Raw genomic sequence first — 1,056,568 nt, forward strand, 5'->3', positions numbered from 1 at the left:
TGCGTACGAGGGGCGACCATTTTGTCCGTCAGTTTCGATCAGATTTTCAGAAAATTCCAACTCAATCATCATTGAGGTCGAATGTTTAAACTTGGTGTAGGCGTTCATTAGGGGAATGCATTGATGGAGTTCTATGATGAACATTGTCTGCTTACTGAAAACAGAAATAAGTAATCTATTCGAAGGAGAGTTATTGTGGTCCAAAGTCTCGACCAATCAAATTGCTTATCGCTCTGCTTACCCTCAGCAGAAAATATTCATAATCGAACTTAGTCAAGGTATTGATGTAATAAAGCTATACATCAAGTGTCCTCACTCTCACTTAATTAGAACTCAAGTTATTGTGTCTCATGTATATCAACCAATCAAATTGCTTATCTCTGCTTACCCTAAGCCGAAAATTCTCATCTTTGAACTCCATCAAGGCATTCACTTAATGAACGCCTATGCCAAGAGTGAGCATTGTAACTCAATTAGAATGAGAGTTATTGTGTTCCAAAGTCTCGACCAATCAAATAGCTTATTTGTCTGCTTACCCTGAGCAGAAAATGCTCATTATCAAACTTAGTCAAGGTACTGATGTAATGAAACTATACACCAAGTTTCATCACTTTCACTTAATTAGAACTAAAGTTATCGTGTCCAAAAGCATCAACCAATCAAATTGCTTATCTCTGCTTACCCTCAGTAGAAAATCCTCATCTTCGAACTCCATCAAGGCATTGACCTAATAAACACTTACACTAAGTTTGAAGATTCTAGCTCAATTAGAAGGAAAGTTATTGTGTTCCAAGGTCTCGACCAATCAAATTGCTTATCGCTCTGCTTACCCTAAGCAGAAAATGCTCATTATCGAACTTAGTCAAGGTATTGACTCTCACTTAATTAGAACTAAAGTTATTGAGTCCCAAAGCATCAACCAATCAAATTGCTTATCTATGCTTACCCTAAGCCGAAAATGCTCATCTTCGAACTCCATAAAGCCATTGACCTAATAAACACCTACACCAAGTTTGAACATTGTAGCTCAATTAGAAAGAGAGTTATTGTGTCCCAAAAAGTGTGACGGACAGACAGACAGACAGACGAACCCATTTTAATAGTCCCCTGCTTTCTTCGAAAGGCGGGGGACAAAAATGCGATTTTTCGGACAACCAGGGGCCATAATTCTGGAAGTTATGTTCCGATGGCCGCAAATCTCGAAAGGATCCAAGATATTTGGGTTATAAACATGCATGTCAAGTTTCATCAAAATCGGTTCAAGATTGTGACCTCTATAGGGTCCACGAGCTAAAAACGTGATTTCGTACAATCTGGGGCCATAATCCATGAAGTTTCGATCCGATACATGCCAATATCGAAAGCAGCCGAGATCCGGATGGACGTGCAGGGGCGACGACAATATACGTCCACATGAAAATGTGGGCGTATAAAAATGGTGTAGATGTGTAAATGACAGCTTAATGTTCAACATTTTCTTATCAAAATCTAGGATTTGTGGTGTTTGTTGCATTTAATTTGTTAATTTTGTTACTTTTCAGGCCTCCTGCATGTTGTCAACTCTGTCATAAGTACCTTTTTGACTTCATTTTTTTCAGGCAATTGATGTAAAGGTCCAGACATCTTGCTTCAGCACAAGAATTGCAATAAAGAATTGTATGGTGCCTCTGAGCCTTCAGATGTTGAAAACATTGAAATATTCCCAAATTTGTGAAAATTGTGTATTCTGTGACCCTTTTGTTAGAGAGGGGTGGTCATAGACCAAATATGGCATGTTTTTCTTCCATCAAGGCCTATTTTTAAGCATAATATTTATTGCACATATTTTAGTTTATATGTACGTATGTTAGCCAGGGATGGTAAAACATAGCTATTAGACAGATTCCTTTGGTGATGTTACTTCTGCAACCAAAGAAATGAAATGAAATGGGGTTTAACGTCCTACTGTTCTGCTCCTAAACTGGGCTAATGAAGACGGGCATACGCCATACAGTGTGCTATGAGGGAAATTTTGCCCGGGCAGCGGCGCTACGGTCTACTCTTATATTGAATTCCAACTGTCAAGTGATCTTTTACGTGCACGCCAATATGTACACGGGACCTCATTCTTTCATCCCATACGAACGACTAGACAGCTGTCCTTGTCAGGCCCTCCGTCCTGCATCACTGACAAGGGGAAACCACGCCGGAACTGCAACCAAAGATTAGATTGATTCAGTCAGTGACATGTTGAGGGGGTAGGGATACATGTTTCAGTATAGATCTCCAATATTACAATCAATGCAGCTGATTTGTGATTTTTCTGTTTGCATATTGTCCAGGGTTTCTAAAAATATATTCCTTGCCCGTCTGGCTATCTAAAAAGTGGAAAATTATTGTTTTTTTTTTTTTGAAAGATGCTACCTGTAAATTTTGTACATTTTTCATGACACGGCAGTAAAAAATTATATTTTTGAAAAAAATCCAGCTTATGAGTGTTTTCTGTGTAATTTGTTTGTAACTTGTCTAATTTTTTTCACGGAACTCAAATACTGCCTTTAATAAGAAAGACTTTTAAATTTTAGCACAAAAGGCCCATGGACCGGAGATGCACCGCTGTACATAAAGCAGCATGTATACTTAAAAGGGCCATCATTTTGCAGTTATTCTTTGATTTTGATTTCCTTTCCCCAGTATGTTTCCAGAGCATATGGGAAGCATATAAAAAAGGCTTTTTGGTGATACCTGACGTTTCACTCCAATATAGGACACAGCTCACCAAATATTTCTACCCCGTCACCCACAAATGTAGGGCGAAAGTTATTTTTAGTCTTTCTCTCCCTTTCCCCCCTTTTTGCATGGCAATTTTGTTGAGGTTTTGGTGTAGATCGAAGAAAAGGGTTTGAAAATATATTTTCTGCCAGGTTTTGGTGAATATTCATAATTTTGATGCTGAAGGATACAAGAGTTGAGAGGTTGTTTAGGTTGAAATGTAGGGCCGAAAATTGCATGTTTACTTGTCTCTACTTCCAGCTTGTTTATTTCAAGTTTTCCATACTGAACTACATACGCACTTTTGGGCAAGAGGTTGCCACATGTTTCTCCATCTGTGGTAGAAAGCGTTCTACCCAACAAAAATTTTGGGAAAAGTTAGAGCCGGTCTAAGAGACTAGAATTAACATTAAAGACTAGTAATTATTTCCCCTTATTTCATGTATGTAGTGCAAGTTATAAATAGACAATATTTCCCTTAATTTTTTTTCTCCCCTCTTCCTGCATTTTTGGGTTGACTTTTAGGCCTAGAATTGGAGAAAAGGGATCAAATTTGCAATTTCATAGCAGTTTTGGGTAATACTGATGATATTACAGCGGAGGGATAGGGGATGTAAAGTCTCTTTCTGCAGAGCAATCATTGTGTCGGAAGTGAGATTTTCACCCCAGTCAGCTTCAAATCCCTGTAGCAAAAAATCTAAACGGTCAACCTCCTACAAAATTATGATGAGGAGACTGCCAAATGTGGTCTCCATTTTGCCTATAAAGATTGGAACCAACGGAATGTTGAGAAAAAAACTACTGCTTATGATGTTATAACTACAGCCATTTAACATTGAAGTCAATGGGCAAATAATTGGTAGTCTGAGACCAAAACAACCAAATTACCACAGATCACTAAAGATTTCCCCATTGACTTTAATTTTAATTCTCGTCTCTTAGACCGGCTCTAAATTTTTCCCAAATTTCCGATGGGTAAAACGCTTTCTGCCACAGGCGGAGCAACATGTGGCAAACTCTTGCCCAAAAGCATGTATGAGTTTCAATATGAAAAACATGAGATACACAAGCTGGAAGTAGAGACAAATAGACATGCAATTTTCGGCCCTACCTTTCAACTTAACCAACCTCTCAACTCTTGTATCCTTCTGCCTCAAAATCATGAATATTCACCAAAATCTGGCAGAAAATGTATTTTCAAACCCTTTTCTTCCATTCTACACCAAAAAGTCAACAAAAATCGCCATGCAAAAGGGGGAAAAAGGGAAAAGGGAGAGAAAGACTAAAAATAACTTTGGCCCTTGCTTCGTGGGTGACGGCGTAGAAATATTTGGTGAGCTGTGTCCTAAATAAATATGTTGGCCGCTGGTACACAAAAGCAGTCTACTCGAATTAACGGACATTTGAATGGATATATCTTAGGAAATATAGCACGCTGGTACAGTTTCTTGACAGTTTATAATAAAGGATCACCTAGGTTTGTTTATATAGATATAGTCAAATATAGTGCCATAACTGTAAATAGTTTTCAAGATTTTTTTTAGCTCGGGTCACCCTATCAGTGGTGCAGGACGGAGGGCCTGACAAGGACAGCTGTCTAGTCGTTCGGATGGGACGACAAACCGAGGTTCCACGTATACAATGGCGTGCAGTTGGAATTTGATATAAGAGTATGCCATAGTGTTGCTGCCCGGGCAAAATTTCCTTCATAACACACTGTATGGCGTATGCCGTCTTTATTAGCCCAGCCAGTATAAGACTCAATAGGAGCAGAACAGTAGGACATTAAACCCCATTTTATTTGTAGTTATGAGACGTGGAGCATAGTTTTGATCTATTTGTAGTCTGTTTAAAGCTGTTTCTGGTGCTCCTAAAAGAAGTGAATTTGCATATTCCATATGCAATGTTACTAATGCTCTAACAACACTCTGGGCATCAGTATTAAGATTAGAGAGTATTCTCAAAATAGCTCTCATTTGAAGATGCATTTTCCGTATTATGCTATTGATTTGGGGAACTGGGGACATAAATTCATTGGTCACATAGCCAAGATATTTAGCCTGCTTCTTGGGAGGAATAGAGCAATCACCGACCTGAATAGAAACCGCTTTAAACAATTTACTGGATTGTGATTTTGATGATATGACAAGATATTCGGATTTGTCATTGTTAAGTTTTAGCCTATTTTTGGTCATCCATCCTCGAATGTCATTAAGGCAAGACTCTAGTCTACCGATAGAATCCCTGGAAGCAGATAGTTGTTGTGCAGAATGTAGTCATACATTTGGGTGTCATCAGCAAAGCCGTAGTTTTGTACCCCATGTCATCTTATGATTTGACCAATTGGAAGAATGTGGAACACCTATTGTAACAGCTCAGGGTTGAGACACAGACCTGTTTATTTGCACCTGTTTTGTTTTATCTTGACGATATGACTTTATCCTTTTACTTTATTACAGGCGAAGCAAAATGTTTATAAATAGTATGCATTGAAATTTATATATACATAGATAACAGTATACAAAATATAATCCCCTCCCCCTTTATAAACTCTATTGTACACCCTTAACACTGAAATCAAGGACCGCAAATAAGTATGATATACTAGAGATAGGCAAGTCCTTGCTTTTTTCCAAATGGACAGTCAGCAAAAGGAGGTGTCAATGAATTTGATTTCGAAATATTAGATGGGGTTTAACGTCCACTCGACACAAACCAGGTCATTTTGGGACTAACATATGGTTCAATTTTATTTAAATAATACGCTTGAGCGTAGGGGTCTTTAGCAGTGGGAGGAAACCAGAGGACCCACAGAAGACCCACGAGGTTGGACAGGCGACCCTACTCCTTGTCATGTACAACCGCGGAATTGAAACCACACCAGTTGACTCAATGACAGATTTTATGATACAGCGCGCACATGCTAACCATTGACCCATTCAACCCCCCCAAAAGTATAATACGAGTTTTACCAAATGGTCAAAGGCAGACTGCATAAGACGCTGATGGGGTTTTAAAGGACACACTTACCGAATTCTAGAATGAATTTGTCATTAAATGTACAGTAGGTCGAGAAATAAATAAAAGTACCTTATTTGAGACATGATTTCAAGGAGATGGAGTGGAAAGGTGTAAGTAGAATAATGTTGTTATCTGGTTGGCAGTAAGTCGAGTATTGGCCTTTAATGCTATCGAGAATTTGTAAATCAGTGCCTGTTCCTGTCATATGTAGCTGCAGAAGAGGAAATGATAGATGAATTTTATGGATTTACAACGCTCCCAGATAAAGAAATCTTTCAAACCGCAACCCAGGACTTTTCAAGTGTCGGCGAGGATGATCTACTCAAAGTCCCTGGAATCTCACCAGTGTCCTAAGAGAGTAACCCAAGAGAATTTCCTATCTGTTGACTGGAAATTGCACATCAGGAGATCGTTGCTGACAAGATGGGCTGAAAAATATTCAAATTACAGTTGAAAGGTTGACTGAAATATATATGCTTCCCCTGTACCTACAAACAAATAAGTTACTTGTTTACTATCTTTCCCAACTCCCTTACAGCCTGAGACAACGGAACATGCAAATTCTTGAAGAGATATGTCAAGGAAATAGATGGGCATAAACTGTGCTTGTATTTAAGATTTTGTTTGGGTTCTGATATGCTCAACATGTCACAGGTATTGGTTGAATTTTTACCCATGAAAGAATTTGAAAGATGACCATCGGTCACACATGTGGTTGCTGGCTACAGTTAGGAAGTAATTACAACAATTACATGAAATTTATATCAGAATTTGATAGTGTTTTAGAAAGTAATGTTTGGGTAATGGACTTCATTTAAAATGGAAAGGAACTCTGCTGTACAAAGACAACTACACTACATGTACACCATGCTTTTTCTTAATTTATTTATTCATGATTTAAATGATCTTGTCGACGAAGCATAATGAAAGGATCAACCTGGTTGTTATGTTTCCCTTAATCATTTAATTTCAGTTCTAGCTATGGGGTTTAATATTCGTGAGTTGCTCTTACACGTCCACAAGTAATAATGTGGGTTGTTTTTTTTGTCATAGACATACCCCTTATTTCGAATTCCAACTGTTAAGGTTTCCTTTACGTTCACGCAAAAGTGTACATGGGACCACGATTTTTTCGTCCCATCAAAATGACTATACGTTGTCCCTTGCCAGCCCCTCCCCCCCTACACTATTGACAAGGGTGAACCAGGCCGGGAAATCCTGATGATTATTCTCGGTCAAGCAGGTATAATACTACTGAAAGCCTAAACTCAATATTTTGTGACAGATATTTTGTGAGAAGAGTATATTGTTTGTGTGTGTGTGTGTGTGTGTGTGGGTGTGTGTGTGTGTGTGTGTGTGTGTGTGTGTGTGTGTGTGTGAGAGAGAGAGAGAGAGAGAGAGAGAGAGAGAGAGAGAGAGAGAGAGAGAGATGGGGTTTAACGTCCACTCGACACAAACTAGGTCATTTCGGGACTAACATATGGTTTATTTTTTTTATTTCAATAATTCGCTTGCGTGTAGGGGTCTTTAGCAGTGGGAGGAAACCGGAGGACCCGGAGAAAACCCCCGAGGTTGGACAGGCGACCCTACTCCTTGTCACGTACAACTGGGGAATCGAAACCCCGTCAGTTGACTCAATGACAGACCATATGATACAGCGCGCGCGTGCTAACCATTCGGCCATCCACCCCCCCAGAGAGAGAGAGAGAGAATATTGTTTGTGAGAAGGTGAGTGAGAGGGGGGAGGAGCAGTTTACAGTGTGTGACATGTGTGAAGTGTGAAAGATGTGCAGTGTATGAGAGGTATTTGCTGTGTAAGACGGATTACGAGGTTTGAGGAATGTTTACAGATTACGATTTTGGGGCTATCTGTAAGACAGATTATGGTGTTTGAGCTGTGTAAAGATAGATTATGATGTTTGAGAGGTGTGCATTGTAAGACAGATTACGGTGTTTGAGCTGTGTAAAGATAGATTATGATGTTTGAGAGGTGTGCATTGTAAAATAGGTTACAATGTTTGACAGTGTAGTCTATATTACGATGTTTGAGGTGTGTTCAGTGTGTGATGTGACAGAGAGGTGCATTTTGTGCGAGATGTGTAGTTTGACTGAGCACTGTGTGGGCGAGGTGGACAGTGTGTGTGTGTGTGTGTGTGTGTGTGTGCAGCGTGTGTGAGAGGTTTGTAGCGTGAGAGAGGCGTGTGTAGTGTGAGAAGGGTGCAATGTGATGTGTGTTGTGGAAGAGATGTGTGCTACATGTATATAAGACAGGTGGGTTACTGGATTTCTTTATTACAAAGTTTAGTTCAGTAAGATGCATAGAAATGATTATTTCATACCTGGATAAGTTCCATAAAACAGAACTGAAGCAAAGGTTTAGCCATAAAATTGCAGGTAAAGATCCCATTATCTTTAATCATCTTGAAAAGGTTTATCCAGTAGTTTATATTTCCTTTCCTCAAAAATCCACACCACTGCTCAATGCTTTCGTTATGAATGCTTGAACCAGTTATATAGCTGTTGTTGGTATCTTGTCCATTCCCCGGATCCATTCACTTTATTTGATATTTGTTTATTTGGTGCAATGTCTATTTTCTGTTTGGTCCGCAGGTTTATCTTGTAGATTTTTGTTTTGCGTGTAGTGCGGTCCTCCTTCATTTACTATTAGAAATAACCGAATTTGCTGAATATGTCCATTTTCAGTTACATTGTCCATTTTTATCCTTACATCCGTCATGTTTTCTGGCAGCTTCCATGAAGTAACTAGCCACAACTTCCGGATTGCTACTAGTAATATAGGCATCTAACCATACAGCATATCGTGACAAACCATCTATACAGCCATTTATGAGATACTAAGTCCTAATTAGGAGCTACTAAGGCCTAAATTGGAGATATTAAGGCCTAATTCAGAGATATTAAGGCCTAATTAGGAGACACTAACTCCTAATTAGGAGATACTAACTCCTAATTAGGAGAAGCCTTGGGGATAATTAGGAGATTCTAACTCCTAATTTATGGCAGGATTTAAGGGCCAAAACCCAATACTTAAGTTGCAAAATACAAATGTCGTTATAAAAATACATAATGCCGTTAATGTAAAAGTCCAATGTCAAATTACTAATGTTTTGGAAAAAAATCCACTAACGTTACATTTGTCTTTTGTCAACGGTCAATGGTCAAGGGTCACCGGGTTACATGTAAAATTGTTAAAATGAATGCTCCAAAGAAGGAAAGATAACTTTCGATGGCATTGAGAAAGTAAAGCAGACAGCAATGGTTGAGGAAATTTTATCAGATTTTCAGAGTAGAAATAAAAATTTATGTCATAAATTCAAATATCTGCGTTCGATTCACGACATTAAAGTTCAGCTGGATGTTCTATCTAGAATATTGTCAGATAAATTTGAGACTTTTGATTGTAATGGCATTGGATAATGTTGTTTTACCGAGCGAAATCTCTCACCCGTATACCAGCACCCGGATTTGAATTTCGAAATGAAACATATTCCTAGCGCCAATAAAAGAACCTATATATAATTATCACGAAATAATTTTTACCTTCATATTAGAAAATAACATTTATGACATATTAAATGTGGGGGGGGGGGGGCCGAATGGTTAGCAAGTGCGCGCTGTATTATACGGTCTGTCATTGAGTTAACTGGCGTGGTTTCGATTCCCCGGTAGGGTCGCCTGTCCCATCTCGTGGGTTTTCTCCAGGTCCTCCAGTTTCCTCCCACTGCTAAAGACCCCTACGTCCAAACGAGTTAATGAAATCAAATTGAACCATGTGTTAGTCCCGAAATGACCTAGTTTGTGTCAAATGGGCGTTAAACTCCATTTCTCTCTCTCTCACACCAGTATTACAGCACACATATTCCTAGTGCCAATAAAACCCTATAATTATCACAAAAATAATTGTTACCTTTATATTAAACATACATTATGCAAGAGCTAAATCTGCCTAACTGCGGGTCTTTCTTTAGGCCTGAAATGTTATCTAAATTATTAACTCGACATCAACCGTACAGCCAAAACCTTTTAATTATGTCACGATTCTACTCACACCACCACCGTTGTTGGTACTGACAGAACCGTGACAGAACTGAATTCCGCGTTACTCGATTGCAATTCTTTCAATTCTGGACGTTCTGGACTGTGAATCGAGCATCCCCTAATTAACTTATCCAGACCATAATCAACTCTCGATGTCATCACTAGCCTGCGATACTTACTGGATTAGTATCTGGTTTGCTGCTCAACTTTAATTCATGATTAAATCATGAAATGGATAATCAAGACTATGTTTTTTATCGTACCGACTTTTGTAATGATGATCGAGGCTAGGCCGAAAATACAATCGCTAAATTCTCGGTTCAGAGTGGATCAGTTAGACTGAAATTTTCAGCAAATTCCCGTTACATTATCTAGGTTTTAACAATTATAGTGAGAACTGTCAGCTCTTTATCTAATCTCCCATAATGTATCTTTAAAAAATAATATTTTAAGACATTTTAATGCAAAGTATATATAATAGACGAAAACCTCAAAAAACTATTACCGCTAACTGAGCACGCAGAAAGGGGTACATCCATCATTGATGCAGAGTGGGCATACCCTTTGTTTATTAAACCCACGAACCTCGCCTCAAATCCAGGTGATATGACCTTTGCGATGATATAACTCGATACGCCAAGATAGAAAGTTAATGAAATTTTGCATGTTCATACCTTATGCATCTTTCTATTTGATGAAATAAAGATCTTGGAGTCACCAAAGCTAGTTTAGAAGTTATTGTGTGCACAGAGAGCCTACCTTAAACCAATTCTCCCATATTTTTAGTATGTTTATGGTAATATATCTCGAAAAGCCAACATAGGGAGACTTTTGAAACTTTGTATTCCAGTTGTTTATTCATCCCTTGATTCTGTGAAATATAAAACAGTTTGCCACCAAAGCTGGTTTCGGGCCTTCTTGGTGCAAAATGGACGTACCCTTTTCTGCGTGCTCAGTACCCATTAACCTAGTGTGCGATATTTTAGTATATTTACAGTAATAGTTTTTTGGGGTTTCTTGTGTATTATATATACTTTGCATTAATATGTCTTAAATGTTATTTTCTAATATGAAGGTAAAAATTACTTTCGTGATAATTATATATAGGTTTTTATTGGCGCTAGGAATATGTTTCATTTCGAAATTAGAATCCGGGTGCTGGTATACTGGTGAGAGAATCGGTAAAACAACATTATCCAATGCCATTACAATCAAAAGTCTCAAATTTATCGGACAATATTCTTGATAGAACATCCAGCTGAACTTTAATATCGTGAATCGAACGCAGATATTTGAATTTATGACATAAATTTTTATTTCTACTCTGAAAATCTGATAAAAATTTCCTCAACCATTACTGTCTGCTTTACTTTCTCAATGTCATCGAAAGTTATCTTTCCTTCTTTGGAGCTTTCATTTTAACAATTTTACATGTAACCCGGTGACCATTGACCCCAAGAACTCATGATTAGATGTGTTAAAAGACAAAAGACAAATGTCAATTGACAAAGTTACTTTGTTGAAGTGTATATGTGAATAAGTTGTGTTGTTTGTAACTTTAGTGGATTTTTTTCAAAAAACATTTGTATTTTGACATTTGACTTTTACATTAACGGCATTATGTATTTTTATAATGACATTTGTATTTTGCAACTTAGGTATTAGGTATTTTCTATGATGTATAATAACACTTTCAACATACATTTAGTTTTGGCCCTTAAATCCTGCCATACTAATTAGGAGATACTAACTGGAGATAGTAATTACTAATTGGAGATAGTAATTACTAATTAAGACATACTAAGTCCTAGACTTAATGATAATTTTTGTTTTGTTTATATGTCATGAGCAGGAGATACTATGTCCTAATTAGGGGATACTAACGTCCTAGGTAATAGCAACTCCTAATTAGGACATATATTTTTTTTTAAAATTATTTGTTTGTCCCTAATATGCTTCCGTAGTTTCTGAATAAATGACCTTACCAAAAACGTATCCAGTTTTGTCAACCTTTTGACATGGGTGAGCAAACACGTAGCATCTTTTGATCAGATAGAAAATGATATCATAGTTAACAGACACATATCCATGTAAAGTGCCAACCTACAAGAAGATATTGGTGCTGCCACGGCATATATGTGTCTGATATATAAAACATCACAGCAAATATTAGATTTCAAGTATTCTACAGGGGCGGATCCAGGAATTTTTGCATGAGACAATGTATCTCCCCCCCCCCCCCCCGCATGGTCTCTATCGTCATTTTGGCGTATTTACATACACATTGAGCTTTTTAAACAGAGAAATCCAACACCTTGTTTGACGTCAATTTTTATTATGAATTAATACAATGACACTGTGATTCAATTTCATGGATGCAAAGCATTAATTGTGATATCACATAATGTCTATATCATTATCTCGTGCTTTGAGTGCCCATCCTGTCCCAAATCTGACGATAAAGGATAAAGCACACGGCCGAGAAACCTTTCTCATAAAAAGTGTTGATTTACAAAAAAATTTATGTAGCTGAGCAGGGGGGGGGGTCGATCCCCCAAACCCCCCCTCTGGATCCGCCCCTGCTCTAGTCCACCAATTCCTTATCACTCTTATTAAGTTCTCAGGCAGGGTATGCTCTTTTTATTACATCTGACACCACATCATATTTGAAGAGATTAAATAGATACACTTTTGTAGAATGTTGTTTTAGACACTAATTATCTAATTAATTGACACTAATTAACTAATTAATTGACACTAATTAACTAATTAATTGACAGAGACTACTAATGATTGATTAATCCCCATGTTTTTTTTATTACCATTTTATACATGGCCAAATCCACAACACTCACTCAAGGTTTTGTTATCAATTTTGAAAAGATGAGTTTTTAAGATACATTATGTAAAATTTAGATAAAGAGCTGAGAGTTATCGCTATAATAGTTCCAAAATAGATAATTCAAAATTGATATATTGAACATTTCATTCAAATTACTTTATTCTGAGCGATGTTATCATTGTTTGAAGTTTTGACAAAATGGGGCAAAGATTTGTTTTTTATTGTAGCATAGCTACTTGTTAATTGAGACTCAGCCTCGCTTCTCCATTTTAAAATTAAATCATTAAATGTCGATCGTATTTCAATCCGTTTACATCTCCACCATCTGATGTTCTAGAGAGTTGATTATAGGCTTGTCATTTGAATTAATGTCTAAATAATAGTTTATATAACATTTGAAGCCAAAATAAAAACTTGCAATAGTCAGATTTAGCTCTTACATAATGCATCTTTAAACAGGTGGGCACAAAAGTTTTTCTTTTCATACATAAATTTATGACCTGAGTTATAGTGCCTTTTCCATGGCGACATTATAAAACTCCAATTATTTACAACTCACTGATTCTGCCTTTATGAATGGGGTTGGGTGGGGCGGGGCAGGGCAATTCCTTTGATATCTAATACTTTTCAAGACCAAAACCTATTAACAACTTTTTCTCCAATGCTTAACATAACTCAGTGTCTAACATTTATGGATGAAAAGCAAACTAGTATGTCTGCAAGAATGTTGTAAAACCAAACCTTCTAACCTCTTTTTACCAATCAGTAATAAATAACCAAGAGGTATATTTATCTTCATAAAAAAACCAAAAAAAACAAATAGACGACAAAAAAAACCCTCCTAGTATCTAACGTGGACAACTAAACGCATATTGTCATTACATAAAAATGTGTCTGTCTGTTTTCTTGATGGAAGTGATAATGCCTTTTGATAACTAATTCTAGCAATTACAAATAATAAATTACACCACACTCTCCTGCTTATTGGTTGTATGGGCTGATTTTTGTTCTGACAGTTGTTTTAGACCTTCCAAGGGATTGTCATGATTTGTCTCTGAACTTGATGACTGCAGAATGTGTACAGGGCTTCCATGATTACCATCAGATATATTTTGAGGACGAAACAATGTAAAGTGTCCACTACTTGTATCAGTGGGTGTAAACCTACCATTGATACTTGGCACAGAATGGGGGCTAGTAGTGTAACCCTGTGGAAATGATTGTTGGTAAGCATCTCCAAAGCCAGAAGAATAGGTTAAATTGTAAACAGCATGATGATCAGGTGTTGGTGGTGAAGCAATCATATTGTTAAACACAGATCCTGTAACTGATGTTGTATCTGACGCCGATGGGACTCTCTGTTTCTCCGCATCTGTTATTGAACAAAGCAGATCCCAATTTGACTTGGATTTACCTGATGTATGTTGAAAAGTTGATGGTGTTTGTGAAACTGTGTTTATATGACTTGGTGATTGAGCAGGAAGAGCACTATGTGATATGCCACCAGGTTGTATAGTTAAATAACCATTTGGTATAGATGACCCTGGAGGATGATAATATGGCTGCATCAAAACAGGCGGTATAAACTGGGGTTGAATCATGCTTGCGCTGGGATTGGATGTTACAGGTTTTTCAACTACATTCTTGTTTTCAGAATTAGTATCATCTCTTTGATTAGCACCTTTAAAGGATTTCCTTGGAACAGGTTTAGGTTTGGATTTTCCTTTAGGAGATGTTGGTGGATCAATGAAAGGCAGATTTGCATCAACACCTCTATCTTGTGTTTCAAAAATTTTAATTGTGATTTCCTTGTCTTTTGTCTTTGTTTCATTTTGTTTTGCCTTTAATGCAACATCTTTTGCGTTGTTGCCAGTTACTCCAGAAGCACTTTTTTTTCGCATAGATTGATTTCTTACATATTTTTTAGGTTGAGCAATAGTTACTTGTCCTTTACCAGTTTGAGTCGCTGTTTCATGTAATGTTTGGGTCTCTTTTTCTCTCATTTCTCTATTAAAAATATCACCCATAGATCTAGATGCACGATTATAGCCTTTCTTTGACATTGTTCTATCTACAAAATCACTGTACATTGAAGTATCCAAATCATCATGTGCATAGGTTGAAACTGATTCCCCAAAAGAATTTCTTCGTACCCTTCGACTTTTGCGTCCATACAAGGAGGATCTGGAAGCATATAGTGATTGCCGCGAATCTGTTCTACGTAAAGCTGAAATGATTAAAAAAGAATTTTATAAAACAATACAAGCTTGCTGGTTATTCATAACAGGTGTAGTAAGTTTCCTTTTAATAATAAACCATGTGGCGAAAGAAACCATCTCGCTCGGCATGGATTGTATGAATCTCGGCATTCGCGCCCCATCTTCGACGCTCGATCCATACAAATTCTAGGTAGATATTAAAATAATAATTGGATTCACTGACTCGTTGTTAGTTAAATTTAAATAGTCATTGAATAATCCCTGATAGAACACCGGATATCCCGAGAAACAGACATTAATAATATATTTTTCCGTCAGGATCGCAAATGCTTTCAGATTCCTGATAACATGTAACATGCATCGATTGGAATTAGGTCAATAAACCAGCATTGCTAGATTTAGTTTTAAATAGTGTTTTAGTTTTATTCATTTTTATTTTTTACACATGCCGACAGGGAGTTATTCTTAAAAATATTGTCCTTATTATTTAAGGCTATGGCATAGTCGTACAGAATTTTATTTTTTATGAAGCAATTTCAATTATGGTTGTCACGTGGTAATTGTGCTGCTTGTCTTTCATCCACGAATGAATAAAAACTTTGTAAGTTACGTGATAGACAAAAACAATAATTTGTGTTTTGAATATGAAGAAATGTCATGGTGTCATATCAGCTTATTTTGGCTACTGCATTTTCTGATACTGGCCATAGTAGAAAAATCCTAATTTCGATCGACTGATGATATCCGTTTATCCATCAAATAAACGAAGACAGTAATTTATTCAGTAATATTACTGACTTGAACTTCAAGTCATATCTTAGCCTATTCAGAATACAACATTCTCCATAACAGATTTGTTGAAGTCTGGTTATATTAAAGTTAATGGGAGCTTCGAATTATCCTGTTTCTTACCGGGATCTCAACTGACCTAATTCTGGCTGGTTGGTTTCAAAATGGATTAAAATAACTGGTCTTTATCACAAATGCTAACAAAGCTCTCCTCAAAAGATTCAGGAGAGCAATTTACCCATTTTCTAATTTCAGGAGAGCTTTTTTTGACTCACCAGGAATTTATTCATGTGAAGGCCTGATGCATGCGTGACAACTCAGACCAAGGACTAGTCGGATTAAGACCACTCAGACCAAGAGAGATGACCACTGTGGTAAAGACTGTGTCACCATTGAGGTGAAATACCATGCACAGTACTTTAAGAAATATACCCAAGTTGTTGTGGAGAAAAAGAGTTGGTACAAGTGCAATTACTTTTTTTGAAAAAAATATGTATGAATTGTTGGTACAAGTGCAATTACTTTTTTTGAAAAAAATATGTATGAATTGTTTCTGCAGCCTCCTGGCTGAAAATGTCGTCGGGGCCCTTAAATCACCAGTGAAAAGGGGGGCGCATATTCTGGCGCATTCCCCCCTGGTTGCCTTACAGTAGCTGCAGAAATTTATGTCCCTCTTCCTTAGGGTGACTACACTACAGATCAAGCACCAAAGGAAATTTTCACTGTGGATGTAAATCAGGCTGCCGAACAAATGGATGTACTTTATACTTTTTTGTATGGACTTGAAAAGTTTCTTGTATGGATTTGTGTAAATGTGTAAATTGTTCGAATGTAAAAGTGACAGCCAACACTATACGACTGGTACCGTGGAATCTCGGGTAAATAGCGTTATTATCTAATCTATGTAGAGTTATTCATAAATACCATTGATTTTGGCCTAATAGCATTCAATTTGTCCTTGTATACAACTTAAATCTCAACGTGCAATTTTGATTACCAAGCGTTAATTAACTAGTGTTTAGTTTGTCGACACGTGTTTAATTATAAGCATCCCACTTAATTTTCACGACTGTTCAATAATTAGTTGGACCGTTCAATTTCCCGAGTTGTGATTAAAATTAGTCAAGGTGTCCAATTACGCCAGGTATTCAATTCTGTTGCCGAACATCCAATTTCACATGCGTTGTTCAGATTTTAACAAAATGTTTATATATTGAAGGAGTTGTAATATAGTAATGCTGCCGTGAAAACGTGTACATGTATAATGTACAGGCCGGTTTGAATAATAACATCTCGGGAAAACATTTACCGGCATTCTGTACATGCATATAACGTCAGCCAAAATGTATGCAACAATGAACAACTTACAATTTTTTTACAACGTATCATTACATCTTCGTCTATGACTTAGATGTAATCCATCAATTATTGGCTGCTATAAAATCCAAACTTTAAATTTTTTACGTCATACAATGAGCTTGAAGCTTCAGTTAATCTAAATCAATCATTCATAGAGCACTCGATCCACTCCACGGGGCGCTTAACGGTAAGTCACGTGGTCAGAAACGCGCCATTTTTGGGACTATATTCTTAGTCTGTCTGTGTTCATCGGCGACAAATCTCCGCTGTGACAATATACATCAACTTTAAATGTCGCCCAATTCATTTCGGTGGAAGCGGATATTGAATAAAGCCATTTCACACACGTGTACATTACATGTGCATGTCATATATTTATACAATGTCCACGATGTGTTACATGTAATTGTCGCCTTCACTCTGTTATTTTGAGTAGCCTACACTTTCTGAATGATTCTATTCTTTTGTACGAATGCATGACCACTTGGACCAACTAATAGACCACTCGGACGAAACAAAAAAGACTACACGGACCATACAAAAGGACCACTCGGACCAATAAAAAAGTATTGTTTTAATACGTTTATATTTGTGTTTGTATTAATATGACTATTTGAATCAATAATAAAGTGTTGTTTTAATAATTGATAATAGTGTTTGTTTTAGTATGCATATGTTTTCTTTGAAATAATAACAGCTATTGATTATACAATAGGTGAATTTATTTAAGCAAAATACATTATTCATCTCTAATAACTACTCCCCTCATTGATTCTAACCCCTATTACAGAAGAAAGGGGACAAAACAAATCATAGATAAAATTGACAGCTGTATATTTACATTAGCAATGTAGCCTAGATTATCAAGGACAAACAGTTATCTCCCCTTTAATGTTCTAGGCTAACAGGTGTCTCTCCTCACATACTTCCTCATTGAAAGAACAATCCTGAGAGAAGGATCAAAAGTAATTTCCATGTTCAATTGTGAGTCAAGAATAAAAAATACAGTGATGTAACTTGACTTATGGAAAAAAATGATGTCTCCTTTAGTGATAGGGTCTATTTTGATTCAATTTTAGAGCACAGTTTTGTAGGATGGCTTGGATTTGAAACATCTAGATCTAGTAGTGTAGAATCCCTAGAAGTCACATGGCATTTTGCTGACCATGTGTGCATATATTTAATAGGCCTAGTAGGGCCTATACAGCTACAGGACTTCTACTTTGTTACTTGTGTCAAGATGACACTACAGAATGACTAAACAGTGAGGCTATTTATAGAATACTAATAGATAATGAGAATATTGAGAAGGGCCATTCTTCACTCTTGTCACTCTTATGTTGTCTTTTCTGTGTGGTGTTACCGGAGACTGCATGAGTTCATTGATATTATGTAAACGCTAGGCCTAGACAACTGTCAGTATTGAGTAAGAAGCCACTGGCTCTGCCTCTCCTGCTCTCCTGAGCGTGCTAATTTGGTTCATTTTAATATGTTTCATGTTCAACTATGGGAAAACAAGGTCCATCGACATCAAAGACTACAACTACAAGAAAATCCACTCGTAAGAGTAAGAGCTCTTACGCTAAACAGAGACCAGTAATCCAAGAAGATGTTGCCAACAACAACACCTTGCCAGACCCAAGGTCAGGAGTCTGTTGTGGGTACCGATTGGTCACCAATACCCTTACCTGTTATTCAACCAAACAATCATATTCCCCAATTGTCACAAGATGACAGTCTTAATTTAAAGTCCCCCCAGCCAGAAGAAATTACACTGCCAGGTAATAATTTGGGGGTCAATCATAGCAGGGATGGGTACCAGGTAGAAAGTATTCCTGAAATGATTGGATCAAATGTTACAGCTGCAAATAAATCTAAAATATTAAATAGCCGGTGAATATATTGATCTAAGTATTTTATTAAAATCAAATCATGATCAAGAACAACATAAATTTCTTTATATTGATGCGGATGGTAAAATAATATCTAAAGAGAAAGAATCAAATAAATATCTTGATATAGAGAAATGGACTGATGCTTTCATTATTTTCATGAGCATTTATACCAGTGCACATCCCACAAAATGTCAAGAATTGTTGAAATATATGATAACAATACGCATGGGGGTTTCTAGAACCAATGGACATGGTTGGTGTCAATATGACGAACAATTTAGACGTAAACGAGCTCAAGCACCACATAGCTCTTGGGAACATATTGACTATGAGCTTTGGCTCTTGTATATGGCCAACGTTACTAACTCTCAGTATGTGCATGCGCCTGCGACATACACTTCAACGAAAACCCCAAATTCTACCTATGGCAAATGTTATGATTTTAATTTTAAAGGTTTTTGTAATAGACATCATTGTCCATATGCGCACACATGCATACAGTGTGGTGCTGAACATGCAAAAGTGACATGCTTCCAAAGTAGACCTTTTTACCCACACAACTCCATTCGGCCTCAATCTACCTTTCGATTCAATAACACTGCCAGTTTTAGACAACCAGACTCTTCAAACTTTAGACAAAGAGGAGCCTCCAATTTTACCCGTGCTAGGAGATTCCCAAGATATATGGGCCCTCGGTAATTCACCCCTCAAAACAGAAATTATAACTAAATACCTTGATACCTACTTTAATAAATCTGCTGCAGACTTTTTAATACACGGCCTACGAAAAGGATTTAGACTCCAATATGAAGGTCCTAGAATGCGTGTACAATCAAATAATTTACTATCTGTTAAACAATATCCAAATGAAGTTCGTGCAAAAATTAATAAGGAAGTACAACTAGGTCGAATCCTGGGCCCATTCGACCAACCCCCAATCTCCAACCTTCATATTTCCCCTAGGCATTGTACCAAAATCTGATGGGGGGTGGAGAATGATAACACATCCGTCTTCGCCATATGGTATGAGTATTAATGATTATATAGACCCCCAGTTATGTACGGTTAACTATACATCCTTCGATAAAGTCATTGATAAAATATCTTCTTTAGGCAAGAATTCGCTGTTAGCTAAGATGGACGTGCAGTCTGCATTCAGATTATTAAAGATAAACCCAGCAGACTTCGATCTTCTTGGTTTCATGTTTGAACATAGGTACAGTACGGCCGTCACGATGGTTTGACGGGACACGATATTACCGTGTTTTTTTATCGTGGAATTCCAAGATTTACCGAGTGAACACCGAGCGAATATCGAGTGACACGATAGCACTGCCTCGGTGTTGGAAACACGGTGTGACTCGGTGTTTTAATTAAACCATGCCTCTGATCGTTTATTTTAGGATGAAGTACATGTAGAGCTATACATTGTTATTATAGATCACTTAATGTGTTGGTAGCTACGTGTGAAGATTGGCGTACGCGTTTCTTTGATCTGTTATATCATGGACCGTATATAGGGTTATATCACAGGGTAATTCTGTTATTTAAACCCGGGTATTGTCATCTTTTAAACAGAAATATGCTTATACCGATACATTATTACTTCATTAATATGTTCGACATTTGTAAGACTTGCATCGATGGACCATCACAAATTCAATCAAATTACTGAAAAATTATAACATGACACCAATATATGCTAGTCTAAACGGGGGCGTAGATTTATCCATCTAAATAGTAATTCACATACTGATAAATAATTCTGGTTTAAATCACAAATAAATTAAAAGCCTTTGTCTCCTGATATGTAATCACACAAAGTCAGAATTCACCGTCAACAAGTTTATGGAACTTTGCTGAACACATGTACATTGACACGTATCAGTCCGATAATACCTTGCTGTCGTTTTCATTTCGGCACCATAGAGTCTGGTGGATGCATACTGTCAATCAAGGTTCCACAATGAGAACTGACACGTGACATGAAAGGAAATCGACTGACAGAACATAGACGCCCCTTTAACAACAAACTATTACCTTGTTGTAGTCTTGTGCTCGTGGACAATATGACTTTTATTGTTAATTGTCAGTAGTAATAATTACATATTTTCAAAAGAGATGTCGATTTCTTTTTGATTATACATGTAGCTTCAGTCCATTCAATTACCTGTATTTATTACTCAAATGGTTTCTTAATTAGCAGAATGTGAAAATAAAGAAAACAAAGTTACACTTAAAATATGACTACGGTAACCAAGAAGTTATTCGTCGCGATTTCACGGGGTTGTTAGGATTCGACCGGACCCCCACCCAATCCGCTACATGTAATACCAATTTGTAACGAGTAATTGTGATTACTCTGTTACGGTAAAACTCGTATTTTTTTTTAAATCGGTACAGGCTTAAGGTTCACGCATGCAGGGCGGCTTATGAACAAAATGATGTTTAGTCATTTGCAGTTGACATATTCTGCCTTACACCGGTGGAAATCATTTCATTATATTGTGCACAAACGTCATTCCTTAAATAGCCCCACGCCCCTTTAACAACTGAATTTTCTGTTAGACCATTTATTCTACACTCTTTGATATGCTTTCTAGATTAATTAATTTCATAACTATTGAAGAGGACCAGTTGGTTGTTTATATTGTTTTATTTACCTAACGATCAACGATAAGTTCACCAATGTTTTTGTAATAAAGTAGACCCGTATTGTTTGCTGATTGACTTTATCCCATGATTTAAAAAATTGGCGATGGTTAATATTGGGTCAACAATAATTCCTTAAATTGCGCCGGAGCCCCTTTTACATAAACGGAATTCGCATTTTATAAGACGGCGATTATTCGTACATGTATGTCGGGCCAAAAGGTCATTTCTTAAATAGTACGAACCTCCCTTTAACACTCCCTTTAACAAGAGAAATTGGAATGATATGTTTCGGCATGATAAATAATGTTAAAACTAATCGTTAATCTATTTTCCGTACACGAAACTAAACAACTCCAAATATAATGAAACATTGTCGTGAATTTATCAGTTAGATTTTCGGCTGATATCTTTTACCGCTTACATACATGTAATGTACATTATTAAAAATTTACGCAATATGTAAAAAGTATTTACCTTACCTTTTATACTCATATTGTAGATGTTAAATATCCTTAATAATTATCACAGGCAAATATAAAAATAATACCAATCCAAATTAATATCCTTTTGCATATAAACTTGCATATATAATCAACTTGGAATACCAAAATTTAAATCGTAAGGCATTGTGGTCTAAACGGTATCATAAATTATAAAATAAACCATAAATCAATGGACCTGTTGTAAGGTGAACACTGCATGGTTTCTGGCAACTTTGGGTCTTTGCGGCATAATGTAGTCTTAACCAATAAAAACAACAAAGTGGCTACGTGCGATTTTATTCTTTCCGTACACGAAACTAAACAACTCCAAATATAATGAAACATTGTCGTGAATTTATCAGTTAGATTTTCGGCTGATATCTTTTACCGCTTACATACATGTAATGTACATTATTAAAAATTTACGCAATATGTAAAAAGTATTTACCTTACCTTTTATACTCATATTGTAGATGTTAAATATCCTTAATAATTATCACAGGCAAATATAAAAATAATACCAATCCAAATTAATATCCTTTTGCATATAAACTTGCATATATAATCAACTTGGAATACCAAAATTTAAATCGTAACGCATTGTGGTCTAAACGGTATCATAAATTATAAAATAAACCATAAATCAATGGACCTGTTGTAAGGTGAACACTGGATGGTTTCTGGCAACTTTGGGTCTTTGCGGCATAATGTAGTCTTAACCAATAAAAACAACAAAGTGGCTACGTGCGATTTTATTCTTTGATCTTGGATCCAAGGGACATTTCTGTTATTCAAACCAATCTGCACGAGACTGACAACATACAAGTTGACAGTTATCATTGATTTGGGGTTCATGTGGAATAGATTCTTCCATCGAAATACAGTTATTCTTTTCTAAAATAAAACGAGTGCCTTGGATTTTTGCGTGGATTTGATAGCGGTTATAATTAACTAATATTCTCTTACATCGGAGACTTGTGTCGCGTTCATTTCATTTTTACGGTAAGTACGAACTTATGTCTGATTTAAAAGCGCTTTCGAACCCCGTTGCAAGTTCTATTTGTCTTATTTCTATTTGTAAGACCGGTAACCCAAATACCGTTATAGTTTGCAATTTAAAAGTCTATCTTTGCCGTGATTCGAGAGTAGTTCTTAACTATAAACTCATAATATAGTAAATATGCAAAACAATTTGAACACGGCATAAATATCTAAACTGTGTAATACATGTATAGTCTTATGCATACGTGTCCTTCAAAGTGTACTAGACATGCAGCTTTACATGACTGGTTGGAAATGTAACTGCATATATCGTGCAGAATATGTGAGCACGCATGTTCTAACTATACAACGTGACCTAATGCGTCCGTATTATTAACGAAAATATTCAACATTCATAACATCGTGGCTGTATATCGTTTTGACATCGATTGTTTATGACAAATAAATACCGTTAATTTTGCATGTAAAATTACACCGAGGCCTATCGTGTCGCACGACTATCGTGGCACATGATAGCGACTGCTACACCGAGTTATTTATCGTGGCAATATCGTGGCGTTATCGTGGCAATTTTCAACAAAAAACGACACGATAATCGTGTTTCATCAAAGCGTCGCGGCGGGCGTACTGTACTACATTGATAAATGCCTACCCATGGGCTGTGCGATATCGTGTAGCATATTTGAAACTTTTTCAACTTTTGTTCAATGGTTAGTTACATACATTTCTGGTATTACATCCTTAGATCATTACCTTGATGACTTTATTTTCATGGGGGGCAGTGAATAGTGATGACTGTACTATACTGATGAAAACATTTACTAATATTTGTCAGGAATTGGGTATTCCCTTATCCAGTGGTTGGCCCAACCACCACTTTAACGTTTTTGGGATTAGAAATAGACACGCAATCATTTACTGTTAGAATTCCTGAACAGAAATCAAAAGATCTTACGGTCCTAATCAAAACATTCCTGAACAGGAAGAAGGTGACCCTTAAAGAAATGCAGTCCTTGGTCGGCACATTGAATTTCTTTTGTCGAGCTATTAGATCTGGTCGGGCATTTAATCGTTGTTTTTATGACTTGATGATAGGCATTAAACAACAACACCATTTCATCCGATTATCACATGAGATTAAAGAAGATCTGAATGTCTGGCTTGAATTCTTGCAGCACTTCAATGGAGTCACCTTTTTCCCAGAAGAATGTTGGTTGTCTAATGACACTCTCCAACTTTTCAGTAATAGTGCAGGGGCACATGGCTTGGGCTGTGGGGTTTATTTTAATTGGGAATGGACTTATTTTCAATGGCCTCAATCGTGGAAAGATCACTCAATCATGCGAGATATTACTTTCTTAGAGCTGGTTCCTGTTGTCTTAGCTATTTCTATTTGGGGTCCTCGACTTTCTAATAGGAAAGTTATATTTAATATTGATAATCAGGCTCTAGTTTCGATTCTTAATTGTCAAACATCAAAATCTAAACGTGTCATGTATATCTTGAGACCATTCATTCTAAAAATTTTGCAATTTAATATTATTTTCAAAGCTTGTCATATATGTGGCTATAAAAATACAATAGCTGATTCTATTTCGAGACAGGACTGGACACGGTTTCGGAAAGAAGCTCTAAAAGCCAAACTGAAACCAGAGCAAATACCCAACACTTTCCTAGAGGCCATATTGAGAATGAAATGAAATAAAATGAGGTTTAACGTCCTACTGTTTTGCTCCGAACTGGGCTAATGAAGACGGGCATACGCCATACAGTGTGCTATGAGGGAAATTTTGCCCGGACAGCGGCACTTGGGCCTACTCTTATATCGAATTCCAACTGCCAAGGGATCTTTTACGTGCACGCCAATGTGTACACGTGACCCCGTTTTTTCGTCCCATCCAAACGACTAGACAGCTTTCCTTGTCAGCCCCTCCGTCCTGCATCACGGACAAGGGAGAACCACGCCGGAAAATCTGGATCGAACACCCGACCTCCAGGCTAGCGAGCCAGCATCTTACCCACTTAGCCACGTGATCCCCTATTGAGAATGAAGTTGACAGACTACTAACAGCTGCCCTTTCAAAAAATACTGCGTTAACATACAAGACTGGCCTTGATGCTTTCCACAGCTTCAGGACAATGTACAAATATGGATACATTTGGCCCCCTCCCTTAGATCATATTGTCACCTTTATTGCCCATATATCTCTGAAAGGCTTAGCATTTTCCACTGCTCGTCTGTATCTGGCTGCGATCAGTTGTAACTAGAATTTTGAACCTGACAGATCCACCAAAAACTTTATAATTAGTAAACTGTTAATTGGTATGAAACGAATCAAGTATAAAACTGATACCCGCCTACCCATAACTCTTGATTTATTAAAACAAATCATATCCGCTTTACCATGGGTATGTAACAATGACTTCAAAGTCAAGTTATTCTGTGCAGCCTATACTTTAGCCTTCTACGGATACCTTTGTGTAGGGGAGCTGACTTTATCCAAGTGTGGTACAGACCAAATTATACATATAAGGGACATAACTCTTTCAGCTACGAATAATAATACTACAACCATTATAGTTCAGTTACGCTATTCCAAGACTGATCAGTTTGGTCAGGGATCCATAATAACAATTCAGTGGACTGGGGGGAGCACATGCCCAGTTGTTCACATGGAACAGTTTCTAAAAGTCAGACCATGCATACCAGGTCCACTATTTTGTCATTACAGTGGAAAGTGTCTGACACGATTTCAGTTTTCGGCAATGTTAATTAAGGTCCTCCGGCACTTAGGTATCGATTCGAGCCATTATAGGTCCCACTCACTTCGAATAGGTGCTGTGTAGCAGAGTGATTTACATCTGCAGCAATGGCAGGTCATTCATTCGAAACAATCCAAACTGCAGAGAGATGGAGATCTTCAGCTTATCAATCATACATACAGGAATAAACTATTTGAACTTTCAGAAACACAGTCTGCTACAGTATGGTGTATAGGGTCATCAATCATTAAGTGGGCAGCATTTCATGCTCGTAGTAGACCAGGGGGTTCCCATCTTGGTTTACAGCACAGAAATATTTCTGTTTGGTGGCAAGGTTACAGAGGACTACAATTCTTGCAACTTAAACGTAAGATTTACTATCTTACCAGCGTTGAAGATCCTCCTGACATGCTTCTGATTCATTGCGGTGGGAATGACATTGGCCATATCAAATTAGACCAGTTTTGGAAATTTATTGAAACTACCCTAGAATATATCGCGTTTAGCCTACCAAATACACGACTAATCTGGTCACAGATCCTACCCAGAAAACATGAAATAAACGCTAGAGCTTTTATCCGACAAACATCACGCCTAAATAGTTGTGCTTCCACGCAAGTTTTATGGTTGGGAGGGGCCTACATTCATTATCCCGATATAAAATTTAAATTTGAAAATTTATATAGAGATGATAAAATTCATCTCTCTGACATTGGCAATGATATATTCCTTAATACAATTCAGGGCGCCTTGGAATTTTTTCACTGGAGTTCAGGATAACTTATATACATGTAAGTTATAGCGAGATATGGTCGCTGATTCCTTGAATTTGAGGAGCTCCCCCATTTTATGGCGGTGATGCAGATTCAAAAAATGTATCTGCATCATTTGGCAATAACGCTCACAAATTCAAGATATGACAGACTTGCGACCTCAGATTGTTCGGGTCAAGTCATATCAAGGTCATAAGTGAATGTGACTTGCCATTGTGGCAGTCATTAGTGAACTTAAGTGAAAATAATTGTTAATGAATTGACTTACGTTTTTAAATTGAATTTGTTGTTTATTGAAATTTGAAATTATGAATTTTATTTAATAGTTTTATACAATGATAAAGTAACGAAGTAAATTGAATTGAAGTGATCTTGACTTAAATGAATTGAACTTGATTGGAATCAAATGAAATGAATTGAACTTGGTTGAAATGAAATGAATTAAACTTGATTGAAATGAATTGAACTTGATTGAAGTGAATTGAAATGAATTGAACTTGATTGAAGTCAATTGAAATGAATTGAACTTGATTGAAGTGAATTGAATTGTATTATTGAATTGTTTGTATTACATTAACCGCGCCATATCTCTGCCAAACCTTAATAAATAGTTTTAATTTTACTTTGTATTTTGTCTATGAATAATAAAGTGTTATGTACTTACCCGTCGCATTGTTTCATCATGAAGCACATCAAAGAAAAACAATTAAATTGTTGATGTAATAAAGATATATATTTGCTAATATGTACTTACCGGCAGCTGATATTCTAAAGTTATGTATATACTCACCTATAAATTGTTTTTATTATGATACAATATGTTATTAATGATTAAAATCATTAATAACATATTGTCTGTATCATATTTTTAAAATGAATAAGTCAAGCCTTATAATGTAATTTAATTGGTCTGTGTGGTCCTTTGGGTTGGTCCGAATAGCAAGGATAAATATGGGTCCGATATTATGCAATATAGATGCAGGTTTGTTTTTTTTTTCTCCTTTTTTTTCTAACAATATTTATTCAATATTTACATATTATAAAGATACAATGTTCAATTATGGGATCTGAAAACAAGCCGTACAGTTATATAAATGCATTGTTTATAATTATAATCACGATTTACATACAGTTATAATTACAAAAGCAAATGCAGGTCCAATCAAGAAACTTGCGTGTTCACCGTCTAGTATAACTTTCAAGCTTCTGATATCTAGATTTTAAATGTAAACATATATGTATAGATTGCAGTTACACAGGGTACATGTATATGCAGTAGGAATTCGTTAGTTGGACGTACAAAAGAATGGAATCATTCAGAAATTGTACTCAAAATAAGAAAATTATAATGGAGTGAAGGCGAGAATTACATGTAGGCCTAACACACTCGTGGACATTGTATAAATATATGACATCTGCATGTAATGTACACGTGTGTGAAATGGCTTTATTCAATATCCGCTTCCACCGAAATGAATTGTGCGACATTTAAAGTAGATGTATATTGTCACAGCGGAGATTTGTCGCCGATTAACACAGACAGACTAAGAATATAGTCCCAAAAATGGCGCATTTCTGACCACGTGACTTACCGTTAAGCGCCCCGTGGAGTGGATCGAGTGCTCTATGAATGATTGATTTAGATTAACTGAAGCTGCAAGCTCATCGTATGACGTATATAATTTAAAGTTTGGATTTTAGAGCAGCCAATAATTGATACGTTGTAAAAAAATTGTAAGTTGTTCGTTGTTGCATACATTTTGGCCGACGTTATATGCATGTACAGTGCGTTAGAAAAAAATCCTAACGGATACAGAATGCCGGTAAATGTTTTCCCGAGATTACCGAACTCATTTTGTTGTTATTCAAACCGGCCTGTACATTATACATGTACACGTTTTCACGGCAGCATTGCTATATTACAACTCCTTCAATATAAACATTTCGTTAAAATCTGAACAACGCATGTGAAATTGGATGTTCGGCAACAGAATTGAATACCTGGCGTAATTGGACACCTTGACTAATTTGAATCACAATTCGGGAAATTGAACGTTCCAACGAATTATTGAACAGTTATGAAAATTAAGCGGGACGCTTATAATTACACACGTGTCGACAAACTAAACACTATTAGGCCAAATTCAATGATATTTATGAATAATTCTACATAGATTAGATAACGCTATTTACCCGAGATTCCACGGTACCAGTCGTATAGTGCAAACATATGCTGACAGTGACATTGATTTCAATAGTGATGATGATTATTGATGAAATTATTTGATTTTTTTATGAGTAGACCTAAACCTGTTTACATGTATTTTTGTAAGCGTTTTTTAAATATTACATAAATTGTAATTTAAACACGTTTTATTTAAATGTACTGTTCATATCATATTTTGTCACTTTATGCTAACTATATGTCTTTATTTTACTTTTTTTTCTAATTCATTTTACTGGAACCATTTTATTTAGATAACTGTTTTTCTCTTGTATATACTTTTAACTGGTATATATATCCTTTAATTTTGTACAGTGTATATGGGCACAAGACATGATCTGTCTGTAAATACATGTGTTCTGTGAATATAACAACCAAGAGCGCATTAGAAACTGTTCCCCAGTATTAACATGATTATAAATGACGATATTATTATTATTATTATATACATTTTTCATCAATACTAGTGGTATTGTTGTGTATGAGGAAATTTATATAATCGTATTTGTTTATTTTTTCTTTATTTCTTTCTTTCTTTGTGCAGTGGACGCTTACGGCTAGCCCCCGGATCCATTAACTTTTTTTTAATTGTCTGTTTGTGTTTTTCTGAGTACGATGTCTTGTCCGTGTATTTGTTTTTGTGTAAATTTTGTGTGGTGCATCATTATTAATTTAGTTTCATCGTTCAGATCAAATGGTATTGCTATTTTGGGGGGGGGGTTTACTCAACATTATATGTAATTATAATACAGAACCAGTATTTCAATCACGCCAAAATCGTTTTCACCTGAATTATGTATGTAGTATATATTTCTCTTGGATATTGTTTCAATGAAATAAATTTGAAAAAATACATTTTTTGAGAAAATATCTCATTCATTGTATTGGTGCAATTTCCTTTTTGACCACATTTATGGCACAAATTTGGGGTTAGCCGTGCTCACGCAACATTTGTTTTATGTTATTGTCCCGTAATCCCTGCAGATTTGCAGGGAAATTCTCTCTGATAAATGTAAACAAACCAACATGTTCCGTCTTGTAAAAGGTATTCATTGCCTATTTATGGCTATTGACCCGTGACCCTATGACATTGTTTGCTTTTATGGTTTCTGATTGGCTTAGAATTTGATTTTTTCACCGCATTATGGCTACACTTGACAAATATAGTTCCAATGCGTAATTTGAATGCTAGACTTATTGTGCAATGCATCAGAAATGCAATGTTTACGACAGTGACAGCCTACTGGTTTACTTATGCAATAAAGCATCAGATTTTCACCTGGAATTCGCTGGGACGAGATGAAACGATTTTCGGGGCTAAATCACAGCCTATATATATATGTCAATGTCAGACACCAACGTATCGGAATATAATAAGATATCTCTTCTATGAGTCTAGAGTAATGCCGTATTCAAATTCGAGCTCAGCCATTCTCAAGAGGAGATGAAGAAAAAAAGGAAAAGTCGTTCATGTCGACATTATGTGCCAAAATGCACTATATTATATGTCTCACATGTCCATAATTTTGGTCTGTTTATGTTGCAAAACACTGTCAGCATGCACAAAAACATTGAAGCAGACGAAATAGATGTCACTTGCAAGCTGTCAAACAAACCACCTGATGTAAACAATTAACCATGTGGCATGGATTGGGTCACAGCCTGCTCTTCAGTATGAGTGAATTTACACGATGGCTTTGTGTTCTAAACATTAAAAAACATAAATTCGTGTTTATAATATCCTAATAAACAGCCCATTTGATCAGATTTTGGGCCAAACGATGATGTGAACAAAATACAGCAGTAAATTGAATGCTTACTATAAAGACCAACTACATCACTTCCAGTTTTAATAAAAAAAAAATAATTTCCCGCTTATAAAAACTTTTTTGCTTGTGTTACAGAGGGGATTATGTCTGAACTTATGGAAACCTTGTTGAAAATTGTTGGTCTTCCCCTTTAAGATAACTCACAGAAAATTCCACACAATTCATTTCTTCCCAAACGAATGCAGGATTCTAAATCGACCACTAGGACAACATACCTGACCAATGTAAAAGATTTAGGGTCACAACTGTTCGAGTTGGAGCGTTTTAATATTAGGATAAAAAAATTGGTCCAAATATGACAAATTTTGTCCCCCAAAAAACAATTTCCAGTTATACCAGTAGTTGACATTTTATAAAATTTCACATCCTGTGACTTCTGTCGCCTACGAAACCTAATTTCTGCATGGCCCTCTCGTGGACTTGTTCTTAATAAGCCAATTGATGACAGACGGACCAAATGACATGGGTGACGACTTACAGAGGAACTTTCAAGGGTCACTTAAAGTGGTTATATAGAATATAATTACGTGAAAATGATTCTGTATCTTCGTCTCTGTAGATTCCACGAGACATGACACTTGTTGGTGTACCAGGGCGGCTAAAAGAATCAAAGTCATCCAAGTCTTGACCATCACTGCCCTTGCTACTGCGACCAATCCGTGGTGACTTGGCTGATAGTTTGCATTGGCTGTTACTTCTTTGAAAAACACTTTGTGGTGGAGCATGAACATATTCACTAACAAATGCATCTTTATTTTTCACTTGTGTTCTTTTATCTTGCAGACTTTTACCACGATTAGGTCTCAGTGTATGTTTTGGTTTTGACACAACAACCCGAGGATCTGTAACTTTAATCGGTATAACTTCACTTGGTGATGGTGGATCAGTATTATCACATATCAATTTAATATTTTTATCATCATATTCATCAGCAGAAATACTTCCAATTTCTTCATTAGATGAAGATTGACGATATGCTCTTCTAATGCTTGCATGATGACGTAAAGGTTTCTGTGATTTGGATACCTTTTTAGCAGGTGGAAGGAGAGGTGGTGGGGGGGACTCAACAGAGGACTGGGAACCAACAGATTCTGATGTGAAACCAGATATTCTGTTAGCTCGTTCATCTGCATCCGTCTCATTTTGTGTAAAATTTTTTCTAAATTTTGCATTATTTTGAAGAGCATCAAGAATTGGAGATTTAGGTAACTTGGGATGTTTATCTGGGTTGTCTTTCACTGATCGTTCATTTGATTTGTGAAGCTCATCAAATTTAAACACTATGTCATCTGCAACATATTTGTTGCTATCTATTAAAGGAGTATTTTTATCATTTCTATTACTCAATAATTTCTTTTGAGAAACTGGGCTTTCAAACTCTTTGTTTGAGGTATTTCCATTTCGAAGCACTTCATTAGAATAACTGTAACTGTTGTTGCCTTGTTCTTCATCCAGGCTGACCTTGTACTCCCCTTGTCCTTGCTTGATATGTTGACGTTTACGATAACAACAGATACAAATAACTGCCAGTATGACAAGAAAGAAAATAACACCAGCCACTATTCCAGCTACTAGTGGAATATTTACTTCAGAAGAGTTAGGCCCATTAAAAACTTGATCAGCTGAAAGCAACAAAAAATAATTGCAAAATTTACAATGAAGCTTTAACTACAAGGACTGTAGGACACAAGGACTGATTATTATACATTCCATGCAACGTTTTCTTATTGTTTTCATTTTTGTAATCAAGAGACATTTAACTCTGAAAGTCATCTCGAAAGGAAAACTTGGATGTTGAGCAAATCAAGGACCCTTGAAGAAATATAATTTCTAGGGTTCCAATTGCTTCCAACCAAATTTGAAAAAAAAAAAAAAAAATCTGCATCTAACGCCTTCACAAGGTATTTGGCAAAGGGGGGGATAAGTCAAGATCCATTAAAACCTATAGCCTTTAACGCATTCACAAGTTTTTTCAGAAAAGGGACAGAAAGTTGCGGATCGCTGAAAATCAATAGGGTTTCATTTTTTGATTGGCTTATACCTTCTCTTATTTTCAGTTTATTTATAATATTATCGTCATCAATTTATTTGCCAATTCTCTATAAGGCCACCTACAAAAAAAAAAGGGGTTGATTGTCCTTTTTTTTTCAAAAAATGTGGGAGGGAGGGAGGGAGGGAGGGAGGTTTTTTTTGTTTTTTTTTTAATGAATACAGAATAAGCAATATACTTCAGGAATATTAACCTTTTATTTCATGTCAAAACACAACTCATCTGCATATAAAGCCGCTGATCGTCATTTGAATTGTTCAGATTAATTTTTTAAACTTTAGATATTCCGGCTTGGATTCAATCAGATAATATAAAGAGATTAATAACTGAACACTTAGTTTAGGCCTATAGGTGGTGCCGACTGGTTTAATGTTGCAGGATATCAAATGTTGCAAAATTTTCAATTCATATCATGTCTTTGGACTGATATCCTCTTTAGACATGCAACTTTCATAATATTGTATTTTGCGAATAGTAAGAAAAGAAGAGCCATAAAAAAACCCCAAAAAAAACAAAAAACATTTTGCATAACGACTTTATACGATCACTATAATAATCGGTCAATTTAGTCATTCATGCCCCCAATGGCCATTCCGAAAATCTGTTGTTACATTTATACGGGAGACTGTTCCACGTAATTCAGAATTGGCGAGACGTATATTCCCAACTTAACATATAGTTCCAGGTTGTATTGTATTCAAAATATTGTATTTGGTGCTGAATGCGTCAAGGCCTAAAATATGGTTAAATTCTTGTAGCACGGATTCTGTGTCCGGTGGATTAAGCTCCGGTTTCCCATCTTTATTTCAATACTTAAGATCACAGATAATACTGAAAATTAGTGAAAATTATGTCAAAAATAAAGTGAAAGTGAAATGACGGTGAAGGACGCAGCGGATCAAATACCAAACCTACTGAAAACCTGACTAGTGAGCGGATGCGGCTGGCGCTCACTCGACTCATCCGAGGGAGTCGATCGGGTGCCAAATGATCTGATCGGACCTTCGCAACTGACCACCACAAGAGGAAACACTCATTAGGGGTCAGGAGGAATCGCTACCTTACACTTTTTCAGAGCCTTACGCCATTTCTTTCAGAGCACGGTTTTCTTATTTTCGAAGCACGGATTTTTCATTTCGAAGCACGTTTGTGGTCCAAGGCACGTTATTTTAGGCCCTGGTATGCGTGCAAACAAAAATGTCGGCCATTGCTGTCGTTAACAGGTCGTAATTTGTATATGTCATTCAGTCCTACGCATTTTAAGAGTATTGGAACACGTGCCAATAATTATATCCGCTTCATTAACTCTTGCGATTAGGAATTTCGTAGCCTGGCTACATTTTGGAACTTTTACCTTTGGTTTTAAACATCATAAGAAGGTTAATTTTGAAAATAAAAAATAAAAAAAAATTCTGGTCGGGTAAAATTTTCTGGGCGGGCGGGGACGATCACCAACTTATTTTTTTTTATGTCGCCTAAACTTACAATGGCATATTCTACATTTTATTTATCCTTATTTAGGGTTCTTGTAATACTACGCTGGACTTTCAAAAGGCATAATCAACATGTCTATAAAAAGCCTTTGCCATGCAAGATACACCAACATTTTGCAAAAGATGGACAGAGAACAAGCTAAAAAAGCTATTTTCGTACAATAAGGAGCCACACATGTAATCCAAGATATAAACATACATTTTAAGTTTCATAAAAATTGTGACCCCTAGAGGGTCCACAACACTATTACACGCTTTAACACTATTTGCGTTAAGGTGTGCTGCTATTTTGAAGGGATATTTTGGTCCGATTTTCATGAAATTGAACGGTTTTTAGAGGGTCCTCAAACTAAAAATTTATTTTATGTACAATCAGGGGCCATAACACTGGAAGTTACGGTCCGGGATCTGTGGAATATAAACATAAATTGTAAGTTTTATCAAAATTGGATAAAAATTGTGATCTCTAGAGGGTCCACAACCTTGGTATTACATACTTTTACACTATTTGCGTTCAAGGAGCTGCCATTTTATCATTTTACGAAATTCGAACTCAACCATCATTGATGTGTAACGGTGATATATTTAAACGTTTTTCACAACTGAATACAAATTGTGACTTCTAGTCTAGCGGGTCCACAAGCTAAAATGCAATTTTTCGAACAGTCAGGGGCCATAATTCAGGAAGTTATGATCCGATATGCGCGAATATCGAAAGGAACCAGGATCGTTGCGTTATAAACATGCACTTCAAGTTTCATCAACTAAAAACATGATTTTTCGTACAATCAGGGGCCATAATCCATGAAGTTTGGATCCGATACATGCCAACATCCAAGAGAAACCAAGATCTTTTGGAGATAAACCTATATTTCAAGTTTCGTCAAAATTGGATAAGAATTTTGACCTGTAGAGTGTCCACAATCAAATTGTGGACGTCCGGACGGACGGGGGCAATGACAATATACGTCAACATTAAAATGTGGGCGTATAAAAAAACAGATGATACATATTAATTAATTTCACATTTATCTTTTTCAAAAGTATTGAGTAATGAAACTGATTATCTATGCTTAGTCTAAGCATAAAACGTTCACTATCAAACTCAGGTTTTGAAGTACCTGGTAGTGAATGAAACTATACACCAAGTTTCATCACTCTCCACCAGTTAGAACCAAAGTTATCTTGTCCCAAAGCATCGATCAAAGAAATTGCCTAGCTCTGCTTAGCTTTAACGGGAAATAATAATCATTGAACACAGTCAAGACATTTGCCTAATGAACATATCTCAATTAAAAGCAGAATTGTTACGTTCCAATGTTATGACCAATCAAATTGCTTATCGCTACTTAGCCTAAGTAGAAAATTCTCATCATCGAACTTAGTCAATGTATTGATATAATGAATCTATACACACAGTTTCATCGCTCTTACCCAAATAGAACCAAAGTTATCTTGTTCCAAAGTCTCAACCAACCAAATTGCTCATCTCTGCTTAGCCTTAGTCAGTGGCGGCGCCAGGGGGGGGGGGGAGGGGCAAGGGGGGGCATTTTTACCCCCCATTAATCTGGTCTGCCCTCTGTTTGCCCCCCCAATAATTTTAGAAAATAAAAAAAGTATTTGTGAAACGTTTCGGTAATCAATACCTTCTACAGTGAATAAATCCCACAAATTTATTTTCCAAACGTCCTAAATTGTCCGACCAGGAATATGCCCAATCGGACATCAAGACATGATAAATAATATTCAAAATTCCAAAATTAATATAGTATACTGAGTGCATAACTACCACTCAACCCGATTATCGTTGATAATAGGCTGGATTGATTAGGTAATTAAGTGATCAACGTATTTATCGTTTTATGCCGTTAATACACCTACCCTTGATTAACTACTTAATCTGCCTTGATTGGCTGACTTAATTCTTTGTCGGACAATTCATCAATTCAATCCTGAACAGATGCCATTGCTTCTCTTTGTCGAACTATATATCAATCCAATAAACTTAATCTATGTGATTAACCCGTGATTTCTCACGTTTTAATCTCCTTGATGTCGGCCTAGACATTAGTCATATATGTCACATATCCTAATAGTATATAACACCCCAAATCAATATACATTGCGTCCGATAACTTGTCTGTGATATTTCTTCAGTGGAAGCCGAAGTTAAATAAAGCTATTTCACACACACGCAAAATGAAAGTACAAATCTCGCGAGACACGTGAAATTAAGAGGTGTAAACTTGCCGAATGTAATACGTCTGATGTCGGCAGAAAAGATTCTATTTTGATGGCATATTGTCGGATTTATGATCATATTTTGAATGGGGTTCATGTTTTTAAATAAATAAATAAACACGCTAAGAAATGTTGACGAATATTTCGATTGGAATACCATAAGTAGTTACAGTAATTGCTTTTAGACAATAGCGCGTGCTTGGAGTCAAATGGGATTATTTAGCAGTTGGTGTCACTCACTCGTTCTGTTAGAGCGACGTTTACTACTGTTTACTGCCAAATAAATTTTGGCATGTCATTTTTTTTACCTTCCGTATATAAATCGAAACGGAGCATAAGACGAATGCCGGACTTTGCTGAAAAATGTATCGACTTATGACCCGAAAAATACGGTAATTTTGGTGGAATTTGAAACCGGTACGGATGGGCAAAAGTCGGCACGCTTTCATTCTATGGTATTACGAGGTCATGTAATTTTTTAGGAATATTATCGACATAAATTTGAATACCGTACGGGAATTAAATATGAAAAATTACGAGGTGCATCTAATTTTTTTTTTATTATGTATGAATTTGAATATTTTGTTGACACGCGATTCTTAATTGTGGTTTGAAAACGCCTGCTTAAATAACGATAAGAGTTATGTCCCTTTATTTTCGGGAAGAAAATGTCCGACAACTAAAATTTTGAAATCCCATCACTGGTACGAACTGTATGTGACTAAAAAAAAAATGAACTTTATGGAAATGTAAGAAAATTGTTTTCAGTGGAAAGAGCCTGAAATATGCATAACTATGATCTTTGAATTTTAGTTTTACTCTAAAAGTCAAAAAAAGTTACATCATTTTGAAAATTAGAAAACAAAGACATGAGTGAGATAACTTTTCTGAGGAAAACAACAAACTACACACTTTAAAACATCACAGTTCCCTCAATGATCAATTATTTATTAATTTGATCAATTGTGACCCCCCACAGCATACTGAGTCACAATGAGGACATTTTGAAAATTGAGTTATTGTTTTTTTCACATTCTCCAACTCAATTTGATGTATAGTTTGTTTGAATTGGGAAAAAATTGACTGTGCTGTGTCCATTAGAAGCTACCTAACTCACAAATGTAAGTTTTGAGAAAAAGCAAGTCAAAGATTTGGTATGTTCCAAAACAAAATCCCATAGCAACAAGGCTATTTATCTGCTGTTTTGTCGTTGAATATATCTTTCCATGGGTTTTCAGGGGTGCTGAAGACGAAAATCGTAGTAAAATTTGACCGACTATTTCCGCAATTTATTTGCTATATTTTGTCGTTTAATATGTTTTTTATTTAGGATTTCAAGGGTGCTGACGACGAAAAGCGTAATAAATGCACTCCTTTCGTAACGAAACATCCACAACACATACGGCAATGTCAATTTCATAGTCAATGCTTATGTTCACTTTTGTGAATTTTGGCTTTGATGTAAATATCAACATTATTCAGAGGATACTCAATGGCAGACTCGAGAATCGTGATGTTTTAAAGTGTGTAGTTTGTTGTTTTCCTCAGAAAAGTTATCTCACTCATGTCTTTGTTTTCTAATTTTCAAAATGATGTAACTTTTTTTGACTTTTAGAGTAAAACTAAAATTCAAAGATCATAGTTATGCATATTTAAGGCTCTTTCCACTGAAAAAAATTTTCTTACATTTCCATAAAGTTCATTTTTTTTTTAGTCACATACAGTTTGGACCAGTGATGGGATTTCAAAATTTTAGTTGTCAGACATTTTCTTCCCGAAAATAAAGGGACATAACTCTTATCGTTATTTAAGCAGGCGTTTTCAAACCACAATTAAGAATCGCGTGTCAACAAAATATTCAAATTCATACATAATAAAAAAAAAATTAGATGCACCTCGTAATTTTTCATATTTAATTCCCGTACGGTATTCAAATTTATGTCGATAATATTCCTAAAAAATTACATGACCTCGTAATATACTATTCAAAAAAAGTAGGGGATATTTGATTTTGGGGGCATAATACTAAAATATGCAAATGACTACGAAAAAAGTCACTATAGAACCTAACAGAAGAAACATTTCCAGTTACATGTGACGCCCAAACGCACCAATAGCTACCGCATGGAATGCATGTGATGCTTGGGATCATCATGGGGGTCCAACCCAAGATTTGCACGACTCTGACTTTGAATGTTACAGCCATTGTGGCATTGAATTCCAGGGTGGAAACATCAGTTTAATTGTTTTAGTGACCAGAAAACAAATTTTGATATGCGTCGGCTTACCCAAAATGAAAGGTTACGTGCCCTTGGCATGCTACAGATCGGCACAACACAGGCGGTTGTGGCGCGGACGATGAATGTTTCTCAGTCTGTCATAAGCAGGCTATGGTCCAGATACCGTGATACACAATCTGTACAGGACAGACCACGCTCAGGTCGACCAAGGGCGACAACTCAAGCCCAGGATCGATTTATCCGTACCTTGGCCTTGAGAAATCGTGTCATCACAGCAAATCAGATCAGCGCTCGTCTTCAAACAGACACTGGTGTGAGAGTGAGTGGCCAGACGATTCGGAATCGACTGCATAGGGGTCACCTTCGCGCCCGACGTCCTCGCGTGATCCCTTGTTTGAGAGATCATCACATTCAGGCAAGACGTCGTTGGTGTAGGGATCGTCAACACTGGGATAATCGACGCTGGAGCAATGTGATGTTTTCAGATGAGTCAAGGTTCACTGTTGATTTTTTGGACAGACGTAGGAGGGTGTGGCGTCGTCGAAACGAGCGCTTCCAAGACGTTAACGTCATCAGACATGATCGATTTGGGGGTGGTTCTGTTATGGTGTGGGGAGGCATCACTGTTGCTGGAAGAACGGCTTTACATGTTGTTGCAGGGCGTGTTACAGGCCAGTACTACCGGGACAACATCTTGGCAGTCCATGTTGTGCCGTTCGCACGACGTCATGGCCGCCGTTTCATCTTCCAGGATGACAACGCAAGATGTCACAGGGCCAGGATCGTTACAGGTTACCTCCAACAACAGAACATCACCACATTACCTTGGCCAGCACTGAGTCCCGACCTCTCCCCCATCGAGCATGTCTGGGACATGCTTTGACAGAGGTTACGTCAACGTCAACAACGTCCTGCCAATGTCCAAGAACTTGCTGCTGCGTTGCAACAGGAATGGGACAATCTGGACCAAAATGACCTTAGACGTCTCATTAGGAGTATGCCACGTCGGATCAATGCTTGTTTGGCAAACAGAGGAGGATTTACCCGTTACTGACTTGGTTGTGATGCTGTGGTAACTTTGCTGTTTGACCCCGGGTATCATTTTACCCTTATAATGGTCAGTCTGTGCCTTACTTAGTCTAACGATCATTTGGAATAAATCGATGAATGTGAACTTCATTTCATTTTGTCATTTGTTTCTTCGTCAGTTTCATTAGGTGACTTTAATAACATTTAAAAATCAAATATCCCCTACTTTTTTTGAATAGTATACCTTAGAATGAAAGCGTGCCGACTACTGCCCATCCTTACCGGTTTCAAATTCCCCCAAAATTACCGTATTTTTCGGGTCATAAGTCGATACATTTTTCAGCAAAGTCCGGCATTCGTCTTATGCTCCGTTTCGATTTATATACGGAAGGTAAAAAAAATGACATCCCGAAATTTATTTGGCAGTAAACCGTAGTAAACGTCGCTCTAACAGATCGAGCGAGTGACACCAACTGCTAAATAATCCCATTCGACTCTAAGCACGCGCTATTGTCTAAAAACAATTACTGTAACTACTTATGGTATTCCAATCGAAATATTCGTCAACATTTCTTAGCGTGTTTATTTATTTATTTAAAAACATGAACCCCATTCAAAATATGATCATAAATCCGACAATATGCCATCAAAATAGAATCTTTTCTGCCGACATCAGACGTATTACATTCGGCAAGTTTACACCTCTTAATTCCACGTGTCTCGCGAGATTTGTACTTTCATTTTGCGTGTGTGTGAAATAGCTTTATTTAACTTCGGCTTCCACTGAAGAAATATCACAGACAAGTTATCGGACGCAATGTATATTGATTTGGGGTGTTATATACTATTAGGATATGTGACATATATGACTAATGTCTACGGCCGACATCAAGGAGATTAAAACGTGAGACAAAGGAGAAATCACGGGTTAATCACATAGATTAAGTTTATTGGATTGATATATAGTTCGACTAAGAGAAGCAATGGCATCTGTTCAGGATTGAATTGATGAATTGTCAGACAAAGAATTAAGTCAGCCAATCAAGGCAGATTAAGTAGTTAATCAAGGTAGGTGTATTGACGGCATAAAACGATAAATACGTTGATCACTTAATTACCTAATCAATCCAGCCTATTATCAACGATAATCGGGTTGAGTGGTAGTTATGCACTCAGTATACTATATTAATTTTGGAATTTTGAATATTATTTATCATGTCTTGATGTCCGATTGGGCATATTCCTGGTCGGACAATTTAGGACGTTTGGAAAATAGCGTCGGACATGTCCGGAATATATGAGCAAAATCCCATCACTGGTTCGGACGTCACGAAGGTTTGACGAAACACGATATTACCATGTTTTTTATTGTGGAATTCCGTGATTTACCGAGTGAACACAGAACGAATATCGAGTGACGCGATAGCACTGCCTTGATGTTGAAAACACGGTGTGACTCGGTGTTTTAATTAAACCATGCCTCTGATTGTTTATTTTTGGTCAAGTACGTGTGCCTACGTGTGAAGATTGGCGTACATGTTTCTTTGATCTGTTATATCATGGACCGTATATACCGTTATTTCACGGGATAATTCTGTTATTTAAACCGGGGCATTGTCATTTTGTCTTCTTTTAAACAGAAATATGCCCATACCGACACATTATTACTTCATTAATATGTTAGACATTTGTAAGACTTGCATCGATGGAATATTACAAATTCAATCAAATTACGGAAAAATTATAAAATGCACACCAATATATGCTAGTCTTACCGGGGGCGTAGTGTAATCCATCTAAATAGTAATTCACATATTGACAAGCAAGTCACACATGGCATTTAAAGATAAATTATGGGAGATTTTAATAGAGAGTTGGCCATTTTTGCTATAACAGTTAAAAAATAGATGATGAAAGGAGAACATATTGAAAATTTCAGTCAAATTACTTTATTCTGAACAAAGTTATCACCATTGTAATGTTTGACTAGAAATAGGAGTCACCTCTATCTTCACCGTCTCCGAGAATGGCCGATCGTTTGACAGGCGTTAACTCCACCTATATAATCTCGATTATCAAGTAACGTTTTCAATGGCTGTAGTACCGTTAGCCTATTCAGTTTGAGACCGGGTTGCAATTCAATTCATATCACATTTATTTTTTCTACAAATTAAAAATAAGACTTTTAATATATAGATAAGAAGCGAAAGTTTGAAAGGAATGGACCAAATCAATGAAGCAGCATTGTATATAATTATAGCCGACTTTTTGTTAACCTGCGTGTACTCTTGTACTATAACTGGTAGGCCTACGTGACTCCCGAAGCAGACAAATAGGAAACAGTGATCCAATGGGGCTGCAATTCAACTGGGTTAACTGCGATGTTTATCAATGTCCATAATTTTTCTGTAAACGCAAGTGACAAAAGAGCGTATAATACCGACATCCAAACTCTCATTTTAACCACAATTACTGTCTGTTCCAGGTGTTACTACGACTCAAAAATTGCTTGCCATTTCTTCAATTTTTAATTAAAATGGCTAAAACTTTGTGAAATACCTGGAATAGTCACCCCATTGCTTTCTGTCTTGTGAGAATTAAGTTCAGACCAAGCTATACAGCTTTTCTCCTTTGAAATATCATGGTTTGTTGACATCTTGGTACTAAAAACAGCCATGTTTGGCCTAGTTATCTGGAAGAACCTAAGTAGACAAGGGGTGCTGAGTTGACTTTAAGTCGTTTCGCTCTAATTGGATATATAGTTGGTTGTTTCGGTCCCGTAGAATATAACTCTTTTGAAAGAGATATTTACTGGATCCCATACCACGGTTGTTTGTCCCACTAACTTGACAATTTAATTGCCCTAGTCGAGGGTTGTAACTTTATGATATCGATATAAGCTACATACAAATTGTAACCCGTTATCGAAATTTTCGAAGGCGGCTGCAGGACATACCCCAAAAAATCTCGGTCCACAATATCCATGGGTTATGGCGATTGATTATCGCGTATTTACTATCTTGAAATTGTACATAACAATATTCCATTATTCAAGGGATTATATTTTCCTAAGATTCGTTAGCTGTTTTTTTCTTTTCTACTATACTATTCAAAAAAAGTAGGGGATATTTGATTTTTAAGTGTTATTAAAGTCACCTAATGAAACTGACGAAGAAACAAATGACAAAATGAAATGAAGTTCACATTCATCGATTTATTCCAAATGATCGTTAGACTAAGTAAGGCACAGACTGACCATTATAAGGGTAAAATGATACCCGGGGTCAAACAGCAAAGTTACCACAGCATCACAACCAAGTCAGTAACGGGTAAATCCTCCTCTGTTTGCCAAACAAGCATTGATCCGACGTGGCATACTCCTAATGAGACGTCTAAGTTCATTTTGGTCCAGATTGTCCCATTCCTGTTGCAACGCAGCAGCAAGTTCTTGGACATTGGCAGGACGTTGTTGACGTTGACGTAACCTCTGTCCAAGCATGTCCCAGACATGCTCGATGGGGGAGAGGTCGGGACTCAGTGCTGGCCAAGGTAATGTGGTGATGTTCTGTTGTTGGAGGTAACCTGTAACGATCCTGGCCCTGTGACATCTTGCGTTGTCATCCTGGAAGATGAAACGGCGGCCATGACGTCGTGCGAACGGCACAACATGGACTGCCAAGATGTTGTCCCGGTAGTACTGGCCTGTAACACGCCCTGCAACAACATGTAAAGCCTTTCTTCCAGCAACAGTGATGCCTCCCCACACCATAACAGAACCACCCCCAAATCGATCATGTCTGATGACGTTAACGTCTTGGAAGCGCTCGTTTCGACGACGCCACACCCTCCTACGTCTGTCAAAAAAATCAACAGTGAACCTTGACTCATCTGAAAACATCACATTGCTCCAGCGTCGATTATCCCAGTGTTGACGATCCCTACACCAACGACGTCTTGCCTGAATGTGATGATCTCTCAAACAAGGGATCACGCGAGGACGTCGGGCGCGAAGGTGACCCCTATGCAGTCGATTCCGAATCGTCTGGCCACTCACTCTCACACCAGTGTCTGTTTGAAGACGAGCGCTGATCTGATTTGCTGTGATGACACGATTTCTCAAGGCCAAGGTACGGATAAATCGATCCTGGGCTTGAGTTGTCGACCTGAGCGTGGTCTGTCCTGTACAGATTGTGTATCACGGTATCTGGACCATAGCCTGCTTATGACAGACTGAGAAACATTCATCGTCCGCGCCACAACCGCCTGTGTTGTGCCGATCTGTAGCATGCCAAGGGCACGTAACCTTTCATTTTGGGTAAGCCGACGCATATCAAAATTTGTTTTCTGGTCACTAAAACAATTAAACTGATGTTTCCACCCTGGAATTCAATGCCACAATGACTGTAACATTCAAAGTCAGAGTCGTGCAAATCTTGGGTTGGACCCCCATGATGATCCCAAGCATCACCTGCATTCCATGCGGTAGCTATTGGTGCGTTTGGGCGTCACATGTAACTGGAAATGTTTCTTCTGTTAGGTTCTATAGTGACTTTTTTCGTAGTCATTTGCATATTTTAGTATTATGCCCCCAAAATCAAATATCCCCTACTTTTTTTGAATAGTATATAACGGTTCATTCTCACCCAGCTCAAAACTTAAATAATCATGTTAGCGTGACTGAGGTGTTAATTGGAATTTCTAAAGAAGGATTAGCTGTAGTCTGTTTCACATTGGGCACTGTTTATTTCATTAGGTTAAACCTAATAGTAAAACAAAATCACTTGATAATGTTTTATTCAACATTTATTATAGTAAAACCTGTTTATTTTAACACTTTTAATGTAAATGGAAAAACTTAATATAAAAAATAAATAACTAAATAGCACTATGAAATGAGCATCAACATTAAAAATATATATTTCATATGGGCAAGTAAACATTTCATACTTTTTACTCTAAATGGACAAGATGAGATACCGCATCTACATAAAGCATGATGTCTCTTTGACCATTTCGGAACTGATCTTTCAATGCTTGAAGTCTCTCTTCTAGTTCACGGTAGGCTTTCTTCTTTGGTCTGGAAATGCCGTTAGCACTGAGCTGTACAATTCTTATTTCAGTCAGCGTCTGCTCTCTTTTCAGCACAGTAACAAGTTTATAGATATTCGGATGGGGATGGCCAACAAGCTTATTTAATTTGCTGTGCCAGCCCTCTACGTGGTTTGTTGTAAAAAATCACTCATTAAACACAGTTCACATGACATTTATTAAACACAGTTCACATGACACTTATTAAACGGTTAATCCATATCTAATTAGGTGAACACATTTCAGCTACAGACCATAATCCCCTAGCCCTAAACTCTTAATCCCCTTAATCAATATTTTGAGCTGGATGAGAACACCCCACTATAACACCAGAAACAAATCTTTTGTGCCTAAATCTTAAGATCTATTTTAAAAGGAATTTACGAGAATGAGAAACTATGGTAAATCCAAAAAATTATAAGATATCTTGCAAAAATGTTTTTACTTTATCCCAAAGGTCATCACTCCATCTGCTGCTGAAAATAAGTGTTCTATGAGGAACATTTTGGTAGCAATACTTGATTATCAATGATGTAATGAACAGTGAAGAATATTAAAACACTGTTAACCAAAAAATAGTGCTGTTGTAAACATACATAATATATTTATTTTGAATTTAGAAACAGCTCTGAAACAAATCGAAAACCAGAAATGTGATGACGAGTTTCACCACGCCTGCATCGTTTAGCAGACGTCACTTACCGCACTAATGATACGGTTAAACAGATTCCTATAAATGTTAAAAATGAACTCGAAATAGCCATTTATCAACACATATTGAAGTGTGACAACCTAACAAAGTGGCGACTGATAAATCAGCCATCTATCAACAATGGATAAAGTTAGAGATTATTTTGTGATATCTGCCTGGTCGTATATTTGCATAAAATTCATCTATTTCTCGGCAAAGGACAAAGTTAAAAATTATTTTATGATATAAACATGGTCGTATATCGCATACTATTAGTTAAAGGAAGTTAGTAAATAGTATTAGTAAAGGGTAGCGAATAACAATCTTTAGAACGAATATTTGTTTAAAAGGATAAAAAATATAGTTTCTTATTTTCAAAATCCCGGTAATACTGGAAATTTTGGATTTAATTGCGGTTTGTATAAGTTATCAAATGGTAGCATGTCTATTAAGCTATCAATAAATGGGTTGTGGGAAAAACAACGTAAAAGGTTACACTTGAACCATTGCCTATTTCTTGGTAACGACTCAAGTTAGAAACTATCTTTTGATGTATATATGTTTGCAAAGATACAATTTTTGCCACAATGACATCATTTATAGAGACCAATTGGTTACATCTAAGGAATATTCACACAATGGTGCAGATTTATATGGAAATCAAACAACCATTTATTCTTTATGGGCATAAAAAGTTGAAAATTGATTCCCACATAATTTCCTATATTCCAGACATGTCAAAAATTTAAAATGAATTATGGATTTCCGTTTGCTCTGATATATGACTTATATATTCCCTTGAAAATAGTTATGTTTCAGCCTTAAGATCAAAATTTCAGGAAAACGAAAATTGCCTTCCGTCTTGCTTTGCTTATTTACAACGGCAGCTAAATTTTAACACCCAAAAGTGTTCTGAATGGTTAAACAGTGCACATTTTCTAAGAATACCGTTAAATCTGGGTCAGTCGGATAATTATTATCCAGTTTTTACGTTAAAAGCTAGATCTAGGACGGAAGATAACTTAAGTAAATTCATGTTTGATGTGTATTTTCAGCTGATCAGAGTACATATATGTTATCACAAAGTTTCATGCAAAAATTTTGAAAACTAGAACGTTTTCTAAAAATGCCACATTCCCAGAATTTGCTCTCAAATAGAGCTATAAATTCTCAGCAAACAAAACTCTGAATCATTTTTACCCGATATTTATTCAAATTTAAATAAGGTCAAATATTTTACACCAAATTACCTATTTCGGAAAGTTTCATTGGTTCTGACATGTGCCGTCTTTTCAAAATAGCTTTTATCCACTCTAAATTATCCAATGAGCATTTTTTTGCGAAATATGCAAGGTCAAACAGAAAAAAAAACATATCAATCCGAACAAATGTAGCACCATAGGTTTTTTGTCTGACATGGAGAGCAGGGTGGGAAAACCGGTCGCCACATCCTACATACGACCCATGAATCTTTTCTTACTACATATTTCTGTTGCCTTGTGATCATCTAGAATTTGTCTTTAGCTGTCTTTACTTCTGCTTCCGTTGTGTATTTACTTCTTACAATTTTCTTAAGACGTTTGTCTTACCAGGAATAACAATGCAACAGTTCGCTTCTACATTTTACATAGCATAGCCGAATACATATGGATACAAGCATAATAGATAACAATACTAGCTAGGAACTCAGATGGAACCTCTCTGGAATCTAATGGAAGTCTGTCTTACAGAGTTCCACAGTTTCTTTTATAGGCATATGAATATCACGCACAATCAAGTGTGACCATGGCCCTGAACTTTTGTAATTAACAAAATGATTGGTTACTTTAAACCCAATGACCATAAGTTGATTTAGTACACACTACATATGTGAATATGTTTGAAATTACTAACTTGCCAAAGATATTAATTAATGAAATATAATGCCATCTTATTCCTCTATTCCTTGCCTATAAATTTATAAACAATGTCGCAACGACGATAGTGCTACACAAAACCTAATAAGTATTATTGTCGCAAAACAAACAGGCGAATTCTCCTTCACTAAACATTTCTAACCAAATGCACCAAATTTGTAAAGTACCTGTCTACCCTAATGTGAAATGCAAGTGTTCCATTTAACGCACGCGTAGTCTTAATGTTTATGTTTTGAGAAAGTGACATGTCTAAATATGTGAAATTTTCAAGAGAATACTGGATTTTGTGGGACATCTAGTCATTTATTCTAAGGGAAGAAATCAAAGGGATGAAAATTCCTGGTATGTCACAAAGTTTTAGCCATTTTAATTAAAAAATGAAGAAATGACAAGCAAATTTAGTCGGAGTATCACCTGGAACAGACAGTAAACATAATATCAAGGCCGTATATCGCTTCATACACTCTATCATTTAGCATAGATCAACACTGCCTTTTATGGACAATTTCCGGGAGTATTACGTCAACATAACGGTTAATCTCTGCTTACGACGCCATTTACAAATTTAATCAATCAATGAAATCCTGTTTAAATCCAAGCCAAATCCAAGCCATTCGTGGGTCTACAGAGTTGATTTTGGGCTTGTTGTGTAAATAAAGATCTAATTTATAATTTCTATGACATCTGAAGCCTAAATAAAGACTTAAAATATGCTTATTTATCTCTTGCATAATGCATGTTTAATATCGGTAAAACACACCTCAATTAATACATCTTTTCTGGTTTAAATCACAAATGAATTAAAAGCCTTTGTCTCCTGATATGTAGTTACATAACGCCAGAATTCACTGTCAACAAGTTTATGGAACTTTGTTGAATACATGTAAATGGACACGTATCAGTCCGATAATACCTTACTGACTTTTTAATTTTGGCACCAAAGACTCTGGTGGATGCATACTGTCAATCAAGGTTCCATAATGAGAATTGACAAGTGACATCAAATGAAACCGATTGACAGAACATAGACGCCCCTTTAACAACAAACTGTTACCTTGTTGTAGTCGTGTGGACAATATGACTTTTATTGTTAATTGTCAGTAGTAATAATTACAAATTTTCAGAAGAGATGTCGATGTATTTTTGATTATACATGTAGCTTCAGTCCATTCAATAGCTGTATTTATTACTCAAATGGTTTCTCAATTAGCAGAATGTCAAAAAAAGGAAAACACAGTTACACTTACAATATGACTAACTAAGAAGTTATTCGTAGCGATTTCACAGAGTTGTTAGGATTTGGCCGGACCCCACCTCACCTGCTACATGTAATACCAATTTGTAACGAGTAATTGTGATTAATGTGTTACAGTAAAACTTGTGTTTTTAGGAATGTGGAATAGTTCAATTTTTTTTTCAACAGAGGTTAATTAGTACTCGTAACACCTAATGCACCAGAGCTCCAAAACTATCGACTAAATTTATCTCAGATAAAGTAGCCTAGCTAAGACTCCAAAAAGACTTCTCAAACCCAGAAAGACCACTAGATACTACAAAGATCATCTAGTCCAAAAATAGATTTAAGTTTGTCTTTGTTTTTATTTCTATACCTTCACAAGGTATAAGGTTTATTTTCTTTATATTTTGCATTCTTAATTTATTTTATTTTATTTTACTTTATTTTCTTTTCCTTACTTCCTTCCTCAGTGCTTTATTATTAGGATATTGTTAGGATATTATTTTTACCTTATTTTTATATATTCGATTTAAGCTAATTTTCTTAAATTTTCCTTCTATTTCATATTTCTCCACTCCTAATCTAATCTATTTTTTTGTTACTTCTTCTTTTTGCCCCTTTTTTCAACTCTATATACCACCTTCCTATCTTTATTTATTTATTTAATTATTTCTATTTTTCTTTATTCTGTATCTATTTAATCATTTCACTTTTCTTTCTATCATCTACTAACAAAGAAGCTCAGTGTACAAGCCAATCAACTGATTGAACTCGTCACAAGCTTCTTAAAACAATAACAAGCTAATTTATTTCTATAGCTAATAAGCCTGATAACTGTTAAGTACACCCATACAAGCAATAGGAACCCATAGCTAATTAGTATTAATTACACTGATTGACTAGCGCTTCTTTGTGTAAAGGGGTAACAACAGTTATATCAGCTTACGTCATTAATTAACGACAGAATACATCTTTAACCAACACTGTTCAGTCACTCCTTTTGTTTTCGATTTTACTTTTCGGCAGCATAACAACGATGGCGACAGAGGCTAGCTCACCCATGTCAATGGCTGACGCTTTTAAAAGCACCCCTGCACCAAAGTTCTTTCCTGCAACAAAAAGGAGAGAAGAACAGACCCACGTCGTACTTGTGAGGTCACTGGAAGGTAAGTCCTTCCAAGGAGCCAAACTTACGGCCGTGGGGAAGGAATTGAAGAGTAAGTGGGGTATTATCAACATACCCGGGACATGTTAGACTTGCCCTAAAAAGTAGCGCTGGCCCAGAACCTACTTCTCGGTATGACCGTGACGGTGTCCGAACCGATCACCTTGTCTATTGATAAGGTGGTTGTTCATGGGATACCGGCCGAATATACCGGGGAGGAAATTCTGGAAGATCTTACAGAGAGGGGGTACCATGCTACCGAGGTATATCAGTTTAATGTGGCACAGGTGAAGGATCAGGGAAGCGTCGCCCTATCCTTCAAGAAAGGTACCGCACCTGAGGCCCTTAAAATCGTGTACCTCAACCGCCGTACCCACCCCTATGTTCAGAGGGTGAGGCAGTGCGCCAACTGCCAGAAACTAGGACATACGGTAAAGTACTGTAAGGGAAAAACCGTATGCGCCCAATGCAAAGGAGAACACGTGGTGGCTGAGTGTAGGGTGGGTAGCAAAATTAACTGCTCAAACTGCAAGGGCAGCCACGCAGCCAACTCCCCGCAATGCCCAAGAATACAAGCGACCAAAGCAGCGCTACTTTAGGGAGGCAACCCAGCAAGTAAAGAACAAGGAGAGAGAAGCAAAAGTAGTCAGAGAACCGGTGGTGGAACCAAAACAAGCTCCAGCACTGACTCTCACGACGTCCGATGCAACCCCCACCCCTAAAGGTAAAGACAAGAAGAAGAAAGAGAAGAAAACATCTACCAAACCTGTACAGGTCAAACAGAAGACAAATCCATCCAAGAAGAAAGAAGAGGAACCGAAAACGAAGATTCATGAAGAACACTTCATTCCTAAATTTAAAACAGAAAGTGGCTTCATGAACTTCATGATTGAGTTCCTCAGGGTGGCCGTGTCCAATGAGGACCAAACTACCAAGATGGCAAGCCTACTGGGCAAAATAAAGACACACATGGTCAATGCCGATGTCCTGTGTGTCATGATTAATTCAATCAACACGGTAAAAAAAAGATCAAGAGAAGAAGACGAAGAAACCACAAAAGGCGATCAAACGGAAAACCTCGCACTCCGTAGAAGGATATCTCATGTTCGTCACTACAGCACTCTGCATCCAATGTGAAACAACCAGGGAAGTCTATAACGGGAAACCCAATTGGAAAATAAAAGAGGCTGATTGAGCTAACTTCCGTGTAGGCTGCCTTTGGGTGGAAAGAAGAAGACATCATCGATGCCAACATCGACGTGTACGCAGCCAACATCACAAGTGCTATTATAGGAACCGCAGACGACTCCATTCCCAAGACTTCTGGAGGGCAATCAAGGATTAGAAAACCTTGGTGGTCACCAGAATGTCAGAAGGCGGTTAACGAAAGAAAGAAGGCACTACGCCTACGGAAACGCCACTACAATGAAGTCAATCACCAAAACTACCTGAAGTTGAAATACGCCGCAAGAGACACCATCCGGAAGGCACAAAGCAAACACTGGATGACATTTTGTAATGCGTTGAATCAAAACACGCAAACAGGTGCCGTCTGGAAGAAGCTGAACGCCATGAACGGGAAGCGCAGATCATTCAACATACCAAACCTAAAGAATGGAGATGAGTACGTTACCAACGGCAATGAAAAGGCAGATCTACTTGCAAAAGCTTTCGCTGACGCAAGCAGGGACAAAAACCAATCACCAGAGTTCCTGAAGAGAAAGGAAATCTTTTACTCACAGCACCCTTCATTAGAAATTGAACCTTATGAAGGGGCTAAACCAATCAATCTACCCTTCTCTGAGGAGGAGTTAAATAAGGCTCTTTCACTCAAGAAGGATAGTGCGGCTGGTGAGGACAAAGTAAAGTACTCGATGCTCAAACATCTGCCTAGAAGTGCCAAAAGAATACTACTAAACTTCTTCAACACATCCTGGCTGGCAGGAAAGGTACCCAAAGAATGGCGGAAAGCCAACGTCACCCCTCTTCCAAAACCAGGTAAAGAGAGAACAAAGGCAGAGTCCTATCGACCAGTAAGCTTGACATCCACACTGTGCAAAACCTTGGAAACAATGGTTAACATACGACTACAGTTCTATCTGGAGAGCAACCGACTGATCGACGAAAATCAAAGCGGGTTCAGGAAAGGGCGTTCAACAACGGACCACTTGGTGAGACTACAGCAAGTCATGTCGCAGGCACTCCTCTCTGGGAACCTGTTATGTGTCGTGTTCGTAGATTTAACTAAGGCTTTCGATTTAGTCTGGCTAGACGGGCTGCTCTTCAAGTTAGGACGTATTGGTATAACGGGCATAATGTTTCGGTGGATCAAAAGCTTTCTGAGCGATAGAAGGATACAGGTGAATGTAGGCAGATTCCTGAGTGCCGTGCAAACATTAGAAAATGGCACGCCTCAGGGGTCGGTTATCAGTCCCACTCTCTTCAATATCATGATCAACGACATACAGAAATCTTCCTACCTCGACGCCAAAACTGAGTTAGCTAAATTTGCTGATGACAGTACCATATGGAGGAAAGGGAGGAACTTCTGTGAACTACAAAAGAACATGCAGAAGGCCTTAGACAAATTCATGGCATGGGCTAACGATTGGGGATTCAAAGTCTCGGAGAAGAAAACAGTCGGCATGCTTGTAAGCAGGGATAGAGGGATAAACAGAATGACTCTGTGTATGAACGGGAAAACCATCGAGTTTAAAGACCAAACCAAGTTCCTTGGTGTAATCTTTGACCGAAGGCTGACCTGGAAACCGCACATCAACGAGACTGTAGATAGATGCACCAAAATCCTAAACTTAATGAGGAAAATAACGGGCAGCACATGGGGTGCCAATAGAGTTACATTAATGATGGTGTATCGTGCTCTAATACGCTCTGTATTAGACTACGGCTCTTTGGCCTTCATGAACTGTGCGCCAAAACTCTTAAGTAAGCTTAACACCATCCAATACAAAGCTCTGTGTATTGCGACCGATGTAGGGCTTGGGACTAGGAGAGAGGCATTACTACAGGAAGCCGGGGAGTTGCCCCTATCCCTAAGAAGAAAAGAACTAGCGACAAGGTATTGGGCCAAGATCTCGCAACTGGGCGAAAGATCCCCTACTTTTGTCAGTCTACAAAAGACAAGATGTGTAAGACATCCTAGAAAGAAAAGCTTCGGCCAGGGTATCAGGGAAACAATCAAGGAACTGCAACTGGGGGAGCTCGTGATAAATGAACACGACCCCCCAGCGATCGCCCCTTGGACGCTCCCTATCCCGCCGGTTAATCTAGATCTACTACAGAAAATTGACAAGAAAAACAACCCCACTGCTGCACGTGCTTTCTCTCTAGAACACCTGGAAGACAACTGGCCGTCTGATGACTGGGACAATGTGTACACAGATGGCTCACGCAATCCTGAAAGGGGCACCAGCTCGTTTGGAATATACCTGCCAAACGGGAAACAGGGAATAAGGAGGAAACTGCCCAATAACTGTTCGGTGTACACTGCAGAGCTTGTGGCCATTCGTGACGCTATATCATGGATTTCCCATCAAAAGACTAGTAAGTTCGTCATTCCAAGCGACTCTCTGAGCAGTCTGATTTCAATCCAAAATGACAACTCGGACTCGAGACCAGAAGTCATTTTGGAAATCAGGCAGCTGTACCAGAGGGTTATAGAGAAGGGAAGCAAAGTAGAACTCGTGTGGATTCCATCACATGTCAACATAAGAGGAAACGAGGAGGCAGATCGACTCGCCAATGAAGGTCTCAAAGACACAGCACCACTCCGCACCATTGACTACAGCACCACGGAAATCTACAGTATGGTCAAAAGACAGGTCAATTCAATCTGGGAATTAAATCTCGTTGAACTGGACACATACAGATTCCGGCTGGATGACAAGATCTACACAAAGACAACACTCAATCACCCTAGAAGAGATATTTGTAGACTTATATCGAAGCTAAGGGTGAAAGAGCGGCTGCGAGACTACAAACACCAAGTCATCATCTGTGAGTGCGGAGAAGAATGTACCACCAACTATGTCCTGGTAGACTGCGAGGTATACAAGGAGGAGAGAAGGGAACTAGGGAGAACAATGGAGACCAACAACATACCATTCAACAGTAAGAACCTACTCTTCCCGAGACCAGATCTGAAACTGCAAATCTTCGAACAAATCCACGCCCTAATGGACACAGTTGGACTAAGTAGAATAGTGAAGTAAGAGGGGGTCACGGTTAGACGGGCCCGGCATCTAAACACTTAACTACATAGGGGATTTATATCAAACTGGCAGGATAGTGGAGTAAGGGGGAGTCACGATCAGACGGACTCGGCATCTAAACACTATTCCACCAAAAACAGACACCAAACCTACAGAATGGGATAGTGGAGTAAGGGGAGGTCATGATAAGACGGGCCTGGCACCTAAACACAAACCCCACAAAGATGACATCTACCAAACTAGCAGGATAGTGGAGTAAGGGGGAGTTACGGTCAGACGAACTCGGCACCTAAACACTATTCCGCAAATAAAACTGATACCAAACCCAGAGAGTGGGATAGTGGAGTAAGGGGAGGCCACGATAAGACGGGCCTCCACCTAAACACTAAAACGATGACATCTACCAATCCAGAAGCAGACGTAATCATCTACCAAACGATATGTTTTATATTAAATAAAGGGAAGAACTTCCCACTAAACCAAATCCATGGCCTAAGGCCAAATGGAAAGATTGCAAAATCATATTCTAAAAAACAGGAATCAGCTTCGGCTCTCCTATGTCTTGTCTGTGATATCACTTATGTTGAAGCAGACGTTAAACACCAAGAACGAACGAACGTTCAATTTTTTTAAATCGACACAGACTTAAAGGTTCACGCAAGCAGAGCGTCTTATGAACAAAATGATGTTTAGTCATCATATTTGCAGTTGACATATTCTGTCAATAAAATCATTCCTTAAATTATTTCATTATATTGTGCACAAACGTCATTCCTTAAATAGCCACATGCCTCTTTAACAACTTATAATAAAGCATGATTTTTTTGTTATGCAATTTATTTTACACTTTGATGTGCTTTAAAACTATTTGCGTCTGTGATAATTATTGGCAACTGAACGGTTTTATTAATTAGCTTATTTATCGTCTATGGCATGAATACGGTAAGCAGTTTGTATCTGGAATTTACAAGCTGAACAGGTGTCAGTTAACCCGTCCACAAGCAAACTTGTACACTAATACGTGACTCGTATATAATTTAATTGATTGGAATAAATCAGTTTTACTCATTGGTTGTTTATATTGTTTTATTTACCTAATAATCAATGACAGAGATTAGTTCACCGATATTTTTGTAATAAAGAATAATAGTATTGTTTGTTGATTAGCGTTATGTTTTTAGACAAAATGATAAGTTCACCAATGTTTTTGTAATAAAGTAGACCCGTATTGTTTGTTGATTGACTTTATCCCATGATTTAAAAAATTGGCGATGGTTAATATTGGGTCAAAAATAATTCCTTAAATTGCGCCGGAGCCCCTTTTAGATAAACAAAGTGGCTAGTGCAATTTTTTTCTTTGATCTTTTATACACAGGACATTTCTGTTATTCAAACCAAACTACATGACAAGTTGACAGTTCATCATTGATTTGGGGTTCATGTGGAATAGGCTCTTCGATCGAAATACAGTTATTCTTTTCTAAAATAAAACGAGTGCCTTGGATTTCTGTGTGGATTTGATAGCGGTTATAATTAACTAATATTCTCTTACATCGGAGACTTGTGTTGTGTTCAGTTCATTTTTACGGTAAGTATGAGCTTACGTCTGACTTAAAAGCGCTTTCGAATCCCGTTGCCAGTTCTATTTATGTATTATTTCTATTTGTAAGACCGATAACCAAAATACCTTCATAGTTTGCAATTTAAAAGTCTATCTTTGCCGTGATTCGAGAGTAATTCGTAACTATACACTCTTAATACAGTAAATATGCAAAACAATTTGAACACAGCATAAATATCTAAACTGTGTAACACATGTATAGTCTTATGCATACGCATCCTTTAAAATGTATTAGACATGGAGCTTTACATGACTGGTTGGAAATATAACCGCTTGTATATCGTGCAGAATATGTGTACACGCGTGTTCTCACTATACAACGTGGCCTAACGCGTCTGTATTAGTAACGAAAATATTCAACATTCATAACATCGTGGCAGTATATTGTTTTGACATCGATTGCTTATGACAAATACCACTAATTTTGCATGTGAAATTACACAGAGGCCTATTGTGTCACACGACTATCGTGGCACACGATAGCGACTGCTACGCGGAGTTATTTATCGTGGCAATTCTCAATAAAAAACGACACGATAATCGTGTTTTGTCAAACCTTCGCAACGTTTGTACTGTACCTATATTACTATATTAGCGGGATAAAAATGAATAAGGTTCTTCCTATTGGCAAAGTTCAAAAAGATCCAATGATTATCCATGAAAAAGAACTCTTACGTTTATAAGTTTGAACCAGAATCAAAAAGTTATAGTCTCTACCATCTATATACTTTCTATCAAGCTTCATAATGACGTCCCCATCTTTAGCTATAATTTCACCAGGCATAGGATCTGAACAGGAATAACTTTTACTCTGAAAAACAGATAACACATATTTATAACCAACAAGCAATTGCCATGCATGATACGCCCACATATTCCAAGAGATGGAAGAATGGGAAAAATGAATAGGGCTAATCATCTCATTGTCTAAATGCTTCACATACAATTTGAAAAATATTGTAAGGGTTCGTAACTTATCATCCAAATTTTGATGTCATCTATGTTAAATCACCAAAGACTCTGTAATTCATAATTTTATTACACCACACTTCAAACATAAACCACATTGTTGAGAAAGTAAAGTATGGAAACTTTTAGAGAAATAGACTATAATGATATTTTTTTTAAGTTCAGTCATATTAATATAATGTACATAAACATCATATACATGTAGACTATAGTTTGGCGGGAAATTGTAGAAGATAAAGTTAGTCTTTGAATAGTTGTTCATGATGCATGTTGGAAATAAAATCATTAAAAGCCATTGGGTCGACTAGAATCTGATACACATGGTCCACCATTAAACGTATACCCTTCCCATCAAACCCCAGTCATTACCTGTTACAGAACATTCTGGAGCAATAAGCCAGACAAAGTATGCCCCATGAATTACTTCACGAAATGAAATGAAATGAAATGAAATGGGGTTTAACGTCCTACTGTTCTGCTAATAACCTGAGCTAATGAAGACAGGCATACGCCATACAGTGTGCTATGAGGGAAATTTTGCCCATACAGCGGTGCTACGGCCTACTCTTATATCAAATTCCAACTGCCTAGGGATCTTTTACGTGCACGCCAATGTGTACACGGGACCTCGGTTTTCCGTCCTATCCGAACGACTAGACAGCTGTCCTTGTCAGGCCCTCCGTCCTGCATCACTGACAAGGGGAAACCATGCCTGAAAATCGCGATGAACTTTCTCAGCCAATGCAGGGATCGAACACCCGACCTCCAGGCTAGCAAGCCAGCGTCTTACCCACTTAGCCACATGATCCCCAAATTACTTCACAGGTACAATGTACATGTATGTAAGTTAACACACTCCCCTTTTCTCTTTAAAGAAAAAGATTAAAGAATGTCATTGCAGAAAGTAATAAAAATAAATGGAAGTGAAACATCTGTTCACCTAGTGGATAGTCAAAATTAAATGTAAACAAAAACGCATTAACATTAATTCATTTTATTTCAAAACACTAGTCATTTTCGTTGAATCCATTCAAAACTGCCATGTTGAAGAATGTTAACCAGGGATTTATTGGATATCTCATGTTTTGTAAGGCAGTCTGATAATTGATGGCAAGCTTCAACCCAAATGACTTTAGAAATGTCTCCATTACTTAACATCTGTTTAATACTCACGATATCTATTCCGAGTCTTTTTTCATTTACACGTTTAGTTAAATGTATATTCTTGAATAAGGATTTTTTTACTGTAAATATTTCAATTCGAGGACTATTCTGTTTCACACTATACAAAATTTCACTGCACGGACATCCTAAGAAATAAGCAGAGTCTATGGCTTCTACCATGGATAGAGTTTCTGCAGCCAGCATACTTTTCACAAGATGTCTTATTTTGTGTGATTTTCATGTAAGAGGGCAACATTTACCACTAGAGTCAATAAGGAATATGGCGTATCCAGAAGCACTTGATACTCTGTGATTTACTTATAAACCTGTCACTAAATTCTCCATATGCCTTTTTACCTATTTTAAAGATAGGTTGCCAGGCAACGAAACATACGCCCACAGCAGCTAAATCGTCCGGGCAGTCAACAAGTGTTGTCGCATATTTTTACTTTTTTTGGTAATGAAACATTTATAATACACTAAAACTTTTTTCAAAGTGATCAAGGGCCATAACTTTGGCAGTAATTAATTGGAAATCTTTGAAATTCAATAGGATTCTTCGTCTCATGACCTCAAACATTGTGTATAAATTTAAAGTCAATTAGATATCAACTTCAGCCTCTAGAGCATCCACAAGATTTTTTAAGTGATCAAGGGCCATAACTCTGGCAGTAATTATCGAAAATCACTGAAAATGAATAGACTTCTTCGTCTCATGACCTTAAACACTGTGTATAAATTTAAAGTCAATCGGATATTAACTTTAGCCTCTAGAGCATCCAGAAGATTTTTCAAAGTGATCAAGGGCCATAACTCTTGACAGTAATTATCGTAAATTGCTGGAAAATCAATGGCTTTTTCGTCTCATGACCTTAAGCACTGTGTATAAATTAAAAGTCAATCGGATATTCACTTTGGCCTCCAGAATGTCTACAAGATTTTTTGAAGTGATCAAGGGCCATAACTCTGGCAGTAATTATCAAAAATCGCTGAAAATGAATAGACTTATTCGTCTCATGACCTTAAACACTGTGTATAAATTTAAAGTCAATCAGATATTAACCTTAGCCTCTAGGGCGTCCACAAGATTTTTCAAAGTGATCAAGGTCCATAACTCTGGCAGTAATTATCGAAAATCGCTGAAAATGAATAGGCTTCTTCGTCTCATGACCTTAAACACTGTGTATAAATTTAAAGTCAATCGGATATTAACTTTAGCCTCTAGAGCGTCCACAAGATTTTTCAAAGTGATCAAGGGCCATAACTCTGGCAGTAATTAACTGAAATCGCTGAAAATCAATAGGCTTTTTCGTCTCGTGGACCTTAAACACTGTGTATAAATTTAAAGTCAATCGGATATTAACTTTAACCTCTAGAGCGTCCACAAGATTTTTTGAAGTGATCAAGGGCCATAACTCTGGCAGTAATTATCGGAAATTGCTTAAAATCAATAGGCTTCTTTGCCTCATGACCTTAAACACTGTGTATAAATTTAAAGTCAATCGGATATTAACTTTAGCCTCTAGAGCGTCCACAAAAAAATTTTTTAAGTGATCAAGGGCCATAACTCTGGCAGTAATTATCGGAAATCGCATGATATCCCTGAGCGAACATCTGGACATATGTGCACACAACTTTAATACAAAATTCCAAATATTCCCGTTTTACCAGCTCCTAAATGATTGCACAAAACAGAGAACAGTTAAAGAGGAATATTTCATTAAAAAATTTAGACCTCTGCTAAACAAATAAATTAGCTTAATTGATCTCCTATTGATAAGTAGCTAACTGAATAGTGTGTTATGTACATATTATATTTGTTTATTCATTCATCACTATTCATTCATTTATTCATTCATTCATGCAATGTAATGTACCTCTATTGTGACGTCACGAGAGTAACCTTGCAACATTATTAGTATCAATGGCTTCCTGATGAAAATATATTGAAACATGTAGAAGCAAATCGGTGTTATTTTTATATTTTATACTATGATAATATGATATATATACACTTTGTAAATATTGTTACTGTGTAGTTGCTAGTTTTACAGAGTGTCGATCAGCTGTCAACTGTCAAAAATTCAAAATGGCCGCCCAGATGGGCCTGCCGTTAGCAACCTTTATTGACAAATTGTTTGATCTCTGCAACTTTTATTGTAAATGCCATAGTGGTTGACTGTACCTTGTTGTGCTCTGTGTTTTTCGTGGTTTATTGTGGATTAATGTGGATTTCGACATACAAATATATATTAATAATGCGCAGGCGTGGTAAAGCCTTTACTTTCAAATAATTGTATAACAGTTTTTGATAAGTTATAATTTGTTGATAAATTTGCGACAGATTTCAGTTCTATTGTCGTGCATGTGGAACATTTTTATGCGAAGTAGTGTTTGCTGTTTAAATGTAACTATTGCGAAGAAACATTTATTTATCGCCTTTTCATTAAAATTTAGGCCTAATTTTAGGAAGCCTAGATTGAAAACATTATGTAAGCGCCTAGGAGGCAGCTGTGTATTTGTCCTGCGTGTGTTTTTGTTTAAAATAGTAACTCTGAATGCAGTATTTTATCAAAATGTTTCATAATAATTTGTATCTGTTGTGGCTAGTGAGCTATCTGAATCAACTCACTTACTATCAATCACAACTGAATATTAACATTAATCTTAGCAATCTCATCAAGCTCACCTCAAACTCTATCAAAGATCACAAACAGATCAAAAACTTTAGAACAAAACAGAAGATAAACAACAATCTTATACAAATTAGAAAGGCAGTCGAAAATGAAGCGTCAGTTTTAACAACTTCGTTTGGATTAATTAATGCCAGATCCGTAAGAAATAAAACAACAATTATATCTGATTATATTTCGAAAATTCTATTGATATTTGTGGAATAACTGAACATGGCTGAATAATGACTGTTCGCAGCTTTAGTACCTGATGGATATTCTATACAACATTGCCCTCGCGGTTCACGTGGAGGAGGTGTAGCACTTATATTTAGGTCATCTATTAAGTGTAAGAAAATCCGTCATGACCGTTTTGATTCTTTTGAAATTTTGGATTGTTCTCTACAGTTTTCTTTCAAGGAAACTAGGATTATTACAATTTACCGCCCGCCCAATAGCAAATTGTGTCAAAAGTTTATGGAAGAATTTGGATTATTTCTGGACCAGTTGATGATGACTAAGTGTTGCACTATTATTTGGGGAGATTTTAATTTTCATGTTGATGATTCCAACAACTCTACCGCGGTGAATATTTGTGATATGCTGAATAATAGATCTCTCACACAACATGTTTCTTCTTCTACTCATAACGGTGGACATATTCTCGATCTGGTGATAACTAATCCACGTGATATTAAACTGGATAATCTCTCTGTCTCGGACAAATTAATATCTGATCATTTCCCGGCAACTTTTAATCTTATGATCCAGAAACCACAACCAACAAGAAAGACTTTAACATATCGAAGGTTTAAATCATTTGACATAAATAAATTTAAAGCGGAAATAGTGAACTCGAATTTCAATGGCATTCAACGTATTCAAGATATACAAGAGAAGGCAACCCAATATCACTCAAAGCTTGCTGAAATTTTGGACTCGCTTGTTCCTCTTCAAACGAAAACATTTACTATTCGTCCCAATACGCAGTGGTTTAATGATTCTATTTTAGAAGCCAAAAGGGACCATAATAAGGCTGAACATCTGTGGCAGAAAACAAATCTGATTATAAAACCGATAAAATGATGATAAAACCGAATATTTGTTATTAGGCTCAAGGCATCAATTAAGTAAATCTGCACAAGATAACCCCCCTGTTGTAATTGGTAATTGTGATATATTTTCATCTTATTCTGCTCGTAATATTGGCGCTATCTTTGATAGTTTTATGCTTATGGGAGCTCAAGTAAATAATATTTGTAAATTGTGCTATTTTAATATTAGAAATATAGGTAAAATACGTAAATGTGTAACTGTAGAGGCCACTAAGTCACTTGTTAATTCTCTGGTCACTTTTCGATTAGATAACTTTAATTCACTTTTAGTTGGTTTACCTTTAAAGCTTATAGATAAATTACAAAAAGTACAGAATACTGCGGCTAGACTTGTTACTTTAACTAAGAAATGTGGTCCTGTTTTATATAATTTACACTGGTTACCTGTTAAATATCGAATTGATTTTAAGATTTTATTACTTACTTTTAAATGTTTAAATAATTTAGCTCCTGTTTACCTCTCAGATCTTTTAGAACTTTATACACCTGGCCAAACATTACGTACATCAGATAAACTACTTTTAAAGCCCAAAACTGTTCAACTAGTCTCTTATGATCAGCGCTCTTTTAGTTATCAAGCACCTGTTTTATGGAATAATCTACCATTTAGTTTAAGATGTTGTACATCTCTATATTCTTTTAAAAAACAACTTAAAACACATTTATTTAATCAGGCTTTTAATTGACTCTGTATACAATCGTTAACATGCCCATAATCTTGTTGTTTATGTGTGATTTACATTGTCACTTTGTAAAGTGCCCCTGAACATGTTATATGAAAGGATGCACTATAAATATGCTGTAATAATAATAATAATAATAAGTTGAAAATTAGAACTCATGTACTAAATATGTTCCCTCACAAAATAAAGTCATTATTATTATTATGGTTATATACCAAATGTTTACACTATTAGCGTACAAGGGGCAGCCATTTTGTCAGACAGTTTTGGTTCGATTTTCACGAAATTCAAACTCAACCAAAATTATGGTGTAACAGTGATATATTCAAAAGACATTTGAAATCCGATAATAAATGTGAACTCTAAGAGGGACCACAAGCTAAAAACGAGATTTTTTGTACAATCAGGGGCCATAATTAAACATACATTATGCAAGAGTTAAATCTGTCTATTGCAGGTCTTTCTTTAGGGTTGAAATGTTATCTAAATTATTAATTAGACATTAATTAACCTATCCAGACCATAATCAACTCGCGATGGCATCGCTAACCTGCAATCTTTAGTCGATTATGAGCCAATTGACTGCATAACTTTCCTTCACGATTTAATGATTAAATGGATAATCGAGACTATGCTGTTTATCGTATTGACTTTAGTAATGATGATCGAGGCTAGGCGGAAATTTCAATCGCTCAATCGTTTGTTTTGCCACAAAAATACAAAAATTGGGTGTGGCTCTGCCCCCGTGGGTTGGATATAAAATATAAATAGATATACCACCCTGTTATGCTGAATTTGAACAAAATCTGTTAATTATTGCAACCTGTAGAGTATTTACCGATAAAAGCTAACAAAAAAGTGGGTGTGGTACCACACCTCTTGGGGTTGGGACATGCACCAAAAGAAATAGTTCCTATCCTTACAGTATAAGGTATAAATATGCCAAGTTTCAAGATGATCCATTTAGAATTCCAGCCTGTAGACAAAAAAACACAAAAATTGGGCGTGGCTCTGCCCCTGGGGGTTGGACATGGACCAATATATATAGGTATAACCCTATGCTGGATCATTCCAAATTGGATCCAAATCTGTTATAATTGCAACCTGTATATCATTTACAGACAAAATATCAACAAAAAGTGGGTGTGGCATTGCCGAAAGCGGAGGGGGCGTGGGGTGGAGGAGGGGGTTGTGCATCAACATCAATAGTTGCCATCCTTCGGGTATAAGGAATAAGTATACCAAGTTCCAAGATAATCCATCTTGTCTCAGGAGGTCGGGCATGCACCAAAAATAATAATAGAGGTCAGCCTTAGGATATAAGGAATAAGTATAAAAAAGTTTTCAAGACGATCGATTAAGAATTGCCGGCTGTAAGTAACACAGACAAACACAAAAAAAATGGGCGTGGCACTGTCCCTGGAGGTTGGGCGTGCACCCCAAACAATAGGGATGTTCCTTAGGGTACTAACCCTCTGGACAAGTAAACTAGGATGTAATGGATAATTTACACAACAGGTAGGACACTAACACATCTAGTACTTCGAATAAGGCTATTTTTTATTTTCTGGAGCTGTCAAGCCAGCAAGAGTGTTATTGTCCCTTTAAGAATTGTGGCCTGTAGGCGACACACAGACACAGACAGGGGCGACGGCAATATACGTCCACATTATAATGTGGACGTATAAAAAAAGATTTTTCGTACATAATCCAGGATGTTATCGTCCAACATTATCAAAAAGAAGCAAGATCTTTAGGATATAAACATACATTTTAAGTTTCGTCAAAACGGGATATAAATTATGTCCATTACAGTGCCCACAAGCCAAAAACATGATTTTTCCGTACAATCAGAGGCCATAATCCTGGAGTTACCGTTTCATTTGCGCCCATATCGAAAGGAACCAAGATCTTTGAGATGTGGGCCAATATTGAAAGGAGTCGATATCCTTGGGTTATAAACATACATTTTAAATGTCATCAAAATCTTATAAGCAGTGGCTGCCAGACAGGATACGCCCACATTTTTTGTACAATCAGGGGCCATACCAGAAAGTTATGGTCTGAAAAGGGCAAATATCAAAAGGGGCTAAGATTATGGAATATTAAGTAAAGATATGTTTTAAGTTTCATCAAAATCAGATAAAAATTGTGACCTCTAGAGGGTCCATAATCTTTGTATTACATACTTATAATTATACACAATTTGCGTACAAAGAGCAGCCATTTTGGTGGGACAGTTTCAATTTGATCTTCCCGAAATTCGCATTCAACATTCATTATGGTGGAATGGTCATATATCTAAACGTTTTTTAAAATTGGAAAAAAAATTGTGACCTCTAGAGAATCCACAAGCAAAAATGCGATTTTTCGAACAATCAGGGACCATAATCCAGGAAGTTACGTTCGGATAAGTGTTATTACCACAAGGAACCAAGATCTTTATGATAAAAACATATATACTCAGCCAAATTATAAACTTGACACTCGGGATTTTTGGGACTAGATTTTTAATATTTGGTTTCAGGCAACTATTTTAGTGTTATGTTGTGCACAGACGACCTTGACATCAACAGAAAGCAAGAATACGTATTGCCGAAAGTCCTTGACATTGATAACATTCGTGATGTCACAGTACCCCCCAAAATGAAATTCACAGACTTGGAGAACAATCGGAATAAAGTGTTTAGTAACGGTTGTGGCCTCCTCTAGCGTCTCGTACTGCCACACAACGTCTTCTCATGGATCTCAGAACATTAGTAAACACTACCAGAGGAAGATGTCGCCACTGCTCAGCAAGAGCATGTTGAAGGCCCTGCAACGTCAGTGGTGGATTCACTTGCTGACGAACACGTCGACCCAGTTCGTCCCAGATGTGTTCAATAGGATTAAGGGAGGGGCTAAGCGACGGCCAATCCAGGACTTGGACACTGGCATTTCTTAAAAAATTCTGGGTAGCAATTGCTGTATGGGGTCGAGCATTGTCTTGTTGAAACGTTAGTCCAGGCCCATGTCTCTGCATAAACGGAAGAAGAACAGGTTGCAAAATCTGATCCCTGTACTGGACAGCATTTAAGTTCCCTTGGACAACAACAAGAGGAGAACGTCCATGTGCACAAAAAAAACCCCAAACCATGATGCTGCCGCCACCAAATCGGTCAACTTGTCTGACGCATACTTGAGCATAACGTTCACCTCGTCTGCGGTACACTCGGGCCCTGCCATCGGCAAATCTCAAAGTGAATCGAGATTCGTCACTAAAGATAACCGAATTCCACTGTCTTTGAGTAAATCTTATGTGTCTTGTGGCCCACACAAGTCGGTTACGGCGATGAAGAGGTGTCAATATTGGTCCATTATAGGGCCTCCGAGCTCGAAGACCAGCAGCCTGCAAGCGATTTCGAACAGTTTGTACAGTTACCCTTTCACCAAACATCTCTCTACTTGTGGAGGTTGCAGTGACAAATCTGTTTCTAAGATGACGTAATCGTATTGCTTGATCTTCCTGGAGTGACGTCACATGTGGCACTCCCGCCCTTGGGCGGTCGGCAATAGTTCCAGTTTGAAGCACTCTCATTCTAAGATTAATTATTGTCTGGCGTGAACAATTAAAGGCTCTTGCAACAGTGACCACAGACTGACCAGCATAGAGCCTACCTATAGCACGTAGACGTTCTACATTTGAAAGGCGCGGCATTTTCTAACAAAGATGAAAATAACAATTTTAATTTGTTTTTCCAGTTCAATTTACGTGTGCGTATTCAGTATAAGCAAACTTGCATCGATTGACCTCACGAGTTTGTGTTTTTCAGGTTTTTCATCTTTATATGCTCAAAAGTCATGTGATCCACGTGACTTTACAATTTTAAGAAATTAAAGGCTTCTTACTACTTACTATCGTTAGAAATACTTTAAAATTTATTTGACTTACAGAAAAAATAATTTGTTGAAATTCATCAGTGTCAAGTTTATAATTTGGCTGAGTATATTTAAAGTTTCATCCAAATCGGATACCAGCGGCTGCCAGGCAGGATACTCCCACATTTTCGAGAGATGGATAGAGAACAAGCTAAAAAAGTGATTTTTCGTACAATCAGGGGCCATAATTCCGGAAGTTACGGTCCGATATGCGCGAATATCGAAAGGAACCGAGATCTTTGGGTTATAAACTTACAGTTCAAGTTTCAACAAAATCGGATAAAAATTGTGACCTCTATAGGGTCCACAACCTTGATATACCATATTTTTACCCTATTTGAGAACGAACGGCGACCATTTTGTCTGTCAATTTTGGGCCGATTTTCACGAAATTCGAACTCGGCCATCCTTAGGGTGTAACATTCCACAAGCTAAAAACACGATTTTTCGTACAATCAGGGGCCATAATTCAGGAAGTTACGGTCCAATATTCGCGAATATCGAAAGGAACTGAGATCTTTGGGTTATAAACTTACATTTCAAGTCTCAACAAAATCGGATAAAAATTGTGACCTCTATAGGTCCACAACCTTGATATACCATATTTTTACCCTATTTGAGAACGAACGGCGACCATTATGTCTGTCAATTTTGGGCCGATTTTCACGAAATTCGAACTCGGCCATCCTTAGGGTGTAACGGTGATATAATAAAACGTTTTTTTAAATCGGATAAAAATTATGACCTCTATAGGGTCCACAAGCTAAAAACGTGATTTTTTGTACAATCAGGGGCCATAATTCAGGAAGTTACAGTCCGATATGCGCGAATATCGAAAGGAACCGAGATCTTTGGGTTATCAACTTACATTTCAAGTTTCAACAAAATCGGATAAAAATTGTGACCTCTATAGTGTCCACAAGCTAACAACGTAATTTTTCGTACAAACAGGGGACATAATCCATGAAGTTTCAATCCGATACATGCCAATATCGAAAGCAGCCGAGATATTTTGGAGATAAACCTATATTTCAAGTTTCGTCAAAATCGGATAAGAATTGTGACCTGTAGAGTGTCCACAAACAATTGTGGACGGACGGACAGGGGCGACGGCATAATACGTCCACATGAAAATGTGGGCGTATAAAAAACTGTGGCCTCTAGGGGGTCCACAACCTTGATATACCATATTTTTACACTATTTGCGTACAATTTTTATCTGATTTTCACGAAATTCAAACTCAACCATCATTAGTGTATAACTGTGATATATTCACACGTTTTTTTTAAAATCAGATAACAATTGTGACCTCTATAGTGACCACAAGCTCAAAACGCAATTTTTAGTACAATCAAGGCCATAATTCAGGAAGTTACGGTCCGATATGTGCGAATATCAAAAGGAACCAAGATCTTTGGGTTATAAACTTATATTTTAAATTTCAACAAAATCAGATAAAAATTGTGACCTCTATAGGGTCCACAAGCTAAAAACGCGATTTTTCGTACAATCAAGGACTATAATGAAGTTATCGTCCGATACATGCCAATATTGAAAGGAACTGTGATCTGTGGGAGATAACCCTATATTTCAAGTTTCGTTGAAATCGGATAATAATTGTGACCTGTAGAGTGTCCACAAATAATTGTGGACGGACGGACAGGGGCAACGGCAAAAACAATTTCATAAAGATCAGATTATAATTTTTGTCGTTTGAGGGTTCACAGGGTTCTACAAACTGAAACAAGGGCCTTAACTCGGTAAGTAATTTATAGAAAATTTTGAAATTTGACAGGCTTTTTCATTTTACTAATTATGGGCAGAAATTGCTGAAATTCAATAGACCTCCATTTCTCAAATTAAATGATGCATATAAATTTCATACATATCAGACGATAACTTTCACCAATCGAGCATTAACAAGGTTGAACAAATGAAACAAAGGCCATAACTCTAGAAGTAATTATTGTGAATTGTTGAAATTCCATAGGCTTCATGGTTTCACTAATCTAAATGATGCATATAAATTTCATACAGATCGGATGATAATTTTTGGTGTTGGAGCGTTCAAAAGGTTCAACAAAGTGAAACAAGGGCAATAACACTAGACATAATAAACGGAAATTGCTGAAATTCATTGTTTCTTCGTTTTACTTATTTAAATAATTTATATTAATTTCACAAAGATCGGATGATAACTTTTGGCGTTAGAGCATTCACAAGGTTGAACAAAATGAAACAAGGGCGATAAAAGGATTTTGCTTAAATTCAATAGGGTTCTTCATTTTACTAATTTAAATGATGCGTATAAATTCTATACAGATCGAGATGTTAGAGCATTCACAAGGTGCAATAAAGTGAAACAAGGGTCATAACTCTAGAAGTAATAAACGGAAATTGCTGAAATTCAATGGTATTCTTCTTTTTACTAATCTAAGTGACGCTTATCAATTTCATACAGATCGGCAGATAACTTTTGATGTTAGAGCGTTCATAAGGTGAAACAAAGTCAAACAAGGGCCATAACTTTAGAATTAACAGAAATTAACAAGGTTTCTTATCTCACTAATATAAACAACATATATCAATTTTTAAACAATCAGATAACTTTTGGCGTTACAGCATTCCAAGAAATTGTGGACGGACAGACAGGGGCGACGGCTATATACGTCCACATTTCCACCTGGGCATATAAAAATGCAATTTTCCGAACAATCAGGGGGCCATAATCCAGGAAGTTATGTGTACATTCGGATATCGAAAGGAACCAAGATCTTTGTGATATAAACATAAATTTTAAGTTTTATCAAAATCGGATCAAAATTGTGGCCTCAAAAGGGTCCAAAACATTGATATAAAAATGTACCATATTTTTACACCATTTGCATACGAGGGGTGACCATTTTGTCTGACAGTTTTGGTCTGATTTCCACAAAATTTGAATTCAACCATCATTGGGGTGTAACGGTAATATATTCAAACATTTTTTTTTTTTAATTCAGATAAAAATTGTGACCTCTAGAGACACCACAAGCTAAAAACATGGTTTTTCGTATAATCAGGGGCCATAATTCAGGAAGTTACGAAACAATATGTGCGAGTATTGAAAGGAACCAAGACCTTTGGGTTATAAACATGTACAGTGCACTCTGTCACATCCGACCTCTGATCACTCCGGCACTCTTGTTACATCCGACACCATTTTCATGTCCCGATTTATTTCCTTATTACTTCAGCCAAAAAATCTCTGGATAATTCGACCTCTGTACGTTCCGGATTACGACATCAATCAGCCGTCCCGTCATACGATTTCCATTGAATCGACACCGTATAATCCGGCCTTCAATCGGTGGGTGTGAAGCAAACACTTACCGATCAATTATCTGTCAGATTAAAACTGGATGGGTGTGAAGCCACAAAAGATTAACAAGCAATCACCAATCAATTATCTGTGAGATTAAAACTCGCTACCGTGGGTCTTTGTTGTTTACTTTGATAATTTTAATCTCTTGTACGACAGTTGTGACAAATACTCAAGAATATCAACGAATTTTCCCCCGAATTCACAATCGTAAAAATATTCCTAGCACCTGTTGGAAACATTCATTGCGCATGCTGATTGAACCTGAATAACCTATAAGTTTGGTCACCCTACAAATCTCTTCAAACCGTGTGACTACGACCTGGGGATGCTCGATTCACAGCCGGAACGTCCCGAATTGACAGAATTGCAATCGAGTGACGCGGAATTCAGTCCTGTCACAGTTCTGTCAGTCCCGACGACGGAGGGGGTGTGAGTAAAATTGTGACGTAATTAAACACGACGAACAGGTTTCGGCTGCATGGTTGGATGATATATTTATTTATCACCCAATAATACATTCTACAGTAGATATTGCTTGTATGATATATTTCATAATCTACTGCGATATCTCCTTAGGAGATATTGCTTTACATGAATTTGATTTGGTCAGTTGAAAAGGAACTACTTTTTTTATTTTCAAAGAACAGTTCATTTCTTATTAAAAGTAACTTTTTTTTAATTAAAAATGAAATATTGTTATTCAATTGACCTTGACGGAGACACTGGGTCAATATAAAGGACTTTGCAATGGTTGAATTGCTGTCAAAAAATGATGTATCACTACGCCGTAATGTTCATTAAAAGTGAAATCTACACTAAAGAATTATATTTATCTATTTGTGCATGTAAGAAGGGATTGGGTGATAAATAAAATCTCCTACTCGTCTTTTTTGATATCCAAAAATATCAACACTCGTTGATAAAGTAAAAAAACCTCGGCAGAGCCTTGTTTTTTGTTACTTTATCAACTTGTGTTGATATTTTTTGATATCAAAAAAGACTGGTAGGAGATTCTCTATATATCCAGTCGACGCATGCGTTTTAGCCCGGAGTACCCATTTTCACTCGATTGTCACAATTTTTGGGATTGAGAGAATTCAATTCCGGAACGTTCAATCGAGTACTCCCATTATCAATGAACATGTGATAGCAAAGACGAGAGTGCGATCAACTGAAGACGGCGAAGAAGATAAATTAACGACAGACTTGACCTATTCAAAATGCCTACGCATGTTAAATGAAATAAAAATTAATTTAATAAAATTTTGAATGTACAGAAAGGTTTATCATTTTTAAAGTGAATAACATTCTGGTGATTCAAGTAATAATACTTCCGGTTTTCGAAGTTACAATATTTCCGGTTTTGAGAAAACTGGGTATTCCGACACTCTGCGTAATCCGACATATTGTAACAATCCCGTACGATGTCGGATGTGACCGAGTACACTGTATATCAAGTTTCATCAAAATCAGAACAAAATTGTGACCTCTGGAGGCTCCACAACCTTGATATACCATATTTTTACACTATTTGCGTAAGAGGATCAGCCATTTAGTCTGGTAGTTTTGGTTATCCGACATTAGTGGAAGGTCGTGTCAGGGGTCATAGAAGCGGCTTTTGACCCTATCACGTCAGACATTGATTAATCAATCAGTGTTGACGTTTCTAGTGGTTTACCCACAGTTGTGGGCAGCACACGCCAAGAACTCGCCATAACATACCGTTTCATTGGCTAATTCCTCACATCAAATAGAACGCCTGTTATATAACAACTGTTCCAGATCCTAGTGCTGTGAAGACAAGTAAAACGAAATTTGAACTATAAAAATCGAAACGAAATAACTTACCTGTTCTTCAGCTCCCTTGGCAACAATCAAAAGAACTACATTACAGTCGTTTATAGCATAAGAAGCAAAATGTATCTTTATATAGGAATCTTGTGATTTGGCTCTAAAGCGCAGTGTACATTGTAAAACACTGGATGTTGGACTGGTAGATCTACCATTTATATATATATCTTGACCATCTGGAATCTCTAGATATCCAGCAAGAGAACAGTCTTCAGATTTATCCATTTCATCTGGAAATATACAATCAATTCAAAAGGTTTTCCAAAATGGGAGAGGCAACGTCATTACGAAAGTGTCAAAGGAAGTAAGTTTTTACACTTTCTAAACACTAAGGTACAATACCTTTGGCTGCCAGGCAGGATACGCCCACATTTTGCAAGAGCTGGATAGAGAACAAGCTAAAAACAAAAACGATTTTTTGAACAGAAAGTTATGGTCTGAAATGCGCAAATATCAAAAGGGAATGATATTTTTGGGGGTCATAACTCCGAAACCGGAAGTGGTAGACTAACGCCACCTGGCCTATGTTACTCCCGGTTCCGAACTACCCCTATACCCCAAATTTCAGACTCAGGGCAGACCTAGTGTAGCCGCCAACCCCGAACAGACCGGCTTCGCTCGGGGGTCATAACTCCGAAAGCGGAAGTGGTAGACTAACGCCACCTGGCCTGTGTTACTCCCCGGTCCGAGCTACCCCTATACCCCAAATTTCAGACTCGGGGCAGACCTAGTGTAGCCGCCAACCCTGGACAGACAGACAGACAGACAGACAAACAGACAGACAAATGACAGTCACAAATATTAGTATAGATGTTTTAAGTTATATCAAAATCTGACAAAAATTTGTGACCTCTAGGGCATGGGTTCCATGTCGGCCGTATATGCTGGTCGGGACCAAGAGCCCTGGAAAATGACCGAACCTGGATCAGACTCGTAGGTCATTTTGCACGCCGGAAAACAGCATATTTTGTGCTAAATCATAAAATCCTGGGATATGAAGAAACTCTGTGTGTGTCGTGATGTAAACTGTCAGGTATAATAAAATTATCAGCGTTCAGTAGTGTATTAATATTGTATTAATTAATATCTCTGGCAAGTTAGTAGATTCACATAATGTACTTAAATCAAGTTAGCGAATGAGTGACAGATGGTTACATAAAAAAGAGTTAAAATGTGGTAAATATTCAATTCTAGGTTGATAACAGATATCTAGACCGGGAGCCCAGGGGGTCAAATTAGCTGAAAAGTGTACCAATTTTCTCCTATATGTGATTGGAGTATTTTCGAGTGAATATAAAATGCTTTATCATGCCGTAGACCAATTTAAGCGTCCTTTGTTTAAAAAGGTCACGTGACAGATGAAGACGACCCAAGCAATTAGCCCATTTACCGGTAATTTGGATAATATTTGATTTCCCAAACTATCTCTATATAAGCACAGAAATACAAATAGTACCAGTAATTTGTCGTTATATTCATTATTGGCTATATATAATTATAATAACCATTTCTATACACAAACAATTTATATCATAACTCCATTTGAAATTCACGGCGAATATTTAATTGTTCAATCACTACGCATAACAATAGATCGCCCTCATTTCTCAGCCAATCAACGCTGGGAATCTTATTACCGTCTACGGTGCAATGCATACTACGGCCGTAGTAACTGAGGTTAAATTTTGGAGCGACAATTGCATGGGATTCATGGACATGAATATCAAATACACGTGATCATCGTGACTGAAGTTCCGGATGCCGTTTGGTGAGCTATTAAAGTGTGAATGTAATTGTTAAATACTTTTTTTTATAAAGAAGTTGAACGATGTTAGACAATAACCTAATTTTATCACAAACGTTTATCTATCGAATAATTTATATTCAGATTTCGTATCAAGTCCATTAAATATTGTCTAAAGAAGTTGAACGATGTTAGACAATAACCTAATTTTATCACAAACGTTTATCTATCGAATAATTTATATTCAGATTTCGTATCAAGTCCAACAAATAATACGAGGCTACTTTATTACAAAAACATCGGTGAACAAATCTAATTGATTATTGGGTAAAATATAATTATAAACAACTGATGAGTAATGTATGATTCAACGATTAGTTGTGGTGTGGAGAAATGTTTGCAGCAAAGTTCCCCCGTAACTTGTGTCGTTCGTTCGTGGAGTTTTAACACGTTCTACCTAGAGTGATGTCTTTGATCAACATTCTTAATCCAACATCTTACTTGTAAATTAATTTATAACCCCATGTGTGTGCAACGCTAATCATTATCTACATCGATATGTAAACTAATTTATGGCCCCATGTCTGCAACTTTAGTCGGGTTGATTAATGATAGATATTAACGACAGTACACTTTATCAATACACAAAGATAGTTAGATGACCGTTCTCAATCTCTTAATTCTAACGTATAATATTGAGATATTTGTTCGTATTTCATTTTTACCGTCGATTTCAGAGTAATGAAGTCAAATCCACATGCAGAAAGAAAGAAGCCGTACGATGACTACAGGAAATCGAGCTACGGATCGTCATTAAAAAATCACATTTCAGTCATGTTTGACTTTAAGATTCATTTTGCATGACCACATCTTTTACTTCTGTCCTCTTTTACTCCAGGAAATTTTCCTTCAATCAAGGGCCATAATTCAGGAAATTATAATTCGATATGCGCAAATATCGACAGGAACCAAGATCTTTGTGTTATAAACTTACATTTCAAGTTTCAACAAAATCGGATAAAAATTGTGACCTCCATAGGATCCACAACCTTTATATACCATATTTGTACGCCATTTGAGAACGAACGACGGCCATTTTGTCTGTCAATTTTGGGCCGATTTTCACGAAATTCGAACTCAGCCGTCCTTAGGGTTTAACGGTGATATAATAATACGTTTTTTTAAATCGGATAAAAATTATGACCTCTATAGGGTCCACAAGCTAAAAACGCAATTTTTCGTACAATCAGGGGCCATAATTCAGGAAGTTACGTACGATATGCGCGAATATCGAAAGGAACCAAGATCTTTGGGTTATAAACTTATATTTCAAGTTTCAACAAAATTCGAAAAAAATTGTGACCTCTTTAGTGTCCACAACCTTGATATATACTATTCAAAAAAAGTAGGGGATATTTGATTTTTAAGTGTTATTAAAGTCACCTAATGAAACTGACGAAGAAACAAATGACAAAATGAAATGAAGTTCACATTCATCGATTTATTCCAAATGATCGTTACACTAAGTAAGGCACAGACTGACCATTATAAGGGTAAAATGATACCCGGGGTCAAACAGCAAAGTTACCACAGCATCACAACCAAGTCAGTAACGGGTAAATCCTCCTCTGTTTGCCAAACAAGCATTGATCCGACGTGGCATACTCCTAATGAGACGTCTAAGGTCATTTTGGTCCAGATTGTCCCATTCCTGTTGCAACGCAGCAGCAAGTTCTTGGACATTGGCAGGACGTTGTTGACGTTGACGTAACCTCTGTCCAAGCATGTCCCAGACATGCTCGATGGGGGAGAGGTCGGGACTCAGTGCTGGCCAAGGTAATGTGGTGATGTTCTGTTGTTGGAGGTAACCTGTAACGATCCTGGCCCTGTGACATCTTGCGTTGTCATCCTGGAAGATAAAACGGCGGCCATGACATCGTGCGAACGGCACAACATGGACTGCCAAGATGTTGTCCCGGTAGTACTGGCCTGTAACACGCCCTGCAACAACATGTAAAGCCGTTCTTCCAGCAACAGTGATGCCTCCCCACACCATAACAGAACCACCCCCAAATCGATCATGTCTGATGACGTTAACGTCTTGGAAGCGCTCGTTTCGACAACGCCACACCCTCCTACGTCTGTCCAAAAAATCAACAGTGAACCTTGACTCATCTGAAAACATCACATTGCTCCAGCGTCGATTATCCCAGTGTTGACGATCCCTACACCAACGACGTCTTGCCTGAATGTGATGATCTCTCAAACAAGGGATCACGCGAGGACGTCGGGCGCGAAGGTGACCCCTATGCAGTCGATTCCGAATCGTCTGGCCACTCACTCTCACACCAGTGTCTGTTTGAAGACGAGCGCTGATCTGATTTGCTGTGATGACACGATTTCTCAAGGCCAAGGTACGGATAAATCGATCCTGGGCTTGAGTTGTCGCCCTTGGTCGACCTGAGCGTGGTCTGTCCTGTACAGATTGTGTATCACGGTATCTGGACCATAGCCTGCTTATGACAGACTGAGAAACATTCATCGTCCGCGCCACAACCGCCTGTGTTGTGCCGATCTGTAGCATGCCAAGGGCACGTAACCTTTCATTTTAGGTAAGCCGACGCATATCAAAATTTGTTTTCTGGTCACTAAAACAATTAAACTGATGTTTCCACCCTGGAATTCAATGCCACAATGACTGTAACATTCAAAGTCAGAGTCGTGCAAATCTTGGGTTGGACCCCCATGATGATCCCAAGCATCACCTGCATTCCATGCGGTAGCTATTGGTGCGTTTGGGCGTCACATGTAACTGGAAATGTTTCTTCTGTTAGGTTCTATAGTGACTTTTTTCGTAGTCATTTGCATATTTTAGTATTATGCCCCCAAAATCAAATATCCCCTACTTTTTTTGCATATTATACCATACTTTTACGCTATTTGAGAACAAACGGCGGCCATTTTGTCTGTCAATTTTGGGACGATTTTCATGAAATTCGAACTCAGCCACCCTTAGGGTGTAACGGTGATATAATAATACGTTTTTTTAAATCGGATAAAAATTATGACCTCTATAGGGTCAACAAGCTAAAAACGCGATTTTTGGTACAATCAGGGACCATAATTCGAGAAGTTACGGTCCGATATGCGCGAATATCGAAAGGAACCGAGATCTTTGGATTATCAACTTAGATTTCAAGTTTCAACAAAATCGGATAACAATTGTGGCCTCTATAGTGTCCACAACATTGATATACCATATTTTTAGGCTATTTGAGAACGAACGGCGGCCATTTTGTCTGTCAATTTCGGGCCGATTTTCACGAAATTCGAACTCAGCCATCCTTAGGGTGTAACGGTGATATATTTGAACGTTTTTTTAAATCGGATAAAAATTATGACCTCTATAGGGTCCACAAGCTAAAAACACGATTTTTGGTACAATCAGGGGCCATAATTCAGGAAGTTACGGTCCGATATGCGCGAATATCGAAAGGAACCGAGATCTTTGGATTATCAACTTAGATTTCAAGTTTCAACAAAATCGGATAAAAATTGTGACATCTATAGTGTCCACAAGCTAAAAACGTGATTTTTCGTACAAACAGGGCCCATAATCCATGAAGTTTCAATCCGATACATGCCAATATCGAAAGGAACCGAGATCTTTTGGAGATAAACCTATATTTCAAGTTTCGTCAAAATCGGATCAGAATTGTGACCTGTAGAGTGTCCACAAACAAATTGTGGACGGACAGACAGGGGCGTATAAAAACTGTGACCTCAATAGGGTCCACAACCTTGATATACCATATTTTTACCCTATTTGAGAATGAACGGCAGCCATTTTGTCTGTCAATTTTGGGATGATTTTCACAAAATTCGAACTCAGCCGTCCTTAGGATGTAACGGTGATATAATAATACGTTTTTTTAATCAGATAAAAATTATGACCTCTATAGGGTCCACAAGCTAAAAACTCGATTTTTCGTACAATCAAGGGCCATAATTCAGGAAGTTACGGTCTGATATGCGCGAATATTGACAGGAACCGAGATCTTTGGGTTATAAACTTCAGGAAGTTACGTACCGATATGTGCGAATATCGAAAGGAACCGAGATCTTTGGGTTATAAACTTACATTTTAAGTTTCAAAAAAATCGTATAAAAATTAGGACCTCTATAGGATCCACAACCTTGATATACCATATTTTTACACTATTTGAGAACGAACGGCGGCCATTTTGTTTGTCAGTTATGGGTCGATTTTCACTAAATTCGAACTCAGCCGTCCTTAGGGTGTATCGGTGATATAATAATATGTTTTTTTTAAATCGGAATAAAATTATGACCTCTATAGGGTCCACAAGCTAAAAACGCAATTTTTCGTACAATCAGGGGCCATAATTCAGGGAGTTACAGTCGAAAGGAACCGAGATCTTTGGGTTATAAACTTACATTTCAAGTTTAAACAAAATCGGATAAAAATTGAGAACTCTATAGGGTCCACAACCTTGATATACCATATTTTTACGCTATTTGAGAAGGAACGGCGGCCATTTTGTCTGTCAATTTTGGGCCAATTTTCACGAAATTTGAACTCAGTCATCCTTAGGGTGTAACGATGATATAATAATACGTTTTTTTAAATCGGATAAAAATTCTGACCTCTATAGGGTCCACAAGCTAAAAACGCGATTTTTCGTACAATCAGGGGCCATAATTCAGGAAGTTACGGTCCTATATGCGCGAATATCGAAAGGAACCAAGATTTTGGGGTTATAAACTTACATTTCAAGTTTCAACAAAATCAGATAAAAATTGTGACCTCTATAGTGTCCACAAGCTTGATATACCATATTTTTACGCTATTTGAGAACGAATAGCGGCCATTTTGTCATTCAATTTTGGGCCGATTATCACGAAATTCAAACACAGCTGTCCTCAGGGTGTAACGGTGATATAATAATACGTTTTTTTAAATCGGATAAAAATTATGACCTCTATAGGGGCCACAAGCTAAAAACGCGATTTTTCGTACAATCAGGGGCCATAATTCACGAGGAAGTTACGGTCCGATATGCGCGAATATTGAAAGGGTTCGAGATCTTTGGGTTATAAACTTACATTTTAAGTTTCAACAAAATCGAATAACCAGCGGCTACCAGGCAGGATACTCCCACATTTTCGAGATATGGATAGAGAACAAGCTAAAAAGAAAGTGATTTTTCCAACAATCAAGGGCCATAATTCATGAAGTTACAATTCGATATGCGCAAATATCGAAAGGAACCGAGATCTTTGGGTTATAAACATGCATTTCAAGTTTCATCAAAATCGGATTAAAATTGTGACCTCTACAGGGTCCACAACCTTGATATACCATATTTTTACACCTTTCGCGTACAAGTGGCGGCCATTTTGTCCGTCAGTTTTAATTTGATTTTCAGGAAATTTGATCTCAACCTTTATTATGGTGATACGGTGATATAACTGTGCCCTTCAGAGGGACCACCAGCTAAAAAAGGCGATTTTTCGAATAATCAGGGGCCATAATTCAGGAAGTTACGATCAGATATGCTATTTGAGAAGGAACGGCGGCCATTTTATCTGTCAATTTTGGGCCAATTTTCACGAAATTTGAACTCAGTCATCCTTAGGGTGTAACGATGATATAATAATACGTTTTTTTAAATCGGATAAAAATTATGACCTCTATAGGGTCCACAAGCTAAAAACGCGATTTTTCGTACAATCAGGGGCCATAATTCATGAAGTTACGGTCCTATATGCGCGAATATCGAAAGGAACCAAGATTTTGGGGTTATAAACTTACATTTCAAGTTTCAACAAAATCAGATAAAAATTGTGACCTCTATAGTGTCCACAACCTTGATATACCATATTTTTACACTATTTGAGAACAAACGGCGGCCATTTTGTCTGTCAATTTTGGGCCGATTTTCACGAAATTCGAACTTAGCCATCCTTAGGGTGTAACGGTGATATAATAATAAGGTTTTTTAAATCGGATAAAAATTATGACCTCTATAGGGTCCACAAGCTAAAAACGTGATTTTTGGTACAATAAGGGGTCATAATTCAGGAAGTTACGGTCCGATATGCTCAAATAGCGGAAGGAACCAAGATCTTTGGATTATCAACTTAGATTTCAAGTTTCAACAAAATCAGATAAAAATTGTGACCTCTATAGTGTCCACAAGCTAAAAACGTGATTTTTCGTACAAACAGGGGCCATAATCCATGAAATTTCGATCCAATACATGGCAATATTGAAAGGAACCGAGATCTTTTGGATAAGAAATGTGACCTGTAGAGTGTCCACAAACAAATTGTGGACAGGGGCGACGACAATATACGTCCACATGAAAATGTGGGCGTATAAAAATTGTGACCTCTATAGGGTCCACAACCTTGATATACCATATTTTTACGCTATTTGAGAACGAATAGCGGCCATTTTGTCATTCAATTTTGGGCCGATTATCACAAAATTCGAACACAGCTGTCCTCAGGGTGTAACGGTGATATAATAATACGTTTTTTTAAATCGGATAAAAATTATGACCTCTATAGGGGCCACAAGCTAAAAACGCGATTTTTCGTACAATCAGGGGTCATAATTCACGAGGAAGTTACGGTCCGATATGCGCGAATATTGAAAAGGTTCGAGATCTTTGGGTTATAAACTTACATTTTAAGTTTCAACAAAATCGAATAACCAGCGGCTACCAGGCAGGATACGCCCACATTTTCGAGAGATGGATAGAGAACAAGCTAACAAGAAAATGATTTTTCCTACAATCAAGGGCCATAATTCAGGAAATTACAATTCGATATGCGCGAATATCGAAGGGAACTGAGATCTTTGTGTTATAAACTTACATTTCAAGTTTCAACAAAATCGGATAAAATTTGCGACCTCTGTAGGGTCCACAACCTTGATATACCATATTTTTACGCTATTTGAGAACGAACAGCGGCCATTTTGTCTGTCAATGTTGGGCCGATTTTCACGAAATTCGAACTCAGTTCTTCTTAGGGTGTAACGTTGATATAATACGGTTTTTGAACTCGGATAAAAATTATGACCTCTATAAGGTCCACAAGCTAAAAACGCGATTTTTCGTAGAATCAGGGGCCATGATTCGGGAAGTTACAGTCCAATATGCGCGAATATCAAAAGGAACCAAGGTTTTTGGGTTATAAACTTACGTTTCAAGTTTCAACAAAATCGGATAAAAATTATGACCTCTATAGGGTCCACAAGCTAAAAATGTGATTTTTCGTACAATCAGGGGCCATAATTCAGAAAGTTATGGTCCGATAAGCGCGAATATCGAAAGGAACCGAGATCTTTGGGTTATAAACTTACATTTCAAGTTTCAAAAAAATCGGATAAAAATTGTGACCTCTACAGGGTCCACAACCTTGATATACCATATTTTTACACCTTTCGCGTACAAGCGGCGGCCATTTTGTCCGTCAGTTTTAATTTGATTTTCAGGAAATTTGATCTCAACCTTTATTATGGTGATACGGTGATATAACTGTGCCCTTCAGAGGGACCACCAGCTAAAAAAGGCGATTTTTCGAATAATCAGGGGCCATAATTCAGGAAGTTACGATCAGATATGCGACAATATCGATAGGAACCAAGATCTTTAGGTTATAAACATGCATTTCAAGTTTCATCAAAATCAAATTATGACCTCTATAGGGTCCATAAGCTAAAAACGCGATTTATCATACAATCAGGGGCTATAATTCAGGAAGTTATGGTCCGATATCTGCGAATATCGAGAGGAACTGAGATCTTAGGGTTATAAACTTACATTTCAAGTTTCAACAAAATCGGATAAAAATTGTGACCTCTATAGAGTCTACAAGCTAAAAACTTGATTTTTCGTACAAACAGGGGCCATAATCCATGAAGTTTCGATCCGATACATGCCAATATCGAAAGCAGCCGAGATCTTTTGGTGATAAATCTATATTTCAAGTTTCGTCAATATCGGACAAGAATTGTGACCTGTAGAGAGTCCACAAACAAATTGTGGACGGACGGACGTCCGGACAGACAGGGGCGAGGACAATATACGTTCACATGAAAATGTGGGCGTATAAAAATTGTGACCTATATAGGGTCCACAACCTTGATATACCATATTTTTACGCTATTTGAGAACGAGGGACGGACATTTTGTCTGTCAGTTTTAGGCTGATTTTCACGAAATTCGAACTCAACCATCCTTAGGGTGTAACGGATGGACCTGTAGAGTGTCCACAAACAAATTGTGGATGGACGGATGGACGAACAGGGGCGACGACAATATACGTCCATATGAAAGTGTGGGCGTATTTAAATATGAATTTGTGATACCCTTGACTTATAATTTGATAGATTCCCAAATAAAGTTTCGCTAATAAATTTTTTCATTAACTCACAGTAGCGTCTGAAATGGATCACATACTCTGATGCGAACCCTGTTATTTTATAAACTGCCACTTAATTTTTATTGACTTTTGGTTTCCTATATCAATTAACTTACAACGTCCCTTGACCATTGCAGCCTCCACTCCATAATTAAAACTCAAAATCAATATTAATACAGGTCCCAACATCTTTCATATATATATATATCAAATATATATGTTCACTAATTCTTCTAAAATATTATAACTGGTACATCTCTAGAAAATAAGAATAATGTAACATTATATACATGTACAAACACATCTAAACTAGCAGTGAAAGTATAAATTTATTATTTGCTAACACATACATTAATTCTTTCGAAATACCATAAAATTGGGAAACTTTTTTTCTTTCAACCCTGATAAATACAAAACTTGATCGCACAAACATTTTCATCCGTGTAAAATAATCAGACCTACATGTACGGAACTTCAGATGAAAACTATGGCTCATCTCTGTGTGAACTTTTGTTTTTTTTTGATAAATGAGCTTCAGGCCCCAATTTGCCAACGACCAACGTGCCCATATCAGTATGGGCACCACATAAAGCAAAGTGTTATTGGTTGGGCGCCCACGACGAGATTGGCGGGGCGTCCAACCAATATCACTTGGTTTTATGGGCGCCTCGCCAATCATGTCGTTATATGAGGCACCCCCAAATGGTGAGGCGCCTCATAATGACTCACACGATTAACACCACAACTTGATTGATGGGGCGCCCAAAACGGCATGATTGATGGAGTGCCTCATACCGGGGGGCGCACCGATAATGCCGATATTAGCGGGTCGCCCCGGCCGAGATCATCGGCGCCCATGATATAATTGGCGGGACACCTACAATGCCAAGTGAGATTGGTTAGGTGCCCAATTTGAACTCAACCAACATTATGGTGTAACAGTGATATATTGAAACGTGTTTTTAAATCGGATAATTATTGTGACCTCCCGAGGGACCACAAGCTAAAAGCATGATTTTTCGAACAATCAGGAGCCATAATTCAGGAAGTTACGATCCGATATGCCTGAATATCGAAAGGAACCAAGATCTTTGGGTTATAAACATGCATGTCACGATTCATCAAAATCGGGTGAAAATTGTGACCTCTAGCATGTCCACAAGCTAAAAATGTGATTCTTCGTACAATCAGGTGCCATAATCCATGAAGTTATGGTCCGATATATGCCAATATCAACAGGAATCAAGATCTTTTGGAGATAGACCGATATTTTAAGTTTCATCAAAATCGGATAAAAATTGTGACCTGTAGAGTGTCCACAAACAAATTGTGGACGGACGGACGGACAGGGGCATAATACATGTACGTCCACATGAAAATGTGGGCATATAAAAACACTAGTTAATGCTTTGGTCACTTCTAGATTGGACAATTTTAATCTGTTATTAGCTGGTCTTCCTGCCAAACTTTTAGGTAAACTTCAACAAGTCCAAAATACAGCTGCATGTCTTATTACACGCATTAAAAAATATGACCATATTATCCCAATTTTAAAAAATATACGTCCACATGAAAATGTGGGAGTATAAAAAGATGATTTATCATATACAACCAGGGGCCATAATCAATGAAGTTACTGTCCGATACATGCCAATATCGAAAGGAACCGCAATCTTTGGGATATAAACCTAAATTTCAAGTTTCGTCAAACCCGAATACACATTGAGACCTGTAGAGCAGGGTTCTTAAACCATATTGAAAGAAGTGGCCAGAATTGGGTCAAATGAGGTCCCGGTATGAAATATAAGCTTCCATTCCCTTAAATATAACCAGACTTCAACAAAGAAAATTATTTGTAATTTGTTACAAGAATGTCATATTCTAAAATATGTGACTACCACAAATATAACAAGCCAACAGTGAGGCTGATGATCCCCCGCTGAAATCCCAAAATAAATAGATGACACATATTAATTAATCGCACATTTATTTTTTTCAAAAGTATCGAGCAATCAAACTATACACTAAGTTTCATCACTCTCTATCAGATAGAATCAAGATTATCTGGCTCCAAAGCATCGACCCATGAAATTGATGAGCTCTGCTTAGCTTCAGCTCCAAATGTTAATCATTGAACTCAGTCAAGACATTCACCTAATGAACATCTATATCAAGTTTAAACATTCTACCTCAATTAAAAGCAGAGTTGTTATGTTCCAAAGTCTTGACCAATCAAATTGCTTATCGCTCCTTAGCCTAAGCAGAAAATTCTCACCATCGAACTTAGTCAAGGTAATGATATAATGAATCTATATTCGGAGTTTCATCGCTCTCACTTCATTATAACCAAAGTTATCGTGCCCCAAGGGGCCCAAAGCATCAACCAATCAGATTGGTTATCTCTGTTTACCATAAGCAGACAATGTTCATCATCGAACTCCATCACAAAGTTTGAACATTCTACCTCAATTAGAAGGAGAGTTATTGTGTTCCAAAATCTCAACCAATCAAATTGCTTATTGCTCTGCTTACCCTCACACGATTAACACCACAACTTGAATGATGGGGCGTCCAAAACGGCATGACTGATGGTGTGCCTCATACCGGAGGGGGGGCACCCATAATGCCGAGATTACGGGCCCCCATGATATAATTGGCGGGACGCCCAAAATGCCGAGTGAAATTGGTCAGACGCCCACATATGAATTGGGTGCCCATAGCGGCGTGATAATCTTCAAAATTCAAACAAGTCTCACTCTGACCAGATTCCGAACTTTTTGTTTTTCTCATAAATTATTATAGGTACAAGTCGTATTCCTGCCTTCAAATTTTTATAATGTTCATATCAAAATATCATAATACTCCAATATTTCAAATTCAGCCTCTAAATTGAAATTTTCCGTCATTTTCAGGAGCAAACCCTATTTTCCAAACTTTTCTGGGGGATCATGTGTAGGTACATCGGCGCCCCCAGAAGCCTTTGCCCCACCCCCACCAACAATTGTGGGCTAGCTACAATAAAGATTTTGCATGGATTTCTCGCGGAGACGTTCTAATTATCAAAAGGAAAAGACCTTTGGAATATAAACACAAATTTAAGTTTCATCAAAATCGGATAAAAATTGTGACCTCAAAGGGGGCCCACAGCCTTGGCATTACATACTTTTACACCATTTGCATACAGGTAGCGGCCATTTGGTCAGGCAGTTTTGGTCAGTTTTTCACGATATTCGAACTTACCTCTTGTTATGGTGTAACGGTGATACATTTAAATGCTTTTTAAAATTGGATAACAATTTTGACCTCTAGAGGGTCCACATGCTAAAAATGCGATTTTTCGGGAATATCGAAAGGAATTGTGATCATTGGGATATAAACATCAAGTTTCATCCTTGGTTTTACAGGCTTTTATACAATTTGCGTAGTTACATGTCATTGTTGGTCGGGAAATGCCTGGTACTCTTTTACCTCGGGAATCAAACAGGAATGTGATGTTTTTTTAAGGAAAAAAAATCGTTCACACCTCCTCTGCAGTCAAAAATACACAATATCTATTGTGAACTAAAATTATTTGCCGTATGATCATCAGTTATTAAATGTTGACTGCGATATAATTGCCAAACTGGGTCGGCACCTGTATTATATCTATGTCAGAATGGTTCATGCATTAATGATACGACATCAAAGCGATGGCTTCCCACCTACAACAGTGGCAATCACTTGGTATTCTCCCCCCATTCCTCGCCCCCCTCCCCTTCAATCTCAATCACGCATATCCCAAAAATGCCGCAAAGTAATAAGATTTGGAACTATTTCACATCAGCGACAGTGATCAAAAGAGGACAATTGTTTATTTCATAGTTTATAAATTTTAAATAAAAATTCAAAAGCCTAAATGGGTACTACTGTTCGAGTTTGTGATCTCTTATTTCTGGTATAAGTCCACTGCATAATTTGTTATGGAGATCGAATTTCATATTCTAATATATGTGATTACCACAAAAATAACGACAAATAGGTACACCATTTGAAAATTTTCCATATTTAATTCACGTACCGGCTTGAAGTCCATTAGTGTATTTATTTAATAATTCAATGAAACGTTCATGTTTCATCAGTCGATCTAAAATATTAGCATTTTTCTTACTATTGCCGGTATCAGAAAGTGCCATAGCCAAAATAAGCTGATACGGCACCATGGCATTTCATCACAACAAAATTTGTAGTTTTTGTCTATCACGTAACTTGGAACAGTTTTTATTCATTCGTCAATTATAGGCCGTGGTGTGAAATTTCTAGCTAGCTTGCTTCTGTTTCTCCGTCCCGACCATTTTCGGGTGAAAAAAAAACTACATCATCTAATTCTTCTAGTATTACTTTTATCAATTCTTTGACGTTTGATAGAAAACGTAAATTAAATATGGGCTTACTTGTCAATGTGCAATGGTATTTGAATTTCGCGGTGACTCGCTTTAAACAGATCTTGTGACATAATTGGCCAATCAAACATACACGACGAAAAGTTCAACAGGTCATGTGGTGAAAGGTCACCTGCTCTTTGTTTACGTTTTGATATTAACGGTACATGGCGGAAGGATAGCTAAAGTAAAACTGCATAGCTCAAGTACATTTTGTTAAAACACTGAGCTAAAACCGTTCACTGTGACAAGCTGGGAAAAATTTAAGGTATGTGCTAACCAGTGGATCAAATTAGATGGAAATGTGCCGGAGACAAATGCCGATTTGCTGGACAAAGCTGAATCAGAACTCCAGTCAGGAATGTGCAGACAAAACTCTCACTGGACTGGGGTATGGAAGAGGCTACTAGGCCTACTTATCACATTCCACGTTACCAAACTGTGTATGAAACATTATCACGATTCCTAAATTGTTGAGAAAGTGATGTTTAGAGAAAAAAAAAAAAAAAAAAAAAACCTGTTGAACTTTTCGTCTGGTTAATTTGTTTAAGGGGATCAGATCATATCTTAACATTTTCCCCATTTTCTTGCAAATGCAAGCTGATGAAGATATTCTCCCAAATGCATGACAACCCAGACCAAGGACTACTCCGCCCAAGACCACTCAGACCAATAGAGAAGTCCACTCAGTCAAAGACAGAAGACCACTATGGTTAAGACTGTATCATCATTATTGAGGTGAAATACAATGTGCAGTACTCATACCCAACTAGTTGTTATGACACAAACTAGGTCATTTTGGGACTAACATATGGTTTAATTTTTTTATTTCAATAATTTGCTTGCGCGTAGGGGTCTTTAACAGTGGGAGGAAAGGGGAGGACCCAGAGAAAACCCATGAGGTTGGACAGGCGACCCTACTCCTTGTCACGTACAACCGGGGATTCGAAACCACGCCTGTTGACTCAATGACAGGCTTTATGATACAGTGCGCAAGTGCTAACAATTCGGACATCCAACCCCAATGTTATGGAGAAAATTAGAACCGAAATAGATGAGTTGGTACAAGTGCACTTACTTTTTTTGAAAAAAGTATGTATGAAGAATTATTTCTGCCAGTCAAAAAGGGGGCATATTCTGGCGCATTCCTCCCAGGTTGCCTGACTGTAGCTGTGGAAATTTAAACCCCTTTTGTTAAACTCTATTGAACAAATAACAGGGTTAGGGTGACTAGAGATCAAGCACCAAACAAAATTTTCAATGTGAATGTAATAAATGTGACAGACAAAATGGCCGCCCTTCGTTCTCAAATAGCGTAAAAATATGGTATATCAAGGTTGTGGATCCTATGGAGGTCACAATTTTTATCCGATTTTGTTGAAACTTGAAATGTAAGTTTATAACACAAAGATCTCGGTTCCTTTCGATATTTGCGCATATCGAATTGTAATTTCCTGAATTATGGCCCTTGATTGTAGGAAAAGTCACTTTCTTTTTAGCTTGTTCTCTATCCATCTCTCGAAAATGTGGGCGTATCCTCTCTGAGAGCCGCTGGTAATTAATATAGAGTGAAGCGTAACTAAAACTGTAACCACAGAGTGTTGATTAAAAAAAAAAATCAGACCGGAACCGGATACACTGGGGAATAATGGCAATGCGCATGCCAACTTGCGAGATTACGCGACTCATAGAAATATTTTTATGATGCGTTTAATCAATGACGTCACACTTTTTTGTTCTTTTTTTTTTCTTTAACAAAATTAATCATATAATTTAGATCTAAATTAAATTCAATTCGGAAAAACAAGATTATTTAACATTAGGCCTACTTGTATCACTTGAGAAACTTTTATCAGCTTCGCTCTACTCCGGCAATGCCTGTTACATATTACAGGTAGTACTAGATGTAGTAGGCTATATTTGCCGGCAATTTGGCAAATATGTTTTACTTTTACCATGGAGCGCCCTATCTGAATCTGTACGTCACAGTGGCCTGTTACAGCATATCCTACCTGTAGTTACCGGTAGCCTACTTTATCAGGCCCGACCGGTATAGCTACCGATAATTCAATGCCATAATTAAGACACTATTAAACTTCGTCTAAAACTTACTTAATTGGTAATAGTAATAGGTGTCCTTCCAAAGCTGACGCCATCTTGAATTTCTGACAGGGACTTCTTACCTGTACAGTCTAAACCACGCGATAAATGTAAATAATATTTACCCATAATAATCATAATAAATGTTTATAAGCTCACTTAATTCTGCTCTCTTTATTTTCAAAAACTTTATAAATAGAAACTACATATTGATCACGATTACTCATCGTGAATTCAATAATGAAACAAACATTTATCGGCTGGTCCCTATTTAATCAATGATGCGTAATTTGACTCGCGTGGGGAAAAAGGTTAGAGGGACCAGATTACAGAGGGTGCGTATCAGTTCATCCCACGACCGGCCCTTATGAAAAAGTCCTATAGAAAAAGTACAGGTTTCTATAGAATTTTGTGGGATTCTATAGAATATTATAGAATGCTGCAGGACAACGAATTCATACTGTAGTTTTTTTCACATGACTATACATTAAAAAACATGTACTATAGTTTTGTGTAGGATTGATAGATGAATATTTTCCAAGTGCAATTTCCTATAGAATTCTGTAAGAAACTATTGGAAAAAAATAAACCTACAGATTTGGTAAAATCTAAAGTTTGCTATAGAACTAACTTGTATTCTCATGTCAGCTGTGGTTCCTATAGATTTGGTGGTAAAAACTATAGTTTTCTATAGAACTAACTTATTGTCTCAAGTCAGTTGTGTAGTCCTATAGTTTTGTATGACACTCTGTAGAAAACTATGGAAAATTTTTTTTTTTTTTATAGATTTTGTGGAGAAAAATATAATGCATGAGCCTTCTATAGTTTTCTGTAGAATTTATATGTATACTGTACTTAAACCATTTTAACAAATAGCCTACTATAGTTTCCTACATAATGATGTAGAAACAATGTTCTATACTAAAGATTTCACAAATTGGCGATGTCTTTTATTCGTACTATATAGTTTACAATAGAATTTAGTGATGCACTTGTGTGAATCGTGTAAATGTTTCCAACATAATTTTCCTGAATGCAGTTTTCCTTAATTTATTGTGATACCAAATGAAAAACTAAAATAAGCTTAAACCCCGAAAAATAAAATATAAAGTATAAAACAGTGTATATAATATGAATCAAATAGTGATACATGTTGACACTCAAAGGAATTCACCACCCCACCCTCCCAAAAATGCCAGTAAATGTAGATCTATACAAAACAAATATCAGATAATACATTATTCTTCAGATAAGTCAATGAAATAAAGTTTATTTGAACACAGTCTGACTGTTAGGTGATCCTGCTAGTTAGATTTTAATGACTATAGCAGATTCTGTACTCAAATTATATAATTTGTTGAAGCCACCAGGTCAACCGTGCATACCTGTCAATAAACTATAATTAACAGCCAATGTACTCCCTTGAAATCAGTTTGGCTATTGGCTGAATTTTAAATTCAAAAATTCAGTGTATAACAACTTAATATGTTAGTATTAACAAGAAACTAAAGAGAATATCGTGCTGTTTTTTCACAGATTCGATTAAAGATAGAAAGATAAGTATACTTTATTACTTCCTTAACAATAATATTAAATTACATTAATTAGATAAGATTTATGTGATTTAACTTTATTACCTATTCTGTTCCCTATATTTCAGTTATACCAAGAAAAAAAACTTTTCATGCATGGTTCCGGCTGGTGAATCATCAACAGAATTCAGATTTAATCCATGAGAGAAAAAATAAGCTTATCAATTTAGAAGAATCCATGAGAGAAAAATAAGCTTATCAATTTAGATGAAATCATGGGCCAACTATATTTATTCCCAAAATAAGAATTAATAAAAAAAAAGTCTATAGACTTCTATAGTACCCATTCCTACAGAAAACTATAGTGGCCCAATTTCCAAACTACAGTATTCATTCCTATACATAACTGTAGAATTTCCTACAGAAAGTGCAATAAAAAAAACCCTATAGAATACTATAGTATTTTCATAATTAAATATTGCCATAAATCTGTAGGAAAAACTATAGGATGTTCGCTACAGAAACTGTAGAATATTTGGGACCATTATTTCCTACAGGCCCCCCAAATTCTGTAGAATACTATAGAATTTTATCCAATAGAAAATTGGACACGCCTGCACAAAACTCTATAGATTTTCTATAGAATACTACACTGGTATTCTGTAGGACTTTTTTGCTAAAGTGGGGGACAGACGAGCGTATTTTTTCGCCCGATCGCGGCGATTTTTAAAATCGCTCGAAAAATACGCCCGTGTGCCCCTTCAGGGCGACGACGATTCTGCTCGGCGAACCATTCGCCCGATCAATCGCTCGTATCTAGCATGTTAGATATTTTCGGCCGAATATTTTTCGCCGGCAATTAAATTCGCTCGTGTGCCCGTGTCCAGCGCATATATTGTCGGGCGATTCATTTTTATAAGCCAATCATCGAGATCGTTGATATCACATGATCTCAAAATGGCTGCCATTTTGTACAAGTCACGTGATCGAATAGTCATGTGATCGACATAATTACTCACAAAGTGGCGTACGCTCACACACAGAGGTTAATTAGTACTCGTACTGATAACACCTAATGCACCAGAGCTCCAAAGCTATCGACTAAATTTATCTCAGATAAAGTAGCCTAGCTAAGACTCCAAAAAGACTTCTCAAACCCAGAAAGACCACTAGATACTACAAAGATCATCTAGTCCAAAATAGATTTAAGGTTGTCTTTGTTTTTATTTTTATACCTTCACAAGGTATAAGGTTTATTTTCTTTATATTTTATCATTCTTAATTTATCTTATTTAATTTTACTTTATTTTCTTTAATTTACTTTATTTTCTTTTCCTGACCTCCTTCCCCAGTGCTTTATTGTTAGGATATTATTTTTACCTTATTTCTATATATTAGATAAGCTAATTTTCTTAAATTCTCCTTCTATTTCATATTTCTCCACTCCTAATCTAATCTATTTTTTGTTACTTCTTCTTTTTACCCCTTTTTTCAACTCTATATACCACCTTCCTATCTTTATTTATTTATTTATTTCTATTTTTCTCTTTTCTGTATCTATTTAATCATTTCACTTTTCTTTCTATCATCTACTAACAAAGAAGCTCAGTGTACAAGCCAATCAACTGATTGAACTCGTCACAAGCTTCTTAAAACAATAACAAGCTAATTTATTTCTATAGCTAATAAGCCTGATAACTGTTAAGTACGCTCATACAAGCAATAGGAACCCATAGTTAATTAGTATTAATTACACTGATTGACTAGCGCTTCTTTGTGGAAAGGGGTAACAACAGGTATATCAGCTTACGTCATTAATTAATGACAGAATACATCCTTAATCAACACTGTTCAGTCCCTCCTTTTGTTTTCGATTATATCTTTCGGCAGCATAAGAACGATGGCGACAGAGGCTACCGCACCCATGTCCATGGCTGACGCTTTTTACAGCAGCTCTGCACCGAAGTTCTTTCCTGCGGCAAAAAGGAGAGAGGAACAGCCTCACGTCGTACTAGTGAGGCCACTGGAAGGCAAGTCCTTTCAAGGAGCCAAACTTACGGCTGTGGGGAAGGAACTAAAGAGTAAGTGGGGTATTACTAACATACCCGACTTAAAGATCACTGTGTCAGGCCAACTTAGACCTACCTTAAAAAGTAGGTCTGAGATGGATCTGGCGCTGGCTCAGAACGTACCTCTCGGTATGACCGTGACGGTGTCCGAACCGATCACCTTGTCTATTGATAAGGTGGTTGTTCATGGGATACCGGCCGAATATAACGGGGAGGAAATTCTGGAAGATCTTACAGAGAGGGGGTACCATGCTACCGAGGTATATCGGTTTAATGTGGCCCAGGGGAAGGATCAGGGAAGCGTCGCCCTATCCTTCAAGAAAGGTACCGCACCTGAGGCCCTTAAAATCGTGTTCCTCAATCGCCGTACCCACCCCTATGTTCAGCGGGTGAGGCAGTGCGCCAACTGTCAGAAACTAGGACATACGGTAAAGTACTGTAAGGGAAAAGCCGTATGCATCCAATGCGGAGGAGAACACGCGTTGGCTGAGTGTAGGGTGGGTAGCAAAATTAACTGCTCAAACTGCAAGGGCAGCCTCGCAGCCAACTCCCCGCAATGCCCAAGAATACAAGCGACCAAAGCAGTGCTACGTCTGCAAAGCAAAGATAAACTTACCTTTAGGGAGGCAACCCAGCAAGTAAAGAACAAGGAGAGAGAAGCAAAAGTAGTCAGAGAACCGGTGGTGGAACCAAAACAAGCTCCAGCACCGACTCCGATGCAACCCCCACCCCTAAAGGTAAAGACAAGGAGAAGAAAACATTTACCAAACCTGTAGAGGTCAAACAGAAGACAAATCCATCAAAGAAGAAAGAAGAGGAACCGAAAACGAAGATTCATGAAGAACACTTCATTCCTAAATTTAAAACGGAAAGTGGCTTCATGAACTTCATGATCGAGTTCCTCAGGGTGGCCGTATCCAATGAGGACCAAACTACTAAGATGGCAAGCCTACTCGACAAAATAAAGACACACATGGTCAACGCCGATGTCCTGTGTGTCATGATTAATTCAATCAACACGGTAAAAAAAAAGATCAAGAGAAGACGACGGCGAAGAAACCACAAAAGGCGATCAAACGGCAAACCTCGCACTCCGTAGAAGGATATCTCATGTTCGTCACTACAGCACTGACGATATGCCCAGTTGCTTGCCGGTTTTAACACCAAAGACGAACACTAATGAGGTACCTCCTATGGAATGTGAAACGCCAATTGACCAATAAATAGACAAGACAATAAATAGACTAAACGTTAATGGACTGGCTCCCAGATGTGCTGAGCTGAGAAAATACATCACCCGCAACCCGAAAGATGTAATATGCCTCCAAGAAACCAAGCTACTACCAACCAAGAACGACATCTACTTGCCCGGATACACTTGTCAATGAAGGGACAGACCGAGCAGCACGACACGTGGCGGCGGTCTTGCCATCTACGTCAGTGATAACTTAAATTATATTTCTGTTTCGCTTGACGTAGAGGATCCTCTAGAAGCAATGGGCATAGCCATCACATTGAGCAATAATACAAAATTCACACTAGTGAATGTCTATGTACCCCCAGATGTCACGAGAAAACCAGTTGACTTCCAGTCACTTCTCGACCAGCTTCCTCAGGGCGAATTTGTGTTTTGCGGGGATTTCAACGCAAAACACGTCCTGTGGGGGTCACCGAGGAATGACTGTCGGGGGATTAGCCTATGCTAATGAGGAAAATAACGGGCAGCACTTGGGGGGCCAACAGAGTCACACTAATGATGGTGTATCGTGCTCTAATACGATCTGTATTAGACTACGGCTCTCTGGCCTTCATGAACTGCGCGCCATTACTCTTAAGGAAGCTTGACACCATCCAATACAAAGCTCTGTGTATTGTGACTGGCGTAGGGCAAGGGACTGGGAGAGAGGCACTACTGCAAGAAGTCGGGGAGTTGCCCCTATCCCTAAGAAGAAAAGAACTAGCGACAAGGTACTGGGCTAAGATCTCGCAACTGGGCGAAAGATCCCCAACCTTTGTCAGTCTACAAAATACAAGATATGTGAGAGATCCTAGAAAGAAAAGCTTCGGCCAGGGTATCAGGGAAACAATCAAGGAACTGCGACTGGGGGAGCTCGTGATAAATGAACACGACCCCCCAGCGATCGTCCCTTGGACGCTCCCTACACCGCCGGTTAATCTAGATCTACTACAGAAAACCGACAAGAAAAACAACCCCACTGCTGCACGTGCTTTCTCTCTAGAACACCTGGAAGACAACTGGCCGTCTGATGACTGGGACCATGTGTACACGGATGGCTCACGCAATCCTGAAAGGGGCACCAGCTCGTTTGGAATATACCTGCCAAACGGGGAACAGGGAATAAGCAGGAAACTGCCCAATAACTGTTCGGTGTACACTGCAGAGCTTGTGGCCATTCGTGACGCTATATCATGGATTTCCCATCAAAAGACTAGTAAGTTCGTTATTCCAAGCGACTCTCTGAGCAGTCTGATTTCAATCCAAAATGACAACTCGGAAATCAGGCAGCTGTACCAGAGGGTTTTAGAGAAGGGAAGCAAAGTAGAACTCGTGTGGATTCCATCACATTACAACATTAGAGGAAACGAGGAGGCAGATCGACTCGCCAATGAAGGACACAGGACACAGCACCACTCCGCACCATAGACTACAGCACCACGGAAATCTACAGTATGGTCAAAAGACAGGTCAATTCAATCTGGGAATTAAATCTCGTTGAACTTGACACATACAGATTCCGGCTGGATGACAAGATCTACACAAAGACAACACTCAATCACCCTAGAAGAGATATTTGTAGGGTGGGTAGCAAAATTAACTGCTCAAACTGCAAGGGCAGCCTCGCAGCCAACTCCCCGCAATGCCCAAGAATACAAGCGACCAAAGCAGTGCTACGTCTGCAAAGCAAAGATAAACTTACCTTTAGGGAGGAATGACTGTCGGGGGATTAGCCTATGCTCAATAATAGAAGAGAACGACCTATGCGTACTGAACGACGAGAGCCCTACTTTTGTTGGAGGAAATGCCCCACCTTCACACCTGGATCTGACGCTCTGTACGCTTGGTATGGCAAACCGCTGCGACTGTCAAGTACACGAAGATGAAACACTTGGCAGCGACCATCTACTGATAGAACTCTGCATCCAATGTGAAACAACCAGGGAAGTCTATAACAGGAAACCCAATTGGAAAATAAAAGAGGCTGATTGGGCTAACTTCCGTGTAGGCTGCCTTGGGTGGAAAGAAGAAGACATCATCGATGCCAACATCGACGTGTACGCAGCCAACATCACAAGTGCTATTATAGGTGCCGCAGACGACTCCATTCCCAAGACTTCTGGAGGGCAATCAAGGATTAGAAAACCTTGGTGGTCACCAGAATGTCAGAAGGCGGTTAACGAAAGAAAGAAGGCACTACGCCTACGGAAACGCCACTACAATGAAGTCAATCACCAAAACTACCTGAAGTTGAAATATGCCGCAAGAGACATCATCCGGAAGGCACAAAGCGGACACTAGATGACATTCTGTAATGCGTTCTGGAAGAAGCTGAACGCCATGAATGGGAAGCGTAGACCATTCAACATACCAAACCTAAAGAATGGAGATGAGTACGTTACCAACGGCAATGAAAAGGCAGATCTACTTGCAAAAGCTTTCGCTGACGCAAGCAGGGACAAAAACCAATCACCAGAGTTCCTGAAGAGAAAGGAAATCTTTTACTCACAGCACCCTTCATTAGAAATTGAACCTAATGAAGGGGCTAAACCAATCAATCTACCCTTCTCTGAGGAGGAGCTAAATGGCAGGAGAGGTACCTAAAGAATGGCGGAAAGCCAACGTCATCCCTCTTCCAAAACCAGGTAAAGAGAGAACAAAGGTGGAGTCCTATCGACCAGTAAGTTTGACATCCACACTGTGCAAAACCTTGGAAACAATGGTTAACATACGACTACAGTTATATCTGGAGAGCAACCGACTGATCGACGAAAATCAAAGCGGGTTCAGGAAAGGGCGTTCAACAACGGACCACTTGGTGAGACTACAGCAAGTCATGTCGCAGGCACTCCTCTCTGGGAACCTGTTATGTGTCGTGTTCGTAGATTTAACTAAGGCTTTCGATTTAGTCTGGCTAGACGGGCTGCTCTTCAAGTTAGGACGTATTGGTATAACGGGCATAATGTTTCGGTGGATCAAAAGCTTTCTGAGCGATAGAAGGATACAGGTGAATGTTGGCAGATTCCTGAGTGCCGGGCAAACATTAGAAAATGGCACGCCTCAGGGGTCGGTTATCAGTCCCACTCTCTTCAATATCATGATCAACGACATACAGAAATCTTCCTACCTCGACACCAAAACTGAGTTAGCTAAATTTGCTGATAACAGTACCATATGGAGGAAAGGGAGGAACTTCTGTGAACTACAAAAGAACATGCAGAAGGCCTTAGACAAATTCATGGCATGGGCAAACGATTGGGGATTCAAAGTCTCGGAGAAGAAAACAGTCGGCATGCTTGTAAGCAGGGATAGAGGGATAAGCAGAATGACTGTGTGTATGAACGGGAAAACCATCGAGTTTAAAGACCAAACCAAGTTCCTTGGCGTAATCTTTGACCGAAGGCTGACCTGGAAACCGCACATCGACGAGACTGTAGATAGATGCACCAAAATCCTAAACTTAATGAGGAAAATAACGGGCAGCACTTGGGGGGCCAACAGAGTCACACTAATGATGGTGTATCGTGCTCTAATACGATCTGTATTAGACTACGGCTCTCTGGCCTTCATGAACTGCGCGCCATTACTCTTAAGGAAGCTTGACACCATCCAATACAAAGCTCTGTGTATTGTGACTGGCGTAGGGCAAGGGACTGGGAGAGAGGCACTACTGCAAGAAGTCGGGGAGTTGCCCCTATCCCTAAGAAGAAAAGAACTAGCGACAAGGTACTGGGCTAAGATCTCGCAACTGGGCGAAAGATCCCCAACCTTTGTCAGTCTACAAAATACAAGATATGTGAGAGATCCTAGAAAGAAAAGCTTCGGCCAGGGTATCAGGGAAACAATCAAGGAACTGCGACTGGGGGAGCTCGTGATAAATGAACACGACCCCCCAGCGATCGTCCCTTGGACGCTCCCTACACCGCCGGTTAATCTAGATCTACTACAGAAAACCGACAAGAAAAACAACCCCACTGCTGCACGTGCTTTCTCTCTAGAACACCTGGAAGACAACTGGCCGTCTGATGACTGGGACCATGTGTACACGGATGGCTCACGCAATCCTGAAAGGGGCACCAGCTCGTTTGGAATATACCTGCCAAACGGGGAACAGGGAATAAGCAGGAAACTGCCCAATAACTGTTCGGTGTACACTGCAGAGCTTGTGGCCATTCGTGACGCTATATCATGGATTTCCCATCAAAAGACTAGTAAGTTCGTTATTCCAAGCGACTCTCTGAGCAGTCTGATTTCAATCCAAAATGACAACTCGGAAATCAGGCAGCTGTACCAGAGGGTTTTAGAGAAGGGAAGCAAAGTAGAACTCGTGTGGATTCCATCACATTACAACATTAGAGGAAACGAGGAGGCAGATCGACTCGCCAATGAAGGACACAGGACACAGCACCACTCCGCACCATAGACTACAGCACCACGGAAATCTACAGTATGGTCAAAAGACAGGTCAATTCAATCTGGGAATTAAATCTCGTTGAACTTGACACATACAGATTCCGGCTGGATGACAAGATCTACACAAAGACAACACTCAATCACCCTAGAAGAGATATTTGTAGGGTGGGTAGCAAAATTAACTGCTCAAACTGCAAGGGCAGCCTCGCAGCCAACTCCCCGCAATGCCCAAGAATACAAGCGACCAAAGCAGTGCTACGTCTGCAAAGCAAAGATAAACTTACCTTTAGGGAGGAATGACTGTCGGGGGATTAGCCTATGCTCAATAATAGAAGAGAACGACCTATGCGTACTGAACGACGAGAGCCCTACTTTTGTTGGAGGAAATGCCCCACCTTCACACCTGGATCTGACGCTCTGTACGCTTGGTATGGCAAACCGCTGCGACTGTCAAGTACACGAAGATGAAACACTTGGCAGCGACCATCTACTGATAGAACTCTGCATCCAATGTGAAACAACCAGGGAAGTCTATAACAGGAAACCCAATTGGAAAATAAAAGAGGCTGATTGGGCTAACTTCCGTGTAGGCTGCCTTGGGTGGAAAGAAGAAGACATCATCGATGCCAACATCGACGTGTACGCAGCCAACATCACAAGTGCTATTATAGGTGCCGCAGACGACCCCATTCCCAAGACTTCTGGAGGGCAATCAAGGATTAGAAAACCTTGGTGGTCACCAGAATGTCAGAAGGCGGTTAACGAAAGAAAGAAGGCACTACGCCTACGGAAACGCCACTACAATGAAGTCAATCACCAAAACTACCTGAAGTTGAAATATGCCGCAAGAGACATCATCCGGAAGGCACAAAGCGGACACTGGATGACATTCTGTAATGCGTTCTGGAAGAAGCTGAACGCCATGAATGGGAAGCGTAGACCATTCAACATACCAAACCTAAAGAATGGAGATGAGTACGTTACCAACGGCAATGAAAAGGCAGATCTACTTGCAACAGCTTTCGCTGACGCAAGCAGGGACAAAAACCAATCACCAGAGTTCCTGAAGAGAAAGGAAATCTTTTACTCACAGCACCCTTCATTAGAAATTGAACCTAATGAAGGGGCTAAACCAATCAATCTACCCTTCTCTGAGGAGGAGCTAAATGGCAGGAGAGGTACCTAAAGAATGGCGGAAAGCCAACGTCATCCCTCTTCCAAAACCAGGTAAAGAGAGAACAAAGGTGGAGTCCTATCGACCAGTAAGTTTGACATCCACACTGTGCAAAACCTTGGAAACAATGGTTAACATACGACTACAGTTATATCTGGAGAGCAACCGACTGATCGACGAAAATCAAAGCGGGTTCAGGAAAGGGCGTTCAACAACGGACCACTTGGTGAGACTACAGCAAGTCATGTCGCAGGCACTCCTCTCTGGGAACCTGTTATGTGTCGTGTTCGTAGATTTAACTAAGGCTTTCGATTTAGTCTGGCTAGACGGGCTGCTCTTCAAGTTAGGACGTATTGGTATAACGGGCATAATGTTTCGGTGGATCAAAAGCTTTCTGAGCGATAGAAGGATACAGGTGAATGTTGGCAGATTCCTGAGTGCCGGGCAAACATTAGAAAATGGCACGCCTCAGGGGTCGGTTATCAGTCCCACTCTCTTCAATATCATGATCAACGACATACAGAAATCTTCCTACCTCGACACCAAAACTGAGTTAGCTAAATTTGCTGATGACAGTACCATATGGAGGAAAGGGAGGAACTTCTGTGAACTACAAAAGAACATGCAGAAGGCCTTAGACAAATTCATGGCATGGGCAAACGATTGGGGATTCAAAGTCTCGGAGAAGAAAACAGTCGGCATGCTTGTAAGCAGGGATAGAGGGATAAGCAGAATGACTGTGTGTATGAACGGGAAAACCATCGAGTTTAAAGACCAAACCAAGTTCCTTGGCGTAATCTTTGACCGAAGGCTGACCTGGAAACCGCACATCGACGAGACTGTAGATAGATGCACCAAAATCCTAAACTTAATGAGGAAAATAACGGGCAGCACTTGGGGGGCCAACAGAGTCACACTAATGATGGTGTATCGTGCTCTAATACGATCTGTATTAGACTACGGCTCTCTGGCCTTCATGAACTGCGCGCCATTACTCTTAAGGAAGCTTGACACCATCCAATACAAAGCTCTGTGTATTGTGACTGGCGTAGGGCAAGGGACTGGGAGAGAGGCACTACTGCAAGAAGTCGGGGAGTTGCCCCTATCCCTAAGAAGAAAAGAACTAGCGACAAGGTACTGGGCTAAGATCTCGCAACTGGGCGAAAGATCCCCAACCTTTGTCAGTCTACAAAATACAAGATATGTGAGAGATCCTAGAAAGAAAAGCTTCGGCCAGGGTATCAGGGAAACAATCAAGGAACTGCGACTGGGGGAGCTCGTGATAAATGAACACGACCCCCAGCGATCGTCCCTTGGACGCTCCCTACACCGCCGGTTAATCTAGATCTACTACAGAAAACCGACAAGAAAAACAACCCCACTGCTGCACGTGCTTTCTCTCTAGAACACCTGGAAGACAACTGGCCGTCTGATGACTGGGACCATGTGTACACGGATGGCTCACGCAATCCTGAAAGGGGCACCAGCTCGTTTGGAATATACCTGCCAAACGGGGAACAGGGAATAAGCAGGAAACTGCCCAATAACTGTTCGGTGTACACTGCAGAGCTTGTGGCCATTCGTGACGCTATATCATGGATTTCCCATCAAAAGACTAGTAAGTTCGTTATTCCAAGCGACTCTCTGAGCAGTCTGATTTCAATCCAAAATGACAACTCGGAAATCAGGCAGCTGTACCAGAGGGTTTTAGAGAAGGGAAGCAAAGTAGAACTCGTGTGGATTCCATCACATTACAACATTAGAGGAAACGAGGAGGCAGATCGACTCGCCAATGAAGGACACAGGACACAGCACCCTTCCGCACCATAGACTACAGCACCACGGAAATCTACAGTATGGTCAAAAGACAGGTCAATTCAATCTGGGAATTAAATCTCGTTGAACTTGACACATACAGATTCCGGCTGGATGACAAGATCTACACAAAGACAACACTCAATCACCCTAGAAGAGATATTTGTAGACTTATATCGAAGCTAAGGGTGAAAGAGCGGCTGCGAGACTACAAACACCAAGTCATCATCTGTTTCTATAGAATTTTGTGGGATTCTATAGAATATTATAGAATGCTGCAGGACAACAAATTCATACTGTAGTTTTTTTCACATGACTATACATTAAAAAACATGTACTATAGTTTTGTGTAGGATTGATAGATGAATATTTTCCAAGTGCAATTTCCTATAGAATTCTGTAAGAAACTATTGGAAAAAAATAAACCTACAGATTTGGTAAAATCTAAAGTTTGCTATAGAACTAACTTGTATTCTCATGTCAGCTGTGGTTCCTATAGATTTGGTGGTAAAAACTATAGTTTTCTATAGAACTAACTTATTGTCTCAAGTCAGTTGTGTAGTCCTATAGTTTTGTATGACACTCTGTAGAAAACTATGGAAAATTTTTTTTTTTTTTTATAGATTTTGTGGAGAAAAATATAATGCATGAGCCTTCTATAGTTTTCTGTAGAATTTATATGTATACTGTACTTAAACCATTTTAACAAATAGCCTACTATAGTTTCCTACATAATGATGTAGAAACAATGTTCTATACTAAAGATTTCACAAATTGGCGATGTCTTTTATTCGTACTATATAGTTTACAATAGAATTTAGTGATGCACTTGTGTGAATCGTGTAAATGTTTCCAACATAATTTTCCTGAATGCAGTTTTCCTTAATTTATTGTGATACCAAATGAAAAACTAAAATAAGCTTAAACCCCGAAAAATAAAATATAAAGTATAAAACAGTGTATATAATATGAATGAAATAGTGATACATGTTGACACTCAAAGGAATTCACCACCCCACCCTCCCAAAAATGCCAGTAAATGTAGATCTACACAAAACAAATATCAGATAATACATTATTCTTCAGATAAGTCAATGAAATAAAGTTTATTTGAACACAGTCTGACTGTTAGGTGATCCTGCTAGTTAGATTTTAATGACTATAGCAGATTCTGTACTCAAATTATATAATTTGTTGAAGCCACCAGGTCAACCGTGCATACCTGTCAATAAACTATAATTAACAGCCAATGTACTCCCTTGAAATCAGTTTGGCTATTGGCTGAATTTTAAATTCAAAAATTCAGTGTATAACAACTTAATATGTTAGTATTAACAAGAAACTAAAGAGAATATCGTGCTGTTTTTTCACAGATTCGATTAAAGATAGAAAGATAAGTATACTTTATTACTTCCTTAACAATAATATTAAATTACATTAATTAGATAAGATTTATGTGATTTAACTTTATTACCTATTCTGTTCCCTATATTTCAGTTATACCAAGAAAAAAACTTTTCATGCATGGTTCCGGCTGGTGAATCATCAACAGAATTCAGATTTAATCCATGAGAGAAAAAATAAGCTTATCAATTTAGAAGAATCCATGAGAGAAAAATAAGCTTATCAATTTAGATGAAATCATGGGCCAACTATATTTATTCCCAAAATAAGAATTAATAAAAAAAAAAGTCTATAGACTTCTATAGTACCCATTCCTACAGAAAACTATAGTGGCCCAATTTCCAAACTACAGTATTCATTCCTATACATAACTGTAGAATTTCCTACAGAAAGTGCAATAAAAAAAAACCTATAGAATACTATAGTATTTTCATAATTAAATATTGCCATAAATCTGTAGGAAAAACTATAGGATGTTCGCTACAGAAACTGTAGAATATTTGGGACCATTATTTCCTACAGGCCCCCCAAATTCTGTAGAATACTATAGAATTTTATCCAATAGAAAATTGGACACGCCTGCACAAAACTCTATAGATTTTCTATAGAATACTACACTGGTATTCTGTAGGACTTTTTTGCTAAAGTGGGGGACAGACGAGGTAAAGGTAAAGACAAGGAGAAGAAAACATTTACCAAACCTGTAGAGGTCAAACAGAAGACAAATCCATCAAAGAAGAAAGAAGAGGAACCGAAAACGAAGATTCATGAAGAACACTTCATTCCTAAATTTAAAACGGAAAGTGGCTTCATGAACTTCATGATCGAGTTCCTCAGGGTGGCCGTATCCAATGAGGACCAAACTACTAAGATGGCAAGCCTACTCGACAAAATAAAGACACACATGGTCAACGCCGATGTCCTGTGTGTCATGATTAATTCAATCAACACGGTAAAAAAAAAGATCAAGAGAAGACGACGGCGAAGAAACCACAAAAGGCGATCAAACGGCAAACCTCGCACTCCGTAGAAGGATATCTCATGTTCGTCACTACAGCACTGACGATATGCCCAGTTGCTTGCCGGTTTTAACACCAAAGACGAACACTAATGAGGTACCTCCTATGGAATGTGAAACGCCAATTGACCAATAAATAGACAAGACAATAAATAGACTAAACGTTAATGGACTGGCTCCCAGATGTGCTGAGCTGAGAAAATACATCACCCGCAACCCGAAAGATGTAATATGCCTCCAAGAAACCAAGCTACTACCAACCAAGAACGACATCTACTTGCCCGGATACACTTGTCAGAGAAGGGACAGACCGAGCAGCACGACACGTGGCGGCGGTCTTGCCATCTACGTCAGTGATAACTTAAATTATATTTCTGTTTCGCTTGACGTAGAGGATCCTCTAGAAGCAATGGGCATAGCCATCACATTGAGCAATAATACAAAATTCACACTAGTGAATGTCTATGTACCCCCAGATGTCACGAGAAAACCAGTTGACTTCCAGTCACTTCTCGACCAGCTTCCTCAGGGCGAATTTGTGTTTTGCGGGGATTTCAACGCAAAACACGTCCTGTGGGGGTCACCGAGGAATGACTGTCGGGGGATTAGCCTATGCTAATGAGGAAAATAACGGGCAGCACTTGGGGGGCCAACAGAGTCACACTAATGATGGTGTATCGTGCTCTAATACGATCTGTATTAGACTACGGCTCTCTGGCCTTCATGAACTGCGCGCCATTACTCTTAAGGAAGCTTGACACCATCCAATACAAAGCTCTGTGTATTGTGACTGGCGTAGGGCAAGGGACTGGGAGAGAGGCACTACTGCAAGAAGTCGGGGAGTTGCCCCTATCCCTAAGAAGAAAAGAACTAGCGACAAGGTACTGGGCTAAGATCTCGCAACTGGGCGAAAGATCCCCAACCTTTGTCAGTCTACAAAATACAAGATATGTGAGAGATCCTAGAAAGAAAAGCTTCGGCCAGGGTATCAGGGAAACAATCAAGGAACTGCGACTGGGGGAGCTCGTGATAAATGAACACGACCCCCCAGCGATCGTCCCTTGGACGCTCCCTACACCGCCGGTTAATCTAGATCTACTACAGAAAACCGACAAGAAAAACAACCCCACTGCTGCACGTGCTTTCTCTCTAGAACACCTGGAAGACAACTGGCCGTCTGATGACTGGGACCATGTGTACACGGATGGCTCACGCAATCCTGAAAGGGGCACCAGCTCGTTTGGAATATACCTGCCAAACGGGGAACAGGGAATAAGCAGGAAACTGCCCAATAACTGTTCGGTGTACACTGCAGAGCTTGTGGCCATTCGTGACGCTATATCATGGATTTCCCATCAAAAGACTAGTAAGTTCGTTATTCCAAGCGACTCTCTGAGCAGTCTGATTTCAATCCAAAATGACAACTCGGAAATCAGGCAGCTGTACCAGAGGGTTTTAGAGAAGGGAAGCAAAGTAGAACTCGTGTGGATTCCATCACATTACAACATTAGAGGAAACGAGGAGGCAGATCGACTCGCCAATGAAGGACACAGGACACAGCACCACTCCGCACCATAGACTACAGCACCACGGAAATCTACAGTATGGTCAAAAGACAGGTCAATTCAATCTGGGAATTAAATCTCGTTGAACTTGACACATACAGATTCCGGCTGGATGACAAGATCTACACAAAGACAACACTCAATCACCCTAGAAGAGATATTTGTAGGGTGGGTAGCAAAATTAACTGCTCAAACTGCAAGGGCAGCCTCGCAGCCAACTCCCCGCAATGCCCAAGAATACAAGCGACCAAAGCAGTGCTACGTCTGCAAAGCAAAGATAAACTTACCTTTAGGGAGGAATGACTGTCGGGGGATTAGCCTATGCTCAATAATAGAAGAGAACGACCTATGCGTACTGAACGACGAGAGCCCTACTTTTGTTGGAGGAAATGCCCCACCTTCACACCTGGATCTGACGCTCTGTACGCTTGGTATGGCAAACCGCTGCGACTGTCAAGTACACGAAGATGAAACACTTGGCAGCGACCATCTACTGATAGAACTCTGCATCCAATGTGAAACAACCAGGGAAGTCTATAACAGGAAACCCAATTGGAAAATAAAAGAGGCTGATTGGGCTAACTTCCGTGTAGGCTGCCTTGGGTGGAAAGAAGAAGACATCATCGATGCCAACATCGACGTGTACGCAGCCAACATCACAAGTGCTATTATAGGTGCCGCAGACGACTCCATTCCCAAGACTTCTGGAGGGCAATCAAGGATTAGAAAACCTTGGTGGTCACCAGAATGTCAGAAGGCGGTTAACGAAAGAAAGAAGGCACTACGCCTACGGAAACGCCACTACAATGAAGTCAATCACCAAAACTACCTGAAGTTGAAATATGCCGCAAGAGACATCATCCGGAAGGCACAAAGCGGACACTGGATGACATTCTGTAATGCGTTCTGGAAGAAGCTGAACGCCATGAATGGGAAGCGTAGACCATTCAACATACCAAACCTAAAGAATGGAGATGAGTACGTTACCAACGGCAATGAAAAGGCAGATCTACTTGCAAAAGCTTTCGCTGACGCAAGCAGGGACAAAAACCAATCACCAGAGTTCCTGAAGAGAAAGGAAATCTTTTACTCACAGCACCCTTCATTAGAAATTGAACCTAATGAAGGGGCTAAACCAATCAATCTACCCTTCTCTGAGGAGGAGCTAAATGGCAGGAGAGGTACCTAAAGAATGGCGGAAAGCCAACGTCATCCCTCTTCCAAAACCAGGTAAAGAGAGAACAAAGGTGGAGTCCTATCGACCAGTAAGTTTGACATCCACACTGTGCAAAACCTTGGAAACAATGGTTAACATACGACTACAGTTATATCTGGAGAGCAACCGACTGATCGACGAAAATCAAAGCGGGTTCAGGAAAGGGCGTTCAACAACGGACCACTTGGTGAGACTACAGCAAGTCATGTCGCAGGCACTCCTCTCTGGGAACCTGTTATGTGTCGTGTTCGTAGATTTAACTAAGGCTTTCGATTTAGTCTGGCTAGACGGGCTGCTCTTCAAGTTAGGACGTATTGGTATAACGGGCATAATGTTTCGGTGGATCAAAAGCTTTCTGAGCGATAGAAGGATACAGGTGAATGTTGGCAGATTCCTGAGTGCCGGGCAAACATTAGAAAATGGCACGCCTCAGGGGTCGGTTATCAGTCCCACTCTCTTCAATATCATGATCAACGACATACAGAAATCTTCCTACCTCGACACCAAAACTGAGTTAGCTAAATTTGCTGATGACAGTACCATATGGAGGAAAGGGAGGAACTTCTGTGAACTACAAAAGAACATGCAGAAGGCCTTAGACAAATTCATGGCATGGGCAAACGATTGGGGATTCAAAGTCTCGGAGAAGAAAACAGTCGGCATGCTTGTAAGCAGGGATAGAGGGATAAGCAGAATGACTGTGTGTATGAACGGGAAAACCATCGAGTTTAAAGACCAAACCAAGTTCCTTGGCGTAATCTTTGACCGAAGGCTGACCTGGAAACCGCACATCGACGAGACTGTAGATAGATGCACCAAAATCCTAAACTTAATGAGGAAAATAACGGGCAGCACTTGGGGGGCCAACAGAGTCACACTAATGATGGTGTATCGTGCTCTAATACGATCTGTATTAGACTACGGCTCTCTGGCCTTCATGAACTGCGCGCCATTACTCTTAAGGAAGCTTGACACCATCCAATACAAAGCTCTGTGTATTGTGACTGGCGTAGGGCAAGGGACTGGGAGAGAGGCACTACTGCAAGAAGTCGGGGAGTTGCCCCTATCCCTAAGAAGAAAAGAACTAGCGACAAGGTACTGGGCTAAGATCTCGCAACTGGGCGAAAGATCCCCAACCTTTGTCAGTCTACAAAATACAAGATATGTGAGAGATCCTAGAAAGAAAAGCTTCGGCCAGGGTATCAGGGAAACAATCAAGGAACTGCGACTGGGGGAGCTCGTGATAAATGAACACGACCCCCCAGCGATCGTCCCTTGGACGCTCCCTACACCGCCGGTTAATCTAGATCTACTACAGAAAACCGACAAGAAAAACAACCCCACTGCTGCACGTGCTTTCTCTCTAGAACACCTGGAAGACAACTGGCCGTCTGATGACTGGGACCATGTGTACACGGATGGCTCACGCAATCCTGAAAGGGGCACCAGCTCGTTTGGAATATACCTGCCAAACGGGGAACAGGGAATAAGCAGGAAACTGCCCAATAACTGTTCGGTGTACACTGCAGAGCTTGTGGCCATTCGTGACGCTATATCATGGATTTCCCATCAAAAGACTAGTAAGTTCGTTATTCCAAGCGACTCTCTGAGCAGTCTGATTTCAATCCAAAATGACAACTCGGAAATCAGGCAGCTGTACCAGAGGGTTTTAGAGAAGGGAAGCAAAGTAGAACTCGTGTGGATTCCATCACATTACAACATTAGAGGAAACGAGGAGGCAGATCGACTCGCCAATGAAGGACACAGGACACAGCACCACTCCGCACCATAGACTACAGCACCACGGAAATCTACAGTATGGTCAAAAGACAGGTCAATTCAATCTGGGAATTAAATCTCGTTGAACTTGACACATACAGATTCCGGCTGGATGACAAGATCTACACAAAGACAACACTCAATCACCCTAGAAGAGATATTTGTAGACTTATATCGAAGCTAAGGGTGAAAGAGCGGCTGCGAGACTACAAACACCAAGTCATCATCTGTTTCTATAGAATTTTGTGGGATTCTATAGAATATTATAGAATGCTGCAGGACAACGAATTCATACTGTAGTTTTTTTCACATGACTATACATTAAAAAACATGTACTATAGTTTTGTGTAGGATTGATAGATGAATATTTTCCAAGTGCAATTTCCTATAGAATTCTGTAAGAAACTATTGGAAAAAAATAAACCTACAGATTTGGTAAAATCTAAAGTTTGCTATAGAACTAACTTGTATTCTCATGTCAGCTGTGGTTCCTATAGATTTGGTGGTAAAAACTATAGTTTTCTATAGAACTAACTTATTGTCTCAAGTCAGTTGTGTAGTCCTATAGTTTTGTATGACACTCTGTAGAAAACTATGGAAATTTTTTTTTTTTTTTATAGATTTTGTGGAGAAAAATATAATGCATGAGCCTTCTATAGTTTTCTGTAGAATTTATATGTATACTGTACTTAAACCATTTTAACAAATAGCCTACTATAGTTTCCTACATAATGATGTAGAAACAATGTTCTATACTAAAGATTTCACAAATTGGCGATGTCTTTTATTCGTACTATATAGTTTACAATAGAATTTAGTGATGCACTTGTGTGAATCGTGTAAATGTTTCCAACATAATTTTCCTGAATGCAGTTTTCCTTAATTTATTGTGATACCAAATGAAAAACTAAAATAAGCTTAAACCCCGAAAAATAAAATATAAAGTATAAAACAGTGTATATAATATGAATGAAATAGTGATACATGTTGACACTCAAAGGAATTCACCACCCCACCCTCCCAAAAATGCCAGTAAATGTAGATCTACACAAAACAAATATCAGATAATACATTATTCTTCAGATAAGTCAATGAAATAAAGTTTATTTGAACACAGTCTGACTGTTAGGTGATCCTGCTAGTTAGATTTTAATGACTATAGCAGATTCTGTACTCAAATTATATAATTTGTTGAAGCCACCAGGTCAACCGTGCATACCTGTCAATAAACTATAATTAACAGCCAATGTACTCCCTTGAAATCAGTTTGGCTATTGGCTGAATTTTAAATTCAAAAATTCAGTGTATAACAACTTAATATGTTAGTATTAACAAGAAACTAAAGAGAATATCGTGCTGTTTTTTCACAGATTCGATTAAAGATAGAAAGATAAGTATACTTTATTACTTCCTTAACAATAATATTAAATTACATTAATTAGATAAGATTTATGTGATTTAACTTTATTACCTATTCTGTTCCCTATATTTCAGTTATACCAAGAAAAAAACTTTTCATGCATGGTTCCGGCTGGTGAATCATCAACAGAATTCAGATTTAATCCATGAGAGAAAAAATAAGCTTATCAATTTAGAAGAATCCATGAGAGAAAAATAAGCTTATCAATTTAGATGAAATCATGGGCCAACTATATTTATTCCCAAAATAAGAATTAATAAAAAAAAAGTCTATAGACTTCTATAGTACCCATTCCTACAGAAAACTATAGTGGCCCAATTTCCAAACTACAGTATTCATTCCTATACATAACTGTAGAATTTCCTACAGAAAGTGCAATAAAAAAAACCCTATAGAATACTATAGTATTTTCATAATTAAATATTGCCATAAATCTGTAGGAAAAACTATAGGATGTTCGCTACAGAAACTGTAGAATATTTGGGACCATTATTTCCTACAGGCCCCCCAAATTCTGTAGAATACTATAGAATTTTATCCAATAGAAAATTGGACACGCCTGCACAAAACTCTATAGATTTTCTATAGAATACTACACTGGTATTCTGTAGGACTTTTTTGCTAAAGTGGGGGACAGACGGGCGTATTTTTTCGCCCGATCGCGGCGATTTTTAAAATCGCTCGAAAAATACGCCCGTGTGCCCCTTCAGGGCGACGACGATTCTGCTCGGCGAACCATTCGCCCGATCAATCGCTCGTATCTAGCATGTTAGATATTTTCGGCCGAATATTTTTCGCCGGCAATTAAATTCGCTCGTGTGCCCGTGTCCAGCGCATATATTGTCGGGCGATTCATTTTTATAAGCCAATCATCGAGATCGTTGATATCACATGATCTCAAAATGGCTGCCATTTTGTACAAGTCACGTGATCGAATAGTCATGTGATCGACATAATTACTCACAAAGTGGCGTACGCTCACACACAGAGGTTAATTAGTACTCGTACTGATAACACCTAATGCACCAGAGCTCCAAAGCTATCGACTAAATTTATCTCAGATAAAGTAGCCTAGCTAAGACTCCAAAAAGACTTCTCAAACCCAGAAAGACCACTAGATACTACAAAGATCATCTAGTCCAAAATAGATTTAAGGTTGTCTTTGTTTTTATTTTTATACCTTCACAAGGTATAAGGTTTATTTTCTTTATATTTTATCATTCTTAATTTATCTTATTTAATTTTACTTTATTTTCTTTAATTTACTTTATTTTCTTTTCCTGACCTCCTTCCCCAGTGCTTTATTGTTAGGATATTATTTTTACCTTATTTCTATATATTAGATAAGCTAATTTTCTTAAATTCTCCTTCTATTTCATATTTCTCCACTCCTAATCTAATCTATTTTTTGTTACTTCTACTTTTTACCCCTTTTTTCAACTCTATATACCACCTTCCTATCTTTATTTATTTATTTATTTCTATTTTTCTCTTTTCTGTATCTATTTAATCATTTCACTTTTCTTTCTATCATCTACTAACAAAGAAGCTCAGTGTACAAGCCAATCAACTGATTGAACTCGTCACAAGCTTCTTAAAACAATAACAAGCTAATTTATTTCTATAGCTAATAAGCCTGATAACTGTTAAGTACGCTCATACAAGCAATAGGAACCCATAGTTAATTAGTATTAATTACACTGATTGACTAGCGCTTCTTTGTGGAAAGGGGTAACAACAGGTATATCAGCTTACGTCATTAATTAATGACAGAATACATCCTTAATCAACACTGTTCAGTCCCTCCTTTTGTTTTCGATTATATCTTTCGGCAGCATAAGAACGATGGCGACAGAGGCTACCGCACCCATGTCCATGGCTGACGCTTTTTACAGCAGCTCTGCACCGAAGTTCTTTCCTGCGGCAAAAAGGAGAGAGGAACATAAAAGAGGCTGATTGGGCTAACTTCCGTGTAGGCTGCCTTGGGTGGAAAGAAGAAGACATCATCGATGCCAACATCGACGTGTACGCAGCCAACATCACAAGTGCTATTATAGGTGCCGCAGACGACTCCATTCCCAAGACTTCTGGAGGGCAATCAAGGATTAGAAAACCTTGGTGGTCACCAGAATGTCAGAAGGCGGTTAACGAAAGAAAGAAGGCACTACGCCTACGGAAACGCCACTACAATGAAGTCAATCACCAAAACTACCTGAAGTTGAAATATGCCGCAAGAGACATCATCCGGAAGGCACAAAGCGGACACTGGATGACATTCTGTAATGCGTTCTGGAAGAAGCTGAACGCCATGAATGGGAAGCGTAGACCATTCAACATACCAAACCTAAAGAATGGAGATGAGTACGTTACCAACGGCAATGAAAAGGCAGATCTACTTGCAAAAGCTTTCGCTGACGCAAGCAGGGACAAAAACCAATCACCAGAGTTCCTGAAGAGAAAGGAAATCTTTTACTCACAGCACCCTTCATTAGAAATTGAACCTAATGAAGGGGCTAAACCAATCAATCTACCCTTCTCTGAGGAGGAGCTAAATGGCAGGAGAGGTACCTAAAGAATGGCGGAAAGCCAACGTCATCCCTCTTCCAAAACCAGGTAAAGAGAGAACAAAGGTGGAGTCCTATCGACCAGTAAGTTTGACATCCACACTGTGCAAAACCTTGGAAACAATGGTTAACATACGACTACAGTTATATCTGGAGAGCAACCGACTGATCGACGAAAATCAAAGCGGGTTCAGGAAAGGGCGTTCAACAACGGACCACTTGGTGAGACTACAGCAAGTCATGTCGCAGGCACTCCTCTCTGGGAACCTGTTATGTGTCGTGTTCGTAGATTTAACTAAGGCTTTCGATTTAGTCTGGCTAGACGGGCTGCTCTTCAAGTTAGGACGTATTGGTATAACGGGCATAATGTTTCGGTGGATCAAAAGCTTTCTGAGCGATAGAAGGATACAGGTGAATGTTGGCAGATTCCTGAGTGCCGGGCAAACATTAGAAAATGGCACGCCTCAGGGGTCGGTTATCAGTCCCACTCTCTTCAATATCATGATCAACGACATACAGAAATCTTCCTACCTCGACACCAAAACTGAGTTAGCTAAATTTGCTGATAACAGTACCATATGGAGGAAAGGGAGGAACTTCTGTGAACTACAAAAGAACATGCAGAAGGCCTTAGACAAATTCATGGCATGGGCAAACGATTGGGGATTCAAAGTCTCGGAGAAGAAAACAGTCGGCATGCTTGTAAGCAGGGATAGAGGGATAAGCAGAATGACTGTGTGTATGAACGGGAAAACCATCGAGTTTAAAGACCAAACCAAGTTCCTTGGCGTAATCTTTGACCGAAGGCTGACCTGGAAACCGCACATCGACGAGACTGTAGATAGATGCACCAAAATCCTAAACTTAATGAGGAAAATAACGGGCAGCACTTGGGGGGCCAACAGAGTCACACTAATGATGGTGTATCGTGCTCTAATACGATCTGTATTAGACTACGGCTCTCTGGCCTTCATGAACTGCGCGCCATTACTCTTAAGGAAGCTTGACACCATCCAATACAAAGCTCTGTGTATTGTGACTGGCGTAGGGCAAGGGACTGGGAGAGAGGCACTACTGCAAGAAGTCGGGGAGTTGCCCCTATCCCTAAGAAGAAAAGAACTAGCGACAAGGTACTGGGCTAAGATCTCGCAACTGGGCGAAAGATCCCCAACCTTTGTCAGTCTACAAAATACAAGATATGTGAGAGATCCTAGAAAGAAAAGCTTCGGCCAGGGTATCAGGGAAACAATCAAGGAACTGCGACTGGGGGAGCTCGTGATAAATGAACACGACCCCCCAGCGATCGTCCCTTGGACGCTCCCTACACCGCCGGTTAATCTAGATCTACTACAGAAAACCGACAAGAAAAACAACCCCACTGCTGCACGTGCTTTCTCTCTAGAACACCTGGAAGACAACTGGCCGTCTGATGACTGGGACCATGTGTACACGGATGGCTCACGCAATCCTGAAAGGGGCACCAGCTCGTTTGGAATATACCTGCCAAACGGGGAACAGGGAATAAGCAGGAAACTGCCCAATAACTGTTCGGTGTACACTACAGAGCTTGTGGCCATTCGTGACGCTATATCATGGATTTCCCATCAAAAGACTAGTAAGTTCGTTATTCCAAGCGACTCTCTGAGCAGTCTGATTTCAATCCAAAATGACAACTCGGAAATCAGGCAGCTGTACCAGAGGGTTTTAGAGAAGGGAAGCAAAGTAGAACTCGTGTGGATTCCATCACATTACAACATTAGAGGAAACGAGGAGGCAGATCGACTCGCCAATGAAGGACACAGGACACAGCACCACTCCGCACCATAGACTACAGCACCACGGAAATCTACAGTATGGTCAAAAGACAGGTCAATTCAATCTGGGAATTAAATCTCGTTGAACTTGACACATACAGATTCCGGCTGGATGACAAGATCTACACAAAGACAACACTCAATCACCCTAGAAGAGATATTTGTAGACTTATATCGAAGCTAAGGGTGAAAGAGCGGCTGCGAGACTACAAACACCAAGTCATCATCTGTTTCTATAGAATTTTGTGGGATTCTATAGAATATTATAGAATGCTGCAGGACAACGAATTCATACTGTAGTTTTTTTCACATGACTATACATTAAAAAACATGTACTATAGTTTTGTGTAGGATTGATAGATGAATATTTTCCAAGTGCAATTTCCTATAGAATTCTGTAAGAAACTATTGGAAAAAAATAAACCTACAGATTTGGTAAAATCTAAAGTTTGCTATAGAACTAACTTGTATTCTCATGTCAGCTGTGGTTCCTATAGATTTGGTGGTAAAAACTATAGTTTTCTATAGAACTAACTTATTGTCTCAAGTCAGTTGTGTAGTCCTATAGTTTTGTATGACACTCTGTAGAAAACTATGGAAATTTTTTTTTTTTTTTATAGATTTTGTGGAGAAAAATATAATGCATGAGCCTTCTATAGTTTTCTGTAGAATTTATATGTATACTGTACTTAAACCATTTTAACAAATAGCCTACTATAGTTTCCTACATAATGATGTAGAAACAATGTTCTATACTAAAGATTTCACAAATTGGCGATGTCTTTTATTCGTACTATATAGTTTACAATAGAATTTAGTGATGCACTTGTGTGAATCGTGTAAATGTTTCCAACATAATTTTCCTGAATGCAGTTTTCCTTAATTTATTGTGATACCAAATGAAAAACTAAAATAAGCTTAAACCCCGAAAAATAAAATATAAAGTATAAAACAGTGTATATAATATGAATGAAATAGTGATACATGTTGACACTCAAAGGAATTCACCACCCCACCCTCCCAAAAATGCCAGTAAATGTAGATCTACACAAAACAAATATCAGATAATACATTATTCTTCAGATAAGTCAATGAAATAAAGTTTATTTGAACACAGTCTGACTGTTAGGTGATCCTGCTAGTTAGATTTTAATGACTATAGCAGATTCTGTACTCAAATTATATAATTTGTTGAAGCCACCAGGTCAACCGTGCATACCTGTCAATAAACTATAATTAACAGCCAATGTACTCCCTTGAAATCAGTTTGGCTATTGGCTGAATTTTAAATTCAAAAATTCAGTGTATAACAACTTAATATGTTAGTATTAACAAGAAACTAAAGAGAATATCGTGCTGTTTTTTCACAGATTCGATTAAAGATAGAAAGATAAGTATACTTTATTACTTCCTTAACAATAATATTAAATTACATTAATTAGATAAGATTTATGTGATTTAACTTTATTACCTATTCTGTTCCCTATATTTCAGTTATACCAAGAAAAAAACTTTTCATGCATGGTTCCGGCTGGTGAATCATCAACAGAATTCAGATTTAATCCATGAGAGAAAAAATAAGCTTATCAATTTAGAAGAATCCATGAGAGAAAAATAAGCTTATCAATTTAGATGAAATCATGGGCCAACTATATTTATTCCCAAAATAAGAATTAATAAAAAAAAAGTCTATAGACTTCTATAGTACCCATTCCTACAGAAAACTATAGTGGCCCAATTTCCAAACTACAGTATTCATTCCTATACATAACTGTAGAATTTCCTACAGAAAGTGCAATAAAAAAAACCCTATAGAATACTATAGTATTTTCATAATTAAATATTGCCATAAATCTGTAGGAAAAACTATAGGATGTTCGCTACAGAAACTGTAGAATATTTGGGACCATTATTTCCTACAGGCCCCCCAAATTCTGTAGAATACTATAGAATTTTATCCAATAGAAAATTGGACACGCCTGCACAAAACTCTATAGATTTTCTATAGAATACTACACTGGTATTCTGTAGGACTTTTTTGCTAAAGTGGGGGACAGACGGGCGTATTTTTTCGCCCGATCGCGGCGATTTTTAAAATCGCTCGAAAAATACGCCCGTGTGCCCCTTCAGGGCGACGACGATTCTGCTCGGCGAACCATTCGCCCGATCAATCGCTCGTATCTAGCATGTTAGATATTTTCGGCCGAATATTTTTCGCCGGCAATTAAATTCGCTCGTGTGCCCGTGTCCAGCGCATATATTGTCGGGCGATTCATTTTTATAAGCCAATCATCGAGATCGTTGATATCACATGATCTCAAAATGGCTGCCATTTTGTACAAGTCACGTGATCGAATAGTCATGTGATCGACATAATTACTCACAAAGTGGCGTACGCTCACACACAGAGGTTAATTAGTACTCGTACTGATAACACCTAATGCACCAGAGCTCCAAAGCTATCGACTAAATTTATCTCAGATAAAGTAGCCTAGCTAAGACTCCAAAAAGACTTCTCAAACCCAGAAAGACCACTAGATACTACAAAGATCATCTAGTCCAAAATAGATTTAAGGTTGTCTTTGTTTTTATTTTTATACCTTCACAAGGTATAAGGTTTATTTTCTTTATATTTTATCATTCTTAATTTATCTTATTTAATTTTACTTTATTTTCTTTAATTTACTTTATTTTCTTTTCCTGACCTCCTTCCCCAGTGCTTTATTGTTAGGATATTATTTTTACCTTATTTCTATATATTAGATAAGCTAATTTTCTTAAATTCTCCTTCTATTTCATATTTCTCCACTCCTAATCTAATCTATTTTTTGTTACTTCTACTTTTTACCCCTTTTTTCAACTCTATATACCACCTTCCTATCTTTATTTATTTATTTATTTCTATTTTTCTCTTTTCTGTATCTATTTAATCATTTCACTTTTCTTTCTATCATCTACTAACAAAGAAGCTCAGTGTACAAGCCAATCAACTGATTGAACTCGTCACAAGCTTCTTAAAACAATAACAAGCTAATTTATTTCTATAGCTAATAAGCCTGATAACTGTTAAGTACGCTCATACAAGCAATAGGAACCCATAGTTAATTAGTATTAATTACACTGATTGACTAGCGCTTCTTTGTGGAAAGGGGTAACAACAGGTATATCAGCTTACGTCATTAATTAATGACAGAATACATCCTTAATCAACACTGTTCAGTCCCTCCTTTTGTTTTCGATTATATCTTTCGGCAGCATAAGAACGATGGCGACAGAGGCTACCGCACCCATGTCCATGGCTGACGCTTTTTACAGCAGCTCTGCACCGAAGTTCTTTCCTGCGGCAAAAAGGAGAGAGGAACATAAAAGAGGCTGATTGGGCTAACTTCCGTGTAGGCTGCCTTGGGTGGAAAGAAGAAGACATCATCGATGCCAACATCGACGTGTACGCAGCCAACATCACAAGTGCTATTATAGGTGCCGCAGACGACTCCATTCCCAAGACTTCTGGAGGGCAATCAAGGATTAGAAAACCTTGGTGGTCACCAGAATGTCAGAAGGCGGTTAACGAAAGAAAGAAGGCACTACGCCTACGGAAACGCCACTACAATGAAGTCAATCACCAAAACTACCTGAAGTTGAAATATGCCGCAAGAGACATCATCCGGAAGGCACAAAGCGGACACTGGATGACATTCTGTAATGCGTTCTGGAAGAAGCTGAACGCCATGAATGGGAAGCGTAGACCATTCAACATACCAAACCTAAAGAATGGAGATGAGTACGTTACCAACGGCAATGAAAAGGCAGATCTACTTGCAAAAGCTTTCGCTGACGCAAGCAGGGACAAAAACCAATCACCAGAGTTCCTGAAGAGAAAGGAAATCTTTTACTCACAGCACCCTTCATTAGAAATTGAACCTAATGAAGGGGCTAAACCAATCAATCTACCCTTCTCTGAGGAGGAGCTAAATGGCAGGAGAGGTACCTAAAGAATGGCGGAAAGCCAACGTCATCCCTCTTCCAAAACCAGGTAAAGAGAGAACAAAGGTGGAGTCCTATCGACCAGTAAGTTTGACATCCACACTGTGCAAAACCTTGGAAACAATGGTTAACATACGACTACAGTTATATCTGGAGAGCAACCGACTGATCGACGAAAATCAAAGCGGGTTCAGGAAAGGGCGTTCAACAACGGACCACTTGGTGAGACTACAGCAAGTCATGTCGCAGGCACTCCTCTCTGGGAACCTGTTATGTGTCGTGTTCGTAGATTTAACTAAGGCTTTCGATTTAGTCTGGCTAGACGGGCTGCTCTTCAAGTTAGGACGTATTGGTATAACGGGCATAATGTTTCGGTGGATCAAAAGCTTTCTGAGCGATAGAAGGATACAGGTGAATGTTGGCAGATTCCTGAGTGCCGGGCAAACATTAGAAAATGGCACGCCTCAGGGGTCGGTTATCAGTCCCACTCTCTTCAATATCATGATCAACGACATACAGAAATCTTCCTACCTCGACACCAAAACTGAGTTAGCTAAATTTGCTGATAACAGTACCATATGGAGGAAAGGGATGAACTTCTGTGAACTACAAAAGAACATGCAGAAGGCCTTAGACAAATTCATGGCATGGGCAAACGATTGGGGATTCAAAGTCTCGGAGAAGAAAACAGTCGGCATGCTTGTAAGCAGGGATAGAGGGATAAGCAGAATGACTGTGTGTATGAACGGGAAAACCATCGAGTTTAAAGACCAAACCAAGTTCCTTGGCGTAATCTTTGACCGAAGGCTGACCTGGAAACCGCACATCGACGAGACTGTAGATAGATGCACCAAAATCCTAAACTTAATGAGGAAAATAACGGGCAGCACTTGGGGGGCCAACAGAGTCACACTAATGATGGTGTATCGTGCTCTAATACGATCTGTATTAGACTACGGCTCTCTGGCCTTCATGAACTGCGCGCCATTACTCTTAAGGAAGCTTGACACCATCCAATACAAAGCTCTGTGTATTGTGACTGGCGTAGGGCAAGGGACTGGGAGAGAGGCACTACTGCAAGAAGTCGGGGAGTTGCCCCTATCCCTAAGAAGAAAAGAACTAGCGACAAGGTACTGGGCTAAGATCTCGCAACTGGGCGAAAGATCCCCAACCTTTGTCAGTCTACAAAATACAAGATATGTGAGAGATCCTAGAAAGAAAAGCTTCGGCCAGGGTATCAGGGAAACAATCAAGGAACTGCGACTGGGGGAGCTCGTGATAAATGAACACGACCCCCCAGCGATCGTCCCTTGGACGCTCCCTACACCGCCGGTTAATCTAGATCTACTACAGAAAACCGACAAGAAAAACAACCCCACTGCTGCACGTGCTTTCTCTCTAGAACACCTGGAAGACAACTGGCCGTCTGATGACTGGGACCATGTGTACACGGATGGCTCACGCAATCCTGAAAGGGGCACCAGCTCGTTTGGAATATACCTGCCAAACGGGGAACAGGGAATAAGCAGGAAACTGCCCAATAACTGTTCGGTGTACACTGCAGAGCTTGTGGCCATTCGTGACGCTATATCATGGATTTCCCATCAAAAGACTAGTAAGTTCGTTATTCCAAGCGACTCTCTGAGCAGTCTGATTTCAATCCAAAATGACAACTCGGAAATCAGGCAGCTGTACCAGAGGGTTTTAGAGAAGGGAAGCAAAGTAGAACTCGTGTGGATTCCATCACATTACAACATTAGAGGAAACGAGGAGGCAGATCGACTCGCCAATGAAGGACACAGGACACAGCACCACTCCGCACCATAGACTACAGCACCACGGAAATCTACAGTATGGTCAAAAGACAGGTCAATTCAATCTGGGAATTAAATCTCGTTGAACTTGACACATACAGATTCCGGCTGGATGACAAGATCTACACAAAGACAACACTCAATCACCCTAGAAGAGATATTTGTAGACTTATATCGAAGCTAAGGGTGAAAGAGCGGCTGCGAGACTACAAACACCAAGTCATCATCTGTTTCTATAGAATTTTGTGGGATTCTATAGAATATTATAGAATGCTGCAGGACAACGAATTCATACTGTAGTTTTTTTCACATGACTATACATTAAAAAACATGTACTATAGTTTTGTGTAGGATTGATAGATGAATATTTTCCAAGTGCAATTTCCTATAGAATTCTGTAAGAAACTATTGGAAAAAAATAAACCTACAGATTTGGTAAAATCTAAAGTTTGCTATAGAACTAACTTGTATTCTCATGTCAGCTGTGGTTCCTATAGATTTGGTGGTAAAAACTATAGTTTTCTATAGAACTAACTTATTGTCTCAAGTCAGTTGTGTAGTCCTATAGTTTTGTATGACACTCTGTAGAAAACTATGGAAATTTTTTTTTTTTTTTATAGATTTTGTGGAGAAAAATATAATGCATGAGCCTTCTATAGTTTTCTGTAGAATTTATATGTATACTGTACTTAAACCATTTTAACAAATAGCCTACTATAGTTTCCTACATAATGATGTAGAAACAATGTTCTATACTAAAGATTTCACAAATTGGCGATGTCTTTTATTCGTACTATATAGTTTACAATAGAATTTAGTGATGCACTTGTGTGAATCGTGTAAATGTTTCCAACATAATTTTCCTGAATGCAGTTTTCCTTAATTTATTGTGATACCAAATGAAAAACTAAAATAAGCTTAAACCCCGAAAAATAAAATATAAAGTATAAAACAGTGTATATAATATGAATGAAATAGTGATACATGTTGACACTCAAAGGAATTCACCACCCCACCCTCCCAAAAATGCCAGTAAATGTAGATCTACACAAAACAAATATCAGATAATACATTATTCTTCAGATAAGTCAATGAAATAAAGTTTATTTGAACACAGTCTGACTGTTAGGTGATCCTGCTAGTTAGATTTTAATGACTATAGCAGATTCTGTACTCAAATTATATAATTTGTTGAAGCCACCAGGTCAACCGTGCATACCTGTCAATAAACTATAATTAACAGCCAATGTACTCCCTTGAAATCAGTTTGGCTATTGGCTGAATTTTAAATTCAAAAATTCAGTGTATAACAACTTAATATGTTAGTATTAACAAGAAACTAAAGAGAATATCGTGCTGTTTTTTCACAGATTCGATTAAAGATAGAAAGATAAGTATACTTTATTACTTCCTTAACAATAATATTAAATTACATTAATTAGATAAGATTTATGTGATTTAACTTTATTACCTATTCTGTTCCCTATATTTCAGTTATACCAAGAAAAAAACTTTTCATGCATGGTTCCGGCTGGTGAATCATCAACAGAATTCAGATTTAATCCATGAGAGAAAAAATAAGCTTATCAATTTAGAAGAATCCATGAGAGAAAAATAAGCTTATCAATTTAGATGAAATCATGGGCCAACTATATTTATTCCCAAAATAAGAATTAATAAAAAAAAAGTCTATAGACTTCTATAGTACCCATTCCTACAGAAAACTATAGTGGCCCAATTTCCAAACTACAGTATTCATTCCTATACATAACTGTAGAATTTCCTACAGAAAGTGCAATAAAAAAAACCCTATAGAATACTATAGTATTTTCATAATTAAATATTGCCATAAATCTGTAGGAAAAACTATAGGATGTTCGCTACAGAAACTGTAGAATATTTGGGACCATTATTTCCTACAGGCCCCCCAAATTCTGTAGAATACTATAGAATTTTATCCAATAGAAAATTGGACACGCCTGCACAAAACTCTATAGATTTTCTATAGAATACTACACTGGTATTCTGTAGGACTTTTTTGCTAAAGTGGGGGACAGACGGGCGTATTTTTTCGCCCGATCGCGGCGATTTTTAAAATCGTTCGAAAAATACGCCCGTGTGCCCCTTCAGGGCGACGACGATTCTGCTCGGCGAACCATTCGCCCGATCAATCGCTCGTATCTAGCATGTTAGATATTTTCGGCCGAATATTTTTCGCCGGCAATTAAATTCGCTCGTGTGCCCGTGTCCAGCGCATATATTGTCGGGCGATTCATTTTTATAAGCCAATCATCGAGATCGTTGATATCACATGATCTCAAAATGGCTGCCATTTTGTACAAGTCACGTGATCGAATAGTCATGTGATCGACATAATTACTCACAAAGTGGCGTACGCTCACACACAGAGGTTAATTAGTACTCGTACTGATAACACCTAATGCACCAGAGCTCCAAAGCTATCGACTAAATTTATCTCAGATAAAGTAGCCTAGCTAAGACTCCAAAAAGACTTCTCAAACCCAGAAAGACCACTAGATACTACAAAGATCATCTAGTCCAAAATAGATTTAAGGTTGTCTTTGTTTTTATTTTTATACCTTCACAAGGTATAAGGTTTATTTTCTTTATATTTTATCATTCTTAATTTATCTTATTTAATTTTACTTTATTTTCTTTAATTTACTTTATTTTCTTTTCCTGACCTCCTTCCCCAGTGCTTTATTGTTAGGATATTATTTTTACCTTATTTCTATATATTAGATAAGCTAATTTTCTTAAATTCTCCTTCTATTTCATATTTCTCCACTCCTAATCTAATCTATTTTTTGTTACTTCTACTTTTTACCCCTTTTTTCAACTCTATATACCACCTTCCTATCTTTATTTATTTATTTATTTCTATTTTTCTCTTTTCTGTATCTATTTAATCATTTCACTTTTCTTTCTATCATCTACTAACAAAGAAGCTCAGTGTACAAGCCAATCAACTGATTGAACTCGTCACAAGCTTCTTAAAACAATAACAAGCTAATTTATTTCTATAGCTAATAAGCCTGATAACTGTTAAGTACGCTCATACAAGCAATAGGAACCCATAGTTAATTAGTATTAATTACACTGATTGACTAGCGCTTCTTTGTGGAAAGGGGTAACAACAGGTATATCAGCTTACGTCATTAATTAATGACAGAATACATCCTTAATCAACACTGTTCAGTCCCTCCTTTTGTTTTCGATTATATCTTTCGGCAGCATAAGAACGATGGCGACAGAGGCTACCGCACCCATGTCCATGGCTGACGCTTTTTACAGCAGCTCTGCACCGAAGTTCTTTCCTGCGGCAAAAAGGAGAGAGGAACATAAAAGAGGCTGATTGGGCTAACTTCCGTGTAGGCTGCCTTGGGTGGAAAGAAGAAGACATCATCGATGCCAACATCGACGTGTACGCAGCCAACATCACAAGTGCTATTATAGGTGCCGCAGACGACTCCATTCCCAAGACTTCTGGAGGGCAATCAAGGATTAGAAAACCTTGGTGGTCACCAGAATGTCAGAAGGCGGTTAACGAAAGAAAGAAGGCACTACGCCTACGGAAACGCCACTACAATGAAGTCAATCACCAAAACTACCTGAAGTTGAAATATGCCGCAAGAGACATCATCCGGAAGGCACAAAGCGGACACTGGATGACATTCTGTAATGCGTTCTGGAAGAAGCTGAACGCCATGAATGGGAAGCGTAGACCATTCAACATACCAAACCTAAAGAATGGAGATGAGTACGTTACCAACGGCAATGAAAAGGCAGATCTACTTGCAAAAGCTTTCGCTGACGCAAGCAGGGACAAAAACCAATCACCAGAGTTCCTGAAGAGAAAGGAAATCTTTTACTCACAGCACCCTTCATTAGAAATTGAACCTAATGAAGGGGCTAAACCAATCAATCTACCCTTCTCTGAGGAGGAGCTAAATGGCAGGAGAGGTACCTAAAGAATGGCGGAAAGCCAACGTCATCCCTCTTCCAAAACCAGGTAAAGAGAGAACAAAGGTGGAGTCCTATCGACCAGTAAGTTTGACATCCACACTGTGCAAAACCTTGGAAACAATGGTTAACATACGACTACAGTTATATCTGGAGAGCAACCGACTGATCGACGAAAATCAAAGCGGGTTCAGGAAAGGGCGTTCAACAACGGACCACTTGGTGAGACTACAGCAAGTCATGTCGCAGGCACTCCTCTCTGGGAACCTGTTATGTGTCGTGTTCGTAGATTTAACTAAGGCTTTCGATTTAGTCTGGCTAGACGGGCTGCTCTTCAAGTTAGGACGTATTGGTATAACGGGCATAATGTTTCGGTGGATCAAAAGCTTTCTGAGCGATAGAAGGATACAGGTGAATGTTGGCAGATTCCTGAGTGCCGGGCAAACATTAGAAAATGGCACGCCTCAGGGGTCGGTTATCAGTCCCACTCTCTTCAATATCATGATCAACGACATACAGAAATCTTCCTACCTCGACACCAAAACTGAGTTAGCTAAATTTGCTGATAACAGTACCATATGGAGGAAAGGGAGGAACTTCTGTGAACTACAAAAGAACATGCAGAAGGCCTTAGACAAATTCATGGCATGGGCAAACGATTGGGGATTCAAAGTCTCGGAGAAGAAAACAGTCGGCATGCTTGTAAGCAGGGATAGAGGGATAAGCAGAATGACTGTGTGTATGAACGGGAAAACCATCGAGTTTAAAGACCAAACCAAGTTCCTTGGCGTAATCTTTGACCGAAGGCTGACCTGGAAACCGCACATCGACGAGACTGTAGATAGATGCACCAAAATCCTAAACTTAATGAGGAAAATAACGGGCAGCACTTGGGGGCCAACAGAGTCACACTAATGATGGTGTATCGTGCTCTAATACGATCTGTATTAGACTACGGCTCTCTGGCCTTCATGAACTGCGCGCCATTACTCTTAAGGAAGCATGACACCATCCAATACAAAGCTCTGTGTATTGTGACTGGCGTAGGGCAAGGGACTGGGAGAGAGGCACTACTGCAAGAAGTCGGGGAGTTGCCCCTATCCCTAAGAAGAAAAGAACTAGCGACAAGGTACTGGGCTAAGATCTCGCAACTGGGCGAAAGATCCCCAACCTTTGTCAGTCTACAAAATACAAGATATGTGAGAGATCCTAGAAAGAAAAGCTTCGGCCAGGGTATCAGGGAAACAATCAAGGAACTGCGACTGGGGGAGCTCGTGATAAATGAACACGACCCCCCAGCGATCGTCCCTTGGACGCTCCCTACACCGCCGGTTAATCTAGATCTACTACAGAAAACCGACAAGAAAAACAACCCCACTGCTGCACGTGCTTTCTCTCTAGAACACCTGGAAGACAACTGGCCGTCTGATGACTGGGACCATGTGTACACGGATGGCTCACGCAATCCTGAAAGGGGCACCAGCTCGTTTGGAATATACCTGCCAAACGGGGAACAGGGAATAAGCAGGAAACTGCCCAATAACTGTTCGGTGTACACTGCAGAGCTTGTGGCCATTCGTGACGCTATATCATGGATTTCCCATCAAAAGACTAGTAAGTTCGTTATTCCAAGCGACTCTCTGAGCAGTCTGATTTCAATCCAAAATGACAACTCGGAAATCAGGCAGCTGTACCAGAGGGTTTTAGAGAAGGGAAGCGAGACTACAAACACCAAGTCATCATCTGTTTCTATAGAATTTTGTGGGATTCTATAGAATATTATAGAATGCTGCAGGACAACGAATTCATACTGTAGTTTTTTTCACATGACTATACATTAAAAAACATGTACTATAGTTTTGTGTAGGATTGATAGATGAATATTTTCCAAGTGCAATTTCCTATAGAATTCTGTAAGAAACTATTGGAAAAAAATAAACCTACAGATTTGGTAAAATCTAAAGTTTGCTATAGAACTAACTTGTATTCTCATGTCAGCTGTGGTTCCTATAGATTTGGTGGTAAAAACTATAGTTTTCTATAGAACTAACTTATTGTCTCAAGTCAGTTGTGTAGTCCTATAGTTTTGTATGACACTCTGTAGAAAACTATGGAAATTTTTTTTTTTTTTTATAGATTTTGTGGAGAAAAATATAATGCATGAGCCTTCTATAGTTTTCTGTAGAATTTATATGTATACTGTACTTAAACCATTTTAACAAATAGCCTACTATAGTTTCCTACATAATGATGTAGAAACAATGTTCTATACTAAAGATTTCACAAATTGGCGATGTCTTTTATTCGTACTATATAGTTTACAATAGAATTTAGTGATGCACTTGTGTGAATCGTGTAAATGTTTCCAACATAATTTTCCTGAATGCAGTTTTCCTTAATTTATTGTGATACCAAATGAAAAACTAAAATAAGCTTAAACCCCGAAAAATAAAATATAAAGTATAAAACAGTGTATATAATATGAATGAAATAGTGATACATGTTGACACTCAAAGGAATTCACCACCCCACCCTCCCAAAAATGCCAGTAAATGTAGATCTACACAAAACAAATATCAGATAATACATTATTCTTCAGATAAGTCAATGAAATAAAGTTTATTTGAACACAGTCTGACTGTTAGGTGATCCTGCTAGTTAGATTTTAATGACTATAGCAGATTCTGTACTCAAATTATATAATTTGTTGAAGCCACCAGGTCAACCGTGCATACCTGTCAATAAACTATAATTAACAGCCAATGTACTCCCTTGAAATCAGTTTGGCTATTGGCTGAATTTTAAATTCAAAAATTCAGTGTATAACAACTTAATATGTTAGTATTAACAAGAAACTAAAGAGAATATCGTGCTGTTTTTTCACAGATTCGATTAAAGATAGAAAGATAAGTATACTTTATTACTTCCTTAACAATAATATTAAATTACATTAATTAGATAAGATTTATGTGATTTAACTTTATTACCTATTCTGTTCCCTATATTTCAGTTATACCAAGAAAAAAACTTTTCATGCATGGTTCCGGCTGGTGAATCATCAACAGAATTCAGATTTAATCCATGAGAGAAAAAATAAGCTTATCAATTTAGAAGAATCCATGAGAGAAAAATAAGCTTATCAATTTAGATGAAATCATGGGCCAACTATATTTATTCCCAAAATAAGAATTAATAAAAAAAAAGTCTATAGACTTCTATAGTACCCATTCCTACAGAAAACTATAGTGGCCCAATTTCCAAACTACAGTATTCATTCCTATACATAACTGTAGAATTTCCTACAGAAAGTGCAATAAAAAAAACCCTATAGAATACTATAGTATTTTCATAATTAAATATTGCCATAAATCTGTAGGAAAAACTATAGGATGTTCGCTACAGAAACTGTAGAATATTTGGGACCATTATTTCCTACAGGCCCCCCAAATTCTGTAGAATACTATAGAATTTTATCCAATAGAAAATTGGACACGCCTGCACAAAACTCTATAGATTTTCTATAGAATACTACACTGGTATTCTGTAGGACTTTTTTGCTAAAGTGGGGGACAGACGGGCGTATTTTTTCGCCCGATCGCGGCGATTTTTAAAATCGCTCGAAAAATACGCCCGTGTGCCCCTTCAGGGCGACGACGATTCTGCTCGGCGAACCATTCGCCCGATCAATCGCTCGTATCTAGCATGTTAGATATTTTCGGCCGAATATTTTTCGCCGGCAATTAAATTCGCTCGTGCGCATATATTGTCGGGCGATTCATTTTTATAAGCCAATCATCGAGATCGTTGATATCACATGATCTCAAAATGGCTGCCATTTTGTACAAGTCACGTGATCGAATAGTCATGTGATCGACATAATTACTCACAAAGTGGCGTACGCTCACACACAGAGGTTAATTAGTACTCGTACTGATAACACCTAATGCACCAGAGCTCCAAAGCTATCGACTAAATTTATCTCAGATAAAGTAGCCTAGCTAAGACTCCAAAAAGACTTCTCAAACCCAGAAAGACCACTAGATACTACAAAGATCATCTAGTCCAAAATAGATTTAAGGTTGTCTTTGTTTTTATTTTTATACCTTCACAAGGTATAAGGTTTATTTTCTTTATATTTTATCATTCTTAATTTATCTTATTTAATTTTACTTTATTTTCTTTAATTTACTTTATTTTCTTTTCCTGACCTCCTTCCCCAGTGCTTTATTGTTAGGATATTATTTTTACCTTATTTCTATATATTAGATAAGCTAATTTTCTTAAATTCTCCTTCTATTTCATATTTCTCCACTCCTAATCTAATCTATTTTTTGTTACTTCTACTTTTTACCCCTTTTTTCAACTCTATATACCACCTTCCTATCTTTATTTATTTATTTATTTCTATTTTTCTCTTTTCTGTATCTATTTAATCATTTCACTTTTCTTTCTATCATCTACTAACAAAGAAGCTCAGTGTACAAGCCAATCAACTGATTGAACTCGTCACAAGCTTCTTAAAACAATAACAAGCTAATTTATTTCTATAGCTAATAAGCCTGATAACTGTTAAGTACGCTCATACAAGCAATAGGAACCCATAGTTAATTAGTATTAATTACACTGATTGACTAGCGCTTCTTTGTGGAAAGGGGTAACAACAGGTATATCAGCTTACGTCATTAATTAATGACAGAATACATCCTTAATCAACACTGTTCAGTCTCTCCTTTTGTTTTCGATTATATCTTTCGGCAGCATAAGAACGATGGCGACAGAGGCTACCGCACCCATGTCCATGGCTGACGCTTTTTACAGCAGCCCTGCACCGAAGTTCTTTCCTGCGGCAAAAAGGAGAGAGGAACAGCCTCACGTCGTACTAGTGAGGCCACTGGAAGGCAAGTCCTTTCAAGGAGCCAAACTTACGGCTGTGGGGAAGGAACTAAAGAGTAAGTGGGGTATTACTAACATACCCGACTTAAAGATCACTGTGTCAGGCCAACTTAGACCTACCTTAAAAAGTAGGTCTGAGATGGATCTGGCGCTGGCTCAGAACGTACCTCTCGGTATGACCGTGACGGTGTCCGAACCGATCACCTTGTCTATTGATAAGGTGGTTGTTCATGGGATACCGGCCGAATATAACGGGGAGGAAATTCTGGAAGATCTTACAGAGAGGGGGTACCATGCTACCGAGGTATATCGGTTTAATGTGGCCCAGGGGAAGGATCAGGGAAGCGTCGCCCTATCCTTCAAGAAAGGTACCGCACCTGAGGCCCTTAAAATCGTGTTTCTCAACCGCCGTACCCACCCCTATGTTCAGCGGGTGAGGCAGTGCGCCAACTGTTAGAAACTAGGACATACGGTAAAGTACTGTAAGGGAAAAGCCGTATGCATCCAATGCGGAGGAGAACACGCGTTGGCTGAGTGTAGGGTGGGTAGCAAAATTAACTGCTCAAACTGCAAGGGCAGCCTCGCAGCCAACTCCCCGCAATGCCCAAGAATACAAGCGACCAAAGCAGTGCTACGTCTGCAAAGCAAAGATAAACTTACCTTTAGGGAGGCAACCCAGCAAGTAAAGAACAAGGAGAGAGAAGCAAAAGTAGTCAGAGAACCGGTGGTGGAACCAAAACAAGCTCCAGCACCGACTCTCTCGACGTCCGATGCAACCCCCACCCCTAAAGGTAAAGACAAGGAGAAGAAAACATTTACCAAACCTGTAGAGGTCAAACAGAAGACAAATCCATCAAAGAAGAAAGAAGAGGAACCGAAAACGAAGATTCATGAAGAACACTTCACTCCTAAATTTAAAACGGAAAGTGGCTTCATGAACTTCATGATCGAGTTCCTCAGGGTGGCCGTATCCAATGAGGACCAAACTACTAAGATGGCAAGCCTACTCGACAAAATAAAGACACACATGGTCAACGCCGATGTCCTGTGTGTCATGATTAATTCAATCAACACGGTAAAAAAAAAGATCAAGAGAAGACGACGGCGAAGAAACCACAAAAGGCGATCAAACGGCAAACCTCGCACTCCGTAGAAGGATATCTCATGTTCGTCACTACAGCACTGACGATATGCCCAGTTGCTTGCCGGTTTTAACACCAAAGACGAACACTAATGAGGTACCTCCTATGGAATGTGAAACGCCAATTGACCAATAAATAGACAAGACAATAAATAGACTAAACGTTAATGGACTGGCTCCCAGATGTGCTGAGCTGAGAAAATACATCACCCGCAACCCGAAAGATGTAATATGCCTCCAAGAAACCAAGCTACTACCAACCAAGAACGACATCTACTTGCCCGGATACACTTGTCAGAGAAGGGACAGACCGAGCAGCACGACACGTGGCGGCGGTCTTGCCATCTACGTCAGTGATAACTTAAATTATATTTCTGTTTCGCTTGACGTAGAGGATCCTCTAGAAGCAATGGGCATAGCCATCACATTGAGCAATAATACAAAATTGACACTAGTGAATGTCTATGTACCCCCAGATGTCACGAGAAAACCAGTTGACTTCCAGTCACTTCTCGACCAGCTTCCTCAGGGCGAATTTGTGTTTTGCGGGGATTTCAACGCAAAACACGTCCTGTGGGGGTCACCGAGGAATGACTGTCGGGGGATTAGCCTATGCTCAATAATAGAAGAGAACGACCTATGCGTACTGAACGACGAGAGCCCTACTTTTGTTGGAGGAAATGCCCCACCTTCACACCTGGATCTGACGCTCTGTACGCTTGGTATGGCAAACCGCTGCGACTGGCAAGTACACGAAGATGAAACACTTGGCAGCGACCATCTACTGATAGAACTCTGCATCCAATGTGAAACAACCAGGGAAGTCTATAACAGGAAACCCAATTGGAAAATAAAAGAGGCTGATTGGGCTAACTTCCGTGTAGGCTGCCTTGGGTGGAAAGAAGAAGACATCATCGATGCCAACATCGACGTGTACGCAGCCAACATCACAAGTGCTATTATAGGTGCCGCAGACGACTCCATTCCCAAGACTTCTGGAGGGCAATCAAGGATTAGAAAACCTTGGTGGTCACCAGAATGTCAGAAGGCGGTTAACGAAAGAAAGAAGGCACTACGCCTACGGAAACGCCACTACAATGAAGTCAATCACCAAAACTACCTGAAGTTGAAATATGCCGCAAGAGACATCATCCGGAAGGCACAAAGCGGACACTGGATGACATTCTGTAATGCGTTCTGGAAGAAGCTGAACGCCATGAATGGGAAGCGTAGACCATTCAACATACCAAACCTAAAGAATGGAGATGAGTACGTTACCAACGGCAATGAAAAGGCAGATCTACTTGCAAAAGCTTTCGCTGACGCAAGCAGGGACAAAAACCAATCACCAGAGTTCCTGAAGAGAAAGGAAATCTTTTACTCACAGCACCCTTCATTAGAAATTGAACCTAATGAAGGGGCTAAACCAATCAATCTACCCTTCTCTGAGGAGGAGCTAAATGGCAGGAGAGGTACCTAAAGAATGGCGGAAAGCCAACGTCATCCCTCTTCCAAAACCAGGTAAAGAGAGAACAAAGGTGGAGTCCTATCGACCAGTAAGTTTGACATCCACACTGTGCAAAACCTTGGAAACAATGGTTAACATACGACTACAGTTATATCTGGAGAGCAACCGACTGATCGACGAAAATCAAAGCGGGTTCAGGAAAGGGCGTTCAACAACGGACCACTTGGTGAGACTACAGCAAGTCATGTCGCAGGCACTCCTCTCTGGGAACCTGTTATGTGTCGTGTTCGTAGATTTAACTAAGGCTTTCGATTTAGTCTGGCTAGACGGGCTGCTCTTCAAGTTAGGACGTATTGGTATAACGGGCATAATGTTTCGGTGGATCAAAAGTTTTCTGAGCGATAGAAGGATACAGGTGAATGTTGGCAGATTTCTGAGTGCCGGGCAAACATTAGAAAATGGCACGCCTCAGGGGTCGGTTATCAGTCCCACTCTCTTCAATATCATGATCAACGACATACAGAAATCTTCCTACCTCGACACCAAAACTGAGTTAGCTAAATTTGCTGATGACAGTACCATATGGAGGAAAGGGAGGAACTTCTGTGAACTACAAAAGAACATGCAGAAGGCCTTAGACAAATTCATGGCATGGGCAAACGATTGGGGATTCAAAGTCTCGGAGAAGAAAACAGTCGGCATGCTTGTAAGCAGGGATAGAGGGATAAGCAGAATGACTGTGTGTATGAACGGGAAAACCATCGAGTTTAAAGACCAAACCAAGTTCCTTGGCGTAATCTTTGACCGAAGGCTGACCTGGAAACCGCACATCGACGAGACTGTAGATAGATGCACCAAAATCCTAAACTTAATGAGGAAAATAACGGGCAGCACTTGGGGGGCCAACAGAGTCACACTAATGATGGTGTATCGTGCTCTAATACGATCTGTATTAGACTACGGCTCTCTGGCCTTCATGAACTGCGCGCCATTACTCTTAAGGAAGCTTGACACCATCCAATACAAAGCTCTGTGTATTGTGACTGGCGTAGGGCAAGGGACTGGGAGAGAGGCACTACTGCAAGAAGTCGGGGAGTTGCCCCTATCCCTAAGAAGAAAAGAACTAGCGACAAGGTACTGGGCTAAGATCTCGCAACTGGGCGAAAGATCCCCAACCTTTGTCAGTCTACAAAATACAAGATATGTGAGAGATCCTAGAAAGAAAAGCTTCGGCCAGGGTATCAGGGAAACAATCAAGGAACTGCGACTGGGGGAGCTCGTGATAAATGAACACGACCCCCCAGCGATCGTCCCTTGGACGCTCCCTACACCGCCGGTTAATCTAGATCTACAGAAAACCGACAAGAAAAACAACCCCACTGCTGCACGTGCTTTCTCTCTAGAACACCTGGAAGACAACTGGCCGTCTGATGACTGGGACCATGTGTACACGGATGGCTCACGCAATCCTGAAAGGGGCACCAGCTCGTTTGGAATATACCTGCCAAACGGGGAACAGGGAATAAGCAGGAAACTGCCCAATAACTGTTCGGTGTACACTGCAGAGCTTGTGGCCATTCGTGACGCTATATCATGGATTTCCCATCAAAAGACTAGTAAGTTCGTTATTCCAAGCGACTCTCTGAGCAGTCTGATTTCAATCCAAAATGACAACTCGGAAATCAGGCAGCTGTACCAGAGGGTTTTAGAGAAGGGAAGCAAAGTAGAACTCGTGTGGATTCCATCACATTACAACATTAGAGGAAACGAGGAGGCAGATCGACTCGCCAATGAAGGACACAGGACACAGCACCACTCCGCACCATAGACTACAGCACCACGGAAATCTACAGTATGGTCAAAAGACAGGTCAATTCAATCTGGGAATTAAATCTCGTTGAACTTGACACATACAGATTCCGGCTGGATGACAAAATCTACACAAAGACAACACTCAATCACCCTAGAAGAGATATTTGTAGACTTATATCGAAGCTAAGGGTGAAAGAGCGGCTGCGAGACTACAAACACCAAGTCATAATCTGTGAGTGCGGAGAAGAATGTACCACCAACTATGTCTTGGTAGACTGCGAGGTATACGAGGAGGAGAGAAGGGAACTAGTGAGAACAATGGAGACTAACAACATACCATTCAACACTAAGAACCTACTCTTCCCGAGACCAGATCTGAAACTGCAAATCCTCGAACAAATCCACGCCCTAATGGACACAGTTGGACTAAGTAGAATAGTGAAGTAAGAGGGGGTCACGGTTAGACGGGCCCGGCATCTAAACACTAAACTACATAGGGGATTTATACCAAACTGGCAGGATAGTAGAGTAAGGGGGAGTCACGATCAGACGGACTCGGCATCTAAACACTATTCCACCAAAAACAGACACCAAACCTACAGAGTGGGATAGTGGAGTAAGGGGAGGTCACGATAAGACGGGCCTGGCACCTAAACACAAACCCCACAAAGATGACATCTACCAAACTAGCAGGATAGTGGAGTAAGGGGGAGTTACGGGCAGACGAACTCGGCACCTAAACACTATTCCGCAAATAAAACTGATACCAAACCCAGAGAGTGGGATAGTGGAGTAAGGGGAGGCCACGATAAGACGGGCCTGGCATCTAAACACTAAAACGATGACATCTACCAATCCAGAAGCAGGCGAGATCATCTACCAAACGCTATGTTTTATATTAAATAAAGGGAAGAACTTCCCAGTAAACCAAATCCATGGCCTAAGGCCAAATGGAAAGATTGCAAAATCATATTCTAAAAAACAGGAATCAGCTTCGGCTCTCCTATGTCTTGTCTGCGATATCACTTATGTGGAAGCAGACGTTAAACACCAAGAACGAACGAACGTACGCTCTTGAGACGATCGCTATACGTGTGCCCGTTCGTTATCGGCCGTAAAAAAATCGCTGGCGAATTTCAATCGTTGCGATCGGGCGGAAAATACGCTCGTCTGTCCATAGCATAAGGGCTGTTTCACCTCGGGCTGTTTCATCACAACCTATTTTTTTATCGGACTGTTTCATTCCCCTTATTATGATAATAGCAGTCAATTGTACTTATTGTCAAATAAACTGTGTTTAAAAACACTTACTTACTGTTAAATAAACTGTGTTTAAAAACACTTACTTACTGTTAAATAAACAATAATGTATCGAATAAATAAGTTTTATTCGTTGATTTTTGTTGATTACCGATCACGACCGAGATTAGTTCACCGCAGCTGTATATTCGTATTGTATGGAATACAAGTCGAGGGCGAGAAGACGAGAACACGAGGAAATAGGGCGAGAATACGAGGATCTCGCCCCGAGATTACTTTCACCTCGACTTCTCGCTCCCACGTGTTCTCGCCTTTGAAAAACCTTGTGTTCTCGCACTCTCGCCCTCGACTTCTCGCCTTCTTGTGTTCTCGCCCTCGACTTCTCGTGTTCTCGCCTTTGAAAAACCTTGTGTTCTCGCTCCCTCGCCTTTGGGCTAATCTCGTCTTCTCGTGTTCTCGCTCCCTCGCTTCGTCACAATCTCGACTTCTCATCGTCTCGTGTTCTCGCCTCGGAAGTGCAGTTTATACGCATGTCCACTGACTACCGTATCGGCATTTATATTTGGAAATGTTTGAAGGTCTAGAAAATTTAATAGCCCTAAACCATTTTAATCTCTTCTTGCACAGATAATATTGTATTCTGTAATCGATTTTAAAAGGGATCTCGGTTATTTGTATTCCATCTGAACGACTATACGTTGTCCCTTCTCAGGCCCTCCGTCCTAGGGTGGACATCGCCAGAAAAGTCACGATGAACTTTGATAAAGTTAGAAAGCAACCGTCTGGGCCACCGTAGAGCCAACTTTATTTCGATTCCAGGCACGGGACCTCGCTTTTTTAATCCCATTCGAACGACTATTCGTTGTCCCTTGTCAGGCTCTACATCCTACTGCACTGACAAGTCCATGCATCAAAAAACCCGATAAAGATTATTGAAGTTAGAGAGTAAAGAAAGATTCGAAGTGATAGAAATTGTTTAGAACTATTAAATTTTCTAGAACTTCAAACATTTCCGTTTATTATAACCCATGTCCAAATATAAATGCCGATACGGTAGTCAGTGGACATGCGTATAAACTGCACTTCCGAGGCGAGAAGACGAGATTCTGAAATGGCCGCAATAGGCTTCCATAGTATTGTTTGATCTTGACGTTATGATTTTAGATCAGTTCACCGATGTTTTTGTAGTAACGTATATTTGTTTTGTTAGTTAATTTAGATTTGTTCACCGATGTTTTTGTAAGAAAGTGCACTCGTATTGTTTTTTAGTTTATGATATTTAACATCATTTATCTTCTTTATAAAAAGGTATTTTATATCCGGAAAGCACACAAATTTATCCCTGTATCTGTTTTTCAATAATTTGTTAATGCGCTTCCTTTGTCTGTTATACGATTCAGGTTCTAACCCTGGTACCTTTGAAAAATCGCCCCTTGTCAAAATTTCACCGATGTACACCGTCATTCCCGATTCTTAGAAAGATGTCACAATTGCACAAATTCTCACGTATATATCCATTGGTGATGATGTTGCCACCTAAATGAACAAATACCGTGTCCGCACTGTCTAGCAATAGACTGTCCATTCTGTCAGTTCTTAAACCTCCCTTGCCACGAAATATGCTGAATCCTGGTACACCCATGTCCCCACTACAATATCTCCCTAAGTCTCGCGATAGAACTGCTACCAAATAAAACTGCAACTGCCATAGTACCTTGAAGATATCTTTTGTCAATAAAGGTCCTTTAACATCTGCTTCTGCTTTATTTAACGTCCGCTTCCACCGAGGTGAAATCCACTTTTAGTTGTTGTTAGCTAGTTGTATTTTACGTCCGCTTCAACCAAGGTGATATCGCAGACAATAACATGTTATGTATACATGGTGCAATAATTTACAATGTGATTAGTGAAAAAAAGAGGATAATTAGGTTTTTATATATATACAGAAAACAATAGATAACAGGACGAGACATGAGATAACAGGTGCAAAGAATACAGAAGTGCCAGTAGACATTGACAAACAGACGAATTTGTGACTAAACAGACATGAATATGGAAGAACATTTAGACAGGGACAAACATTTACAGACATGCACGCAATACGAACGTTTGACAAAACAAACATAAATTTGGACGAACTTTTAGACATAGTATGTACATATATATATATATATATATATATATATATATATATATATATATATTGGTCGTTTTCGTCGGTCTGGTCGATTTGTCCGGTTGAATAGCAGGACTGTGCAACTCATCCTTGGGGCTTGTTGGTGAGTGTGTGGCATGGACCATTTTCCCTTCCATTTGGTTTTGTTGTCCGGTATGGTGGTTGGTTTCGTCTTTATTTCTTGTGTTCATTCCTTTGTTGTTGGTTCTCTGAAGGAGGAATCCAGCACCTGAAAAGAAAAGAGAGGAAAAAAAGAGAGTATCTGGTCTTAGGTCTCAGGTTTGTGAGAAAGGAGAGGGTTGAGACAGAAGGGTTTTCCCCTCTCTTTCAGTTTGTCAGTCATTGATTGACGTTCTTTGTTTAATTGATTACAGTTGATTAGCAAGTGTGAGGTGGTTGCAATTTGTCTACACGGGCATTAGACTGGAGTATAGATGTGGTCTCTGACTAGATTTGTTGTTTTAAGCCTCGTGATGAGTTTGCATATTTTGATTGAAGGATGATGTATGTAAACCTTGTCTACAAGATTGCCATCTCTTTGATAGCGATGTGTGTTTTCTTGTTTTAGACGGGATTTCCATGCATTTTTAATAGTCTCTTTTGTGATGCTTGCAAATTCTTAATTTTCTATTTCATTTAGTGACAGACCCTCCTGTGCCAGCTTGTCGGCTTGTTCGTTTCCCAGGATATTGTCATGAGAAGGGATCCATGCAAGGATCACCCCCCTCCCACTGTTTTTAATTTTTTGAATGATGTCCCTGACTTGGTGGATTATGATTTGCCTGTTTTTTGAGGAGTTTGATTCTATGGTTTTAATGCTACTCAGGGAGTCAGACATGATTACGGCCTTTTGGTGTGTTTGCGTAGCTAGCCATTCCAGTGCAGTTTTGATGACCATCAGTTCCGTGGTGTACACAGAACAGTGTTCTGGTAACCTTTTCCTGATGTTCAGCTTTACTTTGGGTATGTATATGCCGAATCCTGTGGCTCCTTTTGTAGAATCTTTTGATCCATCTGTGAAAATCTTGAGATGGTTACTCCATTTTGAGCCTAGTAGTTCCATTGCTAGTGTTCTAGCCTCTATTGGGTTACGTGTTTGTTTGTGACTTGACTTAGGTAAGTGTTGGTGGTTGGATTACTTAATTGCCAAGGTGGGGTATCGGGAAACATACTTCACAATATAAACTTTGAATATCGCGAGGTTTTTTTCAAACATGATCCGCACGGATACTCAACTCGGGGATTTTTCCTATCACGACCCATGGTAACGTTTAGCAAAATGAAATTAAATTTAGTGATATCGCTGACAAGCAAAATTAAACAGACCCAAACATCGTTCGTTCGTTCGTTCGTTCTTGGTGTTTAACGTCTGCTTCCACATAAGTGATATCGCAGAAAAGACATAGGAGAGCCGAAGCTGATTCCTGTTTTTTAGAATATGATTTTGCAATCTTTCCATTTGGCCTTAGGCCATGGATTTGGTTTAGTGGGAAGTTCTTCCCTTTATTTAGTATAAAACATATCGTTTGGTAGATGATCTCGTCTGCTTCTGGATTGGTAGATGTCATCGTTTGGGGTTAGTGTTTAGGTGCCAGGCCCGTCTTATCGTGGCCTCCCCTTACTCCACTATCTGGGTTTGGTATCAGTTTTATTTGCGGAATAGTGTTTAGGTGCCGAGTTTGTTTGACCGTAACTCCCCCTTACTCCACTATCCTGCTAGTTTGGTAGATGTCATCTTTGTGGGGTTTGTGTTTAGGTGCCAGGCCCGTCTTATCGTGACCTCCCCTTACTCCACTATCCCACTCTGTAGGTTTGGTGTCTGTTTTTGGTGGACTATTCTACTTAGTCCAACTGTGTCCATTAGGGCATGGATTTGTTTGAAGATTTGCAGTTTCAGATCTGGTCTCGGGAAGAGTAGGTTCTTAGTGTTGAATGGTATGTTGTTGGTCTCCATTGTTCTCACTAGTTCCCTTCTCTCCTCCTCGTATACCTCGCAGTCTACCAGGACATGGTTGGTGGTACATTCTTCTCCGCACTCACAGATGATGACTTGGTGTTTGTAGTCTCGCAGCCGCTCTTTCACCCTTAGCTTCGATATAAGTCTACAAATATCTCTTCTAGGGTGATTGAGTGTTGTCTTTGTGTAGATCTTGTCATCCAGCCGGAATCTGTATGTGTCAAGTTCAACGAGATTTAATTCCCAGATTGAATTGATCTGTCTAGTTTTGACCATACTGTAGATTTCCGTGGTGCTGTAGTCTATGGTGCGGAGTGGTGCTGTGTCCTTGAGACCTTGATTGGCGAGTCGATCTGCTTCCTCGTTTCCTCTAATGTTAACATGTGATGGAATCCACACGAGTTCTACTTTGCTTCCCTTCTCTAAAACCCTCTGGTACAGCTACCTGATTTCCAAAATGACTTCTGGTCTTGAGTCCGAGTTGTCATTTTGGATTGAAATCAGACTGCTCAGAGAGTCGCTTGGAATGACGAACTTACTAGTCTTTTGATGGGAAATCCATGATATAGCGTCACGAATGGCCACAAGCTCTGCAGTGTACACCGAACAGTTATTGGGCAGTTTCCCGCTTATTCCCTGTTCCCCGTTTGGCAGGTATATTCCAAACGAGCTGGTGCCCCTTTCAGGATTGCGTGAGCCATCCGTGTACACATGTTCCCAGTCATCAGACGGCCAGTTGTCTTCCAGGTGTTCTAGAGAGAAAGCACGTGCAGCAGTGGGGTTGTTTTTCTTGTCGGTTTTCTGTAGTAGATCTAGATTAACCGGCGGTATAGGGAGCGTCCAAGGGGCGATCGCTGGGGGGTCGTGTTCATTTATCACGAGCTCCCCCAGTCGCAGTTCCTTGATTGTTTCCCTGATACCCTGGCCGAAGCTTTTCTTTCTAGGATCTCTCACATATCTTGTATTTTGTAGACTGACAAAGGTTGGGGATCTTTCGCCCAGTTGCGAGATCTTAGCCCAGTACCTTGTCGCTAGTTCTTTTCTTCTTAGGGATAGGGGCAACTCCCCGACTTCCTGCAGTAGTGCCTCTCTCCCAGTTCCTTGCCCTACGCCAGTCGCAATACACAGAGCTTTGTATTGGATGGTGTCAAGCTTCCTTAAGAGTAATGGCGCACAGTTCATGAAGGCCAGAGAGCTGTATTCTAATACAGATCGTATTAGAGCACGATACACCATCATTAGTGTGACTCTGTTGGCCCCGCAAGTGCTGCCCGTTATTGTCCTCATTAAGTTTAGGATTTTGGTCCATCTATCTACAGTCTCGTCGATGTGCGGTTTCCAGGTCAGCCTTCGGTCAAAGATTACGCTAAGGAACTTGGTTTGGTCTTTAAACTCGATGGTTTTCCCGTTCATACACAGAGTCATTCTGCTTATCCCTCTATCCCTGCTTAGAAGCATGCCGACTGTTTTCTTCTCCGAGACTTTGAATCCCCAATCGTTTGCCCATGCCATGAATTTGTCTAAGGCCGTCTGCATGTTCTTTTGTAGTTCACAGAAGTTCCTCCCTTTCCTCCATATGGTACTGTCATCAGCAAATTTAGCTAACTCAGTTTTGGCGTCGAGGTAGGAAGATTTCTGTATGTCGTTGATCATGATATTGAAGAGAGTGGGACTGATAACCGACCCCTGAGGCGTGCCATTTTCTAATGTTTTCTCGGCACTCAGGAATCTGCCAACATTCACCTGTATCCTTCTATCGCTCAGAAAGCTTTTGATCCACCGAAACATTATGCCCGTTATACCAATACGTCCTAACTTGAAGAGCAGCCCGTCGAAAGCCTTAGTTAAATCTACGAACATGACACATAACAGGCTCCCGGAGAGGAGTGCCTGCGACATGACCTGCTGTAGTCTCACCAAGTGGTCCGTTGTTGAACGCCCTTTCCTGAACCCGCTTTGATTTTCGTCGATCAGTCGGTTGCTCTCCAGATAGAACTGTAGTCGTATGTTAACCATTGTTTCCAAGGGATGACGTTGGCTTTCCGCCATTCTTTAGGTACCTCTCCTGCCAGCCAGGATGTGTTGAAGAAGTTTAGTAGTATCCTTTTGACATTTCTAGGCAGATGTTTGAGCATCGAGTACTTTACTTTGTCCTCACCAGCCGCACTATCCTTCTTGAGGGAAAGAGCCTTATTTAACTCCTCCTCAGAGAAGGGTAGATTGATTGGTTTAGCCCCTTCATTAGGTTCAATTTCTAATGAAGGGTGCTGTGAGTAAAAGATTTCCTTTCTCTTCAGGAACTCTGATGATTGGTTTTCGTCCCTGCTTGCGTCAGCGAAAGCTTTAGCAAGTAGATCTGCCTTTTCATTAGTTTAAACAATATTTTATTCAATAAACTGAATTGGATTGAACAACAGGCAAGGCCTATATAAGTTCTCTCCAAACATATAAAATAGTTAAATCTTATGTTTACAATACAGTGGTGACATATGTACAGACAGTGAGTAACAAACATATATACATTTTGAAGTGTAATTTTAAGTTTTAAATGTTAAAGTTTTAAAATCTCTTGCTGTCTTTTATGTATGTTTGCACTATTTCAAATATGTTGGAATTGGTATTATCTGAAAGAGAGGGGTTGCCATATAGGATCAGGTCAATTGTAACATTTTGATTAAGGTGGTGTAGATTATTTTTTAGAATTTTTCTTGGGGCAGAGTAGGCTGGACATATGAAAAAATAATGGTAATTATCTTCGTCTGCAGAATTACACCTAGGGCACATTTTTGTGTCACTAATAAAATGGTAGAATAAGTGATTATTTAAGTTACTAGCTTTATTTCTTAATTGGCAATGAATAATATTCTCTTTCCTATTTCCAGTATTATAATATAGTAGTGGTCTAATTAAAGGATACACGCGTGAAAGGCCCAATTTGAATGTACTTAACGTTTGTGAAGTTTTAATATTTTCAGGTAAGTTGTTCCAAAGTTTAATTGTGCAGGGAAAGAAACTATTAGAATATGAACTCGTTTTACAAAATGGTAGATTGAGGTTCAGATTTTCATTTCGAAGGTTATAATTTGATACAGACGGTTCAAATTTTTTAAAGGCTTCAGATAGATAAGTGGGACTTAGGTTATTCTTTATTTTGTATAAGTAAATTAATTTGTGTTTTATTCTGCGATTAGACAATGATTCCCAACCAAGCTCTTTGTATAAATTGTTTTTAGATGAATTTCTTCTAAGGCCAGTTATTATTCTACCTGCTTCAGTTTGAACACTTTCTAATAGATCAGAATCCTTCTTTGAACAGTTATCCCATACAATATCGGCATATTCTAAAATCGGACGAATAAAAGCAAGATATATTTTGTTAAGTGAAATTCTGTTAATTTTGTATTTCAGTATACGCAAAATATTTAGTCGACCACAAGCTTTCTGGTATATATTTGAAATGTGTTTTGACCATAATGCATTAGACTGAAATGTTATTCCCAAATGCAATGAGTAGTTACGTTTTCAAATTTTGTATTTTCAAAAATAACGTCAGGATGGATTGTATTTTTCCTAGTAAAAATAATATCTTTAGTTTTATTGGGGTTAAAAGTTATACACCATTGTTTAGCCCACGATGAGATAATATTCAGATCTTCAGTCATAGAGTTCGCGCTACTTAGAGGATCATTATGAATAATGGTAAAAAGTGAAGTATCATCGGCGAATAGCCTTATGTTGTTAGTAATATTATCGGAGATATCATTTAAATATATTAAAAATAGGAAAGGACCCAGCACACTTCCCTGGGGGACTCCAGAATCAGTATACAAATAGTTTGATTTGAAACCTTCTAAAACTACGCATTGTTGTCTATTACTTAAATAGTGTTCAATCCATTTACATAATATTTCATTAACTCCATATTGTTTTAATTTAGACAATAAGCCTATATGCCAAACTTTGTCAAACGCTTTTGATACATCACAAAATATAAATCGAATTTGCTTTCCTTTATCAAGATTACTAATTATAACATAATAAATTTCTAAAAGTTGGTTTATTGTAGAATCGTTAGGTTGAAAACCAGACTGATACTTATATAACAGGTTATTTTCTTTTATAAAATTATAAAGATTTTTGAATAAGATTTTCTCTAGTATTTTACACAATGAACATGTTAATGAAATTGGTCTATAGTTTTCAGGGAACTGCGGATCACCCTTTCCTTTATACGCTGCAATGATATGTGAAGTCCTCCAGATATCAGGTAATAATTGGAGTTCTAATGAAAGATTAAAAAGTTTAGTGAGAGGGCTTGTGATTGATGGAGTTATCTTTTTCAATACAGCTGGACTGATATTATCGGGACCAGAAGGTTTTGAACAGTTAAGAATTAGTAACTGGCCTTTCACTTCTTGCTCACTTACAATAAAATTTTGTAGTTCGTTGTTACTGCGAGAAGCAAAGTATGGAAGGTCAGGTACATCATTTAATTTTGAAATCGAAGCAAAATAAGAGTTTAGGATGTTTGCCTTATCAAGTGGGTGTGTGTAAACACAGTTTTCAAATAATAATGGGGAGGTTTGTACCTTTACATTATCATAATTTGTAATAGATTTAGCTATTTTCCACCATTTATTTGGTTGCAAGGTTTTATTATTTATTTGTTGTTCTAATTTCTCTTTAAAACTATTTTTAGCTTCCCTAATTAATGTTATTACTTGATTTCTTATTTTTCTAAATAATAGCCAATGATTAGGACTATTTGTTTTTTTGGCGCGTCTGTGTGCTCTATTTCGTTTTCGAATTTTTATACGTATGGCGTTATTCATAAATGGCTTATCATTTGGTCTTATAGTTACTACTTTTGTTGGGATATATTGTACTAATGCTTTATTTAAAACATCTAAAAAGCTTTGATAAATTTTATTAATATCATCATTTTTAAAAACATTTTTTGACCAATCGACAGTTAATAATTCATTATTTAAACCTTCATAATCTGCATGTTTATAATTTCTAATAGTTCTTTTGTATGTTAATTGTTTGTATGTTTTTATATTTAAAGATAAGGTTATTGGTGAATGTGTACTGCATATAGGAGCATTAACATTAGTATCTGATATAAGGGATTTCCTATTGGTAATAAAAAGATCAATGCATGAACCTGGGAGCGTTGTGAAATTAGTCGGTTCTTTTATCAGATTTTCAAGATTTAATCTTTGTAATAGTTTTTTAAATTTAGCACAATTACTTGAATTACTTAAAATGTTGATATTAAAATCCCCCGTTAGGATAAAAGAGGAACCTCTATCTAATGCATTAGATAACGTATCGTAAAATATGTCCCAAAAGGCAACCTTTGTATTTGGGGGTCTATATATTACCCCGAGTAGGAATTTGGTGTAATCAGTAAATATGTCTATAAAAATTAATTCAATATCAGAGTTTATGAGATCATGCCTAATCTGAAAGTGTAGATTATTTTTTATATAAACAACAACCCCACCCCCATGCCTGTGTCTATCTATTCTAACTGGACTTCTATAACCGGGCAGTAAAATCATTGAATCATTAATAGTGTTGTCTAAATGAGATTCAGTAATACATATTATATCATAGTTGGAGAATTCAGCTTCAATTATATCTAGTTTTGGCAATAAACTACATACATTATTGTGGACAATGGAAATGGTCCCTGTATTTAATGTATTAAACGGACCAGGGTTTTGTTCTATGCAACCGACAATTAACAAAGTTTTAATTACCAGCAATAGATGCATATTTATACCATAACACGAGATAGGATGTAAGATCACATATAAGGCATGTTGATCGTTCCGTTTGAGAGGCCAAATAGTATTAGTTTTAATCGTGGCTGTCATTAAGTAATATTTTACGTTCACATGTAAGATCGGAACAATCAGACATATATTTATATATATTTAGGTACGTATGCATAATTAGATATGGCTTCATATTAGAGATTTCTTTAAATATGTAGTTAATACATTTTACACTCCTAGAAGTTAGATGCATGGAATAACGAAAATGAGACAAACAAATATACAATATACTACATAACAATAATGAAAACATCAGAACAGTATTTACAATCACAATTACAAACAAATTCATACTTATATCGAGGTATGAGTTTACATCTCCAACAGATAAATTACTTACATTGTACTTAAATTGTATTTCAAGTTTTGGAGTCGAGTAATATTAGTGTATGGGGGGGGGGGCTAATCATATATGCAAGATGCAAGTAGGTAAAGGTCGTTGATAGTGATCTAAATGATCTTTAATATTACATCTACAGTAACAAGGATAATTGGATGAAAGTGTGCTATTCGATCAATATCTCAAAATATTTTCAATGTCAGAGTACTTTTCTATGTAGAATACTGTTGAGTACAAGATTTCTGTATAATTTAATTGATTCTAGTTCGTAAAAAGATATTCAATATACCTATAATAGGTTGTGTAAATAACTACAATATTATCTTTGTATTAGTACAAATAAGGTTGTTGGGTTTTTGTTTTTTTTGTCTCTAACTTCAATAATTTAAGTTAGTGAACTTTCATCAGGATATAGTATTATTTGATATATCATCTTTCATTCAACACTACTTTCATTTTGTTAGTGCTGGGTAATTATTAACTCTTTGTATAATGCTATGTCATTTTGGTAAATCAATCAATGTTTTTATATATATAGTAATCAAGTTAGAAACGACTAAAGTTAGGGGTATAATGTAAGCACCAGGCATTTTTGTTATTTGAAATACATTTGGAAGTTCGATGGCGCACATAGCATGTTAACATGTTAGTGTTAGTATTTACTTGTATGATCCTTTATAATCAACCTTATTTAACATTTTCATTCAGTTTTGGATTGGGTGTAGAAGTAAATAAACCTAAATCTAACAAGGACTGTTGTCGTAACAAGGGGCTTGTTTGATTTAATTCAGCTATATTAACGGGTTGAGCTGTGGATACAGATGAAGTTGATCTAGCTGTTTGTTGGTTTAACATGGCTGATGCACTATTCAATGTCAGGTGATCGGGCTGATCAGTGTTCATTTGCTGTTCAACAATTGGCGTATCATAAAACTGATTGATGTCATCTTTACAATTGATTAATATATTTTTGTCATCATTTAGATTTCTGACAAATATTCGACTGTCATATGTCCAGCAGTTTTTAATTTTATTCAGTTTGAAGAGTTCGCGTGTCTTTTTATACAGCTGAGATTTTCTATGTGTCAAGGCTTCATTAATAAAGATTTTTGTTTTATTTGCTATGTTGAATTGTTTTAGCCTCTTTTTGTTGCCATATACTGCGGCACGATCCCTGTAGCTGATAAATCTAACAATTATATCTCTGTGGTAATCTTTATTGCGAGATCCAACTCGATGAGTACGACCTATTTGATTAATTGTTAGACGGGCATCTCGATCATTTAAAACATGGTTATTTATAATATCAAGTATGAGATTATCAGTATTTTCACCAGCCCTCTCACTAATACCACTGAATTTAAGACATGTTCTTCTTGAATATTGTTCAAGTTCATCAATTCTATTTTCTAAGAGGTCGATGCGGCTAACTAGATCTTGAGTTAATTTCGGTTGAATTAGGTGAACAATTTGGGTCATTATTACTTCACGTTTAAACAGTTCACCAATAAATGATCGTAACGATCCATCATCCTTTAAAACATTATCAAGGAAATCATTTATACTATTGGAGTCATTTTGATTTGAATTTGAAGCCATCTCTCTTCTGGAACGTTTTGGCTGTCTTGATTTCGGCATTTGGATTTAGTTAAAAGTTTGTACAGTAGACTAACCTTGTGTAAAATGCTTGAGTGAACTCGGGTGAACTGTAGTCCTAAATACTATAGATGATGTTATATTTCATCGAAATATCACTCTTTCTGCATATTTTAGTCACAATTAACTCATTAAAAGTTACTTTAGTACATACTCAGTTTACATACAAAATCTTGATAGATCATCTAACGTACTCATCTCCATTCTTTAGGTTTGGTATGTTGAATGATCTGCGCTTCTCGTTCATGGCGTTCAGCTTCTTCCAGACGTCACCTGTTTGCGTGTTTTGATTCAACGCATTACAGAATGTCATCCAGTGTCCGCTTTGTGCCTTCCGGATGGTGTCTCTTGCGGCGTATTTCAACTTCAGGTAGTTTTGGTGATTGAATTCATTGTAGTGGCGTTTCCGTAGGCGTAGTGCCTTCTTTCTTTCGTTAACTGCCTTCTGACATTCTGGTGACCACCAAGGTTTTCTAATCCTTGATTGCCCTCCAGAAGTCTTGGGAATGGAGTCGTCTGCGGCACCTATAATAGCACTCGTGATGTTGGCATCGATGATGTCTTCTTCTTTCCACCCAAGGCAGCCTACACGGAAGTTAGCCCAATCAGCCTCTTTTATTTTCCAATTGGGTTTCCCGTTATAGACTTCCCTGGTTGTTTCACATTGGATGCAGAGTTCTATCAGTAGATGGTCGCTGCCAAGTGTTTCATCTTCGTGTACTTGCAAGTCGCAGCGGTTTGCCATACCAAGCGTACAGAGCGTGAGATCCAGGTGTGAAGGTGGGGCATTTCCTCCAACAAAAGTAGGACTCTCGTCGTTCAGTACGCATAGGTCGTTCTCTTCTATTATTGAGCATAGGCTAATCCCCCGACAGTCATTCCTCGGTGACCCCCACAGGACGTGTTTTGCGTTGAAATCCCCGCAAAACACAAATTCGCCCTGAGGAAGCTGGTCGAGAAGTGACTGGAAGTCAACTGGCTTTCTCGTGACATCTGGGGGTACATAGACATTCACTATTGTCAATTTTGTATTATTGCTCAATGTGATGGCTATGCCCATTGCTTCTAGAGGGTCCCCTACGTCAAGCGAAACAGAAATATAATTTAAGTTATCACTGACGTAGATGACAAGACCGCCGCCACGTGTCGTGCTGCCCGGTCTGTCCCTTCTCTGACAAGTGTATCCGGGCAAGTAGATGTCGTTCTTGGTTGGTAGTAGCTTGGTTTCTTGGAGGCATATTACATCTTTCGGGTTGCGGGTGATGTATTTTCTCAGCTCAGCACATCTGGGAGCCAGTCCATTAACGTTTAGTTGTAGAACTTTTACCTGGCCCGCCATGATGACTATCCGGATGGATGCCTCTCTGTCTTGTCTATTTATGGGTCAATTGGCGTTTCACATTCCATAGGAGGTACCTCATTAGTGTTCGTCTTTGGTGTTAAAGCCGGCAAGTAACTGGGCATATCGCCAGTGCTGTAGTGACGAGACCCAAACATATATAAATTCGGACTTTTATAATACTTTTGCAGCTGAGATGATTCTTATGGAAGTCATTTATTAGCTTTCTGATTGGATAATTACTAAGAGAAATTCCTCCGGGTGAGAATTTACAAAGAATTTTCCATTTTAATTTAAATGTATGAGCATAAGGTAATCAAGTAACCTATTTGTTTGGCAATTGTTGACGGGGACAGAAAATATGAATGGCAATATGCTTTATGAGTGAAAAAAACTTTTCATTCAAGATGTCGACTGGCGAAAGCTGTTCTAAAATATGCTCCAGATAAATCTACCTTGACACGTGTAAACATGTCAACATTGAATGAAATTATTTAAAGAAGGGAATATGGATATCTGATTGGAATATAATTATCACTGTGAATGATATAAGGACGTTTATATGGTAAATATTTAGATATTCTCTATCAAACCTATGTTCCTTATGATCAGACGGTTGTCTAAACGGTTTAACCTCACTTTCCCCACAATTGATTGTTTTGATAAAAGATTAGGAGGTTAGTAGACCGTGGGTGTAGGACTATAGTCTTTTTTAATTTATTAGTATAACTGGTGTAAACTTCTCACTCTAATTATTGTTACTTGTGAACACTTCCCACTGTAGATTGGGCAAATTAGTGAAATCAGTTTACTAATAAATTTACATTGTGAGCTGTATTGGTTAACTTTAAATACATTGCTAATACTAAAGGTGGTCAGAATTTAGTGCTAGAGTTAAGTCTAAACGTAATATTATCATATACTGGGAATGTTGTAAAAAATACTGTACAGCTAGGGTTACCATTCGCGATGGTGTTCTAGCACCGCTTCTTCCTCAACATCTGGGACCAATTCACCACTCTAGGGCCAAAAACAACAAATCATTTGGAAGGTTGGCACTGTATACTCAAGTAGCTTGGTCCGGGCCATCCAAATATATACAAGTTCCTAGTCTTGATTGAGACCTAACAGGAAGATGTAAAACTAACTATCAGACAAATTGAAATTTGGGGGCAGACTTGCTCCCAAAAGAAGAAAGTACCGCCGCCTTGATAAGAGAATCATAGAAGAGAAGAATTTTTCAATAAATGGTGCCAAGACCCCCATTGAATACCTCAACACTGTTATGAATTTTGTTGGACTGTGAATTGTCATGTTTATTTATTTATTTATTTATTTATTTATTTATTTATTTAGTTAATATATGTATTTATTTATTTGGTTAATATATGCATATATAATCATTTATTATATATTTGTACTTATTATATATCAAACTGTTTATAGATATTCATACCATAAAAATGTATTTATTTATTATTTACTATGTTAAAGTGTCACAAACTTGTTACAGACTATACTTTAAATCCCCTTAAAACCCCTTTGTTGGTTAATTAGTCATGGCCGGGTGGACCTAGAATCTAAACAATAGATGTGGGGAAAGTGAGGTGTCCCCGTCTAAACAGCGAATACGAACTCACCCTGACAAAGACAGACAAGGTCCACAGGTATTGAAAAGCTTTAAAATACTACAGTGGTCACATATAAATTGAAATGGATGTTGAAGATTCAGACAGTATAATAAACTCTTTCATAGATGAAGAATCGCTAAATGAGATCGTAGAAAGAGCTGTTAAATCGGCTGTCAAAGATATGAAAGATGGACTTGTTAAATTGATCAGTGAACTGACCGTCTAAATTCTATCACCGAAAGGGTAACTGAAGTTGAACTTACGCAAAATAACATCGGACACGATGTCGATAGTTTCCATGAGAGGTTTGAATTAATTGAAAAGTCGCTAAAGCAAAAGAACGAAGAATTGTCGTCCCTGAAAAACAAGATGAATAATCTCGAACAGTACACACGAAAGGCACATTTACGAGTATTCGGAGTTAGTGAAAACAATGGTGAAAATTGTATTGAACTTGTAAGAAATATAATAAAAGAAAAACTTTGCACAGACAAGCAGTTGGAAATTGATGTAGCCCACAGAGTAGGAGTGGATCCGAATATTACAGATAAAACTAGAAAGCACCCACGTGCAATTATTGTTCATTTTGTTAGAAGAGATGAGAGACAGTTAGTGATTTCAAAAAGAAAGAAACTTAAGCATTCAGGCGTGTCTATCTCGGAAGACATGACGTTCGAAAATGTTAGACTTTTAGACAAAATTCAAAAACACCCATCCGTTAAAAGCGCGTGGTTTTCAAACTGCAAAGTGAGGGCCGAGGGTCACACTGGCAACAAATGCAGAATTGAACTCTTTCCAGAACTTGACCTTCAGCTAGCTAAATTATAAAACCCCATCTTTATTGTATTTAAAAAGGAAGATGCGATTTTGTATTTCAATTGTCATGTAATTAAGAGTGTGATCTTTTCTAATTCAAACAACCCTACAGTAAAAGTAGCGGTATCAGTTTTCTTAGTTGATGTTTTTTTATAAAATGACTTTAATGTTGTTACGCCTAGGTAAAGGCTTAGGTAAATTTGGTGTAAACATATCTCACGTTACAAATTTCAAAATCAATTGCTGTTTACTCAAATAGGCCTATACCTGTCTTGTAGTTAAACCATAATTTTTAAAACGTCTGCATATCTCATGTATTATGGTTCGTTATATACTATTCAAAAAAAGTAGGGGATATTTGATTTTGGGGGCATAATACTAAAATATGCAAATGACTACGAAAAAAGTCACTATAGAACCTAACAGAAGAAACATTTCCAGTTACATGTGACGCCCAAACGCACCAATAGCTACCGCATGGAATGCAGGTGATGCTTGGGATCATCATGGGGGTCCAACCCAAGATTTGCACGACTCTGACTTTGAATGTTACAGTCATTGTGGCATTGAATTCCAGGGTGGAAACATCAGTTTAATTGTTTTAGTGACCAGAAAACAAATTTTGATATGCGTCGGCTTACCCAAAATGAAAGGTTACGTGCCCTTGGCATGCTACAGATCGGCACAACACAGGCGGTTGTGGCGCGGACGATGAATGTTTCTCAGTCTGTCATAAGCAGGCTATGGTCCAGATACCGTGTTACACATTCTGTACAGGACAGACCACGCTCAGGTCGACCAAGGGCGACAACTCAAGCCCAGGATCGATTTATCCGTACCTTGGCCTTGAGAAATCGTGTCATCACAGCAAATCAGATCAGCGCTCGTCTTCAAACAGACACTGGTGTGAGAGTGAGTGGCCAGACGATTCGGAATCGACTGCATAGGGGTCACCTTCGCGCCCGACGTCCTCGCGTGATCCCTTGTTTGAGAGATCATCACATTCAGGCAAGACGTCGTTGGTGTAGGGATCGTCAACACTGGGATAATCGACGCTGGAGCAATGTGATGTTTTCAGATGAGTCAAGGTTCACTGTTGATTTTTTGGACAGACGTAGGAGGGTGTGGCGTCGTCGAAACGAGCGCTTCCAAGACGTTAACGTCATCAGACATGATCGATTTGGGGGTGGTTCTGTTATGGTGTGGGGAGGCATCACTGTTGCTGGAAGAACGGCTTTACATGTTGTTGCAGGGCGTGTTACAGGCCAGTACTACCGGGACAACATCTTGGCAGTCCATGTTGTGCCGTTCGCACGACGTCATGGCCGCCGTTTCATCTTCCAGGATGACAACGCAAGATGTCACAGGGCCAGGATCGTTACAGGTTACCTCCAACAACAGAACATCACCACATTACCTTGGCCAGCACTGAGTCCCGACCTCTCCCCCATCGAGCATGTCTGGGACATGCTTGGACAGAGGTTACGTCAACGTCAACAACGTCCTGCCAATGTCCAAGAACTTGCTGCTGCGTTGCAACAGGAATGGGACAATCTGGACCAAAATGACCTTAGACGTCTCATTAGGAGTATGCCACGTCGGATCAATGCTTGTTTGGCAAACAGAGGAGGATTTACCCGTTACTGACTTGGTTGTGATGCTGTGGTAACTTTGCTGTTTGACCCCGGGTATCATTTTACCCTTATAATGGTCAGTCTGTGCCTTACTTAGTCTAACGATTATTTGGAATAAATCGATGAATGTGAACTTCATTTCATTTTGTCATTTGTTTCTTCGTCAGTTTCATTAGGTGACTTTAATAACACTTAAAAATCAAGCATCCCCTACTTTTTTTGAATAGTATATAAGGTATTAATAGATTCGCTCCGATCAGGGTATAGTTTATTACGGCTCTTTTACGGGAAATCAACACATCAACCACTTATTACTATTCTATCGCTTTTATTTAATTACTGTCCTGTGTGTAAACTTATACTGTTCATTTATTATGCGATAGAATATTCACTTGGTTTTAAGTTTATTCAAAAGAAGAATCTCTCGAAGACACTATCATAACTTTCGTTTCTTTTCGATAATTATGATATCTGAAAGTAAAAAAGATCTACTATATGATATTTTCTATGATAGTGACTCCACGTGAGGGATTTACTTCTTCTAAATTATTACTTATTCAGATAGTCGATAAATTGTGAAATACAAATCTTGTATTAAATACATTAATATTAAAGGAGCTGTGCTGTACCATATTTAACACGATATCATTTAATAAAAAACAAATGGCCGAATGTACAACACAATTTATACATGGCAAAATCTTGTGGCTTTGTAATCGATTATCATATTTGTTTTTCTTCAACTTAAATCAATCTGGTACGACCCCCTTAAATATCATACAACAACTTACACCAGTATTCAATCATGTATGCATATTGTACACTGTTGAATATCAAATAGAAAATAAATCACAAATCTAGTTCTCACTTAACCAATTTACATAAACTTATTACTAGAAATAAGCACAATCAACAATATCTTTCAAATATTATTCATGAATAGAAATCCGTAATCATAATATCCTTATACAGTTTACACATGTTTTTTTCCCACTTCTTTTTTGTTGTTTATTAATTGTGTACTTACTTGGATTTTTTCTTTTTGTTAGCTTAAAATTTTTTTTTTTTTGCCTGTATACATCGACATGGCCCAAAGCACTGACTTACTTGTACATGTTTTTTGTTTAATGTTTACGTTAATTCCCCCCCCCCCCTCCCTCTTTGATATCCATTACAAGTTATCAATATCATGCCGCACCACACACATTACATGACCACCCTCGTCATACCTCTCTGCTACAAACTTTAACCACTTTTCATAGTGCAGTAATATGGTGTAGGTAGTCTAAGTATTAGTCTCATAGTTGTCTACCTTCATTTACTTTAAAACCGCATCCAGCTTCATATACTTATTTCTCTCCAGCATTTATTACTCATATGTGGAGATATTCATTCAAATCCAGGACCAAGAAGAAATCTGTCCTTAGTTCATTTAAATACCAGAAGTCTTAAACACAAGTTAGATCAAATATCCTGTGAACTAAACGGTCATGATATTCTAATTTTCTCAGAAACATGGTTCGATACTACAACCTAGCCCTCAGATGTTAGTATAAGTGGCTATCACCCCCTTTGTTAGTGAATAGGGAAGGCTGTAGAGGTGGGGGTGTGGCAGTGTATGTTAAAGAAAGTCTGTTCTCTAAAGCACGCCAAGACCTCAAAATTAATAAACTTGAAGCTGTGTGGATCGAATTCATACTTAACAGTAATAAGTTTCTTGTGGGCACATTCTATCGCCCTCCTGCAGCAAACACAGAGTATTGGAATCTAATTGAACAGAGTTTTATCTCTGTGTCTGATCTTACAGATTATAACATCATAATACTGGGTGATTTTAATCATGATTTCCTTCCATCATCAAGGATAAGTAAGTTACACACAATAATAAATAGTTTAAACTTAGTTCAGTTAGTCAAGGATCCCACTCGCATTCAGCCAAATTCTTCATCGTTAATTGATCTGGCTATTGTTAGTTGCCCTGACGACATAAAAGAAGTTCAGGTTTTGGAATCTGGTATCAGCGACCATTGTCCTATAGTTCTACAGCTACATGCCAGTAAACCTCATTCAAACTGTTTTCTGTGAACCTTGACTCATCTGAAAACATCACATTGCTCCAGCGTCGATTATCCCAGTGTTGACGATCCCTACACCAACGACGTCTTGCCTGAATGTGATGATCTCTCAAACAAGGGATCACGCGAGGACGTCGGGCGCGAAGGTGACCCCTATGCAGTCGATTCCGAATCGTCTGGCCACTCACTCTCACACCAGTGTCTGTTTGAAGACGAGCGCTGATCTGATTTGCTGTGATGACACGATTTCTCAAGGCCAAGGTACGGATAAATCGATCCTGGGCTTGAGTTGTCGCCCTTGGTCGACCTGAGCGTGGTCTGTCCTGTACAGATTGTGTATCACGGTATCTGGACCATAGCCTGCTTATGACAGACTGAGAAACATTCATCGTCCGCGCCACAACCGCCTGTGTTGTGCCGATCTGTAGCATGCCAAGGGCACGTAACCTTTCATTTTGGGTAAGCCGACGCATATCAAAATTTGTTTTCTGGTCACTAAAACAATTAAACTGATGTTTCCACCCTGGAATTCAATGCCACAATGACTGTAACATTCAAAGTCAGAGTCGTGCAAATCTTGGGTTGGACCCCCATGATGATCCCAAGCATCACCTACATTCCATGCGGTAGCTATTGGTGCGTTTGGGCGTCACATGTAACTGGAAATGTTTCTTCTGTTAGGTTCTATAGTGACTTTTTTCGTAGTCATTTGCATATTTTAGTATTATGCCCCCAAAATCAAATATCCCCTACTTTTTTTGAATAGTATATGAAGAAAAATGCTTAGCATGTTGAGTCATATACTTTGTGATTTGATATTCATGTTTAGTAAGTTCATTTATATGATTAGCCAATAACTTAATATCATCCTGCGTAGCTGTCCCAAAGAGAGATTTTGAGAACTCTCCAATGAAGGGTAGTAGGGATCTTTTGGATGTACTTATAGGCGCTTGTCTTGTTTGAGGTATTAATTTCTTTATTAGAAACACAGCCTCGTTGATATTAGTCAATGTTTTTACTTTTATAGCATTGACTTCTTTCAGTAATTGATGACTTAAAAGACATGATTTCTCGTTCTTAACACACTTGGGGAATTCAGGAATACTCTGGATTGTAGGTAGTGGTATTTCAAACGTATGGACCCAATTTCTTACTCCAAACGTCACTGTCTTGGAATTGGCTTGACGGAATATTACCCCGTAATTAATTCGTTGTATAACATCATTGGCGAAGACCATGTGGGGACAATTTGTAAAAAATACCAGTAGAATTATCCATAATTTTGAAAATAGGCCTAGAAAATTTTTTTAAAAAAAAGTAAAAATAAGAGAGACGTAGCTAAGCTATATTTTTTGTGAAAAATTGGGTGATCAGACCAATAATTCTAGCACTTCTAAACATAGACGAATCTATAATTGTTTAGCTTGCTACATTTCTTAAAAAAAATTAAAGATATAGGAGGGGAAATAGCCATTGATGTTATTAAACGTATTCAAGGTAATTTTCGGATAAATTTACTCTTAGCTGAGCGTTTTCTAGCCTTTCCCGAATTTGTTTTTCGTTCATGAAAATCATTACGGATGTAGAGAGGGATGTTCATAAAGGGCTCCCACGTTCTACTGTTATCCGACCAGAGTATAAGGTATTCCTTTCGATTATTGCGTATTTTGGACTGCATAATCTTTTTCATGTCATATAATTTAGCGTTATCATCACTTACTGAAGGAGTCTGTGTCTGACGAGGTGGAATCTTAGCATCAGATTGGCTCTGAATTTTGACATTCTGATTAGTGGTGTCCCCTTTATTGTTGGCTTTGAAATGTATTAGCTTCGACGCGTTAGTAAAACCTTTGTTGATTTTATCATTTTCTGCGTCATGTAATTTGAACGTAAAATTAGGCCCTTTTTGAATAATAACGTACGGTCCGATATATTTTTGTTGTAATTTAGGAGACAATCCTTTAACTTTCTTTTCTTTTTTCAACAAGACCCATTCGCCTACTTCATATTTCGGAATAGTTGCGTTTCGGTCATGGTAAAGCTTGTTCCTATCTTGCGACATTTTAATATTTTCCGCTGCAATAGTATTACAAACTTTCAATTTTTCTATCAATTGATTCAAGTACATTTCTGTATTTTTACCAATTGCATCTTTTGGTACTATATTGGTATCAAAAGGAAGAAGCATTTCCTTACCGAATAGAAGTTTAAATGGAGAATAATTAGAGGATTGGGATATAGGGGATCTAAAACTCATCATGATGGACGAAATTAATGATGGCCAATTAGTTTGGTCCTTATTACAATAGGCACGCAGTTCCTGTTCGATTACAGCATTTCGGCGCTCACAAGTGGAGTTTGTGCTGGGGTGATATGCACTTGTATTTAATTTAGTTACCTGAAAAATTTCACAAATTGCTTTAACTAAATGTGACATGAAAGCCGAACCACGATCGCTTAATAGAGCTCTAGGAGCACCATATCTTGTAAAAATCTCATGATAAAGTTTGTCAGCCACTTCTTTAGCTTCTTGGATTTTTGTTGGAAATGCTTCAGGCCAACCAGAGAAGGAATCTACTACCAATAAAATATGCTTATACCCCTCAAAGGAAATCTATATGCAGTCTGGAAAATGCTTCCTCGATAGGCATGGGAGTTAAAGGGACTTTACTATGCGCATTGTTTTTTGTTCGTTGACAAATTTCACAATTGGAAATGTAGTCATTAACTGTGTCATAAAGTTTTGGCCACCAATATTTTTGCATGATTGCTAACCTAGTTGCTTCTCTACCTTTATGGCAACCCCCAGCTAAAGAATTATGATACGATTTAAGCAAGTCGTCTCTTAGAATCCGAGGAACTGCAATTTGTTTGACCGTGGTATTCTTATCCGTCTTTGCACGTTGATGAGGGAAATGACTTAATATTCCATCTACTATTTCATATTCAAAAGACCTACAAACAATGGTTCTTACTAACTTTTGGTCATATGTTTCTGGGATATACCCATCCTCCAAATATTGAAATATATCTTTAAAATCGGAACATTTCTGTTGTAAATTGATGATATCAGAACCTGCCAAATTCGTTATGGTTATACTATTAATTTCTGCTGTTGATTTAGGCTTGTCGTGCGCGTATGTGAATTCAACTTCTATGCAAACTTCCTTTGACATAACTGGTATTTCTAAATTATTGATTGAAGGTATATCATCAATGCTTTCATTGATAGGTTTTTCGGGATACATTCTTCGCGACAACGCGTCTGCGTTTTGATTTTTCTTTCCGGGTCTATGCACAATTTCGTATTTGTAATCTTGAATTTGGATTGCCCACCTAAGAAGTCTATTTGACGTGTGCTTTGTATCTTTGAGCCATGTTAACGCTTTGTGGTCAGTTATGACTTGAAAGGGCGAAGAAGCCAAGTATACTCTAAATGTTTTGATTCCTTCCAAAACGGCCAAGCATTCTTGTTCGGTAACAGTCCATTTTTTCTCAAAGGGATGCAAAGACCTACCACCGTAATGAATAACGTGCTCGCGTCCATCTTTATCAATTTGAGAAAGAATGTAACCAAGCGCGAAACCGGAAGCGTCGGTTGTCAATATAAACGGTTTCGCCATATCCGGAAAAGCTAAGATAGGTGGCGACACTAATGTCTTCTTTAAAGTTTCAAAAGCATTTTGGCATTTATCTGTCCATTTAAATTTGATATCTTTTCGCAGTAAATCATTTAAAGGTTGTGCGATATGTGAATAATTAAAAATGAACATTCTGTAATAGTTACAAAGACCTAGAAATTGTCTAATCTCATTCTGATTTTTTGGCACCGGAATAGTTTGTACGGCTTCGGTTTTCTCTTGATTAACCGATATTCCATCCTTACTAAAGATATTTCCCAAGTACTTAACACTTTGTGCTGCAAATTTACATTTATTAGGCTTTAGTGTCACGCCCGCTTTGCTCAATTATTGGAAAACATTTTTAAGGTGTTGAATGTGTTCGCGGAAATTTTTACTAAAAATAATGATATCATCGACGTAGACAAGAGCGTATTGCCAATTCATGTCGCGTAATATATCAGTCATGACCATTTGAAAGGTCATTGGAGCGTTACTTAATCCAAAAGGCATTCGCTTCCATTCATACACGCCATCTTGGGTAATAAATGCTGCCTTGTGTCTTGTACTTTCATCCATTTCCAATTGCCAAAATCCACTCGCGCAGTCTAATCCTGAAAATATTTTTGCTTGTGCCTCCCCAACGGAATCTATGACATCCTCAAAGCGTATTATAGGAAAATAATTTGGTTTCGTAATTTTATTCAATTTTCTGTAATCTACAGCGAATCTCCATTCTCCGGACTTTTTCTTAACCATAATGACCGGTGACCGCCAAGGCGAGTTACTTTCAACGCAAATATTATTGTCAAGCATTTCTTTTATTTGACGCGAGGTTTCCTTTCGAAGTTCGGCCGATTGTCGGTAAAATTGTGAGCGTACCGGACCTTCGTTGTCCATAGTATCTATGATGTGTTTGTAACCCTTGGTTTTACCCAATTCTTTTAAATTTTTCGCAAATACGTGTCGATTTGTATGTAAAAACGACATTAATTCCCGTTTCTCATTATCCGATAAGTCAGAATCTGTTTAATCGAATTCCATTTTATTTTCATGAGATTCATCTGATTTTAAAGACATGACATTACCACCAGGATTTGCAGACGTGCTATGTTCATTGTCTAATAAGTCCATTATAGAATTCTCCTCGATATTGTTTACTGTGGCTAATATGTTAGATTTATAAATTTTTATATTTTTATTTGTAGAATTCAATAAGCGTAGCATCGACTTTCCATCTAATGGTGTGACAAGACATCTAGCTCCTACAATACCTTTTTTCGCAAGAACAGGATTTGGTTCTAATAAAACTGTGTTACTATATTTAAAATTTGCTAGTCTCACAGGTACATCAACGTGGTGACGAGCTTTAAGTATTATGGCTTTTTGGGGTCTAACTAATCCTATATTGTTCGATATCAATGCTATGTCAGGTATTCCTTCATCAAATGACACAATACGTCTGCTTATATCTATTTTAGTATTATATCGCTCCATAAAATCTAGTCCTAAGATTACTGGGTGGTGTACCTGTGGCATAATATGGAATTCGTGTTGAAGTGAAACATTGTTTATATAAAGTAACACCTTCATAGTACCCAAAACATTATACTGATCGCCACCTACTCCAGTTACTTTGATTATTTTTGATGGTTCAATTTGTGATTTCTTAAAACCTAACTTATTAAATAAATTGAAAGAAAGAATAGATATACTAGCCCCGGTATCGATTAATGCATTTAACTGTTTTGAATTTATCCTAATTTCAATCATATTTCTTTCTAGGGACGTTTGTACGGCTATTACTTGACCAGCATTATTTTCATTTATTTCAATAGTTTCTGTATGCCTGTTCAAACGAGATTTGCTTGATCCAGGCATCACGAATCATTTCATTTGAGAATTATTTCTGTTGTTTGGGCGTTTATAACATTTGTTATATGTATGGGTATTAGAATTACAAAAATGACAAAATTTCCCATTACAATTTCTAATAAAGCAATTAAACTCACCGCAACCTCTACAGCGTTGATTCCCATTGTTCCATTGGTGTCTTGGGTTCGGTCCTTGCGTAAAGTGTTGGTTATGCGATTGGTTGTTGGAATAGTAGCGTGGTGGTTAATATTGTTGCCCATGTTGATACTTGCTTTGTTCATAAGATGCTATGTCGGCCATCTTGTTTTTTAAGTCGACCATCTCATCCCTAAACTTGCCTAGAGTGTCTGTTACTGTATTCAAGATATTAGGTCCAATTTGCATATTGCTTGTAGCTGCTGCTACAACAGCTTCTGATGGTTGTAACATGGCCACTCTATTGGCTATTAAAATAGCACTTTTCAGTTCTTTAATTGTTTTGGGGTTAGATTGTGTAACACTCGACTTTATTCGTGGCAATAGATTTTCCATCGCGGTGTGCACAATTAATTCCTCGGGCACTTTTCCATCACTGGCAAAGGCAATTTGGCCCAATTTTGATACGTATTGCTCAATGCTTTCATTTGTCTGTTGTTGCAATTGTAATTTTAATTTAGATACATCTAAAACATATATAAATTCGTCTAAAAACAAAATTTTCACATTTTGGAAACTGTCTCTCTGTTCTGGTGTTAGTTTCTGGAACCCAAGTTTGGCTTCTCCAGTTAAATAAAATGATAAATTTGACAATTTTAAACTATCATTAGTCACTTTTTGAATTGCCATTAAATGTTCAAAATCACAAATAAAAGCCGCGGCTGTCTCGTTTCCTGTTCCGCTGAATCTAGGTAATTGAAGAGAACTCATTGTAAGTACCTGTGCACAGTTTTCTTCCGTATGACTTGTAGATGAGTGTGAAGCTAGAGTGTTAATTATGGTGTTTACTGTAATTTCAGTTTCAGGTATCTCCACTGTTTTCTCTGTTTCTTTGTTTCTTAAGGGATATCTTGGGAAATTATCTGGATCAACTCCTTGTTTCGACATCAGTCAGGAAATTATAACTATTAGATCTTTATTCACTAGTTAGCAACAAGCATTAATCGATAATAAAATATATCGTACTTTTTAGTCACTAATAGCTTAAATAATCTAAATTACAAATTTCTTTAATAAACAAGTAATCTATCGAATATATAGTACTTTTCGGTTTATTAAACATATATATTGTACAATATTCGCAGGTGAATAAACAAGTATTAAATCATATTAATTCTTACTTTTCCGTTTATTTTAGCGCGAACCATTTTTAATTATTTTTAGACACTAATTATCTTTTACGTACTTTTCCATTTTATTAAATATATATATATATATTGTAAAATATTCGCAAGTAATTAAACAAGTAATAAATTATATAAATTCTTACTTTTCCGTTTATTAATTAATATTTTAGAAATATCCATTAAAGTAATACTCGATTCTAATCATCGTACTTATCTAATATATTAGGATCTAATTCTAAATCTTAAGTTAAGATAAATATATATACTATTCAAAAAAAGTAGGGGATATTTGATTTTGGGGGCATAATACTAAAATATGCAAATGACTACGAAAAACGTCACTATAGAACCTAACAGAAGAAACATTTCCAGTTACATGTGACGCCCAAACGCACCAATAGCTACCGCATAGAATGCAGATGATGCTTGGGATCATCATGGGGGTCCAACCCAAGATTTGCACGACTCTGACTTTGAATGTTACAGTCATTGTGGCATTGAATTCCAGGGTGGAAACATCAGTTTATTTGTTTTAGTGACCAGAAAACAAATTTTGATATGCGTCGGCTTACCCAAAATGAAAGGTTACGTGCCCTTGGCATGCTACAGATCGGCACAACACAGGCGGTTGTGGCGCGGACGATGAATGTTTCTCAGTCTGTCATAAGCAGGCTATGGTCCAGATACCGTGATACACAATCTGTACAGGACAGACCACGCTCAGGTCGACCAAGGGCGACAACTCAAGCCCAGGATCGATTTATCCGTACCTTGGCCTTGAGAAATCGTGTCATCACAGCAAATCAGATCAGCGCTCGTCTTCAAACAGACACTGGTGTGAGAGTGAGTGGCCAGACGATTCGAAATCGACTGCATAGGGGTCACCTTCGCGCCCGACGTCCTCGCGTGATCTCTTGTTTGAGAGATCATCACATTCAGGCAAGACGTCGTTGGTGTAGGGATCGTCAACACTGGGATAATCGACAGACGTAGGAGGGTGTGGCGTCGTCGAAACGAGCGCCTCCAAGACGTTAACGTCATCAGACATGATCGATTTGGGGGTGGTTCTGTTATGGTGTGGGGAGGCATCACTGTTGCTGGAAGAACGGCTTTACATGTTGTTGCAGGGCGTGTTACAGGCCAGTACTACCGGGACAACATCTTGGCAGTCCATGTTGTGCCGTTCGCACGACGTCATGGCCGCCGTTTCATCTTCCAGGATGACAACGCAAGATGTCACAGGGCCAGGATCGTTACAGGTTACCTCCAACAACAGAACATCACCACATTACCTTGGCCAGCACTGAGTCCCGACCTCTCCCCCATGTCTGGGACATGCTTGGACAGAGGTTACGTCAACGTCAACAACGTCCTGCCAATGTCCAAGAACTTGCTGCTGCGTTGCAACAGGAATGGGACAATCTGGACCAAAATGACCTTAGACGTCTCATTAGGAGTATGCCACGTCGGATCAATGCTTGTTTGGCAAACAGAGGAGGATTTACCCGTTACTGACTTGGTTGTGATGCTGTGGTAACTTTGCTGTTTGACCCCGGGTATCATTTTACCCTTATAATGGTCAGTCTGTGCCTTACTTAGTCTAACGATCATTTGGAATAAATCGATGAATGTGAACTTCATTTCATTTTGTCATTTGTTTCTTCGTCAGTTTCATTAGGTGACTTTAATAACACTTAAAAATCAAATATCCCCTACTTTTTTTGAATAGTATAAAGTTTAACATTCAAATTATACATAGAGCTTACCTGAATACAAGGATCCAATATTGAAGTTTCTAAGTAATTTATTAAGTGAAGATAAATGGTAACTTTGAGCTAGCTTATTTGTATCTTCCAAAATTCCCGGCAACTATTGACGTGCTACGTGTAGGATTAAACTCATTTTTTTGATTGGTGGAAATTCATTAACGAAAGACGCCCATTACTCGATACGAAGTCTGATTGGCCAGATCGAGACTCGCTTGGTTAAATATGTCAGGTAACGACATTGAGTAATGGCGTTAGTTTAATCGTATTGTTTTAAAAGTTTAAGCTGTCACCATTAATCTTCTTTAATTACGTCTAGATAAACAAACAATAAAGGACCCTCTATTAAAGCTCTTTGATACGTGTATACAATTATATAATATTGTTTAAAATCTTTTTACACCCATCAGCGTCAAAGTAGATTTATGCTTTTTACTGCATTTCAATTCAACGTCTTTAATAAAAATATATATATTTAAAATAAACTATATAATCTATAGAATATACATTCTTTAAAATACATTAAAATAAAATATCTAAAATAAAATGTTTGTGCATAATTCTTCAATATGCACTGTTACAATATTTTAATGGTACACATATTGAGGTTTTGGTATATTTTAGTAACTTGTTACTAATATTATCAAATCCATTGGCTTTTTTCAAATTTCAGTGTACTTATAAGATCTGCGATTTCCTTTTCTTCGACTAAAGGAATATCAAGTAGACAATGTGTTCGCTTATTGAATTTTGGTAATTCTCCTTGCTGAGTGTTATTTGAAATTGATCCGAAATAGTTGTTAAGTAATTCAGCTTTATCAAAATTTGAATGAGCAATTCTTTCATTGGGGTCTAAAAGTGGAGGAATATAATTTGATACATTTTGGCCTAATACTTTCCTTAAAATATTCCAGTAATTCTGGCTATTTGTATCGTTAGAATTTAAGAAATTTGTGATTTCTTCTTTGTATTTTGTTTTTAACGCTTTTTTAAAATTATTTACTTTATTTCTTTGAGCTTTGTATTTTCTTAAATCGCATTCATGTTGTGTTTTCAAAGCTTTTTTGTGTAACCTGTTTCTGATTCTTATCGCTCTACGTATTTCTGTATTGAACCACGGTTTGTCAGTTAGTCTTATAGTTATTGATTTCCTTGGTATGCACAATGTAATATAGCTATTTAGAATTTCATAAAATTTTGAACATACTAAGTTAATATCAGAATTTGCAAAGGTACTCTCCCAATCGTGTGCTTTGATAAGAGTATTTAACCTATTATAATTACCACCCTTATATACAAATATCTCCCGTTTAAAATTCCTGGGACTTGAAACTGGAAAATCTAATAATGCATAACTACCCTTATGATCGGATATGTCAGGTGTGGCATTAATCGTTTCACTGGAACTAATCTGAATTTCATCATTTACTAAAATTACATCTAATAAGGTTGATGACGTCATAGTAACGCGTGTAGGTTCATCAATAACATTTCTGAGATTATTTAAAGATAAAACATCCCGTAGCTTACAGCGTGGTGCTAGCAAGTCATCATTTAGATCACCTAAAATTACAACCTTAAGCGTGGTTTGATAGGCTAGTTCAATGGATCTTTCGAACAATGACCAGAATTCAATTGTGCTGTTAGGCGGGCGGTAAAATAAGGCAACAAGTAAACTAATACGGTGTTTGGAAATTTGCATTCCACCCAAATACTCTCTATACCTGTAACCTCAAGATCATCTCGCCGTTTGCAATAAATGGTTTTATTAACATATAATAATAATCCGCCACCATGCGACGTCCGATCCTTCCGGTATGGAGAATGGTAACCGTCCCATTTTAGAGATGAATCTAACACATAGCTATCCAGATGAGTCTCAGTGAAACTACAAATATGGTAATCATTGACATCGTTGTATATTGTTTCAAGTTTGTGTCTTATACTACGTGCATATACTACGTGCATTTAAGTGATAGACTGATAGCTTTTCATTTGAATCGTGATTTGAAGGTCCAGGATTTTTATGAATGTCTCCTGATCTTAGAACTAATAAGGCTAAAACAGTACTTAACAGACATAAATTATCAAGTTCACATAAAACTATTAGAGATATTATTCGACATTGCCATTTCTCAGATGCCTCATGCTTTACTGTGTAGTAAATGTCAACTATTACAGTAGCGATGAAAATATAATGAGTTTTGCACTTGCGCCAGTATTGCACGAGGGGACTGAGAAATCATCAAACAGTTAGATCTTAAATATTTAATGGTTAGTTTTGGTGGATATAGAGACATGAGAACATGATGTAAATAACTAGTGAACAAATAAAACATATATACAGACAAAAACAGTGAATTATTTACAGTTAAAGCAATAGTATAATACATAAACATTCAATGTTTCGGTCATAGTTAAGGTAATATAACAATATCGTACGATGATATCTAAAGCAGGCAATTTGGACAAAAAATGAAGATGAAAGTTAAAGTGATAATACTTAGAGGGTGGTCAGTTTAACAATCCGATATGCAATTTTGATGCAAGGACTGAGTTCCCATAGTTGACAATTATTTAGATAATTGGCTGTTTACATTTCAGTAAGTTAAATGGAATAAATAACGAAATCAAAAGTTTAAACTGAGATGATAACCCAATTAGTTAATATTTGAATGGAACTTTTAAGTAGATAATTGAGAACTTTTAAAAGATACGCCCATTTTAAATGCATAAATAATGTGGGCATAGTTTTATACATTCGATTCTTTTTATATCATAATTAGTTATATAATAATATAAATGTATAACTACATGTAACTATGTATTATAAACTAAACAGTGGTCTAAGCTAATATTACTTTGTAAAAGTTAGACAATAGGGAACCAACAAGTAAAATACATGTACATGACTTTACTTTACAGAAAGATTTTGTCATTTTTTTAAAAATCTAAGCAAACTTATTATTACATGAAGGATAATTGGGGCAATGGCGAATGCATGAAACGATTTGAGGTACTATCCAGTTGGTCATCAACTTAAAGATACATTATGGGCGATTAGATAGGGAGTTGGCATCTCTCACTATAATAGTTAAAAACTAGATAATGTAAATGGAATTCGATTACCCATTTCATGATTAAATCATGAATGAAAGCTGAGCAGCAAATCCGATCCAAATCCAGTAAATATCGCAGGCTAGCGATGACATCGAGAGTTGATTATGGTCTGGATAAGTTTTAATTAATGTTTTAATTAATAATTCAGATAAAATTTCAGGCCTAAAAAAGACCTGCAATACGCAGATTCAGCTCTTGCAATGGATGTTTAAATATAATTAAATACGTATATATATACAACTGGCGGTAGTTTTTACTTTGATGTCCATAGCAGTTATATCTCATAACAACCTGTCATGACATCATCATAGGTTGATATATTCGTTCATATCAACCGCTGATGACGTCATGACAGGTTGGTATTTCATATCAACCGCTAATGACGTCATCCCAGGTCAATATATTCGGCTCATATCAACCGCTGATGACGTAGATGATCGAAATAATACAAAAAAACACAGAAATAAATTTTTATTCTTTTGACAATTAAAATTTGTTATGGTACAGTTTCTAACATTCAGGACCGAAATAGACGGCGTACTTATCGACATACATGTATTTAGATCGGTTATCCATCTTTCAGAATTTTCTTTTCGTCCACATTGCGATTATTTCTCCACACACTACAAGACTTGAAAGTATTTATCGCCCAAGAGTTCCTTTGTAAAGTATTTTTGGGTACAGTCCACTTAAAACAGTCGGTCAAATCCTTCTCTGAACATACCGAAAACCTTCAATCATGGTTCACTGTGAAAGAATGCCTTTTGGTCCAAATTTTCTGCAGGCTTTGGATAGATCCTCGTCGATATTTGCATTCCCATCTATTCCATCGTCAATATGTTGGCTAAAAAGGATTGATTATCCGTCTGACTTCGTATTACTATCCATTTTGTTTTTGCTTTCAATTCAATAGTCCAAAATGGCGACATATAAACAAAAACATGCACGTAATTGCACGTGATTACTTCGGTAATTTTCGCTATTTGGCGGAAACTATCGAGCAATTATCCAATCGTTGTTGCCTTTTAATGGAAGAGCCCATTAAATTTAAGGGTGAAATGGCGTTGTTTATGTCGGATATAAACCTACTCTCCCTCGAATTGATATGGTAGAGAACGCTTGGGCTTCGCCCGCGCGTTCTCTACCATATCAACCTCGGGTAGGTTAATATCCTATACATATTCATGCATTTGTAGACATTAAGAAAAGTAGGAAAAATCAGTACACAATAAGGTACAGTAGGTTGCAAATGATATTGATGAATGAAATTGGTTCATAAATATAAAGATACTGTCAGGTATCATTATTTCTTTTTATCAGGCTGTGGGGTCGAGGCAAATCCGCCAAAATCTCGTAAGGATTGTTGTTTTAATGGCCCAACTCTGTTATCATCGTTTATACAGTCGGAAGATGTGTTGATTGCAGAATGTGATAAAGTAGCTTCGTTGTAATTAAACAAAGACTTATTAGCTTGTGAATTTACTCTGTTTGTTGATGTATGAAAGTTATCGAAGTCCTGCTCACAGGTTATGACAATATTTCGGTCGTCTGCTAGAGGTCATATGTAAACTCGACCATCATACGTCCAACAGTTTTTAATTAGCTTTGATTTAAACATATCACGACATCTTTTGTAAAGTGCAGCGCGTTTACGAGTGAGGGCTTCATTAATAAATATCTTGTGAATTTGGGCGAGGTTTCTCTGTTTTAAGTTGCGTTTAGAACCATATATCCTTGCCCTGTCTCTATAACTATTGAAACGTACTATTATATCACGGCCCTTTTCTCTGCGTTTGGCTCCAACCCGGTGAGTTCGGCCAATTTGACTTAGTGTGAGTTTGGCCTGTTTTTCAGGAAGTATGTCATTGTTAATAATATTTAAAACTATATTATCAGTGTTTTCTTCAGGTGTTTCGGGGATGCCACTAAATTTTAGGCATGTTCGCATAGAATACTGTTCTAAGTCATCGACTCGGTTCTCTAAATCATCTATACGATTGCGTAGAGGGTCTGTTAATGTTGGATGAATTATTTTTATAATGTGGTCCATGATCAGATCTCGTTTGAATAATTCTCCAACGAACGACTTTAAGGATGATTCATTCGAAATAACATCATCTAAAAATTCAGAAATGCTATAGGAACTGGCACTCGACTCATGATTTCCGCGTTTACGTTTTATGGATACAGACCGACCTCTAAGTTTGGATACAACCGGTTCTTTCACTTTAGGCATGTTTGGTGTTTTAGTGTAAGGTTGAGCGCACCTGGCTGTTACAAAATCTACTCACAACAATCTCACACAAGTGAGTATATGTCAACCGAGGAAAATATCTACACTTGTAAACATCAAATATTTTAAAATCGGCTCTACATAAAGTTAATCTAATTTCACAGAACACTTCGTCTTCATACTTATCTAAGCTATGCAGTTTTTAGAACCATAATTTAAAGTATATCACTCATGATTTATAATAACTTGCTATGACCAGGTACACGTCTAACTTCTGTCGGCCATCTTGTTAACATAATAGTTCTGTTAAATAACGGTGACCCAACATATATCGGTTCTGGCAACAAACAGAGTGCAACCCACCTTGATCTTACCATAACATCTCCCAGTATAGCTTTAAACTGTAAATGGCAAGTCTTAAATAATACGCTGGGCAGTGATCATCTAATAGTCTTAACTGAAATAAACTCAAACGTAAATAAAGAAGCAGTCACGTGCAAACAAAGGTGGAAACTTGAAGAAGCAGACTGGGCTCTTTTTCAACACTATTGTGATCAAATCGACCCAAGCGCAGTAAGACACAATGATATAAATATATTTACCGAGAATATTTCGCTTGCGATCTTCAGTGTAGCAGAAAACTCGATCCCCAGAACAACAGGCGGGAAAACCAAAGGCGCCCAAAAACCTTGGTGGTCCCCGGAATGTCAAACAGCCGTAAATGCAAGGAAAAAAACACTTAAAAAAACTATTTCGTGTATGGTCCGCGGAGAATATATCTTTGTATAAGCAGTGTGATGCAAAAGCCAGGCAGGTCATTTCAGAGGATAAAGAAAAGCATTGGATGGCATTCTGTGATAGTACCAGTGATAAAACTAAAATTTCAAATGTCTGGAAAAAAATACACGCAATAAGCGGCAAATGTTTCTCTAGAAATATTCCCACTCTCAATTATGAATCCCAAACAGCGAAAAGGCAGAGTTGTTAGCGAAAACGTTTGCCGATGGCAGTAGCGATAAAATCACAGTGAAAATTTCTTAAAACGAAAGTCGGAATTTCATTGGAATAAACCATCGCGTAACCTAGCAGACGAACATAAAGCCATTAACTTACCCTTTGCCCTAGAGGAAATGCATAAATGTTTAGGTGGCAAAATTGACTGACTGGCAAAGATCAAATAAAATATAGCATGTTAAGAAAACTCTCAGAGTCACTTACGTAATTTACTTCTAGAATTATTCAATAAATCATGGTCAGAAGGAATAGTTCCTACAAGCTGGAAAACAGCAACGATAACCCCGTTGATTAAACCATTAAAAGATAAAAATGAAACCAGTTCTTACAGGCCGATAAGTTTCACCTCTGCGTTATGCAAAACACTTGAGACTATGATAAATAATAGGCTAAGATATTATTGTGAAAGTAATGGATTAATTAGTCCAAATTAAAGTGGATATATACAGCAGCGCTCCAATATTGATCATATTGTAAGGTTACAGCATGACATCAATTATCTGTGTGCAGAATTCGTCGACTTGACCAAGACATTTGACTTAGTCTGGGTGGATGGCCTACTTAAAAAAGTACATGGACTAGGGATAACAGGACGAATGTTCCACTGGATCGAGAATTTTCTAAACGATAGGCAAATACAAGTTAATGTAGGTCTCTCAATAAGCAATAAATATGAACTGGAAAATGACACACCCCAGGGTTCTGTTATAAGCCCGACACTTTTCAATATCATGATTAATGACCTTCAGTCTAATAACTACATTAAGAAACTTATTGAAGTAGCGGTTTATGCAGACGACAGTTCAATCTGACATGCAGCGAATAACTACGGTACGGTTAGAACGAGAATGCAGGAAGCTTTAGACAAATTGTCAAAATGGTCTAATGACTGGGGATTTCGGATATCTGAAAGTAAAACAGTAGCTATGCTCTTCTGTTAGAATCATAGGGAAGTGGCGTCTATGATGACTTTCATACCACATATTGAAAATGTTGTTAAAAGAGGACAGAAAGTTCTGAATGTAATGAGATGCCTGACGGGCATATCCTGGGGAGCCAATAAAACCACCCTGCTCATGATATATAGTATAAAAACAATGAAAACAGTGGGAACGGAATTATTTATAAATCATCTCCGACGTCAACTCTTTCCCAGAATTTGAAAAAAGCGACAGTTACCTTTTACAATAAATACAATAAGCTTCATATTCAAGGAAGGGACAATTCTGCGTGGGTGGACACCAATATATATATTTCAAATGAAACCGAACCTTAAAAGTATTAATACTAACAATAGTGCTCTAAGTGATAGCCTACCTTCCGTGCTGTCTCTTGTAAATTTATGTCAACAACCCGTTAAGAGCACGCCAATAAAGGGAAAGGGAAACAACATTTTACTAAAAGATACTCAGCCACTAATTCCGGGCCCTGTTACTACTGTAAGTGTTATATCAAACAATATACCTGAACTGAACTATTCGAACGCACTTTCTGAAATTATCAACCGAACTACAGAGCTTTCTGATAAAGTCAATGCTCTAATATCGGCACAAAATAAACTTATTGGAAATTCATCTACATGAAGGCCTACATCAAATGCAGTAAAAACATTTAATGACAAATCAACAAGGACATCAAATATAGTAAAAACAGTTAATGACAAATCAACAAGTACCTGCAGTTCAGCAATTCAAGATAAGTCTGCCAACACATCTTCTATCTATACCAGGAGATCACGTGGCTAAGTGGGTAAGACGCTGCTCGCTAGCCTGGAGTTCGGGTTTTCGATCCCTGCATTGGCCGAGAAAGTTCATCTAGATTTTCCGGCGTGGTTCTATCTATACCGCGGCTAAATGTGTATCAACTAGTGTTGATAATAATACCAATAGGCCTATTACTGATGTATGTATTTCTACCGGTGCAAAATCAGCAATAAATTCGACCAACTCAAGTACCAGTTCAACGAGATTTCTAGAAAAACCTATACCTTTCAACTTTAATAAAGCTAAAACACTGTTAATAGGAAGTTCAGTTACAGCTGGTATTAAAACACCTAACATTACAAAATTATTCGATCACGAATGCGTAGTTGACACCAATCGTGGGGCCTACTATATTAATAATAATGATAGACTTGTGCAACTTTTAAACTGTAAGCACTCTCTTAAAAACATTATTATATGTGCTGGGGGGAATGATATTTCATTAAACAATCCCACTCAAAACACCACAGACTTTAATAAACTAATTTCAGTCACTAAAAACTCTTTTAAAGGGAATATTTATATTTGTTCGGCATTGCCAAGAAATATACATCGTCCATATATTAGAGAATGTAAAAAATGTAATAATACTTATATCCAGGAGTTCTGTAATAAAAATAACTGCACGTTTATTGATGTATTTACACACTTCTACCAAAGATGCCCAAAGGATGTAATGAAACGTGACGGAGTTCATCCTAATTATAATGGAAATGATCTATTAATGAATATTTTAAGTAATACTCTTGTTTCAGCTAATTCAACTGATGCGCATCAACATGTACCTGTTAAATCTACAAATTACTATGAATACTATGACTATAAAAGACCTCGCCAATATGAGTACAGGTGTAATGTATATAACAATAGACCATTGCACAATCCTTATTACTTCCCGCAATATAACTCTTCCCCATATAATAATTATTCTTAAGCTAAGCTTGTTTATTCATAATTGCCTATACTGTACCTTGGTAGTAACCCAAATCAAACTTTCATTATTCAATTACTTTTCCATTTTCTCATTAGAAAATTTTTCAGGTAATTGTGTGTCCTTATTTCCAGTCATTTATTAATTTGTTTATTTATGATTATTATGAATACTGCTTTAGTTAAGAAAGGTCTACATATTGCTCATCTAAATGTATGTCATGTTAAGAACTAGGTGTTTTCCTTCAAAATTTTGATATATTTGGACTTTCTGAGTCACATTTAGATATATCTGTGACTAATGAAGATATTTCAATCCCAAACTTTCAACAACCTTTTAGGAAAGATTCTTGTAATGTAAGTTCCTCTGGAATACTTCTGTATGTTAGAAATCATATCATATGTAATCGTAGGTTAGATTTAGAACATGATAATATTGAGGCTATATGGATAGAAATTACTCTTAAACACTCTAAACCATTATTACTTTGTAATATTTATCGTAATCCCTCTTCTTTATCTTCCTGGAATACTGACTTCTCATTTATGATAGAAAAAGCATGGAATTCTCACTGTGAGATACTATTATTAGGAGATTTAAATACTGACTTATTACATAATCATAATAAATCTTGGACCGATCTTCTTGAAATATATGGTCTACATCAAATTATAAGGTCACCCACTAGAATTACTTCTTCCTCTAAATCACTAACTGATCATATATTTGTATCTGAAACTAAACATGTCAAAGAATCTATTGTTCCTTCATACTCATTATCAGACCATTTCCCTATTTGTTTTACTTGGCAAAAGAAAGGTGTAAAATTCCCCAAATCTTCACATACTAATATTACTTATCGCTCATTTAAACATTTTAATAATGATTTATTACTCAATGATTTACAGTGGACTCCATATACTTCTGTATATGGTCACTGTGATCCTAATACTGCACTAGACAACTGGCATGATATTACACTGCCCTTTATTAATAAACATGCCCCATTAAAAACCAAACTAGTCAAAAACGTTCATAAACCTGATTGGATAACCCCTGAAGTATTTCATTATATTCATGAACGTGATTTTCATAAGAAAAAAGGCAATTCTCTGCAATTTAAACATTTTCGTAATAAAGTTAAATCTCTTATTCGTAGTAATAAAAGGAAATGTCTTGAAGTATTAGTCACTGATCGCAAAAACAGTAAACACATTTGGAAAGCAATCAATACTGCTAATTCTGAGGGTAAATCTCATGATTGTTCTTCCATTCCTGTTGCCCCTGATATTTTTAATTATTATTATTATTATTATTACAGCATATTTATAGTGCACCCTTTCATATAACATGTTCAGGGGCACTTTACAAAGTGACAATGTAAATCACACATAAACAACTAGATTATGGGCAGGTTAACGATTGTATACAGAGTCAGATAAAAGCCTGATTAAATAAATGTGTTTTAGGTTGTTTTTTAAAAGAATACAGAGATGTACAACATCTAAAACTAAATGGTAGATTATTCCATAAAACTGGTGCTTGATAACTAAAAGAGCGCTGACCATAGGAGACTGGGCTTTAAAAGTAGTTTATCTGATGTACGTAATGTTCGGCCAGGTGTATAAAGTTCTAAAAGATCTGAGAGGTAAACAGGAGCTAAATTATTTAAACATTTAAAAGTAAGTAATAAAATCTTCAAATCAATTCGATATTTAACAGGTAACCAGTGTAAATTATATAAAACAGGAGTTATGTGGTCACATTTCTTAGTTAAAGTAACAAGTCTAGCCGCAGTATTCTGTACTTTTTGTAATTTATCTATAAGCTTTAAAGGTAAACCAACTAAAAGTGAATTAAAGTTATCTAATCGAGAAGTGACCAGAGAATTAACAAGTGACTTAGTGGCCTCTACAGTTACACATTTACGTATTTTACCTATATTTCTAATATTAAAATAGCACAATTTACAAATATTATTTACTTGAGCTCCCATAAGCATAAAACTATCAAAGATAGCGCCAATATTACGAGCAGAATAAGATGAAAATATATCACAATTACCATTTACAACAGGGGGGTTATCTTGTGCAGATTTACTTAATTGATGCCTTGAGCCTAATAACAAATATTCGGTTTTATCATCATTCAATTTTAGAAAGTTCTTTGACATCCATTTTCTAATTTCACTAATACAGTTCTCAAGTTGCAATTTTGATAAATTGAAAGAAGATGGACAATTAGGTGTAAATGAAATATATAATTGACTATCATCGGCATACAAATGAAAGCTGAGACCATATTTTCTGACAATATCTCCTAATGGTGACGTATAGAGGGTAAATAAAATCGGACCAAGAACAGAACCTTGGGGAACCCCAGATGACAAAACAGATTCAGACGACGATTTGCAATTAACTAAAATACACTGTTTTCTACCCACAAGATAGCTCTCTAAAAGATTTAATGCAGAGCCACAAATACCGAATTTAAATTGAAGTCTACGTAGAAGATTTGAAGGGTCCACCGTGTCGAAAGCAGCAGATAAATCTAATAAAATTAAAAATGTACATTTTCTATTATCAATTTCCAATAAAATATCATTTGAAACCCGGGTTAAAGCTGTTTCGGTACTGTGAAATTGTTTATAAGCACTTTGGAATGGTTCATACAAACAGTTATCATCTAGATGGGCCTTTATCTGAGAAGCAATACATTTCTCCAATATTTTAGAAATAAAACTTAAGTTAGAGACTGGCCTGTAATTTTTAAAAACATTAGGATCTAGAGTTGACTTTTTAATTAAAGGGGTAACATAAGCTCGTTTGAAAACGTTGGGAATAGTAGCGGATGATATACAAGAATTAATAATATTGGTAAAAACTGGAATAACTTCGTCTAGACAGTCCTTAAGAACAGAAGTCGGAACAGGATCTAATGAACAAGACTTAGGAGCAGACGATTTAATTAGCTTTAAAACAAAAGATTCACTAACCAAGTTAAAATTTTCTAAATAAACAGAATTTTCTAACTTATCAAAATCATGAGCGTTAAAGTCAATAGTTTTATTTAAATCATCAAGTTCAGTTCGTATTTTCTGTATTTTTATTTGAAAGAAATCAGAGAATAAATTTCCATTATACCTAGTCCATCAAATCATTTAAATCGTTCTACATCTAATGTGATATCTACATTTGTATCTAATCATCTTGAAAACAATACCTTGTGTCATCTTCCCTACATATCAAAATGTGATGTATTCCAATATCTTCATTCTCTTGATACTTCCAAATCAATAGGATTAGATCAAGTTGGTCCTCATTTTCTTAAACTTGGTGCTCCAATTCTTTGTGATTCATTGACATTTATTTATAATCTTTGTATAGATAAGAACATTTTTCCGTCCACCCTTAAACAGGCTAAAGTTCTTCCATTATATAAATCAGGTCCAAAATCCCAGCCCAATAATTATCGCCCCATATCTATACTTCAAACTATTTCTAAACCCTTGGAAAAGCATATTTGTAAACACATTAATAACTTTCTCCTGGATCACGATTTACTTTATTCTCATCAGTCTGGTTTTAGGTCCAAATTTTCTTGTCATACTGCCCTTACAAATATTGCAGAAAATGTTTATTCTGCCATTAATAAAGGTCAATACACTGGTTTAGTTTTCTTTGATTCCCGTAAAGCCTTTGATATGGTCAATCACTCCCTGTTACTTGAGAAACTAAAATTATACCAAATTTCTACCAAATTATGCACATTATTAGAATCGTACTTATCTGAGCGTTATCAATGCACTCAAATTGGTGAAACCAAGTCCTCTCTTGATCTCATAACTCATGGTGTTCCCCAAGGCTCCATTCTTAGACCACTTCTATTTAACCTGTTTATTAATGACCTTCCTCTAAATTTGACAGCTCAATGTGATCTTTTTGCTGATTCCACACTTCAGTCAGAAACTGATAAAATTATACAATGGTGCAACTCCAATGACATGATAATCAATGAATCTAAAACTAAATGTATGATTATTGCTTCAAAACCTAAAATAAATTCCTTATCTACACATTTGTCCATTTCTATTAATTCTACCTTCATTGAACATGTTTCCGACTTTAAACTCTTAGGAGTATATCTTTCTTGGGACACTCATGTAAACCATTTATGTACTATTTTAAAACAGAAAAACTTTCAACTTAGGAAAATCAAATCATTACTTCCAACTGATGTGGGGATCACGTGGCTAAGTGGGTAGGACGCTGGCTCGCTAGCCTGGAGGTCGGGTGTTCGATCCCTGCATTGGCCGAGAAAGTTAATTCAGATTTTCCGGCGTGGTTTCCCCTTGTCAGTGATGCAGGATGAAGGGCCTGACAAGGACAGCTGTCTAGTCGTTCGGATGGGACGAAAAACCGAGGTCCCGCGTACACATTGGCGTGCACGTAAAAGATCCCTTGGCAGTTGGAATTCGATATAAGAGTAGGCCGTAGCGCCGCTGCCCGGGCAAAATTTCCCTCATAGCACACTGTATGGCGTATGCCCGTCTTCATTAGCCCAGGTTAGGAGCAGACCAGTAGGACGTTAAACCCCATTTCATTTCATTTCATTTCCAACTGATGTATTAAAATTATTTTATAACACTCACTTTCAATCACATCTTGACTACTGCTCTACCATTTGGGACTCCTGTCAAATTTCTTCTCTTCATAAACTTAAAATTATCCAAAAATTATCATTTAAAATTATATTCAACAAACCTATTATCAAAAATAATTCTTCTGATTCTTCATATTCCATTCATTTTAAAATCTTTAAACTGCCTACCATTCAACAACGTCATTTAATGAATAAATGTATATTTCTGTTCAAAATATTAAACTATAAAAGTCCAAATTACTTGTGTTCCTTATTTCAATTTAAAAATACTCCATACAATTCTATAAATCTTAAATTACAAATTACACATCCAAATTGTACTGAATTTAAACATAGTCTTAGTTATAATGGACCAGTTTTATGGAATTCACTTCCAAATAATTTAAACTCATTACATGTTCTCTCAACTTTTAAAAAATCACTGCATAATTATATCCAAAATGTTAATATAACTATTCTGTATATTTAAATTTAAACCATTATCGTTTTCTGAATTTGATGTTATTTGGAATGTAAAGAATACATTTTCATTATTCAGTTTCCTTGTATGTATAATATATGTGTATGTTTGTTTTGTCTATTGTCATTTAAGGGCAACGAATTATGCAACGAATTCTGCATGTATCAATCCCAGAGTCAAAGTAAAACATGTCTGTATTGTTCCAAGAACTTACATACTATGGACACTTGTCATGAATTTATGAAAATGCCTTTTGGGAAACGACGCGAATACGCCCTAAGTAATAATTTGTCTTTTGGATGTTTGGGTAAGGGACATAACTCTAAATGTTGTAATTTTAAGAAAATTTGTTGTAAGTTCGGCAAATGTCACCCAACGGTGTTTCGCCTTGATTTTATACCTCAAAACCAGAATGCCATTTCCTCAAGTGAATTCCCAAATAGATTTGTCAACACGCAGCAATCATCGAACGTCTACAACCAGTATACACCAATGCTATATTCAAGTCATAGACCTTCAACGTATAACGAATACAAGCCAATGCCGAATTCAAGTTTTCGACCTTCAACGAATAACGCTATGAATAAACCAACGAATGGTCCTTTAAGGGCTGACACGCCCCCATTTAATCCGTATGATCATCCTTCGTCATCGATTCAGCAAAGTGCTAATAAAACGCAAAACCCAGCATCGCAGAGCAGAGCCACAGTGAATATAAATAATGGTTACATTGGTGATGATTCAGACTTTATGCTTGCAATACTGCTTGTTAAACTGAAACAGAAAGGCCAACAATCATCAATAATCGATAATGGATCTGGTGCGAGTTTTATCACGTATCTTACTGTGATAAGACTTTGTGTAAAAGGACAAAAAACTACAATTCGTCTAGGTACCATGCACGGTCAGTCTTTAGTTCATAGTTTGATTATATCGGATCTGGTTGTGTCAGATATGAACGAAACGTTCTCAATCCTGTAGTGTATTGCCAGTAAAAACAATAAGCGATCCCTTAGTTACATGTATAATTAGAATATGATAATGAATGATCCCTGGAGTGTATAATGGTGAATAAACACGTTAATTGAAGCCGAGCTATTGTGTTGGTTAAATCCATGCCATCCTGTCTTAGGTTCGATCCGATAGACATTACATTTTGGTGACGAGGAAAATAAAATCCTTGAGTGGCATTTAGCGATTGAACACATTAAAAAACACAACACAGTTTATATGGAAATACAATCACTGGTTTATAAGTGTAGCACGACGTTTCGACAAGTATTCTCTTATCGTTATCATATACAAATCATTTGTGCTTGATAACGATAAGAGAATACTTGTCGAAACGTCGTGCTATACTTATAAACTAGTGATTGTATTTTCATATAAACTGTGTTGTGTTTTTTGAGGAAAATAAAACTTGTGAGGTTGATCACGATGGCAGTTTCGCTTGACCATATGTGGGTGAATTGCCGATATTTGATTGTATGGAATCCGCAGGACTTGCCGCCCGATGGAAGCGATGGTTGAGGGCCTTTCAACTTTTCGTCGTGGGAAAGGGAGTAACAGATCCCGAACAGTAGAAAGCTTTGTTGTTACACAGAGCGGGAATGAATTTGCAAGACATTTATTTTACCCTGCCGGAGGTTCAAGGCAGGGGCGTACATTACGATTTTGTTTGGGGGGGGGGGGGGTAGCCAAAATGCGACCGACTGATGCCCATACCCCTAGTACGAGTGACGCAGTCAGGAGCCGAGCACCACAGGTGCGAGTTTTGTAGGGGCCATGTGCAGTAGCGGATCTAGATAGGGGTGGGGGGGGTCCAAATCTAGGGCGCCACCCCAGCCACAATCCCACCCCACAATGAATGTCAACAAAATACTGGCTATAATATTAAGCGTCCCGGTAGAACATAGATGGTATTGTATAATTATATAGTTGTCTGACGGCCCACGACCCACACACCAGTGCCAGTGGTACTACTAACATAACTAGGCAGTTCAGTATAACCGTGAATATGATAGTGCTGAGACAGTGTAAGACAACAGAGTGGAAGAATGATGTTATAATGGAATCAAGCGCCGCAGGCACGAAAAAATTTCAGATGTGTAACCGAGCTTTTAATTTTTGGGACTGGGCCTGACAATTTTAGTCAAAGTCATGGCAAATGGATCCAAATTCTAGTTAACGAGAGGATAAGAAATGGGACAGAATCTTCAGGCCTATCTGTCAATGTCGCCTGTTTTGTGAGAGTAGAACTAACAATTCTACAGTCTTTTGACCCACGACTCACTCACTAGTGGTACTACTAACTGGGCGATTCACTGTAACTGTGAATATGATAGTGATGAGATAGTATAAGACAGAGAAGGAGTTGAAGAATGATGGCATAATGGATTTGAATGCTGATATGTAACTGAGCTTTTAATTTTTGAGGACTGGGCCTGAGGGCACTTTACCTCAATGGGGCGCTTACTTGGTCTCTGAAATGCCCTGGACTTTGGGGAGAGATTTTGCAGAATTCTGATGGTCAGAAAACACCCCATTAATTCATTTAGTCTGAGACCGACTGCGGTGAGCACTTTTTTTTGGAGACCGACTATTTTTTTGCCATGGTCTGAAAAACATTTTTTTCAAACATGATAAGTCGACAAGGTTATTTTATACTAAAGTTTTGCGTGAGTAGAGTGACCTGTGCAGTGAGCACTTATTTTGATACCGACTGCTCATATCCTACGACCGACTGCACTGATTTTGCGACCGACTAGTATTTGGGATCTATTCCGGCATTATTTGTTTACCTCATTAATTCATTAAGACGGCGATGCATAATTTTGAGACCGACTGCAGTGACTGCACTTATTTTGAGACCGACTATTTTTCTCCCTGGAGGAAATTTTGTTCTAAACCTACATACTCACAACAGAATAAGAGTGAAACACATCATTTTTTCAAACACGATAAGTTGACAAGGTTATTTTATACTAAAGTTTTGCGTGAGTAGCGTGACGTGTGCAGTGAGCACTTATTTTGATACCGACTGCTCTTATTTTGCGACCGACTGCACTGATTTTGCGACCGACTATTTTTTTTCCTGGGGGGGGGGGGTACCCCCCACACACACACACCCAGATTTACGCCCCTGGTTCAAGGCGAGGGTGATGTTTATGCAAAAACCGTAAGGACTTTGAATCGACATTTTATACCACAGACGAACGTTCCAATTGAGAGACACTTGTTTCGAAGCATGTCACAGTTACCGACGGAAACTATAGAACAGTTCATTACTAGACTTCGTCAACAATCAGAATCTTGTCAATTTGGAGACCTTGGTGAAGTGAATGAGAGAATTAGGGACCACGCGATTGATAAATGTTGTTCCAGCCAACTGAGAAGAAAACTTTTAGAAAGAGGAACTGATTTGACATTGAGCCAATTGAGAGAAACTGCTCGAGTTTTTAAGGAAACTGAGAGGCAAATGGCATCAATTGATGGACTTAAATCCGAGATACAAAAGTTGACAGTGAGTGGTACATGTAATAAAGGTCAAGGTCATGACAACCCATACAGAGAAAACTCCCATTATGATAGAGGAAAGTCAAACAAGTTTAGATGCTGTTCATGTGGATACGAGGGACACACCCAGAAAGACTTCAAATGTCCAGCAAGAGGACAACGATGCCGAAAATGTAAAGGAATGGGACACTTTGAATGCTGTTGCAAGACAACGCAGTTTAAAAGCAGTGGTAGATCCAGTGGAGGAAGAATTTATGGCAACTATAGGAGAAAGTCAAGTCGATCACAAACAGATCTAAAACAAATACGTCAAAATGACAATGACGCAGAATATGCCTTTCATATTAGTCGGAATGAGATATCATGGGATGCAGAAATTGAACTGAGTATTGGGGGTGTGCCGTTACGAATGTACATTGATTCGGGAGCATCAGTTAACGTGATTGACGAAAAGACTTGGAAATATTTGAAAACTGTGAACGTGAAGTGTGTTTCTAAAAAGGAATCCAAGAATATATTTTCGTATGGAAGTAGAGAGACATTGTCAATAGCAGGAATTTTTCGTGCTCAGGTATTATCTCGGGGAGAATTGGAAATAAAAGACGTCGAATTTATTGTCATCGAGGGTGAAGGCCAAGCTCTCCTTGGAAAGAAAACAGCATTAGAACTTGATGTTTAAAGTCTTGGTCCGAGAGTGAATGCAATACAGACAGACACAGCAGGTTTAAAAGCCGAATATGAGGATTGTTTCAAAGGATTTGGGAAACTAAGAGACTTTCAATTAACGATCCCAATAAACTGAGAAGAAACCCCAGTAATTTCTTCATTACGACAAGTGCCGTATTATCTTAGAGATCGCCTGGAGAAAAAACTTGATGAACTGGAGAAATTAGACATTATTGAAAAGGTTGATTGTCCGAGTGCTTGGGTTTCACCAGTAGTTGTAGTCCCGAAGGGGCAGAACGACATCAGGGAGAGAAAGACTAAAAATAACTTTTGCCCTACATTCGTGGGTGATGGCGTAGAAATATTTGGTGAGCTGTGTCCTTATATCGTTATAAACGATTGATGTTCGAAATATCCTGTGCACCTGAAATGTACCAGAAAGTACTTCAACAGATTCTTCAAAGCTGTGAAGGGACGGAGAATATAATGGATGATATTATTGTTCATGCTAGGTCGGATGTAGAGCAAAGATATTCCCAAACAGAAAAAAAGCCCTTGCACTAGTATGGGCATGTGAGAGGTTCAGTGGCGGATCCAGGGGGGGGGGGGTGACGCAAAATTGGACAAGTTCAATTATTGGAGGCATCAGTCATCGATCAAGTCGCGATCAGTAACTGAAACTCTCGCGACCGACGCCGATGCAACATTTTTTCCGAATGTCCGCGAGTTGTTGACAGTCCTTGCTGTACTGCCGATCGGAAGTGTCGAGGCGGAAAGGTCATTTTCTTGTGTACGCCGTATTCATAATTGGCTCAGGAATTCCATGACAACCGAGAAACTATCAGACTGTGCCGTTATTGCCATGCACGGGTTCGCGATACCAGTTTCAAACGAGGACATTTGCAAAAAATTCATCGCCGCATTTCCTCGCCCAATGAAAAGATCATCACTTTTGTCTGATTGATGCTTGTGAGTGAATGATGTACAAAATAACGTGATAATAAAAAAAGATATTCGTAGTATTAGTTAGACCTAGGCTACCTGTTTCGCTTACCATTCTATGTGCCTAACGCCTTTTTTGGTCTGCAGGGAAAATAAATATTCACTTATTTTGAAAAAAACTTGTCACTTTATTTCTTTGAGAACTATTGCCCAGAAGATACCTAAAATAGCACAAAATAGTTTTAACCCCTTTGGACACCCTATGACCCCCCCCCCTCCTTCTAGTGCTCCCGCCTTTGGTCGACCGCGCTTCGCCCCTGGCCTCTTTTCGTCACCCCCCTCGAATAAATCCTGGGTCCGCCACTGAGGTTCCACCCTTATATTTATGGAACTGATTTTGAACTTCTGACAGACCATAAACCACTTGAATTTATTTACTCTCCAAAATCGAAACCAAGTGCGAGAATAGAACGTTGGGTCCTACGTATGCAGCCATACAGGTACATCGTGAAGCACATTCCAGAAAAGAACAATATTGCAGATTGTTTGTCGCGTCTACTAAAGACTGATGGACCGACGAGTTCTTCCATAGATACAGAAGAATATATCAAATTTGTGGCCATAGAGTCGACACCAGATGCCTTAACAACCAAGGAAATGGAGATAGCATCGGGGAAAGACCCTGAACTGGAAAATATTCGTCAATGTTTAATGACTGGAAGATGGCACGACACTAGTTATAAACAATATGTTCCCATACGAAATGAAGTTTCATCAATTGGAAAATTGGTTCTGAGAGGGACTCGTATAGTTGTTCCAACAAGTTTGAGAGAACAAGTTTTGAAGTTGGAACATGAGGGTCATCCGGGAATAGTCAGTATGAAACAGAGGATCCGAACTAAAGTATGGTGGCCAGGAATGGATCGAGAAGCGGAAAAGTATTGCAGAACATGTCATGGATGTCAGTTAGTTTCTCAACCAACACCGCCAACACCTATGTCACGAACAGAGCTCCCATCGTCTCCTTGGGAACACTTAGCTGCAGATCTGTTAGGTCCATTGCCATCCGGAGAAAACATATTCGTCGTGGTAGATTATTACAGTAGATATTTTGAACTGCGGATAACGAAAAACACGACAACAGAGAAAATAGTTACAATGTTGGAAGAAATATTTCTTACTCATGGCTTACCAGTATCGTTGCAGACCGACAACGGACCTCAATTTGTCAGTGACCATTTCAAGAAGTATATGGAAGAAAATGGAATTCAACATAGGAAAACTACAACGTTATGGCCTCAAGCAAACGGAGAAGTGGAAAGACAGAATCGCTCAATTCTAAAGCGCATCAAGATAGCACAAGCAGAGAAGAGAGATTGGAAACATGAACTTAATCACTTCTTAATGATGTTTAGGAGCACACCACACTCAACAACAGGATAATCCCCATCAGATTCGTTGTTTAGAAGAATTATTAGAACCAAGATTCCAGAAATTTCCCAGTTTAATTTGGAAGATACTGAAGCGAGAGATAAAGATAGCGAACAGAAAGGAAAAGGTAAAGAATACAGTGATCAAAGAAGACATGCACGCGAGAATGATCTTCAAGCCGGTGATAGTGTATTAATGAAACAAAGTTATGTGAATAAGTGGTCTACACCGTTTGCGCCTGATCCTTTTATTGTCAAAGAAAGGAAAGGAAATAGTGTTGTGATTGAATCCAGTGAAGGGGTTCAGTATAAAAGAAATCTTACTGCTGTGAAGAAATTCATGCAGAAAGATAGTGAAAGTATAAATGTGTCTAATGTGAACATGTCGATTCCATTTAATTCCCAAAGTGAATATGATAATTCAGATGTGGTATCGCGACCGATCGATTTGAATCAATCAAAAAACGATTTACATGTTCCAGAGACTAATACCAATAAGACAGGCAACTCTCCAAGACCTGTCAGACAAAAGAAAAAACCAGCAAGATTTAATGACTTTGAAATAGGACATTTAGCCATATTTAACCAGTAAGATTGTTTAGATTAAAATGATGTTGACTAAGGTGTTATTCCATTCCATGACCATGAGTTATCAATTAATAACTTTATCATTAAGTTTATATCAGTATTAAATTACATGTATGATTATATATATATATTGTATACCAACAGTATTAGCATCTACTAGTCGATTAGGTATAGTAACATTATTTCCAGTGTAATATTCATCAGTATTATGAGATAATTATATTCACATAGTTGAGAGTTTAGTGAAATTGTATACCAGCAGATGCCTCATTTGAAACACGATTTTAGTAAGAATTTACAGGTTTATTAAATTTGAGTTGTGTGTGCTTGTGAGGAACTTTGAATCTTGTTAATTAATGCAATATTACATGTTTTATTAATTGTCGAGTAATGTCATAGTAAATAAGGAAATGGAGTAAGGAACTATTACTTGTACATGTGCATTACGATAATATAAAACTTAAATACATCTTTGGTAGGGATTTTTAATTCTTTTTGAAAGAAGAAAAGGGATGTAGTGTATTGCCAGTAAAACCAATAAGCGATCCCTTAGTTACATGTATAATTAGAATATGATAATGAATGATCCCTCGAGTGTATAATGGTGAATAAACACGTTAATTGAAGCCGAGCTATTGTGTTGGTTAAATCCAGGCCATCCTGTCTTAGGTTCGATCCGATAGACACTACAAATCCCATTACCAAAACTTTATACAAGAGATGAAATACCGGTTAGCGCTTCGAAAATTCCAACGCATGAAAACGTATATCAGTGGGATTATCTTGAATCTTTGCCCCTTCCTGAAATTCCACGCTTTCTCGAAGTTGGACTTTTGATCGGTATTAATTGCCCACTAGCCCTTGAACCAACTCAAGTTAGGCCTAGTATAAATAAAGGTCCATATGCTATATTAACAAGACTTGGTTGGACAGTTATGGGTCCCATTAAAGTATCTTCGTCTAAACCTGTAGCGATAACCTGTAACTGTATAATTGTGCGTGAAGTAAACTCAGATAATTGTCATCAGTTAGCATTCAACAAAACTGTTCATGAAATTGATAACGTCAAACTGATAAATCATATGTTCGAGGGCGATTTTATTGAGCAAAATAATCCTGCGTCGGAATTAGGACATTCTGATGAAGACAAAAGGTTCTTGTCTATGGTTGACAAAGAAATAAAGTACGAAGATGGACATTATTACATTCCATTGCCATTCCGAGACAAAAGCGTAACGGTGCCCTTTAACAAAAAACAGGCTTTTGAACGTTTGGGTTGATTGAAACGTAAATTTCAGAGAAACGCTAATTACATGTCAGACTATGTTACCTTTCTTAACGAACTTATTAGTAAAGAATACGCAATTAAAATACCCCCAGAACGCTTAGAAGTTGAACGTGGTAAGGCATGGTTTATCCCGCATCATGGTGTCTACCACCCAAGGAAGCCTAATAAAATTCATGTTGTTTTCGATTGTAGTGCCAAGCTTAACGGTAAATCACTAAATGATCTTCTATTACAAGGTCCAGATATATGTGACTAACTCTTTGTTTGGTGTGCTTACACGATTTCGGGAACGTCAAGTTGCTTTTATGGCGGACATAGAGGCAATGTTCCACCAAGTAAAAGTGCCTCAGTCTAACCGCGATTTTCTTAGATTTCTATGGTGACCCGACGGTAACATTAATTGTGACCCAGATGAATATCAGATGACCTCACATCCGTTTGGAGCTGTTTCATCTCCCACTTGCGCCAATTTTGCATTACATAGAACTGCAGGTGACTTTTGTGCACAATCTGAACGCGTAGCAGAAGCTATTAGACGTAACTTTTACGTCGACGATTGCTTGAAATCCTGTGACACGGCTACTGACGCAGTACAATTAGCCCACGAATTGATAGACTCGTGTGCTAAAGGTGGTTTTAATTTAACTAAATTTACGAGTAGCAGTAGAACTTTTATTAATAATATTCCTGAAGAAAAACTGGCTAAAGATATGAAAAATCTTGATCTTAATTATGACGATTTACCGATTGAACGGGCCCTAGGTGTACATTGGTGCATTGAAAATGACCAATTCGGTTTCAGAATTGTATTAAAGGACAAACTATTAACAAGACGAGGTATTTTATCAGTAGTGTCTTCGATTTTTGACCCACTCGGTTTTGTGGCACCACTGACTTTGCAGGCTAAACGTATTCTTAGAGACATTTGTAACGAAAGTAAGGGATGGGATGACCCTATCTCAGACTATTACCGTAACGAATGGTTGAAATAGAGAGAACAATTAGTTAGTTTAGAAGATTATAAAATCGATCGATGTCTTAAACCAGTCGATTTCGGAAACGTTGTGAAACGTGAAATTCATTTTTTCGCAGATGCCAGCCCGACCGTTTACGGTTGTGTTGCCTATCAGAGAATAATAAACGAACAGAACGAAATTCATTGCGCATTTGTGCTTGGTAAATCTCGGTTATCACCACTTAAAACTGTTACTATTCCACGTCTGGAACTCAGTGCAGCAACTGTTGCAGCACGTTTAAGCTGCTCGCTTTTGAAAGAACTTGACATTACACCCAATGAAGTAAATTTTGGACGGATAGTACAACAGTACTTAGTTATATCAACAACGAGAGAAAAAGCTTTCATGTTTTTGTGGCAAATCGGATAGCTGCTATAAAGGATTTATCGACACCTGACCAGTGGTTTTATGTTGAATCATCATTGAACCAGGCGATGACGCGTCTAGAGGATTAACTGCGTTAGAAATTATCAAGAGTCCCAGATGGTTAACGGGGCCGGGGTTTCTATGGGAAAAGGAATTGTCATGGCCAAATCAACCAACGTTATCTAAGGTGACATCTGATGACCCGGAAGTGAAACAAGATGTTGTAACCCACACAACGGAAGTAGCTGATTCTTCAACCTTGAAGCTTATAGAATATTATTCAGATTGGTATAGCTTGAAACGTGCAGTAGCGTGGATTCTTCGTTTTAAAGGGAACCTTCGAAAATGGCGGACCGATCGCAAGATTCTGAAAGAATACGTCAAAGATTCTTTAGACCCGATTCAACGTTCAACGAAGATCGAAACAGAAATGAATATAATTAAACGACATGATATGAAAATGGTTCCATTAAACGTAACAGACTTGAATAATGCTCAACATGCCATTCTTCAATTTACACAACGTTGTGCCTTTGAAAAAATGTGTAATATGGAAGCCTATAACTACCATTCATAATTTCTACTTTTCGCTCTCTTCAGAACACGAAAGTCGAAAAGTCGAAAAGTAGAAGTTACGACAAAATGTGAGGCGACAAGACGGTATACAAGCCAAAATCAACTCGAAAATAGGAAATTAAGAAATAACACACCGCGATAATAGCGCCCCCCCCCCCCCCCGTTTTTTCTTAATTTCTACTTTTCGACTTGCATTTTGGCTTGTATACCGTCTTGTCGACTTTCGACTTAGTCATATTTTTGTATTTATTGATGTCAGTAAGAAGGCGCCAACACGCTATACAAGCCAAAATGCAACTCGAAAAGTAGAAATTAGGAAATTAACACACTGTGCTATTAGCGATCTATGATCTGTCGTACTGTCGACTTTTCGACTTTCGACTTTTCTACTTTTCGCCTAGGAAGTTATTGTAGTCTCTGCCTTCCAGGTCACATTTGAATACGCGCAATTCCCGTTAACAAAAATGTCTGTGTGATAGAGTCTAGTAATGATGGCGATTATTTTGGTTAACACTCTTTCGTAGCCAATACAAAGTGACAGGCATCATAGCCACTAGACCAGAATGATTGTCCGCTGCCAGCCTTCACCTTCGAAATATCAAGGGAAATAATTTGAACAATTGGGGGCAGACCACATTGACTACTACATAAATGTTAAAACCCGTTTACCTGCTATTCCAGGCCAGGAGTTTAAAGTAGAAAAATAAACTAATATAGCCTTATTTATATCGCTAACTTTGACAATCTGTCACCCATAACGCCATTAATCCCGCCCACAATATACACAAAAAAGTGACGAAAGAAATAAATATTCTATACACCCCTTACCCACCACCCACAAACACCGTATTTATATCGGAGATTGGCTCTCACAGCAGCAGGATTTTTTTAAAATTTCGATTGGCCCCAAGACACGATTTTGTATTTAGATTCGTGTCACAGCAGGAATTTCTTCATTGGTCCCAACCACAGGATTTTTTTTAGGTTATCCCTCACGGCAGGGATTTTGCTCAGATTAATCTCCAGCGGGATTTTTCTGTACTCATTTATATTAGTTCAGATTGGCCTTCACAGCAGGATGTTCTATAGGTTGGTCCCAACAGTAATATTTTCTATAGATTACTATCACAGCATAGTTATTACTATTACAGCATATTTATTAATATAACAGCATATTTATTACTATTATTTATTACTTCTACAGCATATTTATTACTATCAAAGCATATTTATAGTGGACCCTTTCATATACTGTGTCCAGTGGCACTTTACAAACTGGCAATGTAACCATATATAAAAAAAACAAAACAAAACAAACCAACAAGCAAAATTATGGACATATTATCAGTCGCATACTGTGTCAGTTAAATCCTGTTTAAATAAACGTGTTAAGTTGTTTTTTAAAAGAATATAAAGATGTACACTATTTTATAGTAAATGGAAGATTATTTCATAAAACAGGCAGTTAAAAACTAAAAGAGTCCCGACGATAAGAGACAAATAAAACAGGGTTAGCCTTGAAAAGTAATTTATCTTAGGCCCTATGTAGGCTATGAATGTTCGGCGCATCAGAATTTTTCGTCACAATAGCAATTACAACAGAATGGCTTTTCAGCTTGGTTCACACAATAGGATTTTCTATAGATTGGTTCCAACAGCACCATTTTTCTTTAGAATATCCATTATATCAGGAATTTCGTGAGATTATCAACCACAGTAGAAATATTCGGCAGAATAGCCACTACACCAGACTAATTTTTTTGTCAGAATAGCTATCGCAGCAGAATTTTCTATAGAATGGTCCCAGCAATTACTAGACTCTATCACACAGACATTTTTGTTAACGGGAATTGCGCGTATTCAAATGTGATCTGGAAGGCAGAGACTACAACAACTTCCTAGGCGAAAAGTAGAAAAGTCGAAAAGTAGAAAAAGTCGAAAAGTAGAAAAGTCGAAAAATAGAAAAGTCGAAAGTCGAAAAGTCGACAGTACGACAGATCATAGGTCGCTAATAGCGCAGAGTGTTAATTTCCTAATTTCTACTTTTCGAGTTGCATTTTGGCTTGTATAGCGTGTTGGCGCCTTCTTACTGACATCAATAAATACAAAAATATGACTACGTCGAAAGTCGAAATGCAAGTCGAAAAGTAGAAATTAAGAAATTTCCTATTTTCGAGTTGATTTTGGCTTGTATACCGTCTTGTCGCCTCACATTTTGTCTTTTCGACTTTTGTGTTCTGAAGAGGCGAAAAGTAGAAATTATGAATGGTAGTTATAGGCTTCCATAGTGTAATGACTAATACAAACTCAGTGAAACGTGTGTCTAAAGACAGTTCGATTTACAAACTTGACCCAGTTTTCATGAATGGGCTTATCCGTGTAGGCGGACGCTTACGGAACGCTGATGTACCAGAAGATGTGAAACACCCAATAATCTTACCCCTCAGCGCCCACGTAACAAATCTGATAATTAAGAGTACTCATAAGAGATTAGGTCATTCAGGAAGAGGCCATACGATCGCCATGTTAAAGGAGCTAAATCGCTAATAGTTGGGACCTAGAAATTGACAAAAATGGGTCGCAACGTATATAATAATGTAATATGAATATATATAAACTGATTTACATTCAATCGTTTCTGTTTTTACTGTAATTTCTAATCATTTATGTTCGGCGAAATACGCCAGAAATCTCATGTGAATGGCAATCTTTAGCGTCTGGTTTTTCCAGTCTACACCGATGGTATTTATTGCGCATGCTCTCCAGATAAGAATATAGCGTCACCATTTGACATGACTTGTGGAATATGTCTATCCCTTTTCTTTGAGTCCCTTGTTCCAAATGGCGCTGAAACGCATGATGGTACACGATTCGTGTACCAATGGTAAAATGTTTATTTTGTCTTGAATATCAGATATCAGAAGCCCATCTTTTCCCTGTAAGATCACAAGACCAATGTTGATTTGAATTGACAAATAATTCGTGTTTTCAATGTCGAAGATTTTTGATGATATTGAGTTAGAGACTTAGCTACTTTAAGAGAAAAATATTGGATTATTAACTGTAATTCGATAGTTCGCCACATTATTTCTTAATGTGTTTCGTGTCGTAAATTACGAGCACCCGTAGGCAAGAGTAGGCATAGACTATTTCGGACCTTTCACGGTTAAAGAAGGTCGTAAAGAATTGAAACGGTATGGAGTTGTTTTTACGTGTCTTACTATACGCGCCATACACATTGAAATCTCTGCATCTTTAGATACAAGTTCATTTATACAAGCCCTCCTTCGTTTTATTGCCAGAAGAGGTCAGTGCGAAGAGATACGAAGCGACAATGGCACCAATTTTTGCGGCGGTGAACGCGAATTACGTATAGCGATCGAGAAATGGAATCACAGTCAAATTAACAACGAATTACTTCAACGGAATATAAAGTGGACGTTTAACCCCCCGACCGGTAGTCATCACGGTGGTGTGTGGGAGCGCCAAATAAGGACAATAAGGAAGGTTTTAAGCGGTCTACTTATGGGTTTGAATTCGGTATCTTTGAATAATGAATCACTACACACACTTATGTGCGAAGTGGAAGCCATAGTGAACAGTAGGCCTCTAACGTTTATTTCAGATGATTGTGACGATTTTAATCCTTTAACGCCAAATACGTTATTGAATTTAAAGCCTACAACGTGGCCATTACCTCCAGGTGATTTTAGCCGTGAAGATCTCTACGCAAGAAAGTACTGGAAACAAGTGCAGTATCTAGCATATGCTTTCTGGAAGAGCAACGAGAGTATTTAGTAACGTTACAGCAATGCGTTAAGTGGACCCACCCTCAACGAAATGTTTGTGTTAATGACATAGTGTTTGTTGTAGATGACAATGTTTCTCGTAATCAATGGAATATGGGACGTATTATTGATGTTAATAAAGATTTTAAGGGTTTTATTCGTAGTGCTAAGATTAAGATTCAAAATGCACTTATGAAGAGACCAATTTCTAAGTTGGTGCTCATTCTACCGTAATGCAGATTTTGTTAAACAGCTGTTTGTTTAAGGGGCCGGAATGTTATTCGCATTATTGTCATTTGTGGTGTATCCGAGTCAGTATTTTATAATGTTTTGATCCTTGTCCTTTTCTTAGATTAGTTTATTTTCGGTCAAGGTCGATAGTTAACAAAGTCGCCATTGTTTCTGGTTTATAAAAATGTGAAATGTATTTTCTTTTTGCCCTGTAGTAGGGTGACCCACCATAAATAAATATCTCCATATATCTCGACAATTACGCCACAATATTTATATATATGCCAAGCCTCAAATCAGTTTCACACAATTATAGTCACTAAATAAACGATCATGTTGTACTTAATAAGCTATGACCATTAATCATGTATAAATAATAGACTGAACACTGGTTCCAAGAGTCGTCCATAACATCCAGACACTTTTGAGTAAAAGATAGGTTGCGTGCCCTTGTTTTGAAATTAGTCTCGCTTAACCAGTCAATCGACCATTCTACGTCTGATTGACAGGTCGGGATAATCAAGACTACTTTTTTACGAAACATAACAGTAAGCTAGAACAAGAAATTGAATTTAGAAATAAGCACGTTAGGTAGCTCAACAATCGTTTTAAGAAGCTTGTAAAAGTAAAATGAAACTACTGCTAGTATCATGTTCCTGTCTAACCCGAGTGATTCAGAGATATTATTTGTACTAAACCAAAAGATGCCGCTCTCAACGGTACAGTTAATGATAAAGCGATTTAAAAAATGAAACGAACGTAATTTCTAAATCTGCTGTAATAACCAAGAAGCTTAATTTTACTGCTATTCAAAATCGTCAACAATAAATTTTTTACGGCTGTAGTAGTTGATAGATTTGTAGAGAATTGCACGTGCCATGGCTATTTATAGTATCATACTGTCAGAAAGTTGGTCTCGGCACGGCGAATGTGCACGCTTCAGTGGTAGTCTCGAACTATCAGCGGTGGACTGTATTTCTGTGAGTACATGGGTCACCCTACCTGTAGTTCCTCACAAGATGTTAGTACGGCTAAATAGTAAATAAAGTAAAGAACCGTCGGACGGCAAAATATACACTTCGTAATGTTAAACAAGCATTATGCAAAAGCTAAATCTGCCTATTGCAGGTCTTTCTTTAGGCCTGAAATGTTTATTAAAGTATTAATTAAAGACATTAATTAACTGATCCAGGCCTTAATCAACTCTCGATGGCATCAGATTTCTCCGATATTAAATAGATTAGAATGGTTCAGCGATACTTTGATTTAATCAAATATGGAGAACCGAGACTTAGCTTCGATCAACCAGTACGGTGATTGAAATTATTGCACACGTCTGTCAAACCTTCAAAGGCTAATATCTTCGCTTGCAATAGAGTAATTTGTATGAAATTTTCAAATTATTCATTTTACATCATCTACTTTCGAACTATTATAGAAAGAATGGCTAGTTCTTTATCTAAATGTTACATAATGTATCTTTAATTTTAACATACATACATTGGAAACGGTCTGAAGAAATATATTATGGTCATTTCCATTAATTAGTTTGTTCTATATACGTGTACCTATTAGATGATAATTATATGATTCGTGTGTGACAACATAGTCTTATAGGGCCTATTGTGATTGTAAATTACATTTTATTATATTCAGTTGTGATTTTGACATTTTGTTAATATTCTATTGTAAATATTTATCTTCTATTCAAATTTTATTGTTAGCTTTTGTTATAAAGGGCAAAATCATAAAATATAAGACCGGCATCGACTTCGACTTACCGTTGATGCAGGGGCGGATTGGGGCCGGTAACCGGCCCGGGCTCCCGTGTCGGAGCGGCCCCCTTTACTGACCGCGGAGCCCGGCTCTCCCCCGGGAAAATTTTGAAAAATGAACCCCAACCTGCAAGTAATTTACAAAAATCAACCTGTGAAATTATCATATCGTCATATTATTAATTAACGTATTATCATTGTATCGTCAAGAGTCAAGAGAATTTAACTGGTAAAAAAAATGGGACTAGTTGAGAAAATTTTGACCATTTGATTAACCAGTTGACGGAGTGGGAGCGGACATGCATAGGCGTACGGGACACAATTCATTTTTGAATTTTTGGAAATGGGAGGCCATTTCCCGCAATTTGAGACCATTCCCGACATCCCAATTTCATCTCTGAAAATAACGAGTTAATAAAAATGTCAAGGAATGTTTAACACCAGCCTCAGGAAATCGTCTCGCACTCATATTCAGCCAGCAAACCAGCTATCCTCAAATTTTGCTGAGACCTTAAAACTGAGTTACGAACCATCGGCAGACGTTTCTTTTCTTATCCCCACGAACAGGGTGAAGGTGACTTAATAATTAGTAAATTTGCGGGTGACAGTGTCGGGTGAAAGTCTATTATACCAGCCCATTCCAGACTCCAGTGATGGCGTGGCGGCCCGTTAAAGCCACCGGCCCCATACAACATGATCATCATCGCTCCATGGCCGGTCCAATACCCCCCCCCCCCATATAATGTTCAGCAGAAAAAGGTTTTTTAGTCGAATTGGACAAAATTATTTTTTTCATTTTTTGTCCGACCGGCCCTTCGGGCGATCGCCGGATCGCCCGATGGCCCAATCCGTCCCTGCGTTGATGTCAGAAATAATGTAGTGTTTTATGTTTGATTTTCTTCGTGATTGTTTGTTTACCTCAATGACGTCTGGTTTACTTCGTCGATAGTGATGTCCCTTGTTTTTACAATGAACCTTTACCTTTTCTGGGAGAAGTTATTGATGTAATATTTAAATTTATGGTAATCTCCGCCACTTTCCGTTATTTTTTGATTCCGTAGATAGATCATCACGTGACCGTTCCCTATAAGGTAAATGTTCGACGATGCAAAGTCGCAGATACGTAGGTAGACAATGCAAAGTGCATAATGCAACGTGTAAAATGTAAAGTCGCTAATTCAAAGTTGTTTCATTCTTCAGAATGTAAGAGCTTAAGCCTACTTAAAATCTATAAAGCATAAGAACGTTCTGAAGAATTTTCTGGGAACACAAAATTAGATAAGTTTACTTTAATGCAAAGTCTACTTAAAATCTAAGCACAAGGACGCGTTTAAGAATTTTCTAGGAATCGGGCCATGGGCTTAATAAGGGTTCTCGGGAAACACACGCTCAGATACTGTGTGACGTATATCTGGACTTAACAAGCGTGGACTATTTATATCTGAAGAAAACTCACGCAACGATTTCTGGTCGAAACCTAACTATAGTCGAAACCGTGACTTAACATGCGTGGACTTAACAAGTTCTCAGCAGACACACTTCTTCTGTGATTTGGATCCATTTCCGAACAAACGGTAGACTGGTTCCAGTTGAAATCTGGTAATAATTTGCTAATTAAGATATAGCTGCTGCTAACTAGACATACTTGCGGCTGCTAGAATTGCGGTAGGTTTGCTGAATAATTTTCCAAACATCAAAACAATATTCTTCGATGACAATGTTTAATGACAATAATATTTCAGGACATCAATCTCATAACATGACAAGTCAACAGGACACAGATCCAGGCATCGATATTTCCGCGCACATGCGCACGGCGTGCGCAGGCACATTTGCTTTAAAAAAACTTTTTTGCAGGCACATTTTTAAATATGTAGCCACGCCGGGCAGCGCCTGCGCCCGGCACTATTTTTTGCCGCCCAGCACAAAGAAAAAATCGAAGAAAACCGCCCAGTCGTATTTAAACCCCTTTGTCCTTCTCTGTACACAAACTCGGCGCTCGAAATTTACCACGGCAATTAAACGGCAAAGCCAAAAAAGCCGACGTACGCAAACTATGTCTGTCACGGCATAATTTATTTTTGTGTGCCGTAGTAGACCCTATCATCCCAAATTAGTTTAAAGAAAGATGTATTGGTATTTTGTTTTTTTATACTTAGAAGATGTGTAGGCCTAGGTCTATTTATTTTACAATTATTCTATGGTCTTTATATTTGTTTATTTGCCGTAAATAGGTCACCCAGACCAATTTACGGCACTCCAATGTTAAAGGTTTGAATGTCGTAATTGTCCAACACGTGCCTGCAAATTTTCACGATGTTTCTTATTTTATTTCTTACCTGTTTTGACCGTTGATTTGCTACGGCCCGAGAGTAGGACTAGGAGCAAGATGAGAGCTTTCTCAGTTTCTGCCTGACCTTATTCTCATTCCACCGTAATAATAATAATATTCGTCAGACACGTACAACAACTTTACAAACAAGTCAAATAATACGTGTTTTAATTATCAATATCTACCTGTTGTCATAATTCGTTGTACCCAAATAAAACACAAACACCGTTTTAAGAATCGTTTTAATTTTTAATCTCAAAGTAATAAAGTAATATTTGAAAAAAAAACCCCAACAAAACAACAAATACCGAAAGGTCCTCAACTTATCTATCCAGAGAAACAGAGTGGGGCGGAACAATTTTATGCTCGGTCGGGTGGTGTCAAAAAGTTTTTAGATCCCTGTATCATTGATGAAAATTAAGTGAATTTGGTAAAATTTGAATATATAAATGGAAATTTGATTTGCACTGAACTAAATACAAAAGGCAGCAGATGCTCTGAAAATACACCAAGAAGGGTTTAATTTTCATAAAAGACCACGCCCCTCCCAAAATTTTTTTGCCTCGCTCCGCTCGCCACATATATTTTTACACCACTCACCAAATCCTGGCTACATCCCTGTGTTTCAGTATGACCCTGCAGGCACATTTTCAAGTGTGTGCGCAGGCACACTCAACTTTTATAGAGCCCTGCACAGATCTGAACTGCAGATTCAGAATAACATCATTTTAACATCACATCAGCAAAGACATTCTTCTAAATTAATTATGACATTATAACTGCAGTTCAATATCGCTTGACTCACACATGTGACGTGACAATTAGCTGCAACGAGACAAAAGGCAACAATAAGAAAACACTCCAACATCTAAAAATCTAAACATAATCTGTCGTGGACTAGCTAGACCCTGTCCCTAAATTTTAGGCCTTTTCTGCATACTGTCAAATAATAGATTTCCAACAAGATATACGTTAATTAAACTTCACAGACACGGCTTAGGACAGAAATCATGCTTACATCAATACAAATACGTTTTCATGAATTATTTGCTATAATCATCGCTATGGCATGGGGCTATGGCTGCCAATTTGAAACACGTGGACAGCAAGTAAATAACATTCTAATAAATTTACAAATACACCTCAATTATGACTTAGTTGGCAGGAATGTTTAGGCAATTTAAAAAGGGGTGTTTTATCTACTTTTATTTTTACATAAATTTAGTTTACATACCAAATTGTGTCCTACCAAAACTATAAATTTCAATTGGAACTAGACCAGCGTGTTTGGCAACATCAAAAACATACCAAAAAGCCATAGAACTGTAGGCTACTAGAAAGGAAGTCCTACTGGTCATTTATGTTATACATCGCATGCGCAAAAGAGATGTACCACAACTTACTTCCGGTTAAATAAAAACCTGAAGAAATGAGTATGGAGTCCTGTGAGCTTCGGAATAAAATAAGAACAAAACTTCGTCTGCACAACTACCAAGTTGTATCGATACGATTAGTTAAATGTTCCGTTGATATAAAAGAATTTTACCGTACACATGCAGGCCTAACAACAATAACACATAAGAAATTATTGAATAATCATTTTCAGTGAGAATGCATCCTGGAACATGTATTATAAAACCTAATTTGTCTTTATTTGATATAATATTTCGTAGAACCTAATAAAAACTGTGCAGCTAGTCTAGAATCTACAATTTTCTAATTATACAGGCCTATATAGGCCTAGTCATGTTTACTTTAGGCCTATCAATTAATCACCTTATATCTTATTTAAGTTTCTAACTCAATCCTGGCAGCCGCTGGTTATAACATCTGTTTCTATTGAGTTCAATATAGAGATTAGCCGGTTGATTTGTTGATATAAACCTTTGAATAATAGCGCCCAACAGGCAGCTGTGTTTAATTATGTTCTCCTGATTTTGATTGTTTCTGTGTGTCTGAAGTATATATCAAACCTTTGAATAATAGCGCCTAACAGGCAGCTGTGTTTAATTATGTTCTCCTGATTTTGATTGTTTCTGTGTGTTTGAAGTATATGTTTGTGATATGCGCTTAGAAACACTTCACGTGTAAATGAAGCGCTATATAAATCGAACAATAATAATCATAGCCCCTCCCCCCCTAAAGTATGTTAATAGCTAAAATTTCTTTTTATACGCCCACATTTTTATGTGGACGTATTATGCCGTCGCCCCTGTCCGTCCGCCGTCCACAATTGTTTGTGGACTCTCTACAGGTCACAATTCTTATCCGATTTTGACGAAACTTGAAAAAGATCTCGGCTGCTTTCGATATTGGCATGTATCGGATCGAAACTTCATGGATTAAGGCCCCTGATTGTACGAAAAATCACGTTTTTAGCTTGTGGACCCTATAGAGGTCACAATTTTTATACGCCCACATTTTCATGTGGACGTATTATGCCGTCGCCCCTGTCCGTCCGGACGTCCGTCCGTCCACAATTGTTTGTGGACTCTCTACAGGTCACAATTCTTATCCGATTTCGACGAAACTTGAAATATAGGTTTATCCCCAAAAGATCTCGGCTGCTTTCGATATTGGCATGTATCGGATCGAAACTTCATGGATTATGGCCCCTGTTTGTACGAAAAATCACGTTTTTAGCTTGTGGACCCTATAGAGGTCACAATTTTTATCCGATTTTGTTGAAACTTAAATTGTAAGTTTATAACCCAAAGATCTCAATTCCTTTCGATATTTGCGCATATCGGACAGTAACTTCCTGAATTATGGCCCCTGATTGTACGAAAAATCACGTTTTTAGCTTGTGGACCCTATAGAGGTCATAATTTTTATCCGATTTAAAAAACCAGATTATTATATCACCGTTACACCCTAAGGATGACTGAGTTCGAATTTCGTGAAAATCGGCCCAAAATTGACAGACAAAATGGCCGCCGTTCGTTTCCAAATAGCGTAAGAATATGGTATATCAAGGTTGTGGACCCTATAGGGGTCACAATTTTTATCCGATTTTGTTGAAACTTGAAACGTAAGTTTATAACCCAAAGATCTCGGTTCCTTTCGATATTCGTGCATATCGGACCGTAACTTCCTGAATTATGGCCCCTGATTGTACGAAAAATCACGTTTTTAGCTTGTGGACCCTATAGAAGTCATAATTTTTATCCGATTTAAAAAAACGTATTATTATATCACCGTTACACCCTAACGATGGCTGAGTTCGAATTTCGTGAAAATCGACCGAAAACTAGCAGACAAAATGGCCGCCGTTCGTTCTCAAATAGCGTAAAAATATGGTATATCAAGGTTGTGGAAACTATAGAGGTCACAATTTTAATTCGATTTTGTTGAAACTTGAAATGTAAGTTTATAACCCAAAGATCTCGGTTCCTTTCGATCGATATTCAGAGATTATGTAGATGGAGTTAACGTCTGTCAATCAAACGATCGGCCATACTAAGAATCGGTGAAGATCTAATTCAATCCCATTTCTAGTCAAAAATTACACTGGTGATAACTATGTTCAGAATAAAGTAATTTGACTGAAATTTTCAATATATTCTTCTTTCATCATCTATTTTTGAACTGTTATAGCAAGAATGGCTAACTCCTTATAAAAATCTCCCATAATGTATCTTTAATATAGAAAATACTCGAAAGTAGGTTCAATAGCTAAAATGTGTATAATGCTTCGTTATACTTTCAAGCCAGATATAGTGTGTTTATACTGTATATGCAAGTTAAGAGTCATTCCACGAGAAAACCATGCAGAAGGTGGGAAGGTGGGGGTCGGCAGATCAAGTTCATCTCAGGGTGATTTTATGGACTCCTCAAGACTACTTCACAGCCAGGAGGGCCGATTTCATAATTTCACCGTTATTGACAAACATTTTTGGCCAATTTTGCCATTTTTTTAGGTCATTTTTGGTCAATTTTCAGCCACCTATTGTAGCGAGTCTAGAGTTTGGATGGAAATGGTGGTGATTGGTGATGTTAGTGGGGGTCTTCTTGTGCCCCAGTGTGAAGACCATAAAGTCGCATCTATTGTCTGGGAGTAATGATTGTAGACTTCGATGGCCAAGGGATAGTTTCCAATCTTTCGGATTGAACCATAGAGAATAATCTTAAGACGAATTTAATCAGACCACGTTTTATTCAACTCGTAACCAAACTACAACTTACCAATGGGAGACAACTCTTGTCTATAATAATCATGTAGTTTCGAACATACATGTACATAAGTATTATTTATATCTACAGATACTACAATCCCTTTCTTTTTTCTTAGTGTTCAAAACTAATCTATTTTGAAATCTGTAACTTAAACTAAAATATATCTCTATTTCACTTTGAATGTCCATAGTACCATTGGAGTCCCAAATTAAACCTTTTTTTTAGTAAATCATCACAAATTAATAACCCAAATTTATATCTCAAGTTTTATTCTCAGAAAGTTAATAACACTCATAGTCTTTGTACTTTTCTGGTCTTTTTGTTTTTCTTCGAACTCTTGATTCTGTTTGAATAGCATCAGGTAATTGTACTTGCAACCTATCACAATTCGGATCGGACTTATTTTTACATGGTGATTCACTATTATTATTTGACTCACTTTCAATAATAGGCAATTCTGCAGTTTCTATTTGATTTTCACGGTTACTATTAGATATTTTTCCATGATACTTTTTCACACGTGTAATATTTCTACGATATTGATTATACGGTGCATTTTCACTCTGAATTAACACACTATTTCTATCCTTACGAATAACATCAAACATGGTTGGACTAAAGTTTGTTGAAAACTTATTTTGATAGTCCTGACGTACTAATACTTTATCTCCAATAGTAATATCACTTTCGCGAGCATGTCTTTTATTATCAGAATACACTTTCCCTTTTTCTTTTCTTTCAGAATCGCGGTCGCGAACTTCTACATCATCGCAAAATTCGTTAAGTTGTGGTAATTTGGTTCGTATTTTTCTACCATATAGTAATTCAGCGGGACTAACACCTGTTGTTGAGTGCGGTGTACTGCGGTACATCATCAAATATTTGTCAAGTTCTTCCTTCCAATTCTTCTTCTCAGCTTGTGCAATTCGAATTCGTTTCATTATAGATGCATTTTGTCTTTCTACCTCGCCATTTGCTTGCGGCCACAGAGGTGTTGATTTCCTGTGTTCGATACCATATTCTAACATAAAGTCTGAAAACTGTAAACTTATAAATTGGGGTCCATTATCAGTTTGAATTGATAGCGGTAGTCCATGAGTAACAAACACCTTATTCAGCATAGATATGATTTTGTCCGAAGTAGTAGATTTGGTAACTACTGCTTCAAAATATCTACTATAGTAATCTACTAAAACGAATATATAATCTCCCGTTGGTAGAGGTCCTAATAAATCAGCTGCTAAATGTTGCCACGGTGCGGACGGTAACTGTGTTCTCTTCATTGGTTCTGGCAGTGTAGCCTTACTTACAAGTTGGCATCCATGACAAGATTTACAAAAAGTTTCTATTTGTTTGTCAATGTCAGGCCACCATACACACGAACGAAGTCGTTGTTTCATGCCTACTATGCCTGGATGTCCTTCATGCTCTAAAATCATTACTTTTTCGCGTAGTTCAGCAGGAATTAGAATTCTTGTTCCTCTAAGTACTAATTTTCCTATGGCGCAAAGTTCGTGCCTCATGGGTAAATATTCTTTGAACTGAATGTTCTCCCATTTACCTTGTAGTAGATGATTACGAATGGCTTCACACTCGGGATCATTAACTGATTTAGTCTCAATTTCTTTTGTAGACATAGCCTTAGGTGTCGATTGATTCGCAATAAACCTAACATAAGCCTGGTCAATGCTACGACCTCTGACATCTGTAACTTTTGATTCACATAAAAGTCTAGATAGAGAGTCGGCAATGTTCTGCGTACCTTTAATATGTTTTACAGTATACTTATAAGGCTGCATGCGTAATACCCATCTTTCAATACGAGCACAGGGTTTTGATCTAGTCGAATAAATATACTCTAAAGCCTTGTGGTCTGTTAAGAGTTCAAAATCAGTTCCTAACAAATACACGTTGAAATGTTCACATGACCAGACAAGCGCAAGGGCTTCCTTTTCGGTTTGTGAGTAACGCCGTTCTACATCAGTTAAACTACGGCTTGCATAACTAATAATTCTATGTTCTCCATTTTGAATTTGGATTAAAACAGCGCCAAGTCCAACAGGGCTTGCGTCAGCTATGACTTTCGTTGTCGCGTTTTTATCAAAATAAGCTAAAGTTTCTGCACTTGATAACCTGCGTTTCAATTCACTGAATGCGTTTTGTTGAGACCATCCCCATACGAATTTCTGATTCTTCTTTGTCAATTTACAAAGCGGTTCTGTAACAGTTGATAAATCAGCAATATAACGTCCTGTAAAATTTACAAGTCCTAAGAAACTACGTATTTCAGTTGCAGTTTGTGGTGCACGAGCATTAACGATCGCTTGCACTTTAACGCTTGCAGGTCCTATTCCTCTATCTGACAATACATGACCCATAAACTCTAAATTAGTCAAATTAAACTGACACTTGTCTTTGTTCAGCGTCATACCTTTTTCACTTATAACACGAATAACATTTTCAATTCTCCTGTTATGTTCTTCCACAGTTGGTGCATGAACAATAATATCATCAAATATGTTGTGTACTCCTTCACAGTGTTGAAGTGACTGTTGTATTACCTTTTGGTACATCTCTGGAGCGCAGCTAACACCAAACATGAGTCGCTTATATCTATACAAACCATTATGCGTTATGAACGTAGTAATGTCTCTCGACTCTTCATCAAGTTCAAGTTGGTGGTATGCCCATTTAATGTCCAACTTACTAAAAAACTTACTATGAGACATGTCCTGCAATATCTCACCAATCGTAGGAATTGGGTGTCGTTCACGTCTGACAGCAGTATTGGCTAACCTCATGTCAACGCATAGTCTAATATCTGGAAGTGTAATCTCGGTAGACTTCTTATTCCGCGCCGAGAGACCCAAGTTGTCGGACCATTGACTTTTTCAATAATATCTAAATTCTCTAATTCTTTCAGTTTCTCAGTTAATTTATCGCGCAATTGATATGACACTCTTCGAATGTTTTGTACTATTGGCGTAACACTTTTGTCAATTGGAATTCTAAGTTTAAAGCCTTTTAATTTTCCAAGTCCCTCAAAACAACTTTTATATTTCTCTGTTATCTTATCAACATTATTTTCAATCACATTTACTGAGTTACAGTTTATTTCTAAAATGCCTAATTTAATAGCGGTTTCACGGCCTAACAACGACTGTCCTTCTTCATTAATGACGACAAATTCTACCTCATCAAACTCCCGGTTACTAAATTTAATATTTGTCGTAAATTCTAACAATACGAATTGGCTGTTTACTAGCATTTGGGTAAAGTTTCTTTGTCGAGTTCTCATTTACAGAATGAAAGTTTGTATTATTTTCTTTTAAAACTTTCCATTGACGATAATCAATGATATTTGGACCTGACCCAGAATCAACAATAAACGAAACTACTGTTCCGCCTACGTTTATATTTACTCGGTCGTCCAGCACATTAGAAACTCTATAAACAGGATCACTATCACTGTCAAACTCTCTTTCTCTTTCTTCACTTTTTTCTTTAATTTGTCGTACTTGTGATCTATTACTTCTGTATTTATTTCTTCTGTCTTCAGGGTTTTCATTTCTGTAATTTCTTCTATTTCTCCTGTCATATGACTGTGGCATGTGCATTTTCGTCTTACACATTCTTTCATAATGTCCAAAATTCTTGCATTTACGACATTTTTCTCTTAAAGCAGGACAATTCGGATCAGAATGCCTATGTCCCTCATATCCGCAATTAAAACATTTTCCTGTATTTCCCTGTCTGGATAATGTGGTCTACTGTTACTATTATTACTGTTACTGTTATGTCTAGGCCTATAACTGGAACGTCGATCCTTCATTATTAATTTATTTACATCATACGAGAGGCCTTCTATCGAGCTAGCCTGTCTCACAGATTCTTCCACTGCACGTGCTATCTCAATTGTCCGTTGGAGGTTCAGATTTGCTCCTTTTTCTAAGAGTTTTCTTCGAAGTTCATTCGATGAACATTTTGTAATGACCTGGTCCCGAATTTCGTCATCAATATTTGCAAATTCACATCCATCAACACTTTGTCGAAGTCTGGTAATAAACTGTTCCACTGTTTCATTTTCATCTTGTTTTAATTTTCTGAACACACATCTTTCAAACGGCACATTTCCTCGTGGGTTGAAACACGTGTCGAGTGCGTCTTTTGCTTTCGTGTATACGTCTTCTTCTCCCTCTTCTTCAACATCGCTGACATCTAGGGTGTAAAACACGTCTTGCACATCCATACCAGCGGTGTGTAGGAGTAAGGCCTTTTTCTGTGCTGGATCCTTGGTTCCTCGGCTGGTTACGTAAAGGTCAAATGCTCGGATCCATCTTCGCCATCGGGCGGCAATTCCGGTGCGGTCTTTGCAGTCAAAATGATACGATTGCCCAACGTCGTTATTCGTCGACATTCTTGTATTTTAAAAGCTTTCGTTGTCAAGGAAATGCTCTAAATACCTTCCTGTATCCTCGTCGCCAAACTGTAGACTTCGATGGCCAAGGGGCAGTTTCCAATCTTTCGGATTGAACCATAGAGAATAATCTTAAGACGAATTTAATCAGACCACGTTTTATTCAACTCGTAACCAAACTACAACTTATCAATGGGAGACAACTCTTGCCTATAATAATCATGTAGTTTCGAACATACATGTACATAAGTATTATTTATATCTACAGATACTACAATGATCCGCAAAATTGTAACATATGGCGACTAAAACCGAAAATATACACCTGCGAAAATTAGCTCTATTTTCTATGATGCGGGGGTTGGTCAAAATATCGTATTATGCACAGCTTGACACGCTCTATCGATATAAAAAATAATATCTCTGTCACCTCTCTTTAATCACTGCGAAATAATAAGTCAAAGTTGGTGACTTTTCCCTATTGTAATCTCTCATTCTCTGTGAAATGGCCAACTACTTTCATTCAGGGTAAGCCAGCTCTCTACTTTTCTTCACCAAATCATTCGCCTACGCTCACTGGTAGCAGCTTGAAACCCGCTCGAGCAAAACTAGTCTCTTTGATGATGATTGGTATCCAATCCATGATGGCCGCGCCCGAGACTGCAGGAAATTGTGTTTTTTCTTTATTTTGGCCATAGAATGTGGTATATATCCCAGATATGAGCAATGAAATGACTTAATAGATTGAAAGAGTGTACTAAGGACATTTAAGGCCCGTCCTTTAGCACATTACATAGCAATAAGTGAATTGAGAACCGAATGGGAGCTGATTTCTTGACGAAGTGGGATTTGTGATCTTGATAAGTCGATTCTATATGGAAAGGTGATATGTGCATTTTCCAAAAGGATGTAAACAATATGCTGTCCATAATGAGGAAATGGGCTGTCAAAAGAGCCAAGTTCCTACACCGCCTCAGGTTAGTTCTTCAAATAAATGATATGACGTAGGGTCAAAAATTAAACTTCATCATGGGATCATTTTCAGAGCCCAAAATAAACCTTGCCATTCCCTTTAAAACTAAATTTGTATATGAAAGACATCTATGTTGATATCAACCCATCGTATATGGGCCATTGAAAATTTTCTCGCATTGAGTCTCCGAATGATGGACTGGCTAGTAACAGGGACCCCTGCAAATACTTAGAAAATAATTTTAGTAAATTATTTTATGTGGCTTGGTTGTTTCAGGTTACTGTTGGAACTGATGACATCCCTCCCACTGTTACATCATCTGCAGCTACTGGTAATGCTGCTTACATTCATCATCAATCTACTGCTACTACATCATCTGCAGCTATGGGTATTGGAACTGCCACCTCCTTCTGTATTGGTAGCGACACCAGTAACAGTAATGACTTAGAACTACCAATAATAGGCCTAGATCCGGTAATGACGATTACATGTAATCATCATTACCTGATCTGGGCCTTTTATTGGTAGTCATTACTGTCACTAGTGTCGATTACATGTAATCATCATTACCTGATCTAGGCCTTTTATTGGTAGTCATTACTGTCACTGGTGTCGATTACATGTAATCATCATTACCTGATCTAGGCCTATTATTGGTAGTCATTACTGTCACTGGTGTCCTACCAATAGCGGTTACAGAAGGAAGGGGCAGCGTGACAGTTGCAATACCCATAGCTGCAGATGAAGTAGTAGCAGTAGATTTATGATGGATGTAAGCAGCACTACCAGTAGCTGCAGATGATGTGGCAGTGGGAGAGATGTCACCAATAGTAACCAGAAAGAACCAAACCATATAAAATAATTTACTAAACTTATTTTCTAATGTACTATTTGCAGGGGCAACATTTGTAAAATTTTCTGAAACTGGTCCTAGTCAATCCATCATCCGGAGACTCGATACAAGAGATTTTTCAATTGCCCATATACGTTGGGGTTGATATTAATAATATTGTCAATCTGATTAAAACACAGATCCTATTTCGTTTCGTTTTTATAGTTCAAAATTTCGTTTTACTTGTCTTTACTACACTAGGATCTGAAAGAGTTTGTATCATTAGCGTGTTCTGAATAGTGTGAGGTATTAGCCAATGAAACGGTCTGTTACGGCAAGCTTTAGGCATGTTTTGCACGGAACTGTGGGTAAGCCCCTAGATGCATTAATGCTGATTGGTTAATCAAATGTCTGACGTCATAGGCTCACTTGCCGCTCGTATGACCTCTGACGTGACCTATTGCAACAACCAGTCAGATCTTCATGTAGTGTAGTTCATCGAAAGTATAAAAAAACGAAACGAAATATAGATCTGTATTTTAATCAGATTGGAATATTTTGAGAGATGGCCCCTGATAGACATGTCCTTCATGTTCAAATTCAGTTTTAAAAGGCCCAGCAATATCCATTTTGGGACCCGAAAATGATCATATTATGAAGTTGAATTTTTGACCCTATGCCATATTTTTTATTTGAGAAACTACCCTGAGGCCTTGTAGGAACTTGGCTCTCTTGACAGCCCATTTCCTCATTATGGGCAGCATAATATTTCCGGCATATACATAGAATAGAAGAAAAAAAACTAAAATTAACAAGAATTTTTTAATGCTGCCAAAGTTTAAAAAAAAGCAGAGAGCTGGCCTTTACTAAAGGTATTACAGCTATATCAGACTCAATGCAGTTGGTTTGAGGACTTCTGAAGTCCATCGCTTAACTCAGTCAACTGGAGTATCACCGCACAACTGTTTTCTGCTAATTTGATTGTGGTCGAGCACACACACAATGTTTCCATCGATATTTTAAAGACACAATTTCTTCCCTCTCTTTATCAATAGTATTTCAGTGCTTCACGTTTGAAAATCAAAGGGGAGCCATAAAAAGCTCTTCTAAAATTACAACAGCTGAAAATAGCTCCTGTAAAAAAAGCTCTTTTTAACTCAAGATAGAGGAGCAATCCATTATTTAGAAGAGCTGTTTTTATTATGTATTCCAATCAATCAATGGAGCTTAGAATTAGATGCAGCCAATTATTGACCTTTTAAATTTTATATTGATACTAAGAAAAATAAAGATATATGTTTCAATATTTATTAGAATAAATACATAATAAATAAAACAAATCAAACTTAAGTCTCAATCTTTCACTCCCATACTATAATAACTTAATGAAAATAGACAAAAGTCACGACACAGGAAAGAAATATTTAACTTTAAGCCAATTTTCATAGAATATGCAATCATAAAATATATTAGTTACATGTAAATAGTATAATATTCTAAATTCTAGCTTAACATATTAATTATTTACTTTATATAATTGAATATTCTGTGAAAATGGTTTTCAGCTGATTGCACTCTTGGTAAAAGATTAAAAGGAAATACTTTAAGGCTAAGCTGTCAAAAGCCAAGCTGTAAATAAAATAGTATTAGTTGAACCATTGTCTTATGGTATTGTATTAATAATTTCAGTCACACTCACTCATACAATTATGCCACAGAAAAATTGAATTTGACACTACACAAAAATAAATCACAACCTAAATTAAAATATAAATCAACCATTGTCCGCTGTTATCAATAATTTCAGTCACTTATACAACCATTCTTCAAAAATAAATTTACCAACATCAAATGAAAACAAAATCATCATCGAAGGAATAAGTAACCAGATACATATGTACACCAAACAAATTATCATAGCAAAATAAATCAAATTTTTTTTTAGATACATAATTTTTCGTGAATTATCCTTCATACATGTGTGATACGGGTGTTTAGGTGGAAAATGAGAAAACTAGAGTAATTATTTATTTATTCTTGTGTGTCAGTCCTCAAAATTCCTGTCCAGATTTCACTAATATTTACATCATCATTATCAATGTCAATGTCACTATCACTGGAATTATCTGTATCTGAATTATCTGTGATATCAGTTGAAGCCTGTGTTGTACTTTTATTTGTACAAGCTGACGAACAAGGACTACTTTCTATGACCTGTAACTGTGTAACATTTTGACGAATACCAAGTTTTTGTTTCCGACGTTTGGACAGATACAGAGTTAGAGCACTTTCTAGAATGTCGGTACGCTCAGCTTCAGTCCAAATTAAATTGTTTACATTGGTGATCAAGAGATCCTCCATACTCTCGTGGGACAAACTTAAGCGCCTGTCATTTAGCATTGCTGTTAAATGGCTGAAGCCAGACTCGACAACGCTGTTACTAGGTCCTAAACAAAGGAGTAGTTCAGCTAACTTGCACACGTTTGGGAATTCTGCTTGCCTATAACAAAACAGCTTGTACCATAAGTCATGAGCAGACACACCATTATAAAAATACTTGACTGTTCTCTTTAAGTCCTTCCATTCTTGGACTATTTTTGTATTGTCAAAAGTTGAAATGCAGCAAAGGGGTTTTAAATAGATTATAAATGTAATCAAGAGAAACGAGTTCGTTAGTAAGGTCTCCTTTCCAGTTAGCAGGATCAATCCACACCATGTGATCGTATATTGCTTGATTCGTAAAAGAAACAAATCTGTTATCTAAACAGATTTGAATGGATGGTATTGAAGTATTAATTATCTTTCCAACAACGGCTTTTGATTTATTAACCAACTTTATACCCTGTAAGGATAGATTTACATCTCTTTCATATTTCTTGCCACTGTTGCGATGGTCTTTAGAAATCTCATAATCCTCTTCAACTGAAATATACAAACAAAATATTTTTTCAAAAATCCAGTCCGATGTAATTTAAACCACATCCTCTCTTTGTGGTGGTACAATAACAATTACAGCCTATTCAAATAAGCTGGACATCTAACATGACATGCTATTAGCAAACAAAAGACATTACATTGTATCCTTTTTTTTCCGTACTGTCAGAATAGTATTCTGATATAAGACACTAGTAAATTTGTTACTATACATTACTTACTACTAATATCAATTGCCATAATTGACTAAAAGTAAAACCATAAAATACTTATCACAGACATTAAAGGGACTATCCCGATTTGAACAGAGTCACAAAAACAAAAGTCCGAGTTCGTATGAAATTTAAGCGCCAAAATATAGCGGAATGGTGTATTTACCCTGCCTCAAAATTCCGGCTCAAAAAATTGAGTTGTTTTGGACGTGAACGTCAAAAATGCTTATCCGGACACGTAACCCTTTTAAGATTTCTGGTCAATTTTTTTCGTTGGGTGACCTGATAATCTATCGCCATTCCTTTAGAGGTCTATACAGTGAATGACCCATGTGCCGTACTGGATAACGAAAGGTAAATTTCACCTACACCTTATTCTTATAAAATAAAAGTCTGGTTTTATCTAGACACCATATAATACAGCTTGGGACACCGGTCTCCATTTCCAGATGAAGACTGACGGTTGTAAGTTGTTTGAAAACATATCACAAATATTGAATTAGTTGTTCGGCCCTTAGGTACGGGATATTAAGGAGTTTTAACACAAAATTAAGCAGTTTTATTCTCCAAAATATTATCGGGATTGGCCCTTTAATTCATGACCGATACTATATTTTCATATACATGAATTTTATTTAATGATAAATTACTAACCAAATGTAGAGGAATTATTTCTCAGGATGAAGCCAAAGCTTCCAGCTAAGTCTTTAACATCAATATTGGTGTATTCTAGCTGTAAATCTGTGAGAGATTCTTTCGCTTTTTCAAGGGCAGGCATCACCTCTGTGATCAAAATATTATTCTTCTCAAGAGTTAATGAAAGTTCTGATATTGGCTGGATAATATTTAAGTAAGTCACACATGTACACAAGAAGCTGAAGTCCTTGAGTTTCTTTAATATTCCTCTCAGTTTTGCAGCTGCAGCTGAATTCTTGGTGCTTTTTATTTGATCTTCCAGTGTTAAACTAAGAATGATCCAACTGATTAACAAATTTGTCAGTCCTCTCAACTGATGGGAAATAAAACGAGTACCATGAACCTTTGGTATTTTATAGGTTTTAATATCATAAATAACACCCATTTTTTTTAAAATATCGCGTTAACTTTCCAGATTGCTTAAATTCGTAGTAGAGAAGAATCATGAAGTCAGTGACAGATTTTAATTCTGGAATTTTACTCAAGCTATCTTGAACAGTACACAATGTATATTAAGTAACCAATCTCGCTGGTCGTCTTTCATTAATTTATAGAGGCCATTTTTTACACCTGTGTTCACAGAAGCGCCATCACATGTAAAGCAAACTAACTTGTTTGTATAGTCCGTAGGATCAATTGGTAACTGTGACAAAAAAGTGTCATCCATTGATTGTTTTATGTTAGCCGCTGTTGCATCTCCATAGGTATCCACATCGTCTAGAGCCACACATACAAAGGTGGGTCTCCCCATGTGCACAAGCCGAACATAAATGAGTTCTTTCTCAGAACCAGTTTTCCGAGCTTGGGATCCATCAGATAATACGGTAAAACTGCTTGAGTTACTTATCATATCTGTTATCTTTTGGCGTACTGCCTGTGCTATATACGACACAAATTCCTTAGCTCGGTTACTGTTATCATATTTAGATATGAGTGCCACCCCATTATCCTTAAAAAGATTGATCAAAGTTTTAAAATGTTTAAAGGGTAGTCCGTCAACTGCCAGGTTATAGGCTGCACCTATGAGCTTTCTGTAAGCTTCAAATGATATGTTTTTTAATGTACAGTCAATTTTTGGTTGTGTTGCTATGGCTTTTGTGATCTCAGCCGATTCACCAGCAATAATATTATTATCATCTACTAGGCCCAATGTTCCATCTAATTTTTCGTAGTCCTGCGCAGATTTATGTGCTAATGAACTAAGATGTGTTAAAACATTGTGTTTTTTTGCATGGTCAGTCCCACAAATATATTTTTCTATTTCTTCTCTTACGGTACCTTTTAATTTTGTCCATCTGATTATTTTATCTCCATGTTTGGCACATAACTTGCACCATAACAATTCTATGTTTCCAGTTTTGTCAGTTTTGACGCCGAATATACCTCCCGTGTTCCATCTTTGGAAAGTTCGCAATTGAACAGTTTTATCGCTAGACATAAGGTTGGTGGAGAGGAAAATTAAAACAAACACTAACAGCAAATGTCCAACAAACATTTTTCGCCGGGTCTCAATTTCATTCTCATTGACATTCGTGCCCACACTGATCCGCAGTGAATATTCGCTTGGCCTCTACAATCACTGATAAGGATGACATCGATGCGACTTAATGACTACAAAATATTAACTTTTTTCTTTCGACAAATTAAATTCTGAAACATTTTGTTTTAGTATTAGAAAAATAAATAAAGGTGTTTGATGTATATCTTGATAAAAAAATATTCCATATTTAGCGTAAATAGGTACAGAAAATAGTACGCGGAGGCGTAAAATGGGTTAAACGATATAATTTTGCCCGTACCAGTTCATATTACTACGTTCGATGTAAACAACGCACGTGTGACCATCAATTTGACGTTTTTTTCTGTTTGTTTACTCTGAATTCTTTCAGAAGTACATTTTTTACCGTCTAATCTGATTCACCTGCTCGTGTTTGTTTTAAAACAAAAAAAAACAAGCCACAGAAGTAATCATTTTTGGCGTTATCGATGCCATCTTGCTTTGTTGGTAAACATTGTGATGTGACGTCACCCTTAGAACTACAGCGGTCTGACCTTTTAAAGGTCAGTCATCTTGGACAGAGATAAAAGACGGATGTCGCATTAGGTCTGTAAAACAGATTGATAATAATAATAATAATAATAATAATAATAATCTTTATTCATGTATTGAAGCCTTACGGCCATAGTACAAATTTAGCATATTGAAGTGGAAATTATGTACACTTATTTCAATTTTAACCATTAAATAATACTTTATAGATTTATGCAAATCATATAGATACAATAAATAGAGTGGTGCACAAAGTAGAAAAAGAAAGGAACAGTTTAGTGAGAAAATGACTAATATTTACAATGTTATAATAGTGTATAAGTAACTATACCTATGACAATGTGATTAGTAAAGTAAGGAATAATATGTACAATTTTGAATATGAATACTTTCTTGTGATAATTGACAAACTGTATACAAAATTTATGCAGAAGTTGATAATGTTTTACGTATTTCAATTGCAAAATATATAAATTTTGAGATATTTATAACGACAGTTTGTTCATTATTTGACATTAATTGAATAAACTGGTACTTTGTATCATACTTGTTATCTACGTGGATATATTTTGATCTAAGGCTATCGTATTCCGAGCATCTTAATAGAAAGTGACACTCATCTTTGCACTCATGCAGATCACATAAACGACATATTTTGTGATCCTCTGGCAATTTACGCCATTTACAAAGCGTGTTCATAAACAGGTATGATGCACAACGAAATTTAATAAGCGCGCGCTTAAATTTCCTGTCATATGTTGATAGCAAATACGGTTCTAGACCAAGCATACTTTTAAATTGGCTATAATAAACAAGTCTTGAGTTTTCATATAAGGAATAGTGCCATTCTTGGGCACAACATTCACGGATTCTCTGCGTGAATAGGTAAATAAATTCAGCACAATTTCCTATTGTTTGGGAGATCCATACTATACCAAAGCCATACCTAAATAGTAGATTTTTAACATAGCTTGCCCATGTTTTCCTACCATTCATATCCAAGTTATGTAGCATTACATACGTTTGTTTGGGAAGTCGATGGTCTGGCATGCATAAAAGTTTAACCCAATATCTGATACATCTATTTGCAGAATTAACAAAAAGGTAGGATCTCCCGAGTTCACCTAAAACAGCAGAGTTACTAGTATGAGAAGGCAGTTTTAATACATATTTGAAGAATTTTAAATGGACATTTTCTATTTTTGTACAAAAAGAATGCCCCCATATCTCGGAGCCATACAATAAAATTGGAAGGATCATTTTATCAAATATTTGTACAGCACAACTAAGATTGATACCTTGACACTTTTTGTCTATACATTTCATCATATTAATAGCTTTCTCGGATTGTAGAATTTGAACTTCTTTTGTTTTCGACAATTTAAGTTTTGTTGAGAACACAACCCCTAGATATTTGTAGAAAGAAACGGTATCTATTGGGACATTATTGTAATTCCATTTTTCATATGCTCTCAGTGGACCACCGTTTCTAAATACAAGTATCTTGTTTTTTTGGGTGTTGATGGACATTCCATATTTCTCACAAAATATAAATTGTTAATAATAGAAAGCTTTCAACTAAAAAAAAATTATTTAAAACATCTGTTTACTTGACGCATCATGTGTCCTTAACCGTCACCGAGTATCGGAACTATGGGGGGATATTTTGCTGCTGGCCAGAATTGGAATTTGCTGAAACAAAATTCTTATTTGACAATATTCGAGGATTCGTTATGATTTATAATGCACACACAGACTTTATTTGAAGTATTGGGGCGTTCGTTTTTTTTTACTATTCCATAGAATATGAGGAGGGCGATACTTATCCTCGGAGGAGAGCGATAAAAAGCTCTTCCAATTTGACGTTTGCTCGCGTCAAACGTGAAGCACAGGTATTTTATTTCACTTAGCCGTTCCAATATGAATAAGTTGATTCCAAGTGACACAACGTGGTCTGTGTATGGCTTCTCCTTAGATGTGGCAGCATGCATCCTTTTGGAATATTCCATTTAATGCAGCCTCGTCAAGAAATCAGCTCCCATTCTGTTCTCACATCACTTATTGATATGTGATGTGCTAAAAGGTGGGCCTTAATGTCCTTAGTACATTTTTTCAATCGTATGAAGTGATTCTCTTGGTCATATCTGGGATATGTACCACATTTATTGGCCAAACATGAGGAAAAACTGCAATTTTGTGCGCTTTCGGACCAAGCCTCATCAAAGAGACTAGTTTTGCTCGAGGGGTTTCAAGCTGCTACCAGTGAGCGCGGGCGAATGATTTGGTGAAGAAACGGAGAGAGCTGGCTTACCCTGAATGAAAGTACATGTAGTTGGCCATTTCATAGAGAATGGGAGATTTACAATAGGGAAAATTCACCAACTTTGACTTATGTTTTCGCATTGACTGAAGAGAGGTGACAGAGATTTTATTTCGTATATCGATAGAGGGAGTCGAGCTGTGCATAAAACCATTTCGATATTTTGACCTACCCACGCATCACAGAAAATAGAGCTATTCTTCACAGGTGTATATTTTCTGTTTTATTCACCATATCTTACAATTTTGCTGATCATTGCTCCCAGAGAATAGATGCGACTTCATGGTCTACACACTGGGGCACAGGATACCCCCACTAACATCACCAAAAATGACCTGAAAAAGGCAAAACTGGCCAAAAATCAGCCAGAGGCTGTTTGTCAATAACGGTGAAGTTTTGAAATCGAAGTAGTCAGGGGGAGTCCATCAAATCCCCCGGAGATGAACTCGATCTGCCGACCCCCAATCTTCCCGATTCTGCACGATTTTGCATGGTTTTCTCATGGAATGACTCATAAATATTGGTCGTATTGACCAGGGGCGGATTTTGTCCAATTCGTCTAAAAAACCCTTTTCTGTTGAACATTATATGGGGGGAGGGGGTTACTGGACCGGCCATGGAGCGATGATGATCATGTTGTATGTGGCCGGTGGCTTTAACAGGCCGCCACTTCATCACTGGAGTCTAATAGACTTTCTGGGCCGGGTGTGCTGGGTGTGGGCCGGAATTCAGAATCCTGCATAATATGACGATATGATAATTTCACAGGTTGATGGTTGTAAATTACTTGCAGGTGGGGGTTTTGGCCTAAATTAATCGATTTATGAGATATATTGACAGAGATTATAATCAGATATACCACCAAATCGCATATTTGGGGTTCATTTTTCAAAATTTTCGAGGCGGAAAGCCCCCGGAAAAAAATCCTACAGAGAGCCATATCAACATCATTGTTAAAGGACTGAAATTCACCCCAACCCCACTAAATACAGACTTTAGTGAAATGAAAGGGGACATTGCAGAATTCACAAGGAAATTGCGAAACAGAGAATTCTTCTTTGATAAGTCCAACAATGATAGCTCTATTGTAAGGAATAAGAGTAGTTGGTGTGCTCCATTGGGAAGAGATAAAGCCCTAGATGAATACGTGGAGCTAATTAAAAACTTTCCGATGCAACACAAAAATTACACAACCAAAAGTAACATAACACGCAACAAATGGCCTGAGTTGGACAAACTATCCAATAGTTCGGATATCGTTATAAAGCAGGCCGATAAAGGAGGCGCAACAGTTATTTTGGAAACCAGCTATTACCGAAAACTAGTTATGAACATTATTGGGGACGAGAAATACTACCAAGTGCTAAACAACCAGCCGACCAGTTTAATAATGAGCAGACTTCGAAAACTTATGGACTCTGCTGATTGCAATTTAACTGGCAAGGAGAAAGAATACCTATTGGACTTCGAGACAAAATGTAGTAATTTCTACGGTCTTCCGAAAATTCACAAGTGTAAGAATATCCAAGATGCCTGCTCAGTCCAGAAGATTGAATATTTAAAACTTCCGGCTCCGTCGAATCTAACATTACGACCTATCATAGCAGGACCTGCATGTGAAACACACAGACTAAGCAATATCTTGGATATTCTTCTACAACCATTCTTAAAACATGTGAAAAGCTATATTAGAGATAGTGTAGACTTTTTAAACCACCTTCCATTAAACCACCTTTCACAAAACGTACCATCTCATGCCTTACTGATTACATTTGATGTTACTTCATTATACTCAAATATACCTCATGATTTGGGTCTGAAGAGTGTACGATTCTGGCTTGATACACATCCAGATGACATACATGAACGCTTCACAATATCATTCATTCTGAAGGGATTGGAGTTCATTTTAGAAAATAACTGTTTCCATTTCAATGGAAAATTCTATAAACAACTGATTGGTACGGCGATGGGAACAAAAGTAGCACCTGTTTATGCAAATCTAGTTTTAGAATATTTAGAGCACCAAATGGCATCAGAAATTGAACAAAATATAAGCTTGGACATGAAAACATTCTTCCAAGATAAATGGGACCGATTCCTTGATGACTGCTTCATAATTTGGACACACTCTCTACTAGAACTAGAAACATTCAAAAAAATAATAAATAATATTCATCCTAGTATTAAATTTACAATGGAGCAGAGCGATGAAGCGATAGCCTTTCTTGATATCCTAATTATTAAAAATGGCACTAAAATTGAAACCGATATTTTCTATAAGACAACTGACACCAAACAATACCTTCAGTTTGATTCATGTCATCCCAAACATACGAAAGTATCATTACCATATAATCTCGCTCGTCGTATTTGTACCATCGTTTCAATCCACAAGAGACACAAGATTAGAGGAATTGAGAACTTTTCTCACAAAGAGAAAATATCCATCCACCCTAATTTCAGATGGAATTTTAAAGGTCAAGACGATTGATATTGGCGAACTTCGTTTGGTCAAAACTAAAGAGAAAAATCTCAATTCCCTTGTATTTGTCTCCACATTCAACCCACGAAATCCAGAAATGTCGAACGCTATTGTAAATAATATGGCAATTTTATAAAAAAAAGTGACAGGATGAGATCGGTAATGCAGGGGGTAACATATGATAAATCCAAGAGACAGCCAAAGAACTTGAAACAAATATTAACAAAAGCCAAATTCGTAACCCAAGACGAACATACAGTCTACAAAGTAACCAAATGTAATGGCAAACGATGCGGGTTATGTAATTACATATTACAAATTTCACTTTCAAAAATGGACCTATGTTCAATGTCAAAACCAATATGACATGTAACGTCAATTATTTAATATATGTTATCACTTGTGGATGTGGTGAAAACTATATCGGGTGTACGAACAATCTCAGAAATAGAATGAATATACATAGACAACAAATAAGGGACCCCAAAACAGGAATGATCCCATTAAGTGCACATATTGATACCTGTGCGAAGGATAAAAACCCTAATTTTGTCGTATATCCATTCTATAAAATGTTTACATCTGATAATATACGAATGGGGATCAAAGAAAAATATTTCATCGATAAATATAAATCGAAATTAAATGGTTTGGTTTGAACCCATTCACATAATGTATTATTCTCCATTATAATGACGTAACTACGTCACACTATTGTTTCTATACCTAGTTACCTACATTACTTTGAAAATTATATGAAACATGTCAGTAATAAAATAACTATCTAGAATGGACGCATTTACTCTATTTTACGTATATATACGTATATGGTTTAATTTTATTTCAATAATTTGCTTGCGCGTAGGGGTCTTTAGCAGTGGGAGGAAACCGGAGGACCCAGAGAAAACCCACGAGGTTGGACAGGCGACCCTACTCCTTGTCTCGTACAACCAACCCACATAACAATATGATGTTAATTTTACGTTACATTTACGTAAAAATGGTCAGTCAGTTTACCATCATTTTGCTCATCTTTTTAACGATAATTTTACGTCAGGAAATGACGTTAATCTAACGTAAACTTTACGTCATTTTTACGTTATATTTACGTCATTTTCTGACGTAAATCTAACGTAAACTTTACGTCATTTTCTGACGTAAATCTAATTAAAAACTTTCCGATGCAACACAAAAATTACACAACCAAAAGTAACATAACACGCAACAAATGGCCTGAGTTGGACAAACTATCCAATAGTTCGGATATCGTTATAAAGCAGGCCGATAAAGGAGGCGCAACAGTTATTTTGGAAACCAGCTATTACCGAAAACTAGTTATGAACATTATTGGGGACGAGAAATACTACCAAGTGCTAAACAACCAGCCGACCAGTTTAATAATGAGCAGACTTCGAAAACTTATGGACTCTGCTGATTGCAATTTAACTGGCAAGGAGAAAGAATACCTATTGGACTTCGAGACAAAATGTAGTAATTTCTACGGTCTTCCGAAAATTCACAAGTGTAAGAATATCCAAGATGCCTGCTCAGTCCAGAAGATTGAATATTTAAAACTTCCGGCTCCGTCGAATCTAACATTACGACCTATCATAGCAGGACCTGCATGTGAAACACACAGACTAAGCAATATCTTGGATATTCTTCTACAACCATTCTTAAAACATGTGAAAAGCTATATTAGAGATAGTGTAGACTTTTTAAACCACCTTCCATTAAACCACCTTTCACAAAACGTACCATCTCATGCCTTACTGATTACATTTGATGTTACTTCATTATACTCAAATATACCTCATGACTTGGGTCTGAAGAGTGTACGATTCTGGCTTGATACACATCCAGATGACATACATGAACGCTTCACAATATCATTCATTCTGAAGGGATTGGAGTTCATTTTAGAAAATAACTGTTTCCATTTCAATGGAAAATTCTATAAACAACTGATTGGTACGGCGATGGGAACAAAAGTAGCACCTGTTTATGCAAATCTAGTTTTAGAATATTTAGAGCACCAAATGGCATCAGAAATTGAACAAAATATAAGCTTGGACATGAAAACATTCTTCCAAGATAAATGGGACCGATTCCTTGATGACTGCTTCATAATTTGGACACACTCTCTACTAGAACTAGAAACATTCAAAAAAATAATAAATAATATTCATCCTAGTATTAAATTTACAATGGAGCAGAGCGATGAAGCGATAGCCTTTCTTGGTATCCTAATTATTAAAAATGGCACTAAAATTGAAACCGATATTTTCTATAAGACAACTGACACCAAACAATACCTTCAGTTTGATTCATGTCATCCCAAACATACGAAAGTATCATTACCATATAATCTCGCTCGTCGTATTTGTACCATCGTTTCAATCCACAAGAGACACAAGATTAGAGGAATTGAGAACTTTTCTCACAAAGAGAAAATATCCATCCACCCTAATTTCAGATGGAATTTTAAAGGTCAAGACGATTGATATTGGCGAGCTTCGTTTGGTCAAAACTAAAGAGAAAAATCTCAATTCCCTTGTATTTGTCTCCACATTCAACCCACGAAATCCAGAAATGTCGAACGCTATTGTAAATAATATGGCAATTTTATAAAAAAAAGTGACAGGATGAGATCGGTAATGCAGGGGGTAACATATGATAAATCCAAGAGACAGCCAAAGAACTTGAAACAAATATTAACAAAAGCCAAATTCGTAACCCAAGACGAACATACAGTCTACAAAGTAACCAAATGTAATGGCAAACGATGCGGGTTATGTAATTACATATTACAAATTTCACTTTCAAAAATGGACCTATGTTCAATGTCAAAACCAATATGACATGTAACGTCAATTATTTAATATATGTTATCACTTGTGGATGTGGTGAAAACTATATCGGGTGTACGAACAATCTCAGAAATAGAATGAATATACATAGACAACAAATAAGGGACCCCAAAACAGGAATGATCCCATTAAGTGCACATATTGATACCTGTGCGAAGGATAAAAACCCTAATTTTGTCGTATATCCATTCTATAAAATGTTTACATCTGATAATATACGAATGGGGATCAAAGAAAAATATTTCATCGATAAATATAAATCGAAATTAAATGGTTTGGTTTGAACCCATTCACATAATGTATTATTCTCCATTATAATGACGTAACTACGTCACACTATTGTTTCTATACCTAGTTACCTACATTACTTTGAAAATTATATGAAACACGTCAGTAATAAAATAACTATCTAGAATGGACGCATTTACTCTATTTTACGTATATATACGTATATGGTTTAATTTTATTTCAATAATTTGCTTGCGCGTAGGGGTCTTTAGCAGTGGGAGGAAACCGGAGGACCCAGAGAAAACCCACGAGGTTGGACAGGCGACCCTACTCCTTGTCTCGTACAACCAACCCACATAACAATATGATGTTAATTTTACGTTACATTTACGTAAAAATGGTCAGTCAGTTTACCATCATTTTGCTCATCTTTTTAACGATAATTTTACGTCAGGAAATGACGTTAATCTAACGTAAACTTTACGTCATTTTTACGTTATATTTACGTCATTTTCTGACGTAAATCTAACGTAAACTTTACGTCATTTTCTGACGTAAATCTAACGTAAATTTTGCGTAAAGTTTACGTCATTTTGGTTAGATTTACGTCAGAAAATGACGTAAACTTTACGTTAGATTTACGTCAGAAAATGATGTAAATATCACGTAAAAATGACGTAAACTTTACGCTAGATTAACGTCATTTCCTGACGTTAAATTGTCGTTAAAAGGATGAGCAAAATGATGGATATCTAACCGACCATTATGACGTAAATCTAACATTAAATTAACATCATTTACGGATGCAATTCTAATGTCAAATTTTGATGAGCAAAGTTACGAAAATATAACCAACCATTAAAACCTTCAAAATTATTCATTATTTGCCGCAGTAAATGGGAAGTACATTCAACCGATAATCAAATTTTCCTGACCCGTGGGTGAGGGTAGAAGTTGAGTGGTCCAACATGTGCGCGTTAGATCATAAGGTCTGTCATTGAGTCAAGTGGTTTGTTTCCACACCCAACTTGAACATGGGTTTTCTCTGGGTCCTACTACTAAAGATTCCTGGTGCGAGTGAATTATTCAACTTGAATTGAATCACTTAGTCCCGAAGGACAGTTTATGTCTATTGGATGTTTTACCCCATTGGTCTCTATCTACCCGTAACCAGTCAGAATTCTAAATGTATTGCACAGAAAAGTTAAAAATCTAGCAGAATTATATGACAAAATATACTACAAGTATGTATACATGTACTTTATTTAAAAGACAAAAATATAATGTTACAAAATACACATTTAAATATTAACAGTTTTTATCCACAGCTGTTTGAGAAATGAAGACGAGCATATGCCACACAGTGTGCTATGAGGGAAATTTTGCCTGGACAGCAGAGCTATGGCATACTCTTATATAAAATTCCAACTGCCAAGGGATCTTTCACACACACACACTTGAGTTTACACTGTACCTTGTTTTTTTTCCCTTCCGTTTGACTAGTCAGCCATCCATGTCAGGTCCTCTGTCCGGCATCACTGACAAGGGAAAATGTTCAAGAAAAAGGTCTACATTAGCACTATGAAAGTGTTGATATGCATATAAGAAAGGAAAACTGGGATATTGACCAAATTGGGCCAAAACCTATAGCCTCTATCTCGTTTGCTCAAGGAATTGATGGAATAGGAGTTAACTTTGGAATGAGTGAAATGAAATGGGGTTTAATGTCCTATTCCGACAGGGCTAATGACATGGAAATATGCTATACAGTGTGCTATTATGGAATTTTATCCAGACAGCGGCGCTAAGGCATACTCTTATATCGAATTCAAACTGCCTGGGGATCTTTCACGTGCACACCAATGTGTGCACAGGACCTCGGTCATTTGTACCATCCAAACGACTAGACAGCTGTCCCTCCTTGTCAGGCCTCTGTCCTGCACCTCTGACAAGGGGAGGAAACCAAGTCTGAAAATCACGAAGAACTTTCGTGTCGGTAAGACACTGGCTATCTAGTCTGGAGGTCGGGTGTTCGATCCCTGCATTGGCCGAGAAAGTTACTCCAGATTTTCCGGCGTGGTTCTCCCTTGTCAGTGATGCAGGACGGAGGACTATACAGGACAGCTGTCTAGTCATTAAAATGGGACAAAAAAATGAGGTCCCATGTACACATTGGCGTGCACGTACAAGAGCCCTTGAAGTTAGAATTCGATATAAAAGAAGGCCGTAGTGCCACTGTCCGGGCAAAATTTCCCACATAGCACACTGTATGGCGTATGGCCATCTTCATTAGCCCAGTTCGGAGCAGAACAGTTGGATGTTAAACCCCATTTCATTTCATTTCATTTCGCTAGCCACAGCTCTGTTTTCTTTCACCAAAGGGGGGGGGGGAGATCAAGTGGCTAAGACGCTGGCTCGCTAGCCTGGAGGTCGGGTGTTCGATCCCTGTATTGACCGAGAAAGTTCATCCCGATTTTCCGGCGTGGTTTCCCTTGTCAGTGATGCAGGACGGAGGGCCTGACAAGGACAGCTGTCTAGTCGTTATGGGACGAAAAACCGAGGTCCCGTGTAGACATTGGCGTGCACGTAAAAGATCCCTTGGCAGTTGGAATTCGATATAAGAGTAGGCTGTAGCCCCATTGCCCAGGCAAAATTTCCCTCATAGCACACTGTATGGCGTATGCCCGTCTTCATTAGCCCAGGTTAGGAGCAGAACAGTAGGACGTTAAACCCATTTCATTTCATTTCATTTTTTTCACCAAAGACCACATAAATACTTCATTTAGCACTTGTCATTTGAAACAGTTATAGCCTATGTCTTGTCTGGAAGAGGGGGCATCTTCACATTACCATACAGGGTATAAGTCGATGTTGAGTATAAGTCAAATTGCCAAAATTTATATTTTTCCGACCTACATCCATAATTAAGTAGAGGCGGTATATAAGACGAATGTTTTTCAACTCCACGAGTTTCGGGACTGTTATCCTAGTCTTATACCGTGCCGGTGTACGCTGAAGAAAAGTTGGGCCATATAAATAATGATCATGAATTTTATATTTACCGTGCCCGTGCACGCTGAAGAAAAGTTGGGCCAAATATAAGTTGAATCGCCATATTTTACTGTTTTTCCGACCTCCATCCATATATAAGTCGAAGCGGAGTACAAGACGAAGGTCGTATTTCGGTGGAAAAAGGTATCAACTTATACCCGTAAAAAATATGGTAACTCTGATCGGGAAAGTCACGAAAAGCTGAATATCGATAAGGTTCGTCCTCTCATGATCGCAATGTTTCACACCCAGTTTGAAAAGAATTTGTTACCAACTACAGCCATTATCACATTCACAAGACAATTGTCACAAGGTGTTCGCAAAACGGAAAGTCTCTGTTTGAAAAGAATCTGTTAAAAACTGTCACATTCATAATCACAAGTTAATTTTTGACAGACAGACAGGGCCATGTTTTATGTTAGTCCCGGTCATCCAGAACCTCCTAGTCTTGAATGGAGGGGCTGGGACAGTTGTCAATAACACTTGCATTAATAAACAAACATGAATCATGACGACGAATTAGGATTCAATAAAAAAAACAACATAGATATGGCCCATGAAGAGAGAAATTTTACAATAAAAAAAATTAAGAGTGTTGGATATTTAACTGACAAGATGATTTTCAACTCACTGATACAACGCAGTTTAAGCCAAAGAGCTGTTATATGATACTGTGACAGGATATCTGCACGAAACTAACTAGTCATCAAAGAATTGACTGTCAAATGTTCAGACAGAAAATATTTTAGGCCTACAATGCTTGTAAAGCTTTGGCCTACATTCTGATGATATTTGTGCTACCATAGATACATATATATTTATATCATTACATTATGTGACAAGTAGTAGTGTTTGGCAAGTAGTAGTGTTGTCTAACTTTCATTATAAAGCCCATATAAATCTTTTTAGAACTTCTTTGTCATTACTGCCACCAACGGTGCTCAAATATACATGTAGGATCTGTAAAAAAAAATAAATAAATAAAAAGCAACTTTATACTCCCAAAAAAAACAAACGTAATTGGGTTAAATGTCCTACTGTTCAGCTCCAACTGGGCTGACAGCCAACCTACTGTGGATCTGTAATGAAATGGGGTTCAACATCATACTGTTCTGCTCAAACTGGGCTAAAGAAGTTGGACACATGCTGGAAAGTGTGCTGTGATGGAAATTTTGACTGGACCGTGTGCACAAAAGAGCTTGGTTTTTTGTCCTATCCGAACAACTGTACATTGGCCCTTACCATCCCCTCTGTCTTGCACCAGTTAAAAGAGGAACCATGCCAGAAAATCCTGATGAACTTTCTTGGCCACCACAAGAAAAAATAAGCAGGGGAGTATGCCTGAAACCTTTATGTACAAGTATGTACGGGCAAACTTGTTATTTAATGTTATATCATATAAATAGGCCTATGTATATAACCTTAAAGTCTTGATTATCCATTTTTCAATTAAATTAAATCATTAACATTAACCGCCAGTGTTTGAATCTGTGAACATCTCGAGCACCCGATGGCATTGAGACTTGATTATAGACTTAGCAAGTTAATACATTAAAATGTCTTATTAAAAAAATTCAACATTTGCAGTCTCAAGAAATACCTACTATATACGTACAATATATAGATTTAGCTCTTGCATTATGCATTATTAAATTTGTAAAAATATCAGTACAATAACAAAAAAAAACCCAACCTGAAACACCCCTAAAAATGTTTAGAAAATAATACATGTACTTATATTATAATTAGCATAGCCTGAATTTTAACAGTCTACATCATTAATAATTCGTTCTGTGTTTGATAATTTTTGGATCCAGATTTTTTAAAAACAATTTTGGAACCAGTATTACTTTCGATAACTTAAAGCAATGTTGATTTTGTTTATGAATCGTATGGTTTACGGACAATGTAACTGCATCGTGTTAAAAAAAAAAATACTGACTGTCTGATATACAAAGTTGCGTGCAAATTTTTTCCACGGCCAGATTATTTTTTATCAACATTAGATCTATCGGTATACTGTCAACGGAAGTTCGCATAAAAAGTGCACTTACCTTCAACTTTACTTTGCTGAATCCAAAATCGTGTGTGTATGTGTGGAATAGCTTTATTTAACTTTAAATCACGGCATCATTTCTTCTTTGGGAAAAATAATAACCTGTGCCGCCATTTTAAATCCCAGAATTCCGTACGTTCCGGTCAAACGAACAAACAAAAAATATTTAATAAATAGTTGAAGCAATTTAGATAAATAACAACAATAACCGTAACCTATAAAAAAATATTGTAATGTGAATAGAAATAATATGATATAAACCGATTTAAACACAATCATCAACCGTGAACATATCGTGACCTTGACCTTGCCCGAGACGATAAAAATATATTTGTACATATATGTAGGTCTAAAAATGGCGGCTGTTCGTTTGAAAGGCTTGTGTATTTCTGATAATGAATCTATTCATATAATTCTGTTTGTACACGCTCTACCATATTTTATATGAGGTTACATAATTACGTTATATTAAAAGAATAATCAAATCGGGGAATTTTAATTTTCAGAGATAGGTCTTTTATCGAGAGACGATAAATACATGTATATGGACTCATATAGCTAGAGTAAGATCTCTATGTTAATTGACTGGGTCATTATTATCTATTTTTCAGATTCATAACTTAAAAAATTGGAACTAGTCTTGGTCCAACCTTTATTTTTATATGGTTTTACAACTTATATAATTAAGTGTTGAACTTTTAAATTCGAAATAAAAAAAAACGGCAACAATCGACTCATGACCTATTTTATATATTGTATATGTAGACAGCCGTCATTTTGAATGACATTAACAACACACATTGATTTAAGCAATATTTTATTTAGATAGTTTCATATTAAGAACTAAATTTTCAAAAATTTAAGGATTCATGAACAAGGCAAAAGGTTATTATAATTGATCTCCATATTGTTAATGGTAATACAATTCCAAGAATGTACACTTGTACAAACATACATGAACTTCATGAAGGCCTTATATAAATAATGATCATGAATTTTATATTTACTGGTGCAAAGATCATTAATTTTATATTTACTGGTGCAAGGTTGATGAAGGCCTTATATAAATAATGATCATGAATATTATATTTACTGGTCCAAGGATCATTAATTTTATATTTACTGGTGCAAGGTACTACATTTAATAACTTTAATTATAAAAACACTTCATGCATTATCGGCCTATGAATTTTATATTTACTGGCCGGTGCAAGGATCATTCATTTTATATTTACTGGTGCAAGGTACTATATTTAATAAATTTAATTATAAAAACACTTCATGCATAGTCGGCCTAGGTGTGGACGACTCCGAACATTTGGACAGTGATAACCTTTTGGTAGAGAACAACTCTACTTTATGAAACAGTTTCCGACAATCAATCATTATTTGTTTTGTCAAATTTTTGGGTATCAAAATTGAGAGAGAGAGAGAAATGGGGTTTAACGTTCACTTGACTCCATGATACAACAAAAAACATAATATGGAACACAATTACTATTTTAATTAAAGCGACGTTTCGTTGAGGGTTCTCTCAACGTTTTCAAGTAAATGATGCTCAATAGTCAACGGGTGCACTCGTCCGCTTGCCAGCCTATCTTTTATAGTCCCATTGGTGCAGAAAAGTAGGAAAATTAAATAAAATTAAATGAGATTAAACATCCTACTGTTTTGCTCTGAGTGAGCTAATGAAGACAGGCATACACTATATACAGTGTACTATGACAGAAACTTTGCCCGGATAGCGGCACTATGGCCTACTCTGATATTGAATTACAACTGTCAGAGTGTCTTTTACGTGAATGCCAATATGTACATGGGGACTTGATTTTTCGTACGACCCGAACAACTATACCTTATCCCTTGCCAGATCCTCCGCCCTGCCACAGTCCATAGAAAATTTCCGTCATAGCACTCTGCATTGCGTATGACTATCTTCAATAGTCCGATTGGTGCAGAAAAGTATGAAAATGAATTTTAAATGGGGTTGAACATCCTACTATTTTGTTCCAAGTGGGCTAATGAAGAAGGGCATATGCTATAATGGTTAAAATGTTGTGATTTCGGGTTAAAATGCCGTGATGTTGGGTTATCGCCTTACGAAGGGTGATATCAGTCACCATATCTACTGTGTTTTTTTAATAATCATATTTATAGTATTTTATATAGTCAGACTAGTGGACTAGTGAACGCACGGATTAGTGCACCCACGGACTAGTGAACCCGCAGACTAGTAATTGGTAATGATGGAAAAGTGTGTAAAGACCTCTTTTACAGGTTGGCGTGCACTTAGAACTATTGGTAATGACTATATGCGGAAATGCTGCTCTCCAGGCAAAATGTCTTTCCTAGCACATCTTCATTAGTAAGTGCGGTAATGCTGCTGTCCAGGCAAAATTTCTGTCATAGCACATCTTCATTACTAATTTTGATAAAGCCATCGTGGCTAAGTGCGTAAGATGCTGGCTCGGTAATCCGGAGGGCACGTGTTCGATCCCTGCATTGGTGGAGAAAGTTCATCAGGATTTTCCGACATGGTTTCCCCTTGTCAGAGGTGCAGGAACAAGGACTGTAGTCTAGTCACTCAGATGGGACAAAAAACCGAGGTACCATGTATACATTGGCATGCACGAGAAGATCCCTTGGCAGTTGGATTCGATATTAGTAGGCCATAGAGCCGCTGCTGGGGCAAAATTTCCCTCATAGCACATTGTATGGCATATACCTGTCTTCATTAGCCCAGTTGGAGCAGAACAATAGGACAATAAACCGATTTCATCAGGACAAACCTACATGAGCAAAAACCTACATTTCATAAACTTAGTAATAAGTAACGGGGGGTTGAATGGCTGAATGGTTAGCGTGCGCGCGCTGTATCATAAAGTCTGTCATTGAGTCGACTGGCATGGTTTCGAATCCCCGGTTGTACGTGACAAGGAGTAGGGTCGCCTGTCCAACCTCCGGTTTTCTCCCACTGCTAAAGACCCCTATGTTAGTCCCAAAATGACCTAGTTTGTGTCGAGTAGACCTTAAACCCCATTTCTCTCTCTCTCTCTCTCTCTCTCTAGTAATTAGTAACACACTGGCTAGCAAATGAGGGGTTCAATCTCAGTGTTGGTCGAGAAAAATGAAATGAAATCGGGTTTAACGTCCCACTGTTCTGCTAAACTGAGCTAATGAAGACGAGCATACGCCATACAATATGCTATGAAGGAAATTTTGCCCAGGCAGCGGCGCTATGGCCTACTCTTATATCAAGTTCCAACTACCAGGGGATCTTTCATGTGCACTCCTGTGCGTACACGTGACCTCAGTTTTTCATCCCTGACTAGACAGCTGTTCTTGTCAGGCCCTCCGTCCTGTATCACTGACAAGGGGAAAACACGCAGGAAAATCTGGATGAACTTTCTCAGCCAATGCTAGGGTGACCCGTGCACTTTACAGAAAGTTGGTCTCGACACGGCTAAATGTGCACGCTTCAGTTGCGTGTCTCGAACTGATTTCTGACTACCCCGCACTCGCTTTGAGTCGATAAATAGCCATGGCACGTGCAATTCTCTACAAATATATCAACTATTACAGCCGTAAAAAATCTATTGTTGACGATTTTGAATAGCAGTAAAATTTAGCTTCTTGGTTATTACAGCAGCTTTAGTAATTACGTTTGTTTTATTTTTTAAATTGCTTTATCATTAACTGTAGTAGTTAAGAGCGGCATCTTTTGGTTTAGTACAAATACTATCTCTGAATCACTTTCTTTAGCAGGAACATGATACTAGCAGTAGTTTCATTTTACTTTTACAAGTTTCTTAAAACAATTGTTGAGTTGTCTAAAGTGCTTATTTCTAAATTCAATTTCTTGTTCTAGCTTTCTGTTATGTTTCGTAAAAAAGTAGTCTTGATTATCCCGACCTGTCAATCAGACGTAGAATGGTCGATAGACTGGTTAAGCGAGACTAATTTCAAAACAAGGGCACGTAACCCATATTTTACTCAAAAGTGTCTGGATGTTATGGACGCAACTTGGAACCAGTTTTCAGTCTATTATTTATAGATGATTAATGGCCATAGCTTATTAAGTACAACATGATCGTTTATTTAGTGACTATAATTGTGTGAAACTGATTTGAGGCTTGGCATATATATAAATATTGTGGCGTAATTGTCGAGATATTTGGAAATATTTATTTATGGTGGGTCACCCTACCAATGCAGGGATCGAACACCCGACATCCAGGCTAGCGAGTCAGCGTCTTACCCACTTAGCCAACGTGATCCCCATGTTGGTCGAGAAAGTTCCCTTTGTTAGTAGTGGTGTAGGACAGAGGACCTAAAATAAAACAGTGTCTAGTCCATCACGTGGGTGTGCACGTAAAAGAACCCTTGACATTTGGAATTTGAAATGACAGACCGCAACTTATATTAAAGGAGCTAGACCTCTATTCTTGGGCACTTAGAAATGGATACAAAATGTAATGAAATGAAATGGGGTTTAACATCCAACTGTTCTGCTCCGAACTGGGTTAATGAAGATGGCCATACACCATACAGTGTGTTATGAGGGAAATTTTGCCCCAACAGTGGCACTACGGCCTACTCTTATATCGAATTCCAACTGTCAAGGGATCTTTTACGTGCATGCCAATGTGTACACGGGACCTCGGTTTTTTATCTCATCTGAACGACTAGACAGCTGTCCTTGTCAGGCTCTCCGTCCTGCATCACTGACAAGGGGAAACCACGCCGGAAATCTGGATGAACTTTCTCGGCCAATGCAGGGATCGAACACCGACCTCCAGGCTAGCGAGCTAGCGCCTTACCCACTTAGCCACATGATCCCCCAGAAATGGATAAAAATGGGTAGCAAGGCATATAAAAATGTAATATGAATGTATATAAACTGAATTACATTCAATCATTTCTGTTTTTACTGTAATTTCGAATCAGTTATGTTCGGCGAAATATGAGAAAAGTCCAAATTGAATGACAGTCTTTTGCGTCTGATTCTGATTATTCCAGTCTAAACCAGTAGTATTCTAGTATTCTCCTGTGGGATATGTTTAGCCTTGTTCATTGAGTCGCTTCATTACAAATGACACTGAAAATCATTCTGACAGACACGCTCAATTTTTTTGTGTGTCTGCACACCCATTTCTTCTTTGTGTGTCTGTGCCTACAGGACGCAATTCTTAATGGATCGTCTTGGAACACTGGAATATATATATACCTTATAGCCCAATGATGGCATCTATTGATTTTGGCGCATGTCCCAATCCCGAAGAGAGCCATTTCCCCTTTTTCCAATTTCAAGAGAGCTTTTTTTGACTCCCCAGGAATTTATTCACGTGAAGACCTGTATTTTAATCAATTGTGTTTGACGAAATATGCAAAAAACCCAAATTGAATGACAGTCTTTGGCGTCTGCTAATTCTATTCTACACTAGTATTCTCCTGTGGGATATGGTTAGCCTTGTTCATCGAGTTGCTTCATTACAAATGGTGCTCATGATATTAAACTGACATTTGTTTACGTAAGAAAACTAAGGATAAAAAATAACAGTAATTTAATTGTTAGTATCATCAAATGAAACTGACATTTGTTTTACGTTTTACAACTAATATCAGGTTTATGTTAGAAAAATAACGTTAGATTTATGTTAGAAAACTAAAGTTAGATTTATGTTACAAAATTAACATTAGATTTACGTTAAAAAACTAACGTTAAATTAACGGTTAAAATTATGACATAAAACTAACATTACATTAACGTTAGAAAACTAACGTTATATTAACGTTAGAAAACTAACGTTATATTAACGTTAGAAAACTAACGTTAGATTTACGTTAGAAAACTAACCATAAACTAACGGTTAGAAACCTGATGTAAAATTTACGTTAGATTAACGTTAGAATTATAACCAATAATACATAAATAATTATTATGTCTGAATTCCGACTATATATCAATCGTTAGAATGTGCACACACTTGTAGTATTATTTAATCAAGAAGTATTCAAAGGGAAAAAAATTGGTTAGTAATCCGTCATAAAGTTTACGTTACATTTACGTCATTTTCTGACGTAAAAGTAACCATAACCATTATGACGTAAAAGTAACGTAAATTTAACCAAATAATTTTACCATTATTGGACGCTAACCAAAATCTAACCATAATGACGTAAACTTTACGTAAATCTAACCATCAATGTTAACTGGGAAGGATTCGAAACCACGCCAGCTGACTCATTAGCCCAGGTTAGGAGCAGAACAGTAGGACGTTAAACCCCATTTCATTTCATTTCTGAATAGGTTGCCAACGAACAGGTTGCCAGCTGGATCGGTCGAATAGGTCGCTAGCCGAATAGGTCGCCAATTTGTGTTCGGTTAATATCTGTCACGTGCCAGCTATCATGTGATGTAAACAATTAGCCATGTGGCTTAAATTGTGTCACAGTGTCCAGTTTAGAAACTTAATTTACACAAACGCGTTGTATATTATACCTTCAAAACACTGTAAGTTCATGTTTTTAATATCCTAATAAAGATTACCTTTCATCAGATTTTCTGCCAAACGGCGAAACGATCACAAAATACAGCGCTAAACTTGCTCCAAATTTGTATGTTTACTATAGTGACCAGTGAGCGCGTCGAACCAACTACGTCACTTCCGGTATTAATAAAAATTAATTTCTCGCTTGCAAATTATTTTTTGCATATGTTATAGGAGGGATTATTTCTAAATATATATTTATTATTTATGGAAACCTTATTGAAAATCGTTGGTCTTCCCCTTTAACGTCCTACTGTTTTGCTCCTAACCTGGGGTAATGAAGACGGGCATACGCCATACAGTGTGCTATGAGGGAAATTTGGCCCGGACAGCGGCACTACGGCCTACTCTTATATTGAAATCCAACTGCCAAGGGATCTTTTATATGCACGCCAATGTGTACACGGGACCTCAGTTTTTCGTCCCATCCAAATGACTAGACAGCTTTCCTTGTCAGCCCCTCCGTCCTGCATCACTGACAAGGGAGAACCACGCCGGAAAATCTGGATGAACTTAAATGTTCTCAAAAACGCAACCTGACTTCTGAGATGGTAATGTGTTCTCCATGATTTTCATGTAGCTAATGCTGCACGTGCTGTTCACCGGGACCAGCCCTATAAAATGCACCCCCATACCTGGTTGAATCACTCACACTACATCAGCAGCATGTCACGACTCACGACAGCTCAGAGGAACCAGGCCCTTGCCAATCACTTCCAGGTCAATGTTCGGACCATCTACAGGCTTCAGCAACGCTTTCGGGCCACCTACACCACGAATGATCGCCCCCGAACAGGTAGACCAAGAGTGACAAGACCGCCATGTTGTGCGACAGCACATGCAGAATCCCTTCACATAGGCATCTGAGACAGCACGTCAGATAATGGGAACACACGGAAGACCCATCAGTACCGATACAGTGCGCCGACGTCTTACCAGAGAGAACATCCATTGCCGTAGACCTTAACGCCACACCAATCCTCACCGTCGATGTCTACAGTTTGCCCAACAACACCAGAACTGGCGACACAGGCAATGGAGAACTGTTCTGTTCGCAGATGAGAGTCGGTATTGCGTATCAACTGCAGATGGAAGGCCCAGAATATGGCGTCGACGTGGCCAGCATTATTCTGACCAATGCGTCATGGAACGAGACTCATGGGGAGGTCCAATGATAATGGTTTGGGGTGGAATCGGCCCGAACCAGAGAGTGTGGTGTTCCAAAATCTTGGTCCAGGGAGAGGAGGCGGCATCACAGCAGTGCGCTACATCGATCAAGCTCTCAGACCTCACGTCATACCATATTTCGCCGGTCATCGAAACAACGTTTTCCAGCATGACAATGCCCGTGCCCACACTGCAGAGTTACTTGGGACTTTCTACAGCAGAACGGTGTCAACGTCGTACCGAGACCAAACACAACCGATGGATTGCGCCAGGCGTTTCTGAGAGTGTGGTTCCTGGTCCACTCCATGTACAGACTCTGCGCTGGTGTTATTGACACTCGCGGTGGACACAGCAGATACTGATGTATAGACCGTGTACAGACTAACCCTCCTCGTAATGTCTTCGAATTGTGATGAAGTAATCACTAATGTGTCAACATACTGTTCACAAAAAATTGCCTTGATCCATCTAGTAAGTCGTTTTCTAGAATGATTTGATTAAAGTGCCTCTCTGATTTTCAAATCGTACTGACGTTTTTTGTTTTGGCGTTTAGTATAGTATCCGATAAAGATTATAATAAATGTTATAAATTAAGGGTAATGTAACTGAATTATTAGTGGTCTGATTAAGCAAGTACACGGGTCATTTACGAGGTGTATGTACCTATATCTCAGTTTGTCTATGCATAGTCGCTTTGTTCATGCAGGACGCTGCACGAATAAAAGATGTATGGGCAAGATTAATGTAAAGCACACCAGTATCCTCCCGATTGCCGAATATCTAACAGCAAAACGATTCAGTTGGGGGAATTCCAGATTATAAGCAGATATGGTCCTAAAAAGAAAAGAGTAAATGAAAGCAGTGTTTACGGATCACAAAATTTACAGTGGAAGAAACAGAACAATTTTGAACAGGGCCTGAAATTATGCAGTGTTAGAAACAGTGAACTTATTGACAATGAAACAGTGTTTTTTTTAATGTGTTGGAACGTATAACCGAGTATTTATATTGACAGTGAACTTATTTTATAGTAGCATGTTTATCAGTATAATGATATTTTAGAATTAGGACTTGAAATGTTAATAGACATATTCAGAGCTTTTAAGTATTGACATTGTCATGTAGTACATGATATTGTTATATGTGTATAATTATTTCCTCTATGATTATAATGAATAATCAGTTCATTGCTGTTACTAAAGTCGGGTCATGATTCGTCTGCTAGCATTGTTGCAGAATTTAGAGACCTGTTAATCAAGAGGAGCGCGCTGGTACCCACGTGATTCTGGGGTTTCGGCAGAGGTATAGCAACGAGCGGCATGGTGGAGATTTGTTCTGAAGTTTCGTGTGTTAATTCTTTCATTTCATAGTTCTATATAAGTTCTCACATTATTGTATACCTTGTGAATATTCGGCAAGGCGTACTACATCATCGTAGGTCATTCGTATCATGAATATAGTAAGTAATTCGCAATAGAGTAGAAGATTCCAGTATCATCGCAGATTCCAAAATAGTTCGACCCACGTGACATCGGAATGTGTGTTGAAGGAACATTTGTGATATGAACTGATTCTTTAATATATAATTAATAATACTGTCTAATATTCAATGTCCATTACAAGTCCGTTACGTATGTTTTTGTATGATTCAATTGTATTACCATGTTTGTGATTGTTGTTTTACACTGTAATTGTAATAAATCATGTTATTAATTGTAGGGTGGTACTTTTTACCGCCGACCAATACTTTTACCGACCAATACTTTTACCGCCGACCGTCGTGAAGTTACCGCCGACCAAATACTTTTTACCGCCGACCGTAATATAATTACCGCCGACCGTCGTGAAATTACCGCCGACCAAATACTTTTTACCGCCGACCGTAATATAATTACCGCCGACCAAATGTTTAATGATTCCTTGTTACCGCCGACTATATAAAATTAATTAAATTATTAGTGACAAATAGATAGATTTGGTTAAATACAAAGAGTTTGATAAAAATATAGATTTTATTATATATAAATATGGTCGACAACCCTAACCCCCGCACTAATAGAAGATAGGCCTAAAATGTTATTTATTTATAACCAGTAGCTGAAACAATCTTGATATTTTTTTTATTTGCCCTTCAATATCTAAATTGTAGTTTGTCCTTCCATATTCTTTAAAATATATATGAATGTTTTTCGACAGTTGTACGTGATTACACCTCAAATAAAAAATAACATTCTTGTATTCTTTTTTATAAAAAAAAAAACAACCGTAAAATAGTCCGCGGTAACAAGGAATCATTAAGCATTTGGTCGGCGGTAACAAGTATTTGGTCGGCGGTAATTATATTACGGTCGAAAGTCATCACAATGCGGTCGGCGGTAAAAAGTATTTGGTCGGCGGTAATTACACGATGGTCGGCGGTAAAAAGCATTTGGTCGGCGGTAAAAAGTACCACCGTTAATTGTACATTGACATTTTCTATAATTTCTGCTGATTGGACGTATTTCATGAATAGGTAAGTGACGTAACAATGTTGTATTGTATTTATTGCATGTGAAATAATAGGTGTTAATTAAGCAACACATTGCCAAGGTGTATGTTGTATTACTTTTGGGGTTATTTAGATCCAAGAAAGGTGTCCTGTTTAATATAGAAATTCATTACCTACATGATGTGTCACGAAAACTAGGGTAATGAAGTAGCTTGCATTATTCTACTACTTTCTAAGACTAACTCACTGATAGTTATGTCAGTATCCATTTCTGGAAGGAAGGTACTATCGTCCAGTCATCTCGTGCACAGATTAGTACAATTAACTAGAATAGTGTTGACGTTAAACGGTGCCCATACGAAACACCCAAAATTGGTAATTGTCCCGCCCTAATAGCATACGCATTATGCCTTCTATATATACTCAGCCAAATTAAAAACTTGATACTCAGGATTTTTGGGACTAGATTTTTAATATTTGGTTTAAGGCAACTATTTTAGTGCTATATAGTGCACAGACGACCTTGACATCAACAGAAAGCAAGAATACGTCTCGCCGAAAGTCCTTGACATTGATAACGTTCGTGATGTCACAGTACCAAAATGAAATTCACAGACTTGGAGAACAATCGGAATAAAGTGTTTAGTAACGGTTGTGGCCTCCTCTAGCGTCTCGTACTGCCACACAACGTCTTCTCATGGATCTCAGAACATAAGTAAACACTACCCGAGGAAGACGTCGCCACTGCTCAGCAAGAGCATGTTGAAGGTCCTGCAACGTCAGTGGTGGATTCACTTGCTGACGAACATGTCGACCCAGTTCGTCCCAGATGTGTTCAATAGGATTAAGGTCGGGGCTAAGCGACGGCCAATCCAGGACTTGGACACCGGCATTTCTTAAAAAATTCTGGGTAGCAATTGCTGTATGGGGTCGAGCATTGTCTTGTTGAAACGTTAGTCCAGGCCCATGTCTCTGCATAAACGGAAGAACAGGTTGCAAAATCTGATCCCTGTACTGGACAGCATTTAAGTTCCCTTGGACAACAACAAGAGGAGAACGTCCATGTGCACAAAAAGAACCTCAAACCATGACGCTACCGCCACCAAATCGGTCAACTTCTCTGACGCATACTTGAGCGTAACGTTCACCTAGTCTGCGGTACACTCGGGCCCTGCCATCGGCAAATCTCAAAGTGAATCGAGATTCGTCATTAAAGACAACCGAATTCCACTGTCTTTGAGTAAATCTTATGTGTCTTGTGGCCCACACAAGTCGGTTACGGCGATGACGAGGTGTCAATATTGGTCCATTATAGGGCCTCCGAGCTCGAAGACCAGCAGCCTGCAAGCGATATCGAACAGTTTGTGCAGTTACCCTTCCACCAAACATCTCTCTACTTGTGGAGGTTGCAGTGACAAATCTGTTTCTAAGATGACGTAATCGTATTGCTTGATCTTCCTGGAGTGACGTCACACGTGGCGCTCCCGCCCTTGGGCGGTCGGCAATAGTTCCAGTTTGAAGCACTGTCATTCTAAGATTAATTATTGTCTGGCGTGAACAATAAAAGGCTCTTGCAACAGTGACCACAGACTGACCAGCATGGAGACTACCTATAGCACGTAGACGTTCTACATTTGAAAGGCGCGGCATTTTCTAACAAAGATGAAAATAACAATTTTAATTTGTTTTTCCAGTTCAAGTTACGTGTGCGTGTTCAGTTTAAGCAAACTTGCATCGATTGACCTCACGAGTTTGTGTTTGCACGTGTTTTTCATCTTTATATGCTCAAAAGTCACGTGATCCACATGACTTTACAATTTTATGAAATTAAAGGCTTCTTACTACTTACTTTCGTTAGAAACACTTTAAAATTTATTTGACTTACCAGAAAAAAAAAAAATTTGTTGAAATTCATCAGTGTCAAGTTTTTAATTTGGCTGAGTATATTAGAGAGTGGGTTTGGTTTAGTCTCAGACATCATGATGAGATCGTAGCGAAGACATAATCCGTGAGTTTCTAGGGGAACGTCATATCCACAGCCGCCTCGGCTGAGAGGCTGGGATAGAGACAAAATGTGATGTTTAAGCCATTAGGTCAGAGTTATAAAGGATGTTAAACTCAGACCGTGATATTTTAATAACTCCTAAAATATCTATAATATAATAGATGTTGTAGTTTTCCTGTATGTAACCTTTGTAGTTTGTTGTATTTGTTATATAAACTTAGTAACAACATAAACAGTATTCCAGAGTCAGTTAATTGATGACTGAAATAATTGATCCCACAACGTGAAGTCAAAGAAAGTCCAAGACGAAAGTGTCACATTTTCAATATGCATTCCTGTTTCCATGTAGTGTGAGATATCTAAGTCCTTGCTACCATGTGGTTTTGGGGTCCTCCATTTTTTTTCAACCTTGAAAATGACCCTTCATATCTTAATAGTAAGTGCAGAGGGACTGCACCACACAAAATTTACACAAAAACAAATACACTGACAAAATCGGATAAAAATTGTGACCCATACAGGGTCCACAACCTTGATTTACCATATTTTTACACTATTCGCGTACAAACGGCGGCCATTTTGTCCGGCATTTTTGATCTGATTTTCACAAAATTCGAACCTCATCATCATCATGCTCATCATCGAACTTAGTCAAGGTATTGATGTAATGAAACTATACACCAAGTTTCATCACTCTCACTTAATTGGAACTAAAGTTATCGTGTCCCAAAGCATCAACCAATCAAATTGCTTATCTTTGCTTACCCTAAGCAGAAAATGCTTATCTTCACACTCCATCAAGGCATTGACCTAATAAACACCTACACCAAGTTTGAACATTCGAGCTCAATAAGAAGGAGGGTTATTGTGTTCCAAAGTCTCGGCCAATCAAATTGCTTATCGCTCTGCTTACCCTGAGCAGAAAATGCTCATTATCGAACTTAGTCAAGGTATTGATTTAATGAAACTATACACCAAGTTTCATCTCTCTCACTTAATTAGAACTAAAGTTATCGTGTCCCAAAGCATCAACCAATCAAATTGCTTATCTTTGCTTACCCTAGGCCGAAAATGCTCATCTTCGAACTCCATCAAGGCATTGACCTAATAAACACCTACACTAAGTTTGAACATTCTAGGTCAATTAGAAGGAGAGTTATTGTGTCCCAAAAAGTGTGACGGACGGACAGACAGACAGACGAACCCATTTTAATAGTCCCCTGCTTTCTTCGAAAGGCGGAGGACAATAAAAATTGTGACCTCTATAGGGTCCACAACCTTGATATGCCATATTTTTACGCTATTTGAGAACGAACGGCGGCCATTTTGTCTGTCAGTTTTGGATCGATTTTCACGAAATTCGAACTCAGCCGTCCTTAGGGCGTAACGGGGATATAATAATACGTTGTTTTTTTTTAAATCGGATAAAAATTATGATTTCTATAGTGTCCACAAGCTAAAAACACGATTTTTCGTATAATCAGGGGCCATAATTCAGGAAGTTACGGTCCGATATGCGCGAATATCGAGAGAGAGAGGGAAATGGAGTTTAACGTCCACTCGACACAGACTAGGTCATTTCGGGACCAACATATGGTTTATATTTATTTCAATAATTCGCTTGCGCGTAGGGGTCTTTAGCAGTGGGAGGAAACCGGAGGACCCAGAGAAAACCCACGAGGTTGGACAGGCAGCCCTACTCCTTGTCACGTACAACCGGGGATTCGAAACCACGCCAGTTGACTCAATGACAGGCCTTATGATACAGCGCGCACGTGCTAACCATTCGGCCATCCAACCCCCCACGCGAATATCGAAAGGAACCGAGATCTTTGGGTTATAAACTTACATTTCAAGTTTCAACAAAATCGGATAAAAATTGTGACCTCTATAGGGTCCACAACCTTGATATACCATATTTTTACGCTCAAATAACACACTATTTATGGATAACAATTACTGTGGTTTATTTCACTGCGACGTTTCAACAAGATTTCACAAGTCGTTATCAAGCATATAACACAAATAAATAAAATGAAAACAAAATGGCTATATATATATACACGAGCAGTGCGAACCCTCCAATGGGATGCAAAATCAGCAAGCATGAGCAACTGTCCCAAGCCGTTAAGTAAACATAGATGGTTATAAACTGTAATTGGTATAGATAAGTGCAGGAATGAAGCCAAAGGATCAAACAATTATTAGCAGGTATAATGAGCCATGAGCAACAGGTCCTGACTGTAAAAACATATTAAATAAATATATATATATATATATATACAGTAATTAGTTATAGATGAAAGTAATAATAAAAGATGAAAGGACAAGTATTATAGGGGTGGACTGAAGCCATAAGCAGTTAATCCTAACAGTGAAGGCAATATGCAGTAAAGCAAATTTTAATTGATTTGAGGAAATGTACAAAGTTAAAAGCAATACAAATATTAAAATTAAAGGATAGTTCAGAGACAATGTAAACTACATTTTAATGATGTGATCATACGCTCTTGGAATGTAAATTCCTGGGTCCCTGTTTAGTTTTGGTTCATGCCTGCGTATATTAATAGCTTCATGGGTTCTTCGGTTTCGTTTGTTGTGGCAATTAACAGCTACCTTTTTGACGTTTGTCCAGTTCACTCGGTGGCGCAGGTTTTCAATAAGGTGTTCGGCAATGGCAGATTGGTTGGTGGGTGTTTTCGACATGTGTTCTTTAATTCTGATGTCTAAGGGCCTCTTCGATTCTCCAATGTATGATTCCCCACAGCTGCAGATGACTTGGTAAACACACCCTTTTGGGGAGATGGGTTTGGTGGGGGTTATCTTACCATTTGCTTTTATTAATTCCTTGGTTGTCTTGCCTTTCAGATATGTGGTTTCTATCTGCGCTTCTTGTTTTAATAATCTTCTAATTTGGTGGGAGATGTTTCCGTGGAAGGGTATAAACACTCGTATAGGGGCTTTATCAGGTTTTAGTTTATCTGGTTTTGGTAGGTCGGATAGTGTGGAATTAATAATCTTTTTGACCATCTGTATCGGATACCCATTGTGTTTGGTGAAAACGTCTGTAAGGTGTTGTACTTCGTGGGGGAGTGTTTCAGGGTCACAAATTTTCACGAAATTCGAACTCAGTCGTCCTTACCCAGTTAACATTGATGGTTAGATTTACGTAAAGTTTACGTCATTATGGTTAGATTTTGGTTAGCGTCCAATAATGGTAAAATTCTTTGGTTAAATTTACGTTACTTTTACGTCATAATGGTTATGGTTACTTTTACGTCAGAAAATGACGTAAATGTAACGTAAACATTATGACGGATTACTAACCAATTTTTTTCCCTTTGAATACTTCTTGATTAAATAACATTACAAGTGTGTGCACATTCTAACAATTGATATATAGTCGGAATTCAGACATAATAATTATATATGTATTATTGGTTATAATTCTAACGTTAATCTAACGTAAATTTTACATCAGGTTTCTAACCGTTAGTTTATGGTTAGTTTTCTGACGTAAATCTAACGTTAGTTTTCTGACGTAAATCTAACGTTAGTTTTCTGACGTAAATCTAACGTTAGTTTTCTAACGTTAATATAATGTTAGTTTTCTAACGTAAATGTAATGTTAGTTTTATGTCATAATTTTAACCGTTAATTTAACGTTAGTTTTCTAACGTAAATCTAATGTTAATTTTATAACATAAATCTAACTTTAGTTTTCTAACATAAATCTAACTTTAGTTTTCTAACATAAATCTAACGTTAGTTTTCTAACATAAACCTGATATTAGTTGTAAAACGTAAAACAAATGTCAGTTTAATGTCATGATACTAACAATTAAGGGCCTGACAAGACAGCTGTCTAGTCATTAAAATGGGACAAAAATGGGTAAGACCCTGGCTCGCTAGCCTGGAGGTCAGGTGTTCGATCCCTGCATTGGCCGAGAAAGTTCATCTAGATTTCCGGCGTGGTTTCCGCTTGTCAGCGATGCAGGACGGAGAGCCTGACAAGGACAGCTGTCTAGTTGTTCAGATGGGATAAAAAACCGAGGTCCCGTGTACACATTGGCATGCATGTAAAAGATCCCTTGACAGTTGGAATTCGATATAAGAGTAGGCCGTAGTGCCACTGTCGGGGCAAAATGTCGCTCATAACACACTGTATGGTGTATGGCCATCTTCATTAGCCCAGTTCGGAGCAGAACAGTTGGACTATAAACCCCATTTCATTTCATTACATTTTGTATCCATTTCTAAGTGCCCAAGAATAGAGACCTAGCTCCTTTAATAGTTGCGGTCTGTTGGTGACACACAAAGAGAAAACGAATGAATGAATGATCTACTCTCATTGCAAATTCCAAATGTCAAGGGTTCTTTTACGTGCACAACCATGTGATGGACTAGACACTGTTTTTTTGAGGTCCTCTGTCCTACACCACTACTAACAAAGGGAACTTTCTCGAATAACATGGGGATCACGTTGGCTAAGTGGGTAAGACGCTGACTCGCTAGCCTGGAGGTCGGGTGTTCGATCCCTGCATTGGCTGAGAAAGTTCATCCAGATTTTCCTGCATGTTTTCCCCTTGTCAGTGATACAGGACGGAGGGCCTGACAAGAACAGCTGTCTAGTCAGGGATAAAAAACTGAGGTCACGTGTACACACAGGAGTGCACATGAAAGATCCCTTGGTAGTTAGAACTTGATATAAGAGTAGGCCATAGCGTTAAAAAGATGAGCAAAATGATGGTAAACTGACTGACCATTTTTACGTAAATGTAACGTAAAATTAACATCATATTGTTATGTGGGTAGGGTGTAACGGTGATATAATAATACGTTTTTTTAAATCAGATAAAAATTATGACTTCTATAGGACCCACAATCTAAAATCGCGATTTTTCGTACAATCAGGGGCCATAATTCAGGAAGTTACAGTCCGATATGCGCAAATATCGAGATCATTGGGTTATAAACTTATATTTCAAGTTTCAACAAAAACTGATAAAAATTGTGACATCTATAGGGTCCACAAGCTAAAAAGGTGATTTTTCGTACAAACAGGGGCCATAATCCATGAAGTTTCAATCCGATACATGCCAATATCGAAAGGAACCGAGATCTTTTGGAGATAAACCTATATTTCAAGTTTCGTCAAAATCGGATAAGAATTGTGACCTGTAGAGTGTCCACAAAAAAATTGTGGACGGACAGGGGCGAAAAAAATATACGTCCACATGAAAATGTGGGCGTATAAAAAAGTGAATGGATTCGGGGGCTAGCCGTAAGCGTCCACTACGCTGTACAGTCCCGGGTCTGTAGTGACACAGACTTCACTCAAATTTGAAAACAATAAGGAATGCAACCCAAAGAAACCATTGTATAATGCCAGCATGACTCATGATCTGCTATATGCCACAAGAAATATGAATGCAAGCATATGTAGTAAAATTCAACTATACAAGTAATCACATCGGTGAAATGTACAAAATAGTCTAAATATAAATCATTCATGAAACGTTTCAGTATTCAATGGAATCGAGGTATATTGAATACATGATATAGGGTACATCACAAAAGCAAAACTGAATACAAAGAAGCGAATAGGAAATGTAGACTGTCCTGAAAGACAGCCGTCTGCTGACTGAGTGATAACGACGTCATAACTTAGAAGGTGATAAAAAATCACAATAAAAAGGGCGATAATCCAGATAAAATAACGTTAAAAGCTTAATAAACTATAAGTTTTAGCGACCAATCAGAATTATTAAGTTATGTAATTGTACAATTTATAATATTAAATTAATATCCCACACAAGAAATGCAAAACAGGTATGCTAAAGAAATCGTACTATGTAAGTGTATTTATAAAGGCATAACAATAAGGGGGATAACTCAGACAGGGTTAGGTAACTACAGAAAATCAAGATAAAATTTGACTGGGATCATTATCCAATATGTAGTCGGTTATATACTTATAAGAAATGTCAAACTTGGTATGTTGAAGAAATGGAAGTTTTGAAATTTCTTTTAAAATGCGCAATTGTGTGCCGCCTTTGGCAATGCATTTAAAGTAAGGATTTTATTCGAAAAAGAAATAGTTCTATATTGTTACATTTTTTCAAAAATCGTAATGCCTGTGAATAGAAAACACTATATAGCGTGGTATCTGGTATGTTACTAAAGATTGACAGGTATTTTACTACTTCAAAACCAAATTTGTCTGTTTTGTCAAAAATACTGACATTAAATTTATTATTAATTATATTGATGTCCAGGTCAAGAACAGATGCATTTACAGTGCCGGTATTTTCTTTATTTAATATTGGTTCAGGAGGATATATTTCACTTTTATATTTGTTGAAATTTCTGTTACCATTGATAGGTGTTATGTCATCAATGTATCGGAAGGTATCATTTAGACTTTTAGCTACTTTGTAATCTGTTTTTCTTTTATGGTCTTGAAAATCAAATTTATATTTATATAAATGTGCATTGGCCATAAATGGGACAGGGTCAGTTCCCATTGGTAAACCAATAGTTTGCTGTATTATCTGATCCCCAACCTCAAATATAGCATTGTCAATAAGGAAATGTATGATGTTTTGAAATTTTTCTTTATCAAAATCTACAGTGTTGGCATTGCGACGTTTTATAGTCCATTTAGCATCTTCTGCAAAAATGGCCATCAAGTTTCTGCCTTTCCCTAAAGCTCCATTAAAGGCTTTATCTACAAACCAATCCAAATTATCTTTAAGATCTGCATGTTGAAGAATAGTATACAAAGTAGAAAAATCGAACGTTTCTATTGTTTTTGCATTAACTTTTTTATTGATTTTTTCTAAAGTGTCTACTATAGGTTTATTTTTATCAATTATGAAACCAGCGGCTGCCAGGCAGAATACGCCCACATTTTCGAGAGATGGATAGAGAATAAGCTAAAAAGAAAGTGAATTTTCCTACAATCAAGGGCCATAATTCAGGAAATTACAATTCGATCGTCGGCCTTATGGTGTAACGGTGATATAATTATACGGTTTTTTAAATCGGATAAAAATTATGACCTCTATAGGGTCCACAAGCTAAAAACACGATTTTTCGCACAATCAGGGGCCATAATTCAGGAAGTTATAGTCCGATATGCGCGAATGTCGAGACGAACTGAGATCTTTGTGTTATAAACTTACATTTCAAGTTTCAACAAAATCGGATAAAAATTGTGACCTCTATAGGGTCCACAACCTTGATATACCATATTTTTACGCTATTTGAGAACGAAGGGCGGCCATTTTGTCTGTCAATTTTGGGCCGATTTTCACGAAATTCGAACTCAGCCATCTTTAGGGTGTAACGGTGATATAATAATCTGGTTTTTTAAATCGGATAAAAATTATGACCTCTATAGGGTCCACTAGCTAAAAACGCGATTTTTCGTACAATCAGGGGCCATAATTCAGGAAGTTATAGTCCGATGTGCGCGAATGTCGAGACGAACTGAGATCTTTGTGTTATAAACTTACATTTCAAGTTTCAACAAAATCGGATAAAAATTGTGACCTCTATAGGGTCCACAACCTTGATATACCATATTTTTACGCTATTTGAGAACGAAGGGCGGCCATTTTGTCTGTCAATCTTGGGCCGATTTTCACGAAATTCGAACTCAGCCATCTTTAGGGTGTAACGGTGATATAATAATCTGTTTTTTTAAATCGGATAAAAATTATGACCTCTATAGGGTCCACTAGCTAAAAACGCGATTTTTCGAACAATCAGGGGCCATAATTCAGGAAGTTACGGTCCGATATGCGCGAATATTGAAAGGAACCGATATCTTTGGATTATCAACTTAGATTTCAAGTTTCAACAAAATCAGATAAAAATTGTGACCTCTATAGTGTCCACAAGCTAAAAACGTGATTTTTCGTACAAACAGGGGCCATAATCCATGAAGTTTCGATCCAATACATGCCAATATCGAAAGGAAGCGAGATCTTTTGGAGATAAACCTATATTTCAAGTTTCGTCAAAATCGGATAAGAATTGTGACCTGTAGAGTGTCCACAGACAAATTGTGGACGGACGGACAGGGGCGACGACAATATACGTTCACATGAAAATGTGGGCGTATAAAAACTATTAATTCCATTATAGCTACGAAGTGTTCTGCACCAAATAGCGATGCAAATAATCATTAAACTGCCAACATTTGCCAAAACATTATATTGATATGTAAGGTTTCATTTACATACACACAATTACGCCGTATTTCGTTTAGTAATAAAGCACTTCACCGTTTTAAAAACGTAAACATTTTTTTTTTCTGTTAGTGTTAATTTAAAATAAAACTTTTTAAATATTTAATTTAAACATACATTATGCAAGAGCTAAATCTGTCTATTGCAGGTCTTTCTTTAGGCCTGAAATGTTATCTAAATTATTAATTAGACATTAATTAACTTATCCAGACCATAATCAACTCTAGATGGCATCGCTAGCCTGCAATCTTAAGTAGATTGTGATCCGATTTACTGCATAACTTTCCTTCTCGATTAAACGATTTAATGGATAATCGAGACTATGCTGTTTAACATACTGACTTTAGTAATGATGACCGAGGCTAGGCAGAAATTTCATTCGCTTAGTTCTCGTTTCATAGTGGATCAATTTGAATGAAATTTTCAGCAAATTGCCTTTACGTTATCTAGTTTTTAATTATTATAGTGAAAACTGCCAACTCGTTATCGAATCTCCCATAATGTATCTTTAAACAACTACAGAATAAAATTAATTCATATCAGAATAACAATGAAAGGTAAACAAAGATGCAGTATGTAGGCTACTTTTTTTACTTATACTATCACAATTATGGATAAATCAGGTGGTATATCATAATATTATAGACATTGACCTTTACAATAACCGTCACTTCTTTTAATATCAACATTTTTCATATGGAGCGTCCTAAAAATTGATGAAAACACAACAGCCAAAATCTAAGCCATCAAGGCTTCTTTTGTGTTGTTTACCCTGTAGCTGCACAGTGGTGAATGATACAGTTTCTTGATATTTTTCCAAATTCCAAAGTCATTATTTTGGAATTGGATTTTCATCCATTTTTTATTGTTCAGTATCATCTCAAGCAGTGATGGGATTTTGCCCGTATATTCCGGACTTGTCCGAATCTTTTTTCCAAACGCCCAAAATTGTCCGACCGGGAATATGCCCAATCGGACATCAAGACATGGTGAATAATATTCAAAATTCCGAAATTAATATAGTTTACTGAGTGTATAACTACCACTCAACCCGATTATCGGCGATAATACGCTGGGTTTATTAGGTAATTAAGTGATCAACGTATTTATCGTGTTATACCGTCTATAGTATAAACTTACCTTGATTTAACTACTTAATCTGCCTTGATTGACTGACTTTGTCGGACAATTCATCAATCTAATCTTAAACAGAAGTCATTGCTTTCCTTTTGTCGGACTATTCATCAATTCAATAAGAATGATTATAATTTTAATCCACCTCATTTGTCGGGCATCTTAATCGCATTGATGTGAGCCGACATCATCTATAATAAACTAATCATAGATGTCACATATCGTAAGAGTAAATAACACCCTAAATCAATGGACAGTCATTTTGTCTACGATATCTTTTACGTCTTTTAAGAATCCATATAGAAATTCTCATCCACGGTGGCACTTTCCCTTGATCTCGAGCGCGGCACGAATATTGCTTAACATATTATTAGGCAGTGCTTACTCTGAAGCCGTGTGATGAGTTACGTAGGCTATTAGTCTCTATTATCCAGAAAAATATTCTACGAATATGTTGAAGACTAGGAGTTTCTGGGTGACCGTGACTAGTACGCACCCAGCAAAATAACAAAAAGGGGAGGGGCTACCAATAGCTATATGAGCAGAAATTCTAACGTATTTGTAGGCGTCAATCATTCTGCTGTGTTGCCTATGATGCCTGTCACTCGGTCGTGACTATGAAAGAGTGTTATTCGCTGAAGTTAGCTATGCCTGTTTACAAGTGATTTAACTATTTCGGAAGTTCTGCATTCATTTGCTGCCGTATAAACGAAGACACGTAATTCTAAAGGAATATTATGGTTGTGAATTTGATGCCGAAGCAGGATCGGCAAGCTTTCATTCAACATATCATGAAAATGCTTAATCTTGTAGGACATTTACTGACATAAATTTGAATGCCGTACGGGAATTAAGTGTGAAAAATAGCGAGGTCACCAATTTTTATTACGTACGGGATTTGAATATTTTGTTGACATGTGGTTTTTAATTGTGGTATGAATTGAATACTGTACGGGAATTAAATATGAAAAATAGCGAGGTTCACCTATTTTTATTACGTACGGGATTTGAATATTTTGACATGTGACTTTTAATTGTGGTACGAATTCGCCTGCTTAAATAACGATAAGAGTTATGCCCCTTTATTTTCGGCAAAATGTCCGACAAGTAAAATTTTGAAATCCCATCACTGATCTCAAGCATATTTAGATACCAAAAAATAGGCACTAAAGCTGTTGTGAATGCCTTTTTGTGGACCGCCAATGATACACAACACATTAATCATTATTTTTTCTAACATTAATTTTTGACTTCATGGGAGCTTTTAATTTCACATGGGAGAACTTCTGCCATTTTTTGCCTCTTCTGCCATCCAACATAGGATCTGGGCCTTTCAGGCCTTCTATTTGGTAATGTTGTACTAGGTCTGCTACAGATGTAGACATAAAACCACCATTAAAGATATAATAATGCACATATCCATCGACAGGTCTATTATGGATAGCATAATGCCTTAGATCACGTAAATGGCTGAAAAATAAAAAAGATAGATTCACAAGCTATGGTACATATGCCTACAGCAGCTATTAATCCGATTCGGTTTGTTACATAATTCCCATCCGTCGGCTTTTCGGGTAGAAATCGTGGAATAAGGTTTATTTTGAAGGTTTTGATGTTTTATGACAGGTCTTCATAGTATGGGAAGCCATTATTTGAGGGTAACCATTTTGCGATGATTTTCAAATTTTTTTTTTTTTTTTTTACCTTATTTATAATGTTATCGACATATCAACTGTGATTTGGCAATGTATTAATATTGGCAGGGGTCGTGACTATATTTTAGAATTTTTCCCATCACTTCATGAAGATATTTCTAAGATGGCGACCATTTTTGGCGGGAAAATCTGACGATATGCCGATTTTCATTAATTTGTAGTGTTTAGTGTCAATATATATGTTTTCCATTTCTGCCAATTAGAACTGTGTGAAATGATCACATGTTTACCTATTTTGCATATTTCCAAAAGGGCAGCCCTTTTTTTGCGGGGAAAATGGGACGATGTGCTGATATGGATTAAGTGGTCGTCTTTGGTATCAATATACATGTTTCCAGGGGCACAGATTCCATTTCTGCCAGTTACAACAGTGTAAAATGATCACATGTTCACCTGTTTTGCATATTTCCAAGATGGCAGCCATTTTTGGCAGGAAAATGGGACAATGTGCTGACATTGATTAAATAGTCTTCTTTGGTGTCAATATATATGTTTTCGGAGCGCAGATTCCATTTCTGCCATTTACAGCTGTGTAATATGATCACACGTTCACATATTTAGTATATTTCTAATATGGCTGCCATATGTGGCGGTACAGTGGGACGATGTGCTGATTTTGATTAAGTAGTCTTGTTTTGTCTCAGTATATATTTTCGGGGGTCAAATTCGATTTATGCCATCAGGAAGGTATGATCCGATATGCACAAATAACGAAAAGAACCAAGATCTTTGGGTTATAAACATGCATTTCAAGTTTCATCAAAATCAGATGAAAATTGTGACCTCTAGAGTGTCCACAAGCTAAAAACGTGATATTTTGTACAATCAGGGGCCATAACCCATGAAGTTTCTATCCAATACATGTCAATATCGAAAGGAACCAAGATCTTTTCGAGATAAACCTATTTTAAGTTTCACAATAAAGTGGGGGACCCCTCGGGACTACATCTTATCGTTAATGCCATCCAGTGCGAATGTTCTTAAAGTGTGAATCCATTTGAATTCATTGGCTTTCCTTACGGCATCGTTTTTGCCATTATCTGGGTCAGTCTTAAAAAGCTCTATTATTTTAATCATGACATTCCTACTCGTATGTTTATCTAAGTTGATGTGTAAAGCGACCGGCTTTGGCCTGCTGTGTCTAATATCTGCATAGTGTTCCTATATCCGTTTAGAAAAGGTACGTTTGCTTTCTCCTACGTATTGTTTTTTGCAGAGAGAGCATGTTAATAGGTAGACTATATTTCTACTTAAACAATTATAGCCCGTGCGGCAGGAATATTTCTTACCAGTTTTACCACTAAAGAAGTAGTTATATTGGTCTAATTTGTGGCAGATATCACAATCCTTCTTGATACATTTTTCGAATAGATTTTGAACCGTGGCTCCGCTAATTTGCGGGTCCCGTGGTGGATAGATTAGTCTTGCTTTCATTAGCGTATCTTTCAAATTAGGATTCCTCCTAAATGCCGTGATTGGTCTAATGTTTGAGATGGAACGGCTCAAGTCCGATCCCGTGAATAAGTGCCATTTTTCTTTTATGAGCATGCTAATTTGAACAGCAGTTGGATTATAATCCGTGATAAAAACGAGAGGCTTTCGTTTTTTCAGAATTGTAGCCGTAGTCGGGCTTAACAGGTCTTTTCTGGCTAAAGATTTTGCCCTGTTCATATTTTCCGACACTACTTTGCGTGGGTAGCCGGTCGTTTTACACTTCAACTTAGATAAACATACGAGTAGGAATGTCATGATTAAAATAATAGAGCTTTTTAAGACTGACCCAGATAATGGCAAAAACGATACCGTAAGGAAAGCCAATGAATTCAAATGGATTCACACTTTAAGAACATTCGCACCGGATGGCATTAACGATAAGATGGAGTCCCGAGGGGTCCCCCACTTTATTGTTTACTCTTTTTCCCCACTGACCCCTTTGCACTACAATCTTTAAATTCCGTTAGCTATTTCTCTCGTGTGCACCTTTACTTTTGGAACTCGTATTATCGACTCCGCTCAAAACACCTGGCACACTGCCAGCACTAGGCCTTAGAGATATCCCGTGACGTCACAATAGGGACGTTCACTACTATTCCTACTTTTGAAAATGAAGCACATCTGTGGAATTTGCAGGGAGATTTTCACGCGCTCATACAACTTGAAGCGGCACTACCGTAGCTTTCACACCCAGCTTAAGTTCTGGTGTAAATCGTGCAACCGAAATTACAAAAGGTTGGACGATCTTACCCGTCACCAGAAAACTAAATACCAAGTCGATATCTTGGAAACCGCTGTGAAACAAAGCATCGGTCATCTTTCCCCTCAATGTGAGGAAAGTTGTTCAAGTAATAGCATCAAAACCAGGGATGCTACTATTAGGGACAATGTCTCCGAAACAACGGAGGTAAAATATGACAGATCGCCTTGTCCTATACCATTCCCAACCATGAGTAACTGGGAGGCCTTTTGTGAAGGAGTCGATCCTTGTCTCGAACTAGAGGCCTGGCAAGTTTTTCGCACATTGAATCGCGATGATTTGGCAGAATCAGACATCAGCAATGAAGACTGTTTTTTTTTACAACGTTTCAACAGAGAAACGCAAAAACAACTTCGTGAGCTCCTTGTTGAATTCAAAAAAGATTTTCCTAGAGCCACTTTTCAAAGTATGCGAAATAGTAGCGTAATACTCAGCTTAACTCAAGGCAGAATATGAAAAACAGGGACGAGTTCCCATTTAATCTAGCCGTTGTACCCCCACATCGATAACTAATAAAAAATTAGTGCATACAAGCCCTTAACCTAATATTGTTATTTTTAATCCCTCTCTAGTTTAGAAAAGTTTAAACTTAAAGTTCAAAAGGGTTAGGAGCCTTGAGTCAATGCTAATTAGCATAATCATGACGGCAAATTTCTTAGCCGAATATCTTTGCACACTTTTCTGAATAATCGACTCCGGTGCCAAAGATTGACTCCGGTCCATCTGTGACGTCACATGTGCTCCGGTGCCCACCGAGACTATATATAGAGGGCCACCGCACATCCTCATTTAAGCCTGAAGAGTTCAAATCCTCATTTAAGCCTGAAGAGTTCAAATAAGAACAAAACTAGTAGCTGAGAGAAATCTGGAAGGGCTGTTCGCCTACTCACAGATTTTTTATTTTAAGTTTCGTCAAAATCGGATAAGAAATGTGACCTGTAGAGTGTCCACAAACAAATTGTGGATGGACAGACATCCTGACGGATGGACGGACTGAGGAGATGACAATATACGTCCACATGAAAATGTAGGCATATAAAAACAAGGACTGCAAATGAAATAGTAATACTTGCTATAAAAACCTTCATGGCATAAATTATATTATCAACTGACCCCAAGCTGCATGTGCAAAAACAAACTATATCACCACTTAAACAACGATGTGAATCGTCATCTATTGAAAGAACTGATGGAAGTGATGTAAAACTAGCCGGCCACGTCGTTGTGTAAGTGGTGACATGCTTTATGTTTTCCACATGCTCGTTCCACATTCAACTTGGAAGTCAGTTTATAACAATCTATCTTATGAGGGCTTCTTAGCAGATATTTTATTTACAGCCACATTATCACTACCTTCATCAACCAGGCTGGAACGAAGCTCCTAGCCACATGCTTGCTACGCTGTTACGTTTTTGTATAAATAGGGAAAGTACTGAGACTCGTCTGTTAGCTCCAGTCTAGCATCCAAAGAGGAAATATCAAGAAACTTGTAGGCATGTCAGGGGTGTGGTAAGAACGTATCCCGGTCTGACGGCTAACCACAAGAGCATGGGGGCAACACAGTGCGCATAGCCAGAGCTTAGCCATAAGCGTAGTAAGATCTTGAGCAGGAGCATGAAGGGGGCATGTCAATTTCTTGCCATGCTTATTGGCACAAGTCCCACACTGCCGTTACGCTATCTTTGCCTTCACGCCAGGAGACCGAGTGAATAGGCCTTTCTTTCCCAGGATAATTGATATCAGCTCAATGGTGATCATCTCAGATCAGTAATTTTCATCGTTGGATAATATACCAAACCAGCTTTCAGAAATGGGCTACAAGCTAATAGCCTATGTAGCAGAATTGGATTCAGAAATCTGTAAATAACAACGACAAGTATATGATAATGTGTTTAGAAAACGTTCCGCCGATTTGGAAATATGCTAAATTGGTGAATATACAATCATTTTAAGCAGTAGTATATTAGTATATTGCAGAAATCGAATCTGCTCCACGGAAAACATATATATTACCCCAAAGATGAATACTTAATCAAAATCAGCACATCGTCCGATTTCCTCGTCACATGTGGCAGCAATATCGGAAATACGCTAAATTTTACAAGGTTATAGATGTCAAAAATGGAATCTGCATCCCTGTAAACGCCAAAAATGGCCGCCACCTTGGAAATACGCTAAATATGTGAACATGTGATCCTTTTACAAGGTAGTAAATGACAGAAATGGAATTTACGACCCCGTAAACATATATATTGACACCAAACACTACTACTTAAACAAAATCTGCACATCGTCCCATTTTCAAGCCAAAAATGGCTGCCATCTTCGCAATATGCTAGTTATCTGAACATGTGATCATTTTACAAGGTCGGAAATGTCAGAAATGGAATCTGCGACCACAAACACATATATACTATTCAAAAAAAGTAGGGGATATTTGATTTTGGGGGCATAATACTAAAATATGCAAATGACTACGAAAAAAGTCACTATAGAACCTAACAGAAGAAACATTTCCAGTTACATGTGATGCCCAAACGCACCAATAGCTACCGCATGGAATGCAGGTGATGCTTGGGATCATCATGGGGGTCCAACCCAAGATTTGCACGACTCTGACTTTGAATGTTACAGTCATTGTGGCATTGAATTCCAGGGTGGAAACATCAGTTTAATTGTTTTAGTGACCAGAAAACAAATTTTGATGTGCGTCGGCTTACCCAAAATGAAAGGTTACGTGCCCTTGGCATGCTACAGATCGGCACAACACAGGCGGTTGTGGCGCGGACGATGAATGTTTCTCAGTCTGTCATAAGCAGGCTATGGTCCAGATACCGTGATACACAATCTGTACAGGACAGACCACGCTCAGGTCGACCAAGGGCGACAACTCAAGCCCAGGATCGATTTATCCGTACCTTGGCCTTGAGAAATCGTGTCATCACAGCAAATCAGATCAGCGCTCGTCTTCAAACAGACACTGGTGTGAGAGTGAGTGGCCAGACGATTCGGAATCGACTGCATAGGGGTCACCTTCGCGCCCGACGTCCTCGCGTGATCCCTTGTTTGAGAGATCATCACATTCAGGCAAGACGTCGTTGGTGTAGGGATCGTCAACACTGGGATAATCGACGCTGGAGCAATGTGATGTTTTCAGATGAGTCAAGGTTCACTGTTGATTTTTTGGACAGACGTAGGAGGGTGTGGCGTCGTCGAAACGAGCGCTTCCAAGACGTTAACATCATCAGACATGATCGATTTGGGGGTGGTTCTGTTATGGTGTGGGGAGGCATCACTGTTGCTGGAAGAACGGCTTTACATGTTGTTGCAGGGCGTGTTACAGGCCAGTACTACCGGGACAACATCTTGGCAGTCCATGTTGTGCCGTTCGCACGACGTCATGGCCGCCGTTTCATCTTCCAGGATGACAACGCAAGATGTCACAGGGCCAGGATCGTTACAGGTTACCTCCAACAACAGAACATCACCACATTACCTTGGCCAGCACTGAGTCCCGACCTCTCCCCCATCGAGCATGTCTGGGACATGCTTGGACAGAGGTTACGTCAACGTCAACAACGTCCTGCCAATGTCCAAGAACTTGCTGCTGCGTTGCAACAGGAATGGGACAATCTGGACCAAAATGACCTTAGACGTCTCATTAGGAGTATGCCACGTCGGATCAATGCTTGTTTGGCAAACAGAGGAGGATTTACCCGTTACTGACTTGGTTGTGATGCTGTGGTAACTTTGCTGTTTGACCCCGGGTATCATTTTACCCTTATAATGGTCAGTCTGTGCCTTACTTAGTCTAACGATCATTTGGAATAAATCGATGAATGTGAACTTCATTTCATTTTGTCATTTGTTTCTTCGTCAGTTTCATTAGGTGACTTTAATAACACTTAAAAATCAAATATCCCCTACTTTTTTTGAATAGTATATATTAACACCAAATACTACTAATTAAACCAAATCTTCATATCGTCCCATTTTCCCACCAACAATGGCTGTATCTTGGAAATATCTTCATGAAGTGATGGGAAAAAAATTTGAAATATGGTCAATACTAATACAGTGACAAATCACAGTTGATATGTCGATAACATTATAAATAAGGTGAAAATAAAAAAAAAAATAACTTAAGTGGCATTTAGTAATTGAACAGTAACACACTAACACTATTTATGGAATAACAATTACTGGTTTATTAACATGCAACGTTTCGACGATGATACTCTCGTCTTTATCAATATATGTTTTTGCTTGATAAAGACGAGAGTATCATCGTCGAAACGTTGCATGTTAATAAACCAGTAATTGTTATTCCTTAAATGGTGTTAGTGTGTAATAAAAAAATAAGTTGAAACATTATTGCAACATGGCTACCCTCAGATAATGGCCTCCATTACTATGAAGACCTACTCAGAAAAAATGTCAACACTGTTTTTTTTGTCATTAAACATTGAAACCTTCAAAATAAAGCTTATTCCACGATTTCTACCCGAAAAGCCGACAGATTTACATTAAAGATTGGACTCTATGTCTTCTGAGCAGTTCATAAAAAAAATTGCATTGTGATTCTTTTGATGGCAATCAGAGCATTTACAAAATATAAACCTAACTTGCCAAGATTTTTTTCAAATGATATGTAAAGGCAGGGATGACAAATATACTCTTCAAAAAAAGTAGGGGATATTGAAATGCAAATTACCTATGCAGGTTGTGATATGATAAATAGTCATGGACACTTGACATGCTTTGAGAGTATGTTCACAGATGAAGAACTCATCGCCCCAACAGAACCACTGAGCTGCACATGCGACACGCAATAGCGCCATACACATGGGAGGGGTTCATTGTCAAATTTGACACCTCAAGGAAGGGTTGATGAAAACTGCCGCGTGCTGGTTTATCTATCCATGTTTGCTTTCCTATCGGGTCTTGCATAAGATTTACTATTTAGCGTATCTTTGCTTTAGTGTTTTACGTTTAATTTGATCAGGAGACGTGTACGTCGATGTCAACCAATAACACTGCAAGAATTGGCCGTGGCACTGCAAGAGGGGTGGGTCAGATTGACCCAAATCGTGATTGGACAGTTGATTAGGAGCATACCATGACGAATTGCTGAATGTCTGATAGTCTGGAGGCAAGGCGCGGGGGATCCATCAAATGGGCACAAAATCAGACCCAACTTTTCTAGAGTAAAATTTTGCGTAGAATACGATGCCGAGTGGTAATCAGTCTGCCGTTGGGGCATTTTCGAGATATTCAGGATCAAAGGTCAAATGGGTTCATTTTCAATGACAGTGAATGTGCAGTAATTCTTATATCATGAAAATAAGCTGAAAATGATCAATAGTAATCACACTTTCAATAAAAATGTAAACTTGGTAAATCCACCTTTGTTCTGTGTGACCCCAGAGGTGACCTTTTGACCTTTGATGGACCCCCCACCCCCAACCCGCGCGCTGAGCCTCCGGTCTATGAGGATTGGTGGAGCAATTACTCATTATTAAGACCAAAATCAAAAACGTCCATTTTCACTTGACGGTGTATTTCTTTGCGAGTGAAATGGGGCCGTCAGATAAGCCGCCCATATGAACTGTTTATGTTCATGTGGGCAATTGGCCTGTTATTAACATACACTAGTTACCTCTAATAAAAACAGCAGTGCATTTCTGCAGTTTTGTATGGTTTCAGAATATCCCCTACTTTTTTTGAAGAGTATATTATTATTTTGTAGAATCGTACAATCAGGGGCAATAATCCAGGAAATAGCGAAAGGGAAACAAGATCTTTGAGACAAACAAATATTTTAAATTTCATCAAAATCTTATAACAATTGTGACTTCTAGAGGGTCCACAACCTTGGTATGACATACTTTTACACTATTTTTGCGTACAAGGAGCCAAAATTTTGTCCGGCAGTTTTGGTCCGATTTTCACGAAATTCGAACTTAACTAACATTAGGGTATAACGGTGATTTATATTCTAACGTTTTTTTTAAAGCGGATCATAATTGTGACCTCTACAGGGACCACAAGCTAAAAACAGGAAGTTATGATCTGATATGCGCGAATATCGAAAGGAACCAAGATCTTTGGGTTATAAACATTTATTTCAAGTTTCATCAAAATCGGATACAACCTTTATAACATATTTTTACACTATTTGCATTCAAGGTACGGCCATTTTGTTTGGCAGTTTTGGTCTAATTTTCACGAAATTCAAACCCAACCAACATTACGGTAATCGGATAATAATTGTGACCGCTAGAGGGACCACAAGCTAAAAACGTGATTTTTCGTAAAATCAGGGGCCATAATTCTGGAAGTTTCGATTCAATATGCGTGAATATCGAAAGGTACCAAGATCTTTGGGTTATAAACATGCATTTCCAGTTTAATCAAAATCAGATGAAATTTGTGACATCTAGGGGCCATGAAGTTATGGTCCGATACATGCCAATATCAAAAGGAACCAAGATCTTTGGGAGATAGACCTATATTTCAAGTTTCGTCAAAATCGGATAAAATTTTGGACAGACGGACAGAGGCGACGACATAATAAGTCCACATGAAAATGTGGGCATATAAAACGGATTTTTATTGTGTTAACATGCTTGAAATCTGTCAAAAATTGCATTGACAGGGTTTTTGGAAAAGGTTTAGAAACTTGGGGACAAAAGGTCGCAGAAAGCTGAATATTGATAGCTTATGTGCCATCATTAACCCAACCCTTAAATCTGCGCCTGGGTGTAGAGAACCCAAAAACATTGGGAAGAGACAGAAAAGATAATAAAATGACAATGTTTAACCATATTTAATCGTGAAATTTTATTACTGCAGTATTTTTCAAATACACATTCCAGTTTGATGTATAATTTTATGTTTCTTTCTTGTTATTATGTTGCATCTGCAAAACTAGTCAAAATACCATCAAACGCGAGTTTTATTTTTATTCAGTGTGGGCGCTAGATTTTTGCCACATCGCCAATGGCGATTTTCCATCATCTGTGGCGATAAATATTGTTAAAAAGTAGCCACTTTGAGGAAAAGGCCAATGTGATCCTGTTGGTTCCTTGTTTGTCCTTGTTTAAACTACTAAAATAATGTTATACGAAATGTTACACAATTGAGATTATTTAGGAAAATGTCAATTAACACCTTTCATACATGAAATCTAATAAAACATCCTTATCAGATAATGACCCACAGATGGTCAACATTGGCACTGGCTTGGCCCATTTTACATAATGTCCTTTGTCTGGTAAAGAAATCTGTACTGAAAGCTTACTCTAGTATTATGCAATAGCCAGATGTGTAACCTTGTGAGATCCTTCGTCTAGACGGGGTATTATAAGCAAGGAACCCAAAGCAGATCGGCAGACTAGGCGAGGGTGTCTAGAAGTGAACTTGGGACCAGGCAGGTCTCGAGTTAAGACTGGACAGCGGCATGTAACTTAGTCGGGAGTTGGCGCCCTGTGCGAAGCCAAGCTAGGACCATGGCTCCCTCAACACAAACTAATTATGGAGTCTATAAGAAGATTTGTACTTGATATGTTTGATGAATAACAAGCCAACAGTGAGGTTGATGTCCCCCGCCGAAATCCCAAAATAAATAGATGACACATATTAATTAATTGCACATTTATTTTTTTTCAAAAGTATCAAGCAATCAAACTGATTATCATCTATACACTAAGTTTCATCACTCTCTATCAGATAGAATCAAAGTTATCTTGTTCCAATGCATCGACCAATGAAATTGCTTACCTCTGTTTAGCTTTACCTCGAAATGCTAATCATTGAACTCAGTCAAGACATTCAGCTAATGAACATCTACATCAAGTTTAAACATTCTACCTCAATTAAAAGCAGAGTTGTAATGTTCCCAATCTTGACCAATCAAATTGCTTATCGATCTTTAACCTAAGCAGAAAAGTCTCATCATCAAACTTAGTCAAGGTAATGATATAATGAACCTATACTCGGAGCTTCATCACTCTCGCTTAATTAAAACCAAAGTTATTGGCCCCAAAGCATCAACCAATAAAATTGCTTATCTCTGCTTACCGTAAGCAGACAATGTTTATCATCGAACTCCATCATGTCATTCACCTAATGAACACCTTCACCAAGTTTGAACATTCTACCTCAATTAAGGGGATCATGTGGCTAAGTGGGTAAGATGCTAGCTCGCTAGCCTGGAGGTTGGGTGTTCGATCCCTGCATTGGCTGAGAAAGTTCATCCAGATTTTCCGGCGTGGTTCTCCCTTGTCAGTGATGCAGGACGGAGGGGCTGACAAAGAAAGCTGTCTAGTTGTTCGGATGGGACGAAAAAACCGAGGTCCCGTGTACACATTGGCGTGCACGTAAAAGATCCCTTGGCAGTTGGAATTCGATATAAGAGTAAACTGTAGTGCCGCTGTCCGGGCAAAATTCCCTCACAGCCCAGGTTAGGAGCAGAACAGTAGGACGTTAAACTCCATTTCATTTCATTTCATTTCTACCTCAATTAGAAGGAGAGTTATTGTGTTTCAAAGTCTCGACCAATCAAATTGCTTATCACTCAACTTACCCTAAGCAGAAAATGCTTATTATGGAACTTAGTCAAGGTATTGATGTGATAAAACCATACACCAAGTGTCATCACTCTCACTTAATTAGAAATTAAGTTATCATATCCCAAAGCATCAACCAATCAAATTGCTTATCTCTGCTTACTCTAAGCAGAAAATTCTCATCTTCTAACTCCCAACTCCATCAAGGCATTCACCTAATAAACACCTACGCCAAGTGTGAACATTCTAGCTCAATTAGAATGAGAGTTATTGTGTTCCAACGTCTCGACCAATCAAATTGCTTATAGCTCTCCTTACCCTGAGCAGAAAATGCTCATTATCGAACTTAGTCAAGGTATTGATGTAATAAAACTATACACAAAATTTTATCACTCTCAGTTAATTAGAACTAAAGTCATCCCAAAGCATCAACCAATCAAATTGCTTACCTCTGCTTACCCTAAGCAGAAAATACCCATCTTTGAACTCCATCAAGGCATTGACCTAATAAACACCTACACCAAGTATGAACCTTCTAGATCAAGTAGAAAGATAGTTATTGTGTCCCAAAAAGTGTGACGGACAGACAGAGAGACCGGCGGACGGACCGACGGACGGGGGCGACGACAATATACGACCACATTTCAATGTGGGTGTATAAAAAGTACACCACCCTCAGGGGGGGTTGGATGGTCGAATGGTAAGCACGTTCACGCTGTATCATAAGGCCTGTCATTGAGTCAACTGCCATGGTTTCAAATCGCCGGTTGTTCGTGAGAAGGAGTAGGGTCGCCTGTCCAACCTCGTGGGTTTTCTCCAGGTCCTCCCACTGCTAAAGACCCTAGGCACAAGGCCTGTCATTGAGTCAACTGCCATGGTTTCAAATCGCCGGTTGTTCGTGACAAGGAGTAGGGTCGCCTGTCCAACCTCGTGGGTTTTCTCCAGGTCCTCCCACTGCTAAAGACCCTAGGCACAAGCGAATTATTGAAATAAAATTAAACCATATTATGTTAGTCCCGAAATAACCTAATTTGTGTCGATTGGACGTTAAAACCCATTTTTCTCTCTCTACACTACCCTCAGACATGATAGTATTATTATAGCATGCTAGAACATCTTGTGTTTTGAAACATATACTTTGTGTTGTGCTTACTGCACGTTTGCCAAAGTGGTGGCAGGAGAAACAAGGAAACAATTCAATATGGCACTTGTTATTTGTAATGAATCACAGGGCGTTAACGTCTTCAAATTTCTGCTCGATGTTTTGTATACGTTATTAGCACTTGCTGCTAGCTTCAAAATGTTACATCCTTAATATCGACTATATACCAACATTAGTATACAAACAACTTTTCATGAGGTCAGTGGCTAATGAAAAATGTATGTGGCTAATAATTTTTTCATGCATTAGCCACAGTAGCTAATGAATTTTAGAAACTAGTGCTAACACAGTTATTCCCTCCTCCGAAATGGAAAAAATGATATTTTCACCTGAGAAACAGAAGATAGGTTGCCAGGCAACGAAACATACGCCCACAGCAGCTAAATTGTCCGAGCAGTCAACAAGAGTAGTCGCATATTTTTACTTTTTTCGGTAATGAAACATTTATAATACACTAAAATTTGATTAAGAGCAACAACTCAGAAAACCATTAGAATTTGTTTGGTTTTTATAAAGTTCTGCCCCATGCTAACATTTTGTATACAAAACTTTTAATACTATATCATGGATTTAGCTGTTCCAAGTAATAAAAATTCATTGAAAATCAATATACTTGTTCGTCTCAAGATCTTAAAGTCTGTGTATCAATCTGAAGTCAATCGGATATTAACTTTGGCCTCTAGAGCGTCCACAAGATTTTTCAAAGTGATCAAGGGCCATAACTTTGGCAGTAATTATCAGAAATCTTTGAAAATCAATAGGATTATTCGCCTTGTGACCTCAAACACTGTGTATAAATTTAAAGTCAATCAGATATTAACTTTAGCCTTTAGAGCATCCACAAAGATTTTTGAAGTGATCAAGGGCCATAACTCTGGCAGTAACTATCGAAAATCACTGAAAATGAATAGACTTCTTCGTCTCATGACCTTTAACACTGTGTATAAAATTTAAAGTCAATCGGATATTAACTTTAGACTCTAGAGCGTCCACAAGATTTTTCAAAATGATCAAGGGCCATAAATCTGGCAGTAATTATCGTAAATTGCTGAAAATCAATAGGATTCTTCGTCTCATGACCTTAAGCACTGTGTATAAATTTAAAGTCAATAGGATATAATAACTTTGGCCTCTAGAGAGTCCACAAGATTTTTTTGAAGTGATCAAGAGCAATAACTCTGGCAGTAATTATCAGAAATCGCTGAAAATCAATAGGCTTCTTCGTCTCATGACCTTAAACACTGTGTATAAATTTAAAGTCAATCGGATATTAACTTTTGCCTCTAGAACGTCCACAAGATTTTTTTGAAGTGATCAATGGCCATAACTCTGGCAGTAATTATCGGATATCGCTGAAAATCAATAGGCTTCTTCGTCTCATGGCCTTAAACACTGTATATAAATTTAAAGTCAATCGGATATTAACTTTAGCCTCTAGAGCGTCCACAAGCAATTGTTGACGGACGGACGGACGGACGGACGGGGGCGACGACAATATACGACCACATTTCAATGTGGGCGTATAAAAAATAAATTGGTGTGGCCTTTATTGTAGTATAAAATAGACTTGTGTAAAACTGGGAAGTTATATGACTCTAGCTGTAGTGGGGTTCATATACAATGAATGAGAAACATCAGCTTTCAAAGAAGAAATATTTATTATCAGGCAAGCATGGTTGACATACAATGCTAAAAAAACTCAAAGTGCCACTAGCATTAATATAGACTGAGAGATATGGCCTTTTGAATCGGGGTACCAATTCGCAAGTTTTGAAACTACTATTCTATGACTTGATATTGGTGCACTGGTTTTAAATCTTCCACTTAGACAATATTCTTGTTGATTTGGAGGAAATATTTATGTAGATTATTACTTCTGCATCAGATTTTCCAAACAAGTACTAACTCTCGACCATGTATGGCTTGCAATTAAATGCCAAAAATCATTAAGTGCCAAATATCTCAGTCAATATCTCAGTTGTATAACTTTCCAGTTGTACGTAAGTCTATATGTACTATAACATATATTTCTTTCATAATATTCTGAGGGGTTCACCCGACAACTTTCATAGAATTTGGTCCACTTGACATGGGATGACTCATCCTCAAGCTAATAACACCATTTCTATACAATTGGGCGGCAATAATCCATGAAGTTAATATCTGATACACGCCAAAATCGAACACATCCAAAGTCTTGGCCAATCAAATTGCTTATCGCTCTGCTTACCCTGAGCAGAAAATGCTCATTATCGAACTTAGTCAAGGTTATGATGTAATGACACTATACATCAAGTTTCATCACTCTCACTTAATTACAACTAAAGTTATTGTGTCCCAAAGCATCAACCAATCAAATTGCTTATCTCTGCTTACCCTAAGCAGAAAATGCTCATCTTCGAACTCCATCAAGGCTTTGACCTAATAATCACCTACACCAAGTTTGAAAATTCTAGCTAAATAAGAAATAGAGTTATTGTGTCCCAAAAAATGTGACGGACAGACAGACGGATGAACCCATTTTAAAAAGGTGGGGGACAAAATTAGCTTCTTTCTCTCATAAACTGTATAAATTTCAAGACAATCAGATGATAACTTTAACCTCTAGAGCATATAGAGAATTTTTCAAAGCAATCCAGGTCCGTAACTCTGATATTACTCAAGGGCGATAACTCTGATTTTACTCAAGGGTGATAACTCTGGCAGTAATTACCGCAAATCATTGAAATTCATGTGCAATGCATTGAAATATGGAAAGATAGGTTGCCAGGCAACGAAACATATGCCCACAGCAGCTAAATAGTCTGTGCGGTCAACAACGATTGTCGAATATTTTTTTGTTTTGTCAGAAATGAAAACATTTACAAAACACTAAAATCTGATTACAAGTAACAACCCATTTGGCTTCTAGTTCTGCCCTATTCTAACATTTAGCATACAAAACATTTAATATCAACTTCCATAATCATTGGAAATCATTGAAAATTGACAGGCTTCTTCATCTCATGACCTTAAACACTGTGTATAAATTTAAACTCTAGAGCTTCTACACGATTTTTCAAAGAGGTCAAGGACTACAACTCTGACAGTAATTATCGGATATAGTTGAAAATCAATAGGCTTCTTTGTTTCATGACATTAAACACTGCGCATAAATTCAAAGTCAATCAGATATTAACTTTAGCCTTTAGAGCATCCACAAGATTTTTCAAAATGATCAAGGGCCATATATCTGGCAGTAATTATCAAAAACTGGGGAAAATCAATAGGCTTCTTCGTCTCATGACCTTAATCACTGTGTATAAATTTAAAGTCAATCGAATATTAACTTTAGCCTCTAGACCGAGGGACGAATGGACGGGGGAGACGACAATATACGACCACATATCAATGTGGCCGTATAAAAAGGTAATTAATTCCAAAATGGAAGGTCGCAAAATTTTGAATGTTGATGGGGGTCCCTTCTGGGACTACCCCCCACAAGAGCTTTCACAAGATTCTGCAAAATTACTTGTGCAAATATTTCTTTTTGAACACGCACTTGACAACATTAGACTCAATAAGTGAACATTCCGTCTGTATATATTTCTCTGATTACATATACAACAACAGTGCAACCTATTCTCAAATATCAAATAACTACTGTTTACCTTACAGTAATAACAAAGGTACCATTCTTCATCCTCCACACCATAAAATTACCATCATCATTTTTATATTTGCTCATAGTAGCTGATACCTAATTCAAATTAAATTATCAAATAAAGTTATTGGAAAGAAATTTATCATATTGATATAAATAATGCAAATACCATAAAACAAACAAATAAGAGCAATGCTAACGCTGCATGATACGTCCAGATTCCTGCTTTGATTGAAATGGTAGTTTTGCCATGCAAGATGCACCCACATTTTTCAAGAGATGTAACGTTGAAAAATTTGAAAGGTTTTTAAAATCAAATAAAAATTGTGACATCTTTGAGATATTAACATACATTTTAAGTTTCATCAAAATCAGATAAAAATTGTGACCTGCAGTGGGTTCAAAAGCTAAAGACAGGTTGCCAGACAACGAAACATACACCCACAGCAGCTAAGTTGTCCGAGCAGTCAACAAGAGTTGTCAAATATTATTTCTATTGTCTGTAATGAAACATTTATGAAACACTAAAGAACTTCTTCTACAGAGAGGCCTATCGGTAGTGTTATACATAAAACGATTGTACAATAGTCCCAAATTTCAGGAGTAGCAGAACAAAGGGATCGAAAATTGAACACGGCACCTTTCATTGTTAAGCGAAACATAAGTGGGGGATACAATCTGTACGTAAGAGTGCTTTTATCAGTGATGATATTTGAACTGAAATTATTTCAACTATGAGTGTTTTCTTCTTTCCAAAATATGGGTTTAGTGACCCTGTAACAGAAATAGTTGAGTGCTGTGTGTAATACTTAGACTTTGAATTAATATTGTTGCTTCTGTGTCAAAATTATCTTATACCGGTAATCATCAGGACAGAAATCGACGGCTCGCGCTGTTTATAAGAAAGTCCAATTTATTAAACGTTTGCAGTAGTATCGTACATAGGTATCGAATATTGCACCTGTGTTTAAATTCATGACGTTGTTAGAGCATGGACTCTATCTGTAATTAATATTAAATTTTTATTAGTGCACGAAACCAGAAAATTGGCGATATTTCATTGAATATTCAATCAATTTTTGAACCAGTTACATATTTGAGTAGCTGACATGAACGCGATTCCGAAGTCCCGTGTACACATTGGTGTGACCGTAAAAGATCCCTTGGCGGTTGGAATTCTATATAAAAGAAGACTAGAGCCGCTGTACGAGCATGTTTAGAGAGATCATTTCGGGACTAACATGGTTTATTTTTTTTTTATTTCAATAATTCGCTTGCGCGTAGGGGTCTTTAGCAGTGAGAGGAAACCTGAGGACCCGGAGAAAACTCACGAGGTTGGACAGGCGACATACTCCTTGTCACGTTCAACCGGGGAATCGAAACCCAGCCAGTTGAATCAATGAGAGACCGTATGATACAGCGCAGTCCTAAGGGCTATAGCCTACCGTGCAAATTCCAGCCAGTATAATGTATCTATATAAAAAAACATTTATTCCCACTGGCGATTTACAATCAGTCCCAAAGGCTTACCTACCGTGTAATTTACAGCCAGCATCACGTATCTATATAAGAGACATTTATTCTTACTGGCGATTTACAAATATTGCATGAAGAAATTCAAATCATAAGAACATAAACACGACTAATGCACAGTGTCATATTGATTATAAAAGAACAATGTATATATTTCGGGACTAACATATGGTTCAATTGGTTCATTTCTTTAGCAATGGGAGGAAACCGGAGGACCCGGAGTGATATATATGTGAATGAAAAGAGAGAGAGAAAGAAATGGGGTTTAACGTCCACTCGAAACAAACTAGGTCATTTCGGGACTAACATATGGTTTATTTTTTTTGTATTTCAATAATTCGCTTGCGCGTAGGGATCTTTAGTAGTGGGAGGAAACCGGAGGACCGAGAAAACCCACGAGGTTGGACAGGCGACCCTAGTCCTTCTCACGCAAAACCAGGTAATCGAAACCGCGCCAGTTGACTCGATGACAGACCCTATGATACAGCGCAGTCTAAAAGGCTAGCCTACCGTGCAAATTCTAGCCAGCATAATGTATCTATATAAGAGACATTTATTCCTACTGGCGATTTACAAATATTGCATGAAGAAATTCAAATCATAAGAACAGAAACACGACTAATACACAGTATCATATTGATTATAAAAGTACAATTTATATATTGGTTACACTATATATGTCACAAAACAACAATCATTAGATAATAATAATTATTTACTAATTATATAAATCATTTTAAGAGGTAGGAGTTATCCGTTGTTTAAATTAACAGTTATATAATCACTTTTCTCGGAAAAGCCGCCAATGCTTTCTTTCAAACTTGCTCAATCGAGATTCTACTGGGTAGTGTATTGTGTGAAACCCTTGTACAATTTTTCTAATTGTCATGGGTAGCCCAAAAAAAGAGATCGAAAATTGAAAACAGCGTATTTTTACGAGTTGGAGCATGTTTATGGGTCAATATCTGAGTTATACTAGAGAGCTGTGGTTTTTTTTTTTTTTTGGGGGGGGGGGGAGTGGTGGGGATAACCTTTTGTCATATATCTGGCGATCGTGTGTCGCCTTTGCGACCGTGAAAGCCTTCAGCATTGCGCGCAATTCTAGTTAGGCTTTCACCTTCGGTGAAAGACTATTGTTATTACTAAGATTAATATTATTATTATTATTAGGCTTTCACCTTCGGTGAAAGACTATTGTTATTACTAAGATTAATATTATTAAGCTTTCATATTACATATGAAAGCTTATTGTTTCTGTTAAGATTATTATTGTTATTTTTTTTTTGTGTTTTGTCCACAAATCGGATTTCTCAGAATCTAACCATAGGATCGTTCTGAAACTTTTACCTATCCCCCCAAAAATGGGTGGTGGCTGTTGATTAAATATATTTTCAAAACGTTTTACGAATCCGAAATCACCGAATTTTACGAAGGAATGCATTTGACCTACAATGCTGTAACTTTGTGACTATTTGACCTATTTTACTAATTCTTTTTTCTTTGAGTATCTTGAAACATTTACTTCAAATCTGCAATTTCGGATTTTGGCATTTCGAAAATTCGTCGCTGTCATTTCGAACCGGAAGTTATTACCAATTTGACAACTTCTTTAATAGTTGTGCGATTTTCGTGAAATTTAGAATGTTAGTAGATCTTGCCAATGCGACTTCAATGATGGCCTTGGAAATTTTCTAAATTATCTCCCCATGGTGAAATTAAGGATCAAAGTTTTCAAAAAAATCGTCGAAATATAGGTCAGAATGACCTAAAAAAAAATTCGATACTAGACAAGTAATTACTGATTCGTACACAAAATATGGAGTTTGTCGATCGAACCGGAAGTGCCACCATCTTTAAACGTGAAAAATCAAAAAGGCTTTTTTGCTATTTTACTTACAGACTCGGGCGTCATATTTTCGGAATCCTGGAAGGAATGCCTAAAAATCTATCGGATCAGAATTTTGATTTCGGTCACGTGATGGTCACCATTTTGAATTGAAAATGAAAAATAGAAGCAATGTGAAGGGCCGGGACTTTGGAACACAAGAACTCTCCTTTTAATTAAGCTAGAATGTTCAAACTTGGTGTAGGCGTTCACTAGGTCAATGTCATGATTGAGTTCAAAGATGAGCATTTTTTGCCTAGGGTAAGCGGAGATAAGCAAGCTGATTTGTTGATTCTTTAGGGCACGATGACATTGGTTATAATGAATGGAGGGCGATGAAACTCTTGTCAATCGAGAGGCTAATAGCTGGCCTGTTGTGTGAAATCATTGTATCATTTTTTGAAAATGTCCGGGGTAGCCGAAAAAAGGAGATCGAAATCCAAAAAGTCGTATTTTTACGATTTGGGGCATTTTTAGAGGTCGTGTAAAGTAAAATAAAGCATGCATATACATATATTATTGATATTAAATATATCATATAAAAAACTAAACAATGAATCAGCTGTCATTGACAGATTTTATATTATAAGCATGGTCAGTGGAAGGTCAGCGTATTGTCTAACTTGAACTCACTGACTCCGTAACATTATTGTGGGTATGGTATAAGCTGAATTTGATGAGATGCACATATCTCGTATGACTATTTGGTACTTACAGTGTTAGACTTTGTCGTAACGTTACGGTCTCCATTCATCAAATCGTCGTTGGGGCTATAATACGATTTTGAATCAAGTTATTTATCACTGAGGGACTCAAAATTAGGTTTGATGTAGCTCTGCTCATTTACAGTGGCGAATTTAACGGGCTCATGGGTTCCAGCTCCCTCCTCTAGTTATTATTATTATTATTATTTACCGCGGGAGCCTATTTCTCCATGATCGGAAACAGATATCGATCTGGAACCAAATTTTCTATGGGGAAACCATGTGGTGGTTACTTGATAAAGTATTTTTGAAACTTCTGCGCAGACTGGAAGTGGCCGAAATTTGAACGGTAGCAATAAATCAAAAAGCGGCCGTGGTTTCGCCAATTCTTTACCTATTTTAAAACAATTCACATTTTTGGAAACCCTGAATCTTTTCCGAGACAATGGCTATCTCACATTTTTCAATTTCGAACATTCATCTATGGCTTTAGTCGTTCGAACTTTGAAAATTTAAATTTTTACAAAAAACTTTTTTATTTATGAATATTTTTTAGTCGTGTTTTACACAAAATTAAAGAGTCATCTGACATGGGCAAAAATGTGAATATTTTTTGTCTCAGTAATTTTCCTTGGCCGCCATTGGCTAATTCAGTTTTTCAGTCCTAGATTAATTATTTATTGCTCGATTTGCATAAAACAAAGTTCATATACTCCGTTGTCTCAATTGTCATTTTATTTTTGTTACTGATAGAGATGTCTGTCGGCACCGGAAGTGGCTTAATTTTACCAAAAACTAAAATTTTGACAGTTAGGTACCATTTTTCGAAAGCAAAAATATTTTTTAAAAAAACTGATATAACTAATAGAGTGTGCCCTTTAAAGGCGCATAAAATGTTGGGATCAGTTTCTTTAATTTTGATTTCATTTTCGAGCAAATCCGATTAAGAGGTGAAAAAAGGTGTAAAATTGACCTATTTACAACCCATTCAGGCTTTTCAGATTTTAAAATATTTCTACGTAACATTTATAAACTTGTAACTATAATCCATACGAAGAAAATATATGTTAAAATTAGTTTATAATATAAGCAGTTACCTAGAAATGGGCAATTTTGCATAAGTCACTGTTTTCGTTATTTTGCCTGTAAAATAGTCAATTATTATTGGATTTTCACAAAAGTGACACCATTTGATTTAATAAGCAAGTATGCGTCGTATAAAATTGATTAAAATTTAAAATTGACACATGAAGTGACGCCATTTTGTCAAAAAATGCATTTCTAACATTTAAAATCAATATTTTGTTAAACCAAGAATTATTTAATATGTATTAATAATTTTAACTTTTGGTTTACATTCACATATTAATAAAGTTCATACGGTCATATAGATTTCACAAAATTGTTCAGTTGCGGAGAAATAGGCGATTTTCAACAGGTCACTTTTAAAGGTTTTTGGTCCATAAAAGTGTCAATTATTATTCGATTTTCATAAAATTTTCACTGAGTGATACCTAATGCCATTTACAATTTCATACAAGATTTAAGATTTTCATTTTCACCGGAAGTAACGTCGTTTTGGCAAAAACTGTATTTTTAGCCTTCAAAACAGATATTTTATTCAAATGAGTCTGATTTGTAATATTTTTAAAATTATGATATTTGATTCCAATCAACAAATAGAATGAACCCATACGATCATACAGATACCAGAAAATGGTTTCTAACTTGTACGGTTGCAGAGAAATAGACAGTTTTCTACAAGTCACTTTTCAAGGTTTTTGGTCTATAAAAGTGGCAATTATTATTCGATTTACATAAAATTTTCACCATGTGATGCCTTATGCCATTTCTGATTTCATAAAACTAATTGAACATTTTCATTATCACCGGAAGTACTTTACACTTACATGTAACAAATGTATAAAATGAATTGATATTGCTGGATTTAGTTGATTCGGCGTCCATTTTATTTGATGTGTGCAATGCTTATGTGGAAACCTGTTTAATGCTTTCATTGGTACCGGAAGTGACATATGTTTAGGGTAACGTGGCACCGATGAAATCGTAGTCATAAAAATATTTGATATTAAAAAAACCCCAGTAAAAATCGGTGCTCTTGCAAAAATCGTGATTTCACCGTCGGGTGTGACCGGATCAAAACACCTAAAGTATCGTTTGGTAGCTCGGTGAATGGGCTTTGATACACTTCCTGCCTGATTCCTGAAAGCCGGTTCAGTGCTGCTTGCAGGTCTAGTTATTATAATTATTATTTTTTTCCGCGGGAGCCTATTTCTCCATGATCGAAAACAGATATCGATCTGGAACCAAATTTTCTATTGGGAAACTATGTGGTGGCTACTTGATAAAACAATTTTGAAACTTCTGCGCATACCGGAAGTAACCGAATTTTGTACTTTTTTCCGGAATTGAAAATCGGCCGTGGTTTCATCAATTCTTTACCTATTTTCAAACAAATGACATTTTCGGAAACCCCGAATCTTTTCCGAGATAATGACTATCTCACATTTTTCAATTTCGAACATTCATCTATGGCTTTTGTCCTTCGAATTTTGAAAATATGTTGTTTACGAGACAATTTTTGTTATTTTTCAAAATTTTCAAATTTGATCAACATTTTTGGATACCTGAAGACCATCCGATTCCAGAAATATAAGTTTCATTCCGAGTAATCGCCCTTTATTTTTCGATTTTTTCGAATTTTCGGCCCATTTCCCAACCCTTATATTTTTTGGAAAGGATAAATCGATAGTTCTGAAAGTCCTGGAACATAAAGCTATATAGTCAGATCGCTGCATAAAGCAATTTCAACAATGATCCGGAAACCGGAAGTAGTCGAAATAATGATAGATATTTCGAAAAACCCCACAAAAAATGGGTATATTGGGGGAAAAACTCGATTTGCCCGTCCAGTATCAATGGATTAAACGAATTAAGATTTCGTTGAGTGGCCCGAGGAATGGACTGTCGTATGATGCCCAATTTATACAAATAGTATGACCAAGTAGCAAAATATGACAAGCTGAAAATCAAGTATTTTCTGATTTAAAGCGTTTTTGGACGCTTGTATCTCGAAAACTGCTTGAATCCATCCAATATGACATTGAAATGTCTGGAATAGGTAAAATAACGTACTGAAATTTTGGAAATACTCTATTACTTTATTTTTTAAACGAATTTTTACATAAAGGTTACACATTCAGATAGCTGACCTAATTACGATTCTAACGATGTATAATATGTATTGAAATATTTAAATTTAATTTTCGATATATTGACATTTTTGAATTTTTGGCTCTTTTGAACATAGGATATCTCAGGGCCATTTTATCTGATCAGATAATGTAATATATCATTACATAGCCCTGTGGCTATTTGATAAGCCAATCCGGCTTATTGTTTTTGTTAAGATTATTATTATTATTATGTTTTTTTGTGTGTACTTTCTGCAAATCGGATTTCTCAGAATCTAACCATAGGATCTTTCTGAAACTTTGACCCCCCCCCCCCAAATTGGGTGGCAGCTTTTGCTTAAATATATTTTCAAAACGTTTTACAAATCCAAATTTACCGAATTTTACGAACGAAGATACTGACCTACATACCAATAACTCTGTGACTATGAGACCTATTTTACTAATTCTTTTTTCTTTGAGTACATTGAAACATTTACTTCAAATCTGCAATTAGTGATTTCGAACCGGAAGTTGAAACCAACTTGACAACTTCTTTAATAGTTGCATGATTTTCATGAAATTTAATGTGTATGTAGATCTTACCAATGCGACTTGAAAAATGTCATTAGAAATTTTCTAAATTATCTCCCCTTGATGAAATTAAGGATCAAAGTTTTCAAAAAAATCGACGAAACATAGTTCGGATTGCCTTGATTTTTTTTTCTTTACTAGCTACGACACTACTGATTCGTACACAAAAAATGGAGTTTGTAGTCCAAACCGGAAGTGCCACCATCTTGAAATGTGAAATATCGCTAAGGCTTTTTTTGATATTTTACTTACAAATATATTTTCCAAATCCTTGAAGGAAAGCCCATAAAATGTAGGCAGTAGAATTTTGATTAAGGTCAACTGATGGACGCCATTTTGAATTGAATATGAAAAATAGTGAAAAATTCACATTAATGGGCTTGAAAACCCACACAATTGGTCGTGACTTAGAGAATCTGTCTCCTATTACCGAAATTAATACATTTCAGGATAGCCTGGCTCATGGTCGAATGTTTGGTATTTGAATATTTCAAAAATTCGAATTTCACCTTTGATGTTTTCCGTGCCGACAAGGTTGCTTTGAGTTTAGCTGGTTTTGACTTCGCGCATGCGCTACGCTGGAACCAAAGGTACCATGAGTACCAAATTCCGGCGAGGAACTTTTCACGCTGGTACCCAGGTTCCCTGAGAAATTCAAGGTGATACCTGCATTCGTTCAAGTCGTTTGTTCTTGGCACGGTTCCTGTCGTTCGGCTTTTTCCGCCATTTACGGCTTCAGTAAGTGCGAAAAAAGTGGAATATCGCCACGACACCGGCACCGATTGTCCGAAAACCATGAAATTTGGACACAATACGCCCAATGCCACCCCGGACTCCCATTTTGATCCGATTAAAAAAATAGAGTTTTAGCAAAAAAAAAAGAAGATTTTCGGTCAACAGATGGTCTGCATTTGGAATTGAATATGAAGAACAGTGAAAAATCCACTTGAACAGACGTGAAAATAAAACACAATAGGCTGTAATATGTTCAATGCGTCTCTTATTTCTGAAATTAATGCATTTCATGATAGCCCGGGATCAAGATTGATTTTTTGGTGTTAGAAAATTTTCAAAATTTCGTATTTCGCCTTTGACCTTTTACGTGCCGACAAAGTTGTTAACAGGACAATTTATGCCTTTAATTTTCAAAATTTACAAATTTAACCTAAATATTCGAACAGCTAAGGTCAATCTGATTCAAACAATGTTAGTTCCGTTCAAAGTTATTTCATTTATTTTTTTGATATTTTCCTGCCCCTTTTTAGTTCATTCCCGCCATTTTCGTTTCATGTTCTCATCCGTCCCGTTTTTAAACGGCTTGATCCATTTTTCTGAAACTTCTGGAACGGAAAGTCATACCGATTACAGCAATCCAACTCTCAGTTATTTCCCTTTAGTTTTCAGATTATTTTGTTGCCCGGGTGCAATGTTTCTCACTATATTTAGACTTGTAACTTCGCGACTTTTTCACCGATTTTGATAATTATTTTTTGTTGTTCTTTTTTCTTTTAAGATACTTGATATAATCCATGTCACGTGACGATGAATATGAAAGCTTTCATATCTGCATGGGACAGTAGCAGATCTAGTTATTGTTATTTTTTTTGTGTGTTTTGTCCACAAATCGGATTTCTCAGAATCTAACCATAGGATCGTTCTGAAACTTTTACCTATCCCCCCAAAAATGGGTGGTGGCTGTTGATTAAATATATTTTCAAAACGTTTTACGAATCCGAAATCACAGAATTTTACGAAGGAATGCATTTGACCTACAATGCTGTAACTTTGTGACTATTTGACCTATTTTACTAATTCTTTTTTCTTTGAGTATCTTGAAACATTTACTTCAAATCTGCAATTTCGGATTTTGGCATTTCGAAAATTCGTCGCTGTCATTTCGAACCGGAAGTTATTACCAATTTGACAACTTCTTTAATAGTTGTGCGATTTTCGTGAAATTTAGAATGTTAGTAGATCTTGCCAATGCGACTTCAACGATGTCCTTGGAAATTTTCTAAATTATCTCCCCATGGTGAAATTAAGGATCAAAGTTTTCAAAAAAATTGTCGAAATATAGGTCAGAATGACCTAAAAAAAAAATTCGATACTAGACAAGTAATTACTGATTCGTACACAAAATATGGAGTTTGTCGATCGAACCGGAAGTGCCACCATCTTTAAACGTGAAAAATCAAAAAGGCTTTTTTGCTATTTTACTTACAGACTCGGGCGTCCGATTTTCGGAATCCTGGAAGGAATGCCTAAAAATCTATCGGATCAGAATTTTTATTTCGGTCACGTGATGATCACCATTTTGAATTGAAAATGAAAAATAGAAGCAATTTGAAGGGCCGGGACTTTGGAACACAAGAACTCTCCTTCTAATTAAGCTAGAATGTTCAAACTTGGTGTAGGCGTTCACTAGGTCAAGGTCATGATTGAGTTCAAAGATGAGCATTTTTTGCCTAGGGTAAGCAGAGATAAGCAAGCTGATTTGTTGATTCTTTAGGGCACGATGACATTGGTTATAATGAATGGAGGGCGATGAAACTCTTGTCAATCGAGAGGCTAATAGCTGGCCTGTTGTGTGAAATCATTGTATCATTTTTTGAAAATGTCCGGGGTAGCCGAAAAAAGGAGATCGAAATCCAAAAAGTCGTATTTTTACGATTTGGGGCATTTTTAGAGGTCGTGTAAAGTAAAATAAAGCATGCATATACATATATTATTGATATTAAATATATCATATAAAAAACTAAACAATGAATCAGCTGTCATTGACAGATTTTATATTATAAGCATGGTCAGTGGAAGGTCAGCGTATTGTCTAACTTGAACTCACTGACTCCGTAACATTATTGTGGGTATGGTATAAGCTGAATTTGATGAGATGCACATATCTCGTATGACTATTTGGTACTTACAGTGTTAGACTTTGTCGTAACGTTACGGTCTCCATTCATCAAATCGTTGTTGGGGCTATAATACGATTTTGAATCAAGTTATTTATCACTGAGGGACTCAAAATTAGGTTTGATGTAGCTCTGCTCATTTACAGTGGCGAATTTAACGGGCTCATGGGTTCCAGCTCCCTCCTCTAGAAATTTCACAGCACCCGCATGGATTGTGGCTAATTTTGTGGCAGAATTTTATTTTTCTGGGGGAGGTATTTCTAAATGGCTCCGACACAAGTGCCTGAAATGCCATGAAATCACGTTTTCGGCCTCCAATTAAAATTTCTTAGCGGGAGAACCCCCTGACCCTTGCGGGGCTTCACGGTCGGTATCAGCCCCCCTCCCCACCACCATGGTTAATCCGGCGTTGATGTTCCCTCTTGTGCAGCTGCAAAAGAATGTACAAGTTCATTGCCTCATTGTCAAAGATCCCACTTTTCTACCCCAGTTCGGGTAATGAGGTCGAGCGTATATTGTATAGGGGATATTAAACAAGCAAACAGTATGGCTGATGTCTCCCGCCAAAACCCCAAAGTAAAAGATGACACATTAATTAATCGCACTTTCATATTTTTTTCAAAAGTATCGAGCAATCAAACTATACTGTAAATTTCATCACTCTCTGTCAGATAGAAATCAAGGTTATCTTGTCCCAAAGCATCGACCAATGAAATTGCCAAGCTGTAGCTCAAAATGTTCAGTCAAGACCTGATGAACATCTACACCAAGTTTAAACATTCTAGCTCAATTAAAAGCTGGGTTGTTATGTTCCAGTACTTCATTATAACCAAAGTTATCATACCCCAAAGCATTAACCAATTCAAAGTCCCGGCCAATCAAGTTGCTTTGCTTATCCTGACTAAGAGAATGCTCATTGTCGAACTTGGTCAAGGTAATATGGTCAAGGTACTAATGTAATGAAACTATACACAAAGTTTCATCAAATTGCTTATCTCTGCTTACCCATTTTAATAGTCCCCTGCCAATCGAAAAGCCCCCCGACCCACCCACTCCACTCCCGTGTAATACATTAGGTTATAATTGTGTTACAAACGTATCACAAGGAGCATTTGAATATTCTCTCTGAGGCATCTGATACCACTTGTCATTGAGGTGTTCACACAGCCAACTCATTTTTGTTTGTTTGTGTTATCTTTATTCAGTATAAATCAACTAATACAAATGAAAAAAAGTACTTGGTTTAATGAGATTATCTTTTGAGAGTTGGTCATACAGGTATCACTAATCATAATTGCTCTTAACTTCAAATATATACACGATTATGTGTATTCTAAATATCAAATAAAACAATGATGATTTCTTTACAATAGCAGTACAACAAATTTATTCGCAATATTTTCCTTTGATCAGTTGATCAAAAACCTGATTATATTTACAATATATTCTAGGTCTTTGCTCTTTATTCCATTGGTTCAAAATATGATAAAAGAGGCTTATCAAAAAGTTTATATCATGTAGTCTTATATAACAAATAGAACAATGACATACAAGATGTTTCAAATCATAATCTATTTGCATTATTTATTTCAATAATTTGACCTGTGATATTCATGTATAAAGCAAAATAGTAAACATTGAATTTCATTCACTTTTATGTATAATATAGTATTAAACCGGTTAATTATTGTATACAACATTTATTTAATTTCATAGCAACATTTTATACTATTGTATTCATTGTAGTTTTTTGTCATTATTAGCCCAGTCCGTGCATAGCATTATGATGTGAAATCCCATTTCATTTCAATTATAATAGTCTTCATCTAGAAACAATATTACTATTTATATTGGTATGTTACTACCAAGATATAACAATAAAATTAGCAAAAGTATGTATAAATTAATAAAGTTCTCTTTAGTATCTTTCATGAATAGTCAATTGTTCAATACCATTATTTCTCTTCACCTCATGCAAATAAATTGAAATGGGATTTAATGTTCAACTGTTTTACTTCACAACTTACATAAATCATTTGGTGATAAAGAAACATACATTTCTAGTATTTTTTTAACATAGTGTACTATACTATGCATCATTACCAAGGATTTAGAAAGGAACGAGAACAATTATTTACAAAATCTCGCTGGGATAAATTCCGTGAATGTGCCCATGAATGGCTAAAACTTGATGGGCGAGCGAAATGGATAGCTGAACAGGCGACTTCGGGTGATATAATCAAACAAGGAATTTATCGACGCGCCAAAAGATACTGGATTTCACCCAACATGCTACAGGCCTTTTACAGACAAATTCCGAATTGGGTCTGCCCATCCCCGGCTACAATCCAACCAGGGAATAGCGGGAGTGTAGACGATCTGGGACCTAGCTCTCCAAACAAATTACGCTCCTGAAGCAAAAAGAAAGAGTAAATCGGTGCTGCCTGTTGTGTGTATTATATGTAAAAAACGTGACAGATTTGTCACTGTTGGAGAAAATAGGAAGAAGGATGTATTAACACAGACTCAGACCCAAACAGGCTCAGGTAGGCCTAATGTTAATATTATGTTACTTACTAAATTTATAATTATTACTAATAAATATTAAATATATTCATCCTACAGTTTTTAATTATTGTGTTGTTGTTTTTGTTGTAAATGGAATCAGAAGTGCTACTGCAATCACTGTAAAATTGTTATGAAGCTAGCCAGTAAAGCCCTTTACCCCATTTGTTGATTTGGCACAGTCATTGGTTAAAGTGTTGCACATTTGCTTGCACAAGGGATGAAACATAGAGAAGTTAACTTGTTTTTTATTTTCTTGGCCCACTTGTAGGTGCCTTGCTAAGACGATCTGTCTCTAGACCATTTCCGCTCACACAAAGGATCTGAACTAAACCGCATGCCAGAGTTGACCAGCCAGGTACATGTACATGTAGGCCTCAAAGTGACATTCCCTCCCCCTCCTTTGAGCACAAACAACATTCAACGCTATATGGTGTATAATTTGTTTGCAAATTTGTTTGTAGGCCAACTGTTGAAAGCTGCTGAATTGAAAGAGGATGAAGATATTTTAAGGCATATCAGAGGGCAAGATTGTGTGGCCATTGAGGTCAGATATCACCAAAAATGTTATAGGCAATATACATGTACTGAATTTCTTAGACAGTTATCAGAAAGGTAAATATTTGTGATGTTTTTTTTATTTGTATTCTCCGCCTTCTTGCCACTGGTATTATTCAAATAAAACTGAACCATGGGTGAGTCCTGAAATTACTATGTTTTTGTCCAGTGGACGTTAAACCGCAATTCTCCTCTCTATCTCTCCTTGTACTGCTAATGCCTTCCTGTCTTCATTAGCTGGTTTCTGCATGAAAATAAGATGTTAACCCCTGTGTAAGTGTCTTTTTCCTCTGTTGTACGAAATTAATGAGAGTAAACCAAGCTCCAGAATTTTGTTTTAATTGTGTACATGTATATGTTTATTTATATTTTTCAGCAAAGATGACTAGCCCTCCGTCGAATATTAAACCACATACAATATATTCTGTGAAGATGTCATAAGAGAAAGAATCATAAATGGCCAGCAAAGTTGTCTTGTACAGAGAGAGAGAGAGAGAAATGGGGTTTAACGTCCACTCAACACAAACTAGGTCATTTTGGGACTAACATACGGTTTCAATTTTATTTCAATAATTCGCTTGCGCGTATGGGTCTTTAGCAGTGAGAGGAAACCGGAGTGCCCGGAGGAAACCCACGAGGTTGAGAAGACGCCTCTATCTCCATGCCACATACGCTCACACCTGGGATCAAAGCCACAGCCACAAGCCAGAGGTGACCGACCAGCTAGAGGTCGAAGCGCGGCACTCTAGGCCATCCCAACCCCCCTTTCTTGTACAGACCTGTGCATGTGTAGTCAATGTGAAAATGAAAAAAAAACTGTTAAAGAGACCGAATTTGATGTTAATACATTTAGTGACAGTGATGATGATAATGAAGATTAACTTTGATGACATTTGATGTGCAGAGTAACTGTTTAATTTTGATTTTCAATGATTGTTTCACTTTAATAAATAATTTCACAACTGTTCATCCTGTTTTCTAACCTTTCCCTTCATTCCAGCCCAGATACACAATTATTTTTTTTAACTTATATCTACATGTATGTTTGTAATTTGACCATTAATCATATCCGAAATAGTAGTTCACAGCTACATGTACAGTTGTAAAAATACTGTAGTGGCTAATTGAAAGGGAACATGTATGTGGGTTTAGAATGTTTATCTTAGTGGAAAAAAATCATGTGGTTCAATGCTTATAAAGTGCTACTGATCTCCATTATTTCAAAAGCATATCACTCAACTACTGTCAAACATATCCCCTGGCTAGAATATGCTACAAATCGACTCTAGCATGTTCCATACAAGCGATAATTTCTGAGCAAACATCCAACAACCAACCCTAACAGGCCCTTGAGATCCAACAAACAAAATAATTATTGGGCTTGTTTGCCCACACCTGGTCTTATGATTCATACAAGACCTGATAGTCTATCAATTACAGGCATTTGACAGAAAGGGAGATAATTCTTTTTTACCGTTAATGGATTTCCACAATTCTTTATTCACCCATGACATTTGTGTTTTGAGCATTTTTATTTACATCAAAATCTGTCCAATAAACTGTTCATTGCCAAGGATGAAGGCATGAGGTGTTTTACCAACTATTTAATTTTATGTCAACTTCAGAATTGTTAGTACACAAATAGCATTTATTTGACAATTTTGACGAATTTCATCTGGCCCTAAATCAATAAATTGCAAACATTTTGCTTGGAACTCCCAGATTTTGTCTTCCTGGCATCATAAGCTTTCCAAAAATGTATAGTTTTTTCTTTTATGGAAGACCGTGTAGCGGAGTTGTGTTTCTAAGCTAGCTAGAAATTTTGGCTGCAGGCCTACACCTCCCAAGCTAAATTTCCCTCATGTCATCCTGTATAGCAAAGGCATATGCCTGTCTTAATTAACCCAGTACTAAACACAATTTACTTGTTTAATTTTTCCAGCATTTTTCAGGATAGCTGATGGGATGCGGGTCAAGTTATGCCACTTGTCTATTTAATTATTTACCAGTGAAAAATCGAATTAACTTCACCAAATTTTTACTCATTATAATGATATTTTTTTTTTCTGTTCATATTATTTCTATGACATGTGACAGTGACTGTGAATATGAAAGCTTTAATATCTGCTTAGCAGATCTAGTTAAGCTTTCATATTACATATGAAAGCTTATTGTTTCTGTTAAGATTATTATTGTTATTTTTTTTTTGTGTTTTGTCCACAAATCGGATTTCTCAGAATCTAACCGTAGGATCGTTCTGAAACTTTTACCTATCCCCCCAAAAATGGGTGGTGGCTGTTGATTAAATATATTTTCAAAACGTTTTACGAATCCGAAATCACCGAATTTTACGAAGGAATGCATTTGACCTACAATGCTGTAACTTTGTGACTATTTGACCTATTTTACTAATTCTTTTTTCTTTGAGTATCTTGAAACATTTACTTCAAATCTGCAATTTCGGATTTTGGCATTTCGAAAATTCGTCGCTGTCATTTCGAACCGGAAGTTATTACCAATTTGACAACTTCTTTAATAGTTGTGCGATTTTCGTGAAATTTAGAATGTTAGTAGATCTTGCCAATGCGACTTCAATGATGTCCTTGGAAATTTTCTAAATTATCTCCCCTTGGTGAAATTAAGGATCAAAGTTTTCAAAAAAATCGTCAAAATATAGGTCAGAATGACCTAAAAAAAAAATTCGATACTAGACAAGTAATTACTGATTCGTACACAAAATATGGAGTTTGTCGATCGAACCGGAAGTGCCACCATCTTTAAACGTGAAAAATCAAAAAGGCTTTTTTGCTATTTTACTTACAGACTCGGGCGTCATATTTTCGGAATCCTGGAAGGAATGCCTAAAAATCTATCGGATCAGAATTTTGATTTCGGTCACGTGATGGTCACCATTTTGAATTGAAAATGAAAAATAGAAGCAATTTGAAGGGCCGGGACTTTGGAACACAAGAACTCTCCTTCTAATTAAGCTAGAATGTTCAAACTTGGTGTAGGCGTTCACTAGGTCAATGTCATGATTGAGTTCAAAGATGAGAATTTTTTGCCTAGGGTAAGCAGAGATAAGCAAGCTGATTTGTTGATTCTTTAGGGCACGATGACATTGGTTATAATGAATGGAGGGCGATGAAACTCTTGTCAATCGAGAGGCTAATAGCTGGCCTGTTGTGTGAAATCATTGTATCATTTTTTGAAAATGTCCGGGGTAGCCGAAAAAAGGAGATCGAAATCCAAAAAGTCGTATTTTTACGATTTGGGGCATTTTTAGAGGTCGTGTAAAGTAAAATAAAGCATGCATATACATATATTATTGATATTAAATATATCATATAAAAAACTAAACAATGAATCAGCTGTCATTGACAGATTTTATATTATAAGCATGGTCAGTGGAAGGTCAGCGTATTGTCTAACTTGAACTCACTGACTCCGTAACACTATTGTGGGTATGGTATAAGCTGAATTTGATGAGATGCACATATCTCGTATGACTATTTGGTACTTACAGTGTTAGACTTTGTCGTAACGTTCCGGTCTCCATTCATCAAATCGTCGTTGGGGCTATAATACGATTTTGAATCAAGTTATTACATACAATATATTCTGTGAAGATGTCATAAGAGAAAGAATCATAAATGGCCAGCAAAGTTGTCTTGTACAGAGAGAGAGAGAGAGAGAAATGGGGTTTAACGTCCACTCAACACAAACTAGGTCATTTTGGGACTAACATACGGTTTCAATTTTATTTCAATAATTCGCTTGCGCGTATGGGTCTTTAGCAGTGAGAGGAAACCGGAGTGCCCGGAGGAAACCCACGAGGTTGAGAAGACGCCTCTATCTCCATGCCACATACGCTCACACCTGGGATCAAAGCCACAGCCACAAGCCAGAGGTGACCGACCAGCTAGAGGTCGAAGCGCGGCACTCTAGGCCATCCCAACCCCCCTTTCTTGTACAGACCTGTGCATGTGTAGTCAATGTGAAAATGAAAAAAAAACTGTTAAAGAGACCGAATTTGATGTTAATACATTTAGTGACAGTGATGATGATAATGAAGATTAACTTTGATGACATTTGATGTGCAGAGTAACTGTTTAATTTTGATTTTCAATGATTGTTTCACTTTAATAAATAATTTCACAACTGTTCATCCTGTTTTCTAACCTTTCCCTTCATTCCAGCCCAGATACACAATTATTTTTTTTAACTTATATCTACATGTATGTTTGTAATTTGACCATTAATCATATCCGAAATAGTAGTTCACAGCTACATGTACAGTTGTAAAAATACTGTAGTGGCTAATTGAAAGGGAACATGTATGTGGGTTTAGAATGTTTATCTTAGTGGAAAAAAATCATGTGGTTCAATGCTTATAAAGTGCTACTGATCTCCATTATTTCAAAAGCATATCACTCAACTACTGTCAAACATATCCCCTGGCTAGAATATGCTACAAATCGACTCTAGCATGTTCCATACAAGCGATAATTTCTGAGCAAACATCCAACAACCAACCCTAACAGGCCCTTGAGATCCAACAAACAAAATAATTATTGGGCTTGTTTGCCCACACCTGGTCTTATGATTCATACAAGACCTGATAGTCTATCAATTACAGGCATTTGACAGAAAGGGGGATAATTCTTTTTTACCGTTAATGGATTTCCACAATTCTTTATTCACCCATGACATTTGTGTTTTGAGCATTTTTATTTACATCAAAATCTGTCCAATAAACTGTTCATTGCCAAGGATGAAGGCATGAGGTGTTTTACCAACTATTTAATTTTATGTCAACTTCAGAATTGTTAGTACACAAATAGCATTTATTTGACAGTTTTGACGAATTTCATCTGGCCCTAAATCAATAAATTGCAAACATTTTGCTTGGAACTCCCAGATTTTGTCTTCCTGGCATCATAAGCTTTCCAAAAATGTATAGTTTTTCTTTTATGGAAGACCGTGTAGCGGAGTTGTGTTTCTAAGCTAGCTAGAAATTTTGGCTGCAGGCCTACACCTCCCAAGCTAAATTTCCCTCATGTCATCCTGTATAGCAAAGGCATATGCCTGTCTTAATTAACCCAGTACTAAACACAATTTACTTGTTTAATTTTTCCAGCATTTTTCAGGATAGCTGATGGGATGCGGGTCAAGTTATGCCACTTGTCTATTTAATTATTTACCAGTGAAAAATCGAATTAACTTCACCAAATTTTTACTCATTATAATGATTTTTTTTTTCTGTTCATATTATTTCTATGACATGTGACAGTGACTGTGAATATGAAAGCTTTAATAGCTGGTTAGCAGATCTAGTTATTATTATTATTTTTTTTTTATTGGGGGAAGCTAGATCTCAGCAACTCAATGGATTCTTCAGATATTTACATTTTTGGATAGCTGGAGACATTTCTGAGCAGATAGCAGTTCAAAACTGTGGAATTTATAAACTTTGTCGCTCTAATTTTTTTGGTGAAAAATGGAAAATTTTCCAAATTTTTCAAATTTTTTGTTTTTGGGAATTTTTAAATTTCAGGTATATTTTTGGATAGCTGACATCAATCCGATTCCAACAATATAAGTTTTTTTCTGAAATATTGACTTTGATTTTTCACTTTTTTTCGCATTTTGGTCAAATCGTAGAGTTTTTATTTTTTTAAAACGGCTCCAACGATTTTTCTGAAACTTCAGGAATATGTAGTCGAAGGACCAGACCAGTCCATGAACTATAAATGAAAATCCCCTAATCACCGGAAGTAGTCAAGAAAGGTATCCAAACTTTGACAAAATTGTGAAAAATGGGTGTCTGCGCGGAAAATGCGATGTATCAACAGGGTTCTTGTCGTTTAGTTAAAGTTTTATATCGTTTAATAGCCAATTGAATTGTCTATCAGATGGTTCTTCAGCGACAAGTTTCTATCAAAAACTAAAAAAGTTATGTGACTTTGAAAAGTAAGGTATTTTGCGATTTCGAGCAAATTTAGACGAATGTTTCTCGGAAACGCTCCCAACGATTTTTTTAAAACTTTCTCAATCGAGAGATAAATGGGTACTCTGTTGTGTGAAACCACTGTATCATTTTTTGAAATGTCAGGATTAGCCGAAAAAAGAGATCGAAAATCGAAAACGTCGTATTTTTACGATTTGGAGCATTTTTAGAGGTCTATTTCTCGAAAAGTCAACATAATATTTTTTTGGAACTTCTTCTACAGAGAGGCCTATCAGTAGTGTTATATATAAAACCATTGTACAACAGTTCCAAATTTCAGGAGTAGCAGAACAAAGGGATCGAAAATTGAACACGGCACCTTTCATTGTTAAGCGAAACATAAAGAGGAGATACAATCTGTACGTTTTGTCAACGTATAGAGCCAAATCAAGAGTGCTTTTATCAGTGATGATATTTGAACTAAAATTATTTCAACTATGAGTGTTTTCTTCTATCCAAAATATGGGTTTAGTGACCCTGTAACAGAAATAGTTGATAGCTGTGTGTAATAATTAGTCTTTGAATTAATATTGTTCCTTCTTTGTCAAAATTATCTTATACCGGTAATCATCTGGACAGAAATCAAGGGCTCGCTCTGTTTATAAGAAAGTCCAATTTGTTAAACGGTTGCAGTAGTATCGAATATTGCACCTGTGATAAAAGGCGTGACGCTGTTTGACCATGGACTCTATCTGTAATTAATATTAAAATTTTATTAGTGACGTCAAATCTTTGACGTGCACGAAACCAGAAAATTGGCGATATTTCATTGAATATTCAATCAATTTTTGAACCAGTTACATATTTGAGTAGCTGACATGAACGCGGTTGGAATTCTATATAAAAGAAGACTAGCGCCGCTGTACGAGCATGTTTAGAGGTCATTTCGGGACTAACATACGGTTCATTATTTTTTATTTCAATAATTCGCTTCCACGTAGGGGTCATTAGCAGTGGGAGGAAACCGGAGAACCCGGAGAAAAACCACGAGGTTGGACAGGCGACTCTACTCCTTGTCACGTACAACCGGGGAATCGAAACCCCTCCAGTTGACTTAATGACAGACCGTATGATACAGCGCAGTCCCAAAGGCTAGCTTACCGTGCAAATTCCAGCCAGCATAATGAATCTATATAAGAAACATTTATTCCTACTGGCGATTTACAAACAGTCCCCAAGGCTAGCCTTCCGTGTAATTTCCAGCCAGCATAATGTATCTATATAAGAGACATTTATTCCTACTGGCGATTTACAAATATTGCATGAAGAAATTCAATTCATAAGAACAGAAACACGACTAATGGACAGTATCGTATTGATTATAAAAGTACAATGTATATATTGGTTATACTATAAATGTCACAAAACAACAATCATTAGATAATAATAATTATTTACTAATTATATAAATCATTTTAAGAGGTAGGAGTTATCCGTTGTTTAATTTAACAGTTATATAATTACCCTGGTTAGAAAGGTAGCCGAAAAAAGAGATCGAAAAACGAAAATGTCGTATTTTTACGATTTGGAGCATTTTTAGAGGCCTATTTCTCGAAAAGTCAACATAATTCTTTTTTGGAACTTCCTCCACAGAGAGGCCTATCGATAGTGCTATACATAAAACGATTGTACAATAGTCCCAAATTTCAGGAGTAGCAGAACAAAGGGTGCGAAAATTGAACACGGCACCTTTCATTGTTAAGCGAAACATAAGTGGGGGGGTACAATCTGTACGTTTTGTCAACGTATAGAGTCTATTCAAGAGTGCTTTTATCAGTGATGATATTTGAACTGAAATTATTTCAACTATGAGTGTTTTCTTCTTTCCAAAATATGGGTTTAGTGACCCTGTAACAGAAATAGTTGATTGCTTTGTGTAATAATTAGCCTTTGAATTAATATTGTTGCTTCTGTGTCAAAATTATCTTATACCGGTAATCATCTGGACAGAAATCGACGGCTCGCGCTGTTTATAACAAAGTCCAATTTATTAAGCGTTTGCAGTAGTATCGTACAGTGGTATCGAAAATTGCACCTGTGATAAAAGGCATGACGTTGTTTGAGCATAGACTCTATCTGTAATTAATATTAAATTTTAATTAGTGACGTCAAAATTTTAACGTGCACGAAACCAGAAAATTGGCGATATTTCATTGAATATTCAATCAATTTTTGAACCAGTTACATATTTGAGTAGCTGACTTGAACGCGACTCCGAAGTCTCGGGTACACATTGGTGTGACCGTAAAAGATCCCTTGGCGGTTGGAATTCTATATAAAAGAAGACTAGCGCCGCTGTACGAGCATGTTTAGAGATCATTTCGGACTAACATATGGTTTCCTTTTTTTTATTTCAATAATTCGCTTCCGCGTAGGGGTCTTTAGCAGTTGGAGGAAACCGGAGATAACCCACGGGGTTGGACAGGCTTGTCACGTTCAACCGGGGAATCGAAACCTAGCCAGTTGACTCAATGACAGACCGTATGATACAGCGCAGTCCCAAAGGCTGTAGCCTACCGTGCAAATTCCAGCCAGCATAATGTATCTATATAAGAAACATTTATTCCTACTGGCGATTTACAAATATTGCATGAAGAAATTCAAATCATAAGAACATAAACACGACTAATGCACAGTAACATATTGATTATAAAAGTATAATGCATATATTGGTTATACTATATATGTCACAAAACAACAATCATTAGATAATAATAATTATTTACTAATTATATAAATCATTTAGGAGGTAGGAGTTATCCATTGTTTAATTTAACAGTTATATTATTACCCTGATTAGAGAGAGAGAGAGAAATGGGGTTTAACGTCCACTCGACACAAACTAGGTCATTTCGGGACTAACATATGGTTTAATTTTATTTCTATAATTCGCTTCCGCGTAGGGATCTTTAGCAGTGGGAGGAAACCGGAGGACACGTAGAAAACCCACGAGGTTGGACAGGCGACCCTACTCCTTGTCACGTACAACCGGGGATTCGAAACCACGCCAGTCGACTCAATGACAGACTTTATGATACAGCTCGCTCACGCTAACCACTCAGCCATCCAACCCCCCACCCTGGTTAGAAAGGTATGAACAATTAGAGAGAGAGAGAGAGAAATGGGAATTAACGTCCACTTGACATAAACTGGGTCATTTCGGGACTAACATATGGTTTAATTTTATTTCAATAATTACCTTGCGCGTAGGGGTCTTTGTTGGTGGGAGGAAACCGGAGGACCCGGAGAAAACCCACGAGGTTGGACAGGCGACCCTACTCCTTGTCACGTACAACCGGGGATTCGAAACCACGCCAGTCGACTCAATGACAGACTTTATGATACAGCGCGCGCGTGTGTTACCCCCCCCCCCCCCGGTATGAAACCAGCGTACAACGGTCAAAAGTATCAAGAGTGGCCAAACAAATGGCACTGTATATCGACAAAAGTCCGATAGGGTCATAATCGGAACGTTCTGCATACGTATAATATGGAGATTTATTTTTCTAAGTGGCAATATTTGAACTAAGGGTGTTCTACTGTTAACCAATACCTGGCACTGGTGCTTCTAGAGTGAAAATATTTCATATCAGTAAAAAAAAGTTGCTCCTGAAATTAATATCCCAGTTTTTTTGTGTACATGACGTCATCTTTTTATACCATTTAAAATAAAGCTCCCTGCTGCAGCTATTTATAAGAAAGTCGCCCCTTTCTTAGTACAAAGGAAAGTTGAGGTTGATAATTATGATTTCGGATTTTATTTGTTATCTGAGACTAAAAGACTGTTTTTGTCCCATTCGGAAAACTGTTTTTTTTTATTCCATTTACAATTCGTGTAGATCTCTGAAACTAACAGATAGTGTTCTGAATATTGATTTTTGCCTTGTTTTTAACAAGGCAGACCGTAAGTTGTGTAAATCTTTAACGTGCACGAAAATTGAAAACCGGCCCTAATTATGTGAATTCCCAACCGATTTTCGAAAAAGTTATATTTTTGTACAGCTTGGGATATTGCGGATGCGATAACGGCCGAATTGAAATACCATGTCGTTCTCATTTTTTCTTCAAAATTTGAAAATTTACTAAAATTGTTATTTCTTGGAATTTTGAGTTTTCGCTTACATATTTGGATTGGCGGCGTCTGTTCGATTCTACCGATCTACGATTATCATGATGTGAATTGTTCAACTCTATTTTTCAATTACCTTCTCTATGGCAATGCGAATACAAAGAACATGTCAATATCTGAGTTATGTTAGTGTATTGGGTTGTTTTTTTGGGGGGTGGGGTGTGGGGGAGTAGTGAGGAAAGTCTTTTGTCATGCATCTGGCGATCGTGTGACACCTTGGCACGGTGAAAGCCTTCAGTCTTGCAAGCAAGTCTAGTTATTATTAGGCTTTCACACTGCGTTGCCACACTATTTCACACTTGTGTGAAACACTATTGTTTTTGTTAAAATTATTCTTATTATTATTCTTATTATTAGGCTTTCAGACTTTTGTCTGAAAGCCTATTGTGATTACTAAAATTATTATTATTTATTATCATTATTTTTTTTTTTTGGTAGAGCCTATTTCTCAGTGCCTGTAACAGATACCGATATGGGACCTAATTTTCTATTGGGAAACCATGTGGTGGCTACTTGATAAACTATTTTTGAAACTTCTGCGCAGAACGGAAGTGGCCGAATTTCGTGCGGTGCATAAAAATTAAAAAAACGGCCGTAGCTTCGTCAATTCTGTACCTATTTTCATACAAATGACATTTTCAGAAACCCTGAGTCTTTTCTCGGACGATAGCAGTTGAAAATTTCGTAATTTCGAAACTTCGTTGCTGACTTCTAGCCTTCGAAAAATGAAAAATTTTGTTTAAAAGACAATTTTTGTTATTTTTCAAAATTTTCAAACTTGACGTACATTTTTGGTATCCATCGCCCTTTATTTTTCGATTTTTTTCGAATTTTCTGCCCATTGCCCAACCCTTATATTTTTGGGAAAGAATAAATCGATAGTTCTGAAAGTCCTGGAACATAAAGCTATATAGCCAGACCACTGGATAAAGCAATTTCAACAACGATCCGAAAACCGGAAGTAGTCGAAATAATGATAGATATTTCGAAAAAAAGGCAAAAAATGGGTGTTTTGGGGAAAAACTCTCCCGTTTTTCAGTCCTGGATTAATTATTTTTTGTTCGATTTGTATAAAGCAAAGTTCATGTCCTTTGTGGTCCAAAATGTAATTTTTTTTGTTACCGGTAAAATTGCCTTTCGGCAACGGAAGTGACGTAAATTTAGAAAAAACTACAATTTTGAGAGTTCGGTACCACTTTTTGAAAGCAAATATTATTTTTTTCAAATCTGGTATGACTGAAAGGGTCTGCCCTGTAAAGGCGCAGAAAACATTGGACTCACTTTTTAAAATTTTCGATTTAAAGGTGAAAAAAGGAGCTATTTACAACCCATTCAGGCTTTTCATATTTTAATATATTTTTTTGCAACTTTCATAAACTAGTAGCAATAATCCATACGAATAGAATGTATGTGAAAATTAGTTTGTAATATAAGCAGTTGCCGAGAAATGGGCAATTTTGCATGAGTCCCTTTTTACGCTTATTATTCGATTTTCATAAAAGTGACACCATTTGATGCGTAATGTCAATTTTAAATAGGTCAAACCAATTTAACATTTTCAATGTCACCGGAAATGACGTAATTTGGGCAAAAAATGTATTTATAGCCTTCACTTTTCAAGGTTTTTGTTCCATAAAAGTGGCAATTATTATTCGATTTACATAAAAATTTTCACCATGTGATGCCTTATGCCATTTATGATTTCATGAAACTAATTTAAAATTTTCATTATCACCGGTATAATGTAATTTTGTCAGGAACACTTACATGTAACAAATGTATACAATGAATTGATATTGCCAGATTTGGTTGATTCTGCATACATTTTATTTAATGTGTGAAATGCTTAAATGGAAACCTGTTTAACGGTTTCATCGGTACCGGAAGTGACACATGTTTAAGGGTAACGTGGCACCGGTGAAACCCGTCATTACTGCATCGCAGTTCTAGTTTCAAATTTTATATTACCAAAAAGGATGCGCCATGCAAAGGCACATTGGACTCAGTTTTTTTAATCTCAATTTCGTTTTCGGGCCATTTCGATTAAAAGGTGACAAAAGGTGTAAAATTAAGCTATTTACAACCCATCCAGTGTCTTCATATTTTCAAATATTTCTTCATAACTTTCATAAACTCGTAGCAATAATCCATACAAAGAGAATGTATGTGAAAATTAGTCTGTAATATGAGCAGTTGCCGAGAAATGGTCAATTTTGCAGGAGTCACTTTTTATGCTATTTTGCCTGTAAAAGAGTCAATTATAATTGAATTTTCAACATCATTTGAAGCGTAAAGTCAATTGTGACTAGTTCAAACCACTTTAATATTTTCGGTATCACCGGAAATGACGTAATTTGGGCAAAAACTGTAGTTATAGCCTTGTTCAGTTGCAGAGAAATAGGCGATTTTCAACAGGTCACTTTTCAAGGTTTTTGGTCCTTAAAAGTGTTAATTATTATTTGATTTTTAGTAAAAGTAATTTAAGATTTTCATTATCACCGGAAGTAATGTTATTTTGTCAAAAACTGTATTTTTACCCTTAAACCAAATATTTGTTTGAAGTAAGTGATATTCATTATTCGTATAAAATTATGATATTTGATTCCAATGCGATCATATAGATATCAAAAAAGTGTTACTAATAACTAGTAATACCTTCCCTTACCGAGAAATAACGAATTTTGCCCAAAACTTCAATTTTGACACTCAAAAGGCCTTATCAAATGCAAATATTGACAGTCGAAAGGCCTTTTCAAATGCAAATATTAATGCTTTCAAATCTAAAAGATCAAGATAAATGCTCCTACTAAAGACGCAAAATATGTCAGGCTTATTTATTTAAATTTTGGTTTTGTATTTGTGCCATTTTAACATTTAAACTGTCCTCGGAAATTTGGGCAAAAACTGTATTTTTAGTCTTCAAAACAGATATTTTATTCAAACGAGTCTGATTTGTAACGTTTTATAAAATGATGATATTGATTCCAATGAACAAATAGAATGAACCCATACGATCATACAGATACCACAGAATGGTTTCTAACATGTACGGTTGCAGAGAAATAGACGATTTTCTACAAAGTACAAGTCACTTTTCAAAGTTTTTGGTCCATAAAAGTGGCCATTATTATTCGATTTTCATGCATTTTCACCTTATGCCATATGATTACATTGAATTTATTCAACATTTTCATCACCAGAAGTAATGTCATTTGGGCAAAAACTGTATTTTTAGCCTTCAAAACAAACATTTTTTTGGAAGTGAGTTATATTTATTATTCGTTTAACATTATATTTGACTCCAATGGACATATAGATTGGATCAATACAATTATATAGATGTACAAAAATTGCTTCTAGTATCTTCCCTCGTTCAGAAAAAAACAATTTGGTCAGGAACACTTTGTAAGATTTTTTTTTCCGCGTTTTAATTTCCCATTAGAAAGTCAGCTTACTTGTAAGTTAGTTACAAATTTTGTCACGATCACCTTTTTGACATTTGTAACAGATGGTAACAAATGTATAAACGGAATTTAAATTGACGGATTTGGTTGATTCTGCATCCATTTTATAACATGTGTGCAATGCATATGTGGAAATCTGTTTAACGGTTTCATTGGTACCGGAAGTGACATAAGTTCAAGGGTAACGTGACACCTGAATTGACGAATGTTCAACGATAATGTGGCACTGGTGAAACATGTCATTACTGCATCGCAGTTCTAGTTTGTTTTGTTTTGGGGGGTTTTTTTGTTACAATATTTCTTGAATCACTTAGTAAAACTCTTTTTGTCGGATACCTTGATAACCAGTTATATAAATAATTTGTTTTATATCACATTCAAAGGGGAAAACCTAGACCGAACCCTCTTAGCACATGGCTCAGTTTCACGTAATATTTTATTTAATTTAACAGTAACTTAACATCACATAAACAATTCATTTTGGTCTTTTAACTTTCTATAATGCTCTTGGAATCAAATGGGTTTTTTAGTTGTGGTAATGAAATCCAGTCCCCTATTCACAAAAATTTTACACTTTGAAATATGCTTTTATTAGTATTACATATCAAGACACATTAGCTTAGGATTTTGTTTGATATCGAACAAATATATAAACTGCTGATTTCAAAAATTAAAAACAAACGCAGCCCTCTGTATTTGACTGAAGGCCTAACATATCTGAATTCCACCTGATTATAATATTGAATTTCTACAATAATCATAATATTTTATTTTTCATCAACAAATTTCCAATATTTGACCATCGTTCCAGTGTCAGTTCAAAACATGTTTATAATTACTATTGTTACCATGTCAAAAGTGTCAATTTGTGACACTACAGATAGGGTTACATCGTGACTATCCTGGTCATGTAGGCTGTGACTTTTTTGGACTTCACGTTGTGATAACTAATCCCAATGATCAACTAGAACCATGGACCTTATAATACATGGACTGGTTACGAGAAGCAATATCGCTAAATGCCTGCCGCGCGAGAAAACACGAGAGAAGCCAATAGCGATATTGCTCAATGTCTTCGCTAATAAGCTATAATCACCCATTTTCATCGTTCTGTTTTGTGTCCTGAATTTACCAAAAACTGCTAAAATAAACTTTTGTTTGACAAGATAAGTCATTAACTATAATTTCCGTTGCATATATGTATACATTTTATTTTAAACAAGCCAACAGTGAGGCTGATGTCCCCCGCCGAAATTGCAAAATAAATAGATGACACATATTAATTAATCGCACATTTATTTTTTTCACTAAGTTTCATCACTCTCTATCAGATAGAATCAAGATTATCTTGTCCCAAACCATCGACAAATGAAATCGATTAGCTCTGCTTAGCTTCAGCTCGAAATGTTAATTATTGAACTCAGTCAAGACATTCACCTAATGAACATCTACATATACATCAAGTTTAAACATTCACCTAATAGACACCTATGCCAAGTTTGAACATTCTACCTCAATTAGAAGGAGAGTTATTGTGTTCCAAAGTTTCTACCAATCAAATTGCTTATCACTCTGCTTACCCTCAGCAAAAAATGTTCATTATCGAACTTAGTTAAGGTATTCATATAATAAATCTATACACCAAGTTTCATCAATCTCACTTAATTAGAACTAAAGTTATCTTGTCCCAAAGCATCAACCAATCAAATTGCTTATCTCTGCTTACCCTAAGCAGAAAATGCTCATCTTCGAACTCCATCAAGGCATTGACCGAATCAACACATACACCAAGTTTGAACATTCTAGCTCAATTAGGAAGAGAGTTATCGTGCCCCAAAGTATCAACCAATCAAATTGCTTATCTCTGCTTACCCTAAGCGGAAAATGCTCATCTTCGAACTCCATCAAGGCATTGACCTAATAAACACATACACCAAGTTTGAACATTCTAGCTCAATTAAAAGTTATCGTGTCCCAAAGCATCAACCAATCAAATTGCTTATCTCTGCTTACCCTAAGCGGAAAATGCTCATCTTCGAACTCCATCAAGGCATTGACCTAATCAACACATACACCAAGTTTGAACATTCTAGCCCAATTAGGAAGAGAGTTATCGTGTCCCAAAGCATCAACCAATCAAATTGCTTATCTCTGCTTACCCTAAGCGGAAAATGCTCATCTTCGAACTCCATCAAGGCATTGACCTAATAAACACATACACCAAGTTTGAACTTTCTAGCTCAATTAGGAAGAGAGTTATTGTGTCCCAAAAAGTGTGACGGACAGACGGACGGACGGACGGACGGACGGACGGACGGACGGACGGACGGACAGACAGACAGACAGACAGACAGACAGACAGACAGACAGACAGACAGACAGACAGACAGACAGACAGACAGACAGACAGACAGACAGACGAACCCATTTTAATAGTCCCCTGCTTTCTTCGAAAGGCGGGGGACAACAACTTTGTAATTACCATCTTCAAAGTACACGTAGACTGCATCTCCGAAACAAAGACGTCGCCATTGTTTGTTGTTATATGAACAATCGAAAACATGCGTCGGGATTTTTGCTTTCAATCAAAATCTATTTATTATTTCATATTTTTCTGACATAATTATTATACACGTGAATCTAAGGCATTGTTTGGAAAAAAAATCTTTGATTTTTAAAAAAGTGAAATATAATTAATTACTTCCTAAAAACAATGAAAATAACACTTTAGACAATTTTATGAAAAAATATGTGATTTTATTTTTGCTTTCAATCAGTGAAACATTTATTTTTGGAATTATTGATCCATTTCTCCATAAACTTTGATATCTTATCTACTGTACTGGGCAAATTTCTTATTTTTAAAACAAACATTAACATGTTTAAAAAATTATTTTGTTTTGTGATATTTTCAAGTACCAATGCATGTACTGTTCAACAATCATGAATAAACCTGTATTTGATTTGACCCAAATTACCCCACAGTTTTGCCCAGCGACAGTCGGCGAATAATCACCGGATTGGATTAATTACACAAACAGCGACAAACAATACAAGACTATTTAATGGCGGTAATAATACAGAGAGAACCGGAAGAACACAACATCACGTGGTTAACTGACCACAGGGACTTGTAAGATAAATAACATAGGAGTTCGTACTAAGCCTAGTACTAATGACTATGGCGCGACCACTTTTTTACTTGTGAAAGTTTAATATAAACTAAAACAATATCAATATAAAATATAGTCATGATATCGCGATGGTTTTGTCCTTGGTCGTTGGGGTCGCCGAGGATAGTTGATATCAAGCTGAGGCTCTTCAGAATCTGAGTCGGTGATATCTGGATCCTGCGATTCATTGTGAAGTTGCAGAGTTGTGTCTTTTAACTCACGAGGAACAATGACACTATCATCATCACTATCAGAATCAGAGAGAGAGACGTTCGGCATTGAGCTGGTGTGGCTTGGTATCAGATACACTTCCGATGGTTTGACGACATAAGTTCGGGATTGAATATTAGAGTTAGTAAACTTCTTAACATGGAGTAAACTATCATGAACACTAACCACAATATATTTATCACGTGCTTTGAGTTTGTTACCATCACTATATAAGTAGACTAAATCACCGACATCAGCAGTAGAATCTGGGAGGGTTGTGCCTTTGGGATGTTTTGATTTTTCACTGTGTGGATGGTTAGCTTTGCGACGGCATTGTTGCTTATCGATTAACAGTTGATCGTCTAGAGGAAGCTGTATATTAGTCATTTGATCTCTCTGACACCACATTTCGCGAGCAGATAATCCACCATTACGGACCCTCGAATTTAAACGAGCAATTACAAGGCTAAGTTGGAGGGGTGTGATTTCGCCTCCTCCTGGAAACTGTCTGAGAATTTCCTGTTCGACTTCCTGAACTGCACGTTCGGCGACTGGGTTCTTGTTAATGTTTTTGATACGTCCTATTTCTAAGCGAATTCCATATTGTACCAATAATTTATCATCCGACATAGCCTTAAAACACGGTCCGGGGTCACATCGAATTACACAGTTACCTTCAACAGGTAACATATCAATAGCCAACTGTAATAGAGCATCACGGACAGTTTTTGTTTGTTCGTTGTGGATAATACTAGCAGCAGTACGTGATGTTACACACTCACGAAGAACTAATATACGTTGTTTATAACGACATATTACATCACAAGCGAAATACGAACCAACAGTAGTTGGAGGAGGTTCTGTAGACTGTTTAACTAAAGATGATGGAACCTTTTTCAAGGCTGAACACTGAGAACAATGTTTTGTTACGGAATCGACAACACTGTCCATATCTAACCCGTAAAAGTATCTGTGAACTATTTTACGAAGCTGGTACGCCGTGGGATGGTCTAAACGGATGTGAAGGGCTGTCAAAATTCCCGGGAGTAAAGATCGGGGAACAACAATTAATTCGCGGTTAGTCATAAGAGGATCTGTTTTTTTAACCACAAGAGTTCCATCAGCCGAAATAGATATATTGTTGAGGTAACGTTTGACATCGTGTGCATTCGTAACCTTCTTGGAGGGTCTTGTACCCTGTGATAAATGAGCATGCACACGACGTAAGTCCTTACAATCCAATTGAGCGGATCGCCACATCGTTCTATTTAAAAATGGTAACTTGACAGTTCCGTCCATGATATCTTTGACAGAGACAGCACGGACGACAGATTCAGCAGTTTCGGAAACAAAAGTACAAATCTGACATGAAACCAATTCGCATTCTGGAGCATTGCGGCTACCGAAGTCAGTTGGTACATTCGCTGATCCGGCCAGATGGCGAACATGGATGTGAAATCGACTTGCAGTGGACAAAAAGGTTGCTACACGAGGGCTAGCTGAATACTCTCCCCTACACAGTTTAGCGAAGGCTTCGACACAAGGTTTACTATCTGTGAGAAGCTGAGTAACTTTATCCGACTGGACGATATAGGGAGAAAAGTGTTTCACGGCGGCAGCTATTGATAAAGCCTCGACCTCACAGGGGCTCCATTCAAACTTGCGATGAGGAAGTTTTGCACTGTAAAATCCTGCGAGTTTAAGTCTACTGTCACGAACGAGATAAAGCGTGGACGCTAAACCATGATCTTTAACCGCACCATCAGTGACAATCCATAGCTGATCAGATGGTATGGGTAAGTCGATGACTTTAGCACTGCGCAAATAGTCCTGAGCTACCTGAAACGCGCGAATAGTATCATCAGTCCATGCCAATTTATCTTTTGATGTGGCACCTCCTACCATAGAGTCAAACGGGGTAAGGTATTTAGAACATTGAGGTAGTACTCTGGCCAGGAACTTGTAAGCACCAATAAAGGCTCGTAGGTCGCGGACAGTTTCTGGGCGTTGACATGTTGATAAAGTAGCAAGTTTGTGAGGACTAGCACTTAACGTACCTTGGCACCAAATCCAGCCAAGTATTACAGTTTTATGAGGAGCAATTACAGTTTTCGAAGCTTTCAAACTAAGTTGGGCTTTTTGTAAGGCTGTGAGAACTTTTTGCCAATTTGAGATGAGTTCCTCGTGAGAGTTTCCACCACAGTAAAGGTCGTCAGCAATTTTAGCGACAAACCCATCTTGAATCAGGTCACCGAGCACACGGCACATGAGCTCTTCGAGAGCAGTCTCCGACCCTGGCATACCCATGGCACAACGAGTATACACACGAACTCCCTTAAAGGGGGTAACAACCCCACAATACTTCATGGACTCTGAGGATAGCGGAATCTGGTAAAAGGCGTTCGACAAGTCGGTAACGATGATGTATTTCCATCTAGCAATAGATCGCAGTGTCGAGTCTATATCTGGCATTAGTGAAGGCTGTGGCTTAGCATACTGGCCCACTTCAGCAAAAGCTGTGACGAGTCTATAAGAGCCGTTCGGTTTTTTGACGAGGAAAGAGGGATTTAAATATTCTGCTACAACATTAACATCCTCGGGGCGCTTGAATACACCACATAGCTCCAACTCGTCGAATTTGTGTTGCAACTCGTCGAGTTTGTCTTTGGAATACTGGGGAATGCGACCCTTTCGTTGTGGAGGTAAAACCAGTCCCATATTAACAGTAGCGGAAAAAGGTCCAAATGCGCCATTGTATCCTCTTGGTTCAGGGTGAAAAACGTCATCGTAAGTATGTAGTAATTCCTGAAATCGATGCCGTGTGGATTCGGGAAGTAGATTATCGGGATCTAGCTGAACAGCTTTGGAGTATGTACGAGGTCCATTGTTGGAGGGCAGCTTTCCAGCTGATGATCCGCCGGTGTCGTTTTTAGCAGGAGTATAGGTAGGCAAAATGTGGGAAAAGTGGCTATTGCGGCGTACGGTAATAGGGAAATTAGTATTATTAGGTATGCGAACTTTTCCTCCAACACTGTGAACGAGCGCAGGTGTTGGCCATTCTATAGTGGCATCGCTATCGGTATGAAAAAGATCTGGTCTCGGTTCCAAAGCTAGGTCTTGAGTGTCTTTGATGTTATCAGGTACAGTGACCTCGATAAACTGGCCAGGCCATAAGGTAGTTAGAACACTGGCACGAAGAATCGATGGATGAGTAGAGCGAGCGGTGGTGTCCTGTGAATTGGGAGTAGTACCATAAGAGTAAGTGTCAGTGTCGCCGATAATAACTTGATATTTAGAAGGACGAATTGATATGTCATTCAATGACATAAATGGTGTTCCACCCAATAAATCGACGTCTAGCGATTCAACAACCAAGGCACTCAGAGTAAGAATGTGGTCGTCTCGAGCGAGATTAAAGTGAACTTCACCCCTAACATCGAGTAGAGTTTTCCCGTCAGCCTGAGTTGCATGTTGAGAATTTTTACGAATGGTAAGTCCTAGGAATAGTGTTAAACGTAGACTGATCATATTGGTTTCAGCGCCTGAGTCGATGGTGATGCGAACGCAATGCTCGTTATAAAATGTATCCATATACGGAGACTGGTTGACTTGAACTCGACGTGACGAAGTTGGTAGAACTTGGATAGCATCACAGTGTATCGGAACATTAGATACGGAAGTGTCATCTTCGTCATCAACAAGAATTTGACGTGCGCGGGACATAAACTTCCTATCAGATTCCGGCAGATACGGACATAAACTAAGGAAGTGATCTGAAGCAGGTCTTTTAGATTGAAGACACAATGGACACGATTTTCTGTGACGTGCAAGCAAATTACCGGAAGGTTTATTACGCACAGGCTTACCGCTACCGTAACTGCCCATTCTCATACAGCGTACCTCTTCACTAACTTCGAGTTCGTCTAACAATGATGGTAACGATTGAGAAATATCCTGTTTCAACGACGCAAGTGTAACAGAACGTAATTGAGTTGCATATTTTTGCTTAACTAACTTAGGTAAACCAGGATTGACTAAGCGTAGCCAAGTTATAACAATTATGTTTTCAAGGGAGGGCGTAATTTCTTCTTCGACAATGCAATCACCGTGATGTTTTAGACCGCACCCATCCACAAGTAGATTGTCCTCAATAAACGCCACAATTCTCTGATATAAATCCTCAGGTCGTTCTTCCAATTCTAATTTAAAGTCAGTAAAATCCAAAAACTGAGCACCGTTGTTTTGAAAGCCAAAATGAGCCCGAATGGCTTGCCACACGCAGGTAATGCTGACAGAATGTTTCACTATGGTTCCACGGGCTATTACAGGACAGTAATTGGCTATCTGACCAAGCATTAATTCTAAGAGCACAACTTTTTGTCTTGCTGTTTTGCCATTTGCACCCTCGTCGTCTGTGAAACCCCTGTTTGGGTTATCTCGTCCTTTCTTTTGCCATACACAATCGTCACGTAGATATGGCGCAAAATTTTCATCAAGGGACAAAATGTAAGTTAAATTTTGTTTCCATGACTCAAATGACGTAACAGTTTCTGTTTTGGTAAGTACTCGTTGTTTAGGGGCTCTTAATGTTGATGAGGCCATGGCACCAGGATATTATTTACCACCAAATTAAGTCCTAAAAATGCGTGATTTAACCACACGCAAATTGTTATCTATCGTACGAATCAAGTACGCCCGTTTGCTGTCAAAAGACAAATTTACCTTTTCCGGGAAAATGTAGTATGTTTTCCTTTACGAAAAGTTAATACCTTTAGAAGAATGGAGTCTGATCCAACTCTAGCCACCACGACAGTCGGCGAATAATCACCGGATTGGATTAATTACACAAACAGCGACAAACAATACAAGACTATTTAATGGCGGTAATAATACAGAGAGAACCGGAAGAACACAACATCACGTGGTTAACTGACCACAGGGACTTGTAAGATAAATAACATAGGAGTTCGTACTAAGCCTAGTACTAATGACTATGGCGCAGTTTCTTTAGATAGAAAAAGTGAGAAATTTTGTTTAAAATAAGTTTAATTTTATTGGCATATTATTCAATAAAATATAAACATCCGACGGCTCGCAGATTTATTTATAGGTGTTGTAAGCCATTATACTCATAATGTAGCAGTACGCATGCCAGGTAACTACAGATGCCGCAAAGGGACATAACTCGTTAACAACTTTCGTTTGGTCGTGATTGGCACGTCTCAAATTACCGTGACATGTCTCAAATTACAGCGCGGCACACATCTCTGGTTAGGTTATTAAGCCGTTGCCAGTCCATGTATTATAAGGTCCATGCTAGAACTGCGAAGCAGTAATGACGGGTTTCATCGGTGCCACTTTACCCTTGAACTTATGTCACTTTCGGTGCCACGTTATCCATGAACTTATGTCACTTCTGGTATCAATGAATATGCTTAAGTGGAAAATAAAACGGTCAACGTGTTGGATGATTGGGTTTTTTTTGGTAAAAACAATCATCACTAGAACTGTGAAGCAGTAATGACGGGTTTCACTGGTGCCACGATATCCTTGAACTTATGTCACTTCCGGTATCAATGAAACCGTTAAACAGATTTCCACATAAGCATTGCACAAATAGATGCAGAATCAAAAAAATCTAGCATTATCAAATGCATCTATACATTTGTTACCATGTGTTACATATGTCAAAAAAGTGATCCTGACAAAATTTGTTACTAATTACCAATAAGTTAGCTAACTTTCTAATGGGAAAACAATCTGTAAAAGTTATCCTAACAAAATTGGTTATTTCTCAAGAAGGGAAGATGCTAGAAGCCATTTTTGGACATCTATAAGACCGTATGGATCCAATCTATATGTCCATTGGACATTAACGGAAATTGTTGAAATTCAAAATAGGCTTCTTCGTTTCACTAATTTAAATGATGCATATCAATTTCAAACAGATCGGATGATAATTGTTGTCATTAGAACGTTCACAACATTCAACAAAGTGAAACAAGGGCCATAACTCTAGATGTAATTAACGGAAATTGCTGAAATTAAATAGGCTTCTTTGTTTTACTAATTTAAATGATGCATATAAATTTCATACAGATCAGATGATAACTTTTGTCGTTAAGAGCGTTCACAAGGTGCAACAAAGTGAAACAAGGGCCATAACTTCAGAAAAAATTACATAAGTTATTGAAATTAAATAGGCTTCTTCATCTCACTAATGCAAACAACATATATCAATTTCAAAACAATCAGATGATAAATGTAGTCGGTAGAGTGTTAACAACGGACAAGGCAACGGCAATATACGACCACATTTCCATGTGGGTGCATAAAAAACTGAGTGCGATGATTTCTGTGCCTTAACAGGGCACAACCTTTCAGTCATACCAGATTTAAAAAAAAAATTTATTTGCTTTCAAAAAGTGGTACGGAACTGTCAAAATTGCAGTTTTTGCTCAATTTACGTCACTTCCGTTGCCGAAAGGAAAATGTACTGGTAACAAAATAAATGACATTTTGGACCCCGGAGCATATGAACTTTGTTTTATACAAATCGAACAATAAATAATTAATCCAGGACTGAAAAACTGAATTAGCCAATGGGGACCAAGGAAAAATACGGTGACAAAAAATGTTGCCATTTTTGGTCAAATCAGATGAGTCTTTAACCATATACTAGGTAAAATACCACATAAAAATATTAATTAATAAAAAAGTTTTTCGGAAAAATTTAAATTTTCTAAATTTTGCGCCTAATATCTCCGAAAATAAAAAATCTAAAGAACTGTAGCTATGTGCCTTGTCTCCGGCTATGTCAAAATGTATCAAATATTACAATTCGACAATAACGTTACGGCAAAATTTAGAAAAAAGACAATTACAGTGATTTCGGACATTTCGCATTGTCGCAGAACGTTAGAAATAGCTTTAAAATATAAGTCATACCCACTTTCCCAGTAAAACCGAAGACATCGAATCGATCCGACAAGTAGTTTCCGACATATGCTCAAATGGAACAATAATAATAATAATTACTGAACATATGTCACATTTGTTACACGTAAGTGATCCTGACAAAATTACATTACTTTCGGACGGTGATAATGAAAATGTTAAATTAGTTTTATGAAATCAGAAATGGCATAAGGCATCACATGGTGAAAATTTTATGTAAATCGAATAATAATTGCCACTTTCATAGACCAACCAGCGGCTGCCAGGCAGGATACGCCCACATTTTCGAGAGATGGATAGAGAACAAGCTAAAAAGAAAGTGATTTTTCCTACAATCAAGGGTCATAATTCAGGAAATTACAATTCGATATGTGCAAATATCGAAAGGAACAAAGATCTTTGGGTTATAAACTTACCTTTTAAGTTTCAACAAAATTGGATAAAAATTGTGACCTCTATAGGGTCCACAACCTTGATATACCATATTTTTACGCTATTTAAGAACCATGGCCGGCCATTTTGTCTGTCAGTTTTGGGCTGATTTTCACGAAATTCGAACTCAGCCATCCCTAGGGCGTAATGAAGATATAATAATACGTTTTTTTTAAATCGGATAAAAATTATGACCTCTATAGGGTCCACAAGCTAAAAATGCGATTTTTTGTACAATCAGGGGCCATAATTCAAAAAGTTATGTTCCGATATGCGCGAATATCGAAAGGAACCTAGATCTTTGGGTTATAAGCATACATTTCAAGTTTAAACCAAATCGGATAAAAATTGTGACCTCTACAGTGTTCACAAGCTAAAAACGTGATTTTTCGTAAAATCAGGGGCCATAATCCATGAAGTTACAGTCCGATACATGCCAATATCGAAAGGAACCGAGATCTTAGGGTGATAAACCTATATTTCAAGTTTCATTGAAATCGGATAAAAATTGTGACCTGTAGACTGTTCACAAACAATTGTGGACGGACATTCGGACGGACAGGGGTGACGACAATATACGTCCACATGAGAATGTGAGCGTATAAAAACCTTAAACAGTGACTTGTAGAAAATCGTTTATTTCTCAGCAACCGTATAAGTTAGAAACCATTTTTTGGTATCTGTATGATCATATGGGTTCAATCTATTTGTTGATTGGAATCAAATATCATAATTTTAAAAACATTACAAATCAGACTCATTTGAATAAAATATGTTTTAAAGGCTAAAATACAGTTTTTGACAAAATAACCTTACTTCCGGTGATAATGAAAATCTTAAATTACTTGAATGAAATCGTAAATGGCGTTAGGTATCACACAGTGAAAATTTTATAAAAATCAATAATATTTGACACTTTTATGGACCAAAAACCTTGAAAAATTACCTGTTGAAAATCGTCTATTTCTCCACAACTGAACAAGGTAGAAACCATTTTGTGATATCTATATGATCGTATGGGTTCATTCTATTAGTTGATTTGAATCAAATATTAAAATTAAAAAAAAATAACAAATATGACCCTTTTGAATAAATTATTTGTTTCGAAGGCTATAAATACAGTTTTTGCCCAAATTACGTCATTTCCGAGGTGACATTGAAAATTTGGCGCTATTGCACTTTCGTACCTCTACCAGTTCCCGTGGTCGTAGGCACTTGAAATTTTCAGAGGATGTTAAGGGGGGCTAGCAATGACCACACACCAAATTTCAGCCGAATCGATAAATAACTTTTTATTTTACCGACCTTTTAATTTCTAACGAGAGAGAACTTCATCCGTTTGACGCCATTTGCTTTGTTTACTATTTAGACTTGAATAACAAGACACTAAGACGGAAACCGACTCGAATAACAAGACACTTAGACGGAAACCGACACACTGCACTAGCTGCCTAACACTGCAGTTCATAAAAATTAATATAATTTTCGTATACTTTAATTTTTGCGCGAAGCCACCATTTTCTATAAAATACTATTTGGTGTTGATCAGTGGATTGGCCTTTAGGTGTGAATATTGCCGTGACCTTGATTTTGACCTTGAGGCCAAACTTCCCATCCATATCGGGGCCTTTGCGTTTATGCTTGCCGTGGCCTTATTTCCTACTGTATTATCAAAGTTAATGTTCGAGGTGAAAGCAGAGATGACGTCCTTCAGAAAAGATAATTGGGTTAAAGTCGTAGGTCAAGGTCATGTTACAGAAAACTAAACTCAAACTTTTCAAAGTCATTTTTTGGACATTTGACCTTGACTTACGACCTTGACCCCGTAACCATTTTCGAAGGCTATCACATTGGCTTGAATCATGAACGTTTACCTTGGTCCTATCGCACACTGCTCGGTCAGAAAACGGTCAAACGCAGAGGGTCCGTGTCCGAAAGGAAGTCAATGGGCGTGGTCAATGTGAAAGGTCGTGGTGACCTCCACTAGTCACCGTTAACCATCCGTAACCTTGACTCTGACCTTGAGTCCAAACGTCCCATCCATCTCGGGCCCTTTGCGTTTATGCTTGCCGTGGCCTTATTTCTAACTGTATTATCAAAGTTAATGTTCGAGGTGAAAGCAGAGACGACGTCCTCCAGAAAAGATAATTGGGTCAAAGTCGTAGGTCAAGGTCATCTTACAGAAAACTAAACTCGGACTTTTCAAAGTCAGTTTTTGGACATTTGACCTTGACTTACGACCTTGACCTCGTAACCATTTTCGAAGGCTATCACCTTGACTTGAACCATCGACGTTTACTTTGGTCCTGTCGCACACTGTTCGGTCAGAAAAGGGTCAAACGCAAAGGGTCCGTGTCCGAAAGGAAGTCAATGGGCGTGGTCAATGTGAAAGGTCGTGGTGACCTCCACTAGTCACCTTTAACCATCTGTGACCTTGACTTTGGCCTTGAGTCCAAACTTCCTATCCATCTCGGGCCCTTTTCGTTTATGCTTGCCGTGACCCTATTTCTTACTGTATTATCAAAGTTAATGCTTGAGGTGAAAGCAGAGACAACGTCCTTCAGAAAAGTTAAAAGGTCAAAGTCGTAGGTCAAGGTCATGTTACAGAAAACTAAACTCAAACTTTCAAAGTCAGTTTTGGGACATTTGACCTTGACTTACGACCTTGACCCCGTAACTATTTTCGAAGGCTATCAACTTGGCTTGAATCATGGGCGTTTACCTTGGTCCTGTCGCACACTGCTCGATCAGAAAACGGTCAAACGCAGGGGGGCCCGTGCCCGAAAGGAAGTCAAGGGCGTGGTCAATGTGAAAGTTCGTGGTGACCTCCACTAGTCACCTTTAACCATCCGTGACCTCGACTTCGACCTTGAGTCCAAACTTCCCATCCATCTCGGGCCCTTTTCGTTTATGCTTGCCGTGACCCTATTTCTTACAGTATTATCAAAGTTAATGCTTGAGGTGAAAGCAGAGACAACGTCCTTCAGAAAAGATAAATGGGTCAAAGTCGTAGGTCAAGGTCATGTTACAGAAAACTGAACTCAAACTTTTCAAAGTAAGTTTTGGGACATTTGACCTTGACTTACGACCTTGATCCCATAACCATTTTCAAAGCCCATAATCTTTGCTTGAACCATCGACGTTTACGCTGGCCCTGTCGCACACTGCTCGGTCAGAAAACGGCCAAACGCAGAGGGGCCCGTGTCCGAAAGAACGTCAAAGGGCGTGGTCAATGTGAAAGTTCGTGGTGACCTCCACTAGTCACCTTTAACCATCCGTGACCTTGACTTCGACCTTGAGTCCAAACTTCCCATCAATCTCGGGCCCTTTTCGTTTATGCTTGCCGTGACCCTATTTCTTACTGTATTATCAAAGTTAATGCTTGAGGTGAAATCAAAGACAACGTCCCTCAGAAAAGATAATTGGGTCAAATTCGTAGGTCAAGGTCATGTTATAGAAAACTGAACTCAAACTTTTCAAGGTCAGTTTTGGGACATTTGACCTTGACTTACGAGCTTGACCCGTAACCATTTTCAAAGCCCATCATCTTGGCTTGAACCATCGACGTTTACCCTGGCCCTGTCCCAAAAATGAAATAAGGTCACGGCACGCATAAACGCAAAGGGTCCGAGATGGATGGGAAGTTCGGACTCTAGGTCAGGGTCAAGGTCACGGATGGTTAACGGTGACTAGTGGAGGTCACTACGACCTTTCACATTGACCACGCCCATTGACTTCCTTTCGGACACGGGCCCCTCTCCGTTTGACCGTTTTCTGACCGAGCAGTGTGTGACAGAACCAAGGTAAACGTCCATGATTCAAGCCATGGTGATAGCCTTCGAAAATGGTTACGGGGTCAAGGTCGTAAGTCAAGGTCAAATGTCCAAAAAATGACTTTGAAAAGTTTGAGTTTAGTTTTCTGTAACATGACCTTGACCTACGACTTTGACCCAATCATCTTTTCCGAAGGACGTCGTCTCTGCTTTCACCTCGAACATTAACTTTGAAAATACAGTAAGAAATAAGGCCACGGCAATCATAAACGCAAAGGCCCTGATATGGATGGGAAGTTAAGACTCAAGTTCAAAATCAAGGTCACGGCAATATTCACACCTAAAGGCCAATCCACTGATCAACACCAAATAGTATTTTATAGAACATGGTGGCTTCGCGCAAAAATTAAAGTATACGAAAATTATATTAATTTTTATGAACTGCAGAGATAGGCAGCTAGTGCAGTGTGTCGGTTTCCGTCTTAGTGTCTTGTTATTCGAGTCTAAATAGTAAACAAAGCAAATGGCGTCAAACAGATAAAGTTCTCTCTCGTTAGAAATTAAAAGGTCGGTAAAATAAAAAGTTATTGATCGATTCGGCTGAAATTTGGTGTGTGGTCATTGCTAGTCCCCCGTAACATCCTCGAATAATTTCAAGTTCCTACGACCACAGGAACTGGTAGAGGTACGAAAGTGCAATAGCGCCGAAAATTTCTGGTGACATTTCTCGACAACTGCTCATATTACAAACTAATTTTCACATACATTCTCTTCATATGGATTATTGCTACAAGTTTATGAAAGTTGCGAAGAAATATTTTAAAATATGAAACGCCTGAATGGGTTGTGAATAGCTCATTTTTTCACCTTTTTTCACCTTTAAATCAAAATGACCCGAAAACGAAATCGAAATTAAAAAAACTGAGCCCGATGTTTTCTGCGCCTTTACAGGGCACACTCTTTCAATCATACCAGATTTGAAAAAAATAATATTTGCTTTCAAAAAGTGGTACTGAACTGTCAAAATTGTAGTTTTTGCTAAATTTACGTCACTTCCGTTGCCGAAAGGCAACTTTACTGGTAACAAAAAAATGACATTTTGGACCACGGAGCATATGAACTTTGTTTTCTACAAATCGTACAATAAATAATTAATCCAGGACTGAAAAACTAAATTAGCCAATGAGGGCCAAGGAAAAATACGGTGACAAAAAATGTTGCCATTTTTGGTCAAATCAGATGACTCTTTAACCCTAGGTAAAATACCACATAAAAATATTCATTAATAAAAAAGTTTTTGTAAAAATTTAAATTTTCAAAATTTGGCACCTAATAGTAATATCTCCGAAGATTCGTTGAAAATAAAAAATCTAAGGAACTGTAGCTATGTGCCTTGTCTCCGGCTACGTCAAAATGTATCAAATATCAAAATCCGATAATTATTGATAACATTACTGCAAAATTTCGAAAAACAACTTCGGTGATTTTTGACATTTCGCATTGTCGTAGAACGTTAGAAATTAGGGCTGTGTCGATACAGTTCATTTTCGATACGATACGTATTGACAACCCGATACGCGATATACGTATCGCGATATGATGACATCACGAATTATGTCCAAAATAATCTCAAACTACATTCTGTTTCAATATGTTTGAGATGGGTAAGCATCAGGGTTCTTAATCCATTTTGAAACAAACCGGCCAGAACTGGGTCAATTGAGATCCCGTAAGATATGGGTTAATTATAAGCTCCATTCCCTTTAATATAACTAGACTTCAACAAAAATAATTCTTGGTAATTTGTTGTGGAGAATGTCGTATTTTAATGTATGTGATTACCACAAAAATAACGACAGGTACACCTTTTGAAAATTTTCCATATTTAATTCATGTACCATCTTGAAGTTCGAGTAATATTCCAGAATAAATTAATTACTGTCTTCGTTTATTCAATGAAACATTCGCTTTTCATAAGTCGATGATCTAAAATATTAGCATTTTTCAACTATTGCCAGTATCAGAAAATGCCGTACGTACACAAAATAAGCTGATACGGCACCATGGCGTTTCTTCATAACACAATTTGTAGTCTTTGTCTATCATTTAACTAGCCACGTAACTTGGCAAAAGTTTTAATTCATTCGTCAATTGATAGACACACGTACGGCACAATTGTCACGTGACAACCATACTTGAAACTGCTTTAAAATAAAATTTCCGAACGATTATGATATAGCCTTCAATAAAAGCAATATTTTTAAAATTAAGTCTTTGTCAGAATGTGTATAAAATAAATAAAAAATCATAACGGTAAGCGCTATTTAGAACTGGTTTATTGACCTAATTTGAAGCGATATGTCACGTGTCATTGGAATTCTATCAGGAAAATATATTATTAAATGACTGTTTCTCGGTGTATTTGGTGTTCTATCAGGGGATTATATTCAATGAAGATTGAAATTTACCTAACAACTGGTCAGTGAATCCATCAATGTATGATCCAGTTATCATTTTAATACTGACATAACTGTCGGTCAGTTAGTCTAAGAAAGTAGTAGAATAATGCAAGCTACTTCATTACCCTAGTTTTCGTCACACATCATGTAGGTAAAGAACTTCTATATTAAACAGAACACCTTTCTTAGAACTAAAATAACCCCTATAGTATTACAAATTGGCGTCATCTTATTTAGACATACCCTGTGTCAATGTCACTGAAGAATGTTCTCTTTGGTGGGCTTTGCTCCTGTATAGAGTTGTGTCTAATTATATTCCTCTTTATAACAAAACTTAGAATGTAACAGTCGTCCTACAATGTCGACTGCTAAGAAAAAAATACTATTAATAGCACTCGTCGTAGTCATAAGGCAAAGTCAACGGACCTGGTTCTGACTTCAGCTATTGTTAATCCAATCTAAATACTTTTCAGCATTTCTAACTATATTCTACCTTGTTTAAAAACGTAACCACCATTCAAAATATAATCATAAAGGCTAGAAAATGACATTATAGTAGATTCGTTACTACATTCAACACGTTTCATATCTCGTAATTTCTCGCGAGAATTCTACTTTGGATTTTAGTTAAATTAACCAATCATAAAAATTCTATTTGCAAGCGAGGAATTATTTCTTTATTGTCCAGTCAATAGACAACTTCCAATTTACTTTATTCTATTCTTAGTAACATTGTGTAATCGTAATATTATCGCCATATGTCACGTACGAAGGCAAACAGAGTACTGTTTTGTATATAATCGTAGATATATATTGAATTAAAAAATGTTTCAAATGAACCAAGTTAACCAGGTAAACAAATAACTACGGCCTTTGATAGTTTAAATTTTCATTAAAGAAATGTACATTTATATGAAAAAATTCCTGAAGTTTTTGCGCGTGTAATGCCTTTTAGGCGAGTATAGCGTGCGCACGACTAATGACTCGCACCTCCCGACAAGCTCTGTTTTATGTTTAAAATTGATACTATGCAGTTAAACGGTTACTAACTGGTTAATAGCTACGGTTATTCGAATAACTATAAGTCCTAACCGTAGGAGCACTAATTATTACATTTATTATTGTTAATTTTTTGATATTCACCATCAAAAAACGCCTTCAGGAAACAACCACTGTCAAGATACAGTAGCATCATTTCTATTGGATCTTTCTTGTAAATCATTGTTTTCTTTTTCATTTTGAGTGAAGTCTGTATCATTACTTGCCCTGGACTGTACAGCGCAGTAGACACATATGCCATACGGTTGGCCCCAGAATCATTCACTTGATTTGATATTTGTAGCTTGTATATCGCTTTGTCTTATTGGTTTTGTTTGCATATACTGCGGTCCTCCTGTGCTTACGATTCAATTGAACATGCCTTATCACAGTTTAAGTTTTAAAAGTAAATCTCTGGTGGAAATATCAGATTCAAACTTAACTAGGCTGTGGTTATTGGTGTCTCAGCAAATCTCCAAGCAATATGTTCTCTGACTCTGATGTAGACAAACTTTATGATCCCTATCATTTCATAATGAGATATTCCCCTAAAGAATCAACACTATAAATAATATCTTATCAATATCATACTGTAGGGCTACATGGCTACTGTGTTAAATATTATAAAAAAAAAAAAAAAAGAAATAAGCCTATACAAAAGAGTCATGGGGAAATGACATCAAAAGTATTTTACAAAGATAAGAAATTAACTGTTAACTCACCTGAATTTCGAAACTTTTTTCCTATTCAACTTTTGTCATTCTCCGGTGTAACAATATAAACTAATAAATAATAGGACTGATTCTCAAAAGATAAAAACTTCATTCTTCGACATCATGAACAAACCGAAGTCGCTTTTGGTGGGTCTAATTCGCCCTGCGATTCATAAGAATCACTATTCCCAATATACTACTTCACGTATCATATTCCAAATAATCAAACATTAAATAGGCTGAATTTTGACATTTCCCTGACATTTCTTTGATTGCTCGACACAAGATTGGAAATAGTACAAGGGAGTTACTTACGCATGCGCAAGGCTCGGTCCACCAATCAATTGTGAGGATTTCCTCCTTGTTTAGCAACAAGCAAATTTGTTTATTTTCCACAGGTTAATTAAGATTGCTTTGATTGGTGCAAAAGTCTCCGACTTCAAATATGATATTATATTTAGAAAGAGGATTCATCATCCTACATTTCCACAGCAAACATGGCCAAGGTAATTCGGCAAGCAAGGAAAATACAAGTGCTGCAAAGTAAGCTCATTTTATGCAACTGGCAATAGAAGAATTACGTTTCTTTTTTTTCTCAGCCTCAACAAAATTCCTTTTTTTATGCATTTTTTATTATATTTTCACAAAAACGATTCATTTAATGAAAAAAAGATGCTTTTTTGCAGTGTTTAGTGATAAAAAAAATTTTTTCGGTAGTTTTGACCCATATAGTGTATTTTGCCGTGTTTCTATAAATTGAGCCGTGCGACATCCGATCGGTTTTGTGCTGGAGGGTCACAAATAAGGACCAGCCTAGTTCACAAGGACAAAGTGAACCAAGGGCCATGGTTAAATTAAATAGGCTTCTTCATCTCACTAATGTAAACAACATATATCAATTTAAAAAAAAAATCAGATGATAAATGTAGTCTGTAGAGTGTGTACAAGAAATTGGGGACCGACGGACCGGGGTGACGGGAATATACGACCACATTTCCATGTCGGCCTATAAAAGTGAATAATCAAGACTCTGTTTACTATCTTAACAATGATGATAGCAATGACAATCAAAACTCAACTATTCTCCAAACAGCCATAACTTCATTCAGAAAGAAGTAATTTGACTGAAATTTTCAATATATATTAAGTTTTCATTATCTAGTTTTAAACTATTATAGCGAAAATTCTTACCTCTTTGTCTAAATCTCACATAATGCATCTTTAAACAGTTGCCTTGGATCAGTATTGGAAAATTAAATCAACTACATAAAACTTTTACTTACATTTTCTTCATTAATACTGGAACACCATCCTGGAACACTGGCTAAATCTTGAATAGCTGTCATCGAATGACTTTTCACTAATGGTTTTTGTTGGTTCTGAAGCCTTTTTTTAACTTGCACGTTAGAAGCCATAGATTCACATGTAGAAATCTGAGTTTGGTCATCATTATTAATGTAATTATATTCATCGTCATGATTCAACATTATCATATCACCCATACTGCAACTATGGAAAATATTTGATACACTGCATTCATGAATGTCTCTTGGTCTGGGAGGCAGTGGACGTCGAGCCAGACTGAATGCACCTGTGCCAGACATATTAATATATGTCATAGAAGATTCTAGTGGCAAACTATTTGGACGAACACCAGATTCAGAGTCACTTGAATCCATATCAATATTTACATCAGCTGAAACTGGGAGGCGACAATGTGGCGGTCTTTTAGACAGTTCTTCCTCTACAGTGCTAACATGGCTCTCAAGATCCACTGTACCACTATCAAGCTGAACAGAATCAAAGTCAGTCTCCTTATTTTGGGATTGTAGAGTAAATCTTTTACAGGGTTTTGGAGTTGGAAAGTCACTCTTTTCTGAGGCCTTTTTTTCAAAACTCCTCCTTAGAGCCGTACGAAGTAGAGAGTCACTATTATTCTCACCACCTTTTTGAGCTGGTGAGGTCATGTTAAAACAAATAGACTTTTCTGTTTCATCTTTACATGGGCTGTTCAATGGCGAAATATTGGCAATTGACTTCCTCCGTGAAAAAACCGAAGTGTGAGGAATATAATCTGTCTCTTCTTGTGTGAATTGACCAGATGTGTATATTTCGAGAGAGTCTCTGGTATCCATAATAGAATCTTTGCTAATATTTAACTCCTCTTGAGGTAAGTTAGAATATTGTAATTGACCATCTTGCCACACCAGAGAATGAGTACAATTTTCAGCACCACAATGAAAATTGCGACATCCTGTAAAACACCCAGAGGTGTTCATTTCGCATGAATAACATATATCTAAGTGTTTGACCGAATCATTATAAACATCCAACTTTGCGTGGCACTTCTTTAGACAAGTTTCCTCTGAAGCAGTTACAACTGGAATAGTTTTTTCATATCTCTTAACCTCTGTTAGACTGTGGAAATTGGTTTCTTCAAAACTCTTACAATGCTTGAAAGTCTGGTTAGACTCGGTTTGTTCTATAGTTTGTGATTCTTTTGGTTGAATTACATTAGGACAGGCAGATTCATCACAATATTTTGAAGTAGTACTCTGGGTTTTCACAACTGCATTTTCATCAGTCTGAAAAGTAATAAGATTTTGTTTCTATTATAAAACTAATACCATAGCGTAGCTGAGCAGTTCAAAGACTATTATAATTTCTATTCTTAGCAGAACCTACCAATTGTTGCTGAAACCTATCAAGTGTTTAAAAGAAGGCAACACAAGCTATCCAAAATATCAAAGTAAATGCTATAGCTCCGTGATTCTCAACCAGTGTGTCGCGGCACAGATCTTCCTAAGTGTACCACGGAATTTAGAACGGCACACTAAAACAATGCGAATGAATGAATGAATGAAATGTGGTTTTATGGCACGTCAGCACCAACCGGGCTACATTGCGCCAAACATATGATGATTTATACAAGACAAACTAAATAATAATCACAATAGTAATCTATATACATAAATAAAAACAAATATCACAGAGATTATCAATTAAAAACAATTATCACAACATTTTATGTATTATATATAATTAAAATACAACAAATGAAAATTACAAATATATAATTAAAATTTTGTGAAAAAATTTGTCTCTTTTAAAAATTCTAGTAATCTACAATATTGACCTGGTTGGGCAAATAATTGATATAAGGACTGGCAACGGTAATGATTAGATCTAATATCCTTAAGATGCTTGCACTCAATCAAAATGTGCTTAACTGTCAAAGGAACATGACAGTGTTCACATTCTGGTTGAGGCTCTCGCTTTAAGATGAGTTAAAAGATAGGCTGCCAGGCAACGAAACATACGCCCACAGCAGCTATATCGTCCGGGCATTCAACAAGAGTTGTCGCATATTTTTACTTTTTTCGGTAATGAAACATTTATACTACATTAAAATCTGATTAAGAGTAACAACTCATTAAGTAATTATCAGAAAACCATTAGAATTTGTTCGGTCTTTATAAAATTCTGCCCCATGCTAACGTTTAGTATACGAAACTTTTAACATCATGGATTTAGCTGTTCAAGTCATAAAGATTCATTGAAAATCAATATACTTGTTCGTCTCAAGACCTTTAACACTGTGTATAAATTTAAAATCATTCGGATATTAACTTTAGCCTCTAGAGCGTCCACAAGATTTTTCAAAGTGATCAAGGGCCATAACTCTGGCAAAAATTTATTGGAAATCGCGTAAAATCAATAGGATTCTTTGTCTCATGACCTTAAACACTGTGTATAAATTTAAAGTCAATATTAACTTTACCCTCTAGAGCGTCCACAATATTTTTCGAAATGATCAAGGGCCATAACTCTAGCTGTAATAATCGGAAATTGCTGAAAATCAATAGGATTCTTCGTCTCATGACCTTAAACACTGTGTATAAATTTAAAGTCAATCGGATATTAACTTTACCCTCTAGAGCGTTCACAAGATTTTTCGAAGTGATCAAGGGCCATAACTCTAGCTGTAATTATCGGAAATTGCTGAAAATCAATAGGCTTCTTCGTCTCTTGACCTTAAACACTGTGTATAAAATTAAAGTCAATTGGATATTAACTTTGACCTCTACAGCCTCCACAAGATTTTTTGAAGTGATCAAGGGCAATAACTCTGGCAGTAATTATCGAAAATCGCTGAAAATCAATAGGCTTCTTCGTTTCATGACCTTAAACACTGTATAAATTTAAAGTCAATCAGATATTAACTTTTGCCTCTAGGGCGTCCACAAGATTTTTTGAAGTGATCAAGGGCCGTAATTCTGGCAGTAATTATCGGATATCGCTGAAAATCAATAGGCTTCTTCATCTCATGACCTTAAACACTGTGTATAAATTTAAAGTCAATCTGATATTAACTTTAGCCTCTAGAGCGTCCACAAGATTTTTTGAAGTGATCAAGGGCCATATCTGGAAGTTATTATCGGAAATTGCTGAAAATCAATAGGCTTCTTCGCCTCATGACCTTAAACACTGTGTATAAATTTAAAGTCAATCGGATATTAACTTTGGCCTTTAGAGCGTCCACAAGATTTTTTGAAGTGATCAAGGGCCATAACTCTGGCAGTAATTATCTGAAATTGCTGAAAATCAATAGGCTTCTTTGTCTCATGGCTTTAAACAGTGTATATAAATTTAAAGTCAATTGGATATTAACTTTAGCCTCTAGAGCGTCCACAAGCAATTGTGGGTGGATGGACGAACCGACGGACGGGGGCGACGACAATATACGACCACATTTCAATGTGGGCGTATAAAAAGTATGACCTATGCGAGAACGACACAAGGCAACTTCATCTCTCCTGTTGGTTATATAGGAGCTTGGCCAGTCTCCTAAGAGAGGCTTAATGTGATGAAGTTTGTTTGTACCTGCAAGATCCCAAGACCGTTGCCAGCGGCCATAAATGAAATGATTTATACAAGTTTTAAAATATTTATATGGTATACCAAAAAAACAATCATCCAAAAAAACAATCATCCAACACATTGGCCGTATTATTCTCCACTTGAGCATATCACAGAAAATACTTGTTGAATCGATCCCATATCTTTGGTTTTACAGGAAAGTCAAAATGACTTAGAGATTAAATCTATTTCGAACATTCGGCAAAAATGCGAAACGTCCGAAATCACCGAAGTTGTCGTTTTTTTAAATATTGCTGTAATATTTACAATAATGGGCGGATTTTAACATTTAGTACATTTTGACATAGCCGGAGACAGGGCAAATAGCTACGGTACTTCAGATTTTTTATTTTCGACGAAGCCTCGCTTATATTAGGCACGAAATCTTGAACATTTAAAATTTTTACAAAAAACTTTTTTATTTTTGATTATTTTTTGATGGTATTTTACACAGGATTAATAGGCCGCATTCCATGGGCACAAATTGTCGTTGCAAAAATATTTTCGTTCCTACAAATCCGGTCTAGAAGAAATTTTGTCAGTGTATAGCTCATATAGAGATATTCGTTTGTTGTAATTTTCTCCAAAATATTTCATAGTTCTTCGGTGATATTCGTCTTTGAAATCCGGACTATTTATTGTCATTGGACAGAATTCAGCGTTGTTCGCCGCGTCACGTGATCGTATTTTCCACAATTGACCAATCACGTTATTGTCTACATTCGCGTGTGTTGTTGGTAAACACAAAATGACGTGCTTCACGAGGAACACATTGCAGTTATACATGAAGAAGCTACACGAAATGACGACAAAGGCTCAATTAACTTGTATTGTTCACTTAGACAGTGTTAATAGGGGAGGTTTCAGAACCCTTTACAAACCCAAGGTGAGACAAATGTCGTGAGGTAGCTATAGACTGGTTTCAATTGGATGGAAATGGATTTATTACGAAGGATATTATATTGAAGATACAGTCAGCAGTGGTTTTGGATTTCACCCAATGTTTTATAAATGTTTTAAGAACAAAACAGATAAAAGATGCGAGAAAGAAAGAGAGTGAGAAGGCAGCGTCTACATTCAGTCCAACCGACTAAAACTGTCACAACATACAGAATTTTACCAAACATTATTTAACAACTGACTATTACTATTAGTATATTAATCATTCAACAAAAATAACAATTCACTCATAACATAATATTTTTAAAAACGGTTTCACCAAACCTTCAACAAGATATGACCACTTCTATTCCAACTAGTAGAAGTAATAAATGAAATAAAGGTGCATCATATATAGGCTACAGACCATAAGTCCAGAAAAATTTGTGAATGAAAGAATTTTGAATATAACCATCCAAGTCAACCCAGAACATTGCATAACATTCAAAGGAAAGAGGGGAATACCAATTAATCAAAGTTTTTGATAATCCCTAATTATTAATGTCCAGTCGACACAAAGTAGGTCATTTTAGGGTCCAACATATGGTTCCTTTTTATTTAAATAATTCACTTGCGTGTAAGGGTCTGTAGCAGAGAGGGGGAAACTGGGGGACTCGGAGAAAACCTACAAGGTTGAACAAATGACCCTAGTCCTTGTCACGTACAAGCAGAGAATTGAACTACGTCACTTGATGCAATGACAGACCTTATGATTTCAAGTGTACATGTTAAACCATTTGCCACCCACCCTCCATATTAAATAGATGTCTTTGTAAATTATGTATGTTATAGTTATACAGTGTATTAAGTATAAATGTCTACAGTGAATTTAAATTTATGTATTAAATAAATGTATATGAAAATATTATCTATTAAGAAATATTGGTATTTATATTATGCAATATTTATATTAATAAATATCATTTGATACATAATATATCAAAATTCAAATGTTCTTTTTGGCCATAATGACCTAATGTTTTGGCCGTTATGTAGTTATGACCAAAACGTTTGACCGTTATGACCAAATACTTGAGCCATTTTGGTTTAGGGCCTTTATGTCCATAACCCCTACTACTAGGCCTAGTACTTGTTACTACTTCATCAGAGTTAAAGAAGTCAGTTTTATCAGAGATCTGTATAATTTGCAAGAAAATATCCAAGTATGTTCGAGCGGGGGCCACACAAAAGAGGGACAATTTAGTCCCGTGCGAAATAAAAATAGCATTTTTATTATTTTATTTAAAGCCCCAATAACACTTTTGCTGTTTTGATAAGTCCAGTGAAACAAATACCGGTAGCCTTATTTTAACTACTAAATGAGTTAGTGTCTTACTCTTAGTGTAAATCCTCCATTAAATTGTATTTAATTTATCTTTGGTGATCAAAAATATTTTTCGAATCAAGAAATGAAATGGGGTTTGACGTTCTAATGTTCTTCTCCTAAACTGGGCTAATGAAGACGGTTAAATCAAATGTAATTAGTATTGGATTTGATCAAGTACATGTACAGTATCTGTTATAATTGTTTAAAGAAATCAGAATATTTATTAATCAGAAACAAGATTCGAACATTGAAAGTGTGTGTGGCACTTTTATCGATGATTACATGTACACTGTCGTAGGTGAGCCCCATTTTAAAAGAGGGGGGGGGGGTAGGGGGGCCATCTGGTTCATTGGCAGTTGCAGACAAAACCCATTTTTCTATATGAGAATGAAATTTGACAGCTTTTAATTACAGTCAAGTGTATTTTGAATTCATATATCTATTGTTAGCTTATACATTGTAGATGCAAAATTTTATTTCGTCCAAAATTTCCTGCAAGGCACAATCAATTTTGCTGTCGGACGCCACTTGCAACATCGATTCTGATTGGTTAATCGAATGACTGACGTTATAGGGTCACATGTCGCTTGTTTGACCACTGACATGAACCCCCACTATAACTTGTTAGATCTAGTGTAGGCCATCGAAAGTATAACAAACAAAACGAAATATAGATCTGTATTTTAATTAGATTGAAATGATGCATATCAATTTCATACAGATTGGATGATAACCTTCACAAGGTTCAACAAAGTGAAACAAGGGCCATAACTCTAGACATAATAAACTGAAATTGCTGAAATTCAATAGGATTCTTTACAAATTTAATTGATGCATATAAATATCATACCAAGATCTTGAGGGGCGGCCATTTTGTCCGGCAGTTTTGGTCTGATTTTAACGAAATTCAACTCAACCATCATTAGGGTGCAACGGTGATATATTCAAATGTTTTTTTAAATTGGATAAGGGAGGGAGCACAAGCTAAAAACGTAATTTTTCGTACAGTCAAGGGCCATAATTCATGAAGTTATAGTCCAATATGCGCAAATATCGAAAGGAACTAAGATCTTTGGATTATAACCTTACATTTCAAATTTCAACAAAATCAGATAAAAATTGTGACCTCTATAGGGTCCACATGCTAAAAACGTGATTTTTCGTACAATCAGGGGCCATTACCATGAAGTTACGGTCCGATACATGCCAATATCGAAAGGAGCCGATATCTTAGGGAGATAAACCTATATTTCAAGTTTTGTTGAAATCGGATAAAAATTGTGACCTGTAGAGTGTCCACAAACAATTGTGGATGGATGGACAGGGGCGACGACAATATACGTCCACATGAAAATGTGGGCGTATAAAAATCGTAACGGTAAACATTATTAAAACTGGTTTATTGACCTAATTCCAACCGATATGTCACGTGTTATTGGAATTCAGCATTGGAGATTCTATCGGGAAAATATATTATTAATGACTGTTTCTCAGTGTATTAAGTGTTCTATCAGGGGATTATACCCAATGAAGATATTTTTACAAAAGCAGCTTACTGAATCTGTTATGAATAATCAGCAAGCTTGTTTTATCCAAATTACCGTTAAATGTGCTAATTAGGCTACTCAGATTATGAACCACAAGGCTGATTCGCATTAAGGCCATGACTGTTATTGTAGCCGACAAGCATGTAGATTGACTTCTTAATTAAAGATACATTATGGGAGATTCGATAACGAGTTGGCAGTTCTCACTATAATAATTTTAAGATAGGTTGCCAGGCAACAAAACATACGCCCACAGCAGCTAAATAGTCCGAGCGGTCATCAAGGGTTGTCGCATATTTATTCCTTTGCAGGTAATTGGGGGCCTTTACAAGACAGTTCCATACAGATCAGATTATAAATTTTGTCGTTTGAAGGTTTACAAGGTTCTACAAACTGAAACAAGGGTCTCAACTCTGGAAGTAAACTACAGAAATTGGTGAAATTTGACAGGCTTTTTCATTTTACTAATTTAAATAATGCAAATAAATTTCATACAGATCACATGATCACTTTTGTCATTCAAACGTTCACAATCGCCATAACTCTATAAATTATTGACGGAAATTGCTGAAATTCAATAGACCTGTTTCACAAATTTAAATGATGCATATAAATTTCATACATGATAACTATCATCAATCAAGCATTAACAAGGTTTAACAAAGTGAAACAAGGGCAATAACTCTAGAAGTAATTATTGTAAATTGCTGAAATTCAATAGGCTTTTTCGTTTCACTAATTTAAATCATGCACATAAATTTCACAAAGATCGGGTGATAACTTTTGGCGTTGGAGCATTCAAAAGGTTCAATAAAGTGAAACAAGGGCAATAACTCTAGACGTAATAAACGGAAATTGCTGAAATTCAATAGGATTCTTTGTCTCACTAATTTAAATAATGCATATAATTTTCAGAAATATCGAATGATAACTTTTGATGTCAGAGCGTTCACAAGGATCAATTAAGTGTAACAAGGGCCATAACTCTAGACGTAATTGCTGACCTCTAGAGGGACCACAATTATATACCATTTTTCAAAGAATTTGAAATATAAATAGCTAACATAAAATTTAAACTTACTGTAAATGAGGAGTGTGATTCTTGGGTTATCGGAATATTTGTAGGAAATCTTGAATACATCTTCACATCTTTGCCAATAAATGTTAATTCATTGGGAAACTGACAGCGATTATTAAAAATATGTCCATATAAAGAGTTTTGATGTTTTATGTCAAATGGTATCTTTTTCAAGGAGAGCTGTTTACCCTGTAAAATTAAAAGATATTTATATGTTTGTCAAAAGATAGGCATGCAATGCGTGGAAATACGGCCACATAACAGCTGTAATTTGAAACTTACTTTTGGGGTTTTCACCTTATTTAACAGAGATGGATGTATGCACAGAACACGCAACAATATTTTGAACAGAACATCTTATTTATTAAATTATTAGACCAGATTTACAAGAAAAATACCCACAGGTGGACTGCAGATCGTGTACCGTTTACTTGTGTATTTTTAACCTGAGAAACTATACATATGGTTTACTTTCAAATTATCGTTTGATAAAAATTGCTTGTAAACTCCCAAAATGGTGTACTTGGTACTAACCCAGGAGCCCAGTGAGATTTAATCAAAATAATTGAGGTCTACAACACATATTTTACCCCAAGATCATTTTGGAAAACCAAGTCTTAAGTTTTGTAACCTGTGCATATACCTGGGAAAGTTTCCCCTAACCCTGCTATATTTAACTGGAGTTAAAATTCAATGTCCACCCACAATTTTCTTGCAAACGTTTCATACTTAACACTAAGAAACATGACTTAAGATCATACAATGTTGTGCTAATGCTACCTAAGAGCTTAATTAATTTGCACTAATTAGTGCAGAGAAAGCTAGCTAACCAAGTCATGAAACCAAAAGCTAGCTAACCAAGTCATCAAACCAAAAGCTAGCTAACCAAGTCATCAAACCAAAAATATCACTTAAGAGCGACAAAAGTTGAAAAAACCTTGCTTAAGACTCGTTCAAAAGTAACAAAGGTCAAGGGTCACTAATTCTCCTGTCAAAAGGCAAAACCTAGCAACTCACTTTTTTATCAAAATTGAGTTAGGACCAAATTTGTAGTTACTAGGGTATGTGCTTCCTGTTTTTGTACTAGATATTCAAATCTTGATTTTGTAAGCAGATACAACCTAGCAACTTCCTTCATTTGCCTAGTATACCACAGCAAAACCTAGTAACTCAATAGTCAAATCAATGGATGAGCTGGGGTTTAATATTCATTCATTACGTTTTCCTTTGTTTTTCCAAAATAAGAAAAAAGTGAGTTACTAGTTTTTGCCTTTTGATGGGAGAATTAGTGACTGTAATTAAAATTCAGGATCCATTACTGAAACAAAGCCTAAAAGCTAGCTAAACAGGTCAGGAAACCAAAAATATCCACTACTGAAACAAAGCTAGCTAACCAAGTCATGAAACCAAAAGCTAGCTAACCAAGTCATGAAACCAAGAGCTAGCTAACCAAGTCATGAAACCAACAAGCCAACAGTGAGGCTGATGTCCCCGCCGAAATCCCAAAATAAATAGATGACACATATTAATTAATCGCACATTTATTTTTTTTCAAAAGTATCAAGCAATCAAATTGATTATCAACTATACACTAAGTTTCATCACTCTCTATCAGATAGAATCAAAGTTATCTTGTTCCAAAGCATCAACCAATGAAATTGCTCACCTCTGTTTACCTTTAGCTCAAAATGCTAATCATTGAACCCAGTCAAGACATTCACCTAATGAAGATCTACATCAAGTTTAAACATTCTACCTCAATTAAAAGTAGAGTTATTATGTTCCAAAGTCTTGACCAATCAAATTGCTTATCGATTCTTAGCCCAAGCAGAAAAGTCTCATCATCAAACTTAGTCAAGGTAATGATATAAAAAATCTATACTCGGAGTTTCATCACTCTCGCTTAATTAAAACCAAAGTTATTGGCCCCAAAGCATCAAACCAATCAGATTGCTTATCTCTGCTTACCTTAAGCAGACAATGTTGATCATCGAACTCCATCATGGCATTCACTAACTACACCAAGTTTGAACATTCTACCTCAATTAGAAGGAGAGTTATTGTGTTTCAGATTCTCGACCAATCAAATTGCTTATCACTCTGCTTACCCTAAGCAGAAAATGCTTGTTATGGAACTTAGTCAAGGTATTGATGTGATAAAACCATACACCAAGTGTCATCACTCCCACTTAATTAGACCTAAGTTATCGTGTCCCAAAGCATCAACCAATCAAATTATTTATCTCTGCTTACCCTAAGCAGAAAATTCTCATCTTCTAACTCCATCAAGGCATTCACCTAATAAACGGCTACGCCAAGTGTGAACACTCTGTCTCAATTAGAATGAAAGTTTTGTGTTCCAAAGTCTCGACCAATCAAATTGCTTATCACTCTGCTTACCCTGAGCAGAAAATGCTCATTATTGAACTTAGTCAAGGTATTGATGTAATAAAACTATACACAAAATTTTATCACTCTCACTTAATTTGAACTAAAGTTATCGTGTCCCAAAATCTCAGCCAATCAAATTGCTTATCGCTCTGCTTACCCTGAGCAGAAAATGCTCATTATCGAACTTAGTCAAGTAATGATGTAATGTAAACTATACACCAGGTTTCATCACACTCACTTAATTAAAACTAAAGTTATCGTGTCCCAAAGCATCAATCAATCAAATTGCTTATCTCTGCTTACCCTAAGCAGAAAATGCCCATCTTCGAACTCCATCAAGGCATTGACCTAATAAACACTTACACCAAGTTTGAACATTCTATAGCTCAATTAGAAAGAGAATTATTGTGTCCCAAAAAATGTGGCCGACAGAGAGACGGGGGAGAGAGAGAAATGGGATTTAACTTCCACAACACAAACTAGGTCATTTCGGGACTAACATGGGTCTTTAGCAGTGGGAGGAAACCGGAGGACCCACAAGGTTAGACAGCCAACCCTACTCCTTGTCACGTACAACCGGGGATTCGAAACCACACCAATGACAGGCCTTATGATACAGCACACGCGTGCTAACCATTCGAGCATCCAACTCCCCACAGACAAACGGACGGACAGATAGACAAACCCATTTTAATAGTCCCCTGCTTTCTTCAAATGACGGGGGACAAAAATATCACTTAAAGAGCGACAAAAGTTGAACAACCCTTGCTTAAGACTCAAGGGTCAAAGGTCAAATTTTGGGTCACATAATGATGTTTGAGGGGATTTGATTAAATTATCTTGTCAGGGATAACTTTTCTTTCTAACACCATTTCTATGAGTTTCAGTGCACAAAATGACTGCTTAAGAACATAAAATGTTGCACTAATGCTAATTAAGAGCTTATTAATTAGCACTAATTTGTGATCATATACAAAACTTAATGTCCATAGCTGTAAAAAAGCCTAAAAGCTAGCTAATCAAGTCAGGAAGCCAAAAATATCACTTAAAAGTAACAAAAGTTGAACAAACTTGGCTCAAGACTGGTGACAAACGTCATATTTTGGGCCACATTATGACCAATAAACCAATCAAATTGCTTATCTCTGCTTGCCCTAAAGAGACATGGAAAAACTATGCGACGAATCACGCATTCCTAGGAAATGAAATGCAAAAACTGTTATGTTTTTCCAATTATTCTAAATAGTGAGAATGGAAGTATAGAACTGGATAACTCTCTGGTTTTAAAAAACGCAGACAATTAAATAATAAACTAGAATTGCGAAGCAGTAATGACGGGTTTCACCGGTCCCACGTTATCCTTGAACGTATGTCACTTTCAGTGCCACGTTACCCTTGAACTCATAGACTTCCAGTACCAACGGAACCGATAAACAGATTTCCACATAAACATTGCAGACGTGTTATAAAATGGAAGAATCAACCAAATCCAGCAATATCAATTCTATTTATACATTTGTTACCATGTGTTATATGTGTCAAAAAGTGATCCTGAGAAAATTGGTTATTTCTCGACAAGGGAAGATGCTAGAAGCAATTTTTGGACATCTATATGATCGTATTGATTCAATCTATATGTCCATTGGAGTCAAATATCATAATGTTAAACGAATAATAAATATAACTCACTTCAAAAAATTGTTCTGAACGCTAAGAATACATTTTTTGCCAAAATGACATTACTTCCCGGGATAATGAAAATGTTAAATTAGTTCTATGAAATCATAAATGGCATAAGGTATCACATGGGGAAAATTTTTATGGAAATCGGATAATAATTGACACTTTTATGGACCAAAAGCCATGAAAAGTGACTTGTAGAAAATCGTTCAGGTTAGGAACTATTTTGTGGTATCTGTATGATCGTCTGGGTTTATTCTATTTGTTGATATCATAATTTTAAGATAGGTTGCCAGGCAACAAAACATACGCCCACAGCAGCTAAATCGTCCGAGCGTTAGAGCGTTCACAAGGATCAATAAAGTGAAACAAGGGCCATAAATCTAGACGTAATAAATGGAAATTGCTGAAATTCAATAGGCTTCTCAGTTTCACTAATCTAAATAATGCATATAAATTTCACAAAGATCGAATGATAACTTTTGGCGTAGGAGCGTTCACAAGGTTCAATAAAGTGAAACAAGGGCCATAACTCTAGACATAATAAACGTAAATTGCTGAAATTCAATAGGCTTCTTCGTTTCACCTATTTAAATAATGCATGTAAATTTTGGAGTTATAACGTTCACAAGGTTCAATAAAGTAAAACAAGGGCCATAACTCTAGACGTAATAAACGGAAATTGCTGAAATTCAATAGGATTCTTTGTCTCACTAATTTAAATAATGCATATAATTTTCAGAAAGATCGAATGATAACTTTTGATGTCAGAGCGTTCACAAGGATCAATTAAGTGTAACAAGGGCCATAACTCTAGACGTAATAAACGGAAATTGTTGAAATTCAATAGGCTTCTTCGTTTCAGTAACCTAAATAATGCATATAAATTTCTGAATGCATGTAAATTTCAGAAAGATCGGATGATAACTTTTGGAGTTATAACGTTCACAAGGTTCAATAAAGTGAAACAAGGGCCACAACTCTGGACGTAATAAACGGAAATTATTGAAATTCAATAGGCTTCTTCATCTCACTAATGTAAACAACATATATCAATTTTAAAACAATTGGATGATAACTTTTGGCGTTATAGCGTTCACAAGAAATTGTGGACAACGGTTACGTACCGACAGACGGACGGACGGGGGCGACGACGACAATATACGTCCACATTTCAATGTGGGCGTATAAAAATGATAACAAATAAGAATCATTTTAATAAAATATCTCTTTTAAAGGCTAAAAATACAGTTTTTGCCCAAATGATGTCATTTCCTCTGACAGTGAAAATGTTAAATTGGTTTGACCTAGTCAAAATTAGCATAAGGCATCAAATGGTAAAAAAAAAAAGAAAATCGAATTATAATTGACTCCTTTACAGGCAAAATAACGTGAAAAGTGATGCATGCAAAAATTGCCTATTTCTCGGCAACCGCTTATATTACAAACTAATTTTCACATACATTCTCTTCGTGTGGATTATTGCTACGAGTTTATGAAAGTTACGAAGAATTATTTTAAAATATGAAGACGCTGAATGGGTTGTAAATAGCTTAATATTACACCATTTTTCACCTTTTAATCGAAATAGCCCGAAAACGAAATCGAAATTAAGAAATCTGAGTGCGATGTTTTGTGCACATTTGCATGGCGCATCCTTTCGGTAATATCAAATTTTGAAAAAATAATGTTTGCTTTCAAAAAGTGGTACTGAACTGTTAAAATTATAGTTTTTGTTAAAATTATGTCACTTCCAATGCCGACAGATAACTCTATTGGTAACAAAAAAAATGACATTTTGGAAAAAGGAGCATATGAACTTTGTTTTAAACAAATCGAACAATAAATAATCAATCTAGGACCAAAAAACTGAATTAGCCAATGGCAGCTAACATAAATTAATGAGACAAAAATTGTTTACATTTTTGCTCAAATCAGATGACCCTTTAGCCCTGGATAAAATACCATAAAGAAATATTCATTAATAAAAAAAATTTGGCACCTAATATCTCCGAAGATTCATCGAAAATCAAAAATCTAAAGACCCGTAGCTATGTGCCTTGTCTCTGGCTATGTCAAAATGTATCAAATGTTAAAATCCAGCAATTATTGTTAATATTACGACAATATTTAGAAAAAAAACAAACTTTGGTGATTTCGGACATTTCGCATTGTCGCAGAATGTTCGAAATAGATTTAATCGCTAAGTCATGCCATCTTTCCTGAAAAACCAAAGATATCGGATTGATCCGTCAAGTAGTTTCTGAGATATACTCAAGTGGAAAATAAAAGGGCCAACGTGTTGGATGATTGTTTTTTTGGTTTCCACATAAGCATTGCAGATATCAAATAAAATGGACGCTGAATCAACCAAATCCAGCAATGAATTCATTTCATACATTTGTTACATGTAAGTTATCCTGACAACATTACATTACTTCCGGTGATAATGAAAATGTTAAATTAGTTTTGTGATATCAGAAATGACATCATCACACGGTGAAAATTTTATGTAAATCGGATAATAATTGCCACTTTTATAGACCAAAAACCTTGAAAAGTGACTTGTGGAAAATCGTCTATTTCTCTGTAACTGTACAAGTTAGAGACCATTTTGTGGTATCTGTATGATCGTTTGGGTTCATTCTATTTGTTGATTGGAATCAAATATCATAATTTTAAAAACATTACAAATCAGACTCATTTGAATAAAATATCTGTTTTGAAGGCTAAAAATATAGTTTTTGCCAAAATGACATTACTTCCGGTGATACTAGAAATGTTAAATTAGTTTTAGAATGTCGTCTTTGACATATGTGACCCCCCATGGCATACTGAGTCACAATGAGGAAATTTTGAAAATTGAGTTATTGTTATTTTCCCATTCTCCGACTCATTACCTTCAATTTGATGTATAGTTTGTTATCTTCAATTTGATGTAAGCAGTTGTGACTGCTTAAAGCCATCCAACTCACCAAAGTAAGTTTGGAGAAAATCAAGTTAAAGATTTGATATGTTTCAAAACAAAATCCCATAGCAACGAAGCCATTTATTTGCTGTTTTGTCGTTGAATATTGTTTTCTACAGGTTTTCAGGGGTGCTGAAGACAAAAATTGTAGTAAAAATTTGATCCGACAATTTCCGCCATCTTTTTTTTCAAAATGGATGCCAAAATGACAGATTTTCGAGTTTTCATAAGTTATGTGTTTATTAATGTCATTGAATGGGTTTTGGGGGGTGCTACATCAAAAAATTGCAGTATAAGAGTAAATCCGATAATACCTGCCATTTTGTTTTTCATAATGGCGACCGAAATGATAATCGTAGTAGTAAAATTAATCCGACAATATCAACCATTTTGTTTTAACAAAATTGCGACCAAAATGACAATTCTGTTGTTTTTTATCACTGTATATTTGTAATCAGCTGGTGCAATGTCATTTTATATGTTTTATTAGGCACAAAGGTTGTAACATCAGCGATCGACTGGACTGTATCCTCCATCTTGTTTTTTCAAAATGGCCACCAAAATGGCAATTATTGGAGTTCTTATACTTGGTACTCGTGTAATATATCATTTTAGAGGTTTTCAGGGGTGCTGAATACGAAAAACATGGTTTTGGGTCGATGCAACGAATATTTTATATATTCGATGATTTTATGGTCACCCATCAGTTATGGTCACACCTTGCAGGGTAGGGTATACCAATGAAACGACGGTATTCAACACCTTATGCTGTCAAGTATAAGAAAAGAGAACATTTTTCAAAAGACAACAGTATGCTAAAAACTCTCATAAATTTAATAAAAGATTATAATAATAATTAAAAGAGAAAGTACTAATGATCAAAGATCCCGTATTAATATGGTTTGACTTGTTTACAGCTTAATTAATTGGGTGCTGATTGATCTACTGTTTTGACTGCCGAGTTCTAATTAAAAGAGATGGTACTAGGCCTTATGATCAAAGATACGGTATTAACATTGTTTGACTATACACCTTAATTGAAACTAGTTTCATTGTATATACTATGGAGTTTTCGTATGGCACAGTTACGATGCCAGTGTATAAATAGCTGTAAACAAACGCTATTTACAGTGGATATAATTGCATTACGAGAATTTAATTTATTAATTCATTGGGCATGGGCGACTGTTTAACGTTTGAGAATGGAAAAGGGCAAGCTCTCAGTTGCAAATGAATTGAATGCACTGACATCTGCAGTTTTTAGAAAAGGCAAGTTAAAGGTGTCGGTATGTTCCAAAACAATATCACACAGCAACCATGCCATTAAAACTTTCGTTATTTTGTTGTTTAATATTAATATTTTCTTCTTTAGGTTTTCAAGGGTGCCGAAGACGAAAACCGTTGTAAATGCGCTCTTTTCATAGCAAAACATCCACAACAAATGTGGCATATTCACATTTCCTATGATAGCGTTATAATTTAGAACAGTGTATACATTAGTAGTCTAAGTTTGTATATTATAACTTAATCAGTTAATCTCATCAATTATTTAGCACCTTGGTGCCAGTGGTCAGAAGATTAAGGTTGTTGATTGGGTAATCCAGTTTAGTAGCCTGAATTAAGATTTTGCGTGTACAATAAGTCTATTGTTATTTTAAGCCTCAGGTACCGTAACGGTATCAAAATATGAGTTCATAATAGAATAGAAATTTCAATTTCATTGGCATGAAATGCTTACGTTCATTTTGGAAGCGGTGTAATTAAAACAATGGCAGATTATTTTTCCCACTCGATAATCGTCGCGTTTCGACTCATTAGTCGTTCTCATTTTCCCGACCCATGGTGATAATAGAATTTTAAACAATAATAATATCTAATATACATTCTTAACTTTGCATGCCGTATGAAAGACAGTAAACGGAATTCACCTATCAATAAAATTCTATTCGGAAAGAAAATTATTGGCTATTTTGTTTAATTCCTTTTAAGGACTATAAATTATTTTCTAACAGACCAAACGAAACATTAAATCATCGCCGCTTTGATTAGTTATTCGGAGTAAATAATGAATTGTCGGTGGCCTTATCATTGTTAATTATCAATCAACTAATCATTAATCCGTGAGAAGTGATTACGGATTAGTATTACTCAATGACACGAACGGCTTGTTGATTCATTTACAATGTTTTGATTAACACTCAACGACTATCTATATAGGACCAGATTCAGAATTAAGTTGTTGGTATCCGAGGATCTTTTTATTTTGTGTTTTTAACAATTTTCAAGTGTAAATAATTTAATGAAATCAACCTGTCCATAATATCATATTCATTGTATTGGACGTTAAATCTTTAATAAACAACAACAACAGTTGTTTTCTGCCACTTCTCAGAGTGAATCGCATGTAGACACCCCATAACATTGCCCAAATCTAATTTTTATCGTCTGCTTGAGCCTCGATTGCGGCCACGGAACCACAATGCTTTGCACGCGTTGTCTGGGCCAATCAGCAAACGAATTGTGTTGGAAGCATAGCAACAAGCGGAGTGTGTTTACATTTTTAGGGGTTTTAAAACCCTTTTGTGTTCCTTCAGAATGAATTCATCGGCAATATTTTGGTCATATTTATAAACTAGAGATTCTCCGCTTTACAACGATGCCATGCATTTTGCAAGAGGATTGACAGGTCGCCCCGCTGCGAGCAGAGAAAAATATCTAATTCCACTGAGAATATTCAGAAAAATACAGATTTAAGAATACGGTACTCTTACAAAACGTCCAAATAAAGGCGTTTTAAAATGTTTTATTGCTATTTTGATCTTTTGAGTCGATAGATAGTATATTTATTGACTCATTTTTGTTAAAATCTCAATTTCGATCAAAATCAATATTTTCGCTTATTTTGTCTCTTGTGCAAAATTAATTTTCCCGCATTCCGACTCATATTGATGCGGCGAGTCACATATGGCATCACATGATGAAAATTTTATGAAAATTTAATAATAATTGACACTTTTATGGACCAAAAACCTTCAAAAGTGACTTGTAGAAAACCGTGTATTTCTCAGCAAATCTACATGACTGTATGAATTATATTAATATGTGAATTTAAACTAAAGTTCAAATTATTAATACATATTAAATAATTCTTAGTTGAAAAAAAATATTGATTTTAAAAGTTAAAAATGCAGTTTTTGACAAATTGTGTCACTTCCGGTGTCAATTTTAAATTGTAATCAATTTGATATGACGCATACTTGCTTTTCGAATGAAATGATGTCACTTTTATGAAAATCCAATAATAATTGACTATTTTACAGGCAAAATAACGAAAACAGTGACTTATACAAAATTGCCCATTCTAGGCAACTGCTTATATTACAAATTAATTTTAACATACATTTTCTTTGTATGGATTATAGATACAAGTTTATACAAGTTACATAGACCAGTGATGGGATTTCAAAATTTTAGTTGTTGGACATTTTCTTCCCGAAAATAAAGGGACTAACTCTTATCGTTATTTAAGCAGGCCTTTTCAAACCACAATGAAGAATCATGTGTCAACAAAATTATCAAATTCATACGTAATAAAAAAAATTAGATGCACCTCGTAATTTTTCATATTTAATTCCCGTACTGTATTCAAATTTATGTCGATAATATTCCTAAACCAGTGGCTGCCAGGCAGGATACGCCCACTTTCGAGAGATGGATAGAGAACAAGCTAAAAAGAAAGTGATTTTTCCTACAATCAAGGGCCATAATTCATGAAGTTACAATTCGATATGCGCAAATATAGAAAGGAACCAAGATCTTTGGGTTATAAACATGCATTTCAAGTTTCAAATTGTAACCTCTACAGGGTCCACAACCTTGATATACCATATTTTTACACAAGCGGCGGCCACTTTGTCCGGCAGTTTTGGTTTGATTTTGAGGAAATTTGAAACACTGTTTATGAATTTAAAGTCATTCAGATATTAACTTTAGCCTCTAGAGCGTCCAAAAGAATTTTCAACATGATCAAGGGCCATAACCATGGCAGTAATTATCGGAAATTATTGAAAAGCAATATGATCCAGAAATCATTAGAATTTGTTTGGCTTCTATTAGTTTTGTCCTACACAAATGTTTAGTATACAAAACATTTTATATCAGGGGCCATGACTCTGGAAGCAATCAGATATTAATGTTAGCCTCTAGTTGTGTTAACAAGATTTTTTAATGTGATCAAGGGCCATAATTCCGGCAGTAATTATCAGAAATCGTTGAAAATCAATAGCCTTCTTTGTCTCATGACCATAAACACTGTGCATAAATTTGAAGTCAATCGAATAATAACTTCAGCCTCTATAGTGTCCACAATATATTTCAAAGTGCTCAAGGGCCATAACTCCGGCAATAATTATCGGAAATCGTTGAAGATCAATAGGCTTCATCCACAAGATTTTTCAAAGTGAGCAAGGGCTATACTATGGCAGTAATTATCAGAAATCGTTGAAAATCACTAGGATTCTTCGTCTCATGACCTTACTATGTATAAATTTAAAGTCATTTGGATATTAACCATAGCCTCTAGAGAGTCCACAAGATTTTTCAAAGAGGTCAAGGGCCATAACTCTGGCCGCATTTATCGGAAATAGTTGAAAATCAATAAGTTTCATCTTCTCATGACCTTATACAGTGTGTAAATATCAACTTTAGCCTCTTATAGAGCGTACACAATATTTTTCAAAGTGATCAAGGGCCATAACCCCAGCAATAATTATCGGAAATCGTTGAAAATCAAAAGGCTTCTTCATCTCATGACCTTTATTAATGTGTATAAATTTAAAGTCAATCAGATATGAACTGCAGCCTTGTTTTAGAATGGCTAAGAGGTGAAGTCACAGGTTGAGGGCTCTGATAGTTTTGTGAAAATTATGAAATACTAATGAGTGTAAAGGTTCAAAACTTTGCTGGGTGCTGTAAAAGAGTATGGAGCAGGGGGTTGTGTGATTAAATTTATGAACTATGAGGTAGAATTTGGTGTGATATAATGTTGGTTAAAACATAGATATGACGTCACCCTTTGATGTTTTTAACCAGTATATAGGAGAATGTACGCTTTTCTTAAACAATCGTTTATTATTTACAAAACTGTCCAGTTTTATAAATAATAGATGATTGTTTAAGAAAATACCAATAATAGACACGTATTTGAAAAATGAACATGTATTTTGGGATAATTTATTCTCTGAACAAATTAAATTACAGAACATGAAATTACTTTAAAACCTCAGTTACCGAAATGTCACATGACCGAATGCTGATTTCACGTGTTTGTCTACATAAAGAATTCATCTTAAATCCGTTTAGGGGTGATGATTTTCCGTTTCAGAAAATTGTAAATTCCGTTTTAAATATATTGAATTCCATTATTTTCTGTTTCAGAGCTGACTAGATTCCGTTTTTTTCTAGATAAAATGCTATTTCATGAATAAATGAATAAAACATCTCAAAAAATACAAAACTGACCATTTTAAACTAATGATAACAAATTATAAATTGTGAATGACTTATTTTTAATTTTCAATGACTAGTTGTTCTTCCATTTTAACACATTACTGGTAATTTGTCACAAACGGAACAAAAAGTTAATTTTGAAATTCAAATCTTCCTTCCACATCACCATTGTGCATTAGCATTGTCATCATTTTAGTGTTTTGTTCTGTGAGTCTTTCCCTCTTATCTGTAAGAAGAGTCTTGTAACGAGAAAAGCTCCTCTCAACATCCACTGACGCAAAAGGCATCCAAATTGCCTTTTTGGCAACTTTAAATAATAATGGGAAGCTATCCTTCTTTGATTCCCAGAAATCATTTACATGACATTTGTCTTCAGTGTTAATTCTCAGATGTGTGTAAATGTTAAACTCGTCTAATAATTCTTGATTGTGAATAGAAAACTCTGGAATATTAGGATAGGCATCCAAGGTTTTGGGTTGGGCTGGCAAATAAACAGGATTAAACATACGAGTTGATTTGTAATGGTAGTGTGTACTTTTTTCTGGCTTGAATATCATATTTTGAGAGCTGAATATCTGTTTGAATCCCAAATTCGTATTTAGTCGTCCCTGACAGAAGAAAGGCACGCATCTCTTCCATTTTATAAAACATATATGAGTTCCTTCTAAATAAGTTATAAGGTCCATAATGTGATGACAATTTTCTACAATAAAAGCCATCTGTAATTAAACATCTTTGTATCTGTCCTTGTTCCTTGTTATTTCTAATATACTTTCGACTGCTACACCTTCAGACTTCTCTGATTTGAAGAATCCTTCATATAGATGAATGTATTCTGTGTGGTATTTTATGGCTGCAAACCATGTTCCCCAGTGTGTCCTAACTGGTTCAGGGGGAAGATGGACCCTATCAGGCGGCAAATACTCAGCTAAAAATTCAAGGAATCGCTTTCTTTGGGGTTTCTTGAAAAAGGCAGACTTCATCATACAGCGCATTAAATGAACATCATTAAAACTTGGACAGTGTAGAAAGATTTCTCCCACCAGATTTATAATATACTATTCAAAAAAAGTAGGGGATATTTGATTTTTAAGTGTTATTAAAGTCACCTAATGAAACTGACGAAGAAACAAATGACAAAATGAAATGAAGTTCACATTCATCGATTTATTCCAAATGATCGTTAGACTAAGTAAGGCACAGACTGACCATTATAAGGGTAAAATGATACCCGGGGTCAAACAGCAAAGTTACCACAGCATCACAACCAAGTCAGTAACGGGTAAATCCTCCTCTGTTTGCCAAACAAGCATTGATCCGACGTGGCATACTCCTAATGAGACGTCTATGGTCATTTTGGTCCAGATTGTCCCATTCCTGTTGCAACGCAGCAGCAAGTTCTTGGACATTGGCAGGACGTTGTTGACGTTGACGTAACCTCTGTCCAAGCATGTCCCAGACATGCTCGATGGGGGAGAGGTCGGGACTCAGTAATGTGGTGATGTTCTGTTGTTGGAGGTAACCTGTAACGATCCTGGCCCTGTGACATCTTGCGTTGTCATCCTGGAAGATGAAACGGCGGCCATGACGTCGTGCGAACGGCACAACATGGACTGCCAAGATGTTGTCCCGGTAGTACTGGCCTGTAACACGCCCTGCAACAACATGTAAAGCCGTTCTTCCAGCAACAGTGGTGCCTCCCCACACCATAACAGAACCACCCCCAAATCGATCATGTCTGATGACGTTAACGTCTTGGAAGCGCTCGTTTCAACGATGCCACACCCTCCTACGTCTGTCCAAAAAATCAACAGTGAACCTTGACTCATCTGAAAACATCACATTGCTCCATGATTCCACCGTCTTCATAAAAGTCTGCAGGGAATTGCCGCGCCCTATTTACAGCAGAAAAGCTTACAAACCTGTGGGCGCGTTTCATTTTTTTAGCAGACGACGCCATTATGATTTCCCTCGTCTGCTTGTTGTAGTCGGGATGTATCCAGACAAGCTTCGTAGTTTCTACGGGAATAAAGGCTTGATTCACTAGACTACGATATATACTCAGCCAAATTAAAAACTTGACACTCTGGATTTTTGGGACTAGATTTTTAATATTTGGTTTAAGGCAACTATTTTAGTGTTATGTTGTGCACAGACGACCTTTACATCAACAGAAAGCAAGAATACGTCTCGCCGAAAGTCCTTGACATTGATAACGTTCGTGATGTCACAGTACCCCCCAAAATGAAATTCACAGACTTGGAGAACAATCGGAATAAAGTGTTTAGTAACGGTTGTGGCCTCCTCTAGCATCTCGTACTGCTACACAACGTCTTCTCATGGATCTCAAAACATTAGTAAACACTACCCAAGGAAGACGTCGCCACTGCTCAGCAAGAGCATGTTGAAGGTCCTGCAACGTCAGTGGTGGATTCACTTGCTGACGAACACGTCGACCCAGTTCGTCCCAGATGTGTTCAATAGGATTAAGGTTGGGGCTAAGCGACGGCCAATCCAGGACTTGGACACCGGCATTTCTTAATTCTGGGTAGCAATTGCTGTTTGGGGTCGAGCATTGTCTTGTTGAAACGTTAGTCCAGGCCCATGTCTCTGCATAAACGGAAGAAGAACAGGTTGCAAAATCTGATCCCTGTACTGGACAGCATTTAAGTTCCCTTGGACAACAACAAGAGGAGAACGTCCATGTGCAAAAAAAGAACCCCAAACCATGACGCGGCCGCCACCAAATCGGTCAACTTCTCTGACGCATACTTGAGCGTAACGTTCACCTCGTCTGCGGTACACTCGGACCCTGCCATCGGCAAATCTCAAAGTGAATCAAGATTCGTCACTAAAGACAACCGAATTCCACTGTCTTTGAGTAAATCTTATGTGTCTTGTGGCCCACATAAGTCGGTTACGGCAATGAAGAGGTTTCAATGTTGGTCCATTATAGGGCCTCCGAGCTCGAAGACCAGCAGCCTGCAAGCGATTTCAAACAGTTTGTGCAGTTACCCTTCCACCAAACATCTCTCTACTTGTGGAGGTTGCAGTGACAAATCTGTTTCTAAGATGACGTAATTGTATTGCTTGATCTTCCTGGAGTGATGTCACACGTGGCGCTCCAGCCCTTGGGCGGTAGGCAATAGTTCCAGTTTGAAGCACTCTCATTCTAAGATTAATTATTGTCTGGCGTGAACAATTAAAGGCTCTTGCAACAGTGACCACAGACTGACCAGCATAGAGCCTACCTATAGCACGTAGACGTTCTACATTTGAAAGGCGCGGCATTTTCTAACAAAGATGAAAATAACAATTTTAATTTGTTTTTCCAGTTCAAGTTACGTGTGTGTGTTCAGTTTAAACAAACTTGCATCGATTGATCTCACGAGTTTGTGTTTGCACATGTTTTTCAGGTTTTTCATCTCTATATGCTCAAAAGTCACGTGATCCACGTGACTGTACAATTTTATGAAATTAAAGGCTTCTTACTACTTACTATCGTTAGAAACACTTTAAAATTTATTTGACTTATCAGAAAAATTTTTTTGTTGAAATTCATCAGTGTCAAGTTTTTAATTTGGCTGAGTATATTTGTGATATCATGTGGTTAAAGCGGATAAACACGGGCCACGAGAGTCCGGCAGTAAAAAAGACTTTTATAAATAACTATATAAGGACATAAGATATAGATTACATTATTAATTTCAACTACAGAGTAATTGTATTATTAGGGATAAATGGAAGACAGGTTTTCATTTCGATTTCGAGTAAATTTATGATTCCAAAATGATGAAATGAAAGTAGCCTATATTCTATTACTTTATTACTAAATACTAAAATAGTAATAAAACCACGTGATATCGTTCAATATTTTTCGATTTTTTCATGAATAGGAAGATAAAATACTTGGATAAATACAAAGTTTTGTTGAGTTTTTGTTTAATATCACAAAAAAATCGGCCTTTCCGTATTTTTCCATGTGAGATTTCAAATTCTGTTTTGAGTGCCGAATTCTGCGATTTCCGCGGAAAATCATCACCCCTATCCGTCCATTATATGTCACTTGTCCGTTTAATAGTACATTCGGCACTAGATCGATGATATGTTTTTCTACGCCCACATTTTCACACCTTCTTTGTGGACACTCTACAGGTCATACCTTAAAATATAGGTATATATGCCAAAGATCTTGGTTCCTTTCGATATTGGGTTGTATGGGACCGTAACTTCATGGATTTTGGCCCCTGCCAGTTCACACTAGAGGTCACAATTATTAGCCCATTTTGATGAAACTGAACATGTCTGTTTATAACCCAAAGATCTCGATTCCTTTCGATATTGGCGCATATCGGACAGTAACTTCCTGAATTATGGCCCCTGATTGAACAAAACGTATTTTGAGCCTGTGGAACCTATACAGGTCACAATTTTTATCCGATTTTAAAAAACGTTCAAATATATCACCGTTACACAATTAATATTTGTTTTCGACTGTGTTATAAACACGTCTCCATGTCAAATATTTTGGACTGTCTGTGTATGCTTGCATTGTATGACTGGAGTGTTTTGTCACATGCATTCATGAGCATGTGCACGTTGTTTTAAGAATATATCCATTATTTTATGGCTTGTTATTTTAGAAAACTATCCATTATTTGTGTCTCTAAGGTGCTATGTTTTTAGTTTGATAATAGTCTCAGACTGTCCATTATGTAAATACAAAGAAAAACTTTGGGGCTAACGCCCGTCAGTTATTTTTTCTATTTACATAATGGACAGTATTCAGCCATTATCCATCACTTCAAAATGACAGAAAACTGCCACCAAAAAGGGCTTATGTTTTAAGTTCTTCATGTCATGAATCTGATCTAACAGCAATATATAAAAGTTTAGGTAACATAAAGGATAGATTGAAGAAAATGTTAACTGTTAAAATGTTGCATGAAATAAATACAAAACTTAAAGATCTAGTAACTGTAATAGTAAGTGCAGGGGGACTGCACCACACATAATTTACACAAAAACAAATATACGACCAAGACATATTACGTAAAAATCACAATCAAACGTACAATCCAAATAAAGTGAATGGATCTGGGGGCTAGCCGTAAGCGTCCACTGCGCTGTACAGTCCCGGACCTGTAGTGACACAGACTTCACTCAAATTTGAAAACAATCAGGAATAAAACCCAGAAAAACCATTGTGTAATGCCAGCAAGAGTTGTGATCTGCTATATGTTACAAGAAATATGAATGTAAGCATATTGTAGTAAAATTTCACTACATCGGATTACGCAGAGTGTCAGAATACTCAGTTTTCTCAAAAAGGAGAGTATTATTGTAACTTCAAAAAACAGAAGTTTTATTATAATGTAGCATCAAATCCCCAAACGTTATTCCCTTTAAAATGATAAACCTTTCTGTACATTCAAAATTTTATTACATTAATTTTTATTTCATTTAACATGCGTAATTTATCTTCTTATTGTCTCCTGTTGATTACACACTTGTCTTTGCTGTCACCATTCATTGATAATCTGTCGTTCTATGTCCAAGTCATCGTCACACGGTTCAAAGAGATCCGTAGGGTGAACAAACTTAGGTATTCAGGTTCAATTGGCATGCGCAACGAATGTTTCCAACAGGTGCTAGGAATATTTTTACGACTGAATTCGTGGGAAAATTTGTGGGCATTCTTGAGTATTTGTCACAACTGCCTTACAAGAGATTATAAAATTATCAAAGTAATCAACAAAGACCTATGCGAGCGAGTTTTAATCTCACTGATAATTGATTAGTGATTGCTTGTTAATCTTTTGTGGCCTCACACCCACCGATTGAAGGCCGGATTATATACTCTTCAAAAAAAAAGTAGGGGATATTCAGAAACAATACATTCAGCAATTTGTCGTGGCATGCTCCTAATCAACCGTCCAATCCTGATTTGGGGCAATCTGAACCACTCCTCTTGCAGTGCCACGGCCAATTCTTGCAGTGTTGTCGGTTGACGTTGACGTACACGTCTCCCGATCAAATTAAATGTAAGACACTAAAGCAAAGATACGCTAAACAGTAAATCTTATGCAAAAACTGATAGGAAAGCAAACATGGATAGGATAAACCAGCAAGCGGCAGTTTTCATCAACCCTTCCTTGAAGTGTCAAATTTGACAATGAACCCCTCCCACGTGTATGGCGCTATTGTGCCATACATGCAGCTTAGTGGTTCTGTTGGGGCGATAAGTTCTTCATCTGTGAAAATACTCTCAATGCATGTCAGGTGTCCATGACTATTTATCATATACAACCTGCATAGGTATTTGCATTTCAATATCCCCTACTTTTTTTGAAGAGTATACAATGTTGATTCAATGGAAATCATGTGACGGGACGGTTGAGTGATGTCGCAATTTGGAATATTCAGAGTACATAACCCAGAGATTTTTTGGCTGAAGTAATAAGGAAATAAATCGGGACATGAAAATAATGTCGGATTTCACAGAGTGCCGGAGTAATCAGAGGTCGGATGTGACAGAGTCCACTGTACAAGTAACCACATAGGTGAAATGTATAAAAAAAACAGGTAGTCTAAAACTAAATGCTTTACGTCAATTAAAAAACGTTTTAGTATTCAATAGAATCGAGGCATGAACACAGTAGGGTAAATGTTCCACCCATCACAAAAACAGAGCAAAAAACAAATAATACGTAAAAAAGGCGGTAGGTTGTCAATGACATCAAAATTTTAGAAAGTAACAAAAACACCACAATAAAGATAGGTTGCCAGGCAACAAAACATACGTCCACAGCAGCTAAATCGTCCGAACAGTCGACAAGGGTTGTCACATATTTATTCTTTTGTAGGTAATTAGGGGAATTTAATAGACAATTTCATAAGGATGACATATAATTTTCGTCGTTTGAGGGTTCACAGGGCTTTTTCGTTTTACTAATTCAAATAATGCATATAAATTTCATACAGATCGGATGATAACTTTTGTCGTTCTAACATTCACAAAGTTCAACAAAGTAAATCAAGGGCCATTACTGTAGATGTAATTGACGGAAATTGCTGACATTCAATAGGCTTCGGATAATAACTTTTGTCGTTACAAGGTACAACAAAGTGAAACAAGGGCCATAACTCACGGCGTAATTAACGGAAATTGCTGAAATTCAATCGGCTTCTTCGTTTCACTAATCTAAATGATGCATATCAATTTCAAACAGATCGGATGATAACTGTTGTCATTAGAGCGTTCACAAGATTCAACAAAGTGAAACAAGGGCCATAACTCTAGATGTAATTAAAGGTAATTGCTGAAATTCAATAGGCTTCTTTGTTTTACTAATTTAATTGATGCATATAAATTTCATACAGATCGGTTGATAACTTTTGTTGTTGGAGCGTTCACAAGGTGCAACAAAGTGAAACAAGGGCCATAACTCCAGAAGAAATTAACGGAAATTGCTGAAATTCAATAGGCTTCTTCATTTTACTAATTTAAATGATGCATATCAATTTCAAACAGATCGGATAATAATGGTTGTCATTAGAGCGTTCACAAGATTCAACAAAGTGAAACAAGGGCCATAACTCTAGATGTAATTAACGGAAATTGCTGAAATTCAATAGGCTTCTTTGTTTTACTAATTTAAATAATGCATATAAACTTCTCACAGATCGGTTGATAACTTTTGTCGTTGAAGCGTTCACAAGGTGCAACAAAGTGAAACAAGGGCCATAACTCCAGAAGAAAATAACTCAAATTATTGAAATTAAATAGGCTTCTTCACCTCACTAATGCAAACAACATATATTAATTTCAAAACAATCAGATGATAAATGTAGCCTAAAGAGTGTTCACAAGAAATTGTGGACGATGGCCGGACGGACGGGGCGACGTCAAAACGGCAATACTATATACCGGAAAACAACGGGAAAACAACGGAAAACAACGGGAAAACAACCGGAAAACAACGGAAAAACACCATTTTATACTGAATACCGGAAAACACTGGAAAAACAATTATTGAAATTATATAGGCTTCTTCATCTCACTAATGCAAACAACATATATCAATTTCAAAACAATCAGATGATAAATGTAGTCTAAAGAGTGTTCACAAGAAATTGTGGACGATGGCCGGACGGACAGGGTGACGTCAAAACGGCAAAACTATATACCGGAAAACAACCGGAAAACACAGGAAAACAACCGGAAAACACCAGAAAACAACCGGAAAACACCGGAAAACACCATTTTATACTGAATACCGGAAAACACCGGAAAAACACTAAATACCGGAAAACATCCTAAATACTGATGAAGGAAGGTCAAGGTCATGTTCGTTTTACAAATAGCCCCCCCCCCCCCAAAAAAACCAAAAAAAAAAAACGATTTTTTGTTCTCCCAAATTTTTGTGACGAAAAAAATTTTCTGGCCCACCCCCACCCCAAAAATCGAAAAATTGGTTTTACAAAAAAAAACATTCCGTAGGAAATAATTTTACAGAGAAAAATACTGGAAAATTTGAATTTGAATTTTTTTTTGAGAGAAATTTGGGAGAAGAAATTCTTTAAAAAAATCTGAAAAGAAATTTTTCTTTGAGCGTAGGCGATCGCTCGCTTGTATGTTAATGAACTTATTTCATCAGCCCTCACCTGGTCCAAAATCACACACAAGGACCAAACTCCGCATTACTAAATAGCTACCGGAAAACTTAGAAGAGTAAACTGTGCCCAAGATTTTTTTTAAAGAGCGCGCCGCTCCGGGAGGGATCATCGTCAGGGTGGGACGGGGGGTGGAATTATGATGGAATATGTTGGATATTATTATGGTTCAAGTGATTATATTTGACCCTGGAATGAAAGTAAGCTCAGAAACAAGTAGATTTTTAGCCCTTCCAACGAGATGGATAGCTCTTGGAAAGGATAGACACTTTTCAGATTACAGCCAGTCCGAGAATTGCGTGGCAGCCATTTCGTTTGGTGATTAGGACACATAGCGGTTAAACCTGGAACTTCAACTCGAACTATTCAGAGATTTATTAACTCGCTTTTGATGATACTTGCTGTTTTATGATGCGATTTTTTGTTACCTAGGGAGGAGTTGGCCTAATCGTGCCTTCCACTAATTCGTACCACTCTGATGCCAGCGTTACTGGTAAGAATCAGGAGACCGGCGCAACCGGCATATAACGGGGCCCTCAGAGGCTGTGTTTAATCTACTGAAATACTGAAATCTACTAAAATTTACTGAAAACTAAAATTAAAATACAAAATAAAATATGGTCAATGATGGAGGTAGACTGATTGCGTCTTTTAAAACATTCAAAACATAATAGGCATCAACAAAATTTTGGAGAAAAAAAAATCGGAAATTTTTTTTTTTTTTTGGGGGGGGGGGGGGGCTATTTGTAAAACGAACATCGTAATGACCTTGACCTTCCTTCATCGGCGCTCACTTGGTCCAAAACCGCACACAGAGGACCAGGCTCCGAGTTACCTATTTAGGGTGTTTTCCGGTATTTAGGATGTTTTCCGGTATTTAGTGTTTTTCCGGTGTTTTCCGGTATTCAGTATAAAATGGTGTTTTCCGGTTGTTTTCCGGTATATAGTATGGCCCCGTCAAAATATGACCACATTTCCATGTGGGCTATAATCCAGATAAAATAACGGGAAAAGGTTAAAAAACTATCAGTTTTGCAACTAATCAGAATTATTAAGTTATGTAATTGCACAAAATATAATACATAATATCCCACACAACAGTCCTTCACGTTTACGAAATGGTGCGGGAGCTATAAAAAAACTCTCTCCAATTAAAAATTGAGAAAAAAGCTCCCATAAAAAAAAATCTTAATTATATTGCAAGAGTAATTCTACATTGTATTTATATACTTTAGTTTTGTCTCATATTCTCTTTATTATGCCATTCATATGTTTCACAAATTTTCGTCAGTTTGATCAATTTGTCAGCAGGCTTCTTAGTGCACAATTTGCACTAAGTCTAGAGACCAAACCAATTTTACAAACCCATTTTTGTCTCCCTCCGTGGCTATATTTGCCCTCCAGTAATTCCAATTTTAAAATGTCGCACATTTGACTGTTTTGACCATCTCCAGACATATTGATAGCGATAATCAACGCATTGCCAATGAGACAAGCCGTACATGAAAACATTTTAAACAACGTAATGTTATATTATTAGACGTACGTCATTCTGTCATTCCCGCGGATATTCTCCATCAACATCCGGCGACATATTAGGCTGTCAAGTAACATCATATTCTACTGGCTGGTTTTAGATTGCTATCCAATTAAAACGAGCCTTACATTAGCATTCAATATGTTTGATGAATAATTATGGCAGCCCTAGTTTTACCATGGAAACGCTCATCGCTCGAGGAAGAGTTCATTATACTCAAATATATGCAGTTTTAAAAAAAAACAAAAACTGAAAGTAAGGTAGTTTATGAATCTCAATATTTAGGAGAGCGATTTAGCTAATTAGCGGGCGTATTTAATGACTCCCCCGAAGATAAGTCGAGGTGCGTCGGGAGGCGCAAGTGCGAAAGCGCGCCTAAAACGTGAAGGATGAAACAAGAAATGCAAAACAGGTATGCTGAAGAAATCGTACTATGTAAGTGTATTTATAAAGACATAAAATAAGGGCGATAATCCAGATAGGATTTGGTAACTACGAGCCAACAGTGAGGCTGATGTCCCCTGCCGAAATCCCAAAATAAATAGATGACACATTAATTAATCGCACATTTATTTTTTTAAAAAGTATCGAGCAATCAAACTATACATTAAGTTTCATCACTCTCTATCAGATAGAATCAAGATTATCATGTCCCAAAGCATCGACCAAAGAAATTGATCAGCTCTGCTTCTTCACATCGAAATGTTAATCATTGAACTCAGTCAAGACATTCACCTAATGAACATCTACATCAAGTTTACACATTCCACCTCAATTAAAAGCAGAGTTGTTATGTTCCAAAGTCTTGACCAATCAAATTGCTTATCGCTCCTTAGCCTAAGCAGAAAATTCTCACCATCGAACTTAGTCAACGTAATGATATAATGAATCTATATTCGGAGTTTCACTTCATTATAACCAAAGTTATTGTGCCCCAAAGCATCAACCAATCAGATTGCTTATCTCGGCTTACAGCAAGCAGACAATGTTCATCATCGAACTCCATCAAGACATTCACCTAATGAACGTCTACACCAAGTTTGAACATTCTACCTCAATTAGAAGAAGAGTTATTCTGTTCCAAAGTCTCAACCAATCAAATTGCTTATCGCGCTGCTTGCCCTCAGCAGAAAATGCTCATTATCGAACTTAGTCAAGGTATTGATGTAATAAAGCTATACACCATGTGTCCTCACTCTCACTTAATTAGAACTAAAGTTATCGTGTCCCAAAGCATCAACCAATCAAATCGCTTATCTCTGCTTACCCTAAGCAGAAAATTCTCATCTTCGAACTCCATCAAGGCATTCACTTAATAGATACCTACGCAAAGTGTGAACATTCTAACTCCATTAGAATGCGAGTTATTGTGTTCCAAAGTCTCGACCGATCAAATAGCTTATCGCTCTGCTTACCCTGAGGAGAAAATGCTCATTATTGAACTTAGTCAAGGTATTAATGTAATGAAACTATACACCAAGTTTGATCACTCTCACTTAATTAGAACTAAAGTTATTGTGTCCCAAAGAATTAGCCAATCAAATTACTTATCTCTGCTTATCCTGAGCAGAAAATGCTCATTATCGAACTTAGTCAAGGTATTGAATTGATGTAATGAAACTATACACCAAGTTTGATCACTCTCACTTAATTAGAACTAAAGTTATCGTTGTTAGACATTAATATCAATGAAGTTTATATTTGACATCTTTATTAGTCCCATAGTCAGTACTCAAAAACCATGTGCTCCACAACTTAACCATTACACCTCCTCCCTGGAGAGCCTTCCTCAAGGGGTATAACTTTAACAACTATATCAACTGCATAAGGGATCAGGTATTGACCTAATAAACACCTACACCAAGTTTGAACATCCTAGCTCAATTAGAAAGAGAGCTATTGTGTCCCAAAAAGTGTGACGGACAGACAGACGAACCCATTTATATAGTCCCCTGTAGTCGGTTATATACTTATAAGAAATGTCAAACTTGTTATGTTAAAGAAATGTAAGTTTCGAAATTTCTTTTAAAATGCGTAATTGTGTACCGCCTTTGGCAGTGCACTTAAAATAAAGAGATTTTATTCAGGAAAGAAACTGTTCTTTATCTTTACATATTGTTAAAAAATCGTAATGCCTGTGAATAGAAAACATTATACAGCGTGGTATCTGGTATGTTACTATAAATTGAACATATGGACAAATTTTTTCATGATATTAAGTTCACAGTGCGGATCGGAAATGAAATGAAATGGGGTTTAACGTACAATCAGGGGCCATAATTCAGGAAGTTACGGTCCGATATGAGCAAATATCGAAAAAAAACGAGATCTTTGGGTTATAAACTTACATTTCAAGTTTCAACAAAATTTGATAAAAATTGTGACCTCTATAGGGTCCACAACCTTGATATACCGTATTATTACGCTATTTGAGAACGAAGGGCAGCCATTTTGTCTGTCAGTTTTGGGCCGTCCTTAGGGTGTCTGTCAATTTTGGGCCGATTATCACGAAATTCGAACTCAGTCGTCCTTAGGGTGTAACGGAGATATAATAATAGGTTTTTTTTAAATCGGATAAAAATTATGACGCGATTTTTCGTACAATCAGGGGCCATAATTCAGGAAGTAACGGTCCAATATGCGCGAATATCCAAACTTACATTTCAAGTTTCAACAAAATCAGATAAAAATTGTGACCTCTATAGGGCCCACAAGCTAAAAACGTGATTTTTCGTACAAACAGGGGCTATAATCCATGAAGTTTCGATCCGATATCTTTTGGAGATAAACCTATATTTCAAGTTTCGTCAAAATCGGATTAGAATTGTCCACAAACAATTGTGGACAGACGTCCGGACAGACAGGGGCGACGACAATATACGTCCACATGAAAATGTGGGCATATAAAAACAAGGAAATGAATATGACTATGAGAGAGACAAGACAGAGTGTTAGGGGAACTTGATCATAGAAAGAGAATATGCTTTGGCAACAAAATCAGCTTTGATACTCTCAAACAAAGATAGGTTGCCGGGCAATGAAACATACGCCCACAGCAGCAATATCGTCTGGGCAGTCAACAAGAGTTGTCGCATATTTTTACTTTTTTCTATAATGAAACATTTATAATACATTAAAATCTGATTAAGAGTAACAACTCATTAAGTAATTATCAGTAAACCATTAGAATTTGTTTGGTTTTTATAAAGTTCTGCCCCGTGCTAAAGTTTAGTATACGAAACTTTTAACATCATGGATTTAGCTGTTCAAGTCATAAAGATTCATTAAAAATCAATATACTTGTTCGTCTCAAGACCTTAAACTCTGTGTATCAATCTGAAGTCAATCGGACGATAACTTTACCCTCTAGAGCATCACAAGATTTTTCAAAGTGATCAAGGGCCAAAACTCTGGCAGTAATTATCCGAAATCGTTGAAAATCAATATGATTCTTCATCTCATGGCCTCAAACACTGTGTATAAATTTAAAGTCAATCGAATATTAACTTTAGCCTCTAGAGCATCTACAAGATTTTTCAAAGTGATCAAGGGCCATAACTCTGGCAGTAATTATCGGAAATCGCTGAAAATGAACAGGATTCTTCGTCTCATGACCTTAAACACTGTGTATAAATTTAAAGTCAATCGAATATTAACTTTAGGCTCTAGAGCGTCCACAAGATTTTTTAAAGTGATCAAGGGCCATAACTCTGGCAGTCAATCGGATATTCACTTTAGCCTCTAGAGCGTCCACAAGATTTTTTGAAGTGATCAAGGGCCATAACTCTGGCAGTAATTATCGGAAATCACTGAAAATCAATAGGCTTCTTAATCTCATGACCTTAAACACTGTGTATAAATCTAAAGTCAATCGGCCGGACAGACGGACGAACAGACAGGGGGCGACAACAATATACGACCACATTTCAATGTGGGCGTATAAAAACAAGCAATATTCTCAAAAAAAGATATAACCAGCGGCTACCAGGCAGGATATGCCCATATTTTGCAAGAGATTGATAAAGAAACAGCTAAAAACAAACATGATTTTTAGTACAATCAGGGGCAATAATCCAAAAAGTTTTGGCCTGAAATGTGCAAATATCAAAAGGGACTGAGATCTTTGGGATATAAAGATATGTTTTAAGTTTCATCAAAATCGGATAACCAGCGGCTGCCAGGCAGGATACGCCCACATTTGCGAGAGATGGATTGAGAAGAAGCTAAAAAGAAAGTGATTTTTCCTACAATCAAGGGCCATAATTCAGGAAATTACAATTTGATATGCGCAAATATCGAAAGGAATCGAGATCTTTGGGTTATAAACTTACATTTCAAGTTTCAACAAAATCGGATAAAAATTGTGACCTCTATAGGGTCCACAACCTTGATATACCATATTTTTACGCTATTTGAGAACGAAGGGCAGCCATTTTGTCTGTCAGTTTTGGGCCATCCTTAGGGTGTAACGGTGATATAATAATACGTTTTTTTAAATTGGATAAAAACTTGACCTCTATAGGGTCTAGAGGCTAAAAACGCGATTTTTCGTACAATCAGGGGAAGATGCGGCAGGTGAAAACACGTTTCATGGGTCTGATGAATTTTATAAATTATCGGCTTTATATGTGATCATTTTGTTGATCCTGTTACCTGGTGATATAGAAGTAAACCCTGGCCCCCCGAAAAGAAACCCTGTCCAGAAAGAAAAAGACCTAGAAAGAATAAATGATGACTCCAATGTTATCAATGTTTTGAAAGACATGTGGTGGGAGATACGAGAGATGAAATCGGGCATTCAACAGATTGGAAGTTTGAGATCGGATGTAAATAAAGTAATAGATGATGTAAGTAAAGCTAAAGAAGACACAAAGGGTATAAAGAAAGAAAATAAACAACTAAAGAAGAAAATAGGAGAACTAGAAGATGTAATAGAAAATGAAAACAAACAAAACAACGTTGTGATCAACGGTCTGGACATACGAGTCAGTATGAAGGGAAGGTTAGTACTTTAAATTTAAAGTCAATCGAATATTAACTTTAGGCTCTAGAGCGTCCACAAGATTTTTTAAAGTGATCAAGGGCCATAACTCTGGCAGTCAATCGAATATTAACTTTAGCCTCTAGAGCATCTACAAGATTTTTCAAAGTGATCAAGGGCCATAACTCTGGCAGTAATTATCGGAAATCGCTGAAAATGAACAGGATTCTTCGTCTCATGACCTTAAACACTGTGTATAAATTTAAAGTCAATCGAATATTAACTTTAGGCTCTAGAGCGTCCACAAGATTTTTTAAAGTGATCAAGGGCCATAACTCTGGCAGTCAATCGGATATTCACTTTAGCCTCTAGAGCGTCCACAAGATTTTTTGAAGTGATCAAGGGCCATAACTCTGGCAGTAATTATCGGAAATCACTGAAAATCAATAGGCTTCTTAATCTCATGACCTTAAACACTGTGTATAAATCTAAAGTCAATCGGCCGGACAGACGGACGAACAGACAGGGGGCGACAACAATATACGACCACATTTCAATGTGGGCGTATAAAAACAAGCAATATTCTCAAAAAAAGATATAACCAGCGGCTACCAGGCAGGATATGCCCATATTTTGCAAGAGATTGATAAAGAAACAGCTAAAAACAAACATGATTTTTAGTACAATCAGGGGCAATAATCCAAAAAGTTTTGGCCTGAAATGTGCAAATATCAAAAGGGACTGAGATCTTTGGGATATAAAGATATGTTTTAAGTTTCATCAAAATCGGATAACCAGCGGCTGCCAGGCAGGATACGCCCACATTTTCGAGAGATGGATTGAGAAGAAGCTAAAAAGAAAGTGATTTTTCCTACAATCAAGGGCCATAATTCAGGAAATTACAATTTGATATGCGCAAATATCGAAAGGAATCGAGATCTTTGGGTTATAAACTTACATTTCAAGTTTCAACAAAATCGGATAAAAATTGTGACCTCTATAGGGTCCACAACCTTGATATACCATATTTTTACGCTATTTGAGAACGAAGGGCAGCCATTTTGTCTGTCAGTTTTGGGCCATCCTTAGGGTGTAACGGTGATATAATAATACGTTTTTTTAAATTGGATAAAAACTTGACCTCTATAGGGTCTAGAGGCTAAAAACGCGATTTTTCGTACAATCAGGGGAAGATGCGGCAGGTGAAAACACGTTTCATGGGTCTGATGAATTTTATAAATTATCGGCTTTATATGTGATCATTTTGTTGATCCTGTTACCTGGTGATATAGAAGTAAACCCTGGCCCCCCGAAAAGAAACCCTGTCCAGAAAGAAAAAGACCTAGAAAGAATAAATGATGACTCCAATGTTATCAATGTTTTGAAAGACATGTGGTGGGAGATACGAGAGATGAAATCGGGCATTCAACAGATTGGAAGTTTGAGATCGGATGTAAATAAAGTAATAGATGATGTAAGTAAAGCTAAAGAAGACACAAAGGGTATAAAGAAAGAAAATAAACAACTAAAGAAGAAAATAGGAGAACTAGAAGATGTAATAGAAAATGAAAACAAACAAAACAACGTTGTGATCAACGGTCTGGACATACGAGTCAGTATGAAGGGAAGGTTAGTACTTTATTTAAAGACAAACTGAAGATCAGAGAAGATATTATGATAGATAAAGTATTTCCAAATAAAGATAGATTGTGCATGATAGTCAAGCTAACCAATGCCAGGGATAAAAGCTTGATCATCCCCGCCGCCATGGCCTTAAGTGATCCAGCCATTTATATATCAAGTGATTATTCGTATAAGGTCAGACAAACCAGAAAGAAACTCATAAAGCATATGATCAAGGCTCGTGATAATGGACATAATGCAAAATTGAAATTTGATAAACTTTTGATCAGTAGAAAAATTTATTCCTTTGATGAACTGGAAAACGGTGACTATGATTAATGTTTTGGTCGGACCTGCCATGCACGTGAATTCAACTGTAACCTAAATACCAATGATGGTTTACACAAGAAACCATGTGATGTTGTTTGTTTATGTTGTGTATGTTGGAATGTGAATGGCCTAAAACAAAAATTATCTGATATAGATTTTATAAATTATTTGAAAACATTCGATGTGATTGGTTTAATAGAAACATGGTGCTCTGATGATATTAATATATTGATCTTTATTTTCCGAACTATGTGTCATTTTTTTGTACCAGAGGTAACGGAAAAATTCGGGGTGGTATTATTGTACTCATTAAATCAAAATACTGTGACGGTGGTTCAGTAGTGATTACTTTGGCTGGGAGAAGAACATTATCTTCTGTTTCCAATACATACCACCGGAAGGTTCTAAAATTCACGAAGGCAATCGAAACTCTAGAGGATAATCTATAAAAACATTTTAATAGATTACCCAGAATGTGACCTACTTATTACAGGTGACTTAAATGCCAGAACTGGAAATCGAACCTTACATGATTTTCTGTTATACGACTCAACAAAATTTCTGGAAACTCTAGATGGAGCTACATGTATCGCGGATGACTTTTCCCTGCCTAGACAATCCAAGGACAATGAAACAAACAATTTTGGTTTAAAGTTATTGACATTATGTGCAACTCTCAATGTTCAAATAGTTAATGGAAGACTAGATTCTGATAGAAATGGCGAATTGACTTGCATAAAACATAATGGTGCCAGCGTTGTAGACTATTTAATTGTTTCCAGTTGTATTTTCGATTTAATTAGAAAATTGTATGTTCAACCAAGATCTGAGTCATATCATCTCAATATTGTTTGCAATATTCTCTTTGTTAGCACTGCACGCAACACTGTTAACACCCATAATTATGAGAAGCTTATTTGGAAACCTGAAAAGGTTCCTTTATATAAGAACAATGTAATTGAAAATATTGACACATTTAGTAAAGAATTCCATGAACAACTACATGTAAATAGTGAAACTGCACTCTCACACCTATGTTGCTATATCAAGTATTGTGCTAAGCACATGATGTCTAAACCTACCCCGGACAGGCAATTTGTTAAGAAACAACCTGGATGGTTTGACTTAGAATGTGAATCCCTCAAATCTGCCAAATATCAAGCACTAAATAAATTTAGAACATCTGATATTGATGATGATCTACAGGTATATAATAGGTGTTAGAATGATTTTAAGAATATCTGTAAAGTTAAGAAAGAAAATTATGATAAAGAGAGCATTATTAAATTACAGTCTAGCTTGAATGATCCAACCTTGTTCTGGAAGTCTTTGAAAGGTTTTAGTCCTAAGTCCACATATAGTCTAAATATAGACCATGGAACATGGTTTAATCATTTCAAGGAACTGTATAGTAAGTCGTTGTCAACTGAGGATGATCAAGTTCTAGAAAATGCTCAAAATGTTATTAGTAATTATCATGACATTTGTAACTTATGTAAACTGTCAATTCAATGACCTAATTAATGATTTGGAGGTCGGGAAAGCTATAAACAAGATGAAATCAAACAAATCCCCTGGCCCGGATGGAATTGGCATATCCTTCTTTAAATCGTGTGCTGATATGTTTCTTCCTTTTCTAACGGCTTCATATAATGCCATTTTTGATGACGGCCAATTCCCTGATTTCACCACTACATAAGAAGGGTTCACACCTCGAATGCAAAAACTATCGAGGAATCTCACTTCTAGACTGCATTGGGAAGGTTTATACGTCAATTCTAAATGCAAGACTAGCTTCATGGGCTGACCAACATGGCAAACTATGTTAGTTGCAAGCAGGGTATCGTCCTGGATATTCTACCATAGACCATGCATTCACCCTTCATGGCCTGGTCCAGAAGTTCTTGTCAAGGTCAAAAGGTCGATTTTACTGTCTGTATGTCCATGGAAAAGTGTACACTGCCTTAAAGAGTTTATACTCAACTACAGTATCTAGTGTTAAATTAGGGACAAAACAGACAGAGAGTTTCGAAAGTTTCAATGGTGTAAGACAAGGGTGCATCCTCAGTCCCCTGTGTTTCTGCTATATAAACCAACTTGTTGATGCTATGTCAAATGGTGAAAATGTTAGAGGCTTATTTACCATCCAGGAGGCTGAGGATATACTACTTCTCTTATACGCTGATGATCTGTCTATAGTAGCTGATTCTGTGGGTGGGCTACAGCAGAAAATTAATGTATTAGAAAAATTCTGTGATAACTTTGATTTAGAAGTAAATTTGTCTAAGACGAAAATTATCGTCTTCCGAAATGGTGGCCCACTCAGAAAGAACGAACAAAGGTACTTTAAGAACACGCGTATTTCAACTGAATCGTACTACAATTATTTTGGTATTATATTCTCATCGAGATTATGCTGGTCAAAATGTGTATATACTCTTTCTGTCAAAGCTGATAAAGCTCTTATCTCTATTAAGAGGCTGATTAGAAAAGCTGACTACCCCCCTTTAAATATCTGCTTCAAAATATTTGACTCAATTATAAAACCTATACTCCTGTATGGCTCCCAACTTTGGGGCTTTGAGGTAAGAAAGGATATCGAAAGGGTGCATTCAAACTTTTGTAAATTTGTACTTGGTGTACACAGAAGCTCGTCAACAGCAGGAGCTCTAGGTGAATGTGGTTGCCATAAATTATCCATTGATAACATGTCAAATTGTGCCAAGTACTGGTGTAAACTTGACCTTATGTCAAAATGTAGACAACCTAAGTATATATAATGCTAAGGCAGTTAGATTCGGTTGGTCGTGTAACCTGGGCAACCAAAGTCAGGGTACTATTTTACTCAATTGGATTTGGTTTTGTTTGGAATTCAAACGATATTGGCAATACTTCTCTCTTTATCAGAGAATTTAAGCTCAGACTGTGCATGGCTCGAAATGTTCGCCTGTCTACTTGTCGCCGACAGGTGATTTTTTCGCCTGACAGGTAGCAAATAAACTACCTGTCGCAGGTGGACTAAATTTTACTTGATGTTTAGTAAACTGACCACAATACTCACGTCCATGTCACGTACATTTAATAATTCATTTCTAAATGCAAGAATTAAGAACGGAAATACCGCGAAAAACCGCCATTTGCACTGTTGACATTTCGCTCTGTCGTAGGTAGTGTTGAAGCTACTATTCAGATATTCGTTAACGGATACAAAATAAGGGTTATCCGAATCATTTTACTATCCGTTTACTATTCGTTCCAATATATTCTGACATTCCGTATGCTCTATATTTAGCCATTTTTACATCTGATTACATGTCAACATTATGCGTATTATTCAGTGATAGTAACTAATAAAATTATTAACGAAAACAGTAGTCTAAATAAAAAAAAAATATTCATTCATTCGGATTTTCAACACTAGTCGTAGGCTACAGTTCCTCATAAAGTTGACCACAATACTCACGTCCACGTCACGTACATTTAATTATTCATTTCTAAATGCAAGAATTAAGCACAATTAACAATAAAAGTCATATTGTCCACACAACTACAGCAAGGTAACAGTTTGTTGTCAAAGGGGCGTCTACGTTCTATCAATCGGTTTCTTTTGATGTTAGGTGTCAATTCTCATTATGGAACTTTGATTGACAGTATGCATCAACCAGACTCTTTGGTGCCGAAATGAAAAAGTCAGCAAGGTATTATCGGACTGATATACGTGTCCATGGTATTCAGCAATCGTTCAAGCAGAAAATGAACCAAGAATGTTTTACAATCAACAATGCTGATTGTTTGTTAGCCATTTTCTAACATTTCTTCCAAGTTGAAACTATATGCTTCACGATTTTTGCACGAAGCTAAAATTATTGTCACAGGTAAATGACAAAATTTCTAACGAAGACATTAATTGCAAAGAGCTATTTCTGCCTAGAAAGTATGGCAGCACGAACTCAGTAAAATTTTAAGATTGGCGTCGCCATTCAGTCTGAAGAACAGTTCCGTTCGTCTTTTTAATTCCACCTTACTTGTTGTTCTGTAACCCCTAATCTAAAATGCTCTTTCGATCTCATCTAATATAGTACATGCCACAAAAACATCGAATTAACTTATTTATGATATCCCCATTCTTTATCAAAAATTAAACTTAAAAATATGATACAATTCCTTTTTAAATTGGCTTTCTCTGAAATAAAGTTTGGCAAAGTTATGCGTTACATATAAGCATGAAATGTATTTAGTAGGTTTTATTTGATCTTCAGCGAAAAAGGCTCGTCGCTCTATAATAATAAAAAGAAATAAAGAGTTCGAATTATTAGTTTATTTTCACGTTTTGTCTTACACAATAGACATATTGTTAGCTTCTGACACATGTGTATTAATTCTACAAGCCTTCTGTGTTTATTGACTGAGATAATCGCACTACCCTTCAACCAAAAATGCTTTCTATAGATCCCATATTATGTAATATATGATTGGTGCAATACCCATGCTGTTAGTCTTAATTGCGAAGACATTTAAACAAAAGGATTTAATCAGGGTAGGGAGTCGACGTGTACACACGTAAATCAGATGCATGAGATTTATCATTGTGGGAAATACTGTTTTAAATGGATATATAAATACACGTTTTATGATTGGGGACGAAACGGTTTGTGCATCTCAAGAAATCCAACATCTGTTTCACCGTAGTGATCTTGAAAAATAATCCTCGGATAATGACAGGCATTACAGATACCTGCCGTCGTATGAATCCTGAAAAATAATATTTCACCGTATCGCAACAGGTCAGTACTAAAACTAACACTAATTACAGTATTTCAACATTGTGCTGCAAAACTGAACGATGACCAACAACTAAACACATCGTTATATCTGAACATCGCATGTGAAATTAGATGTTAGACAACAAAATTTAACACCTTGCGCAATTGGACACCTGGACTAATTTTTAATCACAGCTCGGGAAATTGAATGGTCCAACTAATTATTGAACGGTCTTGCTAATTAGACGGGACGCTTATAATTCAATGTGTGTCGAGAAACTAAACACTAGTTAATTAGAAGCTTGGTAATCAAAATTAAACAGTGAGAGTGAAATTTGATAGTACAAATTGAGCACAATTAGCCGAAATTTAACAATATTTATGAATAATTGTACACCGAGTAGAATTAGCGCTATTTACGCAAGATTAAACGGTACCAAGGTTACAGTGAATACTGAATAAACTACATATATATATATCTAACAAGCTAAAAACGCAATTTTTCGTACAATCAGGGGCCATAATCCATGAACTTATGGTCCGATACATGCCAATATCGAAAGGAACCGAGATCTTAGGGCGATAAAGCTATATTTCAAGTTTCGTTGAAATCGGATAAAAATTGTGACCTGTAGAGTGTCCACAAACAAATTGTGGACGGACGGACAAACAAGGGCGACGACAATATACGTCCACATGAAAATGTGGGCGTATAAAAATTGTGACCTTTAGAGGGTCCACAACTTTCGTATAACACACTTTTACACAATTTGCGTACAAAGAGCATCCATTTTGTCGGTCAATTTCATTTTGATTTTCCCGAAATTCGAATTCAACCTTCATTATGGTGGAATGGTGATGTGTTTAAAATAGGAAAAAATGAGGGGCCGCCATTTTGTCCAGCAGTTTTGGCCAAATTTTCACGAAAATTCAAACTCAACAAACATTATGGTGTAACGGTGATATATTCAAATGTTTTTTTAAATCGGATAATAATTGTGACCTCTAGAGGGACCACAAGCTAAAAACGCGATATTCTGTACAATCAGAGGCCATAATTCAGGAAGTTACGATCCAATATGCACGAATATTGAAAGGAACCAAGATGTTTGGGTTATAAACATGCATTTCAATTATCATCAAATCGGATCAAAATTGTGGCCACTAGAGGGTCCACAACTTTGATATACCAGATGTTTACACTATTTGCATACCGGTACGAAGGGCAGCTATTTTGTCTGGCAGTTTTGGTCCGATTTTCATGAAATTCAAACTCAGACAAAATTATGGTGTAATGGTGATATATTCGAACGGTTTTTTTTAATCGGATAATAATTGTGACCTCTAGAGGAACCCACAAGCTAAAAACGCGATTTTTCGTACAATCTGGGGCCATAATTAAGGAAGTTACGATTTGATATGTACGAAAATCGACAGGAACAGGGATATTTGGGTTATAAACATGCATTTCAAGTTTCATCCTTGATACACAATATTTTGACACTATTTGCGAACGAGGGGCGACCATTTTGTCCTGTCAGTTTCGGTCCAATTTTTACGAAATTCAAACTCAATCATCCTTAGGGTGTAACGGTGATATATTCAAACGGTTTTTTAAATCGGATAATAATTGTGACCTCTAGAGGGGCCCACAAGCTAAAAATGCGATTTTACGTACAATCAGGGGCCATAATTCAGGAAGTTACGATTCGATATGTACGAAAATCGACATGAAACACGATATTTGGGTTATAAACATGCATTTCAAGTTTCATCAAAATCAGATGAAAATTGTGACCTCCAGAGTGTCCAGAACCCTGATACACAATATTTTGTCACTATTTGTGATCGAGGGGCGGCCATTTTGTCCATCAGGTCGGTCTGATTTTTACGAAATTCGAACTCAACCATCCTTAGGGTGTAACGATGATATATTCAAACGTTTTTTTAAATCGGATAATAATTGAAACCGACAAGCTAAAAACGCGAATTTTTAAGTACAATCAGGGGCCATAATTCAGGAAGGTACGATTCGATATGTACGAAAATCGGCAGGAACCAATACATTTGGGTTATAAACATGCATTTCAAGTTTCATCAAAATCAGATGAAAATTGTGACCTCGAGAGGGTCCACAACCCGGATACACAATATTCTGACACTAGTTGCGATCGTTGGGCGGCTATTGTGTCCGTCAGTTTCAGTCCGATTTTTATGAAATACAAATTCAACCATCCTTAGGGTGTAACGATAAAAATTGTGACCTCTATAGGGTCCACAAGCTAAAAATGCGTTTTTTCGTACAATCTGGGGCCATAATTTGGAGGAAGTTAAGGTCCGATATGCGCGAATATCGAAAGGAACTGAGATCTGTGGGTTATAAACATACATTTCAAGTTTAAACCAAATCGGATAAAAATTATGACCTCTACAGTTTTCACAAGCTAAAAACATGATTTTTCGTACAATCAGGGGCCATAATCCATAAAGTTACAGTCTGATACATGCCAATATCGAAAGAAACCAAGATCTTAGGGTGATAAACCTATATTTCAAGTTTCATTGAAATCGGATGAAAATTGTGACCTCTAGAGTGTTCACAAACAATTGTGGACGGACGGACGTCCCGACTGACAGGGGCAACGACAATGAATATACGTCCACATGAAAATGTCGCGTATAAAAATCTATGGTGTGAAAGAGGCGAGAAACGAGGACTTAAAATCGAAATTCCTTAAACTTGCTCATGACTGTGCCGGTCTTACTGTTCCAATTATGGAAATAATTGCCATTCATAGAATACCATCAAAACATCATAATACACCTCGCCCAATCATATTGAAGGTATTAACAACATATATGCAAAGATAGGTTGCTAGGCAACGAAACATACGCCCACAGCAGCTAAATCGGTCGACAAGGGTTGTTGCATATCTATTCTTTTGTAGGTAATTGGGGGCATTTACAATACAATTTCATATAGATCAGAATATAATTTTTGTCGTTTGAGGGTTCACAAGGTTCTACAAACTGAAACAAGGGCCTTAACTCTGGTAGTAATATACAGAAAATTTTGAAATTTGATATAAATTTCACACAAATCGGATGATAACTTTGTCTTTCGAATGTTTACATGGTTTACAAAGTAAAACAAGGGCCATAACTCTAGAAATAATTGACGGAAATTGCTGAAATTCATTGGACCTCTGTTTCACAAATTTAAATGATGCATATAAATTTCATACATATCTGATGATAACTTTCATCAATCGAGGCCATAACTCGAGAAGTAATTATTGTAAATTGCTGAAATTCAATAGGCTTTGTGGTTTCACTAATCTAAATGATGCATATAAATTTCATACAGATCGGCTGATAACTTTTGGCGTTAGAGTGTTCACAAGGTTCAACAAAGTTATGTTGATACTTAACTTCCTGTACCAGAAGTTTCAGAAACATTCATTGAGCAGTAAAAAAAAAAAGTGTATCAAAACTACCAATTTCTTGGTCGTACACAGACTTTAATAATCGTTAGAGAATACTTACTTACCTTTAATGTTCCTGCAACTGTTTGCCAAGTTACTGTCGAGTCAGGTCCTATTATACTGTAGCACACCAATCCTTTGAGAATATTTTCTAAGCTTGAACCAAGGCTTGCATTTGTTTTAGTTTTTACAGTTGAAAACTCCTTGACACCAGAATCATATTCAATACTGTAATGCAACTCCATTGTATTCTCATCTGATAATCAAAGAATAAAATACATGTGGTGTTTACATTTTAAATCAAAATCTACCAGATAATCTAAATTGGACAGGATCTCTTTTATTTAGGTAGATTAATGAACAAAAATAACATTGGCTTATCCATGACAACTAGCGGCTGCCAGGCAGGATACGCCCACATTTTCGAGAGATGGATAGAGAACAAGCTAAAAAGAAAGTGATTTTTCCTACAATCAAGGGCCATAATTCAGGAAATTACAATTCGATATGCGCAAACATCGAAAAAAAAACCCGAGATCTTTGGGTTATAAACTTACATTTCAAGTTTCAACAAAATCGGATAAAAATTGTGACCTTTATAGGGTCCACAACTTTGATATATCATATTTTTACGCTATTGGAGAACGAGGGCCGGCCATTTTGCCAGTCAGTTTTGGGCCGATTTTCACAAAATTTGAATTCAGCCGTCCTTAGGGTGTAACAGTGATACATTAAAACGTTTTTTTAAATTGGATAAAAATTATGACCTCTATAGGGCCCACAAGCTAGAAAACGCAATTTTTCCTACAATCAAGGGCCATAATTCAGGAAATTACAATTCGATATGCGCAAATATCGAAATAAACTGAGATCTTTGTGTTATAAACTTCAAGTTTCAACAAAATCGGATAAAAATTGTGACCTCTATAGGGTCCACAACCTTGATATACCATATTTTTACGCTATTTGAGAACGAAAGGTGGCCATTTACGCTATTTGAGAACGAAAGGTGGCCATTTTGTCTGTCAGTTTTGGGAAGATTTTCACGAAATTCGAACTCAGCCGTGCTTAGGGTGTAACGGTGATATAATAATACGTTTTTTTAAATCGGATAAAAATTATGACCTCTTTTGGGTACACAAGCTAGAAACGCGATTTTTCGTATAATCAGGGGCCATAATTCAGGAAGTTACTGTCCGATATGACCAAGTATCAAAAGGAACCGAGATCTTTGGGTTATAAACTTACATTTCAAGTTTCAACAAAATCTGATAAAAATTGTAACCTCTGTGGTAGTGTCGCCCGAAGTGCATAAAGAATTTCAAACCAGTCGCCCAAACTCATCAATTTGTCTACTTGCTTGGCGTATGCGAGCCAATCAACTATCGCGCACGTGCATGCTTCGACTATAAAACTGGGCGCGTATCATTCATCGGGGGAGTTTCAGTTAGTAACTCCCGAGGTAAGGTAACCTTATCATATGTAAGACACAGACCGGTTGTCAGAGTCGATAATCGCCTCATATCAACCAGATTGTGTTGATTTTCATTTCTTTTATATTTGGGCTACGTTGTTTGAGCGCATTTCTTACTCTTAGATAATAGTTCTGATTTGGGGATAAATAGTAAATTTGTATCTACTTCTCGCTTTGCTGTGGGGACCGCTGAATCGATCCACGTACTAAACCATATTGGAATTTGGTCACTTGATTCGTTTAGAATTCGGTGATTTCGTTTTTAATGGTGTTCTAGTAGTTTAGACATTGCGTTCTACTGCCAGACACTGGAGATATAGGCATTGCGGCCTTTTCACTTGATTCATGAGGAAGAATTCGGTGATTTCGATTTTAATGGTGTTCTAGTAGTTTAGACATTGCGTTCTACTGTCAGACACTGGAGATATAGGCATTGAGGCCTTTTCACTTGATTCGTGAGGAAGAATTCGGGGATTTCGATTTTAATAGTGTTCTAGTAGTTTAGACATTGCGTTCTACTGTCAGACACTGAAGGTATAGGCATTGCGGCCTTTTCACTTGATTCGTGTGGAAGAATTCGGTGATTTCGTTTTTAATAGTGGGTTAACGGGCTGTACAGGATCGATGAATCGATTCACCACAGTGAGTTAATTCATTCCTTAGTTTGAGAAATAGACGTTGGCGTATAAAGTTCATGATTTCTGTTTAGTATTTCGGGCAAATCAATCATTTGAAACATTAAAGGCACACGTCACATTTCCATAATCCATTGTTGTTTAATTTATAATAAAAAGTATCAAATTATATCTTGTTTATTGTTTGTTTCATGACATTTTAATAGTGTTCTAGTAGTTTAGACATTGCGTTCTACTGTCAGACACCGAAGGTATAGGCATTGCGGCCTTTTCACTTGATTCGTGTGGAAGAATTCGGTGATTTCGTTTTTAATAGTGGGTTAACGGGCTGTACAGGATCGATGAATCGATTCACCACAGTGAGTTAATTAATTCCGTAGTTTGAGAAATAGACGTTGGCGTATAAAGTTCATGATTTCTGTTTAGTATTTCGGGCAAATCAATCATTTGAAACATTAAAGGCACACGTCACATTTCCATAATCCATTGTTGTTTAATTTATAATAAAAAGTATCAAATTATATCTTGTTTATTGTTTGTTTCATGACATTTTAATAGTGTTCTAGTAGTTTAGACATTGCGTTCTACTGTCAGACACCGAAGGTATAGGCATTGCGGCCTTTTCACTTGATTCGTGTGGAAGAATTCGGTGATTTCGTTTTTAATAGTGGGTTAACGGGCTGTACAGGATCGATGAATCGATTCACCACAGCGAGTTCATTCATTCCGTAGTTTGAGAAATAGACTTTGGCGTATAAAGTTCATGATTTCTGTTTAGTATTTCGGGCAAATCAATCATTTGAAACATTAAAGGCACACGTCACATTTCCATAATCCATTGTTGTTTAATTTATAATAAAAAGTATCAAATTATATCTTGTTTATTGTTTGTTTCATGACATTTTAATAGTGTTCTAGTAGTTTAGACATTGCGTTCTACTGTCAGACACCGAAGGTATAGGCATTGCGGCCTTTTCACTTGATTCGTGTGGAAGAATTCGGTGATTTCGTTTTTAATAGTGGGTTAACGGGCTGTACAGGATCGATGAATCGATTCACCACAGCGAGTTCATTCATTCCGTAGTTTGAGAAATAGACTTTGGCGTATAAAGTTCATGATTTCTGTTTAGTATTTCGGGCAAATCAATCATTTGAAACATTAAAGGCACACGTCACATTTCCAGAATCCATTGTTGTTTAATTTATAATAAAAAGTACGTCACATTTCCAGAATCCATTGTTGTTTAATTTATAATAAAAAGTATCAAATTATATCTTGTTTATTGTTTGTTTCATGACATTAGCTGCCGCTGCATCCAGTATCCGAACCCTGTCCTACTACACTTCTATAGGGTCCACAACCTTGATATACCATATTTTTATGCTATTTGAGACCGAACGGCGGCTATTTTATCTGTCAATTTTAGGCCGATTTTCACGAAATTCGAACTCAGCCGTCCTTAGGGTGTAACGATGATATAATAATATGTTTTTTTAAATCGGATAAAAATTATGACCTCTATAGGGTCCACAAGCTAAAAACGCGATTTTTCGTACAATCAGGGGCCATAATACTGGAAGTTACGGTCAGTTATGTGTGAATATCGAAAGGAACCGAGATCTTTGGGTTATAAACTTACATTTCAAGTTTCAACAAAATCAGATAAAAATTATGACCTCTATAGGTTCCACAAGCTAAAACGTGATTTTTCGTACAATCAGGGGCCATAATTCAGGAAGTTACGGTCTGATATGCGCGAATATCGAAATGAACTGAGATCTTTGGGTTATAAACCTACATATCAAGTTTCAACAAAATCGGATAAAAATTGTGACCTCTATAGGGTCCACAACCTTGATATACCATATTTTTACACTTATTTGAGAACGTACGGCGGCCATTTTGTCTGTCAATTTTGGGCCGATTTTCACGAAATTCGCACTCAGTCGTCCTTAGGGTATAACGGTGACATAACAATACGTTTTTTTAAATCGGATAAAAATTATGACCTCTATAGGGTACACAAGCTAAAAATGCGATTTTGTGTACAATCAGGGGCCATTCAGGAAGTTACTGTCCGATATGGGCGAATTATGAAAGGAACCGAGATCTTTGGGTTATAAACTTACATTTCAAGTTTCAACAAAATCGGATAAAAATTATGACCTGTAGGGTCCACAACCTTGATATACCATATTTTTACGCTATTTGAAAACGAACGGTGGCCATTTTCTCAATCAATTTTGGGCCGATTTTCACGAAATTCGAACTCAGTCGTCCTAAGGGCGTAACGGTGATATAATAATACGTTTTTTTAAATCGGATAGAAATTATGACCTCTATAGGGTCCACAAGCTAAAAACGCGATTTTTCGTACCATCAGGGGCAATAATTCAGGAAGTTATGGTCCGATATGCGCGAATATCTAAAGGAACCGAGATCTTTGGGTTGGGTTATTTCAAGTTTCAACAAAATTGGATAAAAATTGTGACTTCTATACGGACAGGGGCGACGGCAGAATACGTCCACATGAAAATGTGGGCGTATAAAAATTTTGACCTCTATGGGGTCCACAACCTTGATATACCATATTTTTACGCTATTTGCGAACGAACGAGGCTGAAACCCTGTCAAGGTATTGATGTAATAAAGCTATACACCAAGTGTCCTCACTCTCACTTAATTAGAACTAAAGTTATTGTGTCTCATGTATAGGGGTGATGATTTTCCGTTTCAGAAAATTGTAAATTCCGTTTTAAATATATTGAATTCCATTATTTTCTGTTTCAGAGCTGACTAGATTCCGTTTTTTTCTGGATAAAATGCTATTTCATGAATAAATGAATAAAACATCTCAAAAAATACAAAACTGACCATTTTAAACTAATGATAACAAATTATAAATTGTGAATGACTTATTTTTAATTTTCAATGACTAGTTGTTCTTCCACTTTAACACATTACTGGTAATTTGTCACAAACGGAACAAAAAGTTAACTTTGAAATTCAAATCTTCCTTCCACATCACCATTGTGCATTAGCATTGTCATCATTTTAGTGTTTTGTTCTGTGAGTCTTTCCCTCTTATCTGTAAGAAGAGTCTTGTAACGAGAAAAGCTCCTCTCAACATCCACTGACGCAAAAGGCATCCAAATTGCCTTTTTGGCAACTTTAAATAATAATGGGAAGCTATCCTTCTTTGATTCCCAGAAATCATTTACATGACATTTGTCTTCAGTGTTAATTCTCAGATGTGTGTAAATGTTAAACTCGTCTAATAATTCTTGATTGTGAATAGAAAACTCTGGAATATTAGTATAGGCATCCAAGGTTTTGGGTTGGGCTGGCAAATAAACAGGATTAAACAAACAAGTTGATTTGTAATGGTCCATGGCTGGATGCCGTGGATGGTGATCTATATGCTTTTCAAACTTGTCCAAGGCAGATTGAAAAATTTTATTAATAAGTAGTGTGTACTTTTTTCTGGCTTGAAAACATATTTTGAGAGCTGAATATCTGTTTGAATCCCAAATTCTAATTTAGTCGTCCCTGACAGAAGAAAGGCACGCATCTCTTCCATTTTATTATACATATATGCTGCTAAAGGAAAATGAGTTCCTTCTAAATAAGTTATAAGGTCCATAATGTGATGACAATTTTCTACAATAAAAGCCGTCTGTAATTGAACATCTTTGTATCTGTATTTATTCCTTGTTATTTCTATTAAACTTTCGACTGCTACACCTTCAGACTTCTCTGATTTGAAGAATCCTTCATATAGATGAATGTATTCTGTGTGGTATTTTATGGCTGCAAACCATGTTCCCCAGCGTGTCTTAACTGGTTCAGGGGGAAGATGGACCCCATCCGGCGGCAAATACTCAGCTAAAAATTCAAGGAATCTTCGCTTTCTTTGGGGTTTCTTGAAAAAGCAGACTTCATCATACTGCACATTAAATGAACATCATTAAAACTTGGCCAGTGTAGAAAGATTTCTCCTACCAGATTTATAATATATGCAAGACATGACACATGTGTTGACTGTGGATAAACCAGAAAATACATCATTATAAGCTTTTTTACAGTAGGCTACACTGTCAGTAACCACAGCCATAACATTGTTATATTCAATTCCATAGTCTATAACAGTTTTTACCACAGCTTGACTAACAGTACTATGATTGCATGCCCCCATTGTCACACAATCCACTAAATAGACTTCACCATAGACAGAAAACATTATGTTTAGTATACTGTGGTCTCGTACATCAGTAGTTTCGTCCAATATTATTGCAATTGGCTTGTTAACAAATTTATCTACCAAAGATGGATAATGATTGGAAAGAGTTGTGGTAAGTATACTTGGCGAAGTGTTGACTGTTGTGGAAGTGCCCCCCCTTGTTTGCAATACTTTGAAATGAATGGCCTTATTCTTTCCAGTTTATTCAATGGAATGTCAGCTGTAACCATTGTTTTAAGAAAATCGAGAACAAATTTTTCTCGGATACATTTTGACGTTTGCTGTTTATCAATAGTAGAAGTAATGGTGGTTTGTTTATTTCCTAGTGAGACGACATCATTTTGTCGGCCACTCGCTGACTTTGTAGCTTGATGCTTTTTGGAATTAATGTGGTCCTTAATGGTATCAACTCTTCTGAAATCAACACTGTGACTACAAAAACGGCAAAACATGATTCCACCGTCTTCATAAAAGTCTGCAGGGAATTGCCGCGCCCTATTTACGCCAGAAAGGCTTACAACCCTGTGGGTGCGTTTCATTTTTTTAGCAGACGACGCCATTATGATTTCCCTTGTCTGCTTGTTGTAGTCGCGATGTATCCAGACAAGCTTTGTAGTTTCTACGGGAATAAAGGCTGGATTCACTAGACTACGATATATTTGTGATATCACGTGGTTAAAGCAGATAAACACGAGCCACAAGAGTCCGGCAGTAAAAATGAAGTAAATGAAACGATTTTTACTTTTATAAATGACTATATAAAGACATAAGATATAGATTACATTATTAAATTCAACTACAGAGTAATTGTATCATTAGGGATAAATGAAAGACAGGTTTTCATTTCGATTTCGAGTAAATTTATGATTTCAAAATGATGAAATGAATGTAGCCTATTGGGCAATTCCACGGTAACGGACATACATTTTGAACTCGCCATATTTTTATTACTTCCAATATTTTCTAACCATGAATAATTAACTGTTTGAGTTTTATATAGCATTAAAGACATATGATTTAAGTATCAATTGACATATAATTTAATTTGTTAATGAACACTGGAAATAAATATTGGCTCCTCAAAGTATAGGTAACGGACATACAGAAATGAACACCATGATTTGCCTGCATCAACATATACTCAGCCAAATTAAAAACTTGACACTCGGGATTTTTGGGACTAGATTTTTAATATTTGGTTTAAAGCAACTATTTTAGTGTTATGTTTTGCACAGACGACCTTTACATCAACAGAAAGCAAGAATACGTCTCGCCGAAAGTCCTTGACATTGATAACGTTTGTGATGTCACAGTACCCCCCAAAATGAATAAATCGGAATAAAGTGTTTAGTAACGGTTGTGGCCTCCTCTAGCGTCTCGTACTGCCACACAACGTCTTCTCATGGATCTCAGAACATTAGTAAACACTACCCGAGGAAGACGTCGCCACTGCTCAGCAAGAGCATGTTGAAGGTCCTGCAACGTCAGTGGTGGATTCACTTGCTGACGAACACGTCGACCCAGTTCGTCCCAGATGTGTTCAATAGGACACCGGCATTTCTTAAAAAATTCTGGGTAGCAATTGCTGTATGGGGTTGAGCATTGTCTTGTAGAAACATAAGTCCAGGCCCATGTCTCTGCATAAACGGAAGAAGAACAGGTTGCAAAATCTGATCCCTGTACTGGACAGCATTTAAGTTCCCTTGGACAACAACAAGAGGAGAACGTCCATGTGCACAAAAAGAACCCCAAACCATGACACTGCCGCCACCAAATCGGTCAACTTCTCTGACGCATACTTGAGCTTAACGTTCGCCTCGTTTGCGGTACACTCGGGCCCTGCCATCGGCAAATCTCAAAGTGAATCGAGATTCGTCACTAAAGACAACCGAATTCCACTGTCTTTGAGTAAATCTTATGTGTCTTGTGGCCCACACAAGTCGGTTACGGCGATGAAGAGGTGTCAATATTGGTCCATTATAGGGCCTCCGAGCTCGAAGACCAGCAGCCTGCAAGCGATTTCGAACAGTTTGTGCAGTTACCCTTCCACCAAACATCTCTCTACTTGTGGAGGTTGCAGTGACAAATCTGTTTCTAAGATGACGTAATCGTATTGCTTGATCTTCCTGGAGTGACGTCACACGTGGCGCACCCGCCCTTGGGCGGTCGGCAATAGTTCCAGTTTGAAGCACTCTCATTGTAAGATTAATTATTGTCTCGTGTGAACAATTAAAGGCTCTTGCAACAGTGACCACAGACTGACCAGCATAGAGCCTACCTATAGCACGTAGACGTTCTACATTTGAAAGGCACGGCATTTTCTAACAAAGATGAAAATAACAATTTTAATTTGTTTTTCCAGTTCAAGTTACGTGTGCGTGTTCAGTTTAAGCAAACTTGCATCGATTGACCTCACGAATTTGTGTTTGCACGTGTTTTTCAGGTTTTTCATCTTTATATGGATCACGTGACTTTACAATTTTATGAAATTAAAGGCGTCTTACTACTTACTATCGTTAGAAACACTTTAAAATGTATTTGACTTACCAGAAAAAAAAATTTGTTGAAATTCATCAGTGTCAAGTTTTTAATTTGGCTGAGTATAGTTTCAAAACTCTGTAAATTGTCTTGTGGAATTTAAAAGTTTTAATCCTTTCAAGAAAGGGCACTAATACTACATGTGTACTGCATAATCACTTCTCACATTTGGATTCTTGTAACCCAGTAAATTAGAAATTATTGTGGTAACAGACGTACGAGTGCAAATTGCTAACCCATTACATGAGATATGTAAACTTTCAAATAATCGGACTTATAGATAATAATAATAGTTAACTCATTTGACTTAATTGAGCAGTTACTTTCCTAAAAACATTACTCCTTGAATGAAATATTGTGACCTTAAAATTTTGGTAACGGACGTACATTTTTACCCTAAAATTTTGGTAACGGACGTACATACATCTATGAAACCCTAAGTAATTCAGAGAATTTTGGCAAATTATTTCTTTTTACGGTCATAGTAACAAGAATGTTTGATGTTAGCTTTAAATATGAGTTTTTGAACAGTTTCATAAATAAATATGAATGAGAGAGATAAAATGGAAATATTTGGTAACATGAAATACTGTGAAAAGTAACGGACGTACATCTATGAAAACCCAAGATATTCTGAGAATTTTTGCAAATCGTTTCTTTTTACGGTCATTATAGTAAGAATGGGTTATTCTAGCTTTAGATATGAAGTTTTAAATAATTCTATATAAAAATATGAATGAGAGAGTAAAAAATGTAAATATTTGGTAACGGACGTACATTCTCATAGTGATATTTTTCATTGTTGGTTACCTTCACAAAAATATATTATTTTTATATACATTGTTTAAATATTATGTTTATATACCATGTCAGATAACTAATGCCAAATCATTCATTATGAGTCAGAATAATCAAACAAACACAAAGTAAGAAAATACAATAGAATTATAAATTCAACATTTACAACGTAAACCTTGACACAAGACCAAATAAAAAAAATCGGAAGAGTTTCCACCCAAATTGAGATTTTTCTTCAAAATATGGATTATTTCCCACCATAACTGGCATAAGACACTATTTTTGTCCACTTATCAACTAATTAAATTTTTCACCTAATTGTATACTTTAGCGTGGAATTGCCCTATTACTTTTTTACTAAATACTAAAATAGTAATAAAACCACACAATATCGTTCAATATTTTCTATTTTTTTCATGAATAGAAAGATAAAATACTTGGATAAATACAAAGTTTGTTGAGGTTTTTTTTAAAATCACAAAAAAATCGGCCTTTCCATATTTTTCCGTGTGAGATTTCAAATTCCGTTTTGAGTGCCGAATTCCGCGATTTCCGGGGGTTTTTTCCGCGGAAAATCATCACCCCTACATGTATATCAACCAATCAAATTGATTATCTCTGCTAACCCTAAGCCTAAAATTCTCATCTTCAAACTCCATCAAGGCATTCACCTACTGTTTGTTCCAGGTGACACTACGACACGAAAATTGCTTGCCATTTCTTCAATTTTTAATTTAGACCACTAAAACTTAGTGACATACCTGGAATTGCCATCCCATTACTTTCTTACACGAGGAAACCAAATTCAGATCAAGCTATATAACCTCTCTCTCATGAAAAATCATAGTTTATTTACATGCCGCTGTTGAACATCAGCCATGTTTGACCTAGTTATCCGGAATAGTCGAAGAGGGAGGGTGCATTGGTTTGGCTCGAGTCGTTTCGGTCTACTTGGATGTCAAGGAAGTTGTTTCGGCCCAGTAGAATATAACTTTTATTTTTACGGAATCCAAGACCACCGCAGTTTGTCCAACTGAGTTGAATATTTAATTGGTCCTGAGGGCTGTAGCGTTTTGATATTCATATAAACTGCGTACAAATTTCATCCTGAACTGCATGTGATGGAAATAACTTGGTCCATAATATGCGGATTGCATAGTTAATATAAGTTATTCCCTTGCTTACGACTTTGCCTTTAGACAATTTAATGTTGAATTTAGGCTGGAGCAATGATTAGACTAAATGTATATGCAACCTAATTTCTCGTGAAGCCTACAACAAAAATAAAACGATTTTTATATAATAATTATGTCTGGCATATTATCGCCCGGTTCAATCTGATTAAAATACAGATCTATATTTCGTTTCAGTTTTTTTGTAACTATAAAAACGAAACGAAATAGGATCTGTGTTTTATTATTAACAAGATTGCGCCCGGTTGATGCTGGCGTGCCATTAAACATCAATTACATCATTTCATTTCATATCTTCAATCAAGGTTATGCAACGCAGAACACATATTCCTGAAGCTATTGTCTCGAGAAATCCCTTTCTGGCCATTGCTGGATTGACTTCTGATACTTGAGCTTTTGCTGGAGTGTGTCTATTCTTCCCGTTCAATCAAATCAATCCCAAGTACAGCAACATCACAGCGCTTCGTTTAATCTGAGGTCTTCCCTGAAACTTTGGACAGTGATTTAAGGTATTAAAAACCGTGAAAGTATTATTCGTCCCCAAACAGTATTGTTTACATTGTATCCGTTTTGACAGCCTCGTTTGTCACGCAATAAGTTTTTCTGCAATTTTGGACTGGTTAATTGGGCGTAAATTTCTTGAGTCATGACATAACGTTATGTAAACATATTTGGTCCAATTTGGAGCTCTGTTTAAAGCCTAATGAAATTATTACGCAGTTAGCTATTGGTTGTTAATCGGACTATTGACCAATCATAATTTGGAACAGAAATTTCCTTCCATTACAGCAGTGTTAAGTGGGATTAGATCTATTCAAATGAAAAACTGCGAGGAGTAAATAATTCTGTTTCTCGAAAAAACTACATAATAGTTTGGTTCATTCCTTGACATCTCGCGTAATTTTCATCTTCAAATAATAAACTGTAGATAACAATAATCAATTATTCAAGGGGTTATATTTTTCGAAGATTCGCTTTTTTTGTCTTTTCTAGCTGAATATCTGAAATAAATCTGAATTGTTGTCAAATAACAATACTATGAATATCTAAGATCCAGCAGTAAACTGTGAGGAATATTAAAATAACGGTATTTATGTTGCAAAAAGGGGGTTTAGAAAGAGCTCAGAAAATTATGGAAAACTTTAACTGCGATGCAGTCATGACGGGTTTCACCGGTGCTCGTAATCCTTTAGCGGACGTCACTTAACATATTCCCATGAGCATGTTACACGTGTTAACTATTTAGGCGAAATTGCCATTTATGATAGCATGTTAACGTGTGGAACCCTTACAAAATGACCAATGCTTGGTCGTATATCTACACAATATCACTTAAGCGAAATTAGTAAACATCATTATTAAATGGCACTGAATAACACTCTTTAGAAAAAAACATGTTTGCTTTAAGGGTTGAAAATATGTTTGTTTTTTTTTTTCAAAATCACTGTAGATGTGTTTGGGTAAACAACGTAAAAAGGTACTTTGGACAATTGAATAAAGTTACAAACTATCTTTTGATATATTTATATGTTCGCAGTGGTTAGTGCTTTTCGATATGTCGAATTAAAGTTTTAAAATTTAATTATGAACAAACAGGTACATTTGAAATTAAAGTTTGTTTAATAAGGGCTAAAAGTACCAATTTTGCCAAAATGATGCCATTTCTAATGACAAGAATGTTACAATAATGAACAGTTGCAGTATCAAATCGAGCAAATGTCATTAAAATAGAACAAAATTTTATTCTTTTGAAAAGTGACTCCCACAAAACTGCCTATTTCTCAGAAATAGCAGAAATTCAAAATGATTCATGGATATTTGGTTGATGTTATATATCAACCCTACGTGTAGATAAATGTTTAGAATACAAATATTATAAAATAAAAAAAGTTAAATAACATTTGCGGGAAAACGGATTCCCGCCTTGCTCTGCATATTTACAAGGACTATCCAGATATATATCAGCTAATTTGCGATAAGATAATATTTTGTATTAATTATTATTATAGATAGTGCCAACTTGTATAGCATGCCGTTGATTCTGTGTCAATCGGATAATTATTATTTAGTTTATAGGCTAAAAACTGCAAGGCCAAAGGGAAATAATCTGGACAAATATATTTTGAATATTTATATACAGCTGATCAGAACCTATGTACTTTGGAAAACTAATAAAGTTTAGTGTTTATAAAAATGTCATATCTCTAGACCTTACTCCCAAAAACCAAGTGGCTTAATGTGCAGTTTCTGCAAAATAAGCGGGTTAAAACAGAACATAATATTAATCCGACCAAAAAACATGATCCACATTCTGAAACCTAAGTATTACTGTCGCAAAAGAAACGGGCAAATTTTCCTTCACTATATATTTCTAACCGAATGTACCCGATTTGGAGATACCTGTCTACCCTATACGCGAAATGCAAGTCTCCCATTACGCAGATGCACTCGTAATGTTGATGTTTTGAGAAAGAAACAATGTCGAAATATGTGAAATTTCCAAGAGGAGAGTGGATCTTATCGAACTTTTAGGCGTTAGGGCTCGACGAAGCGAGCAACGGGATGACAATTTCAGGTATGTCACCAATTGTTGGCCGTTTAAATTAAAAACTGAAGAAATGGCAAGGAATTTGAGAGTCAGAGTATCTCTTGGAACAGACAGTAATAGACATCTATGCCAAGTGTGAACATTCTAACTCAATTAGAATGAGAGTTATTGTGTTCCAAAGTCTTGACCAATCAAACTGCTTATCGCTCTGATTACCCTGAGCAGAAAATGTTCATTATCATACTTAGTCAAGGTATTCATGTAATGAAACTATACACCAAGTTTCATCACTCTCACTTAATTAGAACTAAAGGTATCGTGTCCAAAAACATCAACCAATCAAATAGCTTATCTCTGCTTACCCTAAGCAGAAAATGCTCATCTTTGAACTCCATCAAGGCATTGACCTTATAAACACCTACACCAAGTTTGAAGATTCTAGCTCAATTAGAAGGAGAGTTATTGTGTTCCAAGGTCTCGACCAATCAAATTGCTTATCGCTCTGTTTACCCTGGGCAGAAAATGCTCATTATCGAACTTAGTCAAGGTTATGATGTAATGAAACTATACACCAAGTTTCATCACTCTCACTTAATTAGAACTAAAGTTATCGTGTCCCAAAGCATCAACCAAGCTGAAAAAGCTCATCTTTGAACTCCATCAAGGCATTCACATAATAAACACCTACACCAAGTTTGAACATTGTAGCTCAATTAGAAAGAGAGTTATTGTGTCCCAAAAAGTGTGACGGACAGACAGACAGACGGACGGACGGACGGACGGACGGACGGACGAACCCATTTCAATAGTCTCCTGCTTTCTTCGAAAGGCGGGGGACAACAAAGTGAAACCAGGGCCATAACTCTAGAAGTAATTATCATAAATTGCTGAAATTCAATAGGCTTTGTGTCACTTTGTGGTTTCACTAATTTAAATAATGCATATAAAATTCACAAAGATCGGATGTTAACTTTCGGCGTTAGAGCGTTCACAAGGTTCAATAAAGTGAAACGAGACATAATTCTAGACGTAATAAACGGAAATTGCTTTAATTCAATAGGATTGTTCTTTTTACTAAGTTAAATGGCACATATAAATTTCATACAGATTGGCAGATAACTTTAGAGGTTAGAGTGTTCAGAAAGTGCAACAAAGTGAAACAAGGGCCATAACTCTAGAAGTAATAAACGGAAATTGCTGAAATTCAATAGGATTCTTCTTTTTACTAATTTAAATAACGCATGTAAATTTCATACAGATCGGCAGATAAATTTTGATGTAAGAGCATTCCTAAGGTGCAACAAAGTGAAACAAGGGCCATAACAAGGGATATAAACATTTATTTTAAGTTTCATCAAAATCGGGACATTTAATTTGTGACATCTAGAGGGTCCTCAACCTTGATATTACATATTTCACGAAATATGGGAACTCACTGAAAATCAATAAGCTTCCTTGTCTCATGACCATAATGAATGTGTATAAGTTTGAAGTCAATCGGATAATAACTTTGGCCTCTAGAGTGTCCACAAGACTTTTCAAAGTGGTCAAGGGCCATACCTCTGACAATAATTAATGTAAATCGCTGAAATTCAATAACCTTCTTTGTCTCGTTACATAAACAATGTATATATTACTAAGTTATAAGTCAATCGGATATTAACTTTAGCCTCTAGATCATCCACAAGCAATTGTGGAGGTTGGACGGATGTCAGAATACAAAAATTACAAATTCTAATCGTGAACTTTAGTTCCTGTTTCTTACCTTCAAGTGCCTGACAAACCTCTTCAACACAATCCTCTCGTCCTATTTTCCTCAATGCCTTAAGAAGCACATATACAGTGCTACCTTCACTTTCACCCCATTGTCTAATTAGCACACTTCCAGGATATATCTTTTGAAATGAGGCATATCGATGGATGTTTTCTACCTCATATGTGCACAATCCTAGTTCTTCTGCAAGTCTTTCCCAATTTAAAGTTTCTGTAAGCTGATTATCAGAGCACAAATTCCTTCCTAGTTTCTGCAAGAACGCATGATAGTTTGATAATTTTACAACACGTTTTCCTAGAAGATCTTTAGACATATTATTGATGTTGCGATATGATTTGCTAGATCCTCCTGCAGCCATATTGCCTAAAAAGAAGAAATAGGAAATAGACAATTAATTTTGTAGGCGAAAGAGCACTGACAATTTCCAAATCAGCTGACTGAAAAAAGTATTTTAAACTAGGAAAGGAGTTGTGATTTGCTCTTTATTATGAGTATGATCAAACTTCAAGTGACAAAAAGACGTCAGCGAATGTGCCAACAATGCCGTGCCCATAAATACCTTACAAAGAAATCAGTGGGCTGTGAACTTTTTTAACATTTGGTCAGTGTGGCAGAATAATAAACACGGAAGTGAGCGAAAAATCCTGTGTGCGCTGAAAGATATGACTGAGTACAAAAGATCTTAATTTTTGTATGTCTACTTTCATCTTGGAAGTAAGCAAAATAAAATGTTAAATATTACCCACCGAATTCCGTATTTAGTTATGGGAATAGTTTCACATTTACGGATTGCGAATAAAACTGGTGTGGATATACTACACAATCCAGAATTTGAGAGTTTTAGACAAGTTCTTGATGGTCAGATGAAGAAACCAAGTAACATGGGGATCACGTGGCTAAGTGGGTGAGACGCTGGCTCGCTAGCCTGGAGGTCGGGTATTCGAACCCTGCATTGGCCGAGAAAGTTCATCCAGATTTTCAAGCGTGGTTTCCTCTTGTCAGTGATGCAGGACGGAGGGCCTGACAAGGACAGCTGTCTACTCCTCCGGATGAGACGAAAAACTGAGGTCTCGTGTATATATTGGAATGCACGTAAAAGATCCCCTGGCAGTTGGAATTTGATATAAGAGTAGGCTATATAGTCCCACTGCCCGGGCAAAATTTCCCTCATAGCACACTGTATGGCGTATGCCCGTCTTCATTAGCCCAGTATAGGTGCAAAACAGTAGGACGTTAAACTCCATTTCATTTCATTTCATTTCACCAAGTAACATGGGCCTGGCAAAGTTCATCGTCGTCCCAATCATTTGACAACATTGTACAAAAAAGTGAATAAAATGTTAAAAGAAAAGAACGTGTGTCCTTTTTCATTGCAGGGTGATGTATAACGTTTCATGACATGCATGGGATATCAAAGGAAATAACACCCAAAGGTGTGTAAGATTATGTTATCTCCTTTAGCCAAATTACATGTACCGTACTGGGTCATGGGCCTAGACTCTATGGTAAAGAAGCACTGACTTATGGCTGTGACAGAAGACATCGAGATGGCGCCGGTTTAGTATGTAAATGTTACACTTAACGTCTTCATATTCGTATGAAAATGGTTCGTTCATGCTGCGCAGTTGACTGTATAAATTGTGATACCCCCGAGAATAGAAAGAAGGACATTACTTTTCTTCAGTAAGTCATTCCGACTTCTTTTTAGAATGTTACATATAATAACCTTCGGCTTCAAAAGATCCCGAAAGGTCAAATAGGCCTGAGTGATATTGGGCGCAATATCCTATTGCAATGCCAATAGTCCTAGGCAGGGTTCTTAATCCATTTTAAAACGAACCAACCAGAATTGGGTCAAATGAGGTTCCGGTAGGAAATAGGGTAATTATAAGCTTCCATTACCTTTACTTTTAATATAACCAGTTTTCAACAAAAATAATTCTTGGTAATTTGTTATGGAGAATGTTGTATTCTAATGTATGTGATTACCACAACAAGCGGTTGCCATGCAAGATACGCCCACATTTTGCAAGAGATAGACAGAGAATGAGCTAAAAAAATAATGCGATTTCTTGTACAATCAGGGGCCATAATCCAGGAAGATATAGTCCGATATGAGCGAATATCAATCTGGTTAAAACACAGATCCTATTTCGTTTTGTTTTTATAGTTCAGAATTTCGTTTTACTTGTCTTTACTACACTTGGATCTGGAAGAGTTGTTAATTAACTCGTGTTCTGAATGGTGTCAGGGATAAGCCAATGAAACGGTCTGTCATGGCAAGATTTGGGCGTGTTTTGCACGGAACTGTGGATAATCCACTAGTAACATCAATGCTGATTGGTTAATCAAATGTCTGACGTCATAGGTCAAAAGTCAGTCTTTTGACCCCTGACGTGACTTATCGCTATAACTTGTCAGATCTTCGTGTAGAGTAGGTCATCGAAAGTATAAAAAAACAAAATGAAATATAGATCTGTATTTTAATCAGATAGCTCGAATATCGAAAGGAACCGAGATCTTTGGGTTATGAACATACATTTCAAGTTTCATAAAAATCGGATAAAAATTGTGACCTCTTGAGGGTCCACAACCTTTGTATTACATTCATTTACACAATTTGCGTACAGAGACGGCAATTTTGTCGAGCAGTTTCATTTCAATTCTAACAAAATTCGAATTCAACCTTCACTGTGCTGAAATTGTGATATATTTCAACGGTTTTTAAAATCGGAAAAAAAATTGTGACCTCTAGAGAATCCACAAGCTAATAATGCGTTTTTTTCGAACAATCAGGGGCCATAATCCAGGAAGTTATGTTCGGATATGTGCGATTATCAAAAGGAAACAAGATCTTAGGGTGTAACAGTGATATATTGACATGTATCATGTATCTTAGGGTGTAACGGTGATATATTGACATGTTTTTTTTTAAATCGGAAAAAAATTGTGACCTCTAAATTTTGTACAATCAAGGGCCATAATTCAGGAAGTTATGATCCGATATGCACAAATATCGAAAGGAACCAAGATCTGTGGGTTATAAACATGTATTTCAAGTTTCATTAAAATCTGATAACAATTTTGACTTCTAGAGGGCCCACAATCTTGGTATGACATACTTTAACACTATTTGCATAGAAGGAGCGGTGATATATTAAACAGTTTTTATAATTGAATACAAATTGTGACTTCTATCGGGTCTACAAGCTAAAAATGCGAATTTTAGTACTATCAGGGGCCATACTCCAGGAAGTTACCTTGGGAGAGAGAAAGAGAGAGAGAGAGGGTTTAACATCCACTCGACACAAACCAGGTCATTTTGGGTCTAAAACATGGTTCAATTTTATTTCAATAATTTGCTTGAGCGTAGGGGTCTTTAGCAGTGGGAGGAAACCAGAGGACCCAGAGAAAATCCACGAGGTTGGACAGGCGACCCTACTTCTTGTCACGTACAACCAGGGAATCGAAACCACGCCAGTTGACTCAATAACAGACCTTATACAGCATGCACGTGCTAACCATTCGGCATCCAGTTACGTTCGGATACACACGATTATCCAAAGTAACCAAGATCTTTGTGATATAAGCATAAATTTAAGGTTGCATCAAAATCGGAAAAAAATTGTGGCCTCTAGAAGGTCTACAACCTTGATATACAACACATTTACACCATTTACGTTATACAAGGGGCCGCCATTTTGTCCATCAGTTTTGGTCCGATTTTCACGAAATTCAAACTCAACCATCATTACGGTGTACCCTGTAACGGTGATTTATTCACACCGTTTTTTTTAATCAGATATTTATTGTGACCTCTAGAGGGACCACAAGCTAAAAACGCGAATTTTTGTACAGTCAAGGGCCATAATTCAGAAAGTTACGATCGGATATGCGCAAAATCGGATCAAAATTGTTAGCTCTACAGGGTCCACAACCTTACCTCGATATACTATATATTTGCACCGTTTGCATACGAGGGGTGGCCATTTTGTTCGGCAGTTTTGGTCCAATTTTCACAAAATTTGAAATCATCTGTCATTAAAGTGTAACTGTGATATAATCAAACGTTTTGTCACCTCCATAGGGTCCACAAGCTAAAAAAACATGATTTTTCGTACAATCAGGGGCCATAATTCAGGAACTTACCGGTCAGATATGCGCAAATGTCGAAAGGAACCAAGATCTTTGGGTTATAAACTTACATTTCAAAATTCAACAAAATGAGATAACCAGCGGCTGCCAGGCAGGATACGCCCACATTTTGCTAGAGAACAAGCTGTCCCGATTTATTTACTTATTACTTCAGTCAAAAAATCTCTTCCCGTCCCGTTCAATAGGATTCTTCTCTTTACTTATTTAAATGACGCATGTAAATTTCATACAGATCGGCAGATAACTTTTGATGTTAGAGCATTCACAAAGTTCAATAAAGTGAAACAAGGCCATAACTCTAGACATAATAAACAGAAATTGCTGAAATTCAACAAGCTTCTTTGTTTCTCCAATTTAAATATTGCATATAAATTTCACAAAGATCGGATGTTAACTTTTGGCATTAGAGCGTTCACAAGGTTCAACAAAGTGAAACAAGGGCCATAACTCTAGACGTTATAAACGGAGATTATTGAAATTAAATAGGCTTCTTCGTTTCACTAATTTAAATAATGCATATAAATTTCAGAAAGATAGGATGATAACTTTTGGGGTTAGAACGTTCACAAGGTTAAACAAAGTGAAACAAGGGCCATAACTCTAGAAGTAATAGACGGAAATTGCTGAAATTCAATAGGCTTCTTCGTTTCCCTAATCTAAATATTGCATATAAATTTCACAAAGATCAGATGTTAACTTTTGGCATTAGAGCGTTCACAAGGTTCAACAAAGTGAAACAAGGGCCATAACTCTTGACGTTATAAACGGAAATTATTGAAATTAAATAGGATTCTTCATCTCACTAATGTAAACAACATATATCAATTTTAAAACAATTGGATGATAACTTTCGGCGTTAGAGCGTTCACAAGAAATTGTGGACAACGGACGGACGTAGGCGAAGGCATTATACGTCCATATTTCTATGTGGGCGTATAAAAATTAATGTAATAAAATTTTGAATGTACAGAAAGGTTTATCATTTTTAAAGGGAATAACATTCTGGTGATTCGAAGTCCTATGTTCGAAGCTACATTATAATAATACTTCCGGTTTTCGAAGTTACAATATTTCCAGTTATGAGAAAACTGAGTATTCCGACACTCTGCGTAATCCGACATATTGTAACGATCCCATACGATGTCGGATGTGACAGAGTGCACTGGATATGTTTTAAGTTTCATCAAAATTGGATAAAAATAAAAATTGTGACCTCTAGAGGGTCCACAACCTTCGTATTACACACTTCTACACAATTTGCGTACAAAGAGCGGCCATTTTGTCGGGCAGTTTCATTTCAATTTTCCCGAAATTATGGTGGAATGGTGATGTATTTAAACGGTTTTTGAGATCGGAAAAACATTGTGACCTCTTGAGAATCTGCAAGCTATAAATGTGATTTTTCAACCAATCAGAGGCCATAATCTACGAAGTTAAGTTCGGGTATTTGCGATTATCAAAAGGAACCAAGATCTTAGTGTGTAATGGTGTTAGAGATCACAATTTTTATCCGGTTTAAAACCAGCGGCTGCCAGGCAGGATACGCCCACATTTTCGAGAGATGGATAGAGAACAAGTTAAAAAGAAAGTGATTTTTCCTACAATCAAGGGCCATAATTCAGGAAATTACAATTCGATATGTGCATATATCGAAAGCAACCAAGATTTTTGGGTTATAAACTTACATTTCAAGTTTCAACAAAATCGGATAAAAATTGTGACCTCTATAGGGTCCACAACCTTGATATACCATATTTTGACGCTATTTGAGAACGAACTGCGGCCATTTTGTCTGTCAATTTTAGGCTGATTTTCACGAAATTTGAACTCAGCCGTCATTAGGGTGTAACAGTGATATAATGATACGTTTTTTTAAATCGGATAAAAATTATGACCTCTATAGGGTCCACAAGCTAAAAACGTGATTTTTCGTACAATCAGGGGCCACAATTCAGGAAGTTACGGTCCGATATGCGCGAATATCAAAAGAAACCGAGATCTTAGGGTTATCAATATACATTTCAAGTTTCAACAAAATCGGATAAAAATTGTGACCTCTATAGGGTCCACAAGCTAAAAACGTGATTTTTCGTACAAACAGGGGCCATAATCCATGAAGTTTCGATCCGATACATGTCAATATCCAAAGCAGCCGAGATCTTTCGGAGATAAACCTATATTTCAAGTTTTGTAAAAATCGCATAAGAATTGTGACCTGTAGGGTGTCCACAAACAAATTGTGGACGGACGGACAGGGGTATGAAACATCTAGAAGATAACTCTGTTTTTGAGAAAGTTAGTGGAGACAATTCAAGCAAGATTCATGGACAATTGACAAAATTAGTGACTGGCCTTAAAATTCTGGAAAATGAACGGAAAGCTATCTTGGACAGACCTGTTGATAAACCAGCCCATTTCTACATTTTAGGAAAAGTTCATAAAGTTCCCAATCCTACTGATATACCACCAGGAAGACCCATATGTAGCCAAGTTACAGCACCTACTTGTAAAGCTTCTTCTTGGCTTGACTGGAAATTACAACCGGTGCCACAGCTTTACTGCCCTGAATTAGTTAAAGACACCACTCAATTCCTTCAAAAGATAGAAGCTATAAACAATTTATTCCTAATGTAGCCATCTCTAATATTCTATTAGGAATATTATTTAGGACCCTACAAAAAATTATCAATGTCTACTAATTTAATTATTGAATCCAGAAACTGTATTAATATTTGCTAATCAGGCATCTGTAATGATTTCTCCAATGCCATGTTTTAGACAAACCTAATTAATGTCAAGGTAACTAGAGATCCAATTCTTTGTTTTACGCTTCATTAATTGCATTGTGGGAAATTTATCACTCTGGTCATTTTGAGTGATTTTATTGCAGATGTTTGTTAACTATTATTAATAAATACTAAAATACGTCTATTTTGTATTTGTCTTTATAGGTAAGATATGCCTTTGTGGTACACGCAAATGACCTGAAATCTAAACGACTCCAACCCTAAGATCAAATTCTAGGCTAATTTGAGGGAGAGTTACACTAAGAATGGTAAGCTTATGACTCTTGATATTATCAGTTTATATCCGAATATTGTTATTTCTGAAGGTTTAGAAGCACTTAAACATGCATTACATGAAACTAATATTATGACTTATGAAGATTCAGAATCAATTCTACAAATAGCAGATTTTGTTCTTCACAACAATGAATTTGAATTTTCTGGTATGTTTTATAGACAGATATCGGGGACTGCCATAGGAACTCCGTTTGCTGTGACATTTGCTAACATTTATATGTCATACTGGATGAAAACCTACTATGAACCATTACCTAATAATAGTAATAAACCAGATATTTCATGCAGATTCATCGATGATATTTGGGCTTTATCTTCTCTCCCACTAGAAGAATGTAATAATTTTGTTTCAAAATTAAACCAACAACATCCAAAGATCAAATTTACTGTAGATATAAATAGTAACTCAATTAATTTCCTAGATGTAAAAGTTGTCAAAGAAAAAGAAAAGTTAGAGACAAATCTATATTCCAAGAGAACAGATTGCCATCATTATCTTCCTCCATCAAGTTGTCATCCCAAACACACCTTTAACGCTATCCCTTACAGTGGTGCTCTACGTATAAAACGGATTTGTAGTAAAGATAGCTGAACCAAATCAAACCTAAAAAATTTTGGATCCTATCTTAAACAATCCGGATATCCCAAGAAAATTATTCTAAAGGCATTTAAACGCGCAGATCAGAAGACCAGGATTGAATTATTGACCTACCAATCCAAGACCGATACTAATGTGAACATTATTCCATGGACAACTACCTTTGACCCTAGACAACCTCACCTTCACCAAATGATTAAAGACCGAAGTATTTTAGACACAAGTTCACGTATGACGAAAATTATGAATAGCAGCAAAATAATAATAGCAGAGAGGAAGAACCACACTATTGGCAATATCTTTAAAAAAAAAAAGTTGAGAACTTCTGACACTAGTAATAAACATATTAAGGACAAAATTTCATACAGATGTCAACCTTGTTTACGAAAATTATGCAAATCATGCGAGACTATGTGTAATAATCAAGAAGTAACCAGTAAAGACATGAAATCATTCAAGATTAGAGACTCTGTTAACTGTGCCAGTTCTTATGTTGTATATTGTTTAACATGTAAAACCTGTAGTATGCAATATGTAGGCCAAACCATTACTCCTTTCAGCACTCAGACTTAATAGGCACAGAAGAATATAAGCTTAAAAAATCTGGCCATTACCCCCATGTAACCTCCCATTTTAATATACCGGGTCATGATTTCGTGTGTACCATAGTACAAAAAATTCCTGATAAAGATCAGAAAAAATTGAACACAGCAGAAAGTCTGTGGATTCATAGACTTGGTTCAGTTTGGCCTAACGGTTTAAATGAGTTAAATCCAGGGGGTTTTAAAATCATTCATAATCATGCATAAGTTTTCCTTACTTGTAAAATTTTACCTTAGTCCTTAGTTTTAGTTAAGCTAACCTTTCACGTTATGTATCTAAGTCTATGACGTTGGATAAAATGATGGTTTTTTGATATTGTATTCTGTTAGTTATTTTATATCAACTTATCTGAATATCAAATGCATCATTTTTGACTTCCTGTTTCTACTGATTGGAAGTTTCACATGAAAATGTGGGCGTATAAAAACGTTTTAGTATATCACCGCTATGAGTTCGAATTTCGTGAAAATCGGATCAAAACTACCGGACAAAATGGCCTTCCCTTGTACTCAAATAGTGTAAAATATGGTATATCAAGGTTGTGGACCCTCTAGAGGTCACAATTTTCATCCGATTTTGGTGAAACTTGAATTGCATGTTTATATCCCAAAGATCTTGGTTCCTTTCGATATTCGCGCATATCGGATTGTAATTTCCTGAATTATGGCCCCTGATTGTACGAAAAATAGCGCTTTTAACTTGTGGTCCCTCTAGAGGTCACAATTTTTATCCGCTTTGAAAAAATGTTTTAGTATATCACCGTTACTATTTAGAGGATATTTGTCGTTTTAGAGTGAATAACATATTTCATTTCATCGAGAAGCAAGAAAACGTTTATATTTTCACGAATGCACGACAAAACAACAAATGTTCTATTTATTTTATGATTTTACAATCATTTTAGGTAAAAACAACAAGGACTACTTTGTCCGCTTGGACAACACGGGGGGGTTAGACCGCTTTACATCTTTATCTGCTTCTGGTGTATGAATACCTTTGAGAATGTAACGATCGACAAGTCGGCGTTTGGGCCATATTGTTTTCATAATTTTGTCACTAAAAAGTGTTTTCCTGGCGTTTGTGAATGTGTGGATTATTACTTTTTTCAGGACATGTTACTTTTACTGATATCGATGTGTTTATTGAAATACATGTAAGTCAAGCGATGTAAAATCATGCCACGGGTCTTGACAACAACACTTACACAACTCAACTCAACGACTTGAACTAGTGACCGTACGTGGTGAGTTGTGACCGTCGCGTAGTTAGGTTTATTTTGACAACTTTACATTAATTTAAGAATAGGCTAGTGTTTTATTAGGCCTACCATCCATCAGTAACTTTGGTGTGAATACCGTGGACATTTGGTTGGCAAATAAAAAGGGTTTTCTTGATGGGAGAGCCAGTGCTTTCCGATCCGATGTCAGTTGTCACTAAGCAGGGTAGGCTAGCCTTAATGTTAGTTGTCATGTGGTTATCACCCCACCCCCCTCAGTGCCCCATCATCACCAGACTTTCTGTCTAAAATTATTAACAAGACTTGGTTGTGACCAATTAACGCCTCAAGATCACAAGAGGTATGGTATTTAGCTTTTCTTTTAAAAATTACTTTCATTAATTTTTGTGTTATTCAATATTGTAGAATGTCAATGACACCGGAAATGGCGGAAACGTTGTTGCCCATGATGCTTGTGCTACTCTAGTGCTAATGATATCTGCAGCAGAATATGGTTTCTTGACAACAAATATTTTAGGTAGTAAGTTTTTATAAATAATAAACACGTTTTTTTTTAAATCAACACTTTATTTAATATTTAATAAATATATATTATAGAGTAAAATAAAATAAACAACAATGACCAATGTCAATATAGTCAATAAATAAATAATAATTATATAATAATAATAATATGTCAATATGTACTGAATTTGCAAAAGTTTACTGAAATTATCGCCTTTGCTTACAGCTGTGTCATGGCCAAGTTGGGTTATAAGATAATATAATCTAAGAAAATACATTAATGCTGTGAATGTCAAAATAGTGACAATGGTGAATAACAATAATATTAAATAACTTAACATCAAAATAATAAACATTAGTCAGCAAATATCCATCCTGGACCGTGACATAACTAGTAAGTTGTATTATTTTACTTAATAATAATTATTACTATGGTACTGTTTACTACATGTAAGTCAGTGCTCCCTTACTGTAAATACATTTGCGCTCTTACTTATTTTTTTACTTAAACATGGAGGTTCGTTATTTTGCCTTACAGATGAACTTGTGTACGCAGTCTGTGTTTGTGTACGCAGTCTGGTGCTCTGACTTGTTCTCAACGTTATATTGACAGTGCCATTGAAAATACTATTAGCAAAAAAAACTGTCAGAACCTTGTGGCATAGGTAGATTTGCATACATTGGCTTTGGTTCTTGGATTCTGCAGTTTGGGGCTGGTAATGGTACTTTTGGACGAGTGCTGACAGTGTGCGGATGCTTGTTGGCTAATATGTGCGAAATTTGCTTGCTCTGATCAGGGTAGGCAACTATAATTATTCAAAGAGTTGACATTTTTGTGTCCCGATATTTGGATGATTTGGTTTGGTGCAACTCCACCATCGTTTAACTTTTGTACTAAGTGTTTACGTGCACTGAAAATAAAAAATAAAAAACAAAAAGCAATCAATTAGATATCTATATTTTTACAATTTTATTACAGGTTGCTTTTTATATCGAATATAACTACAGCATTGGAATTTAGACACATACAAGAAGATTGCTCTATTTTTTTGTCACGCAATGTGTAGATGTATTTTAAAAAAGTGGCACTATATTAAATTAAATCATCACGAATATGGGTGGTGGTCAACTAGAGTTAAGCTACATGGTATACGTCCTAACCAATTAGTTCGTAACGACATGGTATGTTAGTTTTCTGGACAAAGTTAGTGGTTTAGAGTTTAGATGCCCTATATCTTATGACTAGATATGCACAGATTAAAGGTGAGATCTACTTTACTATTGTTATTGTTTGTTGAAGTTTAAAGCTTTTGGTAATCGCAACATGAACATACCTGTATGGTGTTATACGTTTATCAGTTCCTGTTAGCCCAGCTTCCTCTTTCATATTTTTCAATATGGAATACAATTTGTTTATGCCCATTGGTTGTGCCTTGAACCATAACTGTCCTGGTTAAGGATTTCGAGATGATACAGTCAGAAAAAGATAGGTTGCCAGGCAACAAACCATACGCCCACAGCAGCTAAATCGTCCGAGCGGTCGTCAAGGGTTGTCGCATATTTATTCCTTTGTAGGTAATTGGGGGCCTTAACAAGACAGTTCCATACAGATCAGATTATAAATTTTGTCGTTTGAGGGTTTACAAGGTTCTACAAACTGAAACAAGGGTCTCAACTCTGGAAGTAATCTACAGAAATTGTTGAAATTTGACAGGCTTTTTCGTTTTACTAATTTAAACAATGCATCTAAATTTCATACAGATCACTTTTGTAATTCAAACGTTCACAATCGCCAGAACTCTAGAAATTATTGACGGAAATTGCTGAAATTCAATAGACCTGTTTCACAAATTTAAATGATGCATATTAATTTCATACATATCGGATGATAACTATCATCAATCAAGCAAGTTTAGATTTGTCGTTAATTCCATGAAGTAGTTAGGTTTTAGAACGTTAAATACTGTGTGATTCAACATGGCGCCCAAGGGGTTTAATATAAAATAGGTACGAAATAGTACCAATTAACACAACGGACAATCTCACATCGGTCCACATAAGAGAGACACATATTAGTCGTCTCCAACTTCCGATTTCCAAGGCATTATAGTCTAAACCTTGACTCTCATACCAATAAACCATTTGGTACTATTTCGTACCTATTTTATATTAAACCCCTTGGGCGCCATGTTGAATCACACAGTATTTAACGTTCTAAAACCTAACTACTTCATGGAATCAACGACAAATCTAAACTTGGGCACTCCAACCATTTTTATTTTTGTATCACAATGCTCTACCCCTGAGTGTTCCAACTTTGGATTTATATTTAGCCTTATACCCCTCTCATGGGTGTTACATCAACACCCTTGTCTATATACTATCCCTTCATTGTTATGACAAGTAACAATGTTACAAACCAACCCAAGGCACCCTAGTTAGCAAAATTATGGACACTAGCACTTCAATCTAAACGATTAGTACAACCCCGGTAAGCGAGCTAGCGACCCCGGTAACAAATTCGGCACCCCGCCAATTTGTCAAACCTCTGTACAACCCTGGTAAGCGAGCTACCGACCCCGGTAACAAATTCGCAAACCCCTCCAAGGGGCCAACCCCTGTAACCCCGCCAATTAGTAACCATAGAAACCCCTCCGGGTTTCGGAATAGTATAAATATAAACGCCCAACACGTGAGTCCAATCAGTCTGAAGAGTTCAATACGAACGAAACTAGTCACTGACATTCGGGATAACCAGGTCTTCACAGCCACCTTATCTCTTACATTATCATCAATTGAGCATTAACAAGGTTTAACAAAGTGAAACAAAGGCAATAACTCTAGAAGTAATTATTGTAAATTGCTGAAATTCAATAGCCTTTTTCGTTTCACTAATTTAAATCATGCATATAATTTCACAAAGATCAGGGGATAACTTTTTTCAATAAAGTGAAACAAGGGCCATAACTCTAGACATAATAAACGGAAATTGCTGAAATTCAATAGGATTCTTTGTTTCACTAATTTAAATAATGCATGTAAATTTCAGAAAGATCGGATGATAACTTTTGGAGTTAGAGCGTTCACAAGGTTCAATAAAGTGAAACAAGGGCCATAACTCTAGAAGTAATAAACGGAAATTATTGAAATTAAATAGGCTTCTTCATCTCACTAATGGAAACAACATATATCAATTTTAAAACAATTGGATGATAACTTTTGGCGTTAGAGCATTCACAAGAAATTGTGGACGATGGACGGACGGACGTAACGACAGATGGACGGACAGGGGCGACGGCAATATACGTAACATTTGTAGATATGGACAGGGTCCTTGTCTTTACATTCCGGTATGGCATATGCCCTGGGTTTTGTGAGTCTAAAAAAAAAAACAATATTTTAATATTACTGTGATTTTTGGGAAATTTAGTATTTCTAAGTGCATAAAATTATTACAGTTTAAATAATTTAATAATTTTGGATCAAAAATTCGTGGATTTTGTAAATTAAAATTTCAATATGAATGAAGCTCGCAAAAATTACAACTTGCAGGAAAAAACCTTTTTGCCTTAGCTAGGCTTTACTTCAAAAATCCCTGTAGTCTACTAGATTTGAACTTTTTCACAAAAATTTGGAATTGAACCAGGCTTGTTTAAAATCTTTAATCTGATATGAATATATATAGATAAAAAACTTTTTTATAAACAATAGGTTACCTTACATCCCTAGGATTGGTGCCTGTTATTGTTTTAGTTTGACGTTCCGTGTCATATTGAAGATATTCGTCTCCATTTAGATCAGCCTTTAATGTGACGTCTCCCCATTTTAAATTGTGAACTTCTTGACCTGTTCTCATACCAAATTGCACTGTGCAAATCATCCACAGTGAATGAATTAATGATTGTGGAGTGCTTTCTCCAAGTGTCTTGGTAACAAACATTCTTTCTATGTCCTCATCATTAATGGGGTCTGCAGCATGAGGTTTGTTTCCTTTTCCTTTTAAATCTTTTTGTTTCATTTTCAGTACTTGTCGGCACTTTTCGAATGCAAGATCTTTTATTAATGATAAACCATATTCTTTTTCCCTTAGATGTCTGTCGAAAGATGCAAAGAAAGAACGTAAAGAAGATGGTTCGTATTCATTTCCATCTGTATTTTTCACCGACAGCAAAAACTTTGAAATTAGTATGTTGAGATCTTGTGCAGGAATTGCTTCCATTAAGCTATTGTTTCCTTTTGAAATAAGGAATTTCTGAAACAGTTTGATATCACCACTGGTTTTTTTTCTTGTGTTTAGGTTTTCTTGTTCCTCCAGAAAATTGTTAATATCCATTTCTGTAATTTCTTTAAATCTACCATTTTCGGTTTGTCCTGTTCCAGAATTAATTCAAAATTCCCATATTCTACATGTAAATTGTCGTCCTGCATTAAAATTTTAATTTCTTTTGCAGAGGCCATGGTGTTGTCGTTGAAGGTACTGGCTTGATTGAATTAATAGTTTAAAAAAGCAGACGACGCAAGGGAGGTGGAATAACACTTTTATTTCACTGATAAAACGCGATATTCCACTACTGATCATAAAATAAAGAAGCCTATTTAATATCTTCTTGCACAGATAGTATTGTATTCTGTAATCAATTTTAAGTCTTCAGTCAAATCTTTCTTTGCTCTCTAAGTCTAACTTCATCAACGTTCTTCTTTTTTTTTTTATGCGTGGTCTTGTCAGTGCTGTAGGACGGATAGTCTAACAAGGGACAACGTATAGTTGTCGAATGGGATTAAAAAAACGAGGTCCCGTGTCCAGAATCGAAATGAAGTTGGTTCTACGGTGGCTCAGTGAGTAGGACACTTGCTCACTAACTTCATCAAAGTTCATCGTAAATGTTTCTGGCGGTGTCCACCCTTGTCAGTGGTGTAGGACGGAGAGCCTGGCAAGAGACAACGTATAATCGTTCGGATGGAATAAAAATATTCGATCCCCCAGGATGTTTCGTACAATCAAGGGCCATAATTCAGTACGTTACTGTCCGATATGCACGAATATCGAAAGGAACCGAGATCTTTGGGTTATAAACTTACATTTCAAGTTTCAACAAAATCAGAGAAAAATTGAGACCTTGATATACCATATTTTTACGCTATTTGAGAACGAAGGGCGGCCATTTTGTCTGTCATTTTTGGGCCGATTTTCACGAAATTTGAACTCAGCCGTTCTTAGGGTGTAGCCGCGATATAATAATACGGTTTTTCAAATCGGATAAAAATTATGACGCTAAAAACGTGATTTTTTCGTACAATCAGGGGCCATAATTCAGGAAGTTACAGTCCGATATGCGCAAATATCGAAAGCAACCAATATTTTTGGGTTATAAACTTACATTTCAAGTTTCATCAAAATAGGATTAAAATTGTGACCTCTATAGGGTCCACAACCTCGATATACCATATTTTTACGCTATTTGAGAACGAACGACGGCCATCTTGTCTGGCAGTTTTGGGCCGATTTTTACAAAATTCGAACTTAGCCGTCCTTAGGGTGTAACGGTGATATAATAATACGTTTTTTTAAATCGGATAAAATTCATGACCTTTTTAGGGTCCACAAGCTAAAAACGCGATTTTTCGTACAATCAGGGGCCATAATTCAGGAAGTTATGATCCGATATGCGCAAATATCGAAAGGAACCAAGATCTTTGGGTTATAAACATGCATTTCAAGTTTCATCAAAATCGGATCAATATTGTGACCTCTAGAGTGTCTACAAGCTAAAAACGTGATTTTTCGTACAATCAGGGGCCATAATCCATGAAGTTATGGTCCGATACATGCCAATATCGAAAGGAACAGAGATCTTAGGGAGATAAAGCTATATTTCAAGTTTCGTTGAAATCGGATAAAAATTGTGACCTGTAGAGTGTCCACAAACAAATTGTGGACGACGGACGGACGAACGGACAAACAGGGGCGATGACAATATACGTCCACATGAAAATGTGGGCGTATAAAAATAACGTTTTAAGACACATTAACCCCTTCACTGCGTATACCCGGTAGTACCGGGTATTATAAAATGTAGGTAAAATGCGCGTACCTGGTATTACCGTGTACTCAGTAAAGCCCTCGCTAAAATTAGTACCGTAACTGCAAGAGCCATCTATTGTATTTTCTATACACTAGAACATATTTCCACGTGTTTCAAGGCGGCAAACCGTAAAATGGCGGAGTGCATAGTGACAACGTAGACGATGCACTCTCGACGAAGTCGTGAATGACGTCTTGCTGACCAACACGTGGACAATTTCGAGGCGGGTGATACACATAATTCGTTTCCAGTTACTTGATAATGATAGTAGTCAGGACAGTGATTGGTATTATGAAGTGTGTGATTTGTTGCGCGACATTCCGCCCATGTCTCCCGTGCATGATGAACAAGCCGAATGTGAACACGATAGCCCTGTGTCTGCAGTAGATTCTGACAATAATTCTGATGTTGATAATAATGCTGGCCTGCTGGATCGTAAAAGACGTAGGCAATTCCTGAGTCCCGAACGTGTAGATCTATTGACTGACTATATTGATAATGATATGGGACTTGGGGATGAAAGTGAAAGTGAAAGTAAAAACAAGGTATTGCAATCCGCAGGTGATCATGGCAGCGACAGACGTGATGCGCGTGTTCGTGGCGGATTTGCTCATGACTGCTATTGATATTTTTGTTCATTTTATATATCTTTATCAAAATCCAGTGAAAAAAACAATATCTTTTAAGTATTTCATGGAGAAAAATTCGTTTTCGTGTTAGGCTTAGTGAGAAATGAGAAATCCAAAATGGCCGCCATGACGTCACGTGATTTCCAAAATTCGATTTTTTTCTCTTAGCCCAACCTCATGCCCATCCAAACAGACAAAAAGATTTTTCATAAAAGCTTCCATAAGTACTGCTTGGCATTCAGTTCCAACCTCCCTTTTTTCCTCAAAAAAGGGTCTAGCACAGGCAGTGGATTTACGTCTAGCATTGAAAGGGTTAATACATAATATAACCACATTAAGTCATTACTGTACACACACTGGACTAAGTGAGCACACAGAAAAGGTTAGTGCATTAAAAAGTATTCAAACCAGCTTTGGTGGCAGCATGCCTAATATTTCACAGAATCAAGGGATGAATAAACTACTAGACTGCAAAATTTCAGGAGCCTCCTTTGCTGTTTTGTCGACATATATTACTATATACATACCAAAAATATGGGAAAATCAGGTTATTTTAGGCTCACTGCACACAAAATAACTTCTAAACTAGCTTTGGTGGCTCCACGATGTTCATGTTTTTGAATTAACGGATGAATAAGTTATGAACATACTAATGTTCATTACCTATCTATGATGCATTATCAAATAACTCGTAGGATACCCAGCTTTACCCGGGCCCAAATTCGCGCATAGCCTAAATTCGGCTAGGGCCCAAGTTCACCCGAGGCTCAAATTTGCCAGGAGCCCATATACGACCAGTGTTCAAATTCGCACGAGACCATAATTCGCCTGAGGCCCAATTCGTTCGTGGCCCAAATTCGCTGGCCTAAAACATTCACGAGATATGTGGGGATGGAGCGTGGCGACGAAGGGTAATTCGCCTGGGGCCCAAATTTACTAGCGTAAAACATTCATGTTGTGATGCTGGTTAATTTAATACCACATAATAATGTGTGGGTGGAGCGTGGCAACGAAGAAAAATGGGCGAAAATACATACAAACATACATACACTAGAGCTGGACAATATTGGTAAAATCATATATCGCGATATTTCCCAAAAATACGACGATATATCACTATATCGCGATATCTTAGTTTTATTATAAAAAGCTAACAATATATCGCGATATATTACAAGATCCCGATATTTTAGTTTTATTATAAAAGATGTGATTATATAAGTGTTAAAAACAGGTCATTCCCCCTTAAGGTGCATTATTCCTGTTTCAAAAGCACAGACCGAGAATTAAGTTCAAGGGTTAGGGTTTTGGCTAGGCAAATGTGGAGAGGGGTGGGGGAGATGTCCTAGAACCGTGTTAGGCTTTATTACTACTGTTCAATCAGCTTGAGCTTCGCAATGTTCCGCCAAAATGTTGAATAACATGTGGGTATGAGTAGACTCAAAGAACCAGACGTAATTTCTCCTATTCGGTACACTACAAAAGCGCATAACTCTGGAGTTTGTCTAAATCTCGAATATCTAGACGCAATTTAGTTTTATTTACAAATAACATTTTACTTTTATTTAAATTGGCTTCAGTTTAAAAATTGGCAAAAAAACCCCCCAAAACCCCCAAACACACACACAAAATGATAGTTAACTAACAAACGGCATCATACATTAAATGGTAATAACTATTTCCCAACGGTGCCAATGATAAATCGACCGAAGACGACGAAGAGAAGATATTACGCCATGACTTACTTGGCTGGTTATTCGAGTGTTGCACAGCATTAGCGACGGGTTTGACATTATAATGACAAATTCCAACGGCAAGACTAGAGGGGAATGTCTCTATAAATTAAATAATAATTTTTCAATTATGAATTTATTTTTCAAGTTTAATAATCGAGAAAACCACTAGACTATTCATGTATTTAGTAGGCCTTGTCAATGAACAAGTGACAAGTCATCCGAGTCATCGATCGTGACGTAATGTCGTAAATTATTCGATGTCAATCCCATCCCAAATGCAGCACATAATATCGTGATATATCATGTAAAATACCGGTATATTAATAGAAAAACACACAATACGATATATCATTATACCGCGATTTTTTAGGTGGTTTATAAAATATCGGAATTCAAATTTTAATATCGCGATTTATCGAATTACCGAAAATATCGTCCAGCCCTAACATACACACACCCATACACACTTAGATTTTATTTATATAGATATCACTGCAAAGTTCTCATGGCCACGAAGCGTGATGGGCGAACATACATACATACATACATACAAAATTTGATTTTATTTATATAGATATTACGGTAAAGTTCTCATGACCTGGATTCGGGACAAACTTTTTGGGTTTATTAATCAAAGGGTACATTCAGGCTGCATCAAAACAACCTAAATAAGCCTTGGTGGCAAAATGTTACTTATTTCACAGAATCAACTACTAGACTGCTGGTTAATTTAATACCACATAATAATGTGTGGGTGGAGCGTGGCAACGAAGAAAAATGGGCGAAAATACATACATACAAACATACATACACACACCCATACACACTTAGATTTTATTTATTTAGATATCACTGCAAAGTTCTCATGGCCACGAAGCGTGATGGGCGAACATACATACATACATACAAAATTTTATTTTATTTATATAGATATCACGGTAAAGTTCTCATGACCTGGATTTGGGACAAACTTTTTGGGTTTATTAATCAAAGGGTACGTTCAGGCTGCATCAAAACAACCTAAATAAGCCTTGGTGGCAAAATGTTTTTTATTTCACAGAATCAACTACTAGACTGCACACTTTCAGTAGCCTTCTTTGTTGATTTTTCAAAATATATTACCGTAAACATATCAATAATATCTGAAAATAGGGTTAGGGCAGGCTCACTGTACATACATATTCTTCACAAACTTTCTATGTTGAATTATCGCACCTCAAAATTTACAGCATCCGGATTCGAGGTGAAGTTCGTGGTTTCAGTACGTCCATGCTAAATTAAAAAAACACTTAAAGGATTCGAGGTGAAGTTCGTGGTTTCAGTACGTCCACGCTAAATTAAAAAAACACCTAAAGGGTCTTTAACAGTAGGAGGAAACTGGAGGACCTAGAGAAAACCCACGGGGTTGGACAGGCGACCTACCGCTTGTCACATACAAACGGGGAATCGATACCGCACCAGTTGATTCGGCTACCAAAACCCATACTGTTCTTCTCCAACTGAGCTTATGAAAGCGAATATACGCCATACTCTTATTTCGAATTCCCACGGTAAAGGGTTTGTGTACGTGGACGCCAATGTGTGTGAAAGAGAGAAAGAGAGAGAGATAGACACGACACAAACAAAGTCATTCTGGGACTAACAATTTAATTCAGTGATTTGCTTGCGTTTAGGGGTCTTTAGCAGTGGCGGAAACCTGGAGAACCCGGAGAAAACACACACGGTTGGACAGACGATAGGGCTGGCAATTCATCATGTTTCAAGTATCCATTATCGCTGACCATCCGCCGATCAATCATCGACAATATCGGCAAATTATTTTGACTTACAATTGGTTTGAAAACAATCATAATTTGCACATGAATAACAAATTATATGCGAATTTATGTTGTGATATCATTCTGTATACATGTAGAATTTATTTTTCATTTATTTGACATTTGACAATAAAATAATAGCATTCCATAGCAAAACCAAGGAGTAGAAAGAAACTCGATCAACTTTGTTTGGAAGACAGAACCGCCACCGCCCGCCATATCTTTGTCGCTAATGACCAGGGGCCGGTTGCTCAAAACTAAGTTATTTTAACGATCCGTTAAACTCTAACGAATCGTTATCTTGATAACTTCTCATTTGTTAACGGTCCATTAAATTTCTGTTGCTGGAAAGTCAATTTCATTATCCGTTAGCTAACGGATTCATTAAAGTTAATCCAAGAGAATACTGTTTGTTCATTGGCTGAATTTTAAATTTTTAAATTCAATGTACATGTATAACAACTTCATAGAAATGAAATGAAATGGAGTTTAACGTCCTACTGTTCTGCTCCTAACAACTTCATAGAAGTTAGTATTAACAAGAAACTGAAGAAAGTGGGACAACTGTGCAGTCTGTTCATAAAACTAGATTAAAGACAAAAAGATAACTAGAATTTACTACAGAAAACACTATAGAATACTTTATATTTTCCTTTAGAAATTTTAGCATAAATCTGTAGGAAAAATTCTGTAAAATAGTATAGAATTTCACCCTATAGAAAATGGAATAGGCCCGCATCGCCCAACCCTCTAGAATGTTCTATAGAAAATTACATAGGTAATCTATGACTTTTTGCTACAGCCAACTAATGCCATCATTAAACAGATAACGGAGCTCAACACCTCCGTTAAATATAATGCCAAGTTAAGACGAGAAGACGAGAAGTCGAGATTGTGACGAAACGAGGGAGCAAGAACACGAGAGGACAAGATTAACTCAAAGACGAGAAAGCGAGGGAGAGAGAAGTCGAGGATTTTCAGAGGCGAGAACACGAGGGAGCGAGAAGTCGAGAGTGCGATGGATTTTCAAAGGTGAGAACACAAGGTAGCGAGAACTTGAGGAACGAGGGAGCGAGGGGTCAAGGTGAAAATAACCTTGTGTTCTCAGGGCGAGATCCTTGCATTCTAAACAAACAGGATTTTTTGTACAATCAGGGGCAATAATCCAGAAAGTTATGGTCAGAAATGCGCAATTATCAAAAGGGACCTAGATCTTTGGGATATAAAGATATGTTTTAAGTTTCATTTGAATCGGATAAAAATTGTGACCTCTAGAGGGTTGACAACCGTATTGCATAGTTTTACACAATTTGCGTACAAAGAGCGGGCATTTTGTTGGGCAGTTTCATTTCGATTTTACCGAAATTCGAATTCAACCTTCATTATGGTGGAATGGTGAAATATTTAAACGGTTTTAAAATCGGAAAAAAAAATTGTGACCTAGAGAATCCGCAAGCTAAAAATGCCATTTTTCGAACAATCAGGGGCCATAATTCAGGAAGTTAAGTTCGGGTATCCGCGATTATTCACACATTTTTTTTAAATCAGATAAAAATTGTGACCTCAAGAGGGACCTCAAGCTAAAAACGCGATTTTTCGTACTATCCGATATGCGTGAATATCGAAAGGAACCAAGATCGTTAGGTTATAAACTTACATTTCAAGTTTTATCAAAATCAAAAGGGTCCACAACATTGATATACCATATTTTTACGCTATTTGACTACAAGGCGTAGCCATTTTGTCTGTCAGTTTTGGTTTGATTTTTACAGAATTCTAACTCAACCATCCTTAGAGTGTAATGGTGATGTATTCAAACGTTTTTTTAAATCGAATAAAAATTATGACCACAACAAAGGGTCCACAACATTGATATACCATATTTTTACACTATTTGACTACGAGGGGCGGCCATTTTGGGGCAGATTTTCACAAAAAAAGAACTCAACCATCCTTAGGGTATAACGGTGATATACTAAAATGTTTTTTTTAAATTGGATAAAAATTATGACCTCTATAGGGTCCACAAGCTAAAAACGCGATTTTTTGTACAATCAGGGGCCATAATTCTTGAAGTTACGGTCCGATATGCGCGAATATTCAAGTTTCAACAAAATCGGATAAAAATTTTGACTTCTATAGTGTCCACAAGCTAAAGACGTGATTTTTCAGACAAACGGCGCCATAATCCATGAAGTTTCGATCGGATACATGCCAATATCGAAAGCAACCGAGATCTTTTGGAGATAAACCTATATTTCAAGATTCGTCAAAATCGGATAAGAATTGTGACCTGTAGAGTGTCCATAAACAAATTGTGAACGGACGGACGTCCGAACGCGGCGACAATATCCGTCCACATGAAAATATGGGCGTATAAAAATTGTGACCTGTAGAGTGTCCACAAACAATTGTGGACGGACGGGGGCGACGACAATATATGTCCACATGAAAATGTGGGCTTTTAAAAATTGTGACCTCTAGAGTGTCCACAAGCTAAAAAAGTGATTTTTCAGACAAACAGGGGCCATAATCCATGAAGTTATGGTCCAATACATGCCAATACCGAAAAGAACCGAGATCTTTGGGAGATAGATCTATATTTCAATGAAATGGGGTTTAACGTCCTACTGTTCCGCTCCAAACTGGACTAATGAAGATGGGCATACGCCATACAGTGTGCTATGAGGGAAATTTTGCCCGGACGGCGGCACTACGAACTACTCTTATATTGAATTCCAACTGTCAAAAGATCTTTTACGTGCACGCCAAAATCTGGATGAACTTTCTCGGCCAAAGCAGGGATCAAACACCCGAACTCTGGGCTAGCGAGCCAGCGTCTTACCGACTTAGCCACGTGATCCCAAGTTTCGTCAAAATCGGATAAAAATTGTGACCTGTAGAGTGTCCACAAACAAATTGTGGACGGACAGACAGACGGACGGACGTCTGGACAGACATAGGGGACGACAATATTCGTCCACTTGAAAATGTGGGCGTATAAAAATTAGAGAATTTGAAGGTGGTCACTAAAGAAATTCTTGATTTTTGCCTGAATCTTACAGAAAGTGGCTCTTAAATTTAACAAAAAATAAGACTACCGTAACTACTAAACTAGTTCAGATTTTTGAAGCGGGAATCTGAAGAAAAAAAATTGAAGCATATTAAGCTTATATTGCAAGAAACTTTCACTTTAATACACCTAGTTGATACACTCTGTTTTCAATAATTATTTTATGGTATTTTTAGCATTTACTGTTATAGTGTCGGCCTAATTAATTATATCCGGGAAGTAAAACTCCCCCGATATTATTCGTACAATACCAGATGTGTATGCAGATATAATACGCAATTCCCATAATAATTAAGTATTTGAAAGTTCGCTAAACACATAATAAAAGAATCGGTACATAAACAAATCAAGCGAATGAATCCATGCCATGTTTATTAAATTATTTTACACTATTATCATGATTATACTATATCTATTAGATCACTATTTCACTTATATCTTTCTTACTTACGAAATGATAATCCACTCTCTTTCTTGCCCGACATTAAAATAACCTAAACAACAAGCCAACAGTGAGGCTGATGTCCCCCACCGAAATGCCAAAATAAATAGATGACACATTAATTAATCACACATTTTTTTTTTTTCAAAAGTATCAAACAATCAAACTGATTATCATCTATACACTAAGTTCCATCACTCTCTATCAGATAGAATCAAAGTTATCTTGTCCCAAAGCATCGACCAATGAAATTGCTTAGCTCTGCTTAGCTTTAGCTCGAAATGTTAATCACTGAACTCAGTCAAGACATTCTCCTATTCCTAATGAACATCTACATCAAGTTTAAACATTCTACTTCTATCAAAAGCAGAGTTGCTATGTCTTGACCAAGCAGAAAATTCTCACCATTGAACTTAGTCAAGGTAATGATATAATGAATCTATATTCAGAGTTTCATCGCTCTCACTTCATTATAACCAAAGTTATCATGCCCCAAAGCATCAACCAATCAGATTGCTTATCTCTGCTTACCCTAAGCAGACAATGTTCACCATCAAACTCCATCAAGGCATTCACTTAATGAACGGCTACGCCAAGTTTGAACATTGTACCTCAATTAGAAATTTCGATTTGACAGTTTTTACATATTTTTGAAACCGGTGTCAAAGTGTGTTGGTTTTGTGATGCACGATCATTTTCAACGTTCCAAATTAAAAGTTCGGTGCTAAGACCACCTAAAGATAAATTTTAAATGTTCCTATTATAAATTAGAACAGGTTTCGCTTTAGTTTTTATATTTTACGTTGACATTTTATTGCTTTAAATCTTCCTAGTGCAAAAATGGTAAATTTCACCTTTTGACCTCCAGGGTCACTCAGAAGGTGAATTTTACAAGTTTACATTTTTATTGAAAGTGTGATTACTTTCAATCATTTTCAACTTCTTTTCATAATACAAGAATGACTGTGCATTCACTTTCAGTGCAAATGAACTCATTTGACCCCGAATATCTCGAAAACGCCCCAACCACTCGGCATCGTATTCTACGCAAAATTTTACTCTAGAAAAGTTGGGTCTGATTTTGTGCCCATTTGATGGACCCCCCCCCCCCATTACACCAATTGTCCTCACTCTCACTTAATTAGAACTAAAGTCAGCGTGTCCAAAAGCATCAACCAATCAAATTGCTTATCTCTGCTTACTCTAAGCAGAAAATGCTCATCTTCGAATCCATCAAGGCATTGAACTAAGAAACACCTACACCAAGTGAGAACATTCTAGCTCTATTAGAATGAGAGTTATTGTGTTCCAAAATCTTGACCAATCAAATTGCTTATCGCTCTGCTTACCCTAAGCAGAAAATGCTCATTATCGATCTTAGTCAAGGTATTGATGTAATGAAACTATACAACAAGTTTCATCACTCTCACTAAATTAGAACTAAAGTTATCGTGTCCCAAACCATCAACCAATCAATTTGCTTATCTCTGCTTACCCTAAGCAGAAAATGCTCATCTTCGAACTCCTAATAAACGCCTATACCAAGTTTGAACATTCTAGCTTGCAGTTAGAATGAGAAGTTATTGTGTTCCAAAGTCTCGGCCAATCAAATTGCTCATTATCGAACTTAGTCCAGGTATTGATGTAATGAAACTATACACCAAGTTTCATCACTCTTACTTAATTAGAACTAAAGTTATTGTCTCCCAAAGCATCAACCAATCAAATTGCTTATAGACTGCTTACCCTAAGCAGAAAATGCTCATCTTCGAACTCCATCAAGGCATTGACCTAATAGTAATAAACACCTGCACCAAGTTTGAACATTCTAGCTTAATTAGAAAGAGAGTTATTGTGTCCCAAAAAGTGTGACGGACAGATGGACAGACAGACAGACGGACGAACCCATTTTAATATTCCCCTGCTTTCTTCGAAAGGCGAGCGACAACAACATGGCATATTGATATATGGCGACGTCAGCTAAACTTTCCCGGTTGTAAAATGACCACCATACATGTACACTCTAGTCAATTATATACACCTTTATGGGTACAAATAAAGTATTTATTGTGACAAAAAATAACCCAAAATACCCCCTTTCTTGGGGTCTAAATTTGTCCCTCTTGGTGATGGAAATAGGTAAGTATTTTGATAGTGAAGACATGGATTGAAAGCTACATTGTATCTTAAATTGAAGGTAAGGGAAGTTTCTATCCATCAGGAAAGAAATGTCAAATTCAACAATCTTAACATTTGGGACCTAGAAATTGACACAAATGGGTCGATCACACCGCATATAAATAATGTAATATAAATGTATTTAAACTGATTTACATTCAATCAGTTATGTTCGGCAAAATATGCCAGAAGTCTCAATGCAATGGCAATCTGTAGAGTCTGGTTATTCCAGTCTACACAGATAGTATTTATTGCGCATGCTCTCCAGTTAAGAATACAAGGTCACCATTTGACATGACATGTGGAATATATGTCTAGCCTCGTTCTTCGAGTCCTTTGTTACAAATGGCGCTGAAACTCATTATTATGATACACGATTCGTGGACCATAATGGACAGGCAAAATGTTTATATTTTGTCTTAATTATTGGATAGCCCAACTTTTCCAGGTAAGATCACAACATCAATGTTGATTTAAATTGACAAATAATTCATGTTTTCGAAGTCGAAGACTTTGGATGATATTTAGAGTAGGCTAGAGCACTTCAAAAGTGTGTAACGGACGTTACAAATTCCGTCCAAAACCAACCATTTTTTATTGCATTGATTTTCAAAGTGTGGCTCACAACCTGAATCTATATCTATGTTTATGTTACAAATGAAGAGGCATACTTGAGTGATATGATGTAAGTATTTCTGTTGATCTAGAGACGTTTGAGAAGAAACTACTCGCATTTTCGATTGTCCACTCGAGATTCCGTGTTGGGCTGAAGTCAGCGGACGTTACGCTGAGCGGACGTTTTATGACCTTGACCCTCATCGTCGAAAGCTGCGGTTAACAAAACACAATGTTTAGCGTTGAAGTGAGCGTACGGAATGAATAATAAATGTCCGCACTACTAATCTATTTAAACCACTGAAGACACACAATAATTGGCACGAAATGAAACAGTCTTTATCCCCCATTTGATCTGTAGCACCATAGATAATTTCGGAAAGTCACTGGAATACACGTCTCCTTTAGAGGAAATAATTACGCGACATGATTTGGAATCAATGATATACGCCGACGATACCCAGGCGTATATAACATCTCAAGACCCAACAAATGTCATTTCATCAATAGAAGCATGTCTTGACGAGATTCGATCATGGATGTTTAAAAACAGGTTAGTTTTGAACGATACAAATATCGAAGTCATGCACTTTAAATCACGTTTCAATCATACCATAACATCTCGGGCAATATATTTAACCTCATATACTCAATGTATGAAAACACCTCGTATAGATTCAAAACTACCGATGGGCTTTCTAATTCAATAATTTCAAATATGGGTGTAAACAAGGCTGTGTTCTAAGTCCTACCCTCTTCAATATCTATATTAATGATTTTCACACTTATTTAACCAATTCTGATAACGATGCACCCACTCTAGATAATACCAAAATTTCACACCTTCTCTTTGCTGATGATTTAGTTCTGATTTCCTCTACAGATATTGGTCTTCAAAAGAGTCTAAACTCCTTGGGACAGTTCTGTTCAGACTGGAAATTAGATGTAAACACAGATAAATCTAAAATAATGCTCTTCTCTAATAATAAGAAAAAAATTAATAAAAGGTTCCATATTGGAATTCATAACATGGATATCCAACAACTCTAGCTTTAAACAGGCCATGTCAGACTTAGGGAAAAAAGCGAAAAGAGCCTGGTACAGTATCAGAAATAAAGTTTGCACATCTGACTATATTCCTACCGACGTCTTGATCAAACTGTACCAGGCCATTATCAAACAAATAGCAACTTACGCAAAAAATTCGCAGTTGAAAAATGGGACAAAATTAATCTAAACCAACTAACTATAAAAATATGCAAATCCATTTTGAATCAACCACTTAAATCGACCAACGTTGGATGTATTGGGGAACTAGGAATCTTCCCACTAACGTTAGACACCTATACCCGCATGCTTATGTATCATAAAAGGCTAAACGATGTTAGGATGAAACAAATATTTCCTCTTCTTTCAGCAGCCTATACTGAAGATAAAACTATATCCTCTAAAAATCAATCAATAATTTAACTTCGAAACTCCAAATAAATCATGTTCATTTGCTAAATAAAGAAAATATAAAGAAATCCCTCGAATCAAAATTTAACTCCTTCTACCACATATCTTCTAACTCCAATAACAGCAAATTACGTACATATTTCATCTCAAAACCTACTGTTACCAACTCTCGAGACTATTTATATTCGGTTAAAAATAGATATCATAAGAAAGCTATGACCACACTTAGACTCAGTACGCATCACTTAGAAATAGAGAGGGGCCGATACAAAAAAATTCCTGTTGATCAGCGTCTATGCAAATTTTGCGATTTAAATTCGATCGAAAACGAGCAACATTTTTTGCTATACTGTAGCAAGTATGAAGAAATACGCCAAGCCCATTTATACCCAGCCTTCACTGGCGATTCCTAAGATTTCTTACAATTTTATTAATCTCTTTACACCACCAAAATTGATTGCCAAGGCAGTGGCTTTATATGTGTTTTTGGCTTTTGATAAGAGAGCTAAATCAAATATGGTAATAATAATAATAATAATAATAATAATAACTTTATTTTCAAAGGGTTGAAAATTAGGCCAGGAGGCCTGTCTTACATTTTGCCCTTTATAACAGAGATAGAGAGAGAAATGGGGTTTAACGTCCACTCGACACAAACTAGGTCATTTCGGGACTAACATATGGTTTAATTTTATTTACATAATTCGCTTGCGCGTAGGGGTCTTTAGCAGTGGGAGGAAACCGGAGGACCCGGAGAAATCCCACGAGGTTGGACAGGCGACCCTACTCCTTGTCACGTACAACCGGGGATTCGAAACCACGCCAGTCGACTCAATGACAGACTTTATGATACAGCGCGCACGCTAACCATTCAGCCATCCCCCCTCCCCCCTTTATAACAGAAGTTAAAGAAGTGAACAATGAAATTTGAAAACAGAAGAGCAATATTTACAAAAGAATATTAACAAAATCACAATTGAAAATATTAATTACAATCACAATATAATAAAGTTGTCACACACGAATCATATAATTATCCTCTAATATTATGCTTATGGTACATGTAAATAGACAAATTAATGAATGGAAATGACCATAATATATTTCTTCCGAGCGCTCCCAATGTATAAAAGTACTACTATATAGAAGACTATACTAGGTCTCTACGTAGTTACAAATTTAAATAATTGCCTTCGAAATGAATAATATGATTTACAATATTTTAAACAGTCAGGTAATGAATTCCATAAATGGGCACCAGTAAATCTAATACTGTTTTTAACAACAGATAGATTAGGCCGAAGAATGACAATTTTGTTATTGATATTAGAGTATGGAGTATCATAGTAGCAGAGGATGTTGGTTAAATATGAAGGGCATTGTTGATTAATAATTTTGTAAATAAATGCATATTTGTTCACTAAGTGACGCTGTTTAGTATTTAAGAGTTTGATTTGGGCAAGGCCTGGAGCCAAATCTATTGTATGTTCTAAACCTAGAATCAATTTAAAGGCTTTGTTTTGTTGACGACTTAGTGTGCTCAAAGCAATAGAGTCACCCTGATCCCAAACTGGTGAACAATAATCTAGATAGGTTTGTATATAGGCTTTGTAGAACAGAGAACGATATTGAAGTGGTAGTAGCTGCTTGATTTTGCGAAGTTGGTAAATCTTCTGATTCACAATTTTGATCACATAATGTACATGGTAAGTCCACCGTAAATGGTGGTCTAAAATAATTCCCAAAAGTTTGAACCTGGGAACAGTTTCGATGACTGAGTCATTGATTTTAATACTAAGTTCGGACGATAAATGTTTACGCTTCTGTCTAGTTGTAATTAACATGGATTTTGTTTTGACCTCATTAACTATCATGCTATACTATTCAAAAAAAGTAGGGGATATTTGATTTTTAAGTGTTATTAAAGTCGCCTAATGAAACTGACGAAGAAACAAATGACAAAATGAAATGAAGTTCACATTCATCGATTTATTCCAAATGATCGTTAGACTAAGTAAGGCACAGACTGACCATTATAAGGGTAAAATGATACCCGGGGTCAAACAGCAAAGTTACCACAGCATCACAACCAAGTCAGTAACGGGTAAATCCTCCTCTGTTTGCCAAACAAGCATTGATCCGACGTGGCATACTCCTAATGAGACGTCTAAGGTCATTTTGGTCCAGATTGTCCCATTCCTGTTGCAACGCAGCAGCAAGTTCTTGGACATTGGCAGGACGTTGTTGACGTTGACGTAATTTCTGTCCAAGCATGTCCCAGACATGCTCGATGGGGGAGAGGTCGGGACTCAGTGCTGGCCAAGGTAATGTGGTGATGTTCTGTTGTTGGAGGTAACCTGTAACGATCCTGGCCCTGTGACATCTTGCGTTGTCATCCTGGAAGATGAAACGGCGGCCATAGCCTGCTTATGACAGACTGAGAAACATTCATCGTCCGCGCCACAACCGCCTGTGTTGTGCCGATCTGTAGCATGCCAAGGGCACGTAACCATTCATTTTGGGTAAGCCGACGCATATCAAAATTTGTTTTCTGGTCACTAAAACAATTAAACTGATGTTTCCACCCTGGAATTCAATGCCACAATGACTGTAACATTCAAAGTCAGAGTCGTGCAAATCTTGGGTTGGACCCCCATGATGATCCCAAGCATCACCTGCATTCCATGTGGTAGCTATTGGTGCGTTTGGGCGTCACATGCAACTGGAAATGTTTCTTCTGTTAGGTTCTATAGTGACTTTTTTCGTAGTCATTTGCATATTTTAGTATTATGCCCCCAAAATCAAATATCCCCTACTTTTTTTGAATAGTAACTATTATGTCTACACCAATTCATCACCGTATCTGTATCAATTTGAAGATTGTTTTGAAGGTCAGAAACAGTTTTTGCACTAGTATAAATGGTTGTATCGTCAGCAAAAAGATCACATTTAGAATTTAAATACAGAGGTAAATCGTTTATAAAAATATTAAATAATAAAGGACCCAAAACTGAACCTTGAACTATTGGTTAACAAGAAGACAAATCACCATTTACAAAGGTCCTTTGTTGTCTATCAGTCAGGTATGAATTGAGAAACATTATAGATGTCTTGGACAATTGATATAATTGCATTTTTTGTAGTAACAGCTTATGATTTACAAGGTCAAATGCTTTCCTAAAATCAAAGAAAATGGCCCCACATAAAAGATTATTATTTAGGGAGTCATACATATTTTCAGTAATATTAGTTAACGCAGTCAAACAGGAGCTATTAGATCTGAACGCGGACTGGTTAGAATACAACAAATTATATTTATTAAGATATTCAGTAAGATGTGAATAGACATGTTTTTCTAATACTTTTGATAAACTTGGTAATATGGAAATTGGTCGGTAGTTGTTTGGATCATTTTTGGGTCCATTTTTGTACAAAGGTAAAACTTTAGCAGTTTTTAAAACAGTAGGGAAAACATTCTGATCAATACAAATATTATAAATATAGGTTAGGCTTTCAGAGATTATGTGTGCACCTTTTTGAAGAAATAGGGCATTAACAGAGTCTAGACCAACGGCTTTTGTGATATCTAGAGCTTTTAGGGACTTATTAACTTCTGTTATTTTTATACCTGGGATATGAAATTGAGCTTGAGAAGGCACATGATTATTAACAAAGTCAGAAATTTTTGTCCTATCGATATTATCAATTGCTGTACTACTACCGAGTAATATGGTGGCAACTACATGTAACTGAAACCCCTTCCATTCGTTTGATTTGTGATATTTCTTTATTTGGTGCAATGTATATTTAATGTCTCGTCCGCAACTTTATCTTGTAGATTTTTGTTTTGCATGTAGTGCGGTCCTCCTGCACTTACTATTTGATATACATGTACAGTTGTACATGTAGTATACTGTTTGTATGAATGTATTGAGTTGTCTATGTAATATGTATTATTGAATGTATATGACTATGTCTAAGTGTATATGTATGCATGCTGTCCTTCATGGACGTTTTGATGCAATAAACATCTATCTATCTATCTACCAACCCTGTCCCATCTATTCGAGTGGGATAAGATAAGATAAGATTTTATTGTATCAAAACATCCATTAAGGACAGCATACAATATGAACATGTATATAAAGATATAGTATGACAGATAATAGATATATACATGTATTTACAAACAAGACAAATGATAATTTTACATAATTACACATTTACTAACAGGACAAACAGTACGATAATCATCTCAGAATACATATTTACCTCAAACTGGTCTGATAATGACACAACATTCAACACAAGTATGATGGATGGGTATAAATATTATAAATACATAAAAAACAGAAAGACTTAGTATAGGTGTTGACATGGAAATATGATATAGGAATGCTAGAAGCATTACATAAATCGATTAATAAAACGTGGAATAAAATATATCAATACATGGAAATCTAGATAATAATTTTGATACAGAAAGGTATATAACTGACTTATACTAAATACTTTTTCGAGAAATAGAGATTTTTTTCTATTTTTCCCAATTTCAAAAGCATTTTTCATTTCACAAATTTATCAAAGTTTCCCATTTAGAGCCCCCCAATTATCTCATCGCAAACGCTTATTTCTACCCAGGTAAATGATGTCAGTTCACCGCACGTGCATTTCACGGTTTAAAATCAGGTCAGGGAAAATGTTCATAACAGGGATATTGATTGGTTGAGAAAAGCAAACGTCTGCCACACGAGGAAAAATACCAATTGCATAGGAATATGGTGACACTTCGAGATCAGTACAAAAGATTTGATTTTAACTTTTTTGATAAGCAAGGTATATTTGCTAATTTCCGCACAGATCAATTCATTAACTTCGCGAGATATTGACATCCACTGACAGACAAAAACAAGAACAGCCATTAAATGAAAACGAGTTGGAATTGTAGAGTTCTCAAGTTTGTAGTGTAGAAAATGCCAATGGATTAATTTATACTAGTAATATATTTGGATTACGTGCTGTGGATGAGAATAAACCGCGACAAAATGTGAAAGTTTTTAGTGTTGAAAATGCCAAGAGATTAATTTATAATAGTAAAGTATTTGGATTATGTGCTACGGATGAGCATAAGCCGCGACAAAATGTGAAAGTGCGAATGTGAAAGTGCGACAAAATGTGAAAGTGCGACTAGACATCAAAATGTAAAGAAATGTGAGACAAAATGTAAGAATCTGACTGAGAGTGACGCACATTCGACAAGTGCTGAGACAGTTGAAAATGATGACTCTTTTACCATAACATGTTCAAAACGGGTTGTAGATGTTCAAATAAATATGTAAATCATGATTTTGTTATTTTTGTCCCTTTTCAACTGATACACGGCCACTTTTCAACTGATACACGGCCACTTTTCAAAAATGGCCGTGAAAAGTGGCCGTGTATCGGTGTATACCCTCCCATTTTCATCAAAGAGTCGAGAAAAAGTATGGGTATAAGTAGTGATACATGTACATGTAGCGCTACACAATTTATGTTCTTAGATTCATCGCATGAAATACAAATGCACTAACTGATTTTGAAACTGTTTTGGGTGGGTTAAATAGATTTTCTAGAGAATAGGGTAGATAATTATCCGTAAATGTTGGGTATATGTAAACGGTACGTAAATTTTCATACAATGGACATTCTAGTAAAAAATGTGCTTCATCTTCAGTTTTGTGCATAGAGCATTGTTGGCAGGGTGACGAAGCTATTTTACCATCAGCTTCAGTACGAAATCTCTAGTGTAACTTTTGGTAATTGGCTGGTTGGGATCATGGCTGATTGGGACCTGGCTGACTGGGACCAGATTTGTGGCTGATTGGGACCAGATTCGTGGCTGACTGGGACCAGATTTATGGATGATTGGGACCACGACAAGGCTCATTCGGACCATTACTTAAATGACGCGAGTATTTAAAATATGTTTGTATATTTTTGATAATAAGACAACTATGACAATAAATAGTGTAATTAGTCACAAATAATAGTGTAATTAGTGAATGACGGCTTCAATACAAATGGGCTAAATCACAGAGAAGATGCTTCACATTCTTGGCTGATTGGGATCAGATTCTTGGCTGATTCGGACCATGATCAGACCAATGACGAGAGTGTTTTAAATATGTTTGCATGACAATAAATACTACCCAGTATTATCAAATTGTAACCCAATATCAAATAGCCTCATATCAGTATAATTACTGCAACAAATGTGATATTTTGTAATGAGTAAAGTTGAAAAAATGACAGACAAATTGTTCTTTGTATAATATTTTAATTAGTAAATATCATTTTATTTCATATAACGAGACATTTGGTGGCGATTCAATTCCTTTAAAAACCAATATTTTATTAAAACATACACATATTCAAAATTATTTCATATAAAAAGCGGTAAAATACATATTTTATTAATACCAATCAACCACAAATCTGGTCCCAGTCAGCCACAAATCTGGTCCAAGTCAGCCAGGGCCCAATCAGCCATGGTCCCAATCAGCCAATTACCATATCCCCTACCTGTTTACTTGTGTTAAAATTGAGTCTATAAATCTATTATGGTTTTTTTCTGTACAAGGTAGGATAAACATTTTGACTGCTTTTATATACATCATATTTGAAATAACCGATTACCGTTGCTACTGTATTGCTGTTATTAATTTTCAAATTTGTATGGTTTAAACATTATTTCTATAAGTACATAATTACACACAATATATGTATAATGGATTCAGATTTCCGTTATGCTACTGTATTGCTAGTATTAGTTTTCAAATTTGTATGACTTATTGAAATTAGCATAAATTGGTTTAAACAGTATTTCTACGTATAATTACACACAATATATAGGCTATAATGGATTCCGAAACAAGCTATGAAGTTTATAAAATAAAAATGGTCTGTTTAAATTGCATAAAACGTATGATAATTTACACAAGATTAATGAGATAATCTCTGTTAATATAGTAACTGTGACATAAAAAAAATGGAATATAAACATTAAATACCGTAGACCTACATAAAAGCACATAATTATAATCAATATCAAAACCTCAGTTTCAAGTATTTTTTTATCGTGTGGTCCGAATCAGCCTAGTGGTGGTCCCAATCAGCCTGGAATGTGGTCCCAATCAGCTTTGACTTTTGGTCCCAAACAGCCATGGTCCCAATCAGCTTGGTTTCCAACTTTTGACTCTGACTGTTCACTTGAGAGTTTCGTATCCCAAACATGTAAAAGTGTTTTATTTGCTATTTTTAAGATTGGACGAATGCGTAGACTCCTTGATCAACTAAAAATACTTGTGCACGCAATGATAACGTCGAAATTGGATTACTGCAATTCACTATACCATGGAATTAGTGTGTCACAGATGAAAAAACTCCAAAGCTTGCAGAATGCAGCAGCCAGACTTGTTACGCTAACTAAACAAGGAAGTTTGAGCCAATATTTTCAAAATTGTAAATAATAAAGCCCCTGTCTATCTCAATGAACTGATAACGGTTAAACGTCCACTTGTATCGACTAGGTTTAACCAATCGCCCCTTATTGCATATCCTGCTAAGAAATCGAAAAATAAATTTTATGGCAACAAGATTTTTTAGTCAGTATGCTCCAACCCTATGAACTCCTTATCACACAATTGACCTTTCCGTCGACTCCGCCCACAATAAGGCTTTGACCAATCAGCTCCGATTACAGTTTCCCGCGAAATGACGTCGCGTTACCACGCTTCGTCACCTTGACATTTTGTCGTGTGTTCTAACGTCGTCAATCGTGGCTAAACATTGCTCACACGGACATCGTAACAGCAATAGCTTCTATCCACACAGGTTAAAGGGTCGTGTAGTGTCAGTGTGCAATCATTTACCGAAACACTTAAAAAAATATATGGGATGTGTCTTCTAGGCCTAATGGATAAGACTGTTGTCGAAGTCACCACTCCCAGTTAATGTAAACAAACGTCAATTCTAACCGGTCAAGTGTGTTCTAAGGTAAGTAAATTAGTTTCCATTTAGCCAAATAACAATAAAATATTATGTAGATTCTAATTATCTACGCCTTTATCGTCTATGACACATCGTCTGCTAACATCCGCCATTTGTCAAAACACCGGGAGCAATTTGTGTACTGTACTGTGTATGTTACTGATACTGGCCCATCTTCTTTTATGGTATTTTTACGAGTTGTCTCACATTATTCCATACATAACATTCCTTAAGTTCATACGCTTCTCAGTTCCCATTCCGTATTGCAGAATTCGCCAACAAGGGAGGAATTTCTATCTATGCCCACCCCTTCCAGCTTCAACTAAGTTCAAGGCCCACATAGGCTATGCCTAGACAGTCTAACCGGGCGGTTTGTAACTTTGTACGTTCTTATACTATACGGTAGGCATATTACCACAATCAAACGAAGGCTACACTAGAGGCCTAGGTCTAATTCTAACTATCTAAGATGGTTTGTCAAGGAAGGCAATTTAGGCTAGACGAGATATCTAGAGACATTATTATTTGGTTTGTTGAACTAGGCCTAGTACTAGTAGTCTTAAATGTAATGCTTGAGTACTTTGTAATTCAAATGACATGTTAAATAAAATGATTTTCAGCACTTTCTGAAACTGCCTGGACCAATAGAAAATAATCCAGAACCATATTCAGCTCAGCAATAAAAAGACAGACAAATTGTTGACAGGTAAATATGCCAGCTTGTTAACTAATAATAATTTTATTATCAAATTAAAGGTTCACAGGGGACATTAATACAGATCATACAAACATAGAAAAGTGTTACTCCCATTTTTCATGTTACTTGGCCTATTCTTTTCAAATACATTTTTCCACTGAAAATTTGTTGCTTTGTCTTGCTAGTCATATGTAAAATTCACTTTAGGCCTATATAGACACACCACATTATTAATTATGTGTACATTTTATCATCAGTCTTTAAGCTTATTACTTCTTTATTCTTTTACAGCTACATTCCTGAAGAAGAAAAAAAAATACCAAGAATCAACAAAAAATGTACAAAGAAATTTAACATGTGATTTCACTCTCTGCAAGGTCTGTCGCCTTTTGGTTCAGAACATACATTGTAAAACTGTTTGCATAATTATATCTAGTCATTTAGATGTAGCTTAAACACTGTACATGTATTTTTAAATAAACAATATTATTACTTACCGGTATCTACTATCTTGAAGTGTATTCTTTCATGAAATATCAAAATGATTGTGTTGTTAATCCAGACCAGACTATGCTAAACAACTATGATGATCCTTATTAATTTAAATATTAAAAGTTTTAGGACCGCAGAATGGCATACGTTGTATATGCCCCCCCCCCTTCCTCATTACGCTTCACTCACTTTTATTAACTCAACCATGCTTACATTTGCCGACATAGGTGATAATAAACAAGTAGAATTTGCTTACCCAATCTGGCAGCAATAATGTTAGTCTGTTACTTCCTTTTAACGAAATAAATATGGTTTCTCGTTCTATCTCTTGACAGTTCAGACTTCAGTGACACATTGATGCTTGATCTGTCAATCGCCTAAAACAGGTTCGCGTCAGGAAAATATCCTTCATTATAGTACCCGGGGCACTGCTTCTTTACTTCAAACTAACAATACACTTCTCTTTCAAAAATATTCCAAAAAATTAGCGGGAAAGTCCAAAAGATTGGCAGAAGATTGAACGTCGTTCAACCATCGCCATGCTTGTTTATGTCTAAGGCGCGTCAATGTTGTCTAAGGTGACGTCATTATAAAAAGTGGGAGGAGCTACAGGTCTCTGACGGAAAGGTCAATTAAGCTGCGCAGTGAAACTAACATAAATGTTTTTAAAACAAATATTAAAACGATGTTTTATAAATTAATTTCTTTGATGTGTTCTTATTTTAGCTTCGATTAATTCTTTTTTAGTCTTGTAATTTTTTTTTTTATATTGTAAATGTAAAGCGCATTGAGATATTGTGCCATTTTATATGTTGCCTTGTAATGCGCTATAGAAGAAATTATTATTATTATTATTATTAATACACCGCAAAACAGGTTGAATTAATTACCGGTTAAACCGCAAAACACTTTAATGTCAATTCTGTTTACCAAACGTCCGCTGCGCTGCTGTTTCATTTTCTTGAGCCACTCAATACTTGGCATTGAATGAAAGAGTGTTTATCCCTCTTTCATGTGGCACCATAGATTATTCTTGAAAGTCCTCAATATAATCTGAAATCCGTCCTAGGAAAGCAGTACCCCCCCCCCCCCCACACACACACACACACACGTCTTGTTTGTCAATTCTGTTTTACCAAACGGCCGCTGCTATTTTATTTTCTTGAGCCACTAAATACATGACATGGAATTAAAGAGTGTTTATCCCTCTTTCATGTGGCACCATAGATTATTTCTGAAAGCCCTCGATTCAGTCTTAAATCCGTCCCAGGAAAGCTGCCCCTCCCCCTCTTTTATTTCCATAATCATGTATGCTGTCCTTGGTGGATGCAATGATACAATAAAATCTTATCTTATCTTATCTACCAAACGTCTGCTGTTTCATGTTCTTGAGCCACTCATTACATGGCATGGAATTAAAGAGTGTTTATCCCTCTTTCATGTTGCAACATAGTTTATTCTTTAAAATACTCGTCATAGTCTGAAATACGTCCGACCCCCCCCCCCCCTACTCTTTCTTTGTGAACTGTGCTTTACCAAACTACCGCTACTATTTCATTTTCTTGAACCACGCAATATTTGGCATAGAATGAAAGAGTTGTTATCCCTCTTTCATGTGGCACCATAGCTTATTCTTGAAAGTCCTCAACATAATCTGAAATCCGTCCTAGGAAAGCAGTATCCCCTACCCCCTCCTACGTCTTGTTTGTCAATTCTGTTTTACCAAGGTCGCTCCTATTTTATTTTCTTGAGCCACTAAATAAATACATGGCATGGAAATAAAGAGTATTTATCCCACTTTCATGTGGCACCATAGATTATTTGTGAAAGCCCTCGATTCAGTCTTAAATCCGTCCCAGGAAAGCTTCCCCCCCACCCTCTCGTTTATGTCCATAATCATACCAAACTTCTGCTGTTTCATGTTCTTGAGCCACTCAATTCAATCCTATGACGGATTTCGGATTATGCTGAGGACTTTCAAGAATAATCTATGGTGCCACATGATAGAGGGGTAACCACTCTTTCATTCTATGCCAAGTATTGCGTGGCTCAAGAAAATGAAACAGCAGCGGACGTTTGGTAAAGCACAGTTCACAAAGAAATAGTGGGGGGGGGGGACTTTTCGGAAGTATTTCAGACTATGACGTGAATTTTAAAGAATAAGCTGTTGTAACATGAAAGAGGGATAAACACTCTTTAATATTCCATGCCATGTATTGAGTGGCTCAAGAATATGAAACAGCGGACGTTTGGTTTGATTAGGGACATAAAAGAGGGGGGGGGGCAGCTTTCCTGGGACGGATTTAAGACTGAATCGGGGGCTTTCAGAAATAATCTATGGTGCCACATGAAAGAGGGATGAACACTCTTTAAATCCATGCCATATATTGAGTGGCTCAAGAAAATAAAATAGCAGCGGCCGTTTGGTAAAACAGAATTGACAAACACGACGGGGGGGGGGGGGGGGTTACTGCTTTCCTAGCACGGATTTCAGATTATGCTGAGGACTTTCAACAATAATCTATGGTGCCACATGAAAGAGGGATAAACACTCTTTCATTCTATGCCAAATATTGCGTGGCCCAAGAAAATGAAATAGTAGCGGTAGTTTGGTAAAGCACAGTTCACAAAGAAAGAGTATGTGGGGGTGGGGGGTCTTTTCGGACGTATTTCAGACTATGACGAGGATTTTATAGAATAAGCTATGTTGCAACATGAAAGAGGGATAAACACTCTTTAATTCCATGCCATGTAATGAGTGGCTCAAGAACATGAAACAGCAGACGTTTGGTATGATTATCGACATAAAAGAGGGGGGGGGGATTTAAGACTGAATCGAGGGCTTTCAGAAATAATCTATGGTGCCACATGAAAGAGGGATAAACACTCTTTAATTCCATGTCATGTATTTAGTGGCTCAAGAAAATAAAATAGCAGTGGCCGTTTGGTAAAACAGAATTGACACTGCTTTCTAGGACGGATTTCAGATTGTGTTTTGTTAACCGCGGCTTTCGACGATGAGGGTCATAAAACGTCCGCTCAACGTAACGTCCGCTGACATCAGCCCAACAATAAAGGTTGATGCTATATCGCACCTAGTAAAAACATAAAAAAAGGGGGGGGGGGGCTACCAATAGCTAAATGAACAGACATTCTAACGTATTTGTAGGCGGTAAATAAAAATTCTAACCACGCCTTGACATGATCGGTGAAGGTCGCTTTCTGGATATTATTCAGAGCAGAGAAATATGGCGACGAACTGCCAGCTATGGCGACGGACCTGCCAACAAAGATGTTTAATTCCTTAGAGGAAGCACAACGACAATTCCTGCTCTGCTGAATACTCTAATCACAATTCCAATTGCTGGGACCATTCTATAGAAAATTCTGCTGCGATAGCTCTCCCGTCAAAAGGCAAAACCTATAAGTAACTCACTTTTTTATCAAAATTGAGTTAGGACCAAATTTGTAGTTACTTGGGTATGTGCTTCCTGTTGTTGTACTAGATATTCCAATCTTTTGATTTTGTAAGCAGTTACACCCATGGCACAACCTAGCAACTTCCTCTATTTGCCTCGTATACCACAGCAAAACCTAGTAACTCAATAGTCAAATCAATGGATGAGCTGGGGTTTAATATTCATTCATTACGTTTTCCTTTGTTTTCTCAAAATAAGAAAAAAGTGAGTTACTACTAGTTACTAGGTTTTGCCTTTTGACGGGAGAGCTATTCTGACAAAAAAATTACTCTGGTGTAGTGGCTATTCTGCCGAATATTTCTACTGTGATGGATAATCTCACGAAATTCCTGATATAATGGATATTCTAAAGAAAAATGGTGCTGTTGGAACCAATCTATAGAAAATCCTACTGTGGGAACCAAGCTGAAAAGCCATTCTGGTGTAATGGCTATTGTGACGAAAATTCTGGTGTAATGGCTATTGTGATGATTTTTATACGCCCACATTTTTATGTGGACGTATTATGCCGTCGCCCCTGTCCGTCCACAATTGTTTGTGGACTCTCTACAGGTCACAATTCTTATCCGATTTTGACGAAACTTGAAATATAGGTTTATCCCCAAAAGATCTCGGCTGCTTTCGATATTGGCATGTATCGGATCGAAACTTCATGAATTATGGCCCCTGATTGTATGAAAAATCACGTTTTTAGCTTGTGGACCCTATAGAGGTCACAATTTTTATCCGATTTTGTTGAAACTTGAAATCTAAGTTTATAACCCAAAGATCTCGGTTCCTTTTGATATTCGCGCATATCGGACCGTAACTTCCTGAATTATGGCCCCTGATTGTACGAAAAATCACGTTTTTAGCTTGTGGACCCTATTTTTTATCCGATTTTTAAAAAAAACCCTATTATTATATCACGGTTACACCATAAGGACGGCTGAGTTCGAATTTCGTGAAAATCGGCCCAAAACTGACAGACAAAATGGCCGCCCTTCGTTCTCAAATAGCGTAAAAATATGGTATATCAAGGTTGTGGACCCTGTAGAGGTCACAATTTTTATCCGATTTTGTTGAAACTTGAAATGTAAGTTTATAACCCAAAGATCTCGGTTCCTTTCGATATTCGCGCATATCGGACCGTAACTTCCTGAAATATGGCCCTTGAATGTAGGAAAAATCACTTTCTCTTTAGCTTGTTCTCTATCCATCTCTCGAAAACGTGGGCGTATCCTGCCTGGCAGCCGCTGGTTTTTTCTTGTGGTGGATAATCTTACGACAATTCCTGCTCTACTGAATAATCTAATCACAATTCCAATTGCTGGGACCATTCTATAGAAAATTCTGCTGCGATAGCTATTCTGACAAAAAAAATGTCTGTTGTAGTGGCTATTCTGCCGAATAATTCTGCTGTGATGGATAATCTCACGAAATTCCTGATAATAATAATAATAATAATAATGCTTTGTTACACAACTGCATGATATATACACGATTTAGGCCGAATTCTCGGGGTGAAAATCTTGTCACCTTCGCTCCCGCTAAACCGGTCTACAAATCGGACTATCAATAATCGTGCAATCAATATGTGAACAAAGTTCTCCAATAAAATTTGTCAATTTCATAGTTCAAGCTCGAAATAGGCCAGAAATCGATGACTTATTTCTTTATAGTGCGGAGCCATATTTGCGTAGATGTGAGTTGGATCCTGCGCAGCTATTTAAAATTTTGCCAATCAGCGGTCGCGCTTGCGGGGTTGCGGTCAAAAATTCTGGGGTCAAGTGCCAGGTCATCGCATTTGTAAACAAAGCCATGTGCACGATTTTCCTTGCAAATCCGGACGAACAGAGATCAAATGAACCCAAAAATCGCCCCATACGTGTAGAGAAGTGGTGTATGAGAGCCACAAAAAGGTATTTTGATCACACTGACATAAAATGTGGCAGTCAGTCAGGTTTTTTCGACACTGATTAAGGATATTGGACCGGTCGATTCACTAGAAAAAATGCCTTAATATCAAGGGAGATTACAGAGAATACAAGGTCACTGCTTCTATAAGTGTAATTCTAATAAAATCATTCATTTTACATAACAACATACTTAAAACCTGTCTAGCCTGCTGTCTTAATAATGATCATGGATAGGCTAGTGTATAGCTAAGATTAAGAATGAAAAAACATATTTTGAAATAAAGATTGAGATACTGTTAAAAAGTTGCAGAAATATTAAGAATAAATGCTTAAATAATTTGAACTAGCTCAGAATTGTCAGGGAAAAGCCCATATGGACGAAATAAAATTTTGCAACTACAATGTATAAGCTTACAATAGATATATGAATTCAAATAACACTTGACACTGTAATTAAAAGCTGTCAAATTTCATTGTCATATAGAAAAATGGGTTTTGTCTGCAATTGCGAATGAACCAGATGCCCCCCCCCCCCCCCATCAATATGGGGCTCACCTATGACATAGTGTACATGTAATCATCGATAAAAGTGACCAACACACTTTCAATGTTCGAATCTTGCTGCTGATTAATAAATATTCTGATTATAACAGATACTGTACATGTAGTCAATCAAATCCAAAACTAATTACCTTTGATTTGAAAAAATATTTTTGATCACCTAAGATGAATAAAATACAATTTAATGGAGGAAATACACTAAGAGTAAGACACTAACTCATTTAGTAGTTAGAATAAGGCTACCGGTATTTGTTTCATGGGACTAAACAAAACAGCAAAAGTGTTATTGGTGCTTTAAATAAAATAATAAAAATGCTGTTTTTATTTCGTACTGGACTAAGTTGTCCCTCTTTTGTGTTGCCCCGCTCGAACATACTTGGATTTTTTCTTGCAAATTATACAGATCTCTGATAAAACTGACTTCATTAACTCTGATGATGTAGTAACAGGTACTGCACCATGATGTGATTCCTTTGGTAAGATTAATGATGGAGTAGGGGTGAATGAGACACACTTTTAGTTTTTAAAGTTGTTGAAGTACTAGGCCTAGTAGTAGGGGGTATGGACATAAAGGCCCTAAACCAAAATGGCTTAAGTATTTGGTTATAACGGTCAAACATTTTGGTCATAACTACATAAAGGCCAAAACATTAGGGTCATAATGGCCAAAATGAACATTTGAATTTTGATATATTATGTATCAAATGATATTTATTTATATAAATATTTCATAATATAAATACCAATATTTCTTAATAGATAATATTTTCATATACATTTATTTAATACATAAATTGAAATACACTGTACAGATATTTATACTCAATACACTGTATAACTATAACATACATAATTTACAAAGACATCTATTTAATATGGAGGGTGGGTGGCGAATGGTTTAACATGTACACATGAAATCATGTAGCCTATATATGATGCACCTTTATTACATTTATTTATTACTTCTACTAGTTGGAATAGAAGTGGCCATATCTTGTTGAAGGTTTGGTGAAACCGTTTTTAAAAATATTATGTCATGAGTGAATTGTTATTTTTGTCGAATGATTAATATACTAACAGTCAGTTGTTAAATAATGTTTGGTAAAATATATTATGACTACTTCACAGTAACACTCTGTATGTGGTGACAGTTTTAGTTTCGGTTGGACTGAATGCAGACTCTACTTCTCACTCTCTTTCTTTCTCGCATCTTTGAACTGTTTTGTTCTTAAAACATCTATAAAACGTTGGGTGAAATCCATAACCACTGCCGACTGTATCTTCAATATAATATCCTTCGTAATAAATCCATTTGTATCGAATTATTCTGCAATATGGATTGGTCTAATTGAAACCAGTCTATAGCTACCTCACAACATTTGTCTCAACTTGTGTTTGTAAAGGGTTCTGCACCTCCCTTATTAATACTGTCTAAGTGAACAATACAAGTTAATTGAGCCTTTGTCGCCATTTCGTGTAGCTTCTACAAGTATAACTGCAATGTGTGCCTCGTGAAGCACGCCATTTTGTGTTTACCAACAACACACGCGAATGTAGACAATAACGTGATTGGTCGATTGTGGAAAAAGCGATCACGTGCCGCGGCGAACAACGCTGAATTCTGTCCAGTGACCTCGCGCACTATGAATTTTACTATCAATAAATAGTCCGGATTTCAAAGAAGAATATCACCGAAGAACTATGAAATTTTTGGGAGAACATTACAACAAACGAATATCTCTATATGAACTATAAGTTGACAAAGTTTCTTCTAAACCGGATTTGTAGGAACGAAAATATTTTTGTAACGACAATTTGTGCCCATGGAATGCGGCCTAATTATGGTAAAGCATACAATACAAAGTACAATACAATAATAAACATCAAACATAGAATAGGGTTTACAGAGGTTTCTAAAAGTATATTAAATTATATTACTAATGCTTTTAAGGTATATTATATTAGGCCTTACATAGCAAATGGTATTTAATGTCTGTTCTTTAAAATTTCATATACGAATGTTGCAACATCTTGTATACATTTATCATCGTTCATTATATGCATAATAGAATCATTCAAACTAGTTTTAATGTGACGACTTAAAAACTTTTTTCGAAGATTATTGTGGGCGGAACAATGGAGAAGAACGTGCGTTTCATCTTCTACTTCTCCGCTAGTACAATTTTTACAGGTCCTCTTATCCCTGTGGACAAAAGTTTTTTTTATGCCTTCCTGTCTCTATTTCAAGCTTATGTGCACTGAGTCTAAACTGGCCCAGTGCCTGGCGTTTTTGTTCATCTGGTAGATCCAGGTATTTCTCAGTATCATAATTTGTCTTACTTTTATAATAAAAATCATTTTTGTGTTAGTTTTAAGGCAATTATTTAAGTACTTAACAGTTTGTCCTTTTTCAATATATTTCCAAGACTGAACATAAATATACCTCAGTCTTTGTTTGAACATCTGTAGAAAAGCGTCTGTATTGAAAGACTGAGAGATAGGTTGTTCATACAATCCATCCAGTCCAGTCTCCTCTAAAACATATCTAATTTGATTACTCCATTTACTGCTGACATTTTTCATTTCGTCCAGAGCAGACTGAAGTAGGGGGTTGGCTTGTTTTGATTTTGATTCGATTTATGTCTTGACCAACCTGTATTTAACATCAAGAAGAATCGGGAACCGACCAACTACAGCTAATACAGCAGAGTTTGAAGTTTTATTATGAACATGCAAAAAGTGTTTACAAAGATTTAACTGCAGCTTTTCAAGCTTGTAACAGTTTGTATGGTTGGATGTAATATGATCGCCCCAGGAATCGCATCCATATAATAGAATGGGTTTGACTAGGATATCAAATAGTTTTAATTTAATGTTCAAAGATACATCAAAATTTGAAAAGGCTTTTAAAATTTTGAAAAATGCTTTCAATGCTTTATCGTTTAAATTGTCAACGCCTCTGGTTAAAGAACCAGAACATCGTATAATTACACCTAAGTATTTGTATTCTTGAACAATATCTAGGCAGTTTCCATTAATATTGAATTTGTCAAAAAGTTTTCTTCCTGATTTATTAAAAATCATTACCTGTGTTTTTTAATGTTAATTTTATTAAATTTTAAGTCTCCATTGCTTGCAATATTTATCAACTATATTTAATGAGGTTTGTAAACCACTACTTGATAAAGAAAACAAAATAATATCATCAGCATATAATAATGCCGGAACAGGGGTATCATTTAATTTCGGGACATCAATAGAATGATTTAAAATATATACTATTCAAAAAAAGTAGGGGATATTTGATTTTGGGGGCATAATACTAAAATATGCAAATGACTACGAAAAAAGTCACTATAGAACCTAACAGAAGAAACATTTCCAGTTACATGTGACGCCCAAACGCACCAATAGCTACCGCATGGAATGCAGGTGATGCTTGGGATCATCATGGGGGTCCAACCCAAGATTTGCACGACTCTGACTTTGAATGTTACAGTCATTGTGGCATTGAATTCCAGGGTGGAAACATCAGTTTAATTGTTTTAGTGACCAGAAAACAAATTTTGATATGCGTCGGCTTACCCAAAATGAAAGGTTACGTGCCCTTGGCATGCTACAGATCGGCACAACACAGGCGGTTGTGGCGCGGACGATGAATGTTTCTCAGTCTGTCATAAGCAGGCTATGGTCCAGATACCGTGATACACAATCTGTACAGGACAGACCACGCTCAGGTCGACCAAGGGCGACAACTCAAGCCCAGGATCGATTTATCCGTACCTTGGCCTTGAGAAATCGTGTCATCACAGCAAATCAGATCAGCGCTCGTCTTCAAACAGACACTGGTGTGAGAGTGAGTGGCCAGACGATTCGGAATCGACTGCATAGGGGTCACCTTCGCGCCCGACGTCCTCGCGTGATCCCTTGTTTGAGAGATCATCACATTCAGGCAAGACGTCGTTGGTGTAGGGATCGTCAACACTGGGATAATCGACGCTGGAGCAATGTGATGTTTTCAGATGAGTCAAGGTTCACTGTTGATTTTTTGGACAGACGTAGGAGGGTGTGGCGTCGTCGAAACGAGCGCTTCCAAGACGTTAACGTCATCAGACATGATCGATTTGGGGGTGGTTCTGTTATGGTGTGGGGAGGCATCACTGTTGCTGGAAGAACGGCTTTACATGTTGTTGCAGGGCGTGTTACAGGCCAGTACTACCGGGACAACATCTTGGCAGTCCATGTTGTGCCGTTCGCACGACGTCATGGCCGCCGTTTCATCTTCCAGGATGACAACGCAAGATGTCACAGGGCCAGGATCGTTACAGGTTACCTCCAACAACAGAACATCACCACATTACCTTGGCCAGCACTGAGTCCCGACCTCTCCCCCATCGAGCATGTCTGGGACATGCTTGGACAGAGGTTACGTCAACGTCAACAACGTCCTGCCAATGTCCAAGAACTTGCTGCTGCGTTGCAACAGGAATGGGACATTCTGGACCAAAATGACCTTAGACGTCTCATTAGGAGTATGCCACGTCGGATCAATGCTTGTTTGGCAAACAGAGGAGGATTTACCCGTTACTGACTTTGTTGTGATGCTGTGGTAACTTTGCTGTTTGACCCCGGGTATCATTTTACCCTTATAATGGTCAGTCTGTGCCTTACTTAGTCTAACGATCATTTGGAATAAATCGATGAATGTGAACTTCATTTCATTTTGTCATTTGTTTCTTCGTCAGTTTCATTAGGTGACTTTAATAACACTTAAAAATCAAATATCCCCTACTTTTTTTGAATAGTATATATGGGAGCTTGTCAATAAAGATGTTGAATAATAAGGGACTAAGGTTATTTCCTTGCATGACGCCTACTTCATTCATAAACGTTTCACTTAGTGTATTTCCAACTTTGACTTGTAGTTGGCTATTATGAAACATATTTTTAAAAAATTTATAAACATTACCATTTACACCTAAATCTAATAATTTGTAGAAAAGACCTTCTCTCCAAACTCTATCAAAGGCTTTTATTAAAATCTATGAAACAAACATAAAGGCATCTATTCTTCTTGAAACACTTATCAATTAAAGCTCTTAAAATTAAGATATTGTCAGAGGTTTTATAATGTTTTCTAAAGCCACACTGGAAGTTAGAGGGAACATTAACACTATTTAAAAACTGGGTTAACCTCTCAGTTAATATACTAATAAATAACTTTCCAATACAGCTTGTTATTGTAAGACCTCTAAAATCATTCGCACTCTGCGGAGATTTGACCTTAGGGATCGGTACAATATAACCTTCTACCCATCTATGTGGGAAAAAAACCATGCCTTACGCAACTATTAAATATTTCCACTAACTTTGGTGAGATATGGGTTTTAAGCGCCTTAATAATTTCATTGCTTATTCCGTCTAATCCTTCACTCTTCCCACTCTTTAATTTTGTAATGTGAATGTGAACCTCCTTGAGACTAATAGGCTCATTTAACGTATTAGAATAAGCTCCTGTTTGTTCCAGATCTTTCAGTTTTTGTTTGATATCAATCATGAAGTTATTATCGAAAGAATCAGTAGAATTTGCATCTATTTTACCCAAGTCCTGGAAGTGAGATTTCATGGTTTCGGAATCAAGAAGAGTTGATTGATCTTGTTTGTTTTTAGCCAAATCATCAAGTTTACTGATAACGTCTCAGAAGACTTTTGGATTAGACTTATCTAAATGCTCAAGTTTAGTAAGTAATTCATCTTTGAATTCACGCTTTTTAGATTTAATCAGTTTCGTGTACTCACGTTTTAACTTATAATATGTTTGACGTACCGCTGGGTCATTATGAAATTTTTCAAAAGTTTTAGCATATTGCGACAGACGTCTTCTCATTTGTACACATGATGTTTCAAACCATGGTTTAGCATTTTTATTCCTTTTCTTGAGTATTCTAGGTTTTAAACATTTTAAGCAACCAGTTTTCAGAACTGTTTCAAGTTGTAATACAAAGTTGTTAATGTCATTAATGTCATTGGTAGTTTGAAAATTTAAGGATTTAATTAGCTCATTTGAATTAAAATATTCTTGCAATGATGTTCTTGATTCAGCTTCCCACTTGAAACATAAAGGACTGAAAGGTATATTTGAACTCCTTACATTGGAAGCACTAATACAATATTTCACATCAAATATAAACCAGATCTGACAATGATCTGAATAGTACATGTTTGATTAAAGAATTCATGACGATTGATATGCACTATTGTTCTAACTGATATCTATTAATAGAACAAAGTTATTTATAGATTGTTTAATAGAACATCATTACAAAATACTCTGGCTCCTTTTGCTTATAAAACAAGTCTGATGTAAGTGGGTTAGATCACTGTTATTTCTGAAAATGCATTTTGCATAACAAAGCTATGTGTGGGTTAGATCAGTCTTCTGGTAATTATGTTGATGGTTAGATCTTTCTCTTCACACTGTCCATTTTCGGATTAGGGTATTGAAACACAATTTTCTTCCCAATGATTCCGACTTTGGTGATTTAAAATGCGCATTGAAGCGCCAGCAGTGCCTTTTTACTTCTGGTGACTACATGCTGGTAATAGAGAGGTGTACCCCCTTCACACATACACCACAACCTTGCTTTGACTTAAAAAATCAGGCAGATCCCCGATGGAAAAGAATGAATGAATGAAATGTGGTTTTATGGCAAGTCAGCTCCAACCGGGCTATATTGCGCCAAACATATGGTGAAAAATTCAAGACAAAATAAAAGAAATTACAGAAATATATTTATATCCATAAATAAAAACAAATATAGATAATATATAAAATTAAAAATAAATATCAAATACTTTATGAATATAAACAATTAAAAAGAAAGAAGATAGGATACATATATATATATATATACAGTTAAAACTTATAATAAAATTTTGTCTCTTTTAAAAAGTTTAGTATCTCACAATATAGCTCCGGTTGAGCAAATAAATGATGTAATGTCTGGCAACGGTAATATTTAGATCTAATATTTCCAAGATACTTGCACTCGATCAAAATGTGCTTCACCGTCAAAGGAACATGACAGTGTTCACATTCTGGTTGAGGCTCTCGTTTCAAGATGAAAAAGTGAGTTAAAAAAGTATGACCAATGCGAGAGCGACACAAAACAACTTCATCCCTCCTGTTGGTTCTATAGGAGCTTGGCCAATCTCCTAAGAGAGGCTTGATATGATGAAGTTTATTTGTGCCTGCAAGATCCCAAGACCGTTGCCAGCGGTCATAAATAAAATGATTTATACATGATTTAAAATCTTTATATGGTATTAAAAAGGGTGATTGGGGAAGATCTAAAGCAGCTTTGGCAGCAAAATCTGTTTGATCATTCCCCCTTATATCAACGTGACTGGGGAGCCAGCAAAAGACAATGCCCTTGCTGCTCAACTCGTAAGATAGTAGCAGACGATAAACATCTGCTACTAATGGGTGTTCAAGCTGTTTATTGTTAATTGCTTGAAGCGAGGACAGAGAATCAGTAAAGGTGATGTGCTGTAGTAAATGTGATGATTGAATGAACTCCAAAGTCTGAAGAATGGCCTGGAGCTCAGCTGTAAATATTGAAGCAGCAGGTGGAAGACACACAGAAATGGTCTCAGTTGGCGTCACTGTAGCCGAAGCCACCCGATCACCATCTTTAGAACCATCTGTGTAAATAGGAGCATAATCACCATATTTAGACCTTAGCTCTCTAAAAAGAGATTGGAACACCGTCGAGCTAGTATCTTTCTTCTTATGTTGAGTCAGATCGAAATCGATCTTTGGGAGAGATATAGCCCACGGCGGAGACCTAAAGAAAGGGGTTTTCGCAATACTGTCAAGGCTGATACCAGCCTCCGACATGAGGGGTTGTATGCGAATACCAAATGATGAAATGCTCATGATAAGGTCTAAATATGGTATTATATGAAATATGATTTGGAAGTGATGCAATTTTCGTAGCATACTGCAGGCCAAGTTTATCACGTCTGTTGTGCAATGAGAGCTCGTGCGCCTCGACGTATAAACTTTCCACTGGAGATGTACGAAATGCTCCTAAACTGATTCTAAGTCCCTGGTTGTGTATGGTGTCGAGCTCTTTGAGATAAGACTCGCGGGCAGACCCATACACAATACACCCATAATCGAGTTTTGATCTTATTAATGCTCGATATAATCTGAGCAAGACCTTACGGTCTGCTCCCCAGTCAGTATTTGATAAGACTCTCAATAGGTTGAGGGCTTTCAGACATATCTTTTTTAGGTTTTTAATGTGGGGGATAAATGACAATTTATCAAATATCAGCCCCAGAAATTTGGTTCCATCCACAACTGGAAGGCGGTTGCCATCCAAGAAAAGTTCTGGATCAGGATGCAAACCTCGTTTCTGACAGAAATGCATGCAGACAGTCTTGGATTTCGAAAAACGAAATCCATTTTCGGTTGCCCATTGTTGAAGTGAATTCAAACAAAGCTGCAACTTACGTTCGACTATCCGCATGTCTGTAGAACCAGAGCACATCTGAAAGTCATCAACATAAAGAGCGCCGTTTGTACCTGGTTTAAGGCACGCTGGGATAGGTAAGCGACCTCGTTGGCCGAGGTTATGGAGGTCGCGCATGATACCGTGTTTCCACGTTGTATCATATGCTTTCTCCAGATCAAAAAATATTGCAACTAAATGTTGCTTCTGGATGTAAGCGTCCCTGACAAACGTTTCAAGTCTAACGAGATGATCAAGAGTGCTCCTTTGGGACCGAAATCCACATTGGAGGTCTGTAATGAGGTTGTTGGACTCAAGGTACCAAACAAGCCTTCGATTGATCAATCTCTCCATGGTTTTGCAAATACAGCTAGTTAAAGCGATCGGACGATAATTGGTAGGATTCGTATGATCTTTACCGGGTTTAGGGATGGGAATTATTGTGGCTTCATGCCACGAAGGGGGGAATTTCCCATCAACCCAAATCCGGTTAAAAAGATCCAGTAAAATTAAGAGAGTGGAAAAAGGTAAATGTTTAAGAATTTGGTAGTGTATTTCATCTGACCCAGTTGCAGTATCTCGAGCTCGCTTTAGCGAATCCCGAAGCTCTGCAATGGAAAAGGTATCATTATAGCATTCATCATTGCGGGACTTGAAATTAAGTCGCCTTTTCTCCTGTTGTTGTCTAATGCCTCGAAAGGCATCGGGGGAGAAATTGGATGATGAATTAGATGAAAAAGTACTGGCCAGAGAATTAGCAATATCAGGAAATGTTGTTAAGGTGGTATTATCAACATTTAAATGATTAACTGATAATGCACTACTTTTACCTTTAATCCTACGAATCCTATCCCATACCGACTTAGATGTGGTACGGGAATTAATCCTTGAGACGTAACCTTGCCATGAAGATTTCTTTGCTTGACGTATGGTTCTACGAGCCTTCGCCCGGACCATCTGGTATGCCGCAATATTCTCCATGGAAGGATGGTTCTTTAATCGCCTCAGGATGCGATCACGCTCTTTAAGAGCGGATTTGCAGTCATCGTTGTACCATGGTTTATTGAAACGTTTTGGTGTAGTCGTGGTTTTTGGAATCGCCTGCTCAGCCACATCTTGAAGAATTGAAGTGAATAAGGCCATGGGCTCATCTGCATCTTCTAACTCCTTTGTATCAAAAGAGAAGAGACACAAAGATTCGAAAAGAGCCCAATCGGCCTTATGCAACTTCCACCTCTGAGGTGACCACAACGAGCGCAGGTGTCTTTGCCCCTGCAGACGGTCTTGCTGTGTCCAAATTTCTGACATTTATAGCAGCGAAGAGGGTTGGAAATATAAGAATCAACAGGTATATTTAAATAACCTGCCTTGATTGACTTCGGTATGTCGGGACGATTAAAAGTGAGGATATAGGTGCTTGTAGGAATCACCTTATCTCCTCGGCGTACACTAATTCTTTTAACTTGTTGGACGCCTTGAGAAGAAAGGTATTCTACCAGTTCATCCTCACTGCTGCCTTCAAGATCCCGACAGCGAATAACGCCTCTACTAAAATTTAATGATCTATGTGGAGACACCTTGATAGGAATGTCTGCCAATGTTGTTGACTTAAGAAGCATGGTAGCATGCTGCTCCTTAGCACATTTTATCAAGAGTGTTCCATTTTTTAATAGCCTTGGGCTCACCGGCCAAGCCGGCAATGCCCTTAGCTATCAAAAATGGTGAGACTTTGGATAAGTCAGTAGAGGGGCTCTCAATCAAGAGAAACCTCGGCCACGACTTTGCCATTTTTGTTTTAAATATGTTAGAAACGTCCTCTGAACAAGAACACTGAGGCCGACAAACTCAACACCTCAGGAATTTGCTCTAACTCTTCCCTATCGATATTTCCTATAGTAGGGTGACCCGTGCACTCTACAGAAAGTTGGTCTCGACACGGCTAAATGTGCACGCTTCAGTTGCGTGTCTCGAACTGATTTCTGACTACCCCGCACTCTCTTTGAGTCAAAAAATAGCCATGGCACGTGCAATTCTCTACAAATATATCAACTATTACAGCCGTAAAAAATCTATTGTTGACGATTTTAAATAGCAGTAAAATTTAGCTTTTTGGTTATTACAGCTTTAGAAATTACGTTTGTTTTGTTTTTTAAATTGCTTTATGATTAACTGTACCGTTAAGAGCGGCATCTTTTGGTTTAGTACAAATAATATCTCTGAATCACTTTCGTTAGCAGGAACATGATACTATCAGTAGTTTCATTTTACTTTTACAGGTTTCTTAAAACAATTGTTGAATTGCCTAAAGTGCTTATTTCTAAATTCAATTTCTTGTTCTAGCTTTCTGTTATGTTTCGTAAAAAAGTAGTCTTGATTATCCCGACCTGTCAATCAGACGTAGAATGGTCGATAGACTGGTTAAGCGAGACTAATTTCAAAACAAGGGCACGTAACCTATCTTTTACTCAAAAGTGTCTGGATGTTATGGACGACACTTTGAACCAGTTTTCAGTCTATTATTTATAGATGATTAATGGTCATAGCTTATTAAGTACAACATGGTCGTTTATTTAGTGACTATAATTGTGTGAAACTGATTTGAGGCTTGGCATATATATAAATATTGTGGCGTAATTGTCGAGATATTTGGAGATATTTATTTATGGTGGGTCACCCTACCTATAGCCTGTCGAGCGTCACATATTTTCTCGGCAGCTGCTGGACTGACTTCAGCGTCACACAATTGTTCATATGAACAATTATTTACATTTAATTTACAAGACATAATGTCCCTTTAAATAACTCCCTAATCATTTAAATAGAACCTATTAAATAAAGCTAATAATTACTATAGAATAACTTACTTATTGTCTAGTTATCAACTGTTGACAAAATTATACCACGTGTACTATGTCGGGTATAGACCGGCTATAATATAGTTGCACGTGCAGTCACTGCACACGTGCGTTATGTAAACAAATTTACGAGAAGGTGTTAATGAGTTGTGTTTGGACCTGCGAAACACGCTCACAAACACAACCCTTCACACTTAGATTCACAAAACAATAATAAAATAAACAATCTTTATTTTAACCTAAAACTATAAATAATTTTATTATATTTTCCTCTCCCGTTCATTAACGAAAAAGATTTAGTAATTAATTTTTATCCGGTACTACCATTTGTAGTGTCCGAGGGAATATATATATAAATAATATATACCAAGCTCCCAGCTTGGCGTCTAAGGCGTCCGCATAAACTATAAATCCAAGTCACCTTGTTAGCATCCAAAAGTCAAAGTGTCCACTCGCCGGCGGACCCGTGCTTCTATGGACTAAGACTAGTAATTATTTCCCCTTATTTCATGATGGACCTTTATTTTTTTCTCCCCTCTTCCTGCATTTTTGGGTTGACTTTTTGGTCTAGAATTGGAGAAAAGGGATCAAATTTGCAATTTCATAGCAGTTTTGGGTAATACTGATGATATTACAGCGGAGGGATAGGGGGTGTAATTGTGTCGGAAGTGAGATTTTCACCCCTGTCAACTTCAAATCCGTGTAGCAAAAAATCTAAATGGTCAACCCCCTACAAAATTATGATGAGGAGATTGCCAAATGTTGTCCCCATTGTGCCTATAAAGATTGGAACCAACGGAATGTTGAGCAAAAAGCTACAGCCTGTGATGTTACAGTCATTTAACATTGAAGTCAATGGGCAAATAATTGCTAGTCTGAGACCATATCAGCGGGTAGTCTCCATCAACCAGATGGCTTACCGGAACAGCGGGTAGTCTCCGCCATCCAGGCGGTTTACCGAAACCGGCCAAAATCACTACACACATAATGTTTATAAATGGTTTTTTTTACCGATTCGAATCGTTTTCTGCCATTTTTAAGCGGTGTAGATGATAAATTTCACTTTAATTTTCTTAGCTGTTGAAAAATGCCGCCATGATTTTGAAGCGGAAGGATACCAGAGAATGGTGCTGTTGGAACCAATCTACATGTATAGAAAATCCTACTGTGTGAACCAAGCTGAAAAGCCATTCTGTTGTAATTGCTATTGTGACGAAAAATTCTGATGCGCCGAACATTCATAGCCTAATATAGGGCCTAAGATAAACTACTTTTCAAGGCCAACCCTGTTTTATTTGTCTCTTATCGCCGGGACTCTTTTAGTTTTTAATTGCCTGTTTTATGAAATAATCTTCCATTTAGTATAAAATAGTGTACATCTTTATATTCTTTTAAAAAACAACTTAACACGTTTATTTAAACAGGATTTAACTGACACAGTATGCGACTGATAATATGTCCATAATTTTGCTTGTTGGTTTGTTTTGTTTTGGTTTTTATATATGGTTACATTGCCAGTTTGTAAAGTGCACCTGAACACGGTATATGAAAGGGTGCACTATAAATATGCTGTAATAGTAATAAATATGCTGTAAAAGTAATAAATAATAGTAATAAATATGCTGTTATATTAATAAATATGCTGTAATAGTAATAAATATGCTGTGATAGTAATCTATAGAAAATATTACTGTTGGGACCAACCTATAGAACATCCTGCTGTGAGGGCCAATCTGAACTAATATAAATCAGTACAGAAAAATCCCGCTGGAGATTAATCTGAGCAAAATCCCTGCCGTGAGGGATAACCTAAAAAAATCCTGTGGTTGGGACCAATGAAGAAATTCCTGCTGTGACACGAATCTAAATACAAAATCGTGTCTTGGGGCCAATCGAAATGTTAAAAAAATCCTGCTGCTGTGAGAGCCAATCTACGATATAAATACGGTGTTGGGGGGTGTATAGAATATTTATTTTTTTCGTCACTTTTTTGTGTATATTGGGGGCGGGATTAATGGCGTTATGGGTGACAGATTGTCAAAGTTAGCGATATAAATAAGGCTATATTAGTTTATTTTTCTACTTTAAACCCCTGGCCTGGAATAGCCGGTAAACGGTTTTTAACATTTAAGTAGTAGTCAATGTGGTCTGCCCCCCGGTTGTTCAAATTATTTCCCTTGATATTTCGAAGGTGAAAGCTGACAGCTGTCAATCATTCTGGTCTAGTGGCTATGATGCCTGTCACTTTGTATTGGCTACGAAAGAGTGTTAACCAACAATGAATGGTCTATCTGTTCTTCAAACAAGAAAGAACAAAAATGGCGGCAACTGTGATTTGGTTAACTTGTTTTTTTTTATTTGTTTTCTTGTTGCCAAGATTTGTAAAAAGTGCGAAATTGAATACACCTAAGGTGCTCTTGCCTTATTACAGTACAGTTATATCTAACTTTACTCTAGAAGTTGAATTTTCACCTGAAGAATTGGAGATTCCAAATTGTTACAAATGGTAGGTGACCGGTCATGATTGGTAGACAAGCTAGCTACGTGTAATAATACTATTTACCACATCTCTCAATTTTTTTTCTCGAGATGAAGGAGGGTAGCTCTATAGGCTACTGGTATAATATGTAACAGGCATTGCCTGAGTAGAGCGAAGCTGATTATTGTCAAATATAAAACCTTCATAATTAATTTTCTCAAGTGATACAAAAAATGTTAAATAATTTAGTTTTTCCAAATTGATTTTCATTTAGATCTAAATTGTATACATTAATTTTGTTTTTTAAAAAAGAACAAAAAAGTGTGAGAATTATTTTCATTGACGTCAAAAATATGTGACGTCATTGATTAGACGCGTCATAGAAATAGTTCTATGAGGCGCGTAAGTTGACATGCGCATTGCCAGTTTTGCCCAGTGTATCCGGTTCCGGTCTGAATTTTTTTTTAATCAACAGTCTGTGGGTGACAATTTCAGTTACGCTCCAGTGTTACCGGAAAAGAGCTTTGCTCAAGCACCGCGCTTTGCGCGATGCTGTAGAGCTTCGCTCTATATTAGTTACTTTATTTAGTAACCGATACAATACCTTACTCTGGTATATAGTTCTATATCAGGACTTGGACAAGTAATTAATATTATAATTCGATACAATATACATGAGGCTACTGATCACTAGGGACCGGGTATCGTCCGGGTTTTACGAAAAAAGGAACGAAACTACGCTTATTAAATAAAGTCTTTACTTTCCTCTTATTGATTTATTGATCATCTTAAAGGATGGAATACTTTTCCATAATGACAACATTACAAAATACGTTCAATTACATAAATCACACAAATTTTAAAGTTATTCAAGAATCAGTCAATGTATCAAATTACAAGAATTCTCTCCTCCCCTCCAAGCTTTAAGGTTTGTGAGTCCTGTTGTAAAATAAGTTAACTAAATTTATATGTGGAAAATGGAAAAGGATGTCCACTAAGATCTGAAAGTAGACATGACAGTTATCTCCCTTCCTAAGGGCAAGTTTTTGAGGTTACGTGAAAAACTGATTACTAAAAATTATTTCCAATTACAAGAAATAACACAATGTCACTAAAATGTCTTCCAAATAGTTCTGATTAGATTTTAGAACACGTAATGTCTCTAAATGTTTCTTATCAGTATATTAATAATCAACGCAGCGATTTTAACCATCGGTAAAATTAATTAGACTTGCGACCAGCATGCCTAGGTGGTAACAGTTCTTTTTCTCCTGCGGTGTTGTGTGGTTGCAACCTAGCTAATGCTCGTGGGATCTTTGGCCCTCCAGTGTCCTAGTTCATTAGAGTAGACAGTCGGGGTTGTACCACCTGGACTGGTGGGGTTGTATCGGTCTTGACGGCTGGATCCAGGGTTTGTTGTGGTGGAAGCAAATCAGGTTCCATTGTTGCATCAGGGATGGTAAACTCCATAGGATTAGGTGCTGGTAACAACTTTGGATGTTGTATATGTTCATGGGTTAGAGATGTTGATTTGGGACACTTTAACTCAACTGCTTTCACAGGAAGATCAGCTGGCTTACTGAGAAATGGAGTGAACTTTCTCAAGTACTGTCTGTTACGTAGGGTAACCCTACCCGTTCCATCAACTCTCACCACATATTGGTGAAATTGCCGCACCTCAATCATGACACCTGTGCGCTCCCATCACCTGGGCTGGTTTCCAACAAGATTTTGAATAAATACGTGGTCTCCAATCTGCAGTGGGGGTAATTTATGAGTATGTTCTGTCCACTTTTCATGTTCCCTAGAGTGGCGCTTCGCCAATGCCCTCTCACGATGAAACAGTAACTCCTTCCAAGTCTCATGTGGTTGATAACGGCCCATCAATATCGGAATTGGATCACGATTAGGTCGGCCAAACAGGATCAGTGCTGGTGAAGCCTTCGTTTCTGGATCAATAGTAGTGTTGAAACTACTATTCGGATATCTGTTAACGGATACAAAATAAGGGTTATCCGAATCATTTTACTATCCGTTACAGTCTTCTGACATTCCATGCTATTATTTAGCCATTTTTACATCTGATTACTTTGAAATTTTCCCCAATGCTATTGATCACGTACGCAGCTTTGAGCATAAATGTTAATATCACGCGTATTATTTAGTGATAGTAACTAATAAAAATAATAATGCAGTGCAACGAAAACAGAAGTCTAAATAAAAAAATATTCATTCATTCCTCACGCTGGTTTAAGCTAGATAGAAGCTACTTCTTGGGTTTACGGGATACAAGTTAACACTGTGTTTAGACTTCCCGCAGTGAAATTTATTCATAACGACCTAGGTCACGTATAGGCCTATTCTCACTTGATGATTAGTTCAATAGCAGTAGATTATCAGAATGAGGCAAACGACCTTGGCGGAATAAATGTTAGATGTTTTTATTTTACTTTTTTCATTCGTGTTGATTGAGCAAAAATGATAAGTGGGAGAGCCGCGGATTACGGGAGTAGTTATACACAAATTTATCCACCTCGTTGATTTTTTTGGATATCATGTATAGTCTTAAACATGCATTATGCAAGAGCAAAATCTGCTTATTACAAGTCTTTCTTTAGGCCGGAAATGTTATCTAAATTATCAATTAGACATTAATTAACTTATCCAGACCATAATAAACTCTGGATGTCAAGGCTAGCCTTCGATGTTGGCTGGATTAGATTCCTATATGCCGCTAACGGCTATTGATAATCAAATCAAAAAAAGTGGATAATCGAGACTATGCTGTTTATATTAATGATTTTAGTAATGATGACCGAGACTATGCAAAAATTTCACACGCTTCTTTCTCGGCTCATAGTGGATCAATTTGACTGAAATTTTCAGCAAATTACCTTTACACTATCTAGTTTTTAACTATTATAGCGGGAACTGCCATCTCTCTACCTTATCTACCATAATGTATCTTTAATAATTGCGGCTAAAGGTAGGCACATTTTTATACGCCCACATTTTCATGTGGACGTGTTATGCCGTCGCCCCTGTCCGTCCGTCCACAATTGTTTGTGGACTCTCTACAGGTCACAATTCTTACCCGATTTTGACGAAACTTGAAATATAGGTTTATTCCTAAAAGATCTCGGCTGCTTTCGATATTAGCATGTATCGGATCGAAACTTCATGGATTATGGCCCCTGATTGTACGAAAAATCACGTTTTTAGCTTGTGGACCCTATAGAGGTCACAATTTTTATCCAATTTTGTTGAAACTTGAAATGTAAGTTTATAACCCAAAGATCTCGGTTCCTTTCGATATTTGCGCATATCGGACCGTAACTTCCTGAATTATGGCCCTTGATTGTAGGAAAAATCACTTCTTTTTTTTTTTAGCTTGTTCTCTATCCATCTCTCGAAAATGTGGGTGTATTCTGCCTGGCAGCCGCTTGTTTTCTTCGCGGCTCAAACAATTTGCAAATCGAAAGTAAGATTTCATACTCGGCATACCCAGACACTCATAAACATTGAAGTAAGAAATTATGAGTATATGAACTTTTGATGTGATTTTGTTCAAGAATTTCACGTTTCCGAATTATCCGAATAGTATTTGGATAGCAAACAAAAGTATTCGGATCACAAATCTCGATCCGATTTTCAACACTAATCAATAGAGTTTCTGTAGACAAGTAACGCTCGCTGAAATTTGTCACTTTCTAAAGAGCCTGTCACAGATGTGTTATCTACGAGCATACGTTTAACAGTTTTCACAGCGAGTTCAGCCCTAGAGTTGGCATGTGGGTTCGCGACTGAGCAAAGCCTGTGTCTGACGCCCAAGTTCCTTAGAAACTCTTGTGTCTTACCAGCCGTGAACTGTGGACCACCATCTGTTGTCAACTCCTCGGGAATGCCGAAGGTAACAAATGTCTCTCGAAGATGTTAACTAGTGCCGCTGCACCAGACTCAGATTTGTAAACCATTGGCCAGTTAGAGTATCTGTCCACGATCACAACATAGTCTGTGTTGTTGTAAGTGAAATAGTCAGCACAGATTTGTTGAAACGGGAACTCAGCTGGCTCAATGTCCGATGGGGGCTGCATGGGGTTTGATTTGGCTATTTTGTGGCAGTGTAAACATTGGTCTCTTACTCTGGCAATGTCAACAGTGATATCTGGCCAATATACCGAGTCCAAAGCCCTTGCCTGCATTGCACTGACACCTTGGTGTGCCGCAATTAAGTAAAGATTCCCGAAGTACAGCAGGAATTACGACACGATGACCCACAAGTACCACATCATCCACTACACACATACTGGGCGATAAATGATGGTAGGCTCTCAATTCAGGCGGCAAATCTCTGATATCCTCTGGAAATCTGTGTTCTATGAAATGAACAAGGTTACGAAGAGTCAGGTCAGACACTGTAGCTTCACGAAGCATGTCCCATGTAACCACTGCACATACAGACCAGGGCTGCCGACAACCAGTATCGCAGCGCAATTTGTGATACATATTTTAAATTAAAATCATTAATATGCCTGTCATTTTGGATATTGACACAAAGATTTATCCACATTTCTCAACACTTTCAACGTGTATAAAATATCAAATAAATTTTATAAACAAAACCGAATTCTCCGTGTGACATTTTCTTCTCGAACTACCCAGACTCAATTCATGATACTATATAATACAGGGACATAACTCTATGAATCGGGACTATTAAACCGGAAATAGGGAATCAAGTAGTGCCACTCACGTTGCGAAACATGTCAATTTCGAGTAATTATATCAGTATTCAATTTGAAAAAAAATAAATTCAGTGTATCCGGTAAACTATTATTGTTTATATCCCGTGCGTCTAGTTAATCGAGATTATTCGTAAAATACTGCGTGCTTCCGATTGAACAAAAATAATAACTCACGATAAAAAGCAGACGAAATTGTTTTCTAACGAAGAAATAAGAAGCCACTGCCAAGAATTGGCTTCAGACATAAGGCCTAACAAAAGTCTACATTCATTCAGAAATGTTCACAGCTAGCTGTAGAAGTGCTAAAATTCTAAAAAAATCTTAAGAATGAAATCTAATCATTTGCTATCAATTAAAATTAAAATAATCTTGTTATTTAGGTGTTTTATGTTGATTTGAAACTGAAAAACTGCTAATCAATTTTTAAATTTGCTAATCAACTTTGGCAAAATTGGACTTTTTGATTAGCAGTGCTGCTAATCATCTGTGAAAAATTACCGACAGCCCTGATACAGACTGTAGATTACTAGATGCTGCTGCCAATATGGATCCATCGCCAGCATCATCATTATCATCCATCTGCTGATACAACCTAGTGAGCACATCATGGAGAGAAATGGGCTCGTCAGCAAGGGAGTGAAGTTCTGCTGGGTCTCCTGGGAGTTCGAGACGTTCTGGGTTACCTGCTGGATAGCGCGATGCAGCATCAGGACCAAGGTTTTTCTTGCCTGGCACATGGACAATAGTGAATCGATATCCAAGCGTCTTCTCCTTGAGTTTAAGAAAGCTTCTATTAGCAATCTCAGTGAGTGAGCAATCATTTAGGATCTGCTGGAGTGGCTTATGATCTGTGGCAATGATGAGGTCTTTGCATCCCAGTACATAGTAACGTGTTTGATGTAGAGCATACACGACAGCCAAAGCCTCGCCTTCAATGGCAGCATACCTACTCTCAGCAGGATGAGTAAATCTGCTCCCAACAAGACAAAGTTTCCAACCATCAGAACAACATGCAGGGGTTCTGGAAGCACATGTACAGTATTTCTGCATCATGAAGAATCCAATTCCATCAACTGACCATGTCAATCGAGTAGGATCAAACAAGCGGACACCACCCCTCATTTCTTGTATAATAGCCTCTTTAGACTGATGGAATGCACTGGTGAGATCGTCTGTCCACTCAAATTTCATAGAGGGTTTTAGCAAGGTGCGGAATGGTTTCATTTGTTTTGTTCTGGCGAAAGCATAGGCACCCTGGTTGATGAGTCCAAACCATGCCCTCGCCCCGGTGATATCCATAGGGATCGGGAAATTACGAACAGCATCAATAAACTTGGCACTCGGTCGGATATTGGTGGGTGTAATTGTCAAGCCTGTAAAATCCACGTCTTGTGCAAATTGGAACTTGCCAGGATTAAGTGTGATTCCATTTCTTGCACACATGTCAAGCCACTCACATGTCTGGAAAAAAGCAGCCTTAACAGAGTCTGCCCACATACAGGTATCATCAACACATTTAACCTGTCAAACTAAGATTAGGGGCGATATTCAGGCTGCCACGTTTTCTATCTAACTTGAGGACAATCAAACGAAAGGACTAATGGGCAATGAATTATGGAAATGTAGCTGTGAAATAAGGAGTTATTGATCAAATCGGCTGAAATTTGGTGTGCGGTCATCCTTATATAATAGTACACATCTTTAAAATTTCTACAGGTGTGAAATACATGACGTAGCACCAAACTTTCTTTACTACATCTACATGTATGATGATGTCCATGTAAATTAAATGGATCATGATGTAAAATTGTTTGTAACATAGCTTCATACAAAGCTTTAACCGGATTGTTTAAAACATGCTCTTGCTCCCACTGCTAAAGAACTCTGCACAAGTATAAGTAGAACTGGGTGATATTGCCGCAAAAATATTGCAATGTTTTCTGAAAATATCATATTATCATTATACTGTATAGAGTTATTGTATAAAATGACAACAACTGTACAAAAAAACTGTAAAGAAACATGCATTAAAAGTTGGACGTGCCCTCTGAGTATTGATTAATTATAAATACAGTATTTACAAACATCTAGCCACAAAGATGTTCTTGAACCTTGTGAACGCTCTAACAAGAGTATCCTCTGATCTGTATTAAATTTACATACACATTATTGTCCCCTGCCTTTTGAAGAAATCGGGGGACTATTAAAATGGGTTTGTCAGTCTGTCTGTCTGTCCATCCGTCACACTTTTTGAGACACAATAACTCTCCTTCTGATTTTTGGCTCCGGGTGAGCAGAGATAAGAAATTTGATTCGTTGATGCTTTCGGACACGATAACTTTAGTCCTAATGAAGTGAAAGTGATGAAACTTGGTATATAGTTTCATTACATCAATACATTGACTAAGTTTGATATTGAGCATTTTCTGCTTAGACTAAGCAGAGCAATAAGCAATTTGATTGGCCGAGACTTTGGAAAACAATAACTCTCCTTCTAATTGAGCTAGAATGTTCAAACTTGGCGTAGGGGTTTATTAAGTGAATGCCTTGATGGAGTTCGCTTGTCTACGATATCACCTTAGGTGGAAGTGGACGTCAAACTCTAGGAACAAACGATGGAGTTCGAAGATGAGAATTTTCTGCTTAGAGTAAGCAGAGATAAGCAATTTGATTGGTTGATTCTTTGGGACACTATAACTTTAGTTTTAATTAAGTGAACATTTCCTGATATTGTTAATTCTCTGGCCAGTACAATTTCATTTAATTCATCATCCAATTTCTCCTCTGATGCCTTTTGAAGCATTAAACAACAACAGGAGAAAAGGCAATATAAGCAAAACATGGCGGCAAGTAAGACGCAGGGAAACCCGCTCCTCAAAAATGTTTGTTAAACATCCTGTGTAGCTCAATTTAGCAACGGATTATCAATAGGACGTGTATAGGATAACTAAATGAGCTAAATATTCTCCATATAAAGTTATAAACTTTTGTGATTTAACGATGACAGTGAAATTAATAAAACAAAAACAATGAGTGAAGACAAAGTGAAAAGTACTAACAAGCACTCATCATCAAGGTTCAATTCAAATGGAAAAATGAACAGACACAGCGACTCCAGTCTTGCAAGTGAGTCAGAAGAAGTATGCAAAATTCCTCGTCTACAATCCCTAAACGAAGATGATCCTGAAAGCTGCTTTATTGACAAAAATGATATAAAACAAATGATTGATAATGCAGTGGAAAAAGGTATATCAGCCGCAATTACGCAACTTGAACTTGACTTTAAACAATTCATAAACAAACGATTGCTTGAAGTTGAACATCATGTGACTGACATAGAAGCAGCCCATGATACAGTAGGACGAGATATAGATAATTTTGAAGAGCGAGTGTCTAACATCGAATCACATTTGAGTGAGGAATCTCAGAAAGTAATATACTTAGAAAATAAACTGAACAATCTCGAACAATACAGCAGAAAGTCACATTTACGTATATTTGGTTTAAAAGAATCTGCAGATGAAAACTGTGTGGAAATGGTTAAATCACTTTTTAAAGATAAACTCAACATCACAGATGAAATAAGTGTTGATGCAGCACACCGAGTCGGTCAAGTCAAGCAGGCAGACGACAAACCTCGAAACACAGGGGTGTGATAGTAAGAATTGTTAGGCAAGATGATCGTCAAAAAGTTATCAAACATCGAAAACTTTTAAAACATTCTGGTATTTCGATAGCCGAAGATATGACTTACACTAATGTTAAGCTTCTGGAAGAGGTCCAATCGCACCCTGAAGTTAGCATGGCATGGTTTGCCAACGGCAAAATTTTTCAGTTGATAAATCCGGTCTAAAAATTTGAATCCAGATGCACATGAATATAAGTGAAGAGATAAAGAGAATAAAACACAAATTAGCTAGAATCAAAAAATGATGATACAATTTTAATTCACAATATTACACCTCTAGTATAATGATAAAAAAATCATATACTATTAGTTGTTTCTACGTCCATCCGTTATTCGTAATGTTTAACATGATTTAATATCAATGTACCGAAAGTCTTCATTGTGCCCCCATCCCACTTTTCTCGTCTAGATTATCTGTGTTTAAAAGAAAAACTGAGATTTATTTACTTGTTTGTATAATGTAATCACGTTTAGTATATAGCTAACACATCGCTCTTATATTCAGTACCGTTAATCACTACTCACTACTGACTTAGTTTAACGAGCGCTTGTTTTAATTTCTAAAAGGGCCAAACGGTTGATTATTCATCAATTATCCTATCCACATTTTGGCTTACATGATCATTTTATACCATTCTTATCATCTTGATATATAGTATACTTGTTTCCTCTTATAATAGGTTGCTTTTGAGCTCTTATGTATTCGTATTTTGAAATTTTGTTTCATATTGTTATTTATTTATTGTGTTTATTCGTGTGTATGTACATTTCCGTATATATGTTATATTTTGCTGTGCACTTAACACACCCTCTAGAAACTACCCATACTTATAAATCCATAATAGGAACAGAACCACACCCTTCCCCTTTTTTGATCAAAGTAACAGGGCGCATCCTAGACAAGTAGATCTAAACCCTATCTTTATTGAGAGAAGGGGGACGTGTGGGGTTCATATTAGATACTATAATATACTGGTTGATTTACTTATATTTGCTTGTAATGTAATTACCGCATCCCACATTAATCTTATAAAAGCATTAATTTTCACACTGCTTATCAGATCTGGGGACATCAGACTAAACCCTGGTCCTATCAATTCGTCAAAGGACCATTTCATCTTAATGCGCGAAGCATTAGAAACAAACTCGACTCTGTCTCTGAACTGATCGAAGACTATCACATTTGTGGTTTCACAGAAACGCATCTTGATAACAGAGTAGATAATGAGATTCTTACTTTTAAAAATTTTCACCAGCCGTTTAGAAAAGATAGGAATTTCAGTGGGGGAGGAATTCTAGTGTATGTTGATAAGAAACTATCATGTAGACGAAGATCAGACTTAGAATTTAAGGACGCTGAAATAGTTTGGGTTGAAGTGAAGTTAAAACATGATATCATACTGGTAGCTACTGCTTATAGACCGCCAAACTTGTGCGTTGAATTTTGGTTATTTTTAGAATCATCAATAGAACTAGCTTATCAATTCTCAAAAAATGTAATCATAATCGGGGATCTTAATTTTGATCTTTTAGGTCTAAAAAATGGTCAACTCTATGATTTGATGCTAACAAACAATCTGAAAAATATCATTTATGAACCAACTAGAGTTACCGCTTCAAAATCATCCTTGCTAGACGTGATTCTTATTCAAGACGAGATTAAGACATGTCTAAGTGAAACTATAGATATTGATAAGAACATATCAGACCATAAAGGTGTTGCTGCGGTTCTGGACTTTTATACTTATTCTAACCCGTGTTTTGAATGAGAAATTGTTTTATACAAGCTAGCAGACTACGAAAAGTTAAATAATCTTATTTCTGATTTTAATTGGGACGAAGCACTAACTCCTTTTGGCTTAAATGTCGCAATTGATATCTTCTATTCAATTCTTATGAAATTTACAAACGAATGTATTCCCAGGAAGAAAGTAATTATTCGACCTTCGGATAAACCCTGGTTTAATTCAAGTCTACGTAAGGAGATTCGGATTTGTGATCGTCTAAGGAAGCGGGCCATTCAAACAAAACGACCTAGCCATTTAGTGAAATACAAATATCAACGTAATAAAGTTAATAATTATAAAAAAGTTTTAAAAACTGAGTACAATGACAGGTTGGTATCTGAATTGTCAAATCCAGAAGCGAGTCCCCAAGATTTTTGGAAACATATTAAACATTATATAGGTGAAAAGGTAGATTCTGATATACCACCATTAATATCAAGCAATACAGGCATTATTGCACATTCAGATTTCGATAAGGCCGAACTTTTAAATACTTTCTTCGGTTCCGTTTCCAGCAATGTTGACAAAAAGGAATTTCCGTATTTGCCCAAACGAACAAACTCTTTGTTTCACATGCCGGAAATTACCAATCAAGAGATTATTGATGTTATCCTAACCCTAAAAATAAAAAAGGCCAACGGCCCCAATAAAATAAATAACTGTCTCTTGAAAAATGTTGTTTCAACGATATTCTTACCCCTGAAACTATTATTTAACAAATCACTTAGTTCTAACACGTTCCCTAGTGCATGGAAAATTGCAAATGTTATGCCCTTGTTTAAAAATGGGGACAGAGGTAACGTTTCAAACTATCGTCCCATATCCTTATTATCGTCAGTGAGCAAAATCTTTGAAAAAATTGTTTTCAAACACATCTACAATTATTTTCATTCTAACAATCTATTAAATTGTCTTCAATCAGGCTTCAGAGCCAAACATTCCACTGTGCATCAGTTACTAGAAATCTACCAGGACGTGCTATCTTCTATAGACAAACGACAGTACTCGTGTCACATATATTGTGACATCTCCAAAGCATTTGATCGGGTTAATCATTTAGGTTTACTCCACAAACTATCTAGCTATGGTATAAGTGACAAAATGATAGACTGGCTAAAAAATTATCACACCGGTAGAAAACAAAGAGTCTTCATAAACAGTTCCTTTTCGGGTTATGCAACTTTGGCCTCTGGGGTACCCCAGGGATCTGTACTAGGTCCCTTCCTCTTTCTTGTTTATATTAACGACATCCAGGATGTTTTAGATAATACCGCTAGACTCTTTGCCGATGACACTCAATTTAGACTTAAATAAACTCTATGAGTGGTCAAAAGATTGGCCAATTAAATTCAACCCCAATAAAACTAAGGTCGTAATTTTCACTAACAAAAAATTTTCAATCTCTCCAAATTTCAAATTCGGCGACAATCAACTCGATATCGTTCATTCCCACAAGCATCTTGGCATTAACTTGTCAAATGATTGCAAATGGAGCACACACATCAAGCTCGCTTGATAAAATCTATAAAGTACATATACGCTCTATTCTTGAATATGCTTGTGAAGTCTGGGATAGCTGTTCATCAACCGACGCAGAAAAACTCGAAAAAATTCAATTAGAGGCTGCGAGAATAGTCACTGGACTTCCAAAATTCTGTAGCCGAGCAGCGCTTTATTATGAATCTGGTTGGAACAGGCTTTCTGAACGCCGGAGTATAAGACGTCTTACCACCCTACATAAAATTTTAAACAATAACGCACCCCAATACTTACTAGATATTATTCATTCCTTTGAAAGCAATACACTTAGATATAACTTAAGAAATAGTGATCATATTTCCCCACCCTTCTGTAGAACATCATTATATAAAAATTTGTTCTTTCCGTCAACAATTCGAGACTGGAACTTATTGGATTCATCAACAAGCACTTCTAGCCAAGATCCAAAGGGTTCTTAATACTGCAGCCCGAATAGTAACAAGGACACATAAGTTTGATCACATCCAGAATGTGCTGGCTTCTTTACATTGGTTACCTGCTGAGGCGCGAGTCAAATACAAAATACTAACATTAGTGTATAAATGTGGCAATAATGCAGCTCCTCAATACTTATCTGAACTCTTATATGACTACAACCCTATTAGATCACTTTGCTCTCAAAAGAAACAGTCGTCTTTCAGTTCAGCTGGTCCTAGATTATTGAACGAACTTCCACAACAGATCAAGAATCAACAAACTTTTAATCAATTTAAATCCGCACTAAAGACTTTCCTGTTTCAACAGTTTTACCAGTAGAGCCATTACAAAAAGCGTTTTGAGCATGTGTCAACATGAAGAAGACGCTATATAAAACTTCATTATTATTATATTATTAACAAAGAAAATAGAAAATATCAAAGCTTTTAAAAAAAAATTGTCTGAGAGATTCGAGATAATAAAGGCTCCAAATTATTATGCGAGCGGTAATAGAAAATTGAGTATTTTACACACAACACTTTGTCATGGGTGCAGTTCCCTTAACTCAGATCTGTTTCGGTTAAATTTAATTGAAAATCCTAAATGTTCTTGTGGCGCAAAAACGCAAAGCACTATCTTATGGAATGTAACTTGTTTGATATCGAAAGAAATGAACTTTTCGATTCTTTACGGATAATCAGCACCATAACCTTAAATATACTTCTTTGGGGTGATTCTAGTTTAAATACTGACATTAACATTTATGTCTTTAATCAAGTACAAAAATATATTAAGTCAACTAAAAGGTTCAATTGATAAGTATGCGTAGTGTAGTTTCAATTTTTTTTTTTTTGTGCACAATTGTAAAAATGTTTTTTTTTTATTGTTGTTGTTGTTTATCTTTGTGTACATAATACTACTACTTGGTGAGTTTTTCCCCTTCCAACTTTCGATTTTGATTTTTTATTCGCAAGGGTGAATACTCATATTGAATTTCATAAGAAGATACTAAATCCCCCAGCGAGATTCTTTGGGCATGTCGAAAAAATTACTTTCATAATCCAAATATTTAAGAATTTCTCTATAATGGGATTTTTAACTATTTATTATAACATTTATATCCTTCGTTTTTGTATGTTCTTATCAATTGTACTATCATAACTATCAATTACAATGTATGTGGAGAGGGCATTGGTAAGTTTTCGTAACTTTTGTCCCAATCTGTTTGTACTTTATTCATGTTTTAGTACAATAAACTATGTTTAAAACAAAGGAGAAAAGGCGACTTAATTTCAAGTCCCGCAATGATGAATGCTACAATGATACCTTTTCCATTGCAGAGCTTTGGGATTCGCTAAAGCGAGCTCTGGATACTGCAACTGGTCCAGATGAAATACGCTACCAAATTCTAAAACATTTACCTTTTTCCACTCTCTTAATTTTACTGAATCTTTTTAACCAGATTTGGGTTGATGGGAAATTCACCCCTTTGTGGCATCAAGCCATCTGGTAAAGGTCATACGAATCCTACCAACTATCGTCTGATCGCTTTAACTAGCTGTATTTGCAAAACCATGGAGAGATTGATAAATCGAAGGCTTGTTTGGTACCTTGAGTCCAACAACCTCATTACAGACCTCCAATGTGGATTTCGGTCCCAAAGGAGCACTCTTGATCATCTCGTTCAATTTGAAACGTTCGTCAGGGAGGCTTTCATCCAGAAGCAACATTTAGTTGCCATATTTTTATACGCCCACATTTTAATGTGGACGTATATTGTCGTCTCCCTTGTCCGTCCGTCCACAATTGTTTGTGAACACTCTACAGGTCACAATTTTTATCTGATTTCAACGAAACTTGAAATATAGGTTTATCACCCTAAGATCTCGGTTGCTTTCGATATTGGCATGTATCAGACTGTAACTTCATGGATTATGGCCCCTGATTGTACAAAAAATCATGTTTTTAGCTTGTGAACACTGTAGAGGTCACAATTTTTATCCGATTTGGTTTGAACTTGAAATGTATGTTTATAACCAACAGATCTCGGTTCCTTTCGATATTTGTGCATATCGGACCATAACTTCCTGAATAATGGCCCCTGATTGTACGAAAAATCGCGTTTTTAGCTTGTGGACCGCATAGAGGTCACAATTTTTATCAGATTTAAAAAAAACATTTGAATATATCACCGTTACACCCTAACTAAGGATGGTTGAGTTCAAATTTCTTAAAAATCGGACTGAAACTGACAGACAAAATAGTGTCAAAATAGTGTGTATCAGGGTTGTGGACCCTCTGGAGGTCACAATTTTCATCTGATTTCTATGAAACTTGACATGCATGTTTATAACCCATAGATCTTGGTTCCTTTCTATTTTCGTACATATCGAATTGTAAATTCCTGAATTATCGCCCCTGATTGTACGAAAAATCACGTTTTTAGCTTGTGGCCCCTCTAGAGGTCACAATTATTATCCGATTTAAAAAACCGTTCGAATATATCACCGTTAAACCATAACTTTGTCTGAGTTTTAATTTCATGAAAATCGGACCAAAACTGCCGGACAAAATGTCCACCCCTCCTACGCAAATAGTGTAACATCTGGTATATCAATGTTGTTGACCCTCTAGAGGCCACAATTTTGATCCGATTTTGATGAAACTTGAAATGCAAGTTTAAAAAAAAAACGTTCAGATATATCACCGTTACACCGTAATGTTTGTTGAGTTTGAATTTTGTGAAAATCAGGCCAAAACTGTCGGACAAAATGGCCGCCCCTAGTACGCAAATAGTGTAAACATCTGGTAAATCAAGGTTGTGGACCCTCTAGGGGTCACAATTTTGATCTGATTTTAAAAACCTTTTAAATACATCACCATTCCACCATAATGAAGGTTGAATTCGTATTTAGGGAAAATCGAAATGAAACTGCCTGACAAAATGGCCGCTCTTTGTACGCAAATTGTGTAGAGGTCACAATTTTTATCCGATTTTGATGAAACTTAAATCATATCTTTATATACAAAAGATCTCAATCTCTTTTGATATTTGCACATTTCAGGCCACAACTTTCTGGATTATTGCCCCTGATTGTACAAAAAAATCGCGTTTGTTTTTAGCTTGTTCTCTATCCAGCTCTTACAAAATCTGGGTGTATCCTGCCTGGCAGCCGCTGGTTTGATCTGGAGAAATGTCTGAAAGCCCACAACATATTGAGAGTCTTATCAAATACTGACTGGAGAGCAGACCGTAAGGTCTTGCTCAGATTATATCGAGTTTTAATAAGATCAAAACTCGATTATGATTGCATTGTGTATGGGTCTGCCCGCGAGTCTTATCTCAAAGAGCTCGACACCATACACAACCAAGGCTATATCTCCCCAAAAGATCGATTTCGATCTTACACAACATAAAAAGAGATATACTAGTTCCATGGTTTTTCAGTCTCTCTTTCGAGAGCTAAGGTCTAAATATGGTGATTATGCTCCTATTTACACAGATGGTTCTAAAGATGGTGTTCGGGTAGCTTCGGCTACCGTGATGCCAACTGAGACCATTTCTGTGTGTCTTTCACCTGCTGCTTCAATATTTCAGCTGAGCTACAGGCCATTCTTCAGGCTTTGGAGTTCATTCAATCATCACTTCTACTACAGCACATCATCTTTACTGATTCTCTGTCCTCGCTTCAAGCAATTAATAATAAACAGCTTGAACACCCATTAGTCTGCTACTATCTTTTGTCTTTTGCTGGCTCCCCAGTCACGTTGATATAAGGGGGAATGATCAAGTAGATTTTGCTGCGGAGGCAGCTTTAAATTTTCCCAAAGCGCAAAGCACTCTTTTTATACGCCCACATTTTCATGTGGACGTATATTGTCGTCGCCCCTGTCCGTCCGTCCACAATTTGTTTGTGGACTCTCTACAGGTCACAATTCTTGTCCGATTTTGACGAAACTTGAAATATAGGTTTATCTCCAAAAGATCTCGGCTGCTTTCGATATTGGCATGTATCGGATCGAAACTTCATGGATTATGGCCCCTGTTTGTACGAAAAATCACGTTTTTAGCTTGTGGACCCAATAGAGGTCACAATTTTTATCCGATTTTGTTGAAACTTGACATGTAAGTTTATAACCCAAAGATCTCAGTTCCTTTCGATATTCGTGCATATCGGACTGTAACTTCCTGAATTATGGCCCCTGAATGTACGAAAAATCACCTTTTTAGCTTGTGGACCCTATAGAGGTCATAATTTTTATCTGATTTAAAAAAACGTATTATTATATCACAGTTACACCCTAAGGAAGGTTGAAAATCGGACCAAAATTGCCGGACAAAATAGCCGCCGTTTAGACGCGAATAGTGTAAAAATATGGTAAATCAAGGTTGTGGACCCTGTAGGGTCACAACTTTAATTCGATTTTGATGAAACTTGAAATGCATGTTTTTAACCTAAAGATCTTGGTTCCTTTCGATATTGTCGCATATTGGATCGTAACTTCCTGAATTATGGCCCCTGATTATACGAAAAATCACGTTTTTAGCTTGTGGACCTTATATAGATCATAATTTTTATCCGAATTAAAAAAACGTATTATTATATTACCGTTACACCCTAAGGAAGGTTGAGTTCGAATTTGGGGAAAATCAGACCAAAATTGCCGGACAAAATGGCCGCCGTTTGTACGCGAATAGTGTAAAATATGGTAAATCAAGGTTGTGGACCCTGTATGGGTCACAATTTTAATTCGATTTTGATGAAACTTGAAATGCATGTTTATAACCTAAAGATCTTGGTTCCTTTCGATATTGTCGCATATCGGATCGTAACTTCCTGATATATGGCCCCTGATTGTACGCAAAATCGCCTTTTTTAGCTTGTGGTCCCTCTGGAGGTCACAATTATTATCCGATTTAAAAAACCGTTTGATTATATCACCGTTACACCGTAATGAAAGTTGAATTCCAATTTCGTGAAAATAGGACCAAAATTGCCGGACAAAATGGCCGCCGCTTGTATGGGAATAGTGTAAAAATATGGTATATGTCAAGGTTGTGGACCCTGTAGAGGTTGCAATTTTAATTCGATTTTGATGAAACTTGAAATGCATGTTTATAACCTAAAGATCTTGGTTCCTTTCGATATTGTCGCATATCGGATCGTAACTTCATGAATTATGGCCCTGATTATACGAAAAATCGCCTCTTTTAGCTTGTGGTCCCTCTGAAGGTCACAGTTATTATCTGATTTTAAAAATCGTTTGAATATATCACCGTAACACCATAATAAAGGTTGAGTTCAAATTTCCTGAAAATCAAATCAAAACTGTCGGACAAAGTGGCCGCCACTTGTACGCGAAAGGTGTAAAAATATGGTATATCAAGGTTGTGGACCCTGGAGAGGTTACAATTTTAATCCGATTTTGATGAAACTTGAAATACATGTTTATAACCCAAAGATCTTGGTTCCTTTCGATATTTGCGCATATCGAATTGTAACTTGATGAATTATTGCCCTGTTTTTTTGGAAAAATCACTTTCTTTTTAGCTTGTTCTCTATCCATCTCTCAAAAATGTGGGCGGATCCTGCCTGGCAGCCGCTGGTTAATACCATATAAGGATTTTAAATCTTCAATAAATTATTTCTTTTATGGCCGTTGGCAAACGTCGTGGGATCTTGCAGGCACTAACAAACTTCATCACATTAAGCCTCTCTTAGGGGATTGGCCAAACTCCTATAGAACGATCAGGAGAGATGAAGTTGTTTTGTGTCGCTCTCGTATAGGTCATACTTTTAAAACACACATTTTCATCTTAAAGCGAGAGTCTCAACCGGAATGTGCACACTGTCATGTTCCTTTGACAGTTAAGCACATTTTGATTGAGTGCAAGCATCTCAAAGATACAAGATTACGGTATTACCGTTGCCAATCATTACATCAGTTGTTTGCCCAACCGGGTCTATTTTCTCTTTCATATTTTAAATATATATACATAAAGTTTATATTTATTTTTATTAGATATTTTCTGTGATATTTGTTTTTATGTATAAATGTATATAGATAATATTGTGATTATTTGTTTCTAGTTTGTCTCGAGAAATATCACCATATGTTTGGCGCAATATAGCCTGGTTGGAGCGTAGTGCCATTAAACAACATTTCATTCATTCATTTAATTAAGTGAGAGTCAGGACACTTGGTGTATAGTTTTATCACATCAGTACATTGACTAAGTTCGATAATGAGCATTTTCTGCTCAGGGTAATCAGAGCGATAAGCAATTTGATTGGTCGAGACTAAGGAACACAATAACTCTCCTTCTAATTGAGGTAGAATGTTCAAACTTGGAGTAGGCGTTCATTAGATGAATGCCTCGATGGAGTTCGATGATAACCATTGTCTGCTTAGGTAAGCAATCTGATTGATTGATGCTTTGGGGCACGATAACTTTAGTTTTAATTAAGTGAGAGTGATGAAACTCTGAGTATGGATTCATTATATCATTACCTTGACTACGTTTGATGATGAGACGTTTCTGCTTAGGCTAAGGAGGGTTAAGTAATTTGATTGATCAAGACTTTGGAACATAACAACTCTGTTTTTAATTGAGGTAGAATGTTTAAACTTGATGTAGATGTTCATTAGGTGAATGTCTTGACTGATTACAATGATAAACATTTCGAACTAAAGCTAAGCAGAGCTAAGCAATATTATTGGTCGATGTTTTGGGACAAGATAACTTTGATTCTATCTGATGGAGATTGATGAAACTCAGTGTATAGTTGATAATCAGTTTGATTGCTTGATACTTTTGGAAAAAGTAAATGTGCTATTAGTATTACATGTAATTAATACGTGTCATCTATTTATTTTGGGATTTCGGCGGGGGACATCAGCCTCACTGTTGGCTTGTTATGGTTGAGTTTGAATTTTATGAAAATATGACTGAAACTTTCGCATTTAAGTGCTTGTCCACAAGAAAACCATGCAAAATCGTGCAAAATCAGGAAGGTGATGGGTCGGTCGATTCCATTCATATTCATAGGGTTTGGTCATGCCCGTGAGACTACTCGATAGCCAAAACCGCTGATCTCAGAAATTGACCCTAGCCGAGATACGGCAAACAGGTGTTTTTGGGTCTTTTTTTCTCATTTTTTCGTCAATTTTAGGCAATGTTAGCTGCTGTTTTTTAGGTTGTAAATGAGTACTTATGAAACGAATGATGATTCGATATATTAGGCTAGGTAGTAATGTTTCAAAAAAATGAAGAAAGAAAAATCTATCTTTCCACTCAGGGGTGGCATTTGGTTATTCCTGAAGTGTATAAATCAAACCTTATAAAGAACCCTAACTTTATGCCGCGATATCTCCACTGCCGCGGGGTCCCATGAATTCTTTTTGTGGTTGTTAGTAACTGGGTATCAGGTCTCTCAATTAAAAAAATAAAATTTCATATATGTCTATAACTACACTCTCAAAAATAGTGGGTAATTATCCCCAATATTATCAAACTGATATTCAAACAAATGTAGTATAATACAGACGCCTTCACAGCTGCTATGTTTTCGCAACATAATGTTCGTATGACAACTCTTACTGCAACTGGAAGTGAAAATTTGCTAAAATTTGCATTATTTCACTCTTAAATCTCTTGATATGTACAGATCTCATTATAAGCTGCAGTTGAGAGAACTGTCATAGCTCACAGTAGTCATTGAATAGTAAAATGTAGGCCTAAATCCTCAAGATTGGAAAATAAATTCTACACTCTAAAAAGTTTCAGGTCAGCAAGACTAAAAAGGCAAGATTTTGTCTTTTCTTTCAATTTTCAGGACCGATGTTATCTTTACCTCTAACTGCGACCAACGAGTTAATGATCTATATTTAGACTATATCCTACCTACAAGTAGTAGTCCTACACTCTTAAAGTACGGTGATCATCATCTTCACAAAAAGTCCCAAAAATAAACAAAAAACTTTTTTTTTTCAATTGGCTTAATGTAGCAATAGGTGTACGTATATATCAGAATATCGAACAGCAACTATTGGTACTAGTAGTTGATTAGTTTTATACATGTTGGTCTAACTCATAACATTTTTTTTAACTTGTTGTACGTAAAGCAGAAAGCGCAGATTGCTCTCTGAGGTAAGAATATACAATCGCAGATTAAATACTAAATTGGGCAATGCCCGTTATTGACCTGGTGAGTCAATCCTTAATCCTCACAAAATATCAAATATACAAAATTTACTTTCGGGAGGGAATACTAATCCTTACAAAATATCATATCTAATTACATTCATGAACCCTCACAAAATATCAAATGTAATACAAAAACTACGTTCATAATTTTTCACAATATATCAGAGACATTCAATGAATCCTTTCCTTACAAAATATCAAATACAGTATTATACAAAATTTACATTAAGGAACCCTCGTAAAATATCATACAAAATTTACATTCATAAATTTTTACAAAATATCAGAAGGATAAAATAGTGGAAGTACCTTATGAATCTAATCTCCTCAGTGTATATCGGGATCTATCATCAGGACGGTGTTATTATCATTGACAAATAGTAAATATCATCAGGACGGTGTCATAATCATTGACAAACAGTAAATATCAGCAGAACGGTGTTATAATCATTGACAAATAGTAAATATCATCAGGGCGGTGTTATAATCATTGACAAATAGTAAATATCAGCAGAACGGTGTTATAATCATTGACAAATAGTAAATATCAGCGGGACGGTGTTATAATCATTGACAAATAGTAAATATCTGCAGAACGGTGTTATAATCATTGACAAATAGTAAATATCAGCGGGACGATGTTACTATCATTGAAAAATAGTAAATATCAGCGGCACGATGTTACTATCATTGAAAAATAGTAAATATGAACAGGACGGTGTCATTGAAAAATAGTAAATATCATCAGGACGGTGTTATAATCATTGACAAATAGTAAATATCAGTAGAACTATCATTGAAAAATAGTAAATATCATTAGGACGGTGTTACTATCACTGACAAATAGTAAATATCAGCGAGACGATGTTACTATCATTGACAAATAGTAAATATCATCAGGACGGTATTATAATCATTTACAAATAGTAAATATCAGTAGAACTATCATTGAAAAATAGTAAATATCATCAGGACGGTGTTACTATCACTGACAAATAGTAAATATCAGCGAGACGATGTTACTATCATTGACAAATAGTAAATATCATCAGGACGGTGTTATAATCATTGACAAATAGTAAATATCAGTAGAACGGTGTTACTATCATTGAAAAATAGTAAATATCAGTGGGACGATGTTACTATCATTGACAAATAGTAAATATGAGCAGGACGGTGTTGTACGTAAAGCAGAAAGCGCAGATTGCTCTCTGAGGTAAGAATATACAATCGCAGATTAAATACTAAATTGGGCAATGCCCGTTATTGACCTGGTGAGTCAATCCTTAATCCTCACAAAATATCAAATATACAAAATTTACTTTCGGGAGGGAATACTAATCCTTACAAAATATCATATCTAATTACATTCATGAACCCTCACAAAATATCAAATGTAATACAAAAACTACGTTCATAATTTTTCACAATATATCAGAGACATTCAATGAATCCTTTCCTTACAAAATATCAAATACAGTATTATACAAAATTTACATTAAGGAACCCTCGTAAAATATCATACAAAATTTACATTCATAAATTTTTACAAAATATCAGAAGGATAAAATAGTGGAAGTACCTTATGAATCTAATCTCCTCAGTGTATATCGGGATCTATCATCAGGACGGTGTTATTATCATTGACAAATAGTAAATATCATCAGGACGGTGTCATAATCATTGACAAACAGTAAATATCAGCAGAACGGTGTTATAATCATTGACAAATAGTAAATATCATCAGGGCGGTGTTATAATCATTGACAAATAGTAAATATCAGCAGAACGGTGTTATAATCATTGACAAATAGTAAATATCAGCGGGACGGTGTTATAATCATTGACAAATAGTAAATATCTGCAGAACGGTGTTATAATCATTGACAAATAGTAAATATCAGCGGGACGATGTTACTATCATTGAAAAATAGTAAATATCAGCGGCACGATGTTACTATCATTGAAAAATAGTAAATATGAACAGGACGGTGTCATTGAAAAATAGTAAATATCATCAGGACGGTGTTATAATCATTGACAAATAGTAAATATCAGTAGAACTATCATTGAAAAATAGTAAATATCATTAGGACGGTGTTACTATCACTGACAAATAGTAAATATCAGCGAGACGATGTTACTATCATTGACAAATAGTAAATATCATCAGGACGGTATTATAATCATTTACAAATAGTAAATATCAGTAGAACTATCATTGAAAAATAGTAAATATCATCAGGACGGTGTTACTATCACTGACAAATAGTAAATATCAGCGAGACGATGTTACTATCATTGACAAATAGTAAATATCATCAGGACGGTGTTATAATCATTGACAAATAGTAAATATCAGTAGAACAGTGTTACTATCATTGGCAAATAGTAAATATCAGCGGGACGCTGTTACTATCATTGACAAATAGTAAATATGAGCAGGACGGTGTTATAATCATTGACAAATAGTAAATATCAGTAGAACGGTGTTACTATCATTGAAAAATAGTAAATATCAGTGGGACGATGTTACTATTATTGAAAAATAGTAAATATCAGTGGGACGATGTTACTATCATTGATAAATAGTAAATATGAGCAGGACGGTGTCATTGAAAAATAGTAAATATCATCAGGACGGTGTTATAATCATTGACAAATAGTAAATATCAGTAGAACGGTGTTACTATCATTGAAAAATAGTAAATATCAGCGGGACGATGTTAATATCATTGAAAAATAGTAAATATGAGCAGGACGATGTTACTATCATTGATAAATAGTAAATATCAATGAAGCGCTCCCTCAGATATCACTCTTAGTATTTAGCATCCACATAATAAATCCACTGCTACCAATGATAGATACCCTCTGATGTATTTAGTACACTCTTTCAATAAAACATGCTCAGTCTCTTTAGGATACACAGTGAAAATGCTGCATTTTGAAGTAGAAAACTGCGAAAAACCACATACAGCAGCCACCATCTTGGATGGCTGGATACCAGAACTGATAGTTTTGACAGAGCGGGTTCTACGACTGCCTGAGCGGGTTAGAACCGCTAGTCTGTCAATTGCCGATGGTATCGAGTCGTTTAGCGTCCATATTTTGTGACTATATTGATTAGAACATATAAAAATCAGAGGATCCAATATCAAAATTGTCAAAACTTAGACAATGTTATCGCGCATGCGTATGAAGATATATGAAATTTTATTTTTTTAATCGAGAGACCTCGTACCCGTTTACTAACAACCACAAAAATAATTCATGGGACCCGCGGCAGTGGAGATATCGGGGGATAAAGTTGGGTACTTTATAGGGTTTGATTTATACCCTTCAGGAATAACCAAATGGCACCCCTCAGTGGAAAGATAGATTTTTCTTTTTTCATTTTTTTGAAACATTACTACTTAGCCTAATATATCAAATCATCATTTGTTTCATAAGTACTCATTTACAACCTGAAAAACAGCAGCTAACATTGCCTAAAATTGACGAAAAAATGAGCAAAAAGCCCCCAAAAACACCTGTTTGCCGTATCTCAGCTATGGTCAATTTCTGAGATCGGCGGTTTTGGCTATCAAATAGTCTCATGGGCATGACCAAACCCTGTGAATATGAATGGAATCGGCCGACCCCTCACCTTCCCGATTTCTGCATGGTTTACTCGTGGACTGGCACTTAAATCTCTACTCCCCTTTACAAAAATAGTAATACCATGGGTTTGGTCCCTCTATAGGCCACAATCTTTGTCTTATTTAGGTTAGTTTAAACTTAAAATATATGTCAAGGATCAAACGGTCTTGGTTGAGTTCAGCTTAGGTGTGCATGGGATTTTGCATATTTTGGTATACATCAGAACTTCCATAATAGGGTTATAGCCTCTGCTGTTTACGCAAACTGTGACATATGTATGGAGTTTTGTCTGATTCCGATGAAACTTTACAAATATGTTAAGGATTGAAAGCTTCAGATTCAATGTTAAGCATTGGGGCAATAAGATGATGTGCCCTATTGATTTTCCTTGTTCACCATCCATTTCATGCAAATTGTGGGTGTATCTTCCATGACAACCAATTGTTTCAAATTGGGTGTGAAGCATTGAGGTCATGAAAGAACAAACGTTTACAATATTTTAGACAACATTTTTGGCCATATTTTTTTCCAGCTTATTTCACTTTAAACCTTGGTTTAAAACGTATCCTTTTCGAGAGATTAGACATTTAAAGGACAATATTGGTGCCAGTCATTATCACATATGTGATAGAGCTGGTTAAACACATTCCAAATATAATTTTAACACAGAGATCATTGCTACGATAGCTGAGTAATACAGGTTTCCTGGATCGGAAGTGACAAACGCCAAAGGAAAACATGAGTCATACCTCTATATGACTGGAGGGGCAAAGCTGGGGCAAAGTCCAAGGTTAAGGGGGCAAAGGCACAAGCTTCAACTAGGGGTAGGGGGCCTCCCCCAGAAAATTTTGAAAAACAGGTTGCAGGAAATGCAGCCTGGCAGTATTTCAGGCACTGATTGATGAGGTAAAGTGTGAAACGAACGGACTTGCGAATCACAACGAAGCCCACTCACGAGCGTCAAAGTAGGGAGTCCTCCCCCAGAAAATTTTGACTAGAGAACAAAATGTCAAACGAACAGACTTGCGAACCTCAACGAATTCCCCTTTTGAGCGCCAAAGTAAAACGAACAAGCCTATTGAGTTTCAGCAAATTTCCGTTAATTACATCTAGAGTAATGGCCCTTGTTCAACTTTGTTGAATCTTGTGAACGCTCTAATGACAACAGTTATCATCCGATCTGTATGAAATTTATATGCATCATTTAAATTAGTGCAACGAAGATGCCTATTGAATTTCAGCAATGTCCGTTAATTACACTGTGAGTTATTGCCCTTGTTTCACTTTGTTGTACCTTGTAAATGCTTTTACGACAAAAGTTATTATCCGATCTGTATGAAATTTATAGGTATCGTTCAAATTAGTGAAATGAAGAAGCCTATTGAATGTGAGCAATTTCTGTCAATTACGTCTAGAGTTATGGCCCTTGTTTCAGTTTTTAGAACCTTGTAAACTCTCAAACGACAAAATTTATAATCTGATCTGTATGGAACTGTCTTGTTAAGGCCCCCAATTACCTACAATGGAATAAAAATGCGACAACCCTTGTCGACCGCTTGGACAATTTAGCTGCTGTTGGCGTATGTTTTGTTGCCTGGCAACCTATCTTTAAAAATCTTGTAGATGTTCTAGCCGCTGAAGTTATCACCCGATTGACTTTAGATTTATACATAGTGTTTATGGTCATGAGACGAATAAGCTTATTTTTATACGCCCACATTTTCATGTGATATAAAATAATTAATAGAATACAATATCAAGAAAACATCGTTTTATCCAACGTTTCGTCAGTAAAAATAGTAACTTCTTCTGGGATGAAGAACTAAATTCAAAAATTTTTTTTAAAAAAATCGGACCAAAACTGACTGACAAAATGGTCGCCCATCGTTCTTAAATAGCGTAAAAATATGGTATATCAAGGTTGTGGACCTTCTAGAGGTCACAATTTTTATACGCCCACATTTTCATGTGGACGTATATTGTCCTCGCCCCTGTCCGTCCGGACGTCCGTCAGTCCACAATTTGTTTGTGGACACTCTACAGGTCACAATTCTTATCCGATTTTAACGAAACTGGAAATATAGGTTTATCTCCAAACGATATTGGCATGTATCGGATTGAAACTTCATGGATTATGGCCCCTGATTGTACGAAAAATCGCGTTTTTAGCTTGTGGACCCTATAGAGGTCATAATTTTTATCTGATTTAAAAAAACATATTATTATATCACCGTTACACCCTAAGGACGGCTCAGTTCGAATTTCGTGAAAATCGGCCCAAAATTGACAGACAAAATGGCCGCCGTTAATTCTCAAATAGCTTAAAAATATGGTATATCAAGGTTGTGGACCCTATAGAGGTCACAATTTTTATCCGATTTTGTTTAAACTTGAAATGTAAGTTTATAACCCAAAGATCTCGGTTCCTTTCGATATTCGCGCATATCGGATTGTAATTTCCTGAGTTATGGCCCTTGATTGTAGGAAAAATCACTTTCTTCTTAGCTTGTTTTTATCCATATCTCGAAAATGTGGGCGTATCATGCCTGGCAGCCACTGGTTATCTGATTTAAAAGAATTGTGTGAATATATCACCATTACACACTAAGATCTTGGATCCTTTTGATAATCGCAGATACCCAAACTTAACTTCATGGATTATGGCCCCTGATTGTTCGAAAAATAGCATTTTTTTTCCGATTTTAAAAAACGTTTAAATACTTCACCATTCCACCATAATTAAGGTTGAATTCGAATTTTGGGAAAATGGAAATGAAACTGCCCAACAAAATGGCCGCTGTTTGTACGCAAATTGTGTAAAACTATGCAATACGAAGGTTGTTGACCCTCTAGAGGTCACAATTTGTATCCGATTCTGATGAAACTTAAAATATATCTTTATATCCCAAAGATTTCAGTCCCTTTTGAAATTTGCGTATTTCAGACCATAACTTTCTGGATTATTGTCCCTGATTGTACAAAAAATCCTGTTTGTTTTTAGCTTGTTCTTCCAAAATGTGGGCGTATCCTGGCTGGCAGCCGATGGTTAGCTTGTGGACCCCATAGAGGTCACAATTTTTATCTGATTAAAAAAAAACGTGTAAATATATCGCCGTTCGCAAATCGTGTCAAAATATTGCGTATCAGGGTTGTGGATACTGTGGAGGTCACAATTTTCATCTGATTTTGATGAAACTTGAAATGCACGTTTATAACCCACAGATCTCATTTCCTTTCGATATTCGTGCATATCGGACCATAACTTCCTGAATTATGGCCCCTGATTGTATGAAAAATCATGTTTTTAGCTTGTGGTGGACCCCATAGAGGTCACAATTTTTATCCAATTCAAAAAACCGTGTAAATATATCATCGTTACACCCTAAGAATGGTTGAGTTCGAATTACGTAAAAATGGGACCGAAACTGACAGACAAAATGGCCGCTACTCTTACTCAAATAGTGTAAACATCTGGTATATGAAAGTTGTGGACCCTCTAGAGGCCACAATTTTGATCTGATTTTGATGAAACTTTAAATGCATGTTTATAACCCACAGATCTCATTTCCTTTTGATATTCGTGCATATCGGACCATAACTTCCTGAATTATGGCCCCTGATTGTATGAAAAATCACGTTTTTATACGCCCACATTTTCATGTGGACGTATATTGTCGTCCGTCCGTCCACAATTCTTTGTGAACAGTCTACAGGTCACAATTTTTATCCGATTTCAATGAAACTTGAAATATAGGTTTATCACCCAAAGATCTCGGTTCCTTTCAATATTGGCATCTATCGAACCATAACTTCATGGATTATGGCCCCTGATTGTACGAAAAATCACGTTTTTGGCTTGTGAACACTGTAGAGGTCACAATTTTTATCCGATTTTGTTGAAACTTGAAATGTAGGTTTATAACCCAAAGATCTCGGTTCCTTTCGATATTCGCGCATATCGGACCGTAACTTCTTGAATTATGGCCCCTGATTGTACGCAAAAACGCGTTTTTTGGCTTGTGGACCCTATAGAGGTCATAATTTTTATCCGATTTAAAAAAACGTATTATTATATCACCGTTAAACCCTAAGGACGGTTGAGTTCGAATTTCGTGAAAATCGGCCCAAAACTGGCAGCCGTTCGTTCTCAAAATATGGTATCTCAAGGTTGTGGACCCTATAGAGGTCACAATTTTTATCTGATTTTGTTGAAACTTGAAATGTAAGTTTATAACCCAAAGATCACGGTTCCTTTCGATATTCGCGCATATCGGACCGTAACTTCCTGAATTATTGCCCTTGATTGTAGGAAAAATCACTTTCGTTTTAGCTTGTTTTCTATCCATCTCTCGAAAATGTGGGCGTATCCTGCCTGGCAGCCGCTGGTTAGCTTGTGGACCCCATAGAATTCACAATTTTTATCCAATTCAAAAAACCGTGTAAATATAGCACCGTTACACCCTAAGAATGGTTGAATTCGAATTTCGTAAAAATGGGACCGAAACTGACGGACAAAATGGCCGCCCTCGTACTCAGATAGTGTAAACATCTGGTATATGAAAGTTGTGGACCCTCTAGAGGGCACAATTTTGATCTGATTTTGATGAAACTTGAAATGCAAGTTTATAACCCAAAGATCTTGGTTCCTTTCAATATTCTCGCATATTGAATCGTAATTTCCTGAATTATGGCCTCTGGTTGTACGAAAAATCAAGTTTTTAGCTTGTGGTCCCTATAGGGTCACAATTATTAATCGATTTGAAAAAACTTTTGAATATATCACCGTTACACCATAATGTTTGTTGACTTCGAATTTCGTGAAAATCGGGCCAAAACTGCTTGACAAAATGGCCGCCCCTCGTACGCAAATAGTGTAAACATCTGGTAAATCAAGGTTGTGGACCCTCTAAAGGTCACAATTTTGATCCGTTTTTGATGAAAGTTGACATACATGTTTATAACGCAAAGATCTTGGTTCCTTTCGATATTCGCGTGTATCGGATTGTATCTTCCTGAATTATGGCCCTTGAATGTACAAATAATCTCGTTTTTAGCTTGTGGTCCCTCTAGAGGTCACAATTATTATTTGATTTTAAAAACCGTTTAAATATATCACCATTCCACCATAATGAAGGTTGAATTAGAATTTCGGGAAAACCGAAATGAAACTTTTCTATACAAAATGGCCGCACTTTGTACGCAAATTGTGTAAAACTTTGCTACGAAGATTGTGGACCCTCTAGAGGTCACAATTTTTATCCGATTTTGATGAAACTTAAAACATATCTTTATATCCCAAAGATCTCAGTCCCTTTTGATATTTGGGCATTTTCTACCATAACTTTCTGGATTATTGCCACTGATTGTACAAAAAATCGTGTTTGTTTTTAGCTTGTGCTCTATCCATCTCTTGCGAAATGTGGGCGTATCCTGCCTGGCAGCCGCTGGTTAAAATCAGTTTTAAATTGTGACCTGTATAAGTTCCACAGGCTGAATACATGTTTTTTTGTTCAATTAGGGGCCATAATCCAGGAAGTTACGGTCCGATATGCGCCAATATCGCAAGGAATCAAGATCTTTGGGTTGTAAACACACATGTTCAGTTTCATCAAAATGGGCTAAAAATTATGACATCTAGTGTATAGAATAAGGGGCCATAATTCATGAAGTTACAGTCCCATACAAGCCAATTTCGAAAGGAACCGACCTCTGAATGCTCCTGCACTCTGTGAAATCCGACATCATTTTCATGTCCCGATTTATTTCCTTATTATTTCAGCCCAAATATCTTTGAGAAATCTGTACTCTGAATATGCTGAATAACGACATCAATCAGCCGTCCTGTCACATGATTTCCATTTAATCAACACTGTATAATTCGGCCTTCAATCGGTAGGTGTGAAGCCACAAATGATTAACAAGCAATCACCAATCAATCATCTGTGAGATTAAAACTCGCTCGCGTAGGTCTTTGTTGATCACTTCGATAATTTTATAATCTCTTGTAAGACGGTTGTGACAAATACTCAAGAATACTCACATATTTTCCCACGAATTATTCACAGTCGTAAAATATTCCTAGCACCTGTTGGAAACATTCGTTGCGCATGCCGATTGAAACTGAATACCTTAGTTTGTTCACCCTATGGATCTATCCGAACCTTGTGACGACAACTTGGACATAGAACGACAGATTGTCAATGAACACGTGACACCAAAGGCAAGTGTGCAAACAACTGAAGACGACGAAGAAGATAAAGTAACGACAGACTTGACCTATTCAAAATGCCTACGCATGTTAAATGAAATAAAAATTAATGTTATAAAATTTTGAATGTAAAAGCCACATTGTAATAATACTCCCGGTTTTCGAAGTTACAATAATACTTCGGGCATTGAGAAATCTGAGTATTCCGACACACTGCGTAATCCGACATATTGTAACGATCCCATACAATGTCAGATTTACCTATATTTCAAGTTATGACCTGTAGAGTGTCCACAAAGATGGTGTGAAAATGTGGGCGTATAAAAACGTTTCATCGATCTAGTGCCGAACATACTATTAAACGGACAAGTGACATATAACGGACGGATTTAAGTGGAATTCTTTATGTAGACAAACACATGAAATCAACAGTCGGTCATGTGACATTTCGGTAACTATGAGGTTTTAAAGTAATTTCATGTACTGTAATTTAATTTGTTCAGAGAACAAATTATCCCAAAATACATGTTCATGTCGGTCCGTCCGTGCGTCCGTCGTCCACAATTTCTTGTGAACACTCTACAGACTACATTTATCATCTGATTTTTTTTAAATTGAAGAATCCTATTTAATTTCAATAACTTCCGTTAATTTCTTCTCGAGTTATGGCCCTTGTTTCACTTTGTTGTACCTTGTGAACGCTCTAACGACAAAAGTTATCAACCGATCTGTATAAAATTTATATGCATCATTTGAATTAGTAAAACAAAGAAGCCTATTGAATTTCAGAAATTTCCGTTAATTACATCTAGAGTAATGGCCCTTGTTTCACTTTGTTGAATCTTGTGAATGCTCTAATGACAACAGTTATCATCCGATCTGTTTGAAATTGATATGCATCATTTAAATTACAACGTGAGTTATGGCCCTTGTTTCATTCCGTTGTACCTTGTGAATGCTTTAACGACAAAAGTTATTATACGATCTGCATGAAATTTATAGGTAACGTTTAAATTAGTAGAAAACGAACAAGCCTATTGAGTTTCAGCAAATTTACGTTAATTACATCTAGAGTTATGGCCCTTGTTTCACATTGTTGAATCTTGTGAATGCTTGAACGACAAAAGTTATCACCCAATCTGTATGAAATTTATATGCATCATTTAAATTAGTGAAATGAAGAAGCCTATTGAATGTGAGCAATTTCTGTCAATTACTGGCCCTTGTTTTACTTTGTTTAACCTTGTGAATGTTCGAACGACAAAAGTTATCCGATCTATATGAAATTGATATGCATTATTTGAATTAGTAAAACGGAAAAGCCTGTCGAATTTCAAGAATTTCTGTAGATTACTTCCAGATTTACAGCCCTTGTTTTAGTTTTTAGAACCTTGTGAACCCTCAAACGATGAAAATTATAATGTTGTCTGTATGAAATTATCTATTAAATGCCCCCTAATTACCTACAAAAGAATAAATATACGACAACTCTTGTCGACCGCTCGGACGATTTAGCTGCTGTAGGTATATGTTTTGTTGCCTGGCAACCTATCTTTGTGTTTGTTATTTGTAATTGAACCCAGTTTATGTACTGGTACTCCAGATAGCATTATTTGGATGCCTGATACTGTTTGCCCTACATCTAACATGTCCAAGAGTACAAGATGTTCGTGATTGAGTCTTCTTGTATTCTTTTGAATAACATATATTATGTACGGTACCAAAAATATAGGTTGCTTTGTTGCAGGAGAACAACGCGTGCTGAAGTTGCACAAGTAACATTAATTAATAGTACAGATGGAGAATGTGCAGTGGCAGCCCAGGTATCTGCAATATCTAAAGCTTTGCATCAGATGACTACTGTAGTTTTAGCTGAAAATTCTGGTCAGTATATAAATTTGATATAAGGTTACTAGAACACATACCGGTACAGTTCTTTCCAAATTCCAAATCGCTTATCACTGTGGAAAAAAACCCCAGTTGGAACTGGAGATTAAATTGCAAGTGTTTCGCTGTGTTTTCATGCTAGGAAATTGCTATGGATTCAGATCTATTATCGCTAATGTCTCATAGGCTTTGAAATGGTAGCATGAGTGTTATTTCTCGAAGTCAGGGCTAGAAATTCGTCATTTTTTTGCGAGAATCCAAGAGGATTCTCATATATGGAATCTGCGCGAATCATCCAAATCTTGATACTACTGTCTATAAAACAAACTTGTGTTGATTGTGTTAATCTAAAACACCAAAATACAACAACAATGATAAAAAAAATAAAACAATCGGTTGGAAGTTTTGGTAAACACTTAAATACCGGTAGTGTCAAAAGTAATATCCAGAAAATGCTGTACCAAAATCAGCAGTCCAACCTTATGGGTTTTCTCCAGGTCCTCCGGTTTCCTCCCACTGCTAAAGACCCCTACGCGCAAGCGAATTATTAAAATAAAATTAAACCATATGTTTATCCCGAAATGACCTAGTCTGTGTCGAGTGGACATTAAACCCCATCTCTCTCTCTCTCTCTCTCTCTCTCCAAAATAAGCTGATATGGCACCATGAGATTTCTTCATAGCAAAATTTGTAGTCTTTTTTCCATCACATAACTAGTCAGGTAACTTGCAAAAGTTTTTATTCATTCATGGATGAGAGACAAACGGCACAATGATCGCGTGAAAACCATAAATGATATTGCTATAAAATAAAATTCTGTACGACTACGATATAGCCTTCAATAATATTTTTGAAATTAAGCCTCTTGTCAGCTTGTGTATAAATTAAAAATTCATAACTTTAAACGCTATTTAAAACTGGTTTATTGACATAATTCCAACCGATATGTCACGTGTCATTGGAATTCAGCATTGGAGATTCTGTCAGGAAAATATCCACTGTTTCTCTCTCTGTGTATTTGGTGTTCTATCGGGGGATTATATTCAATGAAGATTTAAATTTAACTAACAACTGGTCAGTGAATCCATCAATGTATGATCCAGTTATTATTTTAGGTACCTGGAATTCACACGGACAGAGCGTGGAAAACGTCGATTCGCAAACCATGACGAGAACGTCTTTCGCCACGTGGCGTATTTTACTGGACCTATTATGAATTGTCAGCAAGCTTGTTTTGTGTTTTTACCGGATTATCAGGATTATCAAAATCACCATTAAATGTGCTAATTACTTGGATTATGAACCACATATAGCCAATTCTCATTACGGTATGACTGTTGTTGTAGCCGACAAGCAAGTTGGTTGACTTCTTTATTAACAAGTAATAATTAACCTGTTGTAATTTAGCCAAAAGTAGGTGTTTATTAGGTGAATGCCTTGATGGAGTTTGAAGATGACAATGTTCTGCTTAGGGTAAACAGAGATAAGCAATTTGATTAGTTGATTCTTTGGGACACGATAACTTTAGTTTTAATTAAGGGTAAGCAGAGCGTTAAGCAATTTGATTGGCCGAGACGTTTGAACACAATAACTCTTCTTCTAATTGAGGTAGAATGTTCAAACTTGATGTAGGCATTCATTAGGTGAATGCCTTGATCTAGTTTGATGATAATCATTGTCTGTTTACGGTAAGCAGAGATAAGCAATCTGATTGGAGTGATGAAACTCTAAATATAGATTCATTATATCATTACCTTGACAAAGTTTGATGGTGAGAATTTTCTTTTTGTCCCCCGCCTTTCGAAGAAAGCAGGGGACTATTAAAATGGGTTCGTCCGTCTGTCTGTCTGTCTGTCTGTCTGTCTGTCTGTCTGTCTGTCTGTCTGTCTGTCTGTCTGTCTGTCCGTCCGTCCGTCCGTCCGTCCGTCCGTCCGTCCGTCCGTCCGTCCGTCCGTCCGTCCGTCCGTCCGTCACACTTTTTGGGACACAATAACTCTCTTCCTAATTGAGCTAGAATGTTCAAACTTGGTGTATGTGTTTATTAGGTCAATGCCTTGATGGAGTTCGAAGATGAGCATTTTCCGCTTAGGGTAAGCAGAGATAAGCAATTTGATTGGTTGATGCTTTGGGACACGATAACTCTCTTCCTAATTGGGCTAGAATGTTCAAACTTGGTGTATGTGTTGATTAGGTCAATGCCTTGATGGAGTTCGAAGATGAGCATTTTCCGCTTAGGGTAAGCAGAGATAAGCAATTTGATTGGTTGATGCTTTGGGACACGATAACTTTTAATTGAGCTAGAATGTTCAAACTTGGTGTATGTGTTTATTAGGTCAATGCCTTGATGGAGTTCGAAGATGAGCATTTTCCGCTTAGGGTAAGCAGAGATAAGCAATTTGATTGGTTGATACTTTGGGGCACGATAACTCTCTTCCTAATTGAGCTAGAATGTTCAAACTTGGTGTATGTGTTGATTAGGTCAATGCCTTGATGGAGTTCGAAGATGAGCATTTTCCGCTTAGGGTAAGCAGAGATAAGCAATTTGATTGGTTGATGCTTTGGGACACGATAACTTTAGTTCTAATTAAGTGAGATTGATGAAACTTGGTGTATAGTTTCATTACAGTAATACCTTGACTAAGTTTGATAATGAGCATTTTCTGCTCAGGGTAAGCAGAGCGATACGCAATTTGATTGGTCGAGACTTTGGAAAACAATAACTCTCCTACTTTGATTGTTAGACTATAAGTAAAGATATACTGTTTGATTGTTCAATACTTTGTAATAGATAATTTGTGATAAATTTATATGTGTCCTCTAATTATTTTCCTATTTCGGCGGGGGACATCAGCCTCACTGTTGGCTTGTTAGGCTATGGAGCGATAAGCAATTTGATTGCTCAAGACTTTGGAACATAACAACTCTGCTTTTAATTGAGGTAGAATGTTTAAACTTGATGTAGATGTTCATAGGTGAATGGTTAACATTTTGAGCTGAAGCTAAGCAGAGCTATTTAATTTCATTGGTCGATGCTTTTGGACAAGATAATCTTAATTCTATCTGATAGAGAGAGATGAAACTTAGTGTATAGTTTGATTGCTCGATACTTTTGAAAAAAATAAATGTGCGATTAATTAATGTGTCATCTATTTATTTTGGGACAAAATGGCCGTCCCTTGTATGCAAATAGTGTAAACAACTGATATATCAAGGTTCTGGAACCTCTAGAGGTCAAAATTTTGATTTGATTTAGATGAAACTTGAAATGCATGGTTACATCCCAAAGATCTAGGTTCCTTTCGATATTCTGAATTGTACAAGAAGTCACATTTTTAGTTTGTGGTCCCTCTAGAGGTCACAATTATTATCCGAATTAATAAAATGTTCGAAAATATCACCGTAATGTAGAGTGAGTTCGAATTTTGTGAAAATCGGACCAAAACTGCCAGATTGAAGGGCCGCCCCTCATACGCAAATAGCGTAAACATATGGTGTATCAAGGTTGTGTGTGGACCCTCTGAAGGTCACAATTTTGATCCAATTTTGATGGAACTTGAAATGTAATGTTTATAACGCAAAGATCTTGGTTCCGTTCGATATTCTTGCATATCGGATTGTAACTTCCTGAGTTATGGCCCTTGATTATACGAAAAATCCTGTTTTTAGCTTGTGGTTCCTCAAGACGTCACAATTATTATCCGATTTTAAAAAAACGTTTGAATATATCACCATTACAGCGTAATGTCAGTTGAGTTCGAATTTCGTGAGAATGGGACCAAAACCGCCGGATAAAATACTAGTTTATAACCCAAAGATCTTGGTTCCTTTTGATATTCGTGCATATCGAATCGTAACTTGTTCCAAAAATCCTGATTTTAGCTTGTGGGCCTTGAATATATCACTGTTACACACTAAGATCTTGGTTCTTGACAAAATGGCCGCTCTTTGAAGGCAAATTGTGTAAAAGTATGTATACGAAAGTTGTGGACCCTTTAGAGGTCACAATTTTTATCAGATTTTGATGAAACTTAATATATATCTTTATATACCAAAGATTATGACCCCTAATTGTACAAAAAATCACTTTTGTTTTTAGCTTGTTCTCTATCCATCTCTTGCAAAATGTGGGCGTATCTTGCCTGGCAGCCGCTGGTTATTTAGAATTTATAAACTATGAAATAAACAATGGTCCTCCTTTGATCACTGTCGCTGATGTGAAGTAGTTCCAATTCCTACTACTTCGCAGCATTTTTTTACGCCCACATTTTCCTGTGGACGTATATTGTCGTCGCCCCTGTCCGTCCGTCCGTCCGTCCACAATTGTTTGTGAACAGTCTACAGGTCACCATTTTTATCCGATTTCAATGAAACTTGAAATATAGGTTTTTCACCCTAAGATCTCGGTTCCTTTCGATATTGGCATGTATCGGATCGTAACTTCATGGATTATGGCCCCTGATTGTACGAAAAATCACGTTTTTGGCTTGTGAACACTGTAGAGGTCACAATTTTTATCCAATTTTGTTTAAACTTGAAATGTTAGTTTATAACCCAAAGATCTCGGTTCCTTTCGATATTCACGCATATCGGAACGTAACTTCCTGAATTATGGCCCCTGATTATAAGTAAAAACACGTTTTTTGGCTTGTGGACCCTATAGAGGTCATAATTTTTATCCGATTTAAAAAAACGTGTTAATATATCACCGTTACACCCTAAGGACGGCTGAGTTCGAATTTCGTGAAAATTGGCCCAAAACTGACAGACAAAATGGCTACCCTTCGTTCTCAAATAGCGTAAAAATATGGTATATCAAGGTTGTGGAGCATATCAGACCATAACTTCATGAATTATGGCCCCTGATTGTACACAAAAACGCGTTTTTTGGCTTGTGGACCCTATAGAGGTCATAATTTTTATCCGATTTGAAAAACTGTGTTAATATATCACCCTTACACCCTAAGGACGGCTGAGTTAGAATTTTGTGAAAATCGGCCCCAAACTGACAGACAAAATGGCCACCCTTCGTTCTCAACTAGCGTAAAAATATGGTATATCAAGGTTGTGGACCCTATAGAGGTCACAATTTTTATCCGATTTTGTTGAAATTTGAAATGTAAGTTTATAACACAAAGATCTCGGTTCCTTGTGGACCCTATAGAGGTCATAATTTTTATCCAATTTAAAAAATCGTTTTATTATATCACCGTTAAACCCTACAGACGGTTGAGTTTGAATTTCGTAAAAATATGGTATATCAAGGTTGTGGACCATATAGAGGTCACAATTTTTATCCGATTTTGTTGAAACTTGAAATGTAAGTTTATAACCCAAAGATCTTGGTTCCTTTCGATATTTGCGCATATCGAATTGTAATTTTCTGAATTATGGCCCTTGATTGTAGGAAAAGTTGCTTTCATTTTAGCTTGTTTTCTATCCATCTCTCGAAAATGTGGGCGTATCCTGCCTGGCAGCCGCTGGTTTTTCTTCGTTTTATCTCATTTACTATTTGTATTTTCACCACACTTGTCATAATACGTAGCAGTTTTAGAAAAGGTGGGAAAAGGTGAAGGGAGGGAGAATATTTTATTTTTTCCTTGCCATGTCTAAGATTCGCACTAACTTTTCAAACTATTTCTCGGTGATACTTTAGTACCTGTCTCCTTTTCCCCTAAAAACTTAAATTGTCAACAGAAAGAAACTTTTACTTCGCTGGATAGGTCAGGGTTGTCAGTCAAAGGGAGGGAATCCCTGACCTTGGTTGATCTAAAAATAGTATCCAAATTTGTTTTGAACGTTATGATAAGTATAGTAGCTCGTCTTTCTTTGTTTCGGCATAGAAATATGCTTCTGTAGCCTGGTTTTGGTCATTTCTGATACACAAAAACTAGAATAGGGGGAATTCATTCGATCTCGGATAACCAGTCTTTTTGACAGCTGCCAATAACGAAAAAATGTCTCCATTCATTTTCTTTGTTTTGTGGGACGATGATATCATATTATTTTTCATAAACTACACAGACAGGAGCAGCAAAGTCTACTCATTGCTAATTCATGATATTTTGTCCAATTTTTTACAAATTGCATTAATTATTACACGAATACATCACGATTTGAACGGACCATTTTTGTAACCAATTAAAACAATGAAGAAAATACAAGTTCTACTCAACCGATTTTAACAAACTTGGCATCAAATTGAAGCTTACATTCCGAGGAACATTTCTATGGGACCAATTGTGATTATATGTAATAGATTTTATTTCAGATCAGTTTATATAACGACCTATGAAATCTTTTGATTTTCTGGAATTTTGGCATTATTATTGGCGCCATGAAAAAAAACTCCTGTAATTTTATTAAACACTAGCTTAGCTATTTGCATGCCAAAAATTATTTAATTCGGATCAGGCAAGACTGAGAACTTTTTAGATTTATGACAAAAATTGATCATATTTAAACTGATTTCAAAATTTAATATCTTTAAAACCACAAAAGATATGTGCCCAAACTATGACTTGAATCACAGCTTCAGATGTCTATTTAACGATCATACCAAATTTATGTGGAACAGAGTTTGAAAAATAACATAAAATTAATGGCAAAGTTACCATAGGTTAGACATGGCAACGCCCTTAAAATAACATCATGTTCCTTTTGATTCCTGAGGTACACTGTATATATTACCAGGCATTTTGCGACTAACAATGGCATGTAACTACATCGATTATCGTGACATTCGAGACATTTTAATGTGTAATAGTTTTATATCCACTATCGGTAATTGTATCCGTATCGGCTGATATATTTCGCTGTCAATATCTGATATTGGTAAAACCGATAGTAGTCATATATGACCATCACTATTTAGTTGTGTTGTTTTGGCAGGGTTTCTGTATTTAATGTTAAGTTACAAACCATTGTTGGAAAACTGTTCAAATCTGTTGAGAATCATAGAAAACCATTGGGTTTCTACTGTTGTGTAGTTTAAAGGACACAAGGGCTGTTATATTGTATCTATGCAAATCTGGGGTTCTATTAGGTTTATCTTCCAAAAATACCTACAGATGTGGAAGCGGATTATTGATTTGCAGATTTCCTACAAGTTAGTCTAAAAATTACCATGTTAATATTAAGTATTAAGTAATGGGATAAATCGAATTTCTCTCTTATTGGTAAGGGAAAAATTGTTCTTATTAGTTAATGTATATTTAAATTGCAGTAACAGGAGATATATTACGGTGTGATGTAATAGTAAGTAAGATAGCTAGATTAGAAGTTGAAACAACCACCAGGGTTTTATATCTAGAAGATTCACCTGATGAACTAATTGCCAAGGGCTATGATTCTGATGGTAAGAAAGTATAGACATTCCACCAAAATTTAATTTTTATATGCCCAAATTTTCATGTGGACGTATATTGTGGTCGCCCCTGTCCACCTGTGGTCCCAAATGTCTGGACCAGTGATGGGATTTCAAAATTTTATTTGTCAGAAATTTTCTTCACGAAAATAAAGGGACATAACTCTTATCGTTATTTAAGCAGGCGTTTTCAAACCATGTGTCAACAAAATATTCAAATTCATACGTAATAAAAAAAATAGGTGCACCTGGTTATTTTTATACGCCCACATTTTCATGTGGACGTATTATGCCGTCGCCCCTGTCCGTCCGGAGTTCGAATTTCGTGAAAATCGGCCCAAAATTGACAGACAAAATGGCCGCCGTTCGTTCCCAAATAGCGTAAGAATATGGTATATGGGTCACAATTTTTATCCGATTTTGTTGAAACTTGAAATGTAAGTTTATAAACCAAAGATCTCGGTTCCTTTCGATATTCGTGCATATCGGACCGTAACTTCCTGAATTATGGCCCCTGATTGTACGAAAAATCACGTTTTTAGCTTGTGGACCCTATAGAAGTCATAATTTTTATCCGATTTAAAAAAACGTTCTATTATATCACCGTTACACCCTAAGGACGACTGAGTTTGAATTTCATGAAAATCGGCCCAAAATTGACAGACAAAATGGCCGCCATTCATCCTCAAATAGCGTAAAAATATGGTATATCAAGGTTGTGGGCCCTATAGAGGTCACAATTTTTATCGGATTTTGTTGAAACTTGAAATATAAGTTTATAACCCAAAGATCTCAGTTCCTTTCAATATTTGCCCATATCGGACCGTAACTTCCTGAATTATGGCCCCTGATTGTACGAAAAATCATGTTTTTAGCTTGTGGACCCATTAGAGGTCATAATTTTTATCCGATTTTAAAAACCGTATTATTATATTACCGTTCCACCCTAAGGACAGTTGAGTTTGAATTTTGTGAAAATCGCCCCAAAATTGACAGACAAAATGGCCGCCGTTCGTTCTCAAATAGCGTAAAAATATGGTATATCAAGGTTGTGGACCCTATAGAGGTCACAATTTTTATCCAATTTTGTTGAAACTTGAAATGTAAGTTTATAACACAAAGATCTCAGTTCCTTTCGATATATGCGCATATCGAATTGTAATTTCCTGAATTATGGCCCTTGATTGTAGGAAAAATCACATTCTTGTTAGCTTGTTCTCTATCCATCTCTCGAAAATGTGGGCGTATCCTGCCTAGCAGCTGCTGGTTCATATTTATTTCCTGTACGGTATTAAAATTTATGTCAATAATATTCCTACAAAATAACATGACATCGTAATACCATAGAATGAAACCGTGCCGACTACTGCCCATCCGTACCGGTTTCAAATTCTGCCAAAACTACCGTCGATACATTTTTCAGCAAAGTCCAGCATTCGTCTTATACTCCGTTTAGATTTATATACGGAAGTTAAGAAAATGACATCCAGAAATTTATTTGACCGTAAACCGTAGTAAACGTCTCTCTAATACAGGACAGAAACTTCCTGAATTATGGCCCCTGATTGTACGAAAAATTGCGTTTTTAGCTTGTGGACCCTATAGAGGTCATAATTTTTATCCGATTTAAAAAAACGTATTATTATATCACCGTTACACCCTAAGGACGACTGAGTTTGAATTTCATGAAAATCGGCCCAAAATTGACAGACAAAATGGCCGCCATTCATTCTCAAATAGCGTAAAAATATGGTATATCAAGGTTGTGAGCCCTATAGAGGTCACAATTTTTATCCGATTTTGTTGAAACTTGAAATATAAGTTTATAACCCAAAAATCTCGGTTCCTTTCGATATTCGCGCATATTGGACCGTAACTTCCTGAATTATGGCTCCTGATTGTACGAAAAATCGCGTTTTTATACACCCACATTTTCATGTGGACGTATTATGCCGTAGCCCCTGTCCGTCCATCCGTCCACAATTTGTTTGTGTACACTCTACAGGTCACAATTCTTATCCGATTTTAACGAAACTTGAAATATAGGTGTATCTCCAAAAGATCTCGCCCGCTTTCGATATTGGCATGTATCGGATCGAAACTTCATGGATTATGGCCCCTGTTTGTACGAAAAATCACGTTTTTGGCTTGTGGACCCTATAGAGGTCACAATTTTTATCCGATTTTGTTGAAACTTGAAATGTAAGTTTATAACCCAAAGATCTCGGTTCCTTTCGATATTCGCGCATATCTGACCGTAACTTCCTGAATTATGGCCCGTGGTTGTACGAAAAATCATGTTTTTAGCTTGTGGACCCTATAGAGGTCATAATTTTTTTCCAATTTAAAAAAAACGTATTATTCACCGTTACACGCTAAGGACGGCTGAGTTCGAATTTCGTGAAAATCGACCCAAAATTGACATCAAAATGGCCGCCCTTCGTTCTCAAATAGCGTAAAAACATGGTATATCAAGGTTGTAGACCCTATAGAGCTCACAACATTGTCCGATTTTGTTGAAACTTGAAATATAAGTTTATAACCCAAAGATCTTGGTTCCTTTCGATATTTGCGCATATCAAATTGTAATTTCCTTAATTGGCCCTTGATTGTAGGAAAAATCATTTTCGTTTTAGCTTGTTTTCTATCCATCTCTTGAAAATGTGGGCGTATCCTGCCTGGCAGCCGCTGGTTTGATGAGTATATATCAGAAAAACGTGTCTATTTTACATTAAAATAGGTTAAACACAAATTATATATTAAAGATGGTTAAATCTTAGACCGAGACCACCAGCTAGCGTGATGTCACAAATTCTGAAGTGAATTTACCTAGATATTTTTGGGAAAAAATCATATCTAATTTATTTTTATACGCCTACATTGGCAGTGTTTTGATTCCCCGGGTGTACGTGGGTTTTCTCTGGGTCCTCCGGTAAGTGATTTATTGAAAAAAAATTGAACCATGTGTTAGTCCCGAAATGACCTAGTTTGAGTCGAGTGGACGTTAAACCCCATTTCTTTCAAATATCTTGTGGACGCTCTAGAGGCTAAAGTTAATATCCGATTGACTTTAAATATACTATTCAAAAAAAGTAGGGGATATTTGATTTTTAAGTGTTATTAAAGTCACCTAATGAAACTGACGAAGAAACAAATGACAAAATGAAATGAAGTTCACATTCATCGATTTATTCCAAATGATCGTTAGACTAAGTAAGGCACAGACTGACCATTATAAGGGTAAAATGATACCCGGGGTCAAACAGCAAAGTTACCACAGCATCACAACCAAGTCAGTAACGGGTAAATCCTCCTCTGTTTGCCAAACAAGCATTGATCCGACGTGGCATACTCCTAATGAGACGTCTAAGGTCATTTTGGTCCAGATTGTCCCATTCCTGTTGCAACGCAGCAGCAAGTTCTTGGACATTGGCAGGACGTTGTTGACGTTGACGTAACCTCTGTCCAAGCATGTCCCAGACATGCTCGATGGGGGAGAGGTCGGGACTCAGTGCTGGCCAAGGTAATGTGGTGATGTTCTGTTGTTGGAGGTAACCTGTAACGATCCTGGCCCTGTGACATCTTGCGTTGTCATCCTGGAAGATGAAACGGCGGCCATGACGTCGTGCGAACGGCACAACATGGACTGCCAAGATGTTGTCCCGGTAGTACTGGCCTGTAACACGCCCTGCAACAACATGTAAAGCCGTTCTTCCAGCAACAGTGATGCCTCCCCACACCATAACAGAACCACCCCCAAATCGATCATGTCTGATGACGTTAACGTCTTGGAAGCGCTCGTTTCGACGACGCCACACCCTCCTACGTCTGTCCAAAAAATCAACAGTGAACCTTGACTCATCTGAAAACATCACATTGCTCCAGCATCGATTATCCCAGTGTTGACGATCCCTACACCAACGACGTCTTGCCTGAATGTGATGATCTCTCAAACAAGGGATCACGCGAGGACGTCGGGCGCGAAGGTGACCCCTATGCAGTCGATTCCGAATCGTCTGGCCACTCACTCTCACACCAGTGTCTGTTTGAAGACGAGCGCTGATCTGATTTGCTGTGATGACACGATTTCTCAAGGCCAAGGTACGGATAAATCGATCCTGGGCTTGAGTTGTCGCCCTTGGTCGACCTGAGCGTGGTCTGTCCTGTACAGATTGTGTATCACGGTATCTGGACCATAGCCTGCTTATGACAGACTGAGAAACATTCATCGTCCGCGCCACAACCGCCTGTCTTGTGCCGATCTGTAGCATGCCAAGGGCACGTAACCTTTCATTTTGGGTAAGCCGACGCATATCAAAATTTGTTTTCTGGTCACTAAAACAATTAAACTGATGTTTCCACCCTGGAATTCAATGCCACAATGACTGTAACATTCAAAGTCAGAGTCGTGCAAATCTTGGGTTGGACCCCCATGATGATCCCAAGCATCACCTGCATTCCATGCGGTAGCTATTGGTGCGTTTAGGCGTCACATGTAACTGGAAATGTTTCTTCTGTTAGGTTCTATAGTGACTTTTTTCGTAGTCATTTGCATATTTTAGTATTATGCCCCCAAAATCAAATATCCCCTACTTTTTTTTAATAATATATATATACACAGTATTTAAGGTCATGAGACGAAGAATCATATTGATTTTCAGCGATCTCCGATATTTACTGCCAGAGTTATTGCCCTTGATCACTTTAAAATATCTTGTTGACGCTTTAGAGGCTAAAGTTAAAGATACACTAAGTAAGATTTAGATAAAGAGCTGACCATTATTGTTATAATAGCTCAAAAATAGATAATGTAAAATGAAAATTTCATTCAAATTACTTCATTTTGAGCCGAGTTATCACTGTTTTGACAAGATGTGTGCATTGTGGTAACTAGAGCACTGGTATATTCGAGACATAGTCTCGCTTTCCCATTTTTAATTTAAATTTTTAAATGGCGAACCGTTCTAATCTAGTTAAAATCTTGAGTATCTGATGCCATCGAGAGTTGATTATGGGTCTTGTTTTTTTTAATAAATGTGACCCCCCATAGCATACTGAGTCACAATGAGGAAATTTTGAAAATTTAGTTATTGTTATTTTCACATTCTCCAACCCATTACCTTCAATTTGATGTATAGTTTGTTTGAATTGGGCAAAAATTGACTGAGCTGTATCCATTAGAAGCTACCCAACTCACAAAAGTAAGTTTTGAGAAAAAGCAAGTCAAGGATTTGGTATCTTCCAAAACAAAATCCCATAGCAACCAGGCCATTTATCTGCTGTTTTGTCGTTGAATATATCTTTCCATGGGTTTTCAGGGGTGCTGAAGACAAAAAAATCGTAGTAAAAATTTGATCCGACTATTCCGCAATTTATTTGCTATTTTGTCATTTAATATGTTTTTTATTTAGGATTTAAAGGGTGCTGACGACGAAAATCGTAATAAATGCACTCCTTTCGTAACGAAACATCCACAACACATACGGCATAATATTCACATGATAGTGTTATACTGAAGAACAATCTATACATTAGTAGCACTGTAACCCAGGTATCGTTTAATCTTGTGTATCTAGCACTAATTTCTTTCACATTCGTTTAATATCAAATCTTTATTTAAAAATTCGTAAAAATCATTTAAAATCACTAAAAATCGTTTAATTTGTACTTCTGTCCAGTTTAAAGCTGGCCATTCAATTTTGATAATGAGTGTCCAATTTACAAGTGTTTAATTTCTCAATCATTGTTAAAAAATAAACAACCCAATTGATTAATGATGTATAATGATTAATTTTTGAACAGTGATCAGGAAATTAAATACTTGTAAATTGGACATTCATTATCAAAATTAATCAGTCAGCTTTAAACTGGACACATGTACAAATTAGATGATTTTTGGTGATTTTAAACGATTTTTACGAATTTTTAAACAAAGATTTGATATTAAACGAATGTGAAAGAAATTAGTGCTAGATGCACAAGATTAAACGATACCTGGGTTACAGTGTAGTCTGTTGTGTATATTATAACTTTGGTGAGATTAACTGTTAATCTCATCAATTAATTAGCACCTTAATGCCAGCTAGTGGTCAGGAGATTAAGATTGTTGATTGGATAATCATCAAAGAAGCCGCCACAGCTGTACGCATGTTCATTTAACACGTGAATTAAAATAAGATTTTGCGTGTACGATAGGTCTATTATTATTTTCAGGTACCGTGACATTATCAAAATATGAGTCCCTATAGTAATGTCAATTTCATAGTCAAGAAATGCTTACGTTCACTTTCGTGCATTTGGTTTTGATGTAAATATCAACATTATTCAGAGGATACTCAATGGCAGACTCGAGAATTGTCGCATTTCGGCTCGTTGGTCGTTTTCATTTTTTCGACCCATGGTGTTAAGAGAATTTTAAACAATAATATCCCAGATGCATTCCTTACTTTGAATGCCGTATGAAGAAGTGACAGTAAACGGAATTCAGCCATCAATAAAATTCTCTTTGAAAAGAAAATTATTGGCCATTTTGTTTATTTCCATTTAAGGCCTATAGATTATTTTTTTTAAAGATGATATGAGATATCAAATAATCACCACTTGGATTAATTATTCGGAGTAAATAATGAGTTGTCGACGGCTTTATCATTGACCCATGACAGTTGATTAGTAATAGTATTACTCAATGACACACACCTGCTTGTCAATTAATTTACATCATCAGCCACATGGTTTCGATTAACACTCAACGTCAATCTATATACGATCAGAATTAATTTTTTTTTTCTGCCACTTATCAGAGTGAATCGCATGAAGTTACCCAAAAACATTATCGCCAAAACCAAATATTTATCGATAATGTCTTGCACGCGGTGTCTGGGCCAATCAGCAAACGAGTTGTGTAGACAGCATGGCAACAGGCGGAGTTTATTTATATTTTTGGGGGGTTTTAAAACTGGATTGTATCCGTTCAAAATCAATTCATCGACAATAGTTTGATCATATTTGTAAACTAGAGATGCTCTGCTTTACAATGATGCCAATTATTATACAAGAGGAATGACCGGTCGTCCCGCTGCGAGCAAAGAAAAATAACTAAGGCTGACCTTAAAAATATCTTTGTTTCGCCAAACCCGACCCACAGTCGAGGAGAAGGGTCGGTAGGTCGGGTTTTTTTTCAGATTTTTTTTTAAAGAGCTAATTTGACAGCTTGATAATTTTCTGGGGGGAAACATTCGTCTTTTTTTATTGTCAAACAAATCAATGAGTATGACATCGGGATTTTTCGTGATGCACGACTCCAAGACTCGCACACGATTTGCCACGAACTCTAAGTGTGAAACCCCTTCAACACGTTTTTAACGATCGTGGCTTCATTTTTCTTGAAAACGGATATTGAAAATATCTTCGTCATGTTTAAAACGACGCCACACAGACATAGAGGCAGAATCATTTCGTGGGAATGGACGTGCTTTCGTCTGCAACCATTTTGTTGAGAAGCGACACCTATGACGCTTTCGTCTTGATCAACCAGTTTCAATAATGAATCAAACCATAGCCATAGTAAAGGGAAATAACTCTCGTGATATATTTCAGGTTAACACACAAAATAAAATAAAAAGATCGCGGAAAAGTGCAATAAAATAATTTAAGTCGGGGGTGGTTTTAGTTAGTCGGTCGCGTAAGGCGAAACAAAGATATTTTTAAGGTCAGCCTAATTTCGCCGAGAATTTTAAGAAGTAGGACATATTTAAGAATACGGTACTCTTACAAAACGTTCAAATACAGGTGTTTTAAAATGTTTTATTGCTATTGTGTCGATAGATAGTATATTTATAGACTCGTTTTTGTGAAAATCTCAATTTCGATCAAAATCAAAATTTTCACTTATTTTGTCTTTATCTCATTATTGATTGGCGCGCATTCCGACTCATTTAGCTGCGGCCGGTCACAAATGTCTAATTAATAGTTTATATAACATTTCAGGCCTAAAAAAAGACCTGCACTAGGCAGATTTAGCTCTTGCCTAATGTATGTTTAATAGCCGATTGAATTTATTGAATTTATACGCGCTGTTTAAGGTCATGAGACAAAGAAGCCTATTGATTTTCAACTATTTTCGACAAATACTGCTGAAATTAAATATATACACAGTGTTTTAGGTCATGAGACAAAGAATTCTATTCATTTTCAACGATTTCCGATAATTACTGTCAGAGTTAACCCTATGAACTCATCCCTTCTTAAAATCGATGGCCGGCGATCAATAAATTCATCACATCATAATCCGAAAAAGTACTCATTAGTAAAAGAATATAATTTATATCATTCGAAAGCCATGAAAATTCCCTTTGAAATGAGACTAAGAATGGGTGACTATTCAACATAAAAGTCGTGTTATATGAGTCAAGATTCTAGCAAAAATGTATAACTCTTTGTTTCAAAATAGGCCAGTAATCAATGACTTATTTCTTTATAGTGCGGAGCCATATTTGCGTAGGTGCGAGTTGGATCCTGCGCAGTTATTTAAAATTTGGCCAAGCAGCGGTCGCGCATGCAGGGTTATGGTCATAAGTTCTAGGGTCAAGTGCCAGGTCATAGCATTTGTAAACAAAGCCATGTGCACGATTTAACTTGCAAATTGCTCGTGGTCGGGACGAACAGAGGTCCAGTGAACTAAATAAACATTCCATCCGTGTAGAGAAGTGGAGTAAGAGAGCCCCAAAAGATATTTTGATCACATTGACACAAAATGTGGCCGTCAGTCCGTTTTTTTTTTTTCGACACTGACTAAGGATATAGGACCGGTCGATTTCACTGGAAAAATGCCTTCATATCAAGGGAGATTACAAGGAATACAAGAATTCCACTGTTTCTATAGGTGTAAATCTAATAATATCATTCATTTTACATAACAGCATGTCTTAATAATGATCATAGATAATGTATAGCTAAGATTAAGAATGAAAAAAACATTTTGAAATAAAGGATGAGAACTGTTAAAAAGTTGTAGAAATTGTAAGAATAAATGCTTAAATAATTTGAACTAGCTCTGAATGGTCAGGAAATAGCCCAGATGGAAGAAATAGAATTTGGCATCTACAATACATAAGCTTACAATAGATACATGAATTCAAATAACACTTGACTGTAATTAAAAGCAGTAAAATTCCATTCTTATATAGAAAAATGGGTTTTGTCTGCAATTGTGAATGAACCAGATGGACACCCACCATCAATATGGGGCTCACCTATGACATGTGTACATGTAATCATCGATAAAAGTGCCAAACACACTTTTAATGTTCCAATCTTGCTTCTGATTAATAAATTTCAGTAAAATAAATATTCTGATTTCTTGAAACAATTATAACAGGTACAGTACTTGTAGTCAATCAAATCCAACACTAATTAACTCCCTGGACAAATACTGGCTCCAGTAGATTGCAAAAGTCTAAAGTTAGGCTTTTCTAAATATGACATTGATTTGATCACCCAGGATAAATAAAATAGAATTTAATGAAGGATTTACACTAAAAGTAACACACTAACACATTTAGTAGTTAGAATAAGGCTATTTATTTCACCGGACTTATCAAAACAGCAAAAGTGTTATTGGTGCTTTGAATAAAATAATAAAAATGCTGTTTTTATTTCGCACTGTACTAAACTGTCCAGGCCCGTAACTAGGGGGGCGATGCATGTGCGTTCATGCATGTGCGTTCAACGAAATGATCCCTTATAGAAAGCCCTGCCAATGCCCTAATCAGAAACATATAACATGTGGTTCTTCTAAGAATTATGTTTTTACCATTTGCCCAATAACAGACACCAGTGGTAAAATGCCAGTTTAGGGGATGAGTTTATAGGGTTAAGGCAACTTGAGACAAACAATCAAAACAAATTCTAATGTTTCTGATCATTACTTCCTGGGTTATTACTCATTTTCAGATTTTCATGTGTTGTAAATGTTCTCATTACTGACAAAAGAAAATATATACGACAATCCAGACGACTTAGCTACTGTGGGTGTATGTTTCGTTGCCTGGCAACCTATCTTTCAATGATTTAGAATAATTTATAAATGTTTTATATAACTTTGATAAAAAAAATTTAAAAAAAAGATAAAAAAATTTAAAAAAAAATTCTGTCATGTACTGTCTTTACTGTGAAAAGGCCCATATAGCCAGTTATAACTCAACTGTATATTGCCATCAACATTGTACTGTTAAGACTATGATAACCATAATTTTATGTATTGTGGGTATTAGACATCTTTGTCGTCCATTTTTTCAGTCATTAGTAATATGATCAAGCACTAATTAATCTATTTCCGTACCATTTCTTGAGCAATACAAACATTTAGAACACAAATATATAGCCCAATTCCATAATATTAATGAATCCAAGTTATAGCATGTGCTGGATGCCATCTTGGATATTTTGATTTCCCAATGATTCCTGCCGGGGTGGCATTGTCCTTATTCTAAATCTGCAAATATTGCAGATGTATAATCCATCAATAAACATTAGGTAGACTCCATTTCCACATCAATGCTAAAACTGGGGTTTGGCTGCTGAACTAAACTGCTTTCTATGGTTCTTTTTTTTTTTTTTGAGTCATATGTGCTATGTGGGCGTATTTCCACTCTTTGCGTGGCTATCTATTATTCCCTTACTACTGACTTTATTTATTTTGTTTTAGGTAACTGTTTTACAAGTCTTGATGGATTTGCATTTGAGTGGAGTCTAGTTTCTGATACTGACATTGGACATGCTGTTGTTGATGCTCATAACATTCTTAGGTAATGGAATCTCTTTTAAATTGTCATAAGCAAAAGCGGAGCTTGTCACAAGCAGACATTTGAGTTGTAGACAACTACAGATTTGCATGGGTAAGACCAGTACATATCATTACTTGAGCAGAATGATTTGCGTGAATAACCATTTTGATTCGCCCACATTTCATTGGGGTCATTATACTAGGAAACCGGTATTATTTAATTGTGCGTAAACAGCGTTAGTTTCTGTAAGGTGTTAAAATATTCATAACTCTAGTTGAATATACATGATACCACCTTCACGTAAAAAGAGTGCAATCGCACTCACTCTCCTGGATGTGCCTGGATGTCAGTCGAGGTGCGCATTTTATAAGCAATTGTGGACGCTCTAGAGGCTAAAGTTAATATCCGATTGACTTTAAATTTATATACAGTGTTTAAGGTCATGAGACAATGAAGCCTATTGATTTTCAGCGATTTCCGATAATTACTGCCAGAGTTATGGCCCTTGATCACTTCAAAAAATCTTGTGGACGCTCTAGAGGCTAAAGTTAATATCCGATTGACTTTAAATTTATACACAGTGTTTAGGGTCATGAGACAAAGAAGTCTATTCATTTTCAGTGATTTTCGATAATTACTGTCACAGTTATGGCCCTTGATCACTTTGAAAAATCTTGTGACGCTCTAGAGGCTAAAGTTATCATCCGATTGACTTCAGATCGATACATAGAGTATAAGAGCTTGAGACGAACAAGTATATTGATTTTCAATGAATTTTTATGACTTAAACAGCTAAATCCATGATATTAAAAGTTTTGTATACTAAACGTTAGCCTTGGGCAGAACTTTATAAAAACCAAACAAATTCTAATGGTTTTCTGATAATTACTTCATGAGTTGTTACTCTTAATCAGATTTGAGTGTTTTATAAATGTTTCATTACCGAAAGAAGTAAAAATATGCGACAGCACTTGTTGACTGTCAGGACAATTAAGCTGCTGTGGGCGTATGTTTCGTTGCCTGGCAACCTATCTTTATGTTTGTTGCCAGGTGCGCGTCCCCCATGTGTTGGAACGCTATCCTGGCGTTCCCATTTGCAAGTACCCGTATGTCGGGTAGAGCTGCTGTCCCCCATTTCGTGCGGATATCGTCTCCTATTTTGGACACTTTTGTGGCCTTGAAAGACTTCCCTTCCTTTGGCGTGCATATCACGATATATTTATATTCTTGCACCATTCTTGATGCAAGAACCGGTTGGGGCTTTCTTGGCGAATTGACCTAGACGCTAGCAAAATTTCCTGCCATATTTATGCAAAGTAAAATAGAAAATAACAGGAAAAGTAAACAATAAACAGACTAAAAATATGGGGGAGAGGTGAGGGAGATGAAAATTGAACGAAAGTTCGAAGCCTTACTTAAGAACAACTAAGATTAGCCCGCCCGCTAACTTGTGTTGCTCAGATGACGAGATTGACTAAGATATTTGAAACAAAATAGAGAAGAAATAAATAAGTTATCACAGTACTCAGAGTATATGATAATCCAATCCAATGATCCACTAAACGCACAGTGTTGTATGGTATATATAGTGACACTTGTTCTGAACAGTGCCAGACTTTTATGAAGGCCCTAGGCTGTTCAACTTATGGAGCCCCTCCCTATCCCCTGCCCAAAGACTACAAAAGTATCGAAGTGTGTTTAAAAACACAATTGAGCAAAGCCAAGAATGGTGACTGATATTTAAGACAGTGTCAAAAATAATATACACCTTGGTCATATGCCCCCCTAGATCTTGCGACCATTGGCTTCATCAGTCTGCCACACCTGAACACTTTTATGAATGAATGGGTATTAGTGTTAAATAATAATTTCAGGATAAAGAGGTACAAAGATTCCCATTATACAACACCTGATCAAATAGCCCCATTAGAAGAGAAAGGTTTACAAGGGTATAGTATACTAGTAGAAGGCATTAGAACTGGCAGTGCAAAAGTTTCTACCAGATTACGGGACCCAGTTTATAAGGTAAGCTACATTTATCATCCTATCTTCTCAAAATATATGTAGCAGCCTATTGAATTCCAACAATTACTGATAATTACGAGGCCAGGCTGAAAAGTTCTAAGCTTATTATGAAAGACCTGTAGAAAGTCGATGGTTTACATATATTTTTATATGCCCACATGGAAATGTGGTCATATATTGTCATCGCACCTGTCCGTGCGCTTGTCCGTCCGTCGTCCACAATTCCTTGTGAATACTCTACAGACTACATTTATCATCTGATTGTTTTGAAATTGATATATGGTGTTTACATTAGTCAGATGAAGAGTCTAATTTAATTTAAATGAATTCTGTTAATTTCTTCTGGAGTTATGGCCCTTGTTTCACTTTGTTGTACCTTGTGAACGCTCTAATGACAAAAGTTATCACCAGATCTGTATGAAATTTATATGCATCATTTAAATTAGTGAAACAAAGAAGCCTAATGAATTTCAGCAATTTCCATTAATTACATCTAGAGTTATGACCCTTGTTGAACCTTGTGAATTCTCAAATGGCACAAGTTATCATTCGATCTGTATGAAATTTATATGCAGGTAAAGTTTTGTCTATTTCTGGTGATTTCAATGGGTAGGTTCACAGGATAACACTACAGATGCAGTACTTCTGTGTATGATTCATATGACAAAATTATCATCTGAACAGTATGAAAACTATATATACACTCATTTTGTATACTTCTTCATCCCTGAAGAAGTTAGTACGAGGGGTGATTGATAAGTAGTGAGCCTCGATTGGAAAACTGTGCAACACAATGATACCATGTTTTGCACGTGCACTATTATGTTCCTCGGGCTCTGTCACAAACTTTCATCACATTCGGTTAAACTGTTTGGTTGTGACAGGTCATAACAATCAAGTAGGGTCTGTTGTTATCAGAAAATGGACCATATCGAGGCGAGAGCTGTGATTAAGTATGGTTATGATGTTATGGTTGAGACATTAGGAGACAATGCTCCTTCATATGCCACAATTAAAAGGTAAAAGGTAGTCAGCTGAATTCAAGCGTGGCTGAGACAGCGTTGAAGACGAACCACACCCTGGTCGACCAAAAACTGTGTCAGCACCTGAAATGGTACAAAAAATCCATGATCTGATAATGAATGACAGGCGAGTTACTGAACGATTCATAGCTGGGGTAGTTGGTATTAGCCAGGAGAGAGTTCATTCTATTATCACTGAAACTTTGGAAATGACAAAGGTTTCAGCACGATGGGTGCCAAAGCTTTTGACGCCTGATCAAAAGCGTTTAAAACACATCATGTCAGAAGAGAATCTAGCCTTATTTGAAAATGATCCTGACCGCTTCCCGAAACAATTTGTTACTATGGATGAAACTTGGGTCCACCACTTTAAGCCAGAAACAAAAGAGCAGTCAAAACAGTGGAAACATGTGACGTTGCCGACCCCAAAGAAGGCAAAGACTGTTTCATCGGCAGGAAAAGGAAATGTGATGGCCTCAGTATTTTGGGATTCTGAGGGTGTTTTCAATCCCATGGTGGATTACCTCCAAAAGGGTCAAACAATTAATGGTAGATACTATATGCAGCACTGATAAGGCAGTCGAGGCAAGAAATTAGGACCAAAAGACGAGGAAAGCGGACCAAAGGTGTGATTTTCCACCAGGATAAAGCGCCAGTGCACAAATCAGCTTGTGGACGCTCTATAGGCTAAAGTTAATATCCGATTGACTTTAAATTTATACACAGTGTTTAGGGTCATGAGACAAGGAAGCCTATTAATTTTCAGTGATTTTCGATAATTACTGTCGGAGTTATGGCCCTTGATCACTTCAAAAAATCTTGTGGACGCTCTAGAGGTCAAAGTCAATATCCGATTGACTTTAAGATACACAGTGTTTAAGGTCGTGAGACGAAGAAGCCTATTGATTTTCATCGATTTCTGATAATTTTTGCCAGTGTTATGGCTTGATCGCTTTGAAAATTCTTGTGGACGCTCTAGAGGCTAAAGTTAATATCGGATTGACTTTAAATTTATATATAGTGTTGAAGACCATGAGACGAAGAAGCCTAGTGATTTACAGCGATATCCGATAATTTTTGCCAGAGTTATGGCCCTTGATCACTTAGAAAAATCTTGTGGACGCTTTAGAGGCTAAAGTTAATATCCAATTGACTTTAAATTTATACACAGTGTTTAAGATCAAGAGACAAACAATTATATTGATTTTCAAGAATCTTTATGGCTTGAACAGCTAAATCCATGATGTTAAAAGTTTTGTATACTAAACGTTAGCATGGGGCAGAACTTGAGAAAAACCAAACAAATTCTAATGGTTTTCTGATAATTACTTAATGAGTTGTTACTCTTAATCAGATTTTAATGTATTATAAATGTTTCATTACCGAAAAAAGTAAAAAGATGTGACAACTCTTGTTGACTGCCCGGACGATATAGCTACTGTGGGCGTATGTTTCATTGCCCGGCAACCTATCTTTTAAATAGGATAAAAATTATGACCTCTATAGGGTCCACAAGCTAAAAATGCGATTTTTCGTACAATCAGGGTTTTTTGATATTGATATTGTATTCTATTGATTATTGTATATCAACTTATCTGAATATCAAATACATCATTTTGACTTAGTCAAAATTGATCCCATCAAACCGTCTGTAATTGGTTTGTGTTACCTGTTTCTATCGATTGGAAGCTTCTCACATGAATCATTGCCTGGCAACCTATCTTTGGACATTTGGTGATCTTGTGCTTTTGTTCGCTAATGCTGGTGCCAAGAATGATAAGTCGGTGCTTTTATTCACTATTGTTGTTTGTATTTTAGAAGAGAGCCGAAAAAGGCTCCCCTTAATGAACAAATTGGAAAAATAACTCCCCTTAAAAAGCTCTTCCAGTTTTGATAAGAAGAGTGATTTACAAATTTAGGAGTGTGATCTGATATTTAGGAGAGTGATTGGTTGTATGTATGGGAAATGGTTCTGAAGATCAATAACTGTGTGTAAGGGGTCATTCCTGGTTACATAAATGATAATAAACATAGTCTGCAAAATAATAGCACTCATCTAAAACTACTTGCTGTATTCCAATAGAAATACTTGTCGACAGTTCTAAATATAACCCCTTGAAAATTCCATCAAAATATAATCTATTTCTTCCGGAAATATTCTTATTGGAAATTTTCATGTGCCATCTCTCGTAATTTTTCACGTCTCGCGAGAATTCTACTTCACATTTCAATTAAATTAACCAATGATGCATAGCGGCATCTATTTTTAGCAACATATTCATCGTAATTTTATTACCGTGTGCGATCACATTACAAACTAATCGATTACACCAAATAAATGTTCACAATGACAGCATGGTGGCGATTGGAATGTGAATCTTTAACACTTTTTATACGCCCACATTTTAATGTGGATGTATATTGTTGTCGCCCCTGTCCGTAAATGTAAGTTTATAACCCAAAGATCTTGGTTCCTTTCGATATTTGTGCATATCGGACCGTAACTTCCTGAATTATGGCCCCTGATTGTACAAAAAATCGCATTTTTTGCTTGTGTACCCTATAGAGGTCATAATTTTTATCCGATTTAAAAAAAACGTATTATTATATCACTGTTACACCCGAAGGATGGCTGAGTTCGAATTTCATGAAAATCGGCCCAAAACTGACAGACAAAATGAACGCCCTTCATTCTCAAATAGCGTAAAAATATGGTATATCAAGGTTGTGGATCCTATGGAGGTCACAATTTTTATCCGATTTTGTTGAAACTTGAAATGTAAGTTTACAACACAAAGATCTTTCAATATTTGCGCATATCGAATTGTAATTTCCTGAATTATGGCCCTTGATTGTAGGAAAAATCACTTTCTTTTTAGATTGTTCTCTATCCATCTCTCAAAAATGTGGGCGTATCCTGCCTGGCAGCTGCTGGTTTTTAAAGAAAATAAATATGTCCATGATTTACAAAACAGGAGAGCGATTTTCAATTTTAAGTAGAGGGAGAAAAACCTCCCCTTGGTCGACATCAGGTGCGCGGCATTATACACTAATCGAATACATGAAATAAATGTTCACAATGACAGCATGGCGGAGATCGGAATATGAATCACACTCTTTATGTCCATGATTTATAAATAAGGAGTGTGATTTTCAACTTTAAGGCGAGGGAGAAAAACCTCTCCATAATCGACATTCAGGTCCGCGGCAGGCGCTCGCAAGCTGTCGTGCGCCTCAAATAGCAATGACTGATTAATGAGTGGGTGCGAACTGATTTGCTATCGGGTACAATGCGTTAAGATCCCTGCTTTGTGAGCATTTATAATTTCATTGCCTGCCAAATTATATATCTATTTTTTAATTTTAGCATTTGCTGCCATTAGATATACGTATAATGGTTATAGCTAATTTGATGTTAAATCCAGCTGATGTATATGTTTTGCTGTTTAGTGAAGTTCAATATAAAGTAGAATTACTGAAACATAACAAAGTGTCAGGTTAGATTTTCTTTATGGGCCAGATCTGACCCTTTTTATACGCCCACATTTTCATGTGGACGTATATTGTCGTCGCCCCTGTTTGTCCGTCCGTCCGTCCACAATTTGTTTGTGGACACTCTACAGTTCACAATTTTTATCCAATTTCAACGAAACTTGAAATATAGCTTTATCTCCCTAAGATCTTGTTTCCTTTCGATATTGGCATTTATCGGACCATAACTTCATGGATTATGGCCCCTGATCGTACCAAAAATCGCGTTTTTAGCTTGTGGACACTCTAGAGGTCACAATTTTGATCCGATTTTGATGAAACCTGAAATGCGATAACCCAAAGATCTTGGTTCCTATCGATATTCGCACATATCGGGTTGTAACTTCCTGAATTATGGCCCCTGATTGTACGAAAAGTCACGTTTTTGGCTTGTGGTCCCTCCAGAGGTCACAATTTTTATCCAATTTAAAAAAAAGTATTTTTGTATCACCGTTACACCCTATGGACGACTGAGTTCTAATTTCGTGACAATCGGCCCAAAACTGACAGACAAAATGGCACCCTTCGTTCTCAAATAGCGTAAAAATATGGTATATCAAGGTTGTGGACTCTATAGAGGTCACAATTTTTATCCTATTTTGATGAAACTTGAAATGTAAGTTTATAACCCAAAGATCTCGGTTCCTTTCGATATTCGCGCATATTGGATCGTAACTTCCTGAATTATGGCCCCTGATTGTACAAAAAATCGCGTTTTTAGCTTGTGGACCTCTAGAGGTCATAATGTTTATTCGATTTAAAAAACCGTATTATTATATCATCGTTACAGCCTTAGGACGACTGAGTATGAATTTCGTGAAAATCGGCCCCAAACTGACAGACAAAATGGCCGCCCATCGTACTAAAGTAGCGTAAAAATATGGTATATCAAGGTTGTGGACACTATAGAGGTCACAATTTTTATCAGATTTTGATGAAACTTGAAATGTAAGTTTATAACGCAAAGATCTTGGTTCCTTTCGATATTTGTGCATATCGGACCGTAACTTCCTGAATTATGGCCCCTGATTGTACGAAAAATCACGTTTTTAGCTTGTGGACCCTATAGAGGTCATAATGTTTATCCGATTTAAAAAAACGTATTATCATATCACCGTTACATCCTAAGGACGGCTGAGTTCGAATTTCGTGAAAATCGGCCCAAAACTGACAGACAAAATGGACGCCCCTCGTTCTCAAATAGCATAAAAATATGGTATATCAAGGTTGTGGACCCTATGGCATGTTTTTTTTTAAAGTGTACCATAGGTTCCGAATCCCATCTGAATTATGAAATTCCAATTCCTATTACAAAATTCCTGTCTCAGAGAAGATGGATACATATTCTTCCAAAATATATTTTAAAAAAGATAATTTTTCGCAAAATAATTTTTTTATTGAACATTATACCTAACATATTGAAATTTTTTTAATCTAGATGAAATTATATCAAATGCAAACAATGCACATTAAAATTCATATAAATAGCAATCTCTATAGGTAGAATATACATTGAATTATGTGAAATGAATGAAGATGCTATTATTTTTGGGTCATAAGACAGTAAAGATGAACATTTTTATACGCCCACATGGAAATGTGGTCGTATATTGCCGTCGCCCCCGTCCGTCCGTCCGTCGCCCCCGTCCGTCCGTCCGTCCGTCCGTCCATCCGTCGTCCACAATTTCTTGTGAACACTCTACAGACTACATTTATCATCTGATTGTTTTGAAATTGATATATGTTGTTTGCATTAGTGAGATGAAGAAGCCTATTTCAATAACTTCCGTTAATTTCGTCTGGAGTTATGGCCCTTGTTTCACTTTGTTGCACCTTGTGAACGCTCTAACGACAAAAGTTATCAACCGATCTGTATGAAATTTATATGCATCATTTAAATTAGTAAAAAAAAGAAGCCTTTTGAATTTCAGCAATTTCCGTTAATTACATCTAGAGTTATGGCCCTTGTTTCACTTTGTTGAATCTTTTGAATGCTCTTATGACAACAGTTATCATCCGATCTGTTTGAAATTGATATGCATCATTTAAATTAGTGCAACGAAGATGCCTATTGAATTTCAACAATTTCTGTTAATTACACCCTGAGTAATGGCCCTTTTTTCACTTTGTTGTACCTCGTGAATGCTTTAACGACAAAAGTTATTATCCGATCTGTATGAAATTTATAGGTATCGTTTAAATTAGTAAAACGAACAAGCCTATTGAGTTTCAGCAAATTTCCGTTAATTACATCTAGAGTTATGGCCCTTGTTTCACATTGTTGAATCTGGTGAACGCTTGAACGACAAAAGTTATAACCCAATCTGTATGAAATTCATATGCATCATATGTGAGCAATTTCTGTCAATTACTTCTAGAGTTATGGCCCTTGTTTTACTTTGTTGAACCTTGTGAACGTTCGAACGACAAAAGTTATCATCTGATCTGTATGAAATTGATATGTATTGTTTGAATTAGAAAAAGTCTGTTGAATTTCAAAAACTTCTGTAGATTACTTCCAGAGTTACAGCCCTTGTTTTAGTTTTTAGAACCTTGTGAACCCTCATTACCTACAAAAGAACAAATATACGACAACTCTTGTCGACCGCTCGGACGATTTAGCTGCTGTGGGCGTATGTTTAGTTGCCTGGCAACCTATCTTAGTAAATATAAAATGTCTCTTTTGAATTGGACAGAAGCATGGCACATTTATTTTCCTTTCAGATATTAACTGTTGCTTATATATATTAATAATTTTCTTCAAAAGTTTAATGTAATAATGCATTATCTAAATCTGAAGTTTCATGGGATATGATTTACAAATTAATTTTTAATTTAAAAATTAATTGCATTGCTAATGTTAAATGTGGACAGACATTCTGGCAGATTTGTAACATTAGCACTAAAGTTTGAAGAAAATTTATATTTATAGTGTTGATGTAAGTAGTTAATGAGATTTTTTACATGCTAAATTAAAATAAAGCATTATATTAAGAATTTAAGATTAATATAATAAAATATAATCATATATTTTAATAACCTAAAATTTAAACATTTATCGGGCATGCAACTGTTGCTAACGTTACATAAGGACAGACGTGGACATTTTATAAATAACTTTATTACTTGAATTATTGTTTTTATCTAAAAATAAAAATAGTCCGCAATGAAAGGTATTAATAAATTGTATAGTATTTCTACCCTTGGGCGAGTTTTAAATTTAAAATCGGACAAAAAGTATTTTAAAAGTACGTGCCAACGTTATGTATGGACAGACGGTTTATATAATCGGTCTGACAATTGACACGTTAGCACTTTTTTGCGGAGGTCAAAGTCATTTTGATCGAGTGAATAAGGCGAGAATGCCGACCGCCATGTTTATGCATTGGGAATCGGAAAGCCGGTTTTCTTTTCTAAAGGCCGTAAAGAAAGTTATACATTTTTAGTAAATAATGCCGTGAAAATATAAGTTTTCTTGCTTCTCGATGAAATAAAATATGTTATTCACTCTAAAACGACAAATATCCTCTATGTATTCTAAAATCTTGATAAAAAATGATGGGAAAAATGTCTGTCTTAAATGATGTAATTCGTTAAAATATTTGTAACTTATTTTAATAAAAAAATACATCAATAAACCTGGTATTAAGTATTTTATATGTTCAATGTAAGCTGATTTTGAAGATTAGAAAAATATTTAAAAACTCTTTTTCTCTTTTCTAATAAAACCATTACATTTGTTAGATACCCACTGGTACACTTTATAATAAAACATGCCCTATAGAGGTCACAATTTTTATCCGATTTTGTTGAAACTTGAAATGTATGTTTATAACCCAAAGCCGCTGGTGTAACAATATGCCACTCATTCGCTAACTTGATTTAAGTACATATAAGTGAATCTAATAACTTGCCAAAGATATTAATCAATACAATATAATGCCATCATTAATTTCGAGAGCAAAAATTCTACAAAAGTGTTAAACCCTGATTATAGGAAAAGTGACGTTTTTAACTTGTGGACACTCTAGAGGACACAATTTTCATCTGATTTTTAAAACTTGAAATGCATATTTATAACCCAAAGATCTTGTTTCCTTTCAATATTCGCGCATATCAGATCGTAACTTCCTAAATTATGGCCCCTGATTTTTCGAAAAATCACATTTTTTTAAGCTTGTGGTCCCACTAGAGGTCACAATTATTATCAAATTTAAAAAAAAAAACGTTTGAATATATCACCATTACACCATATTGTTGGTTGAGTTCCAGTTTTATGGAAAGCGGACTAAAATGGACCCCAACCTCAGAAAGGAAATAGTGTAGACATTTGTTATATTAAGGTTGTGGACTCTCTAGAGTTCTCAATTTTGATCCGATTTTGATGAAATATGAAATGCATGTTTATAACCCAAAGATCTTGGTTGCTTTCGAAATCCTCAAATATTGGATAGTAACTTCCTGAATTATGTCCCCTGATTGTACGAAAAATCACATTTTTAGCTTGTGGTCCCTCTAGAGGTCACAATTATTATCTGATTTGAAAAACTGTTCGAATATATCACCGTTGCACTGTAATGTTGGTTGAGTTCGAATTTTGTGAAAATAGGACGAAAACTGCCAGACAAAATGGCCGCCCTTCTACTCAAATAGTGTAAACATCTGGTATATCAAGGTTGTGGACCCTCTAGAGGTCACAATTTTGATCCGATTTTGATGAAATTTGAAATGCATGTTTATAACCCAAAGATCTTGGTTGCTTTCGATATTTGTGCATATCGGATCATAACTTTAGCTTCTGGTCCCTGTAGAGGTCACAATTTTGATCTGATATAAAAAAAATCGTGAATACAGGCCACAAAATTTCACACAAACGATACCAATCGGTTCCGTGCGGTCACGCCAGCTCAAAAACATGCGACTGATTTCCTGGTTACACAAATTGAAATATCGGTTACGTTAACAATTTCATTAACAAATTTATTCACATTTGAACAATTTTTATACAGGATGACTACTTTGTGACACAGGTCTAAATTATTTGTATTATAGCACAAACTCCATTCATTCTTGGCATTTCATTTCTCCATCTTACTGGTACTTTGACAGATCACATATTTTGACACCATCGTCTATTGACCAGTTGCAAGCAGGTAGATTTAAAAATGCCCCCACCCTAATTCTTTAAATGATTAGTTATGCCATAAATATTTGAAGGCGTACCTTTGGATTTTCAAACACAAAATGAGAAATGAATTTGACTATTTAACATGTCAGCTATATTTCCAAAGAATTTACTACAGATGTCCATTTCAGTTTTCACTATAGCCATGCTGTACAAACACTTAACCTCAAAATATAATATCAAATATAAAAGAATATAAATTAATATAAATTAGTCAAGTTATTTCTTTAAAAAATACATTCACTGCAAGTGGAAATGAAAAATAGCACCATTTAAATCTGGATAAAACTTGGAAATAGCGCAGCCATTTTATGTATCCAATTGGTTATGCAATGGTCATCTGGCGTAACCGAAGAAAATGGTTACGCATAGCATTAACCCGTAACCAAAATTTGAAATTTCATGGCCTGGAATATATCACCGTTACACACGAAGATCTTGGTTCCTTTTGATAATCGCGCATATCCGAACGTAACTTCCTGGATTATGACCCCTGATTGTTCGAAAAATCCCATTTTTAGCTTGTGGATTCTCTAGAGGTCACAATTTATTTTTCCAATTTTAAAAACCATTTAAATATATCACCGTTACACCATAATGAAGGTTGAATTTGAGTTTCGTGAAAATTGAAATGAAACTGCTCAACAAAATGGCCGCTCTTTGTAAGCAAATTGTGTAAAAGTATGTAATACGAAGGTTGTGGACCCTCTAGAGGTCACAATTTTTTTCAAATTTTGATGAAACTTGAAATGTATGTTCATAACCCATTGATCTCGGTTCCTCTCAATATTCGCACATATCGGACCTTATCTTCCTGGATTATGGCCCCTGATTGTACAAAAAATCACATTATTTTTTTAGCTTGTTCTCTGTCCATCTCTTGCAAAATCTGGGCGTATCTTGCATGGCAATCGCTTGTTTGGCTTTTGGCAATCAGATTAATTACTTTTTATACTACTGAAAGTTTATTGAATATTGTCTTATTTGCTTTCAGAGATAACTATGCCATCATTGCAATATTATATAGAAGTTAAGGATAGAGACATCTGTACACTAGAAACATCCAGATCTGTTGCAACAGCATTAAACATTGGTTCTACAGAAGTTGTACTAAAAGATAAAAGTATCCTTTATGGTGTTAACAGAGGCCAGAATTGGGTCACTAGAAGTAACTGTTAGCTTCTGGAAATAATGTCTATAATCTCCCATTCCTTTTAACCCTTTCAATGATAGACGTAAATCCACTGCCTGTGCTAGAGCCTTTAATGAGGAAAAAAGGGAGGTTGGAACTGAATGCCAAGCAGTACTTATGGAAGCTTTTATGAAAAATCTTTTTGTCTGTTGGGATGGGCATGAGGTTGGGCTAAGAGGAAAAAATAGAATTTTGGAAATTTGCATAATAATGTAGTCACGTGACGTCATGGCGGCCATTTTGGATTTCTCATTTCACACTAAAGCTAACACGAAAACGAATTTTTCTCCATGAAATACTTAAAAGATATTGTTTTTTTTACTGGATTTTGATAAAGATATATAAAATGAACAAAAATATCAATAGCAGCCATGAGCAATGCCGCCGCGAACACGCGCATCACGTCTCCCGCTGCCATGACCACGTGCGGATTGCAATACCTTGTTTTTACTTTCACTTTCACTTTCATCCCCAAGTCCCATATCATTATCAATATAGTCAGTCAATAGATCTACACGTTCGGGAATCAGGAATTACCTACGTATTTTACGATCCAGCAGGCCAGCATTATTATCAACATCAGAATTATTGTCAGAATCTACTGCAGACACAGGGCTATCGTGTTCACATTGGGCTTGTTCATCATGCACGGGAGACATAGCTAGCCATGGGCGGAACGTCGCGCAAAAAATCACACACTTCATAATACCAATCACTGTCCTGACTACTATCATTATCAAGTAACTGGAAACGAATTATGTGTATCACCCGCCTCGAAATTGTCCACATGTTGGTCAGCAAGACGTCATTCACGACTTCGTCGAGAGTGCATCGTCTACATTGTCACAATGCACTCCGTCATTTTACGGTTTGCTGCTTTGAAACACGTGGAAATATGTTCTAGTGTATAGAAAATACAATAGATGGCACTTGCAGTTACGGTACTAATTTTAGCGAGGGCTTTACTGAGTACACGGTAATACCGGGTACGGGCATTTTACCGACATTTTATAATACCCGGTACTACCGGGTATACGCAGTGAAAGGGTTAATAGACCTCAGCTGCAAATGTGTAGCAGACGTTTTGTCAACTAACCTGTTTTTTTATGCGAGACTCACACACGGAAAATGGCCATAATAATGCTACCTTTACTTTCACAAAGGGAGGTAATTGTTTTAACATGTGTTTAATAAAACTGCGTTCTGATTGGCTAAATTTTAAATGAAATTATGTGATAGAATACATAACTCTTATTTATTAAAAAGATATTTTAATACTGGATAACATATTTACAGGTACATATGAACATCATTTGGTTGGGTAAAGTAACGTCTATCTATAGCTGCTTCCCTTAGGCCTCTCCGGGGTCGAGGGCAGGCCCTCTCCCGAGGTCCGGGCCGAATTCCCTCTTGGTCTCTACAGGTCTCTCTCCAGGTCTGCCTGTCTTCCTAATTCTCAACTAGGCTTTTTATATCGTGGAGCAATATCTGTCGCATCAGCTAGGCACGCCATAGTTAATAGCATTAGTAATCAGAACAATGAAAAGTAATTATTAAGATTCACACATCTTAGCTCAAGACAAAAGGTGTCAATACGTGTTAAGCCTAAATCTTATAGCATATAGACACTCTGAGTATACATGTTTGTCCAATCCATTACATCTTACATAATACTATATCAACACCCCACACCTGATATAGATTAAATCTTACAATTAATCTGTCACTTAATATATGTCCAAAATGAGTTACAAATAAAATATGAATTCAGAATACAATATTAAAATTTAGATCCCAAATGATATTGTATTACATTCCTCCCTTAACCACAATTTTAAAATAGTGGAATATATAAAATGATATATGAAACGATTTTAAAACAATAAAAGATTAAAGCATAATACAATAATTGAAGCATTCAAAAGCAGATGGAAATATTCAGTAGTCCACGGAGTAACGTCGGGGTAAATATAGTGTCGTAAAAGTTATATACAAGAAACACAACATCGAAACTAAAAATATTCACAAAAGTATAAGAGTCATTGGTCACTTTACACGTTTCTTCCAGGATCAGTAGATTCTATTAATAAAGACAGATACTACGTGGGAACACAGTACGCGGAAAAAATCGTCACGCAATTGAACAATGTGAACGCCTATCATCCGATATGTATGAAATTTATATGCATTATTTACATTACAACAATTATTGTATATTACTTCCAGAGTTAAGGCCCTTGCTTCAATTTGTCGCACCTTGTTAACCCTCAAAGGACGAAAATTATCATCTGATCTGTATGAAATTGTCTTATAAATGCGCCCCACTACTTAAAAAAGATTAAATATGCGACAACCCTTGTTGACCGCTTGGACGATTTAGCTGCTGTGGGCGTATGTTTCATTACCTGGCAACCTATCTTTAGCTTGTGGACCCCCTAAAGGTCAGAATTTTTATACGCACATATTGAAATGTGGTCATATTTTGTCGTCACCCCCGTCCGTGGACACTCTAGAGGCTAAAGTTAATATCCAATTGACTTTAAATTTATACACAATGTTTAAGGTCATGAGATTTCACAGAGATTTCTTTACCTTTATTGACTATAAAAAATACGGATTGGTACAAAATTGACATGTACATGTAATATTACGGAAATTGACTAGGAAATGTATAGAATTAAAATTAAAGTTGGTTACCCTCCCGGGGTTGATTACCCTACGGGTAATTAAAAGACACTGAAACGTGTAAATTTAAACCACTTGAATACTGAATTGAATCACTAGAACTTGGAATGAAATGTGTATATTGTCTCTTTAATCAGTTCGGTTAACACTGAGAAGTAGTAATAGTGTTATTGGTACGTTTAGGGCATATATATCTACCGATTTTGGTAAATTTGTAAAATTCTAATTATCGCAACAAATCTAATACGAAGAGGCTAAAATCTGTAGATACGGTGTGTTAATTAACAAGGGTGAGAAATTGACTGAAAGGTGATTTAATTATCGTTAGGGGTGAAAATCTCTGCGACGGTGCGTTTTCTGTACTGGATGTGTTAATTAACGAACAGGTTAAAAACAACTGACACAGTGTGTATTCTTTGTTTGGTGAGTTTTCTCGAAAGTGTGTAATAACTGCACCAAAGGTGTTTTATCAAGGACCAACAGGCTTTATCTGACGCGTAGGTGTTAAATCCAATTTACCGTGCGATTTCTTGTACGACCGTGTGTTTTACACAGATCGGTCTTTGTTAAGTGTGTAATAACTGCACCAAAGGTGTTTTATCAAGGACCAACAGGCTTTATCTGACGCGTAGGTGTTAAATCCAATTTACCGTGCAATTTCTTGTACGACCGTGTGTTTTACACAGATCGGTCTTTGTTAAGGGTAGGTCTTTATACATAATTTAATATTTGCTGTAGTTACATCTGTGCCTTCTTTAATCTATGCGTATTTCATTTGTTGATGAATACTACGTGTTTTATACTGCGTACCATTGTCTGGCTGCAGTAATTTATATTTCTTGTCTCTTTGTGGGTTTCATTTGTTAACATTATTGTGGTACCACTGAACTATAAATGCGTGTGTCTTAAAATCGGTCGCACAAAATATCGTTATTACCTATATCCCGCCAAACCTCCATTTGATTATCCAATATGTTCTAATCTCTATTGATATCTGATGCTCTAATCTGTTTTGAAAGCACAATTATAAACAAAAAATCTCGCAATTAATGATAACCTGTAAGTTTCATCACCATTATATTTTATAAATGTTATATCATAGTTAAGAGTGAGCATGACTGGCTGCTCCTCAAGAGCTCTGTACTTTTTTGTATATTTTATGAGTAATTAGCTTTAAATGAAGTTGTATCTTTGCATAAAGAAAGATCTATATACAGAGATAAGTATTATTGAGAAAAGTGATTTTGATTTTTTTTTATAAACTTTTAAATGACATTTCTGCTGGGAAATAATAGTAATCAATGAAGCATGACAGTCCTAGTTTCTATAATTATCAGTGTAATAGTAGTTTTGTACACTTGTATAATGAGCTCACTTGAGCAGAGTTCATTAAATGTGATCAAGTATAGTAGATGTCAACTTCTACAACTCAAAGATACAGTCTCTCTTAATGACAGTAATAAGATTTATCATGACATTAAATTATCAGTTCAAACTATCTTGCAAAACAAACTAACCAGAAGAAAACCAAAGACTAAGCGTAATAATGTGTTTATGCCCGAAGTCCCACTTCGGAATATGTCCGCTACTACAACGATACCTTTTAACTCTTTGTAACTTCTATAAATTCTGGCGTCCTTCCATGTGCACCTCCGGCTTATATACAATCTGGCGTAGGAATGCCCAACGAAGTAGTCCTGTCTACTGTCAGGCTCAGACCACTAACCACAACACTCCTCCCCGTTCTCTTTCGGGAGGTTAGTCTCTCCCGGGCTACATAAGAAACAATTTGAAATTATCCATTCACACACCATACACTCAGGCGATGGTATCTTATTTACACCGTAACATTCACCCAAACACGCCCTTTCAAACCAAACAAATATATATGTACTCAGCCAAATTAAAAACTTGACACTCAGGATTTTGGGGACTAGATTTTTAATATTTGGTTTAAGGCAACTATTTTAGTGTTATGTTGTGCACAGACGACCTTGACATCAACAGAAAGCAAGAATACGTCTCGCCGAAAGTCCTTGACATTGATAACGTTCGGGATGTCACAGTACCCCCCAAAATGAAATTCACAAACTTGGAGAACAATCGGAATAAAGTGTTTAGTAACGGTTGTGGCCTCCTCTAGCGTCTCGTACTGCCACACAACGTCTTCTCGTGGATCTCAGAACATTAGTAAGCACTACCCGAGGAAGACGTCGCCACTGCTCAGCAAGAGCATGTTGAAGGTCCTGCAACGTCAGTGGTGGATTCACTTGCTTACGAACACATCGACCCAGTTCGTCCCAGATGTGTTCAATAGGATTAAGATCGGGGCTAAGCGACGGCCAATCCAGGACTTGGACACCGGCATTTCTTAAAAAATTCTGGGTAGCAATTGCTGTATGGGTCGAGCATTGTCTTGTTGAAACGTTAGTCCAGGCCCATGTCTCTGCATGAACGGAAGAAGAACAGGTTGCAAAATCTGATCCCTGTACTGGACAGCATTTAAGTTCCCTTGGACAACAACAAGAGGAGAACGTCCATGTGCACAAAAAGAACCCCAAACCATGACGCTGCCACCACCAAATCGGTCAACTTCTCTGACGCATACTTGAGCATAACGTTCACCTCGTCTGCGGTACACTCGGACCCTGCCATCGGCAAATCTCAAAGTGAATCGAGATTCGTCACTAAAGATAACCGAATTCCACTGTCTTTGAGTAAATCTTATGTGTCTTGTGGCCCACACAAGTCGGTTACGGCGATGAAGAGGTGTCAATATTGGTCCATTATAGGGCCTCCGAGCTCGAAGACCAGCAGCCTGCAAGCGATTTCGAACAGTTTGTGCAGTTACCCTTCCACCAAACATCTCTCTACTTGTGGAGGTTGCAGTGACAAATCTGTTTCTAAGATGACGGTAATCGTATTGCTTGATCTTCCTGGAGTGACGTCACACGTGGCGCTCCCGCCCTTGGGCGGTCGGCAATAGTTCCAGTTTGAAGCACTCTCATTCTAAGATTAATTATTGTCTGGCGTGATCAATTAAAGGCTCTTGCAACAGTGATCACAGACTGACCAGCATAGAGCCTACCTATAGCACGTAGACATTCTACATTTGAAAGGCGCGGCATTTTCTAACAAAGATGAAAATAACAATTTTAATTTGTTTTTCCAGTTCAAGTTACGTGTGCGTGTTCAGTTTAAGCAAACTTGCATCGATTGACCTCACGAGTTTGTGTTTGCACGTGTTTTTCAGGTTTTTCATCTTTATATGCTCAAAAGTAACACGTGATCCACGTGACTTTACAATTTTATGAAATTAAAGGCTTCTTACTACTTACTATCGTTAGAAACACTTTAAAATTTATTTGACTTACCAGAAAAAAAAATTTGTTGAAATTCATCAGTGTCAAGTTTTTAATTTGGCTGAGTATATATACAAATTATACACATCATAACCCCTCCCAGCCTAGGACAGAGTTATTAGTTGTACTCCCCTACCCCCTTCCTTTTGACAAATTGCTTTATAAATGTTCGGTGATAAATAGCGAAACCCAGAAACGATTCGGCTTCTCTAGTAGGCCTACATATTGGCACCGTCCATTTTTCCACGGTTTTACAAAGGTTATTACCAGCTATTAAGCCATGCTGACTAACAATGCGACCAAGGAATTCAACTTCCTGACGAAATAATTCGCATTTTTTAGGTTTAAGTTTAATCTGATACTTCCTAGACCTATCCAAAACTTTCTTTAGATTAGTTAAATGACTGTCAACATCTTCGCCCATTACTAGTGTATCGTCTAAAAAATGCTAATGCAATATTCCAGTTTAACCCATTTAAAATAAGACTGACCACTCTAGAGTAGGTCGCAACAGTGTTACAAAGTCCGAATCCCATTTTGGTGAATTCAAATAAACCGTATTTAGTTAAGAATGCGGTTTTTTTCCTAACTTCCTTTTAAAGTGGAATTTGCCAGTATGCCGAATTGGCATCCAGTTTCGAAAACCATTTATTTCCACTAATAGCCTCAATACATTCTGATACGATCGGAAGTGGAAATAGATCTTTAACGGTAACTGCGTTCAGTTTCCTATAATCAATGCACCAACGCACTGTTCCGTCTTTCTTGCGGATTAAAACAGGAGGTGACGCCCAGTCAGAACTTGACGGCTGAATAACTTTAGAGTCTAACATTTTTTTAAAATGTCCTTCTTCCTCCCCTGCGAAACAAATAGGAACTCTGCGTAAGTTTTGTTTAATGGGTTTCGAATCTTTGGTTTCTATAGTGTGCTCAAGAAAGGTAAAATTCCCTAAATCAAATTGATCTTTAGCAAATACGTCCTGGTATTCGACGAGTAACTTAGACAATTTAAATTGGTCAACTGGAACTAACAGTCCTTTTGATCTGTCATATAAATCTATTAAATGCTCTGGAATCTTAAGTAAACCAGCGTTATTATCTTTCACTTCACCTGTCTCTAACGCTTTTAAGACGTCATTTTCATTAATTTCACTTGAGTCACCGACTGCTATGGTGGTATCACAAACCGGAACAAGAAGCTCAATTATGCATTTATGTGTACCGCTTAGACCGGCGTCACTTAACGTCTCGTCAAAAAGTAATAAAGGCGAATCATAATTAGGTGGGACCGGACGCTCGCACGTTCGTTCGATCCTTTCTATTCTAGTTTAAATCCGCAACGAAAGCCACCTGTTTGTCGGCATCCGTTTTACCGGACAAAGGTGTACTATGCCTAGGAGAAAATAAATTCGGACACTTTCGCTTATAATGACCTTGTTTTCCACAATGAAAACATGCAACTTGTTCCCTAGAATATCAATGATTAAACAATTATCCCTACTATAACTTCTCCCCGTCAACAGAAAAAAACTTTTTTTAATTAACGTACTATTAAATTTTTATCCGGTACTGCCAAATAATGTGTTTATGCCCGAAGTCCCACTTCAGAATATGTCCGCTACTACAACAATAACTTTTGTTACTTTTAACTCTTTGTAACTTCTATAAATTCTGGCGTCCTTCCATGTGCACCTCCGGCTTATATACAATCTGGCGTAGGAATGCCCAACGAAGTAGTCCCGTCTACTGTTGGGCTCAGACCACTAACCACAACAGTAATAATTATAATCCGACATCATCAAAACCTCGAAAATCAAATCCATCGAATCTTGTTAAAATAAAGACCGTTGATGGTGACAGTGTGACCAGTGAAGATGTAAAATCATGTTTCTGTTTATTAAATTGTAGATCTGTAAGAAACAAAACACTTTAGATTCATACTTTTATATGTGACAATAATTTAGATGTTTTGGCTCTAACTGAAACTTGACTGTCTGAAAACTCTGATTCAGCAACATTATGTGAACTTGTACCACCAGGTTATTCATTCAGTCATGTAACGAGAGGAAAGAGGTGCAGGGGAGTCGCTATCATTTATAAATCAAGCATTGTTGTTTCTAAACGACCCTGTGAAAAGTTTAACAGTTTTGAATATTTAGATGTCAACTTATTCTACTCAAGTAAAACAATTCGCTGTTTGATTATTTATCGTTCACCCTCTAAATCTGATCAACAGTTTTTCGAGGAATTTGCAACCTTTCTTCATCAAGTTACCTTAACAAATAACAACGTTTTGATATTGGGAGATTTTAATTTTCATATAGATCAAAAGTCTAATTTATCTGCTTCTCGATTTAGAGACCTACTTGATAGACATTCGCTTAAACAACACACCTACCCACAATCGAGGTCATATACTGGATTTGGTGATCACACGAGAGAATGCCACGATCTTATTGGATAATTTTAAAATTGAAGATGAAATCATTTCAGATCATTTCAGATCATTTCCCTATTAAATTTCAATTATCTATCCCGAAACCAGAATGTGCAACAAAATCTATAACTTTTAGAAAATTGAAAAGTCTACACGAGGACGTTTTCATAAAGGAACTTGATACGACAAAGTTTTTCAGATATTAATCTCCTTCTTGATGTTAATGCAAAAGCAAAACAATATTTTTGAATTCTATATAAAACTCTAGATAAATTAGTCCCTGAAAAAACTAAGATCTTTAAATTAAGATCGAACTCTGTCTGGTTTAACAATGATATTCTAGAAGCAAAGAGGGCACGTAATAAAGCTGAACGTGTATAGCGTAAAACAAAACTTACAGTACATAAACAAATCTATAAAAATCAGAAAATTACAGTGAATAATCTCATTTATGAAGCTAAAAAGGCATTTTATTCAAATAAAATTGATAATAGGCAAAATAAGCAAAAGAAACTGTTCCAGATTACCAAATCCCTATTAGATCCTGATCATAATATTATTAAATTACCCAACGATGTACTTGCAGAACAACTGCCTGAACGTTTTTCACTATATATTACAAAGAAAATTGCCAAGATTAGAGATGATCTCGTTGCAAACAGTGACAAGGACGCCTTTGGCATGTACATGCATCCTTCCCTACCACCAACACTCTAATTTTTCTTGTGTTTCCGAATCGGAATTATCGAAAATTATAATCCGAGCAGCTTCAAAATCGTGTGTTCTGGATCCTATTCCAACATCATTCTTGAAAAAGTGTCTTCCAGGCATCTTGCCTGTCATGACAAATATCATCAATAGTGCCTTTACTGAAAATACTGTTCCAGATGCATTTAAATCGGCTATTGTATTTCCGTTAATAAAAAAATTGAATCTTGACCCCAACCTTGAGAAAAACTATTGCCCAGTATCTAACTTGAGCTTACTTTCAAAAACAATGGAACGGGTAATCGCTAGTCAAATTATAAATCATATCTGTGATAATAATCTATGGAGCAACTACAAAGTGCCTATCGTAGGTTCCACATCACAGAAACAGCTCTAGTTCGTGTTCATGATGACATCAACCTCAGTCTGGACAATCGTGGTTGTGTTTTATTAGTACTTCTAGATCTGTCTGCCGCATTTGACATTGTGGATCATGATATACTGCTGCACAGACTTGAATCAGTATTTGGAATTTCAGGAAACACACTAAAGCTTTTGGAATCATATACCAAAGGAAGGTCACAACGTTTTGTTGTGAATGGTATGTCTTCTGCTCCTCGGACCTTGACATTTGGGGTACCCCAAGGCTCCGTCCTTTGTCCCATTCTTTTCAGCCTATATACTAAACCGCTTGGGAATATTGTTAGAAAACATGGTTTATCTTTTCATTTATATGCTGATGACACCCAACTTTACATATCTTTTAAACCGTCTCAAAGTTATTTTGACATTTCTAAACTCAATATGCAAAATTGTATATCAGATATTGAAATGTGGATGTCCAACAACTTTTTAAAGCTCAATGATGATAAAACCGATTATTTAATTATTGGATCTAACACAAATTTAAATAAATTAAGTGATACTCCTGTGCAAGTTGGTCATAATTATATAACTCCTTCTAAATCAGCCAGAAATATTGGCGTAATTTTTGATTGTCAGATGTCTAAGGAATCACACATTCACAGTATTTGTACAACTTGTTATTTTAATCTCCGTAACATCAGTAAGATTAAAAAATATATTTCAATCGATGCAATGAAAACCTTAATTAACTCCCTTGTTACCTCTCGAATTTGGACGGTGTTATGCAAATGTGATTTAACCCCAAATTTGAAGTTTTGAGAAAACACCGAAAATAGAAAATAGAACCCATTCAAATAAAGAAAAAACTTCAAAGTTCCAGAAAACTTTTGTTACTTTAACATCATGAAATACAATATAGGACTAAAATGTACTAAAATAATAGTTGAAATATGGAATAGTAACCATGGTAACGCATGAAATGTGATTAGGTCATTTTTGCGTAACTTCCAACCAAAATAAACTTAATTTGCGCAATTTTGCCTCAGAATGATACAACTAATTAAACTAATTATTCATCACTAAACTCCAATTCAAAGTCTATGATTCCATTAAAGCTATCAATGTCTTCTTATATTTTTGTCACCATCAAAGCCAGTATAAAACTGTGTGCTATCAGCAGGAATAATGTCCTTCAAATTTTGGATATCCTACGCACAAAAATTAAATAGAGTGTGGTGAGGTTGTTGTGAAATGCGGGAAAACCCTTTTAAGTGTGAAGGCATTTTCATGTTCTCACTACGCGTACACAATGCCACCGCTACGCTCTTGGCACACACAATTTGCGCCGCGCAGCAACGTCCCCACCGCTCTCAACCACTTTGCTGCCACAGAAGGCCACGCTGACACGACGCTCCAGCCCCATCTTTAATACATAAATGACGACTTCGCTACAACCTTAAAAAAAATCTGCCAGATCGGGTCTGAGAGCGGCATGGGCGTGGCGAGATCTTTATGATCATTGTTTCGAGTTGCGACAATGTGTAGTGGAAGCGAAGCGTACTGAGAGCAGAGCGGGATGAGTGGGTGGTTATAGCGAGGACTTTGTTTTGTGTGAAGGGGACTGTACGAAGCCCGTAATAGAGGCGTGAGAGCGTAGCACGATCTGACTGGTCTAGAGGGGGCTTGGTGAGATTTTTGTCAACGTACTAAGAGTGCCACCATGGGCGTTCCACCCCGCTCTCTCTACGCTGTTAACACACATTCTTTTCCATCGTGGATCTGGCTGATTTTTTAAGTCAAAGAAGGGTTGTGGTGTATGTGTGAAGGGGGTACACCTCTCCATTACTTGCATGTAGTCACCAGAAGTAAAAAGGCGCTGCTGGCGCTTTAATGCGCATTTTAAATCACCAAATTCGGAATCATTGGGAATAAAATTGCGACCCAATACCCTAAACCGAAAATGGACAGTGTGAAGAGAAAGATCTAACCATCAACATAATTACCAGAAAAATGATCTAACCCACATATAGCTTTGTTATGCAAAAAGCATTTTCGGAAATAAAAGTAATCTAACCCACTTAGATCAGACTTGTTTAATAAGCAAAAGGAGCTAGAGTATTTTGTAATGGTGTTCTATTAAACAATCTATAAATAACTTTGTTCTATTAATAGATATCAGTTAGAACAATATTGCATATCAATTGTTGCATAACACCGCACTCTTATGCGGCACTCCAGCTAAACATCTTGAAAAGTTACAAAAACTACAGAATTCTGCAGCCCGTCTTATTTCAGGATCATCTTATCTAGATCATATTACATCTGTACTTTATGAGTTGCATTGGTTACCAATTGTTTTTCGAATAGAATATAAGATTTTACTTTTAACCTATAAGTGTTTAAATAATTTGATCCCTTCCTATTTATCAGATCTTATATACTTATATAAACCTAGTCGTCAATTAAGATCTTCTGAAGATTGTTACCTCCTTGTTGAGACAAAAGCAAATCTTGTGTCTTTTGGTGATAAAGCCTTTTCAGTTGCCTCACCTAAACTGTGGAATAAACTTCCCTATATTATTCGCAGCAGTGTGTCTTTACCCGTTTTTAATAGTCAACTTAAAACTTTTTTGTTTAAGAAAGCTTTTAACTAGCTACTGATACTATCTGTTGTTATATATACTCAGCCAAATTAAAAACTTGACACTGATGAATTTCAACAAATTTTTTTTTCTGGTAAGTCAAATAAATTTTAAAGTGTTTCTAACGATAGTAAGTAGTAAGAAGCCTTTAATTTCATAAAATTGTAAAGTCGCATGGATCACGTGACTTTTGAGCATATAAAGATGAAAAACACGTGCAAACACAAACTCCTTGTGAGGTCAATCGATGCAAGTTTGCTTAAACTGAACATGCACACGTAACTTGAACTGGAAAAACAAATTAAAATTGTTATTTTCATCTTTGTTAGAAAATGCTCCGCCTTTCAAATGTAGAACGTCTACGTGCTATAGGTAGGCTCTATGCTGGTCAGTCTGTGGTCACTGTTTCAAGAGCCTTTAATTGTTCCCGCCAGACAATAATTAAACTTAGAATGAGAGTGCTTCAAACTGGAACTATGGCCGACCGCCCAAGGTCGGGAGCGCCACGTGTGACGTCACTCCAGGAAGATCAAGCAATACGATTACGTCATCTTAGAAACAGATTTGTCACTGCAACCTCCACAAGTAGAGAGATGTTTGGTGGAAGGGTAACTGCACAAACTGTTCGAAATCGCTTGCAGGCTGCTGGTCTTCGAGCTCGGAGGCCCTATAATGGACCAATATTGACACCTCTTCGTCGCCGTAACCGACTTGTGTGGGCCACAAGACACGTAAGATTTACTCAAAGACAGTGGAATTCGGTTATCTTTAGTGACGAATCTTGATTCACTTTGAGATTTGCCGATGGCAGGGTCCGAGTGTACCGCAGACGAGTATGTGTCAGAGAAGTTGACCGATTTGGTGGCGGCAGCGTCACGATTTAGGGTTCTTTTTGTGCACATGGATGTTCTCCTCTTGTTGTTGTCCAAGGGAACTTAAATGCTGTCCAGTACAGGAATCAGATTTTGCAACCTATTCTTCTTCCGTTTATGCAGAGACATGGGCCTGGACTAACGTTTCAACAAGACAATGCTCGACCCCATACAGCAATTGCTACCCAGAATTTTTTAAGAAATGCCGGTGTCCAAGTCCTGGATTGACCGTCGCTTAGCCCTGACCTTAATCCTATTGAACACATCTGGGACGAACTGGGTCGACGTGTTCGTCAGCAAGTGAATCCACCACTGACGTTGCAGGACCTTCAACATGCTCTTGCTGAGCAGTGGCGACGTCTTCCTCGGGTAGTGCTTACTAATGTTCTGAGATCCACGAGAAGACGTTGTGTGGCAGTACGAGACGCTAGAGGAGGCCACAACCGTTACTAAAAACTTTATTCCGATTGTTCTCCAAGTCTGTGAATTTCATTTTGGGGGGTACTGTGACTTCACGAACGTTATCAATGTCAAGGACTTTCGTCGAGACGTATTCTTGCTTTCTGTTGATGTCAAGGTCGTCTGTGCACAACATAACACTAAAATAGTTGCCTTAAACCAAATATTAAAAATCTAGTCCCAAAAATCCAGAGTGTCAAGTTTTTAATTTGGCTGAGTATATATTTTAGATGAAATGTATTTTATATTTTATATTTAACAGATTTTTATATTTTATATTTAACAGATTTTAACTTTTGTTATTTCTAATTTTTGAATTTTATCTCATCTTTGTGTGTATCATATTATAAAGCGCTTCTGAACACAGTTGTGGAAGTAGCGCTATAGAAATGTATGTATAATAATAATATAATAATAATGTATTTCTTACCTGGGTCGTAAATAGGGCTATCCAATGAAACAGAATTCCATCACTATATAATAATAGATAAATCACATACCAAAAATAACACTAACCATGTCTAATAATAGGAACTCATGTCCGCCTCCAACACGTGAAGCTGATCGTCGAACATCTTCTGGTATGCCCACTTTGTGTAACAAGCTTGTCTTTGCATACACAATACCGACCTATGAGTATGACGACCTATGGAAATATGGGTTTTACAAGAACAGCTAAATTTAAACACATAACTTAATATTCCCATTGTTTACGATTGTATGAAATAGCTTTATTACTATACTCGACAGCACTGGTCTCATCCTTATTATAGAATTTATACTATCCGGAGAGCACGCTTTTCACACGAATTGATCTCAGACCCTCTTTGATCTCAGACAGAAAGGCGATACTGTTAATGGATTAGCTGAAATAGTTGGATGGAGTGTGACTATTTTTACCTGTTACAGTTTATTCAAGGATGACATACTGTGGTCTATTCAGTGTTGGTCTTATTGCAATGACATAAATGTATGTTTTACTTCTCTATCATCTCATTTTTGAATAAAGCTTGATATTTTATTAACATGTGTACAATTTATTTTGTTTTTCATAGGAAATTTCGGTTAGTATCTCAAATGAAAAAAAACAGCCCAAGCGATTATATTATAATCAGAGAAATGTTCAAACACACAAGTAAAATAGACAAAACAAAAATACAAGCAATACCATTATTTATTATTACATTATTGATATGCATATGCCTTCATAATTAAACGGAGCCACGGTGGCTAGGTGTTTAAGACGCTGGCTCGCTGAGTATAATTGTAAGCATATCTTACATATAATATCAAAATTTATATCCTATCTGGGATTTCGATTCCGATACCTTCACGGTACCTGAAAACAACAAGAGGGATTATAAGATTTAGTTACAATGAAATACTAACTATTACATTATTATCATGTCGTACTGAAGTTAGAGGACTAAGTTATTTTTCTACAATATATTTCGAAACAAAAAAAAAATGTCGTATTGGAAATACATGTCTATGCGAAAATTTGATGCCTTTGGTTGTTGTTCTTCTTCTTGAATTTGTTAAATTATTAATGTATTTCCAAGTCACATATTACAACACAAACTGCCATCAGAGCAGGAAGTACGCTTCGCTGAATACCAACTTGGATCACCGTTGACCTAGATGTTATATAACAACTGTTAAATTCCAGACTTTATTAGGGGTAGGTGTTCGATCCCTGCATTGGTCGAGAAAGTTCATCCAGATTTTCCAGCGTGGTTCTCCCTTGTCAGTGATGCAGGACGGAGGGGCTGACAAGGAAAGCTGTCTAGTCGTTCGGATGGGACAAAAAAACGAGGTCCTGTGTACACATTGGCGTGCACGTAAAAGATCCCTTGACAGTTGGAATTCGATATAAGAGTAGGCCGTAGTGCCGCTGTCCGGGCAAAATTTCCCTGATAGCACACTGTATGGCATATGCCCGTCTTCATTAGCCCAGTTCGGAGCAAAACAGTAGGACGTTAAACCCCATTTCATTTCATTTATTAGGGGTAATAAATTGATCATCGCCGCAGCTCACCAATTTTAGTGAATGTGTATTATAAACCTGGAATCTGTTTCACGATTTTATCTTTAGTTAAGATTTCGAGAAACAGGGCCCAGGTACACTTAATTTATCAGAACACAACAATAATTCAAAATATGTAAATTAATATAGATGTGTTGTGTATCCTATTTCACTACACTACACCAATAAATTGTTGTTGCAGAATTAACAGATCTTTAACAAATAAATCATGCTATAACACTATTTTAAACCCATACCCAATATTAAATATTTAGATTTCGACATGTTCACAATTAAATAGAACAGGGAGAAAAATAATAAAGCTATTTCATAGAGTCATAAACAATAAAAATATTAACACGTGTTTAAATTTAGCTGTTCTTATAAAGCCCCTATTTCCATATTAAGTCAAAGGTCAATGGACAATATGTGAATTATCATTTGTTATATATGTGGAAATTAAATTTTTCTTGGATAGCCCTATTTACAACCCAGGTAAGAAACAATACATTTATGCATTAAAACGCCCACGTGTAGTAAATATAGACATGCGGAAACCAATAGTTTTTCATTAATTGCGCGATTTTATATTTATATCACACCTCTGGTGAAGTCGCGTCAGGGTAAAAAAAAAAGTCCACGGCATATTGTTTGCATTTTCATTGAACACATACCCAAGGCTGTTCAGAAGTGAAAAAATGAAAATCTGCCAAATAAAAGGAAAAAAAAAATGTCTAAAGTTTACTTCTTCCGCAATATTCTGACATTCATTCTTGAAATTAATTGACAATTGAAGCAATATAGTAAAATGCATACCATTTATCACAGACGAGACATTATGTGAAAATCGGATACTCCTGCCAAGTTCTGACGTCACTATGAGTCCGGAAAATATGATTGGCATCTTGTGAGTAAATCTTTTATACCTTAAATTGAAAGAGAGAGAAATGGGGTTTAAAGTCAACTTGACACAATTAAACCTGGGTTGGGACTTATCTATATGGTTCGATATTTTTTTTTAATAATTTAGTTTTTAATAATAAATTTATACCTGACAATCATGCATTTTCATTATTTTTTTCACAGGTACATGAGGATAGGAACGCCCTTCTTACCTATGTGATTTTTCTCAAAATTTTTGATTTTGTTTTTTTTCTTCATATTCTTCAAAAATTTTAATCTTCTTTATTTTCTTCCTATTTGGTTCTAAATCATATAGGGGGGTTGGATGGCTGAATGGTTAGCGTGCGCGCGCTGTATCATAAAGTCTGTCATTGAGTCGACTGGCGTTGTTTCGAATCCCCGGTTGTACGTGACAAGGAGTAGGGTCACCTGTCCAACCTCGTGGGTTTTCTCCGAGTCCTCCAGTTTCCTCCCACTGCTAAAGACCCCTACGCGCAAACGAATTATTGAAATAAAATTAAACCATATGTTAGTCCCGAAATGACCTAGTTTGTGTCGAGTGGACGTTAAACGTGACAGTTGATTAGTAATAGTATTACTCAATGACACACACCCGCTTGTCGATTAATTTACATCATCAGCCATGTGGTTTCGATTAACACTCAATCTATATACGATCAGAATTAATTTTTTTTCTGCCACTTATCAGAGTGAATCGCATGAAGTTACCCAAAAACATTATCGCCAAAACCAAATATTTATCGATAATGTCTTGCACGCGGTGTTTGGGCCAATCAGCAAATGAATTGTGTAGACAGCATGGCAACAGGCGGAGTTTATTTATTGTATCTGTTCAAAATCAATTCATCGACAATATTTTGATCATATTAGTAAACTAGAGATGCTCCGCTTTACAACGATGCCAATTATTATGCAAGAGGAATGACCGGTCGTCCCGCTGCGAGCGAAGAAAAATAACTAATTTTGCCAAGAATTTTAAGACATTTTAGCTGCGGTCGGTCACATTTATTGGACCACTTTAAAGTTGCTGTAGTCACAGACTTGAATAGTAAAGAGAATGTGTTTGTGAACTGCAAATTTTTTTTTTGTGGCATAACATTTATGACCCCAGAGCCACAGTGGCTAAGTGAGTAAGACACTGGTTGGCTAGCTTGGAGGTCACAGGTTCACTCCCAGTGTTGGCCGATGTTCATCAGGATTTTCCAACGTGGTTTCTGCTTGACAGTGGTGCAGGACGAAGGGCCTGACAAGGACAGCTGTCTAGTCGTTCGAATGGTACAAAAAACTGATGTCCCATGTACACATTGTCACGCAGGTAAAAGATCCCCTGGCAGTTGGAATTCAATATATGAGTAGGCCTTAGCACTGCTGTCCGGACAAATCACCCTGGTAGCGCACTGGCTGGGGATTGGATGGCCAAATGGTTAGCGCGTGCACGTTGTATCATAAGGTATGTCATTGAATCAACACCAGTATTCTCCTGTGGGATATGGTTAGCCTTGTGCATCGAGTCGCTTCATTACAAATGGTGCTCATTATATTAAACTGACATTTGTTTAGGTAAGAAAACTTAAAAAAAAATAACAGTTATTTAATTGCAAAACTTGTGAAGAATCCGCGTCCAACAGGAATATGAAAACAGTGGATCGAGGAATCCGATACGGAAGTGTTCTTCACAAGATAAATATTAAAGTAAATAAACAAAAGAGACACTAACACTGTTTTCATAGTCAGATATAATTAGACCAACGTTTCGAAGAGGTACTCTCTTCTTCTTCAAGGTAATAAATAAAACATTTAAAAAGAATCTCTAAGGAAACAGATGACGTCATAGGGAACTATGACGAAGAGTGTGGAACCAGGAGCGTGTGAAAAAGGGGGGAAGTCTAAAAAGTGCTGATGGGAAAGATGGTTTCAGGATTATTATTAATACCTAGAGGTTCAAGAGTTTTAAGAGTTCTAATCCAAAATGTTTCTTTATTAAGAAGTGAATGGGTGGTGGCATTATGGATCTGATCAAAGGCGGTGACTCGGAGATGGTCTATGCTATGATTAGGGGAGTTGAAGTGTCTGTAGATCGGGGAGTCTGCATGATTGGTTCCTTTTAAGGCTGGGAATCGATACGACATTTCAATATCGATTATCGGCAAGAATTTGTCAGCGATTATCGATAATAATCGATTATCATTTTTCCGGAAAAATCCGAAATTTTCCGACCTGTTATTTGTGTTGGTCGACACAGGCTACCACTATTTTGTTGTATTTGTTCAACAGTCATGTTTAATAATAGTATTGTATAATAAAAATATTCCAAAACATCTTCAGTCTTTATTACTGTTAATTTAAACACATTATATTTATTAATATTATTATACAATCTGTCAATACTCAATCGTAATAAAAAAAACAAACGAAAGTAAATTGAAGTTATTTATCTTCATTACTAGAGTCCATGAAGGTAGATAACTGTTACATTTATTAGGTTACATATCATATGCTTGCGCTTAGCGGACAACGATCTTATCTCACATTGCGAAAATATATTGATATCACTAGCTAATTGCTGGTACTTTTGTAGTTTTTATCATAAATAATACAATTAGTTTTATCGTGAAAGCGGACGATTTCTCTATAAATCAATCAAGAGCAAAGAAGGGAGATAATTCTAATTTTACTATATATCACGTGCAATTGTACGAAAAATCACGTTTTTAGCTTGTGGACCCTATAGAGGTCACAATTTTTATCCGATTTTTTTAAAACTTGAAATGTAAGTTTATAACCCAAAGATCTCAGTTCCTTTCGATATTCCCGCATATCGGACTGTAACTTCCTGAATTATGGCCCCTGATTGTACGAAAAATCGCGTTTTTAGCTTGTGGACCCTATAGAGGTCATAATTTTTATCCGATTTAAAAAACCGTATTATTATATCACCGTTACACCCTAAGGAAGGTTGAGTTCGAATTTCGTGGAAATCAGCCCAAAATTGACAGCAAAATGGCAGCCGTTCGTTCTCAAATAGCGTAAAAATATGGTATATCAAGGTTGTGGACCCTATAGAGGTCACAATTTTTATCCGATTTTGTTGAAAATTGAAATGTAAGTTTATAACACAAAGATCTCAGTTCCTTTCGATATTTGCGCATATCGAATTGTAATTTCCTGAATTATGGCCCTTGATTGTAGGAAAAATCACTTTCTTGTTAGCTTGTTCTCTATCCATCTCTCGAAAATGTGGGCGTATCCTGCCTGGCAGCCGCTGGTTAACTATTATAGAGAGAACTACCATCTCTTTATCTTATCTCCCATAATGTATCTTTAATTAACTTATCCAGGCTATAATCAACTCTCGATGGCATAAGATTTCTCCGATATTAAATAGATTAGAACAGTTCAGCCATATTTTGATTTAAGCTAAAAAAAATGGAGGAGCGAGACTTAGCTTCGAACAACCAGTAGACGTGGTACAAGGGTTAATCAGCGAACTGGATGTATGAGATGTGTTGTTGACGTTTGGGAAAGTAGGACGAGGGGAAATGTGTAGGGAGTGAAGTGCTGTAAAGGGATAGTTAGATGTATTATGAATGGTTAGAGTGGCTGTGGTGTTACGGTGAAATACTATGCCGCCACCGTAATACCACAGCTTTATGATTTGTTAGACAGGAGTGATGTAATGGGTGTCAACAACTGGGTATGCTGGTACCGTCGCAACGTAGCCGTGAAATATATATTGTGGGGGGGAAGGGCGGAAACGGAAAAATATACAATGTTGACAGTATGTGCCAGGCATGAGGCTGCACAGACCGAGCGGCAGCTCGATAGGGAGTGTGTGGGAGGGTCACCCTCATAAAAAATTTTTTTTTTAAATTTCAGTTTTCTGTAAGCAGTGAAAACACTATTTTGGCATTGTTTGCGGGGTTAAACCTAAAAATCACATTAATACACCTATTGCACGATATTGTGAAACTAGCTGACGAAGACAGCTCGGGCGGCGATTGTTCGACTCGGGGCTGCTCTGTCAGTATCTAACAAACGCATTTAGTTCGCGTACAACTTTTAAAAACCGAATGTCAGTATGGTATTTCTCACATAATTGGTTATCGCAAAAACAGAGTAAACTGAAAGCGAGTAATCTCGACTCAAACCTATAGTCTATAGCCTACTTACAGTACTACACTCGTCACTAGGCTTCCTATATTATTGTTTGTGGACGGTTTACTACTCAGTCATAAGCCTGCGCCGCAAAAAGAGGTCTCGCCTTTTATTATTAGTATAATGACTTCCTCATGTGCGGCAGGTTAGTTTGCTTCTAAAAACACTGTTTTCCGTTCCAAAAAATACAAAAGTAATTTTCTACCAGATGACCATGGTTCTTTTCACCGAGACTAGATAATTTCTCTCGATGTAAGGATATAGCTATGGATAAGTTCATACAAGGTCAATAAATCCGCGGTCACTTCGGGTCACACTGTTGAGAAAATAAATTGATGGGTTTGTTTAGTAGCAAATCGAGCGTGAATCAACTGAGTTTGTACTGAAAAATTTTTGAGTGATATGTATGAACTGTCTTCACACATTCGGTTTATAATTAGCGATACACAGGTACAGTGGCAACTGTTGTACTTCACAGACTGTTTACCTCCGAACTACCTCCGCACGAAATCCCCGATTTGGGTACTTGTTAAAAGAAAAAGAAATAGTACCTGTGCGCATGCCAGTAAAAAAAAACTAAGAGTTTGCGCATAAAAATGCCCGAACGTACCAGGCGCCAGGTCATCCAGTACAGTGGTTGAAATTATTGCACACGTCTTGTCAAACCTTGAAATATAGGGTTATCCCCAAAAGATCTCGACTGCTTTCCATATTGGCATGTATCGGATCGAAACTTCATGGATTATGGCCCCTGATTGTACGAAAAATCACGTTTTTATACGCCCACATTTTCATGTGGACGTATATTGTCGTCGCCCCTGTCCGTCTGTCCACAATTGTTTGTGAACAGTCTACAGGTCACAATCTTTATCCGATTTCAATGAAACTTGAAATATAGGTTTATCACCCTAAGATCTCAGTTCCTTTCGATATTGGCATCTATCGGACTGTAACTTCATGGATTATGGCCCCTGATTGTACGAAAAATCACGTTTTTGGCTTGTGAACACTGTAGAGGTCACAATTTTTATCTGATTTTTTTATTCGATTTAAAAAAAACGTATTATTATATCACCGTTAAACCCTAGGGCGGTTGAGTTCGAATTTCGTGAAAATCGGCCCAAAACTGACAGACAACTGATTTTGTTGAAACTTGAAATGTAATTTTATAACACAAAGATCTCGGTTCCTTTCGATATTCGCGCATATCGGACCGTAACTTCATGTGGACCCTATAGAGGTCATAATTTTATCCGATTTAAAAAACCGTGTTAATATATCACCGTTAGACCCTTAGGACGGCTGAGTTAGAATTTCGTGAAAATCGGCCCAAAACTGACAGACAAAATGGCCTCCCCTCGTACTCAAATAGCGTAGAAATATGATATATCAAGGTTGTGGACTCTCTAGAGGTCACAGTTTTCTTCTGATTTTGATGAAACTTGAAATGTTAGTTTATAACCCAAAGATCTCGGTTCCTTTCGATATTTGTGCATATTGGACCGTAACTTCCTGAATTATGGCCTCTGATTGTACGGAAAATTTTATTCGGTTTAAAAAACTTTTTGAATATATCACCGTTACACCCTAAGGATGGTTGAATTTAAATTTTGTAAAAAGCGGACCAAAACTGACAGACAAAATGGCCGCCCCTTGTACCTAAATAGCGTAAAAATAAGGTATATGAATGTTGTGGAACCTCTAGAGGTCACAATTTTCTTCTGATTTTGATGAAACTTGCAATAAAAGTTTATAACCCAAAGATTTTGGTTCCTTTCGATATTCACGCATATCGGATTGTAACTTTCTGAATTATGGCCCCTGATTGTACGAAAAATCATGTTTTTAGCTTGAGGTCCCTCTAGAGGTCACAATCATTATCTGATTGAAAAAAAAAACTTTGAATATATCACCTTTGCACCCTAAGGATGGTTGAGTTCGAATTTCATGAAAATCGGACCAAAACTGACAGACAAAATGGCCGTCCCTCCTAGTCATATAGCGTAAAAAATATGGTATATCAAGGTTGTGGACCCTCTAGAGGTGACAATTTTCTTCTGGTTATGATGAAACTTGAAATGTAAATTTATAACCGAAAGATCTTGGTTCCTTTCAGTTTTTGCGCATATCGGATCGTAACTTCCTGGATTATGGCCGCTTTTTATTTAGTTTGTTCTCTATCCATATCTTGCAAAATGTGGGCGTATCCTGCCTGGCAGCCACTGGTTTGCTCTGCTTTTGTGATGGGTGAAACATGTGCCCTAACTGTATTCAATATGCCTCAATTCTATTAAATACCAAAAACGTTTCTCAATTGACTTAGAGCATTTAGTTTAGACTGCCTGTTTTTTTATGCATTTCACCGATGTGGTTACTTGTATAGTTAATTTTTACTTCAATATGCTTACATTCATATTTCTTGGAACATAAAGCAGATCATAGTTTCTGTGGGTTATATCCCTGATTGTTTTCGAATTTGAGTGAAGTCTGCATCATAACAGGTCCGGGACTGTACAGCGCAGGGGACCCTTACGGCTAGCCCCCGGATCCATTCACTTAATTTGAATTGTTCATTTGTTTGTGATTTCTGCGTATTGTGTCTTGTCCGTATATTTGTCTGACCCATCGGTCATTTTGCACGCCAGAAATATAGCCTCTTTTCTCAAAACCCAATTCTTAAGCATGGCTATGATCGACCTCCGTCATATAGCTATAAAATTGTACAGTGGAATAAAGCTATTTCACACACACACACACACACCCACACACACACACACAGAGAAAAATGCACATGTATAGAAGCCACATAATCTCATGATTGGTGTTATAGAGTTGTATACATAGTCGTCTCAGATTATACTTAGTGTTGTGTTGATAATTAATGATGAGTTTCTGATAGTAGAACAATAAAAGTTAATTGATATGTGGGAATCTTATCAAGGCATGAAGCGGTCCATTGTTCGGCATTCACTATTTGATCACCCACGTGTCAAAAGAATTTTTTAGAACAAAGCCGTTTTAAATACCACTATTACGGTCACGTATGATGTAAACAAGATTATTATGATCTTCGAAAAAAGGGTAATCAGATAAGAAATACTACTCTTCGAATCCAACCAACTGTCATATTGAATAAAAACAGCATAGAAATTACGTAAATCCTCAACAACGTACGTGTTGGGAGAAAAATGCATCATAATATTTTTGCAGCGATATTACGACCTTGTGGGTATTGTACAATTAAATATAGAGATTAGTTAACTTGCTTACCAAAAAATTACGACAATTACGTTTTCCAGTGCTATGTAGCAATATTGGTAATTCCACGTGTTGCAAAAATGTTGTGTATATAGTTACTCTTATTATAAACGACATTCTAGGGGGCGATAGTGTTGCTAGCTGTGAAGTTTTTTTATATAGTTATTCATTATTAGGATTTACGTCACAATTCTGAGGTCCGTAATGCCGTAAGAGATGGTCTAAAACTGATAAATGTGAGAAATATGCCGTGGATAATTATATATTTATCTTCATTTCAAAGTTATTGTATTAGAACTCAAAATTATCCAGGTCAGTGTGTTTTCTATAGAAGACGTGGTAATACATGTAAGCTAATGAGATGATTTTTCTACGGCCTATTCAGCTATTTCGATTTTTTAAGTAGCCAAAACGGAATGTTTAATTAATAAATACATGTAATTATCATAAGCCTTAATGTTGTAGACCCTCTATAAGTCACAATTGTTATCAAATTTTGATAAAACTTAAAATGTATGTTTATGTTTCAAAGATCTCTGTTCCTTAGCTTGTGGATTCTCTGGAGGTCACAATTTTTTATCCGATTTTATAAAACATTTAAATACATCACCATTCCACCATAATGAAGGTTGAATTCGAATTTCTTGAAAATCGAAACGAAACTACTCGACAAAATGACTGCTCTTTGTATGCAGATTGTGTAAAAGTATGTAATACAAAGATTGTGGACCCTCTAGAGGTTAAATTTTTTATCCGATTTTGATGTAACTTAAAGTATATGTATATATCCCAAAGGCCTCAGTCCCTTTCGATACTTGCGCACTTCAGACCATAACTTTCTGGATTATGGCCCCTGATTGTACGAAAAATCGCTTTTATTTTTAGCTTGATCTCTATCCATCACTTGCAAAATGTGGGCGTATCTCCTTCATATATAAATATTCTTCATATAAATGAAATATTATAATTAATATTTTGAAAATATGAATTGTAATAAACAACAATATTTTTAGCAAGTTTTCGTGGCTATATAGATTTATATTTGAACCAGCTCATTAAATTTTGTTTGTAAAGTCGGTACTGTTTTTATTCTAAAAACGTTTAATGATACTGACTAGAAAGTGTCAAGTGAATACTCCAGGGGTTTTTTCAACTTTTTATGCATGGTTATTTACATTTAAGAGATGATAAACTGAAAGTATTGACATTTTATAATGGGATATCGCCCAGCTCTAACTGGCAAAAGAAAAAATATCGGACAACCCTCATGTTCTGTTACTGTTAGGAAATTTTATCTGCCTTGGGCGTATGTCTCATCGCTTGGCAACCTAACTTTGTATTATGTTTTTATGGCAAGCTTATATACTTAATAAATAGCAGATATTGTTGTAACAGAATTTTTTCGACAACCATCAGCTTTATTTCATGTTGTCAACCCTAGCTATTTAGGTAAGTAATTTGATGACAACAATCTGATTTAGTCAGTCTGTTCCCCCTGGAATATAGTATGCAAACATGTATGCCCAGATTTTCAAAATTTTCACCAAACCTCCAGATATACCACTCTTGATAATTTTAATAATAATAATAGTTTATTTTTAAACTCCCACATTTTTTTAAACTCCCACATTTTCATGTGGACATATGTCGTCAGATACAAATTTTTACCTCCAATTCGTAATAAAATATTTAACTACCATGAAATTATTGAAAACCTAAACATACTAGAATTTATTGACAATTAAGATAATACCGCATGTCAATGCGCCAACTCTCCATTTAAAGACAAGTTTCATGACCATATGCGCGCTGTATCATAAGGCCTGTCATTTAGTCAACTGGCGTGGTTTCGAATCCCCGATTGTATGTTTGAAAAATAGCGTCGGACATGTCTGGAATATACAGGCGAAATTCCCATCACTGTTTCAAGGTTTTAGAAAATTCAATTTTATGACGTCACTTAAAAATAAAATTGAGGTCAAATATCAAAATTCTAATCTCAGCGGTCATTACTATTGAAAATGGAATAAGAATTGTTGGACGAGATAGATTTTTAAGATTGACTTACGTTTTAAAATTAGGTCATAAGCATGCGCGATAGAGACAACATTCTATTAGACAAAACTTCTAGATTACGAACACCTAATCGCTTTTTGTTTAGCTTGTTTTCTATCCATCTCTTGCAAAATGTGGGCGTATCCTGCCTGGCAGCCGCTGGTTGTCTATGACATCACTTCCTGATAACATTGTTAAAATTTTAGTTATTCATTGAACTCTTGATAACTTTCAAATGGTTTAGAGTAGTGTTGTCACGATTACAAAATTCTTGAATCGGTTAATCGGCTAGCCAAAAATCGTATCGGTGCCGATTAATCGAATGCCGTATAAATTCTATAATAATGTAAAATTAATGGCTAATAATTAGCTGACCATACATTATTTTAATACATTTCTTTGGGTTTGAGCTAATGAGATGTTGGAATACATTTTTTAAATTGGCAATAAACAACATGTACCAAGTCATTCTTTTTGATATTTAGTTAAGCATTGGACTGAGTAAGAGTAGACATCCCCGCGTTCAGACTTACCCCCACATCTTTAACTGCTAATTAAAAATCCAATACCAGCAGTAGATTACAATTCACTAGTACAACAATTCCCGTACATAATATTTTAACATATATAGCGATAATCATATTGACGGAAAACAACAAGAAAACCCGCACAAGACGGTACAAATAAAAAAAAAACATGTGGGAGGAGAAAAGAAGAGCCTCCTGACTGGTAATGTCCGGTTTGGGAACTGTTTATTCGCGTCTCGGACACAGTAACGTCACATTCTGATTGTGAATTAAATAACAAAATACAACTGGATTTAAAATTAATTTATACATGAGGAATTTGTGAGGGAATCTTTCGATTATATTGTTCGAGAATTGTCTTCTTTCAAAACTATTACTTTATCAAAATTACATTGGTAGTTTATCACTTGTAAAAAGGCATCGCCAACTTCCCCGTCGCGTGCGGCATGCATTCAGTCCATGTATTATAAAGTTCCGTGATATGCAGCAATTCAGTAGTGTGTTAAGCAGACAGTAAAAGTCAAACATTATATGTAATTGTATCAATATAAATTAGATGAAACGACTACCAATTTTTCAAAATGTGAACCGGTTTGAGCTAGAAACCGAATCGACAACGGCTAAACCGATTAATCGTGACAACCCTAGTTTAGAGATTTTTTGAATGTACTTTTCCTAAAAAGCTTGCAAAAAAAAGAATAATAATAATCTTTATAAAAATAATAGTTTTTTTATACGCCCACATGGAAATGTGGTCATATATTGTGGTCGGCCCGTCCGTTGTCCACAATTTTGTGAACACTGATTGTTTTGAAATTAATATATGTTTACATTAGTGAGGTGGAGAATCCTGTTTAATTTCAATAATTTCCATTAATTTCTTCTGGAGTTATGGCCCTTGTTTTACTTTATTGCACCTTGTGAACACTCTAACAACAAAAATTATCATTCGATCTGTATGAAATTTATGTACATCCTTTAACCCGTTAAGTGTGACGTTTTTAAAACGTTAACTACCCCCTATTGTGTAATTAATTTGACAAAGTGACGAAGAACTATGTACTATGTTCTAAGAATAGGTTGGGGAAAATACCTCCAAGGGGTTATATTATGCCCTACACACAGTGAGTGGTAGTTGTCTAGGACGTAATATAACGTCCTACACATGCTGCGATCATGGGGGAATTCCCAAGTGACGAACTATGTTCTAAGAATAGGTTGGGGAAAATACCTCCAAGGCATTATATTATGCCCTACACACAGTGAGTGGCAGTTGTCCAGGATGTTATATAACGACCTACGCACTTAACGGGTTAAATTAGTGAAACAAAGCATCCAATTGAATTTAAGCAATTTCCGTTAATTATGTCAAGAGTTATGGTCCTTGTTTGCTCTAATGCCAAATGTTATCATCCAATCTTTTTGAAATTTATATGCATTATTTAAATTAGTGAAATGAAGAATTCTATTGAATTTCAGCAACTTCTATTAATTATGTCTAGAGTTATGGCCCTTGTTTCACTTGGTAGAACCCTGTGACCGCTCGGACGAATTAGCTGGTGTGGGCGTATGTTTCGTTGCCTGGCAACCTGTCTTTGTCTATCACATAACTTGTGAAGTTTTAATACGCCCACATTTTCATGTGGACGTATATTGTCGTCGTCCCTGTCTGACCGGACAACCGTATGTCTGGACGACTGTCCATCCACAATTTGTTTGTGGACACTCTACAGGTCACAATTGTTACCGGATTTTGACGAAACTTGAAATATAGGTTTATCTCCAAAAGACCTTGGTTGCTTTCGATATTGGCATGTATCGGATCGAAACTTCATGGATTATGGCCCCTGTTTGTACGAAAAATCACATTTTTAGTTTGTGGATCCTATTGAGGTCAGAATTTTTATCCGATTTTGTTAAAAATATCTCGGTTCCTTTCGATATTTGTGCATATCGGACTGTAACTTCCTGAATTATGGCCCCTGATTGTACGAAAAATCGCGTTTTTAGCTTGTGGACCCTATAGAGGATATAATTTTTATCCGATTTAAAAAAACGTATTATTATATCACCGTTACACCCTAAGGACACCTGAGTTTGAATTTCGTGAAAATCGGGCCAAAATTGCCGAATAGTGTAAAAATATGGTATATCAAGGTTGTGGACCCTGTAGAGGTCACAATTTTAATTCGATTTTGATGAAACTTGAAATTCATGTTTATAATCCATAGATCTTTTTGGTTACTTTCGATATTGTCGCATATCGGATCATAACTTCCTGAATTATGGCCCCTGATTATACGAAAAATCACCTTATTATACGCCCACATGGAAATGTGGTCGTATATGGCCGTCGCCCCCGTCCATCCATCCGTCTGTCGTCCACAATTTCTTGTGAACACTCTACAGACCAAATTTATCATCTGATTCTTTTGAAATTGATATGTTTACATTAGTGAGATGAAGAAGCCTATTTTATTTCAATAATTTCCGTTTATTTCTTCTTGAGTTATATTGGGGGGATCACGTGGCTAAGTGAGTAAGACGCTGGCTCGCTAGCCTGGATGTCGGGTGTTCGATCACTGCATTGGCCGAGAAAGTTCATCCAGATTTTCCGGCGTGGTTCCCCCCTTGTCAGTGATGCAGGATGGAGGGCCTGACAAGGACAGCTGTCTAGTCCTTCGGATGAGACAAAAAACCGAGGTCCCTGTATATATTGGAATGCATGTAAAAGATCCCCTGGCAGTTGGAATTCGATATAAGAGTAGGCGATAGTGCCGCTGCCCGGGCAAAATTTCCCTCATAGCACACTGTATGGCATATGCCCGTCTTCATTAGCCCAGTATAGGAGCAGAACAGTAGGACGTTAAACCATATTTCATTTCATTTCATTTGAGTTATATTGTCGTAGCCCCCGTCCGATTGACTTTAAATTTATACACAGTGTTTAAGGTTGTGAGACGAAGAAGCTCAGTGATATTCAATGTTTTCCGATACTTACTACCAGATTTATGGCCCATGATACACAGAGTTTAAGGTCTTGAGACAAACAAGTATATTGATTTTCAATAAATTTTGATAACTTGAACAGCTAAATCCATGATATTAAATGTTTCGTATACTAAACGTTAGCATGGGGCAGAACAAAAAGCCAAGCAAATTCTATTGATTTCTTAATGAATTAATAATAATATAATAATAATAATAGTTTATTTTCAATAAGTATTCAGGCCATGGAGCCCATAGTACACTCAAGACAAGATCATAAAATCACAAACATAAGAAACCAACACTATTTACACGGATTCATCATAACCTCGCGTTAAATCATGGTAAATGATTTCATTATTTTAGTTTACTCAAGTAATTTTCTCTTCTTTTCATAACATTATAAATAAACTTACTTATGTTACAGATTGTATCACAATTAGTTCTCTACAGGTCACAATTTTCTTATTCGATTTTGATGAAACTTAAAATGTTTGTTTATATCCCAAAGATCTTGGTTCACTTTGACATGCCACATGTTGGACCGTAACATCTTGTATTATGGCCGCTTATTGTATGCTTTTTAGCTTGCTCTCTGTCAATCTTGCAAAATGTTGGTGTATCTTGTATGGCAACCGCTGTTTTGTTGCTTGGCAATCTATCTTTCCTAACTAAGACTGCTGATGTCCATTGTTTCATCGTAAGTCGATGTATCTTTTATTGTAGCATTTGTAGTATTACCAAACATGAAATGGGTTTTAGAATCAAATAGAGAATATGATATATTGATTGAAGTATATGATACAGATAGTCACAAGATATTTTCATCTGACGTAAGTATTTGATTTTTATACGCCCACATTGGAATGTCAAATATTGTTGTCGGTCCAGTGTCCACAATTGGCTGTAATTATCCCTTGTTATGGCCCTTGATCATTTTTATACGCCCACATTGAAATGTGGACGTATATTGCCGTCGCCCCCATCTGTCTGTCCGTCCGTCTGTCAGTCCGTCCATCAGGCCGTCCGTCATCCACAATTTCTTGTGAACGCTCTAACGCCAAAAGTTATCATCCAATTGTTTTAAAATTAATATATGTTGTTTACATTAGTGAGATGAACAAGCCTATTTAATTTCAATAATTTCTGTTTATTATGTCTAGAGTTATGGCCCTTGTTTCACTTGATTGAACCTTGTGGCACTCTAACGCCAAAAGTTATCATCCAATCTTTCTGAAATTTATATGCATTATTTAGATTTACTGGAACGAAGAAGCCTATTAAATTTATCATCCAATCTTTCTGAAATTTATATGCATTATTTAGATTTACTGGAACGAAGAAGCCTATTAAATTTCAGCAATTTCCGTTTATTATGTCTAGAGTTATGGCCCTTGTTTCACTTTATTGATGCTTGTGAACGCTCTAACTTCAAAAGTTATCATCCGATCTTTCTGAAATTTATTTGCATTATTTAGATTACTGAAACTAAGAAGCCTGTTGAATTTCAGCAATTTTGGTTAATTACGTCTAGAGTAATGGCCCTTGTTTCACTTTATTGATCCTTGTGAACGCTCTAACGTCAAAAGTTATCATTCGATCTTTCTGAAAATTATATGCATTATTTAAATTAGTGAGACGAAAAAGCCAATTGAATTTCAGCAATTTCCTTAATTACGTCTAGAGTTATGGCCCTTGTTTCACTTTATTGAACCTTGTGAACGCTCCAACACCAAAAGTTATCACCCAATCTTTGTGAAATGTATATGCATTATTTAGATTAGTGAAACGAAGAAGCCTATTGAATTTCAGCAATTTCCGTTTATTACATCTAGAGTTATGGCCCTTGTTTCACTTTATTGATCCTTGTGAATGCTCTAACGTCAAAAGTTATCATTCAATCTTTCTGAAAATTATATGCATTATTTAAATTAGTGAGACAAAAAAGCCTATTGAATTTCAGCAATTTCTGTGTATTAAGTCTAGAGTTATGGCCCTTGTTTCACTTTATTGAACCTTGTAAACGCTCCAACGCCAAAAGTTATTACCCAATCTTTGTGAAATGTATATGCATTATTTAGATTAGTGAAACGAAGAAGCCTATTGAATTTCAGCAATTTCCGTTTATTACGTCTAGAGTTATGGCCCATGTTTCACTTTATTGATCCTTGTGAATGCTCTAACACCAAAAGTTATCACCCGATCTTTGTGAAATTTATATGCATGATTTAAATTAGTGAAATGAAAAAGCCTATTGAATTTCAGCAATTTACAATAATTACTTCTAGAGTTATTACCCTTGTTTCATTTTGTTAAACCTTGTTAATGCTCGATTGATGAAAGTTATCATCCGATATGTATGAAATTTATATGCATTATTTACATTAGTAAAACGAAAAAGCATGTCAAATTTCAACAATTTCTGTAGATTACTTCCAGAGTTGAGACCCTTGTTTCAGTTTTTAGAACCTTGTAAACCCTCAAACAACAAAATTTATAATCTGATCTGTATGGAACTGTCTTGTTAAGGCCCCCAATTACCTACAAAGGAATAAAAATGCGACAACCCTTGTCGTCCGCTCGGAGGATTTAGCTGCTGTGGGCGTATGTTTTGTTGCCTGACAACCTATCTTTAAAAATCTTGTGGATGTTCTAGCCGCTGAAGTTATCACCCGATTGACTTTAGATTTATACATAGTGTTGATGGTCATGAGACGAATAAGCCTATTTTTATCCGCCCACATTTTCATGTGATATAAAATAATTAATAGAATACAATATCAAAAAAACATCGTTTTATCAAACATTTCGTCAGTAAAAATAGTAACTTCTTCTGGGATGAAGAACTAAATTCAGAAAAAAAAAAAAAAAAAAAATAATCGGACCAAAACTGACTGACAAAATGGCCGCCCATCGTTCTTAAATGGCGTAAAAATATGGTATATCAATTTTTATACGCCCACATTTTCATGTGGACGTATATTTTCGTCGCCCCTGTCCGTCCGGACGTCCGTCAGTCCACAATTTGTTTGTGGACACTCTACAGGTCACAATTCTTATCCGATTTTAACGAAACTTGAAATTCCACTCTCATCCGAGCGCCCGAAGGGCGCGAAGGATGAGAAGAATTATATGAATATATAGCCCGAGGGCTCGAGGATTTATGATTGCATGTTTCTTGTGACGTCACTAGAATATGCACTAAATTCAACGTTTAAAGTAAACAAAACTCACACGTGCGTGTGTATATAACCATCACGTGTCCCCAGATCAGGGTATATAAACAGAAATCTATCCATCATCAATGTCTTTTTAAAGTAAAGTGTAACCATAAGTGGACAACCAAATGAATAATATAGCCAAGGGAGGACAGAGGGAGGGAAGATAAATCCTCGAGCCCTCGGGCTATATATTCATATAATTCTTCTCATCCTTCGCGCCCTCGGATGAGAGTGGAATTATATTCCACTATAGCCCTTCGGGCTTCTCCGATTTATGATTGCATATTTAAAGGGTTGGTCACTTAGTAACATTAAACAACACTTAACACTTAACGTAGTTAAATAATTTTAATACTGTAAATCATTTATCAGTGAAAACATAATCTTGAAACACTGTACTTGCTTCTGTAACCTCTTCCCTCTTATAATATTTAAAAAACGTCTGCTCATTCTTCCAGCTGGCAGTCTCTAGCAATTCTGAAATTGGACAGCCCGACAAATAAGCTTTAGAAGTCGAAGCTCCTCTCATAGAATGGGCAGAAAAAACAGAAGTATTAATTCCAGCAAGGGCCATAGTTTCTTTAATCCACCTGCTTATGGTAGAAGCAGAAATACAGTTAAAAGTTACATAAGACACAAAGAGTTGCTTAGACTTTCTTCTGCTTTTAGTGGACTTCAAATATTGTCTTAGAGTAAAACATGGACTTTTAATTTTAATTAGTTTTAATGGATTGGAGGCCTTGGTTGTTTTAAGGACCTTATCTGTGATCAAAGTTATACAGAAACCACTATCAATCAGACCATTAATAGTGAGAGCCGTAAGAGTCTGACATCTATGGGCTGAAGCGAGAGCTAATAAGGCCACTGTTTTATATGTTAATAGTCTCAGAGGTAAATCCTCCAAAGGAAACAAAGAACTTAAATATTTCAATAAAACTGAAACATCCCAAGTAAAAGTGTACTTGGGTTTAGGCGGATTTTTGTCATACAATCCTTTCATGAATCTTGAGACTAGTGGCTCATTTTTCAGAGTAATTTTGCCTAAAATTTGCAAAGTCTGTGATATCGCAGATCTATGAATATTGACCACACTGTAGGAACGATGGTCTGATAAAAAACTCAAATAATTGATAACATCAATTACAGATGGATCCAACGGATCAATTTTCCTCTGAATACTCCAAAAACACCATCGTTTCCAGGCAAGATCATATTGTTTATTGGTACCTGCTCGCCAAGATCCAATAATGAGGTCTCTAGACTTGTCTGAAAGTCCTTGGTTAGAGAGATATTGCCTGATACAAGGCAAGCGGTTAGGAACATGTGTTTGCCCCTTAAAGGATGAAGGCAATTGTTGTGTGCTAAACGAAGGAGATCTTTCCTGAGAGGTAGAAGCACTGGTTCGGCGATCAACATGGAAAGTAAAGTAGGGAACCATACCTGGGACGGCCAAGCTGGAACTATTAATATACCCATCAAGACACAATCTTCCTTCATCTTGGAAAGCACTTTTGGTAAAATACTGAAAGGTGGAAACATATAGGGATGATAATTAGACCATGAAATTGAAAAAGCATCAAAAGCAACTGCAAAAGGGTCAGGGTCCCAGGAAACATAGCAATCCATCTGTGCATTTATTCTGGATGCAAAAAGATCCACGTCTGGCAGAAAAAATCTATTACAAACTTTATTAAATATATATTCGTTAAGTTTCCACTCAGTTGAGTTAGAAAAAACTCGAGACAATCTATCAGCTGTCTGATTCTCTTTGCCTGGTAAATGTTTAGCTGACAAAAAAATGCTTCTCTTATAACACCACAACCATATTTCTTTAGTAATGGTAAATAATGGATCACTTGATCCCCCTACATTATTTATATATGAGACAGCAACCATACTATCGGACAAAATTGAAACGTGCTTCCATTCAATAATTGAGGAAAAACACTGTAAGCCATACAAAATTGCCAATAGCTCCAGTGCATTAATATGCTGCTTTGATTCAGAAAGATTCCAAAGGCCATTAGCCTGAGAGTTTCCTAACACTACACCCCAACCAGTAAGGGATGCGTCGGTTTTCATTGTTATGGCAATTTTGGGTGGTTGAATAAAAAACCCATTAAAAGACTTGACACTATTATACCACCAGAGCAATTCCGATCTCATCTCTTCATTCAAAGATATAGCTGCATCATAATCAAAATTACTGCACGCTAAAGCCACATTCTTTTGTCTATCCAGGAAATGAATAAATAGTGGCGCGACTAAAACAGCTGTCCTTGTAAAGGAACACAGCCCAATAAATGAAGCAATTTTACGAATGGTCAATTTAGGTGCAAGAAGAATATCATTTGCAAGTGATCTAATTTTATCAATTTTTTCAGGAGTTAAAGACACGGTATAGGTCTCAGTATTGATAAGAAAGCCGAGAAAAACTAATTCCTTACTAGGTGTAAAATGTGATTTTTCTTTATTAACAGAAAACCCTAACTTGTTAAAAAGGTTGGCGGCCTTATTAGTTGCTAACAGACTTTCCTGTTCATTATCAGCAGCAAAAATAGAATCATCTATAAAATAGGAACACACAATGCCTTGACCACGAAGACATGCAAATATAGGCTTCAGGGTTTTAGTAAACACTCTAGGCGCCGACGAAATCCCAAACGGCAAACATGTGAATTCATACAGAACATCTCGCCAAACAAATCGAAGGTATTTTCTATGACCTTTAAAAATAGGGATTGAAAAATAAGCATCGCTGAGATCAATAGATGCAAGATAATCATTAGGTTTAATCATTTTCAATGTAAAGGCTAAAGTTTCCTGTTTAAAATGCTCATATGCAATAAACTCATTTAAATATCTCAAATTAATGACCGGTCTAAATTTGCCATTCTTTTTCTCTACTAAAAAAATATTTGATATAAATTGGTCAGAGTCAGATTTAAAGACACGAACAATGGCGTTTTTTGCTAGTAAAGTCGAAGCCTCAGCATCAATTAAGTCCATTTGCTCCTCATTAAAGGGAGGCGAACCCGGAATGGAAAACTGAACTGGTTTAGATATAAAATCTATTTGATAGCCTTGTACAATATCAAGAATCCATTGATCAGAAGTTAAATTACACCAATTATGGTAAAATTTAGATATGTTACCAGCAGTAAAATCAGTACTTACTGAATTATTTATTGGTATTGCTGTTGGTACTGTTGATATTGATTTTGGAATGGTCTCTGACCCCTTCCTCGTACTCTCCCCCTGCTTGTATAGGGTCTTCCCCTGAAATTTCCTCTCCGATCCTGAGGTCTTCTGTTCTGGAAACCCTGTCCTAAAAAAGATCTCCTATTAGACCTAGGATTCAAACGTCCTGACAAATTGAGAGAGGATGAAAGCCTATTAGATTGATCAATCTCCTTCATTCTGTTGGCAACATCAGGCCCAAAAAGTGTTTCTCCTACAGGTCTTGTTGTTGAGCAAAGAGGGTGATAACGTCTACTCATAAATTTCTTAAGAAATATCCGACGTCTAAGGGAAAGTTCTAATATGCTATTGCCTAAAGTGATAATTGAATCCACCAGGGTATTTTTAAATTCCTGGTTATTAGACTTGGGTAGTAAACCTAGTAAGGGGGCAATGCCCAGGCCTATTAATTTTTGCACTTCCTGTAGTGAATTATCCTGCGCTTGAGCAGGTCTTGGCAATACCTGCCAAATATCAGGTTCAACCAGAGGAGGTTGTAACCTCTTACAATTCTCAGGGATTGGATATTTTGTTACCAATTTGTTAACCTCTATTTTTTTTGAAGTCGCAATATTGACTAAATTAACCAAATTGTCACCAACGGGCTTGCCATAAAAGTCATCGCCCTGAAAAATTGTAGGCACATCAAAAGAATCTGATTCAGTCGGTTCCTCTTGGAATTCGTCATACATGGATTGCGGGTCAACAATATCTAATACTGGTTCATTATAATCATCACCATCATACATTTCAGTTGCATTACAAGAAGTAGATGGGCCTGTATCTGATTTATTGACATAAACCTCTTGTTCCCCCATATTGAATTGTAAAAACTCATTTACGGCTGCCAGACTCTGTTTTATTTGATCAAATTCGGTCCTATCAATGAGAACATTATTATTATTATTCGGTGCATCATAATTATAACCAAAACTATTATTAGAAATAGGTACAGGAATATCAATATGCTGATTAGGATTGCTTGTGACAGTAGCACTAGGTGCAGGCCTAAGATTATTTTTTCTAAAAGTAGAATGCAAAACATTAGTATGACAACTACTAGTGTTAGAATTAGATTGCTTGGTATTACGCTGAGTGACCTTGGCAATATTGGGAGCTTTTTTAATAGTTATTCTGGGTGCGATCTTCTCAGCCGACTCGACAACAGTCGGATCAATCACACTAACTAAATCACCTTCAATTTTGCGACTTTTGGGGTTTTTGATCGTCTTTATAGATGTAATTTTACCTTCCTTTCGTTTTCTGGTATTCACCGGAGTTTGTTTACATTCTTTCTTGGTAATACTACTTCCGGGGAATCCGATAGAAACATTGCTGACGACAGCCGTGTTTTCATTGGACGATTGATGGTTAAGGTCGTCACCAAAACCAAAATTATTAAAATCCAAAGGATCATAATCAATTATTAGATCGTTGTTATTAGATGGTATGTGACCATCCTCAAAATTATCCATATCTGCTTGTAATTATCAACCCAACGGATTGATAGCGATAAATACAAAAATAAGGGACAAATCAACGATAAGTCCACGATCGCTTACAACAATGATAAAAAGCTAGAATATGGATAATAAAACTAAAAGGTAAACGAATCAGCGATTCTGAAATACGAACCAACGGAACGTACGTAGTGCAATGGTCTAGGATCAACAAGAAAAAAGACATTGATGATGGATAGATTACTGTTTATATACCCTGATCTGGGGACACGTGATGGTTATATACACACGCACGTGTGAGTTTTGTTTACTTTAAACGTTGAATTTAGTGCATATTCTAGTGACGTCACAAGAAACATGCAATCATAAATCGGAGAAGCCCGAAGGGCTATAGTGGAATATAATATAGGTTTATCTCCAAAAGATCTTGGCTGCTTTCGATATTGGCATGTATCGGATTGAAACTTCATGGATTATGGCCCCTGATTGTACGAAAAATCACGTTTTTAGCTTGTGGACCCTATAGAGGTCATAATTTTTATCTTATTTAAAAAAAACGTATTATTATATCACCGTTACACCTTAAGGATGGCTCAGTTCGAATTTCGTGAAAATCGGCCCAAAATTGACAGACAAAATGGCCACCGTTCGTTCTCAAATAGCGTAAAAATATGGTATATCAAGGTTGTGGACCCTATAGAGGTCACAACTTTTAGCTTGTGGACCCTATTGAGGTCATAATTTTTATCCGATTTTGTTGGAAATTGAAATGTAAGTTTATAACCCAAAGATCTCGGTTCCTTTTGATATTCCCGCATATATGACCGTTACTTCCTGAATTATGGCCCCTGATTGTACGAAAAATCGCGTTTTTAGCTTGTGGACCCTATAGAGGTCATAATTTTGATCCGATTTACAAAAACATATAATTATTACACTGTTACGCCCAAAACTGACAAACAAAATGGCTGCCCTTCGTTCTCAAATAGCTTAAAAAAAATGGTATATCAAGTGTGTGGACCCTATAGAGGTCACAATTTTAATTCAATTTTGTTGAAACTTGAAATATAAGTTTATAACCCAAAGATCTTGGTTCCTTTCGATATTCGCATATATCGAATTGTAATTTCCTGAATTATGGCCCTTGATTGTAGGAAAAATCACTTGCTTCTTAGCTTGTTCTCTATCCATCTCTCGAAAATGTGAGCGTATACTGCCTGGCAGGATCTTACACACTAAGATCTTGGATCCTTTTGATAATCGTAGATACCCAAACTTAACTTCATGGATTATGGCCCCTGATTGTTCGAAAATAGCATTTTTTTTCCGATTTTAAAAACCGTTTAAATACTTCACCATTCCACCATAATGAAGGTTGAATTCGAATTTTGGGAAAATCGAAATGAAACTGCCCAACAAAATGGCCGCTCTTTGTACTCAAATTGTGTAAAACTATGCAATACGAAGGTTGTTGACCCTCTAGAGGTCACAATTTGTATCCGATTCTGATGAAACTTAAAAAATATCTTTATATCCCAAAGATTTCAGTCCCTTTTGATATTTGCGTATTTCAGACCATAACTTTCTTCATTATTGTCCCTGATTGTACAAAAAATCCTGTTTGTTTTTAGCTTGTTCTTGCAATATATGGGCGTATCCTGGCTGGCAGCGGATGGTTAGCCTGTTGACCCCATAGAGGTCACAATTTTTATCCGATAAAAAAAAAAATCGTGAAAATATATCACCGTTACACCCTAAGAATGGTTGCGTTCGAATTGCGTAAAAATCAGACCGAAAGTGGCGGACAACATGGCCGCCCCTCGTTCGCAAATCGTGTCAAAATATTGCGTATCAGGGTTGTGGATCCTCTGGAGGTCACAATTTTCATCTGATTTTGATGAAACTTGAAATGCACAGATCTCATTTCCTTTTGATATTCGTGCATATCGGACCATAACTTCCTGAATTATGGCCCCTGATTGTATGAAAAATCGCGTTTATAGCTTGTGGACCCCATAGAGGTCACAATTTTTATCCAATTAAAAAAAACGTGTAAATATATCACCGTTAAACCCTAAGAATGGTTGAGTTTGAATTTTGTAAAAATGGGACCGAAACTGACGGACAAAATGGCCGCCCCTCGTTCTCAAATAGTGTAAACATCTGGTATATCAAAGTTGTGGACCCTCTATAGGCCACAATTTTGATCTGATTTTGATGAAACTTGAAATGCAAGTTTATAACCCAAAGATCTTTGCGCATATTGAATCGTAATTTCCTGAATTATGGCCTCTGGTTGTACGAAAAATCAAGTTTTTAGCTTGTGGTCCCTATAGAAGTCACAATTATTAATCGATTTGAAAAACTTTTGAATATATCACCGTTACACCATAATGTTTGTTGACTTCGAATTTCGTGAAAATCGGGCCAAAACTGCTTGACAAAATGGCCGCCCCTCGTACGCAAATAGTGTAAACATCTGGTAAATCAAGGTTGTGGACCCTCTAGAGGTCACAATTTTGATCCGATTTTGATGAAAGTTGACATACATGTTTATAACGCAAAGATCTTGGTTCCTTTTGTATCTTCCTGATTTATGGCCCTTGAATGTACAAAAAATCACGTTTTCAGCTTGTGGTCCCTCTAGAGGTCACAATTATTATTTGATTTAAAATATATCACCGTTACACAGTAACTTCCTGGATTATGGCTCCTGATTGTTCGAAAAATCGCATTTTTAGCATGCGGATTCTCTAGTGGTCACAATTTTTTTTTTCCGATTTTAAAAAACGTTTAAATATATCACCATTCCACCATAATGAAGGTTGAATTAGAATTTCGGGAAAATCGAAATGAAACTGCCCGACAAAATGGCCGCACTTTGTACGCAAATTGTGTAAAATCGAAATGAAACTGCCCGACAAAATAGCCACACTTTGTACGCAAATTGTGTAAAAGTATGCTACGAAGGTTGTGGACCCTCTAGAGGTCACAATTTTTATCCGATTTTGATGAAACTTAAAACAAATCTTTATATCCCAAAGATTTCAGTCCCTTTGATATTTGGGCATTTTATACCATAACTTTCTGGATTATTGCCCCTGATTGTACAAAAAATCATGTTTGTTTTTAGCTTGTTCTCTATCCATCTCTTGCAAAATGTGGGCGTATGCTGCCTGGCAGCCACTGGTTAAAATCAGTTTTAAATTGTGACCTGTATAAGTTCCACAGGCTGAAAACATGTTTTTTTGTTCAATCAGGGGCCATAATCCAGGAAGTTACGGTCCGATATCCGCCAATATCGCAAGGAATCAAGATCTTTGGGTTGTAAACACACATGTTCAGTTTCATCAAAATGGGCTAAAAATTATGACATCTAGTGTATACAATAAGGGGCCATAATTCATGAAGTTACAGTCCCATACAAGCCAATTTCGAAAGGAACCGACCTCTGAATGCCCCTGCACTCTGTGAAATCCGACATCATTTTCATGTCCCGATTTATTTCCTTATTGCTTCAGCCCAAAAATCTTTGAGAAATCTGTACTCTGAATATGCTGAATAACGACATAAATCAGCCGTCCTGTCACATGATTTCCATTAAATCAACACTGTATAATCCGGCCTTCAATCGGTAGGTGTGAAGCCACAAAAGATTAACAAGCAATCACCAATCAATCATCGGTGAGATTAAAACTCGCCCGCGTAGGTCTTTGTTGATCACTTCGATAATTTTATAATCTCTTGTAAGACGGTTGTGACAAATACTCAAGAATACTCACATATTTTCCCACGAATTATTCACAGTCGTAAAAATATTCCTAGCACCTTTTGGAAACATTCGTTGCGCATGCCGATTGGAAATGTGGTCGTATATTGCCGTCCATTATTTTCAATAAATAATTGACAGTTTTATAAATAATAGACGATTGTTTAAGAAAAGCGTACATTCTCCTATATACTGGTTAAAAACATCAAATTGTGACGTCATATCTATGTTTTAACATCTGTTAATTGAAAAAGATTCTCTTCTTCACTAATAATGTTTAAAGTATCATTATTTTTTCCTAAGTAAGATTTCAATTCATCTATATGTGTGATACGTTTAACTTTATTGTTAGTACGTATAAATCAAGGTTTTATTCTATTAATAGTATATACATCTGGCATAATCATACCTTGCAAAGAAGCCAAAACATAATGTGTACGATCTAGTATTTGATGTATAACAGGCCACGAAATTTCACGCAAACAATACCAATCGATTACATGCGGCCGCACCAGCTCAAAAACTTGCGACCGATTTACTGGTTATGCAAATTGAAATATCGGTTACGTTAACAAATTTATTCCCATTTGATCAATTTTTATACAGGATGACTTTGTGACACAGGTCTAAATTATTTGTATTATAGCACAAAATCCATTCATTCTTGGCATTTTATTTCTCCATCTTACCGGTACTTTGACAGATCACATATTTTGACACCGCAGGCTATTGACCAGTTGCAAGCAGGTTGGTTAGTTATGCCATAAATATTTAAAAGCGTACCTTTGGATTTTCAAACACAAAATGAGAAATGAGTTTGACTATTTAACATGTCAGCTATATTTCCAAAGAATTTACTACACATGTCCATTTCAGTTTTCACTATAGCCATGCTGTACGGTAGTACCAATATCGTCAACTTTGACCCCCTCCCCGGCATCGCTCGAGCAATAATGTAAACGATTTTACTGTCCTGTCAATTTTAATATTATTTCATGACATCAAACTATTCTGTTTCCTTTTGAGACTTTGTGTATAGAGTGCCGAGGTTAATAAATACTGTTTGTCAATCAGTCACTACCTATGAGTGAGGCTATCTCATGCTACGTGTACGTGCTTGGAAGAATGATTACAAATGACAAGTTTAATATGAAGTAGGTATCACTGAGAAGTAGTAAGAGTGTGATTTGTACGTTTAGGGCATAGATATCTCCCTATTGACCTTTGACTTAATATGGAAATAGGGGCTTTACAAGAACAGCTAAATTTAAGTTCGTTTGTGAGAATTTTCTGCTTAGGCTAATGAGCGATAAGCAATTTGGTTGGTCAAGACTCTGGAAAATAACAACTCTGCTAGGTAGAATGTTTAGACTTGATGTAGATGTTCATTAGCTGCATGTCTTGACTTGAGTTCAATGATTAACATTCTAGCTGAAGCTAAGCAGAGCTTATCAATTTCCTGATTCTCTCTGATAGAGAGTGATGAAACTTAGTGTATAGTTTGATTGCTTGATAGGCGGGGGAAATCAACCTCACTGTTGGCTTGTTTAGCTTGTGGATTCTCTAGAGGTCACAATTTTTTTTCCGATTTTAAAAACTGTTTTAATATATCACCATTCCACCATAATGAAGGTTGAATTTGAATTTCGGGAAAATCGAAATGAAACTGCCCGACAAAATGGCCGCTCTTTGTATACGCAAATTGAGTAAAAGTATGCAATACGAAGGTTGTGAACCCTGTAGAGATCACAATTTTTATCCGATTTTGATGAAACTTAAAACATATCTTTATGTCGAAGATCTCGGTCTCTTTTGATATTTGCCCCTGATTGTACAAAAAATTCTGTGGGTGTATCCTGCCTGGCAGCCGCTGGTTTTTCTGGTTATGACCCTGTATCTGTTGGGTGTTAAAATAGTTAGATTTCAAATTATAGAGCTACCCTCACTCGCCAACATTATCTTTGTGTCTGGGAATGGAATTCCGAGACTAAGACCATGGCCATAGAAGCAAACCCATGTGGTTGATTCACTAGACTATGACATTTTTCAGATAAAAAAGTAATACCGTATTTTTTCGGTGTATTAGGCGCACTTTTTTTACCAAATATTTTATTTTCTAGAATGGGTGCGCCTAATACATAACTTTAAGCGAATCTAGGCTTTTCCCGTGTAGACACCGAAGTCGGGAGTTCAAGAAATAACTGCCCTAGAATCAACACATGTCGACCGGGTGAAGCTACCTCAAAAGTTTATGATAAATTACTACACAAATTAAACACAATACTGTTTCCTTTCCTGTCCATTTATATTTGTCAGTAATATTTTAGATAGTTTAAAATTCATCCATATTTGTCAATAACCTTTAGATACGGTTAAAATATGTCAATAATTATCGCCCATATTTCTGTTATTTCGTGCATAAAAATTAAAAAAGATGTCAACATTTTAGGCTATCTCGTGTACAGTATAGAGTTTGTCATAACAGGCAATGCAAACACCATCGGCTGATAGCCGTTCAATGTTAACGATGTTTTAAAAAATAGCATATGTATCAGTAATATTTCTTGCTAATTCTACATCATATATTTCTACTATTCTGTATACTCTTGACCATTATCAGCAGTCCTCGCATGTCCCCGTTCAAGGTCAGTGGTGTTGTCAGTCAAGTTGACGAATTGGGCGGGATATGCATTCATACAAGCATTTTCATTGGCTCAATATAAGTCATTGGTAGTAAGGGTGGGATTACAGTTAAACTGACATATATTGAAGTTGTTCTCTTGTCTACGATATCACCCCTGGTGGAAGTGGTCGGTAAACTCCAGAAACAACGACGACAAAGTTCTGTCTAACCTGTTCTCGAAATGGCAAATCTTCACGGCGTCTATGATTGACAGTCAACACATTCTTTCACAATTTGTGGATAACATGCGAAGCTCTATCTATTCGCTTTATCTATTACCGCACTCCTTAGGGGTTCGTCTCGTAGTCATTCTGAATAAATAATTTTTCAAAAGTTTGATTGAAGGTTCGTTTGTTTTTTCTATACATTGCTGTAACTTATATATCTAGCCGTTTCAAGTTACCGATAGTTTTCATGCAACGAAGATTCACTGATTCACCCATTGTTATAATTTACCGGTATCGTTAATTATCTACCGGTGAGTTGTCATCATATGCTTTATGAAGTTGTTTGTTGTTCACAAAATCATTGTTTCTTTGATTAGTGGGGGATCACGGTGGCTAAGTGGGTAAGGCGCTGGCTCGCTAGCCTGGAGGTCGGGTGTTCGATCCCTGCATTGGCCGAGAAAGTTCATCCAGATTTTCCGGCGTGGTTCCCCCTTGTCAGTGTTGCAGGACGGAGGGCCTGACAAGGACAGCTGTCTAGTCATTCGGATGAGACGAAAAACCGAGGTCCCGTGTACACATTGGCGTGCACGTAAAAGATCCCTTGACAGTTGGAATTCGATATAAGAGTAGGCCGTAGTGCCGCTGTCCGGGCAAAATTTCCCTCATAGCACACTGTATGGTGTATGCCCGTCTTCATTAGCCCAGTTCGGAGCAAAACAGTAGGACGTTAAACCCCATTTCATTTCATTTCATTTTCTTTGATTAGTATTAACAATGCTATTGTCTTATGTTACTGATAGATATAAATGGCCTCAATCTAGGTATTGTCATGCTGCGTGTAGTGAGCGGGGCAGTTGACACAATCGTTTGATTGTCAGTTGTTTGGATAGTATAAAATAAACTAGAATTATTTTTTTTCTCTTTTTACCGGTAGTCAGGATTTAAGCCGTGAGTAACTGATCATGATAAATTATTTCTACAGTTATTATTTCATTTGTTTAACATCAATACCTATTCATTTATAACAGCCAATTGCTCATGAATTTAACAGGATGTAATAGACAGCCTTTTGTGTTGTTGGCGGGACTCTTAACGACAATTTGACTACCGTACAGGCGCCAGAATTACCATTTAAGTTATGAAACAATTCAATTGAAAGTTGTAATTAATGATGTAAATTTACTAAATGTAAAACTAAAAGATAGATTGTGGATTGAAAAATATAAACCTATTGTCTTTACTTTTCAGAGTACTAGAGTTGTGTTTTTGACTAACTTTGATACATTTTTTTCATCATCATTATTTACAATACAGACCCCTAATCACAAAACTTTTTCTGTTGGTTGCTAAAGTTATTTTTTGATTCATTTTGAATTTGATGCACAGTGTTTATGAGAAGTCCATTGATTTTCAATGATTTTCAGTAACTCAAACAGCTAAATTTATCATCTGATTTATCATTTGTTTTGAATAATAAATGTTAGCATCTGGAAGTTTGTAGTGTCTTTCTTAAGAATAAAATGGGTTGACTGCTTGGAGAAGCTATTATGGGTGTATTGTTTCATTGTCTGGAAACCTATCTTTGACGGTTTGTTTGTTTTCTGTAGACTACAATCTGTAAATTGTTCTTTTACTGCATAATTAAAAGTGAACACACATGTATATATGGACACAGCTCACCAAATATTCCTACGCCGTCACCCCCGAATGTAGGCCGAAAGTTATTTTTAGTTTTTCTCTCCCTTTTCCCCCCTTTGCATGGCGATCTTTGTTGACTTTTTGGTGTAGAATCGAAGAAAAGCGTTTGAAAATACATTTTTTGCCAGGTTTTGGTGAATATTCATGATTTTGAGGCGGAAGGATACAAGAGTTGAGGGGTTGGTTAGGTTGAAATGTAGGGTCAAAGATGGCATTTTTAATTGTCTCTACTTCCAGCTTGTGTACATGTATCTCAAGTTTTTCATGAAGAACCTCATACATGCTTTTGGGCAAGAGGTTGCCACATGTTGCTACATCTGTGGTAAAAAGCGTTCTACCCAACGAAAATTTGGGAAAAAGTTAGAGCCGGTCTAAAAGACAGAATTAACATTAAAATCAAAGGGGAAATCATTAGTGATCTGTGGCCATATGTATCAAAACAAAAAGAGAAACAAGAAAGATGAGACATTTTAAGTTCTGGAATTAAAGTAGCTAAGTCTCTAACTCAGTATCATCCAAAGTCTTCGACATTGAAAACACTAATCATTTGTCAATTTAAATCAGCATTGATGTTGTGATCTTACCGGGCAAAAGATGAGCTTCTGGTATCCAATATTTAAGACAAAATAAACATTTTAACATTGGTACACGAATCGTGTACCATAATGCGTTTCAGTGCCATTTGTAACAAGGAACTCGAAGAACGAGGCTAGACATATTCCACAAGTCATGTCAAACGGTGACGCTATATTCTTATCTGGGGAGCATGCGCAATAAATACTTTCGGTAGAGATTGAGACTTCTGGCATATTTCACCGAACATAACTGATGAGAAATTAGAGTAAAAACAGAAACGATTGAATGTAAATCGGTTTATGTACATTCATATTACATTATTATATGTGTTGCGACGCATTTGTGTCAATTTCCAGGTCCCAAATATTAGCGATTTAGCTCCTTTAAGCTGTACTTGTTGTGTAGTTGGTTTGGAATAATAGCAGTTTAAACAAACCAAAGGCATTTCCATTGAGCTGGAAACTGATTATATCTACTCGTAAGACTAATTATTTCTTTTATCTTTATTTATTTCAGAATGTTCGTATAGAAGCCATGTTTCCAACTGCCTATTTCAAAGTTTTGTTTTCCAGTAAGAATGGAACTTATCATAGAGTGCAAACATTACTTAAAGGAAGAACAGAGATAGATGGAGTATTGATATCAGTTATCAAAAGTGTTAGTTTAATTCATGTAGTATATTGAATGTTGGCAGATCTGTGATATCTCCCGATTTAGAAGGGTGTCTCCCAATATTTCATCTCCTCTCAAGATCTTCCTATTGGGCGACAGGATTTCCAAAGTTTTATACATCCACATTCATCTCCCCAAATCTGAATGGACAAAAAAGAGAATCTTTTGTGTAGTCAGGCAGCTTAGCAAGTTAATGTGGATGTTCCAGACAAAAGCTCCACTTTTTTCCCCCCTGAAGGCTACACATTTCCTTAGCCTTCCATTTTTGAAAGGAACCACTTCCTCCAAATATATTATGGCAGGCATTTTGGATCTATAAGATTTCCGCAGTGTAAAAACCTATATCCCCCAATATCTTAGCTTCTAAATCACAATCTTGGTGTCTAAACCTACATTTATAGGGTCAAGGAATACCATCTAGAAAATGCACCACTTCCTTCAAAGATATTATGCTGGCCATTTTGAATCTTCAAAAATACTGCTTTGTAAAACCCATCTCCAATATCTATCAAAGTTTCGAAACCACTTAGGATCGTCACCTTTGGTACCAGAGTTACGATCCCTTTGTCAATTATTTTCTGCTTGGACTATGTAAAGAAAAGCAGGTTGATTGCTCTATGCTTTATAAAAAGAAAAATGTTAAGTTAATTAATGTGTGATCTATTGTTTTTGGGGATTTCGGCAGGGGACATCAGTCTCGTCGTTGGCTTGTTTCAAATTTGGTTTAAAGCATTGCGGTAAACGCTATCGATATTCAGTGTTTATCAACCTTTCTATTCCAAAGTTATGATTCTTTCTCAAAAATCTAGTGAATGCCTACAGTTTTCAATAGATTCTTTTCAAATGGGGTCGTATATTGTGGTCTCCCCTGTCCGTCCGTCCACAATTGTTTGTGAACAGTCTACAGGTCACAATTTTTATCCGATTTCAATGATACTTGAAATATAGGTTTATCACCCTAAGATCTCGGTTCCTTTAGATATTGGCATGTATCGGACTGTAACTTCATGGATTATGGCCCTTGATTGTACGAAAAATCACGTTTTTAGCTTGTGAACACTGTAGAGGTCAGACTTTTTATCCGATTTGGTTAAAACTTGAAATGTATGCTTATAACCCAAAGATCTCGGTTCCTTTCTATATTTGCGCATATCGTAACGTAACTTCCTGAATTATGGCCCCTGATTGTACGAAAAATCGCTTTTTTAGCTTGTGGACCCTATAGAGGTCATAATTTTTATCCGATTTAAAAAACCGTATTATTATATCACCGTTACACCCTAAGGACGGCTTAGTGCAAATTTTGTGAAAATCAGCCCAAAACTGACAGACAAAATGGCCGCCGCCGTTCGTTCTCAAATAGAGTAAAAATATGGTATATCAAGGTTGTAGACCAGTGATGGGATTTTGACGAATATTCCGGAAATGTCCGACGCTATTTTACAAACGTCCTATATTGTCCGACCAGGAATATTCCCAATCGGACATCCAAGACATGGTAAATAATATTCAAAATTCCAAAATTAATATAGTGTTCTGAGTGTATTACTACCACTCAACCCGATTATCGTTGATAATAGGCTGGATTGATTAGGTAATTAAGTGATCAACGTATATTTATCGTTTAATACCGTATATACACCTACCTTGATTAACTACTTAATCTGCCTTGATTGGCTGACTTAATTCTTTGTCCGACAATTCATCAATTCAATCCTGAACAGAAGTCAGATTAACCCGTGATTTCTTCATTGTCTCACGTTTTAGTCTCCTTGATGTCGACCGTAGACATTAGTCATATGTCACATATCCTAATAGTATATAACACCCCAAATCAATATACATTGTGTCCGATATCTTGTCTGTGATATTTCTTCAGTGGAAGCCGAAGTTAAATAAAGCTATTTCACACACGCGCAAAATGAAAGTAGAAATCTTGCGAGACACGTGGAATTAACGTGCCGAATCTAATACGTCTGATGTCGGGAGAAAAGATTCTATTTTGATGGCATATTGTCGGATTTATGATCATATTTTGAATGGGGTTTATGTTTTTAAATAAGTAAATAAATACGCTAAGAAATGTTGACGACTATTTCGATTGGAATAACGTAAGTAGTTACGGTGACGATACTGCGTGCTTGGAGTAGAATGGGATTATTTAGCAGTTGGTGTCACTCGCTCGTTGTATTAGAGCAACGTTTACTACGGTTTACAGCCAAATAAATTCCGGGATGTCATTTTTTTACCTTCCGTATATAAATCGAAACGGAGTATAAGACGAATACCGGACTTTACTAAAAAATATATCGATTTATGACCCGAAAAATACGGTAATTTGGGGGGAAATTTGAAACCGGTACGGATGAGCAGTAGTCGGCACGCTTTCATTCTACGGTATTACGATGTCATGAAATTTTGTAGGAATATTATTGACATAAATTTGAATACCGTACGGGAATTAAATATGAAAAATAACGAGGTGCACCTATTTTTTTTATTAAGTATGAATTTGAATATTTTGTTGACAAGATTCTTAATTGTGGTTTGAAAACATCTGCTTAAATAATAAGAGTTATGTCCCTTTATTTTCGGGAAGAAAATGTCCGACAACTAAAATTTTGAAATCCCATCACTGTTGTAGACCCTATAGAGGTCACAATTTTTATCCGATTTTGTTGAAACTTGAAATGTATGTTTATTACCCAAGATCTCGGTAATTTCATGAATTATGGCCCCTGATTATACGAAAAATCGTGTTTTTAGCTTGTGGACTCTATAGAGGTCATAATTTTTATCCGATTTAAAAAAACGTTTTATTATATCCCCGTTACACCCTAAAGACGGCTGAGTTTGAATTTCGTGAAAATCGGCCCCAAACTGACAGACAAAATGGCCACCTTTCGTTCACAAATAGCGTAAAAATATGGTATATCAAGGTTGTGGACCCTATAGAGGTCATAATTTTTATCCGATTTTGTTGAAACTTGAAATGTTAGTTTATAACTCAAAGATCTTGGTTCCTTTCGATATTCGCGCAAATCGGAACGTTTTTAGCTTGTGGACCCTATAGAGGTCATAATTTTTATCCGATTTAAAAAAACGTATTTTTATATCACCGTTATACACTAAGGCCGACTGAGTTCGAATTTCATGAAAATCGGCCCAAAACTGACAGACAAAATGGCCACCTTTCGTTCACAAATAGCGTAAAAATATGGTATATCAAGGTTGTGGACCCTATAGAGGTCATAATTTTTATTCGATTTTGTTGAAACTTGAAATGTTAGTTTATAACTCAAAGATCTTGGTACCTTTCGATATTCGCGCAAATCGGAACGTTTTTAGCTTGTGGACCCTATAGAGGTCATAATTTTTATCCGATTTAAAAAAACGTATTTTTATATCACCGTTATACACTTAGGACGACTGAGTTTGAATTTCGTGAAAATCGGCTTAAAACTGACAGACAAAATGGCCACCCTTCGTTCTCAAATAGTGTAAAATTATGGTATATCAAGGTTGTGGACCCTATAGATGTCATAATTTTTATCCAACTTTGTTGAAACTTGAAATGTGAGTTTATAACCCAAAGATCTCGTTCTCAAATAGCGTAAAAATATGGTATATGGTTCTGGACCCTATAGCGGTCACAATTATTATCCGATTTTGTTGAAACTTGAAATGTAAGTTTATAAGCCAAAGATCTTGGTTCCTTTCGATATTTGCGCATATCGAATTGTAATTTTCTGAATTATGGCCCTTGATTGTAGGAAAAATCACTTTCTTTTTAGCTTGTTCTCTATCCATCTCTCGAAAATGTGGGCGTATCCTGCCTGGCAGCCGCTGGTGTTTGTGGACATGGTCCAAAATTGAACCCATATGAGATCTTTGGGATATAAACATACATTTTAAGTTTTAAAAAAAAATTGAATAAAAGGATGACTACTGCATGTTCCGACCCCCAGGGGCAAAGCCATGTCCAATTTTTGTGTTTATCGTTTACAAGCTGCCATTCTGAATGGAACTTGGTACCATAACTTCCTGAATTATGGCCCCTTATTGTACGAAAAATCATGTTTTTAGCTTGAGATCTCTATAGAGGTTATAATTTTTATACAGTTAATATCCGACTGACTTTAAATTTATATACAATGTTTAAGGCCATGAGACGAAGAAGCCTATCGATTTTCAGCGATTTCAGATAATTACTGCCAGAGTTATGGCCCTTGATCACTTCAAAACATCTTGTGGATTGACTTTAAATTTATACACAGTGTTTAAGGCCATGAGAAGAAGAAGCCTATTGATTTTCAGCGATTTTCGATAATTACTGCCAGAGTTATGGCCCTTGATCACTTCAAAAAATCTTGTGGACGCTCTAGAGGCTAAAGTTAATATCCGATTGACTTTAAATTGATACACATTGTTTAAGGTCATGAGATGAAGAAGCCTATAGATTTTCAGCGATTTCCGATAATTACTGCCAGAATTATGGCCCTTGATCAATTTAAAAAATCTTGTGGACGCTCTAGAGGCTAAAGTTAATATCCGATTGACTTTAAATTTATACACATTGTTTAAGGTCATGAGACCAAGAAGTCTATTCATTTTCAGCGATTTCCGATAATTACTGCCAGAGTTATGGCCCTTGATCACTTCAAAAAATCTTGTGGACGCTCTAGAGGCCAAAGTTAATATCCGATTGACCATGGATGTTATTAGAAGCCGGCAACCGGCAAATTTCGCCGTTTACATTAGGCCAATTTTCGGCTACTTTTCAGCTAAAAAAGATCAGCAATTTAATTTTAATAAAATAATTCGGCATTCTATTAATTGAAACTAATTTAATTCCTAAACGCAAAGCACACAGACGTATCAACTAACCAGTTTTTTCCGTGATACTCAAAGATTTACGACCTTTCTCCCGATCTCCCGCACGGAAGGCTATTTTTCACGGGAAATGTTCATAATTATATAGCCAATGCTAGTTTTACTTTCAAAAAGGGAGGTAACCCCCTTACTTCCGTTGTATAAATCGACCTCATGATTCTTATAAGTATATTGTAATCAATAGGTACATGAGCGTACCTAATAAAATAGAGACCTGTACTGACTTTACAAGGTCTGTTCCCTTACTGTCATTTTTCCTCATGGCTAGTAGTAAACGTCTATACGATTTTGACAGTTCTCCCGTGAACAGAAAATGTTTCACGCTACGTGACTTGAGCATAAAATCGGAAGCCATTGGCATTGAGTGATTGACTGAAATTTAGCTGACTTTCAATCTGCGATTTTAGATTACTAGCGGTTGTATTATACTATTCAAAAAAAGTAGGGGATATTTGATTTTTGGGGCATAATACTAAAATATGCAAATGACTACGAAAAAAGTCACTATAGAACCTAACAGAAGAAACATTTCCAGTTACATGTGACGCCCAAACGCACCAATAGCTACCGCATGGAATGCAGGTGATGCTTGGGATCATCATGGGGGTCCAACCCAAGATTTGCACGACTCTGACTTTGAATGTTACAGTCATTGTGGCATTGAATTCCAGGGTGGAAACATCAGTTTAATTGTTTTAGTGACCAGAAAACAAATTTTGATATGCGTCGGCTTACCCAAAATGAAAGGTTACGTGCCCTTGGCATGCTACAGATCGGCACAACACAGGCGGTTGTGGCGCGGACGATGAATGTTTCTCAGTCTGTCATAAGCAGGCTATGGTCCAGATACCGTGATACACAATCTGTACAGGACAGACCACGCTCAGGTCGACCATGGGCGACAACTCAAGCCCAGGATCGATTTATCCGTACCTTGGCCTTGAGAAATCGTGTCATCACAGCAAATCAGATCAGCGCTCGTCTTCAAACAGACACTGGTGTGAGAGTGAGTGGCCAGACGATTCGGAATCGACTGCATAGGGGTCACCTTCGCGCCCGACGTCCTCGCGTGATCCCTTGTTTGAGAGATCATCACATTCAGGCAAGACGTCGTTGGTGTAGGGATCGTCAACACTGGGATAATCGACGCTGCAGCAATGTGATGTTTTCAGATGAGTCAAGGTTCACTGTTGATTTTTTGGACAGACGTAGGAGGGTGTGGCGTCGTCGAAACGAGCGCTTCCAAGACGTTAACGTCATCAGACATGATCGATTTGGGGGTGGTTCTGTTATGGTGTGGGGAGGCATCACTGTTGCTGGAAGAACGGCTTTACATGTTGTTGCAGGGCGTGTTACAGGCCAGTACTACCGGGACAACATCTTGGAAGTCCATGTTGTGCCGTTCGCACGACGTCATGGCCGCCGTTTCATCTTCCAGGATGACAACGCAAGTTGTCACAGGGCCAGGATCGTTACAGGTAACCTCCAACAACAGAACATCACCACATTACCTTGGCCAGCACTGAGTCCCGACCTCTCCCCCATCGAGCATGTCTGGGACATGCTTGGACAGAGGTTACGTCAACGTCAACAACGTCCTGCCAATGTCCAAGAACTTGCTGCTGCGTTGCAACAGGAATGGGACAATCTGGACCAAAATGACCTTAGACGTCTCATTAGGAGTATGCCACGTCGGATCAATGCTTGTTTGGCAAACAGAGGAGGATTTACCCGTTACTGACTTGGTTGTGATGCTGTGGTAACTTTGCTGTTTGACCCCAGGTATCATTTTACCCTTATAATGGTCAGTCTGTGCCTTACTTAGTCTAACGATCATTTGGAATAAATCGATGAATGTGAACTTCATTTCATTTTGTCATTTGTTTCTTCGTCAGTTTCATTAGGTGACTTTAATAACACTTAAAAATCAAATATCCCCTACTTTTTTTGAATAGTATATAATGCTTTGATATCGATCTCAATATACGAAAATAGTCGGACTCAAAAGTTATAGAAATAAAAGCGCTATTACTGTTTATGTGCGAGGCACTTGCGGGAAAATAAAACTCTCATGTCACGTTTCCAGGGATTTCAATTCACGCGATTACACCCATAAGTAGAAAACGGGATTTATCGGTTTTGCAGACTGAAATTTGCTAATTCCGAATAAATGCAGCCTGCCTTTTATCTGGTATCATGAAGATTAAAAATATTTTATATATTTTTCAAATTGTTACGATTTTATAAGTTTTAGCAAAGCCTAAACTAATATTCACAGATTTCAGTTTTAAAATTGGTAGACGTGCAATTTTATAATAAGGCTTATCTAATGACTTTACTCGGATATGACTGAAAAGCACTTATTTGGATTATTAAAGTTTTTTTGGATAGATTTTTTAAGTATATTTTCACAAAATGTTTTAAAAAAAACTTTCTGTCATTTAAAATATTGACCCGAAATGCACCTAACGCCATAACACACTCCCCACCCTTCGGTTTGCCCGCAGATTCAGGCCTGAGGCCCTAAAAATTTGCTGCCCCTTACTTAAGCAAAATTTCCTGTTACTTGAAAAGTTAGTGACATCCCTGCGATTGACTTTAAATTTATACACAGTGCTTAAGGTCATGAAATGAAGAAGCCTATTGATTTTCAGCGATTTCCGATAATTACTGCCAGAGTTATGGCCCTTGATCACTTCAAAAAATCTTGTGGACGCTCTAGATGCCAAAGTTAATATCCGATTGACTTTAAATTTATACAGTGTTTAAGGTCATGAGACGAAGAAGTCTATTGATTTTCAGCGATTTCAGATAATTACTGCCAGAGTTATTGCAATTGATCACTTTGAAAAATCTTGTGGACGCTCTAGAGGCTAAAGTTAATATCCAATTGACTTTAAATTTATACACAGTGTTTAAGGTCATGAGACGAAGAAGTATATTCATTTTCAGCAATTTCCGATAATTACTGCCAGAGTTATGGCCCTTGATCACTTCAAAAAATCTTGTGGACGCTCTTGAGGCTAAAGTTAATATCCGATTGACTTTAAATTTATACACAGTGTTTGAGGTCATGAGACGAAGAAGTCTATTCATTTTCAGTGATTTTCGATAAATACTGCCAGAGTTATGGCCCTTGATCACTTCAAAACATCTTGTGGATGCTCTAGCGGCAAAAGTTACGTCTGATTGACTTTAAATTATACACAGTGTTTGAGGTTATGAGACAAAGAATCCTATTGATTTTCAAAGATTTCCCATAATTACTGCCAAAGTTATGGCCCTTGATCACTTTGAAAAAACCTGTGACGCTCTAGAGGCTAAAGTTATCATCCGATTGACTTCAGATTGCTACACAGAGCTTAAGATTTTGATACGAACAAGTAAATTTTTATGACTTGAACAGCTAAATCCATGATATTAAAAGTTTTGTATACTAAGCGTTAGCATGGGGCAGAACTTTATAAAAACCAAACAAATTCTAATGGTTTTCTGATAATTACTTCATGAATTGTTACTCTTAATCAGATTTTTTAGTGTATTATAAATGTTTCATGACCGAAAAAAGTAAAAATATGCGACAACACTTGTTGACTGCCCAGACGATTTAGCTGCTGTGGGTGTATGTTTCGTTGCCTGGCAACCTATCTTTATCTGATTTTAAAAAATGTTTGAATATATAACCGTTACACCCAAAAGATGGTTGACAAAATGGCCACCCCTCGTACGCAAATAGTGTACAACATCTGGTATATCAAAATCACGTTTTTAGCTTGTGATCCCTCTAGAGGTCACAATTATTATTTGATTTAAAAAAATGTGCAAATATATCACTTTTACACCGTAATTTTGATTGAATTCGGATTTTAAAAACCTTTTAAGTATATCGCCATTCCACCATAATGACTGTTGAATTCGAATTTCGGACCCTCTAGAGGTCACAATTTTTATCCCATTTTGATGAAACTTAAATCATATCTTGGGATATCTCAGTTCTTTTGATATTTGCGCATTTTAGACCATAATTTTCTGGATTATTGCCCCTGATTGTACAAAAAATCCTGTTTGTTTTTAGCTTGTTCTCTATCCATCTCTATCCAGGTATCCTACCTGCCAGCCGCTGGTTGATGAAACATAAAATATATCTTTATATCCCAAAGATCTCAGTTCCTTTCGATATTCGTGTATTTCAGACCATAACTTCTTAGATTATGGTCCCTGTTTGTACGAAAAATCATGTTTTTTTTTTATAGCTTGTTCTCCATCCATCTCTTGCAAAATGTGTGCGCTTCCTGCCTGGCAGCTGCTGGTATTATTCTTTTAGAAAAAAATATAGCCTAAATATATCAATATATCAAATGCCTATTTATTTATCTAAAAAATATCTAGAATACTTTGTTTTTGTACATAAAATATTTTATTATTTTTGACAGAACAAAGTCGTCATGTCTGTCGGGTTATGAAAAAGGCAATAATTTAAATGTCCTCAGCCACCATATAAATGTTCGGTTAGGAGTAAGAATTATGAGGTAAATTCTGCTCCATAGCTTTCTTCATTGAATACAGAAAGCGTGTCATTCAACTTGTTATTAGACTAAGAGTTATATAATATTTGAAAAGAATGCTAAAAGCATGTAGATAACAGTTACAGATCTAGTAAGTTAAAGATATCGAACTACTAAATTCAATAAATTAATTTAATTATTTTATATTTAGGATGGTTTACCGCATAAAATAAGCCAGGAAGTGAAAGGTAGTCAAGAAGTGGATATTTATGATCCAATTATTGTGGAACCATCCATGTTGTATTTTCCTTGGGATCCTGTCACACAGGCTAAACATAACTATTTGCTAAAGGTAAATTATGTCTCAGTTTCATAGGCCTTCATGCCATCAGTGCAAGGGGTTAATGTCGTTACTTCTGTCTGTCATATTAGTCATTTTTATACGCTCACATTAAACATACATTATGCAAGAGCTAAATCTGATTATTGCAAGTCTTTATTTAGGCTTCAGATTTCATAGAAATTATAAATTAGATCTTTATTTACACAACAAGCACAAAATCAACTCTGTAGACCCACGGATGGCTTGGATTCAGCTTGGATTTAAACAGGATTTCGTTGACTGATTTAATTTTAAATGGCGTCGTGAGCGGAGATTAACCGTTACGTTGACGTCATACTGCCGTATCGAGGCTAAATGATAGAGTGTACGAAGCGAGGCCGCTGTTGAGCGATGACTTAACAATTGACATCTAAACTATTTAAAGTGCAATAAACACAGATAATGACAAATTTACAATTCCTGGAGACCGTGTGATGACTAATACAGACGGACAGGTCTTCTGTCTTAGTAATATCAATAAAAATATTGGTGTATACCTAAAGATTTATCATAATTCAATTGTATTATAATATTATGTCCTATATTCAATTGATTTAATGCATGTCCAAAATACAAGTAAGAATGAAAATTTACCCTCTCACTCATTTTGTCCAATTGTTATAAAAATCCAAAAAGGTAAAACACAAATTCGGATATGATGACAGCAGACAAAAGACAGCAGAGATTATGTAGGTGGAGTTAACGCCTGTCAATCAAACGATCGGCCATACTAAGAATCGGTGAAGATTGAATATAATCCCATTTCTAGTCAAAAATTACACTGGTGATAACTATGTTCAGAATAAAGTAATTTGACTGAAATTTTCAGTATATTCTTCTTTCATCATCTATTTTTGAACTGTTATAGCAAGAATGGCTAACTCCTTATAAAAATCTCCCATAATGTATCTTTAAATCAACAACATCCAAAGATCAAATTTACTATGGATATAAATAGTATCCCAGTTAATTTCTTAGATGTGAAAGTTGTCAAAGAAAAGTATAAGTTATTGACAAATCTATATTAAAAAAAGACCAGATAGCCATCATTATCTTCCACCATGATCTAGTTGTCATCCCAAACACACCTTTAATGCTATCTTTTACAGTGGTGCTCTACATATAAAACAGATTTGTAGCAAAGATAGCATGACCAAGTCAAACCTGAAAAACTTTCGAACCTCTCTTACATACATGGATTATTTTATTGTTATTTGGCTAAAAAGCAAACAAATTTATTAACCTCGGAACAGTTTACATTATATAAATGTTATTTGGCTAATGGAAAACTAATTTACTTCTCTTGTAACTGAAATATCAGTTAGAATTGATGTTTTTTTTATACGCCCACATTTTCATGTGGACGTATTATGCCGTCGCCACCGTCCGTCTGTCTGTCTGTCCGTCCGTCCATCCGTCCGTCCACAATTGTTTGTGGACTCTCTACAGGTCACAATTCTTATCCGATTTTGACGAAACTTGAAATATAGGTTTATCCCCAAAAGATATCCGCTGCTTTCGATATTGGCATGTATCGGATCGAAAATTCATGGATTATGGCCCCTGATTGTACGAAAAATTACGTTTTTAGCTTGTGGACCCTATAGAGGTCACAATTTTTATCTGATTTTTTTGAAACTTGAAATGTAAGTTTATAACCCAAAGATCTCGGTTCCTTTCGATATTCGCCCATATCGGACCGTAACTTCCTGAATTATGCTCGTACGAAAAATCGTGTTTTTAGCTTGTGGACCCTATAGAGGTCATAATTATAGAGGTCACCGCTACACCCTAAGGATGGCTGAGTTCAAATTTCGTGAAAATCGGCCGAAAATTGACAAACAAAATGGCCGCCGTTCGTTCTCAAATAGCGTAAAAATATGGTATATCAAGGTTGTGGACCCTATAGAGGTCACAATTTTTATCCGATTTTGTTGAAAATTGAAATGTAAGTTTATAACCCAAAGATCTTGGTTCCTTTCGATATTCGCGCATATCGGACCGTAACTTACAGAATTCTGGCCCCTGTTTGTGCGAAAATACGCGTTTTTAGCTTGTGGACCCTTTAGAGGTCATAATTTTTATCCGATTTAAATAAACGTATTATTATATCACCGTTACACCCAAAGGACGGCTGAGTTTGAATTTCGTGAAAATCGGCCCAAAACTGACAGACAAAATGGTCGCCCTTCGTTCTCAAATAGTGTAAAAATATGTTTTTTCAAGGTTGTGGACCAGGGCTTCCACTTAAAAATTTTCACTGCCGGTCATTTTTGATAATGCACGAAAACTTTTCAAAGTAAATGTATATTTCATGTTTTTTATTCATGGTAGGGTATTGTGAATTCAAGTGTCTTTACTACTTAGTCACCATGGGTAGGGTGACCCATGCAACAATAATTATCCGCTAAGAAATTCGGTCTTACCTGGAGAGTTGTTGACTGTCCAACGACGAATTTCTGAATGATGACAAAACACCGCCGGGTCCGCTGGGAGCACGTGCGAGTAATTCATCGCAGCAAATATCCACTATATATGGCCATGCACGTGGTATTGTCACAACATCAGATGGTAGATAAAGACAAGTTAAAATTTATTTCATCACGCGTTTGTCTTTAGAAATCATTGATCGCAAACTACGTTCAAAATTCTAAAAATTATTGTCGTTTTTATTTTTCAATTCGCTATTTATCTACAGAGTGTTGTCATTTAGTTTCGGCGATTTCACATCTCCGTAGAACTTGTTTTAGACGGGATAAGAAAAAAAGCCGTAGTTATCTTTTAATTTTTTAAAGGTTCCTAAAATCTTCGTGGAATCGCTAAGACGACTGGTGTCAAGTTAGAAAATAAACAAATTGTTTCGTATCTTAAATTTGCTACCGGGAATTAATCGAAACGCACAATAGTCTTGGTTGACTATATTTACTGTTCGAGACTATTGGCTTTTAGGGTTAAAGGGAAACAAATCTTTTTAATTTGTTTAGGAATTGACCGACTGACTTGTTTTAATTTGTTGTCAACCCATTCAATTAGCAAGCATGACGTCCAACGATGAATTACTATCCAGCATTGGTTTGGGCGATGACTAAGATCTCAGTACAATAACTAATCTTCCCTTCGCAAGAATTACAAATAGGCTAGTACTAGGCATTATTAATAAATTTCCGACCAATACGGAGCACCGGTCTATAAGTACTGCTTTACATGACGACTGCGTGACGTTTGATAACAAAGGTATTCAAAGTAGGCTGGCCAGACTGAAGACAAAGACTAGAAAGCTGGGTAAAAATAAAAATAATTCTAATAACGCTTTAAAATTAGTGGACAAGACACCATCGACAGATACCAGCACGGTACATTTAATAAATAGAGAGACACAGACATCTGTCGATGCTGCGACTTTGACCAAATTAAATAGGAAAAATAAGAATTTATTAAGAAGGGTCAATACGTACAAAAAAAAATTTCCGTTTAAAAAATCGAATAAGGAAGACCTCAAAAGAATTGATTCGCGCAAAGGCTAATAATAATAAAGTTTTGGCAAATAAAAAAACTGGTTGTAAGTCCCAACCTCGTGGCGAAGAAGTAATTTTGTATGTCAAAAATCAAAGATACACTCCAGAATGCCATAATTTGGTCATGCAACTAAAAAACCTCAACGTTTCCGATAGGAACGTCAACGCGGTTATAACCGCATGTTTGGCTGTCGCGGGACTGAAATCTAATTATGCCCCAAAGAATATCATGTGAGCGCGTGGTGTATCTTTAAAGCATGTTTCGGAAACCTTAAAGTCAGCAAAAAACACCACTTTATATAGGGACGAAACTACAAAATTTGGCTCCTAATTCGGTACATATGCACTAACCGCTGACTCGACTCATACGCCAATTATTATTGGTCTTCGGAATATGGCTGATAAATCTGCGCAAACTACTCTTGCAACTTTAAATGAAATTTTGGCAGATCTTGATGATATAGCTGGGCCCATTAGTAAATCCGTAATTTTCGAAATTAGAAATACGATGTCAGACAGAGCCAGCACCGAAAAGCTTTTTAACAATTTATTTACACAGTACAGAGGCAATATTTGTTCTAAATTAGTAGAAAACTGGTCTGATTTATCAGATTCAGAGCGAAATATTCACCTAAATATAAATCATTTCTTTTGCGGTCTTCATCTATTAACTGGTTTGGCCGATAAAAGTGCGTCTGAATTGAAGAAATTTGAGGAAATGTATTTTAAAATGTATTCGGCCCAAACGTTTAAAACCGCTTCTTCATTTTTGCCAAACGAACCTGGGTGTGTTCGATTGGTTCGGACCATCTGTAAAGCCTTTACAAAGGGTGGGGACGAAAAGTCAGGTTGTTATTTGCCTTTTAAGTTGTATCTTAAGTCCCTTGGGATTTCAAAATTACCGCTAACGCCATTTCATGATAACCGGTTTAATATTATTTTCCACATTGTCGCAATTGTAAATTATATGGCCAAGCATATAACAAATTTTCTTGGTGATTTTGGAACAGAAAATAGATTGACCCAAAGCATATTTTTGGATATTAAAATTCCGTTATTTCATATTGAGTGCCAGGCTTTGGGCTTGATAGATAAATTAATTACAGCTCCACTGTGGCGCATACTAGAAAGCGGCATTAATGCACTTGACATGAAAACTATTTATCAGGAATTACATGATTTTTTGGAAAACCCTAATATTGAAAACTTTGTTGAAGGTAAATCACACCCATTTGAATCTCTAATTAAAATTGAAAATGATTCGGTCCTTGCTAACCTGACGAAATTTGATTCTGATTTAACTTTTAATTCAACCCTGATCCATATTTTGGAAGTCCTCTTTGCCGAGTTTAGAAAGTACATTGCAAAAATTTTACTTGAGTATCGAGATGACTTTAATCCTTCGTGTTCAAGTTCTGCCATGCCTCACAACAAATTACCGGAAACCGTGTTCAGTCATCTCGATAGATTAATCGCGCCCTCGTCTAATATTTTTGGCAACGAAGCGTCCATTTTATGTAAAATGAATAAATCTGATGAATGGCTAAAAAATCTTTCACCTGATAAACGTAATTTGGTATTAATGGATGCTCAAACGATAACTAAAAATCAACTTTTTAAATTTAGGCAAAGACGGGAAGAAATCGAAAAAAAAAGCTAGCGGTTCTTTTGGCAAAAAAGAATGAATTAGTACAAAAGGGGAAACGTGAGATTAGGAAAAAAGAGCGCCTAACAACAGAAATTATCGGGGTGGGTCTTTGGAAAAGTAAAGAGGGTATGGAAAATGGGCTTTTACAACTTACAGATAGGGAAATAAAAGAGGCACTGAAGGCACAGCTCCGGTTTCGTAGGTATGTTTTAAATCAGCAAGTTTCCAATAAGTCTATATTTTATTTTTCTGTCGCCGGTAAGGAACACTCGATTTCAGTTTTAAAAGAAAATTTACAAAAATTAATTGACCTGGCTGATCCTACCTAACCGGAAGAAACTTTCAATGCCCCTTTTTAGCGGTTATAAAAAAATACAATTTCTTCATTCTTCGTTTCTAAAACCATTTTATTTGTCAATCCAGACGTCCCAGCAGACCGACATTCCGACACTTCTCACAGTATTTTAACAATTCATTATTTAATAACTGTTTTCTTTAAACCAATCGGTTAATTTTCAGATAGCAATTTATGTTACAAAATACGCCTACTACTGTAGATCTGCTTTGATATCGTGTTTGAAAAGTTGCCCTTGAGATACTCTAAGTAAAACTTAACTTTTTATTTTGTCCCAAGGGGAACAATTTGGAATATATGTTTATTACAGATTAGTTCTAAATTACATATCTGTGTTTGGTAAATAATGACTATGTATTATTTATTATCAATCGATTTGTGAATTGTCGTAACAGATCGTGTTTTGGGGTAAGATTTGAGTTACGCTTTGTTTGATAAAGTGAGTACACCTGCGCTGATTACCTTAATTTTTAACCTATTTATCTTTGGGAAAACCTGTATTTCTTTCGTATAATAGCTGACAAGATAATATTGACTGTTTTATAAAAAATATCTGCTAAGACAGATGTTATACTGTACATATAAATGTATGTAAGAGTGTTGTAATAGACGACATACCGTTATATGAAAGAAGATCTAACATACAGGCATGTTGATTCAGAGGGCGTTGGTCACGATGAGATGTGTTTTTGTTAATGTTATCGATCGCTTTCAGTCCCTATAAAGTTATAGGAAATACATATTAAAATAATCAGCATATTTATTTTTGTGTAAAAGCTATCATACAAGAAGGAACGTCCTCCCGAATTTGAATTTGTTCTTAATTATGTATCTTCTAGTTTGTATTCACTTATTCAAACCCAACTACAAAATGTCAATGTACATCTCAAATCTGTACATAACTTGATCAGCTATTGCATATTTTTCATTTAGATTGATTAAAATAGTCTGTCATTATTTATTTAATACTCTAATTACTCCATGAAACTTTTCGTCAATATACATACTTTCCGAACATTATTTCTTAAATGGGATATCAAATATTAATTTACAAAGGCACATTCACATATAAATACCAATATAAATAGACCTATGTTTCTATGGGTATACAGAAAATATAAATAGATTGGTCTAATATATCTACAAAAATTTAAATTGGACTGCACACATCAAAATTAAGCACACAGGAATGGCCGATCCAAAACTGAGCTGCGTTGCGCATGCTCGAAAATCTTAAATTCAATCGAAGCATGGGGCCAATTTCATCAGATAGCAAATTACGAATTAAACGAATAGTCCCGAATGGTAGTGATGGTTCATTCTTATCGGAAAATAAATCAATAATTTGAAATAACCAAGAGAACATAACTCCGTCAACATTGAAAACCCAAAACAAATATGTCCGCGGATGGTGCACAAAAGCAGTGTATTTTACAATGCAGTCGAATGGATATATCTTGTGAAATATAGCACGCAGGTACAGTTTCTTGGCAGTTTATAATAAAGGATCATCTAGGGTTGTTATTTATATAAATATAGTGCCATAACTGTAAATAGTTTTCGAGATTTTTTTCGGCTCGGGTCACCCTACCATGGGGTGCACAAAAAAAATATATTTGACTTAAAAATGAAATATTAGTAAGGCTCATGATAATTATTTGATAATAAAATATTCCGTTTTGGCTACTTAAATAACGAAATAGTTGAATTGGCCGGAGAAAAACCATTTCAGTAGCTCACACGTAATTAACACGTGCTCTATAGAAAACACACTGACCTGGATAATTTTGAGTTGTAATACAATAACTTTGAAATGAAGATAAATATATAATTATCCATGGCAAATATCTCACATTTTTGGGGTTTTAGACCATCTCTTACAGAATTACGGGCCGCAGAATTGTGACGTAAATCCTAATAATGTATAACTAAATGACTAACGGATAACTAACTCCACGGCTAGCAACACTAGCGCCCCCTAGAATATGGTCGTGTATAAGAGTAACCGTATATACACAACATTTCTTCTACAATATTGCTGCACAATAGAACTGGAATATGTATTTTTCTTAATTGTTCGGTAAGCAAGTTAACTAATCTCTAGATTTTATTTCAACAGTTTCCACAAGGCCGTAATACCGCTATAAACATTTTATTTTTAAATGCATTTTTCTTCCAACACGTACGTTGTTGAGGATTTACGTAATTTTTTTTATTTGATATGTTTTTATTTGATATGACAGTTGGTTGGATTCGAAGAGCAATACTTCATATCAATTGCTCTTTTTCGAAGATCATAATAACCTCATTTACATTGTGCCTGACCGTAATAGCGGTAAATGGCTTTGTTGTTGAAAATTCTTATGACACGTGGACAATACATGAATGATTAACAATGGACCGATTCCCACTTATCAATTAACATTTATTGCTCTACTACCAGACATTCATCATTAAATATCAACACAACACTCAGTATAATCTGTTGACGACTATATATACAACTCTATAACACCAATCACGAGATTGGCTTCTAGACGACGTGCATTCTTGTATAGTTACACAGTGAAGGTCCATCGTAGTCATGTTTGAAATTTTTTTTTTTTAAAAAAAAGACCCTCTTTCCGGCGTGCAAAATGACCGTTAGGTCAGATCTAGGAACGGTCATTTTCCATAGCCGTAGGTCTCGACCGGCATATACGGCCGACGTGGAACCCATGTTGTGGACCCTATGGAGGTCACAATTTTAATTGTTGATTTTGTTGAAACTTGAAATGTAAGTTTATAACCCAAAGATCTTGGTTCCTTTCGATATTCGCGCATATCGAACCGTAACTTCCTGAATTATGGCCCCTGATTGTTCGAAAAATCGCGTTTTTAGCTTGTGGACCCTATAGAGGTCATAATTTTTATCCGATTTAAAAAAACGTATTATTATATCACCGTTACACCCTAAGGACGGCTGAGTTCGAATTTCGTGAATATCAGCCCAAAACTGACAGACAAAATGGCCGTCCCTCGTTCTCAAATTGCGTAAAAATATGGTATATCAAGGTTGTGGACCCTATAGAGGTCACAATTTTTATCCGATTTTGTTGAAACTTGAAATGTAAGTTTATTACCCAAAGTTCTCGGATCCTTCCGATATTTATGCATATTGAATTGTAATTTCTTGAATTATGGCCCTTGATTGTAGGAAAAATCACTTTCATTTTAGCTTGTTTTCTGTCCATCTCTCGAAAATGTGGGCGTATCCTGCCTAGCAGCCGCTGGTTAAATTTAACTGTGAGTGGGGTTCACAACACAATTTTCAAAGAAAGTAGGAGACTTAAAATATCTGTGTCTGTCCATCTGGGCATATTATTATTTGGCCTCACTAAAGCTGTTTGATTTCAGATCATGATATTATGATATATTGTTTTAGGCTAGAGGAGGGAGTGGAGACTATACATGGATTTCAGCAGATTTCGATGTGACCACTGTGAACATAAAAGGGCAGATAACTACTTATGGAATGGGAAGGGCAAACATTACAGCAGCTGACGCAAGAAATACAGCTCACACTGGGACAGCAACAGTAAGTTTATTTATTCTTGAGGATTAGTATTGATTATTGAACAAATAACCAGATATTAATTATTGATTTTATTACACACCCACATTTTCATGTGGATGTATTATGCTGTCCCTCCTCTCCGCCCGTGCACATTTGTACCGGTTAGTACATGAGCTAGTCTAGCTAAGTTTTGGGGTACTACCTGTTCTGGCAGTGTTCATTTTCAATACATTTTGATATGCTTGAAATTTTGCATCAAGTTTTATGCGGTTAATGCTCAAGCTAGTCTAGCTAAGGTTTTATACGCCCACATTTTCATCTGGACGTATATTGTTGTCGCCTCTGTCTGATTGTCTGGATGTCCGTCCGTCCGTCTGTCCATAATTTATTTGTGGACACTCTACAGGTCACATTTTATACGCCCACATTACATTGAAATATAGGTTTATCTCAAAGATCTCAGCTGCTTTCGATATTGGCATGTATCGGATTGAAACTTCATGGATTATGGCCCCTGTTTGTATGAAAAATCACGTATTTAGCTTGCGGACCGGTTCCGTTTGATATTCACGCATGTAGGACCGTAACATCCTGAATTATGGCCCCTGATTGTACGAAAAATTGCGTTTTTAGCTTGTGGACCCTATAGAGGTCATAATTTTTATCCGATTTAAAAACCGTATTATTATATCACTGGTACACCCTAAGGACGACTGAGTTCGAATTTCTTGAAAATCGGCCCAAAATTGACAGACAAAATGGCCGCTGTTCGGTCTCAAATAGCGTAAAAATATGGTATATCAAGGTTATGGACCTACAGCGGTCACAATTTTTATCGGATTTTGTTGAAACTTGAAATGTAAGTTAATAACCCAAAGATCTCGGTTCCTTTCGATATTCACGCATACCGAACCGTAACTTCCTGAATTATGGCCCCTGATTGTACGAAAATATTGCGTTTTTAGCTTGTGGACCCTATAGAGGTCATAATTTTTATCCGATTTAAAAAAACGTATTATTATATCACCGTTACACCCTAAGGACGACTGAGTTTGAATTTCGTGAAAATCGGCCCAAAATTGACAGACAAAATGGCTGCCGTTCGTTCTCAAATAGCGTAAAAATATGGTATATCAAGGTTGTGGACCCTATAGAGGTCACAATTTTTATCCGATTTTGTTGAAACTTGAAATGTAAGTTTATAACCCAAAGATCTTGGTTCCTTTCGATATTCGCGCATATCAGAGCGTAACTTCCTGAATTATGGCGCCTGATTGTACGCAAAAATCACGTTTTTAGCTTGTGGACCCTATAGAGGTCATATTTTTTATCCGATTTAACAAAACGTATTATTATGTCACCGTTACACCCTAAGGACGACTGAGTTCGAATTTCGTGAAAATCGGCCCAAAATTGACAGACAAAATGGCCGCCGTACGTTCTCAAATAGCGTAAAAATGTGGTATATCAAGGTTGTGGACCCTATAGAGGTCACAATTTTTATCCGATTTTGTTGAAACTTGATATGTAAGTTTATAACCCAAAGATCTCAGTTCATTTTGATATTCGCGCATATCGGACCGTAACTTCCTGAATTATGGCCCCTGATTGTACGCAAATCGCCTTTTTAGCTTGTGGACCCTATAGAGGTCATAATTTTTATCCGATTTAAAAAAACGTATTATTATGTCACCGTTACACCCTAAGGACGACTGAGTTCGATATTCGTGAAAATCGGCCCAAAATTGACAGACAAAATGGCCGCCGTACGTTCTCAAATAGCGTAAAAATGTGTTATATCAAGGTTGTGGACCCTATAGAGGTCACAATTTTTATCCGATTTTGTTGAAACTTGATATGTAAGTTTATAACCCAAAGATCTCAGTTCATTTTGATATTCTCGCATATCGGACCGTAACTTCCTGAATTATTGTCCCTGATTGTACGAAAAATCACGTATTTAGCTTGTGGAACCAATAGAGGTCATAATTTGTATCAGATTTAAAAAAACGTATTATTATATCACCGTTACACCCTAAAAACAGCTGAGGTCGAATTTCATGAAAATCGGCCCAAAATGTACAGACAATTCGGCCGCCGTTCGTTCTCAAATAGCGTAAAAATATGGTATATCAAGGTTGTGGACCCTATAGAGATCACAATTTTTATCCGATTTTGTTGAAACTTGAAATGTAATTTTATAACCCAAAGTTCTCGGTTCCTTTCGATATCGGACCTTAACTTCCTGAATTATGGTCCCTGATTGTACGAAGAATCGCGTTTTTAGCTTGTGGACCCTAAAGGTCATAATTTTTATCCTATTTAAAAAAACGTATTATTATGTCACCGTTACACCCTAAAGACGACTGATTCCGAATTTCGTGAAAATTGGCCCAAAATTGACAGACAAAATGGCCGCCGTTCGTTCTCAAATAGCGTAGAAATATGGTTGTGGACCCTATAGAGGTCACAGTTTTGATCCGATTTTGATGAAACTTGAAGTACATATTTATAACCCAAAGATCTTGGTTCCTTTCGATATACGCACATTTTGGATCATAACTTCCTGAATTATGGCCCTTGATTGTACGAAAAGTCGCGTTTTTAGGATGTGATCCCTCTAGATGTCACAATTTTTATTCGATTTTAAAAAACGTTTGAATATATCCCTTTCACACCCTTATGATGGTTGAGTCCGAATTTCGTACAAATCGGACCAAAACTGCCGGACAAAATGGCTGCCCCTCGTACGCAAATATTGTAAATATATTGTTTATCAAGGTTTTGGACCCTCTAGAGAGTGGACACAATTGTGATCCGATTTTGATGTAACTTGAAATACATGTTTATAACCCAAAGATCTTGGTTCCTTTTAATATTCATGCATATCGGATTATAACTTCCTGAATTATGGCCCTTGATTGTACGAAAAAATCACTTCTTTTTTTCAGCTTGTTCTCTGTCCATCTCTTGCAAAATGTGGGCGTATCTTGCATGGCAACCGCTTGTATGGTATTACGATGTCATGTAATTTTTATACGCCCACATTTTCATGTGGACGTATTATGCCGTCGCCCCTCTCTCCGTCCGGACTCTCTACAGGTCACAATTCTTATCCGATTTTGACGAAACTTGAAATATAGGTTTATCCCCAAAAGATCTCGGCTGCTTTCGATATTGGCATGTATCGGATTGAAACTTCATGGATTATGGCCCCTGTTTGTATGAAAAATCACGTATTTAGCTTGCGGACCGGTTCCGTTTGATATTCACGCATATCGGACCGTAACTTCCTGAATTATGACCCCTGATTGTACGGAAAATCGCGTTTTTAGCTTGTGGACCCTATAGAGGTCATAATTTTTATCCGATTTAAAAAATCGTATTATTATATCACCGTTACACCCTAAGGACGGCTGAGTTCGAATTTCGTGAAATTCAGCGCAAAACTGACAGACAAAATGGCCGCCCTTCGTTCTCAAATAGCGTAAAAAATATGGTATATCAAGGTTGTGGACCCAATAGAGGTCACAATTTTTATCCGATTTTTGTTGAAACTTGAAATGTAAGTTTATAACCCAAAGATCTTGGTTCCTTTCGATATTCGCGCATATCGGACTGTAACTTCCTGAATTATGGCCCCTGATTGTACGAAAAATCACGTTTTTAGCTTGTGGACCCTATAGAGGTCATAATTTTTATCCGATTTAAAAAAAACGTATTATTATATCACCGTTACACCCTAAGGAAGGTTAAGTTCGAATTTCGTGAAAATCGGCCCAAAATTGATGGACAAAATGGCCGCCGTTCGTTCTCAAATAGCGTAAGAATATGGTATATCAAGGTTGTGGATCCTATAGAGGTCACAATTTTTATCCGATTTTGGTGAAACTTGAAATGTAAGTTTATAACCCAAAGATCTCGGATTCTTTCGATATTCACGCATATCGGACCGTAACTTCCTGAATTATGGCCCCTGATTGTATGAAAAATCAAGTTTTTAGCTTGTGGACCCTATAGAGGTCATAATTTTTATCCGATTTAAAAAAACTTATTATTATATCACCTTTACACCCTAAAGACGACTGAGTTCGAATTTCGTTAAAATTGACCCAAAATTGACAGACAAAATGGCTGCCGTTCGTTCTCAAACTTCCTGAATTATGGCCCCTGATAGTACGAAAAATCACGTTTTTAGCTTGTGGAACCTATAAAGGTCATAATTTTTATCCGATTTTGTTGAAACTTGAAACGTAAGTTTATAACCCAAAGATCTTGGTTCCTTTTGTTATTCGCGCATATCGGACTGTAACTTCCTGAATTATGGCCCCTGATTGTATGAAAAATTGCGTTTTTAGCTTGTGGACCCTATAGAGGTCATAATTTTTATCCGATTTAAAAAAACGTATTATTATATATCCCCGTTACATCCTGAGGATGGCTGAGTTCGAATTTTGTGAAAATCGGCCTAAAATTGACAGACAAAATGGCCGCCGTTCGATCTCAAATAGCGTAAAAATATGGTATATCAAGGTTGTGGACCCTACAGAGGTCACAATTTTTATCCGATTTTGTTGAAACTTGAAATGTAAGTTTATGACCCAAAGATCTCAGTTCCTTTCGATATTCGCGCATATCGAACTGTAACTTCCTGAATTATGGCCCCTGATTGTACGAAAAATCGCGTTTTTAGCTTGTGGACCCTATAGAAGTCATAATTTTTATCCGATTTAAAAAAACGTACTATTATATCACCGTTACACCCTAAGAAGAACTGAGTTCGAATTTCGTGAAAATCGGACCAAAATTCACAGACAAAATGGCCACCGTTCGTTCTCAAATAGCGTAAAAATATGGTATATCAAGGTTGTGTACCTTATAGAGGTCGCAATTTTTATCCGATTTTGTTGAAACTTGAAATGTAAGTTTATAACACAAAAATCTCAGTTCCTTTCGATATTAGTGCATATCAAATTGTAATTTCCTGAATAATGGCCCTTGATTGTAGGAAAAATCACTTTCTTGTTAGCTTCTTCTCCATCCATCTCTCGAAAATGTGGGCGTATCCTGCCTGGCAGCCGCTGGTTTTATTACGTATGAATTTGAATATTTTGTTGACACGTGATTCTTAATTGTAGTTTGAAAACGTCTGCTTAAATAACGATAAATTATGTCCCTTTATTTTCGGGAAGAAAATGTCCGACAACTAAAATTTTGAAATCCCATCATTGGTGTGAATATATTACACCATTACACACTAAGATCTTGGTTCCTTTTGATAATCGCGGATACCTGAATTTAACTTCCTAGATTATGGCTCCTGATTTTTAGCTTGTGGATTCTCTAGAGGTCACAATTTTTTTCCGATTTTAAAAACCGTTTAAATACTTCACCATTCCACCATAATGAAGATTAAGTCGTATTTCGGGAAAATCGAAATGAAACCGCCAGACAAAATGGCCGCCCTCGTATGCAAATTGTGTAGAAGTGTGTAATATGAAGGTTGTGGACTTTCTAGAGGTCACAATTTTTATCCGATTTTGATGAAACTTAAAATATATCTTTATATCCCAAAGATCTCAGTCCCTTTTGATATTTGCACATTTCAGGCCATAACTTTCTGGATGTTTGCCCCTGATTTTCACTGATTTCTGATAATTACTTTCAGGGTTATGGCCCTTGATCACTTTGAAAAATCTTTTGGGCACTCTAAATGTTTAGTATACTAAACGTTAGCATTCTACAGAACACCCGGCTCCTGCTCTTTTAGTGAATAGTTTCATAACATCATGCACAATACCTTGACTAAATATGATGACCACTTTTGGTACAGATTAAATATATTTGATAAGCTTCATATATTTATTTTGAGATTTATTGTTTCAATAATTGTGGTATGGTTGAAAGGTGATTGTGAATATTAGAATTTCAAATTAACCAAAAAGAACACTTGGAATGTTACTCTGATTTGTCCTACATGTGACAATAAATATAGTAGGGGGGTTGGATGGCTGAATGGTTAGCGTGCGCGCGCTGTATCATAAAGTCTGTCATTGAGTCGACTGGCGTGGTTTCGAATCCCCGGTTGTTCGTGACAAGGAGTAGGGTCGCCTGTCGAACCTCGTGGGTTTTCTCCGGGTCCTCCGGTTTCCTCCCACTGCTAAAGACCCCTATGCGCAAGCGAATTATTGAAATGAAATTAAAAAACCATATGTTTGTCCCGAAATGACCTAATTGTGTCGAGTGGACATTAAACCCCATTTCTCTCTCTCTCTCTCTCTCTTTTGGAGGCGTACGTAGTAATGCCTATATCAACTATAGCATTCAATGCTATAGATTTCAATCATGAAAATTGGATTTAATGTAAAGCATTTATATTTTGTTTTTATGATTGTAGATTCACGTTTTACCACCTAATGATATGATGTTTTTGCCAACACCTGTAGAAGCTGTTGTTGGAACAATATTAGAACTTCCATTGGAAATAAACACTGTATATAATGGTAATGTACTTACGTGCATGAATCTTTGAAATATTATACTTTATGCCAAAACCTGTGTTTATGATCACCCTATACTTGATTCTCCATTTTGGGATTACTGATTTAAATGACATTGCAAATATAGGGACGCTGTTTAAACATGTTGAGCTTCAGACATATTAGTTGTAGACCGGAGGCTCAGGTCGGGGTGAGGGGGTGTCCATCAAATGGGCACAAATCCAGACCCCACTCTTCTAGATCATAACTTCCTGAATTATGGCCCCTGATTGTACGAAAAATCGCATTTTTAGCTTGTGGACCCTATAGAGGTCATAATTTCATTGATTATCTACCGGTGAGTAGTTGTCACCGTATGCTTTATGAAGTTGTTTGTAGTTCACAAAATCATTGTTTCTTTGATTGGTATTTAAAATGCTATTGTATTACAGTAGAATCTGTATGAGCAGCCACTCCTATTCAGCGACATCTCCTTGTAAGCGGTCATGATAAATCCCCCCCCCCCTGTACAAATTCTATTGTTTCATCTCTTTATTTAACGGTCACTCCTCTAACGCGGCCAGTGGTCACTATTTTACTAATAAATTCAACAAAACATCGCCCATTCAACGGCCATTGTTGAATGATACCATCTTGTTGTTCTTTGTAACACCCCCTCTAATCCTGTGAGTAGTAGTTAATTAACTGGACCCCTACTGATCAGGTAAAAAGAAATGTAAAAATAACAATCAACCTTGGATTATCGGTATTTGATACTGATTGAATAAAATAAAAGTACCAAGTGTTGGCACGAACATCTAGTATCTCTTTTCAGTTGCCACTTTGTTGTTAAACAGACGTTTTAGCGCCTCCTATAATATTACATACAGATTTACACCCCCTGTAAATAGGCGATAAAATCAGCAATGGTTTTTTGTTCATGTGCTTTTTAGATAAAATAAAATTAATTCATCGATTTTCTTCACAAAAATGGATAAATATTATCAAATGCATCACAATGGTAGACAGTAGTATCGAAGGTTGGTACAAAATGACAAATTTACTGAAGTTATGTCCGAGACTTGAGTAAAGAATTTTTGTTCGGCGCAAGATTCAGCGACGGTCAAATTTACCGATGCAAGTATTGATGTTTGCTTCCAATGCATCCAAGTATAATATTTAATTTATGTCAGCACAAAAAGCACCAAGATTTTATTAAGAGGCCACTCCCGTTAAGCGGTCAGTTGTGAAAATTCCCATGGGTGGCTGCTTAATGCAGATTCTACTGTATGTTATTGATAGATCTAAAGGGCTACAATTTAGGTATTGTCATGCCGCGTGTAGTGGGCGGGGCAATGGACGCCATCGTTTGATAGTCAGTTGTTTGGATAGTATAAGTAAACTGGAATTATTGTTTCTCTTATACCAGTAGTCAGGATTTAAGTCGTGAGTAGCTGATCATGATAAATTATTTCTACTGTTATTATTTCATTTGTTTATCATCAATACCTATTCATTTATCTAAGCCAATTGCTTGTGAAGTTAACAGGATGTAATAGACAGCAATGTTTGTGTGGGCGGGACTTTTAACAACAATATGAGCACCAGAATTACCATTTAAGTTATAAAACATTGCAGTTGAAAGTTATAATATATATAAAGTCTTATGCAATTAAAAAAAATGTATATAGAGTTTTTCATGTGGATGTATATTGTCTCCCCTGTCTGTCCACAATTTGTTTGTGGACACTCTACAGGTCACAATTCTTATCCGATTTTGACGAAATTTAAAATATAGGTTTATCTCCAAAAGATCTTGGTTTCTTTCGATATTGGCATGTATCGGATCGAAACTTCATGGATTATGGCCCCTGATAGTACGAAAAGTCACGTTTTTAGCTTGTGGACACTCACAATTTTCATCTGATTTAAAAAAACGTTTGACTATATCACCATTACACCGTGATGATGGTTGAGTTCGAATTTCGTGATAATCGGACCAAAACTGACGGAAGAAAGGGCCGCCCCTCGTATGCAAACAGTGTAAAAGATTTTGATGAAACTTGAAATGCATGTTTATAACTCAAAGATCATGGTTCTTTTTGATATTCGCGCGTATCGGACGGTAACTTCCTGTATTATGGCCCCTGATTGTACGAAAAATCACGTTTTTTAGCTTCTGGACCCTATGGAGGTCACAATTTTATTCCGATTTAAAAAAACGTTTGAATATATCACCGTTACATCGTATTGTTGGACAAAATGGCTGCCCCACGTACGCAAACAGTGTAAAAATATGGTATATCAAGGTTGTGGACCCTCAAGAGATCACAATTTTGATCCAATTTTGATGAAACTTGAAATCAGTGATTTGATTTTGCTAGTATATTCCGTCAATGTCCGACGCTATTTTCCAAACGTCCTAAATTTTCCAACCAGGAATATGCTCAATCGGACATCAAGACATGGTAAATAATATTCAAAATTCCAAAATTAATATAGTGTACTGAGTGTATAACTACCACTCAACCCGATTATCGTTGATAATAGGCTGGATTGATTAGGTAATTAAGTGAGCAACGTATTTATCGTTTTATACCGTCTAAACACCTACCTTGATTAACTACTTAATCTGCCTTGATTGGCTGACTTAATTCTTTGTCGGACAATTCATTAATTCAATCCTTAACAGAAGTCATTGCTTCTCCTTTGTCGGACTATATATCAATCCAATAAACTTAATCTACTTGATTAACCTGTGATTTCTCCATTGTCTCACGTATTAATCTCCTTGATGACGGCCGTAGACATTAGTCATATATGTCACATATCCTAATAGTAATAGTATATAACACCCCAAATCAATATACATTGTGTCCGATAACTTGTCTGTGATATTTCTTCAGTGGAAGCCGAAGTTAAATAAAGCTATTTCACACACACGTGAAATGAAAGTAGAAATATCGCGAGACACATGGAATTAAGAGGTGTAAACGTGCCGAATCTAATACGTCTGATGTCGGGACAAAAGATTCTATTTCGATGGCATATTGTCGGATTTATGATCATATTTTGAATGGGGTTTATGTTTTTAAATAAATAAACACGCTAAGAAATGTTGACGAATATTTCGATTGGAATAACGTAAGTAGTTACGGTAATTGTTTTAGATGATAGCGCGTGCTTAGAGTCGAATGGGATTATTTAGCAGTTGGTGTCACTCTCTCGTTTTATTAGAGCGATGTTTACTACGGTTTACGTTCAAATAAATTTCGGGATGTCATTTTTTTACCTTCCGTATATAAATCGAAATGGAGTATAGGATGAAAGCCGGACTTTGCTGAAAAATGTATCAACTTATGACCCGAAAAATACGGTAATTTGGGGGGAATTTGAAACCGGTACAGATGGGCAGTAGTCAGCACGCTTTCATTCTATGGTATTACGATGTCATGTAATTTTGGAGGAATATTATTGACATTAATTTGAATACCGTACAGGAATTAAATATGAAAAATAATGAGGTGCACCTTCTTTTTTTATTTCGTATGAATTTGAATATTTTGTTGACACGTGATTCTTAATTGTGGTTTGAAAACGCCTGCTTAAATAACGATACGTTTTATGTCCCTTTATTTTCGGGAAGAAAATGTCCGACAACTAAAATTTTGAAATCCCATCACTGCTTGAAATACAGGTTTATAACCCAAAGATCTTGGTTCCTTTCGATATTTGGGCATATCGCACCATACCTTCCTGAATTATAGCCCTTGACTGTACGAAAAATCATGTTTTTAGCTTGTGGTCCCTCTAAAGATCACATTTATTATCCGATTTAAAAAACCTTGTGAATATATCACCGTTACATCGTAATGATGGTTGAGTTCGAATTTCCTTTCGATATTCGCGCATATTGGATAGCAACTTCCTAGAGGTCACAATTTTTATCTGATTTTAAAAAAAAAACGTTTTAGTATATCACCGTTACACCGTAAGAATGGTTGAGTTTGAAATTCGTGAAAGTCGGATCAAAATCGAAAGACAAAATGGCCACCCTCGTACGCAAATAGTGTAAATATATGGTATATCAAGGTTGTGGACCCTCTAGAAGTCACCATATTGATACAATTTGATGAAACTTGAAATATATCTTTATAACCCAAAGATCTTGGTTCCTGTCGATATTCGCGCATATCGGATCGTAACTTCCTGAATTATGGCCCTTGATTGTTCGAAAAATCGCTTTTTGTTTAGCTTGCTCTCTATCCATCTCTTGCAAAATATGGGCGTATCCTGCCTGGCAGCCGCTGGTTTATTTCATAAAGTTATATATATATAAAGCTTGATACGGCTAAATATCGGTAATTATTATAACTGTAAACAGTAGAGTGTGACCCAGTTACTGGAGATCGCAGGTGTATTTGAGTCAGGTATGGTATAGCACGTGTTCAACAAGTCGCTGGAGAAGGGTTCGCCTAAACTATGCACTTTGCGAAACTCACCCTGCGCCTTATCTACGTATACGCCTAATACACCGAAAAATATGGTACACACTTCATTTAAGTAAAATAAACAACCAGCCACTTGTACAGACATCTTATAATTAAAACACTGGGTTTATACCGTGTTTTCAACACTGATGCAAGGCTATCATGTTAACTATACCGGCCCTTGAGCATTTTGTGGAAACTTAATCCACTTTAAGACTGCTCGAACGACTTGGCTGCTATATCACTATGACCTGACAAATGTTATAAATGTTTATCACACATTGATGATGTTTTTTTAATTATTGTTTTGGTATTTTTAGGTAAAAAAGTGAGTTTTACAGATTGCCATTTGTTGAACTTGACAATAACCTTCAGTGATGTAACAGTTTTTTCCAAGATTAACAGTACGTTCTACTTTCTTAGTCTTCAATATTCCACATTTATAATATTAATATTCTAATAACCTATGGCGTTCACATGGTTTTCAGCAAACGGGGCCGGGATAACTCTGGAACAGAAGTCTGCAGATTATGAATATTGACAGGAACTGATGACCCCAATGTTTCAAGCCAAATATAAAAAATCTATTAAAAACTATAGCCTTTATCGTGTTCACAAAGATTTTAGGAAGGGGGCATAACTCGGGAATGGAAATTCGTGGAATGTTGAATATCAATAGAGTTAATTACTTCATGACGCCAATGCTTTAAACCAAATTTGAAAAAAATCTGTTAAAAGCTATAGCCACTATTACAATCACAATGTTTTCGGGAAAGGGGATAACTCTGTAACGAAACATCATGAAACACTGAAAATCAATAGGGTTCATCCTTTGTTGACCACAATGCTTCCCACCAAATTTAAAAACATTAATTAAAAACTGCAGCCTCTATCCACACCTCTGGGGAAGTTGGGTCAGGGTGAAAAAAAGTCCACAGCATATTGTTTGCATTTTTCATTGAACACATACCCACACTGTTAAGAAGTGAAATAATGAAAAATCTTCTATAGACTAAATTCGAAAATATGCCAAATAAAGGATCTAAAGTTTAAACAATAAAGTGGGGGACCCCTCAGGACTACATCTTATCGTTAATGCCATCCGGTGCGAATGTTCTTAAAAGTGTGAATCCATTTGAATTCATTGGCTTTCCTTACGGCATCGTTTTTGCCTTTATCTGGGTCAGTCTTAAAAAGCTCTATTATTTTAATCATGACATTCCTACTCGTATGTTTATCTAAGTTGAAGTGTAAAGCGACCGGCTTTGGCCTGCTGTGTCTAATATCTGCATAGTGTTCCTTTATCCGTTTAGAAAAGGCACGTTTGCTTTCTCCTACGTATTGTTTTTTGCAGAGAGAGCATGTTAATAGGTAGACTATATTTCTACTTAAACAATTATATCTAAAGTCTACTTCTTCCCAGATATTCTGACATTCATTCTTGAAATTACTTGACAATTGAAGCAATATAGTAAAATGCATATATACCATTTATCACAGACGAGACATTATGTGAAAATCGGATACTCTTGCCAACTTCTGACGTCACTAAGAGTCCGGAAATATGATTGGCACCCTGTGAGTTTACGCACACGTTACATGCGCCAGGAACAATATGAAATCACACATTCCAATAGTTTCTTTTCGTAATCCTTATGAATCGGGTTCCTTTTGTAACCACTTCCAATCCAACAGTCTTTGAAATCTGAATGTACCGATTCAGATGCTTGTTCAGACCACCTGCCAAGTCCCTTCCCAGGCCTTGCTGATTGGCGGTCCAAATACTGGGGAATGTGGTCTATCACTGTATATTGTTGTCACCCCCATCCGTCTGTCGGTCCGTCGGTCCAGCGTTCACAATTACTTGTGGACGCTCTATAGGCTAAAGTTAATATCCGATTGTCTTTAAAATTTGTTAACAGGGTTTAAGGTCATGAGATGGAGAAGCCTATTGATTTTCAGCGATTTTTGATAATTACTGCCAGAGTTATGGCCCTTGATCACTTCAAAAAATCTTGTGGACGCTCTAGAGGTCAAAGTTAATATCCGATTGACTTTAAATTTATACACATTGTTAATGGTCTTGAGAGGAACAAGTATATTGATTTTCAATGAATCTTTATGACTTGAACAGCTAAATCCACGATGTTAAAAGATTTGTATACTAAACATTAGCATGGGGCAGAACTTTATAAAAAACAAACAAATTCTAATGGTTTTCTGATAATTACTTAATAAATTGTTACACCTAATCAGATTTTAATGTATTATAAATGTTTCATTACCGAAAAAAGTAAAAATATGCGACAACTCTTGTTGACTGCCCGGACGATTTAACTGCTGTGGGCGTATGTTTCGTTGCCTGGCAACCTATCTTTAGGAATGTGGATATGTGGGATTGTTTATTTTTTTTTAATCAGTACAGACTTGAAAGTTCGTGCATGCAGAGCACTTCTGAACAAACTGATGTTTAGTCATCATATTTGCAGTTGACATATTCTGTCAAAATAATCCCTTACACCGGTGGTAATTATTTCATTGTATTGTGCACAAACGTCATTCCTTAAATAGCCCCACGCCCCTTTAACAACTTATAAAGCATGATTTTTCTGTTAGGCAATTTATTCTACACTCTTTTATGTGCTTTATAATTATTGAAGAGGCTTGAATTCATAAGATCTGGTTGTTAGATGTGTTAACTCTGTGTGTTGATGGATAAAACAATCAAAATTAATATTTGTGTCTGTGATAATTATTGGAAACAGAACGTTTTTTTAAATTAGGATATTAGTGTCTATGGCATGAATACGGTAAGCAGTTTGTATTTGGAATTTACTAGTTGAACGGGTGTCAGTTAATCCGTTCAGAAGCAAACTCGTACATGGTTAAGGTAATACTTGACTCGTATATAAATTGATTGGAATAAATCAGTTTTACTCCTTGGTTGTTTATATTGTTTTATTTACCTAATAATCAACTAGCTTGGCTCGCCATAACGACAGAGATTAGTTCACCGATGTTTTTGTAATAAAGAACAATAGTATTGTTTGTTGATTAGCGTTATGATTTTAGACGAAATGATAAGTTCACCAATGTTTTTGTAATAAAGTAGACCCGTATTGTTTGTTGATTGACTTTATCCGATGATTTAAAAGAATTGGCGATGGTTAATATTGGGTCAAAAATAATTCCTTTAAGTGCGCCGGAACCCCTTTTAGATAAACAAAGTGGCTATGTGCAATTTTATTCTTTGATCTTTTATACACGGGACATTTCTGTTATTCAAACCAATCTGCACGTGAATGACTACATAACAAGTTGACAGTTCATCATTGATTTGGGGTTCAAATACAGTTATTCTTTTCTAAAATAAAACGAGTGCCCTGGATTTTTGTGTGGATTTGATAGCAGTTATAATTAACTAATATTCTCTTACATCGAAGACTTGTGTTGCGTTCAGTTCATTTTTATGTCTTATTTCTATTTGTAAGACCGATAACCAAAATACCTTTATAGTTTGCAATTTAAAAAGTCTATCTTTGCCGTAGTTCAAGAGTAATTCTTAACTATACACTCTTAATACAGTAAATATGCAAAACAATTTGAACACAGCATAAATATCTAAACTGTGTAATACATGTATAGTCTTATTCATACGTGTCCTTTAAAATGTTCTAGACATGAAGCTTTGTTGGAAATATAACCACATATATATCGTGCAGAATATGTGAACATGCGTGTTCTCACTAAACAACGTGGACTAACACGTCCGTATTATTAACGAAAATATTCAACATTTATAACATCGTGGCAGTATATCGTTTTGACATTGATTGTTTATGACAAATAATTACCGTTAATTTTGCATGTAAAATTACACCGAGGCCGGTTGTGTCACACAACTATCGTGGCACATGAACGATAGCGACTGCTACACCAAGTTATTTATCATGGCAATAGGGTTCTATAATAATAAAAAGAAATAAAGAGTTCGAATTATTAGTTTATTTTCACGTTTTGTCTTACACAATAGACATATTGTTAGCTTCTGACACATGTGTATTAATTCTACAAGCGTTGTGTTTATTGCCCCAGATAATCGCACTACCTTTCAACCCAAAATGCTTTCTATAGATCCCATATTATGTAATATATGATTGGTGCAATACCCATGCTGTTAGTCTAAATTGCGAAGACATTTAAACAAAAGGATTTAATCAGGGTAGGGAGTCAACTTGTACACACGTAAATCAGATGCGTGAGATTTATCATTCGTGGATGTGTTGTCAGTGTGGGAAGTATTGTTTTAAACGGATATATAAATACACGTTTTATGATTGTGGAAGAAACGGTATGTGCATCTCAAGAAAGCTTTGCTTTGGAACCGTCCCGTCGCCATTAAAAATCCAACATCTGTTTCACCGTAGTGATCTTGAAAAATAATCCCCGGATAATGACAGGCATTACAGATACCTGCCATCGTATGAATCCTGAAAAATAATATTTCACCGTATCGCAACAGGTCAGTACTAAAACTAACACTTATTACAGTATTTCAACATTGTGCTGCAAAACTGAACGATGACCAACAACTAAACACATCGTATTATCTGAACATCGCACGTGAAATTAGATGTTTGACAACAAAATTTAACACCTTGCGTAATTGGACACATTGACTGATTTTAATCATGGCTCGGGAAATTGAACGGTCCAACTAATTATTGAACAGTCGTGCTAATTAGACGGGACGCTTATAATTCAATACATGTCGAGAAACTAAACACTAGTTAATCAGACGTTGGTAATCAAAATTAAACAGTGAGATTGAAATTCGATAGAAGTATAAATTGATACTATTTGCCGAAATTCAGCAATATTTATGAATAATTGGACACAGAGTAGAAATTAACGCTACACACGTAAATCAGATGCGTGAGATTTATCATTCGTGGATGTGTTGTCAATGTGGGAAATACTGTTTTAAATTGATATATAAATACACGTTTTATGATTGGGGACGAAACGGTTTGCGCATCTCAAGAAAGCTTTGCTTCGGAACCGTCCCGTCGCCATTAAAAATCCAACATCTGTTTCACCGTAGTGATCTTGAAAAATAATCACCGGATATTGACAGGCATTACAGATACCTGCTGTCGTATGAATCCTGAAAAATAATATTTCACCGTATCGCAACAAGTCAGTACTAAAACTAACACTTATTACAGTATATCAACATCGTGAGGCAAAATACACATTTGGCAGCAAAACTGAACGATGACCAACAACTAAACACATCGTAATATGTCGGCCGTAGACAAGTAGTTACGGTAATTGTTTTAGACGATAGCGCGTGCTTAGAGTCGAAGGGGATTATTTAGCAGTTGGTGTCACTCGTTTGTTGTATTAGAGCAACGTTTACTACGGTTTACGGCCAAAAAAATTTTGGAATGAATTGGGCGACATTTAAAGTAGATGTATATTGTCACAGCGGAGATTTGTCGCCGATTAACACAGACAGACTAAGAATATAGTCCCAATATTGGCGCATTTCTGACCACGTGACTTACCGTTAAGCGTCCCGTGGAGTGGATTGAGTGCTCTATGAATGATTGATTTAGATTAACTGAAGCTGCAAGCTCATGGTATGACATATATAATTTAAAGTTTGGATTTTATAGCAGCCAATAATTGATGGATTACATCTAAGTTATGGACGAAGATGCAATGATACGTTGTATAAAAAATTGTAAGTTGTTCATTGTTGCATACATTTTGGCCGACGTTATATGCATAAAGTGCGTTAGAAAAAAATCCTAACCGATACAGAATGGCGGTAAATGTTTTCCCGAGATTACCGAAGTCATTTTGTTGTTATTCAAACCGGCCTGTACATTATACATGTACACGTTTTCACGGCAGCATTACTATATTACAACTCCTTCAATATAAACATTTTGTTAAAATCTGAACAACGCATGTGAAATTAAATGATGGGCAACAGAATTGAATACCTGGCGTAATTGGACACCTTGACTAATTTTAATCACAATTCGGGAAATTGAACGGTCCAACTAATTATTGAATAGTCGTGAAAATTAAGCGGGACGCTTATAATTACACACATGTCGACAAACTAAACACTAGTTAATTAACGCTTGGTAATCAAAATTGCATGTTGAGATTTAAGTTGTATAGAAGGACAAATTGAATGCTATTAGGCCAAATTCAATGGTATTTATGAATAATTCTACATAGATTAGATAATAACGCTATTTACCCGAGATTCCACGGTACCAGTCGTATAGTGCTAATTACCCGACATTTTAATTCCTACATCAACGATTTTAGTCGAAAACACTAAGTATGCTTTTAGTAATTTTTCGAAATATTTATTTCTCTTCTATTGTCATATTGAATGAAATTAAATATGTTTATTTAGCTGCTGAGTGTATGAAAGATGTCAAACTAATCAAAGCCGAATCACAAAATAGTCTTCTAATTATTCAATATGGCGATGCCCATAAAAGATAATTTCACAGAGGCGGTTTTGTTTGCGAAGAAAAATTTAGGAGTATCTAACCTTGTTTTAAAAGATAAACAGATTGAAACTCTAAAGACAGTTTACAATGGCAATATTACCCACTAGTACATATTATATATCGCTTTTACCGGATTGGCAGAAGTTGACATTTTGCGAAAGAATTGTGTTTACATAAAAAACGTGCGTGCTCGGGTTATTTTTACTCTGTTGTGTACACAAAGCTGTAGTCCAGTCAATAAGTCCCGCCCCAAAATGATCATGTGAGCGTTTTAAATGGCGGTTAATTGGGACAGTGATCATAATGACGTATGACGTAGATGGATCGCTGCGTGCAGTTTGATTGAATTTCTGTCAATTACTTTGAGAGTTATCACCCTTGTTTTAATTTGTTGTAACTTGTGAACACACGAAAGTTATCATCTGATCTGTATGAAGTTTATATGCATTATTTAAATTAGTAAAATGAATAGGTCTGTCGACTTTCAACAGAGTCTGTAAATTACTTCAAGAGTTAAGGCCCTTGTTTGACTTTGTAGAACCTATTTAATCCTCAAACGAACTGATCTGTATGAAATTTTCTTGTAAATGCCCCCTATTAGTATTACCTAAAACTACAAAGAATAAATATGCCACAACCCTTGTCGACCGCTCTAACGATTCACCTACTGTGGGGTATGTTTCGTTGCCTGGCAACCTATCTTTCCGCTACTCTTCATATTTCAAAGGAAGGGCACAGCACAAAGTGTTGTTGTGAATAGCGTGCCTTCGGCTTCTGGTTATAAATGCCAAATAATAATTCTGAGGAAACTTTCTGAACACTGTAAAATACAGGACAAATTTTTCAATTGAATATTTTTCCCCCGGGAGAACAAAGATGGATTTGAAACCTTTTTTTTTTTTTACCTGACTGTCTATGTTTTAATTATATTAGTATTTTTCATTTAACTGCTTTCACACAGGTCTATCTAAATTTGCTAAAGGCTGCATGTCAATCAATGTAAAGGCCTTACATCAAGGACACACAGAAGTAACAGCGATTTATGAATATGATAAAATTCAACTCACAGCTTCTGTAACTATTGCTGCATTTAACCCTTTGCACGTAAGTTAATAAAAATGATATTATAGATTAAACAAGTAAATATTACACATACTAGTGATAGCAGCAAAACAGAAGCAGTTTTGGGCTGAATTAGATAGAATTATTGGGTGTATATCATCAGACTGAGCCATTTTCATACGCCCACATTTTCATCTGGTCATATGTCAGATTAATATTATTTCTGAAAGCCTTAGACCCCTCATATTTGTCATTTTAGAGCAAGTCTTAAACATACATTATGCAAAAGCTGAAACTGCCTAGGGCAGGTCTTTCTTTAGGCCTGAAATGATATCTAAATTATTAATTATAATTAACTTATCCATACCATAATCAAATCTCGATGTCAACGCTAGCCTGCAATATTTTTATACACCGACATTTTCATGTGGTGTATTTTGTCGTCGCCCCTGTCCATCCGGGCACCCGTCTGTCTGTTCATCCACAATTTGTTTGTAGACACTCTACAGGTCACAATTCTTATCTGATATTACATGTATCGGATCCAAACTTCATGAATTATGGCCCCTGATTGTACGAAAAAGCATGTTTTTAGCTTGTGGACACTCTGGAGGTCACAATTGTCATCTGATTTTGATGAAACTTAACCCTTTCAATACTAGACGTAAATCCACTGCCTGTGCTAGACCTTTTTTTTGAGGAAAAAAAGAGGGTTGGAACTGAATGCCAAACAGTACTTATAGAAGCTTTTATATCGAATCGTAACTTCCTGAATTATGGCCCCTGATTGTACGAAAAATTGCGTTTAAAAAAACGTTCCAATATATCATCGTTACACCGTAAGAATGTCCGAATTTGAATTTCATGAAAATCGGACCAAAACTGCCAGACAAAATGGCCGCCCCTCGTTCGCAAATAGTGTAAACATCTGGTATATCAAAGTTGTGGACCCTCTAGAGGCCACAATTTTGATCCGATTTTGATGAAACTTTAAATACATGTTTATAACCCAAAGATATTGGTTCGTTTCGATATTCGCGCATATCGGATCGTAACTTCCTGAATTATGGCCCTTGATTGAACAAAAAATCACATTTTTAGCTTGTGGTCCCTGTAGAGGTCACAATTTTTATCCGATTTAAAAAAAACAAAACGTGTGAATATATCACCATTACACACTCTAAAATCTTTGTTCCTTTTTGTACGCCCACATTGAAATGTGGACGTATATGTATTATTTAAATTAGTGAAACAAGGAAGCCTGTTGAATTTCAGCAATTTTCGTTAATTACTTCTAGAGTTATGGCCCTTGTTTCATTTGTTGCACATTGTGAATGCTCTAACATCAAAAGTTATCTGCCGATCTGTATGAAATTGATATGTTTGAATTAGTAAAAAGAAGAATCCTATTGAATTTCAGCAATTTCCGTTTATTACTTCTACAGTTATGGCCCTTGTTTCACTTTGTTGCACCTTGTGAACACTCTAACATCTAAAGTTATCTGCTGATCTGTATGAAATTTATATGCGTCACTTCAATTATTACGTCTAGAGTTATGGCCCTTGTTTCATTTGTTGTACCTTGTGAATGTTCTAATGTCAAAATTATCATCCGATCTTTGTGAAATTTATATGCATTATTTAAATTAGTGAAACGTAAAAGCCTATCGAATTTCAGCAATTTTTGTTAATGACCTCGAGAGTTATTAGCCAATCTGTATGAAATTTATATGCATCATATAGATTAGTAACACCACGAAGCCTATTGAATTTCAGCAATTTACAATAATTACTTCTTGAGTTATGGCCCTTGTTTCACTTTGTTCAACCTAGTTAATGCTGTAAATTAGTAAAACGAAAAAGCATGTCAAATTTCAACAATTTCTGTAGATTACTTCCAGAGTTGAGACCCTTGTTTCAGTTTGTAGAACATTGTAAACCCTCAAACGACAAAATTTATAATCTGATCTGTATGGAACTGTCTTGTAAAGGCCCCAAATTACCTACAAAAGAATAAATATGCGACAACCCTTGACGACCGCTCGGACGATTTAGCTGCTGTGGGCGTATGTTTTGTTGCCTGGCAACCTATCTTTAATTATTATAATGAGAACTGCCAACTCGTTATCGAATCTCCCATAATGTATCTTTAAGTGCAGGGGATTTGGATGGCCGAATGGTTAGCACGTGCGCGCTGTATCATAAGGCCTGTCTTTGAGTCAACTGGTGTGGTTTCGAATCCCCGGTTGTATTTGACAAGGAGTAGGGTCGCCTGTCCAACCTCGTGGGTTTTCTCCGGGTCCTCCGGTTTCCTCCCACTCCCTACGCGCAAGCGAAATATTGAAATAAAATTAAACCATATGTTAGTCCCGAAATGACCTAGTTTGTGTCAAGTGGACCTTAAGCCCCATTTCTCTCTCTCTCTCTCTCTCTCTCTCTCTCTCTCTCTAATTAAGTGAGAGTGATGAAACTTGGTGTATAGTTTCATTACATCAATACCTTGATTAAGTTCGATAATGAGCATTTTCTGTTCAGGGTAAGCAGAGTGATAAGCAATTTGATTGGTCGAGACTTTGGAACACAATAACTCTCATTGGCGTAGGTGTCTATTAGGTGAATGCCAGGGCTCTATAAAAGTTGAGTGTGCCTGCGCACACACTTGAAAATGTGCCTGCAGGGTCATACTGGGAGTGGGGCGTGGTCTTTTATGAAAATTAAACCCTTCTTGGTGTTCAGAGCATCTGCTGCCTTTTGCATTTGGTTCAGTGCAAATCAAATTTCCATTTATATATTCAAATTTTACCAAATTCACTTAATTTTCATCAATGATAGAGAGATCTAAAAACTTTTTGACACCACCCGATCGAGCATAAAATTGTCCCGCCCCACTCTGTTTCTCTGGATAGATAAGTTGGGGACCTTTCGGTATTTGTTTTTTTTTTTTCAAATATTAATTTATTACTTTGAGATTAAAAATTAAAACGGTGTTTGTATTTTATTTGAGTACAACGAATTATGACAACAGGTAGATATTGATAATTAAAACACGTTGTATTATTTGACTTGTTTGTAAAGTTGTTGTACGTGTCTCACGAATATTATTATTATTATTACGGTGAAATGAGAATCAGGTCAGGCAGAAACTGAGAAAGCTCTCATCGTCCTCCTAGTCCTACTCTCGGGCCGTAGCAAATCCACGGTCAACACAGGTAAGAAATAAAATAAGAAACATTGTGAAAATTTGCAGGCACGTGTTGGACAATTACGACATTCAAACCTTTAACATTGGAGTGCCGTAAATTGGTCTGGTTGACCTATTTACGGCAAATAAACAAATATAAAGACCGTAGAATAATTGTAAAATGAATAGACCTAGGCCTACACATCTTCTAAGTATAAATAAACAAAATACCAAGACATCTTTCTTTAAACTAATTTGGGATGATAGGGTCTACTACGGCACACAAAAATAAATTATGCCGTGACAGACATGGTTTGCGTATGTCAGCTTTTACCATGGCTTTGCTGTTGAATTGCCGTGGTAAATTTCGAGCGCCTAGTTTGTGTACAGAGAAGGACGAAGGGGTTTAAATACGACTGGGCGGCTTTCTTCGATTTTTTCTTTGTGCTGGGCGTCAAAAAATTGTGCCGGGCGCAGGCGTGGCCCGGCGTGGCTACATCTTTAAAAATGTGCCTGCAAAAAAGTTTTTTTAAAGCAAATGTGCCTGCGCACGCCATGCGCATGTGCGCAGAAATATCGATGCCTGGTGAATGCCTTGATGGAGTTCGAAGATGAGAATTTTCTGCTTAAGGTAAGCAGAGATAAGCAGTTTGATTGTTTGGTGCTTTGGGACACGATAACTTTAGTTCTAATTATGTGAGAGTGAGGACACTTGGTGTATAGCTTTATTACATGAATACCTTGACTAAGTTCGATAATGGACATTTTTTGCTGAGGGTAATCAGAGTGATAAACAATTTGATTGGTTGAGACCAGTGAAGGGATTTCAAAAAATTTCTTGTCAGACATTTTTTCCTGAAAATAAAGGGGCATAACTCTTATCGTAATTTAAGCAGACGTTTCCAAAACACAATTAAGAATCGTCAATAAAAGAATGTCAACAAAATATATTCAAATTCATATGTAAAATAAAATAGGTGCACCTCCTGTACGGTATTCAAATTTATGTCAATAATATTCCTACAAAATTACATGACATCGTAATACTATAGAATGGCAGCGTGCCGACTGCTGCCGATCTGTTTCAAACTCCCCCAAAATTACCGTATTTTTCGGGTCATACGTTGGTACATTTTTCAGCAAAGTCCGACATTCGTCTGATACTCCGTTTCGATTTATATACGGAAGGTAAAAAAAATGACATCTCGAAATTTAGTATTATTATTATTATTATTATTACAGCATATTTATAGTGCACTCTTTCATATAACATGTTCAGGGGCACTTTACAAAGTGACAATGTAAATCACACATAGACAACAAGATTATGGGCATGTTAACGATTGTATACAGAGTCAGTTAAAAGCCTGATTAAATAAATGTGTTTTAAGTTGTATTTTAAAAGAATATAGAGATGTACAACATCTTAAACTAAATGGTAGATTATTACATAAAACAGGTGCTCTCTTAGATAAAACAGGTGCTTGATAACTAAGAGAGCACTGACCATAAGAGACTAGTTGAACAGTTTTGGGCTTTAAAAGTAGTTTATCTGATGTACGTAATGTTCGGCCGGGTGTATAAAGTTCTAAAAGATCTGAGAGGTAAACAGGAGCTAAATTATTTAAACATTTAAAAGTAAGTAATAAAATCTTAAAATCAATTCGATATTTAACAGGTAACCAGTGTAAATTATATAAAACAGGAGTTTAAGTAACAAGTCTAGCCGCAGTATTCTGTACTTTTTGTAATTTATCTATAAGCTTTAAAGGTAAACCAACTAAAAGTGAATTAAAGTTATCTAATCGAGAAGTGACCAGAGAATTAACAAGTGACTTAGTGGCCTCTACAGTTACACATTTACGTATTTTACCTATATTTCTAATATTAAAATAGCACAATTTACAAATATTATTTACTTGAGCTCCCATAAGCATAAAACTATCAAAGATAGCGCCAATATTATGAGCAGAATAAGATGAAGATATAACATAATTACCAATTACAACAGGGGGGTTATCTTGTGCAGATTTACTTAATTGATGCCTTGAGCCTAATAACAAATATTCTGTTTTATCATCATTCAATTTTAGAAAGTTCTTTGACATCCATTTTCTAATTTCACTAATACAGTTCTCAAGTCAAGTTGAAATTTTGATAAATTGAAAGAAGATGGACAATTAGGTGTAAATGAAATATATAATTGAGTATCATCGGCCTACAAATGAAAGCTGAGACCATATTTTCTGACAATATCTCCTAATGGTGACGTATAGAGGGCAGGGATGTGCCTACTATTACAATTAACGGGCGGCACCGCCCGGCACCAATATTGTCCGCCCGGCAAAAATATCTAGAAGCAGATTTCCGCCCACCTCCATTTTCTTGTAAATAAAGATAATCTAAATTGGTAAAAGCGATTTTATTTGTTGCTTTTAACCTCATAATTTGAATAAATTATTTTGACTCGTGTCAAACTGACCTCGTATAATTGACATCTAAATATAACGTTCGTATTCGAGGAAATATATTACTTTCGATTTCTTATTTGATGCGCAGAGTTATCTGATATTTAGACTCTTTTAACTGGTCACATCAGCGCGATGTAACTAGCATGACTGGTTATACAAGCCTACTGCACCGTTATTGTTTAAAAATAGCACTAGCAGACGACTATTTTCGCTATTTAAACTATTTTTATAGATTCGTGCAATTCTATAATCCGTATCCACGTAAATTCTACCAAATATAACTATCATGGTACCAAACTTGCGTTTTAAATGAATACTTCGCCGTTGAGGTGTTGAATTCCGATTATTATAAATATCCGTAATACTGTAGCCTAATTTGATTATCAAAAGACGATTTCACACATGACATGTGCATGACATTATATTACATGAACTTCGTGCGGCGGACATGTAACGTCCCCTGGAATTCCTTTCTAACGTCACGTCTTTATTTACGCTAAAAATTATATTATATTAATTTATATGATATATTTTAACGACCTAATTATTTGATTTGATCATATTTTCCAATAAATTATTCATAGCCGTTATTTCTGGAAATTGTTTTGAACTTTTTAAATGATTAAATAAACCAGTCAACGAGCCGTGTGCATCTCCATTCCATTCCCAGCATGTGACGTTTCGGTAGAATTAGGTCAGATGACTTGGGGGAATACGTGTTTTATTTATTGAGATATAAATACTTCATCATGCTATAAACTAGTGACAAACAGGTGAAAACATGCGTAGATGGTCAATTCGGACGACGATTTGCATTTAACTAAAATACACTGTTTTCTACCCACAAGATAGCTCTCTAAAAGATTTAATGCAGAGCCACAAATACCGAATTTAAATTGAAGTCTACGTAGAAGAATGGAAGGGTCCACCGTGTCGAAAGCAGCAGATAAATCTAATAAAATTAAAAATGTACATTAAAATTCCATTAAAATATCATTTGAAACCCGGGTTAAAGCTGTTTTAATCCTATTTTGATGAAACTTGAAATGTAAATTTATAACCCTAAGATCTCGGTTCTTTTCGATATTTGGGCATATCGGACCGTAACTTCCTGAATTATGGCCCCTGATTGTACGAAAAGTCACATTTTTAGCTTGTGGACCCTATAGAGGTCATAATTTTTATCCAATTTAAAAAAACGTATTATTATATCACCGTGAAAATCGGCCAAAAACTGACAGACAAAATGGCCGCCCTTCGTTCTCAAAAAGGGTAAAAATATGGTATTTCAAGGTTGTGGACCCTAAAGAGGTCACAATTTTTTATCCGATTTTGTTTAAACTTGAAATGTAAGTTCATAACCCAAAGATCTCGGTTCCTTTCGATATTCGTGCATATCGAACCATAACTTCCTGAATTATGGCCCCTGATTGTACGAAAAATCACTTTATTTTTAGCTTGTTCTCTATCCATCTCTCGAAAATGTGGGCGTACCCTGCCTGGCAGCCGCTGGTTCAGATAAAAAAGTAATACTGTGGATTAATAGACTTGTATGTGCATTTTCCGATTGTGGGTTGTGACATGCAAGTTATAGAATGTAGAGCTACATGTACGATAGCAAATAAAGTTAGAAATTCACGAAAGGTAGCAGTCTACCATACTTTTATTTTCCGAAAACAACGAAAATCTACCAATAATTTTTTCCTCAGACAAATGACAGACTGTTTGGAAGTTTCACCTGACAAGTCGTGGAATTCGATTGGACATTGTCCGTGTCCGACCAGTTATTTCCAGGTATGCTGCCTGGGCGTATTTTCACGTATCGCACTGCTATCTTTATGTTTTGAACGCATAACCAGTAGAAATTGATATATAAATTATACCTTGTTTTTTCAGCCTGTTGATCCCAAAGTAGAAACTGTTGTGTCTGTATCTTCATCTAAAGATGTCATTTTCAATGGTGGACCCCAACCTTGGATCTTGGATTCCTCCAAATATTTTCAAGAATGTGAGTATAGTCAAAACATGGGTGGTCACATATATGACTATTATGGTATGCAAATTTAGTTAGCCTCATATTAGCACTATTCATTACCATAAGAATTAAAAAGACCATGCAAGAGGAAAAACAGAAAGTGAAGCCAACTCAAAAAGTGATTCAAATTTACACTATATTAAGTGACAAAACTAATCCACATCTAGTGAAAAACATTCAGGAACTACCACTTCATCTAATGAAGCTTAGCCGTTGGCTGTTCATGGCATCATTGTATCAATGACAACTATACTGAGAAAAAATCCTGACAAAACGGTAAATCAACCAAAGAAGTCGTCTGTTTACAGCAGTGTTGCTAAATCAAACTTTTTCCAGACGTACATTTTTACCGAAAAAACAGGGGCATAACTGTTATCATTATTTAAGACCACAATTAAAAGTCACGTGTCAACAAAATATTCAAATTCGTACGTAATAAAAAAAATAGGTGCACCTCGGTTTATTTCATATTGAATTCCTGTGCAGTATTCGAATTTATGTTCGAATATTCCTACAAAATTACAAAATTGTCGTAATAAATAAAATAAAACCAAGTACGAACAATCCAAACCATTAGACAATATTCGAAGTCCTAAAAAAGCGGTATAGGCAAAATAGTGTAATACACGACAAACAGTGGTAACAGGTGTCCGGAAGAGTAAGCTTACCCTGCCTGGTGTCACACCCGCCATAGCTGCATCCAAACTATTTGGCGAAATCTCGGTAAAATAGCGTGATTACAATAGAACGAAAGCATGCTGACTACTGCCGACCCGTACCTGTTTCAAATTCACGCACCTAAAAAGTATGTGCACCTCGTTATTTTTATACGCCCACATTTTCATGTGGATGTACATTGTTGTCGCCTCTGGCCGTCCATAATTTGTTTGTGGACACTCTACAGCTAACAATTTTTATTCAGTTTTGACGAAACTTAAAATATAGGTCTTGGTTCCTTTCGATATTGGCATATATCGGATTGTAACTTCTTGAATTAGGGCCCCTGATTGTACGAAAAATCGTGTTTATAGATTGTGGGCCCTCTAGAAGTAACAATTTTTATTCGATTTAAAAAAAAACTATGAATATATCACTGTTAAACCCTTATGATAGTTGAGTTCGAACAGTGCAAATCGGACCAAAACTGCCAGACAAAATGGGCGCCTCTCGCACAGAAATGTGACCCCCCATGGCATACTGAGTCATAGTGAGGAAATTTAAAAAATTGAGTTATTGTTATTTTCACATTCTCCAACTCATTACCTTCAATTCGATGTATAGTTTGTTTGAAACGGGCAAAAATTGACTGAGCTCTGTCCATTCGAAGCTACCCAACTCACAAAAGTAAGTTTTGAGAAAAAGCAAGTCAAAGATTTGGTATGTTCCAAAACAAAATCCCATAGCAACCAGGCCATTTATTTGCTGTTTTGCCGTTTTCAGGGGTGCTGAAGACGAAAATCGTAGTAAAAATTCTATCCGACGATTTCCGCCATTTATTTGCTATTTTGTCGTTTAATAGTTTTTTTATTTAGGATTTCAAGGGTGCTGACCACGAAAATTGTAGTAAATGCACTCCTTTCACGACGAAACATCCATAACACATGGGGCATATATATTATAACGTTGGTGAGATTAACAGTTAATCTCATCAATTAATTAGCACCCTAGTGCCAGCTAGTGGTCAGGAGATTAAGATTGTTGATTGGATAATCATCAAAGAAGCCGCCACAGCTGTACGCGTGTTCATTTAACACGTGAATTAAAATAAGATTTTGCGTGTATGATAGGTCTATTGTTATGTTAACGGTATCAAAATATGAGTCCCTATAGAAATGTCAATTTCATAGTCAAGAAATACTTACGTTCACTTTCGTGCATTCTGGCTTTGATGTAATTTAACAATGGCAATTCAGCTCGTTGGTCGTTCTCATTTTTTCGACCCATGGTGATAAGAGAATTTTAAACAATAATATCCAAGATGCATTCCTTACTTTGCATGCCGTATGAAGAAGCGACAGTAAAGTGAATTCATATATCAATATAATTCTCTTCGAAAAGAAAATTATTGGCCATTTTTTTTATTTCCATTTAAGGCCTATAAGCTTTAAATTATTTTTTTAAAGATGATATGAGATATCAGATAATCACTGCTTGGATTAATTATTCGGAGTAAATGAGGAGTTGTCGACGGCTTTATCATTGACCTGTGACAGTTGATTAATATTACTCAATGACACCCACCCGCATGTCGATTAATTTACATAATAAGCCACGTGGTTTGGATTAACACTCAACAGCAATCTATATACGATCAGAATTAATTTTTTTCTGCCACTTATGAGAGTGAATCGCATGTAGGCACCCAAGACATTATTGCCAAAACCAAATATTTATCACCCGCTCGAGTCAGCCACGTAACCATAATGCTTTTCACTCGGTGTCTGGGCCAATCAGCAAACGAGTTTTGTGGACAGCGCAGCAACAACCGAGGGTGGCTTATATTTTTTAGGGGGTTTCAAACTCGATTGTATCCTTTCAAAATCAATTCATGGACATTAATTTGATCATATTTGTAAACTAGACATTCTCCACTTTACAACCATGCCAATTATTATGCGAGAGGAATGACCGGTCGTCCCGCAGCGAGCGGAGAAAAATAACTAATTTCGCCTAGAATTTTAACAAATAGGAGAGATTTAAGAATACGGTACTCTTACAAAACGTTCAAATAAAGGTGTTCTAAAATCTTTTATTGCTATTTTGATCTTTTGTGTCGATAGATAGTATATTTATAAACTCATTTTTGTGAAAATCTCAATTTTGAGTAATATCAATATTTTCACTTATTTTGTCTCTAGTCCAAAATTAGATTTTGCATATTCCGACTCACTTTGATATACATGGTCACAAATAGTGTAAATATATGGTATATCAAGGTTGTGGACACTAGGTGGAAAAGGTGATTTTGAGATTGATTTTATTAGTTTTTCAAGTAGATCTCATCATTCTTCTCCCAAAACTTTTTACAGATTCAAAATCGGATGAAAATTATTTTTTTTATGAAGGCTCAAAGTTGCAATTTTTCACTTTTTCGCGGAAGAAAGGTTTTTCAACGCCTTGAAAAAGTCATTTTTGGTGTTTTTTGCGATGTCATATTTCATTTCATAGCAAACCTATCAAAAGTGTAGATGTTAATTCATGAAATACAACTTTAAGGCTCCGCTTTACAACCATGCCAATTATTATGCATGAGGAATGATCGGTCGTCCTGCAGCGAGTGAAGAAAAATGGACCCCTCATCCGAGTGTTATTATGATGGATGAGGGGCAATATTGGAGTATGGCCGGAGGCTGAGCATGTATTCACTTAGCATATGACATCCAGTTGTATGTAAGAGACGCTCCTTTAAAGTCAACTATAAAAGTCACATGTTGACCCTTGACCCCTTTCCTAGTTCGTGCACACTGGTATGCCCAAGGAGAACAACAAAACTCCATTTAAAAAAGAACAACAATGAAAAATCCCATTTTATTTAATAATGCTACATGTCATGTCTTCAGATGCGTGCTAAATACTGCATCAACAAAGTTCCTTTTTGGTGTTGGTAATGCCGTGGAACCGCGTAAATAAAATTTCGTAAAATTCTTGACTGATGACCAATCTGCCGTTCTTAATATCTCTGCAACAGGACAGCCAGCCTTCCAGACTGCTGAAGTTGAGGCTGAACGGAAGAAATGTCCCTTAAAAATATTAGTGTCTATTCCTGAAAGTTTTAGACTTTCTTTTAGCCAACGCGACAAAGTGTCATCTGAAACATGATTAAACGAACAGTACGAAATGAACACTTGATTACTTTTCTGTAACAACTTAGTCTTTTCCAAGTAAAAAAGTAACGTATGCATGGCACAAAGTTCCTCTTTGTTAAAGTGTTTTACTTCCAACACTGTAGGCTTTCCTTGCTTAATAGTTTTCAAAAAATCGGTAAACGCAAAGACTATCTTGTCCTTGTGTATCACCATATTATCCAAATTCATCAGTTTTAAGGACTGCACCCTGTGCGCAGTGGATAATGACAACAAAGCACCAGTTTTCAAAGTTAGCATTTTAAGATTAAGCGTTTCCAAAGGAAAAAGTTCATACAACCACAGGAACATCCCATGTAAATTCATAACGTGGCCTAGGTGGACACTTATTTGAGAGTCCTTTCATAAATCTAGAAACTAACACTGAATTATGACACCATTCCTACCCAACCAATTTAAGTGTCTCTAACAACATTGACCTATGCTATTAATAACACTGTTTGATTTCCCAATGTTTTTTTAGAAAATTAAGATATGATACTACGTTTACGTCAGTTGTTTGAATGGGATTAATCGTCCATAAAGAACACCAAAGGTTGAACCTTTTCCAGGCCAAATCGTATTGTTTGCGACTACCGGGTCGCCAGGATTCAATGATTGTGGTAATAGCTTGCTGTGGTAGTCCTCTACTGCGCAAGAATTGGCTGATATCATAGTTGCAACAAGATCCATAGATTTCGCCCGAGGGTGAAGCTGACCACTGTGACTTAATGTCAGCAGATCTATATGACGTGGTAACCTGATAGGATGAGAAACAATACAAGACATTAGTTGAGGAAACCAGGCCTGTGATGGCCAGTGTGGTATAATTAAAATGGCTCTCTGAACCTTATCCTCCAAAATCTTATTAATAACCTGACTAATAATCCGAAAAGGAGGAAATATATATGGCTGTAGATCGCTCCATGATACTGAAAAAGCATTGGTAAACAAGGCCCTGGGTTGAGGAAACCTGGTTGCAAAATTATCAAGTTGACAATTGAGACTTGATGCAAAGAGATCAATGTTTGGTGTAAAGTAGGCTGAACAAATTCTATCAAAAATGGAGCTCTGTTGAATCAGAGAAATTTCTTGATGCAAAATCTGCAGAAACATTCAAAACCCCTGGTATAAAGGAGGCAGATACAAATATATTTCTATCTATACACCATTCCCACAGAGTTCTTGCTAAGTCATCCATAGGTTTAAACACCATACCTCCCATGTTGTTCACATAGGTGACAGCGGACATGCTATCGGACTGAACCCCAATGTGAACATTCTCATAAAGGGAAGCTATAAATTTTAAGGACATAAAAATAGCTAATAATTCTAAATAGTTAATGTGATAGTTGAATTCTAGAATAGACCAACGACCATTACATAACAAATCAAGATCTGGGCAAAAAGCACCCCATCCAGAGAGACTAGAATCGGTCTGGATCCATAACTGGACTGGACAAGGTCTGATCAGTTTGCCATTTTTCTCAGAGACATTATTAAGCCAACATTGTATCTCAATCAAGCTCTCTTTTGGTAAATTAACCACCGAATCATAGTCCATACTGGAACCTAACCCCATAATTTTATCTCGTTCTAAAGCCCAATAATGGAGAGGTGCTTCTAAAATCGCATAAAATGCATTAACAATTAGACCTATAGAAGAAGCTAATTGACGTACAGTTATGGGATGCTTTTTAAGTAGATTAGATGCAATATTTGATAATTTATTAATTTTTTCATCTGTTAAGTAAACTTTAAAAGTAACTGTATCAATTATAAAGCCAAAAAACACTACTACTAGCTTTTGTGCAGGTTGAAAAACTGACTTTTTGTAATTAACCAAATAACCAAGTGACTGTAATTTATCTGCCATTAACTTGGTACATATATCCTTATCCTTATCCATAATAAGCGAATCGTCAATATAATAAGTACACCGTATGCCCTGGTGTCTGAAAAAAGTATAGACTGGCTTTAAAAGTTTTGTAAACACTCTAGGTGCAGAGGCAATTCCAAAGGGAAGGGCTACAAAATGATAAAGTTGATTTCTCCAAAAAAACTTAAGGTATTGAAAAAACTCACAATTAATTTTGACACTATAGTAAGCATCCTGCAAATCTAAGGATGTTAAAAAATCATTCTTTTGAATAAGATCTAGAACAAAATCAAAAGTTTCTTGTTTAAAATGTTCATAAACAATGAAAGAATTTAATTGCCGCAAATTAATCACTGGTCTAAACTTGTTATTTGGTTTTGGAACTATAAAAATATTGGAGATGAAGTCTCCCTTATGCAATACAGACTTTACAATGACACCTTTAGCTAACAAGACAGAAATTTCATTATCAATAATAGCTGCTTTTTCACTGGAAAAAGTAATTTCTTTTCGGATAGAATGTTGGATAGGGTCTTGAATAAAATCATTACAGCCTTGAACGGTTTCTAAAATCCAATTATCAGAGGTTAGCAATTTCCATTCACCCAAACATTTAGAAATGTCACCTACCGTTTTCGTATTAGGTGGAACTGTTTTTTGTGTTTGAATCTTGAAACTGAAAGGCACCTCTACCTGGTCTTGTCCGACCTCTGTAGTTATAAGGGTGTGGTCTGTTGTAGGCCGAAAAAGGGCATGGTCTGTTGTAGACTGACTGACTAGGGGCACTGCCACGGCCCGGATACTTGGAGTTGCAGCATAAAAAAGAGGTTTTTCACGTCTTAAACGCAGTGAAGAGTCAAATTTTCTGATCTCCTTGCCAACATCATCCCAAAAAGGAAAGTAGTGATCGGTGTATTCAGGTTACACAAATTAAAGTACTTAGGATGTAACGTAGGTTGTAATAATTAAATATCTTCTTCTTAAGGATATATTATACTGAACCTGACCCAATAAAGTGATTGAATCTGAAATAAGGCTTCTAACCTCTGGATTGTTAGAATATTGATCCTTTAACAAGGCTGCTAATTTAACAAAAGGAATAATCCCAATAGCCACAAGCTCCTGGATATCTCTCAATCTTTGATCAGTATTGTGTGCCTTTCAGTCAGTTTCACTCCATATTTCTGGATCCACGGGGTGGCCCCATTTTATCACAGTTCGACGGAATTTTATATTTTGATACAATAGTGTCTGTCAAACACATTGAGGTGCAAGCAGTATTAATTAAAGAAGCAAGCGAGTCTGAAATAGGCGAACCAAGTTCTGGTGCCTTTAACTTGGGTAAATCCCATACAAAATCGTTTGATATAGTATTATCATTAGGCCTACATTCCTCTGCAGTACCTTGAGTCTGACTGCCAAAGTTAAAGTCATTATCAAAATCAAATAGGGCCCCGGTAATGTCCGGGGTCGGCCATGTATCATCTAGTTTGGTATTCTCCGTCAAAGGATCAAAATCGACGAACGAAACGTCTTTTGGCCTATCAATACTAATACTGTCATAATCAGCTTGTTCACCATTCATCTCTTGCAAAATGTGGGCGTATTTTGCCTGGCAACCACTGGTTTTTTAATTTGATGTGAAGCATTGGGACAATGAGAGGATGGGCCCAATTAATTTTGCCTGTTCTCCATTGCAAAATGTGAGATAATCTTGTATGGTAACCGCTTGTCACTGTTATTTCATACTTTTGCTAGTCTTTGCACCATATAAAGTGGTTTTGGATTACTATGTAATAACAAGCATTGAAAGTATTATTGACATGTATAGCCCAGCCCCCATCACATCCCTGCGTAGACAGGACTACTATGCTTGTGCAAGGGGATCAGCCTTTTAATAATATAAGAGACAGTGTGTGCATTGATCTGAGACACCTGTCACTACTGACGTGTAAATTTTACATGTCATTTATAGCACATTTCATTCGGGAAAATGTTGAACACCTTGGTCCACGAAGTACCTATGTGTTTAAACCTGCTTACTCATGAAAACCATGCTATAGTATAAATTAAACATAATTTATAAGAAATTTTTTCTTTTCCCAGTATCTGCAGCAAGAGGATCCCTGTTAGAAATGAAGCAGAAGACTGTAAGAGGTAAGAATTTAAAGGACAAATTTGACATCAGGGTAACTTAAATTTGACTTACTTTATGTGTGTATGCTACTAAAAGGTAACAATGGTAAGGCTTTATCAAAACGTAAGAAATGTACTATTTTTATTGCCGTATATCCATAGATCTTTATCTACAATCGTTTGATGTTTGAAATAGCTGATTGCTAAAACAAATCAATTTGTCAGCTATAATCCTTGCCAGTCATACTTTTGAAAGCCAATAAGAGGCTACAGTTTTGAACCAATTCAAAGTGCCTATAAACAATTTCACAGTACTGAAACAGCTTGAACCCAGGTATCAAATAATATTTTACTGGAAATAGATAATAGAAAATGTACATTTTTAATTTTATTAGATTTATCTGCTGCTTTCGAAATGGTGGATCCTTCTGTACTTTTAAGTAGACTTCATCTTAAATTCTGCATTTGTGGCTCTGCATTTTCTATTAGAAAGCTATGTTGTTGGTAGAAAATAGTGTCTTTTAGTTAATTGTAAATCGTCACTTGAATCTGTTTTGTCATCTGGGTTTCCTCAAGGTTCTGTTCTTTGTTCGATTTTATTTACCCTTTATACGTCACCATTAGGTGATATTGTCTCAGCTTTCATTTGTATGCCGATGATAATCAACTATATATTTCTTTTACACCTAATTGTCCATCTTCATTCAATTTATCAAAATTGCAACTTAAGAACTGTATTCTAGAAAAATGAGTTTTAGCTGGATTGACTCAAATTGGGCTCAGACTGCTTGGTATTTATAAATGACGACATTGCATTCGCCTTTCCGTACGATAGATTAATAATAATAATAATAATAATAATAAGTTCTTTATTTTCAAAAGGGTGAAAAATTAGGCTTTGCAGCCTGTTTACAATTCTGCCCTTAAATGACAATAGACAAAACAAACATACACATATATTATACATACAAGGAAACTGAATAATGAAAATGTATTCTTTACATTCCAAATAACATCAAATGCAGAAACCGATAATGGTTTAAATTTAAATATACAGAATAGTTATATAACATTTTGGATATAATTATGCAGTGATTTTTTAAAAGTTGAGAGAACATGTAATGAGTTTAAATTATTTGGAAGTGAATTCCATAAAACTGGTCCATTATAACTAAGACTATGTTTAAATTTAGTACAATTTGGATGTGGAATTTGTAATTTAAGATTTATAGAGTTGTAAGGAGTATTTTTAAATTGAAATAAGGAACACAAGTAATTTGGACTTTTATAGTTTAATATTTTGAACAGAAATATATATTTATTCATTAAATGACGTTGTTGAATGGTAGGCAGTTTTAAAGATTTTGAAAGAATGGAATATGAAGAATCAGAAGAATTATATTTAATAATAGGTTTGTTGAATATAATTTTAAATGATAATTTTTGGATAATTTTAAGTTTATTAAGAGAAGAAATTTGACAAGAGTCCCAAATGGTAGAGCAGTAGTCAAGATGTGATTGAAAGTGAGCGTTATAAAATAATTTTAATACATCAGTTGGAAGTAATGATTTGATTTTCCTAAGTTGAAAGTTTTTCTGTTTTAAAATAGTACATAAATGGTTTACATGAGTGTCCCAAGAAAGATTAGAGTCAAAATATACTCCTAAGAGTTTAAAGTCAGAAACGTGTTCAATGAAGGTAGAATTAATAGAAATGGACAAATGTGTAGATAAGGAATTTATTTTAGGTTTTGAAGCAATAATCATACATTTAGTTTTAGATTCATTGATGATCATGTCATTGGAGTTGCACCATTGTATGATTTTATCAGTTTCTGACTGAAGTGTAGAGTTAAGAGAATCAAAATTGGTAGAAGAAGAATATACAGTGGTATCATCAGCAAAAAGATCACATTGGGCTGTCAAATTTAGAGGAAGGTCATTAATAAACAGATTAAATAGTAGTGGTCCAAGAATGGAGCCTTGAAGAACACCATGGGTTGTGAGATCAAGAGAGGACTTGGTTTCACCAATTTGAGTGCATTGATAACGCTCAGATAAGTACGATTCTAATTATGTGCATAATTTGGTAGAAATTTGGTATAATTTTAGTTTCTCATGTAACAGGGAGTGATTGACCATATCAAAGGCTTTACGGAAATCAAAGAATACTAAACCAGTGTATTGATCTTTATTAATGGCAGAATAAACATTTTCTGCAATATTTGTAAGGGCAGTATGACAAGAAAATTTGGACCTAAAACCAGACTGATGAGAATAAAGTAAATCGTGATCCAGGAGAAAGTTATTAATGTGTTTACAAATATGCTTTTCCAAGGGTTTAGAAATAGTTTGAAGTATAGATATGGGGCGATAATTATTGGGCTGGGATTTTGGACCTGATTTATATAATGGAAGAACTTTAGCCTGTTTAAGGGTGGACGGAAAAATATTCTTATCTATACAAAGATTATAAATAAATGTCAATGAATCACAAAGAATTGGAGCACCAAGTTTAAGAAAATGAGGACCAACTTGATCTAATCCTATTGATTTGGAAGTATCAAGAGAATGAAGATATTGGAATACATCACATTTTGATATGTAGGGAAGATGACACAAGGTATTGTTTTCAAGATGATTAGATACAAATGTAGATATCACATTAGACGTAAAACGATCTAAATGATTTGATGGACTAGGTATAATGGACTTTGCAACATTAACAAAATGAGCATTAAAAATATCAGGGGCAACAGGAATGGAAGAACAATCATGAGATTTACCCTCAGAATTAGCAGTATTGATGGCTTTCCAAATTTGTTTACTGTTTTTGCGATCAGTGACTAATAATTCAAGACATTTCCTTTTATTACTACGAATAAGAGATTTAACTTTATTACGAAAATGTTTAAATTGCAGAGTATTGCCTTTTTTCTTATGAAAATCACGTTCATGAATATAATATGAAACACTTCATTTTGATTTCATTATTTTATAGATAAGTAGCCTGACTAGGGTACGCAGCATATATAATGCGTATGGTGTCAAATAAAAATACAAAAGAAGCACAAGAGAAACGTTTATCATATAGTGAGCACATATCAAAAACCTGTCCTTAATTATACAAAGACCTGCGTAAAATACACGGTTGAATGATAAATCGCACGGTAAAACAGTTTTACTTTCCAAATTTTGATTTAACACGCACGTGTCAGAAATAGCCTGGTTAGACACTTTTTGGGACACAATGACTCTCTTTCTAATTGAGCTAGAATGTTCAAACTTGGTGTAGGTGTTTATTAGGTCAATGCCTTGATGGAGTTCGAAGCTGAGCATTTTGTGCAAAGGGTAAGCAGAGATAAGCAATTTGATTAGTTGATGCTTTGGGACACAATAACATTAGTTCTAATTAAGTGAGAGTGAGGACACTTGGTGTATAGCTTTATTACATAAATACCTTGACTAAGTTCGATAATGAACATTTTCTGCTGAGGGGAAGCAGAGCAATAAGCAATTTGATTGGTTGAGACTTTGGAACACGATAGCTCTCCTTCTAAGTGAGGTAGAATGTTCAAACTTGGTGTAGGCATTCATTAGGTGAATATCTTGATGGAGTTCGATTATGAATATTGTCTGCTTATGGTAGGCAGAGATAAGCAATCTGATTGATTGATGCCTAACGGGCACGATAACTTTGGTTATAATGAAGTGAGAGCGATGAAACTATGAATATAGATTCATTATATCATTGCCTGGGCTAAGGAGCGATAAGCAATTTGATTGGTCAAGACTTTGGGACATAAAAACTCTGCTTTTAATTGAGGTAGAAGGTTTAAACCTGACGTAGATTTTCATTAGGTGAATGTCTTGACTGATTTCAATGATTAACATTTCAAGCTAAATAGCTAAGCAGAGCTAATCAATTTCATTGGTCGATGCTTTGGGACAAGATAATCTTGATTCTATCTGATAGAGAGTGATGAAACTTAGTATGTAGTTTGATTACTCGAATCTTTTGAAAAAAATAAATGTGCGATTAATTAGTATGTGTCATCTATTTATTTTGATATTTCGGCGGGGGACATCAGTCTCACTGTTGGCTCATTTTTTTCCATTTTGCCTATTTCTCAGCAACTAAAAAAGATAGAGGTCTGAAGTTTGATTTTCTCTCAGGAAACTGGGTGGTAGTTAGTGTCTAAATATAAAACAAAATTTGTGTGCAAAGTGGAAATGCGTCAAATCTTTAACGTGTACGAAAACTGAAAATCTGCGATAATTCTGTTAATTCTCAACCGATTTTTCAGATATTTACATTTTTGGATAGCCGGAGACATTTCTGAGCAGATAGCAGTTCAAAAAAGTTGAATTTAGAAACTTTGTCGCTCTCATATTTTTGGTGAAAATTGGAAAATTTTCTAAATTTTCTAAAATTTTATATTTTGGAATTTTGAAATTTGACTTATATTTGATATTTCACTTTTTTCACATTTTGGTCAAATCGTACAGTTCTTATTTTTTTAAAACGGCGCCTATGATTTTTCTGAAACTTCAGGAATATGAAGTCGAAGGACCAAACTAGCCCATGAACTATAAATGAAAATCCGCTAATCACCGGAAGTGGTCAAGAAAGGCATACAAAGTTTGACCAAATTCTGAAAAACAGGTGTCTGTGCGCAAAATGCGATGTATCAATTGGTTGTTTACTGAGTAGTTAAAGTATTGGATCATTTGATAGCCAAGTGAATTGTCAACTCAATGGTACTAAAGCGACAAGTTTCTATTAAAAATTTAAAAGTTATGTTACCTTGAAATGTAAGGTTTTTTACGATTTCGAATAAGTTTAAACACGTATTTCTCAAAAAAGTCCACCTAAATTATTTTTTTTATTTTCTTCTATAGAGAGCCCAATCGGTATTCTTGTGTATGAAACCTTTGTACTACAGTCCGATATGTCAGGGGTAGTCCAAAAAAGAGATTGAAAATTGAAAACAGCGTTTTGTTACGATTAACAGCATGTTTATACAACTTTTTCTCGAAAAGTCAACCTAGTATTTTTTTTAAAACTTCTTCTATAGAGAGTCAAATCGGTATTCTTGTTTATGAAACCATTGTGCAATAGTCCCAAATATCAGGGGTAGGAGAAAATTGAGATAGAAAATTGAATCTGCGTATTTCATTTTTAACCGAAACGTGCCGTAAGAGCGGATAAAATCAGTACGTATTGCCAACGTACAGAGCATATTTTTATATACAGCTCTTTTTTTTGAACAGTGACAATATTTGATGTATAAGTGTTTTACTGTTAACCAAAATATGGGGTTGGTTATTCTAAAGTGAAAATACGTCATTTTAGTGAGTAACAGTTACCGCTGAAATTAATGTCCCAGAAGCTATTTATAAGGAAGTCGTCTGTCTTGATTCGAAATGAAAAACTAATGCTGGTAAGTATGACTTAGGTTTTGGTAGTCATCTTAGACTTAAGATCATTTTTTTTTTGTCCCATTTAGATTGTCGGCGTTTGTCTGATTCTACCAATCTTAGTTGTCCCCCCGCCTTCCAAAGAAAGCAGGACCTATTAAAATTTGTCTGTCCATCCATCCGTCTGTCTGTCCGTCAGACTTTTTTGGACACAATAACTCTAATTGAGCTAGAATGTTTAAACTTGGTGTAGGTGTTTATTAGGTCAATGCCTTGATGGAGTTCAAAGATGAGCATTTTCTGCATAGGGTAAGCAGAGATAAGCAATTTGATTAGTTGATGCTTAGGGTAAGCAGAAAATCTAGATAAACAATGTGAATGGTCGAGACTATAACACTCCTTCTAATTGAGGTAGAATGTTCAAACTTGGTGTAGGCAATCATTAGGTGAATACCTTGATGGAGTTTGATGGTGAACACTGTCTGCTTTGGGTAAGCAGAGATAAGCAATCTGATTGGTTGATGCTTTGGGGCACGATAACTTTAGTTTTAGTTCAGTGAGAGTGATGAAACTTCGAGTATAGATTCATTATATGTTTACTATGGGTAACGTGGTCGTGGGCAAGATTCCGGTTCGATGTTTCACGCCCCTGTTGTGGTGGTTGTCCTGTTTCAGCTTTGCAACTTCTGTAAATCATTTACTGTATATGACACCATAAGAAAACACCAATTTTAAATAATAAATGTCAATGAGTTATGAAACTTAGTGTATAGTTGATAATCAATTTGATTGCTTGATACTTTTGAAAAAAATAAATGTGCTATTAATATGTGCTCTCATATATTTATTTTGGGATTTCGGCGGGGGACATCAGCCTCGGTGTTGGCTTGTTTATTATTAGGTGGAAAAGGTGATTTTGAGATTATGATTATACATTTGATTTTATTGGTTTTTCAAGTACAGTGGAATCTGTCACATCCGATCTCTGATCACTCCGGATTGTTGTGACATCCGCTATAATTTTCATGTCCCGATTTATTTCCTTATTACTTCAGCCAAAAAATCGCTGGTAAATCCGAATTCTGTATGTTCCGGATTCCGAAATCAATCAGCCGTCCCGTCACATAATTTCCATTGAATTGACACAGTATAATCCGTACTTCAAACGGTGGGTGTGAAGCATCCAATTATCGGTGAGATTAAAACTCAATGGGTGTGAAGCCAGAAAAGATTAACAAGTAATCACCAATCAATTATCGGTGAGATTAAAACTGTGTTGATTACTTTGATCGGTAAAGCAGTGAACCCGAGTTGTTTTAAGGGAGTGGACAAGATCTACCTGCCAGTCAATTGGTCGGCCAATCGCAAAGCTTGGATGACAGGTGCCGTTTACTTTGATTGGCTTGAAAAACTGGACATAGAACGACAGATTATAAATGACAATTGACTGAAGACGGGGACAATGAAGAATATAGATTAATGACAGACTTGACCTATTCAAAATTCCTATGCATGCTCAACGACATTAAACACTTCGCACAGATTAAGGACGAAAAGATGATCGCAACAATTCATTTGTTAGAAGATGTTGCCCAGGACTCCGCCTTACGATATGCTTCCGGTAATCTTAACTAAGCAAACTACTTTAAACGATTACATGCATTGATATTTATAAATATATTGTACGCATGCATTGATATTACATGTAAACGATTTATGAATATATTGTACGCATGCATTGTTATTGTTAATTATTTAATATAATAAAATTTTGAAAGTACAGAAAAGTTTATCATTTATAAAGGGAATAGCATTCTGGTGATTCGAAGCAGTATATATTTCTATGTTCGAAGCTACAATATAAAAATACTTCCGGTTTTCGAAGTTACAGTATTTCCGGTTTTGGAGAAAACTCGGTATTCCGAAACGCTGTGTGATCCGAATTATTGTAACGATCTCGTACGATGTCGGATGTGACCGAGTCCACTGTACATCTCATCATTTCTCTCAAAAAACTTTTTACAGATTCAAAATCGGATGAAAATTTTTTTTTATAGAGGCTCAAAGTTGTGATTTTCGCGGAAGAAACGTTTTTATATGCCAACATTTTCATGTGGACGTATATTGTCGTCGCCCCTGTCTGGACGTCCGTCCGTCCACAATTGTTTGTGAACACTCTACAGGTCACAATTTAAATCCGATTTCAATGAAACTTGAAATATAGGTTTATCACCCTAAGATCTCGGTTCCTTTCGATATTGGCATGAATCGGACGGTAACTTCATGGATTAATACCGATTATGGCCCTTGATTGGACAAAAAATCACGTTTTTAACTTGTGAACACTGTAGAGGTCACAATTTTTATCCGAATTGATTCAAACTTGAAATATATGTTTATAACTTAAGATCTCAGTTCCTTTCGAAATTCGCACATATCGGACCATAACTTCCTGAATTATGGCCCCTGATTGTACGAAAAATTGTATTTTTAACTTGTGGACCCTATAGAGGTCATAATTTTTATCTGATTTAAGAAAACGTTTTAGTATATCACCGTTACACCCTAAGGATGGCTGAGTTCGAATTTCGTGAAGATCGGACCAATACTGACTGACAAAAGGGCCGCCCATCGTTCTCAAATAGCGTAAAAATATGGTATATCAAGGTTGTGGATTTTTATCCGATTTTGTTGAAACTTGAAATGTAAGTTTATAACCCAAAGATCTTGGTTACTTTCGATATTCGCGCATATCGGACTGTAACTTCCTGAATTATTGCCCCTGATTGTACGAAAAATCGCGTTTTTAGCTTGTCGACCCTATAGAGGTCATAATTTTTATCCGATTTAAAAAAACGTATTATTATATCACCGTAGCACCCTCTCTCAATTACCTTGAGTTTAAAATTTGAGTCCAGGCAAGATCATGAAATTTAATACTAATTAACATAATAGCACATTTTTACCTCTAGGTAGATCAAAATAACAGCATTTTTGATAAAAGAAACATGTTAAAGACCTCACAAGAGCTAAATCTGTAATCGTAGGTCTTTTTTCTGGCTTCAAATGTTATATAAATTACTGTTTAGACATTATTCACATGAAAAGCCCACAATCAACTCTCTAGACCATTGGATGGCTGAGATATTAAACGGATTAGACCATATACCATAGTGGAAGATGGAAGAGTGTTTTAAACAAAATCAAGCAAAGCCGAGGATGATAGCGGATGTTTGAGACTACACTGTGTGTAAGAAATGCCCATGACAGTCTAAAAAATATAAAACACTTTGGCGGGAGAGCCGATAGCTTTTGAGGACATGGGCTTGTGCCTGCCAAGACTGTTCGTAAATCCGTCATTGGGTACTTGACAATCGAAACAATTTGGACTAAATCTTGTCAAAATTTCAAACATTCATAACTTTGTTCACAATAAAGTAATTTGATTGAAACTTCCTTTTTAATTATTAACTAATATATCAAGAAAGGACAGCTCTTTATGTAAATCTTACATAAATGCATCTTTAATGAGAACTGTCCTAATCACTTATGGACTGGGTCAGTCAAGGTCATGATCTTGGGCACATTTGACAGCCCTGTGACCGTCCTTCTGTAACCTGACCTAGACCTTTTCCTTGCTGGCTAAAGTCTAGACGGTACATGAATTTTGGGAATTTATCGTCCACAAGATCAGAGGTCAGGTCAAAGTCCATGGTGGCATGTAAAAGATCAATACCGGGGGTCATGTCCAGATGTCGAGATCAGGTAGATGTGACCTCATCCGGGGGCTCCCAAGGGGGCAAAAGTCAAAAATATTTCCGGGGCCCACATCGGATCAAGGTCGCGACTTTTGGTTGACGATTTTAAAAAATTGAAGAATAAATGTTGTGTCTATCTATCAGGTCTCTTAGTCCCGATCCAATTGGACGACATAGACCCACACCCTTAGTCTGGTTCTGATAGGACCCACTCGGTCAGCCCAGATCTGTGACCACGACTCGTGGCCTCTTGAACTAAAACAACCACGGTCACACGTATGGTAAAATTGGTGTCGAGGTCAAGGTCAATCGTGTGCTTAGTGCCAATTTCGCCCATTTCCATTCGCCGGAATTCCATTTTGAAGTGATCGGGCGACTTTTCAGGTTCGATATACTTAAAGTTACAATTTCATATTTTCTAAGAAAGTCAAAAACATAATTATTTCTGTCTTTTGCTCAATAGGTTGTCAACTCACTATTATACGATCGGGGGGCAGTAGTAAAAAAAACATCATACATCAAGTCGAAAAATATGCACTGGACCTGGGTAGACCACCCACCCATTAAAATCTTGCGTAAAAAAATATGCACCATCATTTTTAAGAAAGACCCCCCTAAAATCTTGCGCAATAAAATGTGTTCTTCACAGTTGCTTAAAGATACATTATGGGAGATAAGATAAAGAGATGGCAGTTCTCGCTATAATAGTTAAAAACTAGATAGTGTAACGGTAATTTGCTGAAAATTTCAGTCAAATTGATCAACTATGAGCCGAGAAAGAAGCAGGTGAAATTTTTGCATAGTCTCGGTCATCATTACTAAAATCATTTTATAAACAGCATAGTCTTGATTATCCACTTTTTCTGATTTAATTATCAACGGCCGTTAGCGGCATATAGGAATCTAATCCAGCCAATATCGAAGGCTAGCCTTGACATCGAGAGTTTATTATGGTCTGGATAAGTTAATTAATGTCTAATTGATAATTTAGATAACATTTCAGGCCTAAAGAAAGACTTGTAATAAGCAGATTTTGCTCTTGCATAATGCATGTTTAATTGACCACCCAAAAGTCATGCGCAAGAAAATGTGTTCCTCACAGTTGCTTATTAGACCACCCAAAAGTATGTGCAATACCTAACTACTAAAAGGCTGAGCAATAGAACAAATGACAAGACGATATGTTTTAAATACAGTATTTATATTGAGTTGATGTTCGACAAAATTCTGAGTCTGAATTATTAGCAAAGATAGTCTAAGACTGCCCATATGCAGAGACAGGGTAAAATATATGAACTTAGGCTTGTACCTATTCATTTATTGTGCTTTCCCATATCCACTTAAATCTACTGATCACAGGTTGACCAATTTTGACCAGAGTGTGAAGAAGTAAAAGATTACCCAAATCTCATCTCAGCATGCTGCGGTGTTGTGGGTAAAAAAGATGTTGACCCTCTCCACACGACATGTTTATTCGGAGTGGGCTGGCAAACCAAATTGACAGGACAACAGTCGATCAAAGCACGGGATAACACTTGAATGAAATGATAAGGCTTTGAAATATTAATGAATATTTATGTAAATAAGCATATACAAGAAACAGGAGTTACAGTACAAACATAAACAAGTTGACAGTTTTCTTTGTTGACAGTTCTAATTCAATAATTCGAGTTCACGAGTCAAGGAATTCACAGTTCACAGAGTTCATGGTTTACAGAGTTCACGGTTCACAGTTCACAGAGTTCACAATGTCTATGGAGATCCGCCATGTTAGAAAGCATGGGTTTTCACGAAATTAAAGTTCACTTTCCCGGAGGAATTATAAAGTTAATCACAGTCGTCACCTTACGACACAAAGTTCACCATTCACTTAAGTATCACAATTGTCCTAAAAACATAGTTACCAAACACCACCTCCGAGACAGGGAAAGAAACAGTATCGACACGGCATTGTAACATGCTTAAGGGTGAATCTTGCGTTTTGATTGGTGGATTAGACACTGTCGATTGGACAATATATAACACCCATCTGTTTTAGCAAGGCGAATAACTGCGTATATAAATATTACAGTGTACTTTTTTTTCATTTTGTGCTCAGCCATCTTCCTCAAATCTTTATTGACAAATATCTTCAAGAAATTCTGCTCAAATGACCATCACACTATTTTCAAACTTCATCCAAACACATCTCTGAAATATATTAAACAGAAGAAAATCAGTCATAAACAGGCATCATAAATTATTCGTAACTAAGCAGTGTGAACAATTTTGTTTTATTTTTTTGCACTCTGCAGTGTTTACTTTAAAGTGTGGACAATTTAAATCAAAGTTTGCCCAAATTCTGAATAACATGATCCGCCTGATAATGAGTCATTAGTCTCAAGAAATTGTTTGAAAATATAGTCACTAGGGGAGGTGAAATAGCAGCTGATTTGGGCCTAGGATAACGAGAAATTATGCTAAAATTGACAATGATAATGATTGACAACACGTCAGAACGATATACATAGCAACCACTTGAATCCTAGGCATCACATAGTTTTATAGGGTATTCTGAGGGGTGTATGCAAGAACTGCTCTTCTCTGAACAAGAACTAGCAATAAAATTGTGTTGACGGTCTGCAAATAAAATAATAAAATTGTTGCCAAGAGTTACCCCTGTGTAGTCTCGGTTAACAGGCCGTAACTAATTCATTCACGACTGGCACTACCGGTCAAAAAGGCCACACTAAGGCTAATTTACAAATCTTTTTAAAAATCTTCAAACGTTAAAAATATTTTATTTGAAATATTTGAATAGCATTTTCTTTCATAATTTATTAACCATTGACCCAAGACTCAAGCTGAAACACTTTTTCCCGTTTCATGCAATTTTCTTGCAGGGACTCATTAGAGCACCAAATTTTCTAACCCAGAAATGCTTTTTTTCTTTCAAAACTCTGTTAGACCACCCAATTTTCTTACCCGGAAATGCTTTTTTTCTTTCAGAACTCTGTTAGACCACCCAATTTTCTTACCCGGAAATGCTTTTTTTCTTGCAGAACTCAGACCACCCAATTTTCTTACCCGGAAATGCACTTTTTCTTGCACTTTTTTTGGCTGGCAGACCCACCCCACCCCCCAGTTGCTGTTTGCATTTTTTTTTTACAGTTGCCCCCTGATACGATCATAGGTTATCTTTCTCACACTTACAAATCTTCACACCAGAAATAATAACACAATTACCTCCCAATTACCTCCCTTGTTTTCCCTATTCTCCACCATGGAATAGCTATCTTCAAACGTTTGAATTTGAAGTTAAAAATGATATTTGTGCCAATTTCTCAACTGGCAATAGTGAATTATAGGATTAATAGGATTATTCTTTAACAAGGTAGGACTGTTTATAGATACCATTTATTTTAGGGCTTTATTTTAATACATTTTAAAAATATAACTTAAAAATATGAAATTGTAACTTTAAGGAATACCCAACCTGGTAGCCTTCCCACGAGTCCTTTGGGGCGTTTACAGACGAGTGATTGGTGACTTTGACTTGTCTGGCAAAAGTCTGGATTGTGTATAAAGTTTTGGGACTCTCCGATCCCAATGTCAAAATTCAGGTCAAAGATCAAGGTCTCATTCGAAAGGTCAGTGAGTTGTCCATCGAAGGTCATGACCATTGTCTTGCCACGTGGGCCCAGGGAGCACACAAGTCGGTAGGTATTTTGGTGACCTTGACCTTTTCAGATGACCTTGACCTACCAGGGTCATGTGGGCCTTAATGCCATGTCAGAAGGTCAAGGTCGGGTGTTCCTGACTTTATTACATGTGCCCCTAGGGGGCAAAAACCGAAATATTTCCACGGCCCATAGCGGGTCAAGGTCACGACTTTTGATTGGTGATTTTAAAAAGTGAAGAACAAATGTGCATCCGATCTATCCAGTCACCAAATCCCAGGTCGATCGGGAGACATTTTCTCTGCAAAACTTCCGAGAAATTCAAATAGCAGGATTTTACTGATGTCAAAGGGGTGGTAACTCGCCCATCCCTAACCAATTTAAGAGGCCGTCATTTTCACCCACTTTCAGTCGCGGCAGAAAAATTTCAAGGGCACAACACGACGCGCTAGAGTCCATTTAGTCTTTGTAGCTGCTAGGACTAGTTCCGCGGAAGATCTAGAAAAAATAATGATTGAAATAGGAAGTTTTTGGGCACCACAGCCCCAAAGTCTGATTACGTATGAAATTTAAGCGCCAAAATATAGAGGAATTGTGTATTTACATCGTACGAAAATTTCAGCTCAGAATATTGAGTTGTTTGGACATGAACATCAAAACTGCTTATACGGACACGTAACCCTTTTAAGATTTCAGGTCAGTTTTTTCGTTGGGTGACCTGATAATTGATTCCCATTCCTTTAGAGGTCTATACAATGAATGACCGATGTGCTGTACTTGATAACGAAAGGTAAATTTCACCTACACATTATTTTTATAAAATAAAAGTCTAGTTTTATCAAGAAACAGCATAATACAGCTTGGGCCAGTGGTCTCCATTTCCAGATGAAGACTGACGGGTTTAAGTTGTTTGAAAACATATCACATATATTAAGTTAGTTGCTCGGGCCTAGGGTAGAGGATTTTAAGGGATTTTAACACAAAATTAGGCAGTTTTATTCTCCAAAATATTATCGGGATTAGCCCTTTAAGGCCTTAGTTCAAAATTAGAGCCAATGTCTTAATCTAGGTCAAATGACAACGGGAACAATAGGCTACAGTTAGAAGGGGAATGAAGAAAAATAGAAGAGAAAAATAGGTCTATAGCTAAAAAGGAAAGGGAAAAAATCAATTCAAATTACATAAAAACACTAAAAGTATGACCTACATATTGTGTGATTTTATCCCTCATACAAGTAGTATGTGAAAATATATTGTCCTCACATAAGAAGTAATACAGGTTCAAGTAATACAGGTTTAATGTGTGCCAAAAATTACATTTCGTGGTCCACGCACTCTGTCTTACTACCATAATGGGTGCAATCTGTGCTAATTAAGACAATGGCACAAGTGTATGCAATGTCTCAAATATGGTAAATCAGAGGACTATTACCAAATTTGGAAATTTAGATAAGGAGCTCATTTTGCACTGATTTTAAGAGTGAGGACCCAATTGCAAGACCTCACTTTACAAAATGTCCTCTATTTTTTGGTGTTCTACCTATTGTAGGTCCTCGTTAGGTTAGCAATACAAACGCCACACATACACGGGCGACAGCAATATACGTCCACAATGTGAATGTGGACGTATAACTATAATATTAACAATGAATGCTAAATAAAAATATCAAAATAATGTCTTTGTTTGCAGATTGACGTGTCCTTGAAAATCAAGGGTCATGAAAAGTCTGATAAGTCCTCAAATTTCAGCATTTGAGCTCCATTTTATGAATGGGAGCCACAGTGGCTCAGTGAGTAAGACATTGGCTTGGTAACCTGGAGACACTGTGTTCGATCCCTGTGTTGACCGAGAAAGTCATCAGGATTTTTCATGCATGGTTTCCCCTTGTCAGTGGTGCATGAAAGAAAAAAAAAAACGTTGACAGCATGGTTATCAATATGGTTCTCCCTCTTATAACAACAGTGCTTCACACCAAATTTGAAAAGAATCTATTAAAAACTGTAGCCGCTATCGCATTCACAAGTTTTTCAACAATAGGGCAGACGTGTCAAATAACAAGTTTTTTCTGTGAGACTCACAGATTCATGACCTTTCTCCGAATCACGCGCGCGGAGGAAATTTTTCCAGGAAAATGGTTATATGCCAATAGATAAAATCCGCTAACGTGTCACGTGACTTGAAATGGATGTTTACATTTGTCTCAAAACGAGGCTACGTTACAATTTGTAGTAATAAGTGTGTAAAAAAAATGTTTCTTAGATTTTTGTAAGAGCCAGTGATTAACTTTGTATTGTATAAAATAACTTTTTCGTATAATATATATACCAGTACCGTAACTAATAACTGATTTATATGTGCAGTTGTAATTGAATCTTCGATTGATAGTAGACTTAATTAGCTACCACTACCAGCACTCAGCAGCGAATAGGCTATCGCGGTACGCTGAATTGACGGCATTATTATTGCTATTGAAGCATACCATGGCTTCTACTTCACTGCATTGTGTATGTTGTTCTAACCAGGCTGGTTGTTGCACGTGTGTTACAAAGCTGATAAAACACTGGACCAAATCCCTTCATAGTTTTCCCCAAAATAATCCAGTCACATGGGCCGAATGGTTAAAACAAGCAGGTAAAAAGAATATTGGCGAAAAAAGTTACAAATTCTTTCATGAAGCCTATGACATATACGCAGCACAATATCGGCCTGACTCTGTAGGGGATATATTTTACTATATTAAAGCTAGATGTTATCGATCACTGAAAAAAACCGAAGAACCACATTATATATATCTAATACTCGAAGCAACAGGCGAAGTTGAAAAACACGCCTCTGTGCACACAGCTCACTGTTCGTGTAAGGGGGGAAGTGGAGGACACTGTAACCACGTATTCGCTCTAATATTTCAGTTGAATGATTTTTCGTGTTTGGCAATAAAAGACATACTGATGGATGAGTGTTGCACCAGTCGGCCACAAACTTGGCACATTTCCCGGGCAAAAAATATATGCCCATTGCCTGTCATGGGAATGCATTTTGCACGTGCAGCAACTGATTATAATAATGAAAGAAAACGAGATCCTATTAGATGCAAGCTCTTTGATGCTAAAGGCCCCACGATTAAATCCTGCTTAGAAAAGGAACATGTTGATTCTCAAGGGGAGTATTTGAAAAATAAAGAAAAACCTCACCCATTTTCGTATTTGTTGAGCGATCAACAGCCGGGTGTCCTCATTAATACTGTATTCGGGAACATGCCACTCGGTTCGTGTTTGTCACACCAAATGCAAGATTTTGGTCGTCCAAGTGCCAAATTCATAAATAATATTATAAAATAAGTACAATTTGAAAATAGGCCCAAGTTTATTAACTTTCCGGATATCCCAATAGTTAATCCTAGTGAAAACGCTTTCCATTTAGATATGCCGGATTTGTCCATAAAAAAACTTTTGCCTTGATCACATTTTGATAGATATACATGATTCTCATAGTTTGGAGAAACATACAGTTCTGCAAAATGATTGCACTGAGTGGTATGAACATAAATATAGATTAACGGCTTTTAATTTTAATAAAATATATTCACGGGTTAAAATACCTACAGTACAAATGCCATGCTTAATTCAATATTTTTATCCAAAGATTTATCCAACATTAAAGCTATTAAACAAGGTAAATTAATCGAAAAAATAGCAAGAACAATTTAAAAGGAAACATCCAAATGAATACTTTTGTCAAGTTCAGGGACAATTAGCGCTCACAGGATTAAAATGGTGTGATTTCTATGCATACCTTTCTGAATCTAATGAAATGTGTGTTGACAGAATATATTTTGACAATGTTTTTTGGACAAATGAACTTTTCCCCCAAACTTTCTGATTTCTACTTGCATTATGCAATGAGATTTCTTATACATGGACATATAGTTTATTTCTTATTTATAAAATTAAATATTTAGAACAATAAAATTACCACTTCGAATATCAGATCTATAATACTCAGTGTATCTGTTACATTGGGTTACATGCAGATTAGCATTGTGAAGAAAAAAAATAACTCACTTCCTTGGCTGAAAATACAACCCCAATTTTTATAATTAGGCCTTCAAATCCAACCTTATTTCTGAGAAAAGGTGGAATATTCAAATGTAGTTTAAGCTTGCACAATTCTTCGTGAATTTCAAAACCTTTGTCGGCCATTACTCCGTCACCCTCGTTTATCTTCCCGTGAGCAACCTTTTGCCTCAAAACCTCCAAAAAACCAGACCTAGTTACTATCTGTTTATCGCTTATTGACCCTCCGTAAAGTTGTGATAGAAACATAATTCATCCGTTCGGATCTACGCCTATAAGACCTGTTAATGTTGTGTGCGATTTATAATAACTGTAACTTTCACTGTGTTTTGTACTTGGAACCTGAATTTTAAGCTCAGTTGCATCAATAATTATTAAATTATTCGGATAAATATCAAGATTGTCTTTCGTAGAATTTTCTAAGATAATAGTGCGATGTGGCCAAATTTTGAGACTACCTAAAGTAAGGTATAAGTTATTTATCCATGTGTGAAAAATATTAGTTACCGTGCCATCAGATATACAAAATCTCTCACCGAGATCAATATTTGTTAAACCCATTCTCAGTTTCATTAGCAGTAGAAGATAATTGTCTTCTATTAGTAATTTATGGGCTCTCGGTCTTGTTTTGATTTGATCAGTTTGGGTGGCATTTTCATGTACAGAAATATCTTGTGTGTCATTGTTATCAAACAAGTTTTCGGTATCAATCTGACTTGATTTTGCTGCATTTGTATTCCGATATGTTAAAAGTTTTCGGTCAATTTCAGGTAGAGCAAACTTTCAGCTATTATAAAACTCCTCGTGGGAATTAAATCCGGTGAAGTGTGTGAACAATTTAAATTATTTCTTAGCACTTGTACACTTCGACAGTAAATGTGAAACTGAAAATTTATGCGTGCATGATATTTGTTGAAAACGTCTCTCAAGGTCACCACAGAAGTCATCATCAAATGTTTGGGTTTTTCGAGTTATGATGTGACCAGTGACACTGTCTCCCTCTCCCTCCGATGCTGTATCTGTCGCTTCGTCCTCTTCCACTCGTCTAGCGGTCAATTTTGTTAAAACATTAGAGTGTCTTGAAATTACATCCTTTGTCCATTCAAAAATTTGTGGTATAGCATCGGATTTCAATCTTTTTTTACTAGCATCAGGCTCAATGAAAACCTCGGGTTAAAAATGTTCACTACATATTTTTGTTAAAGAATTAACATTAAAAAATCTAGGGTCTCGTTTCATTTTCACGATCCATGCTTTTAAGAGAGATTTGTTGTTTATTGGAAGACCATAAAAAGATAAGTCCTTACGCTTTTCGGAATTGTTTTTACACCCTCCTGCACAACAATAGTGCAGCATAATAATAATAATAACAATGGCCGGTGTCGGCATGAAGGGCGAGGCCTACACCGGTCCGGTACCTAAATGTTAGTCACAAGAATGTGGACAAATCGATAATAATAACATAATATTAAAACAATAGTAAGTCGTATATGTTTGGGATAAACACTTGGGAGTTCTGTAATGTTAATATATTAAACTTGATTAGCCTTATAAAACTATAAACAGTTTGTTTATGTTGTTACAAGAACCATTACACATGCTACGCTGTGTCGCGAAAGTTGTAGTGTTGTTTGTACCCAATTCAGATCACGTGACATGCTCGATGACCTTAGCTGGTTTTGTCTATGCTATATTTATTTTCACGAACAGATGTAACTCCCTTACTTCGTTTCATAAATCGACCTTATGATGGGCTGAATTTGACCGGAAACTTCTGATTTTGGTAATACGCTTGACAACCCAACGTGTTTGTGATTACATGTAATAAATAAAGTATATTGTAACGGTAGCAGAGTATGTGAGCATACCAGATAAAATAGAGACCTATACAAGGTTCTTTCCACTACTGTCATTTTTCTCCATGGCTAGTAAACATCTATCTATGCGATTTTTACAAGAACATTTCACGTCACATGACCTTAGCGTGAAATCGGAAGCCAATGACTGAAATTTAGTCGCCTTCAATCTGCGATATTGGGTTACTTTTTCATTTAAATATATTACTAGCGATTGTATTATACTAATTTGATATCGATCTCAATATATGCAAATAATCTGACTAAAAAGTTATCAAAATATAGCCACAATTACCGTTTATGTATGGGAGACACTTCGGGGAAAATACCGCTATGATGTGACGTTTCTGGGGATTTCGATTCACGCGATTTTTACAGGTTTTGCAGAATGAAATTTGCTCATTTCGACTAAATGTAGCCTGCTTTTTATCTGATATCAAGATTATTAATATTTTATATTATCTTTTTCATTGATGGTCTTCTGTTTTTTCATACCTGGGGGTTGACATGTCTGCAATAGGGGATAACTCTGGAAAGTAAGCTTGCAGAATGAGGATGGGGGGGGGGCTAACAAGGGGAAACGTATTGTCATTCAGATGGGACAAAAAAAGAGTTGTTGTGTTCATATTAGACTGCACCTAAATGAACCCTTGACAGTTGGAATTCGAAAGAAGGGTAGGTCGTACTCCCGCTGTCGAGGCAAAATATCCGTCATAGTACACTATATGCGTATGACTGTCTTATAAGCCCAGTCAGTACAGAACAGTAGGATGTTAAACCCCATTTCATTTCATTTCATTTCACTTGTTAAATGAACATTTGTTAAAATGAACAGGTAGATTCTTGGAAACAGTTTTATAAAAGTTCTTGTGTTATTTACCTATAGAATCACAATTTGACAATCTTTATAAATTCTGTATACAGACAACTTTCCAGCTGTGGGCTAGGTATTGTTTCGTTGGAACACATGTTTTACTTTTGTGTAATTTCAGGTAGTCTTCATGTATTTATTGTTCTGTGTGTAGAATTAGGAGAACAGGTATGTGATTATTTTGCACTATTTGACATCTTTATGAACTTATAGCTTTTGTTGATTGTTTTGTTATGAACCAAATATGAACATTTTATGCATTCTGATTAGAATTGTTTGTCAATTCAGATACTTTTTATCCGGCACTGAGATATCTTTATGAAACTTTGTAAAAACATCAACATATATAGTAGTTGTGTCTTTTGCTAATTGGACATTTCTTGAATTTAATCATTTTTATACGCCCACATGGAAATGTGGACGTATATTGCCGTCGCCCCCGTCAATCTGTCCATCGTCCACAATTTCTTGTGAACGCTCTAACACCAAAAGTTATCATCCAGTTGTTTTAGAATTGATATATGTTGTATACATTAGTGAGATGAAGAAGCCTATTTAATTTCAATAATTTCTGTTTATTACGTCTAGAGTTATGGCCCTTGTTTCACTTTGTTTAACCTTGTGAACGCTCTAACGCCAAAAGTTATCTTCCTATCTTTCTGAAATTTATATGCATTATTTAAATTAGGGAAACAAAGAAACCTATTGAATTTCAGCAATTTCCGTTTATTATGTCTAGAGCTATGGCCCTTGTTCCACATTATTGAACATTGTGAATGCTCTAAAATCAAAAGTTATCTGTCGATCAGTATGAAATTTACATGCATCATTTAAATTAGTAAAGAGAAGAATCCTATTGAATTTCAGCAATTTCCGTTTATTACTTCTAGAGTTATGGCCCTTGTTTTACTTTTTTCAACCTTGTTAATGCTCGATTAATGAAAGTTATCATCCGATATGTATGACATTTATATGGCTACTTCTTCAGTATAGGAACCCTGCCAATAGCCTTGTAAAAACATAGCTGCAGTCTTTCACACTGTGGGGAAATTTCTATCAGTTGATTTCATCATAGAGAGGATGTTTCTTTGAGATAGTTGAGACAATTTGAAGGACTTGTGTGTGAAATTTGTCATTGCCTGTCGCAAAACAATCGAAAATTCCCTAAAAATTCAACTGAAATTAAATAAAGTACTGCATATTCTCAGAATCGCTGCATTCCTGGACAGTAATTTACACCCACCTCTGTAAAACCTGGGTTTTTACATGCCTTCATTTAATGCTCTATGAGAAAAGTGGGTTGGAGGGATAACTTTATTTTGTCATTGTCATCCTTTTTGGCCCAGAAAATGGCCCATTAATAATGTAACGTTCTGTCCATTTATTTTACTTTTATTTTTGTTTATGAATATCCTTAATTTTCGCATACGGTCGATTTTAAAAGCTAGAGTTATTTTCTGTCCAAGTTCAGTTCCGTTACGTTATGTAATGTCAGTCAATTGAAACTGGATAACGGGACACTCCCACTACCATATTCGGCATCGATAGTTGCGCAGTCAACAGCTTGTCATTTTTCATCCGCCAATCTCCGGTATTTTTATGCAGTTCTCATCTGATAAGTAAATGCGCATGTTCTGTCCAAAGTGTTACGTTAGAGTTAAGTTACGTTAACTTTAATAATGAAATCAATAGGATAAGAAATTTATCATTGTGCGGTTACCGTAATGGCCATTTTTTTTTAGCTTTATGTAAGTCGCGAGAGGTGGGGAGCATTTTTCGCAAGAAGACAGAAAGTTGGAATGATCGTATCGTAACAAGACGGAATTATATCGTAACAAAGACGGAATGCCACTGTACCCAAACTGGGAGGGTTGGTGAAGGAGCAGATACATCTTAAAACAAGACCTATCACGATATGCAGTTTGTCGGTACAGGTACTTGTCAGTAGTCGCGGTCTTCCAGTACTTCGATGTTTTTGCTTTGGTGCTCTGAAGAATTCAATCTTGAGTGTTTTGGGGTTTTTTCTTTTCTTTTTTAAATCCCATTTTCCATCGATGATTTTGTCATGGATAACTAAAGCAAAACTAAATAGTTTTATTAATCCATTTTTGACGATAGCAAATTAGTTCGCACCCATCGCGGCCCCATCATTATTCATAGCCTAGCTGTCACGCCGTGTCAATGACTCTGGCATTATTCCAATATTTTCACATTGTCACTTACGGCTAATAATTTTGTGATGTGGAGAGTGAAATGGAATCAGATTTTTTAATATTTACTGCCAGGCATATCGTGGAATATGATAATGTCTAAGAAATCGACTATTTATTATTTTATTGGACGTTATGATGCGAAGAATGCGTATACTCCAGCCAAGATCAAGCGTGTCGCCGCCAGCTTGGATACACTTTCAAACAGACGATAACACAAAACTTACGGCTAAAAATGCTAGACTTTGAAAAGCTAAATTGAATCAAAACTTTTAGGATTTAATACAAGCTACATAGAGGAATATAACATTGTCGAAGATTTCAACTATATATTTTTATTTTCGACGCAATGAAGCAAAGAAGACGACCATACTTGCATATATCCAAAGAAAGGCAGAAATGTTTAATTGCCGAAAGCGATGAAGTGACCGTCATTTGAGGTGATATTTCTTTTTAAAAGTTATATTTATATTTACTTTGAACACTGCTGCCAACGTGAGGCACAACATTTTTCTATTTTTAAAAAAAAATCTTAGGGAATACTTGTTCACGTTATTTTACCATTATGACAGAAAAAAGTAATAATTTTAGTGGAATGACTTTTCAATGTAATATAAATTTAATTGCTACTTTGTACAGTTGACTTTTATATCATTAGAAAGAACACGACAATCTGTACATTTTTGTAACAGAGTATATCTATGTATAAAAAATATTTTTTAGTTATTTTCAATTTTGTAAAGAGGGTATTAGGATTAACAATAATCCAGGGAGATGGGCCCTGCTGATTTAATGACCTTAGGGGTAGGATAGCTAATCTTTTAATTGGCTCAGGGTTAAAAAAACAAAACAAACACGTAATTGTTTTGACCTAGCTTGTGCCTCAGTATTATGATTGACAGTAACCAACAAGGTTTTCTAATTTTTTTGCAAAATAAATGTTGTATTGTAACAAGAATAATTGTACAAGAATAAACAAAATAATATCGTAACAAGTTACTCATAACTCTTGCAAAGTAAAAAACCAAAGTTTATTATAAACCAAGCTACTTTTATAGGATAGTAAGGCATGAATATGTTTGATCATCAACTTGTTTTGTCTACATACTCAAAAGGTCTGGTTAAATTTTGTTGTTATCTTTTCACTTCAGATGTAATAGTTAATACCATCCCTTGATGCTGATACATACATGTTACACTTATTGTTATGTTATTTTTATACGCCCACATTTTCATGTGGACGTATTATGCCTTCGTCCGTCCGTCCGTCCGTCCACAATTGTTTGTGGACTCTCTACAGGTCACAATTCTTATCCGATTTCGACGAAACTTGAAATATAGGTTTATCCCCAAAAGATCTCGGCTGCTTTTTCGATATTGGCATGTATCGGATCGAAACTTCATGGATTATGGCCCCTGTTTGTACGAAAAATTGTTTTTAGCTTGTGGACCCTATAGAGGTCACAATTTTTATCCGATTTTGTTGAAACTTAAATTGTAAGTTTATAACCCAAAGATCTCAATTCCTTTCGATATTTGCGCATATCGGACAGTAACTTCCTGAATTATGGCCCCTGATTGTACGAAAAATCACGTTTTTAGCTTGTGGACCCTATAGAAGTCATAATTCTTATCCGATTTAAAAAAACGTTCTATTATATCACTGTTACACCCTAAGGATGACTGAGTTCGAATTTCGTGAAAATCGGCCCAAAATTGACAGACAAAATGGCCGCCATTCGTTCCCAAATAGCGTAAGAATATGGTATATCAAGGTTGTGGACCCTATAGGGGTCACAATTTTTATCCGATTTTGTTGAAACTTGAAATGTAAGTTTATAACCCAAAGATCTCGGTTCCTTTCGATATTCGTGCATATCGGACCGTAACTTCCTGAATTATGACCCCTGATTATACGAAAAATCACGTTTTTAGCTTGTGGACCCTATAGAAGTCATAATTTTTACTCGATTTAAAAAAACGTATTATTATATCACCGTTACACCCTAGGGACGACTGAATTCAAATTTCGTGAAAATCAGCCCAAAATCACGTTTTTAACTTGTGAACACTGTAGAGGTCACAATTTTTATCCGAATTGATTCAAACTTGAAATATATGTTTATAACCCAAAGATCTCGGTTCCTTTCGATATTCACGCATATCGGACCGTAATTTCCTGAATTATGGCCCCTGATTGTACGAAAAATCGCGTTTTTAGCTTGTGGATCCTATAGAGGTCATAATTTTTAACCGATTTAAAAAAACGTATTATTATATCACCGTTACACCCTAAGGACGACTGAGTTTGAATTTCATGAAAATCGGCCCAAAATTGACAGACAAAATGGCCGCCGTTCATTCTCAAATAGCGTAAAAATATGGTATATCAAGGTTGTGGACCCTATAGCGGTCACAATTTTTATCTGATTTTGTTGAAACTTGAAATATAAGTTTATAACCCAAAGATCTCGGTTCCTTTCAATATTTGCCCATATCAGACCATAACTTCCTGAATTATGGCCCCTGATTGTACGAAAAATCATGTTTTTAGCTTGTGGACCCTTTAGAGGTCATAATTTTTATCCGATTTAAAAAAACGTATTATTATATTACCGTTCCACCCTAAGGACAGTTGAGTTTGAATTTTGTGAAAATCGCCCCAAAATTAACAGACAAAATGGCCGCCGTTCGTTCTCAAATAGCGTAAAAATATGGTATATCAAGGTTGTGGACCCTATAGAGGTCACAATTTTATCCAATTTTGTTGAAACTTGAAATGTAAGTTTATAACACAAAGATCTCAGTTCCTTTCGATATATGCGCATATCGAATTGTAATTTCCTGAATTATGGCCCTTGATTGTAGGAAAAATCACTTTCTTGTCAGCTTGTTCTCTATCCATCTCTCGAAAATGTGGGCGTATCCTGCCTGGCAGCTGCTGGTTATGTTATTTATTATAAAAGAAGTTATTTCTATGTTACATATTAAAAAATAAATTGGATTTTAAAATTGTATCTTATTTAGTTACGATTATTGTTTTTTTTCCGTCCAGTTACATTACTAATGTGTGCTAGCCTCTTGGACGAGATTGAATTTTAGAGAAATACATAATTAGATTTTGAATATTGGAGTTGGTTATTATTATAGTTAAACTTATACCATTAATTTAGAAGAAAATTGAATAAATTATATTGAATATCGACTGTGAAATGGCAACTGTAATTTCGTCTTACTCATTCAGTAGCTTGCTTAAAAGAAAAATGAACTTTCGACTAATCCTTGTGCTAAACCTTATCATTCCAGTCAGTTGTTTCTGTTATTTCCTTAAGGAATTCATTGAGAAGAATGGGTAGAATCATCAATTTACTCGATATTCTTATGTAACCTTGAAATAACTGGCCCCGTTGAAATTCCGTCCAAGTTACATTACCACCCTGACCACTTTCACATATTTTAATATATTGCTTTGTAGTGATTATAAGTTATCTTCTAAGTATTATTTTCTGATAATTAGATTGTTAGAGATTCAGAAAAACCATAAGATCAATATATTATCTTGTTTATATTTTTGTCAATTCAAACACCCTATACTGAAGAAAGAGCCATATGCATCATTTAAATTTGTGGAACAGAGGTCTATTGAATTTCAGCAATTTCCGTCAATAATTTCTAGAGTTATGGCGGTTGTGAACCTTGTGAACGTTTGAATGACAAAAGTGATCATCTGATCTGTATGGAATTTATATGCATCATTTAAATTTGTGAAACAGAGGTCTATTGAATTTCAGCAATTTCCATCAATAATTTCTAGAGTTATGGCGGTTGTGAACGTTTGAATGACAAAAGTGATCATCTGATCTGTATGAAATTTATATGCATTATTTAAATTAGTAAAACGAAAAAGCCTGTCAAATTTCAACAATTTCTGTAGATTACTTCCAGAGATGAGACCCTTGTTGCAGTTTGTAGACCCTTGTAAACCTCAAACGGCAAAAATTATAATCTGATCTCTATGGAACTGTCTTGTAAAGGCCCCCAATTACCTACAAAGGAATAAATATGCGACAACTCTTGTCGACCAGGCGGACGATTTAGTTGCTGTGGGCGTAGGCTATGTTTTGTTGCCTGGCAACCTATCTTTGTGTTTCCATGTTTAAAGGGCATATGGCTCTATTCTTTGGAACCTTAAATAGACGAAAATGGGTCTCTAGTTGTTCGAATGGGACGAAAAACAGAGGTCCTGTGTACACATTGGCGTACATGTAAAAGATCCCTTGACAGTTGGATTTCGATATAAGAGTAGGCCGTTATGCTTCTGTCCTGGCAAAATTTTCCTCATAGCACAATGTATGGCGTATGCCCGTCTTCCTTAGCCAGTTAGGAGCAGAACAGTAGGACGTTAAACCCCATTTCATTTCATTTTTATTTGCTCACATTGAAATGTGGTTGTATATTGTTGTTGTCCCCGTCCGGCGTCCACAATTGATTGTGGAAGCTCTAGATGCTAAACCTAATATCCGATTGACTTTTGATTTATGCACAGTTTTTATATGCCCAGATTGAAATGTGATATATAATAATTAATAGAATGCAATATCAATAAACTATCATTTTTTCCATTGGCCTGTTAGTAAAGACACTAACGTCTTCAGGGACGAAAAACTAAATACAAAATGACGAAGTCAATTAGGAATGATGACGTCATGGACTTAGATACATAACATTAAAGGTAACAAGAGCAACGCTACCGCTGCAATCTACATCCACATTCCTGCTTTGATTGATATGGTACTTTTTATACGCCCACATTTTCATGTGGACGTATTATGCCGTCGCCCCTGTCCGTCCGTCCGTCCGTCCACAATTTGTTTGTGGACACTCTACAGGTCACAATTCTTATCTGATTTTAACGAAACTTGAAATATAGGTTTATCTCCAAAAGATCTCAGCTGCTTTCGATATTGGCATGTATCTGATCGAGACTTCATGGATTATGGCCCCTGTTTGTACGAAAAATCATGTTTTTGGCTTGTGGACCCAATAGAGGTCACAATTTTTATCTGATTTTGTTGAATCTTAAAATATAAGTTTATAACCCAAAGATCTCAGTTCCTTTCGATATTCGCGCATATCGGACCGAAACTTCCTGAATTATGGCCCCTGATTGTACGAAAAATCACGTTTTTTGGTTTGTGGACCCTATAGAGGTCATAATTTTTATCCGATTTAAAAAAACGTATTATTATATCACCGTTACACCATAAGAATGACTGAGTTTGAATTTCGTGAAAATCGGCCTAAAATTGACAGACAAAATGGCCACCGTTCGTTCTCAAATAGCGTAAAAATATGGTATATCAAGGTTGTGGACCCTATAGAGGTCACAATTTTTATCCGATTTTGTTGAAACTTGAAATATAGGTTTATCCCCAAAAGATCTCGGCTGCTTTCGATATTGGCATGTATCGGATCGAAACTTCCTGAATTATGGCCCCTGATTGTACGAAAAATCGTGTTTTTAGCTTGTGGACCCTATAGAGGTCATAATTTTTATCCGATTTAAAAAACCATATAATTATATCACCGTTACACCATAAGGACGACTGAGTTTGAATTTCGTGAAAATCGGCCCAAAACTGACAGACAAAATGGCCACCGTTCGTTCTCAATTAGCCTAAAAATATGGTATATCAAGGTTGTGGACCCTATAGAGGTCATAATTTTTATCCGATTTTGTTGAAACTTGAAATGTAAGTTTATAACACAAAGATCTCGGTAGCTTTTGATATTTGCGCATATCGAATTGTAATTTCCTGAATTATGGCCCTTGATTGTAGGAAAAACCAATTTCTTTTTAGCTTGTTCTCTATCCATCTTTCAAAAATGCGGGCGTATCCTGCCTGGCAGCCGCTGGTTAAATCAACCTGATATCAACTGGTTTATACGTGACCTGTCAAAGCGTGCAAGATGGAGAAATGAAATGTCAAGAATGAATGAATAAAAGGGGTACAAAAAATGTCCATACAGCTCTTAAGTTTTACTACAGAAAATCTCTTGTTATGATTGAGTTTTCCATGGAATTTGAGAAATAAATGTTTAATGTTTTACAGTTTATTTATCTATAGCGTCACTAGATTAATTCACAAACCAGTGAAAGGGCACTAGTACGGCTAAATAGATCACTAGCCTGTAAATTATTTTTGGTAGCCCCGGGTGTCAGGCTAGTGAATTTTTACAACCCTGTGACGTAACAGCTTGGCAGAATAATAAGACTGTGCACATTCTTTCTACTAACTATAATGCTGAAATGTCTGAATGCAAGAGGATCAACGCAACTGAAAGACCACGGGTGGAATTTGGTGGGAAAAATCAACTAAAAAGATGGACATAGTGTGCGTATCTCTTGTCCACCCGTACAATAATGCGATAAAATATTCCAGCTCCTGAACCCCCTTCAAACGCATTAGGACAACATATCATTACGCTCTATTCCCAATATTCAAAAGAAAAATATCAAAACATCACAAAAATCTCTTTATTCCATCGCAAATAAATCAAGAATAATTAAATAATTATGAACATAACTGAAATAATATTTGTTAAGTAACACTTGTTCAGCTGTCAGGTGATGAGGGAGCACTGTCCCCAGTGTAATCCACTCTGGCCCAGTTCAGACTGAAATCAAAATAGGGTCGAAAGTACAACTTCTCTCCCATTCTGGTACAAATAAACACTGATACTATAAATACTTTCCCTGAAGTGATAATAAATTTCATTCTATAAAACATTAAGAAATACTACTAGACTAGTACTAAACCAGATCAAATCACACAAGGAGACAAGACTCCCTCACCCCTGACCCACGTGAATAAGAAATCCACTTAAGGCATCAGTGTCCCTCGGGTCAGTGGTAAGATCGTTCCCATCTATCAACATGCAAATCATTACACCCATCATGTAAACAAGAAAACAGAAATACAAACAAATGGGACTAAGTGATCACACCACATTGTCACAACCCAATTGTCTAAATCCCCGATCATAGCTGATGACACTCACTACAGTTCATTACAAACAGGTGCACTGACCTACTTGTCCACAATCAAGCATGTAAACAATTTACACACAAATAAGACACTTATCTGTTGTGCATTCAATTAATCAATTGTGTCGATCTAAGATAATATTGCTACAAATAACATTCACCAATAAATTTCTCCACTGAAAATTACTAATTCTGTCGCACAAATAATTTCACGCCACCAAGGCTTTCCTATTTCCATCAGGACTTTTAAAAGTTGAATACCACCAAGGTATAACCCAAAGCCACCAAGCACGGGGAGATGCATAGTGTGTAGAACTGGCCCCAACTTACTCAACTTTCAATCACTGTTTATGAGTAATATCTTTCAACAAAAGTTATCATCCCATCTGTATGAAATTGATATCAGTATCTTGTAAATGCCCCCATTATCTACAAAAGAATAAATATGCGACAACCCTTGTCGACTGCAAGGACGATTTAGCTCCTGTGGGCATGTTTCATTGCCTGGCAACATATCTTCCAAAAACCTTGTGAACGCAATAGAACCTCTAGTTTTTTTATACACCCATATAGAAATGGTATATATAAGTTGTATGCTGCTTTTGTCGAAAACATTGTGAATGTGATAATTCAACCGATTTTAACAAATATTTTTCAAATTTGGTGTGAAGCATTAGGTTCATGACAGGACAAACATTCTGTGTTAGGCAACTTTACGTTCCAGCCACTTTACATGCCGAAAAAAAACTTTTGAACACTATAACCGCTTCTATTTTTAACAGACTTTCTTTTTGTCAATTTCGATGTGAAGCATTTTGACAATGAGCCCTACCAATTTTCCCAATTCACCGTCCATCTCTTGCAAAATGTAGGTGTATCTTGGCATTACAACCGTTTGTCATTTTAGGAATTAACATTAAAAGTTGGAAATGATAAAACAGCTAGAAATCAATTCCCTGCTACACAAGTGACTGCAATTAGGTAAGTACGTCTTTTTTAGGCGTTAATGTTGTGGTGCAAATTCTGGGGTTATGGCCCCTGTCCTTTGCCCAAAATATGAAATATGTGCAAAGTTTATGGACCCTCTAGACCCACAATTTTTGTACAATTTAGATGAAACTTAAAATATATAAGGATCAAAAGATCTTGGATGATTTTGATTTTGATGCACATCAGACTTTGTATTCTTCAGTTATGTTAAAATTTATATATGTTGTTTACATTAGTGAGATGAAGAAGCCTATTTTATTTCAAAAATTTCAGTTTATTACGTCTAGAGTTATGGCCCTTGTTTCACTTTATTGAACCTTGTGAACGCTCTAACGCCAAAAGTTATCATCGGATCTTTCTGAAATTTATATGTATTATTTGAATTAGTGAAACGAAGAATCCTATTGAATTTCAACAATTTCCGGTCACTACATCTAGAGTTATGGCCCTTGTTTCACTTTACTGAGCCTTGTAAACGCTGTTAAAGCCAAAAGTTATCACCCAATCTTTGTGAAATTTATATGCATGATTTAAATTAGGGAAACGAAGAAGCCTATTGAATTTCAGCAATTTCCGTTTATTACGTCTTGAGTTATGGCCCTTGTTTCACTTTATTGAACCTTGTGAACGCTCTAACGCCAAAAGTTATCATCAGATCTTTCTGAAATTTATATGCATTATTTAGATTAGTGAAACGAAGAAGTCTATTGAATTTCAGCAATTTCCGTTTATTACATCTAGAGTTATGGCCCTTGTTTCACTTTATTGATCCTTGTGAACGCTCTTAACGCCAAAAGTTATCGCCCAATCTTTGTGAAATTTATATGCATGATTAAATTAGTGAAACGAAAAAGCCTATTGAATTTCAACAATTTACAATGATTACTTCTAGAGTTATGGCCCATGTTTCACTTTGTCAAACCTTGTTAATGCTCGATTGATGAAAGTTATCATATATGTATGAAATTTATTTGCATCATTTAAATTTGTGAAACAGAGGTCTATTGAATTTCAGCATTTTCCATCAATAATTTCTAGAGTTATGGCGATTGTGAACGTTTGAATGACAAAAGTGATTATGTGATCTGTATGAAATTTCTATGCATTATTTAAATTAGTTAAACGAAAAAGCCTGGCAAATTTCAACAATTTCTGTAGATTACTTCCAGAGTTGAGACCCTTGTTTCAGTTTGTAGAACCTTGTAAACCCTCAAACGACAAAATTTATAATCTGATCTGTCTTGTAAAGGCCCCCAATTACCTACAAAGGAATAAATATGCGACAACCCTTGTCAACCGCTCGGACGATTTAGCTGCTGTGGGCGTATGTTTTGTTGCCTGGCAACCTATCTTTGCAAGGGTAAATGAACACCATCCAATCATACGCGTAGCTACAAAAACAGCCGAAAGAATACAAACTTTTTTATTTTCATGTTTTGGGTTTTTTTTTAATTTTATGCCTCTATCATGTAAATATTCTTAATTTAAATAAAATATCATAATTAATATATATGACCGGCCGCAGCTAAATGAGTCGGAATGCACGAGAATCAATAATGAGATAAAGACAAAATAAGTGAAAATATTGATTTTGAACGAAATTGAGATTTTCACTAAAATGAGTCTATAAATAAACTATCTATCGACACAGAAGATCAAAATAGCAATAAAACATTTTAAAACACCTGTATTTGAACGTTTTATAAGAGTACCGTATTCTTAAATCTGTCCTATTTCTTAAAATTCTCGGCGAAATTAGTTATTTTTCGTCGCTCACAGCGGGCGGACCGGTCATTCCTCTTGCATAACAATTGGCATCGTTGTAAAGCGGAGCATCTCTAGTTTATAAATATGATCAAAATATTGTTGAAGAATTGATTTTGAACGGATACAATCGAGTTTTAAAACCTCCAAAAATATAAATAAACTCTGCCTGTTGCCATGCTGTCCACACAAATCCTTTGCTGATTGGCCAAGACACCGCATGCAAGACATTATCGATAAATATTTGGTTTTGGCGATAATGTTTTTGGGTACCTACATGTGATTCACTCTGATAAGTGGCAGAAAAAAAATTAATTCTGATCGTATAGATTGCCGTCGAGTGTTAATTGAAACCACGTGGCTGATGATGTAAATTAATCGACAAGCGGGTGTGTGTCATTGAGTAATACTATTACTAATCAACTGTCACGGGTCAATGATAAAGCCGTCAAAAACTCATTATTTACTCCGAATAATTAATCCAAGTGGTGATTTTTTGATATCTCATATCATCTTTAAAAAAAATAATCTATAGGCCTTAAATGGAAATAAACAAAATGGCCAATAATTGTCTGCCAGATTTATGGCCCTTGGTCACTTTGAAAAATCTTGTGGACGCTCTAGAGGCTAACGTTAATATCCGATCGACTTTAATGTTATACTCAATGATTAAGGTCATGAGACGAAGACACCTAGATATTTTCAAGGATTTCAGATAATTACTGCCAGATAATTACTGGTGGACGCTCTAGAGGTTAAAGTTAATATCCAATTGACTTTAAATTTATACACAGTGTTGAAGGTCATTAGGCGAAGAATCCTATTGATTTTCAGCGATTTCTGATAATTACTGCCAGAATTATGGCCCTTGATCACTTCAAAAAATCTTGTGAATGCTCTAGAGGCTAAAGTTAATATCCTACTGTCCATCCGGCGTCGACAAGCAATTGTGAAAGCTCTAGAGGTTAAAGTTAATATCTGATTGACTTTAAATTTATACACAGTGTTTGAGGCCATGAGATGAAGAATCATATTGATTTTCAGGGATTTCCGATAATTACTGCCAGAGTTATGGCTCTTGATCACTTTGAAAAATCTTGTGACCCTCTAGAAGCTAAAGTTATCATCCGATTGACTTCAGATTCATACACAGAGTTTAAGATCTTGAGACGAACAAGTATAATGATTTTCAAAGAATATTTATGACTTGAACAGCTAAATCCATGATATTAAAATTTTCGTATACTAAACGTTAGCATGGGGCAGAACTTTATAAAAACCAAACAAATTGTAATGGTTTTCTGATAATTACTTAATTAGTTGTTACTCTTAATCAGATTTTAATGTATTATAAATGTTTCATTACCGAAAAAAGTAAAAATATGCGACAACTCTTGTTGACTGACGGACAATATAACTGCTGTGGGCGTATGTTTCGTTGCCTGGCAACCTATCTTTAGATTTTATCCTTGGCCGTAGACCCTTTTTCCTGTTATTCACACAATATTTCGTAAACAATTTAATTTGCGTTTTATATAAACTCATACCATAGCTAATATACTGACAATGGAGAATACAAAGAAAACATATGTATTTATCAAATTATAACTCATGTCCTCTGATGCACTTATATTCATCTAATACAATTACGTATAAATTATCAAATAGTGTTACAATGTTCCATTAATTTCTTCTGGAGTTATGGCCCTTGTTTCACTTTGTTGCACCTTGTGAATGCTCTAACAACAAAAGTTATCATCTGATCTGTATGAAATTTATATGCATTATTTAAATTATTCAAATGAAAAAAGCTATAAAATTTCATCAATTTCCGTTCATTACTTCTAGAGTTATGGGCATTTTTTCATTTTGTTATCATCTGATTTGTATGAAATATATATATATGCATCATTTAAATTAGTACAACGAAGATCCCTATTGAATTTCAGCTATTTCTGTTAATTAATCCAGAGTTATGGCCCTTGTTTCACTTTGTTGAACCTTGTGAACACTTTCACTGAGAAGTATCAATGTGTGACACCCATGTGTACTTAACGGACAGGTTAAAAACGACTGACACGGTGTGTATTCTTTGTTTCTCAGTGTTTAAAGACAAAAGTGATCATTCGATCTGTATGAAATTTATATGCATTATTTTAAATAAGGCAAATGAAGAGGCCTATTAAATTTCAGCAATTTCCGTCAATTACTTCTAGACTTATGGCCCTTGTTTTACTTTGTTGAACCTTGTGAACGTTCGAACGACAAAAGTTATCCAATCTGTTTGAAATTTATATGCATGATTTGAATTAGTCAAATGAAAAAGGCTATAGAATTTTATCAATTTCCGTTAATTTCTTCTAGAGTTATGGCCTTTGGTTTACTTTGTTAGACCTTGTGAATGCTCGAACTACTAAAGTTATCATTCGATCAGTATGAAATTTATATGCATCATTTAAATTAGTGGAACGAAGAAGCCTATTGAATTTCAGCAATTTCCATAAATTACTTCTAGAGTTATACCCTTTGTTTTACTTTGTTGAACCTTGTGAATGTTCGAATGACAAAGATTATCATCTGATCTGTTTGAATTTATATGCATTATTTAAGTTAGTAAAACGAAAAAGCCTGTTGAATTTCAACAATTTCTGTATATTACTTCTAGAGGAAGGGAAGCCACGCAAAAAATCGGCTAAGGAAGAATCTGCTATATTTTAGACTAACCAGCAAAATATTGAAGCCTAATGACGCAGTTTATTTCGTAAGCACTAAAGTTTAGTATATGGAACTTTTGTATGTGAAATATAAGTTAATAAGATCAAAAATATTGGAGAAACGTGAGTACAAAATTGTGTGAACACGTGCGATCCCCATGGGAGGAAGTCGCCATATTGGCTCTTCGTGTGACTGCCAAAATAGTGTCATATTCACAAAGAAAATATCTCAAACGAGACAGGTCATCAAGAAAAAACACACGTCATGAGTGGTGGCCAGAAACTTACAGCTGAAATGCTACCGAATTTGAATATAATAATAGATGAAACAGCGACGAACACAAAAACCTCCGCTTGTAAAAATGATATTATGAAAAATACCGGGAGTGAACAATCTCTAACACATCCACAAATTAATAATGAAAATAATATAGAAACCAACATAGAAACCAATGTGAAAGATATGTTTACAACCCTAGTGCAGAAGATTGATTCTATGAACAATAACATGGAGAAAAAGTTTGAAAATATTGAAGAGAAAATCACGAGATTCGAAACAGAAATTTATAAAGAAATTCACACGATGAGAGAAGAAAGCCACACGATGAGAGAAGAAAGCAAACAAATAGATAAACGTAAAGAGGCATCATGGCATGTGAGTCAAACTGTGAATTTGAAAGTGATAGAATAGATAAAATATCAAAAGATATGTGTGAAAACTACGAAAAACTGAATGAAGAATTACAGAAACTGAATGAACAGCTGATTATGTTAGAAAAACATGAAAGGAAATATAATATCCTGATATATGGAGTGCCAGTTCCGACAGGTGGTGAGGAAAACATTACTCAAACCCTACACACATTTTTCAATGAAAAACTTAACATCAATAAAGAGATTATCCAAACACTAACAAAAGTCCAGATGGTAACACATATGGGCCTCCTGCTATTAGAGTTCGTTTTCTACACTTCCCTCACCGAGAACTCATTATGTCTAAAAGATTCAACTTGCCAAAAGGTTGAGAAGATGAAGATATGGAGTGACCTTCCTAAAACAATGAAAAAAGAACGATATTCGTAAGGAAGAAAACTACAGACCAGAATCAGGGAAGAAGGAATAAAACTGATTCTCGAAACGAGAAAGGATAGGACACTTCAGTGGATTGTGAGAAACAACACATAAAATTGTTCCAATACAAAACTGAAGCTGCTAAACTGGACTTGGCTTTACGATCAGGAAACCATTAAGCTTCCTGATTTATCATATGTGTGAATACTATTACTAACTGACCCAGTGAACTGCCCACTTGAACAGTACTGGCTGACACTATTGAACGTATTTACAACGCCTAATTCTAACATAGTGGATCAACCACCAGTGCAAGGAAGAAAAAAACAAACACATGGAATCATAGTTTTAACGCGTAAAAAATAATAGCGATGGCTGGTGCAACCTTTTCATATTATAAATGGACATTTAACATTCTATATGTAGAGCCGGTCGTCGCTATTGTTATACTCATAGGTCTATGGAATATAAACATGATAAAATGACAAAAACAATTATACTGACACCCTCCTTGACAAAGTTAAATTAACCTAATTTCTTGGCTTGCCTGTCGAGCACGGAGGTATAAAGCTAACTGTGCCCACACTTTGTATCAAAATAGAATCAAAAGTGGGAGATAACACTTATTTAACAAAATAGCTATGGCTGGTTCGGCCGGTTCATATTTTAAACGTACATGTCCATCAAACTTGGAGTTGAGTCTTAGCAGATAAAGACGAGAGAGGTCTATTTAATGCATAATAAAACTTTCTATGCGCAGAGCCAGTTGTCGATATTTAGTTTTATACTTGTATGTTTATGAATGTAAACATAATAAAACTGACAAAAACAGTTATATGGTCAGCCTCCTTGACAGTGTTAAATCAACCTAATTTATTACTTGCCTGCCGAACAAGGAGGCACAAAGTTAACGGTGTTGTCACTTAGCTCCAAAATGTCCAGGAGGATAACAATATGTATTGCATAAGTATATTTAATTAGATTTGTTTAAATTTTAAGGGAGGAGATTGGTACCCATTAAGTGCTTCGATCAAATTAAATTCCTAATGATGTTATAGATATTATAATAATAATAATAATATGTCCATTTATATATATGTAGTGCCAAATCCTCAAATCGTGCTCATAGCAAAAGAATAGGTTTAAAATAATGGAAATGTGCCAAAGATTTTCGGGATAGTATATGTGATAGAGGCAGTGATGGGGTGCTGCCTCCTCCATGCTTAAACTCTGTTTGCCTGTTTGACAAACTTTATTGCACTTTGCAACACTATGCACTAACGAACAAATATATGTTAAGTAGGTGTGTCATGAGTTTATTATTAGGAATTTGGTACCAAATAAATGCTTCGATCACATTAATTACCTAATGAACTTATGGCTATGGCAAATAAATAGGCAAAAATCAAAAAAGGTAATTGCAATAGTGTCAGAGACAGGCCTCGAAATTAACGGCGGACACCACGGCTATTGCCGAGGCTGCCCTTTCAATTGGCCGCCGTGTCATCAAAATCTTCACTTTGTCCACGCAAGTGTCCGTGGTTGCCTGACATCTTAGCAGGGATGCTCCTTTCTGATCCAGTAAATAAAACGTCTACCTGAGCCACAGATCTGGCCAATAACATATCGTTTTTGCCCCCATTCACATCGCCATACTAATTAACAATATATACCAGTATGCTCGTCTAGATTTTCGAGTAATTAAACATGTTCAGAAAGTTCTACAATATCGCCGTGTGAAAAATCTCGGAGAATTGCATTCGACCAACCTCGGAGGCCTTCGATACTACAATACATAATAGTGTAAGGGAACCAGAATAAGCCAAGGTTGGCCGAATATGAAGACGTATGTCGAAAAGCGTGCGCATTCGCACTACACGCAAAACAAAAATCTACAAGATAAACCTGCGGACAAGACAGAAAATAAGCATTGCACCGGACAAACAAATATCAAATCAAGTGAATTGATCCGGTTGATAATACACATGTAGGGGCCCGCATACTATGGAATAAGTTACACTGTATTTGATTGGATGAATTCCGCAAAGTGGCGCGTGTAGCAGTCATTTCGGCTAATGAGAAAGCATATTATAAACTGTAAGACAGTCGCTAATATTCAACCGCGAACCTGAATAATCAATATTGTCATTAGCTAAAATTATAACACATGTCATTATTATTCAAGTATTACCCAATCATATCTTGTGTAATAAATAACGCACGCCCTACAAAATGGTGAGCTATGCAGGGACTTAGGTAAATTCGCGTACCGGTCGACCTAATTTATTGATGTTCAAGGAAATAAGTGGTCCCTTTCGTTCGTTTCTGGAGTTTAACGAATGAACGAACAGGACCACTATTTATTCAATTAAATATTATCTGTGTTTTTATTCTAACCAATAATATAACTAGATTATTTATAATTCTAAAAATGGTACACAACCCTCAGACTATATTGGTATTATGCCAGACCACTTTGTGTTTTGAAACCCACTTTGTGTTGTGTTTACCGCACTACCGCACATGATTGCCAGAGTGGTGGCAGGAGAAACCAGGAATCAATTCAACACGACCTTACTTAGCACGTGTTCATGGATTATGCACGGTGATGGCCGAATAAAAAAAACGTCAATGAAATTGTCTACTTCAGGAAATAATGTGATTAATTAATGGAAATTAAAAACATTTCGTCTTCTGACACTATTAGGCCATAATTTCAAAGTGCTCTCTTTCACAAATTACAAATCTTTATATGCAGTTATTAACATATTTGTTTTGAATTTCAATGAAATTTCAATGAAATTTGCAATTTATGAAATCAAAAACTGAAAGACTGGTTATAATTATATAACTTTATTAATAATAATATTTGGCAAAAGGGGCAGACTCAGCTATATAATGAAGTACATAATTAACTAGTTACGTAATTTCTTACGTAACAAGTTATTCTGTAATCCCCCTCCCCTCGATGCAGTGTGGGGATCACGTGGCTAAGTGGGTAAGACGCTAGCTCGCTAGCCTGGAGGTCGGGTGTTCGATCCCTGCATTGGCCGAGAAAGTTCATCCGGTTTTTCCGGCGTGGTTCTCCCTTGTCAGTGATGCAGGACGGAGGGGCTGACAAGGAAAGCTGTCTAGTCATTCGGATGGGACGAAAAAACGAGGTCCCGTGTACACATTAGCGTGCACATAAAAGATCCCTTGACAGTTGCAGGCCCGAAAGTTTTATGTTTAGCCATAGGTATATTTAAGCGGTTGAAAATTAGATGTAGCAATGCCATGTTCCTCTCACCACAATTGTTTGGATGTTCGAATGTAATAAAGTCCTCTAGAAGATGGAGAATATATTGGATACTGAATTATTAGTAGCGATCCAGCATATGGCTTGTGACAAAGCATCGAATATTCTGGGACTCGAGCGGCATCCGAAAGCGAGTCTTGTATATTCCTTGCGCCATCTGATACAGAAAAGATGCCACTGCGAAGGTAGTATTGGGATGAGTTTGAAAGCATCCGAAATGTCTGTTTTACACATAGTAGTATGTTTGCCTAACGTATGTATGATGCGAACTGCATCATTGATTTTTACATAGCTTAATGAACATTCCACTTTGCTAATTAGCTCGTTGATGCTCAAATGTTCGTCACTGTCGTGTGGTGATGACAGATCTACTATCAGCCGCGGCTTCCCACTGTATTTTCCTATCGACACGCCAATTGGGCTAACCCGATATTTGGAAAAGGGCAGCTTTTGAAACGGGCCCTGTAGGAAACCTTTATTCACTTCAGTTTGGATTAAAGTGTCCACTTTGTCTTTTTGTTGTGAAGCTGACAATAAGTTCCTGCATTCCTTAGTCGGTAAATCAGTCTCTGTTACCATTGTATCGAAACCGAATTTATAGCCGTCACACAAATAGCGTACAAATTCACGATCTGGATGTTTTAAAAGTTCCTTTCCTAGTTGTGGAATATTAATGGGCGAGTCAATAATATGTGCACTGTTAGTGTCATGTACCGGTAGTCAGTCTCTATTAGTTCTAGATGTCACATTATGTTTCTTTGTGTGGTCTTTCTTCCCGCATGTAGCACTAACGTGGTCGAAAGAATGACATGAACTGCAAATATGGGCGAATGGACACCGTGTACGGAAACACTTTCCTGAATTGTAGTTGTTGCAAATTTCTGTCCTGTTTGATTTAACCCTGGGACGTCCGTGGCGATCTTCTCTTGCTGCAGCGTTTAAATTTTTTGAGTTGTAATTCTGGATCTGGTGTTGGTATCCTCCTGTATTACTTCCTGATTGCAGCTGAGGACAGAACGGTGTGGCGTGCGTAGTGGAATTACATGTACCACATGAGTTGACACGAGAATTTCCGACAACCATACTGAGAAGTGTCATATCCTTTAGAAACCAATCAACTTTAATGTTGCTGTCTCTCAGCCAGTCCATGCGAAAGCCGTCGGACCGTCGGTCATTACCAATAAAATAGCTCTCGGTCCGGTATTTTCATCATGAATACCGGCCCAGTTGTCCGGAAAGATTCTGGACCCGGTTTACTGACTGCTGGTTGTATTAAATCATCGCCGTATTGGCACTGACTGACGGCACTTCGTGCACAGACTGTTGAATTCTCGTTTAATTTATTGTGTTAATTTCACTATTGTTTAAAATGTAAACAAAATCTTATCTCGAGTACGTACAGTGTAGCAGTCGCTATCGTGTGCCACGATAGTCGCGGGACACGATAGGCCTCGGTGTAATTTTACATGCAAAATTAACGGTTATATATGTCATAAACAATCGATGTCAAAACGATATACTGCCTCGATGTTATGAATGTTGAATATTTTCGTTAATAATACGGACGCGTTAGGTAAAGTTGTATAGTAAGAACACGCGTGTTCACATATTCTGCACGATATATGCGGTTACATTTCCAACCAGTCATGTAAAGCTACATGTCTACTACATTTTGAAGGACACGTATGCATAAGACTATACATGTTTAGAGTGCATAGTTAAGAATTACTCTCGAATCACGGCAAAGATAGACTTTAAAATTGCAAACTATAACTGTATTTAGGTTACCGGTCTTACAAATAGAACTTGCAACGGGAGTCTAAAGCGCTTTCAAATCAGACATAAGAAGCTCGTACTTACCGCAAAAATGAAATGAACGCGACACAAGTCTCCGATGTCAGAGAATATTAGTAAAGTATAACGGCTATCAAATCCACACAAAAATCCAAGGCACTCATTTTATTTTAGAAAAGAATAACTGTAGGCTCGATAGAAGAGCCTATTCTACATGAACCCCAAATCAATGGTAACTGTCAACTTGTATGTTGTCATTCTCGTGCAGATTTGTTTGAATAACAGAAATGTCCCGTGAATCAAAGATAAAAGAATAAAATCGCACGTAGCCACTCTTTGTTGTTTTTATGCGAATTCAATTTATCTAAAAGGGGCTCCGGCACAATTTAAGGAATTATTTTTGACCCAATATTAACCATCGCCAATTTTTTAAATCATGGGATAAAGTCAATTAAAAAACAATATGGGTCTACTTTATTACAAAAACATTGGTGAACTTACCATTTTGTCTAAAATCATAACGCTAATCAACAAACAATACTATTGTTTTTTATTACAAAAACATCGGTGAACTATATTGTTTTTGTACATATTGTATTTATTTATTTGTTTGTACTATATGTTATACCTGATGAGTCTTTGGCTGAAAGGAATAAAGAATTTGAACTCGAACTAATCGCTGTCGGGATGGCGAACCAAGCTAGTTGATTATTAGGTAAATAAAACAATATAAACAACCAATGAGTAAAACTGATCTATTCTAATCTATTAAATAATATACAAGTCAAGTACCGGTATTACCTTAACCGTGGACGGGTTTGCTTGTGGACGGGTTAACGGACACTCAACTTACAAATATTAAATCATCGCCGTATTGGCACTGACTGAGGGCACTTCGTGCACGGACTGTTGAATTCTCGTTTAATTTATTGTGTTAATTTCACTATTGTTTAAAATGTAAACAAAATCTTATCTCGAGTACGTAGTACCGTATATCGAGCTAGTCTAGTAAGTAGTAGGCTAGGTTAATCCAGACTAAAACGAAAGTCCTTTTATTGTATTAATAACATTGGCTTCTGGTAGACTCGATTGTCATCTAAGGGATTATATTTTCTTTGCGCGGTCTATTTATTGTTATCATTAACACAAAATGACAATTAAGGAAGTGTGCGAAAAAGTCTTTATACAATAGATAATCTTTGTAATAAAGTAAAGTATTTTCCCCCTTATATATACTGTTTGTTGTTTTTCGAGTTTTAGGCCATTATTACTTATTTTATGCATATCTTTGGTATGAACTTTTTTGGACCAGTAAAATCTCATTCGGTCCAGTAATAGTTGGAATAATACCTGCCCAAATGTCCGGTAAAAAAAATATCATTTCGCATAGACTGCAAGTCTCAGCGCTGCTGCAGCCCTAGCAGAGAATTGCCGGTGGTATTCGAAGTATCTTGAGCCGTACACGTTGTGGATGTCGATAATGTTCGCCTCATACATATCCAATTCCTCCCTGCGTTCTGGGAATTTGGTGGCCATAACTCTTTTAAATTTACCGAACACAGTTATAAATTCGGATATGTTGTGGGTTTTCTGTAATCTCGGATCTGGATTATTGTTAAAGTTAATGGTAATGCCGTTGCCGGGAGTAATCTCTGCATCGGATTGTTGGGTGTGGGTCTCTGACTTAGTAGAGATACAAGATTAACATCTTTCCCTTCCCAAATCCGTTTTTTAATGTTGTCGGGAACAACGTCAATATGCAGAATGCATTCAGAAGGAACTCCGTATTTAGATTTGGGAAAATGGTACCCACCTTGCATAAGCAGGCCGAAATTGTTCGCGTTGGTACCACTTCCACTTTGGCAGCTTGTCAATTTCGCCATTGTTGAACTTGAACCGGAATGCTCGTCTCTTACTCTTAGGTTTGTTGCACTGTCACCTGTCATGGCCACGTATGCCGTACTTAACGAGTTCGTTTTTTCAGTATGGCTGGCTGTGTTGTTACTGACGAGAGACAGCATGGTTCGTTGGAAGTCTGCCATGCTTGTTGTATAGATTGCATGGTGCTAACCATCCCTTGCATTAACTCTATGGGCGCCGCCATGTTGTTTCCTTTTACTGGCATATCACTGCGCAGGATGCCGTGCGCAGATTCTCTGTCGGTAATCCGGCTGTCTTCTTCCGCGGTCTGTTGTCGATCCGAATGGTTTCTCTCTCGGCCTTCCACGGTTGCAGGTATGGCATCGCTGTTGTAGGAAACATGGTTTAACACTTCCGATCTCGGTAGCGAAACAGGATTTACACTACGACTACCGTTCGGATCTCCCGGAACTATATTTTGTCTCCCTGGTTCAGGCTCCGCAGACGCTTTGTTCTTTGGAAGTGTTTGCCTAGCTCTTGTCGTCCTGCGTCTTTTTTGCGGGTTTTGCTTGTCCGCCATTTACAGCCGTTCGAACTTCTAGTTTCGAGTGAATCCGGGAACAAAACACTTCCACTGGTCGGTAAGATGTTTAATAAACGTTGCTCTACGTATTCCCAAAGTTTAAAAAACTTCGCGGATTGAAATTCCACTCTTGTGTTCGGAATTAAATGTAAAAACGGTAGTAAATGTAAAACGATAATAATGTAGACTTTAACAGGATAAAGACTGAGAACTAATGAATTTTCACGGCGAGGGAACTAAGACAAATGCCAGGATGTGTGTATCAGCCAATCAGAAGGAAGACTGATGCCAGGATGGGTGTATCAGCCACTCAAAGGCGAGTCTCGGTGCTGTGTATGAATATATACTTGGTAGATACTAATGAATATTAATTAGGGATTATTTAATTTTTTATTTGAATTCATAAACCTCACTTATTATACATAAGTTATAATATAAATATTTCAGTGAAATTCCAGTAGACCAAATTATATTTCATTTCAGTGAAATTTCAGTAGACTAAAATTTTTGTTTATTTCAGTGAAATTTCAGTAATAGACCAAAATATTTTTTTATTTCAGTGAAATTTTGGTGAGATTTCAGTGAAATTTGGTCATTTCAGTGAGATTGGGCAAAATTTTTAAATTTCACTAGCGATGCCATCTACATTCTATAACAAAAGTTTAGGGACACCTTGTGAAATTGCCTCAATTTTGACAATTTTGATTTGATTGAAGAGTTCTAAGAGCTCGTTTGTCCTAGTGGAATGAAACTTCGCAAGTGCGGTATGCGCCGTCAACTGACATTGTCATTTCATACATCGAGGGTTGATGACGTCACAGCACGATCATGACGTCATCGACCAACCTGCATAATTTGGCTGATTTGAGTGAATTCATTCACTGTTTGTAGGAAGACACGAACGGATGAGAACGATGTGTGGTATGTTGTCGATACAACATGCAAGTGACAGTATGCTGGGATATGTCAGCGTCACATTATGACGTCAAAGGATCGATTGTCATCAAAAATGTGCTTGCTGGACCTCCTTCAGTGACGATTTACGTCCCATTACACCAGGAAATGCAAATTCAACAGTGAAATTCAACAATTTTTTAATGATTATGGCCCTTGATCACTTTAAAAAATCTTGTGACGCTCTAGAGGCTAAAGTTATCATTCGATTGACTTCAGATTGATATTCAGAGTTTAAGTTCTTGAGACAAACAAGTATATTGATTTTCAATGAATTTTTATGACGTGAACAGCTAAATCCATGATGTTAAAAGTTTTGTATACTAAACTAAACATTAATGCGTTGTTACTCTTAATCACATTTTAATGTATTATAAATGTGTCATTACCGAAAAAAGTAAAAATATTATGCGACAACTCTTGTTGAATGCCTGGACGATTTAGCTGCTGTGTGCGTATGTTTCGTTGCCTGGCAACCTATCTTTATACATGTGGACGTATATTGCCATCACCCCTGTCTGTGTGTGTGTCTGTCGCCTACAGGCCACAATTCTTAAGTGATCATCTTGAAACTTTACATACTTATTCCTTATACCCTAATGATGATCTTTATTGTTTTTGGTGCATACCCGACACCCAGGGGCAGAGCCATGCCCATTTCTTTTATTTGTTTGTCGTCTACAGGCCATATTTCTTAACATATCATCTTGAAACTTTGCATACTTATTCTTTGTACCCTAAGGAACATCCATATCGTTTGGGGTGCATGCCCAACCCAAGGGCCAGAGCCACGGCCATTTTCTTTTTGTGTTTTACTTACAGCCTGCAATTTTTTCATACTTATACCCCAATGCAGACCATTCTTATTTTTGGTGCATGCCCGACCCCCTGGGACAGAGCCACACCCAATCTTTGTGTGTCTTGTGTTTTGCCTACAGGCCGCAATTCTTAACAGATCCTTCTGAAACACCCATTTTTATACGCCCCCACCCCCTGCCCTTTCAGTGGTGCCACACCCACTTTTTGTTGATATTTTGTCTGTAAATGATATACAGGTTGCAATTATAAACAGATTTGGAATGATCCAGCATTAGGTTGTACCTATATGTATTGGTCCATGTCCAACCCCCAGGGGCAGAGCCACACCCAATTTTTGTGTTTTTCGTCTACAGGCTGGAATTCTAAATGGATCATCTTGGAACTTGGCATATTTATTCCTTATACTGTAAGGATAGCAACTATTTATTTTGGTGCATGTCCCGACCCCCAGGTGTATGGTACCACACCCACTTTTTTTGTTAGTTTTTATCGGTAGATCTCTACAGGTTGCAATAATTAACAGATTTTGTTCAAATTCAGCATATATTATCATTTCAATCACATGGTGGTACCTATTTGTATTGTTCCATATCCAACCCCTAGGGGCAGAGCCACGCCCAATTTTTGCATTTATCGTCTACAGGCTACAATTCTGAATGGATCATCTTGGAACTTTGCATACTTATTCCTTATACCATATAGTAAAAGACAGCAACTATTTATTTTGGTGCATGCCCCGAGCACCCGGGGCAATGTCACATCCACTGGTTTGTTAATATTTTGTCTGTAAATTTGGTAAAACAAACCCAACGCCTAGCCTTCTTTGCCTCTTGTCATATTACAATCATTACAGCCATTTTATATCAATCAAAGCAGGAATGTGGACGTATATGTACACCTAATGTCCCGACTTACGTTTATTTGCTATTTTAATGTGTCGTCAAATGGCTCAGTTTATTGGCAAACAAAAGAGAAGATGTTTTTGATCGAAATGGACCACAAAGGTTTATTGAGGTTTTAAGTCAGTCATTGCCATTGTTTCAAAATTCCATTGAGTAATGAACCAAAGGATGTTGAATGCCTTAAAGGTACAATGGATACAAAAGATAATTTAAATATATGAATAGGTCCAAAATATCGGAAGTAATGATAACTTTTATAAACAGTTAGAATGACTTGGATGCTGGTATGCATATCTGGTTTATATTGCCTGGCAACCTATGTATCAATTTTTCATTACCAGATTTATTTGTGCAAGACCTGTCGAGTTATATCTTCAGCCAATCTTAAATTTTGACCATGGATTACCTCCCTGTCCCGTAACAAGAGAAACACAACTACCTGTAAGTATATTCAATTTCATCTATTTAATTTTAAGGATCCTTTATTTTTATACGCCCACATTGAAATGTTATGGCCCTTGATTACTTTGAAAAATTGTGTTGACGCACAGCTATGGAGACTGAAGTTATGATCCGATTGACTTCAAATTCATGCATAGTGTTTATGATGAGCCCTGTCGATTTGCACTGTTTTCATCTCTTGCATAATGTGAGTCTATCTTGCATGGGAACCACTTGTAGTGTCGGTGGTGTTACATTTTGTTTTATGCCAACCTACCTTTCCATTTTTTTTAGATCCCTGTTCATTGTAAAAAAGACTTGGATGTTAAAGCAATAGTTACAGACAGTAGTGGTCGTAAATTTGATAACTTCTCTTCACTAGCTATAGAATGGAAAGTAACAGAGAATGGACTAGTTACAATAAGAGATGTTAATCAATTAACTATTGATATACAGCAAGATACCGATGGAAAAAACTTTGTGACAGGTAAAACTCTTCGTATATAAATGAAATGAAATGGAGTTTCACATCCTACTATTCTGCACCAACTGAGCTAATAAAGAGGGGGATATGCCATACAGTGCGCTATGAATAAAATTTTGCCGAAACATCGGCACTACGGCCTACTCTTCTTTTGAATTCCAACTGTCATGGTTTCTTTTACGTGCAAGCCAATGTACACAGACCTCAGTTTTTCATCCCACCATTAGAATGACTTGCCATGTGCCCCGTCCTGCACCTCTGACAAGGGGAAACCACACTGGAAAAGCCAGATGAACTTTCTCGACCAACTCTGGGATTGAACACAGGACCTCCAAATTAGCTTGCCAAAATATATACAAAATTTGCAAGCGCTGTCATTTCATTCTGCAGCACACGGTAATGGTGATTGTATGCAATTAACTGCATACACAGAAGATCAACTTCACCAACCTGCCAGTCACATCCCTTGCTTCAGCCAGATGATCCAGATCGTTTTAATGTGGATGTATATTGTTGTTGCACCTGTCAGTCCAGACGTCCATCCACAATTTGTTTATGGACACTCCGCAGGTCACAATTTTTTTCCAATTTTGACGAAACTTGAAATATAGGTTTATCTCCCAAAAATTTTGGTTCCTTTCGGTGTTGGCATGTATCGGACCGTAACTTCATGGATTATGGCCCCTGATTATGCGAAAAATCACGTTTTAGAGGTCACAATTTTTATCTGATTAAAAAAAAATTTCAAATACATCACCGTAACACCATAATGACGGTTGAGTTTGAATTTCGTGAAAATCGGACATGAACCACCCGACCAAAAAGCCAGCAAGATTTTTATTTTAAGACCTATCGTTATTCAGCGTTCAGTGAAGACCTACTGTTATTCAGCGTTAATGACCTCAGGAGTTATCCCCCATTGCCAAAAAGCCTGTGAATGCGATAGAGACTACATTTTTTAACCGATTCTTTTCAAATTTCGTGTGAAGTACTGTTGTTCTAAGAGGGAGAACTCTATTGATATTCAGCGTTCTGCTACTTTCCGTTCCAGAGTTATTTTCCTTTGCCTGTAGCAGACCTGTCAACCCCTCAGAGCTGAAATGCAGTAGGGTAGTGTAAAAAATGCAGTAGAAACCATGATTTGGCAGTAGATTTCCAAAAACGCGTAAATTCGCACATCCAAGGGTAATTAATTTAGAAATGATCCACTGAACTGCAGGCCTAACAATACAAATATTGCATTAAATGGGTAATACTAATAGATAAAATATACACAACCAATGGTACCATATCTAAAATTATTTATGTAATTAAACCAAAATTGAATATGTAGCCTACAGAAAGAAATAATTATTAACGTAAAAAATAATTAAAATTACCAGTCCAGTAGTACTGGCAGTACCACTTTTCTTTTGTTTTAACTTGTGACGTGTTCCCCATTCCGAGATTTTTTGACAATATTGTTTCATATAAGATAATTGGTGTGCTTATTAGATTCTATAGTATTTCTACATTAGGAATAGGGGGGGGGAGGGAGTAAGGGATGTAAAAAATTAGTTATTGGTATCGATTTAATCATCCCCCCACCCCCCCCATGGCGATTATCCTCTCAATGTACAGGATTTTTTTCTCCCGTGATTGCGTGTCAGAATTGGCGAGACGTAGTCCCATCTTGAAATTAAATTTCTAGGTTGTGTTGCATTCGAAGTATTGTATTAGATGCTGTACGTACGCGCGCAAATGAAAATGTCAGTCATTGCTGCCGTAAATTGGTCGCTATTTGTTTAGTTTATTGCTACCCATTTTAAGAGTATTTGGAACACGTGCCAATAATTATATTCACTTTATTTACTCTAAAATAGATTGAAAAGAATTTGAGAAAAAATCTGTTAGCTAAATTACAGCTTACAATATCCCAAATCGATGCTGATAACCGAAAGTCGCAATCTTTATTGTTTACATGCAAAGAGTTGCTTCCCTTAGTTCCATAGTTTTGGCGAGAAAATTAAAAAAAACTCTTTGTTTGAAAATGGGGTAGAAATCTATTACCGCGCAGTAAAGTGGTACATGAGGCCTTTTCGCGTGATGCGGTAGAGTTGACAGGTCTGGGCTGTAGTTTGCAAAGGATTCTTGTCAAATGTGGTGTCAGATTTCTTTCCATTCTGGAATTATCCTGCTTTGTTGAAAACCTTTTGAAGGTGATAGAGGCTACTTTCTTTAATGACTTTTTTATATGCCCACAATTTGTTTCACGAAAAATCATGTTTTTAGCTTGTGGACCCTCTAGAGATAACAATTTTTATCCAATTCAAAAAGGTTTATAAACATATCACCGTTACACCATAAGGATGGTTGAGTTAGAATCGTGTGAAAATTGGACTGCAACTTTCCGACAATTTGGCCGCTTCATGTACGCAAATAGTGTAAAAGTATGTAATACCAAGGTTATGGACCCTGTAGATGTCACAATTTTTATTCGATTCTGATGAAACTTAAAATATGTTTGTATCACAAAGATCTCAGTTTCTTTTGATACTCGTGCATATCAGACCATAACTTCTTGGATTATGGTCCCTGATTGTCAAAAGAAATTGCTTTTCATACGGCCACGTTATTGTCGTCACCCCCGTCCGTCGGTCTGATAATTACTGCCAAAGTTTTGGCCCTTGATGACTTTGAAAAATCTGGTGGATGCTCCAGACGCTTAAGTTTATATCCGATTGACTTTAAATTTATACACGGTTTTTAAGGTCAGGAGACGAAGAATCCTATTGATTTTCAACGATTTCGGATAATTACTGCCAAGGTTATGGCCCTTGATCATTTTGAAAAATCTTGTGGACGCTCTCTAGGTTAAAGTTAATATCCGATTGACTTTAAATTTATACACAGCGTTCAAGGTCATGAGACGAAGAAGCCTATTGATTTCCAGCGATTTCCGATACAGTGTTTTAAGGTCATAAGATGAAACTTATTAATTTACAACGATTCTGATGATTATGGCAATTGTATTAAACATACATTATGCAAGAGATATTGCATGTCTTTCTTTAGGCCTGAAATGTTTTCTAAATTATTAATTAACTTATCCAGGCCATAATCAATTCTTGATGAAATCGGATTTCTCCAATGTTAAATAGATAAGAACAGTTCAGCCATATTTTGATTTAAGCTAAAAATGGAGGAGCGAGACTTAGCTTCGAACAACCAGTACAGTGGTTGAAATTATTGCACACGTCTTGTCAAACCAGACCCAACTTTTCTAGAGTAAATACAATGCCGAGTGGTAATCAGTCCGCCGTTTGGGCGTTTTCGAGATATTTGCTGTCAAAGGTCAAATGAGGTCATTTGCACTGAAAGTGAATGCGCAGCCATTTTTGTATCACGAAAACATGCTGAAAATGAACGAAAGTAACCAGCCTTTCAATAAAAATGTTAACCTTTGTTCTTTGTGACCTCGGAGGCCAAAGGGTCAAATTGTCCATTTTTGCACTAGGAAGATTTAAAGCAATAAAATGTCAGCATAAAATATAAAAACTAAAGCAAAACCTGTTCTAATTATTAAAAGGAACATTTAAAACTTATCTTTAGGTGGTCTTAGCACCATACATTTACTTTAGAACATCCCAAAAAAGATCTTGCATAACAGAACCAAAAAACTTCGAAACCTGTTTCAAAAGTATGTAAAAACTGTCAAATCAAAATCTCTTTTATCTAAATCTAACATAATGTATCTTTAACTGTTTTGTATGGTAAATGTTAGAATAGGGCAGAACTAGAAGCCAAATGGGTTGTTACTTGTATTGTACTCAGATTTTAGTGTGTTGTAAATATTTTTATTTCTGACAAAAGAAAAAATATGCAACAACCCTTGTTGACTCCCCGGACGACTTAGCTGCTATGGGCGTATGTTTCGTTGCCTGGCAACCCTTTTTTTTTATAGCTTGTTCTCTGTCAATCTCTTGCAAAATGTGGGCATATCTTGCATGGCAACTGCGTGTTTCTTTCACTGGTGGATGCATAGTGTGTAGAACCTATCTCGAAGTATTGACTAACTGGCCTATGTGTTAGTATATCCATCAAGGATGTAGAAAAGCTTAGTTGTGGTTACTATTCATGGAAACTCGTGAGAAATATACATGTTGTCAGTAGTCGCTTAAACTCGTCAGTATTTGTACCGTACGTCAGTATTCCTATAAATGGTCAGTAATAATCATAATGTGACTTTTTTAGTTAATTGCTTAGTATTCCTTACTTGTGTCAGTATGTAAAAATAACGTGACTAATTAAACAAACGTGAGTTTATCCGACCATATGACTAGTCAGGCGCGTGCAGGTGAAATTGAGAATAGCGTGACTAATTAAGAAAACGTCACTTTTGATGATGTGCGTCAGTAACTGGACCCGGCGCCAGTAGAGCGTGAAATCGTTGACGATATAAATTTCTAGTGAGTATTGTTACTTTTGGTGACTAGTATCAGTTAAATTGTAACTTGCCCGTTAAATCATCGCTACATTAATTCTGAATAAATTATTAATTAATTATTTACTAACATTCTGGAATCGGGAAATGTTTTTAAACAATAATGGATGGCAGTGAGCAACTGCATTATTTGTCAGCGATTTCGATCGCGGATTGGCACATATTTTTGGGATGTACTGCACCTTGATAACTGTATGGATTCAATTTGGAATCAAAACTAATTGTTTAAAAAAAAAATCATTAACACAAATCTGTTTTCACTAATTTTATTGAAACAGATAATATGATAACAGATAACAGAAATAATGAATTTCATATACATCTATACAAGCTATTAAAACAATATATATAACGATGAAAATAGTAATAACATATGATAAGGTATGATATACATTTCTAAAATACAATATGATCGTACGAAAAAAAAGGATTTCATACATTTGAATTTAAATGCTCAGTGGCAAGGTTTGATTCGTCGCACTATTTGTATCGTTCCCGTTCTTACAACGGGTTCTCCATGCAGAATACGGCGCAATGTGTATTGTTATTTAATTTACAATTGATATTTATCCTCGTTACATGCGGATTGGCACATATTTTGATATCTGTATGGATTATTAAATTTGGAATGACAACTAATGGTTAAAAAAGATCATCAACACCAATCTGTTGTCGCTAATTTTATTGAAACAGATAATATGATAGCAGATAATATTGAATTTCATACACATACATATATACAAGCTGATATTCTGCGCACCGAAGAATCGTGTGAATATCTATTTACATTTGAGAAATAGTAACTATCAAACAATATATATATATATATAACGATGCAAATAGTAATAACATATAAGGCACGATATACAATGTTAAAATACAATATGATCGTACGTTACAGAAAAAATGAATTTCATACATACAAGTAAACTGAAATTATGAGCACGGAAGAGTCTATTACTATTTTAGAAATTGTTTTATGTAGCACACGATAAATATAACTGATACATTGCATGGAACGGTAAAATAGTAAAACCCTGTACAACGCTCGATCTTGGGATATCTCTCTTGTGCGAAATTCGAAAGTCATGTAGATATCCCGGCCGATTATTTTTTTTATTAAAACTAAGGCTGATAGAAATGCACATTGAAAATTATAAAAAAAAAACACACACATTTATAACTACACTATATTACATATTCAAATCTGAGACAATTCAAAACACAAGAAATTACGAACACTATAGCGAAACTTTTGTTAAAATATTTTGAACAAATAGAGCATTTTTATGTCTTAAAATTTGCCAGTTACATATCCGAAATTTTCGTTTGAGTTCTTCTACAATAGTCACACCGATAACAAATTTTCTTTTAATGATACAGTTTATCAATAAACTTACCAGAAATTGATATAGTTAATGATTTTACGCTCTACTGACCCAATCAACATTCTTAATCTCTTGAGCACGAGCACTATACAGAAAGGTGCTAATTAAGTGGTGAGATTAACAGAATTTATTCCCATAAAAGATTTAATATACGAGACCTACATTACTAATGTATGGACTATTCTCTTTGGTTCTAAATTATAACACCGAGAGAACTATTAAACAGAAATTAACAAATATATGGCGTGGTTGCTATGTGATTTAGTGTCAGAACATAACGATACCTCAAACGGATAAAGCTTGGTCAATTTTACAGTTTAATATTAGTTATCTTTTTGAATAAAGCAACCGAACTGCAGTCGCCTTGACACCAAAAGTTGTCCAGTATGAACTCTGAATAAGCTCGTGCACGCTTGTAATGTATGAAAGGAATTGCTCCTTTGACCGAGATTGCCGACTCCGTGCTCTACACAGACTATTCGTGAAATGGTAAGACGCGAAGTCTGAAATAGTCGGGTTGACGTTTGAATTATATGGGTTGTTTGGTTTTTTTTATCAGGAATCGGGTTTGTACATTTGACAGAATTTATTAGCTGAACGGTACAGAGGTGTAACTTGGTCATTTCTACATAAATTGTATCATTATATTCTAAAAAAGACATCCAGGCTTGTAAGCAAGTTGTTCGGATCTTACGAATCATTCTCACAAAATTAACGATAAGGTATATGTGACCCCCCCCCCCCCCCATAGCATACTAAGTCGCAATGAGGAAATTTTGAAAATTGATTTATTGTTATTTTCACTTCTCCAACTCATTACCTTCAATTTGATGTATAGTTTGTTTGAATTGGACAAAAGTTGACTGAGCTGTGTCCATTAGAAACTACCCAACTCAAAAAAGTAAGTTTTGAGAAAAAGCAAGTCAAAGATTTGGTATGTTCCAAAAAAAAATCCCATAGCAACCAGGTCATTTATTTGCTGTTTTGTCGTTGAATATATCTTTCCATGGGTTTTAGGGGGTGCTGAAGACGAAAATCGTAGTAAAAATTTGATCCGACGATTTCCGCAATTTATTTGCTATTTTGTCCTTTAATGTTTTTTATTTAGGATGTCAAGGGTGCTGACGACGAAAATCGTAGTAAATGCACTCCTTTCGTAACGAAACATCCACAACACATACGGCATAATATTCACATGATACTGTTATATTGAAGAACAATCTATACATTAGTAGTCTGTCGTGCGTGTACGATAGGTCTATTATTATTTTCAGGTACTGTGACGTTATCAAAATATGAGTCCCTATAGAAATATCAATTTCATAGTCAAGAAATGCTGACATTCACTTTCGTGCATTTTGGCGTTGATGTAAATATCAACATTATTCAGAGGATACCCAATGGCAGACTTGAGTATCGTCGCATTTCGGTTCGTTGGTCGTTCGCATTTTTTCGACCCATGCTCATAATTTCGATTTACTTGTATGTATGAAATTCATTTTTTTTTCCTGTAACGTACGACCATTTTGTATTTTAACATTGTATATCGTGCCGTATATGTTATAACTAATTTAATCGTTATACATATTGTTTAATAGTTAATATTTCTCAATGTAAATAGATATGCACACGATTCTTCAATCCGCATGTAACGAGGATAAATATCAATTGTAAATTAAATAACAATACACATTGCGCCGTATTCTGCATGGGGAACCCGTTGTAAGAACGGGAACGGTACAAATAGTGCGACGAATCAAACCTTGCCACTGAGCATTTAAATTCATATTTAAATATGAAGGTATTTTTATATTAGATCGATCTATCTAACCATCTTCGGTGTCTTTTGCAAACTACGGCTGTAATCGAAATTGTCGACAATAGTCCCTTTGTTCACTGCCATCTATTATTGTTTTAAAAATTTGCTCCAATTCGAGAATATTAATAAATAATAATTAATTTATTCAGGATACTTATAATCACTCATAGTACCAATACTCACCAGAAATTTATATAGTTAACGATTTCACGCTCTACTGGCGACAGTTCCACTTACTGCCGCACATCAAAGATAACTGGCGGTTTCACTCAGGTAGTAAGCGGTAGCCTAAATACTGACGGTTTCTTAATTAGTCACGCTTTTTCCAATTTCTCCCGCATGCGTCTGACTAGTGATATGTTCGGATAAACTCATATTTGTTTAATTAGTCAGGTTATTTTTGTATACTGACACATGTAAGGAATACTAACCAATTAACATGAATACTCACCTTATGATTATTACTGACCATTTATATGAATACTGACGTAAGGTGCATGTACTGATGGGTTTAAGCGACTACTGACAACACATATATTTCTCACGAGTTTCCATGAATAGTAACCACAATTAATCATTTCTACTCTTTTGAAGGATATTCTAACGCAGAGGCCAGTTACTTAATACTCAGAGCTCAGTTCTACACACTATGCATGTTACCATGTTTTTAATTTTAAAAAAAACATGTACATTTCCCATATTTGGCTCAAACTTTTAATCAAATTGAATTTGCAGTTTCGGTTTTGTGGTAATCGTTGCCATTTGCAAAAACTTTACCAGAATAAGAGTATTAAAACGGAAACTACATGTGTCCTTATTGGGGTGTTTGGATGGCCTAGTGGTCCAGAGTGTCACGCTTTGAGCTCTAGCTGGCAGGTCAAAGATAAAAAAAATAAGACAACTAGTCTGTGATATCACGTTGAACACTAAGAAGAAGTGTCCCTATTACAATGTATTATTATAGTCCATAAGTAATAGTGCTTCACTCAGTCATTTTGTTACTGGTTAAACAACTATTATTCTACTCGCCATACTCGTGCAAGGTTAATTTTGCGCAAGTGATGAATTGCTTGCTATCATTTTCTAACTTTTTCTTACAGCGTATCAAACGATACATCCTAATGGACAAACAGGTAGTGTGATCTTAACAGCGACCATTACAAATTATAATCAACGATATTTAAAGATTGCCTGTTCTTCAATATCAGTAAGTACAAGCTTAAAAGTAAAATTACTACACAACGCTTTTTTGTCCCCCTCCTTTCGAAGAAAGCAGGAGACTATTAAAATGGCTCTGTCCATTTGTCTGTCTGTACATCACACTTTTTGGGACACACTAACTCTCCCTCTAATTGAGGTAGAATATTCAAACGTCGTGCAGGTGTTAATTAGGTGAATGCATTGATGAAGTTTGAAGATGTGCATATTTTCTGTTAAGTGTAAGCAGAGATAAGCAATTTGATTGATTGATGTTTTGTGACATAGTAACTTTAGTTCTAATTAAGTGAGAAATGAAATGAAATGGGCTTATGAAGACGGGCATATGCCATACAGTGCGCTACGGCCTACTCTTATATCGAATTCCAGCTGCCAAGGGATCTTTTACGTGCACACCAATATGTACACAGGACCTCTTTTTTTGTAACATCCGAACGACTAGACAGCTGTCCTTGTCAGGCCCTCCGTTCTGCATCACTGACAAGGGGAAACCACGCCGGAAAATCTGGATGAACTTTGTCGGCCAATGCAGGGATCGAACACCCGACCTCCAGGCTAGCGAGCCAGCGTCTTATCCACTTAGCCACGTGATCTTGAGAGTGATGAAATGTGGTGTATAGTTTCATCACATCAATACCTTGACTAAGTTCAATAATGAGCATTTTCTTCTCAGGCTAAGCAGAGCGATAAGCTATTTGATTGGTTGAGACATTGGAACACAATAACTCGCATTCTAATTGATGTAGAATGTTCAAACTTGGTGTAGGCTTTCATTAGGTGAATGCCTGGATGGAGTTCGATGATGAACATTGTATGCTTACGGTAAGCAGAGATAGGCAATCTGATTGGATGACGCTTTGGGGCATGATAACTTTGGTTATAATGAAGTGAGAGCAATGAAACACCGACCTTAGATTCATTATATCATCGCCTTGACTAAGTTCGATGGTGAGAATTTTCTGCTTAGGTTAACCCCTTAACTGTGTAATTAATTTGACGTTAACTACCCGCTATTGCGTAATTAATTTTACGAAAAACATCATTTTTGGGCCTATTTTTTCCTGAATACAAATTTGAGTGGTCTTAAACCATATTAAAACTAACAGTAAATAGAGTTGTCTCCCTTCAATTAGATTTCATCGACCAGGCGTAATATAACGTCTTCTGCATGGTGAGATTGTGTTCGAAGAATAGGTTGGGGAAAATACCTCCAGGGCGTTATATTACGTCCTACACACGGTAAGTGGCAGTTGTCCAGGACGTTATATAACATCCTACGCAGTTAAGGGGTTAAGGAGCGATAAGCAATTTGATTGGTCAAGACTTTGGAACATAACAACTCTGCTTTTAATTGAGGTAGAATGTTTAAACTTTGTAGATGTTCATTAGGCGAATGTCTTGACTGGGTTCAATGATTAACATTTCGAGCTGAAGCTAAGCAGAGAGTGATGAAACTTAGTGTATAGTTTGATTGCTCGATACTTTTGAAAAAAATAAATGTGCTATTAATTACTGTCACGTGTCATCTATTTATTTTGGGATTTCGGCGGGGGACATCAGCCTCACTGTTGGCTTGTATATTAAACAAGGAATGAAATTGTGCTTAGGCTTAGGAACAACAAGCAATTTGATTGGTCAAGACTTTGGAACATGACAACTCTGCTTTTAATTGAGGTAGAATGCTTAAACTTGATGCAGGTGTTCATTAGGTGAATGTCTTGACACTTCAATGATTAACCTTTCCTGCTAAAGCTAAGCATTGTTATGATATTGACCGCAGTGCGCATATGATAGGGTGCCCCACCATAAATAAATATCTCCAAATATCTCGACAATTACACCACAATATCTATATATACACCAAGCCTTAAATCAGCTTCAAACATTTATAGTCACTAAATAAATGGCCATGTTGTACTTAATGAGCTATGACCATTTAATCATCCATAAATAATACACTGAAAGATGGTTCCGAGTGTCAGCCATAACATCCAAGCATGTGTGAGTAAAAAATAGGTTACCTGCCCTTGTTTTGAAAGTAGTCTTCCTTAACCAGGCCTTGAGATTCGACGGGTGCAATCGATCCGCGCCCGCAGCTCGCTGGTAAATTAAAACTAGCGAACACAAATTATCGCGCCAGCAAATTATTCAATTTTATTAACATAGATCTTCGGGCTCAAAATAGTGGACGATTTCATCCCCAAAAGCATGGATGAATTCTCCCCCACAAAGCCCTGGTCGATATTAGAGGACACCATCTCATCGTTGTGTTTTTTTTATTCCGGTGCAAAGTTATCCTCCGAGATATGGAGTTATCAATTTAATGAGCGATTCCGAGGTGAAGAAACACAAGCGAGGCTTAAAGGGAAACGTGAAATTTAGATCGGTTGTAAAAAAAGGTTAGATGCGCATTTCTGCATATTTAATTCAGAGCCCTGCCAAAACTATTTAAAAACATTGACTGTTATTTTTAAATTTACTTAAAAGAATATAAAACCAAAAAAAATTCAAAATACAGTGATGAAATGTAATACTTTTGTCTCCATTAGAACCTCTATCTAACTCCAAAATAATAGCCAATCATAATTAGCGACTTACCGGTACATTCAACATGGCGGTGGATACGATGTAGTATTAATTATAATCTATCAAAGAGGGGTTTGTTTGTTTCATATAATGTGATAGTAAATAAATAATACGCATACAAACTGACATTTTTGGCATAATTTGTAATTGAAAGGCATATTGGAAGCCCAGTATCGTTAATTGTGTCAACGTTTAGTGAACTACCTACGGCACTAAACCGTAGCCCTCCCATCATCGAGATGTCAACACATTGTAATCACCGTAAAGTAAATGTAAATGTAATTTGAGCTTGTTCCACCGTTTTAAAGCAAAACAATAAATTCGTGGAGCTGTTAAAATGTAATTGGACAAACACATGTATGATGGATGCTTTTTACACGCCCACATGGAAATGTGGTCGTATATTGCCGTCGTCCCCGTCCGTCCGTCCATCATCCACAATTTCTTGTGAACACACTACAGACTACATTTATCAACCGATTGTTTTGAAATTGATATATGTTGTTTGCATTAGTGAGATGAAGAAGCCTATTTAATTTCAATAACTTCCGTTAATTTCTTCTGGAGTTATGGCCCTTGTTTCACTTTGTTGCACCTTGTGAACGCTGTAACGACAAAAGTTATCAACCGATCTGTATGAAATTTATATGCATCATTTAAATTATTAAAACAAAGAAGCCTATTGAATTTCATCAATTTCCGTTAATTACATCTAGAGTTGTGGCCCTTGTTTCACTTTGTTGAATATTGTGAACGCTCTAATGACAACAGTTATCATCCGATCTGTTTGAAATTGATATGCATCATTTAAATTAGTGAAATGAAGAAGCCTATTGAATTTCAGCAATTTCCGTTAATTTCTTCTGGAGTTATGGCCCTTGTTTCACATTGTTGCACCTTGTGAACGCACTAATGACAAAAGTTATCAACCGATCTGTATGAAATTTATATGCATCATTTAAATTAGTAAAACAAAGAAGCCTGTTGAATTTCAGCAATTTCCGTTAATTACATCTAGAGTTGTGGCCCTTGTTTCACTTTGTTGAATATTGTGAACGCTCTAATGACAAAAGTTATCAACCGATCTGTATGAAATTGATATGCATCATTTAAATTAGTAAAACAAAGAAGCCTGTTGAATTTCAGCAATTTCCGTTAATTACATCTAGAGTTATGGCCCTTGTTTCACTTTGTTGAATATTGTGAACGCTCTAATGACAACAGTTATCATCCGATCTGTTTGAAATTGATATGCATAATTTAAATTAGTGAAATGAAGTAGCCTATTGAATTTCAGCAATTTCCGTTAATTACGCCATGAGTTATGGCCCTTGTTTCACTTTGTTGTACCTTGTAAATGCTCTAACGACAAAAGTTATTATCCGATCTGTATGAAATTTATATGTATCATTTAAATTAGTAAAACGAATAAGCCTATTGAGTTTCAGTTATCACCTAAATTAGTGAAATGAAGACGAACAAGCCTATTGAATGTCAGCAATTTCCATCAATTATGTCTAGAGTTATGGCCCTTGATTTACTTTGTTGAACTTTGTGAACTTTCGAACAACAAAAGTTATCATCCGATCTGTATGAAATTCATATGCATTATTTGAATTATTAAAACGAAAAAAGCCTGTCGATTGCTTCCAGAGTTACGGCCCTTGTTTTAGATTTTAAAACCTTGTGAACCTTCAAACAACGGAAATTATAATGTCATCTGTATGAAATTGTCTTATAATTCCCCTAATTACCTACAAAAGAATAAATATGTGACAACCCTTGTCGACTGCTCGGACGATTTAGCTGCTGTGGGCGTATGTTTTGTTGCCTGGCAACCTATCTTTTATTTATGAAGAGTTACTAGTATAGGGTATTACTACATGTATTAAAACAGTGTTTGTTTATACTTTTAAATTTATAGCTTACACTTTAAATTTAATGTAAACTAGTTACAATAAGCATTATCTCAGATAGAAATTTGGTGATGTTAAATAGCTCCCGCAAAAGATATGGCGAACACATCTTATCACTCCAGCGTGATTTTCAGATCTCAAGGCCTGCTTAACCATTCTACCGATCATTCTACGTTTGATTAACAGACCGGGATAATCAAGACTACTTTTTTTACGAAACATAACAGAAAGCTGGGACAAGAAATTGAACTTGGAAACACACACGTTAGGCAACTCAACAATTGTTTTAAGAACCTTGTAAAAGTAAAATGAAACTACTGCTAGTATCATGTTCCTGCCCAACGCAAGTATTTCAGAGATATTATTTATACTAAACCAAAAGATGCAGCTCCTAATGGTACACTTAATGATAAAGCAATTTAAAAAATAAAACGAACGTAATTTCTAAAGCTGCTGTAATATAAAGCAATTTAAAAAATAAAACGAACGTAATTTCTAAAGCTGCTGTAATATAACCAATAAGCTAAATATTACTGCTATTCAGAATCGTCAACAATAGATTTTTTACGGCTGTAATAGTTGATAGATGTGTAGAGAATTGCACGTGCGATGGCTATTTATAGTATCATAGACTATACCGCTGAGTGCGTAGTGTATGCGAGAAATCACTTCAAGATAAGCCACAGAAGCGTGTACATTCACCGTTTCGAGACCAACTTTCTGTACGGTGTACGGGTCACCCTACATATGAATATATTGTTGTGTACTAATCATATCTGTTAGTTACATAAAACATGTCTTGATAGTAAAACCCATGTTTGTTGTTCTCTCGCCCAATATCACAACTTTTAAAATAGACATTGGTTCCCTCATTACATGGCTAAGAGAGATAATTAACTGCTCATGTTTGACATACTCAAGAATTATAAACTCAAAGCTGTGTACCATGCAGTAAACATATTGATGTTGTCAAATTATTATGACCACCAACAGAAAACTTTGTACTATCCTAACTGGTAGTCGTCACACATGACTTTTGAACAAATTGTATGGAACATAATATGTGCCAAACTAGTTAATAATTGAACGACTGTTTCAAAATTAAAACTGGAATTCACATCCTATTCAATTAAATCGAACACCATCATATTGTGCCTCAGTTTTATATTAATGTACCAAATCTTATCAAATAGTTCACGATCATTGTGAAAAGCATAACAAAGTATAATTTCTGTTAGCAGTAACTGTCCTCTGCCAATTATGGCCCTACTTATTTTACAAACTTTGTGTAACTAAAACCAGCCACAATTATGTACAGAGATGTTTTGATTTTCAACGCTGATTCAGTGCTATTTGTGATATTCAATATTCACTCATTAAACCACAGAATTCCACTAGAAAACATGGTATTACTGTGTTCTGTATCACACTTTCATGATGGGCATACTGTACCTATGATTCCTTTGTTTGAAGGTCAGATATGATATTAAGAAGAATTTCAGTTATATTTTTGAACAGGTATGCCTCTTGGAACCGAACTGTGATCGGTCCTCCAACTAACCCTTTACACCCTTAAGTCTTAGTAAAATATATCTCTGAAATTTGGGCTAGTACAATCTATGATTATTGTATATATTTAAAACTATAGGGCACTATACAGCCTACCATCAGTAAATCGATAGAATTATTGCTGCGAGAAGAAGCTGTAATACAACCCAATAGAGTTTCTGTATTCAATCATCCATCTAACAAGGTAAAAAAAATTTTTTTATTTCACAGCATTTTCATATGAATGTATATTGTTGTTGTCACCTCTCTCTGTCAGTTATTGGTTATTCACATTTCCATCCCCTGAGCAATTCCACAGTAATGCAGACATACCGTATTCTTCGGTGGATTAGGCGCATGCATAGATAAGTCGCAGATGTGTTCCAGGAAAAAATAAAAGTGCATGGTTTAGGCGCACCTTTCTACAGCACCTTGTGAAACATGTGTCATAACATACATGTCCCAAATCCACCCGCAAGCTCTAGTATTAGTAACTGGGTCAAACTCTAATAACATTTACCGTTGAAATCATTACCGATATTTTGCCTTATCAAGCTTAATATATATTTTTTTAATGGCATATCAAACTCTATATATTTTTTGTCCCCTGCCTTTCGAAGAAAGCAGGGGACTATTAAAATGGGTTCGTCTGTCTCTCTGTCCGTCCGTCCGTCTGTCTGTCCGTCACACTTTTTTGGGACACAATAACTCTCTTTCTAATTGACCTAGGTGTTTATTAGATCAATGACTTGATGGAGTTCGAAGATGAGCATTTTCTGCTTACGGTACGGAGAGATAAGCAGTTTGATTGGTTGATGCTTTGGGACACAATAACTTTAGTTCTATTTAAGTGAGAGTGAGGACACTTGGTGTATAGTTTCATTACATCAATACCTTGACTAAGTTCGATAATGAGCATTTTCTGCTCAGGGTAAGCAGAGCGATAAGCAATTTGATTGGCTGAGACTTTGGAACACAATAACTCTTCTTCTTATTGAGCCAGAATGTTCAAACTTGGTGTAGGTGTTTATTAAGTCAATGCCTTGATGGAGTTCGACGATGAGCATTTTCTGCTTAGGGTAAGCAGAGATAAGCAATTTGATTGGTTGATGCTTTGGGACACGATAACTTTAGTTCTATTTAAGTGAGAGTGAGGACACTTGGTGTATAGCTTTATTACATGAATACCTTGACTAAGTTCGATAATGAGCATTTTCTGTTCAGGGTAAGCAGAATGATAAGCAATTTGATTGGTCGATACTTTGGAAAACAATAACTCTCATTCTAATTGAGTTAGAATGTTAACACTTGGCATAGATGAATGCCTTGATGGAGTTCGAAGATGTGAATTTTCTGCTTAAGGTAAGCAGAGATAAGCAGTTTGATTGGTTGATGCTTTGGGACACGATAACTTTAGTTCTATTTAAGTGAGAGTGAGGACACTTGGTGTATAGCTTTATTACATGAATACCTTGACTAAGTTCGATAATGAACATTGTTTGCTGAGGGTAATCAGAGTGATAAGCAATTTGATTGGTTGAGACTTTGGAACACAATAACTCTTCTTCTAATTGAGGTAGAATATTCAAACTTGGCGTAGGGGTCTATTAGGTGAATGTTTAAACTTGATGTAGATGTTCATTAGGTGAATGTCTTGACTGAGTTCAATGATTAACATTTCGAGCTGACGCTAAGCAGAGCTAATCGATTTCATTTGTTGATGGTTTGGGATCTTGATTCTATCTGATAGAGAGTGATGGTTTAATTGCTTGATACTTTTGAAAAAAATAAATGTGCGATTAATTAATATGTGTCATCTTTTTATTTTGGTATTTCGGCGGGGGACATCAGCCTCACTATTGGCTTGTTTTTATACGCCCACATTTTCATGTGGACATATATTGTCGTCGCCCCGCAACGTCCGTCCGTCCACAATTGTTTGTGAACAGTCTACAGGTCACAATTTTTATCCGATTTCAATGAAACTTGAAATATAGGTTTATCACCCTAAGATCTCGGTTCCTTTCGATATTGGCATGTATCGGACTGTAACTTCATGGATTATGGCCCCTGATTGTACGAAAAATCACATATTTAGCTTGTGAACACTGTAGAGGTCACAAATTTTATCCAATTTGGTTTAAACTTGAAATGTATGCTTATAACCCAAAGATCTCGGTTCCTTTCGATATTCGTGCATATCGGAATGTATCTTTCTGAATTATGGCCCCTGATTGTACGAAAAATCATGTGTTTAGCTTGTGGACCCTATAGAGGTCATAATTTTTATCCGATTTAAAAAATCGTATTATTATATCACCGTTACACCCTAAGGACAGCTGAGTTCGAATTTCGTGAAAATTGGGTCAAAACTGACAGATAAAATGGCCGCCCTTCGTTCTCAAATAGCGTAAAAATATGTTAATCAAGGTTGTGGACCCTATAGAGGTCACAATTTTAATTTTATTTTGATGAAATTTGAAATGTAAGTTTATAACCCAAAGATCTCGGTTCCTTTCGATATTTGCGCATATCGAATTGTAATTTCCTGAATTATGGCCCTTGATTGAAGGAAAAATCACTTTCGTTTTAGCTTGTTTCCTATCCATCTCTCGAAAATGTGGGCGTATCCTGCTTGGCAGCCGCTAGTTTCAATTGCATAAGCCTTTACATTAATTGTATTGAAAGCATAACACATGACACAAGGGTTGTTAGCTTGATAAAGACGGGAGAACCCTCTTCGTAACGTCTCAGAAATAAATCCTTTGAGTAACTTGTATTCCATATAATTGTGTCATGTGTTATTCTCATTCAGTTACTAAATGCCACTTAAACAATATATTGAAAGGACTTTATGAAAGAATTTGCTCCAATTTAACTTTAAACATTAATTCTGGCACTCAGAGTTAAAGTTACTCCGCCCACAATAAATATGAATGTCTATTACATCCTGTTAAATTCATGAGTAATTGGCTGTTCGATTTTTATGAAAATGAAATGAAATGAAATGAGGTTTAACGTCCTACTGTTTTGCTCCTAAACCGATTTTTACGAAATTCGAATTCAACCATCCTTAGGGTATAACAGTGATATACTGAGCGCCATGGAAAATGCATGACTTAGTTTTTCGTATAACAATATGATCCTGTAAACATATCTTATTGATTTTGCTTCTTATTGTGAACAATATTCAAATGGGAACACATCAATAACAACACATTTGTACACTTATGGATGTTTAATCTGTAATCAATGGTACAAAGTCAGAGGGGTCAAAACCAAAAGTACGACACAGATGTCAGTAGCGCGTGTGTCCTCCACGGTCTCTTACGCACGCTGTGCAGTGACGTCGCATGGAATTTACCAATGTTTGAAAGAAGGCCTGGGGCAAATTGTTCCATTCTTGGACAAGAGCAGCTTCTAAAGCAGCAATGGTGTGCATCTGTGGTCTCCGATACAGAATGCGTCCAATCTCATCCCAGACATGTTCTATCGGTGCCATATCCGGAGACATGGCTGGCCAGTCCAAGACATTGATGTTGTTAGCAGCCAGGTAGTCCATACTACTAAAACGGGCAGTATGCGGACGTGCATTATCCTGTTGGAAGTGCTGAAGTTGTGGGTGCGCTCGAAACATCGGAACAACAATTGGTTGCAAGACATCATCACGGTAGGCTACAGCATTAACGCGACCCCTGCAAATGTGTAGGGCGGTCCGGTGATGTGAAATGTGAAGCCTCCCCACACCAGTACACTTCCCCCACCCCATCGATTCGTTTTGAAGAGGGGGATCACGGTGGCTAAGTGGGTAAGGCGCTGGCTCGCTAGCCTGGAGGTCGGGTGTTCGATCCCTGCATTGGCCGAGAAAGTTCATCCAGATTTTCCGGCGTGGTTTCCCCTTGTCAGTGATGCAGGACGGAGGGCCTGACAAGGACAGCTGTCTAGTCATTCGGATGAGACGAAAAACTGAGGTACCGTGTATACATTGGCGTGCACGTAAAAGATCCCTTGACAGTTGGAATTCGATATAAGAGTAGGCCGTAGTGCCGCTGTCCGGGCAAAATTTCCCTCATAGCACACTGTATGGCGTATGCCCGTCTTCATTAGCCCAGTTCGGAGCAAAACAGTAGGACGTTAAACCCCATTTCATTTCATTTCATTTTTTCGTTTTGAAGACGCAGCAGTCTGCAAGACGTTCCCCAAGACTTCTCCACACACGCTGACGGCCATGAGCGTGATAAAGATGAAAGCGACTCTCATCACTGAAGAGCACACTTTGCCAGAGCACACTTTGCCAGTCTACTCTTCTTCATGTCTGGTGTCCTTGAGCCCATATCAAACGCCGCTGACGGTGATGATCCCTGAGGATAGTTCCAACATAAGGTCGTCGTGCACGGAGTCCTACTTCACTTAGACGACGTCTTACGGTGTTGGCACTTACTGGTCCTTGTCTTCCGACGACTGCTGCACCTGTTTGAGTCGCTGGGCGTTGTGGACCAGGACGTTGACGGTCACGTGTTGATCCAGTAACTCGAACACTTTCCACCAAGCTTACAATAGTGGACTGATGACAATTGAAGTGTCTGGCAATAGCACATGTAGACATGCCAGCCCTGGACATTCCCATGGCTTCATTCCGTTGATTTTCAGTAAGTCTCGGCATCTCTAGCTCGATTCCTTCACACGTCCAACAACAAATTACGACAGATTGATGTTTCACAGTTCATGTACTGCACATAAGTTGAAAACATGCTTTTAAAGGGCTCACACACAATGCTGCACGTGAATATTGGGTTTTTCATGTGCATCTCGTGCAATTTTTTTTTGTGCACACGGGCTGATATTTTTTGCGTTTGGGAGCATTGTGTGAAACAATAGTTCATAGTATTGCATAATATTATACATACAAAACCACCTAGTAATAAAATATTTGGGAAAAAAAAGTGATGCGTTTTCCATGGCGCTCAGTATATATTCAAACGTCTTTTTAAATCGGATAAGAATTATGACCGCTATAGGGTCCACAAGCTGAAAACGCAATTTTTCGTACAATCGGGGGCCATAATTCAGGAAGTTACGATTCGATATGCACTAATATCGAAAGGAACCGAGAACAGGCAGAAATCAAACAGTGGCTCCTAAACATTACCTCCAACAGACGAAGCTGTAAAGAGGAACCTGAAACGAGCCTACCTTGAATTAAAAGTATGTTTTTCAGCCCTGGAAACTGATCCACCAGACTTAAGTCCACTAGACTACGGCTGGAGTGGGGACTCTTCCAGTCCCCCAAAAATCACTAGTTCCCAGAATGGTACCAGATGGTACAAAGATGGTACCGGATGTTCTGATAAAAGTTATAAAATGCGGGTGTTAATCTGAGCCGCTATGTCAAAGCGGCCGATGTGGCTGTAAAAAGTCAGATTTATCATATTGTGATTTTTATTCTTGTTCCAATTCAGACAAATGCTTCAATTCCGTCATTTGAGGCTGGAACAGAGGATAGTGACAGTGGCGGCGCCAGCCGTCAGTGATTAGAGGGGCAAATCTGGGGCAAAGTCCAAGGTTAAGGGGGCAAAGGCACGAGCTTCAACTAGGGGTAGGGGGCCTCCCCCAGAAAATTTTGAAAAACAGGTTGCCGGAAATGTAGCCTGGCAGTATTTCAGGCACTGATCGATGAGGTAAAATGTCAAACAAACGGACTTGCGAATCACGATGAAGCCCACTCACGAGCGTCAAAGTAGGGAGTCCTACTACCGGAAATGCTGTCTGACAGTATTCTGTCAGGCACTGATCGTCGAGATAAATAGATCTGCCCAGACACGGTTCGTCGCCTGATCACTATTTAATCCGACTGGAGAACAAAATGTAAAAAGAACGGACTTACGAACCTCAACAAATTCCCCTTATGAGCGCCAAAGTAGCGAGTCCATTGGAGACCTCGCAAGAAAATTTTGAAAAATAGACTGTCGGAAATGCTCTACAACATGCAAGTTTTTGACTGAGTGGGGATGTGGGATTTATTCACCGTAGAAGGTACTGATTACCGAAACGTATCAGAAATACTTTTTTTTATTTTCTAAAATTATTGGGGGGGCAAACAGAGGGCAGACCAGATTAATGGGGGGGGGGCAAATGCCCCCCCTGGCGCCGCCACTGGATAGTGATGATGAAGATGACACAATATGATACACTAATATTAATATTGCTCTGGTCATATGTTTTACATATTGTATTTTTTATTGTTACTTACAGTTTTAGCTAAAATTGAAATTTCTGGAATGATCTATCATAAATCCAGCTGTGTGAACTTTGTTTTTTTTTTTTTTTCTGCCTTCATGATGAGTCTTATGTTGAAAAGATGTCCGAATTCGCGTTAAGCGACCCCCAAAACATATAAAACGATATATTACACGACCTAGTATGGCGAAAAATGAAATTCTTGTACTTCCGCTGCCATTTTGAATATCTTTGTCGGAATAGGTCGGATGTTAAAAATATGCCCGAATGCGTGTTCAGCGACCCCGAAAACCTATCAAACAATATATTACACGACCTAGGAAGGTGAAAAATGACTTTGTTTTTTTTCTTGCAATTTTTTGCCGCCATCTTGAATAATTAATTTTCCCCAAGGGTCACACGACCACACCCACCTTGGAAAAATCAAGGGGACCCTACCCCACAATAATCAACCGAGAAACATATATCAAACAAAAGTGGGTTCTCGGCACTGACGTCCGGACTGATCTGGTATATTAAGGTTGTGGACACTCTGGGAGTCACAATTTTGTGCCGATTTTGATGAAACTTGAAATGCATGTTTATAACCCAAAGGTCTTGGTTGCTTTCGATATTCGCGCATATCGGATCGTAACTTCCTGAATTATGGCCCTTGATTGTACGAACAGTCACGTTTTTAGGATGTGATCCCTCTAGATGTCACAATTTTTATCCGATTTAAAAAAACCTTTGAATATATCACTGTTACACCACTGTTACTGTACAAATTAACCAAAACTGCCGGACAAAATGGCTGCCCCTCGTACGCAACTATTGTAAATATATGGTATATCAAGGTTTTGGACCCTGATTTTGATGAAACTTGAAATACATGTTTATAACCCAAAGATCTTGGTTCCTTTCAATATTCATGCATGTCGGATCGTAACTTCCTGAATTATGGCCCTTGATTGTATGAAAAATCACTTCTTTTTTTGAGCATGTTCTCTGTCCATCTCTTGCAAAATGTGGGTGTATCTTGCATGGCAACTGCTTGTTTGATATCTATATCATCGTATTAAATCATTCTATATGTTGGATGGAATTAAATATATTAATTTTGAAGGAATATTGAATAATACTCATTTGAAGAAGATATTTGTTTTGGAGGCTAAAAATACAGTTTTTGTCAAATGTTGTCACTTTCGGTGAAAATAAATGTTGAAAATAATTGACTTTTATGGACCAAAAACTGTTAAAAGTGAGATAAGATTAAATATCATACTTTTAAATGCATAACAAATAGGACTCATTTGAATAAAATATCTGAATAAAATTGCTCATTTCACAGCAACTGCTCATATTACAAACTAATTTCGACATAGATTGTCTTCATATAGATTCATGCTACAAGTATATGAACATTACACAGAAATATTCTGAAATATGAAAAGCCCGAATGGGTTGTAAATTGCTTAAATTTACACCCTTTTTATACGCCCACATTTTCATGTGGACGTATATTGTCGTCGCCCCTGTCTGTCTGGACGTCCCTCCGTCCACAATTTGTTTGTGGACTCTCTACAGGTCACAATTCTTGTCCGATTTTGACGAAACTTGAAATATAGGTTTATCCCCAAAAGATCTCGGCTGCTTTTGATATTGGCATGTATCGGATTGAAACTTCATGGATTATGGCCCCTGTTTGTACGAAATATCATGTTTTTAGCTTATGGACCCTATAGAGGTCACAATTTTTATCCGATTTTGATGAAACTTGAAATGTAAGTTTATAACCTAAAGATCTCAGTTCCTTTCGATATTTGCACGTATCGGACCGTAACTTCCTGAATTATGGCCCCTGATCTGATACTGTAGACTGGAAAACTATAGCAGGTAGGGTGAGGTTGACTGAAATGGACTTTTAAAAGATATGAAAATTGGCACAAGCAAAAAAGAATCGCCACAAGGAAATTGTATCGTCAAAATTATTATTTTATCACAATTGTCTGAGATGGCAATCTACAGGACAATAACTCATAAGTTTTATAAACATGTATCAATGTATTACATATTTTCTTTACAGGTAACAATAGAGGTACAAAAAGGTTCAGGTTATTTCTATTTAGATGAGAGAGAAACAGATGCTATGACAGTTAAATATGATGTGAAACAGAAGGCTATATTAGTAAGTCATTTTCCAACTAAAAACAAAAGACTATTATTACTATTAATAAGAAATTTTTGAATTAAAACTAATTTTCTTTCTTAAAGGTCATAATCAGTCTGAAATATTTCCATCACATTTTTATATCCCATATTTCACTGTGGATGTATATTGTCATCCCCTGTATGCCTCAAACTGCCCAACTTTCTTGTGAACTCTCTACACACTACCGTTCTTGTCAGATTTATTTTTATATGCCGTCTGTCCACAATTTCTTGTGAACACACTACAGACTACATTTATCATGTGATTGTTTTGAAATTAATATATGTTGTGAGATGAAGAATCCTATTTAATTTCTATAATTTCTGTAAGGTAATTCTGGAGTTATGTCCCTTGTTTCACTTTGTTGAACCTTGTGAACACTCTAAAGATAAAAGTTATTGTCCGATCTGTATGAAATTTATGTGTCACTTAAATCAATGAAACGAAGAAGCCTGTTGATTTTGAGCAATTTCCATTAATTTATTCTAGAGTTATGGCCCTTATTTCACTTTGTTGAACCTTGTGAACGCTCGAACGACAAAAGTTATGATCCAATCTGTATGAAATTTTTAGGGTTCCCCACCATAAATAAATATCTCCAAATATCTTGACAATTACACCACAATATTTATATATATACGAAGCCGTAATTCAGTTTCGCACATTTATAGTCACTTACACTAAATAAACGGTCATGTTGTACTTTTATAAGCTATGACCATTTAACCATCCATAAATAATAGACTGAAAAATGGTTACGAGTGTCGGACATAACATCCGGGCACTTTTGAGTTAAAAATAGGTTACATGCTCTTGTTTTGAAATTAGTCTCGTTTAATCAGTCTACCAACCATTCTCCGTCTGATTGACAGGCCGGGATAATCAAGACTACTTGATAACATAACAGAAAGCTGGAACAAGAAACTGAATTTAGAAACAAGCATGTTAGGCAACTCAACAATTGTTTTAAGAACCTTAAAATGAAATGAAACTACTGCTAGTATCATGTTCTTACCTAATCCATGTGTTTCAGAGATATTATTTGTACTAAACCAAAAGATGCCGCTCCTAATGGTATAGCTAATGATAAAGTAATTTAAAAAATAAAATGAAGTTATTTCTAAAGCTACTGTACACTGAGAACTCCAAAGAGGTGAATCTGTGGACAGCCATTATAGAAATCTCTTTTTGGCTTGTTATTTGTACGTGTATCGAAAGAAAATTAATTTCCCGACTGTTACTCGGTATTACTGTGTAAAAATTGTAAATAAGGTGCATTAATTAACAAGGCTGAAAAAATGTCTGAAAGGTGAGTTAATTAACGCTACGGGTGAAAAATGAATGTCAATGGTGTGTATTGTTTAATTGGCGTATTTTCTTGCTAGTTGCGATAACTGCACCAAAAGGGGTATAATCAAGGACCAACAGCCTTTATCAGACACGTACGTGTTAAATCAAAATTTGGGAAGTAAAACTGTTTTACCTTGCGATTTATCATTCGACCGTGTGTTTTATGCAGGTCTTTGTATAATTAAAGACAGGTCTTTAGATAGGCCTGTGTGCTTGCTATGATCTGCATTTCTCTTATGTGTCTTTTGTATTGCGTACCATATATATCAAGTTGCATTTAATGAAATAAAAATATGGACCTTATTTTATTGTATACGGAAAGGCGAATTTAATGTCGTCATTAATAAATACCCAGCAGTCAGTGCCCAATTTGAATATCCACAGGAATATATAGAGTAAATCCAGCAAAAACTATTTTTTCTACAACCGAAATATATTTCTGCTTTATTACTAAAAAGACGCGCACTCACCGTTTCACATTTATTAAATTTATAAAAAGTGTCACGATGCGTAAATTGTGCATCTTACCTTCAATAGCAATATCCATAAAACAATCTCCATATTGATAAATAATACAGCACAACCAACCGAACAGTGGTAATTCCCACACAAATGATATATTTAAACTTGTAACTTATAATAGCCGTTTGTATGCAATTACAGAATTGTCCCGTGATATAACATATCAAAGAAACATATACGCCCAAATTGACACGTAATCATTTTCCGAGTCTTCTATTTTTACGACTATACCTGGCGTTTTTACTGCGTATCATATAGTCACTCTACTTATAGATAAAGTTGCATTTAATAAAATAAAAATATTGACCTTAATCTATCGCACAAAATGCAATGTCGTCATTCATAAATATCGAACAGGTAGGCCCCAATTTGTATATCCATGGGGTATATAGCAAATAAGCCAAATTTGCTGTATGTAAATATACTGTCTTCTATTCTTACCACTACCTGGCACCTCAAATGACCCAGCCACGTCAGAAAGAAATATCAGAGAAATATCAGGTTTATTTTATAATGTAGTTTAAAGCGCGATGCCGTTGTCCGCGATATCAACTTACAGGTCGCATTTTGAAATTTTAAGTAGATTCCTATATGGAATTCCGGGTGCAATGATAGACATTTAAAGGAGCTAAATCGCTAATATTTTGGACCTAGAAATTGGCACAAATGGGTCGCAACACATATAATAATGTAATATGAATTTATATAAACTGTTTTACATTCAATCGTGTCCGTTTTACTGTGAATTGTCATCAGTTATGTTCGGCGAAATACGCTATAAGTCCCGAAAGCAAGTCAGTTTCTAGCGTCTGGTTATTCCAGTCAACACTGATATTATTTATTGCGCATGCTCTCCAAATAAGAATATATCACATCACCGTTTAACATGACTTGTGGAATATGTGTATAACCTCATTCTTTGAGCACCTTGTTACAAATGGCACTGAAATGCACTATGGTACACGATTCATGTACCAATGGTAAAGTGCTTATTTTGTTTTAAATATTGGATATCAGAAGCCAATCTTTTCCAAGTAAGATCACAACACCAATGCTGATTTAAATTGCAAAAAAATTAGTGTTTTCAATGTCGAAGATTTTGGATGATATTGAGTTACGGACTTAGCTACTTTAAACACTCTCTAGATATTGCGTTTATATGTTCCATGTCGGTCGTATATGGTGGTCGGGACCGAGGGCTCTGGAAAATGACCGAAACTGGATCAGACCCATAGGTCATTTTGCATGCCGGAAAAATAGCATATTTTATACTAAATCATAAAATCCTGGGATACGAAGAAACTGTCGTGATGTAAGCTGTCAGGTAATAATAAAATTAACAGTGTTCAGTAGTCCACAAATGGAAACCACTGCCAATTAATTATCCTTGTGTATATTGCTCTAATCACAATCAACGGAGGATTAACATCAAACAGATTAAAAGCTTAACATTTAATCACTTTAATTAACCGAGTTTTGTTGTTTAATTAGTACTGTGTGATCATTCTTGAAACCGAGTTGTTGTTACAGCATATTTACTGACTTTCATCGCTCGTGCAGCCATATTTACTATATCAACATCAAACAAATTAAAAACTTTACTTTGATGTCTTCACTTGATAACTAGAGTTAATCATGCGAATGATATATATATCAGAAATGTTAGCATGCTTTACATCTTTTCAAAATGCTGAAATTCCAAACCTCTCAGAATAACAAAAGATAGCGAGATGATAACATTGTCATCAATGAATCCGACCTCCCTTCTTCAACATCGGCCCGCGAGGAAGACAGTAACAAACATTCCGTGGTTAAAATATGATATTCCTACACAAAGATGTTTTGTGGCTTCTTATTATTTGCTAAAAATAGCACCACTTTCTCCAAGTGAAAAATGACCCTCTGGGAAAATTTTTGAAGTGGAACCCCTAGCATGTTCCTAAACAAAATCATATAGCAACCAGGCAATTTATTTGCTATTTAGTCGTTTATTAAAACTACTTCCTATGACAGTGTTACATTTTAGAACAAATGTGAATACTCCATACTTTAGTAATCCATGTTTTGTATATTATAACTTTTATGAGAATAACTTCTCTTAATTACATCAATTAATTAGCACCTTCAGTGGTTAAGAGCAGGGATCTTAATCGGCTGTTTTTTATCGGCTTTAAAAGCTTGAAGTTCAATCAAGCCGATTGGTAAAACAATAAACAGGCCACTATGGTATCATAAATCAATCTACTTGACTACTTTCGGCTAAATTACAACGGGTTAATTATTACTTGTTGAGTAAGTAGTCAATCAACCTGCTTGTCGACTACAATAACAGTCATACCTTAGTGAGAATCAGCCATTGGTTCATAATCCAAGTAATTAGCACATATGTAACGGTAATTTTGATAATGTGGTAAAAAAAAAACCAAGCTTGCCTTTGTGGATCGATGGAACTTAGAAAGACGATCTTGGCATGGGATGAATTGTGCTCGGGACCCTATGCAGGTCACAATTATTATCCGATTTAAAAAAGCGTGTAAGTATATAACCGTTACACCGTAATGACAATTGAGTATGAATTTCGTGAAAATGGGACCAGAACTGAAGGGCAAAATGGCCGCCCCTCGTATAACGCAAATGGTGTAAATATGTGGTATATCAAGGTTGTAGACTCCCTACAGGACACGATTTTTTTTAGATTTTGATGCAATCTTAAATTTATGCTTATAGATCTTGGTTCCTTTCGAAATTCGCGCATATCAGATCGTAACTTCCTGAATTAAGGCTCTTGATGGATGAAAAATCACGTTTTTATACACCCACCTTGAAATGTGGTAGTATATTGTTGTCGCCCCCATCCGTCCGTCGGTCCGGCATCCACAATTGCTTGTGGAGGCTAAATTTAATATCCGATTGACTTTAAATTGATACACAGTGTTTGAGGTCATGAGACGAAGACACCTAGATATTTTCAAGGATTTCAGATAATTTTTGTCAGAGTTATGGCCCTTGATCACTTTGAAAAATCTAGTGGACACTCTAGAGGCTAAAGTTAATATCCCATTGACTTTAAATGTATACACAGTGTTTAAGGTCATGAGACGAAGAAGCCTATTGATTTTCAGCGATTTCCGATAATTACTGCCAGAGTTATGGCCCTTGATCACTTTGAAAAATCTTGTGGACGCTCTAGAGGCTAATGGTAATATCCGATTGACTTTAAATTTATACACAGTGTTCAAGGTCATGAGATGAAGAAGCCTATTGATTTCCAGCGATTTCCTATAATTACTGCCAGAGTTATAGCCTTTGATCACTTTGAAAAATCTTGTGGACGCTCTAGAGGCCGAAGTTAATATCTGATTGACTTTAAATTGATACACATTGTTTGAGGTCATGAGACGAAGAATCCTATTGATTTTTGATGAATTTTTATGGCTTAAACAGCTAAATCCATGATGTTAAAAGTTTCGTATACTAAACGTTAGCATGGGGCAGAACTTTTTAAAAACCAAACAAATTCTAATGTTTTTTTGATAATTACTTAAGGAGTTGTTACTCTTAATCGGATTTTATTGTATTATAAATGTTTCATTACCAAAAGTAAAAATATGCGACAACTCTTGTTAACTGCCCGGACGATATAGCTGCTGTGGGCGTATGTTACGTTGCCTGGCAACCTATCTTTTAGCTTGTGGTCTCTCTAGTGGTCACAATTATTATCTGAGTGATAAAACTGTTCGAATATATCACCGTTACATCGTAATGTTCGAATTTTGTGAAAATCGGACGAAAACTGCCAGACAAAATGGTCGCCCCTCTACGCAAATAGTGTAAGCATCTGGTATATAAAGGTTGTGGACACTCTAGAGGTCACAATGCATGTTTATAACCTAAAGATCTTGGTTTCTTTCGATATTCGCGCATATCGGATCGTATCTTTCTGAATTATGGCCCCTGATTGTACGAAAAATCACGTATTTGGCTTGTGGTCCCTCTGGAGGTCTCAATTATTATCTGATTTAAAAAAACGTTTGAATATATCACCGTTTCACCATATTGTTGGTTGAGTTCGAATTTCATAAAAATCGGACCAAAACTGCCATACAAAATGACCGCCCCTCGTACGCAAATAATGTAAACATCTGGTATATCAAGGTTGTGGACCCTCTGGAGGTCACAGTTTTGTGACGATTTTAATGAAACTTGTAATGCATGTTTATAACCAATAGGTCTTGGTTGCTTTCTATATACGTTCATATCAGATTAAAATTTCCTGAATTAAAATGAGGTCGTGTATTGTCGTCGCCCCCGCTTGCGGTCCGGTGTCCACAATTGCTTGTGGTCCCTCTGGAGGTCTCAATTATTATCTGATTTAAAAAAACGTTCGAAAATATCACCGTTTCACCATATTGTTGCTTGAGTTCGAATTTCTGCCAGACAAAATGACCGCCCCTCGTACGCAAATAATGTAAACATCTGGTATATGACACAAATCACACGATAAGGTGTAGAACTTTAGTTGAAAAGGCAGTTAAATTTAAATTAATTTTTTCCAATTCTTTGGGGGTCAAAAACTTGTATTAATAATTCATCTTTAAAATTTTGTAATGGAAAAGATAACATGTCGTTCTGTTTTTGTGCAAATACATATTTTGCAGACCATGTGAGCTTGTAACAGACGTTCCATGTCCAATTAATATTTGTCCCAAATTTGCTAATAAATACCGGCCCAGTTGATTTGCAGTGTGATAATATCAAAATCTACATTTTTGAATGTAAAGATATGTCTTTGTGCCCTGTTACCCCAAGATATTGGCAAGGATCTTTCCTGGACATCTGGTTTCAAAACAGTGTGAAATTTCTGAACTGATAACTCTTCTACACTCTTTCTTGGGCATGATTTCACTGTTATTCTTAGCCGATATGTTACAATATTTGATCAATGATTATTTTATTATTAAATTTTACTGCTCTGTACTGTTTTGTCAATATTATACAAAATATTTGTAACAGACGTGACTCCCTACTATGTAACGGACATGACTATTGACCCAATTAAAAGTGCGAGGTGTATCTGAGTACAGTGTCAGTGTTTAACGATCTTTTCCATTCTTAGTTTAAGGACACTTAAAAAGAAGGCAATCTATGTAATTTTATGTAATTTAATAAAGACTTGTAATTTTCTTTATGTTATCTTAGCTTCTTTGTGTAATGGTAGTGATGTTTGACATTATCAATTTCATCCACCATCACATCTGTTACACGTAAAACCGAAGGTCAAACTGTTATCAATCAAATTTGCGTGATTCTTTCATTTATTTCAATCACCCGAATGTGTGGAACGGCTCTTGATTTCGAGCGCAAAACAGGCTGCTTTGGCATCTCTAATATCCTCAGTTTTTGTCAAATTCTTGTAATAATGTAACGGACGTGATTTTGGCATAACGGACGTGATTTTGACATAACGGACGTGACGAAAACAAAAGTTTGAGGACGGAATTTCCTTATCAGGTCCCGGCGTTGGCCGTTCTTAATTACCCACAAAATCGTGAAGTATACAAACAGTGTGTAGAACAAGGGAGCTAATAACCGTGGAAGAGCCATGGATTTAAAACGGGGCTGGAAATATCGATCATCATAAACGCAAATAACGGACGTGATTCTTTGAAGGAATCTCGAGTGGACGATCGAAAATGCGAATATAGTTTCTTCTCAAACGTCTCTAGATCAACAGAAATACTTACATCATATCACTCAAGTATGCCTCTTCATTTTCAAATAACACACTATTTATGGATAACAATTACATGTGTTATATGCTTGATAACGACTTGTGAAATCTTGTTGAAACGTCGCAGTGAAATAAACCACAGTAATTGTTATCCATAAATAGTGTGTTATTTGATTATGTTCCAATTACTAAATGCCATTTAAAGAATATGCCTCTTCATTTGTAACATAAACATACATATAGATACAGGTGGTGAGCCAATCTTTCAATGCAATAAAAAATCAGGTTTTTTGGACGGAATTTATAACGTCCGTTACACACTTTTTAAACAATTTTTTTTTATTGAAAAATATTAAGATTGTTGGAATTTGACACTTCTGATGGATAGAAACATCCTTTATCTTCAATTTAAGAAACAACTTGTAGATTTCCATCCATGCCTTCAGTTTCAAAATACTTTCCTTTTTTTTAACACCACCAAGAGGGACAATTTTAGACCCCAAAAAAGGGGGTATTTTTTTTTTTTGTCTCGCAATAAATACTTTATTTGTACTATTTTGATCATAAAGTTGTGTTTATTGTCCCTTTATTATATTTTGTATATAACCATACCAAAAATTACATTGGATTTGTCCTAGTTTCGAAAAAAATCAATTTACCCAAAGCCATATATTAGTTCTACACCATATTGTGGCCTGTGTCATAACAAGGTTGTGGGCCGTCGAGAGGTCACAATTTTGATCAGATTTTGATGAAACTTGAAATGCATGTTTATAACCAAAAGGTCTTGGTTGCTTTCGATATACGTGCATATCAGATCAAAATTTCCTGAATTATGGCCCCTGATTGTACGAAAAATTGCGTTTTTATACGTCCACATTAAAGTGTGGTTGTGTATTGTCGTCGCCCCCGCCGGGATCCGGTGTCCAAAATTGCTTGTGGACATGGACACTCTAGAAGCTAAAGATCACATCCGATTTTCTTTAAATTTATACACAGTGTTTAAGGTAATGAGACAAAAAAGCCTATTGAATTTCAGCGATTTCGCATAATTACTGCCCTAGTTATGGCACTTGATCACTTTAAAAAATCTTGTGGCCGCTCTAGAGGCTAAAGTTAATATCCAATTGACTTTAGATTTATACACAGTGTTTAAGGTCATGAGACGAAGAAGACTATTGATTTTCAGCGATTTCTGATAAATACTGCCCGAGTTATGGCCCTTGATCACTTAAAAAATCTTGTGGACGCTCAAGAGGCAAATTTATACACAGTGTTTAAGGTCATGAGACGAAGAATCCTATTGACTTTCAGCTATTTCGGATAATTACTGCCAGAGTTATGGCCCTTGATCACTTTGAAATATCTTGTGGACGCTCTTGAGGCCAAAGTTAATATCTGATTGACTTTAAATTTATACGCAGTGTATCAACCTTAGATAGAAATGTTCTAAAAAAAAAAAAAATTACTGTCCTGTATCAAACTTGAGTTTTATCTCCAAAATTTTTGAAAAATGTATAGTCAGACAACTGATTGAACATATTGACACACACAACCTTCACGATAGTCTACAAAGTGCATATCGTAAGTTTCACAATGTTGAGACGGCTCTTATTTACTCTTTACACTGCTCCAGTTGGTAAAATTTTAAAAGACATGGTTTTGACTATCATATTTATGCCAATGATACCCAGTTGTATTTAAGTTTTAATCCTTTAAATGCGAATGAGCATGCTTTGAGCAAATCTAATATGTCTAATCACGTGAACAATATTTGTAAATCCTGCTACTTTCATATCCGTAATATTGGCAAAATTCGCAAATTCATTTCCTCTGATTCAACTAAAACTCTTGTTCATGCTTTTATTACTTCAAGACTTGATACTTTTAACTCACTTTTATCCGACTTACCTAATAAATTAATGTACAAATTACAAAAAGTTCAAAACACTGCTGCGCGACTTATTACCCTAACAAAAAGGCATGATCATATTACTCCCATACTTAAACAACTTCACTGGCTACCCATTCCATATCGTATTCAATTTAAGATTCTTTTAACTGCTTCCTATAAATGTTTTCATGGCTTAGCCCCATCTTTTTTATGTCATCTAATTGAAAAACAAACAAATGCTCGTAGTCTCCCTTGTTCAAATGACATTTATTGTCTCAAACCAAGATCTGCTAGAATGGTTACTTGTGGTGAAAGATCGTTTTCATTTTAAGCCCAAAACCTGTGGAATGATATAAAACCGTCTGGTTCCGATACTGATATTCGTTCCAGCGTACAATCTTTTAAATGTGCTCTTAATCAAAAAAGCTTTTACTTAGATATATATTATTTTATTATATTGCATCTTTTTGTAGTCTTTTAGTTGTTTTAATTTTTATACACCAACATTGAAATGTGGTCGTATATTGTCATCGCCCCTGTTCGTCCCTCTGTCGATCCGTCTGGCCGGCCGGCCGGCATCCACAATTGCTCGTGGATGCTCTAGAGGCTAAAGTTGATATTTTTATACAGTGTTTAAAGCCATGAGACGAAGAAGCCTATTGATTTTCAGCGATTTCCGATAATTACTGCCAGAGTTATGGCCCTTGATCACTTCGAAAAAATCTTGTGACGCACTAGAGGCTAAAGTTATCATCTGATTGACTTCAGATTGATACACTGAGTTTCAAATCTTGATACGAACAAGTAAATTTTTATGACTTGAACAGTTAAATCCATGATATTAAAAGTTTTGTATACTAAGTGTTAGCATGGGGCAGAACTTTATAAAAACCAAACAAATTCTAATGGTTTTCTGATAATTAATTCATGAGTTGTTACTCTTAATCAGATTTTAGTGTATTATAAATGTTTCATTACTGAAAAAAGTAAAAATATGCAACAGCACTTGTTGACTGCCCAGACGATTTAGCTGCTGTGGGCGTATGTTTCATTGCCTGGCAACCTATCTTTGTTATACTGGTATATGATTGTACTCATTGTTTTGTAAAGCGCTTCTGAACACCGTTGGTGAAACTAGCGCTATATAAATGTTCAATAATAATAATAAGGTCATGAGAAGAAGAAGCCTATTGATTTTCTGGAAATTCTGATAATTACTGCCAGAGTTATGGCCCTTGATCGCTTCAAAATATCTTGTGGATTCTCTAGAGGCGAAAGATAATATCCGATTGACTTTAAATTTATACAAAGTGTTTAAGGTTATGAGACGAAGAAGCCTATTGGTTTTCAGTAATTTCGGATAATTACTGCCAGAGTTATGGCCCTTAATCACTTCTAAAAATCTTGTGGATGCTCTAGAGGCTAAAGTTAATATCCGATTCACTTTAAATTTATAAGTAGTGTTTGAGGTCATGAGATGAAGAATCCTATCAATTTTCAACGATTTCGGATTATTACTGCCAAAGTTATGGTCCTTGATCACTTTGAAAAATCTTGTGATGCTCTAGAGGCTAATGTTTTTTTATCATCCGATTGACTTCAGATTGATACACAGAGTTTAAGGTCTTGAGACGAACAAGTATATTGATTTTCAATGAACTTTTATAACTTAACAGCTAAATTCATGATATTAAAAGTTTCGTATACTAAACGTTAGCATGGGTCAGAACTTTATAAAAACCAAACAAATTCTAATGGTTTTCTGATAATTACTTAATGAGTTGTTACTCTTAATCAGATTTTAGTGTATTATAAATGTTCCATTACCGAATAAAGTAAAAATATGCAACAACACTTGTTGACTGCTTGCGATTTGGCTGCTGTGGGCGTATGTTTTGTTGCCTGGCAACCTATCATTTTACCCTTTGTCTATATAAGTCAAAACAGAGCATAAGACGAATGCCAGACTTCTGCTGAAAAATGTATCGACTTGACCCGAAAAATACGATAATTTGGGAGGAATTTGAAACAGTACGGATCGGCAGCTTTCATTCTATCGTATTACGACATCACGTAATTTTGTAGGAATATTACTGGCATAAATTTGAATAACGTACGGGAATTAAATATGAAAAATAACGAGTTGCGCCTATTTTTTATTACGTATGAATTTGAATATTTTGTTGACGCATGATTTTTGTGTGTGGTCTAAAAACTGCCTGCTTAAATAACAACAGGAGTTATATTCCTTTATTTTTGGTGTCCATCAAATGGGTACAAAACCAGACCTAATTTTTCTAGAGTATAATTTTGCATAGAATATGATGCCGAGTGGTAATCAGTCCGCTGTTTATTAATTAGAACAGGTTTCGCTTTAGTTTTTATATTTTACGTTGACATTTTATTGCTTTAAATCTTCCTAGTGCAAAAACTGTAAATTTCATCTTTTGACCTCCAGGGTCACTAAGACTAAAGGTGAATTTAGCAAGTTTACATTTTTATTGAAAGTGTGATTACTTTCGATCATTTTCAGCTTCTTTTCATAATACAAGAATGGCTGTGCATTCACTTTCAGTGCAAATGAACACATTTGACCTTTGACCCCGAATATCTCGAAAACGCCCCAACGGCGGACTGATTACCACTTGGCATCGTATTCTACGCAAAATTTTACTCTAGAAAAGTCGTGTCTGGTTTTGTGCCCATTTGATGGACACCCACCCCCGCACTGAGCCTCCGGTCTATATCGACCTCTTGCATAATGTGGGTGTATCTTGCGTGGCAGACCCTGGTTCTATAAGATTGTCTACTTTATAATTATATAAACAAAAGTAATGTTTAATGTACTATCTTTATTTACAGGTGAATCCATTAAATGATGGGTCTAGCTGTTTAACAGTCTTTGATCTATGTTTGAATGTACAACATCATCCATCAGTTACTATACAGGTATCAGGTGTAGGAGGTGTAGATGTTATTATGTTGGATAAGGTAAAATTCTTTGAAATTTCTTTTGATGAATTGGAACCATGCCTTAATATATTGGTCGATGAATTTAGAATTATTGTTCCCTGGCTTTCTATGAAAGCAGGGGACTATTAAAATGGATTCATCCGTCCGTCTGTTGTCTGTCCGTCCGTCCGTCCGTCAGTCACACTTTTTGGGACACAATAACTCTATTTCTAATTGAGCTAGTATGTTCAAACTTGGTGTAGGTGTTTATTAGGTCTATACCTTGATGGAGTTTGAAGATGAGCATTTTCTGCTTAGGGTAAGCAGAGATAAGCAATTTGATTGGTTGATGCTTTGGGACACGATAACTTTAGTTCTAATTAAGTGAGAGTGATGAAACTGGGTATATAGTTTCATTATATCATAACCTTGACTATGTTCCACAATGAGCATTTTCTGCTCAGGGTAAGCAGAGCGATAAGCAATTTGATTGGCCGAGACTTTGGAACATAATAACCCTCCTTCTCATTGATCTCCCCCCTGGGGTGTAGGGGGTGAAAAGAATATACCCTTCGTATAAAAGGATCCCTGCAATGGGGCAACATATTTGCCGTGTGTTGCGACCCGTGTCGTTGGAGAGAGGAATCCTGGTAATTGAGTGGGGATTTGGCTTGCGAGCCCTTTCTCTACAACACATTACTACTTTGGCCCATGGTTCACCTAGACGGGAGGTCAGAGTGGCCCACTCTGATCAATCGGCTTTGGTCGTTTTAGCAATGTAGAATGTACCCTTTCTCAGTTTAATGCTGTTGTTTATTCACTCAACAATTATCTACCTCTGTGTCCTTAGTACATTCTACAGAGCGGCGGCTTGGGTCAATCAGGTTGGAGTAGTATTTTTACTCTCTTGCTTGAGTATACCCTTCGTCGAGTCCCTGGGGGACGACGAGGGGTGAATCAAAAAAAAATATTTCATGGATTCCCCAATCCCCCCCACATCTATTAACTCATTGACCCCTATACTTAATTCATTATCTACTACTGTCTCTCCCTAAGCCAATTAACTAGACAATAGCTTATCTCCCTGGAGCTAATTAAAGGATTATCCATTAATCCAATATATTGCAGAGAACACAAAATAACACACAAACTATTATTCCAGTCAAAAAATTTTCATATATTCAAATGAAGATATATAATTGGGCATCAAAATGGTCTAGCTTTTAAGCACTAATACAAAATAACAACAAAGTTATTCTTTATTTAAATTCAACAATATTTAGCACACGCACATTGTACAACAGGCCATAGCATTTAAATGTCCTAAAAATGTTGAAAAATTCACTGAATTTAACTTAATTTGCTGAACAAAGTCGGTATTGTATTCGCCGACCACGGGCCGACATTTTGATTTTTTTTCGTAGTAAGTCGTATCTGGGTCATCTTCTTCTCCGTTTATAATCCCGGAAAAAACAATTTCCCGAACACTATTGAGAGTAATATTCACATCTAAAATACCCTTCGATAAAAATCCTACAAATTCTGAATCACTTTCCATAGTGAAGAAATTATTAAAAGAGTGAGCGCTGGGATATTATAATTCGACGAAGAGTGGCTGCCATTTTTGGTACACCGTATATCACGTATATCTTCTTCTCTGTTTCATATCTCGAAATTCTCAATCACTTTCCATAGTGAAGAAATTATTAAAAGAGTGAGCGCTGGGATATTACAATTCGACAAAGAGTTGCTGCCATTTTTGGTACACTGTATATCACGTATATCTTCTTCTCTGTTTCATATCTCGGGATAAATCACTTTCCCCGGAACATTTAAATAAATATCCGTTGATAAAATTCCTTCAAATTCTGAATCGGGATCACTTTCCATAGCAAAGAAATTATTAGATGAACGGGCGTGAAAATATTAAACTTGCGTACAAAATGGCGCCCTATGACACGAATTTTCTCGAGAGTTCACAACCTTATAACCCCGAAACCATTGATGTGACGTATATGTTTTATGATTTAAATCATTAGTTCAAACTATACGCTTATTCGATAACTACTTTTGGAAAGCCAATCGTCTTTTTATACGCCCACATTTTCATGTGGACGTATATTGTCGTCGCCCCTGTCCGTCCGTCCACAATTGTTTGTGAACAGTCTACAGGTCACAATTTTTATCCGATTTCAATGAAACTTGAAATATAGGTTTATCACCCTAAGATCTCGGTTCCTTTCGATATTGGCATGTATCGGACCGTAACTTCATGGATTATGGCCCCTGATTGTACGAAAAATCACGTTTTTGGCTTGTGAACACTGTAGAGGTCACAATTTTTATCCGATTTGCTTATAACCCAAAGATCTCGGTTCCTTTATATATTCGCGCATATCGGACCGTAACATCCTGAATTATTGCCCCTGATTGTACGCAAAAACATGTTTTTTGGCTTGTGGACCCTATAGAGGTCATAATTTTTATCCAATTTAAAAAAACATGTCAATATATCACCGCTACTCCCTAAGGACGGCTGAGTTCAAATTTCGTGAAAATCGGCCCAAAACTGACAGACAAAATGGCCGCCCTTCGTTCTCAAATAGCGTAAAAATATGGTATATCAAGGTTGTGGACCCTATAGAGGTCACAATTTTTATCCGATTTTGTTGAAATTTGAAATGTAAGTTTATAACCCAAAGATCTTGGTTCCTTTCGATATTCGCGCATAACGGACAGTAACTTACTGAATTATGGCCCCTGATTGTACGAAAAATCGCGTTTTTTCTTGTGGACCCTATAGAGGTCATTATTTTTATCCGATTTAAAAAAACGTGTTAATATATCACCGCTACTCCCTATGTGAAAATCGGCCCAAAACTGACCGAGAAAATGGCTGCCCTTCGTTCTCAAATAGCGTAAAAATATGGTATATCAAGGTTGTGGACCTTATAGAGGTCACATTTTTATCCGATTTTGTTGAAACTTGAAATGTAAGTTTATAACCCAAAGATATTGGTTCCGTTCGATATTCGCGCAAATCGGACTGTAACTTCATTAATTATGGCCTCTTATTGTACGAAAAATCGCGTTTTTAGCTTGTGGACCCTATAGAGGTCATAATTTTTATCCGATTTAAAAAAACGTTTTATTATATCACCGTTAAACCCTAAGGACGGTTGAGTTCAAATTTCGTGAAAATCAGCCCAAAACTGACAGACAAAATGGCCGCCATTCGTTCTCAAATAGCGTAAAAATATGGTATATCAAGGTTGTTGACCCTATACAGGTCACAATTTTTATCCGATTTTGTTGAAACTTGAAATGTAAGTTTATGACCCAAAGATCTTGGTTCCTTTCAATATTCGCGCATATCGGACCGTAACTTCCTGAATTATGGCCCCTGATTGTACGAAAAATCACGTTTTTATCTTGTGGATCCTAGAGGTCATAATTTTTATCCGATTTAAAAAATCATCACCGTTACACCCTAAGGACGACTGAGTTCGAATTTTGTGAAAATCGACCCAAAACTGACAGACAAAATGGCCGCCCTTCGTTCTCAAAGAGCATAAAAATATGTTAATCAAGGTTGTGGACCCTATAGAGGTCACAATTTTATTTCTATTTTGTTGTTACTTGAAATGTAAGTTTATAACCCAAAGATCTTGGATAACTACTTTTTGGAAGCCAATTGGCCTTTTATGATAACTTTCTTGATCAATAAAACTTTACATCAAAGAGGCCGACAACAGTCGTCGTTAGGAAAAGTGACTAGACATTAGGTATTCAACAGGTGGCGTAAGTCGGTAAAATTCAGTAGTAAATTAGGTCGACGCCTGGCGTAAGTTGGACTGAATGAGTTAAAGAACTGATACCTGCCGTCGTATGAATCCTGATAAATAATATTTTACCGTATCACAACAGGTCAGTACTAAAACTAACACTTATTACAGTATTTCAACATCATGCGGCAAAATAGACATTCGACGGCAAAACTGAATGATGACCCACAACTAAACACATCGTAATATCTGAACATCGCACGTGAAATTAGATGTTTGACAACAAAATTAAACACCTTGCGTAATTGGACACTTTGACTGATTTTAATCACGCCTCGGGAAATTAAACAGTCCAACTAATTATTGAACAGTCATGCTAATTAGAGGGACGCTTATAATTCAACACATGCCGAGAAACTAAACACCAGTTAATTAGACGCTTGGTAATCAAAATTAAACAGTGAGATTGAAATTCGATAAAAGTACAAATTGAGCACTATTCGCCGAAATTCAACAATATTTATGAATAATTGGACACAGAATAGAAATTAACGCTATTTACGCAAGATTAAACGGTACCAATGTTACAGTGTGATGACCTTGTTGCACAACTTCCTCTCAGGTTTATTATTAAGGGAGATTTCAATGGTCATCATTCACTCGGGGGTAGTCCAGATGATAACAGCCGAGGTAAACAAGTAGCGAACTTCATTAACCTTAATAATTTGTGTTTATTATCTACATCTTGCCACAGCTTCTTTTTCTTCCCTCGATCTCACCATTTGCTCTCCGGTCCTGTTTCAGGATTTTACATGGAGAGTAAATGAAGATGTTTCCTATCTTGATTGATAATAATCTCACGCATCTGATTTACGTGTGTACACGTTGACTCCCTACCCTGATTAAAGCCGTTTGTTATACGCCCACATTGAAATGTGGTCGTATATTGTCGTCGCCCCCGTCCGTTTGTCCGGCGGTCCGGCTACCACAATTGCTTGTGGACACTCTAGAGGCCAAAGTTAATGTGGTCGTATATTGTCGTCGCCCCCGTCCGTTCATCCGGCGGTCCGGCGTCCACAATTGCTTGTGGACGCTCTAGAGCCCAAAGTTAATATCCGATTGACCTTAAATTTGTACACAGTGTTTAAGGTCTTGAGACGAAGAAGCCTATTGATTTTCAGCAATTTCCGATAATTACTGCCAGAGTTCTGGCCCTTGATCACTTCAAAACATCTTGTGGACGCTCTAGAAGCCAAAGTTAATATCCGATTGACTTTAAATTTATACACAGTGTTTAAGATCTTGAGACGAAGAAGCCTATTGATTTTCAGCAATTTCCGATAATTACTGCCAGAGTTATGGCCCTTGATCACTTCAAAAAATCTTGTGGACGCTCTAGAAGCCAAAGTTAATATCCGATTGACCTTAAATTTATACACAGTGTTTAAGATCTTGAGACGAAGAAGCCTATTGATTTTCAGCAATTTCCGATAATTACTGCCAGAGTTATGGCCCTTGATCACTTCAAAAAATCTTGTGGACGCTCTAGAAGCCAAAGTTAATATCCGATTGACCTTAAATTTATACACAGTTTTTAAGATCTTGAGACGAAGAAGCCTATAGATTTTCGATTTCCGATAATTACTGCCAGAGTTATGGCCCTTGATCACTTCAAAAAATCTTGTGGACGCTCTAGAAGCCAAAGTTAATATCTGATTGACCTTAAATTTATGCACAGTGTTTAACTTCATGGGACGAAGCGAAGAAGCCTATTGATTTTCTTCGTTACTTCGTCAAATTAATTACACAATAGGGGGTATTTAACGTTTTAAAACCGTCACGCTTATCGGGTTAAAGCGAGAGCATCAACAAGAATGTAAACACTGTCATGTTCCTTTGACAGTTAAGCACATTTTGATTGAGTGCAAGCATCTCAAAGATACAAGATTACAGCATTACCGTTGCCAATCATTACATCAGTTGTTTGCCCAGCAGGGTCTATATTGTAAAGCGCTAGATTTTTTTCAAAGAAACAAATTTTTATCGAAAATTTTAATTGTATATATCTGATTTTCCCTTTCATGTTTTAAATATATTTACATAAATTTTATATTTATTTTTATTTGATATTTACTGTGATATTTGTTTTTATTTATGTATGTATATAGATAATATTGTGATTATTTGTTTCTAGTTTTTCACAAGAAACCTCACCATATGTTTGGCGCAATATAGCCCGGTTGGAGCTGACGTGCCATTAAACAACATTTCATTTATTCTAATTGAACTAGAACATTCAAACTTGATGTAGGTGTTTAATAGGCAAAAGCCTTGATGGAGTTTGAAGATGAGCATTTTCTGTTTAGGATAAGCAGAGATAAGCAACTTGATTGGTTGATGCTTCGGTTTCATGATAACTTTAGTTCTAATTAATTAAGAGGGATGAAATTTGATGTATAGTTTTATTATATCAATACCTTGAATAAGTTTGATAATGAGCATTTCTGTTCAGAGTAAGCACAGCGATAAGCCATTTGACTGGTCGAGACTTTGGAACACAATAACTCTTGTTCTAATTGAGGTAGAATGTTTACACTTGATGCAGGCATTTATTAGATGAATGCCTTGATGGAGTTAGATGATAAACATTGTCTACTTACGGTAAGCAGAGATAAGCAATTTGATTGGTTGATGCTATTGGACACGATAACTTTAGGTCTAATTAAGTGAGGGGGGTTGGATGGCTGAATGGTTAGCACGTGCGTGCTGTATCATAAAGTCTGTCATTGAGTCTACTGGCGTGGTTTCGAATCACCAGTTGTACGTGACAAGGAGTAGGGTCGCCTGTCCAACCTTGTGGGTTTTCTCCGGGTCCTCCGGTTTCCTCCCACTGCTAAAGACCCCTACGCGCAAGTGAATTATTGAAATAAAATTGAACCATGTGTTAGTCCCGAAATGAACTAGTTTGTGTCGAGTGGACGTTAAACCCTATTTCTCTCTCTCTCTAATTAAGTGAGAGTCAGGACACTTGGTGTATAGTTTCATTACATCAATACCTTGACTAAGTTTGATAATGAACATTTTCTGCTCAGGGTAAGCAGAGCGATAAGCAATTTGATTCGTCGAGACTTTGGAACACAATAACTCTCATTCTAATTGAGTTAGAATGTTCACACTTGGCATAGGCGTTCATTAGGTGAATGCCTTGATGGAGTTCTATGATGAACATTGTCTGCTTACGGTAAGCAGAAATAAGCCATCTGATTGGTTGATGCTTTGAGACACGATAACATTACTGTGACTAATTTCGATGGTGAGAATTTTCTGCTTAGGCTAATAAGCGATAAGCAATTTGATTGGTCAAGACTTTGGAACATAACAACTCTGCTTTTAATTGAGGTAGAATGTTTAGACTTGATGTAGATGTTCATTAGGTGAATGTCTTGACTGAGTTCAATGATTAACATTTCGAGCTGAAGCTAAGCAGAGCTAATCAATTTCATTGGTCAATGCTTTAAGACAAGATAATCTTGATTCTATCTGATAGAGAGTGATGAAACTTAGTGTACAGTCGTGGCCAAAAGAATAGGACCACGCTTGAAAATGGTTGGATTTCTTACATGTAAATTCATTTGATCATATATCTGCCACCTGAAGACCGATTTTCACAAATGAGGTATCAATGGATAGGTTATGCTTAGTATGTCCATTATGCATGCACATGCATGTTTGAATGCACTCCAATGTGTACATGGGACCTCGGTTTTTCGTCCCGTCCGAACAACTAGAGAGCTGTCCTTGTCAGGCCCTTCGTCCTGCATCACTGACAAGGGGAAACCACGCCGGAAAATCGAGATGAACTTTCTCGGCCAATGCAGGTATCGAACACCCGACCTCCAGGCTAGCCAGCCAGCAGAAATTTAAATAATGCCAACTATATTGAGAGCTCCGGTAGACATATTATCATTCAGTGTCGGACATGTCATGGCGGTCCATGATCCGGAAAAATTTATTTTACTAAATCAATGGACATATTTTGACATAGTACTTATGTTTTATAGTATAATTTAGTATTCTGTATTGCATAATGCATTTTAAAGAAGGTATGCACTTGAATCAAAAAAAAACCCAAAAACAGCGGCTGCCAGGCAGGATACGCCCACATTTTGCAAGAGATGGCTAGAGAACAAGCTAAAAAAAAAACAAACAATTTTTTGTACAATCAGGGGCAATAATCCAGAAAGTTATGGTCTGAAATGCCCAAATATCAGAAGGGACTGAGATCTTTGGGACATAAAGATAATTTATGTTTTACGGTTCATCAGAATCGGATAAAAATTGTGACCTCTAGAGGGTCCACAACCTTCGTATTGTATACTTTTAGACAATTTGTGTACAAAGAGCGGCCATTTTGTCGGGCAGTTTCATTTCAATTTTCCCGGAATTCGAAATCAACCTTCATTATGGTGGAATAGTGAAATATTTAAACGTTTTTTCAAATCGGAAAAAAAAATTGTGACCTCTAGAGAAACCGCAAGCTAAAAATGCGATTTTGCGAACAATCAGGAGCCATAATTCAGGAAGTTACGTTCAGATATACGCAATTATCAAAAGGGACCAACATCTTAGTGTGTAATGATGATATATTCACATGTTTTTTTTTAAATCGGATAAAAATTCTGACCTCTACATGGAAGGCAAGCTAAAAACGTGATTTTTTGTACATTCAAGGTCCAAAATTCAAGAAGTTACAATCCGATACGCGCGAATATCGAAAGGAACCAAGATCTTTGGGTTATAAACATGTATTTCAACTCTCATCAAAATCCGAACAAAATTGTGACCTATAGAGGGTCCACAAGCTTGATATACCCGATGCTAAACACTATTTGTGTAAGAGGGGCGGCCATTTTGTCCGGCAGTTTTGGCCAGATTTTCACAAACAGTACGGTGTAACAGTGATATTCAAACTTTTTTTTTTTAAATCGGATAATAATTGTGACCTCTAGAGGGACAACAAGCTAAAAACATGATTTTTCATACAATCAGGGGCCATATATAATTCAGGAAGTTACTGTCCGATATGCCCAAGATCTTTGGGTTATAACCGTGCATTTCAAGTTTCATCAAAATCAGATCAAAATTGTGACCTCTAGAGGGTCCAAAACTTTGATATACCAGATGTTTACGCTTATTGTGTACGAGGGGTGACCATTTTGTCCGGCAGTTTTGATCTGATTTTCACGAAATACGAACTCAACCAAAACTAGGGTGTAACAGTGATATATTTGAAAGTTTTTTTAAATCGGATGATAATTGTGACATCAAGAGGGACCTCAAGCTAGAAACGTGATTTTTCGATATACCATATTTTTACGCTATTTGAGAACGAGGGACGGCCATTTTGTCTGACATTTTCGAACTCAACTATACTTAGGGTGTAACAGTGATATACTAAAACATTTTTTTAAAATCAGATAAAGATAGGTTGCCAGGCAACGAAACATACGCCCACAGCAACTAGATCGTCCGGGCAGTCAACAAGAGTTGTCGCAAATTTTTACTTTTTTCGGTAATGAAACCATTATAATACATTAAAATCTGATTATGAGTAACAACTTATTAAGAAATTATCAGAAAACCATTAGAATTTGTTTGGTTTTTATAAAGTTCTACCCCATGCTAACGTTTAGTATACGAAACTTTTAACATCAAGGATTTAGCTGTTCAAGTCATAAAGATTCATTAAAAATCAATATACTTGTTGGTGTCAAGACCTTAAATTCTGTGTATCAATCTGAAGTCAATCGGATGATAAAAAAACATTAGCCTCTAGAGCATCACAAGATTTTTCAAAGTGATCAAGGACCATAACTTTGGCAGTAATTATCCGAAATCATTGAAAATTGATAGGATTCTTCCTCTCATGACCTCAAACACTACTTATAAATTTAAAGTCAATCGGATATTAACTTTAGCCTCTAGAGTGTCACAAGAATTTTCAAAGTGATCAAGGGCCATAACTTTGGTAGTAAATATCTGAAATCGTTGAAAATCAATATGATTCTTCATCTCATAGCCTCAAACAGTGTGTATAAATTTAAAGTCAATCGGATATTAACTTTAGCCTCTAGAGCGTTCACAAGATTTTTCAAAGTGATCAAGGGCCATAACTCTGGCGGTAATTATCGGAAATTGCTGGGAATCAATAGGCTTCTTTGTCTGATGACCTTAAACACTGTGTATAAATTTAAAATCAATCGGATATTAACTTTAGCCTCTAGAGCATCCACAAGATTTTTCAAAGTGATCAAGGGCCATAACTCTGGCAGTAATTATCGGAAATCGCTGAAAATCAATAGGCTTCTTCATCTCATGACCTTAAACACTGTGTATAAATTTAAAGTCAATCGAATATTAACTTTAGCCTCTAGAGCATCCACAAGATTTTTCAAAGTGATCAAGGGCCATAACTCTGGCAGTAATTATCGGAAATCGCTGAAAATCAATAGGCTTCTTCATCTCATGACCTTAAACACTGTGTATAAATTTGAAGTCAGTCGGATGTCAACTTTGACCTCTAGAGCGTCAACAAGATTTTTTAAAGAGATCAAGGGCCATAACTCTGGCAGTAATTATCGAAAATCGCAGAAAATCAAGAGGCTCCTTCGTCTCATGACCTTAAACACTGTGTATAAATTTGAAGTCAATCGGATATTAACTTTAGCCTATAGAGCGTCCACAAGCAATTGTGGACGCCGGACGGATGGACGGACGGGGGCGACAACAATATACGACCACATTTCAATGTGGGCGTATAAAAATTATGACCTCTATAAGGTCCACAAGCTAAAAACACGATTTTTCGTACTATCAGGGGTCATAATTTAGGAAGTTATGGTCCGATATGCGCGAATATCGAGAGGAACTGAGATTTTTGGGTTATAAACTTACATTTCAAGTTTAACCCAAGCTAAAATTGTGATTTTTCGTACAAACAGGGGCCATAATACATGAAGTTACAGTTCGATATATGCCAATATCAAAAGGAATCGAGATCTTAGGGTGATAAACCTATATTTCAAGTTTCATTGAAATCGGATAAAGATAGGTTGCCAGGCAATGAAACATACACCCATAGCAGTTAAATCGTCCGTGCGGTCGACAAGGGTTGTCGCAAATTTGTTCCTTTGTAGGTAATTGGGGGCCTTTACAAGACAGTTCCATACAGATCAGATTATAATTTTTGCTGTTTGAGGGTTCACAAGGTTCTACAATCTGAAACAAGGGTCTCAACTCAGGAAGTAATCTACAGAAATTGTTGAAATTTGACAGGCTTTTTCGTTTTACTAATTTAAATAATGCATATAAATAAATAGATGAGACACATTAATTAATCGCACATTTATTTTTTGTTCCAAAAGTATCAAGCAATCAAACTATACAGTCGTGGCCAAAAGAATAGGTTCCTTTTGATATTGGCATGTATCGGACCGTAACTTCATGTATTATGGCCCCTGATTGTACGGAAAATCACGTTTTTAGCTTGTGAACACTGTAGAGGTCACAATTTTTATCCGATTTGGTTTAAACTTGAAATGTATGCTTATAACCCAAAGATCTCGGTTCCTTTCGATATTCGTGCATATTGGAACGTAACTTCCTGAATTATGGCCCCCGATTGTACGAAAAATCACGTTTTTAGCTTGTGGATCCTATAGAGGTCGTAATTTTTATCTGATTTAAAAAAACGTATTATTATATCACCGTTACACCCTAGGGACGACCGAGTTCGAATTACGTGAAAATCGGCCCAAAACTGACAGACAAAATGGCCGTCGTTCGTTCTCAAATAGCGTAAAATATGGTATATCAAGGTTGTGGACCCTATAGAGGTCACAATTTTTATACGCCCACATGGAAATGTGGTTGTATATTGCCGTCGCCCCCGTCCGTCCATCGGTCCGTCCGTCCATCCATCGTCCACAATTTCTTGTGAACACTCTACAGACTACATTTATCAACCGATTGTTTTGAAATTGATATATGTTGTTTGATCTAATGACAAAAGTTATCAACCGATCTGTATGAAATTTATATGCATCATTTAAATTAGTAAAACAAAGAAGCCTATTGAATTTCAGCAATTTCCGTTAATTACATCTAGAGTTATGGCCCTTGTTTCACTTTGTTGAATATTGTGAACACTCTAATGACAACAGTTATCATCCGATCTGTTTGAAATTGATATGCATCATTTAAATTAGTGAAATAAGGTGGCCTATTGATTTTCAGCAATTTCCGTTAATTACGCCGTGAGTTATGGCCCTTGTTTCACTTTGTTGTACCTTGTAGATGCTCTAACGACAAAAGTTATTATCCGATCTGTATGAAATTTATATGTATCATGTAAATTAGTAAAACGAACAATCCTATTGAATTTAAGTTATCACCTAAATTAGTGAAATGAAGACGAACAAGCCTATTGAATGTCAGCAATTTCCATCAATTACGTCTAGAGTTATGGCCCTTGATTTACTTTGTTGAACTTTGTGAACTTTCGAACAACAAAAGTTATCATCTGATCTGTATGAAATTCATATGCATTATTTGAATTATTAAAACGAAAAAAGCCTGTCGAATTTGAACAATTTCTGTAGATTGCTTCCAGAGTTACGGCCCTTGTTTTAGATTTTAGAACCTTGTGAACCATCAAACAACGGATATTATAATGTCAACTGTATGAAATTGTCTATTAAATTCCCCTAATTACCTACTAAAGAATAAATATGTGACAACCCTTGTCGACTGCTCCGACGATTTAGCTGCTGTGGGCGTATGTTTTGTTGCCTGGCAACCTATCTTGATCCGATTTTGTTGAAACTTGAAATGTAAGTTTATAACCTAGAGATCTCGGTTCCTTTCGATATTCGCGCATATAGGACCGTAACTTCCTGAATTATGGCCCCTGATTGTACGAAAAATCGCGTTGTTAGCTTGTGGACCCTATAGAAGTCATAATTTTTATCCGATTTAAAAAAACATATTATTATATCACCGTTGCACCCTAAGGACGACTGAGTTCGAATTTCGTGAAAATCGGCCCAAAACTGACAAACAAAATGGCCGCCATTCGTCCTCAAATAGCGTAAAAATATGGTATATCAATGTTGTGGACCCTATAGAGGTCACAATTTTTATCCGATTTTGTTGAAACTTGAAATGTAAGTTTATAACCCAAAGATCTCAGTTCCTTTCGATATTTGCGCATATCGAATTGTAATTTTCTGAATTATGGCCCTTGATTGTAGGAAAAATCACTTTCGTTTTAGCTTGTTTTCTATCCATCTCTCGAAAATGTGGGCGTATCCTGCCTGGCAGCCGCTGGTTAACAGTATTTATTGCTATTTATTCATCATTAAGCAATAAAATACTGTAAATATCATAAAAAGGAAGACATTTTTTTCAATATTTATGTTTAATATCATCAAGAAAAATCAAAACTGTGATATCGGTTTTTCGATATTTTTCTGAAGATGTTTTTTTTACGGTTTTTATTTCTGTGACGGTATTATATTGAAAAACCGAAATATCGCCCAGCTCCAAGCCAAAATATAGGTTTATATCCCAAAGATCTCAGTTCCTGTTCATATTGGCATGTATCGGACCGTAACTTAAAGGATTATGGCCCCTGATGGTTCGAAAAATCATGTTTTTAGCTTGTAGACACTCTTAAGAGGTCACAATTTTTATCCGCTTTTGATGAAACTTAAAATGTATGTTAATTACCCAAAGATCTTGGTTCCTTTCAATATTCGTGCATATCAGATTGTAACTTCATGGATTATGGCCCCTGATGGTTGGAAAAATCATGTTTTTAGCTTGTAGACACTCTTAAGAGGTCACAATTTTTATCCGCTTTTGATGAAACTTAAAATGTATGTTAATTACCCAAAGATCTTGGTTCCTTTCAAAATTCGTGCATATCAGATTGTAACTTCATGGATTATTGCCCCTGATTGTACGAAAAATTTCTTTTTAGCTTATGGACACCCTAGGGGTCACAATTTTTATCTGATTTTTAAAATCATTTAAATATATCACTGTTACACCATATAGATGATTCAGTTCAAATTTGGTTTAAATTGAACCGAAAATGCCCGACAAAATGGTCGCTCCTGGTACGCAAATAGTGTAAAAGTAAAAGTATGTAATACCAAGGTTGTGGAACAGTTTTTATCTGATTTTGATGAAACTTAAAATATATGTTTATATATTTGCTCTAGATATTCAAGAAGGACTTTAACTTCCTGGATGATGGCCCCTGATTGTACAAAAAATCATGTTTTTAACTTGTGGTCCCTCTAGCGGTTGCAATTTTTATCTGATTTAAAAAACCAGCCCCTGATTGTACAAAAAATTGTTTTGTTTTTAGCTTGTTCTTTGTCCATCTCTTGCAAAATGTGGGCATATCTTGCATGGCAAATGGCAACCTCTTGTTATAAATTATGGTAACTATATTTAGCAGAATCTTGTAGGTTGGATCACTATATAATAAGCTTTCTTTATGTCAAACTGTCAACGATATGTAATACTGCAATCAGTCATACAGGCCATGTTTCGAAATAGCCACAATCTTTTATGCATTTAAACTGATGGAAAAAGTTTTAAAAAAATTATTCCCCAAAATTACACCCCCCCCATATTTCAGGTGGGACTGGCCAGAGGAAAATTGTGTGTGTTATACATTGATGTTGACTGTATGTAGAGGTCGCAGTGGATCAATTTCGAGTTGCGTAAAAATAGGCAGGCATTCCAAAATTTTGCGTTTTTACCCTCTACATCTTCGTGACTTGGAGCCTCTCAAAATACTCAACAGAAGCAAGTAACATTGTTGTGTGATTAACCCTATTTTAAACGTCCTTATTTTATTGATACTGTATTTAGTCTTATGAATACTAGAGGTTAACTGCACAGTTATTTCAATCTTTCAGTTTTAAAGGAAGTAAAGATCAAACTGTATCTCTACGAAAGCCAATATTTGATTAGCTGAATTTAGACAGTTTATGGTGTACTAGCCAATCCAAAGGCTTGGATCAAACATTTGAATGGTGCTTGTAGATATGATGATTTGAAATTTGTAATTCGGGTACGCCATTCCGACGCTGGAGATCCATAATGGTTGAAAAATTGTCATTAGGCATGTCATGTTTTGCCATACTATATACGGTTATCAGCATAACAATGAAAGATTTATCTGAATTTTCCCATGTTTTTTTCATATGATCCGCCAATGAAGTTGAAAGCAATGAGTGTGAATGATCTGTTGATTGCTTATGTCTAATCAAAGAATTGTGTTGATAAGTTTTGCAACCACGTGTATAGGCGTTTTTCACTTTCGCCCCTTCACAAACTGAGTAAAAAATAACAAATGCGCCGTCCGTATCTTGACTGGTTCGCAACGATAAGAAATCATTTCTCCATTTTTCTTAAAAAATGAATTCAGATTTCGATCGTTTAATTATTGTAGGGCCATGGTTATCTTGAGACGCCTCCCTCACTTTCACCATCAATGACCGTGTCATTTCTGGTGTATTCAGACACATTTTCGTTCGGAAAACCTTGTGGATTGCCTGTTTTAAAGAAATTTGTTAATGTTCTTTGTCTTGGTTTACCAGAAAACATAGTTATTGATGTAATCAATTCAATAAATACAGTAAGCGTTACAAAATGTATGATTTTGTGCACCAAGAAGTACAGTAAGGTAGCAGACGACTGATAGAAAACTTGTCCAGTCTTTTTATTACCATAATAGTGTAGTTATTGAATGTCTGTATATAAAAACCTATGGAGACTACAGCACTGATCTATATATAGATCAGTGGACTACAGTAGCAATATCACCTATCTACGATATCGCCTATGGTGGAAGTGGACGTAATACTTTAAGAACGAACAGTCAGTATCGATGTGTAAATGCTGCGTGAAGCACATAGATTGATGACCCAGTGTACAAACCACAACAAAGATATATTATTCATTATCGTAACATTTTATCCGTAACATTTTATTCGTAACATTTTATCCGTTATCTAAACATTTTATCCGTTATCTAAACATAATCTAATTATACTTAGTTGAGAAATTTCTGCGTGTAAATTACGCAGCGTCCGGAAATATTTGCGTTTATTTTGAAGAAATTGCATGAAAAACGCGGATTTTTGCATGACTACGACCTCTGACTGTATGTGTGATCTATTTATCTTGGGATAGCAGTGGGGGACATAAGCTTCACTTGTTTCTATTAATTTAGGTAGAAGTTGGTAAAGAATTGATAGCTAAAGTACAAGTTTTAGATGTAAATGGTAATCCTCTATTGTCTAGTTTCTTTTCCTTAATGGGATTAAAACTAGAAGCCGGTACAGGTATTTTAACCATAAGGTAAGTTATAGATGTATGCCTTTTTATACTCCCACATTTTCATGTGGACGTATATTGTCATTGCCCCTGTCCGTCCGTCCACAATTTGTTTGTCTACTCTCTACAGGTCACAATTCTTGTCCGATTTTGGCGCCAGGGGGGGGGGGGGATGGCCGAATGGTTAGCACATGTGTGCTGTATCATAAGGCCTGTCATTGAGTCAACTGGCATGGTTTCGAATCCCCGGTTGTACGTAGCAAGGAGTAGGGTCGCCTGTCCAACCTCATGGGTTTTCTCCGAGTACTCAGGTTTCCCCCCACTGCTAAAGACCCCCACGGGCAAGCAAATTATTGAAATAAAATCAAACCATATGTTAGTCCCGAAATTACCTAGTTTGTGTTGAGTGGACGTTAAACCCCATTTCTCTCTCATTTTGGCGAAACTTGAAATATAGGTTTATCACCAAAAGATCTCGGCTGCTTTCAATATTGGCATGTATCGGATCGAAACTTCACGGATTATGGCCCCTCTTTGTACGAAAAATCACGTTTTTAGCTTGTGGACCCTATAGAGGTCACAATTTATATCCGATTTTGTTGAAACTTGAAATGTAAGTTTATAACCCAAAGATCTCAGTTCCTTTCGATATCCGCGCATATCGGACCATAACTTCTTGAATTATGGCCCCTGATTGTACGACAAAACACGTTTTTAGCTTGTGGACCCTATAGAGGTCATAACTTTCATATCACTGTTACACCCTAAGGAAGGTTGAGTTCGAATTTCGTGAAAATCGGACCAAAATTGCCGTCGTTTGTACGCGAATAGTGTAAAAAATATGGTAAATCAAGGTTCTGGAACCTGTAGAGGTCACAATTTTAATTCGATTTTGATGAAACTTGAAATCCATGTTTATAACCTTAAGATCTTGGTTCCTTTCGATATTGTCGCATATCGGATCGTAGCTTCCTGAATTATGGCCTCTGATTATACGAAAAATCGACCTTTTTATACGCCCACATTGAAATGTGGTAGTATATTGTTGTCGCCCCCATCCGGCGGTCCGGCGTCCACAAGCAAAGTTAATATCCGATTGAAGGAAGGTTGAGTTCGAATTTCGTGAAAATTGGACCAAAATTGCCGTCGTTTGTACGCGAATAGTGTAAAAAATATGGTAAATCAATTTTAATTCAATTTTGATGAAACTTGAAATCCATGTTTATAACCTTAAGATCTTGGTTCCTTTCGATATTGTCGCATATCGGATCGTAGCTTCCTGAATTATGGCCCCTGATTATACGAAAAATCGCCTTTTTATATCGGATCGTAGCTTCCTGAATTATGGCCTCTGATTATACGAAAAATCGACCTTTTTATACGCCCACATTGAAATGTGGTAGTATATTGTTGTCGCCCCCATCCGGCGGTCCTTTTGATGAAACTTGAAATCCATGTTTATAACCTTAAGATCTTGGTTCCTTTCGATATTGTCGCATATCGGATCGTAGCTTCCTGAATTATGGCCCCTGATTATACGAAAAATCGCCTTTTTATATCGGATCGTAGCTTCCTGAATTATGTCGCATATCGGATCGTAGCTTCCTGAATTATGGCCCCTGATTATACGAAAAATCGCCTTTTTATATCGGATCGTAGCTTCCTGAATTATGGCCTCTGATTATACGAAAAATCGACCTTTTTATTGTCGCATATCGGATCGTAGCTTCCTGAATTATGGCCCCTGATTATACGAAAAATCGCCTTTTTATATTGTTGTCGCTCCCATCCGGCGGTCTGGCGTCCACAAGCAAAGTTAATATCCGATTGAAGGAAGGTTGAGTTCGAATTTCGTGAAAATCAGACCAAAATTGCCGTCGTTTGTACGCGAATAGTGTAAAACATATGGTAAATCAATTTTAATTCAATTTTGATGAAACTTGAAATCCATGTTTATAACCTTAAGATCTTGGTTCCTTTCGATATTGTCGCATATCGGATCGTAGCTTCCTGAATTATGGCCCCTGATTATACGAAAAATCACCTTTTTATACGCCCACATTGAAATGTGGTAGTATATTGTTGTCGCCCCCAACCGGCGGTCCGGCGTCCACAAGCAAAGTTAATATCCGATTGACTTTTTACACAGTGTTTAAGGTCATGAGACGAAGAAGCCTATTGATTTTCAGCGATTTTCGATAATTACTGCCAGAGTTATGGCCCTTGATCACTTCAAAAAATCTTGTGGACGCTCTAGAGGTCAAAGTTGATATCCAATTTACATTAAATTTATACAGTGTTTAAGGTCATGAGACGAAGAAGCCTATTGATTTTCAACGATTTTTGATAATTACTGCCAGAGTTATGACCCTTGATCACTTCAAAAAATCTTGTGGACTCTCAAGAGGTCAAAGTTAATATCCGATTTACTTTAAATTTATACACAGTGTTTAAGGTCATGAGACGAAGAAGCCTATTGATTTTCAGCGATTTCCGATAATTACTGCCAGATTTATGGCCCTTTATCACTTTGAAAAATCTTGTGGACACTCAAGAGGCTAAAGTTGATCACTTCAAAAAATCTTGTGGACGCTCTAGAGGTCAAAGTTGATATCCGATTGACTTTGAATTTATACACAGTGTTTAAGGTCATGAGACGAAGAAGCCTATTGATTTTCAGCGATTTCCTATAATTACTGCCAGAGTTATGGCCCTTGATCACTTTGAAGGCTCTAGAGGCTAAAGTTTATTTCCGATTGACTTTAAATTTATACAATGTTTAAGGTCATGAGACGAAGAATCCTATTAATTTTCAGCGATTTCCGATAATTTTTGCAAGAGTTATGGCCCTAGAGGCTAAAGTTAATATCCGATTGACTTTAAATTTATACACAGTGTTTAAGGTCATGAGATGAACAAACCTAATGATTTTTAGCGATTTCCGATAATTACTGCCAGAGTTATGGCCCTTGATCACTTTGAAAAATATTGTGGACGCTCTAGAGGCTAAAATTAATATCCGATTGACTTTATTATCCGATTTAAAAAAACGTGTGAGTATATAACCGTTACACCGTAATGACGGTTGAGTATGAATTTCGTGAAAATGGGACCAGAACTGAAGGGCAAAATGGCCGCCCCTCCTATAACGCAAATGGTGTAAATATGTGGTATATCAAGGTTGTAGACTCCTAGAGGACAAAATTTTTTTTAGATTTTGATGCAACCTTAAATTTATGCTTATATCACAAAGATCTTAGTTCCTTTTGAAATTCGCACATATCAGATCGTATGTATGTCGTCAACTTTGACTCCCAACAGAACATGGCATGGTGCTCCAGTACTAATGTTAACGATTTTACTATCTTGTCTATTTTAATATTACCGTATTTCATCACATCAGACTAGTCTGTTTCTTTTTGAGACTTTGTTTAAAGAGTGTCAAGGGGGCCATACTATATACCGGAAAACACCGAAAAACACTGGAAAACAACCTGAAAACTACCGGAAAACTCCATGTTATACTGAATACCGGAAAACACTGGTATATAGTATTGTCGGTGTCAAGGTTAATAAATACTATTCATCAATCAGTCGGTACCAAGCCTACATGTATGAGTGAGCCGTGAAGCTATCTCATGCTATGTGCTTGGAAGAGTGCTAATAATGTATACAAACAGGAATTTAAAGATAAACTTAAATCCATGATTTAATTCCAAAAGCAATAAAATGTGGTCTTCGGTGACAGAAAAGAATGTGGTAGCTACCATAACTGGTTTTGAAAGTCAGATATGATATAAAAACGAAAATCCGTAAGTAATTTTTTTAACCGATTCACCTGTACAACCGTTAACCATGTAGTCGTACGAGTAGCCATGTACGTACATCAGGGATCTTAATCGGCTCATTATAGTCAGCTTCATTCACTTGATGTTTGAAAAAGCCAATTGATAAAAGAATAAACTGGCCCCTATGGTATCATAAATCATCTACTTTCTGCTAAATTACAACAGGTTAATTATTACTTGTTGACAAGAAATCAATCAACTAGCTTACTAAGTTACTTAAATATAGGGATTAAGTGAAGTAGAACGAAATATTTTCTAATGTATAAATGGGGACACCAAGGGATTAAAGTCATAAACATTTAACCTCAAAATATAATATTAAACATACATTATGCAAGAGCTAAATCTGCCTATTTCAGGTCTTTCTTTAGGCCTGAAATGTTATCTAAATTATTAATTAGACATTAATTAACCTATCCAGGCCATAATCAACTCTGGATGGCAGCGCTAGCCTGCGATCTTTAGTGGATTGTAAGCCAATTTACTGCATAACTTTCCTTCTCAATAACTACCAACTCGTTACAAAATCTCCCATAATGTATCTTTAAATATAAACTAAACTAGTCAAGCTATTTCTTTAAAAAAAAAAATACATTCACGAAAAGTGGAAATGAATAATAGCGCCATTTTAATCTGAATAAAACATGAAAATAGCATAACCAATTGGTTACGCCATAATTTGAACATTTGTGGCCTGCAACCGATTGTCCCTGTTCTCCTTCCATCTCCTGCAAAATGTGGGCATATCTTGCATGGCAACCGTTAATTTAAATTTGGTCAAAATCCAAGTTGTCATTTCGGATAAACTGCTGTCTGTGGCAGTGTTTAAAATTCGGCAAGAAATGTTGTAAGCCAACAGGACCCGCTGGTAGACGCCATTCATGAAAGGTGTAGGTCGTAACATTAACTTGTGGGCCCAATAAATATTAACAAAACACACGTACACTACCCCACCCCAAATCCCTTGATATTTGCAAGCACAACCTCACTCCTACAACAATAATTTCTCTTGGTGGACAATTTTATTTTCATTTCTGGTAATGAAATACCGTTAAATATCTAGATGAAATATATTTCGGATATAAATAGGGGCAATATAGATATTTTCAAAGGAGAATTTGATAGAACCATGAACAAGATATCCATGACAAAAAACAGTCGGCTCACAGGGCTGATCCACCATCTTCAAAATAAAAAGATGTTGGCCCGTTCAGTTATTTATCGGCGCCGGGCCAATGGACTGACGTAAATTTTGTTTTGAGACATAGCTGGTATGTGAGCTTTGTGTGACTATATTTATTTACCGGTAATGTCCACTTCAACAATAAATTTATATCACAAACAATTTCTTATGCCAGTACACCTCAGTTTGTCTGTTTTTATACACCTACATGGAAATGTGGATTTATATTGCCGTCGCCCCCGGCTATCCGCCCATTGGTCTGTCTGTCGGCCACAATTTCTTGTGAACGCTCTAACTCCAAAAGTTATTATCCGATTGTTTTAAAATTGATATGTGTGGTTTACATTAGTGAGGATGTAGAAGCCTAATTTCAATAATTTCTGTTCAAGATGTCTGTGTTTCACTTGGTTGAACCTTGTGAACACTATTACGCCAAAAGTTGTCATCCGATCTTTGTGAAATTTATATGCATTATTTAAATTAGTGAAACGAAGAAGCCTATTGAATTTCAGCAATTTCCGTTTATTACGTCTAGAGTTATGGCCCTTGTTTCACTTTATTGAACCTTGTGAACACTCTAACGCCAAAAGTTATCATCTGATCTTTCTGAAATTCATATGCATTATTTAAATTAGTGAAACGAAGAAGCTTAGTGAATTTCAGCAATTTACAATAATTACTTCTAGAGTTAGGACCCTTGTTTCACTTTGTTCAACCTTGTTAATGCTCGATTGATGAAAGTTATCATCCGATATGTATATGTATATACATCATTTAAATTTGTGAAACAGAGGTCTATTGAATTTCATCAATTTCCGTCGATAATTTCTAGAGTTATGTATTTAAATTAGTAAAATGAAAAAAACCTGTCAAATTTCAACAATTTCTGTAGACTACTTCCAGAGTTAAGGCCCTTGTTTCAGTTTGTAGAACCTTGTGAACCCTCCAGAATTATTATCTGATCTTTATTCCTACAAAGGAATAATTATGCGACAACCCTTGTCGACCGCTCGGACGATTTAGCTGCTGTAGGCGTATGTTTCATTGCCTGGCAACCTATCTTATTTTAGGTTGAAGAGATATGAAGACTGGTAAATTGCCTGCATGTTCACTCCTGAAAATGCTTTATTCTGGTCAATACAGCTGTAATTGTATACCAGTATTTATTGTCCCCAGCTTTTCGAAGAAAGCAGGGGACTATTAAAATGGGTTCCTCTGTCTGTTTGTCCGTCCGTTTAACTTTTTGGGACACAATAACTCTCTTTTTAATTGAGCTAGAATGTTCAAACTTGGTGTAGGTGTTTATTATGTCAATGCCTTGATGGAGTTCGAAGATGAGCATTTTCTGCTTAGGGTAAGCAGAGATAAGCAATTTGATTGGTTGATGCTTTAGGACACAATAACTTTAGTTCTAATTAAGTGAGAATGATGAATCTTCATGTATAGTTTCATTACATCATTACCTTGACTAAGTTCAATAATGAGCATTTTATGCTTGATAAGCAATTTGATTGGCCGAGACATTGGAACACAATAACTCTCCTTCTAATTGAGCTAGAATGTTCAAATTTGGTGTAGGTGTCTAACTGTTTATTAGGTGAATGCCTTGATGTAGTGTTTATATGCCTTGATGGAGTTCGAAGATGAGCATTTTCTGCTTAGGGTAAGCAGAGATAAGCAATCTGATTGGTTGATGCTTTGAGGCCAATAACTTTGGTTTTAATTAATGAAACTCCGAGCATAGATTCATTATATCATTACCTTGACTAAGTTTGATGATGAGAATATCTTGACGGAGTTCAATGATTAACATTTCCGAGCTAAAATGAAACAGAGTTAAGCAATTTTATTGGTCGATGCTTTGGTACCAGATAACTTTGATTCTATCTGATAGAGAGTGATGAAACTTGGCATATAGTTGATTATTGGTTTGATTGCTTGATACTTTTGAAAAAAATAAATGTGCGATTAATTAATGTGTCATTTATTTATTTTGAGATTTCCGTGGGGGACATCAGCCTCACTGTTGGCTTGTTATTTTCAGGCCAAGTTCCAGTTATTTTGATGATAAAGTAACCGCTTATTATACAGTTTATGGAGCTTATGTAGGGCATACAAATATGCGAGCATCAGTAAAGCTACCGAATGGACAAGTTATATACAGCTCGCCTAAACCAGTAGAGGTAAATAATAAGTTCGATTTTAGTGCACATCAATAATGCAAAATGCGAAATTTGTACAAAGTTTGTGGACACTCCAGAGGCCATAATTTTTGTCTGATTCAGATGAAACTTAACATAAAGATGCATTATGTAAGATTTAGATAAAGCGAGCAGTCCATTCTTGCTATAATAGTTCAAAAACAGTTAGTAGAAAGTGAATATATTGAAAATAGACAACCAAGACTTAGCCTTGAGTATCCATTTTATCGTTTAATTTTTATATACCCACAATGATTTTCAACGATTTCTGATAATTACTGCCAGAGTTATGGCCCTTGATCACTTGAAATATCTTGTGGACACTCTAGAGGCTAAAGTTAATTTCCTATTCACTTAAAATTTATACACAGTGTTTAAGGTCGTGAGACAAAGAAGCCTAATGATTTTCAACAATTTTTGATCATTACTGTCAGAGTTATGGACCTTGATCACCTTGAAAAATAATTTTTTCCAGAGTTATGGCCCTAGATATTAAATGTTTTGTATGCTAAATGTTAGCATGTGGCAGAACTGGAAGCCAAACAAATTCTAATGATTTCTGATAATTACTTTATGAGATTTTAGTGTGTTGTAAATGTTTTCATTACTGACTAAGAAATGGGTTAACGCATGCGTGCTAGATCAATAGGTCTGTCAAGTGGCATTGTTTCGATTCCCCACTTGTATGTGACAAGGATTAAGATTGTCTGTTCAACCTCGTGGGTTTTCTCTGTGTCCTCCCACAGCTAAAGACCCCCACACACAAGCGAATTATTCATTAGTATGCAATATGTAGGCCAAACCATTACTCCTTTCAGCAGTTGACTTAATAAGGACAGATGTAATATAAGCTTAAAAAACCTGGCCATTCCCCCCATGTAGCCCTGCATTTTAATATACCTGGTCATGATTTAGTGTGTACCATAGTACAAAAAATTCCTGATAAAGATCAGAAAAAATTGAACACAGCAGAGAGTCTGTAGATTCATAGACAACATTCAGTTTGGCCTAACGGTTTAAATGAATTAAATCCAGGGGGTTTCAAAACCATTCATAATCATGCATAATTTTTCCTTACTTGTAACATTTTACCTAAGTTTTAGTTAAGCTAACCTTTCATGTTATGTATCTAAGTCTATGACGTCATCATTCCCACGATGTCATAACTTCCTATGATGTCATAACTGACTTCCAGTCATTTTGTATTTAGTTCTTCATCCCTGAAGAAGTTAGTATTTTTACTGACGAAACGTTGGATTAACCCTTTCATTGCGTATAGCCGGTAGTATGGGTATGGCATTGCTCATGGCTGCTATTGATATTTTTGTTCATTTTATATATCTTTATCAAAATCCAGTGAAAAAAACAATATCTCATAAGTATTTCATGGAGAAAAATTCGTTTTCGTGTTAGCTTTAGTGAGAAATCAGAAATCCAAAATGGCCGCCATGACGTCGCGTGACTACATTATTATGCAAATTTCCAAAATTCTATTTTTTCCTCTTAGCCCAACCTCATGCCCATCCCAACAGACAAAAAGATTTTTCATAAAAGCTTCCATAAGTACTGTTTGGCATTCAGTTCCAACCAGTGATGGGATTTCAACAAAATTATTGTAATTTAAGCAGACGTTTTCAAAACACAATAAAGAATCACGTGTCAACAAAATATATTCAAATTGATATGTAAAAGAAAAATAGGTGCACCTCGTTATATTTCATGTTTAAAACACGTACGGTATTCAAATTTATGTCAATAATATTCCTACAAAATTACATGACATCAATACTATAGAATGGCAGCGTGCTGACTGCTGCCTATCTGTTTCAAACTCCCCAAAAATTACCGTATTTTTCGGGTCATACGTCGGTACATTTTTCAGCAAAGTCCGACATTCGTCTGATACTACGTTTCGATTTATATACGGAAGGTAAAAAAATGACATCCCGAAATTTATTTCGCCGTAAACCGTAGTTAACGACGCTCAAATACAACGAGCGTGTGACACCAACTGCTAAATAATTGCATTCGAGTGTAGCATGCGCTATCGTCTAAAACAATTAACTACTTACGTCATTCCAATCGAAATATTCGTCAACATTTCTTAGCGTGTTTATTTATTTATTTATTTATTTAAAGACATAAACCCCATTCAAAATATGATCATAAATCCGACAATATGCCATCAAAATAGAATCTTTTCCCGGACATCAGTCATATTGGATTCGGCACGTATACACCTTAATTTCACGTGTCTCGCGAGATTTGTACTTTCATTTTAATTACTGAAGTATAGTGCCATATGCGTGTGTGTGAAATATCTTTATTTAACTTCAGCTTTCACCGAAAATATATCACAGACAAGTTATCGGATACAATGTATGTTGATTTGAGGTGCTATATACTATCAGGATATGTGACATATATGACTAATTTCTACGTGTTATTGTCCGACACAAAGGAGATTAAAACGTGAGACAATGGACAAATCACGGGTTAATCAGATTAAGTTTATAATCACTCTTATTGGATTGATATATCGTCCGACAAAGGAGAAGCAATGACATCTGTTCAGGATTGATTTGATGAATTGTCCGACAAAGGATTAAGTCAGCCAATTAAGGCAGAATAGTAGTTAATCAAGGTAGGTGTGTAGACGACATAACACGATAAATAGTCGATCACTTAATTACCTAATCAATCCAGCCTATTATCAACGATAATCGGGTTGCACGGTAGTTATACACTCAGTACACTATATTAATTTTGGAATTTGAATATTATTCACCATGTCTTGATGTCCGATTGGGCATATTCCCTGTCGGACAATTTTGGGCGTTTCGAAAAAAGATTCGGACAAGTCCGGAATATACAGGTAAAATCCCATCACTGGTTCCAACCCCCCTTTTTTCCTCAAAAAAGGGTCTAGCACAGGCAGTGGATTTACGTCTAGCATTGAAAGGGTTAAACCATGGTTTTTATACGCCCACATTGAAATGTTGTATATTGTCGTCGGTCCGGCATCCACAATTGCTTGTGGACGCTCTAGAGGCTAGAGTTAATATCCAATTGACTTTAAATTTATACACAGTGTTTAAGGTCATGAAACGAAGAAGCCTATTGATTTTCAGCAATGTCCAATAATTACTGTCAGAGTTATGGCCCTTGATCACTTCAAAAAATCTTGTGGACACTCTAGAGGCCAAAGTTAATATCCGATTGACGTTAAATTTATACACAGTGTTTAAGGTAATGAGACGAAGACGCCAATTGATTTTCAGTGATTTCGGATAATTACTGCCAGAATGATGGCCCTTGATCACTTCAAAAAATCTTGTGGATGCTCTAGAGGCTAAAGTTAATATCCGATTAACTTTAAATTTATACACAGTGTTTGAGGTCATGAGACGAAGAATCCTATTGATTCCCAACGATTTCTGATAATTACTGCCTAAGTTATGTTTCGTTGCCTGGCAACCTATCTTTTGATATTGTATTCTATTGATTATTTTATTGGGGGCTTATGTAAATAAGTCTGGTTTATGCACTGACACAAACTCGTTCACATGTCATCTCCTTTTTTTCGAATCTGCCTCTTTCTAGAATACAGCGCGTAGGCTAAGTCATGCTATATGTATTCGGCAAGAAATATTTCAAGCTTACGTGCCTTTACTATCAATAGCACCCAATTCCAACCGGGTCGGGTGGAATCGCATTCAAGAGATGTCGGCGGCGTCTTTTTTATCTACAGTTTGCTGTCGGTACTTTTTTGTCTGACGAATTCTGCAAGTATTGCCGCGACTGCAAGAAACATGGCGACAGGAACGAGGTCCCTTTCAGCAACTTCGTCTTCCAGTTCTGTTTTGCCTTTATAAATACACTTACATAGTACGGTTTCTTCAACATACCTGTTTTGCATTTCTTGTGTGGGGTATTATCAGGGCTCTATAAAAGTTGAGTGTGCCTGCGCACACACTTGAAAATGTGCCTGGGAGGGGGGCGTGGTCTTTTATGAAAATTAAACCCTTCTTGGTGTATTTTCAGAGCATCTGCTGCCTTTTGTATTTGGTTCAGTGCAAATCAAATTTCCATTTATATATTCAAATTTTACCAAATTCACTTAATTTTCATCAATGATACAGGGATCTAAAAACTTTTTGACACCACCCGACCGAGCATAAAATTGTCCTGCCCCACTCTGTTTCTCTGGATAGTTGAGGACCTTTCGGTATTTGTTGTTTTGTTGGGGTTTTTTTTTTTCAAATATTACTTTATTACTTTGAGATTAAAAATTAAAACGATTCTTAAAACGGTGTTTGTGTTTTATTTGAGTACAACGAATTATGACAACAGGTAGATATTGATAATTAAAACACGTTGTATTATTTGACTTGTTTGTAAAGTTGTTGTACGTGTCTCACGAATATTATTATTATTACGGTGGAATGAGAATCAGGTCAGGCAGAAACTGAGAAAGCTCTCATCGTCCTCCTAGTCCTACTCTCGGGCCGTAGCAAATCCACGGTCAACACAGGTAAGAAATAAAATAAGAAACATCATGAAAATATGCAGGCATGTGTTGGACAATACGACATTCAAACCTGTAACATTGGAGTGCCGTAAATTGGTCTGGGTAACCTATTTACGGCAAATAAACAAATATAAAGACCGTAGAATAATTGTAAAATGAATATACCTAGGCCTACACATCTTAAGTATAAATAAACAAAATACCAATACAGTATTGAATACTGAAGCGTTTCTTGATTGAATTTAAGAGTTTAGACTACTTTTTTATAAATTTCACTGATGTGGTTACTTGTATAGTTGAATTTTACTACATATGCTTACATTCGTATTTCGTGTAGCATATAGCAGATCATGACTCATGCTGGCATTACACAATGGGTTCTTTAAGTTGTATTCCTAATTGTTTTCAAATTTGAGTGAAGTCTGTGTCACTACAGACCCGGGACTGTACAGCGCAGTGGACGCTTACGGCTAGCCCCCGGATCCACTTTTTTAAAAATTTCTGTATGTTTGTGTTTTGCTGAGTATAATGTCCTGTCCGTGTATTTGTTTTTGTGTAAATTTTGTGTGGTGCAGTCCCCCTGCACTTACTAATAGAGGTCACAATTTTTATCTGATTTAAAAAAAGTTTGAATATATCACTGTTACACCTTAATGACAGTTTAGCTCGAATTTCGTGAAAATCAGACCAATGCATGTTTATAACCCACAGATCTCGGTTACTTTCGATATTTACGCATATCGGACCATAACGTCCTGAATTATGCCCCCTGATTGTATGAAAAATCGTGTTTTTAGCTTGTGGACCCTGTAGAGGTCACAATTTTTATCCGATTTATAAAACCGTTACAATATATCACTGTTACACCCTAAGGTTGGTTGAGTTTGAATTTCGTAAAAATCGGACCGAAACTGACAAAATGGACGTCCCTCATTCGCAAATAGTGTCAAAATATTGTGTATCAGGGTTGTGGACCCTCTGGAGGTCACAATTCTCATCTGATTTTGATCATATTTGAAATGTATGTTTATAACCCACAGATCTCGGTTACTTTCGATATTCGCGCATATCGGACCATAACTTCCTGAATTATTGCCCCTGATTGTACGGAAAATCACATTTTTAGCTTGTGGACCCCATAGAGATGACAATTTTTATCCGATTTAAAAAATCGTTTGAATATATCACCATTACACACTCAGATCTTGGTTCCTTTTGATAATCGCGGATACCCGAACTTAACTTCCTGGATTATGGCCCCTGATTGTTCGAAAAATCGCATTTTTAGCTTGCAGATTCTCTAGAGATTACAATTTTTTTTCCGATTTTAAAAACCCTTTAAATACATCACCATGTTTCTGGGGATTTCCATTCACATGATTACAGCCGTAGAAAACGGGATTTATCGGTTTTGCAGACTGAAATTTGCTACTTTTGACTAAATGTAGCCTGCTTTTTATCTGATATTATCAAGATTATAAATATTATCATTCAAATTATTACGATTTTTATAAGTTTTAACTGGCTAATATTCGTGGATTTGAGTTGTAAAATTTGTACAACCTATTCTATAGGCCTACCGCTTATTTGTGATGTCACTCAGATGTGACTGAAAACGCTTTTTGGAGTACCGTATTAAAGTCTTTTGGGTAGCATTTTATGTACATTTTCACAAAATATTTAAAAAAAAAAAAAATTCTGTCATTTAAATTATTGACCCGAAACCAAAAGGGAATTTTCATTTGTTCATTGTTGTATGCAGCAAAAACGAGTGCACAGTGTAAAATGTGCTAAAGACATTTAGTATTAGCCTATGAATCAGGGTATGAAATAACACGCGAACGGTTGTTCAGGTTACGCATCGGTTACCAAGACCCGGAAACACGCGAACAGACTTCCATTCTCGACCACCGAGCTATAATTTAAAAACTGAAGGTTTCAGTTAAATTATTCCTTGAGTTCGCACCTGTCATTTGGCGGTAGCAAATCAACTCGTGGACCCATCATACCTTGCAACATCATTAGCGAACAAAATTGCCTGATCAATAAACTGATTTCTATTGTTTTTATTTCTTAAATTAATGGTGATTGAGTAATAAAAATAAAACACCCAAGAAAAGGAATGTTATATTTGCAAATTATCAAATAAAAAACATACGTTTCTACAAAGAATCTTCTGATATTTACGTAAAATAGGTCAGAGGTGAAAATTCACACCGTGTCAATGACTTTGGCATTATTCCAATATTTTTACGTTGCCACTTACGGCTAATAATTTTATGACATGGAGAATGAAATGGAATCAGATTTTTTATGATTTACTGCCATGCATATGGTGGAATATGATAATTTCGAAGAAATCAGCTATTTATATTTTTTGGGGACGTTATGATGCAAAGATAGAGTGGTTCATGATCAATTTTTTTTAAAACAAAAAGACACTATTTCGGGATTATTTTAACCTTTTATGACAAGACATACCATAAAAACTTTATTCATCATCAATTGAAGTCTGACCACTTTTGATTTTTGAGGATATAACCATTTGGAAATATGTTATAAATGCTTCAAAATCTACCCGGCTTCCATAATCAAGGCAGATAACTCTTCTTTGTGAGAATAAGAGTTATGTCCCTTGGTCGCCGTAAAACTGTAACGTAAACGCATGTCCCTGAAACGAAATTACTTTATCGCAGTCGGAAAACATCGTTTATTTCCTTGCTGCGAAGTAACGGAATACACTCATGAGACGATTATTGAATTTGAAACGTGTGCACATGCGCAAACGCTTAGTTGTTTCAACAATATACCCACGCCTTCAAATGCCTTAATGTTAATGCTTAATGCTACAAACCCAAAGCCTGGCATTCTATAAGGAATACAGGAATGTTAACAACTAATGAAATGCTTTGGGTCAATCGATTTTCTGCACCAAAATCACCAAGAAAAGTTTTAATATGGTTGGTCATATAAGTTACTTACAGTCATATTTTAGGCCACATTATGACCAATCAACCAATCAAATTGCTTATCTCTGCTGATCCTAAACATAAAATGCACATCTTCGAACTCCATCAAGCCATTCACATAATCAACACCTACACCAAGTTTAAAAATTCGACCTCAACTAGAAGAAATGAAATGAAATCAGGTTTAACGTCCTACTGTTCTGCTCCTAAACTGGGCTAATGATGACGGGCCTAATGATGAACGGCCTACTCTTATATCGAATTCCAATTGCCAGGGGATCTTTTACATGCATGCCAATGTGTACACGGGACCTCGGTTTTTCGTCCCATCCAAAGGACTAGACAGCTGTCCTTGTCATGCCCTCCATCCTGCATCACTGACAATGGGAAACCACATAGGAAAATCTGAATGAACTTTCTCGCCAAATGCAGGGATCGAAAACCCAACCTCCAGGCTAGCGAGCCAGCGTCTTACCCACTTAGCCACGTGATCCCCCTCAACTAGAAGAAGAATTATTGTGTCCCAAATGGCTTGATGAACAGACAGACAAACAGGCCCATTTTTATAGTTCCCTGCTTTCTTCGAAAGGCGGGTGACAATAATGTTGATGTCAGCAATATAATTATGCACTTGAAAGTATGGCAAAGTTATCAGTACAACAAGGAAATTTTAAAATTGAAGGAGACTAAACTTCCTTTTAGGCATTATTCGATTTAAAGAAGTAATTCCAGACATAGTTCAATGAGTGAATTGTTTAAAGGGTGATTAGCTCTATTCTTTTAAATAGACGATATTGGGTCAAAAAACACATATTATTAATCTAATATGAGTATAAAGTAATATGCCCAATTTTGAATTTGTTTTATTGTATATTCTAATCAGTTTTTAAGCATATAAAGTAGTATGCCCAATTTTGAATTTGTTTTCAAGCGTCATTGTGAAAGATTGGATAAAGAGCTGACACTTCGCGCTATAATAGTTAAAAATAGATAATGTCAAGTGAATATGCTGAAAATTTCAGTAAAGTTGCTGAACTCTGAGTCAAGAAAAAACTCATTTCAATAACACTGTAGACTCAGTTGTCATTGTTAATGTTGTAACGATAATAGACAAGTCTCGCCTATCCATTTTTACGGTTAATCACCAAGCATTGTTGAACAGCAGATCAGATTGAAATTTGTGTAAAATCAGACCCATCAGATGTCATCGAGGGTTGATTATGGTCTTGTAATGTTAATACATGTCTAATTAATAGATCATATAACATATCACTAATGTAATACCTGCAACTGACAGACTTAGCTAATGTATAATACATGTTTATTATGTTTGGTGAAATACGCGAACAATTAAAATTGAACGGCAGTCATTTGCGCCTGCGATAGTATATTCTGCACTGTTTGTTTTGTTCTGTTTTTGACAGTGGTGGGGTGTGTGAAACAGCCATTTTAAATTACTTCCGCATTGTCGATAATGTCTCAGGTGTGTGCTTGTTAAAATTAAAGTGTTAATTTATTGTGGACTTACCCATTTCTTATCAACACCCTTTTATTTAACAGAACACAGTTTTTATGGGAAACAGTCACAGGTTACTATAGCCTACATCTACAGTACTATATCAATATTTACAATCGTTAACAATATAATATTGTTACGAACAGATAAATAGCATACAGTTAATGAGGAGACAGAAATGTATGGAACACAATGATGACAAAACAAATATTATATCAAAATAATTATCCACTATAGATAGAAGTAGCATTGGTGGAATACACAAATCGAATATTGTAATTAATCACAGCTCTAAACTACTTTTGATATCTAGAAATTGTCATGGGTCGGTCGCAGGGATTGTATGCCTCCTTTAAGAATCATCTCTGGTGTGGAAATAGTCCAAAACACCATCACATTCCGAAATCTGTGCCTCACTCCACAGTAAATCTAATTTACAATTGGAAATATTTAGGAGCGATTATCCATAATAGAATGAAAGTTGATGAAACAAGACTATTATCCAACAAGAGTATCGCATGTCTGTATGAATGTATTACACGTATGTGTTTTCTATGTTATATGTATTATTAAATGTATACGACTATGTCTAAACATATATGTATACATGTTGTCCTAAATGGACGTTTTGATGCAATTAACATCTTATCTTATCTAGCACAAACATCTTGTAAGTATATAAGCCAGTCTTGATAGCATTATATGGAAAATAACCTTCCGATTTCGACTTTTTTTCCCATAAATATCCATGTAAAGGAGAACACATAAATGTTTCCAACCATATATGGACTAATTCATAATTTAACTGTCTGCTGTTTTTTAAAACTAGAGAGGTCCAGTTATATACTTCCCTTCTCAATATTTAGAATAAATGGAAAAACTTAACAGTTTTTGCATTTCATTTCCTAGGAATGAGTGATTTGTTGCATAGTTTTTCCGCGTCTCTTTAGGGCAAGCACAGATAAGCAATTTGATGGGTTGATTGGTTAATTGATAATGTGGCCCAAAATATGACCTTTGTCACCAGTCTAACGCCTAGTTTGTTCAACTTTTGTTGCTCTTAAGTGATATTGTTGGCTTCCTGACTTGGTTAGCTAGCTTTTAGGCTTTGTTTCAGCTATGGACTCTAAATTTTAATTATGGTCACAAATTAGTGCTAATTAATTAGCTCTTAAGCAGTCATTTTGTGCAGTGAAACTCATAGAAATGGTGTTAGAAAGAAAAATAATCCCGGACAAGACAATTTAATCAAATCCACTCAAACATCATTATGTGACCTAAAATTTGACCTTTGACCCATTGTCACCTTTGAATCAACTTTTTTCGCTCTTAAAGCGGAAATTGCAAATTTTAAAGTTATATTTTTAAAATTAAAATAAAGCCTGAAAATAGATGGTATCCATAAACAGTCCTACCTTGTTAAAGAATAATCCTATTAATCCTATATTTCACTATTGCCAGCTGAGAAATTGGCAAACATATCATTTTCCTCTTCATTTTTAAACGTTTGAAAAAGCTACTCCATGGTGGAGAATAGAAAACAAGGGAGGTAATTGTGTTATTATTTCCTGTGTAAATGACTTGTAAGTGTGAGAATGACACCTATGATCGTATAATTGTGAGTTGACAACCTATTGAGCAAAAGACATAGAAATAATTACGTTTTGACTTTCTGAGAAAATTTGCAATTTCCGCTTTAAGTAATATTTTGGGTTTCCTGATTTGGTTAGCTAGCTTTTAGGCTTTATTTCAGTTATGGACTCTAAATTTTAATTATGGTCATTTATTAGTGACCTTTGTCACCTTTTAACGAGTCTTAAGCAAGGTTTGTTCAACTTATGTCGCTCTTAAGTGATATTTTTGGTTTCATGACTTGGTTAGCTAGCTTTTAGGCTTTGTTTCAGTTATGGACTCTAAATTTGAATTACGGTCACTAATTAGTGCTAATTAATTAAGCTCTTAAGTCGCATTAGCACAACATTGTATGCTCTTAAGTCATGCATTCTGTTTCTTAGTGTTAAGAGTGAAACGCTTGCCCAAATATTGTAGATGGACATTGAATTTTAACTCCCATTAAATATGGGAGGGTTAGGGAAGACTTGGCTTTCCAAAATGATCTAAGGGTAAAATATGTGACCGGCCGCATCTAAATAAGTCGGAATGCGCTAAAATTAATTTTTGCACAAGAGACAAAATATGCGAAAATATTGATTTTGATCGAAATTGAGATTTTCACAAAAATGAATCTATAAATATACTATCTATCGACTCGAAAGATCAAAATAGCAATAAAACATTTTAAAACGCCTTTATTTGGACGTTTTGTAAGAGTACCGTATTCTTAAATCTGTCTTTTTCTGAATATTCTCAGTGGAATTAGATATTTTTCTCTGCTCGCAGCGGGGCGACCTGTCAAAGCGGAGAATCTCTAGTTTATAAATATGACCAAAGTATTGTCGATGAATTCATTTTGAAGGAATATAAAAGGGTTTTAAAACCCCTAAAAATGTAAATACACTCCACTTGTTGCTATGCTTCCAACACGACTCGTTTTCTGATTGGCCTAGACAACATTGTGGTTCCGTGGCCGCATCGAGGCTCAAGCAGACGATAGAAATTAGATTTGGGCAATGTTATGGGGTATCTACATGCGATTCACTCTGAGAAGTGGCAGAAAACAACTGTTGGTGTTGTTGTTTATAATATACAATGAATATGATATTATGGACAGGTTGATTTACTTAAATTATTTACACTTGAAAATTGTTAAAAACACAAAATAAAAAGGTCCTTCGATACCAACAACTTAATTCTGATCATATATAGATAGCCGTTGAGTGTTAATCAAAACATTGTAAATCAATCAACAAGCCGTTCGTGTCATTGAGTAATACTAATCTGTAATCACTTCTCACAGATTAATGATTAGTTGATTGATAATTAACAATGATGAGGCCGCCGACAATTCATTATTTACTCCGAATAACTAATCAAAGCGGCGATGATTTAAGTCTCGTTTGGTCTGTAAGAAAATAATTTATAGTCCTTAAATGGAAATAAACAAAATAGCCAATAATTTTCTTTCCGAAGAGAATTTTATTGATAGGTGAATTCCGTTTACTATCGCTTCATACGGCATGCAAAGTTAAGAATGCATATTGGATATTGTTATTGTTTAAAATTCTATTATCACCATGGGTCGGGAAAATGAGAACGACCAATGAGTCGAAACACGACGATTATCGAGTGGGAAAAATAATCTGCTATTGTTTAATTACACCGCTTCCAAAATGAACGTAAGCATTTCATGCCAATGAAATTGAAATTTCTATTCTATTATGGACTCATATTTTGATACCGTTATGGTACCTGAGGCTTAAAATAACAATAGACTTATTGTACACGCAAAATCTTAATTCAGGCATGCAGCTGTGGCGGCTTCTTTGATGATTAAGATAGGCTACTAAACTTGATTACCCAATCAACAACCTTAATCTTCTGACTACTGGCACCAAGGTGCTAAATAATTGATGAGATTAACTGAAGTTAACTTAGACTACTAATGTATACACTGTTCTAAATTATAACGCTATCATAGGAAATGTGAATATGCCGCATGTGTTGTGGATGTTTTGCTATGAAAAGAGCGCATTTACTACGATTTTCGTCTTCGGCACCCTTGAAAACCTAAAAAAGAAAATATTAATATTAAACGACAAAATAACGAAAGATTTAATGGCATGGTTGCTGTGTGATATTGTTTTAGAACATACCATCACCCAAGCCCAATGAATTAATAAATTAAATTCTCGTAATGAAATTATATCCACTGTAAATAGCATTTGTTTACAGCTATCTCTACACTGGCATCATAACCGTGCCATACGAAAACTCCATAGTAAATACAGTGGAACTATTTTCAATTAAGGTGTATAGTCAAACCATGTTACTACTGTATCTTTGATCATAAGGCCTAGTACCATGTCTTTTATCCAACCTCGTGGGTTTTCTCCGGGTCCTCCGGTTTCCTCCCACTGCTAAAGACCCCTACGCGCAAGCGAATTATTGAAATAAAATTAAACCACATGTTAGTCCCGAAATGACCTAGTTTGTGTTGAGTGGACGTTAAACCCCATTTCTCTCTCTCTCTCCATCTCTTTTAATTAGAACTCGGCAGTCAAAACAGTAGATCAATCAGTACTCAATTAATTAAGCTGTAAACAATAGTCAAACCATATTAATACGGGATCTTTGATCATTAGTGCTTTCTCTTTTAATTATTATTATCATCTGCTCAACTGAATGACCTACTGTTTTTACTGCCAAGTTCTAATTATCTGTTGTTATAGATTTTGTGTTTGTCGGTATTATTATTGTTATTATTATGGTTCTTTATATTTATTACCCTGATTGACTTTTACTAGTAGAATATTATTAACCAGCTTGGGGTAAGCTAACGATAGGTATAAATTAATAGGCTGACTTGATTTTATCATTAACGTTACCTGTATGTGTTACGAAAGTCAATATTAATAATAGAGCCGAAAAACCCTGTCATATCAACGAACACCCTGATGAGATAACAGACAGAACATGCCTATGGCCGACCGCCTTATTACCTCACCATATTAATGAAAACCATGACGAGATGATCAATTGCAAGTTAAAACCGGTCAAACCACAAATAATCAGCTACCAATGAAACGTGGTCTTGGCCGTGGTCGTTTTCAAACGAAGAACATGAAGAATATTCCACCACCAGCGAAACGTGGTCGCGGTCAAACCACAAACAGTGATATTATTCCACCACCAGCGAAACGTGGTCGACATGGGCGTTAACGGAACATTAAATTAGTAATCATAATAAACACCCAATAGCTAAATGATTCCGCACCCCACCGTATTGTAGCAAAATGAACTGGCTCATCTAAATGGCCACATTTCCAGTGCTTGAGTTACTTTTCTTTTACAAATCATCCTATTTCGAGTGCTATTATTATTCCATTTGTTATTATATTTTATTAAAAAAAATACTAGTAATTTGTGATGCATTATAATACAATTTGTTATTATATTTTCTTAAATTTATGGGAGTTTTTAGCATACTGTTGTCTTTTGAAAAATGTTCTCTTTTCTTATACTTGATAGCATAAGGTGTCGAATACCGTTGTTTCATTGGTATACCCTACCCTGCAAGGTGTGACCATAACTGATGGGTGACCATAAAATCATTGAATATGTAAAATGATAAATATTCGTTGCATCGACCCAAAACCATGTTTTTCGTGTTCAGCGCCCCCAAAATCCTCTAAAATGATATATTACACGAGTACCAAGTATAAGAACTCCAATAATTGCCATTTTGGTGGCCATTTTGAAAAACAAGATGGAGGATACAGTCTAGTCGACCCTGATGCTACAATCTTTGTGCCTAATAAAACATATAAAATGACATTGCACCAGACGGTTACAAATATACGGTGATAAAAAAATTGTCATTTTGGTCGCCATTTTGATAAAACAAAATGGTTGATAATCTTTAAGAGGCATTTAGTAACTGGGTAGAGCAATACACAAAAAACACATACTTATGGAAAAACAGCTACTTATTTATTTGGGCGACGTTGATATTGGTTGATATTGTCGGATTAATTTTACTACTACGATTATCATTTCGGTCGCCATTATGAAAAAAAAAAATGGCAGGTATTATCGGATTTACTCTTATACTGCAATTTTTTGATGTAGCACCCCCAAAAACCCATTCAATGAAATTAATAAACACATAACTTATGAAAACTCGAAAATTTGTCATTTTGGCGTCCATTTTGAAAAAAAAAGATGGCGGAAATTGTCGAATCAAAACTTACTTTGGTGAGTTGGATGGCTTTAAGCAGTCACAACTCAGTCAATTTTTGCCCGATTCAAACAAACTATACATCAAATTGAAGGTAATGATTCGGAGAATGTGAAAATAACAATTTTCAAAATTTCCTCATTGCGACTCAGTATGCCATGGGGGGTCACATGTGTTGTAGACCTCAAACCTTTTGGACTTCAAACCTTTTGGACTCAATATTTTGATTAAATCTCACTGGGCTCCCGGACTATTATTATTGTGATTTTTTTTAACCTTCTAAGATTTGACGTCATTCCCAAAATAACGTTGCCACTCCGTCGGCAGACGGCTGTCTCTCAAGACAGTCTACATTTCCTACTTGCTTCTTTGTATTCAGTTTTGTTTTTGTTTTTTCTGACGGATGGAACATGTGCCCTATATGTATTGAATACTGAAACGTTTCTTGATTGTTTTTAGAGCATTTAGGTTTAGACTAATTTTTTTATACATTTCACCGATGTGGTTACGTGTATAGTTGAATTTTACTACATATGCTTATATTCATATTTCGTGTAGCATATAGCAGATCATGACTCATGTTGGCATTGCACAATGGTTTCTTTGGGTTGTATTCTTGATTGTTTTCAAATTTGAGTGAAGTCTGCGTCCCTACAGACCCGGGACTGTACAGCGCAGTGGACGCTTACGGCAGGATCCATTCACTTTTATTTTAATTGTCTGTCTGTTTGTGTTTTCCTGAGTATGATGTCTTGTCCGTGTATTTGTTTTTGTGTAAATTTTGTGTGGTGCAGTCCCCCTGCACTTACTTATAGAGGAATATTACATTACTGTATATTTTTTATTTTCGATGCAATGAAGCAAAGAAGACAACAATTCCCTCCATATATCCAAAGTCAGAAATGTCAAATGCCGATAGCGATGAAGTGACGTTCATTTGGGGCGATATTTCTTTTTAAAAGTTATATTTATATTTACTTTGAACACTGTACTGTTTAAGAAAAAAAATTCTCAGGAGATAGTTGTCCACGTTATTTTACCATTATGACAGATAGGCCGAATTCTCGGGGTGAAAATCTTGTCACCTTCGCTCCCGCTAAACCGGTCTACAAATCGGACTATAAATAATCATGCAATCAATATGTCAACAAAGTTCTCCAATAAAATTTGTCAATTTAATAGTTCAAGCTTGAAATAGGCCAGAAATCGATGACTTATTTCTTTATAGTTTGGAGCCATATTTGTGTAGATGTGAGTTGGATCCTGTGCAGCTATTTAATATTTGGCCAATCAGCGGTCATGCTTGCGGGGTTGCGGTAAAAAATTCTGGGGTCAAGTGCCAGGTCATAGCATTTGTAAACAAAGCCATGTGCACGATTTACCTTGCAAATTGCTCGCGGTCGGGATGAACAGAAATCAAATGAACCCCAAAAATGTCCCATCCATGTAGAGAAGTGGTGTATGAGAGTCACAAAAGGTATTTTGATCACGCTGACATAAAATGTGTCAGTCAGTCAGGTTTTTTCGACACTGATTAAGGATATTGGACCGGTCGATTTCACTAGAAAAATGCCTTAATATCAAGGGAGATTACAGAGAATACAACAAGGTCACTGCTTCTATAAGTGTATGCTTCTATAAGTGTAATTCTAATAAAATCATTCATTTTACATAACAACATACTTAAAACCTGTCTAGCCTGCTGTCTTAATGATCATGGATAGACTAGTGTATAGAGTGACTGTGAGGTCCGTCAGATATTACAAGAGTCTGGAATGGTCCTTCAAATCTTTAATACTGGAAACTTATAATAACAATTATCTACATACACTTACAGGACCGCGGATAACCGACTAGTACCTTATGCTACTAAGTCGGATAGACCTAAATGACTGACGTATGAAGTACAATCACATATTTATATGGAATTACTTCTAATCACTTGGCTAGATCAAGTGTTGACATAAATAAGCATTGATGTAATAATGTACAATATAAGAAATAAAACAATGGTAAATAAAACAATTAGAAGATTAATCATACGATTGGCATGTTCACCAGTCAGGCCATATTATCGGGGTGTTCTCATCCAGCTCAAAATATTGATTAAGGGGGTTTAGGGCTGGGGGATTATGGTCTGTAGCTGAAATGTGTTCACCTAATTAGATATGGATTAACCGTTTAATAAGTGTCATGTGAACTGTGTTTAATGAGTGATTTTTTACAAAGTAATGAATCAATTTGGTTCAATTAAAACCTACTGTGCTGAAAAGAGAGCAGACGCTGACTGAAATAAGAATTGTACAGCTCAGTGCTAACGGCATTTCCAGGCCAAAGAAGAAAGCCTACCGTGAACTAGAAGAGAGACTTCAAGCATTGAAAGATCAGTTCCGAAATGGTCAAAGAGACATCATGCTTTATGTAGATGCGGTATCTCACCTTGTCCATTTAGAGTAAAAAGTATGAAATGTTTACTTGCCTATATGAAATATATATTTTTAATGTTGATGCTCATTTCATAGTGCTATTTAGTTATTTATTTTTTATATTAAGTTTTTCCATTTACATTAAAAGTGTTAAAATAAACATGTTTTACTATAATAAATGTTGAATAAAACATTATGAAGTGATTTTGTTTTACTATTAGGTTTAACCTAATGAAATAAACAGTACCCAATGTGAAACAGACTACAGCTAATCCTTCTTTAGAAATTCCAATTAACACCTTAGTCACGCTAACATGATTATTTAAGTTTTGAGCTGGGTGAGAATGAACCATATTGTCAGTTACTTTCTATCTATAACAGTTTTATAAACAACAAGGGATTATAATAAATTAACATGTCATTAGGATTAGTAACATTTCACCCTTGGCTAGTCACCTTTTAATAGCACAAATACAATTAATGTTTTAAAGGAATAGAATAGTTATTGTCCCGAGAGTTTAAATAAATTCAATTTGAAGGCTTCCACTTTTAAAATAAATAATGCATTATCTTAAATATTCAAGATTTAAATTATAACTACTATAACCTGCAAGGTTATAAGAGCTAAGATTAAGAATGAAAAAACATTATTTAGAAATAAAGGTTGAGAACTGTTAAAAAGTTGCAGAAATATTAAGAATGAATGCTTAAATAATTTGAACTAGCTCAGAATTGTCAGGGAAAAGCCCATATGGATGAAATAAAATTTTGCATCTACAATGTATAAGCATGCATACAATAGATATATGAATTAAAATAACACTTGACTGTAATTAAAATAACACTTGACTAATTAAAATAACACTTGACTGTAATTAAAATAACACTTGACTAATTAAAATAACACTTGACTGTAATTAAAAGCTGTCAAATTTCATTCTCATATAGAAAAATGGGTTTTGTCTGCAATTGCGAATGAACCAGATGGCACCCCTACCCCCTCCCCCCCCCCATCAATATGGGCCTCACCTACGACATAGTGTACAGGTAATCATCGATAAAAGTGCCAAACACACTTCCAGTGTTCATATCTTGCTTCTGATTAATAAATATTCTGATTTCTTTAAACAATTATAACAGATACTATACATGTACATGTAGTCGATCAAATCCAAAACTAATTACCTTCGATTTGAAAAATATTTAAAAGATAAATAAAATACAATTTAATGGAGGATTTACACTAAGAGTAAGACACTAACTCATTTAGTAGTTAGAATAAGGCTACCGGTATTTGTTTCACTGGACTTATCAAAACAGCAAAAGTGTTATTGGTGCTTTAAATAAAATGATAAAAATGCTGTTTTTATTTTGCACTGGACTAAATTGTCACTCTTTTGTGTGGCCCTCGCTCGAACATACTTGGATTTTTTCTTGCAAATTATACAGGGGTGAATGAGACACACTTTTAGTTTTTATACGCCCACATTGAAATGTGGTCGTATATTGTCGTCGCCCCCGTCTGTCCGTCGGTCCATCTTCCACAATTGCTTGTGGACGCTCTAGAGGCTAAAGTTATTATCCGATTGACTTTAAATTTATACACAGTGTTTAAGGTCATGAGACGAAGAAGCTTATTGATTTTCAGCGATTTCTGATAACTACTGCCCGAGTTATGGCCCTTGATCACTTCAAAAAATCTTGTGGACGCTCTAGAGGCTAAAGTTAATATCCGATTGACTTTAAATTTATACACAGCATTTAAGGTCATGAGTCGAAGAAGCATATTGATTTTCAGCGATTTCCAATAATTACTGCCAGAGTTATGGCCCTTGATCACTCCAAAAAATCTTTTGGACGCGCTAGAGGCCAAAGTTAATATCCGATTGACATTAAATTTATACACAGTGTTTAAGGTCATGAGACGAATCCTATTTTCAGTGATTTCCTATAATTACTGCCAGAGTTATGGTACTTGATCACTTCAAAATATCTTGTGGATGCTCTAGAGGACAAAGTTAATATACGATTGACTTTAAATTTATACAGTGTTAAAGGTCTTGAGACAACCAAGTATACTGATTTTCAATGAATTTTGATAACTTTAACAGCTATATTCCATGATATTAAATGTTTCGTATACTAAACATTAGCATGGGACAGAACTTTATAAAAACCAAACAAATTCTAATGATTTTCTGATAATTACTTCATGAGTTGTTACTCTTAATCAGATTTTAGTGTATTATAAATTTTTAATCACCGAAAGAAAGTAAAAATATGCGACAACTCTTGTTGACTGCCCGGACGATTTAGCTGCTGTGGGCGATGTTTCGTTGCCTGGCAACCTATCTTTAAAGTTGTTGAAGTTCTAGGCCTAGTAGTAGGGGTTATGGACTTAAAGGCCCTAAACCAAAATGGCTCTAGTATTTGGTCACAACAGTCAAACATTTTGGTCATAACTACATAACGGCCAAAACATTAGGGTCATAATGCCAAAAAGAACATTTGCTTGGGTGTATGTTTCGTTGCCTGACAACCTATCTTTAAAATATTATGTTATGAGTGAATTGTTATTTTTTTCGAATGATTAATATACTAATAGTCAGTTGTTCAATAATGTTTGGTAAAATATATTATGAGCACATCACAGTAATAATAATAGTCTGTATGTGGTGACAGTTTTAGTTTTGGTTGGACTAAATGTAGACGCTGCCTTCTCACTCTTTTTCTTTTTCGCATCTTTTAACTGTTTTGTTCTTAAAACATCTATAAAACGTTGGGTGAAATCCAAAACCACTGCCGACTGTATTTTCAATATAATATCCTTCGTAATAAATCCATTTGTATCTTAAAATGCTGCAATGGATCGGTTATTTCCATCCAATTGAAACCAGTCTATAGCTGCCTCATGACATTTGTCTCACCTTGTGTTTGTAAAGGGTTCTGCACCTCCCTTATTAACACTGTCTAAGTGAACAATACAAGTTAATTGAACCTTTGTCACCATTTCGTGTAGCTTCTACATGTATAACTGCAATGTGTTGCTCGTGAAGCACGCCATTTTGTGTTTACCAACAACACACGCGAATGTAGACAATAACATGATTGGTCGATTGTGGAAAAAAACGATCACGTGACGCGGCGAACAAAGCTGAATTCTGTCCAGTGACCTTGCGCACTATGAATTCTACTATCAATAAATAGTCCGGATTTCAAAGAAGAATATCACCGAAGAACTATGAAATTTTTGGGAGAAAATTACAACAAATGAATATCTCTATATGAACTATAAACTGACATAATTTTTTCTAGACCGGATTTGTAGGAACGAAAATATTTTTGCAACGACAATTTGTGCCCATGGAATGCGGCCTAAGAGAAAAGTCATAATTTTAGTGGAACTGACTTTTCAATATTATTTATAGTAGTATAATTGTTACTTTGTACAATTGAATTTTATATCATTGGAAAGAACATGACATTCTGTACATTTTTGTAACAGAGTATTTCTTTGTATAGATAATATTTTTTAGTTATTTGCAATTTTGTAAGTAGGGGATATTAGGATAAACAATAATCAACTATTGGCTTAGGGGCCCACCCTGCTGATTTAATGAGCTCAGGGGTAGCTGGCTCTAGGGCTAAATGGGTTAAAGTGTAGACTACCTATAGTGGTGTAAAATCATCCAAATTGTACCATATTGCATGGCAAAATGCAAAATTTTCTTTGCCCCCAAATCCCCTAGGTTAATTCGAGGGTCAGCTCTAAACCAATATGGCAGCAAATTGATGCATCGTAACCTATAGGTTACCATTTCAAATTTCAGGCAGATTAGCGTAACCTATTTTGAGGTTACCATATAAGAGGCTTATTTCATACCCTGTCTATGATCAATAAATATGAAGTTATTTGATAAAAAAAAAAATCTCCTGGATTCTCCTGTTTTTTTCATTGCTGGTCTCCTGTTTTTTCATACCTGGGGGTTGACACGTCTGTTCTCTATCCATCTCTTGTAAAATGTAGGCGTATCCTGCCTGGCAGTCGCTGGTTTTTCAAATTTGGTTGGAAGCAATGGGGTCATAAAAACATGAACCCTAGAGATAATATTTCTTCAAAGATCCTAGATCCTTATCAAATTTGTTAAACATCCAAGTTTTCCTTTTGGGTAAGCGGCAGTTGAGACAAAGCTGCTGTGTGGGTGTATTCCACACTTTGCTTGGCTATCGTCTTCAAAAAGGGGAGATGTCACATTATCTAGCCTTATTACACTGTAACCCCTGTTTATAGCCCTAAAAACTATGCATATAGTTTAATTTCAAAACATCATTTGATATTGATAAAAATCATTTGGAAATGACAAAAATCGTTTAATTAGTACTATAGTTTATATTAATGGTACACCGTTTAATTTTTTCTGAGAGGGGTTTAGAAATAGCCGAAGCGTTGACTTATCTAATGCGTTTATTTATTAGACGAGCAGTCCAATTTCCTGAGATGCGTTTAAAAATCAACACCTGTTAATTTGTCTACTATGTTTAACTATTAGATGAATCGTTTATTTTCCCGCGAGCCATTTATCCGATCGGTTCATTTTGATTACGATTATTTGCATATGAAGTGCGAATAAAAATGGTGAATATAAAAAAAAAAGCACACCCATAGATGCTCGCCTTACCATGGTCGTAGTAGTGTTTTACTACCTCTAGTGTTATTATATTAGAGATCATATTATTGTTTCATTATTACGTGTGTGTCTGTTTACCAGATTCCATATATTGTTGCTGATCGTGTACACCTGTGGTTGTGTGTCGACCATCATTTGGGTTTCGCCTGAAAGTGGTTTGATATTTATATCATTATCATCATCATTATTATGTTATATTTTTGTCCGACCTATGTAATTTGATCTTGATCAAAGGATAATATATATTTATTTTTATATGAATATTTTTTTTGTTGTTTGTGTTATTGAGTAAGGGGAGACATTGTGCAAGGCGACATTGCAGTCATATTTCATTCAATTATTGGAGATCCCGGTCAAGAACTTGGGAAGGGATTCCTTATAGTCACTTTTTAGCTGACACTTACTCATTACTAACCGAAGAGAGTTGTGATCCCAGGCGAGCTTAGAAAAACCCCTCCCTGGATAACAGATCAGTAGCCGAGGTTCCACTAGTGAATCTTTGTGATAGAGGGGCCCAGTTTATCATGGATACAACCGTTGGACGCTACACTTTGATCAAGGAGACGTTATTGAGATTGCGTGAAGTTTATAAATTTACGAGAATCAGTATATTTACATACAGCAAATTTGGCTTATTGGCTATATACCCGGGGATATTCAAATTGGGGCCTACCTGTTCGATATTTATAAATGACGACATTGCATTTCGTGCGATAGATTAAGGTCAATATTTTTATTTTATTAAAATTAAATGCAACTTTATCTATAAGTAGCGTGACTATATGGTATGCAGTATAAACATCAGGTATAGTCCTAAGAATAGAAGACAAGTCTCGAAAATGATTACGTGTCAATTCGGGCGCATATGTTTCTTTGATATGATATATCATGGGACAATTCTGTAATTGCATAAAAACGGCTATTATAAGTTACAAGTTCTGCTGAATGAGGATCGTTTGATTGTATGCGATGTAAATTTAGTGAAAAGCTAAAGTAATTTTAGTTTAAATATATCATTTGTGTGGGAATTACCACTGTTCGGTTGGTTGTGTTGTATTATTTATTAATATGGAGATTTCTGTTTTATGGATATTGCTATTGAAGGTAAGATGCACCATTTACTCATCGTGGTGCATTTTTATAAATTTAATAAATGTGAAACGGTGAGTGGGCATCTTTTTAGTAATAAAGCAGAAATATATTTCGGTTGTAGAAAAAATAGTTTTTGCTGGGTTTACTCTCTATATTCCTGTGGATATTCAAATTGAGCGCTGACTGCTGGGTATTTATAAATGACAACATTACATTCGCCTTTCCGTATACGATAGATTAAGGACCATATTTTGTTTCATTAAATGCAACTTTATATATATGGTACGCAATGCAAAAGACACATACGGTAAACGTAGATCATAGTGAGCACACACGCCTATCTAAACACCTGTCTTTAATTTAATCAAAGACCTGCGTAAAACACACGGTCGAACGATAAATCTCACGATGAAACATTTTTCCTTCCCAATGTTGGTCCTTTTAGTGTAGTTATCGCAACTAGCGAGAAAACACCCCAATTAAACAATACACACCATTGACATTCATTTTGTACCGATTTGTTAATTAACACACCTCTACAGAAAACGCACCGTCACATAAGTTTTCACCCCTAGCGTTAACACACCTTATTTACAATTTTAACGCGGTAATACCGAGTAATAGTCAGGAAATTAATTTTCTTTCGATAGACGTACAAATAACAAGCCAAAACAAGATTTCTATAAGGGCTGCGTACAGATCAACCTCTTAGTAATTCTCAGTGACAGTATATACAAATTTCCTTTTCATCAATAATGACGGTTTGTTACAGTCTTATAAAGTTTATTAAATTATTAAACTAGATGTCTATAAAAGAATCCCATCATTAGTCACAACCTCGTGGGCTCTTTTCTAGAACCGACACATTAACTGTAGACAAAACCCAACTATTTCTTGTAAACCCCATTTCCCTCTCTACTCTTTTTTTCAGGTTTTTTCTCCTTTGAAATTAGATCCTCAGAACATCACACTGGTAGTGGGATCCACATTCCAGGTAAAAATTGTTTCTTAAACATATGATTGTCATTGTTAACCTACTGCCAAAATTGTTGATATTGTTATTAAACTCCAGTCACTCAGGCTTGAAACAGTTTTACTCCAGTTTATAAGGCTTGAAACAATTTTACGCAAATCTTTGAAGATTGCCATACCAGCTTTTCCGAAATTAAAACTGGATGTCAAATTTGATATGACTTAAGGAAATATGGTCACAAACTTTAAGGGACACATAATATACCTCTGGAACAGACAGTCCTAGAATGCACAAAACTTTTGAATCGTACAATTTTTGTGTTTGTTGTCTACAGAATGCAATTCTGAATGGATCATCTTTGAACTTTGCATATTTATTCCTTATACCTTAAAAACAGCAACTATTTATTTTGCTGCATGTCCCGACCCCCTGTGGCAATGTCACACCCACTATAAATTTGGCAAAACAAAGCCAATGCCTAGCCTTCTTTGCTCCTTGTCATATTTCTGACCCCGTGGGTTTTCTCCAGGTTCTCCAGTTGCCTCCCGACGACTGCTGCACCTGTTTGAGATGCTGGGCGGAATCTGTCACGCAGATGAGTGACCCGAATGTAGTGTCTTGAGCCTGGGTTGTAACGCGTTGTGGACCAGGACGTTGACGGTCACGTGTTGATCCAGTAGCTCAGACACGTTCCACCAACCTTACAATAGTGGACTGATGACAATTGAAGTGTCTGGCAATACCACGTGTAGACATGCCAGCCCTGGACATTCCCATGGCTTTATTCCGTTGATTTTCAGTAAGTCTCGGCATCTCTAGCTCGATTCCTTCACACGTCCAACAACAAATTACGACAGATTGACGTTTCACAGTTCATGTACTGCACATTAAGTTGAAAACATGCTTTTAAAGGGCTCACACACAATATGGGGTTTTTCATGTGCATCTCGTACAATTTTTTTTTTGTGCACACGGGCTGATATTTTTTGCGTTTGGAAGCATTGTGTGAAACAATAGTTCATAGTATTGCATAATATTATATACTATTCAAAAAAAGTAGGGGATATTTGATTTTTAAGTGTTATTAAAGTCACCTAATGAAACTGACGAAGAAACAAATGACAAAATGAAATGAAGTTCACATTCATCGATTTATTCCAAATGATCGTTAGACTAAGTAAGGCACAGACTGACCATTATAAGGGTAAAATGATACCCGGGGTCAAACAGCAAAGTTACCACAGCATCACAACCAAGTCAGTAACGGGTAAATCCTCCTCTGTTTGCCAAACAAGCATTGATCCGACGTGGCATACTCCTAATGAGACGTCTAAGGTCATTTTGGTCCAGATTGTCCCATTCCTGTTGCAACGCAGCAGCAAGTTCTTGGACATTGGCAGGACGTTGTTGACGTTGACGTAACATCTGTCCAAGCATGTCCCAAACATGCTCGATGGGGGAGAGGTCGGGACTCAGTGCTGGCCAAGGTAATGTGGTGATGTTCTGTTGTTTGAGGTAACCTGTAACGATCCTGGCCCTGTGACATCTTGCGTTGTCATCCTGGAAGATGAAACGGCGGCCATGACGTCGTGCGAACGGCACAACATGGACTGCCAAGATGTTGTCCCGGTAGTACTGGCCTGTAACACGCCCTGCAACAACATGTAAAGCCGTTCTTCCAGCAACAGTGATGCCTCCCCACACCATAACAGAACCACCCCCAAATCGATCATGTCTGATGACGTTAACGTCTTGGAAGCGCTCGTTTCGACGACGCCACACCCTCCTACGTCTGTCAAAAAAATCAACAGTGAACCTTGACTCATCTGAAAACATCACATTGCTCCAGCGTCGATTATCCCAGTTTTGACGATCCCTACACCAACGACGTCTTGCCTGAATGTAATGATCTCTCAAACAAGGGATCACGCGAGGACGTCGGGCGCGAAGGTGACCCCTATGCAGTCGATTCCGAATCGTCTGGCCACTCACTCTCACACCAGTGTCTGTTTGAAGACGAGCGCTGATCTGATTTGCTGTGATGACACGATTTCTCAAGGCCAAGGTACGGATAAATCGATCCTGGGCTTGAGTTGTCGCCCTTGGTCGACCTGAGCGTGGTCTGTCCTGTACAGATTGTGTATCACGGTATCTGGACCATAGCCTGCTTATGACAGACTGAGAAACATTCATCGTCCGCGCCACAACCGCCTGTCTTGTGCCGATCTGTAGCATGCCAAGGGCACGTAACCTTTCATTTTGGGTAAGCCGACGCATATCAAAATTTGTTTTCTGGTCACTAAAACAATTAAACTGATGTTTCCACCCTGGAATTCAATGCCACAATGACTGTAACATTCAAAGTCAGAGTCGTGCAAATCTTGGGTTGGACCCCCATGATGATCCCAAGCATCACCTGCATTCCATGCGGTAGCTATTGGTGCGTTTGGGCGTCACATGTAACTGGAAATGTTTCTTCTGTTAGGTTCTATAGTGACTTTTTTCGTAGTCATTTGCATATTTTAGTATTATGCCCCCGAAATCAAATATCCCCTACTTTTTTTGAATAGTATACATACAAAACCACCTAGTAATAAGATATTTGGGAAAAAAAAGTGATGCGTTTTCCATGGCACTCAGTATATCTTTATATCCCAAAGATCTCAGTCCCTTTCGATATTCATGCATTTCAAACCTTAACTTCCTGGATTATGGCCCCTGATTGTATAAAAAATAACGTTTTTGTTTTAGCTTGTTCTCTATCCATCTCTTGCAAAATGCAGGCGTATCTTGCCTGGCAAAGGCCGGTTAACAGATTTATGTAATATTTGGGGTGTAGCATCAGGGTCACGACTGGATGAAGTTCATCCGATGAACTCCCATCAATAGTCAGCGATTCATAACATTCCATTCCGAAGTTACCCCCTTTTTCCGAAAACCTTGTGAATGAGATAAGAGACTACAGGTTTTAACATATGTGACCCCCCACAGCATACTGAGTCACAATGAGGAAATTTTGAAAATTGAATTATTATTTTCACATTCTCCAACTCATTACCTTCAATTTGATGTAATTATATATAGTTTGTTTGAATTGGGCAAAAATTGACTGAGCTGTGTCCATTAGAAGCTACCCAACTCACAAAAGTAAGTTTTGAGAAAAAGCAAGTTAACTTTTAAAACTCGATTGTATCCTTTCAAAATCAATTCGTCGACAATATTTTGATCATATTTATCTTTATCTCATTATTGATTCTCGCGCATTCCGACTCATTTAGATGCGGCCGGTCACATATTTGTTTCTTATTCAATGTGAAGAATTTAAACAATAAGAGGATGAGCCTTATTTCCCAGTCCATCTATTGCAAAATGTGGGGCGTATTTTGCATGACACCAGATTGTTGGAAAATACTGAATATCATTATGGTTCTTCACACCAAATTTAAAAGAAAATCTTTTTTAAGAACAGTGGGGTAACTCGGACTGGTAGAACGTGGAACCCTGAAAATTGATAGGGTTCATCCAAATATGTTGCATGTTTTGAAGATTCAGTGTTTCTGTAAACAAAACCTTGTATGCTGTGAAGGTCAAATTTTATGGTGAACTTGCAGGAATGTTTACCTGGTATTGTTATACGCCCACATATTGTCATCGCCCCTGTCCGTCAGTCCGTCCACAATTTGTTGGTGGACACTCTACAGGTCACAATTTTTATCCGATTTTGACGAAACTTGAAATATAGGTCTATCTCCCAAAGATCTTGGTTCCTTTCTAAATTGGTATAATTAACTTCATGGATTATGGCCCTGATTGTACGAAAAATCATGTATTTAGCTTGTGGACACTCTAAAGTTCACAATTTTGATCCGATTTGATGTAACTTGAAATGCATGTTTATAACCTAAATATCTTGTTTCCTTTCGATATTCGCACATATCAGATTGTAACTTCCTGAATTGTGGCCCCTGATTGTATGAAAAATCACGTTTTTAGTTTGTGGTCCCTCTAGAGGTCACAATTTTTATCTGATTCAAAAAAAAAGTTTTAGTATATTACCGTTGCATCCTAATGATAGTTGAGTTCGAATTTTGTGAAAATCAGACCAAAACTGCTGCACAAAATGGCTGCCCATTGTACGCAAATACAATCTCCCAAACAGAGTTGTCTTCCCTTGCAGTCCAAACTATCTCTGCTAACGGCTCATTTGACTACACCCCCAAGATTCTTGGTGTTGATGGACAATGATAAACAATACGATTTAAAACAAATAAATGATAATATATTTAATACTATTACCATATTTAAATAGAAATGGGGTCACAATTGCAAAGTAATAATGTATTTACAAATATTACAGGGAACTCTTTCGCATAATATTACAGGGTTAAGTGGTCAGAAATACGAACTGCGCATGTCGCAGTGCTAATTTTAAAATATAATACACATGGATCCAATGATGTATAATGTTTACCTTTATAATGCGATCGTAAGGCCTAATACATTTACACACGAAACATGCAAAATTAGACTGCTTTCTTTCGGAGGGGTAATAATTGATGACGTTTTCCCTAAAATTGACTAAAACTCATCAAGTGTTTATAACGCCAGGAACTTTCCTGACAGGTGTCATTAGTTAATCACATGACCAATGACCTCTAGGTCAACCAGTGTAGTGTGTGAGCCGTGAGCAGAGTCGAATGCTGGATAGCGACACTTGAGTGGAGAGTGACGCAAATAGTGTAAAATATGGTATATCAAGGTTGTGGATCCTCTAGAGGTCACAATTTTCATCCGATTTTCATGAAACTTGGAATGCATGTTTATATCACAAAGATCTTGGTTCCTTTCAATATTCGTACCTATTGGATCATATCTCCCCTGACACAGGGAGATGCATAGTGTGTAGAACCGATCTCTGAGAGTTGACTAACTGCCTTCTGTGTTAGAATATCCTCCCATCCCGCAGAATATGTTACTTGTGGCTACTATTCATGGTAACTCGTGAGAAATATACGTGTTGTCAGTAGTCGCTTAAGCCCGTCAGTACTTGCACCGCACGTCAGTATTCCTATAAATGGTCAGTAGTTATCATAAGGTGAGTATTCATGTTAATTGGTTAGTATTCCTTACTTGTGTCAGTATGTAAAAATAATGTGAGTAATTAAACAAGCTTGAGTTTATCCCAACATATCACTAGTCAGATGTGCGGGAGAAACTGGAAAACGCGTTACTAATTAAAAAAAAATGTCACTATTTGGGCTAACGTTTACTATTTGGGTGAAACCGCCAGTTATCTTTGATCTGTGTCAGTAACTCAAACTGGCGTCAGTAGAGCATGAAATCATTGACTATACAAATTTCTGGTGAGTTTTTCAAATAAGTGAGTATCGGTTAAATTGTGACTTTTCCGTAACATCGTCACTACATTTTCAATAAATGATTAATTATTTATTAAAGATACATTATGGGAGATTAGATAATGAACCGAGATTTTAGTGATTGAATTGTCGGCCCAGCCTTGATCATCATTACTAAAGTCGGTAGGATAAAAAAACATGGTCTCGATTATCCATTTCATGATTTAATAATGAATGGAAGTCGAACAGCAAATCAGAACCTAATCCAATAAACATCGCAGCGATGCCATCAAGAGTTGATTATGGTCTGGATAAGTTAATTAATGTCTAATTAATAATTTAAATAACATTTCAGGCCTAAAGAAAGACATGCAATAGGTAGATTTAGCGCTTGCATAATGTATGTTTAATATTTTCTTGAATCGCGGGAACTGTTTTTAAAGAATAAAGGATGGAAGTGAAGATGGGCTATACAGATTGATACATAAATACAATACCTTCATATTTAAATATGCATTTAAATGTGCAGTGGCAAGGTTTGATTCGTCACACTATTTGTACCCGTTCCTGTTGGAAGTAAAACTCCAGGAACGAACGAACGAACTTAAAATGGTTGCCCCAATGAGAATACGGCACGTGTATTATTAATTAATAGCACCCCCACCACCCCTTACCACCACAAATGCTTCACATTGAAGATGAAAAAAATCTTTTAAAAACTGCAGCCTCCATATAGTTTACACACAGATTTTCCGTAAAGGGAGGTTGCAGAACGCTGAAGATCGATAGAAAACTAAAATAATATCAAAAATACTTTACTTGTGTGCGTAAAATATTTCATCATTTTGAGGGGAAAAGATAAGCTAAACTAATTATTATCTATTTATATTTATTTATTCACTCTTTATTCATTATCTTTAGTTCTTACTAAATATTTTATTGTTCTTTTAGAAACAAAATAGGCCAAATCAGTCGATATAGCAGTAATAGGGAAAATGCACGACAAGGAAGCCTATTTATTGATTTTTATATGCCCACAAGGAAATGTGGTCGTATATTGCCATCGGCCCCGTCCGTCCGTCCATCGTCCACAATTTCTTGTGAACACTCTACAGACTACATTTATTATTTGATTCTTTTGAAATTGATATATGTCGTTTGCATTAGTGAGATGAAGAAGCCTAATCAATTTAAAGAACTTCCGTTAATTTCCTCTGGAGTTATGGCCCTTGTTTCACTTTGTTGCACCTTGTGAACCCTATAACGACAAAAGTTATCAACCGATCTGTATGAAATTTATATGCATCATTTAAATTAGTAAAACAAAGAAGCCTATTGAGTTATGGTCCTTGTTTCACTTTGTTGAATGTTGTGAACGCTCTAATACCAACAGTTAGCATCCGATCTATTTGAAATTGATATGCATCATTTGATTTAGTGAAACGAAGAAGCCTATTGAATTTCAGCAATTTCCGTTAATTACATCTAGAGTTATAGCCCTTGTTTCACTTTGTTGTACCTTGTGAATGCTCTTACGACAAAAGTTATTATCCGATCTGTATGAAATTTATATGCATCATTTAAATTAGTAAAACAAAGAAGCCTATTGAATTTCAGCAATTTCCGTTAATTACATCTAGAGTTATGGCCCTTGTTTCACTTTATTGAATCTTGTGAACGCTCTAATGACAACAGTTATCATCCGATCTGTTTAAAATTGATATGCATCATTTAAATTAGTGCAATGAAGAAGACTATTGAAATTAAGCAATTTCAGTTAATTACGTCGTGAGTTATGGCTCTTGTTTCACTTTGTTGCACCTTGTGAATGCTCTAACGACAAAAGTTATTACCCGATCTGTATGAAATTTATATGTATTGTTTAAATTAATAAAACGAACAAGCCTATTGGGTTTCAGCTAATTTCCATTAATTACAGCTAGAGTTATGGCCCTTGTTTCGCTTTGTTGAATCTTGTGAACGCTTGAACAACAAAAGTTATCACCTAATCTGTATGAAATTCATATGCATCATTTAAATTAGTGAAATAAAGAAGCCTATTGAATGTCAGCAATTTCCTTCAATTACTTCAAGAGTTTTGGCCCTTGTTTTACTTTGTTGAACCTTGTGAACGTTCGAGCGACAAAAGTTATCATCCGATCTGTATGAAATTTATATGCATTATTTTAGTAAACGAAAAAGCCTGTCGAAATTCAACAATTTCTGTAGATTATTTGTTTTAGTTTTTAGAAACCTTGTGAACCCTCAAACAACGAAAATTATAATGTCATTTGTATGAAATTGTCTATTAAATTTCCCTAATTACTTACAAAAGAATAAATATGCGACAACCAGTGATGGGATTTTACCCGTATATTCCGGACTTGTCCGAATCTTTTTTCGAAATGCCCAAAATTGTCCGACAGGGAATATGAACAATCGGACATCAAGATATGGTGAATAATATTCAAATTCCAAAATTAATATAGTGTACTGAGTGTATAACTACCACTCAACCCGATTATCGTTGATAATAGGCTGGATTGATTAGGTAATTAAGTGATCGATTATTTATCGTGTTATATCGTCTATACACACCTACCTTGATTAACTACTATTCTGCCTTGATTGGCTGACTTAATCCTTTGTCGGACAATTCATCAAATCAATCCTGAACAGAAGTCATTGCTTCTCCTTTGTCGGACGATATATCAATCCAATAGGAGTGATTATAAACTTAATCTGATTAACCCGTGATTTGTCCATTGTCTCACGTTTTAATCTCCTTTGTGTCGGACAATAACACGTAGAAATTAGTCATATAATATGTCACATATCCTGATAGTATATAACACCTCAAATCAACATACATTCTCTGTGATATATTTTCGGTGGTAGCGAAGCCGAATTAAATAAAGATATTTCACACACACGCATATGGCGCTTATATAGTTCAGTACAAATCTCGCGAGACACGTGAAATTAAGAGATGTATACGTGCCGAATCCAATACGCCTGATGTCCGGGAAAAGATTCTATTTTGATGGCATATTGTCGGATTTATGATCATATTTTGAAGGGAGTTTATGTCTTTAAATAAATAAATAAATAAATATGCATTATTTAAATTATTGAAACGAAGAAGCCTATTGAATTTCAGCAATTTCCGTTTATTATGTCTAGAGTTATGGCCCTTGTTTCACTTTATTGATCCTTGTGAACGCTCTAACGTCAAAAGTTATCATTCGATCTTTCTGAAAATTATATGCATTATTTAAATGTGTGAGACGAAGAAGCCTATTGAATTTCAGCAATTTCCGTTTATTACGTCTAGAGTTATGGCCCTTGTTTCACTTTATTGATCCTTGTGAACGCTCTAACACCAAAAGTTACCACCCGATCTTTGGGAAATTTATAGGCATGATTTAAATTGGTGAAACGAAAAAGCCTATAGTATTTCAGCAATTTACAATAATTACTTCTAGAGTTATTGCCCTTGTTTCACTTTGTTAAATCTTGTGAACACTCTAATGACAACAGTTATCATCCGGTATGTATGAAATTTATATGCATCATTTAAATTAGTGAAACGAAAAAGCCTATAGTATTTAAGCAATTTACAATAATTACTTCTAGAGTTATTGCCCTTGTTTCACTTTGTTAAATCTTGTGAACACTCTAATGACAACAGTTATCATCCGATATGTATGAAATTTATATGCATCATTTAAATTTGTGAAACAGGTCTATTGAATTTCAGCAATTTCTGTCAATAATTTCTAGAGTTATGGAGATTGTGAACGTTTCAATGACAAAAGTGATCATGTGACCTGTATGAAATTTATATGCATTATTTAAATTAGTAAAACAAAAAAGCGTGTCAAATTTCAACAATTTCTGTAGATTACTTCCAGAGTTGAGACCCTTATTTCAGTTTGTAGAACCTTGTAAACCCTCAAACGACAAAATTTATAATCTGATCTGTATGGAACTGTCTTGTAAAGGCCCCCAATTACCTACAAAGGAATAAATATGCGACAACCCTTGTCGACCGAGCGAACGATTTAGCTACTGTGGGCGTATGTTTTGTTGCCTGGCAACCTATCTTTTTACCTTCTGTATATAAATCGAAACGGAGTATCAGACGAATGTCGGACTTGGCTGAAAAATGTACCGACGTATGACCCGAAAAATATGGTAATTTTGGGGGAGTTTGAAACAGATCGGCAGCAGTCGGCACGCTGCCATTCTATAGTATTACGATGTCATGTAATTTTGTAGGAATATTATTGACATAAATTTGAATGCCGTACGGGTTTTAAACATGAAATATAACGAGGTGCACCTATTTTTTTTTACATATGAATTTGAATATATTTTGTTGACACTTGATTCTTAATTGTGTTTTGAAAACGTCTGCTTAAATTACGATAAGAGTTATGCCCCTTTATTTTCGGGAAAAATGTCCGACAAGAATTTTTTTGAAATCCTATCACTGGCGACAACCCTTGTCGACCGCTCGGACAATGTAGCTGTTGTGGGCGAATGTTTTGTTGCCTGGTAACCTATCTTAAAAATATCTAGAATAGTTTACTTTTGTACATAAAATATTTTTTAGATTTTTATCTGTCGGGTTATGAAAAAGGCGAGATTTTACATGTCCCCACTCAGCCTCCGTACAATTGTAAACAGCGTCATCTGTTACCAAAATGAGCCTAGAATTATGATGCCTGTATCGTGTAACATTTGTCAATTGTCAAAATGTTAACGAAACTAAACAGACTTCAGTAAATTAATAGTAATAATGGAAATAAAACAAAATACAAATTATAACTGCAATATTTAAAAAATAAGTCCTATAAATTAACATTTGTGCCTGAGCTCCCTCCCCTTAAATAAACAATCTCATGGTTGGTTGGATGAAAATGTCATTTATTAATGTAAATAACCTAATAACAAACTGTACAAAACGTACTTCAATATGTCATTTAATTTACTTAATTTAACTAAAACATAATAAATGACTGTACCTACACAAAGTACTTCAATAACCTGATGTTGGGCTTAACAAGATAACAAAATATGGCCAAATGAATTGCTGTCTGAACGAAGACAGGCAGACAATTTCAGGCTCAACACAGGCGACATAAACCTCCACCCAACGAGCATGTATAAAATCAGTTGATACAGCATATACATGTAGGAAAGATTATTTAAGCATGACAAAAAAATTCCAAATACATAAATAAACGTGACAGTTAATAAACATTTAGCAAGAGATATTATAAAATTTACAGTGGACGGAGAATTCAGCACCCAATCTGTCATACCCTAATTGGGACCATGGAGACTGGAATTATTGCAGAACATACGTGACTCGGTTGGACTACTTTGACAAGTGGAAGTGCTCTGCACTTATAAAGGTGTGCTTATATACAGAAAATGCACAAAAAACCATTATGAGTTTCCACTAACTACCACTATATACTAGAATGGACAGCGATAAAGCATAGAAGCCTAGATACATAATAAATGCTACTATCTTTGATAATTGAGCATTCACAAAGGAATAAATTGTTGGTTTGCCAACAGGCATTTGGAATAACGGTCCGGTAATGTGGAAAACATTTCAAATAATGGAACAGTAAGCATGGAGCACAAGCCATGCTGGCCGATGAGCAAGAGAATTGCAATAGGAGTCTAATCGGATCCGACGTGGATTTATGTTTATAATAGAATAATGTTATTTCAACCGATAACAGCACACTTTCAGTGAAGAGAAAACGTACATGATTAGTCTGGACTACAATGGTAGATTGGATTTTTGATTTTAGCACTAACTCTCCCAAACGGAAAAAAACTTCAAACACTACGGCAAAAATTACCCGCAACAAAATTTGTTGAGCCTGTAATGTAATTACCGTTGAAATCGCTGATAACAAACGTAACAGAATATTATTTGTGATCGGAAGACGATTTTCAAGTGGAACATGAAGTTTCCTAGCGCCTTTCAATAAATTCAATCAACAGTGCAAAAAGGAATGCACTGTATCGGAAAAAACCCAACGATTTTTGCACAAATGCCAAGACTGATACATGTGAGGCGATTGAAGATGGTGCAAAGCCATTCTCAAACAAAAAAGCCAAAAAGTTCAAAATTACAAGAGAAGGAATCGGAAATGTAGGGTATAGTTTAAAACGTCTGCAGAAATCTGTAGACCTAGTCCAAGACCGTTGATAGGATGCGCGCGAACCAGTAGATAACGCTTGACCGACTAACAACTTCGCTGTGGCTGTCAAATTGTCAAAATTGCGGGATCCACCACCTGTGGAGATGGATCTAACCATGGGGCATGTTCTCTCGCTCGCTGAAATAGAAAACGAGACAGGGAATCAGCCACAGTATTAGAATGCCCCGGGATATGTTTAGCTTGTATTAAAATATTGAAACGGAGTGCCACTAAAATCAAACGCCGAACTAGTCTCATGAGAGCCAGACATTTTGAAGTGGCTTTGTTTATCACAAAAACTACACACTCATTATCGGTTAAAAGTAAAAGCTTATGATTTTTCAAAAGGTGTTCGAAGTGTTCCATAGCAGCTACAATTTGAAACAATTCTAAAACATTAATGCTGAAAGATGCAAATTGTTCTGACCATTCACCAACGAACCATTTTGAGCCTAGCACGGCTGCAAATCCGTGGGATGTAGCCGCATCAGTATATAATTTCAAAAAATTGGATCCCATCCAAGTATGCAAAAACATGCATCTGCTGTTAAAATCAGACATGAAAAGATGCCATGCATGTAAATCTAACCGGGCAGCAATGCGTATTTTGTAAAAAGGTTTCGATATTCCAACTGTTAGGTCATACAGTCTTCGCAAGAAAGTACGACTCGGTAGCAAAATTAAGGAGGCCTAAAAGAGATTGCAATTCATTTAATGTAACTTTTTTCCGTGACATCAACTCTGATAGGCGATCACAGATTTTGACTATTTTTTCTTGCGACAAATGTACTTCCATTGTCACTGAATCCACTTCTATTCCGTAAATAACTATTTTATTTGTCGGAAAAACGTTTTTTGAATGTTTTATAGGAATACCTATGTACTCTGCTAGGTTGAAGAAGTAATTCAAGGAGTCCTAACATATTGGCGAGTCAGCTGGCCCAGCAAAAAAGAAGTCATCAATCATGTGGCTTACTGCAGATTGATGTGTGTTAGTCATAATCCAATGCAGGGCCAAACTGAATCGTTCAAATGTTTGGCAACTCATATTTAATCCCATGGGAAGGCACATATCCGCAAAATACCACAGTTGGTTATTGATACTAATGGTAAACCCCAATAATTCGTAGTCCTCCAGATGAATTGGGAGTAATCTATAAGCGTCCTTTATATCCGCTTTAGCCATTAGTGCTCCCCTGCTCAGAGAGCGAACAATTTCAACTTCATTATCGATGGTCTCATATTTCACAGAGCAAAATTCCTTGGGAATGCCGGAGTTTATCGAGTCCTCAAATGGGAAGGACAAGTTGTGGATCACACGAAAAACACCTGTTTGGGAACGACACCTAAAGGAGAGCAGTGAAGATTGGGAAATGGGGGATGTTTGGAAGGCCCCAACACCCAACCCTTGGATATTTCGATATTTATTTTTTCAACTAACATGTCCCTGTGTTCCACACAGGATTTATGATTTTGAGCAACAGAAAATACCTGTTGACCCTCAAATGGTATTTGGAAACCCTCCGGAAACACCTTAACTAAAAACGCACGCTTTGCTTCATTATAGCCACTTAATTTTTCATGAAGCCTATTTGGATCCACTGAAGTTGGCACCGGTGCTGGGTTGGGATTGTTTCCCAAGAAAGGAATAGCGTGAAGACGGACCAGTATTATTAGTTGACCCTGTGGAATTATACTGAGCGCCATGGAAAACGCATCACTTAGTTTTTCGTATAACAAAATGATCCTGTAAACATATCTTATTTATTTTCCTTCTTATTGTGAATAATATTCAAATGACAACACATTTGTACACTTATGGATGTTTAATCTGTAATCAACGGTACAAAGTCAGAGGGGTCAAAACCAAAAGTATGACACAGATGTAATTAGCATGTGTGTCCTCCACGGACTCTTACGCACGCTGTGCAGCGACGTCGCATGGAATTTTACCGATGTTTGAAAGAAGGCCTGGGGCAAATTGTTCCATTCCTGGACAAGAGCAGCTTCTAAAGCAGCAATGGTGTGCATCTGTGGTCTCCGATACAGACGGCGTCCAATCTCATCCCAGACATGTTCTATCGGTGCCATGTCCGGAGACATGGCTGGCCAGTCCAAGACATTGATGTTGTTAGCAGCCATGTAGTCCATACTAAAACTGGCATTATCCTGTTGGAAGTGCTGCAGTTGTGGGTGCGTTCAAAGCATCGGAAGTACAATTGGTTGCAAGACATCATCACGTTAGGCTACAGCATTAAGGCGACCCCTGCAAATGTGTAGGGCGGTCCGGTGATGAAATGTGAAGCCTCCCCACACCATTACACTTCCCCCCCCCATCGATTCGTTTCGAAGACGCAGCAGTCTGCAAGATGTTCCCCAAGACGTCTCCACACACGTTGACGGCCATCAGCGTGATAAAGATGAAAGCGACTCTCATCACTGAAGAGCACACTTTGCCAGTCTACTCTTCTCCATGTTTGGTGTCCTTGAGCCCATATCAAACGCCGCTGACAGTGATGATCCCTGAGGATAGCTCCAACATAAGGTCGTCGTGCACGGAGTCCTACTTCTCTTAGACGACGTCTTACGGTGTTGGCACTTACTGGTCCTTGTCTTTCGACGACTGCTGCATCTGTTCGAGTTGCTGGGCGGAATCTGTCACGCAGATGAGTGACCCGGATGTAGCGGTCTCGAGCCTGGGTTGTAACGCGTTGTGGACCAGGACGTTGACGGTCACGTGTTGATCCAGTAACTCAAACACGTTCCACCAAGCTTACAATAGTGGACTGATGACAATTGAAGTGTCTGGCAATACCACGTGTAGACATGCCAGCCCTGGACATTCCCATGGCTTTATTCCGTTGATTTTCAGTAAGTCTCGGCATCTCTAGCTCGATTCCTTCACAAGTCCAACAACAAATTACGACAGATTGACGTTTCACAGTTCATGTACTGCACATTAAGTTGAAAACATGCGTTTAAAGGGCTCAAACACAATGCTGCACGTGAATATTGGGTTTTTCATGTGCATCTCGTGCAATTTTTTATCCCGCGCCGAACGAAGTTAGGGAGGGATATTGAAACAGGGTCCGTCCGTCCGTCTGTCCGTCAGCCCTTTTAAAGAGCTCACACACAATGCTGCACGTGAATATTGGATTTTTTATGTGCATCTCGTGCAATTTTTTATCCCGCGCCGAACGAAGTAAGGGAGGGATATTGAAACGGGTTTCGTCCGTCCGTCTGTCTGATTTCGTTTCCGGAGCATCTCATAAACCGTTCAAGATATCTTTCTGAAACTTTGCACTCACATCAACCTATTACAGTAGTTGTGCCTTTTGCTATTTACGAATTTCTGGGATTCAGATTTTTTTGTTTTTCCCTGGAAACAAATTGACTTAGTTTTTGGTGTATAATTTTGTTTCCGGAGCATATCTCATAAACCGTTCAAGATATCTTTTTGAAACTTTGTACAGACATCTACTCATTACAGTAGTTGTGCCTTTTGCTATTTAGGAATTTCTGGGATTTATATTTTTTGTGTTTCCATGGAAACAAATTTGACTTAGTTTTTGGTGTACAATTTTGTTTCCGGAGCATATCTCATAAACTGTTCAAGATAGCTTTCTGAAACTTTGCACTTACATCAACCTATTACAGTATTTGTGCCTTTTGCTATTTAGGAATTTCTGGGATTTATATTTTTTGTGTTTCCCTGGAAACAAATTTGACTTAGTTTTTGGTGTATAATTTTGTTTCCGGAGCATATCTCATAAACCGTTCAAGATATCTTTTTGAAACTTTGTACAGACATCTACTCATTACAGTAGTTGTGCCTTTTGCTATTTAGGAATTTCTGGGATTTATATTTTTTGTGTTTCCATGGAAACAAATTTGACTTAGTTTTTGGTGTACAATTTTGTTTTCGGAGCATATCTCATAAACCGTTCAAGATATCTTTCTGAAACTTTGCACTCGCATCAACCTATTACAGTAGTTGTGCAGTCGGTTGAGCGGGGGCATTTGTCAGATTCGGAGTGTTGGATGAAATGGCATTGAAAGTGGTGGGGGGTGATGGAATAGGTGTGGACTGGTTAGAATTTCGATTGGGACGTGAGTAGCAACTAACCACAGAGTGATTAAACCCACACCTTGAGCACACATGTTTATACCTACAATTTGGAAAAGAACAGCCTTGATTTATATTAAAGGCGAAACAAAGGTTCATACGGGAGTTAGGTCGAGGGGAAACAGTAGCATTGGTTTGAATACTGTTAACCGGGACTTTATTTAATTTTGAGGCATACAAAGTTGTGGCTTGCAGCCTTGCAGCCACAACTCTGGATGCAAACGGTTCCAGGGTAGGTCCTGGGATTGACGCAGGGTCCTGAAACCTGTGTCATAATATCGCAAGGCAGTCCCTCCATAATTCTGCGCTAAGTCTGTAACGAAAGACATATAAGCCAGCAAACTAGGCACTGACTGGGGCGACTTTTGGACATACACGTCCATAAAAATTGCAAAGCTAAAGTTAATATCTGATTAACTTTAGATTTATATACAGTGTTTAAGGCCATGAAACGAAGAAGCCTATTGATTTTCAGCGATTTCTGATAATTACTGCCAGAGTTATGGCCCTTGATCACTTCAACAAATCTTGTGGACGCTCTAGAGGCTAAAGTTAATATCCGATTGACTTGAAATTTATACACAGTGTTTAAGGTCATGAGACAAAGAAGTCTAATCATTTTTAGCGAATTTCGATAATTACTGCCAGAGTTATGGCCCTTGATCACTTCAAAAAATCTTGCGGACGCTCTAAAGGCCAAAGTTAATATTCGATTGACTTAAAATTTATACACAGTGTTTAAGGTCAGGAGAAGAAGAAGCCTCTTGATTTTCAGCAATTTCCGATAATTAATGCCAGAGTTGAGACGAACAAGTATATTGATATTCACTGAATTTTTATGACTTGAACAGCTAAATCCATGATATTAAAAGTTTTGTATACTAAACATTAGCATGGGGCAGAACTTTATAAAAACCAAACAAATTCTAATGGTTTTCTGATAATTACTTCATGAGTTGTTACTCTTAATCAGATTTTAGTGTATTATAAATGTTTCATTACCGAAAGAAGTAAAAATATGCGACAACACTTGTTGACTGCCCGGACGATTTAGCTGCTGTGGGCGTATGTTTCGTTGCCTGGCAACCTATCTTTTAATTTTTCTGAAATGTGGCTCGAAATGAGCCACCCCTCACCCATAGTAGAAGTATGCGGTTGGAGATCTCCTGCTTTACTTGTGAATAGCTGTGTTGCCTCCACTGCAAACACGTTTGGGGTAGTATTGCAACTTGATGTCTCAGCGTGGACTGTAATAGGCACTGATGTTGAAGGGGCGTCCGGTATTGATGCATGTGCAGATGAACTGGGAGTACTTGGGACAGGTGTAGAATTTGAAGCATCTAACGCAGTCCCCGTTTAAACAATTTTTGCAATAATATGTTGGTCAGCCGGTCTTCTGCCGTTGTTGGAACGATTTCGATGTCCTCTTCGTCATCATTTGGGCAAGGGTTTCTACGGCGCTTAGACATCCTGAAACAGTTCCAATCCAACATAAAATATACACAATTACATGTATAATCCTTAACTGTAGAAGGCAACTGAAACAACACTAAACGTTCACAAGTAAAATGCACACATACTGCACTAACATGCCACAACAATTGCCCAGCACACGTACTACTCACACGCATACCCCATAAGTATGTCACCACAACTGATTAGTTACACAAACACTACCCACACACATACCCCCAAAGTATGTCCCCACAGAAATAAGATAACTCTGATTACTTCCAGAAGCAGCAACCTCGGCCTGCTATGCCAACACAAAGAAATATATGCCACGCTACTCACACGCATACCCCACATTGTATGCCACATTAAAAAAAGCCCAACACAACATAAACAACTATATAATAATATACTGACACAGGTACAACAAATGCAGTGTCAAAATCACCCAACTGAGATGTGGGAGGCAAACAAAACCAGTGGGTATGTCGTAGAATGGCATCTCTCACACTGCGAGTGCGACAGAAAAGTGGGCAACCGATCTCCTTTGATAAATGAATACCATCTGGTTCGTAAAGGATTACGGGCTGGGTTTATTAGCCCTGCTCTATGGTGCCATAATGAAATATTAGAACGGTCAATGCACAATGATGCCAATATTTTATTTGTCTGCTACTTTCTTGTTATAAGTGGAATGGGTCACTAATTTACAGGGTAAAAGTTCCGAAATTACTATGCACTTCGAATTCCATCCATGAACAATATAATCGGCAAAGGACACAATGGCTAACGCCAATTGATATGGATTACTGTTCAAATCCGACAAGTCATTGGAGCCCATATTTAACAATATAATGTCGGCATTACGAAAATCTAAATTGTTCGACTTAAAAGGGCGTCCTTGCGGATCGCCTCTAACTCATAAACCGCCATAAGCGTGGAAACTAACCCTACGTAATCGAGGGTCTAATCCTAAATTGGCATATGACTGATTAAAATTGGTGAAATCACGTAGCCGTTTTATGTTGCTGGAACCGAAAATGCACACTTGCACTGGGTCAGATAACAAACTCGATGCGAGAGTGAGCGACTGCCGACCAACTTGGAACAAAGGAAAAGCCGCCATTTTTAGGCGGAGATTACCCTAAGCAGATAAATGTCGATACTGGCCGAACAAAAAATGCACGTACACAATACATCAATACAATCGACAGAAATACCAAGTATACTTAACTTATCATAATAATTGGCTCAAAAACACTTTCCAACAGAACTAAACTACAATTGAAATCTCCAGCTATTGTTCACGTGTGGTCTCTCACTGGCAAGTACGCTCCAATTGAAATCTCGCGAGACCACCGTGGTCACGAAGTCAGCTCAAATTACATTATTGTAATAATGTATATTTTTACATGTGTAAATAGCCAATTTGACATGTGTTAGTAAGAAGTTACATACATAGAAGTAAGCATATTAGCATACGCATAACTAGGTTCGGAGTTAAAATTATAGGGGGAATTCCGCTTCATAGTAGATAACAGAAATAATGAATTTCATACACATACTCGTACATATACCAATGCATACATATAACCTGCAATTCTGAGCACTGAACAATCGTGTGAATATCTATTTACATTATTAGTGGTAGCTTCAAATTTGCACCAAATTTCCAGATAAAAGAAATACCCCATTTAATTCAAACGTCAACCCGACCATTTCATACTTCGCATCTTACCGTTTTACGAATTGTTCGTGCAGAGCAAGTAGTCAGCAATCAAGCAAGGCAGTTTTGAGAAAGAGCAAGTTAAAGATATCGTTATGTTCTAAAACAAAATCATATAGCAACCACACCATATATTTCTTAAGTTTTGTTTAATATTTCTCTCAGTGTTATAATTTAGAACGAAAGAGAATAGTCCATACATTAGTAATGTAGGTCTTGTATATTAAAACTTTTATGGGAATTAATTCTGTTAATTTCACCACTTAATTAGCACCTTTGTGTTAGTGCTCAGGAGATTAAGAATGTTGATTAGGTAATCGAGTTTAGTTTCTTGATTATCAAAGAAACACAGCTATACGTGTATTCTGTTACCTTCGTAACACTACTCAATTAAAATAAGGTTTTGCATGTACGATAGGTCTATTATTTTCAGGTACCGTAATGGTATCTGAACCCCAGATAGAATAATGAACGCAGCCATGATACCATTCACGGCTTCACAACGCAATGCCAAGTAGTACGTAAGGAAACTGGTCGGTTGTCCCACTGCATTATTTATTTTTGAAATATACAGTAGAACTTGTATTAAGCAAGCACCCAAGGGAAATTTAAAAATGCTTGCTTAATGGAGGTGCTCTTTGACTAGAGGTATCCAATATTGCCCCAACCCCTACCACAAAAAATAAAGATTTTGAAATATACAGTAGAACTTGTATTAAGAACTTATGGGAAATTTAAAAATGCTTGCTTAATGGAGGTGTCCAATATTGCCCCAACCCCTACCACAAAAAATATCTAGTTGTGAATTCAAAGTAGTCGTGTATACATGTTTGTTTAGTAATACTGGATCTCTGGCCCCCCAATATTTCTTTTACTTTCATCATAGCGTCTAAAAGTTCTATATTGTTGCTGTCTTTTGCATAAGACAATAATGTCTCAGCGGAATACTCCGCAGAGCTTAACGTAGTTTTTTCGAATTGAATATACACTACAGGGAGTGGCTTGACATCTTTAACTTTTGAGAAACATCGTGGTTTAACAGCTTTGCCAATCAACAATGGGGTGATTTTTTCGCCAGTCATACTCGAACAAAGAGCCAAAGATAGTTGCTCTTTTGAATGTTAGTAATATTAGACATATTGATAAACAATGTCTTATCAATTCAGACTCTTTCTTATATATCATCATTGGCTTGGATATGAATAGAATATTGATTAATGGTTAAAATTATCAGCTTGGGGTGTGAGTAAACTTGTTAATTAGTGATAGTTAGTTCAAGCCAAGTGAGTAAATTGTGTCAAGATTAGTGACAGTTCAGTCTCATTCGCTCAAGCGAGAACGTGATTCTCCGTGATTCTCCGATATTCACTATGATGTGCTCGCTTAATGGATGAAATAGCAATATCTGGGGCTAATATAGATGCCTGTTGCACGCGTTGAACAGGTGTGTGGTTAGTAGGGGTTAAATTACTTAAAAATCGCTCGGGGGGGGATTTTTTGGTGCTCGTTGAAGCAAGTGTTCGCTGATTAGGAGTGCATGCCCGTGCAAGTTCTACTGTAGTCAGAATTGTCAGCTTTTTATCTAAATCTTACACAATGCCTTAAAATATTAGTATTGAACATCCTTTATGTTTCAATATTTAAGATAGCTATCTTAAAATGTTGTGGTTTAATTAGCAGGAATGAAGTAGGAAAGACCAAAAAAGAAACAATACCGGTAGACGGGGAGATACAAAAAGCTATTAATCGAGCGCGGCCATTCCTCCGTTGATGATAATCTTCACATGGAAAAGCAAGAAATGAAATGAAATGGGTTTAATTTCCCACTGTTCTGCTCTTACTGTAACAATGAAATGAAATAAAATGGGTTTTAATGTCCTGTGCTAATGAAGACTGGCATATGCCATACAGTGTGGCGGCACTATGGCCGAGTTCCGAATTCCAACTGCCAATTGATATTTTACGTGCATGCCAATGTACACAGGATCTTTGTTTTTTGTCCCATCCGATTGACTAGACAGCTGTCCTTGTCACTGTCAGGCCCTCTGTCCTGCACCACTGACAAGGGGAAGCCACGCCGGAAAAACCTGATGAACTTTCTCGGCCAATGGATCGGACACGCGACCTGGTTAGCAAGCCAGCCTCTTTTTTTTTTATCTTACCCACTTAGCCACCGTGGCTCTCAGAAACGTGAGAAAAGTCTACAACATACAGGAGCAGATTTACAAACAAGCCGCCGTCACTAGTGTACATGTACCTAGAACATTTATTTTGTGGAAGAGTTGCAAAATTGATTACAGCCGACAGGAAATGATAATCTTGTGCTGTGTGATAAATCGTTTAGCTATTATGTAAGAAAAGATAAATTGAAAAAATTATTTCAACCTTCAGTTATTATCGTGCCTCTCTTGCACAGGTACCAAGATGATCTCTCTCTGTCTGTCTGTCTCTCTCTCTCGTTTAATTTCATGAATTGTTTATAGTGAATGAATGTTTTCAAAAGGTAATAAAATGAACTGCTAAACGACTCGTTATCCCGTCAGGTAGCATATTCGTGCGTAGAACGTTTGGCATTGTATATTATACCTGATAATATGTTATTACTATTTTCATTGTTCTAAATATTGTTTAAAAATTGTAGTTATAATAGCTTATTTCTCAAAGGTATAAAGATATTTACACGACTCTTCTGTAATTATAATTTCAGCTTACATATTTGTTTCAATAAAAGTAGTGAAAATATATGTACTTTGTTCTTTCTTAGCCATTAGTTGTCCTATCACGTGACTAACCTTTCTCGATACCTATAGCAACGGGGGCGAAGTCGGAGGAGAATTCATTGTATAAACAAGATGATGTTGTCTTTAATCGCTGACTATTTATTACAAATATCGAATCCTAATTAAATTCTTGGGTTATCCACTGCCCGCCTCTTTTTCCATGATTTTTATCTCAGAAAGTGTTATATGTCTAACTCTCCATAAAATTAATCAACATGTACACCAAGCGCTCAACCTAATCGTCGGGCTGTCGATTAAGGGAACCCTTACATTATTGTCCTGTATACGCTCCATGAGTGTTTTTCAGGGAATCCAGTATTTTTCTAGTAAGATTGGATATCCTTACTTTCCATATATGCCAAAATTGCCTTACTTTTTTTGAAATTAACCACCCGAATACTTTTCTGGGAACCTATCATTAAACAAAATTTAACAAATATATGGCGTTGTTGCTATGTGATTTAGTTTTAGAACACAACAATATATCTTTAACTTTCTTTTTCTCAAAACTACCTTTTCTGACTTGGGCAAAATCAAATGGATAAAGCTCAGTCAATTTTATAGTTTAATGTCAATTATCTTTTTAAATAAAGCAACTGACTGCAGTAGCCTCAACACCAAAAGTTTTCCAATGTGAACCCTGAATGAGCTTGTGCACGCTTTTACATGTATAAATAGATTTGTTACTTTGAACAAGAAGGCGTTACTTGATTGATGACCACATGCTTTGCACGGACAATTCGTGAAACGTTAAGACACGAAGTATAAAATGGTCGGGTTGACATTTGAATAATATGGGGTATTTTTTATCAGAAATCGGGTTATTATGGTGCAAATTTGAAAATACCAATAATAATGTAAATAGATATTCACACGATTATTCAGTGCTCAAAATTGCAGCTCGTATGTGTGCATTGGTATGTGTATGTGTATGAAATTCATTATTTTTGTTATCTATTACCATATTATCTGTTCAATAAATTTAGTGAAAACAGATTTGTTGATCTTTTTTTTAACCATTAGTAGTGATTCCAAATTCAATACATACAGATATAAAATCCCGCCTGCCCCAAAACATGTGCTAATCTGCATGTAACGAGAATAACTATAACTTGTAAAACAAATAACAATACACGTTGTGCGTATTCTCCTTGGTGCAACCTTTGTAAGTTCGTTCGTTCGTTTCTGGAGTTTTATTTCCACCGGGAACGGATACAAATAGTGTGACGAATCAAACCTTGCCACTGAGCATTTAAATGCATATATAAATATGAAGGTATTTACATATCAATCTGTCTAGCCCATCTTAATGTCTTTAGCACACTATTTGCGCATATCGGATCATAACTTCCTGAATTATGGTCCCTAATTGTACGAAAAATCGTGCTTTTAGCTTGTGGTCCCTCTAGCTCTCACAATTTTTATCCAATTTAAAATTTTTATCCAATTTTAATTTCGTGAAAATCGGACAAAAGCTGACGGACATAATGGCCGCCCCTTGTACGCAAACGGCGTAAAAATATGGTATATCAAGGTTGTGGACCCTCTAGAGACCACAGTTTTTATACGCCGACATAGAAATGTGGACGTATATTGCCGTCGCCCCCGTCCGTCTGTCCGTCTGTCCTTGCATCGTCCACAATTTTTTGTGAACGCTCTAACGCCAAAAGTTATCATCCAATTGTTTTAAAATTGATATATGTTGTTTACATTAATGAGATGAAGAATCCTATTTAATTTCAATAATTTCCGTTTATAACATCTAGAGTTATGGCCCTTGTGAACGCTCTAATGCCAAAAGTTAACATCCGATCTTTGTGAAATTTATATGCAATATTTAATTTAGGGAAACGAAGAAGTCTATTGAATTTCAGCAATTTCCGTTTATTACTTCTAGAGTTATGTCCCTTGTTTCACTTTATTGAACCTTGTGAACACTCTAACGCCAAAAGTTATCATCCTATCTTTCTGAAATTTATATGCATTATTTAAATTAGTGAAACGAAGAAGCTTCTTGAATTTCAGCAATTTCTGCGTATTACGTCTAGAGTTATGGCCCTTGTTTCACTTTATTAAACTTTGTGAATGCTCTAACATCAAAAGTTATCTGCCGATCTGTATGAAATTTACATGCGTCATTTAAATTAGTAAAGAGAAGAATCCTATTGAATTTCAGCAATTTCCGTTTATTACTTCTAGAGTTATGGCCCTTGTTTTACTTTGTTCAACCTTGTCAATGCCGAATTACCTATAAAAGAATAAATATGCGACAACCCTTGGCGATCCACTCGGACGATTTAGCTGCTGTGGGCGTATGTTTCGTTGCCTGGCAACCTATCTGTATCAGATTTGGATGAAACTTTAAATATATGTTATTATCATAAAGATCTTGGTTCCTTTTGATAATCACACATATCGGAACATAACTTCCTGGATTATGTCCCCTGATTGGTCGAAAAATCACATTTTTAGCTTGTGGATTCTCTAGAGGTCACAATTTTTTTTCCAATTTTAAAAACCATTTTGATATATCACCATTTCACAATATCATGTCACAATACTCAATAGTTCTAGCACTTCCCGTTGTTTTTATTGCCAACAAGATTTCTTGTGATCTCTTTATTTACAGCTTCCAATGTAAATAAAATTGTCATTTTACAGCGATATTAATTACAAATCAAACCTGAAGCGCTATCACTTGGCCATTATCAACTTCGTTGGACCGGAAGTAACGCGAAATGAGGTCAAGGGAATTCCCTTTTGTTTTTTTATACGCCCACATTGAAATGTATAGGTATATTGTCGCTGTCCGGCGTCCACAATTGCTTGTGGACGCACTAGAGGCTAAAGTTAATATCCGATTGACTTTAAATTTATACACAGTGTTTAAGGTCATGAGACAAAGAAGTCTATTGATTTTCAGCGATTTCCGATAATTACTGCTAGAGTTATGGCCCTTGATCACTTCAAAAAATCTTTCAGATGCTCTTAGAGTTCAAAGTTAATATCCGATTGACTTTAAATTTATACACAGTGTTTAAGGTCATGAGACAAAGAAGCCCATTGATAATTACTGCCAGAGTTATGGCCCTTGATCACTTCAAAAAATCTTGTGGCCGCTCTAGAGGCCAAAGTTAATATCCGATTGACTTTAAATTTATACACAGTGTTTAAGGTCATTAGACGAAGAAGTCTATTCATTTTCAGCGATTATCGATAATTACTGCCAGAGTTATGGCCCTTGATGACTTCAAAAAATCTTGTAAATGTTCTAGAGTTAATATCCGATTGACTTTAAATTTATACACAGTGTTTGAGGTCATGCCAAGGTTATGGCCCTTGATCACTTTGAAAAATCTTGTGAGGCTCTAGAGGCTAAAGTTATCATCCAATTGACTTCAGATTGATACACAGAGTTTAAGGTCTTGAGACGAACAAGTATATTGATTTTCAATGAATTTTTATTTGCCCACATTGAAATGTGGTCGTATATTGTTGTCGGCCCCCGTCCGTCCATCGGTACAGCGCCCACAATTGCTTGTGGAGGCTCTATAGGCTAAAGTTGATATCCGATTGTCTTTAAATTTAAACACAGTGTTTAAGGTCACGAGACGAAGAAGCCTATTGATTTTCAGCGATTTTCGATAATTACTGCCAGAGTTATGGCCCTTGATCACTTCAAAAAATCTTGTGGACGCTCTAGAGGTCAAAGTTAATATCCGATTGACTTTAAATTTATACACAGTGTTTAAGGTCATGAGACGAAGAATCCTATTGATCTTCAATGATTTTTGATAATTACTGCCAGAGTTATAGCCCTTGATCACTTTGAAAAATCTTGTTGATGCTCTAGAGGCTAAAGTTAATATCTGATTGACTTTAAATTTATACACAGTGTTTGAGGCCCTGAGATGAAGAATCATATTGATTTGCAACGATTTTGGATAATTACTGCCAAAGTTATGGCCCTTGATCACTTTGAAAAATCTTGTGATGCTCTAGAGGCTAAAGTTATCATTCGATTGACTTCAGATTGATACACAGAGTTTAAGGTCTTGAGACGAACAAGTATATTGATTTTCAATGAATCTTTATGACTTGCACAGCTAAATCCATGATGTTAAAAGTTTCGTATACTAAACGTTAGCATAGCGCAGAACTTTATAAAAACCAAACAAATTCTAATGGTTTTCCGATAATTACTTAATGAGTTGTTACTCTTAATCAGATTTTAATGTATTATAAATGTTTCATTACCGAAAAAAGTAAAAATATGTGACAACTCTTGTTGACTGCCCGGACGATATAGCTGCTGTGGGCATATGTTTCGTTGCCTGGCAACCTATCTTTATGACCTGAACAGCTAAATCCACGATGTTAAAAGTTTCGTACACTAAACGTTAGCATGGGGCAGAACTTTATAAAAACCAAACAAATTCTAATGGTTTTCTGATAATTACTTAATGAGTTGTTACTCTTAATCAGATTTTAATGTATTATAAATGTTTCATTACCAAAAAAAGTAAAAATCTGCGACAATTCTTGTTGACTGCTCGGACGATTAAGCTGCTGTGGGTGTATGTTTCGTTGCCTGTCAACCTATCTTTTATGTAACAGTCTGGTTCACCCAGTCCCTTCATTAACCTATCCGTTATGCGAAATTTGCCTAGGGACTGCACCAAGACACAACCACCGTGTTTGTTGGGTGAAAATGAAAAATGCCCTGGTATTAATTCCAGAGCAAAATCAGGCTTTTGAATTTATAAAAACTGGCCACAAGTCACAACTGTGTTGTAATGGGACGTCATCGTGTTGTTTCTGTCTGTCTATTTGTGCACACAAATATTTGTGCACACAAACAAAAAATGCGGGCATAAAGCAGAATGACTACGCTGGAGTGGCACACTATACATCGGGGTTTTTTTCACACTTAGTTTAAAAATTTTAAATTCATTAATCAATTAAAAAAAATAAGTTTCTGAAAAAATGACGACCAAATAATAATCGATGCCCGAAAAATCTACTATAACAGATATCGGGCTAAAACCTCAGACGTCTGGTTTCTGGCATTGGCATCATAAAAAAAAGAATGGATTGGTTATAGTCTATGCCATAGTATGGGATCAGTATTCAGAAATGAGAAAGGTGATCTTCATGTTTTAATATGGGCAATGGTGGAGAGGAGGAGGAGGGGGACATTATTTCGTGCACTTCATTTTGCTGACTAAAAGGCAAAATATTTTTTCCAAAAAAATATTATATTAATTTTTTACCACTTTACCTGTCTGCCCGAGAGATCAATTCAATTTTCCTAAGTATGTTACTTACTAATGAGGGTATTCAGCTCTCATTCTGAGATTCTTAATTCACGGTCAGCTATGAATAGTAATTTTAGTTTTAGTAACACGTCTCGACCAATCAAAAATAAGGGCTTCCCCAACCGATCTCATTTCGTGCAACTTCCGGTCCAACGAAGTTGATAATGACCAAGTGATAACAATTCGGATTCATTTGTAATTAATAATGCTGTAAAATGAAAAATTTAATTACATTGGAAGCTGTATAGGGATCAAATGAAATCTCGTTGGCAATAAAAAACGACGGGAAGTGCTAGAACTAGTGAGTATTGTGAGATGATAGGAGACGAAATGTCGTCAAGTCAAAACAAAATGGCTGCTGATAAACCTTGTTAATACTGTAAAATATAGTCAAACAGTAGTAAGAAATTTTATTTTAATCCCTTCAAGTGCCTGTGGACAACATGGCCGCTCTTTGTACGTAAATTGTGTATAAGTATGTAATACAAAGGTTGTGGACCCTCTAGAGGTCACAATTTTTGTCCGATTTTGATGAAACCTCATATCTTTATATTCCCAAAATCTGAAACCCTTTTGATATTTGCGCATTTCAGACCATACCTTTCTGGATTATGGCCCCTGATTGTATAAAATATCGTTTTTGTTTTTAGATTGTTCTCTATCCATCTCTTTCAAAATGTGGGCGTATACACAATGTTTTTGCTTGTGTATTGTGGCCAAACATATTCTGATTTGAAATTAATGTTTGTATGCAGGTTCTGGCACAAGGTGGTCCTCAACCCCAGAGTTATGTAGAATTTTCTGTAGTACATGATAAGATATCTACAGTAACTGGAGGCGGTTTGTTAATGGCTCTAGAAGTTGGTACAGCACAAGTTATAGGTAAAGCTATTGGTACACATTCTTCAACAGGAGAAAATATTATCTATTCGCAGGTATGTATTTTATTCCTTTTCTGTCTAGTCATTCGGATGGGATGAATCTTTGTAGTGTACATAAAAAACCTTTAGCAGTTGGAGCTCGATATCAGAGTAGGCCATAGTGCTGCTGTCTGGGCAAAAATTTCCCTCATAGTGGGATGGCATTGGCCCGTCTTCATTAGCCCAGTTGGAATAGAACAGTTGGACGTTAAATCACATTTCATTTCATTTCTAGAGTTGTGGCACCCGTTTCACTTTGATATAGAATCTTTTGATGGTCTTTAAATTTACAGACAGTATTTTAGATCAGAAGATGAAGAAGCAAATTTATATAAGCTTTTAGCTTATTTTTATATTACCACATTTTCATGTGGACGTATTATGTCGTCGCTCCTGTCCATTCGTTCGTCCACAATTTGTTTGTGGACACTCTACAGGTCACAATTTTTATCCTATTTTGACGAAACTAGAAATATAGGTTCTTTTCGATATTCACTGGTATGGTTATTTACTCAAGAAGTATTCAAAGCGAAAAAAAGCGGTAAGATCATATATCAATGTTGATTTACATTGACAAATAATTTGTGTTTTCAATGTGGAAGACCTTGGATCATAGTGAGTTAGAGACTGAGCTACTTTAAGTTGCCTTTCAAACCAATTTTAATTCGGTCAAAATTCATAGAAATTTAGATATTAGCCTATTTTATTATGTGTGTGTACAATTTGTTATGTGTCAAACTAAAGCTCTGTTACCATTAAAAATATATTTAATTTAGTCCTTATATTAGTTACAGCAGATTCTATCACACGTTTCTATTCGCAATGGAAATATTATTTTAAAAATCGGGATTCTTTAATTTGATATAATTGAATAAAATGGCTGTAGTCGATCTATTTTGACAAATATCATCAACAAAATAAGTTGGCTACATCCATCGTGATCTGAATAAAGCTGTGTATCGGACCATAACTTCATGGATTATGGCCCCTGATTATACGAAAAATCACGTTTTTAGCTTATGGACAATCTAGAGGTCACAATTTTCATCTGATTTAGATGAAACTTGAAATACATTTTTGTAACCAAAAGATCTTGGTTCCTTTCGATATTTGCGCATACTTGAACGATATATCGTTGAATCGATGTATCGCGATTCACCGTCTCACGATACCTGTATTGAATCGCGGGATGCCGAATCGATTTTTCACGATTTTTTTTTGCGTTTTCTCAATAAATTATGAACTTTAAAAACTTTAAATTATACCCTAAACTTTATTTGAAACAATGACACTTCGCAAACTATGTCCAGTAGTCTTGACATGTGTTACTATAAATAGCGGACGACCGTAATTACCATTAGTTTCGTAGGTTTAGATTAACAACATTTTAACGCCTTTTCGTTTTGTTTCCGAATTTTAAAGTTTGTTATAAGGCTTAGTTAATAAAACATACATATTTAAATACATAAAACGACATTTTACTCTAGAATTTTATAAATTTAGAACGTAAATATAAGAGATGGTAGCTCTTGTAAAAATCAAAATGTCGGAAAACACAGTCGCAATAACAAATCCTCCAGCGAAATATAAATCTAAAGTTTGGGAAAACTTTGGGTTTTTAAAAGGTGACACAACGAAAGTTGTTTGTAGAATATGCAAAACTATTCTAAAGTATTCTGGTAATACAACTAATCTCAGCACTCACTTGACAAGACACCTTAGTGGCGACTGTCTAAGTTCGTCTGCTAAGATTAAGAAGACGGCCAGTTCAACCTGCGGTGAAGTTTAAGGTCAACATCCAACAATTGAACGTGCATTTCAAAATAAACTTCCACAAAACTCAAAGCGGGCTACAGAAATAACCGAGAGTGTTACTAGATTTATCATACAAGATCTGCAAGCCTTACTCTGTAGTGGAGGATAAAGGTTTTAAACACATGCTGTCCACACTAGAACCAAGATACACGATTCCAGGACGTCATTATTTTGCTGACACTGCAGTGCCAAAGTTATACAAGAGTGTTAAAGATGACTTACAATAAGTTACAACTACATTTACGTGAGACGAGTCGAGTAGCGATAACATCAGATGGCTGGACGTCTAATTCTACACAATCATATGTCACTATTACTGTCCATTTTATCAATGATTTATGGGAGTTGTGTTCTTTTGTACTCCAGACAAAAGTAGAGTGGTTCAATGGTCAATTATTTGTCCTTATATAAACATGCACAGTTATCTGCCTGACTGCACCGTCCGTGAGATTTTCTGAAGTGATCAAAATGTAGTCTTGCGCACGTGAATTTCGATGTCGCAGCAAATATACGTCATAAATAGCATTCCACGTGGTATTATACAAACATGAATTGGTATATAAAGCCAATTAAAAATACACTCATTACGCTCTTCGACTTTCGTGTTTATTTAATAGCGAACTTTGATTTAATTTTTGATTTGGGCGATTTGGGTACAGAGCTAGCTGTAATAGCTTCGTTTCATTTCTAACTTTTTAATCCATGAGCGTGGCAAGATAAACTCATTACAACATTTTGAGATTTACTATTATTTAGTGATTACAACCTTCGTTTACGTGGCACTCTATTTACTTTAGGAAATAAATATTTGCTAGCTCTAAATACGCAGAACTATTTGAGACAGGAAAATAACTGAAACAAATTTTTTATTGGTAGTCTTTATTTTCCAGACACTTTTCTGTAGCTTGGTGTAAATTATTTTCATAATCATATTTAATTATTCTGTAGCCATAATCCTTGATCGACAGACTTAGTTTTTGTCCCCCGCCTTTCGAAGAAAGCAGGGGACTATTAAAATGGGTTCGTCCGTCTGTCTGTCTGTCCGTCTGTCTGTCCGTCACACTTTTTGGGACACAATAACTCTCTTCCTAATTGAGCTAGAATGTTCAAACTTGGTGTATGTGTTTATTAGGTCAATGCCTTGATGGAGTTCGAAGATGAGCATTTTCCGCTTAGGGTAAGCAGAGATAAGCAATTTGATTGGTTGATGCTTTGGGACACGATAACTCTCTTCCTAATTGGGCTAGAATGTTCAAACTTGGTGTATGTGTTGATTAGGTCAATGCCTTGATGGAGTTCGAAGATGAGCATTTTCCGCTTAGGGTAAGCAGAGATAAGCAATTTGATTGGTTGATGCTTTGGGACACGATAACTTTTAATTGAGCTAGAATGTTCAAACTTGGTGTATGTGTTTATTAGGTCAATGCCTTGATGGAGTTCGAAGATGAGCATTTTCCGCTTAGGGTAAGCAGAGATAAGCAATTTGATTGGTTGATACTTTGGGGCACGATAACTCTCTTCCTAATTGAGCTAGAATGTTCAAACTTGGTGTATGTGTTGATTAGGTCAATGCCTTGATGGAGTTCGAAGATGAGCATTTTCCGCTTAGGGTAAGCAGAGATAAGCAATTTGATTGGTTGATGCTTTGGGACACGATAACTTTATTTTGTTTTGTTTTTTATTTCGGCGGGGGACATCAGCCTCACTGTTGGCTTGTTTTTTCTAGATCGGAGACTGAGCCCTGCAAGATGACGTCCACCGATGATTTGCTATCCAGCATTGGATTGGACAAGTACCCCTATGATTTGAGCACTATAACCAAACTACCCATGGCAAAAATCACAAATAGGCTTATACTAGGCATTGTTAATAAATTTCCGACAACTACGGAGCATTGGTCAATCATAACTGCTTTACATGACTGTGTGACGTTTGGTGACAATTACATTCACAATAGACTGGTCAGACTGAAGACAAAGACTAGGAAGCTAGGTAAAAGTAAGGCTAAGTCCAATAAATGTATAAAGTCATACAACGATTTTCTTGACACCCCATTTTTTCCCGGGATAGTGGACGAGACTCCATCGGCAGACACTAGTGAAATTAATTTAATAACTGATTTAAATAGAAAAAAAGGTATTTGCGGCGATTGTCAAAGCGTCATAAAAGCGCAATCGCCCAGTTAAAAAATCGACTTCGGAAGACTAAAAAAGAAATGATTCGCATTAGGGCTAATAATGAAAATAAAAAACAATTGGCAGGTAAAAAAAATGGTTGCAAGTCCAGACCTTTTAGGAAGAACAAAGTAATTTTGTATGATGTCGAAAATCAAAGATACCCAGCAGAATTTCATAATTTGGTCATGGAACTTAAAAATCTAAACGTTTCGAATGGTAACGTAGAAGCGGTTATAACCGCATGTTCGGCTGTCGTGGGACTAAAATCGAATTACATTCCTTCAAAATCTACAGTTCAAAAACATCGTGAGCGCATCGGTGTATCTTTAAAACATGTTTCGGAAACCTTAAAGTCGGCGAAAAATACCACCCTTTATACTGACGAAACTACAAAATTTAAATAGGTTGTGTGTACAGGCGATTACAATTAATAGATTAATTTAATATCAACTTAAATCATCTTTGGGAAACTTGTATTTCTGTAGTATAATAGCTGACATGATAACATTGATTGTTATAAAAAAATATCTGAACATATGGTTATACTGTATAAGTACATGTATATGATTTAATGATGTTGCAAAAGACAACATTCGGTATATTCATTTAGAGGGCGTTGGTCACGATGAAATGTGTTTTGGTAAATGTTATTGAGCGTTTTGAATGCCTGTATAAATGAATGCGACATAGAACAGATACCATAAATATTTGTGTGTAAATGCTAGCATACAACACGAGAGAACATGGTCATAATTTTGAATTTTTTGTTAATTAGGCTTTCAGATTTTGTCTGAAAGACTATTGTTTTTACTAAAATTATTATTATTATTATTATTTTTTCTATTTTTTTTTTTAAGCGGGAGCCTATTTCTCCATGATCGAAAACAGATATCGATCTGGAACCAAATTTTCTATCGGGAAACCATGTGGTGGCTACTTGATAAAACAATTTTGAAACTTCTGCGCATACCGAAAGTAACCGAATTTTGTACTTTTTTCCGGAATTGAAAAATCGGTCGTGGTTTCGTCAATTCTTTACCTATTTTCAAACAAATGACATTTTCGGAAACCCTGAATCTTTTCCGAGAAAAAAACGCAAAAAATGGGTGTTTTGGGGAAAAACTCGATTTCTCCGTCCAATATCAATGGATTAAACGATTTAAGCTTTTGTTGAGTGGCCCGAGGAATGGACTGTCGTACGATGCCCAATTTATACGGATACTATGACCAAGCAGCAAAATATGACAATCTGAAAATCAAGTATTTTCTGATTTGGAGCGTTTTTGGACGCCTTTATCTCAAAAACTTAACCTACAATTTTTTTTTAACTTTCTCTATCGAGAGTCCATTCGATAGTCTTGTGCATGAAAACATCCCCTAAGACTTTGAAATGTCTGGAATAGGATAAAAAAGGGACTGAAAATCGAAAAAAGTCGAAAAATCGTGAAATTTTGGAAAATGCTATATTATTTTATTATTTAATCAGAGTTTTACAAAAAGATTACACATTCAGATAGCTGACCTAATTACGATTCTAACGATGTATAATATGTATTGAGTTATTGAAATTTAATTTTCGATATTTTGACATTTTTGAATTTTTGGCACTTTTGAACATAGGATTTCTCAGGGCCATTTTATCTGATCAGATAATGTAATATATCATTACAGAACCCTGTAGCTATCTAATTTCCCAAATTGGTTATTAAAACTATCCCGACAATAATCTTCATACCGAACGTATTCAAAAAATGAAGAAAAAGGTTTTAAAAAATTGGCGCTCGTCCGAAAAACTTGATTTCTCCATCAGATCTTAGGGGACCAAAAGAACTAAAGTGTCGCTGGATAGCCCCATTAATGGATTATCATATGACATCTGAATGATACGATTTAGATGGCTAGAAAATAAATTATGATACGCCGAAAATCTAATATTTTCCGCTTTGGAGCATTTTTAGACGCCATTTTCTCGAAAACGAAAACTATGATTTTTCTTAAACTTTTTTTATTCAGAGTCCTATCGGTGGACTATGGCGTGAGTCCAAAAATAAAAGCATTGAAATAATATAAGTGGTCCAAAAATAACCTCAATCTTGGAAAAAAGTTGAAAAATCCTTAAATTACTGAAAATGATCTTCTAATTTTCTTTCTTTGGAAAACAGCTGAATGGATTATTCTGAAACTTCTTGTACAGAAGGTAAGGTAACCAAACAACTTGTTAAAGCTATCCCGACAATGATCCAAAAACCGGAAGTAGTCGAAAAAAATTCCGATATTTTGAGAAAAAAAACGTAAAAAATAAAAAAATGGCGATCTTGCGAAAAAAGTGATTACTACGCCAGATTCCACCGAATCAAAACAACTAAAGTGTCATTGGATAGCCCGAACAATGGACGATCTTATGACATCTAAATGGTAAAAATTCGCGGGTTAGGCAATATATAATGGAACGCTGAAAATCTATTATTTTCTTTTTTTTGAGCCTATTCAGACGCTTTTATTTCGAAAACTTCTCTTATTTCCTTTCTTAAACTTATGTTACTTAGAGTCCTAACGGTGGGCTATGGTGTGAATCCAAATTTAAAAGCCTCAATATAGTATAAATGGTCCAAAAGGGCCACAATCTTTGAAAAAAATCGAAAAATCGTTATATCTGTAAATCTGCTTCTAATGGTATAAGGGAGGTAAAACTGTCCAATGGATCTTTCTGAAACTTCTGGTACAGGAAGTTAAGTTCCATACCACTTCCGATAATGATCCGTAAACAGGAAGTAGTCAAAAAAATATTCGATATTTAAAAAAAAAGACAGTAAAAAAATCGGTGCTCTTGCAACAATCGGGATTTCACCGTCGGGTGTGACCGGATCAAAACATCTAAAGTATCGTTTGGTAGCTCGATAAATGGGCTATTGTATGAAACACTTCCTGTCTGATTCCTGAAAGCTGGTTCAGTGCTGCTTGCAGGTCTAGTATAAATATCTTTTATGTTGTATTTACCCCTCCCCACTATACCAAATGCGAATTCAAATCTCCCTGAATCTCGATCGTTTTTTTATTTTATTTATAGAGGTCTTTATCCCTCACTCTCTGCATTACATGCCATTATATTTTCCTCATACTTTATCCTACAATTTATTTTTCTTAACAAACATCATGCTGCACAATATTTATTTATCTTTGGAACTAACATTATAAAGTGTTACATTATTAGATTTATAGACGCCTCTCTCCCTCTCTCTTTTGCTCCCTCTGTATAACATGCCATTATAAACAGACCTGGTGTCTGTGGGTATACAGAAATGTAGGCTAATCTTTAAACAATTCATGTCATATCCAGTTAAACGTGTATTTTAATTTCCACTGAAGCATTATAAACAGTTAATATTAAGACATTTGAAGGCGTGGGTATATTGTTAAAACAACTAAGCATTTGCGCATGCGCACACATGTCAAATTCAATCGTCGCATCGAGTATATTCCGTTACTTCACATCAAGGAAATAAACAATGTTTTCCGACTGCGATAATTGACTTTTGTTTCAGGGGAGTACGTTTCAGTTTTACGGCTACCAAGGGACATAACTCTTATTTTCACCAAGAGTTATCTGCCTTGGTTATGGAGGCCGGGTAGATTTTGAAGCATTTATAACATTATTTCTAAATGGTTATATCCTCAAAAATCAAATGTGGTCAGACTTACATTGTTGATGAATGAAGTTTTTATGGTAAGTCTTATCATATAATGTTAAAATAATCCCGAAATAGTGTCTGTTGTTAAAAAAATTGAGTATGAACCACTCTAAGAAGAGAGATGACAGAGAGTCATACTGGAAGTAACCTGGCTCAGGTTTTACTTGACGCTGTTGATGAGTGGCAGATTAAAGATAAACAATCAGCACTTGTAAGTGACAACGCAGCGAACATGATTCTTGCCAGTCGTGAAACGTGTTTTACACCTCATGTTGGTTGTTTCGCACACACCCTCAACTTACACTAAGGATTTGGTATCGTTTAGAACAGGGTTTTTAGCGCTGGAAAGTATGCATAGAGTTTACTTTCAAAACATCGTTCGATAATTGATAAAGATCGTTTAAGAATTACATAAATGAGTTAGTTAGTACTATGGCTTAATTTAATGGTAACATGTTTAGTTTCTCCGAGAGGCGTTTAAAAACGGCCGACGTTTACTTATTAGACGAGCCGTCTGCTTTCCCGAGATACGTTGAAAAATCAACACACCGTTTACTTATCTACGGCCTTTATTAGACGAGTCGTTTACTTTCCCGAGATACATTGAAAAATCAACACACGATTAATTTATCTACGGCGTCGAAAAATTAGATGAACCTTTTAATTTTCTGCGAGCCGTTGATCCGATCGGTTAATTTTTATTACAATTATTTACATATGAAGTACGAATAAAAAAGGGGAATATAAAAAATGCACACCCATAGATGATCACCTTACCGTGGTCATAGTATTATATATTATCCACTATCCTATAAACTTAGTATTCCATCACTGACAAATAAATCAAAAATTGGTAAATCACGTCCCAGGTAATTATACAATTGGATATCGGTAAATCACGTCCCAAGTAATGTATCTTTTTTAAATCACAAATGAATTTACTAGTCTTCCATCTGTACACGTGTTCATAAGTCGAGCTTACAATGACAGTGCAATACTCTCGCGAGACTACGGATGTCAGCTGTTTCGTTACCTGGCTATTTCGTACTTAGTTCATTCGTACCTCACATGAGCCGTTTCGTACTTCACTTTGTACCCCAAAATGATTCGTGAGGTACAAATCACGAGCGTATTCAAATTTTCGTTCGGCAGCCATTTTTATAAATTTAGCGCAGGCTTTGGATTTAAGAAAAGGAACTAATCAATTTGATGTACAAATCTCATGCATATTCTAATCTGGTTCGGCATATTCAATTTCTTTCAACTGATTTCAACAAAATAGGAAATGGTACGAATCAATTTGAGGTACGAATGAACTAAGTACGAAACAGCCAGGTTACGAAACAGCCTGCACCCGCATGAATACTAAAAACACAACACTGGAAAACAATCACTGGTTTATAAATACAGAAATAGCAGCATGCACAAAAAGAAATCAAAATTGGAAAACAATCAACGGATTTATAAATAATTTAATATAAAAAAAAGCAAATTGTATGTATTGATAATGTAAATGAACCATTTAAATCCTTTTCCACAGTCTGTTAAAATTGTTTATAAAAATCTGTGTCTTTAAAAATCTTCCGCTCAATCAAAATTCAGAGCCAAGCCAAACTAAGCCAGAGTTATTTTAGTATTCAAAATAAACGCAACTTTTATGTTGTGAAAGTCATCTTTTATCTACGATGATCATATTATGTGTGAAATAGCTTTATTTAACGCCCGCTTCCACCGAGGTGATATTGCAGACAATTATCATATTAGTCACTAATCTCCCCTTAATCTATATTCCCATACACATTAATTACAGAAAAGGCCTGTGTATACACGGTATTATGAGCTATTTACCTTTTGGTCAGCCGGTTGTTATTTGGAATATAGGACAGAGTTATGTGTTAACTTTACTATGAGAAAGGGAGAAGACGACCTGCCCTCTCTTCTGTAGACAGCAAATTTATAAGTGTGCTTTAAGAAACTTTTGGTATCCGAGGACCTTTTTATTTTGTGGTTTTAACAATTTTCATGTGTAAATAATTTAATTAAATCAACCTGTCCATAATATCCTATCCATTGTATTGGACGTTAAATCTTTAATAAACAACAACAACAACATCATAAATGAACGTTATTACAGTATAGATTACAGTCCTCGAAATGTTTTAAAAAAGCTACCTGTCGCTTTTCGACCCTGTTCAGCAATGTGTTTTTGTATAATTAGATATTTACCATTAAAAATTTTTATACGCCCACATTTTCATGTGGACGTATTATACCGTCGCCCCTGTCCGTCCGTCCGTCCGGATGTCCGTCTGTCCGTCCGTCCGTCCGTCCGTCCGTCCACAATTTGTTTGTGGACATTCTACAGGTCACAATTCTTATCCGATTTTAACGAAACTTGAAATATAGGTGTATCTCCAAAAGATCTCGGCTGCTTTCGATATTGGCATGTATCGGATCGAAACTTCATGGATTATGGCCCCTGTTTGTACGAAAAATCACGTTTTTGGCTTGTGGGCCCTATAGGGGTCACAATTTTTATCCGATTTTGTTGAATCTTGAAATGTAAGTTTATAACCCAAAGATCTCGGTTCCTTTCAATATTCGCGCATATCGGACCGTAACTTATTGAATTATGGCCCCTGATTGTACGAAAAATCACGTTTTTAGCTTTTGGACCCTATAGAGGTCATAATTTTTATCCGATTTAAAAAACTGTATTATTATATCACCGTTACACCCTAAATCAGCCCGAAGGATGACTGAGTTCGAATTTTGTGAAAATCTGCTGAAAATTGACAGACAAAATGGCCGCCGTTCGTTCTCAAATAGCGTAAAAATATGGTATATCAAGGTTGTGGACCCTATAGAGGTCACAATTTTTATCCGATTTTGTTGAAACTTGAAATGTAAGTTTATAACACAAAGATCTCAGTTCCTCTCGACATTCGTGCATATCGGACCATAATTTCCTGAATTATGCCCCCTGATTGTATGAAAAATCGCGTTTTTAGCTTGTGGACCCTATAGAGGTCATAATTTTTATCCGATTTAAAAAAACGTATAATTATATCACCGTTACACCCTAAGGACGGCTGAGTTCGAATTCCGTGAAATTCAGCCCAAAATTGCCAGACAAAATGGCCACCCTTCGTTCTCAGATAGCGTAAAAACATGGTATATCAAGGTTGTAGACCCTATAGAGGTCACAATTTTTATCCGATTTTGTTGAAACTTGAAATGTAAGTTTATAACCCAAAGATCTCAGTTCCTCTCGACATTCGTGCATATCGGACCATAACTTCCTGAATTATGCCCCCTGATTGTATGAAAAATCGCGTTTTTAGCTTGTCGACCCTATAGAGGTCATAATTTTTATCCGATTTAAAAAAACGTATTATTATATCACCGTTACACCCTAAGGATGGCTAAGTTCGAATTTCATGAAAATCGGCCCAAAACTAACAGACAAAATGGCCGCCCCTCGTTGTCAAATAGATTAAAAATATGGTATATCAAGGTTGTGGACCCTATAGAGGTCACAATTTTTATCCGATTTTGTTGAAACTTAAAATGTAAGTTTATAACCCAAAGATTTCGGTTCCTTTCAATATTTGCGCATATCGAATTGTAATTTCCTGAATTATGGCCCTTGATTGTAGGAAAAATCACTTTCTTTTTAGCTTGTTCTCTATCCATCTCTCGAAAATGTGGGCGTATTCTGCCTGGCAGCCGCTGATTTTATTGGGCTATTTCACCCCCCTTGTTATTATAATTAACTGAGTTTTACTTACCATTAAATAAACTGTTACATAAACAATAATGTATGGAATAAATATGTTTTACTTGTCGATTTTTGTTGATTACCGATCACGACCAGGATTAGTTCACCACTGTATGTTCGTATTGTTAATTGGCGTTATGATTTTAGATCTTAGGTCAGTTCACCGATGTTTTTGTAGTAAAGTATATTCGTATTGTTTTTATACGCCCACATTTTCATGTGGACGTATATTGTTGTCGCCCCCCGACGTCCGTCCGTCGGTCCACAATTGTTTGTGAACAGTCTACAGGTCACAATTTTTATCCGATTTCAATGAAACTTGAAATATAGGTTTATCACCCTAAGATCTCGGTTCCTTTCGATATTGGCATGTATCGGACTGTAACTTCATGGATTATGGCCCCTGACTGTATGAAAAATCACGTTTTTAGCTTGTGAACACTGTAGAGGCCACAATTTTTATCCGATTTGGTTCAAACTTGAAATGTATGCTTATAACCCAAAGATCTCGGTTCCTTTCGATATTCGCGCATATCAGAACTTAACTTCCTGAATTATGGCCCCTGATTGTACGAAAAGTCGCGTTTTTAGCTTGTGGACCCTATAGAGGTCATAATTTTTATCCCATTTAAAAAAACGTATTATTATATCAGCGATTTCCGATAATTACTGCCAGAGTTATGGCCCTTGATCACTTTGAAAAATCTTGTGGACGCTCTAGAGGCCAAAATTAATATCCAATTGACCTTAAATTTATACACAGTGTTTGAGGTCATGAGACGAAGAAGCCTATAGATTTTCAACGATTTCCGATAATTACTGCCAGAGTTATGACCCTTGATCACTTCAAAAAATCTTGTGGATGCTCTAGAGGCCAAAGTTAATATTCAATTGCCTTTAAATTTATACACAGTGTTTAAGGTCATGAGACGAAGAAGCCTATTGATTTTCAGCGATTTCCAATATTTGCTGCCAGAGTTATGGCCCTTGATCACTTTGAAAAATCTTGTGGCCGCTCTATAGGCCAAAGTTAATATCCGATTGACTTTCAATTTATACACAGTGTTTATTGTCATGAGACAAAGATTCCTATTGATTTTCAACAATTTCCAATAATTACTGCCAAAGTTATGGCCCTTGATCACTTTGCAAAATCTTGTGACGCTCTAAAGGATAAAGTTATCATCCGATTGACTTCAGATTGAACAAGTATATTGATTTTTAATGAATTTTTATGACTTGAACAGTTAAATCCATGATATTAAAAGCTTTGCATACAAAACGTTAGCATGGGGCAGAACTTTACAAAAACCAAACAAATTCTAATAGTTTTCTGATAATTACTTCGTGAGTTGTTGCTCTTAATCAGATTTTAGTGTATTATAAATGTTTCATTACCGAAAAAAGTAAAAATATGCGACAACCCTTGTTGACTGCCCGGACGATTTAGTTGCTGTGGGCGTATGTTTCGTTGCCTGGCAACCTATCTTTTACCTTGTGGTCGCTCTGGAGGTCACAATTATTATCCGATTTAAAAAAACGTTTGATTATATGATGAAACTTGAAATGCATATTTATAACCTAAAGATCTTGGTTCCTTTCGATTTTGTTGCATATCGGATCATAACTTCCTGAATTATGGACCCTGATAATACGAAAAATCGCCTTTTTATACACCCACATTTTTATGTGGACGTATATTGTCGTCGCCCCTGTCCGTCCGTCCACAATTTGTTTGTGGACACTCTACAGGTCACAATTCTTATCCGATTTTGAAGAAACTTGAAATATAGGTTTATCTCCAAAAGATCTCTCCTGCTTTCGATATTGGCATGTAATCGGATCGAAACTTATGGCCCCTGTTTTTAGCTTGTGGACACTATAGAGGTCACAATTTTTATAACCCAGTTGATAACCCAAAGATCTCGTTTCCTTTTGATATTTGCGCATATCAGACCGTAACTTCCTGAATTATGGCCCCTGATTGTACGAAAAATCGCATTTTTAGCTTGTGGACCCTATAGAGGTCATAATTTTTATCCGATTTAAAAAAACGTATTATTATATCACTGTTACACCCTAAATCGGCCCGAAATTGACAGACAAAATGGCCGCCGTTCGTTCTCAAATAGCGTAAAAATATGGTATATCAAGGTTGTGGACCCTATCTATAGAGGTCACAATTTTTATTCGATTTTGTTGAAACTTGAAATGTAAGTTTATGACCCAAAGATCTCGGTTCCTTTCGATATTTGCGCATATCGGACCATAACTTCCTGGCGTTTTTAGCTGATTTAAAAAAACGTTTTATTATATCACTGTTACACCCTGAGGATGGCTGAGTTCGAATTTCGTGAAAATCGGCCCAAATTGACAGACAAAATGGTCTTCGTTCGTTCTCAAATAGCGTAAAAATATGGTATATCAAGGTTGTGAACCCTGTGGGCGTATCCTGCCTGGCAGCCGCTGGTTTAGCTTGTGGTCCTTCTGAAGGCCACAGTTATTATCTGATTTTAAAAATCGTTTGAATATATCACCGTAACATCATAATAAAAGTTGAGTTCAAATTTCCTGAAAATCAAACCATAACTGCCGGACAAAATGGCTACCGCTTGTACGCGAAAGGTGTAAAAATATCGTATATCAAGGTTGTGGACCCTGTAGAGGTTACAATTTTAATCCGATTTTGATGAAACTTGAAATGCATGTTAATAACCCAAAGATCTTGGTTCCTTTCGATATTTGCGCATATCGAATTGTAACTTGATGAATTATGGCCCTTGATTGTAGGAAAAATCACTTTCTTTTTAGCTTGTTCTCTATCCATCTCTCAAAAATGTGAGCGTATCCTGCCTGGCAGCCGCTGGGTTTTTTTTAGCTTGTTCTCTATCCATCTCTTGCAAAATGTGGGCATATCTTGCCTGGCAACCGCTGGTTAATGTTATCACATGAATGTTTGTTCGAGTTTCTTTTGAAAACATTCAAATAGTGACAAGCTGGAGCTTCTTAGCTGATGTTGGTGGTATACGTTAAACCCCATTTCATTTCATTTCATGTCTACCTTGTATATTGAAGTGATAGACTATGAAATCATTGATATTTGTCATCACTTGATAAAAGTGTTATTTTTATTTTTTTGTAGGCTAAAGCTATTGTAAATGTTGTTGTATTAACTGGAATTAAGATATATTCTCCACTAACTAGAATACAGACAGGTACTAAGGTCAGTGTCTTAGATTCGAATCATGGTCTTTACCTGGCAACTTCATGCCACAAGAAGTCAATGGTGCCAGAGAAATCCAGGGCTAGAACGCGAGGAAACAGGGCAACAATGCAAGGATCTCGCCCAAGAACACAAGACTATTTTTACCTCAGCTTCTTGCTTTCTCGCCCTCGACTCCTCGCTTTCCCACCTAGGAAGTTCATTTTGTGGGCATGTTCACTGACTACCATCAACAGCATAGTGTACACAAACCCACACAAATCGACCAAAATCCACAATAATCTACTAATATTCCAACTCAAATCACATTAATTATCATCATATGTCGTTATTTGAATGTTCCTTGTGACAATATGTTATCTATTTTATTAGGAACTATAGTTTTTATACGGCCACATTTTCATGTGGACGTATATTGTCGTTGCCTCCGTCCTTCCGTTCGCATTTGTTTGTGGACACTCTACAGGTAACGAATCTTGAAATATAGGGTCTCAAAGATCTCGGTTCCTTACGATATTGGTATGCATTGCAACGCAACTTTTTGGATTATGACCCCTGATTATACGTTTTTAGCTTGTGGTCCCTCTAGAGATCACAATTTTTATACTCCCACATTTTCAAGTGGTTTTATATTGTTGTCGCCCCTGTCTGTCTGTCCGTTCGTCCATCCACAATTTGTTTGTGGACATTTTACAGGTCACAATTTTTATACGCCCACATTGATATGTGGTCGTATATTGTCGTCGCCCCCGTCCGTCCATCTGTTCGGCGGTCCGGCAATTGTGGACGCTCTACAGGTTAAAGTTAACATCCGATTGACTTTAAATTTATACATAGTGTTTAAGGTCATGAGACGAAGAAGCCTGTTGATTTTCAGCGATTTCCGATAATTACTGCTAGAGTTATGGCCCTTAATCACTTCAAAAAATCTTGTGGACGCTCTAGAGTTCAAAGTTAATATCCGATTGACTTTAATTTTATACACAGTGTTTAAGGTCATGAGACAAAGAAGCCTATTGATTTTCAGCGATTTCCGATAATTACTGCTAGAGTTATGACCCTTGATCACTTCAAAAAATCTTGTGGATGCTCTAGAGGTCAAAGTTAATATCCGATTGACTTTAAATTTATACATAGTGTTTAAGGTCATGAGACAAAAAAGCCTAGTGATTTTCAGCGATTTCCGATAATTACTGCCAGAGTTATGGCCCTTGATCACTTCAAAAAATCTTGTGGATGCTCTAGAGGCTAAATTTAATATAAAATTGACTTTAGTTTATACACAGTGTTTAAGGTCATGAGACGAAGAATCCTATTGATTTTCAGCGATTTCCGATAATTACTGCCAGAGTTATGGCCCTTGATCACTTCAAAAAATCTTGTGGATGCTCTAGATGCCAAAGTTAATATCTGATTGACTTTAAATTTATACACAGTAAAGGTCATGAGACGAAAAAGCCTATTGATTTTCAGCGATTTCCGATAATTACTGTCAGATTTTAGTGTATTATAAATATATTTCATTACCGAAAAAAGTAAACTCTTGTTGACTGCCCGGACGATTTAGCTGCTGTGGGCGTATGTTTTCGTTGCCTGGCAACCTATCTTTATTCAATTTTGACGAAACTTAAAATATAGGTCTCTCCCAACAATCTCGGATCCTTTTGATATTGGGATAAATCGGACCATAACTTCCTGAATTATGGCCCCTGATTGTATGAAAAATTCAGTTTTTAGCTTGTGGTCCCTCTAGAGGTCACAATTATTATCCAATTTAAAAACTGTTCAAATATATCACCGTTACACCGTAATGTTGGTTGAGTTCGAACTTTGTGAAAATCGAACGAAAACTGCCAGACAAATAGTGTAAATGTATAGAGGCCACATTTGTGATCCAATTTTGATGAAACTTGAGATACATGTTTATAACCCAAAGATCTTGGTTCCTTTTTAATATTCATGCGTATCGCATCATAACTTCCTGAATTATGGTCCTTGATTGTATGAAAAATCTCTTTTTATACGTCCGTCTGGCCTCAACAATTGCTTGTGGACGCTCTAGAGACTAAAGTTAATATTCGATTGACTTTAAATTTAAACACAGTGTTTAATAATAATAATAATAATAATTGTTTTATATAGCGCCAACAATTAAACTCGGCGAGCTGCTCTCGGGTGCTTTACATAAGTACAACTAATATAAAATTACAACAATCACAACACATTAATCCATAAAATAAAAGACATAAACAAAAAATGAAGAACATTATTTAGTACAAATGGTAAAAGTCTCAAACAAACACAGCTAGAACCATATTCACTCAGTTGTATATTTGATTAAAAAGTTCGGTTTTGAGATACTTTTTAAAACCTTTAATAGAATTTGCGCTTTGGTTTCGTTTGATGTTGAATTCCATGACTTCAAAGCACCTACGGCGAAAGAACAATCACCGGAGTTGGTTTTTGAAAAAGGCTTAATTAAGAGGTTGTCTGATTATGATCGAAGGGTTCTGCAAGGTTTATTGGCGTTAAGAAGGTCTCTAAGATATTGAGGTGAAGAATCATCATTTAGAGCAGAATACGTAATATATAGTATTTTAAAATTGATACCTTGACAGACTGGAAGCCAATGCACATCATTTAGAGCAGAGTACGTAATAGATAGTATTTTAAAATTGATACGTTGACAGACTGGAAGCCAATGGAGATCTTTCAAAATTGGTGTCATATGTTCATTTGGTTTTGTCTTGGTTATGATACGGGCTGATTTATTTTGAAGTTCTTGAAGTGGCTTGATTTTATTTTCAGGTAGATTGTACAAAAGTGAATTACAGTAGTCAAGTAGTGATGTAACCATAGTGTTTACCAGCATTTTAGTCGTGTCACTATCAACAAAAGATCTAATTTTTCCAATATTATAAATCTGAAAATTAATACTTTTACACATGGCCGAAATTGGTCTATTCATGTCCAGATGAGAGTCAAAATAAACACCAAGATTTTTTACAGAATCTGTTGGTGTAATAGAGATATTGCCAATTTGATAGTTTTCTGTTTTAGATTTTAGTAGTTGCTGCCTGCTGCGGACTTTCATTATTTCTGTTTTGTCATCGTTGAGTTTTAATAAATTTGAGTCCATCCATTTACGAATATCTGATAAACAGGCCTCAAGTTTGCATATCTCAGATGGTTCAGAAGAAGGCTCAAAAGCTATATAAATTAGAGTGTCGTCGGCGTACAGATGGTAGTTAAGACCGTGTTTACGAATGACATTTCCTAAAGATGTTGTATATGTGGTAAGCAATAAAGGACCGAGAACGGAACCCTGTGGCATGCCATACTTTAAAACCGTTGATTTGGATGTGGAACCTTTGATAACAACTGTCCGTGTACAGTTTTCAAGGTATGACTGGATCAATGTAAGGGCTAGTCCACTAACACCAAAGTTGTTCAGCAATCTTTTAAAATGAATTTGGTGGTCTATCGGGTCAAATGCAGCATTTGGATCAAGCAGGACTAGAACTGATGTTTGTTTCTTATCCATTTCGTTTAGTAAGTCATTTTGAACACGTAATAAGGCGGTTTTATTATTATGCAAATGTCTTTTAAATTCGAATGCAACAGCTTTCTCAATAATTTTTGAAAGAAATGAAAGATTAGAAACCGGTCTGTAATTCTTTATCAAGTTTGGGCTTTTTTTAGTAGCGGAAACACTAACACCTCTTTCAGAACCTCCGACATACAGCCAGAGGCCAAAGAGGAATTTACAATATCCATGATATCACTTCAAGACACTGTTTTAGTAGCCAAGTGGGAATGGAATCTACAGTGCATGATGCCGATGACGATGCTTTGATGATCTTATTTATATCCAGATTAGATACAGATCTAAATGTTGAAAGTTGCACGCCAGAGTAAGTATTACTATCCTGAGAGTCAGCAAGTGGAATTGTTCCAAGACCTGATCGTATAGTATCGACTTTGGTTGTGAAAAAATTAACAAAATCATGTGCCAAAACTTCAGAGTCACGATTTACTGGGAGAGTCTGTTCTGGCCCGTCTTTATTTAGAATTCTATTGATAATCTTGTGAATTTCACGGGTATTACCACGATTCTCAAGAATACTGTTCATAACATGGCGACGTTTTGCATTTCTTGTTGTAGTGTTAGTCTCATATTTACCTTTTATATATATTTGCCTGTGTATTTCTAGATTTGATTCTTGCCACTGTTTTTCCGCTTTCCTTTTCTTCTGTTTACATTTTTGAATTTCATCATTAAACCAATTTCTATTTGATCTGATACTTATACTTTTAGTTTGAACCAGTGATGGGATTTTGCCCGTATATTCCGGACTTGTCCGAATCTTTTTTCCAAACGCCCAAAATTGTCCGACCGGGAATATGCCCAATCGGACATCAAGACATGGTGAATAATATTCAAAATTCTGAAATTACTGAGTGTATAACTACCCCTCAACCCGATTATCGTCGATAATACGCTGGATTTATTAGGTAATTAAGTGATCAACGTATTTATCGTGTTATACTGTCTGTCTATAAACCTACCTTGATTAACTACTTAATCTGCCTTGATTGACTGACTTAATCCTTTGTCGGACAATTCATCAATCTAATCTTAAACAGAAGTCATTGCTTTCCCTTTGTCGGACTATTCATCAATCCAATAAGAGTGATTATAATTTAATCCACCTGTTTACCTCGTGGTTTCTCAATTGTCGAGCATTTTAATCATATTGATGTGAGCCGACAGCATCTATAAACTAATCATAGATGTCACATATCCTAAGAGTATATAACACCCTAAATCAATGGACAGTCATTTTGTCTACGATATCTTTTACGTCTTTTAAGACTCCATATAGAAATTCTCATCCACGGTGGCACTTTCCCGTGATCTTGAGCGCCGCACGAAAATCGCTTATGATGAAGCTATGTGCCGTGAGTCACGTACGCCAAACGCTCCAGGAAGTTACGTCTTTTTACAAGTAGGTACGGATCGGCAAGCTTTCATTCTATCATATTACGAAAACATGTAATTTTATAGAAATATCACCGACATAAATTTGAATACCACAATTAAATATTAAAAATAGCAAAGTGTTCCCATTTTTATTACGCACAGATTTGAATATTTTTGTGACAGTTTATAAAGAAGAAAACGATTCTTATTCCGGAAGTTCTACATTCATTTACTGCCGTATAAACGAAGACACGTAATTTTACAGGAATATTAGGCTTACTGTTGTGAATTTGATGCTGAAGCAGTGGACAGTCATTTTATTTGCCATATCTTTTACGTCTTTTAAGACTCCATATAGAAATTCTCATCCACAGTAGATCTTTGCCGCGATCTCGATTTATGTCTTTTTACAAGTAGGTATGGATCAGCAAGCTTTCATTCTATCATATTACGAAAACACGTAATTTTATAGGAATATCACTTACGGGAATTAAATATGAAAAATAACGATTTTCACCTATTTTTATTAGGAGTTGAATATTTTGTTGACCCATGATTTTTAATTGTGGTATGAATACGTCAGCTTAAATAACGATAAGAGTTATGCCCCTTTATTTTCGGTAAAATGTCCGATAGGAAAAATTTGGAAATCCCATCACTGGTTTCAACCAATGCATGTTTATCTAATAATTTAATAAGAATTTTATTATATTGTTCAATCTTATGATGAATATTATCATGTTCTTTGATCTGTTCATAAAACTGCTCATCAGTTATGTTGGCTTTGAATTGCTCTACATCAATGTTTCTAGTTTTTTGGAAAGATATAGTGCGTTTTATTGGTTCATTTATAAAGCGCCAGTTTAGTGAAAACACTGTAACAATCGGATATCAAGTCATTTTTAACATGAATGTAATTTAGTAAATTATCATTGATTCTCATAATAATAATGTCTAGAGTATGACCAGCGCGATGAGTAGGCTCATTTTTTGCCAAGTAAGATTAAATGTGTTGAGAAGTTATGTGAATTTATTTGTATGTCTGTCAAGTGGGATGTCGAGGTGAATATTGAAATCCCCAACTATAACTAAACTCCCTGACGCGGAAGACAAAACATGGAGTAGATCAGAAAATTCTTCGAGAAATTTCCCAAAGTTAGATATGTTATTTTTTGATCCTGGAGGCCGATAAACTACCACAAGATGGATAATTTCACTTTTGCCCTGAAATCTCAGCTGCAGGATCTCAAAGCTGTAATATTTTGATGGATTGAGTATAGATGAGGTCATAGACTTTCTGTGGACAACGGCGATACCACCCCTATTCCTACATTCTCTTTGGTGTATTGCAAAGTTATCTGTTGACTGTTGACTTTAACCACGTTTCAGTTAAAACAAAAATGTCAAGATCATTATGATATATGTATTCTCGCAATTCATCAGTTTTGTTTTTGACAGATTGTGCATTATGTAAACACAAATTAAAGGAATCTGAGATTTGGGGTTTATATGGCAGTTTTTATACTCCCACATTTTCATGTGGACGTATCTTGTCGCCCCTGTCCGTCCGTCTGTCCACAATTGTTTGTGGACACTCTAAAGGTCACAAATCTTATCCGATTTTGACGAAACTTGAAATAAAGGTTTATCGCCAAAAGATCTCGGTTGCTTTCGATATTGGCATGTATCAGACCGAAACTTCATGGATTATGGCCCCTGTTTGTACGAAAAATCACGTTTTAGCTTGTGGACCCTATAGAGGTCACAATTATTATCCGATTTTGTTGTAACTTGAAATGTAAGTTTATAACCTAAAGATCTTGGTTCCTTTCAATATTCGCGCACCGTAAACCGGGGGAACTTTGAACACCGAGGTAACTTTGAACACTCTTCGCAGAAAAGTTGGGATATTGTTTTTCACATTAAAGAAATTTCATAATATTATTATATGTGATGGACTGCTTCTGAAAAATGTTTTTTGACTATATCTAATCATAATATAATGACATGGAATTAATTAATGACAATTTTCTTCTCTGCAGACCTCATTTTCAATATGGTGGTTGAAACATGTGAGATTTCTTTTTTTTTGTACACTTCAAACTTTTCATGAGATGTAAACAACTTACGTGACTATTTTCAAGAAACTTAACCAAAATGCATGACAAAGTATCTGGAATTTGTAAAACAAAGCATAAAATGTTTACTCTTGTTTATTTTCGGATTCCACTGAAGAATGTTGACAGCATTGTTCAATGTTACCCCATAGGGAATATCTCGAAAAGCACGAGACAAATGTCTATTAAAAATTGGTCTAGATACTTAACACAGTTTATAATGCAATTTTTTGTTTTTTCAGATCCAAAATAGTTTTTAGTAACCTTAATGTTTTGAATTTTTAATTGTAATATGGCACGCTCCTATAAAAGACGGGTCGATGCTCGTGCATATAAACACTATACAGAGGACACTTTAAAAACAGCTGTGAATCAAATTGTATCAAAGAAAATGTCATTACGAAAAGCAAGTCATCATTTTGGTATACCTACTGGTCGATTGAACAAGAAACATAACAAAAAACCAGGTCACCCTCCCGTCTTTACTGATGAAGAAGAAAAATCATTTGTCAAACATATCCAAGTAGTAGGGGAATGGGGTTTCCCCTTTGATAATTTCGACATCAGAATCTTAGCAAAAAATTATCTTGCTTCAAAAGGAAAGAAAGTCCCCCAGTTTGTTAATAATTGTCCTTCAACAGAATGGGCTGTTTCGTTTTTCAAGCGGTACAAAGATCAGCTTACATATAGAACCTACCAGAACATAAAACGTTCAAGAGCTGCAGTATCAGTTGATGCTGTTGAGTCATACTTTAAGAATTTGGCCGAAACTTTGAACATACCAAATGGTGAACCTACTGTTCCACCATCAAATATTTTTAATTATGATGAAACCAATCTGGCGGATGATCCAGGTGTAAAAAAATGTCTATTCAAGCGTGGTGTCAAGTATGCTGAACGAATAAAAGATAGTTCGAAGACGTCTACGTCAATTATGTTTTGTGGCTCAGCTGCAGGAGTCATGCTACCCAGTTATGTTGTATACAAGGCTGAAAATCTATGGTCAACATGGACCGAGGGTGGGCCAAAAGGAACACGGTACAATCGCAGTCGAAGTGGGTGGTTCGACGCTTGCACTTTTACTGACTGGTTTTTGTCAATCTTCATACCCAGTGTAAAGAATTTACCAGGTAAAAAAGTTATATTGGGCGATAATTTAAGCAGCCATTTCACAAGCGAGGTTTTATCCCAAGCGGAATTACACAATATATCATTTGTATGTTTACCAGCAAATTCTACCCACATGATGCAACCGCTTGATGTGGCATTTTACAGGCCACTTAAGCAAAAATGGCGTAAGATTATGGATGAGTGGAAAGCCAGTGGAAACAAATCGAAAACACTTAGTAAAGATGTTTTTCCTTCCTTATTGACCAAACTGTACAAACAGTTGTATCCAGACAATGTTGAAGTCAGCATTAATATTCAGTCAGGATTTCAGAAGTCAAAGGTTTTGGAAAGACTCCCTGATTTTAACAAAAACAATGATGATGTCGCAGCAAATAGCAATTCTGAACCAGTGAGAGAAACAGTATCTGATGTAGTCATTGGAATGTTGAAACGCATGAGAGGCGTTGATGGTGATTTGCAACCTAAAAAACGAAGGAAGAAAATAAATGTTCCTCCAGGTAAAAGCATCGGATTGAATGATTACATTGCTGAAGAAGTTCCAAGTAACTCTGCAAGTTCTGATGAAAATTCTAGCAGTGAGGCTGATGAATGTACACCAACTGATGAATGTACACCAACTGAACGGAATGAAGAGACACAAGAACCAATAAATATTGCAGTTGCAGTTGGTAATTTTGTTAAAGTCCATTATGAGGGCTCTAATTTTCCAGGAACAGTCACGTCAATTGAAAAGACTGGTACAGTAGTGAACGTTTTGACGAAATGTAAAGGTCAAGGGTGGAAATGGCCGAACACTAAGGATGAAGTTTTGTATTTGTGGAAAAATGTAAAAAACATCATTCCAGAAAAAAATGTAAAACCTATAAACAATAGAGGTGTTTACAGAATTGTGAACATGGAAGATGATTGGGGGATATAACAATTTCTGCTTGCTCTTGATATCATTTCTTTTCAAGTTAATGAAAATTTTGTTGTTTTTTATGTTAATGTTACAAGTGGCATGATATGTCCATCTATTTTAAACTGTTTCATGTTCAAGTATTGAGATTAAAGTTTTTTGTATGCTAATGTTGGAAATATTTTTTAAAATTCATTCAATTGTTCAAATAAACCCCTGAGGAACATCATCATTGATCAGTCTATCACGTGAATTATTTGTTCAAAGTTACCCCATTTTTAGGGTAACTTTGAACACCATTATTTTTTTTAAAAAATGTACAAAAAGTGTATCAGGTATCATGACATTTAATGTATTGACAGTATTGCAAAACCCCCATATTTTGATAACAAAAAAGTTACAAAAAAATAAGAATCCTGAATGTGGCAATGTTTTAAACCAAAAAAGTGTTCAAAGTTCCCCCTGATTGTACGAAAAATCACGTTTTTAGCTTGTGGACCCTAAAGAGGTTATAATTTTTATCCGATTTAAAAAAATGTTTTAGTATATCACCGTTACACCCTAAGAATGGTTGACTTCGAATTTTGTGAAAATCGGACCAAAACTAACAGACAAAATGGCCGCCCCTCGTTCTCAAATAACGTAAAAATATGGTATATCAAGGTTGTGGACCCTCTAGAGGTCACAATTTTCTTCTGAATTTGATGAAACTTGAAATGTAAGTTTATGACCCAAAGATCGCGGTTCCTTTCTTTCGATATTCGCGCATATCTGACCGTAACTTCCTGAATTATGTCCCCTGATTGTACGAAAAATCGTGTTTTTAGCTTGTGAATCACTTTTTTCGCTTGTGGACCCTATAGCGGTCATAATTTTTAACCAATTTAAAAATCTGTTTGAATATATCACCGTTACACCCTAAGGATGGTTGAGTTTGAATTTCGTAAAAATCGGACCAAAACTGACAGACAAAATGGCTGCCCCTCGTACTCAAATAGCTTAAAAATATGGTATATCAATGTTGTGGACATTTTAGAGGTCACAATTTTCTTCTGATTTTGATGAAACCCATATTCGCAAATATCAGATAGTAACTTCCTGAATTATGGCCCCTGATTGTACCAAAAATCGCGTTTTTAGCTTGAGGTCCCTCTGGATGTCACAATTATTATCCGATTTAAAAAAATATTCAAATATATCACTGTTACACGGTAATTTTGGTTGAGTTAGAATCTCATGAAAATCGGGCCAAAACTGCCAGACAAAATGTCCACCCATCGTACACAGTTAGTGTAAACATCTGGTATTCTCTGAGAGGTCACAATTTTGATCTGATTTTGATGAAACGTGAAATGCATGTTTATAACCCAAAGATCTTGGTTCCTTTCAATATTCAGGCATATCGGGTAGTAACTTTCTGAATTATGGCCCCTGATTGTATGAAAAATCATGTTTTTAGCTTGTTGTAGAGGTCACAATTTTTATCCGATTTAAAAAAAAAACGTGAATATACCATTACACACTAAGATCTTGGTTCCTTTTGAAAATCACATATATCCGAACGTAACTTCCTGGATTATTACTCAGGATTGTTCGAAAATTCACCTTTTTAGCTTGCGGAGTCTCGAGAGGTAACAATTTTTTTTTTCCAATTTTAAAAACCTTTTAAGTATTTCACCATTCTACCATAATAAAGGTTGAATTCGAATTTCGGGAAAATCTAAATGAAACTGCCCAACAAAATGGCCGCTCTTTGTACGCAAATTGTGTAAAAGTATGCAATATGAAGGTTGTGGACCCTCTAGAGGTCACAATTTTTATCCGATTCTGACATATTAAAATATATCTTTATATCCCTTTTGATATTTCAGACCATAACTTTCTGGATTATTGCCCCTGATTGTACAAAAAATCCTGTTTGTTTTTAGCTTGTTCTCTATCCATCTCTTGCAAAATGTGGGCATATCCTGCCTGGCAGCCGCTGGTTCAGTAAGGGTTATTGACTTAGACAGAGGGGTTCAAGTTAGATGAACACCCGAGCTCGGGTGTTCATCTAACTTGACCCCGAGGGTCGAAGGTCGATAACTGACTTGCACACTGGATTCTTTGTGTAAGAAGTTGAATGAGTGAATGAAAATGGGCGGATAAGAGAGAGACGCAAGTTTATCACAGACCCTTTATCACACAAAATAATTTTACCAATTCATCTATAACAGGTATCAATACATTATTTTGCACGTCATAATATATTGTTGTTTACTCAGCAGATTGGGGAGTGGGTCAATAACCTGATTATGCGTATACCTGTTTATTTACGATGCATACAAATCAGATCATTCCAATGTCAGTTTTTTTTTAATACGATTTTAAGAAATGTGGATTGATATATGGATAATGTGTATTTTAAGCCTATTTCATAGTATTTGCTGATTTCCGTTTTTCGACACTTTTTTTATACGGCAACATGTCGTATATTGTCGTCGATTCCGTCAGGTGTCCACGCTGTGGAGGCTAAACAATTATGGTCATGAGATGAAGAACCCTATTGATTTTCAATGATTTCCGATAATGACTTCCAGATTTATGGCCCTTGATATTGAATGTTTTGAGTACTCAACGTCAGTATAGGGCAGAATTAAAAGCCAAACAAGTATGACAATTACTTAATGTGATTGTTATTCGTAATTATATTTTATTATATATGGTTAACGTGTGCGCATTGGATTATAAGGTCTGTCATTGAGTCAACTGGCGTGGTTTCGATTCCCCGGTTGTACGTGACAAAGTGTAGGGTAGCCTGTCCAACCTCGTTGGTTTTCTCCGGGTCCTCCGGTTTCCTCCCACTGCTAATTTTTGAAATAAAATTGAACCATGTGAGTCACGAAATGGCCTAGTATTGTCGAGTAGACGTTAAACCCCATTTCTCTCTCCTTACCGACAAAAGAAATAAATATGCGACACCCCTTATTGACTGCCCGGGCGACTTAGCTGCTGTGGGCGTATGTTTCGTTGCCTGGCAATCTATCCACAACAGACCAGTGAATAATGTAATATCAATTTGGTGTGAATGGGGTATGCTGCATTGACTTGAATATGTTTTACATTCACAAATTGTCAGCCACAGAATAAACTAACCATGTGCGAAAAAAAATAGCATGTGCGATGATGTAGGAAAGGTATTTTACAAGATTACAATTATCTAAATCATGACCAAACAGAAATTTATCCCAGTTCGCTAGGTTTTGTGTATTTGTTCCTTATTCTATTGGATGCGTTTTCTAGCTAATGAAACTATTTCACAATCTACATTGAAAAAATATTTATTTATTGTTTTAACTACATGTATTTATCTTTTTAATTAAACATGCATTATGCAAGAGCAAAATCTGCTTATTACAAGTCTTTCTTTAGGCCTGAAATGTTATCTAAATTATCAATTAGACATTAATTAACTTATCCAGATCATAATAAACTCTCGATGTCAAGGCTAGCCTTCGATGTTGGCTGGATTAGATTCCTATATGCCGCTTAACGGCCACTGATAATTAAATCAAAACAGTGGATAATCGAGACTATGCTGTTTATATTAATGATGACTGAGACTATGCGAAAATTTCACAAGCTTCGTTCTCGGCTCATAGTGGATCAATTTGACTGAAATTTTCAGCAAATCACCTTTACATTATCTAGTTTTTGTCCCCCGCCTTTCGAAGAAAGCAGGGGACTATTAAAATGGGTTCGTCCGTCTGTCTGTCTGTCCGTCTGTCTGTCCGTCTGTCTGTCCGTCACACTTTTTGGGACACAATAACTCTCTTCCTAATTGAGCTAGAATGTTCAAACTTGGTGTATGTGTTTATTAGGTCAATGCCTTGATGGAGTTCGAAGATGAGCATTTTCCGCTTAGGGTAAGCAGAGATAAGCAATTTGATTGGTTGATGCTTTGGGACACGATAACTCTCTTCCTAATTGGGCTAGAATGTTCAAACTTGGTGTATGTGTTGATTAGGTCAATGCCTTGATGGAGTTCGAAGATGAGCATTTTCCGCTTAGGGTAAGCAGAGATAAGCAATTTGATTGGTTGATGCTTTGGGACACGATAACTTTTAATTGAGCTAGAATGTTCAAACTTGGTGTATGTGTTTATTAGGTCAATGCCTTGTTAGTAACAACAGTTGGCACTGGAAAGACACGCCGCGTGCGCAATAGTGCATCGATATGAAGGCATACAAATTGTTTACGGCTTTTTATATTACGATATTCAATTATTTCTGATTAAATTATTTTTTATATTTGCGCGAGTACTTAATCACTCACGTAAATTTGGTTTTACGCGAGCGTAGCATGCGCGCGAGTAATTACTCGCGTCTCGTGGCAAGCCCTGAGCTAGAATGTTCAAACTTGGTGTAGGTGTTTATTAGGTCAATGCCTTGATGGAGTGTGAAGATAAGCATTTTCTGCTTAGGGTAAGCAAAGATAAGCAGTTTGATTGGTTGATGCTTTGGGACACGATAACTTTAGTTCTAATTAAGTGAGAGAGATGAAACTTGGTGTATAGTTTCATTACATCAATACCTTGACTAAGTTCGATAATGAGCATTTTCTGCTCAGGGTAAGCAGAGCGATAAGCAATTTGATTGGCTGAGACTTTGGAATACAATAACCCTCCTTCTAATTGAGCTAGAATGTTCAAACTTGGTGTAGGTGTTTATTAGGTCAATGCCTTGATGGAGTGTGAAGATGAGCATTTTCTGCTTAGGATAAGCAAAGATAAGCAATTTGATTGGTTGATGCTTTGGGACACGATAACTTTAGTTCCAATTAAGTGAGAGTGATGAAACTTGGTGTATAGTTTTATCACATCAATAACTTGACTAAGTTCGATAATGAGCATTTTCTGTTTAAGCTAAGGAGTGATAAGCATTTTGATTGGTCAAACTCTTCTTCTAATTGAGGTGGAATGTTTAAACTTGATGTAGATGTTCGTCTTGACTGAGTTCAACAACTCTTCTTCTAATTGAGGTAGAATGTTTAAACTTCATGTAGATGTTTGTCTTGACTGAGTTCAATGATTAACATATTGAGCTAAAGCTAAGCAGAGATAAGCAATTTCCTGCTTTGGGACAAGATAACTTTGATTCTATCTGATAGAGAGTGATGAAACTTAGTGTATAGTTGATAATCAGTTTGATTGCTCGATACTTTGGAAAAAAATAGATGTGCGATTAATTAATATGTGTCATCTATTTATTTGGGGATTTCGGCGGGGGACATCAGCCTCACTGTTGGCTTGTTAACTATTATAGCGAGAACGCATTGGACAATCACTGGGTTAGTATGTTGGGGTGTTCATTTATATGAACACCTAGTTTTCTCCAAATGATCACCTGTGCACATGCTAAAACAACACATTACAGGTTGATCAGTAACTTGAACACCTGAGTCAGAACAAAGGGTCCAGTGTGTAAATATTATAGAATTTCCAGTCAACTTGACTGCCGAGTAATGTCCGTAATTAAGAGTAATCCAATTACTGTAATTAACTGTGTTATTTCTGTTGTCGATACTTGTATTCTGTAAGTGTAAGCTAATTGAAAGAAGACTGCTGAGCAGACGGTCAATCTATTTTTAGCCCAGCGTAGTAATACAGGAACTATGTTGTGCAGCTTGGTTAGGTTTGGTCTGTTATAGTCCCGGTCACTGAACTGGGCCCCGTTCAATAGACACTGTATGTGCTACGGTCATCAGCAAAAATACAACATTCCTCCCCCATTTCTTTTACAGGTGAGGTACCGTCAAACTAAAAACAAAATCCTATTAAAAAATTCCCCAATAATCTTATGAAAAAATGACAACTCGCTCTCACAGAATCATACCGGTAGCGGTATACATGTACACTGTAACATTCAGCCAATCACACCCTTTCAGTCCGATGGTCAAAAAAAACGTTTCACAAATCCATAAGTTCCGGCTCCCAGTTGTCGGCCAATTAATTTGTCCGGAAACATTCATCTTCTAAAAAAAAAAAAAATACTAACACTTCCTTTACCGTTAGATGCGGTAAATGAGTAATTGAATTACTTAAAATCATCCCCCCTTATTTCGACATTATGTCAACTTAAAAATCTAATTAAAGACAGTTCGGACAATAATATTCCTTATCGTCCCAATCCAAATCCTGGTCTATAATTACGCAACGATAGTGAAACCAATCATCGCATCGGTCACAACATATCATCGGACTGCCGTCATCCGGTTTCCTACAAATACAGTAAATGTCGGTGTCCCGGTTATCGACCAGAATGGTCATGTTGGATTCCGATCTCCTACGGAATCTCAATATCCACGGCGGCAATTGCCTATCATGGCAAGACTTTATATGGTCGTGATTTAAAACGGTTTCGCCCTTGCGTGTTTTGATGCAGATAACCCCCTTTTTGGTAGCGGTATCTAGGGGTATGGTAGGGGAATACATTCAACCCACTTTGAGAACTGGTCAACCATCATCAAGATATACTTATTACCCGCCTGCGTAACTGGTAACGGCCCTAAGAAATCTACTGCAAGACGCGACATAGCCGCGGACATTCTCCATCATGCCATACCAATAAAACTGTTGTTTGATACGTTGCTTATAAAAATCTTTTAAAATTTGAGAGAAAGAATCTAAGGGTTCAAAAAACCCTATTACTCTCTTCAATAAATATAGGGATGATCTGATGGACGACATTACTGTAGTGGATGTCCATGTAGACCCACTCAGTAAGCCGCCAAAAATTAAATTTCCCTGACAATGGTAAATTCCATTATTCAATGGAATTGTCGTGGTTTAAAACCAAATTTGAATAAAGTTCAATTATTAATTCAAAAGTACAATCCTTTAGCTATTTGTTTACAGGAAACTTTCTTAGGCATTTTGTTGGTTACCATCATCACTCAGTTGGTGATGGTAGGGCTCATGGGGGTGTTTCTATTATTCTTAATGGAGATATCCCTCAGAGTCAAGTCACCCTCAACTCACCTTTACAGGCAGTTGCAGTTAGGGTGACTTTGCATATTCCTATAACACTCTGCTCTGTATATCTCCCGTTTATTATTATGGGAGATTTCAATGGTCATCATTCACTCTGGGGTAGTCCAGATGATAACAACAGAGGTAAACAAATAGCGGACTTCATTAACTTTAATAATTTGTGTTTATTAAATGATGACTCGCCTACTTATCTACATCCTGCCACAGCTTCTTTTTCTTCCCTAGATCTCACCATTTGCTCTCCGGTTCTGTTTCAGGATTTTTCATGGAGGGTTAATGAAGATCTATGTGGTAGTGACCACTTTCCTATTTTGATTGATAATAATGGTCCCTCTCCGGTCAAAAAACCTCAGAGGTGGAAGTTGCATAAGGCTGATTGGGCTCTTTTCGAATATTTGTGTCTCTTCTCTTTTGATACAAAGGAGTTAGAAGATGCAGATGAGCCCATGGCCTTATTCACTTCAATTCTGCAAGATGTAGCTGAGCAGGCGATTCCAAAAACTACGACTACACCAAAACGTTTCAATAAACCATGGTACAACGATGATTGCAAATCCGCTCCTTAAGAGCGTGATCGCATCCTGAGACGATTAAAGAACCATCCTTCCATGGAGAATATTGCGGCTTACCAGATGGTCCGGGCAAAGGCTCATAGAACCATACGTCAAGCAAAGAAATCTTCATGGCAAGGTTACGTGTCAAGGATTAATTCCCGTACCACATCTAAGTCGGTATGGGATAGGATTCGTAGGATTAAAGGTAAAAGTAGGGCATTATCAGTTAATCATTTGAATGTTGATAATACCACCTTAACAACATTTCCTGATATTGCTAATTCTCTGGCCAGTACTTTTTCATTTAATTCATCATCCAATTTCTCCTCCGATGCCTTTCGAGGCATTAGACAACAACAGGAGAAAAGGCGACTTAATTTCAAGTCCCGCAATGATGAATGCTATAATGATACCTTTTCCATTGCAGAGCTTCGGGATTCGCTAAAGCGAGCTCGAGATACTGCAACTGGGTCAGATGAAATTCACTACCAAATTCTTAAACATTTACCTTTTTCCACTCTCTTAATTTTACTGAATCTTTTTAACCGGATTTGGGTTGATGGGAAATTCCTCCCTTCGTGGCATGAAGCCACAATCATTCCCATCCCTAAACCCGGCAAAGATCATACGAATCCTACCAACTATCGTCCGATCGCTTTAACTAGCTGTATTTGCAAAACCATGGAGAGATTGATCAATCGAAGGCTTATTTGGTACCTTGAGTCCAACAACCTCATCACTGACCTCCAATGTGGATTTCGGTCCCAAAGGAGCACTCTTGATCATCTCGTTCGATTTGAAACGTTCGTCAGGGACGCTTTCATCCAGAAGCAACATTTAGTTGCAATTTTTTTTGATCTGGAGAAAGCATATGATACCACATGGAAACATGGTATTATGCGCGACCTCCATAACCTCGGCCTACGAGGTCGCTTACCTATCTTCATTAAAAATTTCCTGGAAGATAGGTCATTTAAGGTACGACTGGGATCAATATTCTCGGACTCATTTCCTCAGGAAATGGGAGTTCCTCAGGGAAGCATATTATCTCCTACTCTTTTTGCAATTAAAATTAATACAATCCCAGCGTGCCTTAAACCAGGTACAAACAGCGCTCTTTATGTTGATGACTTTCAGATGTGCTATGATTCTACAGACATGCGGATAATCGAACGTAAGTTGCAGCTTTGTTTGAATTCACTTCAACAATGGGCAACCGAAAATGGATTTCGAAAATCGAAATCCAAGACTGTCTGCATGCATTTCTGTCAGAAACGAGGTTTGAATCCAGATTCAGAACTATACTTGGATGGCAATCGCCTTCCAGTTGTGGATGAAACCAAATTTCTGGGGCTGATATTTGATAAGAAATTATCATTTATCCCCCACATTAAAAACCTCAAAAAGAAATGTCTGAAAGCCCTCAACATATTGAGAGTCCTATCAAATACTGACTGGGGAGCAGACCTTAAGGTCTTGCTCCGTTTATATCGAGCATTAATTAGATCAAAACTCGATTATGGGTGTATTGTGTATGGGTCTGCTCGCGAGTCTTATCTCAAAGAGCTCGACACCATACACAACCAGGGACTTAGAATCAGTTTAGGAGCATTTCGTACATCTCCAGTGGACAGTTTATACGTCGAGGCGCATGAGCCCTCATTGCACAACAGACGTGATAAACTGGCCCTGCAGTATGCTACGAAAGTTGCATCACTTCCGAATCACATTTCATTTAACACCATATTTAGCCCTCTTCATGAGCATTTGTATCTGGTGAAGACTAATGTTATTCCATCATTCGGTATTCGCATTCAACCCCTTTTGTTTGAGGCGACAGTATTGCGAATACTCCTGTCTTTAGGACTCCACCGTGGGCTATATCCCCCCCAAAGATCGATTTCGATCTAACTCAAATCAAAAAGAGAGATACTAGCTCTACGGTGTTCCAATCTCTCTTTAGAGAGTTAAGGTCTAAGTATGGTGATTATGCTCCTATTTACACAGATGGTTCTAAAGATGGTGATCGGGTAGCCTCGGCTACCGTGACGCCAACCTGAGACCATTCCTGTGTCTTCCACCTGCTGCTTCAATATTTACAGCTGAGCTCCAGGCCATTCTTCAGGCCTTTGAGTTCATACAATCCTCTTCGTCTTTAAAATATATTATCTTTACTGATTCTCTGTCCTCGCTTCAAGCAATTAACAACAAACAGCTTGAACACCAATTAGTAGCAGATGTTTATCGTCTGCTACTATCTTACAAGTTTGACAGCAAAGACGTCGTCTTTTGCTGGCTCCCCAGTCACGTAGATATAAGGGGGAATGATCAAGCAGATTTTGCTGCCAAAGCTGCTTTAGATCTTCCTCAATCACCCTTTTTAATTCCATATAAGGATTTTAAACATTCAATTAATCATTTAATTTATGGCCGTTGGCAACGGTTGTGGGATCTTGCAGGCACTAACAAACTTCATCACATTAAGCCTCTCTTAGGAGATTGGCCCAACTCCTATAGAACTAACAGGAGGGATGAAGTTGTTTTGTGTCGCTCTCACATTGGTCATACTTTTATAACTCACATTTTCATCTTAAAGCGAGAGCCTCAACCAGAATGTGAACACTGTCATGTTCCTTTGACAGTTAAGCACATTTTGATTGAGTGCAAGCATCTTAAGGATATTAGATCTAATCATTACCGTTGCCAGTCCTTATATCAATTATTTGCCCAACCGGGTCTATATTGTAGATTACTAGATTTTTTAAAAGAGACAAATTTTTACTCAAAATTTTAATTATATATTTGTAATTTTCATTTGATGTATTTTAGTTATATATACATAAAGTATTGTGATATTTGTTTTTAATTGATAATCTCTGTGATATTTGTTTCTATTTATGTATATATAGATTACTAGGTCGTTTTACGCAAAGAACACCATTATCCAAAAGAAATAAATTACGATTAATCCAGTAATGTTTTACCGCCGGATTTTTTAAGGTTAAATCGCTTTCTTCCGGTTCGATTCCCGTATTCAGCCTAGTCAGAATAATCTCTAAATCTTGATCATTAAATTGAGCAGTTTTGATCGTCTCCGCAGAATAGTCAGTTAGGGAAATCCCCTCGCCTACTACGTCATCGCCCTCAACTTCATCAATAGTTACGACGTTTATCCGGGGGTCCTTCGGATACCCTGTAACCGTTATACTAACGGGGTCATCGCTGATATTTTTGTCTAACAGTAAATTGCGCTTAATACCAGACTTATATGGTAACGGTATTACATCGTCTACTTTTGTAGCAAATTCTATCCAATTCCTTTGAGCTCTTTGACAATAGCAACAACCACCGCACGGTAAATCTGTTAATTTGACGTCTATGTTAAAATTGTCGCACGGTTTATCCTTTAGTTTCATACGACTTAAAGCATCTGAGTTGATATGTAAATTCGCTTTACGGTGTACACGGTGTACGACCGTCATGTAATATTGACCTAATTCCTCTAACCAGCGGGCGAGTTGTCCTGTCGGGTGTTTAAAACGTAACATCCAGGTTAAACTGGCATGGTCAGTTCTTACTATTAAAGGTTTCCCAAGCAAATAATGTCGAAATTGTCTAGTGAACCCTACAATTGCCAAAAGTTCTTGTCTTGTTGTACAGTAACGTCACTGCTCGGGTGAAAGGGAAAAACTGCTATAGGCGATAACTCTTTCTTGGCCGTTTTGTATCTGTGATAATTCGGCGGCAATGGCGTTCATGCCTGCATCACAGTCGAGAATGAAGGTATCATTTTCCGTAGGCAACACTAACACCGGAGTTGTTACGAGCAAATGTTTAAGTTGATCAAATGCAATCTGTTGTTTATTACCCCATATAAATGCTTTTTTACCGGTAATGGCGTATAACGGTATAGTGATTCTAGCGAAATCTTTGATAACGGTTCTATGATAGTTTGCAAAGCCCAAGAAGGATTCGACTTCCTTAGTACAAGTGGGAACCATCCATTTCTTGACGGTCTTTGTTAAATTATTACCCACTTTTAGACCATTTTGACTGACCATACGGCCCTGGAATTTGACTTCCTGCTGAAACAATTCGCATTTCTTAGGCTTCAATTTCATGCCATATTGCCGGAATTTAATTTAATTTCCGGTAATCTATACACCATCAGACCGTTCCATCTTTTTTACGGATTAAGACAGGAGGAGATGCCCAATCTGAGTTTGACGGTTGAATGACTTTCGCATCTAACATTTTTTTTAAATGTTCCTCTTCCTCCTTTGCAAAACAAACGGGTGTACGTCTTATAGGCTGTTTAATTGGTTTAGTGTCATTCGTTTCAATGAGGTATTCCATTGCAGTCAAATTCCCCAAATCAAACTGATGCTTCGCGAAAACTTCCTGATATTCGATTAACAAATTCTCAAGCCTTAATTGATCCTCTCTCGATAATATTTTCTTTGAATGATCAAACAAATCGACTAAATGCTCGGGTATTTTGTCTGAATTTATTGAACCCGATTGATTAATATCTGGCGGTAATGGATTAACAATATCATTTTCCCCAAACTCAACGGCCTTAGCTATGGATTCATTCGTTTCTAGTACTACCCTGTCGTCAGATGGATTGATCAAACAAATGTGTGGAAATTCTGTTTCAATATCTGAGTGTATAGAACATGCAATTAATAACTTCGGGTGTTTTAACGGCTCCACCATGTATCTCGATAAACTTTAATTTATATTACACCGAACACGAGCTACAGACATCGGTGGAACTACTATTGTCTTAGCCACCGATAAATCAGCATTCTGGAATTGCTCATCGAAATTACCATAGAACAAGTTAAAAACATCGTCACCAATTTTCATTTAACATGTCAATATGCACTTTATTTCCCCGCATAAAATCAAGACCTAATAGCATATCATCTTCAATAGGAGCTACATATAAATGATCTAACCTAAATCTTAAGTTTCGAATCCCCGGTTGTACGTGTCGCCTGTCCAACTTCGTGGGTTTTCTCCGGGTCCTCCGGTTTCCTCCCACTGCTAAAGACCCCTACGCGCAAGCGAATTATGGAAATTATCTAAATCTTAAGTAAGCCGGTCCGACAATGAATCCAGGAAAGTTTAACTGACGACCTGCCGTATGCAATTGTACGTCTTTAATTTTCGGCGGTTTATCCCCTAATTCTTCATATCGGCGATCCGAAAGTATCGTCACTTGACTACCCGTATCTAGAATAGGAGACATTTGTTGACCTTGTACCTTTAAATCAAGCTTATACATAGAATCTGAATGTATCCTACGGATAGACGTAGATAACTCGCACGTTTCCTCGACTTTCGTAGTATTAATTTAGTCAATTCTTATATCGACACCAGTCGAGCTGGTATCCTGGAACTTTTGATCACCCCTCGGGTGTTGATATATGCAGGGGAAATGTCCGCGCGGGTACAAAGTTTGCAAGTTTATTAAACCGTACATTTAAATCGTCGAATTTCACAACTAAAGTGTTTAAAGTAGTCTCAAGCTTAATAGAACGTTTTTCAACACATTGCATACAAGTTTCCATTCCTTCAGACTTGGGCGAAACCGTCTCTGTTAGGACTAGGCGTCTCACGACAGCCTGTACAACCAAATATAGCAATACTGTTATGCTTGTACCATTTAATCGATTGAATTGCCCCTTCAAGTGTTTTTGGGGCGAGAATTACAGGCATATTGTCCTGTCTCTTTATCATAAGACCCTTGGCAAACACGAAGAATTACAGCATTGAAGACGAACCACGCCATGGTCGACCAAAAACTGTGTCAACACCTGAAATGGTACAAAAAATCCATGATCTGATAATGAATGACCGGCGAGTTACTGAACGATTCATAGCTGGGGTAGTTGGTATTAGCCAGGAGAGAGTTCATTCTATTATCACTGAAACTTTGGAAATGACAAAGGTTTCAGCACGATGGGTGCCAAATCTTTTGACGCCTGATCAAAAGCGTTCAAGACACATCATGTCAGAAGAGGATCGAGCCTTATTTGAAACTGATCCTGACCGTTTCCTAAAACAAATTGTTACTATGGATGAAACTTGGGTCCACCACTTTCAGCCAGAAACAAAAGAGCAGTCAAAACAGTGGAAACATGTGATGTCTCTGACCCCAAAGAAGGCAAAGACTGTTTCATCGGCAGGAAAGGTGATGGCCTCAGTATTCTGGGATTCTGAGGGTGTTCTCATGGTGAATTACCTCCAAAAGGGTTGACCAATTAACGGTAGATACTATACAGCACTTATAAGGCAGTTGATGCAAGAAATTAAGACCAAAAGACGAGGAAAGCTGACCAAAGGTGTGATTTTCCACCAGGACAATGCGCCAGTGCACAAATCAGCTGTCGCCATGTCAGCAATCCATGACTGTGGTTTTCAACTTCTTCAGCATCCACCCTACTCTCCTGATTTAGCTCCCTAAGACTTCTATCTGTTTCCTGCTCTGAAGAAATGTCTTTCCGGTAGGCATTTCCCGTCTGACGATGACGTCATTGCCGCTGTGGATGATTTTCTAAACACCCAAGACAAAGACTTCTACAGAACTGGAATAAAGGCTCTGCAGCACCAATGGCAGAAGTGTATTACACTGAAGGGGGACTATGACTATGTTGAAAAATAAATGCATTTGATTTAAATTTCTTGTTTCTTTCTGTGTTAGGCTCACTACTTATCAATCACCCCTCATAGTATTTGCAGAACCATTCACACCTTTGTTGTCCTCAGCGTCAACCATGTTGGTTCACCTGAAATAAGAAATAAATGAAATGGGGTTTAACATCCTACTGTTCTGCTCTGACTGGGCTAATGAAGACTGGCATATGCCATACCGTGTGCTATGGGGGAAATTTTGCCTGGGCAACGGCACTCTTATATTGAATTCCAACTGCCACAGGATCTTTCGTCCTGCACCACTGACAAAGGTAAACCGTAGGAAAATCCTGATGAACTTTCTCGGCCAATGATCAAACACGGGACAGGCTAGCGAGCCAGTGTCTTACCCACTTAGCCACTGTGGCTCCCTTGAAACAATGAATAACACTGTTTAGTTTGGTTTAATACAAAATATCAAATCAAATCAAATTTTAGTCCTCAAGAAGCCCATTGCAATGTGTTTTTATCAAATTCGAGATGATTCGATCTCATGGAAGACTGTCAAAAAAAAAAAAATTTCACAGGAAAGTTTGCCCAAAATCAGAACAATTGCCAACCACTTTGACGCTGATCAACCTTCTACTGAACTGTAAATGTTCAAGCTTTCTATAAAACCGCAAAAATATGAATTTCATCCACAAATCAGCGAGAAAATCACGATTACGTACCTCATTTTTTTAACCTGGAACTTTTCCAGAAATCTTCGTAGAAAATGGACGAACTGAATGCTGCTTATGTCAATGACAACACATGAAGTGATGACGTCTGCACACAAAAAATTTGAAGTTCGTACTGGTTGCGGAACCTCTCTGTTGACTATGAACCATTTACATTCATTACTTCAAGAGTTATTTTGGAAATTACTGAAAAAATGTATTAATATTTATCTTTTTTGCAGATGCCAGTCTATGCTATTGGTTTAACAGAACAAGAAACACCATTTACATTTGGTAGTGCCATATTACCTCTTATCTTTACATGGTCTTATAATAGTAGAGAGCCTATAGTATTACATACAATATATGAACAGGTATTTATTGTTTTGTCTTTTGTTTTTCTGAGATTCTTGAAATTAGTAATTCACTGGTTTGGACAGTTTTGATAAGTCTGTCTTGCAAAATGCAAGTCAATTTCAAAGGGAACACACATACACAAAATTAAGCATGAAGGAGCCTCATTTCCTGTACGCTCTGTTTTAAATAAATAGTATAGTTTTAGTTTTCATTCAGTATTACTGAGAATTCCCAAATAATTGTCAATATCAGGGCTTAAAATTCGCTGATCTGTATCTAAGGCCATTTTTGGAAAAATGCCTGTAGACAGCAAGCCTCTCTAAGGCCATTTTGTTCAACACCAAAGCCATTTTTATACACCGTCTACATTTATCCTCTGATTGTTTTGAAATTGATATATGTTGTTTGCATTAGTGAGATGAAGAAGCCTATTTAATTTCAATAACTTCCATTAATTTCTTCTGGTGTTATGGCCTTTGTTTGACTTTGTTGCACCTTGTGAATGCTCTAACGACAAAAGTTATCAATCGATCTGTATGAAATTGATATGCATCATTTAAATTAGTAAAACAAAGAAGCTGTAACTTCATGGATTATGGCCCCTGATTGTACGAAAAATCATGTTCCCATTTTGTTTAAACTTGAAATGTATGTTTATAACCCACAGATCTCGGATCCTTTCAATATTCGCGCATATCGGACCATAACGTCCTGAATTATGGCCCCTGATTGTATGCAAAATCGCGTTTTTAGCTTGTTGTCCCTCTAGAACTTTCGAATATATCACCGTTACACCGTACGCAAATAGTGTCAACATCTGGTAAATCAATGTTGTGGACCCTCTAAAGGTCACAATTTTGATCCAATTTTGATGAAACTTGAAATACGTGTTTATAACCCAAAGATATTGGTTCCCTTCGAAATTCGCGCTAATCGGATCATAACTTCCTGAATTATGGCCTCTGATAGTACTCAAAATCGCGTTTTTAGCTTGTGGTCCCTCTAGAGGTAACAATTAAAAAAAAAACCATTCGAATATATCACCGTTACACCGTAATGTTTGTTGAGTTCGAATTTCATGAAAATCAGGCCAAAACTGCCGGACAAAATGGCCGCCGCTCGTAGGCAAATAGTGTAAACGTCTGGTAAATCAATGTTGTGGACCCTCTAAAGGTCACAATTTTAATCCAATTTCGATGAGACTTGAAATACATGTTAATAACCCAAAGATATTGGTTCCTTTTTATATTCGCGCATATCGGATTGTAACTTCCTGAATTATGGCCCATGATTGAACAAAAAATCATGTTTTTAACTTGTAGTCTCTGTAGAGGTCACAATTTTTATACAATTTAAAAAAAAACGTGTCAATACCCGAACTTAACTTCCTGGATTATGGCCTATGATTGTTCAAAAAATCGCATTTTTAGCTTGCAGATTCTCTAGAGGTCACCATTTTTTTCTGATTTAAAAAACTTTTTAAATACATCACCAATCCACCATAATGAAGGTTGAATTCGTATTTCTGGAAAATCGAAATAAAACTGCCCTACAAAATGGCCGCTCTTTGTATGCAATTTGTGTAGAAGTGTGTAATACGATGGTTGTGGACCCTCTAGAGGTCACAATTTTTATCCGCTTTTTGATGAAACTTAAAACATATCTTTATATCCCAAAGATCTCTGTCCCTTTTGATATTTGCACATTTCAGGCCATAACTTCCTGGATTATTGCCCCTGATTATACAAAAAATCACGTTTGTTTTTAGCTTGTTCTCTATCCATCTCTTGCAAAATGTGGGCGTATCCTGCCTGGCAGCCGCTGGTTTCACTTTGTTGTACCTTGTGAATGCTTTGACGACAAAAGTTATTATCCGATCTGTATGAAATTTATATGCATCATTTAAATTAGTAAAACAAAGAAGCCTATTGAAATTCAGCTAATTACATCTAATTACATCTAGCGTTATGGCTCTTGTTTCACTTTGTTGAATCTTGTGAATGCTCTAATTATCATCCGATCTGTTTGAAATTGATATGCATCTTTTAGTGCAACGAAGAAGCCTATTGAATTTCAGCAATTTCTGTTAATTATGCCATGAGTTATGGCCCTTGTTTCTTGTTTCACTTTGTTGTACTTGTGTACTGATCTGTATGAAATTTATATGTATCGTTTAAATTAGTTAAACGAACAAGCCTATTGAGTCTCAGCAAATTTCCATTAATTACATCTAGAGTTATGGCCCTTGTTTCACTTTGTTAAATCTTGTGAACACTTGAACGACAAAAGTTATAATGACAAAAGTTATCACCCAATCTGTATGAATTCACATGCATCATTTAAATTAGTGAAATGAACAAGCCTATTGAATGTCAGCAATTACTTCTAGAGTTATGGCCCTTGTTTTACTTTGTTGAACCATGTGAACGCTTTCGAACGACAAAAGTTATCATCCAATCTGTATGAAATTTATTATATGCATTATTTAAATTAGTAAGACGAAAAAGCCTGTCGAATTTCAACAGTTACAGTTACGGCCCTTGTTTTAGTTTTTAGAACCTTGTGAACCCTCAAACAACAAAAATTATAATGTCATCTGCATGAAATTGTCTATTATTTAAATGCCCCTAATTACCTACAAAAGAATAAATATGCTCGTATGATTTAGCTGCTGTGGGCGTATGTTTCGTTGCCTGGCAACCGATCTTTTCCGAAATTTACAACAGCAATTTTTGGCCGTTGATGTTAAAGACATTCCCATGTTTACGACAGCAATGGCTTTTGTGAATTTTGAGCCCTGATTATTCAAGCGGAATTACTTATTTTTCGACACAAGCAGTTAGTGTAGACTCATTTGTCATGAAATAAATATTCGTGTCATTTTTTGGGTAATAACAAAACCTCAATTGATTCTGAAAGAAGTTATCATAAGTTTTTAAAAAAATTGGGGTGCCATTTTTTTTCACATTCTAGAGGTCCGAAATCCAAGATGACGTCCAAAATGGCCGCCGTTCAGCAATAATTCAATATCTTCGCAAGTACACATGATATGATGCCAAACAAAGTATCTAAATATAGGTTTTCTGACACAAGAAAGACAATGGAACCATCCAAGTTCGGCTAAAGTTGTGATTTACATGCCTACTTTCAAGATGCCGTCCAAAATGGCCGCCGTTTAGCAATATAGATAGACTTTCAATGAGGAACCCGATGATATCACGTGATCACTCTTATCTCCATAGTAACAATAGTACTTCTTTGCCCCCGACCATTTAAATTATGCACGTCTGATGCCACTGTACATATCTATGATGCAAGAAACAGAAAAAGATCATCTTGAAATATGGGCCGAGTTTGAGAAGGGCAACTTCTGTGTCACCAAAGGCTTGGCTGGATTCACATCAATAGGTCCAGACCATGGGATAGAACAAGAGAATCGTGAACTCAGTCATTGGTGGGATAGTAGGAATCACTCAGAACGAAAAGTCACTGGACAAGTACTTTCTCATTGCACCTGAACTGTCAAATTTACAACACGAATTTGAAAAAAACATACTACACTGGCAACAATGAGAAAAGAACACAATAACACCATGAACTCACAGGAGGAAAGCTCTCTCGTGTCACACAAAATGCAGTCAATCTCAGTGCAGTATTTCATCAGCATGGGAACCCATTTGAATCTGCTGACGAGGATGAGATATACAACCTGCTCACCAAGTCAGTGATGAATGAAACTGTTGCCAATGACATCCTTCGCCGTGATGAGATTGGTCAACAGATGTTTGGAGGTTTCGTCACTGAACACCTGACAGAAGGGAAACTCTCTGTGTGGGAGAAAATGACCAAAAAGAAACTTGGAACTTTCAAAAGCGCTAATGCATCAACCGAAATCAGAGTAGGGGACAAGGTGGTCAAGATCAAAGAAGAGCGAGGACTTTTGCAGCACTTCATTGTTATCTCCAGAAGTCGACCAGAACTTGACCTGGTGGAGTGCATTGGAACTTACGAGTTTGGTGTGGTACCGCGATCCTTATTTGCTTCAGGTGGGTCTCTTCTGCTAGCCTATGATAAGGATTCGATACTGCATCATCTTGAGAAACTCAGTAGTAACGCAGAACAGAAACGAGGCAACAGAAAGTGAGCCATCTGGCAATCATTCAGTACATGTACCACTACAAGTAGCAGCTACAACAGTAGAACAAACAGATGTGGAGACAAATCAGCCATCAACATATCGAGTAGTCATCATCGACGGAATGACTGTGGTAAACTCGGTTACCAAGACTGACCAAATAAAGACGTGTCAAGATTTTGCAGACTCCTTTCTGGCGATAGTCTGTAACATAGCTGCAAACTATGATGAGGTCAGATTGGTGTTTGACAGGTACATGAAAACATCACTCAAGGAAAAGAAGAGGACAAAGAGGACCAAGGGAAAGTCAACATATTACCATGTGAAGGACACCACTTTAATCAAGAATATTTCTCTGACGGAGTTTCTCTAGGATATCCAAACCAAAGCAGAGCTCACCGACAAGGTTGAATGCCACAGCAGGAGCTCAAACAACAGACTGAATAAATTTATGGTGACCTCAGGAACACAAACAAAGGGCAATGTTGATATTCCAGACTCACTTCTCACTCCCAGCTAAGAAGAGGCAGACACGTTGCTCATACTGCAAGCGATAGGTGCTCCCCATGATGCAGAGCTTGTGGTCAGTTCTCCAGATACGGATGTCTTGTTGCTACTTATCCACACTTGCCAGTTTCTACAGTCTTTCTCACTGGAAAGGGCAGGCTGAAAAGGAACATATCTGTCTGTAATATATACAACAGCTTAGGACAAAAGCGCGCTTCTGCACTGTTGGGTCTTCATGCTCTGACAGGCTCCGACGTGTCTGGTATATTTGCTGGCAGAACCAAAGACTGGTGCTTCAAGGCATTCATGTCTTGTGACGATGGGATCCTGGATGCACTAGCAATGCTTGGAAATGACACCAATCTGCCGTCTGATGTATGCTCTCGGCTGAAACGTTTTGTTTGTGTGCTGTATCGATCAAAAATCCACACAACAGCGAAAGAGCTTCGCTGCATGGTTCCTCTTTTCAAATCGTGCAGCCGAAGGAGAAAACCTTCCACCAACTTCTGGTTCACTGGACTCACATATTTGGCGTGCACACTACATAGCCATGATTTGGAAGAAAGCTGATAAAAATCACCCATGCCTCCGAGCACCTGCTGAATTTGGTTGGACATTTGACGCAGGTTCAAGTCACTTCTCTCCCGTTCAATGTTTGAATCCACCAGCTCCTGAGGCAATACTGCACCTGATCAAGTGTGGATGTAAATCTTGATGTGAAGGAAGGTGTAGTTGTCGCAAAAACAATATCCCATGTACAGAATTCTGTGCATGCTGGGTTTTCATTTACAACTACAAAACAAGCCAACCAGGGATACATGAGGAGTGTGAAGACATTTGATGTCGGTTGCTAAAACTACACCTATACACCATGTGACTTTTTGCATTTTTTTCGTTCATACAATGACACTGAACAATAACTAACGTGGTTCCACTATAGTTATATAGATTTGTTTAGGACTTGTTCATACCACGTGACCAGAACAATATTTTAATCAGATATCTTGTTTTTACATCTATTTCCAATATCATTGTATGGACTACTGTATCGAAATAAGCAGAATTTAGTGTAAACGGCGGCCATTTTGAACGCCATCTTGAAATTAGGCATGTAAATCACAACTTTAGCGAAATTTGATGGTTCCATAGGTTTTCTTGTGTCGGAAAACCTATATTTAGATACTTTGTTTGGCATCATATCATGTGTACTAGCAAAGATATTGAATTATTGCTGAACGGCGGCCATTTTGGACGCCATCTTGGACTTCGGACGTTTAGAACGTGGAAAAAAATGGCACCCTATTTTTTTAAAAAACTTATGATAGCTTCTTTCAGAATCAACAGAGTTTTTGCTTTTTCAAAAAAAGTGACACAAAATTACAAATGAGCCTACACTAAGTGTGATGACCGGCTTCTTTCAGAATCAACAGAGTTTTTGCTTTTTCAAAAAAAGTGACACAAAATTACAAATGAGCCTACACTAAGTGTGATGACCGGTCAATCTCCTTACATAATACTTGGCATCGTTGTCAAGCCGTGAAATTCTAGTTTATAAATCTGGCTAAAGTATTACCAATAACCACAATTTTAACGAATATAAAACCCATGCAATGTGTAAATATTCTTGGCTCAGACACCCTGCATGGTGCATTGCGGTATCATGACTGTATTCAGGGCGCAATTTGCGATAAAAAAACGAAAGTGGCGATAAAAATTTGTGTTTTGCGATAATGTTTTGGGGTACTTCCGATTCTTTCTGAGAAGTATCGGAAAAAAATATTAAAATTCTAATCATATATATAAATTGCCGTTGAGTGTCCACACAAAACCATGTGGCGGCATAGCATAAATTGATCAACTAACTGAAAATCTGGATCGTGTCATTAAGTAATAATTGTCATTGATTAATGATTAGTTGATTGATAATTGCCATTGATATATATAAAGCCTTCCCCAAGTCATTATGTCCTCCGAATAATTAATCCAAGCGGTGATTATTTGATATTTCGCTTTGTCCTAAAAAAAATTATATTTCGATAGTTGAATTCTGTTTGCTGTGGCTTCATACGGCATGTAAAATATACAAGCATGCCTAATTGGATATTATTGTTTCAAATTCTATTTTCACCATGGTCGTAAACATGAGAACAACGACTGAGTTGAATAGAGACGATTCGTGAGTGAGAATATGGTCCGTATTTGTTTCATTATATCGCCGCCAAAATGCACTAAAGTGTATGTACACATCTTGTACTAGTCTTACAAATGAAATTGAAATTTCAATCATTCTATCAGAGGTTCAGATGTGACACTATTACTTTTTATCAAGTTCTGGATGACAAGACTAGTTTAACATCTTATAATACTTTTATTCTTCTTCTAACATAAATTATATACAAAACTTAAGACTCCGTAATTAGCTTGTGTTGAGGGAGCCATGTCCTAGCTTGGCATAAATGTGCCCACGGCCTCAGCTCTCGTGTCCTGGCCGGACCCGACTGTCGATTTGTTTCTTCTCTGGGCTTATAAACCCTTCCAGACAAAGGAATCTTATTTGACATCTGGCTGATGTATCATGTATCATATCAGGTTTAACATTTGCTTATCATCAAAGAAAGTTTAAATAAGACATGCCAACAAGGTATGGTTAACTAATCGTTACATAATCACTAGTGTTGAAAATCGGATCGAGATTTGTGATCCGATTACTTTTGTTTGCTATCGAATACTATTCGTCGGATAATTCGGAAACGTGAAATTTTTGAACAAAATCACATCAAAAGTTCATATACTCATAATTTCTTTCTTATGTCAATGTTTATGAGTGTCTGTGTATGCCAATTATGAAATCTTACTTTCGATTTGCAAATTTTTTGAGCTGCGAAGAAAAAAACTTGCCTACCTTTAGCCACAATTATTAAGACTATCCATGATATCCAAAAAAATCAATGAGGTGAATAAATTTGTGTATAACTACTCCTGTAATCCGCGGCCCTCCCACTTATCATTTTTGCTTAATCAACACGAATGAAAAAAGTAAAATAAAAACATCTAGCATTTATTCCGCCAAGGTCGTTTGCCTCATTCTGATAATCTATTGCTATTGAACCAATCAGTAAGTGAGAATATACGTGACCTAGGTCGTTATGAATAAATTACATTGTGGGAAGTCTAAACACAGTGTTAACTTGTATCCCGTAAACCCAAGAAGTAGCTTCTATCTAGCGTAAACCAGCGCGAGGAATGAATGAATATTTTTTTATTTAGACTACTGTTTTCGTTGCACTGCATTAATATTTTTATTAGTTACTACCGCTAAATAATACGCGTGATGATAACATTTATGCTCAAAGCTGCGTACGTGATCAATAGCATTGGGGAAAATTTCAAAGTAATCAGATGTAAAAATGGCTAAATATAGAGCATCGAGAATGTCAGAATATATTGTAACGAATAGTAAACGGATAGTAAAATGATTCGGATAACCCTTATTTTGTATCCGTTAACGGATATCCGAATAGTAGTTTCAACACTAATAATCACATAGACCAAGAACTCCAGGGTTGTCGATAGCAAACAGGTGTCAAGTTGGCAGGAACCTGAGATAATCTGTGATTATGTAACACAGATTCTGATACCATTACGGTACCTGAAAATAACAGTAGACCTCTTGTACACCCAAAACCTTATTTTAATTCATTTGTATGACAAAGATAACAGAAGACATGTATAGCTGTGATGACTTCTTTGATAATCAAGACACTAAACATGATTACCCAATCAACAATCTTAATCTCCTTAAAATTGTCTTAAACTAAAATTTCATCCTAACTCAAGATAGATGAGTTTCACAAAACGATTTTATGCATTTTACCATATTTTTTGGTGTATTAGACGCAGAGGTGTTTCAGAAAAAAATAAAAATACATGGTTTATGCCGATATTGAGCCGTATCAACTTTATATATATATATATATATGAAATAAAAACATCTGTATACATTTTTATACGCCCACATTGAAATGTTGTCGTATATTGTCGTCGCCCCTGTCTGTCCATCCGGCCGGCAGGGCTGGGGCCATTCATTACATTGCCAATGTAATTAATTACATTACCATTACCATTACATTTTAAATGTAATCATTACAATTACTTTCTCATTTTTAGCAATGTAATTAATTACCATTACCCATTACATTGAAAGTAATTAATTACCATTACCCATTACTTTATGACTATATAAATAAAAAAACATTTTTCATAGAAATTAAAAAGACAACCTTATTTTTCTGCCATGAATACCTACAAAATCAACTCAAAATAATCCTTGATTCTCTTAATAGATATTTGTTTATGAATTATTATTTCTAGCAATTATAACATCAAGGCAAATTTTTTAGTGACGGGCAGTGGTGACAAAACAGACATTTTCACTGTATGACTTGAAAAATGAATCAAAACTATAGTTAATTAACTGTATTTTCTTTTAAGTAATTTTTAAAAAAATAGTTTTTCTCAGCATGACTCTAGAACAAAATATATTAGTTTTAAGTAACCATAAAATGATGAGATACTTGAAGGTCATTGTTTGGTTTGTCACTTGTTACCTTGAGATTAAGATTAAAGTGCAGTAAGACTATTTATTGTCTTTTAATCTAACTGACTGATTGATTGACTGAGTGATTGGCTGCAAATTAGTACTAATCTTTGATTATAATATACATCTTATCAGAAATCCACTTCTTAGGTTACATGTCTAAAAAGGGTTCCTACATAAAAAGTAATAATAGAAAATGTTTAATTCCTTCTTATTTTTCTTATAATTTTTTAAAACTTATTTAAATCTTTTTTTTAGAATTATAATGAATTGGATTTGTGTCAGATACACTTCATTACTTCTTTGGTGCTATAAAATTTGAGGCTCGTCATATTAGAAATATTTATATATGCCATAAAATGTAATTGAAAAGTAATTGAAATGTAATTGACCATTACATGATTTTGGGAATGTAATTAATTACATTTCCATTACCCATTACTTTTGAAATCTTCCATTACTCATTACATGACCATTACTTAAAAAAAGTAATGATTACATTCCATTACCATTATCCATTACCATTACCCCAGCCCTGCCGGCCTGGGTGGTGGGTGGGTGGGGTTGGATGGCCAAATGGTTAGCACGTGCGTGCTGTATCATAAGGCCTGTCATTGAGTCAACTGGCGTGGTTTTGAATTCCCGGTTGTACGTGACAAGGATTAGGGTCGCCTGTCCAACCTCGTGGGTTTTCTCCGGTTTCCTCCCACTGCTAAAGACCCCTACGCGTAAGCGAATTATTGAAATAAAATTAAAACCATGTCCTGAAATGACCTAGTTTGTGTCGAGTGGATGTTAAACTCCATTTCTCTCTCTCTCTCTCTCCATCCGGTGGCCGGCATCCACAATTGCTTGTGGACACTCTAGAGGCTAAAGTGATTTCTGATAATTACTGCCAGAGTTATGGCCCTTGATCACTTTGAAGAATCTTGTAGATGCTCTAGAGGCTAAAGTTAATATCCGATTGATTTTAAATTTATACACAGTGTTTAAGGTTATGAGAGGAAGACGCCTATTGATTTTCAACGTTCCGATAATTACTGCCAGAGTTATGGCCCTTGATCACTTTGAAAAATCTTGTGGACGATCTAGAGGCTAAAGTTAATATCCGATTGACTTCAAATTTATACACAGTGTTTAAGGTAAAGAGACGAAGAAGCTTATTGATTTTCAACAATTTCGATAATTACTGTCAGAGTTATGGCCCTTGATCACTTTGAAAAATCTTGTGGACACTTTAGTTTGATTAAGTTGAGTTTGCATTTTTGAAAAAATCAGACCGAAATTGCCAGACAAAATGGCCTCTCCTGGTACGCAAATATTGTAAAAGTATGTGATACTCAGCTTGTGGGTCCTCTAAAGATCACAATTGATTTTCAACTATTTCCGATATTTACTGCCAGAGTTATGGCCCTTGATCACTTTGAAAAATCTTGTGAATGCTCTAGAGGCTAAAGTTAACATCCGATTGACTTCAAATTTATACACAGTGTTTTAAGGTAAAGAGACAAACAAGCCTATTGCTTTTCAATGATTTCCGTAATTTCTGCCAGTGATACATTATGGGAGATTTGATAACAAGTTGGCAGTTCTCACTATAATAGTTAAAAACTAGATAATGTAAAGGCAATTTGCTGAAAATTTCATTCAAATTGATCCACTATGAACCGAGAACTAAGCGATTGAAATTTCTGCCTAGCCTCGATCATCATTACTAAAGTCAGTACGATGAACAGCATAGTCTTGATTATCCATTTAATCGTTTAATCGTGAAGGAAATTTATGCAGTAAATCGGCTCATAATCCACTAAAGATCGCAGGCTAGCAATGCCATCTGGAGTTGATTATGGTCTGGATAGGTTAATTAATGTCTAATTAATAATTTAGATAACATTTCAGGCCTAAAGAAAGACCTGCAATAGACAGATTTAGCTCTTGCATAATGTATGTTTAATGGGTTGTTACTCGTAATCAGATCTTAGTTTTGTAAATGTTTTCATTACTGACAAAAGAAAAAATATGTGAAAACCCTTGTTGACTGCCCGGATGACTTAGCTGCATGCTGTGGGTGTATATTTCAATGCCTGGCAACCGATCTTTTAAATCACCTTTTAAAAAAAAGACATTTTATTTTAACTGTTCTTGTTTATTATAGAATGGAATCAAGTTGTCAGAGGAGAGTAAATTTGCTATGCAACTGACCGCTGTGGAAGCTGGTCATGTTACCCTCAAGCTACAAGTTACATCTCAAAAAGGCAGCAGGTTTCAAATTAGAAATAACATCATCTTGAAGGATGAACTTCAAATACAGGTAAATAGATGACACTTGTGTTTATAATGAACACTCTATCTTACAACATGAAGGTTATATCATGTATATTGACTGGGAGTTATTTTGTTAATAGACAGTCACAGAGACAGACAAACATTTGTTGGCGTCTAACAAAACAAATGTTTTACACCTTTTTATACGCCCACGGACACATTTTCATGTGAGAAACTTCCAGTCAATAGAAGCAGGTAATGCAAAACATTTACAGACGGTTTAATAGGATCAATTTTGACTAAGTCAAAATGATGCATTTGATATTCAGATAAGTTGATATACAATAATTGAAAGAATACAATATCTAAAAACAGTCACTTTACTTCAGGGATGAAGACTAAATACAAAATGACAGGAAGTCATTTATCATAACTTCCTATGATGTCATAACTGACTTCCAGTCATTTTGTATTTAATTCTTCATCCCTGAGGTCACAATTTTGATAAAATTTTCATGAAATTTGAAATGTATGTTTATAACCCAAAGATTTTGGTTCCGTTCAATATTTGCGCATATCGGACCGTAAGTTCCTGGATTATTAAATTATGTAATACCAAGGTTGTGGACCCTCTACAGGTCACACTGTTATCTGATTTCGATGAAACTTAAAATATATGTTTACATCCCAAAGATATCTGTTCCTTTCAATATTCGTACATATCGTACCGTAACTTCATGGATTATGGTCCCAGATCAGTGATGGGATTTCGCCTATATATTCCAGACTTGTCCGACACTATTTTCCAAACTTCCTAAATTGTCCGACCAGGAATATGCCCAATCGGACATCAAGTTATGGTGAATAATACTCAAAATTTCAAATTTAATATAGTGTACTGAGAGTATATCTTCCACTTAACCCGATTATCGTTGATAATAGGAAGGATTGATTAGGTAATTAAGTGATCAACGTACTTATCGTGTTATACCGCCTATAAACCTACCTTGATTAACTAGTTATTCTGCCTTAATCCTTTATCGGATAATTTATCAGTCCAATCCAGAAGAGAAGTCATTGCTTCTCCTTTGTCGGGATATGTATCAATCCAATAAGAGTGATTATAAACTTAATCTACGTGATTGACCCATGATTTCAACATTGTCAGATGTTTTAATCTCCTTGATGTCGGCCGACAACACATAGAAATTAGTCATATATGTCACATATCGTCGTTGGGCGATCAAAACCTTGTATATCGGATTTTATTAAGTTTTCAGGGGAAACAAAAATCTGTCTGCGGTCCCAGATTTTTTGATTGAATGTGATTATATTTCTCTTTTATGAAATAAATTGTGGAAAATTTAATATGGGAAGGTTATTTTTGGGATAATTTTAGGGGTTTATGTGCTGTGGCTATATACGACATTTTGTCTTGTGAAATGGCGGCGTATGTGATATACAACGTTCTGTTCACAAACTATAAGCCTGTTCTGAGTATATACGACGTTTTGTTCTTTATAACCTATTTACACAGATTATTTTTTAGGGTAATTTACCTAGTACAGTGGCGGACGCAGGATATTTTTTTTATCGGCCCGGGGGGGGGGGGGGGGGGTGCGGAGCAAATCGGGAAAAATCGGGGTGTCAGTAGTGGATTATGAAGCTTATCTGCACCCGAATATAACACTCAATTTCATCAGCTGTAGCTGACATAATTCAAGGCAAATAACCCTGAGCCATAATAACCAAGACATAATTCAAGGTAAGTAACCCAAGGCTATAATATCCACCACATAATTTAAGGTAAGCTGCCCAGGGTCATAGCATCTACTACACAATTCCAGGTAATTTTTCTGGTAGGTAAATAGCCTTGGATCGGTTCTGGTAGGTAAATATAGCCTTGGATAGGGATGATACTGAATACGCAACCTAAGATCAGATATCAAGTTTCGTGATATTTACTCCATAAACAGGAGTTATAAACAAAACCCAATGTACGTTTAGCCAGGAGCATGGAATCTATTAGAGAAAAGCTATCGAATTAGACTTTTCAAAAAATGTTGTGAAGACTTGTTCTAGGTACATCTTGTCTGACGATGATCGGCAGTAATGGGATGGCAATTTAGGTAAAGAGTCTAGAAATCTTTTAGCGGTTAAATATGTAGACGATTCTCTATTCTAGGATTTTTTTCTCTTTTCGGTTGAGCCAGGTGTTGTACTGTTTTTAGAACGGTCGAACCATCTGTACACCATTTTTTCTCCGAGAGCAAACGTCGATAAAACATATTCTTGCAGACCTGTAGTCTGTCATTGTTTTTAATTAAGTGGTAATGGTAAGTAGTTTGCTTTCTGTATGTCTTTTCTTCCGTTTCGCATATGGTTCTATCCTTGACATTACATTTCTTTACAAGATTTACTATGTATACCTCTGCCATCTGGCACATCTAGTCAAGCATCTAGTCGGAGATTTACTATAAATAATGGACGGCTTAACGACATTTCAAAACCCTCTACAGACCCCTTAGTAATATGTAGCTGTGATCATGAGTTAGAGTGGCTGTCTTCTTATCTGGCCCCAGCACCACATGCAGTTACTAACACGTACCTTGCTCCAACACCACCTCATGCAACCAGTACTTACATTGTTTCAACATCATTTCCAGGCCCAAGAACTTACCAGTCCTCAGTGCCACCTCGTGAAATCAGTATTTACCTGCCCCAGCACCACCTCCAATAACCAATAATTACTTCGCTCCAGAACCATCACCACTAATCAGTATTCATCCTGCTCCGGCAACACATCAAGTAAATGGTACTTACATACCTTTAGCACCCCCCCCCCCCCCAGTAACCAGTACTTGCATTCCTTTACCACCTCCAATAACCAGTACTCACATCCCTTCAGATTCACCTCTGGTAACCAGCACTTACCTCGCTCAAGCACCACCTATAGTAACCAATACTTACATCCCTTCGGCATCACCTCTGGTAACCAATACTTACCTCGCTCAAGCACCACCTCTAGTAACTGGTACTTACATCCCTTCAGCATCACCTTCGGTAACTAGTACTTGCCTCGCTCAGGCACAAGCTCTAGTAACCGGTACTTACAACCCTCCAGCATCACCTTCGGTAACTAGTACATACCTTGATCAAACACCACCTCTAGTAACCGGTACTTACAACCCCCAGCATCACTTCCAGAAACTAGTACTTATCTCGCTCAAGCACCACCTCTAGTAACCGGCACTTACAATCCCCAGCATCACTTCCAGTAACTAGTTCTTACCTCGCCCAAGCACAACCTCTAGTAACCAGTACTTATGTAAATTTAACACCATCTTCACTAACCAGTTCTTACCTCGCTCACGCACCACCTTCAGTAACCAACATTTACCTCGCTCCAACATCAACCAAAAGAACTTACCTTGATTTCGATTCGCAGACAAATTCTAGCCTCGCTTCGTCATCGTTGGGGAGTCGGTCCTTGCTTCCACATAATCTACAAATATTTACAATGCTTCAGCATCAACACAGTCTAATTATCTGTTGACAGTTACAGGATTGCCATCGTCAGACATTTCAGCCACAGTCGAGTCGGTCGCAATTTCAATTGAAGAAAACAAAGCAATAGAATCCGCTGAAGAATCAATATCAGCTGAGATACTAAAAAGAGCTAAAAAGGGTGCTCTGATCCAGCAGTTTGGCTTAAGAACAACAACCAACTATTACGCATGCATGGTAAACCATACATGGGTTTAGCTCATAATGTTGGACATTACAAATATGCTGCTAAGAGATCAGGAAAAACACTTACACCATCGTCCTGTACATCAAAGTGTAAAGCTCCAAATCCTAGCAAATTATGTTCAAAATTTACAGAGGATGACAGACGTAATCTATTTGAAGCATTCTGGAAGATGAGTTGGGACCAAAAAGAGGTATACATAGTAAATCTTGTAAAGAAATGTAATGTCAAGGATAGAACCGTATGAAAACGGAAGAAAAGACATACAGAAAGTAAACTACTTACCATTACCACTTAATTAAAAACAATGACAGACTACAGGTCTGCAAGAATATGTTCTTATCGACGTTTGCTCACGGAGAAATAATGGTGTACAGATGGTTCGACCCTTCCAAAAACGGTACACCTGGCTCGACCGAAAAGAGAAAAAAATCCAAGAACAGAGAATCGTCTACATATTTAACCGCTAAAAGATTTCTAGACCCTTTATCTAAATTGCCGTCCCATTACTGCCGATCATCGTCAGACAAGATGTACCTAGAACAAGTCTTCACAACATTTTTTGAAAAGTCTAATTCGATAGCTTTTCTCTAATAGATTCCATGCTCTTGGCTAAACGTACATTGGGTTTTGTTTATAACTCCTGTATATGGAGTAAATATCACGACACTTGATATCTTATCTTAGGTTGCGTATTCAGTATTATCCCTATCGAAGGCTATATTTACCTACCAGAACCGATCCAAGGCTAGTTACCTACCAGAAAACTTACCTGGAATTGTGTATTAGATGCTATGACCTTACCTTGAATTATGTCGTGGATATTATAGCTCAGGGTTATTTGCCTTGAATTATGTCAGCTACAGCTGATTAAATTGATAATCCACCACTGACACCCCGATTATTCCCGATTTGCTCCGCCCCCCGGCCGATAAAAAAAATATCCTGCGTCCGCCACTGTACTAGGTAAATTACCCTGAAAAATAATCTGTGTAAATAGGTTATTCTAATTTAAGGAGATCTGAAGCATACGTTTCCCCCTTGAGAAAGACGAATTCGAATACGTCATTGTAATGGGCACCTGAAACAAATAAGAATAATAATAAAACAGTTTGACAAAACTTAAGACTTACTAATGTGAAAATAAATTCTTAAAGGACAATTTTTGTGCCAGTCATTATCACATATGTGATAGAGCTGGTTAAACACATTCCAAATATTATTTTATCTCAGAGATCATAGCTACGATAGCTGAGTAATACAAGTTTTCTGAATCGGAAGTGACGAACGCCAAAGGAAAACACGAGTCACCTCTCTATATAACTGACTGGTGTGACGAATGATAACGGATATACGGGCGAATCTCTGCTCACTAATAATTCCTTAGAAGACGAAAAGTTGTTGTGTGAGACTGTGAGAGGATATCTGACAATTCATAAAAAGAATTGACTATCACTAGATAAGTGAACACGAAAGAAAAACAGAAAAAGTCTGTGTATTACCATGTTTTTATAAGGTATAGAATGAATATAAACAAGGGAATGTACGGACTATTTCTATTTTTCTCGTGTTCTCTTATCTAATGACATTCAATTACTTTATTGAATTGTCAGGTATCCTCTTACCATCCCATATAACAACTTATTGTCTCCGAAGGAATTATTAGTGAGCAGAAATTCGCCCGTATATCCGTTATCATTCGTCACATCAGTCAGTTATATAGAGAGGCGACTCGTGTTTTCCTTTGGTGTTCGTCACTTCCGATTCAGAAAAACTGTATTACTCAGCTATCGTAGCAATGATCTCTGAGATAAAATTATATTTGGAATGTGTTTAACCAGCTCTATCACATATGTGATAATGACTGGCACCAATATTGTCCTTTAAGTAAGCTGGTTTGTTCGAGTGTCTAAAAGTTTAAGATTTGGGACACAGTTTTACACGTTTTATCTCTTTCTAACGTGAATTCCTCTATCATTTAGATTCAAAATACTACTGTTATGTCAAAATGGACATAGCAATGTGAAATTAAATTCTTACTTTGTTAGCCTGTAGCCTGCGTCGATGTCAATTAGGAGATACGACTTTTAGGTTCTTAAAAAACACGTGACTTTGAAAGATGTTTTATGACAAATTGGCGTATATAAGATACAACATTTTGGTTTGTAGAAAATTTCACGAATCAGAATACGATGTTTAGTCACATGCCTATAACTTGAGTTCTAACTGGATTACAACTACCGCGAATAGAGCATTCGACGCGCCATTAATTTACGATTCTAAGCGCCAAAATTGATACACATGGTTTTGATCGCCCACCGACGATATCCTAATAGTAGATAACACCCCAAATCAATATGTATCCGATAACTCGTCTGCGATATCACTTCAGTGGAAGCGAGCGTTAAATAAAGCTATTTCACACACACACATATCGAAAAATACTAGACAATGCTAACTCTGTTTCTGATCACACACGGTTATAGTACGATAACTGAAACGCAAGTATAAATCTAGTGAGACTCGTGGAACTATGAAATGAATACGTGACAAATTTCACACATCTAATGTTGAAGGAAAGATTCTATTTTGATGGCATATTCTTGGATTTATGTGATTATTTAGCAGATGGTGTCACTCGCTCACTGTGGTAGAGCAACGTTTACTGTCAAATAAATTTCGGGATGTCATTTTTTTTTATACGCCCCTGTCCGGACGTCCGTCCACAATTTGTTTGTGGACACTGTACAGGTCACAATTTTTATCCGATTTTGACAAAACTTTAAATATAGGTCTATCTCCCAAAGACCTGGGTTCCTTTCGTTATTGGCATGTATCGGACCATAACTTCATGGATTATGGCCCCTGATTGTACGAAAAATCACGTTTTAGCTTGTGGACACCCACAATTTTGATCCAATTTTGATGAAACTTGCAATACATGGTTATATCCCAATGAGCTTGGTTCCTTTCGATATTCGCACATATCGGATCGTAACTTCCTGAATTATGGCCCCTGATTGTACGGAAAATCACGTTTTTAGCTTGTGGTCCCTCTAGAGGTCACAATTTTTTATCCTATTTAAAAAAACATTTTAGTATATAGAGAATCTCCTACCAGTCTTTTTTTATATCAAAAAATATCAACACAAGTTGATAAAGTAACAAAAAACAAGGCTCTGCCGAGTTTTTTTTTACTTTATCAACGAGTGTTGATATTTTTTGATATCAAAAAAGACGAGTAGGAGATTTTATTTATCACCCAGTCCCTTCTTACATGCACAAATAGATAAATATAATTCTTTGCTGTAGATTTCACTTTTACTGAACATTAAGGCGTAGTGATACATCATTTTTTGACAGCAATTCAACTATTGCAAAGTCCTTTATATTGACCCAGTGTTTCCATCAAGGTCAATTGAATAACAATAGTTCATTTTTAATAAAAAAAACAGTTACTTTTAATAAGAAATGAACTTGTCTTTGAAAATAAAAAAAAGTAGTTCCTTTTCAACTGACCAATCAAATTCATGTAAAGCGATATCTCCTAAGGAGATGGGGGGGGTGGATGGCCGAATGGTTAGCATGTGCGTGCTGTATCATAAAGCCTGTCATTGAGTCAACTGGCATGGTTTCGAATCCCCGGTTGTACGTGACAAGGAGTAGGGTTGCCTGTCCAACCTCGTTGGTTTTCTCCGGGTCCTCCGGTTTCCTCCCACTACTAAAGACCCCTACGCGTAAGCGAATTATTGAAATAAAATTAAAACCATATGTTAGTCCCGAAATGACCTAGTTTTTGTCAAGTGGACGTTAAACCCCATTTCTCTCTCACTCTCTCCTATGAAATATATCACACAAGCGATATCTACCGTAGAATGTATTATTGGGTGATAAATCACCGTTACACCCTAATGATGGTTGAGTTTGAATTTCGTGAAAATTGGACCAAAACTGCCGCACAAAATTGCCGCCCCTTGTAGTACGCATGTAGTGTGAAAATATGGTATATCAAGGTTGTGGACCCTCTAGAGGTCACAATTTTCATCCGATTTTGATGAAACTTGCAATGCATGGTTATATCCCAAAGATCTTGGTTCCTTTCGATGTTCGCGCATATCGGATCGTACCTTTCTGAATTATTGCCCCTGATTGTACAAAAAATCGCGCTTTTAGCATATGGTCACTCTAGAAGTCACAATTTTTATCCGATTAAAAAAACCGTTTTAGTATATCACTGTTACACCCTTATGATGGTTGAGTTCGAATTTCGTGAAAATCAGACCAAAACTGTCAGACAAAATGGCTGCCCCTTGTATGCAAATATCTGGTATATCAAGGTTGTGAACCTCCTAGAGGTCACAATTTTGATCTGATTTTGATGAAACTTGAAATGCAGGTTTATTTATAACTCAAAAATCTTGGTTTCTTACGATATTTGTGCATATCAAATCTTAACTCCCTCAATGATGTATGGCCCTTGATTGTAAAAAATCGCGTTTTGAGCTTGTTACAATTTTTATCTGATTTAAAAAAAACGTGTGAATATATCACAGTTATACACTAATGATGGTTGAGTTCGAATTTCGTGAAAATCGGACTAAAACTAACGGACATAATGGCCGCCCCTTTCACTCCGATGGTGTAAAAAATATGATATATCAATTTTGTGGACCCTCTAGAGGCCACAGTTTTTATCCGATTTGGATGAAACTTTAAATATATGTTTATATCATTATGATCTTGGTTCTTTTTGATAATCACACATGGCCCCTGATTGGTCGAAAAATCGCATTTTTAGCTTGTAGTTTCTCTAGAGGTCACAATTTTTTTTTTGATTTTAAAAACCGTTTAGATATATGACCATTCCACCATAATGAAGGAAGGTTGAATTCCAATTTCGGGAAAATTGAAATGAAACTGCCTGACAAAATGGCCGCTCTTTGTATTCAAATTGTGTAAAAGTATGCAATATGAAAGGTTGTGGACTCTCTAGAGGTCACAATTTTTATCCGATTTATATTCCAAAAATCTCGGTCCCTTTTGATATTTGCGCATTTCAGACCATAACTTTCTGGATTATTGCCCCTGATTGTACAAAAATTTGTTTTTGTTTTTAGTTTGTTCTCTATCCATCTCTTGCAAAGTGTGGGCGTATCTTGCCTGGCAGCCGCCGATTACCCTCCGTATATAAGTCGAAACGGAGTACGAGGCAAATGCCGGACTTCTGCTGAAAAATGTATCGACTTATGACCCGAAAAATACGGTAATTTTGGAGGAATTTGAAACAGGTCCGGATCGGCAGTAGTTGGCACGCTTTCATTCTATCGTATTAAGACATCACGTAATATTGTATTAATATTACTGACATAAATTTGAATACCGTACGGGAATTAAATATGAAAAATAACAAGGTGCACCTAATTTTTATTATGTACGAATTTGAATATTTTTATGTGTGGTCTAAAAACTATCCGATTTCAATGAAACTTAATATATATGTTTATATATTATTATTATTATTACAGCATATTTATAGTGCGCCCTTTCATATAACATGTTCAGGGGCACTTCAGAAAGTGACAATGTAAATCATACATAAACAATCTTTATTCTGGTCAACAAATTGTACTATTTTACAATATTCCAATTAATTGGTGATACAAATTTCATCTTAACACACCTAATTTAAAAAATTGGAAAAATTCAACTAAATGATTTGAAAAGCCTAACGTAGACCTTTTCAAATGTGACTTGGGTTTAAAAATATTTTCGAACCCTCTGCACAAGTAAAATAGGATGTAATAGTCCATGTGACAGACCTCGGATTTCGGAGTATCATTACCAATTTGATGAATAAATTCAACCATGATTTTCAGTTAGCCTGGTGCCCGAAGTGTTCAAATTTGGCTGATGGACTTCCGGTTCACTTTGCTAAATGCCATTTTGGCGGCCATCTTTAAAAATGGCCGCCGTTTTTTTCATTGCAATTGAGCGCGTCAAGGAAACCTTCATAACTCTTTCACAGATTCTACAGCTGCTGTTATATGACACATGTTGGTGAATGAATCATATATTTTCTAAATCAACAGATTATTCTGAAAAAAGCAACGTTTTGGCATTTTTTTTCAAGATTTATTTTATAAGTTCACTACCAAATCATGTTCAAGGTAAATTTAGCCAAATTTTGTGTGTGGTCTTCTTAAGTTATTCATTTGGCATAAATAAATACGCTCAGTGACCCAGTCTGTACAGCTGCGGTGGTCGGAAACTCAACAAAAGTCTTGAGTTGACTGTCAATTTTAAAATGTTGAGCCTCGGCGAGTTAGGGTACTAACCATGTGAACGTTTATTTAGGGTTGTCGCAATCGCAACGATATTTGGGGACCGGTTGTTTCTGAAGAAAAATTTGTCACTGAAGACGATTTTGATATTATGTCACTTCTGTGACGTCATTTTCGGTTGAATCCGTCCGATTTCCAAAATGGCCGCCAAAATTTGACGAAAAATGAATTTCTTGTTAGGATGGATGAGTATCACGCAAAGCAAGACTTGTGATATATCATATATAGGGTTTCCGTAGTCATTGTACTTTGAATTGATCTATAAAATTAGTTTCCCCAAATCCAAGATGGCGAAAATTCAAAATGGCAGTCAAAATTTGATCGATGCCTCGGATAATCGTTATTTTACAGTTTGATATGCCCTGTAATATGCCGCTTAGGGGGTTTTCGATGTCACAGAACATAAATACAACCTCTAAAAAAAGGGTTTCCAAAATCCAAGATGGCTAAAATCCAAGATGGCGGCAAGATTTTCCCTAAAATGAATGATTTTTCAGATAATCGTCATTTTTCTGTTTTGTACGGCTTGTAATATGTCCTTTATGGGGTTTTCAGGATCACTAAACTTAAATATTACCTCAAAAATAGATTTTGGATAAGGTAGATGATTGCCCCAAAAATAGATTTTTAATATCGTAGATGATTGCTTAAGAACAAAACGGGACAATTGTCAGTCTTTCTATTGGCTTTGCTTATTATAAAATTGTGTAGCAGTTTTTTAGGGGAGGATGGAATTAATTATACTAGATCTCGTAAATCAGAAAACAAGATTTAATATTATTCCAGCAAAGCCGTATGGAATTTTAATATATCTTTGCAAATATATCTAGTTGTTAAGAATTACCTATTCTGTTTGTTCACAAATGGGCCGAAATAGTGGCTCAGTGGGTAAGGCTCAACAAGGTCCGGAATTCGATCCCTGTGTCATAATGTGATAGATTTTTACTTTGAAGAGTCTGACAACCTTTTGTGGTATCATCTAGAATCTAGACAGATGGTATCATGGATTCATATTTGTAAATTGTGAAAGTGTAAAGTGTATTTCACAAGTTCTAAGTTTAAAAATGATAATTACAGAGATAATTTGAAATACATTTACGACTAGGTATCCCAAAAGCCATGGCTCACGATTTCCTCTTTGTTAATGTCACAACCATCCACCTCATTGGAATTACTGTGACAATCGCAACTACTGTTTTTCTTCAGCAATGTACACTAGCCAAAGTACAAGTAGAAACAGGAGATCTCGGCAGCGACAATGATGATATCATTTTAATATCATAGGCCTGCCTAAAGCGAAAGAGAAAATTGGTCGACATTATTTTTGTGATGCCTAGTCGTAAATGCATTTCAAATTATCTTCGCAACGATTCTTTTTAAACTTTCAACTTGTTGTGAAATGGATCTGTCGATACGATATCTAGACTATACCACAAAAGTTGCCAGTCATAGAGTCTTTGATGAAAAACCGGTCCAGTTGTACCATATAACTAAAAAATGCGAAGAGTACCGAGATAAAAATCTGAAAAGTACCGAAAAATGCAGACAAAATACGGAAATAGTGATAAATACCGAAAAAACTTTTTGATACTAATTACCGAAAAAATTCGAAAAACCCAAAATATCGAAAAATCAATAAATAACGAAAAAACAACACTAATTACCGAAAAAAAACCTAAGCCACACATAAAAATTGCTAAGTGGGTCAGACTAGACCATGCATAAAAATGGGGGGAACTGTAGGTTACGCATTAAAATTATGGACACTCTTAGGTGGGTAATGGGTCAAGCAAGATCAGGCATAAATATAGTGGTACACTTTCAGTCAGGGGCGGATTGGGGCCGGGAACCGACCCGGGCTCCCGTGTCGGAGCTGCCCCTTTTACTGACCGCGGAGCACGAACGGGGGTTCCGGGGGCTCTCCCGCTGGAAAAATTTGAAAAATGAACCCCAAATATGCGATCGCATGGCCCAATCAGCGCCTGCATTCAGTTGGCCATTGATCACAATATGTCCCGCATAAGACTAGTTGGGCATTGTAGGTGGGTCATGGGTCAGGCATATAGTAATTGAAGCATAATCAAATAACACACTATTTACGGATAACAATTTCTATAGTTTATTTCACTGCGACGTTTCAACAAGATTTCACAAGTCCTTATCAAGCATATAACATTAAGAAACAAGCCAACAGTGAGGCTGATGTCCCCCGTCCAAATCCCTAAATAAATAGATGACCAATATTAATTAATCGCACATTTATTTTTTTCAAAAGTATCGAGCAATCAAACTGATTATCAACTATACACTAAGTTTCATCACTCTTTATCAGATAGAATCAAAGTTATCTTGTCTCAAAGCATCGATCAATGAAATTGCTTAGCTCTGCTTAGCTTTAGCCCGAAATGTTAATTACTGAACTGAGTCAAGACATTCACCTAATGAACATTTACATCAAGTTTCAACATTCTACCCCAATTAAAAGCAGAGTTATTGTGTTCCAAAGTCTTGACCAATCAAATTGCTTATCGCTCTTTGGCCTAAGCAGAAAATTCTCACGATCGAACTTAGTCAAGCTAATATCGCCCTGACTTCATTATAACCAAAGTTATCGTGCCCCAAAGCATCAACCAATGAGATAGCTTATCTCTGTTTACCCTAAACAGACAATGTTCGTCATCGAACTCCATCAAGGCATTCACCTAATGAACGCCTACACCCAGTTTGAACATTCTACCTCAATTAGAATGAGAGTTATTGTGTTCTAAAGTCTCGGCCAATCAAATTGCTTATCGTTCTGCTTACCCTGAGCAGAAAATGCTCATTATCGAACTTAGTCAAGGTTTTGATGTAATGAAACTATACACCAAGTTTTATCACTCTCACTTAATTAGAACTAAAGTACTATCGTGTCCCAAAACATCAACCAATCAAATTGCTTATCTCTGCTTACCCTAAGCAAAAAATTCTCATCTTGGAACTCCATCAAGGCATTGGCCTAATAAACACCTACACCAAGTTTGAACATTCTAGCTCAATTAGAAAGAGAGTTATTGTGTCGCAAAAAGTGTGACAGACGGACAGACGAACCCATTTTAATAGTCCTCTGCTTTCTTCGAAAGGCGAGGGACAATAAAATGAAAAGAATATGGTTATATATATATATATATATATATATATATATATATATATATATATATACAAGAGCATTGTGGACCCTCCAATGGGATGCAAAATCAGCTAGTATGGGCAACTGTCCCAAGCCGTTAGATAAACAAATGCACATAGACAAGTATAAACTGTAATTGGTATAGATAAGCACAAGAATAAAAGATCAAACAATTATTTAAGCGGTATAATGAACCACGAGCAATAGGCCATAACAGTAAAAACATGATAACGACTTGTGAAATCTTGTTGAAACGTCGCAGTGAAATAAACTATAGTAATTGTTATCCATAAATAGTGTGTTATTTGCTTATAAAAGACATATTACAAGCTACATCAAACAGAAAATCGATCATTTTACGGAAATTCTGGCCGCCTTTTTGAATATTCAACACTCTGTGTTTTGGTTCATTTTAAGTTCAGTAATCCCATTCAATTGGATATTATAATATCAAACTGTGAAATAACTATTATCTGACAAATTGGCCATTTGAGCAACTTTAGGCCGCCATTTTGAATTTCTGCCATCTTGGATTTGGGGCACTCATATTAGAGAAATATTTTTTTATGATCAATGTTTCTGATATCTAGTAAATCACTTTAGTTGACCAAATAGATAATTTGGCTTATATGGGTCTGGACAAGATTTTTTTTTAGTAAACTTATGAACAGACATCATGAAAAAACCCCGAAAATATTGCTGTTTTCAGATTAATCTTTTATGTTGAAACCGAAAGCATTGATTAAACAACATGAATCATATACCAGCAGATGTAGAATTGCATTATGAACATTTTGAGCCATATTACATATCCGTAGGTGAACCTGTTGAGGAGTTGTGGAGGTTTCCCTGACTTACACTATTTCAAATAAAAAAATGGCGGCCATTTTTAAAGATGGCCGCCAAACTCATATTTGGCAAAGTGACCCGGATGTCCATCAACCAATTTTGGACACTTTAGACCTAAGGCTAACTGAAAATCATGGTTAAATTTATTCATCAAATTGGTAATGAAAATCTGTCTGTCACATGGACTATAATGGATAATTTACACAACAGGTAGGACACTTAAACATCTAGTACTTAGAATAAGGCTATTATTTATTTTCTGGAGCTGTCAAGCCAGCAAGAGTGTTATTGTCCCTTTAACAATTGTATACAGAGTCAGTTAAAAGCCTGATTATCCCAAAGATTTTGGTTCCTTTTGATCTTCGTGCATATCAGACCCTATGACAGTGTTAATTCTGTATTAAATTGATATGCATTATTTCAATAAGTGAATTTCAAGAATTTCCATAAATTACTACTGTTATTAGTGTTATGGCACTTGTTTCACTTTGAAGAATCTTGTATGAAATCTGTGTCCATTATCAAGATTAGTGAAACAAAGAATCCTATTGAATTTCTGCAATGATATTGTACTGTCTAAAAATTTGGCATGTTGTCAACAAAACCAAGAAAATTCACGAGTACTTTACTTTGGTTACAAGTTACAAGAATATTTACTCTTTTTTGCAGGTTTTTGAGAAATTATCTGTTATTAGTCCAACTGTATGTGGAGGTCAACTGTTGATGACGCCTAACACAGAAACTATTGTTAAAACTAACAGGTACGTATTAAGAAGTAGTATATGTATTCATCTCATTTCCCCCCCCCCCCCTTGGGGTGTCGGGGGTGATAAGAATATACCCTTCGTATGTTCTGCGTGTCGTAAAAGGCGACTAAATGGATCCCTGTAATGGGGCAACTTGTTTGCCGTACGTTGCGACCCGTGTCGGTGGAGGGTGGAATCCTGGTAATTGAGTGGGGATTTAGTTTGCGAGCCGGGAGGTCAGAGTGGCCCACTCTGATCAATGGGCTTTGGTTGTTTTAGCTCTGTAGAGTGTACATTTCTCAATTTCAATGCTTGGTTGTTTTCTATACTCAGCTTATTCACCTTTGTGTCCTGAGTACTTTCTACAGAGCCGCGGCTTGGGTCAATCAGGTTAGACAAGTTTTTTTACTTTCTGGCTTGAGTATACCCCTTGTCGAGCCCTGAGGCCATGCGCCGGATATCCGTGCTAGTCATCCCCTTAGTAGGCAGGGCAGTAACCTGGGGGACAACAAAAAAATATTATACATGGATTCCCCAATCCCCCCCCCCCCACCACCTATAAACAAACAATATAAAATAAAACAGAAACGTCCTAATACTGAGGATGTTTCTGAATTATTTATTAATAAAGTAAAAATATCAAAGGCATGGCCGAGGTTTCTCTTGATTGAGAGTCCCTCTACCGACCTTTCTAAAGTTTCCCCATTTTTATACGCCCACATTTCTTGTGAACACTCTACAGACTACATTTATCAACCGATTGTTTTGAAATTAGTGAGATGAAGAAGCCTATTTAATTTCAGCCATTTCCATTAATTTCTTCTGGAGTTATGGCCCTTGTTTCACCTTGTGAACGCTCTAACGACAAAAGTTATCGACCGATCGGTATGAAATTTATATGCATCATTTAAATTAGTAAAACAAAGAAGCCTATTGAATTTCAGCAATTTCCGTTAATTACATTTAGAGTTATGGCCCTTGTTTCACTTTGTTGAATGCTGTGAATGCTCTAATGACAACAGTTATTATCTGATCTGTTTGAAATTGATATGCATCATTTAAATTAGTGAAACGAAGAAGCCTATTGAATTTCAGCAATTTCCGTTTATTACGCCGTGAGTTATGGCCCTTGTTTCACTTTGTTGTACCTTGTAAATGCTCTAACGACAAAAGTTATTATCCGATCTGTATGAAATTTATATGTATCATTTAAATTAGTAAAACGAACAAGCCTATTGAGTTTCAGTTATCACCTAAATTAGTGAAATGAAGCCGAATAAGCCTATTGAATGTCAGCAATTTCCGTCAATTACGTCTAGAGTTATGGCCCTTGATTTACTTTGTTGAACTTTGTGAACTTTCGAACAACAAAAGTTCACATCCGATCTGTATGAAATTTATATGCATTATTTGAATTAGTAAAACGAAAAAAGCCTGTCGAATTTGAACAATTTCTGTAGATTGCTTCCAGAGTTATGGCCCTTGTTTTAGTTTTTAGAACCTTGTGAACCTTCAAACAACGTAAATTATAATGTCATCAGTATGAAATTGTCTATTAAATTCCCCTAATTACCTACAAAAAAATAAATATGTGACAACCCTTGTCGACTGCTCGGACGATTTAGCTGCTGTGGGTGTATGTTTTGTTGCCTGGCAACCTATCTCATAACTATTAATGAAGTTAATAAATCTCTTAAATCTTTAGATGTCTCAAAATCTGTAGGTTTAGATATGATCAATGCATGTTTCTGCAACATGGCACACATGTTCTTGCAGACAGTTTAACCTATATCGTTAATTTGTGTATAAAATCAAATTATTTTCCTAAAGAATTTAAGAAAGCTAAAGTATTACCTGTTCACAAAAATGGTCCCAAAACTGATCCCAAAAATTACAGACCAATATCAGTATTACCGTCAATATCCAAAATTCTCAAATGGCACATTCACAGTAATTGATATAATTATTTATATAACAATAATTTACTTTATATTAATCAATCAGGATTCAGAACAAATAACTTGTGTCTAACCGCTTTAACTAACATAACGAACACTTTTATAATTCTCTAAATAATAATGAACTGTGTGGTGCTATATTTTTGTCCCCCGCCTTTCGAAGAAAGCAGGGGACTATTAAAATGGGTTCGTCCGTCTGTCTGTCTGTCTGTCCGTCTGTCTGTCCGTCCGTCCGTCCGTCTGTCTGTCCGTCACACTTTTTGGGACACAATAACTCTCTTCCTAATTGAGCTAGAATGTTCAAACTTGGTGTATGTGTTTATTAGGTCAATGCCTTGATGGAGTTCGAAGATGAGCATTTTCCGCTTAGGGTAAGCAGAGATAAGCAATTTGATTGGTTGATGCTTTGGGACACGATAACTCTCTTCCTAATTGGGCTAGAATGTCCAAACTTGGTGTATGTGTTGATTAGGTCAATGCCTTGATGGAGTTCGAAGATGAGCATTTTCCGCTTAGGGTAAGCAGAGATAAGCAATTTGATTGGTTGATGCTTTGGGACACGATAACTTTTAATTGAGCTAGAATGTTCAAACTTGGTGTATGTGTTTATTAGGTCAATGCCTTGTTTTTTTGTAATTGATCAGCTGTTAACCATATTTTTGTTGGATATGGATTTGAATTTGACGCTTGATACTACTGTCCTACTGTTCTGCTCCTAAGTTGGGCTAATGAAGATGGGCATACACCATACAGTGTGCTATGAGGGAAATTTTCCCCGGACAGCGGCACTACGGCCTACTCTTATATCGAATTCCAACTGTCGAGGGATCTTTTATGTGCACGTCAATGTGTACAAGGGACCTCGTTTTTTTGTCCCATCCAAATGACTAGCCAGCTGTCCTTGTCAGGCCCTCCGTCCTGCATCACTGACAAGGGGGGAACCATGCCGGATCAGTTTCCTCCTGTTGTTTATCCCACTATAAACTCACTGTAAGCAAACATTATTCTTGTTACTGAACTAATTTAAGATTAAGAGTTTTTGTCCCCCGCCTTTCGAAGAAAGCAGGGGACTATTAAAATGGGTTCGTCCGTCTGTCTGTTCGTCCGTCTGTCTGTCCGTCCGTCTGTCTGTCTGTCACACTTTTTGGGACACAATAACTCTCCTTCTAATTGACCTAGAATGTTCAAACTTGGTGTAGGTGTTTATTAGGTCAATGCCTTGATGGAGTTCGAAGGTGAGCATTTTCTGCTTAGGGTAAGCAGAGATAAGCAATTTGATTGGTTGATGCTTTGGGACACAATAACTTTAGTTCTAATTAAGTGAGAGTGATGAAACTTGGTGTATAGTTTCATTACATCAATACCTTGACTAAGTTCGATAATGAGCATTTTCTGCTCAGGGTAAGCAGAGCGATAACCAATTTGATTGGCCGAGACTTTGGAACACAATAACTCTCCTTCTAACTGAGCTAGAATGTTCAAACTTGGTGTAGGTGTTTATGAGGTCAATGCATTGATAGAGGGTGAAGATGAGCATTTTCTGCTTATGGTAAGTAGAGATAAGCAATTTGATTGGTTGATGCTTTGGGACACGATATCTTTAGTTCTAATTAAGTGAGAGTGATGAAACTTGGTGTATAGTTTCATTACATCAATACCTTGACTAAGTTCGATGATGAGAATTGTCTGCTTAGGCTAAGGAGCAATAAGCATTTTGATTGGTCAAGACTTTGGAACCTAACAACTCTGCTTCTAATTGAGCTAGAATTTTTAAACTTGATGTAGATGTTCATCTTGACTGAGTTTAATGATTAACATATCGAGCTAAAGCTAAGCAGAGATAAGCAATTTCCTTGGTCGATGCTTTGGGACAAGATAACTTTGATTCTATCTGATAGAGAGTGGTGAGACTTAGTGTATAGTTGATAATCAGTTTGATTGCTTGATACTTTTGAAAAAATTAGATGTGCGATTAATTAACATGTGTCATCTATTTATTTGGGGATCTCGGCGGGGGACATCAGCCTCACTGTTGGCTTGTTTGATTTTAAGAAAGCTTTTGATCTTGTTAATCACATCATGTCGTTACTATCAACTTTCTGATAACTTCCTGAACTTAATTCATTCTTACCTGGACCACCGAAATCAATGTACTTTCGCAAATGGACCCTATTCTCAACTTCAACCAATTACTTGTGGTATTCCACAGGGATCTATTTTAGGACCATTATTATTTAATATTTTCATAAATAATTTTCCTCTCCATTCTGTGATTTATTTGCGGATGATACAACAGTCTATTCGTCAGCTACCAATTTAAATGATCTTCAAATTAAATTACAAAATGATACTGATATCTTACTCAACTGGTGTGGCCACAATTCGATGATTGTCAACGAATTAATGCATTAACTAAATGGATGCATGCTAATAACTACTAAGCAGAAAAGAAAATGACTTTTAACACCAGATTTATTGATAAACCTTAACAACTGTGCGATTGAAAATGTTCCAACTTTTAAATTGCTTGGTGTTCAGGTCGATAATCATCTGTAATGGAACGATCACGTAAATTATATTTCAAAAATTATTAATCAAAAAATATATCATTTACGTAAACTGAAAGAATTCCTTCCTTGTAAATTCTGATCAATATTTTATAAATCATATATTCAGCCATATCTCAACTAAGTAGTGATCAGAGATACATATTTCTAGTTGACTCCATTTGATAGAGAATTTAATTTCCTTTCAGAAAATCATAACTTGTCTTCTTTCAAAGTTGATAGGTTTTGAGCTATAATCATATGAACATTTCGCATATTTTTTCAACGTTTTTTCTGAATATTGTCAGGATTTGGCGTCATACATTTTAAAACTCACTAGTAATGAAAGGGTTTATCTATGCGTATTGCATTTGTTGATGAATACTACGTGTTTTATACTGTGTACCATTGTCTAGCTGCAGATATTTATATTTTTTGTCTTTTTGTGGGTTTCATTTGTTAACAGTATCGTGGTACCACTGAACTATAAATGCATGTGTCTTAAAATCGGTTGCACGCAATATCATTATTTACCGATATCCCGCCAAACCTCCATTTGATTATCCAATACAATATGTTCTAATCTCTTGATATCAGATGGTCTAATCTGTTTTGAAAACACAATTATAAATGTATTTCTTACCTGGGTCGTAAATAGGGCTATCCAAGGAAACAAATTCCATCACTAATAACAATAGATAAATCACATACCAAATAATACTAATCATGTCTACTAATAGGGACTCAAGTCCGCTTCCAACACATGGAGCTGATCATCGAACATCTTCTGTTATTCTCTGATTTCATCACACTTTGTGTAACAAGCTTCTCTTTGCATGCACAATACCGACCTATGGAAATATGGGTTTTATAAGAACAGCTAAACTTAATATTCCCATCGTATGAAATAGCTTTATTATTATACTCCACGGCACTGATAAACCACAGGTACAGTGGATTCAATCTCATCCTTATAATATAATTTATACTGTCCGGAGAGCACGCTTTTCACATAAAATTGCTCTTTGATCTCAGACCGAAAAGCGATCGACTCTGTTCTCAGATAGAAAGGCGACACTGTTAGATCGTGCTGTAATGGATTAGCTGAAATAGTTGGTTGGAGTGTGACTATTTTTACCTGTGACAGTTTATTCAAGGATGACAAAGTACAACAAAAAAGGACAATTTTGTCGTGTGTGCATACTGTGTTGGTCTTATTGCAATGACATAAATGTATGTTTCCCTTTTATTTCATCTCATTTAAATAAAGCTTGATATTTATTATTAACAATTTATTTTGTTTCTCATAGGAAATTTCGGTTGGTATCTCAAATGAAAAAAACAGCCAAGCCATTATAATCAGAGAAATGCTCAAACAAACAAGTAAAATAGACAAGACAAAAATACAAGCAATACTATTATTTATTATTACATTATTGATATCCATATGCCTTCATAATTAAACGTTTTAATTAATTTGTAATGTATAAATTATGTGCTTTAATTAACGATACCGGTAAATTATAACAATGGATCAATCAGTGAATCTATGTTGCATGAAAAGTTGAAAACTAGCGGTAACTTGAAACGGCTAGATGTAAAATTTACAGCAATGTATAGAAAATACCAACAACCTTTCCTTCAAATTTTTAAAAAATTATCTATTGGGAATGGCTACGCTTTGTGAATTTAATTTGGGTGAGTCAAACGTAAGGTGGCTATGAGTTGGGAACTTAGTCACATAAACCAAATAAAGAAGCCAATAGATGAAGCGACGCACGTTATCCACAAATTGAGAAAGAATTGGTTGACTATGTCAAGTAGGTTTGAAGTTTCAATAACAGGTTAGACTGAAGAACCACCAATATAATATGTCAGTTTAACTGTAATCCCACCCTTAATACCAATGATTTATATTGAGCCAATGAAAATGCTCGTAGGAATGCAGCCCCCACCCTATTCGTCAACTTGACTGATAACACCACTGACATGTGTTGATTCTAGGGCAGTTATTTCTTGGACTTTCGACTTAGGTGTCGACACGGGAAATGCCTGGATTTGCTTAACGTTATGTATTAGGTGCACCCCTTCTAGAAAATAAAATATTTGGTAAAAAAAGTGTGCCTAATACACCGAAAAATACGGTATGTGTCATCTATTTATTACTGTTGGCTTGTTTTAGTTTGTAGATTCTCTAGAGATCACAATTTTTTTATCCGATTTTAAAAAACGTTTAAATATATCACCATTCCTCCATAATGAAGGTTGAATTCATATTTCGGAAAAATAGAAATGAAACCGCGCGACAAAATGGTCGCTCTTTGTACGCAAATTGTATAAAAGTATGTAATACGAAGGTTGTGGACCCTGTAGAGGTCACAATTTTTATCCGATTTTGATGAAACTTAAAATATATCTTTATATCCCAAAGATCTCAGTCCCTTATGATATTTGCACATTTCAGACCATAACTTTCTGGATTATGGCCCCTGATTGTACAAAAAATCGCTTTTGTTTTTAGCTGTTCTCTATCTATCTCTTGCAAAATGTGGGCATATCTTGCCTGGCAGCCGCTGGTTTCTTTTCGTGTAGCGCGTGCTCTGTTTTGAATGTATATTTTTATACGCCCACATAGAAATGTGGACGTATATTGCCGTCGCCTACGTCCGTCTGTCATCCACAATTTCTTGTGAACGCTCTAACGCCAAAAGTTATCATCCAATTGTTTTAAAATTGATATATGTGACCCCCGACAGCATACTGAGTCACAATGAGGAAATTTTGAAAATTGAGTTATTGTGTCCATTAGTCGTTCTCATTTTTTCGACCCATTGTGATAAAGGAATTTTAAACAATATCCCAAATGCATTCCTTACTTTGCATGCCGTATGAAGAAGCGACGTTAAAGGGATCAATAAAATTCTCTTCGAAAAGAACATTATTGGCCATTTTGTTTATTTCCATTTAAGGCCTATAGATTATTTTTTTAAAGATGATATGAGATATCAAACAATCACCACTTGGATTAATTATTCGGAGTAAATAATGAGTTGTCGACGGCTTTATCATTGACCCGTGACAGTTGATTAGTAATAGTATTACTCAATGACACACCCCCGCTTGTCGATTAATTTACATCATCAGCCACGTGGTTTCGATTAACACTAAACGGCAATCTATACGATCAGAATTAATTTTTTTTCTGCCACTTATCAGAGTGAATCGCATGAAGGTACCTAAAAACATTGCCAAAACCAAATATTTATCGATAATGCCTTGCACGCGGTGTCCGGGCCAATCAGCAAAGGAGTTGTGTGGACAGCATGGCAACAGGCGGAGTTTATTTATATTTTCGGAGGGTTTTAAAACTCGATTGTTTCCGTTCAAAATCAATTCATCGACAATATTTTGATCATATTTATAAACAAGAGATGCTCCACTTTACAACGATGCCAATTGTTATGCAAGAGGAATGACCGGTCGTCCCACTGCGAGCAAAGAAAAATAACTAATTTCGCCGAGAATTTTCAGAAATAGGACAGATTTAAGAATACGGTACTCTTACAAAACATTCAAATACAGGTGTTTTAAAATATTTTATTGCTATTTTGATCTTCTGTGTCGATAGATAGTATATTTATAGACTCATTTTTGTGAAAATCTCAATTTCGTTCAAAATCAATATTTTCACTTATTTTGTCTTTATCTCATTATTGATTCTCCCGCATTCCGACTCATTTAGATGCGGCGGGTCACATATGTTGTTTACATTAGTGAGGTGAAGAAGCCTATTTAATTTCAATAATTTCCTTTTATAATGTCTAGAATTATGGCCCTTGTTTCACTTTGTTTGACCTTGTGAACGCTCTAATGCCAAAAGTTAACATCCAATGTTTATGAAATTTATATGCAATATTTGAATTAGGGAAACGAAGAATCCTATTCAGGCCACAAAATTTCAAATTTTGGCGTTACCAGAAAAATGGTTGCGGGTTTATGCTCTGCGTAACCATTTTCTTTGGTTACGTCAGATGACCATTGCGTAACCAATTGGTTACATAAAATGGTTGCGCTGTTTTCATGTTTTATCCAGATTTAAATGGTGCTATTATTCATTTAAACTTGTAGTGAATGTATTTTTTAAAGAAATAACTTGACTAATTTATATTCTTTTATATTTAAAGGCTCAATACCACTCTTATTGTAACTGAATAATATGTCCCAATCTTTATTCTGGTCAACAAATTGTACTATATTACAATATTTCAATTAATTGATGATACAAATTTCATCTTAACACACCTTATTTAAAAATTTTGAAATATTCAACATAATGGTTTGAAACGTCTAACGTAAACCTTTTCAAATGAAACTTCGATTTAAAAATATTTTCGAACCCTCTGGACAAGTAAAATAGGATGTATTGGATAATTTACACAACAGGTAGGACACTTAAACATCTAGTACTTAGATAGAGATATTATTTATTTTCTGGAGCTTTCAAACCAGCAAGAGTGTTATTGTCCCTTTAATATTATATTTTGATGTTAAGTGTTTATGACTGAAATCCCACTGTGTCCCCATTTAAAAAATAAAACGTTAGAAAAAAAATGTTCCACTTGACTAAATTCTTATATATTTTAATAATGAGAGGAATCGGTTCTAAAAATAACTAATGGATTTTCGTTTTTGTATCATATTTGACCTTCAAAAAACGGTCACTGCATATTACACTTGTCATTTGCAATCATTCATCCAAGCACGTAGCATGAGATAGCCTCACTCATAGGTAGGGACTGATTGACAAACAGTATTGATAAACCTCGGAACTCTGTACACAAAGTCTCAAAAGGAAACAGAATAGTTTGATGTCATGAAATAATATTAAAAATAGACAGGGCAGTAAAATTGTTTACATTATCGCTCGAGCGATGCTTGGGGAGGGGGTCAAAGTTGACGACATACATACGGGTCATTGGTACTACAGCATGGCTATAGTGAAAACTGAAAAGCAACACGTGTAGTAAATTATTTGGAAATATAGCCGACATGTTAAATAGTCAAACTCATTTCTCATTTTGTGTTTGAAAATCCAAAGGTACGCTTTCAAATATTTATGGCATAACTAATCATATAAAGACTTAGGGGTGAGGGGCATTTTTAAATCAACCTGCTTGCAACTGGTCAACAGGCTACGAGTACGTGGTGTCAAAATACGTGATCTGTCAAAGTACCGGTAAGATGGAGAAATGAAATGCCAAGAATGAATGAATGAAGTTTGTGCTATAATACAAATAATTTAGACCTGTGTCACAAGTCATCCTGTATAAAAATTGATCAAATGTGAAATTTATTAACGTAACAGATATTTCAATTTGCGTAACCAGGATATCGGTCGTGTGTTTTTGAGGTGGTGCGTCCGCAATTAACCGGTTGGTATCTTTCGCGTGAAATTTCATGGCCTGCTATTGAATTTCAGCAATTTCCGTTTATTACTTCTAGAGTTATAGCCCTTGTTTCACTTTGTTTAACCTTGTGAACGCTCTAACCCCAAAAGTTATCATCCTATCTTTCTGAAACGAAGAAGCCTATTTAATTTCAATAATTTCCGTTTATAACGTCTAGATTTATGGCCCTTGTTGAACCTTGTAAACGCTCTAATGCCAAAAGGAAACATCCGATCTTTGTGAAATTTATATGCAATATTTAAATTGGGGAAATGAAGAAGCCTATTGAATTTCAGCAATTTCCGTTTATTACTTTTAGAGTTATGGCCCTTTTTTCACTTTGTTTAACCTTGTGAACACTCTAACCCCCAAAATTATCATCCTTTTTTTCTGAAATTTATATGTATTATTTAAATTAGTGAAACGAAGAAGCCTATTGAATTTCAGCAATTTCTGTGTATTACGCCTAGAGTTATGGCCCTTGTTTCATTTTATTGAACCTTGTGAACGCTCTAACACAAAAAGTTATCATCAGATCTTTCTGAAATTTATATGCATTATTTAAATAAGTTAAACGAAGAAGCTTATTGAATTTCAGCAATATCTGTTTATTACGTGTAGAGTTATGGCCCTTGTTTCACTTTATTGAAATTTGTGAATGCTCTAACATCAAAAGTTATCTGCCGATCTGTATGAAATTTACATGCGTCATTTAAATTGGTAAAGAGAAGAATCCTATTGAAATTCAGCAATTTCCGTTTATTACTTCTAGAGTTATTGCCCTTGTTTAACTTTGTTCAACCTTGTTAATGCTCTATTGATGAAAGTTATCATCCGATATGTATGAAATTTATATGCATCATTTAGATTTGTGAAACGGAAAAGCCTGTCAAATTTCAACAATTTCTGTAGATTACTTCCAGAGTTGAGACCCTTGTTTCAGTTTGTAGAACCTTGTGAACCCTCAAAGTCAAACGGCAAAAATTATTATCTGATCTGTATGGAACTGTCTTGTAAAGGCCCCCAATTACCTACAAAGGAATAAATATGCGACAACCCTTGTCAACCCGCACGGACGATTTAGCTGCTGTGGGCGTATGTTTCGTTGCCTGGCAACCTGTCTTTTATATTTGTCAGTGATAATTTTTTAATACAGAATAGGATAATTATTAAGGATATTTAACATCTACATGAGTAAGGTAAGCACTTTCTGCATATTGTTTTTGTATGTTTAACCATGCATTTTTTTCCGTTACTAGAAGTAGAAAGTTTTAACCATGTTCTAGTGCATTGCAAGTGTTTAAAAAGAATCGGCGGAAAATATAACTGATAAATACACGACAATGTTAATGTTTTCTAATATTTGGAGTTGTTTAGTTCCATTTCGTGTAGCGAAAATACATAGAAAACAAATTAACGATTAGTTTTAGATTATTTATGGTGTCGAAATACATCATTCTAATCGTCATCTCATAAATACATAGCCAAAATACATCAGTCGGAAATAAGCAATTTATCTTGTCAAAGGGACAGTAGTGCTATTTAGGAAATGATTTTTGGCCCGACATACGAATAATAAGAATATTTGTACGTTACCCATTTTAAGCATTTCATTTAAATAAAGGTTGACATTTTATTAACATGTGTACATTTTATTTTCTTTCTCATAGGAAATTTAGGTATCCAGACAACTCGAACCAAGACCACTCAGACCAATACAAAGACCACTCGAACCAACCCAAAAGACCACTCAGACCAATATTTAGCTTTGCTACTCGGACTAACCCAAAGGACCACAAGGACGAATAAAAAATGAAATACAAACAATAAATATTTTGTTAATTATTTATTATTTAATCAAATAAATATGTTATTTATTTATTATTAAATCATAGTAATCAGAATACAAAGAGGTGAGTAATTCATAGGTGAATATATACATAACTTAGCATGGTCTTCGTTACGGGTGGGGGGTGGATGTCCGAATGGTTATGGTTAGCACATACGTGCTGTATCACTGTATCAGAAGGTCTGTCATTGAGTCAATTGGCGTGGTTTCGATTCCCTGGTTGTACGTGACAAGAAGTAGGGTCGCCTGTCCAACCTTGTGGGTCCTCCGGTTTCCTCCCACTGCTTAAGACTCCTACGCGCAAGCTGATTATTGAAATAAAAATGAACCATATTTTAGTCCGAAATGACCTGGTTTTTTTCGAGTGGACGTTAAACCCTATTTCTCTCTCTCTCTCTCTCCTTACTGGTAAGTACATAATAGCAAATATTCATCCTTATTACATCAACAATTTATTATACTACCAGGTACTTCAAAATCTTGACTGATTTTGATCATGAACATTTTATGTTTAGACTAAGTATAGATAATCAGTTTGATTGCTTGATACTTTTGTAAAAGATAAAGGTGCAATTATAATTAATCTATTTATTTTGGTATTTCACTGTTGGCTTGTTTAGCTTGTTCTCTGTCCATCTCTTGCAAAATGTGGGCTTATCTTGCTTGGCAACCTCTTGTTCCTATAAATATAAACAATTTGTTTTTATATGCCCACATTTTCATGTGGACGTATATTGCCGTCCCCCCTGTCCGTCTGTCTGTTCACAATTTGTTTGTGGACACTCTACAGGTCACAATTTTTATTCGATTTTCACCAAACTTAAAATATTGGTCTATCTCCCAAAGATCTTGGTTCCTTTCGATATTGGCATATATTGGACCATAACTTCATGGATTGTACAAAAAATCAGGTTTCTAGCTTGTGGACACTCCAGAGGCCACAATTTTCATCTGATTTTGATGTAACTTGAACTGCATATTTATATACCAAAGATCTTAATTCCTGTCTATATTTGTGCATATCGGATGGTAACTTCTTGAATTATGGCCCCTGATTGTATGAAAAATCGCGTTTTTAGCTTGTGGTTCCTCTAGAGGTCACAATTATTATCCGATTAAAAAAAAAACGTTTGAATATATAACCTTTACACTGTAATGATATTTGAGTGCAAATTTCGTGAAAATCGGACCAAAACTATCGGACAAAATGGACGCCCCTTGTATGCAAATAATGTAAAAATTGTGGACCCTCTAGAGGTCATAATTTTGATCTGATTTTGATGAAACTTGAAATACATGTTTATAACCCCAAAAATCTTTGTTCCTTTCGATATTCGCGCATATTGGATTGTAACTTTCTGAATTGTGGCCCTTGATTGTACGAAAAAATCATGTTAGCTTGTGGTCCCTCTAGAGGTCACAATTGTTATCCAATTTAAAAAAAAATGTTTGAATATATCACCATTACACCCTAATGATGGCAGAGTTCGAATTTCGTGAAAATCGGACCAAAATTGTTGTACTAAATGGCCACCCCTCGTTCGCAATTAGTCTAAATGTATGGTATATCAAGGTTGTGGACCCTCTAGAATTCACAATTTTAATCTGGGCCCGATTCCTAGAAAATTCTTAAGCACGTTCTTGTGCTTAGATTTAAGTAGACTTTGCATTTAAGAAAACTTACCTTATTTTGTGTTCCCAGAAAATTCTTAAGAACGTTCTTATGCTTAGATTTTAAGTAGACTTCATTGTAGGCACAAGAACGTTATTATGCGTTCCAAGAAAAAACTTAAGCACAACAAGCACAACTTCGTTCTTAAACATAGTCAATCTAAGCACAAGTCCCAAGCAAGGTATACGGCTTGCTTACCAACCTTAAGTCTGTTTCTGCTTCAAAAAGATGGCTGACCGCAGAGTTATTCGACAGCATTTCCGACACCTTTTAATACCAAAGTGACAATTACAAGATAGAGAAAATCCTTCTCCAGAAGAAATTTCAAATTAAGAATGCTATAGAAAATTTCGCTTCTAGGCCTACCCTGAAACCATTTTATTTATTTGCCAATTAGTAAACAATAGGCTACAAAAACACAGGCTACTTTAAGATCAAGCGCTCTCACAATTATTCAGTTAGTTTGTATGTGTCTGCTTTTTTTTTTATCTTGTGGCACATTTTATATGTGAATAGGGGACATGTCAAATGCATCGAAATGAACCATATGACGTCAATGAAGCCGACGACAAATTTAAGACATAATTCGCATACCAAAGTTGTTTTTATGACGTTAAAGAGCATCGTAGTCTCAGTTTATGGTAAACTTTACCAGTCACAATGTGCTTAGACTTATACTTGACTTGTGCTTTCGTAAGAATGGTCTTGAGAATTTTCTAGGGACGGTATTTTTATAAGTTTCTTATGTAGGAAAAAGTGAAGCATGACTTTGTGCTTACTTTAAGAATTTTCTAGGAACCGGGCCCTGATTTTAATGAAACTTGAAATATATCTTTGTAACCCAAAGATCTTGGTTCCTGTCAATATTCGCGCATATTGGATCGTAACTTCCTGAATTATGGCCTTGTTTAGCTTGTTCTCTTTGCGTCTCTTGCAAAATGTGGGCATGAAGTAAAGTTTTTGATGAAAAAAAACCTGGGGACAAGAGAGCTGTGGATTGTTTGCATACAGCTGAATATAGGGGACATTGTATTGAATAATGTTCAGTATCTTCAAAGATATATATGACCATGGAACTCTGACAAAAGCCGAGGTGTATGTTTATCACTAAAATGCCAAACCTTATTGTCCCCCGCTTTTCGAAGAAAGCAGGGGACTATTTAAATGGGTTCGTCCGTCTGTCTGTCCGTCACACTTTTTGGGACACAATAACTCTCTTTCTAATTGAGCTACAATGTTCAAACTTGGTGTAGGATTAGGTCAATACCTTGATGGAGTTCGAAGATGAGCATTTTCCGCTTAGGGTAAGCGGAGATAAGCAATTTGATTGGTTGATGCTTTGGGACACGATAACTTTAGTTTTAATTAAGTGAGAGTGATGAAACTTGGTGTATAGTTTCATTACCTCAATACCTTGACTAAGTTCGATAATGAGCATTTTCTGCTCAGGGTAAGCAGAGCGATAAGCAATTTGATTGGCCAAGATTTTGGAACACAATTACTCTCCTTCTAATTGAGCTAAAATGTTCAAACTTGGTGTAGGTCTTTATTGGGTCAATGCCTTGATCGAGGTTGAAGATATGAGCATTTTCTGCTTAGGGTTAGCAGAGATAAGCAATTTGATTGGTTGATGCTTGGGGACACAATCACTTTAGTTCTAATTAAGTGAGAGTGAGGACACTTGGTGTATAGCTTTATTACATCAATACCTTGACTAAGTTCGATAATGAACATTTTCTGCTGAGGGTAAGCAGAGCGATATACAATTTGATTGGTCGAGACTTTGGAACACAATAACTCTCCTTCTAATTGAGGTAGAATGTTCAAACTCGGTGTAGGCATTCATTAGGTGAATCCCTTGATGGAGTTCGATGATGAACATTGTCTGCTTACGGTAGGCAGAGATAAGCAATCTGATTGGTTGATGCTTTAGGGGCACAAGACTTTGGAACACAATAACTCTCCTTCTAATTGAGGTAGAATGTTCAAACTCGGTGTAGGCATTCATTAGGCGAATCCCTTGATGGAGTTCGATGATGAACATTGTCTGCTTACGGTAGGCAGAGATAAGCAATCTGATTGGTTGATGCTTTAGGGGCACGATAACTTTGGTCATAATGAAGTGAGAGCGATGAAACTCTGAATATAGATTCATTATATCATTACCTTGACTAAGTTCGATTGTGCGAATTTTCTGCCTGGGCTAAGAAGCGATAAGCAATTTTATTGGTCAAGACTTTGGAACATAAAAACTCTGCTTTTAATTGAGGTAGAATGTTTAAACCTGATGTAGATGTTCATTAGGTGAATGTCTTGACTGATTTCAATGATTAACATTTCAAGCTAAAGCTAAGCAGAGCTAATCAGTTTCATTGGTCGATGCTTTGGGACAAGATAATCTTGAATCTATCTGATAGAGAGTGATGAAACTTAGTGTGTAGTTTGATTGCTCGATACTTTTGAAAAAAATAAATGTGCGATTAATTAATATGTGTCATCTATTTATTTTGGGATTTCGGCGGGGGACATTAGCCTCACTGTTGGCTTGTTTTTTTTCAATATTCCAAATACAGAATGTAATGGAATGTAAATAATTTTTATATTCCAGGGATTCAGATGCTAAACTAACCTACAAATTGCTTTCTGACAATTTAACCGATTTAGTACATGTAACTGAAATTGGTCAACTTGTATCAGGCTCTGAGATTGGTCAAGCCATGTTAGAAGTTATTGCAGAAGAAGAGTTTGGTGTGAATCAGACCACTGTTATTTTAGTGAAGGTTAGCATGACTGCTCTTGATCCATAATTGAAATGTGACGGCCAAATTACTATAGAGGATCAGGAAATAGCATCATATAGCTTCCATCCTTGTTTATATTAACATGCTTCAACATAAAGTATTTCTTGATAATTTGTAATGTGGCATATTTATCATCAGCTCTGTTTAAAATTTATGTGTTCTTTACATTAATAAGTGTGTTCATACGTCCACATGATGTATATTGTCATCACCCCTGTCCCCTTGTACGTGTCAAGGAGTGGGGTCACCTGTCCAACCTTGTGTGTTTTCTCTGGGTCCTCCGATTTCCTCCCACTGCTATAAAGACCCCTTATGGAAAAGATAATAGGAAAATATATGTTAGTCTGAAAATGACGAAGTTTGTGTTGAATTTACATTAAACCCCATTTGTCTATGTAAGAGTGTCCAAGCGATTTTTCAGATTGATCAGAGGTTATAATATGGGAGTAATTATCGGAGATTGCTGAAAATTGAAAGGCTTCTTATCTCATGAACTTCACTAAGCACAGCCATAAGATTTTTCAGGTTGATCAAGAGCTATGACTCTGGCAGTTATTACTGGACATGGCTAAAAATTAATAGGTTTCTTGTCTCATGACTCATGACCTGTGTGTCAGTTAATCAATCTGACTATAGCTTCAGCTTTTAGAGCACCCACAAGCAATTGTGGATGCCAGATGGACAGGTATACAGGTGTGACACATATATGACCACATTTCAGCGTGGGCCTATAAAAGGTGAAAATGGAGAAAAAACCTGACAGGGCTTGTTTAAATTTGAAGATTATTTTACATGGTTGTACTCTTGTATGGTAACTTAATATATTATAGGTTAAATCAATCTCCTATTTAATGATAAACACAGACACCCGACTACTAACACAAGGAGGTCACTTGACTAGTATACCAGTTGGAACAACTCTCCATTTTACAATTACTTATCATGATGATGTTGGAGACAAGTTTTTTGCCACCAATTCGCTCCTCAAGTTCAGATGTAGCAGGTAACTGTTGTTATTTTAGTTGTCTGTCTGGTGCAAGACATTTACATTTTCATATTCCTTTCCAGAACCGCTAACATGATTTTCCATCAGACTTCATACCGATATATGATGTAAAGGGAAGAGACATAAATTTGGTCATATGAAGAATTTTCTTACCGAAGAGATTGAGCAGGACAAATTAAAATTGACTAATTTTCTAAAATCTGCTTTTAAGAACCGCCGAATAAAAGTTCAATTTGACTGTAATTAGTGGAATAATTTGGATGTATCGGTGGTCCAGAAAAATGAGTACATCGTGTACTTTTCAGCAGATGAAAATAACAAATGATGATGTGTAGCTTGATACAGCTTTTATTTAACAACTTTATATATACTCTTCAAAAAAAGTAGGGGATATTGAAATGCAAATACCTGTGCAGGTTGTGATATGATAAATAGTCATAGACACTTGACATGCTTTGAGAGTATGTTCACAGATGAAGAACTTATCGCCCCAACAGAACCACTGAGCTGCACATGCGACAAGCAATAGCGCCATACACGTGAGAGGGGTTCATTGTCAAATTTGACACTTCAAGGAAGGGTTAATAAAAACTGCCGAGTGCTGGTTTAAGTATCCATGTTTGCTTTCCTATTGGTTCTTGCATAGGATTTACTGTTTAGCATATCTTTGCTTTAGTGTGTTACTTTTAATTTGATCGGGAGACGTGTTCGTCGACGTCAACGTCGACCGACAACTCTGCAAAAATTGGACGTGGCACTGCAAAAGGAATGGGTCAGATTGCCCCAAATTGTGATTGGACGGTTGATTAGGAGCATGCCACGACGAATTGCTGAATGTCTGAGGATTGGTGGAGCAATTACTCATTATTAAGACAAAAATCAAAAATGCTGATTTACACTTTTGACAGTGTATCTCTTTGCGAGTGAAATGGGGCCGTTAGATAAGCCGCCCATATGGACTGTTTATGCTCCTGTGTAAGCAATTGGCCTGTTATTAAAGATGGGTTCCCAGAAAGTATTTATCGGGTGGTTATTTCCAATAAAAGTATGGTAATTTTGGTATATATGGAAAGTAGAGATATCCAATCTTACTAGAAAAATACTGGATTCCCCGAAAAACACTCATGGAGCGTATACAGGACAAAAACGTAAGGGTTCCCCTAATCTACATCCCGACGATTAGGAATTTCTGCACGCATGATAACTTCCTGGATTATGGCCCCTGATAGTACGAAAAATCACTCTTTTAGCTTGTGGACACCTCTAGATGTCACAATTTTTATACGCCCACATTTTCATGTGGATGTATTGTCGTTGCCCCTGTCCGTCTTGGCGTCCATCCACAATTTGCTTGTGGACACTATACAAGTCACAATTTTGATAAAACTTTAAAATATAGGTTTAGATCCCAAAGATCTTGGTTCCTTTTGAAATTGGCGTGTAATGGATTGTGCCCCCTGATTTGAGAAAAAGGAAATACGTTATGCATGTTTTGAATTTGTTAAATACTGTTTGTTCCAATGTAGGCTGCATTGTAGTATTCGTCTATTTGATGTCATATGATATATATTTTTGTAATATTTATATCGGAAACAAATTTATATATGCCTTACCTTGTGATGTCCGCCTATTTTTATGATGTAATGTTTAAAATAAATATGTGTCGATTTAATAAACAAATTTATATTATTCTAAATATCAACACCGAATAGACACCAATATTCGCACATACAGACCTTAGCATGACTCATCAACCATTCTATATCCTTATATGTCGCTAAATTTATTGTCACAGGTAAATGCCAAAATTTCTAATCAAGACATTAATTCCAAAGAGTTATTTCGACCTAGAAAGTCTGACTACTCGACTATGTAAAATTTAATGATTGGCGTCGCCTCTCAGTCTGAGCTATTTCTGCCTAGAAAATCTGACAGCAAGAACTCTATAAAATTTAATGATTGAAGTTGCCTTTAAGTCGGAAGAACAGTTCAGTTCGACTTATTAATTCCACCTTACTTGTGGTTCTGTAACCTCTAATCTAAAACACTCCTTCGATTTCATCTAATATGCCACAAAAAAAACACATTGAATTAACTTACTTATGATATCCCCATGCTTTATTAAAAATTAAACTTAATATATGATGCAATTCCTTTTTATACACGGCCACATTAAAATGTGGTCGTAGATTGTCGTCGTCCCCATCTGTCCGTCCCGCGTCTGCAATTGCTTGTGGACGCTCTAGAGGCTAAAGTTAATATCCGATTGACTTTAAATTTATACACAGTGTTTAAAGTCATGAGACGAAGAAGTCTATTGATTTTCAGCGTTTCTGATAATTACTGCCAGAGTTATGGCCCTTGATCACTTTGAAAAATCTTTGTGGACGCTCTAAGGTTAAAGTTACTATCTGATTGACTTTAAATTTATACACAGTGTTTAAGGTCATGAGACAAAGAAGCCTATTGATTTTCAACCATATCCGATAATTACTGTCAGAGTTATGGCCCTTGATCACTTTGAAAAATCTTGTGGACACTCTAGAGGCTAAAGTTAATATCAGATTGACTTTATAAGATGTCATGAGACAAAGAAGCCTATTGATTTTCAACCATATCCGATAATTACTGTCAGAGTTATGGCCCTTGATCACTTTGAAAAATCTTGTGGACACTCTAGAGGCTAAAGTTAATATCAGATTGACTTTATAAGATGTCATGAGACAAAGAAGTCTATTGATTTTCAACGATATCCGATAATTACTGCCAGAGTTATGGCCCATGATCACTTTGAAAAATCTTGTGGACGCTCTAGAGGCTAAAGTTAATATCAAATTGACTTTAAATTTATACACAGTGTTTAAGGTCATGAGACGAAGGAGCCTATTGATTTTCAGCAATTTCTGATTGTTACTGCCAGAGTTTTGGCCCTTGATCTCTTTGAAATATCTTGTTGATGCTCTAGAGGCTAAAGTTAATATTCGACTGACTTTAGATTTATACGCACTGTTTAAGGTCTTGAGACAAAGAAGCCTATTGATGTTCACCTATTTTTAATAATTACTGCCAGAGTTATAGCCCTTGACATCTTTGAACAGTCTTACAGAAGCTCTTAAGGCTAAATTTAATATCTGATTGACAAGAATCCTATTAATTTTCAACGATTGGGGATAATTACTGCCAGAGTTAAAGCCCTTGATCACTTTGAAAAATCTTGTGGACGTTCTAGAGGCTAAAACATCAGTTCATTCATTCATTCACTCTACAGGCTAAAGTTAATATAAATTGTTTAAGGTCATAAGACAAACAATCAAAACAAATTCTAATGTTTTCTGATAATTACTTCATGTGTTATTACTCGTCATCAGATTTTCATGTGTTGTAAATGTTCTCAGCAGACCTGTCAACTCTACCGTATCACGCGGTAAAGTGCCGCGAACAGGCCTCATGTACCACTCTACTGCACTGTAGTAGATTTCTACAGCATTTTCAAACAAAGAGTTTTTAATTTTGTCGCCAAAAGTATGGAACTAAGGGAAGCAACTCTTTGCATGTAAACGGAGGCAGACCACCATTAATTTCCCCATTGTCTTTCGGTTATCAACATCGATTTGGGATATTGTAAGGTGTAATTTAGCTAAGAGATTTTTGTTGTCAAATTCTTTTCAACCTATTTTAGAGTTAATAAAGTGGATATAATTATTGGCATGTGTTCCAAATACTCTTAAAATGTGTAGCGATAAACTAAACAAATAGCAACCAATTTATGGTAGCAATGGCTGACATTTTCTTTTGCGGGCGTACGTACGTACGTACAGCATCTAATACAATACTTTGAATGCAACACAACCTGGAACTTTAATTTCAAGATGGGAATACGTCTCTACGATTCTGACTTACATGGAACACTCTCTCGAATAAATGTAAAAGATTTACGGAATCGCGGAAGAGAAAAAAATCCCGTACATTGAGTGGATAATTGCCATGCCAATGGGGGACATGATTAAATCGATACCAATATTTAGGCGTTTGCAAAACTATTTTTTTACGCCCCCCCCCACTCTATTCCTAATGTAGAAATACTATAGAATCGTACAAGAAACAATATTGACAAAAACTCTTGGAATGGGGAACACACGTCACAAGGATATGTTTAAAATCATACTAAGTTAAAACAAAAGAAAAGTGGTACTGGTAGGCCTACTGCCAGTACACTGGACTGGTAATTTTAATTATTTTTTTTTTTACGTTACTAACTAATTATTTCTTCTGTAGGCTACATATTCAATTTTGGTTTAATTACATAAATAACTTTAGATATGGTTACCATTGCTTGTGTATATTTTATCTATTACCCATTTAATGCAATTTTTGTATTGTTGGGCGTGCAGTTCAGTGTATCATTTCTAAAGTAATTACCCTTGGAAGTGCGAATTTATGTGTTTTTGGAAATCTACTGCCAAATCATGGTTTCTGCAACTTAGCTGCTGTGGGGTTATGTTTTACGTTGCCTGGCAAGCTATCTTTAATTAATAAAGCACTGTGCAATTTGATCGAGCTCTACAATTTTTACTAAATTATGAAATAATAAAGTTTGTGTTTAATTATATTAACACTTTATTACTGTGAAAAAGGATGTTTTCTTAGGGAGGGAGACTATGTTTTTAGAGAATAGCTTGCTTAACATTCAGGTGAAGATGAGAAATAACACACTAGTGGCATTTGTATTAATATATGACATGTGCATATAAGTACACGTGTGTGAAATATCTTTATTTAATATCTGCTTCCATGGAAGTGAGTTTGAAGACGATGGATGTATATTGTCACAGCAGAGATATTATGCCCGCTTCCTCTTACGTGTTGGTGATATCGCATAAGAATATATACTCAATGTTTTAGCGTGTAATTGACCATGTGACATACCGTTCTGTGCATCGCGGAGTGATTTATTATGTATGGCACGGTGCTGTATGGATGGTTGATTTAAATTAACTGAAATTACCAGTAATAATGTAATGTGTAAAAACTCATTGTATTCTAGTCTTAAACTCTAGCCGTGTACTGTACAAACCCTTATTGATTATGCAAACTTCTGTTCTGCAATTATCCCCCATTTTCTGAAAACATTGTGAACATGTTTAATGCTGCAGTATTGAATGAATTAATATACACCCGCATTTTAGCTGCTGTGTGTACCTATCTTCGAAATTCTTACTAAAATAATAATCAGATAGTAAAGCAGCAAAGTCAATATGGCTAGTATAGATTTTACAGTGATAGCCTAACTATTCCTTTATTTTTAGGTATAATTTACTACATGTATCTAATGGATTAGATAATAACACCTTGGTTGTGAAAACAGCTGAAGCAGGACAAACAGTTCTCAAGGTAATTTGTGACATCATGGTGTGCTGTGCAAATGGTTTAAACATATTTTATTACCACAAAGTAAATGGATCGGACAAAAGTTACATAAACTTACAAAAACATCCTTTCCTTCATAAGTACATGAAATTATTCAAGATAACAAGGGGTGCAAAATAAGAAGAGAATTAAGACGCTGCTGGGGAATAAATCTCAAGATTGGCGAAGACGATCATAAGAAAACCATCAGAGAATTATTCCAGTGAGTGCAAGGATCTTGGAATTATAACCCCATTTGCAACTATCTTACAGGAGAAGATATCGAAAGGTTGCAAGCGCTGTTGGTACGAGGTTATTTCAAGCTTAAAGGTGTATTTCCAAATAGTAACTTAGGATAAGGACCACTCTTAAACCACTGGCGAATGTTCGTTTACACCTTACTATAGAATCTATATGTTATTGGAAGTACACCTTTAAAATGTTGACCCAAATCAGGTTTTAAACAAATTTTACTGTTTATTTCGAATATAAAGCAAAGTAATAATTAAGTAACATTGTCAAATCTTTTTGTATCTTTAAGGTATTTATGTATGTTTTGAATGAGTCAATAATTTTGAGAATTGCTTAAGTTTTCATCACCCCATAATAATGTACTAATATTAATGTTAATATGATCTGGCGTGTTGCTTCCCAAATCGTGGCGCTGTGTCTTGTAATTTGGACAGTCCAAGAAATAATGCTGCGCATTTTCAATGGTATGGCCGCATTGGCAATTTTGAGTTTGGACCAGGTTAGCTCGGTATAGATCGGATTTCAGTGTACTGCACATAGGAAGTCTGAAATAGGTTTTGTGTTGGGTTTAGGTTTGATATTACGTTTAAAAATTGTCTTATTTCCCGATGTTTTAGTAGTAGTGTTCAGACGATTCCCGGCTTTGATGGTAGAAGACAGGGTTCTTAATCCATCTTGAAATGAACCGGCCACGGTTAGGCCCAACGGATAGTCGTCTTTTCAACAACAAACATGTTAGTTTATGCATACTCTATTCACGTCAGTAATTGCATAATTCACTAATTGCATAATTTATTTGGGATAATAATAGCCGAAACTCTGTATAAACAAGACCTTAGTAATTGCATACTTGCATTCATACATCGCTATAATATCAACATTTATAGTCATATTATTTCAGCAACTTGCATTGCATATTCCTATTTTTGGTTTCATACAACTAAACGGAAGTTATAAATTAGTAAAAACTACAAGTACATACAAATGTTTTTTTTAAATTATTTTATTCGTAAGCACATGTTAATAATAAATAACAAAGTATATAAGTATATAAATAACAAAGTAGCACAAATCGGTTTCCGTATATAGTCGGAACTCGGAAATATGCTGTACGGGCGAAAGGTCACGTGGCCAATTGTCGTGATTCCGATTAGTTTATTTTTAGCATTACCGGTATACAATTGTCAGGATTTAATGCTGCAGGATGTTCGGATATCTGAGAGGATCTTTTCCTCAATTTCACTGGATATTAAAGAAATAAATTCACCACAACAATTAAAATCACGATATAGTTTTTTTGTCATTCCATGATCCTGCTGTTCTGTCAAATCGTTCAATTATTGTTCATAATTTTCGATGGCAATGTTTTTGCTATGGAATACGCATTTCGGATTAAGGCCCGGTTTGAAACAATTTCTATAAATTTGGGAATTAAACTCTTTGTTCTGTCATCGTCTTTCTTTGCTGCGCAGGTATGATTAATACGGTCTTTTATTGCGGATAATTTGGTTGACCTATATTGCACGTGGGAGGATCTCCGGCTTTTGGAACTTCCTTTGACGACGTGCATGCTTGAAGTTCAAGGTCAATGCCGCCATCACTATCTTCAATTAAATCTCGTTTACGTTTCCTGGTGTCATTCTGCGAGGTGTTCAAGTACTTGGCATGATTACCTCAATTAAGTTGTTTATTTATGAAATAAGTCGAAGGTATTCATTGTAATGATTGACTCTTTGATGGGTTTCTTAATCGACAAGTAATAATTAACTCTTTGTAATCGGCCGAAAGTCGATTGATTTATGATACCATTAGTGGTCGGTTCATTGTTTTAACAATCGGCCTGATCCCTGGTAGAGGGGGAGAAGAATTTTTGGAATGTTGTGGTTCTAGCAAGTAGTGGTTTTAGGTTTTGAGGGTTTCGTAGTGAGTATGTAGTATTGGGAGGTTGATAATTGTTTGAGATTTCAGATAAGTACGTAGGACATTGGTTGTTGTGAATTTCGTATAGAGTTGTGAGTTTCCTTTGATGTCTCCTTTCGATCAAGCTTTCCCATCCTGTTTCGAGATATAGCGATTGGTTGCTTGCATATTTCGGTAAACCAGTAACAATGCAGGCAGCTTCTAATTGGATTTTTTCTAGTTTGCCGCTGTCGGAGTCATTACACCCATCCCAAACTTGGCAAGAGTATTCCAGATTAGGTCTTATGTATGTTTTATAGATTATGTTTAGTGAGTTTTTATTTGTTTGGATACCGAAGAACATATAGTATCAATGTGTTTTGACCACCTGAAGTCACTTGATAGTGTAACACTGAGGTTTTTATGTGTGGGGACTATTTCTAATTCTGTGTCACCGAGTTTTAAGTTTGGTAGATGTGAATGGGGATTAAATGAAAATAACAGGACTTTTGTTTTAATAAGATTAAAATTAAACATGCATTATGCAAGAGCAAAATCTGCTTATTACAAGTCTTTCTTTAGGCCTGAAATGTTATCTAAATTATCAATTAGGCATTAATTAACTTATTCAGACCATAATAAACTCTCGATGTCAAGGCTAGCCTTTGATGTTGGCTGGATTAGATTCCTATATGCCGCTAACGGCCGTTGATAATTAAGAGCGTGTCCGCGAGAAAACCATGCAGAAGGTGCTAAGGCTTCAATCACAGATTTTGACCAAATTTGGTTTATAAGTTGGGATAGTCCCAAAACACATAAATGTGCAATATTAGATAAATCTTTCAATCCCTGTATGAGAAAATTGAAAAAACATTTTTCATATGGTGAAATTGCCAAAATCTGTCTTTTCTCAAATACCAACTTTGGCAAGTCCTTACACCTTTACTATACGTAGCAGAAAAACCAAACTCACACAGTTTATCGATGACTCAGTGCTGTTACCACAATATTAACTTCAGACGATTCTGGCGAACGAGATCTGTATACGGACTGGATATCAAAGCCTGTCTAAATTCCCCATTTTTCGTCACCCAAAGTTTGACGCCCTATAGCTACTTCTTTCATGGGGTGGGTTTAAAAAATTTATGCTCACGTGAACAAGCAACCTCCCAACATTTGATACAAAAAATAAAAATGACCGGAATCGACTTGACAAAAACTAGGTAAAGGAAACAATAACCCATGAAATTAACCTGTAATTTCCCTATTTTGGAGATAATTAACCGTAGTAGATAAAAAAAAACTAACAATTTATTTTCCTTTTCATTCATATGGTGTTTACTACCAGCCCTAAAATACATTAGTATCTGTTTTATAAAAATATCTTGAAAAAAAATACTTTCAAAGGCCTGTAATCGTTCATGGCTCATCTGGCGTCAACGGGAATTGACTTCTGCAGTTGTCCACGACCTTCCATTGGAGTTTCGACGTGCTCAATCTTAACAAACATATCCATCACTCTCAAATAGACATTATTTTAAATAAAATAATCCAACGAAAATGAAAAATTCACCTAAAAGTGAGATTTGAACCACCAACCGCATCACTCTCAAATAGACATTATTTTAAATAAAATAATCCAACGAAAATGAAAAATTCACCTAAAAGTGAGATTCGAACCACCAACCGCATGACTTCCCCCGACCCACCCTCTCACCGAGTTGCTTGTCCCAGGGCCCCAAGGTTCATGTCGTGGGCCCTGTTCAAGGGGTTTGCCTAGGGCCTCTCTTATTCTAAATCCGGCCCTGAAGGTGCAGCTGACGGTGCCCGAGAGCTGTAGCTACCATACTACACTGTTCAATGTCACCCACTTCGACGCAATTAGGCTTCGTTGCCGTTAATATTTAAGCTTCCACATTTCTGTATTGTAGAAATCAGTGGATGTGTCCCAAAATGAATAGTGGAAACATGCTCTGAAATTAAACATTTTGTAGCCATTTTCGGTAACTTGTTTGAAAATGAAATCTTAAAGAGACAATACAGCAAATATGTTAAAGGGACAATACGACAATACCAAATATACAATAAATACAAATACACACTTATATAGAGTACAACATGGTACAAATAATGGCTATGGATATGATGAAAACGTATAAAAGTCAAAAATTTTATTTCTCTAATTAAATTCGCATTTTTTTAGCACTTTTCAATAAGCTGTATATTTTAAGTATGTTGCATTCCGGTCATTTTTTTTACACCTATGGATACTATGTGCTTAGCACTTCAAAACCACCCAAAGAAATTCTACTTGCGACCATGAAAGAAAAAGTTACATTGTATCTTTTTCTGCACTATAAGGACAATGTGAATATGGTACCCTAAAACAAGTTCACACAAAATTAGTATGTACTGATTTTTTTTTTTTCAAATTATTGCTGGGGTAGAAGTTAACCACCCGCTTTATCAGACAGGGTCAATTAGAAGGTTGCTATTCCACCATAGAATGCAGTCTGTGCTTAAAAAAGGTGATAAATACACATTTGAAAACCGCAATTTTACCCATAAAATGAATAATTCCTGTACAGTCCTTTATAGCGACATCAGACTGTAACCACTTCAGCATGTTACCTCTTGCCCCTAGGGGGTGTCATACCATAAGTTTGATCAAAAAATTCCGACCCCCCATCTTGGCACTTTTTGTGATTTTTGCATGGTCTTCTCGAGGATACACTCTTAAATCAAAAAAAGTGGATAATCCAGACTATGCTGTTTATATTAATGATTTTAGTAATGATGACCGAGACTATGCAAAAATTTCACCCGCTTCTTTCTCGGCTCATAGTGGATCAATTTGACTGAAATTTTCAGCAAATTACCTTTACACTATCTAGTTTTTAACTATTATAGCGAGAACTGCCATCTCTTTATCTTATCTCCCATAATGTATCTTTAATTAACCATTTTTGAGACCAAAATATTTAGGGCATTTAAATCATGGTTTAGAGATAATTCTATATCATTAACCGTTTTTCCATTGCAGCCTAAAGCTGTATCGTCAGCAAATAATTGTGCTATGTTTGTCAACGTATCTTGGATGTCATTTATATAGATTAAGAAGAGGAAAGGTCCCAAAACAGATCCCTGAGGAATCCCTGACATTAGAGTTCTTTCATGTGATGTAACACCTCTGACTCTGATGGTTACCGCCTGTTTCCTGTTACTGATGTAGCTTGATAGCCACTTAAGACATGGGTCGTCAATACCGTAGTTTTTTAGTTTATGTATCAGGCCTCTGTGATATACTCGATCAAAGGCTTTTGATATATCAAAGAAAACGTAGCAGGACAATTTGTGGTCCTCAAACGCAGTGACGACATCGTGATATATTTCAAGAAGTTGATGAACCGTTGCGTGTTGTGGTCTGAATCCAGTTTGCAAGCCATATAGAAGGTTTTTGGACTGAAAGAAATTGTATAGGTGTTTGAATATTATATTTTCGAGAAGTTTACTAACAGTGCTCAAAAGAGAAATAGGTCTGTAGTTTGATGGAACCCATGGGTCGCCCTTTTTGAAGACAGGGATTACATTTGCTTTCTTCCATTGAGCAGGAAATATTCCCTCAGTAATGGACTTGTTAAAAAGAATAGTCAAGGGAACACATATTGAATTAATAGAGTGTTTAAGTAAGTTGTGACTAATCCTGTCAGGACCACTGGCCTTTTTGGCATTAAGACATTTGATTATATCCATTAGTTCAGACTCAACAATAAGTGGTAGAGAAAATGAACAAAGGGTTCTAGAATTAAAAGTTGGAAGGTCATCTCCGGTTGTATTATTGGCAACAGACCCAAAGAAATTGTTTAGCGTTTGTGCTTTATCAAAGTTTGAGCGGGCAAAGCTTCTGTCTTCTTTCTGTAATGGAGGAATATTTGAAAATTTGTTTCTTTTCAACAACTGGTTCATACATTTCCAGTAATTTTCGTTTGATTTGTATATGTTATTAACGTTATCTATAATTTTCTCCTTATAATTTGCTTTTAGAATTTTTTTGAAATTGTTAACTTTGTTGCGTTGATTTTTATATTTTTTAATGTCATTTGGATGCTGGGATTGTTTGACTTTTTTCCGTAGTCTTTCGCGCTTTCGGATATCTCTTCTTATATCTGAATTAAACCACGGTTTATCGTTTGGCCTTATGATAACTTCCCTTTTTAGGGTTTCACACTGCGTAGCTTGTGTGAAACACTATTGTTTTTGTTAAGATTATTCTTATTATTCTTCTTATTATTATTTTTCTTTTTCCAATTTGATTGTATCTCAGAAACTACTTGTCGGATTGATTCGATGTCTTCGGTTTCACAGGGAAAGTGGGTGTGACTTAGAGATTAAAGCTATTTCGAACGTTCTGTGACGATGCGAAATATTCGAAATCGTCAAAGTTATTGTTTTCTGAAATATTGCCGTAATATACTATTCAAAAAAAGTAGGGGATATTTGATTTTTAAGTGTTATTAAAGTCACCTAATGAAACTGACGAAGAAACAAATGATCGTTAGGCACAGACTGACCATTATAAGGGTAAAATGATACCCGGGGTCAAACAGCAAAGTTACCACAGCATCACAACCAAGTCAGTAACGGGTAAATCCTCCTCTGTTTGCCAAACAAGTATTGATCCGACGTGGCATACTCCTAATGAGACGTCTAAGGTCATTTTGGTCCAGATTGTCCCATTCCTGTTGCAACGCAGCAGCAAGTTCTTGGACATTGGCAGGACGTTGTTGACGTTGACGTAACCTCTGTCCAAGCATGTCCCAGACATGCTCGATGGGGGAGAGGTCGGGACTCAGTGCTGGCCAAGGTAATGTGGTGATGTTCTGTTGTTGGAGGTAACCTGTAACGATCCTGGCCCTGTGACATCTTGCGTTGTCATCCTGGAAGATGAAACGGCGGCCATGACGTCGTACGAACGGCACAACATGGACTGCCAAGATGTTGTCCCGGTAGTACTGGCCTGTAACACGCCCTGCAACAACATGTAAAGCCGTTCTTCCAGCAACAGTGATGCCTCCCCACACCATAACAGAACCACCCCCAAATCGATCATGTCTGATGACGTTAACGTCTTGGAAGCGCTCGTTTCGACGACGCCACACCCTCCTACGTCTGTCCAAAAAATCAACAGTGAACCTTGACTCATCTGAAAACATCACATTGCTCCAGCGTCGATTATCCCAGTGTTGACGATCCCTACACCAACGACGTCTTGCCTGAATGTGATGATCTCTCAAACAAGGGATCACGCGAGGACGTCGGGCGCGAAGGTGACCCCTATGCAGTCGATTCCGAATCGTCTGGCCACTCACTCTCACACCAGTGTCTGTTTGAAGACGAGCGCTGATCTGATTTGCTGTGATGACACGATTTCTCAAGGCCAAGGTACAGATAAATCGATCCTGGGCTTGAGTTGTCGCCCTTGGTCGACCTGAGCGTGGTCTGTCCTGTACAGATTGTGTATCACGGTATCTGGACCATAGCCTGCTTATGACAGACTGAGAAACATTCATCGTCCGCGCCAAGGGCACGTAACCTTTCATTTTGGGTAAGCCGACGCATATCAAAATTTGTTTTCTGGTCACTAAAACAATTAAACTGATGTTTCCACCCTGGAATTCAATGCCACAATGACTGTAACATTCAAAGTCAGAGTCGTGCAAATCTTGGGTTGGACCCCCATGATGATCCCAAGCATCACCTGCATTCCATGCGGTAGCTATTGGTGCGTTTGGGCGTCACATGTAACTGGAAATGTTTCTTCTGTTAGGTTCGTAGTCATTTGCATATTTTAGTATTATGCCCCCAAAATCAAATATCCCCTACTTTTTTTGAATAGTATATTAACAATAATCGTTGGATTTTAACATTGGATACATTTTGACAGAGACAAGGCACATAGCTACGGTTCTTTAGATTTTTTATTTTCGACGAATCTTCGGAGATATTAGGCGCCAAATTTTGAAAATTTAAATTTTTAACCAGGGTTCAAGAGTCATCTGATTTGACCAAAAATGGCAACATTTTTTGTCACCGTATTTTTGCTTGGCCCCCATTGGCTAATTTAATTTTTCAGTCCTGGATTAATTATTTATTGTTCGATTTGTATAAAACAAAGTTCATATGCTCCGTGGTCCAAAATGTCATTTTTTTTGTTACCGGTACATTTTCCTTTCGGCAACGGAAGTGACGTAAATTTAGCAAAAACTGCAATTTTGACAGTTCGGTACCACTTTTTGAAAGCAAATATTATTTTTTTCAAATCTGGTATGACTGAAAGGGTGTGCCCTGTAAAGGCGCAGAAAACATCGGGCTCAGTTTTTTTAATTTTGATTTTGTTTTTGGGTCATTTCGATTTAAAGGTGAAAAAGGTGAAAAAATGAGCTATTGACAACCCATGCAGGCTTTTCATGTTTTAATATATTTCTTCGTACCTTTCATAAACTTGTAGCAATAATCCATACGAAGAGAATGTATGTGAAAATTAGTTTGTAATATGAGCAGTTGCCGAGAAATGGGCCATTTTGCATGAGCCACTATTTACGCTAGTTTGCCTGTAAAAGAGTCAATTATTATTGGATTTTCATAAAAGTGACACCATTTGATGCGTAATGTCAATTTTAACTAGGTTAAACCAATTTAACATTTTCATTGTCACCGGAAATGACATAATTTGGGCAAAAACTGTATTTATAGCCTTTGAAACAAATAATTTATTCAAATGGGTCGTATTTGTTATTTGTTTAAAATTTTGATATTTGATTCAAATCAACTAATAGAACGAACCCATACGATCATATAGATATCACAAAATGGTTTCTACCTTGTTCAGTTGCGGAGAAATAGACGATTTTCAACAGGCAACTTTTCAAGGTTTTTGGTCCACAAAAGTGTCAATTATTATTCGATTTTCATAAAATTTTCACCGTGTGATACCTAATGCCATTTACGATTTCATTCAAGTAATTTAAGATTTTCATTATCACCGGAAGTAACGTCATTTTGGCAAAAACTGCATTTTTAGCCTTTAAAACGGATATTTTATTCAAATGAGTCTGATTTGTAATGTTTTTAAAATTATGATATTTCATTCCAATCAACAAATAGATTGAACCCATACGATCATACAGATACCAAAAAAAATTTTTAACTTGTACGGTGGAAATTATTATTCGATTTATATAAAATTTTCACCATGTGATGCCTTATGCCATTTCTGATTTCATAACATTTTCATTATCACCGGAAGTAATGTAATTTTGTCAGGATCACTTACAAAACTACAATTTTGACAGTTCGGTACAACTTTTTGAAAGCAAATATTATTTTTTCAAAATTTGATATTACCCAAAGTATACGCCATGCAAAGGCGCACAAATCATCGGACTCAGTTTTTTTAATTTCGATTTCGTTTTCGGGCTATTTCGATTAAAAGGTGAAAAAAGGTGTAAAATTAAGCTATTTACAACCCATCCACCGTCTTCATATTTCAAAATATTTCATCGTAACTTTCATAACCTCGTAGCAATAACCCATACAAAGAGAATGTATGTCAAAATTAGTTTGTAATATCAGCAGTTGTCGAGAAATAGGCAATTTTGCATGAGTCACATTTCGTGCTATTTTGCCTGTACAAGAATCAATTATTATTCAATTTTCAATTTTCTTTCACTATTTGATGCCGAATGCCACGTTTGACTAGATTAAACCATTTTAACACCTTTACTGTCACCGGAAGTGATGTCATTTGGGCAAAATTGAATTTTAGCCTTCAAAACCGATATTTTTTTCAAATGAGTCGTATATGTTATTTGTTTAAAGGTATGATATTTAATTTCAATCAACAAATAGAATGAACCCATACGACCATATAGATACCACAAAATGGGTTCTAACTTGTAAGGTTTCAGAGAAATAGACGATTTTCTACTAGTCACTTTTCAAGGTTTTTGGTCTATAACAGTGTCAAATATTATTCAATTTTCATAAAATTTTCACCATGTGATGCCTTATGCCATTTCTGATTTCATAAAACTAATTTAACATTTTCATTATCACTGGAAGTAATGTCATTTTAGCAAAAACTGTATTTTTAGCCTTCAAAACAAATATTTTTTTGAAGTGAGTTATATTTAGTATTCGTTAACCATTATGATATTTCATTCCAATGGAAATATAGATTGAATCAATACGATCATAAATATGTCTAAAAATAGCTTCTAGCATCTTCTCTTTCAAAGAAATAACCAATTTCGTCAGGTCCACTTTTTAAGACTTTTCGCATTTTTATTGCAGTTTATGGGTTCTAAATTAATTATTTATTGCCTGATTTGTATAAAACAAAAGCTCATATACTCCTTGGTGCAAATTCTCAACTTGTTTCTACCTATAAAGTTTTCTGTCAGCACTGGAAGTGACGTAATTTTGCCTAAAATTTGAATTTTGACAGGTCTGGAGGTCTTTCCTAAGGAAAAATCTTCATTTCTACAAATCTTATCAATGAAGATGAATGCTCCTACTACAGGCGCTAAAAATATGTCGGGCTTAGTGTTTGGTTTTTTTTTTTATATCAGTTTTGTATTTGCGCCATTTGGATTTAAGGTTGAAAAAACAAGTAAAATTCAGCTATTTACAACCCATTCATCGTCTTCATATTTTAAATTATTTCTACGCAACTTTTATAATTTTGTAGCATTAATCCATACGAGGACAATGTATGTCAAAATTAGATTGTAATATGCGCAGTTGCAAAGAAATAGGCAATTTTGCATGCGTCACTTTTCACGTTATTTTGCATGTAAAAGAGTCAATTATCGTTCGATTTTCAATTTTTGTTACCATGTGATGCCTCATGCCACCTTTGACTAGGTCAATCCAATTTAGCATTTTCACTGTCACTGAAAATGACGACATTTGGGCAAAAACCCATACGACCATACAGATATCACAAAATGGTTTCTAATTTGTTCGGTTGCAGAGATATAGGTTTCGGTCTATAAAAGTGTCAATTATTATTCGATTATCATAAAATTTTCACCATGTGGCCTTATGCCATTTATATTTTCATAGAATTAATGTAAAAATTTTATTATCACTGGAAGTAATGTAATGTTGTCAAAAACTGTATTATTATCCTTCAAATTGTTTTGAAGTGAGTTATATTTATCATTCGTTTAACATTATGATATTTGATTCCAATGGACATATAGATTGGATCAATACGATCATATAGATGTCCAAAAATTACTTCTAGCATCTTCCCTTGTCGAGAAATTTCCCATTAAAAAGTCAGCTAACTTAGCGGTAAGTTAGTAACAAATTTTGTAAGGATCACTTTTTTGACATATGTAACACATGGTAACAAATATATAAATGAAATTAATATTGCTAGGTAACTGGCACTGGAAGTGACATAAGTTCAAGGGTAATGTGGCACCGGTGAAACCCGTCATTATTGCATCGCAGTTCTAGTTGGAATTGTGTTGCCTATAAATTCAGTTATTTTGTCATAAAATAATGTGCACCCATCTTCAATGCTTAAATATTCAAGTTCGACTTTCCAGTAGACATTTTGTATAAGTCTATTTGGAGATCACGTGGCTAAGTGGGTAAGACACTTGCTCGCTAGCCTGGAGGTCGGGTGTTCGATCCCTGCATTGGCCGAGAAAGTTCATCCCGATTTTCTGGCGTGGTTTCCCCTTGTCAGTGATGCAGGACAGAGGTCCTGTGTACACATTGGCGTGCACGTAAAAGATCCCTTGGCAGTTGGAATTCGATATAAGAGTAGGCCGTAGCGCCGCTGCCCGGGAAAAATTTCCCTCATAGCACACTGTATGGCGTATGCCCGTCTTCATTAGCCCAGGTTAGGAGCAGATCAGCAGGACGTTAAACCCCATTTCATTTCATTTCATTTGTATAAGTCTATTGAGCTCATTAAAATTACCATGCTTGTAAGAAAATATTTCTCTCTTGAAGACTTGGTGTTGTTGGATTTTAATATCTATTTTACAACCTGTTCCTATATGATCTGAGATATATGAGTCAACATCAAAAGTTTCGGTAAAAACAACACTGATATCCCTCGAGACTAGAATAAGATCTAATAGAGACGAACAAGAAGGTGTGATTCTAGTGGGCTCCTGGATAACATTTGTTAGACTGTTTGTTAAAAGCAAATCATGAAGGGTACCTGAGCGGTTTCGTAGTATATCAACATTAAAATCACCAAGAAGTACAATTTTATTTGTGGTTTTATATGCAGCGTCTATAGAGATATCAAGTTGGTGCCAGAAATCCTGTGATGAATTAGGTGGCCTGTACACACATGAAATAAGTAGAGCACCTGTTTGGGGATTGATTTCAACCCAGATACATTCTATATTACCTACTTCGAGATCATGTCGTCGTTTATATATCAGTAGTTCAGATACATAAACGAGTACTCCACCTCCAAAGCAGTTCCTGTCCCTACGAATTGGTGGGTAAAATCCAGACCAAGAAATGGTCCCATTACTAATGGATTCGTCAAGATGAGTTTCAGAAAAGGTGAGAATGTGGAATTCATTAGTCAGGTTTTGTATTTCGGTTAGTTTATTTCTGATACTGCGAGTATTTAGATGGAAGATAGTAAGGTTGTGGAAATCTGCTTGTTTTCGTGATGAATTGGGGGCCTGGATTAGGAGAAATATCATTTGCTAGGACAACTAACAGTAAACTTATACCAATGTGTTTCACTGAATGTTGTGATTTGGGTCAATGATATAACAAATAGAATATGCTGAAAGAAAATGTGCTGAAGTGAATTAAAGTAAGAAATATATAAAGTCATAAAGATAATATAACTGGGACAATTCGCTCTAGGCACCCTTTTCCTGGGTATTGTAATGGAACAAATAATTTCGTGTAATGTTGTAGATACAGTCCGTTTTCTTACATTTCAGGACAGCATTGTAAATAGCTTACAAGCGAATGAGTATTTCTTTCATATACTATATGCATTTATTGGGATGGCATTAACTCTGCGTTTGTTCAAATACCGGTTGTTTGATTGCTTCTGTCCGATTTGGTGGATGACAACAGACTGACCCTTTGAATTTATAAATAAAATAGTTTTCTGGGCATTTAAAACTTAAATGAATCACTGAAGCGATCGTGCTTGAATGTCGTGAAGTCGGATAAAATTTGGTTCGAAATAGCATTTTCCATGCAAATATTACTATTGGAGTAGGTCGTAACTATTTTTGATAAGCGAATTGCTCTGAACAGTTAATTTGTAATTAATATTATTGTAAGATGAGGGACATGTAGTGTGACGTCACACTATGAGTTGTGTTCTCGGGATAAGTTGATGTAGCTATTTTCCACAGATGATTACAAACATGTTATGTGTTACAAATACTAATAGAGTGACGACATGTCAGTCAGACTCAATATCACATGGTTAATTTTTAGATAACAAAATCTGTTAACAAAATCGAGGTAAACTTAGGACGTATGAGTAAATGCGTTGTACACTCAAATCAAAGATTCATATAATTGACACCGAGTGAGTAAATTTCAGGTTCGAGTTTTTACAAGATAATACTCTGCTTGAGTTCGCGTTGACCTTGTCGGGATATTTGGCTAATTATCAGATTTAGCGAGCTCTGTCACGTTTTGTAGCTTTTAAAAGTTGTTCATCAATATCAACATCTGGTTGTAGCATGCACAAGTTACCTTGAAGTCCCTCAATAAAAATCTTCCCATTTGCAAACCACGCATTCTTAACACTAGAATGAGCATTCATTTTGGTTAGTAATTGAACATTTCTAAAGGTCATGTCATCAGATATTGAGATAACTGAATGCTTTAATTTTTTCCTGTTAAACATAATTTTCTGTTTGTGATCTCGTCTAAGAATTTTAACAATGATTCCCTCGCGATCTAAGTTTCACCTCTCTATCATTATTAGCCAGCTTAACAACTCCAACTCGATGTGCAGCATTGACAATAATATCTTCCTGGATGTTTAATTTATCTTTAAAGATTCGTTGGGCAATTTCAACGCAAATTATGTGAAAACTTTAATGTTTGTATGTGAACAGTTAGTAAAAAGAACAATCCTATTAAATTTGATCAATTTCCGTTTATTATGTCGCGAATTATGGCTCGTTTCACTTTATTGAACCTTGTGAACGCTCTAATGCCAAAAGTTATCATCCGATCTTTGTGAAATTTATATACATTATTTAAATTAGTGAAACCACGTAGTCTATTGAATTTCAGCAATTTACAATAATTACTTCTAGAGTTATGGCCCTGGTTTCACTTTGTTCAACCTTGTTAATGCTCGATTAATGAAAGTTATCATCTGATATGTATGAAATTCATATGCATCATTTAAATTTGTGAAACAGGGGCATATTGAATTTCATCAATTTCCGTCAATAATTTCTAGAGTTATGGCCCTTGTTTTACTTTGTGAACCTTGTTAACGTTTGAATGACAAAAGTGATCAATTTGATCTGTATGAAATTTATATGCATTATTTAAATTAGTTAAACAAAAAAGCCCGTCAAATTTCAACAATTTCTGTAGACTACTTCCAGAGTTGAGGCCCTTGTTTCAGTTTGTAGAACCTTGTGAATCCTCAAATGACAATAATTATAATATGATCTGTATGGAACTGTCTTGTAAAGGCCCACAATTACCTACAAAGGAATAAATATGCAACAACTCTTGTTGACCGCTCGGACGATTTAGCTGCTGTGGGCATATGTTTCGTTTCCTGGCAACCTATCTTTACATTATAGACTTTCTAGAGGTCTCAATTTTAATAAATGTTTAAATGTTTCACCGTTACAACCTAATGCCGGTTGAGTTTGAATTTCGTGAAAATCGAACCGAAACTGCCTGAGCCAATTTTTGTCCGATTATGATGAAACTTAAAATATATCTTTATATGCCAAAGATCTCAGTCAAATCATGTTAGAGCATGTAATATCAAGGCTGTGGACACTAGATTGAGTTGGTAGAGTTCGAATTTCATTAAAAACATGGACCAAAACTGTTGGACAAAATGAATAGTGTAAAAATATTGTACATCAAGGTTATTGATCCTCTATAAGTCACAATTTTGATCTGATTTTGATGAAACTTGAAATTGATGGTTATAATACAAAGATCTTGGTTTCTTGCGATATTTGCGCATATCGTATCATTACTTCCTGAATTATGGCTCTTGATTATACAAAGAATCACGTTTTTAGCTTATGGTCCCTCTATAGGTCACTATTTTTATCCAATTAAAAAAAAGTTTGAATATATCACTGTTACTCCCTAATGATGGTTGAGTTCGAATTTCGTGAAAATCGGACCAAAACTGATGGAGAAAATGACTGCTCCCCGTGCGCCAAAAGTGTAAAAATATGGTATATCAAGGTTATGGACCCTCTATAGAGGCCACAATTTTGATCTGATTTTGAGGAAACATTAAATTTATGTTTATATCACAAAGATCTTGGTTTCTTTCGATAATTGCGCATATCCGAACGTAACTTTCTGGCTTATAGACCCTGATTTTCGAAAATTTACAATTTTTATCCAATTTAAAAAAAAAGTTCGAATATATCACGGTTACACCATCTTGTCGGTTGAGTTTGAATATCTTGAAAATCTGACCGAAACTGCCGAACGTAATGGCCGCTCCTTGTACACAAATAGTGTAAAAGTATGTAATACTAAGGTTGGGGACTAGCTAGAAGTCACAAATTTTATCTTATTTTCACGAAACTTGAAATATAGGTTTATCACCCTAAGATCTTGGTTCCTTTCGATATTGGCATGTATCGGTTGGTAACTACCTATGGCCCCTGGTTCTACGAAAAATCATGTTTTTTTAGCTTGTGGATCCTCTAGAGGTCACAATTTTTATCAGATTTAAAAACATTTAAATATATCACTGTTTCACCATAATGAAGGTTATGTTCGAATTTCAAGAAATCGTAACAAAAATGGAGGCTCCTTGTACGCAAATTGTGTAAAAGTATATTAAACAAAGGTTGTGGACCCTCTAGAGGACACAATTGTTATTCAATTTTGATGAAACTCAAAATATATCTTTATATCCCAAAGATCTCAGTCCCTTTCGATATTTGCACTTTTCAGACCATAACTTCCTGGATTATGTACCCTGATTGTACGAAAAATCGCTTTTTGTTTTTTTAGCTTGTTCTCTATCCATCTCTTGCAAAATGTAGGCGTATCTTGCCTGGCAACCTCTGCTTTTCAAATTTGGCACAATCATTTCTTTTAAAGAGAGGATATTACCTGCTGATTTTTGGAAAATGTCTATAAACACTCTACAGGCTGCAATTTGTAACTGATTTCTTTCATATAGGCAAGATTATTCATTTCAAATTGAGGATGAAACCTATAATAGGCATCCTCAAACTAATTTCTTATGGGATCACAATTACTAGGTAACTGGATACATGAACAGCAGGAACAAGGTGTAGAATCAGAAATTTAAAACCACCATACATGTCCACAGTCCACATATACTGATTAGTTTCGTCAAATAAATTTTAAACTTTTCAAAAGAACAGTTCCACAGAAACAGGAAACAAATTTAAATAATGATGATGTCAAGTTGATGACATCACTAAGTTGCAATGGTTGCCCTATTTTTGGTAACCAGTAAATTCTTCTAGAAACTTATGAACTGATCAGATGACTTAGCTGCTCTGGGCATGTTTTGTTGCCTGTTAACCTGTCTTTATAAATAAAACATAATTATAATTTGTAGGGTGGATATATACACCTTGGTAATATTTCCAACAAGGCATAAAGCAACTTTTTACTAAAATTACAATTATTATTTTTGTAGGCATGGGATAAGAAGAATCCATGGATAGCTGATTACATCAATATACCGGTAGATTGTGTTATCAAACCAGCGCAAACTTTAGTAACATTAACATCTGTTATATGTCTGTCTACTCCATTACTATCATCTACAGGTATTACAGAAATTTAACATTATATTTTGTGGACAGGAAAATAGGTCCGGCAATTCAAACTGCGGTGTTTAAAAATGAAAACTGAAATGCTTACACCCCCTTCTGTTGTCTACATCTGTGCGCTCATGTTTGATATGAAAAAATAAAACACTGCCATTCAACTGTGAATTTACCTCTCACAGTTTTGTGAATTGAAATGGACTTTAACGTCCTAATTACCTGCACCAACTGGACTAATGTAGATAAAGCATGTGCAGTAAAATATAAATCCACAAAAATAATATATTATTGTTAAACATGTGAACATGAATGCATTACAGTCTATAAATCTGTCACGTAAGTAGAGAGGGATAAGCAGTGTTCAGTGCAACATTAAATATATACTTAAGTTTCTGTTTTATTATTTGACATGAAATTGTTATTGGCACTTTTCTGCTATGTAAAAATGTATTGAATCAAAGATATAACTGTAAGACTCCTTTTTAAGGCGGGGGGTTGGATGGCTGAATGGTAAGCGTGCGCGCTGTATCATAAAGTCTGTCATTGAGTCGACTGGCGTGGTTTCGAATCCGGGGTTGTACGTGGCAAGGAGTAGGGTCGCTTGTCCAACCTCGTGGGTTTTCTCTGGGTCCTCCGGTTTCCTCCCACTGCTAAAGACCCCTACACGCAAGCGAATTATGTAAATAAAATTAAACCATATGTTAGTCCCGAAATGACCTAGTTTGTGTCGAGTGGACGTTAAACCCCATTTCTTTCTCTCTCCCCCTTTTTAAGGCAATTGTTTAAAGGTAAGTGAAATTACAACATTTTTATAAGCCTACATTTTCATGCGGTTTAAAACAAAGTCATGGGTTTCACAAAACCATCATTTATAGCATCTAAAAACTTATAGGTTTATCTCCAAAAGATCTCGGTTCTTTTCGATATTGGCATATATCGGATCGAAACTTCATGGATTATGGCCCCTGATTGTACAAAAAATCGCGTTTTTAGCTTGTGTGAAACTTGAAATGCATGTTTATAACCCAATGATCTTGGTTCCTTTCGATATTTGCGCATACCGGATCGTAACTTCCTGAATTTTTGGTCCCTCTAGAGGTAACAATTATTATCCGATTTAAAAAAACGTTTGAATATAACACCTTTACACCCTAATGACGGTTGAGTTTGAATTTCGTGAAAATAGAACAAAACTGCCGGACAAAATGGCTGTCCCTCGTACTCAAATAATGTAAATATATGGTATATCAAGGTTGTGGACCCTCTAGAGGCTACAATTTTGATCCGATTTTGTTGAAACTTGAAATACATGTTTATAACCCAAAGATATTGGTTCCTTTTGATATTCGCGCGTATCGGATTATAACTTCCTGAGTTATAGACCCTGATTGTACGAAAATTCACATTTTTAGCTTGTGATCCCTCTAGGGCAGTGATCGAATTTTGCCTGTATATTCTGGACATGTCCGACGCTATCGTTAATAATAGGCTGGATTGATTAGGTAATTAAGCGATCAATGTATTTATCACCTACCAGATTATTGTTAATAATAGGCTGGATTGATTAGGTAATTAAAAGATCAACGTATTTATCGTGTTATACCGTCTATACACCTACCTCGATTAACTGCTTAATCTGCCATGATTGACTGACTTAATCTTTTATCGGACAATTCATCAATCTAATCTTAAACAGAAGTCATTGCTTCCTCTTTGTCAGACATCAATCCAATAAGAATGATTATAATTTTAATCTACGTGTTTTCCTTGTGGTTTCTACATTGACTTGGCAGAAATTTTAATCACAGCATGTACCAACCGTCAGCATGTATTAACTAGTCTTAGATGTCGTATATCGTAAGAGTATATAACACCCCAAATCAATGGAGAGTCATTTTGTCTGCGATATCTTTTAAGTCTTTTAAGATTCCATAAAGAAATTCTCATCAACAGTGACACTTTTCCGCGATCCCGATTGCCGAACGAAAATCACTTACAAGGCAGTGCCTATGATGAAGCAATGAGTCACGTACGCCATACGCTGAAGGAAGCTATGCCTTTTTACAAGTAGGTACGGATCGGCAAGCTTTCATTCTATCGTACATGTATTACAAAAATATTGGGTTATAAACATGTATTTCAACTCTCATCAAAATCGGATCAAAGCTTGATATACCAGATGCTATACACTATTTGCGTACGAGAGGCAGCCATTTTGTCCGGCAGTTTTGGCCTGATTTTCACAAAATTCGAAGTCAATAAACATTACGGTTTAACAGTGATATAAATTTTTTAAATCAGATAATAATTGTGGCCTCTAGAGGGATCACAAGCTAAAAACATGATTTTTCATACAATCAGGGGCCATAATTCAGGAAGTTACAATCTGATATGCCTGAAAATCGACAGGAACCAAGATCTTTGGGTTATAAACATGCATTTCATTTAATGTATTACGAAAATGAGTTACTGTCATAAATTTGAATGCTGTACGGGGAATTAAATATGAAAAATAGCGAGGTTCACCTATTTTTATTACGTACAGGATTTGTATACTTTGTTGACACAGGATTTTTAATTGTGGTATGAATCCGTCTGCTTAAATAATAAGAGTTATGCCCCTTTATTCCAGAAATACTTATTCCAGCAATTTTGACCTATGGGTTACTGGGTTAAAGTCTTTTGAATAATGGCGGCCATGCCCATTTTGGTCGAAATTGCTAAATTTGGGTGGACCGTATTTCAGAAACCATTAGTCGGATCAAGCTAAAGTTTGCAATATCAGCTTATAATCCGAATTTCAGCAAAATCAAAGGAGGTACGGTTTAACTCATTGGGTGATAATTGACATGGAATGACCCAAAACACAGATTTTGAAAAAATAAAAAAATATTGAGATGGCATGGGACAAGAATGGCTTTAACATATGTAGGAGACTTTTGTACAAACTATAATCACACTAAATTTCAGAATTTTAGGTGCTCATCTCTACCGGTTCTATCGGCTCGAAAATACGAGACAATTTTCGAAAATTGGTGTCTGAAACCATATTCGAGGCCAATTGTCTGGGAATCTAGACTGAAGACTGGTGCGTTTTCATATGTTTCTTATGTAGTACTACCGACAATCTCTGGATAGGCCAAAATTTGGGTCCATATCTATTACTTTGTAGCTCCTGGAGCACTACAAAATCCAGAAAATATACAATTACCCCAATTTTTTTCGGTTTTCATGGCCAAGTACCATGCGAACCCTACCACTCACCTGTAATCTGATTGCAGATTTGTAATCTACACAAAAAGTTCTCTAAAACTACCAAATTTGAGATTCAAATGCACGTATCTCCGTCAATTTTCAAGCTACAGACCTCAAATTTTGCACAGTTTCTAGTTACCTTTTTTAGAATTGTCTGTCTGTTTGTGTTTTCCTGAGTATGATGTCTTGTCCGTGTATTTGTTTTTGTGTAAATTTTTGTGTGGTGCAGTCCCCCTGCACTTACCATTACATATACAATAACAGGTTTTTTATACGCCCACATTTTCATGTGGACGTATATTGTCGTCACCCCTGTCCGTCCGTCCACAATTTGTTTGTGGAAACTCTACAGGTCACAATTCTTATCCGATTTTGACGAAACTTGAATTATAGGTTTATTTCCAAAAGATCTCGGTTGCTTTCGATATTGGCATGTATTGGATCGAAACTTCATGGCCCCTGTTTGTACGAAAAATCACGTTTTTAGCTTGTGGACCCTATAGAGGTCATAATTTTTATCCGGGTTGAAAAAAAGTATTATTATATCACCGTTACACCCTAAGGATGGCTGAGTTCAAATTTTGTGACAATTGGCCCAAAACTGTAAGACAAAATGGCCGCCCCTCGTTCTCAAATAGTGTAAAATATGGTATATCAAGGTTGTGGATCCTATAGAGGTTACAATTTTTATCTGATTTTGTTGAAACTTGAAATGTATGTTTATAACCCAAAGATCTCGGTTCCTTTTGATATTTGCGCATATCGAATTGTAATTTCCTGAATTATGGCCCTTGATTGTAGGAAAAATCACTTTCGTTTTAGCTTGTTCTCCTCTATCCATGTCTCGAAAATGTGGGCGTATCCTGCCTGGCAGCCGCTGGTCTACTTAGGCAAAGTAGAGACTTCAATCTGATTGGCCGAGGCTTTGGAACAATATAACTTGAAAACTGACAGACAAAATGGCCGCCCTTCGTTCTCAAATAGCGTAATAATATGGTATATCAAGGTTGTGGACCCTATAGAGGTCAAAATTTTTATCCGATTTTGTTGAAACTTGAAATGTTAGTTTATAACCCAAAGATCTCGGTTCCTTTCGATATTCGCGCATATCGGACCGTAACTTCCGGAATTATGGCCCCTGATTGTACGAAAAATCGCGTTTTTAGCTTGTGGACCCTATAGAGGTCATCATTTTTATCTGATTTAAAAAAAGGTATTATTATATCACCGTTACACCCTAAGGACGGCCTAGTTCGAATTTCGTGAAAATCGGCCCAAAATTGACGAACAAAATGGCGGCCCTTCATTCTCAAATAGTGTAAAAAATATGGTATATCAAGGTTGTGCACCCTATAGAGGTCACAATTTTAATCCTATTTTGATGAAACTTGAAATGTAAGTTTATAACCCAAAGATCTCAATTTCTTTGGCGCATATCGGACCGTCACTTCCTGAATTATGGCCCCTGATTGTATGGAAAATCGCGTTTGTTGGCTTGTGGACCCTATAGAGGTCATAATTTTTATCGAATTTAAAAAAACGTTTTAGTGTATCACCGTTACACCCTAAGGATGGCTGAGTTCGAATTTCGTGAAAATCGGCCCAAAACTGACAGACAATATGGCTGCCCTTCGTTTTCAAATAGCGTAAAAATATGGTATATAAAGGTTGTGGACCCTATAGAGGTCACAATTTTTATCCAATTTTGTTGAAACTTGAAATGTAAGTTTATAACACAAAGATCTTGGTTCCTTTCGATATTCGCGCTTATTGGATTGTAACTTCCTGAATTATGGCCCCTGATTGTACGAAAAATCGCGTTTTTAGCTTGTGGACCCAATAGAGGTCACAATTTTTATCTGATTTAAAAAAAACGTTTTAGTGTATCACCATTACACCCAAAGGGCAGCTGAGTTCGAATTTTGTGAAAATGCCCGCCCCTCGTTCTCAAATAGCGTAAAAATATGGTATATCAAGGTTGTGGAGCCTATAGAGGTCATAATTTTTATCTGATTTTGTTGAAACTTGAAATGTAAGTTTATAACCCAAAGATCTTGGTTCCTTTCGATATTTGCGCATATCGAATTGTAATTTCCTGAATTGTGACCCTTGATTGTAGGAAAAATCACTTTCTTTTTACCTTGTTCTCTATCCATCTCTCGAAAATGTGGGCGTATCCTGCCTGGCAGCCGTTGGTTTTCGAGGGGGGCGATTTCCGAAATTTCAGAAAATTGACCCACTTGACATGGAATGATCCAGTAATGAGGGTTTCTACCAGTACAGAAATAAAAGATGATAAACTAATCGAAGTCAACACCATCTAGCAGCCAAGCTTATTGAATTGGAAAATGATGATGTTATCGAACGAGTATCTGGTCCAACACCGTGGGTTTCGGGTTTGGTTGATGTACCAAAAGCCAACGGTGATGAAATAAGGGTATGTGTTGATATGAAGCAGGCCAACCCGACAATCATCCGAGAACGACATCCAATTCCAACATCGGAAGAAATTATTACTGATATGAATAGTAGCACCATATTTTCGAAGCTAGGTCAAAATGGGGATATCACCAGATAGAATTAAAGGCTGAGTCCCGGTTTATCCTTGCATTCTCATCACATATTGGACTCTTCAGATATAAATGCCTGATGTTTGGAATCAACATGTATCAACATATTATAGGACAAACCCTTCAAGGATGCAAAGGAGTGGACAAATTATCAGATGCTATCATCATTCATGGTAAAATGACAGAAGAACACAACACCAGACTGCGAGAAGTATTTGGAAGACTTGCAGAAGCTGGATTAACTTTAAACGAAAAAAAAAGGAATTTTGGGATGGAAAAACTAATCTTGATGGGCCATGTATTTTCATAGAAAGGAGCTGAAGTGGAGCAAACAGAAGCTGAGTTGGAGTTGGCGGAATATTAACCCAACAACAGATGGATCAAACAGACCTGTGATTTATGCTAACAGAACATTGACTGACACAGAAAGTCGATACCGTACTTGTAGACTGAGAAAGAAGCTCTTGCAGTAGTGTGGGCCTGTGAGAGATTTAGATTATATATTTTGGGATCTTCCTTTGAATTGTTAACCAATCAGAAACCATTAGATGGGTCCTGAGATTGCAACCATTTGATTCCAAAGTTATCTACCACCCTGGTCCAACTGATGCAACTATCCAGATTAATACAATATAGTAATTATATAAGCCACGTTCTGGGTTACAGCGGGTTCTTTGCATACTATGAATGGAACTGTGGGTATCCCTCTAGAAACATCAAAAGCCGCTCGTATGACCCCAGAAGTGAACTTCCTCTACAACCGGTCAGATCTTCATTTAGTGGAGACCATCAAAAGTATAAAAAAAAAACATAACGAAATATAGGTCTGTATTTTAATCAGATTGTTCCAAACGGAGACAATTTACTGGTTATGATTGGCCTATACTCAGGTTGGCAGGAAGTAGCAATTTTACGAAAGTACCACAACAACATCTGTCATCAACGCACTGGGAAAGATATTTTCGAGACATGAGCATTTTCTGCTCAGGGTAAGCAGAGCGATAAGCAACTTGATTGTTCGAGACTTTGGAACACAATAATTCTCCTTCTAATTTAGATAGAATGTTCAAAGTTGGTGTAAGCGTTCGTTGGGTGAATGCCTTGATGGGGTTAGAAGATGAGCATTTTCTGCTTGGGGTAAGCAGAGATAAGCAATTTCATTGGTTGATGCTTTGGGATACGATAACTTTGGTAATGAAACTTGGTGTGTAATTTCGTCACATCAATACCTTGACTAAGTTCGATAATGAACATTTTCAGCTCAGGGTAAGCAGAGCGATAAGCAATTTGATTGCTCAAGACTTTGGAGCTCTAGAACTTGATTCTAATTGAGTGATAGTGGTAAAACTACGTGTATAGTTTCATTACATCAATACCTTACTTAACAAAGTTTGATGTTGAGCATTTTTATACGCCCACATTTTCATGTGGACGTATATTGTCGTCGCCCCTGTCCATCCGACCGGACGTCTGTCCGTCCACGTTTGTGAACAGTCGACAGGTCACAATTTTTATCCGATTTCAATGAAACTTGAAATATAGGTTTATCACCCTAAGGGATTGGTTCCTTTCGATATTTGCATGTATCGGACTGTAACTTCATGGATTATGACCCCTGATTGTACGAAAAATCACGTTTTTAGCTTGTGAACACTGTGGAGGTCACAATTTTTATCCAATTTGGTTTAAACTTGAAATGTATGCTTATAACCCAAAGATCTCGGTTCCTTTCGATATTTAGCTTTTGGACCCTATAGAGGTCATAATTTTTATCCGATTTAAACAAAAGTATTATTATATCACCGTTACACCCTAAGGATGACTGAGTTCGAATTTCATGACAATCAACCTATAGACCCTATAGAGGTCACAATTTTTATCCGATTTTGTTGAAACTTGAAATGTAAGTTTACAAGCCAAAGATCTTGGTTCCTTTCGATATTCGTGCATATCAGACCGTAACTTCCTGAATTATGGCCCCTGATTGTACGAAAAATCACGTTTTTAGCTTGTGGACTCTATAGAGGTCATAATTTTTATCCGATTTAAAAAAAGTATTATTATATCCCTGTTACACCCTAAGGATGACTGAGTTTGAATTTCGTGAAAATCGGCCCAAAACTGACAGACAAAATCGCCGCCTTTCATTCTCAAATTGCGTAAAAATATGGTATATCAAGGTTGTGGATCCTATAGAGGTTACAATTTTTTTCCGATTTTGTTGAAACTTGAAATGTATGTTTATAACCCAAAGATCTCGGTTCCTTTCGATATTTGCGCATATCGAATTGTAATTTCCTGAATTATGGCCCTTGATTGTAGGAAAAATCACTTTCGTTTTAGCTTGTTCTCCTCTATCCATGTCTCGAAAATGTGGGCGTATCCTGCCTGGCAGCCGCTGGTCTACTTAGGCAAAGTAGAGACTTCAATCTGATTGGCCGAGGCTTTGGAACACAATAACTCTACTTCTAATTGAGGTAGAATGTACAAACTTGGTGTAGGTGTCTATTAAGTGATTGCCTTGACAGAGTTTAATCATGCGCATTTTCCACTAATGGTAAGCAGAGATAAGCTACTTAGGCTAAGTAGCGATAAGCAATTTGATTGGTCAAGACTTTGGAACATAACAACCCTGCTTTTAATTGAGGTAGAATGCTTAAACTTGATGTAGATGTTCTTTGGGTGAATGTCTTGACTGAGTTCAGTGATTAACATTTCCCGCTAAAGTTAAGCGGAGCTAAGCAGTTTCATTGGTTAATACTTTGGCACAAGATATCTTTGATTCTGACTGGGAGAGTGATGAAACTTACTGTATAGTTTAACTACCAGGTACTTCAAAACCTTGATTGAATTTTATGATTAGCCTAAGTATGGATAATCAGTTTGATTGCTCAATTCTTTTGAAAAAGATAAATGTGCAATTGATTAATATGTGTCATCAATTTATTTTCGGATTTCAACGGGTGGACTTACTTTCAATGAATGGCAGTTGCTAACTACTGATCATCCAGCAATCATTAAAAATGATATGCAAGAATGACATGTATAATACGTCAAAATCACTTTAGTGTCCAAATTATCAATGTCAGTACTTGTATCGGCCCATAGTTTTACTAAAATGATCAGATATTGGTTTTACCGATAACTACCCTATTGGCTATTCTCTAATAAAACTCAATGAGATTGTTTAAGTTATCACAAAAAAATGAACTTAAGCAGTGGACACATTAGCCGAATCGTTAGGCTGAATCAATCGGCGCCGAATTTTATTCGGCCGAATGGGTGGACACACTAGCCGAATGCTTCGCCCGATTCAACCTGTCGATTGCATCACTTTTCACGTCACATGATTAAACATGGCGGCGTCTATGTCTTCAATCTATCACGTGACTTCTCTATATGAGTGGTGATTGGCTAATGAATTCTATATTCACCCGAATGCTTCGGCGAAGCGGACACACCAGGCGAATATAATTCGGCCAAATAAATATTCGTCCGAATATATCAAACCTGTTTGATTCGGGCGAATCATTCGGCCGAATGACAGTGGACACACTAGGCGAATTTCGGCTAGTGTGTCCACCGCTTTATGAACAGTTTAGCTGTTAATGCGTAATATATTTCATATTCAGACAAAGTGTCTAATAATTATTGATACAAATATTACATGAACAATGTATGTTTATACTAATTTGTCTTTCATATTTGATAGGTGACAGTGGCAAGTGGTCAAGTGACAGTACTGATATTGACATAGATTCTACAAGTGGCATTGCTGTAGCTCTTGCTGTTGGTACAACTAATACTGTATTTTATACTGTATCTCAGGATCTCATGACATATACAGAGGTAAATAATATACACCCACATTTTGTGTATTCAATAGTGATGGGTGTTATAAATAGTCAGGCTTGTACACCATTAGTGACATCTTTTACAGCTAGTTACACACCTGCTAATTAATGACAACTGTATAATTTCTGACCACTTTCTATACATTTCTCGTAGGCAAATATTGCAAAAGTATGTAATACTAAGGTTGTGGACCCTCAAGAGGCCAAAATTTTTATCCGATTTTGATGAAACTTAAAATTTATTTTAACATCTCAAAGATCTTGGTTTCTTAGATATTAACACATATTGGATTAAAGTGCCCAATTGTACGAAAAATCACATTTTTAGCTTGTGGACCCTCTAGAAATCACAATTTTATTCAATGTTGATGGTTCCTTTTCATATTGACCGTAACTACCTGTATAATGGCCCCATATTGTATAAAAATCGCTTTTCTTGGAAAGGCAGGGGACAATTAAAATGGATGGGTTCGTCCGTCTATCTGTCTGTCTGTCTGTCCGTCACAATTTTTGGGACACAATAACTCTCTTTCTAATTGAGCTAGAATGTTCAAACTTGATGTATAGTTTCATTACATCAGTACTTCGACTAAGTTCGATAATGAGCATTTTTGCTCAGGTTGAGCAGAGCGAAAAGTAATTTGATTGGCCGAGACTTTGGAACACAATAACTCTCCTTCTAATTGAGCTAGGATGTTTAAAGTTGGGTGTATGTGTTTATTAGGTCAATGCCTTGATGAAGTTTAAAGTAGCTAAGACTCTAACTCAATATCATCCAAAATCTTCAACATTGAAAACACGATTTATTTGTCAAATTATATCAACATTCATGTTGTGATCTTACCAGAAAAAGATGGGTTTTGATATCCAATATTTAAGACAAAATAAACATTTTACCATTGGTACGTGAATCGTGTACCATAATGCGTGCGCTTCAGCCCCAGTTGTATCAAGAGGGACGAGGCTAGACAAATTGCACCAAATCAAACGGCGTATGTAGACTGGAATAACCAGACGCTAGAAATTTGCACTCGCTTGAAACTGCTGGCTTATTTCGCCGAACATAACTGATTTGAAATTGGAGTAAAAACGGAAACCATTGAATGTCAATCAGTTTATATACATTCATATTACAGTATTATATGCGTTGCGACCCACTTTTGTCAATTTCTAGGTCCCAAATGTTAGCGATTTAGCTCCTTTAAAGTTGGACATTTTCTGATTAGGATAAGCAGAGATAAGCAATTTGATTGTTTGATGCTTTGCGACACGAGAACTTTAGTTCTAATTCAGTGAGAGCGAGGGCACTTGGTGTATAGCTTTTTTTACATCAATACCTTGACTAAGTTTGATAATGAACATTTTCTGCTGAGGGTAAGCAGAGGGATAAGCAATTTGATTGGTCGACACTTTGGAACACAATAACTCTCCTTCTAATTGAGTTAAAATGTTCACACTTGGTGTAGGTGTTTATTAGGTAAATGCCTTAATGGAGTTAGATGATAAACATTGTCTACTTACGGTAAGCAGAGATAAGCAATTTGATTGGTTGATGCTTTGGGACACGATAACTTTAGTCCTAATGAAGTGAGAGTGAGGACACTTGGTGTATAGCTTTTTTTTTACATCGATACCTTGACTAAGTTCGATAATGAACATTTTCTGCTGAGGGTAAGCAGAGCGATAAGCAATTTGATTGGTCGAGAATTGGAACACAATAACTCTCCTTCTAATTGAGGTAGAATGTTCAAACTTGGTGTAGGCGTTTATTAGATGAATGCCTTTTAGATGAATGCCTTGATGGAGTTCGATGATGAATATTGTTTGCTTACGGTAAGCAGAGATAAGCAAATCTGATTGATATTGATGTTTTGGGGCACAATAACTTTGGTTATAATGAAGTGAGAGCGATTAAACTCCAAATATAGATTCATTATATCATTACCTTGACTAAGTTCAATGGTGAAAATTTTTTGCTTATGCTAAGGAGCGATAAGCAATTTGATTGGTCAAGACTTTGGAACATAACAACTTTGCTTTTAATTGAGGTAGAATGTTTAGACTTGATGTAGATGTTCATTAGGTGAGTGAATGTCTTGACTGAGTTCAATGATTAACATTTCAAGCTGAAGCTAAGCAGAGCTAATCAATTTCATTGGTCGATGCTTTGGGATAAGATATAATCTTGATTCTATCTGAAAGAGAGTGATGAAACTTAGTGTATAGTTTGATTGTTCGATACTTTTGAATAAAATAAATGTGCGATAAATTAATGTGTCATCTATTTATTTTGGGATTTTGACGGGGGACATCAGCCTCACTTTTGGCTTGTTTAGCTGGATTTCTGTTCATCTCTTCCAAAATGTTGGCATATCTTGCATGGCAACAATTTGTTTTTCTCAAGCAGTCATGACCGGCATATATGGCCAAGCTGGAACCCATGCTCTCAACACTAGAAACGTCCTTTTTCCAAAACATTTAGCTCAGGTGATCAGCAGGATTGCCTGACGAACCTCATCTTAGTTGACCATATTCCTAGGAGAGTTGATAGTTATCTTTCTTTTTTAATTATTTCTTGTTAATGTATAAACTTACATTGTTCATTTTGAATTTTGCTATATGAAGAAATCTTCTATTTTAATACTTTATACATTTCAGATTAATATAGACCCAATAAGAAACCTTGATTTAAATTCCAACTTGAATGCTTTATCTAATGGACTGGCCCATAAAAGTGTTAGTGTACCTATTAGAGTGGATGCAAATGGCACATTAAAAGGTACCGTATAAATGTTTGTATATTTGCATTTTTGCCCAGTCCTCCCCTGCAAGTCCTGTAATCTTGCTGTTGCTATCTTTGGGATATGCCCAAAAGCTGACTTTTAACATTAAAACTTTAGCGATGGGTTAAAGATCCATTATGAAGAGCTGAAAGATGAAGAGCTGAAAGTTCTCGGTATAATAGTTAAAAACTAGATAATAAAAATGAATATCTTGACAATTTCAGTCAAATTACTTCATTCTGAGCGACGTTAGGGCTGTTTGGAGACTAGCAGAGTCTTGATTGTCATTGCTACCGTTGTTGCGATAGAAAACAAAGTCTTGATTATCCACTTTATAATTAAATCATTAACCACCAATTGTGTTTAAATCAGTTGAAAATTGCAAACATCAGATGACAACAAGAATTAATTCTGGTCTTGGCAAGTTAATAAATGTCTAAATAATAATTTATATAACATTTAAGGCCTGCAATAGGCAGTTTAGCTCTTGCATAATGCATCTTTAAAAGAAAGTAATTCAGGTGTCAAAATCTAAGAGTTGATGAAAATTTTTATCTGGCTACTGTATTTTGAACTATGTCATAATTTTGATGACATAGGGAATAAGCTAAATATAGATATATGACATCATACTCACAGGCTAATTCCAGTATGACAGACTGGACAGAAAAGGTGACCATGTAAGGTCATTTAAACATGGCAATTCCTAGCAAAGAACATATATGTGACCTGTGTTGGCCTAATGAGTCGGAATGCGGAAATTCTAATATTGGGCTACAAACAGAACAAGTGAAAGTATTGATTTTGGTCGAAATTGAGATTTCACAAAAATGAGTCTATATAAATATACTATCTATCAACCTAAAAGATCTAAATAGCAACAAAACATTTTGTAACACCTTTATTTGGACCTTTAGTCCCCCGCCTTTCGAAGAAAGCAGGGGACTATTGAAATGGGTCCGTCTGTCTGCCCTTCACACTTTTTGGGACACAATAACTCTCCTTCTAATTGAGCTAGAATATTCAAACTTGGAGTAGGTGTTTATTAGGTCAATGCCTTGATTAAGTTCGAAGATGAGCATTTTCTGCTTAGGGTAAGCAGAGATAAGCAATTTGATTGGTTGATGCTTTGGGACATGATAACTTTAGTACAAATTAAATGAGAGTGATGAAACTTGGTGTATGGGTTCATTACATCAATACCTCGACTAAGTTTGATAATGAGCATTTTCTAGTCAGGGTGAGCAGAGCGAAAAGCAATTTGATTGACTGAGACTTTGAAACACTATAACTCTCCTTCTAATTGAGCTAGAATGTTCAAACTTGGTGTAGGTGTTTATTAGATCATTGCCTTGATGGAGTTCGAAAATGAGCATGTTCTGCTTATGGTAAGCAATTTGATTGGTTGATGCTTTGGGTAACAATAACTCTCATTCTAATTGAGCTAGAATGTTGACACTTGGCGTAGGTGTTTATTACTATTAGGTGAATGCCTTGATGGAGTTCAAAGATGAGAATTTTCTGCTTAGGGTAAGCAGAGATAAGCAATTTGATTGGTTGATGCTTTGGGACATGATAACTTTAATTCTTATTAAGTGAGAGTGAGGACACTTGGGATATAGTTTTATCACATCAGTACCTTGACTAAGTTCGATAATGAGCATTTTCTGCTCAGGGTAGATGATAAACATTGTCTACTTACGGTAAGCAGAGATAAGCAATCTGATTGGTTGATGCTTTGGGGCACGATAACTTTGGTTTTAATTAAGTGAGAATGATGAAACTCTGAGTATAGATTCATTATATCATTACCATAACAAAGTTCATTGATGAGAATTTTCTGTTTAGGCTAAGGAGCAATAAGCAATTTGATTGGTCAAGGTTTTGGAACATAACAACTCTGCTTTTAATTGAGGTAGAATGTTTAAACTTGATGTAGATGTTCATTAGGTGAATGTTGGGAGAATACTGTATTCATAAATTTTTATATGCCCACATTTTCATGTGGACGTATCCTGCCTGGCATCCGCTGGTTTAAATCGGATAAAAATTATGACCTCTATAGGGTCCACAAGCTAAAAACGCGTTTTTTCGTACAATCAGGGGCCATAATTCAGGAAGTTACAGTCTGATATCCGCGAATATCGAAAGGAACCAAGATCTTTGGGTTATAAACATGCATGTCAAGTTTCATCAAAATCGGATTAAAATTGTGACCTCTACAGAGTCCACAACCTTGATATACCATATTTTTACACTATTCGCGTACAAGCGGCCACCATTTTGTCCGTCAGTTTGGGTCCGATTTTCACGAAATTTGAACTCAACCTTTATTACGGTGTAACGGTGATATAATAAAACTTTTTTTAAATTGGATAAAAATTGTGGCCTCCGGAGGGACCACAAGCCAAAAATATTTAGTTTAAGAAACACCATTTAGTTTTGACATCGGTCATCTAGTTTATGACCATTTAGTTTAGTTTTGATATTGGTCATCCAGTTTATGACCATTTAGTTTCATAAACTAGACAACCGATGTCAAACTAAACGGTAGCACAAACTGGGCGGTTTTTGATGAATCTTGATGGTATTTAACACTTTCTGCATGGCAATCTATTAACTGAATATGTGTATTAGATTATAGATGGTAAGCTCAGTTTCTTTCCTTTTTTCATCAAATCTGAATGATACCAGGTCCCTAGTGCTAGAGGTCACAATTTTGATCCGATTTTGGCGAAACTTGAAATACATGTTTATAACCCAAAAATATTGGTTACTTTCGATATTCGCGCGTATCGGATGATAAATTCCTGAATTATGTCCCAGATTGTACGAAAAATCAAGTTTTTAGCTTGTGATCCCTCTAGAGGTCACAATTATTATCCGATTTAAAAAAATGTACAAATATATCACCGTTACAACGTAACTTTGATTGAGTTCGGATTTTAAAAATATATCACCATTCCACCATAATGAATGATGAATTCGAATTTCGAGAAAATCGAAATGAAACTGCCCGATGATATGTCCCCTGTTTGTAGCAAATTGTGTAAAAATATGCAATACGAAGGTTGTGGACCCTCTAGAGGTCACAATTTTTTTCCGCTTTTGATCAAACTTAAAACATATCTTTATATTCCAAAGATCTCAGTCTCTTTTGATATTTGCTCATTTCAGACCATAACTTTCTCGATTATTGCCCCTGATTGTACAAAAAATCTGGTTTGTTATTAGCTTGTTCTCTATCCATCTCTTGCAAAATGTTGGCGTATCCTGCCTGGCAACCGCTGGTGAAGGTATTGAATTGGAGAATGTGAAAACAACTAGAACTTAATTTTCAAAATGTTCTCTTGCTACTCATTATACCCTCACAGGCCACATATAGTATCATATAAAATATGAAACTTATCTCAGTAAAACAATCTCTAGTTGCCCTCACCTAAACAATGACTGTGACATCGCATCCATTTTCATGTGACGTATATTGTTGTCGCGCCTGTCCGTCCGCCCACAATTTGTTTGTGGACACTCTACAGCCTACAGGTCACAATTTTTATACACCCACATTTTTAAGTGGACGTATATTGTTGTCGTCCCTGTCCGTCCGTCCAACCATAATTGTTTGTGAACACTCTACAGGTCACAATTTTTATCCAATTTCAGTAAAACTTGTAATATAGGTTTATCACCCTAAGATCTCATTTCCTTTCTATATTGGCATGTATCTGACTGTAACTTCCTGAATTATATGCCCCCTGATTGTACAGAAAATCGTGTTATTAGCTTGTGGACCCTATAGAGGTCATAATTTTTATCTGATTTCAAAAACCGTTGAGTTTATCACCGTTACACCCTCAGGATGGTTGAATTTGAATTTCGTAAAAATCGGATCAAAACTGACAGACAAAATGGCCGTCCCTTGTACTCAAATAGCGTAAAAATATGGTATATCAAGGTTGTGGGGCCCTCTAGAGGTAACAATTTTCTTATCTGATTTTGATGAAACTTGAAATGTAAGTTTATAACCTAAAGATCTTGTGGACCCTATAGAGGTCATAATTTTTATCTGATTTCAAAAACCGTTGAGTTTATCACCGTTACACCCTCAGGATGGTTGAATTTGAATTTCGTAAAAATCGGATCAAAACTGACAGACAAAATGGCCGTCCCTTGTACTCAAATAGCGTAAAAATATGGTATATCAAGGTTGTGGGGCCCTCTAGAGGTAACAATTTTCTTATCTGATTTTGATGAAACTTGAAATGTAAGTTTATAACCTAAAGATCTTGGTTCTTTTCGATATTCGCGCATATCGGATCGTAACTTTCTGAATTATGGCCCCTGATTGTACGAAAAAACGCGTTTTTAGCTTGTGGACCCTATAGAGGTCATAACTTTTATCTGATTTAAACCAGCGGATGCCAGGCAGGATACGTCCACATGAAAATGTGGGCATATAAAAATTGTACGGAAATTTGTATTTTTAGCTTGTAGATTCTCTAGATGTCACAATTTTTTATCCGATTTTAAAAACTGTTTAAATATATCACTATTCCACCATAATGAAGGCTAAATTCATATTTCGGGAAAATAGAAATGAAACTGCATGACAAAATGGCTGCTTTTGTACACAAATTGTGTAAAAGTATGTAGTACGAAGGTTGTGGACCCTCTAGAGTTCATGTTGAGGACGGAAACATTTGGGACACCCCTTGTAGATGCATGCATTGTAAAATTTGTTAGTGTGTTGGTAGAGGACATGAATGAATGGTAACATTGATATTTTTCAGGTGATAATTGCAGTGCTAGAATAGCAGAAGATTTATATTTGCCATTGATTATACCATTCCGTTGTCATATGCAACTTACTAATCAACAAACAGATCTGAAAATAAAAGATTTATTTACTGTTCTTCCAGAGTTTGATCCCAGAAAAGGTGAATATGTGTTACCAATCCTCACTAGACATGCAAATATACTCTTCAAAAAAAAGTAGGGGATATTCAGAAACAATACAAAACTGCGGAAATGCACTGCTGTTTTTATGGGAGGTAACCAGTGTATGTTAATAACAGACCAGTTGCCCACACATGAACATAAACAGTTCATATGGGCGGCTTATCTGACGGCCCCATTTCAGTTGCAAAGAGATACACTGTCAAAAGTGAAAATGGATGTTTTTGATTTTTGTCTTGATAATGAGTAATTGCTCCACCAATCCTCAGACATACAGCAATTCGTTGTGGCATGCTCCTAATCCTAATCAACTGTCCTATCACGATTTGGGGTAATCTGACCCACTCCTCTTGCAGTGCCACTGCCAATTCTTGCAGTGTTGTCCGTTGACTTCGACGAACATGTCTCCCGATCAAATTAAACGTAGCACACTAAAGCAAAGATACGTTAAACAGTAAATCTTATGCAAGAACCGATAGGAAAGCAAACATGGATAGGATAAACCAGCAAGCAGCAGTTTTCATCAACCCTTCCTTGAAGTGTCAAATTTGACAATGAACCCCTCTCACATGTATGGCGCTATTGCGTGTCGAACATGCAGCTGAGTGGTTCTGTTGGGGCGAAAAGTTCTTCATCTGTGAGCATACTCTCAAAGCATGTCAAGTGTCCATGACTATTTATCATATCACAACCTGCATAGGTATTTGCATTTCAATAGCTCCTACTTTTTTATACGCCCACATTTTCATGTGGACGTATATTGTCGTCGCCCCTGTCCGTCCGTCCACAATTGTTTGTGAACAGTCTACAGGTCACAATTTTTATCAGATTTCAATGAAACTTGAAATATAGGTTTATCACCCTAAGATCTCGGTTCCTTTCGATATTGGCATCTATCGGACCATAACTTCATGGATTATGGCCCCTGATTGTAAGAAAAATCACGTTTTTGGCTTGTGAACACTGTAGAGGTCACAATTTTTATCCGATTTTGTTGAAACATGAAATGTAAGTTTATAACCCAAAGATCTTGGTTCCTTTCGATATTCGCGCATATCGGACCGTAACTTCCTGAATTATGGCCCCAGATTGTACGCAAAAACGCGTTTTTTGCCTTGTGGACCCTATAGAGGTCATAATTTTTATCCGATTTAAAAAACCGTATTATTATATAACCGTTACACACTAAGGACGGCTGAGTTTGAATTTCGTGAAAATCAGCCCAAAACTGACAGACAAAATGGCCGCCCTTTGTTCTCAAATAGCGTAAAAATATGGTATATCAAGGTTGTGGACCCTATAGAGGTCACAATTTTTATCCGATTTTGTTGAGACTTGAAATGTAAGTTTATAACACAAAGATCTCGGTTCCTCTCGATATTCGCGCATATTGGACTGTAACTTCATGAATTATGGCCCCTTATTGTATGAGAAATTGCATTTTTAGCTTGTGAACCCTATAGAGGTCATAATTTTTATCCGATTTAAAAAAACGTTTTATTATATCACCGTTGAATTTGAATTTCGTGAAAATCGGCCCAAAACTGACAGACAAAATGGCCGCCATTCGTTCTCAAATAGTGTAAACATATGGTATATCAAGGTTGTTGGCCCTATAGAGGTCACAATTTTTATCCGATTTTGTTGAAACTTGAAATGTAAGTTTATAACCAAAAGACCTCGGTTAATTTAAATATTCGCGCATATCAGACCGTAACTTACTGAATTATGGTCCCTGATTGTACGAAAAATCGCGTTTTTAGCTTGTGGACCCTATAGAGGTCATAATTTTTATCCGATTTAAAAAAAACGTATTATTATATCACCGTTACACCCTAAGAACTACTGAGTTCGAATTTCGTGAAAATCGGCCCAAAACTGACAGACAAAATGGCCGCCCCTCGTTCTCAAATTGCGTAAAAATATGGTATATCAAGGTTGTGGACCTTATAGAGGTCACAATTTTTATCCGATTTTGTTGAAACTTGAAATGTAAGTTTATAACTCAAAGATCTTGGTTCCTTTCGATATTTGCGCATATCGAATTGTAATTTCCTGAATTATGGCCCTTGATTGTAGGAAAAATTACTTTCGTTTTAGCTTGTTTTCTATCCATCTCTCGAAAATGTGGGCATATCCTACCTGGCAGCCGCTGGTTTGAAGAGTATGTAATGAACGAAACAATGATTCTCTTGTCGTTATCAAGCACAATATTGTATTGTATTGTGCTTGATAACGACAAGAGAATGATTGTTGAAACTTAGCTTAAATAGAAATACAGTAATTTTTATCCATAAAACTGTTGTGTTTATTTTTAATGTGTTCAATTACTAAATGCCATTCAAACAGTATAAATGAAAGGATTCATTTTTATGTGCCCACATTTTCAATCTATACATTAGTAGTCTGTTGTGTATAATATAACTTTAGTGAGATTAACTCAGTTAATCTCATCAATTAATTAGCACCTTAGTGCCAGCTAGTGGTCAGGAGATTTAGATTGTTGATTGGATAATCATCAAAGAAGCTGAAACAGCTGTACGCGTGTTCAGTTAACACGTGAATTAAAATAAGATTTTGCGTGTACGATAGGTCTATTATTATTTTCAGATACCGTGACGTTATCAAAATATGAGACCCTATATAAATGTCAATTTCATAGTCAATGCTTACGTTCACTTTCGTGCATTTTGGCTTTGATGTAAATATCAACATTATTCAGAGGATACTCAATGTCAGACTCGAGAATCGTCGCATTTCGGCTCGTTGGTCGTTCTCATTTTTTCGACCCATTGTGACAATTAGTTTTTGTTACTAAATTATCATAGCTAAGTATATGTTCTGTTTTATTTATAAACCCTTTTCTTATTCGGGAATGTGGATTTTGAATCTGTACCAAAATATAACATTGGTGCCCAATCCTCATTCTGACCTCCACAAGACACATTATTTTATAATACCATACGAGTGCATGTATTGGGACAGTGTAGATGTTGATTTAATGAATTATCATTTGATTCAGGAATAACAAAAATCATTGTTCTGCAGTCAACATTTTATTGCCCCCAATCAAGTGATTACGTAACATCAAGGCAGTAATCATTGAAGCCTATTTCCTGTTTGAACCCATTCCGATAGCCCTGTCTGAAAATGGTCGACAGCTTGTCTATAGAGATTGACAGTGACTTTTCTTTGCACTGCCATTGTGATTGACTTCTGGCGATGTGTGCAGATGGAAGACTGCGTTAATTCATTTGTGAATTAAAGAAGATACATTACCTGGGATGTGATTTACCAATTCCCGATTGTATAATTACCTGGGACGTGATTTACCACAGTAAGGCGAGCATCTATGTGTGTGCCTTTTTTTAATTCTCATCTTTTTTATTTGTTCTTCATATGTAAATAATCATAATTAAAACGAACCGATCGGATAAACAGCTCGCCCGAAGTTTAAAGGTTCATCTAATAATTAAACACGGTAGATAAATTAAAGTGTGTTGATTTATACTCATATCTCCGGAAATTAACAGGTCGTCTAAAAAGTAAACGCGGTAGATAAGTGAACGGATCGTGCATTTATAAACGTCTCTCGGATAGACTAAACCCATTACCATTAATCTAAACCATAGTACCAATTAAACCAATTTTGTAATTCTTAAATGATTTTTATCAATTATCGAACAATGTTTTGAAAGTAAACTATATGAATACTAACTAGCGGCAAAACCCCCCGTTTCAAACGGTGCCATAGGTAAAGTGTAAGGTCATGAGACAAAGAATCCAATTGATTTTCAACGATTTCCGACAATTACTGCCAGATTTATGGTCCTTGATCGCTTTGAAAAATCTTGTTGACGCTCTGGAGAATAAAGTTAATATCCGAATGACTTTAAATTCAGGTGATGAGGCGAAGAATTGTAGCAATGATCTGTGTTTTAACTATTATATTTGGAATGTGTTTAACCAGTTCTATCACATATGTGATAATGGCTGACACCAATATTGCCCTTTAAAGCAAATACTGTTAATTCTATTACCATCTTATCTATTTATCAATCTTTGTCATATTTCATATGAGCAACTTTCAGAATGGATGCCTTTTGTTGAATTCCCTGGAATACAGAGAGCCTGCAGTGGGTGTGTATGTGTCCAATACATGTACTTATAACATTTCTATTTTAGGTCAATATGTTTGCAAATTGGAGTCTATTCAAAATGAATACATGACACATCAGATAAGTACCCTGAATACCAAAATACTTTTGCATGTAACCCTACCAACACAGGAAGGTCAACCAGAGATTACATCAAACAAATTGTTATTTGACTTTCATCCAGCGTTTTATGTGCACAACTCTGAGGTTTTATTAACCACAACTTCTCCACTATCATCTCTTCGTGTATCAACTAAATTCGAATTGATTGATAGTATAAAGGTAAACAATATTTGAATATTCTTAACAGTCGCTGTCACATATCACCAATAATAATTTATATGTCTACAATTAATTAATTACTGTACTTCTGCCAAATCTTTTCAAACCTTAGTACAGTGGAATCTGTATTAAGCAGCCACTCAAGGCAAATTTCATGACTGGCCGCTTAACGTGAGTGACCTCTTAATAAAATCTCAGTGTTTGTTAGTGCTGACATCAAGTAAATTTTATGCTTGGGTGCATTATTGGGAGCAAACATACGGTGGTACTTGCATCGGTAAATTGAGCCGTGGCTGAAACTTGCTTAGAACGAAAATTCTTTGACTCAAATCTCTGATATATCTTCTGTAAACGTGTCATTTTGTACCAACATTGATACTTCTGTCTACCATTGTGATGTATTTGATAATATTTATCCATTTTTGTGAAGACAATCCATGAATTAATTTTATTTTATCAAAAACGCACATGTCGAAAAAACCATCGCTGAATTTGTCACCGATTTTCAGGGGGTGTAACTCTTATACTTATATAATAATAAGAGGCGCTAAAACTTCTGTTTAGCAACAAAGTGGCAATGGAAAATGGATACTAAATGATTGTGACAAAACTCGGCTTTGACGGTACTTTTAGTTCATTTAATCAGTATCAAATAGTGTTTCGTTACGTTTGAAAACAATGATCTGGGTTTGTCATTTAATAAAACAAAAGATTAATTAACAGATAATCCCAGGTTTATTGTTATTTTCACAGTTCGTTTTACTTGATCGGTGGGGGAGTAGATAATTAACTATTAATCATGGGATTAGCGGAGGTGCTACGAAGTACGACAAGATGGTATCATTCAACAATGGCTGTTGAATAAGTGCTATTTTGCTAAATTTATTAGTAAAATGGTGACCACTGGCCACGTTAGATGAGTGACCATTGATTAAAGAGATGGAACAATTGAATTTCTACGGGGGGAATTTCTCATGACCGCTTACAAGGAGACAAGGAGATGTCGCTTAATATTCAGTGAATATTCAGTACCGTTTTGCAGACAGTGTAAAATGTAGCAAACAAAAAACTGAATGATCTTGTCCATTTATTTCGCTTTGTTGTAACAAAACTAACCCATTGTTTTAAAATAACTGTTATTTTCAATAGGAAATTAATGGAGTGAAACATTATTTTAGTTTGTATTACCACAACCATAAGCAATTTTATCTCTAGTCCAATCTTTTGGTGTCAGTACTATCAGTCCCTTCAACATTGTTGGCCATTGTCTGTGGAATTCCCTTGTTTTTGTCTGTAAATAGCACGCCTGTGATAGGTCACGACAGGTTACACTGGACTTATTGCTACATATCGAGCAAACGAATTGATGTTTTCGTTAAAACTTCAGGAATATTTTATGTGAGCATTTCAGAAATGATAATTAAATATGAGAGCTCTCAGTGTTATCTTCAACAGATTTTTTTCAAATTTGGTCTGAAATGTTTAGTCATGTGAGGTCGAACCTGTATGATATTGTTGCATGCCATTCTTTTCCAGAGGTATGCCTCCTTTTGTTTGTGAATGTGATAAAAGTTATAATCTTTTTTTATACGCCCACATTTTCATGTGGACATATATTGTTGTCGTACCTGTCCATCCGTCCACAATTTGTTTGTGGACACTCTACAGGTCACAATTGTTATTTGATTTTGACGAAACTTAAAATATAGGTCTTATCTCCCAAAGATCTCGGTTCCTTTCAATATTGGCATAAATCGGACCATAACTTCATGGATTATGGCCCCTGATTGTACAAAAAATTACATTTTTAGCTTGTGGGCACTCTACAACACTACAGGTCATAATTATTATACGCCCACATTTTTATGTGAACGTATATTGTCGTCAATCCGTCCGTCCGTCCGTGGACACTCTACAGGTCACAATTCTTATCCGATTTTGATGAAACTTGAAATATAGGTTTATCTCCAAAAGATCTTGGTTGCTTTCGATATTGGCATGTATCGGATCGAAACTTCATGGATTATGGCCCCTGTTTGTACGAAAAATCACGTTTTTAGCTTGTTAACCCTATAGAGGTCACAATTTTAATCCTATTTTGATGAAACTTTAAATGTAAGTTTATAACCCAAAGATCTCGGTTCCTTTCGATATTCGCGCATATCGGACCGTAACTTTCTGAATTATGGCCCCTGATTGTATGAAAAATCACATTTTTAGCTTGTGGACCCTATAGAGGTCATAATTTTTATCTGATTTGAAAAACCGTATTATTATATCACCGTTACACCCTAAGGACGGCAGAGTTTAAATTTCGTGAAAATCGGCCCAAAACTGACAGACAAAATGGCCGCACTTCGTTCTAAAATAGCGTAAAATTATGGTATATCAAGTTTATAACCCAAAGATCTCGGTTCCTTTCGATATTCGCGCATATCGGACCGTAACTTCCTGATTTATGTGAAACTTGAAATGTAAGTTTATAACCCAAAGATCTTGGTTCCTTTCGATATTCGCGCATATTGGACTGTAACTTCCTGAATTATGGCCCCTGATTGTACGAAAAATCGCGTTTTTAGCTTGTGGAGCCTATAGAGGTCATAATTTTTATCTGATTTAAAAAACCGTATTATTATATCATCGTTACACCCTAAGGACGGCTGAGTTCGAATTTTGTGAAAATCGGCCCAAAACTGACAGCCATATTGGCCTCCCTTCGTTCTCAAATAGCGTAAAAATACGGTATATCAAGGTTGTGGACCCTATAGAGGTCACAATTTTTATCCGATTTTGTTAAACTTGAAATGTAAGTTTATAACCCAAAGATCTCGGTTCCTTTCGATATTTGCGCATATCGAATTGTAATTTTCTGAATTATGACCCTTGATTGTAGGAAAAATCACGTTCTTTTTAGCTTGTTCTCTATCCATCTCTCGAAAATGTAGGCGTATCCTGCCTGGCAGCCGCTGATAAAAAGTACCATATCAATCAAAGCAGGTATTGCAGCGTTAGCGATGCTCTTGTTAGTGTTCTGCGAGGTATCTCTCCTTTGCTGAAAACCTTCTAATAATGATAGAGACTATAGTTTTTAACAGATTTTTTTCAAATTATGTTTGAAGCCTGGCATCCTGTCTTTTGAAGTGTACATTGAGGCAAAAGGAAGAATGTTTTTCCTATGACTTTTAATATAGTAATATTGCAATGGTTAACACATTTTCTTATCAATTTACAGATAGTTGTAAGTGATAGTTCTTTAATTGAATCATTAATACCTGAAAGAGATACCCAGTCTGGAGCTGTGATTTTGTTTCCTGTACGACTTTTAGATACATTTAGTATATGGGAACGAGAATCATTAGATCTGTTTGTTGAGATGTCTAGTCATCTCACTGGTCAAAAAGTCAGAGTTCCTGTATTAGTGAAGTTGTTAGGACAGAAGCCTGATGGAACAGGTATGTAGTGATTATGTAAATTATTGTATTCATAGGCTGGCCTCCTAACTTTCGAGCAATCTGTCTTTTCGGGCAGACGGGTATAGTACAAAATTATTATTTCATCTAGTTGGCAAAATAAAGTGCCCAAAATGTAATAAAACACTAATTAAGATTTCATATGAAAGCTTTATTGTGTTTGTTAAAGTTATTATTATTATTTTTTTTGTGTGTGTGTTTCGTGCAAATCGGATTTCTAAGAATCTAACCGTAGGATTGTTGTGTAAATTTTACCTACTCCACCAAAAATGGGTGGTAACTTTTGAATATTTTCAAAACGTTTTACGAATCCGAAATCACTGAATTTTACGAACAAAGGAATTGACCTACATAGCTTGAACTTTGTGACTATTTGACCTATTTTACTAATCCTGTTTTCTTTTAGTACCTCGAAGTATTTAGTTCAAATCTGCTATTTCCAATTCTCGAATTTTGAAAATTACGTCGGTGACATTTCTTATCAGAAGTAAAACCAAATTGACGACTTCTTTAATATCTGTACGATTTTCATGAAATTTGGAATGTAGGTAGATCTCATTGACCCAACTTCAACGATATCTTTATAAATGAAGGGACAAAGTTTTGAAAAATCAAAAAAAAAAGTAGGTCAGAATGCCTTAAAAGTTTTATACGCCCACATTTTCATGTGGACGTATTGTCGTCGCCCCTGTCCGTCAACAATTGTTTGTGGACACTCTACAGGTCACAATTTTTGTCAGATTTCAATGAAACTTGAAATATAGGTTTATCTCCCTAAGATCTTGGTTCCTTTCGATATTGGCATGTATCGGACCGTAACTTCATGGATTATGGCCCCTGATTGTACGAAAATTGCTTTTTTAGCTTGTGGACCCTATAGAGGTCACAATTTTTGTCTGATTTTGTTGAAACTTGAAATGTAAGTTTATAACCCAAAGATCTCGGTTCCTTTCGATATTCACGCATATCGGAATGTAACTTCCTGAATTATGGCCCCTGATTGTACAAAAAATCGTGTTTTTATCTTGTGGTCCCTCTAGAGGTCACAATTATTATCTGATTTAAAAAACAGTTCGAATATATCACCATTACACCGTATTGTTGGTTGAGGTTGGATTTTTTGAAAATTGGACCAAAACTGCCGGACAAAATAGCTACCCCTCGTACGCAAATAGTGTAAATATGTAGATCAAGGTTGTGGACCCTCTAGAAGTCACAATTTTGATCCGATTTTGATGAAACTTGAAATATATCTTTATAACCCAAAGATCTTGGTTTCTGTCAATATTTGCGCACATCGGGTCGTAACTTCCTGAATTATGACCCTTGATTGTTTGAAAATCGCTTTTGGTTGAGCTTGTTCTCTATCCATCTCTTGCAAAATGTGGGCGTTTCCTGCCTGGCAGCCGCTGGTGATCTGATTTTGATGAAACTTGAAATGCATGTTTATAACCCCAAGATCTTGGTTCCTTTCGATACTGCCTGAATTATGGCATGAATTATGATTGTATGAAAAATCTTTTTTTTTAGCATGTTCTCTATCCATTCCTTGCAACATGTGGGCATATCCTGCCTGGCAGCCGCTGTTTTTTTTGCACTAGCTAAGAAATTACTGATGCGTACACAAAATATGGAGTTTGTCGATCGAACCGGAAGTGCCACCATCTTGAAACATGAAATATCCCTAAGGCTTTTGCGATATTTTACTTACAGACAAGGGAGTTATATTTTCTGAATCCCTGATGGAATGCCTAAAAAATCTATCGGAGCAGAATTTTGATTTTGGTCAACTGATGGTCACTATTTTGAATTGAATATGAAAAAATTTGAAAAATCCACATTAACGGACATGAAAATGAACACAATGGGCCAACGTTTGATGAATACCTCTCCTATATCCGAAAAGAAATTAATTTTTGATGTCTGAAAATTTCAAAATTCCGAATTTCGCCATTGACCCTTTTCGTACCGACAAAGTTGTTTACAAGACAATTTATTTCCTTAATTTTTAAAATTTACAAATTTGACCTAAATATTCAAACAGCTGAGGTCAATCTGATTCCAAAAATATAAGTTCCATTCAAAATTATATCATTTTTTTTTCAATATTTTCCAGCCATTTTTTGAGACTTTTCATTTCATTTTCTGATCCGTCTCGTTTTTAAACGACTTGAGTGATTTTTCTGAAACTTCTAGAACTGGAAGTCATTGGATTACAGCAATACAAGTCTCAGTTATTTCCTATTATTTTTCAGATTATTTTTTCGCTATATTTTTTTTGCTATATTTAAGATTATAACTTTGCGAGTTGTTGAGCGATTTTAATGATTGTTTGTTCCTGTTAAGATTCTTTGTATAACCCATGACATGTGACAGGAAGTAACCTTGAATATAAAAAGCTTTCATATCTGTCTGGCAGATCTAGTTTTACTTCTATTTTAAGTAAATATTTTTTAGGGCATTTCAGGTTGGATGGCTGAATGGTTAGCGTGCGCGCGCTGTATCATAAAGTCTGTCATTGAGTCGACTGGTGTGGTTTCGAATCCCCGGTTGTACGTGACAAGGAGTAGGGTCGCCTGTCCAACCTCGTGGGTTTTCTCCGGGTCCTCCGGTTTCCTCCCACTGCTAAAGACCCCTACGCGCAAGCGAATTATTGAAATAAAATTAAACCATATGTTAGTCCCAAAATGACCTAGTTTGTGTCGAGTGGACGTTTAACCCCATTTCTCTCTCTCTCTTTCTGCCCCTGTAACATTCATCGAGTCCATACACCTATGATTGTATTTATACTGCTTCATATAGCATTATACAGCAGGGCTCTTAATAAATTTCTACATCGAAATTTGGTTATCATTACTGTCATAACTTTTGTGAAACACTATTGTCATGTGAAAAACTTCCAATCAATAGAAACAGTAGGTCAATGTTTAACATCATATTGTACTTAAATTGGTATATTATATTCACAGGTTTTAAAGGAGGTTATGCCAGAGATGTAGGTTGGGGAATGTTAATCAGAAATATTCTATTTAACTATCAGTCCTGGTTCGTTTTATTTATCATAATATTGATAACAGCAGCATCTGTTCTTTTTGGTAAGTTTTAAAAATTTATTTTCATTTATCTCTTGAAGATTTTCCAAAATTGAAAACTTATATATGGTAATTTAAAAAAGTTTTAACACGATATTGATCTATTGTTTGTGATTCGAGTTGCAAAATCAATCACTTTTTATACGCATGGAAATGTGGTTGTATATTGCCGTCATCCACAATTTCTTGTGAACACTCTACTGACAACATTTATCATTTGATTGTTTTAAATTGATATATGTTGTTTACATTAGTGAGATGAAGAAGCCTATTTATTGTCAATAATTTTCTTGAATTTGTTCTGGAGTTTTGGCCCTTGTTTCACTCTGCTGCACCTTGTGAACACTCTAATGACATACGTTATAATCTGATCTGTATGTAATTGATATGCAGCACGTAATCGTATATTAGTGAAACAAAGAAGCCTATTTCATATTTGACTTGAGCCATTGGGGTCAATCAATCCCTATCAATATTCATAATCCACAGTTTTTTGTACCCGAGTTATTCCACTTTGCCGAAAACCTTATGAACAAGTCTTGAAATAACTGCTAAGGTTCAGCTGAACTGATTTTCAGCCGGACATTTCAGTTAATATCCGATTGACTTTAAATTTATAATTAGTGTTTAAGGTCATGAGACAAAGAAACCTATTGATTTTCAACGAGTTATGGCCCTTGATCACTTTGAAAAATCTTGTGGACGCTCTAAAAGCTAAAGTTAATATCCGATTGACTTTAAATTTATAAACAGTGTTTAAGGTCATGAGAAAAAGAAGCCTATTGATTTTCAGCGATTTCCAATAATTACTGTCAGAGTTATGACCCTTGATCACTTTGAAAAATCTTGTGGACACTCTAGAGGCTAAAGTTAATATCCGATTGACTTTAAATTGATACACAGTGTTTACGGTCTTGAGACGAACAGGTATATTGATTTTCAATTAATCTTTATGACTTGAACAGCTAAATCTGTGATGTTAAAAGTTTCGTATACTTAACGTATGGGGCAGAACATTATAAAAACCAAACAAATTCTAATGGTTTTGTGATAATTAGTTAATGAGATGTTACTCTTAATCAGATTTTAATGTATTATAAATGTTTCATTACCGAAAAAAGTAAAAATATGCGACAACTCTTCTTGACTGCCCGGACGATGTAGCTGCTGTGCGCGTTTGTTTCGTTGCCTGGCAACCTATCTTTGTTATTAAATTATATATAAATCTGTTGATTGTTTTCCAATTTTGATTTCTCTTTGTGCATGCTGCTATTTCTTTATTTATAAACCAGTGATTGTTTTCCAGTGTTGTGTTTTTATAAGCCCACATTTTCATGTGGACATATAATTGCCGTCGCCCCTGTCCGTCCACAATTGTTTGTGGACACTCTGTCCGATTTCAACAAAACTTGAAATATAAGTTTATTTCCCTCAGATCTCGGTTCCTTTTGATATTGTCATGTATCGGATCGTAACTTCATGGCCCCTGATTGTACGAAAAATCACGTTTTTAGCTTGTGGACCCTATAGAGGTCACAATTTTTATCCGATTTAAAAAAACAACTTTTTAGTATATCACCGTTACACCCAAAGGAAGGTTGAGTTCAAATTTCGTGAAAATCGGACCAAAACTGACAGACAAAATGGCAGCCCTGTGTTCTCAAATAGCTTAAAAATATAGTATATCAAGGTTGTGGACCCTCTAGAGGTCACAATTTTCTTCTGATTTTGATGAAACTTTAAATGTAAGTTTATGACCCAAAGATCTCGGTTCCTGTCTATATTCGTGCATATCGGACTGTAACTTACTGAATTATGGCTCTGATTGTAAGAAAAATCGCGTTTTTAGCTTGTGGACCCTAGAGTGGTCATACTATTTATACGATTTAAAAAAACGTTTTAGTATATCACTGTTACACCCTAAGGATGGCTGAATTCGAATTTCGTAAAAATCGGACTAAAACTGAAAGATAAAATGGCCGCCCCTTGTTCTCAAGTAGCGTAAAAATATGCTATATCAAGGTTGTGGACCCTCTAGAGGTCACAATTTTCTTCTGAATTTATTAAAACTTGAAATGTAAGTTTAAAACCCAATGATCTCGGTTCCTTTCGATATTCGCGCATATCGGACCCTAACTTCCTGAAATATGGCCCTTGATTGTACTCAAAATCGCATTTTTAGCTTGTGGACCCTATAGCGGTCATTATTTTTATCTGATTTAAAAAAACATGTGAATATATCACCGTTACACCCTAAGGATGGTTGAGTTCGAATTTCGTAAAAATTGGACCAAAACTGACAGACAAAATGGCCGCCCCTCGTACTCAAATAGCACAAAAATATGGTATATCAATGTTGGGGACCCTCTTGAGGTCAGAATTTATTTCGGATTTTGATGGAACTTGAAATGTAAGTTGATAACCCAAAGATCTTGGTTCCTTTCGATATTCGCGTATATCTGATTGTAACTTCCTGAATTATGGCCCCTGATTGTACAAAAAATCACGTTTTTAGCTTCAGGTCCCTCTTGAGGTCACAATTTTATTCCGATTGAAAAAAACGTTTGAATATATCACCGTTACACCTTAATGACGGTTGAGTTCGAATTTCGTGAAAATCGGACCAAAACTGCTGGCCAAAATGGCCGCCCCTCGAACGCAAACAATGTAAAAATATGGTATATCAAGGTTGTGATTGAGGGCTTCCACTTCAAAATTTCCCAACCGGTCATTTTATCATGGAGAAAGTGGTGCTATTTTTAGCACATAATAAGAAGCCGAAAACTTCATGCTATCGGAATGTCGATCGGTTTTAATTGGGTCAAGGACAGTCACACAAAAATTCAATCTCACATCGACATTTATACCCACCCAGGCACCCACCCATCTCCCTAATAAATAAAAGAACATATATAATCAATTATTATCATTTATTTATTTATACATTCATAAAATATAACAATAACAAGATACATTCATTCACCGATATGACACTATCAAGGTTGTGAACCGTCTAGATCTCACAATTTTGATCCAATTTTGATGAAACTTGAATGCATGTTTATAACCCAAAGATCTTGGTTGCTGTATGTCGATATTTGCGCATATCGCATCGTAACTTCCTGAACTGTGGCCCCTGATTGTACAAAAAAAACGCTTTTTGTTAGCTTGCTCTCTATCCATCTCTTGAAAAATGTGGGCGTATCCTGCCTGGCAGCCGCTGGTTTTAAAAAGTTCTTGGTCAGCCTAGATAGACAGAATAAAACACTTTTGTAACAAAATTGATTGGAGAACTAAAATAACTAGTTGTTTCATTAAAAATAATGCATATTGTATTAAATAAGTCTATGATATATTGAATAGGTTACAATGCTATATTAGGATCAAGATATAAAACTACCGCTAACAGCAATGTGTTTTTATCAAACAGTGGATCTCCATTACAAGCTGTTCCCCATTCATCTTTTATTCAACCTCAAGGTAAGTAATAATATTTATAATAATAATAATAATAAAAACTTTATTTAATGAGGCAATGTATTTAGTTTGCAAAAAAACAAAAAAACTAATCTTCCATAGGTCCCTCCTAAACTACAAAGACATATATACATGTAATATCAGGATAAATTTAAAATCATTAGAAATGCAATAGCATTTTAAAGTGGGAAGTTTGATAAGTCACTCCCAAACTACAAAACATATACATTATACAACTAGAGCTAGGGTGCCCAACCATATATAAATTTCTCCATATATATAACTATAACTATACTGCAATATTCATATATATACTCTTCAAAACAAGTAGGGGATATTGAAATGCAAATACCTATGCAGGTTGTGATATGATAAATAGTCATGGACACTTGACATGCTTTGAGAGTATGTTCACAGATGAAGAACTTATCGCCCCAACAGAACCACTGAGCTGCACATGCGACACACATGTGGGAGGGGTTCACTGTCAAATTTGACATTTCAAGGAAGGGTTGATGAAAACTGCCTCGTGCTGTTTTATCTATCCATGTTTGCTTTCTATCGTTTCTTGCAAAAGATTTACTGTTTAGCGTATCTTTTCTTTAGTGTGTTACATTTAATTTGATCGGGAGACGTCAACGTCCACCGACAACACTGCATGAATTGGCCGTGGCACTGCAAGAGGAGTGGGTCAGATTGTCCCAAATCGTGATTGGACGGATGATTAGGAGCATGCCACGACGAATTGCTGAATGTCTGAGGATTGGTGGAGCAATTACTCATTATTAAGACAAAAATAAAAAACATCCATTTTCACTTTTGATGGTGTATCTCTTTGCGAGTGAAATGGGGCCGTCAGATAAGCCGGCCATATGAACTGTTTATGTTCATGTGTAGGCAATTGGCCTATTATTAACATACACAGGTTACGTCTAATAAAAAAAGCAGCACATTTCCACAGTTTTGTATTCTTTCTGAATATCCCCAACTTTTTTTTTGAAGAGTATATAACAAGTCTTCATGACAAGGGAATCTTTGTAGAAACGTAGCTCCCATTAAAAATACGATTGTTTTCCATAGAACCCTTGTGTTTATTTTAATGTACAAAGTTTGTGGAACCTCTCACTAGGGACCGGGTATCATTCAGATTTGATGGGCGGTTTTTGATGAATCTTGATGGTATTTAACACTTTCTGCATGGCAATCTATTAACTGAATATGTGTATTAGATTATAGATGGTAAGCTCAGTTTCTTTCCTTTGTTCATCAAATCTGAATGATACCCAGTCCCTATTGTCTAGAATCGACAATTTTGTCGAATTCAGAAGAAACTTAAAATGTGTTTAGGATCAAAAGTTCTTGGATCAGTTTGATTTTGGTACACAAACTCTGCTTCTTTTTTTCAAATTCATTGTGAAGCATTGGGACAATGACAATTTTGTCGAATTCAGAAGAAACTTAAAATGTGTTAAGGATCAAAAGTTCTTGGATCAGTTTGATTTTGGTACACAAACTCTTCTTCTTTTTTTCAAATTAATTGTGAAGCATTGGGACAATGAGAGGATGAGCCCTATTGATTTTTCCTGCTCCAGGTCCATCTCATGCAAAATGTGGGTGTATCTTCCATGGCAACCGTTTGTTTTTTATTTTGAAAACTCTTCAAATAGTTGTGTTCGAATTTCATGAAAATCGGACACTCCCCATTACGCAAATAGTGGAAAAGCATATAATACCTATACCTGGTGTTAAGAATGAAAAGATCTTACATAGGTTTGATTTAGGTGCACATTTTTGTCCAATCCAGATGAAACTTAACATATACAGTAAACTTCGCATAAGTCGGATCTAAGTGGACTGACCAATTTTATCCGAGTTAAGCGAAGATCCGAGTTAGACGAAGACTGAAATTCAATCTTAGCTCAATTAGAAGTAAACTGCAAGAGCCGGATAATAACTGATTCAAAGTAGTGCCGATTAATCGGATGCCGTATAAATTCTATAATGTTAATGTCTGTACTCTGTTCCAAGGTTTTTTTCTTGTGATTGTTTGTTGATAAGTAAATTATAAAATGATGCGTGAAAACAGAATAGCTGATTATATACTATTGATCTGAGTAAGACATTCCCGTGTTCTGACATACCCCAACAGCTTTAACTGCTAATTATAAATCCAATGTCCGGCAATAGATTACAATTCACTAGTACAACAATTCCCGTACATAATATTTTAACATATATAGTGATAATCATATTGATGAAAAACAACAACAGGACCCGCAGAAGACGGTACAAATAGAAAAAAACATGTGTCATTTAAAAAGACAGCAAAATATTCCGAGGGGGGGGGGGCGAATAGAAGATCCTCCTGACTGGTACGGCACATTCAGGGAAAATTCTATTATTGCATCAGTCAAATATAATTTAAGGCAAAATGACAGGGGAAGTATTTTGGGGCTCTGTGCATGGAATACCTATCCGCGTTTTGGGCCATCGGTACGAAACTGACTTAGTCAAATTCTGAACATACTGCCGATCCGACTTAGGCGAAGGAAAAAAGCCCGAATTAGATCAAATGGACCGAACATTTGGATCCGAGTTGAGCGAAGATCCGACATAGGAAATCCGAGTTACACGCAGAAATTTAATAAGAAAAACGTGCAGGATCAAAGGGTCCAAACGATTTTATCCGAGTTGGGCGAAGATCCAACTTATACGAATCCGACTTATGCGAGGTTTACTGTATTTGTTAACAAATTTATTTTTTTCAAATATGGTTTGTTGCATTGGGGTCATGAGAGACGAACCTTATCGATTATCATTGATTAGCGACCTTTCGTGGGGTGAGTTTGAGTGTGGTGTTCATCAGACCTTATATTCTAGAGTTATTCCCCCTGCCTTTTACACAAAATGTGAAATACGTTCAAAGTTTGTGGAACTACGAGAGGTTACAACTTTTGTCCATTTCAAATGATACTTGCAAACTATGGGTTTATTTTGCAAGGCAACTTCTTGTTTAATGTTAGAATTAAGATTAAGGTTCAGGTCATGAGAGGACTAACTGTATCTATATTCAGCGATGGGTGAGATTCCGTTTCAAAGTTACCTCTCTATTCTGAAAACCTTTTGAATTTAATACTAGAGGCTACAGTTTTCAACAGATTTATTTCTAATTCGATATGAAGTACTGGAACAATGAGAGGATGAGACCTAGTCATATCCCTTTTCCGAATACCTTGTGGACGTGGTAGAGACTATAGATTTTATACGTAAAGTGTCCATTAGGTTAATGTCATTTCCTGACGTAAAATTATGGTTAAAAAGATGAGAAAAATGATGGTAAACTGACAGACCATTTTAACGTAAATTTAACTTCATGTTAGTTTAAACATCTTAATAATGTTATGTGGTTTGCCGTCAGTATTAAGGTTGACATAAGCCCCGCTTAAGTCACAATCTTTGGCTTAGCTGCTGGTGGGCTGATTTTTATATGCCCAGATTTTCATGTGGACGTATATTGTCGACGCCCCTGTACGTTCATCCACAATTTGTTTGTGGACACCTGCAGGTCACTCTCCCAAAGATCTCGGTTCCTTTCGATATTGGCATAAATCAGACCATAACTTCATGGATTATTGTCCCTGATTGTACGGAAAGTCATTTTTATACGCCCACATGGAAATGTGGTCGTATATTGCCGTCGCCCCCGTCCGTCCGTCGCTCCGTCTGTCGTGTACAATTTCTTGTGAACACTCTACAGACTATATTTATCATCTGATTGTTTTGAAATTGATATATGTTGTTTGCATTAGTGAGATGAAGAATCCTATTTAAATTCAATAACTTCCGTTAATTTCGTCTGGAGTTATGGCCCTTGTTTCACTTTGTTGCACCTTGTGAACGCTCTAACGACAAAAGTTATCAACCGATCTGTATGAAATTTATATGCATCATTTAAATTAGTAAAACAAAGAAACCTATTGAATTTCAGCAATTTCAGTAAATTACATCTAGAGTTATGGCCCTTGTTTCACTTTGGTGAATCTTGTAAACGCTCTAATGAAAACAGTTATCATCCGATCTGTTTGAAATTGATATGCATCATTTAAATTAGTGAAACGAAGAAGCCTATTGAATTTGAGCAATTTCCGTTTATTACGCCGTGAGTTATGGCCCTTGTTTCACTTTGTTGTACCTTGTGAATGCTCTAACGACAGAAGTTATTATCCGATCTGTATGAAATTTATATGCATCATTTAGATTAGTAAAATAAAGAAGCTTATTGAATTTCAGCAATTTCCGTTAATTACATCTAGAGTTATGGCTCTTGTTTCACTTTGTTGCTTCTTGTGAACGCTCTAACGACAAAAGTTATCAACCGATCTGTATAAAATTTATATGCATCATTTAAATTTGTAAAACAAAGAAGCCTATTGAATTTCAGCAATTTCCGTTAATTACATCTAGAGTGATGGCCCTTGTTTCACTTTGTTGAATCTTGTGAACGCTCTAATGACAACAGTTATCATCCGATCTGTTTGAAATTGATATGCATCATTTAAATTAGTGAAGCGAAGAATCCTCTTGAATTTCAGCAATTTCCTTTAATTACACCGTGAGTTAGGGCCCTTGTTTCACTTTGTTGTACCTTGTTTATGCTCTAACGACAAAAGTTATTATCCGATCTGTATGAAATTTATATGCATCATTTAGATTAGTAAAACAAAGAAGCTTATAGAATTTCAGCAATTTCCGTTAATTACATCTAGAGTTATTGCCCTTGTTTCACTTTGTTGAATCTTTTGAACGCTCTAATGACAACAGTTATCATCCGATCTGTTTGAAATTGATATGCATCATTTAAATTAGTGCAACGAAGATGCCTATTGAATTTCAACAATTTCCGTTAATTACACCGTGAGTAATGGCCTTTTTTTCACTTTGTTGTACCTTGTGAATGCTTTAACGACTAAAGTTATTATCCGATCTGTATGTATTTATAGGTATCGTTTAAATTAGTAAAACGAACAAGCCTATTGAGGTTCAGCAAATTTCCGTTAATTACATCTAGAGTTATGGCCCTTGTTTCACATTGCATCATTTAAATTAGTGAAATGAAGAAGCCTGTTGAATGTCAGCAATTTCTGTCAATTACTTCTAGAGTTATGGCCCTTGTTTTACTTTGTTGAAAGTTGTGAACGTTCGAACGACAAAAGTTATCATCCAATCTGTATGAAATTGATATGAATTAGTAAAACGAAAAAGTCTGTCGAATTCCAACAATTTCTGTAGATAACTTCCAGAGTTACAGCCCTTGTTTTAGTTTTTAGAACCTTATGAACCCTCAAACGACGAAAATTATAATGTCATCTGTATGAAATTGTCTATTAAATGCCCCCTAATTACCTACAAAAGAACAAATATACGACAACTCTTGTCGACCGCTCGGATGATTTAGCTGCTGTGAGCCTATGTTTAGTTGCCTGGCAACCTATCTTTTAGCATGTGGACACTCTACAGGTCATAATTGTCAATCATGTGATTTTGCTGAAACTTGAAATGCATGTTTATAACCCAAAGATCTTGTTTCCTTTCGATATTTGCGCATATCGGATTGTAACTTTCTGAATTATGGCCCTTGATTGTATGAAAAATCACGTTTCTAGCATGTGGTCCCTCTAGAGGTGTTACACCCTTATGATGGCTTAGTTTGAGTTTCGTGAAAATCGGACCAAAACTGTTGGACAAAATGTCCGTCTCTCGTACGCAAATAATAGGAACATTTAAAATTTATCTTTAGAGGGTCTTAGCACCGAACTTTTACTTTGGAACGTCGAAAATGATCTTGCATAACAGAACCAACACACTTTGAAAACTGTTTCAAAAATATGTAAAAACTGTCAAATCGAAATCTCTCCGATTTATTTTCACAGCGATTATTATACATAAAGATACTAGTTATCTGAAAAACAATTGAATAGTTTCAGTGTTGGACTCCAGCCTGCAGGTCGCGTGGATATCCGAGAATCCCAGTCTAGGAAAACCAATGTTAATCAGTGACGGGAAAACACGTATCTGACGACGAGATTAAAAGTTTGCAAATTTTTTATGAGTTTTTATGAATTTCACCGGAACATGGACGCAGATAAAACCGACGGATGCATTGTACATAGTAGTTCACAGAATATATATGTCGTACTGGTAAATGTTAGCGGGGAAATTTTGGCAGGCTTTGTGAAGCGGCCTGCAGGCTGAAGTCCAGCCATGAAACTATTCAATTGTTTTTTTCAGTATCAGTATGTATAGCATTCGTTGTAAAACTAATTCGGAGAGATTTTGATTTAACAGTTTTTATGTATTTTGGAAACGGGTTCCGAAGCGTTTTGGTTCTATTATGCAAGATCATTTTCGACGTTACAAAGTTGAAGTTCGGTGCGAAGACCACCTAAAGATAAGTTAGTAAATGATCCTATTATTAATTAGAACAGGTTTCGGCTTAGTTTTTATATTTTACGCTGACATTTATTACTTTAAATCTTCCTAGTGCTAAAACGGAAAATGTGACCTTTTGACCTCTGTGGTGACAAAGAACAAAGGTGAATTTAGCAAGTTTACTTTTTTATTGAAAGTGTGATTACTTTCGATCATTTTCAGCTTATATCCATCTTACAAGAAAGACTGCGCTTTCACTTTCAGTGCAAATGAACCCATTTGACCTTTGACCCCGAATATCTCGAAAACACCCCACCGGCAGACTGATTACCACTCGGCATCGTATTCTACGCAAAATTTTACTCTAGAAAAGTTGGGTCTGGTTTTGTGGCCATTTGGTGCAAAAAATCTTTTTGTTTAGCTTGTTCTCTATCCATCTCTTGCAAAATGTGGGCATATCTGCCTGCAGCCGATGGTTCAATATTCTAACTAATAGCTTCTGTTTCAGGTACACCACCACCATATAGTGGTTTTAACTCTACATCAGTGTCACCTAAACTGTGGTCTGTTAACTACAATCAACAAGATCCTAATATATCATCTTTGAAACGTTCACCATATTCATTTAATAAATCCTGATGATTGTATATAGAATTAGTAATTTTTGTTTTAAAAAAAATAATTGACTAACCTAGTTCCTAGGCAAAAGGATTGCAAAACAAGGAGTTAATAGTTTTTAGATTCTCTGCATTATTAGACAAACTTTTCTACAGAATGTTTTATTGTAATTACAGACAGGTAGTTTGGTGCAGGGCTTCATAATAACACTGATTTTGGGCTCTGTTGACTTTCTCCAAATTTTCGATTCATTCTTATACTGTTGAAAGCAAAGTCAACCCCTGTAATGTACTAAGATATGCATTAAAGTTAATGCAAAACACACTATAATGGAGTTCTTGTGTATTAAATATTGTATATAAACTTTGCTGACATAATTTTTATGATTATATTATTTGCTTTGTCCATAAAGGAAGTAACCCAGGAACATTTTTAGGCATTTTGAGCTGTTTAGAAGAAGTTTTAATGATTTATTGTCCCCCGCCTTTTGAATAAAGCAGGGGACTATTAAAATGGGTCTGTCTGCCTATCTGCCCGTCACACTCTTTGGGACACAATAATTTTCCTTCTAATTGAGCTAGAATGTTCAAACTAGGTGTAGTTGTTTTTTTTTTAGGTCCGGCCTTGATGGAGTTCGAAGATGAGCATTTTCTGCTCCATCGAGTTAGAATGTTCACACTTGATGTAGGCGTTCATTAGGTAAATGCCTTGATGGAGTTCGAATACACGCATTGTCTGCTTATGGTAAGCAGAGATAAGCAGTTTGATTGGTTGATGCCTTGGGACACGATAACTTTGGTTATTAAGTGAGATCGGCTCTGGGTAAACAGAGCTGTAAGCAATTTGAGTGGTTGAGACTTTGGAACATGATAATTTTGGTTCTAATTGGATGAGAGTGATGAAACTCCCGAGTATAGATTCAATATATTATTACCTTGACTGAACATTTTCTGCTTAGGCAAAGTAGAAACTTTTATCTGATTGGTCCAGACTTTGGAACACAATAACTCTCCTTTTAATTGGGGTAGAATGTTCAAACTTGGTGTAGGTGTCTATTGGGTGAATGCCTTGACAATAGTTCGATCATGCGCATTTTCCACTAAGGCTAAACAGATATAACCAATTTGAGTGGTTGAGACTTTGGAAGATGTTAACTTTGTTTCTAATTCGGTGAGAGCGATGAAGTATAGATTCATTGTATTATTTCCTTGACTTGAGTTGGTTGAGGAGAATTTTCTGCTTAGGCTAAGGAGAGATAAGCAATTTGATTGGTCAAGGCTTTGGAACATAACAACTCTGCTTTTATTTAATTGTTGTAACTTGATGTTAGATGTTCATTAGGTGAATGTCTTGACTAAATTTAATGATTAACATTCCCTGCTAAAGCTACATGTAATAAGCAGAGCTAAGCATTTTCATTGGTCGATGCTTTAGGACAAGATAACTTTGATTCTATCTGATAGACAGTGATGAAACTTAGTGTATAGTTGATGATCAGTTTGATTCCTCGATACTTTTAAAAGAAAAGTGTGCAGTTAATTAATATGTGTCGTCTTTTTATTTTTATTTTGGGATTTCGGCGGGGGACATCAGCCTCATTGTTGGCTTGTTTGCATAGAATAGTGTATGAAATGAATAAAAAATAATCAGTTATATTATTATGTGTATTTGTTCTGTCTAATGTATAAACCTTTCCAATGGATGGGTTATTCATTCTATGTCGAATCTATGGCAAGCCAAAGCGGAATTAATTGCAAGACCGTTTTTCTGCATGGAAAGAGAAAAAATTGAGTATATAACAATTTTTTCATCACCTTCCAAGCGGTTTTTTCTGTACAAAACGACGTATAAAGATTCAATAAAGATTATTTTTTGTCCATTGCTGCTCTTGTATTTTGTTTAGTCATGTCAATTTATACTTTTACCACTATATTCGGTTTTTATAAACAATTCAACAAAATTATTTTATTTCATTTCACCTTGCCATCCTGTTGTACTATTTACAGGGAATGTATGCCTAAATTTTCAGAATATATTAAGAGTGTGTCCCCGAGAGCACCATGCAAAGGGTGATAACCCTTGGGTCACGGATTTGGACCCAGATACATCCCCACAAAATATTAGGTTGATTCAGTTGATACCCACCTGGCAAATTGTAAAAAAAAAAAAATTTAATAGAAAAATACTCAAAATATATTTGGAACTAAATTTGTATGATCTGTCGTGGGGGTTGGATGGCCGAATGGTTAAGTATCATAAGGCCTGTCATTGAGTCAACTGGCGTGGTTTCGAATCCCCGGTTGTACATGACAAGGAGTTGGGTCGCCTGTCCAACCTCGTGGATTTTCTCCGGGTCCTCTGATTTCCTCCCACTGCTGAAGACCCCTACGCACAAGCGAATTATTGAAATAAAATTAAAACCATATGTTAGTCCCGAAATGACCTAGTTTGTGTCCAGTGGAGTTAAACCCCATTTCTCTCTCTCTGTATGATCTGTCATTCAGACAATAGGCTCCTCCTACACACAGATTTTTAAGTTTCTACTGCCAATGATAACTTGATACTAGCCAGATACTCAACTCGCCCTGAAAATTGAATTTAATGAAAACCAAAGTTTGAGAGGCTATAGTTTGTTCTTGGAACAACTATGACCAAAGTTGAATGTTACCCACAACTAGCAACCTCCCTACTAACAAAGTAAAAAATAAAAATGACTGGCACAGGCATAACAAAAAAAAGCAGAAATAAATTAAAACCAAAAATTGGAATAAAGTGTCCCGTTTATCAATACCCCAGATGAAGAATATGTATGGACATCTTTACAAATTTAATATATTCCCTTTAATCATTAACAAGGATGATTTAGACTTGAGAGGGAGAAAAAATGGGTTTAAAGTCCACTTGACACAAACTAGGTCATTTTGGGCGAACATATGGTGATGCATATGTTTGGTTATCTTTACAAAGTTTATATAATCCATTCAGTTGTCATCAAGGATGATTTTAACTTGAGAGAGAAATGAGGTTTAAGGTCCACTCGACACAAACTAGGTAATTTTGGGACTAACATATGATACAGTGTGATTTGATAGACAACACTAGACCATGTTACATACAAGCTTGTAATGGAAACCATGCCACTTAACTCCATGATATACCTTATAATCTAAAGTGCATGTCTTGGACCACTTTTGACTTAACCAAGGGTCAAGTTTCACCAATGTCCAATGAAATTTACACAGAATAAATCTTATATGAATATGATATAGTAATGAAATGAAAAATATTTTAGCTCTCGGGTAAAAGATCACTACCTTGTGTAACGGGTTTTAAGGACGGGGGGGATTGTAGATGATCCATAAACACATGATCAGCATGACTACACATGCTAAAATTGTTTAACCATTATATCTTTCAAATTAAATGGATCTACACATATATAAAGATGTTAAGTATGGCTTTGTTCGACGGGTGCGTCTCTTCACTGTTGACTATCTTTAAATGACCACTGATTATCACTTTTTCTTCCATGGTTGGTTACTTGAACGTGCCAAATGGGTTATTTGGTCAAAAATATTTTAGGAATTAGATCGCGCTTAGTGTATAGAAACATTTGGAAGTTTTAATGGAGAGTTATTGAAAAACAGGAGACAATATACATTACATATTGAAATCTACTGAAGGAGAAGATGACATATATAGGCACAAAACATCATTTCAAAAATGGGGTCCAAAAACTAAGAACATAGGAAGGGTCAGAATCTAAGTCGAAAATAGGTATATGCCGGAGGATGGCATGTGCAGTCAGAAATATTCTGGATTTTCTGGAGTGCCATGAAACCTGTTGTGATCTATGCCATCTTCCCCTTTTGAGATTTTAATATGGAAAGCATGACGGTCTCCTAATCAAGGACAATCTTGTGGTTCTTCTCACATAAGAATGTGGATAATAGATATATCAAGTTTATCATAGCCATGGCAGCCCACAAATCTATACAATCTGCTCCTAAATACAGATCTTACTAACCGTGGTCTAATCACTGCAAAATTATGCGTGACTTATGACCTTCAGCTATCCAGCGAGCGTGAAAGTCTGATTTTGTCACGAAAATGTTAAGATTTTTTACCAAAATACCTTATTTGGCAGTAGGCTGGTAGGAGAACTTCAGATTTAGGTGAACTTGGGAAAAAAATCTAAAACAAACGATTCTTGCTTTTTATGAAAGGTCTATATGAGTACAACTTCAGGAAAAATATCCACCAAAATTCGGCTTTTGGCAAAAAACGTTACAGGCGTTCTGGTTTTTGTATCCATTTGACATATAAACTCCACGACTTTTCGGCATGCTGAGAAATCACAAATACTTATACGCTATAGACCGGGAGCCCAGGAGGTTAGTCTAGCTGAAAAGTGTACCAATTTTCACATATAACATTATGGTATCAAAGCATGCATATCTGGTATCATCAAAATGTAAGTCTGCCGGGTATCTGGTGGTGGGTGTGGCTGCGATACTGGGCATGAATTCTTGGGCTAGATTAGCTCAAAAGTGTACCACATGAAAATGATACAGCAGTGTACCTTACATCTTCAAGTATTACAAAAACATTTTGACTGACATTTCTAGTGGTGGGGTACCCCCAACAGAGTTATGTAATTGCCAGACCACAGCTAGGCTAGATTAGCTGAAGTCTGTACCACTTAAAACTGCTTTAGAGTTGTTCAGCACCACTACAAGAATCATGAATGATCACTGCCAGACAGTTTATGCGGTGGGTTACCCCTGACAGAACAGACACACCCAATATGCCACGCCTCCCAGCTAGGCTAGATTAGCTTAAATTCGTACCGCCTTAAACTCCTTGGAAGTCATTCAGCACCACAGGAATCATGAGTGATCACTGCCAGACAGTTTGCGGTGGGCTACCCATAACGCACATGCCCAAAATGCCAGCCCCACCCCTCCCCACCTAGGCTAGATTAGCCGAAGCCTGTACCACCTAAAACTGCTTGGAAGTTGTTCAGCACCAGAGGAATCATGAATGATCACTGCCAGGCAGTTCGTGCGGTGGGTTACCCCTAACACTAACAGACACGCCAAAAATGCCACGCCCCCAACTAGGCTAGTCTAGCTGAAGCCCGTACTACCTAAAACTGCTTGGAAGTTGTTCAGCACCATCACATCAATCAAGAATGACCACAGCCAGACAGTTTGTGTGATGGATTACCCCTGAGACAAGCCCAAAATACCACGACCCTTCTCCCCCAACTAGGCTAGATTAGTTGAAGTCTGTACGATCTACAATTAATTGGATGTTGTTCGGCAAAACCTCAGGAATCATGGATTACCACTGCCAGACAGATTGTGCGGTGGGGTACCCATGACGACCAACCAAAATGCCACGCCCCGCAACTAGGCTCGATTAGCTGAAGTCGGTACCACCTAAAACTGGAGGTTGTTCAGCGCCACCACAGGAATCAAGAATGACCACTACAAGACAGTTTGTTCGTGGGGTACCAATGACAAAAAGCCCAAAATGTCATGCCCCGCAACAAGGCTACAGAAGCTGAAGGATGATGCCACACTGGGGAAATTTTAATATTCAAGATGGCCGTCATGAGACATTTTCTGGTTATTTACTTTAATTTAGTGGGGTAAAATTCGGGAGAGATTCTCTCGAACCTTGGTATGAAAATAGTTTCTATAAGAATTTGACCCATTGAATCCGACGAGCTTGGGTGTTCCTCCTAAAAGTGACTGCTAATTCCAGTAGGAAGCCAAATTCACAATGGGGGCTCATTTTTGAAGGAAACTCATAATGTTCCCTAAAACGGCATGTAATATATTGAAATATAGGTTTTCGTTGCCAATTACTTCAAATATAAACATAAAAAACATGTTCCGACCAAAATGTATTCCAATCTGATGATATTCTGTCCCTTGTATTCTAATAAGGACACAAATTATACACGGTCACACAGAATCAACCATCGGGCCATCGTGTGTCGAAAGCTAACTGGGGTTGTCGAACCTCATGTAAAAGTCTAACTTACGCTCGCTTGAATCACTGGAATACTTGAATCAGTCTAACAGTCTGATTCTTCCGCTTTCATCATTATCATGCAACGGGGGTGAACCTTGTCTTGACAGTTATTAGGTCACTCATACGCGCCCGTAAAGCTGAGGTTGGCAAACATTTTCCATCCCTTCTTCCCCTCTGTTTTTTTGGTAGAGAGGGTGTCATAGTGAATCATAATGTATGCTTGACAATTCGCTCTATGAATTCGGCGAATCAGAAAACTTATAGTTTAAAACATTAATAACGTCGCCAAAATTGGCCGTCATTTTGATTATGACCTCAACCTGGAATACCTTTTGGTCGGAATATGTTTTTATGTTTATATCTGAAGTAACTGACACTGAAAACCTATATTTTAATATACTGCACACCTTTTATTAGGGGACTATATGGGTTTCCCTCCAAAATAAGCCTCCATTTTGAATTTGGCCCCCTAGCGGAATTAGCCATCACTTTTAGGAGGAATAGCAAAATTCAGGGCCCGACTAATCACCGGAATTCACCGGAATTCATTTACAATCACTGGAATTCACATATAATCACTGGAATTCACCAGAATTCACTTCGAAAACCCCTGATTCCTCCCACAAAACTAATTTATTTTAAATGTATAATACATTATAATGTAACGAATTACTATTTTGATATCTCCACAGGCCAAATAAAGGCCCTGTGTGTATTTATTTCAAAAAGACTACCGGAATTCATTTCAAATATATGCATCATGGTTATGATAACGTCGGGCACGTCGTGTTACCCAATAGGCCGAACTCCAAAATAACACTAAAAAACAATTTGCGTTGAGTTACCCAATAACTCCAAAATAACAACCAATAACTTCAAAAATATTGACTGGAAACACAAAATAACAATTTAGTATGAGTTTAAGAAGCGTGACTGGTTTTTGTCCAGTACGCGACGGGAGAGTGAGTGCGTTAGGTTCTAGATAGAGCTGATTTAAAGCTCTCTTTTGATGGAGCGCGCACTATGCTATCATCCAGGTGGTTCCAATCAATAATTGTCTTTGAGAAGAATGAGTGTTTATAAAGATCAGTTTTGCATACCACTGTTTTAAAACATTTTGAATTGATTGTTACATGGTTTTCAACTATGTTTTTAATTATAAAGTCAGAATTCTGTTTTGCTTTAATTCGGCGTTTGGGTTTGGCGGGAGTTAAATAGTCATCACAATTGAAAGCTGGGACCAGCCCCTCAACCACCTTGTAGAAGAAAGTGAGGCGGATCATCTTCTGTCTGTCTTGAAGGGATAGGAGCTCTAAGTCCTTTAGCATCCTTGTGACGCAACCTTCATCTTTAGATTTGTAATCGCCGGAAACAAACCTTGCAGCTTGGCGTTGGACTCTCTCAAGTCTGTTTATATCCTTTTGTAAGTAGGGGTCCCAGACAACTGAACTGTACTCCAGAGTGGAACGAACTAACGCTAAGTAGGCTGATCTTCTACATGTTTGTGGGCAGTACTTGAGGTTGCGCTTAAGGAATCCCACTGAGGAGTTCGCCTTCTTTATTAGCCTGGTAATGTGGGTGTCCCACTTTAGGTCTTCAGAGAGTGTAACTCCAAAGTACGGGTTTTCTTTTACTTGCTGAAGTATGACATTGTTTAGAGTATAGAAGTTAGTAGACTTACTATTGATGCTCATTATATAGCATTTCTTTGCATTGAATCTCATTCCCCAGGTATTGGTCCAGTCTTCAAGAGCTGAGAGGTCATATTGAAGGGTTTGATGGTCCTGTCGAGATTTGATGGTGCGGTAGAGCAGACAGTCATCTGCAAAGAGTCGGACTTGTGATTTCCGGAAGGTCATTTATGTGGCACAGAAAGAGCAGCGGGCCGAGTACAGTTCCCTGGGGGACTCCTTGGGTCAACTGTTACCGGGTCTGAGAATTCTCCTTCAATGACTACTTGCATGTGTCTAGTGGTCAGAAACTGTCTTAACCAGTCGTTTAGAGGGCCATCTACTCCATAGTTTCTAATTTTGTGGAGAAGTTTCTCGTGAGGGACGGTGTCGAAGGCCTTCGAGAAATCTAGGATAACCATGTCGATTTGTTTGTTGGCGTCGTGTTTCTGGATGTGTCTCACAGGAATATCCCGATCGGAAACCGTGCTGAAGACAGGTCAGTATCTTGTTCTTTTCAAGATGTGTAAGAATGTGCCGGCAAATGATGTGTTCTAATAGCTTGCAAGTCACGCAAGTCAGGGAAAAAGGTCGATAGTTTTCGGGTAGGTGGACGTCCCCTTTCTTAAAGACTGGTGCAATGTTGGCATTAGTCCAGTCTGGTGGGAGTTGACCGGTGTTGATTGATAGTTGGAATATCTCACGGAGGCCAGGAGCAAGTTGGCTACTACAGGTCTTCAGAATAGTGTTGGCTATTTTGTCTGGTCCAGTCGCCTTCCGCTCATTCATGTTCTTCAATAGGTTTTCGACTCCTTTGGTAGTGATGTTAAGGGAGGGGATCGATGTTAGGACTGGTTTCTGTGATTTAGGTAAAGCCGGAGTGTCCTTTACATTGGTGAACACAGATTTGAACTGGTTTACTAGAATTTGTACTTTATCCTTGCTGCCACTGAATAAGTTACCCATGTTCTTGAGGGGTGCTATACCAATACTGTCTTGTCGTTTGGATTTGATATACCGCCAGAATGGTTTGGTGTTGTTGTTGTCAAGCCCTTGCTGGATTGTACTATTGATGTGGTTGATCTCTGCTAGCTTGTCAACATGTGTGGAGAAAATCTCGTAACTCGTCAAATTTGAGATGTTTTAAAACAATTATGTGTAGAACCTATTTGTAATTCATCAAAAAAGTCTCTTTTATCAGCATTTCAGTCCTAATTTTAACTTACAATATTATTTGACCAAATCCATACACCGGAATTCACTTTGGAGATATCAGAATTCGCCCGTACAATCTTCCTATTTACTTATATTTTCGATTAATATTAATGTTGAATTTAAAACACATAAAATCACCGGAATTCACATTGAAAACACATAAACACCGGAATTCACATTGAAAACATATAAACACCGGAATTCACTTTCAACATATCTGAATCGCACTGAAGACCTTCGTATTTACTAATATTTTACATTAATAATAAATTACTTTAAATCACCGGGATTCACTTTGAAAACATATAAACATCGGAATTCACTTTCAACATATCTGAAATCGCACTTAAGACCTTCGTATTTACTAACATTTTACATTAATAATAAATTACTTTTAAACACCGAAAATTCACTTTGAGAAAATCGGAAGTCGCCCCAAGACAATTGTATTTACTTATATTTTGCATTAATATTAATACTAGAATGTATCTGCTGTAAAATAATTATAAAGTCTCATCAATAATGGTTTGGATGTTTTCACAGATAATCCGTTGTAGCATGAAGCAGTCCAGATTAAATGAAGTGTAATTTTAATAATATGCCAATAGTAGGCATATAGAATGTTCACCAGTTAATTGCCATTGTAAAAGGTGACAAATCACATACAATCACACCTCCAAAAAACATAACAAACTATGATAACATGAGAATGAGAATTTATTTATTTCTAAACAAGTTACGATGTCGATGACCGAAAGTGACAATCGGCGCAATATGCAATTATAAATAAATAAATATAGCTATAATATTAAATTGTTTATTTTAATAAACTATTATCAATCTTTTATTACAATACATTACAACGAATTGCAACGAAAGTATACATTAGTTTCTTGTCAACAAAAATCACATACACGAGTTATCTCCCGTGAACCTCCGATTTGGGCACAAATCAGCAAGGCTTCTTAAATTCAACTAAATTGTTATATTGTGTTTCCACAGTCAACATTTTTGGGGTTATTGGCTGTTATTTTGGAGTTCGGCCTATTGGGTAATACGACGCGCCCTACGTTATCATAATCATGATGCATATATTTGAAATGAATTCCGGTAGTTTTTCAAATAAATTCACCTACAGCGCCTTTTTCTGGCCTGCGGAGAGATCAAAATGTATTATACATTTAAAATAAGTGAGTTTTGGGGGAGGAATTGGGGATTTTAGAAGTGAATTCCGGTGAATTCCGGTGATTAGTCTACCCGCAAAATTCATTGGATTCAGCGGGTCAAATTACGATGGAAACCAGCTTCATACCGAGGTCCGAGAGAATCTGTCCCGACTTTTACCCAACTAAATTAAAGTAAATAACCAGAAAATGTCTGATGTCGGCCATCTTGAATATTTAAATTTTCCGAAGGGTGCCAGATTGGCATTACCCAGATTCTGAATCTACACATATTAAAGACATATAATCCACTCAAAACTTACATTTCAATATATTGCACATCTTTTTAGTGAACTTTATGAGTTTCCCTCTAAAATGAGCCTCCATTTTGAATTTGGCCCTCTATTGGAATTAGCCATCACTTTCCGGAGGAATACCCTAGCTCATTGGATTCAGCGGGTCGAATTATTCTAGAAACATATTCAAACCGAGGTCCGAGAGCAGCTGCCACATATTTTACCCCACTAAACAACTAGAAACCACCTCATGTCGGCCATCTTGAATATATAAATTTCCTCAATTCTGAATCTTCACATATAAAAGATATATAATCCACCAATAAACATTAGGTGGGCTATATTTCCATGTCAAGGCTTAAAATGAGGTTTGGCAACTGGACTTTATGGTTCGTATGTCAGTGGTCACTGAGTTGAACCACTACTTATTATTCTTCATACGATTACTTAATCTTTAATAGATATTACATACTCATGAAAATATCCCTGATAACATTCACTGATGGGTACCATATGGGTACCATGTGTCATGTAATATGGGGCCATTATGGGGAGCCCATATGGGACCCCAACATTTTTGCACCCTACATTCATATGGGATCCATATGGGCAACCATATGGGTACTAAATGGGGTTTGTGTGGGATCTATATGGGTAAGACATTTAAAATAATATGGGTGTTATATGGGGCCTACATGGGACCTATATAGCAATGTTAAGAAATGTAATATGGGTACTATATGGGACTCATGTGGGGTGCAAATAAATGTAATATGGGGCTTGCATGGGACCCATATGGCCATGTTAAGAAATGCCATATGGTTACTATATGGGACTCGTTTGGGGTGCAAATAAAGGTAATATGGGCATAATATGGGACTCATATGGGATCTTGTACCAAATAAGTACAAAACTATTTATATTTGGTTTCATGTTTTATTATTATGCTTTCTCAATTAGGATGGTTGAAATTCGTTGAGATCTCCCACCATCCCGTCCCTTGCATTTGTCAGGAAACCAGTTCAAACGACTAACTGCAGCTTTGATTTCCTTGTTTGTGGTGTTTCAAAACATTGGATTTCTTCTGTCTGGATCTGTAATTCAAAAGGAAAGCACATTAGGTCTGTAGATGTGCAACCTGACAAAGCAACACAAGTCTTTCCATATGATCTCCCCTGAGACCACAAAACACATACAATTCAATAATATAGAGTCCATACTAATATATATGACTGTCGTTTGTTTGTCATTCTGTTCAAGGTTGGTAGTTAAACCAAGGCTGTCATCGAGGCTGAATATTTTGTGTATAGGGGTGGCACCAAACTAGAGTTTTACCAAATTCGGTTATAATGTCCTTTGTATGTATTTCGTTCTATAGCTGATAAAATTTTCCGACGTTTTGTCCAGCGAGAGCAAGAAACCTCTATATTGCCATGACACACATTAATGTGTGTTAAAAAGTAAAAAGTCACCTTTCTTGAAATGACATCTTTCTTGTTTCAGAATTTGGCAATATTTTCAAAATATCTGAAAAAAAAAACATCCATTCAAATCCATCCTCATATTATTATAAAACTTTTATATAAGTACTTGGATGCAATATACATATATATATATATATATATATAGGTATATTTCCACACAAAATGATCAAGTCAGTTAAGTAACAGATATAGCCTTTATAGGTCAATGCAAAAATTTTCAAAATACAGAAACTTTAAAAACTTTCATTTCAGTTTATTTTGTCAAAGAGTATCAAGCATATTGTAGTATAGGAAGGATCGAACAAATTTACCTTTGATTAAATTTTGTGAACTGATTGCAGAGATGTGTACCACTTTGGTCTGTTTCTTGTTAGTACTAACTTCTAGCTGCTATACACATATACTTCTGCAATTCAGAATCTAAAGTTAAACCAATGACCAGACTAAATTGGTTGTTATAGGATGACGCGCTGACAGGTATTCACGGTTGACTTGATGAACTCTGCTGTATGGTCAGATATTATATAATTTGAGTACAGAATCTGCTATAGTCATTAAAATCTAACTAGCAAGAAACCTATACCAGCCAGGCTCTATTCATAATAAATTTTAGTAGAAACTGGTCCTGATTTCTTTGACTATTTTCTTTAAAGAATAATGTATTACGATTCTTTTGCTTTAAAGCTCTACAGAGACGGGCATTTATTTTGAATGGTAGAGTGAAGTACATATTTCTTAAAATGAAAATATGTGGCACAATTTCATTCATAAACAAACTCTATTTTTTATTCATGGTAAACTTATTATAGTCTGTGATAAGGAGAATTCTGCTGTAATCTGTTTAATCTCTGCAAAGTATATATTAGTGCACCACTTAATTCTATAGTAATCTAAAAATATTAATAAAAGATCTCCAAATTGTTTGGATTTTAATTTTATTTAAAATATAAAACAAATTTCAGTACAGCAGTAGAATAAATCATCTACCTATGGAGTACCAATTTATATTGCGCGCAAAGGCTTTAGCAGCTTTGCAAGTATGGCTTCATAATATTATATACTTTTTGAAAATTAATTTAATCTTAAGTTATATTTTTCTGATTTGTTATTACTGTATTGGTTTTAGAAGTACAAAAGTGTTATTTTTTTAAATGCTGTTTATTTTGAGTTTGATATGTTGGTGATGAATTTGTTCACCTATAATTTGCATAGTCGCATCACCATGAATATAACCAGTTACGATTTCAACAATCTAACGCATTTTTTTGTTTTTAATTTATTGATAATGGCGGACATAGTGATCAGCCTGTATACACCGAGTGTCGATCGAACATGCCTTGTACCAATTTTCAGCAAGATTGGATATTTTGTTCAGGTATTATATCAGTATGTGCTTCCGATATCCATTGTTAATTCAAGAATTTTGTGCCATTGACCCCTGTACGTAATCCCTGTGTTACAAAGTTATGTTCATGTTCAATATTATAAATTAAAACAAAACAAAGAAAAAAGACTTCATTTCTCAATTTTATTAAATTCTAATCTCTTACTTCTCAGTTCCTACAGGTTACATACAAAGACGGTCTCATCATTAATACATCTAGGTTGCTACAAATAATTTCCAGACAACCTTTGCAGTAACCTGTTAGGTTACCTGCCCTGAAATTGTTTGACTTAAAAATACATTATGGAAGATTAAATAAAGAGCTGACAATATATAATAGATAAAAAAACGGATTATAATGTAAATGGGAAATGTCGAAATTTTAGTGAAATTGCTTCAATCTGATTCATATACACAGTAGCCTCGATCGTCATTTTTACCGCTGTTACGATAATAAAAAGAAGACTTGATTATCCATTTTTGCGGTTAATCAAGGGCATTGGACAGAAAATCGGATTCAAATCTAATTAAATTCGGACCCATAAGATGCCATCGAGGTCGTTGATTATGGTCTTTTTAATAAATGTCTAATTAATAGTTTATATAACATTTCAGACCTAAAGAAAGACCTGCAATAGTCAGATTTAGCTCTTGCATAATGTTTATGTTTAATTAAGCGAAAACATTAAATTTTAATGAAGGAGAAATGGGAAATTGAAAATATTTTTAAGTAAAGTAGTACAATAAAGAAATTGCAAAAAGACCTTACCTGTAAAAATTTCTTATGCTCTCTAACAAATCTGTGTAGTTGTAACTTGGTTTAATGTAAATCGCACCTGTTTGTGCGACTGTTTACTTGTCATGTAAATACAACTGTTGAGGGCGCAATAAGTTTAACATATCCCAAATAAACACTTTAATGACATTCTGATTTTAATTTTCTGAATACTTATTAATATCTACTAAATGCAATGGGTATGATTCCACATTGAAGCCGATACAAGTGCGACTAATCCCATATGGGTAAAATATTGGACCCAGATGTAATATTTTATATGTGGTAGATGCCATATAGATAAGATATTGGCCCCAGATACACATGTGGGTAATCCCATATTAATACCATATTGAACCCATATACATAATATACATGAATGTGGTTATATCATATCCATACCACACAAGCTTTTGGTGCACATATGCGTAATCCTTTCTGTGCAGATTGGTTCACAAAACTAAAACTATGGATTCAATAATGAACTTATACATACAAATAAGTAATCCCATATGGATACCATATTGGCCCCACATATACAAAAGTTATATGTAATCCCATACAGATACCATATTATCCCCAGATACACAAATGGGTTATCCCATATGGACACCATATGGGCCCCATGTATACAAAACAGAGTTGTTAATGTGGGTAATCCCATATAGACCCCATATTGGCCCCAGATACACACACTATAAGGTCAGATTATCAATGTAAGAAAGAAGTAAGCATTATACCATTTGGCTTATCTCTGTGATATTAATTTACACACAACTAAAAGTATGGATTCAATAATGAACTTATACATAGAATAATAAGTAATCCCATATGGATACCATGTTGGCCCCAGATATACAAAAGTTATATGTAATCTCATACAGATACCATATTATCCCCAGATACACACACGGGTAATCCCATATGGACACCATATTGGTCCCATGTGTACAAAAACAGAGTTGTTAATGTGGGAAATCCCATATAGATCCCATATTGGCCCCAGTTACACACACTATACGGTCAGATTATCAATGTAAAAAAGAAGTAACCATTATATCATTTGGCTTATCTCTGTGATAGTAATATATACACAACTAAAAGTATGGATTCAATAATGAACTCATACATAGACTAATAAGTAATCCCATATAGATACCATGTTGGCCCCAGATAGGCAAAAGTTATATGTAATCCCATACAGATACCATATTATCCCCAGATACACACACGGGTAATCCCATATGGACACCATATTGGCCCCAAGTGTACAAAAACAGAGTTGTTAATGTGGGAAATCCCATATAGATCCCATATTGGCCCCAGATACACACACTATACGGTCAGATTATCAATGTAAAAAAGAAGTAACCATTATATCATTTGGCTTGTCTCTGTGATATTAATATATATGTGAAAATAAAGTGTATTTGCGTACATTTGTATGTGGTAAGATAATATGGGTCCTATATGGGGACCTTGTGGTATCACCTGGGCCCACAGCCCATTTTTCCCCATATGGTCCCCATGTGGCAATGTTTATGGGGATGTAATACCCAGAATTCTCAATAAGTCTAACCCAGCTGATAAAGCCAGCACGCCCTTTCCGGGCAGGGGGTCAAAGTTGACGACATACATACAGGTCATTGGTACGACAGCATGGCTGTAGTGAAAACTGAAAGGAACACGTGTAGTAAATTCTTTGGAAATATAGCCGACATGTTAAATAGTCAAACTCATTTCTCATTTTGTGTTTGAATATCCAAGGGTTCGCTTTCAAAATTTATGGCATAACTAATCATTTAAAGAATTAGGGGTGAGGGGTGTTTTTAAATCAACGTGCTTGCAACTAGTCAATAGCCTAAGTGGTGTCAAAATACATGATCTGTCAAAGTACCGGTAAGATGGAGAAATGAAATGCCAATAATGAATGAATGGAGTTTGTGCTATAATACAAATAATTTAGACCTGTGTCACAAGTCATCCTGTATAAAAATTGATCAAATGTGAAATTTATTAACGTAACAGATATTTCAATTTGCGTAACCAGGATATCGGTCGTGTGTTTTTGAGGTGGTGCGACCGCACGTAACCGGTTGGTATCGTTCGCGTGAAATTTCATGGCCTGCTATTGAATTTCAGCAATTTCCGTTTATTAGTCCTAGAGTTATAGCCCTTGTTTCACTTTGTTTAACCTTGTGAACGCTCTAACCCCAAAAGTTATCATCCTATCTTTCTGTGACGAAGAATCCTATTTAATTTCCGTTTATAACGTCTAGAGTTATGGCCTTTGTTGAACCTTGTAAAACGCTCTAATGTCAAAAGTTAACATCCGATCTTTGTGAAATTTATATGCAATATTTAAATTGGGGAAATGAAGAATCCTATTGAATTTCAGCAATTTCCGTTTATTACTTTTAGAGTTATGGCCCTTGTTTCACTTTGTTTAACCTTGTGAAGACTCTAACCCCCAAATTTATCATCCTTTTTTTTCTGAAATTTATATGTATTATTTAAATTAGTGAAACGAAGAAGCCTATTGAATTTCAGCAATTTCTGTGTATTATGTCTAGAGTTATGGCCCTTGTTTCATTTTATTGAACCTTGTGAACGCTCTAACACAAAAAGTTATCATCCGATCTTTCTGAAATTTATATGCATTATTTAAATAAGTGAAACGAAGAAGCTTATTGAATTTCAGCAATATCTGTTTATTACGTCTAGAGTTATGGCCCTTGTTTCACTTTATTGAAATTTGTGAATGCTCTAACATCAAAAGTTATCTGCCGATCTGTATGAAATTTACATGCGTCATTTAAATTAGTAAAGAGAAGAATCCTATTGAAATTCAGCAATTTCCGTTTATTACTTCTAGAGTTATTGCCCTTGTTTAACTTTGTTCAACCTTGTTAATGCTCTATTGATGAAAGTTATCATCCGATATGTATGAAATTTATATGCATCATTTAGATTTGTGAAACGAAAAAGCCTGTCAAATTTCAACAATTTCTGTAGATTACTTCCAGAGTTGAGACCCTTGTTTCAATTTGTAGAACCTTGTGAACCTTCAAAGTCAAACGGCAAAAATTATAATCTGATCTGTATGGAACTGTCTTATAAAGGCCCCCAATTAACTACAAAGGAATAAATATGCGACAACCCTTGTCAACCCGCACGGACGATTTAGCTGCTGTGGGCGTATGTTTCGTTGCCTGGCAACCTGTCTTTTATATTTGTCAGTGATAATTTTTTAATACAGAATAGGATAATTATTAAGGATATTTAACATCTACATGAGTAAGGTAAGCACTTTCTGCATATTGTTTTTGTATGTTTAACCATGCATTTTTCCGTTACTAGAAGTAGAAAGTTTTAACCATGTTCTAGTGCATTGCAAGTGTTTAAAAAGAATCGGCGGAAAATATAACTGATAAATACACGACAATGTAAATGTTTTCTAATATTTGGAGTTGTTTAGTTCCATTTCGTGTAGCGAAAATACATAGAAAACAAATTAACGATTAGTTTTGAATTATTTATGGTGTCGAAATACATCATTCTAATCGTCATCTCATAAATACATAGCCAAAATACATCAGTCGGAAATAAGCAATTTATCTTGTCAAAGGGACAGTAGTGCTATTTAGGAAATGATTTTTGGCCCGACATACGAATAATAAGAATATTTGTACGTTACCAATTTTAAGCATTTCATTTAAATAAAGGTTGACATTTTATTAACATGTGTACATTTTATTTTCTTTCTCATAGGAAATTTAGGTATCCAGACAACTCGGACCAAGACCACTCAGACCAAAAAGGAGACCAGTCGGAACAATACAAAGACCATTCGAACCAACCCAAAAGACCACTCAGACCAATATTTAGCTTTGCTACTCGGACTAACCCAAAGGACCACAAGGACCAATAAAAAATAAAATACAAACAATAAATATGTTGTTATTTATTTATTATTTAATCAAATAAATATGTTATTTATTTATTATTATATCATAGTAATCAGAATACAAAGAGGTGAGTAATTCATAGGTGAATATATACATAACTTAGCATGGTCTTCGTTACGGGTGGGGGGTGGATGTCCGAATGGTTATGGTTAGCACATACACGCTGTATCACTGTATCAGAAGGTCTGTCATCGAGTCGATTGGCGTGGTTTCGATTCCCTGGTTGTACGTGACAAGAAGTAGGGTCGCCTGTCCAACCTTGTGGGTCCTCCGGTTTCCTCCCACTGCTTAAGACCCCCTACGCGCAAGCTGATTATTGAAATAAAAATGAACCATATTTTAGTCCAAAATTACCTAGTTTTTTTCGAGTGGACGTTAAACCTCCTCTCTCTCTCTCTCTTTCTCTCTCCTTACTGGTAAGTACATAATAGCAAATATTCATCCTTATTACATCAACAATTTATTATACTACCATGTACTTCAATATCTTGACTGATTTTGATCATGAACATTTTATGTTTAGACTAAGTATAGATAATCAGGTTTTGTAGCCCTACTCTCAACCCTCCTCCTTTCAAAGCTCGAGCTTGGAACCGGCCTCGGCAGATTTAAACAGGATAACACTTGTAAAGACAACACACACAAGAAACCAATTACAATAACACACGATATAAGTATCATAAGGAACAATTAGGTGTAGGATAAAGCACGAGACTGAGGTTATGCTGGGGAAAGAAAGACTGATGAAAATAACCCGAGAGAAAAAAAAATCCGTGGCCAGCAGGCCGAGGGTTTTCTGTCGAGGGTTTTTTCTGTAGTCTTTCTTCTCCGGCATAACCGAAGTCGAGGACTTTATCTTGCTTATAAACCGTCTATGTTTACATGTACGCAAGATGAGAATATCCCCGAATTCCCACAAGAAAAACCTTATATCATGTTTTCTTATGGGGAAAAAAAAACCTACCCTGGAAGAATAGCCCGTTACAGGTTTAAAGAAAAACTTTCCGAAGAATAACCCCAAATCTCCCTGTATATATCCATAACCGCCCTCGACTTTCAGACCGCAAGTTATTCCGGGCATAGAATATACCCCAAAGATCAAAGAGATTTACCGTTACAGGTTTATAAGAAGATAAACACACACGACGAATGCTGTATAGTAGTATTTTTTCATTCCTTTGTATTTAAAATGGAATTTGTCTGTCAAAAGATCTTTAGGAACTTGAATATTTCTGGAAAAAAAGAAGAAAAAAAGACTTGATAGTTGAAACAATCATACAAAAGCCTGATAATGGCTTTTCTCTGAGATTCACAAATACTTGAGGTAAGACCGGTAGATTTTGAGAAATACTCAACAATACTCCCTATAATACATACTTGTCTGAAGCCATAATGTCTGCAGATACGTATGGAAGACCAAATGGGACAATATTCATGATTCTTGTTTCTACATTTCAGTTTGAACATTTTAGACATGAACGCAACATTCTAAACTAATGATTCTTGTTTCTACATTCTTATGTCAACATTTCATGCACAAAATCAACATTTTAAACAAAAAATTGACTTTATGTTTCATTTTCGGCGTTTTATCGGTAACTTTTATATATCATTAAATATTAAACTTAAAAAATAATTTCTTAATTTTACACGACAAAGAAATCAATTCATTGGTTTCTGAAAGTATTTTTTAAAAAATCTGGAATTTGAACTCTTATGAAAATATTTTCTACGTTTCAAAAAGTCTTGAAGTTAAAATCTTGAAATGAAAATGTCTAGAAAAATATCTTGAATTATCAATATTATTACACCAGAGGGCGTTAGCGTATGTTTACAACTTTGATACAGACTATAGATTAGAAATCAAAAGTAGACTTTTCCACGAGTGGAAGTGGGCCCCTGCTGTGTTAACAGTACACGTAATTAGTTGCATGAAACAGAAATTAAGCTCGAGATATAATAACAATACAAATAACTTCTATAATTTAAACAGCTAGAAAAATTAGGACAAAGGCCTTCCTTACATATTCGCTGTTATTTGTTTACTTTTTCATATGTTTACAAGTTAGACCTACACGTGTTTCGAATATGGCAAAAATAGATGATAATGCTGTGTTTTAAATGGAATCTATTCACTGTTATTTGTTTACTTTTTCATATTAACTATAAGTAAAGGATAGTGTTTGCAAATTAGACCTACACGTGTTTCAAGTGGAAAAATCTACTTTTGATTTCTAATCTATAGTCTGTATCAAAGTTGTACACATACGCTAATGCCCTCTGGTGTAATAATGTTGATAATTCATTTTATTTTTCTGGACATTTTCATTTCAAGATTTTTTTTAACTTCAAGACTTTTTGAAACGTAGAAAATATTTTCATAAGAGTTCAAATTCCAGATTTTTTTTTAGATACTTTTAGAAACCAATGAATTGATTTCTTTGTCGTGTAAAATTAAGAAATTATTTTTTAATTTTAATATTTAATGATATAAAAGTTACCGATAAAATGACGAAAATGAAACATAAAGTAAATTTTTTGTTTAAAATGTTGATTTTGTGCATGAAATGTTGACATAAGAATGTAGAAACAAGAATCATTAGTTTAGAATGTTGCGTTCGTGTCTAAAATGTTCAAACTGGAATGTAGAAACTAGAATCATGAATATTGTCCCATTTGGTCTTCCATAGATACATAATACCGCTACATAAAAGATGCATAACATTATTGGATATAATAGTATTGGTCATTTAATTTTTCTTCATAACTTTTGAAATACCGGTAATTCAAAAAGTCTTTGCAAGTCATAATTAGATTTCAAAATATTATAATTTTCTGTTTAATTTTCTGATTTAATATAACCTGCAGATCTGATTCCTTTGTTTTATATAATACCTCAGCGGGCTTTAAAATGGGAAATTCAAAGACAAACTGAGTGAAACTCAAAATTTGTATTCGTACATTGATCACTATTGACGAGTAGGCCTACTGTTCTCAAAATACTGTGAAAGTTCAATAAATAATAAAGCCAATTTTTGGTTGATTAAAATCAACAGCTTCAATCTCAATGTACTTCTATAGTGTAGACATGTTCAACTTTTCAGAAAATTTTCCATTCCAATGAAATGAAATTTTTTTCTTGACTGCAATAATATCAAAATCGGGTGAAGACTGCATAGGCCTACTAATACTATTACCAGTAGGCTACTAATTGTAAATCTGTTGCAAACGCCTCTACACGTAATATTAAGTAGGTAGATGATTTAGTCTTCTGTCGTACTGATTTTTTTTAAAATTTTAATCAAAATTAAAATTCGACTTTGAATTAATACAAAACATTAGGCCTATAAAAATTTTCACTTGAATTTAAAGTAGATAAGTCTCCAACTCAATATCATCCAAAATCTTCAACATTGAAAACACGATTTATTTTCAAATTAAATCAACATTCATGTTGTGATCTTACCGGAAAAAGATGGGCTTTTGATATCCAATATTTAAGACAAAATAAACATTTGTAAATATCCCTACAAAATTCTTTTCCAATCTAGGCCTAATTAATAATTTTAGAAAATGGCCATTTATTTATTTTAAGCCCCTCTGTCATTTAATTTAGTTAATTTTATAAATGCAGCCCCCCCCCCCCCAAAAAAAAAAAAAAAAAAAAAATCCACACATTTTCAGCTTGCACAACTGGAAAAAAGTTTACTTATATAAATCCACCCCAATGTAATCAATTATTTCATAGTCTTTTTGATCTAGGCTTTCTTGAGAAATTAAATTAGCTTCAGTAGACATAACAATTATATAAGAAAAAAGAAAACACTATTAGTATTAAATAAAAAAGGAATTATTGCTTTAGTTATCAATGAAAAGGAATTTTTGTTCTAAAATAGATTCTTCCAGGAATCCTGTACATTAAAGGAGCTAAGTCTCTAACTCAATATTATCCAAAATCTTCAACATTGAAAACACAATTTATTTGTCAAATTAAATCAACATCATGCTGTGATCTTACCGGAAAAAGATGGGCTTTTGATATCCAAAATTTAAGACAAAATAAACATTTTACCATTGGTACACGAATCGTCTACCATAATGCGCTTCAGCCCCAGATGTATCAAGGGACTCGAGGGACGAGGCTAGACACATTGCACCAAATCAAACGGCGTATGTAGACTGGAATAACCAGACGCTAGAAATTTGCACTCGCTTGAGACTGCTGGCTTATTTTGCCAAACATAACTGATTTGAAATTGGAGTAAAAACGGAAACCATTGAATGTAAATCAGTTTATAAACATTCATATTACAGTATTATATGCGTTGCGACCCACTTTTGTCAATTTCTAGGTCCCAAATGTTAGCAATTTAGCTCCTTTAAATAAAAGATTTACAAGAGTTGATAAAGGCAACTTCATCCTTGATATCTGATATTTCAATGTTGGCCACACTAATTTGATTTCCTGTTCTTCGGACTTCGATATAAAAATAAATAGCTAATTAAATCATGTGAAAGATGTTTTGTTTAAAAATTTGGAACTACATGTATAAGCTTTTGAACAGAACAGCCAAGTACTTTTGGTTTTTAAATAGATGTATGTATTTTTCCAGAAGAACCAAATAAATAAATATAATGAACGTCCATTTCTATAGCGCCAAAACTCTTCAAAAATTGTGTTCATAGCGCTTGAAAAAACATACCTACACGAAGTCTTTAGCTCTAAGTTATAACTTGTTTGAAACAGATGAGTTTTTAAAAATTGTAAGGCACTACATTAATCTCATCATGTTGTTTATATGAATATATATATGATTACGGTATCCAATAGCATTCATATCATTATCAATTTTTTTTACAGAGTTACTTCGTATAACCGGGGTAAAATATTTACATGCAGTAATTAACAAGACTGTTTTGTTAGGGTTTTTAAAAAAAAAAAAAAAATTAAAACACGTCATCCAGGCGAGAACCAAAATATATTTCTTTATGTCCTAAATTAAAATAATACAATAACAATAACCGGGGTAAAATATTTACATGCAGTAATTAACAAGACTGTTTTGTTAGGGTTTTTAAAAAAAAAAAAAATTAAAACACGTCATCCAGGCGAGAACCAAAATATATTTAATCTTTAAGTGGCATTTAGCGATTGGAAAACACATTAATAGAACACAATTTTTATGGGAAACAATCACTGGTTTATTCTAAAAGCACGACGTTTCGACAAGTATCCTCTTTTCGTTATCAAGCACAATGACATTTCATAAACTTCAGATGAATATATAAGAGTGGACATGGTGAAACCATATAATAAGATAAAATAACAATAACAATAAAGATAAAGGATTAAACAAATTAGACATAAGATAAGTAGGGTAGTTAATTAGACAATCAACAACAAATGGAAAACATTTAGCTAATTATGAAGACCATCAAAGGGAGCCGTTGGATGCTGTTATGTTGTTTCAATGAGGTAATAGGGATGAAACCATTTACTAAGATATGGATAACACTTATAATAAATTAATGTAGGCATTGCATAGTCCATTAACAGAAGGCTAAATAAACAATATAGGTGATAATATGTATGGTAGGTGAGCAAGTGGTTATGACAATGAAAAAATTAAGAGTGTGAAAGCTCAAAAAGAAATGACAAATGAAGTTAATAGCCTAATAAGTTAAACAGTCCAGAAAAAAGCCATAGGTTGGAAACATATTGTAATAAATGGGGTGATAAAGGGGGGGGGGGACCATTTAACTTACTATTACATACATACTAATAGTATGTGAACGCTCAAAAAGAAATGACAAATGAAGTTAATAGCCTAATAAATTAAAGTCCAGAAAAAGGCCATAGGTTGGAAACATATTGTAATAAATGGGGTGATAAAAGGGGGGGGGGACCATTTAACGTACTAATACATACATACTAATAGTAAGAAATACACCAAGATGCGGATAACGAAACAGATCTCAATAATCCTATTAATATAGATGAGTTGAAAAAAGCTTTACGGACTAAAACCGACAGTGCAGAAGGGCTAGACTGTGTAAAATACACAATGCTGAAAAATCTACCCGAGAAAGCACTGGCGTTAGTTCTTGATATCTTTAACCTCTCATGGTCGAAGGGAAAAACTCCACAAGAATGGAAAACTGCCTCAGTAATTCCCCTACATAAGCCCAATAAAGACAAAAACGAAACAACGTCGTATCGCCCAGTCAGTCTAACATCCACTTTATGTAAAACACTAGAAACAATAATTACAAACAGACTAAAATTCCACTGTGAAAGCAACAACATCTTCACAAAACAACAAAGTGGCTATCGTTCCGACAGGTCGACAGCAGACCATATCATTAGATTACAACATGACATATCAAAAGCTTTCACAGCTAAACAATATCTATGCGCGATTTTTGTTGATTTAACAAAGGCCTTTGACCTTGTATGGGTGGATGGTCTCTTGCACAAACTCCATAACGCGAAAATAAAAGGCAGAATGTACAAGTGGATAGAAGACTTTCTAAACGATAGGCACATTAGAGTACGTGTAGGTAATTGCTTAAGTGACAAATTCAAAATGGAAAACGGAACGCCGCAAGGATCCGTTATCAGCCCAATACTATTTAACATAATGATAAATGACCTTCCTAGCTACGGGGGGAAGAGCACTGAATCCGCACTATTTGCTGACGACAGCTCGTTCTGGAAAGCTTCAAATAACATAGGCATAATCAAAAAATCGCTTCAATATACCCTAAAACAAATCTCAAAGTGGGCAGACGATTGGGGTTTTAAAATCTCAGAAGGGAAAACAGTAGCAATGCTGTTTCACTCGACTGACACTAACAGGAAAATTGACTTAAATGTTAACGGCTCAAAAATTGAATTTAAATCAGAAGCCAAATTTTTAGGAATGATATTTGATTCAAAACTTTCTTATAAAGCACATATAGATAGCGTAGTAAGTCGCACATCAAAAACTCTCAATTTAATGAAATACATCAGAGGAATGGAATGGGGCGCAAGCAGAAGTACTCTTATGCTAATATACAGAGCACTCATCCGCTCGGTAATCGACTACGGATGTCTAGCTTATGCAAATGCAAGTGATGCACAGCTCAATAAATTAAACATAATACAAGGGAAGGCATTAAGACTAGCCACAAGAGCCGCAATAGGAACCAAAACAGTTGCCCTTCTACAAGAGATGGGAGAACTCCCGCTTGATCTTAGACGAGAGGAACTGACACTCAAGTACTGGGGCAAACTGCAAATGCTAAAAGAAAAATGTCCGACATATAAGTGCCTCCAACAATTCAAACGTATAGGCTATAGGAAAAATACGCGTCCTATGACATTCGGGCAAATGTCAAACGATGTCTTAAATAAACACGGTTTAAAAGGGACAATAATAGAAACAAAAACTTATCCCGTCACCCCACCCTGGCAATTAAGCAATCCAATCATCAATACGCACCTAATCAACGTTACAAACAAACACGATAATCCCATAGAGGCTAGAGCACTAACACTAGAGCTGATAGACACAAAATGGGCAGACTATATTAAAATCTATACAGATGGGTCGAAAAATAATACACAGGGACTAACAGGGTACGGCATTTTCATCCCCAAAGCAAAGCTAAACATCAAGAAAAGGATACCAGAACATTGCTCTGTGTACACCGCAGAATTGATGGCCATTAAAACTGCAATAGAATGGCTTGCCACCCAAAAACACCAAAAAGCCGTTATCCTATCAGACTCACTAAGTAGCATTAAATCCATCGAATCAGACTATTCCAAAAGCAGACAGGACATAATCCACCAAATTAGGTATATTATTCAAACAATCAAGAATAACGGAAGAGAGGTAGTCCTTGCATGGATCCCCTCCCACATCAATATCTTCGGCAATGAACAGGCTGACAAGCTAGCCAAGGAAGGGTTGGCATTAACTGATATAGAAAATTTAGAATACAGCAGTCAAGAATTCACAAGCATAGCCAAAGATAAAATTAAAAATGCATGGAAAACCCGTCTAAAACATGAGAATACTCATCGCTATCAAATTGATAGCAATCTTGAAGACAAGGTTTACACCAATCATCCATCAATCAAAATATGCAAACTCATCACGAGGCTTAAAACGATAAACGTAATAAAAGACTTCACCTTCAATCCAATTAAATGCCCATGTGGACAAATCGCGACCACGTCTCACCTGCTAATTGACTGCAATCAATTGAACAAAGAACGTCAATCTGTAATTAAGAATCTAGCAGAGAGGGGAAACACCCTCTGTCTCAAATCACTCCTTTCTCCACAAGCCGACGATAGACACTGGACATCACAACTTGTCTGGGATTTTATTGAGAACAAAGGGATGACCAAATATATAAAATAATGAATATAATCAATTAAGAGTAGGGTGGAGCGCAAAAATGTCCTCTAGAAGGAAGCGTAAACCGCCCTACACAACTAATATAACTCCGATATATATAAAATAATGAATTTAATCAGTTAACAGTAGGGTGGAGCGCAAAAATGTCCTCTAGAAGGAAGCGTAAACCGCCCTACACAACTAATATAACTCCGATATAATTAATAAATCAACTAATAAAACCAACTAACAGTAGGATGGAGCGCAAAAATGTCCTCTAGAAGGAAGCGTAAACCGCCTTACACAACTAATATAACTCCGATAAAATTAATAAATCAACTAAAACCAATCAATTAACAGTAGGGTGGAGCGCAAAAATGTCCTCTAGAAGGAAGCGTAAACCTCCCTACATCTATAATAAAACCACTAATCTACCAACTAATAAAACCAATTAATCAACAGTAGGGTGGAGCGCAAAAATGTCCTCTAGAAGGAAGCGTAAACCTCGGTGTGTCCTCACTGTGCCCACTTTTGATTAATCCAATTAAGGTCTAATTAGGATTAGTGGATTAAGCGGATTAGGATTAGGTGTTATAGGTAATTAGATGGAAAAAAACCCCAAATATTTTATGTAATTTTTATTTTTATTTTTCGATGTTTTATATATATTTAATAAAAATATAACATACATGGATATATCATACATCACATTAGCACTTTATAATTTAATGAAAATATAACAATTTTCGATGTTTTATATATAAAATATTTAATAAAAATATAACATACATGGATATATCATACATCACATTAGCACTTTATAATTTAATGAAAATATAACAATTTTCGATGTTTTATATATAAAATATGTAATAAAAGTATAACATACATGGGTATATCATACATCACACAAAAACAAGATAAACAATGAAAATTTACAATGTAGTTAAACGGGCTACGCCATCGGCATACTCGAATACAGTCTTTATACCGTTTTGAAGATCTGTTTTCAGAGTTTGGAGTCGGGTTTCTAGTTGCCTGTACTTTCTTCTCTTAGGCCGTAATTTTCCGTTGGCACCTAACTGGAGAATGGTTACTTCGGAGTAAGCTTGTTCATTCTTAAAAAAAGCCACCAACTTAAAAATATTTGGGCGGGGGGTGGCAATAATGGATGTTATCTTGGAATGCCATCCTTCAACATGGTTCGTTGTGCGTTGACCTTCAGTGTGGAAATGGTTCCACATCATTCTGCCATGCTGCCCCTCCACCCAGAACTCAGTTACGTAATCTGCAAATTGCAACACTCTGGCATCTTGGAGTGGTGCATCATCAAGGGCATGCAGCCATACATCTTCAACCTGCTGTATTGGAATTAATGGTAATGCTGCTGCTTGCTTGACGATTTTATTGATTTCTGGCACCCGAGAAAAATCTGCTTGTAGTCCACATTTCTGCGCATTGCGCCAAATACACTGACCAAAGTGACCTCGGCAACACAGTTCTCACAGCATTTTGCATACTAACTTCGAAATCTGTAAACACATGGCCTGGGTTAAGATTAACATTGACAAGTGCCAATGTTTTGTCTCTAACACATCTGAGAAACTCAACATATGTTGCCTCCTTCTTATCGGGTAATAGTGCATACACCAAAGGGAACATTTTATTGTGTACAAAAGCATGTATAGTGTAGATCTGGGTGAATAAGGTAGGACTCATGCTAAATGTTCCATCACAGTATATAGTGTCTGCATTGGCGAGATGGTAAAGATTTTCTTGTGTGGAAAACACTAGAAACCTGTTGTCGGCTGCTGCGTGGAGAAGGAAGTCGTCTCCGGATGTGGTCTTGGTGTAAGAATCTGGAAGCTGGATATCGTTGCGGGTCTGAGGAAGTGCTGGGAGGATCTTTGCTCGGGCTCTATACAGGGAAGCACAGCAACTATAGAATGTTGGAATCTCTCTGATCATCTCACCTGAGTCACGGTCAGATCGAAGGGCTGTAAACAAACAAAAAGAAAATATTTATTATACATATTATTATATCATTAATACTCGACCAGACACTCGATTGGTTTGTTACGGAAGAACATGTTCAGTATGCTTTAACGTTGAATCATTTAAATCAACGGCACACAACATTAGAGATAAATACATACCTGATACTTCTTCTTGATAGATGGCACAGACTGGTTTGGTTTCCTCTTGCACCTTGGTTTTCATGGCAACGAGAAATTTGTCGACTGCCACCTTGTGTGGGTTAGCAACATGGTTGTGGTTTCTGGAATATTTGGTAATAAAGCCTTGGTGGGTGTTCAGGGTTGCTGGACAACCTTTTATACAACATCTCCAGTATACTCGTTCTGCCTTCATATTCTTCACTCGGAATTTGTATTCTTCATGGACTAAGTTTTCTCCACCTTGAGCATTGGGGATGAAGGATGTTTACTTGAACGTTTGCCATGATGAAATATGACAGACTGACTTCTGTGTGTCCTTATAAAGACCGTGTAATGTGTAGGCTTACTGAACATAATTCATATTATATTCAAGTGTCATTTTTTGAATAAAATTCATCACTTTAACGATTACAGTGAGTTCATCTCACCAATTATAAGACTGAATATTTAGTCACTTTCAATATTTGTTTTTTTCCATCTAATTACCTATAACACCTAATCCTAATCCGCTTAATACACTAATCCTAATTAGACCTTAATTGGATTAATCAAAAGTGGGCACAGTGAGATGTAACCATAGACCTGAAATAAGCAGATTTAGCACTTACATAATCTCTGTTTAACATTTAAAAACGCATCTTTAATTAACAATACTTTTATGATAAATTAATAAATGTATTATTAAATAAAGCGATCAGACAATGTTAATGTTACATAATTGGATGAATAATTATATAATTTATAGGCACCTTATTAGATTGAAATACCAACTCTTTCTTCCTCAGCTGATAAGATTAAATTTTTTAAATCAAAAAATGCAATAGCCTAATATTATTGTTAAGATTAACTTATTCAATTGAAACAAAAATTGTAGGTTATATTTTTAATGATTAATTTAATTACATGGAACAGTTCGTTCGTTCGTTTCTGGAGTTTTACGTCCACTTCCACCTAAGGTGATATCGTAGACAAACATGGAACAGTAAACCCATATCCTTAAATATCGACCGGCAGCTATTTTTAAATATTAATTTTTCTCCAGAACCTTGTTATTTCCTAGAAGCCATACATCTCAGCGTTGTAACAAAGCCAACCTTATCAATATCGGAGCAAATTTGACTGAATTCTGTAACACCGCAGACCCCTCTTTCGCGAAAATTGGTCATTTGGCTTCAATTCTCAACCTATTTAACCATCAACATAACCATACAAACATATTACACATAGCTTGAATGGTTTATTTTCTGATGTTTGAAATACATAAAATTAAATAATTATGCTTAATTCAACTATACAAAATTAAAATCAATAATGATATAATACAATCAAACAATTTAAACAATATTCCTTGTTGAGTATTAAAATAAAACAAATAAAATAATGAAAATAATAATACCCCCCCCCCCAAAAAAAAAATAAATAAATATAAATAAATAGATACATAAAATAAAATACTTTATCAATATATTAGTGTCTAGTGTCTGTTTATACCTTATGCATCTGTCGATTTGGTGAAATAAAGTTCTTGGAGCCACCAAAGCTAGTTTAGAAGTTATTGCGTGCGCAGCGAGCCTACCCTATCCCGATTCCCTCACATATTTAGTACGTTTACGGTAATATATCTCGAAAAGTCAGCATAGGAGGCTTCTGGATTTTTGTATTCTAGTAGTTTATTTATCCCTAGATTTCGTGAAACAAAAAACATTTTGCCACCAAAGCTGGTTTTGGTGCTTTTTGATGCAGCGTGGTCTTACCCTTTGTTTTTATACTTTTATACCAAAGTTATTTTAGAAGTTATTGCGTGCGCGATGAGCCTACCGTAACCCGATTCCCCCATGGTTTTAGTATGTTTACGGTGATATTTCTCTAAAAGCCAGCATAGGAAGCTTCTGAAATTTCGTATTCTAGTAGTTTATTCATCCCTTGATTCCATGAAACAAAAAAAAAACATTTTGCCACCAAAGCTGGTTTCGGTGCGTTTTGATGCAGCGTAGATGTACCCCTTTTCTGCGTGCTCAGTTAGCCTAGTTGATATTTTAGTATGTTTACGGTAATAGGGTTTTTTTCATGGGTGGGGGGGGGGTCTATTACATATATACTTTGGATCAATATGTCGTTTTCTAATATAAAGGTAACAATTATTTTCGTGATAATTATCGCGAAAATCATTAATTTCCGTCATAGTTCGGACTTTTTTCCGTATGCAAATGACGTTCGTCGTAGATCCCATATAAGGTATCTGTTCTACTATGCAAGGTTCTATTTTGCATTTGTCTATTATGCAAAATGCAGAATGCAGAAGCGTAATGTGCAAAATAACTATTATTTTGTATTATTGAAAAGTGTATTCTGTATTTTAACACCGTGACATTGGTATTGTTGAGCAATGGAAATTGCAAATTGTAGAACTGAAATACGTATTTTGAACTACGTACTGACATTTGAAGTTTGCACCGTGAACAATGAAATAATATTGGCAACGTTATACTTCCATCATAACTGCCCCTGACGAATCCCAAAAGCTAAGCTAGATCAGCGCATTTATCAACTGCATGAAATTTGTTGCATAATGTTCAGCATCGTCACGTGCATCAAAAGTGTCAACTGTCAGGTATTGTCAGTGACGGGGTAAACTTGTCAGGCGTGCCTTATCGCCCTACTCCACCTCACTAGCTCATTTACTAACCACACGAAACATGTTTAAAAATGTTCAGCAAATTCATGTGTATCAAAAAAGACCACCTCCAGACATTTTCAGTGTTGGGGTATCCCTGCCGGACTGGGCGATTTACCCACTACTACCCAATACTAACCCGTTATAGTGGGAAACTAACATAATACTTCAATTATGTTAGGTAGTATTGGGCAAACTCCCCGCCGTTCCATTCAGACGTTCCCATTTCCCCATACCAAAGGCTAAGCTAGATGAGCACCTATACTTATCGCACAAAACTTTAACTTGTTTCAAATTTCTCACCATAAGAATGGCAATGACCAGATATTTTCAATAGTGGGGTATCCCAGCCAGAAATCTAATTGCTACACCCGAAAAGCTAATCTACACCTGAAAACCATTAAAATATTCCAACGAATCATAAATGCCCACCCCCAGACATTTTCAGTGATGAAGTGCCACGTGGAACGTACAAACCGTAAGTCGGACTGTTCCTAACAATAATTGACCGATTGCGCTCACTGTAACTCTTTATCGCGAGTACGAACGCATCTCTTGATGACCTTAATGATTCTGATCATGAACCCTTGACACACGAATCCAATTCTGATCCAGACAAGGACGCATACTAGTCTTTTTAGCTGCTCACTGACTGTTGAATTACCTTAGTCAGAACATTTCAGACATGTCACATGACACAATTGCAAAAATCACAGGTTACTAAGATGTATATTTCTGGCGAAGTGTCGATGCAGATGCTCTCGTCACTATTAGGGTTTGCAAAACAGTTCAAATTATCTGAAGTTCAGTGTAACAAGCTCGCCCGACATAACTCCTGATACATATAACATTCTTCGAAACAGATTGAAGCCAATGCTAAACTATACATCCTTGTGAAATGCAACCATTCCAATAATATCAACCAATTAATACTCGACCCATAGCACCTTCTAAACAACCCTAGAATGAATATATTACCAAAACTGATATCAATCTTCATCTCCTCATGGTGACAACTCAACAACCACACCTTAAGCCCTCAAAGAACTTCAGAATGACAGGGTAATCACCATAGTACCTGCGGACAAAGAGACGGTAGCTGTAATAATGGATACACCTGGCTGCGTCAACACTTTACAAGAACAATTAAACTACACACGGATAACGAAAAAAAAAAATTTCTGCTCATCAAACCAAAGACCCGAAACACCTCTGCCACCACCAAAATCCACCCAAACCCAGGTTACATGGTTACATGTGTGCTCCCGAGACTCTATCTTGAACAAAGCAGTCCAAAACCATTTGTAATTTTTATTCTCACTGGCCTCCAAAGACTTTTGTAATAACATCAACGTAGGTTCGTCTCCTACGATGTTGTGGACTTGGTCAACACACAGCATAATGAAACTAAGTTCACCGTGGGAATAGAAGGAGACAACAGCCTTGCCTTTCTTCTAGATGACATTATCAGAAGAAATAATAAACTGCTCCAAACTACATTTTATAGAACCCATGGACTCGTATATCAGACCAATAAAGCCGCCATCACGACACTCACCAGCCGTTCCTCAATATTTGTGACCATATCTACTCCATAATGCAATCTCAAACAATTTTTTTCAACATTTAACCCAAATCCTGCTACATATAAGGGCAAGGTAAAGTGACACTATCTTGTTGCATAATAGTCTCAACACCAACAAGGCTGAAGATATTATTTCCCAACACAGAATAGTGGTCTTTGGATACAATTCCAAAATAAACTCTATTACTCACAATACACTATTTAACTGTCAATACCCCTTTAATTCGTACATTCGCTTGTTATCACGTAAACGAAAATTTCAGTTTCATCACTTTCTTGTCCAATCGCGGTTACACCTACAGACAAAACGATAAAACTTGGGGACAGCTATATTATCTCTCTATTTATACTCTGATCTATGTAGCTATGTAGTACAGTAGTCGAGTCTTAGATTTTCGAGTTGCTTTCCTATTTCCTTGTATTGTGAGATTTCCACGTCTTGCTACAACGGGGTTGGGATCCGCCATTTTCTTTTTCAATCTTAAAAATGACCCTTCATATCTTTAGACGAGTGATGCGAATAATCGTTAACTGACAACGCTTAGCGGAACATTGTATAGATATGCAAAGGTTTCATTTACATCACCATACATACAATTATGTCGTATTCCCTTTAGTAATAACACATTTCGCTGTTGTATAAATGTAAACAATGTTTCGTAGGTAGCCTCCGTGTTCGAATATCTGGTATGTCCTTGACCTGACGCTAATATCAATGAGCAAAGTGTTAATTTTAAAAACAAATTTTTAATTTAAACAACTGCGGAATATAATTAATTCATATCAAAATACAAATGAGTTGTCGTTTACGGGATTTGATAAGATTAAAAAAAATAAGTCATGCATGAACTCATTGATGCGAGCAACACTTCTTTTGAGCGGTAATTCGACACAGAAAGGTAAATAAAAATGCAGTAGGCTAAATACTTTTTGACTAAATACTATCACAATTATCCTTACATCAGGTGGTAAATCGTAATATTATAGACTATAATTGCGCTTCATTTGCAAGAACTGCCACATCTTTTAATATCAAAATTATTCATATGTGTAATGGACGATGGTCACGACGCCATGAGCTAGGCAGGAAGGGGTAAGCGTTTTTTTCCATCCACTGGAGCCAGGTGTTATGACGTCATATGTGGATTGTGGGTTAGGATAAGGGTTAGGAATGGGTTAGGGTTAGGGCTAGTCCTGTCTACATCTCGAGACTCTGACGAAATCTGCAGGCCACAGCCCTTACCCTTACCCTTATCCTAACCCACAATGAACATATGACGTCATAACACCTGGCTCCAGTGGATGGAAAAAAACGCATACCGCAGGAAGGGAAGTTTTATTACTCCAGACATGCGTACAGTATACATTCATTAAGGGGAAATAACTCCAATAACTAAACTATCATGTTATGATGTACAAATACATTGCAATCCCATTCTTTAATATTTTTTTAAAACTGTAATTAACATTTACTTGAAATAGGGTTGCATCAACCATTTAAACTCGAAAATATTTATGATATAACTTCAGAACCTTAAATACAGTATTAAGGTATATTTATGCCGAACAAGGTTAGATATTCAATGTTCTCTTCCACGAGCTGACTATATAAATTCACTAGAACACTGTCCAATAAAAAAACAAAAAAAAACAACATAAAACAATCAACAACACAGTTAATGAGTATCAAGTTTACATACATGTATAGTCTTTCAGGTAACTTGGTCTACGATTTCTCGAGCACGACGTGTTCGCGTGTTCAACATTTTTGTTGACCGTGATTTGTGACTGCTTTGGTTCTGTCCCGGACGCGTGTAACTTGTTTCTATTTACGTTTCGACTTGGGGGCACAGGTATGTCTATCCCCCTCGCGATCTTTGGTATGTTTAAACCCTGAGGATATAACACGGTTTTCAGAAGATTCTTTTGCGACAATTTTGTGTGGTTCTTCTCGCTTTGTCATGATCAGTAGTTCTGTATTCCTACGATATTCGTTCGCTCGACCACCTGCTTTGACAATGTACGATCGCGGATAAGTCGTTCCTTTCACTAATCCGGCTGGTCTCCATCCTTGAGATGTTCGAATTCGTACTGCGTCGCCTGGATAAATTTCCTCCTTAGCTTTAGTTCCCTTATCGTAGTAGGCCTTCTGATGTTGTCGATGACGTAGCAATCGATCCGTCACTTTGCACTGATCTGACGTTTTAGGTTTCCTTTGGTGTTCCGTTATTGGGAGTAGTGTCTTCGCACGTCTGCCCATTAATCGTTGCATTGGTGATCCAATTTCTTCGTCACGAGGAGTGTTTCTGAACTCGAGTAAACATAAATACACGTCGTCTCCCGTTTGTAAGCAATTCTTAATAATGTTCTTCACCGTCTGTACTGTGAGTCCGTTCGACTGTTGATGTAAAGGCGATGATGTCACATGTTTTATACCGTATGCTGACATGAAATCTTTAAATTCTATGCTCGCAAATTGCGGTCCGTTGTCGCTGATAAGAGTGTCCATGATACCATAACGAGCTATATTTTCCTTTAGGTGCTTGATAACAGTTTTAGTTCGGGTATCTGGTAGTAGTGGACCGACTTCTATAAAGTTTGAAAAATAGTCGACCATAATCAAATAATGGAGCCCGTCGTATTCACATAGATCAGCTCCTACTTTGCTCCACGGTAGCGTTGGAATCGGCTGAATAATCATCGTTTCTTTGGGTTCTTTGTTCCGGTACATGAGACACGCTCCACATCTGCTCACCATGTCCTCAATCTACTTATTCATACCGGGCCAAAACACTAGTTCTCCGGCTGGTTGCTTGCACTTGACGATTCCCATGTGTGCCGTGTGAATAATATTGAGGATAACTGATCTCAACTCTGTAGGAATGCACGTTCTTTCTCCGCGGTATACGACTCCGTTGTATGTCGAAAGTTCACCGCGATAGTCCCAATACGGCAACGCTTCTTGGGGTACGTCACCTCTGTTTCCGGGCCAGCCATGGCTGATCAAATGTTTTAAAATTTGAAATTCTTCGTCCTTTGTTGTTGCGTCCGCGATTCTGTCATGGCTACTACACGATAACGTATCGGCCGTGAGCACCATTATCTCGTGATCTACTGTGTTCTCTCCGACTTCGTCTAAGGGTAGTCGGCTGAGGCAATCTGCGAGTCCTATGTCCTTGCCTTTCCTATATACCAATTTAAATTCGTACGGTTGTAGTTTTAGCACGATTCTCTGGATTCGCATAGGCGCTGTATGAATCGGTTTACGTATTATGTTTTCCAGTGGCTTGTGATCTGACTCGATTGTAACATCAGATTTTCCGTAAATAAGATTACGAAAACGCTTGCACCCGAAAACTACTGCCAACATCTCTTTTTCGATCTGCGCGTATCTCTGTTCGGCTGGCGAAAGAGCTCGTGACGCGTACACGACGACTCCGTCTTGAAGAATTGCAGCACCTAAACCTTTCATGCTGGCATCCACTGTTAAGACCACGGGTTTCCTCACATTATAGTATTTAAGGACTTTGGTTGACGTTGATGCGTACTTGACGTTTTCGAAGGCCTGTTTCGCGCCTTTGGTCCAGTTCCAATTTTCTTGCTGCTTAAGATCATGGAGAGGCGCATTGAGTTCGCTTAAGTTCGGAATAAACTTAGACACATAGGCTAACATGCCCAAGATAGTTTCAAGTTCACTGTGGTTTTCGGGATCCTTCATGTTTAAGATAGCTTCGACTCGTTTTGGTGTAGGCTTTAAACCGTTTCCGGTCAGCCGGTGACCTACATAGTCCACTTCAGATTGTGCGAACTCACATTTGTCTCAGTTTAGCATTAAATTTATTGATCTAGCCTTGTCAAGAACTTTCCGAAGTCTTGCGTTGTACTCGTCCAGTGATTTGCCGTGTACCAATATGTCATCTACGACGATCTCGACTCCGTCTACACCTCCAAAGTGCGTAAAGATTTCTCGCTGGAATACTTCTCGTGCACATTTAAGGCCCATCGGCAATCGTAGATACCGATAACGCCCAAAGGGCGTATTGAACGTCGTTAGATAGAACTTTTCTCGTTTAACTTTTACTTGATAGTAACCCTTGTTCGCGTCAGCTTAGAAAAATACTTACTGCCATGTACTCTAGTTACTATATCATCGATGCTGTTCATCGGAAAATGTTCTCTCATAGCTTTATTCAAGTCAAGCGGGTCAATGCAGATACCGACTCTTCCATTTTTCTTCCTAACGCACACCATACTATTGGGCGGGTGACTGGGGCAATTATACCGCATTTCTGTAAGTTGTCAAACTCTTTTTTCACCTGATCCCGAATGACCGCTGGTGCCGGCCTCGGCGCGTGTATCACCGGTTGTGCCGTACCATCAATTTTGATTTCATACTCGCCCGGGAGACATCCGATTTCTTCCCCGACGACGTCACTGTAATCCTTGATCAGATCTTGCCTCGTCACACTGTTTACCCTGGCCATTAATCCTAAACGCGTAATATCTTCTCGACCAAGTAAATTTAAGTCTCTCTTCGTGTTTAATATCTCGAATTCTATGTCATATGTTGAATTTCTGTACGTGCATGGCAGTGTTATCTTTCCGACCGCTTTGATGTGATTACCGCTTACACCGTTAATAAGTACTTCACTTTTGTGTATTTCAGCAACGTCTCGGAATTTGGCTGCTGTTTCCGCCGACATTACGTTACATCGTGCACCGCTATCTATTTCAACCGTTAACTCTTTATCAAACGTGTGCAGCTTGACCGTCCATTCATTATCTGAATGTGATTTTCTGGTTTTTGTAGTAAATACGTCACACGTAGAACAATGGCTGAACATCTCGTTTAGTCGGTCATTATCGTCTTCCTTGTCTTGCATGATGCACGGCACGATTCTCTCCACCGCGTCGGTTAAAGCGTCCTCGTCCTCTGGTACGACCATATCCTCTTCCTCTGGCGCCCCGGTATACGCTTCCACGGTTGTAACTGCGACTAAAAATACCACGACAAATATCAGACTGTTTAAAATGTCCTCTTTCACCACAAATGTCACAACTTTTACTGAATGCGGGACAGCCTCGGTATTCGTGATGCCTGCAACAATTTACACAGTACGGATGATCTCCTTTGTACCCTTTACCCCTGGATGGTCTGCTTGTCGGTCCGCGGCTTGTGTGTGCCACGTTGACATCTAGGTTTTCCGCATCCGATGCTTTTAAATGTGTGTTCGTTAGTTCGACTTGACGGCATGTTTGTATCACTCGGTCCGAGTGTTAATACTTCTGCGGGAATTTCCATTAATTTCTCGGAGCATTTTCGGTCGTTGACCCCGTTGATCACCATGTCGCAAATGAATCCTTCCTTTTGTTTGCCATATTGCCATTGGCAATGCTCTGCCTTACGTTTTAACATTGCTATAAAGTCCATAATTGACATTGTTTCACGCTTAGTGTTCAAAAATTCTTGCCTCTTGATGTTTCTGTATGTGTGAACGCCGAAATGTTGATCAAATTTCCTAAACACAGTCTGTAAGTCGTACTTGTCTTCGGCTACTCGCGCTACCACGTTGTTTTCCTCGTTTGCTTCCACGCCTGCTGGTGCCCAAATAAACGAGTCATAAATTTTCACCGATTCTCTTCCCATATTGGATAAGAGGACTCCTACCTGTCGTCTTCCTGGTTTGCTGTCCAGTCCAAGTGCATCCAAGTGTATTAAAAAAATCACGCTTGTAGAGTTCCCATTCTGGAGCACTGGATTCAGCTGGGTTGAAATCAGGCAACTTTCTCACCCCCGTTGACGACATCTTGTATTACTAGTTGTTTATACTTGCGGCTATAGTCTTATGCACCTTCGTTGTTTCAATATTTACCTTTTAAACATCTGGGCTGGCCGATATTGTAGGATTATTCTGACACCATGTAATGAACGATGGTCACGACGCCATGAGCTAGGCAGGAAGTAGACTGGACAACCTGCTCTAAATGACGCTAGGCTGGTTCCTACGTCACTGCGCTATTCTGACTTCTATATGCAAGTCAGAAAAGGAGTGACGTGGGAGCGAGTCTGACGTATAAGAGCAGGTTATCCAGTCTAGGCAGGAAGGGAAGTTTTTAGACCTGCTCTAATACGTCAGACTCGCTCCCACGTCACTCCTTGTCTGATTAATATAGAAGTCAGAATAGCGCAGTGACGTAGGAACTGGTGAACAATAATCGAGATAGGTTTGTATATATGCTTTGTAGAATAGAGACCGATATTGAAGTGGTAGTAGCTGCTTGATTTTGCGAAGTTGGAAAATCTTTTGATTCAGAATTTTAATTACATAATGTACATGGTCGGTCCACTGTAAATGGTGGTCTAAAATAATTCCCAAAAGTTTGAACCTAGGAACAATTTCGATGACTGAGTCATTGATTTTAATACTAAGTTCAGACAATAAATGTTTACGCTCCTGTCTAGTTGTAATTAACATGGATTTTGTTTTGACCTCATTGACTATCATGCTATTATGTCTACACCAATTCATCACCATATCAGTATTAATTTGAAGATTGTTTTGAAGGTCAGGAACAGTTTTTGCACTAGTATAAATGGTTGTATCATCAGCAAAAAGATCACATTTAGAATTTAAATACAGAGGTAAATCATGTGGTACGCCATGAACTATTGGTTTACAAGAAGACAAATTACCATTTACAAAGGTCCTTTGTTGTCTATCAAGCAGGTATGAATTGAGAAACATTATAGATGTCTTGGACAATTGATACAATTGCAATTTTTGTAGTAACAGCTTATGATTTACCAGGTCAAATGCTTTCCTAAAATCAAAGAAAATGGCCCCACATAGAAGATTATTATTTAGGGAGTCATACATATTTTCAGTAATATTAGTTAAAGCAGTCAATCAGGAGCTATTAGATCTGAACGCGGACTGGTTGGAATACAATAAATTATATTTATTAAGATATTCATTAAGATGTGAATAGACATGTTTTTGTAATACTTTTGATAAACTTGGTAATATGGAAATTGGTCGGTAGTTGTTTGGATCATTTTTGGGTCCATTTTTATATAAAGGTAAAACTTTAGCAGTTTTTAAAACAGTAGGGAAAACATTCTGATCAATACAAATATTATAAATATAGGTTAGGCTTTCAGAGATTATGTGTGCAACTTTTTGAAGAAACAGGGCATTAACAGAGTCAAGTCCAACGGCTTTTGTGATATCTAGAGCTTTTAGGGACTTATTAACTTCTGTTACTTTTATACCTGGGATATGAAATTGAGCTTGAGAAGGCATATGAGTATTAACAAAGTCAGAAATTTTTGTCATATCGATATTATCAATTGTTGGCAATTTCTGTAAAATAAGTATTAAAATCTTCCGAAACAATGGGGATTGTTTGTGAATTGTTATTGTTTCTATTTAAAGTTGTGTTTATGGCATTCCATATAGTTTTAGAATTTACATTATTAGAGACAAGACTTTGAAAATATATAGCTTTTCCTTTCCGAATCATACTCTTTAACAAATTTCTATACATTTTAGACTGAGTAATATTTCCCTTCTTTTTATGGTAATCGCTTTGACGCATCATATTAAAAATTTCTTTGTTAAGCCAGGGCTGCTTCGTAGCATTCTTAACACGTTTGGTTTTCTGTGGAGCATGTTTATTTATAACTGGAATTATAGTATTATACCATAACTCCAGGGCTTTATTGGGATCATTTGTGCTATAAACATTATCAAATGGGACGAGTTGTAAATCTTTTATATAATCAAATTCAAAAATATATTCAAAAGATCGATATGTAATATTAATTGAATATGATTAGTTTTGGGGATTTTTATGCCCTTTTTGTTCCATGTAAAACATGTTGGATAATGATCCGATATGGAATATGAAGGAACACTAGTTTCAATAACATGATTAGGTGAGGACACGATTACATGATCAATTAAGGTAGATGAGTGATTTTTGACTCTTGTCGGAGAAGTAATACTAGTAATTTGTTTGAGGTTATATAAATCCAGTACATCTAGCCAGTAGCAATCATTATTATTTAAAATATCAATATTTAAATCACCAAACATTATTATTTCAGACCCAGAATTCCAAGGTAGTTCAATCATTTGTTTAAAGTTTTCAAGCCACTTACAGCGCGAGGCCGGATTGCGATAAACGCAGCATAGGAGAATAGAGGTCGTATTTTTCAATTTTATTTCAAGCCATATTGACTCTATATCGGGGTGTTCATCTCATACAATTGAGCGTATCTCTTACATATAAAAGCGTACCTGATGAACTATTGCTACGCCGTCTTTACGAAACGGTGCATGGAAGCCAGGAATACTAATGTATTCATCATTCACGGAGGCATTCAAATGGGTTTCAGAAAAACCAAATATATCAAAATTTCTGATTAATTCTTTAAGCTCATCAAGCTTATTAATTATGTGACAAACATTTAAGTGACCACAGTGAATTCCTCTTTGTTTTTTTTTGGGGGGGGGGGGATCACGTGGCTAAGTGGGTAAGACGCTAGCTCACTAGCCTGGAGGTCGGGTGTTCGATCCCTACATTGGCCGAGAAAGTTCATCCAGATTTTCCGGCGTGGTTCTCCCTTGTCAGTGATGCAGGACGGAGGGGCTGACAAGGAAAGCTGTCTAGTCGTTCGGATGGGACGAAAAACCGAGGTCCCGTGTACACATTGGCGTGCACGTAAAAGATCCCTTGGCAGTTGAAATTTTCCGGCGTGGTTCTCCCTTGTCAGTGATGCAGGACGGAGGGGCTGACAAGGAAAGCTGTCTAGTCGTTTGGATGGGACGAAAAACCGAGGTCCCGTGTACACATTGGCGTGCACGTAAAAGATCCCTTGGCAGTTGGAATTCGATATAAGAGTAGGCCGTAGTGCCGCTGTCCGGGCAAAATTTCCCTCATAGCACACTGTATGGCGTATGCCCGTCTTCATTAGCCCAGGTTAGGAGCAGAACAGTAGGACGTTAAACTCCATTTCATGGATTATGGCCCCTGACTGTACACACTAGAGGTCACATTTATTAGCCCATTCTGATGAAACTGAACATGTGTGTTTATAACCCAAAGATCTCGATTCCTTGCGATATTGGTGCATATCGGACCGTAACATCCTGGATTATGGCCCCGGATTGAACGAAAAACGTGTTTTGAGCCTGTGGAACCTATGCCGGTCACAATTTTTATCCGATTATAAAAAACGTTCAAATATATCACCGTTACACCATAATGACACTTGAGTTCAAATTTCATGAAAATCGGACCGCTAGTACCCTCCATATTAACCACAGTATTAAGAAAATTATCAATATCTAAATCATTCTCGTGAGCAGCCTTTCCATCACAACTTTGACGGCTATTATCCCCCATATCAAGAACATCACAATTTTTACGGCTATTATCTTCCATATCGAGTACATTACCAATGTAATCAGTATCCAAATGCTTATCACATAATATATTCTCAATATTAATATTTGTTTTCGACTGTGTTGTAAACATGTCGTCTCCATGTATAATATTTTGGACTGTCTGTGTATGCTTGCATTGTATGACTGGAGTGTTTTGTCACATGCATTCATGAACATGTGCATGTCGTGTTAAGAATATATCCATTATTTTATGGCTTGTTGTTTTAGAAAACTATCCATTATTTGTATCTCTATGGTGCTATGTTTTAAGTTTGATAATAGCCACAGACTGTCCATTATGTAAATACAAAGAAAAACTTCGGGGCTAACGCCCCTCAGTTGTTCTTTCTATTTACATAATGGACAGTCTTCGGCCATTATCCATCACATATCAAGAGTGGAAAAACAATTATGTACAAAACATGCTAAGTGGGAATTATCATAATATATATAATGATGGTGGTGAAATAAAATGATTGATTTACACTGCATTTATTTATATACGTTTGCACTGTACTATACCGTTTGTGTATCATATATGATACAGAACCATGGCAATTTACACTTAACTCCTTAAAAAGTTAAGGCATACATGTAATACATTCCTTTGCTAGAGATTATGAATTAGTAATATACATCTATAAATAGGTATTTTCACCAGAATATCACGATTCTGTTCATTACATAAACAGATCAACAGTATGCCTACATGGGGGGGGGGGGTGCAAATAATTAATTATATCATATTTTATATTTTAATAATGCAGTATCCTATTTTTGTCTGGATACAAGAGCAGCTAGCACTACCTAATGCATGTTGGATACAATACATGTAAGCCGCAGCCAGAGTTCATTTGACATGTATTGAATCTTCAATTCATTTCACATTTTGCAATATTTACTACTTATTAGCCAGCTTGCTGGCGCAAGGGGGGGGGGGGCAGCCCCGGCGGTCAGGGGATCGGGGGGGGGGGTCTCTGTTGCCGGGGGTACGGGGGTCTCCCTCCGAAAAATTTTGAAAATTGAGTAGCTGTAAACGAGTTTCTAAGCATAGAAATCGACAATTATATGTTCTAAGAACGAACTATTCTGAGTGTTTTTCAAGAAATATATTCAAATCATACATAGGTAATTTATAAATATGGTCGACAACTTTTTCTCAGGGGGGGGGCAAGATTATTTCCAGGAGGGGCTTCGCCCCCCAGGCCCCCCCCCCCCTTGGCTACGGGCCTGATAACAATAATAATAATAATAATAAAAAAAAACAGATTGTGCCTGGGCATATCACATAAAAGCACTAATATTATTAGGACACATCTAACAGCTGTACATACAAATGCCCATGTAGATAACCATAAATAAACTCATAAACACACTTATATTATAAGGACACATCTAATGGCTGTACATACAAATGCACATGTAGATAACCATAAACAAACTCACAAATTTAAGATTGAGCACTGACACACAGCTTTGCGGGGGGGGGGGGGGATGGCTGAATGGTTAGCATGCGCGCGCTGTATCATAAAGTCTGTCATTGAGTCGACTGGCGTGGTTTCGAATCTCCGGTTGTACGTGACAAGGAGTAGGGTCGCCTGTCCAACCTCGTGGGTTTTCTCCGGGTCCTACGGTTTCCTCTCACTGCTAAAGACCCCTACGCGCAAGCGAATTATTTGAATAAAATTAAACCATATATGTTAGTCCCGAAATGACCCAGTTTGTGTCGAGTGGACGTAAAACCCCATTTCTCTCTCTCTCTCTCTCTCTCACACACAGCTTTGCACTAAAGTAAAACAACACATAGCTGAACATGAATGGATGGAATTATTATTATCACAGATTTCACATGTAGCCTACACAGAAAACCTCAAATAGCTGTTTGTAGATAAGATTTACCCCAAGCTGCATTCTTCACCGGCGATCCGTATCTGCAGGTTCGAGTGTCTGGGAACAAAGGGGTAACCAATATGGTAATTGTTGAAGACTTTGGTGTGGGACTGTACCTATGTTATTTCCTGCATTGCGTTTTGAACGTGGTTGATGCGGTCTTTGGTTATCATATTTCCCTATTATTCTTGTTTCAAGGTTTAGAGCAGTTTTAAGATGTTTAGCTAGTTTTGCCGAGCCTTTGTAATTTAAATTTACTTCATCTTCATATCGATATTCTTTTATTGTGTTGTTATTTGCAAAACATGTAAAATGCGTTGATAAAAATATACAGTTTGTCTCAATGTATGTCTCTTCAAGTGTTAATTAAGTGACTTTAACTGCTCATTAAAAGTTGAAGATCTCCTAGGCAATGACTTCATGAAATTGATTTCGGCATTAGGATATTTTGACCTACTTGTTTCTATCAGCTGTCTGTAGTCGTTTTGGCAGCTGCGCAAGTCCATATTACGTGATACATTGTTGGAGCCGATAAGATAGATTAATTTCTTAACTTCACTACACGGGGAACATCTTTGAAGTAGGCTTGTAGCATCAGTTATCTTACCACCCGATATTGCCCTAACTGCAGTATTACCACTTCTGTCAAGCCTGCGGAAATATATTTTCTTCAGTATTGAGGATCCAATGATGACATTTGAACACGGCTCCAGCACCTTGACGTGAATTGATTTATCGGTCTGCTGTGACTGGTCTCTAGTTGAAAGTTTGACTGGCTGTATACTACATGGGGTATTGCGTTGATTGATGTTTTGGTTGTTTTCCTTATAGGCTTGATTTTCCAGTTTCAGATTTTCATTTTCTAGAGTGAGGGCGTCAAAAAGCAGGAAAACGGATTTGCGGCAGTTAAAATTCCAAAATTTTCTTGGGGGGTGGGGGTGGGGTGGGGTGGGGAGGGTGCAAGGTAAGCTCCGCTCTCTTCGCCTCTCAAGGAAAAACGGCGCTCTCTGTAAACCCAATTTATTTTTTTTCGGGCATTTCTGGTTCTGCCCCGCTAACTGTCACCGAGTCCGTACGCCTATGGCAATATGGACCGTTCTGTAAATCGATGACAACAGAATTGTCAAAATCTAAGCTCTCATGGCTGCCGTTGTCAAGTGTTGGTAAATTCTAAATATTAGCAAAAAGGCTTGTTTCTAAATTTTGGATAGATTAATATGTAACAGGCATGGCCTGAGTAGAGCGAAACTGATTGTTGTCAGTTAAAAAGCATTTGTCAAGTTTATGAACTTTGTCAAGTGATTTAGATCAGAACATGTGAAATTCAATGTCAAAAAGGAACCAAGTAATATAGAATGGAAGCATTCAGATACTTCTAATTTGGAATTTGTCAATAATATAGGCATTATCTGGCCTAGTACGTTGACCCGGCTACTTTTGACTTCCAAATGATTTCACAAGATTCTAACACTAACCCTTACCCTAACCCTTAGCTACAATAATGTAGCTTTATACTGCGTTGTGGCTGGAGCAAGGCGGAAGACATCAGTAGTGGGACCATTTCTACCTAACCCTTACCCTTACCCTAACAAGATTCTAACACTTACCTTCCTTTATAACTTAGGTCCATATACTACCTCATTCTTGTGGAAAACAATCATAAAAATACTTCAACTATATATTTTTAAAGCGAGAATTTCATATTTTTAAGTTATATTTTTAAAATGTATTAAAATAAACCTTTAATATAGATGATACATGTATCTATAAACAGTCCTACCTTGTTAAAGAATAATCCTATTAATCCTATAATTCACTATCACCAGTTGAGTAATTGTCAAAAATATCATGTTCAACTTCAAATTCAAACGTTTGAAGATAGCTATTATTATTTCCGGCGTGAATAATTTTTAAGTGTGAGAATGATACCTATGATTGTATATTAGTGAGTTGACAACCTATTGAGTAAAAGACATAGAAATAATTATGTTTTGTCTTTCTTAGAAAATAATAAATTCTCGCTTTAAATACTGAGTTAATTTGTGGAAAACTTGCAAAATATGTATGGCAAAAGTGATGGTCAAGTTCTCTTTATTCCAATTATCTCCCATGATCCCCCAGTAGGCCTATTAAGAAATATATGATTAACCGGTAGTACTGGTAGAAGATATTACTATCAGAAATCAATACATTTATGTAAAAAAATGGGCTATTATTTATCATACACGTGAATAAATCAGGCAATGTGACTATTAAATCTATTTGCCCAAGGTTTGTAGTTCAATAATAATTTCGCTTTGGCTAATTGATTTGATATCTGACAGCATCAGACAAAAAAAATCAACATATATATGACGAACAACGTGCATGCCTTTAAGCCGCAGAGGACAAACCTCAGACATAAAAAAAAATCGACATTTATATCACGAAAGACGTGCATGCCTTTAAGCCGCAGAGATCGAACAATAGACAAAAACAAACCCTCAATTTTTATTTGACGAAATATGCTCATGCCTTTAACTTAAAAGTTTAAGCCACAGGCTCTCAGCCTGAGGTGCATTACTGATAAAAGATACATTATGTAAGATTTAGATAAAAAAAACTGCCCATTCTTGCTATAATAGCCCAAAAATAAATAATGAAAATTTCATTCAAATTAATTCTTTCTGAGCTTAGTTATCACTGTTTGTAGTTTTGACAAGATGTCCATTGTGGTAACCAGGGCACTGGTATAATCCCTATTTTAGATTAAATTTTCAAATGGCGAACCGTTCTAGTCTCGTTAAAATCTTCATGCTCCGAATTATAATCTTTTTAGGGCACTGCCAGTTTGGCCTCAGCTATTTGGCCAAATATTGACGCGCTGATATTGTAGAACTTTCTGAGCACGTTTACTCAAAAACGGGGACGTGTATACTGGTTTACTGCGATGTGAACGGGGGCAGAGAAAACGATATGTAATTGGCCAGATCTGTGGCTCAGGTAGACTTTTTATTTACTGGATAGGAAGGGGCACCCCTGCTAAGATGTCAGTGGCAGTGGACAAAGTGAAGATTTTGAGTATCCGATGCCATCGAGAGTTGATTATGGTCTTGTTTTGTTAACAAATGTCTTATTAATATTTTATATAACATCTCAGGCCCAAAGAAAGACCTCCAATAGGCAGATTTAGCTCTCGCATAATGTATGTTTCTAAACCAACATTTTTGATCTAATCATTTTTCAACATCAAAATTAAATAGTAGTAGGATCATTTATTGAATCCACAATGTTGTTTTTCTTTTATTGTAGTGGTTTGTTTTTTAAAAATTAAGAGTGCAAGAAAGCATACGGTTTTAAGAAGAAATCAGCAATGTCTGCTAGACATCAAGCATCAATATGTGACTCAATAAGGTGTCCGGTAATAAGTGGCATTGGTAGGTTGAAATGGAAGTTTGAATTACTAAATTAGAGATTCTCAATAGTTAAAGGGCGGTAAAATATACACCGGTATATGTTTTAATATATTGATTGAAGGGAGAGAACTGGAAATGAAGGATAAAAGAAGATTTACATGTATCATTGGCAAATAGAGATGAAAGTAAAAAAACAATGTAAGGGGCGACTAAGAAATCATTAAGAGGCATGAGGAACAACTATTCTTCAGGAGAAACAGGGATATCACTAACACAGTTTAAGAAAGACATTTCCTCTTGCAAGTGCTTGAACCTTAGACCAGTCTTTTGAACGATTGCATATATACGGTTGATTTCCCTTGTTCGTGCAACTGTAATTGGAGTAATAACTTTATGACAAACCCTGTCTTCATTTAAGAGGACTGATGGATGCCATACAAAATCAGGATATTGATTGGCTCTGCCTGAAGATTTAGCTCAAGATAGGGCAACAAACAGTGCTCCTGGATTTCTAGATTCAAACTGTTTTGATCCTGGATGAATCACAATAAATCTATTCTCATCGCCTTCACCTTCAAATATCATTTATTCTATGAAAATTAATTGAAAAAAATACCAAACAATGTTTCATTGTTACCTGCACATTCTGGCCGATTGGATTGTATACAGGGCGATGAACTTCCCTATCTCTAGAAAATGTAGGATAATATTCCTAATGTACGTAAAACACTCACTCAAATTTCATTAACTTTATGAAAATTCACCCCCCCCCCCCGCCCAGTCTTTCAAACATAAGAAAGGGGATGATATATACGTAATGTAGGGTGATGATTTTCCCTATTGCTTGGGTGATGCACAATAATACACGTAAAACACTCACTCAAATACCATTTATTTCATGAACAATATGAATTGAGAAAATGCCCCAAAATCTTCAAACATCAGAAAATGACTCACTGCACAGCGGGGCCGATTGGGTTCTATAATATGTGGTGCAGTGCTATGAAATTCACTATTTGTGGGATATATAAAATAATAGTCTTAATTTAAATAATAAAATGGCTCACTTTCTTTTCTATTAAAATCAATTCAAAGAAATATTTTAAAATCTTCAAATACCAGAAGAAGACTAACTGCACAGCCAGGCCGATTGGATTCAAAAAGTTATTTATTATAAGATAGTCCAGATACTATTCTTAATTTACACACTAAAATCACCAAGTATTATTTTTTTATGGAAATTAATTCATTAAAACACTTTAAAATCTTTCAAACATAAGAAGAAGACTGACTGTATAACGAGGCCGATTTCGGTTCAAAATGTGGTGACTGCACAGCGAGGCCGATTGTACTCTTTTTGTGAAATAGGGTGATGAATTTCACTAATTCTGAGATAGATAGGATAATACTAACTGCAATATCATTTTTTAAATGAAAATTAAATGAAAAAATACTAGAAAATTGTTCAAAATTAAAGAAAAAGACATACCGCACAGCGAAGCGGATTGGATTCTATATGTGATATATATGGTGATGAATTCCGCTATTTCTCGGATACTTAGAAAAATATTCTATTTTTGTATAATAAAATCACTCAGATATTATTTTTCTATGAAAATCAATTCAAACTAGAATTGCGATGCGGTAATGACGGTTTTCACCGGTGCCACGTTACTCTTGAACTTCTGGTACTTCCGGTACCAATGCAACCGTCCAAATAAGCAATGCACACGTGTTATAAAATGGATGCAGAACCAACCAAATCCTGCAATATAAATTCCATTTATACATTTGTTACCGTGTGTTACATGTTTCAAAAAGTGACACTGACAAAATTTGTTACTAACTTATCGCTAAGTTAGCTGATGAGACTTTCTAATGGAAAATTAAAATATGAAGAAAATCTTAAAAAGTGATCCTGACAAAATTGGTTATTTGTCGACAAGGGAAGATGCTAGAAGCAATTTTTGAAAATCTGTGTGATCGTATTAATGCAGTCTATATGTCTATTGGAATCAAATATAATTTTAAACGAATAATAAATATAACTCACTTCAAAGAAATATTTGTTTTGAAGGCTAAAAATACAGTTTATGCCAAAATGACATTACTTCCGGTGATAATGAAAATGTTAAATTAGATCGATGAAATCATAAATGGCATAAGGCATCACGTGGTAATTTTTTTTTTATAAAAATTGAATAATAATTAACACTTTTACAGACCAAAAACCTTGAAAGGCGACTTGTAGAAAATCATCTACTTCTCTGCAACCGTACAAGTTAGAAACTATTTTGCGATATCTATGTTCCCATAGGTTCATTCAATTTGATCATTGTAAGCAAATATCTAGCTAACAATATGATTTTTCGTACAATCAAGGGCCATAATTCAGGAAGTTACGATCCGATATGCGCGAATATCGAAGGGAACCAAGATCTGTGGGTTATAAACAGGTATGTCGAGGTTTCATCACAATCGGAACAAAATTATGACCTCTAGAGTGTCCACAACCTTGATATACCATATTTGTACACTATTTGCGTACGAGTGGCGGCCATTTTGTCCGGCAGTTTTGGTCCGATTTTCATGAAATTTGAACTCAAGTGTCATTATGGTGTAACGGTGATATATTCGAACGTTTTTTTAAACCGGATAATAATTGTGATCTCTAGAGGAACCACAAGCTAAAAACGCGATTTTTCGTACAATCAGTGGCTATAATTCAGGAAGTTACAATCCAATATGCGCAAATATCAAAAGCAACCAAGATCTTTGGATTATAAACATGCATTTCATCAAAATCAGATGAAAATTGTGACCTGTAGAGTGTCTACAAGCTATAAACGTAATTATTCGTACAACCAGGGGCCATAATCCACGAAGTTATCGTCCAATATCGAAATGAACCGAGATCTTTTGGTGATAAACCTTTATTTCAAGTTTCGTCATAATCGGATAAGAATTGTGACCTGCAGAATGTCCACAAACAAATTGTGGACGGACGGACTGATGAAAGTCCGGGCGGACAGGGGTGACGACAATATACGTCCACGTATATTTGTTTTGAAGGCTAAAAATAGAGTTTTTGCCGAAATGACGCCATTTCCGGTGATATTGAAAATGTGAAATTGGTTCCACCCAGTCAGAAGTGTCATTAAGCATCGCTTGGTGAAAAAAAAATCGAAAATCTGACTATTATTAACTCCTTTACAGGCAAGATGGTGTGAAAATTGACTCATGAAAAATTGCTTATTTCACGGCAACTGCTAATATTACAAATTAATTTTGACATTCATTGTCACAGGTTTATGAAAGTTGTCAAGAAATATTTTAAAATATAAAATGCCTGAATGCATTGTGAATAGCTCATTTTTACACCTTTTCTTCACCTTCAAATCAAAATGTCGCAAATACAAAACTGAAATAAAAAAAAACTAAGCAAGAAACATTTTGCATCTTTAGTGGCTTTAGTAGGATCATTTATTTTGATCTTTTAGATTTGTAAATATTAATACTTTCTTTGGAAAAGACCTTTCGACACGTCAAAATTGAAGTTTTGGGCAAAATTACGTCACTTCTGATGTTGACAGAAAACTTTATCGGTGAAAAAAGTTGAGAATTTGTACCACAGAGCATATGAGCCTTTCTTTCTTTTATACAAATCAGACAATAATTAATTAACCCAGAACCCATCAACTGAAAGTAAAATGCGAAAAATCGTAAAAAGTGATGTTGACAAATTGGTTATTTCTCGAAAATGGAAGGTGTTAGAAATTATATTTTGATATCAATATGATCGTCTTAATTGGAACCACGCCGTAAAATCTGGATGAACTTCCTCGACCAATGTAGGGATCGAACACCCGACGTCCACGCTACCGAGCCAGCGTCTTACCCACTTAGCGAGCCTGTTTAGATTCTTTGTGATATAGGGCGATGAGTTTGCCTACTAGATATAAGATAATATTCATAATTTATATTAACACTCAAGTATGGAAATTAATTGAGAAAATTTATAAAAAATATAAACATAAGAAACTGTTGCAGAAACACCCAAACTCTCATTTTAACCACAGCTCAGGCCCGTAGCTAGCCCCAAATTGTTGAAGGGGGGGCAAAAGGTTCTAGGGGCACCGATGGGGCGTCTGGAGGCGCCGATGTACCTACACTTGACGGTCTACGGCGAACGGTTTACACCCGAAACTGACATGGACGATTTCAATTTTGAGGCTGAATTATGATATTATAAAGAAATGAAATGGGGTTTAACGTCCTACTGTTCTGCTCCTAAATTGTGCTAATGAAGACGGGCATACGCCACACAGTGTGCTATGAGGGAAATTTTGCCCGGACAGCGGTGCCGCTATGGCTTACTCTTATATCGAATTCCAACTGCCAAGGGATCTTTTACGTGCACGCCAATGTGTACACGGGACCTTGGGTTTTCATCCCATCCGAGCGACTAGACAACGGTCCTTGTTAGGCCCTCCGTCCTGCATCACTGACAGGACTGGATGAACTTTCTCGGTCAAATTATGATATTATAAAAATTTGAGGGAAGGAATACAACTTTAACGTACCTATAATAATTTATGAGAAAAACGAAAAGTTCGAAATCGGGTTAGAGTACTATTTGTTTGAATTTTGAAGATTATCACGCCGTTTTGGGCGCAAAATTCAGTCGAGGGTGTCTAACCAATCTCACTCGACATTATGGGCGCCCGGCAATTATATTATGGGCGTCCACGATCTCGTCTTGGGCGGCCCACCAATCTCAGCAATATGGGTGCCCCTACGCGATGAGGCACCCCACCAATCATGCCGTTTTGGCCGCCCATTGATCAAGTCCTGGGCGCCCAACCAATCTTACTCGGCATTATGCATTACGTGCGGCCCGACAATCATATATTGTCATTATAAGGCGCAACACCATTCATGTCATTTTGGGGTCCCCTCCGGGATAAGGCACACCACAGATCAAAAATGGACCATTTTATAGAAAAAGGTAAAAGAAAGTCAATTTTTGAAAAATATTCCAATATTTTGAATATTTTTGATGTTACTTGTTTGAAACTCTCTAAATCTTTTTGCAAAATTCACATTTTGACAAAATTATGAAAGAATCTTCCATTCTAGAACAAAAGGCTCATGGACCTGAGCTGCAACCCGGTATACAAAACAGTACATAACTTTAAAGGGTCACCATTTCTGCAATAATTTTTTTATTCTGTGTTATAATAATGTTTCAAAAATAAATATCAAGCTATAAAGAAAATAATTTTGTTGATATATGAAGATATAAAACCATATATAGGAGGCAGACCACCATTAAATTCATAAATTGTAGTTCGTCTATTTATAGCAATTCTCTCTCTGTCTCTTTTCTCCCCTTTTGTATGCCCATTTTTATTGATTTTTTGGTCTAGAATGATGGACGAAGAGGGTTTGAATTAACATTTTCTGCCAGGCTTTGGTAAATATTCATGATTTTGGGCGGAAGGATAAGGGGGTTATCTAGTTGGCTACGGTGATACATACGGCAACTAGTTACATGTTTTTAGTATGCTTCTTCGAGTTTGTGTATCTCAAAATTTTGGTGGTCAACCTCATACAAAATTTGGGGAAAAGTTGGAGGTGGGCAAAGAGGCCAGAATTAACATTGAAGTCAATGGTAGGGTGACCCACCATAAATAAATATCTCCATATATCTCCATATATCTCGACAATTACGCCACATTATTGATATATATGCCAAGCCTCAAATCAGTTTCACACAATTATAGTCACTAAATAAACGATCATGTTGTACTTAATAAGCTATGACCATTAATCATCTACAAATAATAGACTGAAAACTGGTTCCAATTGTCGTCCATAACATCCAGACACTTTTGAGTAAAAGATAGGTTACGTGCCCTTGTTTTGAAATCAGTCTCGCTTAACCAGTCTATCGACCATTCTACGTCTGATTGACAGGTCGGGATAATCAAGACTACTTTTTTACGAAACATAACAGAAAGCTAGAACAAGAAATTGAATTTAGAAATAAGCACGTTAGGTAGCTCAACAATCGTTTTAAGAACCTTGTAAAAGTAAAATGAAACTACTGCTAGTATCATGTTCCTGTCTAACCCGAGTGATTCAGAGATATTATTTGTACTAAACCAAAAGATGCCGCTCTTAACGGTACAGTTAATGATAAAGCGATTTAAAAAATGAAACGAACGTAATTTCTAAATCTGCTGTAATAACCAAGAAGCTTAATTTCACTGCTATTCAAAATCGTCAACAATAAATTTTTTACGGCTGTAATAGTTGATAGATTTGTAGAGAATTGCACGTGCCATGGATATTTATAGTATCATACTGTCAGAAAGTTGGTCTCGGCACGGCGAATGTGTACGCTTCAGTGGTAGTCTCGAACGATCAGCAGTGGACTTTATTTCTGTAGAGTACATGGGCCACCCTATCAATGGGGAAATTAATGGTGATCTGGCTCCAAATCACATATACACGAGTTATGTCCCTTCACGCAAGTGAGCGTGAAACTCAGATTTTGTCACAATGCAGCCGCTTTATAAATTCAACTAAATTGTTATTCTGTGATTCCAAAGTCAGCATTTTGGAGTTATTGGGTGTTATTTTGGAGGTATTGGGTGTTTTTTTTTTTTAGTTATGAGGTGTATTGGGTAATTCGACGTGCCGACTCGAACAGTAGGATGAAACGTCTCAAGAGGAAATGCTTGGTGGGAGGAAACGACTCGTTTCAATTCATTCGGTGCCAGGTTTGTTGTCTGCCAACTTGCAATGCAGTTTTATTTTATTGGATACAGCATTCTTTCATTGTTGAAATTTTTTTATCTTCCGATATATATATATATATATATATTTAATTAAAAGTCTGTAAAATATAACCTAAATAATCAATCGATAGCCTGTGTGAACTGTTTCGATCTGTTCTAAATCATGATGCAGGAAAATCCATGTAAATGTGCTTGTTGAGTGGACTGACTGGACGGTAATAAAAATGGCGACGAGAAATGTGAAATCTGCAACAGTAGGCCTATTCGATCCAGCGGAGAATCTGCAATCAACAAATACTTTAAAGGTAGTGCTTAGTGTATACCAGTGGATACAATTTATGTACTGTCACGGATTTTGACTGTAAAACTTTAATTAACTAATATTACTACGTAGGCTACTGCAGGTACTGAGGTAGCCCTCTCGAAGAGCCTAGAGAGCCAGTAGACGGAGGTAGGGTGCCCCTAGTTCCTTTCTAAAGGAACTGTCTCTGAGCTGACGATGTCCACTGACATCCGACCCTATAGGCTATACGTTACATGTAGCAGCAATATGGAAATACCGTAAAATACCGCTCTTCCCCACCTCTGTTCTCAGGTTGTTTTAGAACCCTAACCTTCTATTTTTCATCGTGATTCTTTATTTTTCACTGTACTTACTTGACTTAATTTATAATAATTCAGCACCATTTTCAAGTAGAATTTAGGGATGAAATAAACATACAGTTTGCGCATGTTTGAGTCTCGCAATGGCTGATCAGTTCAAATGTATGTTGTGTTTGTTTTTAATCGCAGAATTCTACTTGAAAAGAGTGTTGAATCATTATAAATGTGTGTCAGCTGTGGTACTGGTACATGTAGTAGAATGATTTCTTTAAAGGAGCTACATCGCTAACATATGGACCTAGAAATTGACACAAGTGGGTCGCAACTCATATAATACTGTAATATAAATGTATATAAACTGATATACATTCAATGGTTTCCGTTTTTACTCAGTTATGTTCCGCGAAATAATTAAGCTCGCAGTCTCAATCGAATGCAAATTTCTAGCGTCTGGTTATTCCAGTCTACATACGCTGTTTGGTTTGGTGCAATATATCTAGCCTCGTTCCTCAAGTCTCTTGCTAGAACTGGGGCTGAAACGCATTACATTACACGATTCGTGTACCAATGGCAAAATGTTTATTTTGTCTTAAATATTGAATATCAGAAGCCCATCTTTTTCCGGTAAGATCACAGCATCAATGTTGATTTAAATTGACAAATAATTTGTGTTTTCAATCTTGAAGATTTTGGATGATATTGAGTTAAAGACTTAGCCACTTTAAGTTTGGCGAATAAAGTAGAATCAAGGTGAAAAATAGTAGGTACATGTAAGGGTTCCAAAATAGTCTTAGAACAGAGGTGGGGAAGAGCGGTATTTTCATATTGCAGCTATATAGGAACGGATAGGAACTGTCAGTGGACATCGTCCGCTAAAAGAAGGGTCCTTAAGGAACTAGGGCCCCATGCAGTGAAAGTTTTCCCTCCTAAAAGTAGCAATGCAAAAGCTTTTTTATATTTTGAATCTTATTAAAACTGAATATTTACTAGCATTCCAACCCCCTTAAGAAACCAAACAAAATTTAAAAATCGGTTAAGAAGTAAAAAAGTTATTGCACATTTAAGACCCCAAATTGATGGATGTCAGTATACACTTTTTTTTAAAATATGCTAAAAAAGTGATCGAAGACAATTTCTCAGCAACTATTGAAGATATGAGCATCAAATTTTCAGGAAATATCCCTCCGACCATTAACTACCTATTGGAATTTTTAAATTTGGGCTATATAATTTATTTGTTTTGATATGGGGTCTGCAACATGGATAAAAAACCCAAATTTGGTTAATTTGTGTTGAAGACTTTTTTTAAGATAGAATTCACATATATGATGGACCTCAAATTTCGGGTAGTGCTTTATGCCAGCAGAATTAATCCTTATAACAACTTCCTACACTGCTCCTCAATTTGTGGGTATCTACTCTAGGGATCTTTAATGTGCGCCGCGAATCCGTACGTACAACCTTGTTTTTATACACCCACATTTTCATGTGGACGTATTATGCCGTCGCCCCAGTCCGTCCGGACGTCCACAATTGTTTGTGGACTCTCTACAGGTCACAATTCTTATCCATTTTGACGAAACTTGAAATATAGGTTTATCCCCAAAAGATCTCGGCTGCTTTCGACATTGGCATGTATCGGATCGAAACTTCATGGATTATGGCCCCTGATTGTACAAAAAATCGCGTTTTTAGTTTGTGAACCCTATAGAGGTCACAATTTTTATCTGATTTTGTTGAAACTTGAAATGTAAGTTTATAACCCAAAGATCTCGGTTCCTTTTGATATTCGCGCATATCGGACCGTAACTTCCTGAATTATGGCCCTTGATTGTAGGAAAAATCACGTTTTTAGCTTGTGGACCTTATGGAGGTCATAATTTTTATCCGATTTTAAAAAAACGTTTTATTGTATCACCGTTACACCCTAAGGACGTCTGAGTTCGAATTTTGTGAAAATCAGCCCAAAACTGACAGGCAAAATGGCCGCCCCTCGTTCTCAAATAGCGTAAAAATATGGTATATCAAGGTTGTGGACCGTATAGAGGTCACAATTTTTATCCGATTTTGTTGAAACTTGAAATGTAAGTTTATTACCCAAAGATCTTGGTTTCTTTCGATATTTGTGCATATCGAATTTTAATTTCCTGAATTATGGCCCTTGATTGTAGGAAAAATCACTTTCTTTTTAGCTTGTTCTCTATTCATCTCTCAAATGTGGGCGTATCCTGCCTGGCAGCCGCTGGTTCATTCAACTTATCATTGCCAGGTTCTCTGATCCGCAATACAAATTGAATTCTGGGGATGGAGCACTGGACATCCCATACTCATCTAGCCCATTCTCTTTTCTGGCAACAGGGAGCCACATTAGCTCAGTGGGTAGGAAATTGGCTCACTCAACTGGATGTGCCATGTTCAATTCCTGCATTGGCCGAGCAAGTTCATTGTGTTATACACACCAGCCTCCCTCCAGATGTACGACGGGGGACAACATAGTCATTCGGATAGAATGAAATACTGATGTCCAGTGTGCGCATAAAAGAACCATCGACAGTTGGAATTCGAAATAAGAGTAGGTTGTTGCGCTGCTGTTTTGGCAAAGTTTCCCCTCATAGCACACTGCAATGGTGTGTTCCCCCCATCCACGCCCCCCGTCGTCTTCATTAGCTTAGTAGGAGTAGAACATTACACCCCATTTCATTTTCTTGTGACAGATTCCATATGGCTGTCATTTGATCACCAAGAAAAGAGAAAGTAATCCAAGAGATAATTTTTAAAAAAATTTAATTTTAGGAAAGTGTTATTAGAATCAGTAAAATATTGTAACAATACAAGAGAAAGAATTCAAACCATGCACCAGATTTTATACCCCTAAAAAGTGCACGTGAAAATCGTGCCCCTGAACCAGCCCACTGTTAGCAAAAGGGAAATTTGGTTGGACACGTTCACAATAACAAGAAAGTGACTGGTCTGCACCCACATCGGGTGGAGTTATCTTTTCTTTTCTGGCACATGATTTGTTTTCCCGAGTTCTGGCACTAGTTCCAACGGTTGGTGAATGAAATATAGGTCAATATAACACAAGAAAAGGGGTCATTTTATGAGAAAATACTTTAACATCCAGTGACGAGCATCGTTTTTGCCTTTTTCTAATAATTTTATTTTTTCAAAATATAAAAAATCAGTTGTAAATACGTTTCTGAATGTCCAAACCACGCTTGACACAAACTCTGTTTTATTTTCTTCACAAAAAGTAAAAAGTCATCGTTGTGGGTGGTCATACACCTTCCCGAAGTCGCGGAACAAAAACTGCACATTTTGTGGTCAGATTTTTTGACAGTGATAAAAATAGTATCAGTGGCGCCCCTAGCGAGCTTTTGCATTGCTACTGAAAGTTGAACTTGACATGGTGAATGTGCACGCTTCAGTGGCTTGTCTCATTTTCTGACTAGTCATGCGGTACGATAACACTCAGTGCAAGAGTATATGTGTTTATATATACTATTCAAAAAAAGTAGGGGATATTTGATTTTTAAGTGTTATTAAAGTCACCTAATGAAACTGACGAAGAAACAAATGACAAAATGAAATGAAGTTCACATTCATCGATTTATTCCAAATGATCGTTAGACTAAGTAAGGCACAGACTGACCATTATAAGGGTAAAATGATACCCGGGGTCAAACAGCAAAGTTACCACAGCATCACAACCAAGTCAGTAACGGGTAAATCCTCCTCTGTTTGCCAAACAAGCATTGATCCGACGTGGCATACTCCTAATGAGACGTCTAAGGTCATTTTGGTCCAGATTGTCCCATTCCTGTTGCAACGCAGCAGCAAGTTCTTGGACATTGGCAGGACGTTGTTGACGTTGACGTAACCTCTGTCCAAGCATGTCCCAGACATGCTCGATGGGGGAGAGGTCGGGACTCAGTGCTGGCCAAGGTAATGTGGTGATGTTCTGTTGTTGGAGGTAACCTGTAACGATCCTGGCCCTGTGACATCTTGCGTTGTCATCCTGGAAGATGAAACGGCGGCCATGACGTCGTGCGAACGGCACAACATGGACTGCCAAGATGTTGTCCCGGTAGTACTGGCCTGTAACACGCCCTGCAACAACATGTAAAGCCGTTCTTCCAGCAACAGTGATGCCTCCCCACACCATAACAGAACCACCCCCAGATCGATCATGTCTGATGACGTTAACGTCTTGGAAGCGCTCGTTTCGACGACGCCACACCCTCCTACGTCTGTCCAAAAAAAATCAACAGTGAACCTTAACTAATCTGAAAACATCACATTGCTCCAGCGTCGATTATCCCAGTGTTGACGATCCCTACACCAACGACGTCTTGCCTGAATGTGATGATCTCTCAAACAAGGGATCACGCGAGGACGTCGGGCGCGAAGGTGACCCCTATGCAGTCGATTCCGAATCGTCTGGCCACTCACTCTCACACCAGTGTCTGTTTGAAGACGAGCGCTGATCTGATTTGCTGTGATGACACGATTTCTCAAGGCCAAGGTACGGATAAATCGATCCTGGGCTTGAGTTGTCGCCCTTGGTCGACCTGAGCGTGGTCTGTCCTGTACAGATTGTGTATCACGGTATCTGGACCATAGCCTGCTTATGATAGACTGAGAAACATTCATCGTCCGCGCCACAACCGCCTGTGTTGTGCCGATCTGTAGCATGCCAAGGGCACGTAACCTTTCATTTTGGGTAAGCCGACGCATATCAAAATTTGTTTTCTGGTCACTAAAACAATTAAACTGATGTTTCCACCCTGGAATTCAATGCCACAATGACTGTAACATTCAAAGTCAGAGTCGTGCAAATCTTGGGTTGGACCCCCATGATGATCCCAAGCATCACCTGCATTCCATGCGGTAGCTATTGGTGCGTTTGGGCGTCACATGTAACTGGAAATGTTTCTTCTGTTAGGTTCTATAGTGACTTTTTTCGTAGTCATTTGCATATTTTAGTATTATGCCCCCAAAATCAAATATCCCCTACTTTTTTTGAATAGTATATACTCGATGCTTTCAGAGCCCTCCATCGTCAAAGTTTGAATTCAAAAATGGCTGCCAATCTCCCTAACACCAGCTTTGAAAAAGGAACAGTATTTTCAACGTTTTCAGAACTGAGATGGGAAGCAATTGCCAATGTAAATTCGTACACACGGAACTCTCGATCTATACAGTCTGCTCAAAAATGGGTTCCAAAGTGGAATTTCAAATCATATTTGAACTTAGGGTTAGGTTTAAGAATTTGGGGGAGAGGTTAAGTCTCCACATAAGCACAGACCTAGGATGATGAAAAGTTAGTTCGCGATATTTCCTAGTTTTATTAAAAACACATACAATACATTAGATTAATTTACAAAAGTGATTTCACTGTTTTTGGTGTTGGTGGCACTGATGGTCTTCCTTGGATGGTACTTCTGGTATTCTGGTATTTTTGTTTCTGAAGAAGAAAAAGAATAAATTTGAGGCTCTCGCGGGAGAGCCCCACATTAGTGTGTTTCCTACTACGAATTGGATTTTCTAAAGAATCGTGTTTGTTCCACATCACCGGGTTAGGGCTATACTAGGGATTCTTATATCTAGTTGATTTTATTTACTAACGGTTAGGGATAGGATTTGATATATGGTTTGTTTTTGGTTAGGGTGGAGACTGGTCTTATTTAATCTAATTTACTGTGCACTAGGATATCGTTGAGATTTTTATTTTTAGAATATGCAATTATAAGTTTCTGTGTGAATATTTTCAGGTGATTTTCTTGGAGATCAGTATAGTGTTTTCTGATGATTTTGGATGCACTGGCTGCTGTTGCGCTAAATGGAACTACAAAAGGGGCTATTGCGCTAGCCGTATGAATATTCAAACCTAGGGGAGCTGTTGTTTTCAATTTGTCAATCCAGAATTTTTCTCTTGTTAGCCTAAACGTTTTGATTTGTTCTGTAGTTTCAAAGTCGCTCTTCGTCTTTTCTATTGACGTGGTAATGAGATCAGAAATTTCATGATTTGGTTGGTTGAAATGAATTGAGACCGGTTTGTCTTTTTTGGTGACTACATGTATGTCTGATCGGTGACCGTTAATTCTTTCCCTAAGTGCATTTTGAGTCTCCCCTACATATTGCTTGTCACATTGTCTGCATGAAATTAGATAAATTTATTTGAACTACGGCATGAAAGTTGGTCTAATATTGGGAATTGTGTGCCAGATGTTTTGTTATGGAAATGGTGGGATATTTTTAAGATTTTGCATGTTTGACATCTTGGATGGCCACAAGTTTTGGTTGTAACTGCTGATTGCATATTATTTGTTTTTTTGGCGACAAGTTCAGCTAGAGTGTTGTTTTTAATAGACGTAGATAGCGTTTGGAGTATCCCCTTTCTCTTACATGTAGTTTGCTTAACATGAGCGTACATGCTGACTCAAAGTCAGTCTTCTGAGTACATATCCTATGAAAACGGAGAATCTGTGATTTTATGATGCCAGAGAAGGTATGTTTGGGGTGAAAGGAGGTCTTGAACAATAATTGATATTGATGTGTATCGGTTTCTTTGAAAAATACTTTAGTATCCAGTAGGCCGGTGTTTTTGGTGTTGCTACTTTTAAAGACAGTGGTGTCAAGAAAATCTATGCTGTTATGACTTACATTTGCGGTTAATTTGACAGATGGATGATGATTGTTCAGAATGTTGAAAAACGTCCAAAATTCGTCTACTGTTTACGTCCAGACTATGAAAACGTCATCTAGAAAGCACCCATAGAAATCCCTTTTCCACTCCGCCATGAAGAGGTTTGCATAACTCGGGGCAAATCGTTTTCCCATCGCAGTTCTTGAAGACTTATACTTGGTCGTTGAAAGCGAAGTCATTCCTCCTCAGACAAATGTCAAGTAGTTTGAGGATTTCTTCGTCCGGCCTGGATGCTTGCTGATTCCTAAGAAATGCTTTCCTAACTGCTTCAATACCCGTGTTATTATCGATGTTCGTGTACATGCTCTGTACGTCAATGGATATTAAAATGGTGTGTTTCAGGGACTCTTAACTGTTTGAGGGGGGTTGGATGGCTGAATGGTTAGCGTGCGCGCGCTGTATCATAAAGTCTGTCATTGAGTCGACTGGCATGGTATCAAATCCCCGGTTGTACATGACAAGGAGTAGGGTCGCCTTGTCTAACCTTCGTGGGTTTTCTCCGGGTCCTCCGGTTTCCTCCTACTGCAAAAGACCCCTACGCGCAAGCGAATTATTGAAATAAAATTAAACCATATGTTAGTCCCGAAATGACCTAGTTTGTGTTGAGTGGACGTTAAACCCCATTTCTCTCTCTCTCTCTTAACTGTTTGATTTTGTGAATGAAATCGTTAGTGTCTTTAAGGTAGGATGGGTGTTGGCATGCTAGGGGTAATAAGAAATGGTCTATATAATGTGATACGTTGTATGATTCGCTGCCACAGTCTGATAATATTGGGCGCCCCTTGGGTAATTTATTAGGTATAAACCATTCTGTTTCTAGATTTTTATGTATTTTTGGTAGTGTATAGAGATGTCTTTGTCGGCAATCAGATTCAGCAGATAGATAATCATATTGTTTTGCTGTTATGTATTCCTTGTCTTGCAATTCATGTAAGATGTTGTTTGTCCTTAAAGATGGGTTGGTCTAATTTAGTGTAATGTATAGGATTACTTAATTGTTTTTCTGCCTCTGAGATATAGTCTGCGCGATTCATTATGACACTACACGAGCCTTTGTCGCTTTTCTTAATTATTATGTTTTTGTCTTTTTTGAGGGCGTTTAATGCTGTTTTAGTTTCTCGGTTGAGATTTGCTTTTTGTGATTGTGGTGGAAGGGATGATATTTCTGTGTTCATTTTGTCGAAAGTTTTTAGGATGGCTGGTGATAATGACATTTTTTAGGTAGTTTCCATGTGGATTTTTCTGTGAATAATTTTTTACCCCTGCTGGGTTTGTTCCTGAAAAAATAATTCAACGAAAGTGTTCTTTGGAAGCGATCGGTTGCCTGGGTGATGGTGTCTATGGATGTTATTGTGGGGGTTGGGATGAATTTAAGGCCTTTATCAAGAATGTTCATTTCTAGGGGGCTGAGAAGTCTGTCGCTCAAATTGACAACTGTCTGTCCTGAAGACGGCTTCTCATTCCTTTTCCCTAATCCTAATTTAAATTCCTCATCCAGCAGTTGATGATCTCTCTGGCCGTGTCTGGGCTCCAATGGATTGGATTTCGTCGTTACCCTTCAGTTCTATTTTGGCCTTGAAGGTGGTAATGTGGCGTTTGGTGAAGGTGTCATGGAGATCAATTGGTTGTAGCTGGTGGTGTTTTGGTAGGCGATCGGATTTTCTTGTCGGAGTCGGGAAGAAGTGGGGATCTGTGTGGCGAAGAGCTTGGTTGTTGGGAAAGCGGCTCTGGTCACCTTGATTATATCTAGCATATGCTTGTGTATCCTTGGTCCACTTTCCTCCCTGTTGTTGAGCCCGACGTGTATCACTAATTCCTCTGGTGCAGGACCCATGTAGTTCTGGAGGATCTGTTTGATGTGGCTGATCTTGGCTCCAGAATAGCTATGGATCCCCCAGTCCCCGAGGAAGGATACAATCCTAGCCAGGTTAGAGGATCCAATAACCAGGGTCTTCGCCATGACTGGTGATAGGTACCATAAATCCTTCTCATCTTTACCTTTGTAGCTGTGAGGTCTCTTTAGGGATAGGTTGAGTGATCGCCTACATCTGGTGGAAGATCTGGTGGCGATTCTAGGGTGTAGGAATGATGGGCAATCTAGGGGACAGACAGTCGACAAGCGCGTTCAGTGGTGGTATAGATCTCGAGGAAGTAGGTGAGCCAGATACAACCCGGGGCGAACTGGTTGATCTAGCTGCACGCTTCGAGGGAGTTTTAATGCAAGTGCCATCTCCGGGGGATAATTTTCTCTTCTTGGGTGTGTTTCATTTTGGTGTGTCCCCGAGAAGGTAGTGTGTAATGTGCATTGGTGATGGGGAGGGTGCGTGGCAGTTTTAGAGACCGTGGACAGTAGGCGATGGAACTCTGTCTTCACACTATCCTGAAGTCGCTTTCTGTAGGACTTCTTGGCCCATGCCAGTGCGTGGCTAGAGTACTCTTGTACAGCATCTTTGGTAAAGTATCTTTGGTAAAGTGACGTGACTTCAAGTACTCCAGTTTTTCCGCTAGCATGACTCGGTAGTGTGTCGACAGGGATGAGGTGACACCCTTGGCCCTTTTCAGGTGTAATGCCTCAATTGTAGTGGCTATGGTAGGTGTTTTCATTGCCGGCTTGACAAACTTGTTCAGATCTTGGATCTTCCAGGCGAAACTTCATGTGGGTGTTCCATTTGGAGGACCTGGAAGAAGGCCTAGATGACACCTGAATTCTCTGAGGGTTGTCGGCGCTCCTTTGGTAGGCGTTGGTTTAGTTGGTGTTCCATTGGTAGGTGTTGGTTTGGCTGGCGCTTCTTTGGTAGATGTTGGTTTGGTTGGCGCTCCTTTGGTAGGCGCTCCTTTGGTAGGCCCTGGTTTGGTCGGTGCTGGAATCCTGGTGGTGGTTGGTGGAATCCAGGTGGAGGTTGGTGGAATCCAGGTGGTGGTTGGTGGAACCCAGGTGGTGGTTGGTGGAATCCTGGTGGTGGTTGGTGGAAGCCTGGCAGTGTTTGGTAGATTCCTGGTGGTGGTTGGAATCTATTTCTTAACTGAGGCCAGTCCATTGGTAGATGCATGGGCGTGGGAAGAAGAGGACGTCTGGTGCGGGACTTATCCATGTTCCAAAGGTTGGGGAAGGTGTTTGTAATTATGAAAATGGGGGAGACGAGACAATAGAGGGGAACAAAAATTGATGTCTATAGGTTGTGCTCGAACCTGTAATATATGTGGTGTAATATATGTGAATGTAAGACCTAAATGCAAGTTAAACTAATATATATGTAGTTTTGTTCTTTGCCAGATATTTGGTGATGCTAAGACAAAGAATGTGGAATTAAATGGCGGATTGATTAAGGCTTGTGCTCAAGCGTTTATAGTAATTTCCTTGAATTGTAACGTGACGGAATGAAATTGGAAGAACAGTAACTGTGAAAATACAATAAATCGTTTGAATTTAAGTGTTTATTGGTCACAACGTGTGTAGTGTAGTTAAATCCCAATAATTCAGTTCAAAAAAGAAAAAATTAACAAGTATAACAAAAGTGTGGGGGTTACATAAAATATACAATAAATATACAAAAATAAAAAAAAATTTACATGAAATATAGTAGTGAGGTTCCTCGATTAACTCGCGATGCACATTTCGGAGTGGTATCCTTTGTCAAGCCCCCATCCATCCGTCTGTCTGTCGTCCACAATTTCTTGTGAACACTCAACAGACTACATTTATCAACTGATTGTTTTGAAATTGATATATGTTGGTTACATTAGTGAGATGAAGAAGCCTATTGACTTTCAGCGATTTCCGATAATTACTTCCAGAGTTATGGCTCTTGATCGTGTGGACGCTCTAGAGGCTAAAGTTAATATCCGATTCACTTGTAATTTATACACAGTGTTTAGGGTCATGAGATGAAGAAGCCTATTGATTTTCAACGATATCTGATGATTACTGCCAGAGTTATGGCCCTTGATCACTTTGAAATATCTTGTGGACGCTTTAGTGGCTGAACTTAATATCCGATTGACTTTAAATTTATTCACAGTGTATAAGGTTATGAGAAGAAGAGGCCTATTGATTTTCAACGATATCTGATAATTAATGCCAGAGTTGTGGCCTTTGATCACTTTGAAATATCTTGTGGACGCTCTAGAGGCTAAAGTTAATATCCGGTTTATACACAGTGTTTAAGGTCGTGAGACACAGAAGCCCAGTGATTTCAGATAATTCCTTCCAGAGTTATGGACCTTGATCACTTTGAAAAATCTTGTGGATGCTCTAGAGACCAAAGTTATCATTTTCAATGAATTTTGATAACTTGAACCGCTAAATCCATGATATTAAATGTTTCGTATATTAAACGTTAGCATGGGGCAGAACTAAAAGCCAAACAAATTCTAAGGATTTTCTAATAATTACTTAATGATTTGTTACTCTTAATCAGATTTTAGTGTATTATAAATGTTTCATTACCGACAATAGAAAAAATATGCAACAACTCTTGTTGACTGCTAGGACGACTTAGCTGCTGTGGGCACATGTTTCATTGCCTGGCAACCTACATGTATCTTTATGACTCGTCGTAACAATAGCCACTGCCTCTATGAATTAGGGGTGATGATTTTACGTGATCGCGGAAAAATTAGGCACTCAAAACGGAATTTGAAATCTCGCGTGGAAAAAGACGGAAAAGCTGATATTAAACAAAAACTCAAGTATTTCGTCCTTTTATTCATAAAAATGGAAAATATTGAACGATACTGCGTGGTTTTATTACTATTTTAGTATTTAGCTACTTTCATTTCATCATTTTGGAATCATGATTTTTATACGCCCACATTTTCATGTGGACGTATATTGTCGTCGGCCCTGTCCGTCTGTCTACAATTTGTTTGTGGACACTCTACAGGTTTCAATTCTTATCCGATTTTGACGAAACTTGAAATATAGGTTTATCTCCAAAAGATCTCGGCTCCTTTCGATATTGGCATTTATTGGATTGAAACTTCATGGATTATGGCCCCTGTTTGTACAAAAAATCACGTTTTTAGCTTGTGGACCCTATAGAGGTCACAATTTTTATCCGATTTTGTTGAAACTTAAAATGTAAGTTTATAACCCAGAGATCTCGGTTCTTTTTGATATTCGAGCATATTGGACCATAACTTCCTGAATTATGGCCCCTGATTGTACGAAAAATCACGTTTTTAGCTTGTGGACCCTATAGAGGTCACAATATTTATCCGATTTAAAAAAACATATTACTGTATCACCGTTACACCCTAAGGACAGCCGAGTTGGAATTTTGTGAAAATCGGCCCAAAACTGACAGACAAAATGGCCGCCCTTCGTTCTCAAATAGCGTAAAAATATGGTATATCAAGGTTGTGGACCCTATAGAGGTCACAATTTTTATACGCCCACATTTTCATATGGATGTATATTGTCGTCGCCCCTGTTCGACACTCTACAGGTCACAATTCTTATCCGATTTTGACGAAACTTGAAATATAGGTTTATCTCCAAAAGATCTCGGATCCTTTCGATATTGGCATGTATTGGATCGAAACTTCATGGATTATGGCCCCTGTTTGTACAAAAAATCACGTTTTTAGCTTGTGGACACTATAGAGGTCACAATTTTTATCCGATTTTGTTGAAACTTGAAATGTAAGGTGATAATCCAAAGATCTCGATTCCTTTCGATATTTGTGCATATCGGACCGTAACTTTCTGAATTATGGCCCCTGATTGTACAGAAAATCACGTTTTTAGCTTGTGGAACCTATAGAGGTCATAATTTATATCGGATTTAAAAAACCGTATTATTATATCACCGTTACACCCTAAGGATGGCTGAGTTCGAATTTCATTAAAATCGGGCCAAAACTAACAGACAAAATGGCCGCCCCTCGTTCTCAAATAGCGTAAAAATATGGTATATCAAGGTTGTGGACCCTCTAGAGGTCACAATTTTAATCCTATTTAATCTCTACAACCCCAAAAATCTTGGTTCGTACATATCAGTGTAACTTCCTGAATTATGACCCTTGATTGTATGAAAAAACATGTTTTTAGATTATGGTCCCTCTAGAGGTCATAATTTTTATCTGATATAATCTGATTTCAATGAGTGGTGGACACTTTAGAAGTAACAATTTTTATACGCCCACATTTTCATGTGGACGTATTATGCCGTCGCCCCTGTCCGTCCGGACGTCCGTCCGTCCACAATTGTTTGTGGACACTCTACAGGTTACATTTCTTATCCGATTTTGACGAAACTTGAAATATAGGTTTATCTCCAAAATATCTCGGCTGCTTTCGATATTGGCATGTATCGGATCGAAACTTAATGGATTATGGCCCCTGTCTGTACGAAAAATCACGTTTTTAGCCTGTGGACAATATAGAGGTCACATTTTTTATCCGATTTTGTTGAAACTTGAAAATGTAAGTCGATAACCCAAAGATCTCGGTTCCTTTCGATATTCGCGCATATCGGACCGTAACTTCCTGAATTATGGCCCCTGATTGTACAAAAAATCACGTTTTTAGCTTGTGGACCCTACTTTAAATGTCAAGGTAAAACAGGGAGGGAGGAGAAGAGCTTATGAAATTGTCAGTCTTGTATAAATGGTGACACGTTAATAATAAATAAAATACATTATTATATGTATATAAGACATAGTGTTCATTCATTTTGTAGGTGACAGCTAATCAGTTGCCAAAGAATAGTTGTTTCAGAAATCGAAAACAACTATTACTATATGCCCAATAAAAATATATTTATTTCCATTAACACAAGCAATAACAGTACACTACATAAATTAATAAAATATCTCTGGTTATTAAATTATTTTTAAAAAAGATCTACAACAATACAATGCTAAATGTATCAATCTTAATGGAAAAGTTAGGAATTCAAATTCCTTCTGAAAAAAAAAGACTTACATTAACACAGGATGTTCATTTATTAAAACTAATAGATAGATATATTCTAAGCAAATAAACAAAACATTTTGGCATTCATGTCTTGAGGTCATTTAAGTCATATGCAAATACAAAGAAATAAAGACGTGTATAAAGAATCAAATGTTATGATACATTATCAAAGAACCAAAAACTCCACCCTCCCCCGCTACTAATGGAAACAGAATTATCTACACACAACCAATGAGCAACAATTTTTAAAAAAAAACTGCATACCACGATAAAAAACAAATATCTGTGCTGAAGGGCCTACATTGTAAAATTAGGAACTCAATGCACATATTTGTAGCCAGAGAAACACAGTATTTGACCATTATAATAATACTTTATATAAATGTACCCTTTCCGGAACTTGTAAACTTTAGTCATCAGTTGAAGAATCTGTATTTTTGGAACTGAACTGAAGCATGGAGTGAAGGGGGGCAAGAATATTGGTGCTTGTGTCAATGCCTGAAAAAAAAATTGTTTGGTACAAAGCAATATATTCCCATTCCTCTTCAGATTATTGTTATTTCTGGAGTTACAATAAAAGAGTACTGCATTGAATAAACATAGTTTGATTGCCTTCTAAGTACAGATTGAAATACTTTCTGGGGATATATTTTTCTCAAAAATAATTTGTAACCAGTAATATGATATTAAAAACTAGAACTGCGAAGCAGTAATAACGGGTTTCACTGATGCCACGTTACCCTTGAACTTATGCCACTTTCGGTGCCACGTTACCCTTGAACTCATATCACTTCCAGTACCAATGGAACCGATAAACAGATTTCCACATAAACGTTGCAGACGTGTTATAAAATGGACGCAGAATTAATCAAACCTGGCAATATCAATTCCATTCATACATTTGTTACCATGTGTTACATATGTCAAAAAAGTGATCCTGACAAAATTTGTTACTAACTTACCGCTAAGTTAGCTGACTTTCTAATGGGAAATTAAAATGCAAAAAAAATCTTAAAAAGTGATCCTGACAAAATTGGTTATTTCTCGACAAGCTATTTTTGGACATCTATATGATCGTATTGATTCAATCTATATGTCCATTGGAGTCAAATATCATAATCTTTAACGAATAATAAATATAACTCACTTAAAAAAAATGTTTTTTTTGGAGGCTAAAAATACAGTTTTTGCCAAAATGACGTTACTTTCAGGGATAATGAAAATGTTAAATTATTTCTATGAAATCATAAATGGCATAAGGCATCACATGGTGAACATTTTATGAAAATCGAATAATAATTGCCACTTTTATAGACCAAAAACCTTGAAAAGTGATTTGTAGAAAATTGTCCATTTCTCTGCAACCGTACGAGTTAGAAACCCTTTTGTGGTACTGGTATCTGTATGATCGTATGTGTTCATTCTGTTTGTTGATTGGAATTAAATTTCATAATTTGAAAAACATTACAAATTAGACTCATTTGAATGAAATATCTGTTTTGAATCCTAAAAATACAGTTTTTGCCCAAATGAGGTCATTTCCGGTGACAGTGTTAATGTTAAAATGGTTTGACCTAGTCAAAATTGGCATTAGGCATCAAATGGTAAAATAAATATTGAAATCAAATGATAATTGACTCTTTTACCGGAAAAATAACGTGAAAAGTAACACATGCAAAATTGCCTATTTCTTGGCAACTGCTAATATTACAGACTCATTTTTACATACATTCTCTTCGTATAGATTTTTACTACAAGTTTATAAAAGTTACGAAGAAATATTTTAAAATATGAAGATGCTGAATGGGTTGTAAATAGCTTAATTTTACACCATTTTTATGCGCCCACATTTTCATGTGGACGTATATTGTCGTCGCCCCTGTCCATCCGGCCGTCCGTCCACAATTTCTTTGTGGACACTCTACAGGTCACAATTCGTATCCGATTTTGACAAAACTTGAAATATAGGTTTATCTCCAAAAAATCTCGGCTGTTTTCGATATTGGCATGTATCGGATCGAAACTTCATGGATTATGGCTCCTGTTTGTATGAAAAATCACGTTTTTAGCTTGTGGACGCTATAGAGGTCATAATTTTTATACGCCCACATTTTCATGTGGACGTATTATGCCGTCGCCCCTGTCCGTCCGTTCGTCCACAATTGTTTGTGGACTCTCTACAGGTCACAATTCTTATCAGATTTTGACGAAACTTGAAATATAGGTTTATCCCCAAAAAATCTCAACTGCTTTCGATATTGGCATGTATCGGATCGAAACTTCATGGATTATGGCCCCTGATTGTACGAAAAATCACGTTTTTAGCTTGTGGACCCTATAGAGGTCACAATTTTTATCCAATTTTTTAACTTGAAATGTAAGTTTATAACCCAAAGATCTCGGTTCCTTTCGATCTTCGCGCATATCGGACTCTAACTTCCTGAATTATGGCCCCTGATTGTACGAAAAATCACGTTTTTAATTTGTGGACCCTATAGAGGTCATAATTTTTATCCAATTTAAAAAAACGTATTATTATATCACCGTTACACCCTAAGGAAGGTTGAGTTCGAATTTCGTGAAAATTGGCCCAAAAAGACAAAATGGCCGCCGTTCGTTCTCAAATAGCGTAAAAATATGGTATATCAAGGTTGTGGACTCTATAGAGGTCACAATTTTTATCCGATTTTTTTGAAACTTGAAATGTAAGTTTATAACCCAAAGATCTCGGTTCCTTTCGATATTCGCGCATATCGGACCGTAACTTCCTGAATTATGGCCCCTGATTGTACGAAAAATCGCGTTTTTAGCTTGTGGACCCTATAGAGGTCATAATTTTTATCCGATTTAAAATAACGGTATTATTATATCACCGTTACACCCTAAGGATGGTTGAGTTCGAATTTCGTGAAAATCGGCCCAAAATTGACAGACAAAATGGCCGCCGTTCGTTCTCAAATAGCGTAAAAACATGGTATATCAGGGTTGTGGACCCTATAGAGGTCACAGTTTTTATCCGATTTTGTTGAAACTTGAAATGTAAGTTTATAACACAAAGATCTCAGTTCCTTTCGATATTCGCGTATATTGAATTGTAATTTCCTGATTTATGGCCCTTGATAGTAGGAAAAATCACTTGATTGTACGAAAAATCGTGTTTTATACGCCCACATTGAAATGTGGTCATATATTGTTGTCGCCCCTGACACTCTAGAGGTTAAAGTTAATACCTGATTGACATTCAATTTATACACAGTGTTTAAGGTCATGAGATGAAGAAGCCTATTGATTTTCAGTGATTTCCGATAATTACTGCCAGAGTTATGGCCCATGATTTCTGATAACTACTGCCTGAGTTATGGCCCTTGATCACTTCTAAAAATCTTGTGAACGCTCTAGAGGCCAAAGTTAATATCCGATTGACGTTAAATTTATACACAGTGTTTAAGGTCATGAGACAAAGAACCCTATTGATTTTCAGCGATTTCCAATAATTACTGCCAGAGTTATGGCCCTTGATCATTTCAAAATATCTTTTGGATGCTACTGAGGCCAAAGTCAATATCCGATTGACTTTAAATTTATACACAGTGTTTAAGGTCATGAGACAATAATTATTCGATAATTACTTCCAAAGTCATGGCCCTTGATGACTTTGAAAAATCTTGTAATGGCTCCAGAGGCTAAAGCTATCATCAGATTGATACACAGAGTTAAAGGTCTTGAGACGAACAAGTATATATTGATTTTCAATGAATTTTGATAACTTGACAGCTGAATCCATGATATTAAATTTTTCTTATACTAACCGTTAGCATGGAGCAGAACTTTATAAAAGCCAAACAAATTCTAATGATTTTCTGATAATTACTTAATGAGTTGTTACTCTTAATCAGATTTTAGTGTTTTCTAAATGTTTCATTACCGAAAAAAAGTAAAAATATGCGACAATCTTGTTGACTGCCCTATCTTTTAATAAATTTAAGAATCTTGTGATGTCATGATCATTGTCTATATAAAGGCATCACAAGATCATTAAAGTCATTCATTGATAAAGGGTGTCTCAACTCGAAACTTTTGAATAAACCACCTTCAAACTGTTCTTACTGCTGTTGAGTTGGGATTTTTTATAAATATCTACCTCTTGGTCTTACTGCTCTCTTCGCCAGCATCATTGTTTGATCCAGCAGCTGCACAGGACTATCAGCCGGTTCAGCCTATGTTACTCTTTTAAGGGAGTATTGCTGTCCCCCCGCTTTTACAAAATTAAAAAATGTAAGTCTTTGTGAATTGAACCAATAAGAACAGTCCTCCTTGAAAGTGTAGGTACGGTTCTTATTGAATATGGACCTTAATTGAACTTTAGATTTATTAATTAATTTATTTTATTACAGCGCCATCCTAATCCAGATTGGAGTAAATCTGATTTATTAAGACTTCTCAGTTATTTTGAAGGAGAATTACAAGCTAGAGACATTACTATTGCTGCTTTGAGAGTAAGAAATTATATTTTGGCCATTACTTTTACATGTAGCTTCATTCAATCTGTTTTTTGTCCATGCCTTTTACCTATATTACCCTATATTATATAACTATAACTTGTTTTTAATTGTGCCATAATTGTGTTATTTTATGCTGTGGTTATTAATTGTTTGTTTCTAATGACCCGTATTTGTAGTGACACCGGGATATACATGACAATTGCCTCCGATGAACTAATTAAATAACTTTACTCAAACTTTTCTGTATCTACCCACACATTTCCTTACTTGCATATATTCTACAGTACTGTGAATTTATGTATACCTTCAATATTTTTAAGATTTCACATTAAAGCTTTATTGTCCCCCGCCTTTTGAAGAAAGCAGGGGACTAGTAAAATGAGTTTGTCCGTCTCTCAGTCTGTCTGTCTCCTTCTAATTGGGCAAGAATGTTCAAACTTTGTGAAGGTGTTTAGTAGGTTGATGCCTTCATTAAGTTCGATAATGAACATTTTCTGCTTAGGGTAAGCATAGGGATAAGCAATTTGATTGGCCGAGACTTTGGAACACAAAAGCTCTCCTTCTAAATGAGCTAGAATGTTCCAACTTGGTGCATGGGCGTCACACTTGGGTTGTTTTTCTGGGGGGGGTCTGAATATACTTGGACCCCCCCAATATTTACATAGTAGGCCCAAACTCCTATTTATTTACAACAATTATTAGGATTAGTTAAGATTCTATCTGTATAAAACCTGTACATATCCCAATATGGTTTACATTGCTAAAATAAAACACAGAGAGAATCATCCTGGAAACATGTGTGAAGTGAAAAGTAACTGTGTTCCATAAAATTGTGTCTAGTTAGCCTGTCAGTAAGATTTTGTTAATTTTTTTCTGCCACTTATCAGAGTGAATCGCATGTAGGTACCCAAAAACATTATCGCCTAAACCAAATATTTATCGCCTGCTCAGCCAGCAACGTAACCATAATGCTTTTGCACATGGTGTCTTGGTAGACAGCATGGCCACATGGTGTTTGTTTATATTTTTTAGGGGTTTCAAAAATGAGTTAGGGTTAGGGGTTTTAAAAATGAGTTCGGGTTAGGGTTGCGGACCTCCACCCCCAATATATATTTCACGGCTATGCCTCTGACTTGGTGTAGGTGTTTATTAGGTGAATACCTTGATGGAGTTCGAAGATGAGAATTTTCTGCTTTGGATAAGCAGAAATAAGCAAATTGATTGGTTGATGCTTTTTGGACACGATAACTTTAGTTCTAATTAAGTGAGAGTGATGACACTTGGTGTATAGTCTTATCACATCAATATGTTGACTAAGTTCGATAATGAGCATTTCCTGCTCAGGGTAAGCAGAGCAATAAGCAATTTGATTGGTCGAGACTTTGGAACACAATAACACTCCTTAACAGGTGTTGATTTCTAAACGCATCTCGGGAAATTGGACTGCTCGTCTAATAAATAAAGGCATTAGATAAGTCAACGCGTCGGCCATTCCTAAACCCCTCTCAGAGAAATTAAACGGTATACCATTAAATTAAAGATACATTATGGGAGATTAGATAAAGCGATGGCAGTTCTCTCTATAATAGTTAAAAACTAGATAGTGTTAAGGTAATTTGCTGAAAATTTCAGTCAAATTGATCCACTATGAGCCGAGAAAGAAGCGGGTGAAATTTTTGCATAGTCTCGGTCATCATTTCTAGAATCATTAATATAAACAGCATAGTCTTGATTATCCACTTTTTCTGATTTAATTATCAGTGGCCGTTAGTGAAATATAGGAATCTAATCCAGCCAAAATCGAAGGCTAGCCTTGACATTGAGAGTTTATTATGGTCTGGATAAGTTAATTAATGTCTAATTGATAAATTAGATAACATTTCAGGCCCAAAGAAAGACTTGTAATCAGCAGATTTTGCTCTTGCATAATGCATGTTTAAACCATAGTACCAATTAAACGATTTTTATACGCCCACATTTTCATGTGGACGTATATTGTCGTTGCCCCTGTCCGTCCGTCCGTCCACAATTTGTTTGTTGACTCTCTACAGGTCACAGTTCTTGTCTGATTTTGACGAAACTTGAAATATAGCTTTATCCCAAAAAAATCTTGGCTGCTTTCGATATTGGCATGTATCGGATCGAAACTTCATGGATTATGGCCCATGTTTGTACGAAAAATCACGTTTTTAGCTTGTGGACCCTATAGAGGTCACAATTTTTATCCGATTTTGTTGAAACTTGAAATGTAAGTTTATAACCCAAAGATCTCAGTTCCTTTCGATATTCGCGCATATCAGACTGTAACTTCCTGAATTATGGCCCCTGTTTGTACGAAAAATCGCGTTTTTAGCTTGTGGACCCTATAGAAGTCATAATTTTTATCCGATTTAAAAAAACGTATTATTATATCACCGTTACACCCTAAGGACGACTGAGTTCGAATTTCGTGAAAATCGGCCCAAATTTGACAGACAAAATGGCCGCCGTTCGTTCTCAAATAGCGTAAAAATATGGTATATCAAGGTTGTGGACCCTATAAAGGTCACAATTTTTATCCGATTTTATTGAAACTTGAAATGTAAGTTTATAACCCAAAGATCTCAGTTCCTTTCGATATTCGCGCATATCGGACTGTAACTTCCTGAATTATGGCCCCTGTTTGTATGAAATATCGCGTTTTTAGCTTGTGGACCCTATAGAAGTCATAATTTTTATCCGATTTAAAAAACCGTACTATTATATCACCGTTACACCCTAAGGACGACTGAGTTTGAATTTCGTCAAAATCAGCCCAAAATTGACAGACAAAATGGCCGCCGTTCGTTCTCAAATAGCGTAAAAATATGGTATATCAAGGTTTGTGGACCCTATAGAGGTCACAATTTTTATCCGATTTTGTTGAAACTTGAAATGTAAGTTTATAACCCAAAGATCTCGGTTCCTTTTGATATTCGCGCATATCGGACTGTAACTTCCTGAATTATGGCCCCTGATTGTACGAAAAATCGCGTTTTTAGCTTGTGGATCCCTATAGAGGTCATAATTTTTATCCGATATAAAAAAACGTATTATTATATCACCGTTACACCCTAGGGTCGACTGAGTTCGAATTTTGTGAAAATCGGCCCAAAATTGACAGACAAAATGGCTGCCGGTCGTTCTCAAATAGCGTAAGAATATGGTATATCAAGGTTGTGGACCCTATAGAGGTCACAATTTTTGTCTGATTTTAATGAAACTTGAAATGTAAGTTTATAACCCAAAGATCTCGGTTCCTTTCGATATTCGCGCATATCGTACCGTAACTTCCTGAATTATGGCCCATGATTGTACGAAAAATCGCGTTTTTAGCTTGTGGACCCTATAGAGGTCATAATTTTTATCCGATTTAAAAAAACGTATTATTATATCACCGTTACACCCTAAGGACGACTGAGTTCGAATTTCGTGAAAATCGGCCCAAAATTGACAGACAAAAATGCCCGCCGTTCGTTTTCAAATAGCGTAAAAATATGGTATATCAAGGTTGTGGACCTTATAGAGGTCACAATTTTTATCAGATTTTGTTGAAACTTGAAATGTAATTTTATAACCCAAAGATCTCAGTTCCTTTCGATATTTGCGCATATCGGACCTTAACTTCCTGAATTATGGTCCCTGATTGTACGAAAAATCGCGTTTTTAGCTTGTGGACCCTATATAGGTCATAATTTTTATCAGATTTTAAAAAACGTATTATTATGTCACTGTTACACCCTAAGGATGACGGAGTTCGAATATTCGTGAAAATTGGCCCAAAATTGACAGACAAAATGGCCGCCGTTCGTTCTCAAATAGCGTAAAAATATGGTATATCAAGGTTGTGGACCCTATAGAGGTCACAATTTTGATCCGATTTTGATGAAACTTGAAATACATATTTATAACCAAAAGATCTTGGTTCCTTTCGATATTCGAACATATTGGATCATAACTTCCTGAATTATGGCCCTTTGAGCTTGTTCTCTGTCCATCTCTTGCAAAATGTGGGCGTATCTTGCATGGCAACCGCTTGTTGTAATTTCCAAACGATTTTTATCAATATCAAACGATGTTTTGAAATTAAACCCCTTATTAGACGATACAAGGGTTACAGTGTAAGAGGTCGTCTGATTGTGATCAAAGGGTTCTGCAAGGTGTATTGAGGTGAAGAATCGTCATTTAGAGCAGAATACATGTACGTAATAGACAGTATTTTTTTATACGGCCACATAAACCCCTTATTAGACGATACAAGGGTTACAGTGTAAGAGGTCGTCTGATTGTGAACAAAGGGTTCTGCAAGGTGTATTGAGGTGAAGAATCGTCATTTAGAGCAGAATACATGTACGTAATAGACAGTATTTTTATACGCCCACATTTTCATGTGGACGTATATTGTCGTCGCCCCACGTCTGTCCGTCCAAAATTGTTTGTGAACACACTACAGGTCATAATTTTCATCCGATTTCAATGAAACTTGAAATATAGGTTTATCACCCTAAGATCTCGGTTCCTTTAGATATTGGCATGTATCGGACTGTAACTTTATGGATTATGGCCCCTGATTGTACAAAAAATCACGTTTTTAGCTTGGTTTAAACTTGAAATGTATGTTTATAACCCAGAGATCTTGGCTCCTTTCGATATTCGCGCATATCGGACCATAACTTCCTGAATTATGGCCCCTGATTGTACGATAAATCTTGGTTCCTGTCGATTTTCGTACATATCGTATCGTAACTTCCTGATTTATGGCTCCTGATCGTACGAAAAATCGCGTTTTTAGCTTGTGGTCCCTCTAAGTTGTTCATAGTTTGCATACATTTTGGCCCCACATAATGCATGTACAGTGCGTTAGAAAAAAAATTATAACCGATACAGAATGCTGGTAAACGTTTTCCCGGGATTACCTAACTCATTTTGTTGTTATTCAAACCGGCCTGTACATTATACGTGTACACGTGTTCACGGCAGCATTACTATATTACAACTTCTTCAATTTATTATATACAATATTAGTTCGACCCTAGCTTAAGGTACATGTACTTACATGTAGGCTCGCGAATTCCTTGAGGAAGCATGGCAAACACGATGTATTCTTAGCGAAACACAATGTATTCTTAGCGAAACACGGTGAATTCCTAGAGAAACACGGTGAATTCCTAGCGAAACACGGTGGATTTCAAGCGAATCTTAGAGAAAAATCGCTGCGGAATCAAGAGATTTCGGAGAGTTTTTTTTCGGCGCGTTGACGCGATTTCGGTCCCAAAAATTTGTGAGGAACTGTATATCAAGATTGTGGACCTCCTAGAGGTCACAATTTTGATCTGATTTTGATGAAACTTGAAATGCATGTTTATAACCCAAAGATCCTGGTTCCTTTCGATATTCGCGCATATCGGATCGTAACTTCCTGAATTATGGCCCTTGATTGTACGAAAAATTGCGTTTTTAGCTTGCAGATTCAGTAGAGGTCACAATTTTTTTCCGATTTTAAAAACCGTTTAAAAATACATCACCATTCCACCACAATGAAGGTTGAATTCGAATTTCGGGAAAATTTAAATGGCCGCTCTTTGTACGCAAATTGCGTAGAAGTGTTTAATACGAAGGTTGTGGACACTCTAGAGGTCACAATTTTTTATCTGATTTTGATGAAACTTAACACATATCTTTATATCCCAAAGATCTCAGTCCCTTCAGGCCATAACTTTCTGGATTATTGCCCCTGATTGTACAAAAAATTGCGTTTGTTTTAAGCTTGTTCTCCATCCATCTCTTGTAAAATGTGTGTGTAAATGCGCTGGTAAAATTGATACGTTGACGGACTGGAAGACAATGGAGATTTTTCAGGATTGGTGTCTTGTGTTTATTTGGTTTAGTCTTGGTCATGATCCAGACTGCTTTATTTTGAAGTTTCTGAAGTCGTTCGATTTTATTTTCAGGTAGATTGTACACAAAAGTGAATTACAGTAGTCGAGTCTTGATGTAACCATAGTGTTTACCAGCATTTTAGTTGTGTCACTATCAATGAAAGATCTAATTTTTCCAATATTATAAATCTGGAAAGTAATACTTTTACACATATTGCAGAAAACACAAAATAACACACAAACTATTATTCTAGTCAAAAAATGTTCATATATTCAAATGAAGATATATAATTGGGCATCTAAATGGTCTAATACAAAGTAACAACAAAGTTATTCTTAATTTGAAATCAACAATGTTTAGCACACGCACATTGTACAACAGGCCATAGCATGCTGCCGTGGGCATTCTTCTAATTGATGATCAAAATGTACTACATTGAACAAATTAAGAAGTCAAACTTTTTTTGTCCTCATTTAAATGTCCTAGAAATGTTGAAAAACTCACTGAATTTAACTTAGTTTGAGGAACAAAGTTGGTATTGTATTGAACCAAGATTTTAGCGACTGTATTTTCGGCCTAGCCTCGATCATCATTACTAATGTCGGTACGATAAAAAACATAGTCTCGATTATCCATTTCGTGATTAAATCATGAATGATAGTTGAGCAGCAAATCGGATCCTAATCCAATAAATATCGCAGGCTAGTGTTGACATCGAGAGTTGATTATGGTCTGGATAAGTTAATTAATGTCTAATTAATAATTTAGATAACATTTCAGGCCTAAAGAAAGACCTGCAATAGGCAGGTTTAGCTCTTGCATAATGTATGTTTAATGAGTTGTTAATCAGATTTTAGTGTATTATAAATGTGTCATTACCGACAATAGGAAAAATATGCGACAACTCTTGTTGACTGCTCGAACGACTTAGCTGCTGTGGGCGTATGTTTCGTTGCCTGGCAACCTATCTTTTATAATTTTGATAATAGAAGAGGTTCAATATGTTTAGATAACATTTCAGGCCTAAAGAAAGACCTGTAATAGGCAGGTTTAGCTCTTGCATAATGTATGTTTAATGAGTTGTTAATCAGATTTTAGTGTATTATAAATGTTTCATTACCGACAATAGGAAAAATATGCGACAACTCTTGTTGACTGCTCGAACGACTTAGCTGCTGTGGGCGTATGTTTCGTTGCCTGGCAACCTATCTTTTATAATTTTGATAATAGAAGAGGTTCAATATGTTATTGATCTGAAATTTTCAGGCAGAAAAATCCAAACAGCTTTATTATCAGGCTAAATATGGCAGATTTGGTCTTGGAGATCCGTTTATGGCATTACAGCGAGACTCTGACAACACCAAAGATAATATATTTGATGAATCTGCCATTAAATCAATGTATGATAATCAGTTAGCCCAACTTGAAAACCTAATAGCCACACAACGGAAAGCTCAACTTAAAATGAGGGAACAACTTGCTAATTCAGAGAAAAGAACACAGAAGGTATGAATTTATTACTAATTAAACAACCATACATGAGGATCTGGTATAGTGTTGTAATGACAAATGTGTGAGAACCTCTTCTTTCTATTATCAAGAAAATAAGCAGAGTACTCATTTATATACAGTGCTTATAGTCCGGCAGCCAAAGCCCATTTTAAGCCTTGACATGGAAATATCCACCTAACATTTTTATATACTTACATTTTCATGTGGACGTATTATGTCGTCGCCCCTGTCCGTCCGGACGTCCACAATTTGTTTGTGGACACTCTAGAGGTCACAATTTTCATCTGATTTAGATGAAACTTGAAATGCATATTTATAACCCAAAGATCTTGGTTCCTATCGATATTTGCGCATATCGGATGGTCACTTCCTGAATTATGGCCCTTGATTGTATGAAAAATCACGTTTTTAGCTTCGGTCCTGTTTGAATATATCACTGTTACCCCGTTATGATGGTTGAGTTCGAATTTCATGAAAATCGGACCAAAACTGCCAAACACAATGGACGCCCCTCGTTTGCAGACAGTGTAAATATATGGTATATCAAAGCTGTGGACCCTCTAGAGGCCACAATTTTGATCCGATTTTGTTGAAACTTGAAATACATGTTTATATAACCTAAAGATCTTGGTTCCTTTTGATATTTGCGCATATCTGATCGTAACGTCCTGAATTATGGCCCTTGATTGTACGAAAAGTCACGTTTTTAGCTTGTGGTCCCTCTAGATGTCACAATTTTTATCCGATTTAAAAAATGTTTGAATATCTCACCATTACACCCTAATAATGGTTGAATTCGAAATTTGTGCAAATTGGACCAAATCTGCCGGACAAAATGTCTGCCTCTCGTACTCAAATAATGTAAATATATGGTATATATCAAGGTTGTGGACCCTCTTGAGGCCACAATATGTGTAGATTAAGAATCCAGATAATGCCATCCTGACACCCTTGACGAAATTCAAATATTCAAGATGGCCACCATGAGGCATTTTCTGGTTAATTAGTTGGTAAAATTTGTGAAAAATTCTTTCGGACCTCGGTTTTAAGGTGGTTTCTATAAGAATTTGACCTGCTCAATCCAATGAGTTTGGGGATTCCTCCGAAGGAGACGGTTAATTCCGCTAGGGGGACAAATTCAAAATGGAGACTCATTTTGGCGGGAAACTCATAAAGTTCTCTAAACAGGTGGGCAATATATTGAAATATAGGTTTTCGGTGTAAATTACTTCGGATTAAATATGAAAACATGTTCCTCAGGGCTAGAAATTTACGCGAATCCCCGAATCCAATTCACGCAAGGATTCTCGCAAGAGCTTTCGCTGCAAATCTATAAGGATTCGTAAAAATTTTATACGCCCACATTTTCATGTGGACGTATATTGTCGTCGCCCCTGTCCGTCCACAATTGTTTGTGGACACTCTACAGGTCACAATTTTTATCGGATTTTGACGAAACTTGAAATATAGGTTTATCTCCAAAAGATCTCGGCTGATTTCGATATTGGCATGTATCTGATCGAAACGTCATGGATTATGGCCCCTATTTGTACGAAAAATCACGTTTTTAGCTTGTGGACCCTATAGAGGTCACAATTTTTATACGCCCACATTTTCATGTGGACGTATTATGCCGTCGCCCCTGTCCGTCCGGACGTCCGTCCGTCCACAATTGTTTGTGGACTCTCTACGGGTCACAATTCGTATCCGATTTTGACGAAACTTGAAATATAGGTTTATCACCAAAAGATCTCGGCTGCTTTCGATATTGGCATGTATCGGACCGAGACTTCATGGATTATGGCCCCTGATTGTACGAAAAATCACGTTTTTAGCTTGTGGACCCTACAGAGGTCACAATTTTTATCCGATTTTGTTGAAACTTGAAATGTAAGTTTATAACCCAAGGATCTCGGTTCCTTTTGATATTCGTGCATATCGGACCATAACTTCCTGAATTATGGCCCCTGATTGTACGCAAAATCACGTTTTTAACTTGTGGACCCTATAGAGGTCATAATTTTTATCCGATTTAAAAAAACGTATTATTTTATCACCGTTACACCCTAAGGACGACTGAGTTCCTATTTCATGAAAACCGGCCCAAATTGACGGACAAAATGGCCGCTGTTCGTTCTCAAATAGCATAAAAATATGGTATATCAAGGTTGTGGACCCTATAGAGGTCACAATTTTTATCCGATTTTGTTGAAACTTGAAATGTAAGTTTATAACACAAAGATCTCAGTTCCTTTCGATATTCGCGCATATCGAATTGTAATTTACTGAATTATGGCCCTTGATCGTAGGAAAAATCACTTTCTTGTTAGCTTGTTCTCTATCCATCTCTCGAAAATGTGGGCGTACTCTGCCTGGCAGCCGCTGGTTCTTAAAAAAAAAATCTCAGAGAATTGTCGAATCAGTCATGGTCAGTGTTCTTAATCGCCTGTATTTTGTGGGATCAATCTACTTTTGGCTAATATTCCAACGCTTTAATTATTACTTGTTAATAATGAAATGTCGGCTACGACAACACTCATACCTTAGTGATAATCGGCCATATGTGGTTCATAATCCGAGTAATTAACACATTTAACGGTGATTTTGATAATCATCGACAAATGAATAAAAACTTTTGCAAGTTACGTGACTAGTTATATTATGTGATGGACAAAAGACTACAAATTGTGCTATGAAGAAATGCCATGGTGCTGTATCAGCTTTTTTTGACTACAGCATTTTCTGGATATTACTTTTGACACAATTTAAAGATAGGTTCCTAGAATAGTATTTATGGGGTGGTTATTTCCAATAAAAGTATGTCAATTTTGGTATATATGGAAAGTAGAAATATCCAATCTTACTAGAGTAATTAACACATTTAAAGTGCACATAAGATGGACGAAAAATCTTTTTAATGTGTGTAGCCAGTGGTTACTATATCCACTTTACGGCAAGTTCACGCCAATCTGGTTGAAATTAATTCAGCTATCTTCACTCATAGTCGTAAAAATAGACCTCCCGTAAAAACGACTATGCCAATTATCGAAAACACTCTTAATCCCCTCAGACGCCAGTGACGTCACAGTGACCGAATGCATATTCGGAAGTTTATTCCTTAATTACCTATATACAGCGTAAAAATATGGTATATCAAGGTTGTGGACCCTATAGAGGTCACAATTTTTATCCGATTTTGTTGAAACTTGAAATGTAAGTTTATAACACAAAAGATCTCGGTTCCTTTCAATATTCGCGCATATCGGACCGTAACTTACTGAATTAGGGCCCCTGATTGTACAAAAAATCATGTTTTTAGCTTGTGGACCCTATAGAGGTCACAATTTTTATCTGATTTAAAAAAATGTATTATTATATCACCCTTACCCCCTAAGGATAGTTGAGTTCGAATTTTGTGAAAATCCCCCCAAAATTGACAGACAAAATGGCTGAGATGTTCGTTCTCAAATAGCGTAAAAATATGGTATATCAAGGTTGTTGACCCTATAGAGGTCACAATTTTTATCCGATTTTGTTGAAACTTGAAATGTAAGTTTATAACCCAAAGATCTTGGTTCCTTTCGATATTCGCGCATATCGGACTGTAACTTACCGAATTATGGGCCCTGATTGTACGAAAAATCGCGTTTTTAGCTTGTGGACCCTATAGAGGTCATAATTTTTATCCGATTTAAAAAAACGTATTATTATATCACTGTTACACCCTAAGGACGACCAAGTTCGAATTTCGTGAAAATCGGCCCAAAACTGACAGACAAAATGGCCGCCCCTCGTTCTCAAATTGCGTAAAAATATGGTATATCAAGGTTGTGGACCCTATAGAGGTCACAATTTTTATCCGATTTTGGTGAAACTTGAAATGTAAGTTTATAACCCAAAGATCTCGGTTCCTTTTGATATTCGCGCATATCGAACCGTAACTTCCTGAATTATGGCCCTTGATTGTAGGAAAAATCACTTTCTTGTTAGCTTGTTCTCTATCCATCTCTCGAAAATGTTGAAACTTGAAATGTAAGTTTATAACCCAAAGATCTTGGTTCCTTTCGATAGTCGCGCATATCGGACTGTAACTTCCTGAATTATAGCCCCTGATTGTATGAAAAATCTTGTTTTTAGCTTGTGGACCCTATAGAGGTCATAATTTTTATCTCATTTAAAAAACCGTATAATTATATCATCGTTACATCCTAAGGATGACAGACAAAATGGCCGCCCATCATTCTTAAATAGCGTAAAAATATGGTATATCAAGGTTGTGGACCCTTATAGAGGTCACAATTTTAATCCTATTTTGATGAAACTTGAAATATAAGTTTATAACCCAAAGATCTCGGTTCCTTTCGATATTTGCGCATATCGGACCGAAACTTCCTGAATTATGGCCCCTGATTGTACGATAATGAGGTTTTTTGGATTGTGGACCCTATAGAGGTCATAATTTTTATCCGATTTAAAAAAAAGGTTTTAGAATATCACCGTTAAACCCTAAGAATGGCTGAGTTCGAATTTCGTGAAAATCGTCCCAAACTGACAAACCAAATGGCCGCCTTTCGTTCTCAAATAGCGTAAAAATATGGTATATCAAGGTTGTGGACTCTATAGAGGTCACGATTTTTATCCGATTTTGTTGAAACTTGAAATGTAAGTTTATAACCCAAAGATCACGGTTTCTTTCGAGGTCACAATTTTTATCTGATTTTGTTGAAACTTGAAATGTAAGTTTATAACCCAAAGATCTCGGTTCCTTTCGATATTTGCGCATATCGAATTGTAATTTCCTGAATTATGGCCCTTGATTGTAGGAAAAATCACTTTCTTTTTAGCTTGTTCTCTATCCATCTCTCGAAAATGTGGGTGTATCCTGCCTGGCAGCCGCTGGTTATATATACATGCTGACAGAGGCTTAATTTTAAAAATATTATTGAAGGCTATATCATAGTCATACAGAATTTTATTTTATAGCAATTTCAGTTATGGTTGTCACATGATCATTGTGCCGTTTGTCTATCATCGACAAATGAATAAAAACTTTTGCAAGTTACGTGACTAGTTACGTGATGGACAAAAGACTACAAATTGTGCTATGAAGAAATGCCATGGTGCTGTATCAGCTTATTTTGACTACAGCATTTTCTGGATATTACTTTTTGACACAATTTAAAGATAGGTTCCCAGAAAAGTATTTATGGGTGGTTATTTCCAATAAAAGAATGTCAATTTTGGTACATATGTAAAGTAGAAATATCCAATGTTAATAGAAAAATACTGGATGCCCTGAAAAACACACATAGAACGTATACAGGACAAAACTGTAAAGCCCGGCTCATACCGCTACAACTACACACAAGCCGACAGGACTCAGCGTCTTGGGTAGTTGTAAAAAAAAATCGGGTCGCGCCTTTACTTCACTTGCCTACGACTGTACCAGTCCACACAGGCCCATCCTCTCTCTCTTCTGTCCAAAAATTTGCCATCTTGAATTTTCCCTCAGTTAAACAAGGAGCACATGATCTGCACAGTCACATGACTAAATGCTACTCTCTGATTGGCTAAACATCAGTAAGACAATTGATTGCGTCGTGTGAGTGTCCACACAAACACGATAAGTTACGACTGCAACAAACTGCATCCGACTTCGATTGAACATGTTCAATCGGGCCGACGGGCCACGACGCGACGGAAATCGATTGAATCATGGTCGTGGGACAGTCCACACTGCACTGATTATCTGAGTCAAGACGTTGCGTTGGGTAGAGTCAGGGCAAGTTGTGGCGGTATGGGCCGGGCTTAAGGGTTTCCCTAATCGACAGCCTGACAATTAGGAGTGTCTGCTCGCGTGACGTCAAAGGTCGCACAAGGAGATTGAGCGCTTGATGTACATTTTGATAAACTTTATGAAGAGTTAGACGTACAACAGTTTCTGAGTTAAAAACCACGGAAAAAAACTTGGGCAGTGGATAATCTGAGAATTTAATTAGGCTTCGATATTTGTAATAAGGTATATCAAGGTTGTGGACCCGCCAGAAGTCACAATTTTGATCCGATTTTGATGACACTTGAAATAAATATATCTTTATAACCCAAAGATCTTTATAACCCAAAGGCCCTTGATTGTACAAAAAATCATGTGGTCGCCCTTCGTACACAAATAGCATAAATATATGGTATATCACGGTTGTAGATCCTCTAGAAGTCACAATTTTGAAATATATCTTTATAAACCTTAAGATCTTGGTTTCTGTCGATATTCGTGCATATTGGATTGTAACTTCTTGAATTATGGCCCTTGATTGGACGAAAAATCGCTTTTTGTTTAGCTTGTTCTCTATCCATCTCTTGCAAAATGTGGGCATATCTGCCTGGAAGCAGCTGGTTACATGTGTAAATAGCCAAATTTTATCTCTACTGACTGAAAGTTCATATGTCTATAAATAAAATTGTATGAATTTAAATTTCAGATTTGTTCAGAGCTTGAAGATGAAAAGTGCAAACATGCCCAAGATACTGCACAAGGAGATGATGTTACGTATATGCTGGAAAAAGAAAGGGAGAGACTAAAACAAGAAGTATTAAATTTTATACACCCATATCCAGAATTTATCCGTTCTCGAAATGTTAAAGAAAGCTTTCAAGTAGCTTTTTATACATCACAAAGAAGGGTTGTTGTTCCCCGCTTTCAAAGAAAGCAGGGGACTATTAAAATGGGTTCGTCCGTCTGTCTGTCTGTCTGTCTGTCTGACTGTCTGTCCGTCACACTTTTTGGGACACAATAACTCTCCTTCTAATTGACCTAGAATGATCAAACTTGGTGTAGGTGTTAATTAGGTCAATGCCTGGATGGAGTTAGAAGATGAGCATTTTCTGCTTAGGGTAAGCAGAGATAAGCAATTTGATTGGTTGATGCTTTGGGACACGATAACTTTAGTTCTAATTGAGTGAGAGTGATGAAACTTGGTGTATAGTTTCATTACATCAATACCTTGACTAAGTTCGATAATGAGCATTTTCTGCTTAGGGTAAGTATAGATAAGCAATTTGATTGGTTGATGCTTTGGGACACGATAACTTTAGTTCTAATTAAGTGAGAGTGATGAAACTTGGTGTATAGTTTCATTACATAAATACCTTGACTAAGTTCGATAATGGGCATTTTCTGCTCAGGGTAAGCAGAGCGATAAGCAATTTGATTGGCCGAGACTTTGGAACACAATAACTCTCCTTCTAATTGAGCTAAAATGTTCAAACTTGGTGTAGGTGTTTATTAGGTCAATGCCTTGATGGAGTGTGAAGATGAGCATTTTCTGCTTAGGGTAAGCAGAGATAAGCAATTTGATTGGTTGATGCTTTGGGAAACGATAACTTTAGTTCTAATTGAGTGAGAGTGATGAAACTTGGTGTATAGTTTCATTACATCAATACCTTGACTAAGTTTGATGATGAGAATTGTCTGCTTAGGCTAAGGAACAATAAGCATTTTGATTGGTCAAGACTTTGGAACATAACAACTCTGCTTCTAATTGAGGTAGAATGTTTAAACTTGATGTAGATGTTCGTCTTGACTGAGTTCAATGATTAACATATCGAACAAAAGCTAAGCAGAGATGAGCAATTTCCTTGGTCGATGCTTTGGGACAAGATAACCTTGATTCTATCTGATAGAGAGTGATGAAACTTAGTGTATAGTTGATAATCAGTTTGATTGCTCGATACTTTTGAAAAAAATAGATGTGCGATTAATCAATATGTGTCATCTATTTATTTGGGGATTTCGGCGGGGGACATCAGCCTCACTTTTGGCTTTTTGTATATTGTCATCACCCTCCCCTTTACGCTCACCTGGTAATCCATACCAAGATTGTGGACCCTTTAGAGACCACAACTGTTATCCGATTTAGATGAAACTTAAAATGTATGTTACTGATCAAAAGATCTCTTAAGACTTTGATTTTGGTGCGTATTGGACCTTCCATTCCAGTTTTATGCTCTCTGACTTTAACACACGATATGAAATATCTTACATAGTGCATCTTTAAAAGCTTCATGGTCATAGTACTCTTAAGAGTTAAGCCTTGATTATTGTTGTAGAATTTAAGAACATAACATAAAATTTATAAACAAATAGGATGATTTAGTTTCTGGCTTGTTGACTGGAAGCTATCTTAGAAATGAAAATTATTTTACTTGCAGATTGATTTTGAAAAGGGTCAGGTGAAAAGACTAGAAAAAGATTTAAAGAAAATGTTGTCAAGTCTTGAAGAGGAAAGGTCCAATTCTGTTAAACATAAAGAGATTGCTATAATGCTGATCAAAGAACGTAATCAAATGCTTGATAAAGTATCTCATCATAAACATAGATCTAATGAAAGATTCCCCATAGATGATCAGGAAATAGGGAACATGGAAGGAACATGTGAACATAAGAATATAGAAGTAGCTATTGATAAACTACCACATGATGTTGAACATGAACAGCTTAAGAGTAGACTAGCATATGAAGAGTCAAAGAATAAAGACCAGTTCTTGAGCATAGGATCTTTGAATAAACAAATTGAGTCTTTAACAATTCAGTTGCAAAGCATGTTAGAGCGGTCAGCAACCCGTGAATCTATACAAAGTATTGAAATGAAATCCAGTGTTACACCACATTGTATTATTTCCAATTCACCTTGTAGCAAACCAACACCAAAAAATGTCAAACCTGTGTTGGACAGCCGTCTAATTGACCAGTCTGCTCATGCACAATCTCTAGTAGGAAAAGAGGTTCATGGAGTAAATCAGCACCCAACTCTTTTAGCCACACAAGGAAATGAAGTAGGCAGTAGCGCCATTGTTGATAGATCGATAGCTGAGAACATCAATGTAGCTTCAGGTAGTAATGCTACAGTATTTTTGCAACCGATAAGAAAAATATCTCTTCATTTGGGACAGAGTGTGGGGAATACCAAAAAAACAATTCAAGGAGTTAGAGGCACACCACCACCTCTTCCACCGAATAAACCTGTGTTATCTTATGGGACTAAACCAACACCTCCCCCGAAAGTTGGCATTACTATCTCAAAAGATACAATAATTGTTTCTGAGGTGGATGCACTTCATGCTAATTCCCCAAAAGGTGTTCAAATTCCTGTTAATGTTGTTAGAGAACAATCGGTGCCACCCTAGTCAAGGAAATCGAAAGATGATTCACCTGTTAGACAAAGAGATTCTGTTTGTGTTAATGCTAAATAAAAAAGCAAGATTTTATAGATGAAAAATGAACAGTTATCAGAAATTAAATGTGCAATATCTGTACTTGTTGCCTTTTTAAATGCCAACATTTTTATGTTGGATTATATTGTGGTCGCCTCCTGTCCATCCATTAGATGGTTATTCAGGCCTTCATGGAATAAATTCCTGGGGAGTCAAAAAAAGCTCTCCTGAAATTGAAAAAAGAGGAAATCGCTCTCCTGAGAAAGCTCTCCTGAATCTCTTGAGGAGAGCTTTGTTAGCATTTGTGATAAAGTCCAGAGATTTTAATCTATTTCGAAACCAACCGGCCAGAATTGGGTCAAGTGAGGTCCCGGTAAGAAACAGGGTAATTCGAAGCTCCCGTTAACTTTAATATCTGACTTCAACAAGTTCAAGTCAGTAATATTCCTGAATAGACTACTGTCTTCGTTTATCATCAGTCGATCGAAATTAGGATTTATCTACTACGGCGAAAATAAGCTGATGCGACAGTATGACATTTCTTCATATTTAAAACACAAATTAATGTTTTTGTCTATCACGTAACTTACAATATTTTTTTCATTCGTGGATGAAAGACAAGCCACACAATGATCACATGACTCCCATGATTGAAATTGCTTTATATAAAATAAAATTCCGTACGACTATGCCATGGCCTTAAATAAAAAGGGCAATATTTTTAAGAATAAATCCCTGTCAGCATGTGTAAAAAATAAAATTGAATAAAACTAAAACACTATTTAAAAATAAATCTTGCAATGCTGGTTTATTGACCTAATTCCAACCAATGCATGTCACGTGTTATCGGGAATCTGAAAGCATTGAAGATCTTGACGGAAAAATATATTAGTTATTAATATTTGTTTCTCGGGATATCCGGTGTTCTATCAGGGATTATTCAATGAATATTTAAATTTAACTAACAACGGGTCAGTGAAACCATAAAATGCATTATCCAATTATTATTTTCATATCTACCTAGAATTCGTACGGATCGAGAGTCGAAGACGGGGCGCGAAGCACGAGATTCACAATCCATGCGGAGCGAGATGTCTTCCTTCGCCACGTGGTTTATTATTACAAAGGAAACTTAGTGGACCTGTTATGAATAACCAGCAGGCTTGTTGGGGTTATTTTTGCCGAATTATCAAAATTACCGTTAAATGGATTATGAAATGGATGGCGGATTCTCACTAAGGTATGCTGTTATTGTAGCCGACAAGCAAGTTGATTGTCGATATGATATTACCAGTATATTTTTCCTGATTATTTTCTTTGAGGGGAGTCAAATTAGACATTGAGGAGAGCTATAAAAAGCGCACCTCGACTGACATCCAGGCGCGTCCAGGAGAGCGAGAGCGTTCACGCTCCTTTTACGTGAAGGCCTGGTTATTCGGATGATATGTCTTTTGTCTGTTCACAATTGCAGGGTTATTTTGCTATGTATAAAGAGGAACCCTATTTAATTTCTGCCCTTGTCATTGAAACCTTGAAAATAATAAATTTACAAGGTGGTAGCCATTTAAGCTGTCACTTCCAGAACCTCACAGAAATATTTACATGTATCTGTGGAACTCTTTACAGAAAAGATTTTTTTATGGCCAATGCCCTTCTGGAAAGATGATTATAATGGCCAAATTGCGGATATATACGGAAATAACTGGGCCAGACTCAGTTTTCATTTACACTATCCAAATTTTAACCGAACCATGCTGGATCCATTTTATGGTCAAAATTGAGGACTGTTCTTCTAGTGTGAATGTCATGACTCATATCAGAAGAGTTTACATTATTGAGTGCCACGTTTCTTTGTATGTACAAACTATAATGCTTCTGAAAAAAAAAAAGAATTCTAGTTGTTCGGTCTGTCACTTCATGTCACACCTTGTCACGTCAACATTCATTTTACACCATGAATTATTGATGGTTATGGAAAGATTAGGTCACCATCTAGAAGGTGAAAAGTCGAACAAACATCAAAGTGAAACCAGAAGTAAACAAAAATGAAATTAAAAAATCGGCTCCCTAAGGATTGTTGCCATTTGGAGTAGGTTTAATTCAAAAAAAAGTTTCCAAAAATGGGAATTAAAATGGGGGCTGAATATCGATTTGAATGTTTTTTGTAAAATCCAATATGGCACCCAAGCGAATAAGGTCTTTGAAAATGAAAGATAATATCTGGGACTAACACCACAATATGTAATTTTTAAAATGGAGAGAACTATTCATGTTCGGAAAAAATCGGAAGACCTCTGTAATTTTCCGGAAGCTATCACAAATTTTTTTGATATCCCTCCAAGTTTCAACTTGATACCTCAAATAGTGACGGAGATAATTCCATCTTGAATGTCGAAAAAATGATGAAGAAAACCTTAGCAAATATTTGATGAAAATATATCACAATGACCAATTATAACAGAGAGGTTATCATGTTCAAATTTACTTAATTGATGTCTTGAGCCTAGTAACAAATATTCAGTTTTATCATCATTCAATTTTAGAAAGTTCTTGGACATCAGTTTTCGAATTTCACTAAAGCAGTTCTCAACTTGCAATTTTGATAAATTGAAGGAAGATGGACAATTAGGTGTAAATGAAATATATAATTGAGTTTCATCGGCATACAAATGAAAGCTGAGACCACATTTTCTTACAATATCAACTGATAGTGACTTTTAAAGGAACCCCAGATGACAAAAAAGATTCAGAGGACAATTTACAATTAACTGAAATACACTGTTTTTATACGCCCACATTTTCATGTGGACGTATATTGTCCTCGCCTCCGTCCGTCCATCCACAATTGTTTGTGAACACTCTAGAGGTCACAATTTTTATCCGATTTCAACAAAACTTGAAATATAGGTTTATCACCCTAAGGATCCCGGTTCCTTTCGATATTGGTATGTATCGGACTGTAACTTCATTGATTATGGCCCTTAATTGTACGTAAAATCACGTGTTTAGCTTGTGAACACTGTAGAGGTCACAATTTTTATCCAATTTGGTTTAAACTTGAAATATATGTTTATAACCCAAAGATCTCAGTTCCTTTCGATATTCGCGCATATCGGACCATAACTTCCTGAATTATGGCCCCTGATTGTACGAAAAATTGCGTTTTTAGCTTGTGGACCCTATAGAGGTCGTAATTTTTATCCGATTCAAAAAAACGTATTATTATATCACCGTTATAACCTAAGGACGACTGAGTTCGAATTTCGTGAAAATCGATCTAAAACTGACAGACAAAATGTCCGCCCTTGTTCCCAAATAGCGTAAAAATATGGTATATCAAGGTTGTGGACCCTATAGAGGTCACAATTTTAATCCTATTTTGATGAAACTTGAAATGTAAGTTTATAACCCAAAGATCTCAGTTCCTTTCGATATTAGCGCATATCGGACCATAACTTCCTGAATTATGGCCCCTGATTGTACGGAAAATCGCGTTTTTTGTCTTGTGGACCCTATAGAGGTCATAACTTTTATCCGGTTTAAAAAAAACGTTTTAGTATATCACCGTTACACCCTAAGGACGGCTGAGTTCGAATTTCGTGAAAATTGGCCCAAAACTGACAGACAAAATGGCCGCCCTTCGTTCTAAAATAGGGTAAAAATATGGTACATCAAGGTTGTGGACACTATAGAGGTCACAGTTTTTATCCAATTTTGTTGAAACTTAAAATGTAAGTTTATAACCTAAAGATTTCAGTTCCTGTCGATATTCGCGCATATCGGACCATACCTTCCTGAATTATGGCCCCTGATTGTACGGAAAATCGCGTTTTTTGTATTGTGGACCCTATAGAGGTCATAACTTTTATCCGGTTTAAAAAAACGTTTTAGTATATCACCGTTACACCCTAAGGACGGCTGAGTTCAAATTTCGTGAAAATTGGCCCTAAACTGACAGACAAAATGGCCGCCCTTCGTTCTCAAATAGCGTAAAAATATGGTATATCAAGGTTGTGGACCCTATAGAGGTCACAATTTTTATCCGATTTTGTTGAAACTTGAAATGTAAGTTTATAACCCAAAGATCTCGGTTCCTTTCGATATTCGCGCATATCGGACCGTAACTTCCTGAATAATGGCCCCTGATTGTACGGAAAATCGCGTTTTTTGTCTTGTGGACCCTATAGAGGTCATAACTTTTATCCGGTTTAAAAAAACGTATTATTATATCACCGTTACACCCTAAGGACGGCTGAGTTCGAATTTCGTGAAAATTGGCCCAAAACTGACAGACAAAATGGCCGCCCTTCGTTCTCAAATAGCGTAAAAATATGGTATATCAAGGTTGTGGACCCTATAGAGGTTGGTTAACAGCTAAAATTAATTTTAAGGCCATTATTTGCTGACGAGAAAGATGGTCAAGAGATTTAGCATCACAATGGTCCCATATTGGGCAACAATAATCTATATGTGTTTGAAAGTGGGCATTGTAGAAAAGGATTCGGAAAGGAGCTGGAAGATATTTTTTTTAACTTGACGGAGTTGAAATAGTTTCTGGCTTAATTTTTTAGAACTATAATCGAAATGATCTTTTCATCTTAGATTATGATTGAGAAAAACACCCAAAATTTTTACCGAGGAGACGACTTCTAATGGTTCATTACGTAATTTCTTTTTTGTTGCGTCGTGATTAGCATAGCTTTGGTTTTCGATATATTTAATCTCATGGTTTTTATCACACCAGGCTAATACTATATTGGCATCGAGTTGAAATTTTTGTTCTAATTCTTTGACAGTAGACACAGAAGTGTAGACTGTTGTGTTATCCGCAAAGAGGTCAGTTTTAGAGGATAGGTATGAAGGTAAATCATTTATCAAAATATTAAATAATATGGATCCCAATATTGATCCTTGGGGCACACCGTGATAGATAGATTTATTATCAGATAATATGCCGTTAACAGACGTGCACTGACTTCTGTTCTAGAAAAAGAATTGATTTTCTGGAAAGTTTAAATTTTTTACATTTGTCAATAAGGATATCATGATTTACTAAGTCTAACGCTTTTTTAAAATCAAAGAATATTGCTCCACAGAGGAGATGGTTGTTAATATAATCATACACGTTTTCAGTAATATGGGTTAAGGCTGTTAGACAAGAGCTAGATGACCTGAAACCTGACTGATTACTATATAAAAGTTGATATTTATTTAAATAATTGTTGAGATGTTTTTGAACATGTCTTTCGAGAATATTTGATATATTTGGAAGAATGGATATCGACCTATAATTATTGGGGTCATCTTTGGTGCCTCCTTTATGAAATGGGATAACTTTAGCTTGTTAAATAAAAAAGGGTACGTGTTATGATTTATTGACAGGTTAAAAAATGTGTGTGAGACTAGCAGAAAGTTGAACAGCACCTAAGCGGAGAAATAGTGGATTTATTGAATCAAGACCGACTGCCTTGGAAACATCTAATGTTTGTAGGGAATTAACTACATCAGTTGTTTTAATAAACGGAATTTGAAAAAAAAATACGCTATCGGGTACTTTAGAGTTTACATATGTTTTTAAATTAACATCACCAAGCCTTATGTTACTAGGGGTAATATCTGTATTGGTATTGAGAATTTTATCGGCTATATTAGAGAAGAAATCATTAATTATATTGCTATCTAGTGGTATGTGGGGACTACTCTTACTTTTGTTAGCTGCTGAATTTAATAAATTCCATATCTTTTTATAGAATTTTTGTTATCTCCGATCAGATCCTGGAGGTATTTTGATTTAGACTGACGAATCATTGTTTTTAAACGATTTCGACACTTTTTATATTCGGTTTCGTTTCTCTTATTTTTTATGAAAATCACGCTGTCGCATTAAATTTAAAATTTCACTAGTGAGCCATTGAGGTTTGATAGCAAACTTAACACGTCTAGTTCTGATAGGAGCATGGTGATTAATTATTGGAGTTACTAAATCGTAACAAATTTGAAGAACATCTATAGGGTGATTTATCAGATACATATTTTCAAAGTTAATTAAGCTTATGTCATGTATGTAATTATTTTCAACAAAATTTCGAAGGCATCTGTATGAAACATATATATGTTTTGTTTTGGGGATCTTAACTCCTCTTTTGGACCATGTAAAACAAGTTGGGAAGTGGTCTAATATGGAATAACATGGCACTCTAGTTTCAATAATATGGTTGGGGTCAGATACAATGACATGGTCAATTAACGTAAAAGTTGAATTAGTAACACGAGTTGGAGAAGAAATGATTTGAGTTAAATTGTAAAAATTGAGTGAATCTGTCCAATAAGAATTTTTACTGTCTAACAGATCGATATTTATGTCACCAAAGATGATAAGTTCTCTTCCTTGATTCCACGCAGTATCAATCATTAATTTAAATTCATCATGCCATTTAGCAGTAGATGCCGGGTTTCTGTATAAACAACATACTAAAATAGGAGATGTCTTTTTTATAGTAATTTCAATCCAAATCAGTTCTTCTTTTACAACTTATAGATTCTCTTACATAAAAAGAGTGCCAGAAGAACTAAATGTACTATCATCTCTTCTAAATGGTGTTTCAGTGAAACCAAAAATATCAAAGTTTTCAAGAAGTAATTTGAGTTCCACTGTTTTGTTTATAAAATGACAAACATTTAAATGTCCTAAGTGAAGACCTTTCTTGGTCAAATAATTATACATACCGGTATTGAAAACAACACTAACTAATTACAATTAATTAACAGCAAACGGGTCAAATATAATATATTTATAAGTTAGTGCGTAAGGTGTGAAAAACACATTAGAAGGGGGTGGGTAAATTGGACTTACTAAAAGATTTTTGCAGGGGTAGGTAACACAGATATGTATATGCATAGGCAATTATGTCCAAACAAGCCTTAGAACAATTATGATATGGGGAAGCGTTATATTGCGGGAAATAGTAAGGGTTGTGCAATGGTCTATTATATACATGTAATCATATTGGAGAGATACTGTAGAGCTAGTGGGCTTGGGTCTGTTACAAGTAGGATAATTCGGGGCAGTTTATGAAATCAGGGTACTACCTAAAATATCCATCAATAGTTCATTGCCATTATAATTAGGATGAATTCCATCACGCTTCATTACTTATCTATAGCTGAATTACAGGTACTAGTTGATTTATCACAAATTAATTTTGTTGAAGATGTGTCGTTCATACTGGTTCTAGCGAGGTAAGCAAGGTCTTATATTCTCACTAAGGTGTTCATTTATATTGTTCAGACGCTCACGGGGACTGACACGCGACCGTTTAGCAGCAAAAAGTTGCCCAGTAAGATTGACTGGGGCGGATCTCAGTTTCGACAAGGATTCAATAGAAGAGTTTCTGAACGTACAGGCCGAGTGTAATGAGACCTACGTTCAGAGCTGAACTAATTTGAAAGAGACAATACGGAAGGTAGACTATCACTAAGAGCATATTATTGGTGTTATTAAGTTTACAGTACGGTTGAATTTGAAAAATGTTAGTATCAACCCAGGTTGAACTGCCCCTTCCTTGAATGTGTAGCTTATTGTACTGGTTGTAGAAGGTAACTGTCGCTTTCTTGGAATAAGAACATGATGATAACTTGTAAATAATGCCCTTTCCGCTACCGGTACCTTCATTATTTTTAAACAGTACGTGAGAACTGGCACACGATGAGAGTAAATTTTGATATGAGTTCACACATTGGAACTGAATAACAATGGATGTGGAATATTTAGTATAGTCATATATAGTATAGATAGAGTTGACAAGAGTTGTTGATAAAGGTGGGTCTAATTCGGGCCTACTCGAGAGAGCATCAGAAAATCACCACGCAATTCATCTGATTTAATAAACTTAAAAATAGAGGCGTTGAAGGATATTTCAGAGTCCTTCAGAGAATCGTGGTCGATACAGAAAGAAGATCTATAGGCCTACATGTTGAAATCCGATCTAGGCCTGTTCTGTGCGTTTATTTGGCTTTATTATTTGGAGTAATTTCCCTTGAACGTAATTTAACGTCTACGGAAGTTGGTCACGGTGTGGTCGCTAGTACACGGCTTAACATTCAGCTTTGTTTCTAAATGTATCTTTTGTTTGTTAATGTTATCGTCATTGTGTCACGGAGTAAGTAAACAGCAAATACTTGTAATTAATGCTATGTTTATAAGATGGCAGCAATTAGGTTTCTGTTATTATTTAGTTGTGTCTAAGTTACGTTGTAATGTAGGCCTATATATTGTTATTGTGCATGTACGGGAAATGAAAATGCTTTTACGTGTTGGAATATTTTAAAGTCCAGCTCAATTTAGTATGTTATTACTGTGCACCATTCTCATAAACCGATTGTGTTTTAGTATGTTAATGGTTTAAAGTATGTCGTTTAGTATTGAGTAAGTACGACGTTCAGGCTGATTTTAAAAACTACGGAAAGCTATTCATGTCATCTCAAATTCAAGTTTGTATGAAAAGCAGTTTGTATTGATCTTTGTATAGAACTGTAAGGTTTTATTTTTATTTCAGCTTTTTACCACACACGACACACCTATGCACAACACTCATAAAAGTTCCAACAAAGCTCAGAACTTGATTGGTCACTTTGGGTTTTGGTGTCACTTGTTATACTTACTGTAGGCTCCGCGCTGATACAGAATAGTAAAAAGTCCCATCAACATGGCAGATGCGACAAAAGATACAGTATTCTCAAATAGTACGGTTTCAACCAACAAGATAGGTCGTTTGAGGAATCTTACAGAAGAGGGCCTGTCAATTTACATCGAAATCCGTGATAAACTTTCGGCAGATGTCGACAACTCATGGAATAAAGTAAATGCTGTTATTCTTGAATTGGAAGTGGAACACAAGACTTTAAGTCGATTGTGCTCTATCGAGGAATCCCTCGCAAACTGTTTGGCAGCTTATCGTGAAGCATCCACCCAATACACAGTTTTTCTAAGGAGGAACTGTAAGGTTTTATTTTTATTTCAGCTTTTTACCACACACAACACACCTATGCACAACACTCATAAAAGTTCCAATAAAGCTCAGAACTTGATTGGTCACTTTGGGTTTTGGTGTCACTTGTTATACTTACTGTAAGGCTCCGCGCTGATACAGAATAGTAAAAAGTCCCATCAACATGGCAGATGCGACAAAAGATACAGTATTCTCAAATAGTACGGTTTCAACCAACAAGATAGGTCGTTTGAGGAATCTTACAGAAGAGGGCCTGTCAATTTACATCGAAATCCGTGATAAACTTTCGGCAGATGTCGACAACTCATGGAATAAAGTAAATGCTGTTATTCTTGAATTGAAAGTGGAACACAAGACTTTAAGTCGATTGTGCTCTATCGAGGAATCCCTCGCAAACTGTTTGGCAGCTTATCGTGAAGCATCCACCCAATACACAGATTTTCTAAGGAGGAACAGGTCCATCGAAAGTAAAAGAGAAATGGATTCCTATCAGGCACTCATAGAACTTCGCAGAGTGAGAATAGATACTGCCTTCACTTCGATAAACTTGGGTAAGCAATTACTGTCTTCAGAGACATCTTCAAAGGAGTCCATCTCTTCTAAATCTAGCCGGACTTCATCAAGAAAATCAAGTAAAGGGACATCTTGTGCCTCAAGTACTTTGGCTCGTAAACGTGCAAAAGCTGAAGCCGCTCGAGCAAAAGCTGGAGGCGGAGCTACGGAAAAATCAAGCTATGCTAGATAAATCTACTGCTCGTAAAAAGACTGAAATGCAAGCAGACATTGACATGTTGATATCTCAGAAAGAAGCCGCGGCAGCAGAAGCTGAACTTCGAGTATATGAGTATGAAAATTGCCGAATATCTGATTTTGATGATAGTCTTTCAAAAGTTGTAGAAGATCCTGTTACGCGAACAGAAAAATTTGTGGCTCAACAAGCTGCATCCCACACTTCAGAGACCATCAAAAATAATGCATTCTTACATGCCGATATCCCAGAGTTTTATCCATCTGATCAGCATCAGCCACTAACTCCGGAAGTTCACGACCCCACGTCGTATATAACACGTTTTCTTTTACGGAAAGATTTACTTTTTTCTCGCTTGTCGAACTTTAATGATCGCCCAGAAACGTATATTGCTTGGAAATTCAGCTTCCTTAATATTATGGATGAACTGCAAGTCACTGATTCGGAGAAAGTGGACCTACTTGTTAAATGGTTTGGGTCTGAGTCCTCTAAGCATGCTGTGAGTATAAGAACAGCAAGTGCAAACAACCAAGCTAAATGTCTACAACGAATTTGGCAACGATTGGAGGATAGGTATGGAGCACCAGAGATGATCGAAGAATCCTTAAAAAAACAAACTCTCTAGTTTCCCCAAACTTACAAACAAAGACACAAAGAAACTTTATGAACCCTCTGATCTTGCGTCGGAAATAGAGTCCATTAAGGATAATGAAAGGATGAAATCTACCTTTGGCCATTATGATTCATCCACTGGCGTGACCCCAATAATAAATTAGCTACCTTATTATTTGCAGGAAAAATGAACATCCACAGCCGTTAGCTACTTAAAGAATCATACTTCTGTTGTTTATCCTCCCTTTAGTCATTTTGCAGAATTTCTCCGGGAACAAAGCAGAATTCAGAACAATCCTAGCTTTTCGTATGAAGTGCCTCAGCTCAAGAAGGAACCGAAGTATGTAGAAAAGAGTAATTTTCTCGTGAAGAAAACTGACACAGAAGAGGTTCAAAAGCCGCCGTCTTCATTAAAGACTACTTCGAAGTGTCCTTTGCATCAAACGGATCATTCTCTGAATAAATGTCGAGCCTTAAGAAAAAAAAAACATGAAAGAAAGATTAAAATTCTTAAAGGATAACAAGATCTGCTTCAGATGCTGTGATTGTATATTGCATGTTCAACGTGAATATAGGAAAATTATACATTGCCCAAAATGTAATAGTGATGACCACCCACTGGCTCTCCATGCGGACCCTCTTGCGGTCGATCCGCCAACAACTACTTCAAATCATGGCGGGGAGAGTTTTAAGAAAGTTAGTTCTTTGTGTACTCGTATCTGTGGACAGCTCCCTAGAAAGTCATGTGCTAAGATACTTCTTTGTAATGTATACGCATCAGATAAACCAGACAAAGTAATTCGTCTATATGTTATGATAGACGATCAAAGTAACAGAACCCTTGGCAGTCCTCGTTTATTCGATCTCCTTGCTGTGAAATGTGAAGAGACTGAATACGTACTCACTTCCTGTTCCGGAGAAGTTAGAACAGCAGGAAGAAAAATTAATGGTATCGTGTTAGAATCTCTTGATCAAACGGTACAACTAGATCTTCCGACGATCATTGAATGTAACCAAATGCCAGACAACAGGAATTATTCGGAGTTATTCACATCTACATGATATTGCCCATCACATTGCACCAATACATGAAAATGACCACATCATATTACTGATTGGTCGTGATGTCATTCAAGCTCATCACGTCTTGGATCATCGTATTGGACCAGCAAATACTCCGTATGCGCAGAAACTGCCAATAGGATGGGTTATAATTGGTGAAAGTTGCCTAGGGAGTGTTCATGTACCAGAGGTGTTCAACGTAAACAAGACTAACGTTCTGGAGAATGGTCGTACAACCATGTTCGATCCTTGTAATAAAGTTGCAAAGAGACACTAGATAGTGTATACTGTGCCAGAATGCAGTTGTTTAAAACTCCTGAATGGGATTCATTTGGCCAGAACATATTCCTGAAGCAGAAGGATGATGATAAGCCAGGTTTATCCGTTGATGACAGATCCTTTCTGCAAATCATGGACGCAAGTTTCCGCCAAGATGTAGATAGTAAATGGTCATGCCCACTTCCATTCAGGGAACCAAGACCTAGGTTACAAAACAACTACATTCAGGTGTTAAAAAGGGCGAATATGTTTGATAAATCCCTGCATAAAGACAAAGTGAAGAGGGATCATTTCATCGCCTTTATGAACAAGATGTTACAGAATGGGCATGCAGAAGTAGCGCCACCACTTCAGAAGAGTGAGGAGTGCTGGTACCTGCCAATATTTGGCGTTTATCATCCAAGAAAACAGAACCAAGTCCGCATCGTTTTTGATTCTGCAGCAAAATATAATGGCATATGGGTCATTTTACCATTGACGTTACATTTTAGCATTTATTTGTCCCGACGGCTCTAAATTCGCTGCTATTCTGTTCCTGGACAAACTAACTTTTGATATATTGAGTACACCCCATCCTGAATTAAACAAATGCCATATTTTACTGTTTCAGCCGAATTTAATGCTCAGGGACGAAGTTTAAAACTGACACCCACCCCCAAAAAGTGACGATTCCAATTGCCCAATGTTTTGTAACGCGTATATTCAGAAATATTCATAAACATTTGCAGCTTTGGCATTTGGCGTGAGATATTATAAGTATCTATCACATTCCTCCATTTATATTGGTCTATTGTTCAAACTTTAGAACAAAATTAATGTTTTATACTTGTCCCTGAAAATAACCTCAACACCGTAACGGGACTGTATTTATGGCGTAGTATCACAAGTACTGGGTCAATTTCCTTCAAAAAACGTTGCACACGACACCCAATTTGAGATCGTTGGAACCACGTTTACCGGTCATCGTTGGACGTAACTATCTTCTGGGTAAGTTCCATAAAATGTCAAAATTTTCTACCGTATTTCTATTCGTGTTCAACACCGCCACGTGGTATTCTCTTTTCCTAATTCAAAAATAGTAAAGAAATGTACATTTTTGATATGTTAATGTAGAGACGTTGAAGCCTAGATCGTAAAGTAGTCCCGCGAAGAGATACACTATCTTCAATTGGGCGTTAAAGTTAAAATTCTCAACACCGTAACGCTCAACACCGCAACAACGATAATAATTATAGTTCGTTACGGTGTTGATATGTTGTTACGGAGTTGATATTTCTTTCTGAATAATCATAATATTAAACATTTATTAGTCCCACTTATTCCGAATTAGAAACTTAAAATATATTACTAGCTTTCACTTTTTCAGGATCATGCCCTTGGCAGAACTAATACTGGAAAGGTGAAGTCTATAGATGATCTGTCTGAAAGAGCCAAGAGACAAAAGCGCAAAGCATGGGAGAAAGCAAGTCAAAGATACCAGGTCAAGAAACGGGAAACACGACGAATAGAGGAATACATACAACTGAATTCACCACCAACATCACCAGTTGATTTAGAGCCCCCTGCACAAGAATTTGCTTTTGGAGTTGGACCTGCACCAAGGCCTCCTAAAAATCGTGGTAGACGTAGGATACACCATTTAAATAGATCCAGAACAGTGAGAAAACTACATAAAGTTGAACAGGAATTAAAACAACAGGAACGATTGGTAGAAAAATATAAAAAGAGGTTAAACAGGTTGAAATCAGAAGAAATTAAGAAGATGCTGTCAGAAAAAGATTCGCCGCGAACGAAAACTAATCGAATTTGGGAACGGGAACGTAACCAGTAAAGTGCGAAAGACTCTAATATTCCATCATACGCTGGTAGAAGAACTTAAACAAAAACGCAACAAGGGACAACAAGCCAAGCTCAATAGCAGAATCTCTGGAAAAGTTCTGCCAAAGTACCGGTTACTTGATGAAGCACGAAAACAACTAAAAATATCTAGACGACAGCTGCAAGTGAAGGTGGGCCCAGTAAAGAAACGGGGAAATCCTGGAATCCCACGAACTTACAAAGAAATAATACTTACCTTTTATGAAAGGGATGACGTCAGTCGTATAAAGCCCGGAAAACGGGACACAATCACAAAACAGAAGGACAAGAAACAAATCCGTTTGTTAACGGATACCTTGTTGAATCTTTATAACAAGTTCATGTCAGAAAATACCTTCGTCCGCGTTTCATACTCAAGTTTTTGTAATTTGCGCCCTTTCTGGGTAAAACCTCCTTCACTTAAAGACCGTGATACATGCCAATGCAAACGGCATGAAAATTATTATTATTATTATTATTATTACAGCATATTTATAGTGCACCCTTTCATATAACATGTTCAGTGGCACTTTACAAAGTGACAATGTAAATCACACATAGACAACAAGATTATGTGCATGTTAACGATTGTATACAGAGTCAGTTACAAGCCTGATTAAATAAATGTGTTTTAAGTTGTTTTTTTAAAAGAATATAGAGATGTACAGCATCTTAAACTAAATGGTAGATTATTCCATAAAACAGGTGCTTGATAACTAAAAGAGCGCTGACCATAAGAGACTAGTTGAACAGTTTTGGGCTTTAAAAGTAGTTTATCTGATGTACGTAATGTTCGGCCAGGTGTATAAAGTTCTAAAAGATCTGAGAGGTAAACAGGAGCTAAATTATTTAAACATTTAAAAGTAAGTAATAAAATCTTAAAATCAATTCGATATTTAACAGGTAACCAGTGTAAATTATATAAAACAGGAGTTATGTGGTCACATTTCTTAGTTAAAGTAACAAGTCTAGCCGCAGTATTCTGTACTTTTCGTAATTTATCTATAAGCTTTAAAGGTAAACCAACTAAAAGTGAATTAAAGTTATCTAAACGAGAAGTGACCTGGCCCCGAGTTCACAAAGCATACTTAAGTACAAATCTATGCTCAATTTTGAGAATTTTCTCAAATCGAAAATTCTCAAAATAAATGGAGTTCACAAAACAATTTGAGAACATTTTTGTTCTCAAAGTTGAGAAAGTTCTCAAATATTTGAGAAATTTCTTAAATATTTGAGAAAGCTGCTAAGCGTACTTAAGTCTAAAGTAGAATGGCCGCCGTACGACGATTTAGACGCTTGAGACGACGCCAACTCCCTAGGCCTCGAGTCTTCTATGAAAGGGATGACCCCTTAAACCGTTTAGAGGATGACGAGCTTTTTGAACGTTTTCGGTTTCGTCGGGGGTCTATCCTTTTCATAGAAGAACAGGTAAGGGAAAGTATTAAATCCCCCACAAGGCGAAGTTGTGCTATTTTGCCTATGGTGCAAGTATTGATTTGCCTGAGGTTTTTGGCAACGGGTGCTTTCCAGTTATTGGTTGCGGACACTCTGAGAGTGTCCCGCCCCACAACCTTCCGATGCATCCGGAGGGTTTGTTCGGCCATCATTCGGAATCTGATCCATTTGATAAAGTTTCCCGTCGGAGAAGATGCTAAGCGTGTTATGGAAGGGTTCAGAAAAATTGCAGGTACGTACACTGTGTTTACTATTTGTCTTGTGTCCCCTTCACGTCTCCGCCGCAATTATATATAATAACCCGCAATCTAAAAATATCATCACCGACAAGTCCATTGCTAAATCACCCAACTTACCCTCGTCTGCAGTGAACTGGACTGTAAATACCACAGCGCCACCAAACGAAGGCCTTCATTGGTTGTGTGACATATTCGACCGAGAGGCTTGTTTATCGATGTTTGATTGTTGACACCGCTGAATTTTACGATAAGTGTTTTGATAAATCTACTACACAATGACACATACAATTATGTTCAAATAGATTGTTACAAAATACAAACTCTTTTCATGTATTATTTGCGTAATCTGTCAGTAATCATGACATTTTGTAGATATTACTAATCTAATATTAGAGTCCAGACTAACAATGTGAAACTGCAAGTAGAAAATGTTCATATTCGTGCCTTCATCTGTGAACAGTTTATTTTATTTCAAGCAAACCACGACAAATTATAATCTATTTATTATAAATAATAAAGTGAAAACAACAATAATTCAAGTAGGTCTATAACTTTGTTTTTCAGGATTCCCGAAAGTACTTGGCTGTGTTGACGGAACTCAAATTAAAATTGCCACACCTAATAAAAATGAAAATGATTTTGTCAACAGAAAAGGAGTACATGCCCTCAATGTACAGGTACCGATGAGCATCATATAGAAATAAATGCTAATGATTTTTAGAAATAGTATTGATAGTAACCACTTGTTACTCAAGTATTGGCATCATTTCTCCAGTTTTTAATTATATCATTAAATGGTCAAACTATTCTAATCTAGTATCTACTTAGAATTGAATCCATCTGTTGGCATCAAGAGTTGATTATGGTCTTGTCATGTTAATGTATTTATATGTAGCATTTAATGCCCAAAAGAAAGATATGCAATATGCATTTAGCCCTGGCATCATGCCTGTATAATTACTTTTGAATTTAATTTAAGCAAGTTTGAAATATGATTAATGTATTAGATCATAAAATCTACAGTGTGACTTTATTTTTATAGATGATTTGTGACCCCAAATTTAGAATAACTTCGTTGTGTGCTAACTGGCCCGGATCAGTTCACGACAGCAGGATTTGGCGTCAGTGTGAATTGAATAACCAATTTCAAAATGGTATGTACATGTATATTTTGTATTTATGTTATTGACTTTCAGCAGGGTTGGCAAACATAATAACTTCTAAGAAATAATATCACAGTGCCTGATACCTACAGTAAATGTATCACCTGTAAAGGAGCTAAGTCTCTAACTTAATACTTTCCATAATATTCGAAATTAAAAACACAAATTAGAATTCAATATTGATCAATTTCAATCATTATTGATGTTGTTATCTTGCTGTGAAACTATAGGACCCTAATATCCAATATTTAAGACACAATTAACATTTTATAATCAGTACACGAGTCATGTACCCAATGGTTTCGGTTGCCATTTTGTTATGAACTAATAAAAACATATCGTACAACAAAATATTGAAGTAATTAGTGAAGAAAGGCCGATTCAAAAAAAAAAATGTGTAGAATGCACTAAGCAGACGTAAACGACTGCATTTCAATTTGAACAGTTCAAGTATTTCATCGAACATAATTGATTATAAATTACAATATATTTTCTTCAAAAATTGAATATAAATCACTATAAATTTTAAATACATTCATATTACATTAATATGAGCTTTTAGAACCATTTTTGTCTATTTCAAGGTTCCAAAAAATAGAGTCATGCGGCCTTTAAATTTTGTGTTAGCATGGACTGTATATAGACAGTGTGCTTCCGGCTCGCTAACAAGGATGTCCCTGGATCAAGCCTAGCATTGGCCTCTTGTCTATATTGCAAGTGTGTAGTTGTTTGGTTTATCTGATAAACCGAGGACCCCCATACATAAAATTGTCAGCGTACATTATTTAAAAAAAGCAGGGGAGTATTAAAATGGGTTCGTCTGTCCATCCGTCACACTTTTTGGGACACAATATCTCTCTTGTTTAAAGGACCCGTCACTAACAACAGTAGGAAATCGCAAAAGAATACCTCATTTGTGCATGCAATATTTTCCTCAAGGCTCACTGTATGGGACATGCACATTTGCATTTGGCCTGTGGAGAAGAAAATAAGCCATTAAACCCCAGTTCATGCTAAAATTGATTTTTATTTCCCCATGTAGATGACCTTGAAATTAAAAAAAAAAAATCAGCATGACGCATGTAAACTATCATCTGTCTGTCATATTAATTTATATTTTAAAAATTTATTTTGTAGGTATTCACAATGGTCTATTGCTTGGGGATTCTGGATATCCATGTTTAACCTATTTAATGACACCTTTTTTAAACCCAACAAACAGACATGAAGAAAATTTTAACACCAGCTTATGCAGAACAAGAGTTTTAATTGAACAAACATTTGGAATTTTAAAAAGAAGATTTGCTCTACTGCATTATGGCATAAGAAGTTCTCCTCAGCAAGCTGTCATTTACATAACTGCGTGTGTAATTTTACATAATCTTGGGATAGGTAGGGGGGATGTTTTAGTTACAGATGTTGATTTTTTAGATTTAGATTATGACGGAAGTGATGAGGCTGTTGCCAGTTATAACCGCATAATAACACTGGATGGAGTAAAAAAACGTAATGAAATTGCTACCAAATTTTTTTCATAATTGTTTCAGTATAGGTGTACATATTAAATGTAATATCTACTTATGTATTCCTGCATTTCCTTGATAATCTTTAGAGAATACTCTTCAAATATTATATTAGTAATTTTACTTTCCATGAATATGTGTTAAAGTTTATTACTCTATCCAGTTACTAAATGCCTCTAAAAGATTAACAAATGTACATGACATGTACTTACAACAAATTTCAGTGGGGTGAAAGCTTAATCTGTTTCATTTAAAACTTTTATAACAGTCAGTAATTTTTAGAATAATAATTTATACATGTACTTATTAAGGGACATATATACATGTCATGTAAATGGCAGCTAGTTGAGGCGAACTTCTTATACAGCCATAATGAAGTAGAGAAAATCACAAATTATGTCAACGGAATAAAAAGCCTTGTTAATAAAAACAAATGCATTGATACTGTTTCATTCATTTAATTTATTTCTTTTTATACACAGAATTTCATATTCTATTTCCAAATTTCTCCTTTGTTGTTTCAATTTTTCTATCTCTAATTTTATTCTTTCATTATCTAATCTTATGTTTTCTTCTTCTAGCTGTGTTAACCCTTTACAAACTGTAAAAGATAAAGGTACATTATAGTATTTGTCTTTATTTTTTATGAAATTATCATGACATGTAAATTGACGCATTAGGAATTGTACCTTTTTGCCTTTTTGGTGTTGGTGTCATTATCGTACTAGTTTTATCTGCCGAATCTTCCTTAAATGTACCAGTAGCTTGTTCTGTAAATAATTTGAATAAGGGTTTATGATCTATTAGGTAATAAAATAAATTCTATTTATGAAATTAATCAATTAAGTGATATTTAAATAGTTTTCCATTATGTGTAATTTGTATATTGAATGTATTATAGATCAATAATTAATTCTATACTTTACCTTCAAATAATATTTCTATAGGATATGTTAGTGGTAGTGTCGGTGGTAGTATCTGTAGATCTAAATAGGAAAATATATTTTATTGTGGGTTTACTGATTATTTTAAAGTTTTAAGTGTCTAGTATAACATATATATAGCTATTGATTAGTTATTACTTTAGTATGTAATTTGTAGTAGTTACCATCTGTATCAATACCAAATGAAAGGCCTTCAATTTGGGGTCTGCCCTCCATTGTATTTAGAAGTAGGTCTTCAGCATCAGTATAGCTTGGATTCGGTCCCCCACCTGTTTTGGGCCTTTTCATCTGGTCGAGTTTTTCTTTACCTTGAAAAGTTAAAATATAAATTTTCAGTGACTGATATTTTAATGGAGATTTATGCTAATAATAGTACAATTATTTATAAATATTTATGATTTTTAAATCTACAATAATTTCATTACATTGACGCTTTAAGGGGGCATGAATTGATTTGGCTGAAATTTTCAAGATTTTCCATTTTTATTTTTTTATATAGTTTTAAATCTATTTTTTTAACTGTCAACTCCTTATCTAAATCTGAAACATAATGTTAGTTAGACATACTTCTTTGTTTTATATTATGATACTTCTTCTTTACCTCTACTATTTCCCTCTTTTTTGTTATAAATTGTCTGAAATAGTAAACAATATTTAAATGGTAGATTTAGTTACACTTCTAAATTGTAATTTATAGGCCTATTTTGACTGTGAATGTGATATTTATCTAATAATAATTTCTATCACTACTATTATTAGTGTTCGGTTTATTATTGTATGTCAGTATCACCGTTTTAATAAAGATTAAAATTGTTGAACTTTTAATATTGATTTTATTTTTGTGAATAAAAGAGTGCCGATATATATCTAGCTGTATGCACTAGCCTAGTCTAAATTATTAGAAGCTAAACTTACGAATTCAGAGCATCAACCACCTCTTGCCACCCATTTTCTTTCAGTTTTGAAATTTTCCCCAATGCACCACACCCCTTTATTTTCCCAAATAAAGTCTCCTCCCTTTTTGTACACTCCTCGATTAAAACCATCTCCTCTGCGTTTGACCAATTAGCCGCCCTCTTCCTGCCATCGCCTTCCATTTTTAGTTGGTGCCAAGCGTAGCAGACGACGTTGGAATTGGTTTGTTTACATTTTTCGAAACGGCGAATGTCATTGGTCACTTGACCCAATTATAAGCAGCATTTTCAGTGGAGTTTTCATTGAATAAAAACAACAATTCAATCGATTTTTTTCATAAATATTTATTCAATGACAAGTGGAAATAAAGTAAAATAATAATAATAAAGTTATTTCTACAATTCCATTCATTTCTTATTGAAAACCGCTAATATTAATGCGTTCTACCACGTAAAACACCGGTATCTAAAAATAGTTTTCATTCCTAGCGATTTCATTGGTTAATAAATAGAGTCGACTCCAGTCGCTTGTAGCATAGAAAACAAATAACATGACGAAATTACAGCACGCGATTTACGGAATCCATGACGCCAGTTAATGGAATACTCAAGTTGAGTAAAATTTTATATACTTAAGAATTTGCTCAAATGCTTTTGTGAACACCAAAGTTGAGAATTTTCTCAATTTGAGAATTATTCTCAACTTTGAGCAGAAATATTAACTGAGAATTTTTTTTCTTTGTGAACTCGGGGCCAGATAATTAACAAGTGACTTAGTGGCCTCTACAGTTACACATTTACGTATTTTACCTATATTTCTAATATTAAAATAGCACAATTTACAAATATTATTTACTTGAGCTCCCATCAGCATAAAACTATCAAAGATAGCGCCAATATTACGAGCAGAATAAGATGAAAATATATCACAATTACCAATTACAACAGGGGGGTTATCTTGTGCAGATTTACTTAATTGATGCCTTGAGCCTAATAACAAATATTCGGTTTTATCATCATTCAATTTTAGAAAGTTCTTTGACATCCATTTTCTAATTTCACTAATACAGTTCTCAAGTTGCAATTTTGATAAATTGAAAGAAGATGGACAATTAGGTGTAAATGAAATATATAATTGAGTATCATCGGCATACAAATGAAAGCTGAGACCATATTTTCTTGACAATATCTCCTAATGGTGACGTATACCATATTTTTTTTTACGCTATTTGAGAACGAGGGGCGGCCATTTTGTCTGTCAGTTTTGGGCTGATTTTCACTAAATTCGAACTAAGCTGTCCTTAGGGTGTAACGGTGACATAATAATACGGTTTTTTTTTTAAATCGGATAAAAATTATGACCTCTATAGGGCCCACAAGCTAAAATAGCAATTTTTCGTACAATCAGGGGACATAATTCAGGAAGTTATGGTGCGATATGCGCAAATATCGAAAGGAACCAAGATCTTTGGGTTATAAACTTACATTTTAAGTTTCAACAAAATCGGATAAACATTGTGACCTCTATAGGGTCCACAACTTTGATATACCATATTTTTACGCTACTTGAGAACGAACAGCGGCCATTTTGTCTGTTAGTTTTGGGCCGATTTTCACGAAATTCGAACTCAGTCGTCCTTAGGGTATAACGGTGATATAATAATACGTTTTTTTAAATCGGATAAAAATTACGACCTCTATAGGGTCCACAAGCTAAAAACGCGATTTTTCGTACAATCAGGGGCCATAATTCAGGAAGTTATGGTCCGATATGCACGAATATCGAAAGGAACTGAGATCTTTGGGTTATAAACATATATTTCAAGTTTAAACCAAATTGGATAACAATTGTGACCTCTACAGTGTTCACAAGCTAAACACGTGATTTTTCGTACAATTCTTAAGGGCCATAATCAATGAGGTTACAGTCCGATACATACCAATATCGAAAGGAACCGAGACCTTAGGGTGATAAACCTATATTTCAAGTTTTGTTGAAATCGGATAAAAATTGTGACCTCTAGAGTGTTCACAAACAATTGTGGATGGACGGACGGGGGCGAGGACAATATACGTCCACATGAAAATGTGGGCGTATAAAAAAAAACGTGTATTTCATTTAATTGTAAATTGTCCTCTGAATCTTTTTTGTCATATGGGGTTCCTTTAAAAGTCACTATCAGTTGATATTGTAAGAAAATGTGGTCTCAGCTTTCATTTGTATGCCGATGAAACTTAATTATATATTTCATTTACACCTAATTGTCCATCTTCCTTCAATTTATCAAAATTGCAAGTTGAGAACTGCTTTAGTGAAATTCGAAAACTGATGTCCAAGAACTTTCTAAAATTGAATGATGATAAAACTGAATATTTGTTATTAGGCTCAAGACATCAATTAAGTAAATTTGAACATGATAACCTCCCTGTTGTAATTGGTCATTGTGATATATTTTCATCTTATTCTGCAGAAATGAAATGGGGTTTAACGTCCTACTGTTCTGCTTCTAACCTAGGCTAATGAAGTCGGGCATACGCCATACAGTGTGCTATGAAGAAAATTTTGCCCGGGCAGCGGCGTTACGGCCTACTCTTATATCGAATTCCAACTGTCAAGGGATCTTTTACCTGCACGCCAATGTGTATACGGGACCTCGGTTTTTCGGCCCATCCGAACGACTAGACAGCTGTCCTTGTCAGGCCCTCCATCCTGCATCACTGACAAGGGGAAATCACGCCGGAAAATTTGAATGAACTTTCTCGGCCAATGCATCTTATTCTGCCCGTAATATTAGCGCAATCTTTTATAGTTTTATGCTTATGGGAGCTCAAGTAAATAATATTTGTAAATTGTGCTACAACATTTTAATATCAGAAATATAGGTAAAATATGTCATTTTGTAACTGTAGAGGCCATTATGTCATTTGTAAATTATCTGGTCACTTCTCGAATAGATAACTTTAATTCACTTTTAGTTGGTTTAACTTTAAAGCCTATAGATAAATTACAAAAAGTACAGAATACTGCAGCTAGACTTGTTACTTTAACTAAGACATGCGACCACATAACTCCTGTTTTATATAATCACGTCATATATAGTCAGTTCAGTTTGTGCAGCAAAAACTATACATGGTGCAAACATTCTACCAATGTAGATGTGGTTGGCTTCCTTGCGTCTATTTATTAAATATACATTATGGGAGATTTTAATAGAAAGTTGGCCATTCTTGCTATAACAGTTCAAAAAAAGGTAATTTAAGAAGAATATATTGAAAATTTCAGTCAAATTACTTTATTCTGAGCAAAGTTATCACCATTGTAATTTTTGACTAGAAATAGGAATAGATAACTTTAATTCACTTTTAGTTGGTTTAACTTTAAAGCCTATAGATAAATTACAAAAAGTACAGAATACTGCAGCTAGACTTGTTACTTTAACTAAGACATGCGACCACATAACTCCTGTTTTATATAATCACGTCATATATAGTCAGTTCAGTTTGTGCAGCAAAAACTATACATGGTGCAAACATTCTACCAATGTAGATGTGGTTGGCTTCCTTGCGTCTATTTATTAAATATACATTATGGGAGATTTTAATAGAAAGTTGGCCATTCTTGCTATAACAGTTCAAAAAAGGGTAATTTAAGAAGAATATATTGAAAATTTCAGTCAAATTACTTTATTCTGAGCAAAGTTATCACCATTGTAATTTTTGACTAGAAATAGGAGTCAACTCTCTCTTCACTGTTTGATTGACAGGCGTTTACTCCACCTACATAATCTTGATTATCAAGTAACATTTTCAATGGCTGTGGTACCGTTAGCCTAATCGGTTTGAGGCGGGGTTGCAATTCAATTCGTATCACATTTATTTTTACTACAAATTAAAAATAAGACTTTTAATATATAGATAAGAAGCGAAAGTTTGAAAGGAATGGACCAAATCAATGACGATACTTGAATCACCTGGAAGAAAGCAACTTTGAAGTGCTGTTAGTATTGAATTGTCTTTAGTGGAGCAATAAAATCAGTGCGGTTTAAAAATGTATGTGCGTTGATTATATATATAATCTTTATTTTTCTTCCAGCATCATCCTGGTCAAGCAGCGGCAGGGGTGTGGGAGACCTTGAACCAGCATCAGTATTGTCCTGATCAACTGGTAGATAATTCTCTCTGTGACCAAGGACTCTCTGATTGTACGTCTTTTTATGGCTTCTTCGGTTAATCCTCAGATGTTCTTGGGCGTATTTATGAACCCCAGCAAGTGCCGAAGCTAAATCATGTACCCAGACACCTGGCCATAGTTACCTCAACTATGGTAGATGAATTGGCTGGAATGGAGTAGTTTCTCTTGACAGGTACTCTACAGACTTTACTAGACTTTCCATGTGAGTGTTTTAGGGTGACAGATATGACATCATGCCCTATGGACACTGTACAATTGCGCAAATCTGAATTTATACCTTTTAATTTGATGTCTTTTCTATGTCGTGAAGATGTATACTGGCCGAAGCAATTGACAATTGCTGCGATATCCAATACTGCCTGTGTCCTTTCCGAACACATTGAATGGAATAACCAAAGATATTTCTTCAGCTTCACGAACAAGCAACGGAGAAGGGTCAATAACATCCTGTTGCGAGGAAGCTGCACAAATTGCAAAATCTGAATCCTCAAAGGTTACTTGACGGTGTGCATACGAGACAGTTTTCTGCCCAAAAATAGCCCTCACGATGGCCAGAGAAGCCTTCATATACTTCACGCCCTTGTGCAAGCCCGTCTCCATGGTGGTCTTTGCCGCTTCTTTTCCTTACAGCCACGATGAAACGCCTCAACAGCTATCTGGTTTTATAGTCTCCATATTTATCATGTAATAGCCACCTAAGGTAAGAAACTCGACCCTTTGAGCAAACTCATCATGGGTCTCAGAGTCAGTCTGCCCAATGGACTGAGGCTCCCTATGGGAAATTACCGGGGCCTCACGATTAGAGAACCTACGCCTCATTTCCTTTACAAGAGTCCGGTATTTCCGGATACCAAGACGGTTAGCGTATTCAAGAGTAGTTTCTCGAAGGCAGCTGGACATATTGTCAAACATTTTACGAATGGACCAGCCATAGCGATGACATATGCGCTCAAATTGGATATAGAATGCTTCCCAAGAAGTCTTGTCGACAACCGAGGACAAAAGTATTTTAGGAGGGTATAGGCCTCTCCCTCGGTGGCGGTGGTAACGTTCCTCATGTTCTATTTCAAAGTCAGAGTCCGAAGATGACCAGTCACAGAAAGATCGATGCTCAGAAAATGGGTCGGATTCCTCACTAGGACTAGTGGAACGATGTCTTTGTTTGGACCTCCTAGATTTTCGGCCTTTGTAAGCTGTTGAGGCTCGTCGAAGTGAGTGACCTCTTGAGGAATGACCACTTGAAGGACTTTGATTTAATTTTAGGGTAGGACTAGCCTCCAACATGGTAGGTCTATCCTCCAACAAAGGCTCTTTTTTCAATATTAAGTGATCTCTCTTAACTTAAGACGGCATTATGTTCAAGATATTTTCTATTACAGGATCTGCTATGAAGGGAGTGGATGTAGACGGCAAGGGAGCTGAAGGAGCTTGAACCCCCAACCCGCCAACAACCCCCAAATCCTGCCAGGAAGAACGCGGTGGTGGACAACAATAGGCCCCGGGCTCATTACGTAGTCCTGGAATTTAGTAAAACTATTTTCAATTTTCCTGTCTATCATGTTTTCAATTCTTCTCCCCCCCCCCTCTTCCCCAAGAGGATCGAGTACAGGCTTGTCATCTGATGGAGGTTCAAAGGTTATGTTACCAGAATCCAACCTTTCCTGCCGCTGAGTTGCAGGAAATCCAGGAACATCAACGAGATGTTCCATCGTAACTTGTCCATGTTGATGTTGATGTCAAGCTATTATTCTGTTTGCTCTGCCTTCACCAATTGAATGTAATGATTTCAACTGTTCCAAGATTTGCAGACTGTAAATGTATTGCCTTATTTTAAATAGATAACATATCTCATGCTCATGCGCGAGTTAGCCGTTGCCATCAATAGTGATGCTTAGGAGTGAATGGGTCTATAATTACTGCAGTTAGTTGGGTATCCTTTTTTTTCAAAATAGCCATGACATTTGCAAATTTCCATATGTTTGGAATAATGTGTGTATCTAGTGAAAAACGAAGTTATAATTACAAATTACTATATCATGTTACAATATTACAAAATTTGTAATATTACAAAATATATTTTACATTAAGTTATATTTACAAATATATTTTAGGTTAAGCTATAGATGTATTTACAAATTTATTTTACAGGTAAATGAAGATGTAATACCTGATGATGTTTTTCGTGCCGATATAAAAGTTGAGAAAGAGATGTTTTTAACAACAAGACAGTTGGCTTTGCTTGCTAAATCCGGGCAATGGGTGATGGGACTTTAAAATCGTGAAAAAGCCCTTTTATCAAGACTAAATTATGTATTTAGATGTATTATTTATGTGAAATATTATTGAAATAAATTTTATAGTTTGTATGTTTTATACAATGTATTATGTATGTGAAATATTATAGTTTGTATTATATTAAATGTCTATGTAAATTTACGTATTAAATTAATGTTTATGTAATGTATATATTTATATTATGGTATTATCTATTATAGTACATGTATTATGCAATATTTGTGTTAATTAATATCATTTCGTACATGTAATAAATGGTATGGGTTTTTTTGGCCGTTACAACCAATTTGTATGGCCGTTATGGTTTATGACCGTTATGTCTATAACCCGGGAAGACAACTCCGTTTAGGAGATATAGGAGGCAGACCACCAGTAATTTGCCCATTGACTTCAATGTTAATTCTGTCTCTTTGCCCACCTCCAACTTTTCCCCAAATTTTCATTGGGCTGAATGCTTTTTACTACAAATGTTCATGTCTTTGCACTAAAATTTGTATGAGGTTGACTACCAAAATTTTGAGATACACAAACTTGAAGTTCCCATGAGAAGGTGAGCGGACACATTTCTGACAAAATAGATTCGTTGACAGCAACCATGTCTTCACTATCCTAAAAACAATCTGGGGTAAAATCTCCTGTCTCAGAAGTGGATGTAGACGGCAAGGGAGCTGAAGGAGCTTGAACCCCCAACCCGCCAACAACCCCCAAATCCTGCCAGGAAGAACGCGGTGGTGGACAACAATAGGCCCGGGGCTCATTACGTAGTCCTGGAATTTAGTAAAACTATTTTCAATTTTCCTGTCTATCATGTTTTCAATTCTTCTGCCCCCCCCCCCCCTCTTCCCCAAGAGGATAGAGTACAGGCTTGTCATCTGATGGAGGTTCAAAGGTTATGTTACCAGTATCCAACCTTTCCTGCCGCTGAGTTGCAGGAAGTCCAGTAACATCTACGAGATGTTCCATCGTAACTTGTCCATGTTGATGTTGATGTCTAGCTATTATTCTGTTTGCTCTGCCTTCACCAATTGAATGTAATGATTTCAACTGTTCCAAGATTTGCAGACTGTAAATTTATTGCCTTATTTTAAATAGATAACATATCTCATGCCCATGCGCGAGTTAGCCGTTGCCTTCAAAAGGCACTGAGTTTGATTTTCGATAAATTATACATTTATCGATATTGGATATGATTAATTTTTACTCAATTATGTGTGCGTGATCGCCAGGAACATATTTATGGGAAATAGATGTATACTATTTTGCTATTCGACGTAATTATAACCAAAAACTTTTGATCAGCTGTTAACTGTCAAGACTCAAAATATTTAAAATGGCAGCCTCGGATCCTTATCTGCCGATGTCTACATTTTTTACCACTTTTTCATTAACTATTTAGAAATTTAAGCAGATTTGTTATCTATTTAAAATAAGGCAATAAATTTACATGAAAACATGATAGACAGGAAAATTGAAAATAGTTTTACTAAATTCCAGGACTACGTAATGAGCCCCGGGCCTATTGTTGTCCACCACCGCGTTCTTCCTGGCAGGATTTGAGGGTTGTTGGCGGGTTGGGGGTTCAAGCTCCTTCAGCTCCCTTGCCGTCTACATCCACTCCCTTCATAGCAGATCCTGTAATAGAAAATATCTTGAACATAATGCCGTCTTAAGTTAAGAGAGATCACTTAATATTGAAAAAAGAGCCTTTGTTGGAGGATAGGCCTACCATGTTGGAGGCTAGTCCTACCCTAAAATTAAATCAAGATCCTTCAAGTGGTCATTCCTCAAGCGGTCACTCACTTCGACGAGCCTCAACAGATTACAAAGGCCGAAAATCTAGGAGGTCAAAACAAAGACATCGTTCCACTAGTCCTAGTGAGGAATCCGACCCATTTTCTGAGCATCGATCTTTCTGTGACTGGTCATCTTCGGACTCTGACTCTGAAATAGAACACGAGGAACGTTACCACCGCCACCGAGGGAGAAGCCCTAACCCTCCTAAAATACTTTTGTCCTCGGTTGTCGACAAGACTTCTTGGGAAGCATTCTATATCCAATTTGAGCGCATATGTCATCGCTATGGCTGTTCCATTCGTAAAATGTTTGACAATATGTCCAGCTGCCTTCGAGAAACTACTCTTGAATACGCTAACCGTCTTGGTATCCGGAAATACCGGACTCGTGTAAAGGAAATGAAGCGTAGGTTCTCTAATCGTGAGGCCCCGGTAATTTTCCATAGGGAGCCTCAGTCCATTGGGCAGACTGACTCTGAGACCCATGATGAGTTTGCTCAAAGGGTCGAGTTTCTTACCTTAGGTGGCTATTACATGATAACTATGGAGACTATAAAACCAGATAGCTGTTGAGGCGTTTCTTCGTGGCTGTAAGGAAAAGAAGCGGCAAAGACCACCATGGAGACGGGCTTGCACAAGGGTGTGAAGTATATGAAGGCTTCTCTGGCCAACGTGAGGGCTATTTTTGGGCAGAAAACTGTCTCGTATGCACACCGTCAAGTAGCCTTTGAGGATTCAGAATTTGCAATTTGTGCTTGTTCGTGAAGCTGAAGAAATATCTTTGGTTATTCCATTCAATGTGTTCGGAAAGGACACAGGCAGTATTGGATATCGCAGCAATGGTCACTTTTCTGAGTTCCAATTGCTTCGGCCAGTATACATCTTCACGACATGGAAAAGACATCAAATTAAAAGGTATAAATTCAGATTTGCGCAATTGTACAGTGTCCATAGGGCATGATGTCACCCTAAAACACTCACATGGAAAGTCTAGTAAAGTCTGTAGAGTACCTGTCAAGAGAAACTACTCCATTCCAGCTAATTCATCTACCATAGTTGAGGTAACTATGGCTGGTGTCTGGGTACAGGATTTAGCTTCGGCACTTGCTGGGGTTCATAAATACGCCCAAGAACATCTGAGGATTAACCGAAGAAGCCATAAAAAGGCGTACAATCAGAGAGTCCTTGGCCACAGAGAGAATTATCTACCATTTGATCAGGACAATACTGATGCTGGTTCAAGGTCTCCCACACCCCTGCCGCTGGTTGACCAGGATGATGCTGGAAGAAAAATAAAGATTATATATATAATCAACGCACATACATTTTTAAACCGCACTGATTTTATTGCTCCACCAAAGACAATTGCTAAATAATTGGTGGTGGCATTGTTCTATATTTTAACCATTATTTTATTCCTTTTTAGATGGCTTCTGAGACAGGAGATTTTATCCCAGATTGTTTTTAGGATAGTGAAGACATGGTTGCTGTCAGCGAGTCTATTTTGTCAGAAATGTGTCCGCTCACCTTCTCATGGGAACTTCAAGTTTGTGTATCTCAAACTTTTGGCAGTCAACCTCATACAAATTTTAGTGCAAAGACACTGTCTGTAGTAAAAAGCATTCAGCCCAATGAAAATTTGGGGAAAAGTTGGAGGTGGGCAAAGAGACAGCATTAACATTGAAGTCAATGGGCAAATTAATGGTGGTCTGCCTCCTATATCTCCCAAACGGAGTTGTCTTCCCGGGTTATAGACATAACGGTCATAAATCATAACGGCCAAAATAATTGGTCATAACGGCCATACAAATTGGTCGTAACGGCCAAAAAAAAACATACCATTTATTACATGTACGAAATGATATTAATTAACACAAATATTGCATAATACATGTACTATAATAGATAATACCATAATATAAATATATACATTACATAAACATTAATTTAATACGTAAATTTACATAGACATTTAATATAATACAAACTATAATATTTCACATACATAATACATTGTATAAAACATACATTGTATAAAACATACAAACTATAAAATTTATTTCAATAATATTTCACATAAATAATACATCTAAATACATAATTTAGTCTTGATAAAAGGGCTTTTTCACGATTTTAAAGTCCCATCACCCATTGCCCGGATTTAGCAAGCAAAGCCAACTGTCTTGTTGTTGAAAACATCTCTTTCTCAACTTTTATATCGGCACGAAAAACATCATCAGGTATTACATTTTCATTTACCTGTAAAATAAATTTGTAAATACATCTATAGCTTAACCTAAAATATATTTGTAAATATACTTTTCAAAAAAAGTAGGGGATATTTGATTTTGGGGGCATAATACTAAAATATGCAAATGACTACGAAAAAAGTCACTATAGAACCTAACAGAAGAAACATTTCCAGTTACATGTGACACCCAAACGCACCAATAGCTACCGCATGGAATGCAGGTGATGCTTGGGATCATCATGGGGGTCCAACCCAAGATTTGCACGACTCTGACTTTGAATGTTACAGTCATTGTGGCATTGAATTCCAGGGTGGAAACATCAGTTTAATTGTTTTAGTGACCAGAAAACAAATTTTGATATGCGTCGGCTTACCCAAAATGAAAGGTTACGTGCCCTTGGCATGCTACAGATCGGCACAACACAGGCGGTTGTGGCGCGGACGATGAATGTTTCTCAGTCTGTCATAAGCAGGCTATGGTCCAGATACCGTGATACACAATCTGTACGGACAGACCACGCTCAGGTCGACCAAGGGCGACAACTCAAGCCCAGGATCGTTTTATCCGTACCTTGGCCTTGAGAAATCGTGTCATCACAGCAAATCAGATCAGCGCTCGTCTTCAAACAGACACTGGTGTGAGAGTGAGTGGCCAGACGATTCGGAACCGACTGCATAGGGGTCACCTTCGCGCCCGACGTCCTCGCGTGATCCCTTGTTTGAGAGATCATCACATTCAGGCAAGACGTCGTTGGTGTAGGGATCGTCAACACTGGGATAATCGACGCTGGAGCAATGTGATGTTTTCAGATTAGTCAAGGTTCACTGTTGATTTTTTGGACAGACGTAGGAGGGTGTGGCGTCGTCGAAACGAGCGCTTCCAAGACGTTAACGTCATCAGACATGATCGATTTGGGGGTGGTTCTGTTATGGTGTGGGGAGGCATCACTGTTGCTGGAAGAACGGCTTTACATGTTGTTGCAGGGCGTGTTACAGGCCAGTACTACCGGGACAACATCTTGGCAGTCCATGTTGTGCCGCTCGCACGACGTCATGGCCGCCGTTTCATCTTCCAGGATGACAACGCAAGATGTCACAGGGCCAGGATCGTTACAGGTTACCTCCAACAACAGAACATCACCACATTACCTTGGCCAGCACTGAGTCCCGACCTCTCCCCCATCGAGCATGTCTGGGACATGCTTGGACAGAGGTTACGTCAACGTCAACAACGTCCTGCCAATGTCCAAGAACTTGCTGCTGCGTTGCAACAGGAATGGGACAATCTGGACCAAAATGACCTTAGACGTCTCATTAGGAGTATGCCACGTCGGATCAATGCTTGTTTGGCAAACAGAGGAGGATTTACCCATTACTGACTTGGTTGTGATGCCGTGGTAACTTTGCTGTTTGACCCCGGGTATCATTTTACCCTTATAATGGTCAGTCTGTGCCTCACTTAGTCTAACGATCATTTGGAATAAATCGATGAATGTGAACTTCATTTCATTTTGTCATTTGTTTCTTCGTCAGTTTCATTAGGTGACTTTAATAACACTTAAAAATCAAATATCCCCTACTTTTTTTGAATAGTATATAACTTAATGTAAAATATATTTTGTAATATTACAAATTTTGTAATATTGTAACATGATATTGTAATTTGTAATTATAACTTCGTTTTTCACTAGATACACACATTATTCCAAACATATGGAAATTTGCAAATGTCATGGCTATTTTGAAAAAAAAGGACACCCAACTAACTGCAGCAATTATAGAGTATAAAAAAAATTTTTGAGAAAATAATATATAAACATGTCTTTAACGTCTTTAAGGACAATTCAATACTAACAGCACTTCAAAGTGACTTTCTTCCAGGTGATTCAACTATCTTCCAATTAATAGATCTAAATCACTTCTTTTGTCAAGCCATTGATCATAACAAAATATACCTGGATCGTCGTTTGTGACATCAGCAAGGCTTTTGACTGAGTCTGGCATGCCGGATTCTGTCATGAGCTGGAAGCTGCTGGGGTCAGAGGAGGACTGCTTGAAAATCGACAACAATGTGTCGCCATAAACGGAATATTCTCGGACCCCAGGGTAATCCCCGCTGGTGTCCCACAGGTCAGCGTATTGGGACCATTATTATTTTATTATATATAAACGACAGTGTGAATAATATACAATCGAACATCCGACTTTTTGCTGATGATACCTCTTTGTACCTAAAAATAGATGACCCAGAGACATGAGTACTTACATTAAACAAAGAGCTCGAAACAATCAATACATGGGTGGAAACATGACTAGTGACATTTACCCCCTTCGGGACAGAAAGTTTAACCCTCTCCACTAAACGCAATGTTGTGCCCCCCCCCCCTTTTAATGAACTCAATAGGAATAAAGGAAGTAACTGAACATAAACACCTCGGACTTATCTTTCAAAGCAATTGTAAATGGAACAGCCATATTGATAGTATAATTAGCAAAGTATCAAAATTAGTAAACAGTCTTCGCTCCTTGAAATATCGTTTACACAGAAAATCGCTACATACCCTATATTCTTCCTTCATTCTGTCGCACTTTGTTATCTGGGACGGGTGCACTGACTACTTATGTAATAATCCGAATACCTTCAGCTTGACGCACTACGCACTATTTGCGGGGCAGTTAAGGGTACTAGCCATGTTTCCCTCTACGCAGAAACTGGGTTTATTCCACTCAAAGAAAGACGAAATCGACATAAAATAAAACAACTTTACAAAATCATTAATAACCTAAACCCTCCTTACCTTAAGAATCTCATAAACCTTGAACCTACAATCAAATATTTCCTTCGAAATGAAGACAAATTAAATTAAATTCGATGTCGTACTGAACTTTTTGCTAAATCATTTATCCCATCCAGTATAAGAGAGTGGAAAAAAACTGAGTACCCCTGCAAGGAATTCTAGAACTCTGAAAATTTTCTTCGGTCATCTATCAAAATTTGATATCTATGGAAGCCTATAACTACCATTCATAATTTCTACTTTTCGCCTCTTCAGAACGCGAAAGTCAAAAAGTCAAAAAGTAGAAGTTACGACAAAATGTGATGCGACAACACGCTATATAAGCCAAAATCAACTCGAAAATAGGAAATTAAGAAATAACACATAGCGATAATAGCGCCCCTCGTTTTTCCTAATTTCTTATTTTCGACTTGCATTTTGGCTTGTATACCGTCTTGTCGACTTTCGACTTAGTCATATTTTTGTATTTATTGATGTCAGTAAGAAGGCGCCAACACGCTATACAAGCCAAAATGCAACTTGATAATAGGAAATTAAGAAATAACACACAGCGAAAATAGTGCCCCTCGTTTCTTCCTAATTTCTTATTTTCGACTACGTAATGAGCTCCGGGCCTATTGTTGTCCACCACCGCGTTCTTCCTGGCAGGATTTGGGGGTTGTTGACGGGTTGGGGGTTCAAGCTCCTTCAGCTCCCTTGCCGTCTACATCCACTCCCTTCATAGCAGATCCTGTAATAGAAAATATCTTGAACATAATGCCGTCTTAAGTTAAGAGAGATCACTTAATATTGAAAAAAGAGCCTTTGTTGGAGGATAGACCTACCATGTTGGAGGCTAGTCCTACCCTAATATTAAATCAAGGTCCTTCAAGTGGTCATTCCTCAAGCGGTCACTCACTTCGACGAGCCTCAACAGCTTACAAAGGCCGAAAATCTAGGAGGTCCAAACAAAGACATCGTTCCACTAGTCCTAGTGAGGAATCCGACCCATTTTCTGAGCATCGATCTTTCTGTGACTGGTCATCTTCGGACTCTGACTCTGAAATAGAACATGAGGAACGTTACCACCGCCACCGAGGGAGAAGCCCCAACCCTCCTAAAATACTTTTGTCCTCGGTTGTCGACAAGACTTCTTGGGAAGCATTCTATATCCAATTTGAGCACATATGTCATCGCTATGGCTGGTCCATTCGTAAAATGTTTGACAATATGTCCAGCTGCCTTCGAGAAAATACTCTTGAATACGCTAACCGTCTTGGTATCCGGAAATACCGGACTCTTGTAAAGGAAATGAGGCGTAGGTTCTCTAATCGTGAGGCCCCGGTAATTTCCCATAGGGAGCCTCAGTCCATTGGGCAGACTGACTCTGAGACCCATGATGAGTTTGCTCAAAGGGTCGAGTTTCTTACCTTAGGTGGCTATTACATGATAAATATGGAGACTATTAAACCAGATAGCTGTTGAGGCGTTTCTTCGTGGCTGTAAGGAAAAGAAGCGGCAAAGACCACCACGGAGACGGGCTTGCACAAGGGCGTGAAGTATATGAAGGCTTCTCTGGCCAACGTGAGGGCTATTTTTGGGCAGAAAACTGTCTCGTATGCACACCGTCAAGTAGCCTTTGAGGATTCAGATTTTGAAATTTGTGCAGCTTCCTCCCAACAGGATGTTACTGACCCTTCTCCGTTGCTTGTTCGTGAAGCTGAAGAAATATCTTTGGTTATTCCATTCAATGTGTTCGGAAAGGACACAGGCAGTATTGGATATCGCAGCAATTGTCACTTTTCTGAGTTCCAATTGCTTCGGCCAGTATACATCTTCACGACATAGAAAAGACATCAAATTAAAAGGTATAAATTCAGATTTGCGCAATTGTACAGTGTCCATAGGGCATGATGTCATATCTGTCACCCTAAAACACTCACATGGAAAGTCTAGTAAAGTCTGTAGAGTACCTGTCAAGAGAAACTACTCCATTCCAGCTAATTCATCTACCATAGTTGAGGTAACTATGGCTGGTGTCTGGGTACAGGATTTAGCTTCGGCACTTGCTGGGGTTCATAAATACGCCCAAGAACATCTGAGGATTAACCGAAGAAGCCGTAAAAAGACGTACAATCAGAGAGTCCTTGGTCACAGAGAGAATTATCTACCAGTTGATCAGGACAATACTGATGCTGGTTCAAGGTCTCCCACACCCCTGCCGCTGGTTGACCAGGATGATGCTGGAAGAAAAATAAAGATTATATATGTAATCAACGCACATACATTTTTAAACCGCACTGATTTTATTGCTCCACCAAAGACAATTGCTAAATAATTGGTGGTGGCATTGTTCTAGTCTTCATTATATTTTAACCATTATTTTATTCCTTTTTAGATGGCTTCTGAGACAGGAGATTTTACCCCAGATTGTTTTTAGGATAGTGAAGACATAGTTGCTGTCAACGAATCTATTTTGTCAGAAATGTGTCCGCTCACCTTCTCATGGGAACTTCAAGTTTGTGTATCTCAAAATTTTGGTAGTCAACCTCATACAAATTTTAGTGCAAAGACATGAACATTTGTCCCTCTGTCTGTAGTAAAAAGCATTCAGCCCAATGAAAATTTGGGGAAAAGTTGGAGGTGGGCAAAGAGACAGAATTAACATTGAAGTCAATGGGCAAATTACTGGTGGTCTGCCTCCTATATCTCCCAAACGGAGTTGTCTTCCCGGGTTATAGACATAATTAACACAAATATTGCATAATACATGTACTATAATAGATAATACCATAATATAAATATATACATTACATAAACATTAATTTAATACGTAAATTTACATAGACATTTAATATAATACAAACTATAATATTTCACATACATAATACATTGTATAAAACATACAAACTATAAAATTTATTTCAATAATATTTCACATAAATAATACATCTAAATACATAATTTACAGTGTTGATAAAAGGGCTTTTTCACGATTTTAAAGTCCCATCACCCATTGCCCGGATTTAGCAAGCAAAGCGTACTGTCTTGTTGTTGAAAACATCTCTTTCTCAACTTTTATATCGGCACGAAAAACATCATCAGGTATTACATCTTCATTTACCTGTAAAATAAATTTGTAAATACATCTATAGCTTAACCTAAAATATATTTGTAAATATAACTTAATGTAAAATATATTTTGTAATATTACAAATTTTGTAATATTGTAACATGATATTGTAATTTGTAATTATAACTTCGTTTTTCACTAGATACACACATTATTCCAAACATATGGAAATTTGCAAATGTCATGGCTATTTTGAAAAAAAAGGACACCCAACTAACTGCAGCAATTATAGACCCATTCACTCCTAAGCATCACTATAAAAAAAAATTTGAGAAAATAATATATAAACATGTCTTTAACGTCTTTAAGGACAATTCAATACTAACAGCACTTCAAAGTGACTTTCTTCCAGGTGATTCAACTATCTTCCAATTAATAGATCTAAATCACTTCTTTTGTCAAGCCATTGATCATAACAAAATATACCTGGATCGTCGTTTGTGACATCAGCAAGGCTTTTGACTGAGTCTGGCATGCCGGACTCTGTCATGAGCTGGAAGCTGCTGGGGTCAGAGGAGGACTGCTTGAAAATCGACAACAATGTATCGCCATAAACGGAATATCCTCGGACCCCAGGGTAATCCCCGCTGGTGTCCCACAGGGCAGCGTATTGGGACCATTATTATTTTATTATATATAAACGACAGTGTGAATAATATACAATCGAACATCCGACTTTTTGCTGATGATACCTCTTTGTACCTAAAAATAGATGACCCAGAGGCATGAGCACTTACATTAAACAAAGAGCTCGAAACAATCAATACATGGGTGGAAACATGACTAGTGACATTTACCCCCCTCGGGACAGAAAGTTTAACCCTCTCCACTAAACGCAATGTTGTGCCCCCCCCCCCCTTTTAATGAACTCAATAGGAATAAAGGAAGTAACTGAACATAAACACCTCGGACTTATCTTTCAAAGCAATTGTAAATGGAACAGCCATATTGATAGTATAATTAGCAAAGTATCAAAATTAGTAAACAGTCTTCGCTCCTTGAAATATCGTTTAAATAGAAAATCGCTACATACCCTATATTCTTCCTTCATTCTGTCGCACTTTGTTATCTGGGACGGGTGCACTGACTACTTATGTAATAATTCGAATACCTTCAGCTTGACGCACTACGCACTATTTGCAGGGCAGTTAAGGGTACTAGCCATGTTTCCCTCTACGAAGAAACTGGCTTTATTCCACTCAAAGAAAGACGAAATCGACATAAAATAAAACAACTTTACAAAATCATCAATAACCTAAACCCTCCTTACCTTAAGAATCTCATAAACCTTGAACCTACAATCAAATATTTCCTTCGAAATGAAGACAAATTAAATTAAATTCGATGTCGTACTGAACTTTTTGCTAAATCATTTATCCCATCCAGTATAAGAGAGTGGAATAAACTCAGTACCCCTGCAAGGAATTCTAGAACTCTAAAAATGTTCTTCGGTCATCTATCCAAATCTGATATCTATGGAAGCCTATAACTACCATTCATAATTTCTACTTTTCGCCTTTTCAGAACGCGAAAGTCGAAAAGTCAAAAAGTAGAAGTTACGACAAAATGTGAGGCGACAACACGCTATATAAGCCAAAATCAACTCGAAAATAGGAAATTAAGAAATAACACACAACGATAATAGCGCCCCTCGTTTTTTCCTAATTTCTTATTTTCGACTTGCATTTTGGCTTGTATACCGTCTTGTCGACTTTCGACTTAGTCATATTTTTGTATTTATTGATGTCAGTAAGAAGGCGCCAACGCGCTATATAAGCCAAAATGCAAGTCGAAAATAGGAAATTAAGAAATATCACACAGTGATAATACCGCCCCTCGTTTCTTCCTAATTTCTTGTTTTCGACTTGCATTTTGGCTTGTATACCGTCTTGTCGACTTTCGACTTAGTCATATTTTTGTATTTATTGATGTCAGTAAGAAGGCGCCAAGACGCTATACAAGCCAAAATGCAAGTCGAAAATAAGAAATTAGGAAAAAACGAGGGACGCTATTATCGCTGTGTGTTATTTCTTAATTTCCTATTTTCGATTTGCATTTTGGCTTGTATAGCGTGTTGGCGCCTTCTTACTGACATCAATAAATACAAAAATATGACTAAGTCGAAAGTCGACAAGACGGTATACAAGCCAAAATGCAAGTCGAAAATAAGAAATTAGGAAAAAACGAGGGGCGCTATTATCGCTGTGTGTTATTTCTTAATTTCCTATTTTCGAGTTGCATTTTGGCTTGTATAGCGTCTTGGCGCATTTTTACTGACATCAATAAATACAAAAATATGACTAAGTCGAAAGTCGACAAGACGGTATACAAGCCAAAATGCAAGTCGAAAATAAGAAATCAGGAAAAAACGAGGGGCGGTATTATCACTGTATGTTATTTCTTAATTTCCTATTTTCGACTTGCATTTTGGCTTATATAGCGCGATGGCACCTTCTTACTGACATCAATAAATACAAAAATATGACTAAGTCGAAAGTCGACAAGAAAGTATACAAGCCAAAATGCAAGTCGAAAATAAGAAATCAGGAAAAAACGAGGGGCGGTATTATCACTGTGTGTTATTTCTTAATTTCCTATTTTCGAGTTGATTTTGGCTTGTATATAGCGTGTTGTCGCCTCACATTTTGTCGTAACTTCTACTTTTCGACTTTCGTGTTTTGAAGAGGCGAAAAGTAGAAATTATGAATGGTAGTTATAGGCTTCGATAGATATCTCTCCCCTTCATCCACTTAATAAAGTTTAGTACCGGGAACTTTGTTCTTTTTTCATGGTAAGGTATGTAAATATAAATGTGCCAGAAAATAACTTGAAAAGCTGTACGCTATTAAAATCTATTAAAGATACATTAGTTAAGAGTTTAATAAAGAGTTGGTCATTCTTGCTATAATAATTCGAAAATAGATGATAAAAAAAAGAAAATATTGAAAATTTCATTCAAATTACTTCATTCTCAGCCAAGTTATCGTTGTTTGTAGTTTTGACAAGATGAGTGCACAGTGTAACCAGGGCACTGGTACAATCGGGATTTAGCCTCGCTTTTCCATTTTTAAATTAAAATTTTAAATGGCGAACCGTTTTAATCTAGTTAAAATCTCGAGTATCCGATGCCATCGAGAGTCGATTATGGTCTTATTTTGTTAATAAATGTCTAATTAATAGTTTATATAAAATTTCAGGCCTAAAGAAAGACCCACAATAGACAGATTTAGCTGTTGCATAGTGTATGTTTAAGTGATGGGCAGGGGATGGGTGGGGTCTTCAATGTCAAAATACGGGTCATACTACGACATTCCAGATATCACACAGAATACCACTGAAAAGAAGTTTCATTTACCTTTTCAGAAATGTAAATTATATTCTGGCACATTTAAATTTACATAGATTGAAAAAGGTATTACAGTTGGGTGACGCTAAATATTATTGAGCTAGTGGTGGTGGTGGTTGGGGAGGGGGGCAGTGGGGTGACGCTAAATACTAATAAGTTAGTTGGGGGGGGGGGGGTATTAACAAGTTAAAATACGGGTTATCGTGTATTGCCTGAGCGGAAAGTATTTATTTCTTTATCCCTCTTTCAATATATTACTTATTCCCTGGCACATTTATGACTACATGATTTAGAAGAGATAAAAACCCTTTCCTTGAGCAAAGAAATATGTCGCTTTCTGACAAAACCTAATTTCTGAAAATAGACTACTTTCAATTTATTTTCTTTTTCGAAGGCCCGGCCCGGTTAGCCATACTACGCACGTGATTTCACTGGAGTCGCGGTCATCGAGCGATTTTTCTTATTGTATAATATGCTTGCTCGATTCTCCTTTATTGTATGGTGATTTATTGTATGCAAGGTTGATTTCGGCTCATGTCGTCATAATGTTCCGGTTTGATGCATTTCGAGAAATGTTATTGAAGAAATGTTTTTGGAGAAATATTTAGCAAGATTTGTATTTGGAGATTTGTATTTAGAAATTTGTTGTTCCAAATTTGTTGCTCGATTCTCCTTTATTGTATGTTTGTTGTTCCAAATTTGTTTTTCGTTGTATTTCTCGGATGAAATGTAAATGTAGGCTAATTTTTGATTATCTAAAATAAATTTTATCTTTATATTAAAATACATGGTAAGTGACAATTTTGCATTAATGAGAAATTTGACGTTAAAGTTTCCAACTTCTCTAATAAATCAATTTATATCGTAATATTGTTTAATATTTTTGTTTTTTACTCAGAGAAGGATCTATTTTTACCATATTGAAACTTAAACTGATTGGCCCACGTGTTGAGCCTAAAAAGTCACATACAATGATTTTGCTCCAAACAAAATGTGAGTGCAAAACAATTGTAAGTGACTCGATATTAATAATCTGTAAATTTAAGTGCACAAAATGTTGCAGAATAACCATTTAGTTGTTAAATTTCATTTTAGGATGTACCCGTGTGGACCGGGGCTAGCCTAGTGCTAGATAGTAGAATAGGTCCACCGCCCCTCCTCAGCGTTTCGTTGGGGAGAGTGATCGGGTGCCAGTGGTCGGTTATCTATCGGTCTGTCGAGGGTTCGAGTCTCGTTCTCTGCGATCTCAGTGACAAGGTGTGGGAGTAGCCTACTCTCAGCGCATAAGCAGATCATCTGCAATAACATGTGGTTTGGCGCAAATTGACCAGATTTTCAATGTCGACGTGCCATTAAACAACATTCATTCATTCATTCATTCATTTTAGGATGTTCGAAAGACAAGTCACGTATCAGTGTTAAAAAGCCTAACATTGGCTAAAAACAAATAAACGGGTAATGAGTGTGTGAGGTTCAAAATTTGTAGTGACTGGGCCACTGAGGGTGGTTAAAATGTTTGCGTAATGAGTAACTGTGGTTAAAATGTCTAACTAAAACTAATGGTTACATTGTTAAAATGTTGATTAACGGTACTCGTGTTAGAGTAAGTTTTAAAATGTATGATAGCTAAATTGGCATTGGCTAAATTCTAAATAAACTTTTTCGGCTCGTCTGTGTGTTAGATGAAAACATTTTAAAACATAATTGTTGGCAAAATTATCGAATGATAATTCTGTGGTTGTCATAATCTAGGCTATAACTGGTTGGTTGGTTGGAATGAATGACTGTTGTTTTATGGTACATTATTAGCGCCAAACAACCTTATCAAACTATAAAAAAAACATAACCAGTGTACTAATATTAAGTTCAAGCTCTAGGCGAAGCATTGACTTGGACTGCATTGGTCACTCCAGTATCACCTCCCCCCCCCCCCACACACACACACGTGTTTATGGTCCTTTTCGAGGACATCTGTATATATATACCAAATTGAGGACAGCGTTTAAAACAATATTTCGATGAAATGATTAACAATTTTAGAATATAAATTCAATTCTTTATCCATATTTGCTACACTATATCCCCTCCGACTGTTTTTAAGAATGAGAATTTTTCTTCTATAAGAGAGGACACACAAAGATGACTCACGCTCGGAAACTGAGGACCCTTTATCAACACCGTCTATTGAGGACACACACTTGCATTATATGTCGCCCCCCCCCCCTTATCGAGGACCTTTTGTTTTAAGCATGTAATTTAAGACACCTGATTATGGTCTTCATAATGTAACATAAACCGATATGTATTTGTTACTGACTATAAGAAACACCATGTACCAATCACTTACATTAACTGTCCTCGATTATGGGGGCCGACACTTAATGATAGTATCACCAGATAAGTATGAACCTATAAATCGAGGACTTAAACATGCGACTAATAATATATTGTATTTTGGACACGTGTAGGGAAATTGAATAACTGGTAATATGAAAATCAATAAATGTTAACAAATATTCATAAATATGTCTATCATCAAACATCTGTATGTTTGAAAGGACCTCAATTGATAGGTGTATGTTTATATAACAGACCTTGATGACACACATGCATTAGGAGTCGGTCCCCATTATCGAGGACCTTTGAATTTGAGTACGTAATTTAAAACCTTTGATTATACGCTGTTGTCCTTAACAAAAACGGAAATATGTTTTAATGGTAATAAGAAACGCCTTGTATCAATCATTTAGGATAGAACGTGGCATATACTTTACAGTAACTGTCCTCGATTATAGGGACCGAAACTTAATGCAAATGTGTATGAGCATATAAGCCTGAGCGTATGAATCGAGGACCTAGACACACGTCTAATAATAGATTGTATTTTGGACATATGAACAAAGAGTTATCGTATGTTATTCAAAAATTTTGCTTAACTTATTGGTGTTGGTACTGTACATTCTAATTGAGTGCAACAATGCGTTGTCTCTCGTTTTGTTTACAAATTATACTAGAATGTTATAACTTAAATGTAGGAACCAGTCAAATAGAGGACGTGTAAATGTATAATAGTATGTAATCGATGACTTCAAAAATTCTTTCAAAGAGGGGCATACCTAGGTATACTGTGCATCTGTTTATAAATATCGAAACATGTCTGCATCTGCTATTGACTGTAACTGTGACATGACATGTAACTGTTAAGAATTCTAAGATACTGCTGGCAGCCGTTACTGATTGTAAGACTCGTATCTACTTTTGTAACAATTATGCCTTATAAAACAACACGTACCAAAAGTTATACATGTCATGTATCTATTACTGATTGTACGATAACACATGTATATAATATGTTCCTGTAAGACACCACCACATGTATATGTTCTTGTAGGACACTACATGCATATGTTTCTAATGTGTATGCTGCTGATTGTAAGACCACCTGTGTATCTGTTACTGGCGGCTATACACGACGTGTATCTATGAATTACGATGCCCTATGTATCCTTTACTGTAAGCCACCATGTTATATGCTACTAACTTCAAGACACGGCATGTATATATTGATAAGACACCTTGCTTGTGTATCTGTTACTTGAAGACACGCATTTCTGTTACTGACAGTTATACACGATATGTATCTGATTTATGACGCACCTTGTATCTTACTGTAAGACGCCTTGTGTAACAGTTGCTAACTTTAAGACGCAGTATCCTTCTATTATCAAAACACAAAACATGTTTATGTTACTGAATGTAAGACACCCCCGTGTATCTGTTATTGACCGCTATAGACGATGTCTGTCTATTACTGGCAGCTATGCACGTGGTGTACATGTATCTATTACTGGTCAAAGATATCCTGTGTATCTGTTACTGACAGCTATCTATACACGAGGTGTATCTATTACTGATTAAGGATCCTCGGTGTATCTATTATCTATTACTGATTAAAGATATCCCGTGTACCTGTTACTGACATTAATCTATACACGATGTGAATAAATTACTGATTATTCCAGTGCATCTGTTACTGGAATAGACCGCGTGTAACTGTTACTGACTGTAAGACAAACCGTATGTATTGATAAGACATCAAGTGAGCCTGTTACACTATGTATACTTGTCACTGACCGTAGGACACAGCATGTACCTGTTACTAATGATTGTAAGATGGTACCTGAGTTATATGATTGTAAGACACCCCGTGTACTTGTATCCGTTACTATCCGTACAACACTCCCCTGTGTGTTAATAGAGCAAAGGCCATGACGAATCTTATCGATTAAATCAAAGAAATAATAGCTGAAATTTTGAGCAATAATATTACAATCTCCCTCCCTCTGGAAGGATGGCACTCTTGTCTTTCAAAAAGTAAATAGTTTAGCGTTGAGGACAATAATTTCGGATTTCTTGAGCATGATGATATTTCCTTGTTGAAATATTGTGTATTTATCTGTTGCTGATTGTAATACCACGTACCACAAATATATTTATTATTGTGTAGTATTCGTTTTCATTTACTATTCAAAGTGAATCAAAATGACGTTCGTCATTCTGAGAGTTGACCGTCACGTGACCATTTATGTGTGTGTTGTGTAACCATTAAACGAGGACCTTGTATTAATTGGCATAGACGCGGACGTTACACACGACAATTTTTCTTGATAAAAAACGCTAAACACCGATACACCCCGGCGGTACAGAACCGCTTTATCGAGGTATATGAATTAAAATCAAGTGATTTTTACAGATATATCTATTTTGGGGCTTCTGAGCATGCCTGGATAGCCATTTCTAATCGAGGACGTCCTCGGTTCGGGCCATGTCCGCAAATAGAAGGTTTAAATCCTTATGTGTGTCCTCGATAAGGACCATCTACAAACGCACACACACACACACACACTTTCCCATAGTCTCTTCCTCTAGACTGGGAATATGCATTACTTTACATTGTTAACTTGAGGCCAGTTTCTTTTAAAGGAACAACTCTATCTACAATCTCACTTTAGAGACGTAAAACGCAAATATAGATACTAGTATTTAAAATGAAAAATACAACATTTACAGATAAATACAGTGAAAGTTTATTGTACATTTAAACAAATAATTACAGTTCAAAATTACACTAAAATAAGGATTAAGGAATAAAAAGCTTAAAAACTAAAGATGTTCAAATATATAGATTATTATGTACAGTAATTATATCACAGGTAAACAAAAACCAAAGCTTATTACAATAAATACCTACATGTAACATTCAAAGAATGAATTATTATGACTATTATACACAATAAATATATCACAGGGTTTTGTTTATAATCTAACATCCAAAGAATGTATTAAAAATGTTCAATCTCTGCTTGAAACATTTAATTTCATGAATATTATTCATCTCTGCTTAAAACATTTAATTTTATTATTATTATCAAGTTATGCTTGAAACATTTTATTTTATTAGTATTATCAATCTATGCTTGAAACATTTTATTATGTCATTATTATCAATCTATGCTTGATCAGAAAGATCCATATAAAATTGACGACAGTCGGTTTGAATAAATTCACATAGTTTTAACAAATCGTTTATTTTCTGTTTGTCAATGTTTTGTCATAGGCCTTGTCGACTTGCTCTATTGGTCTTCCTATGTCATCAGTAGGCTCAGTAGAACCGGACGCTTTCTTTGTCATGTAATTACTGCATAGATCGCAGGCATCCTTGGTTGGTTTATGAAACCCTAAATTAAAATTAGTATTAAAAAAAAATCTATACATAGATTCTGGTACTTGGGATTCTTCCGATACTTGTGAGCTTGATTTATATAACCTATACATTATTTTGATATTGAGAAAAGGATCCAAATACTGTCGCTTTGACGTAGCTCGACAATAATGACTGTCCACTCTCGGAAAACTGTTGATGTGTTTTTAACGTCTTCAATTACATGTTCTGGTGTTTTATTTGCTGTTGCTTTTGGTGGAGTATTTATGGCCATGCCCGATTCTGATCGATCTAAGTTGTACTATCATATAGTCTGATATCTAGAGTGTTTAAAAAAAAAAAACACTTTACAAACGCGTTCATCTGCGTCTCCTTTAGGTAAATAGTAATAAATTGTATTCTGCCGTCTACTGTTATCACACCCTGTCATACATCGTTACTTTTTTAACAGTTTGGCATGAGCCAAAACAAAGTCTCGCCTTCGATTATGGTCATTTACTGACCAAAAACTATCAAAAATTTTATTTCGATCTTCATTGGTGTATTTTTGGAAGCATTTTAATTTACAGGACTCTTTACATGGTACACAAATATGCCGAGGGTCACCGTGTTTGCCTGTTTTCCCAGTATTAAAATCATGTTTTCTTGTATTTCTTGCATGTAGAGGGGTCTCTGCTTCTTTTTCTAGTCTTTGTTTTAGATTCGTCGATGTTTTTTGGACATGTTGGGGTAGTAGGCATATCTGTATCGTTGGCACAGTTACTTTCAGTATCTAGAGAAAAGTCTGGATGCTGGTCACTATCATCAAAGACAGAGGCATCATCACTAGAATCTACAATAAATTTTTTTTAAATATAGTGCTAATAATAGTAGGTATTTGTGTATGTAGGAAGTTAAAATGTTCAATCATAGAGTCGTGTAATACTAATTATATTAGTGTTAATTAGTATTGAATTCTAGGAATTTCAACAGACGGGCTAGTGATTAAAATAAGTCAGGTCAGGGATTTTGATAAAGGGAGGCCAGAGATTCGGATAATAGGAGGCCAGAGATTTTGATAAAGGTTGGTTAGAGATTTTTACAAAGGAAGGTCAAAGATTTTGATAAAGGTTGGTTAGAGATTTTGATAAAGTGGGGGGGGGGGGGTAATAAAGAAAGGCCAGAGATTTTAATAAAGAGAGGGGAGGGTCAGGGATTTTTTATAAACAGGGGGAGGGCTCAACTCAACTCTTGAGTGAGATTTTAATAAAGGGAGGCCAGAGATTTTAACTAAGAAAGGCCAAACATTTTGATTAGGAGGGGAGGGGGGAATCAGCAGAGATTATTTTTTTATGGAGGCCAGCGGTTTTAGTAACTTGAGGTGGGGAGGGGGGGTATTTCAAAAAGGCATGCTACAGAACCCAAACACATAATATTGCGACTTACTCACCATCAAGTAGGCCTATTGCTGAAATAACATCTGCAGCAGAAAGTCTAGGAGTAGGATCTAAATGTCTTCTTGTTGAATCCATTTTGGTTTTTGATGCCACTGGTTACTATAGAAATGGTTCGATGATGTCACAAATTTATGACGTCATGGTTACTATGGACATCATACTGTTGTTGACATTGGGATATTTAGTAAAGTAACTTACAATTATTTTGCTCCAACCATGTTACTTACTATGTTGTTTGGCCTATATTGCTCCAAAGAATTAAATACAATGTCACTTACGAAATTTCTTAATTGTTTTTATTTTCAAGATTGTTATCATTTAGCATCATAATACAAAAGAACAACAAAGTTTAGCATGGAAATTGAAATAAAACATATTTTCAAAATTTTGTCACTTACGATGTTTTTGCTCTAACCCAGCGAAATCTGATATGACAAATGTCTGATTTGTAAAACAAATGCTGATTTTAAGATACATATGTTAATTATAGTGTACAAATTTCGAAATACGACAACAAATGAAGAAATAAGAATTAAGGACTATGATTTTAAGAAATTAGGACTAAGAACACTGAATAAAGAGCTGTTTGGTCTTCCATAGATCATTACCTTCTGCGATGTTCCTTACATTCAAATGCACGAACAGAAACCATAGACAAATTACAACATGATTTTAAAAATATAAACTTGTCTTTTATTCGGCTCCACAACCTACAGTTTTGATGTTAACACTAATATCTTTAATCAGTTCCACAAGTTTATAGATATGTCAAACAGATTTTAATCTCGATCAAATAATAGTGAGAACGTGCCCTTATTTTGTCTTGGGTGAGGTGACGCAACCCTTGGGTTATTTGTCACAAGTTCTCACAATGTTACCTAATAATAAGAAGAGGTTGTTAACACATAATGTCTTCAAGAGATAATAATGATCTATATACAAAATTATGCAATTATGAACATAGGGCCTATACAATTATGAAAATATGTAATTATGGAAATATGCAGTGCTGGACTGGTGGGCCTTCGGCCCACCTGTCAGGTAATTGACCAAGGTCCACACAAGTACGCGCCAACGTCGCATCACGAGCGTGCCTAAGGTGCGCGAGTGTCCGAGGGGGTGTCTGGGAGGGGGGTCCTCCCCCTAGAAAAAATTTGAAAATTGACAACTGCAAACCCATTTTCCAAGCATTTCAGACAAAAGCGGAATTCCTATTTTTTCTTTCTCCTGTCCTCTCCTTCCTTCTTTCTTTCTTTCCTCCCCTTCTCTTTTCTTTCTCTTTTTTCTTTTTTCTTTCTCTTTTTTCTTTATAGGCTTAGGCCCACTTTTTTTAATGAGCTTAGGCCCACCTGCCACGGACAGGTGGACAGGTGGGCCCAGTCCGTCACTGGAAAAAATGCAATTATGGGATTATGAAAATACATGCAGCAGTAACTGTATCATAATTGAATTACACAATACACATAAATATGACATCATGTGTCAGTAATAACTAATTATGAAAATACTAATTCTAGAACGCTGATGCGTGATAATTAAAAAGTTAACAAGATGCTTTCATATTATTAACGATGGTTATGATGTAACGATATTACTGGAGATCTGAACGTGAACTCGTAAGTTATTTGTTCCTCACATTCGATATGAACACGACCCAGACCAAGACATGTTAACAACCTAAGTTTACCTGGACAAAAGGGATTATCAATTAGAAAGCAAGCTAATGGCTTAAGTTTGAATTTAATTAATTAATTGTTAGAATACAAAAAATATATTTTCGTTGCACACTATGACAATACTTTATCGTCTATTTATATAACCACCCTGAATAAAAATATTGTTTAAAAAAAAAAAATCTCATATATCACCTAATCAGATCAGAGGGTGTGAAGTACCTAATTAGGGATTATCCAATCAGTTAACTAATTAGTACTCACCTGTTTCCTTTGAATTACAATTACACTTTACAACATGTAATTTTCCGAGTTGGCTTGGGTTGTTATGTCTCCAGGACACGTGTTTTGTATAACTGTAGCGCCACATCGATGTTTTGTTTTTTTTTAAAAATATATTGTTTTTCATTACATTAAAAATGTTTGGCCGTTATAACTAAAGTTTTTGGCCATTATATGACCAAATTTATTGGCCGTTATGACAAAACTGTTTGGCCGTTATGACAAAAAACTGTTTGGCCGTTATGACTCAAGTATGGCCGTTTTGACCAAACCTGTTTTTGGCCGTTATGACCACATCCCGTCTTCCGTTGTAGTTCACATTTTGCCACCTGGTGGCGCGAAAGGTATGCACCGCACATTGAGTGCTGATGCTAAGTTCGTAATCTACACCAAAAGTTGTCTTAGATTACAAAGTTATACTATAACATATATTTTCTTATAATTGTTTTGGAGGGGGTCACGGTCATGTTCCCACCATTGGTCCAGCTCATATGGAATGATCCTGGGCTATTATAAGGCCTAAAATCCGAACCCAAAATATAATTAAAATAAAAAAAATTTTTTTTTTATTGAAATAGCAAGAATGCGGAAGAAAAGTCACAATTATTTGATGAAGAAAAAAAATCTTTTTATAATGAAATCAATAGCGCAAACCTCATCGAGGGGTAGTCCAAATTTATGGCGGACATCATGTTCCTGAAGCAACGACTGCGAGTTTTACAACATCTGGACGTTGCTAGATTACTGTTGATGTTTATTACAGATTTAACTTCCAATACAATGAATATGATATTATGGACAGGTTGATTTAATTAAATTATTTACACTTGAAAATTGTTAAAAACAGGTTGATTTAATTAAATTATTTACACTTGAAAATTGTTAAAAACACACAAAAAAAAGTCCTCTGATATCAAAAAATCCCTAAACACACTTATAAATTCGCTGTCGTGAGAAAAGAGGGCGGGCCAGCTGACTGATGTTTGGCGTCACCAGAGCGGATAGAAAAAAACCCGTGGGGGAAAAGAATCCGCTGGCTTTATATGGAAAAGCGAAGTGCTCGCAGTAAAAACCACTTAGCTGGACCCGTTGATTATTTACATATTAAAAGTGTTCGTCCAATAAGTTTCATATTGTTAAAAATAAATTTAGAGTTCAAAGACTTATAAGTTTAAAAGTTGTAGGCATTCCATTAGATTTTTCTTTGCGTACGGCTCTCCACAGATAAAAAGTTACCCGAAAAGAAAAAGAAGAGCCAGCAGCAACAAAGACAAATTGAACCATTTATAGGAATAAATACATTTTTAAACACAGGTTAAATTAAATTGATTGTTAATAATGGTTGTGTAGGTCCCTATTCCTTTATTTTGTCATTATTTTTCCTTAGTATATTATTATATTAAATCATGCAGCAGGCTGAACCGCCATACTGTCCTACAACAATAGTTTCTTTCTTTGTAACTAGATATGTAGTTTCCTATCTTAACGTTAATTTATTCTGATATTATTATAAAGCATCCAGGTGCAGGCTTAGGGGCCAACCGTGGCCTACACAACCAGTTATCTTTCTTTGACTAGTGCTCTTTTAACGCAACTAACTTAACAGTTAATTTCCGATTCTGCTATGAATTTTTAGATAGCTTTATAAATTTTATATGACATATTCCAAGGGAAGAAGAGTACATTTTGGAAGGTATATTGAAGTTTGGCATTTTCTATTAAACTTTGTACAGGGAGTCTTTTCTTTTCCAATTTATTGCACGCAATGATGACATGATTAACGGTCAAATTGTGGCCACATTCGCACTTCACTGGGTTAAATTTATGGTCGGTAATTAAATCCTTAGTTCTTAATCTTGTGATTAACCCACAAATTTTGCGCGATGGGTGAATAATCTCCGTCTTTACAACCAAATCGTTGTTTAAATTGAATCTAAAAGTATTTGTTCTGGCCAAGTCAATTTTCCATTCTGATTTAATTTTAGTTTTGACGATGCTATTAAATTCCTGAACGCTATATTTTATGTATTCAGTCTCGCAGAGACCGAGTCCGTTGCGAGCCAGATTGTCTGCGGACTCATTGCCTGCTATGCCAACATGGGATGGTATCCATGTAAATTTTACGGTTTTATTTTTGTTTCGGAGGGAATAAACACTTGCTCGAATATTCTGAACAAGTTCTGGTCTAGATGTTTTTTGTCATGTATTATTGACTTTATGCAGCTAAGAGAGTCTGACAAAATAAGTGATGACACGAGCTACTCAAGAGCTGTGGATATTGCTTTTAGTTCTGCTGTATAGGTAGAGCATCCATCTGGTAGCCTTTTCGATATATTAATATTAAATTCGGGAATGACCACACCTAATGCAGTTTTGGTAGTGTTTGGATCGTGAGACCCGTCCGTGTATATTGTTAAAGTGGTTTCTTTTGGTTGTTTTTTTCTGAATATAAGAGAGATCCAATATTGTCGTTTCTTAGTAATTTATTAAGTGAAGATAATTTGATTATTAAAATTCAAACAATAATAACAATAGAACATAAATACATTGTATAGGGTGGTGTAGCTTATAATAATATATATGCATAGGGTGGTGTAGCTTATAATCGTTGCGGATTCAGATTTTAATAGTTGAACATTAATTTTTGCGTGTGGAAGTGGGGATGGCAGTTTGATCTTATGGACATGGTCAGACCATAATCTGTCAATTCTTGACTTTAATGCATTTAAGGATGGGGCACTAACTACATCTTCAGGCAGACTATTCCATGCGTTCACTACACGGAAGGTGAAAAAGTTGTTTCTTGTTGCCGTCTTGCAGTGTCTTTTCTTCAGTTTGTAACTGTGTCCTCGTCTGGTGTTGTCCGTGTCGAGCTCAAGGATCTGATCAGTTTTGTATAGTCCGTGCGTGTATTTATATGCCCCGATGACGCTCCCTCTAGCTCTACGGAAGGTCAAACTGGGTATCCTCAGCTTCTCTAGACGTTCTTCGTAGCTTAGGTCCTTCAGACCCGGAATGAGCTTGATTTCTCTTCTTAGCACTCCTTCTATTAGCTTCTTATCCTTTGCAAGACGAGGTGCCCAAGCTACATTGCAGTATTCCAGGTGAGGACGTACTAATGCGGTGAAGAGCCGTCTAAAAGAATCGCCGTCGAGATGCTCGTAAGATCTTCTTATTAGACCCATGATCCTGTTGGCCTTATTTACTTGACCTTGATGTGACTTGAGAAATTTAAACTGGGATCCATGTTTACTTCTAGGTCCTTTTCCAGGTCAGTGCTTTCCAGTGATAGTTCGCACCCGTTCTGGTCTTCCATTCTGTAAGCGTGGTGAGGGTTTCTGTTCCCAAGATGGAGAGTTTTACACTTTGACGCGTTAAACCGTAGTTGACACATTTTAGCCCAGTCTCTTAGAGAGTGGATATCATTTTGGACCGTTTGGTGGCTGCTTACGTCATGAATTGGAAGGAAGATTTTTGTGTCATCTGCAAACATTTCTACTAGAGACTCTACTATTTCCGGAAGATCATTAATGAAGATCACAAACAGTACAGGACCCAGGACACTCCCTTGAGGAATTCCGCTGGTCACAGGTTTCCAGTCACCCAGTTCTCCATTTACTCGCACTTGTTGACGTCTTCCATGCAGAAATTGTCTAATCTATGATAACACTTCACCTTTGATTCCGTAACTTTCTAGCTTGGTTAGTAGTCTTTCGTGTGGTACGGAGTCGAAAGCTTTGGCAAAATCTAGGTAGATGGCGTCCACTGGTGTTGAGGCATCAAGAGCCTTCGTCCATGCGTCTATCACAGCTATTAGATTTGTTGTAGTGGATCGACCAGACACGTGTTGGTGCTTGCATAGGAGTTGGTATTTTGTCATGTGGTGAATTACTTTATCACGTACTAGGGACTCCGTCAGTTTGCAAAGTATACTGGTTAGACTGACTGGCCTGTAATTTCCCGGCGTGTTTCGCTTTCCTTTCTTGAAGATTGGTGTAAATGTGGCATCTTTCCAGATCTTTGGGAGTTTTCCCTCTTTAAGGATTTGATTGATTAGAGTAGTAAGTGGATAATTCTTCCGCTGCCTCTATTAGTACTCTAGGATGAAATCCGTCCGGTCCTGGTGACTTATCCACTTTCAATGCCATCAATTTCTTCAACACTTGATCTTCTTCTATCTTGATCTCACTCAGGGTTTGATCTGTCATTCTTCCTAGGAATTTAGGGATGTTGTCTAAGTTCACTTCTGTGAACACGCTGCAGAAGAAATTGTTGAAGGAGTGGTACTTTTTCCGAATCGTTAGAGACAGTATTTCCTGCTTCATCTTCCAGATCTGCAATCGTCTCTCTAGTTTTCATTTTGTTTCTCACGTGGGCAAAAACGGCTTTCGGATTACTTTTTGCTTCCATTGCTATCTGTTTCTCCAAGTTATATACGGCATTCCGGCATTCTTGTTTCGCTTGGTTTCTTGCTCTAGCATAGATTAAGTAGTCCTTGCCTTCTTTCGTTTCAATGTAACGTTTGTATGCAGCTCTTTTCTTTTTTAACCTTGATCAAGGCCTTCTCATTCGTCCATAGAGGAAGTTTGCCCTTTTCTCTGTTTGTTGAGCATCTCGTCTTTGGGATATTTGCGCCAATTGCTGTATTCAGTGTTGTCTCTAAAAACTCCCATTGGCTCTCAATATCCTTTGTTTCCATACATTCCCAACTGCTATTTTTCAGATGGCTTCTTAGTTCGTTGTAGTCCCCTTTGTCGAAGTTCAACTTCGGCACTTTCTTCTTCTGCTGGGAGTAGCACTGGTATTTGAAATTTAGGATTTGGTGGTGGCTTTTTCTTAGGTGAGCGCTAGGCGTTATCTTGCTAATCATTCCCTTTTCATTGGTGAAGACTAAGTTCAGAAGATTTGGAGTTTGATTACTTCTGTATTATGTCGGCTCGTTCACATGCTGCACTAAAAAGCTATCTCTGATTGCTTCCATGAATTGAGTGGCTTTGTGACGTACATCGGGTGGGGTCGATCCCTCAAACCAATCGATTTCCGGGTAATTGAAATCTCCCATAATTAGCATGTGTGATTTGTTGGTTAGATTAGATATCGCCATAGAGAGTGGCTTTATGACGTACATCTGGTGGGGTCGATTCCTCAATCCAATCGATTTCCGGGTAATTGAAATCTCCCATAATTAGCATGTGTGATTTGTTGGTTAGATTAGATATCGCCATAGAGAGCTTACCTGAATATAAGAGAGATCCAATAATGTCGTTTCTTAGTAATTTATTAAGTGAAGATAATGGTGAATGGTTGGTTGGTTTCCATTTCTCGATACGAAGTCTGATTGGCCAGACCTAGACTCCGCTTAGTTTAATATGTCAGTAACTGAGTAATGGCGTTGGTTAAATCCTAGCGTATTGTTTTAAAAGTTTAAGCTGTCACCATTAATCTTACTTAATTACCTTTAGATAAACAATCAATAAAGGACCCTCTATTAACCCAGTTAACATTGATGGTTAGATTTACGTAAAGTTTACGTCATTATGGTTAGATTTTGGTTAGCGTCCAATAATGGTAAAATTCTTTGGTTAAATTTACGTTACTTTTACGTCATAAAATGACGTAAATGTAACGTAAACTTTATGACGGATTACTAACCAATTTTTTTCCCTTTGAATACTTCTTGATTAAATAACATTACAAGTGTGTGCACATTCTAACAATTGATATATAGTCGGAATTCAGACATAATAATTATATATGTATTATTGGTTATAATTCTAACGTTAATCTAACGTAAATTTTACATCAGGTTTCTAACCGTTAGTTTATGGTTAGTTTTCTGACGTAAATCTAACGTTAGTTTTCTGACGTAAATCTAACGTTAGTTTTCTGACGTAAATCTAACGTTAGTTTTCTGACGTTAATATAATGTTAGTTTTCTAACGTTAATGTAATGTTAGTTTTATGTCATAATTTTAACCGTTAATTTAACGTTAGTTTTCTAACGTAAATCTAATGTTAATTTTATAACATAAATCTAACTTTAGTTTTCTAACATAAATCTAACGTTAGTTTTCTAACATAAACCTGATATTAGTTGTAAAACGTAAAACAAATGTCAGTTTAATGTCATGATACTAACAATTAAGGGCCTGACAAGACAGCTGTCTAGTCATTAAAATGGGTAAGACCCTAGCTCGCTAGCCTGGAGGTCGGGTGTTCGATCCCTGCATTGGCCGAGAAAGTTCATCCAGATTTCCGGCGTGGTTTCCCCTTGTCAGTGATGCAGGACGGAGAGCCTGACAAGGACAGCTGTCTAGTTGTTCAGATGGCATGCATGTGTACACATTGGCATGCATGTAAAAGATCCCTTGACAGTTGGAATTCGATATAAGAGTAGGCCGTAGTGCCACTGTCGGGGCAAAATTTCCCTCATAACACACTGTATGGTGTATGGCCATCTTCATTAGCCCAGTTCGGAGCAGAACAGTTGGACGTTAAACCCCATTTCATTTCATTACATTTTGTATCCATTTCTAAGTGCCCAAGAATAGAGATCTAGCTCCTTTAATAGTTGCGGTCTGTAGGTGACACACAAAGAGAAAACGAATGAATGAATGATCTACTCTCATTTCAAATTCCAAATGTCAAGGGTTCTTTTACGTGCACACCCACGTGATGGACCAGACACTGTTTTTTTTAGGTCCTCTGTCCTACACCACTACTAACAAAGGGAACTTTCTCGACCAACATGGGGATCACGTTGGCTAAGTGGGTAAGACGCTGACTCGCTAGCCTGGAGGTCGGGTGTTCGATCCCTGCATTGGCTGAGAAAGTTCATCCAGATTTTTCTGCGTGTTTTCCCCTTGTCAGTGATACAGGACGGAGGGCCTGACAAGAACAGCTGTCTAGTCAGGGATGAAAAATTGAGGTCACGTGCACATGAAAGATCCCTTGGTAGTTGGAACTTGATATAAGAGTAGGCCATAGCGCCGCTGCCTGGGCAAAATTTCCTTCATAGCATACTGTATGGCGTATGCTCGTCTTCATTAGCTCAGTTTAGGAGCAGATAAGTAGGACGTTAAACCCGATTTCATTTCATTTTTCTCGACCAACACGGAAATTGAACCCCTCATTTGCTAGCCAGTGTGTTACTAATTACTAGAGAGAGAGAGAGAGAGAGAGAAATGGGGTTTAACGTCTACTCGACACAAACTAGGTCATTTCGGGACTAACATATGGTTTAATTTTTATTTACATAATTCGCTTGCGCGTAGGGGTCTTTAGCAGTGGGAGAAAACCGGAGGTTGGACAGGCGACCCTACTCCTTGTCACGTACAACCGGGGATTCGAAACCACGCCAGTCAACTCAATGACAGATTTTATGATACAGCGCCCGCACGCTAACCATTCAGCCATCCAACCCCCCGTTACTAATTACTAAGTTTGTGAAATGTAGGTTTTTCCTCATGTAGGTTTGTCCTGATGAAATCGGTTTATTGTCCTACTGTTCTGCTCCGACTGGGCTAATGAAGACAGGTACATACCATACAATGTGCTATGAGGGAAATTTTGCCTACTAATATCGAATCCAACTGCCAAGGGATTTTTTCGTGCAAGCCAATGTATACATGTTACCTCGGTTTTTTGTCCCATCTGAGTGACTAGACTACTGTCCTTGTTCCTGCACCTCTGACAAGGGGAAACCATGTCGGAAAATCCTGATGAACTTTCTCCACCAATGCAGGGATCGAACACGTGCCCTCCGGATTACCGAGCCAGCATCTTACGCACTTAGCCACCATGGCTTTATCAAAATTAGTAATGAAGATGTGCTATGACAGAAATTTTGCCTAGACAGCAGCATTACCGCACTTACTAATGAAGAAGTGCTAGGAAAGACATTTTGCCTGGAGAGCAGCATTTCCGCATATAGTCATTACCAATAGTTCTAAGTGCACGCCAACCTGTAAAACAGGTCTTTACACACTTTTCCATCATTACCAATTACTAGTCTGCGGGTTCACTAGTCTGTGGGTGCACTAATCCGTGCATTCACTAGTCCGACTCTATAAAATACTATAAATATGAGTATTAAAGAAACCCAGTAGATATGGTGACTGATATCACCCTTCGTAAGGCGATAACCCAACATCACGGCATTTTAACCTGAAATCACAACATTTTAACCATTATAGCATATGCCCTTCTTCATTAGCCCACTTGGAACAAAATAGTAGGATGTTCAAACCCCATTTAAAATTCATTTTTATACTTTTCTGAACCAATCGGACTATTGAAGATAGTCATACGCAATGCAGAGTGCTATGACGGAAATTTTCTATGGACTGTGGCAGGGCGGAGGATCTGGCAAGGGATAAGGTATAGTTGTTCGGGTCACACGAAAAATCAAGTCCTCGTGTACATATTGGCATGCACGTAAAAGACACTCCGACAGTTGTAATTCAATATCAGAGTAGGCCATAGTGCCGCTATCCGTGCAAAGTTTCCGTCATAGTACACTGTATATAGTGTATGCCTGTCTTCATTAGCTCACTAAGAGCAAAACAGTAGGATGTTTAATCTCATTTAATTTTATTTAATTTTCCTACTTTTCTGCACCAATGGGACTATAAAAGATAGGCTGTAAAACCATATAAAAATAAAGGTTGGACCAAGACTAGTTCCATTTTTTTAATTTATGAATCTGAAAAATAGATAATAATGACCCAGTCAATTAACATAGAGATCTACTCTAGATGAGTCCATATATTTATCATCTCTCGATAAAAGACCTATCTCTGAAAATTAAAATTACCCGATTTGATTATTCTTTTAATATAACGTAATCATGTAACCTCATATAAAATATGGTAGAGCGTATACAAACAAATAATATGAATAGATTCATTATCAGAAATATTACAGGCCTTTCAAACGAACAGTCGCCATTTTTAGACTACATACATGTAGATGTACAACTACAAATATATTTTTATCGTCTCGGGCAAGGTCAAGGTCACGATCTGTTCACGGTTGATGATTGTGTTTAAATCGGTTTATATCATATTATTTCTATTCACATTACAATATTTTTTTATAGGTTACGGTTATTGTTGTTATTTATCAAAATTGCTTCAATTATTTATTAAATATTTTTTGTTTGTTCGTTTGACCGGAACGTACGGAATTCTGGGATTTAAAATGGTGGCATAGGTCATTATTTTTCCCAAAGAAGAAATGACGCCGTGATTTAAAGTTAAATAAAGCTATTCCACACACGATTTTGGATTCAGCAAAGTAAAGTTGAAGGTAAGTGCACTTTTTATGCGAACTTCCGTTGACAGTATACCGATAGATCTAATGTTAATAAAAAAATAATCTGGCCGTGGAAAAAGTTTGCACGCAACTTTGTATATCAGACAGTCAGTATTTGTTTTTAACACGATGCAGTTACATTGTCCGTAAACCATACTATTCATAAACAAAATCAACATTGCTTTAAGTTATCGAAAGTAATACTGGTTCCAAAATTGTTTTTAAAAAATCTGGATCCAAAAATTATCAAACACATAACGAATTTATTAATGATGTAGACTGTTAAAATTCAGGCTGTGCTAATTATAATATAAGTACATGTAGTATTTTCTAAACATTTTTATGGGTGTTTCAGGTTGGGTTTTTTTGTTGTTATTGTACTGATATTTTTGCAAATTTAATAATGCATAATGCAAGAGCTAAATGTATATATTGTACGTAGGTTAAGTAGGTATTTCTTGAGACTGTAAATGTTAAATTTTTTTATAAGACATTTTAATGTATTAACTTGCTAAGTCTATAATCAAGTCTCAATGCCATCGGGTGCTCGAGATGTTCACAGATTCAAACACTGGCTGTTAATGATTTAATTTAATTGAAAAATGGATAATCAAGACTTTAAGCTTATATACATAGGCCTATTTATATGATATAACATTAAATAACAAGTTTGCCCGTACATACTTGTACATAAAAGTTTCAGTCCTACTCCCCTGCTTATTTTTTTCTTGTGGTGGCCAAGAAAGTTCATCAGGATTTTCTGGCATGGTTCCTCTTTTAACTGGTGCAAGACAGAGGGGCTGGTAAGGGCTAATGTACAGTTGTTCGGATAGGACAAAAAAACAAGCTCTTTTGTACACACGGTCCAGTCAAAATTTTCATCATAGCACACTTTCAAGCATTTGTCCAACTTCTTTAGCCCAGTTTGAGCAGCACAGTATGATGTTGAACCCCATTTCATTACAGATCCACAGTAGGTTGGCTGTCAGCCCAGTTGGAGCTGAACAGTAGGCCGTTTAACCCAATATCGTTTTTTTTGGGAGTATAAAGTTGCTTTTTATTTTATTTTTTTTTTTTTACAGATCCTACATGTATATTTGAGCACCCGTGGTGGCAGTAATGACAAAGAAGTTCTAAAAAGATTTATATGGGCTTTATAATGAAAGTTAGACAACACTACTACTTGCCAAACACTACTACTTGTCACATAATGTAATGATATAAATATATATGTATCTATGGTAGCACAAATATCATCAGAATGTAGGCCAAAGCTTTACAAGCATTGTAGGCCTAAAATACTTTCTGTCTGAACTTTTGACAGTCAATTCTTTGATGACTAGTTAGTTTAGAGCAGATATCCTGTCACAGTATTATATAACAGCTCTTTGGCTTAAAATTTAAACTGAGTTGTATCAGTGAGTTGAAAATTCATCTGTGTTCCTGTTATTGCTCCCTGCTGCAGCCAGTAAACAATAACCTTTTGCGTTCCTTACAAATCTTCCAATTTTTACTGATAGATCAACCATAGCAAAGATCTCTATTAAGATTATATTTGTAATGTGTGTAACAAATTCTATGACATAGGTATAATATTGGTGTAGTTAAGTAAATACCATATTTATGCACACATTTCAATATTGGCATATTATTAGTCTCTATCATCTAGAAAAAAATATTCTATATTCTACGAATATTAGTGTGGTTGCGTTGTCAACATTTGAGAATAATCGGTCATAGGCTAGATTATCCGGTCTTTTACATTATCATAAACAAAGTCTAAAGGAGGTAACTAGTCCTAAAACAAGATGTTGACGCCCATGAAATTTATATAAGAATGCCATTTCCGAAAATCCATTTGATTGCATTGTCAGTTTAATATCCAACACTCTTAATTTTTTTTATTGTAAAATTTCTCTCTTCATGGGCAATATCTATGTTGTTTTTTTTATTGAATCCTAATTCGTCATCACTATTCATTTTTGTTTATAAATGCAAGTGTTATTGACAACTGTCCCAGACCCTCATTATTTATATGGCCCAACTTTTCTTCGGGGTACACCGGCACGGTATTAGACTAGGATAAACATTAGTCTTATATACCGCCTCTACTTAATTATGGATGTAGGTCGAAAAAATGTAAAATTTGGCAATTTGACTTATACTCAACATCGACTTATGCTATAACTGTTTCAAATGACAAGTGCTAAATGAAGTATTTATGTGGTCTTTGGTGAAAGAAATGAAATGAAATGAAATGGGGTTTAACGTCCTACTGTTCTGCTCCTAACCTGGGCTAATGAAGACGAGCATATGCCATACAGTGTGCTATGAGGGAAATTTTGCCTGGGCAGCGGGGCTACGGCCTACTCTTATATAAAATGCCAACTGCCAAGGGATCTTTTACGTGCACGCCAATGTCTACACGGGACCCCGTTTTTTTGTCCCATAACGACTAGACAGCTGTCCTTGTCAGTCCCTCCGTCCTGCATCACTGACAAGGGAAACCACACCGGAAAATCAGGATGAACTTTCTCGGCCAATACAGGGATCAAACACCCGATCTCCAGGCTAGCGAGCCAGCGTCTTACCCACTTAGCCACTTGATCCCCCCCTTTGGTGAAAGAGAGAGAGAGAGAAATGGGGTTTACTGTCCACTGGACACAAACTAGGTCATTTCGGGACTAACATGGTTTAATTTTTTATTTACATAATTCGCTTGCACGTAGGGGTCTTTAGCAGGGGGAGGAAACCGGACGACCCGGAGAAAACCCACGAGGTTGGACAGGCGACCCTACTCCTTGCCACGTACAACCGGGGATTCGAAACCACGCCAGTCGACTCAATGACAGACTTTATGATACAGCGCGCGCACACTAACCATTCAGCCATCCACCCCCCCCCCTCTTTGGTGAAAGAAAACAGAGCTGTGGCTAGTGAAATGAAAGTTTAACGTCCTACTGTTTTGCTCTGAACTGGGCTAATGAAGATGGGCATACGCCATACAGTGTGCTATGTGGGAAATTTTGCCCGGACAGTGGCACTACGGCCTTCTCTTATATCGAATTCTAACTTCAAGGGCTCTTGTACGTGCACGCCAATGTGTACATGGGACCTCATTTTTTTGTCCCATTTTAATGACTAGATAGCTGTCTTGTCTAGCCCTCTGTCCTGCATCACTGACAAGGGAGAACCACGCCGGAAAATCTGGAGTAACTTTCTCGGCCAATGCAGGGATCGAACACCCGACCTCCAGACTAGATAGCCAGTGTCTTACCGACTTAACCAACGTGATCCCCGTTATGGCTACAATTCCTGGATTTGAAGGTCAGGTATGATATGAAACGAATATTTTGAACCGGTTCACCAATGCAACCAATCTGTGACGGGTTAACTGATAGAGGGTTACATCCTTGATATAAATATACTTGTCGCAGGTTTTAAAAATAGAAAGATATATATAAAGGTAGCTCAAAATTCATCTCTACATGTACATAGGCCAAGGGGGGATCATGTGGCTAAGTGGGTAAGACGCTGACTCGCTAGCCTTGAGGTCGGGTGTTCGATCCCTGCATTGGCTGAGAAAGTTCATCCTGATTTTCCGGTGTGGTTTCTCATTGTCAGTGATGCAGGACGGAGGGCCTGACGAGGACAGCTGTCTAGTCGTTTGGATGGGACAAAAAAAAACAAGGTCCAGTGTACACATTGGCATGCACATAAAAGATCCCCTGGCAGTTGGAATTCGATACAAGAGTAGGCCATAGCGCTGCTGCCCGGGCAAAATTTCCCTCATAGCACACTGTATGGCGTAACCTTTTGCGTCTCTTCAAAATATTTCAAATCTTTTGTCATGGATCAACCATTGCAAATATCCGTGTTACAATTATATTTGAAATGTGTTAAACCAATTCTGCAACACATGTAATATTGGTGTAGTATATATCTTTGTTTATACACCCACATATCAATTTTGGCCCTGTTTGTCCGTACACTGGGTGTGAAATGTGAATCATTCCGATTGTGAGAGGACAAGCATTATCAATATACAGCTTTTCAGGACTTTGCCTTCCTTGGTTAATTCTCCTTTTTTCAAATGCAATAGATGCTGTGTTTATTCTTAATTGATCTTTTTCAAATTTGTGTTACACACTGGAATCATGAGAGGACGAAACCTATCAATATTCAGTATTCCACAACATTCCATTCCAGTGTCGGCCGAGAAAGTTCTTCGTGATTTCCAGACTTGGTTTCCTCCCCTTGTCAGAGGTGCAGGACAGAGGGCCTGACAAGGAGGGACAGCTGTCTAGTCGTTTGGATGGTACGAATGACCGAGGTCCTGTGCACACATTGGTTCGCACGTGAAAGATCCCTTGGCAGTTTGAATTCGATATAAGAGTAGGCTTTAGCGCCGCTGTCTGGATAAAATTCCATAATAGGACACTGTATAGCATATTTCCATGTCATTAGCCCTGTCGGAATAGGACATTAAACCCCATTTCATTTCACTCATTCCAAAGTTAACTCCTATTCCATCAATACCTTGAGCAAATAAGATAGAGGCTATAGGTTTTGGCCCAATTTGGTCAATATCCCAGTTTTTTCTTTCTTATATGCATATCAACACTTTCATAGCGCTAATGTAGACCTTTTTCTTGAACATTTTCCCTTGTCAGTGATGCTGGACAGAGGACCTGACATGGATGGCTGACTAGTCATACGGAAGGGACAAAAAAAAAACCCAAGGTACAGTGTAAACTCAAGTGTGTGTGTGTGAAAGATCCCTTGGCAGTTGGAATTTTATATAAGAGTACGCCATAGCTCTGCACACTGTGTGGCGTATGCCCGTCTTCATTTCTCAAACAGCTGTGGATAAAAACTGTTAATATTTAAATGTGTATTTTGTATTTTATAACATTATATTTTTGTCTTTTAAATAAAGTATATGTATACATACTTGTAGTATATTTTGTCATATAATTCTGCTAGATTTTTAACTTTTCTGTGCAATACATTTAGAATTCTGACTGGTTATGGGTAGATAGAGAGCAATGGGGTAAAACATCCAATAGACATAAACTGTCCTTTGGGACTAAGTGATTCAATTCAAGTTGAATAATTCATCCGCACAAGGAATCTTTAGTAGTAAGAGGACCCAGAGAAAACCCATGTTCAAGTTGGGTGTGGAAAGAAACCACTTGACTCAATGACAGACCTTATGATCTAAAGCGCACACGTTGGACCACTCAACTTTTAGCCTCACCCACGGGTCAGGAAAATTTGATTATTGGTTGAATGTACTTCCCATTTACTGCGGCAAATAATGAATAATTTTGAAGGTTTTAATGCTCATCAAAATTTGACATTAGAATTGCATCCGTAAATGATGTTAATTTAATGTTAGATTTACGTTATAATGGTCGGTTAGATATCCATCATTTTGCTCATCCTTTTAACGACAATTCCTGACGTTAATCTAGCATAAAGTTTACGTCATTTTTATGTTATATTTACATCATTTTCTGACGTAAATCTAACGTAAAGTTTACGTCATTTTCTGACGTAAATCTAACGAAAATGACGTAAACTTTACGCAAATTTTACGTTAGATTTACGTCAGAAAATGACGTAAAGTTTACGTTAGATTTACGTCAGAAAATGACGTAAATATAACGTAAAAATGACGTAAAGTTTACGTTAGATTAACGTCATTTCCTGACGTAAAATTATCGTTAAAAAGATGAGCAAAATGATGGTAAACTGACTGACCATTTTTACGTAAATGTAACGTAAAATTAACATCATATTGTTATGTGGGAAAGCTCTTCGATATAAGTATACAATTATATAACATTCTAAAATTAAGATCTATTGACACCCAATCCGCGTCATGGTTAATTTATGTTTTTTAATGCATTCTAGCCTCAACGTCTTTAATAAACATATATACATATAAAATAAACTATATAATCTATAAAATATACATTCTTTAAAATATTGGAGCGCTGCTGTCTGTATCCACTTTGATTTGGACTGATTAATCCATTACTTTCACAGTAATATTTTAGCCTATTATTTACCATGGTCTCAAGTGTTTTACACAACGTAGAGGTCAAACTTATCGGCCCGTGAGAACCGCTTTCAATTTTATCTTTTAATGGTTTAATCAACGGGGTTATCGTTGCTGTTTTCCAGCTTGTAGGAACTTTTCCTTCTGACCATGATTTATTGAATAATACAAGAAGTAAATTACGTAATGCCCCTGAGAGTTTTCTTAACATGCTATATTTTATTTGATCTTCGCCAGCCGCCGATTCAATTTTGCCCATTAAACCTTTATGCATTTCCTCTAGATTAAAGGGTAAGTTAATTGCTTTATGTTCATCTGCTGAGTTACGCGATGGTTTATTCCAATGAAATTCCGACTTTCGTTTTAAGAATTTGTCATTGTGATTTTTATCGCTACTGCCATCAGCAAACGTTTTAGTTTTATCATTAGTACTATCACAGAATGCCATCCAGTGCTTTTCTTTTGCTTCTGAAATGGCCTGTCTGGGGTTTGCATCGCACTTAGTATATAAAGATTTGTTCTCTGAGGACCATACGCGGAATAGTTTTCTAGGTGATTTTTCCCTTGCATTCACCGCTGTTTGACATTTGGGGACCGCCAAGGTTTTGGGCGCCTTTAGTTTCCCACCTGTTGTTCTGGGGATTGAACCTTCTGCTACACTAAAGATCGCACACGAAATATTCTGGGTAAATACATTTATATCATCGTGTCTATTAGATGATCACTACCCAGCGTAGTATTTATGACTTGCCATTTACAGTTTAAAGCTATACTGGGAGATGTTAGGGTAAGATCAAGGTAGGTTGCACCCAGTTTGTTGCCAGAACCGATATATGTTGGGTCATCGTTATTTAGTAGAACTAGATTGGAATTTGTTATAGTGTAGTTATGTTTTCATTTTTTATGCCAAAATGATGCTAAAATGTTGGTTAATTAGTTACATTGGGGATTATGAAAGTGTAAATTCTTATCATAACAATCTATAACACCATTGTTACGATTTTAATCTATTTTAATCCCTACGAGCTGGATTCCCACGAAGTCGTCGAAAACGACCTCGTTTAATCCGTTACGGTCAATAACTGCGCCTTCGTGGGAATAAACCGTCATTAGCCTTAGGATTCTTCTTATTTTTATGCACATGTCCTTTGTTCGGCATGAAGAGACACGACCGTTGTTCGTTTGGGTAATTTCCTTTTCAAGGGGGATTTGCTTTTCCTTCGTTCGACTGGGTCTATGGTTGAGCGATTGTTAGATACTTTCTTATTTTTAGCCGCATGTGAGATGTAATCATCTGAGTGATCAGTTATCTCCTAGTCACTAATCTCAAGTTCAAGTCACAGACACATCAGGAAAAACAAAAATATTTACAAAATATTTACAAAACAAAAGTAAACAATACAAATATCCATATATACTAATATATAAACACAGTATTACAAACAAGAATCGTGATATGGAGAGTAGAGTGCGGTATATTAATTGTTACTATTCGTTTAATCTCTTCATCTCTTATTTCATTAGAAAAATATAAAAATCTACCAAGGTTTACAAGTTCAGATACATTTTTAGTACATAAAAGATTAATTAATTTAAAAACAATGGGGTTCGAATAATAATATATTTTTATATATTTATATCTCAGATTTTTATAAATTGGACAAATTAAAACAAAATGGTACTCATCTTCAATGTCTTCAAAATTACACAATGTACATAATCGTTTACTTCTCTCAATAATTAAAATTTCTCAATACACTCCTGTCCAAATATGTCTAATAATATTTGTCTGATGATATGGATACAATTTGTGTTTATGAGATGAGCAGGTTTTTCCCATAAATCTCCCTAGCCAATTTTAAAAAGTTCCTTCTTAACATTCAGGACCCATGGGTCATTATTTATTAACATATTAGAGTAGCAAGAATTAAACATACATTATGCAAGAGCAAAATCTGCTTATTACAGGTCTTTCTTTAGGCCTGAAATGTTATCTAAATTATCAATTAGACATTAATTAACTTATCCAGACCATAATAAACTCTCGATGTCAAGGCTATCCTTCGATGTTGGCTGGATTAGATTCCTATATGCCGCTGAACGGCCATTGATAATTAAATCAAAACAGTGGATAATCGAGACTATGATGTTTATATTAATGATTTTAGTAATGATGATCGAGACTATGCGAAAATTTCACCCGCTTTGTTCTCGGCTCATAGTGGATCAATTTGACTGAAATTTTCAGCAAATTACCTTTACACTATCTAGTTTTTAAGTATTATAGCGAGAACTGCCATCTCTTTATCTTATCTCCCATAATGTATCTTTAAGTAAGACATTAGAAGAAGAACGTATTTTAATCCAGTATTTAAAGATCCGTAATTTTATCGAAATAAAAGTATCGAAAATACAATATTAAAATAATTTTCATTACAAACTTTTGAGACTGAGAAGATAGCTTTTCGACCTTGTTCAGCAATGTGTTTTTGTGTAATTAGATATTTACTATTAAAATTTAGTAGAAGGCCAAGATAATTAAAACTATTTACAACTTCAATATTACAGCCACCAAGTATCCAATTCTCATAATTTTTAAGTTTACCCCTATTTCGAAAAATCATAATCTTAGTTTTTTTAGTATATTAAAATTTGCAAATCCCATTTATGTGTGTATCGACATAGTGATTTCAAAATATCTTGAAGGCCTTGTGGAGATTCTGAAAGAACTACTTTATCGTCTGCGTACATAAGTAAAAATAAATTGAATGTCTGGATATCAATAGACTCACAATTATCTGCTAAAAGATGAGATTCGCAATCATTAATATAAAAAGAAAATAACAACGGCAATAAAACTTCCCCTTGAAATAGACCATTCTTACTATTAAAGTATTCAGATAGTTCTCCGACTAATTTAACACAACATTTAACCTTGTCATACAGAGACCTTATTATTTTCAAAGTTTTACCCCCCAATTCCCTCCTGTATTAATTTATACCAAAAATTACACCTGTTTAAATAATCAAAAGCCTTACAGTTATCTACAAAGTACGCATAAAGACGACGTTTTTTCTTCAGAAAATAATTAATAATTGATTGTAAAATAAAAATAGCGTCTACAGTGGACTGGTTTTTACGGAACTCAAATTGACAGTAGTAACTTTCATCTCATTACCATCAAACTTTAACAGACGATTATTGATAATAGAAGTGAATAATTTACCGAGACAATTCCTCTATAATTATCTGGGTCTGAAGTATCACCTTTTTTCAAAAACTGCTACGATATTACCACTTGCCCAAGATGACGGAAAGTAGCCAGAGTTGAAGACATTATTGAAAATACTAAGGAGACATGGCATGAGTTCATTCTGGCCATATTTTAAAATTTCATTTTGAACATTGTCATTTGCAGAAGCCTTATTTTGTTGAAGACGTTTAATACACTCTATAATCTCATGTTCAGTTATTGCTTTATCAAAAATATCATCGGTGGTATTGTTAACAGGTTCGTTATCATATGACCTAAGAAATTCAATAATTCCTTCATTAACAGTCGGCAGGTTTGAAGACAAATTATTAAAATGAGTATAGAATTCATATATATGTATTGTTAAATTGGGGTCAATTTTTGTTTTGCGTTTATTGAATACTGTAGTTTATAAAATATTTTTGGATTGGACTTACGTAAAAACTCATATAAATTACCATGCTTGTTTTTATAATCGTATTTGAGTTTTAATTCAGTTTTTTTTTGTAATTGGTTTTAGACTGTATTAAATTCAACCTATTTACAGTAGTCTTATTGCGATTGTATACAAATAAAGCAGATTTGTATTCATGGTATTTACTTTTTGCAGTCGTCTGTAAACCACGGCTTATCAAGTTTAATTTTTTTTACGGGTTCTTTTTCTATGTACAGTGTTTACAGTGTATACTGATATAAAATCAGATAGACATTTGGAAAAGCCTTCGACACAGTTGTCAACGCTTGAGTAGTGTTGTCCGCAAAGCAAGAGCTCGTTAACACGTCTTGGTTATCTCTCACTCTCAGTGTCTTACGAATATCATCAATATTAACTTTACCCCAGTTAATCTGACTGCGTGTTTCCGCTCTTTGTTCACGTTTATTTTCTTTATTGTTACCATATACTGTTTTCGTTTTATTTGTTATATTAAATACGTTAAATATTATGGGTGAATGATCAGAGAATTCTTTGAAATAACCAGATTGAAAGTATTTAATAAGTGATAAATGTTTGCCTTTATTTGAGCAAAATCTAAAACTACCATTGGTATCATTCTTATGCCTACCATTCACAATTCTTAACCCTGTAGCTTTACAAAAAGATATCAGTTGTCTACCAAACTGGTTAATAGAGATATCCATATTGCTCCGAATTGGTAATTCAACATCCGGGGTATAACTACATATATGGGATATTTTGCTGGAAATAGAATCTGAAAATATATCATTTTCGATAAACACATCAAATGTACCTAGTCTAGAATTAAAATCACCGGTTACAATAACCACACCCTGATCATCAACATCCTGTAATATACGATAAATAGATTAACAAAATATTTATTATAGAAAATGCTACCATGTGGTGAGAAGTAGCATGCAATAATATACAGATTTTCAGCATATCCACATATTTTAATAACCACAATAGTATCATACAAATTTTCAACTATGGTACATTTATGTATTATCACATTTTTAATTAGGATGACTAATCCCCCACCCTTAGCCCACTCTCTTGCAAAAGCGAAAGCCGTATAATTTGTGAGCCCAATCTCGTCGTGATAAACTGTTTCAATGGCATTTAGTAATTGAACTAGAGTATACAGGTCACAATTCTATGGAATACAATTACTGCTTTTTACTGAGCGACGTTTCGACTAGGCTTCTCTTAGTCATTATCATGCAAGCTATGATAAAAAATGAAAATATGACAGGACAATATATACATGTATACAACAATGCTCAGTTAATGCTGACAAACCAGGGATGTAACTTAATTACGTGTACCTAATGGTAATCTGATTTAATTGTACGCTAATAAGTAATAATACCAATTAACCTAAAAAATTGACTAATTGATTAATGGATAAGTTGTTGTGGAGTATACACAATGATTAGTGGGTTTTAATAATACAAACGTTGCAAGGAAATGAAAATTGATGAAATGTTATCAACGACCCCTTTCACTGAAATAAATACAAATGATAAAAGAATAGATTGTTGTGGAGTATTTACAACGATTTGATGAGGTTTTGATAATGACAACATCCCAAGAAGATGAGATTTGATTGGTGTTATGACCAAAATAATTGATATGTGGATGTTGATGCGAGTGATTACACTGATATACGAAAAACCCTTAGAACAATGACTGCACAAATGATCAATAGTCCCCTGAAGGCTGACAATTTAAAATATTGAGTGGTACTTCACTGGATGTTATAGTGATGTAGAAAAGCAGGGTTAGAACTATTGAGTGCATTAAATTACAATAACCGCAGGCCTGAAAAGCAAAAATGCCTGAAAAGCAAAAATAGTTGGGAATTATTAGTTATCATTTTTGTATATTATGATGGTTATTACAAACTTAAAGTTATTACAGGAATATTGATAAGTATTAAATATGATAAAAAAGAAAAAAAGGAGAATTATGCTTAGCCTTGATTATGTGATAAGAATATCATACGCCCTGGGGAGGAACAATCCTTGATCTCTGTTCATCGTTTGTGTCGTCGTATTTGAATGGCTTCATGTAATCGGCGCGCTCTCTTGTTGCTTATATTCTTGCATAGTGGTTTTACGTTGGACCATTGGACTCTCTGGTGAGGGTTAGAGTTCAAATGTTCAGCTACAGCTGAGTTGTTGGTTGCTGCTTTCGACTTGTGGTCATCTATCCTTTTATTTAATGGTCGCTTTGTCTCCCCGATGTATGCAATCCCACAATTGCATACTATTTGATAAACACATCCCTTTGGTTGTGGTGGTTGTGTAGGATTTTGTTTACCATTGGCTCTTAATATATCTTTAGTGCTGTAGCTTTTTGTGAAAGTTACATCTATTTCTGGTTGTTGCATTAGTAGCCGTTTGATTTGGTAGGAGACTTTGCCGTTGAAAGGAAGGACATCGCCTCTTACTTCTTCTGTCTGCTTGGGGATCTTTCCATGGTCTGTACACAGGCGCAGTTTTGGGCAAAGTGTTTTCATTATCCTCATCATGAACAGACTGCTCATACAATTTCCCCATCTATAAAGGGTTTATCCCTTACCATCCGAGTTTTATGACCTTTCTGCTTATAGGTCTTCATGACACGGTAAAGTATTTTTCGTTTATCTTCATTGCAATAATGGCTGGGAATTGTTGGTGGTCTGTGGTAAATGAATCTGGCTACAATTGGGCGACTACGCCCCGTGACATGTCGACCAAACCGATGCACATTCCCAAATTCAAAATGATAATCCACACCTAGTTCGCGCACAATAAACAGTCTTAGTAACTCTTCTGTATTTTCCCCCGTATTTTCTTTTAGACCTTGAAATATAAGATTATTTTTCATAGAGCGACACTGCAGGTCAATGACAGTACTCACTTGATTTACTACTGACTTAGAATGGTCACTAATACTTTTTACGTCTGTAGAAAGTTTCTCAATCCTTTCATAATTTACTTCGGTTTTCTTACTAACCTTATCACATAAATTACTGATCTTCTTCAAGCTATCATCCCGGTCTTTATCTTTCTCTTTCGGGGTTTTCAGATCACTATCTATCACCGATATTTGGCTCTTCATCCCAGCTAAAAGTGACTCAATATTTCCAATCTTAACCATTACGTTCTAACCTTTTCATTCTTAAATCCTCTCACCTCTGAACTACCCGTCAGTATCCGATTCAGCTTTCGGAGTACAGTTAACCGCTTGATTAGGGATTGTGCTATTTATTTCTAGATGGTTGTCAATAATAAACCTTTCTGCACTCGACTGTTTAATAATGTTAATAACAGTCCTTGTCCGTTGAGTTATTTATACAAGTAATTACACCAAGTGTTGTTTCTAATAAAAACTCATAAAAAGAGTTTCTGTCTTTAACTGTTCTAATCTGATAACCTAATTCTACTTTTTCCGGGGGGGGGGGGGGGTGGATGGCCGAATGGTTAGCACGTGCGTGCTGTATCATAAAGCCTGTCATTGAGACAATTGGCGTGGTTTCGAATCCCCGGTTGTACGTGACAAGGAGTAGGGTCGCCTGTCCAACCTCGTGGGTTTTCTCCGGGCCCTCCTACTGCTAAAGACCCCTACGCGCAAGCGAATTATTGAAATAAAATTAAAAACCATATGTTAGTCCCGAAATGACCTAGTTTGTGTCGAGTGGACGTTAAGCCCCATTTCTCTCTCTCTCTCTGTCTCTCTCTCTACTTTTTCCGGAACCTGACCCCTTTCAATCGTGACTTGTACGGTTCCTGATTTTTTGCCGTCTGGGGTTCTATTATACACTTATTACTTCATACCCATTGGATTGAAGGTCGTCTAAGATTTCTTCGTTTGTGTATTCACATGGGATAGCATGAACAATACCCTGCTCCTGGGTTAGAGATATGAGTGGGGAAATTACCACTTCTACTCCGCTTAGTTGTTAGATCTTGCATGCCATTCATTTCTGCATCACTGGCATTTTCAAACGCCAGTTGCACGTTCCCATTTTTCAATATTTTAATTTCGTGAGTGTCTTTTATTCCCCATTTGCTTTTGATTTTATTTTAGTTTTTATAGCTATAGATTTTGTATAATCCTTAGGTTTAACGATGACCACTTCAGTGTATTTATTAGTAATTAATTTATCAGTATGTTTACAACTGCCTACCGTTTTAAAACAGTTAGGAAGTGGTGTATTTAAAAGAAATTCAACATAGCTTGAGCATTTTGTATTCATGGCCTCAATTAAAGTAGACAAATAAAGTCTTGCGAATAACTCGAGATTTTAATCGAGAATTCTAAGTCAAATTACTGAAACAATAAGCCGCCCGCTTATAATATTAGTAAATGTTATAGGTTGTAGTAAATTTGTACTTAGCTTGTCGTAATGTTGGATTATCTTTGCTTTGTTTCACGATTCCCGAACTTATAGCTACGTTATCTTGAGGCACGTCAACAGTTGCGTCCAATCAGAGGTAACAGTGACACCGCGACCTAAACAGAAACCTTGACACTGAACGAAACTTGAACTTTGCAACTCGATTATAATATCACAGGTAGACATTTTAAATTGAAAGTGCGAGACTTGGTATTCGCGACGACCGAGAAATCTGATAGGTTCACAAGCTGGGCTTGTACCCAATCGAAATTAGTGCCGAAATATGCAGGGTATGACGTGAATTCAGGCCTTGATAAGATGTACGTTACAGTTATTTAAAGCGAGATCAAGCCTTCTAATTCTATTAAAGATGGGCGGACATTGGCATCACCAATGCCGTCTGATGACGTTATCAGTCTATATTATT

The 1,056,568-nt window shown here is 36.6% G+C and overlaps 8 protein-coding genes and 3 long non-coding RNA genes across 18 annotated transcripts; 6 read left to right on the plus strand and 5 right to left on the minus strand.

Moving 5' to 3' along the window:
• Positions 1-4,486: 4,486 nt before the first annotated feature.
• LOC130013510 (uncharacterized) lies at positions 4,487-89,743 on the minus strand. 2 transcript variants are annotated; one of them, XM_056102102.1, is made up of 6 exons: positions 88,135-89,743; positions 81,721-81,862; positions 71,401-71,633; positions 56,342-56,477; positions 31,191-32,285; positions 4,487-6,200 (listed from the first exon to the last, which is right to left on the minus strand). In XM_056102102.1, exons 2-6 carry the CDS (start codon positions 81,791-81,793, stop codon positions 6,112-6,114), a joined length of 1,626 nt encoding a protein of 541 aa, XP_055958077.1. In that variant the 5' UTR covers positions 81,794-81,862; positions 88,135-89,743; the 3' UTR covers positions 4,487-6,111. The 2 variants fall into 2 exon arrangements, with proteins under 2 accessions (XP_055958077.1, XP_055958076.1); XM_056102101.1 differs by lacking the exon at positions 4,487-6,200 and adding an exon at positions 12,147-14,900 and having other exon boundaries at positions 88,135-88,741.
• Positions 89,744-194,541: 104,798 nt separating this feature from the next.
• LOC126828356 (uncharacterized) lies at positions 194,542-398,674 on the minus strand. 4 transcript variants are annotated; one of them, XM_050558097.2, is made up of 8 exons: positions 398,562-398,674; positions 378,412-378,499; positions 371,744-372,115; positions 356,617-356,807; positions 318,613-318,798; positions 310,082-311,383; positions 262,503-262,591; positions 194,542-195,073 (listed from the first exon to the last, which is right to left on the minus strand). In XM_050558097.2, the coding sequence occupies exons 3-8, from the start codon at positions 372,108-372,110 to the stop codon at positions 195,070-195,072; spliced, it is 2,139 nt and encodes a 712-aa protein (XP_050414054.1). In that variant the 5' UTR covers positions 372,111-372,115; positions 378,412-378,499; positions 398,562-398,674; the 3' UTR covers positions 194,542-195,069. The 4 variants fall into 4 exon arrangements, with proteins under 4 accessions (XP_050414054.1, XP_050414050.1, XP_050414049.1 ...); XM_050558093.1 differs by lacking the exon at positions 194,542-195,073 and adding an exon at positions 242,562-246,621 and having other exon boundaries at positions 378,412-378,470; XM_050558092.1 differs by lacking the exon at positions 194,542-195,073 and adding an exon at positions 242,562-246,621.
• Positions 275,660-277,338, plus strand: LOC126828423 (uncharacterized). Its single transcript, XR_007683044.2, has 3 exons — positions 275,660-275,863; positions 276,347-276,497; positions 276,817-277,338. It is a non-coding gene; the product is annotated as an uncharacterized LOC126828423 (long non-coding RNA).
• LOC126827957 (uncharacterized) lies at positions 382,121-383,990 on the minus strand. The gene is made up of 3 exons (XM_050557537.2): positions 383,979-383,990; positions 383,267-383,376; positions 382,121-382,843 (listed from the first exon to the last, which is right to left on the minus strand). The coding sequence occupies exons 1-3, from the start codon at positions 383,988-383,990 to the stop codon at positions 382,726-382,728; spliced, it is 240 nt and encodes a 79-aa protein (XP_050413494.1). The 3' UTR covers positions 382,121-382,725.
• LOC126828454 (uncharacterized) lies at positions 398,242-409,083 on the plus strand. Its single transcript, XR_007683083.1, has 4 exons — positions 398,242-398,338; positions 407,836-407,997; positions 408,612-408,697; positions 408,980-409,083. It is a non-coding gene; the product is annotated as an uncharacterized LOC126828454 (long non-coding RNA).
• A 19,655-nt stretch (positions 409,084-428,738) lies between these two features.
• Positions 428,739-827,148, plus strand: LOC126828350 (nuclear pore membrane glycoprotein 210). 2 transcript variants are annotated; one of them, XM_050558065.2, is made up of 35 exons: positions 428,744-428,998; positions 460,954-461,090; positions 468,316-468,447; positions 479,162-479,261; positions 481,115-481,265; positions 485,655-485,784; positions 491,998-492,126; positions 517,470-517,538; positions 522,386-522,492; positions 538,990-539,130; positions 548,755-548,895; positions 557,868-558,020; positions 564,397-564,502; positions 569,289-569,372; positions 576,472-576,614; positions 584,121-584,232; positions 592,087-592,137; positions 611,877-611,923; positions 621,921-621,994; positions 638,104-638,203; positions 638,498-638,690; positions 647,478-647,584; positions 653,746-653,850; positions 661,948-662,049; positions 674,433-674,561; positions 690,621-690,748; positions 697,800-697,938; positions 721,967-722,029; positions 749,753-749,932; positions 764,522-764,602; positions 788,920-789,051; positions 800,429-800,584; positions 815,318-815,409; positions 826,502-826,544; positions 827,016-827,148. In XM_050558065.2, exons 1-34 carry the CDS (start codon positions 428,775-428,777, stop codon positions 826,509-826,511), a joined length of 3,948 nt encoding a protein of 1,315 aa, XP_050414022.1. In that variant the 5' UTR covers positions 428,744-428,774; the 3' UTR covers positions 826,512-826,544; positions 827,016-827,148. The 2 variants fall into 2 exon arrangements, with proteins under 2 accessions (XP_050414025.1, XP_050414022.1); XM_050558068.2 differs by lacking the exons at positions 611,877-611,923; positions 621,921-621,994; positions 638,104-638,203; ... (13 more) ...; positions 826,502-826,544; positions 827,016-827,148 and adding an exon at positions 592,512-592,651 and having other exon boundaries at positions 428,739-428,998.
• LOC126828410 (uncharacterized) lies at positions 525,215-529,447 on the minus strand. 2 transcript variants are annotated; one of them, XR_007683026.2, is made up of 4 exons: positions 529,370-529,447; positions 528,058-528,208; positions 526,321-526,402; positions 525,215-525,357 (listed from the first exon to the last, which is right to left on the minus strand). It is a non-coding gene; the product is annotated as an uncharacterized LOC126828410 (long non-coding RNA). The 2 variants fall into 2 exon arrangements; XR_008788786.1 differs by having other exon boundaries at positions 528,058-528,203; positions 529,370-529,384.
• On the plus strand, positions 821,913-896,108 carry LOC126828366 (nuclear pore membrane glycoprotein 210-like). 2 transcript variants are annotated; one of them, XM_050558121.2, is made up of 13 exons: positions 821,913-822,042; positions 831,475-831,646; positions 832,498-832,670; positions 837,980-838,064; positions 855,154-855,286; positions 864,824-864,960; positions 867,624-867,744; positions 872,539-872,685; positions 876,890-877,143; positions 880,376-880,595; positions 883,583-883,708; positions 887,069-887,185; positions 894,120-896,108. In XM_050558121.2, exons 2-13 carry the CDS (start codon positions 831,584-831,586, stop codon positions 894,248-894,250), a joined length of 1,707 nt encoding a protein of 568 aa, XP_050414078.1. In that variant the 5' UTR covers positions 821,913-822,042; positions 831,475-831,583; the 3' UTR covers positions 894,251-896,108. The 2 variants fall into 2 exon arrangements, with proteins under 2 accessions (XP_050414078.1, XP_050414077.1); XM_050558120.2 differs by lacking the exon at positions 821,913-822,042 and adding an exon at positions 824,745-824,996.
• A 52,491-nt stretch (positions 896,109-948,599) lies between these two features.
• On the plus strand, positions 948,600-984,052 carry LOC126828372 (CTTNBP2 N-terminal-like protein). The gene is made up of 5 exons (XM_050558147.2): positions 948,600-948,906; positions 967,227-967,328; positions 974,499-974,738; positions 981,224-981,331; positions 982,953-984,052. Exons 1-5 carry the CDS (start codon positions 948,826-948,828, stop codon positions 983,925-983,927), a joined length of 1,506 nt encoding a protein of 501 aa, XP_050414104.1. The 5' UTR covers positions 948,600-948,825; the 3' UTR covers positions 983,928-984,052.
• Positions 984,053-998,596: 14,544 nt separating this feature from the next.
• Positions 998,597-1,003,815, plus strand: LOC126831791 (putative nuclease HARBI1). The gene is made up of 4 exons (XM_050562439.2): positions 998,597-999,207; positions 999,779-999,891; positions 1,000,257-1,000,368; positions 1,001,515-1,003,815. The coding sequence occupies exons 1-4, from the start codon at positions 998,790-998,792 to the stop codon at positions 1,001,913-1,001,915; spliced, it is 1,044 nt and encodes a 347-aa protein (XP_050418396.1). The 5' UTR covers positions 998,597-998,789; the 3' UTR covers positions 1,001,916-1,003,815.
• LOC126832714 (myb/SANT-like DNA-binding domain-containing protein 4) lies at positions 1,002,350-1,003,941 on the minus strand. Its single transcript, XM_050563581.2, has 6 exons — positions 1,003,760-1,003,941; positions 1,003,412-1,003,479; positions 1,003,009-1,003,152; positions 1,002,827-1,002,886; positions 1,002,590-1,002,670; positions 1,002,350-1,002,501 (listed from the first exon to the last, which is right to left on the minus strand). Exons 1-6 carry the CDS (start codon positions 1,003,939-1,003,941, stop codon positions 1,002,350-1,002,352), a joined length of 687 nt encoding a protein of 228 aa, XP_050419538.2.
• Between the last annotated feature and the right edge of the window lie 52,627 nt (positions 1,003,942-1,056,568).

Source organism: Patella vulgata, chromosome 7 (assembly GCF_932274485.2).
Source record: "Patella vulgata chromosome 7, xgPatVulg1.2, whole genome shotgun sequence".
Lineage (NCBI taxonomy): Eukaryota > Metazoa > Mollusca > Gastropoda > Patellidae > Patella > Patella vulgata.

Excerpts from the sequence above, each read along its gene's own strand:
- LOC126828356 (XM_050558093.1), bottom strand. The coding sequence starts at position 372,110 with ATGGCTGCAGGAGGATCTAGCAAATCATATCGCAACATCAATAATATG. Across the intron at positions 356,808-371,743 it reads GGTTTGTCAGGCACTTGAAG|ATGAGAATACAATGGAGTTG; the intron begins GTAAGAAACAGG and ends TTTGATTATCAG. Across the intron at positions 246,622-262,502 it reads ACCTTTGTTATTACTGTAAG|CCATTTACGTGATCTAAGGC; the intron begins GTAAACAGTAGT and ends TTTATTTTTCAG.
- LOC126832714 (XM_050563581.2), bottom strand. The coding sequence starts at position 1,003,941 with ATGGAAGGCGATGGCAGGAAGAGGGCGGCTAATTGGTCAAACGCAGAG. Across the intron at positions 1,002,671-1,002,826 it reads TATAGAAATATTATTTGAAG|AACAAGCTACTGGTACATTT; the intron begins GTAAAGTATAGA and ends AATTATTTACAG. Across the intron at positions 1,002,502-1,002,589 it reads AACACCAAAAAGGCAAAAAG|TTTGTAAAGGGTTAACACAG; the intron begins GTACAATTCCTA and ends TATCTTTTACAG.
- LOC126827957 (XM_050557537.2), bottom strand. Across the intron at positions 382,844-383,266 it reads AAACGTATAACACCATACAG|TGCACGTAAACACTTAGTAC; the intron begins GTATGTTCATGT and ends TTTTATTTTCAG.
- LOC126828372 (XM_050558147.2), top strand. The coding sequence starts at position 948,826 with ATGGCGACGAGAAATGTGAAATCTGCAACAGTAGGCCTATTCGATCCA. Across the intron at positions 967,329-974,498 it reads TTACTATTGCTGCTTTGAGA|GCAGAAAAATCCAAACAGCT; the intron begins GTAAGAAATTAT and ends TGAAATTTTCAG. Across the intron at positions 981,332-982,952 it reads GGGAGAGACTAAAACAAGAA|ATTGATTTTGAAAAGGGTCA; the intron begins GTATTAAATTTT and ends TTTTACTTGCAG.
- LOC126828366 (XM_050558121.2), top strand. The coding sequence starts at position 831,584 with ATGTTAGAAGTTATTGCAGAAGAAGAGTTTGGTGTGAATCAGACCACT. Across the intron at positions 838,065-855,153 it reads CAGGACAAACAGTTCTCAAG|GCATGGGATAAGAAGAATCC; the intron begins GTAATTTGTGAC and ends TTATTTTTGTAG. Across the intron at positions 855,287-864,823 it reads TCCATTACTATCATCTACAG|GTGACAGTGGCAAGTGGTCA; the intron begins GTATTACAGAAA and ends CATATTTGATAG.
- LOC130013510 (XM_056102101.1), bottom strand. The coding sequence starts at position 81,793 with ATGTTGGGACCTGTATTAATATTGATTTTGAGTTTTAATTATGGAGTG. Across the intron at positions 56,478-71,400 it reads CCAAGGGAGCTGAAGAACAG|AGTAAAAGTTATTCCTGTTC; the intron begins GTAAGTTATTTC and ends TCTGTTTTTCAG. Across the intron at positions 14,901-31,190 it reads AGATACAGAATCATTTTCAC|CTTTACGTAGAACAGATTCG; the intron begins GTAATTATATTC and ends TAATCATTTCAG.
- LOC126828350 (XM_050558065.2), top strand. The coding sequence starts at position 428,775 with ATGGTCTATCTGTTCTTCAAACAAGAAAGAACAAAAATGGCGGCAACT. Across the intron at positions 558,021-564,396 it reads CTCACACTGGGACAGCAACA|ATTCACGTTTTACCACCTAA; the intron begins GTAAGTTTATTT and ends TTATGATTGTAG. Across the intron at positions 592,138-611,876 it reads GAAGCAGAAGACTGTAAGAG|GTAGTCTTCATGTATTTATT; the intron begins GTAAGAATTTAA and ends GTGTAATTTCAG.
- LOC126831791 (XM_050562439.2), top strand. The coding sequence starts at position 998,790 with ATGGCCGCCGTACGACGATTTAGACGCTTGAGACGACGCCAACTCCCT. Across the intron at positions 999,208-999,778 it reads AGGGTTCAGAAAAATTGCAG|GATTCCCGAAAGTACTTGGC; the intron begins GTACGTACACTG and ends TTTGTTTTTCAG. Across the intron at positions 999,892-1,000,256 it reads TACATGCCCTCAATGTACAG|ATGATTTGTGACCCCAAATT; the intron begins GTACCGATGAGC and ends TTATTTTTATAG.